Source organism: Gnatocerus cornutus, chromosome 1 (genome assembly GCF_029298725.1).
Source record: "Gnatocerus cornutus isolate USDA-ARS CGAHR chromosome 1, icGnaCorn1.1, whole genome shotgun sequence".
In the NCBI taxonomy this organism is placed as follows: Eukaryota; Metazoa; Arthropoda; class Insecta; order Coleoptera; family Tenebrionidae; genus Gnatocerus; species Gnatocerus cornutus.
The window spans coordinates 30719017-31808564 of NC_142233.1; the positions used below are offsets into that span (position 1 = coordinate 30719017).

Consider the following 1089548-nt stretch of genomic DNA (forward strand, 5'->3'; position numbering starts at 1 on the left):
AAAATACCAAGCGGATTACACTTTTCTGTTGGAAATTTTCATTCTAATTTCAGAAATTTTCGGGAAAAGTACTTCCATTTTTTGCAATTTAAATGATAGCAATCAGGATCTCAAATGACGATGGTGATGTTACGCAGGACACATTTTTATTCTGCTATACCGGAAATTTCTTTATACAAGGTTATTTTTAAAAAACGGCAGGCGTTGTAGAATTTTTATTTATCAACCGATTTAAAATTGTTTAAAACAATAGTATATTATAATACAAGTTTATAAGCAAGCTTTTAAAACACGCACGACGAGTTTAAGAGCACGACGCGTCAGCGGAGTGCTTTTAACGTCGTAAGTGTTTTAAAGGCGCTTATAAACGAGTGTTATACGCTATTTTTTATTATACCTATCCATTTACAATCCTTAAGGAGCATTGAAAAATTGTGAATTTACCCAATAAAATTTTTCGTAGAGACGGTTAGCAAGCAATTGTTTGTTTACGTTGTTAAGCATATTTTTCACGTTTCTAAAAATCCGTTCAGAAAATGAGTGAAGGTATTAAAAGGCTAGCAGAACATGCAGAACTGCGATCCTTTCCGACGAACTTCATACGATTATGGCAAACAGTGGTGGCATCGATGAGTTGAAACGTCAGGTGAGATGGAAATCTTCGAGTGTGGCTAGTAACTATATTGAAGAATCCACTTTAAACAAAATAGTTGTTTCCAAACGCATTGCTGGTGTTCTGAACACATCGATTGCTAAATCAACTTCATCAAGAGCTATGGACGTCCAACAGAAGAATGAAAATGAAAAATCTTCTACTAGTTATGAATTAGAAGCAACAAACAACAGTAACTAGCTTCAAGCGGCCGGCTTTGAAATTTCAAACAATAGTAATTGTAATTTTCATGTTTATAGGTATTATAAATAAAAAATGGTCCTGACATTTCACTATTTCTTGTTACCTAGACGACTTTAAAGCTTTAGTGTTTTAAAGAGCCCTTTTTGCACGCTTTTGCGTGTTTTAATTTAGAATTATGATGCAGGTTTAATAAAAAATAAATTGTTTTTAATTTACTATAAACTGATGATTTTAGAATTTTTCTAAATGTCTTAGTATCTTTTGAGCGATACTTAACTTTCTTATTTTAAATTGGCACCCATATTTTTTTTTCAAAATTTGGAAGATATTAATTTTCTTGATTCAGAAATGTGTAATATGTTCTACTTTTACGCTATTGGGCGCATTTTATTCAGAATTTTAGGCATTACTGAAAGTCCACATACGACCACAAAGTGAGTTCTGGTCTATTAAAGTTTCGAATAGTTGCCCTCAATTATCCAAAATTATCCAAACTTCGATGGTCGACTCTTTGGCGAAAAATATACGACTCAATCGATGAATTTTTTTATTTTTTTTGTTTTTTGATCACTACTCGTAAACTTTTTGATCTACCGAACTCAGATTTGACTAATTAGCTGCTCTTTCGATTAAGGTATAACCCAAAGGTATTAAACGTCGTTTTTGCTTCAAAAAAGTTTATTGAAAATCACTCCAAGACCCTTTTAAAACAGTCTTAGATCAATGTCTGGTTTATTTGCGAAGCAAACTCCAGTTATTTGTGCTCGATTAACGCAGAACTTTACGCGGAATCCAAAAATGAGCGAATTTTTAGCCTACGTCAACAAATAACCAAATTAGAAGCGATTGAAATTTGGGGTTGTCACCACAGAGCCACAATTTTGAAAGTTCGGAAATATCTTATAAAAATGGAGTTTTTGCTAAGGTTTTTCTTTTTTTTTTGGGTCTGTTTGCATTAACGTATTTTGCACCTGTGAAAGTATCTGATTGATCTAAAGAAATTTGTTCCATCTTTTGCAATCCAAGTATGACCGTGACGCATAAATATGGCCATAGACTCATAAATTCTGCTGCCTATCATTCTGTTTTCCCCCTAATACTGAAAACTTGTCTAAAAACCGCTTTCCCATGCACCTGTCTTTGCGTGAACTCCACGCATTTAAACGAGATGGAGATATTATAGACAGGAGAGCCGTTGAGCGGATTTATGGCGGCAAAGCTGGTGGAAATGGATACAAATGTAGGCAATAACGTGGACCATGTATCTTACAGGGACCTTAATGAAGTCCCCATGTACAGTCGAAAGAATCACTTTTATACTAGAATAAATCTAAATGGTCCGATTAGAGGGCATGCAAATGCGAGACACACTTCATATTTTTCAACACGTGGACCCACATTTTATTTATATCCTTCTGAAAAGTAGCAAATCGCTGAACTTCACCAAGTAACTGACCGCTTTTTACGCAATTACGTGGCGTTACAAATAAGTGAGATTTCTGGGTTTTCAGTGACTGTAAATTAGTATTGGCAATGAGCAGACCTTGGCCTCTGTTCAATTCTAACAATTGGCACAGGTAGACGTGCAAGAAGTTATATTTAATTTATTGACGCAGGTTCTAACGCAAAAAAATTGTTTAAAAAAAGATTTGTGTTAATGGTCAAAATTTGAAACCGGCAATTTAAAATCGATTAGTTTGCTGCCACTGAACTCCTACATCTTGGATTTACTGTCCCGTTGGTTCTTCAACGACACAAATTATATAGTGGGCCGCAATTGTAGGGCCCAAAACTGAACAAAATGAGGTCACCAGTTATTTTTTTTCTATGTATTATACTATCAAGCTTTCCTGGCTTTTCCATTGCATTGTTTTCATTCTGGGAATGAATTCCGATGAGCGGAAACGGCCCAAAGAACTAATGCCTCGGTGTAAAAATACCATATAATTTGCTCGTATCTAACCCATTAAAAAGATACCATCGACAATAGTCATGTTTACCAACTCGACAAAGACATTGACATTGGTACTTAATGCATACTTGTTAAACTTGATCCAAGAATTTGCATGATTTATCGCTCGTTTCCTCAAAATATTGATAATAGCACCAGCAAGGCCAAACACGTGATAATTTCCACTTTTCTGCATTTAGTTCATTGGCACTTTTCCAGTGCTGGTAATTACAAACACAAAAACGGAGTTTCTGGAATTTGTTAAATTTCTCATTGACGTGCTTTATCTATTCGTGGCGGCGCATTTTTCTTTGGCCAAAATCTGAATTTTCCAGTCTCCGTGGCGTCAATAATTACCATTCAGTATTCAATACAACATAAACTGTTTGTTTACGTATTATGTATGGATATTACAAGTAATTTGCAATTTTGAACCGAGGGATAGGCTGCATATGAAAGAAAACAGCTGATTTATATAACCTTGGCTAAGTGAACCTTGTAAGCTGTCGATAATATTATTGCAACATCGAGATAAATTATGGAAAAAAACTATGTAGCTACTATATTTTCTCTTAATGTGCGTATTTACGGAAACTGTGCAGCGCAGTTTTGATAGGAAAATGTCGAGGTTCTACTCTTGTCAATTACAGAATGAACTATATACAGTTTGGGGAATTGACACCCGATGCATGGAATTAAATTTAATAGAAAGTGGGGGACACCGAGCGAGAAAGAGATTCTTGCATTCTTTCATTCTCACACACATCAAGAAACATGAATTTTCGGTGAGTCCAAGACCGATTAATGGACAAATAGATGAGCGCAACAAAGAAAACCATAATTGCCATTGGAGCGAGGAAGATAAAAATAATTTACCCCCATCAGCGCGAATGCATGCGTCGTGGCATTGTTTTATCATTTTTGGCAAGACGAGGTGTTAACATGATTGCTCCTTTAGTAATTCTTCGCTATTAGAGGGATTTGGTCCTTCGAATGCAAAATGCAACAATTTTATTTTTTTATGAGTAATGATAGGCATTGTATTTCTCAATGAATTTGAGTTACAATTTTCGAGAACTTTGTCGCTAGGATGCATTGAGGGGAGTAATGCCACCCACTGACACTACTCCTCTCCCACTTCTTATTAAAATTGTTCCCATTCATCGGGTATCAATTCCCCAAACTGTATGGATTATACATTAGAATTTCAATTGACTTTTATTTCTGTACATTACTTTTACGTTGGACCAATGTCAAGTTGTAAATATATTCTTGGCCGTGGCAGTGCGTGTGGACACATCTGGCAACGTATTTGACCTGCAAAATTTTGTGATTACAGAATCATAACTATCTGGCATATTTTGGTTACTTTGATTTGGAAGTGACAAGCGTCGTTGTAAACTTGAAAATTTCAGGTTGAACATTTGATATACGGTCAATAAATGTCAAGCTTGATAGATAACAGTGTTACCAACTAATAAAAAAGTGCAAGGTCTGCTAAATATAAACATTTATTCATCTAGGAAGTTTCTTCCATTTTCAACGGATTTTAATTATCTTTTAACAAAGCATGCAAATTAATTTTTTATAGTGTTTCCTGATAACACCGGGCTCATAAAATAAAATCTGTAAGTGCGGTTGCTAGAGCAATAATAAATGAAACGAAATGTTTGTTATGCAAATAATGGAAGCATAACGTATATGGTGTTGCATAAATTTCCATCATCATCGAAAAATAATAAAGTCCTGGAACATCTAGATGAGACTGTAATGTGAATGCATGAATATCATCAAGTTTTGTAAAAAATCCGAAAATTGTGATTAACCGTTTTTTGTACAAAGCTCCGCTACAGGAGCAGAAAATGAAAGGGAAAATTGTACCTCTTTTGTATTTGTGTTACAAGCTCTGAATATGTATAAACTATTATTTATGTTGCTGAGAGCATTGTACATTTACATATTAAAATTACTAAAACTAAAACATTCAACGATAACAGGTGTTTCGACACAAGATCAACAACCAACAACGAAAAGAAAAAACGTTGTTATGAAGCTTTTGAACTAGAAAATTTAGCGGAGTTATGTAATCAGTAGAGGAAATTTGTTGTGATAAAGTTGCTTGTCGGTTTTACGCAGAATTTACAGGTCGGCGGAGAAAAAAAGTACTGCTGCACAATAAATTGCTGTAATTTATTTTGTTGCAGCGACAGGTGGCGATCATCTATCAATTTTTTATTATTTCAAACTTTAATTTTGGTTTATGAGAAACTAGATTTTCTAGGAAATTACTTTTTAGCAAAAAGGTCAACGATGCGAATTTTTTTCACGATCTCCAAAGGTTAAAAATACGCAATGGAAAGCGGTCGGTCGTATTATGGCACTGCAAATAGCCAACGCATTTTAAGAATTTGTCGAATAAATTAATTGAACATTTAGTTTGAAAAAAAAATGTCTTTTTTTAAGTTTTTAATTTTTTTACATTTTTTTTTCGATTTTAGTGTTAAAAATCTGTCGTTTAAATTTCGTCAGATTTCGTCAGTCTTTTTCAGGATTTTACATCTTTTCTTTAGTTTCAGGCTTAAATCACTTTCAGCTTTCAGGTTTTAAAGATTTTTTTATTTTATTTTCTATTTTAATTTGGCCGTTTGGTCTATTTTTTAGGTTTTTTTTAGGTGTCTTAAATCTTTATGAATTTTCAAATCCTTCAATTTTTTTTAATTTTCAGATTTATTTTTTAGAACTGGCAGGTTTATTAAAATTTCTACAAATTTTCGATAGAAACTCAGATTTGCTAAAACGATTTATTATTAATTTTCATACATTAGATTTTGTCGATTCTGAGTGTTTTTGCTCCAACACTTCCAAACTTTTTGATGACTTTGATTTTTATTTTACCGAATTATCGATCTCGTTGCTTGTACTGCCAAGACTTTCAAACAAATTTCGTTTGTTTTTCAGTTTGTCGTATTTGGAAACGTCATAGCCCTTCGTTGTTGGTTCAGTTATGGCGGCATAATTTCGTGTTAGTGTTGAAAAGAAATGCCATAGTCGTTGGTTTCGGATTTGAAACAGTACCGTATTAACATGAGTTTCGCATTAGCCACTCGGTATGTGTAAACAAGTGTAAATGTCATGACTTTACAAGGTGTCAAGCGAAAAGTTGTCACCGTAAGCGACTTCCGGTTTACGGGACGCCTGCTGGGAAAGGGAAACTTTGCAAGAGTAGAAGAAGCAGTTCACGGCGTACTCAACGTCAAGGTAAGTGCTTCCAGTTCTCATATCTTCAAAACAATGTGTACCGTGCGTTACATAACTGGGGCAGCTTTTAGCTTTATTATTTTTTTATTTATTATGTGGAGGAAATAAGCTCGGCTTAATTTTATGTACAACATAATTTCAAGCGTGGAACTTTACCAATAAAAGAATTTTTGTGATGAATTGGTTGTTTTGGCGTTTGGGAAATATTGGGGATTAGAATAAATAATAGCTCTATTGTACGAAGCTCGATAAAAGCTATAATAACCCCACGTAAATTATAACGGCAATATTAAATAGGCTGTTGACATTGTATGAATAGGACCGTTAAAATATTGGTTCATTTTTATATTAAACAGCTTTATAACATGCCATTGTTAGATTACTGTACCTAACTCAGTTTGGTATAAATTAAGCCGATATAGAAATGCCAAGTCGAGTTCATCGCGAGTTTATAGAGCCGCTTTACACGAAACGAAGTAAATTTATTCCGGGCAAAAATGGCGGATGTACAGTGTGTTTATTACCGAATCGAATTTTAATTGAATTGAATTGTGTCCCGAACATCTAAAAGACAAACGCTCGGACTCTTAACTTGATTTCTCTCGAACAAACCTCTGTTTCAATTTTGTATTTTTCCTAAACTTGACGTGGGCGAGTAATTCAGAAAAAACCGCCGACAAGAACTACATCAATTCAATTTGCCCCTAATGAATTTATTTTTCGTTTGCAATTAACCTCCCGCAGTTTAAATTGTGAAGCCAGAGTTTTCCATTAGAAGCGAACGTTGCTCATGTTTTTAAGGATCGCTTGTTATGGGGCTTCTTGGGGTGGAAGACTCCTCTCGAAAATATGATATTAAAATCGAAATTCCACTCGAAAAATTGGATGTACGGGACAAATTCACGCGTCTGCATACGTTGGTAATAGTCCAAGAATTTTATTTATTGGAAGTGTATTGCGCTCGATGTACGAGTAATTAAATTGTTTTACGTTACAATGAAAGTAATGAGCGTACAACATAAAATAAATTACTTGATGTGTTCGAAAGGAAGCCGCCAAATTACTTTCATTGCATGTATGTAACTAGAAATAATTCTACGATTCCTTCTCCATTTACGGCGAACGCGATCGTCATTCGACAAATGGCAACCAGTTGTAATACGTTATTGTCTCTTTCTCAGGATTGATTTGTAGAATCCAGGAATTTTATATTTTATTGTAGTGGCAGAGAATGGAGTAGTTACCACTAAAACAGGTGTCCGCGATTTATTATTCATGTCCTGCATGTTAGAAATTGAAGTTTTTAGTGTTACTAAAGTCCATTTATCCAAAGAATAAAATTTATGTGTATGATTTTTGTACATTCTAGAGGCGTACTAGATAATTTAAATCGAAACTAGCAGAGCATACACAAAGATAAATGGCAATAAAAATGCCATTATGTAGTTCGACTGTAATTCTGTCAAGCCATAAACATCATATAATCCAAATTTTATTCTTCGAAACTAAACACGAAATATCAAAACTCCATTTTCACTTAGGAGATTATTTCAACATAAAAACGACGAAATGCAGTTTAGAGGTTATTCCCATCTGGCACTGCCACCATTTCCTCTTTTGGGGGCAGATTTCGTCGCGGGACTGCAACTGCAATATCATCAGGGTGCATTTTAGCGCCGTTATAGCGACTATGCCAGTCGCGTCTTGATGAGACTTGAAGAATAATTTCCTCGCTACATCAACATTTTATGGACACATTGAAGGCATTGTTCGGCAACAAACGATGCCACATATTTTCAGACAGATAAATGCTGTCTGTGGTCAGATCAGGCAGAGTTTTATTATATTTGATGGGGCGACGAAAGAAGATCATCACTCTTGGGGGTGATCTCGTTTTTCTTACGTAATAGAAAGACCAGTTCAATATTTGACGCATCTAGCACTCTATAAATCTCTGATTCTTCTGTACCAAAAGGTGCGTGACGTATCCATATATTCGCGGTTCCGAGGTTAAAATATGCTGATGCAAATGTAGCTGTGCAAACCGTATCGGGAAGATTTACTACTTTAACTATAACGCGACTTTTACTACCAATAAAGCCGAGGTGCACTTCTGGGGAGTATTGATTAATATATTGAGCTTACTGTTGCTGCCTTTGAAGGCTATTAGGCTCATTTCGTACCAAGATGTGAGTTATTGCCGATGCAGATTTGCAACAATAACTGTGGAATTAAATGAGCATTGCTCACAACTCCTTACTAAGAAAATCGATAAGAACCTCAAAAAGAGAAAACTGAATTACTGTCAGAGTACTAGGCAGGTTGATTCAGAGCACAAATATGCTTGAAACTTGAGAGCATCGCCAGGTTGGCTGCCAAAATTTCCGCAGTTTTTATTTGTGCACTAAAAAGCGGGCTCTACTTATTCGCACCTTTTACAAATAATAAATTGAAGATTATTAAACAGGCACAAATGGATTTTAAGGATTTAGTCAGCCAAAGGATAGCATAAAAAGCTCAGCAGTATCTAAAGAATCATTTGAAAGATTTAAATTTTATTAGATTTGATGAAACTTTTCAATTTAAATCCGAAAAATCTAAAAGAATGGTTAATTGGAAAGAAATCAACGACCAAGAAGATAACGGGTGAGCAGAATAAAACGTGATCAAAGCAGGCGGTGCTCGCTAAGTGCGTATGCTGCGTTATAAAACTGCATACGGTCAATAACCTACCCTAACTTTTAACTGTCAAAAATTGCAATGTATACATCAAACTAGCAATTTGGACTTTTTGCAAGATAATTGAGGCTTTAACACTTTAAAAGACCACTGTAAATATGTAGACCCTCATTGTTACAACAAGCCAGCATCGCCTGCTTTGATCACGATTTATTCTTCGCACCCGATAGAAAGTTCTGGAGAACGTCGTACCCGATAGAAAGTTCTGTATAAAACAGTAGATGTGAAAAAGTCCAAAATTCCGAAAGAATCTAAACGATTTGAAAAACTAAAACAGGTAAAAAACAAAAATGAATAAAAGCAACCAAAATGTTGAAGGAAAACAGCAGAAATTAAAGTATTTACACAAGAAATTTAGAAACCTGTTGCATATTTAATATGCGGTAAAATATTCTAGAATTGCAGTGTCTCAGTTTCAATAAAAATGACAACGAACCGGCAAACGTTTTAACAGAGCATTTTGTTCATTTTGTTGAAATTGAACAATAGCCTCGTAAGTCGGTACAACGATGATGGCATTAAGAAAGAAGTGTATAGTGGATTCTTTGAATGGGCATTGATGAAAACAGAGAGACAAGCGAAGCCTTGAAGGGTCTTCTCTCGTTCGTCGATAAGTTTGTTTTAACTGCGGTGTCCCACTAACGAGCCGCTTTGTTTGATATAAACCATTTAGCCGTTACCGTTTCGCCTTATTTATAGCTAAGTACATCAGCAGAAAGCGTCCATTAGGTGCAGAACAAGTTAGCGGAGAAATAACGCCCAAGGACGTCGCTTCGACCGCCCTGCGATTACGATTACGACCGGTGATTCAGACCACTTTACTGTAGATGCTAGAAAACCCTCTAATCCTCGCCACCAAAAACCCACGACTTGAAAACACAAAGATAATGAAAAATGAAGGAAGTCGTTTTGGAAATTTTCGCATTCGTAACAAACTTCTATCTTGGGTAGTTACACGTTATTCGCTTCTTTTCCTTTTATCAAATGACTGAAAACTGTGACAATACTAACAGGTCGCATTTCTTTTGACGTCTTTTTCAACTTCAGTGATCACTGTAACTCGTATATTCCACTCTTATTTCCTTTCTAAAGCACCGAAGCAATATAGGAACCCTTCGGACCATAATAGACATGGAAATGTCTAGATTGCGTGTTTTATACAACGAAATATGTTGCTGAAAGCTTCGACAGGACGATCGCGTTCCAAATTCACGCTTTACGTTTCCATAAATGAAAATACAACCACATGTGCGTCACTACCAATAAAACAGCCCTGCACGATGTCGTCCCTTTATTTTTATTACCAGAAAAAATCACGAGCACCGACGGATATTTATCTCTTTTATTACCACTCCAAAAGTGCACAGAATTTACTCTCCTTCATATTTTTCGATGGAATACCTACTATTCCAAAAAGGAAGATCTAGATCTAAACCAATTTTCTTCATGTTTCTTTTCAACATATTTCTTTGTTGTAACATGAAAATAATAAAGCAGATAAAATGCAAGTAATTTTTCAAATGCTAAGTAACATTTGCTTGGTGCAATTGAGCGCGCACTAATTATGGCAATCTTGTAATTTATCAAAAACTAAACGCAAGGAATCCATTTTTTTCTTCATGCAATTACTTTATTAACTTGAAATATCGTATGGCGTGTCCATGCGCAATCGACCCCCAACCACTAAACGGAAGAACACGAGGACTACGCCGTTGCTTTACATAACTCTTCTGTCTTTGTAGAATTTGCATCCGCAAGCAATTAGAATAGTCGTTCTGAATCCGCTCCGGATTACCAGCACAGCTCACCGACACCGAAGCTTGGCGGGTTTTATTGAGAAATCTGGCGAAGGGTGCGCGGAGGACCATCCCTTAATTGTGTATCCGTGCAGCATAACTCAGATAGAAAAGCCACCTAAAGCACTGTTTAAAAGTGAGAGAAGAGAAAGGATTTTTTATACGCGGATTTTCAGGGAAATTTAAAGTCGCCTCGGCTCTCCGAACCCAAAATTGCGTACCCGCCACAATGATTGATAATGTTTTTATTAGCATTGTTGGTTTATTAACATGGAGGCTCATCAATGTCTGGTCAATCATATCTGCGCAATTATGCAAAGCAATATAATATGTAATCATGATGTAGAGCCCATAGGTAAATCCTAATCAATTACGTGGATATCAACTCCCAATTAATTCACGTGGACATGCTTATCGGAAATTCTATCTGTTTAACACAATAACGTTGAAATTTAGATCGACACAACGCAACGACAGATTTTTTAAAAATTTTCTCTGCGAATCTCCCATCGTCCTTGATAGTCAGGTTTCTTCACGGTATTTATCAGTGCACAACAAGCTTTGAACAACTTCTTCAGAAATGTGTACGGCACTTAAAGACTATTAACTGGGAAATAAATCTCTTCTTGGCCGTTGTATGTACAATCAAAAGAAAACGACCAATGCGGACTCTCGGAAACCGTGTATTGGCAAAGCGGTCGAATGGGGGGCGAACGGGTTAACGCCATGATTGCTCTCTTATCACACAACTAATTTACATATCAGAGCATCTTGCTGTACATGAGTGCGTCTGGAATAAAAAGTATGAGCGCCTTTATCCTGTCCTTAATCACACACGACACTTTTGACAATGTCAAGACCCCCATTTCCAACAATAGAGTAAAAGACTACTTCATAGTCGTGCAGAGACAAAATTGAAAGCTGTAAATTTAGATTCAGATTCCCGATTTTTCGAAGGGGTAGATATGCGAGATGTTCCCCAAGGAGCAAAACTAATTTAGGAAACTTGGTCAGATTGGGGATCGGAGATTTACTATTTCTTCGTTAAAAACGTCAGTTTATTAGCGTTGATGCCACCACGGGAGTTCGTATTTTAGTGTCGTGATTAAAAATCGGTGCGTAAACAAACTTGTCGCATTTTGGCATAGTTTAAATTCCCTGCCACGTGCTTTAGTTGTAAATTCTAATAAGAGGGCGCAAAATCAGTGTTACAGCACGCACCCTTTGCTACTCTCCTCTACTCAATATATAACAGGACGTAATGAAGACAAATTTCAAAATACCACGAATTTATGACTTTCCGATCGGTAAATTAAGACCTTAATTAACAATCAAGGTGTATTTTTAAGAGTGGAGTTTTTTCCGGGATGGTATTAATTATTTTGTGTAGTTAGAGCTATTGCCGGAATCGACGTAGAAGTTTTGTCCCCATTTTAAGTGCAGTCACGTACTAAATTTAATTCAGAAAGGAGCGCTGTTGACTCCACCGAGGTGGGGCAGCTCTGGCGTGTGGTGGCAATAATTAAACGCTACCCAAATTACTCTTTGGCCGAGTTTAGGGTCCTGATACACGCGGAAATTAAAATTATATTTCCCCGTCTTAAATGGAATGTTTGTAAAAAATTCCGCATCTTTCTGAATCGGATGATCCCAAGTCGCAATAGTCAGAGGCATTTCATTTTCGCTGAATCTGAATCGCTGCCGTTTAGTTTGAACGGATGCATTTCAGCACTTGCAGTTTTCCGTTTTGAACGGTCCTCTCTTTTGCCATCATTCCAAAGCAAATTTGCGTCGCTCGGCTGAAAATTCAATCGAAAATCAATCTGGAACTAACGGCTCGAGCTCATCCTGGCCAATCTCGGAAGTGCACGCAAGTTATGGAACACTTCAATGATGAAATTATTCGGAAAGTCAGATAGTTTCCAGATAAGTTTGTAAGAGAGTGTGATGTTGGGGCTATTCACGTGCTGTTTGCCGTAAAGCTCCCCTTCGCCGCTGCGTCTGAACACGTCATCATATTTGACAGGCGTCGTCATAAAGGAGAGGGTGCATTCGGTCCCTAATATCCTCACTTTACCAATGGTGATATCACCGGAATACCAGATCCTACATTCATCACTGTGACAAGCGGTTGCAAAATATCCAACTGCGAATACTCCATAGGATGTAATTTATTGCATACAATTTATTTATTTCCTTTCTATGCATGATTGTAGCTCATTTCCTACCATGCATACATAAATAACGGTACATATTTTATTTTTTGTAGATGCAACAATTAAGTAGTAACTGTACGTTCGTCTTGGGAGATAAAATTTAATAACTCACTCATGAGGAGGTGCTTGTAAATTCTTGAAGAAGCCCCCTCCAGCAAATGAAGTAATTCTGTGAGGGCCGATAAAAAATTCAGTTTAGTCTTCCGATTGTCCCGAGAGATAAGGCACGTAAACATGTAACGGGAGAAGAATCTATATACAAATGAGGGGGTTGAAAACGAAGAGGACACGCACACAGTGTCATCAAGCAACTCCCTGTCATACCACTGACACGACAAACAGAATGCTAATGCCTGGACGAACTTGCTCTGGTGATTTCGAGCGATTCGTTCGACCGGAGAATGTCTGCAAAACGACGACATTAACAAGGGACTCTGGGTGCCCATTTCAGGTCGGATATCGCATTCAATTGACACAAGGGTTTTATCCAATAAACAAAACTTGTATTTAATGGGGGTCGTAAAGTTGTTATCGGATTTCATCTTGGAAATTATTTTCTTGTTTCCAAGTCTCTGCTTTTCTATTTTCTTCCCTATTTTCACCTGGGTCTTTACTAATTTATACTTCAAACTATCTCCATCACATGTTGCTCATGAATTTTTGAACCTCTAGATAACACGGCTCCGTCGAAATCCTCGGCCATCTGTATATAACATTTCATTAATTTATCGCCATGCAGACTCTCTTATTAGGTTACTAGTCTCTTTTAATTAGAGTAATTACTATCGACAAGCGACGTATTAAAGATTAATAACGCTAGTTGTGTCCTGAACATATTTACCAATCAATAAATGGTGTTGACACAGTGTATACCAAAGCGGTAAATCTGATTTTAAATAAACAAATTGAAGTGGTGAAATCGGTCGAAATTGCCTATTAATTTTTTTCCGACAACATTATGGATATTAACAAAATAAACAAAACAAATTGGAGTAAATTTCTGGGTACAATCGCGAAAATAGCTCACTCCTCTGAAACGCAGTACATATTTTATCATAATTGCGTAATTCAAAGTGACAAATCTAATAACATCTCATCAAGTTAATCAACCTCGTCTTTATAAAAACGCATAACGCGTAAAAACCTTGAGCAGCTATAATTTCTCTCTGCAACTGGCATCATTAATTAGACTATTTAAAAAACGAATTATCGTATTAGACCATAACAAGCATCATCGGTGGTCGTATGGAACACAACAAAACAACTAATTAGCGTCGAAATGGCGTCTTGTTGACCCGTGGGCGACATCCGGCATGGTGCCGACCTCGGGGTCAACCACGCTGATGGTGCTGGCGCAGACCCGTTGTCCATTTGACGTGGAGGACGACCCAATTAATAGCGGAATTATGGAGCTTCCGGTGATGTCATCCACTGTGACGGATGCGTATCGATTTGTCAAAGTGCATCTGAACGTACAGAATTGGGGAACATGGTGTATCGTCGGGCGTCTAGCGTGGAACATGAAATTTGCAATTACGTCTCTGGTTGCGAAAGTGTCTTTGGTCAAACCGCCGCATCCCTTTCCCCAACTCTCGCCGGAATAATTTTTCATCAAAATTATAAATTGTTGTGCAGAATTAACTCTGCGCCATGATAAAATTAAATATTAACTTACGAGCGCGGAATAATTAGAAACCTTGCCTTGTCTTTAGCTCAAAGTTATTCTACTGGAATTGTTTCATTAATTAAGTATTCAGAGCCTGGAAATTACTATTTCTGTTTCGTCTCGAATAGGTTTCTAAAATATCGGCTTGTCTTGTCCGGAATTGCGCAATGGAGCTGCAAATTTCCAGAATGAAAAACGGCCGATACCTTGCAGAGAGTGTGAAACCCCGAAAGGGCGACTTTAGGCTTGTGAGGGCGCCCTCTAGTCATTAGACTAGATTAGCTGACCGGTAGCACTTTTACTATTCTGTCGGATCGATACTTGACACTCGAAGCACGCAGCAATCCTTCAGAAGAGGATATTTAGTTGCCGGCTTTTCAGGCATTTCAATCGAGCTCGCTTAACTTTCGAGTTTCAGCTAAAAGCGCAGTTAAATGCCGGGCGAATTTTTCGGTTCTTTGCTACCGTTTCATGTATTGTTTATGATCCCCCCAAAACTACAATAAAATCGACTTTTATAAGTAGTACTAAATGTAAATAAACTTTTTTTTTATTATCGCATGTTACACGCGAAGTTCGTGTTTGAATTCCAGGGACTGTAAAACTTTAAAATCACAAACATGACGAGTTTTTTGATACTCCATTTTAGTTCTAGCGAGTGCAGTCAGTGCCATTTGTTTTACTTATTATTACGTCACGTTTTCAATTATTTAAAACGCTTGCTGTTGAAGTAAAAAGTAAAAAAGCTTGAGTCACTCCATGAATATAAATTGTAGGACCGCTTCTTGTGTAGTTGCCAGGATTAGCCTAAGTGCATCAACAGAGTTGGTTGTCTCTAGTTTATTGATGAATTCAATAAGGAAGGAGCTGGATATAAACTGTAAAAGAGAGTTTCGATTTCTCACGTCTTCTTAGTTTGTAACACCCGGTATAAACAACAGGATGTTACCGCTAAATTTTACTCACATATTTATGAGTGTTTTGTCATAATCGTGTTTACAGTAATTGAAAAGTGGCAGAGTGTTGTGTAAAATTAGTCGACATGTATAGCAACACGGTTTTGCTTTTAATGGAAAATAATAGGTGGAAACATTTTGAAAACGTGTAGACTAAGCGAGGGAAATTTGAAGTAAATTTAATTAGAACGACATCGCAAATGTGAGTCATTTTTTGCTGACCGCCCTGTATGATAATCCCCTCGCTTTGTGAGCTACAATCGCCAAATAAACGAACAACAAACATTAGCTTGGCAGTTTATCCCCTGAAATCAATAAGCGAGTTATAAATTTGCAGAGTTTAGCAATTATGACAAAGAACGGTTCATTAGACCGAACGAATAGATACAATGCAATGTTGTTAAAATACTATAATTAGAGAGCATGCACTTCGGATCAACGTCGATTAATTAAGTAATTTCGATTTGTGAATGCAGGGAATTGTAGCGAATCAAGCGAGCAAATAATAGAAATGAAAATTGATCCGCTCTTTATTATAGCGCAATTTGCTTAAATTGATCACAAACTCACTATGTGTGCTCGGGAGATTCTAGTTTATTTACTTAATGTGGAATCGATTCGAGATTCCACGATGTTGAAGGCGATATTTTTCGTTAATTCGTCTGTCGTAATTATACAATGTAGTTTTCCGCCGTGTATCTAATTTCAGCTTTCAGAATAATTATTTTACAATGTAATTAGAGTTGAGCAAGCAAAATACCTTTGTTGTGGCAATCTGACAACTATAAAGTCTTAAATGCAGTGAAATTGAACGCATCATGGAAATTTATGTTTCTCAGGTGGTTTACAGAACGAGATGTCTCGTGGAAAATGCTCAGATATAACCGAGAAGTTGTTTAGAAAGTACTATCGTTGATTTATTCCTTCCACATTTTACCCTTAAATGGGTCATTTTTTAAGCAGTCATGGCAATTAATTGCTCGTTGGTTAGATTTAAATAACACAGCTATCAATGCTTCCTCAAACAAACAGTGGTCATTATTCTTTGGCTCTTCATTAATGCGTTACAAGGGTAGTAAATCTGAGATCACGACCGCACAAAGAATAGACCATGTTCGTGTATTAGTACGGTTATGTTAAACTCCAAAGACATCTTTCAAACACAGTCACATTTTGAAACCTCATCCAATTTAATTTCGTTGTAAAGTTACACAAACACATAATAGCAACCCAGTTCCTTTTATGGCAGTCAGAGCAGCCAACCTAAATATTGTATATCAAATAGATCCTGATTTCGTCGCTGGGAAAGTAAAACCATACGGACAATGTAAAGATCGTTATCGCGACATCCAGAACATCCTACCAGCAGCTTAGTGGATCTTTAAGTGCACAGAAAAGACGTGACGTGAAGATGGACTATGGTAGACGTGCGCTATCGAAGTAAATCAGGCCTATTTCGTGACCGGCTGTGTTGACCGTGACCCGCGTGAACTCCATCAGCAAGCAGTGAGGTCCTCCCACACTTCTTCATGGCGATTTTGCTATTGCGAAGAAATGGTAGCTCGAGATGAAGATTTCGTTCGCGGCTTTTCGGCTATGTTAATTTTCTTGTCCGTCGTTAAGTTTGATTATATTCCAGCGTCAAAACAGCAAATCATCACTTGAATGAATGTGCATTACGGGAAATGCGGGGATTCCAATCTGAAGTAATTGGCTTCGGTCGAGGCGAATGTGGAGCGTCTGTCTCCTGGGTGACCGAAGCGGTCACGTTCACCGACGAGGCTATCAAATCCACAAATTCAGCCTCATAAACTCGCTGTGGTACGCTAGGACGAGTACTAGCCATAAAGTGCGCTTAATATCGCATTTAGGAATCGAAACCGTGTGCAAATGCGGATTTATGTTCGCTCTAATCATCCATCATTGCCGGATTAAGCCGATATCTGACCGGATTAGGGGTTTACGTGGAACTTCGTGAACGTCACCTATTATTAATTATGCACCTTTTGGATGGCTGGACATCACACTTGATGCGAGGAGGTTGAACACGATAAGCCGCGATCGATTCCAAAATCTTTTCCTCCAATCCTGCTTGCAATTCTCCCCGGCTTTTGCCTCTATTTAATTACTCTGCCATCACTGTATATACATGTACACGATGCCAATATATTCAAAGCTATTTTTCTAAAACGTCCAGAACATCCTCTCAAATGTCTTTATTCGATTTAGACTGGAAGACATCCGCAAGAAAGCTGCATAGTGAGAACAGCTTTGAATATAAACGAGTGCGCCACTCTGCGAAGAGGCGAGAACACGCGGTAATGCAACTCTTTAGAATGATTTGCAGCGTTCAGCAGCCACGGAGCCGGTTTTGTGTGCTCAGTTAAGTCGAGAGCCTTGCATTTCTCGAGTTCCCTTCTCGAGTTTAGCACGCTTGCTGAGTTTCTGATGACTGCCACTTCACTCCAAGCTAAAACACTGCTCCCAGGATGAATGAAGCCCAGATTCTAGGTAGAAACAAAGAGTCGGACCACCACCATGGAAATTTCGCTCATTTTTGGAGATGCAAAAACTATTCCGATATAGCCAAAGTTTATGCAGTGCACTCAACACGACGAGTTACAGTCGCTCCCTTCTGCATTTAATGTCGTATTATACGGAAACAAATGAAATGAAATTGGGTCTTCACGGAAACATTACCACAGCACCATTACATCTAAATGAATTCTCCTTAGAATGAAACAAACATCTCGAGTGAGACGGAGGAGCTTGTTGGGGAAATGGACGCTTTTCGGAACACCCGGTATGTGTATTGATTGTTTTTACTTTGGAGTAATTTAATAAAAGTTCTATATATGTGTACCTCCATGACACCCTCGTCCAAATATAACAGAAACAGGTCTTCCGGAGTGATATCCGGCGTACGAAGGCACTAATTTAATTAAGACCATCATAATTCATACATGGATGGCAGACTGCGTGACTGCTGGGATGCGTAACACTGTTCATTCGACTATAATCGTTGGGTGCCGGCGTGGTGCCGCCCATTAAGAGGGCAACATTTTTCTGAATTTCGTCTTATGAGTTATAAAAAGGAGACGATGAGGATCCATCTGGGGAAAATTGTTTTTGTTGCGACATAAAACGTATATGAATTCAAAAGAAGTTTGGTGTGTTGATTATGGCAATATTTTGGAAAACCGTGTGTTTATCGATCGCGTTCATCCATCACGATCAATTAAGGGCAAGTTGCGAGGGTTCTGCGTCGGCATCATCCCTGCCTGATCCCGAGAGATTAGCAGGAAATGGTCGGGCAAGACTGTGGGCCAATTCTCTAATCGTGCAACCTTCTCGATAAACACCAGGGGGTTGTATCGTAGCATTTGGAAACGGGTCAAATGGCTTCAGTTGTGTGCTGTGCTGACTGGTGACATTTGCGTTGCTGACGGCGACCGTTCAAGAGACGCCTAGTATCTGTCCTGGTGCGATAAGACGTCGCTCCGTCGTCTGGAGACCTTTACGGCGAGCGTTGAACATTTCACCTACAAACACAATGTCAGTTGCATTGCTCGTGCCCCCATCCACCACGACACTTGCCAACTTTATAGTTTGTTTGATCGAATGAAACGGAGCGAAGAGCTTCTTTTTAAAGCGAATTTGATGGACCAACGGACCGGAGATGTTTGCCTTCGCGACTCTTACTCGGAATCACCTAAATAAACACCGTGCCGACGCCATCGACGCCGACGACTTGCAAAATTTATGCAAAAGTTGGAGGAAAGCAACGAGTTTATCAAACTATGAAAGATTGATAATATCGATACTTGAAGCCAACACCACCGGGGAAGATTACTTTTAACTTGAACAAGTTAAGTGTGACCAGCCTTTGATTACATTGGAGCAAACGTTGGCATAAATTTTATGTAAATTTATGAAAACGGCGACTAGTTTACGATCCTTCAAAATTTTATAGGATTTGTGATGGTGCGGTGTCAAGGCGTCTTTTCCATCAATGTCAAAAACTGTTTTGGCGTAAAGCTCGTTGATTTGGCAGGTACGAATTCCAGCACCCACATTTCCCGGTTGTATACACGTGTACGAACATGTCCGCATTTTGGCAATAAACTACACATGTGTCGTATATCCTGCGGTCGAAAATACGAGGGTCCATTTCGCGTCCCCGAATCATCCCTCTTCACATTCCTCCCTTTCCACGCTGATAATGAACGCGGCCATTGTTGACGCCCGCTAAGACACAGCTATCTCGTCACAATCTGCGCCACACTAAATGAAAAAGTCATTAACACCGGCTTTAATTCCCTTGCGGCCCTGTGTTCCGGCTCGTCTTTGCCATTTTCGCCGGTCTCTGCGGAACGAATCCAAAAGACTTTAGAGAAGCGCTTGATGAACTGCTATTATTTTAGAGATTTTTACCCACTTTCAGGCTTTCTATCTGGCGTTTTGTTTGTTTGATGGCTGCTTTTTTCTTTCTATCGGAGTCCGATCTGACTGGCGTACGACAAAGAACGCATTACGGAAGTTGTTGATTTTTGGCTCTTCCGACGGTTGGAACGACACTCGTTGTTATCGGCAGAAATTATCATTTGCGTCGAATGTCTTAAACATCGTCGTTGTGCCGCAAAAAGAGCTATTAGAAGGGAGTTCATAAAGACATTCCAACATTATCTGATTAATCGAATCGGGGGATTTGAGAAACGCGAAATCTGAATTGGTGACAAATTCAGAATTGAACGCAATCTTCAATAATTTTTTCCATTTTTTGTATTTTAGGTTCTCTTGAGATTATCGGGTTTTGAAGCTTTTCTTTGGTTTTTAAAATGTTGTATCTTTTCGAATGTTTAACGAGCTTAAAATTTCGGATATTTTTTTGCGCAAAATCTTTTCTAGAACAAGCGAAGTAGGTCATCCTAATTTTTTTTTCTTCAATTTCAACGAAACTTTTGTATCTTCGACAACATAATGCTTTATAATTTTTTTATAAACAATTCTATCAACAATTTATAATATACTGAGTGTTAAAATTTCGCATTTTTCGCATGCCATGACTAAAACAAAACATTCTGGAATTTTTACAAGACAATTGTAGACATTGTTTGTTATGATGGGATGTAACAGCCAATTAAAGCCATTTTAAAAAGAAAAGTACATTTTTGACACTACGAACTTCAAAATGGAGGCAAGTTTTTAATTTCAAGTTTTCTAAATGTATGACAATTTTTATTTTTGTAATTTAGCATCTTTACTTTGTTCTCTATAAAGGAAATTGTGGGCAAACGTTTCGTTTTGCCGTTACATTTTTTTTATACTGCGGATGGTTGTAATAATGTATCTTTTTCTTATTTGTATATATTTTTTTTTCTTATTCTATAAATTCGGAGGCAACCTTGGATTGTAAAAATATTTTCTTAAATGATTCCATTTTTCTGTTGATGTTGATTTTTTAATAATCTGAATTGCCAAATAAAACATAACAAGAACAAAAAAATTGATTAAGGTTGCTTCAAAATTTTGAATTATTAGTAAATTAATAATTCCTCTTATTTATCCTATGTAGTTCTTGGCAACTAGAAATCGTTTAGAAGTACATAGTATACAGACTGTTTTTTAAATGTATGTACAAAAAAGTGTGGTCATTCCTTGCCACAAGTTGAGCCTATTTAGAGAACAAAGTCTTTTCGTTTTAGAGATAAATTTAAACAAAAAAATCAATAAATTTGCTTGTGTGCCACTGAATTTAAAAGTTAACAAACTCAAGTTGCTAGTTGCTTAGGAAACAAGTCATTCCAGGCGAGTTTTTTATAAGTGGTGTAAAAAGTTCGTGGATTAGGGTTAATTTTACTTTCTCATTTTTTGATATAAAAACTGTTTTTTCGTATTTTATACTTCTTCTGGAATTGCGCAGATCTGTTTTGAACATGCATTTCAAAAACACTCTGTATAAATTGTATAACCAGAAGATTGCCTACAATGTTTTTTCTAGTGTAAAAGTACACATTGCGCTTTAGTTTGACACTAGTTTGAAAATTTGGTCGCCATTTTGAAATCCGTAGCAATATTACGTAAAATACGTAGTATTTTGTTCCTAAAATAATATAAACAAAGAAAAAACAATAAAACAATAAAGCAACTACTCAAAATTATTTTCAGAAAAGTTTAAAATTAAACAAAAAAACAGCTGGATTTACCCAAAAACAAAATGAAATTCCAACGAAATTAGTGCGACTCGAATAATGCAATTGGCGTTTGATTAATTCCCCTACGTTGCGCCTGTTAATTAATATTAATGTTAATTAGTGGTTTAATATTAGTCTCATTTATTATCCACCTGTAATGAATCTATCAATATCTAAGCCTTGAAATGACAGTGTCTGTTGTTAAAAGCCCATTAATTTTTCCATTCTTATCTCTAGTGTTGTTTTCTTGTAACAACCCATTACCGTTACGGCACAAATCATGAAACATTTCAGTCATTTGTAACACAGTGGCCAACAGTCGTTCATACAAATCGCTCGGTTGCAACCGTAATAATGCCTACATTCTAGGAAACGTATTATATCGTATTCATAGTTTAACGGGTCAAACGAGTAATTCGTCAAAGCATTGTGGTTGCAACTACATAATCTAACCGCTCTTCTGCCGAGACTGAATCGTTTAGATTACACCTCGACATGCTGTCATTTAATCATATTGAATCAAAAAAGGGTAGAGATAAACTAATGTTGCTGTCACAGCACACACAACGTTTTACCAGAAAATCGGGAGAGATTAGGGTCCGGGATGGAAATGACGTTTGACTAACTATTCAATGTATTGAAGAGCGCGGTGAAGAGCACAAACGTAATTAATAGAAAAGTGTCAGTGATAGATAACATCGAGGTGGGCTTTTTTGTGGTTAGAAGAGACGAGGTGGGTGGCAAAGCGTTGTGGTTTTACATGACGTGTTAATAAATGGAACGCAGCGTGTCGAAATCTCCTTCGTTCTCCCTAAAACTCATCCTATTTAAGTTGCAGCAACTTATTTAAACACTGCTCATTTGTTGAAAGTTTATACCCTCGTCGTGCACTGCCCGAAAGCATACGCTGGTGACATTTTTATGCCCGACGTGGGCAGTAGAGAAGAAGAAGAAAACAGGAAAACCGCAAAGAAGGCAAGAACATATTCAATTTTACGGGTTGCTTACAAGCGCGTACGGCAGATTTATTATTTCCGAGCTCGTTCAATCTTCGAACGCCTGCCGAGCTAATCTTCTGCAGTGAAACGAGAATGACAATATAGGACGTTTTCTAACTTTTTTCATCTTGATTAGCGTATTATTGTGGAATGATGATTTATTTGGCCGTATAACGATTTTACATGATTTATTTTTCATCAAACCAGTTAATAGCGAGATTGGATGTAAGCCGGTTGGAACGGATACAGTGGGACTTTGATTAGAATTTTTCAATCATGGCCACTACGAGGATGGTAAACATCATCAGAAATTACCACCTACTTTAAGAAAGTTTTCATGGCAAACGATAGTGCTTATCACTTTTATGGATGAAACTTTGCATGAATGCTCGAAACTTGTCTACACAACGAACACATATGATACATTATTTCGCACCTCCGGCCAGACGAAACCAAGATACCTGTGTATGGTTCGTACATTTAAACAGTCTGCGAGAATCATATTATAATGCTGAGAAGCTGATAACAACTTTAGTGAATTTTCTAGATTGCAGCTTACTCAGGTATACTTCAATGCTTGTCTGCTTCCTTTCAGGTATGACAAATAGCTCTTGTAAAGCTACGTAACGAGGGTCCTTTCTGTGACATGCCGTCGGGGTAAGTTTCTGCAAATAAACACGTACGAAATCAACGTCTGAAACAACGTTTTTACTCGTCTTATATCAATTTCTGACATGAGATTTTTACCGCACTAAACTCCGTATTAGTTGATCCTTTATGTAATCGCAGTAAACTTTAATAAAACGTGATACTTGTACTTGGATGTTTACCTCTTATACGATTTTATGGTTCAGTCTAGGAAAATTACAAAAATTTTTAATTGGCACTTATAAGTTTAGAGAGGAAGTCGTAAAAGTTTCTTCTCTCAGCCGGAATTATTTTATTTTGGGTTTAAGAAATCGATGTTAATCTCAAGTAACACTGGGGAAACTTATTCCTCTGACTCTCGGTTTTTAATTTTTAGATTCGTAAATTTACAGATTTACATCAAATTACATCATTAGGTTCATTTGCAAACTCTTATTAACCTTCAATGCTCTCTAATTCAGGAAAACTCTAATTTGGGTATTCAAACTTCAAAATTTCCACCTTCTTTAAATTCTGGCTTGTGTTAACGGGTCAACCACAGGTTCTGCCTTGCATTCTGAGGGTAAATCTGTGAAAATTTTTAAACTCTAAGAAAATTCTAAGGTTTTGAAGCACACTTTAGTTATTTTTGCTCATTCAACGCAGAATCTTACGCTGAATCCAAAACTGACCCATTTTTTTTTCGTACGTCAACTGAGTTATGTTTAAAGTAAATTTTTGCGCTCGATATCTCTCTTATTTTTACGGAGATTCCAAATACGTTCCAAAATTCACATCCGACAACAAATAACTAAGTTATGCCCGATTAACCTTTTAACTGTTGTAAACGTGTACAGGGTGATGAAAAAAAAGCGCCTATGTGTGAAAATACCATGTCCTTTTCAGTTAAACCATCTCAGAAATTAAAGCAAAATGAATTTAAACACATTCCTTGTCATAAAATGTTTTTTTTAAAGAAAAAACTTGGCAATGCTGCGCTACCATTTCTAACAAAATTTTACAGTTTCGGATAGTTTATTTCAGCTAAACATTTCCGAACCTACTACAGATTTTGCGCCATGGTTTTCTAGGGCCTTTTTCCTTTAGAGTTCTCCTTTAAATACCCAAAATTTTATGATCAATTTTTTTGCGAAAAAACTTTCCGACTCAATCGATAATTTTTTTTTTGCCGCCACTGGTAAACGATTTCACCTACCGATCTGATATTTGGCTAGTTAATAAATCTTTAGCTGTTCTTTCAATTGATCTGAAACTCAACGATATTAAATGTCGTTTTCGGTTCAAAAAACATTTTTGAAAATCACCTTTAGAAGACCTCTTCAAAACAGTTTTTGATCAATGACTCGCTTATCTGTAAAGCAAACTTAAATTATTTGTGCTCAGTTACCGCAAAATTTCACGCACAATCCAAAACCGGTCGAATTTTTAACGTACACGGCAACAAATAATTGAGTTATGGCCGTTTGAAGTTTTGGGTGGTCGCCAGAGGGGCAAATTTTAGAAGGTTCTATTTATCTCGAAAAGTACGACAAATGAAAAGGAACGGTTTTTGCCATCGTTTTTATTGCGATTTTTCAGTTCTTACATTTTCCGGAAGTCGAACATTTGATCTTTTTCGAAAAAAAAAGACTAAAGTTATGTAAACTTTCTTTAGTCGATTTCTTGCTTATTTTTAGAGCAAATTCTTTTTATCATAACTGTGATAACATTATTAAAATAACTGAGTTTATAGTTTATTAAAGTTTTGAATCAAACTTCTGCGCTCGATATCTCGCTTATTTTTTAAACAAACTTGCGTTATTGGGGTTCATTTTACACAAATTTTTCCGCAGATTTTAAGTCCGGACTTAAAAGCCAAATATGACAATAAATAACTATGTTATGACCTATTAATTTCGAATTGTGATTATTTTAAAATAGTTATTTATCATTAGACCAAAATTTGAGAGAGCAATATAAATTCTGTTATTGTGACTAATTGGTTCTATGTAGATTTCGAAAAGATTCACTTTCAAAATTTTATCTTCCAATATTTAAAGTAAAAGCGCTAGCATAGCTTTTTATACTCATCGCTTGCTTTTCGATGTTTTGCGCACGCTTTCCAGTGCGCGAAGCAGTGTTTCGCGGTTGACTAGGGCTAGTCGACCGCAAAACAACACAAAAGACAATCGTGCCTTGACAACGTGTTTCACCAGTGTCAGTATGGAACTTAATATTGAAAGGGTGAACCAAATAAATAACACGAAGTTTTATTATTCGACATTGGGGCTGACAACAAAATTCACAACAACAAAATTACAAATATAAAAAATGGTTGCTAAGTTACTAAATAACTATTTGATTTAATTTCTCGTTTTATTTCTGGACACAAAAACTTGAGCTGTTTGTCTACCTCTTTGTTTGCCTCCTTAGTGACTTGGAAGTACCATGTAAAAAAAGCTTACAAATTATGGCAACCGCATGACAATTCTGTTTAAAAATTTAGTAAAAACTAAAAAAAATAATTAAAAATATGTTCGTATAAAAAATGTTATACAATCCTCGTGCGCGAAGTTTGTTCGTGCATTCGCGTAAATAAAACACTCGCTCCTTTCAGTCGCTCGTACTTTAAATAAACGCTCATGCACCAACATTAGCTTTGCGCACTAGTATTGTAAAATAACTATTTTCTGTTGCTCGAAAAATTAGGGTTGATTGCAGATGTCGTGTTTCGCATTTAAGCCACTCAGTTGTTTATAAGAACGCCATAAAAGAGCTTGATTGAATTAAAAAAAAAAATGTACTGTTTTTTTGCAAATTGCGGCGGGGCAAGTAGTCTGGTTTTTTCTCAATAAATCCCGATATGCAGACAAAATACCAGCCTTGTATAAAGTACGTAAAAATAAAATCAGCTTGATGTGTTTTTCACGTCGTTTGAAAAACGTAAAAATCCAAACTGTGGAATATAGAATGTCCGGGATAAGCAGGATATTATAGGTATTCGGACGCAATTTCTTTCAGTAATGACGTTGTTTTTCAGATTCAGTTAGTGAATTCATAGGAATTCGTGTTGTGTTCCGTAAACGAAGCTGAAACCTCGAATCCTGCACAAAACGTTGGATTAGTTCGGAATTACACGAACCCGAGATATTTTTTCCTCTCTGCATTATCCTTTGTCCCGTAAAAATCAAACTCTTTTAACTCTTTTTTTTGAAATCATCGAGCTGTTAAATTTAATTGAAGTATATCGAACGCATTAGCGTAATTAAACAGCGTCGACCCCAGTTTCACTGTCATTGCTAACGTGATCACCAAATTCCCTGGTGCGATGTGATTTGCCCCGTCTTTCATGATATTGTGTGTAGCATGCATTTTTATGAATTTTAAATTTGACAAGAATTATGGTGATGTAAAACCGCAAGGGAAATTAAATGCGACCGTAGCAGACCCAATGGACTAGCGGTGGACAGGCTTAAGCCGGAAAATTTGCATACGATTGCCGACGATGCCAACATAGAAATTAGTAAAGAGATCGAAAAGACGACTCTATTTCGGAATAAACTTATCGGCGGTGATTTGTCGCGGCGACGCCGACGCCGACGCCGCCGGTCGCACACGATTTGAATATCATTTATTACATGGAAAGATATGCACAAGCAGCTGACATGTAATTAATATGGTGTGTAACTATAATCTTGATATTTTGAATCACAATGCCAAACACGCAGAATATTTACTAGCGCTAATGAATTATTTGTTTCCAACTCGAATTCTTCGTGGGGAGAATCGTAGAATTTTTGATTGGGGGATTAAGTGATAACGCTTTTCCACGGCTCTTGCTAATTTTTGTAGAGACACAGCTCCAGTGCTTATGGTATTAGTCCGCTCTCACGCGCCTTTTCAAGCCCCCGGAAAAGCACTGGGTCAGAAATAAGGTCCTTTCAGAGTGGACAAGCCGTAGATCCGTATCTCGTAACACATGACGACTGCGTCCCTCGAACGTTAACCTCTAGAGTTATCAAAACATGGATCGATAAAGTAATAAGAGGAATGACGTTCCAAGTACCTGCGTGCCGAAGGGAACATTGTTTCATCACCAAGAGGAAAGTGACACAGATCGACGATATAATTATGCCAAGGGAATCCGAATTCGTTCTTGTTATGATCGGGAATGCGCCGGAGGCAACCCGACGAACAATAAACATAATAATTAATGCCGCATGTTTGAAGACGCTTTCGCTAGGATTACGCTAATAATGCCCTCAGTTTTGCATTATTTGCCACTGCACAGGCAGGATGCACTTTTGTTGTTGGAAGTAGAAAAAGGAGCCACGAGATGGAGATGCTCTCTGCTAATTAGTCTTTGCCACGCTAATTACGTCCTCAAAGGACAACGACAAGGCATCATCGCCAAACAGAAGTGTAATTAAAAAACTCGCGCTGGTTCTGACGCAGCGGGAAATCTATTCTTTATTTTTCGAGCAAATTCCACTAAATATTACGATTTTCTTTAAGTTCACACGAGCGAAAATATTTATTTAGCGAAACGTGGCGGTTTGTTAATTTTAACTCTTTTACATGCTGGAAAACACGCGAACAACAAGTTAAATAGTAAAATACTCCAATTTATTTTCCGTTTATCAGATTTTATCACTTTGTAAAAACGCATATGTGTTAAAACTTTATCTACTTTTGATGTCTTTTGCTTGTTTTTACAACCGCGGTTTAGTGAGGAAATTAAAATCACACGGTACAAAATTGAATTGAGATTAAAACGGGGTTGGTAACGGTAATCCAGACTGTTGCAGGTTAATTGACAGTTGTTTCCAAAATCGGTAAAAAATGACTGAAAATTGTTTCAGGTGCGCCCTAGCGAAGAGTTTAACTACTATTTAATGAAGTGTTACAATCTTAAGCCCTTCGATAAACTGTTATAGAATGCAATAAAAGTGCGCTCTCGTTTAGGTCTATTTTCCTCCCCTTAATTAAAGTAGTCACGAAAAACTGCGTAAAAATGTGAATTAATCCGGGTCGACAGTGATAACGAGTTTTCCGCAAAGTTATTCCGAAACGTATTCACTGAAAAGTTATCGCTACGCCCTGGTTATTGCGAAACACAATTAACGTTGTCAGAAAGTGGACGATGTGCAAATTTGAAACCACCCGAAATAACTCGGGGGGTTATTAATGCCGCGTTACCGACCAAGAGTCCGATGCTATCAAGTTGCTGAAGCGCAACATCACCTTCAAGAGGATCTTTTACGACAAACTGAAATATGGACTCGTTTGTATGCGTCCAGGAAACGGGACGCTAAAAAATACCGTGTCATCTTGGCAAGGTCAACTGGAGGCGGAGGCAAAACAGCCTTTGACCTGGCCTGAACAAGTCATGACCGAATAAGGATATGCTCATCATCATGAACTGAAGAACATAAAAGAGGACGAAACGGAGTATTTGTCACTAGAGAATCAAAGCGGGGATTTTTTTTCGGAGACGATGTTATTCGAGACGGCTATTTTTTGTTATCAATTTAGTTGCGTGCCCCGAAACTTAATTTAAATTTGTGCGAAATGGCGCCCAATCTGTTAACAAGTCGACGGAAAAAAAGACGCAAAAAAGTGTTGCTGCCGGCAATCAGTTTCGTAGTTACGAAGTTCCAAACATGTCAGTTTGCTTTCAGATAATTAGCAAAAAAGGGGAAGCTGGTTTTTAGATTTTTAAAATGAGAGACTTTTTCGTTTTATTGCTTAATTGCCAATTAATTGACTCAAATTATGAAGTATTACCATTCTGTCGCATTGTTCTAACTAGCTTTTAATAATTACATTGAAACACACATTAATCACGTCACATTTTCCAAATAGCTTCATTTTTATTATGGGAAACAAATTAGTGGAGCAATTCTCGAACTCAATTGATATAATTCAGGAGCTATTCAGGAGATATCTATCGAAACCGTCTTGGGAGTTCTTCTTCCATCGAAAACGCGCCTCCGCCACAGCCGCATGTAAAAATAAATGACACGAAAAAATGTTAATGGAGTGTCGGTATTATGGGTCCCGCCGTCCGAATTAATGGCGGCGTTCTCGAAAATTACGCGTGTCATTTAGCGAGCCGGCACGAAAATTAAAAATTTAAAGAGACCGTTTCAATGCCGACAATGCTCCGACAGAAGACGGCTGCATATTCTTCTTCCTTCCCGTCACGTTGTCGATTTACAGACCACCCTTTTTACAGCTCAGCTTTTCTAATACTTGGGAGATTATGCAAAGTCATAAAATTACCAAAATGAAAATATGACCACGTCATGCGTGAAATTGAAATATTCGTGTTTCCCTTATCAGCGCCACCAACAAGGACTTGCAAATTTAGGGCAGGAGATAAAGAAATTCGAGGAAGTAGGATATTGACTGGAAAATTATGTAGACAGACGTTGTGTGCACTGGTATGTTTGTAAAAAACGAAAAAAAAGTTCGACGAGGATGGGATTCGAACCCACGCGGGCAGAGCCCATTGGATTAGCAGTCCAACGCCTTAACCACTCGGCCACCTCGTCCTTGAAGTTTCCGGCTACTTTGACGGAACTAAGCTGTATTTTTTTTATTACCACACTTTTTTACTTCATTAATCATTTGTTTGAAGTAATACTTTCTAAATTATAATAAAAACCCATTAAAGTTCGGGTAATTAAAAATAAATTCTATTTCAGAACGTAAATGGCAATAAAAGTGATTTTATTGAGGCTTTTATAATTCCAATGAAATAAATATAATCGTAAAAGGTTCAAATTAATTGCTGTTCCGCTAATTAACTGTGGACATAAACACGCCTTTTTTAATCTGTATTCAAATCATACAGTAAATATCAAGTGAATAAAAAATTGAGCTGTGAGCAACCGATGCACTTTTTCTAATTGCAAATATCTAAAGTCCGTTTTTTTTTTTAAAACCACCAACACCGCAATTTTTCCCTGCATTACAACCGGCAACGTTGCCTAGGAAGATTTTTGGTCAGAAAATAGTTGTCAAATTTTTGACATTTCTGAAAATTAGACAGTGTTTCCGTTAAAAACGTTTCTTTTACAGCCTGTTGGATTACAATAAATCAAATGATTTAATAGGAAAAGACTCGGCACAGCCTGAAAGGCCGTTTTGTGTAATCAAATTGTCAATTAGGCAGCTAACCTATTTGATTTTATCACCAAAAAGTCACCATCGACGACGTTGGCGGTTGTAAAGTGGTAGGAGAGTGCGGTGTTGGTGGTTTTTTAATAAAAAAACGGACTTTATTTATCTTCGGTATTAAAAGTGAAATTGTATTGCGAATATTGTTATACGTAAATATGTAGTGGAAAAAATAATCAAATTTTTGGTTTGTTTATTTTAGTGTTTTTTTATTAATTTGTTTTTTGCTGCAGGCAATTTTTGAACTCTTTTTTTTGATATTATCTTTTCAAGATTCATTTTTGTGTTCAAGATTTGTATTAACATTAGATTTAGACGTGTCAAATTCTCTTTTTTACTTTGAATGTGTTGGATCTTTACATTCTTGGAATTAATTTCTCTCAATTTTTTAAATCTTATAAATTGTTTATATTTTTTTATGTATATTAGATACAGGTGTCTGGAAAGTGGCGCACCACCTTTAAAGGGGATAATTGGGTGGTCTCCCAGAGTACCAAAAATGTTAAAAAAAATCCGTTTGTTTTTGTAGTAGGACCAAAATAAAATTGAAAGATTCATTTTTGTGTTCAAGATTTGTATTAACATTAGATTTAGACGTGTCAAATTCTCTTTTTTACTTTGAATGTGTTGGATCTTTACATTCTTGGAATTAATTTCTCTCAATTTTTTAAATCTTATAAATTGTTTATATTTTTTTATGTATATTAGATACAGGTGTCTGGAAAGTGGCGCACCACCTTTAAAGGGGATAATTGGGTGGTCTCCCAGAGTACCAAAAATGTTAAAAAAAATCCGTTTGTTTTTGTAGTAGGACCAAAATAAAATTGAAACTGAACTGCTCCACCAAAAACTTAAATTTTCAGTATTGAAAGCCATAGTAACGTTGCTGTTGTTTGTTGGCAGTAGTCAGGTCGGCTCATGAACGAGTAATGTAACTATGGTTTCATCTGAACGATGCCATACTGATCGACATTGTTAAATCAAAAATCTTGTTTTAAGCCATTTTTCACAAGATTTTTCTGATTTTTCTTGCATCATGTAAATGTTCTTTAGGAAACAAATTCATTTGAACGTGAAATTATTGCACAAAAATCGTTAATTTTAGCATCAAACTTTTACTCTTCAATCCATCATATTACGAAAAATTGAAGACATGGATTTTTTTTAACATTTTTCCGGTGGTCGATGGTATTGTCTAATGATACAGTATCACGGTGGTGCGCGACTTTCCGAACACCGTGTATTTCATATTCTTTAATTTTATTTGTAATTGTTTACTTTCACTTTTTGTTGTTTATGTTTTTTATTTATAGCTTGTTAACGTTATGATTTCTGATTTTTAGCAAATTACAAATTCAGATCATGTATACTTTTTTAAATATTTTAAAATAAAATGAATGGATTGACAAAAAACTTCAAAGTACACTGCCTGGACAATTCGATTTATGCAGATTGCCAAATACACTCTGATTTACCAAAAAAAAAGCAATTTGATTTTTATGTTTTGTGAATTGATATTAGATCCCGTTCTAAACTCTCTCGCAAATAGCGTAATTTTGAAAATTGAAAAGCGTTTGATCGAATTACATCACAGGTGATTGAAATAATCATGTTTATGCTGGACTTGGATTTAATCCTTTGCTAGCTTAATCAGACTAATTTTTACCGTTGAATTTTGTCAATTAAGAGGATTTCACTCAATTTATTTACGTTCATGTCGGCTCGGTTTAAGCGTATTCAATGTTATTATCCGCTTATTTTCTTTGATGCAGACATGAAATAAATCCGTTTCCATGAAATAATTCAACAAAAAAAGTTGTTGTGGTGGATTTGCCCCAGTCTAAGGTGGAACCTGAACTGAAAATAAATACGGCGTAAAACTCTATCTATCTTGTACCATCATCAGGGCGGATAACTGCTGGCGTGTGCAAACTCATCCGACATTAAAAATGCCCATGATCAGGGTGCGGAAATTGGAGATTTGCGACACTGATTGATGCGAGTATCTGAGATAAATTGTGGAATGAAGCCCCGGCGATGCCGAATTACGTATTATGTAGGGTATGCGAACACTATCGGAAAGCAAGATCGAAATATGAAGAAGTGAAATTTCACTCGGTCCAAGTTTGTTAAGCTTTTTGTCGAAAACGAATGACCCTCGACGTTAACCTTTAACTTCTCTTAATCTCAATAGAAAACAAATTACGCGCATGGTTATCTTCATTGCCCCATCTTGATAGCATCAGCCCACCAAAACGAACCGATAAATCCGTAACGTGTTCATAATTCGCGTTAGCCAGTGGCGTTACTGGCAAACTCCCATTTAAGTTATTCAAGGACCGGCATCAAACAGAATTTATATGACACGTATCTATTAAGTTTGTACCTCATCGGCAACCCTGGCTCACGGGACTTGACCATTATAGCTGGACGACCTTAAACGAGGAGCTTTCCTTATCGCACAGCCAAACTGGTCCGAACTTCTCTCCATTACCGGCGTTTGTCCTCTTACCTGCGTGTTCGGAAATCCGGAGCTGCAGTCGAACTTCCTATCTAGATCGCCAGATTTAATTCGACCTTTATTAATTAAATTGTGAAGGGAAGTTTTAGCTAGGAAGCGCTCCCATGGAGGGACAAAACGTGCAGCTTTCTACCTTTTTTTGTTGTTTAGTTGAATTAATTACCAATAGAACAATTTCCGGTCATATTTACGATCTCACAACAAACTGATTGTTTAGTTTGGATCGAGCTGATCTGGGTTATATTACTAGCGGAAAGAGCGTCTCTTGTGTATCGTAAATTATCGGCTGATCTTCCTCTTGCAGGAGGTTCGGTCAACACTATCTGCTTAATGGCAGGACAAAATATCCTTGACGCCTGAGATAGTGACGATTTTGGGAGAGACACAATTTTAGATTCTTCAAAAGAAAAAATGAACGTTGTTTCTTCAGCGTTCATAAAAGTGCGGCGCAATAAAAGTTTAAGAAAACACTGCAGAAGATCCTATCGCAATTTTATGCGCGTGCAAGTAAATTAAAGTTTGAGAATCGTAAAACGAACGGTTTAAAACACAATTTTGAATATTTTTATAGTGGCTAGATGCATCTCCTTATTAAAATAAAGTGTCTGGACCATTAAATATTTTGATAGGAAATTTGAGTATCCGAAATAAAGTGGCATAAAGTATGCGCGAACAAGATTGCAAGCGGGCATATCATATTTGGAATATTACGACCCGAAAGCAAACACGGACTAACTTATACGGCTTATTTTATCCACTTTAGAGGCGCTGTGTAATAAAATTTAGAATTCGTACGAGGGTGTTTGGAATAAAAGCCTGGTTTCCTGGCATGTTTGCGTTGAAGGAACTGCCTGATTTTCCAACAAACGATGGGCTGACGTAAAACGCTAAGATAAAATCTAGATGTATTTAATTAAATGGGATTTCAAAGACTTCGCATCGCTACGCTGTCTAAATTACTTTAATAGAACAGTTTTCTTAATAAATGGCGTGCCGCGCGTTCCCTTGCATCACTTTGTTTTGCTTTTTCCTCATTTGTTTAACGAAATTGTCCTCGTGGACAGGGCGATACTTTCCACGATTGTGTCGAGAATTTAATGCTGATAACGACATGAAACAAAATTTGCGAAGTGAAACTTTCGACTGCGAAAATGCATTCTAAAGACAAAACTACAAACTGTAAAGAGTTGTGTTTTGCATTTCATGAAATTGAGGCAATTTCCTAAATTATCGGAAATTGGCAAAGTGCTTGAAGCTTCAAGTCTGAGCACCTATGAGAACTTGTAAAGTAAATGTCTGAAAGTTTTTTCAATCTTTTCTAAATGGTCATTTTTCCATTATCTTGATTCTTCTTTATATTTTACGAATTCTCCAGCCCTTGCAATTTTTGAGGTTCAGGTTTTTGATGTCCTTTAAATCTCTGAGATTCTTCAAATACTTTGGGTTTTGCAGGTCTTCTTTCAGAAATTTGAAATTATTTAGATCAAAAATTTTTGTTTTTTTAGATTTTTGTTCATTTTTTAATTCGGATTTTTCCGATATATTTTTTTTTAATTTAATTAGCTCAAATGTGTTGAAGTCATTGAAAGAGAATAAATTTTTTAAACCATTTTTTGATTAACGTTTTATAGACTTATTATACAAAGCGTTTCAATAGAAAATCTATACAGGGTAAAAAATCAAAAATATCTACGTAACGATATCAAAATCAAGACATAAATTCTCTGCATTAGTCTGGATAATATTTTAATAGGACATTCTATAATTCGTCTCTAATTAATTAATTAATCTAAATTAATCTAATCTAATTAAAAGACACTGCACATGTATTTGTAATTTTTGTTTTTAATTGTAACTTTGTTGTTTCCTCATCCTTTTAATTAATTTTAAAGGGTAGTTTTCATAATAGTAAAAAAAAGTGAAATTTAATATTTGGGACAATTAAAAAAATAAACCTAATTGTAAAATAATATACAGTATGTCCCCGGATTGAGTTCACAAGAGGAAAAAAAACGTTATTTTTCATTTTACAAAAAAATGACAAAGGAATAATATTTTTTGCTTAATTTAAAATAAATAAATTTTTAATTAAAACTTTAATATTATGAAGCTGTGTTCTTAAAATCGAAAAAAACAAAAAATAACGAAGAACTTTTTTATTTTTAATTTTGCAAAAAATGTCGAAAGAATGAAATTTGTTTCTTAACTCAAACCAATTTCCACTATTTGATTAACTCATTACCTGTTTTAGCACATGGTTTAACTCTAACTAGTAATTCTTTAAGACTGTTTCGAATTTTCTCAATTATTGTTAAGGATGCAATTGCATTTTTTTCCAATTTTTTAATACTTACGCATTATTGGGTAAATTTCTCTTTAATCTTTAACGCACTATTTGATATTGTGAATCCACACCCTGCTATTATTTGAATACGATTACAAAATTTAATAAAAAATTAATAAAAATTAATTTTAAGAGTACAAACTAATAATTTTGAAATTTTAATCGCAGATTTATCTGTTTTGAAATAAGCAAAAAATGTTATTCCTTTGTCATTTTTTTGTAAAATGAAAAATAAACTTTTTTGCCTCTTGTGAACTTAATCCGGGGACATACTGTACAGAGTGTAATTCGTAGATAGTAAATTAATTAATTAATTAATTAATTATTAATTAATAGTTTTCAGTAACCTGCATAATCCATAAAGGCACAAAAAAATAACACAACTTGATACAGAATGAAACTGACAACTTATTAGTGTTGGCGCATCCACCTTTTTTAAAAAGTTGAAAAGCAGCACAGAGATAAAATTAGCAAACATTTTTGGTTTTAATCTAGTCTTATTTCCGGCGTCAGGAAGATAACCCGGTAAATCAGACCGCATTTGAGATGCTAAAATTCTATTATTTTAATTGGCAGTGACAAGAAGCTTAACATCGGAACCGTAATGACCACTTTAAAATGCACATATTTGTCTATCCCGACATTTGAATTACTTAATTCAGTATTTGAAATATTGGATTTCCATAATTGCTAATTAACTTATTTCAGCTTTGAAAAGGGTCCGTGAATGTTTGCTAGCTTTGAAGTTTGATGACAGTGATTTGAACGTAGAACGCGGTTGGTAATGTTATCGATTTGAAAGCTATTAAAAAATTGAAGAATCAAACGGAATCTAGGGGTAGTTTGCTGCATCGGCGAGTTGGAGGCAATCGATAATCGATCCCTCGGCAACATTATCAAGTCGTCATATTGTAGACCACCTGTTCAACGCAGACGAGTCAATATAAAAAATGATGGTTTCCCCAGCTACCAGCGTATTCCCCTCTTAACTTCCTCCACCGTTTGCACGGCTCTTTCAATTACCGAGATTGTTTCCTCGTGATGTAGCGTCGAAAGAATGAACATAATAAAAACGCGCGCCCCTGCAATGTCGATATTAATATTTGAGACGGCTCGAGCGTCCGCTCTTTCTTTCTGTGTTAACATTGTTTCATACGTGCTTTGCTTTCTTTGACACGGACGTGGGAATAGTCTGAAAACTATTTCTAATTGTGAAACGGAAATAATGGAAAATGTTGGCGTCAATTTGGGAAATTGCGCAATGGAAAACGCATTCGGGTAATAAATTCGGAGAGGATTTCTTTAATGTATTTTTAATTTGGTAGCGGGTTCGAATGCTTCGCGATTTGCTTATTTGAATTAAAAATTTATACAGCTTTCATCCCACTCTCGAGAGGGAGTTTTATATATTTAACGGTTTTATTGTGAGTAATTGTGTTTGAACTGGAATTAAACTGAGTTGTATGTAATTCGACAAAGTTTCTATTTATCTTGGCAAAAGAAATTTCTAAGACCCGACTTTTCTAAGATGTAAATTAAATCCTGCTTAAAGTAAAAGTAGTTGCATAAATTAGTAACAAATTTCGGAGTGAGTTTGCTTTTATCCGTTTCACTAATCCCCAAAATTGTGTTTACGGAATTGAAAAAAGTTTCTGCGAAAATCCAAACCCGAAGGATACTTTTTAAAGTTTCGGAAATTAATTATGGATTTCCATAAAACGGGAGCAGCGGTGGGCAGTGGTCAAAACTGAAAGGATTAGCGTCGCTTTTTTTTTTGTTTAATCCTGTAGAGTTAACAGAGAGGTGATGATTTTAATTATGGATCGTGAAGGGCACATTTGTATTCAAATGGCACTCTGAGCTCAGTCAGCACCTATAGAGCTTTTAGCGAGGATTAGAGTAGCCTCGGCACCGCCATCGGCCTTTCGCCTAAATTTACACAGAGCTTTATCCGCAAGATTTGATTCCAGTCTTCGATATCGATGTGGATGCTGACTGTTTATAGCTTTCCCGGTATTTACTTCCGTGTCGAACGTAATCCGTAATAGATCATGAAACTAAGGACCCAACACTTTACTTACCAATCAGAACAAGAGCTCTGAATTTTATTTGTGAAGAGATCGCAGTGTCATCTCTTTGGTTGAAAAGCCACTAATGAAGGGGCTCCATTTCGTCTGAGTTTCATTCGTCGGTTGACCACATCCTCATTAGCAAACTGAGTCGTTGTCGTCTTTTAATCAAGCTCTTTTACTCTTTTTCTATGCGGAATTCACGTGATCTTATCGTCTATTTTTCGAGGGATATTACTGTCGCTTCAATCGCCTCGAGAAATTGTCTCGTTGCTTTCAATCAACCAAACCGCGATTACAACAATCCGAATAACAAAACAAATAAAACTACCACCACGTCGAGGGTTGATAGCAACGTCTTCATCCCTCTCGTGCGTGTCATATCATCCCCTCATCGAGCTGACCGCATCGAAGAGCTCCCACTATGAAAGCGCATAAACGCTGACGATAAAATTAAGCGAACAATTAATTCGGCCTGTACTATCTAAAGTAAACATTCACCGGTCTTCGTTCGTTATCTCCCTGTTTCCTTTATCACTTTCATCCCGAAGCCTTGATTACGAACTACCGAATGAGGGCCCAGTACGTAATGGCCAACTGTTAAGTACAGGAACTATAAATATGTAGATCTATTACGCAGCTGAGGCAATAAGGGGATTAAGACGACAAACTTGTGAAGAACTTTGCGCAACGATAGGCAAACTAGTTTCCTCGGACGATAAAGTTGGGCGCCCTAAACTTGCGGACGCAGTTTGCGACCATCTCAGATTGAGAAACAAACGTCAAAAATGGGCCGGAAAGAGTCGTTAGAAATGGTGGATGCGCCGGGTAAAGAATTTTTTTTTTTGGGTAGTCGGACATAATTACGAAATCTTTTGGCATTAAATTTGTAAAATGACTAAACTTAACAGTTTTTAATTAAAATTAACATTTTGCTTTTCTCGAAACTAAAATTTACGAGTGCTTAAGCCGTGGAATAATAACAACGCTCATTGCAATTGGTGTCCAGCTGTTTAAGCTCTAACAAAAGCCGTCCGTATTTCCGGAAAACACATGAAGGTGATTTAGAAATGGATTTCAATGTCCGATACCATGGTTGTGTCCGACATAAAATCGGGAATGCAGTCGGTAGCGGTGCACATAATCTCAAACTTAATTACGTGAACAATGGCAAGTGAGTACGCTCCATAAAACGCAGAGATGCACCTCGTAAAATATGAACCTCGCGCCGAATTGCTTCGAGCAAAAACTGTAATTGCAAATTGGCCCCAGCTTAAAAAGCTCGCCTCTGTGGCGGTGGCAGGTCGTAAACCGCTATAGTAAGGCAGCAGATTATACAGGCTCGATGGGTTTATTATTGCTGTGACGCCACGCACACACGATAGCACTGCTTCTTTGGAATTTTACCAGAGATACCGGCGATGTAAAACTCATATATCAAAGTTTTATTCGAGATTTGCTGATAATAATAGTGGTCTCTCCAACTAACTGTGACTCAGTCTGGCCTCGATCGTACTTTTATTAACGTTATCACAACTATACGAAGGTTTTGTCCCACTTCTTTAAGGATTTCACTTCGCTCCACCAAACTACAAGTGAATAAACCAAAGAAGATTAGAGGTGAAATTTCACCTCTACTCCAAGTCATTTCTATTCAGAAAGCGACAAAACCGGGACGATTCGAATACCTCTGAAGGGATTTACAAACGCATGGTCAATGGCGATTATTGGTAGATGCCTATAAAAATTCTCTCCGACGCTGCGACCTCTTTGAACAACCATCAGGCCAAAAAATTCCTAAGATTTGGGAAATTGCGTGATCCGTATAGGTATGCATTATTAAATCGGGATATAAAGCTCCAGGTTCCGGTGAGGACTGTAGATGGCGATCCTTTTTGCATTCAATCGGCTTAACCGCGATTCCAAGCCACCGGGAGTGAAAACATCCACTAGGGCCAAATGCGTGCAGATCGTCACGGCTCAACGGACGCGTCATAAAATAATCATTGAACCGGAGGCTCTTTTTCGAGGTTCCCTGTAGTGTGGGATTCGACGAGTTTATAAAGTCTGTTATTAATTTTGGCTTTTTCTCCAGAGGAATATTGACAGTTTACAGAGAAAATCTTGAGAGAGGGCAATCAAAAATTTAAAATGAGATGATACGCAATTTTTATTTTATGTAAGCAGCACATACTGCATATTTCTAAAAGACCGACTTTTTATACTGTTTACTTTGTCTGTGGCCCGATTAGCTGTTTTATTTGTTGAGGTAAATTATAAGGAAGTTTGCATACCGAGCAATACGGATTTGTAAACAGTTTGCATTTTCTGGATATTAAGTGTATAATAATAATAATAATAAATTTTGCTATTTTGCCAAAGAGTCTACAACAGCTCATAGAATTAACAAACTAGGAGCAAGATTATGCTGCAGATTTTGTAATTAAGAATGTAATTAATTAAAGAAATACGAAAGATTTAGCAAAAACTAAACTTGTTTTTTTTTACTACTAGTTTGAGAACATGAAATTAAATTTCTCTTCTAAGTAGATAAAAAGAAGTGTGATTTGGATTGCCTATTTTAAATTAAATACATATTTACTGGGGATAGATCGTCATGTATACGACAAAAATAAAGGTATTTTATTGGTTTTAGATTAAAAACTATTTTGTACAACAATTATTAAATGACTATATTTATGCAGGGTGTTAGGTAACGTTACGGCCATAGCAAAAGGGGTGATGGAAGCAGCCGTGGAAAGTAATGTTTCGGAGTTTTCTCGGATTTTGTTGAACCGTTTAAGAGCTGAATTTGTAACCAATCAGGGATCATTTTGCAAAAGACCACCGAACTTTGAATCAAAGTCATTCTAGAATTTTTTTTAACGTCGAACTGACAGTTATAATTTTACACCAGTGGCGTACTTGATTTATACAGGGTGTTAGGTAACGTTACGGCCATAGACTAATCAGTAATTAAGGAAGGCAAACTGTCTTGGAATCCGCAATTAATTTTATTTTTTTTCGTTTTAGTTAAAAAGCTACAAGGCTTTAAAGTTGACCAATAGAATGGCTTCAAATAATTTTTCAATTTTACAGAAATCCAAGTAGCTTTCGGACCAAACGAATAATTTGTCACTTTCCCGTCACATTTGAAGTTTTAAATCAGTGGCGTCAATAAAAGGGAAAACAATAACGCAATTTTATTCAAAAAACAGACAATAAAGCAACACTACCCTAGATGTTCAAAATAGCCACCATCTTGTTGAACACATAATTGTAAACGTTGCAACAATGTTTCCTTTATTGTGCCCAACACATTTTCCCTTGGACGAAATTGAACAAGTACGTCACTGATAAAAAATAAGAACTGTCAGTTTGACGTCAAACAAAAAATTTCCTTCAGTAACTCTGATTCAAATTTTTGTAACCTTATGCAAATTGTTCCCTGATTGGTCACATTCAAAGCCTTCCAGCTCTTAAACGGTTCAAGAAAACCCGAAAAAAACTTTGAAACATTGCTTTTTACGGCTGTCTCCATCACCCCTTTTTCTATGGCCGTAACGTTACCTAACACCCTGTAGTTGTAAAAATAAACTTATTTGCTGCTCAATACAGCTACTGTAATTACGACCGTAACAGGTTTGTCTTATTGAAAATTATCATCATTTTGAACATTTAATAAAAATTTGTTTCATTTTTATTATTTAAACAAAATTGCAGTACTTTTTCTTCCTATTATTTATATATTATTATTATTATATTATGATTTCAGCGACAAATTATTCATTTGGTCGAAAGATTTCTTGGATGTTCGAAAAATTAAAAATTGGATTGAATGAATCTAACTGGACGATTTTAAAGCCTTGTATCTTTTTAAATAAAACGAAAAAATTGCCGATTCCAAGACAGTTTACTTTACTTGATTAGCCATTGCTCTCTGAGCGTAATGTTACCTAACACCCTATATTTATCAATTCTTCGGATCTCGTGAATTATTAACACTTGCCCCAGAAAAGTTTTTTCTTTCCCTTGGTATACAAGGTGACGATTAAATTGCGCCCATAAGTGGAAGTTCTTTTCTGTTAGACCATTTTAAAAATCAAAGCAATATTATTCTAAATCTATTCTTTTTTACGATACGGTTTTTTTTCAAAGGAAAAAATTGGCAATGCTGCTTGCTCTACATTTTCTAATAAAATTTTACATTCGGTAGTGTCCGTATCTAAGCAACTAGTACTAAAAGCTTTGCAATCTTACAACATTAAAAAATTTTCTACCAAGCTAAGACATTGTACATTTAAAAGAAACTTGAGTTAAAACATTTTTTTTATTCTTTTTTTTTTGACTGAATATCATTAACTGTAAAAAATCCAATTACTAACAATAAAATCGTTATAAAATTTTTAACTAACCAGAGTTTGATTGTTCAAAGAAAAAAGCTTCTATCTTAGTTAAAAACGCGCATATTTTGTTTTGGTTTTTAATTTTAGGCTTGGGATAGAATCAGCTGCAACATGGTAAATAGCATGGGTCCTTATTTTTCATACCTATAATTACTATTCTAATGTTTTTTGAACTTCCACATTGTATTTAGAGTTCTTTGTTTGATGAATTTTGTTTTTTATTATGCACAACTCTTAAGAAATTGTTGTTTTGGAAATTTAAACAGCTAAATTTAAGCTTTTAAAATTTTTAATTATTTATAATTTGGAGAAAAGCAGACTGAATGAGGTGTTTTAAAACCATTGCAAAATAAAATAGAATTTCAAGAATACTTGATGTAATACTTGTTGCATATTTCGTAATAATACAAAATGAATAAATCTTCGTAGATTTTACACGTTATAACAATGAAACCGTAGTGTTATTTTGAGGCGTAATTTGAATACTTTGGTGGTAAATAGAGTTTAAGTGCAATTTATAAGACAGATCTCCATACTTTCCCGCATTAGGCTCTTTGTTACTTGCAGTCTCGCAATAACCTAAATCAAGCGCATTTGTTTACGAGCCAAAAAAGATATCTCCTTAACAATAGTAGTTCTGTGAGAGTTATTACGAGGTCTCCTCATTATTACAGCAACTCACGTCGGTAGTTGAACAAGATTTAACTTGAACGTTACCGTTAAACGTATGTGCCTCGTTGCATAGTTGGTACGGAAATAGCTTCAGTTCGATGTAGGTAACATTGGTGTACAGTACATGCCATTATTATAATCGGTAATCGAGAGGAGAGTTTCTCGTTCATCGACCACTAGAGCACCTACTTAGGCATAGTTAGCAAGTAACTTGCCGGAAACAATTTACGAGGTTGTGATCGGGCAGGGCCGGAGCCAACTCGTGCTGGACCCTTTAACTGACAGGTGGCGCTCCGACAAATTGAATTTCATTTCAGAACAGCCCCTACCGCATCCCTGATTAAAACAGGTACAGTTCAACTCGGAAATCGAAAATTGCCGCGTCGATAATGGGACTTCATTAAATTAACATAGCGAAGTACCTACGTAGCATACGAAATATCAACTTGGAGGTAAAAGAAAAAGTTACGATCAACTTTAATCAATTGCAGATGATGGGAACAGTGAAAGTTGGAGGGAATTCCGAGGTGAGCTTTCACCCTTGTTGTACCGGGTTTATTTGGAAAGCTCTTGTAGAAAAATCCAATTTTTTCTTTGCGACATTTACTTTATTTTGGGAAATATCCAATTTTTCTGGCTATTAAAACACGCTTTTCTCTGATGCTTTTAGCGTATTATCGAGAGGGAGGAGAACCATATAAGATCGACGATTTTTTATGTTTAGGAAGAAGCGTCACACATTAAGGGAAACTCTGAAAAGTTAACACATTTTCTTATAAATACATCCTTCTCTCTGGAATCTGTTATCGTTTATTGCGAACAACGATTAATTTAATTCTGAAACGCAGCGCTGAGTCGATAGGAAGTAATAAAACGTTGTAAACGAGAGAACATTAAATCTTACAAAGCTAACGATAGGTGGATAATAAAACTGATGGGTCAAAGAGGTAAAAATATAAAATTGTGTAAAGTCAACATGTTTTTTATGACCACATTTTATTGGGGCGGTTTCTACCCGGCGCATCCACCAAAAATTACCAAAAATCAAAATAGTTTATTTTAATTGCTCGAGAAAAACTCCATTCGCTGCCGACTTAAAACTACAGAGCCACAGTACAATAAGTAAAAGAAACTTTTTTCAGTACCTAACTTTCTTTTGTGTTTGGATATAATAACCGTCATAAATATCGTAAAAGAGTTTTAGTGAATGAAGTAACGGTGGCTCTGTAGTGATAAAGTTTTAGTAATAAAAATGCGAAAGGCGCATTAAAATGCGACAGTGTGAATTATGACATCGCGGTGAATCCTCTCTTTGAATTCTCTTTCATTTTCATCGAAAAATATGTGAGGTCAATAGGACGTTAGGACCGGTAGGATATGTGGAGCCGAAGGCATCATTGAGTTCGCGCCCCCTTATTTATAGTGAACATAAATCAAGTGGACACAACAATACGCACAATAGCAACCAGTATTCGGACACACTCGATAACGCACGCTCCGGAATTCTGAGTCTCCCAATTCCGACGCCCTCCTTTTGTATTCGCAAATTACCACATTAATTAGGACGATAAGGACGCGCCGGAGTGTTAACCGAACAGATTTTTTCTGTAGGTAAATCGTGGTCCGGCCAAAGTAAATTTCCTGAAGCCGGTCCTCGACTATGACCGGTGAAAAATTCTCGTATTTGTGTTGTTTCCCCGTTCTTTAATTGGTTTTTTATCTGGCATCGTTGTTTGCATCTCGTTGATTTATTCGTCGAGCACATAAGCAGAGTCATAATTTGTCTGGTTGCGATGAAGATGTGAATTATTCGCGATAAAGATCGTTCTTTATCTCGCGTACATAAATAATTATCTCGCTCCAAGACTAGAAATACGACAAAAAGACGAGCGTTTTCTGACCGAGACATTTGCAGTTTGCGTCGTTATTCCCAACAGTGAGTTACTTCCAGCACTTATTTCTAACATCTGCATAAATTTATAATTTTTATCACGAGATATGCACTCGTCTTCTTATGCTAATCAAACTCGGTCGTTGGAAAAAGTTGGGGCTTGTAACTCAACACCACCGCGATCCATCAAGTTGATTAATAATTTTGCTGTTTATTTTATTAATCGATGTATGTCTTGATTATAAACAGTCGTCTCTTATCTTAATAAGAACACGTATTGCTTCTTGTTTTACTCGTGCTTCGATTCCATCGGCGGTCGTATAAAGACATATTTGTCTAATTTAATGTTTACGGCAATCAAAAAGCACATTATTTCGACCGTTTTCTAACCGAATTGCATGCTTAACATGCTTGTTCGCCATTTGCATAAATATCGAGCACAAATTGACTTTTCGGATAACGCTAGAAAGACCATTCTGTATTTGCATAATGTAAAAAGGTGCTGTTACCGCTACTTCATATGAATATTTTTGTAGTGATTTATTTGTGTACTTTACATTCATCAGCTGCTCGAATCGAGAACATGTTTGCTGCATTAGCCATACAAATACAGAACCACGAAGAATGCATCTAATCGATTCACAAAGATTGTGAATTATTTATGTCATAATTTTGTTAATTGTAAACCGGCCCTCAACATTTCAGGTTTATTCACCGATTAACGACGTAAATGGCTGCTATAAATATAATCATAAATGGTGGTCTTAATGGTTCGAATTTAATTGAAATGGAAATAATTTCTCAAATATTCTTATTCAGGACAGCACGGCGTCGTATGCGCGCTGTATTGTGTCGTTCTGTGTAAGTACACGGAAGCCAGATAATATTTTAGCAAATGCAAATGTCGCAAGGTGCAGCACACCAGTCTCTAACTACTCGTAATCGCACAAGAATCACGATTGCAATGCCCCACGAGGTCGGGAAACGTGACCTATGAGCACGATCAACCCATCAGCATGATTCCTTTTATATTTTCTGGAACTGGGAAACTTTTTCGTACCCAATGCCTCGTTAGACGAGATTGCGGAATTAGCCAGTTTGCTGCAACAAATCCTCAAAGCAACAGATATTTTTGGATATCTAAAATTTTTAAAATAAATTGCTGTTTTTTAATTAAAACTTTAATTTTGCACGACTTTGAAAATATAACTTTTTTTTGAAGGTATTTCAAACAGTTTTGGGTATACAGGGTGATTAAAAATAGTGTCGGAATTAGCGCCTTATTGTCTGCATTTCAAATCAATTTTATTATCTAGAAAAAATTAAATAAAATTATGTAGAATTAATATTTTGGATAGAAGATCATTGGCGCATCCACCAAAATTGTTCATTGCCAGGTCTCGTAATTTCTTCAATTTTTGAATTAAAACAATTCCACAGCAAAATGAAAGTGATGACAATAAAATCTTGTGTTTCCTAAATAAAAATTTAATTTTTTCACAATAACATACTTGGGCGCATTCACCATTTGTAGACATTTTTTGTAGGCACTCAGGCATTTTATTGAAGACGCAACCTCAAAGCCGCCAGTTTTGGTGTTTTACAGACCCATTTATTGAATTAACACATCCCTGTGCCTTAAACCCACTTCCCCATAAATATCCTCGAAATTTTTTCTCCAAAATCCAATTTTCGTGTGAAACCGGTCCCGTCCGAGACCCCAAAACCCTCTTCCATGCATGAATTTCTTCACGACTCCATTACGCCAAGCTTTTGATTTAATAACGTGCCACGAGCTGCCGTTTAACCATTATTCAATTTTTTGAATCCGATTTATATCGGTCATAATGTGTCGAACTAGATAAGGTTGTTTATCGTAAAAGTCTAGATACTCATATTTTACGAGTGGTAGAAAGATAAGTTGTACGAAGCAGCGCTACCGGGTTATGCTAATACAGGATGTTTATATCGTATGAGGGATCAGGCTGACGGATGATGATTAATTTGACAGCTAATTCTATGCAACGGCGACGAAAGTCTGGGGGCCACTTTTTAGTGATTGCTCATGAATTTTGCTGTCTATTCTCATGAATATCATACGCGAGTAACGAGCAATGAGCTTAACAATCGTAGAATAGGTTAAGTATAGACGTAGTTAAAGTTAGAGCATTTATTCGATCAATGTTTTAAATGATTGAAGTGGAAGTTTCGTAACGATTAAAGAGCGAAGGTTATAAAAAATGAAATTGGTTACTAAATTATGAGAGTGCATATTCGTATGATAAAATAGCCCTTCAAACTTTATAAATACGCTTCAATGCTTGTAGAGTTTTTGGGATTTCAAATATTCAGTTCATCAATTCCTTAATTCATAGATTTCTAAGTTTTATTTTTTTTTATCTAGATACAATCTCAAAGCTAAGACTAAAAAATGTATAAACCCCATTTGTTTAAAATCTTCAGTTTCGACAATAACATAATAAATAAATCAAAACATATTTAAGTGATCTAAACGAAGTTCCGAAAATTTTCTTTTTAAAGAATGCACTAGATAATACTAAAAATCTACAGAAATTTTTGAAGAGTTTTAAATAATATTCGAACATCTCCGGAAATCTGAGTGAGGGCAGCTAAATATTCCAAAAAAATCTGAAAAATCTTTAAGAAATTTCATAATATTTAAAATTACGTTAATCAATTACTATGTAATAAAATTAAAAAAGATTTTAGAAATATTTAGAAAATTCTATTTCTAAAAAATTCTAATAAAACCCTGGAAAATTTTAGAATGCTTCTCATTAGGAAAAAAAATCGTCTGTAATTTTTTTTTTTAGAAATCATAAATTTTGGGACTAAGAGCACAAAAATATCCATAGCAGTCTTATACAGAATGGTCCACCTAGGACTTTCGAGCCCAATATCTTAGATATTTAATAAAATTTACAACCAAGATAACTGAAGAAGTAAATATTGATTTGGTGGTGCAGATGACATTTTTTTCTTTAAAAGATAAATTTTATTCGTCTTAATTTATACTTAAACCATTAAAAATTATTTTTTTACTGAACGTGACAGTAAACATTTTGAGTAAAATTAATAGATTTTGTTATACGGCAGAAAAGTGGTACTTTTTGTCGAGCAATTAAATTGCAGTAGCAAGGCAAAGCGTAGCGTAGACGAGCGTATGCAAAATTGCGAGACAGAAAAGCCACTTTTCGGCCAAATAACAAATACTACTATTTCTCCAAACATTAGATTCAATTCCACGACCGACAATGAGTGAACGCAAATTGAGTTATAAACATGGATGACTATGCATGTAGTTGTCATTGATGACATTTACTGTGAAAAATATTGGTTTTAAAGAGTTTTAAAGTTAAGATTCTGCAAGTGCAAAATGTAAGTCTCAAATAATACCCGTCACACAAAGTACTTTTTCTGCCTACGCAGCAAAAGTGTTTCCATGTCAACGAGCGCTTTTCATTGCTTATAACAAAATTGCCTACTTTACTGTCTAAAACCGACTAAAAAATAGTGACTTTTTGTGACGTTTGAAGAAAAAATTAATTTTTTTTATTTTTTAACGATGAAATATTTTATGCTGTGGCATAATTTTCTTTATGGCTTCTAGAGAATAATAGAGTACTTTATCTGTTTCAAATGAGTGAATAAAAACTACTTTATTAGTGCATTTTGGATAAATATCTATTATCAGATTATCTATCTATTATCAGTTGCACAGGATTTTCAAAAAAAATCTCTTTTTATTTATTTTTGTAAATTAATTTTTATTTTTCTGGCATTCAATTAGTTATTTATCATTTCAAACACACATCTTGACTATAAATTGGCAAAATAAAAAATTTACATGACATATTTTATTTATAAAGAAGCCATCCATAGCATCATACAATGAAAATTTCAATGGTTGTGCGAATTTTAATTTTCTATTTTTTCTCAATCGGGTTGTCAATAGCATTGTGCATAAAGTGTTGCTGTAAACTTGTTATTCATCCGTTTGATGAAACTATTGTTTTAATAATGAGAGTTACTAACTACATCTGGATTTTATTATCAAGAAGTGTAAAAAATAAAATTACTTATTTAAGAGTTCAGGTGCAGAAAGCTCACGGAATCGAAGAGAAATTTTTGTTTTTCACTTTTGGGTACCCACAAAAACCGCTCTTGTGTGAAAAACCACATTTCCGGAGATGTAAACTCCCCGACTTATTAAATATGACAGTAAAACATTTCAGAGGTTCCGCCATAAACCAAATAAGACAAAACCATCTTAGAAGTATGTAGTTGTAATGCGATTATTCAAGATGGTTAATTTCAGGAGTAAATAGTTCGGTGGAAGCATCCTTCTCGCAGCGAAATTCGCAGCAGATAATTTAAGTTGGGAAACGGTCTCGAAAGTTGTTAATTTCTAGTGGCGCGCTTTTGTGAAGACTATTTGCCCGGTAATCTGCATATAAGTCTGTGATATTGTATGTAGGCACACTTAGCTTGCTCCTGAGCAAAGAGCAGTTGAGTGCATCCCATTGTGTTGCCGCCGCTACCGCCGCCAACACTAAATTAGGGAGCGTGTGTGTCGTTAATCGTCGCTTCGTATAAGCACATGTGCATTATGCAACCAACATTTGTCCCCCTATTACACGACCTGCTGTTTCACTGCATTACGTTCGCAATTAGATCCGATTAATTTATTTCGTGTGTGTACTGCACTGCACCGACTTTAAGGAACTTTACGATCGTAATTAAACACCGAATTGTTAAATTTTTATTTAACAGTCATGCCGCTGTAGAAATTTATTACCGTGGAGGCAATTTTTCTGGTTGCGGGTGTAATTTTCCGATTGACGACTTCAGTGCGATTTTCACCAAATCGGCACTAAAGTTTGATATATGATATATTACCAAGTTTCTGTGCGCGTCGATGTTATAACAATATCGCAAATCTTGGTTGACGAATATCTATAAAAGAGGCATAAAAAACGGTAATCGTGAAAGTTTGTCGTCTCCATAAAAATGCTTCATATTAAGCTTATTTAACTATAACGGACTTTGTGAACGAACTAGATGAAAAAAGTTTTTAATTCGGTCGGAGTCACGGTGATGACCGGGCAATCTATGGTCAGAATGGACGAGTCACGTCGGTCGGTCACGATATCCCGGGACGTCCATAAAGCTGCAGGTAACGGCAGGACCGAGATTTCAAATCACCCACCACGACTCAACTCGTTATTGCTTGGGTCAGTTATTAGCAACTTTTTTTTTCGGAGGGATTTAGACAACGGTTTAAATACTTTATAATTTTATATGTATTTTGTTCTAAAAGTTTGTATTACTGACGTAAATTTCATGGTTAACAATGAAACTAATATAGAGAGAAATTGCATGAAAGGATGCCAAGTACATTTTCTGTATACGTTTGCTGGAATGACTTTGTTTACTGAAACAAACCCTAATGACTACAAAAACTTCTTTGTTGTGTTTTGTGCACTATTAGAGAATTTAGTTAAGTAATAAACTCAAAGTGCTCGTTGAATTTAAATTCTAGAAGACACCAATTAACTTGGAAGTTTTGCGGATAAAATTATATCTATTATGTTTTATTGAAATATTGAGGTGCAGCTACGACTCGGAATTGTGGAACTGGGGCAAAAGGTGACACGTGTTGGCATGAACGAAGGCCAAGATTCGAGTTTTATTGCAAATTGTTAAAGTCGTCGCTACAAGCCACAATTTTTAAACAAAGAAAATAATTGGACCCACATAATGCATATGCAAAGTCTTTCAACGTAATTCGATTCTATAGCTACGGTACCTGATGAACCCCCTTCTTTATTATTATACGAGCACACATTTTCAACGAGGGGAAGATTTATTGTAGGCTCACATTTAGCCGAACCACGCCTTTTTCACATTAATAAATTCATGAAGAACAGCGCCATTCATTACTGTAAAAATGTGAAAAAATTACTTTCACAAGTTGTTCAGTTGTTGAGTTGTGAGAGCTTGATAAATAGAGTATAGTCAGGCCCGGACTTGAAAGTTTCGCCAAAAATTTCACGTGATTTATTTCTATTCTTTATACGAGTCCAAACAAAACTTGTGCTGTCGCTACTTTCCGTCACTTCAGGTGCACAAGTCTTTTCCTGAATCCGCCCCTGTGGCTCCTATTCAAATCTCTATTGATTATAAATTCAAAACCACCACTCTTTGCAAAACATCTCAGCTCCGACACGAAACACGTGAATGGAACATTAATAATTTTAATGATAAACCGCTTTATTATGAAAGTCAACGCGTTGACTTCATTATCGTACGTGTGTTTTTTTCTCGTTAATTAGAGTTTGTTGCCGTGGCCTGCTGCTTTTAAAATAATAATTCAAGTGTGAGCTACATCAGCAAAGATCTGAGGGAAAGGATCTGTGGACCAAGTCGTGGCATTGTAGCCCCGGGAGGCCGAAAACGAGCGAGCGGCGCAGATCGTTCCTTGGGGAAGCGGCGATATTGGCATCGCGGAAGCGATGTCGTCGCCAAATATACGGCCTCCCGGGGCACAAACTGTCATCGTAAATTCAATTAGCGGCAACCCTTACGGATCCGTCTTCGTCGGCCTTGTATAGTGTCATTACGCAAAACTAGATTCACGATGCCGAGGCTGCTGTCAATAAAAACGGGACGGAAAAGGGTAAAATCATTTGGGTGATGACGCTTCTTTGCCTGAAGGTTGGAACTTTTCTTAGGCATGCGTTGAAAATGCCTTTTAAATTATGAGTTAGATTCTTCAGATTCTTCGAATTCTTCACATTTTTCAGATGCTTGTCTTATGGTCTTTAGTTACTTCGAGTACTTTAGATTTTTATAATCTTTTGCGTTTTTTCTATTCTTCAAATCTTTTAGAGTCCGAAGATTCTTTAGATTTTTTTGAATCTTCCAATTTTTTTTGTATGTATTTGTAAATCGTATCTGCAAATATTTTAAACTCAAAAACCTAATCTGTCTATTTTGTTCGTTGAAAAGTTCTCTAGAATTTTTAAATTGCGCAATTTAGCGCATGATTGGAGTTTTTTAATCCATATAAATTAGCATTTGAAAAAAAGAAGAAATTTCTATTTATTTGCTTATCTAGAATAAGAATTAGAAAGTATTTCTCTCAGTAGAGGGCGCTTCATCCCTTTTCTGAAAAAAAAAAAACGCAAGACGACTGTTGATCGCATATTACAGTTGCTGACAAAAATTTTTGGGCATCAATGTGAACCATTTGTCATCAATTTTAAATCCACCCTTAATAGTGTCATATCTCACACAATCAGTCAATTTATTAAAAAAAACGTCACTCAAAATGACAATCAAATGGCAATAAAGCTTGAAGTACTATGACTTTTTAAAACTGACAGGAACTTGACGTTTAAAAAAATTTGTCAGCAACTGTACTATCCATCTATCAGGCAAAAAACATCAAATTTGAAGCTGAAAATACTACCGTTCGTAGTTAAACTTAAAAAATCTTAGAATGCATTTAACTTTTGCGGATTCTTCGATTTTTTATTTGCTCGATGTCGCACGTCGTTTTCTTTGATTCCCCGTCTAAATCTCCGTTAATTTCCGAATCCGTACGATTTCGCGAGTTATTGACCACTCCGTGGAAGCCAAACACGCACGTGTTCACGAAATGCTTAGTTCGTCACTACCTCAGTGCGCGCTTTAATGAATTAGTCACTTGCTAATTATTCGCTAGTGCCTTTTAAATGATGACGAACGAGGCGCAAGCGGCTTTGCTTCAGGCGATCAATGCACAACATTTTAGGCTCACCTCACTACATGCTACCGAAACACCTGTCGCCCAATAAATTCCGTTTATTTATGCTTTTTAATTTTAATAACGAGAAGCCAAGAGGTCCAGGTCAAAAAGGTTGTTTTTAATTATAAAATTTCTGTTTAATCAATTTAGAGAAATAACTCAGTTTAATGACCGGTTGTGAATTAGTTAAATCATGTATTTGGTTTTTACGCGTTGGATATAATCCACCTCCGCTTTGTGCCGTTATGGTTTAGGCGTTAGATTAACCTCATCGTTGTATTTGCTGAAGGGTACATGTTGTGGTATATTGGAGTGCCGCTTGCAAACACTCTGCACATAATTACAGACTGAGAGATGGCCGTGTGTTGGCATCATATGTATACATCCTGACTGTCATAATTACATATCGACAGGGTAACACAGCGATCAAATACGAAGGGATAAAGGGCCTAAGGCGACAACTGTGCGACCGACTTGAATTTACATGAAATTAGGACTTGGAAAGACCCTTCGAGGCACGTGTCGATTTCAGTACATAATTCTTCGGGGTTGAAGGGGTGGAAAGTTATCAATTGCGTCGGAAAAAGTCAAAATGACCTCAGCAAAGTTGCTACCGTTTCCTCCTTGAATCTAATTCCATTCTGATGGATAAAATCTCCGGTGACGTTTTAGTTTCCGGGAAGGTAATGAACGTGGCAGCGTCGTATATTCAGTGCAGTTTGGACAAAAGTGTTTGGGAAGTTGGTGCCGTACTTAAGTCTAATGGCTGAGAAAGCATACGAAATCTCCCGCTTGCGGTTACGGACGTTTGCATAGTTGACGGTTGCAGCATCGTTCCTGCTACGTAAGAGCCTCATCTTAAGTTCCCTTCCTAATCTAACGAGCGGTCTAACTGCAAGAGTGCTCGGTAGCTACCTTTTCAAGAGAACTTCCTAGCCTCCAGGATTGCGATGTTCATTAGTCTGAAGGAGCGCACCCCGGGCTTCCTTCATTAACAATATTTTAGAAGGCTTCAAGAGGTTCGCGTTCTTGGAAAATAATTAACGAAAAGATAATCACGAACAGAGCGGATCATGAAAAGTTGCGAAGAAGACTTGATAAGTTTACGTCGAAACAAAGGGGAAACACAATTTCGTCGCGAACACGATTATTTGGAATAGAGAATATTTTACGTCGGAACTAATTAGATATTTTGATGGTTTACATCGACCTGTGTAAAATGTTGGTCGTAAAATACTGTCGAATCACCGTACTTCCATTTATCATGATTAAGGGTTATCTGAGAAACGAGCCATTAATTCAAATGAAGATTGTGCGGCTGCATCTTGTGTAATGAATCGACGAATCTCGTTATCTTACGTCTTGCTTAGCAGGAAGATCGCACGGCAATGGATGTAAGTACTTGCACTTATTGCACTAATTAGCTGCAGAACATACCCATTGCAGACGGCGTAATTTGCTATGGATCGTAATTTCCAGGAACTATTGTCGTTGTCTTGAACAAAAATTATTCAACTCATTATCGAAAGCTCAGCTGATTAAGTTTTAAGTAGGAAAGTGTCGGCGCCCCCGCACCATCAATCACAACAGATTAGAAGACCTTTGGCGATCCGTAATGTACTTTTGAGGATATACGACGAGTCTATAACGAGCCAATTGAATTAGGCACCTAAATTATGTGGGCTAATGGCGGTAATTCAATTGGTCGTTGCGTGGTTATCGATATCTCAACATCCTAACAGCGTCTCTTGTCTTCGTTATATCGATCGTCCTTTGTTGTTAGTAACCTCACACGAGACTCATTACCAAAGTATCTATAAACAAAAATGTCACAAATACAGCGTCATGAATTTGTAAATAAAAAAGCGCTTTTAAAGATGCAAGTAAAGCACGTTTTGTTGCTTATAAAATATGCACCCTTCGTTGCTGGCAGCGAAAGAATGAAATGTGCTCAGCTGAGATTAATTGGACGTAAGAACGAAGATGTTACGGTCACCAAGCGGCGTGCGTTCAACGAAGCGATTTCAGGGACAAACTGAATTTATCGGATAATTTAATTTGCTCGCTGAGACTCATTTCCATTCCGTCGTAATTTTTCTTGACGCTCGCCCTTTCCGGATTCGATTCGATTATGCATGCGTTTACGATTGCTCTCTCAACTAAACAAAAGAAGAACTAAATCAACAGTTCAACTTTCCATTCCGCAACATCGAGCAGTTATGCTAACGATATTCGAAATTTGAATTTCGCGCGGAAATCTCCTCAGGTACACGAAATCTCCTCATCCCGCTGATAAATGCGCCAATTTGTACCGAGCAACAGCACCCCGTGCAATTATTTACAGAAACAATACATCTTTGTGTGGTTTTGTCGTTTAATAATCGCGTATTACTCCATTCCTTTGAGTGCACGTTTCGGTATCTGAAAGGTCCCATTTCGTCGTGCTAAGTCCCTACCAGTATCGTCTTATACGTACCGTTTTCGTACAAAAGCCAAGATTAATCAAGCACTTTTTGTCGCGTATCTGTCCGGGGCAAGTGTACGAGATGAGAGAGATGTTCCTGCAACAATGGGATGAATAAGCGCGCCCTGCAACTTTAAACAGTTCGCATTCGTCTTGACGAGGGCGCAAAAACTTTTGGCGCACGTCACGCCTCCATTCATCATGCGAGAACAGTCGGCGCCGCGCCGGGATTTTATTTAAATTGATCATTGAAAAACATAAAAGGTGTCGTTGAGAAATGGATTTGGCGGCGATGTTGGCAGGCGACACTGAGCCGCCTCTTTCCAGAATATCGTTGAATTCACGATAATCTTATAGCCTATAGAAATACATTTTAAAAATTACCATTGATTTATTCTGCTTTTACGTTTTGGGAAATCAAATGATGAAAAAATTTGATTAATAGCGGCACGAAACTCGAGGAGCTAATACAGAGAGATCTACGAGGGTCACTTTAAATGCTAGCTAAGTTTGGGGAAAAACAACACAAAAAACTGTCCAAGTTTCCTCTTTGATCTATTCTAATCATTGAAACGACTCAACTGAAGAGCTCTTATAATGCTCGAGCAAAGGTACGAACACATGTTGAGCAAATATGAAGCCTTTTGACGAGATGCTGCCATCTGCAACGACAAACCATGTGGTAATACGTTCCAAATATAAAGCAGTTTACCAATGCGTCAACGCCGTGAAGAGTAATTATAGTCGTTGGTAAGTTGCTCCGTTGTGGCGCCTCGCTAATCGGAGATCTACTTCCTGCAAAAGCCCACGGTCTATCGCACACAAACCAGCAATACCATCGATCCCGAGAGTCGAATCCGCAATTGCACTCAGTGTCATTATCGTTATTTAGTCAGGGAACGATATTTGATCGATGGCTATTTCCGGATCCAGAGATATCCAGACAGTTTAGATTTTTGAAGATGATCGATTCCTATTCTACCTGCAACCGTTTGTTCGTTTTTTACGTGGCGATTGATCCCAGAAGTGTCAGGTTTATGAAAAATGCCTGTGATATCTGAGAGGTGAAAGAGGCTGTTTCATCAAGACTGACGGCGCTGAAATTTAGACTGAAAGTGGGTAAACTGCCAAGACAGGTACGGAAAAAAACGCGATTTTTAGGGTGAATTATATAACCAAACTAAGGGAAGTGGAATATGGAAATACATTTGTTAAAATTTACTTGGGCGCATCCACCATTAAATGTCGAGATTTTTTTACGTCGACTCCCTGCTGCCTTTCCTATTGATTAATGTATAGTGAAATTCCAAACATTTCTTTTCCTTTCATTATCCCTCTGCATTTAGGAATCCGGTTGCGTAAACAATAAAATCATTTGGAATGATTAATGCCATTTCTAAATCATGACAAATGGCGGATGTGTGCGTGCACAAAGACACCGCCGCCATCCCAACGCCCAAATCAAAAGAAGTGCGAACAGATTTACAACAAATAGCATATAATGGAACATCGACCCGACTTCAAAGAAAAACGGTTCTAGCGGAAATGAAGAAGTTTATCGTCAGTTCCGATAAAGTGAGAAAAAGGTGTGAAGGAAAATTATATTGGAGCAACTACGTGTTAACGGAAGGTCGAAAGGAACTTTTTGCAGAAAAATCATATTCTTTTGATACAAAGAAATTCAAAGTTAATCTCGTCTTGTATTCCATTCACGAATTAAATTGAAATTAAGTCTGGACTCATTGAGAGCCATTGGCACACATTGTGCGTTTACGCATTAAAAGAGCTTGCTTTTTGATTACGAAAACCCAGCGGATGAAACAAAGCGTTATTAAAGAGGAAAACATTATATAAGTTGACTTATCTCGAGTCCGCTTTCCGCAAATCGCATCTGTAATGGCGGTTCGTAAAAAATAAGCATCTATTACTGAAATGTGTACTTTTGCTGCGTTTAGCGCCAGCAATTTGAATGTAAAGTATCCCTGAAAAAATCTGCTGTCATATTTTAGACGTTGTTCAACTTTCCAGGATTATGAACATGACGTCTCCCGTTAAAGCCCCAACGTTTTACATTTTTTCGAGCTTTTACCTGAAGTGAATAATTTTTCTTTATAGCGGTAGTCATTTTTTGCACAAGGCGCCGAAGCTGCGAAAATGGTTAGTTTCGGTTAGTACAAAAAATACTATCGACGTCGGATGATAAAGTGCCGCTTTCTAGGGCGATTCTTTATTAGGGGCACAAGAAAGTCCAACAAAAGTAGATAATTTTCCAATGAAAAAGTTGAGAAAAGTATCTAAAGAGCAAGGCGAAGTAAAAGGGAGAAGGATTCGAGATAATGTATACAAGAAAGTTGTGTGGAAATTGTTAAAGTTGGAAACTGCTGCATGCGATGTTTTCTTAGAAAATTGAGTAGCACCGGAAGATGAATATTTCAGACCTGCCAACCGTTCCTCAACGTCTTCGGTAAACGTTGCATAAATACGCTCTTCTCACAACAAACATAACTACGTAAATATTCATCGTGTCGACACTACCTAAACCTCATTATCTTCACATTTTCGCGTTAAAAATGAAACGCGATTAGCTAACAAGACAACATTTTCGGGTGCAACGCAAAAATCTAATTGCCTTAAACACAGCGAAACTTTATAACTAACTTCCAAACTTTTCAATTTCATTCTAAGTTCTTAAAGTTAAGTACGTTAAACTTTGTTATAAAATTATGCCATGCATATTAAATTTCTATAATGGTGATGCTCGAAAGTAAGTTTCCTGCGAACAGTTTGACACGCGGCGTGTAAACAAAAATAAGTGTTGAAACACCGACAAATTATGATCCCGCAAAATTTCAATCCAAAAATCCATTTAGTGTACCATTTGTGATAGATGTGCGGTTCACGTGTGGTGCGGTTGCTGTGTCAGTGCTTTCAAAATTTATGTTGAGCATTGATCGAATCGACACAATCCGGCAAAGTCGATTGATTATCGCGGAATGGACATTGTGCATTTGTCGCCTCCATTTGTTTTTTGATGATGACAGAAGTGCGTCGTGTCAGAATGGCCGTCTGGGCACCTATTGTATTTCGAAAACACGAAATTCGCCTTTGCCTTTCATGTTTATGTAAATTGCTGGCGACTATTACACATCAAAAGCACGACGACGCAAAATGCGACAGCGACGTTATTATAAATATGGTGGATGCGCCGGGTAAGAAACCAATAATGTTGATATATGAAAGCGGGGAATTTTTTAATATCCCAAAAATGTAATTGCTCTCGTATCTCTTAATTCAATAATTTAAGGGCAAACTACGAAAAAAATATCCCCGGCGCATCCGCCACAACTAATTTAATCTAAACCACTTTCGCGGCGAAAAAATGAAGCGAAATTTCAATTTCCTCAGCGCGGCGTGCAAAGTACAGTATATTTTACACGTAGTTTTGCAAGCAGCGCCATCAATTGTACATAATTTAAAAACGACCCATTAGTTCCACCGCATTCCAGCAAGTGGTATACAAACTCAGGTCTTCAGATCAATATACTGCGCTAATATTGTTCCAAGGAACACGGGAAAACGTCAGCTCACCGAAACTTTGGTCTCCTCATTAATAATGCCGCTTGGAAAGGGATTAGCGGTCCTGCATCTCATCCCGACTCCCTTCACGCAACATATATCAGGGAACTAGAACCAGTTCGGGCTGCGAGCTTCTACGCGCAATTCTACCATTCACAAGTCTTGTGCAAATCGCTGAACTGATGCTAAGTCTACTTTGCTTGTTTTGATTGAACCATATTACAGTGCAAACTGTTTACTTAATCTAATCATCTGACAAAGTTGTGTAAGCCGCATTTACGGTTGCCATTGTAACTTAACTATTGTAGCTGCGAACAAACAAAATTATTAGGATTCGTTAACAGATTTACATAACTCAACTTGTAACGTTTACGGCTAGTTAGTCATCGGCTTCTAATAGGTATTAGATGCTACTAAAAGAAATTTACTGCAGACAATAAACAACTAAACAAAAGTTGGTTTATAGTTTATCGCTCCATTCGTTTTAAGAGATATTTTCGTAGCACGACAAAAAAAACAAGAAAAACTATCATCTTTAATTATACGTCTCAACATGTTTCTTTTTTATTAAGTTTCAACTTTGCTTGTTATAAAATACTGACAGGATGTTACGGAAAATGTAGCAACCGCAAACTCATACGATCGCAACGAACATAGTTTAATAACAGTGAATTCTCTCGTTTTCTCTGCGCTCCTCTTTCCTTTTCCTTTTGATATTTTCCTCGTTACCCTTCAACATTCTCTAGCAACACGAGTAACAGGGCCGATCAATTAGACGCAGCGGTCCGGATATTGACATAGCTGTTCAATGTATTCCTCTGCCCGCAATTTCAATTAAGCCCTTTGAATGTCACAATGACGTTTTAATTTAGTTTTATTTAAGACGTCCGTCGTTCCGGGTTTTCCAAGCAAAAGAGAACTTGTCGCTTACTTGATAAATGATCAAATACAAGAGTTGTGCTTAAGGTTTTCGGAGCTATACAACCAAATTTTTGTATTGAAGAGCTGGATGAAAGAGGGTTTTGAGTAGAGATTTAATTACTTAATGAATCAATAAATTAATGGAAAGTACGTGAATTTTTAATTCCGATTTTTTCGCGAACTTGTCATGACCATTAATTGCTTAGCAGCATTATGGCCCTCTTCCATTCAAAGCTCGCAACAAAGCTCCCCTATAATCTCAAGTAAAGCTCCAAGGCAACATGCATGCATAATCATACACTTCACTCAAAGTATTGAAATCGGTAATGTAATTTATGCTAGAGACGTGTTTTTCTGTGTCCATCCATTTCTGCAGACGCGTTCCGAATGTTTCCGACCAATTTCCTCTAAAACCCGTCTTTAGTTTATTACTCCAACTTTTATTAAAATTCCTTGTGATGAAAAACTTCTATACACCATAACGTAGTGGCGAAAAGACACGAAAAGTCGTAACAATCCTCAAATGAAGTAATTTAGTCGCTTTGTCATCGGCGTACCGATTGATTTTATGGCTGGAACATATGAAGCACACTTTTGATAAAAGCGTTTCGGTTGCATTTTTACGAATTGCCGAGGTTCCTGATGAAGTTCTTTATAGGATGGTTGCGGGCTCAAAAGCACTTCCACTGCTGACGACCCCGTTTTATATGTCCACCATAAAAATTATCAATCTCCACTGAAACAGTGAAGCAGTCGCTATCACAAACATAAAACCCTGATGTGGTTTTATTGCCGACCGCCCCCGATTGGTGGCGCATCTAATCGAAATTAGTCACCCGCCACCTGGGGCATCGATGTTCATCGCCTTTCCTGTGATAAAGAACCGAATGACTCACCGTCAAATCAACCAGGAATCAATTTATTGATAGCGAGAAATTGCGAGAGTCGCTGAGAATGGGAGGATAATTCCGGGACGGAGAAATATGATCTTCCGGGGAAACGAATGGTCAATTCGGATACGCTTTCAACACCACCAAAATTACACATTTTTTGATTTCAACCTTGACTAATACCGTGTGATTTTAAAACTTCAATTAAATTTGAGGTTGCTAATTTAATTAATTTCCACTGAAATGGAAGCAATTAATTTTGTTTCTCTCTTCAAATTTGTGTAGGTATTCGAATTGAAATTAAATTTATATACCTAAGTATGCAATTTTAATTAAATTACTGTGTACAGTTCAGTTCTTAATTTCTTAAATTTGACCTAATTTTAAAAGTTAATTATTTTATTAAAAATGAATATTTGTTATCTTTGTAGTTTATTTCTTTTAGGGTCAATTAAGTCAAAATTATTGCAATGCATAGTTGAAAAAATTACAATTTTTAATAGGAAAGACTGCAGAAGAAATTTTTAATAAAGTTTGAAAACTTAGTCTTTATTGCATGAGTAGCTGGTTTAAAACGAAAGTTTACGAGTGTTTTAAAGGTCACAAATGCCATGAATATACTTTTTAAACGTGTATTTTACAACATTTTATCTACTATTGTTTTCCATTTTAATTTTATTAAAACAGATAATTAGAAATCCTCTATCATCAAATGGCAAAATAAGTACAATCTGCTGATTGAGCTAAAAGTAAGTCTTTTCTGATCTATGGTGGCGCCATCTATCCATAATTTTGCATATTACATCAAGATACCGACATTACCCCCAATTTTATAGTTATTTAAGTACAATTAAATTGACAAACTGCTGTAAAGTGCTACAAAAATGTGTTGAATTATTAAAAATTAACATATCTAGCAGTGCTGCTGCAACAACGTAAAAAAAGCACATCAAAACTAATTAAACAAATTGTGAAGCTACACATGCTGCAACTGCAAATGTAAATAAAGAAAATATAAACTTTTCTGAAGAATCCATAAATATGTACAATTATTCAGTTGTTATAAATGATTAGATCAATAAATCATAAACAAAAATTAATAAACTTGTAAATTTAATGAAGTCATCTAAACAATTTTGTGTGTATCACGGCTAAAAAGTGTTCTCGCTTTCTTTTGGTTTGGCCAAAAAAGAAGTTTTTTTTGGCCTTAGGACACAAATAACTATTATTGTATAGTGCACTAAACTCGTACTTTTTGAAAGAAAATACGTGCAAAAAGTGCCGACTTTCTGAACTATCGTAGATAAAATATCTAAAATAGTTATTTACAATCGCGTGTGGTAACTTACATTTTACAGCGCGAAATCAGTTTGAAGCACGACGGCGTAGCCGGAGTGCTTTAATGATTGAGCGCTGTAAAATGGTTAACGCACAAGAGTCGTATTAAACTTTTTGGCCGAAAAACTTTTAATTTAAATAATTGGGTTTTTCAAAATTCATAAAAACTGTCACATCTGACGTTTATAAATTTCATCATCTGTCAATTCTGTCAATTTTGTAGTTGGTGCACAAGAAGTACACAAGATGGCGCTGTATAAAAAATGTTTTAATTTGACTTTAAAAAGAGAAATATTGTCTTTATTAAGATAATAATTTAGGTAGACACCACTTTGGTGATCAATCTTCATTATGGTAATGTAATTTTAATTTATAAACGCATCTGAAAAGCAGACGATTTGGGCAACTTTAACCGCACGGCGTGTGTAAACGTCCAGGGCGCTTGTAAATATAATGTTTCCGAGGATGTCATTAAAATGTTAATCTGACGTTTACAATTCATAAGTCCAAAAAAAAATTAACACTGTTAAGAGTTTGAAGAGATCAAAAATTTAGAAGAATATAAAAAAAACTTAAGAAATCCAAAGAGTTAAAAAATGCGGTAAACCTGAAGCGCGGAAAAATAAATAAACAATTTACCTAACTTGAATTTTAGGCATTGAAATAGAAAATTTGCAAAATCAAAAAGGATCTAAAAAATCTAAGTCAAATTTTGTAGAATCTAGGAAATCTAAGGAATGATCTGTCATCAAGAAACATAAATAGTCTAATGGATCAAAAAATTACCTAAATACTTCATGATGAATTCTAAGAATTTAGGAAATATAGAAAATAGAAGTAGAAAATCCAAATTAGTAATTTCCAACATTACAAATTTGACTAAATTAAGAAGATTTGAAATCGTTTAATTAAAATTAAATTAGCTTCAGGTGCTTAGACCGTGTAAAAAAAATTATAAAATGTTTTAGAATTAAGTGGAAGTAGGACCTATGACACACCTGTGAAGATGATATTGTTTGACATTTTTAAAAATGGTGGATGCGCCCGATAAAAGTTTTAATGTGAAACTACAATTTTATTACCTTTTAGCTTCGCCGTCATAAACCTTAAAACTGCTATAAAAGCGTGCAGGTACCTCAATGGCAGCGTCGATCGACAAAAGAGCCCCAGTAACATCTGAGACATGTCTTGTAGCTGTCGTCGATTGAATACTTGCAAAAGATCGTTTCATTCACTTTGCTTAGGCGTACGCGAATAAAAGCCGTCGAAGCTTGCAGCCCTTTCCACTCGGCTTGACGCTAAATTCAACGAATTCCGTTGCTATCACGTGATTGAGCTTGCTATTTTACAAATTAATCAAATTTATTCAAATTATTTTCTCAAATGGAATAACGAGAAAATCCTGATGTAAGACGAAGATCTCGCCTCTATCAACGGGGGTTCGGAGTCCCGTTTTCTCGTATCTGAAATGGCTGGAATAAACGATGTCGAATGAATGGAGATCGTGTAGAATGAGCGAATTTGTTCGGCAATGCGGAATGATATTTTAATTTATAATCCTGTCGAAGCCGAGAGTAATCTTCGCGTTGGGATAAAGATTAAAAAGTTTCACCGATGCACGAGACAATGGAACAACATTAAAATCGACTTACTTTCTTCCAAGTGTTGTTATATTACCCGTGAAAAAATTTATTAGCTGTGCAAGCTCCACATTACCGTCAAGCTGTGTAAACTAGAAGCGCGGTGTTGGTTTTCATAATTTCTTGTGTTGCCTTAGTTTGGTATTTAACCCCACATTACTCTCTGTAATGAGAACCGAAAGAGAAAGAGCAGCCGCAAAGGTCGTGTCATTCGCAAGCTCGGCCCTTGCAGCGCGTGTGTGCGTGTTCATTTATAGCAGGCGCGGCCAAATTATGGCCTAAATCAGTGTTTGCCTCTGCCCGTGTTGCCTTCAAGGTACTAATTAAAACCATAATTATGCCTCTTGTGTCACGATGTGGCTGTCATGACTTTTAGAAAAATCGATTCTTTTGATTGCTCCTATCTAAACAGACAGGAACTTGTTGACTCTAGTTGTAAATTCGCTGCAATTTCCTGGAGAGATGACGTTTAATTCCGTCGTGGACGTGGAAGATTCGAGAAGTGTACATGTTATCTTCCGCCGGGAATTCATTTACTTTTAATTAAAACCATCGCGTATTGATCTAGAAGATAAATGAAAAAACAAAATGCTGATACTCAAACAAAAGTTAAAGACTAATAAATATTTACTTTGTTTTAACTGAAAGAAACGTGCTTTTTCTCTGATGTATCGTTAAATAGTCTTTTTATGTTGTACTTTGTCATTTACAAGGCAAATAGACTCGACGACGTTTTAACACAGCTTTGCATAAAATTCATTTATTTTAGATTCAAGTTTGGACGACCATGCCGTATGCGAACACGAGTTGCTAATAATTGTGGACAGTGATTTGTTTCGTGTCGAGCTAAGCTCGTTCATCATTTTGTCGGTTGCTGCATTATCGGCTCTTGCTTTGTTGATATGAAGATAACAAAAATAGTCCAACAACTATGAAAAATGAGAAATCCACACACTCATCATGAAAAAAATTAAAATCCATGAAAACTCTATAACACTGCAATTTACGTTTTATATTTACAAATGTTCAGAAATTTTCATTTAGAAATAACTGAAGTGGCACATCCACCATTTTTGCAAAAATGTATTTGTATGCATTATTTTTATAAAAAATCATGCGAAATTCAAAGAGGACACTGTTTTTGACCTGTTTGTCGTCTATTGGAAATTTGCAAATTTTAAAAGAAAAAAACAATTTGAAAAAAATGCAAAATTATTATTGAAAATTCTGCTTTGAAACTTACACGAAAATACTTATTATTCACTCTTCATAAAACAAAAAGTCGTCTCTAAACTTCATTTTTCCTGCAGAGAATTTTTGTATTTTTCAGCAGAGCGAGTTATGCAACTCCTGCAAGTCCAGCGAATGTCAAACAAGAACTGTCACATTTGTCAATTTGTCACCAAATTGTCGAAGCATCAGGAACAAATTTGTTTCTTGTCATTTTTATTGCAGATTAGCAGGTATTTCATTATCACTTATATTATAACTTTTTTGTTATTATACAGGGTGATTTTTCAAAAACGGTAGATGTTGTGGAAGTTTTATTTATGCACCGATTTCAAAAATTTTAAAAACAAATTAAATGGTTTAAAAATCTAAAAAATCATCAGTTTACTATCGCGGAATCAAAATTTCGAACATCACTTTTTGACATGGCAATGTAAAGCAATCTTTATTGTCATTGTGACTGACATACAAAGTCAATTTCTGACACTTGCTGTACCGTTTATAAATTTTAAGGTTATAAAGACAAAGGACAGTTTACAATTTTTAAACATCAATCAGTTTGATGTTCAAAATTTTGATTCCGCGATAGTATAGTAAATTAAAAACCATTTAATTTGTTTTTTAAATTTTCCAAATCGGTTCATAAATAAAAATACTACAACACCTGCCGTTTTTTAAAAATCACCGTGTATCTTGCGATTACTAAAAAAATTTAGTAGTTGTTTGTGAAGCCGTCTTATTAATTAAAATTGATATGTGTCCATTACAGGTATCCCTTTTAAATCGGAAAAATGACGTTAAGCGCATCCACCATTTTTGTAATTATATTTCTTTTTCATATTTGAAATAACAGACTTAACTTTAAATAGGTATATGGTCCAAATTCCGTGAACATTAAAAAACGTAAAAATATGTTATAATCCAAATGTACGCCAAAAATCAGCTTGAAATTTCGAGCACGAAAGCCATTAAAAAGAGTCAAAGTTTAAGCCCTGTAAATCTCGATGATGCATTGATAAAAAATTCACTCAACCTCCCGCGGCTTTAAAACTCTTTTTTAACAATGATATTTTGAAAGAAATATTAATAAATGAGAAATTTAATTATACTTGCATAGAGCTAAAATTGGCCGTCTTTTAGCATTTCCTGCTCTTATGGTGTTAGATCGGCAATTCAATTTCAGTGTTACTGGTTTCCGATTTATTGGCTCTTGAATTAAATTTTAAATTCAACGACGGTCTACAAATAGTAGGGCTGTATATTCAAATTGCGAGATATATGCTGGGCGAAGTCGAGAAGGGAATGAATTACAACGAAATCACTCTCTCCCTCGCTACATGGATTACAAATTCGCAATTGGTGGCAGTGTCGACTTTGGTGCAGAACTTAGTACCAAAGGATTTTTCGGGTCAGAGAGTCTGAGATCATTGTAATACGCGCAATTATTTTCTAATTAAACTTAATCAGGTTAAAAATAATTAAATCCGTGCGTTTGTTGGCTGCGCTGTTAAATGTTATTTAATGGTGAAGAGGCTTTTATCAATTAACCTGAAATTGGTAGACCAAGAAATTGGTAATTTTGAAAAAGATTAGTTGCATTCTCAGTCCAACAATTTTTAATTAAATTTATCATGGTTGATCGTGTTGTTGAAGGTAAAACTTGCACATGACCTACAAATTAAAAATTCCCCTCAAGGGCTTCCGAGACGCACCACCCCTAATTATGTAAAACTTGGCTGATTGGATTATAATTAAGGAAACGCACGGCAATAATGGCTATACGATGCGGCAGGGATACCAACGGTAACGGGCAAAAAGTCCTGCTGCACACTAACGAGTTTCCAACAAGAACAGCTTTGAAGTCAATTCGACAACACACCAGTGGCTGGAAAAGCCCCGGGGACTTACACCGACGCTTCGCGCCGCGGCGCTCGCTGTGGACGAGCTATTTCAGGAAATGATGACGGACTGGCTTTCCCGCTCACTCTTGCTTCTGCCATCGTTGACGCATCGGATTTTCCTTTAACATTTTTGTCACACTAGTCATAATAGAAAGCAATTTTATTTGTTGACAAAGGTGCCACGCTTGGATACCAATCCACGTGCGAAGGCAAAGCGCGTCACAGATTCCCCGGAAAACTGGAAAACACGATTATTTGGAAAATCAACTTTGTTTGCGTATTTTTCATAATTTTCACTGAAACCTGATATTTTAAACCCACAACGCAGTTATTCGAATGGGGCAAAGTTTTCGGTGAACCATTCAAAAACTTGTAAAAAATAAGACCACAATAACCACCCTCGTAAAACTAAATGTCTGTGTTTTTAATTAAAAAGAAAATTTCTAAAGTTACCACAAATTTAAAACAATTCTCGAAACTTTTATCTCCTTGTTGTTTCAGGTGGCCATCAAAATAATCGATATCAAGGAAATCAAAGAAAAGTATGTCGTAAAAAACTTGCACAGAGAGGCCCGGATTCTGTCGTCGTTGAACCATCCTTGCATAGTTTCCCTCTTCCAAACTATGCAGGTAAGTAACGATCGTAAATAATGAGAGGAAAATGAGTTCAAGAGATCAGCAGAGGAGGAATAACGCGACCACAGTTGCGCCAGATAAACACCACCCCAGGCGCTAACATATTAAAGTTTATAGTTGCAACAGCAGCATTTATCCCTTGTAATTAGTCATGCATCATAACAGTGCGTGCGGTTTCTGCCCGTTTCATTATTGATATCGGGTACATTAATTTATGTGCACCTCAGCACTTCAAGATTGAGGATTTTAGGGCCGCAGATGCTACGCCCACTGTTTAACTGCGGCAGAATAATGGGGTACAAATTGAAAGTTCATGGTTTATCTACCTAGGGGTTGCTAGCAATTAACTCGCAATCATCATTAAGATACAATTAGAAAAATCAAAGCACAAAGTAAATCAGTTTGAAACGTTGAAAGTTTCTTTCATAAAAAATGCCAAATCTAACAGCAGTGACCATTAGCAATGCAATAAAGGAAGCAATCGTAAAAGAGATCAAAGTGCTGAGTAATATACGGATCAAACAGCAGCTGCGTGTGAAGTCGTACGTTCACTAAGAAGTTCTCTTACCCTTCTGATAAATTCATGCCCGCATCGTTCAGGATAATTTATGACGTGTTAATCTTTTCTGGAATAGCTATTTTAGTATTGAAAAATTTTAGATGTTGGCGGTTTAGTGGTTTCTTTGGTTTACAGTTCTGAGCACAGATAAATTAGGAAAAGTAAATAAAGTACCTACTAATAACACTAGTCAAGAAGGTTTTGTTCTGGAGAGAAGTGGAAAGTCATTTCTAAACTCCGTTTTGCTTCACCAAGGATTCAGAAATATTCTTAAAAAAAATGTACGCGCCTCTGTCATTTTTTATGGCATTTATGATACTTGCGGCAAGAAAATCATCTTTTAAAAGTCTAGGCATGTAAACGTGACATTGAATTGGTTAGTTTAATTTTGCTACTTGGCATCACCTGCAATGGCAATTGCAGGTGCATAAACTGATTAAGCAAATTATAGCAAAAATTTACACAAGCACGAAATACTGACATTTGAAATTAAATTAATCTTCAATTGTTCAATTTTAATGCAGTGCTACCAACCCATTTGTCAATTGATACAATTTTCCTAAATGAGTGAATGACGTTTTAAATTTAAACCAGAAGTCAAAATAAATAATTATGTGCTTATTGTCGGGACACAAAATTTTGTGTTTAACATGCCTGGAAATTGATTTAGAAATATGTATTTAAAAAATAAAATTCGATACTTTTCTCGCCCAATGGAAAATATTCAAATGAAAGAAATAACTATGTTTAGGTTCTACTGTATTCCAAGTATTCGTTCTTTTTAAACTTGCAGGAATATGCATCAACTTCAAAAGTATTTTAGAAAGGCATATAAATGAACTCTTTAGGCTAATACACGATGTATTTAAAATGCATGTATAAAAAGAATGTGGTACTTTTTTGTCACAAATTAAGAAAAAAGTTTTAGTAAAAGTGTTGTTGTTTTCGAGATAATATTACACCAAAATTTCATCAATAAATCTGCTTGGGCGCCACTGATTTCACAGTGAACAAAAATCAAGTCGAAAACTGTTTAGTGCGTGCATTTCAAAAACACATTGTATACAGGGTCCAGCAACACATGTGCCTACCCCCAAAATTGTTTTAAAGATAAAATTTTGAAAATTTGCATAGGTTCATAGTTGACAAAGCTCTAAAAGCTACGAAAAAATGTGTTTTTTATCACCGATAGTTTTAGCGTCGCGACACCTAAGAAGTATATTTTTTAGTGATTTTTCAATTTTTGTGAAAAAACTTGCGAATTCAATTTGTCATACAAAAATTTATTTATCAAGTAGATTTATAAAGTTTTAGTTTTCAAAGTTAGGACTGCGCAGTGACAAACTACGTTTACACCAAAATTTCACAAGTCACTTCATTCTCTCGTATAAAGAATTTTGATGAATGGGTATGTTGCACTTTTCGGAAACCAGAAATTGTTAATTAACATCGACAAAGCGACAATTTCGCCAAATAAGACGTTTGTTACAATCTAAAGCAAACCAAAGGATATAGATGACATTTGTGACACAGGATGTTAACAGTTGAGTGTAAACGTAGTTTCCAATTTTGACAATGAAATTGGAAAGTAACTTGATAAAACAGCATTTTTTCCTCAAATTTTGAATACAGTTTGTATTAAATCTAAAATGACAACTGAAATATTTTTAACACATTTATATTGAAAAAAAAAATAAATTACCGGTTGATTTTACAAACCCTCGCACTTAGCTAAAAATTACATTTTTAAAGCGTCGTGACGCCAAAAGTATCGGTGATAAAAAACAAATTTTTGCATCAGCTTCTATAGTGTTGTCAACTATGAAAGTATGCAAATTTTCAAAATTTAATCTTTAAAATTAAAGACGATTTTGGAGTTAAACACTAGAGTTGCCAAACCTTGTTCAAAACTCATCTCTAGGGTCCGTAATTCTCACATTTTTGATCTTATGATCCAAAAAATAGCGGTTTTTGATGATTTTTATGCCTTTTTGACTAGCTAAAAATATACTGCTATCTTATCAATTAGAAGTTACATGGCATTTTCAAATTAACATTAAAATTCAGAATGAAAGTTTAGAACACGTCATTTTTATTTAACGGGAAATTCAAAAAGATTCGTCATTGTTATAGTTTTACTGCTGAATGAATAAAATTTGGAATAATTATCACGTTCGGCACGTTTATTAACTCCACCAAATTATACATTTTTAAAACAAAGTTTCCAGAAATTGGTAATTTTTTTATTTGAACTAATTTATCACGTTGACACATTTCGTTGCAAATACAGTCAAAATAAAACGGGGAAACTTCGTTGAATAAAACAAAAATTTCTTTTTATCGATGTAATGAATAAAATTCGTTTTATTTTATAAATAGACAGGTAACTGGAAACTAGTTTTTGTATACTTTTGATGGAAAAACTTTGAATTTTTTATTAAAGTTTTCTCAGCATTTCTAAATATCTGGAAGTTAAGTGACAGTTTCGACAGTCTCGATGCTATAAATTTTAATAACCTTAAACGAATGAAAGAACTCAAACATTTAAATTTTGAGATAAAAACTTAGGGTTTCTGGTAGCTCAGTTTTTAGAGCTGATATGATGTTCTTAAATATTAATTCAGCTTTCAACAACATTACAATATCAGTTTAAATTCAGTTACGTGTATGTGGAAGTATACAGTTTATAACTATATTCAATGTTTAGAAAACCTCCAGTGGAAGCAACTTCGAAGCGTGTTCTCTACTTTAACTATTCAGTTTAAACTTCATTCAAAGTTCCAACTGGCGATAGTTTTATGAATGTGCATCCGAGGTTGCTAGAAATTGTTTACAAAACTGCCATAAAATGAATTTGCTTCTAACAAACCATTTTGAATGTAAATTCATCCGAAGAGTTTATGAAATAACTTTCTTCCACAATTATTTCTCGCAGTTTTGTTTTGATGATAAAATATTAGTGTCTTTTATCGCCCGTCGCTTCTCTCATTCAGTTCTAAAGTTTCATAGAAATAATTTATAACAACACACCTCGCGAATAAAACCAAACTTCGCCCCCGGCTGTAATAATCTTTTCGCCGTTCCGTGCATGATTCCGGAATTAAAACACACGATACGTATCTCTTTAGCGAGAAGAAGAAACGAGAAACTAGGAAAAGAGGAAGAGAGAAGGCTTACGAGTCCCCGCACACTCTGCTGATGAGTTCCATCACGGGTATGCGATTACATCGGGTCCCGGGGGTGCCTAGGATCGCCTTACATGCCGTGTGACAGCCGAGCCTGCGACTCGATTTGATTAATCCCCCCATAAAAGCGATCGCTGCTTTCAGCTCGCATCCCTTGCGGCTCTAACCTTGTCCCATACATTTAAATAAAAGTTGAAGAGACGCAGATGCAAGTGTCACTATCGGCGCTCATGTCGTAAATACTTGATTGCCTTTTCTTTCAAACACTATAAACAACTTTCCTAATTCGGACTAACTGATCCCGAAGTTGAATTCAATTGAAAAGCAGCGAATAGAGAAAATGGAAGTCATTAATAAGTTTCGAAAAATATTACTTTCAGACGGACGACAACGTCTACTACCTCGTCACCGAGCTGGTCTCTGGCGGCGATCTCTGCTCCTTCATCATAGGCCAACGTTACGGAAAATTGGAAGAGCGCCCCGCTAAAGTGTACGCAAGACAGTTTGCTTCCGCCCTGGCCCACATGCACAGTTATGGAATAGTTCACAGGTATTTTTGACGTAATTTGTAAAGTCAGTGCACTCGTTTATTCGCCTCTTGACAGCAGTCGCTACAATCTGACGAAATGTACTTACTTGAGTGCAAAAGCTCCTCATAAAGAACGTCGATTGCATCAATTTTGTATTGAATTTTAGTACGGCACATAAATGCACAATGTAGCCGTTCGCATTCGAATCGTCTTATTTATGCGGACTTAAATCCGAGCATTTTAAGAACATGAAGATGCACCAGAGCTCCACATTCACGCCGAAAGTTAAATGCAACGATTGGAAACAATAAACATATCCCATACGGTGTCTAGTTGCCTCCTGCGCTTCACCAACTGCATATTTATGCACAACTTGAATTCTTCACGCTTTTTGTTCTGCATTTTATGGAGCGTACTCACTTCTACTCGAGATCAAGCGTGGCGAGGATTAAATTAGAAATTTTATTAAGTTTTCGCGATAACCTCCTTCTTTATTGTCAGGGCTTTTTACGATTATCGTTTATTAACTAAAACAAATTACGACCGTAAAGTAAGTGCGCTAACTTACACCGTGATTACATTTAAAGCGTTGTTTTGTTGTGAGAGAGGCAGGAATAATTAAAGGAAATTTGCGCTGGCATGGTATTTAACACGGGCACCTCGTCGACGCGTCTTCAAAAGCTGATAATTGGACCAATCAAACAGCAACCGTTTCTGATCTCTATTAGGTTAAAATACCTCATAAACAAAGAAAAACTCATTTTCTACTGCAGCTGGTGCAGAGCTTCGAAAGTTGGTAAAATATACTGTTGTACAAGTGGAGTAGATATACCTTCCGAGCACCACACTGAAACGTGTACTTAAACTTTGTCAAGTGTTGTAAAGTAACAAAGTTGCGGAGTTGTATTCTTCTTGATTTTCCACTTATTCGTTTGAATATTTCAGAGCTGCTGCAATTTCTGCAAAAATAATAAACACTACTTCACAAGACTGGAAATTGTAATAAGAGTTGTTAGGAAGTAGTTTATTATTGGAGGGGTTTTTCCAGGCGAATCTAGAAACTTTGCTTGTTTTTGATGGTAATGGAAGACTTGTGGCAAACTCACTTTCTGCATGAAAAATAACGTTCCAAATGAGCCCATTAAGAATGTCGAGTTTTCATTTCAAAAGAACGAGTTGATAATATTTTAGACCTGTTAATTGTTAACTGTACTAAATTTCAAAAGTTTAGAGCAAAGACGAGAATTCTTAGAAATTTTTGTTTTTATTCAGGCCAAAAAACTATATTTCCACCGTATCTTATTAAAATTTGTGCTTGAGCAGTTTTCATACCAAAATAATGGAATTTGGGACAGAGACTACTTTAAGCCTGTTAATAACAAGTGCCAAATTTTAAAATTTTAGAGCAAGAAAACAAAATTTTGGAAATTTAGATTTTCATTCGCACCAAAAATTTGTATTATGTCCTATAAAATTCAATAACTTAGGCAGTTTAAATGCAGAAAGGACTATTTTAAACTTGTTTATGAACTGTACTATACAGGCTGCCGATACCAGCGGTACCAACTGTATTAACGGACAATGCCATAGATCACCAAAAAAAAATCATGTCTTCAATTTTTCGAGATGTGATGGATTGAAGAGGAAAAGTTAATTCCCAAAATTAACGATTTCTGTGCAATCATTCTAGGTTCAAATGAATTTGTTACCTAAAGGACATTTTGTGCAAAGACATGATGCAAAATATTTGGAGAAATCTTGTAAAAAATGGCTGAAAACTGTGAATAATATTTTTGAATCAACAATCTCGATCAGTGTGGCATCGTTCACATGAAACCATAGTTACATTACTGGTTCTTGAACCGACCTGACGAACGGCAACAATCCAACAGCAACGTTACTATGGCTTTGAATACTAGAAATTTAAATTATTGAGGGAACAGTTCAGCAATGTTGCTATTTTCCTAATTTTCTTTCCTGCGAATACAGAAAGTCTAGATTTTTTTTAACATTTTTTTGGTACTCTAGGGGACACCACCCAATTAACCCCTTTCAAGGTGGTGCGCCACTTTCCGGACAACTGTTTTTCAAAATTTTAAAGTAGAAAAAAAAAATTGAAATTTAGTTTTGATTTAAACCAAAAATTACCACCGAATCTTATAAAATTTTGCAATGTGGGCAGTTTTTATTTCACAACAATTAGATTTACAGAAGTTGCAGCTTTAGACCTGTTTTTAACTGTTCTAAAGTTTAAAATTTTTGAGCAAGAAACTTTTTAGATACATTTTGTTTAAGTACATACCAAAAATTTTCACCGTGTCTCATAAAATTTTGTAACTTGGGCAGTTTTAATTCCAAAAAAATAAGATTTTGTGCAAGACTATTTTAGACCAGTTAATGAACTGTGCTTAAATTTCATAATTTTTAAGCAAAAAAAAAAATTAAGACATTTTGGGGACCAAAAATTTTCACCATGTTTAATAAAATTCCGTAACTTGAACAGTTTTTATTCCAGAACAATAAAAATTAATGTAGATGCAACTTTAGAGTTGTTAATTAACTATAGTAAATTTCAAAATTTTAGAGCAGGGAAAACAATTCTCAGAACTTTTGGTTTATTGATTTCATCGTATTTTAATGAATTTTGTAACTTGGGCAGTTTTTATAGGAAAACTATTATACAGTGTCCGGAAAGTCGCGCTCCACCGTAAAACTGTATCATCGGACAATATCATAAATCACCGGAAAAATGTTAACAAAATACATGTCTTCAAATTTTCGAGATATGATGGATTGAAGAGGCAAAGTTTGATGCGAAATTTAACGATTTTTGTGCAATAATTTTACGTTCAAATGAATTTGTAACCTAAAAGACATTTTGCTCAAAGGCATGATGCAAAGAAAATCGGAAAAATCTTGTAAAAAATGGATGAAAACTGTTAACAAGATTTATGAATCAACAATCTCGATCAGTTGTGGCATCGTTTACATGAAACCATAGTTACATTACTCGTTCATGAACCGACCTGACTAACGCCAACAATACAACAGTAACGTTAATATGGCTTTGAATACTGGAAATTTAAATTATGGGGGGTACAGTTCTGCAATGTTGCCATTTTCCAAATTTTCTTTTGGTCCTTCTGCGAAAACAGAGAGTCTGAAATTTTTTTTAACATTTTTTGGTCCTTTAAGGAAGTACCCAATTACCCCCTTTCAAAGTGGTGCGCCACTTTCCGGACATCCTGTATTTACGAGTTTCTGCTTTAGATCTGTTCCTAAACTTTTTTAAATTTCAAAATTTTAAAGTAAGAAACAGAATTTTTAGAAATTTTGGTTTTTATTTAAAAAAATAAATTTTTATAAAATTTTGTAACTTGGGCAGTTTTTAATCTGAAACAATGAGAATTTGGGCAGATACTAAATATTTTAAACCTGTTAATTAACTATGTATATCCTAAATTAATATTTCAAAGCAAGAAAGACAATTTTTAAAAAAATTTATTTACTTTCCTACCAAAAATTGTTACCGTTTTATACAAAATTCTATAACTTGAGCACTTGTCATGCCAATACAATAAAACTTGGAATAGTTACTACTTGGAACCTATTTTCTAACTGTGCTGAATTAAAAAAAATATATAAAGAAAGAGACTTTTTGAGAAATTTTCATTTACATTTTAATTTAAAGAAAAAATCATACAGGAAATCGAGAAATTTCTTTGAATTTTTTGGTAAGAATTTAAAGAATTTAAGTCTTATTTTTTATAATTCTTATTATTTCAAAAGTCTAAATAAAAAATAAAGAATCTACAAATTATAATTAGTAAAATATAAAGTTTCTAAAAATTATGGGAGATTTAAAGAGGCATAAAGGAAACAAATCTAAAAAATCGGAAGAATACGAATAAATTAACGACTCTATTTAGTTACTTAAATGGAAATATTGAACGAACTTAAAAAAATACAAAGAGTGAAGACTGTAGATTCTGAGAAATTTGACAAATCGACAATAGGTAATAAATATCCGAAGAATTGGCAATTAAAATATTTCAAAAAAAAATTAAAACACCTTAAAAATTTACCAAATCTTCAACAATTGAATACCTTTAAGAATCCCATTTAGCTAAAAAACCTAAAACTTAAATTTTGAAAAAGATTCGTCTAGAAATAAATCTGAAAGATTTCAAGCACGCGAATATAAAACATTATTTGCTAAAATTATAGAAAACCCACAGAAAAAGAGTACACAAATATCGAATACTTTAGATTTTTGACCCAGCGCATCCACCATTTTTTCAAATAATTTAAAAAAAATTGCAGTCAATGACGTTTCAATATACCTAAGTGTTATCATATTTTCAGCACAAAATTAAAGTTTAATTGTATTTTAGAAAAATATAGATGCTGCCACATCATTTCTAGTTTCCGCATTGTTACATTCATTTACTTTAAATGTTTTCGTTTTCCATTTAATTATCGTGGAATCGCCGCTGAATGTCATCTTATCTTAATTGAAAAAAGCAGTTTTGCAAAATGTGTCCAGAGCGTACGTCTGGCTCCCATTGAAAACATTCATTCAATATTGGCTCTGCATTTGAGTCTCTGATTGAATCCACACATTCTGCTCGGAATACAAATAAGCATGTCACTTGTATTGTTTAGAAACCGTCGTCCAATTTCTGCTCTTAAGTCTTCTTGACTTTCATTGTCTAAAGTTGATTCTTATCGTGAAATTCACAATTTATGACTGAAAGGGTCTAGTCTAAATGGAACGGTGCCGTTCAGTGGTCGTTGCACATCTACTTACTCTAAATTGGTATGCGCTGGATTGAGACGTTTTATTTACAAAACCTTTCAGGACAATGTTGAATTAACTTTTAAAGAACAATTCACGTTTGTTGCTGGACGAAACAGATATGGACAAGACCTCATTTACAAATTCATGCTTTGAATACTAATATTGGAAATCACGTCATTTGTCGGAATTAGACCCATTCTATTACAAGTAATGGAAGAACGAGCTGCTGATAAATATCACATAAAAAATAAATGTCGGATTGCTTCGAATAAAACGATTCGTCTTGTCAAACTTCTAGCATTGTGCATTTGTCGTGACAGTGAAAGCTCGTATTACGTTCATAAGCAGAGATGAGATGATCGGAACCGATTATCCGGTAGCTCATTATGCTAGAGCTCTGTCTTTTGCCGGGTCCCAGATGATAAATTGAATCTGGAGACGGTCGGCATGAAAAGCTCGCTAACAACGCATTTGCATTCTATTTTTCCTTCTTTCCGCTTTAATCCTGTTGCTGATGTTTGCTGTATAAAGAGCTTATAAGCCGAGCTTCTAAGAAGCTAAAAGCTACCTTCTTTCAAATTAAATCGACCAGTTTAATATTTCAAATCTATCAGAACTGTCATCCTTTGATCAACACAACGCAAAAATTAGAATGGAACTTGATGTTGCGTTAACATCTCTAATTACACCGGAAGTTAATCAGCAGCTATGACAGTTTGCGTATTCGCATACATCTTAAGCCGCGACAATAGAAGAAGAAGAAGAAAAAGAGAAATATTCCAGACATAAAAATAATTTTCAATAACATTCTGCCGGCGTGTTTTCTCAAACAACACAATCTTGTCGCGTCTTAATGGAGGGCAATTACTCCGCGGCTGCGACCTCGAGTCCGGTGACCGGAACCGGTCCTAATTGAGTTTGACGAGAGGACCGGCAAAGATCGACCCACTACGAGATCAAATTGGATCGCAGCGGGCTCCGGTTATACTATTTCCTGTCCAAGCTACTTGATTAAGAACGCGCCCTCTCACCCCATGATTGATTAAGCGTGTTAATTGGTGACGGTGAGCGATCACAAGAGATCATTATCTAAATCAGACGTTATTGTTAAATATTTATAACGCCGAGTTGACAATTTAGAGCGAATTTTCAGTTGAATTACCAGAGGTAAAACTTATTTCCCTCAGCAAATCCTTTGAAAGAGGACAAAGTTTGGGAAATATTTCAATAGGACGTCATATCTATCTGCAGGACACGTTTTCCATTCCCTATCAACTCGAGCAACAAACAACGCTTCCAACTCACAACAAAATACTCATCTACGTCAGTGAGCACACTCGGAGGAATACCGGAGCTGTTCCACAAACACGGGTGTTTGAAGACCGACGGCTCCGGAGATTGAGTAGCTTTTTCGGAGAAGTAGATACGTTACGTCAGAAACAGGTTTCTTGGAAAAAGTCACAGAATGGAATAAGACGAAACGCTCACGAATACCAGAAATTTCTACGTTTTCTTTCATAAACAAGTCTGTTTTATTTGTTAACAATTTTTCTTTGATCCTAAAATAAACGAACGAATCATTTTTGATTTTCCAAAAGTTGAGATCTCATGTAAACCACTTCGCATAAAATCCAAAAAGACGGAAAAAAATGTTATTCCGTGTAAACCCAGGAGTATTTTTATTTCGAGATGAGATACAATTTCAAATTATGATTTTTCGTTATTAACGCTGCATTGATTTCACCCTTCGCCGGGGGTGTTTATATTTCGCTCCCAACTTGTTGTCGTCAATCCCCGGTTTGAACTAAATATCCCCCAAATATCCCCAGATTCCCTTGGAGATACATACGCCAAAACATCAAACCCTGTTAGCCAACTTTTCGTATCTCCACTCCCACTTTCTTTATTAACTGTATAAGAAGTGTCTAACGGAAGCACAGTTTTGACAGTTATGTGTGAAACCCGACTACTTATTGTTGCTTTCAGTTATAAAAACCATCAAAAATGACTGATTGTAAAAAGAGGCAAATTATGACAAATGATGTTTGAAGGGGTTTATAATTCACGGATGGCGGATGCGCCGGGTTAATCGATCCATGTTCTTTTCTTATTTTTGCGGCTTTTTTCCAAAGCAGGAAACGGAAAAAGGAAAGCACGTAGAAAACGGTGACACGGTAACCACACCTAATGGGGATCGTTAGAGCGCGTTTTTCAAGCTGTCCGGTGGCACGGGACCACGAATTTCGGTAATTGCGTCGCGTTTTCCAATTAGCTCAATCTCCGTAACGCACGTTCGCCCTTATTAACGGACCGCAATTGTGCTCTTAAGAGCTTTTTGAGCAAGCTTTAATCTTGTCGCACGCATTGGCACCGACATGATTAACGAAATTATCGCCCTAAAAATGGGTTCGAGTTTTTTCAAATAATTTTCGAGAAGAAGAAACACTTTATTCCGGCAAGAAATTTCTTGGAAAGTGAGATAAGTGTTCTCTCGCCGGAACGTTGTTCGGTACGGAAAATCAGCAAGTGTCGAAGTTGAATCGCTCATCTTTTAGAGAAGTTTTAAGAGACTTGTATTTGTTTCCGGAACGCTTATGTCCGGAGCAGTCCCGGAGGATTCAGGATACACACAAGTCCCGAAGCGATCCGGAAATGCTTGCTACACATTGAAACTAGAATAAATGAAACTCTGAAAATCGCTTGTTTATGTTTGGCGCACTCATCTCCACGACCCTCGAAATTAATTATTCAAAGCTCGGAATTTAAGAACGCAATAAATCCGTTTTCATGTTTATATTTATTAGAACGAGTTTGTTACAAATCTGAATTGTGTGACACTTAATTTCCCTAATAGAATAAATGTCGGTGGAGTTGGAGGCTCGCGTGCCTAATCAATCCAATATAAGTAAAAAAATGTTACGGTCTATCAGTAGGATCGGTTTATAGCTGTTTTAGTGCAATATATCATAAGATAATTGGATTTTAAGGTTATGTTATTTTAACGTGTGTACGACCTCTAGCGTGCTTTTACCGTTGCGTGAACAAACCACATAAACTAGAGAAAGTATGTGAAATATTTCAATTTACGTAAAAGGAACCTAAATTGGCGAATAATTCGGATGTTTACAGAGCAGTCCGTTCACACTGCTTCTAAAATGTTTAAATACTTGGAATTAAGAGACAATGGACTCCCACACTTGATTTATGAAAAATCCAGTCTTTCACCCACTCGCTCCATAAATAACCATCTTTAAAAATTGGTCCAGTAAATAAACGTCCAGGAAAATGAAGTGGGACAATACACCAATTTGCGTGCTGAGTTTGCTGAACTTTCGCAGCGCATTTCAGTTGCTTTAGTGAAGTAGCAATTCTGCATTGAAATATTGCACGTTATAAAAAATCAAATAACAAAACTTTATGTGTGTATACGACGGTGTAAACACATCTTCAGAATTGGGTTCTTAAAAATATGAAATGATTTATGTCTTGGCGGTTTTTGTCGTTGTGTCGCTGCAATTCCAAGAATTCTTTTGTTGTGGCTTATTAATTTTTCGTGGTATTAAGAAGCGAATATGTTTTTTGGGGGTTTGAGAAGTGCTGAGGTTGCTCCACGTCCAATCTGGATCAATATGAGTTGAGGACCGTAGATAGTAGCCAGCAAAGTCAGCAGCAGTACAGATAGTGTCGAATGCTGCCAGGCGTAACCAGCGTCATTCTTTACTTATCCTGTCATGCACTTATAGAGTTTTGAGGGAGCTGCAAATCTGTCAAGTTTTCAGATTGTTAGAGAATGAGGTGGTGGTTTGGTGAAAGAATCGATAATTTCATTTTGTACGAATGGATTTATTCAATCAACACAATCTAATTAGTTCGTCGTGTTCACAGTTTTCACCTATAAGTCGAAAGACTATAGAAATAAATCCAGAAGTTGGATACGTGTCTAAGACAATCTATTTGAAACAGAAAAAAAAAAGTTCGTTTAAAATTGCTATGTACTTTCTTTGATTTCTGTAGGTCCATCAAATTCTTTAGGTTTTTCTTCTCTAAACTTTTAAGATTTGACTTTTGAATTTGTCTGAGGGAAATGTGGAAATATGATTATATTTATGCATCGTACGATAAAAAATTCAAATTCTTTAAATCCTAATCCTCAATATTTGACTCCATCGTTTTTCTCGCACTTTTGTTGCTAATTTAATTTTTTTAGTATTTAATGCAAATTCATTTAAGTGGATATTTCTTCCAGAATTTTCGGTGATATCTCAAAGGGCACAACCAGTGTGATCGCCTAAAAAAAAGGTGTTTTTTAAGATTTTTTTAAAGAAAACTACTGCATAAAATGTTTTCAAAGTTGGAGGATATATTTTTTTTACATAAATAATGAAGAAAAATTTAAATTATCAGATGAAAATGCATAATTCTGACCGAGTGATTAAATATCTCCCAAGCCATTGGGAAAAAAGGCTTTTCACTGCTGCAGCTAGATGATATTTCCCGTACTTGACATGACTTTTTAATGTTATTTTTAAAGGTATAAACTATCAAAATATGCAAAAAAAAAAATCGGTTTTATTAAAAATTTCATACTGGTTGTGCTCCTTAATAATAAATAACTTAAAATTATTAGTTTTTATGACAGGTTCTAAATTCTAGATAAATAAACATTTTCGATTATGAGAAAATGTACATTTAAAAAAATGCTGAACAAAGGAACTTTTAAAACTCAATGTTTAAAAGCTCAAAAAGTAGCCCTAAAAACCTTCAATTTTCTAGCATCTAAAATCCTTGAAATTATTAAATGTTATAGATGAATATTATGAATTAAGCATTACAATTTTTTAAACATCTGTTCCTAACATGAATTTTTGAAAATACTCATCTACGTAAATTCTCATCTAAGCAAATTAAATTATAAACCTTAGGAACATTCAAATTTCTGTTATCTATATAATTCTAAAAATATTTAAATTTTATAGATGAATACATAATTCGATATAACATGGGTTAAAGTATTCAAAACATCTAGAATTGGAATTGAAAAATTAGGAATCTAGAAAGCTTGAAATTATAGAATTTGACTGATAGGTACTTGGAGAATTCAGGCCTTCAAAAAATCACACAATTTTTGAAAACATCACGAATATGAATTTTTCATCTAAAAAATAAAATTAGAAACCTTAAAAACGTTCACATTTTTACCATCTAAAATTTTTGAAATTCTGTATACTTATCACCACATTAGAAAATTTTCAAAAAAAAATCTAAAATTAGAATTTTTCAAAATGCTCATCTAGGAAAATTAAAAATATTTTTCGAATTTGCCGCTTTAATAGGTCCATTAGAGTACTCAATTTGGAGTCGTTTATAGGTATCTATAAAAGAACTCAAAGTAGGAAATTTTGTTTTTTAAGAATTGGCAGAACTAATTAGTCTGGCTGTCACCTGTTTCCTGTCAAGTTCTTGGTCAATTTGGTTTTTACGATTTGTGTTTAATAAATTGCTGCGTGAATAAAAATGTATGAATATAATTAAACTGTCCTTTGCGGCCAACAATAATTGTACCTAAATATAATAGATATGAATACTGGCTGTGAGGTTAGGTTAAGTTATGTCAAAATTCAGTGACAGTGAAACTCAATAAATGTCAAATTTTAAATTAAATTTGAAAATCAAGTGGCAAGTCGTGGTTACAAAACCATTACCAATCGTGTAACACGAAAACTCTTAGAATTCTAAAATTTAATTTTATTATTAAAAAAGGGGTGCAAATTCGAAAAAATAGTATAAAGGACTTCTTTTATAATGGCATTGGTGCACTCGTCCCATACAAAACTCGCCTACGGCTCGTTTTGTACACCGGGACCTCGTGCACCAAATTGGCCATTATAAAACACGTTCTTTAATATACTATAAAAACCTAGCAAATATTATTTTTCCGTGCATATAATTTGTCTTTATTTACTGTAAACCATAAATAGAAATAAATAAACCGAAAATTAGTGACATTTAAATCCTTTATCTTTTAATTATAACATTTTAACCACAACTAAAATGAGTGATGAAATCGATGAAGTCATTCCATAATGCAAAACTTCATCAACAGCGCGTCAGAATTGGTGGATGCGCCGGATGTATTTTCAAAATTTCCATATTTTTTGTTGAATGAATTTTTTATAATTACATATGATTTTGTCATAAAACAATAAATAACGTGGAAAATCAACAAAGTTATTCGTGTTAAAACTGTTGATTCAGCCACGCCGTAATATTTGAATAAATAATGAAGTAGAACTGTAGTTGAAACTATTAAATAGTTAAATGACAACATTTGACAATAAATTTTAATTTGGATTACATTTGGAAGCAGAACAATAATTATATGTTTTCAGCATAAATTATCCAAGTTTAATTTTGTCGAAGCATGATAACAAAAATCGAACAATCTAAAAAACACGAAGCTCCATCCATAAATCATTTTGTTTGTCAATAGCAACAGAGAGGCGGAACTCAAAAATCTAAAGCACATCCTCACATAATTGTAAAATTTTTAGTTAAATTATAGTTGTGGAACATGCAGCGTATTATTTAGCGTCATGTCCATCAAACCCACGTATTATCCTTTTATTGTCAGAGTATGAGCTTTAAACCTCTTTAATACCTCATATTACGATCTAATCATTACATTAAGTTAATTGTGGTTTATTACGGGTGCCCCGCCATCCCAATAAAAAAGTTAAGTCGTCAACCCGATGAATAACTCCTGAAAAATGCGGCGGTGATTAAAACGAGATTTTTTCGGGGATGAAGTGCGTAGGTGTTTGAGAATTCAGGTGACTGACTCAGGGATGGGCGTGCAGACTACACGGACAGAAACGATGGTATTATAAGGTATAATTTGGCGATGAAGTGGACTCCGACTCTCATGAATGTTTTAGTGAGTTTTGTCGGGCATCGACCTACCCTATACAGATCTACACCTAATTTTCATCGGCGAGACCACAACATTATCATTGTTTCCATGCTCAGAATTAAAAACTCTCTTAAATATTTACGAGTCGTGGTCACAAGAATCATAATAAATTCATTCGGAGGTGTAAAACACCTACTCAGGAATGTCGAGAGGAAAAAAGGTTCCTGAAAGTGAACGTCGGGTGAGTAATGGCAAAACACGCAGGAACATATCAGAAATCTATTACAACTGACCGATAAAAATGGACGTAAGATCAAATGGCCGATTTATATAGCACAGGCCGAGGATACTTTGTTACCTATATGTATCGGGGGCGGTCACGACAATGACGGATGACACTGGGCCATCCCAAAGCACGCTCCAGCGAGTTTTTGGACGGTTTATTGATACATTTCTGACGTTATTGCTTTTCTTTGCGGGTCCGGTATGACGGCGTCGATATTTCATCTATTCAAAAAATGCCAAGCCTTGGTGTATTAGATTTTGCGCGAAGAAAAATACATTCAGATTTTATTAATCAGTGGTAAAAACGTCCAAATTCAAAGTAAATCAATGTTGATTCACTCCCGCCAAGTTGTACGATCTGTGGCATTCATAAATAAAGCCAGTGCGAAAGTTTGGTCATTCTTTATGACAGAGCCATGAAGAAAAGCCGGGATTAATTTTATTGGGAAATACAAAACGAAACAAAACTCCAACAATATGCACTCAGACCGAACTCGATATTATGAAATCGTAATATACGAATGACAAATGTACAAACTTTGACGATTTTAACGTCGTGGTTGAAATTAATATTGCTTTGTTAAATCCGAGTGTATTTTGTAGCATCTACTTAGCTCCCAGCTCCCGATCATATTATTCATTTTAAATATCTTCTAACGAGGAACAGACAAAGGTTGCAATTAATCAATTTAATTTGTGTAGAGAGCATGTTGCTTTTTCCAGAATACAGCTTCCATTAAAATTGTATTTGGAGGTTTTATTCTGCTGGAATGTCTGGCTACTCTTCCATTAAAAAGGTAAACATAATAATGAAATACGAGCCAAATATTGCGAGCTGGTAAGTGTATGTATTGTGTTTGCTACAAGATTAATTGAAGAAAAAGTGGCGGAATTTAATTATTTCGCTCGAAAACTGTCTCGCTGTGAAAATTTGATTGAATGTGGCGCATCACATTTTGAAGGATCTAAGCAGAATTTCATTTTCAGGAGTCAGTCGATTTTCGTCGACCCAATCTACGCCATAAGTGGTCTCGGTTGGTGGCAGGTTGGAGAACTAGCTGCATTTGCAAGGGGCCACATATTGCACCCTACATCAGGCTATTGATTTTCAGCAGTTTCACTCTTTGAAATGCAATTAATAATTTAGCAAAAAATCAAGCGAAATCGTTTCTGAAACAAACTTCCTCGACTCTGTCAAAATATATCACTCTAAACCCGAGCACGATACATTTAAGTAATTACGTGGTGTTTATTTGAAAACGACTCCCTCTGCGCCCGGAATTTTAAAATCCGGGAAGGTCACACGTAGCGATGATCCCGGAGGTTGGCGGGTAGCCGCGACCGCAGCACCACGCTGATAGATGACCACCAACGGACTTTACAGCATTTTATTTATTGCTCATTTCATTTGGCCCCCTCCGCCATCCGTGATGAATGTTCGGCCATGTATTACTGTGTCACTGCAACAGTGGACAGCTTTATTGGCAGGTCCCAACCAATGTTACCAACTTTAAAGCTGAATTTATTCCGACCGGATTGAACTACTCACAGAAAACAGATGTGATTGCAGCTACGGTGACTTGTAACAAACGATTCGTCTTTCGCTTTAAAGCCACTTCTTTACAAATGCAGCAGATTATTTTTCAAAAAAATACTTGGAACTTTAAAATTAAAAGACTGGAAATAATGTTCTAATTTATGTGGCTCCAATAACCTTTTGCTTTTACAGCGCGAACTTCAAACCTCAACAATGTGGACACTTTGTTGCAAATCAATATCTCGCGACATTTTAACATCTTATTTTGAATAATTTCGAGTTGCGACAAACAAATGTGGCCTTGAAGCCAGAGATTCGTAATAAGCGCAAAGTAAATATTATTCCGCATAGTACATTTAATAAGAAATTGTAATATTCTTTGTTTATGACTGTTGTTAAGCCATGAATATATTCATACCGACGCCAGGATCAAGCCGTGGCAATTTATGCATAATATACGGGCTTTTTTATGTAAGGGTGTCCTACATTTTAGATGTCCCTCCTTTATTGTAGTTCTCGCATAATATTTTTGCACTATAAAAATACAAAGAGAGAGGGAGGTTTTAATTAAAAAATTCACGGTAATATGGGTCAATTTCCAGAGACTTAAAAATGGAAAACGTAATACTCAATGCCAGCCAAACCCAAATAAAAATCGTCGATTTTGGCCTGAGCAACATTTGGACACACACCAGCCCTCTTCGTACACATTGCGGCTCTCCGGAGTACGCAGCGCCGGAGCTTTTCGTAGCCGGAAGAGAATACGGACCGGAAGTTGATCTTTGGAGTTTGTTAGTCAAACAATTAATAACATATTTTGTTCGCCACATTGACGTTTATTTATTTTAGAGGCATCATTTTTTACGGGATGGTAGTAGGGCAACTCCCTTTCGTCGGCGGCAAGAAAAACCAACTCTCTTCTCAAGAACGCAGAAAAAAACTCGTCGCCCAAATCAACAAAGGCTTGGGAACGACCCAACGTCAAGCCATAGCGCCCCTTTCTCCAGAATTCAAAACGATGCTAACTAAGCTCCTAGCGGCAGAACCTGAGAAGCGCCTCTCAATCAAAGAACTGCTCATACACCCGTGGATAACCGAAAAAGGGAAACGAACCGTTCAGAGGCATCCTTTTAGACAACTGGACAACGCCGTTGCCACAAAAGTTGCCACTTATTCATGGCTATCAAAAATATGACCCTCATGATTTTAGACAGTGAAACAGCTCAGCGAAGTCTTCCAAGTGGATAGAGACGTGGTGTCTGCGGATATCTCCAAGAACCCGTACGGGAGACTTGGTGGAATGTTTAACATCCTCGCGTATAAAAGTGTGAATGAACAATTTAATCCCGAGCAAATTGCGCCCCACAAGACCGAAACACACAGACTCGTTCCTAAACCGAAATCCGCTTCTTTGGTTAAATCCCAACACACTTTTTACAATCAATGCATCGTTCTTTTGAACAAAGTATCGAAACAACAAGTTGAGACAAGAGCTAGGACCGCGACTGCGGCATCAAAGAACGCCGCCAAATCATCCAGAACTAAAATAGATCAGCTACCAGCGAAGCCCCAGTCATCGAAAGTACCAAATACTAGAAGTACCCCAGTGACTAAAAGAAGAATCCCAGAATACAGAACACCAACTCTTGATTCCATCAAAAAGTAACAACTTCTATTAATTTGTCTCTTTATTTAGATCTTCTTCTAGAATTTCTTCATCTAAAGTCCAAATCACCGAAAAACCTGCTTCAGCATCAAACTCAAAACGTTCACACACCCCAATTAAGAGGAACTGGTGAGTTGCTACTGTACTTACAATATTTCGAAATAATTAGTGGTAGTGCATCAGCTGCAGTAACGACAAAGCAAAACAACCGAGAATTGCGGAGACAGATTTTTGTGGATCCGGCGGGAATGGGGGATGTTTTACCTTTGAAAAAGGAGCATTCAAACGGTAAGGAATTTCATGTGGAAAAAGTAAGTAAAAAGGTTTCTAGTAAGGCTCCGAAGAAGCAGAAATAAAAACCCTCTGGCCAACGAACCCATTGCAAGATCTATCGCTGGATATTTGATTAACAACGTTCCCAACAACATGTTTAACGTAAGCATGAAGAAAGTTTGAAATACTTTGCAAAAAACGAGAGTAAGAAAAAAATTATCCATTCGGTTTTGCTAGTAGTTTCGTAACTTAAAATTTAGAGTAATTTACTTTCGCCTTAAGGTTAAACTAAACTTTGCTTTAAATAAACTATAAATCATTAACTCTTTTTGCAGCGAATGCGAAAATAACAACTCCTTGGGCACATATTTACTAACTATAAGTAGGATGGATTTGCAACATGTAGAAAAAAATTTAATAAATTGATAAATTTTAGATCGTGAGTTTTTATTGACGCTTTTATAGCATTATTGTCCGTTCTCTGTATTAATATTAATTGCGTAAATAAAAAACAAAGCACGTAGTAAAAACTTTATTTAAAAAACGAAATCCTTAAAATACAGGCTAACTTCAGTTGAACATAGAGATCAATGCCATGGTACATCTCTCGGTTGAGAAATGGCACCCAATTTAATATATCTTGCGGTTTGTGACGCAGTCTGGGCTGACGACCCCAAATTAGACGTCACAGATGATCTGTGACCTTCATTTGGGACTTGAGAGCCATCACCGCGCAAAACCGCGATGGGTTTCCATGAGTTAATGTAATTCACTGAAAAAAAGAGAGTAAAAACTATTCTATATTTGTCAATCATTTTACTTTTAAACATCCTAACGCAACCGTCATCTCCACTTGATGCTAAAATCGTTCCGGTTACATTCCAGCAAACTCTCCAAACTGTAGAATCGTGGTCATCGAATTGGGCTACAGTTTGTGCGTCTAGTTTTGTGATAACGTTTTGTAGGGTGGGATTCTCACTAGAAAAATATTACAATAAAAGAAGTTGTACAAACTAGGCACTCACTAGACGTGAGTTAAATTCACAATTTTCACATCTTTTGTGGCTACAGCTAGAACGTGGAAACTGCGCCCCAAATTGGGGGAGAATGAGATGTCATAGACAGGATCTGTGATGTTGGTGATTGCATCAATTTTAGTCCACCTTCTGCTGCTCTCACTGTAGACATAAATGAAGACTTTGACACCGTTAGCAGGGTTTGGGTCGTCACTCCCCACAGCCAGCATCAAAGGGTGCATCCTGTAAGCCCCCTTTAATCTCTATTGATTTAATTTTGTAAAAATTACTTTGATAAACTAGGATTCCAGCTCAAGCAACTGCATGGTAGTTTACACTGAACTTCATACTGCAGTGTCCACTGACTGAGGTTCATTACATCAGGTGCTTCATAAATCCTAATAATTCCTTCAGCTGAACATGTCGCCAACTGCAGCCCTTGAGTTCTAGGCCCAAACTTCACATCAGTGACTGAAGTTCTGGAGTCTACCAAGTTTGTCCTTCTCACCCAGTGTCTTGTCCCTCTTTCTCCAGGACCTGGGGTCTCCCCTACTAAAAAACCAGTAAAGACAACCTTACAATAATAAAAACAGTGTACCTATTTCCTCCCACACCGCTGCTGTTCTATCAAAAGAACAAGTCGCTAAAACTTGCCCAAATTCTGGATGAGCCCATGTGACTTTCCACACAGAACCACTATGCGCCTTCCAACTTGATGTCAAAGACCATTTTCCGTCACTATTTTGATCCCAGACCTAAAGGCAATTCATGATAAAAAGAAAACAATCCGGAATTTTACCTTGACGTATTGATCACTGGAACAAGTGGCCATGCGTTGACCGTAGAAGTCGTAAGCGACGTCATGGATCAGGTCTTTGTGTTCTGCGGTTATTTCTTGTGCTTCAAACATGATGGAACATTCCAAAAATAATAAGCGTGTTTACATAACCTCAACTTTTGACAGAACAACAACTGAAGTTCGGTCTGAAGTTGACGCTTATCAGTGACGGTTGCGCAAAAAGGGAATGTGGCTGTGGAGCCTACGACGGTTGTTGCAGAGGGAATTCTAACTGCCGGCACAGCATAGGAATACAATTATCTTTCTATGCTGAGCTGCCGGTAAAACAAAATTGGTCTAAAAAAAACTGCGCCCACTTTGGTACTTTTTTGGCGTAAAATTTAACCGTTTTTTTTTCAATATTATTATGGAAATTTTTTTTTCCAACGGCAACCTGATCAATTACAATTACAATTGCGTTTAATGGATGAAGGGACTATGAACTTCACGGTTTTCCCAAATGTAGAAAATTTCGTTAAAAAAGTAGGAAGAACATTCAAATAAAAGGTGTTCTCGCAATCTTTTTTTTTAAATGTCACATATCCCCATTATCCATTAGGCGCTTCAATTATAGTTCTCATTATGATATAGCCAACAATGTGTATCAAAAAAAATAATAGACGACAAAAGTAACTGTAATTTATGCGATAACCAGTACTGGCGATAACTGCATTTCATAACAGAGATGAAAGTAGGCGATACCAAAAAATATCGGTAATGATGCAATATACTATAATATAATATTAGTTGACCTCTCCTCGTGCGCAGAGCAAAATACGATCTAAAAAGATAATCTGATAAAATGTTATCTTTAAAGGTAAAAGTAGTTTATTTTGTGGTGTCACTCAGTGATCGTAGTTGCATTGTCCTGTCGGTCACCTGCTTACGTGTCACTGTCAAACCACCGCATCGCATCCACTCAATATTTACGTTTTCTCTTTGTTTTCTTTTTCATCAGACCTTCATTGCTGCCCTTCACTTAATAGGAGCTCTAGCTTTTAATATTTCCGGCGATAAAAACATGGCACATCAAGGTTTGAGTCCAAGAGATCCAAGCTCATATTCAAGACCAGGTAATCTAATATAATTACTCTTCAAAAATGAGTAGTCAAGTGTACACATGACCGCAATAACTTACGTTAAATTAAAGCACCTAGTTTTTCCATGACCTTGACACTTGGACCTACTCGAATCGATGTGTACAGCGCGAAATTTAAATCTGTAAATTTCAGAGGACGTCGCTGTAACGAATGTGGCAATTGATTTGACTGTTGATTTTAAGAAGAAGGTTCTAAATGGACATGTGAAACTCGATGTAAACAGAATCAACAAAAATTCAACAGAGCTGGTGCCTATAATAACAATTGTACCTGAATGTTAATCTTTTGGTGCAGATTTTAGATACTAAACATTTGACGATATTTAAAGTCGTCGATGATGCCAATCAAACGCTTAATTACACTTTGTGTGACAACTTTGAAGAGTTCGGGTCAAAATTGAGCATTGAATTGCCCAAACGCGACATTGATTGGTAACTACAAAAACCAGAATTTAATAAGCTTTAAATAAAATAATAATTTCAGCTTTACGATTTTGATTTTCTATGAAAACAGCCCCAGTGCTAGTGGGTTGCAATGGCTGACGCCAGAACAAACTGCAGGAAAGCAGCATCCTTATCTCTTCAGCCAATTCCAGGTTTGTTTATTTAAACCTAAAAAAATAAATAATTTTCCAAAATTTAGGCCATTCACGCCAGATCGGTAATTCCGTGCCAAGACACTCCTGCAGTAAAAACAAAGTACACAGCAACGGTAATTATCTCTTCATTGGAAAACATCAATTAAGTTTTCATCCGTAGATTACAGCCCCCGCCGAACTCACAGTTCTAATGTCCGCAATTCCCGATGGAGTTGAAACTATAGGCGAGTACAAACGTTCTAAATTCGTCCAAGCCGTGCCCATTCCAGCATACCTCATCGCGATAGCTGTAGGAGCCATAGAATCCCGAAAAATAGGCCCAAGATCTCACGTTTGGGCTGAAAAAGAAATAATCGAAGCTTGTGCGTACGAGTTTGCAGACACAGAGCACCAACTGAAGACAGCTGAGGAGATCTGTGGCCCTTACGTTTGGGGGATCTATGACCTGCTTGTTCTACCTCCAAGTTTTGCATTTGGAGGCATGGAGAACCCATGTCTCACTTTCGTTACGCCCACTTTACTAGCAGGTGATAGATCTTTAGCTAATGTTGTGGCCCATGAAATTGCGCACAGCTGGACCGGGAATTTAATCACAAATCGTAATTTTGAGCACTTTTGGCTCAATGAAGGCTTCACTGTTTTTGTTGAAAGGAAAATTAAAGGGAGGTTGTCATCGGCGCTTCATCAGGACTTTGACGCCTTTGGAAGGCTCTCGGAACTGAAAGAGACCGTAAGAAATGCAAAAAAATGTACAAAGATCATATTTTCTCTCACTAGGTGAAACTGTTTGGAGACGACAGCCCCTTGACGAAATTGGTAGTGGATTTGAAAGGAGTCCATCCTGACGACGCTTTTTCCGTAATTCCATACGAAAAAGGGCAAACGTTTTTACGGTATTTGGAAACAGTCGGAGGAGGACCTGGTAAACAATCCAATTGGATCTAATTCGGTGACACCACATGACTATTTCCAGCCCAATTTGAGCCCTTCCTGCGCCAATATTTCGATACCTTCAAATACAAGTCCATCGACACCGACGACTTCAAATCATTTTTCGAAAAACATTTCGCCAATAATTCCGCTATAAAATCCATTGACTGGGACACTTGGCTGTACAAACCGGGGATGCCCCCAGTTATTCCCGACTACAACGTGTCTCTTGCAGACAACTGTAACCAACTTCTGAAACAAGTTTTGACTTGGAATGAAAAAGTGAAGAGTCCTCTTGAAGCTCATCACATCCAAAACTTAACAGCTGATGAAATTATATATTTCTTACAGAAAATTCTGGACGGAGAGCCCCTAAGTGTGAAGAAACTAGAACAACTTGATCAACTCTTCAATTTCAGTAACGCGAAGAATTCTGAAATTAAATTCCGATGGTTGCGAATTGGGCTTAGGTCACATTGGACCAACAGTATTGAACCTGCCATCAAGTGGCTTAATGAAGTTGGAAGAATGAAGTTCGTTAGGCCCTTGTATCGGGACTTATACGCGTGGGAAGATTCCAAGAAGAAAGCCATCGAGAATTTTGAAAATAACAAGCAGTACATGATGCATGTGGTTGCTTATACTGTTTCAAAAGACTTGCATTTAACTTCTTAAGTATAAAGACATGTATTAATTACATTTTTTTACTATAAATAAAGTCTAACTTCACCGCAATATGTAATCCTTTGGATAATCAATTATTTTAGGGAACTTTCTCCTCTCCTCCTCACTATAATGGTCTAGGCGTTTTGGAACAGGTCTAAGTTGTCTTATTTGATTAGAAACGTTCTTCATCAACTCTGGGGGCACATTTCCGTCTGGGTAAAGGTGCAGCCTCTCCATAGTATACCGCCTTTGCAAATTTCCATCCATACTGTTATAAACAGCTTTCTTCAAAACCTACAGCAGATATTAGTTTTTATATCTACAGGACCATCAGAAATTTACCATAGTTGGGTCCTTATTATGCAATTCCCACGCCAAAGTCCACGTTGCGCCCCCAGGATAACCTGTGTGATGAAAATATACACGTTTTTTCCACTCATCTCCAGGTAAAGCAATATCAGCAGTGTTGATAACTATTACATGGTCACCACAATCATCTACAACAGACATTTGTAACAAACACAATTAGAATAGTACAAAAGATTACTCATGGGATGATAAATAGGTTTGTGGAGCCCCATTAGATACTTTTTTAGGACTTCAGCGGACTGAAAAGGGTTCTGCCAGGAGGCATCGTAGACGTGCCAAATTCGAGCAAATGTGGTCCATTGCTGCAACAAAAAAGTGAGATTTCTTAAGTTTTAATAGTGAGGTATCATACCTGAACCCTTTTTAAGACCGACATTACGATTTAAGGCTTAGAATTAATTTTAATTGTGACAAGAATAAGTTAGGTTAGATTTTGAAAAAGAAACTAAATTTTAGTGATTTTGGTGCTGGAAACCTTTGTCTTTGTCGATTCTAGTGGAATTAAAAGTGTACGTTTGGTTGCCTATACGTATAAAATGGAGTCGACGATGCCCATACGCAACAAGTTAAAATAGGTTTACAGTAGAACTTCGCAAATCTACCTTCCGCTAGACCGACTCTTCGGGTAATCCAACCCTTCCGCGGAATTAGAAGGAATCAATATTTTTGTGAAATTCTTAAATTGAGTAGCAAGTGCAGCCCAAAATTTTTCGGAAATTAAAATAAAGGTAACTTCTCCCATTTTATTTTAATTTAATATTCAGTCTTTATTTTAACTTGGTCCAGACCGGGCGTATTTTTCACTCAATTTAATTAATTTTGTTCAAAATATGTATCGCAACACGAGAAGACATTTTTTTAATGTTAATTTATAACTTTTAGTGTATAATTTACTTTTAACTATGAAAAAGGACATGAAAGTTCAGTGGGCGATGGAAATAAGCATCTTACAAAATTGATTTTTGAGACAAAACCTTTGAGAAAGATTTTGATTCCGTCGAAATGAAAAAATTTCCAATGGAACTAATGAAAATTCCGAAAACTTTGCCCCAGGTTAGGCTACAAAAAAATCAATAGCCTCGCAAAGCATAAAAATTTGATGTCGCTTTTAAAATATATTCCAAAAGAGTATCAAGATTATATTAACTAAAAACCTTGAAACTAAAGATTTTTAAAGTTTTTTTGTTAATAAAAAATTGAGTACTGACTTCACAATTTCAAGCATTTTATCAAAGCATTTCTATCAGCAAATTATATTGTAAAATATTTGACATTCACATTATATTTATTACGTTACATAAAAAAATATTGTTAAAAAAATGGAGTTAGCTATTAGAACTTCCAAACTAAATCACAATCGTTTATAGAAGGAAAACCGACTAACTTAATTTATACGCCATTATTGATTATTATGTTTCTGTTGTCCACTTTTTAATTTTTTGTTTGTAATTAAAGCTCTCATTTTGTAATTTATATTATAAATTTTTTAATAAATGTGTCTATGATTTTCTGCATTTAACAGTAGCTGCCAAATATGTAGAAAAATGTATAACTTTGCAGTTTTCTAGAAATGTGAATTTTGGAATTAGTTGATTTTCACTCTCAAGTACAGAAATATTTCAAATAAAAGCACAATTTGCGATTAAACATATAATTGAACACTAAAATTTGGACCTTTATGGCTAATAAATGACATTTATGATTAGGCAATTAGCAATAAAACAAATGGGAAAGAGTGAGGGCGATTTTAGCGATTATCGCATATATTTTGCCCAAATTCTAATAATACTATTAGTTGTCCTCTCCTCGTGCGCTGAGCAAAATAAGAAGATCAAAAAAGATAAAATGTTATCTTTACAGGTACATATATAAAAATAGTTTATTTTGTTGGGTCACTCAGTTTTCATAGTTGCATTGTCTTGTCGGTCATCTAATTACGTGTCAGTTAAACCACCGCATCGCATTATAGTCTCAATATATTTTTATTTTTATAAGGTCTTCATTGCTGTCCTTCACGTAATAGGAAGTCTAGTTGTTAACATTTCCGGCGATGAACAGAAGACACATCAAAGTTTGAGTCCAAGAGATCCAAGTTCATATGCAAGACCAGGTAATATGAGAATAATACAATTACACTTTGAAAAATTATTAATTAAGTGTGCACACGACCACAATAGAGTAAAAACTGGGCTACCCAAAATTGATTTTCGAATTTAGAGAGCGGTTTTTTCTTTGAGATAAAAATTGAATAGTCTGAAAAACTGTGTTCAAATAATATTTTTAAATTATCACTTTTGATAAAGTTATGCAGCGACTCAGAAAAATGCATTTTGATTGCAAATTACAAAAGATATAAGAATAAGCCTTTTACTGACCTATTCACAATAGACCCACGTATAAAATGTGTTATTAAATAAAAAAAAAAAAACAATAAAACTTTTTTTATTTAAGGAAGAGATTTTAAAAACTAAAATTTGTAGTATGTGTATCTAAAAAATTAAAAGCGTAACTAAATGTTATTTTTTTTCTCCCTGCAATAACTATAACCTTGTAAAAAATGACAATTTCAAAATAATATTTAGGCACAGTTTTTTGACTTACTGAATCTTTATTTCGAAAAAATAAAAAAAGTAAACATAATAATAAAAAACCGCTTCAAAATGCTAAAAACCAATTTTAGTTGGCCCAGTTGAGGAATTTTTACTCAAAACTTATGTTAAAAATAAAAGCACTTATTTTTTCGTAACTTGCAAACTCTGACCTACTCGAATCGATGAGTAAGTAGAGCGCGAATTTATATCTTGAATTGCAGAGGACGTCGCCGTGACGAATTTGGCGATTGATTTGACTATTGATTTTAAGAAGAAGATTTTAAATGGACATGTGGACCTCGATGTAAACAGAATCAACAAAAATTCAAAAGAACTGGTATTTATAATAAATATTCTTATCTTAGATATATCTAAATGTTACACTTTTGGTGCAGATTTTAGATACTAAAAAGTTGACGATATTTAAAATCGTCGATGATACCAATCAAACGCTTAATTACACTTTGTGTGACAACTTTGAAGAGTTCGGGTCAAAATTGAGCATCGAATTGCCTAAACGCGACGTTAATGGGTAACTATAAAAACCCGAATTTAATAGGCTTTTTCTAACACTAACATTTTATACTATTTCTAAAGTGCATTCCATCCATTGTTTCTGATAAAGTACCTCGTCAATATTTGATTTTTTACACTTTTTATATAAGTACAGTAATTGAAATTGACTTGGCTTTACGTTTTATGGTTTCTTTGGCATTTAGATTTTAGCATGGAAGACTTTGGGCACAAAGAAGGTGTTTTACTATTTCACCCCTTACAACCATTTTGCTTCAAATAGGAATCTTCTGATAAAAATTAGTAAAACAATTTTTGATTAGTGTTAGCAAAATGTTTGAAGATATAACACGATGTTCTACATATAGTTTAAAAGACTCGGTTTATTTAAACTAAAACCTTATCTTTTAAACTCTATTAAATTGGATTTTATTTAATACCTACTAATAAATTGGGTTTTTTAGTTTTAAGATTTCGATTTTCTATGAAAACGATCCCAGTGCTAGTGGTTTGCAATGGTTAACGCCAGAACAAACTGCAGGAAAGCAGCACCCTTACCTCTTCAGCGTGTTCCAGGTTTGTTTAATAAAACTTAAAAAATTTAAAATAATTTCCCCAAATTTAGGCCATTCACGCCAGATCGGTAATTCCTTGCCAGGACACTCCTGCAGTGAAAACAAAGTACACAGCAACGGTAATAATCATCTCTTCATTTAAAAACATTAATTATTCTTTCATCCGTAGATTACAGCCCCCGCCGAACTCACAGTTCTAATGTCCGCAATTCCCGATGGAGTTGAAACTGTAGGCGAACAGAAACGTTCTACATTCGTCCAAGCTGTGCCCATTCCCGCATACCTCATCGCGATAGTTGTAGGAGCCCTAGAATCCCGAAAAATAGGCCCAAGATCTCACGTTTGGGGTGAAAAAGAAATAATCGAAGCTGCTGCGTACGAATTTGCAAACACAGAGAACCAATTGAAGACTGCTGAGGAGATTTGCGGCCCTTACGTTTGGGGGATTTATGACTTGCTTGTTCTACCTCCAAGTTTTGCATATGGAGGCATGGAGAACCCATGTCTCACTTTTGTAACGCCCTCTTTACTAGCAGGTGATAGATCTTTAGCTAATGTTGTGGCCCATGAAATTGCGCACAGCTGGACCGGAAATTTAATCACAAATCGCAACTTTGAGCACTTTTGGCTCAATGAAGGATTCACCATTTTTGTTGAAAGAAAAATTAAAGGGAGGTTGTCTTCGCCGCTTCATCAGGACTTTGAATCCTTTACAAGTATCTCGGAACTGAAAGAGGCCGTAAGAAATGCAAAAAAAAACTGCAGAGATCATATTTTCTGTAACTAGGTAGACCTATTTGGGGATGACAGTTCTCTGACCCAATTGGTGATGGATTTGAAAAGAGTCCATCCCGACGACGCTTTTTCTGTAATTCCATACGAAAAAGGGCAAACGTTTTTGCGGTATTTGGAAGCACTCGTCGGAGGACCTGGTAAACAATACATTTCAATCAAATTCGGTACACCTTGTGATTATTTCCAGCCCAGTTTGAGCCCTTCCTGCGCCACTATTTTGATACTTTTAAGTACAAGTCCATCGACAGCGATGACTTCAAATTATTTTTCGAAAAACATTTTGCCAGTAACTCCGCTATAAAATCCATTGACTGGAACACATGGCTGTACAAACCGGGAATGCCCCCAGTTATTCCCGACTACAATGTGTCTCTTGCAGACAACTGTAACCAACTTCTGAAACAACTTTTGGCTTGGAATGAGAAAGGGAAGAGTCCTCTTGAAGCCCATCATATCCAAAACTTGACAGCTGATGAAATTATATATTTCTTGCAAAAAATTCTGGATGGAGGGCCTCTAAGTGTGAAGAAACTAGAACTACTTGATCAACTCTTCAATTTCAGTAACAGTAAGAATGCTGAAATTATGTTCAGATGGTTAAGAATGGGGCTTGAGTCGCATTGGACCAACAGTATTGATCCTGCCATCAAATGGCTTAATGAAAATGGGAGAATGAAGTACGTTAGGCCTTTGTATAGGAACTTATACGCGTGGGAAGATTCTAGGAAGAAAGCCATCGAGAACTTTGAAAAGAACAAGCAATACATGATGCATGTGGTTGCTTATACTGTTTCAAAAGACTTGCATTTATCTTCTTAAGTATAAAGACATGTATTAATTACATTTCTTAATATCAATAAAGAAATAAAGTCTAACTTCACCGCTACATGTAATTCTTTAAATAATCTATTATTTTAGAAAAGTTATTTAGACAAGTTGTGGATAAAATGAGTTTTGTATTTCGTGTTTTGAGACAATCTTGCTTATTTTTTTTTAGATTACTTGATTTAGTTGAGAATTCAACTCACCATAGATTCGACCAATAAGAGACATTTATTTTTTAATAAACCAATCACAGCAACCGTCAGTTGCTTGTCAGTTGGTTAAATTCTCATGACGAATATAACTCGGGAGCTCAAAATTGTGAGAAATTTTTCCTCCAGTACCCGTAGTTTGTTTCTCCAGACAATTGGCACTCGTTCGCTTCGCTCACTCGTACAATTGATCGTCGAAAAAACTACTCGTCTGTCGGAAAAATTTCCGACAATTTCGAGCCCATTCGTTATATTACTTATGAAAAGTTTTGAATTATTTTTGAAACTTGTATGAATTTTTAGTTAAAACATGTTTTCTTAGTAATTCTTTTTTCAACTAAAAAAAACATACTTGTTTTCTGTTTCGGGGTTTAAATGTAATTTTAACGTGACATAAATAAAACAAAATCTGTTAATTTGGGTTCTTAGACACAGTATATTCATAATATAATTTAAAAATAACTGAAATAGGTTACTAAAGAGAGCAACACTTGTGAGTTTGAAGGAAAGAAATGTAAACTCACCAAAGAGATTTACAAATTCATAAATAAAATTTAGTTTTGCCTCTCTGGAAATATTTCTTAATAGTTGACCCGGTTTTGTGTCTTAAATTTATGAGGACCCACCAAACCATCTCGTGTTAGTTAAAAATCAAATCAAAACAAAATCAAAAATCTCAAATAAGCCGCGCACTGAATAAAATTTAAACACATTTAACTTTAAACAAAAGCAAAATTGTTTAAACTAATAAACGAAAAGTCCGAAGAAACTAATGCAAAATGTGTCTAAATTGAAATGCCTCTAACTGACTATCTTAATACGTTTGCAAAAGAACACTGCCCATCATTATATATTCCTAAATCCCAAAGCCAAGAAACTTAAAAGCAACTAAAACCGATATTTCACGTAAATTATTGTATTTATCCACTAGAAAAGCTAATGCGTGAAGCTACATCAACTAAGCTGCGCATTGAATTACACTTAAGCACGTTTTACTTTAAGCAAAAGTAAGATTTTAAAATTCATGAATGGAAAGTCTTGCGAAATGATTCTGCACTGCATTGTTTCTAAATAAACTCATTTAGCACCTACCTTTCAAGTCCAATCCAAAACAGCACTATTTCACATCACATGCACCAACATATCTGTCTTCCTCCTGTCGCGGCGCTCAACTGATTAAATAAAAGAATTAAGTCATTACGATACCTCGGTAAAAACTGTCCTTCGCGTTTATTCGTCGGTTGATTAAGACCGCCATATTGTTTTTAGAAGTATTATTTTTGTGCAAAATTTAAACAAATGTGCGAAACCATAGCTGTCAAAGAAATTCCAACTTGTAAATGGACTAATGTGAGGCGACGAATCAAAATTCGACTGTAACTGGTATAATAAACAATGAATTGTTAGTTGCCTGTTTTACATGTTACTTTTGTGGAGGTAAATTTTTAAACGATCCTGGTGAGTTTAATAAATTTGATGCTTTTATAAATTTTTATAAAATAAACGATTTTCAAAAATTTACTGGACAGTGGGTTATCTAGTCTCATGTAAGAACCAAGTTTTAGTAATTTTAATGCCAGTTGGTATTTCATATTCCACTCTTCTTGTGCAATTTAAAATAAAGAGTTTAAAATTTAAATTGTTTTTATTTTATTTCGGCAACGGTACCAGCAAGGAATGTGTGCATTTTGTATATTAAAAAATATCTGTTTTAGATTAAACTTCATTAAAAAGTCAAATATTTCCGCGCATGCGTTGTTTACTTGTCCGTCGTCCGTCACTTTTCAGTCGCCATCTTGCGCCGCTCCTTGTTCTTTGCTTCCATTTTGTGACTCGAAGAAGGAAATTCGTGTGATTTTATGGTAATAGCGAGTAAATGGTGATATTTTGCGGTGCTGTGTGGTTTTTAAAAGTATGTTTGTTTGCTTTCCTCTCTGAATATGTATAGTTTGTCGTGTGATGGTTTGTTATTAAGTGTCTATCTTGTGTTTTTAGGCGAAGGAGTGCCGTGTCATCCATTGTGTTGTCCGTTAATTGGTGCGTGTGGTGCGTATGCTTGGCTCCGGAAGAGACAAAATTACAGTAAGAATACAAAATATGAAAAGAAGTAGTGACAGAGACACTCCCCCACGAAGCAAGAGGTCTCGCTCTAGCATGGGGCGTTATGACGATAGTTCCGACGAGCGCATAACCCCGGAAAGAGTGAGACGTCGTGGAAGTCGGGCCCGCAGTCCGAGCCCCAGGCCGCGCTACGTGTCCCCGCATCGAGACGAGTATCTGAGGCCCCCAGAAAGGACCTACCCATACAAAGTTCTATGTGTTAGTGCTCTGCATCCCAAAGCCAGCGACGAAGTCATCAAAGACACTCTGTATAGAGAGTACAAGAAGTATGGAGATCTGAGCATAAGGCTGTCGCACGACTTGGACGAACGTGTGGCGTACGTTTGTTTTCGGAATCCAGAAGATGCCCGCGATGCGAAGCATGGGAAACCTCGTATTATCATTTATGACAAGGTGGCGCTCGTTGAGGCGGTGTATGAAGTGCCCCGATCGAGTGAATTGTATAGGAGTCGCCCCAGGTCTATTACCCCGGAATATGATAGACACTACTATGCTAGATCGCCTGAGAGGCTAAGGGCGGTGGATAGGTATGATCGGGCGTATGGACCTCCTCCTGGGGTTCCGGTCCACCGTGAATATCGACGCGAAGCTTTGCCTACGCCGCATCATGAGTATCTAGCGCGCCCACCGATCCACCATGGTCCTCCACATATTCCCCCAACACACGGTTATGGCCCTCCAAGACACTCTGTACCGAGACCTCCTTTTGAAAAAACAGAAAACAAGAAAGACAAGTTTCCCAATTATTTGCACCACATACAACCAGAGGACGATCCTTTAGCCACGCGAACACTATTTGCCGGTAACTTAGAAATTAACATAACAGAGGAGGAACTCCGCCGCATTTTCGGCCGCTACGGCGTTGTCGAAGACATTGACATAAAAAGACCTCCGCCAGGGACTGGAAACGCTTTCGCTTTTGTCCGTTTCCACACTCTTGACATGGCTCATCGCGCCAAAGTCGAGCTCTCAGGTCAATATATCGGGAAATTCCAATGCAAGATCGGCTATGGGAAAGCCACTCCCACGACACGTATCTGGGTCGGCGGTCTAGGCCCTTGGACCTCCGTCCCTCAATTGGAACGAGAATTTGATAGATTTGGTGCAATCAAAAAGATTGATTACGTCAAAGGAGACAACCAAGCGTACATCCTTTACGACAGCATTGATGCGGCTCAAGCTGCTGTCAAAGAAATGAGAGGAGCTCCTCTTGGAGGTCCCGAGCGCCGCCTCCGAACAGATTTCGCGGATGTCACTCCTGGAGTCACCTACCGCCCCAAACCCCCATATCCGGGCCACGAAGACGCTGTTGACTATCGAAGAATCGATTATGAATACGACTACGACGATTATGCTCGTAGTTATAGAGGACGAGTGGCTTACCCTGAACGCAGGGCCGGAAGTAGGGGGCCCTATCGCTACCCCGAAGGCATGGAAGACGATTGGGGGAGATCCCGAGGTCCAGAATACGAACGAAGACGTTCTGGGTCACGCGGGGCTGATAGATCTAGATCGCGATCACCTAGAAGATCCCCTGATTCTGATTCAGATAACGGATCGCGAAGAGCTGGATTGCTCGCATCAAGTCGTACTTTACCTGAAGTTGCACGAAAATGCACCACAGTGTGGCAAGGGGCTTTAATCCTTAAAAACTCGCTTTTCCCAGCGAAGTTTCATCTTATTGACGGAGACACGGATATTGTGGATGGTTTAATGAAGGACGAAGATGGAAAACATCAGTTGAGGATTACCCAAAGATTGAGGTTGGACCAACCAAAGTTGGAAGACGTGCAAAGGAGAATTTCGGGAGCCAGTTCTCATGCTATCTTTTTGGGGCTCGCTGGGTCCACAGCGTCCGTTACCAACGATGATACAACAGTTCAAACGAGACCTTTAAGGAACTTGGTTTCGTATTTGAAGCAGAAAGAAGCAGCTGGGGTCATTTCCTTATTAAATAAGGAAACGGAGGCTACAGGCGTCCTGTATTCATTCCCTCCTTGTCCCTTTTCCACAGAACTCCTGAAACGCACATGTCCCAACTTGTCCGAGGAAGCAATCAAAGAAGATCATTTGATCATTGTCGTGGTACGTGGTGGTACTGCTTAACTCATTGGTATAGTCATACAAGTCCATTCAACCTATACCTCCTCTATCTCACACTATTTTATTTTTTCATATTTATACACTTCATACTCTCCAGATCCATGAGGTAGCGTACGTTATCTTAACATAATATTAATATGTTATTCATTTCAGGAAATTGGTGATCAACGATGTTAACTTGTTGAGTTGTGTTGATGCTAAGACTGTATTCATTTTAAGTGCTTATTGATTTTTGTGAAGGATACGCTAAAACTAGTTGTAACTATTCGGTGACAAAGTGAAATTTTAGTTTAAGTGTTTGCAGTTCTTTCTCATAAATCTATGTCTATCCTAGTGCTAAAATTCTGTTAGGATTTATCTGTTATGTGAAAGGACTGTAGTTGACATTAACCAAGGAAAAATTAACTACAGTGTTGTAGTGTTCTGTGCAAGTAGTTACACTTTATAAAGATTGTTTAATAATAAAAAGTTGATAATTGTGATGTAGTGTAAGAAACATTTTCAGTGACTTGTCAACTAAAAAAACTATGGTCTTCTATACTCTGTTTCTCTGGTAAAACAGTTGTCAGTTCATAATGTTTAGTAGTGGTGTGAAAAATAGATAAGTTCTTTCAGACGATTGTGTTGTTCTTCAAAAAACTCCTTGTGTTAGTGTATCGGGGGGTACAGTGACATTTTTGCAATTCAGTGAGCAAACTGTTCCTATTGGCATTTCACTTTTAAATTGTTTCTGGATTTTCCAAATTACGTATTTGAGTTGGGTAAGTTTTGTATATTGATAGAGTATCACCCTGTCGAAAATAAACCATACAAACGATTTCCAGCACTTAATTGTAGCCACTTTTTTCTAGATATTAATTAAAGCTTGCAGTTGTTTACAAAAAAAGCTCAAAAAATGTTTTTCTGTTTTTCAGGAGATTCGTTCCGTTTCAGCAAAATTGTCTTCGCTCCTGTAACTTGATACTGAAAGGCTCTGGTATTTGAAATGTGTTGGTAAACTGTATTCAATCTCGTTGACCCTTCATTGACTAAAAAATCGATTTGCTCCAACACGCAACAGATACAAGGCCTAATTTCGATCATTTGATACTTTTCTGCAGGTCCTCCAAGGCCATAAAACAGACAGGGAAAAAATTGAAGCGTTTACTTTTTGTTATTCCGTAAATAATCCGTTTCCAATTCATCTAAGTAGATTAGAAAAAAGCAGAAGAGCATTTCCAGCTTCTACAGGCTCTACAGGTGTACAGCACAAAAAAATGACTTGAACAGCAGAAAATTCGAATTATTAAAAAAATCGCGTCATTTCGATGCAGTTTACTGCCCGCAAATGTAAAATTTTTGGTGAGACTTAAGCAAAAACTTGTTATTTCATGTTCCAAGGAAAAGAAAGAAGCAATTTGTGATGAGCAAAGTAAAAAATCTGCAGCACGTTTTTACCTAATTTTCACAGATTAGATTATTTTAGACTTCATTATAAATGACTTCTGTTTTATTTTACACAATTGTTACATAACTGCTAGTTTAGAGAGAAATTCATTGATTTCAGAACGGGACAAGTATAACTTTTTCGTCCCCCAATGACTTTATCTCTAAATCTCCACATTCACTTTAAAACTTTTATTCATGATTGATTGTATTGTTGATTTTTCTTATTAATTAATATACGTATTTTTGAATATTGGGAATTTTTGTACCCTCTAAAGCGTACATTTCCACTATCATAAAGAACACAAACGATGGTAAATAATTTAATGTAAAATATACATATTTGAGAACATAATTATAAATATTCCATAAATATCAACAGCATAAATTTAACTATGCATAATAAAGAAGCAGTGACAAACATAAGGGACGTGAGATAAGATATGACTACAGTTGTTCTATCAACAACATAACTTCTGGTTTAAGGTAACTCGTATTTCCAGCTCTAGAAACCTCTTCTGCTATCGACGGATCCCATTGAAAATTCAAGATTGACGCGGGAACCAACTTCAACTGCGCTAAAGAACTCTCATGATCAGACTCTTCAATTTTATGACCAGTTGGTGTTAACAGCACGAAAGGCAATCCCGCATGTTCCAGATTGTCTTGGACGAACTCTACGACTTCTGCGAACTTTTCATAGACTGAGAACGTCCCTTGGAGATAAAGCCCATCAGGAAAACGGACACGAATCAGAGAGAATTTGTATTTTCGTATTTCCCTCATTTCCTCCTTTTCTCGCATGGCTTTGGTACGGAGCTGCATCTGTTTTTCCATAGCTTCAGCCCTGGAAGTGAAATTGAGCACAACACTTTTTCTCCGATTGATTTTTACCTTAGTTGTTGCTCTTTCTTCAGTTCTTCGGCGCTAAGCGCGTAGAACTCCTGAGGTAGATCCATTCTTTGGGAAGCTTGAGCGGGGGAAAGTACTTGGATGTTCCTATCCAATTCTAGTTCGACTCGGTCTTCCGATTTTAGGGCTTCTCGGAGGAGCTGTCAATGAAAAATTGTGTTTTTTGTTGTGACGTAGAAAAGGTCGTACCTCTAGATCCTGAGAACTATCGATGTTCTGTTCACTGAAAACCCAAAACTCTTCCTCGGTTCCATTGTTATCCAGCATTTGTTGACGAAAACCAGCTGCCAGTAATAAGTCTGTCGCCCCTAAGACTGGGAGCACTTTATCGCGGAATGTGGCATTAGAACAACGGATTTTGTGGAATTTGGTTTCTTCGGGATTGGCGATGATGTTGTCCAAATAACGGATGAGGACGTCCACGCAGTCTTTTACCTAGAAACGAGGAGACAGTGAAGAGAAGTCCCAGATTGTGCAATATTTTACAATTACTTTAGTTCTGTTGTAATTGCAAGACTGGATAATAAGGCAAGCGGTCAGCCCCCGCTCCTCTTCCAACTGGTCGAACAGAAACTCCTTGATCTTCACTTTCCACTCTTCTTTACTTAGGATTTCATCGTTGATCAAAGGGCAGCGAAAATATACACCTGAAAGAACAAAAATTTAGACCTTATATCGGAGCCCCCTTTTGTCGCTTTTGATGCCACCTTTAACAGCCAAATGAGGTGACGTCTCCACGTTTGTAGGCAAAGGCGTGGAATGTAGCTCTTGCGTATCATTCGCCGCGTTTTTCTTTTCAGCCTCCAGTTCCTTCCTCACTTGTGCCTGAATAGCCGCCAGCGACGTGTTAAAAGCTGTGCTTTTACTTTGGTTATTAAATCTTGCCAATGCAGCCTCCGCTGCTTGTCTTGTAGCATCAGTAGGTGCAGCCCTTTGTGGTGTGTACGTCTGCCTCCCCTTACTAGGTCCCACAATGGACGTGGATGATTCGTTCAACTTCCTTCCAGGTCCCGCAAGTTTGAACTTGGCATCTGCCTTTTTCTTCGCAAAAAACTTCTTAATTTTATCGGCCATTATATCCGTGGAGTGTGTTCTTTCGGTAATTTCAATTTCGAAACACTCGCTTTCAGCTCTTCAATGGCTTTGTTAGTTGCTACGATTGTTATCGTTAAACGTAATTGCGCGTAAGGGTATAAATGTGACTCACCTGGTTTCATAAAACGATCACAAATGCGTTTCCCGTAAACTCGCCAAGCTATAAAAATCAACACGAGATTCACGCTCAGGATCGCACTGAATGCTTTAAATAAAGAAAACTGGAATTCGTTGAAATAAAATGACTCCGGCAAATTGTCAAAAAGCGATAACAGATTTTTGTTTTTGCTGTCGCGAAATGTAATTATCGTATCGATTAAGTAAACGTTGATTGTATTCCAATAAAGGCAGATTACATCAACGAGAGATGAATTTGACCAAAAGCCCAGCACTTCGTTCATTACTCAAAACGGCAGGTAAATGTCATATCATGGCACAAAAAAACGCGACTGAAATTTCGGAATTGACAGATGACAGGTGCTGTCATTGCTGACATTGCAGAGTTCAGCCCCGTTCACACCGCAAAATTTTGAAGCTTGGGGTCGTTCAGCCATTCGGTAAGAGGTGGCGCGATTAAAAATAGTTTCTTTATTTTTTAAAATTTGGATCAAATAAAAGCAATTGGTTAAATTAGACCAGCATTTGATTCAGATTCTATTAAGCTATAATTATTATAATATTAATTGCAATTACGACTCACGTTTATCAATAAAATGCGTAATTATATCGTTGTACCAGTTTTATGCTCACAATGGTGTGATTTTTAAAGAGTTAATTGGGCCAATAATTTATACTCTACGTCCATTCTATTCTCAGAAACTTACCGCAAATCATGACTTGAACAATGAATTCTTGCATCAATTTTCCACATTTTGTTCTCCTATCACAGAATGACTTAATTGGTCATTAAACATAATTAACTTCTTGTAATCTGCTGTTTTTTAACAGAGTTCTGATTAGATTATGCGTGTTTTAAAACAGTTATGAGGAAAGAATCAATATTTTTCTTACCTCTAAAAACTCAATGGAAATTAAGCTTTCCCATTATTTAAATGAATATTATGTTTTAAACGAAATTTAATTTTTAAACAGAACATTGCATTCCACCACAATTTTGCAATTTATTGTGGCAAAAAACCCGTTATACACAGGATCAGATTAAATTTAAACTTACCGCGGTCAGCGCTGGCTCCCGATTGGTTAACCTGATCATTGGTACCGACGCGATTTCATTCCTGGCGAATGCCGACTTTTTGAAAACGACAAAAATGGGTGAAAAGTGTAAAATTGTGTCCTTTTAGTGTCCTCAAGGTGTTCCTCAAACTCTAATCTTCATTTCTATAGGGAATTCTTTCAGTGGGAACAATTTTGAAACGAATCCAGACGCATTGATGGTTGCTAAAGGTGAGTATTTTAAGGGTCTACGCTACGCATATACCCGTATATGGCTTACGATTTTTCGTTTTTGAAGCGCATTTTGGACTTTGAAAAATCGCTCGACCTCTGTATGTATGCGTCTCAGGTAGAGCTATGGAGGTGACATCTTCGAATTTTGAAAAAGTGAAAAATTTGACTTTAATTAATTAAAAACTGAAATTCCCATTTTTCGTTTTTAAGGAATATGAAGCAACCTACGAAGTTAAAAAAAATACCAACATGTGGAGAATTAAAACCTCTATGGAGGTGACATTTTTGTTTTTGTCATTATGCTATAATTTTGAAGTTATTAATAAAAAAACAAATCAAAAATAGGCAACCAACAGTACAACTAACGCAAATTATCTTATGCAAATCTCATGATTTACGACCGCTCACTAGGGGGTCACTGACGTTCCGCCCAATTGTAATAAACTGCTATCGGGTAAAAGCAGGTAAAGACCCAACTGGTCGCTCTCGGCAACAAATATCGAAGGTACTTGTAGCTAGTGTATTGAGAAATAATATTTTATTATCTCTGATACAGGGTCCGGCAACATTTGTGGTCACCCCCAAAATTGTCTTAGAGATAAAATTTTAAAAATTTACATACTCTAATGGATAATCGAAGAAGCTCTAGAAGATGACGCAAAAACTTGTTCTTTATCACCGATAGTTTTGGCGTCGCGACGCCTTAAAAGTGTAATTTTTATCTATTTGTGAGGGTTTTTGGAACCATTCAATATATATATATATATATATTTTAATATAAATGTGTTAAAAATATTTAAGTAATTAAGGCAGTAAACCTTCATATTAATCCTGACATTGTAAATAATTCTTTAGCGATGGTAGGGAGCAAAGGTATCTTCAACTGCGACAACGCAATTTTACGCCACTGATTTAAAATCGGGCCCTAAGTTCTTATTTTTCAATGTAAATAATTAACTATTTCTATTTAGTATCCAAAAAGTGCAACAATCAACGTTAATCAAAATTGAAGTGACTTGTAAAAAATTGATGTAGTTTGCCACTGTCCGTCATAGTTTTAAAAACTAACTTGTTAAAACAGCAAATTATGCTCAGTTACATTAAATTTAAGATGAAGCTGGTCACAGTTATGTTAAAAAAACAATTCGCGAGTATTTACGCAAAAACTCAAACATCGCTAAAAATTACTCTTCTAACGCATCGCAAATTTTTGCTTTAGATTGTTAAGCTTGATAAAGCGAATGCAAAATTGCAAATATTTATTTTTGAAACTAAAAACGATTTTGAGGGTGATTATTACTGTTGCCGGACTCGGTATAATTCACTGTTTTTCACACAAAATTTTGTTATTTACGCATTAATTTTACATTTCGTATTTTCCAGTTTGAAATTAGAAGACCTTTTTTCCGCAATTATAAAATGTGTATTATTGGGAACATTTTCTATTTAAAAAACTTTATCCGATAATTCTGACTTAAAACCGCTACTTACATTTTTACTTTCGGAACTATTCCTAATATTTTTCATCACCGTTTTTTAATAAAATTGTTGGCTCAAATCTTGGTGTTGATAAAAATTATCAAAAACATAATTTATTCCCAAACACCAAATTTTGTCAAAAACTGCTGACGTGCAAGTTTGATAAAAGCAACTGACCAACTTTAATCGACAAAACTCTAGAAATTTAAAAAAGTAGGTACATTGATTTACAAGTCGAGCACAGTCAAAAACACAAGTATCCAAAGATTGAAAGAATTTAAATATTTTTTCAAGATATTTATTTATAGGTTTTCCGAAATACATTTTTAATTGCTTTTAAAATTCGTATAATTAAACTACTAAGATGGCCCCTTGAGAACACAGCTACTTTTTAAGAAAAACACCCCGATTTTCAAGGGTTAACAGAAAAGCAGAAAAATCGTGAAAAGACTCCCGTTTTTAAGGTATATTTTAAAATTAACATTTTTTAAAGAATTTGTCCGGTTTTTCCAACTCTTTTTTAAAAAAGTCAAAATTTTAAGAAGTATATCCTGTTTTATCAAACGTGAATACGGTTTCGTACAAACAAATTTCCCTTTTAAAAACATTTAAAATTAGGAATTTTACCTTGTTTTCAAAGATTTTACTCTGTTTTGAATTTTGTACTAGTAGGCCCCCTCAGAACACAACACATTTTTAATGCTTTTAGCCTGGTTTTCAAACTAACTTGAAAAGTTAAAGTTTTTAAAGAATTTGACCGGTTTTTCGAAGTCACCCTTTTTTTAAAAAGTCAACATTCCAAGGAAAATACACCGTTTTTTCAAACAAGAATACGGTTTGGTCCAAACAAATTTCTCTTTCAAAAACACTTAAAATTCGTCTTTTTACCCTGTTTTTCTGTTGGACTACTTCAGAACAAAAATGAATACGGTTTTGGCCTGGTTTTCAAAGTAGCTTTTAAAAAGTTAAATTTTTTAAAGAAATTGCCCGGTTTTTCGAAATACTTTGTTTTTTAAGCAGTTTAGTCCTATTTTAACAGTCTTCTTAATTAGAAGATAAAATTTGCCTTTTTTGCTCAGTTTTTCTATGGAGCCACTTCAGCACACATATGAATATGGTTTCGGCCAAGAAAAGTTACAATTTAAATATACTTAAAATTCGTCTTTTGTCCTGTTTTCAAAGATTTTACCCTGTTTTGAATTTTGTACTAGTAGGCCCTCTCAGAACACTTTGTTTTTAATGCTTTTACTCTGGTTTTCAAAAGTTTTTAAAAAGTTAAAATTTTTAAAGAATTCGCTCGGTTTTTCGAAGTCACCCTTTTTAAAAAAGTCAAAATTTTAAGAAATATATCTTGTTTTATCAAACGTGAATACGGTTTCGGCCAAGAAAAGTTACCATTTAAAAATACTTAAAATTCGTCTTTTTACCCTGTTTTTTTTGTTGGGCTACTTCAGAACAAAAATGAATACGGTTTCGTTCAAACAAATTTCGGACAAAATCTCCATGAGCGAAGCGAATTTCCCTTTCAAAAACACTCAAAATTAGAGATTTTACCTTTTCAAGTATATTTTTCAGACTTTCCCTTGTTTTTAAAAAAGTTAAAAGTTGAAGGTACTTATTTTTTATTCAAACATACATTTTTTTAAGTTAATACACTATATGTTGAAACAATAAGTAGTTAAATATATGATATATTCTAACTCAGATTATTATGCCTAGTTTTCTTAGTCATTTTCCTATTTTCTATGCATTTTTTTCAACAAAAACCCGTATTTCTAGCAAAACATCAAAAAACAACATTGAACTTTAATCGATAAAACTCTAGAAATTTAAAAAAGTACATTGATTTACAAGTCGAGCCCAGTCAAAAACACAAGTATCCAAAAATTGAAAGAATTTAAATATTTTTTCAAGGTATTTATTTATAGGTTTTGGGTTTTACAGTCTTTTCTTGAAATGAAAATTGTGGTGTTAGCTTCGACATATTTGAAAGCTAATTGTCTTATTGGTAACCTATAAAATCCACCGGTAGCAGGTAAGATTAGAGACGAGGATCATTGTGTAAAATTCGTACAATTAAAGACACAAGTGGATTCAGATTTTTTAAAAAATAGTTTTTTTGCATAATAACATTAAACGCCAATTTTGCTTTTGCTGAGTGGTTCTGGCTTAAAAAATATTAATTAGGGAAGTATTTTTATTGATTAGTGAGATGTATTATTATGAAGAGTTAACTTTTAAATCACAGAAAACAACAGAGTCTAAAAGGTCCAAAAACTCATGTGTCAGGTAAAAGGTTTGGTTAAAAAAAAAAAAATGCGTTTTTCTCAAATAAAAATATTAAAATAATAAGTAATTTTAAAATTTCCCCGGCGACCAGTGAGGAAAAATTTTGGATCACATTTACGAAAATTACATTTTTCAATTAAAAAAACATTCTTCCATTACGTACTATGGGAACTGGAAATTTGGGGATTTTATACATACATTTTCCATTAATTGAAAAAAAATTACGCCCGTAAAATTTTTGTCTACTAGAACCAGAAATTTCACAAGCTCAAAACGCAGAGAAACTCAAATCCTGATATTTTAACTCATCTTTGGTCCAACACGAATTTATTGTTCCAACCGCTGGGTTTCTTAAGAAATGTGCAGGTCAAGCGACCGTTTCCATAAAGTTTATGATTCCCTCATTACCAAATCCTCGGTAATCCCTTTTGGCAGCTGTCAATCAAAGGTGTTGTTAAAGTTGCATACTTTTCAAACACGAAATTTTCGGGCAGGCTCGTAGACCCTTAACCTATTCAAAAATTGTCAAAATTTGGACAACGGGGCACGGAAATAGAGTGAAAATGCTCTAAACGTGTTTTTTGTCTCCTTAGGTATTATAGATGATGGAGTGATTTGTTTTACGAAACGTAAAGTTTATAACCTAAATGCACACCAGTGTTGTCACTTGCTCAAGCGCTCAGGTGCACCAACCCACTTTCCTTCCGAAGCAATTATTGTAAAAACTTCTTCATGGTGAAGAGTGGCAAGAAAATTCACTGTTAAGCTGTTATACTCTTTATTTTGTTATAAAAATCTAATTACACAGTCTTCTAAATTAAAAGCTTCGTTTCTACATGGAACATATTACAAACACCTACAATATAAAAATATAGTATTAAATACATCTGTTACTTAATATAAGTGTATTTACAAAATCAATAAATAGAATAGGGAATACTGAAAAAGTCCGCCAAGTATAGCACATCTGCTGCAATTAAAATAATCAAAATGTCTTAATGAAGTTCAAGAGTAAAACTAAGAGCGTTTATTTAATCTCAACCGCTTTAATCATCGAGTTATAAAATCATAAGTACTTTTGATATTAATTTTTTAATACATTAGCAACATCGTGCCACTTGACGTTCGGACTAAACAACACAAAAACTCAACAAACAAATTAATAAATTAATACAATCTCCATCATCTCTAATAAATTATTTTACAAAAAACTCCTTTTTTCCATCACTGCTTCCAGTGCTACTACTTCAAGTACTAACAAACACCACCAACGACACTCACGACAGAATTTTATTTACACAAATCACTTGCACGTGTGCACGTCTACTGAATGAACACACGTCTTACATTCAACCTCACAACACCACTTGAACTTGCAGTCACATCGTTCTTTTATTACGGACTTGAGAGTATTGTAACCTCGGCCACAACATAAAAGATTACATCCATCCAGGTCTTGAGAAGTTCGGTTGCAAGTCCGGCCCTGGGTACCGAGAGAACCCATGCGCTCATCGCGAATGCAGTAATTGGGGGACTCCTCCATGTAGACGAGGTCGTAGGCGGTGGGAACACGGAAACGCGTGTCTCGGAGCTGGAGGCGGCCGCGGCGGTTGATGCGGACTTCGGTCGCGCCATCGTACTTGTCCCGCAGGAAATCGCCTAAAGGGAAAAATGGAGTTTAGAAAAAGCGGATTTAGCACGTGACAGGTGGACGCGAAATATAAAACAAAAGTTGGAGTTTTTTATTGATACATCAATTCGCTAATGCACGGCAGCTCATCATCGAGCAAGATTAAGTCTTCTCGTGCGTTTTTCTTTTTGGTATAAGATTACCATAATTGCAGAGGCTAATAACAAAACCATGTAATAATTCAGCGCGTTGTAATTTATACGATAAATGTGGGCATCATAAAGGCAGATATGTCAGTGAAATTACAGGGCGTCTCAACCACAAATCGTGATTAATAATTATGAAAATTATAGTAATTTTTCAGGGTGGACATCTTATCATTCAAGAGGGCCACCCTCGGCGCACAACAAAAGCTCACATTAAACACTTAAGTGTCAACGTTTGTTCAAAGCCTCGTAATGAAATTACATGTTGTAAATGGTTGTTTACACACAATGCATGTGTCTAATATGATTTACTGCGAGCATGTTGGCTCATCCGGAGTAAGCTTACAGCAGCTTTAACCCAAAATAATAATTAACTCACCTCAAAAATTCATTAGCGACGTTAGCATTTTGCAGACCGCACGTTTAAAACTTGATTGTGTATTGTATGGTAATCTGTAGAACAATTTTATCAAACGCTCTGCGAAGGAAAAACTTTATTTATCGAGGCATTCAAGTTTCAACTTATGTTAATCTATAAATGTTAATTGCTATTGTGTGAAATTAAATTATTCACACCCCTTAATTTACAAAATTACCAATATTTACTTTTACTGCAATTACGACAAGTGCTTTTGATAAAAATTACCAACAACTACATTATCTCCGTGTAACCTGATCGCTCGCCTTATTCAAATTAAAATAAAGACGTTGTATATTTTACATGGACGATTGCTTTGATAAACTGCCTTTGTTATAATTCGTGAAGACCTCACACGTTGGCACTTTGGATACATTTCGCACGATCTTAACAATGCTTCTATTTGTCCCATCTTATAATTTCCCATCAGTTGTCATCAAGAAAATTATCACTTTCACACTGTACCTTGCCTAGCTCATGAATTTAATCAACTCTGACAATGAGGCATTATCTCGTGGATCTTATCATCAAGAAAATTTTTCGACTTAGCGTCTCGATTAATGAGAACCACTAGAAATAATCACATTAAAGCAATACTTTTTAATGAATAACTTAATATGGAAGCTCCTCTAATGAACTGATAAGTCCGTCAGTTTCTATCGTACGAAACACGAAAATGATAGCATTTCTGTGTGGGCAGCTACAAATTTTAAAGTAGTAGCAATTAAGCAACCATTAAAACTTACGAAAGGCATTTGTTAGAGTCTCATTGAAAAGAAATTAAATAAATAATCAACCTACACGTGTTTGCTCATCACGAAACGTCTGGAGATCAATTAATAAATTTATTAATATCTAAAGAATAAGGTGGAGTCGTTAAGGAGCTTTCACTCATAAAAATGTCTGTTTCGTTGTGTTATCTTGATTGAGAATTTTTCGAAGTGTCATAATAGAGTTTTAGTCAAGAATACGAGTTTATGGTGATTTTATCAGGGAAAAATTCTTTTCTAATTACCAGGTACGTCTATCTTTACGTTGGAGGATGGCAGTGATGGCCTGAGTACCAAAACAATTAAAATTCAATTCGCGCCTTGCATGTGAACAAAATGTGCATTTCCCAACGCTAATCCTCGAACACGCAAGTTCAGAAAGAAATTTAAATATTTCGATAATTCTCCTTTCAAAATCATGGATGTTCGACAGATTAAACACCCGAAAAATTTAAATTATTATTCAATACCTACACTTCCAGGACAACGCCTTTTCAAATGCACGTCTTTTGTCATAGCCCCAATTGGAATATTTACATTTAATTTAGTAGTATTCTACACAATGACTAGCACGACTGGCTTTATAAAGGAATAATTATTTACGGCCACAGGCTACAACTGGTACTTGTAGGAGAGGTTGTAACCTATGACCTGTCTCCGAACGCCCAAAACTTCGAAACAAACGCAAATCCACCTGTCACGTTAATTTTACTACCGACCATAAAACGGGATGAAAATCATGTTAAGATTTCTTTGAAACTCACCGATCTCCCTGAACGTGGCCAATTGTTGCCAGCACGTTATCAGCGAGCAAGATCCCGACACCCCGTGGCACTTACAAGTGATTTTCGATTTTTTGATGACGGCCTGTAACAAAAAATTGGTAATTAAGAGGAGTGCTGCATTAATATAATTTACAAAGCAACTGGGCAAATAAAATCCGAGATAACATCTGCAGATGCAATAAATAATTGCCACTCGATGGCTCTAGCTGGAGAACAACCTCCGTTGGACTTGGTTGTATAAGAGATGCTTCAACTCGGAACACGCTATCGCTTAGATAAACAATTATTCTATTGCACTATGACGACTTTCTGCATTTATTGGCCATGTTCTTGTAGTGTTCTCATTGAAATTCTTGGTAGCTGCATAATGAGTTTTGGTGGAATAAATTCGAGGCGATCCCGACAAAAAATGCGTGCTTAGAGCCACAGAAAGAACTATTTTATTTTTACTATTTTTTTTAAGTAATATTAATAATGTGTAATGTGATTTAGAAAGGACATAAGTATGTTTGCCCGAGCGGAAATTATTTACCTCCCAAGAACAAAATATGGCATTATTCCTCCATTACAGCTTTGATTTAGCCGTAGCTGCTTTGGCATTTTACGATTTTTTTTCCGCGAATGGCTATAAAATCAGCGTTTTACAGTCATATTCTGCACTTAGTCATAGAAAATGATCCATGTCAAAGAAGCCATTAATTCAGAAACGCTGAAGTACCCAGTGGAATTACAATGTAGTTTTATTGTGAAGAAGCAGAGTTTTTATCATATTTCAAGCAAGAATTATTAAGATGTAAGTAATATAGCCACGTATTAATGGCTTGGCATTTATTAACATCAATGTAAATAAAAGAACAAATGATCACGCTACCAAAACGAAAATGCAATCAAAATGCAAAACAGGTTCCCGACAACGTAACCGGAAAATTACCAGTTTTTTCCGCAGCTAAAGTGTTGAATAAAGGCATCATCAATAGCAAAAACTGCAATATTCATAACCGTCAAACTAATAACTTCACAGTCTCCAAGAATCAACTTCTTGATTTATGACAACTTACTCTTCTCCCTGCCTCATTGTTGTGGAGATTCATCAAATTGCGGCCTTGTTCTTTCGATCCTCTCTTAAACTTCCGTTCTTTTTCCCGAACATCCACAAAGTTCTGTGTAAACCTGAAACACATAAAAGTCATTAGTCTGAGAAACACGCAAGTTGTAGGGCACGAAAGCGCGATTTATGACCATAATCGACGCCATAAAAGCATCTGTGTCTGTATGATACAATGATGCTATAATCATCTGTATTCTGGACGTATTATCTCGTGTTCGGGTTAGCATGCAACTGAGGGATTACAAATTCGATGCGGCTTTCGGATGACAGATCGTCTAGGGTGGTCATGACATTTATTATACAGGGAGGTTCGACTGTAACGAATCGCGAGCCAGCTGAAAAGATTTTCTCGAACGTCTGTACTTTAATTCGATTATGAATTATTACCGCTGGTTCAGCGACCAGTGGCGCAGGTTGTTATTCGGGCGAGAAATTAAAACCACATTAGCAGGGTGAGTCACAAACGAGGGCTAATTTCAAATCTTGCCAATCCGTCTCTGTGCTGCAATCTGCATAAACCGAACAATGCCAATTGAAGATAAGTAATAAGCGCAATCAAGTTCCGTTACCTTTATACAGAACGACTCTAAAAAATTGAAATAAGACCTACTTACTTTGGCGATAAAACTTTATGCTCTACTGCCCCACACAATTAATTTAAACATAAATTACCGGGAACTAAGTCTATTTCAAGTTTTATTGCACTTACTTGTAACCGTACTCCAAATTATCGCCGCAGCCACCCCACACCCAGTCCTTGCGAAGATCCTTTGGACGCCCCATTCTTGAACAACCACAGGACGACAACTGGCCGTCTCTGCAAGCTCTTGACACCGCGTATGAGACGCCAGCAGCTGCTAATGCGTGTGCAAATGCTGATTCCCGACTAGCTGAAACAAAGAGACAATTTTTACGTGTCAAAATGTGTTCGTGGAACGAATTTATCTAAAACAACTTAATTTAAAGAGCGTGTGATAATTTCAGCGTGCTCATGAAAAACGTGCCCATTGTTTCTTTACAAAGCCAAAGCTACCATTTCATTGTGTTATGTTACACAAATCATATTTTTACAAATTTCTTCGAGTGTTCATAAATAATAATTAATTATTAGCATGGAGGGTCGCGCAGAACAATCATGTGAACATGCTTCGTAAAATAATTTCTTAAAGGTTAAAGGCATGATTATGCATTACATGGTAATCAACATACGTATAATTCAAACTGATTTTCTGTCTTTAGACTTGCTTTATTAATTCTGTCAAATTACAAAATTATAAAGCAACAGAGACAAATCGTGTAATTTTTATTTTGAGGATAGACCAAAAGTTTTCGAAATTATTAAATAAAGTCTGTAACTCTTGTAATTTTACCGCCACCTTAATGAAATTTGGGGAAGTTACTAATTTAGACTGGGTTATTAACTCTGCCAAATTGCAAATAATAGAGCAACAGAGACACATTTCAGAATTTTTTATTTTGAGGATAGATAAAAAATTTTTAAATTATTTAATGAGGCTTGTAACTTTGGTAATTTTTACGCCACACCAACGAAATTTGGGGAGCTTATTAACTTTGACTTGTTTATTAACGAAATTGCGAAATTGCAGAACTATAGAACAACACAGACAAATTTAAGAATTTTTGATTTTTAGGATGGACCAAACATGTTGTAAATTATTAATTAAGGCCTGTAACTCTGGTAGTTTTTACGCCACATTAATGAAATTTGGACAAGTTACTAACTTAAACTTGCTTATTAACTCTACCAAAGTATAAAAATATAGAGCAAATGAGACAAATTTTTGAGTTTTTTATTTTGAGGATAAACCAAAAACTCCTGGAAAAAAGTGTTAAGAGCTGCAACTTTGGTAATTTTCACACGACAGCAATGATATTTGGGGATGTTACCAATTTTTGCTTGCTTATTAACTCTGCCAAATTGCAAAATTATAGAGCAAAAGAAACAAATTTTAATTTTTTTTTGAGGATGAACCAAAAACTCATGAAAAATGTGTTAAGGGCTGTAACTTGGGGGGAAGATTTCCAACTTGGACTTTCTTATTAACTTTGCGAAATTGCAAAACTATACAGCAACAGAGACAAATTTTGGAATTTTTTATTTTGAGGATGGATCAAAAATTTTTTTGACTCTTGTACGTAGCTTTGCTAAGTTTAACGCCACAAAAATTATATTGTGACTAATTTTTTCAAGTGTTCATAAATAATAACGGGCAGTCGCGCACAACAATCATCTGAACATGCTTCGTAAAATAAATTCTTAAAGGTTGCAGGCATGATTATGCATTACATGGTAATCAAGATACGTACAATTCAAGCCGATTTTCTGCCTTTACCTAAATACTTGCGGTGACATTTGGAGATCGTAAATTATTCCGACACGAAAGTACTATTTGATTGAAAAAACGTGGAGTTTGACATTTTGGAAAAATGATATCACACAATTTAATTCGAAAGCGTGCTGCGATACCGTTTGTCTTCTTAATATGATTCAATTTTTTAATGTCATTGTTGTCAGTTTTATTCTTTTCAACGACACCATCCTTCGTTTATATTCTTTTAATAACTTAAAGAAGCAAAATAATGATCTATAAACTTGTCATTGTTGTCACATAATCCGACCCTTAAACCCAAAACTCGTATTTTATCCTGAAACAAAGCACCACAAAACAATGGAGAAATTCTACGTCACGTGGTGTAACGATAAAGTAACTTTTATATTTGATATCTTTACTTAGCGTATAGCCAGTTGACAGTTTATTTTATCACAAGGAAGTACTTGAAATTTTTTTTCTCATAAAGGGGGACATAAAAGGCTGTATAACTGACCCTCAGACGATCAAATAGACAGAAAAATGACAGAAGCGGAGCGACTAATCGCATCATGCGTTGAACAAATCACAGCCCACTGGATGATTAGTTACGAGTCATTATGCAAATCACCCACTAGCCCCCTATATGGACTCCTGCTGACAGCAGTGGTAAGGAATTGAGGCAGTGGCGGCGATTCTAAAATTGTCACATTGACACGAGTTGAGAAAAATCAAGGTAGAGACTAGTGCGTTATTATGGACCACCCCGTGAATGTACAAAAAACGCTTCGATAATTGCTTGAGCATTGCATTGTGTACATGCGTGAAGAATCTGAAACGGTGAAGCTTTCAGTGCATTATTTTGTGCATTAGAAGCGCACGTTTGCTTCATTAAAGCAGTATAACGGTTTACATCCTGAGGATAAATTAAAGACCTTTTTCATTTTCAAAGGGTACTGTTAGAACACGGCAAGGGCTGACCCTGCTCTTAATTTATGAAAAGAGAAATTTCAACTTCGTTAAAAAAAGTCAGAATTACCACTTGAAATGCAAAGACTTTTTGTTATGGAATTATCAGTTACCACTTTGATCGTTTAACTGGTACTTTCAACCTAAGTGTTCCATTGTCTCGTGTGACAACTTTTCTTGTTCATTTTCTCTTTTTTATTACACAATTAAATTTACAATATTATCGTAAAAGGTTTCAGGACATTCATAAAGCTCGGCTCTCATTAGGATGCAGCAACAATGTTACAAACGACTGAGAGACATTTGGACCTTCTTTATATTCGAAACTTTCTAAGGAGAGGCTGTCTGATTTAAAATTCGCTTTTTTTCAAATCTCTAATGAAAAATAGAAGACAACTTCAGATTTATTAAAAATAACTTAAGTGGAAGTAATTAAAAAAACTTGACATTTCCTTCTTCAGCTCTCAACATTTTCAGCTGCCTCGCCCCAACCACAATTAATTAAATACGACAGTGACTTTGAAATACAACTTGTTTAAACATTGTGCTGTTAACAACAATTTCGTGTTAAGTATTATTAATGAAAGCTTCACGCGTTTCAGCAACATCTCTAACAACCCACACTTTACGTCGGTACTTAAATATTTACAGCTAGCCGCAGAAATACATGAGACAAAAAAATCTTGTGATGGGCACTAAATCAGTGGCTCTAGGTATTTATCGTTTGTTTGTTAGGAGAAAATATTGCAAAATTTTCATAAATCAGAACCGAGAAAAATTGTAATTTTCAGCGCTTTGATCTCCATTTCACGTCCGACTAAATCTGCGTTTAATGAAACAATCTATACATAAATTGCATAGGGTGTTGATGGATTGGCGTATAATATGAATTTTATTACCATTGCCGGATTGAGATTTATGTGCATGCATAAAGTCTGAGCCAATTTCGTCGTTCTTTCATAATCTCTTCACTTTTGTTTATCTTAATGAAGTGCTTACGAAAATTAATTATCACCTACTCGTGTTACTTAAGTGAGTTTGTATTCATGTTGTGGCTTCTTTTTTTAAACAAACAAACAACTTACCGATGGTTATAACAGGACCAAATACGTTTACATCATTCAACAAAGAGCAATTCCATCTGCGATTCTCAAATTGGTGTTTGCATTCGGAAAGTGCCTGGCGGGCTCCCAACGCAACTGCATTCATATGGTCCATGTATAATTGACAGAGCCGGATCTGCCCCGGACTCAGTCCGGGAAGAGTGGCGCAGGTCGGGGGACCCTGGTCCCGCTGCATTTTGTCATCCAACATCACACCCATACGACTGAAAAAGAGAAAAACTTGAACACCGCCCCAAACTCGCAATAAACGCTTCTCAACTAAATCAGCGATCATAAAACCATGAAAGGATTGCTTCAACTTTAATAACATCTCAAAGTCGCCGCTGTCAGGTTTAGTCGTTACATTTCTTTATTTGCAGAAAAAGTTATTTCCTACCCTCAAGTTTAAGAGCCGCGTTCAAATAGGCGATACCGTGAAAGAGTATTAACAAATTTCAAGAGCTGCTCTCAATTGACCTCGTTTCTGAATTTATTGCTTTAGATTCGACGGCTATTATAACGCTGATATATTAACATTAAACTCGCCGGTCACTGGTTCAAAAAAGCGAAATGCAGGTGCATTTACTTTATAAATAATTGTTACTAAATGCTTTTTTTGGAATGCGACCAGGTGTGTCTGGGAATTCGCGTTGACATTGTAAAATTTAATTTCCCATTGAGCATAAACTTCGAGAAATTGATTGTCGTTTCTACAAGAAATTTTGATTGTTCCTCGTCGTTTTCAATCCGAAGTGTTAAAGGAATCGATCATCAATCAATAATCAAATCACAGATTTGATTTATGAATCGTTTGCCGCTGATTTATTATTATCATCTTAGATCATTATAAAAATTTGATTCACTTGGGATCACGCTTTATTATGGTTTAATAATTTAAATCACTTAATTCAGTTTTTTACAAAGAAATTGCATGTTCTGCATAATATTTGCATAACATCTACTATATTAAAATAATTAAGAAAGTACTTGCGATCTAACGAAGTGGACAAAGAATAAACTGAAAGATCTGACAAATGAAACTAAAGAAGATAACGAAGAAACAATCCTAAGAACTTGAAGAATTTCTAGTATTTGAAAGATCATGAGAATCTGTAAAAAAATTCTCGCATCTGAGGAAGGATTTACAAAATTAACAGTTGAAAGCTTCAGATATGAAAAATAAAGTACCTAAATCTAGAGAATTAAGCCAATGTAAAAAATTTAAGAGTTCGTTAATTAAATTTGTCATAATTTTTTAAATCGCGCTTTTGTTGCTTTGAATCCGCTCTCAGATATTCGAAAAAAAAATTATAAATTTTTTTTTTTGTTTTTTGGTTGCTCTCGTAAACTACTTCTTCTATCAGTTTGAAATTTAATCAGATGATAGACTTTGAGTTGCTCTTTCAACTGATATAGAAATCAAACGCAACAAATGTCGTTTTTACCCCGAAAAAGTTTCTTGAAAATGACACGAAAAAGACCTTCTAAAAACCTAATTCGGTCAATATCTAGTTTATTTGTGAAACAATCTTATGTTATATGGGCTAATTTGACGCAGAATTTTACGCTGGATTCAAATCTGTGCTCAAAATTTCTCTACGTCAACAAATAACTGAGTTATGGTCGATTGAAAACTCGAGTTGTCGCCAGAGGGCCAAAATTTTGGAGGAAATATTGATGTTTCATATATCTCGAAAACTATGTTCGGTTATTTTGGCTCTTATTTTTCTGAATTTGAAAATTCTATTTTTTCTTTTGCCATTGAATAACAGTCGTGTTAATTTGCCATAAATCATTAATTGTTTAATTAAACTATAAATCATCATAAAAAACGAGCAATTAATTACAATTAATTATCACACATTTACTTAATAGAAACTTGTTTATCGTCTAAAATAAAATTGAATAGAAATATTAGCTGGACATTGTGGTTTTGAGGATTGACTACCAGCAAGATTTAAATTCGACAAAATGAGAATTCGTATAAAAAAAATCCGGGATATAGCCAATTTCATTCAAGTTCTTTATTTCTTGTCACTTTTCCTGGACTTTTTGCTATGTTATCTTCGCTTCTCCATTTTGTCCGCTTGTTCTGTTAATGTCTTAACTCATTAAGTGTCAGGTTCTCACATCATGTTGAGTGTAATAAATCAGATTTTTTGAGCATATCATATAATTAGTTTTGGCCCCCATTTCCAAGATATCAGGTGTCTTAATAATTACTGCCAGAAAATATCATTTTTTGCCGATTTAATCTCTGAAGACGGATAATAAATTTCCAGAATCATTCACGGATAATTGATTAGAAGCTACATGAAGCCAACTTAACATGCACCGTAAATCTAAACGTTTTCATTAATTTCAATAAGCAGACTCTTACATCCATGTGCCGTTTATCGGCGACCTCCGTGCTGCTCCTGTTGAATTTATAAAGAAGATGCTCAGCACGACATAGCAGAAAAACCGCATCGTCGCATTAGATTTCCTTCCAAATGTCTCTTCCATGTTTCTGAAACAAAAAGATTAAGTTGAAACGTTGCATCCATGAAATCTAAATTAATTTCCTACGTGTCAAGCGACAACGTCGTGGGTGTTGACAAAAATGGTCGAGAAAATCTAGGAAGAAATTTATGGCGTGGTTGAGTTAAACACACAACCAATAAAACATTACCGCTATTAGAGGAATAAGAAGCAATTTGTATGATGCATTAAGCTCGAGCCATCAGCCGTCAATCTGTGAAAAACATCGACGAAGAACGCAACATTAATTAACGTGCTCTCGGCGCAACAAAGACTTTGCTTAATTTAAGCAGTTTGTGTATTCCGTCTATAATTATTCGATTACAGCTCTTAATCGGAACTATTTGTAACAATCAATGTCACCATTGTCAACCATCCCGTTCCGCACCAATGGAATAGTTGGGCTACTTTTTATACCCGTTCTGCACAGATAAACAGGAAAAATCAAATGAGAACAATCGCTGTCACCTTGCTTTCGATCACTGGGAAAAAGCGAGAAAGGAAACGAAATGAATCCTGTGCAGACAAGACATTCAAAATGTATATCATAATATACCTGTCAAGTCGTGTTAATCATAATTAACACGATTTATGTTTCCTGGTAGGTACAATTTGCCCTTTTCTCATGTCTACAATCATTATTTGGGTCGTTCATTATCTCGTAATTAAGATATTTTGTTCTGTATACTAATAGATTTATATCATTCTACAGCTGGCAAAAGCAATTATTTGCGAAAAAGTCAACTACTGGTTTTTTCACCGTAATAACGAGAATTATAATAATTAAGAACAAGTCGCTTGGAAAAATTAGGTAATTATTGTGTTTATTTAAATGCGACAAAACTGTTTTCGTATCGTTTTTGTGGTAATTAGTAGAAATTATAGCGTGGGACTGTGGTTTATAAAAATTGTAATAACCGCAAGATACTCATAAAAATACGGATCTAACGTTTATGGGCATTTGTCTTATCTTTAGATCAAAATGTAGGTAGAAACTGAAATTTATTTTACGTTTTTTACTTAATGTTTAGTGCATTTTAATTAGTGTTCGTCTAAGCTTGAAAATAAACCGCTAAAGGACGATTTATTAAGGCGGTTTTTTCTGGAATGCCTGGTTTCGTCAATGTCAGATTTATATTTCCTACATTTCTGAGTTTTTTCACACTTTGATTAAAATTATCGTAACTTGATAGAGCTGTCAGAAGGATCCTAATTAGTTCAAGAAACTTTTACCAAAACTTTAAACGTTTTAGTCTCTAAGCAAATCAGTTAAATTTTTAGATTTTTCAGGCGTTTAGATATTCATTTTTCTGAGATTGCTTATTGTCTATTCTAATTCTAGAGTCTTTTAAATCTGTTCTTGGATTTTTTTAAATTTTGTGTTTAATAACTTTATTTTTACAAATTTATATACAGGATAGGCTATTCAAGACTGTCGAGCCTAATATCTTTGTTATTTGGGAACGGATTTTAATAAAATGTAAAATCAATATCACTGAAGTGGTAAAGATTGATTTAGCATTGCAGACGACACCCTTTTCTTTAAAAGGTTTATTTAAAATTAATCTTATCTTCTAAAGAGGCAATAATCACCTGCGTTCGAGGAAAATTTATCGTCCAGCAGGTCCAGTTTTCAAAAAAAAAGAGAAACTAAGCCAACATTTCCAAAAGTTGCAAACTCATTTTCGGCTTGAATTTAATGACAATTGTGGACATCCCTGACATCTGTTTCAATATGTCGTTTTTGACATTACTTATTTATTGTCTGATTATGATTAATTTCAATCTACAAAGGCCAAAAAACGGAGAAACTGAGAAGCCAAAAGAGCCCAAGATCGTTTTATATGTAAATCTATCTAAAAATTTGATTATTTTATAATTGAGAAAATTTGAGAATTAAAAAAACCGCTTCTTTAAACTTTACAAAATTTTACATTTCAAGAATTTAATAGACATTTGGGGAATTGGAAACTTGATAACCTGAAAACAACACTTTCTCTCAATGTCATAATCAAATCTAATTCCAAAATTGCAGACGTGCAAATATTTTTTAAGTGAATTAATGTAACCGAAAGTGTTTTAAAACTATTTCTTAGCAATTTTACTGAAAGTCAGCACCACATGACTTAATAATTTCACGTAACTCGAAATGCAATCTTGAAAATATCGCACGACTCTCCGTTCAGATGCGAAGAAATTACAAAGTAAAATTTTAAGTACGTAGCTCGTTTTCAATATTCTGAATAGATTTTCATTTGAAATGAAATTGTTTTCTGTAAATTTTATCGTGACGAAGTGATTATTTATTTAAACAACTTTAATACTTTCTTAGTTTCTAATGGAAACATTTCCGTCTTTTTGTAATTAAAGATCAACACATACATGCCTCCGCCATATTTAATGGCAATTGGCAGTGCTCCTTTCAACTCCCTGCACTTTATAACGTATTGTATTTCCTTGTAAATACTCGTAAAAATGCCCGCTTTTACTGTCAATTTAAATGGTAATAAATCATCCGAAAACGAATTATAAGACAGTCTAATTCTGGGTCTGGAAATCGGCAACATTCTCGTTTAATCATAATTAGGCGATAAAATACCGTGGGATTTATATTTCATAGACAGAGATTGCGATAATGTTTATTGTTTGACATTTGCTGTTATGAAGTTTCCATAAAAGTTACGTTAATTGTCGCGAGTCCTAAGAAGTCGCTTATTAGAGCGATGTTAAGTCAATATACTGTTACGAGAAGATTCTGGAAGCTTCGAGCGCCAGCGCTGGAACGTTCCGCTCTGCTCTAGAGCGAGCGATTCGTGGAATAATTCTTATTCATACGCGGAACTCCCGAATATTCTCGCAGCGCTCCAGCATTAGGCTAGTGGTAGGGGAATATCTGTATATAGGGGAGTAGTGATAGGATTGGGGATAGTCAAGAGATAGTCTAGTATTTGGAAATCCTGAAAAGTGTTGTAATTGTGAAGTACGAGAGTGTTCATAGTGCACAATAAAATTGTTATTGTTACAAGCGAGACTTTTGATTTTTCGGCCAACGTGACAACTGGTGTCAGAAGTGGGATCCCGTCCAGCATTGTGATCGAGAAAATTCTGGAATTTTCGATCGGAAAATTCGTGACATTACCGGACTGTGACATTGTTACTTGATTGTGGACAATTTTTATGCCTGTTCAAACCAGACAGCAAGCCGCAGAAATGGAGGCGCTGCAAGAATTGATGGCTTCGATGATGGCGAAAATGGACACACAACAAAAATTGATTACGAATTTAGAAGAAAAAAGACAAAGAGAAAAGCTGGAAGAAGAAGAACGAAGACAAAATGAAAAACATGAAACAGAAGAAAGAAGACAAAGAGAGAAACTAGAAGAGGAAGAAAGAAGACAAAGAGAGAAACTAGAAGAGGAAGAAAGAAGACAAAGAGAAAAACTAGAAGAGGAAGAAAGAAGACAAAGAGAGAATGCAGAAATCTTGAACCAACTTAAAGATATGGAACAAAACATGAACGTAACTATTATGGTTAAAGTCGACGAAATTCAAAAAGAGGTAACAGAGCGGTTAGGAGGCGTTGAGGGAGAACTACAAGGCGTCAAAGAGGAAGTGAAAGATTTGGAGCGATTTAAACAGCAAGTGGAAGACGAGTTACTGCGCTTAAGACGTCAAGTTCCAAATAGGACCGGCCTGACCACAACGAAAGAAATGAAACCTCCGACTTACGATGGGTCGACTTCATTCGACAGCTATAAACTGCAATTTGAAGTTGCAGCTAGACACAACGGATGGTCGGAAGAAGAAAAATCGTCATTCTTGATAGTCTCATTGAGAGGTGCAGCTCTCGACTTGTTAAAGACCATTCCAGATCGAGACAGGGAGCGCTACGACCAATTGGTGGCAACGTTGGAAGATAGATTTGGGGACCAACACCTTCAGCGAGTATATGCCTGGGAGCTCAAGACTCGTCGGCAGAGGGTTGGAGAATCGCTGCAGGAATTTGCGGCAAGTGTTAAACGACTTATTTTGCTGGCCTATCCTTCGGCGCCGGAAAATTTTGTCGAACGAATGACCATGGATACGTTCCTGCAAGGTATTCGGGATCCGGAGTTACAGAGGATCGTGCGTGTTGGCAGATACAACACCGCAAAAGAAGCTTTGGTGTGCGCGTTGGAGATGGAGGCCGTTTTGAAGTATTCTGTAAATGTTCCCGACTGCCAACAAATCCGAGCCGTTGATAAAGAAGAGACAACGTCTATGGCCACAACCACAAATACGGACCTGAATGACATCCTCAAGGAGCTCAGGAAGTTACTGAAGTCTCAGGAACAACGAACTAGCCAGACCTGCTTTCGTTGGGGCAAATCAGGTCATTTTGAACGTGGCTGCAGAGTTGTTCTCGGGAACGGCCAGAACGCCTCTCAGACATCAAAGAAAACCGTGAAGTCCGTCAACAAGTCGAAACCGACGAGAAGGCAACGCAATAATGATGACGCACTCTCTCGTAGACTTTCCAATGACTGCAAGCAATACTCGAAGTTCGAAGGACCAATACGAGTAAACAGGATAGTCATGGGCTGTGATGATGATTGGACTGCTGGGAACCTTCGAAGGGATCAACAAGCAGACCAACGGATTGGGCCACTGCTGGAGTGGAAGGAAGCGGGTAACGGAAGGCCGTGTTGGAAAGATATCTCGAAAAGAAGTCCAGAGTTGAAAGCGTTGTGGGCGCAATGGGACTCCCTCCTAGTAGAAAATGGAGTGCTGAAAAGGGCATGGGAAAGCGCAGATGGGAAGAAGATAACCTCGCAGTTACTAGTACCCAGGAGTAGAGTTTCCCGAGTCCTCAGAGAGGCCCATGACGGGACATCAGGCGCTCATTTCGGAGTGAACAAAACGTTGAGCAAGATTCGAGAACGGTATTACTGGATTGGCTGTCGTGAAGATGTTGAACGATGGTGCAGGAGATGTACGGGTTGTGGGGCAAGTAAAAGACCTCGAACGCGAACGGAAGGTGGTATGCCGTTCTACAACATGAGAGTTCCGATTGAGAGAATTGCCACGAATGTGCCCGGGCCTTTTCCAAAGACGAATGGTGAGACCCTCTTGGGAACACATCATCATATGCGACAGAGGATGAAGTTAGCTGACAACAGAATACGGCCCAGGTATAATGTGACGGCTAATCGTGAAGGATTCAACGAGGGAGAGTTGGTGTGGTTATTTAACTTCCAACGGAAGAAGGGCCTATCTCCGAAGTTGACACCTACATGGGAGGGACCGTATAAGGTGATCAAGCGGATCAACGACGTGGTGTATCGGATCCAACGCAGCGCCCGTTCAAAGATGGAAGTGGTTCATCTAAATAGACTTTGTAAATATCACGGAGAATCATCTGTTTGGTCTGATCGGGACGATCAGAACTAAGAGGGGGGCAGTGTTACGAGAAGATTCTGGAAGCTTCGAGCGCCAGCGCTGGAACGTTCCGCTCTGCTCTAGAGCGAGCGATTCGTGGAATAATTCTTATTCATACGCGGAACTCCCGAATATTCTCGCAGCGCTCCAGCATTAGGCTAGTGGTAGGGGAATATCTGTATATAGGGGAGTAGTGATAGGATTGGGGATAGTCAAGAGATAGTCTAGTATTTGGAAATCCTGAAAAGTGTTGTAATTGTGAAGTACGAGAGTGTTCATAGTGCACAATAAAATTGTTATTGTTACAAGCGAGACTTTTGATTTTTCGGCCAACGTGACAATACTACCGCTATTGCATTGAGATTCTATGGTGGTCTCCTAATAGGTGCGTTGGAAATGGTGTAAAAATACAATAAAAATACTTTGAGGAGAAAAGAGAAATCTAAGTTTTCATAAAGCGGAAAACGTGGATTCGTTTTAGCTTTAAAAATCACGCGCGGACCCCAAATATTCGTCAGGCTCAATTTCACTTTCTAATGATTACTGTTCCCCCATCGTTACGTGCTCTATAAATCTTCTTCGGTCTTTTTTTCCACTTTTGTCTGTAAAACTACTATCCCGTTTCTCTAACCCGTTATTTTTCCAAACAAGCTGTTAATATTCATTTTTACAAGTCAAAAGTTCCGACTTTTAATTAGTTGCGTCCTAACGGAGTCTAGCACAAAAAATATTTCCTTTTGTTTATCATTGACCCAGTGAACTCATTCCATTACATATTTTTATGAAAAATTACATGTGCATTCTTCCCAAAATGTACAGTTTTTCGATCAATTAACACTTCCTGAATTTTCGAGGTTTTCATGTCGGATATTTATTGTTTTTAAAGTGCATTAACGGAGGTTTATCATCCGTAAAGCGACGCTAAATGTATGAATATTCATTCTTTTTGTTTACAAAGAAAAAGCAGTTAATTTTAGCTATACTGTATTTATGGTCCATGTAAATTGCTTGAGATTTTTGTAAAACCAAGTTCAAACTTTTAAACAATTTTTGTTTTTGCACATCTGTTGCAAGAAAAGGGAAAAGTATGAGTAACTGATTACTTTCGTAATTAACATTGCAAGACCTCTTAAAAATGCCGCACTTTCTATTTAATTGTAAAAGAAATATGTATTGACGTAATTAGCGAGAATCATAAGCTTTTTGCATCTAAAAAAGTAATTAATTCTTGTATTAACAGCCAATAACCAACAAGAGGAATTTTTATTAGGAAAATAAATATCTAACAGATTGTAATTATTAATAACTTGAAAAATAAACAGTTTTATTAGCAAGCAATGATTTAGAATCGCCGAGTTCATCGTCGGAAAGAAAATTTTTAAAATTTGTCTCGATTGCTCTACAATTTTGTAATTTAGTGCACGTAATAAGCAAGTCAAAAGTCGCACTTTCCCAAATTTTGTAGGTTTTAACATAAAATCTTACATATTTTTAATTCGAATTAAAAAAACTTCTTAAATGTCTTTCATGTGTTTTATAAACTTTTAATTTGACACTATCATATTGGCATATCGTTAAAATTGTTGTATTTACAGGTCTTAATAAAAGAAAATTATCTAAATTTTATAATTTTTGTTTGTTTTTTATTTTTATTTTTTAATTTTTTTTTAATTATCACAATCCGCAAATTTCTTTGTTTTAACGTTAAAATCATGATTCATGCAATAATAAAATCTCCAAATTTTATTATTACCTATGGCATTCGAATTTTAAGAGTAATTTTAATACAAAATTTTTGGTTCACCCTAAAAAAGAAAATTCCCTTCTCGTGAATAATTTTCTAATTTGATACAGTTAATAACCCTAAAGATGAAATTATATCCGCTCCCTTCTAACGGAAATCTCATGACTTATTATGGCTCATGGCAAGAAATTTAAATTCGTAGAAAAAGTATTGACGAACTTGATTAAATTGGACCACGCAGGCTTTGGAATTTGGCTTTTGTTGGTAGTTTTGCTTGTCATCTCAAAACGTCTCTTTTGGCAGTTTGAGGTTAAGCATTAATTTATATGCATTGAGTTTATGCATCTCATGACAGTGCAAAAATGTCAAAATTTATATTTGACAGAAGTTGCGTGCCAAAATAGCACAATTTTATATACGGACGCTGTAAATTTTTTACCGTTTTTCTTGACAACTAAGAAAATTTTAAGAAATGAAAATTATTGTCATTAATTTTTATATAATTAATTATGACAGTTTGAACAGACAAGCTTTGATAATTTGAAAAATGATTTAGTAGTGTAGATTTGTATTGTTTTTTATTGTTGTCATAAACAGTCCGGAAAGATCAATCACTGATCTAATCGGTCTGTTTAATTTTCATCCACCCGGAAAATTACATTTAAACTTAAACTTGCAATTTTTGGGATAATTTAACTGATTTGTTAATGAAAAAGGTACAAGTTTTCAACTTTCTGCTTTAGGTACCTGTAGTGTCTTTGTCGTTCCCCGAAAATGCCTTTGTTTGTCAAACGCCCCCCGCTTTACTTTGAAACAAAAAACCCTTAACGGTAACACAATACCCGTTAAACCCAAAGACCGCTCAAAAAACTCACAAAAGTCGAAACTTACAGTCACATAACATCACTGTCACCAACCATTCCCACAATTTTCTTTCTTCGTTACTTCTTTTTCACATATTTCTTAACATCGTCCCGAAAAAGTAAAGTTGCCGAAAGCGCGAGCCCCTTTAATGTCAAGCGCGAGTCTAATCACTGATCATCAAAGAGACCGTCTATACACTGCTTTCGACTAACAACCGCCGTGAACTGAATGAGAATGCAACGACGAATAAAGAGCCGTACCTACGTCCAGTTTCAAAAGAGTGGTTGGAGCTTTGCTGTTGTCCTGCTTGCTCTCGTGAGGATGTCGATATTTGTTGTCGCCCTTTAGCAGCCCTGTCCATCACCCTTTTCTATAATTATATGCGGGATAAAGACTCATATCAAATTAGCTGTTATGTTCGGGGAGGTAAGGGTTTCTGGGGTTACCCAACAGGAAAGAGAGACTCAAATTTTGATTTTTTTGTAAAAATATGTGGGCTTTCTGTGACTGAAAATGGCCAAATTTGTAGAGATGAGAAATGTGTGAAGTAGACTAAGAGGTCAGAGGTCCTTGGAAATTTGATTCAAATTTTAAAAAAGATGTTAGACAATAACATGCAATATTTTACACTGGCATACATTTATACTAAAATAAAAAACTGGGGTAATGAAAGTCTTAGGCCTTCTTTTTTTCTAATGTTGTCAGCTCTGGGATGTTGGGATTGTTATGTTCATATCTCCAGAACTACAACAGATGGAAAGATACCATGTTTGCTACCGTTTTTCTCGCTTTTTTTTTCGAGAATTTGTTCTAACATTTTCCGGATTTCAAAAATTTTATGTCAAAAACTGTGTAAACTTATTTCGGTAGATATCTGGCTTATTTTCATTGCAAGCTTCAGTTATAGGGTACTCATTTTACGCAGAAGTTCGCACAGATTCCAAATCCGGGCTCAAAATCCACGTACAACTAAGAACCGAGTTATGGCCGATTAAAGTTTAGGATAGTTGATTTTTATTTTTCAAATTTTGCTACATTTCTTCGAAACTACAAAAGATAAAAAGAAACGGTTTGCGCAATCGTTTTTTTCATGTTTTTTCTTTTAGAATTTGTCTTTAAAAATACAAAATTTTATGGTCGATTTTTTTTCTGAAAAAAAATTTCGACTTAATGAAAAATTTTCAATTTTTTGTTTTTTTGTGCGCTACTCGGAAGCTATTTGACCTAAAGATCTTTTGAAAACAGATTTTGATCAATGTCTCGCTTATTTGAGAAACAACCTCAAGTTACTTATTTAACGCAGAACGTGAAATCCAAAATTGGTCGAATTTTTACCGTATGTTAACAAATAATTGAGTTATGGTCGTTTGAATTTTTAGGTAGTTGTTAGAGAACCAAATTTTTCAAGGTTTGAAAGTATTGGTGCTTTATATCTCGTAAACTACAACAAATGGAAAGTTATCGTAATCGTTTTTATCGCAATTTTATAGCTAAGAATTCATTCTCAGATTTTTTGGAAGTCGAAAATTTGATTTGTACAAAAACATTTATGACTAAAACTAGGAAGGATGTCAAACTTTTGCGGTTGATATCTTGTTTGTGTTGGGGCTAAACTTGCGTTATTATAGCTCACTTTAGGCAGAATTTTGCGCAGATTTCAAATCTGAGCTTGAAGTTCACATTCGACAACAGATAACTGAATTATGACCGATTAAAAATTCGGATAGTTGATTTTCATTTTTCAAATTTTTAAAGATCGAAAACTACTACAGATAAGAAGAAACGGTTTGCGCCATTGTTTTTCTCGAGCTTTTTTTCCTTTAGAATTTGACCTGAAATACCTAAAGTTTCATGGTCGATTTTTCACGAAATCGATTGGTGTAGAACTCAAAGTCGTTTTTACCTTGAAAGAAATTATTGAAAATTACCACAAAAAGACCTCTTTAAAACGGTTTTTAGTCGTTCGTTTATTTCTCAAGCAAACTCAAGTTATTTGTACTGATTTAACGCAGAATTTTGCGCGGAATTCAAAACTGGGCGAATTTTTACCGTACGTCAACAAATAATTGAGTTATGACCGTTTGAATTTTTAGGTAGTCGCTAGAGATTTGAAAATATCGGTGCTGTATATCTCGGAAACTACGACAGATAGAAAAATGGCGTTTTTGCCACTGTTTTTCTCGCGCTTTTGTTTATTAGAACTCACTCTCTGATATCTAAATTTGGAAGGTCATTTTTTTTTTTCAAATAAAATTTGTAGAAAATTGTAAGAAATTAAAGTTTTCACAAATTAAAAAGAAGCGACAACAAAAGAACTGAAAGGACCAAAGAATCTAAATTTCTATATAGTTGTCTCTTAATGTTGGCGGCAGTGTTATCTTATTCTAACATTCAGAACTGTGGTGAGAATCATGTCGACATGACATTTCGCTACCTACCTCTATAAATTAATATTTAATCTCAATGCTTCAAGAGTTAGCATAACAGGCAAAGCCACCATCAGATCTGAACTTGCAGATGGTACAGTAAAACTCTCTAATAAACAAGTTTTACATTAGAAAATAAAATTCAAAAATGTCCTGTTAAATTTCTCGTTAATTGAAATAAGATTTATGTTTAGCCTGAATAGAGAAGACGTATGCAAACATTAACTATCACGCTTTATGATTTTGCATCTTCACTCCTGTGGTATTTTCCAGTGTTACTGCCATGGTCGTACAGGTTATTACTTTATTTATAAACTTGTTGCATTATCCTATCTGATTCTAAATTTATGTTTTATATACCTTAAGATGACCATATTTTGTCTTGTAATGCTAAAAATGTGTGTAACTACTTTAGCATTAAATTCGTTTAAAAGAACACATTCATTTCGCAGTAAGTCCAGATTTCTGTAAAGATAATCCAAATATTACGAACGCGATCAAAGAGCCGCCATTTATCCTGTTGGACTAAAAGGTTCACACATGCTTGCTTCTAACTAGATCTATAAATCCGAAGACAGCATTTTTAAAGCATTCTCCAGGTGTTCATTCCTATATACAAAATAGTTGCAATAGTTGGGATTTCAGGACGAAAATGAAGTTAAAATAATTTTGTGCTTACAAGTGTCATAAATCTTCATTTTTTGCTCTCTGTTTGCCAAGGTATTAAACACTAATCAGGAAAATTAATAGGGAAGCTTTAATCAGTTGAATAAATAAGCAAATGCAGGATGCGACGGAGTTATTACACACATTTCATTCCATTATGTATATTCGCGAGATTTCTCTTCGGACATTTAACACATCGCAGCTAATTGAAGCGAACAGGACGAAGAAGTGGAAGAAATATAACTGTTGTAGCAAAACAAATAAGCGCCTTTAGCTTAGAAATTATTTTTTTATTTTAATCAATGATCATTCACTATGAATCCAGGCGCTAATAGTATTTTACCGTCAATTAATTATTCCAAGAGATTCTTGTAAACGCCAAAAGCAATGAAGTTTATTGTACTGTCTACATAACATTTTTATGTGAAAACCTTTTCTTCTTACACGCCCACGCACAAGGAAATGTTAGATTTATGGAGTTATTACCGTTCACCTGAAAAACGTTTATTGTTTTATTGCATCGAGAAACTAATGCGTTTTTTATTGTCAAAGAATATTTTATTTCATACTACCGGATTACAGTGCCCACAAAAAATACGATCAGGATTTGGCCGACAAAGGAGCACCTGGGTCTCTAAATAGCCCCTGTAATAACAGAGTATCGCCGGAAGACAGTGGCGGAGGTAGAGGTGAAAAAATCACTTTCGGGAATTTTTATAATTGATTCGTTTCGAGGAGAGCGGGTTTGACAGCAAACTGCTGGGAAAATCGCTTCTTCACGCCAAGAAGACAATTATTATGCTTTTTTATTTTTATGAACGTTGCCTCTTTGTTTCACAGCGGGAATAGGACACGGATATCTTTGGAATTCGGAATCGTATAAAAGAAATATAACCAGAAATAAAGTTCTTTCTGTCAGGTGGAATATTTCTTCATTTTAATCAAAATAACACGCCTATGGTCTGAAAGTGCGCAATTTCACGAAGGCTGCAGGACATAAAAGTAGCCCTCTAAAATGTAGGACACTGAATTAAAAACCCTCTCTTTTATTAGCATTCAAGGGGGGAATTCTAAAGAAAAAAATCTTCAACGCAGCAAACTGTGAATTGTGGTTCCCTGTGCATTTTTTTTGGTTTTATAACAGAAACATAATCATAATTTAAAAAATGGTTTTGTAGGAGCTGCCTCCCTCTACCGCATCTCTCTGCAGTTGATACAGAACTCTGCAAAATCAACAGTACAGCGATTGGAGCGACATCTCCAATCAACTCTTTTAAAACTGCTCAAATAGATTTCTTTATCAAAATCTTTATCTTTTTCCTAGTAGAGGGCGCTAAGATCGTTTTAAGGAATTTATTTTTATCGAGATAGAAAATTTGGGGAACCGCTAAATTATTGAAATAAAAATTTCTTAAGGGAAGATCTTTTTTTAGTCAAAGTTTAGTTAAAATACATTAAACACGAAAATCCGTTATTTAGGATTTTTTTTTCAGTTTTGAAATATTTTTTCCAAATTTGGAGCGCGTCTCATATGACACATTTTAAACAATTCCATCACTTTTTATTTATAACGTTATTTGTTAATCAAGAATCATTAGATCACGGTATTTATACACAATTATTCAGTTTATTGCTTCACAATTTATAAGTTTTATTGTACTTCAATTTTTGTTGAAATTCAATTCATTAAAAAAATGTTTGCGGATGGAAACTACTTCAAATTTAATTGCCGTATTTTCACAATTTTTAATCGGAGGTAAATTGATTGGTCATTTATAGATTCCTGCTGCAGGTATTCTACTTTTAAGGCGTACATAGCAGCGTCATTTTTGCTTTGCATTTTTGCACATATGGGACTTTGTGGCTTTTTTAAGTCCGTGCAGTACTTTCAATTTTAATTTACCTGACACGTATTTAGCGCTGAAAACAAATTAGCTGTTTTTATAGCTGGCCACATGTAAATGTGCACTTCTGAGATATTTATATTTATATTTTTAAAACAAAAAGTATTTCGAGTTTGCAGAAAACGCCGAAGGAAAAACAGAGTTTCATTCAACTCTATCCTCTTGAATTTTCAAGAGAATAGCTCCGTTCCTGCGAATGTACTTCCATCTCTTTTTCTCCAATACAAATCAATATTTACATTTCAACATTGCTGTTTTATTTGTTTTGTAAAAAGTTTGTATTTGAAAAACAAACTAAAAACAATACCTTTGGAGCAATGTTTACAAAAGGCAGTTCCTTCGAGTTGAAAACATGAACTAAAGAAAAATCGCGCATTGTTTGGTTGGAATTGGATTTGATTTTTCGTGTCTCGCCATGGGGTTGGTGATTTGGGTTTTTTGGGTAGAAAAAAAGTGTATTTTTTCGTTTTGTTGGATGGTTGTCGAGTGCGTGTGCCTACATGTAAGCCGAATTTCGATGTGTCTGAAAAATAGAAGGCAGCTCCCACCGTCCCCTGAAAACCGCCCCCATGGAAGAGGGGGCAAGTAGCCTCGTGAAACTTAAAAATGCCGCCGTGAGCAACCGAATCGATACGACGTTGGCACATCACGTGGTGCGCACTTCGACCAATAGCAAGAAAAGGCAGACAACCTCACCATACGAACGCTACACTCGCCAGTTTGAAATGAGCCGTCGCAGAAGTAAGTGTGTGCAAGTGTCGTCGCCGAAACGCACGTAATGTGCAAATAGTGGTTTCAACTATGATGGAGGACCCGACCCAAGTTATGTTCACCGAGTTACCAGTTCCTCTATTGTCGACGGCGGCGCTCCTTCGTCATCACCATCACAGGTACCAGCCGTACCAGCGGCTGCACCAACCCCAACATTTCCACAGCCCCGTCCAAGACCTCCACGCGCTGCAAAGGCCCCACGAAGAAGAGGACCGCGACCATGGCAAGACGCACATCTCGTGTCTTTATCCGGAGATCTTGGCCATCATCTTCGGGTACTTGGACGTGCGGGATAAGGGCCGCGTGGCGCAGGTGTGCACCGCGTGGCGCGACGCCGCCTACCACAAGTCGGTGTGGCGCGGTGTGGAAGCCAAGCTGCACCTCCGACGCGCCAACCCGTCGCTCTTCGCGTCGCTGGTCAAGCGCGGCATCAAGAGAGTGCAGGTGTTATCTCTGCGGAAGTCGCTGCGCGACGTCGTGCAAGGTATTCCCAACCTGGAGGCGCTCAACCTCAGCGGTTGTTACAACGTGGGGGACGTGGGGATCGCGCACGCCTTCGTGGCGGACGCGCCTTTCCTCTCCGAACTCAACCTATCCTTATGCAAACAAGTCACCGACACCTCTCTGGCGAGGATTGCGCAGTGTCTCAAGAATCTGGAAGTCCTAGAGCTGGGAGGGTGCTGTCACGTGACGAACTCGGGCCTCGTCTCCATAGCGTGGGGACTGAAAAAGCTGAAAAGACTGAATCTGCGGTCGTGCTGGCAAGTCGGCGACGAGGGTATCAAGCAGCTGGCGTCCGGCAACCGCTCCCTCGAGTACCTGGGGCTGCAAGACTGCCAAAAACTGTCGGACGAAGCGCTTAAACACGCCACCGGACTCACATCCCTCAAATCCATCAACCTCAGCTTCTGTGTGAGCATCACGGACAGCGGCCTCAAGTACCTAGCCAAAATGAGCAATTTGCGCGAGTTGAATTTGCGTTCGTGTGATAACATCTCCGATACGGGAATGGCGTATCTGGCCGAGGGCGGCTCCAGGATATCCTCGTTAGACGTGTCGTTTTGTGACAAAATTGCCGATCAAGCTCTAGTGCACATTTCCCAAGGACTTTTCAATTTAAGAAGTTTATCGTTAAGTGCGTGTCAAATTTCGGACGAGGGACTGAGTAAAATCGCGAATACTCTTCACGACATGGAAACCCTCAACATCGGACAGTGCAGCAGGATAACAGACAAAGGACTAACGACCATCGCGGAATCTTTGTTGCGACTAAAATGCATAGACTTGTATGGTTGCACCGGAATTACCACAGAAGGACTCCAAAAAATTATGAATTTACCACAACTCATTGTCCTCAACTTGGGTCTGTTTCATGTTAGGTGAAACGTGTTAGTCTGATAACTTTGTCCTCCAAAGGAATTTTTGCTTGAATCGAGACGAAATTTCTTCTAGTATTAAACGTTAATATTTTCTCTTCGAACATGACCAAACATTCCGAAATCTTGAAGGCAAGCTGACTTCCGGCGGATGGCTCTTATAAGCTGTGATAGAATAAAAACGAATGACGTAAAGTTCGACTAAAGTGAAATTACCTGTAAGCATGATTATTGTTATTAATCATTGAGAACTGATTTTAAGTAAGCGTATTCGTAGCACACAAGCCTTTTTCATTAATTTCGATTAATACATAACCGATTTTATTTATTCGCTCAGCACAAGGCACCACAAAACCCAACATCGCTAAATAAACATACCAAAGGAAACTAATTATTTTTCGTAACGTTTTACACTTCTTGATAACATCGAATACTTTTCTTACGAGGCGATTCCTCTTTGTTTTGAAAAATGTGATAGCGTTTACACAATCATTTTGCTAACGTGTTTTTAATGTTATTTTCAAAGACTTTGTTAATTATTTGTTTCCATTCAATATGTTTGTTGATTATTACGTTTAATGCAATGTTTTAGGGGTACATTATCGGTCAGTTTCGACATCTTTTTTCTTTATTCGTATTCGTGTTATTTTTTAGTACGAAATTGTGGTGCAAAATGTTTATAGAAAATTGAGCTGTAAAAATGTACAGTGATCATTATAGTATTTGTAAATAAACGTAAAGTTATCAATATTTGTTACTATTACGTTATGTTTTTATAAATTAAACAAATTTAAACTTAATAAAGTTTTTATCAGAAGGCTACGCCATCGTTATTTACATTCCCTGTTAAAAAAAATGCTAATTTACTCAAACAAGAGCCAAAGAAAATCTGATTAAGAGCAATATTTTATCCATAATATTACGTAAACTGCACTTCCAAATCTAGGGATTTTTATTTGACAGCTGAGTATTACTACATTTTATTACCACCAAATTAGATTGCACAATCCCCGACTTATGCAGTTATTTTAGCAATAATCTAAAAAGATTTAAAATAAATATTTATCAGTTTTTAATTCTTAGGCTGTTATGATCCATAACTTCCGAAGAGAGTTGTTTTCAAGCAATTATTTAAAAAATAAAAAAATGTGTCATATTCTCTGATTAATGATGACATTTGAGGTGTAATTACAGGCTCTTAACTGGACAGTAAAACATTACAGTACAAAATTGTGGAAATTACAGAACAATTTGGATATTATCACACCCTCACCACTCAATTGAAGAGGTTTTGATGGTCCGATTTGAAACCGATCAAATAATTTTATATTTTAGAAATATTTAATTTTACTTTCCCCGAATTTTTGAACCAGGATTGATAAAAAATATTGTAAATTCCAAACGAGAAACGCTGGGAAAAGATCACAGAAAACTGGCATTTTTGTCGATTTAATAAAATGTCTTCACTTTCGTTTATAGGTGTAGAGTTGTGACAAAGTTTAATATACAGAGTGAGAGAGAAACCCTGCCAATTGGACCAAAGGCGAATTAATTTTATTACCGCATCATAACGCCTATTAAACAAATTTCACGAGTATTTATTTTAAAGTGAGTCGGTTATTTACTATTTCAGGTAATTGGAGACTACATTCACGCACTTTTCTAACGCAGGAAGTGACTGAATTATTTATAAATTCACCTTCATTGTGCAGGTCACTGGCTATACAATGTATGGACTACCTACCACGTATGTAAACGTACTTATTTAAGAATCCATTATTCTGGGCTGCAACCCATAATATGTAGGAAATATAAAATTTTAAATTATACACCACAAATGTTAAACCGCCTCTTTCCACGTGTGTAACAAAAACGTTGCATTGGATTTTTTCGCAACGACGAAATTTCCTCGTCGCTCCCAACTGCAATGAGTCACTTTCAAATGCAAAACAATGAAAATATGTGACGTAAATTCATTGTAATATGAACCAATTGCGTGCGCATGTGCTCGAAATGAGAGCTATCTCATCATTTACATAATTAAAAAATTTGCAATGTTAGAAATTCGGTTGGCTAAGACGACCCTGTGCTAAATCAGAAATGGGACTATGGGAACGATTATGAAAAATTTTACTGCGATGACTGGTCGGAAGAGTACAATGCTGATTTGAATACAAATAATTATATTAATAATTTAAGGTGTTCCTTCATGGGGACAAAGTCAGCACTTTATACTTTATTTTTAATAAGAAAGATATGATAAAACGTATCCGGGTTTAAGCGGTGCTTTCTTCTAGTCTTGGCATTTTTAGCCCAGTTATTTATGCAGGTGCTCTGTTTAAAAATAACAACTTAGCCATAACATAGGGCAAAATGTAATACACCGCCGACGATTCAAAATATTTTAAATAACGAGTGTAAGAAAACAAAATATCATATTTCAAACGGAAGCTATTAGATTCAAAGTTGGGAAAAGAAAATTTTGATAATCACACTCGAAGAAGTTGGTAGCAGTGTGGAAAATGTTCGTGAATCAGCTCAAAGCGGTGATAAACTTGTTAAAAATGCAGCATACAAAGTTCAATAATCGATAAGAATGGAATTAATTCAATAACACATGCATTAGCAGAAATTATGTGTTGGAACTGGAATATTTTTCCAGTTGCCAATCTTTTTTCGTTCTTATTGCAGCCTGAATATGATCTACAACGAAAAAACCGTTTTTATTTCCTGTAAGTAATGTCTTTTGCGCTTGTTACCGATTTCCGTGTCTACAAAATTTCGTCAGGAATTTTAATCCCCCGTTGAAAATACCGCAATTCTTGAAATCCAACCTGCTAGGTTTTATTGCTGGACAAGATTTTAAACCTACGAATAACTCAAAATTTAGAGGATTATACAAGTTTCAGGTAGTTTGGCTCTTTGTACCTTGCCGGCAGATTAGGTAAAAATCCATAAGAACTGCCTTCAGTTTCGGTGTGGGTTTTCCACCGTTGCACCGTTCCTTTGTTACAGTAAATCTAAAATTAAAACTGGTGGTGCTTCGGTGTTTTTCGCGCAATTTTTCTGTGTTTATAGTTATGGTAAGTTTTTTCTACGAAATATGGTTTCCACTACGAAATCTTCGTTCTTTGGTTATTTGTTTCTTATAATAAAATACCTGAGTTTTTACCTGCTCAGCGGCGAAATTTGCCCTCAGGATTAGTCTTTCAACCACTATTTTTCACTTTGTGGTTAAAATTACATTACTGCGTTCAGATACATTATCAAGCGTTTGTCTGAAACGATGAAAAATAGGTCTACCTATTATATTTTTCTAATGGTCTTCAAAATTGCTTTCATATTTGTGGTTTTCGAATTTTTAGCAAATGGAAAAAGTTTCAAGCTTTGCAGGTGTATAAACGAATCAAAAATGGAAATTCGAACAGTTTTTTACTTCTACACAAACTTGAAAATATTGCTGTGAAACGTTTTGGTAAATATTTAACCATCCAGTTGAAAAATATGACCTCAGCCAGGAGCCGAATGTTTTTTTAAGTTTGGCTGCACTGTTGTTGGTTGACACTTTAAAATTTCCCTCAAATTGTCAGACAACGTCAACAAAGAAAATTACAAAATATTTACAATTATTTGTCTTAGCAAATTCTTAAGATGCATTTTGAAATTATAATCTTCGAAGTGAGCGAAAGACATGATTTCTTACTATCATTTTTATTTCAGAATGAACGTCAGAAAGATCAAAATTCTAAGTGAAAATAATAAAGCTGTCCATCTGGAATTTATATTTGGAACACGATAATTTTCTAGACACTAGAAAACTCATTTTAAAAATATTTGCACACATTTATCTTTAATTATGTAAATAAATATCAAGAGAGACGATAACGCTTACAATTACACAAAATAATCAATTAATCAAGTAGAATAAAAATGGCATTTAGTAGGTTTTATGTTGTTTTGAGATGTTTAACAAACAGTTTTACGAACGCAATTCAAATTGCAAAACCTGTTTGGACATCAGACGGTGTTTGATTAATCAAATTTTACCCACATGCAAGAAAAAACTGCATCACTCAAAGGTAATATCCGGAAAAACGAGATTTTAAATATTTTCAAAGTTTTATCATTTAATTTAAATTTTTGAAGCTGGGTTAAGAGTTTTGCATTTTTCAGAGGAAGTTCAAAATTGTGGTACATAAGGCATTTGTATAGTGGTAGGGTCTTCCCACACATGGGGGATGAAAATACAGTTCCTTATGAAGATTTGATTATTTATTGTTCAGTTCTTTGATTTTCTAGCTTACGTGGAATAAAATAAAAAGGAACGTAAATGTAAACGAAAAAATTAATTTGTTCTTAATACACTAGATCCATGATAAACAGGTGCTAGGACATTATAATGAGGGCAGGAAATAGTTTATTATCATCGGAAAGCATAGAATTCAAACCTCCATTAGAATCTGTGCATTTTACTAGTAAAAGTCGAAAAGCTTATCTACATATTTTGCTTCTAGTGCAATAAAAAACTAAAATCTTCTTGTATTTTGACTGTTTTGCACTAGTCGAAATGACTTCAAACTTTCTAGAAACTGAAGATTTGACCCATCGATCGGTGGTATTATTGATAAATGAATACAGAATTGGCGTTTTTAATAGAAAGTGCCAATATCCGCGATACATAAATCCAAAATTAATTCACAAAAAGTGGACACAAATAACTTTCTCAAGTTTATGCCTCGTCGAGACAATCGTCTGTAATGTGTAATTTTGAGATTTATAAACTCACAAATATTTGAATCGAACGAAACGAAAACATAAATAGCAGGGATAAAGAACAGAACTGTCTGCTATGAAAAATTAAGCATAAAAAGTTTCGGGCTCTTTAATCTAACACCCGGAATTTGTCAAAAATTTCTTCGCCCATCTTTTCCCTGAACAATTGTGCCACAAAACCCCGGAAAACAGATCTCAACATGTCCACTTTACAAAATATGCCTGAAACTTCCTCTCATCCATCTTTGAAACCCGAGCTCGTCAACAAAATGGTTCTCTTGGAAACCTTCCCAAAAATAAAATACCACTCCAAGAAAAATTCAGCCTCGGCGTCGAAAAACCTGCTTTGAATCAGACGGCTAGTAAAAAGTGCACAAATTTGCGTCGTTTGTTTTTCTGTACTTTTTCGTACGTAAGATGTTAATTAAAAGAATCTCAAAGTATAAAATATACACGCTATCATTTCTTTGTAGCTCGTACGGTTTTCTACCTGGCTTCGGCAAGTTACCTGAATTTTGCCTCTGATCAGTTCGCTCTCTCTCAGATATTATTTGTCTCTTTCCACTCCCTGACACTTGACAAGTTGCTTTTGAAATTTCAGTCTAGGCCTAGCCGATACCGTTCGTTGAATATTGACGCTTCTCCGCTTCGCTCTAAAGGAGATATGCTGGAATCGTGCGGAGCTAGAAACGAAAAATGCGGATGCTTCGGTCTATATTTGCTTAGTTAAGATCATTGGCATGGTTTATCCATTTATTCCAGGGACAAATAAATATAAACGAAGGCATTAAAACTGTTTTCATGAAAAATTTACATAAGGAGTGGCCATGCAACCGAAACTTTCCTCTTTTTTGTTTTTGGAAAATTTTGAATGCCGCGCCTTACTGCTAATCCGAATTTGACTTAAAGTCACTCACTGAGAAGTGAGGTTAATATAACCTAAAGTGGCACCTGTCAGATTGCAAAATTTAAGCCGCGAAATTTGAAATTCTAATTTTGACACCGAAAGAGGAAAAAGGTGATGTTTACTTTATTGAAGCTTCTCATTACTATATTAGGAAAATTGATCGCCGCACATTAAACGAATTTAATTGGTACTACATATACAAACGCCCAAAAAGATCTAAAATGTAGTCTAGTTTATAGTGGGATTTAATAAAATGGTCAGTTATTTTAGCCTTATATTGGCAAGCAGTGTTCCAACGTAAAAAACTCATTTTCCCCAATAAAACAACCTAACAACATATATCAACATAACAGCTCGTTGCTAGTACTGATAAAGCGTCCCATCCGATGTAATTTTGTAATCTGGCGAGTGGCGTCCTATCTTGTGTACTTAAGAATGTATAAACAGCGTCACGCTGGCTCCAGACCTGATAACAGGTTCATTTCAACTGTACTCCACCAAGTTGAAAATATCAGAAATACGAGTATTTAACAGCTAGTTGCATATTTCACCGTAAAATGGCCTCCGATGAACATCACTTCGCCAAAGGCGAAATCTTTGCAAAAAAAGACGACACGGTTCCGCATGCCGGCAACCGTGTCAAGGATCAATTTCCCACTACGAAGCTGACGTTTTCTCTTATCATTTGCAGCAAAACGAACGCCTATAATGCAGCATTTAAATTAACTGAAAGCTTGGCAGAGTCAAAAAACAGCAAGACGTGAAGTTCGTCTATTTCTACCAGAGAAAACCAGAAAAAGCAGAAAGTTATGATAAATTAATAATGTAATTATGGCAATAGAACCGAGTAAATTATCAATTAGGTATATCACAGAACTTTCACACTTATTTGGTGACAATTACGGAGCATTACCGCTAATTTATTCATTAATTTAAAATTGCGCTGAAAACTGAAAATTAGTATCAACCTCCTTTCATATTTAACGAAAAAGTAAGAGCACTTTAATGTGTACCTGGAAAATCTTTACGTAACAAGACTATTGAAAACAAGTTCTGCGCAAGGCAAGGTCATATTATGAATATGATTAATAAATAAAAATACTCTTGGTCTTGGTAACATTTATGGTATTCCGATACCATGGTAAAAATCTCAAGAATAGAGCTCAATTTCGTGTAAATGTCACGTCGGTCATTGTTTTTCTTATCGCTTTGAAATATCTGTATTGCTAAACTTGTTTTTTCTTCATTTATGAATGAAATTTGTAACAATCCGCTCTAAATACCTTTTTACTTATGCTTTGTGATGTAAGGAGACGTCAGTTTTTATTTATACGGTGTATGATGTAAAACTGAACTTTTTTCCTTGGAATTTTAAGATGGCAGCTCTGTTTTTGACAATGACAATTCGTAATAATCATAAACTATCGTTTCAGTTGATTTTAAGTTGAGGCTCTTATAAGTTCAAATTTTGGCACTTTTTGACGTCAATCAAATCTTACGCTTGTATGACATAGCCATAATTGACCAATTAAGTTTTACATTTCTGGTTTGTAAACTCATATACAATATGACCTGAATTCACAGTAATGAGTTAGCTAAAATATGGTAGTTATGACTGAAGATAATTTATTTTCGAATTTCATGCTTGAATGGTGAACACTATCTTAAAAGAAAACTCAATCTTCTTATTAATTTTGTTGACACTTCGTTAATTGCACAGGGTGGCCCAGAACGTTGGTATTCCGTTGCAAAAATTTCCTATTAAGAAGTGCGACGGTTGTAAGGCACCTGTAGATTTGTGGACATATTTAGAAAGTTGAAATTACTAAATGAGGAGTCTCCAAAAATTTGAAAAATGTGAGATTTAAAATATATCTATTCTCATTTAATGTCACTTAAAAAAAACTAATACGACTTATACGCCAATCACGTTTTGAAATTTGAAAATTATTCTCTAAAATGGGGTTGCCGCTGACAAAAATTAGGGTAAAGCTGAACACCAGGACAAAATTTGTGAATTTGAGAAGCTGAGAATTAAACAAAATGTCAACCGTAAAACGTGACAATAATTAACTTCTCTAATACAGGGTCCGGCAACACTTGTGTCCACCCCCAAAATCGTCTTTAATTTTAAAGTTACAATTTTGAAAATTTGGGTACGCTCATAGTTGACAAAGCTCTAGAAGCTGACGCAAAAATTTATTTTTTATCACAGTTTGGTTGGCGTCGCGACGCCTAAGAAGTATAATTTTTAGCAATTTTTGAGTTTTTGCGGAAATATTCGAAAATTCAATTTTTTTTCAACATAACTGTAATAGAAACATCTGAGTTTTTATTTTAAATCTAATGCAAATTGTGTTTAAAATTTGCGAAAAAAACGCTGTTTTATCAAGTTAGTTTTCAAAATTATGACAGCGCAGCGGCAAACTACGTTTACACCAAAATTTCACAAGTCACTTCATTCACTCTTATAAAAGTTAATTTTGATTAACACGGGCATGTTGCACTTTATGGACACCAGAAATCATTAATTAACATTGAAAAAAGCCACAATTTCACCAAGTAAGACTTTTGTTACAATCTAAAGCGAGCCAAAGGATAGATGTCATTTGTGACACAAGATGTTGACAGACCGGTGTAAACGTAGTTCCCAATTTTGACGTAATGAAATTGGAAACTAACTTGATAAAACAGCATTTTTTTCTCAAATTTTGAAGACAATTTGCATAAAATTTAAAATAACAACTGAGATATTTTTAAAACATTTATATTGAAAAAAAATTAAATTAGGGGTTGATATCACAAGACCTCACAATTACCTAAAAATTAGATTTTTAAGGCGTCGCGACGCCAAAACTATGAGTGATAAAAAACAAATTTTTGCGTTAGCTTCTAGAGCTTTGTCAACTGTGAGCGTATGCAAATTTTCAAAATTTTCTCGTTAAAATTAAAGACGATTTTGGGGGTGGACACAAGTGTTGCCGGACCCTGTATAATTTACAAATCTAGAAATATTTTAAATTTAATCTTTAATAACTTGAGAATCCGAATGGATTTGCAAAGTTAAAATCGGTTCGTAGATTTAAAAGGCTGAGAATCTTGTTGTGAACATAATAAAAAAAACTTTCTGTAACAGATTTGCAATAAGCGGCAAATTTAAAATTTAGATTGGTAATGATTTGTACAGTGCGAGCAGTGAATTTCCTCCATAATCCATCCGTCAATTCATAAAAATTCGCGGTAGTCGTCACTTTATTGACATCAATTTTTCTCAAATGGTTTATATAGTTAGAATTTCGTAAAGCCCAGTTTACAGTTTTTTACTGTCAAAAAAACAGAATGGGCGAAATCCACCTGCCGCAACTGTACTATCCACATTTTTTAAATCCTGCAAATCCTGCGAAATATCTGATATAACGCGAGCGTTTACTTTTGATAATAATAATAATTTGTGAAATTAGCAACAAATTGATAAACAGTAGGTAATAAACTTGTTATTGTTGTTTCTAGTTTAGATTGGCAGCTTTTGTTCACCGTCACAACGGTCACTGGTATAAATTTTTACAGTTGCTATTAATAATTTAGCATATTTTTTTTTAAATTATCTTTCTACAAATCAGTAAAACGTTATAAATTATAATAATTTCCAAAACCAAAAAAATATTTCTTCGAGCATTTCAAACCTTCGTTTCACTCTCCAAGTGTTAATATCCCATGAACCAATTATACTACTATATATTGGCCAGGGTTCTTCTGCCTGTAGCATGCCATAGCTGACAGCTGCAACCCAAGTGAAGCACTCAACTTTCGCCTATAACAATCCTCTGCGTAAATCCTCTGTGCAACTGTAGAAGGCACCAGCATGCTATATCTGACCTGAGAAATACTGCATATAAATGAAGAGTGTCCTTTTGTAGCGACTACAAAGGACCACTTCCAAGTCCAAGCAGCAGTCGGCGTGTTAGCCACATCGACGATGAGCCGAGACATTTGAAATTTACCTTTTTAATAAATAACGTTTACATACTTTAAAGATTTGGTACGAATGTTTAAAGCCTGACCCAATTCTGAATGTTTATCATTTATATCCATGTAAATTTTTTGCAACCAGAGAATGACCTATGACAATATTCAATTTACTTTGTAATTGCAACTATGAATGTGTGTAATAAGCTGGTTTAGACTGTTGACATTTATTTAGATCGCTGTGTCACATGTTTTTTAATTACACTCATTTCGAAAAGTTCTATTATCTAATTAGAGTTTGCGGATGTTATTGCAGTTAGTTAAGTAAAAAACGGTTTTTCTGCAGCTGGGCAATGAATAAAGTTGTCTCTCGTTTATCGATTGGTTCGTAAATATTTAAAATGGACCCAATTTTACTGTGATTGATTATTTCAGGATTTTATTGATAAAAGGTGTCTAAGGAGGCTTTGGAATTTGAGGTCGGTTGGCAGCTCTGTGACAGTTCCAGGTTAAATTGACATATAGTTCTAAAATGTACAAAAAAATCCAGAGCCTGCTACTTCAATAAAACCCTATTAGTTCTTGTAAATAATTTGTTGATAACTTCAAATACAGTCATAATTCTGCCATTTCATTGTGTTATAAATGTCAAGCAAGACTATTAACGATATGATGGTAACTTATTAACGCATAACTGGCCATTAGACAATATTATTATTTCAATGCTGCTTTAAAACGCTATTGGTCGATTCTTCTCCGCATACACTGTGTACCGCTCAATTATTCCTGTCCAAATATCCGTTGCCCATAAACCTGCATATTTATAACGAAATTTTCTTGATCCCCGACGAGTATTCAAATTTAAAAATATTTTCGCTACAGGAAAAAAAACCGAACCCACACACACGCAAGCCTTGAAGGGACGAGCAACTCGAACTCTCAGAACAACCGCCCAGCTCGATGGTAAAGTTGAGAAGTGGGTTCGCTGGGTGCAACGCTTCGCTGGCGAACTGGGACATGTCACTGCTGCATTGTGAAGTCGGCCAGACGCGGCCACCAGATACCAGGATATCTTATGAAAATAAAAATGATCACGTGACCTGTGCCGCCAGGCTCCGTTCCGACATTTCATACGTGATAAGGCGGCCGCGAAAAGGCCAGAGAGCGGGCGATAATGGCGACTTGATAAGAGATAAGACTGGACTTATCGCGTTTTTTCGTTGTAGCGGGGAAAGACCTTTTCGGGCGAGTTTATTTCAGAGGTCGGAGGCATTCAAACCAGTATATTATGATATTTTTAATTAAAAATTAAATCGGTTCGGAGGTGGCGGTGGAAGTCTGACAGTAAAAAGAAATCGCGTGTACACACTTTTATCAAGATTGCCTGCGAAATGTGAGCACCCTAATTGAAATCTAGTGTGCTATACAAGCGGGTGTTCCCTTACAAAGGTTTCACTGTAGTTTTTTTATCGTCGGACGGGGGTTTCACTGTACTTCGGGGAAAGTTACGAATTCTTTCTATCGATTAGGGTTAACTATTGTTAACACAGCGGGAATGCCGAGCGGAAATTCCAGGTTACATGTGGTGGTCGTCTGGGAGATGACGAATTTGTTTATTCATACTTTACGTTTTGTTTTTCGCTTTATCTATTACGTCATCAGAATCAATTCCGTTTTTTAGTGCTAAGGACAAGTATGACAAGTTTTATCTACCTTTTGTGATTACCTGAAGATTGATTACTTCAAGCAGCGTTCTTAGAAAGAGAAAGTAAAACGTTACTTCTCTTTATATCACACATACGTGAGATAAAGAGTTACGTCTTAATTTTTCGAGATCATTAATAACCGTCTTTTGCTGAAGACAACAGTGCCAGTGATTGCACTAACTCATTCATGAAGATAAATCGGAAAACCAGTTATTATAAATTTTCTGATTTTGTGACAGGAGCTCCTTGGATTGTGAGGAGTTTTTAGTACAAAATAAAAAAAAAGAAACCAAAGCGGACCTTGAAATTTGAGAGTTCCAACAGTCACAATCGCTCAATGACAGTGCTACCAACATGAAAAAAATGGGCTCACTAGAGGGAATCCCAGATAGAATTCTTAAAACAGAAAAGGAGCTATATCGCTTCGAGGCAACTTTTTGTCCGCCCCTCGTATATGCACACATCCATCCAATTTCGCCCCCAGTATCGCAGCTCTTCGTAAGGCTGCGCCCACTTCGAGCGACGTCGTCAACGAAACCGAAAGCCAGCACAAAATGGAGAAGTAAATCGGCGCGCGCAGTAGCACTAGGTTGCCAACCTTTAGCTCAGTGCATTTGACGAGAAATTTATTAGCCAAATTACGCGATATTAACGTAAAAAGATCATCATTATTGATGGCAATGCTACGGAGTAATATCGCCTCTGAAAAGTTAATCGAAGAAGTAAAGAAACGCCCGGCGTTGTACGACGGCAAATCCCATGGAAACGTTGACGCGAATATAAGGAGGGCGCATTGGGAGGATATCGCCAAGGGGATTTTTAATGAGGTTTGGGAGAGTTCCACGGGTACTGAGAAGGAGGCTTTAGGTGAGGTTTAGTTGGTGTGATTGTGATGAGTGAAGGTTAGGATTGAAGCGCCATATTTGAATGCGGAATGTCGCTTTGGTGTGTCCACCCCTTAATATTGATCGTGATGTAGTGAAAGAAGTCCAAGTGAAATGGAAATCTCTCCGCGATGGTTACAACCGCGTTAGAAAACAAGAAAAAGACGATCAAATGCGAGGTATCAATAAAAATCGAAAGAAATACGTTTTTTACGACCAACTCTCCTTCCTCGAAGCTGTGACAAAAAGGTACGACGCAGAGCACAAAATTTTTCTTCACTAATCATTTCAGTACCTACAGTCCCAACACGATATATCTGCAGGAAGATAGGAATGATGACAGTATAGACGAGTTTTCTTCTTTAGACAACAATACAGTCCAAACAGACCAAGACATGTTTGAAGCAAACACTTCGAAGTCTGGAGAAGACGCATCGCGACGTTCCGAGGAGCGTTTATCCGCAATTCTGACAGAACTTGTCAAAATCCAAAAAGAAGACAAAGCTGACGATCGAATGGGAAATAAGAAGTTTCTTCTGTCGCTTTTACCGTTCATGGAAAAGCTACCAGATGATGTTAATTTGGAGGTGCGGCTTCAGTTGATGAGCATTTTACAGACGTATTCCAATGGGGAGAGTTTTATGAAAGCTTGAGAAGGGAGGAAATTATTTTGTTTGATTGTTATATTTTTGTATGATATTAAAGAATCTCATTATTTATTCCTTGTTTTTATTCGTGGCGCAAAACGAAAAAATAGAAGTGATGAAGTTAACTAATGCAATTTAAATGAATTTGTTCCATATTTAGCGTCTTCTTTTTGTTGTTGAATATTTCAACGAGCATAAAATGCATTAAAACCGCTATTATACCCAAGCATAGATGTCTAGAGGAGTTCAAAGCCAAGGTTCTATTAAAGCTACTACTATTAATATTCTCTTTTTATCTCTATAATTGTTCTAACTGAGCTTACGCAGTTAAGTTAGTAACAGTGGCTGATTCCATAAATTAACATTAATCTTGAATTTTTATTGCACAAGCTAACTTGTATCTGAGCAATAAGTTCGTCTTAATAACCATCAACGACAACAATAAAATCTTTACTACTTGCCAATTTGCCATCATTATTGAATTTTGATAACTAGTAAATGAAAATGTAAGTAAATACTAATCCACAGTTCTATTACGACTTTTCAATATCGTTTAAACAGCACTTTTGAAATAATTACAAGTTTTATGTTGTATTTCTGGTCAATGAGCGTAAGATAAAATCACAAAGTATAATTTATGAGTTATTTTACGCGTTACATGTCTTGCAGTTGGGATATGGGTACCGTAATTGCATAATTGTAGATATCTTGGTTTAAGGTGGGTGTACATAATAATACGATCACTACATTATAGCAATACACAGTTATGTATGGATATGTGAGCTATATCAACTTCCGTGATTTAAATACTGGAGATATGCTAAGATAGAGAGATAAAATCCGCCGTGTTGCGGCAGAAAAGTGCATTTTACTAGCGTTTTTATGTGAGTTCTGGGAAATGCACAAGGCACTCCCCCACAGTCTATCATCGGTGACATTTACATGGGTTTTGGCGAAGATGGGTGGGATCCCAGAACAAAGTTCTGATCAAAAGGACCAGATTCTGAGCCACACCAGCTCAAAATTAATTTTGTAAAGTAGAGACACACAGGAAATGTACAGGTTCCGTTTGTGGAGCATAAAATTCTACATTTTTACCGACCAACTATTCAGCCAAAACGTGAAACAGTCGCGTTGGTAGTCCTGTGACAACCTGACAAAGAGACAGTCCTACCAACGCAGGATACAGGCCAAGTCGTGCAACAATTTAAATTCATGTGTCGGTCGAACAGGATATTGGCGGCGTGTATCGTGCAAGTTGGAGGCAGGCAACCGCCGCTGCCGCCACCGATGCATGTGCCAGCGCACCGCCATCAACCTGTGACACGCAATGCAGCGTATACTTCGTGTTGTTCAAGGCCCAAAACCCCAACTGTTCATGGTTGCGTCATTCTGCAGCTTTCTACCGTAACCTTCGTCGTGTTTTGCGTTCAGACTTTTTGCCTGGTTTACTCAATAACAGTTGTTGCAACTACAAATCTACTTTGATCTCGGATTTTTCGGCAATTGTGCAATTTCCAGGGCTGTCGATGGAGCATGATGAAAGGGAATTGTAGAGGACTCGGAGGTGGAGAATTTAATATGATGTACATGGTGTTAATTAATTACTTGGAGATCAGTGGGGTCTTTTGTTGGATTTACCATCATCGGTGTTTAACTAGGTAAACAGCAATGGGGTTATTCAAATTTTAATTGAACTAGAAAGCAAGTTCTACATAATAGTCAACTGATTTCTTTTAAATTTCAAACTAAATTTCTTAAATACTGTGCAAGGTAAAATATGATCAGACGAGTTCTAATGTTTCCAAAAAAATTGCTGAAAAATCGAAGTAAATTTAAAGAATTTTTCGAAGATTTTGAAATATCCAGCTGGACAGGTAAAGTCACAAATTTGGAAGTAAAAAAATCACTTTATACTTACATCTTTAAAAGTTTTTTGACTGAAAAGTTTCCAGAGCTTTGAAATTTTCCAGATACTTTTAGTAGTTCAAGCACCCTTTTTTTTCTTGATTAAACACGGCGAGGTCTTTTAGCTTGTGTTTTTAAACTAATTTTTGACGACTTTTTGCTTAGTTTGTGATTTCAGGATTTGTACTTTCAGGAGTTCAAAGATTCTTCATGTTTTGTTTTCTGAATTCTGTAGATTTTGTTGATTTTCAATCTTTGACAGATCCTTTACCTAGATACTAGACGCTTTTCAAGTAATTTTTATTTTTAAGAATTTTACAAATGTTAGTAAATTTTGTTATCCGGCAGAAAAGTGGTACTTTTTGTCGAAGCGATTAAATTGCAGTAGCAAGACGAAGCGCCAAACCTAGCGCAGTGGAGCGTATTCAAAATTGCGAGACAGCATAATCCACTTTTCGGCTAAATAACAAATAAGAACTACTTTTTCTTCAAACGAAAGATTCAGTTCCACGACCGATAATGAGTAAACGCAAATTAAACTATAAACATGCCATTTACTGTTAAAAATATTGGTTTCAAAGAGTTTCAAAGTTGAGATTGTATAAGTGCCATTCAAAATGGAAGTCTCAAATAGTACTTTTTCTGCCTAGGCAGAAAATTTTATATTGTTTAAAAACAATTAAAAAATAGTAACATTTTGTGACGTTTGGAGAAAAAAAGTTTTTTAGTTTTGGGAACTTCTGCTACTTTGTAAAAGCATTTCTATATTTTATAATTTTGCATTTGACATCTAGATTTTAGAAGAGACTTTGAAATGTTAAAACTATTGGTAACCTTGTTTGTCACTTTGACAGTTCCATCGATATGTATAGTATTAATGATTCACGTTCGCTAGAAGTAACTAAATTTAGTAACTTTTATTTTTGGGCTGTGTAACTAAGGTTATAACTTTTATAGTGCAATGGCTTGTAAAACAGATGTCATCAAAATGACAGTTTTTAGTTTGTCATTAAAGGTAAATAGTTATTTTCCAAAGGAAAAAGAAGAAAATCATCAGAGCTCCTAATCAGATTCAATTAGTTTTTTTCGATTTCATCTTCTGAATCTGACTCTAGTGTTACAATGATTGAAGGAATATTGTCTACAGCTGCGTCTCCCATGAGTGCTGACCAGTCTTGCCTAATTAATTTTTAGCAGTGTGAAACAAAGTTTTTCCGGTTGTTTGGTGTGTATTGCGAAATTGATTTTAATCATAAATTTCTGACTTTCTTCCTTCCGATTTCTGCAGGAAAATATTCTGTTGACAGGATTGTCAGTAACTAGGGTTATTTTGTTATTTTAAATTTCGCGCGTATGGTACACTTTTTATTGCGTAGATTTAGTGACTTTTCTGTCATTCAAACTCTCACTGTATGAACTATAGTAATGAAACATTATAATCGATACCAGTGCGACCAACACAACAAAATGCAAGATTCAGGATGCCGTTTTTATCTTTTAGCTATTTTTTCGTTCAATCATTTTTATACCCTTTGCAGGACGTGACAAAAAATTCTTGTTTCAGAAGTGACAGTGCGTCCATCCTTACTTATTTATCTTTGGATAATTCTGGGAAATCGTGGAAAAAATTGGAACCCTACAGCTCCAGATCACGATCAGAGTTTGACAGGTGTTAATTATTCAAAGAGCCATTCTATTTCTTGATTAATTGACATTTCATCTTGAAATATTAAATTACGTTTTCAGTGTGAACTTATCACCAACGTGCTGATTAGTTTCCGTAACTAATTCATTGTTATCAGGACGAACAATAAAAATGTAACAAGTAATAATAGATATTTGGTTTCACCCTCATTTGATTTGAATTGTTTACAATATTTGATAAGGTGCTAACTGTGGCAATTAGTAATGGTTAATAAACTACGATAAACTACAAACAGAAACCGCTATAATATCCCGAGGCAGTAGAGTGCAACGCTTTAGGGTGGCCGAACCGCAGACCAGTTTCTTCGAAAACTAGTTGTAAGAATTGTAGAATCTTTATATTTTATTCCTTACCTGCTTTTCCATTTAGAAAAATGTTCCAATGGTCTGTTACAGATTTTAGGCAACAAAGGAACTTTTGCGCTAGTGTGTTAAGGAATAAAGTTGTGTGGTTGGGTGGCTCGACCCAACAAAGACGTGAATCCGCTATTCTATAGTGTAAGCTCTCTTGCGTAGCTGTCAGTCAAAACTTTGCCATGAATGCGCCAGCCAAGAGTCCTTGTTTTGTACTGGTGTATTAGGAAATGCCTTTTATAATGCTTCATAAAGCAGGGGATGCGTAAGATGGAGAGTATTTTTAGAATTACACGTAATCATATGAGAAACGCTATCAATTTCTAGTTAAAATAGAAGGAAACTGGGGCACTTTACCTTTCCTTCCCCTATGGTATAGTTTTAATTTATTTTTAAGTAGATTGTTTATTTTGCTACTATCGCAGCGAAATCTATCATAATTTCGACCAACATTTTTCTTGGGTAATTTATGTTTGTGGATAATGAATATAAATAGGAATTTCCTGAGATTTATTGTCTAATGTCAGTCAACAGCGTCATGCAAAAACAGTAAATAAAATAATATTGCGAGCGCAAGAAATTTGAGGCCGTTTTATGATTCTCCACGAATTTTGCTAGAATTAGGACGTGTAAAGGTCATTTTTCAGTTTTTCCGAGGAAAATTAGTCACGCTAAACCGCAAAATAACTTTTAGTTTATCCAATTTCAAAACTTGCGCTTGTAATTTGAAATCTCGAAAATTTCAGAGATGCCAACAAAAAGTGAAGCAACTCCCCATAACTGGGGTTGAACAACTCCCATTTTTAGTGTGAATAATTAAAATTACGTCAATTACTTATCAGCTGATTCTTCGATGTTCTTACAAGAACAAAGCCGCATCTAAAGAATGAGCTTCGGTGCGGAAAGCGCACCAGTGCTGCCACCTTCTTCTGACTCATGCGCGGAATGTCAAAGTGTCTGTCAAAACCCAACATGGCGTCGCATGTGTGTATTAGATGTCAGATAGTGTCGAAAAAGTAAAGTTTTAGTGTTATTGCCCGCGATGGATCACAAGAAAAGTCCAATTCGCCGAGCAAAACGTCAGGCGAAGGTGTTAGAAGACAATTTCTGGGATTGTAGTGTGTGTACATTTCGAAACACCGCGGAAGCTTTCAAATGCCTTATGTGTGACGTTCGCAAGGGCACTTCGACGCGCAAACCCCGCATAAACCCGCAGCTGGTGGCTCAGCAGGTGGCCACGCAATTTCTGCCCGCCACCAGCAACCAAAAACGCGAAAAAAAGGATAAGAAGTCGTTGAAAAAACGCCGCCATCCACCAAGACTCAAGAACGTCGACCGGAGTACGGCGCAGACCCGCGAAGTTACCGTCAACAGTGTCACTGTCATCATCACAGAATACAAGCCGAAGATGAAGTCCACGGAGACGATTTCTAGTTCGAGTTCTTCTGATCACGGCTCGCAATCAGAGTCTAGCATGGACGCGCGGTGAGCCCCAAAGGGTTGCGGTGGTGTACACGCACTCCACGCCATGTCAGTGACTCGGCGGACAATGACTCTTGAGGTCACGCATGTATTTGTTTATGGATTTCGTTCGGAAGATGGAAACTCGTCGAAGATGGTGTAGAGTACTTGATTCCTAGCTGTCACTGCCCTTACCAACAGTTGTTCATTCTAGGCGGTTCGGTTCTAAAGACTTTTCCAGGGAAAGGCTGCAAAGGACTTAGCCTTTATATACCCGCATTAAATGCATTTATATTATCTAATATTATTTTAAATAGGTAATTTGTATTATAAATTGTTGCTCATTGTTGATGTATTTATGGGTGAAGTTGTGTATGTTGATGGAAATGGTGTGTGATTAACTGATGAATAAATTCGCAGTTTTCTATTTTAATCCAACCCTAATTTCAATATCCGTCTTGCTACAAAAGCGCCAATTGTGAAATAATGAGAATTTTATTTTACAGTAAGTATTTCTTTCACACTGTTAATCCATTGATGAACAATGAAATCAATACCCGGAATGACTGCTCCACAACTACATTATTACCTCTTTTAATGCTTTATTGTGCCTCTTTAATAACAACTAATTTATTAAAGTGTAGTTTAATTACCACTGTTTACTTTTTTTTATGAGTTTACATTAATGAAGTCTATCGAACCGATTTTAATTTAGACTGCTTTCATTTTTGCCTCATTAAAGATTTCGCAGCAGGTTCAAACAGACAAAATGATACAAATCTACCTTTAATGAGCACTTTCAATTGTAAAACCTTGAGCAAATAGGAGGCTCTGAATTTTTTAACGTTGGCAGCTCCGTCAAACTGTCAAATTCCCAACCAACGTTCCGAAATTTTCAAAGCCTGCTTACACATAACGTGAGCTAAACGAGTAATTAAAAAAATTGATTAATTTCGAAGAATATCGATCTACGGTAGGTTTCTAAAATGGTCTTGAAAATATATTGAAATCGTTGACACTTCTGCAGAGCTGCAACCCATTTTCTTAAAACAATTTCCCAGCCTTCTGGGTATCTATTGTTTGTCAATTTCCAAACCCATCTTTATGCGCAAAATGCTGCCATTACCGATCAATAATTTTGCAATATTTGCAAGTAGCCTCGCAAGCCATGGTGCTGGGTGAGGGAATATCTGTAGCAAGAATATATAGCATCATATATAAGGGGGTGGGAATACGGCGGCCCAGCACCTCGAGCGGTCTGATAAGGCTCCAGGGGAGGCCCAGTGGACCAGTGCGTCGAAGGACGATGTAGCAATGCTAAATACGCCCACGATTCATTCGGTTCGTTGCGGCCTTAAAGCGATAGACTATAGCGGGATTAAATTTTCTTAGCTTATATGCACTAAATTCTGTTTTAATTTTGCCTTGGCTCAGTTTTACCATACGTTGGAAAATGAATAATTTTTGTTTAACGGTAATTGTTTTTGGCGCTGGGGGTTGTTGAATTGTTAGTTGTCCAATGTTTGTTTAATAAAGATCTCGATTCGAAGATCATTTCTGCAACTAAATTTGTATATCTAGAACTAATATGAACGATATGGAATAATAGCATTTCTGTTAATAAAACAAACGACAAATCATGCTATGTAAATATTATCTAGATTTACACAACACTGGATTTCTGCATTACCAAAGCAGCAAATACATCCATTTAAATGATGTTTACATTGCATTACTTGTTGTAGAATATGTAATACTTTGCTTGCATTGTTGGAGTTGTCTACGGCTCTAACTTGGCGATAGTTTTCCTTGTAAGGTGTACAACTTTTGATTATAAAGACACTTTGAGGGAAACTTGGTTGGTTTATGTCTTGGAGGTGGAACACAGTAAGTAAGCTATATACAAAAGTCCAACTCTCGGACAATGCCAATACGAAAAGAATTACAAAGTTTAAATTTTTTAAACATTGCACCTAAAATATGACAATTTGCGTTTGATTAAACGTCAACTTGAAGAAATGTTGAGGTTAACAACACATATCGGAAGGCGCGAATAAGAATCGCTAAATTATCCTTCCAGTACCTATTCGTTACTTAAAAAGATCTGGTGACAACCTAAAGAAAGATAAATCACCACGCCTAAAACTATTTTGGTTAGTTTTGGTTTTGTTATGTAACCACCAGGATTCCATATTTCCCGAATTACATTTTTGGGATGTTTTATGTTAAAACAAAATAGTGTTATCAAGCCGTGAAATATCCCGAAAATTAATTGCGGTTTCGGTTATTTATTACTTGGTTTTTACAGTGTACATTAATTTTAACAGGTATTTTTCACTTTGTTCATTATTTGTTGAGGCTCTGTTCCACACCCATTATTCCATGTTAAACGTCATTTTCCACTTACCTCTTTTTATTAATTAATATGCGTGAAAATAGGAACATATCGAGCAGGACTACCAACACAACTTTTTTCTCTGAGCCTACAATCGAGTAATTTTCCCCCTTTCTTGAACTTTTCCGAACTATTCCCCTTTTAATTGTTTAAATAATTTCGCTTCTCGTTGCAGCGCTTTTGCGAATATTTTGCGTTATTTCCCTCCTGCCCCAACCCGTATATTGGACGCGTAGGTTTTTCCTCCTCGTACCCTCTCGTTCCATCCTATAAATCTAACTTTGTCCTGCTCGTGCTGTTAAAGCGCACTGCCCGTCCTTGTTTCGTAATATCCGTTATCTCTCTCGGTTTTTCAACCCTTTAAACGGAAGTCTTCGTCCCCCTCATGGAGACCCGGTGTAAGACCGTCTTGCTTGCACTCGCTGTTAAAGGGGATGGCGCCAGTTGAACGAGATGTATTTCTGCACGACCAGAATTATAGGGTGACTATGCACTGGTAATATTGGCATCTCGCAGTTTTTATACGAATTTTTGCCGAGGTAAAAGTGATGTTTGATTTTGTCTTTTATTGTTTCATAAAAGCGTTCATTTACCTATTTTTACGAACACTGCAAACTTTCGGTCGTGTTTATTGAAAAGTTGTTTGGAGGGAAAGGAAGGGCTGTAATTTTAAACAAATATTAATACAGTATTTTTTTGAAAGGGGGGCACATGATAATAAACAGGGTAAAATCAACTCCAAATTTCACACTTTTGATTTTTAGGGCGCCAAAGAGCTAAAGGGCGGAAAATATGGAACAATATTAACGAAAATACGACCGTTTTAATGCATAGAATTAATGAAAGATAAGCAAAATATTTTTTTCCATTTTTTTCTTTAAATCTTTTACATCCTTTCTTAAATATTTTAGAATATTTAGATGTTTAAACAATCTGTTTGATTCTTTTGATCCTTCGGAACGTTCAAATTCTTTAAGACTCTTTAAATCCTCGATCCCACTTGACAGTTCTTCACTTGCTATTAAAATTTTGGGAACTTTGGAGTATCGGAAATTGTTATATTATTATCCACGATTCTCTGGATTTTTTGGCGTATTTGGATCCTTTAAATTCTTTCTTACAAATAGCTCTCAATAGCGATTTTTTTATACATATACAACCAATAGTTTCTTTAGATTCTATAAATGCTCCGGATATCCTTTAGATGCGTAACTATTTCATTTCATTCAGATTTTTTGCTTCGTTAATCTTCCAAGATTTTTAAAATTTTTTTGCTTTTCAAAATTCTTTCAGTTTGGTGTGGATTTTTCGTATTACATATTTGGAATTACTCAAATCTTCGAAGTTGATGATGCGAATTCTTTTTTATTATTTCCAGATTATTTTATTTTCCCGTTTCTGGGAGTAAGAACCTACATATTCTGATTTTTTTCTCTCTATAAAAAGCGGTTTGACACGGTCAAATGTTTTCTCTAATTCCTAAAAATTTGAGAATTTATTTTCAAACAAATATTCTCGTGGCAAACAGCGAAACTGAAGAAAATATTTTTGCAAAAATTCACAAATAATTTCACAATTCTGCCCAGTAACAATGCGCCAAGTGACGAGAATAAATTCCCAAACCGCTGATTTTGGAGGTTAGCAAACAGGAAAAAATTTTCTACATTTATTTTGTGACAGACCTTGAACTTGAAAGAAAAAAATTTTTATTCGTAAAAATTTGAGAAAAAATATGATCGTGTCAAACCGCCTTTAAATTCAATAATGTGGACTTTTTTATTTTCTTGAACTTTTTAGATTCTATTTTTGATTGTTTTTTTTGCGTAACTATATGCCAAATATGCAGTTTCTTAAGAAAACAGATTAAATTCGTAAATATGCATAAGATTTTGTTTTTACGCCAAAATTAATCAAAAAAGGGATAACTGGAAAATTTTCGACCACCATACGAGTATAAACCGGAAAAAAGTAGCTTCTAGAAGATCTTTACATCCACCCGCATCGATTCTCAAAAAACATTTTTAATGAACAATAATTTGCAGCAATGCGGGTTAAAGTACCTTATTAATGTCTCTGCTAATGCAAATTTTACACCTTGCATTAATCAATTGCTTCTATCGGCAAAATAAGACTTTCCACCATACATGGTGCCTAAGAAATTCCAGTTAAAATAATAACTAACGCAATTCTTTCCGCTCTTAATTGCTTAATTGTTCAAAGAACTGTGACTTTAGATGTACAATGATGCAATTACATCTCACAAGTGGTCCATCGCATTTTTCTCAGATTCAGCATTGAGTAAATGGGTCTCCTGGAAAATGCAAGAGATGTGATCATGTGTTTTGAAATGAAAGCAAAACAACAGATTGACAAAGAAATTCCTATAATTACGCCAGAAATTAATATCGTGGTATTCGCGGAAAATTTTGGGTTAGAATAGATCCGATTTGGGGCACGTCCCTCGAGCAGGTAGACCAAAGTACACCTTAAAGAGAAAATTATATGGAATTAGGATTTGCGGCAAGCAGTTTGGTTCGAAAACTATAATTTTTATAAATTCTAGCGAAAACAACGCGAGACAGTTTAATAGGCAGAACGAAAAAAGCCTCTCGGAACATTCGAACCACTTGCTACAAGGTAAGTAATTAAAGAGTGTCCACTGCTGCACTTGCATACTAGGGGCGTTCCGCACCCTCTCTGAGACACCCACTGCAGCGCCACAATGATTGATGGTGGCGAGCAGGGGTAACCTAGCCCTCGGCATATAAATTACACCCTTTCTGTTATGGGTCCACCGGCCCTCACATTCTCTACCATAGCTGCATACAGGGAACAATGCACTAAGGGTTGCTGGAACTTTATAGGTATTCAAGAAGTATTGTTTCATTTCGGAGCAGGTTTTATTTTCATTTAAATTTGTTATAAAATTGAATTGATGGGGCGGATAATTGCAGGAAGGGATGATAGTGCAAAAATGAGTGGTAATTTTTTGTTCCGAATTCTATTTGCGTCCTTTACTTCACATTATATTGCTTTTTATGAAATCCGGTCGACCATTATAAAACCATCTCAATTGCTAATTCTCCGTTTCGTTATGTGGACAATTATCACTTAGTTAAGCTCTGTTAATTTGTATCGCGTGGTACACAGATCCGGTTTTATTTTTTAGATTAGAAATTAATAACGCCGGTGATTATTCACAGCTATTTTAGTAAAATTATTGTATTTAACTCCGATTTCTAATGTTGTTTGGGAATTTTAAAATTTCGCGGTTAATAAAACTAAAATGTCATGTGTTAACCGAAGATTCCAAGGCGGGAAATTTGAAATTGTGCGCCTCAAGTGAAATTCCCAGCTTGATTTGATCATTTAACCCTTGTAATGTGACGTCATAGTGTCACTTATTTATAAACGGATGCACACATTGTAACACCAAAATAGATTGTTTAATAACAATGAACTCTTTTGAACTGAACCTCGTTGATCTGTGACTTCTGTGGTAATTACGGATACTTGAGCATCAACAAATAGTTAATATGTACATACAACAATACATCTCAAGTGTGGCAATTGAACCATGAAATTTAAACGAGCTAAAAACATGTGACTCTTGCCCAGTCGAACTTCCATTTATTGACCATTTCATATAAAGATAAAACGTCCCAATTCGGCACCTCTCCGTCAAAAAATGAAGTTTGCAACAACAGTCTATCGCTTTAAGCGAATTCAGCACGACCCTTCTGCTTTAGTATACACAACATAAAAAGTTGTCCGTCGGGGGTTGACAGGGTGGGGGTTGCTGTTGGTGGAATGAGAACAGGGATTCAGTAATGCCGGGGTGGGGGTGCACTTGTCACTGGGCCGTTCGCTGTACGGTACGGGCTATGTTGTACTGCTCGCTTTTGCCTTTTATAAGATGTTGGAAACCTTTTTCCTTGTATAGTTTGGGGCTGAAACATTGTTTTGTTCGCATGTTACTATATATATAAAACGTGTACAGGCGGAACGCTTCTAATACCGGCGAACGAGTTACGTAGTTTTGCGCGAGTACCTTCATTCACCGATTTTTTCTCGACACTTTCGCCGAGCTTTCCCAAACGTACACTTTCCCGAGATTCCGGTGGTTGTGGTTTGGTCCTTTTCCGATTTTTGCTTTTCGCGTGAGAGACTTTTGAAAGTCGTTTTCGTTCGTCCGCCTTTGCTGACGTGGTAGATGTTTCAAAATGCTATAATGTTCGTGGGGACAAAACCATAACCATTAAGTCGAGAGACTCAGTTATAAACATCTCAAAAGGGTCTGATTTTTTGTACACACAACATGTACGGTAGGAAACATTAGCGGAGATTGATTTATTAATCGAATTCGACTTATTTTTAATACAGGATCTCTTTGACCATCAAGGTGTGTTTTGGGTATGTATGCGTAACTTACACATGAAAATCTTTAAGCATATTTCAAAACTTCAATTTACAAGCGCGAATTCATTATTTAATCACAGATTATTATCATTTGATGGACAAACATTTCTTGATACTCTGTATAAAAAATTTGCATAAATACCAAGTATCTAAGAGGCTATTTTTAAGGATACTTATGCGAAAGTTCAACAGATAAATGAAATGAACGTGACGATTATCGAATTTTATTACGACTCCGTCGATTTTTAATCGTTGATATTAGAGAGACTAAAAATGCGGGAAATCTTTACACAAAAGGAGTAAAAAATAAGAAAATTTCAGAATCTGCTAATTTACTGGTTTAATGCTTTTGTATAGTGAGTTCTGCAATTAAGCCATGAAATCACTATTTGGTACCTGCTGTAACTTGACAGCGAAGCTTCAAATACTACTGTATTTTTTACCTCCTCTGTTGGGATCTGAAGTGGTAAACAAACTGGACCGCCGCTTTCGGGTGACGAAGACTTTATTACTTAAAGCATAATCAAAGAAACGAACGTGTAATCAATTTCGTTTTTTTAAATTTTAATCCATTCCCGACCTACAAAGTCGTACTTTATTATCTCTCGAAACCGTAGCGTATCATTTTTCATTAATTTTTCGCATATTGGGATATTTCTCGAAACAGTTACCGATGGAAATTTTATTCCAAGCGTGTGAATTTGGTACGGGGAGAAGTTACAAAAAAAACATATCTACAAATAAATCCTAACTTATTCTGTTCTGACGATATAAATAAAATATTCTTTATAATTTAATTCTTAATTCTAAATCGACATCACTGCATTCCTGTTCACACAACTAAAACAACGACCATCACACAGCGATAGTCGCGATAAACAAATATGAACTGGACGAAAACAATAAATTAACAAGGGATTAAGAAGTCCTGATGGTCGTTTTATTGTAGTTTAACAAAAAAAGAAAAGGGAACCGTTCATCATAAATAGGTACCCCAAAACGCAAGTACCATTTACGACTCGGCCAACTTATAATCGTTCTAAAGCAGTAAATAGATATTAGACGAGACTAAAAGTGCAAGTGTGTAAAGTTTTGCAGATAGAAATTGGTTTTTATGGTAGGGTCCCATTGTGCCGCAGTTAAGTATGCCAACAATGGAGCAATACCGCAAATATTACCCTGTCATAAATAATATGCTGAAGCGTAATATTAACGCAAAATTTTAAAATTCACCTACTTTGAAAAAATAAGTAACTTTTTGTAATCTTGGATCATTCATACAGTCTGATCTTTGGATATGTGATATGTAGCTACTTTAGACTACCTACTTATATTTATTATTGGTTCTTAATGATCTGATAATGCATTTAGAAATCATTAATCTGTAGCAGAATTTATTGTCATTAATCTGTAGCAGAATTTATTGTGACAAATTTTTGCCGTTTCACTTTTATCTGTTGAATGATGGTACCAACCCTTACTATTACAACGTAGCTCGCAGGTAGTACTCTCAGCGTGTAAACAATCCCGGCCCTGTGGAATATCGGAACAATATGATTTATTGTGGGTACGGTCAGCTCTCGGAGGGCTGTGGTAATGACTAGATAATTTTTATTTCGCTGCCATAAAACCAATTTCTATCTGCAAAACTGTATGACTTAATAAGGTACTTATTACACAAAAAGAGTACATCATCTGAGTTAGTTTTGTTATTTATGAGTATTTATAAGTACCGACATCCACTCCACACCCTTTGTCACCAGAAAAAAAACGACCATCAGACAGGGATAGTCGGGTGGCACATTTTACCGATGTTTTTCATCAATAACAAAATCTGCTATTCGGTAAATTGGTACTATTGTGTAGTGAGTTTTAAAGTAATGCCGACAACTGTTCAAGCGGAGATAAGAAGGAGGTATATGAGAATTGGATAAATAAAAGTGACTTTGCTGTTCGCAATTTTGCATACGCTACGCTTCGCCTTGCTACTACAATTTAATTGCTCGACAAAAAGTAGCACTTTTCTGCCGTCTAAAAAAATCTATTTTTTCAAACGTCAAAAATTTGACAGTTTTCACGACCGAACTATTCTATTCTATACTATTCTCGCTCCTTTTGCCCTTTTGCCGACGAGTTTCCAAACTAACAAAGTGGCGGGTTTTCGTCCTCTTCGGCCGTTTGATTTTAGCAAAATCAATTTTTAAATATCGCGGTACGTCGGTCGTCGCGGGGACAAAACCATAACCATAATGTGGAGAGAGTCATAAAGATCTATCACCGTTCCAAAAAAGGGTCTGATTTTTTGTATACATAACAAGTACGGTAGCTGCTTTTTTTCTCGGCACTTATTTCAATCGGTCCGAGCAACGAAGAAAACATCGGCGGAGATTGATTTATTAATCGAGTTCGGCTTATTTTTAATACAGAATCTTTTTGACCGTCAAGGTATGTATGTGTATCTTACACTTGAACATCTGAAAGCATGTTTCGAAACTCCTCTTTACAAGCGCGAATTAATTGTTCATTTGATGAACAAACATTTGTCGACACTCTGTATAAAAAATTTGCATAGATAGCAAGTATCTAACGAGTATCCTCACCTGAAAAAAACGACCATCAGACAAGCGACTGGTGAATTTTACCGAATTTGCTAATTTACCGGTTTAATGCTTTTGTGAAGTGAGTACTCTAATTAAGCCATAAAATCACTATTTGGTACCTGCTGTAACTGTAACTTGACAGCGGAGCTTCAAGTGTTGCCCGAGTATTATGACCAGTATTTTTTACCTCTTTTCTTGGGATTTGAAGTGGTATAAACAAACTTGACCGCCCTTTCTCGGTGACGAAGACTTTATTACTTAAAGCATAATCAAAGAACCGAACCTGTAGTGAATTTCGTTTTTCTAAATTTTAATCCATTCCCGACCCACTACAACAAAGTCGTACTTTATTATCTCTGGAAACCGTAGCGTATCGAGACAAATACGATTTTTCATTCATTTTTCGCATATTGGGATATTTCTCGAAACAGTTACCGATGGAAATTTTATTGCAAGCGTGTGATTTTGGTACGAGGAGAAGTTACAAAAAAAAATCTTCAAATGAATCCTAACTTATTCTGTTCTGATGATATAAAAAAATATTCTTCATTGTATAATAATGAATGAACGGATAAACAACTCGAAGAAAACAAAAAATTCTCAAGGAGCCTGTTCGGCGCTTATTTTTAATATGTAGTACACAATATTGATACATTTTCAATGCCAAGTAGCAAGCTATTTTTTTCAAAGTGTCAATTCCGACTAAATATCAACAAACAGATTTGCACAATCTTATCGAAAGTCAAAGCAGACGTAAAAAGGATACTATATACTTGCAGTTAACAATATTTCAACAGATAAATTAAATTGACGCGACGAGTTCAAATTTTGGTGAACATTTACGATTCGGTCAAATTTTTAATCGTTGTGAGACAGCAGATATTAGAGGGATTAAACAAATTAAGCGAATTTTACCGATGTCTTTAACAATGAGAAAATTTTAGAATCTGCTATTTGGTGGTTTTGTTCTATTGGGTAGTGACTACCCCAATTAAGCCATAAAATCATTATTTGGTACCGACAACTAGAAGTTCATAGCCGAGCTTCGAATGTTGTTCGATTCTTTCGCGGGGTCTGTAGTAATTTGAGAGAAACTGATGGAATTAATGATGTACGATCGAATAAAATAATGTTCATTACGATTGAACTGATAAACAAATATGAACTCCAAGAAAACAATAAAATAACAAGAGATAAAGAATGCTAAACCTATATAAAAAATGCGATCGGACGTCCTGATAGTCGTTTTATTTTAGTTTAAAAAAAACAGAATCGTTGAACATAAATACCCCAAAACTAAGTACTATTTACGACTCGGCCGATTTTTAATCGTTCTAAAGCAGTAGATATTAGGGAGACTAAAAATGCAAGTATGTATGGCTTAATTGGGGTACTCATTACACAAAAAGAGTAAACCATCACACTACATGATTCTTAATTAGTTTTGTTATTTACGACAAGTATCGAGATCACTCCACACCCTTTCTCACCAGAAAAAACTGACCATCTTGATGGTCGTTTTATTGTAGTTCAACAAAAAAAAAACAGAACCTTTGGACAAACCCCAAACCGTACATCTACAATTACACGATGTTTATACAAAATGTTTAAATACATAAAATATAGTTTACGGTAGCGGCTTCTTTTCTTTGAAAGAATCTCCACTTATTAAAATCAGTCCGAGCTCTGAAAAAAACATAATTTGACATTAATTAATTACGAAACCGTACTCTCAATTTACAAGAAAATACGATTTTTCATGCATGTTTCGGATACAATTATTTGCTTTGGGTGTGCTAAATGAGTTCTTTAGGTCCTTATTTCGGTAAAAAAAAAGAATATTTTGGAAGGTACAGGCGATTTCTGAGTTGGTGTCCTCTAAACCATAAAATGGAGCTGCTGTAAATCAGTAATAATCACATCCTATTTACCCTTTTCTTTTGTGAATGTGGTACGGGTACGACTCTCGATTAAGTGTTTTTCATCTTCGTTCATAACTTATGATAACAGGGGTTGGAAAAGGAAAACAATAAACCACCTAAACGGTATTGATAATAGAACAGCAGTAACAAAACTTATCCAAAAAAGGTTGTCAAGAATAACAGAATTCGCCTTCTGCCTACATTTTCATATAAACATAGAAATAAAATAATACAAAATAAATAGAATATTGAAGTAGCAATGATGTTATCGGGGATAATTGAAGTTACAAAATTTGTTCAATTTTTTGCTGTCGGTTTTGCGTTTGAGAAGGTGTGAGACCTGTCATGGGTTCCAACCATTTTATGACTTAGCGGACACTAACTTAGAAATCGCCTTAATTACTGTGGAATTCTATGAATTGAACTGTCGTCATAAACAAAAATTATCAACAGCGTAGTACTGTTAAATTTTTAATAGCGAAGTCCGTTGGTTATTTTTTTTAAACCTTTCAGTCTGTTTTTTCTCTAATATTTTCAGAAAATTCTTCATTTTGCCATGCGTAGTTATTTGTATCAGAGTTTCAAAAATCAAAAAACAAAAAATATTTTTAAAACTTTCTTTGCTAAATGTTAAATGACAAAATACAATTAAAATTTTACAAAATGGCCCTCGGAATTCTGTAAAACTCGCCTTTTTTGTTTCTTAATCTAACAAATAAACAATTTCAAATTAATATGCAACGCCACGGAAAAGCGAGGTCCACGAAAAAAGCGAGTCTACAGAATTTCGAGGGCCACCTAGTTAGATTCTTTAAAATATGAATAGTTTATGCATGGACGGAGAGCCCTGGAGGGTCCCAACTATAATAAGTGGTTTCAATGTGATCACTATTAGAGGATTAAAAACGAGAGATTTTTTGTAAATTAGATTTAGCATAACCTTAACCTTTAAAAATACGAAGTTTAAAAAAAATTAAGCGGTCCTCTCGGAAGTGGTGTCATTACCGCCGTCTTCGCGGGCTGCAGATCCTCGGCTTTCCTGCTAAGACCTCATCCAGAAGTAAATCATTGTCGGAATCAATTAAGCCCCGTATATTTATTGATGGAGTAAAATACACAAACACAAGATTACCGTGAAGGCATAAACAACTCCCGACTTCCACGCCCCCGCTCTCGTCGAAGTCTGTCCTCTTGCTCTCAACTTTCGAGCCACGGCCCCGGTCTTCTTGTTCTTATCTCAGAACTGGATTCTTTACGGTTTCCATGGTAACAGGCCGTGTTTGCTCGGTTTGCGAGGCGCGTTCCAGCCTTCTGGCTAGTTTTTATTTTGGGACGATAGGGCATTGGCAGTCCCCCGAAAAACCTCAGAAAATTATTAATCGACGGAAAGGGCAAGTGAAACTGGAAATGTTACAAAGTCTGAAACTTTAATGAAACAACAATTAAAAACCCTTTAAACCTCGCCATATTGCAAACTGTACTTAGTGAGGAATTTCATTTTGGCAACCATTAATATTAATCTAGTGCCATCAATATAACGAAATTACTTCACTGTTACCCCGTGTCTGGTGGCACGGATGAGTTTTGTTGGTGTGGAGAGAGTGCAGATGAAGTCCACTTGAGCTGGCTTGCTGGCAAACTTACAATATTCCAGCGAGCACCGAAAGTTATTTCGGGCACTATGTATGCAAGTAAGATTTTGCAGAAATTTGTAATTTGGAATGTAAGAAATTTGTTTATGTATATTACGGCTATTTTTATTCTAACACGTCTTTCGTTGATCAGCTCTTCTTACCACCTGGATTCACGATATTTTTTCTATTTCCGAAACTTTATTTTCCGATTTTACAGCGGACACTGACCCTGAAATAAAACCCAGTCCTTGGCCCCCCAATAAAGCAACAATTGCCGCCCATTTCACCCAAAATTGTGCCGATTTGTTATTTTATTAGGGGTTGAGTAAATTCTCGAGCGGAACAACTGGAATATTGGAAGATACTTAGATGGTCGTATAATTTTTTTCAAATACTTTTATGGACCCAGTCATAACTGAACCAGAAGAAATTGTGCGTCAACGAACGGTTTTCCATAATAAAGACGAATATTCTTTGAAGTACGCCGCTATAATAATAACAAAGTTCCGTTTACTTTATTTATCGGCGTTGGGTGTTTGTCGAGCATGGGGGAAAGGGTAAAGACATGATTTGGGCTCTTCTAACAATGAAAAAACAGGTTGTTTAGGCAATGATAATAAATTTTATTATAATCGGTTTATTGAGAAAAATGCACACATTTTAATTACAACTTTATGGGGGAGACGAATGTCCTATTTTTAGCACGAACTTTATTTCTTATCAACCCTTCAGCATTGTATATCAGGCCCCAGGTGCGTCGTACCAACTTTAAGAACTGTTCTATTGTATTTCTTCTATTTATGATCATGTTACTTTTTCGCTGCAGAGTTTTTATTACTTAAAATATTTGTGAAGACAGATTTTTGCAACCGGACATCTGTCACGTTACTTGTCAATTGTCGAGATAATGTTCACGTTTAGCCTTCAAAAGACGGTGATTATTTAGCAACAACAGAAGGCCCGTTCAGATAAATTACATACCGGCAGTGCTGGCGAAGAAATAAATATAACTTTGTCAACAATGCCGGTTCGAAAAGAATGAAAATCTCTAACTCATCGCGTATTTTAATTTCTTCAATAATGCATTATTAATGTAATTCTAGCTTTCCTAACAGGGGTGTCTCTAGCACGCACAGATAATAAATGGAAAGATAGATCCGTAATGGAACTATTTATATGAAAAACACTACCATCATTGTTCTCTGTACATGTCTGTCTTTATTTTAGTGAACACCTGTGTAAAGAAAACGTTCGCAACAGCACCGGAATAGACGAGCATCTGGTTCCGGTGTGTTCACGTCATATCGGAATCATGTTGGAGCAACCACATGCATCTACAATATTTTACGCTCAACTTTTAAACATTTGCTGTTTTTGTTTAAAAGAACAGTTTTGCGGATGTGACAAGATTACGCAAAAGTGACCTTTTTCCTCAAATGGGCAGATGAACGAGTTACAACTTTTTACACAAGGAGCAGCGATTGTTTTTATCCAAATTTCAGTTTAACGGCCCGATTATTGTTTACCAATGTTTTCGAGTGCGATTTTGTACGACGAGGCCATCTGTCGGTGAGCGATGGTTGTGGCGAGGAAAGTCCGGGCGCATTTTCTAGACAATTCCGGACCGGATTACGTTACAGAAAAAATCAGCGGCTCGAATTTCTATGCCAGCCAAAACGATCAGGTTTCTAGTTTTAAATGCACCCGTGTTTCATTGTATCGTATTTTCCTGTTTTCGCGATTCTTGTTCACCTTGAGCAATTTTTGGTTTGACGCACAATACTTAAATAAAAAAGCGAAATTATCTGAATTTCAAATGTAAAGAACATTTTTTAAAACGAAAAATTGAAAAATGGGAATCAAAGTCTGCAAGTGCAATGTTAATATTTTTATTTCTTTTAATAAATAACAGGTATGTAACAAATATAAAATTAGTTTGTCACAAGAAAATCACCCATTATTATCACAACTTAATATAGAATAACTGCAATATATTATTATCACGATCAACATGATTATCCAAATTTCATCCAAAATAAAAAACGTAAATAAACTTCCAAGTAGTAACATAACAGAAAAATAACACACTTCCGTGAAAAAGTTAAATTATGCATTAATAATATTAAAATAAAAAAACTCCTTAACTGATTAATAAAGCAACGAAAAAGTGACAAAAATAACGAAAAATGTCCAAGGCACAATTTCTTATTGCACTTCCACAGTCTTTTCAATTTCAGATTCGTTCTTCTCTGGCTCTGTCTTGATTATTGGTTCTGTTGGGTTATCAGAAGACACGTTGGGGCTGCTTGTCGATTCTGAATTTGAATTCTTATCTTTGTTAAAAGATCTCCTTGTGCCGCGTGGCTTCCTGTTGTTGTTTGGGAAATATCGGGGAGGTTTCGGTTCGACGGGTTTCTTATCTGGATCAAAGAAGCAGTCCAGAATGTCCAAGAGTTCACTCAGTTCATTTTCTTTGGCGTTTGCGATCTGGAATGATTATTTTAGATTGAAATTGAAAGAGGGAAGACCAATACCTCGCTTTTGAGAACTTTGTCCAGGCCATCCTTGGCGCCGGAGTCGTAGGCTTCCTTCAGTTTGTCGTAGTTGATGTTGTTCTCTGCTAGGAGTCTGCGGAGGTGGCTCGCGTGCTGTCTTTCAGATCGGCTAGCGCGGAGAAGCGCGCCGAAGACGGGGCGGAAGGTGTTTTGACGCTCCAGGAGCACCTGAAAACAAAGGGGATTAAAAACGTAAAAATCCACAAAAATTCGTTGCAATAAAGTTAAAAATTGAGTTTATTGGTAAAAGATAGCAAATAAATTACTCTTATCTGGAAAGAAACGCAAAAACGGAAAGGTAGCCATTAACTGCAGATAATAACATCAGAAAAAAAAAGACAAAAAAGTCGGGTCTGAAGGTGAAACAAATCGAATAAGACGGAAAAATCACCTTAAATTCTGCGATTTCGTCCTCTTCAGCACTGATGGGGTTGGTAAAAGGGCAGACAAAGTCAATAATTTCAGGTTCAGTCCCCGTGCTCTCCGTCTTCTCGTCCAAGTCCTGCCTTTCTCCCTGAGCTAGATGCGCAGCGATTTGGTAAGAAACTCTCGCTCTGTCGACGGCGCTACTGAAATCCTCTTCGTCGTGGTTTAAAAGAACTTTTGACATGACTCTTAAACTGAAAGATTTGGTCGTCTTGGCACACTTAGCTTGAGCGATGTTGAACCCATTGGCGAATCCTTTTACCACCTTACTAAATCTATCCAGGAGACTGTACCTCCGAAGAACCTCCAGCAGCATTCCAGGGGAAGCTTTTCTGATCTCGTGGTAGATTAAAATGACTCCGTCTACCCCATCGCCTTTGATCTCTTCCAACCACGTCAAAAAGTCAGTCAAAGCTGAAATGTCGCTCTTGGTTTTGACGAATTTGTTCGACCGCATGTCTTTCAGCATGCGGTATCTGCCGGTATTGACCACTCTGATGCTGTGTTTGCGTCGGTATGACGGGTTCAAATCGGCGAAAGGCATAATGTATTGGGAAAATTGACTTTTCGGCGTGTATCCGGCGATTTGACAAATTTCGTCGATCAGGCGACGTCCTGTCGTGTCCACTCCCCATCCCACTAAACGGTATTTTCCAGTAGGAATCCCTTTAGCCGGATTTTCTATCAAAGTGGAAATTTCGTCGCCAGAATTTGAACTATCGTTTTGTACCATTTTGATATCTGGAAAAAATAAGAAGGTCATCGACGAGGAGAAAAATATCAATATGTCTAAACATCAAACACGTGGCGTGAAATTTCCATGAATTTTACACGTGCCCCGCCCTTCGGTAAAAATTCTTTGCTCAAATTACACTCACCACAAATTGAAGTGTTGAAAAACTCGTTCTAACGCAAAAAAGACTAGAAATAGAATTTTGTGAGCACCCACTAGTTCGTTAACTTCATGAACATTGAATAATTTGTGGAAAATGCATTTTGCACGTGTGCACGTTGATGAAGTGGGGGCGCGGCGCAGACATGCGGAAATACGAAAATGCGCCAAGTTTGAAAAACCACACTTACCTTAAAATTTAAAAACACGCAGAATTGGTTGTGGAAACTTGTTGCTTTTTTTGGTCTCTTGAAAATGACAGCACTACACGGAACAAATGAAATTTTTGGTAAACAAAACCATATGTTACTTTGATGAAATCAGCTGTTTGAATTGGCGCAAGTGATCGGGGGACACCAGTAGTCCCTAAAAGTTCCTAGCTGTGATGGTCAAAAGTTTTCGGGGTGTCAAACTTTTTATTTCAAGCAAACTCATTTAGGAGACGGGAATGGAGTTGCAAATGCATTGCGAGATAAACAAATTGAAACTGAGACCAACATGTCCTTAGCAACAGGATCTACGTTTTGACAGTTGAGGTTATGTAGGCGTCAGTTTTCTTTTATTTTTTAAGAAACAGTGCACAAGTGTTAAAACAGCACAACAATAAAGTAGAGAAAGAATAAAACACTTTTTATTTACACTAAGCTAAAATAAATGGGGTTAAATGTACATATTTTCTAAAAATTACCGAATCATACACAATTGCGACTATATCAGCAGCAGACCTCAAATAGCAGACTATACATTTGAACTTCGTCGACAGTCAAACGTCAAAATCATCTGACATCTGTCAAAACTTTTTTTTAGGTTAAGTTCCTTTAGTTCATGTAAATTCCAGTGAAAACAACTACATTCAACTCGTTTATCCCCACTTGCGCCTTGTTTATCGAATGACAATTCATTTTTCCACAATCTAAAGTTCAAAGAGTGGGTCAGTATCAACAAGTATTTCGGTGCCGAACTCTGTTTGTGATTTTTGCTCAAAAATGGGGGACTTGAGATTCGACGGAAGGGTAGCTGTGGTCACCGGTGCTGGGGCAGGCCTAGGAAAAGCGTACGCTCTTCTTTTTGCCTCTAGAGGGGCTAAAGTTGTGGTAAATGATCTAGGAGGTGGTAGACATGGTGATGGAAGCTCCTCAAAGGCCGCAGATGCGGTGGTTGATGAAATTAAAAGAAATGGTAATCAATAAGTGCATGAAATCCAAGGTTTTCACAAATGTTTTTTAGGGGGAACTGCTGTTGCTGATTACAACTCTGTTGTTGAAGGAGAAAAATTAATTAAAACGGCCTTAGATAACTTTGGGCGCATTGATATTTTAGTTAACAATGCGGGGATCTTGAGGGATAAGAGTTTTGCGAGAATTTCAGACCAGGACTGGGGTAAATAATTGAAGCTGGTCATAGTTTAGGGAAACTTTTTGGTTTTAGATTTAGTCCATAATGTTCATCTTAAGGGTAGTTTCAAAACAACACAAGCTGCTTTCCCTGTTTTTAAGAAGCAAGGCTATGGAAGAATTGTGATGACTTCTTCAAATTCCGGACTTTATGGTACGATTCTTCTTTTTTTCTTATTGGAACTAATGAGGGATCATTATAGGCAATTTTGGACAAGCCAACTACTCAGCCGCCAAACTGGGCCTCGTTGGCTTAGCCAACACCATAGCAATTGAGGGGGCTAAAAGCAACATTCACTGCAATACAATCGTCCCGACAGCTGCAAGCAGACTCACTGAAGACATTCTTCCTCCAGATATCTACGCAGAGTTGAAGCCGGAATTGATTGCCCCAGTTGTGGTAAGTAAAACTGCCCGTTTTTAACACCTTTGAGAAACTTTCGCTTAGGCCTACTTGTGTCATGAAAGCTGCTCCGAAAACGGCACAGTAATCGAATCCGCCGCCGGTTGGGCCGGAAAATGCCACATAATCCGCTCCAACGGCAGTTTACTCCGCGGAAAAATCACCGATGGGGTTTCCTTAGAAAACGTCCGCGACCACTGGGAGAAAGTGACTTCAATGGTCGGCGCCGAGCACTTGGACTCAATTCAAGAAGCCACCGGAGCTCTAATGACATCTTTAGATAGTTTACGGTCGGGCTCAGCGGCTTCTCAAGGCTCAAGCGGCGCCGAGGATGACACAAACGTCTTCGAGTTTTCTCAGAAAGACGTCATTTTGTATGCTCTTGGAGGTGGGTGAGAATTACTATCATCGTTCTGATGAAGTAACGAGTTTTTGCAGTGGGAGCATCGCTGAAAAAGGAAAACGAGTTCCATTTCCTTTACGAAAACGACGAGACCTTCGCCCCCTTGCCTACTTTTTACATCCTTCCGGCGATGCAAGCGATGTTTTCGTCGTCTCAGCTGGAGTCGGCGATCCCCGGAAAAACGTTCTCGTTGGCTCAAGTTTTGCACGGCGAACAATACATTGAGTTTCTGGGAGAGATCCCAACTGAAGGAAAATTGTTTTCTAAGCAGTACACCGCGGAGGTTTTGGACAAAGGTTCAGGAGCCGCGATTGTTCAAAATGGTACTTACAAACAACACAGCGGTATAAAATCTGACGTTGTTTCTTTCAGTTGATTCTTACAACGACAAGGGCGAGCTAATTATTCGCAACCAGACCGTGACTTTCGTAGTCGGAGCCGGCAATTTCGGGGGCTCCAGAACTGGCACTAAAATAATACCATGCCAAAATAAACCCAATAGACAACCTGATTTGAGTTTGAGTGAACAAACTAATTATGACCAGGCAGCCCTGTACAGGTTGAGCGGAGATATGAATCCGTTGCATATTGATCCTAACATGGCAGCATTGGGAGGGTTTAAAGAGCCCATTTTGCATGGGTTGTGCACGCTGGGATTCTCCGTAAGGCTGTTAGTGAGGGCCTTCGCTGGGGGCGATCCCAGCTTGGTAAAGGCGATTAAGGTAAAACAATATAAAATGCACGACGGCGGTTCGTAACTTTCTTTTAAGGCTCGATTCATGAAACCTGTCGTTCCCGGACAAACTTTGAAAGTTGATTTCTGGAGAGACGGGAATAGGATTTACTTTGAAACCACAGCCGTGGAATCGAATTTGGTCGTTTTGGGCGGTAAGTGACTCATTTTCATTGCATGTGAATCATCTTATATCACTATTTTGTTATATAAAAACAGACAAGATAAAGAAGAGCACTCAGTTCAAACTGAAGGGCACGTTTTTTTGCTGCGTTGTCTCTTTTGCGAAACAATTTGCGTCAAAATCAGTTCACGTTCTAAAATTGAAACGTGCTCCAAGTCAACCAAATAAAATTAATTCCATTTTTGCTTTTACTGCATTGTAATTGTGATGTGGCACTTACACAAATAGCAACAAGTTTTTACGTGATTTTTTGAGGTCACGAAATAAATTTAGTTATCTTTATTGTTTCTTTACAGTACAAAGTCTTGTATAATCGAAAAATCCGATAGAAATGTTAGCACCCTGTAAATATAAATTAAAAAACAAGTTTCTGACGTCCGCGATATGTTTTCAAAGCTGTTTTTGTTGTTATCACAATTTCGCTTTGATAATATTTAACAATAAATAAAAATCACGGTCCCAAGTGCAGAGTTCATTGCCGTTTATACAAAATGTAACCTTTCTAGAACTGCATTCTGAATCAACTCGAAAACGATTTTTTGATGATTTGATAAGTCGCGAATGAACCTCTTTGACAACAAACGTTTTACAAATGCACTTTAATGTAGCATTTTTACGTAAACATTACACTATTAAGTAATTAGTTATGTAATGACTTCAGTAACGATGTTTGCAACATTTAAACTTAGTAATAAAAAAGTGGTTAAAGATCAAGGGTTTTTGCTTATACCAATTGAACTTCGATTTGTCATGTCAGTAGTTGTTGAAGCGACACAATACAAAGGTCTCATAGTCAGATTAGATCTTTCAATTCGAGTGTTTGTGAATTCTCATATCAGGTATTTTTAACATTTCTAAATTGATTATACTCGCGCTGTCGGTTCTTACACTTATATTATATGATATTATGATGGATTAAATAATTGATTAATCGAAAACTATGTCACAATGATGGAATCAATAAGTTCCGGGCAAAATAGTCATTTTTCAATTAATTTTGAATAACCCCGCGACAGGATGACCAATCAGCGGATCCGAGTTGGTCATCACACCAATCACATCGATCTTCCTCTTAATCACCTCTTAATGACATAACCTAGAAATAGTTATCAAATCGTGACTTTCACAATTCTGTTATCACTCAATTTCAGAAGTAGATTCTCTATTTAGTAATCTTTTAGGAGCATACGTCGATTTAACGTCCGTGAAAGCACCAGAAGTACGAGCACCCATGGCTTCTCTAGAAAGTGACGCAGTTTTTCAATTCATCATTGACCAAGTTAAGGCTGATCCCAACAAAGCCAAGTCAATTGGTGGAGTCTTTTTGTACAAAATCACGAAAAATGGCAAAGAAGTCAAGCAGTGGAGTGAGTAAAGTTTTTTTTTCATGACCTTTAGTGATTGGGGGTTTTTAGCTATGGATTTGAAGAACGCCAATGTGTATGCGGGGGCACCTGAAGGCAAACCAAGCACGACTCTTACGATTTCGGACGAAGACTTTATGTTGTTGGCGCAGGGAAAATTGCAACCCCAAGCCGCATTTATGAAGGGCAAACTGAAAATCACTGGAAATATCATGTTGGCACAGAAGTTGGCCCCCATTCTTAAAGCCAACTCGAAATTGTAATTATTGCGGTGTTTTGTACGTTTTCATGTACACATTCCTTTTTCTTTTTTATGCATGGTTCTAGGTTGGTGTTCTGTTATGTATTTTTAAGTTTATTATTTTTGTTACACTGTGTTCTGTGAATGGTCAATATTTTTAAAATACATTTCTTTACTTATTTTTTTAGGGCTTTTGATACTTGTCCTTTAAATTGTGACGAGATTGTTACAAAAAACTTTAATGAATAGAAAACATTACAACTAGAATGAAAAAGAATTTCTGCTGCTTAAATAACTGCAGTTTGGGTACAAAATAACACAATATTTGAAACTTCTTTGACTTACAAATTAGTAATCACTCTGTGGCGTCTCCAACGCCATCAGCATGTATGGCAAACATCGCTTCAGACTCTGGCAAACATGGAGAGTCATAAATTTTACACATTCTTGTTTCACCGCGTCCCTTTCTCAAATACAATCTTGTGGTGGAAGCGTGAGCCATAATATTTCCACCGATTGGCTTTTTGGGGTCAGCATTGAACATAGCAGCACCATCAACTTGAGCAACGACTTGGTTTGTAATGACGACGGCAATACCAAACTGAAAAATTAAATGTAAAGTGTTTCAAAACTATTTTTTTCTAAACCTCATCAGCTAGGCGCAGCAACATCCGTAAAAATCGTGCGAGGTGCATTTGTCGGGCTGATAATTCTCCTCTGCCTGAGTAATCGGTGCGATATAGAGACATTGCGCTGTCTACTATAAGAAGGGCGTAGCGAGATTCTGTCATTATTGCGGCTGCATGGATGAGGAGTTGCGTTTGGTGGTCGCTGTTGTAAGCTCTAGCAAAGGCGACGTTGTCCAAGACTTCTTGTCCTGGGAGTTTATATCGCTCAGCCACGGCAAGGAGTCGTTCAGATCTGAAAGTGCCCTCAGTGTCTATATAGAGGCATTTTCCTTCGCCACCGCCGCTCTCAATAGGCAACTATGGATAATAGAGTCAGAAAGGCTCTCAAAGTCTTAAAATGAGTACCTGACAAGTTACAGCCAAAGTGTGGCAGATCTGAGTCTTCCCTGTTCTAAATTCACCAAAGATTTCTGTAATTGAGCCTGTTTCTATCCCACCCCCTAACAATTTGTCCAATTCCTTAGAACCAGTAGTTAATTGAATAATTTCTGATCTTTTCTGATGGAAATCCGTGGCTGTAGTAAATCCCATTGGAACAAGCTTGGCAGCTTCAGCAAGAATCTTGTCAACTTTAGCTTCAGATAGCCCTTTCAGTGTCACCAAAGCTTTCTTAGGAGTAAAAGCCACAGATTCAACGGTGTGGTAGCCTGCTTCAGTTAGTTTTTTAATATCACCGGCGTTAATTCCATTACCCTAAGAACAAAGAGTTAAGAATTCTGGCACTTTGGGGAAATGTTACCTCAAGTTTTGTAATGGGCTGGGGGCCACACTCATCGACTTCGGTTTCAACCGCCGTGGCCGTGGAGGCCAAACTCAAACTCATTTTCAAAAAAAACAATAAAAACTGTAAATTAAAAAGAGGGAAGTACGGAGGTTAGGAAATTGAAAAAACAAAAGTGCTGCCAACGTACACACTAAAAAGTCACTGATGCAATTGTTAAAATTTTAATTAAAGGTTTTTTTAACGATGTAGGGTGTTTGGTAATGTTTCAGTTTATATTATTAAAAGGTAAGGAGCCAATTTAAGATCTAATTGAGTGAATTAATTGTTCCACCGACTGCTTTATATAGATTATCCGGTGAGAGATTGGGATATTTCGACAGTTGACATATAGGTTGGTAGCAAATTATGCTACAAAATACACTAAAAACACTAAATTCCTACGCGAAATGGGTTGACAGGGTTGTCAGTAACTGGGGTTATTTTGTTATTTTAAATTTCGCGCGTATGGTACACTTTTTATCGCGTAGATTTAGTGACTTTTCTGTCATGCAATCTCTCACCGTACAAACTATAGATGATCTAATACCAATACCAACATGACAGAAGGAACAGAACTATTTTTAATTTTGCTGTCAAAAAACCAACCCAAAAGGTTCGAGTGAAGCAAAATAAAGATGTTGATTAAACATTGCAACCGAAATGGCCTTCTTCAAAGTCTCTGGACTATTTCAAAACGCCTTCAAAGCACAAATCACGGGTCTAAACACTATGACATTATCGTGGCTGGCGGGGGCATGGTGGGGACTACCTTAGCTTGCACCTTCGGTATAATTCCGTTCTTTCTTACCTTTTTTACCCTTTAATATTTAAGGTAAAAATCCCAAACTCTCCAACAAGAAAATTCTTCTTCTGGAAGGCAGTAAAAAGTCCCAATGGACCCTCACAGAATCCTACAGTAACAGAGTCTCTTCATTAAACGCCGCAACGGTTGAGTTACTTAAAAGTATAGATGCATGGAAGCACATATCTGGGGCTCGTTTTTGTGCAGTCAAGCGAATGCAGGTGGGTTTTTGCCCCCTTTATGCAAAAATATAAAAGGGCTTGTAGGTTTGGGACGCCCTGTCTGACGCCGCAATTTGTTTTGATCACGATAATTTCGAGCAGCCCGTCGCTTATATAGTTGAGAATGACGTTTTGTTAGATTCTGTGCAGAAAGAAATCGAGAATTTAGGAGTTGAAGTGGTGTATGAAGCTAAGATTCAAAATTGCTGCCCTCAGGAGGAAGGAGAGGACGTGGTGAGAGTCTCTCTGGAGAACGGGGACAAGTACACGTGTGAATTGCTGGTAAGAAGTTGTTTGAGTTTTTTAAAGGGACAAAAACTACTGGTTGCAGCGGCAATTATCGTTTTTAGTGATACGAAAAAAAAATTTATGCAATCTATTACAAAGAAACAGTCAATTTTTGTTATTTTTAGCTATTTGTCCCGCGATGTATTCGACTTTTTCCATGAAAATTCTGCTGTATTCAGCAAACTGCTTGTTCAGCTCCTCTAACTCGGCCTTCAACGCCATTTGTTTATCCATTCCTCCATAGGTGCTCGAATACGAGTTCATTCGTGACAACGGAGGCGATATAAAATCATAATATCCTTTGTTACTTCTTCTTTTTCGTCCTCGATTCTTCTCCTTTCGTTCCGATACTAAATGATAACTACTCTTGATCAAATTTTTGGGAATTCTCTTTTCCCTCGGATCATTGGGTTTGATATACAAAGCCCAAGAGCATCCCACCTTCAACAGCAAAGCCTGTTTAAAGAAAAACTTCATAAGCTTGTGCGGAATACATTTCAAGAGTCGTGAGAACAACATCGACTCTATGTGCGCTACAAGCTCTGCCTGTCTCACTAAACTGTCTAATCCAGCGCTTTGTTGGAGGCCTTGGATATCACTGACGGCCAAACCGACCATTAAGTTTGCCAGTATTACAGTCACGAGGATGACAAAAGCTAGAAACATAACTTCGGCTGTGCCTCGGTATTGAATTTTCGCCGTGTCGTCGTAGAAGATGTCTTCGTATTCTAGTTCGCCGGACATCATCACCAGAACTTTCAGGACCACAGTTTTCAAGTCGTGGAATGACTTGTAGTTTGCGAAGAGGACGCCGAAGCTCAAGGCGAACGCCAGAAGAAGACAGAAATACGCAGCGACGAATTTGAAAAAGTTGACTGAAACAGTGGTGAACATTTGGATGTAGAGACTGAAGATTGGGAATCTTCCGACGATTAACATGAGTTCTGCCCAGGTGAGGAAGATGCCGATGGCAGCGACGTGGTGTTGCCAATTATGCACACTTTCCCGGACGTCCATCTTGTTTTCAGGGTGCACGCAGCAGAACACGCTGATGATGATAAGCCATTGAAGCCAGTTCTCGTACTCTTTGATGTAGGTGCGCCACGAATGACAGATTTGGAAAATTTCTTTTGAAAAGAGCAAGAAGTTGAAGCCGAGGAGGAGGTACCCGACGATGGTAACATCGGGTTTGAGGAGACACGGGGAAACGGTTATCAAAGTGCGTGGAGAAGGGCAGTTTTTGACGAAGACGCCGTTGACGTAGTACGTGTAAAGAATCACGAAAAGGGACCGATAAAATAGACTAAAAAGAAAAAATTTGCGGATGCGGCGCCACTTCAAGAACAGGAACGTTTCGCACAATGGGTGCTTCAACACTTCCCGGTGCCCCACCTCGATGAAGTTGAGTAAAAGATCGGTTTCTTTTTTGCCCACAGTCGGCACTAAAATCTTGAAATCCATCTTCAACTCGCAATCCACGTCTCCCAGCTCGTGGTCACTGACCTGAATCGACGAATCTAACTTCGCTATGTACTTTGGAATAACATCGGGAGTCTTCCTGGTAATAAAATTCAACACGGAGACTCCTCCGTTCGTTCGAATAGTAACGTCCCCTCCATGGTTCAGTAGCATCATAACGCATCCAGAGAACTCGTTGAGAGCTGCAAGATGCATGGGAGTGTACCCGAAGTTATCTTGGCGGTTGACGTTGGCCCCAGCGGTTAGCAACAATCTCACGCATTCCGAAGATCGGGAGACTTTGACGATGGCACCGTGAAGAGGAGTGCGTCCATCGATGTCCCTCGCGTTTGGATTAGCTCCTCTAGTTAACAACAACTCGAGAGTTTCTGAACACTGAGAAAGAGCCGCTAGATGAAGAGGAGTTTGTTTTCTGTGGTTTTCACTGGAAAGTTGAGCACCGGCGGCGATGAGAAGACGAGCACATTCTGCGTCACCATCTTCAGCGGCTAAGTGGAGAGGTGTGAGTTTGTCCGTGCCGGATTGGACGTCTACAGCGGCGCCGTGGGATAACAAGAGTTTGATGATTTCGGAGGAGCCTAATCCGGCAGCTAGGTGAAGAGGAGTTTCGCTGTAAACCTGGCAGAGGGTACAGACGTTCGTGTTTTACATTTGAGCGTACCTGGGGCGTATTAGGGGTGGCGTTGTTCTCCAAAAGCTCTTTTACGCAATCTATTGCTAGACTCTGCACGGCGTAAAAAAGCGGACTTTTGTTGTTAACACCGGAGTTGACATCAGCACCGTGGCGGATCAGCGTTCTTAGACACAGGAGATGACCTTTACTGGCGGCGCAATGAAGAGGTGTTGCTCTGTTTACAGTGTCTTTGGCTTCTATGTCGGCTCCATGTTGGAGTAAGATTTTGAGACAGTCAACGTTACCAACACAAGCAGCTAAGTGAAGAGCGGTTCTGAAAGATGGTATCACCAAAGGAAGAATTTCAATGCGATCACGTACCGACCAGCTTCATCTGTAGTTTGTAGATTTGCACCACCCTCCAGCAGCTCTTTCAAGAAGGTGTCCTTCTCCATCCAGGTCAAAAGAAACAGAAGAGATGTCTTGTTTTTACTGAACAGCTGTTCAGTTTGGTTTTCTTCGAGCATGTGGATGATGGTTTCGGCGTCTGGTAGCGTCTACAACTCCAGAATAAGTTTTGAAGTTGTAATTACTATTATTCACCTGTAAATTCTCCCAAATGGTACAATTTTCCCAAATGTCTATAATTGATTTGGACCTGCTTCTTTGCTCTCCATCACACACCGACCCTGTTTCTTCCTCGCTGGAAATACTGATCTCATCTATTTTCATTACGACATCATCGGCCCATCGAATCACCGAGTCTTCGGAGCGATCAACTTTTAGCGACATGATAGTTTTCCAAGAAGCAACGTGTCTTACATCGTGGTATTTAGTTTATCCGACTAAACCAGATTTAGAACGAAAAATAAACCGATCAAATAAACAGAGTGCGTGTTAAAGTGGATCTCGTATCACATCGACACGTTACACACCCTGATCGTTTTCACTAATTAAGGGAAAACAAAGGAAAAACGTGAAAAATAGAAAATTGAATTCGATTTACATTAATCCGCGGAAAAATAAGTGACCCGAAGCGCATTCACCACGAGACTGATGATTTTCTCAAGAAGATCGTGGCGGTCTATTTTTAATTTTCACTGAATTGAGTCAAGCCGAAATTTTATCGGAATTTAATTGGACGATTGGAATTGGGGTTTAGGTCATTTTCCGAGCTAGAAAATTTAAATCTTGATTACTGTTTGTAATCATTGCGATTGCGACCTCGCAAGTCATTGCGTAATTAAACCGGGAATAAAAAATGGAAAATATTTATCACATCTGAAAAAATATTTGTTTCTAGTTGGGCTGTGACGGTGCGAACTCCTCGGTGAGGAAATCCATCGGTTTGCATCACATCTCCTGTAATTACAACCACATGGGAATTGTGGCCACTTTAAAACTCCCTGAGGTTTGTATAATCCCGTTTTTATCCCAGATTATCGAGCTTTTCGCAGGACTGTGAGAACACAGTGGCGTGGCAAAGACATCTTCCGGATAGCGGCTTCTTGGCTCTTCTTCCGGTTAGTACGACTCTTTAACTATCACCTTTTTATCACTATTTTCAGTTAAGACAAGGTTTGTCGTCGATGGTGTGGTCAACGAAGGCCCACGAAGCGAAAGAACTGATAAAACTGCCAGAGGACCAATTCGTGGACGCTATCAACGACGCTCTGGTATACTAAACATGTTCTGTGATGATATATTTTCGTGTTTTTTCAGTGGAAAAGACACAGTAGAAGTAGTTTGATAGACCAAGCGATGCAGACTTTTGATAATTTCATTCGGTTCTGCGATCTGCCTTCGAGTTCGACAACGCAGTGTCCACCGAAAATCCTGGCGTGTGATGTAAATAGCAGAGCGATGTTTCCTTTGGGACTGGGACATGCGACTAATTATGTGACGAAAGGGGTGGCTTTAGTGGGGTGAGTGTTATAATACAACCGGGGTAGTAATTATCATCTTGTTTTCTTGTCTAAATTGAGGGTTTACATAAAAGCGCTAATTTTGGACTATCAAAATAAATCGAAACTATTTACATTAAATTGAAGTTGGGGGCGCTCAGGTGGGTGCGCCTGAGAAAATATTTCATATTTTATGTTTTGCTTATAACGCGATGCAGTTATGCAAATATTTTTGCTCAACAAACTTGTTGCACTGGGGAACGGATGGAACTAATTTATTTGTTGACTGAATAAATGAGTTTTGAGTAAAATGACCGCAGATGTTGAATTTTAGATGCATTCTAATAATATCTTGATCTGAATGGAAAAAGTGTGTTTGAAATCAGTGCATGCAAATATGTACATAGAGCTCGAATTTACGAGCGTATTTTCAGATATAAAATGTTTGGTTTTAGAAAAACAGACAAGGTCCAGAAAAAGGGACATGATTTCAATTTTGATTTAGAGCAAATAAACCGTAAAATTTCGATTTTATGAGAATTTAAACGAGTTTTAAAAATAATCAAACCCGTCGAAATTAAAGAACTTAAATAGAAAACTCTGGGTACTTCCTCCGCTTTAATATCCATCTAATCTATGCTTGTATCACTGACAAATTTTACTCCCAATAAAATTACATAATTGCCATAATATTCCCATAACGATTCTCAAATTGTAAACACACTTAATATGTTTTAAATTGTTATTTTCAGCGACGCCGCCCACAGACTGCACCCTCTCGCAGGTCAAGGCGTCAATTTAGGTTTCGGTGATGTTATTTGTTTGAATAGAGTCCTTGGAGAGGCGGCTTTTTCCGGGAGCTCATTAGGTACAATAAAAAGTCAGTTTTTCATTCATTATTCGCCTTTTTAGGAAGTCTACAGTATTTAAAAGATTACGAAACGGAACGACAACGACATAATGTCTCCATGCTCCTTGTCGTACACGGCCTGTTCCAACTGTATAGCACGCAATTAACCCCTCTAGTTCTACTCAGAAGTCTGGGGCTACAAGCGACGAATGCCTTGACGCCCCTCAAGGTAAAGCCAAGTTTAACACTGAGACAAAGCGGACGTCGAGTTATTTTAATCCTGTTTTTGTTTATTCCATGAGGTGTAAACAATGATTATTAATGGGTTTGGTGTTTTTCAGAAACTAGCGATGGCTCAGGCTGCGGGGCTGCGATACGGACAAGTTTAAACGGTGGTGAAAACTTGAATTGTTATTATTTATTTGTAATTTTAAATAAACGCGGTGATTTGAGGAATAAAGCAGGTGGTGACATTACCGATCCAAATGTGAGGTTAAAGTATCTCTTGTTTAGTTTTTTTACTGCCTCAAAATAAAGGTATGGCAGGGCTCCGTAAGTGTTTATTCACCACTTTGACAAAAACGCAACATTTTCGCACATTACCATGTCTAGTAAGCTTTTTTTTTGATTAGGTTGAACATGTCTAACCTCAAAATTTTAGACCGTGCAGATTCGAAATTCTAGCTTCGATTCAAGTAAATTCTTGGTGGACGTCGATGTAACGACTAAATATGAAACAACGAAAGACCCAGAAGAGTGGAAATTCGTTCAGCGCGTCCTGCCACCAACTCTGGTGCCGGAGCCTAAAAAACTTGAAGAATATCAGTCAGGTTGGAAGCCCCAAGGTAACAATTTCAAAGACAGTCCTTATTACGTTGCAAGGACTCGGAATCACATGATGCCGGTATATCTACAAGTTTTACAAAGAGGGGTTAAGAGACATACAATTATCAAACTAATCCAAGGGGATATTTGGCAACTGGAAAAGGATCTAAGGCCCTTTTTAGAAGACCTGATCAAGCCTCGTTATCTACGCCTTCAAGTGAACGAATTCGCTGGTAAAATCTGCATCAACGGCGACCACGTGAACGCAGTAAAGTACTGGTTGGCTCAAAAAAACTTTTAATTATTATGTTAACGTAATTACATTTATATAGATTCTAGATTTACATAGAGTGGTGCTAATAAAAAATCATCACAACATAGTCTTAAGTAAGTCAGTTGAGAAACTAGCTGATGATGAGACATCTTGACATAGCTTTGGTTCACTCATATCATTGGCTAGCGCCATCAAAATATCAAGAATGAGCTCTTTGCTCAGCATTCTGAGTCGCGGCAGCTTCGCCACTTTGGTAAAATGGTGGACAATCAGATCTAGAGCGTACTTCTTCATATCAGTGGCTTGCATGCCATCTGCAGCTTCAAGGATTTGAATCACGTTCTCAAACGATACATTCATTTCTAGGTTTTGCTTGCAAAAGGCTTGGAGGCGGTTATTTGTGAAGCTGTAGAATAAAGGGGCTGAGAAGAGGTAAAGGGAGTCTTCTGGGGGCATGTTGACGTCGCCGCAGTAGATAAAGCGGAGGAGGGAGTGGAATGATTGCAGCGATGGGATCATTTCGCCGATCTGGATCTGAAAACCAAACTTTTGGGGACTTCTGGTATCAACTGGTGGAGTCTTTACCTTTACTTTACAGTCCGTGGGCATGAAAGACCGAAATAAAGCCTCAAAGTATCCACTGCGCGCCGCCAGAATTGGTTTATGAGCCGGTATTACTTGACCATCGAGTACCAAATCGACGTCGTAGAAGGGGGCTCCGTAACACTTGAGAAACGACGCCATGTCTTGCTCTAAAGTGGTTCCAGCGAGCTCCCCTTGACTCTCACTGACGCATTTGGTATTGCTGGCAGTCTGTTTTAATCTAATAATCTCAATAATCAAACGACTACTCAAAGTCTCGAACTTTGTCGACATGACAATGTCGTTGTAGTTGGATTCTTTCACGATAAACCTGAGGCAGTGGTCTTTTATAACGTTGAGTTTCAAATTATGAGCAGTTTCCAGAGCCTCCAACACGTTTGCCATGTTAATGGAAGAATTCAAGTATTGGACACACAAGTTATCCAAACGGACCATTCCGAACTCCACTGCTAATCTATACACGTCCATCATCCTCAACACGTTCTCCGTCGGTAAGCCCCCCTTTTTCGTGGGATCTATACAATCCATGTAGATATAGTCCAAAACCAACTCAAACGCGTCAGGATTAGCCTCCGGGAATTCAATCTCCACCAAAGGAACCTCCTTAAACGGAACATTCACAGTCCCAAACAACTTCTCCAAATGAGCATCACGTTTAGCCTTCGACTTCTTCAGTATCGACCGTAAATGCGCAGACCTCGCCGCTACAATCGCCATGTGGCCAAAAATCTTCTTCTGTTCAGGTCCCACCAAAAAATGCACATCATAGAACTCGTTGGCGCTCAACAGCTTCCCAAAATCCTCGTGAAGAGTACATTTAGGATAACAAGAAAACTGGAACCGGTACATCTCCCCGCTGCGCACATTGTTGTCAATGGTGCCCCCAAAGACAAACATTGCGTCATCCACCACAGCAGCGGCATGGAAGAGGCGACCGGAAGGAACGAAAGACTCCGACGCTGGTAAAATTGTCGACCAAGTTTGGGAGTCCAAATCAAAACAGTGGAGATCATTGGAAAGAGTGCTGTCTGCGGCGCCTCCAAAGACGTACAAATGCCTATCGAAGGCCACCATAGTGTGGCCGTAACGACGAGCTGGTGGAGGCGGCGCCCCTCGGATTATATGATCCGTGGTGATACGTGTCCACCTAAACATGACTGATTCAAACAAGAAAAGTCCTCACGGGGGCTTACGTATGTGTGTTGAAATTGAACTGGAAAAGGGAGTTGGTGATTTGAGCCCCACTTTGTCCGCTGAAGACGTACATCTTTTCTCGTGCCACCGCCACTGGGAAGTTGCAGCAAGTTGGGGGGCACTCACCTTGTTGTGAAATCTTTACCCAACACCGATTGTCTCCCTGAAATCGTCGGGTTAACATTCTGAAGTTATAACGTGGGGGCTTACATTCAAAGAGATGGTCCACATGTCATTCAACCTCGCGTTTCCGTCATATCCCGCGAAAATCCATAATTTGTTGTCGTACACGGCGGCTCCATGGGCCGATCGGGGCTCCGGTGTGATCCCTAAAAACCTCCACTCCACCCATTGCCCAGAATGGAATTTGTATTCAAACAGATCATTTTTATTAGTGAGATTCGAATTGGAATGAATGTCGCCAGTGTACCCCCCGAACACAAACATCGAGTTTTTGTATACTACAGCCGAGTGGTGGTATCTGGGCGCCGGAGGAGACCCATTCGCAAATGCGCGCCCCCAGGACTTCTCCTTAACATCAAATCGTAACAGATCATTCAACATGCTCTTTCCATTGTCTCCCCCAAAGACATAAATCGCCCCTTTGTAAGCTACGACAGTATGCTTGCTCCGCCGAGCCCCCACGAATTCGTCGCATTCGGGCATACGCTTCCATCGGTGGACCGTCTCCAAAGGACCGATTTCTAGCGTGAGAGCGTTGTCATAGAGAGCTGCGTCATCGAGAATTGTTAAACTGCTCATTTTTCCTGAGATTGGGTTTTGTTTACTCTGAAAAGTAAGGTTAGGTAATTGGGGTTTGGTCGTTTTGAGAGTTCAGAGGATGCTGGGTTGAAAATGGGTGACTTTTACCGAGCTCTGGTGAGATCATCACATTGTGTTTCTGCCTGACGGCTGTTGAAGTCAAAATTGCTTCTTTATCTGGAATTGCTTTGTTTTGCATGAGCTGTCAAAACACCCACATAATCTGCTTGTGCTCGGACGCATCGATTTTTCCAAGGATGTAACCTGTTTGGCAATTTTCCTTTCTTCTCTTTGTTATTATGTATTTATGTCTCTAGGAATTTCAAATTTGCGCGTTTTCACTGACTGAAAATTATTGTTGGGTTAAAAAACTCCAAGTTTTTGGAGATAAATACATCGTTTTTGATTCCCACTAAAGTTTTTGGCAATTTAGAGTTGAATTATTTTTTTTTCCTTGTAATTTGGTGGATTAATCAATAATCGCTTCAGTTTGAAAGTGGCAGCAATATCTTACCAATATCTAGTGACAAACATAAAATTACCTAGTTTGGGAGTCCCATGAAAAACTATCTTTTTCAAACATTAAAAAAATAAACATTTATTTCTCTTAAACATTAAAAACATAAAAAAACTTAACTAGGTTTTTTACCCCTAACTTTAACTTTGGAAGGAGGCGCGCTAGGATTAACCCCCTTGTAAAATTCCTTGAGCAAATTCATGGCTTCTTCAGACCGAAATCCCCCTTTGATCATAGTAGTCGTCTGTCGAACAGTACTGACATTAAAGACAGTTTGCCCCCCAAACCTATCATTTTTACAACCAAAAACAACACTTTGTACCTCCAAATCATACAGGGCGTTTATACACATAATACACGGCTCCACAGTCACATAGATGCACACTTGACGGAAAACCTCTTTAAAATCGAGTTCCTTTTCTTTACAGTAGTCCGTCACTTGCTCAATGCAATTAATTTCTGCATGTCTTGTTGCGTTACGTGTTTCATTGACCGTGTTGCGCCCCAACGCGATGATTTCCGAGTTGTAGACGAAAATGCAGCCCACTGGGACTTCTTTGGCGGCGAGGGCTTCATAGGCGAACTTGAAGGCTTTCTCCATAAACTGTTGCTCAACGTCAGTCAACTGGGGGTCCATGATGGCGTTTAATTAGAAGAGGATTCGTCTTGCTCGATCATATACTTGAGAAGATTCTCCTTTTTAAAGAAATCTTCTGCTTTTGTAGCCCAATTCTGGTTGTTCTTGACGCGGGGACTGGGATGGGTCAAACCGACAACTTTAATATTTTTATTGTCTTTAAGGGTCAAGATCGCCCGTTTTTCTGCATATCTGCCGATCCCCACGATGACTTCAGGTTGCAGCAATTGAATAATTTGGTAAAAAAAGCGGTCACAGATCTCCTCCAGCACTTTGGCGTCCTATAAAAAAAATTGAATTAGTGTATCAAAATCTTGGAAAAATTACCTTAATGTCACTCGGAGTCAAGTTGCCTCCGTCACTCTTCAAAAGCGCCAAAGGGCAATAGTTATAAACAAAACAGTTTTTGAAAAACACCTCAGGAGTGACGCACAACTTTTTAATAAGATTCCACAACCTATCGCCGCTCACTTCTGACCTTGTACACGTGAACCCCAAAACGCGGCGCTGGGGACATTCTTTTGCCGGTTTTTCGACATTTTCGTTAATCCCTAACCAATCACGTACTGATTTTATTTCTCCAAAAGGGACGCCCGTTTGGCACATGCCGAAAGGCCCAGGATTCATACCAACAAAAAGCAGTTTCTTGGGGCCTTGGCAGTATTTCGTTACGTAAGTTTCATTGGGTTTGAATGCGTACTCGACGGGATTGTAGATGTACGCCACTGGTGACTTAAATTGTAAGGGTTTTAAAGCAGCGTTGAGTTCTAGTTGGATATTTATGAATTTTTGAGGAAAACTTGAAGCTGCGGTTGGGAAGAATTTTGACTGATCTGGAGGAGGCTCAGCACGTGCGGCTTTAGGGGCTGAAGTAGTTTCTTCGGGGGTGGATTTTTTTGACAGTTTGCGCTTCAACATTGTGCGGACGCTGAATTTACCAACCTTTTCGAGAAATCCCATCAATTTTGATGAAAGCGGAATGTTAGAACCACAGGTTAGAACAGGATTTTAAATGAAAATTTGTTTTCTGTCAACTGTCATTTTACAAACTTTGACAGTGGCTGTCAAAAATGCGACTTTTTAAAAATACGGTGTCTAGAGTTACGATAGCGGTAATGTACATTTCGAGACAAATATACCGTGGAGGATAGAAGTCCGGACAACGAAATAATAAAATTGTCAATCCGACCCACCCAATGTAATTCTTTTCATAATTAATTGATCAACATCATCTACAAAATTTGAGGAAATAACTTGTAAACGTGTTATACTTTCAAAACTAATCAATTTTTATTACAGCTCAGCAGCATTGATGAGAAGAATCTGGTTACAGTTCGTACAGCAAGAGTTTGAATGACAGAAAAGTCACTAAATCTACGCAATAAAAAGTGTACCATACGCGCGAAATTTAAAATAATAAAATAACCCCAGTTACTGACAACCCTGTCAACCCATTTTGCGTAGGAATTTAGTGTTTTTAGTGTATTTTGTAGCATAATTTGCTGCCAACCTCTATGTCAACTGTCGAAATCTCCCAATCTCTCACCGGATATACTATATCATTTTTTCATTATTATTTTTTAAAGCTATTTAATCTTTTCCTGAGTTATTTTTATGAAAGTATTAGCTTTTATTGCTTATAATAACATTAATTTTTATACGATTAGTGCATTTGTTTCAAAGAAAATGATCTTTTACAAATTTTAGATGTACGCCTCTGGAAAAAATCGTTACAGGGTCGTTACGACTGTGACGTGCAATTGTTTTATCATTGACAAACAAAACAATTTCGACTCGTTGTTTGTCCATTAACGTCACAGATTCCTCAATTTTATTAAGGAAAGTCGTTAAAGCGAAATTCCATTATTGAAGATACGATGCGTAAACAACGGGCTCAACCGTCGTTTCTTTACCACAATGGCGCGTAATAACAATAACAATACATTCTAATCTTTTTTAACAAAACTGCGAGTTTATCAGTATTCAAGCGAATTAAGTTTTGAAATTACCTAGTTGTATTCATTTCGTTTGTTTATATCTAATTTTGCTAGAAAAATAACAACGCATTAAATGGAAAGACCCTCCCTTGAATCGCAGCTGCCCGTGACGTCACGGAAGCTCCCGGCGCGTTCCAGATTATTCCTCGATTCCTGGGTAATTAGTATAGAGTTCATTAAAGAGACTTTATGGGCAGATACCGATTGATTTCAACTGGTCGATTAATTCTGATTCATATTTTTGCACTTTCTGTGTCGTTTGAGCGTTTTTTCATGCTAATTTAGCCACATTTCGTGGTTCTACTTTTCCATCCGCAGCGTAGGCTTACATTCTGTGGCGTGACCTCAGTATAAAAAAGGGTGCGTCATTTTTCGACGCCATTTCTGTGTGGGTCGCCGACGAGTGAGGAGTGAAGTTGTGTGCAAGATTTGTTCCTGTCCTCGGGCCACATTCTTCAAAAACCATCAAATTTGAGACTGTATTCAGGTGTGTTATCACTAGCTTTCCTTTAAAAGCGCTGATAAGAGGAGATTTTGAGAAATTTTCACAAATTTGAACCTATGGGTTGCTCGGTCGGCAACAAAGAAACAACCGTTATTTCGTTGTGTGATTGGATCAGTAAAGTAAAATTCAAGAAAACTAGTTGTAAACTGCAAAGGCGTAGAAATCTCCTCGTTCAGGCTGTTTTATCGAACGCGCTTTCGAAAGCTGAGGACGAATTGAAAATGAAGCAACAAGAAAGAAGACTGAAGTGGGAGGTGTTCAAGGCCAAGGTCACGGAGAAAGTTGACGGGTCGAAGGACGTCAGATGGGACGATGCCGTTTGCGAGGAAATCAACACCGGTTTAGACCAGTTCATGAGCCAAATGAAACTGGTGCACTTTTCCAGAGCTTGATATTCTTGTGTAGCATAGAAGATCGATGTGATATTATTCTGTGATTTTATGGGAGTTTTTTCATTACAGTCACCTGGGGGGCCCAACTGTCCGAACCTGGTTGCCAGGATTGTGCCCGTTTTCGGTTTGTAATGTATCACTCAATGTACAAATTAATTTAAGTTTGACTCGTGAATAGTGTGAATAGTATTTTTTTTAAATTTGAATTAATAAAAAAAGACCAAAGAAATCGAGTAGTTTCACATCTGCTCTCCTGTTGTTCCTGTGTACTAATTGTTTTGAATTTCCATGTTGAGCGGAGTCCTGCTGGTAAAGGTACCTTCAGACGACTTTGACCCAGAAAGCACGTTGCGCACGGCTAGGGCGACACCCAAGTGGTAAAACCTGAAGTATCGTTCTTCCTACTCGACCACCACTTGTTAATTTTTTGTGAACATCAAAAAGGCGCCCCATTGAAGTTCACAAATTATGAACAGCGGTGCTGCACTTTTGTTTGGATGAATGTTTGAGGATGAATCTCTCATTAGGTTGGCAGTCAAATCCCAAAGCTGCCGAGAGGAATTGGACACACTTTCCGTTACGGAACGATCGAGTAACGGTAAAGTACCTTTTGGTCCTAATTATGCCACGATATGTGGCTTGTTTGGAGTTTTTTTGTCAGGTCAGAATTTACCAGAAGGAAATCCTGGTCATGAGCGACCAGATGACGAATTTTAAGAGCGGAGGATTGCGGTTAAAGGCGAAAAGAGAAAGGTTATTTATGCGTCAAATGCCAAGGTGTGAAAGCGAATTTTAATGAGGGAAGAGAAAGTTGCAGCAGGAGATAGGAGCCAGCCAGGTATTTGAAATGAGTTGGCTTACGTGAGTTTTTAGGAGTTTCTTTAAAACAAATATTTGACGTTAATTAAAAACTTGAATTCATAATATGTCAATTAAATAATGAAGTATCTCAAGAGGATAAGGGAATTTCAACAGTCCACGATTCCGGAAGATAAGAAGGCATTCTAAACAAGTAGATTTTAATTCTAAATTTCATTCTTTAAACATAAATGAAGAGTTGAAGGTAACTGTTTGAATGTCCAAATGTTACGAATATTTGCAGATGCTTGAAGACTTCTGGATTAGTTACAACTCTTGCATGATTCCAAGAATTTAGTTATTTAGTCAAACGTGATTTTTTTAACAGTTGTCTTATCAAAGGAACAAAGAAGCCAATCTTCCACTGCAATTTCAGGTCTTCACTAAAATGAAAAGCAGAAAGTGGAAGACCAACTGGGAAATAACAACTAGTAGAGTAGCTTAAAGTAAATTTTTATCCCATTAAGAGAACGAAGACAAATTGAATTGCGTGGAAAGTAGGTACTCAGTTACATATAATGTGAGGTTTTCAGTCAGCAGTTCGCGGCACTTCCGCACTAGCACAAGTTTTTATACCATTAAACTCCACATAAATAAAAGGCACCAGTTTCATCAATGCAGCAGTCTGAAGACAACGTGAAGTAGGTACGATGTCTGTAGAAGCTCACTACTTTGTAGGCTTACGTTCAAATATTGCCATAAAACGCGCAGTTTGAAGACTTACGTCAGTGCTGGAGCAGTTTTCATTTCATTCCATTTATTACTCTTCCGTGAAATACCAACTTTGGGAACATAATCAGGTACTTTTGGCATTTTCCACAATGTAAATCGTTTCCAGAGTCGTCAAAGGAAAATTAGGAACGTAAAGAAGCCCAAAGTTAATTTTCATATTGATTCATAATCCAGAGCGAGAAACAACAAGTAATTAGCATATAGCAAAAAGTAACTGATCTAATTAGTCAATTATGAACAAACAAGTTTAGAGGATCGACTATCCAAACTAGTTTCCCCAAGGTATTCGTCATATTCCGTCAATCTTGATTGTAGGCTAAAATGATGCACTAAACCCCTTGCACTCATCAGCACCAAACAACTGGAATGAAATAGGCAAAACTGCCAAGTATCATAATTATTTATTTTGCGATGTTACATATTGAAGTTGCAGTCCTGAACCTGAACTACTCATAGTTAGGTGCGATTATTTATATCATATTAGAAAAAACTCTTATGCTGGTGTCCTGGAATGAAGATAGGAGTCATTAGCGTATGATTTTTTACGTTTGGACCTATGTCAAAGTTAACCCGTTCTAGATCGAAGTTCAATTAATAAAATTGGATTCTTTTCCCAAAAGTACCAATCTGCGCAAGATTTTGGAGACATCCATAAAATCGTAACATTTTCAAATCGGAGCAAGAATGTATCTGCGGAAGAGGAACCAAATTCGTAAACGTTTTTATTCCTTACGTTTCGTACCAAACTTCGTTTTAGATAGGCCAGCGTCGTTCTCGCGATATTCAGCAAGAAAGTACAACTCGTATCTCGTTAACAGGCCGTAGCTGATAATTCAACAGAACCAAGAGGAGAACCTTTTGAAAATCGTACCCATTTTTAGAGTTTTGATGCGTTCCATCGTAGATGGTAGATCGACGCGTAGATCAACACAGCAGCAGAATTTCTACCGGAAGGAGATCCGTATTCACAACCTCTTCCCGTTTCGTGCTATGATCCAGAGTTTTTCTCGCTCTCACGTCGCCACATCCCGAAAATCGCAGCAGGGAACCGCTTGAACCGAACCAAAGAGGAACTTCCGAAATCGTATCAATTTTTGCCTTTTCAATTTGGACCAAAGTTGCATCTTTGTAGATCAACAATTCAGCAGCAGAATTTCTACCCGAAGGAGATTCGAATTCACAAAATCTTTCCGTTTCGTGTGCTATGATCCAGAGAAGTTCTTCTCGCTGTCGCGTCGCCAATATTCCGAAAATCGCAGCAGGGAACCTCTCGAACCAAACCAAAGAGGAACTTTTGAAATCGTATACATTTTTGCCTTTTCAATTCGGACCAAAGTTGCATCTTTGTAGATCAACAATTCAGCAGCAGAATTTCTACCGGAAGGAGTTTCGAATTCAACCTCTTCCCGTTTCGTGCCATGATCCATAGTTCTTCTCGCTGTCGCGTGGCCAACATCCTGAAAATCGCAGCAGGGAACCGCTCGAACCGAACTGGAGAGGAACTTACGAAATCGTATCCATTTTTTGCTTTTTTGATCAACAATTTAGAAGTAAAAACGTAATCCGGAGGGACGTCCCAACCTCGCAAATCCTCGTTTCGTGCTAAAGTTCGTTGTAGATCCAGAGAAGTATCGCTTTCTTGGTCAGGGATGAACTCGCAAAAATCGGAAATCTCGGTAGCGAATACTGCAAGAGGAACTCCACGTTGTAGATCGACATCACGTCAGAAAATGTCACCACTTCACGTGGAAGCTCTTCAAGGTTTTACTGAAGTGGATAAAACCTAGAATCGTAAAGACATCTTGCGCGTCGTGTCAAAGTTAGTTTTAGATGCCTCAAAGAATTTGCCGTTGTGTTCCTTCGTCAGAACATTCTTAAACTTCAGTCGGGATCCATTCAATGCGGGGCCCCCGAAGAGTGGAAGTTTCATAGGATTTGGCTGCTGCGTGAAAAGTGGACCTAAGCTCGTAAAAGCGTTTTATCTGAGTGTCGTGGTTATGTTAGTTTTAGATAGCCCAGAGAACTTTCCGTTGTGTTATTTCGCCAGCACATTCTTAAACTTCAGTCGGCATCAAATCAAAGCGGAGCACCCGAAGAGCGGATTTAGCTGCTGCGTGGAAAGAGGACCTAAGCTCGTAAAAACGTTTTATCTAAGTGTCGTGGCAATGTTAGTTTTAGATGGCCCAGAGAACTTTCCGTTGTGTTATTTCGCCAGCACCTCCGGAAACCTCAGTCGGTGTAGCACCAGTTTCGACCAAATCCACGCGGAGGGTTTGAAAGTTGTGAAATCGTATCTACTTTTCTTGCTTCCGGTGTCTCAAATTTACAACGTTGTAGATTTCGTCACCATATTCTTCGAATTTGAAGAAACCGCGAACCGTGTGCCTGCGTGGACCACCTCTTCAAAACGCGTCTATTCCAAGAAATTTCGTGCGAACTTGGCGTCGCCGCAATTCAAACGAAAAAGCGTGGAAAATGTTACGATTCTTCGTCGCCAGCAGCAAAGAAAAGCGATCGCAAGTATTTTCAATTTTGCGCAACCGAGGTAACTGTTGTAGGACGCCTTATCTAATTTCTACAATACGACTTGAAGCCTCCACGAAAAAACTCGGAAATAAATAACTCTTGCCTCATGTTCAAAACGAAGACTCCATTTTCTGTTCTTCCCCGAAAACACCAGGATTTCTTCTCTCAACACAGCAAGTATTCCTGAATCCGGCCAAATGTTGTGTTATAGGATTTCCTTGCAATAACTTCTCGACACTCCACATCTTCATTTTCCTACTTTTCTACAAAATGAAGAATTGTGCCGTACTTGTTTTCGGATCGTTCCATTTTACTGCTGGCCAAACTCCAAATTCTTATCCGAGAGATCCCAGTTCCTACAGAACGAAACTGATTGGGGATTAAGGTACTGACAAAATACCAGACATCCAGTTCCGTCTTTTGTAGAGGTTCCACCACAAATTTTGCGCTACTCTTTGAAACAATTGGACTACACTAGGATCGCCCCATAAAATTTACGCCTTGAATTTTAATCATCCTGAAGATAAGACTAAAACTAAAGGGTCCGATTCTACTGTCACTATTACAACGTTACTTCACCTGAAGACGCTAAAGGTACGAATGCATTACAAATCGACAACTAGTGGTTTGCAGTTCCCTTGGAGTCATGGTAGTTTCGGATTCTTCCTCTTCTCTTCAGGATAATTGTTCTTAATAAAATTCCCGGGACTCCTTTGCATCTAGCCATCGGTCTAGAAAGCGAGAAGGTAATCGTGCCATATCAAACAACACTGCGATTTTGTAGAAAGATGTACCGCAATCCGCTCAAAAATTGATCAAAGAAAAATGTCGTCCTAAGTCGTTAAGCGCAGCTCAGTGCATATAGAAAACCAAAAACATGGTTCACTTCATATCTAAGTTTCAACTTCCATGTCAGCCCTCCAAAATATTTTAAGTTTTTACCAGGCACAACTAGAAGAACCAAAGTAGCCTTCACCATCATCATAAGGTAATATTAATGTTTGAATTAAGACTCGATGTGCTATCATTTATGTCAAATTCAGAAGAAAAGAAGATTCCAACATCAGCCCGAGGACAGGAAATCTTCAACCATCCGTAACAATTTACTGTCATACCGTTGTTCAAAAACATTGTCATTTACTGGCAACATCTTGTAATCGCTTATGGTTACGAAACTGTACCTTCAATCATCACGTTGTGAAATAAATGCTGTTGTAAGGAAAGTAGCGTCTTTTTTATGACGATTTGGATCACTTTCAGAAGAAGGATTTTCGTCGTGGAATCTAAGGTGAGATTTGCACATTTTTTTAATGCAACTGTTTAACTGAAACATTTACAGGTTTTTGTCGTCATTCAGTTTAAAACAAAAACATCAATTAGGCATAACCCAGTTATATAAGTTTATTACAAAACCTTTACTAGAAGTTTATTAAAAACGGTCAGCTTTCGCCAGTTTTTGCTAGTTTTTTTTTTACAAAAAAACGCCGTTCATTTGACGAACTGCTGTTACGAATATTTTACGTTTACTGGCGTATAGAGTTGTGAGGAAGCGTCAACGCGTCTAGGCTAAGGTAACCCTGTTATAATTTTACTTCAAAGTTTGTTATTTAAAGTTGTTTTCAGAATTGGTGACGTAACCGATTAATGGATATGATTTTTCGTCTCCTTCAGCAGTGATTTCTGTTCGTTAACTTTCAACGGTAGCATAAGAAAGTCTTTTCTAGGAACAGGGAATGAAGAAAGAACAACGAAGAAAAATTCAACTGTTAAAAAGAAGTGGATTTCTTAACGATGAACAAAGAATATTTTGTTTTGAAGAAAAATGAAAAAGGAAGAGGATTCGACTTCGAGGAAAAAAAATGGACTCGTCAAGGAAGAACGAAGATGGATTCGTCAACAAGGAAGAAAGAAGAGGATGCGACTTCGAAGATGAAAGAAGAGGATGCGACTTCGAAGAAGAAAGAAGAGGGTTTCGTCGACGCTGAAGAATGAAAAGGTTCCGACTTCAAGGAAGAAAGAAGAGGATTCTACTGCGAGGAAACAAAGAAGAGGGTTTCGTCATCGCCGAAGAAAGAAAAGAATCCGACATCGAAGAAAAAACAAGAGGATCCAACCGTTGAAGAATGAAGATGAGGACCCGACTTCGAGGAAAAAAGAAGAGGATTTCGCCATCGCCGAAGAATGAAGAGGCTTTCGTCATCACTGAAGATTGAAGAGGATTCGACTTCGAGGAAGAAAGAAGAGGGTTTCGTCATCGCCGAAGAAAGAAAAAGGATTCTACGTCAAGGAAGGAAGAAGAGGCTTTCGTCGTTGCCGAAGAATGAAGAGGATTCTACGTCGAGGAAGAAAGAAAAGGGTTTCGTCATCGCCGAAGAAAGAATGGGATTTTACATCGAAGAAGAAAGAAGAGGATTCTACTTCGAGGAAAAAGAAGAGGGTTTCGTCATCACTGAAGATTGAAGAGGATTCGACTTCGAAGAAGAGGATCCATTTTCGAGGAAGAAAGAAGAGGGTTTCGTTATCGCCGAAGAAAAAAAAAAGGATCCGATTTCGAGGAAGAAAGAACAGGGTTACGTCATCGCCGAAGAAAAAACAAAGGATTCGACGTCGATGAAGAAAGAACAGGATTCGACTTCGAGGAAGAAAGAAGATGGGTTCCCCATCGCTGAAGAATGAAGAGGCTTCGACTTCCAGGAAGAAAGAAGAGAACCCATCTTCGAGGAAGATAGAAGAGGGTTTCGTCATCACTGAAGAATGAAGAGCATTTGACTTCGATGACAAAGAAGTGGGATTCGCCGCTGAAGCAAAAGTTACTCTTTCTATTACTTTCTCATGCCTTCGGCTTTTGATCCACACCAAAGAAAACTGTTTCCCTAGGAGAACAAGTTTTTGCAAAATTTCGTGGAAAATTAAAGAATTAAGAAAAGAAAGGGATATATATATACAGGGTCTATCAGAACTAGCGGACCAAAATGAAACGATGTATTCACAATCTTCTGGGAATAATTGGAAAAATGTTTAAAAAAATCCATCTTTAATAGTGATCAGAAAATGAACAATTTAAACTAACCAATCGTGTTGCTGATGTTAAGTTACCTGAAAATTAGCTTTTCCTGCTTTATTTGTAACTATGGATGCATCTTAAATATTTTTGCATTGTTGTTACACTGACGTAATTTTTTAGGTGACGTCTTCTCATAAAAATTGACAAGTTTATTTTAAGACCAACAAAATGAAATAATAAACTCAAACTTTAAAATTAACAGAATCCGAAAAACAGATTAGTAAATGAATACAGAAATAACAAAAATGAATGAATTAGCGGTATAAATTTGAAAAAATAGGTAAATAGTTTTTAAAGTAAATGTTCAAAATTTCTTCCTTCCACTTGAATGCACAGAGCAGCTCTTCTCAGTAGACTTGCCCTAGCATTACTGACCATTTCAGCTGTTATTGAAGCAAATGCTTCTTGAATGCGGTTTCTTAACACGTTAATATTTTCAGGCATATTTCGGTACACCAAATTCTTGACGTGTCCCCAAAGGAAAAAATCTAAGGGCGTAAGGTCTGGCGACCTGGGGGGCCAACGTCTTGGGCCTCCGCGGCCTATCCATGCATTAGGAAATCTAACATCTAAATGGTTCCTAGTTACATTTGCAAAATGTGCTGGGCATCCATCATGTTGGAACCAAATATTGTTAATGTCAACATTTCTTAATCTTTGTAGAGGAATATTGTCTAGCAGCATGTCCAAATCATCAACTAAAAAATTTGTATAAATTTGGCCGTTGAGTCTGGCGGGAAATTCGTACGGGCCAACCTGAAAGAATGTGATGTTTTATAATTGCGTATAACTTGTTCTCAAAACAATTTACTATGGCGTTCCCAAAAATTCCAGCCCAAAGATTGACAGAAAATCTTTGCTGGGGATTACTTTGCCTGAAGACGTGCGGATTATCTCGCCCCCAAACATGAAAATTTCTTTGATTGAAAAATCCATCTTTTTGAAAGCAAGATTCGTCTGTAAACAATATGCTTTTGACGAAGTTCTCATTTGCTTCATGTTCCCGCAGAAGCCAAGTACAAAACTCCACTCTTAGAGGATAATCTTCCGGCGTAAGACATTGCACTTTAGTATAATGAAATGGGTGCATTCGTTCGTCTTTAAGAATACGTTGAACAGAAGAGGTGGACATTTCAAGATTTCTGGCCACAATACTAATGCTCGTTTCAGGTTCCCCTTCAAAAATCTCAATAACCGCTTCCTCGTTGTCCACGGTTCTCGCAGTTCTTGGGGCACCCCCAACCTCCCTTCTGCATACTTTTAAATTACCAGATTCTCTTCCTCTCTGTACTAATCTTAAAATAACATTTCGGCTAGGCTGTTCCCTATTTGGAAAACGAAGTGCGTATTGCTGGATAGTAGCTGTTGCACTGCGATTACACTCTCCATACAACAAGACCATATCAAAATATTCTTCCGGGGTAAACATAATTAATTATTAAATACAATGAAACCACAAATCAACGTTTGGAATGACTGTCTAATTGTCAGAAATACTTTGTTATGACATAACAGTCAATTATTTTTTGCAACAATTAAATAGGTTTCTATGGTAAAAAATATATGTTTTAAGGTAATTTTACATCTACAACACGATTGGTCAATTAAAACCGTTCTTATTTTAAAAGCCAACAAGAATGGATTTTTTTAAACAATTTTCTCTTTATCTGCAGAAGATCATTTATCCATGGGATGATTTTGGTCCGCCAGTTCTGATAGACCCTGTATATATAATCACTCTGAAAGGAAGAATGAAGATTTAATTTTGTTGATTCCAAATCATGACAATCTAACGCAACAAGCACAAAGCAAGGATTTTTAGAATTTCTGAAACCCTTTCCAACATAAATACTTCTCGATAACTTCTCACCAATCCACTCCAAAAGCGAAGAAGTCTACTCTTTTCATTATGCACTAAACTTTTAGAATTTCTTCGGAACTTCGCACATGAAGAACATTAATATGCAAGCCCTTTTGACAGAAATTAAAAAATGCGACGGTTACGAAGAGGCAGCTTCCACTACGTATCAAGTTTACAGCGTTGTAGATGTCATTCATTATATTCTACGAATTTTCACTTGAAATTGAAGAAATCACGAGTCTTACGTCTGCGTCTATTTAAAAAAGAAAATTACCCAAACTTATGAGTCTTCAAACGAACATACCATCAATTCCAAAATTGACGAAGAAGTTTACGATTTTTGCCTTCTCAAGCAAAGAAGAATTATCAATTTTTTTCACTTCTTGAAGTTCTTCATACTGCGGAGGAATCATGAAGTCTATCCAAGAGGATGTTCCAATACATAATCGTATTTTCAATTTCAACAATTGTTTTGTTTGGAAGATGGAACTACCTAATTGCGAAACGTATAAAAACAGAAAAAATCCACATTCGGCGGAAGAAAAAAGCAACCATCTGAGTACCAAACCGAATTCCATTTCAATAAAGAAAAAAATGAAATTGAAGTAGATGAAGTAATAAGATTCATGGTCCATCGAAGGTTTCGGACAGAAAGAAAAAAAAATCTTCGATGAACAAGCAAGACTCCTCTTCATTAAAAAAATGAGGGACGATTGAAAAAGAAAAACAAGTGGCTTTGATTACAGCTATGATTGATCGAAGAAAAGAGAAAAATGCACCTTCATGGAAAATCGCATTAAAAATTTACAGTGGGAGCAGCAATGTCATCGTATTAAGGTAATTTGTTATTTTAGTCTTCGACGCTTTAATAAATGTTTTTTTTTTCTTTCAGGATTCTCGCTGCTGGTAATGGGTTTTATGATTTTTGTTTCGACTTCCACAGCGTTTTCTCACCCTTTTAGCTTTTGCAAGCAACACAGAACAAAGCTTTTTTCTAGGAGAACAGGTAATCACCTAAATTGGTGGAAGATTAGTTAAGAAGATTCGTCATCGAGAACGAAAGAATTTGTGGAGAAAGAATTTCGACTTTGAGGAAGAAAGAAGACTTTCCTTCGGAGAAGAAAGAAGAGGATTCGCCTTCGGAGAAGAAAGAAGAGGATTTGCCTTCGGGGAAGAAAGAAGGAGATTCTGCTTCAGGGAAGAAAGAAGATAATTTGGCTTCGGGGGAAGAAAGAAGAGGACTCGCCTTCGGGGAAGAAAGAAGAGGACTCGCCTTCGGGGAAGAAAGAAGAGGATTCGGCTTCGGGGGAAGAAAGAAGAGGATTCGGCTTCTGGAAAGAGAATTCAAGGCAGATGAAAAATGAAAAGGATTTGTCGATGATGAACTAACAACATTCCACACATGGGGTGAACTTCACGTTGTATTAGAATACTGTTTCAGATCGTTAGCAGGAAAATAGTCAACAGGGAACAACACTAGAAAATACGGTGTTCATTCAAAAAGTAAAAAAAAAGAAACATCGTTTTTGTAGAAAGGTAAGCGGTACGATTTTTGTGTTTGACGAGAATTAATTTAAATTTTTTTTGCAGGATTTAGAATAGACGGGATAATTCAACTTCCGCAAGGACATCGCAAAAACGTCAACGTGGAAAAGAAACAATGTGATCTTTAAAAAGAAGAAACGTAACATTCAACAGACGCGACTGAACTGAAAAAAGAAGACTTGCAAATTGGTTCATCTGAGCATAACTTTTTATTACAATAAAAACTGTTGGTCTCACTTGTACAACTATAATTACAAATAAATACTCTAGAAGACTCTGTCGTTTGAATTTTGCACTTCCTATTAGTTCCATCAAGCGATTTTCTGCTCCAAGTTTTTGCATAAGAGCTCTAACAGAATCCTAACTGCTCCAGGTTTTAAACTTTGTCACACTTCGCAGTTCTCTTAACGCCACGAACAAGATCAACATGTGGCAGTTGGTCCTAAATCTGTACTTTTCAATTCATTTAATCAGTGTGAAAAGTGCCTGGGTAGAAATCCCTCCAGTTCCTAGCAAACAACCACCAGAAATGCCGCCCCAAGTCAGAAAACCGGCGCAGTTTGTTTTTGGTAAGTTTCAAATTCGAGAATATAATGTTTAGTAACGTCGGTTCTAGGAGCTCCAAAAGTAAGTTTTATGGATCATCCAACAACTCCATCACAGAGGATGTTAACAACTGTACCAACGACAACCATTGCGAATTATAAAGACTTATTGATAGGGACGATCGCACCTTTGACCACAACGCTGACACCTCGCAGGATGCCGCCACCGACGTCCCATACCACTCCTCCACCGACACCACATAGGACTCCGCCACCGACATCTCATAGGACTCCGCCACCGACACCTTATTGGACTCCTCCACCAACAACCCCCATGACCCAGCAACCAAATGAATTCACCACCTCAAAAATGCGGAGTCAGGAACCACAGAATTACTCTTCTAAATCCCGGGAAAATAAAACGGAAAAATTAGAGGATTCATACTCTGGATTTTTACCGCTTCTACAGAGCATCCAAGAGACCCTTACAACCAACGCCAAGAAGTCGCTGAAGAGCAAAATTTCGCTGCTAACGAACTTGAGGGATAATTTGCTAACAAACATCGGTGAGTATTACTTTTTCAGGGAAAGTCTTTTTAACATTGTTAATAGATGAGAGGATGTCGAGTCTTTGGAGTCGTGAAGACACGTCTGAAGCTCGCGGCCACGACGACAAGGAAATGGATTTTCCTTCAAACGAAGGTGCTCTGATGACCATCGGATTTCTGACTTTTGCTGTATTTCTTATTAAACTAGTTCTTGTGAGTGAAAGTTTTACGTAGGAACAAAACAGACATGATTTTATAATTTCAGAAATTAATTCACGCTCTAAAGGAAAAGAGCATGATGAATCCAATGGTTGTGACGACGATGTCACCGGCGTCGGTGGCTTTCATCGGCCGGAAAAAAAGGCAATTGGAGGAGGATGACGGGTTGAACATCCTCCGGTTAATCGAAGAGTATAATATAAGTTAGATTTAATTTCACGTATTTATTATTTATGTAACTTATTTATTATTTTCACTTAATAAAATCTTTTAGCTGGGGGCGTAAATTTTAAAATAAACCGCCACTTCATCTCCGCTCGTTGCTAGCCACGTGACTGGGCGAGCTTCTCTTATTGGTCCCCCACTTTTGTGTTGTCAACGAATATAACCTCAACTTGACGTAAATAAGTTTGACATTTCGATTTGCGTGGCATTGACATCATCGCATTCGACCTATCACGGATTTTTCGTGGCTGCTTTCTATTCGTCCCAAGTCTCCCAAGAAGAGAGAGGAAATCTCCGAGGTTATTAACATTCATTTAGCGCCGGTTCTTTGTCCGAAGAAGATGGTCAGCAAAATATTGTTGTGTTGTGTTTTCGTGACATTGTGTGCCTTCGTCGCTTGCGACGAGAAAAAAGGCCCCAAAGTCACCGATAAGGTAATCTTTACGACCTTTTTATTATATAAATAAAACGTAAAAACAGGTTTGGTTCGACATCACCATCGGCGATGAAGCTGTGGGCCGTATCGAAATCGGCCTCTTTGGCAAAACCGTCCCGAAAACTGTCCAAAACTTCAAGGAGTTGGCGCAAAAACCCGTGGGCGAGGGATACAAAGGCAGCAAATTCCATAGAGTTATCAAAGATTTCATGATTCAAGGAGGCGATTTCACAAAAGGCGACGGAACAGGAGGTTCGTGGGCTTTTGTTAAGTAATTTAAATTAATTTGATAATAGGTCGCAGCATTTACGGCGAACGTTTCGAGGACGAGAACTTCAAGCTCAAGCATTATGGAGCTGGATGGTTGTCCATGGCCAACGCTGGAAAAGACACCAATGGCTCACAGTTCTTCATCACCACAAAGAAGACTTCTTGGTTGGATGGAAGACACGTCGTTTTTGGAAAAATACTGAAAGGAATGGACATTGTCCGCAAGATTGAAAGTACCAAGACTGATAGCAGAGATAAACCTGCAAAAGAGGTTGTTATCGCTGACTCGGGCGCTGAGACCATCGAGGAACCTTTCAGTGTAGATAAGGCTGATGCTACTGAGTAAATTGATCAATTTTTTACATAGAGATAATAAAAATTTTCTACAATGGTCCGCTTTTATTTTGCAGCCAGATATAAAATCCCTTTTTCCTAAACATGTTCACAACTCCAACCAGTTTAAAAACATTATAATTGCCTTTCCAATTCATAATAGGAGAAAAAAAGTCATGATATAAGAATATCTCTGAAGCCTGACCTGATTGAGCAAACTGCTGAGACAGATTCAAAAATTGTCAGTGTGACCACACTTTCCCTGCAAAAAAAAACAATTGAATCATCCTAATGTCTAGAAACTCACCTTAGCTACTTAACTTAAGCCAGCTTATCCTTCAACATCCTTATTAAAGCAATCCCCTCGTCTTTCTCCGTTGACTTGATCGCCGATTTTAACATCCTAAACGGCGTCTTTGCTGTAAAAGCAAACAGGTCCGATTAAAACAAATCTATGCAAAGAAAGATTCATTCATTAACCAACAAAATACAACTGAAAAATCACAAAATTTTATTTAAGGAATAATTAAATTCGCCGCTCGGACTCGCTTCGTTGTGTCTTGGTTGCTCCCGTATCACTTTTTTAACGTTTTCCCTTAAATTCTGTAGGGTTTCTGATGTTGGATAATGAATACTCGAATTTGGTCTCCACATTTGGTTGTTATTCGCGACGGCCGCAGGGTTACCAACCAAACGTATGGTAGTGTTCGGTGGACGCGGGAAGGGCCGCGGATTATTTTTAAACACGGTAAATAAGTTCTGTGGAGTAGTGATAGGCGTACCATTGGTCCATAGATTTTTCCTGCAAAAATCGGTTGAAAACGAACAACTCAGTTGTACCAACACTTACGGGATAAAGCCTCGAACATTGTTGTTCATTGGGTTTGGTACCATCGAAGTATTAGCCCCTGGAATAAAAAATAAGTCGCTGTAAAATAAGTTAAGTCATATTTACTTCCGAGTGGAATTGCAAGGTTGACAGGGTAAACGGGTGGTCTGGTAACTTGGTTGTTTAATAGATTTCGTGCTTCTAATTCTAAGGTAAACAAGTGCAACATTAAGAAAGCGACACCAAGCAATTACATACTCGCAGCTTCTTCCATGTTGTTGAATTCCTCCCACGCTAAAGTCTTGTCTTCGTCGGTAAGCTCGTCCTCTGGGCGATTTTCCAACAGGGAATTGTGAGGATGGTACTTGTAGATATCAAGAGTGTTTCGCAGCAGTTGTGCCAATAGTTTGTCCGTTGGTACTGTCGGAATGGGTCGTTCCGCCGTGTACAGTCTAAAATCAACATTATACATCTCTTGTAGATCCGTCGAGGTGATCTTCCTCGTGAAGTGGAGTTTATCCACAACTGTCCCTGATAAATGTAACTTAACCACGCATCGATGATAAATCTTCTCCTCCATGGTCGCCTAAAACAACCCAACTAAAACAAAATTTGTCACAAAGGCGACTTACCAGAGACAACAGCCTGTAAATAAAACACTTCTTGCTCTGACCAAACCTGTACACCCTGTACATACTCTGAGCATCCAACGAGGGGTTGTGATTAGACCCGATCATGATCACGCGATTCGCCCCTATAAGATTCAACCCCAAACCCCCAACGCGGTGAGTTAGTAAAAATACTTTCGCTAGAGCATTAGCATTGAAATTTGTGCAAAGTGTATCACGATTGTCTATACACGTTTCACCATCCATTCTGTAGTAATCAAAATTGGGCCGCCAGGAAGGACAAATTGACGTTCCGCACGTCTTTAGGAAGTGTTCGATAAGATCTAGCTCTGCTCTCCGCTGACAAAAAATCAATCTAAAGAAAAAGTGAGAAAATGTTTTGGTTTTTGGACGACATACACTTTGTCTCCTTGAAGAGTTGCTTCGTCGACGATATTTAAAATCAGTCTTAGTTTGGGGCTGTGGTCCACATTGCGGGCCACGTCTTCAGGAATGGACGATTTGAACCAGTCGCGAGCGACTCTTTCGTTGGCGGATTCGTGTTCGTCGTCCTCTGAAAAGCCGTCTTCTGTTCGTTGTTTCTTCTTTTTTTTCGACTTGGTTCTGTTGTACTAAAATGGTACTTAATTTGTATAGAACTTTTGAAAACTTAAATAAAAATTACATGTAACTGAAGGGCGTAAGGATGAAGATTGTTGATGTTGAGCATCATGACATCAGCCAAGTAACCAGTGCGCAATTCTTTAGCGCTCGTTTTTACTAAATAAATATACTTTTGGTACAGTTCCATCTGTACTGGCCCCAGCTTGACGAAAATTGTATAGTCAATAATTTCCGGGAGGTACGACGCCAGAACTCCGGACTCTACTCTCTACAACAAGAACTGTACACTTTAATCTTATAAACAGTCCAACTCACATGAATAGTCTTTTTCAAAAGCTTGTTAAGCACATGCGTCCGCTTTTTCATCAACTTGATATCTTCAGGTCTAGAATCATAGTACTGCCCGTTCGTAATAGGAGTAGCAAACCGATTCAAGTACTCTTTGTCGGTTCCCAGAAGATGTGGTTTAACGAAGTTCACCATCCAATAGTCTGAAACACACGATCAGTACAAGTTACCACGTCTCATTCTCTTACATTCTTTCAGATTGTTCTGCAGCGGTGTCCCTGTCAACACAATTCTTCGTTTCGTCTTCACTTGCACCAGCGCTTTGGATCTCAAAGTTTTGTCGTTTTTGAGCTGGTGGCCTTCATCACAGACTATTAAGTCCGGACCTGGATTGACGAGGCCTTCATAGGCCGTTTTTATACCCTGAGCAGACACTCGAGTTGATAGTTTTTTGTTGGTGAGGATTTGGAAAGTCTCGTAGCCCATGACTAGGACGCCACCAGATTCTCGCCAGGATTTAATAGTTCTGATTTTTCCGGTCACGTCACCTTTCCTATGGCGAAAAAACAAAAATGCGAAAAGGCTTTGGCATTATTTTACATGCTAAATTTAAATAGATATTGATATCAACTTTAAGACTTACATAATGAAATAGCGCCGCGTTATCAGCGACGTCTGCACCTGCGTCCCCACGTTCTTGAGCGACTTCTTGAACTCATTCTTCCAGTTAGTAACAGTAGACAACGGACATATAACAAGCACGTGTTTGGTGTTTGTGACACTATGCTTAAAAAGTGTGTGGATCAAGGTGATAACCTGTAACGTCTTCCCCAAACCCATACAGTGAGCAAGAATACATCCAGTTCCCGGTTTCTTCTTCAACATCGCAACGCTCTCATAGCAAGCCTCCCACATAAAAGTCACACCTTCCTTCTGATGCGGTTTCAACATCTTCGCCAAGTTGTAATCGACGGTAATCAGAGGCGTCCCAGTCGTAACATCCATGTCCAAGACAAACTCCTCCCGTTGTGACACTTCGAATTGCGACAGCTCTCGTTGCGACTGAATCGACTCAATCTGCAGAAAAACGTTAAAAAGTGAAGAAAAAACAAAAGAAACGCACGGTTTTGGTGTGTTCCTCCAAACGCTGGATTCTTTCATCTTCTTCGTTTTTGGCCCGCTGTGTTAACGCGTTGAGCTCATTATCGGTGATGATAGCGCGGATGTTTCTTCGGCCGCGTTGACCAGGACTTTCGTTAGGCCCCTCCGAGACGCTGTAATAAGAAGTTAGTTTGTTGGGGACCCTCAAGTTTAACTTACAAAGTTACATCATCATCGCTGTCTGAATTCGACTCGGCTGAATCGGTAATCACCATTGTTTCGTCATCGCCATCGTTGGCAATCTTCAACTGTGTTTTCTCTTTACTGTCTTCATCCTCGTCGACCTTTTCGACCAACGGATCATTTAGAACTACATCTGGATCGTCTTCGCTTTCTGAACTCGTACCGAAAAAGATCTCGTTCCTCCAGCTTCCGATCTTTTTTTCCGGTTTTGGATCTTTTTCTACATCGGGCTCTTTGTTTGATTCCTTCTTCGTTTTCTTCTTTTTTTCGGGTTCTGGCTCGTCTTCGCTATCTGAGCTAATTTCGACTTCATCTTCTTTGGCTAGATTATCAGCTATTTGATCTGCTAAGTCTTCAATATTAGGAGCGGCGTCTTGAGGAAGAGGGTCGTCCGCCTCGAGATCTGGAGTTGGACTATTAGATATTGGAGTTGGAATATCGGACGATAATGAGGAAGAAGACGATGAACTCAAAAGTCGGATTCGTTTCCGCCGTTTTTTCCTCAAGTTATCCAGAGCTCTGAGACATTTGCGTTTGTTGATATTTTCAAGATTGCACAACCTGGAAAAAATGTTATTGAAGTCAGCGCAGTTCGAAACTTTACCGATCGATTTCAGAGTCGCTCATGTGGTCAAGTTTCGTTTTCATATTTATGACAAGTTCTTTCAGTTGGACTTCTGGTTCTTCTTCAGACGTTTCTGTATCTGAAACACTATCAAATTCGTATCGAGATTGATGACTTGGTTTCCAATCGTCACTTGAATCATTGTCGGAACTTTCACTTAATGATAAAGAGTCGTCTGACTCTGTTTCAGTGGAGTACGAAATTTCGTCTTCTAGAATCTTCACGGCTTCGTCCCCATCAGCCTCCGTCATTTCCTCGGGGCTCTCTGGAAGCGCTTTATTCAATAAATCTAAAAGGGAGTGATTTGTAGTTTGGTTTTCAGTCTCCTTTTCAGTCTTTTCCACATTCTCAGCTGCAGTGAGGAGTTCAACTAGAATATTTTTGTCAAAACTTGAAAATTGGTAAAGAAACATTTACCATCGTCGTCGTCAAAATCAAAACTCATTGATTTGGCACGTGCTGTTGTTTTCGGGTCTTGATTTTCATCATTTTTGTTCAACTCATCTAACATAGTGTTCAAATCATCAGACTCTCCATCTAAAAGACCTGAGACAAAATTAAAAACCAAGTCATTTTACTGCACCTTGTATGGCATCATTTGTTACAGGCACATCAAAATTCATTATCGTTTTCTGACTATCTGTATCACTAACATCATCTTCATCTTTTGGGACAAGAGTCTCGTTTTTAATAGCGGAAGACTGTGAGCTTTGTTTCTTAGGTGTCGTCTCTAAATCATCCCAATGATAAGTTATTAAGTTATTTGTAATAAAATTTCAACTTACCCTCATCTGAAGTCGTAAATTCTATATCACTATCAGCATTCCTTTTTAAACTAAGACTAAGTTTTTTCTTTGGAGTATCACAATTCTTGGAGTCTCCATTTTTAAGGGCCTCTTTGTACGTAGTAACGGCAGTATCATACGTCGTCATAAACGCTTGTAAATTCGTGTTCATTTTTTCCATAAGAGAATGTACATTTGAGGAGACACTCTCAACTGAACTGGGGTCCAGGGAGTTTACATTCGTAAGATAACGAGTGGATCGTTTGATGACAGAGGCAGACATGGATAAGAGGTCCTGGAGGATTCCTGAAAGGGAAGATTGCAAATTCTGGCACGGGTCAGTCATTATTGGGCAGGAATGAAAAGTTTGAGGTTATGTTTAGAAAATCGGAACCAAGGAAGTTCGCACAGGCACAAGTTAGAAAATTACGCGTAGAGTTGGTCACATTATAATTATCTAGTTTTTCTATGCAAAATACGGGAAATATAAAATTAACACAAATTTCAAATTCAGCACAACACTACTTAGTGGAAATTAGTACCAACTGTTCAGTAAGAAAATCTCTAAATTGAGGCGGGGTTTTTAATTAAATTCAAAACTTCAGTTATTTATAGAAAAAGAAAAGAAATTGTTTTTGATGTAGATCACAGTGAAGATAACAATTTGTTTGTCCTCGAACCGTCTTTTTATCACCTTTGACATTTCGCCTAACTTCACTTTGCATGTGGGGCTATTTTTGGAGATTTTACGCCTTGAAATTTAAATAGGTACCTTTATTTACGACAGTAATACCGTATGTACAATTAAAAAACTGTTGTTAGGCATACAATAAAACTCCAAACAACTTTCCAACTTATAAATTATCTTCAGACCTCAAAATCAACTATTGTTTAATTAAACCCAACTTTGTAATTTTTTGATGATCCTTGAACTGGTCTAAGTCATGCAGGTTGTCCCACCACAACTTGAGTCTATGTTTCAATATCAAATGGAACCACGGGGTCAACGTCCCCAATGTTGGAACATGTTCATCCACATCATCTCTTGGAATAAAACTAATTTCAGAGATTTCATTTGGATTGGGTTTAACAGGGACGTCTCCTTGGAAGAAGAGTACATAGTCAATTTCATGTTCCCCCCATTGCCCATTTCCTTCATCCTTATAATGAATTCTTGTAATATAATTAAATTTCTCCAAAGGTAGCTTGTCTATTGGTATCCCCAGCTCGTGATTCATCCGCCTCTGCGCCGCCTTTTTGACCCCTAAAGCGTCTTTTTCTTCATCTTCCCCGGGAACGTCTGCAATCGGGTGGCTGCAGCAGGAATTGGTGTACAAATTCGGGAACGTGATCTAAAAAATGACGGGTCACAAGAGCTACAAAATGAGGTTATGTACCTTCTCAGGGGACCTCTTCTGCAACAGAAGGTCCCCATGACTGTTGAATAGAAAAACACTAAATGCGCGGTGCAAGGGAATATCCCCCTCCTTGGACACTTTATGACAAACCCTCTTCGATGAAGTCCCTATAACTTTATCGTTTTCATCCACCAAAAACAAATTCTCATCCAAAGCAGCCTCTTGAAGTTTATCATTATCATTGAGCTCACTCTTGGACGACTTCGTTCTCAAGAAACTGGTCTGAAGGGCCCGATTTGCGGTATTCTTGATTAGATTTCTAAAAGAGAGTGTCAACATCGTCTTGAGGTCGGACTTGAATGTTCTAGAAGCGAAGCCAAAGTGCACCACATAAATAGCAATCACCGTTTTTACAGTTTTTTAATAAATTACCGGCGTTTTTAATGTTAATGAAGTTTAATTAAAAAAAAACTCGAGGTAAACGTCACTGTTCAACCTGTCAAAAGAAACAGGTTATGCAACCAAATATACACCAGCGTGACAAGATGCTGTCAATCCCAAGCAGTGTCGTAGAAAAAGGGGCTGTGTCGGAACTCCAGCAGTGGCGCGCATGTCCCGACTCGTGACCCGCGCGCGTCACAAAGCTAACCACCCTCTGCAAGTCCGCCACGGAACGCACCATTCAAATTTTAAACGAAAATGCGCTTTCTTTGTGGAATCTTCTTGTTCTTCGTGACTTGGGGTAAGAAAGACGCTTTCCCTCCGGTGGTGACATCCCTTTGTTGTATGTAATTCCTTGAGTATGTTTGTTTTTATTATTCCCATTCCGCTCGACTAGAGTTTTTCCACGTGGATGCCTCCAATAAATTCAGCTTTGACGCACCCTTTGATGATCAAATTAGCACAACGCATTTTTATTCAAACGCGTGGAATTACCCCCGATGACCTTAACATCCCCTATTAATACTAAAGTGGGTAAAAATTGATTTCTAGAGTTGTGTGTGGCTGTTCAAATTAACTACGTTAAAGTGCCAAGCGCTGTTAAAAATGACTCCGGAAATTCCGTCGTTCTGGATTGTAATTATTCAGTTAGACCTGACGACACGGAGCTTGTGGTAAAGTGGCTGTTGAATGATGAGGTGGTCTACCAGTGGATTCCACCCCAGAAGCCGCAAAGTTTGGGTTTGCTAAAGAGCAGAGTTGATTTGACTTACAAGGCGTCGGACGACCCGAAGAGCGTCTACAGGGCGATGAAGATATGGAACCCGACCACGGACATCGCAGGGGAGTATAAATGTTTTGTGTCCACCTTCGCGGACGAGGATTTCAGCACGAAGAACATGATAATATTTGGTGAGTACTGGGACAATACTCCTCAAAATACTGACAGTGTTTCAGAACCTGAGCGGTCTTTCGTGATATTAAAAGAAGAAGGGAACCATCACAGTGTTAATTTCACTTGTTACGCCAACGACGTGTTTCCAGCTCCTAAACTTATATTGTACAAGGACAAGTCGGACGACTTCTTCAATAAGTGGGTAGAAAGAAACGAAAGAACCAAAAGTACATTCTCGGTTGCAGAAATCCGCTTCAGACTCTTGAGTGGAACACCAGCAGACATCCCAGTGGAAGGTTCTCCGTCTTCGTGATAGCAAACGCTTTGGTTGACTCGTTAGCTCCCGGATCTTTGATTCATTGCGAGCTGCGCATTCCAGGGACCGGTTACGTGAAGAAAAGAAGTTTGCTGTTTTACCCAACAGGTATTTCCTAAAGATTTTGTTTATTACCATGAACCCAGTGGCGTAACTCCCTTTTATTTTTCCTAGTCCCGCAGAAAGGGGGCGGTAAGTGTGAAAAATCACAGATATTATTTTTTCAGGATCTCTTTCAGGGAAGTCCCGTGGTTCTATTCCCAGAACCATCCTCTTTATACTCTTGGTCTTGATAAGTCGACTGTAAGAACAACACTGCAAAGTTCGCAAACGAAAAATGCTGCCATTTCGTACAAATCTATTTATAAATTTGCATGGTAGCTCTTCCCGCCGGTTTTTAAAGTAGCTCCCCGTCTTCGATCCACACTTTTTTCTTTTCTTTTTCATTTATTGTCGCAATTAGCGACAAATCGCGCCTTACAGCGTCGATATTTATGACCCATCGTGTTGTGTTACCCTCAAGAGACATTTAAAGTTTGCACGATGGTACCAGTCACGGACCCATTAACACCATTGTATAGAAACCTCATGATTATTTATTAATAATAAATGTATAAATATGGTAATAAAAACATTACATTCATGTATCACTGTTATTGGAAAGTTCTTCACGTGACGCCTCCACCACTTGTTTTCTCATAGTGGCCAACTGCCGCAAATACGCACTAGGAGTACACGAAGAGTGTCTCTTTCGTCTCCTAGGGAGACTTCCGTAGTCCGAGAACGTGCGCGGGTTGCTCTCAAGGCTTGTGTCTTCGTGATGATCCCAGAAGTTGTCATCACTCGCTGCAGCTATCTTCTCTTCTAATCGGCGACAGGAATCCTCCAGGAGAAGCTCGTACTTGTTCGTGAGATCCAGGTCTGTTTGAATATAATCAGATTTGGTTGGAGTTTCCTCAGTTTGACACTTTGCATTCTTGAGGACGCGTCTTCTCTTCTTGCGCTTTTGTTGCAAGCCGCTCACGGTAACCTCCACGTCGTACTCGCGTTCTTGGTTGAGTTGAGTTGCCGCCATCGAGAGGTTGTTCATGAGAAGAGTCGCCTCCTCTAAGAAGCCCGACATGGCCTCCATCATTCTGTCGTTGTCGTCGGATTTCTTATTAAAACGGACCTTCTTGGAGTTCGCCAGGTGGTAGTCTAAAGAGTCGGGGATGTCACACTCTTGGTGCTTCATTATGGATTTCAACACCACCGGTTCGATGAGTGTTATGGTGTCGTCACTGTACAATTGTGGTTCAATGATTGTGGGACGCGCGAGTTCCGGGATTGTCGGGGTGAAGTGTTGGCACCGTTGGGGAGCTTCTCCTTGGTGACAAACCTGGGGCGCGTGGATACTGGGAATGTTAATGGAATCAACTCTTTCTGAACAAAGGGGAACTGTGGAAGACTTCGCCGTCGTGGTTAGAGGGACGCTGCAGACAAAACTAAGCGAGTCCTCGACCTCTTCAGGGAGAGTTTCACACGTCGCGTGTCTGATTTGATTCTCAAGCGTTTCTTTGGATGTTGATGGATGACTGTGCGGCTCCAAGGAGTTGTGGTTGCTGATTAAATCCGGCGTTGGAAAGCAAACATTTTGGTCGTCTAAACTATCATCAGAGACACTCTCGCAGATTCTTTGCTTGTTTATATAGTTGTGGGAGATGTTAATGTTGACCGAAGAAGTGTAGATCGGATTGGCAGTGTGTGGATTGAACACCTCAATCTTTGGAGGCTCCTGAAGGTACTTCGTGAACGAAACACTCGACTGTGATTGAGTCCCACAACTCCTCGTCACAACGAAAGCATTCTGAAGACTATCCAGGAACGTGCAATTGACTTCTTTGTCTTCCATCGGCAAAGGCACAGTTTCCGTTTCCGCATCCTTCACCTCGTACAACAACGACTTCAAATCATCCACATCCGTCGCAGTTTCTTTCACTCTCAACACCGGAAACAGTTCGGTCTGTGTTTCTTCATTTTTCCACTTATGCGCTCTCAGGGCTTTCCTCGTCAATTCCTTCAGCTGCAACCTCGCATTCGAGCAGATACTCAATTCCTTAGGAGCCACAAAAGTCGGTAGATCTGAAGTATCCGTCGCCACTTCTTTCTTCTTCGTTTTAGCGTACAGACGATGCGTGACAGCCGCCACTATCTGCGAACGGGGTTTAACGGGAGCTCTGCGGATGGAATCGACTTTCGATTTAATTTCAGTTTGGTTCTTCTCCGTTTTCGTGGACTTGGCTTTACGGAGGGCTTCCTCAGAGCCGAATTTTCGGGCTGGTAGCTCGAGCTTTTTGGTGGAGTGGTCGACGCTGTACGTGCGGCGAAGACGAGCTGTTGGGGGCTTGTTGGCGTCGGTGAAACTCACCACGGGGATGAGCTTCTCGGTGGTGTTGAGGTTGTCGTTGGACATTGGGGTCTGGAAACAAGAACGCGGATAAACGCGAATTTTTTTTTGTTGATACTTTTGAGGAATGTCGGAATTGGGGCTAAAAATAAAACCAGAAATTAACGAAAACGATGAAGATAAAAAAGATTTTGATGGAGTTGAGGGCTAAAATTAAAATCTTTGGGGAATTTGGATCAACTGAAATGCTTCTGGGGTAAAAGGTCAATGTAATTTTGGGTTTTTTGTGGTTCGTACTCACTTGTCCCAAATTGATGAGCTCCTTCAGTCTCACAATTTCCGCTCTCAATTCCCTGATCGTCTTCTCCTTCGGATCTTCATTAACGACTGGAATCGAAACTATAAGCTTGGCTCTTTGCCCAAACCTCAAAGTATTCACCGTCTCACTATAGCACTCACTCGACGGAGAAATAGCTGCAAAACACACTCCAGAAATTGAAACGAAGGTAAAGCCAACTCACTCGCAATCAAAACAGTGTCGGAGTTTCCTCCCAACGTGTCTTTTAATAGCCATGTCAACACCGAATCCCGAAACGGAACAAACCTCCTCCTTATCCCCTTGGAACACTTGGTGTCTTCAGCTGGAAATACGAAATCCAGAGCGGCGCCATGTGTATTTTTAGCCGCACCAAGTTCAACACTCACCTAAAGCTGAGATGACGTTGCCCAACGCCACCAAACTCTTGTTGATGTTTGCACCCTCGCGGAATCTTGAAGTGGTGTAACACCTGTTGGCTCTTTCACTACCCGCGAGGTCGACAAGGGTGAGTTTGATGCCGTCGAAGTGGAGGATGAAGACTGCGTGACTGCGGCTTGATTGGGGGTTGGTGGGGGTGGCACCGACGCGGCGGTTGAGATTACCGGACGTCAGAAGGTGGAGAAGAGTCGACACGTCCGACGCTGGGTGCAAAGTGAGACCTGGGAAATGGAGCACAATGAATGGGTGTTCCCATGATGGGATTATGCAAAAAGTTACATAAGTGACATGGGAAGGACGTGGTATTGTTGGATAGAAAATATACAGTTTGGTGTAACAGAATCTTTACACGGAAAAACAACAATAAAAAGAGAAAAATAAACAGGAAAGTTAGGAGAGTTTGATTGATATTTATTTATATTCGCAACACTAAGAGATCGATACGAAAGAGCACTTTAAAGCCTCATCAAATAGTTTTACAGGGGCGGATTAAACCAAATTGCTCTTTCAAATGTACCCGAGACTAAAAATATGTACTCGAATACTGCAGACACGACTTTTATTAAAAATTTTCATGCACTGCTTTAAACACGAAACTCTTTCATGTTTGCGACTAATTTCGGTTACCTTGCACGTAGGGCCCCTTCTTCGGATGCTGCCTCACTTTGAGTCCCTCTCTGCTGCCCCCATTGAGCAAATCCCGGACTTTTTCATTGTAAATCTCCAAGTAACTGCAATCCAAACTTTCAAGATTAAGATCCGCATAAATCGTCTTCGCGTGTTGCGACTACACCATCAAACTCCGCGAACCAACGAATACTGTCTGGAATTTAGTCGAAACACACTTTAACTTGTCGGAGAGTTGTAAAAGTGATAAGTAACTCGCACGAAAGCTTCCGCTGTCATAACAATAATTAATTTTTCATGTCGTTACGAAATTCACTGTTATTTTTCATGGTTGATGCGCTGGGGAAATAGCGCGAAACGATTCAACTTTGGTAATTTTGAGTTGGGTGGATTTTGGACCAGTCCTGATCGATAAACAATCATCGTTGCATGTGTGAAGGGTGAGAAATAACATTGTTTTGGAGGTGATAAGGGAGTTTGGAATGAATGCGTAATGGAGAAGAGGATGCGTGGGAGGAGGAAGTTGATGCATGGGTGGTTTACCAGTTGCGTTATCGTAAATTAATAGTCAGAGAATTTAGTTGAAAGTAGATTTTGATCTGCACAAAATGAAATTTTTTGACGAAAATGGTGGATGCGCCGGGTTTTGCTCACCTGACTTCTACTTTAGTGGAGTGTTCCTCCCCAACAGCCGTCTCCTCCAAGTACCCAAAAATTTTTTGACACAGCCTCGGGACGACCCCTGGGTCATGTGGAAATCCCATCATCGTATGCGTCTTCCCTGAGGAACTCTGTCCATATGCCAAAACGCACGAATGACATCTCTTTTTAATGGCTTGACCGATGACGTTTTCAACGGGCCGGAACACCTGAAGCAATCTCTTTAATCTATAGAAAATTTATGTGCAAGCAACCGAAATAGTGACCAATTAGATTTTAGAAAAAGAAAAATACAAAAGATGACATACATCATCCTGTGTGGAACTGTCAGGAAAACAGAAGTCGAAGGTGAATCTTCTGGTCCGTTCGCGACTGTCGCCTGTGTGCTGTTCTGGCACCTGAAGATAAAATTAGATCAAAGGAAAACACGAAACTTGTCAAATTAAAGTTGGAAGTGAATGAATGCGAGATTGTATCGGCGGATTGGAGAAGACATGTGTTGTGGAGACATTTACAACAGAAAACATGTCGTTTTGTTGTTGGGTTGTATTGCGATCTTTATGGACGATAAAATTATGAAGAGGAAAAAAGAAGAATTCACCTTCATGTACATAAAAACGAGTCAACTGTCATCTACCACACTGCAATAAAACCCAACAAAAATAAACATTTTCTTTATGACACCCATCATCTGTTCTTCTTTCCCAATCTCCCAAAAATAGCTTCCACAATTCTTATCTCCTCTTTAAACCCTCTTTAACAAGCCCCGACCTATTTTATAATTAGAACTATGAGTCTACCTTCGTAATTTTAGCATCGCAATGCTTCATTCATTTTATCTCAATTAAAATAAATCACACGTTAATTCGGTGTAAAGTGGCACTTACTCTTCTTCAATTTATTACCTTGATATTTGTGACGGACACCGTTCGATTATCGTCAACTTGTAGAACCACAGCAGATTTTGCCGACACTTCTCTGAAAAAACAAATTCCTGCTGAGAATAAAGCGTGCAAAGAAGAGGTAAACACGGTGAAGCTGAGAAAGAGTGCAGTGACTTTTTGCACGGCTGAGACTAAAATTAGACGTTTCCGTGGGATATGGTGCACACGTGAGACGTGTTCTTTGTTTACGCCACAGCACTGATCAACAACAAATCTCAGAAAAAAATTTTTGATTGTTAGTGTAATAAACATGTTAATGGCACAGCGTGTATTTTGCATCGTACGAATGTTTTTTACAGTATTTTTCTTTCGTTGTTTGGATTACAAATAGCTCGATTAAATATAGGAAATTGGTTCGGGTCCGATCAAAACATACCTTTGGGAGAGTGGTCTAACACGTACTCCGACTTTGAGATGAGTCATCTTCTTCGGGAACACTTTTACACTGACATAGCCAACATCTGGATCTGCTCCAGCCTCCCGCCAGTGTCGCGTTGGGGCTATATTTGAATTGTCTCTTTCTAAAAGCGGCGAAATCGATTTTCGAGCAGAAAAATGACAATAAATCATCACAGATTAAAGCCAAAAATTATTACTTTTCTCGGGAATTTCTCCCCGTTCTTCCATTATCTTTTCTTTTACAAACTTCCTTTGTTTAATTTAACAGAATATTTGCTCAAATTAATAAAATTTTCTTCTTTGTGGCTTTTTTTACTTCTTTTTGTTTTTTTTTAATACGTCTATTAAGAATTTCTTTTTTTCTTTATTAGTTTTGTCATATCTTGGGCCGTATTATAATTTGTCTTCTAAGCAGCTTTAGCAATTTTAAATCTGTTGGTAGCTCTGCCTAATCTCATTTTTGACAGTTCGAACACATGTGCCATTGCTTTCATAAAATTTTGCACAGATTTTTGTCATTTTAAGAAAAAAAAAACAATGCAATTCATTTTTATTGTCATTAGCGTTTGCGACAAGTTGCAAAATGGTAGTAGTTTACGTGTGCACGTGTAGCAAACAAGATTTTTTTCTATAATCACAACAAACTGCAAAGTTTACCCGCACTAAATACTTTAAGTGACATTTTTGACATTTCTTTTTAAAATGAACACTTTATTTGACATCGTTTTAACACTGTTTTGAGGTGCGAATTCAATCACGAAAATTTCATACGGATCTTTCAACGGTTGGAATTTTAGATAGTGTGTGAGAATATGCGTAAAATCCAACAAAAATCGATAAGCGATTGCTTTCTTACAATTTTAGTTCCTGCCAAAATGACATACTTTTACGCACTCTTTTAATCACTTTTATGCAGTCTTATGTCACTTTTACGCACTCTTCTGCCTCTTTTACCTATACTTGAGTCTAAAAAAATGTCATTTAGAAATTAAAACGACAATCAAAACGTATTTAGCAATTGTAGAAAAACTGTTTTTTTTTTCGGTGATACAAGTCACATGACCGTAAGTGTACATATAAAAAAGTCCTATAAGATGTCGTAGAATGTAATATTTGTAATACAGATGCGGTCATATAATTTTCGTTTTTAATTTTGAAATACGGGAATGAGGTTCGAAATATTTTGACTGCGACTGTATATTTTTTTGGGCCTTCTCAACTCTTTAGTTAAGACAGTTGTGCCCCCTGTGATAAAAAGCATGAAGCGAAGCGGTTTTAGTCCAGAGTGAGATGTAGAGAGTTACTAAAATAGTTTCCATTATTGATCTACTTTAATTTGTTTGGAACTTTCAAATTAGTTCCAACATCATTGTATTTTTTTCATGTTGGCAGCTTATTAAAAAATAATATTTTAAATGGTGGATGCGCCGGGAGAGGCTTAAAAATGGAGTTGGTAAAACCAATATTTTATTCAAACATCACTATTTAATACATAGTTTATACGTATGGATAACACAAAAAATACAGCTCGAAAAGAACCCTTGAACGAGACTTCGGCTATACCAACGTGTCATAATTAATTTTCTTTTAAATAATAACTTATAGTAGAATATACTTTAGGTTTGAGACCACGATAAAAAAACTTGTTAACATTCAGAACGTACGTTAAAAACATCTTATTGCAAGTTTTAACAATAATCAAGTGTGCAAAAAATTTATCATATTGTCTCGTCAATGCGCGTGGGCGCCGCCTGGACTTGAAAAAATATAAACATATAACTATCTGCTCTGAAAGACTTATCACAATAATGATATTTACAGACAGCTCGATCAGTGGCGCTGACCCTCGCTATATCAAGAGAGCACATAACCTTAACTTTATACATTATCTCTATCTTAATTAAATCACACGTAATTTTGTTGATTCTGATTGGTTGTTGTGCAGATGAGCAAAGTTGCGCTGAGCGTTACGCGAAAATTTATGATAAAGTGATGGTTTTCCGATTGTTAGGCACCAGGTTGCGTGAGGGGGGCGAGGGATGCGACGCGGTTCACGATCAGTCATCTTCTTTCTTCTCTGGTTTGAGATCTACCATTGCGTGGAGCTCCTCCGGACTGTACCTGCAAACACCACCACTTTAGACAAAAAATTGTGATTAGAGTAAGCAGTGGAAACGCTTCCAAAATTCTCGTTTTACTCACCCTAACAAGGTCTGTAAGTCACAGACGAAGCGATAGACGTAGCGCTTCCCGGCAGTCTTGTGAATTATGTTTTTGTCGTAGTAGTAGCGAAGCCCACGTGACAATTTCTCGTAGTTCATCTTAGGCTTGTTCTTGCGGATGCCCCAGCGTCGGGCTACCTCATCGGGGTCGGTTAATTTGAACTCCCAGCCGTCGCCGGTCCAGGAAATGAAGGCTTGGCAGGATTTGTCCGTCAAGAGCTCCAGCAGGAACTGCCACAGCTGGATAGGGCCGGACCCTGCAAATTTCAATTTTTTATTTTATCACCGTATGACAGTTACACTACAAGTTGAAAAAAGCCATTAATATGGAAATTCCTACACCGACAAAAGAATACGAGTTATACACTGCTTGATAAGCTGATTAATTCAATTGTTTCCTGAAAAAACAAGTGTTTTCGGGTTCACTTACACCGACACGAAAAGACGATTCTGCTATTGTTTATAACCGACTCGGACTGAATAACAACAATTAAAGATCTTTCTTTGTTTGTTTTTTGTTGGAGTGAATGTTTATGGATGATCCTACGAAAATAATTACAGTGACGTCCAAAATAAACGTGAAATTTTCAATATTTAATTCGCTATAACTGTTTGTTATTATTTTCTATCCAAACAATCGCAATTTTTGAACATAAATCAAAGTTGGCCATGATTACCACAATGTGCCAACGTGATTTTTATTAACAGTTCTCAACTTTTTTTTTCATTTTAGCATCAAGCAGGCAGGAAATGAAAGTGTCAGTGTGGATTTATTTTTTTCTGACTCTTGTCTTTCTGTTTTTAGATGATTTGTTGCGCTTTTTTATGCAAACACTCCAAACAATACCGTAAAATCGTAAAATAAATCAAAGTTAACTGTGATTTGTACAACATGACCACCTTGACTTGTAACTGTTAGTGTCAAAATTTATAAAAAGTGTGCTTTGGAAGAGTCATCAAGGTGACTAAATTTATAGATTTGTTTTGCTTTGAAACAATTTTTTTCCTTACTAAAAAATTTGGCCTTCGCCAACTCCCATTCTATTTTTTTTTTAATTAAACTACCTGTAAAGCAGGGTCCTCCCGGCGCTCCACTGTTAGGATACCCAGCAATCATCCCATTTTGCAGCATGGGTTTGGTGTCTGGGGCCAATGGGTTGATGGGATCTCTCCCTTGCATTCCCGTGGACAAGAACGCTGGATGTGTATGTGAGTGGGCATGTGCTATGGAACCGAGATCGTGGTTGTGCGCCCATTGTTCTGGGGCACCGTTGGTACCGCTGGGCACCGTTTGGAAAGGAGACCCATCGTAGGGGGAGCCGTACGTTTCGCCGTAACCATCGTTATACCTTCCAGTACCTGCAAAAAATTTAAAACGTCAAAAAAAAAAACACTTCAGGATTGGCTCTGAAAACCAATTTCGACATATTTTCAAATACGTATTTAATTGTTATTTGCGTCCGCCTTGTTTTGGTGCATTTTCCGCATTCACCTCCCCAGTTGGTAACAATGCATTTCCGCCCAAAGAAACAATATCACAATATTGTCGCCATTTTGTGCCTAATTTGTTTAATTTTCCCTCCGTCATTCGTATTATTTACATAGTTTCATGCACAGCCAACTGCGCTTATCGCCATTACGTTAGGTAAAGATAGTCTATTGTTCCAAAATGGGTTCTCCATTTACGGAGGGCCATTACTTGGACCTTGAATGTAAATGACAGACGCGAAGGTCATTAACTTCCATGTCTCGATAAGTTGGACGATAGGGGGCGATTTTCGCGCAACAAGTGAACGGCGACGTTACCCGTGGGAACTAGATAGGTAGATCGCGATATGGAGGCATAGCCGTCTTTTCAACGTGGGCTCGTGGTATATAGGCGCCATTTTAAAGATGTCGCCCACGGATGAGTAATTTCGGTGGATTTTATGGCTATATTTATAACAGAACGGAGAACGTTTATTTCTGAGAGAAATTCTCATCATATCGACGTAAAGTCCCACGGTAAAATAGAGCTTTAATGACGTCCTGTAATAGGTTATTATAGTGTTCACACTGTATATATTTTCTTACCTCTGGCGTAGTTTTTGACGTAGGAGTGCGCTGGATGGTACTTGGACTCTATCAGATTGTTGGCAGCGTAGAATTCCGGCGAACTTTCCAAGTATTGTGGTTGGTGCCCAGCATCCAGTGCCTGGTACTCGTGTTCCTCTGGCGAATAATGGGACGTCTGGAAGAGGTGAGATTGATCGTCGGAATTCATGGACGGTAAATTGTCCATCCCGAAGGAATTCGTGCCGGATTCGCTCGGCGAACACGAACTTTTGAACCCTATAAATCACCCGTTTAAAACTGTCCATCCTGTATATTCTGGAATTTACCATCTTTTAAGTGGTGGTAGGCGGGACTCCTCTGTAGATGCATGAACCCTGAAGGTGGTCCCGGGGGCGGCGATCCTTCCTCCCGGATCTCTTCTGCGGGGGGACACGCCGGACTCCTCAATTGACCGTAACCACCTGGAACGAAACAATGGAATTAGCAACCAACTGCGGGCGCGGAAGCTGAGGTTGGCGAGATGACCGTGCGGTTTCATTGGCTCGTGCCGATCCGCCTCTCGATGAGAGAGGCTAATTGGGAGGCTGACCACGCCCTCCATCTCTCGTTGGTCCATATCATGCGTCGCGGATCGAAAGGTGATTTATGCACCAATTGTGCGGATAATCGACGGAGGGCGTCATATTTTATACAGAGGGTTCGAAAAATACTTATAATGTTACACGACTGGTTAAAATCATTCACTGATGGAGGATGTCCGGTGTTAAAAATGGACTCGTGCTGAATATTAATTGAGTAAACTGACGATGCAACGTTACTTGATAAATAAATGGGTTGGATTTGTTTTTAGTGCATATCCTTCCTGGGGATGTTAGGAACGTGTTCAAGATTACTTCAGGAGCCAAAGTATACATGAGTGGTTTTTGTAGTCTTGTTTGCTTGTTTAACTATAGCGGAGGTCATCAAGCTAAATAGATTTTGTAGGTTGGATTCGCTATACGGCTATTGTATGTTAATGGTTCTACGGCTGTGGCGATGGGGTTATAAATGGGTTCTGAATTGATGATTATTGTTATTACCAGTTGGTAGCGGACAAAAGCCACTGTTTTTACACAGATTCAATCGATATTGAGAATTTAGATGTTAGGAATAGATTTCGTTGAGATATTTTCAAAACATATAACACAAAGAGAAAAAAGTAAAAAAGATAAAAACACAATAACAATCTTTAAAAAAGTGTGCTGGTAGCACTAAGATTAAGCGTCACTTTTTAGAGAATATACAAATAATTGTACCTACAATTTTTAAACAGTGGCCAAAATGTTGACTTTATTTCTTTGGTGGTAATTTCCAGCGAGCTCTAAACGAGCTTATAAAAAATAAAGCAGTCCACCGCATCAACCAATAAAAATAAAGCAGCACTTAAGTAAACCGTCGTTTTTGTCTTATTTCTCTCGGTTCAGTACAAGGCTAATTACCAATTACATCGATTACAAGAAGCCCAATAAAACATGCCTTAACGAGTCCATTACGCACGTAATTAATAAAACCTCAACGACCAACTTCGAACTGGAATAATAAACCGAAATGCGACCAATTTAATCCAATAAAACACTCAAAACAACCTCAAATTGATTGTAACAAACAAACCGGTTAAAATTGGGTTTAACGTTTAGAAAATCCCACTTTCATCCCTCTTCCCACGCCACTGTTCGCCCGATCCTATCTATATCTCCTTCTCTGTGTAAAACACAAGTTGTTGACCAAGCAGGTGGTTCAGTTAAACTAGCACCTGTCTCACACACCAGTTTGTATTTTTAACTGAAAAGTTGCAAGATCGCAGCGGCCTCGGTACAACCAACATCGCCTCATTCTATCACTTAAATAAAATTAATCGAAGTGCTAGCACAAGCCAAACCATGATCTATAAGTCTATCTATATTCATTGCATGCCATGGTATCGATTTGCATAAGCAAATTAATTTAACAGTAAAACGTACCGGGTTGAGAAAAAAAACACACTGTATATAAACTATGGAGTGGCATCGCGGGTTTATCGACCAATTAGCCAATAGAAAATGCCAAGAATTCTCCAAGCGAAACACTTGCACACTGATTAAACGAACTGGTCCGGAATGCAATGAGATGATGTATAGGCGAGATTTTTATTATTGGAGAGTTACAGGGAGACATAAAAGAAATGGAATGCACGTACGACTTGCCTCTCTAATTAGAGAAACAAAGAGCGACAACATTTTTTACTCAATGTAGGTACATATTCTAACCGCACAATTAAACTGATAGAATTTCAACCAATCAACTGTTATACATATGACGTCACGTTTCAACGCCTACTCTTGACATAAAAGTTCTTCAATAATTTACCCTGTCTATGTAATTTTATATAAAAAGAGGTTACAAAAATTGTAGACATAATGACAGCCCGCCACACAATTTTTAAATTTTATTAATAATTTAATTATGTAAATTAAGGTAATTTTGATGTGCATCATTATTTATGGAAATTGTAATCACCTCAATGTAATTTTAATTTCAGAGGCTCTATTTTTATGCGAGATAATTAGGTGCTGATTTTAATATCCAATATCATATTAGTGAACTGGCAGAAAGTAGCCTTTGAATTTTATAGGATCAGAGCTACCAACATACATTAAAATTTACAGTCCACCAGATCATCAATGACAGTAATTTTTTGTTAGGTTGGCAATAGATTTAAACTAATGATAAAGGTAAAACAAAATACAAAATTAATAAAAAAAAAACGGATCTAAATGTGTGAATTCCTTAATTTCTGGTCTGAAATATAATTTTATTTTATAAAAACGCGTCTCCGCAGGCTTTTGAACTTGAAATTGGTTAGTAGCCCTGCCTGTCTGCTCAAAGCATCTCTTGAGGATCCCGTCGATAAATATAAAGCATCAAACTCAATAAAAAAGGCTACCAACAGTAAAAAAAATATTTTTTTAATGACGTTGATTTCTAAATTATGTTGATGAACCATAAAAATTTATAAAAACTAAAAATACAGGGCAACCTTGATTATTACTTTGCACGGATAATCCGCATCCGAATAATGGAGGTTCTACTGTACTAGCAAATTTAATGCATAAAGTTATGTATTAGCACCATTTAAAATTACTCTATTGTAATCAATTTGCACTACTTTTAAAGTGGCATGATTCGAGTTTTGCGCTAATTAGAGAGGAATTTTGATTGGATACAAAATCCCTCAGTTGCATGTTTTTCCAATTATTTTTTAACGTATTCCTTGATGAATCTCTAGGGCCCTTTTATGAATATTTTAAAATCTTATTTACTTCTACTTCTGGTTTACTATTTGGAAGTTAAGAATAACCCACTGGTGTAAACAAATCGTAAAATTACAATGAACCCACCTCCTATCTATGTACTTCATTTGTAATTTTAATTTTATAAACCCAAAATGTCAATTACTTTTAGAAATGTTTTTAGACGTCACTAGTTGTAGATGTAAGATTACAAAATGTGGAAATTTCCTTCAATTGGAATTGTAATTTTATGATCAGACAAATGTTTAAAACGGTCACATTCATGTTTCTTTGTTTAGAAAAGATAGAACAGAAATGTACATAAAAATAAAAGAAATAACTATAATTTTAAAACAACAGCGAGTTTTAGTCATGATAATAAGAAAGTTGGCAACACTAATAACCTAAACTGTTGACACTCTACCACCATAAAAGAAATCATCTCAAACTTAATTTTGCGCAGCTGCAGCCAACATTATGTTATTATGTATTAATAATCTACGATAAAATTGACACCTTTCGTGTCGCCACCAATAAATAAATTCTATGATGGTATGTTTAATTGTTAGTATTTATTTTAATTACGCACAGGTGATTTAATTTAGCGCCCCTATAAGACAGGAAGGAAATGAGTGGAAAAATTAGATGAATGACTCTTTAGTTGCGCCCATGATGGACATAAACAAAACAAAGTCTTCCTCACTTCCGGCTACCTGTACCGGAAGCTCGGATTCGCCGATTTCCGTCAAAAACAAATAGAGTTTTAGTAAACCGCCCCTGATATTAGTCCCCGAGCAAGAACCGCGACTTAATTTCAAGTGGAATTATTTCGGTTGAAGGCACGCGTCGTCTGCAACAGGTGTTAGAGCAGAAGGCATACGTGAAGTCAGCTGCGATCCGACCACTCCACAGATGCCATCAAAAAAAGGGCCAAAAGTAAAGGAACCAAAAAGCAGTCAGAATGACTCGCGCTGATCACAGATTTGTCTACGCACTCCGCACCAAAAGTACCTTGCGGTATGACCGTGCAGGTGGTGTGTCCGGTGGCGTTGACGTCCAGGTCTGTGTATGTCTGTGGACAATCTCCGTAGAAAGGTTCACTGCTAGGACTGACTAGATCCAACACTTGCAGCACCATGGTGCCCTTGGGCGTCTCCGTGGTTCCGCTCCGGCGATTACGTCACTACCGGCAAAACGCGACTTCGTAGCTTGAAACACGACTTCGTACTGAACCATCCGATGGTAGTTCGGAGCGCTTACTCCCTCCCTGCTGGAAACAAACGCCGGTGTTCCCCCCCACCGACTAGTGAGCTTTCAGACTTTGAAAATTCAGGAAATACGATAACCGTAGCGTACATGAAAAAGTCGCGCTTGAAAATTCAATCACTGCTTATTATTGAGCTTTTAAAGTTGCCGAGGGATGGAATGAAATTAGGCCGTGTTTCGGTTTTGTTTTCGGATAACTGAGTTACGGGCAATTTCATTAGGAGGGCGAGGGGACGAGGAAACTGTTTCAAGAACAAAAACTTTACGCTACTAGACCCAAAAGTGCGTCATTCATGCGAAAATTCCTTCACTTTATGAATTGCCTAAGTGGAATATTATCATGACAGGTATCTACCTGATGGGGCCGAAGAGCTTAGATAGTAAATTTTACGACGGTCCTTAAAATTCATTATAGACGACGCGGGCGATTTTTCCCGATGTACATAATTTGTAACAAATCCTTGAAATGATGTTGTCAGAATTGGGAATCATTATTTCCTCGAATTCAATTACGATTCAAACGCAACTCTTCATATTAACAAATTCGAAATTGCGCATTACGAGAGAAATCATTATTACATTGCGAGTTTTTCACCATTCTTAGGGAAGTTATCATAAACTAAGCTGGAAGCACTGTTGGCTATCAAGTTTGACGTTTCAGAACTGTCTTGAGGATCTGTCAACAATAACATCCCTGCACATCCATAATTGTTTAACCTCAAACTGTCAAACATATGCTTTGGGACAGATAAATATCGTGTGCTCCATTGATATTTGCAGGGAGCTTTGGGAAAAATCATGTCGTAGCTAACACCACCTCAGAGTGTTTTGCGTATGAAAACTGAATATTTGAGAGATTTGACAGTTTTCGAGCAAAAAGTCGACATACGTCCAAAATGGCCATTTTAGATTGGGACACACGATAGACCAATAGATTCAATATTGTAGCAAATCGGAATTTCGCTCCTTTTATTGTAAATTTCTCCGCAAATTACCAGCAATACCAACTTTCCTCGGAGTAAAGCCCCAATTAATTGATTCCTGCCGACAAAAAAGCAAAAGATGTCGCTCGTTTTGTTATAATCAAGATCATTAATAATTATCTCTTAATTGATTCCGAAGCGGAAAAGGATGCTATTTAATTACCCGGATTATCGTTTTATCCGGCATCATCGATTGATGAATCGGAGCGTCAAACTTGAAAATAAAAAACCCTACTTTGAAAGAGAGCGCGCCAAATTCAATTGAAATCTTTGTCTTTAGATTCCCACGCGACCCACCTCCATCCCACGGTCCCATAGACGAAAAGCGCCAAGGCCATCAAGCTTCCGCGGTACAAATCTGCAAGATGCACTTCTTGAGGTTGAAATGCTGCAGTTATATGGGCCATAAATGGCGGTCGCGCGATTTCCTTACGTTTCAATAGCGCGCCTACAGCCTCATTGTGCGACTTCCGGTGGCGGAAGAGAAGGAAACCTGACACCACCACACGTGATTTGCCTACCTTAAAAATCCGACATTACCACGCGTTGAATTATCGACTGGACATGTAAATTTAATGCGACATGACACTTTGGATATTTAAATTACCAGAGCATTAATAGTTAATTTTGTCGGGAAAAACACAATAAAATCGCGCTCAGAGACCGGTTAATGGACGACGACCGATTTCCTGCAGGACAGGAAACGCAACCAGATAACATCTTGAATTGTTGATCAAAATATCTGTAAATAATTAATTAATGAATGAGAATAACGGAATGCGATTTTCGCGCAAGATGGATACCGCGGCGCCATTTTCTGACTCATACCTTGCGTAATGTAATAATTAAATAATACGATGCCTAGGATTGTTATTACCTGAATTTAACGAAGGACGAAATCGCGATGATTCATGACAGTGGCAGAGCTAGAATAGAGGATTTTTACGATGACAACCGTGAGAGGCAAATGTTGTAATTAAATCGGGGATTTATTATAGAGCCAGTTTCCGGAGGCGATCGCTCGATACACGGAAAATTCACATGATCGAACTGGCTTCGGAACTTCAAATTGGTTGGTAGGCGTGAGGTTAGACTTGATGTCTTTACAGTGCTACCAACATGAGTACAACAAGATAATAATTGCCACGGTTGATTTGGTTGAATTTCTATCAACTTCCCCAAAAAGTCCAAAACAGCTAGAAAACTCATTCGAATTTCCTCCAATTAACTTATCCATGGAAGTGAAGAAACCTAAACAATCCATTTTAATGAAACGATTTTAATAGAAGCGTGCAACAGGTAAAAACAACAGTATGTAACAATTTACTTAATTACGATTTTATCTTGAATCTCAATAAAAATCTGATGACATGTAAACAGGATATGACGAAAAGTCTCTGTTTTGAACACCTGCATTTTGAAGAAGACAAGAAAAAGACGATTTTTACGAAGCCCCTCGAAATTATCACCACAAAAAGCCTTATCTAAAATTAACAGCCCCATCTAAGACGCTCCTCAACCCTTCCCTCAAAGACAGTTGTCCAACGAAGCGCACGTGTTCGAAGATACCCCTCGTCATCCAACACCACTTGGGCCACTTCCTCTCTTTTGGCATTGGGGGCCGCACTCGCGATGCTTTCCATTGTAAAGACATGGGGTAGCACACACTCTTATATTACCAGCACGTGGAATCAAGGAATGCGCTGTTTGTGGACTTACGTGATGGAGCGGAAATGGGTGGTTTCAACAGAGGGGATGATAAAGGTGCTGTTTTAATGTTCAAACGTCTGAAGTGGACGTTATTGAGTCGTCAAAAGGCTTCTTCGTTTACCCTACTTTCGCGACGAAATTTCGGGCAGCAAGCCAACACTTTTATAGAATTCATTCACTTCGTTGCGGACAGCTAATAAAATCAAATTATAAACAGTTTGGCGAACACTGCGGGCCACGCCTTTTGATTTATGACATCGCCGTTTTCTTTGTGCGAGTTATTATTTAAACGCGATTTTCTATCAATGAGTGAGTCAACGGAATATGATTCAGATTCGCAAGCAACTGCGAAGATTCTTTCCATTTTGCTCCATTTTTGTTTATGACTCTCTACAATAATGTTTGTGCATCGCCCGATAAGAGCACACAAATGCGTCAAAAAAATCTGGGAAAACAGAGCGGAAACAAAGCCTTTCTCGATAAAACGATGTGGTCGAACAATTAACGTCAACTGATATCAAGAACTGACCGCGATTGATAGCGGTTTTGGCTCTACCATCAGTTTCATTTTCGTCGCACTTTTCCCATTCTCCTTCGCAATCTGAACATAAACGTCGATAATTCGTTATCATTCTTTGACACTCGTGTTGAAGAGTGTTTACATAAAACAACGACGATAGCTCTTTGCCTTGTAAAATAAAACGTTAATTCAATAGAGGCTACCACAACGAGGGCTAATTGAAATAAATAACGCCAATTAACAAAGACTGGGACGCTACCCTCAGCTCTAATCTTGGTAAAAAACAAAACAGAGGGTGCCGAAAATAAGAAACTCATCATTGTTATAATATTCTTATGGAACGGGCAAACGGCCAAATACTTGTAGGAACCAATAAAGTTGGAAATGTAAGCATGTTGGCAAAGGTTGTTACAGTCGAAAATATTAATGTTGTACTTTTTCACGCACTTATTATAGATTGCGTACTTGTGCGGTTTTTTGCAAAATAGCCAACACAACTAGTTTGTGGAAAAATGGACTGATTTTATCTGATCAGTGTGTAACTAAAATGGCTCGCTGAGTAAATATGAAATGAATGTGAAGTAATAGTTTGATAGTTAATTAGATACTTAACAAAAAGTTGATGATTTAGATTGAAATATGTAGGTATTTACAAAAATGGCAAAATAACTAAATGTAACCAGTTTTAAGCGTACCTACTACATAGTTATTTTAGCATTACCATTTCAGATAAGTAGTTAAAAAAGGATTGAGCCAACATCATGAAATAAATTACTTATTCAAGCAAAACCAGCGATAATAGTAATGATAAAATTGGTGCTTGTTTCAAAACTTGACAGATTAGTATCATCTCTACAATTGATGTTACATTAGCTACGCAATTACTTATCTTTTCAGTGCTTTACGTATGAAATTTCTAAATTACTTAATTAAATGGTTATAACTGGTGTGGTGTGGATATTAAGTAAGAACTAAAATTAGATAACTGTTAAAGATAAAACAGTTAAAGTTGTGTTTAGAGACTTTATACGAAGTAACAGCTACCGACCGATAGTTAGATAGAAATCTGATAAAAAAAAAATAGGAGTTATTGAGATTAGGTGGTCATTTTCAAGAATTTTTGTATCCAATTTCAACGAAACTTTGGTACCTTTGAAAACGTAATGCTTTATACATTTTCTGTAAACAATTTTGACCAGAATGATTTAGTTTGTAAAATACTGAGCATTTTTCGAATGCATAAACTTCAAAAATAAATTCTAGAAAATTTTACCAGACTAGCGATCAAAGTATAAATTTCAAATTTTCTTAAAGTGTGACAATTTTATTTCATTTAGATTCAAAATAAAGCTAAACGGCTTACTATCTTCTCTATAAAGATGAGTGCAAAACGTTTCGTTTAGTTACATTTTAAAATCACTAATTTAAAAAAAACCTTAAAAATTAGTTTTATTGAATAGCAACGAAGCTTGGATTGTAAAAATATTTTTTCTTTTATAATTTTAATGTGCGTTCAGATATTTCTGTTATTATATTGGGTTTCAAATAACCTGAATTGTCAAATAAAATATCAAAGGAACAAAACAAATTGTACTAACAAAATGAGCTTTTAAATTATTAGATCAAAAATCAAAACGCATTTTAAAAACAATGTAGTTTTCATGAATATCATTCATACACACAGAATACACAAAAAAAAAGATCGCTAATTTATACTTTTAAAGCAAACTATCGTTTATACAATTTAATGCATTTAGTCCTTCATGCATTGGGGCAAAAAACTAACATTGACCAGAAGTGTAATCAATTTAATTGGGTGATCAATTTTAATTATGTTAAAATAGTAGCAAAATAAGTCTTCTTTTCTCAAGTGGAATATAAATAAAATTGTACCGACTAAACCAGAAGATTAACCATAATGTCCTTTCTAAAGACAAAAGTACACTTATTGGGCTTCAGTTTAAAATAAAAATCATACTTTTCGAAAAATTAAAATTTATCATTTGGTCGCCTTTTTGAAACATGTAGTGTCAAGTAATATCAGTGAGATGTTTTTCTTCAGACAATATTTTTTTGTCTATTATAATCCCGCCTATAAATTGTCTATAATTGTCTTGTAAAAATTTCTAGAATTAGTTTTTCTAGTCCATGCATGCAAGAATATTTGAAACTAAAGCATTCTGACCATTTTCAGGGACTTAAACGTGTCCGAAAAAAAAAAAATTCCAGGTGGCTCACTTTACCTGGTTTTACTGTATTTTTTTTAATCAACTCCTAGAAGAATTCGCATTTAAACATGGTCGCACGGTACTACATAAATTAAGTTCTAATTAAAATTCTTTTAGAACACTTTTCCTGGTAAATTCTCTATCATTAATGCACAACGCACTTCTTGTGCTATTTGTGCTCCAAACAGGTAGAAAAATGTCTAAACACATTAGACTGATAGCTAAGTAGTTAAATTAAATAATTTTACAAAAAGTTACCACTGCTAGAACTGGCAGCAACTGAGGAGGTAACTGCAGCAAATTGATGTTTATTTCAAAATTTTGTAACAAAACCGATTAGCAACATCTCCATAACTGTCGGTAAAAAACCAACAGGCAATCAATTGCTCAATTTGTGATTTTTTTATGGTTTCCATATATGAAAATTTGTGGATTACTTAACTAATAGCGAAACGTCCGTTTCACTTAAACCAATGCCACATGGTTTCACAATTTACGCGTTTCGCATTTCACCAAATTTAAGTAAAAGGGTTGTATCCTCGGGGTGTACCTACTTTAGGTGTAAGCTTACCGGAGCGATCCTGTGAAAGTAAACACGATATTGTCGTGGTTCCGTCTCACAATAAATAAAATTCATATTAATGCGGCGGTGGTAAAAGCAAACATCCTGTTGCCTTTGGCGTCGAAGAAAAAAAATTAATTAATTCACGGTCATCCCAGGACAAATAAGCGACTGGTTAATAACAAACCAATAACCGTTTAATTGGTTGTAAGTCGAGTTTTGAAGAGGAAGCGACAATCCAATTTCCTTTTTATCTCATGGGAGCTTTTTTGCTTGCACACAGGATATCCATTGAGAGGTATAAATTCTGAATAAACCTGTCCCGCACTACAGGTACCGTTGTTTATCGGAAAAACACTTTACCTCTAAAGACCACAGCCATATCACAGTACTAGGTCCATCACACCCACGAAACGACTTGTGTTGAATGCAGAGCAGTCGGAACATTGTTGGAAACGAAGCATGTCCGAAGAACACTGTGCAATACCTAAGCGGCCTTATCTTACTTTCACTATCAAAGCCATCCTCCAACGAAATAGATCGTGGTCCGGTGGTTTTCGCTGTTTCTTCATGTGTTTGCAGATAACGCCGCGACCTCGGGGCTACCCTCCGCGAAATAGAAGAATCTCGTAATTCTTCGCGTTTTAATAACTGATGAGTATCGTCCATGTGTTATTAGCTTGCGTAATTAAGAAAAAGAACAACGGTCACGCTGGTGCATCCGAAAGTTTTATTGCCTAATTCAGGTTAATACGGCTAAAAGTGTGTGATTGTCGACTTTTGCGATTTTATATCATTTCGTTGGATGGCTTTGTTGGGACGAGACACACTCGTTACGAACTGCTGGGCACTAAAATTAGAACCGTGTACTTTTGCTCATTTGAAATTGTAATCGACGATTTACATAAAAAACTTATTCGTTACTAAATGATGGGGTTCCCACAACATAACAAATGAGGGAACGGGATGAAAGGGCCCAAGGGCTTCGCATAATATTACATTATTAAACAGTCATCACGAACTACGCAAGTTAAGGGCTCTAAGCTGTCCACACGTAAAATAAAAGCACCCCTAAAACGTTTACGGCCAATTAACTAACTTCATTAGCAAAAAACAGTCATCGGTAAACAACGCGTTACTTCAATTTTCTGGCCACGTAATTATGACAGTTATTATAAAGAAATACTTATTCATAAATTATTTATTTAAAATCTTTTGACGTTATACACCTTTCCATATTTATAGTTTGCAAGTATTGTCAGACGTAATAAATAATATATTGTCAATAACATTTCAATGAGTACAGAATTTCAAATATTTTTGCTCGGTGAAGCTAAATAGGGGTTGAGAGGAGCCAAATTCATGCTATTGTTAAATGTTATCATAAATAATAGTTAATGTTTCTATTTGAACGACGATTAACCTATCAAATGAGGAAAGCACTGTCAGACAGATAACTAATAAAGTGGCACTTATAGTTACGCAAAATTAACTAGTTCCAGTGATAGTTAAAATAAAAACAAAACAAGGCTGGGTGCTTCCCCCCGTCGATCTGTGTCAAGTAAAATAAAATCACACCCACTAATAAAATTAAAGATAAAAACAAAGATAAGTTTATTATTACACGTAGCCGAACGAATACAAGGAAATTAAAGTCCACGAAAGCGATTTCGAAGAATCTTAAATGAGTGATAAATTAGATAAAAATAATAAGATGGGACCGGATGTTTGATTAGCACTAGAATTATCATTGTCGTAATAATATTACCTTACGTAAGATATCAATAATGTAAAAGTAATAAATGGTTGAAATCGTCCAGTCCAACAAAGCAATTTGCAACAAGAGTGAAAGTAGAAAAAAACGCAACCTAATTCAAATCAGTTTGTCTTACTCACCATCGTGCAAGAAGTTGTTGTTCGTCGGTGCCGCCGGAGTGCTGCTCCCGGAATTGATAGGAACGGGTTTCCGGTCCTCTCCCGGAATCATGGATCCTTGATAATCCAGAAAGTTCAACTCCGGGACGCACATCGTATACAAATTCCCCGGAGTCACGCTGCTCGTCAGAGATCGCTCCTTCTCGACATCTACACGACATGCTTTAATTAGTCTCACGTTAAAAAGTAGCAATTTGCGTTATCTTTGCCTTGATCGGCCGATTGAATTAATGGAAATTATGATATTCGTTCTAGCCGCGAAATTACACGTTAAATCCCATGAAAAGATTTTTTTCCTGGCGTGCCGTGCGTCGATCGCACGCTAGATGCTTTCGATAATTGACTATTATTTTCGCAGTGACACGATGACGTACCTTTCTGGAGGAGTTCCAGGTGCTCCCAGAGGATGTCGCCGACGAAGGCTGGTGCGCGGGCGGCGAACGCGTCTTTGCCCATGGCGCAGATGTCTTTGCCTTTCATGCGGAATTGGTGCAAGGGGATGCATTCGAGGGAGAATTCTTTCGCTGCCCATTGGAGCCAGTGGGCCACGTGGTTCTCCGTCCATTGACGCGGATCTGCAAAAACGGAAATTTCAGCACTCTTCCGGGAGATGAAAGTCTATATTCTGAGCTGTTGCGAGCCTGCAAGGTCCCTACTTTCGCCTAAATATCGATCATTTTCATTTGAATTTTAGATAAATAAAACAGTTTTGACTTGTATCAAAGCAAATAAAAGATAAATCGTTTGATTCTTGGAATCAAGATAAAAGAATCGTAGATAAAAACATTGACATTTAAAACAAATGACTAATTTTGTCTCGCCGATGCGATCAAATGATCAATATGATCGAAAAAACTTGTCTTTGATTTTTAGCATATCGGTAGTTTTTAGCTTGACATTTTATAAATCTAATAAGCAACATGTCAACAATGACACAAGCAATTAACGATTGACCTTAGACTGTCAAACTAAATTAAGATAACAGGCAAAGATACAGGCAGATTTCAATTTAAAGGTTTGCTTAGAAAGTCATGACAAAAACTCGCCAATAAATTTCCGTTCGCAGTTGGCTTTGTGAAAAATATCATGTCGCAACTAACGCCACCGCGGCAGTTTCAACGTATGAAAACCAAATATCTGAGAAAATTGACAATTTTCGAGCAAGAAGCGGACATAGGTTCATGCATGGCCTGTCTAGAATAGAACTTTGATAGATCTAGCCTACGAACTGAAGAAATTAAATTTCACAAAAGTCAGAATCAAGTATATGTTTAGATCTGTATCTGTCAAAAAAATCTAGATAAAGATAATGACTCATAAAAGAAAAGACACATAATTTAGCTTTTACAGCTGAAGATAAGTACTGCTTTCAAGAAGATTTAAAACTGAACATCTGGCTGCTTTTATGGTAAAACCTGAGAAAATCCTGGAAAAATCTTTTAATGGATTCTAATTTAAAATCTATCATTACCAAAAAACATTTGACCGGTAGATCAAAACTTTAGAAAAATCATGAAGATCAAGAGTTTCCTGTTGCAATATTGCTGTCAGCTGTCACTACACTCACAGTTTCGTAGAACTTTATCAAATGAAATTCCTCGAATCCGAACAGTTATCATATTATGGACACAAATTGCACAACGATTATTATCGTGATAATCAGTGTTGATTGACACCGAATTAAAAATAATACCGACGGTACCAGAATGTATCAAGAATTCCCATTAAAAGGTACCAACTGCGCAAAAAAACCTCTCGAGAAAATTAATCATCACGAATAGCTATTTGGAATTAACGGCAATTGCTACCGTCTCCAATTGTTTTTCCAGAAGCTAGCGAAAAAATTTCATTTACTGGCCTAATTACGCCTAAATAATACTAATCCGATATCGCTATTACGTTTTTTCGTGCAATTACCTTGTCAAATAATGATGAATACACGGTAGTTCGAAAACCACACCGTACAAAAAATGATGATTATCACGAAGAGGTGCCAAAGGAAATCGTGACGGCAGGAGCAAGATTCCCGCTGCTCGGAGTCGTCCCAAGGGTGCTAATATGCGTTCGTTCATAAACAATATTCATTTACCATCATCAGTAGCAGTTAATTACTCGATGCATGCTTGTACATCATCTCGTGGTAAAAATACGGAGATGGAAACGTGTTTCGTGTTCACCGATCGTTAGAGACTTATGTCGTCATTAAATAACGTGGTCGACATCCAATTATCTCCACTAGAAGATGAAAGACGTAAACACGAATTATAAAACAATCACTGCTTCTTGGACCGAAGGCAGAAAAAACGTGGCGTATCGGAGAATGCCGCCGCCCCTTTGGAAAAATCTTGACGTGGAGAAGCGGCCGTTGGAATTTCAGATCGGTTGGCAGCTCTGTTTGACAGAATTGAAACCTCAAGACGCTAATCCCTTTTCAACCAAATTCGGTCTTGTTTGATCAATGAAAGGCGACGGGAAAAAGTGAACGGGCTCGCTTATAGAAAAACAAAGAGTGAAGATTGGATGCTGTTAAATTCTTGACTTTTTGTAACTGAGAAAATGAAAGGTTTCTGTAATCGACTGAGATTACTAGGAATGTTGAAACGGCTACTTTTAAAGTGTACAGAAAACGATTTATTAAAAAAATCTTCGTGATGGCCAATCGTCAAATTTTTGCGTTCAAACGAAATTATAAACACATTATTTGGTAGCTGGTTTTTCACTGTCCATGAACGAGAAAAAATTTAATTGGCAATTTAGAACGCTATAATTGATGCGGAGACACGTGATAGCAAAATCAAAATTTTATTTCCATCTCAAAATTTTATCAATCCATCTTTGACCTCATTTTTTATTGATTTTTATCTGTAGACGGACAAAAAACGAAAAAATAATCCTTTGATTATTGTAACATTGATAACAGTCAATCATCGAAAAGTGCAAGCAAGGGATTAGTCGTAATCAAAGATAAGCGCTTTTTCAATTTTGGCGGGAAACAGAATTATTTTTTTTTACTATTTTTGAGATTCCAATTAGTTTTCAGAAACTTTTTCCACTTTTTACATTGCTGCCAATATAAATATTTCAAGCTAGTAAATTTGGTTAAACAACGTCGATCCTCAGAAATAGTTAACAGTGTTGCCAAAATACGAACCAAAAATTGATTTCAAGAGTTAAAATTTTGATTTTTTTTGCACTCATGCCAACAACAAAACACTAAATATTCAAACCTGATGCCCCGACAATCAAAACAAGTGAACCTTGGAAAATAGCCTCTACAAAGTTGGTAGTTAATTTAAACCTACCGCTTAATAGAATTAAAAGAACAAGAATATTTTAGCGTAAATTTTTCCATTGTTTTCGACCGCGCCATGATCGTGGAATTTTTCTCCATTCCCAGTGTTGCCACAACTTGGCAAATGAAGCATTTTAGTTCTCTATTTTCTGGCATTGTTGCCAATCCAACCCACTAATACTGAGTAAATATTGCACTCTAATCGGTTAATTCCATTGCCCTGGATCCTAATCAGCACTACCACCTCAAAAACGCAAATAACCGATAATTTGGCTGCCTCCCATTTGCAAAACGGTACAGCGATTCCATGACAATTAAGCTAGGGGTTAAATCAGATGGACAGGAAGCGGCGAAAGTTTCCGCTCCTATTGAAAACCAACAATGTGTAACGATACAGCATCCGCTCTTTCGAATCTTTGATACCAATTATGATCACGCGATTTTTCGAAGGGTTCGTCCACACAGATTAAAAATGTCAACATTGAGCGGCTCTTTTGATGCAGATGACCGAGCTAACAGACCAAATGTGTTTGACTTTTCAATATTTGGCAGCAAACAACGAGGCGTCAGGTGGTAAGAGGATGGAAAAAACGCCACGCGAGGCACTACCAAAGAAAAGTTGAATTTTTCCTGGTTTATGGCTTCCGTCGATCTGGAGCAACAAACACGATTTTTATTGCGTTGCAAATTTGTTATTATAAAAATAGACAATTTATGGAAGGAAACACTGCTCAACTAGCCCGTTAATTCCACGACGGAAAATAGGTTTCGCAGCTTATCTCTTCAGTTTCGGCATCTTTCTCGGAATCTGATAAACCGCCTTGAAGTGCAATATCGTGTTTGGACAGGTGTTAAAATAAGCGAGAGATTGCATACTTCTGATTCCTAATTAATTTTAATTCGGACGGCCTTCGCTTGTTTTTCGAGAAATTGTGCCACCTGCAAGTGTCCGACAGCTGAAATCAGCAATGGCAAGGGTCATTTTGGTAATATTTCTTCTGCTAAGTTGGCAACAGACAATGCAAGCGGTGATCGTATCGTATTTTTGTCTGAAAAACAAAGCCGAACGTAATTAATTACGTCTCGAATTTGAATTTCAATTACATTTCAATAAAAATCGCGACGGAGCTCTTATGAATAAACATGAACATATTCATGTTATCGTGTTAATGCAAAGAGGTTAGTTAGATTCTAAATGTCAGTGGCGACAAAGAAATAGATCAATATGGCGGCATCAATACAAAGGATAATGCAAAACTGCACAATGTTAAAATCGTGTTAAAGATTAAAGATTCATTAATCAGACTTTATCAGGCTTTTAAATTTTCAGATAATTACTTGGGCAATCAGAGGTAGGTACCTCCGATGGGAATAAAAATAATAATACGTAAATATGGGGAAATACAAATGCGAAAATAATAAAAGATCGATGAATCCACAATAAAGAAATTAATATTTAATTTTTGGTAAGAATTTAAGCAAAATGCAACGAATTCAAGCAATCTCAAAGAGGTAAAAAAAACTCAGAGAATCTAAAATTTGCCAGAAAAAGTTTAGAAATCTAAAGAACGTGGATAATATACATAGAAAATCTGAATAGTTCGATGTAAAGAATACAAAGAATACCAAAAATCCGAAAGATCCAGAGTGAAAATATTCAAAGGATTTAGAGAATCGTGAAATTAAACTAAATTACCTCCACAAAAGTAAATTAAAATAAATTAAAGTTGCTTTGGACTTCAAATGAATTAAATTATGTTACAATTAAAGCAGGGCTCTTGGTTTAATTTAAAATCGCCCAACTAAATTGGAAATTACGCCTAATTTGAACCATTTAATATCTTTGAATAAATTAAACACCTGTTTGAAACTTTGTGGTGCAATACGTCTAAGAGACTTTTGTTGGTTGTTTCGCCTGTAACTCCGCAGCAAAAGAATATTGTAATGGCTTTGTCTTTCGCCGTGTTTCTTCGGCCACAATACCCCCATTGAACACATGCAACCTGACAATTCCTCAGCTGGAACCAGCGACTTTATTGACCGCTCCCTGCATTTAGGACCCATTAGCTGTCGCCCATCTACACCTATTGTTGCATGAAAATAGGCTGCCGCCACAAAGCCACCCGTTGTTCATTTTTTATCGAAATTATGACAAGCGCAATGTTTGCCTAATCCGCAAGGCTGCTTGCAAAGACCCTCTGAAGACAAACACGAATTACCCAACAAACCTTCTTCATGGATTGCACATTTTTCAGTTACGGTCAATAAACACCATCAACTTTTGAATTGCGAAACGTGCATAATATACGATATGGCACTCACTCTTCGCCGAACATGTGTAATTTTTTGCTTTTTTAACGAAACTCCATCGCCATTGTTGCTACGTTGCAATTAGAGATTTTTACTTTGATACAGCTCTGTTCGGTCGACTGGTTACCAATTGTATCTCTTTATTACACCCACGCGTCCATTTTTTCGTCGTATGCATGGTTGGATCGCTCTTTGATACTTTCTGAGAGGAATTTTAATATTCGACGCAGGGGTGGACTCACCTTTGGTTATGTTCAATCGGACTTGTTCTTTTTCCCATGAGGCGAAAGAGGCCTTTAGGGCCTCGGCCATGGTCTTGTTGGTGCCAGGCGTCAGGGGCGGCACCTGCGTCGGGATATCTGAAAAAAAAAACAGAAAAAATCACTCAAAAGGTTGCGCAATATTCAAGTTCCGTCGTAAAACATAATAAGCGCACGCTGATGACTTCTTTAGGACCGAAGGCATAATTGTACCTTCCAGGCATAACACGACATCGGCTATAAGATTTTATTGAATCTTGCGGCTCGAGCGCGGATTTTTTAGTTTCCCCCAAAACTCTCCACCTTCCCACGCCTCGACCCTCCATCAATTCTCCCGAGAATGCCTGGGAAAGCACTTGCCGTCGCTTTTCACCATAATATTAGGTAGGTATATAAAGACGTAATGGATGCGCCTAAGTATTTGCAAACAGTGACCGAGTACATGTATCGCATATTTAATGATGCCACCTGCTACATATTAAATTCCAGCGGTCTTCAAAGACACGTTAGTGTCAAAAGCAACGCTGTTTGAATTAAATTGTGGCCAAATACATAGAATACCGTCCAAGGAATGTTGCGAGCCGTAGAAAAAAAATACTTATGAGATTCTAAAATAGAGGAGTTATCGACAGTTGCCAAGTGGAAATGCGAAAACAGCGCCAGTTTAGATGTGCAAAAATGTGGAAGCCAGCTATTTGAGGAGTTTTCATTAGAGCCGATGCTTTTCTTGGGTTTGATACCGATTTTTATGAAGGCGCATTCGAAATTTTCAATCAGCGAGCAGCAGAAGTATTCATAGTTAAAATTATCAACTTATATTCATAATTTTAAAATTCAATTTTTCCCACTGGCAGCTGCTGCGTTCTCATAACTTGTCCTTTTATTCAATTAAATTTAACTGAATTAAATTAAATCCAGCGCGGTCGGACTAAACTCGCCTAGTCGGAACGAAACTGAACTAATTTAGCCAAATTACCCTCAAACCGACTAGCTAGTATTGCCGTAAAGACTCTAAAACCTCTGAATTAAAAATTGGACTAAACTAAAAGAAATTCCGTCATTTTAAAGTACTAAATTCGAAAGGAATTGAACATGACTGATTAAATTAAATTAGTAGTACTAAATTAGCTTAAACTCAATTAAGTAGGCCTAAAGCTAAACCTAAGAAACTAGAGTGAACTTGGATCTACCGAATCATGACTAAATCCTGACCAAGAGGCAGAGCAGGTAAATCAGGCACACTTTTACTAGGTCGCGCAGTTTTAGGGCACTTTTGAAATGAAAGGCTTTAATCGGAGTACTCGGAACCAGTTTTTTACTACGACATAAATAAAATTGGACCACGTCAGAATGGATCCAACTGTAAGTTGAGTGAAAAGTAGTTCTAAAGATTGAGTAAGCTCTTCGCAGGTTTTCTCTGGGCTCCTGGCGCATAAACGACATTTTCCTCGTGGTTTTTCTTTCGCAACGCCTCCCGTTCGGAAAAGCTTATTATCCACGGTGCATGCAACCAATTACGTTTATAGTGCCATAAACAGGACCGATTAAAGCCCGAGCAATTCCTGGAAGCTTATTTCGGTAGAGTGGATGATTTGCACGATCAATCCTCACGGTGACTTCTCGAAATAGCGGTCTCCAACTCCAGGTGTTTGTGATCGTAAAGTTCCTACCTCGATATTATTAGTAACATCGTCCAGATGCCGCATTATTAACCGATCCAAAATTAACATCCCGATTGTTCAAGTTACAAATTTCTAGAAGGACAACGATTTGTCGGGACGTGCCGAAGGAGGCCGCACGTACACTGCCCGTGTTGCCGGCATCGTGTCCGTGACCACCTCCACAGTACACTAGACCGACGATGGCTTGAATACTAAATTGTGACGCCGACGAGACGAGATAAACAAATAAGAGAGATAAGGAGAAAGTTAAGGGTACTGAGAATGCGTGTTATCTTTTTATCTGCACTAAGTGGATATTTTGGTAGCTACAAACAAGAAGGAAGAGATTAACGGGTTTTGTGTTCGACGAGATAGCAACGGACCACGAGCAGACCCTTGGGGAACTCCCGGAAAAAATAGGCACGAGCTGATAATGTACCAAACCTCAAAACCGCCGCTATTGATCTGAATATCATTGTTCTTGCAAGAACGCGCCAACAAGCCAAGTTCCCACGTAATTTATTAAAATATTCCAGCAATTACTCGTTGTAGACGTCCCGCCGTTGGAATTACTCAAGTGTCAAACCGCGATGCACCCACCAGACAAACCATCACCCATGAAAAGCTTAATTCCAATCATTCCAACCCAGATGTCGACGTGCCATTTCGCTGGAAATTAGCAGCCCCCTAGAGCCCCCTCGGAGTAGGTTATGTCAAGTTTCGGTCACCACATGCAGGGGCAGGTGCCGCGGTACCAGTCTGCACCTGCCAATGCACGTTATTAATAAATGTTATTTTTTCAAGTTTTTAATAACGACACCGTTCGTTGCCTTAATAACTCTCCCAAGAATTTATTATCATCGACTTTGGTGTCAAATTCCCATGATCACAACAAAAAACAAATCGAATTAACATAAATTATAGCTCCTCATTAAAATTAAGATCAAGGCGCAGTGATTGGAACTGAAGATGGTAGTAGAAACAGCGATGAAAAGTTGTCAGGTGTTTTTGGGGAGAAACTGCAATGATGCAGATGGCGCGGGGTTAAGCAGGTGGCTGTGGTGATGGTGCAATAAAAAATGCATGTCGAAACCCAATTCTAACAGGAATGTCGGATAATTAATTACGGACTTGTTTCATATTGACAAGCTGTGTTGGTAAGGGAAAGTGTTATTTTTACTTGGCAGTTGACTGGAAAAATTACAGAGAATTTTAAGAATGACAGGCAATTTTAAATAGTATTACCGCCCATGCATCAACTACTAGGGTCAAAATTCGTCATATGTTGGCACCATTGAATAATGTCTAACTGGTACCTTTGACAATAAAACTACAAAACTGACCACTCGTAATTCATCAAAGAACTGTTGATTAATCTTGTTAATTTGACAATAAACACGGCTTCTAATTTCGCTAAAAGGTTGGTACACATGTCAAATGTAAAACATAATAAAGCAAGAGTCAGCTGTCAGCTTCGATATTTTTAACACCACAACCGCGTATTGATCTTTACATGAGCTTGTTAATTATGTTGGTACTACTTAATTACCACTTCTTACTTGTAAACATCTTTATTGGTCACAAAATTGACATCGATACTTAAGAATCGTACCAACTGTGCATTTCAGCCGTTAAATTTCTTAAAATTCTGTAATTACATGATGTTCTTTTACGCTTTCGCCAAAATCGTGCCAGGTTGGTACACCTGCTGAATTTGGAAGGGTCAGCTGGCGGGTTTCACACGTTTAATGCAATTACATAATCTGATTAGAGAAAAATGATTAATCATGTTGGTAGCACCTAATTGTCTTTCAACAATACCTGCATGTAATTGGACCACAGTTGTAAATGAATAGAACAAATACCGTCTTATATAGCCAATCTCAGACAAACTTTTCGAGTTCGTTGCCTATTCGAGCGTCATTTTTGCGTTTGTTTGTGCAACTTTTCGCAAGCCAGTAGTGCCACCATCACGTGTTTAATTTGCTGTTAGTTAAAATGAATAAAAAGCTCGTGCGACGGGCTGATCTCAGACAAACTTTCCATTGTCCACAGCTTCATTTGAAGTTATTTTCGTGCCACCATCGTTTTTTACGTTGGTAATAGTGCTTAATTTGCGTCTTAACGCGTTTAATTCTCTTTGTTTGGTGCAGTTAATTAAGAGGTAGCACGTGTTGGGATTTTCGTAGCGAACAAACCTCCCGTATCTAGGCCCAATTTTCGAATTAAGAAATTCAGAATGGGCCCATAAAGAGCGGTGAAATAATTAGTGAGTCCGCTACTGTAGGCGCTCTATTAGCTGATTACCGGATGTGGACACTTCACTCCTCGTCCTTGGAAGACACAACGGAGCACATTCTCAAAGCCCGATTTTTAAAATTAGTTACAACAAATAAACGGTATGGCCACCCGTTGAATTGTAAAATCCCTAAACAAATATACAGCGACCGTTGGTATAATTTCATTAAATTATTAAACAAACACGTTTGTTTGTGTGAAATATTCGAAATAACACACATTTCGAAATTAATTGCGTTGGTAAAAAAATTGAGACTTTTTCCAGTGGCGTGTTATTATCGAAAATCTCATCTCGAGGAGTGTAATTATTCGATTAATTGAACTGTCTTGCGGTTAAATACTGTAATTAGCGGGTCTAAGGGTCAGGCTTTTTTCCAGAGCGGAGACAACTGTATGAAATATGTTGCATGTTCTTAAAATACTCGCTATTTTTACTTATCATTTTAATGTACTTCTTTTCTGGGTCTTTGAACTGCCAAAAAACCCTCAACGATGTATACTTTTCAATTCACTAAATTTGAGCGACCTCGCTTCGAGGTGATAGAAAATTGACGTTTTTGTAAGTAGCTAATTTAGCAGCAGTAGAAATTTCCTACGTATTTGTCGAGATGTAACTATGCCAAGAGCAAACTTTATTTTTTAAGGGTTTATTTGCAGCAGGTCGCCGCTATTTACTACGTTCAACCTGCAGCCATTCGGGAGCTGAACAAAGACGATGGGTCTTTTATTCGCAACAAATATGGTGGAAATATTTCCAAAAGATCCCCTCAGATAGTTTAATCCCTCTACAGGTAAAAGCTCATCCGAAGCTGTTAAACCTTTTAAATTTCGCCGTCAGTAAAATACATTTCTCTTAAGTTGGCAATAATCAATAACGCCGGTAGATGGCAATTATGATAATAGTCCGCTACAGTTTGACCAGCAAGTTGGCAGCACTTGTAATTACAGAGAGCGACGGGGTTATCCGTCGGATAGAAAGCTCGAGATGTAATCAAAGAGTAAATTCGTTGTTAAACGACACAAACCAATTAAGTCGCCGTTTATTACAATTAAATTGCTGTTAACACTTCGTTTCGTTTATCTATTTTTTGGAAGGTTGGTACAACGAAGCCTTTTGTTGCCAGGTTGGTATTGGTTACTTATTTATCACAAAACAACTTCACCGAGTCATCTTTTATTTTATTTCTTTGGGTTGGCTTGACGACCGCATCTGACAAAAACAAACTTTGGTATCTTCATGTACGGCTGTTAAATTTGACAGGGAATCGTGTTCAACACGAGTACGATTAACCCATTACAAAAATAGCTATCAGGTTTGCAACCGAGCAAAACAAAAATAACTAGAAATTACCAAGATATGAAGAAACGCCATCACGTCTACAAGTCGAGTTATTTCAAACTTTTATTACAAGCTGGTCTTAAAAATGTGGAACTGCTCGTTACAAATTTGAAAAATGTTATCTAACAGAAAAAGCCATAAACCATTTATTGCATTTTTGCGCGGTGAAATAACCCCAAACAATTCCACCTCGGAAGAACAAGAAACGTACGACAAACTTGCGAACCAAATGTACAGAAACAATAATAAACACCGAAAATAAACAGTGCCAGAAGTCTAACCATCAAGTGTTTACGTTGTCACAGACTGTGAATACGATTATTAAAGCGAAGAGAGAAAAACAGAAATTATGTACGTCGAGATTATAAAGTTTTTATTAATTTTGTTGCCCTCAGGGCACGCGTAATCACAGGTGGTTGTTGCAATAAAAAAATCGAAAACATTGTAAAATGATGAAAGAGAGAACCTGACAGGTGAGTTCGGTTTATAATTTATTTAAATATTCTCGACAGAACGGTTCTGATGAAATTACTCAAGTGTCAAAACATGAGAGAATAAAATAACAATGTAAGAGGATACTCTTGATGGAGAAAAAGAAACAAAACGAGGGAGCTTAAATGAGCTATTGGTTCATTTGTAAAGTAAGCACGAAAGAAAAAAAAGGAAGAAAATTCTTTCCACCAAAATCGTGTCCTTGGAGATGTTGCGCAATCTAACGGTGATCACCAGTGAATTATGGATTAACGACATACAGTGAAACCTCGATCTGCGATTAGGGCGATTCGATATTAATTTTGTAATAATAGTCAGGCTGTTATTAAGTAGTAAAAGTTATCAGTTCTTCATCTCAAACGAAATTTTCCTGACCATCGACCATAAATTTCAACAAGTGGGTCATACTTATCTTGATCTTTCACTGTATCACTGTAATTATTGAAACGGACAATTACATTTAATCGTATTCAAAAAAACAGAGGCAACGGCTATAAAGCATCATTTTACTGACTGCCAGTGCTACCAACGAAGAATTTGCACCGGTCGAGCTCTTGATTTGTAAACAGAACTGGTTATACGGATTCACGTGTTTCTAACCTTGACGTTGACAAATGATTCGACAATGGTGGTGCAACGAAATGAAATCTAACAATAATATTTGATTTGTTGTTGACTGGAAATATAGAAATATTGTTGCTAAAGTTAGATAAATAATTGTATCATCAAAGATAAACAATGTCTGTGGGATTTTCTTGAGGTTGAGTCCTGGGGAATCCCCGAATTTAAAACACCTCCGGAAACTGAGACCGAGAGAGCGTCAAAGGTGGAATAACACTTGGCAGTAAAACCAAACAAATTTCTGATGAAGAACAAGTAAATACGGTGGTAAAAACATTCCACAATTTCCTGAGCTTTAGATCTTATGTGTCTAATCCCAGCGTTATTATTAAACACGTGTTAACACGAAATGTTTTGAATATAATGACTCCATTATGAAAGACGGAGGCTGTTATACAATGGCATAAATGTAACAATAATAGCTTCATTATTAGTGCTGTTACTGGAATTATAATAAATAGATGGTGAAGTCACTTTTACGATATGTTAAGAGTGAAAAATCTAAACACTTTTAGTAGAAGTTTTCTCGTTTTTCTCGAGGAAAAATGAGAAATTGAAGATTAAATTTTGGCCAAACTCTGCTCTGAGATCACGGAGTGGTAAACAAAACAGAACTGTAAATGGTAAACTGTAATAGATAGCCGCCCACGACGCACGAACTTCAGGATGATTTATATAAGTTACCAATAACGGCCCCGGATGGATCCTGTTTAGAACTATTCGTGTAATTAGCAGCGTTCGCATTATAATTTTCACAACAATGGTCCCAAAAAGGCTCCTTGTGGTACGAGTTTCGAGCACTGGAGATCAACAGGTTCTGTCATTGGCGTCCCGGTTTCGCGTTTATTTCTGTCTCCCGTCTACTGATAGATTTTGGGTGAAGATGTCGTCTTTTGTCCGTCAATGAGTGCACAAAAAGCAATTGAGAGAAGTGCCCGTATGTCGCTTTGTGCGCCCATTGAGTAAATTAGTTTCGCGGAACGTCAGCATCTGTTGCACATGTGATGCGTCTCCAAATCCTACCTTTTTGCCTACTGAACGCTTTCATTGTTTTTATGCCCATCCCGGAGTACGAGGCAGCGTCTATGTACATTGACTAGAACAAAACACTTACACACTGGAACAAAAAAGCACAGCACACACCGGCCCACACTACATTTGGCAGTTTTCTCACTTTTTTCTCGTGTTTATTTCGGCGCATCTCCAAGAATAGAAACTCTTTTTCGCGTCGGGTACGCACGTGGTCAAAAACATTGGCGCACTCTCGCTTTCGCGTTAGGTTAAGTGTACACCTGTGCGTTCAGAGCGGTATGAATAGACTTTGTGTTGTAGGTTTCAGCGCGCTGCGTTCTCCCACTCTTCCAACTCCGAGTTATGAATGAATAGCCTCGTTCGGGGTAGTCAACAGACGGGAGATGATCGATTCCGCTTCCGCAGGTAGTATACGTTTCAGGTGGGGAGCTTTTACGATACAGGATGTTTAGGGCGACTGGGGTAGGTTCAGGCCGGAAACGGGGGGAGAGAGAGCCCTTATGCTGTTGCACCGGAAGTTACATGACACCCGGAGGGAGGCTAAGGGACCGAGGTAGAGGAGATAGGGCAAGGTAAACAATGGTGAGGTACGGGAATTCGTCAATGGGGGACTGTACTATACGGAGATAACGTGAGATCCATGCGAATTCAATTTAACAATTTTCACTAAAAAAAACGTGCTGCACTACCCAAAGGAATCGAAAACATGTGTCTGAACTTCATTCAGCTGCTCCTAAAACAATTCTCAAGCGCGCGAAATGAAATAATCGGGGATATTTTATGTAAGTTCAAAATATTTTGATAAACAATGCTTCGATAACAAGAAATCATTACATTTACATTTGACACAAAGTGACATCTTTGATTCGTGCCATGGCCAATCTCGACTCCATTTTTTTATGTCTAGACTTGTTTTGACTTCTACTTGGAAAACCCCAATACAGCCCCGGGCGAGGGGTTGTAAAGTGTCCCTTCTTTCAGAATTCCACCTTGCCTGCGTAATTCTCTCATGACTCACTCATTTTTGCATTCTTTCCATTAATTTATGTTCGTTGTAAAGACAAGGTCTACAGCATTTACCTGTCGTTGTCCACAAAACTGTAACTTTTCTTGATAATCCACCTGAGAGTATGAATGAACTTCTCCGCCAAAAATAGCTCACAATGTAATCGTAATCGATGATCAAAAATATTTCCATTACTACAGAGATAAGTCTCAATAAGTGTATTAACTAAATTAGCGCCTTCCGGTGTCGAGGCTCAAAGATAAAAAATTGAGATCAGGTGAAGTGCGACGATGATAGAAGGAATTGACCATGCAAATAATAGAAAGTCGAAAAATGCGAAATTGGTCCACCGATCAAGCGACGTATATTGTGCCATTTAAGGAAAAAGTGGTGTCATTTCCGGGCGGTTGTGTGGCACGAAATGAACCACAACGACATCTCCGCCGCTAATTGCACTTTTTTTTCCGATTATCCACAAGGATCCACCTTGAGCTCTTGTCTATTTAATAATTCCAGCATCTATTGGGCGTAAAATCTGAGACTTTTTCCCCTCATCTCTGCTGCTGTTTCTCCTCACTTTTTCCCCACCGGAAGCGTAAAAAACCGCCCCCATCCACATCCAACGCGTGCATGATTTCGCAAGAACGCGCAGAAAATCTCTTCGCAGGAAGCAGTTGAGATTTTTTACCAACGACCTAATGAATCGCTTCGTTGATAATTAACAACCGCCGTAAACAAACCGAAACCATTCATCGATCAGTCGATGGATCGCATCGAATCGGCCTTATTACCATACACGATAGCCATCTACATCTATCTCGGAAATGGCGCAATTTCGCATGCTAATGCTAATCCCATCAACACGAAGACGCATGATATAACATTGCTTCGTCGTAGGCGTGCACACAATGGCCTGCGAACAGTAGCAGCCACGACTCATACTAATGTTCCAACGCGCTTCGACACCACGTCACACCGGAAGTCGTCCATCATGTCGATGCTGCTTCTGGAGCCGAGCCATCCAGAGACATCAGCTGGTTCAAGATATTATGCTATTTGGGTCAATATCTGGGACACTGGAAATGGCTCCTCTTCAGATGCGGAGGAAGTCCCACAGGTGACAATCTCTTAATCGCGCTATGGAAGAAAATTTAGACATTTTTCGATTCCAGTCAAACTTGGATAGCTCATTAGTGAAAACGATTTGTGCATCTTCAAACTTTGAACAATTTAAAGCCTGTTTGAGACGACGTTCGGGGTTCTTTGTAAGAAGCTTTCAAAAGTTTTAGAGAATAGAAAGTTGGGAACTTTCGACTTTTACCAATTAGAAAGTTTGATAAATATCAATATAAATCTCCAATAAAAGTTTTAAATTTTTTAAATTCCCGAGCTGATGAAGCTCAACGAAACTTGGAAAGCTCTAAGAAGTTTAGGAGCTTTTCGGTATTGAAATTGTATTTTGTTCACCAAGAAAATATACATTTCTAAAAATTCAAATTCTTGTTTTATTTTTATAAACTTAACACAGTTACTAATTTACGCGAAAGTAGTATTTTATAATTATTAAACTAGTGAAAAATAGTGAAGACTCAAAATTATACCGTTTTAGGACAAAAATTGCCAAAATTATGAAACTTAATAGAATTTTTACATTGTTCCGTGAAAAAATTTCTATAAATTCTATGGAATGTCCTAAAATGCTGAAACTTAGTATAGTAAACCCAGTTGACATATACCTAGTAAATTTTATGCCCACATTATGAGAGGGCCGGGCAGTACTAATCCTTGCGATTGGAGACCATAAATGAGCCCGAAAAGAGTGCGGGCCTATTCGGTCAACTCTCTACCTAGAACTTTGTCGGCTGCAGTTTACAACACCCAGTTTTATTTCTATGGGTGGTTTGACTTAAGCCATAAAATATTTACTAGGTATATGTCAACTGAGGTTACTATACAGAAGATAAACCAGTGTAAAACAGCAATGCCACCAAATCTTACTGTTTTAGAATCAAAATTGCCAAAGTTGCAGAAATTATTAAAAAACAGTTCAAATTTTTTGTTAACCTAAAAAAAAATTTTTTTTTTTTAAATCCAAATTAATTCTCGTTCTAAAATTGTGTTAAGTTTACGCAATTATTATACTACTGAAAAGTAGTAACGACTCACAGTTGTACTGTTTTTGGATCAAAATTGTCAAAATTACGAAATTTAATAAAAAAATTGGAAACGTTTAAATCGATCTAAAAATTCAGCTCAAATTTTGTAATTTAGAATAATAGATAAACAAGTCTAAAGTACGTAGTAATAGTAAAGTCTTACTGCTTTTGAATTAAAATTGTCAAAGTTCCAGAATTAAAAGAAAAAAACGATTGAATTTTTTGTTCCCTTAAAAAATAAACATTTCTAAAAATATAAATTCTTGTTCTATAATTTTATAATTTAGCACAGTTATTACACTAGTTGAAAGTAGCAACTTGAAAAATATTGGAAATTTTTAAATCGGTTCACTAAAAAAAATTTAAAAGTTTAATTTCTTGTCCTATTTTTTTTTAATTTAGAACACTACGCGATCAAGTCTACAGTAGTTACACCGCTAAATCAAATTACATATTTTAGAATCAAAATTGCCAAAATTACGAAATTTAATAAAATATCAAAAAAATTTTGATCAATCCGTCAACAAAATCTAGAAACTCAGTTTCTTGTCCCAAAATTCAGTAATTTGGAATAATAGGTAAACAAGTCAAAAGTAGTAATTCCGCCAAGTCTCACTGTTTTAGAATTAAAATCGTCAAAGCTACAAAATTTAATAAAAAACATTTAAATTTTTTTGATCCCTAGAAATGAAAATTTCTTAAAATTCCAATTTTTGTTTTAAAATTAAGCCAAGTTACGAAATAGGTAATTATTTTTTTTAGATCAATCTATTAAAAAAATTCAAAAAGTTAGAATAGTTATTCCAACAAATCTCATTGTTTTAGAATCAAAATTGACAAAGTTACAGAAATTAATAGACAACGGTTTCAATTTTTTGTTCACCTAGAAAATAAAAAATTCCTAAAATTCAAATTCTCTGTTCTAAAATTTTCTAGCTTTGCGCAATTATTAAACTACTGAAAAGTAATAACGACTAGAAATTGTACTGTTTTTAAACCAAAATTTCTAAAATTAGGAAATTTAATAGAAAAAAATTGGAAATTTTTAGATCAATTTAAAATTTAAAAAAAAACTAAACATTCAGTTTCTTGACCTAAAAATCTGTAATTTAGAAAAATAAATAAACAAGTCTAAAGTAGTAAGTCCACCAAGTGTTACTGTTTGAGAAATAAAATTGTCAAAGTATCAGAATTTAATAAAAACGGTAGAATATTTTTCCTTCCCCAGAAAATTAAAATTTCTAAAAATTCAAAATCTTGTTCAATTTTTTTTTAACTTAATTGAAAAAATGAACATTTTTAGATTCATCCATAAAAAAAAATGTAAAAGTTTATTTTGTTGTCCCAAAATTCTGTAATTTAAAACACTAAATAATCAACTCTAAAGTAGTTACTCCGCCAAATCTAACTGTTTCAAAATAAAAATTGCCAAAGTTACGGAATATAACCGAGTTTTTTGCTGAAGCTCTTCTGCGTTTCATAACGGGCCAGCATCCAAGAAATTTTCCCCGATCACTTCCTGTCCGCACCTGTGTTCCCTCTGGATTCGTCACACTTTGGCATGAGCCATTCTGGACCATTAAAGTCGCGGAGTGAATGAACGTGTCCAGTTGAGGCGAACGTGTGGCGGAAATAGAAAATATTAAATAAGTACATTGCGTCATTTTAATGAGCGACATCCTGGAGTGAAGAGTTTACAGGTTTGTCTAGTTTTAATGTCCAAGCGACGATGAATAAAACCAAATCGACGATTAACTGTATTTTCCAACAAAAAAAGAGCTTCCTGCGGCACGCGGCGGTGGCTTTGCAGGATCCTCTTCAGATCACTTCTTTTTTCAGCGATTTGCATTTTGTTTCCGCCCGTATTCGTTTCAGTTAAGCGGAAATCGGCAGTGATTGGGCATCGTTAAAAATTAATGCCACACAATGTATAATTATGTTTTCTGTTGGTGCTTTCGGCGATGGTTATCCTAGTTTTGATGCGCTAAACGAGCGGTTTATGCAGATTTTAAAAAAGGTGGAGTGGTAAACATGGACAAGTTCAGATCTATATGGGCGATAAAAAACTTGTATTGTTTCAACTTTGACTTCAGAGCTGCATGATTTATTTCCACGAGACCTGCGAGGGCAAAGAAAGAAGAAGAAAAACGTCCGTAAAACATAAAACCTGGCTAATAGTATTGTCAACAAGTGGCTGTCGTTATGTTAATGCACCAAATCTACATATAATATAAAGCTATATGAATATTCAGCAGCTTATATTGTTCGGATTGACTTGCCCTGACCCCTGGTGTTATCGACGCATTTGAATATCGCTCGCATGGTTTTACACCGAAGAGTTTTTTTCCGTTTACGGCAATTGTGGGGTGGCACTGAAGTGACCCATTTGATATACCTATCGGGACGTGAGCAGAATAATTTTTTCGCTCCGAATTTTTGACATGGTACGAAGCGTGCTAACTCCTTTTTTCACGGTACTCTAGTGCGCCTGTTGACCCGTAGCACACTGGAACGGTGTAATTTCGAGTGTATTAATCCGAGTCAGCTTCCTGTTCAATGCAGATATCCCGCATCCGGCCAGCGAGTATCATAATTAAGCCCATGTAGTAGGCGCCCATTGAAGAGATGAATCTTTGATGATTTCGGAGTGTTTCGCACGTGAAACTGTTGGTTTTATGGTCTGTAAAATCCCACATGCGTAATATCGAGAGGGTCATATTCGCGGCGTTTTCTTTGAATCGTCCAGAACGAGGTTAACGGTCTAATTTTACCGAATAAACATTTATTTTCGATGATATAAACTGAAAAATCGCGACAATAAAAGGCGGGCCGAGAACTGTGTCTATATGCACTGGACATTCGTGAAATTCTACGTTTTTTCGACGACGGATTGTTTGAGAGGTAAATACACGGGTATTATGTTGGTACACATGCAAACACGTCGATGAGTTTGAACAATGGCGCAATTATTGGTATTATTTGAGTGCTAACACGTCTTGTTTGACGACACAACATTGTCAATTAAGGAAAACGCGAGTTTCGAGAAACGCTGATTCAGGACGGACAAGAATGAAGACATGGGGAAATATGCCAACGTGCGAGCGCGCTTGGGTTAACCGAATTTTTGTGGCACACATCACAAACACTTAATAATAAAATAAACTGATGAAGCCTTGAGATTTTTAAATGGGGTCTTTCAAGAACTATCGTGACTAAACGTAGAAAACTTTCAGTTTCAGGCAATTTTTATTCATAATTCTCTTTTGGAAAGCAAAAATTTTGAAAAGTCGAGGCTTTTGATTTCTTTTACAATTTTCTCAGTTTTTATAAGTCGTTCAAATTCTTCAGATCTTTCACACCTTTTAAATCCTAAAAATTCTTTCTCAAATAAATAAGATTTCTTAAATATTTAGGTTCTTAAATGCTTCATGTCATATTACTAAAACCATTATGTCTTCTTTTTATCACCTTGCCCTTCATTTTATTCTTCGGTTATTTAAAAAATTTCGGATCCTTTAGATTCCTTCTATTTTGTTAAATTCTTCCAATTCTTCTGATACACGATACTCATATTATTTAGATTCCTTCAATAATAAATATTTTTCTATTCTTCCCCAAGATTTCTTAAATTCGCAGTCTTGCGTCATTTAGCAACTTTGGTCTCTTAGAATTTGTTGGATATTTAAAAAATAATTATTTTCTTTTTTTTTGAAAATAAAGAAAGGTGAATTAGAAGGATTTTAATAAACCGAAAAAACAAAACAAGTTCTTGTGTTGTTTTTTAAATTAAAAACTTAAAATTTCTATTAGATTCTTCAGTTTTAAACTTCACATCTTCAGATTTTTAATTCTCAAAATTTTGGTTGAAGTTTTCAAGCCTTATATTTAAGATTTTTTGAATTCCTAAAATTTTCTAGATTATTCTCACGAATTCTTTGAATTCATTGAATTTTTTTTTCATGTATTTCAGATTAACTGAATCCCACTTCACTGAAATTCAAAAATGTTTGGTAATTTCAGTGTTGCATCTATAAAATTTGGAGAAGTTACTATTTTTGAATCGTGTATTAACTTTACCAAATTACAAAATTGTAGAGCCAAAGACATAAATTTTAGAAATGTTTATTTTTAAGTCGAAGAAAACATTTTAGACATGCTTCACAAAAATTCGTAATTTTGGTAATTTTAGTGCTACAGATATGAAATTTGGGAAAGTTACTATTTTTAAGTCCTGTATTAACTTTACCAAATTACAAAATTGTAGAGCTAAATTTCAGAAATGTTTATTTTTAGAAGGAAGAAAAATTTTTAGAGATGCTTCATAAAAATTCGTAATTTTGGTAGATTTAGTGCTACAACTATAAAATTTGGGAAAGTTACTATGTTTGAGTCGTGTATTAACTCTACCAAATTGCAAAATTGTAGAGCCAAAGACACAAATTTTAGAAATTTTTATTTTAAAGGCAGAGCAAAAATTTCAGAAAATTCATAATTTTGGTAATTTGTGTGCTGCAGCTATGAAATTTTGGAAAGTTTGATGGATAAATATAAAAATATAACATGTATTTCACTAGTGAGAATTGTTATTAAAGAATCTAAAACTCCCGTTATCAGAGTGTAAATTAAGCGTTGAAACTCCAAAAATGCGTTCAGTTCTCAAACGTTCGGTTGAAAGGCAATAAGCCGCTGATAACGCCCGAAGACTACGAAACATTCATCTTTGATGTGTTCCGACAGAAGAAATGTATCTCCACGAAGAACAATACAGATGAAGAATGATGAATAGCTATCTAGGACAACGCTCGAATAATAAAACGATATGCAAATCAACGAAAGATAAAGAGACGCCTAACACATTCTAAAAGATAAAATATAATTGGACGATATCGCCAAAATTTCATGGAAAGTGATACCGTTAAAGAAAACAAAAGCGAAAAATAATAACAAAGGAAGTGCAATGAACAAAAACAAAGTAAAAGTGTAATGAAGTTAGTTCCGTTAGGGGCTATAAAGTGAACATACAGCCGTACTAAAAGTCACCAAGTTATTGAATTTTTTGTCCTTGATGAGGTAAGAGCGCGAAGCCGCAGGAGAACTCATCTTTTTATTTTCTTCGGTTATCTCGGGCTTTAATGAGATTGTGAGGGTTTAAAAACCGGCCAATAAGTCTGATTAGACGGCTCTCGTCACAATTACGTGTAATAGAGCTACTCAATAACAATCATCCATCCGCAGATGTAAAATTACAGAGTTTAATTCGGTAAAAATTAATCGACGAGCTCTAATTAAGTCGAGTCCATCACGTACCGGATGTTCCACCAAGGGCATTTCACCGTAGTCATTGTTGACTACATATCAACAAAAGTCGACTTTAATGAACGCCCATGTAGATATTTCCCATATCACTTGCGTTTAATCAATTCTCTCATAAATAATAAAACGCGCCACGATTAAAACATAACGGCCAAGGTTGGAAAAATTCGAATAAATTGCTAAAATGTTGGACACGTCGCGAGTTGTTATTTCAATTGGTTTTAATAAAGTTGGATCATGGAATAGCAGCTGACCGTTTAAATTATGTACCTACGTATGTTACCATATTGTAAAAAAAGCGATTGTTTTCAAACAATGCCTCGTTATCTGTGAGAAATCTTCAGGTATTAATTTTAAAATGGACTCCGTCTGGGCGGCAGACGTAAACACGACGATTTTTCCCTGGTTTTGTTTTTTCACGCTTGTTAAGAAAAGATAAGAATGTTTATCCAGGGTTGGTCTCCCAAAGCGGTCGGTTTGAACTCATCGATAATATTTCCTCAAATCACCGAAGAATCATAGGGTAAACACGCCTAAGTCGTACTAATTTTATTGACGAAAACTCGGCTTTCCCTCTGTCTGCAGGCGCGGCGCCTAGCCAAGCGTAGTTCCTTCGAAGTGGCCCCTTCGTGCCCCTAATGACCGTTCCAGGTCTCCCTCGACTTTTATTTAAGACATAATTGTTTTATATCTCTCTTTTCTCGCTATCCGACAGCTCTTTGTTCTTTCGTACGCAAATAACGGTCGCTTTTATTGCGGAAATCGCTCATGTCCAAGTTTTATCGCTCGATTTTTCGCCGATTCGCTCGTACGCCGTCACAAAGGACTAATTGTGCTCTTAGAGGGAAACGTTAAAGGGTTGGAACCAATAAAACGCTTCGCTGTGTTGACATCTCCCACTAACAGACTTCTAAGATTAATTTTAACGCCACGTTACCGAACTTAATTAATAGATGTGTGCAAAGAATCGGATAATCGCGCAAAGGAGCCAGCCAAGCGGGGGCGCAAACACGCTGCAGTTTCAACCTTCTGCGTGGCCGCCGTAGCATGAAGGTCGTCACGACTCCCAAGAGCGCCCAATTAGGATGTCATCCAGCCATCAGCGTCGCGTCCAATGAGATGATTTAACCTTTAAAGAGTTGGTTCGCTTTTTTCGCCGCGGTCGCAGTAGAGCGCTGAAGGTGGCGAAAGGTCATGGGGGCCCCAGCAGGGCACTTCACGCACCGGTGCCCCGCCACACATGCCACTGTCTGTTCATAATGGCCATTGCATGTAAATACAACAACAATGAGTCCAGTACAGCTCCGTCAAAAAGCCATCTTCGAATTTCGCGGCTTGAGTGCGACGCTAAAAATGAAAAACTAGTGGACATTTGCAATTCAAATAGCGCACCTGCGTTTGAATTTTTCCCATGGTGGACGGGCGTATGGTGTAGGGAATTATTTACGCTTATGTTTATTAGCGTCTGTGATGGTACAGGAATGTTATTATTTATCAGTCTACTTATTAGCGGATTGTCGGATGCTAATGAATTTTAGAATTGATGGTGGAGCTGGAAGCTCGTTTCCTGAGAGTTGAGGCTTCCGAGGAGAGGGGCACCTACCATTATCGATTAGCTAATGTGAAACTTTATCATTATTGTAATATTTATTCGCTTCCTTACCAGCGCGGGATTATCGCCTTACCGCAACAAATCATCGGTTTCTTCAACTCGAAAACTAATAACCCGTAACTAGACGCGGTTGTTAATGTCCGGAGATCTACACTTATGCTTGTTTTATTGCCTCTTGCGAAAAAACAACGTTTCTATCAGGAAATGTCCAGATTCTACCGGGAAAAATTAGGGTCGAGATTAGAATCGAAAAAAAATCAACCAAAAGACCCAAAACCGGTTTGCTGCTCAACTTGGAAGTCGGAAGAACGATTAACACTTCCACCGGAGGCTAGTGATCGAGCTGGTGATCCAGAAAGAGCAACAAGGCAATAAGCGGCGTTTCCTTCCGACGAAACATGACCACGATAACGGGAGAAAATCTTCGAAGTTTCTTAGTTTTGATTTTTTTGGACGCCACTAGGTTTTTCTTCTATTTTCTCTAGGTCTTTCTTCTGATCATCTATCTGTTTGATCTTCTAGGTTTTCTAGACATTCTATTTCAATTCATCTTCTAGGTTTGTTTTCGGAGCTGCTATATAATAGTTAGATTGTTTATATTTCCTCTGAGCCCTTTGTATCCGCGGAATTTTCCAGATTCTCTAAATTGCTGCACCGCCTGCACCGTTAAGATTTTTCCACGATCCCCGTAATCCGGTTCGATATTTCAAAATCCTTCATTCAGAAGAGCTATTTTTAAGCCGTTGCAAAACCGGACGATTACAAGTGCAACAAATAGTCTATAAGGTACTCGGCGAAGCATATAATGCTAAATAACTACGCAATATACAGAAGCAATTTCAGCGTAATACGTATGCATTACGTTAAAACAAAAGGATGATGCATATGAAATTTCAGGCAGTTTTAGAATTCATCGCTCTTTTACTTTCCTGGTTAATGTACTGGAAACTCTCATCTCCAGATTGTTTTGAAGACAACGTACTTAACACATACCATGAATTTTCCTGCACTGCGTTAAAACAAGAAATTTCTGTATGGTACCACCCAGATTCTTGGTAAAAAAGTCGTTCCGTCCATAACGACCGTAATGATGTAGCGACCAATTAACAGTCCGATCGATGCTAAAAACGCAAATCTACAGTACGACGAAGCATAACGAAGTACATAATTGGGTTGTTTCACGTTCACGCATCATTACCACTGGGCTATAACGCATATTCCCGGTACCGAAGCTGCCCCTTGGACACGTGTGTCCGTCCGTGCATATTACGCGTGGGAAATGGGAAAACGTGCAGGTGTCGCCGTCCGGCGATGTCGCCCATATTTTACCTTAGAGAATTCCAATTTGTGCGTGCGGATAAATCTGGATTAGCTACCTCCAGCTAATTAATGCATCGAAATGTGTCGATTCGCGCACTCTTTGTCCTTACAAGAGATATCATCAAGACTTGTAATTTCTGTAATTCCATGTGTTGTTGGGCTTTCGACCGTGTCGTCGTTCACAGGTGGCTGTAAAACTGTGGGAAACCCCCACAGGTGTGCCACCCACAATTTCCAACGAATGGTGGATTGATTGCGTTATCTTCATTAGGGTGGGGCTAATTGGGGGAAGATAATTGATAATGGGGGAATAGAGAATTCTTGCACTAAGACGCGAGCACCTGCGACGGGTATGTTGACATGATGCATTAGCGTGGGGATAAAAGAGGGAATTTTACATCTAAGTAGTTATCGAGAACTAATTGTAAGAATAAATCATCAGAGTACATGGGGCAGGTGCTCATTGAATATGCATTTGGGGGAAGAAAAATGCCAAAGAATTTGAAGTGTTTAAAGCATCGAAATAGGTACTGCTATGGAGCTAAAGATTCTGGCGAATTCAAAGAGGCTAAGAAGTTCGAAAAATTTAAAAAAATAACGCGTTGGAATGCTTTGGAGAATGATTCAAAGAATGTGAAACATCCAGAATTCCAGAATTCAAAGAAACAGAAGAATTTGAAGCAAACTAGTATGAGTGCAAAGATAAGAACCTAAGGCTCCAAAGATGATTCTATCGCTCAATTTTAGCACGTTTTGTTCTCGTTCAAAAATGTTTGGAGCCTAAACAAACAAGCTGAGAATACCACAGCAGAGTTAAGTATATGATAGAACAAAGCGAGCCCAATTTACGTTTTTCGCGTCTTTGTCACTCGCGAGTAAATTTTCGCTTTAATCTGGAAATACTGGGAATTGGGTGAACGGAAGTTCAAGGCAAAAGTTTGTAGTAATAAGCATAAACAAAAAAAGTTCCCTCTGACGAAACCTCGCATTCATAAAAAAATAGGTCAAGAAGCTTTTGAAACCACAAAACCCTTGGAAACAAGCCCAATGTCTTTTTTGTCCGCGTCTCCCCTAAATAAAGCACAACTCGTTGATTGGATAATGTCGCTCCGCCTCGTCTCGACCTTTAACCCACAATCTTGGCAACAGTTGGATGAGTCCGTAGTCCATGAATCACAAGCGACAACCAGTGCTATGGCATTCACTCGAAAGAAAGACAAAAGCAGTGAACCGCCATCGGTGGAACGAATCAACAATGAACTATGACCGGAAATACCTGTACACGTCGGAGAGAGGGACGAACAATGTGCAATTTCAGGCAAGGCTAGGTAAGTAGTGCCAACCGAAAAGAATCAATTCAAAACAGACATACCCGATAACGATTGTGTTATCCTTATCAGCGGTTCGCGTTATCGTTCTCGGCCAGAGCTACAGGACATCCCGTTTAGTCTATCGGCGATAACAGCGTCGATGGTCAAGGATTGTCGAAGAAACGAGTACTGACAGCGGAGTTGATGGATTTACGAATTATGCGTAGAGAAACAGGAAATTAAAATGTGAAAGAAAACCGGAGCTTATCGACGATTAGGATTTTATCAGGGTTGTCCCGTTGCGGAAGGAAGTGGTTGAGATAGTTTATGAGAATGCGGTGGATTACTACACTAATTTAATTTAAAACTTATTTTCCTCGGACAATATCAAACAAACTTACAACTTGAGCAGTGGTACTAAAACTGACAACTTTTTTCCACGATATACCCTCCTTTCTACGCCACTGCCTTATCACGCCGGTACTTAATAATGTACAGATTAATTCCAATGTAAGGGTGAGAATTGTACACGAATGTAAATATTGGTCAAAGATCGACGAGATATTAAAAGGGGTAACTCTTTCCGCCCTAAAGCAGTGATTCCCAACGCAAACTGTCAAAGAGGAGGGCTGTTTCTCACCGTTGACACTCACAATCAGTGCTGCCAACGTTTAAAAAATTTAAAGCTCACTCGACGCGTCATCAATTTGATACTGAATTAATATAAATTTTTGAATTTCTTAAAAGTTTGACGACCACTGTCTTTACATTTTTTCATTATGCAGCATTTAATTTGTACATTGCTAATGCAGGCTTTATCGATCGTTGCGCTGTTAAATGTATTAAAAATATTCTCGTTATTTAAAATTCTCAAACACGCAATTTTTACACTTCAACCCGTGTGATTTATTTTATTGTCTTGACAGTAGTTGACACAATTCCGTCATATTTTTTTAACTTGCTAATTTTCTACATCAAGAGAGACTATGAGGAAGTGTGTTAAGCCGCGCTATTAATTCCTAAAGCGACCGTTAAGTAACAAAACAAATTGAATGTTAAATTTGCAATAGAGAGGTGGCGACGGATGAAAAAATCCCGATACGCCCCTTTTCTAGCTCACCCGGTAAAGGAAATCCACTCTTTATTCCGGCGCCAATTCAAGACAAAAATTCACTGACCACATTAATCAAACTTAATTATTCGGTTGCGTCACGCAAATAAACGTGAGAATTTCGAAAAGAGGCGATAATAAATATCTAAACGAAATAGAAAAGAATTCGCTTTCAGAATCACACGCCACGCTCTGCGAATCCAGCTCATCCATCCAATGCATAAATTATTTTGCGGTTACAGAAGGGCGAAGTTTAATTATGCGATGGCGAAGGAAGATAAGACGGTTCTAAATTGGACTTTTTATTTATACGTTACAAGTTAATTCGCGTCTGAATGGACCTTAAAAATATACAGAATCGTTTCGACTTAATTAGTAGAGATGCGGTGATGTTATTTCCAGAACGACTAACGAAAGTGTAATAAAACAACCACCGGACCAGGCTTAATTACACAAATATTTACGTTTCGGAGCGAAATGTGCACTCATCAGGAGAGATCGGTCAATTTATAGAGCAAAAAATTGACGCAAGATTTTTGTTCATTTTCTCAATCTAACTTTAGACTTTTTCAGATCCGTTTGCTTCTTACAGTTTTTCCAAATCTCGTAGATCAAATTTCCTTTTTTATCTTTTTGGTCAAGAGTAGAAAAATGATTAGATCAAGCCGCGTTAGCCATGCTCAATTGAACTTTCATTTTCGTTCAATCATCGCTCTAATTTTAGATAAAATCTAATCTAGTTTTTGATCAACTATCACCCAGCTAATTTAGCAATATCTGTAGACACAATTAAGCGTACAAAGCCGCGATTTCGTCTGATTAAAAAGCAAAATAAGCAAAGAATGGGCATCATTGTAGCCAACTAACTTTGTCTAAAATATTACACAGTTGATTTCCCCTTTTTAATTGGATGTTTTGTTCGGTTCAGCACTTATTTAGTCACAAAAATTCCAGCAACAAGTCGAAAATCCTCATCTGTCGCAACCGACAAAGCTTTCTTAATTACCATCGCGCAAAGATCTTGTCGATGGTCATTTTAAAAACAGCCACTGAGGGTAATTACCGTATAGAATCCAGCTTTTATGCGTAAGTTTTTATGTTTTAACGAATGGAATCATCGGTCGGCGTTCCATTCATTGAGTCCGTCGGCATTTGAAAAATCCGAAATTTCGCAGAGATTCCCAACAAAACCGATAATTAGTAAAAAATCTCGGGGTATTTTAATAATTTACCATTTGCGCGCACCATAACCATTTATTTTAATTTGATATGCAACATTCCCGCTGTTTCCTAAGCTAATAAAGTCAATTACGCATTGATAGAACTATAAATTCCTTGGCACTAATTACAGAGAAATATGATATAAACCGAAGCATTATTGCCTGGCTAAAATGTGGGGAAATTAAATAATACACATAGAGGATCGAGCGTTCACCCTTTTCCCACTGATAATTAAAACAGTGCGATTTTTACGTTCCCATCGATTTTTGCTGAATATAATTAGGACCGGATCAATCTGTAGTTACGACGAAACCGGTCGAGAAATTAACCAACAGGAAATCGGCGCCAAAAACAACAAAAACTCTTCTCACGTAACCTAATTTTAAAAGGAGTTGCGTAACATGCGAGGCTTACTTTCGAAAAGGTCAGAAGGAAAAAGCCACTTCCATGGGAATTTTCGAAAATTTTTCAACAAGGCTATCAACGATGAGGTAATGAATTTTACGGCTCAGCGATGTGCAGATGTAATTCTTGAATCGACATTAAAATGCCACATTCACAATTTCCTGCGAGTTTCGCGATTCTTTGTCGTAAATTACACAAAATAAATAAATAAATAAAATATATAATGGCATTGATGCTCAAGTGGGCGGAAATGTGCAACATATAATTTCTACGGAATGATCTAATCAAGGTTTATATGTTTAGAATCGATTCCTATCAATATTCGCTTTTGCGGGGCCTCCATCGAGAAGAGGTCAACGAAAGTTGAGCTCCATAGCTGCAGGGTTTTCAAGATTTATTGGTAGCACTGGAGGTATAATGACTTAATAAAAAAGAATATCAATTTTGGGGGCGCCGTTTTCCCAAGCTCCGGCCGCTTCTGGCGGTGTTCCGCGCATTTTCCTGTCCAAACCATGAATGAATGATTCAAGCTTCCAGCGTGGAAAAGCCCCCGGGCTCCGCTTTTTATCTTCCACCTTCGTTTCTAATCAATGAATTACGTAAGCGGTTACGCAGTTTTTGACAAAATTATTAACTATCGTAACAGTAAACCGAATCAATACCAGCAATTAACAACGAACAAAGATTATCTTTTAGAGCGCGGAGAACGGTCAGGCCCTCGGGCTCTGAAGTGCGCGGGCGAGGGGAAAAACGATATATGCAGTTCTTGTCCTGGGGCCGTTTTCAAGTAAGACAAAGACGAAAGCCGCCTCCACCAACGTGCTGAAGAAGCACCAACTTAGCCGAGACAGGTTCTCTCGACTGGTGAACGGTTTCTCTTCTGTTTCCCACGATCTATGAATGAATAGGTAAGATGGCGGGGTCAGTATACCTACTATACGCCTTGGGGGCAGACAAAAATAAGACAGCAGGATATATAAGTGTTTATATAATAGTTTCAGCGTCTATGTACGACTTCCACTTGATTTATGATGTGGGTGCGTTGGATAAAGTCGAAATTAAGGCGGTTTTTTCAGAGCCACCGTTAGCTGAGCTTAGGAAATCGCCTTGCAAATTGGATTTGTTCAGGAAGTTTCTGTTTATTATGTTGCGCTGAACGGCGGATGTCGGAGGGAGGCTGAAGACTGAGAGCCGATTTCGAAAATTCTGATCTGGCGGCGGAAATGACGTCGCGCTAACCCATATTTGCAAATCGATTGATCGAGGTTACCAAAAAAACTAAGCACTTTCAGTAAAAGTTCCCCAGGGCCGTCAAATGATGCCACGACAATTAATCCGAGTTCGGGAGAGTATTAATGCGATAATTGACACTCTCCTCCTGTACCCCCTGAAGAGCTCTCCATCCTCGGTTCAATTAAACAGAAGTTAAGTTCTTGAGCAAACAATCTCCTCTAATAGCATGTCATCATAATTGAAACCTCACGTCTCAGAGGATGATACAGCAGAAGAAAGAACCGTCTTTCATCTCTCAGAGATAGCTCCGTGACCGGAGAGTAAATCCGTCTTGGAGTAGGTGGGGCGGAGGCATGAATGAAGCGGTCGCGTGGCTCCCGATGACGTCAAACACGGAACCTGTTGCACCTGGGGCGGTGAACGCGGGGGGTGCCCCCGTGAGGAGGCTACCGAACCCCGGCCACCTACGAATCTCGTAACTCATATCGGCCGGATTTTCGGCGATTAATATGGTAATGCTGGAGGAAAACACTGCAGCCGAATTGAGTGAATAAAATCGATGATTTGTGGCGGAGGCGGGCGGTAATAAAGCTGTCGTAGCGATTTACATAACCTAATGATACGTAATTATAAATCGTGGATTCGTATCGTTGGCTAGCTCGTTTATGGAGGATTATGCAATTTGATTGTAGTTGTTATAAATGAAAGTTTTTAAAATCATACAGTTGCCGCTGCGTGGACTAACCTTGGTATTTGCAAAAATTGACCCTAATTTGCGTGTGCAATCGGCGAAAACGGAGGAGCAATTACGGGCTAACGAGGATTTGCAATTTTCAAGGATCTTTCAACTCCCCCATCGCGAAATTTAGAGTGACAAACAACGGATGTGTGCCCCAAAATAAAAAAGACCAAAAGTCACACGAGACCGTTCCCCGCGGCCTTGAAATTTTGATGAAATTGTAGCTTCCCATCCTAAATAAAATGACTTATAGCGCATAAAAGCGAACGAGACCAAAAAAACAAGTGGATAATTATACCGTGTCCTAAATTAAAAATTCAAGAAACCACCCGCCGTCCCTGTCCAGCTAAACGACTAATGTCAGAATTAATCGTGAAGACAGCCACCGGAAATACAATTTGAGCGTAAATACCAAACTCGAATACTAATCAACTCGTCCTAATGAAATGATTTCACCTAGGATCTGTCCTTGGCCGGATGTGACGGCATCAGTGTCGCACTTTTCAGGTTCCACACACATCTGGTGCCACCCTCCGACGAGATTTTATAGCCCGTTTCCGGTGCGAAGACAAACATCGAACGAGGCGACATCGCGGCCAATATCTCAATCTCGATCGGACGTAATTAGCCAAAAAACCGGCCGACATCCACGACAAAGCGCTTCCTGGATCTCTAGCAAAACAAAAAGGACACGAAATACGGAAAAGATATGTTTAGCATATGTGGCCTGAGGGACGGCGTTGGGTTGTTGACCGAGTATAAAAACTGAGCCTTAGGCCGAATCATCTATCTACGAAGTCCACTATCTTCTATTATAGCCATCTTCAGGTAAGTTTATTCAAACCGACGTCTCGTATGCTGCGTCTTTGTCTCCTCTGGGTCTTCACCGCAACCATAACGAAGATGGGAGTCGCGACTCGTTCTCAATCGCGAATAGGTACAAGGAGCAGGTGGCGCTCAACATGCTCGTCTTTTTTCCGTTTGGTTATTAACAAGTGAAGGACGAGTCGAGTTCATCCACTTTGAAAAATTCGTGCAAAAAACGCACAGAGGGCAGCACTAAATAAGACACCCCTCGTAAAACTAATACAATCAAAGTTTAATTGCTTACTCTCGGGGCACGATAAATTCATTTTTTTCTCTATGATTCCTCCGTACCTGTATAATGAGAGCTCGTAATTTCATGTACTCGGGCATATCTCACATCTTCGTTTTGTTTTTTTCGATGGGAAACGAGGGAAAAATGATTGCAAATCTACAGGCAAAAACCTGTATTTGTGCGGCTACTGCGAAAACAGTGCATCCTTATTTCACACATTATATGAAAGAAGATGCGAGCTTAAGAACTATATAATATAAAATGATCCGTCATTGAATTGCACCTGCTCGACTTCTGGAGGTCACTGAAAACGGGTTTCAACATGAGAAGCTTTGTTGCAACTCTGGAGCTTCTGAATTATCACAAGAGTTAAAAAGGTCATTTCAAACAAACTCCTGAGTGAAACCACGTTTGGTGCTGCATTAGAACACCTACGACTGCCTAGACATTCGGAACAACTGTATAGCACTCAGCTAGTGTCTAACATAGGCAACCAGTTATACATCCGTGTCTATAAAGTGTCCGTGCTCAAAAGTTTGTTGCAAAATTTTGTTTTATCTTATCGTGGATGCACAACAAATCGACTTTAGTTTGTTTTCTATCTGATTTTTTTTCGACCTCAGTTATCGCACAATATTGTTAGTCATTGATATACAGTCTGCTCGAGAAAACCACAAGTGTGACCGCCACTTCTCTCCGGAAACTCCAGTAATAAAAAAACTCTTTTTCAACAATTAAGCGAAAGGCAGGATGCGAAACAGGTTCCATATCCTGCTGGACCCCCGCACGTCATTTATCATTATCAGTTTCATGACTTTATTAATGTTTGGAATCTCGCGCGACTGGAATTTTTCTCGTTGATTTGTTGTGTTGAATCATCTACGTCTGGCACTTATGTAACCGCAAATGCTAAATGGTATAAACGGCAACATCCTCATTAATGCGAAATGCCTCTACCCCACCAGAGTGTTAATTAGAGTTGGATAGTGGGACAGAGATGGTTCGATATAGGGCGAAAACGGAGAAAGAGAAAAGTTAATATGATGTAATTAATAGTCTGAATAAAAGTGGATAATTTTTTAAAATGTTGGAAACATTGCAAAAAGCTACAAATAATGTTTGTTACTTTTAACCCCGAAACCTACATTACAAAACAAAATGGTTGCGACACTTTCAATTTGGATTTGATGTTGCAACTGTTCAATACCCTTCTAAAAGAAATGTAAATTCTTCAAAACTTTTTCACTTTGCAAAAACTGACAGATTTTGTATAAAATCCTCAACGCGTTTCTGTTAGCAGCACTGTTATTAATAACAAAACAACATAAACAAAGATTTTTGAATGCAATCGCAAATATTTGACAATTTAAGGTTGCAGCCTTGCCTTGGTCTAAATCCCTGTGGCACATATCAAGTCAATAATATTTTGATTCTCGTTTTATTGATAATATTGTTCAAATTTGATTTTAGTCACGATAATAACACTGTTATTATTAACAATTCAAAGCTGTCATAAAACTCGTCAAGAATTTTTTATCCAAAACTGTGAGTAAAATTGGATCAAATCTTGGTGTTGACAAAAATGATCAAAAATACAATTTTATTCCCAAACACCAAATTTCGTCAAAGAATGCTGACGCGCGTTTCGATAGCGATTAAACGATTAAACGACAATTAAAGTTTAATCATTCCTCTAATGATGGTAGCATTGCTATCGAAACGCGCGTCAGCATTCTTTGACGAAATTTGGTGTTTGGGAATAAAATTGTATTTTTGATAAAACTGTGAGAACAGATCTTTTAAAATGACAAAAAGGGTTTCCAGCACAACTTAATAAAATCAAAGCTGCTTCGATCATATTTGACTACCATTTAAAAAAAACAACTAAAACCAAAATAATATGAAATTTAGATAACAAGTATTTTCGCCAATTTTTACAACTTTATAGAAATATTTTGTGTCCACTTTTGAGATCTTTTTTTTTTTTCTAATTTTATTAAAATGCAAATCCAAGTGCAAATCCGCGTTTCTTTTGGTCGCAGTACTCCCAAATTACGGTTATAAATTGGACCCGACTGACGGTACTTTCGAAAAACGAGCTCCTGGATTCAAAATAGAATGCAGCAACTTACCGAGAGAGGCCTCTGGGTCCGACAAGTCGCTGATTGAAGGCACCTTCTGAATGGAGCATACTGACTGGGGCGTCTGGGCATCTTCAGTGTCGTCCAAAACCTCCGTCTTCATGGCCCCCAAAGTGGCCAAATCCACATCATCGCTCTGAAACAACCCCAAATTTATGAGACAATTGTTTAATTGGTTGCCTAGCCTACCAGCACAAGAATCCCAAGAAAGTAAACCGCGAGTTTATGAATGAAACTGGTAGGAGTGAACCGCGGCCTTGCTCTGCTAGACATGAATGAATGGTCGTGTAACAAGCTGTTGCATAACGCTGATCATTTCAGCTTCTGTTTGCTGATAAGATTTCCACATTGATGTTAAGCGCGAGATTTATGAGGAGTTACAGAGTATCCGCCCTCTCTAACCCAGATCTGATTGTTGCCCAACTGCATAGCTAATAGTGCGTTTTTCGCCAGATGTTCCAGGAGTTTTTTGCTGGAGTTAACGGCTGCAGAAGCCAAACATGGCCATTGCGGCGCGGCTGGCTCAAGTTCAGGTTATTTCTAGACAGTGCACCGTTATTATGATAGCGTTGTGTACGGGCGAGCCAATGCTCAGGTGACAAAGGATTTATTACGGGAAAAAGGCATAAAGTGCTCTAATGATATACCGACCCGCAATCAATTCTTCACGAGGCAGTTCCGAGAAACTATCGGCTATTTCTGGACAAAGAACGTGACCTCCCTAATCAGACGCGAGCGAGAAGAATGAACGGGAATTGTTTCACACTTTGTTACGATTTTCCTACACGCCTCACCCTCCATTTCCATTCGCTTCACGCTTTGATGGTAGAAATTACTACAGTGCTTCCCCAAAGCTTGCGTGCACCGTTTCTCGAATCCGATACTGGTAATTAAAAAAATGACCTTGATCTTTTCTGACTAAAAATCTTATTCTACTACTAATTTAAACTTCACGAGTTGTGATTATCTGAATCACAAGCTATCATTAGTCATCACGGGATAAAAACATTCAATTATTCAATTAAAATATCGGGCAAGCACACTATCGTACGCAAAAATGTAATTAATAAAACGTTTCCGCTCACCACTTGAGGACAAAGTGCAATTGATATTATACAGGTTCGTGCAGTTTCAAGTAAAGGATTCGCATTGGAAAACGTGTGAAGAGGCGTGTTATTTCCTTTTTATGTTGGCAACTCTGATTATGATACAATTGCTTAACCTCAATCTGTCAGATAAACACTTTGACATAAATGTACACCGGTACCAACATACTTCTAAACCTCCTTGGACGCCACTCAATGTTTAGAAAGATGGTGGTTAAATAACGATGACGAAACAGTTTGGATAAAATATTTAATTTTCTGTTTTTTCCACACATATACTTACTCAGAATGACAAGAAATCAATAAATCGACTAATCAAAAGTTTATCAGAACAAACTAACAAAAGTTTCCAAAATTGAAAGAAATTGTTGGAAGTGACAAAATCAATAAAAATGATCTAAAAAAGTAAATAAACTACAGTAACAAAAAAAAAACACTGCTTTTGTTCTCTAATTAGTCTTTTTTTAAATGTTTTCATTAAATAGAATAATTGGCTCCTCTAAACCCTCATCCCTTATTAATGTCAAATTTTTATTTTATTGCAGTACTTTTGAGCCGTCATTAAAAGTCATTGTCTATTTTTGTATTTTTTTATATTTTACAATATGGTGGAGTTAACAAAGGATTCAAAAATAATAACCTCCCCAAATTTGATTACGATAACACCAAAATTAGAACTACGAATTTCAGTAGATAATAAAAATAAAAATTTCTAAAATGTATGTTTTTTGCTCAATAATTTTGCAAATTGGTAGAGTTAACAAATACAATACATAATTCAAAACAAGCAACCTCTTCAAATTTTGTTAATGAAAAGCACGAATAATCTCAAAACTACGAATTTTAGTAAAAAAAAGTTGGAAAATATTGGTTCCTTTGAAAACAAAAAATTTCTAACACTTGTATTTTTCGCTCTATGATTTTTTAATTTTGTAGAGTTAATAAACGACTCAATATTAGTAACCTCCCCAAATTTGATTACAATAGCGCTAAAATTATTACAAATACAAATTTTAGTAAGCAACGTTAAAATTTTTCAGTTTGTAAAACAAAGATTTCTAAATTTTTATTTTTCACAACATAAATATATAATTTTGTGGAGTTACTAAACAAATTAAAAGTTGTAACCTCTTTAAATTTGATTATGATATCACCACAAATTTCAAAATTACAAATTTTAGTAAAAAACGATGACTTTTGATTTAATTAATTTTTTTTTAATTTGTGTTATCTGCCCAATTGTTTTACAATTTGGTGGTGGTAGTAAACGATTGTAAAGTAGTAACCTCCCCAAATTTTATTGTGATAGCACGAAAATTGTTAGATTGACCAATTTTTAGTAAAAAAGTTTTTTTGGTTTGTTTTAAAATTAAAATTTCTAAAATGAGTGTCTTTTGGTCATAATGCAATTTGATGGAATTAATAAATTACTCAAAACGAGTAACTTTCATAAATTTAATTGCAACCGTACTAAAATAACTAAAAAAATTGTGTAGATTTGCCAGAACTAATAAAGTACTTGTGTGCAGTTAACAATACGATAAATTGTGACATAAAAAGATGTATTACTGGTTGCTAATATTTAATCTGATAAGATGTTTATGACATTGTTGACACTCTTGTGATTTCGCAATGTTGGCAATTCAGGTCTATTTCAATTGCAACCAACTCAAATAATCTGAGAACACTAAATAAAGCCACGTAACGAAAAAACTAGCAAGTTTCCCACTAAGTAAAACCTCCTCTTTAATTAAAACAATAAAATAACCATAAACTGGTTCTAAATTAAAAAAAAAACAATAAACTAGTTCCATCATCTCGTTTTCCATGCGCTAATTTCCAGCGATTTAACACTTCCTGCGCCAGTCAACATTTAATCAAACTATTTAAAACCTAAAAAATCCCCCCATGAATGAAGCCCCATCGCCACAATAGTACAACCGTCCTTGATTTGAGCCCCATTAAAACAAATTAACGTCTTGTAGCTCGAGAGGTCAATCCATGTCTCTTGATCCAACATAAGGCAGCCACGTGACTAATCCCTTCACCCATTCCCGACGAGGGCTTCTGGGCAACGCAATGAGCGCACCTTTAATGGCACCGCCCTTGCCCCCCAAAGGCCGATGACTGTGCGTTGTATTACATGAAGAATGCATCTGTCTTGTGTTTATCTCTGTCAACAGTGGCTCTTTCTTCAGTAGCGCAGTCTGGAGATGGAGCAAAATGTGGCCATGAAGTGGTTAATTAAACAGGAGCGAGAGAAGAAGATGACCCAAGAACTGCTTAAATTAAGAAAAACTAGATCGGGGCTTGCAAATTTCAAGTGTATCGACCCCACCTCGTATTTGTTCTTGGTGCCTACTCGCAATGCACGACTGTAACTCATTTTATGAATAAATTGTTGCTTTTTGTATTCATGTGATGGCGCAACTAACAGACAACTTATTGCTTTACCAGGAGTCAACATTCACTGCTTGGCACATGGAACGTAAATTGTTTTATAATCACTTGATAAATTCTGTTTCTGAATGAATGGACATGGAAAAGACTACGGTTTTGCGCAGGAGAGACACGATTCAGGTTTCAAGAAGACGGTTTTCCGCGGAATCGGATGACAGACGAGCATTAGACAATGTTATGGCTGTTTTATGTGGCATCAACTCTATTAAAGACATTCCACGGAATTATAACCATCTTTCCATTAAATCATATGCATCTTGTCGACACAAGATAACTGATGTCATTGGCAATTGGTGCTACCAACCATGCCTTCAAAATTTCTTTGAATCTGTCGATTTTCGGGTTCTTTTCTGATGTGTGGCTCAACTATTCCGCTGTTTATTATAGGAGCTTAAAGTTTCTCTCTTTTTAAACAAGCTCGGATTATTTTAATTCGATCTGTAACACTCTGTGAATTCATGACATTGGCCTAGCTTTATTTTCGTAATTTCCCTCCACTTCTCGGATCCTTTTCCCTATCTATTAATAAGCATTCGTTATCCGTATCAGATCACCGTTAAATCCAATCACTTTTACGATTTTAATTAGCTACATATCACCGCGACACAAAAAAAAAATAAAACTCGTCGTCCATTAGCAATAGTCCGAAGGTGAATTTGTTTTGCGACCAATTTCATGGTTTGCAAGGTTTTGAAAGTCTTACGTAAATTGTGGATTTAGATTCTAAAATAGAAGTTAAAATAATTGTTGTCCGTCGCGGGCCGTTTGCGTCACCAGAAGTAATCCCCCGTGAAAATCGACGTGTCCTTAACGGAAGCGATGCTATCACGCACCGGATGTCGAAGAATCCCTATGTAATTATAACGAAATACAGATTCAGGTGTCACTTGGAAAAAGAGTTGAGAAAAAAACGTTGTCTTTTCAAGTTTTGTTCTTTTTGAGTCATTAGAATTCCTAGCGCGGCGTCTTTCTTATTCCACGTGTTCAACGCTTCCGGATTGGGTGAAGAGGATAATGCCTCCGATATTTCTATGTTGACACCTTAAGAACGAGCTGGATTTCCGGTGCTTCCGAAATTGAAGTCTTTAATTGTTATTTTTATCGAGTGGAAAGGGTTGTAATCATCGATGTGACACTCTTGAGAGGCTTGGAGTTTATTTATGTTGGTGACACTGGAGAATTATCACAGCATCAGCTCTTTGCAATTTGATCCAAAAATAATACCGTGAAAGTGATAAGAAAAGATAATTTATAACCCTATTGTTATCTGTATTTACTTATTTTTTAATTGAGATCTCACAGAGATAACAGAGACAAAGATTTATTTTCCATTTTTCAGCAACTAATCTGAAATACAATTAAATAAAACAGCCTTTAGAGCCCCAGTTGCGTTGGCAGCTCTGCCTGTCATCATTTGACAGTTAAATCACATCAGTGCTACCACCCGCTACTTAAAGTTGTCAGAATTAAAGTCGTAATATCTTGAGCTTGTAGATTTCGTGCGCAAAAGGGATTACAGGCCAAATTCTTTTAATCTCACGAATATAATCCACTCTTTGCGATCGCACCCACTTCAGATAAGATTAAAATTCTGATGTCATTAAATCACCGACAGAACTATTTTTTACTTTTTCCCAAGCTACAACTTCAACAAAAAAAGACTATCGCATTCTTCATTTATCTTTAGGAATTCTACTACGTGTTGTAATTAGCATTTTTCTTTGCTGATGGTTGGAGGAAAACTCAAAGTTCAAAGAATAACTCTAAAAACGCTATTTCTCGATTACCACGACGTGGCCCCAAAAAAAATTTAGATGGATTTGTCGGAAATCCCCTCATTGTCTCATTAAAAATCAAGTAAACAGAGTATATTCAACTGTCTACACCCAGCCAACTGCACACGTTTGTTTCGTCTCAGTTAGCACCCCAACCCTTAGACGATAATTAAGCCTAATCACGGCGTGCACTCGACCGTTTTAATTCGGCACCGGAAGATGGAGCCGGAGCGTCTCACCGACTGAAGACAGGAAGTGCGCCCATTTCAAACAGTGATATCAACCTGTCTTTTGGGGCTTCCATGTGAGAAAGAAACACGAAAAAAACAACAATCGTTATTCACCTTTGTGGAGACTTGCTGTTTGAAAGTGACCCTCCGCTTCTGCCCTTTGGCCGGCACGCTGACTTCGTAAAAATCCTCGTTCTCAACATCATAGTCGTAGTTCCCATCCATGTAGTCCATGTCCATCTGCAACAACATGTACCGTAACTCAATCTGCAGCAACAGGTGGTCCGCAGAGCTCGCCCCCGAATTCCCACACCCTATTTTCAAGGTGAAACAACCCCAAAACGAAATTTGTAGGCCAGACACGCATCGAGACCTCTGGCGTCAAAGCAAACTCATTGCAATTCAAATCAATGCAAGGGGGCTCGAGGGGCGCCGGTTATGGATACCGAGAAATCAAGATCTAAATATAATCGAAATGCATCAAAGTCGTTGGGGATTATGCGATGTGGAGTATGTCGGAGATTGTGCCAAAACCAGGTGTAAATAAACACCGGGAGAGGTAAGGGGGCGTTAGGGTTATGTAAGTGTTTGTCTCGGAGAATTTGGGAAGTGGCACAAAAATTGAGTCTTTGTACGTGGATTGTGGAGCAATGAGCAAAATCTAGTTTTCTGGGTGTAAATATTTAGCCAGAGCGTGTAAAGGCCAAGATTGGCCAAAAATAGAAACAATCACTTTTAGATTATTACTAAAATGGCGTCTAGTAGGCTTTATATCATACGAGAGGTTGGTAGAACTGATTTTGACATTTCGAACTATAAGAAGGCAACAATGCCAGATTTGCATATCGAACAAACAAAAGTATTAACACAATTCAAATTCCAAACAATCAACGACTGAATTTTTCCTTTGTTATTTTGCGTGTTATCGTACTAATATGAAGTGGTTTTGTAATTAGAGGGATGTAAAATAGCTTCTTCGTTGTTACTGCCAAATTCGAATCTTGACCTACTCCCATAATATAAATTCGAGAAAAATTAGCTGCATGAATAAATCCGCTACATTGCCTACGTAAATACGAATTTTTTTAATAGGATATTGAACTTGTCCCTTGAGATTCAGATCACCCTGGGAACTTTCCTTGGGATAAAAGGATAATGCGTCTCAATTGTTGGACTAAAATAAATGGTCCCTCGAGCCGGATAATTCCAAGAGTCTTATACAACGTGTTTATTATCAATTCCAAAGAAATTTATCTCTCATTTTCCCTTCCCCAGATACCCACAGTTTACGTTGGAGTCCCGGACCACATGTAATGTGAAATAAGATCACAGAGCCGGGCTCTCTGTTCCACCCTCCGAAATTAGAAACATGAACCTGAGTAATTCTGTACAATTCTACTACGTATCATTAGAACAATAGTCTGATTTCTGATAATGATAACGCATTGTCACGACCCAAAATCTCTCTTAAATTTGTTACAGTAAACGGAAATGTGCATTTGACAAAAGTACGCTTCCGGACAACGAATTAATTACTAATTCAGCACATTGTTTGTTAAATCATAGTTAAAAGCACATTTTAATTTAGATTGCACTAATGAGAGTTTAAGACATATTAGTGATGGGAACGCAGGCTACTTCGAATTCGGGTTTTTGGGGCGCTGTTTGTCAATGACTAATTAAAAAAATAAATTTTGATGTAATGCGTCGACTATCAGATTCGGTGACGTCATTAGACAAAGTTATCGTGCAGTTGATCGATTAACCCGAAAATGATATCAAAATTAACTATTTTTTTCAATTTCAGTGCGTTTCGTGACACAAAAACATCTTTTAAAGTGTAAAAAGCGTTGGCAACCCTGCTCGCTTGACATTTTGAGGTCAGCACGAATTGATATGTACGGGAGTACCAACATGTAAAAAGTTCAAAGCCAACTAACTCGTTTTTACTGCATTCAGCGTGTAATTTGAAAGACTTCCGCTTTCATTTTCGTTTTATTAGTACCCGACATTTGTAAGGTTTTATATCCTCATTTGTGTCGTGTTGATATAACTCTCTTTAAGTACGATAGTTACACACTTTTATCAAATAATCGCCCATTTTTATGAACTCAAACGTGTTGCAACATTGTGCTCTAACCATTTTTCTCATTGCTGCGAACACACATCCATAAAATAGCTAGTCAATCATGGTCAAACCAGTACAATGTTCGATTTGTTATAGTCGTCGGCACAAAAGCTCTCCGGAATCTTCAATCAAATGATTTTTCGTTTGACCTTATTGTGGTTACATAAGCTAAAACAGTAAACAAAAACATTGGGACACTCGGTATAGTGCAATGACATAATTATTCTCTTTGAGTGGTTCGGGAGAGAGGCGTTCCTCCCTCTAATTAGATGTAATGATCGGAAATTGTACACAGGGGGACCTGAAATCTGCGCCCCTGTTGCTACCCTCGCAACCTGTTGTTCTCGCAGGTGTAGCGTTTATGGTTCAAGGCAGCTTTGTCGTTTCATTGGGGCCTCTTCTGCATATTTAGCACGGATTTAAATGGCAAATCGATTGCATCGCATTTGGATGTCTCCATTAATATGCACTTTGTCGTGCAAGTCGTTAGGTTTTTGGAATTCGAGTTATTACGACGGAGATAATTACAGCCGTAAAAGTATTGTTTTCGAAGTAACGCCAGTATGGTTCACTGAGCATCGTTTATCAAAGCTCGTAAACCCTTTTCGTATCAACAATGTTTTTTTGGCGCTAAATCAAACAAAACTTACGCGGAATCGACATGTTTTTACAAAAATAAATCATCTCGCTGGCCACAGATGCCAAAAATATTATCTCCACTTAAATCCACGCTATCTGTTATCAATTTATCACGCAAAAGCCAAGATCTCCGTGTTCTATAACACCCTCTCGCATTTCTCTACTTCGCAAATATAAATGCTGACTTGCTTTAAAACACACTACGCCTCTCCTCCCCCGAAGCCCCGCCGCCAACGACTTACTTTCGTCTCGATGGACCTAGTGTCCTCCGTTGCGACGCTTTCCACTGACTTTTCGCACGTTTTTTCACGAGAAAAACACAGAAAAACAGAAAACACAACGACACCACACTTTCTGTACCATCTACTGTACACAAGTAAAAAGAGATAGCCGATGATGCTCAGCCAAAAGATAACTGAATGAATTGAGTAAGAGTGGGGAAGCCGCTGTTGTCATTGGCTCGCCGCCGCCTCGAGTGCTAATATTAGCTTGTTGGGACCCTTTTTGTGGACGAAATGTCGAGGTATTGTTCACAAAGTCCGAACGGCAACTGACCCACAAGCGGTAAAAATCACAACCCTCATGGTTGTACCACCTAGACAGAGAAGGAAAATTGCTTATGCATGGGAAGGACTGGGATGAGCGGTCGTTGCTAGGCAATTTATCGCGTTATTATTGTCCAATAAATGTCAGATTTGACAGATCGGTAGCTTAAGTTAAGTCACTTGGAATTGGAGGGGGAAGTCAGACCAAGGAGAAAAAATCAACAGAAGCATAGAAAACTTTTTATATAAAAATCAACACGTTACAGTATCGCGTACTGTTCATACAAGAGTTCTTTCACTTTGTAGTAGTCCTCGGAAATGCATCCCTCCAAAATGACCCTGCCTGATTCCACCCTCCGGATCGCCAGAGTTCCGTTGGAGCACCACAAGACGCCCCCAGAGAACTCCGACGTTATGTTGCTTTTCGCCAACACTTGTTTGAACTCTGAGAGCTTCAACTCGTTCACGAAGACAGTGTCGTGGGGGACGCTGGTCGGGTAAGGTTCCAAGGTGAGGATCTTCGTGTCGTCTTCGTCCACTACATAGAAAACAATTAAAAAAATATAGAAAACCTACTCTAGTGTAGACCACTTCTTACCATCCATGGGTTCGTTATCCACATTCATGCGTCTAGCGTCCAGTTGTCCCTCGCGGAACACAATCTGCGCGTTGACCCACGCGACTTCTGCTTCTTTGGCTTTCTGGAAGTTCAACTGCGACACTAAAGCGTCAGTTAGACGGACTTGGTAAATATGAGTTTCTGTGGTGGCGTCCACGATTTCGCCCTTGTAGGGGGCAAACACCCTCGCTTCTAGATTCTCCTGACAGTGGTTTTGCATCGTTGCGGTACTCTCAGGGGAGCCCCTCACTATCATAACTCGTCGTGGTCGCAACTGGGACAAGATCTTCATCAGGGATTCCCCGTCGGAGCGCCCTTCAAAGTCTATATACTGCACTTGACAATTCACTTGGACTGTGCGATTCAGTATTATGCATTTAGAGGGGGCTTCTATTACTTCAGCTGAAAGAAATTGAACAATTATAAGTCAAAATAAGTGAGATATTTACGAAAATCCTCTTCTTCTTTTTTGATGACGACGTTCTCCTTGTTGTCTTCTCCTTCAGGAGCGAGTTCGGCAAGTTTGTAGTCTTCAGGTCTGATAATCTCGCCGTATTCATCACATTTGATTTTCTCCTCGTGGAAAGGATAAATAGGGTACTGTTTCTTAGTGACTTTAAAGAACCCTCCAGATTGTTTGCCCTCCTGCTTGATCACAATGTCGTGGCGCCCTTTGGAGATGACGCTCATTTCGATATCATCATCGGAGTCCGACTCCTCACTATGGTACAATTAAACAGTGACAGTGTTACCAACTCCTCTACCACTTACTCTTTGTTTGCGTTTTCATCCCGTTTATCCCTTTGACTCTTCTGGTACTCTTCTAGTTCTCTTCCTTCTAACTTTACACGTCTTTTTATCACTAAATCAATGGGTCTGTTGCCCCCATTGTCGATCAAATCTCGGGCCAAGGTCCCTGGGGACGTCCTACAACCAAATTTTAGAGCCTTTAAGACCATCTGTGAATTCTACCTTGTGGTAATGATAATACTGTTGTTAGGATTTGAGCACCATTGTAGAAACAGCTCCCGGGAGAACCCGCTTTCCATATCAGGCGAGCTCGCCAGAACCACTTTAGGACTGGGGACTTTTTGTAGCTCTACTAAACTATGACATAATTGTAAATGTTTGAATTGGAAAGGGTTATTGCGGGCCCCCTCAAAACTCCGCATTAGCTTATCGCTCATCCATTCTATCTGAGACTTCGCAAACTCGACGACGTTGTAACTAACATTATTCAAGAGCGCCAAGGAGTAGGCTAAAAGTCCCGATTCCTTGTTTCTCCAGAGTTGGTCCAACATGTGCGCTAGTTCTAAAACACGACCGGCTGTATCTACAGCCACCAAAACGTTTCCGTTATTGCGGAGCGTCTGTAAAATGTTGGCTGAAATGGAAAATTTAGCGGGTTTTTGGTACAATTGTGGTCTTACTCATTAGTTTTTCGTCTCGGGCTCTCCGCCGCGCCTGCTGGTACGTGGCGTTAAAAGCATCGATTATAAACAATGAAGGTCTTTGGAGTTTCTCTAATTCGCACCCATTTAAATGTCTTTCTTTTTTGTGGTTAAAATCATTAGCATAGATAATGTCTTCCTCTCCAACTTTCATGATTTTCCAAATTGTTCCGCCAATCATGTGCCCTGCAGGTAAAGGGGTGATGGTCAAGCCATATCCTTTCCCCTTTAAAGGAACACTTTGATTGTACTTTAATTGAATAATTTTCTCAAAAGTCGCGTCTACATCGTCCAAAGAAAACAAATCAAAATCTTCCATGTTATGATGAGACTGGTACAGGTCATACATAAACATTTGCCCCATTTTGTACACGGGGATGGTGGCGTAAATAGGGCAGTTCAGTCCAAGTTTTCCAATAACGTAAGGAAGAGCCCCCAAGTGGGCCACGTCGGGGTACGACAACAACACCGCGTCTATTGTATGAACATGTCTGAAAGAAAAAGTGGAATTGAAGGGTCAGAACTGAAACTATCTATACCTTCGTAGTTCTTTGATTATTTCCATATCGAAGCGTTCATCCCAGCCACAATCCAAAAGGATTCGAACCTCGTCCACTTGGAGGACGTAGCAAGGGGGCGACTCGTCCATAGCCCCCGAAAGGGCTTGTAATTTGATGATAGAAGTCATAGTTTAACTAATCTAACATATTCGGGGGGCAAATCTAGGTTTAACTTGTTTTTTTGAGCAAATTTAGCTAGAAGTGCATCGTATCCCAGATGCCAGAGGTTAATTCTGGGGATTTTTACGTTTTAAAAGATTTGAAAGTTATCTCCCTAAATAGTTACGTGGATTGTTACCACCAGTTATTTAGGTCTGTGCTGTTGGCTGCATAAAAAAAGTTATTTGCTACCACTAAGTATTCACCTCTGTATTATTGGTTGCATAAAAATACATATTTCTGTTAAGAAATAAATAAAAACACATATAATAGAAGATATATATGTTAAAAACGATCAAAAACTTTTCTTCCTAGCCAGTAGCCACCCATAACACAAATATTGCGATAAACAACACAAAATCATTTTTTCGTTGTGAGGTTATGCGGCACCTGACCACTGTCAGGTTTTTGTAGGTTAGGTCTGATTCCATTTCCTAAAAAATCAAAGAAAAATGCGATTATCCTGCCAATTATGCAAGCAACACATCGGTTGGCACTTCAAAAAACTATGGGCGGTTCAAAGTGCCCGCAAAGTGGAAAACACAGGTCTTGATAAGAAGTTACAAGAAAAGGGTATTCCTCTCGCGACAGCCAAAGATTTTCTCACACCAAAACGAGAGCCTATGAAGTAATAATTGATTTTGTATAACTTTGTTTTACGTTTTTTTTATTTAGGTTGGATATTGTGGGACTTATGCCTACACCTGTAGCCTTTGACAACACACACCCTAACTGGCATGATAGGCCTCTTTTGACGTACAGAGACAACAACGTGCTTTTAGAGGGTTTAGCACAAGCCAAAATCTTGACAAACGCAGTGGAGGTCAAGCAGGGTCTACCTGACAGTTTATCCTTAGAAAGCACCAAGAAAATTAATAAAAGAGTGAAGGACATAATTCTGGGGGCTCATGTGTTTGACGCGGAACAAGTCAAGTTGCCGAAAATTAAAGATCCGGAGAGACCCATGTTCAATTTTCCAAGGACGTATGGCATATCTCAAGCTAGAGTTATGTAAGTTTTCTTGTAGTCATAATTTTTTTTATCATTTTTTTTTGTAGAAAACTGCTTCTTCAGAATTTGTTACAATTTATTGAGAATACAAGCGATTTTGAAATAGTTAAGCAACGCTTCATTACCCACGACACTCATTTTTCATACAATTTCGAAAAATCGGGGCACTTGGTGCAGTTTGAACTGACAGGGGACACTCTTATGTCTTCCTTAAAGCCGTTGGGCCCCATCACAGATGCGCCGACAAGCAGTCTCGAATTACCAAATATTTCCCCCATCAAGCCCACAATTACACTGAATAAAGAGAATATTTACGAAATTCGGGGAGTTTACCGTAAGTTTTCCCCATTTTTTTAAAATTTATTACAAGTTTGAATTTGTAGCTATTAACTTAAAATTTGCAAAGTCGCACCCCCACACAATTTTCGTCCCGTGTGTAGACACCGAAATCAGAAATTTGTACGGGGAGCCGGTGACTGAGCCCCAAATTTTCGGTCGTTCTCTTTTGAAGACTTTCACGGTGGCGGCATCGTACGCTAAGGAGAAATTCGGGGTAAAACGGATCCAAAACCGTCTTTAGTTTAATTATTTTTTTTAGAATGATGTTCAAGTTTTATCCAAGCCAGTCACAGTTCAGTGTGTCCAAACTAACGGAAAATTATTCCATTTTGGTGTTCTTCAGTTGAATACCCTGAACTTGGAAGATGGAGCAGTCAAAAATGTTTGGTACCAGAGCCCCAGGATCGCGTTGTTTGAAAATTGTTCCTACAAAGTTGGCAGGCCTGTTTTAGAAGGGTATAATAGTGAGGTGGTTCAACATTTGAATGCTTTTTATAATAACGTTTAATTATTATAAATTTATAAAAGTTTGGCACATCTTGTAAAAAACATTGATAGAATTACAACACTGAGTTTTGTTGATTGAACTAATTTGGGTTACCTAACACAAGGTTGCCAACAAAACAGTTGATATTTCAACCAATTTTACGACATCGAGTCTAAACTTTCCAAAAACAAAGTTACAACAATGAGGTACTGGAAAACACTTAGAGGAATCACACTGTATAGAAAGGGGAGCCCTACTTCTTCAACCGGCGTTTTCAGTATTGCCAACTTACTCCAAGCTGTATTTTTGCCTACAATGTCACACAGAAGCTCTTTTGATTTTCAAACTGGAAGCCAAGACAGTATGGGAGGGGTGATAGCTCGTATCCAACAACCATTCTTGATTATCCACGTGGTTCAAACCTAAGCAATTGCAAGAACAAACTGACATTTGATCAATTTCCGAGGTATCTCCGACGCCCATGTAGTTGTGTCCGGCGAGAAGTTTGCCGTTGACTGCCATTACTTCGCCATCAAGGGTCAAGACGTGGTGAGACGACGATTGGAGGTCTTGGTCGTCGCGACGGATGTCTTCAGCGTTCCTGAAAGAAAAAAATGTACTTTTTTACCACAATAGTGTAACTTACATTGTCATGAATCGTAATACGAGTAGATTGATGCTGGCAGCCACGACTGCCAACCCAAATAGAATAAAAACTAAACTTAGAGCCACGTAGCCTGGTTTGTCTTTGAGGGCATTGTCGTTTTGTAATGCGACGTAATCGCCGAAACCGATGGTGGTCAAAGTGACGAAGCAATAGTAAAAACTGTCGAAATACGTCCAACCTTCGTATCTAGAAAAAACGGCAGCCCCCGTAGTGATTATAATGGAAGATAACATTCCGGTTGCGAACATCAGGTTCATTTCAGTTGCCTCTATTTTTTTACAATGAAGGTATTTTTTAATTTGTCTTATTACAACGGAAGCAAACTTGTTAAGCCGCTCACCGATGCTCTGGAACATGACAAGTCCCAGGGGAATCCCGACCTGAAAAAACAACACTGACACAAGTTCCGGGGGTGCGATACAGTACCATGGCGTAACCCATGCAAAAAGCTTTCCCCCCGGCTGTTACCGGCGTGGAGTGCCCATATCCAATCATCGCCAATACCACAGTAGCAAAATAAAAGGCCCCAGCGAATTTCCATTGGGGCCCGGCTTTATGCGGTTTGTACTCAGTAATCACAAGTTCAATCATTTTGTAGTCATCTTCTGATATGTTATATTTACTCTTGAGAGCGCCTGTGGATACTGCACAAAAAAATTAGAATGCAAAGGTTAATAACCGAAATTCCCACTTTTGAGTAACTCGTCTCTTCTGCTTTCTTCTTTCGATTCCAGTGCGTCGAAAACGGCGGCACCGATTAGCAGATACGTAAATGTGCAAACAACGAGTGATAAAGTGCGAACATTTTGTCTTTTCATTGCGCCACGAACTAATTGCTATTTTAATAAGGGATAAATAAAATCGATTCGAATTTGGGTCGACGCTCGGGACGCTGGCCGTCGGCAGGCTGGGCTCAGATGGTTTCAACAACAAAATCCCTAGAAACGTCAAAAATCCACCACGCTTTCTAACCTATAAAGTTGTTTTGAAAACATGAAGTGTTTTTCTCTTGTTTGAAAATATGACGATTATGGCTAAAGTTGTAGAAACTCACGGTAATTAACCAAACTTTTTTATTTTAAATAAAAAAACGTCTTTTAGAGTCCGACAGCGCTACCAGCGATGAAGATGAACATAACCTCTCTTCTGACGAGGCTGAAGGGGACTCCAACGTTGGTTGGGCCGATTCCATCGCCAAAATCCTAAAAACTAACAAACCCAAAGGGAAAAAGACACTTGTTTTGTCAAAGGCGAAAAAGCTCACTGATGTTAAAAAGACTAAAACGAAATCGGCGGGTTTTGAAGTCGCTACCGCCGACGGTGAGGTCAAAGAGGAGAAGATTGAAGTTGTAGAGGAAGTTGAAGAACCCCAACGGACAAAAAAGGTACTAAATGAACTACATAAAGACAACTTTACTTTTTTTTTTAGAGGAAACAAGAAATTCCCAGTTTACGCGTGAAACCCAAAGTTTTGGAACGAGACAGAGAGAGGACCTTGGCAAAAATTGCAACCAGAGGCGTGGTACAGTTGTTTAACGCAGTTAAAATGCAACAGAAAGACATCAGTAAAAAATTGAATGAAGCTGGACCACTGGAGGTACAAAAAGAGAAAGTTTTGAAGAGCATCGACAAGAGAGCGTTTTTGGATGTGTTAATGGGAGAAAAGTCGCAGAATGTTGAAGAGACGAGTAAAGAACCGGCAAAAAAAGAATCGACGTGGAGTGTGTTAAGAGACGATTTTATGATGGGGGCTAGAATGAAAGACTGGGATAAAGAAGTGGAGGAGGACGAAGAAGAGGAGCAGGAAGTTGAAATGGAGTCTGATTGAGAGAGTTATACACATGTAAAATAAACTTTAATATTTCATAATCTCTTGTCTTATTTTAATAATTTAAATCTTGGGAGTTTTAGTTGTCAATGTTGGTACAAACACAATTTGGTTAGTTATGTATTCGTGATGTTGGTAATGTTTGTGTATGTTTTGCAATGTGTGAGTGCGACCACCAGATTTAATTTAGATTGTATAATTTGCAGTTTTTTAAGATTAAAACTGTGTCAAGTGTCTGTAAAAACTTTTTGTACTTTGTTACAATACAGAGCCGTACTGTATGCAATTTGAAATTAAAGTTGGTTGAACAAGCATGGGGGACCTTCTGGCAGACTTACTAAGTGGTAGGCTTCAGCCTGTTCCTATGAAGGGCACAGTTAATGGAGCCATTGAAATCAACGACTCCGGCAGTGAGAGAGACAGTTTTTCCGACGAAGATTCTGATAACGAACGTGAAGAATATGTTAAGAAGGAGTTTGAAACATACTTTGCAGCCAATCAGGTTAACTTGATTCTAAATGATTTTATGTAAAACGCTTTACATGTGTTTTCAGGATAATACTGATGGCCTCACCGACATCGACGACGGCCATGAAGAGTCCATTCTTGGCTCAGAGATTTTACAACTTGTTTCAGTTCCTGCCGCTTTTACCAAGTATAACTTTGACAACTACTATAAATCAGAGTTACCAATTGACTCTTTTAAATCTAAAGTAAGAGAAGAGATTCAACTTTGAATGTCTTAACTTTTATTTTTCAAGATTCTGGACATGCTCAGCACTAACTCTGTTATAATAATTGATGGACCAACAGGTTGTGGCAAAACCACGCAAGTACCTCAGTACGTCATAGATAACTGCAAAGCGAATAATTCGCCTTGTAACATTGTGGTGACTCAACCTAGAAGAATCGCGGCCATCAACATCGCACAAAGAGTTTGCGAGGAAAGAGGTTGGGCTATTGGAACCGTGTGTGGTTACCAAGTAAGACATTCCTAACAAAGTTTCTTTTTTTAAGTTTTTTTTTCTTAGGTTGGTCTGGATAAAAAAGTGGAAGAGGATGTAATCTTGACGTACATGACCACGGAAGTGCTTCTCCAAAAGCTCATTTCACAGAAAAACTTAAATAAATACACGCACATTTTGATTGACGAGGTCCATGAGAGAAACAAGTCTCTTGATTTTCTCTTACTGGTCGTGAGGAAGTATTTGTTTACCAACTCTCCGTCTGTGAAAGTAAGAAAAACTAATCTTTTAGCAATCACTCTGTATGTTTTATTAGGTGGTACTTATGTCTGCTACTATGGAAGCTGATGACTTCGCTTATTACTTCCGGAGTATCTCAAGGAACAATCCTGACAACTACTTGCCGGCTCCAATTCTCCGCGTCAACAAAAAGAGCGAATATGATACCAACATCTACTACATAGAACAGTTCGCCCCTAGCTCGACTTTGGTACTTTTTTTTTATCGTTTTCTATTTCAACATTCTTCTTTTTTAAGAAAATGGAGTTCAAGGTCGACGAACCTTACATTTGCCCCGAGCAGTACGAAATGTGTCTTAAACTTGTAAAGATTTTCGACGATTTGGACGAAAAAGAAGGAAGAGGAGGAAACCTCCCCACTGGTAGCGTCCTGGTATTCTTACCAGGTTTTCACGAAATTGAAGAAATGCACAAAATCTTATCGCAACAACAAAATGACCGGTAAATAAGTGAAATCGAGGAAATTAGAGTAATCTTTTGCGTAGAATTGCAGGCCCGGTTTGGGAAGTCATTCCGCTGCATTCCTCCTTGTCGAACGAACATATGGGGAAAGTCTTCCAGAGGCCTAAACTGGGAATCAGGAAGATAATTCTGTCGACGAACATTGCAGAGAGCTCCGTCACAGTCCCTGATGTGAAATACGGTACGATTTTTAATATCCACGGTCGAGTTGTACTTTTTTTTTTCTCCAGTTATCGACTTTTGTCTTACCAAAATCATGGTAATGAACGAACTTACCAAATTCTCCACATTGAGTCTCCAATGGGCCTCCAAAAACAATTGCATGCAGAGAGCAGGACGAGTGGGACGTGTTTCCAGTGGCAGGGTCTACCGTCTTGTCCCATGCGCCTTCTACGAGGTCAGTTTTCTTCTTTTCCAATCCCGATACTAATTTTTATTTTCCAGTTCGAAATGCAAGAAAACACTCTTCCGGAATTGCAGCGCGCCCCCTTGGAAAACGTTATTTTGTACATGAAACTTCTTGACTTGAACGACACCCCCAAGAACGTCCTTTCGTTAGCTCTCAGCCCACCCAATTTAAAAGACGTCCAGACATGTATTTGGAAGTTAAAAGAAGTGGGGGCGCTTTTTATGACTTGCAGGGGGCATGAGACACCCGCCGATGGCGATATTACTTTTATAGGGCGGGTCATGGGTTCGCTTCCTATCGATATTCGACTATCGAAGCTGATTCTCCTGGGACACATGTTCAGTTGTCTTGAAGAGACTGTCATCATGGGTGGGTGGTCTTCTTACGTTTAACTTTGTTTAATCGGTGTTTTTTAGCCGCGGGGGCCATGACAAGAAACGTTTTCGTGCAGAATTTCCACGACAGATTCAAGTGCTACAGGAAGAAGTTGCTGTGGGCTGACGGGTCCTGCAGCGACTTCATGATCTTCTTGAATTTGTACAACGTAAGTTGTTTATCTTGCGTAAAACTGTATTTTTCATATTCCCCCTGTGTAGGTCTGGTTGAATGCCAAACGAGAGCACGTTTTTCGTACCCACAACGAAGAATACGCCTGGTGTAAAACCAACTTTGTCAACCTCAAAGGTCTTCGCGAATGGGATATCTTAATTCGCGAAATCAACAACCGTTTGAAGAGATTCGGTATTGAGAAAGCCGTCGGGGTGGATCGAGTTCAGCTATCACCTACGGAGAAGCCGACGGTGTTAAAAGTCATCATCTGCGGTGCTTTCTACCCCAATTTCTTCGTTCGCTCTGCTGATTACGGCAAAGTCGACGCGAGAGAGGCTGTAAAAATTCTGAACGGTCGGGATCCTTTCAACACTGTTTATTTCACAAACATGAAATGTAACCAACCAGGTCAGATCTACGTTAGACAGATGAAGCAGTTGATGCAATCGGAAAACAATCCCAATGTTCAGTTTGGGTTTGATCCGCAGTGTACTAAGATTTTTGTGGAGTATAAGAATATCGCACAACCGGAAAAAGTGACTGTTGATGGGAGACAGTATATTACAACGATTCAGGGGAATATATCCATGGATGTCTATGAAGCAATCAGAAAAAGACAATTGAATATTCCGTTCCGACTTAACATTTTACCGTAAGGCACTCTAGTTGGTTGAGGGGTGAAGTTAAAGGCGTGTTTTAGGGACTCGAAGGCGTGGGCGTTTGCTAATTCGACGGAGGAAAAACATGCAGTGGTGAAGGAAGAGGTGAATTGTTTCTCGGAGATTGCGTATTCGCCGCTGCCTTCACTCGACTTGGAATATGTCACCGTTGTGGTTACTCATGTAAGACATTAGCTCACTTTCCGTTCTTGTTTGACAAATTTCTGGTAGGTGGTGGACGCTGGTCATTTTTACTGCCAGAACTGGAACGAGGAAACTCGTAATCTTCTCAACAACATTTTCACGGCTTTAAACAGATCCGAAGTCTTCCTGGAACCAGTGGGACCAGACGACAAAATCGAATTAAACAATAAAATTTACGCCGCAAGGTTCCACGAAGACGGGAAGTTTTATCGGTGCAAAGTTCTGCACATAACACCAGGACGACCGCCAATCGCTCAAGTACCTTAACAACTTGTTTCGATTTTTTCTTATACCGTTTTTTTAGATTCAATTCACGGACTATGGGAACATCCAGAAAGTTCCCACTACATTTCTTTATAATCTCCCCAGCACTGACGAATGCAAGGTTGCCCCCATCGGCATGTGTTGCGTCCTTGCGGGGGTCCAGCCCCACCTCGTAGTCAATCCTCGTGGAATCTGGAGCGACAAAGTTAATAATATCTTCCGGAAAAAAACTCAAGACATTTTACTCAACGCGAAAGTCTACTCAGTCGTCGACAATATCGTTCATCTTGAGCTGTACCCAAAAAACCCAAGCGCACGCTGTGTTTCATTCAACCAGTTTCTGATCAATGAAGGATACGGTCAAAAATGCGAGGAGAGTCAGCGATCCAAAATGGATAACGAGCTCCGGCAAAAAATCCTCAGCTCTGAAAACCCAAATAACTCTAGTAATTTGTACAAACCAATCACCACAGCGCGGAATTACACAGATTTCGAGGAACCTTCCACTAGTGAAGCTACAGAGGTAGTTTTTCTCAAAGGACCTTTCAGTCCTTTGGAGATGAGGGTATGTGGGTTGGTTCAAGCGAGCGCTTCGGCGAAGGTTCGAGTGGATGGTGATTCAGTCAATGCTGTTTTGCTTGATGACAGTCCTGAAGATCCGCACAGCAGACTTTTGGTGGGTGGAACAGTGTCGCAGTCTTCAAGCGGGACGTTTGTTAATGTGTCTCAAACTACTCTGATGCCGAGCATTCCGGGACTTCCCATGCTCATGACACTGCTGTTCTGTCACACGATGGAGCCGAAGCTCACTCAAGACGGAAGTCGAGTTGCATCGATTCTTTGTGGATTAGGCGCTAGAGAAAACACCGACAAAGCGCACTTCCCGATGAATGATATAACACTCATCCTTGACACAGACCTCCAAAGCGAGACTATAATCAAAATCAATCAATTGAGGTACTACATGAACCAGGCGATTAACACTATGGACTCTGATGGTTACATGGGGCCGTCAGAACTGTTCACCACGCAAAAGGAGCTTAAAGAACATCTCTTCAGGTACAAATTGTGTGGTGATTACATTTTTTTTAGTTACATGTTTTTAGCTTGTTGCACATGAGACAGAAAACTGTGGATCGTGTCTTTTTAAAATACGCCGATGTTTGGAGCAAAGCATCGGACGACAATGAAATTATAAGAATCGACCAGGCGCCTCAAGAAAACGAAATTTGGCCTATGCTCTGGTTTGTTAATTTAAGTCCTGTGAAACGTGCCAGGATGGCCACCAACAGCAACTTGGAGGAGATGGAGAAGATTGCAAAAAGGTTGGCAGAAGAACGGGAGATTGTTTGCGAGCTGTGCCGAAGCGTGCCTCTCCGCAATGTCAGCGACGTAAGAGTCCACCTCCATAGAGAAGAGCACCGGAAGAACCTCGCTGCATTCAAAGGAGATCGAGTTTAAGTTCTAATTTTGTTTTATGAATCTCGTTTTGTTTCCTTTATATGTTTATTGTTAATTTCTTACTGAAAGAAATTCGATTATGTTTCTTAAATAAATGACTGATTACTACCGCATCATTACTTATTAAGCTGAGCGACTGTAGTGAAAACCTACTTAAGTCAAGGTCACGGTTAGAAAGCCAACGAGATGTTCCGTCGTTAAGATCGCATTGACACAGACAAGTCCCGTTATTCTACTTTGCGTGTCATATCTCCGCTAAAATGTCCGAAAACGAACAAGAAAAAAAGGTAAGCTTCCCCTCTTTTATTCGAATGTCTTACGAAGATTTCAGGAAGAAGAGCAACGACCTTCATTCGTCCAGTCATTGGTGTCTCAGTACGAGAAATATTACGGACTTTCGGTTCTTATCGGCGTAGTTTCTGTAGTTACAATTCTAATTATCGCCGCTGATGAATGTAGGACTTGTTTTAACAATCTGGAAGAAGTCAAAGAAGTACGGACTGAAGGGTTGAAGACGTACTGGGTTTATGGCCGAAACGTTGAGAGTGGGTATTTGAGGCACGTGTTCAAAGTTTTGGACAGATTGGGGTATAGAAACGACCCCAATGCGACAGACTGGGATTTGTTGTGGGCTCACGATTACCCCTTCAGGAAGTTATACTCTGAATTGAACAATCTGAAGCGGCATCAAAGAGTTAATCACTTCCCAGGGTGCGGCTACGTCACCAATAAAGTTGATTTGGCTGTGAGTAAGCTCAAGTATATTCCGCCAGCGTTTCGCCTCCCTCAAGACAAAGAGGAGTTTTTAACTTACGCGGCGAAGCACCCTGCCGCCAGTTTTGTACAGAAAAACAACGACCACAGAAACATTAAAGTGAAAAATATAACTGAAATTGATTTAGAGTCGGAAGGGATGTTCGTGCAAGAGTTTGTTGATAAGCCGCTACTGGTCAGTGGCCACAAGTTCGACATTGGTATTTACACAATAATTACTTCCGTGGACCCGTTAAGAGTTTACATTTACAACGGCGACGTTCTCTTGAGGTTTTGCCCTGTGAAGTACTACCCGTTTGACCCCCAAAATTTAGACAAATATGTGGTCGGGGATGATTACCTCCCCATTTGGGAGGTCCCAGCTCTCGACTATTATTACAACGAGTTGGGCTTTGGAATGCGCGAAAGTTTAGACGCTTTTCTCGCGGCTAAAAGACAAGACCCTCGGAAAGTCTGGAACCAAATCGAAGACGCCATCCGAATTCTCCTTCTAGCGAAAGAACCAAAGATCACCGAAGTCGTCAATAAGTAACGGCGCTCACTGGTCTTTATTTATAATCCCTCAAAGTTTGCAGGTTTCGTTCTAAACGCAACTTTTTTGAGATGATGCGCTTTGATTTTGTGCTTGATGAAGACTTGAACGTCTACCTCTTGGAGGCTAATATGAGTCCGAATTTGTCGTCCGCGCATTTTCCCCCAAACCAACTGTTGTATGAACAGGTTTTGTACAACATGATGGGGCTCCTGGGGCTTGGAGAACGTGTCCGAAAAGACTCTTTAGCTATCAGGTAAGATTCGCATCTCAACAGAGGAGAGTTGAACTTCTGTTAGATCGCAGGCAGAAGAAGACATGATGGTCTCAGATAAGCATCTGGCGACATATCCGAAGGAGTGCAGCAGCGTGCTTTGCAAAAGTAGCTGCGTTTCTCCAATTTGTCAACTTTGTTGGCCTTGCTTGTCTGGAGAGACACGCGAAGACTTGAAGGAGGCGTACAAAGAGCATGTAAATCGAGGGGATTGCAAGAGGGTGTTCCCACCATCTGAAGTAAGACGTGTATTAAAAAGAAGTAATCTAAAAGTGGTTTTGTAGTTGGATCCTTCAAAAGAAGTTAACTTTGAGGAGTTTTCTGCAGAGAACCAGTTGGTCTACAGGTGGTTCCTCGGGAAGTGTCAGTTGGATTCCACGTGGTGTTAACGACTTGGTTAGTCAGTAGAAATGAGAAAACAGGTGGTGTTTTTGTAATTATTTATTTATAAAATAGAAATAAAAGTAGTCTAATATGTGTAATGTTCTAACTCAGATGATTATACCTAGTTTTCTCAGCCATTTTTCTATTTTCTATGCATTTTTCTTTCAACAAAAGCCCGTATTTTATCTAAAACATCAAAAACCATGTTGAATTTGACTTTTTACCCTAATTTTTAACCCCTAGCTTCTAACTCAGATTTTTCTTAAAACAAGTCACTTACCCATTTTTTTTGGGAAAATGAGTCGATTTTTAAGTTTTAGCCTTTGAAGTTTATTGAGTTTGAAAAACAACTCATTGAGGTCATTATTCATTTAAAGTACAAAGCACTGTATTATTTTTTCGTCTAATCTGCGGATATTTCAATATTATTTTAACTTTCTTCGTCAAGCGACAAATGCCTGTAATTTTTTTGCGATTTTTAAAATATCAAATTTGGAAAGTCGTCAGTTGTTGGCGTTTTTGAACCACTAATTACGCCAAAAGTGTTCTAAAATAAACAATTACTACTCATTGCAAAAAAGTTTCAACCCAGCCATAGTAAAAACACAGTCAAAAATAATTAAATACTGCATCTAAACAACGCTTTCAATGGTATTTAAATCGACCGTACGGTTTGTTGATCCACCTTAGTGGAAGGTTGCATACTTTACAGGCGGCAGTGCCCGCACTCCATGTAATAAGTTAATGAGTTAACGAAAACAATTGGATTAGATAATTAATAATAATGGATAATATTTGATCTGTGATAACGTGGACCGACAATGATATGTGGTATCACAATCATAATAAACCCCCGTGGTTATGCAACCAGTTATACACCCTAGGGATTTTAGTTTTTTCTGGTGACTTTCGCGACAGGTTGCTGATGTCTCTTCTCAAGTAAAGTGTCCCGGTTGCGAAGAACAAAAGTGTCTTGTGTGGCAAAAGATGGCAAAAACATACGATTATCTCTTTAAATTGTTACTAATAGGTGACTCGGGCGTTGGAAAAACTTGTGTTTTGTTTCGTTTTTCAGAGGACGCTTTCAACACAACGTTCATTTCGACGATCGGTGAGTGCGAATATTTTGATCTGGACCCAACCTGTAAACCTTCAGGCGTAATTTTAACAATCACGTTTTTTGAATTTGTAACCTCGTCCAAATCTGTCTATTGTGAGAATTTTTTTTTGACGAAAACGACAACGAACCACACCTAACAGCCAAAATAGCTTTGATCGAGTCGCGCCGTTTTTGTTAGACAATAATTCAATTGTGGTGAGAAATAGCAATTTGCGCCTCACATCGTGACTAATCTCTAATTTAAATCGAGATGACAGCCGCTGTGACAATAGCAATGACAGGTGTCACAAGCAGCCAAAGACCACTGGATCGTTGCCCTTTGACATCTGTCAAATTTTTTCTTAATTTATTGCTGTCATTTCCGGTTGAAGAGCCGTGTAATTGACATAAATTAGAGCAATTAAAACGTTGTAAACACCATTTCTGCTCACAGGCATCGATTTTAAAATCCGGACGATAGACCTCGATGGAAAAAAAATCAAATTACAAATATGGTAAGTTGGCCCTATTCTCTGAGAAAAACCTTCAAGTTTTTTTTTAATAGGGACACGGCGGGACAGGAAAGGTTCAGGACAATCACGACGGCGTACTACAGGGGGGCCATGGGGATTATGCTCGTCTACGACATTACCAACGAGAAGAGTTTTGAAAACATCAAGAATTGGATACGGAACATCGAAGAAAACGCCTCAGCAGACGTAGAAAAAATGTTGTTGGGCAACAAATGTGAATTAGAAGAAAAAAGACAGGTCTCGAAAGAAAGAGGCGAACAACTCGCGATCGAATACGGGATTAAATTCATCGAAACGAGCGCCAAAGCGAGCATACGCGTCGAGGAGGCCTTCTTCACGTTAGCTAGAGACATAAAAGCGAAAATGGAAAAGAAACTGGTAAGCTAAATCATTTATAAACTCTCAACGAGACGTTAATCTTAATCCTTTTTTTTCTTGCACCCTTTTATTGGCAGAAGGTAAATAGACTTTTACGACTAAGCATGTGCTTGAAATCAAAAACCTGCTAATGCGGCTATTTTTTTAAAACAGTCATCACATTTTAATACACAGTGATTGCTTAATAAGCGTATCGCATGCAATTGAACTGTACTTTTAATCAAAACTAGCCGGAAAACTGATAACACAGTTCACAGGCGTGGGCTCATAATTTCAGCCATAAAAAATATTTACATTTTCATCATTCAGCATGAGGCTCTTGTTTTTGATGACCACACTTACAACTAAACTGATTTATTTTTTGTGTGAACGTTAAACCGTTAATTAGTTTAAACAATGGCGTAACCCACTGGCATGCATGAAAAAAAATTGCTTTTTATGGGAGTCCGAGCTCGAGTTTCGCGAAAGAAAGTTGTGGGTTTTGAATAGAATCAGAAAAAATGAGATATGTAATGTGTAGGTCGACAGGATGTAGAACGTGTTTTTTTAATATTGGCGGTGTTTGAATTGGAAAATATCCTCGGGGAAAGTCGAGATTTAGTGATTTTTGTGGTAAACTACTGTTTAAGTAGAGACGTAATTACAGAGGAGATCTAATTGGAAATTAACATTTATCTTTAGAAACGCAGGCCTAGAAAGAAGTGTATAATTAAACTTGTTGCATTGTTGCATTGTAATTGCACTAAAGGTTCAGTGTGAAAAAAGCGAACTTGAGTAAGCTACAGCGACATCATTTTTTCGTTCGACTAGTTTCCGGAATTCATATATTAACTAAAAAGGATGCAAGAGGGTTTTTGTCAAGGTCAACCGGTTCCAGTAATCATTTTTGAGAGTTGTTGAAAATTGCACTTCAAACTCAAATATTTTATTGGAAGAAATCGCGTAATTTCCCCAGATAAGCGACAATTCGCGATATCAAAAATAAATATGCAATGTTTACTTGATATTTATACAGTGGCTTTGCAGAAGGCCCCCAAAATAATGTTTATCCTGCCACAATTCAATAAATGTAAAGCTAACAGATCTTGGCCCTCACTTTGCTAACAGCGCTTCGCTAATATTTGCATTCTTAACTAGGAGGCGAGCAATCCCCCCAAAGGTGGCCACCAGTTGAAAGCCTCAGAACCACAACGAAAACCGACGAATTGGTTGTCCCGATGCAGCCTGCTCTGACCAATCGGCGGAGTTTAAACGCCCTTGTACTAATCGTTCACATCACAGCCTTATTGGGGGAGTCGGTTCTTTTCGTTTCCTGAAGAAAAGGCGACGTTTTTACGCAAAGGGGGGAGGCTTCGTCGACACCGGAGGTCGTCAGGTTGTGGTGTGGTGTGTAAGATGGTCGGTGGACATGTCGTTCTGTGGTTTGTGACGTATTTTTTCATTTTAAAATAAGCAGAATCAGGCGAAAGGGACCAACTTTTCGTTGACGAGAGCACAGATTTTTTGGTTCATAAGGTTCCGGTTTCCCTCACAGAGGACAGGACGGTATGTCGGCGACTTTGATAATTCTTATGTGATTAAGGGTAATTATTTTTTTACCGTTGTATTTTTTTTAGATAATTTATAGGTATATTTATACGTGTGCACATTAAATTAAAGACGATTGTATTCTTGATGGCAGTTGCAACTTCCCATTACTAAAGTCAATTACTGTTTTCAATTGTCATTAAGAATATTGTTAATAATTCGTTGTGATGCGATTTTTTTTGTACCGGGCAGACAAGAGGTGTTAGCGAACAATGAAAGAAAAAGCTTTCTCTCAAATTTTCTTTGTGTACATAGGTTGTTTTTGATATTTTCAAGTATTATTTTAGAGAAAAACTCGTCATAGGGCGCTATAAATGTACATCCAAAAAAAAACACCTTCATTAGTTGCGAGATGAAAATTACAAGACTAGATTTTGTACGTTTGTATATTTACATTTCACAAAATTGTTTAAAATTATGGCCCTCTAGTTTTAGCGATTACACTAAGTAAATATAAATGATGGAAAACCTTTCGGATGTTTCATTTCACGTTAATCGGTTTATGAATAATAAAGCGCCCCGGCGACGGTTGTATAATTTATTGCTAATTCTATAAAAATTAGGTGTAAAAATAAGACTATTTTACATAACGCCTAGTTCCCGTAGTTTTCCTTGCATTTTCTTTATTGTCCCTTCCCAAAGGGTCTGCAAGGGCTCACGGGTCGTCGTGCCACACGTGCCCGTAATTATATCAGTCGCTGCCTTGAAAGCTGCTATAGAGTCACCTAGAAAACCTTGAAATTACTTTAACAAGCGCGTTATCTAATCTCCAAAGTGGCCAACTTCCAAATCTCGCGCGAGTGATTGGGCAAGCTATAAGTTTGAATTTGGCGGAACTTATTTACCTTCACTCACTACGACGTCTATCGCTTTATTCAGCAAATCCTGTGACGTTTGGGCCATTTTAATATTCCCGTTTCTGATCCCTTCGCAAATCGATTCCGCCAGTTTCGGAAGGAAATTCAGACTAGTTCCCATGATACAACTGAAACCACTAGCGGCAGCCCCTACAATTCCCTAAACAAATCATGGTCATCCGGTCCTGATTATCGTAGTTTTACCTGATCAGTCCCCATAAAAACAGTAAATTTTTCTTTATTCACAGCCATAGCCGCCATACTTTGCTGAATATCATTTGTACTATAAATAACGCCCACGAACGAATCAATCTCTCCAGTTATATCCAACAGAAATGACGTAATATCAACTGAAAAAGACAAAATTATTCATGGAATGTTAAAATCGAGGGCATACTTTCAACGTTTGTAACTTTAGGGTGGTGGTGGTAGAGAATCGGAACGTTTTTCGTAAAATCCGAGATTAATTTAATGTATTTGATGAGGTCTAGGTGGGTTTTGGGCTTACAGTAGAGGTCTGGGAGGACCACTACAGCCCCCACGTCCCTCTTGCTCGCGTGTTTCGCCTGAAAAAAAACAGTTTTCTTAAGGATGTTAACTGATCTTGATTTACCATTTCCACGACGTCTTTCAAGGGGGCTCCGCCAATTTGCACCATTAAGAATTGGTTCGTTTTCTCGCAGGCGTCGGCCCAAGCGTCAGCGACATCCATTCTTTCCCGTGTAGTCAAAGACATGCCCTCTCCAACAACATCATTGACTACAAAAGTGGCATTACTAAACGTTTTTAATGAAAATTGTTTTTACTTAAAATCCCTTTAACCCCACAAGCTGATAGGAAATTCGCATATTTTGGAATCGCCTTCAGGTTTATATCCGGTGTAATTTTCTTTACATTTAAAAAAGGCGTGAAAACAGGGCACAACAACCCCCTAAATTTGAACTTTTGGGCCTCAAATGCCGGCATTGCTGCCCTCAGACTGTGTTTTTTAGACGACATGTGTTTGTGAATGTCTGAGATCCCACATCTGTAGTCTTTTTTGCAGAATTTGCAGTAGAAGTACGTGTTTCCGTGGATGCTCTCTGAAAGCCACGATTTCAGCTCAGGTTTGTTTTCCCATTCTTTTTTGTATTTTGGTATGTACTTCTACAAAATCACCGCTAAAAAATATATAAAAACCAACTCAACTCACTTTCGAATTGTTATCTCGAGGTTTTTTCGACGCGGGTTCATAACTGTCTTTTTTATCTCCTGTTTTGTCTGTTTCTTCATCGCTATTTGACTCGTCGGGGGCGAAATCTGCGAATAAATCTTTGGCAGTGGTTGGTGATGTGCTTGTTTTGGCACCCTTCTCGGGACTCTCGGGGTTTGTGGTCACGACTTCCGTCTCTTTTTTTGAACTTTCAGGTTTCGTCATTTTGTTTATTTATATTTTAATTCGGGCATAACCTCAATAATTTGACACTTCGAGCTTGACAAGCTGTCACCAACACAACCACACGAAAGTTACCAATTCTGCCGTACTAAATCTAGTAATTTTCGCAACATTGGGTTGGTTGTAGTACCGCATGCGGGATTTTAGGGGTTAGATTTATGATCTCTTCTTTCAAAACGCGAAAATGGATAAAATAGTAAATGACGAGAAGCCCCGAGTTGTTTTAGGAGAATACAAAGTCACACAGGTTTTTATAAGATTATTATTTCTTTTTTTTTGTGGACTGTTAGTTTTTAGAACCTTCCCACGAAGCCCACAGTTCTGGATGAGCCCTGGAGCCTCAAAAACTTTAAAAAGAAGTTCCGCGTTGTGGTTGTGCGGTCTGAAGATAATGAACTCGAATTTGATATGATTGGGATTCACCCGTTTTTAGCCAACACGTTTCGCAGATTAATGCTCAGTGATGTGCCTTCCATGGCTATAGAAAAAGTACACATTGCTTACAACACCTCTATAATTCAAGACGAAGTTTTGGCCCACAGATTGGGGCTCATTCCGCTGAAAGCCGACCCGCGGCTCTTTGAAATGAAGGCCGATCGTAAGTCTTTTAGTTTTCAATTTTCAGTTGATAAAAGAGGTTTTACAGCTGGGGCTGAAGGGACAGAACAAGACACCTTAGAATTCACCCTCAAAATCAAATGTACCAACAATAAAGACAGCAGTAAAGACTCGCTCAGGGCTGAGGACATGTATAAAAACAATAATGGTACTATTTGCTACCCTTTTCCTTTTTTTTACGTTCAATTTTAGTTTACTCAAAGCACATAAAGTGGGTGCCGATGGGAAAGCAAAAAGAGCGACTCAGCGACGTGGGCCCCATCCACCCCGACATCCTCATTGCGAAAATGCGCCCCGGCCACGAATTAGACTTGAAATTAATAGCCGTGAAGGGCGTAGGGCGCGACCACGCGAAATTTTCCCCGGTCGCGACAGCCTTCTACCGGATACTCCCCGACATCAAACTCTTGCGAGAAGTCGAAGGTGAAGCCGCGGAGCGCTTGCAGAAGTGTTTCTCTCCGGGAGTCATCTCAGTCCGTGAAGAAAACGGGCGCAGATACGCCGTGGTGAATGACGCTAGGTACGATACAGGCAGTCGAAACGTCTTTAGATACGAAGACCTGAAGGACGCCGTGGCAATGACGAAGATTCAGGACCATTTTATTTGTAAGTATTCAATTTTTGTTACTGTCGCTGATTTTCTTCATTTAGTTACTGTGGAGTCGGTGGGGGCGCTCAAACCGGACGTGATTTTCACAGAAGCCGTGAAAATCTTGAAGGATAAATGTTTGTCGCTGTTGGATGAACTCAGCCGAGTGTAAACTCTTTATTGAAACCAAAAAACGATGGTTCTTACATAACTGTGTCAACAACATTAAACTTAAAATGGAAATATATTATTTTTACACTAAAAGAACGGTGTACCTTGAACCTTCCGTCACCTAAACTAATTAAAAAAATTACAAATCTGCTGTAAATTGACTGGAATTGGAAAATTATTGCTTTAGGCGTAGTAACTAGGAGGCACTGTGAGATCGCTTAACACTAACAGTTCTTCCTCTGTGAATTTGAGTTTGTGGATTTCCCAGTTTTCGTGGTGGGTTCTCTTAAAATCGCCCAAAGTTTTACGAATGGTCGCCTGGAATAAACAATTATTTTCTTGTTTAAAATGAGTTCGCTTACCGGAATGGGTTGAGGATCGTTCAAATGAGGTCCCAACTGTCCAAAAATGTCGGGCATGTAATCAGGTACATCGTATGGATGGCTGTTGATAAAAGCGCACAAGCCCAAAACCCCAGCGTGTCTAAACCTCAAGGTACTGACTGAATTCACACTCTTTGTTTCGTTCTTCCTCTTCACCTTAGTCTTGGCTTTCTGTTTAAATTGCGCCTACAACCCAATTAATCAATGCTCAAACCATAAAACCAACTTACTAAAAGCTCTTGAGGGTTTGCAATAAACTGGCAGTGTAAAAGACCGCTTAAAACTTGACTAGCACTTATCCTAACTTCTGGTTGTAAATCTTCCAGAAGCTCTAGCACCATTTGTTGTATATCTAAAACCCACTCCTTCTTGGAGATGATGGTCGCCATGTTGTGGAAAACAAATGCGGACATGAATTCGGTGATAACCGACCGGGCCGACCAAAAAGGACACGTGGCCACTTTTCTTATTGCCGCAAGAGCAGAAGACATGTACTCATCAACGGTCACAGTGTACGCCAACACTGCCAACAAGTTCGTGCAGATGGGAGCGACCTCGTCGTCAGTGTCATTACTTTGAAGCACGCAGCAAAGAGGTAAAATCTCGAAGTATTCGGGGAGAGTCGAACAATTCATCCTTACCACACTAGAAGTGATGTACTTTGAAACTAAAACATGAGACTCACTTCAAGAAGTACAAGTTTTGGGGGTACTTACCCAACTTAAACAACCTCATGGCGTTCTCTCGGGCTTCATCATCAAGCGATAGAGTCTGTAACTCAACGGAGACGTTTCCAGCATCCGATGATTCCTTAACACTGACTTTGCTCAAACTGTAATTGTAGAGATTCTGCAATGTAGGCATGATTTCCTTGAAAAACCCGTGAATACTGGGATGATTCTGACGTTCGTCGCTTGGAAGGATCAAATCCTTTGAAAAGATCATCGTCAAGCAACTACTGATCTTATCCCTGATGTTCTGGAACGGGTGTGATAGATGCTGCTTGAAGTACTCATACAAGCGAACGGCAAGTTCTGTGTTTCGCCACGTCTGCTGGTTGAGCGCCGCATGTAACATGTGAAGATGTCCGCAAGCTACAAAGGAAGTTTGGTCGGAGAGGGGATCATTAACAAGGAATTCCAAAATCCAGTGGTGGCGATTCGGGTCTCTGGAGTCCAAAGCCATTGCCATACTCAAACCCCAGTCAGTCAAAGTCTCGCTGCACATATTGACGATGGCAGTTTGCAAAATTGGGAGTAGGACGGACCACAAGTTGGTTATTTTATCAAAACTCCAATGTTTGGAACCTCTAATTAAACCACTGATGATCTCAGCGGCGCAACGTTGGCTAGACTCGTTTTTATCAGCGACGAGTTTTTCGAGGTGAGGGAGGATGGGGGGGAGGAGTTTGTCTTCGAAGATCTTGAAGAGATTCTGGAAACGAAATGAGTGAAGATAACTATCAGGTGTTCTCTCACCTTAAATAGGAGAAATTTGTACGCGTTGAACTGATCCTTTCCTTTCTTCTCCTCCATGGAAAAGTATTTGATGAACTGCTCCAGGTTCTCCGCATTGCTGAAGAAGTTATAGATCTCTTTCTCTTCCTCCGTCAAGTTCCCAAAGCGTTTATCGATACTGGGTTGGTCTTTAGCAGGGGCGTACGTCTCCAACTTTTTCGGCCACGCGTAAAACCCGACACTGTGGTCATGCAAATATCGGGACTCCTCCCAAGCCCCCTCGCTTTTAGGAATCGTTTTGCTGTTGTACAGTAACCACTGATTGTCCTCCCGGATACCCGGTTTTAGTTCCTTTTTCCTGTCGCCATTGGTGAAACTGAACGGATCCACCTCAATCTTCTTGAATTTCGGCTTATTTTGGATGAGGATGAAAAGACTCACTCTTAAGGCTGTCTTTCTTATTGTGATAGACTCGTTGATGAGTGCATGAAGGAAATAGTTGACTATCCGCACGTTGTATTTCACGTCGTAATGTACCAAGACCTTCAAAAACGTGATGGCCATGGAGTGGTACCGCCAGTGCCTTAAAAACACAATCAGTACTGCCAACATGACATCAAACAACTTACAGGTTCCCATTAATGCAAGCATCTAACAGTCCGTCGACGGTTTCTCGGTACGCTTCTTCTCGCTTCTCGCACTTCAGCTGCAGCGCTTTCTCACTGTCTTCGATACACTTCTGGAAGCTTGACAAATCACACTGTGGGGTATTTTTCGCGAGAATATTGGCAGTGGTGAGGCAATTTTCGGGGAAAACCAAATTGATTGCGATTGTGGGGAAAAACCGGTTAACAGCGTCAAGAACGTGGTTGATTAAATTGACAATTGATGGTTTCTCTGACGGTTTGGACTTAATTATCAAAGGCCACAATTGGCGGATGAAGTTCCAGTCATGACGAGCCACGATAGGTGTGTTTTTCGGGCTTATAAGGATGTATAAGCAGCCTTTAAATTTCTCGTGTTGCTCCTCCGAGTTGACTTGTAGCACTTCAAAGATGTTCGAGGTTAGTGCGGTGTAAGAGTAGGGGAAGTAAGAAACCACTTGGAAAAGTTTAGATTGAGCGGAAGTCCGGACCTGGAAAAATATATGTTGGTAGCTCTGATATTCTAAACGTTGACTTACTTCGCTGTATCGAGAGACGCTCAGCTCGAAAAGATCTAGAAGAATCTGTCTGTGGGTCTCCGTAAATGAGCAACTGCGACTTTCTATTCTAAATTCCTGTTGCAACATCACCCTGTTGATGAGAATGTGGCGTAAATGAAGCTTGTTTTGGTGTAAACGGTCCTCTAGGAGTTTCTTCACGATATGGAAGTTCTTCCATTGGTACTCAAAGTCGTGGACGCGAGATTTGTTGAACAGAAGTATATTATAGATCTAGAGGAAACTCTTTTAGTATTTGATAAACGAAGGGCGCGGTTTTTTTTACATGGACGATATTGTGGATGCTTTTCGTGTCTCCTTCGTCAAGTTCCAGAACCTTCTTCTGGACTTTGTGCATTAAGTCCGCTACTACTTTTCTAATGTTGGCACCACCTGCGAGGCTCACAGCATGGGAATCACTGACAATTAAGTTGAAAGCCCACGGATCCAACGCTGATTCAACTCTAAAAACACGAGTTTACTAAGGTTTACCAATTAAAAAAAAAAAAAGTACAATTGAATGGCGGGTTCTTCCCAGATTGGTAATACTGGATGCGATGATAAAATCGAAATAACAATCTTCAACGACCTTCTCAACTCCTCGCGAGTCAACGTCAAATCTCCAGAGGCATACTTGTTCAATTTTTCCATTTCGGGCACTAAATATTTGTTGATGAGCGATTGAACGAGCTCGATTTCTTTGTCTCCAGGGACGTACCACGATATTTTTAAGTCTTTGAGCTCTTGGGCCTTCCCCCACTCTCTAGAAATAGTGTTAGAACCGTGGCGAATTTGAACAGGGCGCTACCTTATCGACAAGAAGTCCTTGACGGGGGTGCTGTAAGGAGTTGAGCAACTTCGAAACTCAGTCGGAAGAATGTAAGTTAGTGACGTCATTATGACTTCGAGCATGCGCGCCGCCATCTGACTACCACTAAGCGAGGTCATGTGTAAAGTTTTATCTAGAATTTTTGTCAAACGCTCGGAGTAATTGAGAAGTTCGGTCCTGGCGTCTACAATTTCCGACAATATCTGAAGGTTGTAAAGGAGCTCTGCGTCTAGATGCTCTTCTGTGTTTATATTGGGGTTTTCATTCATCAAGCGTTCTATTATATCACACAGGTGCGGAATGAAGAGTTTGAGGGTTTCTTTGGGGTTCACTTTAGCAAAGCCTTGACATATGATGGCCACCATCTTACCCGACACTTGTATTTCCATGACTTTATCACTGATGAAATTAAATACTTTTTTCAGAGCAGCCTGAAAAAAATAATAAGTTTAACCAACTTTAAAAAACTGATATTACCGTGAAGATCTGGGGGGAGCACTGGTGTAAAACTGTGGAGATAATCGAAAAGAGGGCACTCTCGGCGATCACTTCAGCTCTATTCTTGTTATTACTACTACTAGCGACCTGCTCCAGCCTCACAAAATCCAAAGAGTTGGACTCCACCCACAGACACAGCCTGTCAAAGAACTGTAAAACGAAATCTTCGAAACCATCAGAAGCCTCGCAAACTATATGTTCCTCTTCGGTCAAATCATGATACTTATTAGCCTCTGAGGAGTTGACTATTGGTATCATATTTATAAAATGGACCATGAAATTAAAAGTCACTAGACATTTGCGGATGTCGTTTGGATCTATTCCGGGAAGAAGAGCCATAAGAAGCGGAACAACATGAGTGAAGCCTTCCGGGTACGAACTATTGGCCCCCTGTACCATATACCTGCAACCAATCAATTCGATCATAACCTTTAGATAGGTGTGGCCTACCTCGCCACCGCGGTCACGCCCATCATAGATGAAGTTAGCTTGTGAGGTTCAGTGAGGCTATCCATGGACGCATAAAGCTTATCCAGAGTCATGGGAATTATCAGATTAGGCCGCAAAGACCCCAAATACTGTAAAGCCAAAGTTATATCTTGACCTGATTGTCGCGAAAACATAGCTTGCTCAAGACACGGCTTCAAGATGTTGACAAATCTGTCTATATCGTCATCAGAAAGCTTGTAGTGTTCTGGAATGTTGGTTTCCCACGTTTTCTTCTTAAAGCGTTCGCAGTGCACCCGTTGGACAAAGCAATAAGCAAGCTTACGCAAAAGCTCCCTGAGTTTCATGGACCACCTCCCCAAATTCGCTGGATAGTAGTAAGATTCTAAAGCTTGCATGAACTTCTCCAGATGGAAGAAAGTAGAGTTTTTATCCCCATTCAAAGCGCAGGTAATCCATATAGCCATCGCCGAGATCTCAATTTTATATTGTTTTCCAGTTTGCTTTTGCCGGTAGGCCACCGGCAACTGGAAACTCCGCGAAAATCTCACAAACATCATGGGAATGTAAGGCTCCCAGTTAATATAGCCCATGGCAAAGGTGCCAAGGCGCGCCATCATCCACATCATGTGCTACAAGAAGTTTTTTTAGACAGTTTGCTGGAGTTTGGTAGCAACGTACTTCTTCCCAGGCACTCGCATTGTGACACGCGTTCCAAAGAGACATCAACTCTTCAAACCAGAGATCGTAGCTGATGGGGGCTTCCTCGGGTCTAACACAGACTGGTAAGAAAATTTCTAGATATTGAATAGCCGATAGGATGGTGGGGCCGCTCATCGGACATAGTTTAGGGCGGAACTCGTCGAGAATCTCTTGTGTGGCGGCCGCAGGGAAATAGCTACGGGTCGATAAAGTAGATAATAAAGCGCCATCTGTTGTTCCAGAATCAAGGCAACTGTAGAATGCCATCGCCGACTCCATCTTATACCAAGCCTGTTCAATAGCTTCCGAGATCTGTTCCCGCGAAGTAGGCCATGAGTAAGTAAGGAGTGCGTAAGCTAGCGCCACTCTCGACGATTTCTTGAAACACCGTTCTGGCATTTTTTGATTTTTAATTTTATATTTCTGATTAGTAGCCGTTTCCGCGAAGAGAATGATCTGTTTTCTTTATGGAAGTTCGGAGAAATCGCTTTCCTTGCATTCCAGATGCCGTAATTTTTGATGAATTTACCCGACATACCTAACCTATCATCACTGCAACTTTCAAAGTGACGGAAATGTCACCAAAATGAAAGAATTATCACCAGAATTTGATACGTTTTTTCGTCGTTGGGGTCGCTGGCGTATGTACGGCGATGACCTTGAGGGAACTTTTTGCAAAGGGGAGAAATCAAAATTGAACAGGCTTGGTATAAGATGAAGTCGGCGATGAGAATGCGAGTCACTCCAATAGTGCCTCTTATCTCTAAAGTAACCTTGTTCTAAAAGAACCCGTTGACTCACATCCTAGCCAATCGGATGACGTGCATTATTGTTCCTTCCAGCGTAGAAAAACATCTATACATTCCAATATCGGTTTTACTTTTCTCCGTCACGCGCACGCAGAGCGAATATAATGGGCGCCAGTCAAGTTGCAACTCATCCCTGGATATCAGATATCTCTTTCTGGAATAAAAAATTGTAACATCATTGATTTAAGGGGGGGGTCAATCATCATACTTGAGCAGCTGTGTCAGAGTCGATGCGCACTTATTAATTCTAGTCGGCTCAAGATCTGGAATTGTTAAAAGCTCGTAAAACAGTTTAATGAATCCTATGTGGTCTTCCTTGGAGAATTTCATCCCGTAGATTTTTATGTATCTGAAAATAAAATTTTTGAGCACGCCGCCACTGGTGAATCACGTGACTTTGACAATTCGAGCAGTCTGTCAAAAACACATTTGACAGTAGGTCTAGTGGTATAAAATCGCGAAATCAAAAGAAATTAAGCGTGGAAATAAGAAATGACTATGAAAATGTGTGATTAGAGGAAAATTGGAGATTTGGCTTGTTACTTGTTTAGTCGAGACGTCCATAAAGCGCATCCTGGTCGCATTTCACGTGCCAAAACCGATTTGATAAGGTTAGTTTTGATATTAGCATATAACTCAGTAGATTCTTCGTCCAGTTTGTCGGCGTATGGGAGCAATTTATTGTAAACATTTTCTTTCTGTGGTTTAAAGCCCAGTTTCGCAAATCGTTTGTTAATAACATCTTCATCCATGGCATGAAAGGAAAGAAAACTTTGTTCACACGCACTGTCAACGCACTAACAAGAACAACGACAGATTAACAATGCACGATTGTTTAACAACTTGCTATTTTTATTGTTTTGTACTAGTCATTTGCGGACATATTTGTTTTATACCAAGTGGCACTTTTTCAACCAATAAAAAACGGTTTCGTAAACTGCCATCTCATGCCAACCAATGGAAACACACAGAGGCCAGCCGCTAAATTCAAACCTTCAACGAAGGACGTTTATTTAAAAGTGTCCCCAAAAGGGCGATTGGCCAACTCTTGGTTATTTTTAGAGGGACAATGGCACAAGCGATTAAAGGGGCGATCACCAATCAAATACGAAGGTTATATGGAGGGGCCCCGCGGTTTTTCTGCAACTATAACAAGAGTCTCCAGAACCAGGATGTAATGAAATATGTCCCTAGCACGGATTTCTTGTACAATAATCTCAAGAATGCGGGAACCACGAAGTCGGTGTTGGACATGGTGGCCCAGCACAATCCTATCATGAATAGCAAGCATATTATGCAGGCGCTCCGCACGCTCTTCACCCTCCAGAAGAATGGAAAGTAGGTTGAAGCCAACACGACTGAGCAGTTTCTTAGATCTTTTATTTTCTAGCTCAGACTTGTCGACCAATGAGATCTTAGCCCACAGAGACTTCAGAAAACTCTGCCGGAAGTTGCGCAACCAAGCCCCAAGCATCGAACTCAACGAAACCGTGGAGGCTCTTAAAGTCGTGACGTACGTCGGGGTCTCCTCTGACAGTACTATCTTCCAAGTCCTCCTCCAGCTAATCCGACACAATATCAACCACCTCAATCTTCAGCAAATCATTTTTTTGGAGTTCCTTCTGGCACAAGCCAAACCATCCCCTTTAGTCGACGCTCTGAAAATCGCCCTTCCTATGGTTTTCGAAATCCATTTACCAGGCAAGTTGGCCTATGAAAATCCAGTTCAGCTATCCGAGTGTTTGTACTTCGCCTCCAGAAACCCATTGAACATCGATTCCGTTGAGAGGATAGTCAACGCGTTGATGAGTCATCGCGATTTTGATGTAAAAACCGCAAAAAGCATCGTTTGGTCGATTTGCGACACGGAAGCGAATGATCTTTTTGCACCGCTAATGAAAAAAGCGATTGATTCTTTGATTGTTCATTTGGATGAGTTCGCTTTTGGTGAAATGGAGTCCACTTTGACGAAGCTCATATCGCGGTTGGGGCGCAAACACATGTATTTCTATGACCAGACATTTTATGACTCCTGTGCTAATCACGTTATAGATAAAGATTTAGGTTTCAAGCAGTCGATTTACATACTGAGGAAGTTTGGGCGCGTGGTAAGAATCCGAAGTGTTATAAACTTACTTCAAGCGCACAATTCCAGAATTTCCATCACAAATTTCTCCTGGATTACATGTCGAGGAAACTCCACGAAAATCCAGAACTGTTATCTACAGTGGACGTTGTGGATATCTACAGTATCGCAGTGGCGACGGCAATGACTGATTACAGACCCGTCCATTGGGAGAGTCTCAAGAATTTCATCGCCAAGTCAGACAACGTGGCCAATTTCGACCGAAAAGAGATAATTTGGATTAAATTTGCCGCCTCTTTATGTCTTTTAGATATTTTCAAAGTGGATGTCCTCACCAAGTGTTTGAGCGAATCATTCTTGAACTCGTTGTTCAACAGGAGAAGTATGTTACGCCACTGACTTTTCAACAAGTTCACGGTCTGTTTTAAGGATTTATGTCTGATTTCGAAAACTACATCACCATCTGGCAGTCTATCAAATTATTCAGACCTGAATTTAACTGTTTGCTGACCCCAGCGTACGACCCTCAAATCTTGTGTAAGAATTATAAAAGCGTGTTGGAGTTTCCCCTGGAGGCGGCTCTGCATAAAGTGCTCGGAGGCGAGAATTACGTGGTTACGGATCTGTACTCCAAGTCTGGAGTGCAAATTGGTACGTACGAATTTCTTATTGATTGCCTCATTCAAGTATTTTTATAGACCACGCTGTTGTGTTCCGAAAGGGCGGATATCCAGTTGCCATCAACAATCCCGAGGAAATCGAATTTCTCGAAGACATTGAAGTGTCTCCAGACAACCAATTGTATTGTTTCATTAGTGTTGGTACACATGACTACTTTTTTTTTCTAGAATCGCGATTTTGGGACTGCGGCATTTTAGTTACACGTTGAACAACAAGAGATTTAGGGACAATACCAATTTGTCCATCAAGGTTCTGGAGTTACAGGGTGTTCAAGTAGTTCCTGTGGATCTAGAAGTGTGGGAAACGTTACCGGATTTCGAGAAAATCCCCTACGTGATGCGGGCCATCAAAGAACGGACTTTTAGTGAAGTAAACGTGTCTGAGAGTGTAGTTTCATAAATAAAAGGATTTTCTTTAGTATCCATTTATTTCGACTAAAAATAAACCAAAGACTGAGTAAACATGTTTTCACACATTTTGACGAAAAGAAAAAAATCGGTGATTTTGAATCTCTTGCCAACGTTCTAATGTTGGCACAACCGCTCTACATTTTTTTTTTAGAATAGACACAAAAGAAACAGTTGTTTCGTAATCATTACAACTAAATTGTAGGTTTTTTTTTGTTTCTTTGCTTATTTAAACACGTTTTTGGAACCTTCGATCAAAAGGCCAGTGATGGTTTTTTCACAAACTCTCGCCTGAATACTGTTTGCTTTTTAATTGTGACAAAACAAGGGCTGCAGTTCCAGCCTGATTTCAAAACGGAATGTTTGCATGAATTTAATTTCAGACCGGAAATTGCGTCTTGTCAATACCCTTTTTTGTTAGTTAACTGTACAAAATTGGCGATTTTAGCCCTTGAGAACAACAATGCGGTTCTTGATGGGGGTCTGGAGTTCAAAAAAATACTTTGCCCGCCCCGTTAGACATTGTGCGACCGAAGATTCATCACCGCGTTTCTTGATAATCCCGAAATCTGATGGAAGACGCCAACACGTAACACGTCCGGTAACAAACTAATTTAACCTGTCAAGAGCTGTGTTTATATAGTGGCGTCCCCCTCCTACCCAAGCCACGCCTACAATTTTTTCGTCTGGTTCTATCATGGTAGCAATTTAACGAAAGTCACGTTGCTGTAAAGCGACGTGTTTCGTCCGACCAGTTCTTTGTGCAGTTCGAAATCGAGAAGACAAAGATTATTTACAGGCGTCTGGCTAAACTGACTAGAGAACGATTGACTGAGCAGCACGTTTCTGATATTTTGAACGTCCTAGATAACGTACCGTGCCATTTATTATGTTTCTTTCCCTATTGTCACGTTGCAGATTCCTATATACACGTACGAGCCATTTTTACCGGTTTTCGTCACTGTTCTGTTGTCAGTTTGCCCTTCACTGCTCAAATCGACTTACAAGAAACTGTTTTATTTGGAAAAGCGGCGAAAAGTCGATTTTCCGGACAACGCGATCAGGTTCACTGAAAATATCGTTGGATTGATGAGGCTCGGCGACATAGCTGACAATTCGTTTCAAAGGCGCCGAGTATAGTCGAATTATCTTCGCTTTTCGCGACGGGTAGGACTTTGTAAAAACGGAAGATGAATATTGGATAAGTATTCCGGTGACGGATTATTTATTAGCGACATGATAGGAAAGAGCCCCGGAATATAATGCGATGACGGTGCTGGACAATAATACCCCCGGGGAGATCTAAACTGCTGCAAAGAGTTTGCTGTTTTCATCGAAACGGCCATAAATAATGAGATGAGTGGGCATTTTTTTAAAAGTCGTTGAGCTGGTTTAGAAGTTTTATGAGCAATATGCCATAGCAAGGGCTGAAAGCAAGGGGTGGACCATTAGTGTAAGTGGCTAAAACTACGTAAAAAATTCAGATGATTATTTATAAGGGCGGAACTCGAAGGCCGTTGGGAGTTATGAAAAAATAAAAATCTTCAGAGGTTTGGAAGTTTTTATTACCGGGAGAAATTTTAGGTCGGTGGTGAATTCTTGCAAGTTTCATAAAAATATTAACGCAAATCGAAAAAATATTCGATCGCAACAAAACGTTTTTAAAAATGGTGGATGCGCCGGGCAAATCTCGCATTTCTTTGCGTCACTCTGTATTTTCCATTAGCCTAGGTAGCGAAATATTTCGTTTCATGACATTAAAAATGCAGAGCAAAGTCAAACGAAAAGCAATCACTCGTTTAAACAAATTCCCCTCTCCTTGTCGAAACTTTTTACGAACTCCCAACCTCATAAAATAAATCACCCCAGCTTATAACGCATATTGCTGAGACGACTTGTCTAAACTGTTCGTAATTTTGGAAAGTTTGACGAGCGTCATTCTGCAACTCCTAACTGGAATTAGCCTCTAATCAGGCAAACAATGATTACGACGTGTCCAATCGATTTTTTGCGCAAAATCTTGTTAAAGTGAATGACCTCCCGTTGCCTCGTGTGGCGTTGGCTTAATTTAGATAACGCATTCAAAAGATGCATGGATGGAAATAAACCCGAGTTTGCGGCAGTGTAGCTGCAATACCTCGACGCTAATAGAAGAGTGGAATATGTTAAGCAAATTCGCAACTCGAATAAAGATTTAGTCGCAAGTTTGAATAATCTCGACCCAAATGGTCTCAGGGGCATCGCTTATGTAAGTTACAACGAGGCGAAATGCAAACAGTAAAGTTTTATCTCTGTAGGTGAAGACCATCTTGTACTTTTTGTTTCAGGTGTATAAAAAATAACGGTTTGTGATGATGCCGCAGTAATATAATTGCCGAAAAGTAGGTCACCACTTGGGATTCTCTGTAAAACGTCGATGATTTAATACTTGTGAATTATCGCGGCAATTAATCATCGAAAATATTTCGGTTTGAAATTTACGTAATGCCAGGTTCCCTATCTGCTAATTGAGGCGTTTTATCAGAGGACATGGAGTCATTAATTATCGGGATTTCTTGGAAGTGTTGCAAAAAAGTGCGTGAAATTTCATTCCTGGGATTATTTGGTCTCATCATTCTTACCAATTTATTTGCCTTCCGTGAGCTCGTCATACATGAACGCCGTCGCAACCGAACGACAGAAATATCTATAAATAAGGATTTCAAAGGCGATATCCTGCGGTGTTTATTCTGTGAACGGCGTTACCATTCTGGGTCACGTGCAGTGGATATGAGTCCACTGATGAGCGCCCCGCGGTCAGATACTAACACTTCTAAGCGATACCACGTCCGGAACAGCCGCTACACAAGACCTCCTGCACGATTTGCTCGTAAGGAACGTTCATGAATATGAGCTCGAAGTAGTTAAGCGGCTGCGGCAGCGTTCAAGCTAAATAAACAGGAAGATCGGAGTTTCGGAAGATGGTTTGTATCAGATAGACATTATAATGGGTAAGATAACAATTAATGCAGTCTGAGTTGCAAGTGGACCAACAATTGGTGGATGCGCCGGGATAAAATCTGCCCAGTTCGAAGTCCGATTATTTATTCCTCTTTAATTCTGAACTAATTTCCAGGCTATTCGTCTCTTTTTATATCCCGCAACAAGGGCCGCCACAACATGGTCATGTCGGGCATTACCGCATAATCGGCTTACACGAGTTTAATTCATCCAACTTTTTTCGCAAATAACGGTTAAACCCGAAATCATCAACATTTGATGGTTTCAAATGCGAAACGCACATCCACAACAAATATTTTTCATTCCAACGTCAATATTTCAGCGAGTGTTCATTAAATTATTCAAAAATAACAGAGCCCCAGCATCAATGTAATGCATTTTATTACCGAACTTTAAGCCCCCGTTCCCTGTTGGCAAATATCGCACGCATTCCACTAAATATAACAAAAACAAAGAAGCAAAGAGGGAAAAACAGACAGCGTCATCATCGTGTCGCGCTGCTAAAATGGAACGTAACCGACTCCAATGATGTGTAACTTCATCGCAGATAACCGCGTGCATTATATTTGGTTTATGTATTGATATTGATTTTCGCTTCTTTACGTTCATCTCGTTTAGCTAATTTGACGGAGTTGTGCAACTTTTCTCCGTGGCACGTATTTAATTATTACCTTTAATGGCAGCAATTGGATTAAATTTCAGATGTTGGGAGTGATTTATTAGCCTCCAACTTTCCGGGGGCGACGACCGACTCGAATCATCACTCCATTAGTTGACGCTTTTGGTCCATCTAAGTCGGATCTGCAATGTCCAACACTCTTTGACATTTGGGCATTTTAATACGTATAATACCGAGGTTATTGTTTTAGGAACCTGCTTAATATTGAACGAATTACCTGAATATTAATTTTGTCCCAACTTGTATTTAAAAACGACGAATTTTTGTTTCACTGTCAACCCGTCGCAGTGTTTTGATCTAAAAGGTTATTTCAAATTGATTTTTGGTGATTTATTTATCGTAGAACTTGCTAATTGCAGTAGTTCGAATTTATCGAGTATGATATTAATGAAGTTTGTCTACCGTGATTATTTCCATAGTTGCCTATGACTATAAAAACTGTCAAAACTGTAAATATTCGCGTAGTCGCCTATGACTTTAAAGCTGTCAATAAAACATCGAGTGCCTAAAGTGAAGTGCAATTCCGTGCTCTAAAGGTAAATTGGAATCGATTTAGAATTACTTTTAACCATGAAGCTAAAAATTCTATTGATTTTCATTCGTTAAAGAAAGAAGCAACGCGGTGGCATTTTTTGTTTTGTGATTTCGAAAAGTGTGTTATGAGTTGAAACAATTTTCTCGGATGTCAAAATGGTGTCAAATGTGTGTCGTGAGTGCAATTAATCGCAGTTTTGTGCGGTAATAAATCAAACTTTATTTTAATTGACTGTTGATTGTTAATAATGAGGAAGAGAATTCTACCGAAACTGGGGTGATCTTGTAGCGGTGCAAATTTTTCGCAGCTGTTAAAAAACTGTCAATTTTGGTCATTATTTCGGTACCTCAGAAGCATAAGGGTCTATCTCCAATTTTTGTGAAAACTGAGTTAAATAATGTTTTGTATTACTCTTTACATCTTCTTTAAGACAGAGAAAAATAATCCCCCATCAGATGAAAAACAAATGATTTTTGGTTTCTATAAGGAACTAAGTACCACATCATGTTAGAAGCATAAAGAACCAACTCCTTATGGGTCTACATTTCGAGGTAATTTTTTTACTCAACCGATCCAAACTTATTCAAATTGATGATAAACGCAAATATATTATATGAGGATACTACAAAACGAAATTCGTGTATTGTAACACCTCATAAAATGGTATAGAATAAAACAGTTTTTTAAGGTTAAATAGTCCATAGAAGATGCTGAATTTTAATTAATTTTAATATATCTTTGTTAGCCATGATTCCTAATAACGTATTAACTTTTTTTGTAAAAACATTGTAAATTTTTATTGAAAGTTTTTATTACTAGGCGGGATTTAGGTCCAGATAATCTAATTTTTCTTAGAAGCATAAGGAACCAAGTGTAAAAATATGCCCAAAAAATTATTTTTAGATCAAAAGTTACAACTATTACGCACAATTTGAAATATACAGGGTCCGGCAACACTTGTGTCCACCCCCAAAATCGTCTTTAATTTTAAAGATAAAATTTTGAAAATTTGCATACGCTCACAGTTGACAAAGCTCTAGAATCTGACGTAAAAATTTGTTTTTTTTATCACGGTTTGGTTGGCGTCGCGACGCCTAAGAAGTATAATTTTTAGCGATTTTTGAGTTTTTGCGGAAATATACGCGAATTCAATTTTATTTCAACATAACTGTGGTACAAATATCTGAGTTTTTATTTTAAATCTAATGCAAATTGTGTTTAAAATTTGCGAAAAAACGTTGCTTTATCAAGTTAGTTTTCAAAATTATGACAGTGCAGCGGCAATCTACGTTTACACCAAAATTTCACAAGTCACTTCACTCACTTTTATAAAGGTTAATTTTAATTACCACGGGCATGTTGCACTTTATGGACACCAGAAATCGTTAATTAACATCGACAAAGTGACAATTTCACCAAGTAAGACTTTTGTTACAATCTAAAGCGAGACAAAGAATAGATGTCATTTGTGACACAAGATGTTGACAGATGGGTGTAAACGTAGTTCCCAATTTTGACATAATAAAAAAAAAAAAATTAAATTAGGGGTTGATATCACAAACCCTCACAATTACCTAACAATTACATTTTTAAGGCGTCGCGACGTCAAAACTATCAGTGATAAAAAACAAATTTTTACGTCAGCTTCTAGAGCTTTGTCAACTGTGAGCGTATGCAAATTTTCAAAATTTTATCTTTAAAATTAAAGACGATTTTGGGGGTGGACACAAGTGTTGCCGGACCCTGTATAAACATCAATGACTCGCATTTCGCTCTTAAATTGCATATTTGAAAAGAGATTAGTAATAGCAAGGTGATTTTTTAAAATACCTGTTTTATTGATTTTCTCGAAACTATGATTTATGGAGATAAGCCCTTATGCTTCTGAGGTACCGATTTATCCCGGCAATTGCAAATTGCAATGGTTCGAATTTTCCGAGTATGATGATAATGAAGTTTAACTACCGTAATTATTTGCATAGTCGCCTATGACTCTAGAAGCTGTCAAAACCATGATTATTTGTATATGATCTTGCAGCTGTCAAAAAACTGTCAATTTAATTTTTTTTAATTATGTTTAAAGGGCATTTAGTATAATATTAAACCTAAGAGAGAAATTTTTTGTAGGCGCTCAATTTAAAATTCGGCCCTGTGATTGGTCGTTCAGCAAAACGAGTCACGCACTATTGTTTTTTTTTTTGCGGCAACAATAACGTGTGATTCACAAAGTTTTTATTTAAGAAGAAATTTTTATTTGAGAGAGTTTGCGTAATAAAACTTTAAGAAGAAATTTTTATTTGAGAAAGTTTACGTAATAAAACTAGACAAAAAATGACAGTACTTTGACTTTTGTTATTGGATTTATTTTCAATTGGTTTTCAATAAATTATATCATTCATTCTGGGGTTACACACTGATCACATGATACACTTATTGTAAAACTCAAATTCTTTTTACAATAACGCCAATTATTTTTATTATAGCCTTTAATGGCAGCAATTGGATTAAATTTCAGATATTGGGAATGATTATTAGCTTCCAACTTTTCGGGGGCGACGACCGCCTTGAATCATCACTCCATTAGTTGACACTTTTGGTCCATTTGAGTCGGATCGACAATGTCCAATACTCTTTGACATTTGATAGCACTTTAACAGGTTAATTCCGAAGTTATCGTTTTAGTGGCCTGCTTAATATTGAACGGAATATCTGAATATTAATTCCATCCCAACTTGCAGAACTCTGTCTATCACACAATCGTTGTAATGGGAGTTTCGTGCTTGCTTTACAAACCAACTCGGCTTTTAACTCCAACTCACACACGTACCGTAAAACTATAAAATTTGCATTCAGCTTTAATTGGGGAAAAATCGGACATGCATCGATTATTTGCTTCAAAGCGAAGCCCCGAGGGGGTCATAGCCAGTAAACTTCTAAAGCTACGTTTTATCTTTATTGACGACGAAAGTTGATGGCTTTTCGCGGTGTGATAGCCAAAAATGGAAACAATATCTACCGCTGCAATCGTATTTTACTATTGTACTACATTTAATCGGAAACGGCCTGTGAGGTTTTTTACATGTTTAGCATTTGAAAAAACCCGCACTGATATTACAAAGAGTGAAAAGTGAATCCTCTGTAAGCTCTTTACGTTCATAAAGCACGATAGTTCATCAATTTAATGAAAAAACCAGATCACAAAGTCTCTTTGCCCCAAGCTTGTTTCCATAAAAACCACCCCCTACAAATTTGCCTTCGTTAATAATTTGTGTAATAGTGGGGGTGGTTAGGGCGGTCCCGTCCTATGCATCATTAAATATAAACGGTAATAACTAAGCAGTAGCGAGTTCCCAACCCTCTATGCAATTGATTAACTCGTCAATCACAGACCACGTCAAACAATCATTTCATCATAGTTGCTCAAAGCGTACGGGATTTGTCGGCAACATTAGCACCCTCTATGCTAGTTTGCAACGGACGTAATGTGCCACCCACTTTGCGCGTTGTGGATTTGATGGGTGCAGAGGTCGTCCCATTTAAGTCGTGTAGTTTTCTTTGTAAATCCGCGCGTATTTACGTCCAGATTTCAGTATCGAGTTTTACTTTTCCGAAAGTTTCAAGCCTGAACTAGTTAGCAAAGGAGCCGTAAAAGAGGCTCTCCGTGGCTGTAGTTGTTAAATATTGATCAAGCATCTTCTATAATGAAACCGGAGGAGTTCCAGAGGAAGCAATCGGACACATCGACCAGTATTGGCACCGGCGACTAATTATAGAATATCCGTTAATTAAAACCGCTAACCCAACAGTAATGCAATTAATCAATTCTCTATTGCGGTACTCGAGGGATATTCGGACTAAACGCACTACAAAGTTTGGGAATTGCCATTTCCAGCCGGAATATTTATTAAATAGTATTCAACCGCATGATCAATAGCCGCCCCCGCAGTGCACCGAAAGGATTTTTCCAACGAAAATACACCGTCAATGTTAAAATTAGATGTCAGTGCTTTGACGAAAGTTCAGCAGGTTAAGGATAAAGTTGACGCGCTGACGTGGCCGATTGAAGATGTTCGTCGTTCCGGCAGTTGATTCACGATTCAGGTCTCTTCTTCCAGGACATCGACAGGGCGGGATAAATCGTTTCGGAATTCCCCAGCCGTGAATACGAAAACATTCAAGTAAGCAAAACTCAAATCCGATCGATCGGGGCATTAAAAATAATCCGCATTGACCCAATCAAATATCTACAGTAAACAGAAACGCCTTTGATGTGGGACAATAAATTGCCATTAGCGTTATTGGCACCGAAAAGAACAGACCAATGCACAGAACAATACAATAAAAATTTAAACCCGGCGCATCCACCATTTTCATTAAAATTTGCGCCTCTTTTAGCAACAAAGTCGTTTAGCACGCTCGACGCTCTTAAGTCAAATTAGTTGTTTTGTAGCTCTTAGCAATCGTATTAGAAGTTGTAGTCTAACAATATAAGTAAAGTTGTCGTAAACTTGCGCTCGCGTCTGGATTATTAAAACTCGGAATATTTTCTCAAAGACATTCATCAGCATCGAATTTCGATAATCAGCCGTCAGAAGATAGTCCCACATTTAATATTTGTCATTTCGTGTTGACTTACGTATTTCCATTTCCTCAGTACGCCGTGCTAACGTACTATTTACCGTTGAAATTGCATATCGAGCCTGAGGAGTATTCGGTTTGTAATGGGATTCAATCGTTAAGCACCTCCTCCATTCGCATCAATAGGATGTATTTAGTATGTTCGACAATAATTGTGCTAGTTACGGCCCTGTATGCACTTCGTTTCCAACTCTAGTATTATAAAATCGTGATGACGCAATAAAATTCAGTTATGGAATCCCGTTAAATTTCACCATTCGGATCCGTGTTATTAAATTGCGAAAGCTGAGTTTCCGTAACGTGTGAATTGAAGTAATTTGCTTTTTAGCGGGGTAGTTAATTTACTAATATTGTCAGGTATTGCTGGCAAGAGTGTGTGCGGAACGAATGCGGAATGCGGCCGATTTTTAAGAGCCCCCGACACGTTTAAAACTGGAAACGACCGAGCTGCACATGTTGCGAAATTAATTTTCGACACGCGAAGGGAGAGAAATGACTTGCAACAATGTTCTTCCAAAGAGGATGTAATGATCTTTGCGGCGCGAGGGTGTGCTTCAATCAGGGCAGAACTTAGGAGTAAATGTCAAATGACTCTCTACAAATTAAATTCAAGTGAACTATCTCAAGGCACTTCTATCTTATTTGTTTTCAATCGATTTTTCACAGAAATTCTCGAATAATTTGTGGAAGTGTGTTTTTGTCTAGTCGGCTGGGGCTGTCAAAAAACGACGGATTTGTGTCTCACTGTCACCACATTGCAGTGTTTTATTCTAAAAGGTTATTTCAAATTGATTTTTGGTCATTATTTATCGCGGAAATTGCTAGTTGCAGTAGTGCGAATTTTTGTAAAAGGTGTAATATTAATGAAGTTTGACGACCGTGATAATTCGCCTAATATTCATTTACAGAACATAAAAGATTCTATAGTTGGCGATAAAAAATAACCCTAAACCGAACAGTTGGTGAGATTGGTAACCAAATGGACATTTGACAATTACTATCGCGGAATCAAAATTTTGAACATCACTTTTTGACATGACAATGTGAAGCAAGCTTTAGTGTCATTGTGACTGACATACAAAGTAATACTTGCTGAGTCTTTTATAAATTTTAAGGTTATAAAGTCAAAGAACAGTTTACAATTTTTAAACATCAATCAATTTGATGTTCGAAATTTTGTTTCCGCGATAGTATAATGTCAAAATTTTAAAATAAAATCTTTAATTTCGACTCACTCTGCAAGAAAGCGTAACAAATAGATAATTTCTGCCTTGGGAAGTTTCAACAAGACACTAAAAAGTTCTCTACGGTAAACTAAAATTAAACAAACTAAACTGACATTGACAACAAACTTCAAAGTACAGTCCCATGAAATCATGATCATGAAGTACACTCTGATTTTACAGAAATCAAAGGTAATTTGATTTTTATGTTTTGTGAATGGATATTAGTCGCCTTTGACTCTAAAAACTGTCAAAACCGTAATTATTTGTGTAGTCGCTTATTATTACTTATTATTATTACTTATTATCCTAAAACTGTCAAAAAAATATCAAGTGCGTGTCGAGAGTGAAGTGAAGTGCAATTTCGTGCTCAAAAGGTAAATTGGAATCGATTTAGCACGATTTTTAACCATAAAGCCGAAAATTAAAAGAAAAAGAATTACAATGATTTTAACAAGCAACGCGCTGTCATTTCTTGTCTTATTATTTCGCGAAATGCGCTATGACTTGTCAGATGTCAAAATAGTGTGAAATGTCGTGAGTGCAACTAATAGCCGTTTTGTGCTGGAATAGGTAAAGTAAAATTTTATTTTACTTGACTATTGAATGTTAATAATGAGAAAGATAATTCTACCGAAATCGATCATTTTAATGTATTTTATCCAGGCAACGCAGGTCGATTTTTGGCCGATAAATACATCGTATTTCAACTGAAACTCTAGTCCCAATTTTGGTGGCGACAACTGTATGTAAGTGCAGAGGGTATCTGGACAGCTAGTGATTTTATTTAAAATTGGTAATAGTTTAAAGAGTGGGGGAGTTGTCAAAATTAGTTTGGTTACAATTATTGACATTATTTGTCAAATCAGGAATTTGTTGAAAATGCAAAAGATTTGCGTCCTATTCGATGCAAAGTGAATAATAAAGAAGTTCTACTAAAGTCCGTTTTTTTTTTAAACCACTAACACCGCAATCTTCTCCTGCATTACAACCGGCCTAGGGAGATTTTTGGTGAGAAAATAGTTGTCAAATTTTTGACATTTCTGAAAATTAGGCAGTGTTTCCGTTAAAAACGTTTCTTTTACAGCCTGTTGGATTGCAAATCAAATGATTTAATAGTGAAAAGACTCGGCACAGCCTGAAAGGCCGTTTTGTGTAATCAAATTGTTAATTAGGCAGCTAACCTATTTGATTTTATCACCAAAAAGTCACCATCGACGACGTTGTGGGTTGTAAAGTGGTGGGAGATTGCGGTGTTGGTGGTTTTTTAATAAAAAAACGGACTTTATGTGCTATGCGTGATCTTTAAGTTAAAAAACAAAAATTGTAAAGCAAATACTTATGTTTTCCGAATTTTACTGTGAGTTGACCGTTTTGGATTCGTTTAATTGCTCGTAAGTTTAGAAACAAAGCAAGGGGATCTAATGAATATGTTTGAATAAAAACAAAAAGACGACATAATCAACATCTCAAATTTCGAAGATTCTTTTTGTTTTATGTACAACGGTCTGCAATTATTGACATCTCAACGTAAGGGTTTTAATTTGGAAATTTAAATGAGCCAAGTCATAATTTACAAATTACTTGCACCCATTGCATCTTCTTATCAAAAGGCGGAAATAGACTTGCGAAAAATCTCGCCTGAGTTTCTGTCGTACAGTGATCTTCCTAAATGTAACTACCGTTGCAAGTTGACTCTCTGGAATCCGCGGAAATTCTCGCGCTAGCGATTTTCTGTCCAGTGAATACAAGCATTTTTGATCTTGCTCAAGTTCTTTTAAATTAGTGGTCTGTGAGAAATTGCAAAAGCCAGATTCTCGCGAAAGAAACTTGCAGTATTTGCAGTACAGTGTAAACACATAAGCAAGAATTCGCGATAGAAGTGCCGTAAGCTTCTCTCCAATCTATTTCAGGCTTTAAAGTGTTAAAAACTGAGACGATTAGATTAGGTTCAAGTACAACCCGTTTGCTGCTACATTGGGGGTTTTATTACACCCACCCTAAGGTCACAATATTAAGACAGGAAGAGCTTCATGTAACGAACAACATTGACGATTACTCTATAAATTTGTGGAAAATCAAAAATAATTTCAGGTTTCTGTCAGGTTGACGTATTTGTCAATATTTCAGATAACAACAAAAAACCCAACAAAAATAAAAATCTAACTAAGGTGGTACAGTCCTATACACAATTTCGTGTACAGTCCCAAAATTTGGGCATGTGTTGAAGTTTGGACCACAGATTCAGTTGAAATATGGTGTAATTCTGCGAAGTCGCCAATTGATTGAAATGTTTTTGCAGCTGTCAAAAAACTGTCAATTCGCGGTATTTTTGGATATGTCGACATGTTAAGTACAACATTAAACTAAATTTTTCCTACAGAGAATTTTTGTAAGCACCAAATTTAAAATTCGGTTCTGTGATTGGTTGTTCAGCAGAGCCGCAATTTTAACAGAATGCCAAACAAGAAGTGTCATATTGCCACCATACAACAGGAGCGTCAGCTGTTTTTCATTATTATATTTTACGATTATACGTTATTTTTCCTGCCGAGAATTTTTTATAGGCGCCAAATTTAAAATGCAAATCTGTTATTGGTTGTTTAGCAAATCGTATTACTATTTTTTTAACTCCTGTAATTTCTGCGGAATATTCGCCAAATTGCAGAAGCTTGAATTAATTTTGTTATTTTGAGTGCAGTTTCGAAGGTATTTTATTTCAACTTGGTTTTCCATCAATATATTTTGCAATTAGGTACTAAAAAACTTGTCAGTTGTTTGTGGGACCATCTATTACTCAAAATTGACAAGTTTATTAATTTATAACTTTCAAATTTTGCTGATTTTTTAACTTTCTCCTTTGTAAAACGGTAAATTTTCTGTAGGAAAAAAAGCGATCTACAAATCTAAATATCTAGTTTTATATCGATTTTTAAAGTTAAATTTTTTTATAAACTTACTTAAAGGCGGTTTGACACAATCTCATTTTTTCTCAAATTTTTACGACTAAAAAATACGAATAAAAATTTGGGAATTTATTTTCAAACAAATTTTTTCGTGACGAACAGAGAAATTGGAAGCCATGTTCTAAAAATTCACAAATAATTTTACAATTCTGCGCAGTAACGATGCGCCAAGTGAAGAGAATAAACCGGCAAACCGCTGATTTTGGTGGTCAGCGAATGGGAAAAATTTTTCTGCATTAATTTTGTGACAAATCTTGAACTTCAATGTGCAAGAAAAATGATTCGTAAAAATTTGAGAAAAAATGAGATCGTGTCAAATCGTCTTTAAAGGCAAAAAAATGATAGTTTTTCGTTTTTTGTCTCCAAATTTAAAAATACTTGACATGTTAATGTCAGATTTGGTCTACTTGTACATTTTGAGCTGCTTTATCCATTGTTAGAAAATATAAACAAATTTCATGAGTTTTCGGACCGAAAAAAACTCTTGAAATTGATCTTAAAAACAATTTTTTTAGATTGTTGATGTCAATTTTTGGTTAATTTTTAGGGTAAATCTAATGTATTTTTGTCTTATTTAACACAGAATTGTTAGTAAAAAAAGCTGTCAAAAAGGTCTTTGCGTGAGAGTATGTTTCTTTATGGGGCACATAATTTTTGCGCCGTTGTCTCTGCCCGTTTCCACATGTCAAGAAGTGTTGTGACTGCAATTAAATTTACGATTGTTTGGATCAATCTTAAGCCAACTTTTAAACATTCCGATGAAACAAAGTGAATTGTTTATTGATTTTAATGTAATTTTTGTCGCCACCAACCATTTCTCATATTTTTCCTCCCTGAATTGAAAAACTCCTCTTTATACAGTATAAAAATGAACTTACCGCGACCTCCCGCCCCGCTTTGAAAATCACTTTTCCAAAAACTTGTTTTGATCGTCGAATTAATAACCCTCGCGAGCATTGCAAAACATTCAATTACTCATTTTTCTCGACAAGCCTAAATAGTTGAACTTTACCGGATGATTTATGATTGGGTGTATTTGCGACGAAGAGAAATGGATTGTTTGTGTCCTTACCGGGATGTCAACCATCGATTTGTGGTTTTCCCGATCTATTTTAAATGTTGATAAACCTTCTCTTCATAAATAATAAATCCAGTGCACTACCGCCAATCAGGCACAACACCCATCAATAAAGCATCGATCCTAGCATGTTTATTCCATTGGGTGGTAATTATTTAGTAGTATTTACCGTCGAGAGCCAGTGATGTATGTGGAAAGAAAAAGGCGGATTTTAAACATTAACTTAAACACTTTTTTGTCCGATTGTGTAATAATCTATCGTTTAGCCTTTATAATGATAAAGTAAAACGGCCGCTTGTCACTGTCAAATAATGTGTCACAATTTTCTATTCCAAATCTCATTCTTTTGAAAGAAAATTGTTTTTACCACAATCGAACATAAAGCTTTGTATGTAATTCATACATAAACTCGCTCGTAAGCTCGCTCTGTTATAAACTGTAGGGCTGTTCGCAAATACCTAAATTATGAACTGATGACATAAACAGCTATGTTATGTGGTGTAAAAATCAAATTCACGATTTTTTTTGTTATCTTATCATCTTTCGACAATTCGCGGTGGCTAAAGTGTCAGTCCTATTACAGGATCGTTAGTTACTCACGGCCAATTGCAGGGAACGTTGTCTCTTTTGTGCCGTTTCAATTATGACGTAATTGCGACGGCCACAACATTTGAATATGCAAATTCAAGCGAACGTTGCGGACGGGCTCTTTTTTATTCAAATTGCTTACAAACGTTTGTTTTGCTCATCTATTCTCAACGTAACAAGGCTCATTTTACATACCACCTCCAACTCCAGTCCTTTTATTTTTTTAATTGCTGGGACCACACTCTATGTTTATTTATGTCGAGGGCAGAAATGAATAACGAAAGAGAGGATTTTTTGTCCGCAAATTACACCGGACCACAAATTTTCGAAAAAAATGATCCTGCATTGAAATAACGATTAATGTGGTCAGGACCGGCACTGGGCCATAACTCACCGCGACGACATGTCCATACTTTCCCACATCCTGGCTCCGGCTCTGGCACGCCGCCATCGCCATCTCCACCTTCCCATTCTGCATTCTCATCTTTCGAAATGGTAATCGGATAAAAAGAGCACCCCTTTTAATGCTCAATATTTATGAACAGAATCCGATAGATGCGTTATCAGATCAATGTTTGCGGATCGGTTTTGTAAAGTCGGCGACAAATTAACCTCTGTTGCCGAATCAGCATTTTTGATTGCAGCAAATACGAGCAGATATTTATGTCTGTTTTTTTGCTACACAACGGTTTGTGGAAACTGGAACAAGTTCCAGAATCTGGCACTGTTTAGCGAAACATTTCACGGCTCTCCTTTGTCACTGCGTTCTTTCTCGAATCCCTCATCACGTCCTGGTGTCACCTGCGGGTGGAAAACGCGTATTTCCCCGGTGTCGGGGACAAATTAAAAGAAAAACGGCTAATAACAAAGACAGGAGTTGAACAGAGGAAAGCCGTTTCCACTTGGGCACGAATAATGCACTGCACGCAATTTCGGTCAGAACGAATGAAAGATGGGGATATCATTTTAACACAACGCGATTCTTTGTCTTACTGTACACAAAAGTTTTCAGTTTAAATAAAACTGGGAGAATCTTGGCTTGGCACGGTTTTAAGCCAAGAAACTAGCGTTTGAATGTTTACAATTTTTGAGGCAACTCATGCGTGGTTAAAATGGTTTTGTTGTAAACGCTTTGTTTTTTATTCAATGCATTAAAATTCAATTTAGTTGAGATGACATGAATGCGGAATATAAATGAAACATATAAATTTAGTTGTATAATTAAAGTTTGATTTTGTGTTTTGCATAGTTTAAATTAATAATGCATGAAAAGCAGAGTATGTTTAATTCACTTCTTCGCAAATATAAAAATTTAATTAAATGTGTAGCATGGAATTGAAAACGCAAAAACGAGGATTTTAATGTTATTAATAAAGTCGAAATGAGTAGGATGTTTGGAGCTTATGTAAGATAATGTCATTACATCGCAATAACGGAACGAAAACTTTCTATCCCCATCACTTTGTGTTGTAATAGATGTTAATCCATGCAACTTTCGAAGGTAATCAAAATTTGAAGTAGATTCAATTTGGTATTTCTCCGGAGTTTATTTATGAAAACTGCACCAGAGGCATCTGCAGTATCCAATTGAAAACATGGCATATTAATTAGCACACAGTGCCGCTTTGTTAATATTTTCAATTACGTTTCGCATTCCATTTCGAATCAAATAATATTACGCCGGTGCTTTGTGTGGGCGCCTTTGTGCCAATTGATAAATCTATGCACTTCAAACAATGGTTGTCGAAAATAATTTCTGATCGATAGTGACATAGGCCAAGCCGTGGCAATTATCGCTTGAATATTCATGCGTTTAGTCTTCCTGGATTTGAGTGGTCTGTACCTTGATCTGTAACACAGTTATCTAGACCCAGGACGTCTGCAGAATTCAGAGCGGGTCCACTGCAATGATTACATTTACATAATCTCCTTAGTTGTCCGTCCGCCATCATGAAAATGTGTGTTTATTTATTACCGACAGTGCCACCGCCGTATCTGCATGTTTCCGACGACTCGAAACGTTATTTGTGGTCTTATGACTTATGCAATGCACTTTCTTCAAGGGTTTATGCGGAAATTCAAATTATTAACTAGGGTACAGTGCCGGAAAAAACTGAAATATTCATCGAGAAAAAGAAAACGTTTAATAACTCCCATTACTCAACGTCGGGAGAAGCAGCGGTAAACATGCTAAATGTAATTTTTCTGACAGGAAAATAACAATATATATCAACGACGTTTAGGTGCTTGTGTCGATCGAGTTTGCTGCGTTATCTGATTGATTTCGTGCCACGATGGCACAAAAATATAATCAAATTACCACAAATACATAAAAACACCGTACAATCGGCCCGGATTAAATTACGAAGACGCCGCCTCCAGCCAGCCCATTTTCGAATTCATCCCCACTTCAAATTTCGAGGAAATAACAAATTTTGCTTCCCCGAAGCCTCGTTAGCTCACATGTGCCACCGTCACCCCACCTGGGGCCATCAAAATATGTCAAAAAAGAAAAATTGGGCTACACGCAAATGGTGGAGGCGCCGGGTTAGTGTGACAGTTTTCCAAAAATTTGAGGATCTGAAGAATTGAAAATAGTTTTTTTGAACCACGCGGTAGTGTTTGCAGAAGTATTATTTAAGTTTCGTGTTTCAATATTGATTGACTGTGGGCTTTATTAAATTTCTGTAAAATTCTAGCAACAGGCAGTTCGCGCATCTTGCCTGAAATTTTGATCTACGATCCCGGTGTTATTTTTATCCGCTATTATTTGTCATTATCAATTCTGTTTTATCCTCATTCTCATCTCAATAATAACGCCCTTGCACATACAAGTTCAGAAGCCAGAATCCGACACAATGCGGGAGATTATCCGCTCCAGCATAAGCGACCATAGAGACGCACACACATCCCGAACTGTCGCTAAGTTAATTATAGAAAACAGAATAAGCCAGTGTAAGCAGTTTGTAATAGCATTAAGTTGTGCGTACGATGTAGTTTGAATTCAGACCGCAATCCGCTCCGGGGCTGCCGAATGATAAATTCAGCAACGTAGCCGACAAGTTTCGCGACCGGACGTGAGCTTAGAGGTGAGCGTGAATGACGCGAAAGCTACAAAAGCTCCTGTTAGAGCTACGCCGTGCTAAGAATTACTTTGCTGTTTCCTTCGAGGATTATGTGCCCGCCTTCTACTTTAAATCGCGATCAAACCCTATACGGGATATTGCAAATCTCCTTACTGGAGGTTTTTCTCTTCCGGGAGCTCCCCGATACGTCCGACGAAGAATTTCCGGATTGAGACGATCGATCTGCGTCAGAAAAGAACGTAATCGACACGTAATGATAGCGGGAGATGAAAATGCGGTCGAGGTGGAAGATAAACCGTGTTGAGGGGGTGGATGCATGCGGTGTCATTAAAGACGCGAAATATCTTCGGTTTGCGATTTCCGGGAAGTGCGAAATATGTTGTTGTATATTTACTTTTGATAAATTTCGTGGAGAATGACCGATTTAAATCCTCTTAATTTATTCGCGGATGCAAAACCCATTTCCGCATCTTGAAACTAGGAAAGAATTTGCAATTGCGTCGCATTTAATAAACCCTTTTCCGCTTCGAGTTTTCCATTTTTTGCTGTAGTTGTTTGCTGATGAGCAAAACATCTTAATCCATCTGTTTTTTTCGCCGACTTATTTTTTACTTTCGCACTCAGTTCTCGCAGCAGCTGCTCCATCAGTCGCCCATGAAAAACTATCTAGAATTTACAAAGTGCAATAAATAATGGCACCAAATGAGTGGTCTTTTTGTCGTCTCGACTCGGTTTTAATCCCGAATGTCGTGACAACGGAAAAAACTGAGTCTTTACAGTTCCTTTAAAGTGCTTTTTAATAACGTTTTCTATGTTTAACAAAAGACAATGTATTTTGCTTCTCTCTCCGATCTAATTACTCAAAACGTTGTATCTCTCCGACAATTTATTTTTTAATCAAAAACCCCAGAATCCTCTCTTAAAACAGAATTATATAAATTCGGACTTTCTTTGTAGCGAGCGATTTATTAAAGATAATCTCTGTTTACAAAGGAATAACTTTGCATTCGAGTTCATTTTCTTTTATTATTTGGAATTCCATTATGAGGAAAACATTTATCGCTTCATTTATTTTATTACAGTTCATTATCTTCTCACAACACTGTCCGAGATATAATAAAAGAAAACATGTTAATGATCCGTCGCATAAAAGGCGCCACCGTAAAAAATATTATAAAAGAATAATTCTCCTGAACCTACTACTCCATTATTGGGGGAAAAACAGAGCCTAATGTGCTTCTGGCACGATTTAAAACTGTTTATTTTTCACTTTTACACAAAGAAGCCTATTTTTAAACAAAACAGTTGGTAACTGGAGTTATTTCAAGACTAATTACTTCTAGAAATGGTGAATGCGCCAGGATATTATTCTCTTCTAGTTGGTGTTTCAGCAATTAATTTACTTGTCTTCAAATTCATGAAAACAAAAAATGGTATTTGAATATGGTTGGTACGTTGGACACTCCCTAAAAGTATAAATTGAAAAACAAATTCAATTTAAAGTACGACTTTTGACTGACTTTACAGAGTATAAAGACGTTGCTTAATTAAATTTAAACTAAAGTTGAAGCATCTGAAGAGTGGAATAAAAACAAGACAGCATTTCATTTTATTAATAACATAGAAATGAGTAAAAGTTTTGCGCTTATGTAGAACGATGTCATTAACTCGTAATAAAAGCATGAAAACTTTATAGTCTTACCACTTTGTTACTTTGTTCTATTATAGATGGTAATCTGGCCAAGTTTCTAACCTTATCTAAATTTCAAGCCGTGTAAAAGGATGGTTTTGAAAACATGAGCAGTGGAATAAAAAGAATAAGAATTAGCATATTCGAAATTTTTAAAGACTGGGAATGTTTCAGTGTCCCGTTGAGAAAAAATTTCATTACCTCGCTGTGGGATTTTCAATTTCATCCCACGTTTTTTACATTTATCGGCACGTGCTAGAAAAAAATTAAGTGAATCCCCTTACTTCCATCTCGGCATCCCCTCAAGACATAATCCCCATTTTTCCACCTCTTCCCTTTTGATGACGTCCGTTCCAATCTTTTCAAGTGGATTTAATTCATCCGAATCCTCGAAATCCGGCTTTAAATCCGAATTTCTGAGTAAACTTTGAATATCGAGGTATTTGCACTTAATCTTGTGGGTGGACAGTTCAATGTTAATATATCACAGTTGGCAAAACGTATCGACGTTCTGTAGCGGCAACGTGAAATAGGCGGGTTTGGAACGTCGACTCATTCATTATGCCTTTGTGTCGATTACTCTCTGAATCCGTGGAAAATGGTCCAGTTTGTATATTTCACGCTGTTTTAATTTCCATTGTATTTTGAAAAACGCATTTGCAACGTTTCTCGTTAAGCGAGAATTTAGTGCAAAGAGCGGACCGATTTCTACGCTGTAATTGTACATATTGGTAACCTCGCCGTTTGGACATTCGCAACCGCCGAGGGAAATTGAAGACCTTTAAATTTCATAGAAGAGGTTACAAAGAGACAAGCTCAATTTTATCCGGGCGATGCGGTCTTTATCGCGCGCGCTGTTTCAAACGTTGAAGCGACGAGGACGACCGCAGGACATTGATATAAAATAAATTTCTTTAGGCTTGGCATCGCGCCGAAAGGAATAGAGGACTATATGTCTATATTTTACCGATTCTATTTGTACTTTCAAGTGTGTAACGAAATGGCCACATATTCGGATCCGATGGAAAGAGTCTCGGTAATGGCCGATGGCGTTTTTACTGCTCGGCTATAACTCCTTTGCGAAAATTTTCAGAATTGGTCGGAACGACAGGTTTGTACAAAGTAAACACAAATTGTGCCACTTGCATTGTAAAACGGGTTTATGACATCATCCCTCGTTTAACAGAGACGTAATTAAAGCCGCTGTAAACAAAGATGTAAGTCCGTGGCGTTTCCAGAGCAATTTTTGGGAATTTTAGCCAACCCACCTCGTAAAAATTACCCGGAAATCACCAAACTTTTTACGTCCCAAGTTCGTGTATCGTTTGCAGGGGCACCCACGATATAATCTCCAAAGGGATTAGTGTCGAGGTTTAATTAATAATTTGCGCAGAATGTTTTATGACAGGTAACCTGAAGGAAGTTCCAGGTGCTCCCCATTAAACCTTCGTCGGAATTTTACAATAAATATGTTCCGACGAATGGTAAAACCGCGCCATACAATTCAGTTTCATCAACGTTATGATGTCTTAATAAATCAATTTTGTCGTCGTAAACTCAATTAAATACCCGAAGCTAATTATAATTACCTCTTGAGAACTTTAATAACACGTCTTCTATTTAGACTTAACTCAAGCTGAACTAATTAAGTAACTAAACTATCTCTAATCTGATGTAGTTTTGAATGCGTGTAACTGTGCTGGTATTCTGACAGAAATAATTGTGAAGGAATATTATTTCAGATTTAATTAGTTCGCCCTCAATCGACTGATTCGCACTGAAAAGTTTTGAGTAATTTCTACACTAGGTTTACTTCTTGTGAATTGATTCGTTAGGTACAAGTTGGATTTTGTTTTAATTAGTTTTTGTTATACCTGCTCAAAGTTCGTTCAAAGAGTTGGGGGCGGGTTACGCTCGCTCGACCTTAGATAATTGTGGGGAAATACAAAAAATTATTCAGTAGTTTTTCACCATCTTTCATGTAAATTCTATTCTATACGTAATTTTTTCTCAACCGCCAGTAAATTGTGTTTTTAGATCACTAGTTAAAAAGAGTAAATATCCGGAGCGTAGCTCGGGGCTAAATTAATTATTAAAGAAAATTGTGCATTAAAGGAATAGTTAATAAATTATGGTAAGAAGTATCAAGACAGAATTTATCGTCAAAGTTTAATAGCTGTCTAGGTAGCTGCTGTCTACAAGTTATTAAGTTTTTAACTAGATCTCCTCCACGAAAATGGAACCCATTCACTGCCTTGAATTTATTTCCCGGCCATTGAAAATATATGTGTTTACGTCATCATCGAAATTAGTTCGAGCTTCCGATGTTTCCTCCAAAACGACAAAAATTCATCTAGACAAAAAATGTGCGCGATAAGCTCGTAAATATGCTCATTTTATTCCGGAGAGCACTTTATTATCCTAGATATAACGGCACTCTTTTGAAATACGTCTAACTAAAGTGTATTTTAAATTGATATTAAATTGTGCGAGAGACGTTCGAAGGCTTTTTTTCTTGTTGGAAGCTTTCGACGTCAAACAAAAAACGTAAGAATAGCATTCCGGCGTTATCAAGTAAATTGTCGGAGCTACATTGTGACATGAGTGACAATGGATTAATCTCGGTAGGTGTTTTAAAAGAGGGGGCGCTCCCATCGGGGATTACACTGCCGTTCCAATTAAGAAGCGAGGTCGTCTCCGTCGACGTCCCATGTAAAATCGGCACAAAAATGAGCAAGATAATTTGTAACTCCAGTCGACTGCGGAATAGGAAGTCATGTCTGGGATTGATGTCGCTAACGTGGTTTTGTCTTGTTGCCCTGAAAATTTCAATTAACCCTTTTTTTGTCTCCTTAAATGAAACCCTTCTCACTTCGGCCGCAACTTGTTGTTCACAAAAGAGCCTCTTTCGCTGGAGAGCTCCTCTCAAGCCCTGTTATCAAATTCTATTTTATCTAGTTAGCAAGTGGCAAACTGCGAAAGTTAACCTAAAGGAAGAGAATCACTAAGCAAGGCCGGATATTCGGCCTCATAATTCACAGTCCGGGCCACCACAGCTATAACTTGCCGCCACCGCCTACGCTAGCCACCAACACAATGCCGCCTCTCACACGCACGGCCCTGACGCCAAATCATATGCACAAAACTTGATACCGTCTTAATTGGACAATGATAAGGGATCTTTATTGTGATTTACTGTCGTTAACTGGCATCACTGGAAATTGAAGTTTAGGGGTCAACATTGACCCGCGCATCCACCATTTTTATGATGGCAATAATATTATATTGGATAGTAAATAAATTAAAAATTAAAACATTAAAAATAGGAATTATATACCTACCAAGAGAGAGAAAACATCTTTTTAGCTTGAGCGTAATTATTTTCCGAGATCTAAAAAAAATTGTCGCAGATTTTTAGATCTCAAAATTAAATATTTCTAAAGTTTGTGTTTTTGCTCTATCTCTATAATTTTACAATTTAGTGTAGTTAATAAGTAGGTCAAAAGTAGTACCCTCCGCAAATTTTATTGCTCTAGAACAAAAATTGGTAGAATTACCAATTTTATTGAAAAATGTTGGAGATTTTTGGGTCCTAAAAATAAAAATTTATAAAATTTGTGTCGTGTGCACTAGAATTTTGAAATTTTGTGTAGATAATAAATAATTCAAAAGTTGTAATCTCCGCAAATTTTATTGCTCAAGAACGAAAATTGACAAAATTACGAATTTTATTAAAAAATGTTGGAGATTTTTGACTCATCTTGAAAGTAAAAATTTTAAAAATTTGTGTCTTTTGTTTTATAATTTTGAAATTTAGTGCAATTAACAAATGGTCCATAAGTAGTAATCTCTAAATTCCATTTCTCTAGAGCGAAAATTGACAGAATTAAAAATTTTATTGAAAAATGATTTTTAAGTTCTCTTAAAAATAAAAATTTTCAAAATTTGTGTTTTTTGTTGTGGATTTTTGCAATTTAAAGTAGTTAATAAGTAGATTAAAAATAGTAACCTTCGCAAAATTTAATTGCTCTAGAACAAAAATTGGTACAACTAGGAATTTTATTGAAAAATGTTGGAAATTATTGGCTCATCTTGAAAATAAAAATTTCTAAAATTTCTGTCATTTGCTCTATAATTTTGGAATTTAGTGTAGTTAATAAGTGGTTTAAAAGTAATAACCTCCGTAAATTCCATTGCTCTTGATAATTGGCAGAATTAGATATTTTACTAAAAGTGTTGTAGATTTTTGATTTTGATAAAAATATATTTTTTTTTAATTTGTGTAGTCTGCTCTGGAATTTTGAAATTTAGTGCAATTAATAATGGTTTATAGTAGTAATCTTTGTAAATTCTATTTTTCTAGAAGGAAAATTGAAAGAATTAGGAATTTTATTAAAAATGTTGGAGATTTTCAGTTTCTGATGAAAATAAAAATTTTTAAAATTTGTGTCGTGTACTCTAAAATTTTGAAATTAGGTGCAATTATAATAAATGGTTTACAAGTAGTAATCTCTGTAAATTCCATTTCTCTAGAATAAAAATTGACGGAATTAGGAATTTTATTGAAAAATGTTAAAGATTTTAGGGTTCTCCCGGAAATACAAATTTCTAAAATTAGTCTCATTTGGTCTATAATTTTGAAATTTAGTGCAGTTAATAAATGGTTCAAAAGTAGTAAGCTTTGCAAATTCCATTCCTCTGGAACGAAAATTGACAGAGTTAGGAATTTTACTAAAAATGTTGGTGATTTTTGGTTTCTCATGAAAATAAAAGTTTGTAAGATTGGTGTCGTTTGCTCTATTATTTTGAAATTTGGTGCAATTAATAAATGGTTTATAAGTAGTAACCTCAGCAAATTTCGTTGCTCTAGAACATAAAATTGACAGAATTAGGCATTTTATAAACAAATATTGGAGAGTTTGGGCTCCCCTTGAAAATAATATAATACTAAAATTGGTGTCTTTTGCTCTACAATTTTCCAATTTGGTACAATTATTAAATAATTCAAAAGTAGTAACCTTTGCAAAATTTATTTCTCTAGAACAAAAATTTAGAGAATCAGAAATTTTGTTGAAAAAAGTTGGATGCTCTTAAAAATAAAAATTTCAAAAAGCCAGTTTCATAATTATTTAAAAGTTCAGTTTAATTTCCTAATTTAAAAACACACGACATAATGACCTGTTCCCAAGCTAGTAGTAGAAGAAATCATTTAATAGAATAACACGCCTCTGAACTTTTTGACGGTGCAAACAATTAAACCACAATAAAATTGTCTGCTTATTAGACTTTAATAACCTCAAACTTTTATCGCCGTTGGTCTAATTTAGCACAGCAGTCGGATTTGGGTTGGCTAATTTAACGGCATTGCCGTTAATTAAATGCCTACATGGACGCTCACAACTGTTCTCAAGGGAAGACTGGATCATTTATTTTTGTTTATTTCAATTGCGAGTTTTAAAATGAGTTTAAAACTCAGATTTATTAATATCCTCTTGTGTGACGTCACTGTGTAAAGTGTGTTGTCTGTATTGTGTTTGGAGTTTACGTTTGGATGAAAGTGAACAATATTCTACGGGTAATTTAATTAAGTGCAGTTTGAAACATAAATTCGGGAGTTGGGGAGAAAATCGATCCCGCTTTAACAGGGATTTTTTTATTGTTTATTCTTAATCTCGTCAGAAATTTTTTCGTGAATTATTTGCGTTTTATAGACGTCTGGAGAATTTTTTATGGACTTAATATACTTTCCCTACATATCTGAAAATTTATGAAAAATCGAATGCTCTTATTTGCTGATCCCACGTTCGTTACTCAAATAAACGGAGATTGAAATTACTGCAAGATAGAAGGGTCCCAAGCTCATGTTTTTGTAATTTGATTGAATTTTATAGCGCATTCACCATTTTTCCAATTATGAGTTTTTCTCAAAATCACAAAGCCACGAAAATTCCAAGACCTGTCTAGATCCTGGAGCAACCTTTACTCCTCCGGGATATTCCAGGGCTTGATCACGAGGGAATCAGCAGTGAACTGTCAAACTCCTACAAGCATGTCCTTTAACTTATGTAAACCTGTAATGAAATGTCTGTCTTCAATAACATAACGAGCTCGTTAGTTTGTTGGTGCGTCGGATCCGGCGTTTCAACGTTAACTCCAAACAAACCAAACGGATACGAGCTATTTGATTTCGCCGTAAATTCGGACGTGAAACAACGAAAACAAACAGCGGAAGATGGCTAACATCAATAAGTTCGTTACATAAACCGAATAAAACGTCACGCGGTGATAATTTTGCGAATTAGCCGCAACTTGTGACATTATCAATGATTAACGCGACCAAAATTCCAACTGGAACGGTTAGGCCTCATAAAGTAGTCGGGGTAAAAATAGTGCGGAGATTAATGGCCGCGGGAGGGAGGGTTGTGATTTTAAACAATATAAGTCATTGAAAACAATAAAAGGTGGAGGGGGATTAATGGCCTCCAGAGGGGAGACTAATCATTCCAACAATGTATGTGTAGTGCTCGTATCACACTTGCCAACCCAATAAAAGCAAATCCTCTAAAGCGGACGTCTCGAGAAAGTCCGTCACGACGCTCTCCTATCTGTTGGCTACAGGCCATCGTTCCCTTCAATTGCCGCCCCAATAACAAGGGAGTAAAATACCTATTTAATCTCGCGTCAAGGCCAATTACGTCACATGGGCGACAAGCCGTTTCGTGGTGTGGGAAATCTTTATTTCCGTAGTAAATGAGCGATTTATCAGATTTTACGATTGACGTTTGAGGAACGGTGTGTTTAAATGAAATTGATGTGTCTCAACGGAGTTTCGAGGGTCTTGTTTTTCTGTTTGTTTTAGAGGATACTTGTTATCGCCGGGAAAATCTCACTGACACTGTTATAAACAATCGCGCGGACAAATCCACTCGTTAGAGATAATAAAACGGAATCAGGAGTGTGTTTGTTTAAACTTGGGCTTGGGGAAGACAGAAATGGCTTTTCTGATGTACGTTCGCAGCATTTTGTGCAAATCGACATTCTGCAGAGGAAAGTTTATTTTTATCAAGAACTTGTGTATTATATTTGTGCCTTTGCTGGAAATGTAAAAGACTCAAGCTGTGATTTTTTCGTTTCAATGAGAAATAGTTTCTTTCAACAGCATCCGCTTTAAACAGCGCAGGTTTTTAATTCTTTTTGTCGTCTGCAACACAGATCCTTTGCGAAGTGCACCAGGTCAGGCGTTCACCCCTTCCCTGTTTCTACCCGATCAAAGGCCATCAGTTAGGAAAACTGACGTTTCAGCACTTGTTCCGTTTTGCTGTCTTTGCCGGAAACGAGGTGCAGCTCAAAGAAAAATATATTTCCCCACGTATGGCGTCATCACTTTTCTCCCTTTAATGCCCTCTATAATTGAAACGGACATTCCCTGTCGATTATCGACGCTTTTCGCGCAGATCTCGAGCAATTTCCCTCACGATAAACAAGACGGCATCGATGCCAATTTTGCCTGACTTGTTTGAAACGAATTAGTGTCGGATCTGTGCTCTAGGCCGCTACGAATTGCGCTTTGAAGATGCCGGATTTACATCGACCTATCAATATTTACGAAAGGAAAAGAAAAAACGACGCAGATATTTGGTCTTGTTTACCGAAAGCAAACTATCGACGGTGTTATGTGAAGGAATCTGCAAACGGGGGAATTTAGTTAGCGGACGTCTTTGGATTAGGAACTAACCACATTCTCGGATTGCTACATGGCTACTTATTATTGAGGCAATCAGTTGGAAACTTGGGGTTGGGGGTTGGTTTTAACCGAAATCCGCAGAATTTTCCACATTGTTCATTTTGGAAGAATAGGGACAAAATGGTGGATGCGCCGGGACAAACATCATCTTCAATTACCGCCACAGAGCTGGTAATTAGCAGTAACTAGACACATCACCACCTGTTTAGTATGATCTGGGCATTACTTTCGCGTTTCGATTTCGATAATGGATAGTATTATGTGTTCATTAATGGATTTAAATGTTTGGTAATTATCGTAGTGTTGCCTGCACTGTTATTACGATAGCGTCCCGTAATCAAGTTGCGCTTTCCGTGAACAAGATAAAATGCTGTTTGTATTGCAATGATAATTAGAACTGCACGTATTTATCTACGTTTAAATGAATCGTATCATACATCATACAACAATGTAAATTGTACGAAATATGCACGAGATATGCACATTAGCGAGCGGTTGGATAATATGTGGGATACGAGTTTCGTTTGAAGTTAAATTGAAGAGCTTCAACAATTCCTAGAATTCATGAAAGCATAATATGTAACATCACGATGGTTGCTTCAACGCAATTATTCTATTTCGAGACGTCAACAAAGCCGCTTTTTGAGAAACGTAGCGTATGAGGGAAAAAGAATTGCAATTGTCCGCTCTAATATAATTAGTTCTGAAACAATCCCGGCAAAAATATCCCAAATAAAAGACATTTTACTTCGTCGTTCTGTTTCCGAGAAAAGCATTCGATTGTTTTGACACAACAGCCCACAAAGAAAACCACACGCTTCACATTCTTTGCTTAATATTTATGAAAGCTTAGAAAACATTCCATTTTTATTTGTCATCTGAACTGACCACAGCGCAAAAACACGGACTGGGGATGTCTGCTAGATTTTCTCGGATGGCGGTTTTTTGTCATCACTAAATCCTGAGGCGGCAGAAAATCCTTTGTTTAATTAATGTCTAAAAATTTTGTAACGCAATAAAACTGGTTCGAGGCAATCGTTAAGCGGATTTCCAAAGAGTTTGATTAAAGTTTGATAAAGTTTTAACCTAGTAATGCCCGTTTAAATCCTTTTAAACTAAAAGGGACACGGAAAGCGTTTTTCGATGGGGAATTATTATTAAAAATCCTGGCACAAAATCGATTGATGCTAATAACAGACACAAGAGGATTTTTTGCGGATTTGGAAAGAGTGGATGAGATTTTATTACTTTCTTGCGCATTTTCTTCCGTTTTTCCTTTCTGTGTTACAGAACTTTACTGTATCTATTTAACGTTTCTCTTCTCGCGACATTAGCTCCATTTCTCCTTCTCGTTCCATTTTAAAGTTTTTTGTTAGCGCCCACGCTTCTATTTCTGATCGACTGATGGCATTTCCGGCAACAGCTGTAAGTTTTATTGTGGACGTTCCATATGACAAATGTCGAGCCCGCTTTTTTCGTAAATCCAAACTGCTGCAATTACGTCCATAAATTCCGCTTTTTGCCGCTCCCGGCCAGATAAGTGCTGTGAAATTATTTTCTAGAGCCTTTATCACGACTTAATGGTAATTCGGATTTTACGGGTGCATTTAATTAGAGCGAAATCTGCGACTACGGTTTCACTAATGCCCTCGATAGGTATTCGGAATTAGTCGGGATCTATTCATCAGACTTTTCCCTAAGCCGTCTTCTCGACAAGAATTTTTAAACCGGAAGGATTAGGATACTGTTTCGATTGACGTGCGACGAGAACGTGTTCTTTCGTTTGTACACAGAAGAGTCAAAGAAATTGTTAGTTGAGCTTTTATTTTGTGGGAGTCGGAGATCAACGGTATTTTCTCCAACTTTGTGAAAAAATAAACCGAGACAATTTTGGTGAAGCAACTGCAAACTACCCCAGCAGTACTTACAAAGAAACTTTGTCACGTAAGTAAACTTCGGTTGGAGCGGCTTTAACCAATCTAACTTTAATTCGTGTAACTCTAGCTTTATGAAAACGCTGCGAGCTCATTCACAAATAGACATTAAGCAGATAAGTCTCCGAATTATGAAGAGGTTTTATAATGATCGGAAACTTGCGTCGAGATCAATTACTAGCAAATCAGTGAAGTTTGAAATTTGTACTGTTTCCAGGGCCCCTTTTGTTTCACTTTCTTAACATTTTCTCGCTTTATTATCGTAATATGTCGCGAATGTCCGCATCGAATTTCGCGTTCGGCTTAATGCGGCCGAGATAAATCCATTAGCGATTCGCATTGTGATGTCTCCTCGGCTACAACACAATTTACTGTGCGCCGGAGGCAGCGTGGATTGAAGCACCCACCATAAATTCGTTCCGCTCCTTGTACACGACAACTTTCAAAAACGAGCGACTACAATGCCGCTTTTGTAAGGGTAGGGGCATCCCCGGACGACGACAAAAGCGAAAGCAAACGTTTGGCCAGCTGAGCCATTGTGTGGCGACCTTTACAAGATCGTTTATTCCAAGGAATGACGCAAATACTACTTGATGCACCAGGAATGTGTTTTTACCAAGAGAAAAGTTTGTGGGGTGGAAAATAGATTGGAGATAATTTCAATTTTCACGGAGTGAAGTTTTGTTTACGTCGGAAGTTTTTCGCGGATATTTTCCCACAGGAATGATGGAGTGTGGGAAGTTTAAATCGGACCGCGGTGGGGATCGATCAAGCAACGGATCAAAGTTTACAAAGACAGTCACGTCTAGTCTTTGCCTCTCCTCGCTTCGCCATCGATGCTCTTGGGCGCGAGCGCTGCGATCAGCTGATGGGACATTAGAGCACGCTTTTTAAATAGTGTTTTTAAAAACATTTGTAGTGAATACATGTTTACAACATAACAGTTTGTATTTTTTTTATTTGCGACCTTTGATGAACAATATGTTAATTTCTAAAAAAACTTCCTGAATAAATTTTTCAAAACGTCCACCAACAATCTCCATAAATACCATTGACGCTTATTTTACGCAGAATTCAAAATATATGCTCTTTTTAAAAAAGGTCTACAAATTACTGAAGTAGAAGGGATTAATGTTCAAAGTCCCCTCCAAGATTTAAACAGTTAAAAAAAATGCTGTCTTTGCCATCGTTTTTATCGCATTTTTATTGTTTAGAATTCGCTCTCAAATATTGAAAATTCGATGGTGGTTGGTTTTGGAAAAAAATGCGACTCAATGGACAAAAAAATTTGTTTTTGTTTTTTTACTTCCTCTTGTAAACCACTTGCCCTATAAATTTGAGATTTGGCCAGTTGATAGACCTTGAGCTGTTCTTTCGATGGATAATTAACTCAAAGAAAGGAAACATCGTTTTTCCCTTAAAAAAACTTGTTAAAAACTGACCCTCTAAAGACCTATTCCGGTCAAGTGCTTCTTTATTGTGAAGCACTATTTAAGTTATTGGTGCTCATTTGACGCAGAATTTTTTGCCACAACTAAACATGTGCTAATTTTTAACGTACGTCTACAAATAACTGAGCTACAATAGAATATAGTTTTTGGTTGTCGTCAAAAGGCCAAAATATTGAAGGTCCGGAATATTTGGTGCTATGTCAGTTAGAATAATGCGGTTTGCGTCATTGTTTCTCTCGAATTTTTTTTGCTGAAAATCCGGTTTTACATAGCTTAAATTCAAAAGTTTAATTTAAAAAAAAATCTTCAACTCAAACGATGCAGATTTACGTCTTAAGCCTTTAGTGAGTTATTGGTGCCTATTTGACGCAAAATTTCACGCAGAATATATACTATTTTTTAACGAAAGTTCACAAATAACTGAATTAAAAGCGATTCAAGTTTTGCATAGTAAATTTTTCAGTAAATATCTCGGTAAATTTTGAGTTTGATTGTTGCATTTTAAAATGATCAAAGCTCCATATCTCCAAAACTAAGACAGACAGAAAAATGCGGTCTTTGCCATTGTTTTTATGAAGATTTTTTTGTATATCTGCTCTCAGATATTGAAAATTTGATAGTTGTTTTATAGGACAAAAAATCCGATTTTGTGGATAAAAAAATTGAATTTTTTGTTTATTAACCACATGCCCTACAAATATGTGATTTGGCTAGTTAACACATCTTAAGCTGTTCTTTCAATAGATGTTAACTCAAGGAAAAAACACGTCGTTTTTCCCACAAAAAAACTTGTTAAAACTGACGCCGAAAAGACTCTAAAATCCTATTTCGGTCAAGTGTTTGCACATTTGTGAAGTAATATTTAAGTTATTGGTGCTCATTTAACGCAGAATTTCACGTAGAATCCAAAAATGTGCTAATTTTTTTCGTACATCAACAAATAACTGAGTTACAAGAGAATAAAGTTTTTAGTTGTCTTCAGAAAGGTTCGGAATATTTGTAGCTCTATTTCTCCGGAACTACGTTAGATAAAAAAATGCGGTTTGCGTCATTGTTTTTTTTGCATTTCTTTTGCGAAAAATCTAGTTTTACGTACATATACCAAATTCAAAAATTTAATTTAAAAAAAAAAACTACAACTCAAACGATGTAGATTTAGGTCTTAGGTCTTTATTGAGTTATTAGTTCCTATTTGACGCAAAATTTCAGTTTTCCGTATGGGAAAGTAAGATTTGCTTTACCTCTAATGCTCAATCAGCTGATCCCTGCGCTCGCGCCGAATTGTTTCGGTAATGGAAGGGAGTGACAATTTAAGTGGTTTAGTTTCTCCTCCCGTCGCCATTACTGTATATGATTTAATGAAAGTGGTCTGAAAAAAGTGCTTTTACTGAGAAGAATGCCCAGCACTCTCCATCGTCAATTAAGGAAAATCTGTTAATTCACGGTGCCGTGCCCACGCAAATGCGTGTCTTTGTGGTTCCTGACCTGTGAGGAATTACAGGAAAGTCATCGACAAATCCAATAAGCGAGGTTTCAGTTCTGTATCGTAATTCTTTTACAAGTCCCCTTCGGGGGCGGTGGCGGCGGTGTCTTTCCGGGTCACGGCCGTGTTATTCCAACAAAGAAAATCATCTCCCGGCAAGAGTAATACATATTCATCATTCATGCAATTGTACAAAACAAACGGTGTCTTGCGTCGGCGTTGCGACGCGCAACACACACAGAACGAAGAGGGAGCGAAGCATTCGGCGTTACCAGGCAACCGGAAGTCGTCGTCATGACGACGCCCACCAAAAAACATTCGCAACAAAGGAGCGGGATTAATAGTCTCGCAGATAATGTTCGCCGGTGTTTCAAATGGCGAAATAAGTGTGTGTGCACTGTGGGACTGCCACATCCGAACAGCTGTGGCCCCGAAGCTCACTTGTTCCAGCGTCGGATTTATGGCGGACGACGGCTGCGAACGCACTATTTTATACTACCTAAGGCTCATATTTCCTACTAATCTTAAAAACCACATCATCATTCATACGCAAATTCACCTCTCTGCGCAATCTGATTTCGCTTTGTCGCCTCTTCCTTCTTATTCCGACGATGTCAGATTATTTTTGAGGTTAATGCGTTTTTCTAAATTCGTTTCGTGATGAATCGGGCCGGATTTACAATATGGTGCGAGAGGGGAAGCAATTATACACAAGTGAAAGTGAGAGGAGGAGGTAATGATGCAATGCATATTATCATGGCGGCAGGAGGGGAGGCAGACCAAGTATACAGTTTTTTCACAGATTTAATTCATTATACTCCCCTTTCGTCTGTCTTTCAAAGGATCGAACCTGTAACGATTTCAATCGGCAAGAGAGCCTCGTCTCCGTAATTAAACAATCTCTGATGGAACTATCGTCATCGTTTAGGTGAAATCTAGAGCGACAACGGGCACGTTGTGCTTTTATCTGGAAACATCGCTGTTCGGCCGGTAATGGCCGGCATTGTGCGGACTAATTTATGGCTCAATAACGCAGCGAGAGGCCGGATCGAACCCGTACGTAATGTTGATAATCTGTACTGAACCAGAACGGAACGCAACCCCTTTATCCCTGGTGATGCTTTATTATTATCTTCGGAAAATGGTAAACATTGAAGATTCGGGACAATAGAACGGCGGATAATTCCGATATGAGATTCTGAATGACTCCGTTTGCTAATTTCGGAGTGTTATTGGAGGGTGGAACAGCGGGATGCTCTCCTGGGGTTATTGTTTTTTTCCTTAATTCGTTCGAATTTTTGTTTGCTTTGATTCCGTTTACGCTTTTTTAATTTTCTTCCAAATTTAATATCCTTAAATACAGCGCCAATAACAAATACCTTGCAAAATTCCGCCCCCGGAAAAACTTCCATTATCTGCGTAGTTTCAACATCCAATTAATTGTTAATACAGCTCAACTATGAGATTCTCAAAGGATTAGGAGTATCTGCATCCTCAAAGGACCGCCCCTTTTCTCAAAACAAGGCGAAACAAAGTAGATAAGGGCAATGAAGGCAACATTCGCTTAATTAAAGGTAGCAAGTAGAAATCGACCCAGTAACGTGTGATGCGTTTGTTATTACGGATTTTTATAACCCAAATATTTACGCAGCAAGTTAAAACTGAATGGAAGTAATTGGCAAGCTCATGGGACATAGTAAACAAGCCCACGGTTAATGTAGGAGGTCGTGAAATTTTGTTTATGCAAAAGGTAAACAAACGCTGCTTTAAATTTAACATGGAAGCCTAAAACACGACTCTGGAGTTTATGGAAGAGGTGGTTCCTATTGTGCGGAAATTTTTCACAGAGCAGCAATTAAAAGGAGAAAATAAACTGTTAGTTATTGATGAACTGAGATTTTACAACGGCAAAAACGTGCAACAAGGGAATAAAACCGTCCAACAATTACTCGGATAATTTCTGGATTGTTTTTAAATTTAATTAATAAACGTGAACATACTGTGCATTTGGACAGTTTTTGTAGTTTATAAAACAAAACAACCACAGCCTCTGTTCTGAAGTCCACATAAAACGCTATAGACATGGCGGTTTTATTTATTTATTAATATTAGGTGACCCGGCGCATCCACCATTTCGATTTCATTCCTGTCGCGTGATTTAAACACATTACTAAAATTATGCACGAGCAAAATTATAGGTTTGGTGTTTACTACTTTTTCATTCATACGTGCATGATTTATGGTTCTTTCAGCGTCAAAATTGTGCCAAGAAAAAACTTTCCGTCAGATAAGCGTATTTTCTAGTTTATAGTTAGATAAAAGATCTACGATTGGCATAAAAAATTATCAAGACGGACATCGGTAGTAACAAATCATGAACTCAAATCTTTGTTGGGCGAGAACTATTTGGCAGTGATAAAAATGTTATGGGATATACGGTTTATTTTTGAACAGCCTGTACATAAACGTGTTGGTAACAGCAAAAAAACTACTAACGTAATAAATGTCAATGGAATGGTAATGATTTCCACAGGTGCCGCACGATCCCCCGTTCTATTCTAATTGAACACAGTCACGAAGCCGTCCCGCGGTGAAAACGATTAAACATCGCAAATTTCGCCCCAAAAGCAAACACTAAAACGAATGAAAAATAAACAAACGTGGATCGTATTATTTTGCAATTATTCGGTTTTGTTGTTCGATAAAAATGATACGGCTTAAAATAATCCTTGCGTCGTTTCGTTTAACATTTATTTATCCCCTCATGCTGCTGCCACCTCCCGTTTCCCACACTAACCCTCCTTTTCCGTCTTCATTGATTGTAAATTGAAACGTCCCCGCGGCAATAAAATCGGCCGAAACAATTCGAACGCAAGAAAAACCGCAACGTGCTTTTGACAGTTCAATTCGTAAAAATTCACGTTTCTCAGGTGTTTTGTTAAAAATAAACCAAAAGCGAGAGAGTTTTTCCGCGTTCCGGAACAAGTAATAATTTAATATTTCGACGAACAAAAAGAAGGAAACAGATTTAATTTGGGTTTAATGAGGGCACACAATGGTCCTACGAAATAGGTCAGCTGGTAATATTCAAATTTATTTGATTTCCATTTCTAAACTGGTTGGCACGCCTGCCGGGATATAAATTGATTTTATATTTTATTCCACCAAGGTTGGCAATCCTGAATACGTGATTTCAGACGGTTCGGCTTGTTTGAATTCGCGAATATTTACACGATTTCGCTTTGGGATAAATAGTTGATGGACGCTGGACTACCCGGAACTGCACCGGAGCTTCCGGGGATAGAGTTATTTTAAAAATCACTCCGGGACGGCACGTTTACTTTGCTCGACAGCTTCAATCGGTCACGAAATTACTTCAAAAATAGCAAGACGGACCTGCTTAAAAACCTTATTATTACCAATTCAGCGCCTTTCAGAAGGCTTTTTTGATGAGTCTCTGATTTATTTGATATCGTTGAATGCTTATTTGTGAATAATTTTTCTACTCAGATTTCACTTGAAGTTGCTTTTTTCGTATATTATTTTGTAATTTTCATTTGCTCTGAGATTTTTTGTTCGTCTGAGTTTTTTTCCTGAGCGATATTTCTCTTTGGTGCAATCCTAGCGGAATCGTCTTAAAACAAAAACGCTGTTAATATAAATTTTATGCGGCAAAGTCTATATTTTATTGTAAAAACGCGTACCCGCATGAGAGGGAGAATATATGGATAGATCTGCGCGGGGCAAAATATTCAGGTCACAGAGAAATTCATACCTTAGGGCTTTTACGTCAAAATAAGACCTTCTTTCAAATGTTATCGTGAACGGCGTTCTGAGACAAAGTCGGGTCAGTTTCCATCCGAGTTTTCCGCTGGGGAATTTAATGTCAAGATATTATTACGAATCTTAGGTATCCCCGACGGGAGAGCCCACTAAAACCGCTTGTCTTGAAAAATTGTCTGTTGCTGGATTTTTTCGCAAGACGACGTTGAAAATTCCCACGTAGGGGAGACCCGAGCCACCCAGCCAATTACCATACATAATTTCTGTTCCATAACTGGCACAACAAAATCTGCATTTCTAATTGAAATTGCGTAGAATAATTTACAAATTCTAAAACAGGGTTATATTAACTGGCAAAACATTCCTGAAAGTCCTGCATTTGCATAACGTCAGCTTCGCAGAATTAAAATGGCATTAATTCCGCTGCTGACGTCACAAAACAGTGTCTTGTCGCGGTAATGCCTCTTCGCCGATGAAACAATTAAGGGTTTTACTCGAGGGGGAAAAATCGAGGATATTGAAATAAAAACTAATGGCTCGTAATGAAGAACATACGCGATTTGAAGCACGTTCTTCATTAGTCTCCCGACGACCGGAATAACACAGGATAAATCTTTTAGCGGAAAACATTTCTACTGGCGGCCATTAGACTCCTACTCCTATCATATGGGTCAACCGCAACGGATACATGCTAAGATTTCCTCTGGCAGATATCGCCGCAATTTATTACGATGCCATCGAGGAAAAACCGATCGTGCACTTATACGGACCATGGAGCGTAAGCCGACGATGAGACGAAACCGATGCCAGATGCAATTTATAGGGGAAATGTCAGATGTCAAAATACGGATGAACTTTGGGGGTGTTGACGAGATCCTAGGAAGATCAACCGTATCGCGAAAAGAAAAAAACGCGAAAAATGAAAGAAATACCCGCTGAAAGCAGGGAGGTGAAAAATTGAGTTCGGAAATATACAGAGACACTCTTTTTGCGCTTTTTTTCATACTTTAATTGTATTTTAAATTTTACAAGAAATGGTGGAGGCGCTGGGCCAAGTAAAATTCGAGAGATTTTGAACGAGAGTTGAAAGTATTGGATGGAAATCTAAATATTTGTACCATCGATCGTTGTCTATTCCGCTCAAAGTTTCTGTTTAAAGAGAAATTTGACCCTTGTTAAACATTTGTATCCATTCTAAATGTGAGATTGTTAATTAATACAAACGGCTAATTAATGAAAGACCCGAAGCCCCAACGTGAGCTGAGTGGTAGATTCTCTTACCAAACACAAAATTTCGTTTGTCTTTTTGCTCGTGTGCACCTGCCTTAACCCTGTAAGCGTTGTGATCTCTCACCACGTCCGAGGCTCTTTTTTTATTTTCGGAAAATATGTTGTCGTCCATGATTAAGCATGTCTTTCGTTATAAACCGCACACGCGTTGGTGGTAATTAAATTTTCGATATTGTGTCCGCTAACAGCTGTTGATTTTAGTTTGGTTTATGGTACGAAGGGTCAGTGAAACCGGTGATAGTCACGATCTTGTGGTCTACGATATGACATGGAAGACTCGGACTAATTGTTGATGGATGGACGTAACAGGGGTTGGGAGGGGACGGTGTTGTCACTATTGCGCAATAAATCAGAAGCGAGAGAGTTTTTCTGCGAGATTATGAAAAATTTAGACGAAAAAGCGGCGAAAACGAAAGTGATTCACATACGATAGCGGGAATGAAAAAATGCGTGTGGTGGGAAATTGACGGGTCAAAAATCAAAAATAATTAATTAATTTTATTGTTTTCAGGCTGGGGAGGAAGAGGAGGCTCAGGGGATGAGTTGACGAGGTAAGAATACTTATAGATTTTATTTCCTTTTCATCCCATTAACAAAGACTCTTCGTTCCCCAATTCTTGCTACCCTTTTAATGAATTATAAAAATCTGATTAAGTAGTGTCATTAAACTTTCATAACATGTCTTTGTTAATGCATTTTCAACTTGGGCCTATGCAAATGGGATTCCTTCGACATCTTCGCTGAAACAAGCTTTTAATGATAAAAAATACTCTTTTTACATCGACTCGCTCCGTCATGATTAAGAAGTCGCTCGTTCTATTATGGAACTGACTATTAGACCATCAAATATAATGGAACGACGTTTCTGGGGTAGATTTAGGTAATGCCCGAGATTGTGTCTATAACCCCTTTAGTGACCCAAGCATAAACCTCTCCAAAATTAACCACTTTCGTACGTAATATTTACAATTTGGCCATTAAGGCACATGAGCTTACGCATAAACGCGATAAATGGAAATGGGGTCAAATCGAAAAAGCACCAGCTGCGAATTTACAACAAATTCACGCTATTTGTCCGCTAAACAATGGGAAATGTGTAATAAAATTCACGAAAATATCCATTTTATACATTACGTATATTGTAAATGTTTAATAGAAAAATTAAATCTTTCAGCTAGCGAGTTTCGGATTTTTTTAATATTTTTTTAAATTAATAATAATTCTATTATTATTTATTTAATTATTATTTATTATTTATTATTTAATTTATCTTTTCGATATTCCAGGTTTTAAATTTTTTGCTTCAAAATTCTTCATTTTTAGAAGTTATTTGCAAATTATTAATTCTAAGTTTCCATTTAGGGACATTTTGCTATAACAGTTAATTAAGTTGGTGAAACGTCTGAAAAACGTCATTCAAGTGTCAACTGTTAACAGAGGACGTTTATTATTGGATCATCTCATAGTTTTGACAAGCGGTTGACAGGGGTACCAACTTACAAAATTGAAAAACTGCTTTGACGATGCTCGTAAAGTACCGAAATAGAAAACCCCATTTTTCATGTCGTGACCAAAATGCAGCACGACAATTATCTGCACCCGATTTGACTTGTGTGTAAACGTCCATTTTTTAGATGTCCTTTGGGAAATTTCTCGCGATGGGTCTATTGGGCTTTTGGGACAACTTTTATAAATGTTTGGGGTAACACCCCTGAAATGGAGTTTTAATATCAGAGACCTCTTGTAATTAAATGTATCATAAAATTTATTTAGACAATTAATTAGAGCCGTGGCGCAAGATTACAAAAATGTTATGGGGTTGTTTTACAAATATGATTTTTTAATACGGATACATATTTAACCGGGGCTTGTGCATAATGGAGGTGTTAAATTCCGTAAAATTGTGGATTTTTAGAAATAATGTCGCCAGCGAATTGTTTATTTGTCGTTTTATTTCAAAAATTTCTTTTTGGCGTGCTTTTTGCTGGCACTTTCCGTTTTTATCGGCGTGTCCAGGGAAATCTTCACAGACGGATGGCTCTCGTCAGAAGTAAATCCATCCAGGACAATCCGGGCGTTTTCTAGATCAATGATCATAAAGATGCGCGCTGTGTATTTATTTTTTACGTTTATTACCGGCCACAAAAACGGCAGAAGCCGTATCTCTTCAATTCATAGATCGTAATTCGTTTTACGCCCCCATTATCGTCATCCCGTCGGCGATATTTTTCCAGTTAAACAGACCGCAATGTAGCAGCAATTTACGTATGTCAGTTAATAAATGCGGTGCAATTGAAGTAAAATTAACTGTTTAACCACCTGAACCGGAATGACATATCATGGCAGAACCGGAAAAGTTATTTCCGTTTGCGCCTGGAACGGCACTTGTAGCGGAAAACAGGCAGTCGACAGCGACTCTTAAATCCTCAGAAATTAGCATATTTAGTTAAGTGATTACGTAGTCGTCTCAGTTTCTCGGCCTACACTTGTTAGAAGGTCCTTTGAAGTTTTTGTATAATATTTGCTTAATTGCGAAGATGGAAACGACGCGGATTCCATTTGATTTCCGTAATTATTTCTAATTGAAAAGCTCCGATACGGATATTTCGGTCTATTTCGTCTTGTTCTCTTCCACAGTCGAAACGGATTTAGACTAAGTCCCTCTAATTGGCGGCCTTCATTTTTTGCGCCCCCCATTCCGAAACTGAAATCTCATTACGGAACGTGAACATAATGAGACACTCGGCCCAAGATTAATTGCCTTCTCGACTTCAAACTTTAAGAATAAAACAACTTGAAGCGAATATACAGTTATCAAAAAAGCGATGTCATAAATACACGTAGAGAGTCATAAATTTTCGATCGAAAACTAAGCTCACGGTTTTTGCAACCTTAAAAAATTTAAAATCAACAAACTTTTCATAACTCGAGATGGTTTCTCGATTTTCCGCTTGGTCTGTTTTATTTTCTCCTTCTATTTTTCGACTTTTAAATGGGGTCCATTTATTTTTATTTTATGCTTTCAGGGATCGTGGGTTTATAGATTTCGACTGTTATAAATTAGTTGTAAAAGAAGCAAAAAGCTCCGATTTCGACCATTTGTTTCGGCTAAATATTTCCGAGACATTTCCGATTTATTTTCCACGTTGAAATTTTCATAAAAGTGACTTTTTAGTCGTTTTGTAACACAATTCTCGGAAATTCGCGCTACTAAACTGTGATAAACAAGATTCTTTCGATGCACGTGAAAATTCTCGACATTGCAGATATCAAATATCTTCTTTAGATGAAAAGGAGCTATCAACCAGGTAAAATATGCAAATATTGCTTTATTAAAACGAGTTTAAATGGTTACAAAAAGCACGTTCTTCGCATATTGCAATAACGTTGTTGAAATTAAATGATTTTCTGCTACGTATTTGCTCCATTAGCTAATTAATTTTTATTCGACATAGAAATGCTTCAGCTGAGGATGTTTATCTTTAAAAGCTCGCCACATAAATTATTAATAATGCAGGAAAAGTCAACTACCTAAAAAGCAACATTATTTTCTCTGGGTCAATAAAATTGTTAACAAATATTTACCCTTGCAGGAAAAGTTTCACGGGCGCTTTCCATTATACAGGAGGCGGTTTCTGTACTTATCAGAACCACATCAAAAATGTCCTAAATATGATAATAATTATTATTAAATTAGATTTTGTTGCCGCGAAAGTGCTCCAATTCCCACGGTAGAAAAATTATTGTGGTAAACTCAAGGATTATGTTTGGATCCATTTCTATGTAAAATAAAAATAATGATTAATATTGTACTTTTGGAAGCAAAGGGTGAATCTGTGGCCCCATTTGTTTATTTTTTGACTTGTGCTGGTGTTGGTTGCGTGTCGTCCCCTTTCTCCCCTACGTGCTAAAACACGTAAAAACACACATTTATTAACGAGTCCTTGTACACAAGCAGCAGGTAGCCGCGACGTCGGCGACGGCGCATCGACCTGCGCCCTAGCGGCGGCGTCGTTCAATAGCGTCGTCGTCTCGCAGTGCCGCACAACCTTTCCCGGCGTCGGGTACTCAGCTGTTTGCCCGTTTTGGAGCACGCGACCCACACCACCAGAGAAAAACTAGGAGAACCTGCGATCCGATGTGCCGCGAACTTTGACCCGCGGGTGAAGGAGTGTCGGTGGCGCGCTAAAGAGGCGGTGAGAGTTCAGGTGATGCACTGAGTGAGGTGGTCTTCGACGAGGCCACGTGTGAGTGGGGAATTGCGCCAGACTGCCTCACGGTGCGGGTGCCGGCGGGCCTCGTCGCCAAGGCCGGTCATGTGCCACCCAATGGGGGAACCACCTCCGAGGAGAAAGCCTCCATACCGGTAAGGAACATGTGCGGATGTACGATGACGGCACGCCGAGGTGCGTGACGGGGCCATGGCGCAAACGCGAGCTTAAGCCAAATTTTCGGCGTGACTACCAAGTTACTAAACACAGAGGACCTTCACCTTCTTCCGGATTTTGACAAGATCCTGAGGAACGTGAGCAGAAAATTGCCCAATTTCATATCAAGATCTTTATTTTCGTCATTTTTCTTTTTATTGCTTTTCTATAGTATTCTCATTTTCCATAATTGGAAACAGAAAAACCAACCATGAAATTTATATGTTTAATTTAGATTGTAGATAAAATCCATATTGTAGAAATTTATTTAATCAAGAAACATACTCATGTACTCATGGAGAATTGACATATTTATGAAAGTAATCTCAAACAAATGATTCTAAATTGATTATATAAAGTGCATTTATCAAGTAAATGCTCTATTTTCCTTATTTTTAGACTATTTAAATAACGTTCCACGCGTTTTTAGAACGGGGACATTTAAAAATGGCGTCACTTCGCCATTTTGACTTTTTTATGAAGCAGTATCGTCAAAATTCGTTTTTGAAAAGTGACGCCTAACAATTTTGTTTTTATTGGTAGCACTGTGGCGTGCATTTAACTTGAGCAGTAACACCAGGCAGTGCTACCAACCAAACCGCCAAAATTTTAGAACTCGTGTTTTTGGTCTCGTTATTGCAAAAGGTCACTACAAATAGATAATGACCAGTTTGATACCAGTGTTGCAACGTGTCTCTAAATTCAGGGCCCAATGATGTTGACGTTTGGTTAGCCAATTTTTTCTCCTGTTTTTTGTTTAGTGTTCTTCACGCTTTTTCTGGCCTAACTTGCTTAATTAAATTTAAAACTGTCTTGATTTTGGGCCCGTATTCTACATAGTAATTACAGATTCTAACCACGACTCGGGGCGTAATTAATCAATCTACTTCTGATTGAGTTATTTAATGCCAGAAATTTTACAACAGACCGTTAGATAATTAATTACAGTTGACAAGAATCGATGATACTTGTAATTAATTAAAAACATTAGAAGGTAAAGATGTAAACTTGACTACTTTGGGTAGGTAATAGAACAAGAGAACAGAGAAAAAAATAATTTGGAATTATTACGTGACTGTGATTATTTTTCAATTTATATAACAATCGTGTTTAAAGTGCAATCAGTGCTGACTAGCTCAGACGTGCACTTTTGCTATTCTTCAGCTTTTTCGGAAGCCCACTTCATGGTTTTTCCTTCTGTTGTAGTCTTCACACAACATAGCCCATCCTTATCGGCCATTACAGCTTCACCTGTACATTTACATGTCGGCGGTTCCACAACGTTGCATGGTTTTGTTGATGCTGAACGTATAAAAGTTTGAACACATTGAACGACACCTTGGACATATTTTGCTTTCTCAAATTTTCCACAATGACAGTTTTTTAAGTCAACGTCGTCGTCGGGGAGCGCGAATGATCCACTTAACAGCAAAAAAATCAGACAAAACCTTCAGAGAAAGAGTTGTGAATTTTTTGAAATTAATTTGAAAGAGCTACTTACATGGTGGTAGGTACTGGTACACTGTCATAATGTAAACCCCACAGCAAATTTATATTTAATAGGCAGCCTTGGTGTAAATGATGCTGTGGTTTTTTAGTAGTGGCGAAAAAAGTGGTTAAAATTTTCTGCTTCCTTGTACAAATTGTTATAACTCAATAAAAGCTGCGGTTTCAGTTGTCACGAAAGATTTACCTGCCAAGAATCCTCCGAGTGAATTTAACTTTGATCAATAACTCAACCCGACGAAAAATAGATCAAAGAATGATCTCACGCTACAAAAATATAATCGTCTCCTTTTGAAAAAAAGCGTGTTCTAACTGGTCCATTAAACACTAAAAATGCCTAGAAAAAATATTGCAATTCCTGCAACAAATTAACGTCTCTTTCGACCCAAATAACAGCGAAATTTTTTATTCTATTTCCATCAAATCCACGCATTAATCTGACGTAGGCGATTTCGTCGCAATTTTTTAATTCACAGATTTATTTTGTTTATAAATAGAAGATGTGGCGATAAAATCGCGCTTACTTAAATCGTCCGAATCGAAGGATATTTTCGTCGGGGAAAAAATGCAGCGGTCGGATTACAAAGTACGTGCATTTATCTCGTGTTTGTGCAATAAAATTACCTAATATACTACATTATATGTTTTTTGGCAGCGTCCCAATGTTCGCTGACGTTTCTATAATTCGGAGATTATTAAAATGCCGTGATCAAGAACAATAACAAAGCGCTTAATCAAGTTGCACCAACAAACCCGAGAGAATTTGGCAAATTATCCGATAGATTTTTAATTTGGCCGCGAATCTCCTCCGATTAAAAGTTTTTATTGTGGCGTTCGTTCTAATGAAAAACGTTTTAGTATAATTATTTTAATATGAAAGCAGAGCTACCAACTTTTAATTCGTAAAGTTTCTCTCTAATATATTCTTGTCTACTTTGCATTTGGATCGGAGAGAGAGCGAGTGATCGAAAAAGTGGAACTTTGGAAATATGAAAGCTGAGAAACGTCAACTTGAACGGAAACAGTTATTTAAAAGCTCCTAAAACTAATGGAAAAACTTCAATACCGCGAGTTCCATACACAAATTTGTCTGTGCATATGGTTTTAATCTCTTTTCAATTTAAAGTTCTCCGGGTCTTTATTTTTCGCCGGATTTCACCAAGATTTCCCTCAACTAATGAACAGTTTCAGCGGAATTTGATGAATTAACTCGACGGAATTAAATATAGCGTTTTAGTTCGGATCCTTTGATAATTAATTCACGACGAGTTGGATAGAAGACGCAATCCCGGATTTTTTGGCGGAGGTGTGCTTATGAAAACTCGGATACGCAAGCTGGCTATAAATCACACCCAGTTCATATTAAATTTTTAATATTTATGTCAAAATCACTTAGCCGAGTTTGCTTTTAATAATGCTGAGGAGCTACGTTTATATTAAATTCTGTTTATTACACAACGTTTTTGCCGGTGCAATTATCATTGAAGCAACGTGGAAAAGTGGTCTGAAGCTTGCAGGCCCTTTCCTTTGAACTCTAATTTCATCCTTTTCTCTTTAATTCGATACCGATCAAAGATTCATCAACCTTTCCGCATTGAATGTTTACAAAAACACCTTGCCAAGTTGACGAGGTGAAACTCGAGCTGTAACTATAAACACAAACATGTAGAGGGTGGTTCTTTTCATGCTCCTATACGCCAGGTGTAGCGGAGTGCAACAACCTCATCCAGATTTAGGTTCCATTCAAAACGGATCAAGCTTTGACGAGATTTCCGCAAGAACGTTTAATAAAAGGAATTTCATATAAATGCAGACTGTGATTTATTGTGTAGGCGAAAATATCGAGAACTACAAAGGGGAAGGAATCCCCTGTAATTAAAATCTAGTGGTCCTTGACGTTTCTCGGGCCTACTTGATTTTAGAATTTTTTTTGAGTTGGTAAATGACCGAGTTGCAGATGCAATCTAAGCAAAGTCTAATTTAGAAAGAGATTAATGATGCTAGAGAGGAATTTTAAACATCAAAATTCTGATAAATGATGTTGTTTCAGACTGTCCTTCGCTCAGTCATATTTTAATTTTCCGATCCATTTTACTTGAACTTGTTTAACCTCATTGCGAACTTACACCAGTGTGATTTGACGATTAAAGTTTATTATTTTGTAGAGATTTAAGAGGTAAAGAAGTTATTGTAGACGTTATAGTCGAGTGTTTCTAGTCTACAAAATTCTGGGAATGACTGTTCTGGAAGTTTTAAAGTGTTGTTTGCAATAATAATAAACCGAGTTTTCTTCGAGTGGTGGAAATACAAATCTCGGGCCACATTTTCGCTCAAAACCAAATTAATAGACTACAGTAAAACCATGAAAAGTTGCAAACTCGTGACATAAAAACGTCTTTTTTCCCTCAAACAATCCAACGTTCCACTGAGCAGAATTTAATATAGCTGCGGCCTCTGATTTATTATTAAAGAGAAAGCTACATTTCACAGCTACGTCGAGTACAGAAGATTTCCTTTCGGTCGAAAAACGTCCCTGAAACTTTCCAGCGTTTCATACACAAAGTTATTTGTGAGATTTAATGGCTTGCTTCTAAATTCTGCATTAGTAAGCGGTTTGTTGGATTTCCACGGGAGTACAAAAGCAATCTGAGCAAATAATTTAAGTACATTGAGGATTAATAATGGGCGGAATTTTCGTAATAAAATTTTATTGTGTTTGTCATTCTCTCAAAGTGGTCGTAAGACGCTTTCATTGCAGTTTTCCGTGGCTCTCGCGCTGCGGTTTCATTACGGAAAATGTGCACCTGCTCTACAGGAGGTGGATTTTTTCCTGCACGTTCCGAATGATTAATCTTGCGAATGTTTATGACTTTTGACTATTTCTGGCACATGACTGAACAGTGACTCATTTGTGGGGAGGCTGCGTCATTGCGTTGTTTTCGAAAATCCAGATAAATGCAGATGGGAAGAAAATGCTCAGGAACAGATGGGAATATTACTGGGGAGATTGATTTGATATGAAAACTTGGAGATTCTTACAGGATTTAAAAATTTTCTGCTTCTCACGAACAGCTCAAAGTCGGTTAAATGAGTTAGTTGCCACAAAGAATCTCCAAAAAATTTTTATTCTTTGAATTATATATTGTATAGTTTATATTATGTATGTATTTGTACTTTTTATTCCTACTTTTCAATCTTTTTTATTTTTGAAGTTATTCAGATTAAGATTTCTGTTAAATTACTTCTTTTTAAGTTTTTAAAATTTTTGAATTTTCTTTTCTCTCTTATCATTCAATATTGCAATCACAGTTCAGCCTTTTAATTGTTATATCAAATTCTCTGATTTGCTCATTCATATTCGAAATGTAACTAAATCTACGCAATGGTTTGAAAAATATGCAAAAATGTTTAGCAGAATATAATCAAATTATTCATTAAATAACAAACAAGTTTTTTCTATTTTTTTATTTGTTGCATTTTGATTTAAACATTTTGGTTGACATTTATAGAGCTTAGAGCGAAAAATTTTTGCTGTCGCATTCTGATAAAATTTGTAATTCGGGTATTTTTTGGAAAATAAATTTGAGAAAATGGGGCTAAGTTTCTCAGACTTTTTAAAAATCTGCACAATGTTACAAAGTTATACATCAAGAGAGTCCAAAAGTAGAAGTTTTTGAATTCTGGGAGGCAACAAAAATTGAGGAATTTTTTAAGTGTTTTAAAAGTTTTACCTCAGCTTTTTTGGAGTCCATAAATTTAGGATTTTGCGAGTTTCCTATTTTGATCTTCTTCAATAGTTATTATATTAAAGTTCTAACTTTTTACTCCGTTTTTGTTCAACACAACTGTGTGAAATCATAAAATTGAACAAAAACGGAGTAAAAAGTTAGAACTTTAATATAATACTCCTCATTTATTTTGAATACCGCATTTCAAGGTCATAATTTGTGAAACTTGTGGAGCTCTACGTCAAATTTGAGAAGATTTATTCAATACATAAATCCTCTTAAATTTGTCGCACAGCTCCACGACTGTCACAAATTATGACCTTGAACTCCGGTATTCAAAATAAATGAGGAGTAACTATTGAAGAAGATCTTTTTTCACACAGTTGTGTGAAATCATAAAATTTAACAAAAACGGAGTAAAAAGTTAGAACTTTTTGAACTTTGAAAAGAAACGTAAAATTTAAAATTTGCTAACACGTTATAGTAATAATAATTAATAACTCCGCTATTTTTCGCAGAATAAAGTTGAGATTATTAAGCCTCATTTCCACGGCCCGTTCTAGAGAGAACAGAATTTGATTTACGATGGAATTTGAGTTATTGCACCATATTTTGCGGTCAGAAAATTTGCAAATCCTATTGCACCCTTGGTTTACAATCCTCTGTTCCGATTCGGGCGGACAAGCTGGTTGAAACGCCGAACCAACACACGGACTGCTACGTTTGGTGACAACTAAACAGTTTTAATTACTCCAATTCTTTTAATTTGAACACTAATTTTTTATTATAATGTTAATAAGGTAAATAACACGTATAAATGTGGATTAATTTTAATAAAGATGGCGACAAATGTAGATGAACCAATTTATTTCCTGCATTGAAATTTACAGAACCATTGTATGAAAACAAGCGGGAATGAATGCAGCTATGTACGTTTCTTATCTCTGTGAGTGGATTAACCTTTTTGAAATAACCGACAAGTCTGTATTTTTGTGGATTTGGTTATTACCTGAGGATTTGAATTTTTAATTTCGTTCTATGAATTGAATTTTTTGGATATTAGTGAAACTTAACCATACATATTCACGTAATAAGTAACTTGAAGTATAAATAAAATGAAATAAATTCATGAACATTCTGTTCTGGTTCAAACGAACGAACCATCTTGTCTGTTCGACATCGGTTCGGCGGACATTTCAACACAGAACCAAGACAGAACGCACCGGACAGTTCAACACAGAACGCACAGAATCATTGAAATTAGACGCTCCTCTAGAGAAAACTTTGCAAAAAATCAATGCATTTCAGAATTTTTTTATAATTAATCTCGTTAAATAGGATAGAAATTACTGGATTAGATTACTGGATTTCAGTTGATGATTCCTGGCATTATTTTACTGGTGGAAAAGTTATTTTAACATTAAGCTAATATTGCAATAAAATATACAAAATTATTGTATGAAAACAGGCTAGAATGAATGCAGGTAGGTAGGTTTCTTATCTCCGTAAGTGTATTTACCCTTTTGAGGTAACCGACAGGTAGTATTTTAGTAGATTTGGTCCGACTCATTACCTGAAGATTTGAATTTTTAATTTCGTTCTATGAATTGAATCTAACCTACAATACAAAGTTTACTGCTTCAATTGAACGAACTATTTTGTCTGTTCGACATCGGTTCGGCGGACATTTCAACGTAGAACAAAAAATAGAACGCCCAGAATTGATGTTAAAATAACTTTTCCACCAGTAAAATAATGTCAGAAATCATCAATTTAAATTAAGATTTTATTTATTCCTACTTAACGTGAAACAAAAATTCTAAAATGCATTGTTAATTTGCAAAGTTTTCTCCAAAGGAGCGGCTAATTTCAATGATTCTGTGCGTTCTGTGTTGAACTGTCCGGTGCGTTCTGTCCTGGTTCTGCGTTGAAATGTCCGCCGAACCGATGTCGAACAGACAAGATGGTTCGTTCATTTGAACCAGAACAGAATGTTCCTGAATTTATTTCATTTTATTTATACTTCAAGTTACCTATTACTTGGATATGTCTGGTATGTTAACTTTCACTAATAACCAGAAAATTCAATTTATTGAACGAAATTAAAAATTCAAATCTTCAGGTAATAACTGATCAAATCCACAAAAATACAGACCTGTCGGTTATTTCAAAAGAGTAAATCCACTCACAGAGATAAGAAACGTACTTACCTGCATTCATTGACGCCTGTTTTCATACAATGATTCTGTAAATTTCAATGCTGGAAATAAGTACGTTCATCTAGATTTATCGCCATCTTTAAAATTAATCCACATTTATATGTAGGTATGTGTTGTTTACCTTATTAATATTATAATAAACAAATAGTGTTCAAATTAAAAGAATTGGAGTAATTAAACTTGTTGGTTATTATCAAATGTCCGTGCGGTGGTTCGGCGTTTCAACCAGCTTGTCCGCCCGAATCGGAACAGAGGATTGTAAGCCAAGGGTGCAATAGGATTTGCAAATTTTCTGACCGCAAAATATGGTGCAATAACTCAAATTCCATCGTAAATCAAATTCTGTTCTCTCTAGAACGGACCGTGGAAATGAGGCTTTAGAGCTTATTGTCTCAAAGATCTACTAAGTTGTACACAAAGTGTGTCCAAAAATTAGAAATTTTTGAGCTTTTAGATGCAAAAAATTTAGCAATTTGTCAACAATTTTTGAAATTTTGTATTACGGCAATTTTTAGGAGAATAAAGTTAAAATTCCTGGAGCTTATTGTCTTCGACTTCTTTAAGATGTTGATTAGGTTGCAAAGTTATACATCAAATGGCTCCAAAATTAAAAATTTTTGAATTCGGGTGCGACAAAAATTTAGCAGTTTGTATCTCATTTAGATATTATTATCTTACAGTTCTTAAGTTCTTAAGTTTAAGAAAATTAAAAAAATACAAAGCTGTTCGTAAAGTACTTCAAAGTTCCGAATTCTCTCGAATTTCTGTTTAAATTCTCTACTTTTTAGACCAAGTTCTTAAAATTTTTAAGATTTTTATAATCCTTCAAATCGCCTTTCAACTTCTTTATATTTTTCAATTTTTGCTTTAGTCTGTAGATTCTGAATTTTTGAGTTTCTTTAATTTTTAAGATGTCATAGATTTGTGTAAAATCATATTTTGGCCTGTGCATAACTAAATCATCGGCCCACAGATGCATTTTTCGCTCTTTAGTAATAAGCCTTGCATAACTCGAGATGAAAAAGCTAAAAATAAAGCCACCGTTTAAAATTCGAATCGTGTAAAATAAACAAAACCTTGCGCTTTTATTATGTTCCATTCCATGGAAACCTCACAGACGGAATTAACAATGAAAAGAAATTGCGAAAAGTTAGATTAGCTCCTTTGAATTTGATATTCCAGACGCAAGGTGGACTGGCGAGGCTATCGAATGGTCTGAGATCTCCAAGTATAATGTAAAAGTGGCTTATTTACCTAGAAAATGCATCGGCGTTGTTGAATTTCAAATGAGAGAGACGATTACGCTTTTTTGAGACACTCCCCTTTACTATGTGTATAATGGGTTGCCTACGCCATCATTAACCGGCCTTGACATAGTGTAAGGTAAAAGCTCCAAGTGAGAGAGAGCTTTATGCCTGCGAGACTAATAATTTACAAAACTAATTTCACATACGTCCAAGAAGGTCACGGACTGTTCCATTTCAGTGTTAATTCAGTGTCAACCGTGCAAGATTTTAAATAAAAGAGCAAAATCTATAAAGGTATCGCTCCATGTTATGCTCAGATGTTTACGTAATGCTCGTAAAATTTAATGGACCGCTGCATACGCATACCCTCCGGTGATCATATGCATGGAACATAAAATATACATTGTTACAATTTCAGGTTGTTATCTTTTCGCAGAGTTGTAATATCGCGATAGATGGATCAAATTGGAACGATTTAAAATCGCGTCGGCGAGACATGAGAAAAATTGTTTCCATTCCTATGGAGATGTCGGGGCTTATAAGTTTGTAAATTGAGGAAAAGTCGATTTGGTGTGAAGGGTTGGCTCCAATCTCACACGTCGACATTGTATGGACAGCGCGAGGGGAACGAAAAAAAAGCGATTTGGGCTACAAAGTGTCAATATAGAAAGTGATGAAAAAATGAAACAAAAGCTCAGAGGAAAATCTTGAATTAGAAAAACGCTTGCATGTAATTTGTTGTAAAACCGCATCATGGTGCTTTTAAAGCTCGTAATTTGTGCCGAGGAAAAGCTTTATTCTAGTTCTTTGGGTCACGCTAAAAAACTGATGAGATATCTCCTCTAAAGCATCTAAAAACTGCATAATTCATGCATTCCAACGAAAATGGCTGCGGTGGGAGGATCCAAGTGATGTATGTGTACATATGCCCTAAAAACGATTTCCTGTAACAATATCTCCTCCACATGACCCATTTATTTCCTCGCAAGTCCGAACCATTGTAAAATGTTTATGTGAGATCACGGCCGATTACCAGAAGCGAAATCTATTTCAGTCCTGTTTGTTTTGTTTCACTCTATTCCATTTTATCTGTTTTTGGTTTGTACATTTAAATGTTATAAACATAACGTAAGGAATGCGCCAGATTTTCATTTTGACAGTTTACACATTCTCCCGAAAAAAGCAACAATAGCACGTTCTTTCCATATCCAAATCCTGTTTTTCTTATATTTCACGTCCTCATACTTTTTGCAACCGTTTTAACCACCTTATCCCGGTCCTGTACCTACGTCGGATCCATTCATGTGAATTATTCATGTCTCCGCTGCCTGTAACCTGACCGTAACTTTAACGGGGTACTTTCGTTCTAAAAATATTCCCGACCATTCCGAATAGACAACTAACTTTATTTGGTCGACATTTCACTCACGTCACATTGTATACACGGAAACGTCCGATTGATTTAGCCACCGACGCCGTCACCGACACACTATTCGTGATTGCGCCGCCATTTGCATTTTTAGGCTAATGAATAATGATTTTAGAAAAACCGACAACGATTATGAATATTCATTCGCCTTTTTCCGCCTGTAGTTGGCAGGATTATGGAGTCGCCGGAGGATCAAACTTGTAGCCGAAGGATTTACGGCGATACCTTGCTGCGCCATTTTGCACACATTTTTTACACACGCGGACCAGATGTGGTGTTCCCCTAAACAGCACCGTATATCTAGTAAGCGCGCTTTTTTCCATATTTGACAGATATTTTTAATAGTTATTTAACAAACAAGTTGCTTAATGACAGCGATTAATAATTGAGCGATTTTATCCGGCACAAACGTAGTGAGTGCCGTTAATAAGCAAAATTAATAATCGCCCATTACCATAGAGTTAGTTACAAAACTTTTCCGGTGATCAAATCTTGAAAAATTTACCAATTTTTTTTTAAATTGGTGCAAGACGGGACGAGAGATTATGTAAATGATGGATGTGTCGGTAGTTGTCAAATTTGAGTGTAATTTAAAAATTAAATAACTGTGGTTATTAGTATTGTAGATTAATCTAAACGATATACATATCGAACTGAGTCTATATGTGAACTCTAAAAATCGTCGATTTGATTTTTGTAAACAAACATGGGACTAGATCATAATTGTGTTGCCTGTATAATTGGTTGCCTATAATTAAATCATTCATTAATAGCCCTCTTTAATCCATGATTTCAGCCAAAAAATCATGCATTAATAGAATCCAGAAACAATCGATCACCGGAAAAAAGTTTAATTTTATTGGTATTAACTATAAATACAAGAACATGAATTGTCATTCGGAGTGAATGTACCTCAAGTAAAACTTCAAAATGTCTGAAATATTTTGACAATCGTCATCATAACATGTCATTTCGCCCGGTTCCATTTCTTCGATATTCCCATCGATCAAGCACTTGCAAGCTGGCGGAAGTGGTGAGTTGCAAGGGATTATCTCACCACTCGGGTTCTCACAGTGAGTACCATCTTCCTCGTCCGTTACGACGTGGTAACGGTTCCAGCACTTACAGGTTTGTCTGCTGATATCAACAAAGGTTACGAAAAGGCATAAAATCTTCAAGTTCCTAAAAAACAAAGATAATGCGTAAAATGTCAACTCTGACTGCTCACATTTCTGTCGGAAGTTGAAATGACGTGTATCTAAGAAACGGAAGATAAAGTCACTGTAATTCGTTGGATGTGGATAAAAAGCACAATTCCCTTATGTTTCCCGGCAAAGCAATTAGGTAAAAATTCTCCTCGAAGCCCCTGAGCAAAAACGCAAACGAAAGGGGTTTAAACTAAGCCCCAGCAACTCAAAGGGGCTAAAGCACCCCCACCTCCCAATTAATAATCCTGTAAATCTGGATGATGGATGCGGGTGAATCCCCGGTGCGAAAAACCTACTCGGCTTTGCAAGAACAATAAATTACGATCGTCAGTTGTCACGGCGGCGGCGGCAGCCTACCCTTTCCAATACATCTTTAATTGGAACCAGATTGGTGCAGTAGTGCGGTTCCACTTCAAACAAAATGTCCATATTAATTATTCCAAGCGGGTGGTCTCTCCTCGCCAAGTAATAACAAATAAAAGCACGAAACAATTTTTTTCCAGTTATTTTAATTACAACATTTGAAAAGTTGGAGCGAAGAAAACTTCGGATTCTTATTAACGTAAAAACTCTTCTTTTGACGATTTAATTTGAAAGGGGTGAATTTATCGAACGAGTTGTTGGTTTTGGTTGATTGACGTTTCCATAGTTTCTGCTGCCGTCTTCAGAATGTAAAGTCGATTTGGAGTTGTGAAGGAGTGGCGTAATGACTAACGAAATGTCAATTAAATTAAAGCAACGGACGCGACGATATCGTTAGGCGCCAATTAACCCCACACATCAAAGGGAAAGTTGCTGTCGTGGAAGCATTCTTAAAGACTTGGCGATGGCATTTTTGACACTAACATCATGCAGATGAGACGAATTTCAAACTCACTGGTGCGTTGGAAATGTTGTATTATTACGTTAATTAACAGCCACGAAATGAGGACTCCCTGCAATGTAACATCTTACAATTAGCATTTTATTTCGAATTAGTTTCGTTAATGGGAACCCAGAAAACCGCCTCAATTAGGCCTTATTTTTTCATCACATGTTGGTAGCTCTGTAATCTAATTATAATTTTTTTTTCAGGTAAGCTGCTTTAAACATAGACCCGCCGACTATGAGTAAGATTTTTTAACACCAATTTTCCAAAAGCTCCGAATTTTCGTTAGCATTTCCACGTTGGTAAAGTTCATTTAAAAAATCTAAATTCCCAACTTTTTCCCAAGTTGTGCGCGAACTGGCCCCCAGTGCGCCTCTGTCTTTTGTCCAATTTGAAAGGTCGCTCCAATTTCCCCCAGAAAATGACGGTTTCGCCGCGGAAGTACTGCAACGGGTGAGTCACTCTCGAATTAAATTTGGATGCACTTGCGGTGTCATCTGTATAAATTTCTTTTTTTGCTTAACCGTGCCAACATTCATAAATTCCTCGTGCATGTAGCGATAAACTCATTTTCTAGTTAGTCCGTGATGTTTATTTGTGTTCTCTTTCTCCGATTGGATCGGATTAGCACAGAAAAAGGAAAAATAAGGCGAGGTAAAAGCAGTAGACGTTGTTTCTCTTCAATAAGTCGGATGACAAGAATAGAAAAAGTATTGTTTCAGCATCGGAGATCGCTGAAAGGATTACTGACTGAACTTTGTGTGAAACCGTATCGCGTCTTATCAACAATTTTGATTAGTCCTGTTAAATAGAAGCCGAAGAGTAACCTAGAAATTTAATTAAATCCCGTCTGGAAATTGCAAAGGATCGATAGTCCTTTCAAAAATTTGGTTCGACTTGTGGGAATTTCATTGCTGATAAAGCTACATCTAATACGTGCCCCGTAAACTTGCTCGGATCAAATGTAGTCTGTTTCAAAGTATCGACGTCTGTCTCTTAAGGACTCCAATTTTTATTATCCTTTGTGAAGTTGACCGGTTTTTCCTTCTCCTCCCCGTTTAATAATGGAAGATCTCCGAAGGGTTTTTACGTATTTATTCGAACGGAGAAAAGCGCTGCCGTGTTCCAATCCGGATAAATCAATGGGAGGATTATTTGTCCATTTAATTACGACCATTTCATAATATAATCCTCCTAAAGATGGCAGAAAATGGCGTCAGGTGCTTAAGCTATTTTGGTCGCCGATTGTGCACAACAGATTGCGCTAACGGTAATGCACATTATTATTAATGAGTCAACGAGACTTGAAAGCTCGGTTAGAGTAAGTAACCGATCCGGTTCATGTGACGCAAATTGACAACGATTTTTAATTAAAATTTAATTCGGCAGGCGTTGATGCTAATTACGACAGTTTCGTCCGTTAGTTACCTTGCCAATATCATCATTTAATAAGGAATAGATCGATAACTAACACGGACAAAAGATACGGATTCCGACCGTTGAAACCATTGAGCTTTTCGCTAATATGTTACCATCCATTTCTCTGGAATTCCAGCCATTCGAAAGATTTCAATTAGATTAGTGTCCACATTAAACGCGACTAAATGCACTAAGCCAGGCGCAAATACACACGGAATGTTGGAGAGCTGCGGCTGTTACAATTTGGGAATGTTTGGATGGGGTAACTTATATTTCCTTAACGAGCTAAATGTGCCCTTTTTATTTGCGGGCTGGAGACGTGCGAACTTTGTGGGGCAAAAATGGCTCTATATTCAGTATTTTATTAGAGCTCACTTGAAAACGTGGCCTTTAAAAGCTCCAAAGAATATATCAAGAAACTCCCAATTTTATGTTCTCGAAATTCATTACCGGGAGTTTATTTAATGTGTATTTTAGCACAGGTAGTTCTAATAGTGCGGGGTTTGCCCCTAAAGCTCCCCCGAAATCAGCTTCGTCTATAAACTCTTTATGCGTTTTCTTTAAGACTCCAGTGGCGTCGGTCACAAATCATCTTTTATATAGTGACCCTTTCTAGCAGCTGATTAGGACTGTTAAACATCAAATAAATAAAAGGCGTCGTCTCCAAAATCTCGTCAATATTTCAAAAGTGCGCCTTCGTCCCGGCACATAACCCAAAAACCCCCTAATAAAAGCCTTCCATAATTCTTCCAGAATCGTTCGTTCAATAGAGGGGTAAACACATTATGCCTCCACTTTTTATTTCTTGGACGAATGTGGCACTTGATTTTTTTTATCACGAACACATTCGGCTCTGGAACAAAGCCAACGTGATTTTTATCTGTTTGCGGACAAACACAGTGGGTCATGGAGGTGACAATTGAATGTTGGTTTTATTTTCGTGAGCGTATTTTTGCAGATCTTTTGTACGCGACGCTGGTTTACGTCAGCTGTAAAACTGTGTAAGATTACATTACGGCAGTAAAATGTGTATGTGCTGCACTGATGTTGGCAATGTCATGCTTGCCAACGTAACGAACGTTGAAAATACGACCTGTAATTAGGTTTGACGTTTGTCGAAGAGTTTGCCCCTTTCCCCCAAAGACGATGATAAATGACGGCGTTTCTGGACTGGAAGAGCAAAGGGTAGATCGTTTGTTGGAGGGAATTGACAAGTCTTTTGGATCGTCCGCGAAATTAATGACATCATAAACGTGTCACTGTTATATATTTACTTTTGTTTTACGAATCACTTCGTAATTGAGTTTGCTGGAAATAATACCTTTTGTTTCTTTAACGAATTTTGATTGCTTGATCGAATTACGGCACACCAGCGATCTGCCAAAAGACAAAGAGTGTCACAAGATTAAAACAGGCAATTGGTCGCGCCACATTAAGATCGTTCCATAAATTTGACGGAGCGGAAACAAGTCCAAAACAATGCCTCAAAATTGAACAGGTGCATTATTAGTTGCAGACTGTTAACCCACATAGGCAAATTGCATTCGTTTGCCAAATATTTCGGGCTTGCGCGTTCGTAACCTTGCGCACTGATTCACTCGGCTAAATGGACACGTGCACCGGCCGACCATAGATTATTTACATTATTTCATAGCTTGCGCAATGTTATCGGCTGCACTGTTTATGCGAGCCTACATACGCCACTCAAGCACATTGTACACGGTCGTAAAAGCAAAGAGACGACACTGACTTAAGCACGGTTCTAACAGACTGGGCTGTGATTGGTCGGAAGTTCTTTATACCGTGGCGCATCCACCATTGTGGTGGTGAATTTCCATTGTAAAAAGTTTAATATCTTCGGGTCTTATCTTTTTTTCTTTTGAGGCCTCGATAAAGTTGAACACTTCTTCCAAAGGCCAAAATAACTTTAAACTAACCTAATAAAACTCTTGTGTAATCCGAAAAATGTACTTTATCTCCATTCAACGTTTAATTTCTTAAATACCATCGAGAGATAAAACCTGCTCGATTTCCTATTTTTAGCTCGACATTCCGACGCCCGTGTCCATGTTAGATTGTTAGAAACCCATTTGTATTGCTCTTGAGTTTTAACACTCGCGGGGAACTGGCTTCCTCCTCTTCCGTCTTTATTTTATTTTAGCCCAAATTGCGTCATAAATCATGGGACAGTCACCTTTTCTTGCAAATAAAATGAAGAAGGAACGTCACGTGTCGCATTTCGGCGAGTTATTACAGCTCTAGTGGATGCGAAGACGTCCCATAAGTGGTAAATCAAATGGTCTACAACAAAGTTTAATTTCTGTTTGTCAGTCCAATTCTGCCACCGTTATGAATTTTTATTCTTTCAAAGTCCCTGTGTAGCTGAAGTTTTAATGAAGGACCTGAAATAAAGAAAACGATTTAAAAATCAATCGTTTGGAGAGCGGCTATTAGCAAACGATTTACGAGCCAGTAAATGAAGTAGATGGCCGTTTTATCAGCATCTCGGATCTACAATGTACACTACACAGATAACCCGATGAGCTACACGGACCATTAGTTCATTACGCAGCCGCCAGGGGCCTAAATGATGACCCAATACTTCACGGATCCTATCTCGCGTTACAGTTTAGTTAATAGCTAAAGCCACCGCCGGCTTCCGTCCACTTTATTTTACAAAAGCATAATTACAGTATTGCCCCTCTTTTGTATAAAGGATTATCGTGCGGACGCACGACCAAAAGTCACTTTAAACTTGGCCAGAGAACGGACACTCACACTGTAATTACGGGACTACATAAATTACTCTTGTTATCTCCGGATGCCATCCCCGAAGAGCCAGCCGCGCTACTAATAGAAACGACAAATTCGACGGCGATGTCGGACGACGTCGGGACGCTGGAATTTGCTGACTGCCGCACGTGACTTATTGTCACTTATGTAATGTTCTGTTTCGAGATTATGAAAAAAGTCCTGAATTGACGACCCCAAACCTGCTACTATTTATGTATAAGATCGAAACAAGTTTGATGTTAAAAACGAAAACTTTTCTATCTACTCCATCATGAGTTTCCGCGTCCTAACTTTTAAGATATTCGTTACGACTTTTTCCTTTTTCCTTTCTTGACTTTTCCTCGACTCTCGTCAACTGAAATCCTGCTTGTCCACGACGGACGGCGCGGCGCTCTCCGCTAAAAGAATTTTTAAAGTTTTCATTACATTAAAGATGGAAAATGATTCTAAAGAGCTTTTTAAATACTCATTTCCTTTGAAAAGTAATTTGAGCTTTTTAACTTTGAAAGTTTAAGTAAGGATCTACTAAGCTGGAGCGACGTCGACTTGGATAAACGTTCAATGTTGAATTGATACGTTTGAAGGCTATGTTATAGAGGCAATCTTTGTTTCTTCTTTTCATTCCGTTTCCCCTTTCTTATCAGATGGTGATGATTAACGCCGGAAAGTTGTGCCCCGTTGCTCATCCAACTTTGATCTCACTGCTTTTCGTTTTGTTTCGCTAATGATTTAGCGCCTTGCGCCACCGCGTGAAAATCCTGTGATGTCTGTCCTTATCGTAAATTCCTCATCGGTTTAATAGCCCGTTCAACATTCAAAAGTATTTATTTACTAGATGTTGGTGTTGATGCCAATATCGCGCCCACGTTTCCATTGAATGATTCTAAAATAGACACTTTGGCCGACTTTTATAGACTGTTATATTTCCTGACCACTTGCCCGATGAAAACATCATAATATTGATAAAATATTCAAATGTAATATGCACCCAGTTTGATTTACGATCGCATCTTGATGCAACTCGAGCTTCTTTCCCATAAATTCCATTTTTATGGTCGATGGGGCGTCGGCGTTGTCATCTTTCGTCGCGAAAGAGACATTAATCGGAGTTCGACCAATAACGCGATCAATCCCAGAAGGAGTAATAAGAGTGACGGGAATGTCTTTTGTGTCTACCTTTGACAGTTGGAGCTTCAAAGAGAAAAAGGCCTCAGTCAAGAGTGAAACTACGTGGGCGGAATACGTCCAAATATAAAAAACGCGTCATAGAAGAGCGTGCTTGTGCATGTTAACTGAAGCGAATATGCCGTACGTTTCGGATAAAAATAAGTCCACGTTTCCATATAGACTTTCCTCATTCTAGCGGCGGACAGGGACGGATTCGGGCATTTATCTACCCGAAAGAGTTAAGAGAAACATCCGCAGGTTTTAAAGTGCCCCAAAATACAGGTGTCCCAGAACTCGTGACCCTAAGAAAAAAGCTTATGAAGGCAACAATTCTGAACCAAAATTTCGAAACAAAAATTTTCTAGCTTAAAAAATAATCGAGTTAAGACAAAAAAACGGTAGCCAATCCGGAAGTAGAATAGAATTTGATAATGGGTTACTCTGGACACATACTACCGTTCATTGGTCAGGTAAGTATTACACTCTCGTTGCCTAGAAAATTTCACTTCATCTCTAGAATAAGCTTCCGGGATTGGTTGTTAATTTTTTATCCTTTCTCGAATACTATTAAACTTAAGCAATTTTTGTTTTAAAATTTACCATCTGTATTGCTGCCGGTACCCTCCTTTGCTCTCTGGGTCATGAGTTCTAGAACACCTGTATATCCTATCAAAAATGTTGGTAATATGAATATGTAAGAGTTTGGCGGCGCCTCCACCATTTTTGCAACAAATTTTTATATTTAAATTCACACTGCAGACGTTTTTTGAGATAATAATGTTGTATTTTTATATTCAAAATCACCCTGTAGACGTTTTTTGAGATAATAATGTTGTATTTTCCAAACACGCGACAGAAATATGACTGCTTTTAAATCCAAGCTTAGAATTTTCCGGAGTCTATAAATTTTTGTACCGCGAGCGTCCTGAAAGATGCACCAAATAATTTGTTTCTTCCAAACCCATTTACATCTAAAAGCATTTAGCATTCAGCACTAGAACCGCATTTCCTTTTTCCTTCTCCCATAAATCCCGAACCCACTCCCTCGAATTCGTCCCTGTCCCTGTGAATCAGAGACGGAGAAAGAGCACACTCGGTCATCCCAAGGAGACGTAAAATTAGGCAACCGCCACTTTGACACTAACGGACAGGTGATCGCGACAACGGAATCAAAAATAAAACGAATGAAACGTTCTTCCCTATTTTCGGACGGACGACTCCGAAGAGTCTCCAGTTCCGCCCGGAAGATCATTTGACGAACTCCACTTTCTTTGACACTTTAATCTCGCGAGTTTATTGCGACTTCCGGCGTACAGGTGTCACATTCTAAAAATGACACACTTAAAAATACGTGATTGCTATGACAGTGATATCACCGCCGCAGATGACTTTGGCAACGAACGCCATGTTGCAAAATGGCGGATGAGAGGGTGTTTTTCAAGGACACTTTCATTCGGAAGAGTGAACGCCAAGGAAAATATGTTTTCAACTTGTCGCCGAGGTTTAAAAATATTTTTAATTTATGCGATGGTAAAAAGGCGGGAGCGCGGTTTATGGAGTGGAAGAAATTATATTTGATTAAGTGCTTGTCGTCAGAGGCAATTTCAATCGGAATCATGAGTTTGGAATTCGAAAATGGAGCGCTGGGATTTTTTCGAAATTTCTCAAGCGGTGCCAGGGCTTCTAACGTCAAGTAACTAATTCTTGACCCTCTTTACATCGTCCGATACTTTCTTGCTTGGCACATATTGTGTTCCTTTTTTTAGCGGATCGAAGATGTGCCGGCAGTTAAATATTTATGTCCAGATGCGACCAACGATGACTCAAACTTATTAATATGGATTTTATAACCAACGGTTCCACTTTTGTTGGAAATTAGCATCTTGGCATCAATCAGTTCACGCAACGCGTCATCGGCATCCGTTTAAATTACCGCGATTTTCTCGAAATATTTACTCAGTGGGTGAAACTGACTCACACTGAAAAAATCGGCGTTTGTTTTTTTGGTGATATTCCTTCTAATTATGTGTTTTATAAACACACAAACAAAACAATTTGTTTCCACGGCAGCACATGTTTCCTTGTGACCCATTTCGTCGCTCGTGGAAAAATACGGATTCTAGAGAGGTTATTTCCATTTTTACCGACGGTTACTTCCACTTTGAAGAAGTTCAATATCAATCAATTTCATGTTTACGTGCCGTTCATTGTCAGAGTCACATTTCCTATCGGGTGTTATTATTTCGTTTTTCAATTCTCGTGTCGATAAAATGAGAATCGAATTGGTACTTGCGACGTATTGATTTTTAGACGATGGGAATTTTTCTTTGAAAAAACTCCCGAAGATTTTGCAACAATTGAAAGCTCGCTTGGTCAGATAAAGCAGTAGCTCTAATACTTCCAAAGCTCCTTTAAATTATTTATCTTCTCCACGTTCCAAAACCACTGACCTTTGACGAAAGCTTTCTTTTCCGTTATGATTCATTGTTCTCCTATTTCGGTATGCAACGAAGAAGATTCAAACGAAAACAAACAACATAAAGCCACCGCAAGTAAGTAATGTCTCGGTTTTTTGATGGTTGTATTCCAAAACATCAAACGCGTCTTCTTCTTTTGATATTCTAATAACAAAACGCCTCTTTATGTAATAATCATGTTGTTTTCGTCTTCGTTCGCCCATGATGCATCTGCGGCTAAGAACGTAATGGCCGAACTCGTAAAAAGATCGGTAGGCACAAATCGTAAAATCTGAATAAGAACCCGTAAAATCGTCCGAAATAGCGCATCGCAAAAAGTGCCACCGCAAATATGTCAAATTAGCTGCGGAGGTGGCTTCTCCTGACAATGAACATTTCCCCGATAAAAATAGGGCAGTTTGTGTGATTTATCCGAAGCCGAATGTAAACGCACCTAATTTAATTCTTCGCAACTCTAAAACAATCCGCGCTTGAATTACGTTTGCTGCAGAAAATAATCTTGAAAAAACACCCACAACCGACTCAATAAAGTCTGGTTTTTATTACGTTCATCCCGTTTAAATCTCACGGTATCACCAAACATAGCGCGTTATCTCGTGGTGGATCGTCTCTCACCTTTCTGAAATTTTAATATCGTTTTTTTGGAATGGAGTCAAGGTTTCGAGAACAAAAACACGATTTCGGAATAGAGATGTGACATGGGGAAATATGAAAAGTTGCTTTAAAGAGAGCGGAGCAATGACCCAATAAAAATACGTTTGATTGAATTTGTAATTATGAAGTGCGAACGGAGAAGTCTTCCGTTGTAATTCACTGGGAAGATTTAATTTGGAATTCCGGAGTTGTAATCGGGTTTTGTAAACTATAAACGTATGAATACACGAATTAATCCTCTTAATTTGAATTTAGTAAGACTTTGTAACTGGGTTAATATACAGTGTGAACCGATTTATTTCTAGAATGGGACTATAAAATTGGACATTTGGCCCCCGTTCGTCTCCTCAACACTTAAAAGCCACAATTTCCACCTGCGGTTGTCTTCCTTCTTAAAGAAAAAAGATGGCGCTTCTAAATTCAGCTCAGACTTAGAGAAATCATAAATCATGACAACAAACAGCTGTTGCTGCCTCCGCCATCTTGAAGCGCCCGATTCCAAAACAATTCTAAAAAAGCAAACTTTCAATACTTCGATTCAGTAAAAATTTCTTCCTCGCGACTCATTTATAAAATTAAAACGTCTTGAAATAACCGCGATTAGTTTAATAGTGTCTGAGTAAATAATCGCTTGACGTGTCATTGTGTTGCGTTTATAATTAAATGTCGCAAAGAATCTCTTGGCAGGATTCTCCATTTAAAAATAAATTCCTGTACTGGCGATCTACGAATTCTCGAAATAAAAGAACAACGTTAATTCGTTTTGCATGGAATCACAGCGGGGAGCTTTATTGATTGATCATGTATTATTTATCAGGGTGGAAAGTGTGCATTAGGAGGGTGCAATTATGTTTTATGGGAATAACGTGAATTGATGGTCACGCAATGTATCAATCTATCAACTCTCCCATGCACACACCCACGCGGACACGGTTTTGATTGGATTTTGCTGCGGGACTCGTAGCCCAATTTATGGGACAAGGGGGCTAATTTACGGCCGAAAAGAAACTTACGAAATTTGTTTACTTTTACACTTTCCTATTCTAAGGCTTGCCTAGGAGGCATTTTATTATTCTAACGGGTTGGTAGCACTGTCGCAATGCATCATTAATGCTTAACCTCAAAACGTCAAAGAAGCATTTTGGGACAACACACTCTAAATTCCACAGCCTGTGTAAATTGTTTTGTACTAAGGTTATTGATATCAGAGTAAAACTCAACTTTTTGTCTCGTTCTAAAGTCAAAGTTTTTAAATTTTCTTTTAATTTGATCAAATTTTGAATAGCCAAAAACTTTGGAATATTTTGAAGTTGTTAGAAATAGGAGTAACCAGTCTAGCCATTACCGGGCGCATTTTTTCCCCAGCAGGAATTTTTAATTCCCCGGAAGCTGTAGCACTTCCTCTAGTTTACAAGATTTCCCGACACACTTCACCCCGCCATGAATAATGAACGTCCGCGTCGCAAAATCAGCGACATCTGTGACGTGTGGTCTTCGGGCCGTTGTCAGTGGAAAAAAGATATATGGAGGTCGGTTTTAAACAGTTTCAATTAATTTTCAAGTGGAGGGTGAGTTTTATCCCTCGCTTTTCCATTACCGAACAATTTTTGTTTAGAGTTTTCCGACTTTTATGAGGCAAATAACAATGACGTTTATTGGGAGTAAAAGCGGTGTTAAAGTCGACATTTAATGCGACACTCCTCCGAAGAAAACCAACAAATCGTGGAAATTTCATTGAATAATGAGAATGAGAGATGATTTTATTGTGTCTGCTAGTTTTCAAGCAGGGAGTAAACACATCCAAGTACGTAAATGTTTACATGCGGATGTGTAAACGCAAGAATACAAAAATTTGAGTAAATATTAAGAGAAGAAGGAAATTGTAGTGGTTACGAAAACAACGAGAGGAAGTGATCTATTTGATAAACATTGATTTCGCGATTACGTTTTTATGGGTTTGGAAATTGAACGGGGCTCCTAAAACAACAGTAGATGAGAGCAGCCATTTTAAAAATGGCGTCCCTTGCGTCATTAACCTAGAATATCATTGCACAATCGAAAATGTGTGTATAAACTTTCGTACTCACTCAAAACCACGAGGAAAGAGCTCATTCACAATTCCTGCGTGGCCCACACCTTGACGACAAAATTAAATATGGCTGTAGCTAAAATTCAGCCATTTCCTTGTTGTTAGGAACCGCTGTTTAATACAGAAATAACGACCTTGGCGGAAACTTGGCCGTCTCGTCTGTTTTCGAGAAATGTTGGCAATTACTACAGGAAAATGCGATCAAGTTGCGGTAAACGCAGAAAACTAATTGTCATTAAACTCCGTTGGGGAGATTTATACCGTCATTTTTCCCAAGTTTATGGCCAAGGAACTTTCCAACGGCCGAAAAATGCATTTACTTCCTTATCTTCAAGTGGCTCCGAAATGTGATTAATGCAAACTCAACAGACCAAGTTATTCTTAGACTCTTGAACATTTTTTGGCTTGGTACCAGAGAGTTTGAGTGACGTAAATCGTCATATTTTATGACGTCACAAGTGCATTACGCGACCTCGAAGAAAATCTATGAAATTCTAAATAAATAATACAGCCCTTAACACGTTATCGGCACATCTCCGAACGTACCACCACCACTAATTGACGTCTGTCGCGGTTTTATTTTAATCAACTTCGGGTATTAGAGTGAGACTGAGTGCTCATTAAGCCGTACAAATTTTCTAGAAATTAAAATTACGATTTAATTAGTGCAAATTATGTGGTTGTGGCAGATTTAAACTTCTTAATTGATGGATATAGGGTTGAGGTTATGTTATGAAGTTGAAGTGCGGGATTATGGGAATAACGAAGCCAACTTTGCGACGAAAAATGTTCTGTCATTACTCCTTGTCACCCTGCAATTTGACAGATCTTGTGCGGCCATCTATTGAAAACATTTAAATGAATCAAAGGCAGATATCTAACTTATCTTCTACCTGTAAATCGGTAAACCCGAGGCAGGAAAATTGAACTATAGGTAGGTAGAAACCTGAGACATAGGCGGCGCCGCTGGACACAAATAGGGGACGATTAATCTCGTCAGGCCGTGCGTAGAAAAATAGTTTATTTTTGCCAAATCTTTAATTAAGTGCTTTTGTTTCTGGAGATTTTGAACTTTTAACGTAGGGTTTAAAATATCCTGTGTTTCATCCATTAGGTACGAGCTGGTTTCGTTTCAACTTTCGTGAGGAAGTTGGATGTAAAAATTCCGCTCACAGGGCTACCACCACAACCCAAACGAAAGAGCCATCCATGCAGAAACTTTTAATGATTCTTTAACCGCTTCATGTAATAACTAGAGCGAAGAGAAAGTTGCTTCAAAGTGTCTAGAAACTGTAGCAGACCTCTTAAGATCTCAACTAGCCGTGATCGTCTAGTGGTTAGGACCCTACGTTGTGGCCGTAGTAACCCAGGTTCGAATCCTGGTCACGGCAGAGGTCATTTTTTAGCAAAATTGCTCAGTTTTGTGTTAATTTAAGGAGGTGCCGCTGTCCTTTGAAACCTGGATCTGCGTGCATGCTTTGTTGATGGTTCTTATTCTGTGGTAAGGTGATCCTCCGTGTGGAATGTGCGGTTCGCGTGCGCAAAGGTCAACGAGTGGTGGAACGATTAATTTTAGAAGCCTCCCCGCAGTTCCAGCATCCACGCTGCAATAAATTAGCGAACAGTTGCTGCGATTTAAAAAAGAAAACAAATGTATAAAGGCTGCCAGAATTTCCACGTAACCTTGAATTATAGTTCTGTTTACTTCTGGAAAATCAGACGGAAATGTGCACGCACCATCACCTTTCGCGACGTATTTTTAGCCCTCGCATTACGTTCTTCCTGCAGCGCAATATTTATTTGTTACCGAATCAGTTATCCTTGATAATTAAGCTTTATTATCTGTTTAACGCAATCCAAGAATAAGATTGTTTGGGATCCACAATACACTGCAGATATTTGTTGTTTCTCCACGCAAATGTAGTCTTGGTTTATTTTCGAGATGCGATTAATCGCAGCTGACTCACTGATACTAATGACAAAAATACCCAACTTTTGAGTAACTCTGATTCGGGTTGGTCAGGTGGGCGTCGTGACCATCGTCGCGACGTCGCTTCTCTTAAACAGATACTAGTTTAAATGTGTACGTGGACGCGTCCAAAACAAGCATTTCGGTCGTCTAACAGTGTATGTTTTGATTGCCTCGAAACTGGCACAAATATTTCGTGTTTTAGTGTCGGGGGCGATTTTCGGACCACCTAGCGATGCAACACATGTAAACAAAACCAAAGTGGAATAAAGTGGCTGTAAAAATGTGACCTAAAAGACAAAACCTACTTGTGATTAGATGTTATCCCTCTTTATGGGGCGTAAACAGGAAGTTAGGTGATACATAAATGTGGTGGAATTAGTCAAAACATGCTTAGCTGGATCGTAAGTAGTTTTTTACGTTTTGACCGAATTTGATGTTAGAAGTCTCATGAGCGCTCTGTTAATTAGTGTTTAACCTCAAACTGTCAAAAAGGAATGTGAAACTGGCGCATCCACCATAAAGCCACTGCTACTTAAGACAGAAGGAGAAACAAAGCTGAGATAAAATGTTAAAAATAAAAAAACTCGGCAAGTTTGATGAATAATTACGCGTTTAAATTTGTGATAAATTAGCGTAATTGCGCCCCCTGACATTGTAGACACATATATTTTTCTTAAGTCACTTTTAATAACAGTAATAACCGTGATAATTATTCTAGCCTAAAATTTATGGCGCTTTCACATTTTATGGTAATCCGTATATCATTAACGTAATTATTTTCTCTGGTGTAGACTTTACGGCCATTTAGAATCGCAACTACCGAAAAAACTTAATGTGCTTTAGAGCATCCTGTGGGATGTTGATGAAATAAGCGCTGAATGATCTCGTGTAGGTTGAAGCGTTTTAATAAAATTAGAAAAAAATGTCTGCCATCCGTGACATAATGAAGCGATCGGAGCAACCCCAACCACCCCATTTCGGCACTTTAAACAAAATTAGTTTACGTGTTCTTTGAATCACTTTTGCAATACTAAAAATATCCCAAATCCAATTGAAAACTTTGTGTAAAAATTTGCTTCTCCCCTCATCGCAAAAAATCCGCGAAGATTCCGTCCGTTCGTGACCAGAATAAGACGGTATAAGACAACCCTCGTCGACTTATTCATCATTCAAACAGGTTAATTGCGACAGAGATTTAATTTAAATGCATGGGGCTTGATTAACACTCCTATTAAAATCATCCAGGTTAAATAAGGGAAGATATGACTGGGGGAGAAAAACATTCGTCAAGGCCTTGCATCCGGAATATTCATAAAGTAGTATTTATTACCATATTTAAGATGTATTCTAAATATTAATTAACTTGTAAATGTTGTCTGATTTAATTGGAACGCAGGTACGCGATGGCGGCATGGAAGTTCATTTTATCATCGATCCGAAAGAAAAACACAACACGACAAACAAAATTGTTTTTTCGACGCAGTGTATTTCTGAAACTAATAGACGAGAGTCAATAGCTGAAAGCTGGAACAATATAAAAGTTCAGCAGTTCAAAACTTGTGTGTCTGAAATGCTCCAGTTAGGATTCCGGCCTTCTAGCTATAAAAATAACGACGATTGTTTTCAAGACAACTTTCCGCACGTACGCCAACATTAAGCGGAGGTGGAGGATCCTCCGCAGAAATAAAAAGGGAAAAGTGGAAACTTTTACGAAATCCAAGAGGAATTTCAAAGTTTTCTTGTCGTACTTGCTAGTTTTTGCTCTTTTATTTACACTGCGGTTTAATAAAATCTGCTCCCAGTTTTAAACGTGAGTTGGAATTAGAATGTGTCATATTTGGAGCGACTCCGTCAAAACTTTATGACGAATTGCCATCGAAGTCCGTTACGAAACCGTCTAAATTTAACCGCACTTCATTCATAAACACGAAGCTTGCATATGCTGCTAAGTGTCAGCACGCGAGCTCATCAATTAAAGCAGTAATTTAATAAACATTTTTTTATTATAAGCTATAAGGAATTGTTTAATCCTGTTTACAAAGGCTCCAACCTTGACGGGGAAAATCTCGTGGAAACCTGAGCTCCAAATAACAAGCATCACTTTGCATTAAATTCGTGAAAATTAGACATTATTTTCTTTAAACCTAAGTATAAATTCTGTGCTAAATTAGCGAGTTGAAAGCTACTTACGGCTTGACAGACGGAGATGTAATTCGGATGTGATCTCTCAAAAGAAATTGGAGAAGTAAGAAGATGGCGACGTTGCGTTTTCGGTAAACAAGAGTAATGGCTCGATAATACTCACAGATGGCAAAAATGCTATTTTACTGATTTATTTAGAAAGTAGAGTTTTCAATTTAAGACGAAAAGAAACCAGCACAAGTGCGTTGGCTGTATTAAAGAGCCTCTGATTGAATTTCTGCGAATGTATGGATGAAAATGGAGGAGACGTACTGACGTCACCAACCCACATTCGGTTAATTCTTAATACCATATGAGCGAATAATGCGGTGATGAAGCGGGCTTCGAAATCCGTATTGTGTTGGTAGCACTGTCTGTCATTTCAAAGCAATTCCTCTGACAGATTGAGGTTAAACGTCAAGTTTTGAGGAGATAAAACAATTCAAAAAAGCTGAACGTGTACCTAAGTAGAAAGACAAAAGCACCCTAAATATGTTTTTCATACAATTTCAACAAAATGGAAGTAATTTTGATCCGAATACTTTAAATTTTGAAATTTTTATTAGTGAAATATATCGTGTGATCATTATTGTTTGTAATCGAGTCATCCTCGGAAATTAACTTGTAGGCATATCTTTCATAGACTTGTGCAGACAGCTGTCAAATGCTTGTCAACTGCAATGCCAACACTGGACAAATCGCGAATTGACGTTGAAGGTTTTTCTTCTATTCTGTGTCTAACACCTTTCGGAAATTTTTTTGATCTTCTCTTGTCGCTTGGTTTATTATTTTTTACAGTTTCGGTTGCTAAGTTTGATGTCAAATTGTTAATATGAATTATCGATAAACATACGTATTAATTTTCATGAATTTTGATTACAAACAATAATGATTACATGATAGTAGATAATTAAGTACGTTTTTAAGAGAAAAATTCTTTATTACATTACGAACTTCAAAATGATAAAATAATAAATTTTAAGTTTTCTAAATGAATGTCACTTTTTATTTTTATTTTTTAATTTAGGGCCAAAATAAAGCTAAACTTTACTCTCTCTTTTATAAAGGTGATTGTGCGTAAATAACAAATACCTGAATTAGAAGCGTTTGAAGTTTTGGGTTGTCGCCAGAGGGCAAAAATTTTGAAGCTCTGGAATATTTATGTATCGAGCGTTCAAAAAAAAACGAATCATAGTCACCTTTGACTTGCTTTTATCAGCGTGGAAGTATGTCGTTGATCAAACAATATGATTTTGGGAATGTCATTAATGAGAAGTAATTAATGTAAATGTCCATGGAGAAAGCGCATGACGACGAATTGCCACAAGGTTACTTTTAGCAGAATGAAGCAACTCCTCATTGCACACAACAATCAATGAGCCTGTTGAGAATTTTTTGAGGGTAGAATTGTTACTCCGTGACATGTGGCCTCACATCAAAAACAACTTTGTCATAAATTGCGTTTAAATATTTTTAGTCTGTGAATAATGTGGAGTTAGGAATAGGTACATACACTTCAAAAAATTTCATAGGTGACCTGATCAGCGCTCGATTCCTATGAATCTAATGCGTTTGATATCTCGCTTATTTGAAGAACAAATTTAAATTGTTTGGCCTCATTTTATGCAGAATTTTACCCAGAATCTAAAACTGTGCGAATCTTTAACATACGCTCACAAATAAAGGAATTAAAAGCGATTAAAGTCTAGATGGTAAATTTTAGTTTCGAAACGTATAAACCTCCACATTTCCGAAACTATGACGCATAGTCATAGTTTTTCTCGCGCTTTTCTTGCTTAGAATTCGCTTGCAGATATCCAAAATTCGATGGTCGATTGTTTTGGGTAATAAAATTTTTAGTCTATGCTTGCAACTACATACAATTTGAAACTGTTTAAAATCATTTTTAGGAAATTTATAAAGTAACGGGTGTTCAATTGAACAATTCATCAAGTTGGCGTTGCTTTTTGGTAAGTATTGCCCATCCAAACTAAATGTGAATAAACAAACGCGCACCAACAAATTTCACAATACGCAGTCTCGCAAATCAGCTGTTCGCCGCGTTAAGTAGTGGCAGTGGCGTCGTGTTATGAGGAGCATAACAGTATAATTTTTCTTTTACACGTTTTCAAACCTTTACTAATGGCACCTTTAAATTATAAATTATAAAACGCGCAATCAAAACTAATCATCTTAAGAGTTTTTTTCTTGTTGTCTGCGAAAGCCTGCAACTGCAAGTTTATTATGACTTCAAATTTCTTATTTTCGACACCTATGGTAGCGACTATCCTTTTCTATGCGCGTGTTTGTTCACATTTAGTTTGGACGGTCTGTATGTCTACAATAAATCCGATCAACTTAACCTTACTTTTTGTTTTTTACGATGTATGTAGGTCATGGAATAAATACTAATAAATAGCGATTCTATTGCTAGTCGGCTGTTAATGAAAGATTTTTCAAGAATTTTGGCAAAACAAGTACAAAACACGAAAATCGACGACCCGACGCCACACCAAATCAAAAAATTTTTACTGACAGATGTCATAGCATTGGTTAATGCTACACATGCGTTTTTAGCAGCGTCTACTTCTATCAAAAATGCAACTTCAACTTGATAAATTTTTCATTTGAACACGCGTTATCATAAAGTTTAGACTTATGTTGAAAAATTGTTGAAAATACGGAATTTTACAAATTTCCAAAAACTGGAGAATTTAGAGCAAATAACACGAGCAGTTAAACATTAAAAAATTCTGACAAATTTTTTTTTTCGCCAGATGACAGTGTTATCAACACAAACTTCAGCATCTTTGCATCGTTTTTTGATCAATTAGTGTTTTCCTTCTCGGTCGATTTATTCTTGAAGGCTAATGCGCCACGGAAGCACGGTCAAACGAGCTGTCATTTATTTTTGGTCAACATATCAGTAACGGTTCATTTGTACTCCAGAAATTATTCCAGTGCCCCCTTAATTACACACAATAATATCGTGCCGTGGGGCCATTAGCCAATCGATAGAACAATTTTCTAAATTGCTTCCACAGGGGAAATCTGGATAGACACAAACATCCGTGACAAAAAAATGTCGACAGTCTTATGCAGCTGATTTGAGCTTTTGAAAATTATAAGAAAAATTGATTGGAAGTCACGAAAACGTGCTTGCAAGTTGATTATTTGTTGCGATTTTATCGACTGGTGTGACACGAGTCGCAACTCCAACTTTCGTCAGCTATTAGGGAATTTTAGTTACCCTATTTTGCCAAAGTTCACAACTAATGTATGAACATCATTACTGCACGAAACTCCTGCAAAATAAATTCTACAGCATTATACAATGTAAATGGGATTTGATGAGATATGACGGTTTGAAGCAACAGTTTAGGCAGACCTTTTCAGATAGCGTCAATTTAGAAAAAATCGTGGAAATTTTACGTCGCTTGCGTGACCCTTTGTGTTTGCATATGTATTACCATAACACGAAATGCTTTTTCTCTTTATCGCTTAGGCACCTTGTTCTTTGTGCACACCTTTGCAGACATGTTGCTTCTTGTTGCGTAGCGACCACAGCTCAATCGGCTTATCGGTGCCGCACACGCTTCAGAAGTACCAACTTTTCACCCCAAAACAACCTTTCTGATACCCTTCGAGATAAATCCATTGTTGCCGTTTCCGTCGGACGCGTCTTTGTCTTATCGATCATTAGCATGGAGGAAAGATATTAGATTTCCCTTGAGAAACTACTAGTGTAGATCAAAACTGCGATAACCGAAACAGATCTAACTTTAAAATTACGTACAAAATCCAGCGTTGTTACAATAGACATAAATAACCGACTGTTCCTTATAGAAATTAAAAATAAACTTGGCAGCCTCGAAAAACCAAAAAATTCGCCAAAGATTTGAATTCTCCACAGTTACATCTCGATTCTCATTTTTCCACTACACGTGCCGTAAAAAATAGCCGTTCGCAGCTGCAATTCGTCATGTTTTCAATCAAGAAAGCTCTCGCTTTTTCCTGTAGCGATAATCATTCCCCGATATCGATATCATCAGCGACACCGCATCATTATCCGGAAGAAAAGTAATTAATTTCCGGAATCGTTATCGTTTCCAGCTTTAAATCAAAGCTGCGTTCTTGGTTTTCACCTACTTCGTCTGTCGCCTTCGAAATAAATCGACCTCTGGGAACGGCGTGAGTATTCTTTATTCGATAAGCGTACTTGAAAATGTACTTCTACAGAATGCCAAATATTGTTTCAAGAAGGAAACTCGGTTCAGCCATAAAAAAGAAAAAGACGCCATCGTGGAGTTTTAATTAAACTTGATTAAACAAGTTGATTTATCGAGGGGAGAATATTGTTTATTGACAAGCTTTAAAAGAGAGCCTGAATATTAATGCCGAAAAACAATATGGTCTGGTTGTAATTTTACGGTTTTAATGACGTCACGGATCAATATGGAGCTCCCATTTGCATACGAAATGCAAAACCAAATGTAACAGAGATTTCTAATTGGGTCGTAGTAATTATACGAATGACCATTAAGCTCCGAATAATTCACGTGATTTGGAAATTTTCTAGCGCAATAGTTTCGATGGAATGCTATAAAAGGGTTTTTATCGAGCAAACATTTACCATAGAAAAGCTGAAATATTTTTAATTATATTAAAAGGGCTTCAATTAAGTGAACCCGCTTTCATTCCAATCAAAGAGGAACATCATCAAAGCTTCTCGGGTCTATTTTTTTAAAAAATCGTGTAACTCGAAATACATATTTCTATTTATGGTGCACACGTTCTCATTTAATTAATTCCGCTTTCATCTCGATTTCGAGGAAATTTGCGGGCTACCAGGGCCGGATCGGCGGCAAAGGCAGTCGTGGACATGACGTAGCTTCATTGTGCATTTCCCCCAGCGGAATTTAATATCATCAATCAATTAGAACTGATTTGGAAAATTAGGACCGGCGCATCCACCATTTTTAGACTTTATTTTTATCTTAATTATCGTTTAATTGGTGTTGGAAAGTAGAGAAACGTGAATTTGTGCCCGCCGTCCTCTACGTAATAAATAGCTAATTCGATCATTTTGTTCCAGAGCGACAGCCTAGCAGAGTCTGAACCGGCACCTAAGGACATGACAGCTGTCAATGCGGTAAGTTTCCTGATTAATATCCTCAAGAGAACGCTCCCTCTAGCGACAAGAAGTTTGATTCAGTGACACTTGCACATGTGCATCCCCGATAATTTCCGTTCGCAAGTTGACATTCGCGTTTCTTTTTCCCTCGTAATTTATCGTCGTGTTTTGGAATCAGCACACGAGCAAAGCAGGACCGTATAAAAATTTATGGCCGAGACTAGTTTCTGAGCGACTGCATTTCGAGTAGTCCACGGTGGATTCTCGAATCAATCTTTTAAACTTTCCCTTAATAGGACTTCTCGGTTTCTGCTTCTAAAATATATAAAAGAACCCTGTTTGTTGGCTCGAATAAAAATCGGGAAATCTGACTCCGATCATAAATCACAATCCTTCGCACGATATTTTCTTTCCACGTTCGACAAGAGGTTGACCGCCGATCCAACTTGCATTGTTTCTTTCCAAATAAAGTGGGGTGATTTGTCGATGCCGACAAGATCGAAGAGTGGAGGCTGAGGGTCGTTCTTATATTTCTTTCTCTGACCAACATTCGCTTTCAAAACGGGCTATTATTAAAGAAAGTTGAATTGCGGTGCAGACTATTATTATTTTTATCAATTTGTTTGTGCTGGGAAATTTACTCGGATCTCGAGGGCCTCGTTTCTCATCTATGATATATTCGACTGTTCTGGAAACTGCAACGTTAAAGAGAAAATGCAATTTTTGCCTAAAGTCACGTCTTTGTTATTTCTCCAACTCCGTCACAAAATTACCCAGCGATTATTAATATAACCGAAAACTTCCCCAAAGTTATGAAATTCAAATATTTGGGGTATTTTTTGCTAAAACCACTTCGAGTTATATTCAGCCCGGCGACTTTCATGTTTGTGAAAATAGTCTGCTAGTTTTGAGGATTTATTTAAAACCAACAGAGAAACCTCGTTGTTTCAGCGTGCATCAAATACAAAAGAAGACACTTGCGCACAGAAATGAAAGAATAATCCTGTCTGGGGTTTGACTTTTTTCTGGGATTTGGCACGTGAATGCTGGGAAGTGACTTTTTAGGATTGTAATATTTCGAAAAGTGGACGTAAGGCCCTTTTCTTTGGTGAAACATTTCCCGCTTGCATAATAAACCCTCGTGAGTTTTTCCTCCAAAAGAAAAATACTCGTCCTGCAATAAACTCTCTCATTTCCGGTAGCTCGCTCTTCAGCTTGTAGCTCCGGCACTTCCGGTCGTGCGAACAATAGGGCAACTTTTTGACACAGCAGTTTAAATGGTTGCCTGAACACTGTGCGCGTATCCCCGTCACCGTGGACATTTAGCTGTTGGCGCCCCTTAAGAATATATTACGCTAAAGGATACCTTGAAGCACTCCATTATTTTCGTCGTAATCGCCGGCCTTAATTTAAAGTTCTAAAATAGAATAACGACCGAAACAATTTCCCAACTTTTTCGGCTTTTATGGAGTTAATTTAGACACTTTATGTGTGTATAAAATTTTACGTCTAAATTCAGCAGCAACGGGAGGGATATACACACGCCTTTAATGTCCCTCATTTACATGTCAGAATTAAGATGCTTCACGTTTGTATATTTTGCGGTGGTATAAACATAAAAATATGACGACTATAGCCGGAACTTGGCGGATTATTAAATATTTAACGTTATCGTTGTTGTTTCAGCAAGGGGCGAGTTATCGCTTCTACGTTTCGGCTTTTTAGGGCCGCGTAGACAATAACGGGAAATGCTAACTTAGTACCGGAAGTGGCGTTAACGTTAAAATTTCACGAAGACGCGGTGAGACAGTATTTTTAAAAAAAGTGAAATATACGGCTTATATATTTTTTACGCTGCTTTACGACCTGAGAGAATCCTAAGTGCTGTGGGGTCTACTAGGCCTAAATTGGAACGGTCAAGGAGAAGGAAGTGTATTTTTTGTCCACCACCCATGAAATTGAATACGAGTGGGTTTAAATGAGACGCTTGAAAAATTTTGAAACTTTTAGAAAAAGCGTCTCTAGTCAGTTATTTCTTGGAACCTTCCCAATTTTTGATTTTGAATTTTGCATGGTTTCTTATTTTTTTATCAAGTATGTACTACCTAGATTCTTAAAATTTAATTTTTTTCAAATTTTTTTTTTTAAGTACATAATTCGTTATTAAATTTTAGCAAATATGTTTGTTTTTACATTTTTTTTCATAAAATTGTTTTTTAAAAAATTATAAATCTAGTCAGTAGCATAGTCTTTCATTGTAAAAAAAAGAGTTTCAATATTTCAAACGCATTTTTTACTTGTAAATGAGAATCTTCAAAATCTAACTCGCTTCGAGTTGCAATTTTTATAATTTTTTAAAATTTTTGTTCAAAATCTGATTTTGATCTGATTTAGATCTATTTTTTAAGATATTCTTCTTCTTACACTTAGAAATTAGTTTTCTGGCACAATTCTTCTAGTGGGATATCGTCAGAATCACTTACCAAAACCAGATTTTCGAAATAAAATCCTTAACATTAAAGCTCCATATGACGGATACGATTTTTATACAACCCAGAAGATCAATTTTGGACATCTTGTTTCAAGTTTCATGGTTATCTAACGCTTTTGATAAAATTCTAGATTTATGGTGGCATTTAAAGCTATTAATCAGCTTCAGAAGTTTCAAGAGAGTACTACAATAACAGATTCTACAACAAATTTTGAGAAAATTTTCGAGTTATGGAAGTTTACTCATTGTAAGTTGGCAAAATTTAATTCGATTTAAAGATATTTTTGAGTAATAGAATTTTGAGTTATAGAGATGAAATCTCATGTAAATTTTAAGGAAAACGCAAGGGAATAAATTAATTTTTAAGTTGTAGAAAAAATCGAGTAATAGAAGTTTGAGTTGTAAAATTTTGACTGTATTTACACTCTTTAAATATTAAAAAATGTTTTGTATCCTTTGGATGCTTCAGACTAGTAAACTTTTTTAAATTTTACTCGCTTACAGCAGTTATAATTAATTTCTAGGTAATTAAATGATACTGTTAAAAGTATCATTTCATTGAATGTGCGTAACAAAACACGGACAAAACAAAAGAAACGGAGCACTGCTTTTCTTGTCTAACTTTGTCATTAACTTTTGTTTATTGGATGGAAAAGACAAAAAATGCGACCAATTACAAAATTTCAACTTTTTATCTTTTTACACGGTTTCGAAATTTTGAATATGGGAAAAGTAAAATATGAAGGTAGTTTTCAAATATGTAATTGTAATCAATTAGATCTTTCGATGAATGCCTCAGAGAATTACAATTATATTAATTTTTATATTTCAGAATTTTCGCATCTTTACAATTGTTTTGATTGTAGTTTAGATGCTATACTTTCCTATTTTTTTTTAAATTTCATATGTTTACAATCTTCAAAATCTGTCCGATTTGTGGATTTTTTGAATTATTTGGATTTCAAGTAGCACAGATTCTGTAGATGCTCCAGTTTTTCGAGATATTTTTACATTCAGTGGCTCAAAATTGCGTTGACGCAGTGGCTAAAGTAGCATCAGTTTGATTGGGATTGCTAAGGCGCAACTCTGATTTGCAATGCCACAAGTCAACATGAAATCGGGCCCTCAGATTGCTTAAATTTCATTGTTTAGATTTCATATTTACTTTTACCTTTTTAGGTTTAACGTATAAAAAAATAGGAATTTTAAAAAATCAAATTTAAATGGGAAATAAAATTGTGAACCAAATTCTGAATTTAAAGCGCACGTATGTTTTAAAAGGGTCTGCAATCTTCATATTTTTTTTCATTGTTTAGATTCGCTAGCTATTGTAATGTTAACTTTACAAGCACAATATGCAATTTTTTCTAAATATTTGTGATAAATAATGCGATAATTGAAGTAATTTTGTCACTAATTGTAATTTTTATGAATGTAATTAGTGTAATAATGATAGAATTAAAACATAAAGTACATCTCACATAAGTTTAGGGTACATTACAATAATTTAATGTTTTGTTAGAAAATAATTCAAAAGTCAAGAAAACAGTAAAGTTTTCTAAATAAAGTTGATTAAAGAAGTTTAATTTGTAGGTGCTCCACTACTGAAATCGGTCTTCGGGCAAAGTCTTCAGAGTTCCTTTTGATTTATCCTTCTTTTGACAAAAAATTCATTGACCACTGAACAATCGTTTGAAAAGTCATTTTATTCCCCAACAGAATTCCCAAAACCCGCCCTAATTGTCGAGTTAGAATTTCCTCTTTGAAACTGATCGTATACGTTACCTCTTTTTGGTTGCGAATTGTCAGTGTATTTTCCTCGTCCAAATCGCCTCTTCCTTTTAATCCCCGGGATTGATTTTATAATGGGACAATCCGAGTTTGTTGTTTTCATTGAAACCTTCACTAAACACAACGAATAGCTAGATTATCCGTGTTTACAGCCTTGAAACGGCGTGTTAATTGTGATAGGTGAGTCTCTTCCAGAACGTAATTGTATCGCATCGGTGGCATCAAATATCAAAGAGCGGATTATACAAGTAAAGAACACACCTTTGTTGTGGCAATATCGAACGTCACGATTATGCAATATTCAACAGTTCGAAAGATGGAGCAAAGTGGCAACTGTGGAATTATCAGCTGTCTCGAGGACTTTTGAGTAACACTCTAAGGATGATTGAGTGTTCCAACGAGCACTTGATTGTTTGCAAAGGACTAAGCAAATGTTACGTCAACAGCCGTTCTATAATCGATTGCGGCTGCAGAACGTGAAAATATTGTCTTTTGTGAAAAACGGACGCTTTCGTGTGGGATGCTTGATGGAAAAGGAAGCACTCCTTGAGCGTACACCGGCTCAAGTAATTTGTCTTCGTCGTCTGCGATTCAGACGAGGATTAACTTTGATTTACACCGGTTTACGTCGGAGGGTGTTTTTCGACGATCGGGAAAAGTGTTTGCATGTACGATGCAGGTTAATTAATTCTAATCAGATGCCGGTGCAACAGAACACTGATTGAATTTGAGATTATCGAACGAGGAATGGAGAGTCCCCGTGTTTACATGGTGCACAGAACGTACATGTGAATATGCAAATTTAATTGCTCGGGATGGGGCAGGCGACATGGACCCACCTGAAGGACGGCGATTTTGAATTAGGCGCGGGTTAAACAATTTTCCGCCATCAATTCAAGTCCGACGCTTTTTCGGAAGCTCAGTTTGACAGATTCCTCGCTTCTTTTTTCCCCTCAACCGCAATTACTCACTTCCCCCGACAAAAACTGCGTTTTTCATCGCGTCTATTGTACTAATTGCGAATTTGTTTTTTAACTGAGGCCCACGTAAAACGCTCACAGCGAATTATTAGCAATCTCCCCCCGGAATATATAATGTAATACGTAGACGAGTGCTGTTAAAAATAACGAGCTTTTTGCTGGAGAGCCCGAGCGATGAAAGAGCTAGTTTAATATAAAATATATGAGAGAACAATGCCGGTGGAACGAAGGGTGGATTGAGCTTTATCAGTCCGTAATATCGGAGGTTCTTTTTAAAATTTATGTGTTCATACATGTAGTGCATTATTCAATTTCCAAACAAAAGCGCGCCGCCTGATGGGGTCGCTCATTTTTAATAAATGTGTAAATCAACATCGATTTAATTACGTCGAAGATACACATTATTTAGAATTATGGGATAAAGTCGACCGAGCTTTCGATGCGAGTGGATGACAAGGGCACGAAACACCAATAAAAAAGGGGATCATTTGACACCTTCGGCTCTTATCGCGGCCACGAGGGCACGAAACGACGTCATCTCGGGGGAAATACACAATCCTGGAACCACAGACGAGGGCTCGGGAGCAATGTTAACATGATCCAGATTTTAGAATTTGAGAAAGGGAGCTTTTAGTTAGGTGTGAATGCGAGTTTGCTGCGACAAATATTCCGCAGGTTGTATGTGGTGAGTTGGATTTCACATTTGTGATTTCATCAAATCTACGAACTTGTGAAGTGCATTATTAAATGCATATTCGAATCTAGATCTACAGAAATCAAAGAATCTAAAGTTCACGATAATAGCTTTCAAAAAGTAACCGGAAATTTCGAAAAAACTCGAAAATCAAATCGGTCCTGTTTTTTACTTTGAGAACAGTTATAAATGACTAAAAATAGTATATTATGAAACGCGTTTCATATTGAACATTTTGCCGCACGCACGTTTTTAAGACACGACGAGCGCAGCGAGGAGTGTCATAAAGTAGTAAGTGCGGCAAAAGGCATTATGAACAAGTATCATACGCTATTTTTTCTATTTCGCCTTATTTTAAACGAAAAAACTTGATTTCGAAATCTAGGGAATTTTTGTGTAGTTGGCATTTGCACAATTTTCGGAAGAAAAATCGAAGTAGCCAAATCCAATTTCAGTCAGTTTGACACGTGTGACGTTTTGAGGTTAAGGGAGCGCAAGGGAGCCAAGAGAGTGAAGATGTTGATCATGATCATGATGGTTCTCTTGCTTCCAAAGAGTTTTTCTCTTTTGAATTATTAACCCAAGTACAACAAGAAATAATAGTGAATTGATCGATTTATTATGGTTTATCAAAACCAAAATCTAAATTGTCAACGTTGACGGCAGGTTGACGGTTTGTCTGCTGCAAACCTAAGAAAAATATAAGTTCCTGGAAATATTGGCACGGGATTGGTCCATTACGATACCGAAATACGCTCAAATGCGTATCGAGATATCTTCATTATGAACGCGAAATAGAAAAAAAAATATTATAGAGCAAAAATATTTTGGTAATTTTATAATAACGAATAACGAACTTTTGACGTGTTTTGGTAAATTCCATACATTTTTATTTAGAGATCCTCCCTTTCTTCACAGTAAAATGGAGAATTTGATTGAAATCGGATTAAAAACCTAAAAAAGTTCACTCATTGGCTCGCATTGCCTTTATCAGAATTGTTTTTATAACAAAAAATTGCACCAAACAACTCACTCGCTCGAAACTTTTCATTCATTGGCTGGACGTCCAAAACTGTTGTTTATTGGATAAATTTTTAGCTAATTAAGTGATGCGGCAAAAACTATTATTTCATTGGATTCATTGGATGGGCGTACCAAAAAACGGGTGAAACAAAAGAAATCGTGCACTGCATTTGTCGCGTAACTTTGTCATTGGCTTTTGTTTATTGTATGGAAAAGACAAAAAATTTGACCAATTACAAAATTACAGGATTTTTTGACATGACCAACAAATTGCGGGGTACTTTTTATTGTTATCACAATTTTCTGCAGGCAAATGTTTACGTAAATGATTATAAACTAGACAGATAAAATAAAATATGAAAATTTAAACCAAAAAGGAAGCAAGTTAACTGAATGTTTTTTTTAATATATTGTGGTTTTAATGTAACGAGTGTTATAAACCTCTCTTTAGCCACGAGTACATTTAGGCACTAGCGGAGCGAGTGTTTAAAGTACGAGTGTTCAGAGTAGTTTAAAAACGTGTTACATACTATATTTTTTCTACGACTTCAAATTGCTACGATAATAAATATTGAAACTAAAATATAAAGTACTAACTTTATTGAAATTACAGTTAAAGGTTTATTTTATTATCTTGCATTTTGAATGCCAAAAACAATTCAATTTCAACCTAACTGTCAATTTCATCCGTGGTTCACTTCAACTCGTGACTAAAATGACGGCGCTAACTTCAGCCCGCGACTAAAGCGCCACTTTAGTCACGGGTGAAGCGATGTGTTAAAATGTCACTTAGCATCACTAAGATGACATCTTAAAACGGCATTTTAAATACGTCGTAGAAAAAAAATTGAATCAAGAGGACCGTACAAATCTTATAAATTTGAGGAAACGAAAGAATAAAAAGAAAGATCTTCAGAGGAAAGAGTCTCATTCATCAAAAAAAAAAAAATTGAAAAACTGAACATAAGGAAATCTAGAGGTGCGAAAAATGTTGAAAAAAGTTTAAAAAAATGTGCAAAAATCTAAAAAATTTCAATCTACTAAATCAAACAATCGAAAGAATTTCCAAAATCTATGTATAGAAGAAATTGAGCCTAGTATTAGAGGCTCTAAGAGTTCGAAAACTAAGAAACATTCAAAAATTTTAAAGCAAACACAATCGGCACTATTTTAAATATGTAGCTGAATATTCTGAAAAATCTGAAACTGAAAAACTGAAATATTTTAAAAAATTAAAAGAATAAAGATGTAAAAGCAGAAACGGAATTAATCGTTGTATCTGTAGGATTAAAGCGTCGGATATGACGAATAAGTAAGTAGGTACATACCATAATATAAAAAAAACAAAATAAAACAAATATTTGAATAATCTTCAAATATGAGAAAAGTTCGATGTTTTCGTATTATTTAACATAATCTCATCACTTTTGTTAGAAACTGAAATCTAATTTACATTTGTAAAAATGGTGGTTGCGCCAGTTTGAAATTCGCCAAATTTTGGATTTCTCTGAAATAAACTGTAAGTTGTGAGAACAATAAAAAGATAGCGGCAACCTCGAATACAAAAGTGTAAACAGTATAAACGACTGATTAACATGTAATTACGTCACCAGCCGGCCGAAGTCCATTTTATTTTCGTCGCAGGAAAAAGGCGATCACAGTCGTCTCCCGAGAGATTTTTATGACATTTCTGACTTATTATTTTTCGGTGAAGTGGTAACAATCACTGTTGCTGACCACAGCATCAAAGTCTGTATTTTCCCGGAAACTTTGGATCACCACTTGGAACGTTGTCGCTGTTGTTTATAAACTTATCCTCGGACTGAACGTGCTCGTGAGATGCTAGTCGAGGCGGGCGATTTAAAATTCCTGCTGTGACCTCTAAGGTCGGTTGAAAAAATCCGCGTGTTGTCATCCTCGTCCAAATATTTATTCACCCTTGTTCCGGGATCGCGTTTACCTAGTTTTTGTGGCGGCGACGACCCACTTTCGCAATTATTCCCCATAAATCAGAAGGCGGCGTGGAGGAAGACCGAGCGAGCCATAGAAAGAGAACTCGACTATAGTTTTGGAGCGGAAGCAATACAATTAAGGCGTACGACCCCAGTTATCTACCCTTTATATAAGAGAGCCTAAGGGTGTCTTATCTCTGTAGCGCCTATTTACAATACAAGATAATGTAACGTGGAGGAGATAGCGAAGATGGACGCTGACGCAACTGAAATTCGGCGTCGTTTTTCAGGACAATCTCTGATTATCCTCTTTGTGTTTGCTGTTTTCTACTCGGATGACAGATCAAACGCACCTGGGGCTCTGCAGCCCAAATTAACATTGCCGAACGGGTAGGCTCTTGGGGATTTACGTCACTGGACTCACCTCCACTTATGATTTAGAGCTTTGTGAATTTTATGTGCGAATTGACTCGGAGGGGAGATTTAAATTTTAGGGTGGAGGATAATTTGTCTCACGGATTGCCAGCAGTAAACATTTGTTCTTATCTGCCTAAATAAGCCAGACAGACGATATGTTGTGCCATAATTCTTCTTAAGTTCCGCCTTACTGTATTTCCTCTCACAAAGGAGAGGATGTACATACATAGATTACAGGTGTGCAATAAATTACCCCGTTTGTAATAGAAATTTGAGACGACGAGGAAGAATAAGCGGAGATTTGTCTTATCAAATGATACGTGATGCTTGACAGCTTGTCGCTCCGATTAGATTTAAAAATAAAACGAGACACATAAATGAAAGAGTCCATTTACCAGCTCGCCTTTATCTTCATTCTGCTTGATGTTATTAGTGCATTCTGTTGGAAAGTTCGCGCTTAATAGCCTATTTTATACAAAAAAGACGACTTTCAAAGAAGAAGATAACAGTTAATGCTGGCTTGGGAGTTGAAAGTGATACACTTACCTTTGCTCGAAAAATTAGAACCCCATTTAACCTGTAGCAATGTTATTTAACCCAACAAAACCCTTGCTTGCAATAGTTTCAACTATTTCAATGTAATTTTCTCCTGTTTTTAAGATTGTTTTCGAATAATGAATCCTTTTATCGCCCTCCTGCGTCCATCGAATTCGGCAGCGTTAATTCCCGTCCGCAGGATTTATTTTCGACGAAGAAAATTTGATTACCGTTGCGATTTATGCGGCACAGGTCCGGTCGGTCATTATTTCCAGTTCATTAGGGGCACGGGGGTGGGCGCCTGCGCCCCCGAATCAGCGCACACGTCATGTCAGCGTTTCTCTCATTATCCCTTTTCTGTTGTATAACCTGCTGCAGGAAGCCTAATCTCGCTCCAAGCATTTGTCTTCATTTAGAAGCAGAGATGAGCTTGCCGTTTTTATTATATCTTCAATTAAACCTGTATTCCAGTCGTAACTTTAAAATAATTTGTAATGTTTGCGGTGTTTCGACCAGCTAATTGCCCGGAGTTTTATTTCCGTGTTGGATAAAAAACCTCCGTTTTATTACAGAGGTTGTAAAAGAAAAAAGTCGCTTCTCCGTTCTTGCATTCACCTTTCATGTTACACGTTATTTCCAGTTAGTTTCGCCGTAATTTTTAAAAACGGAGCTTTTGCGGTAAACGCGTCCGATTCAGCGAGGAAAAGGGGGAAAAGACGAGATTAAAACGAGACTTACATAAAGTAATTTATCTCGAAGCCGGCTTAGGCACAAATGGACCCGCGCAACCAAGGAAATGTGAAACATGAAAGAAAGACCGGATAAATGGAGTTAAGAGTGGAAATCTATTTCATTTTTGCTAAAGGGATAACCGGAATCTTCCGGAGTATGCGCTTGATGTCGGGAAATCTGCAAGGAGACAACGGAAACAAACAGCGATGCAGATACAGCTTTCACGCCGCAGGAATTGTCATCGATGTAAATTATTTCTATTAAATTTTATCCCTCTTGTTTCGAAAATAAATATTGATGCCCACTCCTGTTTTGTTTCTCTGAAATGCAAATCAACCTCCCCAGAAGTATACGTGAATCATTTAAATAATTGATTCGAATAGCTCTGGCGCTGATTCAAATTAAAATCCACAAAATTTCGTTATTTGAGACGAGCGTCTCAAAGTAAACGGAAATTCATATTTCAGTTTCGACGCAATCAAAACTACGCAACATTGACGTGATATTAATTATCTCGTCTAGAAGTTATTTGAATAGATGAGTTCCCTTTCATGCTTTTTCGCTCTATGCCTTCGTTAAATTCCATTTGGACTGTATCGATCAACATCTCTGGTATAAATTTCTCACTAGACTTAACCGATTCTAATCTGCCTCGGTCGCACCGTCTGAATAGCAATTGCTCTTAGTTCTCCGTCCGTGAATACTTAACTGATTTTCTCTAGCAGGGAATTTCATATTTCACCAACCCCTTTTTCTGTCTAACGCATCGCCGCCCATTGAGCCGAACCAGTAACAACCTCTCCCAAAGGATCTGAAACTTTTACTTATTTACTTTTATGTCGGAAATGTCCCCGCTTCTCTTCCGGATGAATACATACGAGGCCGTCATCTATCAAGAGAGGAAATTGTTTTTGGGACAGTCGTTGGCGGATTTTCCCAATTATCGCAGTGATATCGACGCATTTTAGAGCTTTGTTAAGTCAGCATTGCAATATCAGTTATAATCGGCAATCAGTGCAAATATTATGAATGCGATGAAATGGGAAATAATTTACGGGTCGTCTGATTTAAATTTGAACTTTGTTAATTGGTTGCCGTGGTGACGCGGCGGAATGGGGCTTAATTAAAAAGTTTAATTTGCATTTTTATATTTTTAACCTCGCGGATATTGAAGGGATTTTCGAGGAAAGGAAACGTGGCGGGGATGGGATCATTGTTGAGAAAATCGAACGATCTCATTTTAATTGAAAGTTATCAATCATCGCTCCACTTTAAATTTCGCGGTGAATTTGAATATTCATAGTTTTTACATGCCATTCGGGAAATTTCGCCTGCGTCGGCATTCCTCCTCATGTCTAAGCAGCAATAATTAATAAGTTGTCGAGCAAACTTGCAGCAAATATCTCTTCAATTACCGTTCTTACATAGTGTGTAATCACAAACTGCTCTTAAGAGTTGCCGCCTACGCATTTAAGAGCTTCCGAATAATACATGAGCTTGGTTAATACAAGCTTTAAGCAGCTTTAAGGGAGGACTGCATTAGGATGGTGGGAGAGAACAGCTGTGCCTCCTATAAACATTGCCCTCTGTAGTTACCTAACTCGTGTACTTAGTTATTTGCATAATGCTTTGGGCCTTTTTAATTGTTTTTCCCTTTTTCGTCTCAGCGCACTGAATTATGTTCACATTTCGTCTAATTAACAGCGGAGGGAAAATGACTTCGTCAGCGCGATCTCGGATTTTTTCTCGCTGATAAGTGGACGCTTACCTTTAGCTTCTCTCTTATAAATCCGGCTCGAGATGTCGAAGAAGCCGCGGAATAACCTTAGTGAGATTTCAATTCCCAAACGGAGTGGGATTCTCGAATCCTGTGGGGTGTGAAAAGAGTCAAATGTGAACGTCAACCCTTATATACCACATTCCACGCTAAACGAGCTCATGTGCAAATAACCGCTTCCATGGTAAGATAAATGGGGAATTTTGGACTGTCTGTCAAGTTGTAAGATATAATTTTGACGGTTAAATTTGGCGGATGCGCCGGGCGAAATTTTTCAGTGTGATCCTGTGTTACAAAGCAATCAAAATCCGGATTTTTTACCTATTAACAGCGAAACCTTGACACAAAACTGACACAATGCGAAAACCAATCCATTTATACTTCCATTTCCACTAGTCTTCTATTTTCCTTTTTCCACCCAGAAGCTCTCCTCGAATGTGACAATTTATGAGCTTTTAACTTGTTTGGTTCTCTTCCGGCTCCTTCCAACTTTTCCCGTTTCACTTGCTATTAATCGCCGAATTAATTTAATTTAATTGAGCTTGTATCACAACGTCCTTTCCGCCGGTAAAATACGCTTTTCGTTCAATGGAGAGGAAAAAAGCGGATGGATTTCTTTAATTTGATTAGTAATACATTTAGAGAGGTCTCTCGGATCGATCCCGAAAAAATATAACGTTCCATTTATTTTTCCCATTAAAAGAAAACAAAGTTTCCTGCAGGGCGAGTAGCAACCAATCAACTGCTTAAGAAGCAGTTTACGATGTTGACCGACTACACCATTATTCCCATTTTCTTGGCCATCTGAGACCGGTCTTGCATCTGAGACCCAGGAAATCAGTTAGTTTTCCTGCTTCTAGATGCAGGAATCGATAGCTGTGCTTATCCGTTGTGATAGGGACACACATCAATGTCGCCTCGTTTTTTTCTTTCTAAAAACATTCGACGTTATGTAAACGAGATCTTCCCTTCACTGTATAAAACTTCTAATTCGTAGCAAGATTGGCAATCATCAACTTCATAGAGCCACCCCCGAATGAAAAAAAATATGCACTTTACATGCGATCCCCCCTTAGGTAAACCAACCCCAACGAAAGCTTTTATCGATACACATCTGAAAAAAGGTTTATTTGCATGAATATTTGCGGAGAAAGCCCGGAGCTGTTTTCGGAATGTTTTGCCGGATTTTTGCCCGGATCAGATCGGGTGGGCGATAGCCTGTTTGCCCAATTGTTATTAATTAAGAGGGTGCATTTTCGTGCTTGATCAGAAAACAAATTTCATTTCAAACAACTAAACATTCTCACTTTATCGTTGGTTACCAATGGGGCATATTTCTTCCCCCTTCCAATTGGCCGATATTTCCCCGTGAAATTTATGTGAAACGTGCAAACTGACAGGTCATGATGCATGCTGTACCGTTTTTAGTTTATACGTTGTACGAGAGCCCCATAAAGATTAGTTCTTCGGTCGGATCGTGCTGGTAGGTTTTATCTGTCGGACACGTGCATATTTCACAACTTTTCCGAATCACTCGAAAGGACCCGCACAAAAGACGCTCGTCCTCGTTTAGGACGCGACTCATCAAATATTTAAATTCTATGAATGGGGGCCCCACTAAAATGGCAGATCGTCGTACAATGCGGTTCTTGAAAACCTGTCTGCGATGATAAATTCATGGATAGACAGTGTAGATAGGCGCTCATCGTGATGTATTATGGAAAGCTGAGACCCAGATCCTCCGGGAGAATTACGCACGGATGTGAGCACTGGAACGAATGCTGATTATGGGACAGTGGGCTCTTTGGATTCGAATGGACCGATAGGATTTTATGCTAATCACGGCGAAGGATAAACGCGGATTTCGGACCGGAGGCCAAAGTGTCTAAAGTAAAATTTTCGGTTCTTTGCAACTTTTTCAGTTTGTTTGCATGTGTCAGCATCGTTGTCATCTTTCGGTAGCGAAAACAAACTAATTCCAGGATCGATCCCGCCGTGAAAAACATTCGCCACCGTTTTAACAAACTCCATCGTCTGCACCTTCAATTCCGTCGCCGCGTTATTATAAAACTTGGACGATAATTCACGCAAAGTCAGATTTTTATTCGCACATTCCTAGTAAATACGTTCGTTTTGGCGGCATTTCAAAAACACACCTCCAACGCCAAGCTTATGATAAAGAGGTGTTGTGACGGCGGTGCCGGAACGAAAAGTCGGAATGCAAATGTCTATTTTGGAAGCGGCATAATATCCATTGAAATGTTTGAAAGTCAAATTTATGGCGGCGACGCAAAAAATTTTAGCGGGAACAAATTATGGCGATCAATTATGATGTGAGGTGCCGCCATCTATGAACGATTCGCTAGAAAATCAATGCGAATTTACATATCGGATCCGAAATGATTTAATATGTCGTCATGTAATCAATTTAATTTTAATCAAATTCAAATTGGACTGGCGTACAATATCGACGGGGAAATGATTGAGTTTATCTTTTCGATGGTTTCACACGAGTTGTGTTTTCCCCTGCTTCTTTTTCATTATTCATCAAGCAAAGATCGGTTTACTCAACAAGTGTACTCCACCCTCTAATTAAAACAGAATTAATGCCAGGCGTGAATGGAATCTATGGCAACAGCTGTACTTTATACACACGCCAAATACACCAATCGATAAGATTTTCAGAGTGCTCAAACATCGATTATGCACACAAACCGAAATGCGCCGAGTTAATGCGTTTCCTATGAGTGCAAATCTCCATTCGACGTATTATCGTAATACGCTTCTAACGGGATTTTACAGCGAACATTAAGAGCAGAATTTAAATAATGCAAGACACTGCTCCGGCTTTGAAAAAAGAATCAAAGAGGAGAGTGCATTCGATTTTCTTATTTCGCAAACTGCGTCTCCGGAATTAAACCTGCGCTTTGAGCTTTGCATTACATTTAATTTACTTTGACACAATGAAAAAATTACCCTTCACTTCTGTTATTGTGTCAGTAAACATTTCTTTCAAACTGGCACCGCTTCCCGTTGTTCCTTTGCATTTTTTCCTAGCCCTGTCGCTTCCGCCCTCACGTAAAGTGGCTTCCGGTTAGTAAACAACGTAATTTTTACATTAGACCACGCAACGTTTATTAGATCGTTCCCAACATTGACGTGGACATTATTATGTCAAACGGTCCTGGCCCGGTTCCAAAACAACCTCTGGAAAAAGGAGAGCACGCCTAAATTGATTTTGCACGCCTGCCACTGTTTTTGTAATGCAATTTTACACTATTAGGATATTTGTTTAAAAATAATACAACACGTTAATGTAGTTGGCACGCCAACAAAAGCCAAACGAAATAAACTCAGATAATATTTATGAGAAACAGATTTCTACTTTATCCCAACTATTTTCGGTATTGTCCCATTCATTTCCGACGCCTCTGTATATCTCCTTTATGTCGGTTTTTCGAGCAGAAAAAATCATTTCGTTCGTTCATGGTCTGTGAAATTAAGGGAGGGATGTATCGCGAATTATTAAGTTTTATTGTAAATTGTCAATTATGGGAAAATTTCCTTTCTTTTGGGGGAAACTGTAATAAGCCATCAAAAGGGGATGTATGGAGGAGGGCGCCGCGAGGCTTCTTTAATTTATGTTTTAGAAAAGTTATCGAAGGATCGGGGCGGCACCGGATTAATTAACGAGACTTTTCAAACAAATATTTTATTTTTAAATCTCAAAAAGAGAATTTTTGGTCTTTTGAAACATCCTCTGTCAACTCGTAGTTTGCGAATTAGAAGTTCGCCGACGCGCAAATCTAACTTGTAGCAAACTGTCATGATTGCTGTGGTTTTTCAAATGTGTAAATAAGTGTCTCGTGTAAACAGTTCCAACTGGGGAAATAAACTAAGCTTTCCACGTCGTTTCTCTAGTCTTGTATGACGCTGCGCGAAAAAAATATGAGGTTAAACTTGCGCCAGTTATAGGGTTGTAAACATGCTAGTTCCGCAATAAAAAGCATACAACTCTCGAAATAGTTTGGAAACGTTTCCAATTTACGGCAAAATCGGTAAAAATTCGCTACTCCAAGCATCGCCTCGCAACGCAGCAAACCATAAATCATTGGTAACACAGTAAATTCCGCTTTTGCTCGGTTAAAGCTGTAGACACTTCTTGTTATCCGTAGTAAATTCGTTTAGAATGTAATGTTTGATTGCGCGTAGTGACGTTTTAATGCGGCTTCACATTCAACTTAGAGGCGGAGTTCAGCAACTTTGTTCAACGCTAATCACTACCTACCGCAAGTCAACCGAGTGGACTTATGCTAAACCGCCCTTTTCGAGTTTAACAGGCGTCGAGGAGAGACTGACGAATTTCTCACTGACGATGATGCTGACGGAGGAAGTTTGAGCTTGTACGAGCACGTGCCGACGATAAAGCACATCATGAATACGAAGCTCGTACAACGTGCAACCGCCAAATGCAAATTAAACACGAGGTGCTAAAGATTGGCGAAAAGACGATCACTTTTCAACTGTTATTATCGCGTTTTAATTCTCATTTCTTGTTTCAGGTGAGTGCCCGAATGTAGAGGCGCCTTCGGTAAGCACGACCCCAGTTATCTCACTCCTGATATGAAATTTATTTACGAACAAGCCCAAAACAAAGTCGTAACAACGAATGTAGGTTAGAAGGCTCGAGGCGTGAATAAACGACATCCTTCTTACACTTGCTTTGATTAAACGGGACGAAACAACTTCTGCCGTTTAAAAAAACCTATACTGACTAATCCCATGATTTTTCTACTGTTTGTGCGCTTAGGCCAAATTCAATTCTTCCCTAGTTGGAGGGATTATGGGGGCCGATTCTGTTTTTCTTATATTTAGACAGGAAATCGTGATGAGGGTTTAGAAATTGGACGAAACGTCAGCGCTTGTAGAGCTGTTCTTATTAAGGCGCAATGCAGTTTAGTTAAAACGACGCCATTACTGTAATTAAATGTTAATCTTTCACTACAGGGACTGTTTTTGTTATTTTTAAAATTACGTGCGGATGTTACGTTCCGGGTTGTAAAATCCGGTCGTTATTGCGTCCGCCTCGACGTTACACGTGCTGAGCTTTCGGTGCAAACAAATTACATAATGGGGCAAATTTTCTGTAACTGATGATGACGAGGTTATAATAGAGGGAGCAAAATGGAGAAAAAACAGGCGGTAAAGAAGCAACAAAGTGGTTTGCGCTGAATTTATCGCAGACTCATTTCATGAGTATTTTAATATAGCAAGAAGCATCATTCAAAAACTAGTTCCCTGAAAGGTGCCCTCGGCTCTTCAGACTCGCGCATTGGAAATTCGCAATATCCTTTAGATCTTGTATCTTACGTGTGTATCTGAATCGGGTCGTGTAATATAAATTCCATCGTGACAGTTAATTCCGACGAAATTAATTTTGTATCGCACAAACATCCAATTTATGAAATTTTTCCGGTTAAATAGACGCGTGATGGAAATTCAGCGTCGCTGAAAAAAGGAAGCACTCTGACGTTTAACTTCAGATTGACTGGTAATTTGTATAGTCTGATGGCGCGATTTTTCACCGAAGAAGATTAGTGTCCGTGATTAAAGAAGCACCCTCGTCTCCGGAATGAAAACTTGAAGAGTTATGGCCTATTATATTTTATTGACATAAAAGTACTTAAATTTCGAGGAGTCTCGACGAGATTTTACAAATATTGACGACGAAGACGCAATTAAAAAAACGATCGCCTCCTCAATATTCTATTGTCGTTCGACGTGTGTCATAAAAAGATTTTATTTTTACGGGAATCATAAAATGGAAAGAAACACATTTTAACTTATTTCGACCCTTATAAGATCAAGTTATGGAAGTTTTTTATTTTGGGAGCCTCACATGCATGGAATGGTAATATCTGCACGACGTGAATTTATTTAGTAAATTTTTCTTGGACAACATTCAAATGTTTTCCAATGGCGAAACGACAATTAACATGAGATTTGCAGTTGACGTGTAATGGTATGACTTTATTATGGCGTGCTAACTAAGACTTACTCATTGGAAGCTAAATTTTGTTTGTGACGCTGTCTGACGGCTGCAGGGAATATTTTTAGAATAAGAAAAGCGGTGCAACATGGAAAGTTCCAAGATTCTGTTAACGACACATTCAAAGCGCGACTTCACTCTTTTATTGTTGCCTCCATTTTTAGATGTATTCCCAACGTATTAATTATACATTATCCCCTTCTTTTTGAGTTGCGGATCCTTTACCTCTCAGTCTTAAGTAACGCACTTCTTTTCCCCTTGGAACTCGTTCGATCTTTTCCTTCCTGCGATCTGATCCTGTAACTACGTCACGTGGTGTTTGCATTAAAATTCCGATGTTATTCGGGTCGGTTACCGCAGGCGTGTAATTCAATGTTCGGTAATTTCCAGGCGAACAGAGACCACTTCTTCATAATGTCCATCCAATCCCTCCATATAAATATAAAATTATAGCGGTTGCCTACCTTTCGGACCCGAATTCATGTTTCAGGATGAGGGTTCTGTCTCGCTAAGGGTTCGAAATACACAGAATATTCTGATTTGAATTTAGTATTATTGTTAAACGGATAGGAAGAATCTCAGAGGGGACGTCGGCGGAGATAATTCCAGAAATGGCCGTTCTATGTGATTTAGCGTTCATATTTTACCGTTTCGATGAACACAAGGGAGCTAATAAAAAACGGAATTAATTAAGGCCCTTCGAAGACAACGGGAGCCTGTTATAAGCCCGAATTAATGTCTGATATATTAGCAGCATTAATATTTAAGGTAGTAACAGGTGCGTCTCGCTCGAGTAAATTGTCTTAAAGAGCAAAGTTTATAATTAGGTTGTTAGGTCGGAGATCGACCTTCGCCACCCTTCACTGTTCAAAGACACAATAATAATAAATTAGACTTGGGAGACGGCCAAAATACCAACCCGACATTACACCGATCGCGTTCGTCACACTTTTGCTTTCCTAAATGGGCAGATTTGATCTCGACAAAACAACGCGGGGGGAGACACCCCTGTTCTATTTTCGGGCTTTTTGGGTCAGGAGGACAACGGCCTACACGTGGAAGGGCTTCAGCAAAAAATGTTTTTTACTTGGGAATTTCCGGGAATTGGGGTGGAAAGCTTTGTAAAAAACGGACAATTTAATAAACCAGGGGCAAATTATGTAGTTATGAGAGTTTCTTTCAAAGCTTTCAATTCATTCTGTTGGGGCTGATGCATCAAAATTTTAATTCAAATTTTTAAATGTATAATAAGAACACTAGTGCACTTGAGAAGTTAAATGGCATTTCTACAATGGAATGGTCACCTGATTCCAAGTATAAAGCAGGTTTTGCTCCATCAAGTCCTTACTTAAAAATATTCTTGAAAAATGATGATGAAAATTCTACAGTAACATTTTTCTTTAATTTAAACAAAAAATTTCAGTAAATTTATACACTACCACGTTCTCAAAGATCCCAAAGTTTTGTTGTTGAAATTGAAGAAAAAAAATTAAGATTTTTTCCGTGGATTTTTTATGTTGTTTTAGATTCTTTCCAACGTTTTTAAGATTATTATTATCCATTTTGGATAAGAAATCAGATAATTTCAGATTTATGTGTTTCTCCAATTTTAAAAACAATTCCCCAAGCATATTGACTAAACTCGTAACCAGCAAACAAAAAGATAATCCTAAAATCAACAACCTCGGCATAATAACTGGAAAGCAAGTCCTTATCTCTCCGGATCCTATTACCTATAAAAATTCAAATAGCAATTATTATTCAAGCCGTCTCCTCGAGCTTCCGTTTCCCTCTTTATGCATCTGCAAGAAGCTAATATTAATCCAGTAAATAATCCCTCCTGAAGCTGATGTATTCGGATCACCTTGTTTATTTCCCCGAAATTAAACCCATAAATTGCATTAAACGACTCAATTCGCTTTTATGCACGTTCTTATTTACCCAAAAAGCTCGCGGAGCAATTCGTTAGTCCCTAATATTGAATAATTCGTGGCTCGTTACGCCCCCGATCAATTTTTTACGGGATAATTAAGCCCCACGCACTTGAATTATTACTCACTTTCGATGATGAATTGCACAAGATACGTGTAAGTTTAAAGAGCTAAAGGGCGAAAGCTCGCCAGTCTCGATTTGTTAAATTGAAAGTGCTATTCCCATCAGGACGTCGTGAATAATAAATAAATTTAATAGGCCATTACTGAAGTTTCAGGAATTGGAAGTGAGAATAATTAAAAGCTCCGTCCAATCAGCTGTTAAGAGGCGGATGGATATTAGCAATTAAAAACTTTTAATTTCGACTCTAACTGGGCCATCGTCAACTTTGTGCATTTCGAATGTGATAATCAACGTCCCTATATTTTTATTTAGTTCACTTTGATGAGAAATGTAATTTCCACGATCGTTATGAACTATTATTGTTGCCAGGGCGACGGGTTATGTTTGGGCGAAATGCAAAATTGTAATGAAAGTTTTTGAATTGTGTAATTATTGATTCATTTTTTGCTAGTCCGGTGCACAGTTGAAACGGAACCAAATTAAAAAGCTCAGTTGGGATAATTCGGTCTATAACAGTAAATATTTTCACCTATGAACGCGCAGTTATTGTACAGGCCGGTCAAAAATCGCCATAAATGTCAATCTGAAAGAAAAATCCCAGAACAAAGATCCATCTCCGTGAAATTATACAATTAGTTCGTCTATGCACGAGGACGGTAGTAATTCTCGATTGTCATCAGAACTCGGGAGTCATACAATCGAGCAATTGAATAGGCGGCTGCGAGACAATTGAAAAGCTGCAGTAACAGAGACGAAGTTGCCGTCGGTGGGCGGAAAGTGTAGCAATTTATACGTAAATGTGCACATAGCGTTTGTTTTAAACTTGAACAAAAGCACGGAGTTCGAGGAGCTTCCTTCTGCTGGATGGGGAGTTTTATGGTACTGGTCCGATGCATCCCGCTTGCCTGTGAACGCCCGGATTGTTCCGGAACTGCTGAAAACTTTAAAGCCGTTTTTAATGGAGTGTACAGGTGATTTACGTCCAAGAGATACAATGATACATGGGATTTGGACGCTCGTAAATCTTGAATCATAAGCGGACGTTTAAACTGTCGTGGATGGCACGGACGTGTGGAATTGGCATAATGAAGACATTTCGAGGCGGACGCGCTGTCCTGATGCTGGGGGACATAACTTGAATAGGTTATGACATGAAACTTTGTGCGACTATGTAATAGGGGCCAAATACGAGAATGGCGGCGTCACGTCACTCAAAAACTTCGAGTCAACATCCTCACCAGACACAAAATTTGCGACACATGACAGGATTTTGTATGAATCATATTACTGCGAAATATGCAAAAGGTTCACTGAATATCTTTAATTTTTCAAAAATGATATCTCGCCTTTAAAATTATGCAATTCAAGTTCTTCTGATCCTTCCAAAAGCTTCAAACTGCTAATTCTTTTTTTGATTTAATCCCTTTAGATCCTTCGGATACTTCAATTCTTGGGATTTTGTTCATTCGTTTCACTTTCTTAAAACCTTTTGGAATCGTTCAAATTTAAATTGTAATCGTTTGTATTGCTTAAATTAATCGAAATCCAATTTATTGTTTCGACAAAATTTGTACTGAAGCAGTACACAGTTCCGCGGAAGAGAATTTTATTCGAAAAAAATTGCTCATAAAAACGAAAACCAACAATGTGTTCTAGGGCACCCACTATTTCAAAAAAAGTCAAATTTTAAACTATCTTAAATTCGATTACTTTTATTTTAAAAAATTATGAAAATGTATGTATCAATATTTGAATTTTCCTTATTTTTGAAACTTTTGATGGCTTAGCCATTTAAAAATTCGATAATCAACAGTATGTTTGCTGTGAAAAGCATTTATGTAAAATACAACTTTTGAACCGTCAATTATATAACTCTACCAAATGGCAAAACTGTAGATCAAAAAACCTAATTTTAGAAATTGTTATGACGGAGCAAAAAATTTCGACACCCTTTGTTTAAATTCGGAATGTTTCTATAATTTCAGTACATCGGCTACGAAACTTGGAAAAGTTACTACCTATAAGTTATGTATTAATTTTAATAGATTACAAAAATCTAGGACGGAATACACAGACTTTGAAAATTTTATTTAAAAACGAAGCAAAAATTTCCGACATCTACCAATAAAAATTTGCTAATTTTATTGCTAAAGCATGAGTTTTAGGAAAACTACTACTTTTGAGCCGTGAATTAATTCTACCAAATTGCAAAATTGTTGACACAATATTTGCAAATTTCAATTTTTTAAGAGGAAGCAAAATGTTCTCACATCCACCACAAAAATTCGTAATTTTAGAAATTTTTGGTATTGCAGCTATGAAGAACTGGGGAATTTTCTACCCAAATGTGACAAAAAATCGTAAGTAAGAAGTCGGAAATGGCTGTGTTAATTTTGTGGAAAAAATTTGATATTAAATTGTTAAAAATCGTTTAAAATGCATGTACCTACATATAAGGGCCAAGTTCAATTTGAAAAAAAAAATGTATATTTAAAAAAATATATAAATTTTTAAAGTTAATTTTGCGGCGCAGTATATTTATAATATTTGTCCAGTCGTCTTGGTTTTAGAGTTGTATGACATAAATGCTTTTCTCAGAAATTATTCTATTGTCGATTATAAAATTTTAACTAGATAAAAAATCAAAAATTTAAGAAACAAAAAAATTGCAATTATTAAAGCATAAATTTTCCAAATGTAAGTAATCCAATCTACCATGATTTAAATTTTGATTTTTTTTTAAAGAGGGGGTGTTCTAGAACACATTGTTGGTTTGCTCTTCTGGTGAACTGTGAGTATAAGTGAGGGGGGGGCATACCGGGGTACCGGGGCATACCGGGCATAGCGGGGCAACACTCTTGCTGCTCAAATCAAACGCCGTGAAAAAAGTCGAATAGCGTGTTTTGATTGGTTGTCAGTTGACACTTGACCATGTGTGTTTTATAAAACAAAGTGTGGAAACCTATATGTTTTACAAAACAAAATGTGAAATCCAGTGTTTTCGTTAAAAACTTCGCGAAATTAGGGAGCAAGTTTTTTTCAAATCTAGTCATACAAATGTATTGGCTAAATATGATGAACCTACTCATTTATTTGCATTGATAACCAAGTAATTTTAAAATGTTACTTTTTCTAAGAAGGTAGGTACAAAGTTATTCAAAAATTGGATTACCTCATAGGATACCCCACTTTACCCCTATATACGGGGCAAAGCGGGGCAAACCCCATTTTTTAAAATAATGCTCACATGTCGTAAGTTTTTGATTGTAATCAAAAATAGTACATCAAAAATCATCAGCAATACATTAGTCTATGATATTTTGTAAAAAAAATGTGTTAATTCCTATTATTTTAGGATGCGTGACTAATTGATTGTTAAATTCCCCACTATGCCCCCCTCTCCCCTAGTAAGGTATTTCTAAAGTAGAATTGCCTCCTGATCTTGATCTTGAATTCGAAGCCCGTTGGGCTCCTTCAGGTCAGGACTCAGAGATATTTGTATAATATAGCTATTGGAATGGCCGACGTCACTTGGAATTACTCGTATAAAAAGCTGTTTCTGGTTAATCTGCCGGTGAAAGTATCTTTAATTGTTTTAAAATCGTGGGCACACATCATTAGCCCGCCCACGCTGTGGTCATGTTATCGCCCCCGTTAAATGCTCCTCCGCCGCCGCCACTAAAACATCACGTAATACTTGATTCAAAATTCAATCATAAAGCTATTAGCCGGATGAAAAATGGAAGAAGGCATTTGAATGAAATTATTATTTATTCCATTATCATTTTTCCGAGGGAATATGTTTTATTATGGAAAAGTCCAATTCGTCTTATTCCCGTTTCTCCCTCGTTTTCCTTCTCCCAACTCAAATTAAAACGCACAACAATAACAACAAAGTTTTATTTCCGAAGCTTCTTGCCATTTCCCATTCGTCTCATTCCTCACAGATCATTACTGAATACATTTTAACGAGTCACGTACGGTCGTGGGTTAGCCAAAGTGAAGGAATATTTTTATTTTGACAGTTTGTTTAGATTGTAATTAGGTGGAACAAGGGACGTTTGACCCGGGAATTTAAATCAGACGTTTATTTGCAAAACGGATTTCGCGGTAACGAATGCACTTTTTTGGGCAATAAACCCGTAAATCCCGCTAATGACGCACAATCATAAAAACTGCAAAAATTGGAGGAACTATTGCTGTTTCCACTCCGAGCTGCGAACAAAGGATTATCTCCGTTGACAGAGTAATTATTGCAGGATTCAAGTTTCATTACGGTATCATATTGTGAATTAGTGCGAGATAATATAATGAAACATACAATGTACAAAACAATTTGAATTTGGCCGAATATTCAAGTAGTTAATGTCTGAAACATGTGTGATGGTCGTAACGCGGATTGAAAACTAATCAAGCACAATATTCGAGCTGATTAATATGAAAATGTGATGCGCGGTCGAAACTATGTTGATATCGAAGAACGAGACATGAAATTGACTGTAAACAAAGTCGTTATTTTGTTTATGATAAATACAAACAGAGTTACAATCAATAAAAGAATAAGCGATTTATGTTTCATTTTAGTACGTGTCTCGGAACGTTAAGTTGTTTGGCACGAATTTGCTTAGATGCAGTTTTGATGGCCATATCTCGCTCGAAATGGTCGGGAAAGGAAAATAGATAGTTCTAGTTCATTCCGATTCAATTTATGGATTTCAATTTTTTCCCATTTTGCGTTTATCAAAGGAAAGGTAAAAAATCGTCACAAACAAAGATCTCCAGTGCGAAGCTTTGGAAACCGCACGCTGAAAGCTGACGCCCGAACTTTGCAACAAATTCGAATTAACAGCGTTTTAATAGCCGTGCTAAAGTGCAAAGTGGCTAGAAATTTACCAGGAACTTGTTCTTCAGACTGCTTTGTGCTCTAAATTAATTCTATTTTGTTTTACTAACTCCCAGTTTCGTTCTTATTTTTCCCTCCTACTTAGACAACCAGTTATACACACACACACACCCCGAAACACAATCCTTCAAGCTGGCAACAAATTTCCCATCAAAAGCGTGCCGCCAAGCGCTTTGATTTTCACTTTGTGTATCGAGTTCCCGTTTCTGCACAATCGCCGAAAAGTATGAATGTAAGTGAAGAGGGAGTTCCCCCAATTTTCGTCCAAGTGGATAAATTGGAGTCGTTATTAACGGCATGTATCAGATCCCAAAGGTCGTGAATGTGTATCCCGAAGGCAATTATGCTTTGTTATTTCTGGAAAGTATGTTGAAAAGTGCGTGAGGACCCGTTGTTGAGGGAACAAAGGCCTATTAAAGCAACGGCCTGGAGCGGAAGATGCGCACGCACGCCACTGTTTAGTTCCGGTTTTAACACGTGCTTCCGTTCAATAACGTTTAGCGGCACCACTCCGGGACACAAACAAGAAACTCCTTGATGAATAGCGAGGAACTGGGCCGAGCCAGAGTAATTATTCAAATGGTCTATTCTCGTTTTATAATTAATTAACGGTTTCAAAGGAACAGATTTGTCATGGGTTGTGTTAATATGCTGGCTTTTGTCTTGAGATGGAGCGTGGACCGACTTTTTCGACGCAGCAAAACATCAAAAATTTTCTATTTTCAGACGCAAGAAAATTGGCGTTGGTGGCTTACGTTTAAACAAGTGAATCACCCACCTCCTTCCTCACATAAAAAGTGTCATAAAGTACCCCAACCCTCTTCGATCATATACTACCAACTTAACTCCAACTTCATTGAAGTAGCTACTATAAAACTCTCCCTCCATGCAAATAATAGAACTCTTATTCTTAGTTCTATATCACAAACTTTCCGTACACTGTGACAGATTAAAAGTGTCGTATTTCAAGTGGAATATTAAAATTTAGAGCAACTACTTCCTGAATCCATGGATTTATTGAAGTTTGAGTCTCGATAAGTTTACTTTATCAGCACTTACCAAATGTTCATAACCGACTTATTGACTTATATTCCGGGTACTTCCGGGACGTGTTTAAGGTCACTAGATCAAATTGTCTGTTTTATAAGGTACCGCTGTTAGTTTTCAGTGCGCAATTCAAGAGAGACAGACATAGTCCATAAATCAATGGGTTAGAACGAGACGCAAGATTCTGGGGAATTGTCATAAAATTGTTGACGTAAAATTTGTCATTGACAAAATGTAAGGTTATCTTAAATTTATTTGTTTAAAATACACTTAAATAAACCGTGGGTACAAAAAGAAAATTGGTTCCAACATTATAACAGACTATGTGAATACGTAAGAGGTGAGCGAACCGACATTAGAACCGATTCCATTTTAGCACGTTAAGGAGGTGCAACACTCAGAAACGGTCTCGGACTTCAAGCACTGTCTTTTCTAATCTCCAACGATTCGACTTGTATGCAGTAACGCCCTAATTAGAATATGCTATTAGCACTGATTATATTGTAGCTTCTCCCGACGATGTAGTAACAATGATGAGATGTTAAAGTAACTGAGAGAAAGCATTGCACAAATGGAAGTAGCAAGTACATGAGCAGAAAATGAAGTACATGAGATATTTTAAAGGGGCTATTAAGAAGAAAGAATTTACAAGTTTGAAGAAGTAGACATGTTTAAGATCTTGAATGAGTTTATGCAAAACAACTGCAACAAAATGAATATCAAGAACAAATATTAAGGTTATGTTAAAATTATTTACTTAAATCACCCTGAAATACAAAATTACATCTATTTTTAACTCTACAGGAGACCATTTGAATGCGTTTAAGGACCTTCGTACGCCACATTAAACTATAGAACCAGTTTTGCATATCTTATGTATATTTCATGTCCGATTGCATTTTCAGTTTTCACATTCATTATGAGGAAGTAGCAGCGGCTTCAAACCAACCATCTTCTGCCGCTGATGTTGAAAGCGATGGTGTGTCTTCCTCATGAGACTGTGTATCTGCACTGTTCAAGTGATGTGTCTTGTCCACCTGCTAGTTTATGAGGCCCCGCTGTTACATTAAGGATACCAGTCAGTTGGTCCTACAACACAGTTTGAGAACGTTTACCGTTGAGGCCGTTATACTTACACTTTACAATATCATTGCTTGTGTTTTAGGCATTTGAAATAATATTTCTGTCCATAACGCAGGTTTTGTGATGTACCACATGTGAGTGGCCTTCCTTCTTCCATTTTCTTGCCCATAGATTTGATTTTCAACTCATATTAACAATAAGATGAACGAGTTATTCGCCTGAATGCAAGAAGTTCATGTTGGTATTGGGGCTATTGAAACACAAAAGCGATTGAAGACAAATTGGGGGAACATTATTTAAATTTAGTTCACGGAATTCGTAAACTAACAGGTACAAAATTCCATAACCTTATAAAAAGTACTCAAGGGTTCATATACAAAAACCAACTTTAGTATTCCTCCAATACGTACTGCTTAACCAATGTCACAATGATTGTCGGCTTCGATAGGGCTTCCATCTACCTTCTATTTGGAGTTTTCAGAAATTTGTGGAAAGTCGTCGTACATAAAACGTCAAATAGTATTAACTTACGGCGGAGGAAACAAATACACCATAACGATTCGTGTTGAGAAATCGCACATTCAAACCATTTTATTACAAACGATATTTGACAAGAATTGACAGTTCATAAAGCAATGTGTCCACACAAACAACATTTAAATTTAGTGCGCATGTAGAGATAGACAGAAGATATCGTTGTCTTTCTTTTTGTCACTAACAGCGGTACCTTATAAAACAGACAATTTGATCTAGTGACCTTAGACGTGTTCTCCAATTTGCGCCCTCTGGTGGATTTGTTGTGAAATCGATCCGGAAGTAAACACAGCTTAATTAAAATCTGTGAATCTCCGAGTACAATGGGGCATTTTTCGGAATGCGACTAATTAGAGTAGGGGGCTTCACATTTCTACATCGAAGACGCGTTGTTAAAAGCCAAGCCTGAAGGCGAAGTTAATTGTCTATTCATCTATTTCGCTAATAATTTCGCTACAAAACCCAAAGCAAACAAAACGAGAACGTTGATTTTTCCTGAAAACAACTTTACCGAAAGTATGTTAATTAGCGAATTTGTGTAAATTTTTGTGTTCATCCATGTATGAATTTTCAACCGCTAGAGGGCACCAGTTAACCCTGCGTCGTAATTAAAATAATTGCCTCTCTTTATCAGATTTCCCCGCAAAAAAAAGATGTGACCTGTTGGAAAATATTCGAAAATTGGGAGCGCATCCAACAAGTGGCGTGTTTGTCGCGTGTTGAAGGCCTCCGGTAAAGTGACGGCTTGTCAGGGGGTTTAATGAGCTGATTGCATATTTAGGGGTGGCTCGCGTGAGCAGTAATGAATGAGAACGCCTAAGTCGTTTATAACGCCGCCGCCGAATAACGCAATACGTCGTTGAGGAAGAAAAGAAAATAATCAAGTAATGGAACGAAGAAAGGTACGAGATTTTATCTTTTGATTGGGGAAGGGGGCGGCGAACAAATTGGGGGAACCGAGGATCTAAAACAATAATCAGGGCGAATTTCCCACCCTCTTATGACATGCTTCCCTCGCACGCTTTCTCCAAAGAATTTCTAATTAACTAGAGAAAAATGCAACAACTGAGCGAAATTCTTCATCCGATCACTTACATCTTTGAAATGTATTCTGGAATCCGGGGAAAAAATTCTTGTTCGGAGTTTATTACTGCACCCTCTTAGGTGTTTACTGTTTAGAGGCATAAAGCTGTGAATAGAGATTAATGTCTTTGGAGGGAGAGCGTGAAACTTTGCCGTTTAATTAGGGGGCGGTTATGTCGAAATACCCTTTATCGTTATCTATATTACCGGCCCGGCTGAGATAACGCGCACGGATCTTTAGAGCAACAATCAGAATTCGTCTCTGGGATGTAAAAATATTACGTGATAAGAGGAACAAGAGAACGTCATTTGAAATTTACATATAATGATCCATTTTCTCTCAAGTTTTGATGGAGCGTAATAAATTTCCTGCGAAAAAATATCTCCACATCGTTCCGGAGACGCCTGATTTTATATTTTTACGGACGGAGAGGAGCTTAACGAAAATATTACAATATCATGTTGAGAACGGAATCTCGTTAAGGCGATGCGAAAATGTTTGCTCGACGGGATGTGTTTGACGACGTCGACAATAAAACTGAGCACCCCATCATATTTATTTTACAGACATAATTAAAGTTAATGGCGGGGACTTGAGCCGCCAACGCTCTACAAACGAACAGCGCCAAAAAAAAAATCATAAATCAGTTAAACCGGAAAATTTCGTGTGTTCGACACCGTATTGGTTAAAATGGAAAAGTGAACCCGACAAACGCTGAATTGCACCAATCAAATGGGAATTAACGAATGTAATGTTTGGAAATCGAAAAAATGACAGCTTTTGGGAATATAGTTGCAATTACGATTAAAGTTGACAACTTTGATCAAGCGGATCCGAGAATTTCATTGCAACAAAATGAGAGTGAGGTTCAACAAAATGAGCTGCGGGAAAGTTTGATAGTAGTTTCAATAAAACAGTTTTAAGTGCATATTATATTGCCCGCAACTAGGGCAAAGGACGCACTTTACGACCACTTTTTTCTCGTCCATAAAAGAAGCCGCTTGCTTAGATTTTATGTGCTTGGAAAGTTATGCAGCCACCAATTCATCGATTAGGAAAATCGTGTATGCGCAGCTTAATTCCGCTGAAAGCCTGAAAAATGATTTCAGAAATTGAAAATGTTACAAAAACTTACAATAACAACATCTGTGTAATGCAACAGTGTAAAGGAATGAATGAGCGCACACAGCAATTGGCATCAATCTAGAAAAAGTTGGATTCCTCCGAACAGGTGTATAAATTTCAAACAAAATTAGCCACAGACTAATGTAACAACACAGCGATATTATGCGTCTTAATACGCAACCCTGGCGTCGTTCCAGAGTACTTTCACACACATTTAGTTTTAAAAACAATGGCGAAACAATTTTTCATGTCGACTGAGAGTATTTTCGTATTTTTCAGCGACGCTCCGGAACGAATCCTTTTCAGGACTTGGAGAACTTGTACGATTCTTTGCAAAGTTTCTCTTGTATCTTCAATGTTTTTATGAATTATTCATCGCCGGAGTTGGGTTGATTTTTCGGGAGATTTAGTCGCAAAGCTTGTTAAAGGAGAGAAAAACTTTCGAAATTTTGTAAAAAAATCCCAGTCCCACAGCTACAACGGGATAGTTTGGACGCGGCAAATGAGCAAGGAAAGTTTAAAGTGCGGCTCGTAAATATCCAGCGCCCATTAAGTCAATTTAGACGGTTACTTCAAACGCGAAATAGAAGGAAGATAATCGGGATAACGGTATTTCGTTTTCTTCTCGGTGCCGTTATCGGGGCATTTTTGCCCTTCCATCAAAATCTCATTACTTAATTGAATTAGTCTTCTTCATATTCGCCATCCTCTGTATTTACACAAGGAATAAACATTTCATTTCCATTTCCTGGTATTAATTAAAGCGAAGCTTTCACGTCTCATAACTACGCAAAAACAACAAACAACAGCCGTGCATCTTACAAGCCGACACCTAACGGCACTTTTGCTAGAATGTTTGAACAAGACATAATGGAATTAGCACAAGGCACAGTTTTAGTACAACTTTTGACGTCTCGTTTAAATATGAAACACGCCGTAATCGGAGAACGTGTCCTGTTTTTATTACGTCGCAACGCGAATAACAAGCGTCGAGATAGCAGAGAATATAATAACGCGTCGGATTCGAAGAGACATCCAAATTACGCCGTAATTAACATGTTTGGGACGAAACACGTTTTTAATAACATTTCGATCGCGAGGTTTGCTTGAAAAAAAGGTGGACAAAGAGATGAAATCCTTCGAAATGAAAATGAATTGGTTGTATTGTTGCTGATTTTACGGATACGATTACTCGGCGGATCGGAAAGTGACAGATGGGACAAACGGAACGAGATAACAGATCACGGTTTTGGGGGTGAAAAGAAAAGAGAATCGGATATTCGGTTATTTTAATTGAAAATATGCTTAAAATAGTCTTTTTAATGAAGGGCTCTTTATTAACTTATTGCTACTCATTTCAAGCAGAATTTCACGCAATTTCTTACACATCCCGGATCTTTTGGTTTGATAGATTTTATTTTTAAATTTTCATTCTATTTACCTGAACTTCAACAGATTTTTTTGACATTTTTTCTAATGAGAATCCGCGGTTACTTACCCCGGATTCAAAAATTCGTTTTTTTCGACAAAATTCTGAATGTGAATCTATTTCGGTCGTTATCTGGCTTATTTTTTGGACAAACTTGAATTATTAGCGCTCATTTTACGCAGAATTTCGTACAGATTCCAAATCTAGGCTTAAAATCCACGTACGACAACAAATGTTGTGGCCATTTAAAGTTTTGGATAGTTAATTTTTATTTTTCAAATTTTTCATGCTTGATATCTTCGAAACTACAACAGATAAAAAGAAAGTTTTCACGTGCTTTTTTCCTTTAGAATTCATCCTCAAATACCCAAAATTTACTGGTCGATTTTTTTGCAAAAAAAAATTTGATTCAATCAATGAAATTTTTTGAATTTTTTGTTTTTTTGGCCGCCACTTGTAAACTATTTGAGCTACTGATCTGAGATTTTGAGTTGATAGATTTTGAGCTGCTCTTTCGATTGATGCACAACTCAGAGGTACTCAGAGGTATTAAACGTCGTTTTAACTCGATGAAAAAAAATAAAAATCACTCTAAAAAAACTTTTTTAAAACAGTTTTTGATCAATGTCTTGTTTATTTTTGAAGCAAACTCAACTTATTTGGGCTCATTTTACGCAGAATGTCACGCTGATTTAAAAACCGGGTGAATTTTTAACGTGTGTCAATAAATAACTTAGTAATCGCCTTTTAAATTTTTGGATAGTCGTCAGAGGGCCAAATTTTTGAAGGTTCGGAACAATCTGTGCTCAATATCTCAAAAACTACAAAAGATCGAAAAAAACGGTTTTCGCCATCGTTTTTCTCGTGATTTTTTTAGCTAAGAAATCGTTCTTAGATTTTCAAAAAGTCGAAAGTTGGAGTTTTTTGGATCAAATGCTCGAATAAAACTATGTCAAAGTAAACTTGCGTTTTTATAGCTCATTTTTCGCAGAATTTTACGCAGATTCCAAATCTAGGCTTGAAATTTATATCCGACAACAAGTAACTAAGTTATAGGCGATCAAGATTTCTGATAGTTGATTTTCATTTTTCAAATTTTTAAAGCTAAAGAAACGGTTTGCTCCGTCGTTTTTCTCGGCTCATTTTCCTTTAGAATTCCCCCTCAAATAACCAACTTTCGATGGTCGACTTTTTCGCGAAAAAAAATCCGACTTAATCGATGAAAATTTTTAAATTTTTTGTTTGTTTTTTGGCCAAAACTCGTGAACTATTTGTCCGATCGATTTCAAATTTGACCAGTTGATAGATTTCGAGCTGTTCTCTCGATTGATGTAAACTCAAAGGCATTAAACGGCGTTTTCGCTTCGAAAAAAAAAAATAAAATTTACCCCATGAAAACAGATTTTGATCAATGTTTCGTTTATTTGTAAAGAAACTCAAAATTTTTGGACTCATTTAACACAAATGTTCACGCTGAATCCAAAACTGCAATTTTTTAAGCAACGTCAACAAATAATCAAATTAGAGACATTTGAAGTTTTGGGTTGCCGTCAGAGAGCAAACATTTTGAAGCTCCGGACAAATTAGTGTACAATATATCCGGGACTACGTCAGATAGAAAGATGCGGTTTGCGCAATTGTTTTTCTTGCACTCGATTTACTAAGAATTCGGTCTTACATATTCCGTATTCAAAAATTCAATTTTTTTGAAAAAAATATGTATGTAAATCTATTCCGGTCGATATGTAGCTTATTTGTGAAGCAAACTTAAATTGCTTCTCCACCGCCGTTTATGATTCTTACTAAATGGTAATTATCTATCTACACGTTTATATTTATTTATGCCATCCAATTATGCAACATATTTACATTTTACGTCCAATGGAATGTTAAATAATCAACAATTAAAAGTTTAATTATCATTCAACAAACAGTGGAAGTAATGAAGTTGGAAACACGAAGCGAGCTGAAATTATTTATCTGTTTTAACTAATACAACACAAAAATATGTAATTCATGGGATATGTTTTTAGAGGAACAATGCGCAGATGAAATAATTGAATTTGCTGCTTCCACGAACGTAAAAAGAGACCTCTCGTTACGAGTCTATAAAGATGAAGCTATATAGAACACTTCTACAACTAATTTGTTAGTAAATATTCCCATCCAAAACCAATAAATCCTCTTTGACTGTGCATTCTAGCGTAAGTGCGCCAATAATTTCTGCATTTATGACCAATTCGCCATCAAAAGTGCCCATAAAATTTTCATTCGGTTCTTCTCACATGAAAAAACTTATAAACAGAACAGTCAATATTGCTAAAATAAATCCAGAAATTAAAAAAATGAGTCGTCGTTGATACACTATGTATAATCCTGAATGAAACATTACTACCATTCCTGTATCTATTAATAGGCCCGTAAGCCATAAATCTCCTTTGACTGTGTATTCTAGCGTAAGTGCATCAATAATTCCTCCATTTATTACCAATTCGCCATCATCAAAAGCATCTAATAAAATTTTCATGCGCCTCTTCTGTCATGAAAAGGAAAAAAACATCAATTTCCAAACTGAATAAACATTGTTCAACTAAAAATAAAAGACTGGAAATGTTTGAAACCGATTTATTTATTTTATTTCGTAATTACCAATCGATTATGGATAATGAGTCCCGAGGTTACAATCGCTCAGCCAATTTCTATTCGATTTTCAGTCCAACTAAACCCAGAAAACCACTCGTCAATTGCAATAATGTCTCACTGTCAAGGCTTTTCAGTAAGATGATAAATAAAACCACGACACGCCTTGTTTAGATGTGTTATTAATATCGGGTTGTGAAAAACAACACTCTGTTGCAACAAGATCAGTTAAAGAAGGAACATGTAAGTGGTGAGTTTTTGGTTTTCTTTTTACTCTGGAAGTATTTTGTAGGAAGTTCATCGTTTTGTGTCTTTTTGTGGCGGTTGTTGCTGCTGTCGATAAGGCAGAGGATTGTAAATGTTGGGAGGATTTTAAACCGGAGAAAGGCGAAGGCGGTTATTATTGTAGAGGTGACAAGAACCACCGGATTTTCGGATGCGGCGAAGATAAACCTCCTATTTGCAAATGTCTGAAGAATGGACAATCGATCGATTTGGATTTAGGAGAGACAAATTGTCTGAGTGTTGATCTTCAGAATGGACGTTGGTGTCAAAATAAACAGGAGTTTGTTGAGTATTTCAAGAAATATCCGCAACATGCCATCTATGATTAGTACTGTAACCACTTGTATTGTTTAATAAAGTCCCGTATTTACCTTTCAATTTAATTTTAAATTTTAAATTTAATTTTGTAAGTTAAGTAAAACGGAAGAAAGAGAGAACGTTCTAAAAACGCAATTTTTGCAACAAGTTTTAAAATGGTATAACATATTAATAAGAAACAAGATTTTCTTTTATATTTGCTCAAAATGCAAAATTTAACGATAAACACTTTAAGTAACCGTTCTAACAATTATGTTAAAGAGTTTTTAAACAGATTCTACGGTTTGAATTTAAGTTAAATCGGCGCAAATATGCGTAAAATCTAACAAAATTTCACTCCTATCAAAGTGACTCTTATGTCATCTTTACTCGCTATAAAAATCAAAATTAAAATGTCAACTTTATATTGTTTACCTTTAAAATCATCACTTCTGTTCACTTCAGATAACGGGTGTTCAAATAAATTTCCCATCTAATTACCCATGGAAAATGAATCAATTAAAAAACGAATGGATTATTATCATTTTTCCAAATTGTTATTCAATGTCAGATTACTGACATTTCTTAAAAAAATTAACTGATTTTTACAAAGGAAAAATTTACAAATTAGCGGGATTTAAAAAGGATAAGTTAGATACCTGTAATGGATACAAGTAAATTTTGATCAATAGATGGCGGCACAAGCAAATGACAATTTTTTCGTAATCGTATGAAAACCATTAAACTATAAAATACCTGCAAATCTACACTGAAAATAACAAAAATAAGTTTATTGCTGATGCTCCTACAATCTGGTGACAATTTGACAAATGTGACAGTTCTTGTTGGACATTCCGCAGGAATTGCATTTTGTAGCTCGCTCCGCGGAACGATTAATCACAGAGTCGCATTTTAAATTTGGCGCCTATACAAAATTCTCTAAAGGAAAGTTGGGATATAGATATTTATTGTAGACAACGTTTTATGCACACCAGAATGTTTAAACGCGAAAACGTAGCTCAAGCGTTTAATATTCGTAAGTGGCTAAAACGTAACTTAAACACGAATGCAATATAACGTTATATCAACAGTTAAAGCTCAAATTATTCGAAATTAAAAAAAAAATTACATTTCCATGTCACACAAGATCTGCCTTCCGTGACGGGGTGACGGTTTTTTGGAAGATTGAAATAAATTAACTTTAATCCAATAATGGAAAAGTTAAGTTAAAAAAACGGTTCATAAAAAGTGTGAGAAAAAGTCGATTTAAAAGTTAGTTGTGAATTAAAAATAAATTAATTCAAACATAAATGGTCTCGAAGTATTATTCTTCAATAAATCTTTGAAAACCATCAATTTAATTTTATTTCGTAATTTAAATCCCAATCGGTTATGGATATTGAATCCACGAGGTTACAGTCACCCAGCCAATTTCTTTATAATTTTCCACCCAACAAAACCAAGAAAACAACTCGTCAATTGTGAGCATGTCTCACTGTCAAGGCCTTTCCGTCTTATGATAAATAAAAGCACGACGCGCCGTCTTGAGATCGTTATTAATATCAGGTTGTGAAAAACAACACATTATTGCAACAAGATAAGTTAATTAGAAATATGTAAGTGACGAATTTTTGATTTTATTTTACTGGTATCATTTTCTAGGAAGTTCATAGTTTTGTGCTTTTTTGTGGCGGTTGTTGCTGCTGTCGATAAGGCAGAGGATTGTAAATGTTGGGAGAATTTTACACCAGAGAAAGGCGAAAGCGGTTATTATTGTAAAGGAGGCGAAAACATTCGAAATTTCGGATGCAATGAAGATAAACCTCCGATTTGCAAATGCCTGAAGGATGGAAAAACGATCAACATGGCTTTAGGAACAACAGATTGTCTGAAAGTCGATCTGCAGACTGAACGTTGGTGTCAAAATAAACAGGAGTTTGTTGAGTATTTCCGAAAATATCCACAGTATGCTATCTATGATTAGATGGCCAAGAACCTTAGTCAACTGACAAGTTACTAGAAGCATATTTTATACAAGTTTTTATCGAAATATCAATATTTACAAATATTTTTTGTTAATTTCTTAAATATACTTACTACAAAACAAAACTTTTGTTATTTAAATATAATTTTTCATCTTCAGTTTACCACAGATATGTCTCATAAATATTTACTCAACACATAAAAGTGCAAAAAGATAATTTGAAATCAAAACAATCAACATGTTATTTTTAAACTAATAAAATTATCCGAGATGTGACTAAGACCGCCCCACGAGTACTTACTCATTTTAACTTTGCAAGCGTCCTGTTAATTCCGTTCATTTTCAAACAATAGCGCAAATACTTCTTCAGACTCCATGAAACAAACACCCCATTAACAGACTTCAATTAATAGCAACTGTGTCGAAACTAGTTTCAATTTCAAACTCAAATTACCAGTTTCAACCAGTTCGAAATATCTCATTAATAATCTCCTATTTGTTATTGCATTCGCTTAAATGTAAATACTCGAAGTGTTCGTTTCGCATCGGTCTTAGATTTCCCTAAACTGAATAATCAATATCAAAACGTATCAAATTTTGAAAAATCGTACCATGGCTACTTAACAATGCCGCGGGCAGCATGTGGTGGTTACAAGCATACACTGGCGCCATCTATACGACATTTATTTCGTTCAGTTAATTAAGTAGTTTCTGGTGGTGTCGAGCTACTGATTTGTTGAGAGAATGACGTTGGCATTTGTGGATGTGTTGTTGACCTGCCTGTCGTCCCAAAACGCCCCCAGCGCCGCCCCATTTGCATGACAAACAAAAACAATTAAGACGCAAACTTTTCTCTCAGCGTCGTGTTGATTGTCGCACTTTTTATTATTCTTATTCGCAGTGGAAGAAAGTTTTCCCGGATCCAAAAAAAAAACGAAGATGTTCCATTAACTGCGCATTTACATAATGGAATTTTTTTCTCGTCGGCGCATCGAATCTTCCGGACACGAAAATTAACAAAATCGCCACTTTTAAAAGAAAACTTTTTTATTAAGGCGTCTTCTCGAATGGCGTTCGGTCTCTGCGGTCGTAAAGTCGAAACGGCCCACGTAAGTCTACTATAAAATAGGCTGCGATATATATGATATATCCCATTTCTGAGATTGACATTTCATACGTCAATTTATTTGCTGGTGCACGGAAACTTTAGTGTCACTTTTTACGACTTGTTCTCCGTTTACGTCCGGGCGTATTTTCCAAGGAAAATGAGGGGCAACATTAGGAACGTGCAGATGGGACTAGACAAAGGAAAGTCTGATCGGAACGATCCCAACTGTCAAATTTGTTAGGTTTGATTGGACGTGAGACATTCCAAAGCCCTGCACACTTGAGTACGCGGAGGAAATTTATAGAAAAAACGAACTAGATAAAAGAAAACTGCATCTTTGAGTGCTGACCCTAAATAACTACAGGAAGTGTACGAGACATATAGTAGCCATCCTCCGTTTCTTATTGCTCCACTTTCGCACGCCCTCCGTCATTTCAGCCAAAGACAAGTCGAATTGCGAATAATTTCCTAAATCTTTCATGACAAATGTTCCTGCTCTTTTCGCACTCGGTATATTTATGTAGAGCGTCGGGTGTCAGACCAGAACTATTAATATTCGAGTTGAATGATGGTTAGCGATTCGTAACAAACGGATGCAGCGTTTGACATATTTTCAGTTTCCCTTACAAACAACTCCTTCTTTTTCTATTTCCTTTTGAACCAACAGGAAACGTCGGGGAAGAGCGACAACTAATTCTTTTTGAACGTCGACACGATATATTTTTCAAGAACTAACCGTGCTGCCTTGATTTGCGGTATAAATAGTCGCGAACTCCGCTGGCATTAGTGAGAGGCCGACAGTGGCGCCACCTCTGGTTAAGCGTCACGCATCGCTTTGAATCGGCACATCTTTAATCATTTTTAGATCCTTTACGTCTTCTTTTCGTTGTTCGTCTCGTTCTAATGCGGAAAAGATCTGAACCGGAATACCCGGTCAAGATTTACCGCTTGGACGGTCTCTGTAATGATAGAAGGGATTAGACCCTCTCAGGGAGCGCTAACGTTACCCTTAAGGCGTTTAGTGTGCCTGCATCTTATATTGAGATTTATGTGCGACGTCGGTCACTTCTAATGGAAACGTTGGCAGTAGCGGCCGCTAATTTCCGCACGGGTTATTATAATTGAATTATGCGAATGCGCTATTTGCCGACGGAGTGTCTCCAGAGTTTGTGTTTATCACAGCAACGACGTTCCTCAAGATCTTGATGGATTAGGCAGACTACAAGTTCCTGAATATTCATGCGAGTTAGGGAAGTTTGTTATTTCGTTGATTATTTGTTACGGCGCTGACGACGTCGAAAGCGAATATGCTGAGTAGTAAACGCTCCTATTAAAACTTGGAGTATTTAATTTCAAGTTTGGCACTAATTTCGCGGTTTAGCTAGCAAAAAATGGAATTGCTTATGAACGAGCGGGAAGCGGAACATCTGCAGCAACATACATTATCCATTTCGACACTATTCAGTTAAATGAACGCCAAACTGCAGTTAAATGACTATTATTATAATGGAACGTTTGGTTTAACGTAAAACCAAAAATAAATAGTCATGTTTAGTTTAGGGTTTAAAATAACACTGTTAATTCCACGCAAAATTGATTGGTTTTTATCAATTGCCCCGAGCTACGCAGCGACTTTACGGTTCCTCAGCCTAACAGTACCATCACCTCGACCTCTTCAATCTTCAGTTCGTCACTCACTCTCGTATCGACGTCCGCATTTTCAACACAATGTGAGTCTCTCAGTTCGCCTTTCGTCCTCTAATAGATTTTTTAAAGGTTTCGTCTAACGATCCTAGTGTTGTGCTTGGATTTGGTCCGTCCCAACTCCATCCAGAATTGTGAATGCTTGGACGGATATAAAGTCGAATATAATGAAAACGGTTCCCAGTGTGTGGCACCCAATCTAAACCACATAATGCCCTGCAATCTGAAGAGGGCGTCGAAATGTGAATGTTCCGGCACCGTACTGAAGGATCAAACCGGCACTTGGTGCACGAAATACGCGGACGGGGAGGAGGTGTCGCGGTGGGCTTGCGAAAACATGAAAGAATGGGACGAACAATCACCCGATTTATCTTTTCTGTGTTTAGGACAGGGGAAAAACGCTGATAAAAATGTACTTTCAGAGAAATTTAAATGTGTCGCGTTAAGTAACAACCGGGCGAATTACATCTCGAAGTTTGCTTTCAATTTATACAATAAAAGCTCGGTGGAGTGCTCGTTTTTAGACCAAAATCCTCCCCCACAGCCGAGACCGAAATCAAAACGAACTTTAACCTTTTGCACCCCTAAAGATATGGACGCGCAACTTAAGTCTACGCTTGTGTTGACGTGCAACGACTTTGACAGCAGCTGTTATCACTGCAATATCCTTCAGGCGGTTATGCAAGAGGCGGCGTATCAGACCATTAAATGTTTAGAAAATAGAAAAAAACACTCTTAAGTTGGTTACAATAAACATTAAAACTGTAAAGCTGGAGTTTATTGTTGGACCCGAATTTCTACCGCGCGTTTTCTGCTTTCTGCGCGACCTCCTCTTTCATTAATTCGTGTAAAATCCCCGATTTTCCGTGTCCCGTTGTTTATTTTTCCAGGGCTGGAATAATTTTAATGACATTTGTCCGTCCAGCACGAACCGGATAATTAATATGCAAACAGTGCACAGCTGGCAACATGCTCTAGTTTTTTCGTTATAGCCTTAACGGATATCAGCTGTTACGGTCATTGCTGTGTAGTACAAGAGCTTTTAATTACAAAACGTTGACATGTCAGCATAATTTTTCAGGATCTGTACGCTTTCCATTTTGTGCCGGCAAATAACGGATTGTGTTTGAATTCCATGCACATAAAATTGCGAAAATAAGAACAGGCTAAGTAAGTTAAGCGTAATAGATACGTTGATGGCGCCCGGTTTATTACCTGGGCGCATAGACAAAGCAAACATTACAAAGATTAATTCAGACCCACATGGGGTCGAATATTGCCTCAGCCGCCATCTACTAAAGTCTTATGCAAATTTCCGGGCTCGTGTCTTTCGTAATTAAAGCGTCGGCGGAGAAGAAGCGCGTTTTTGAGAGGCACTCAGTGTGGCCATAATTTCTTCGGATTTGAACCATCCCCGGAAAGTTTTGATTTCGGCTTGCGCCTCTCTAAATTTCAATTAAAACAAAGGTAATAAGGCAATGCATAAAATACAGCAATGAAAGCCACGGTTAATAAAGCTGCAGCACTGACCCGAGGCAAGAACATTTCAATATTCCAGTTCAATTAAACACAAACATACGAGCTGTAATCTAATTTTAACCCGGCGAAATGCCACGGCCATAAAACACAGTTCACTACAACGCACAAGCAATACGACCACCAACTCGGCCATTACGTGACTAAAACTCCCCTGATTATTGTTTTTGTTAATTGTGAAAAGCAATTTCGCCAGGAGCACCACCCCACGGGATAAGAAAAACAGCTGCGAACGCACTAGAACGACCGACTCGGATTCGGGACGCTCTCTTGTGGAACACCCGAATTGTACCGTTAGACTGTTATTTATGTCTTTGATCTTTATCATGGTGGAAGTACTAAACAAACGAAAGAGGCGAAGCTCATTCATAAAAAGGCGGAGCGAGTCGTTACGGTGATAATTACTTGAGGTTTTTTCGTTTGGTTGCAAGGAGAATGGTTTTTATTAATTATGTGCCGACCACAATTCACTGTTATCGTAACGTTCATTATAATGGAAATTACGACACAAGTGGAATAAAGTCCGAGGGAATTCGCAATAAGGATCCCAGACACGGAGGATTTTATGCAAAGTGCACATCTTTTATTAAAGAATAGCAGTACGGTTTAAATATAAAATTCAGAGACAGCCAGGTAGTTGGGTCGTTTTGAGCATATTTTCGAATAATTACGGACTATTTCGCTTTGTGGATATGGCGGAAATGAAGTCAGAGCGGAGTGTTGGAAACATTTCATATCAGAATAACAAACAGCGGACGACTTCCCTATTCTTTTTGAGTTTGCTGAAAATTGAAATGAATTTATTGTGGGTCCAGTCGGTAAAAAATGGTTCGTTTGTGACCTTGTTTATCGCATTCGGAATTTTTTTCCCTCTCGGGTGTGATCCCTGCACGTCCAGATTTAGATCTATGGTAATCGTCGAGAGCGTATCCACCGCCGACATCAATATCCATTATGATGCAAAATCAAATACAGAACGGATTTATGTGGCACGAGCCTCGCCGTCCCCGAATCCCTCCAAAGCAGGATAAATATGTCGCATGAGGGCTGCCCTCTATTTCTCGCATCGGCTCTCGACCGATTTGATTAGACTGCCCCCGGCGATATCGTCATTACTCTCCATGGACGTGGAAGAAACGCCCAGATAAAAGTGCTACGGCCGCCGTGTTTATTATCTCATATTTTCCCTTTTATGCCTCCTAGGGGATGATTCACACCATGGTGCAGCACTTACACGACTTTCACGACCGTCTTCTCGCAACAAACGCCATTTTATTTTCATAAAGTACATGGAGATGACTGCGGGTGTGCATATGCGCCAAATTGAAAAATAGAGCGATGAGTATTTGACTGTTTGTTTTGCTTACAGGGTGTCCACGAACTGGCTGGCGTGCGCCTGCCGTTGCAGCCGTACTCTGGGGGTCACGCGGTTTTCATGTACAGCACCGCCGCCGACGGGAACGTCACTCTACAGCTCAAAGAATCCGACGACTTGGATCGGTCCAGTCTTGCAGCGATGCTGGCCAGGCTGCAGGACGATGCTACGTTCTCCATCTCGTACCAGGACACGGACATCCTCTCCGATGGCAGCATCGACGTGCTGCTCGGCACCGGCACCGCCAACTCAGGTAAGCACATTAAATGGTGGATGCGCCGGGACAGGAACATCTTGTTTACATCGTCCCTAAAATCTCCTCCAAGTAGATAACGTGGAGTTATGCGATGGAATTTCGCCCCGCGAGAGTGTCTGAAATCCTTATCTGTTTGATAAAGTTTTCTGCAACTCGCAAAAATAAAGAACAACACATAAAGCGAAGTCCTTCGAGATGGCAGAGGCAAACAATATAATGATCTATTGTACACTTTCAAGCACTGTGCAAAGTTTTATGCTGAAAATTGCGCTCCAACTCGAATTTTATCCACAACAACTCCCGAAGTGAAAAGGCGCGAACGATGGGGAAATTTATGTCTTCATCACGTCGCCATCGACAAAAAAATTTAATTAAAATAGAGGAGAAAGGGTCGGATTAATTTGGAGGCGGAACGATATCGATGCGGCACGTTAGAGCTTAAAAAGTTTCAGAGGAAGGGAGCAGTTGGGCCTTCGATGTACTCTAATCTTTGTTTATCGTGTGGGAAATGACGGCGATTTGGGCCGAAATAACAAAAGAACTCCCTGAAACTTTCCCCAATCTAGGAACATTTCCCCTAGTTACCAACTTCAGCGGGGAAACGTCTTAACTACGCCGAAACGTACATAATTCCTCGCGAGGATCTCTTCTACGTCTAATGCATCAGTCTTTCTATTTATTGTAAATTTAATGCCCACATTTCCAGCTCGGTAAATCCTCATTGAGAAGTTGAACAGCTCTTGAACGGTAGCATCGTAACGTCCTTAGTCAGACAAACATTTACCTGGAATCTCCTCATTAGAGCGAACTTTTGAACCATCTTAAGCCCCCGTAATGAAGCCCCCACGTTAATTTCCATCGGGCGAATGGCGGTGAGCCCCCAAGACTAATGTTGTAGTAAATTGTTCCTCTGGTGAAGTGGTGCGTCGAGTGCGACATCTGGTTTCTATAGTCGTAAAGCACAGTGGCGTGCGTGAACGGGATGCATTACGGCGGAATGCCGCCGCCTTGATAAAGCCACACGCTCGTAAAACGGAAATACGTTCAGGGCCGGCTTAAGGGATGGCGAGATTCGCGCAGATAAAAAGATAACGCGAATATGGTATATTTTATAACGTGGAAGCAGGGTAGATGTGCCCACATCGCCGCGCATTTCTGGGGAAATGCCTCCTCCCGCCGCAGCGATAAACTACGGCCCAATTTGTTTTCCGCATGGCGATCTCAACTTATTGAGTTTTTGTCGATTTGTCTTCTCATATTGGACTAATTTAATATTTCCACGTCGGGAAGGGGTCGCTCTCGTCGCCTTTGTCTCCCAAAATTAGATTTCCGGATTTCATTTTTCAGGAAGCTGCTTCCTCTTCCCAATTTGCATTCTTAACTTTCCGTTCTTGTTTTAGGTGATTCCATTGAATTCTGATCAAAAACTTTAATAAAATGTTTCTCATTACAAGTTTAAATTGGAAACAAACTCGCACCGAGCGACCTCCAGGGCACAATTAAATTCGTTCCAGATTCAAAAATGTGTGTCTGAGCCGGCAGCGCCGCCAAGATCTGCATAAGGTCGATCGATGGACGGCGCTCGTTAACGCCGACCACAACGAAATGGCCAGTTTAGTACGACTTAACTCACTACTTAACCTCGATTATTGTCGTGTTATTAAGTTTGGAATGGGCTGATTCGCAGTTATCAGGGGCGAAAACGGAAGCCCGATGGGGTGCTTAAAAGTGGGCTTCGGAGAGCACAACGAGCTTATAACTATTTTCGGGGACAAACTTTAATTAAAATTTGGCAGGGCACAGTTGGTAATGAAATAATTGTAGTTCGATTCAAATTCTTTAAAAGCAAAGTTGGCAACGGGGAGGGCATCATATGAGTTTTGGAGAAAATAGAAAATCCATTAAAGATTAAAGATAAAGTTTAAAAGCTTTTAAGTTGGGGCGCTTATTCACTTTATTTAACAAAGCGCAAATTTCATTATTTTTTATGGCGTCTGAACTCCAAGTCCCAAAGTCTGTGGTCTGTTTTTACAGTGTGTTTCTCATCCCAGCTGTTTGGATCGAAAAAGGACCGATTAAAAACTGTGCATTACAAACGAAATCCGGAGCTTAAACCGGCTACCAGAAATGAACAGTATTTAAAGTTGAGCGAAAAGTCGATCAATACAACGCTGTTTTTATCTCTTTAAACAAGTTTGAGTGTCCGTTTTAAACATTCCGATTATCCCATTCGGCTAAGCTTGTTTATCCCGGAAATCTCCTAGAATCGAAGCGGCGTTGTTTTCCAGCACTAAAACACAATTTGGCGCTAATAAGTGTCATAATTTGGGGACGCAAATGTGCCGAATAGAGCAATGGGATTTTAGCCGATGGACATAAATAAAGCGCGGATTACATAGGCTAGGAATAAACAATTCAAATAAATAAATCAAGCAAACAAACAAGCCATTCCGTTAATAAATAATTGCGGAAAAACGCAATAAATTACAGGAAATGTCCGAAACGAATATCGAATAGATGAGACAGGCCGAATCATAATTCAAATTGTTTAAATTGAAAATTGAAAGGCCAGCGATTGGCAATAAAATATCAACAATAACATGGAATTAATTAGCGCTCGGAAGCTTCCGGCTAATTATATCAAATTTCAAAATTTGTACGAGACAACTTTCATTATCCAGCTGCAATTAAAAAATACTAAAATCACACAAAGTAAACGAACTGAACAACTCAAAGCACTCATAAAACCGTGAAATTCCAGCACATAAAGCAAATCTTTTGTTCACTTCGTTATTGTAAAAAGATAAACTTTCGCAGGTTTATTTTTCAGACGAGCTCCGATTAAATAAATTTAATTAAAATCGTTTTTCGCCGAATGCAATTTTTTCCAATTACTAGAGAACAAATACGAGAGGAGATTCATCAAATATGTGCTTTGTAATCTTGGCAAATAGCTTGCACAGTTCCATTATTACGAATGACGAGACAAAAAATGTACACTGTTAATCGAATTTCGCATAAAATACGTCGGAGAATCTTGTAATAAACCGCGCTCCGGGAAGAAAAAAATCGACACTTGTTCCTGGATATGTGCACGACAAATCTGCGTAAAAAATACCGCCATCTCCGCCCGTTCTTTTGAAAAAAAACCCCCAAGATGATACAGTTATCCGTTAAATAGCATTAAACCCGCCCCATTTCGACTGTCAGTTCCGCGAAAAGCGTCCGACCGCTCCAACGCGTGCCATAAATTCGACTTTACTGCCCTCAAAAATGTACAAGGCACCATCTAATAGTTATAAAATCACATTTTAACACAACTCACGGTCTCTCTTTGGCTGTTTGAGTTCACGCTCGACCACGCGGAATATTTAGTTTTCGTTGGTGAATTGTCTTTCTTTTGAGTTCGAGCTGTACTAATCGATTACAATGCTGCGTGTCGCTTGATGCGTGAACCAAATCGCGAATCGTGATCGTTGAATTACGTGAAGCGTTACAATCGGACCTAAAATGCCAAAAAGCTTCAAAGACCTTTGCCGGGGACAATGTGGAGATTCCGGAGAGGTCGAGGAAAGACCGAGGGCGGTTTACGACCACAGCGGGGACGTTAAATTAACAACGCCGCAAATAACGAGCCATGTAAGATCAGTGGCGGTGTTCTTAAAATTTCCACCTTGAATTGTTAATTTGGAAAGCAATGATGCGCCGGCAGAATTAAAACTTTTCCAGTAGCGCTGAGTGGCCGGAAGTTTTCCTGTCACTTTCCATTTCGGCCGTTCGTGTGTATTATTTATCGTCCGTCCGCTTGTATCGCTTTTATTTTCTCTTGTGCGGACACCATCAATCGGTCATCCATCTCGTCTTTTATCGACGTTGCGTCAGGTGTTGTAACCTTCTCTCAGCTTCGTGAAATTAATTAAGTAAAGTCGTGTAGTTTCTTTGAATCTGTTGGCAAGTACTCTAATTCATCATGGCGTGAAGAGATGAAATTCGCAGATTTAATATAGTTAATGCATTCGGAATCTCGTCTGTGGGTACCTCTGACAGATAGTTTCCACGTTACATTAATTCCAGGTTAATGAGACACTCGTGTCGATCGGCGTTGATAAACACGAAATTTTGTAATCTCTTGTACAACACAATCAGCCCACCCATTATCACTATTTGCACAGTCACTCCATTTGCGTTAATAGAAACAACTATGTATTTTAACGTAGATCAGACAGCATGTTCATTATACTGAATAAATAAAGTTAAATCTCATTCGCCCGGTGCCGTGATGTTGCGGATTTGCATACTAGTTGGCGGCAGAACTAGTTTTTTGGAAGTTATGATTACCTAAACTCTCCCACGATTTGAATAATTCCACTCCGAACGTAAGCATTCAAACTTAAACATCACAAGTCGCATATGAATGCAACCTCCTCGAACCGAGCAAAATAAACACGAAAACAACATCTTGCTCAACTCCAGAACTTCATTTAACTTCTCCGAACGAACTCAGGTAAAAAGTAACGCCGAAAGAGTAGTTACCACTTATTTATGACTACATACGTTGCACTGGGGTATATTTTGCACATTTTAATGCATCCGCCTAAATTAAATAACTCCGAGTTGGGTTGCACTAAATCACGGCTTCCATTCCTCTGTTTGTGTTATCCGGCAAATAACAGAACACTGTTTACACTACGGTTACAGTGTGCGCACGTAAATCAGAATTTGTGCACCGCATACATCTGCATGTGAATCTTAGGACCTGACGAGCCGGATCTCCGAGAGAAGAGAATTATTGATAGGGAAGTGCCGAGGAGGCGGATGTTGGGAGGTTTTAATTAATGATTTATGGAACGGAAGAGCCGGATTCTTGACCCATTACTGTCACGAAAGACGTCACCACTGGCGAGTCGCATGAATTATTTCCACTCCAAACTTTACACTTCACACTGGTAACCGGCGCATCCACCAAAAATACCATTAAAACACTAGTTAACAAATTCGGAATCAGGACGCCGCTTCTCCAAAATTTGTTGACTAGTGAAATTAACCTCTCTAACCCCGGAAAATTAAAAATGAACCCAATTAACTTTTACCACCCTTTGAATAAATGTTGACATGAATATTTCGCCGTAACTCGATCAACGTCTTCGGCTCGGTCCCCGAAATTCGTCTCCGGTTTACTTTGCTTAATCCGATAACTTTTGTAGTGTTTATTAAGTTGTCGAATTCGGGCTCCGGCAACCAAAAATACGACCAGCGATCAATTATTTGGAGCGTCCCTTGTAATTCCCTCCGAGTGTTTGGTCTCACGGAGTGAATTATATATACAGGGTGAAAAACAAACTCCTTAAAACCAGTATGCAACCATTATTGATACTGGTGGAAAAATTCCGCCGACAGCACAATTCGCGTTTCATTCAAGAAACATATCTGTAGCACCTCGCATCTGTACAAACAAGCAATTGCCGCGAACAAATGAAAACTCGTTTGTTGCCATCATGAAGAAAATGACAAATAAACAAAGCCACTCGTGTTGAACTTTGACTCGTCTTTGCACAAGAATCCATTTAAAGGCGACTTCGTTAGAAAAATACGAGAATCCGAAATTTTATTACAGGGCCCCCGGGCGAAACACTCGGGGTAATAGACCCACATACATGCATAAGCAGCAATCATAAAGCTTGAATAAAAAATTGAGGGGCTCGGGACTCGCCGCTTTATGTCCTATGTTAATTTGATAAGCACTTAAGCCAGCGGAACAAAAAAACGAGCAGCCTTGAAAGCTTGTGAGGTATAGTAATTACTTATTAGAAAAAACAATTTTCCCAGCGCATCCACCATTTTTAGACGTTGTATTAAAATGACATTTTTGTGTTTTATACTTTGAAGACTGATTACATTCCGAGTTTAAAATAGCGCCCAAAGACTTTCATTCATTTAGACAGAGGCGGGTTCCGCTCTGCTTATTCCAGAAATTTTCACGTCAACATTTATTTAAAGTGTAATAAGAAGTTCATCAAGTTTTCCTTCTATTCCGACGCACAAAACCTAAACAAGCCCTGTTCCGGTATCACGTCAACTTTGCAATTTAAAACAGTTCGCGTTCGCTCAAGAAATTAGAAGAGTAGAACACGTAGTAAATCAGCGATTAAACCTGACAAATCAAGCACAAAAAACAAAATTTATGAAAGACACCCTGAAAGGAATAATTTATGGTGAAAAGGGTTCGTAGCAATAATAGAAAACGCTCCGACCGGGATGAATATTATCGGGCCCGGCGAAAACTTCAACAAAAGAAGTGTCTTTACACGTTCACTTTCAAAAATCCACTCACGGTTTGAAACGTTGCCAGAATTAACGTTGAAATAAACAATACATAAATCGTGTGCATGATTTCTTGGTCCCTGGAGCAGGATGCAACCTGCACGAAATTGAAAAGACTGAAATATTTCACTCTTGTCTGCCGTCTATAAATCAGAAACGGTTGCGAAATTCATTCAGGGACTGTTTACACCGGATCTCAAGGCTACCACATCATCACGTCTTTTAATAAAAAATCCACCGGTGACAGGTCAAACAAGCGCGAAGTGATTCAAACGGTCGTTTTTGTTCTCTTCTCCGATATGTTTCGCTGTAATTCAGCGTTGGTATTCGAGTTGCGTACGTGCCAAGTGTGTTTATGTCTCTGGCATTGTCACAACCGTTCCAGAAAAAATATCGAATATACAAGCTCTTAAATTGCGTGTGAAGTTGCCGCGAACACGCATCAACCTGAAAGCAATTTCGCTTGAGGAACTTGTCAATTGAGAAGGGATTGCTCCATGTTGGAGGTGCATGCAGCGAAAATCTCGCAACTTTAATTGAAAAGGAAAAGTTGCCCCGTTATAATCGCTAAACAAAGAACTGAAACTTTAATAATTTAACCTCAGGATGACGTGTAATGGCACAAGTTGTATCGAACAACATTACCAACCTTTAAGCAATTAACCCAAAGCGGACATCAAGTGTCACCTAATGAAACCACTGTTAGACCGAAGGCGCTACGCAATGCGGATAACGACGCCCCCAAGCGACGTCTTCGTGTATTCCTCCGATTTCCTCAAATTGGACAAGATTTACCCGGCCTCTATTGTTAGCTCGTCACCTTAACGTGTCCGATGCACGAACGCCATTGACGCCTTTAGACCGAGTCGGGAAGCTGAAGGATTGCATTATTGTGTCTGCGCGACGACAATGGCTTAAAGAGGACATGTTACGAAATAATACACGTCGTACAGGATACCCGCTGTCACCGCTTTTGTTCTTTGCGCGCCGTCTCTCGCTCTGACAAATATATTGTCGCCAGGGCCGGACCAGCACCAAGATATGACCCGGCGCATCCACCAATTTGCCTACCGCCCTATTTTTTTGTCGGCTTGTTTTATTTCCATCCCATAAACCGCCTTTGCCCAAGCAACAGTTTGTCGGTAAACACAAACTAGTCCCTTGCAACTTCAAATATGTAATTAGACTCACGTCCCTTTTTGTGCGAGCCACAATGAAAAAGACATCCGTTGTTGACTGTCGCACTTTGCTCTAAGGCTCGAAAAAGCGTCCACTGCACCATAAAACATTTCATTGTTTCAATGTAAAACCGGCTTATCTCACGTCAAAACCAACATCAGCGTCCACTTTTGAACGGCGCTAGTTCCCGCTAATAAATTTTACGGGCGTCAGTAAATTCATCAGTTGCTGAAGACCTGGTACCGCTAACGAGCACGCTATTAATTGGGTTTTCCACCACCGAACCCGTCTCTCGTTAGTTGATTACGTGAGGCAACCTTTCAGGAGAGCACTTGTGAAAAGTTGCCTCGACTTCGGAAATTGGCAAGCTTATCATTCAGCGTGTATTATAATCAGCGCGGGGGCGAAATGTATTAATTTCATGTTGGTAATCTCGGCTTCTTAAAAACGTGGCATCGATTTCCCATAACCCCTCGTGGTGGAGGTGTCGTAACCAGCCAGGAATGCTTGTAGAACCGTGCATTCCACATTAGCACTTGGAAATTGCCGTATTCGAAATCACCAACTTTCCCAGTTGGAAAACTTTCATGGGACCCAGATTAGTATGCGAGAGATGGAACGAGAACACCACCTGCTGCTAATTAGTACTCGAGTGTTGGAGGCGGCTGTAGTTTGTTTTTGCCCATCCCTAAATAGGTCAGAACGGCTAAAACATTTACCAAGACAAACAACCGTCCAATGATGAGATCCGAAAGCCGAAAACATCATGATCCGAATTACAACATGCAGATGGTGAGACAACGATTTCATTACACACTAAGCTTCGACGACGCGATCTTGCCAAGCGATAATCCCGGAGCGCCGGCTCCGGGGACGCCCCGGAACGACAAATCCGAGCCGGAAATTAGGGAAGAAACCTGCTTGGAGGAAAAGACAGGCGGCCGTTGATTGGAGGTAAACATAACAGACGTAGATGGAAAAATGATTTATGTGCTTCAAACCGAGAAGTTCGGGTTGATTAAGAAAATCAAAAATGCAGCGCATCTCCTCTCGCGCGTTGTTTGGAATTGCTTACGTGCCTCCACATGCACTTCTGCGGGAATGTAAAGCATGCAAAAAGCTTTATCCTGGAAACTTTGTTAATTGCGCTATTAAATCGAGCGGAACAGTCGTGAAAGAAAAACCGCGCCGGTTCAGCCATGAATAATAATAAATATAGAAGAGCAATAGGCACGTAGTGCTCGTAACTGGTTAGTTGTGTTTTCGGGAAGTTATGCGGTTGCAGTTGGTATGAATGTGAAAGGGAGCTGCAGCAAGACGTGCAAGAAACGGCCCTGGAGACCACTCCATCATAGTTGTTCGTGTCCGGTCGAAATTGCTTCCATACATCAAGACATGTCTCTAGCATTCCTGTCGGAATGTTTAAGCACCTCACGAAAAATCGCCGAATGGATTTTTATCCTCGAGAGTAAATTTTGATTTCCATGCCTGACCGAGGACGCCAATTTCTACTCACTACCTCTAATCCTTTTACGATAAAAAAAACTGAAAGTACACACTTTTGAACGGCTCGAAAATCACACCATTTGGCTTGATCGTTTCTCTATGGAGATTGCGACCGCCTCCAAGCCCCGTTTATTGAAAATTCCTATTTGGCAAGTCCGCGATGATGTTATAATTTGATCGTACGAGGATGAAACTAGCGCAGTGTCGAGTTAAAGTTGAATATTATGCAGTGCTCGAGTTGAAAGAGCGAAGGCGGAGAACTAGTTGCATGTGTGCAGAGAATTCCGGTTAAAAATGGCGGAGTAATGAAAGAGGACGGAGTAAAGAACGTTACAGTTTTAGATTGTAAATTGACCCATTCCATCCCTCGAGTTGAGCTACTTCTTGCCGAACGCTTCTATAAACTTTGCTAAAGCCCTCCAGGAATCTGTAATGAGGACTTCGCAGCATTCGATAATTTTACTTACTGCCGAAACTTTTGCTTTGGCATGCAAAACTTTACCGATTATCGATTGAGTACGTCTGCCGCAGAAAAATTTCCAAGGGCTAAGTTTATTTTAGAGTATAATGGGTTGTGTTTGGCTCACTTTTTATTGGGGCGCAGAAAAAGGGAAGATATTTTTCTTCGTTATTTATTTTAGATCTGAATTCGCCAATAATTTTATGCAAACGTGGCCATTTTAACCATCACAATGACAAACCTAAATCCATAAATCCACCCGTTTATGTGTTGGACAATAATCAGGAGTTTTTCGAAATTCGAATAAAATATCGCGAGTCCAATACACCCAAACTCCATTATCGATTCCACAAATCACAATCAGTCGCGGAAACGTCCTAAATAATTGCCTGAATATTTTAATTCCTTTCTCTCTCCGCACCGAAAAATGCATTAGGGGTAATTTACGGCTCACTGCAGGATTTGACTTTCCGATCCTTCCTTTTATTCGGTTAGCTTTTTCCAAAGCCGGGAAATAATTGAGGTGGAAACCATATTTGCATTTTCATATCTCCCCCTTGGCGATGAATTGTGTTGATTTTCGGTATATTTTTCTTTTTCTTCGGGTTAAAACTTGTGCGAATTTCATTACCGGAGGTGAAACTCCATCAAAGATTTATTTGCTTATTCAAGTTATAGGATTGTAATCCATCATAAAATAACTTCTCCATTTATGGGAAATGACAACTTTGATATAGCCGCCTTTGAGTTAATCTACCAAGTTTCCCTAATGTCTCCATATTTCAGTGAATATGAAACAGGATATTGAAATAGACTTTAAAAAACTTTTTGTCTGAAAAACGAAATGTAATAATCCTCTTGACACCCCCGACAAAAATCGTGACAAACGTGCCGCCCTCGCATCCCTCCGACTGCGCCAGAATCACCTCTTAGAGGGTGTCATTAAGCTACAATACGTGGCGTAATTGAATTAAACTTGCGCCACTTTCGCCGAGCATAAAAGCGAATCTCACAAAAACCCGATCCGAGGGGAGATAAGGGGGAATTAAAAAGTCCGTTCTTGACGCACGTTACGTCCAAAACAAATATAACCCGTTATTCGGTATACTTTGAAGCGGTTTTTCATTTATCCGGCTCGCACGGTCCGAAAATGATTGCGTGACAACTCGATTCTTAAAACTGGGTCGGGAAGGGAGGCGCGAATACGAGAGATCTCAGAATGCTTTAAATGGATATTAAATTGGCTCGGAATAGTTGGTTCCGCTCGGTATATCCGTCGATTTCCTCTAATCTTATTTACGCAGTAATTGAATGGCGAAATCATTCCGTTTATTAAAATTTTATATTACGTCGGCAACGAGATTCGATCGTGGAGGAACATTCGACGGCTTTATCTCTTTGCTAATGGCGACAAATTTTATTAGTTTCTAAGACAAAACGACGAGAGCGGAAATAGGCATTCGCCTGTTTAAAGACGATCATACACTCTGAAAATTATCTCGCAGCGCTGGAAGAAAATAAATTGGGTTTAAAAAAAACTGAAATACTAACCCGGCGCATCCACCATTTTACCATTTTCTAGAAACAAATGTAAGTTGTTGTAAAATTTATGACAAATGGAGAGACTAAGTAAAAAGTTTTACTACGCTTTGGCTCCGCTTTTACGAGTTTTCTTTCCGCACGCCACTGGGCTCGGCTTGTCCCTTAACTCCTTGCGCTCTCTCTAATTTCGCGAACGGTGAATTCCGCTCTTTTTCTCTTCTCATAAAAGCTTTGGGAGCAGTCCGTTTTAAGCCCAATAAACAAATCGGAAATTAGTTCGAAATTAGCACAATGGTAATGCCCTTTTTACAAGAGTTCTTTTATGAAACATCCCGGGAGTTGTGTAGCATTTTATAGTAATGACAGTAGTTCGAGAACTCGCATAAAACAAGCAAACAAGTAAGAAACAATGTAAATTATTGCAGTTGGGAGTTGGAAGGTTTTACAGGATACGTCAGTAGAAACATCGTCAGCTGGACAAATTGCCACTACTTAGACCATCATTTATCATTGTGACGCTTATCTAGTCTAGACAGCTAAATCTTGGCCTCCTTTAACTACTTTTATTAAAGAAACGGCATAAGACCCATGACAGTTCTCGGTAGCACTCTACAACCGATCAATATTAATTTTATTCGTTATTCAAGCAGGCAATTCACTTCTTCGTAGCGCAGGCAACCACTAATGCGAACGTCTTTGGACTCCTCCGCTTTTCAGAACACTTTCAGGCCCAACTGAAAAAGCTCCGTTTGTGTTTACGAGCTTTGAAGATTACGAGTCAAGTCTTTGAACGTTTAATTGGACAGAGCTTTTATCTCCATAACGACGAAACCCATGTTACATGAGCTTAATCATAGTATCCTTCGTTTTCACCTCCAATTTTCGGGTCCTTTGAGCCGGATCGAAAAATCCGGACAGTTTCAGTGATTTATCGGAGCGAGCCATATGTAAAGTACGCCTAATAATAGAATCCGGCGTTATCAAACGAGGGCTGCGCTTTCAATTTAAATTTTATTAGGGTCAGCTTTGATTGTTTAGCTCTTCAATTATAATTTTATTACTCTCAAACCGTAAAATATCCGGTAAAATTCGAGCATCAAAAATTGAAATCGACGAACGGAAGTGGATACTCCATATATGGATCTTATGTTAATGAAAATTACAGAAATTGTCGTGGAAAGCTCCCGAGGGAGTTACGTGGAGTATTAAGTTCGGATATTTACATTTCGCCGCGTATGTAAGTCGATCTGTTGATTTTAACACTCGAGTTCGATAACCACACGTGGATCGGGTGAAGGTAGAATATGATAATTACGCAAGGGTAGTAAGTTTCAATAAAAAACTCCACAAATAACTCGAGCGACATTTATTAAACTACCCCAAGTTGCAGTTTCTTTAGACTTGCAAATCGACCTATCTGATTAGACGCAGCTGGAGGGAACGTGCGGTCAAATGAGAAAACTTACTCAGAAGGAGGCGTATAAAGAAAATTATGAATGCTATAAGTCTTATTATCTTCATAAGTTCGAGAGCTCGCACTTTCCGCGGAAAACCCACGTTTGTTTGGATAATCAAATATTCGACTGTGATGTTTGCTGAAATAACACTGGTGGCGCATCGACCATTTTGAGTATTTCTAATTCCGTTTTTTACCTCAGCATATTTGTCGAGTCTGCTATTTAAAATTAATAAAGCTTAAGCTTCTGGAAGCAGAGAAATCCTCTTTGTCGCAAAATGCAATATAGAAAATTGGATAAATGAAGTTGGCGCATCCAGCATTTCTCACAAATATTAGGACATGGTTAATTCTGCTTGTTTACAACATTTCGTTGGAATGATCTCATTTCCAAATTGTTTGTTTAAAATCAACAAAGAGGAAGCTCTTGGAACGATGAGGTTATTTTTACAGAATGTAGCAGAGAGTTAAACAAATAACCCAGCGCATCCGCCATTTTTCAACAGTATTTTATTGTTTCCAATTTGGTATTTACGAATAATATAACAAAGTTTGGTACAACCCTGTATATAAATCCGATTCGCTCGAACGTGTTTGAGCACTCAATCTCGTCAGTTTTTGATGGAATAACGTCTCGTATCATCGCCTGAATACGAAATGGTTTGGTTTTTGTGGGTCACCGTGTATCTGCAGCACGTTATGCGAATTTTAAAACAATACACCTTGGGATTTAAAAAATATTTACTCAAGAGGAAACCAAGTTAAAAAAGCTCCAAGTTGAAGCAAAAGTGTTAAATCAACAATCGCGAATGTACTTTTAAAGAATACGTGCCTGGCCTGAAAATACAAAGGAAAATATTGAATAGAGGCATCTGAGGATACGTGGGAATGGAGTGGAAGTAAGAGAACGGAAGCAGGATAGATAATAAGGTGAACTTTTGCTTTCTCAGTTGAGCACGTCTTTTCAGCGCACTTTTAAAATTTATGTTAAAAAAAGTTATCTCGGTAGAATAAGACGTTCACACGCGCCGACGAACTTGTCCAAATCAGCTGGGACGCGACTTAGGTGCCTACACGATTGCGGCTGGGTGGTATTTGATAATGAAAATGCCTCGAGCAACAATTTCCATCTTGGATTTTAGAATACTTCAGAAAAACATGGAAATTGAAATTCTTCACATAATTTAAGTTTGTTTATTAGAGGGAATGAAAAAATCGTCCTTTTACGCACAGAGTGCAGGTGCGGAGTTGCCGATTCTAGTTCTAAAATTTAATTTATGATCTCATATTTTATTGCTTTCTATAAAACTCGGGTGTTTATGTGAAGTGTGTAATGAAATTTTACGCCCCAATAAATACAGAGGGTTGGACGTAACTCACACGTCGAAAAACCGCAAGAATTTTTATGAAGGTCGAAATGACCTTATTATTACACATTGGTTTTCCGCATGCAGCTTTGGGAATTGGTTCAAAGATATCACTATAATTCAGCAGTTGAACGGTGTTTTTCTAATATCACGAAATTGCGTTTCTTACCGGTCATAATGGAACTGGAAATCGATTTGCTTGTGGATTTCTTTCTTTCAGAAACGCCTTTCTTACCCATTCTTCCATACTTACATAGCCGCCATATCACGGATGGTTTTTGTGAAAGCATCATTGTTTGCCGCTTTCCAACTAAAAAATATCCGCAGGGAACAAAGGGAGAAGGGAATTTTATTTTTAGAGGACAAGTGCCGTCGTCCCATCCAAAGAAATGAAAGTAGCAATAATACTAATTCGAGTTCTGGAATAACAAAAATTCGCCAATTTTGCTTTGCGTTTACGTTTTACCAAAACAACCACTTTTTACCAAAATAAGAGCCCAAAAAACCTAAACACGCCCAAAGCAAATACTTTGTATTTATTTCCGAAAAATGCGTTGAAATTTGTATTTTTCGGTTTTAAAAAATTCACAGTACGGTTTTGTTGTTTAATTAATCCCCGCTATCGTAAACAATATTTTTGTTTATAAACACTGCGTACAAACATTATGTTGTGTAATTATAAACGTGCATCATTCATGTTATCATAAAATGTTAAATCGCACTTTTTTGCTTTCGGTTTCAAAGTCGAGATTTGTTTATTTTAGCGAGGACTCTCAACTGCCCATCTCTATCCGAAATAGCGCAGTTCCATTGACAACACGTCATAAGCGCGTGCATTAAATAGAAATTAAACAGCACGCAGCTCAAATTGAAAAGACACAAATAACGATCTAAAGTACAGAACTTTTGGTATACTTCATCAAAACGAGAGCCCAAAATTTAGTATAATAGTAACTGAGTTGGCCCTCGGATTTTGGTGGACCGCAACTTTTTGTGGACTTTCCGTCACCTTGGATTTTTCTTTTAAATGCCTTGAATAGACTTGAGAAAAACTCACGAGAGTTCTCACGCAAGTTCTTGCTTACGTGTTACTGTTTGCAATAAATACTGCAAATGTCTCGCGAGAAAATCCGGTGCGTTTTGGCTTTTGCAATTTCTCACAGACATCTAATTTAAAAAAGTTACCAGAACTCGCGCAAGATTAAAAATGCTTGTATACACAAGAAAGAAAATAGATCGCGCGAAAACTTCCGCAAGTTCTTTAGAGTCAACTTGCAGCGGTAGTTATAGTAAACTCAGTTGACATATACCTAGTAAATTTTATGGCCACATTATGAGAGGGCCGGGCAGTACTAATCCTTGCGATTGGAGACCATAAATGAGCACGAAATGAATGCGGGCCTATTCAACCATCGGTCAACTCTCTACCTAGAACTTTGTCGGCTGCAGTTTACAACACCCAGTTTTATTTCTATGGGTGGTTTGACTTAAGCCATAAAATGTTTACTAGGTATATGTCAACTGAGGTTACTATACACTAGTAAGAACACTGTTCGACAGAAACTCATGCAAATCTATTTCCGCCTTAAGTAAAACGGTGTTATTCAAAAAAAATTTGTTTAAACAAGTTATTTTGTATTCATTTAAAAGTGCCATACAATGTATATTACAAAATTTTGTGAGCATAACGCTTGTGATATTTGGTCCAAAATGACCTCCTCACTAGAGTTTGTAGTTTTTGCCAGAGTTCAATTCCGAAGTGGAACTTTTTGTGCGTAACTAAATAAAATAAATATGCTCCCATGGGAAACGAAAGAGGATGCAGATGTCTCCTCGCAAATAGCCCTGAAGCCCCATTCAAAGCGTCTCTTTTTGAGCAAAATCTCCACGGAAATGGTTCATTTCAGGTGGGAACGAAGCCGTTACAGCCACCTTCGACCTGTTCGACTCGTCGAGTGGCCCGGACCTGACTCTGTCCCCGCAGACCTTCACGAATTCAGCTGAGGCCTTTATCAACGACAACTCCAACAGTCTGGGGGTCCCAGCGGACGCCGATGCAGGTTAGTCACTTTCTGCATCGCTCCATTAATATAAAAGCAAACAATGGACTCGTGACCGACATTTCTCATTAACGAACAAGAGCTGTGGTGTAATTAAATCGGGCCGGAAGAATCAACGCAATTGGAAAAAACACTTTTTGATTCGCTGACGCGGTAGCAATTCTAAGGGAGATAATGACGAGTGATATAATGTTTTGTAGACATACACCGATAGAGCTAATGAGAATTTAAATCGGGGATCACGACGCAAACAATGTGAGATGAGAGATAATTGGGGCGGTATGTTGTTTGCTCACACTCGCGAGATAGAGTGCTCTGATCACGCTTGGTACACAAAATTCAAAAACCTGATTTTTGCCTCTAATCAACCCTTAAGTTCCCAGATCAATATTTATTTCTCCGAAAGCTAATAAGAATTCATAGTAGCTCCCAGTCACCATCGTTAAAGAGAACCACCCTTTCGCCTTCGATTTACCATCCCTTCACAATTCCGCCCTCTTCCGCCATGAATATAAGATTTTATTTGAGACGCGTTAAAGAAGCAACCACTGGTAATTTTTTTGTCGGCTCGAAACAATTTCCCGAATCAGACGTTCGCTCCTTTCAGGAAACCAATTGAATCAGTCCGAGATTTCACATTCGACTCAGCTCAAACACTAATGACGCTGGCCGACGGAAATAAAACACCAGCCATGTCACTTCCTGACTGGAATAATGACGCGCTTCCAAGTTTTTAGTCGAAATCGTGGATGTTTTCAATGAAAACATGAACGCTGCGTGTTATTTTTGCTGTATTTGTTTAGTACAAGCGATATTAATCTTTTTATTTCGGATACGTTAAATCAACCGAGAGTTAATGGACAACAGTTGTTGGTAGAGGATGACCTAATTCTTGAACAAGAGAGATGTGGGCGGTGGAATTTTAGACCGCTTTTTTCGGAAAATTGCAACAAAGAGGAAAGAGAAGATTAAACTTGACGCTTAGGGCTAATCATGACTGGAATTTAGATAAAATGTTGATATTCACTTTGGGTGCGTTGGTGGTAAAAGCAAACACGAGCAAAATGAGTGAAAATGGTACGAAGGCCAGCTGTCAGAAAATAAAAACTGGGGTGTGGAAGTGTCAATTCCAATTCAAAATTTCTTTTTATTTGTATGTTTCGTTTTCGGTTCTCCCACCTCTTTCCTCCATTTACCGATTACCGAATCCGGCATAGTTCTTCACGAAGCCCGTTGCCACGACAACCACTTCACGTGCCTCTCATCCAAGTGTCTAAATTACTGAAGAATCGTTATTCATCACCGCCCCTTCCGTGATTCTTCGACATAACACCGTCAATACAAATTGAAATATGGTGAATGCGCCGGGATGAAATAAAAGCCGCAACCGGTTGCGGTGTGTTTTGATTCGTTTGGGTTTTTAACAAGATGAATTTCTAGTCTAATTTAGTTAGACGTCGACGTATGCGGGATCCGCCATTTATTGATATTGACACACGTCGTTTCTATCGCGACGAGTAATGGAGTGCTGGAGTTAGCGCAAACAAGTTATTTCCACTGGGAATTGTCAACAGAAGACTTCATCTCATAACTCAATTTTTATACTACCTCTTATCACAACAACCTGCTGAGTGAGAGACGTACGTCGGATTTTTACCAACGAAAATCGATAATTAACGAGGGCGCTTTTACCTTAACAGGAACGGGGATAAACGACGTGATTAATGACGAGTTGCTTGCTTCATTAAGGACCACTGTGCTTAAAAACTGGAAAATTTTCGGACAATATACGAGGCCACCGAAACTAATAATCACTGAATATTCCAGTTTAAAATCGATTCCATTTGCAATAAAAACGATAACTTTGAAATATTAACCGGCCATTCCAATCCCGATTGGGCACACACAGAAACTCCAATTACATTCTTTCCCCAAACCCCCCAAAAATTGTATAACGGATCATGGCATAACAATAACAGAAGCGATAAAACATAACCACCAATCGAAATGGAAGAGAACGCCAATAAATCCGAATAGTGGCTGGTCTAATTGCACCAACAGCAGAGTTGAAGTCATTCAACTAAACATTTCACCCTTAAATGTGCAATTTAAAATAGGTTTCACGGCCGCCGGATCCAGGCGGTCATTTCCGGTCAGATATGTTGAATGATCGTTGTTCCAACTCGCACAAAAATTTGTATGGCGTCGAGTGTTTGTAATGTTGCAATTGCAGAGTGTCAGCGGAACGAAAACGGGATTCCATTGTCTGGCAGTTTTTTCGTGTTTCCGGGTTGCTTTCCGGGAATGAGAATGATGCTGACCTTTTAATTTTAAAATTTTATGCGCTTTTATGGTCGCGTGATGCACTAAAAGAGCTTTCGAGAGGTTTAACCCATGGAAATCCGATTTTAATTCATAATTTATGCTAGCGGTTTAGTGAATGGATTAGTTTTTACGACTTTTCGATACCGGGAATTAATACCGCTCAATGAGGAACATTCAATTTTCAGTCAGATTATGTCCACAATTGAAGCCAAAATTTTTCCTTTTCCGTTATTCCGGTTATAACACTGAGTACCTATTCTTTACCCTAATCCCGTAAAGCTAGAGCCGCATTTAAAGAAATTGTTCGTTTGTGAAATATGGACACTTAACCGGAACCGTTGCTATTCCATTTTACGAGGCGGAAAATATTTTCCATTGATCAAACTACAACATGAGCAATAACATCCAAATGCTGGAATTGTTTTTGATAAATATCGCTCCAAGTCTGAGCGTCTAATTTAAAAGCGAATCGAATTTTTCAATCGTGCGTTCATCTCGAAGCGAATTTTAATTATATAATGAATTCGTGCCAAGGCAAGCGTAACTGTTGTCGGTTTTTCTCCTCCTCCCTTTTTTTCTTTTTGTTATTTACGTTTCTGTTCCGATAACTCGCCTAAAAACAATGCTTCCGATGTATAAATTTATTATTCGGTGCATTACTCGCGGGAACTAAAACTCATGACAACAAGGCGAGATATTGATTTATACTGTCGGTCTGCTCCTAACAATATTTATAGCCGTTTTTTCGTCGAACATTATTCACAAAATAAAGCACATATTGCGAGCAACTCATCCATATGCAATGTGCCCTATCGATACACCCTCGAATTTTCTTTCCCTCGGATGATTTATCCGCACAACTTAATTATCCGATTCCGGCGTACGTTCAGAGGTCGGATTTTGATTTTTTTTTCTCTTTGTGCGATTCGCCAAAGTGGGAATCAAAGAGATTTGAATTGCAAACTGTATTTTTACGCTGCTCCTATGAAAAATATAACAACTTTTTGAATTTGAACGAACGCCGCAGGATGGAGTCGCCGCGAATTGTGTTCTCGCAAAAGTTCTAATGCAATACACAAGTTGGAAAATTACGCTGAATCAGACAAATTGTTGTGTTCGTCTAATGAATATTTCATTGTTTTCGGGGAAGTTATGTTGCGTTTGCTTTGTCATGAGCGAGGAGGGCAAATTGGGTCAAAAATTTCTAGTGGAAATAAAAATGAAATGTAAAAAGTTCAAAGCTTGTATTGTAAAAAGCCCCGGAAAAAATAAATTGGATGTAAATGCGACGTGCCCGGCGCATCCACCATTATCACCGATGCAATATTTCTGCGAATCTTAAATTGAAAACATTCTTGCTAACATTCACGGATGTTTTCTTTCAGTTACAACGACGACGGAGGATAAAAAGCCCGCAAACAACAACAACAATTCTTCAGAAGTGGTGAAGCTCACCGTGAAGAGAGCTCGTCCGAAGGCGGCGTCCCCCAACCGCCAAGGCCCCCAGCAGTGCCAGGTGAGCGACAAAGTGTTAAATTGAGCATTCCTATATTTTTAATAAGCGGCTTCGTCTTCACAGACAGAATTTTCGTTTGGAAGTAATGAAAGCGAAACAAAAACAACGCTTTGTTTACTCATTCTTTGAACTGCTAAAATTACATTTGCTTTTTTCCTCTCATCTTGTTTTTATTGTCTTTATTATGAACGTAATAAAAGATCGAGCGGGGTTGGTGCGTCGCTGTCATATTTGAAGTGCCCTTTAATATATTAAACGCGAATCACATGCTCTACGAAACTCGGAGAATGTGTAATATAACATTTCATCACGGCAGCTGGTCGGACAACGCTGTAAATGGAATTGGCTGCATAGATGCAGCCTTATTAAGGCTTCGGGGGAGTTGGACTGAGTTAATGTTTTTGCCAACTTGGGGGGATTGTTTGACCTGACGGCTGGGAGCGCGTAATTACACTGCGATAGTTTGAGTGAGAGAAGATGAGAGGCTTATTATTACCACTTTAATTGCGTTCAACAAATACATAACAAGCATTCCAGGTATGTGCCAAAGTGTTTGGAAACGCCTCCGCCTTGGCCAAACACAAACTCACCCACAGCGACGAACGGAAGTACGTCTGTACCATGTGCGGGAAAGCGTTCAAGCGACAGGACCACCTGTAAGTGACTCTTCATGGTAGAAAATTCTCATCCTTCCCATCACCCATGACCCTTTCATCCACAGGAACGGTCACATGTTGACCCATCGCAACAAGAAACCTTACGAGTGCAAAGCTGAAGGATGTGGCAAAAGTTACTGTGATGCTAGATCTCTGCGGCGACACACAGAAAACCATCACAGCTCGGCGACGGTCAACACCACCACGACGACGATGTCGCCGGCTCAAGGAGCGGCGTCGGGAGATGCGGCGTCGCCACACGGGTCAAGTTGTATACAATACGCGCCGCCTCCGACGTCAACCAGCAATGGGAAAAGTCAGCTGCAACAGCTACTGGCTACGGAGCCGGCAAAGGTAACGATAACGAAAGTGACCAGAATAAGTCAGACTAAGCGGTTAATTCATCACGAAGATGTAAATCCGCCGTCCAGACAAGTTAACGTTTCCGAAGAAAAATACACCTGCGTCTAAATCTCACTTGAAAGTTGCAATTTGTAATGCTTTAGAAAATAATGTCAGTAGCCGGAATTGTGGTCTAATCCCAGTAATAATGTTCGGGCGTACGAAACGTATTACTCTCCTTGACATTTTAAATATTAAAAATATCGACAACGTAATAAGGAGGTTTATTTTTGAATTTATGGTATACAGGGTCTGAGCACTTTGTCATTGTTTTAACGTGTGGCACCCTGTATACACAGACCGCTTGCACTTCTATAATTAGCTATCACTCTTTGTTCTAGAGCGGAAGTGGCGGCAACAACGATGGGTTAACCAAACAGCAACTGGATCTAATACATCAAATAATGGAACAAACCCAGAGACAATCCCAATCCGCCAGTAAACCGACAACAAAGCCAACCACAAAACCCATTAACAAAACACCAGTCAAAGTACAGAGAGTGTGGACGTCGACGGTAAGTACACTGCACTCGCCGTGTCGCAGAATTAGAATGAAATGCAAGTAATTAAAGATATAATGATCAGTTCCACGCATTGAAAGCTTCAATACGAACGAGCTTTTGTACGGAAGCTCTCTGCCATTCCACAAACGAATTCAATAATTACTCTTCGCATGAGGCAAATTATACTGCCAATTAGTTCCGACAGTGGTTTGCTTTATGAATATAAATGAAATAGGGACCCCATTCCGGGTCGAAACCACACAGTTCGTACCTAGATTCCATTGTTGCTGATTCTTAGTCAGGGATCTCGGAGGTGTGGGCGTAGAATTACGATTGGAACACAAAACTTCCTGTTGGCAGCTACACTCAGATTTTTCTTACTCTGGTTTCACTCCACCCACATTTTAGCCAATAGAATTTCAGATTGAAGAATCATTTAATTAGCAACGTTTTTTATTGACGATTAGTAAGTAACTAAACAAAAACTTTTTTTTTCTATCATCGCTACATAAATTTGACATTTTGCAAGCAATGTCAGTTTTTAAATAATTGTCAAAAATTTATACAGTAGAACCTCGATTAACCAGGTTCGCGATTGACCGTGCCCACGAACGATGAAAGCGACAATGAACTTTTTGACGCTAGAAAAAAAATGAGTCTAGTCAAGCAATGGAAGCAGTTGATGATCTCCTGAACTTCAGTGAACAGAAAAATTTGAATTTTTAAAACATCCTAAATTTAGGAAATATTTGAACTGACATACGAAACAGTGTCAAACTATAAAAAACAAAAACCTGGTACTTTAGCTCCTAAAAACTTGGTAACATGACATCTACATAGATAAATATTTTAGGTGTTCCGCGAATTGCTGACCATAGGGAAACAACACGAGGATTTGAATTTTATTTTTTCCTGCTTTTCAGAGCCTTTAAATAAAGTTCGATTAAATGTGAATTGTACTTTAAAAAGTTCTTAATTCAAGATTTTGGAATCTAACGTTATTGCGGCATTAACAAAAAAATCGAATCAAAAACGCAAAATTTCAAATTTCCCCTTCAAAATTTAGAAGTTCAACATCTCGCTTATTTTTAGAGAAAACTTGAGTTATTAGGGCTCATTTAACGTAGAATTTTACGCTGAGTTCAAACCGGGCAAATTTTTAACAAACGTCAACAAATAATAATTGAGGTATAACCCTTTAAATTTTTGAATAGTCGCCAGAGAGCTAAATTATTAAAAGTTTGAGATATCGGTGTTTATTGTCTTAAAAACTACAACACATGAACAGAAAAGGTTTTTGCTATCATTTTTCTAGCAATTTTTTAGATAAGAATGCGTTATTATATTTTCCGAAAGTCAAAAACTTGATATCTTTGAAAAACATTAAAACTATGTCAAACTTCTGTGGTCGATAACTCGCTTATTTTTAGGGAAAACTTGCGTTATTTGAGCTTATTTTACGCAGATTCCAAGTCCGGGCTCAAAATCTACGTACGAAAACTGTACATAACTAAGTTATGGCCCTTTAAGGTTTCGGAAAATGAATTCTCAGTAAACACACCATAAAATCGCTTTGGAAAGACATATTTGAAGTAAAAATGCTAGTTAGTTGCTAAAACTTGTACTAGTATTCGTAGTTTAGGCTTAACACAATGTTACACAGTGACAGATCTTCATCCGCCGTCACACAACTTTTCGAGCGGGAAATTTGAAATTGTACATTTTTAAATTCAATTGTTTTACTAATGCGTAAAAACATTGAATTCTAAACGGTTCTCACAATAAGAATTCTTTTCAGTACAATCCGCGATTAACTAAATTTAATTTAAAGGTTCTGAAAAGCAAGAAAAAAATAAAATTCAAATTCGCATGTTATTTCCCTATGTTCAGCAATCCGCGGAACACCCGGAACACTAATGTAGTATGTAATTCGTTAAAAAAAAATCAATTAACCGTGGTTTTCATTTATCCATGCGACCCTTGCCCTCCATTACTCCGGATAATCGAGGTTCCACTGTACTTGAAGTATTTATTTTCAAGATTTGCATTTTGCTGCGATTGTAGAAAAAATGTTGTTTCCTACTCGTGCGAAATTAATGTTATGACGTTCGTCTAGGACGTAAAATTTCACCATTTTGCACCTTGTTGCAAAAATAGATAAATCGTCTTTTGTCAATGTGAGTGGAATTAAACCAAAGTCAGCATGTAAATAGAGGGTAAACCCGAATAACGTGCAAAGTTTTTAACCATAATATCAGACACCCCAAATAATTCTGCAAAAACATAATCGAAATTCGAATAGGGCAAAACCCCTTCAAATTATCCGTTATTCGACGCTTATGGCACAGAATTCAACAACTGTTTTCTAAAGATTTCTAAAAACCGTTTACACTCGCTCTTATCATGCTTGTTTAACTTTTACTTAGAATCTGGTTTTCAAAAATTATCTATTACGAAAAATTAATTTGAAATAAATTGGACCTTCAAAAGGGCCTTATACCGATTGGTTTGTAAGGTGGTAAGGCGACTTTTTCCCAACCGCTTTGTAGATAAAACCGAAATATTAATTACTAGAAACGAAATAATTAAAAAGTTACCTGTAGTTGTTACGAAAATTGATCAAATGCCTTCCATTTAACAATCCAACTCAGTTTCACCCATAAATAAAACACTTTTTAAAACTTTAAGTTCATCACAACACTTTTAAAAAAAACAGACATAGAATAAAAAAATCTAACCCAAAATAATCCAAATTTGAACAATGCAGTACTGTAAAATGCGTGTTTCTCTGACGGAAACTCCCATAAAGACATTTTTTGCCACTTTATTAGCGTTTTTATTCCCAACGTTTCGTGACCCAAAATTTGACCATTATGTCTTGTATGTATTGGGGTAGAAATATTTGCACTTTATTCGGGTCCACCCTGTATGGTTTCGAGCACTAATATTCTGGTCCAACTGAGCCGGATAAAAAAATGCACACAACCTCGTAAACCCGTGAGACTCACGCCGTAAAATCAAAATTATGCAGTTGTAAATAATATCCAGCAATGGGTGAAAAAGATCGTAAGCTCGGTTAGAGCGAAAATTTTATTTTACGATGAAATTTCACACTTCGACATAAAGCGCGTTTTTATTTATTTGTGTTTAGATAGATGTTGCATATCTATAAAATTTTAAACAGAAATTTTAGTAACTCGAGAGCTCCGCAATATTGATGTGAGTGTTTTTTCATTTTCGATGTGGAAAATCGGAGAGAATTTGTCTCAGCAGGATTCAGTTGTGGAAAAAAGAGACTCGATTAGAGCAGTGCGTTAGTTGTAACTAATTACACGGCATTGGTGTTCTCGCACCCCGACGTGTACGAATTACGTCGATTTGATCGACTCAGTCGGCAATAATCGAAATTTGTTTCCTGCCCCAACGATGTTAACAATGCGGACAATTACCGTGGCATTCGCTTTCGCCCTACGACTAGTCCCAATAATTAGAGAAGTTTGCGCTGCCTTCGCCAAGTCAAAAGCGAAACACGACCCAACATCTGAAAAGGACGTAAAACTTCGGACATAAAATAAATATAACAAGCTGTCGTAGCGAAAGAACGTTTTTACTCCAACTTTTTTACAAGTTAGTAATTACTTTGACCTGTAATTAATCACTTGAAATTTTAACCATAGTAAACTAATTGGAAAGCGAGCCTCTCGCCGCAAAGTTGCCTCGCGAAAAATGAATTAATTTCCACGCTGGAATTCCGGCAGGTTTTAAGCCCTCCAATTAGCAGAATGCTGCCGTACGAATTAATACGATTAAAATTGACAAAGTTCGTTTCACTGGGAAACACGACGCGTCGAAAACGCCCACGAAATTAACTTCGCTTCTTATTCGACACCTCGTAAATAATTCAAGTTGATGGTACCCGAAACCATTGTCTCACGATGAGGTTTTTACCTGTTGGATTAACCAACGGAGAGATGAGGGGATGCTGTGAGAACCCAGTGCCCTCTGACCTCAACCCCGGTCATTCCGGCTCTGTTCACCCCTTTGGGACCCGAGGGCTGGCGCCGCTCGAAAAAATCCGCGGAATCGGGGACTTTAAAAGGAGGCGCACTTTTTCAAGCGAAAAACGCAAAGATCAATAGCAGAACTTGAAAGAAAACTCGTTCGCCGTCCGCAAATTGATTCTATCTAATTGATGCGGGAAAATCACTATGAATGGAATTTTTTCTTTTGATCCTCATCGTCCTTGATCCACATTTGCCATAAAACTGGTTTGGGAGGTCCTTTCGAAGTTCGCATGTTCGCATAAACACATGTTGTGTCAACGTCAATCGCACGGTTTCCTCCCCTCGGGACCAGCGATTACTGATAATAATCAAACACCCGATTATTATCGGAAAATGGAGCCCCTTTCGACCTAAACGACTACAATTCCGTAAATTGTCTATAATTAAGAGTCCCTTTCGTGAAGCAACAAGAAGCGCGTGACGTAAACACAGTTATTACAAGTCTGTTTTTATCTCTGGGTGGCGGGAAATGCGCCCCATATTATTAAACCTGAATCCGACAAGATTCATTATATCTAATCCGGTTATCTGGACCAGCTGACGTCACAGGGTGACCACCTTCCGATTTATCCCTCTTTGATCCGCGTAGTTAGTCGAAAGTTTGCTAGTCTCGCACATGATACCAAAGTGCAATTTAGTTAGTGTAAATGTGACCGATTTTCACTTTCCTAACGAGATGAACCACTGGTGGAACTATTACCATTACCATTTCCAGCAGGTATCCCTTTCATTTTAAATAAAAATTTCAATAACGACGCACAAGCTCGGCAACGCCTAATGTCTTGTTTATTTTAATGTAAAATGAAGCGGAGTTAATTAAGCGAAAAAATTTCATTGAAGTCTCGTTATGTGTACAGACGCAGCAGACTTCATCAAACAAAACAAGTGGGAGCGCTACGAGTCCGCAGGCGAAAGTTACCACCACCACCCCATCAACGTCCCCGGCCGCCACAACCGCCCCCAACAAACCAGAACCCAAGCCCGTCGAATGCAACCTCTGTCACAGAAAATTCAAGAACATACCCGCCCTCAATGGGCACATGCGACTGCATGGGGGCTACTTCAAAAAGGTACAAATAAAACCAAATAAAATGTCCCCACAAAGTCCCAGTTTCATCCGTTTGTGCAGTAATCCTTCCGCAATAACACGTTGTTGATTCACCTTTATCTTTGTAGGACGCGGAAAACAAAAAATGCGAAAAAAAGGACGCCGGGGGCCCTCCGTTGCAAACCGCGAGCGTGAGCGTGCGCGCCCTCATCGAAGAGAAAATAATAAACAAACGCATCACCAACCCCCAAACGTCGTCGGCGGCGTCTTCTTCGACAGAAGAGCCGCAGCAGAAATCGACGGCTCCGCCTTTGTTCCCCTTAACTGTGCATTCCTCTGCGAACAGCTCCAGCGACCTGGACACGAAAATCACCTCTTTCGTCGTACCGGCGCCTCCTCAACAGACGGCGGAGAAAGCACGAAGACATTCCGATGCCGAGGCATTCAACGTATCCAGGACTTCGACAACACAGCAAAAAGCAGAAGCTCTGGCAGATCTCATCCTGAAGAGAGACAAAGTCTCTGTTAAACGTACTACCTCTGATCCTGGACAATCCTCGCAGATCATACAGTTTCAATCGGCGGATTCCTTCACGTTAACGGGAGTTACGTATCAAGAAGATGGCGAGTACTTATCGCCGAGTTTGCAAGATGAAGTCTTCACGCAAGTGCAAGACACGATGCTGTTGCAAGGCGTGGATCCGCACCAGCTCGCGTCGATACAGTTCCAAACGGACACGTTGTTGCAGGATCAGAATGATCAGCAGCTGCAGGATATCGCGTTAGAGGACTACACTAATCTGCAGGAAGCGGTAGTGCAGAGTCCGTCGTACCAATCGGGACACTCTGTTAACCAAGAGCTGCAAGCGGTGTTGGATTCGCCGCTTCCAGAGAGTTTAGCGGAATTTAGCACGTTTCACTCGACGACAAATTTGGATATACCTTCTCCAGGTTACCAGACGCAGTCACCGGCGCAGTTCACCGGGTCTCCGCACACCTCCCTCACGGCGCAGTCACCTTTACAGAGTCCTCTCATCCGACATGACTCTCCAGGTTTCGCCTATCCAACACCTCCAGCAAGTCATGAAGGCCAAAGTCCGTGCTTCGCCCAAAGCACCCTCCTTCCCATGGTCTCTCCAAAGCAAAACGAGTTCGGACAAGTCGTGGAGCGCGGTGTTGACGAACCACCACAAGCTTCGAGTCCTTTATCTGCGGCTTTCTTTACATCCACGATGTCGAGCTCCGCCGCTGTTGAAGAGGCTCTAGAAGAGGTCCTTCCTGGAGAAAGCATTCCGACTGATGACATCTATCCTTTGACGAATTCTCCTCCTCCTCAGTCACCTCTTTCGGTGGGGTTGACGCCTGTCCCGTCGCCACTTTCGAATATTGTGACAACTTCCCCGTCGCCGCACCCGTCAACTACGTTCACACCCTCCCCCAGTACCGTTACCTTCCCCATGTCTCCTCATTACACCCTTCAGTCGCAAATGATGCCCAACTCTGAAGACCCTTTACTATCGAGCAGTCCTAAAGACTTCGCTACGCGAAAGAAGTTCGAGTTCAACGGTGTTCCTCTTCGTGTCATCAGCAACAACGGACTTCTTGACCTTAACAGTTCCAACTTTGCCGGGATTCTAGTCGATGCTAATGGTGAGATAAAATTCATTCAGACTGGAGGAAACACCTTCCACGCTAAGAACTTCCTGTTGGCGAACACCCTGATTTCACAACAAGGGGATGAAAAGAACGCCGCCCAGAAACAACCAAAGGTGCTCAAAATTCCAACGAAACAAATCATTGCAAGGCCTAAGCAGATAAACGATTTGAAGAGAGAAGAAAACAACGACGTGTTTCTTAGTCCGACAACGTAAGTTTGTGTTTGGAGATAAAGACGTTCTAATTGTTATTTCAGGATACCGGCAAGTCCTGTGAGGACGTCACGGAAACGGCCTAGAAGCGAACCGTTGCAGCTTCCAGTTTTGCACCAATCTAAGTTGAGGGCGACACGGAGTAAACCTCAGGGGTTTGCTCCTTACACACCCCAGCCGATTTTGAACCCCCAGAGACCCGGAACGGGGCTGTACGCCAACATCAAGATAAAAACAGGTAAAGATTAAAATCTCCGTGTTAAACGCCAGCAAAAGGGGTGGTTTCAGAGGAAGAAACAAGTTGGAACACTGACCCCACGCCAGAGACGGACTCTACGCCCCACATCAACGTGGGTCCCCAGTTTCAATGCACGATACCTCCTTTTACGTCGGCTCCTAACAGGACGAATCCTGAGCCAACTTACGAGGACCTCCTCTGGGACCCCGGCATAAGCGGCTGCACAGACAGTGAAGGTAATCACGAAAATGGCATCTCCAAATTTCTCTAAGCCGACCTGCTCCAAACTCTTGGTTTGGATCTGAGCGGCTTCTTAATCGGCTCATTGACACTTTAGTTTTTGCTTGTTGTTTGAGCCACACTGTGGCGATTTCAACAGGTAGATATGTGTTAGCATTGAATATGTGCAGTTGACATGTACTTGGATTTCGCGTGCTGCGCTGCAGTTCCCGGTGGAGGGAGGAACAAGGAGTACGCCATGCATCTCTTGCACATGTGTGGCGGAAACATACACGTAAGTCACGAAAAGATTGTCTCGAGAAAGTTACTAATAATGAATTTCAGGATGCGATGTTGAAGTTGATGCAACCCGCCCCCATCCTCCCTTCAGACCACCCTCTCTTGTGCTACCAGTACAACGAGAGCGACAAGTGGACGTCGACGGAAACTGACGTCTTCCATAAAGCGTTACTGAAGCACGACAAGGATTTCCGCAGCATTGCTCAAGAGGTACGGAGGGTAGAGGTGAGGCATGGTAACTTCTTGGTTTTTGCAGATCGGGACGAAGAACGTCAAGCAGTGTATACAGTTCTATTACGTTTGGAAGAAGGTGTGTCTCGACGAGTACCGGAAGCTCAAGTACCTGCGAGAGCGGAGACACAACCATAAAGGTGCAGAGTCGGACGTGGAGGAGAAACCGTATCCTGATGCCAAACTTTTAGGGGTAAGATGGTGGTTAGGGGATCTTCTTATTAAATTCCGTGTTAGATTGTAGATAGTGGTTCCCCAATGCCTGTCCCGGAGACAAGGAGTTTTATATGCGAATTCGCAGACTGCTCAGCTGTAAGTACGACCAGTTGTGTGGTTTTTTCGTCAATTTGTTTTTGTAGAGTTTTAACTCTCGCGCCGCCCTCAACGGGCACATACGAATCCACGGCGGTACCGCCAGAAATTCCCCGACGCCGTCTGCAAACGCAGACAAGCGCACTTCCTCAGTAAGTTCTACCGTATGTCATCCCGACTCAACAGAAGATTACCCCTGTAAGATATGCGGGAAGTAAGTGTACTCCATTCAACATAGCATAGATAAGGTAAATGATCGGTGTGTTGCGTCCTCTGCTTACGTGCTAACACTATCGTTCTTACTACAACATCCAGTGAGCGGACTAAGGTATCTTTTTTTTTACCTTCGAGTCGTTCGACTCGGGGCCAACTTTTTATACTTTCAGTTAATGTGTATTTTTTGTTCAGTTGGACGTTTTTGGTTTTGGCATGGGTCATTTCAGTTGTTTCTATGCAAACTTCTTTGCTACTGGAGTTACTATAGATTCTTAATAGTGAGACAAATTTATATTAGAAAACATGTGAAACTTTGCACGTGAGCATGTCACAACAAACATTCGACAAGGACCGATCATCATACACTCTTTGTCACTGCTGTTTTTTTCCACACTGCAGGAACACGCGCACTGGTCCACACAAAACTCCACAAGTACACTCAACATTTTTATTGTCCATTTTCCGGCGTGGAATTCGTTATGCAACTTTGGTAGATAAGCGCGCCTCCGGCCGGTCAATTGTGAAGTCGTTTTTCTTCATTTCCGCCAAATCTCGTGTGCTCCACTTGGCAAAAGTTGTAACAGAGATAAGTTTGAAGAGGCAGTTTTCGTAGACCAGTGCGCTTGACAAGTTAGATTATTCGTGTTCTAAGCGTGCATTTTCCTGTTTAACAGAGTCTTTACAAAGATCAAGAGCCGGAGTGCCCACATGAAATCGCATCGACCACCGGATGCAGAACCCGTAAAACGCAGAGAAAAAGAAGCACATCCTTCGTGTACAAGTTTTGAACTTTCCGTGCCAAGCCCGTTTAATACTTAGTACTAGAGAAAAAAACCAAATCAAACTGTAAAATCGAAATCAAAAACAGGTAAAGGGCAATCAAAAGTTTTCATTTCGAAGAGTCAGATCGAAGAGCAGATTTATTATTACGTACTACAAAAGACATGTAAATTATTCAAGAGATTAGAGAATTGTAGGTAAAAGAAATATAGATAGAGTAGTTGTACAAATTGCAATCCACATATTAACAGAGATTTATATTTAATATTGATAGGGGTTGTGTGCGTTACATTGTCGTAACGTTAGTGCCTTTTCGAATGTCGAGTGAGACACTAAAGTCCGCGACGTCGCGGACTCTTTCAGTACCATCTGGTATATTGAACTAGTGCTCAGAAGTTCAACTTGCACGTCTCGGTTTCCTTCAGTAAGTTCTCACGAGCAATAGATCTGAACTCAACTAAATAATCAAATATCATAATGGCCATAATATAGCGTGAACTATACGTATTAGCGGCGACGCCAGCGCCCTCTCCGCCCCCGACTCAAGTCGTATGTCGTGTATTTGCTCAAACGTTCACTTTATTACTTAGTTCGACTTAGTGTTGATTTTCGTTAGCACAACCTGTGTGAATGTCTCCATAAAATGTGCCACTCAGCCGGCCGAGAGAGGGCGCCCGAGTCGCGCACTTTTTTAAAAGTTGGTACTATTTGGTACTATTTAACTCTGTGTTGTGATCTTTTTAAAAGTCTATTACTATGAATCTATTTATAATACTTAATGAATATTTGTACATGTTATTGTATGTATGATATTAGAGTTAAATTAGGGTCGGCGCGTCGCCAGGGGAAGTCCCGGCCTTTTCCAGTAAAAAAATGACAATCCACTTCATTTTATTCGTATTTATGTATCGGTGTTTTTTGAGTGTCTGCAAGACGTTAAACATAGGTTAAGTCGCTTTTCATCCATTATATATCGAACTCACTGTTGGATGTTTTGAGAGAAAAAAAAATCAAATGTTGTATGTTTTACTTGCTCATGAGATGTAGGTTTAGGTGTGTTCGGGCTCCTCTGGCAGGGGCACGACCATCAGACTGAGCCACTTGGTGGTAGTCTAGGTATCAGGTGCTCAGACCTATCAATTAATTGTTGTTAAATTAATGTACCTACCTTGAATTGACAGGCATTTGCTGTTGACACAAATTTTTCAATAGAGTAGCGATTGTTTTTTTCTGACAGCGCCCATATCACCCCCTTCTTTCAACAACTCTCTGATCTGATGACGGCCTAAGTCGATTTTTACTTGTGATATACTGTTAAATGTTGAAATGTCTGTCAGTTCGTCTAGATGATGATCACCCTGTATATGTGACTTGACACTAGATCTTTTCAGTGTGATTCGAGAACAATCATTCATGTAAAATAAACCTAAAATTGCTGTGGTCTTTCAAGAGAAAAACTATAATATAATATACAAAACCTGACTGTCCAGCAACGTTTTGTGACTGCTTTGCAGTTGTTTTAGTTCGAAATCAAACTAGTATGAATGTGTGCCTGTATAATACTTTCATTTGTGCCAACATTGGATATCATAGTTGAGCTTAGCAAAGTGTCATGTAACATATTTTAGTATAAAATGCTTGTATATTTGTAAATAGGCTAATATTTACCCCTTTCCGCAGCGACATCTGCCAACAATCCCACTTCATCCGTTCTTTTCCACGATTTGCGTTTTGATTCTTGGCACATGTCGTGTTTTGTAAATGTTTGAGGTTTTATTGATAGATTTTTGCCAAATTGTTTGACCCCATTGCATCGCCATTTGTAGAGGGGACGTGTAGTATGCAATAAGCTATACATAAGAAAATTTACTCTGTGTATTACAAATTTTATCGCTACTTTCCGTTTCGGCCGACGCGCCGCCATTGGATTCCAGTGGCGTGCCGTATATTTGACACCGCTTCGTTTTGGAGATTAAACAGGAAGCCGTTCCCTATCCGTACCTGACATTTTACATTTTTCATTCATTGTTATATATCCATTTCGGTACTAACTGTATTAACCTGTTGTGTTGTTTCCTTAGAGTTGAGTGCGTTTAATACAAAATAAAAACAGAGTATTCCCCAATTTTAAAATAAGATGATAAATTCGTGTAATATTTTACATTTATGATGTCTCAAGATGTTGTGCTCATTTTATATCAACAAATGTAAATCTTTAATCAAATGTCAATACTTGTAGCTCAAACTTTTTATATTTTTTTCAATCCGAATAATACAATCTGTAGATTTTTATGACCACGTGTGTCATGACAGTGTGTTCAAATTTGAGATTTTTTGCAGTTGTATTTTTGTACCTCCAAATTTTTATTTTCCCTCATCAATTTCTAGACAATCCCTTCGGTCAAATGAAACTATAACTGCAACGAAACCTCAATGTTGTAAAAAAAAAGTAGAAAATACTCTACATGCGTTTGTAACTGTAATCCAGTTTTCTATCTTGTGTTATATAATATTAATAATTGTTTTGTTTGACTGTTTTTAAAAAAAAGATATTTGTTGTTAAATTCTGTCCAAATATTTCCAAACGTATGTTTAAAAAAAGTGTATATGTATATACTTGTATTATTGTATGCACAATAAAATATGGCGTTGTAATTATACCAGGCTGTCCCAAAACAAAAACAACTCAACACTTTAACACTTTATTTAACTACAGATCTATTCTCTATCCGCGGGCGCCGCTTGCAGACTTTTCAAAGCCATCTGTAGCGCTCCGTCCCTCGTCTTGTTACCCCCTATAAACCCAGTGGCGTGACAAAACATACACCCTGGAATACCCGCAATATCCGTCAACTGGTCATCACGAACGCCCCTCCACTCCTTGTGCAAAAACACCCTGTAAAAACGTAACACCAAGTCGGTAACGCAGAAATCTACACGAACCTGCAAACGAAACTGTCGGGCTGAATAGGAATTCCCTGGACTCGCCAAGAATCCCCCTTATCGTGGAAAATAACGAATTTAAGTTGATCCTGGATTCCCAGTTCCTCCTCCAAAGCCATGAGATGGTCCTTCCAAGGACACCGCTCCTCTAAAAATATTACTTCCCCGGAGCTGTGGATTTTTTGGCGGTTTTCGATGGAAGATCGTACGATTTGGCGCGCTGGCCACCAAATGGTTGCGGCCTGTAAACGTACCTAATTTCAAGCCCCAGCGCTTCCAAAGCGATTTTATGCTTAAACAAAAATAATCTAATCCTACCTCGATAACGCGCTCCCTGAATTCAGTCCCTGCAAGGTTCATAGCCTTCTTGAACAGCCCATCAGTGGATTCTGGTTCTGGAGAGTTCCACTCCGGATTAAGTCTATGGATTCTGGCACTTAAGTTAGTGTTAATACGGTAGCGAGGTTTTCCTTCAGGATACATGGGGACCCCATTATCAATAGCATCCAATTCTTCTACAAAGCCTTCATAAATATGCACAAAAATATTTTCTAAACATTTAGCTGGCACAGGATGCCCATCTTGTTGCAAAATCTCTCTAATAACGTCTTCACCAAAGTGTGCGTACACTAAACCGGCGGAACTTAACCTAAAACCGGCGATCATCAATTGTTTCTAGAAACGTCAAATTTAAATACACCTACTTGATTGAAAACTTTTTGAAAACATCAGGACGAACAGTAGACAAAGTCTCCTCAAAACTCCTTTGGTGGTGGTCATAGCGGTGCGTTTTGCGGCTATAAACACCCCCGACATCCACAACAACATCACATGTATCTAAAATCTACCCCAAACAATGTTTATAACAATATTTTTTCTACCTACATTGTAGTCTCTGGTTCGCACAATTTCGGCCTCTTTGTATTCAGGAAGTTGCTTGAGTAAATAACAAGCTAAAGCTTCATCGCAGTGAAAAACTCCGTTATGAGTTCCAATTCGTTTCAATAGTTTTGGCAGTTTAGTGTCTGTCGCCATTGCCGCAAAACTGAAAGAAGATTGTGGTGATTTGGGGAAGAATTAGGGCACAAGGTGAGCCATACGAACCCATTCCACACTTTCGAGGCGAGGGAAGTGGTAAAGCGACACGCTTTCGCGGTTAAAGGCAGTAAATCCATGCATAACCTTAAATTTCTGACGTGCTTGTTTGACAGGTACAGAGCGCATGCGTGGGGACAAACAAAAACGCGGTTTTTTTTACATCTAACAGTTACATTAACTTTTCTATATATAAAGGACGCCTTCTTAAAAATCTGCACAATTTTTTGTTTTTATTAATTTACGAAAGAATAGTAACCATAGAGCTATAAATAAAAGAAAGTCGGAGATTACTGGTTGCCTACATTGTACAGAAACTACTGAAGATCTCAAAATAGAAATAAAATTCATTTATTACATTTATTGCTACAAACGGTACCTTAGCGTAGAGAAATAAATAATTATAAAAAGAGACCCTCTACCTCGTATAACTAACATGGTTAAAAGAGCTACAAGATGTTAGGACTATACAGGAAAAATAAATAATAAATATACAAAGTAGAATACAAATTTACAAAACAACATTAAAACACTTCCTTCCGGAAACTAAACCCATACTGATCACATTTGACTCTAATAATCCTGGCGAGCTGGGGGGGTCCACAATAGAACACCGTTACTTTACCTTTCTTTTGGTCTAGAATTTGTTTGAACACTTTATCCCAGTTTGGACGGCCGGCATTAGTCCTGGTTTTCAACCCAGTAATCAAGTCTCTCTTTTCCTGTTAACAATAATGAGAATTTCATATTAATCGCATTTTTTTACCTTCTCGTGAAGAAGATCCAGCGCTAACTGGAGCCCCACGGCCTTCATATCGGTCTTCTGCAACGCGCTGGTGATGTACATGTGCATTTCGAGGAACCGTTCCATGGCGCCCCCCAACTCCGCTTGTTCAATCTCCAGCTGCGATAATAAGTTAACAAACCACTCAAAAGACCGTTGGTTTCTGTTAATCCAGAAGAAATCCACTTTTCGGAGGTTCATAACAGTCGCGGGGATCTCGCTAGCCCATGAGAATTTACATTTCGGACAACAGTGGCGAGCTTTCCAGTATCTGTGCATGATGGACTGAAGAATGGAGGCAAAAGGAGTCACTCCGATTCCCGTGGCTATCAGCACGGCGTGTTGAGCCCGGAAAATGTGGCTAGAAGGTGCTCCGTACGGTCCATCGAGGTAGATCTACACGACAAGTTATTAGTCGTGGTCACAACACGAAGAACGGGTTAGTCACAGCAGAAAAAGTTAGTCAAGCCACCACACCACATTAAAATCACCTCAGTCCCTGCCCCCACCGGCATTTCAAGTAAAATTCGATGTCTAAGCTCCTCGTCACTATCATTAGGAGTTGCTTTCTCAAAAATGGGCTACTAACCAAAAAAGCGATAAATCACCGAAACCGAGCTTTGTGGTAATTACCTCTAGAGGTTTTCCCACGGGATAGTTCACGGGTTTTACTGAAGTAGTCCCGGGAGAGAAGTCGGTCCGGAAACCTGCTCTTCCTTCCTCCGCTTGTCTCTCGGGAGACGAAGAGAAGCTAAGAGCGCTAACTTGACGGCCTTTAAGAGATTATCAGTTTGTACCACGCAACAATGCGACACTTACCGACGGAGCCTAAAGAGCTATTGGAATCTCGCTGCTCGCAGTTTTCCAAGCTGGGAGTTTTAAACGCGATGATCGTAGGTTTGTTGCGCATATACCTGAAGCTCTGAGCCAACGACTTGTTCTGAGGGCTCAAATACGCGAGACCCAGTGACTGAAGGCGGGCCCGTCGAATTTGACACTCATCGAAACTCTTCTCTGATTCAGATCTCATGTACTCTCGTAAACTGCAATACTTTCTATATCTCTCGATTTTTACAACTCTAAAGACTTACACTAGAAGCCTCTCTCGCTTTTTGGCTTTTGTTTGGATGTCCGGCATCGACAACGACTTTTCCAACGGAGCTTTATCTGAGAAAAGTAGCCGATGGAGTTTCTTCTCAGTTGTTAACCTCTTCGGTTTATTTGCGTAGGGGCTAAGATCCGTGTTGCTGCAAGAGGCGCGGTTGAAATCACTCTCCGCTAACTTTTTGTGGTTTTCGTCTTGGAAGGAGTCGTTGGAGAAGCCCACGAGCTGTACTCCAGGCTTGCGGTTGGTGTCTCGGTTCGACAACGTCCTGGTGATGGTTGCTTGCAGCTTTCTCAAAGGGTTCTGATTGTTGTTGTCTATGCTACCATTAGAGTGACGCTTCTTCGTAGTTTGAGCTCCAAGAGGAGGAATTTCCCCGTTGTGGAGTTTCTCCTGTTCGCGCTCGAAGTACTCATAGAGACGGTTTGTCCACTGGCCGACCGCTCTGATGTGCAACCACATGTAATCTGCAAAGAAGAGTTAGAACGTGGAGTTCAACCATGAAGTTCGCACCTTCTTGCTCCGGAGCACTGCTTATGGTAAATGGATGCCACTCGTACTTTGCGATTGCTGGAATATTTACAAACACGTAGTCTCCAGGATGGAAGTCGAACTGAATGGGTCTTTTGATGACCAAATGGGTTACTTTAGACGGAAGTAGAAGACCGGAACTGATGTAAGTTTTTCCGCGCTCTGTCTTCATCCACACGAGCCTCATGATGCGTTCAATGGCGTAGATGCACCCAGGAAAAATAAACCATTTCCAGAAGTTCGGACCGTGGAAGATTAAGATGATCCAAAACGGAACGTACAGCAAGTGCGTCCAGTAGAAGATCTACAGGCTTGACTTAGTACCGCTCGATCAATGAAGAAATCTTACCTCGAAGCAACCACCTCTGCGCACGAAGGCTTGGGAGCAAACAAACATCACTAAGATGATGAAAAGAAGGGCAAAACCGCTCGGGTTTGCAATTCCGGGCACCAGTCCAAACTTATGAGGGACCATTGTGAACAACCACTCATTCGTGGTGAACTTTCCGTGGTTAAGAATGAAGTTACAAAGATGCATGATTGTGTGTCCGAGTCCGAAGACGAAGATGCAGATTCCCGTGAGCTTATGAAAGTAGATGTGTTGATCTAGAGGAAGAATGGAACTAAATCCTCGAGTTCTGAGGAAGGTGATGCATTGCCGCAGCATCAAAACCAAGACGAACATACAGTTGAAGTTGAGGCATTGACCACAAGCTTTTGCTATGATCATGAACCAGTTATTGGTGAGGAGACAAAACTCTATGGCTCTCGAAACAAAGAGAATGGTGTTCACAGTGAGGAAAGCCGCCAGGAAAATCAAATACACGTAGTTATTCTTAACGTACGGTTTACTAAGTTGGTACGGTTTCATCGATAACAGTTTCCTAACGAAAGAATCAGGAGGATTCTTCGGCTTTGGCGGCACCAGCCATCGATCGATACTACAACTCGTATTATAAACCTGCTTTGCATATTTCACCATTTACCTGATTGATAGGTTCTCCAGAAGCCCCCCGTGCTTCTCCAGCTGGTTTTTGAGCGCTTCGTAAGTGATAGCCCCCCTGTTGTTCATGTCAGCGTCTTCGAACATTGCCACTGTCAAGTCATCGATTTGTTCCTCGCTAAACTGCATTCCATTTTCCTCCATACATGCTCGCATGACATGCTGGAGTTCCTTGTGCTGAATTAACCCGTCCCCTGAAATCTTCATTGAATTTTGGAGAGAAATAGAAAGGAAACTGACCATCGAGATCGTAAACTTTGAAGAGGAAGCGGATTTTGTCGTCGGGGGTCTGACCGGCGAATTGGTGCATCGAGTCTAAGAACTCCTGAAGAGAGATTGAGCCCGAGTTGTCTTTGTCGAAGATTTGAAAGACGCGCTCCGTGAAGAAGGGCTACAAAAGAACTAGAGTTAGGGGAAGATGGTAAAATTGGAGGTTACGTTTTTAGAAATGACGATTTTTTTGAAGTCTTCGCGGCGGATTTCCTTCTCGTTCCCGACTGTCTGTCTGAAAAGTTGCTCCAGGCGGTCTAAGCTGCCTTTGTCGAAGCCTGTTCGGGGCCTGAAAGACATCGGCATTATGTGGTAAATTTATGAGACTTTGCGAATGATAAGCGCTATTATATTCTGATATTTATTGCTGTTTGTTGATAGTTTTCATTCGCGGGAAATTTGATTTTTGGTGGATTTTGGCTCACCTCGTGTTGGTGATGGTCGCGAGAAACTCCATGATGTCCCCCGAAGTGACAAATCCGGTATTATCGCGATCTATTAACCTAAATAATTTATCTACAATCTGGAAAAAAGTTAAGTTGCATTTTCCTCGTCCTCCCAACTCACTCCTTTCGCGTTGAAAATCTGATGGAACTGCTCCACATGTATGGGCTCGTCGCCACAAAGACAAAATGCCACACTCTCGAGCTGTTCCGCGAAATCTATCTGTTTCTCATCTCTACAAAAGAATGTTAATGGACATCTCCACAAGAAGCAATCTTACGTGAGCCTTTGTTTAAGGAACTCGATCCAGTTCTCTTGCAGCAAACTCTGGTCACGATCCTGATCAAAGAGCTTAAAAAGCTGCTCCAGGAGATCCTGAAACAAACCGAAATTCCCATCATTGCCATAAAGTCACATTTTTGTCATTAACATAGCCTTGGGCGTCGCCAATAAATTGAAATCTCGGCTCGTTTTCCTCCGAGATTAGAAAGCGGAGCGATTGACCTCCGACCCGAGCCAACAGGTGTTTTATTAATAATCTCGATCTGTGAGCATGACGAAAAAATTATCGTCCCGCAAGAAAAAGAGCAAAAAGAGACGTGGAGTTGGTCTTAGGCGATTTATGATTGATTATTTGGTATCATCTCAATCACGAAACAAAGCCACGAGAGCGTGCTATTAATCACTCACCGAAATTTATGGGTGAACTCGATAATAACAGTGCGGTAAATTATTTTGACGCACGGATTTTTGCTGGGACGAAGGAGTGGAGTTCTGATATCAGTTTACCCGTGCGAATTGACCTCTGTCTCTTCGCGTCTAAGCGGATAATTTCCTCCATTACGAAAATAAGAGAACGAAGACTTCTTACACAACATAATTACGCCTAGACGGAAGGTTTATACCTCTTGTTCTTCTATTATCAAATAGTTTAACGGATTAACGCGATTATGCTAATTTGATGGCACCTTTAGGGCGCTGTCTCTACCATTTCCGGAGGACAGAAAATCTCTACAAAACGATAAATTCCATAAATTCCAGAGGAATGTTATTCGACTCTGATGGTTCCTTTGCGTGCCCATCAGTGTCCCCCTTAATGTTAATTTAATAACAATCCTCCGAAGAAGATTAATGGAGCCGCGGGGAGTCCCCGCATCTTTGCGAATCGACACTTATATTTAACGACAATGTACCGCCATTTGTTAGGGACATTTCATGTTGTTGCAACGTTAAATGGTCACTACACGCCGTAAATTAAGCCGGCACGATCGCAGTGGGCGGAATATGTACTTTACACACAGTTATTGTCTTTGACGGGTACTTTCATCTTCCGATGGGCCTAGGGGAAGCGTGCCTAAACAATCCTCATTTTCGTTTTTCTTCGAAAAACGGGTACCACTTAACTGTGGTACCGTCCCATCACCAGTGGGGTAATTAACCACTTTCACCAGTACCATTGGCCGCCCCCCTTCGTGACCGCCACACACCAAACCAGTCACAGTCTACCATGAAGGCTACTGCTGATTTATTTCTTGAGTTTTCGTAATCGTCGCACCCATTTCTGCAGTCGTATGAAATTTTGATAGACACCACCACCCTCTTTGCGTGCTCGCAATGGTCTTCTGGAAGCTGTTGCACGTTTGATGATAATGATATCACGTGGTGTGAAATTTATAATGAGATCAGTCGTCGTAAATCATTCGTTTATTGCATTTATTCCGTGAGATAGATGGAACTTCGTGCCGGAATGAATGCAAGAAATAGAAATGTAATAAAAGATGATGGAATGCGATATAAAGATGTCGGAAGATGGAAATTTTTCCGGAAAATGAAACAGGTGGAATGGTGAGAGTAAATCACAGGTTATGGGCTATATTTTATGGGTATTCTACAGGTGTCCCAAAAATGCGGTCTTCCCAATTGACATGTGAACTTGCTCCAATGAGAATTCCTGTCCATCACTTGTCTCGTCCAATCAGAAGACGGTCCAGCTCGTCCGAGGTGTCACTCAATAAACCGTCAAAAAACGAATTAGCATACGATTTGTTCCATCAAAGTCGGACCGTGTAATCTCACCTCGTTAATTACAGAAACCGTCAAATTTGCATACATCCATGCCTGGAATTTCTGTCATCGGTGACAGTTCCCGTTATTCTGTCTGTGGACAATGTAAACCCCGATAAGTAATAATTAAAACCGCTATTACAGCCGATTACAAGTGATAGTAATTAATGCGATTCTATCAGATAATAATTAGTTTACGGATAGTTGTTTCCTGTCAAAGGTATTAAAGGATAATTTACGAGCCCAGTCCTGTATGGGCTCCGTATCAATATTTTATTGTATTAGTCTGGTCCAGTAACAAGTAACGATAATTTATAATCCGAATCTATATGTAAATTCGAAAATAAGAAAAGTGAGCGGATTATTTATGCACTGATAAAATTAACATACCCACTTTAATGTTCTGACTTTGGACCAGACTGTATTTCTTATTGTCATGTTGAGCAAATATAGAAAGACTGTTAGCCCTAAGCACGTCTTTTATGTTGCAGGCAGTACCATATTAATAAATTTCAACCGAACCAGCCTCTACTCTTTGATTTATTAAGGAATCCGTGCCAAACAGACTGTTCATAAATTTATGTTTTCTGTTATGAATGAGGAAAGTGGGTGGTAATCGCTCGGAGAATCAACGAGCCATTTCGCGTTACATTATTACAATTACAAGCTCGAGAAGACGGTTTTATGGGCGCTGTTTAATAAATTGTTGTTTTCTTGTCTAGCTTAGGTAAACAGGGGAGAGTCCACAAATTATGCGCTCGCATTTGCGTTATTTCAAACGAATTTTCTTTCTGAACGACACGATATTTTTATACATTATGTAGTTGTGTAAATCGGATTTCAAACATGAACGAAGTGGTTATAATGATTACGATTGTAGGCATAATGATTACAGCTGTAGGCATAATGATTATGACTGTAGGCTAAACAATGACATTAACAAAGCAAAAAATAAAAAATTGACAATTCTTCTTCTGAAAACTGAAGTAGCGTCTGAGGAGCGATGGCATAGTTTGGTTATTAATTTTCTATAACTTTTTTAAGTTACCTACTTATAGTATAGTAGTTCTGATGATGTGCTATTAGTAGTTTAATATATTATTGTTTAACCCGTTTTACAATGACCAAAAAGCGTACCACTTCATTTAGCTCTATCCGTATTACCAAAAACTGATATCTACAGACCTTGTCGAATTGGTGCACCTAACTTCACTTCTAAACTCATCTTCGGATCACCGCTGACTGAAAAATCGCGATTGAAAATCCACGAATTGTCTATGGCAATAAAAATTTAATACCCACTTACTTCAAAAAAGCAAATACAGTTAACTGCAATCAAAACCACATTTCATGGTGAAGAAAAATAAATCTGGACTAGAATAACTAACAAACTGAAAAGTATAATAAATAAAAACATGATAATTTCCAGGCGAAATCAACTGCACGTCTTTGCTAATCTCATTGCTCAAAGTTATAACTGCATTATCACGAATTCTTCGGCTCCAGAAGTCAGGTCACGAAAGACAACACCACAAAGCTTTTACCTTTAGTTCTTCCGATAACGCCTTAATTAACCCACCCGATGAACAGCCAATTCGGAGTGGGCTGAAGAAGCGTGTCAATGCAAAAGAATTAGAAATTTTTAGGCGCTGTAATTAGCTTTTTAAGATTACTACGTATTTCCGGTCCACCTCTACCCAGAAAATAAGTCCGAGCTTCATAAGACCCGCTTCAAATTCCCTTAGATTTTGACATTAGTTACTTAAATGCAAAAAAAGTTGTTTGACTATAAGATTTTAAAACATTAAAACTGTTAAAAATGGGAGAAAGCTCTTAAGTTGGTACGATTCTGATATTACCTCTCTAGATGCCACATGTCATAACAACGCGTTCGAAAGTTTTTCGAGTATAAGATTCTAAAGCATTGATGCCCTTTGAGGAACTTTCTGGGTTAAATTTTTCCTCCAGACACAAAAAAATCTTAAAAATGGAAGAAACGTCTTAAGTTGGTATGGTTCTAAAATGTCAGTGATAAATGAACATAGCTGCCAACATGAAAAAACGGAGTGGCTACTTGATCCAGAATCTCATCATCCTTAAAATCGATTAATCGAATCGCAGGAAGTCATAAAAACTCTTTCTCACATCTTCATTGTAGACTCCGAGCCTCCAATGAAATGTGTCAATTATCGCCTCGTTAACTTGTCAATTTTGATCGATTTGATCGCCTAAAAATCGACTTCGCGGTCACGAGCGTGGAAGAAATATCCGATGGCGAGGTAAACACGAGTAAACAGTTGTTGGTAATATCTTAATCAAGGTCATATTTGACATGTTTTCGTTTTTCTATTTCATAACTCGCGTACCAAAAAAGGAAGCAAAGCATGTCCTTGCTGATGAAATTCAGCCAAATGAGGCGTGTTGCACCTAGCGTGTGAAAATGGAACTAATCAGGATCAGATAAGCATAACCCCACTTTAAAACGTGACTTATGAACATGAGTGCGATGCCTGATAAATTTACAGTAATCAAGACAACAATTAAATCATCACGACAAGTCGATTAGTAACGCTCAGACAAGGTTGGCAAGATTTCTTTAGTTCGCACCCTCGTGTCCAGATTTTCCCCGCGCTCCCCTACTACACCTAGACCTAGTCCAGTCACCTTTGAGTTATGAAAAGAAATGTAAATACCATTGCAAAACCGGGCCACTGAAAGAATTAATTACCGAAAGATGCGTTGATTGAGATTCAATCAGACAGTAACAGCGGCGAAAAAAGCGATTCAACAGGTGCACGATCAATCAAATTGTTGGTTTTCCGACGACCATTAATCACGGCAAGACTCGTCTTCGGGAGAACTTATGCTTCATTTTCAATTAAATGCAAAGGCCGCAATTTGGGCAGCAAAAATCGCATAAATCTCGCCTGGCTTATGAGGTCGCTTATTTATGTTATCCAACGCTTGTTCTTGGTATGGAGATAAACACGGACATCGGCATTTATGTACATGTCGGCTCTAATAATAAATCCGTTTATGTAAAGTCCGACGGCTTCATTCCCGGAAAGGAGGCGATTTTTTCTCCGGATACGTGAGCCACGTAGAGTCGCATTTTCTGGATTTTCGGACGCAAAAAGCCGGAGCTGTTTAGCCATATTTTCTCAATCCGAAAGTAATTTTAGCTGCCGTTACTTTTTTTTCAGCGACATCCTGTATAATTCAGCACCGCTTGATTAGACGACTAATGACAATACGATTTAGATAATCTTTCGTCGGAGCTTGTTCGAATAATTGTTACAAGTAGCAACCGCAAGAACGATCACAACATTATCTCTGCATTTTTTTGTCAGCATTGGAATGATAATTTTCCAACATATGTCCAATGACTCGACATGTTCGATACCGATCAGCAGTGTCCGATTTTTTGTCTTATTACACTTCGCCTTATATGCGTATTGTTTTAGGTTCGCAAAAGCTTAATTTCGGTCCCAACCCACTTCAATTTGATTGTTTGCATTTCGTTATGTCAATTGCTATAATTACGCTTCCAATTAGAAAAAACTGATTAATCCAAGTTGCCCCACCTTCACCATTAGCTCCCGGCACGTTGACTCACGAAATTGTTTCGGATGGACAAGACCGCATTTCCATAACCTTCTTATAAATATTTAAATTGTCGTTATAAATCATCGGGAAATAGGTCAGGCGACGTGACGACCGACGACAGTTCGCTACCAACTCCTGAAGATAATCCTGTTTTAATTACGAAGAATTTGATAGGTTTTTTGTGAAAGTTAACGAGAATCATCCATCAAACTCTGTCACGATGGTACCATACCTAGGTCTGTTTGGATTATTGAATGCGACTACCATGAGCTTGTTGATGATGGTTCTCTTCAACTGAGGGGTTAATTATGATTTATTGCTCGTGCGATTGTTGGCTGGAAACGACACTCTTATTTACATCAGAATGGGTTTACGGCCCATGATGATTTGAAGTTGGTAAGCCTGTTATTTATGACAGAAAAATGGCAGTCATTGAAAGTCGTAATCCGAGCCCAAACCAATAAATTCCCTTTTAATAGATTCGCAAATATGGAAACTGCTTTGTTAGTGGCTGCAATAATTCCAGAAGGACTTAATGGCGATGTTTTGTAAAAGCCATAATTGCCGCATTCCCAAAACTGCCGTCCATTTTCGCCATAAAACGATGATAATTGGCGGCCACTTCTCAGTAGGAAAATATTGTTCGGTTTGATTTGCTCCATGGGAATACAGGTTCCATGCTTACCAGCAGTCATAGCATTACAGCGTGCCGTAATAGCTTTATTACTTAATCTCCTACATTTAATTAAATTAATTGTCGCATATTTACCGTGAATTTTATTGCGGAACCTTCATCGTCCGCCATCTGCGAGCGATTAAGACCTTTTGTATCTAACATAAATTCTCGCAATTACTTAATTAATTGATAACGGCTTTTGAGATGCGATTGAGTAATTAATCGGAATTTGATACGGTGAACGACCTCGCCTCACCAAAACTCAAATTCGAAATCTGAGACGCGAAGGTCTTTTTTCCAACCTATGATTATCAGCTCTGCTGAAAAAACCAAGCAATTCTCACCTTTACTTGGAGGAGTGTACTCATATTTACTCATTGCTCATGCATGAAACTATAATTTTATGATGTGTTCGAAAGTGTGTCAATGTCTAGCGAATTTCGCCACCAAATGATCTCAAATTGTGACGTTTCCTCGCAAATACACACCATGGGCGATATGGGCTCGTTTGATAATGATAACCCAACCCACGTCTTTATACCATTACCATACAATAACACTTGCAATGCATTAGCAGCTTTGCACTTGTTACTCCTAATCCCGGCCAGTGATAGCGCATGATTTGGGTCCATCGGAAAAGGCGTGGGACCACGAAATTGTCCATTGTCCTGTCACAAGATCAACAAGATTTTCTACTATCGATGAGATTATAAAAACAAAGAGATGTGGGCTGATAAAAATGAGATTTACATAGGAATCCGCGTGATGCTAATCGGTAATTGCACTGGGAGGACGATAAGCAGTTTTTTATTCAAGTTACGAAGATCTGTAGCTCAGTAGGTAGAAAATTAAGTTGTAAATTCCATATCTGAGGACTGAGTATGGTGTCAATGTCGTTTCGATGTTGTTAATAAACGGTGTTTTCATTCATATAATTTTTATCGTTTGATGGCACTGTTTGAAATTAGATACCTCGCGTGAGTTGGTAGAACTGTAAAAGCAAGTCCGATTTCTCTCTTCGGGCGCTTAGGCGGTGACAATCTTAATTGGTTTTGCTTAAATTTCGTGGAGAGTTTACACGGAATTTTGCTTAGCCTTAGTCCAATTACGTGACTAATTTAGTTTTTAGAACAGATTTAGTCATATTTAACTAGTTATTTTTTATACGGTTTAGTCCAGATCCGGATCTATCAAATTTCCAGTCGGCTTTGAGGAGAAATTGTCGTAACTTACACCACCACATTAGTATTGACGTATGAAAACTAAATATTTAAGGAATTTGACAGTTTTTGAGCAAGAAGCCGACATACGTTCAAAACACCTGCCCAAAGTAGAGCTCGTTGTTATCAGTCCACTCTTCTGTGAAAATTTTTGGGTGTAAATCAGGCATTTGATTTTTTAGAGACAAAATTTGAGGAAAATTAAGTGTAGCTATTTTTGAGGTTAAGTTAATTAATTAAAGATTTGTTTTAAAAGAGAATTAAATATATAATAAGAATTTAATAAATTTTTGGGAAACTTGCTGAGGACGATTAGATTACAAAGCAGCAATTTTAGAAATGAGCAGAATTTGAAAGATACAGTCGCGATCAAAATATTTTGTACGTAATTTTTTTGACATGTTGATAATTTGAGTGTAATCTATGCATTACTGTTAATTTGACATGTGAAACTCACGCAATTTTGTTAAAAGTGGCAGTAAAAATAAAATAAATAAAGGGTGCTTTAGACTTTATTATAATCAAATGACTTTGACGTCCAAACAATTTGGACGCGACTGTAGCTGTAATAGATACCTACATGTCAATTTTGATTAATAGATGGCTTCACAGTCAACTGACAGTTTACCTGCTAATTTGCACTTAAAATAACAAAATTAACTGATGCTCTAACATTTTGGTGAGAATTTGACAAATATGGCAGTTCTTGTTTGACATTTCGCAGGAATTGCAGGAGTTTAAAAAATCAGCATTGTGTAAATCGCTCTGCTGAAAATGAGGTCATTAAATATTCACTTTACAAAAATTGTATATAGCATTTAACATAATGCACGTTGTACAGATTCATATGCAAAAAACAGAAAGCAATTTACTCAAATAGTTTTCGAGTAATCGTGTTTGGAAAAATACATTGAATTTGCCTTATATTCAAATTTGTTCGAGATTCCCTTAAAAAATAAAGATAAAGACAAATATTTATCACCTAAAACTATTCTAAAACAATTTAAAATCCTAATTCATCAGATATAAAGTTCAAAATTTTGAAATGATTATCCTCAAAGCTACGTTCAGTTTGAATAAAAGAGAAAAATCTTGTTTCAGGCAAATTTAAGATTTTGTGTGTTTATGGAAAAGCTTCAGTTGTAAACTATCCCTTCGGCTACAAAATTGATTTATGGTACCCGCATTTCTACATACCAGACAGACCTCTCTGGTACAGAGAAAAGAGATGTCACTGCTAGACAAGGATAACATGCATCGAATATGAAATTTTCCAAACACGATTTCTCAAAAACTATTAACTTTAAAAAAAATCGGTTTAGTCGACATTATGTAAAATTAGTCTACGCATGTGGAATGCTAAAAATTATTTTGCTTTCAGCCAAGTTTACGTATTTAATTAATCAAAAAGTCATTAAAGAATCATTTTACAAAAATTATATATAGCATTCAACATAGTGCACGTTGAACAGATTCATATGCAAAAAACAGAAAGCAATTTACTCAAATAGTTTTCGAGTAATCGTGTTTGGAAAAATACATTGAATTTGCCCTATACTGAAATTTGTTTGATATCCCCTTAAAATGGAAATTTATACTAATTTTTATGTTTTCTGCATGTGAATTTCTTCCAAGTTGGTCACACTGTTATCAGAGCTGTCGCATTAACATTTTTGCCTCGTGGTAAATGCATAACCCGAAACTGTCAAAGTGACGTTTTGAGATAGCAGTAGGAGTGTACCAACATGAAATCAAAAAAATCCCCGCCAAGGCACCTTTTTCCTGACGCAACGACCGCCATCCTCGTAAATCAAATTAAACATTATTGTTCAACTTTTATTCAAAGTGCTACCAATCGCGTGCCACGACCAAACTCGGCCGAGGCCTACTGAAACGTAAGCTGCTGGAAAAAAGGACGAATTCTCCCAACGCCCGCGGCTGTAATATATCACCGTCTAACTTTGAAATAATTAATCCAAAAACTTAGACTATGACTAAGTTCTTCTCCGAACAATAAAACCGTCTTTCACTTCCCACTTTTAATTGAAGAATTCAATAATAGCCCATTCTAAAACCTCGCATGTCTGGCTTTTTTTCTCTTTCCAGTCACGCATTGCTGCCAATCTGATAACGAAACTGAACCAGAGCTGCATCGACTGTCAGAACCGCCTCGTTTACGAGCGTCGTGATCGGAGGGCGGCACTCTGCCCCCGATTAAAAGATCGTGGTTTTGTGTGGTCGATCAATCAGTGACGAAAAACGGTGATCATTAGAAGTTTCTTCGGAGAAATAGGAATTACTGCGGTGATAAGATTGTGGCAGTAACCAGAAGTCTTCTCGGTAATAACAATCTCGTTTAGTCGCCTCTTAATGAAGAAACCTGAAAGAGTTTCAAGTAACGAGACGTGTTAAGAAAGCCTTAACTATTCGTTTTCCTGCTATAAACCATCGTTGAAATCACCATCTCCTCGACGCTGTACCACCAACAAGCTCTTACTCGCGTCGTCTCGTTCCGACAACCATCTACAGCATTCAATTAACTCAAATTTATTCTCTTCTCCACGAAAAACTCTCACGCAGATAAATCACCCAATTAATAAATCGCAGGAATTTTTATGAGTTGATGAAAAATCGGCGTGGTAACAATTTAATTACTCGAAACACTTCCACAGCCGTCGTCAATCACTCAAATCGACGTCTTTTTTAAGGTTTTGATTGCGGGCGCCGTCTGCTCAAGACCATTACTCCAAAATAAGAGTGCATTGGCCTTAATGAGCGGTTTGGGCTCGCTCTGTATTGGTTTCCGATGGATGATGGATCATTATAATGATGTGGTTTCTCTTTTTTTCAACAGTTGTGTGTATTTACGACGCTGAGCACGTACGCCGACACGCCCACGTGATTATTTATGGATGGACGGAACAAGAAAGGGTCAAAAATAGTGCCGCGGGGGACGCCGACTCTTTACGGGACAAAGCAAAAATTATCGCCCATTAGGCACACAAGTGTTGTTGACATTTCTGTTAGCTTCTAGAGAGCTTTGAATGTTAACTCTGACGGTCAATATTGACAGTAAACTCAAACAAGGCCTCGACGCTGCATCCCGTCGTAATCAATAAGAAGAGTTGAAAATTACCTCTTGCATGCCGGTAATCTCATACAATTTCCATCAGAAAAACAATTAACTCTCCTCCTCGCTATTATTCTTCGTCATCCCGCTCGTTTTATAACAATCACGCTAACGCGCCTCAATAAATTAGCCTTCCACACACATTAAAACGAAATTTCTCACCGCGATTGGCCGACGAAGACCTCGATTTGCAAGGAAAACGTGTGGATTTGCGATGGGATGGCAGAAGCTCCAGGTGCTCGGAAATCTCGCGACCTTCGAGCGAATTCGAGATTTACCGCTTGGGGAACCTTGCTCCAGTTCGGAGCGAAAAAGCGAATTCGGTTTTTTCTAGCCATTAACCCATTTACGAGCGAATAAATAAAATGGACAGTGGACCATAAAATCCGCCCATTAACATGTCCCAGCGATTTATAGGACCGATTTCGTGGAGAACAATTAGTCATTTATGAGAGGTTTATTAGTCATCTAGCACCACTGCGATTATGACCATCGTCCCGACTCCCATTGGTTTAATTATCGCATGCCGAAGAGCCGTTTTATTAAAGCCGCCATCACGCCCAAGACGAGAAAATGCCGTTTTTGGTATAAGAATTGCCGATTCAGCATACGTATCTGTCTTGAAACGGTCGGTAATGATTGTAACGGTCGGACATGATGGCAAAAATCGGCCATTGGTAGAAGGCTCGAAGACATACGACATTATCGACGGCGATACTAGATAAAAGTCAACAGATAATTGACATTCATGACAGCACCCGGAGAAAATAAACTAACAAATGACCGAGACTTGTAGAGGAAGCCATAAAGGCGATAGCAAACGAGAGTTTTTCTTCAAAAAGCCATTTTCTAGACCACTGAAAGAATGAAGAGTTATGGGAGCGGACGTCGACAATGGCGATGGATGGGACGGGGAAATATGGAACAGACCATTCCAATTCAACCATCGTCACGACAAAAACGTCGCCAAATTTCAATGTCACTAATTAAAAACGTTCCTTCGTCATAACCGAAACTATAATTAAATATGAATATTAATAAAATGTGAATATTATACGTTCATTTTCACAATTCATAACCAGCAAGGTTGTGTCAACGTGTCCATAAACAAAAATTTCGAAAATGACCGCAATTAGCCTATTTCGTGTCTTGTAAATTATGAATAAAATTCTTCGAGTCTAGACAGAAGATAATTTCCTCGTAACATGATGTCTTGGGAGCTCATATCTTCCCACGTGGAATGTCTTCCCTCCGGGTCTCTGTCCATCGCATGTTTTATCAAAGAAACGACAGTAATCTCATATTAAAATTTAATTACGTTAATGCGGCGACTTTGAAAATCTGCATAACGCCACAGTTTACAGTTGGGAGCTCTCAACAATACCCATCGCGTGTTGTCATTTAACGCCAATTTTCCCATACGATCACCGCCGCAAAACCGAATCCATTAACGGTTGAGAAAAAGGCAATTTAATGTGGATTTACAGCACAATTACTTTCAGCAGGGCGATGTAAATTATTCAGAGAGCGCATATAAGTGTTCGTATTAGCCAGGAATCTAAGTCGTAATTTATACTCTTTACGAGTCTCTTTTAAAACTTAATAACATGTGGATTTGACAGCTTTAAATATATCAACTTTGTAAATTACAACTTGATGGCGGCTTCTGTGCAGATAAGTAGGAATAATAACATAATGACTTGACGGTGTCAACCACGGTGATAATTGCTTCGGTGAGAAGATCGTAAAACCTTGAACTCGGATGAGTGGTAAGTCGAGGATTGAATTGCGATTCAGAGCGTCGATGGCTCAAAGCTGATACTAAAATTCCGGATTTTCTGGGCTGCGGGTTTAAGTTCCAAGCCTTAGACTTCAATTTAGACTTATCTGATTGATTCTCAAGCGAGTTCACGTGAAAGGTTTAATTGGAAATTTAGATTTTGTAGTTTTAGGTTTTTTGTTTATTTTTAGGTTGACGGTTCCATCCAAAGAGCAATTTTGTTATTCTTATTAAACAGTGGATAAATCAAAGAAATCTTTAGGAATTTAACTTTAAAATACGAAAATTTGAGATTTCTAGTAATTGGTTAGAACTTTGACATCTCAATATTCCAACCTGAGAAAAAGCATTGCATTTTAAGAACCTCAAAAATTGGGAAACGAATTATTATGATTTGAAGAGGTTGAATCAGAAATGCAGAACTAAAAACTGAGAATCTGAGCGATAGTAGAAGCCTCAACGCAGTGTAATGCAAAAAACCATTTCTAATTTGCACTTGAAGCAAACAGAGTGAAAGGCACTTTTTTCCCGTCATTTTTTTCCTTGTCAAGCCTTCACCAGACCACCCACGCCAAACCACAGGTGCTAATGACTGCCATCGATGACAAAACACAAATCCATCAATAACCACCAATATCTCTATAATCAATCAACATCTCCAGATCTAGTTGTAAGATCGCTAGGTATAGAAATATCAATCAAACTTGTGACACCTCTTGGTCTCTGCAAACCATCAGTGTACGGTTGACATTTCCGAACCATTTCCCATCGATCACAATCTTCGATTAATTAAAACACGTTAACAGTACCGTCCACCTGCAACCTAAAGCGTGCCGTACACGCTCATCACGTGAATTGCATTTGCATAAACCGCCACAATTAAAACCGAAATTTACGACGTCATCAACCTAGATTAAGCGTTGCCCAATGAATTTGTATGTAAAGCGTCTCGATAATGGCCCGAAACGAGTTCCACTACGCTCTTATTCAAATCATCCAAAACGGCCCGAAAATTCACTTGTCATGCTAATGGGGTAATCAAAGTCCGGCTCTGTACGAGTAATTAATTTGATGCGGTATTTTAAGATGGATGTCGCTAATGAAGGTTCTATCTATAGGTGGTCGGAAATGTGACCTAGTCGGACAATAGTTTGGTAATAGAAACGGGTTTTTTCCTAAGGTTACGGGTCACTCGAGGTTAACACCTGTTCGCGAACATCTGGGTTTGTTTTCTAAAGATGACAAATTGAGGATTTGGGCGGATTTTGCATAAATAGTGATATTTTCATATATTAGCGAGTTGCTGGGAGCTATGAAAGACAGACGGAGATTTATGGGACGTTTTGTCGTTATTACTAAGAGTTTGGATATAAATGCCGATGTAGTAGACTATTTCAACGGGATATTATTATACGTGGTGATGTTGATGGAATTAACCTCTGATCTCTGCTATAAAAATTGACAGCGACGAGATTGATTTTATTGTCTGCTTATTCTGTATATCAAAGTAATTGAATACAAAAAAGATGTCTCGTCTGATGGTTTGGAGATTCCTATTGGAAATTTTTGATGCTTGATTTGCATTTATTCGAAAGCTCAGAATTTTGTACCTTATCAATTACAATAAAGAAAATCTTCATCTTTCTTTTAGTCACTAAGAAAGCTAAAAGAGAAAACGGTCGTTTTCAAATTTCGAGAATGTTAAAGTTGCTATAAAATGTCAAATAAAAAATAAATAAATAAAATTATTAATATATAAAAAACGAGTTTTTGCCTAGATACTTAAACGTGCTTTCAGTTACTCCCGAATTAAACTTTATTAATTAATTAAAGTTGTATTGCTAAAATGTTGAAATTTGCTGCAGGTATTTAAGGTAACAAATCCTACAAATTTCATTACATATTATACTATAACGCAAAAACCACTACATTTCAAAAATTAAATAAAAAGTAATCACTTTTTGGCGTAGTTAAAAATAAGTCAATAGAAACAAATTGTAGAAATTTTATTGATTTATTGTAAAAAATTAAGATGTTACAGGATCCAACATAAACTAGCGTAATTTTTTTATTTATTCAAACATTTAAAAATAATTTAAAATTTATCTGTTTTTTAAAAATGTTAAAATTTGGTGCAGTTGATAATCAATTTAAAGGTTCTACAAATTTGATGAAAATTTCATTATTGTAACGCGAAATCTACAAAAATTTCGAAATTAAATATAAAATAATGAAAATTCTTTTCAGTTAAGAAATCAAAAATTTCTAAAGTTTGTTTTTATTCTTCAGAATTTGAAGGATATATTTTTACAATATGTTGAAGAAGGAAAATTGAAATTTTCAGACAAAAATATTTAATTCTGGCGCCAAGTTATAAAGTATTTCCCAAGCCACTAAAAAAAGTCCTCCACTGCTGCAGTGATTGCTGCCTTCACCGTAGTTAAAATAAAAAAAAAAGGTTATTAAACTAGAAGATATTTCCCATACGATGACCCTCGATAGTGGAGAAAATTGTAAATTTGACAAAATTGCGGAGTTTTAAAAAAAATAGCGAATTTGATTATACGATCGAAAAACAAAAAAAATTCAAGGCGATCGGATAATTTGTCTTTGAATTTAAACTGCAGCAAATTTGAAAAATGTAAGTCACAAAAAACGCATTTAGAGAGAACTTTATTACAGTTAATAGCTGCAACTTAAAAACTTCAAAGAAATTCAAATCTTGGTGTTATCAAAAAATTATCAAAAATACAATTTATTTTTATTTATTTATTATTATTTTTTTAATTTATTTTTTCTACACTCTGAAATGAAACTTAAGTTTCAATTACCATTGCGGAAATTGTATTGTAACTAGAAAGATGCATATCATCTTACGCGAAATTCTTACATTTTTACCTCGATTTTCAACCATGACCTCGTATTTGGATAAACGAAATTCCGGAGAAACTTTACATTTGATCGGGACTATAGTCTTTATTATTTATTCAGTGATCGAAGCTCAAAGTCAAAAGCCCCAGCAAACACATTTAACCTCCGTTTTGTCCTCAATCGCTCTTCAAACACCCATAAAAGCAAGAAGACCGCCTCTTGAAAGCCGAAAACCATGACTAGAAGCAGCGATCGTCCGATAAGACTTTCAATACCAAAGTCACAATACACTCACTGAGTAAGATTCTCCTCTCAATCACGATAAGCATCTCTCCAATCACTCGACAATTCTAAGCTTTAATAGTCGCGTGAAAACACATCTTCGGCTAATTAGAACAAATCATCAACCTTCTAGTAAACCGAAGATGCGCACTTGAATTTTAGCGATTTTATCGAGCAGGTTACATAATGAGCTTTCGGGTACGCGCCCATCGCTCTTACCTAAAAAGGCACTCGATTAAAAGTCTTTGTTTTTTGCCGGACGATGTTTCGTAATTGGCGGAAAAAAAACTTAACGATGCATTGTTGGTATTAGAGGCCCTTCATTTCGTACCCGACAGACGCGCCACCACTGGAATTACCGACCGTATATCACATTAATGATGTCAAATAAGGGCTATCGAAGCGATTTAATGCAGGTGCCCCAGGTAATGACTTATCGGCAGGCGGTAATTGAAAACGATGCAAAATGCGGTTGCGTGTCGATGAATTTCACCGATTCCGATTTATGGATTTTGAGAAAAGAAGTGCAGAGGCACGAAGTAATTAATTCCGTGCCAAAGAAATTAATTAGACCAGGAAATGTCGGTTTTGTTCTTGCTAATTAAGTGAATATACAACAGGTCTTAAGAGATTAGGACTTTAATTATCGATAAGCCGGATGGACGACACAGCGCTTTCTGCTCTTGTTTAGATATTCAACATGTCAATTTTTGATCCGCTAAAAAACTACTTCTTGTGTATTTTTACCACTCATCCGCGCTTCATTACGAAATGAAATATTCCAATTCGACACGCTTTACCCACTCCTGGGTCGAACCGAAGTCGAACTGACCTCTAACACCACATTTCACATATTTCCACTTTTTCTCCAATCGAATCTTCATAAATCATCTTCACTCTTTTTTTGGTCAAACCAATTAAACCCTCAATTTTTCCCTTGGAATTTACGATCTTCTCCTTGACCAATCTATAATTAAATCTCGACGTACGCCAATGGTGGATCCCCTTGTCGGTCGTCGACCGTAACCACCCACGCCACTTGGCGTTTAATTACGATATCAGAATCAGATTGTTGCAAATGAACGCTCTTTTCTTCTTATCGCGAAATCAGAACCAGCTACTGAAATTCGATAATTCATTGACGGAATTTCGTCGTCGTTAAAATAATTGACTTGGGCGATTTATTTCGCCGAAAACGTGAATCCATGTTAATTGGGCGGCGGAGATGGCGACCACTTGGTTTAATTGTGGGAGCCGAAAATGCGCATTTTGTCTAATTGCAAGTGTCCAATTAAATTTTAAAAGAGCCGGGGGCGCACGTCGTTTTCTAAAGAAGTCGTCAGGTAGACAACTTGACGGTTTTATTAACGAAAAATAGTAAATTAGACAGCGTTTGACGGGTCCATTGTTGCGCTGATAACCGCCGCGATCTAAATTAGGCGAGAACGTTTTTGATTTCTTTCAACTTTTTCTGCTACTTCTCCAGTGAAAAAACAAATTTTCAAAAATAGCATCGAATTCCTCATTTTATTCTCCATCGGAACCGTATTTTTAATTTATTCAGACTTTAGGACGAGTATTTATTAAAAATTAATTTAGACGGAGCGAACTGACGCGTCAAAACTTACATTCTCCGTCACACCTGCAAAATAAATTTCTAAGAAGTTTCTACAAATTGATGATAAGTTCCTAAAGCCTCATTTCCACGGTCCGTTCTAGAGAGAACAGAATTTGATTTACGATGGAATTTGAGTTATTGCACCATATTTTGCGGTCAGAAAATTTGCAAATCCTATTGCACCCTTGGTTTACAATCCTCTGTTCCGATTCGGGCGGACAAGCTGGTTGAAACGCCGAACCAACACACGGACTGCTACGTTTGGTGACAACTAAACAGTTTTAATTACTCCAATTCTTTTAATTTGAACACTAATTTTTTATCATATGATAATATAAGGTAAATAACACATATAAATGTGGATTAATTTTAATAAAGATGGCGATAAATGCAGATATTTATTTCCTGCATTGTAATTTACAGAATCATTGCATGAAAAAAGGTGGATAAATACAGGTAGGTTTCTTATCTATGTAAGTGGATTAACCCTTTTGAAGTAATTGACAGGCCTCTGTATTCTTATGGATTTAGTTTGGTTTATTACCTGGAGAGTTAAATTTTTTAAATGATCCTGTAAATTAAATCTGCTAAATAGATTTTAGGAGAATTTACTTACACAACGTATCTGCGAAATAAGAAACTTGAAGGATCAATGAAGTTAAATAAATTCTGTACTGGTTCAACTCAACGAATCATCTTGTCTGTTCGACAACGGTTCGACGGACATTTCAACACAAAACCAAGACAGAACGGACAGAACCAACTTGTTCGTCCGACGTGTTATAATTTTTAGGAGAAATAAATAGCTACTTATCAAATAAGCTACGTTCGATATTTGAGAATGACCTTAAATCTTATGATTTTAACTTTTTTTTGGCCATTTCATAAGTAATAATCTGAAAACTGCAGCTACTATTTGATGTTAAATAACATTCATTTTTACCAATCAATTGTCAGCAATCATGAAGTGCAATTAAAAAAAAATAATTAGGTTCTCTGCGTTTCGTCTCGGTTCTCTGTCGAACTGTCCGGTGCGTTCTGTCTTGGTTCTGTGTTGAAATGTCCGCCGAACCGATGTCGAACAGACAAGATGGTTCGTTCGTTCAGTTGAACTAGTACAGAATGTTCTTAAATTTGTTTCATTTTATTTATACTCCAAGTTACTTATTACGTGGATACGTCAGCTATGGTAATTTTGACAAATATTCAGAAAATTTAATTCATAGAACAAAATTAAAAACTTAAATCTTCAGGTAATATCTCTGACCAAAATCCAAAAGATTCAATTCATAGAACGCAGACCAAGCATTCAAAAATCCCTGTTTTTCGAACGTACAAAATAATTTCATAAGTTAGGTTCATTCTATGCGGCCAATTTTATTACTGTGCGTTCTGTGTTTTGTTCTGTGTTGAAATGTCCGCCGAACCGATGTCGAACAGACAAGATAGTTCGTTCAATTAAAGCAGTAAACTTTGTATTGTAGGTAAATTCTCATATAAACCGTCGTAAGTCAGAAAGATTCAATGTATAGAACGAAATTAAAAATTCAAATCTTCAGGTAATAAGTCGGACCAAATCCACAAAAATACTACCTGTCGGTTTCTTCAAAAGGGTAAATCCACTCACAGACATAAGAAACCTACATACCTGTATCCATTCACGCCTGTTTTCATACAATAATTTTGTATATTTCATTGCAATATTTAGCTTGATGTTAAAATAACTTCTCCACCAGTAAAATAATGTCAGGAATAATCAATTGAAATACAGTAACATTTTTTTATTCCTATTTAACGAGATTAATTATACAAAAATTCTGAAATGCATTGTTTATTGAAAGTTTTCTCCAAAGGAGCGGCTAATTTCAATTATTCTGTGCGTTCTGTGTTGAGCTGTCCGGTGCGTTCTGTCTTGGTTCTGCATTGAAATGTCCGTCGAACAGATAAGATGGTTCGTGCATTTGAACCAGTACAGAATGTTTATAAATTTATTTTATTTTATTTATATTTCAAGATACTTAGTTCGTGGATATGTCTGGTATGTTAACTTTCACTAATATTCAGAAAATTTAATTCATAGAACAAAATTAAAAATTCAAATCCTCAGGTAATAACTGACCAAATCCACAAAAATACAGACCTGTCGGTTATTTCAAAAAGGTAAATCCACTCACAGAGATAAGAAACGTACCTACCTGGATTCATTCGCGCCTGTTTTCATACAATGATCAATGCAGGAAATAAGTAGGTTCATCTACATTTATCATCATATTTATTAAAATTAATCCACATTTATATGTGTTATTTACCTTATTAACATTATGATAAAAAATTAGTGTTCAAATTAAAAGAATCGGAGTAATTGAAACTGTTTGGTTACGATCAAATGTAGCAGTCCGTGTGGTGGTTCGGCGTTTCAACCAGCTTGACCGCCAGAATCGGAACCGAGGATTGTAAACCAAGGGTGCAATAGGATTTGCAAATTTTCTGACCGCATAATATGGTGCAATAACTCAAATTCCATCGTAAATCAAATTCTGTTCTCTCTAGAACGGACCGTGGAAATGAGGCTTAATAGCTAATGAAACAAGAAATACGATAGTACCTATTATTGAATTTTCGAAGATATTAAATTCCAAAATCGACAAAAAAATTGATCATACCACTTTCGAACCAAGTCGACAATTTTGGTTGTAATTTTTTTGTTGATTTTTGGTTCAAAAAACCAAATTTGCAAAAATGGTATCGTATTCCACGTTTCAACTTTTTTATTGCTTTTCGAGTAAAAAATCTAAATGCTCAAAATGGTAGCGAAATGGTATTTAGACTTTACTGATGGTGTTTGTTAAAAATTAATTTAGATGGAGCGTGCAGACACATCAAATTTTACATTCTCCGTCTCGCCGCACCGGCAAAATTAATTTCCAACAAATAAAATTTACGAAGTATCTACAAATTGTCAAGTTTCTAATAGCCAATAAAACGAGGAATGCGATGGTATTTTTTGTAACTTAATACCATTATTAAATTTTCGAAAATCTTGAATCTTAAATCTGTATAAGAGAAATTGATCGCACCACTTTCCAACAAAGTCGAATTTAATTTGTTTGCTCCGCCTATTAATAGTTTCAGAAACCATTCCACGAGTCATAAATCCCACAGAAACTTAGTTTTAGAGTCAACTTCTCTGAAAGTGATTTGGGCCTCCACAAGTTATGACAAAACCGTCAGTAAATTATTAATAATGTCTGCCGTGTTTTGGTGTCGCGGCCATTTATCAAATTCATTTATCTGAGTATTGCCATCAATGTTACGTAAATGCGTTAGAGGAATAAACACTTTCGGTCATTAAAAAGTTATAAATTTAAAAGCGTTCCCCCACACACCTACGAGCACTTGAAATAAAAAAATGAGTCATAAAATTTTAGGAAAAGTAAAATTCCTCGGTAAATGCTTAGAAGCTTTCAGATCAGTAGTGTAACAAAGCCGGTTCTAGACCGGAAGTCGTAATCTCGAGCGCCCGTCCGGTGATGTATTGCTGGTCATCTACCAATCAGGCGCACAGATGGTGTCGGCGGCTCTTCCGGCGTATTGCTGGTCATCTGCCAATCAGGTGGCGGGTGATTTAAAAATTTGACACATGGCGGTGCGAATTTGACAGCTGGTGGCGGGAAATTGAAATGTGTAGCCGGTTGGAGGCGCCGCGAGCCGATAAACAGTTCAATTTGCGCGTGCGCGGCTAAACGGCGGGAAATTTAAAAATTTGACAGATGGCGGTGGAAATTTGACAGCTGGCGGCGGGAAATTTGAATTGACAGATGGCTGTAAATTTGACATTTGATCGTTCAAGATGGCGTCTTTAATTGTGACAGCTGGTAGAGGATCAAGATGGCGGTGACGGTTTGGGTGACAATCATAGAGGGCGCTAGAGTGAGCAAAAATTTCAAAAAGTTTTAAGCGCGGTTCTCGGAAAAAATTTTTGCAATATCTCGAAAAAAAAATGCAAAATAATTCGTTTTTTTGGTGTAATCATCCGGTCTGATTTCCGCGTTTCTCGGAAAAACCGCAAACATTGATAAGACCGGACGTTTTTCGCTTAACCTATCTTTATCAGTTTGTCTTGGTGTCTCTTGAAAAACTCCCTGAAGATGCTGAAATTCTCAACATATCAGGGTGTGAACTAGGCAGTGTAGGTTGTATAAACAATACATGGGGCCTACATATTTACCATAAGGTGAGTTCCTTTTTTCATATATTTTCAATTCAAGGAATTTATTTTTGAATATCTTCACAGTATCCTGAGACAATTCGAAGGCGTGGAAGACCACGGAAAAGGAAGCCTTCTTTTCAATTTATTGCTTTGTAAATATATTATATACAAATAAAATTAAATAAAAGTATAAAGTTTTATTTATTATTCAAAATAAAGGGCGTGCAATATAAGCAATAAAGAATTACTTAACTAATTACATATATGAAAAGCGTGTTTGGCGCTTTTTGGTAAGGAGCTTATATTTTTTCTTATTATAGTCATCGTCGTCGTCGTCCTCATCGTTGCAGTGATCTGTGAGAAAAATATTATCAATATTTCATAAGAATGATCATCAATGTGATGATTAGAATAAATTGAATAATGATCCCCACGAAAGTGAATTAATTTTATTCAAACTAATAAATCGTTTATTGTCAAAAGATGATAAAGCTTTTATTAATTTTAAAAGTGCAAAGTGATGTATTTGAATTAAATGTATTCTGTCGTGCCCATTTTTAAAGCTGAAATAAACAATAAAGCAATAAATAGCCTGTTCAGAATACGATTTTTCACAATACCTACATTTCATAATTTGAATTTAAATTCGAATCTAACGAATAAATTGTGTTAAATTAATCTTTATGCGGTAAATGATGTTAATATAGATGTTAGTGTTAAAATCAAGACATTGATATTATTACCTCTATTTTTGTGCTTCAACTTCCTCGACTGTGGCATGTATGAATTTGATCCTGCTGATATTTTAACGAATTTGTCGATTGAGAGAGTTAGAAATAAAATTGAATCAAGTTGCCATCCACTTCCAGATGATTCAAAATTACATGTCTGCGAATGAAAAATTAAATTAATACTAATAATAATAAGACATGTAAGTACTTACTTGGGCAATGAGATTTCGAAATAAAAGCGTCAAAATATCGTGTAGTTTCTCATTCGTTGTTGTTTTCAAAAATATTTTATTTTCAGTAGTAAAGTATTTATTTTCTCCGTTGACTTTATCATCATCCGCCAGCCGTAACACATATTTGCTACATAATTCCAAATTAAATTTGAGAGCACCCAATTGTTTAATTTTTTTATGTAACAAATCTTTAATCATATTCATCGAATCAACCAACAACTCGAAAAGTTCCACATGGTTATGGTTGTAGAGAATGTAGGTCTCAACGCGCGATTTGAACGCCAATAATGGCTGTAAAGGAGAAATTAATACCAAAATTTAGTTAAAATAAAGACTACTTACTTTGATTAGAGATAACCTTCGTAGTGGAGCTGATGTTGATGATGATGTTGATTGCTGGTGCTGGTGCTGCTGCAGTCCACTTCCTTGAGGTTGATGATGATGATGGGAAAATGCTTGTAGTTTTTCGTCTAGTAAATGTTTTAAACATTGGAGTTGAATAAATTTTGTTTGATTTTTGCGTTTTTCCCAGACAGATTTTGATGAACTCAACAATAGGTTTTTACATTCTTTTGTTGACTTTGCAATTTCTTCATTGATTTCGGTCACATTTTCTTTCGAATCCAAAGAAATATTGTTCAACATGTTTTCTATGTTCTTGATTTGTTCATCCATGCTAGTAGATGATGTTGATGAAGATGCTGATGATGACGATGACGACGACGATGATGATAGTTTCGTTGATTTATTCATGTTTCTCAAATTCAAAAACGTTGGCCTTTTCTGCCTTACCAACGTCTTTCTGCCCTCTGAAGATGATACTTGATCCTTTACCGCTCAACAAATAATTTCGAAGCTCGGAATTATCCAAAAAGTTTTGCGCCAAACGTTTGGGTAAAAAGAGATCACCTTTTCCATCAACAGAACAAACAACCGAATTTCCAAATTTTGTTTTAATACACTTTATATTAATAATTTTATACGAATGATCAACTACTAAGTCTTCATTTGCCCGAACACGATTGGGCAATGTGCATGAAGCGGTGTCATTTAATGACTGAAGAGTATTATGATGATTGGAATTCATTTTAATGATTTAAGTAATGCACGCGGACAGTAAAACTAGAATGAAGTGTCTGAAACTGAAATGAATAATAGATCTCCTTGTATGAAATAATTTATTACGTCACACAAAAATGATAAGCAAAAGCGTAAATTTGATTGGTTCTAAAATTAAAATATTTCATCATCGGTAGAAACCACCGAAGAAGAGGAAGAAGACGATGAAATATGTACAGTACTTGCTAATGTATATTTTTTCAAATGTAATTTAATACAACACCTTTTAAATGACTGTATTGAAAATAATGGTTTGTTGATGCACCATCCACACCAAGACCCAGAATCACCTACGTATTGGTACAATTTAGTAGATTTTATGACATAATGTAAAACAACTTTTTTTAGTTTAATACTAAAATCTGAATAAGATGTAACGTTTAATGAAATTATGTGGTCCACACATTTAAAACATACTCCAAACATACAGAGGTATTCATCATCACCAAACGTAACATCATAAAAATCGAAATTTATGCAAATGTACTTGTATCTTTGAATATTTCGAATATGTAGTCCGTATTCATTATAATAAGGGTTTTGGTATATCAGTAGTTTCATAAAGTTTTCACACTTCACTCTTTCACCCCACGTATAATTTTGATTAAGACAATTTTCACATTGACAATTAGCAAATTCGGTACCACTTTCAGCATTTTCAACGGAGATTATAATATCATTCTCAAGTCTTTCAGTCCAATAAAATTTGAGAAAATCGTACCATAAAATTGTCGGTAAAATATTGTATAAATTAACAATGCTATTTCCAAATGGAAAAGATTTTATTATTTGTATAAACGTTAAGTTTTGCAACGATTTTGGAGCTGAACCACTCATTTTTACTGTAATTGATTGATTGATTAGCAAACGACAGCACGACTTATTGCAATTGATTCGACTGGAAATATAAGAATATAAAACACGGAACTTTACCACTGAGGGAACGTTTTTTAATAAATCTGGGAAACCACGATTACCATAAATTACGTAATTGAACGGAAAACCTAACCAATGAACTAATTTGATAAAAAGCTGTAGTTTTCCTTAATATTTCATTAATCAGTAATAAAGTTAAAATCTGATTTACTCATCATTCTGACAAATTGGGATAATTTAAATCAAATTGTTTTTCATTAGAACAATTTATTTCGAATATCGACAAATCTTTAATATTCGATCGGGTGAACACAATTAAATTCATATTATTAAAAACCGTTAACACTGATCGAGTTGGTGATGTAATATTTTCTACAGATAAGACGGAAACATTACCACTAACAGAATGTTTTTTATAAAACACGGAAACCACTTTTACCACAACTTCGTATTTTTACAAAATCCTTTAAACTAATTTGATAAAAAACGGTGGTTTTATTAGCATTTTATTTATAAAACTTATAAAAAATATAATATAAGTATAATTAAAATTTTTAATTTACTCATTATCATCTTCTATTTCTTCTCCTTCTTCTTCTTTATTTTCGAATGTTACAAGCCGAGATAGTAAATTCTTAATTTGAATCAAAATGTTTTCATTGGGGCAATTTATTCCGAATATCGACAAATCTTTGATAGCGGATCGTGTGACCGCATTTAAAAATTCATCGAACTCAAAGAAATTCATTTTATTAAAAAAGTACATTTTTCCGTTAACATATCGTATTGCACCTAATAATTTATGTGCAGGAACGCCTGGAAATCGTTCCGATATCAAGCCGACACTATTTATTTTATTAGAACACGGATTAATGTTTACAAATTTATTATGATCGAGAAATAATATCACATCACCAGAATAAGTCATTAATGCTGAACGAATTGGTGATGAAATGTTAAACATTTTTTCTACAGTTATCGGGTTATTATTTTTACTTGATAATGTTAATTGAGGTAATTTTACGATATAAATTTGATTTTTTACAATAATCATTACTTTTTCTTCATTATTTGAAGGCAATTGAAATATTACAGAAATTTCCTTAAAATCCAATGGAAGAAATTTCAACCAATCAGTAATTAACATTGGTTTCGTATATGAATTTTTTCCAATTTCGATTAACCATACCCATTTTTTGTAAAAAATATAAAAATGGTTTTTTACAATTAAAAACGTACTGATTTTTTTATTTAATTTACACAAATCCGGATATGTTTCATTTTGTCCTGAACTCGATGAAGATGAGCTGATACTAGTGGTAGCTGTAGTAGTTGTGGTTGTTGTTGTAGCAGTAGTTGGAAAAGTATTTTCATTCTTCTGGTTAATGCTTTTGGTAGTAGGCAAATATGTTCCATATAAATTTTCAATTGCTCGTATATCATCAGTATCTAAAGATTTTTTACCATGTTGATAATAAGCATACATAATAGATGAATTTATATATGAATGTTGTAATCCTAAGGTATGTCCGATTTCGTGAAGAATAACAGACAAAAAATCTAAATCATTTTCGTTTGGGTTATCGTAAAAATTCCATCTTTCCGCTGAATCAATATGCACTTCCGATACATTTGAATGATTAGGATAATCAGCATGTGCTAAAACTCCTCCTTCTCCATCTAATTTACTAGAGCAGGGTCTTCGATGTATGAAATAAGAATGCACACCGTTGGCGAATGTAATAAAAATATTTGGAAATCTGCTGAAATTCTCTTCGATAAACTTAAAATTGGTATTTTGCTCCCAAATTTGAAATGCTTCACGAATAATTTTTTTAATTTTTTCATCTCTCATATATGCACGCCACGTGAGGTTCATGTGATGCCATATTTTATCTTTCTTTACATTAAAATCCGATAAGGTATCCGGTATACCACAACGAGGACGTTCGATAAATTTTAATGTTTCGTTATCAATCTCTCCAGTCGAATTTAAGCTGTAGAATTCTTGAAATTCAAATAAAGCAGATCTTATTTTTTCGTAATTATTTTCTAATAATGATAAGGAGTCTGATGATGATAATGATGATGATGATTCGTCAGTACTATCACCGAAAAGATACCCATATTTATACAAATAATGAACTACAATTTTCTTTTCATCTTCACTATAACTGTTGAGATAATTCCCATAAATTATCATGCGATTTAAACATAACCACAAAACTAATAACAAAGTCGTTTTCATCATTATTTATTCGTAAAGATGAAGTGTTTAACTAAGAAAAAAATCGTAGTTACGTCTTTATATATCTATATTGAAATCAAATACATATGTATTTATAATTACATAGTACAAACATATTTATCATTACAATAGAAGCTGTAGGCACCTATGTATTACTACAATTCATATTGTACAATTTGATTTCTATTTAATTTATTGTATGTAAATGTAAGTAAGCCTGAAAGTAGTACGATTAGAGACATTTCAATAATCGATATAACTAACAAGAAATCATTGTAATGTTTGCATTTTGCTAATTTTACTTTTTCATCAAATTCATTAAAAATATTATTTACAACATTATTCCATACAGATGAAAAATTCATTGACGGTTCTGATGGTTTTATTATTGAAATTGAAGACGTAGTTATTGGTACTTCCGCTGACTGTGATAATTGTGTTGGTGGAATAAATAACGAATTTGATAATTTAATCCAATCAGAATCGAAATAAGATCGATTTTGAAAAACAAATCTTAATTTATAAAATATTGTTCGATTTGATGATGTCATCATACTCGTTATTGTTGGTGGCATCGTCGTCGTCGTCTCGGTTGCCGATATCGATGAATCGTAATCGAAATTATTTTCTTCATCTTGAAAAATTGAAAGTTGAAAATCTCGCCCCATATTTTTCATCATCATCCAATTATCAGGCCATGTATCGTTAAAATTATCACTAATGGAGATATAACATTCAATTATATCCGAAGTACGTTGTACATGTAGAATGTTGTTAATTAATACAACAAATAATACATATATATTCATCATCTTCTTATTGTGTTTTATGATGTTGTTGTTGATGATGATGTTGTTGTTGATGATGATGATGATGATGATGATGATGGTTTCGTTTGATGTCAATACACCTGGGGCAATTTTCTAAAGAGGGTGGTGGTCCGTCAATTACATCGACGTTCTCGTTGTAGTCGTTGTCACAATAGTAATGTTCCAAACAGGGTAAATGATTTTTGATATCGGAATCTTCTTTAAAAATTGCTGGTAACTGGTTGTAAATTTGAAATAAATCAATCGAAGATAAATTAATCAATTGAAATTTAATTTTATCCAGTAGATAAATTTTGGTTTCTTCAAAATACAAAATTTCTTGTAATAACTTTTTCTGTCTAATCACTTCACTACAACGATTACTGCTGCTGCTGCTGCTGCTGCTGCTGCTACCGTTATTGCTACTACTGCTAGTATCACTACTGTTATTGTTCATAGCAACACACACACAAATAATTTGATTTAATTTGATTTATGGAAGATCATTTATATAACATTTCTCCCACTTTTTTACTATCAGTTTTCATATAAAGATTATTATTTTTACCATTTTTGATGACAATAAATATTATACAATATGTATTTGAATAAAAATTTTGGTACAAAAAAATCTTGATCTTATTTCAAAGGTTGCAACTCTCAAATATATGAGCTGTCACACTATTTTTCATCATAAATTTTGGATCAGTCTCATTACGTATGCGAAAAAGAGATAGAGCATTGTCGAAAGAGGAAACTATATGAAAGATCATATTAAGACAAAAATCAGTCAGTGTTTCTACGTATAGAATGAATAAAGTGTCGAAGAGTGTTTCTGAAAATGGATCAATTTTGTTGTGAAGATGCAATCAAAATTTCAATAAGTAACATTGAGAATGATGCGTATTGTTCGTTTTCCGATTTTCTTCAAAAAAATAATGATAACATCATCATCATCAACAACAACAACAACAACAACAACATCACCATCAACACCAACATCGAGAAAAGTGTCATCTATAAATTTTATATCGATCTTATTCTTACGTGCAACAGATACATCGATAAAAAAATTTCATTTTATAGTGTAATGAGTGAAATAAAAAAAATACATCTTTTGTATAATAAACTAAAAGTGATTATTCCCCCCATCAAATGGAGATTTAAAACCAAATGCAAAAAATGTAAAAAGAAAAAGAAGACCATCAATTTACTGCGACGACTCCCGTAAGAATGATGGTGATTAAATTAGATCTTATTAGGTATGTAGTAGGAATAAATTTAGACCAATCATAATCATTATCAATAGGTACTTTATTTGTCATCTAGAAGAAAAAGAAGTTAGTTGTTAGCTAGCTAGCTAGCTGATAATATTGATGTGTTGGTGATTTCCTCAGCTCTCTACGAAATAATTAATAATGAAGATTATCGTGTGTGACATCCAAGGATTTTGTATTCCTGAATTTATTCCGAAAGAGCTTACACTGTTCGACGGAAAACAGATCAGCCATTACTTTTTCAAGTCTCCAATACCGTACCAATCACTTGATCCAGAATCGCGTCGACAAGTCAACTATTTAGAAAAATCGCATCACATGATACGATACACTTCAGGAATAATTCCATACCAAGAAATCGACAACATTTTAGGATATCATTTCGATTCCGAACATGGTGAGCGGGTCGATGTGATCTACGTTAAAGGAAGAATGAATGTAATTTTCTTAAAAGACTACTTCAAATATCACACCGACACCATTACATGGTCTCCTGAAATTATTAATATAGAAAAAGACGTCAACACCACAATTCAATGCATCGAGAAATTTCCAAAGGCCATTCCGTTCTGCATGTATCATGAATATGCTTCAGGAAATAAAAAACTATGTATTTGTAGCGCCAATAATGCACATTATTTATATAATTGGATATGTAATAATAAAATTTATAAGAAATAAAATTTGTGTTTCGAACACTTTTGTCACCTTCTACAAGCTTAATTAATACAAATTCATAATTAAAATGATAAAATTAGAAATATCAACGTTTGCGGTGAATGCAATATGCTTTCGTATCTGCAGGAAAACCACTTGCGGCTTCAATATCAACCTTAAGAATCGATTCGAAAGTCACTAACTTGGTTGATTGCACTTTAAAAATAATATTTAAATTACTACAACTACTCTGTACCTTGGAATTCAAATCATAGAGCTCCTTTAACCCTCTGGTCCCCTTTTTGTTGTTTCTTAAACAAATTTTAAATTACGTCGTAATTAATCTGACATCTGTTATAGCCAACTGGCATTGTGATTTTGTGAAGATTTTTGTTGGAAAAGCATTCTCGAAGTATCTTTTACCTTTCTGAGGGTAAATTGAGGTCTCTCGAACCCGATTTTTTCATTCGCAGACATGCAATTTTGAATCGTCTGGAAGTGGATGGCAACTTGATTCAATTTTATTTCTAACTCTCTCAATCGACAAATTCGTTACAATATCAGCAGGATCAAATTCATACATGCCACAGTCGAGGAAGTTGAAGCACAAAAATAGAGGTAATAATATCAATGTCTTGATTTTAACACTAACATCTATATTAACATCATTTACCGCATAAAGATTGATTTAACACAATTTATTCGTTAGATTCGAATTTAAATTCAAATTATGAAATGTAGAAAAATCGTATTCTGAACAGGCTATTTACGACGACTCCTTACCTAAAAACGCCAAACACGCTTTTCATATATGTAATTAGTTAAGTAATTCTTTATTGCTTATATTGCACGCCCTTTATTTTGAATAATAAATAAAACTTTATACTTTTATTTAATTTTATTTGTATATAATATATTTACAAAGCAATAAATTGAAAAGAAGGCTTCCTTTTCCGTGGTCTTCCACGCCTTCGAATTGTCTCAGGATACTGTGAAGATATTCAAAAATAAATTCCTTGAATTGAAAATATATGAAAAAAGGAACTCACCTTATGGTAAATATGTAGGCCCCATGTATTGTTTATACAACCTACACTGCCTAGTTCACACCCTGATATATTGAGAATTTCAGCATCTTCAGGGAGTTTTTCAAGAGACACCAAGACAAACTGATAAAGATAGGTTAAAATAAAACATAAATATATTATATAAAGATCATAAACTTACAAATTTAAGATTAGGCCATCGGTTTCTAATAATTGATTTGACTTCTTCTCTTGTTTGCGTATTCATTTTGAATACTTGTAAATTACGGAAGTTCAATTGGATTTATATTTGCACGCACCACCCACTCACACACCTCTTATCGAATTCAAAATTTGCGCTAAAAATATGACATCTACTAATGTTGATCGATTTGCAGATTCCTGCATACATTAGACGATCTGCAGAATTTTTTTTTTTCATTAATTTATTATTATATAGGTACTCGATCGCTATAATAGTGTCATTGCCCCATACACTTTTTACATATTTCCAGAAAATTTTTTAATCGATAATACAGATTTCTACCACACCACGATGGATAGATGGCGTGCACTCCACCATTTTTAAATATCCCGCTACAGAAAATCGTACATACGACCCACCAAAAGTCTCATAAAAAATACAAGCAGCGACTGAAAATCTCAAACACCTTGTTTATACCCTGCGAACTATTTTAAATTTTTGTCTTGTTTGAAAACATCTAGTTTGGTCTGTTATCAATGTTTGCGGTTATTCCGAGAAACGCGGAAATCAGACCAAATGACCACACCCAAATAACGAACTATTTTACATGTTTTTTCCGAGAAATTATAATATTTTTTTCCGAGAAATTGCAATTTTTTCCGAGAACCGCACTCAAATTTTTTTGAATTTTTTGCTCTCTCTCTAGCGCCCTCTATGATTGTCACCCAAACCGTCACCGCCATCTTGATCCTCTACCAGCTGTCACAATTAAAGACGCCATCTTGAACGATCAAATGTCAAATTTACAGCCATCTGTCAATTCAAATTTCCCGCCGCCAGCTGTCAAATTTCCACCGCCATCTGTCAAATTTTTAAATTTTCCGCCGTTTAGCCGCGCACGCGCAAATTGAACTGTTTATCGGCTCGCGGCGCCTCCAACCGGCTACACATTTCAATTTCCCGCCACCAGCTGTCAAATTCGCACCGCCATGTGTCAAATTTTTAAATCACCCGCCACCTGATTGGCAGATGACCAGCAATACGCCGGAAGAGCCGCCGACACCATCTGTGCGCCTGATTGGTAGATGACCAGCAATACATCACCGGACGGGCGCTCGAAATTACGACTTCCGGTCTAGAACCGGCTTTGTTACACTACTCAGATCAGTGAGTGGTATTACAAATCCATTGAGATAAGGACGTCGTTGATGTACCGTTTTGATTAGCATAATCAGCTCCATCAAAATTTGGTTGGAAAAAAGATAAAATCAACACCCGGACGGAGGTTAAATAGAGTCATAAATAAAAAAGGCAGTAAGTGCCATCCGGGGAATTTACGATTTTTATTCTTTCGGGAATAAACAAACGCCGTCATAAATGTATAAAATTTATATTAAAGTTCTTTTATATTTGCGTTTACGGCTGACATATCAGTGAAATTACGCTTTTATGGCGCACGTTCTGGTAATTTCGGGACTATCTCAATAATTTTTCTTTACAATAAAACGCGATGTAATGTCGTAATTTGGGCGCGAGATTCTCACGTAAATATTACATTGTTGCGCAATGCGCGATTTTGCATTAATTTCTCCGAAAATTCCAGTTATCGAGAGCAACCTTTTCGATGACATGTTTATAATAATAGTCTCTTTTCCTCGAAGGTCGGTAATTAAAAAAATGGCATCCTTGGCACAATCTGCAAAATTTCATGCTAGAGCGAAGTTTGAAGCAAAAATTTATGTCCCTTTCCATCGCTCCGATTTGAATAAAGTCGAAATAAATCATTCGCAAAGCGACCAGCAAGCTCATATTTTAGATCGTGTATCTAGTACACATGTATTGTTGTCTACTTTCCTAGTCTTTATCGAGATCCGTTTTTCTCGGCTATTAATCAATGAAATCAGCCTAGAAAGTGGACAAAATTGGAGTGTCCGGAATGAAAAATGATTTTTCGACGCCGGTCATCGGACACTTTCACGCCGAAGCTTGTCGGAGTGGTGTTATTAATGGTAATTGGAGGCAAGAATTGATTGGGTACAATGTTTCAACTTTGTACTTTGTATCGCTGTTAGGATACACGAGACTTTTGACGTCCCAAAACGAAGAAAACCAAAGTCAAAATTATGCGTGTAACTGTACATTTCCCGCTTCCTCGAATCCCAATTACCGTCGGCGCAGTCTGAGGAGCTAATTTGGAAGTTTCTGCATTTTGGCAGCACAGCGGTAGTGCCATCAATAACTTCTGTCAGAGCAAACTAATGATGTCTTTGCTGGTTTCTCGGTGCATCGCGAATTCGCCGATCAAAGCTCGTTAATAAATCACCTTCTGTTACTTTACCCGCCACCTACACACAGTTTTATCTCTTCGCTCCTCCATCTGTTTTCACAGTAAAAACCCACCGGATCGAATCGCAAATCCGACTTTAATTAAGTCTTGTACCGTTAATTACAACTAAATCTATTCCAAAATTACTTTTAATAAAGCGTGGCAAATCCTGTCAAATCATGTGTTCGCCATGTTGTAATCATAATAAGGATAACAGGTAATTAGAGGTCGACTTTGTAGCGGCGGTGTCTTGGGGCATGTATTTTTGTATTGGGACGCCCCCTTCTTTGATGTTATCTAAGCGGACAATAGAATCGGAAATCACATGCTCGAGGGACATTGAATGTGATTGATGGTTGTGCAGGACCGGTTGGGCATTTTTACGTGTTTGGTGGAAACTGGGGCGACGTGAAGGGCGACAGGTCGGAAAATGACCAATAGGAGCCCACCACTGCCGATTTATTAACCATAAAAGTGATCTTGTTTATTTTTTTCAATTGTCAATAAATTAGACAAAAATTCATATTTTATGTTTTGGTGCTCATTAAAGCACTGTTTCAGTCTCTTAAAGCGTTGTTTTGTAATAATATAAAAGTAGGACTAAAATGTTACTTCTGGACCAGGACATTTGGCGTCTTAAAAAACAGGACAGAATCCTACAAAGTGAGCCGTTTTCCCAAAAGCAAACAGACAAAACAGGCCTGAAACCTCTCACAAAGCATGTATTTTTATCCACCCCAAAAGTACCCAAATATGTATGTGTAGACCACCAAAAATTCGGCACACGAAAAAACCGTTAAAATCTCTCAAAATAATAAAAAATTATATCAAGAACGCCCTAAAAGGCTAAACCGAAAAAGGCCAAAAATTCTCTAAAAAGCATTAATTTTTATTCAACCTAAAAGTATCTTCAAAGAAAGTTTATTGGATCAATTAATTCTTGGTGTTGTTGACAAATTATCAAAATTACAATTTATTCCCCAAACATCAAATTTGACAAAAAATGCTGACGCACGTTTCGATAGCAATGCTATGAAGTTCAATCATCTGATGATGATAGCATTGCTATCGAAACGTGCATCAACATTTTTTGTCAAATTTGGTGTTTGGGGAATAAATTGTAATTTTGATAATTTCTAAAAGTATCTAAATATCTATAGACCACCAAAAATTGGGCACATGGAAAAACAGGGTCGAGTCTTACAAGTTTATTGTTTTTCCAAAAGTAAACATCCGAAAAAGACGTAGAAAACTTACAAAATGCCTTGTTTTTAAGCAGCCCAAAATGACTTTTTATTTCTGGACATTTAGCGTCTTTAAAAAACAAGTCAAAATTCAAAAAATTTTGCTGTTTCCCCAAAAGTCAACAGCCAAAAAAAACCTAAAAGCATTAACTGCACCTCAAAATACAAAATATCTGTAGACCACCAAAAATTAGGCACACGAATAAACTGTTGAAATCTCTCAAAATAATGCAAAATTACTTCAAGAACGCCTTAAAAAACTAACAACATGCTTTTAATCACGTCAAAATGGCTTTTTATTTCTGGCCCAGACTAACTGGTTCATGCAAAAAAAAAGAAAAACAACACCAAATCAAAGAGGTATATTTGGCGCCTTACAAAACAAGACAGAATGCTAAAAATTTATGTTTTCCAAAAGCAAACAATTGACAAAAGACATGAATTCTTCAAAAATCATAATTTTTTATGCGACCAAAAAATACTCGAAAATCAATAGACCACAAAAAAAAATCAGTGGCACCTGGGAAAACTGTTGAAAATCATCCAAAATCAAACATAATTACACTAAAAGCATCCCAAAAACCTTACAGCATTCCTTGTTTTCAAACACCCTAAAATAGATTTTTATTTTTGGACGAAGCCAATTGGCAATGTAAAAAATTCACCTGTCGAAAACAAATATTATCTATTCACAAAACATAAAAATCAAGTTACCTTTGATTTCTGTAAAATCAGAGTGTACTTTTCAATCATCATTTCATGGGACTGTTTAGTTCAGCCAAGTTGGTCCGAGCCACCATAAAATCATAAAAATTAGGCGGCAACCGCAAACGGACAGTTTGCGGTATTTTGTCATTTATGACGAGACATCTGTCCTGTTTAGGGATGCTGTGCTTATCGCAGGGTGCAAACTTGAGCAAATAAACCCTCATTATGTGCACTTGAGAATCTTTTGAAGCTGTCCCGTTGCGGTAGCCCACAAATTTTTAAGTTTCTATGGTGGCTCAGACCAACTTGGCTGAACTATACTTTGAAGTTTGTTGTCAATGTCAGTTCAGTTTGTTTAATTTTAGTTTACCTTAGAGAACTTTTTGTTGAAACTTCCCAATGCAGAAATTATCTATTTCTTACGCTTTCTTGCAAAGTGAGTCGAAATTAAAGATTTCATTTTGAAATTTTGGCATTATAATTGTCAAATGTCCATTTGGTTACCAATCTCACCAACTGTTCCGCTTAGGGTTATTTTTTATCGCCAAACATAGTAACTTTTATGTTTTGTGAATGGATATTAAAAGCTTTTGTTATTAAATTTAGAAAAACTTACAGAAATTCGACACATACATAAACACTCCTCAAAAATACGTCACACTGTTATAGAAATTGTTCTTATTTTAACAGCATCTAATAATAAAATAATAGTAAAATGTCCCTAAATGGAATTTTTATTTCTGTTCTAAAAAAACGTTAAAATTAATTTGCATTCTTGATCTAAAGCTCAGAAAAAAGTGCGAAGAAATTAGAGAAATTAGAGAAGTCAGTCGCGGCCGTAATATTAGAGACGTCATTTTTTTACTGTTTTTTTATTAATTTGTAGGCGCTAAATTCAAAATGCAGCTTCTTGAGCGGTTAGTTAGCAGACCACTTTACAGAATGCTGCTTTTTAAAACTCTTGTAATTCCTGCAGCATGTCAAGCAAATACTGTCACATTTGTCAAATTGTCACCAAATTGTAGGAGCGGAAACAATAAATTTGATTTTGTCATATTTGGTGCAGATTAGAAAGTATTTTATTTTAGCTTTACATTCTTTAGCAGGAGATTTTGTGAACCAAACCTGTAAAATCAAATTGACTTGTTTCCACGACCGCTATCTAAACCTTAATATTCCTGCAGAGAATTTTTTTGTAGTTCCAAATTTAAAATGCGTTTTTGTGAGCAGAACAGAGCAACTGAGATATTTTTAACACATTTATATTGAAAAAAAAATTAAATTAGGCGTTGATATTACAAACCCTCACAATTAACTAAAAATTACATTTTTAAGGCGTCGCGACGCCAAAACTATCAGTGATAAAAAACAAATTTTTACGTCAGCTTCTAGAGCTTTGTCAACTACAGGGTGATTTTTAAAAATCGGCAGGCGTTGTAGAATTTTTATTTATGAACCGAATTTAAAAATTAAAAAAACAAATTAAATGGTTTTTAATTTAATATAAACTGATGAATTTAAAATTTTTCTAAATGTCTTAGTATTTTTTGGGCGATATTCAACTTTCTTATTTTAAATTAGCACCCATATTTTTTTTTGCATAATTTGGAAGATATGAATTTTCTTGATTCCGAAATGTGTAATATGTTCTACTTTTAAATTAAATTAATTTAAATTAAAAACCATTTAATTTGTTTTTAAAATTATTGAAATCGGTTCATAAATAATAATTCTACAACATCTGCCGTTTTTTATAAATCACCCTGTATAAGCGTATGCAAATTTTCAAAATTGTAACTTTAAAATTAAAGACGATTTTAGGGGTGGACACAAGTGTTGCCGGATTCTGTATTTATTCTAAGAATTAATTGGAGCATTTTCTTGGAATTTAAACTGTTTTTTTTTAAGTTTAATGACTATTTGAAAGATAATATGCAAATGAATTCTAGAAATAATGCAAATCTACAACTCTATTTCTCTGCTCTAATCAAGATAAAAACAGCAAAATTAAAAGAATGCTAACACTAAGATGAGGTTGTTAACATTTCGACGTCCCAAATTTCGGCAAATTTTCTCGAGTTTGTTTCAAAATCTCGATCCTAACACCTCCATAACTGTCACTCTTAAGCGGCTCCCTGATAAGCACCACGTATTCAATGATAAACTGCGTCATTACTAACATCATTTATATCTCTCGTACTAAAAGCCGGCATAATTAATTAGCGTCTGCAAGTAAAATTTATGAATACCGAAGAAAAACGGAAAAAATTAATCACTCAACTCGACTCTCATTGCTCTTTTTTGCCCCAACAATACCTAATAGAATCTCAACATCTCGCGCTTTGTGCTAAGATTATCGAAGCGTAAAGTGTAACTAATGATAACTAACAATGCTCTGTGTAAACACCCATCAGACGTGACTAGCCCACCCATTGGCAGAAAAAAAGAAGAAGGGTTTCTGGTCTGATCGAACGTTGATATCTCTCCGACTCGGCTTTAATAAATCGCGAGCTTTACTCGTTTTATTTGCGGCCTTGCACCCATTTCGAAAATATGAGGCAGTGCAAAAAAACATTAATATTCAACGATGGTGGGACGGTGTTTGTTTTATAGTGTTGTGGCCTCGAGGCGGAGATGATAAAACTTAACGAAAAGGAAGAAGTGGTCGTAAGTTAGACCTGGATTTTAATAAATACTGGGATGGGAGATTTAATTTAATTGGCGGCTTCAAGTAAACATTCGAATAAATTATCTTCCGCGGTTTGTACCACGGCGTGGGCTTCCAGAAATGAAGAAATCGCCGCCGACAGAAATTAATTAATCCCAGTTTTATTGATATCGAGGTTACTTTCTCTCATTTTTTTAGTAATCGTAACAGTTACGTCACCGTTGTCATCTTCATGAGCGAAAAAACGCCACCGATAAAAAAGATTTATGGTTTCCATATCAATTAAGCTATGCAAATTCGATTTTATTCGTGGATGGTAATTACCGTAATTTGCTGGAATTAAAACGTCGTCCTCCAGGTTATCTTCCTTTTGGTAAGGATGAAGAATGCGTTATTGAAGAAGACATAATTGCGGTCGTTTAGCTTACCTGAAACAAAAAGATTGCGGAATTAACGAGACGCTTACTCAAAAATGTTGTACGGAACCAATTGAATGATCTAGTTGCCTGTTACCGCGAACGTATGTCGTGATATCTGTCATTGCCCAACATCTGGCAACCATTTGACGTTTGAACATCAAGCTCAGACACACGCTTGTAAGTTTCCAGGCAACTAGATTAATTCAGTTTGGCAAAGGATGCGCCCTACATGGTCCCCGCGACTTCATTAGCATAATTTAATTAATAAATCTGCGTCACCATTTTCCGCACTAATTACACAACACCTGTCCCAGACAAAAAGCACCGTTGATGGATAAAAACGCCGCAGATTCAAATAACTTACCATAAACGGCATCGGACAAGTTTCCAAATCAAAATCATCGACACTTGGGTCGATTCCGGGCGACTCCGGGTGGTCGCCCTAAATTTAAAATTACATATTTGTTCAAACGTCAGTTGGTCTAATATTCCGGAGGAATTTTTCATCTGAAACCTGCAATTACTGGTAAATGCGAGCTGAGACGCGACCTTGACCTTGTTGGACTGGATTTGTACATATTTGACACTTAAAACTTAATCGTTGATTAATAAAACAGTGTTTCGTTCGGATTAATCAATCGGTCCATGGCCGCCCACGACGACCGTCGTTGCTAATCGTCTAACAATGGGTCCATTAAAAGCTTCTAGATAGTTTTGTAAGCGAGGCGATTTATCACCGGTTCATTCATGGAATCGGAACACGAAACCCATTTGGTCTGATCTAGTTCGCTAGATGGTAAACATGGAATTGCGTAAATGGTGGCCGTTTACGGGTTTAATTGTCTTTAAATTGCGCGGAGGGGACTTATCTAGGTGGCGAGAGAGAAAATCGGATTTCCACTGGTCTCACTACGAAATTTAAAAATAATTTATCCCCCAATTTTGGCTTTGCTAATTTGCGTCAAATTGCCAGAGTCCAATCGAACCGGTCGCAGAGCATAACCTGGCGAATTTACGAGGAGATTATCGCCTGAAACTGCGAAATAATCCTCAGGTTATAGAACCCGACTAATATCGATGTTGTCTTCTTCTTCTCGAAAGCGACATAATTAGAAGCATTAGTGCCCACGCTGAGCTAAAAAGGTGCCGAAAATTTTCAGGAAAAGACAGAGCTTATTATCCAGTCAGTGGAAATTTATAGAGCAGTTAGAGTTCAATATTCAAATGAGGCAAACTTGGATCTTTTCTAGTTTTAACGGCCCAATATAATTAAGTTATCGTAAACGTCCGACGCGAATTTATATCAAACGCGCTTTTTTATTGCTTGGATCGGTTTTAATTGACACAAACTAGCAGTTGCGTAAGAGGCCGTTGGCGGACGAAAACAAGTCCGAGAATGAAAACAGCTATCTTAAACTCAAAAGAACATTATAGGCTTCGAAAGTGCTATCTTCGGTCTCAACCCGCGTCTAACATTTCTGATTTAATTAAATGGAAATTTGCGCGGAACTCGTGGAAATTGCCTGCCAGGTTCGCTGAGATAACACCAAAGTTGTGAAGGCTCTCGGGTTTCACGGTGTCGACTTTTACGGGCAGAAAAATTTGTCTTCAGGCCTAGACGCTGGTGTTAACATTTGGTAATAATTTAATGAGTACTTAAACTTGGATCTCGAGCCATTACAAATCGACGCAACAGCCAATTCGCTCGGAATTTAGGCTGACGAATTTTTTGCTACGATTTTAATTTGGGCTAAAATGCTTCTCCGAATCTACGCCCTGTAAAACTTGCGCCGCCGTGATTAAATGCCCAATTAACGGAAAAAATTCCAATTCACCACAATTACAACTTCCTTGGGAATTACCGTAATTGGAGGCGCGATTAAACGGAATGAGCCAGTAGATTCGCTGTTAACTAGCCCAAGTTCATCCCTCAATGTCGAAACCGCCCAAAAACAAACACTCTGTAATTATATCATTAGAAAAAAACTTGGTAATTTATCGACGCGACCTTTCTCAGGTTAGAAGGCGATTTGTTTAAGTAACACCGCGATGATTAGTAATTAGCCAGGACCGGAGCGACGTCCAGCTCCATTAGTCATTGTGAAAGTCGCCGAAATATCCCTAATAGCTTGTCTGGTATCGTGATAAGAATTTAATTGATTTTCTAACGCGTGAAAATAAATTAAATGTCAAATATTTACAAATTATTGCTCAATTAAAAGTCAGATTTGCGTCACGGCGAAAATCTTAATTGTTGGGCGAAAATCGGACCGCTTCTAATGTGGGCAGGTGTTGACTGGTATAATACGCTGTTTTTCTCACGTAATCGATTTGTTATCATTACCTGAGATCGTAAGTTACGAGATTAATAACTAATCAGAAGAACCATGTTATAGGCTAATCAAGTTCGATGATGAATCGATGGCATTAGACTGTAGTATAATTTTCGTCCATTTATCTGACACACGACAGGAATCAATGAGTTTATTAAATTGGTAGTACCGGAACAGATGTTCGCGTAATTTGGACGTCTAATGAACTTAGGAGGCGGAAAATCAAACAACGGTACTACTACTCCATTGTCATTGAAAGCTATTTGCACCAACAAAAAGATTCTTCAAACATTCTTAATTACAGTACCACATTGAAGTAGTACCGCAATTAATCAAAATATCGACATCTGGACATGGTAACGCACAGAAAAGTAATTACGATGGTTATTGGAAGCTCTGCAACATATTACAACACACATTATGTTGCACTCTTTGGTACTACATAAATCAAGACGAGCTCAGCGTGCATCGTCACCGCCGGCATCGACAAATATGAATGGAAGTCGTCTGCATTAACAAAAAAGAAAGAATACCATTAAATGGTACGTGATTGCGGTTTTGGTAATGACTTCATTTGGCGGTACCGTGGGGCGGCAAAAGCAGGACACTTCGAGGAAAGTTTATCAAACTCTGTAAAACTTGTTTTCTCGGTTTGGTACTAATGGTATGTTAGTACCGGCTATTGACAAGTCCAGGCTTCAATCACTGCTGTGATTTGAAATGGAAAAGATCAAGAGGCTTTGTTTCAGTCGTGACAAGAAGATTAGTGCTTAGATGGTAGTACTACTGGAAAGGAATGAAGTAGTCGGGGTTAACATGATTGTGTCAAATGGGTCATTTTGAAGAGTGAAGGTTTCAATTAATGGATTTTGGTTGGTGTTGTTTTATCACGTTTGGATTATAATTGGAACTCTTGACAATGACTTAAATTTTGTTTTTTCTTCTACGTATTGGCAGCACTGGTTTGACATTTCATAAAATAATACACATAAATTAATTCAAGCAACAAACATGTTCAAGGTAGGTAATACCGTCTCCAAGTTTCATTGTTTTTACGGTAAAATTACCTACATTAAATATTTGGTTTGCCCCAAGAAATGAAATTCTAAAAATTTTGTTTCTTGTTCAAAAATTTTCTAATTTCGCACAGACAACAAACATTTCCAAAGTAATACCGTCTCTAAATTTTATTAGTTTTACGTTAAAATTATACAAAATTTTCTTTAAAATTTTAAAAATACACATTTTTTGGTTTGTCTTGAAATATATTTTCGAAAAATTCTATTTTTTGTTCAAGATTTTTCGATTCATTACAAACAACAAACATGTCCAAAGTAATATTGTCTTCAAATTTCATTATTTTTGCGATAAAATTACCTGAATTACGAAATTTGATGGAAAATTTTTGAAATACATATTTGGTTCACCCCAAAAATAAAATTTCTAAAAATTCTATTTCTTGTTCAAAAATTTTCTAATTTGGCACAGACAACACACCTATTCAATGTAATAACGTCTTCAGATTTTATTGATTTTGCGTTAAAATTTCGCTCCAAATATCAATATTAAATTTCTAAAAATTATGATTTTTGTTAAAAAAAAATTTTAATTGTGCACAAACAACAAGCATATCCAAGGTAATAACGTCTCCAAATTTCATTGGTTTTACGCTTAAAGTACATACCTGAATTGTGAAGTTTGATAGAAGATTTTGGAAATATTTGGTTCGCCTTGAAATACAATTTCGAAAAATTCTATATCTTGTTCGAAACTTTTCTAATTTATTGCAAACAACAAACATGTTGAAGACAATAAAGTCTTAAAATTTGAAAGAAAATTTTGAAAATATTTGGTATTCGTCTCAAAAATAAGATTTCTAAAAATTCTGTTTCTTTAAAAAATTACAAACTTGTCTACGAAAATACTGTCCCTAAATTTCATTACTTTAGCATTTAAATTGAATTTGAAAATAATTATATCTAAAAAAAAAAGTCAATCCTATTAATTGCGTCAAAACTATGAAAGTGATTCTATAATAAACGTCATATATTGACAGTCAAATAACATTCCACCAACCGTTATAGCAAAACGTCCCCCTAAGGAAACTTCTTTTTTTAACTTAAATACCTATTAATTTAAGAAAATTTTGGAAAACTATTATAGTACTAATACTAATAGATTTCTACAAAAATTCAGTCTTATCTGTTAGAATATTCATATTCAAATATGTAGTTGCTTTTACCATTTACCTTATCTCGCGCAACATTTTTCGAAACATCCCAAATATCTCTTCATCATAAAAGTCAATTAAACCCATGACCAGTTTTCCATAAAATTTAAATTAAATTTAATAGCCTCCCATCCACGAAACCTTCGATTCTATCCACAAATGCCTCGAATTAACAATTTCTTAATGATCTCAGACCGCATAGAACCCATTTGTTCCGTCATTCTTGTGAATTTTTCATTTTATGGCTCGAGCTTGGATTCCGATCATTTTTACATTGTTTAATTAAGCACAATTTACTGACTTTGCAGTCACCGAAATAGAACCAGCGTGTTTGGACACCGCGGAGATATTTTCGATTCAGGTGGAGACGACTTGTTTACGATCGCAGGCGAAAAAACGCTTGTTGTTCCCCAAGGCTCTGTCTTAATCCCTCTTCTATTCGCGGTAATTGCGGCGTTTAATATAATGAATTAAAACATCGTTACTTTGACGACTCACTCATTATTCAGCTTCTGTCAACTCTGCAATTAACGTAATGAGCTATAACGACATCTCGTGTAATTTTGTCCCATTCATAACCGCACGGGAATCATTATCCTCGTTATGTGCCTCTGTGGAGGCGATTTTTATGTTAGAAAAACGAGGCAATTCGCTTTGGCAGCTGCTACGGTACCACCTCGCAGGAGTCGTAATTTTGGGAGTTTACTGGAGCGCGAGTTATGGGTTTGAAGTGGGAGCTAATGAGGTGGTACTGTGCTGATAAGGCGAGCAAATTTCGCACGGATTTAGCGTCCAATTAGCGTCTCCTCCGTCTCGACAACAAGCGTCTTAAACTTCCCATTCCTGTCCACCCTCATTCCCTCTAATTTATTCTGTCGTGCCGTATTTACTGCTGTCCGCAACCGTCTGGTAATTGGTTCGCGTGATCTCCCAGCGAAAACAAACGTTCTAAATGTTGACTCGTTTTCATTACCCGTGGATTTACGAGCATCACAATTGTCCAGCATAATATTAATTTTCAGACCCAGCAGCCGATTTCATCGAATTATTCGGTTGGCATGCAAAATGCGCACAGGGAGCCAAGGATGACTTATTGCCAAATTAAGAGTCAGGTGCGAATGGTGCTTTCTGTGACCACGCCCTGGACCATAACTAGTATTGGATAATTAGCCGAAGGTGCCCCAAGTAGGTTAATTATTCATGTAGGTAGCCTTATCGTTCCGGTAGCTGTACAAGGATAAACTCTAATGCTAGGTGATGATATTCATTACATTATAAATGTTAAATCATCGTTAATGATCGGACGAAACGGGCTCCTACTGGGATCCACAATTACTTTTCTAATGAAACGGACTATTTTCGTGACGAGAATGCAGACACGGCGGGCTTTCAGCTCTTAAATGGCGTCATTAGACATAGACACCGGTCACAACAAAGGATGGCCGCAGGATGCGCCCGGGGACTCGAAAGCGAGTTCTCAGTTTTATGAGAAAATGTGGCTCGGAAACTTAAAAAAATGTCGGGAACCCCGTCGACACCAGCAGGTTGAGCAGAACTCACAAACTGATTCAGAGGTACCAACAGTGAAATTCATCTTAGGGTCTCTCGTTTTGTTCTGTTCAAATTTCGGCAAAATATTTCGTTTGTCAATGTGATATTTTGGTATTTAAGTTTTTTGCTCCATGTTTTTGTTTCATCTTGATCTTTCAAATGTATTAAATCATTTATTCTATTGTTTTTCATTCATATGGACATATGGAATTCGTCTGATCCTTTTTGGATTTATAAGTTTTTGCATCTTTTTGTTTTTTCTTACTCTGTATGATCTTGTAGTCTTCTAGTTCTTAGAAATACATATTTGGCACGCCCTTAAAATAAAATGTCTAAAAATATTATTTCTTGTTCAAAAATTTTCAAATTCAGTATAGATAACCAACATGTCAAATATATCACTTTATTTCAATTTCATTGTTTTTGTGTTAATATTTAATATAAAAAATACGAAATCGTTGGTTTCTCTCAAAATAAAATTTCTAAAAATTCTATTTTTTATTCAAAAATTTCAATATAAACAACAAACATATCAAAGATTCATTGTTTTTGCGTTAAAATTGCCAGAATTGCGAAATTTGATAGAAAATTTTCGAAATATTTTGGTTCGCCCTAAAAATTAAATTCCTAAAAATTCTATTTTTTGTTCAAAAATTTTCTAATTCACTATAAACAGCAAACATGTTCAATTTTTCAAATTTCATTGTTTTTGCGTTAAAATTATTTAAACCACGAAATTTGATAAAAAAATCAAAATATTTGGCTCGCCCTAAAAATTACTATCTTAAAAATTTTATTTTTTGTTTAAAAATTTTCTAATTTAGTATAGACAACAGACATGTTCAATACAATATCACCTTCAAGTTTGATTGTTTTTGCGTTAAAATTACCTAAACTACAAAATTTGATAAAAAAAATCGAAATATGTATATGGTTCGCCCTAAAAATTAAATTCCTAAAAATTCTATTTTTTGTTCAAAATTTTTTTAAATTAGTATAAACAACAGACATGTCCAATGAAATATCACCTCCAAATTTTATTGTTTTGCATTAAAATTAACTGAATTAGGAAATTTGATAAAAAAAGTTCGAAATATTTGGTTTGCCATAAAAATAACATTTCTCAAAATTCTATTTCATGCTCAAAAATTTTCTAATTCATTACATACCACAAACACGTTTAAGGTAATATTGTATCCAAATCTCATTGTTTTTGCGTTAAAATTACTTGAATTACGAAATTTGATGATAGAAAATATTTGATTCGCCCTAAAATTTTTAAATTCCTAAAAATTTTATTTCTTGTTCAAATTTTTGAAATCTTTTATGTCCTTTAAGCTCTTCTAATCCTGCAAACAATTTTCAAAAAGTTTGTATACATTTTTTGTATCTTTTATTTTCTTTCAGTTCTTCAAGTTTTTCCAGATCCAGGTAGAAGTAGATTTGTAGTTTTTAGGTGTTAAGTTTTGAATTCGTCGATTGGATTTTAAGTTTTAATTTTATTTTAATAGTTGGCTATTTTCTCAAGTTTCTGGACAATTAATTCTGATTTTTAGATCTTTAACGTCCTAAAAATCTTCTTTCAACACTTTTTTGTGCGTTAAACATTTCAAATTCATCGAAATTACCTTTGAAATCTTCATGTTCATATAAGATCGCCAAATTTATTGTCTGAAACTTAGCGTCTGTTTTCAATCTTCCAATATTGGCAGCACTGACATAAATTAGCGTTTAACCCAAAACCGTCAAGTGATGTTTTGCGAAAACAAACAGTGCTACCAACGTATTTGAAATTCCAAAGGTCTCTCCAGTGGTAACCTCCGGCACTGAGGGCAATTATTTACTTAAAGCCATCACTCGCCTGGTTTTCTCCCATTAATTCCCGCTACTTTAGCAGTCAAATTTCGCAGTTTGGACAAACAAGCTGCCAGCGCAAAACCAGCAACAAGAACCATCCTACCACTTTATCATGAAGCGTCATTCCGGCAAGAAACAAGAACATCTTCATCGCACCTCAATTACATTACATGCACGCCCTTCACATCCATGTCATTACACTTGCGACTTTTCGACTTAATAATAGGTCCCGAAATTACCGCAACCTTTTAGATAAAATCGTCACCGCTCGGGGCACGAAAACCAAAAAGGGGACCACCTAGAAGGAGGCTTATAAATTTTCGTGCTGCGGCGGCACTCTCAAAGCTCGAAATTTTATTCGTCATAAGCACAAAAAGTTCCCATTTCGGGCGTGTTGCGAGCAACGATAATAAATTCCGCCGATTTATATCTCCGTAAACTTAACCTCCAGTTTAAATAAACCGAAAGTATTTTCGATGTTGTTGATACACAAAATTTAGTTTCTATCGGATTGTTTTCTCTTAAACTGCTATTTTTATCGGGAACAGTGCGAGGTGAGGACCGGACCGAGTGGTTTTCTCCGCCACTGCACCTGCATCTCTGCAATACTATCAAAGCCACAAGTCTTCTTTTTCGCCGCTATTAATCGTGAAGATGCAGCCGATACCGACGTTTTGCAATTATAACCGTATTTGTTAAACCGTCAGATATCAATTATGTAATAATTAACTCTCCTGACCTTCTCTTCGCTCTCTTTACTCTCGCGTCATAAAGCTGATGGACGATAATTAAATTAATTGCTTGCATCTATGGGAAAATCGCGCAAAATGCCGACTTTCTCGACGGCTTTTTCACGCACACTTCCAACGTGTCGCGCGGTTTTACTAGATCCGGCTCGAAAGGTCCGCCACTCCGCGTTATTATCTATCGCCCTTTTTGCGCCGCTGAATAAAACATTAGAACAATTTAAGATCGTGTACCTTTAATTAATTAAAGTTTTAATGAGCGTCTACATTGTGCTGTAATGTCAAGATTTTCAGGTTTTGGAAATCGACCGCTTGCGCAATTTCAGTTTGTTTTGTGATATCGTAAAATGACGATGTGTCATTACAATTAGTCGCTGCTTTTAAGATTGCGAGGATTTTTAATGCGTTTACACCAGTTATGGTATTAATGAGAGTGATTTTCATTCGGAGATAACGACGACAAATTTCAGCTCGGATAATGAGACCGAAAAGGGTCTTAAAAGAAGCCGAATTATCGCAAAAGTTTGTCATATCGTAGAAGCAGTTTTTGATCCGCTCGGAAACTCTATCACTTGTCAATTATCTGCTTGGGAAATTTAATTTTATAACTGCGCTGTAATGTAATTAATTACACATTTAATTATAATGGTATTTTGTCAAGTAACTATGGAAATTTATGTGAATATGTGAACCTAATTATGCACATAATTTGCAAGTACTTAATTGTTTTTACAAATTGTGATAGTGACTTCATAAAACTTCTTCTACTTAATTAAATTCACTTAAAGACACCGAGTTTTAAATTAAAATGATCCGAAATTAATTAGTCGGTGTAATTATAGAGAAAACCTGAAACTGAAACCTATAAGTATAGATTTTAATGCTCCAAACTCGTCTGAATTAATTAAAAATTAAATTATACTTTTACTACATTAAAGATTGACTAAATTGGTAAATTTGATGTTAATTGTACAAATCTGCCACAGTTAATTTGATTAAAGAAAACAAAAACGAATCAAGATGGCTAAATTAGACCTAATTTAACTAATTTTACTAATTTTCGAAAAAGTAATTAAAACAGATTTAAATTTGGAGTAACTGAAATAAAATAGACAGTAAGTACAGTTGGTTTAGGTTATGTTCACCGAAGATCACAAATATCACATTTTAATCGTGTAATTCGTTCCTGTTGCAATGGTGGTGTTAAGTAATTGAGTTTTAAAGTACAAAAGACAATCGTAAAAGTTCCGTCAATGTAATTTGTCAAAATTCAATTTGTTACCTTTTTTAAACAGCAGTTGGACCTAATGAAAATTTCACTTCACTTGAAACACCTTAAGGGCTGGCACTCACTAATTAATTACGTAATCTTGATACACACCAAATTTTATGTCAAAATTGAGAAATGTCAAATTCTGGAGGGACAATTATGCCAACCTTGTCATCATAAAATTTCCAAGGTCCCATCAAAATTCCAACCTTAAATATAGAAATAAGTGAATATTTGCAATCTAAACCGATTGTAAAGTTCTCGTCGATGGTGACTGTTTAGTGATAAAATCCAAAAGGTTAGTTATCTAATTGACAATTTGATTACACAAAACGGCTTGTCAGGCTGTGCCGACACTTTTCACTATTTAATCCTTTGATCTGCAATCCAAGAGGTTGTCAAAAACACATTTTTAACCCAAAAACTGCGTTTTCAGAAAGCTCACGAATTTGACATTTGTTTTCTCACCAAAAATCTCCCTAGACAACGTTTCCGGTTGTAAAGTAGGGGAAGTAAGGGGCGTTGGTGTTTTTTTTTTAAACGAACTATACGTCATTTTTTCTGCAGAGAATTTACCGATTTACAAAGATTTTTACTAATAGCAAAATATCATAATAAAAGTAACAAAAACAAGTTTATTTCTTAAGCTCCCACAATTTCATGACAATTTGACAAATGTAACAGTTTTTGTTTGACATCCCGTAGGAATTGCAAGAGTTTTAAAAAATCACAAAGTCACATTTCAAATTTGGCGCCTACAACTTTTACTAATTTAACTTATTCAAGATCAATTGAACTGTAAGAGAATTAATTACGATCTCAAATAACTTGGGTGCATTAAAATGAGCTTCATTTAACTGAACGAAATCGGTATGAACAGAATTAAAGGTATTAAATTAGTTAATAGTGAATTTAGCTCAATATAGTAAAATTAAATGACACTAAATAAACTAACTTGGTTCAACTGGTTTTGAATCTCCACAAATACGACAAAGTATTAATAAATTGATATATTTTGAAGTTTGACAGTTCAAGCTGTCGAATCGGAGCTATAGTATATCCGGTGAGAGATTGGGATATTTCGACAGTTGACATATGTATAGGTTGGCAGCAAATTATGCTACAAAATACACTAAAAACACTAAATTCCTACGCGAAATGGGTTGACAGGGTTGTCTGTAACTGGGGTTACTTTGTTATTTTAAAATTCGCGCGTATGGAACACTTTTTATTGCGTAGATTTAGTGACTTTCTGTCATTCAAACTCTCACTGTACGAACTATACTAACATATTTTACAAAATTATTTTTTTTACCGCCATTGTGCTTAATTGTTGTTGAAATTAGGACCCGTGCATACAACGGAAACGAGCGTCAACGCGGAGTATTTTCATTTATATAAATACTTATGAATATCCTGTCGAAAGTAATTTCATCCGGAGCGCGCCGCAGCTTTCGATAATTGAAAGCCACATTTTTTTTGGTGACGGAGATTACAGTCGTAAGCAGTTTTTTGTCGACTTTACTGTTAATGCTCAGCAAAGTAACAGTTTTATCGCCACATCCAAATTAGTAATCGAATACCTCTCGATCTTCAAATTCAGTCCGGTAATTATCCCATCCTCCGAATTTGCATAAAATTGAAAGTGACAGTTGGATTTATGTGCTTCATGAATATTCGATTGTTTGAAGAATCGGATTTTGTTATTGGTAGTGACGTGCGCTTGCTTCATTGCGTGGCGAGTTTAAATCTAACCTTTCCTTGGAAGAGCCTGCGGAAAGTATCCCTGGTGTACTTCTGTTCTTCCCCGACGATCTCCCCGCATTGTTTCAACTGTGCTAAATGCAATCTCTCCCTTAAATTCTCTTCTTCCATCGTGGACATGGGCACGCACACGGGCTTCGTATCGCGAACTGAGCCGTCGGCGGGCGTCCCGACGCCGACGGCGACACGCGTCTCTTCCGCACCCACCATTTTCACTCACCATCAACAAACACAAAACTCGCGATGCTACGAGATGGTTCTTGGATGCTCAATCAACGCAGAACTGATCGCTGTAGTAGGACGTTCCACTCACTTCTTAGGGTGGGAAGCGAGAGGCGGTTTGCACCACTGCACTAGGTCTCAAGGTCTAGAGTGGCAGTGCTTCGCCCTTGTCAAAACGAAAGTTGACAGGTCTTCACCTCGTTTCGATGGCGGGAATGTGACGTCAGGTGAAGAGATGAAAGCGAAAGTGGGATGCTGGATGAAGAAATTCTATTTGAAGAAAGATGAGATGAATCTTCATCCTCGCGCATTCTTCATGAACCGAACGGGTTTTTAGAGGAAAATTTTTGGGGCAAATACTGATAAGACGAAGACCACTGTGATATTTGATCAATGTCATTCAGTGCGCGTTTTGACATCATTTACAGACTTAATATCAACGTGATCGTGAATTTTTATTGAATCATGATCATTATCATTAAAATGTCATGTTAACACGTCAATTTTCAGTCAGAGTTAGGCGATGAGCGTTTTCAAGACAGTAATAAATGAGGATATGTCAATTTTGGGTGATAAAGACGCGCAACAACAACACTCTCAACGAGTGATAATGACATCATAAAAGTTCGAAAAGCCAAGTCTAGTAGGCCCTGTCAAAATGACATCTTTGCCCGTTTAAGTGACACTTTGAGTTGACAGGCAGAGTTACCTATACCAACACAAATCAAATTCCAAAGAGCCCTGCAACCCGTTTTTACACAATCAAGTCAAATTGAAAATTCCACTTTTGCTTAAACGTTCAGAGTGAAACGAATTTCTAGAATTGTGTCAATTATCATAATTAACAAAATGGATGTCAAACAAAGTTGTAATGACTGAAATAAAACGTGCCAAAAGCGCTAAAGCGGTGTTAATTCTGTTACTTAAAATAATGACTCTAAATTTTGGCCGAAATGTGTGTCAAAATCTGGAAAATCGCGTTAGAATTTCGCCGAAACCCGAGCCCAAAGTTGCAGTTCCCAGAATACACACTTCATTTATAGCTGCCGACTCTCATTTGTACAAATGACGTAAAATCGCAAACAAATGACCGAAACAATAAACAATCCGTTCCGTAAATCACTGTAGTAAACCCAACGGAATTAGAGAACCTTTAAATTTCTCCTATCGCTGAAACGGGTCGTTGGAATTTATTGTAATTTTATTCAAAGTTTAAGAAACAGCTCGGAGAGTACAAACAATTGGTATTTGAATTGTACAAGAAGAGACGTTGTGATCTGACCTTTGCGATGTTCGCGGATTGATGGTGTGTCAATGAACGTGTTTAAAAATAATAACAAATGTGACTGTTGGTTTCAACAATTGTGTTTATTTTAGCGGTCGTTACAATGGTTTTATACGTTCTAACAATAATACTGGGAAGAATAGGTTTTATTAGTGGCGGCACCAAAAAAATTACGTCGAGATCATTGTGATCGGCATAGATATTTCTAGCTCCACAGAGAGCAACATTGTTGGAAGCAACGCATTTTAGTGGGCTATTTTTGAATACAATGGCAAAAGCTCTGACACTAACGAGCAAAATTTATAGCTTTTAGCAACAGTCTCTCCTCAAAACTCCGAACTAATGAACCGCAGCTCTTCAAGCTTCTCCACTTTTTACTCTCCCAAGGTGATTACCCAATTTTTCATAATCACACTGAAATTATCATCCACGGCATAACTTGGCCTAAGGGAGCAAATAAAAACCGACCACACAATGCATTTCAGCCATTATTAAACCCGATAATGTCACTTTAAGTGAGCCAATGAGCCAATAGCCACGTGTTACGCTTTTTTAAGTGGTTCAAGGTGATCAAAGCAGAGGGATGTGGTAAGAATTTGTGACCAATCCATTCTCTTAAGACCAGTAGCCCATTTGACATGTCGTTTATCGCGAGTGTGGGCGCTTCACGACTTTTTTCCATTCTTCGGAGTTAAACTGGAAGCGATGACCATCTCCGTTACATAAGACGTTTTTGCAGCAGCACGCGCCGTTCGGTTTTTAATTGCTTTCGTAATTAACATTCGATTTTTATAATTAGAAGCGATCGGGTTGATTGCTTGCCTTATCTCGGACCGGTCTGAGTTTTTACATTTGTCCGGTTTTAGAACGCGAGTTTTTGCAGGAAGATTCTAAATTGTTAGACACCTCACACGCCACGCTGGGGCGCAGTGTTGGTTGCCTATCATTCCTTAAATTCGAAGAGTTATTTTAGGGTAAAATAATAAAGACACCAAAATTTTATATTTCCTACTAAACAGCCCCGCCTCTTTTCGACACTATTTTTACCACAAAGTTGCGTTTATGGTTCTGATTTTATTACCTCCCAATTAGTTCTTCGCCAGCATTTTACGGTTGAGTTCTCGGGATCGTGGCATGCGTTTTTACATTTCTCTAATTGCTGTCCTGCCATAACCGATAACAATTACAGTTAATTTTTTCGTTAGAAAAAGCGACGTCATAAAACTGGAACAAGTCGTAAAAACGGGCATTCATGTGTCGTCCCAAGAAGCCGAAGTCATTAATACTTGTAACCTGTAATGTAGAAACGTTAGAATGTCAATAGGTATAATTACGGCTCGATCGGAGAGATCCAGTTTTTCACAATCTCAAATCCAATAAATGCATTGAAAGTTACAAATGAGATGAGCTTGTTGATTTATGAGGCTGGAAGACATTCATGAAGGAGGAATATTTAATTAAAGACTGGGGGAAAATGAAAAATTTGTGATTGAGTAAGACTCGGAAATCGAACGTCATGTCGTTTATTAACTCACATGCTCTAAATCTAAGTGTATACGAATGATAAATACAATAAAATTTATGTTTCACGCCTTCAAATTGGCGAAAATCCACTCGATATAACTCCCAATTCTCGTGTAAACCTTCGGATAATTGTCCTTGTTACAACAGGACGCCTCCAAAGACAAAATCCCCACAGCAGTGTACGAGTTATCTCTACCAACGTGCATCAAAACTCCCCCAAGATCAATACGATGCGAGTGTCGGTAATGCAGTCTTCTACCTCCGGCACAAATCTGGGAATCCCTCAATCTGACTTCTGTAATGTGATACGCTAAATGACACTCACTATTCTCCCAGACTGTGGCCTACAATTTCAAATTATTTCTACATTTTTTCACCACGAAAACTTACAACTCCATCACGCTTTTTGGCCCCTTCTCCATGTTTTTCGTAACCTGTCACCGACAGTGTTTTTCTTACAAAGTCCTTCTTATTATCTCCAGGAATGCAGATGGGACGAACCTCCCCTAAATTAAAGTTTAACTCGGATTTAAGTTGGTACGACTTACCGTCTTTGAAATTGACTTTGTTTTTCAGGCGTACCAACGCAATATCATTATATTGGTTGGCGTTGTACGGATTATACTCTTCGTGGACTGTCGTACCGTCCACTGGTACCACCAACGACTCGTTAAATTTCCCCAAATGCACATTAACACTGGAAAACCCCAATTTTTTTTCTACCCTTTTTTTGGCTATACTTACAGTCTGTAATTTAGCACGTTCTGTCCTCTAATGCAATGGGCGGCTGTCAACACATATCGCTTGTTTATAAGAACTCCAGCACAGAGGAATTCCCTTTCCCGATTATCTGTGACATTTCTTTTCTAGTTTTTTTAACACTCGATACGATACTTACTTTTTTCGTATTCTAACGACACCAGCCACGGATCTGCAGGACTATCCGGTTCGTGCAAACCACACTTCGTCGCGTGCTGGTTTTGGGAGATGGCACCCCCTTCTTCGAAATACTTCACGGCTTCGAGGGGGCAACAGACTTTTGGGAAAAACAACGACTCGAATCCACAATGCGATTTCTTGATGTGACCTTTAGAGTCTGTTTGATTGCGAAGGACTGATGATAGTAAATGAGGGCAATGATTGATTAAGACGCATTTTCCGGGTTGTTGAGTCGGGGTGAGACAGCCCTCGTCTAAAATACTATCTTTGGACAGTTTTCAACAGTTTAGAGACTTACCAGCAGCCGAGAAAGTGAAAATTAGGAGGAAGAGAAGGAATAACATGATTTTAGAGCGCACAGACAGCAACTGTTGTGTTATTGGTGATAACCCCTGATAAGAAATGGCGTTCTAACATCTTTATTTCTTTGTTTACATGCATTAGTTCTTGATGTTATCGACTATCTAATTGATGTGTTTAATGACTCTGGTGTACATAGTTAATTTGTTTTCACCACCGCATGGGTTGCTGAATCCGAAGGAAACTATACCAACAACGTACCATTTCTCGGATTTTAACATTAAAGGACCTCCAGCGTTTTTATAAACCATTATATATACCACCATAAATTTTTAATCAGTACTAGTTTCACATTTTTCTTCAGGAAGGAAATGATTTGTTAAGTTAACTGAAGGTAGTAAAGAACACAATGGGCAACACATCTTGTGGGCTCGACATTCAGATTGTTTTTTTGTGGTACTAGAGCAGCACAGTCTACCAGAGACACATTTTCCAGTACTACTTTTAGAAATCTTGCAAGAAAAAGCGAGATGACAATCAAAAGAAATAGAAGAATTTGTGAACGACAGAAGTAAAGTGAAGAAAGTTGATGCAAACATTGTTGAATGAAGTTTGAAGTGATGGTACTTATCTTTGGTAGGCTAACCTTGACCTTATCACCTAGAAGCAAGAAAAAATTAAGATTTGAGCTTGCTTTTAGATAAAATTTAACAGTTTTTGTCATTTTATATTAACATTTCAGATACTCCGTGGAAGACAATCTCGTCTTTAATAACTTCTTAGGATTGCAGTTGGATCCAGAGACCCAGTATAAAGTACGAAGAATACAGCTGGAAGTCAAACAGGTGTCATATACAATATAAAGAAAAAACTTTGCTTGAACTTTTTATTTTATGTGTTATCTTAAGACTTCAACAATAAAATATCTAATTAAACAGAGACTCTTTATTTTATGGTTCCAAATTTTCCACAATCCAAGACACGTACTTAGAGACTCGGGTATACCGAGTCGGAACGTTTTTCTGGAAGCACGGATCTGGGCCTCCAGAAACCACTCCTAAAAGGTACCATTGTTCTCTCCCTTCATAAGCGACCTTTGTAGCCAAAGGCCCTCCACTGTCCCCGGAACAAGCACCTTCTGCTGAAACTCCACCAGCGCACAGATGGCCCTCGTCAACACCCCGTGGACAAAACCTCGAACTTCGCACAGGCACCTAGAAAAAACTCAAGCAACTGTTTTTACTGCCTTTCCACTTACATCAACTTTTAGTTTGATGTGACTAGAGCTCCCTTCTAAAGTGAGCCCCCATCCAGCTACAGTTAGTGTGGTGTTAACATAGGATCTATATAAGTCTTCCACAGTTGAGGGTAAGCAGATGGGTCTCACGTAATCTGAAAATTTACACGTGAAACTTGAAGAGGAAGAGGACAACTTACCAGAAAATGTGACTTCTTTGGCGAGGCGCAACAAGGCGATGTCGTGGTATTTGATAACAATCTCAGGATCATAGCTTTCAAAGACTTTGCTTTTCTCGATGGCGATTCGTGAAAATGGGGGCGCACATTTATTCATATCGCAGTCTGGGTCTGTTTCAGTGTTCCACTCTCCCAATCGGACGTTAGCCCTGAAAAAAAAACGACGTAAAATTGTTACGCAAAGCTGAAGAAGTTACAAATCTGAGTTGATGCAGTGGGCTGCTGTTACCACGTATCGATTGTTGATCAAAGATCCAGCACACCCCAACTTGTAGTACTTTTTTCCGACACTGTTATCTGAAATTCAGAGATGGTAAAACCTCTTCGTCGCCCTCAAAGCTTACATTTTTGGTACTCCAAGACAGCCATCCATGGAAACTCATCTACTTTTGTGTTAATACCGCCTCCAATGTAATAGTTGGAAGCAGCACCGGAGAAGCCACAAATGTCTCTTCCCGGAAGGACAGTGATGTTAGTAATTGTGACATTGTTCCTCGGGAGTGTTTCTTCTGAAGACAACGGGCAACAGGCTTTTGGATGCTTGTTTTCGAACCCGCAGTGGGCGTGCCATATGTAGGTTTCTATCCGTGGTAACGAGTTGATGTTGCGGTAAAGAGACGAACAAGATTTGATGAGTTTGCAGTTGCCGGGTTTCCCATCTGGGCGTTGACAAGGATTTTCAACCAGCAGAGCGCTCGTCGAATAAAACTGTACCAGCACCAACGCAATCAACATTGAAGACATTTTCAACAGTGAACTGCACAGACCTCGAGTTCTTATTTATGCAGAATTTCTGCTGAAACGTGTAGAGATAAGAAAATCAGACTCTGCATTTGCTGATGTTGAATTAAAACACGTGTTATCTTTTAACTTTATTTATAAAACTAACAATTTAAAGACACACTCCGGGGCCGTTTGGTGGCTGGGCACCAATCCCTCTCGCGTTCAGTCTGCAGGCATGTTCTTCCATTCTTGGCCTCGCAGCACCGAAGTCATTAACATCAATCGAAGACCACAGTTTCTCAGCGGTGGCAGCAGCCCTCGGCCATATTCTCGGTACAACGTTGTATTCGTTAGCTGCTTCTGACCACATGCAGGCCTCACCACCCAAAACTAACTTCTTCTGGTCTTCGGTACCATCAAAGTCCAACGCTTCGCAGTTGTAGAATTTATCCCAATCGCCACCGCTGCTCAAATGGTCAAGATACCAACACGTGGAAAAAAGAGCGTCTTTGCCAGCTTTGGTGACCTAGAAATGGAACTGAAATGACGAAAGAAACGAAGAAGATTCGTACATTTGCTAAAGTTTCGAAGCCTCCGTCTCTCCACACGTGGACTAAAGTTGAGTTGGTAAGAGTGACCCCGTTGACAAAGACTTCTTCCCAGACTAAGTACTTCGAACCCAACTCGTCTAAGATGTCAACCACGTTTTGGATGAAGTAATTTTCCAATCCTTCGTACGTTTCAATGTTGTTACTCTTCATGAAGGCTGTGACGTCGGGATTGCTCTTCCTGCAACGAAAAATGTAATATTTGGTACTCTTTGGTACCGACGTACCAACAACCGAAGTCCACCTCGTCACCACCGATGTGGAAGTACGCATCTGGGAACACCTCCACGACTTCGGTTAAAAAGTTCTTCATAAACTCGTACGTGCTGTCTTTGGTTGGATCCATCGGTCCAAACTCCCCATTTTTCTCACCATCAGTGTAACACTCGGTGAGGAGCTCTGGATGAGACACCCCCCAAGAACTAGTGTGTCCTGGAGTATCAAATTCTGGAACAACTCGAATTCCACGAACTCGAGCATACTCAATGACACGGCTAATATCGTTTTGTTCGTAAACTTTAGAAATGGGATGGTAAGCGCCCTTGTCGCTCAATTCCGGATATTTGATACTCTTGTAAGGGAAGCTGTGGTCATCTGTTATATGCCAGTGGAAGACGTTGAATTTATTATAAGACATTGCGTCCAGAGTATTGTAAATGATGTAAAGAGGCATGAAGTGGCGCGACGTGTCTAGAAGAAGACCTCTGTGGGGAAACCGAGGGAAGTCGGTAATGGTAGTCGCGTTGACAATAAGCTACAAATTCTCATAAGTGTTCTGAAGAGTTTAATCAAGACTTACAGTGTCGTCTTCCGGATAGATCAACTGTGTGAAGGTCTCAAGACCACGGAGGACCCCCCAGATCGTACCCGCGGACAAAGAAGCACCATCTTCACTGACCGTTAGCGTGTCTACGAAAAAGGGTTATTGTCAACCAGTACGACGTCATTTATTTACAATTTTCGTTGCTTCCAAACTCCAGACGGTCATCGTCTGTGCAAGTTCCAACTTCAACATCCAAACTTTCCAGGTTTCCCAATAAGTTATCATCGGCTAATTTCACCTTCTTGGTTCTTCTCCCAAGTTCAGGCAACCTTCCTCTTCGTTCCAAAGACGAAGAAACTGCGATGATAGTCCAGTATCTTGTAAAAGCATCGTTGAGAAGGTTGGGACAACCGACGTCTTTAGGTCCCTGAAATTTTAACACAGTACTGAAGAACTGTGGGTGTTATCATTTACTTTGAAGGTGAAGGCGTGCGGTTTGACTACATAGTACTTTTCCGTCTTTTCGTACTGTTGGGGCATCGGCCATACTTCACCTTTTGTCGCTGTGACGAGGGGCCCCGATCGCGCGGAAGAGATAATAAACAGCGAAGATAGAGCTATTAATAGAGTGAACATGATTGGGCGATAGCACGGACTAAATTGACCGTCGCGGACTGTATTATTTATATAAGAAATCTGAAGTGCGCTCTTGAGATAATGATAAAAGTTTCGGCTTGACACTCGAGAAGTTGTCAAACAACGGAACTTTTAACAACTTTACAATGACATCAATCAAAGGTTAAGAAAACAATAACAACTTTAGATTTTTTATTTATCAACGCTCAAAAACAAACACTTGGTCCGGTGGGAGGTTGCGCCCCCACCCCCCTTCTGTTCATCCGACAGGTCTGCTCTTGTAACCTAGCAGCAATGGGCCACACCTCCCCCATTTCAGTCTTCACGGTATCAGGAGGAGACCAAAACTTCTCGGCGGCCACGCTGCCTCTCGGCCACACTCTCGACATTAAGTTGTTTCCATCAACAACTTCAGACCACATGCAAGCTTCTCCTCCAATTACCAACTTCTTCTGGTCTTCAGTTCCTTCAAAGTCGTGAGGATCAGTGTTGTAAAACTTCAGCCAGTCACCTCCAGTGTTCAGTTGGTCTAAGTACCAGTAAGATGAAATGATAACTGGATGTCCGGCGGCTGTTATCTCGCTTAAAGTAACTTTTGGATTGGTACTTATCCAGATTTGCACCACTGTGGAGTTGGGGAGGGTGACACCATTCGTGAAGACTTCTTCCCAGACCACAGATTTCAAATTCAAAGACGTGGCGTGGTTTATGATTTTCTGGGTGTAGTAAGTCTGAAGAGCGACGTGGTCGGAGATATTGTTAGCAAGCATGAACTGGGTAATATTCGGATTGCTTCTCCAACAAGCAAAATCAACTTCGTCTCCACCAAGATGGGTATACTCATCCCGAAAGATGCTCTTGATTTCGTCCAAGAACTTGAACATGAAAGTGTAAGTCTCGTCTTTAATGGGGTCGATGGGCCCCCAATGCAACTGCGGCACGTCGTAACACTCTGTGAGCAACCCAGGACTCCCCGGGCCCCAAGACAAAGTGTGGCCAGGTGTGTCGAACTCCACCATCACACGAATGCCTCGCAGTCTCGCGTACTCTTGAACCTCTTTAACAAAGTCTTGGTCGTACACCCAGAGGGTCGGATGAAACGCTCCTCTTTCGCTACAATGAATAAAATGAGTTGGTACTAAGGTGGTACCAAGAAGTTACCTCAACAGTGGAAAATTCGTGCTAACATACGGAAAACTGTAATCATCGGTGATGTGCCAATGAAAGACATTGTACTTATTCCAGGACATGGCATCCAGAAGCTGAAGAATATCGTCTTTGCTGTGGTAGTGCCTCGAAGTGTCTAGAAGAAGTCCGCGGTGGGCTAGTCGCGGATAATCGCGGATGTACATGGTGTTGATTTGGTGCTACAATACTGTTAGTGGTACCTTTAACAATAAAGATACTTACACAAGAGTGGTCGTCTGTTAGGTAGATAAGTTGGGAAAAAGTCTCAAGTCCGCGAAGGATCCCCCAGATTGTGTTAGAACTTAGTTTCCTAGTACTTAAGGTAAGGTTTAACTCATCTGCAACAAAACGTTTAGTACCCGGTAGATGTGTAGTACCACCCACATTCTTCTTTCATGTCCAGTGACGGGTACTCATCATCGTTACACGCCCCTGTCAATTCAACATCAAAACTGCTCAAGTATCCCAAGAAATCTGGATCTGAAGGGAAGTAGCACGTTCGAGGAGTAAAGTAAAGTTCTTTAATGCGGCGACTATGGAAAACGATAATGTCTTGGTACCTTCTGAGGGCGTCTTCGAGAGTGGCGCAAGTCGTACCAATCGACTAGACATGTTTTTTAGTACCACAAAGCTACATTCTTAGACTTACATTAAATTTGAAGAAGGAAGTCAATACAGTGTAGTACCCACCATCCAACACCTCTTGGTGCTGAACTTGGGGCCACACTTCTCCTTTAGTTGCCGGTACCAAAGGACCATGTTTGAAAATAAACTCAAAGCTTCTACCAGAAGCAAGCAGCGAAAGAAAAAGAAGTACTTGAAGTACCATTACTATTATCACTAAAGAGACTACTCAAAAGTCAAGATAAATCGCAAAGATCGCGGAGATAAGAAGTAATAAAATGTTTATTGTGGTGTGACTTCGACCTTCGATGATGACGCGATTAGATTACGCGCGTACTATAAGAACATAAGAATGGAACTGAGATTTTTTAAAAAACAAAATGATGAAGAGGGTTCTGTTTTTATGGTTCCTCTGCTGCTGCGAAGGTATATCTCCAGGACCTTCTGTTAGAGCAACAAGAGGAGGAGTTTGGCCACAGCCTCAACAACAAGAAACGAAGGAAGATTACTTTATAATAAAACCTCACTCCTTCAGTTTCAAAGTAAGATTCTTTGAAGTAACGTTACTATAAAAAAATGTAGCCCACAGGTGATGTTGGTTGTCCAAGTTTCCTGGACGAGGTTTTCACTAGGTACTGGACAATTATCGCTACTTTAACTTCTTTACAAGAAACGGATCTTGACGATGACCACTTTTTGGGTTACTTGGAGGAACTCAACATTGAGATAAAAGAAGGATGTGGTGAAGACGCTTTTCCGGCGTTGGGAGACATTGAAAATTGTATGTTTTTCGATAAATCACAAAAAGCTGTAAAGTTTCCTTGTAGATAGCTTAACAGTGGGCTCCGAGGGAGCTGTTCTATCAGCAGACACCATCTGGGGAGTCCTCAGAGGTTTGGAAACGTTCTCGCAGCTAATATACTCAACTCAAGACGTGGTAATTACAATATTTAGTTGTTTTTTCTTGAGTTTTTTTGTAGTTGGTTATCCACTCCACCACCATCACGGACTTCCCAAGATTCCCGCATCGCGGCTTGCTCATCGACACCTCCCGCCACTTCGAGCCAGTTTCCATTATCTTTCAGATGCTAGACGCGATGGCTTACAATAAGATGAATGTTTTCCACTGGCATCTTACTGATGACCATAGTTTTCCCTACAAGAGCCGCGTTTTTCCAGAACTCAGGTCAGTACCAAAACGTATTTCGACCATGACGATATCTTTTCAGTGATGAAGGGGCTTACCATCCCACACTAACAGTTTACCAACAAAGCGATGTTGCAAAAGTGATCGAGTACGCTAGACGTCGAGGAATTCGAGTTATTCCAGAGTTTGATACTCCAGGTCACACCAGCTCCTGGGGGGTGTCCCACCCTGAGTTATTGACCACTTGTTACACAGAGGGTGAAGTTAATGGTGAGTTGGGACCCATGGATCCGACTAAAAACACCACGTACGAGTTTGTGGGGAAGTTATTTGAAGAAGTCGTTAATGTCTTTCCTGACGAATACTTCCACGTTGGCGGCGACGAGGTGGATTTCGACTGCTGGCAGAGCAACCCAGAGATCACTGCTTTCATGAATGAAAACAAAGTGTCCTCGTACGAAGAACTAGAAAGTCGCTTTATTCAAAACGTTTTGGAGACTTTGGATGACTTAGAGAGTAAATATCTCGTCTGGGAGGAAGTCTTCAACAACGGGGTTGTTCTCCCCAACTCTACAGTGGTCCATGTGTGGAAAGACAACGGTCTCTCCACTCTTAAGAAGGTATCTCTTTGCTTATTATCAACATATTTAAGAAACAATAACAATTAGAGATTTAGGTCATAGACGCTGGTAAATACGGTCTTTACTCCACGTGCTGGTACCTTTCGGACCTCCACAGCGGCAGCGACTGGGACGCTTTCTACCGTTGCGAGCCTCTTCTCATTATTCACGAAGAAGAACAAATTAAAAGAGTGTTAGGAGGAGAAGCGTGCATGTGGGGCGAATACGTTAATGAGTTTAGCATCATTTCAAGAGTGTGGCCTAGAGCTAGTGCTGTTGCTGAACGATTGTGGTCTGCACAAAGTGTTAAAGACGAGGAAGAAGCAAAACCAAGGTTGGAGGAACATGTGTGCAGAATGAACAAAAGGGGGATTGGGGCGCAGCCTGCCAATGGCCCCGGAGTATGTCTTTAGAAGGCTGTCAGTGTGTTTTTGTTGTTAAATTATAGGCCACACTCAGAACGGTGTTGTACTATTGGTTGCCTAATCATAATTAAATTTTGTTAAAAACGTCTTTTTTCTGGTTTATTCTAAATGCACATAAAAACAGGATAACAATTGACTCAAAAATTTAATTTTTTTTATTCTCAAATATTTCTACAAGAACTTGAGGACCCAATCACGGTTCCATGTTACCAACAATCCAATACAAGTACTTCGCAACTTTTGTATAAACTCCTGGTCTGTTCTTCTGCCCGCACTTCTTAGGACCATTGGATAAAATTCCAATAACGTACCAATTAACATCATAGTTTTCATCCAACTGTGGCATCATAAGAGGTCCTCCGCTGTCTCCTCTGCACGAATCTTTTCCGTCTTTACCCCCAGCGCAAATTTGGCCTGCATCAAGCAATTCATTGCGACACCGCGTTACTGGAAGCTGCAAAAAACTGTTCAATTCTTTTCCTAAAGAAAAATAACGGTTTTTACCGTCACTTTAAGCTTGATGGCACTATCTCTTTCACTCTCTGTTGCGCCCCAACCCGCAATTGTCATGTTCTTGTTCATGTAAAAATTAAAGATTTCGTCAGTAGTGGTAGGTAAACAAATCGGCTTAACAAATTCTGAAAAGAGGTGTTTATGCGAAGAAGTAGAAGAGTTGAATTACCTGAAAACTTGACTTTTTCTTTCAATTTGAGCAAAGCAATGTCGTGGTAAACTGTAGGGTCGTCATTCTGGTAACTCGGGAAAACTGTCTTTTTCTCAACTGGCACTTGAATAGCTGGAGGAGCACAGTTCTTGTCGACACAGTCACCTTTGCAGATACTACTGTAGCAAACGTTCGACACATTCCACGCACCCAAAGTTACCCTAAAACTATAAAAAGACAGTTTATTCCGTACATTTTATTCCTCCAGTTCTTACAGCTCTTCTTTGACGCAGTGAGCAGCTGTCAACACGTATCTTTCGCTGATCAGAACACCCCCACATTCAGCCCACTCATAATCAGTTTCAGCTAAAAGAAGTTCTAGAAATGAGACTTTAACACTTGATGAGCTTACAGTCTTTGTACTCCAAACGAGCCATCCATGGATGTTCCCCAAGATCGGTCACTTCTCCGCCGGTTATCATGTCCTCCCCTTGTACTCCACACGTGTCTTTGTCCGGTAACAAGTCGGTCTCGATAACCGGAGTTTTTGATTTTGTTTCGATCGGGAGTTTTGTGGGACAACAAACTTTGCGTTCTGAGCCGTGATAATCACAAAGGGACCTTCTAAGGTACGCAGAAGGTGCTTGTCTGTAGTCTGTACAGTCCTGGAGGGAGACACAAATCCCTTTGCTCCCACGTGGAGTCTGGCATGGTTGGACTAAGAAGAGGTATAAAATCAAACTATTTTGGTCGAAACTTACCAGCAAATACTACTTCATACAGCGCCAACAAAAATGAGAAGTTTAACAGTAAAGACATGATTGGAACATTTTGTAAGTTAGAATTTTCCACGCATTTATAGCCGTAATCAGTCTTTTTGCAAATTTTTTTTGTTGCTGTGATAAGAATTGTGCTTAGGAAGTAAAATCTTTGATCACGAGAGAGTATTTTTATTTGTTAAATCTGAACTAAGGCTTCAAGTTATCTACAATCCAGTACATAAACTTGGTAACTTTAGCATGCACCGCCGGTTTGTTCTTCTGTCCACACGGATCGGCCCCAAAAGACAAAATCCCCACTGCATAACTCCTCAAATCTCCGTTTTCTTCCCGTTTCGTCACCACCAGAGACCCTCCACTGTCGCCATCGCACGAATCTCTGTTTTCTTCTCCGCCAGCACAAATCTGCCCAGAATCTCGTTGTAGCCGACATCTTGTGACATTCACAGCAAGTTTCAACTTAATTTTACTGCGAAGTCCATCATTGGTATTCCCCCAGCCTGCAATGACCAGCGTCTGGCCCATGTAGTCTTTGAAGATCTCATCAGTGGTTGTTGGTAGACAGACGGGTTTAATAAAACGGGAAAATTGGACTTTTTGGTGGAGGCGTAGCAAGGCGATGTCGTTGTAGCTGCGAGCTACGTCTTGGCTCGAGACGTAGCCTGGAAAAACGATTTTTTCTTGGATTCGGATATCAGTGTGCGAGGGGGCGCAAACAGAGTCTTGGCAGTCAGGGTTGGTTTCAGTGTTCCACTCCCCCAGACGAACGAAAGAACTGTAAAAAAATGTTAAAGTCTGTCTTAATAGGTGATTGAACCGTACAGATCAGGGCTGGCACAATGAGCTGAAGTTAAAACGTATCTTTCGTTGATAAGGGCGCCCCCGCAACCATAGTGTGAACCAAACTCTAAAATAAAGGTTTTTTCCTCAACTTAAAACAAGAGTTCTTCACGGTATTACCATCCTTGTAGAATAAAAGCGCCAACCATGGATACTCGTCCAGTTTAGTCTCCCCATGGCCCTTCCCATTCGACGAAGAAATCCCGCAAATGTCTGTCCCTGGTAACAAGTCACTCCTGACAAAAGGAGTTTTCGACGTTTTGTTTTTCGCAGGGACGTGCCGTCGTGTGTGGCAACAAACTTTCGGTTCTTCGTTGACGCTGCCACAAAAAGACCTCTTCGCGTATTCGAGGACCTCGGGGGCCACAAAAACATGCTCATAGTGAACAAATAGCGATGGACACTGGTGGAGAAGTTTGCAGTGGCCGAAATCGCCATTAGGGGTTTGACACGGTTGGTCTGAAAAATCTTAGAAAAAGTAAAGAAAATAAGAAAAACTTACCAGCTAAAGTTGGGATAAAAAGAAGAAAAATATTAAGAAATTTAGGATCCATTTTGCGTTTAATTTAAGTTGCTTTTACTGGGTCTAAATTTTGTTTATCATTTCTTACTCGGCATTATTCTTATTTATTAATAAACAATTTTGCAATGTTTGATTTTATGCGCCGACCTTTGATCTGCGAATTAAGATTGCGGATATTTGCAACACTTGACTAAAATGCAGCAGAAAAAGAAGTGACAGCGCAGGAAAATTGGAAAACGCGTCACAACACCGACGTGCGTTCCATGGCGCAGTTTGGGTTCAAAGATTCTTATTTTAATTGCATTATCGGTAAAGTTTAGTCCAACATTTTATCTGCACTTCTTCACCACTCTATCAATCAAAAACTGACTCACCTGCAAACTAATTTTAATTTTAATTAAAAACTACACTGCTTGAAATTACGCGTCGCTCTGTTCGCGTGATCCAGACAGTTTAATAAGATTGCAAGTAACTCTATAAAGCACATAATTTTCCAAAATTGCAATTACTAAAGTTAAGTTCGGAACTGTTAAATTGCTGCGATTTTCTAAGTGGGTCGTTCAAATTGGCTCTAACTTCATCGATTTGGGGGGAATTTAGCGAAGAAACGATGATAGGCAAATTTCTTTGTGTGAACAATGTGAGAGCGTAAATAGGTTTAGACGCGGTTCTTTGGAAAATCCGATATTGCAGATAGAGGAAGAGTTAAATGGTCTATTTTGGGGTGTGCATCGATCAAGAAAAATTTCCGAGAAATTGTCAATTCCGGTGGTTTTCAAAGAAGAGTAGTTGTTCAAATTGTGTGGTAAAAATATCTTCGAGATCAATATCTTGGTAAGTACAGTATGAGTGTTATGTAGGGAATAGTCATGTAACAAAAAATATTTTTTCTATTTCGCGTTCATAATGAAGATATTTCGATACGCGTTTGAGCGTATTTCGGTATCGTAATGGACCAATCCCGTGCCAATATTTCCAGGAGCATTTATTTTTCTTAGGTTAGCAGCAGACAAACCGTCAACCTGCCGTCAACGTTGACAATTTAGATTTTGGTTTTGATAAACCATGATAAATCGATCAATACACTATTATTTCTTTTTGTACTTGGCTTAATAATTCATCGGAAAAAAACTCTTTGGATGCAAGAGAACCATCATGATCATGATCTTCGCTCTCTTGGCTCCTCCCTTGCACTCCAGTAACCTCAAAACGTCACACCTGTCAAACTGACTGAAATTGGATTTGGCTATTTTGATTTTTTTTCCCAAACATTTTGCAAATGCCAACTACCCTAAAATTCCCTAGATTTCGAAATCAAGTTTTTTCGTTTAAAATAACGCGAAATAGATAAAATAGCGTATGATACTTGCTCATAATGCATTTTGTCGCACTTACTACTTTATGAAAACGTGAGTGCGGCAAAATGTTCATTATGAAACACGTTTCATAATATACTATATTTTACTTTTAATTTATTTGATATTTTCAGATGCACTTACAATCAGATTTTATTTCATTAATAAGTTCATTAATTTTATCAATAAATTGTTTAGTTTATTTAATTTTAAAAACACATTTTGCCCGGCGCCTCCACCATTTCTTACGATTTTTTCAGCTTTCTCGCACACTTTGTGTAAGATGTTTTTATTTTTTCTAATTCTGAAATAATATTTAAACAATATTTTTTCTGTTTTATATTTTTTTTAAAGAAATGCCTTTAGAGCTGTACTACATGCCCACCAGCGCCCCATGCAGAGCCGTCCTCCTCACCGCCCGGGCCCTAAACCTTGACCTCACCCTCAAACTAACAGATCTTCTAAAAGACGAGAATCTCGAGCCCGATTTTATTAAAGTAAGAAATCCAATACAACCTCGTTTTTCTTTAAATTTATTACCAGACCGATAGTACATATGGGCACGGAAAACATCCTTTTTATAGACTTTGATTTTATTGATTTGAATTTCATTTCCGTGAGCAATTTATTTTTTTTGACAGATCAATCCGCAACATACAGTTCCCACTCTCGTGGACGATGGGTTTGTACTATGGGAAAGCCGCGCCATCATGACGTACCTTGTCAATCGGTATGGAAAAAACGACGCGCTTTATCCAAAGAGCCCGAAGAAACGAGCTGTGGTGGACCAGCGACTATATTTTGATATGGGTACTCTGTACGCAAGATTCGTGGAATATTACGTAATTTTTCCACCTCTAATTACACAAGTTTTACTGTTTTTTTTAGCATCCGGTGGTGTTCGCAGGGTGTCAATTTGACGCCTTCAAGTTCAAGAAAATCGAAGAAGCGTTTACCATTTTAAACACGTTCTTACAGAAGAACGAGTTTGTTGCAGGAAACCATCTGAGTCTCGCCGATTTCTCCATTGTTGCAACCATCGCCAATTATGAAGTTATGGGGTTCGACTTCCACCATTACAACCACGTGGCGAAGTGGTTTCGCAAAGTTAAATCCTCCATTGAAGGCCACGAAGAGATCAATACGAAAGGCGCTTTAACTTTCAAGAAAATGGTGGATAAAATAGACAGGAAAAAACTGTACCTCTTATAAGATCGACGACGTTTATAAAGTTTCCTACTAATTAAAATACAAAGGATCTGGAAATCGCATCTTCATCTTTGATGTAACGCGAATAAACAAGAACTTGACCTTCAACTCTGCTAAAAATATGCGAGATTATCGCAGATATGACTCACTGGCTGATTGTTCCAAGAAACTCGGCGACAAAAAGTAAATTACCAAGTTTTATCTTTATAAATAAGTAGCAACAAACTGATTTTATTATTTGTGCGTCGAAGTCCGAAATGTTTCCATCCAGCTTGTGGTTTTTATGTCTTTGCGCGTCTCTAGTTGCAGCTGTTGAAACTGGTAAGTTTCGAAACACCGTCCCGAGAAGTTTTCACAGTTTTTTAGATTATTACTGGCGCGATTTTAACGGCAGCATCCCCGAAGATGCCATCATAGGCGGGAAAAACATCGACGGGGTCAATGTTTACATCGGACAAGCTTACGTCAACGCGGGAGGATTAATAGTTGTGCAAATAAATCCAGGAGAGAAAGAAGTTAAAGCTCCTATCAGAGGAGTTAAAAATGTCACCCGCTACATTAAGGTACGTCATATCCAAATTTTTTCTTTTCTATTATAACTCCCGTAGATTCTTTGCGGTTGTCAAGACAACTTCATATGGCTTCCTTCCAACTCCACTAATCTTCATATGGATCTCCTCAACAAGACCGTGGTGATTGGCGGCCATGAAAATGGACGTGGAAGTATCAACGTTGGACGCATCAGTTACGAAGGTGGTACCCAAATTGGAAAAATCAACGCGTTTGCTGTTGGAGACGCAGTATTTAAATGGGCTGACTGGTATGGAAATGAACCAGGTGTAACCTCGTACGAAGTTTTAATTTTCGAGAAAAACAAGTATTGTAAAACTTAGTTAATAATACATTTTACTCTAACAACGTGTAACAACAAGCGCCCACGTCACAAAATCCCAACTTTTCGAGCACTTCCTGGGACGTTTTGTTATTGACCACGGTGGTACCATGCGGGCAAAGTCCCTCTTCTGCGAACTCCTTAGAAAGAACCTTCACCATCAAACTACCGAATCCTTTCCTCCGGTAGTCCTCCTCGGTGTGTAAATTTGCGAAGTGACCAAAAGGATGCTTTACAATCCATGCAATCATCTCGTTGGTACTTTTTAAGAAAAGTCCGTAACCTCCGCAGATTTCTATATGGGTGGCGATATACTTTTCGGAATGGGGAAATCGGTGAACCCACACATCGTTGATCTGTTTGGCAGAAGAAGGCTCTAGTTTTTTTACCACGAAGTCCGGTGGACACCTGGGAATAGTAGTGATGGTACACTAAAAAATCATTCAAGTTTCTGTCTTACTCAGTTGAGAATTTCCGCGCTTCCAGGGCCGGGATGGTATAAATTCTACACCAAATATTAGCAAAGACGCGACTGCTAAGGTTGTATTCTTTAAGAAACTTCTGGACAACAGCAACGTGTCTTTCGTGGACGTTGTAAAAAACAGATGTTAATCCTTCGTAACAAATCCTCTTAGTTTCAGTCAGACCTTTATACAGATTAGTACAGTTATCATCGAGAGTAAAAACAATTATATCTTGAGAAAAGAACCACTACAAGAAGATGTTAAATAAAGAAGAACAAGCTGAGTACGTACTTTGATGATAATAATGATGGTACCATCATCTTTCCAGCTGTTGAGCGGCGAAAAAAGCCGTACCCTGTTGTGGTTCTCAAGTTTGTTCCATTTCATGGTAGTGTGTACCACACTAGCCATGAGAGGTGCCCATGGTGCTTTTTCTTGGTAGAAATTCACGAGTTTTGGTAAATCGTGGTCGGAAATTTCCACAAGGATGTCAAGGATATCGGTCATGTTTTTAAAAGGACTTGTTTATGCGAAGGATGTGAGATTACTACTGAATATTACAATTCACGCTGATAATGTTGTTACAACACTTGTGCTCTTTGATAATTGTTGCTAGTTTGAACTGATTCCAATGCCAGGATGTGGCTATTTTGCTCTGTACGCAGGTCTTCCCTAAATAGTCCTCGTCCACAAACTTTGTCTTGATTTTTAAATAATTTTGTTGTTTGGAACGAATTGGTTTCAATTTCAAGGTTACACAGATAAGAAACTTGCATTTATATTGAAGAACAAAGTAGAGTTTTTCTTTTGGGGGTGTTTGTTTCCTTGTCTAGAATCAGCACTAAAAAGTTTTTCCTGCCAACGGCGGGAGCTTCACCCCTTTTCTGACAAAAAACCTTACTGTCGAGCGTTTGTCGAATTTTGCTTGCGAACCGTCAGTCTAATCAAAAAATTTCAAGAGATAAAAAATATTTTTCATAAATTTTCACGTAACTTGGTTTTACACTCATATTTCTGATCATAAGACAATTAGCACAATCGCTGTCAGAAGTTGGATTACATGAGTAATGCTACCCTAAAAAATATTTTCAACCAACTTCAACGGAACTTTGGTATCTTTAAGAACGTCATGCTTTATAAATTCCCCGTAAATAATTTTAATCGAAATGATAGTTTGATATTGCACTGAGCGTTAAAATTTCGAATCCACATAAATTTCCACAGAAGCGGAAAAAATTATACCGACCAAGCCCGAAGTTTGTCCACAATGTCTTTTCTAGAGGCGAAAGTATGTTTATTGAACTTTAGTTTGACACTAAATTTTCAAAAATAAAAAATGGCGTACTTTTAGAAAAATTAAAATTTGTCATTTGAACGCCATTTTAAAATATGTAGTGTCAAGTAATATGGATGGAGGATTTTTTTCTTAAAACAATATCATCAATTGATTTTCTATAATTGTCTTGTAAAAATTTCCAGAATTTATTTTTCTAATTTATGGCATGTAGAAAATTAAAACTTTCAACACTCGGTATATTATAAACTAAAGTATACTTCCCAAAATAATTTTTAGGAAATTTATAAAGTTCCATGATCACAAAAAACCAAATTTTTGAAAAGAAAACATCAAGTCGGCTGGCACCTTGCGAACGTAAAGTCCGTTTTTTTATTAAAAAACCACCAACACCGCACTCTCCCACAACTTTACAACCGGCAACGTCGTCGATGGTGACTTTTTGGTGATAAAATCAAATAGATTAGCTGCCTAATTGACAGCAAAACGGCCTTTCAGGCTGTGCCGAGTCTTTTCACTATTAAATCCTTTGATTTGCAATCCAACAGGCTGTAAAAGAAACGTTTTTAACGGAAACACTGGCTAATTTTCAGAAATGTCAAAAATTTGACAACTGCTTTCTCACCAAAAATCTCCCTAGGCAACGTTGTCGGTTGTAATACAGGGGAAGATTGCGGTGTTGGTGGTTTAAAAAAAAAACGGAGTTTATGTCTAAACTTGACATAAAAACGTCAAATAATTGAAAAATGTTGGGAAATGACAGATATAAAGATATACGTTAAATAAGTAACAGCCAACTAAATACAGAAATTGAGATTCGTCTTCAGTCAGAATATAAAAACGGTACAGTTTGAAGATTCTCTATAATTATAACTGAATTCTGGGAATGCAGCAAGTTGAGCGCTCTAAATTGTCAGCAAACTCCGGACAATCGTACCGAAATCCTTCATTGACACGAGCGCATCTTGTTCCATATCTCCTCATTATAATGAAGGCTGCAGAACATTGAAATATTGAGCGAGACAGTATTTATAGGATCTCTTAGACAAATACTTGGATTTTCAATCATTTGAAAAACGGACTATAACTTTCCTAAATTATCATCAATAACCGAAGATTCATAACATTTTTCTTTTAAATTTATTTTAAGCAAGTAATAAAACTCTAAAATTAAATCCACCAATTGTTTACACAACTATTATCATCATAAACTGATCACCACTTTTTCGATTAATTCCGGATTTTTGAACTTAAAATTTTCCCGATAAAAATATTTATAGATTAGAATAAACACTCATACATAACATAAACAGAAAATTATTCAAAAATATTCCTCTCTACTTCAGTAGGTTTTGATCATCCACCGGTGCAAAATCAGTTATCAGTGCTTCACTTTCATTATCTAAAAACCAAAAAGAACAAATGCGCATGTGTAATTTACAAAAACATGACGCGCTCCTCCAATATTTGTTTGTGTAACATTCACGGTCGTCGCGGCGCTTTAGATAACATAATAACTGTGCATCCGTGACAATACCACTAATCCGTCAGGAGATGAAAGTCATTTTAAAATAAATCCCAATTTTTGAAAAAAAATCGGTAAGTCGACGACTCCTCCTGACTTTACAATGCGATTTTTTTCTTGAAGACATGTTAATATGTCATCAGAAGAAGACATCAACACTGATAGCTCTCCGGATTCTCCTAGGAAACACAATGTCTACATGGAGCCGAAAGCACAACCCAAAATTATCCGAGTACTCACTGTGCTGGCGTACATACTCAGCGTGTCTATGGCGGCTATTCTTCTATCTATTTATTACATCTTCATGTGGAATGAGCATAAATATTACCAAGTTTCGCAGGGGATTATTCCTACAAACACGGCGAGTGTGTACGAAATGGTCAATGAAACGCTTCTTCAGATGGTCAACGCCACAGAAGATGAACTCCAAAGAGGTAATGATGTCTTCATAGTCTTAATTTCGCTCCGCATAATCAATAAAAGTTAATTAATAGTGATAGCTGATCATCAACTGATTAACTTGACGACATTTTAATTCATTAAGTGGAATTAAACGAATTGGCTGTATTGATCTCCTATTGGTTTCGCTTAAGAAACCATACACCAACCACTTTAACTACATAATATAATCGAATTTTATCCGAGCCAATTATGTTGTAAGAAGATTAAAGTTACATAAATTTTAGAAGGAGCGGTCGGACACGTTGAGTCATATTTTAATATTTTTTATGGGGCTGAATGTTCCATTTCTGGTCAGTTTTTCAGGATCTGGAAAAAAATTAATCCAGGAAATGATAATAATAAGGCGAACGTGAGTTAAATCAGGGTCAAATTTTATTTTGTCAATATTAGTACCGGAATCACGAATACATAAACACGTGAAGATGATTAACTTTTATATGTACACTAAAGTATCTACAATTTTATTACTTTTAATTCAGTTTAGAGAAAACTAACTATTAAAATATTCCAATTTTAATTAAATACTTAATTTAATTAATAAAATAAAATTTAAATAAAATTACGAAAGTTACTTAAGTATGGAACCTGTAAATTTATTCTTTATTCTCTGAATTTTTGCAACAATTTTCGTTTCAGAAAATCTACACACCATTTCTACAAAAATTTAAATGTGTAGCTACTCTTGAGTAGTCAGTCGCCAAATTTTTGAAAGTTTGAAACAATCTGTGCTCAATATCTCGAAAACTACTACAGATAGAAAGAAACGCTTTGCGGCATAGATTTTCTCGCGATTTTTAGATACACATTCGTTTTTAGATTATCCAAAAGTTGAAAATTGTAGTTTTTCGCAAAAATTCATGACTAAAACTATGGCAAAGTTCTGAAATCGATATCTCGCTTATTTTTTGGAGTAAACTTGCGTTATTAAACATCATTATACGTACAATTTTCCGCAGATTCCAAATCTGAAATTGAAATTCAGTCCGACAACAAATAATGGAATTATGGTCACTCAAAGTTTCGAATAGTTGATTTTCATTTTTCCTAATTTTTAAAGTTAAATATCTCGGAAACTATTTGAGATATTGAGATGAGGTTTGCGCCATTCTTTTTCTCGGCTCATTCTACCTTAGAAATCCTACATTAGTGATCAAAAGCTCAAAATTCGATAGTCAATTTTTCGCAAAAAAACATTCCGACTCAAACGATAAAAAAATTTCAATTTTTTTATTTTTGACCATAAACTATTGATCCGATCGATCTTAAGTTTGGCCAGTAGATGGATCTCGAACTCCTCTTTCGACTGAGGTAAACATAAAGGTATCAAACGTCGGTGATTGGAAATCACCCCAAAAAACTGTCTTCAAAACAGTTTTTGGCCAATGCCTCGTTTATTTATTAAGCAAATTAAACAAATTTTAGCTCACTTTACGCAGAATGCCGCGCTGAATCTAAAGCTTCAAGAATTTTTAATTTTCGTTAACATATAACTGAGTTATGGCCATCGTTTTTCTCCGCTCATTTTACGGTAGAAAAAGTTCTCAAAAGACCAAAGTTCGATGGTCGATTTTTTCGAGAAAAAAATTCCGACTCAATCGATGAAAATTTTTAAATATTTTGTTTTTTGGCCAAAACTCGTAAAATATTTGTCCGTTCTCAAATGTGACCAGTTGATAGATTTCTAGGTATTAAACGTCGTTTTTGGTCAATGTCTCGTTTGTTTGTGAAACAAGCTTAAGTTATTTGTGTTCATTTAATGCAAAATTTCACCCAGAATTCAAAATTGTGCGAATTTTTAATGTACGTCCACAAATAACCGAATTAGAAACGTTTGAAGTTTTGGGTTGTCGCCAGAGGGCAAAAATTTTAAAACTCCGAAATATTTAGTGTTCGATATCTCCGGAACTTCGACAAATAGAAAGACGCGGTTTTCGCAATCGTTTTTCTCGCATCATTTAAATTAAAATTAAAAATTTAATTATTTTTTTTAATTTAGAAAAATGCAATTGACGCATCCACCACATCTTCAATAATGCACCTCTCCAGCTTTGAAATCGGTAAAAATTGAAGACGTCGACTCGTAAAAATCATATTTCATATTTTCTCCCACAATTATTACATACAAACTAGTCGAACCTCATTTTGAGCGTCAGAATTTCTCGCATTCCCCAACTTGATGGTTCTATAACTGTCTCAAAACACAAGTGATGGTTGTTTACGACCGGATAATCAGCAAACAAATACTGACGACATGTCAATAACTTGCTATTGATGATTATTATTTTTAGCCAATGTTTGCCTTCCTAAAGAATACGCATCTTCTCGTTACCACAATGTACTTTTAATAACTCGGACATAAAACTACTGTAATACAGCAATAAAATGGGAAAATCACACTTAGTTTTACACAAAACGGAACAAAAATAAAGACGAAAATCAACAAACTGCCTTGGAAAAGCACACACATAATTCCAAAGCGATTACATTTACAAACAAACTCGGGAAAGTACCTGTTAAAAGACGCATGCTAAATCTGGGGTTTGTCATTTTATTATTATCAATCTGACGTTTAATCAAAAGCGAGTTGTCAGCGCAGAGCGCTCGTTTAGTAATTTTAAATTTTTACCACCAAAACCGCGGAGCGGGAAATCTAAAAGCGAGCTCTACGTTCTTAAGCATTTAATTGTAATGATAATAAAAATACAAAAAGCTCACCTCATGTTCAAAACATTGCAAATTTTCTGTTTTGTGCACATTTGTCTGTTCAACATCGCGCCTATTTTAAGCTTGCCACACGCGTAAAAATACCAACAGCAAAGTTCCTCCTCTCCTTCAACATTCCCTCCACCTTCTACAAAAATAAATCTACCTAAAAGTTAATTCAACTACCTATAAACAAATAAAGTTTATAATTTTCTGAGGCTGCGCATCCGCATCGGCCCCTATCCTTCTTCAAACAGCTGGAACTATTGATTGACCCGGTACAAAATCACAACAACAGTGTCCTGATTTCAAAAACCGGCAGTCATTACACCCGTAAAATGATCGATTGTTTTAAAAAACCTTTCAAGCTCGATAAACGTAAACGAATAGAAATAACTCACAATAGTGAGAGCATAGATTAAAAAGCGGTCGTTAATCATCTTCAGCGTGGCGTGTAAATTGTTAACCAAAGTTCTTCAAGTTGTTTCATCAAAAATGTCTTACAAGGGTTCCATGAAGAACGGTCTTAATTGCACGGAGGCTCAGTGGATCAAAAGTAATAATTTAGTGGATACCAGTGTTAAACTCGCCGGAGATGAGGCGAAAGATCGTTTGTATGAACCGAAACATAAAAAGAAAGTTGTCAGAGTTTTAACAGTCATTGCGTACGTGTTTTTTGTGTCTTTGGCGGCGATTATGCTGTCGTTATATTACGTTTTTTTGTGGAACGGAGAGCAGAGGACGGTACCTAAATACTCGATGCCGCAGGTGAAATGCGACAATATTGTAGCAGGTGACCATAGCCGATAAATTATAAATTTATACCGCAAAATTATAAATTTATACCGTTTTTCAATGAAATTTCTTTTTTGCAGAGATGCAACAACAACTCACTGAAGTCAGAGAAGACGAACTTCTTACCACTTCTTCTTCAACTCTTGAGGAAAATACAACGTCTCCTGACTACGATTCCAGTTTGGACAAAACTTTTATAAAAAAATTAATGTATAAGTATCCATACGACTAAGTAGGTGTTAAAAGAAACTTCCTGTTCACTCTGTTTGTAAATGTTTACTTTGTTTTAAATGTAATAGACTTGGGCTAACATTGATATTATAATTTGTTACTTTTGTAAATGCTTGTATTTTACACTATTATTAAAATAAACAATTTAAATAGAAGAGGCGTGTAAGCAAAAAATGGAAATGGGGTGGAACCATAATTATCGATAATTTGGCAATTACCTCAATACAATTTCTAAATATTTAGATTGGAGCGAACCGGGAAAACAGTCGGAAATAGATTTGGCTATAAAACTTCAATAGGTCTGGTCACAAAGTATACAGGTCCAAAATTAATCAATTACAAATTATCAAGTGGGTTCTGAAGTTTTTTTATGTTGGTAACCCTTGTACCTTCGATATTTGACATTTTGACACTTTAAGGTATCAAATAATATTTGACTTTAAACTGTCAAAAATCCAGAGCTACCAACGCAGAGCAAATTTCAAAGCCTCCTTCGATAGTATTGTTATTCAACCACCTGCAGTGGACTGCAGAACTGAATTATTTATCTAGTTGTCTGGATATGTATCATTTCTTAACACCGCTCAATTATTTGAGGTTTTTCTGTCAAGTTCAGACGCACGTTCGCAAGGTACGAGGTGACTAGATGCTATTTAAGACATCACTCTAATTAAATTTAAATAAAATAGTGGCACATCCACCATTTTTTCAGTGTTCTTAAAGTCGTACTCTTTTTCTTTTTTGGAAAAAAAATAATAAAAACGTTCTTAATAGTATAAAAAATAATTTATTCTCGTCAACTTTGATACAAAAATCGCGCTTTAATCGGCCCCCGTGACCATCATATGGACGTTCCTCTCAGAGCTCAACATTTTCGTCGCTCTCTCCGTACCGACAATTGCGGCCACCCTGTGAATGTCATATTTCGAGTACAAAACATTCACGGTCATGTTGGTCATGGCCCCGACTTTCTTATTCATGTTAGTTTCCTGAAAAATATTGGATAAAAACTAACTTTTTACCACAAAAACGCACCTGCATCAAATTGCACATTTCGTAATAAAAATGAGGAAATGCCGGCGGCTCGTAAAAGACCAAATGCCGAATTCCTTTAATCCTAATCCTGTTGTAAAAATGGTGTCGCTCTGTATACAACAAGAAGTGGGCATCGCCGTGGAAAAACATATCACGCGCTCTTGCTATCTTACCTTCCTACAACACCAAGAAAGAAGTCACAGCAATATTACTTTGACATCAGCTTACTTTTGAATATTCGCATATTTGTACAAAACTAATATCCTCTTTCTTGAAATAATTCCTCAAGCGGACATAATCGAAATAACTCGAAACGAAAATCAGCGTTTGCTTCATCAATGTGTCCTTCTGCTGTGTTAATATTTTATTCACAAAAAAGTCAAATCGTGCTTCTATAGACTCTTGAGCGTTCGCAGCTTGAAACTTATGAAAAACGTGTGGTATTTGCACAAAAACTTGTCGGATAGACCCGAACACCACGGGATTTGAGATTTTAACTTTCCCCGCGTGGTTGTTACATCGCTTGTTAAAAATCGCGTTAATCTCTGGTAAGACAATGGAAGAGAAAATCAACGTCTGTCTGTAGTACTTTGCCCACCCGTTAAGACTCCACGTGCGAACGCGGGAAAAATCAGTCCCATGAGCGTGCTTGGGTTGTAAATGAAGATGGTTCAAAGTGTGGCAAAGATGGTCCCAGTTTTGCATGAAGAAGAGTTCAGTTTGGTCCAAAATTAGGAGCTCAATGGAGGCGAGGAAATCGAAATCGCGCTCCGCTTCTCCTTCCGCTCCGATGATTGTTCTAAGACCCAAAGGAGAAGCGATGATAATATCCGAAGAGTAGAAATCTGCAAACAACTTGAGACTCTTTTTGGTGACTGTTAGACCGATTTTGAAGTCGTCGCTCGTATTGCCTGTGAAAGTGAGTTCGTAGTCTTCCGGTTTTGGGTTTTTTTTAGGCATGGCTATCTCGTTCCCCGTGTATTCTTCCATGAAGCGTTTTCTTTTCATAACGTGGCCTTTGTCGTCTGGAAGCAATATTCTGATGATTGTTTGGATGATTTTGAAGGCAGAGTCTTTGAAAGGGACGACCATCAAGACCTATAAAACAACCCTTAGAAGACGTGACGCTCAAAAGACTGTTACAACCTTTGGTCTGACTAGACCCTGGTCTCTGAATTCTTCAGGTACGTCTTCTTTCTTCGCCAAGCGTGCGTTGTGGTGAATAACTTTCAGTCGTGTTTTTAGAATGTGATTAACGGCGTGGAGGCAATAAACGAATCTGATTTCTTCAGCGTTGTCAAAAGTTCTCTGGCTATAATACAGATCTTGGTAATTATTTACAATGGAAAACAGCTCAGTTTGGAAATCAGTGAGAAAAGAATCGCCTTCTGATAAATTTTTGACAATTTGAGTTTTAATAAAAAGATTCTCTGGCTTGAGGTCCGACTTTTTCAGCCTTTGCGGAACTGTCCCCGGGGGCGCAAAAGTCTTTTCTTCCTCTATACTAAATCCGGGATTTGTTTCCACTTCTTTGTACACTGGTATCTGCACCACCAACTTCCCTAAAATGGAGAAATCTTCCACATGAGTTTTGACCATCACAGGCACATTCTGGAGGGAACTTAACACACTCTCGTGGAGGTCATAACAAACATGTCTCACAAACGGGTCGTTCATATCAACTTTATTTTCAGCTTCATCAAGTTCTTCATCACCTTCATCAACTTCTTCAGCTTCTTCAGTAACTTCATGAGTGGCGCTGTGAACTGACTCCTCATCATCACTGTGAGACTCCAGCGGCGGCTCAACAACACTCTTTTCCTCCAGTTCCTCCAATTCTTCCTCGCTTGAAGAATCATCGCTGCTATCAATCGCAGTTTTCTTTGTCATTTTCGCGGAAAACGACGCTCGTAACTGCTGCAAATGGTTCTCTTCCTCTTCTTCTTCACTGCTCGAGGGCTCCTCTGGAACGTTCTCCTCAATCTTCGGTTTTTTATCGTATTCTTCATGGTTGTGGGCATGAAACTTCCGTTTGGTGCTCTTTTTATGGTTGTCTTGAAACAAACTGTACGTTTTTCGGGGAGGTTTTTTTTTGGTGAATTTCTTATTTGACTTCTTTCCCCGACTTCCTCCACCCACAACATCTTTGTATTTTATTTTTCCACGTGCCATCGTTCAAAAAAAAGTGAGGTTATCAACTGTCAAAGTGACAGTGACAGTTGCGGTTAGATTGGAAATGCATGTTGACACGCATGCGTATTGTTATGCGCGGTTTATTTAAAGTAACAAGTACAGAGAAATCTTTATTGATCGAATTTCGTAAGAATCGGCTTAAATTATTTATCGAGAGAGGCCTCTGCCTGTTATATTTTGTGGATTTTATCGATGACGCAAACCTTGTAGGGAAAACTGGGAAATTTCTAGGATGGGATTCCCCGAAAGTCTCTGATTAAGCTTTTGTGTAGTTTAAACGTGAAAAATTTAAATCAATTGGTAAGAATAATCAAAGACTTTCTCCTTTGGTTATTTCATTATATTAAAACATAAAAATATAAAACAAGAAATGAGGTAATATGTATATATACCGATTTATTTTTTAACACTAACATATTACATGATATCACATGTTACTTGCACACAATCAAGTGTTGTACGTAATTATTATTGACGTCACGTCGATGTGGGACGAAGTACAAGTACTTTACTTAAACTATAAGCCTGAATTTCCTGGAGAATTATGCCAAATGAATAAATAAATTGTCGTTGTGTTATGTAATAAATAAAATTTGGCTTATAATCGGGCACAATTAGTCTCGAAAATCCAGGCGTCGAAACAACATGTTTCAAAAAATCTTTTATTGCAATCTTATCAAAATATTTAAATTTCTGTGCACATATAATTTCTTTTAGAATAAAAAACACAGCTATTTTTCATAAAACTGTATAATATTGATTGCCTCATGGTTCAATTTTACTATTTTACACAGGTGGAATAAAATTGCAATTTCAACAACTTAAGTTATCGTACCACAACAATTTCTTATTTCAATACTTTAAATATATAACAGTATTTAATTGTGCCCTTGTATTGTTATTTGTTACAAACTAATTTCTCTTTTAGTTGATGTTAATACAACACCTTTATAAATAAATATCACCTTAAAATTTGTATCATTCACCACCGTGCTCCGATAAAATTATTGATCGTCTACGTGAAATCGTTTCCCTAGTCAAACAGCGTCTTTATTTATAAAAATATACGCCTGGCGCTTTTGAAGGATCAAATTTTTACAGGAGCACGGTCGGAATGCAGCGTTAAAAAAAATACAAAAATTGAAACGAAGTGTCATGGCAAGAAACTGAAAAGCTTCCTTCGCTCCAACAGCGGTTGGGGCGAAGGAAGCTGCAGAGAATTAACTAGCTAGAAATAACATGGTGTACACCTACAAACATCTCATTGGAGCCATCATCTGAGAAGTTTTGGGACGGTTTGAACAAGTATTTAAGTTATCGATTTTTTATTTTAAGTTTTTTATAGTATAGTAATACTGGCTCACATTTATGTTCTTCTAGATAATGGCCAATGACGGACTAGATTCATCCTCCCAGCTGTTGAAATTTGTATCATTACATTGAAACATCGACAGAGTAACTTAGGTTTTGTTGGTTTTTTGATATTATCTATGAGTTAAAAAAATATTTCTAAGTGCTACGGTAACTTTGAAATTGAAGGAGGAACATTAGGTTTTGAACCTTCATCGATTTTGTCGTTTATACGATTCAGTCGAGAAATTAATAGAAGTAACGTTAGGAAGGTATTTTGTTCGCTGCGGCTTCAGCCTGGGAGTTATTTGTTACGTGTAGAACCATATTGCCAATTTAATTAAATTCACACATCATTTAAAATATATGTATAACATAGAGTTATTTACAAATATAGACCTAGTTAGAAATCTTCTCTTATGTACATTATGCACAATATTTTACAAAATTATTTACACAGGAATGCCCGAACGGGTCAGTAACACGAAATAATATCAATAAACAAATAAAACTCATGTTTTGAGCTTAGTTAAGTTAATTGAGCGATGGAGATCATTCCGTTACGATAAGTCTGGTGGAAGTGCCAAACCTCCAACTTTCTAAGTAAGTACCTCAGTCCAATCGCTAGGTAAAGAATGCTAAATAGAATATAAAAATAAAAACAGTCAACAATAGCTGCACAATTCCTGCACTGCACTGATGTCTTTAACTAAGTGATCACAACCTGAGGAAAGCGGAAGCACCAACATTCTGCTACGTACCCCCAACGAGGACGTGCATGAACCCGTCCCACTCATTGTCCGTTCGCGACGTCGACGGCTCCTTCCATTCTGGCGGATCACTTGCCAGCCCCAGCTCCGCATACAGCTCGTTGTTGTTAAGAGACTCTAGATCCGTTTGGGAAGTTAGGCTGAGCACGGAGCCCCAATTGATGGGCCGCGTCATCTCGTCGTCGCCGAGCCCCGAATCCGTGTCGGGGGCGGCAGACGGGAAGGGGGTGGCGCGCCCCGACGAGCACGCCATCTCTCGCAGGCTTTGCTCGTATCCGGGCTCAGGCACGGGGGAAGGTCTGCTCGGAGGCGTCATCTCCGGCAAGGAATAACTCGGCTCGGGGGGTTCCGCCTCCATCTCTCGCTCCAACCTTCGCAGCGTGTTGCAGATGAGCACCGACCGTCGCAGCGAGGGGTCCGAACATTGTCGATACCTCGCCAACTTGCACATGGACAGGTTGAGGACCGCCAGTCGCCGCTGTCGGTAACAGGGCACGTGGCACCACCGAGTCCGCCCGTCACAGCACCGGGTTCGAATGGGCGGGGAAGCACCGAGTTCCAGGTACGATTTTCCGTTCTCCTCGCAGCGTATCGTTTGCTGCTGGGGTGGTTGGTAGTACTGCCAATAGTCAGAAGACTGGTACCGGTTAAAGGGTTGGCTGAATCTCGCCGGTTCAGGGACGGCCACGCAACGATCATCGTCCGACAACTCGTCATCGAACTCGTCTTCGTCTTCGTAGTCGTCGCTGCTTGATAATAATGTCGCCGCTAACGATGGCGTCGGAGATCTCCAAGTGTCGCTCGGCACCGCCACCGCTTGCAACCGCGCTATGCAATCGTCCGCCTCCCATCGACCCGTTTTTGGAGGCGAGGAGTCTCCTGGAGCTGTCGCCGCTTCTAACTTACGTTTCCCTGTAGTCGCCTGCAAACCCATCATGGCACAATTCTGAAACAAAAACAAACTTCTAAACTTTTTTACACCATAATTAAGTCATCAAATAAATGAGCACATTTTTATTCTAATCTTTTCTGATTCTAAATTCTAAAAAAAGCCCACAAATGACAGTTTTTATGTCTCATTTTACGTCTTGCAGTACTTAAATTAATTTGAAATAAAGCGAGCGCGCACCTATTTTCATTAAAAGTCTATCAATTGCAGTAAATCATGAGTTAATTTGATTACAAGTTCATGTAGGTGAACAGTAATTCTTTCAAGATACAACAAACTTTAAACAATGGCTCGAGAAGTAAACGCATTTTTCAAAACCCGTCGTGGTATTTTTCCAAACGTCCGCAAAAATTCTAGAAAATTGCCGCGGATCAAAACAATATCAATTATATTTAATTACGAGTAATGCGTCTAAACTTTGTCCAACAAACAACTTTGAAGAGACGATGAGAATAGCGCCAAGAATATCGACATATATATTGGGTTGCCTATACACTAAGCGCGCCTCGAGTTGAACCCGAAGAAATTCTCAGCAGCGACAATCTAATTGTTTAAATTTTCAGGCAAACGTTAACCTCAGTAATTTTATTGCCGTGGCGTGAAAATACATTTTCTGTGGCTTATTAGCTGGAATTATTCGAGTTCTTTGATTTTGTTTTGGTCATTTGAGAGATACCTTTAATAATCACTAATGAGCCAGAAATGAAACCGGCAGAGTTATAAAAAATTTCACAATTCTGAAAGAAACCAGCTGTTGAACATTATAAAACGCCAATGAAACTATCACAAAGAAAGCATTAAAACTGAAGCTGAAGTGAACGTCAAAGGAGTTTCGTCCAACTCTTTGATTTTATGTGAACGCTTTCTATTTAATTTAGTTATTCCTGCGCGGCTGAAGTCCTGCAGTCGGTAGCGAGTGGCCATAGGCCGGTCTCTCGAAGGCCGCTTGGTCGTAACTCGTCGCATGAGAAACTACTCTTCAAGGTTACCACTGTTAATCCTTATCCCAACACACCTTGCGCAATTACTTCAGGAATATTGTCTCCTCCCTCAATTATACATCATTAAGAAGTGAATTTTTCTCGGTAAGGATCAAAAGAGCCTTGAACTCTACTCGGACCATGGGAAAGAAGCATTTTCAAATTGTTTCAATCATGTTTATTAGCATTGCAGCATTGCCGTGATAACGTTTATATCAAAATTTGCTTTAAATTTAGACAGTCTGAAATTGTGATAACCCCGCCGCGATATTCTCGTGCAAAACATTTCCACGAACGTCGGACTAAAATAAGGGAAGTTTCTACCTCCCTTTGATAAAAAAACGCACCGCTCGAACACCAAATGTTCATGTCTACCTGGAGTTTCAAGAAACCATCGGGGTTCAGGTAGAAACCGACACTTGGGGTGCCCGAGCATCTGCTCCGAACATCCTGCTGCTCTTGCAACATGTAAATTTATTCAGGACATTCCTAATTGCTTTCTTTTACCCAACTCATGATCCTTCGCATTATGACGACGTATTTGATGAGTCAAATCTGAAATACAGTTTTCCATTAGGTCGCTACGATCCCCGAAGTGTAGATGAAATTCAGGGCTGGCAGGCAGGCAACCGGGATTAGTAAGAGGGGCCCCCGCCTGGGGTAGCGGCCCTAACGCGGTCGAGGGGCTCACACAACGCAGGGAACTTCCCTCGACAAAAGCGGGGGTACGTCGCCCGGACGGCGCTGAATACACGCCACCAGGCCTTATGCCAGACCGGCGGCTCTCAAACAAGGGGATGTAACGTACGTTTTGATAAAGGAAATAACGGCGAAAAAGCGGAGGATTGAATTAGCACTCTTCTTGGGGGAATACCGCCGAAGATTAAAATAAAGTCCGGGGGGTGGAGGCTCATTTTCAATTTCGCAACGCTTGATTGGGGTGTTTTACGATTATTTTAGCCTCGGATAATTAACATCGGTGAGTGGTGAACGTTTCACATGTTTGTAATTTTGAAAATGGGATTTTTCATTGGCTCGAATTTTGTGAAAAGCGATTATGAAAATTGCGGTGCGTCTCTGCACGCGGGCAAAAAGCAGAAAGAAATCTGAAACAATGACCAAGTCTCTCAAGACAAACAATAAAAATTTCCTCCAATTACTTCAGTTCTTTGTTCAGAAAGTGGCAGCGAGTTACTGTACCGTTCAGTGGTATCAGCAAAACAGCCCAGTTCGAGTTGGTTAAATTCGCGTGTAGTTCTAATTGTCCATTTTCGCGACTTTATTTTTGGAAAGTCCTGTTTTGGTGCCACTGGCACGTGGAGAACGAGGGTAACTTGGATGACTGGCGTTCGCAAGTGGATTGGTGCTATCGACGCATGCGTCGTTCTTTATCATTGTAACAACGTCGTGCAGAAACATCGCTAAATGGGGAAATTTCCATGTTGCTGCTCCTGGTAGCGGAGGTTATGTTTGAATGTTACTTAGGAGACCAAAGCACGTTTCGCCGCCGTGTGATAACGCAAAAGGAGCACCACGTCTTAAAATTTTTTTTATTTTCAAATGTTGGTATAATTAACCAGAGTTGAGGTACTTTTCCTCGTCCTACTTTACGCAACTGACACTACCTGGCTCCATCTACCGTTGGTTCAATTGGTACCAACCCGACTACAAATTGTAGCTCCAATCATTGTTATTAACAAAACCGCAGCTGACGACAGTAATGAATTCGTCGAATTATTTAGTATTTACGACGGCACTGATTAGTAGATTAGTAGAAAAAAATGCATTTGTATAAAGCCAACTCAGCTGATAAGAGCAAGTCACAAGGGCTGCATAAATCTACCCCGCTATCATTTGTCATTTTCAAATATCACGAGGATATTACGACTACGTCTTCAGACGAGGAAGGCTCGTTCCACGGCCGTTCAACGGAAGAGGATGGAGCAACGGGAAATTTACAAAGCGAAAACGGTATAAAAACTCTACAGCGATCTACGAAATGAGAAAAGACTGCAAAAAGGGTGTTTTGTCTACCAGATACAAAGCTAACTTCACGGGGCATGTCGGGGATAAACGCAATAATTGCTGGCAAGAACTACATAAAGGGAAAAGTGGATTTACATTTGTAGTTTAATTAAAATTTGGACATGAGGGTAATAAAAGTGCGAAAAACTTATCACGTGGCGAAATCTGAGAGCTTAGTTATCGCGAACTTGTTGATATTTCAGCACGCTTATCTGATAACGAGATACGGCAAATTCGATGGAATCAACGACTTTTTCAAAAACGTAGGCATGTTTTGTGTTGGCGGCGCTGAAAAACTCTTATCATTCTAAGAATCAAGTAGGTCCAAAATGTCAAAATCAATGCCTACTGGACCTTGTCTTATTCGAACAAATGGCATTATAGGGGTTGTACATCAAACGTATGAGCGTAGACGCAAATGGGGTCATGGGACACACACTAATTTATTTATATTGGCGCTAAATTTAATGATTACAGTAGAACCTCGATTATCCGGGCGCGGATTATCCGTGCTGCGCATTATTCGTGCAAGGATGTTCATTCGATTATCCGTACACACAAACAAATCGAAGACAAACTACTTCGTATTTTTGCTTCCAATGTTAGAAAACTTAAAAAATTTGGAATTTCACAAGTAACAGTTGGTGTGGTTTAATGACATCTAAGTCAGTCCAGAGAGCAAAAACAAAATTATGAGTTAAAATTTTTGTCTTTGAATAGTAGTGATTGCAAAACATTAACAAAAATGCTTGAAATAAATTCTTTTGCAATGAAAACTTTCATAATTAAAGAAAGTCAAAACTCAACTTTGGCGCTAAAAAAGAAATATGTACCTAAATAAAAGTACCAGGTTTTTTTACGACAAAATAGTTACTTTTATGTAATATGTCTGATAAGAGTTGATTGTTTCAATTTCTTTCAATATTAAAAATTGTTATAATTAAGATGTTGGTAAATTTTGTTAGTTTTTAAATATTTTAAATTAAAAAAAGTTCCAAATAATTCTGTTGCCTAAACGTATGTTTATTTAACAACTCAATTATCCGTGCAGACTCCGGTCCCGAGAAGCACGAATAATCGAGGTTGTACTGTAATTGGTACGCCACTGACTCTGTTATTTGTCAAACTGAGCTCTTAATTTTTTGGTTTGGAGGATGAAACCGACGATTTACAGAAAAATATCAAAATTGCTTTTGAAGTAATAATAGGTAAAAGGGAGAAAAACCGTTATCTCCTTGCAAACATTGGTCGCCGTCCTACACTTAGCGGTATTACAATTTTTGAAAAGCACCCGATATGTGGAGCGATATAAAAATCAGATGAGGGCAAACAAACAATAAAATATTCAGAATGTTTTGTTGTAAGTAGAAGTAAAGTGTTATTGGTAGATGCGTTTTGATTAATCTCCGCTTGTAATTAATATGGATAAAATATAGATATGTGTAAGAAAAAAAAAATGTTGAGGTAGAACAAAGTTTGTCCAGGGTAGAGCGTTACCAACCCTCCTCATCAAATTACCCTAACTCAAACTAAACTAAAAGCCGGGATAGAACAAAATATGACTCAACAAACTTTAAAATTGTCCCTTCCATACGGCTCAAAGCTGTTTTCCCCATTAATTTCCTTTAGAGGGGAACAAAGTTCAAAACGGCCCAAAAATATATTCCCGGAGTTCACCCTCGCTCTCTCCCAAACCTGACAAAAACGGAGTTCACGTCACAAAAAGCCCAGCGTGGCAGTAAAAAGCTCTCCCGCTTCCATCGAAAGAACAGGAGGGGATCCGTGCTCCGTGTAGGATATTTCAAATTAAAATCGAGCAACCCGAGAGCACCGTTCGCATTTTGTTTTTGCCGGTTGTTGAGTACTAACGGGGTAACGTAGGCGCGTTGCTATGACGACGAGCCAATAGCAGCGCGGCTTTCCCCTCCACCGCTCTCCGTCATGTTCACGCGATTTGCTTTTATACATCAGTATTTTTTACGCTCGTTCTTAATTTTGCTCAGAAGCTCGAAGGCACCGTTTGCTCGTTGCAAATATTAACCGAAGCCGCTATTGGGACCCCAAGTTTTTGCTTTATTTTCGAAAAACTGAGGCCGGAACTGTGGCGTTAACGGCGCCAGCGCAAGCACCGCCCACGTCAAATATCCGATATCAATACCGAACCGCCCCCACCACCGGCTCATAAAACAAAAAAAGCACGTGGTGCTGGCTAATGCAATTATCCCATTTTTGTTTGGATACTCTTGTCAAAATTCACGTGGTTACGCCGTTTCTAACCAAATCACGGCTCTCTAGATCAAAGCCTCCTAGATTCTTGATTAAAGCGATGGAAAAGTGCATAGCCGCCGCGATCCCACGTGCGGCGACATTCAAACAAGTGAAGCTTTCGGAGGTCACATGACCGTAAAGTAGCGCCTCGCTGCATCATTCAAGCGAACGACAAATCAACGAGTTTTTTCTATAATACGATTGCAAGCTACGTCAGTATCTTTGCGCTACCGCTAGAGAAAAGTTCAGAGCCTGGCCTTCTTTTATCCGAGCCAAGTTCAGAGCCGACCCGATCGTGCGGATTGTTCCAACGTTCGGGAAGCCGAAACGACGCGATCTCTCCAAGCCTCATTTTCTCTTATCGCTAGACCGGAGGCCCAGGCAAGGGGAGAGCTATAGAGACCAAAATCGCACGGAGCTCCGATGATTTGCACAGAGGCTACGTCCTTATTGCGTGACATTGCGCAGATATTGTGCCTCTAAAACAAACACCGTTCCAACTTTCTTTAGCTTGGCGTTATTACAGCGTAAAACGAATGATTTTTAACCACTTGTTTACTTCATCGCGCACATAGCGGTCCCATCGTCATCGATGATGATCGAAACACGTGGCGGAAAAAATTAAGGACGAAAAAATCCAGTCATTTGCCGTCAACCAATTACTCTCGCTCTTTCTCGTGTCATCAATTGACAGCGGCGACGGCTGTAAATGGCGTAATGAAAGCGACAAACAGCGCTGTCATAACTTAAAATAGACATAGAATTCAGCGCAAAACTTGATAAGACCCTCCTTCTGTGGTCAAAAGCACGAAAGGCATGTCATGCTGTCAAACCACGTGGTCCACGACACATCACGTGATATGCAAATCATCGTGCCGTGCATGTCTTGACAAATAGGCACTTTGTTTATTGCAGATTGGTCGGCGCTCTTTCTCTCTCCTCCAATTAGAACGCGATCTTCAAAATCTTTAGGCTTCATTGGAAATTTTGACGATAAGCTCAAAAAAGCTACTTGAAAACTTGTGAAACTCTTATCTAGATCACGTCAACAATGAGTAAGCCATAAAAACAAAGATATTTTGTTGTAAATTTTATCCAGAACGAAGCAATTATGGTCTATTGTGGGGGAAAAAGTTGTACAACCGTGTTCTATTAAAATACGACAAGAAATCTCGACACAATGTGCACTACCGCTATTACAAAATGATTTTAATTACGTTTTCGTAAAAATCAAAAGCGACCGGTCTCAGTTGTGGCGCGATTGGTGGTCCTAAGACAAAAAGAAGCTTTAGAATTTCAAAGTTGGCACATCTGACTCGAATAGTGACAGTTTGAGGTTAATTGATGTAATAGTTGACACGTGTCTTGTGAGTGAAGTTTCAACAGCGACCGCAGTCCTACCAACACGCAAAAAACGGCGCGGAATTTGAATGAACAAAATTTAAAATTCAGAATACATAGAATCGGAAGCGCTTTTCAGTCATTTATAAAACGGGATTTTATAGTCGTCCCTTTGTGGATGATTTTTAATTGTAAACAAATATTGGCGGTTTGTAAAATCAGAAATCGCGTGGGAATAGAGCTACAATAATATTGACCATGTTTCAATAAAATTATCAGATTGAGTAAATGTTCGAAGGTGTTGTTCTAGCATCAAAAATTCTTTTCGGGTTGCGAAAATGAAAAGAATATGCTTTCCGCGGAAAAACATCAATGAACCGATAAAAACAACAAATTAGTAAGAGCTCGTAAAATAATAATTACCAGTAGCGGAAGTGGGTTTACGCTTACGACATCGCATCGATTTATGAATGAAATATAAAAATACGATCTAAGTATTTAATAAGATGTCATATCAACAAAACAAACAATTAATATTAGGTTGACCTAGGTTAGTCACACTTTAATTTATTTCCTCGCATTTACAGCTTTATTATGTAAATAAGCTATAGAGATAAAAAAGATTAGTTTTTACAATTGTGTCGGGTTTATTATGTAGATATTTGTTTATGTAATCGCGATCTTTGAACCCGCGTCTTAATAATAAATCAGTGACAAATCAGGTGCATCTTTAATTCATGATGATTAATGACGACAACAGTTCGGGAAGGCGCGAAAACCCACAACTTTCACTACTCCTAATCGATCAATTTTTCGACTTATTGAAATTTACTAGCGTGAAGTTGTAACTTCTTCAAACACATAATAAATTACACGCTTTTCAGCATCGAAATTTCGTACGTTGTTATAATGGTAATGGGCGAAACTCGTTTTAAAAATTTATGGACGATTTATGGAAGCTCTTTATGTATGGCTGATTAACTTTTCTCAATGAGGCATAAACCGTAATAATGGCTGCATTATAAACTACAACAGATCCCTTTTTCGGGTGTTTGTCCGATTTTCAACAAGTGACTTCCCCATGGTGTCAAAACAATGCGTCCGTCATTAAATTGAGCAATATTGTGGTTAAGGTCACGACCTAAATCCTTGCAGAGTCGACATGAGGAATTATTGAACACTTTCAGTTGACTTGGAAAAAATGCAGACTATGCAACCGGCACGCGTGATTTATTTGCATTTTTCGGCAAATAGTGAAATGAATGGACGAGTGTTTACACAACACGTATGACAGTGATGCGCTTCAAAACATAGAGGAAAACGGAAAAAGTTTTAAACGAGAAGTGCGGGGAAAATTCACGCAAAACTAGAAACATATTTTTACCGGCATTAAATTTAGACGATAATAACATTTTTGGCACCAACTTCGCCAACGACATTGTGACATTTTTTAAAAACGTTTTTAGAGCTTTTTGAAAATTGACAATTTCTCAATTTCTCAAGCTTTCTCAATTTATCTTTAGATTTTATAGGTAAATCCTTTTGAGATCCTCCTTTTGGAATTTTAATTGCCTAATAAGTAGACTATGTAAAACCCAAAAAAAGACATTCTAAACAGACTGCAAAAAACAGAAATTTCAAGAAAAACTCTAAATTCAACTCTCAAAATCACAAATTTATTTACCGAATTTAGAGAATATACATACAGGATGTTTAATTTTAATCGACAGTTGTAGAGTAAGAGAAAGCAAAACTACGTTATTCAAAACTAGGTACAGAAAACACTGTATCATTTTATTAAATCTTTTGGTTTCTGATTTGATCTTCGCGCGATAACGATAAAAAACGATAAAAGTTTTATACTCATCAAGCAAATTTTTTATTACCCTATATACAGGCTGTCCCCGAACTCATGACTCATAGAGCAATACAATAATAACTAAATTTTAAAACAAAAATTGATTAATTTTAATGGTATTCGAGAAAGGATAAAAAATTAACAGCCAATCCCGGAATATTCTAAAGATGGAGTAAAACGCGATTCCTGTTTCCAAGGCAACGAGAGTGTAATGTTCATCTGAACAATAAATGATAGTTTGTCTCCACAGTTACCGATTTTTAAATTCTGTTCTGCTTCGGGATTGGCTACCATGTTTTGTCTTATCTCGATTATTTTTTCACCATTTGTTTCAAATTTTGGTTCAGAATCGTTGCCTTTTTTCTCGGGGTCACGAGTTCTGAGACACCTGTAAAGTATATTATTCATGGCGACCAGTCACCGCGTCAAAAAGTTAACACGTGATAATTCAACTTCACGTAGCTGCAAATTGCGTAAAATCAAAAAAAAAAACAAAAAGAAAACATATCTCTTTTATAAATAAGAGCTACCAACATGTAGAGGCAGTTCAATAAATCTTTTTTTTTTTCAGAATTAGGCAAATTCCCCCTATTAAACTCTTTAAATACATAATAATTAGAAGTAATTCCCCGTCTTTAGCGATTGCGTGTTCAAGAACTAATCTTGAATCAGCCCCCTTAAAAAGTGCATATTTTGTGGTAGTTGGAGTGCCTAAGAGGCAGAAAGTGAAAAAATGAAGAGCCAGAATGTCCCGTTCGGTCGATTGCTGCATGAAGCGGGGTAAATAAAAGTTGAAACTGGCGCGAGTTCCCAGCATGAATGAAGAATGTTGCTCACTTTCGATTACGACATCAAAGAGGGATGAGATTCGATTTCGCATAAGTAGGACAAGAGATAAAGTCAGGAGTGCAGAATGAAGCTTAAGAATGCGTCGGTCTCAGAGCAGAGGCCGGCGGCAGCAGCAGGCCATTCCATTCATAAAACACCGTCGAAGTCGCGCAACTTGTATAACCTGTAACCCATGCGACCCAAGACATGACAATTGCGCGCTTTGGCGCGTGCCGACTGTCACTTGTCGGCACGAACTGCTAGATTAGTGGTACATACACGTGAGCGGCCAATAATGCAATAAAAACGGGCAGAGGGGCGGGCCCACGTGCAGTGTGGACCCAATCGCGGCTTTATTATCGGAAGTGTGCTCTCTGTGTGACATTACCTGTTCCTTCATTCACTTCAGATATCTGGCAGGTTGCGCGAGGTCAGTGGTGGACCGCGATGATTGATGAGACATGATTTGCTGTTTTATGACGTTTTTATGGCTGATCTAGTTAGTCGGCGTCGCAGGCGGCTTGTCTCCGCGTCCTCCATTGTTCTCGTTTACGATGCTAATTACTGTTTACTCTGTCGGTCTAACAGGTGTTACAGATAAGCCGCGACACGCTCCATCATTGACGGATGCTTCGGTCGACCCGAATGCTAACTACATTTTAAGCGCCACCTCATGACACTTGCCGACAACTTTTGCACAATCGCATAATTTACGATTTGTTCCGCTTTAACGTAAACATCGTCCCATTCATGAAAAGCCTTTCCTATCTTCGCGGCGGACACTGTTTACACACTTCGCGACTCGAGCTTTAAAAAGCTCAACGCAAAAAATAACATTTCACCAAATCTGCTCAACAACACTAAAACGCTCATTTTATATCCTCAATTTCCTTTTACTATCCTTACAACTCTTCAACTTGTCGACATAATAACACTTTCTGCTTAATTCAATGAAGATGGTATACAACATTCGGATAATAAACTCAAGCAGATGCAAAGTTGCAAACTTACAACGTTTGTCCTTATTACCGCTAATAATTCACTGCCCCCAAAGTTACCACCACAAAGTTTCACAAGTTATGCGCTTTTCCTGGTCAGTTATCAACTTTAGATCGTTCGCATTATTTTAAAACTTGACAGCACTGTAATTTGCACATCACAATTGCTCAAATTTAAACCGTTAAAAATTCCAAAGTCTGCACAAAATTACTACGACGCGATGTTAAGGAATCACGAGTCAATCAGGTCGGCAACTCCAAGAGCAAAACTTCGATTCTGTTTCTTTCGTAGGTGAAAACAACTAATTGCAAATGTAGGAAGAACATAAAAAGATGTTTAATGAAAGCTGAGGTGAAGTAAGAAGTTGCTTCTTGCAAAAACGAAGTACCGAGCACAGGCAATAATCAATGGTAATTTTTGTTTTATTTTTTCGTGTTCTCCCGCATATCACGGTCGAAGTCTTTGCATCCCCTCTTGTTCAGATCTTTATTTTCATCATAGAAAATGTTGTCCAAAAATTGAAAATTTCAGATTTCCCGCTCATTTTTAATCTATACCATGCTCTTATTACATTTTTAACAATCATCTCGGAGATAATTTTAGTAATTTTATTTTTATTACGCTGAACGGAAAAACCGCGAAATTTAAATATTAAACTTAAAAAAAGAAACATTAATAGTAAAAAATATGGCTAAACTTCTTAAAAATATAAAAAATGGCTTAATGCTTCAAAATAATTGGTGGCAAGGCAACCAGATGGTTGGAGGAATTTCTACCGGGATGGACCGTAACGAATATTTTTAGCTCCTATAAATTCCGCGTTGAAAGCAAATTATGAAAGTCCAAATTATGTCGGGATTCTTTATGTCAAAACACTCGTAATTCAATTTAGTGTTTTTTTATATCATAATAATTTGTTATTCTCACTAATTAAACAATTTTACAGCGGTCTGTGGTTGAAAGTAGTAAATTTTTAGACCCTTCCGGTCAAATTATTGTCTTTATAAAGTAGAGTAAATAAAAAACACACGTCTAAGCAAGCTGTGGTGTTTGATATTTGTTTATCATGACAATTCGTTCAAAGTGCTACCAATTAAATAAAATTAAAATGTCAAAAATCTTGACCGCCCCGGTCGCCCTGTTTAAATTAGGCTTTTTCTAAGGCAATGTGGTGTGAAAACCATAAATAAAAATCAAACCCCAAAAGTACCACCTAATTATGTTATTTTACAGCAATATCTAGTCCGACCTCTACAATAAGCTCCAACCACATTTTACAATAGTTTAAGTAAGAGGGGCCATAAAATCATCTTATTTAACAATGGGCCGGCTTCTGTCCGGCCCTGGTGTCGAAACAAACCCTTGGAGAGCCTTTATTAGGGGGATAATGGTACGAAATTTACGACGGCGTCAAAGTAGGCTTTGAAACTTGACTTCTGCCTGTCATTCGTGAAATGTCAAAATACGCCAAAGCCCGCTAGATCGGTTATGACGGACTTTCCTTTGATCACTCTATAGCCCAATATTTTTCCTCGATCTTTGTTTATCCCCAAATTTCCCAACATTTCGAAGAGGGCACGCCAAGCTCAAACGTGGAACTATTTTTGTCGAATTGCAAAGACGCAAGGGGCCCCGCAGGCCCCAAAATAACTCTCTGAAACCACACGAAAGATACAGTGTGATTCATTTAAACCGATGACGTATAATTTTGTTTCTGCTTCCGAAAGCGTCTTGATTTTGGCGCTTTCTTAAAAATGCAGTTGCACGTTGTAAATGAACTTACTCATTGAATGAACGCATGTCATTGTGATGTGTACAGCACGGTAGTTACGCCCACCGTTGCCATGGTTACGACACCAACGCGGTGTTATTAGACCCGCTACCCGAACTAAACAATCGATATAATACGCCAACTTTTCCACCAGAAATTGTGTTTTTTGGAAACTTTTTTGGGCGTCCAGGTGGTGAAATGTCCACGAAGGTGTTACCAGTGAGAAGGAAGTAGCTTGCGAGTAAACGGGACTGATACTCGACGCTTTAGAAAGCGGGACACCGTTGATATCTTTATAATACCTAGAGTTCCGCGAGTGATTTTTTTTGGTTTTTGTTGCGAGAAACTGAGTAATTGGCGCTCTTTTTCGAAACGGCGCTTTTTGCGAATTGGAATAATCAGCGCCGAAGTGGTTCATTTAAAATTAGTGGTTCGTTCAAAGTTTACTTAACCTCAAAGTGGCTGTCACGGTGACAGCTACTTGATTTCATTTTTTTTTAAATTTTGGGTGAAGTGGGTTGTGAAGGGATATGCACTCAAATTTAGGGATTTCGGTGTTAAATAATGACCAAATTTCCGAAAAAAAAATAAGAGAGCGTCGTAAACAGCCAACCGTCTGACTCTGGCGCCTGCCCCCTCCACTTTCCTGTCTTGAAGTACAAGACTAATGTCCAACCGCCCAATGAAATAGTGGGGATGGTGGTTCGCGTCGCTTCAATGCGATGCATGCCCACGCGCCAACTGGTCCACTGTACATAAAACCATTTCAATGCACTGCGATCCCGCTCGTTTCAAAACAAAACACATGCGGAGATAGCATAGGTAACTAGATCGAGTTTGACAGTTGTCACGTGGAATCGAAATTTTCAAAATCTTGACTGAAAATATCACAATCTCCGGCGGAATTTCACTCAAAGCCACTGCTAGAACCCACTTCTACCCAACCAGAGGCAAAAAACGCGGTTCGAGGGGCTCTATGCAGGTATTTTCGGGTCGTGCCCCAAAACGGTTCGACGCAAATTTTGCCGCAACTTGGCGGGTTTTGGGTAAATTTTTTTTCGGAAAAAGACTCACCTGAGATTCAAACCACATGATTAATTCGGGCCAAGGGATGTCATTGTTGCGTGGTGCAACATGTCTCTTGAAGAACACACTATCACATGCATGAACTATCATGCACGGAGCGATACACAGTCTAACAGAGTGCGCAGGCAAAATACGGCAGCGCCAAGACCGGTCTGAAAACATCGGGCGTCCTCGCGCCACATCGACCAACTTCGTCCCACCTGCATATCATAGCCCACTCCGACTGAAAGGTTAGGTTAGATGAAAATATTCCAGCTCTGTTCAGGCGGGTTTTGGGACTTTCAAAATGCTTCTTTTACCTACGACATTTCAGCGACGACGGCCTGAAAAAGCTTGCGCAAACCGGCGCGCCATCCAAAATTTACGCTCGACATTTTTTTCGGGAAAACGTCTAATCATTGCGTCAATTATGCAGGTGGAGGAGAGTTCAATTAATCGCGTCGGTTGGTTTTCAGCCAGACATACTGACGATGTTTACGTTTCAGGAAGCATTTTTCACATTGTTCTTCACTGGAGAGGACAGTCAGCAAAAGTTACAAAGTCAAATGTCGGAACAATCGCGAAGTTAATTTTTAATAGAGCCGCTTATGAAAATAAAAACAAAAGATTTTTTACTCAAAGGCCCATTTACATGTTCTTGTGCACAAACACGTGGAAAAGAGTACTGACTCATTGATCATGACTTTATTATTAGTTTGGAACTAAAACTAAATGTCCCTAATCTGGTTGAAATCTTTTTTTAATCTAACAATTATGACAGTTCTAAAATGTCATACCAACATGTCAAAAATGCAAGCCGCCTAGTCGTACGGATAACCCATAGACTCCCAAATGCAAATTCAAAATACGAAAAATAAATAAGTTTTACAACTTCCTGTTGCAAATTATAACAAAAGCACTTCACTACTACGTATTTTAGTCCCTACGGTCAGAGTTCTACATAACTGTGTAGATATATGTCGGTTTAGAACAAGAAGTGCACGTAGAAACTAGCAACAAGTTAAAAAAAGGCGACTAATCATTTTAGAAAACGAAAAACGAAAAGTTCCCATCCTCATCCTTAGTGGCAAAGCATCGATTTCTGTCCATTTCTGAAAAAATGGCTCCACAATCTAACCCGATAAATCATCAAGTACATGCAACGGAAGCATTTCGATGAATTAAATAGCCAAGTTCATCATTTGCGATTTAAAATTTAAAATAAGTAAATGATTTCCGGCTCTTGGAGTTGTGACAAGACGCGAACGTGATATTTTCAATTTCAATAACGTTTAATAAATCGCTGCTTATTTGGAGTTTAAGATGAGTCATTGAGTTTTATAGTTTTATTAGAGACTGCGTCTAAGCAAGCTTTGGAATTTGAACCAAGTTGGCAATGCCCCATGACAGCGCTACCAACATGTATAAAATTGCAACGCCTACTAGTGTGGCTCCAAGCTTATTTTTTCACTGTTTGTTGTTAATTTCTGGTGTGTAGCTTCACAACAACAACAATTGAGGCGCTTTTGTAAGACCTGGAATAAGTAATTGGTTTGTTCCTTGTCAACACTAAAATAACGAGGATACCAGAATATGCAATTTGGGGAGATAAATGGCAAACGCAAAAATTTGTAGATGGGAAAGTGTATTTACTAAATAATTCGAATAGATCAAAGCTTTTAGGAAAGATTCTTTGAAATATTTAGCAATGAGGACGTCTTGAATTATTGACATGTTGGTAGCCCTGTTTTGACATTTAAATAAGAACATTAACTAAAATGTCAATATCTACTGTGTTTTACGTCAGAAATTGTCAGAGAAATTTTGAATTGTAAAGTTTCTTAGGACCTTTTTTCAAGCATCAAAAAGACCCAAAATCTAACTCTAGCACCTAAACTGACAGAAAAGTTAATATGACTTTCATTTTCTTAGATGTTAGTAACTATATTGTTTATTTGACATTCAGAAGGTCCAAAGAATGCTCAATTTTTAACCTCAAATCACCAATAGGGACGCCTTCAAAGCCTACTTGGATCTCGTTTTTAGTAAATTATTCCCTTGGACGATTGAAATGTTACAAAAAAAGCTAACCTTCAATGTAATTAGCCATAAGAAAAACGGTGAAATTTCACTCATTAAACTCTTTTTGAAGATTTGATACCTCTGCCTGATCCCTTCGCATTTCAAGTGTGAGGTTAGTGCTCACAGTTCTGACACGTCATGAATAACAGAACTACCAATATTAGGAAAAATTCAAAGCCGTTTTTACGACATAGAAGTGAGAAGGTCGATGCAGACTGGGCATATTTGAGCACTTTACCCTTCTGAAATATGTAGCTGTTAATTTTAATACCAAGCGATCAAATAAAAACTCATTCTTTGAAATCACAAGTCATGTCTGTGATTGAAGAATTATCTCTCATTTATGCCGTGTAATTCAACGTTGTCAAACTGAAGATTTTGAAAAAAAGTTGAAAGGACTTTGACGATATTTTTGAAACCTGTTCTAAAAGCTCTTTTGTGATTCTATGCCTTATTTCATTTCAACAATAAAAAAAATGTTGGGCAAAACTGGCGGTGAGTCTTTCAGGAACTTTTAATTTGGATTGATCAACATTTGGGGCAGCTGTAGAATTTAAAATATGAAACAGTCTCTAATTGGAGTTTGTTCTAATTTGTCCCGATATCAATAGGAGTCACAATTTATGGGATAAAAATGATTATCCAGAGATTTGTAATTAGAAAAGGCCACACTTTTGCGCGACCAATCAAAGTAGCGCATATAAAACTGTCTCTTTCGTCCCCAAATTGAATTTCCCACAAAAGAAAAATCCGAATTCCCGTGAACATTGTCGTAAACAAAGCAGTATGAGTTGTTGACTATGTTACGCCGCGATGACGCTCATTGACGACTAGCAACACGAATTCGCTAATGACTAATGGAATGTTATATCCTGCAGTCCTGCCCGCATTATTATCCTGTGTGAGCTGGCCTTAAACTCTAATGAAACATATTTTCGTTGGCGGAACCATTTCAGAGGTGGCGTAAGAAGACGACTTTTTTTAAACAAGAGCATAGTTCTGGGGAATCCCACGCGAATGTGCATTATCTATAAACTCGCCTACGTTGATCGAAAAAAATAGAAGGGTGAAAAAAGAGGGCATAGCACTGGAAATGTGGGGTTAAGTATTCGTAATACTGAGCGCGATGTAATTCCTTCGACAGTTCGTCAATCAATGCTGAAAATCTATAAAAATGTGTTTAAAGTTGCGCTACGTTAGATCTCGTACAGAGCGAGCAATGCCTAAGTTATTATCAATTACTGTGACTCAGCCGTTGTGAGCCGGTACACAATTCACAGCCATGCATAAAACATAGTCTTTCTCTCTCTATTCCGGCATTCGTGTAGCTTATTGAACCGGCTGGAGTATGGTTAGGTTGGGTCGCTTGGCTCTCCCTTCCCTAATAAGTTTCTTCTATCGCTGTCTCGTTCAAACATTAGAGCAAGCGATAAGTGTGTCTCTTTCTACTGACGTCACCATTTCAGTGCGAGTAGCTAGGCTACAGTGTACTGCTTTCACGGAAAGCTACGGCACCGACCCTCCAGTCTATTTCTCTCCTACAGTCCCCCAGCTGTATATTCCACGGTAGTATTCGATAAACAAAGCGGAATCAAGCGAACAACGAGCAGGGCAACACTTCTAGTTACATATAACCATGGAATGGATAATTTCGAAACTTCTACTCTGTATTTCAAGCATAATAATGGAAATAAGATAATCAAAATTTGCGCGTATATAAAGCACGGCTGACATATTTTAAGGGCCGTCTGTAACGCAGGCATTTTTCTAATTACTCGTATTTTTCTCACAGGAAGCGTTCGTTACGCGTTACCATCTAGATGGCCGAGAATGAAACAAAAGAAACGCGATGCCTCACCGCCACCTTCGATTATTGCAGCGCGGGCATCACACGTCGATCAACCTTTCCATGGAGTGTCTGATGATGCCCGTTTGCGGTTTGGTCAATTTTCACTCGCTCCTCCAGGATTCGTCTGTTATGCGCATACGTCACATATTCAAATCAAATAATAGGAATAATTTAGCGAGCTCTTTCCTCATTTCGGACTTTTTCTCATTCCTACAACTCCGATAAATCGCCATCGTAATTACGAGCTGAAAAATTATTTCATTTAATGAAGGATTTTTTCAGAAAAGAACCGGACGAAAACAAGTTTATGTGTTTCAGCCTAAGCGGCAACAGCCTCACCAGAGGTTGTTTCTTTCTCTCTTCATCCTGTTTCGAACGAGCGGCGGTTTTACTCCTAAAAATAAAATGTCTGATCGATTCGAACACCGTGCTTTTAAATTTGGCGGTCGAAACCTAACCTCAAAAAACAGGGGCATGACACGTTACGCAATCGGAGTCGTCTTTGAACGATGACAGACACTTTTACCAGGATCTCAACAAATTATTGAGATGTAGCGCGTTGACATGCCGACGAGGGATGCATGTTTCATGTTACGGACGCCACTGGCGTTACCAAAGAGCATGGGCGGCGGCACGGGAAATTCCTGAGTGCTATTAGACCGCCAAAATGGAACGTCAATATCGGCGGGCTCTAATGCACGGAAACCACACTGCGTCATCGGCGATTTTCGAAAAAGTGTGGAAATTATTACAGTCCCGGTCAAAAAAAACTGGGCAAAAATTTCGTAGCGTGAATGGGGATTTTAAGTATGAACGAAGTAGACATAACGTTTTATTATAGCAGACATTCCTAAAATAATGAAAAAATTGACAATGTTTCTTCTGGCAGCTAAAAATACGTGCCCTAGGAACCCAAGTGTGACTACCTATTTCTAGGTCTTGGCCCGTTTTACAATGACAAAAAAATACTTGTTTCAGTTCATTTAAGCCTGAAAATTTAAACAAATTTATTGTTTTTTGCTTAGATGACGTGTTTGACAGCTCAGAAGTGTCAACAAATGTCATATTTCTTGTCAAAGATAACAGACACGCAACATCTTTTAAATACGAAAGGCTGCTTACGTTTGAAAAGGTCGTACAGAACATAAAACCCAATAAAAAAGACATTTTATTAATAAAACATACAAATGTGGCTTTCAATATTCGATATATCACCTAAAAACTCTACAATTTGCTGTACACCCGAGCTAAAATGTAAAATAAACTCTTCTAATTGGTCTTCATTTAACTACTGCCATGTCAAATAAGCACAGACATGACGTCCCTTTCCACCGCCCGTTCCAATTCCAGTGTGGTCACTTTTATTTACTTTTCCGACGACCACTATAAAATATGCCACATTTCATACAGTTTTCTCGTAGTGAAAATCAAAAATTGCAAACAATTTCAGTGCGAAGAGGAACGAAGCGCATACCCGTGTGCAATGAAAAATTTGAGATCTCTGATTGGCCGACAACTGTGTGTTTTTATATTGCACACAGGTTGACGCAGATCGGGCATTATCGGTATCTAACTTTCGGCGCAACGGCGCGGCTAGGTGCTCTGCCGAATGTCATTTTAAGTTTTAACTTGCCCAGAGATAACTTGACGTGTTTTTGCACCGTTATTAGCAAGTGGAAGAGCGTAAAATATAAACTTTAATTAAAAAAATAAATATTAACTCTGCGTTTTTTGTGATCGTCGGAAAAATATCATGTACAACACGTGTTGAAAATTCGATTTCACACTCGTTTGCTTAAGCCACTCGCCTACGGCTCGTGGCTCAATTCTGCAAAACTCGTGTGAAATCTTACATTTTCAACACTTGTTATACAATATACTATTCATATACGACCTCAAAAGAAAGAAACCGCAAATATTCGCGTTTCAGTAGAAAACTTTCGTTGACATTGCATCAAAACTCAGAAGCCGCGTGGTTTTACATTGTGTTGGTAGACCCGTAACAGTGACACTTTGAGGTTAAACATTAACCTGTCATTGTTGACACATCAAGAGCGCTACCAACTTGAGCAAAGAGCAAGGCCTCCTAGACGTGGTCGTCCATTATAGAAACTAATAGAGACGAGAAATATGAACCACCGCCGCTTCGTCCTCAAAGGGAAGAAAACGAGAGAAAAAAGCCTGTGAAAGACACTGAAGTGGACTTAATTTTGAGCAAATCATCAGAACTGCACAACATTCGCCACCGTCCTTTATTGAAGACGGAATTGGAAGAAAATTACCATGGAACGTCTAGTTACGTCTTTACAATTTATTTTTCGCATATTTTTTATCTTTCGTTGTCATTAACCGTATTTTGAAGTATAAAACGTGTTTAAATTTCATTGTCTAATTTAGGGGATTTATGTTAAAATCGGAATCGTTTTTTAGCAAATCGATCGGGTTTACTCTACATCTAATATGTCATAATTATTAATTTATGTGCCACAAAAGTTCGGAGCTTTAAAGTTATGATCATTCCAACGGGTACGATTTATTGGAAATTCTATTAGCAATTGTAGTTTACTCGAGCTGCACATGCTGACGCTTCAGAGGAAATCCTGATTTGGGATTAAAACTGCACTTAGGAGGCTTGCGTTTTTACTGGCGTTGACGGTCCTGTCAAAATTTACGCAATTGTTTTACGAGCTCCAAAGCCTCCTAAACGTTTTTTTCTTAATTAGAATATTTATTGGAACAGAAACAGTATTCAAATAGGTAAAGCCTGTTGCATTGTATCTAAGTCTCGTGTCTCTTTAACAGTTCTGTCAACTCTTGATTTATTTCCTTCGATTGTAGAATTCCTAGAAAGTCGCAATTGAGATTGGATTTGATAAAACAATTTTGAATTATAAATTCTCTATGTGATTCAAGGGCTTTTTTTTTGTTATTTCTTTCTATAATTTCTAGGCCAAATTTTCCGCTCCTGTACTTTACATTAGTGGCGTTCACCCCATTGGTCACTACCCTAAGACGACCTCAAACAAAACCCAGACGATCAATAAAATTCAGAAATTTCAAATATTGGACAAAATATTGATCGCTTACAGAACAGATAAATGTAATTTGGACCAGCACACTAGATTTTACAAATTCAGGTAAAACGCAGCCATTTTGATGAAAAAATAGTTGTTTGTGTAACAAGTGTGGCAAGGCGAAAGTTTTCTCAACTAGTAGAACTAGTCTTTTACGAGTCAATATACAAAATTTGTCTGAGAAATCCTAGAAAATTTCAAGCCGGGACGTTATAGGCACTGGTTAAGATTTGAAATGCTGCCAACTTAAGATAAAATGCACGGCCTCCTCGACCTTAATTTTTGAAAACCGCCCACCGGCGCCGTCAAAGCCTTCCCAGGAAGGCCAACTCCGTCTCTCCCATTAAAAACCGCCTCTACCAGTGGAAAACTTATCCGGCAGTCAAAATCAACCAAGGAGAACACTTTATAGTCACTGAAGCACAGCGTATTTGTTCGTATTTTTCCTACTATTTTCCTGCCATTCGAAGGAGCGTTCTGCAGAAAAATGATTTTGATGTTCCCTCGTATAATCACTTTTTATGGAATAAATGAGAATAAGAATCGATAAAGGTGAAACCTTTACAGTTTCGTTACGACCAATTACAAGACAATAAAAAAAGAGACAATGACATCTAGAATTTGGTTGTATATTTATAAAAGCTTCCTCAGGCGCGAATTTTCTCGCAAGTTAAAAAAATGGAAGAAGTTATGATTTCGCAGATTCGTAACGGTAGTGTGGGCACTTCGATACAGAGGGCAGCACATTTGTTACTGATATGTAGTGCTTCTGACTCTTGTTTTGAAATGATCGTGTGGAAAATCTCGACTCTCGTTATGATTTTCGCGGGGTGTTTTAAAGAGAAAAACTCCCCGTCTGTTAGTTAGCACCGACTTTCAAATAAATGACGTCAAATCGCATGTCTTGCGGATTATTCAACTAAAAATATAGTTCTCCCATACCACTACAACGTCTTTAATTCTTCCATACTGAACCATTTTTTCGCCCATTAATCATTCAAACGTTGCAAAATGAATCTACTCTTTCATTAAAATTTTGGTGGTGTCTTGGGACCTCTGATCATTTTCCGTAATTGGCGCCAGGGATAATGGTCGAGTGTTATCGGAGCTTTTCGTATATTGTTTTGTGCGAGTACGGGAACTTTTTGTTCCTGGTTTCTTCTTTTATATGAAATTGTAGAGCACGGATAGCAGTAAACAGAAAGAGAGATGGAGGACGCTTGGCTGAATAACAACAGTTGCTGGAAACCGTGGGAGAGGAAGAGACAGCCATACAGCTGGCTGGTTGTTGCACACCAAGGCAGACTTCTGTCGTTATGGGGACTAGCAGCCGAGCGAAGTAAACAGCCATCCATCGTTAGAGACGTTGGTGTGCTAAATTAGTCGGGGGAAGCACACAAACGGATTATTGTAATATAGGGTGGCTCGACTGTTGGGAGGCGGTGGATCACTGTTGATTTTGCGAATATATACAGAGTGATGCTCTCAAATTATAGCTGCTACAGACCATAAAAATGCGAAATGATTCTCGAGGAAGTTATAATTTCTATATTTGAAGTAATTATAATAATTCCGCCAACAGGCTGGTAACTTTGTTTCTTAAGTTTCTTCAGTTGCACTCCAATTTTTACACTAAGCAAATTGTGAAATTATCTACAATTCAAAAATGAGAAACGGGATTTTTGAATATTGTGAATACGGTACAAGTTGCGGCCACCGAATTTCATCCATCCTATTTTTTAACAGACAAAAACGTGACTAGCCTTTAAAAATGGCAACCATTTGTTTTTCTTGTCTCTTTCGGCAAAAAATTGGAATTTAAATCCAAACGTCCATCATTGTGGCGATGACGTGTCGGCTAAAATATGTTCATGATTTGACGGATCAATCGTCCAAATTCGCTGGGTGCGACTGTACATTTTGAGTATTTTTTTCCTTTGTAACAAGAGCATGTCGTCGGCTAGCCCGTTAGGTCCATTTTGAATTTTTTAACCTGGGTCAAGAAATCTTAATTTTTTACACATTTGTCGTCAAATCTGAGATTTAAAAATTTGGGGAATGAAAATAGAATGTTTCTTAATTCTGAAATAACAACTCATAAAAGGATCCAACGCTGTACCTTTCTGTTATCCTTTTTATAAAATTGAAAACGCATTTTGTTCAAAAGTAAACTTAGCAACTTAACTCAAACCGACGATGTAAAAGGTTACGCTACTGTTACAGCTATGAAATTTTGGGCAAACATTTGCAAATATTATGACAAGTCCATAAAACATTATTTTTCGAAATGAAAATCTTGCAAAAAACTCTATCACAGTTAGCGTAACTTCTAAATTTCCCATTTCATCTAAATTAATACCATTAGCTAAACGAAATTGTGCGAATGAGCAGACGGTTTTAAGATTATAATAACAAAGAAGATGAGTGACAGGTCATAAAGGTTTACCGGGATAGCTACCTGTGCCCTTCTAGGAAGACTGTTAACTTTTATGACCCTTCAATCGTTGGAGCACCTACCTTGTGTTTATATTTTGCAATTTTTGAACATTCTTGTATTTTCCGATTATTATATTTTGGCACAACAGTGTTACCAACATACCATAAAAATATAAGGGCTTCTATAAACCGTTATTTTTGATCAAAGTGATATAAGGAAAACTTAGAACGCGACAATTGGATTTCCGGTAAATAATGTTTTTATCGCAAGTAATTACGTAAAACATAATCGTTCAATTTTCCACAAAAAAACAGCGGATTTAGATAGTGGATTGTTCCAAGTACTGCAAGAAAAGATAACAATCGCTTATTGATCTACAAGAAGTAGATATTTGGCCCCCTTAAAGTTAAAAAAGCGCCAACCGCACAACAGCGACGGCTTAATTAGGTTATAAAAACAAGTATATCTCATTGCCATCAAAAATGAGTCCTCTTTGCACCTCTAGATAATGCACTTTTAATAACAGCCTTCTTTGACCGTTGCGGTCGCTTTCAGTTTGCTGCTAGTCTCTACGTGCATTTGAGCGATAGGAGCTATTTTTGTACTCGGTCCCTTCACATCTACGGTTGACGTCAGGCAACAAAGAGGTAAATACAATTATCCTCAGAGCAGAAAAGGACCACCATACCGCTCCGGTCACATTGTGAAGCAGGGAATCCAGTCGACCAGCAAATCAGTGGACCAAGCAAGTGTTTTTTCTAAAAATTCAACAGCGCAAACGCGGGTTCTTTGATTTGTTCATGAGTATTAGGGGGTAGAAGAAGTATTTTTATATCTAGAATGTAATTTTCGACTATGACATTTTATTTGATTTACGTAATTCATTTTAACTTAGGGCGTTTTTGTCCGGATGGTTTTTTCTTCTCAGATCTTTTACTAAATGGGATAAATCTCGATCTTGTGGCAGTTATTAAGTATTGTCGGAAACGTTTGAGGTCTCATGGAAATGAAATTCACATCATTGTTCGTATTGTTTCAAAAATAATGTGGAAAAAACGCCACAACCATGACTGTTTTTGAAAATCGATGCTGCTAATTTCTGTTGGCATAATTATCTGTGGTAGTGCCTCATCTACTTTGATGTAGGTTTCATGTTAACGCGAAATGGGTTTGTGTTTCTACGCTGTTAGCATTAGATGGTTAGATGGCCGGATGAATAGAGGAATGTGAAGTTCGAGCGTGCTGTTAGCTTTCTACTTTGGTGACGAAGCACTGGTTAACGGTACGCAGAAGACTTCGGGTTTTTACCAGCCTAAATATCCGTCCTAGACTTACCAGCACGCCATGACATCATTAGGTAATACGCAGAATTTGTCGGCGCATTTATCACCATCAACCATTTTTCAAAATCAAACCAAAAACTCGAAAAAATACACGCCAAGGTTACTTACCACTTGCGTGCTCCACTCTCCATTCTTGATAACAAATTCTATGGTCATCAACTATTTATTCTAAATAAATAAATCATATAAAAGTATTGCCACATTGACAGCCGGATATATTTTACAAGAATTTAACTTTTCTGGATAATACAACTTAATTAAATTAATTACACAATTAATTAAATTAGAGTACAAAGTTAATAGCTTACTGTTAGTTATGCGGCGCTCTAACTATACATGATTTAACAAGATATGTACAAATTAGTTATAGATCAACTGTTTAAAATTATTTATATATATCAGAACGTGGCTTTAAAGTTGAATGCACGACGAGATCTCTTAATAAAAATATATCATAAATTTAAGTCCTCAACTAACAAAATAGTAACAAATATCTCTTAAATAAACTCACAACAACCATATACAAAAAAATCTACACGAAGAACCCATGAGGCGATAAAATTTATTACAGACTAAGCAAAATTTACAAAGATCCTTAAAGTCTAACATTGGAAGAGCACTGGTTGTACATTTTGGATCATCCGCAAACCAACTCTTGCTTGGAAGCCTTCAGAGCTAAAATTAATCAAAAATCGAAGTTTTAATCAAACATTTTAAATCAGATTGATATGAAAAAAATTGACTTAATTTTAACCAGCTGCTGACACCTAACGAGGAAATCGAAAGTACGCCACGAGGAAAATTATTATCTGTATCCTCTTGTGCTAAATAGTGAATGTAGGGCGGTAATGGTGTAATTATGAGTTAAAATTGTAATGATCTATCATAATCTCGAGAAAAATAAATGCAGTATACTATACACGACGTCTAAGGAAGCTTGGAAGTTCGAAATCTGTTGGTAGCTCTGAAAGTTTGATTTTAAATATTGATACAACATAAAATATAACTCAATTTTTTTAGTTCCCGCTGTTGCATTTTTATGTAACATTTTTTTTGTTTTGCATAACTGCTTTCTTTGGCCAAGCCAAATAATCGAACTTCCATCAGTCGTTGAGTTAATCCGTCCTAGAAACGATGCAAAGTTATACGGAGTTCCGAGAACCCCATAAATAAAAAGATCTACGTAAATTTGAATAGATTCAAACCTTTGTTTTAATGTGATGCGTATGTTGAAGTGTAAGAAACGTTTTGAAAATAAAGGTGAGAATTTTGCAATATCTTACTAAAATTTTGTCGCAATGTTTCGAATCTCAATGTGTTTATTCTAATTAAATTGTGTTGATAGTTCTACTGTCTCCTTGCTACTTTGAGGTTAAATATTAATCGATCGGTACAGGTGGTGTTGTTGACATCCTCCCAATGACAAGTTTAAATGTTAAAATCATCACCTGCAGCCCTCACAACGGGAGGCTTGAAAATTAGGATAAAGGTGGCTAATATGTCCTCATTTTTTCATTTTTGACGTTTGAATCGCTCTATTATCCGCCCTGACTTCAACAAATCGTATAACCGAGAGTTTGACCAATAGAATTGAAGAATATCGTAGCTCCAAACCAATAGCGCCGCAGATAAATCTTGAACTATTCGAACTACTCGCAGATAATTTTAGGCCACTTGGCCGGAGCAGGTGGTAAAAGTTAATACAGGACTACCAACACGTAAAAGCTAAACTGATTAGACGTCGCGGTGGTTTCTGACAACAATAAATGTTTATATTTCCATTCAGTCGAAGTTAAAATTAAATAAACAATCGGATCCACGCATACTTAAAAATGCAGTGTTTCGGTGGCCGCATCAGGATAATACGTTCTAAAATTAAGCCTCATTAAAATTTCATTGTTTGCTGACAATAGGTGTTGATTATTTTTAGTCGTAAAATCCGTGATTAAAGACATTTTTTTCGGACATGATTGATATAATCGTAAAACGAAATCACATCGAAAAAAGCAATAAAAGAGATATGAGAGACAAGTACCATTTGATCGGAAAAAATAGCATCAATCCGACATGTTGGTAGCAATGAGGCCAAAGCCTCCTTAAACTTCATTTTTTTTCATCATTTTTAGATCCTCATATTACAATTTAAACTCCAAAACTCACCTTCCCGCTCCCGTCGCCTAATCTTCTTCCGTCGTCTCTCAACAGCTGCCAATTCCGCTTTAACTTCTGCGTAAGTCTTCCGGAGTTCCGACAGCTTCTGTTGCAACATTGCAATCCTCTGACCACTGTTCAAACTGGGATCTACAAAAGAACCGTCAGACTCCTTAAGTTTTACCTCACCCCTAGCTGGAACCTACCAAACTCTACGAAGAAGTTGTACTTCGAAGGCCGCGGAGACTTCGACGTCCTGTCGAACGAAGACAACAAATTCGTAGCAGATCCCGTTAAAGAATGCTCTGATGTGTCATCACTGTCGCTGTTATGCCTCGATCGGTTCAGAGGTTTTCGTCCACGTTTCGTTGGCACTTCGTCTGGTCCTCGGATAGATTTTCTTCGTTTTCTGCAAGTCGCTGGTCCCGAATCTTCCCGCGATTTCTTACCGGCGCTGTGTTCATTCGTCATTTGAGTATCTAATGAATAGGAAATAAAGAAACAAACATGAGAATATTTAAGTTACTCACCATCTTCGCTATAAAGTGGCGTCTTGTTTAGTGAAGAATTTCTTCGTTTTCTTGGGTAGTCAAGCTCGGCGTCGTTGGACTTGCAACTCTCGTTTTCTATGGTGTTAGGAGAAAGCTCTCCGTGGTCCCTGAAAACACATCCTTAAACTTGATACAATTTCACCCTTTTTTGACGTACCCGCTGGTTGAGCTGCCAGGAGTTGAAGGTGGCGTAATAACCGTCGAAACCTCGCGATTTTCCCTACTGGCTAAAGGTAAAACTAAAGGCGCTGGTTGCGGCTTCGGCGCCGGTTTATGCTCATTATTCAGAAGCATGTTCTTGTTGTTACAATTCCCAGGAGCACTAGCAAAAGGCATCTCCAGAACAGACTTGGTCTTGTGCCTCTGTTCTACGACATTCGAGCCCTCAGAGACCGGCGCCGGACTTCTGGGTATCGTTTCTTCACATAACAGTAACGAGTGAAGTTGCGAGTCTGGTTCTTCTTCTTTGACATTCTCAGGTTCAGGTAGTGCTTCCTTAATGGGTTCAGAACTCGGTGACTTTTCAATAGCATCAAACTTAAAGTTTCGTTGTTCTTCTTGAGATTGAGAATCATCAGTAGTACCAAGAGGCACTGCGGATAAATTACTATCACTTTCTTTGAGATCGGGTTTATCTAAAGAGTTCGTTTGAGAGTCTTCATCTGATCTTGCAATGACGAGTTGCTCCGAGTCGCTACTGTTGGAATCTGACTCTTCGATGTAGGCTCTGCTGACGACTTTCTTCCGCTTCTTCACTTCGGGTTCCAGTTTCGTGGGTGTCGATTTCTTCATTTCTACTTCCGATGGTTTTACTTTAAGTTCGACTTGTTTAATCATCCTAGAGACATCGATTACTTTAACGGCAGCGTCATCAGAGTCTTTTTCTATTTTTTTAACGTCTTGTTCACTGTCAGAGTCAGGTTTCGGCGACACTTCACTCTTCTTGATGGAACTAAATTTCTGAAGCAACGAATCCGCGATCCTGGTGCCAGTCTTCAAATTGAGATCTTTCGTGTCTTCTAGTTTTGCAGAGATCGCTAAAGGCTGAGAACAAATTGATTCCAGTAATGAGCTGTCAGTTTCTTGAAGAGCTGGCGAAATCTGCATAATCGGACTCTTGTGAATTTCTTCTTTTACTTCAACTTTGGCTTCGATCGTTTCTTGAACTATCGGCTCCGTTGGTGCTTCCGGAAGCACTGGAGCAGAATCCGGGTCGCGCTTTTTACTTTGATACGTCGCCGTCGATGGATTTATAACCAAGTCTTCTTCATCGTCAGTCAAATTGTCGCACTCGTCACTCGACGGCGTTCTTTCAATAGCCCTCGTAATGGACTCTCTAATAGATTCCAAATCGTCGTTCTCCTTCTTATCTTCAACTTCAAGGTCTAGAGTTCGTTGCGGCGAATACTTTGTGAAAGTCTCCGAGAAGAGTTCGTGATCTCTAGTAAAAAGATTCTCACCTTGGGACTCGTTGTCAGATAAATCAATATCTCTAGAAAACTCTTCCACGGTTTCCCTGAAGACACTAAGTGCTTCTTCTGGAGTACTTCTGATTTTCGGTTTGGTATCTGGTGGCTTCAGATTAAACGAAGGCGACACCACGAGTTTGTCAAAGGGGTCTTCGTCGTCTCTCTTCTCATCGTCTTCAGAATCCTCCTGTTTTCGAACAGGGGTCCTCCTGAACCGTTTTTTCTCCATTTCAGGACTGTCTTTGTCAGTTTTTCCCGGCGATTTCATCACTTTCTTCTTCGGGCTTTTCTCGAGATCTTCGTATAGCCTTGGTATCCGCTTCTTCACAGTCTTATCATCCACCAGTTTAGCCCGCGATTCAAACTCAAACGGCTCCGGTTCTTTAAATTCGTAAATATCATCAGAAGTCGGTGACGACTCCTTCGGCTTTACTTCTTTCTTCTCTTCTGCCGGTTCTAATTTCGGCGTTGTCTGCGTGTTGGAATCATCCGACGACGACAGAACTTCCTTCTCAGACGCGTCCAAGGATGGCACTTTCACGGCTTTGTTAAATCCTTTCAGTTCCGATCTGATTTGATTCAAATCAAAATCTCTTCCTTTTGGTGGGTTTGAACCGCCGTCTTCATCGCTATCATCGCCGGATTTTTCCGGAGACTTCTTCAGCTTCCTGGTGCGTCTCGGCCTATCGGATTCTTCGTCTTTGTCGTCGTCATCTTTATCTTTTGATCTAGTCGCGGTGGGTGTTCTCGAGATCTTCTTTCTGTAAGTTCGTATTTCGACTTCTTCGGATCTTGTGCCGCTTCTTGTTCGTGTGAGTTCCGCTTCGCTTTCTGATATTTCCGAGTCGGATTCTGAATGGTTCGAGACGTCTGTTTGCGCGGATGCTCTTCGAGTCTTGCGACCATAGTCAAGACGTGTCATTCGACTGGTTGATCTCGTCGCGGGAGTAGCCGGACTCTTCGTTCGACTTGACGAAGAGGTAACACTTGATGGTGTTGTCGAACGCGGCGGATCCGAACTTGTACTTTTACTTGCTCCGGAAGTTCCGCGGCCTCGCTTGGAGCTAGGGGTCCTATTACTTCCAGGTTTTGTGGAACTTGAAGAGGCTTGCTTCAATCGTTTGGCTTTAGTGTTTGCACTGAGATTCTCCGCAATCCGACTTGGGGAAATCCATTCGTCGTATCTGGTGTTCCAGCCTGTGTAATGGACCAGATAGACTAACCCAGTGGAGTCTTTATCAATCTCTAAGACTTTAGCTTCATATGTGACTTTGTATTCGTGTGTGGGACCATAGAAAACCTTCAATTTGTCACCGATGTTGACAGGGTGACCAGCAACGCCTTCTGTCACAATTTCAACTGACGCTTTTTCTTCAGGGTTGGTTTTCTTCCGGCCCCTTTTCTTCTCATCGTCGCTCTTTTTGGGCGTTGGTTTCGGGACGAGTTTCGCGTTTTCGATGACTTTTGTTTCCTTTTTCGGAGGGACAACAATTGGAGCTTCTTTTGGCTTGACAGTCTGGGACTTGGACCTCGTTTGCTGGATCTGAAAAAAATCATCAAACCGAGTCGTGTTAGTTAAACTAAATTACTTTTTCCTCGTCTTCTTTCTTCTCTTGTTTAACCTTATCGGTAGCGACTTTCGGTTTCTTTTCTTTTGAGCGGTCTAGTCGTCGAGGCCTCCCGATGTCTTTGGACGTGCTTGGAATAGATTCCGATTGATCGGTAGCGTCGCTACTGTTGGTGTCACTGTTATCTATTTCTTTGCGGCGCTTCTCTTCCTCTTTCTTGACCTCAACTTTTTTCTTGCTGTCGTTGCTTTTCTCGTCGTCTTTCTTCTCTTCTTCGTCTTTCTCCGGCTTGGGACTGTTAACCGGCGTCGCTCTGTCTTTATCACGGATTAGAGATCTTCCACGGTTTTTCTTAGCGGACAAATGATGATTCAACATGGTTACACCTAAAGTCTTGTAAAACGATTCGTAGCTCAACAAGCACTTTTTATAAACATTTTTGACTTGGTTGAAAGTGACTTGATTGTTTGGTAGCTTTAATCTTGCCGTCACCAATCGCCACTTATTCTTATTTGTTACCCTGTTGCAGCCCCCTAATTTATGAACAACTCTAAATAATTTATGCAGATCTACATCTTTGTTTCCTATCATCGGACTTTTGTTTAAGGGGGTTCCCGAGTCGTCCATGAACTTGTACAATTGTGCTACAAATCTGTCTTTTTCTTCATTGGGTTCGTCATCAGATGACTGCAAGCAGATATGTTATTACAAGGAGTTATCAAAAGAAATGTGAAACTTACATCAGTGTAGTTTTCATCTGAGTCACTATCAATTGATTGCATGTTGAACAATGAGTTCCTTTCCCAGTGTATTGGCAGTTCATTGTTGTCAAGGTACTTAAGAGCTTTAGTGACAGCTTCTGCTAAAACAGAACTCTCTACTTTCTCACCTACGTCTCTGTTGAACTCTGAGACTTCTTTTTTAGGTACTGTGTAGCTAGAATTGAGAGGGTAAAACGATGGATTTGTGGGTACTAAACTTACTATCTCCCATCTTTGAAAGATCTGACTAAATATTCATCTTTGACGTTGATCCTTACTGTTGGTTGCGCCGATGGGATAACAACCAGTCCAGGGAACCAGTTGTCTTTGCCTCTTTTTTTATCAGTAGCCTCTACGCTTATAACTCTCCCTATATCAATAGAGTATCCTTCTAGATCTGGCTCATTTTCTTCTTCTCCTTCCCCTTCACTGCTATCCTCCCTACTAATGTAAGAGTTAGTATTTTCGTGATTTGGTGAGATAAACTTTAACTGTCTATTTCTTCTCCCTCTTCTGCCCCCCACAACAGGATTCCCAAAGTGCTCAGGATGAGTAAGAGGTAACTGATCCAGAGTCTCACTCTCATTGAAGTGTCTTCCACTTTTTAGACACAAAGCTGACCTCCTCAAGGTGGTGATGTCCCCATCATCAAAAACTGGTAAAGATGTAAAATGGTAACTTTCTCTTTTAATAACTTACCAACAGTGTATTGGCTACAATCTTGAATTTTCGTGATTGTAGCCTCAACAAACTCCTTCTTTTCAGGATGTTTAGCTTGCACAGTATGCCCAACCCTCAAAGTTCCTTTGATTTGCTCATCACTAACGGTGGCATTGCCCAAGCCCATTTTGTAGGTCACTTTACATTTTACTATCCTCACAACTTTGCTCACTTTGGCTTCACAGAAAGCCCCCTTGTATTTAGCACTGACTGCTGTCCCAACGGACAGATACGGTGGGTCGTCCGCCTGCTGCTCAAGAAAAATCAGTCGCCATCAACAAAGAAATTTGATACTTACCATCTTCAAATTCGGAATTTACATTTAGCAGATATTACGGTTGGGTCCCCATCACCAGCTGTGAGTGAAAAAAAACAACAATATTGCAACGAAATCAAAATGCATTCAACAAATGCATTGCAACCACTTTTGAGACGTCGATGAGAGTAAGACGATTTTTACTAAACGCGCTACTTTGACACTGTTGTTACACGGGAAAGGTGGGAAATTTCACCGATTATTCTACCTTTATCCAAGTTAAAAAGTAAAAATCTTTTTTCAAGCGGTTGAAATGACATTCTGTCAACAATCAACACTCTTTCTGCGAAACAGGTTTGCCAAACAAGGCCACAAGGAGAGGGAACAAAAACCCTAGAACCACCGTGGGTTGACCAATGAGAAGCGGCGTCGGGTTAGCGACGCAGCCAATGGCGTGGAAGAATTTTGGAGGGAATTTGTTTTGGTCCGAAACTAATAAAATAAAATCGTATTGTCCTCAGAAATTTTATATTTAAAATCGTTTAAACAATGCTAAAATACTGACCCTAAAACCTAAAGATGCCCACTGGTCAGATTGTATTTAAAATGTATCACAGTGCTCTCACACCCATGAACCCCCCAGATTATAAAGTGGCCACTTTTCTTTTTAGCAGCAGCGTAAAAACAAATTGAGCAATTTTCTCATAAGTCATGAACATCAAAGCCGAAGACAGAATTGTTTGAAGGAGTTTCGCCTCGAGTCCTTGATACAAGGCCGTCGGCCCCCCTTTTTTCACAATATCTAACAACAGCGCTGCGGTGTTCATTCTAGCGTGTTTGTTGTATCTCTGCCTCGTTTGCGCAACTTGTAGCGGATATGTCGCTATGGTGGAAATGGCTTTAGAAATCGCCCCCATGACGAAGAACGCAAAAGCACTCCTTGACACAGTCCGTCGTTTTAGAGCTTCATAAACCGTAAAATTGATTGCTGGATTTGACACTAGGAGAAGAGAGGGTCCTAAACTGGACCACAACGTCCTAAGGCCTTCTGTGTTGGCGACGTGGAAGAGGCCATCTACTAGTCCGGAAAAATAAAGATTCTTGTCGAATTTCAGTCTGCTGTTGACCACCCAAAGAGGATTTGTTGTTATCACATTGATGACGCCAGCGACTATGCTTAGAAGAAGGTCGGTCTGAGTGGGGTTCTTGCAGTTTAGTTTCAAGGATTTTAGCCCGTGGAAGGCGTAGAAGTAGATAAAATTGGAGACCCCTAAGCTGGTTAACGCTGGTTTGATCCCACGGTATAAACCGTCCCTAAAAAAACATGAAATAATTTTACAACAATGGTTGGGGTGCACCTACAGTCCCTCCTTTTTTAAAATGTAAATTAAAGCCTGTAAAGCCGTCTTTCCAGTTACCGTATTATCTTCTACTGTAATTAACAAATTGTAGTCTTTTCTTTAAAATTATATCCACGCACTTACATTGCATTCTAAATTTAACATTGTCCAGGGGGTACATAACAGACATGGCCACAATGCTACCCTACAAAACCCCAATCAGAGACAATAAGGGAGATAAATTCTACTTACAGCAGCCCCCGCAGTTGCGTGAACTAAAGTTTCATAAGTAAAAACACTTTTCAGCGGCATGGTTGAAGTTGTAAAATAAAACACTTTTAAAGACAGCGGGAAATGGGGAAATGAGGCGGACAATTCAGAGTTCAAGTGGGCGATAAAAAATAAACTGAAATAAACCAAAATTGAGGTTAGGAGTGTTTAGTTTATCGTGTTTAAGTTCGTCACTTTCCCTTGACCGACATCACGATGAGTTTGCAGAAAACAATTTAATGGACTTTATAAATAATTGTTATCACATGATTAATTTGGAACTGTACGTTTTTAGGTTATCTCAGCGACCGTTGTAAGGCTCGCTTTGCATAATAAATTAGTTAATCACAATCGAAGGCGTTTTTTGGTGTTTTTTATATATGAATTACCGACACGATCTCTCACATTTTGATGCTTACATTGAAGTCTGTTTTTTTTTTAAATTTGCACAATCAATTTCGCAGCATTTTATGAGGTTTTATTAAACGAAAATAAACGCTTAAAATTTATAGTACTTTTCTATTATGGGAACATATTTTTTTATAGATAATTTAGAGATAAAAACTCAATATTTCCGTGACCAATTAAATTTATTGCAAATTCATCAAACATAACAGAAACTAATCAAACGCTGAAAATACATTCGGAACACTAAAATAAAATACGATTTGGCAACTTTACTTCTGCTTGACTTTGGAGGAAGTCAAAGCACAGGCAGTAGTATACAAGAATGGAAACTTCTGTACAAACAAATAGACAGTTCCTAGGTACACAATTATTGCGAGAGTCAGCACGAGATCAAATATCGCTGGTTTAACACTGAAACGACAAAAATAATCGATCGTTCTTATTATTTTTTCGGGTCTTACCTATATACATTCACAGTCCCTTTAGTTACATCATAGAAAAGGAAGTCCGGGTCTCTCTTATCAGGAACAGCAAAGGACACTTTTACTTCTCTCAGGTATTTGTTCAGGTTTTCTTTCAAGAAAGTGACTAGAGCGTTGTCTTTGTTACTTAGAAGTTGCGGGGAGCGCGGCTGTGAAGTTAAGAAGTTTATCCAGGCTTCAATGTAGCTGTTATCAACATCCTATCAACACAATATAACAAAAATATTAAAACACGTAACCACTCACCAAAGACCCTCCAAAGATTTCACCTTGTGAAGTGTTGTATATGAAATTAGCTAAAGCTTCAGCAACAACTTTGGTATTTTGGTTTAGTCTATCAATATTTAAATTTTTTCTAGTATCTAAAATAGTTCCTCTGGTGAGCTCTCGGTGGTTCTTCAACGCCGACAGAGTGAAGGCTGGAAGTCTTCTAATACTGTATCTTTCATGTTCCCACGCTAGGATATCATCAGCCAAATTTATTTTCTTGTGGACACCATCTACACTAATTGGGGGAAATTTCTCAGCTGCGGATTTCAGTTCTTTGAAGAATAAAGACGCGGGCGATCCTTCTTTCGGCGGTTTGGAAACGTGCATGAAGAGAGAATCTCCTGACGATAGGGTGTCTAAGCACATGACAAAAGAAGCGTCCTGCAATCTTAATTAAGCTACTTTTTCTAAAAAAATGTGATTTTACTTGAATAATGGAGCCATCTAAAGCGTCCAACTGGTCTTCCAACCACTTTTTGCTCCCTTGGTAATTTATTTTCCCGCCACCAGTGAGGAGGAACACCAAATTGTACTTCCCTCTAGTCTTAGGGTCTGAATACAAATTAGAGAACAGACGCGCTAGTTCCAGCAAAATCACGACGCCAGATCCGTTAGAATCAGCACCAAACGACAAATTCTAAAAAGTGAAGTTAGACTCCGTGAGTCTAAAGTATCTTTAAACTTACAGGGGCAACCCCAAAACTGTCATAGTAAGCCACAATAGCCACTGTGGGTACTTTCCCTTCCTGGCTAAACCCAGACAAATGTCCTTGTATGGTGGCGATTTTCACATCTTGCTTAACATTTGTAGTGCCAGGGGAAACAACAAATTGATACCCATTTGCGGCAACGGAACTAAACATTGCCTCAGCAGCTGATTTGGTCAAATCATTGCTGATCACATTCTGAGACACTTCATCTAAGATTATGTCCAGCTCAGGGGTCCAAACAGCAAAATACACGGGTATTGAAATCTCCTGCGCCAACATGGCGTGTTCCAGCACCAGGAGATGCTGCTTTTCCTCGCTGTTTAATTTAGACAAGTCATTGGGCAGTACCACCAGTAGAGCCCCTGCTTTTTGTCTGATATTCCGGAAATGATCAACCGTCAAGTCTTGTAGTTTTGTTATTATACAGTGCCGAGAGGTGCTCCACCCCGTTAGAGACCTTGCCTCGAGATTTACAGCGGCACTTCTCGACCCTGGAAACATAACCTCACTTTAGTATGGCATGGTTTTTGGGAGTTAGGGGCTGTATTTTTTAGTTATTACCGTGCGATATTCCGTGAAGATCAAAGTGCTGCATTCGATAAACGGGAAATTCATGTGAGGCCAACACTGGACTTGCTGGGGAAATTATGATAAAAATTGGCAAAACAATGAGAACGTAGTAGGGCAAATATCCCTTAAACAATTCTTCGGCCTCCTCGAGCCACATTTCGGTCGGTTTTATTTACAAATCGGAGAAAATTCAAGTAATGGGCTCGAAATGTAACACTTTCGTTATAAATTATACAAATCTGTCGTAGATGACCAATCATACACGTATCAGTTGTCAAAAGTGACAGCTTTGGTGGCGGCATCTATTATCTGTTATGGGAACATGGCCGTCAAGGCCGGCTTGAGGCTCCGAAACTTAAAAAATCCATCTTATTTACCGTTTCTGTGGCCAAAACAACCAAAATATCAAAATTTTGAGTATTTTACAGCGGTATCGTTTTTTTTTTCGTTCATTAGGGATTGACGGGTGGTACAGTTGGCGACATTGCCAACAGCTGATTCCCGAGCCCAAACGTCAAATTTATTGATACTTTTGCTTGTTAATCGATTATTTACACTAAAGCGCCCCGCAAGCGTCATGGCCTCGTTGCTCCTTCGCCCCGGAACCCTCCAAAGGACTGCTAATTTTAAATGGTAACTTTCTGGTGATTTTTTTGACTTTATAACCTCACTTTTAGGTGTCTCGCGAGTCTCTCCACCACTGCTAGCCGTCTGAGCGATGACATTTCTAAAGCTGTGACTCAGAAGGAAGCCCCCCAACTTTCCCACGATGTGGCTCTGTTAGATCCAGAGGAAATCGAGCAGAGAAAGCGTTTGCAAGGTTACATAACTGTGGACGCAACTGTGGGTTAATCCGCTTTTATTCACGTAAACTGAAAATTTGGGTTTTAGACCAACATAGCCCCCATTACTGGAGTGCCCGAAGAGCACGTAAAGGAGCGCCTAGTTCGTATTTATGAGCCCCCAAAGAACTGCATGCAAAGTGGAACTGACAACATTGGTCATTGGGAGTTGGATTTTGAAAATAGGGAAAGATGGGAGAACCCTTTGATGGGGTGGAGCTCTAGGTAAGTTCGTCGCGATGTTAGCGACCTGTTGATAGACGAGATTTTACAGTGGCGATCCTTTATCCAACATGAAAGTTCAGTTTGCTTCAAAAGAAGAAGCTGTTCAGTTTGCTGAGAAAAATGGGTGGCAGTGGTACATCCAAGAAAGTTCCCTTGAAAAACCCTTTAAACCCAAGTCGTACGGTGTCAACTTCTCGTGGAATAAGCGTACTCGTGTATCAACAAAGTAAATTGAATAAAAACTCAGTTTGATTAATTTGATTTTATTAATTTAAAAGCTATAACTTTTGACAATTTAAAGATTTGTACACAAGTCTACTCTACTGTTTGTCCGCTACTATATTAAAATTAACAATGATATTTAAAATATCTGATGAAGGCAATCTAGGTAAACGTTATCACTAGCAATATAAATAGCTAACAAAACAGCAAAAGCTGCGTTTGGAAACCCGGTTCCGTTGCGCAGCCCCCATAACTTTGGCGATTATATACGTTTATTAAATTTGGCAATAAACTTTATTTAAACTGCCTCATAAAATGCAACAATACAATTTGTAACAATTTATGAAAGTCGCAACGAAAGGATCGTGATCCGCTCGTTGGGACTCTTCAGTAGATGCACAATATCACAATGAATGAAACGTCTGTTTGCAATAAGGAAGAAGAATTCATATAAACAATTTATAATTTATTTCAAGCAATGTCAGACTAGTCTACATCAGTTTATTTATGTACACTACAATTCAATGCACACGTCTGGCCCCCTGATTTGTCTCATCAAGCGAACGAAAGCGGAATTTTGGATATTTATCAAAGAAGAATTTTAGGAAGAACAAGTTTCGTATCAACTAAAAGTGCGAGGAGTTAAAATCGGTGGGTCTGGGTGCACTAATTAACCGAGAGTAGCAATATACTATTTAAATTTTCGTAACAACGTGTCGGTGCGTTTTCGCGCCCCCACTTAAACGACTATTTACAGAAGGGAATGTTTCTAACAGGTTGATATGTCGTGATAGAGAGAAAGGGGGTTAAATGGGAGGCGAAAAACGTACAAAATTGTAGTCTTTTTGTGTAGGCCTTTGAGTAATGTACAATTATATTGTCAACATATATTTACATCAACTCTTCTAAATATCAATTCTGGATTAATAAAATAACGCCGAGGAAAATATTATGCTAATTGTTTTGCTTTTAAACGGTATTACCCCTTAGACTCTAGATGCTATTTTTTCCTACTGATTGTACGATGTCCCTTTTTTAGAAGAGATATAGTCATAGGTTTAAGTTAATTGACTTAATTATAACCTGTAAAGGTATTTTTTACATAGAAACTGTATGCCCGAAAAAATCACTCGTTTTTTATATGCGCTATCTATACAAATGCATTTTCTGTTGGATTTTCACATGTTATGTACAATATGCCCAAAGCATCTGAATTAGAATTAATTCGCTTTATCATTTTAGTTTTTACAATAATCTTAAAAAATCAACTTCTAAATTGACGAAATAAAAGTTTGCAAACACTAGATCGGGCGTCGTAATAAAGCCTCGCTATATTTAAAAAAGTTGATTGTTTTCAAAGAATTTTATATTATTAACAAGTGATTAGATAAACTCGCGTCTTGAAGTCCGACAGGTCCGACGCCCGCCCAGTTGCAATCCCTAATTCTACTTATATTTAAAATTATTGCAATAGTTCAGTGCGTGCAAGTTCAGATCAGCTGTCTGTGGTGTTAACGTTAATCGTACAGTCTGCTTGCGTGCTATCTGTACAGACATCATCCTCTTCAGTCGTCACTTGAATCGTGGGCGTTCCATCATCATCGTCCTGGTTGTACTCCTCACTTTCTCTGTGAACTAACACTTGTACAACCGTCGCCTCGCTCTGTTGCCTTTGCAGGGCCGGCTTAAGGATGGGTGCTTCTGGCGAGGCTTCCGTCACTAAAATACTAACGTCCGCACTGTTTAACGGTTCGGTCTCGGCCCGGTGGGCGACAGTGCCGACGCCGCCCCCCGTTGTTTTAGCCTTGACCGAACCTACCCTCTTCCTCCTAATGATGCTACCCCGCTTGGGCTTAGCCTCTTCGGCCATCGCCGGATGTAAAGATTGCGCCGTCTTTTTACTCGTCGGCGGTGACGCCGAGTCGTCTGGCGTCTCGACAGCGTCTTGGTGGCGAAGGAAGAACGGGAAATTGTAGATACTGCGACGACGCGTCGGTTTTTCCGTGACGGGCGTCGTCGCCTCCGGTGTGGCGTCGCTTACCTTGATGTGGACATCGGCGGCGTCGCGCGTCAAATCCAGCTCCTCTGGGTCCATATTGGTGGCGCTTGAGAGCAACAGCAGCGGCAAGTTCAACCACGGGCCACCCAGCTCGCTGAGGTCGCTCGCGTCAGAGGCCCTAGAGGACTTGCGAGAAGAGGCGCGACTCCCTCGATGGACATGAAGGAAAGCGGACAGACGGCCCTGCCAGCCACCGCCCGGCGACGACGTCTGCGTCATTTCGTCTACTTCTTCTTGGACGCGTTCGCGCTCACGTTTGCGCCTAACACATGGAAATAAACAACTACTTTTCATCTAACACATTACTCACTTGAGGTATTCTCTATACGACTTTTGGATAAGTCTGGCTGCTTTGTCTTGTCGCTTCCATATCCGCGTTGAAGACACGATTTCGAGCTCTTTCCGGGTCGGAAACTGCTTCTTGAATTTTATATCCATTTGTTCTTGCAACTACAAATTCGAATTAAAAGATTTTCGTTTTGTTTCTGTGCACTCACCTGTATAAAATTATCAGTCTCTTCTACGTGGCCGAGCACATGTTTCACCAACGCGTGGAGAATATCTAAGCAGTGGATTTTGTTCCCCTTGGCAATCGGCAGATTGAAGCTCACCAACGCTACCGTGTTTGGTTTCGATATGCCTAAAGGAGGATCCAAAGAAGCGATGAAGTCGGAGAGTTGAGAAAATCTGATAAATTGAGTAGCATGGGGGTCGTATCTGTTGAAAATGTAAATTCAATAGAGTCCTTCCTCTTTGTGTTATACATACTTGCTCCACCGTATATAAAACATCTCGAGATCGTCTTCCACGATCCCGATTTCTTCTTCTTGGTGCGCCTGGTTGAAATTCTCCAGAATTATGGCAATGTACATATTGATCACAATCATGTAATTGATGATGATAAAACTGGTAAAGTAGATTATGGCAAGGAGAGGATAACCACAATCGCCGTTCGACTGACTTCTAAACGACGGATCACAATCCGGAGGTTCGATCATTAGAGACTCCAAAACGTCGTTCCATCCAGCAGAGGTTATCAGTCTGAAGAGCAAATGCATCGATCGTCCGAACGTTTCGAAGTTGACCATGTCGTCGAGAGCACCTTGTTGCTTCACGTGTCCGAACAGGAACATGCCGATGATGGCATAAATGAAGGTGATAAGGGCTAGAAGCGCTCCGATGTTAAATAGTGCCGGTAGAGACACCACCAGAGCGAAGAGAAGCTTCCTGATGCCTTTCGCCGCCTTAAATTAAATTTTCAATTACCACGTCTTGAGAGGCAAGAGTTACCTTAATCAGGCGGAGGATGCGTCCTATCCTGAACACTCTAACCACCCGAAGGAGAGTCGGGGACACAGGAAAGTCAATCATGATGTCTTCCATCAAGATACCCAAAATGGAAGCCAATACTAGTAAAAAATCGAACACATTCCACGGAACCGTAAAGTAGTGATATCTTAAACCTATTATCTTGACGATAGCCTCTGGAATTGACAAGTTAAAACGGAAAAGAACCACCGAGAGCCTTACCTAAACCGAATACTGTAGTGAAAAACGCGTTACCAACTTCTAAAATGAAGAACACAGCGTGGGGTTGGTTATAATGCTCGATCCCCATCGACAACATGTTAAGAAAAATCAACACGAATATTGCAATCTCGAATCTGCGCGAGTTTGACAGGTCGTAGAACATTGCCAGAAATTGGTTCATCGGTCGCTTGATGACCTTTTGGGGTTTTTTCCGGCCAAGTTTTTTCATGGCGGTGTAGTAGTGCTTTTGGCTCTCAGTAAGGAACATTTCCAGAACACCACCTTCGTACTAAAGACGCAATTATTTTGGAAGCAGCGAGTTGACGCACTTACCTTCTTCTTCAGCATGTTGAAATTATCGATGATGACTCCTATGAATAAGTTTAGCGTAAAAAACGAACCGCATACGATGAAAATAACGAAATAAATATAAGCGTAGAGATTAGCCTCGCGTTGGGGTTGTAAGTCCACCCCGCGGGCGTCCACGGCGTCGGCCATCACCTCCATCCATCCCTCAAACGTAGCCTGCAAAACAGGTCTTAAACCGATGATTGATGCCTATGGTGATGCTTACCACTTGGAATAACGCGAGGTATGCGATTCCGACGTGGTCGAAGGAAATCTTCGAGTTGATCCAAGTGTAGTTGTGGTAAAGGCAGTCTTGACGGGTGTTGACAATCTACAAGAGAAGTAATTGAAATCAAAATAAGGCTAAAGACGCTACTTACTTCTACAGGGACAAGCTCGTCGTTTTCGTCCAAGCACTTGTAGAACTTCCCCCGGAAAAACTGCACCCCCATGATGGAAAAGATCAACCAAAACACCAAACAAACCAACAACACGTTGAAGATGCTCGGAATTGCATACATGAGCGCGTTGACTACGATTCTCATGCCTTGCCATCGACTTATCGCCCGAAGAGGCCGAAGTGCTCGAAGCGTTCGCAACGAACGCAAAACACGAAGATTCTCGTTTTCTTCAATGAGAAGACTAAATAGGGATACCTGTAAGCAAACGTGCAGTACGATGGTTTAGTTGGTTTTTAACTACTTACGAACACAATTAAAAAATCCAGCAGCGTCCAAAAACTGGTAAAGTACTTATGAAACCCCAAAGCGACCCACTTTAACAACATTTCTATAATGAAAATCACCGAAAACGCCAAGTTCGTCCAGTACAACACTTTTTTCAAGTCCGGATTCTCGTCCAGATGAATGTCTTCGAAGCACAAAGTCACACTTGACGCGAAAATTAACACTAAAATGAACCACTCAAAGCCCGGCGTATCCACCACGTGCAAAACCATAGTTCGCGCCTGCCGCCACTTTCTCCCAGGGGCTGTGTTCATGCAGTAGTTGAAACAAGCACATCTGGAATAAATTTGTTTATACAGAGTTTTTTGTTGTTTTTGTTCTTACTGTTGGTAGCAGTGTTGGGGCAGGCAGTTTGGCGGTGCTTTCGGCGGTTTCTTCGCCCCGAACATCGGAAAAGTCCCCATGCCATCGATGTATTGTCCTTTTGAGTTCCTCCTCCCACCGACTGTCAACTCATCAACGTACGAAACTAGTGTTTGCCACGGCGCCTGACTGTCTTCTTCATTATGCGCTCTTTTGATGTTGCAGTTCTTTGCGGTGGAATCCGGGCAGAGCGCCGATTCCTCGTCGTGCTCCGTGTCGGCGGAGGTGCCTCTGTCGATGTTCTTCAGCTCCACGCTCTCTGTGTTCTCTTCTGTAACATGTAATTAGTACCAATAATGAGGTACGATTGACATACCTTTACTGTCCGTCGTCGTTCCTCTTCCCGAAGACATGTTTTGAAGTAACTTAATGTCAGTCTTTTTGTTCTCGATTAGTTGCGTTTTCTCCGCGTTATCACTCTCCTCGGAATTGCCATTAATCAACGTTGAATACCTCTTTGAGAATTTGGTGGGGTTCTCTCCTTCCGGTATTGTCTACAAGAAGGTCTTATACAAGAATTAAGTGTAACTTAGATGCTCACCTGATATTCGGGGGGATCATAACTAATGATTGAAATCGGGCGATTCATCGCTTCCTGATAGCTGCGTTTGTCACGTGGAAATCCGACCACTGTCTGTTGGATGGCTTTCGTTGTTATGCCTATGACAGAAGAGGGTCCTTGTTGATTTCAAGCCAAGACAATAAATCTCATCAACAGGTTAGAGAGCAAACTAATCGACCGAGTACTGGCAAATTTATTCGTGTTGGTGGACGGAAAAAGCGCTTCTTTATCTTATCAGATGTCTTGTAAAAGACTCTCCGCGACTTAATTAAATGAGAAATTTTTTCATGTTTTTATTACCTGTTTTGAAAGCCTCCTCCTCGGCGTGCCTCTGCATCACCTCTCTAACAATCTGTTCCAAGCGCGAGTTGTTCTCGTTTTGCTTTTGCTCCTGCATTTGTTGTTGTCTCTTCTTCCTTACCAAGGCGCGTATTCTTTCAAAACTCTGCGCTAGTTTCGACTCATCTCCCACTTCCTGTTTAACAGTTTCGCATGTTTTTGTTTGGGAATGTAAAAATACAAGCCTCTACGAACATGCATCTGTAGAATTGCTCAAAAGTTCTATTTTTGTGTGATTCGACCCAAAGTGTAAACTTTTGATACCGTGAAAATGTTTTGGTGTTAAGACTACGTTTGAGCATCACTATAAAGTCGACATTGTCACGCAATGTCGACTTGTCTCGCACATCCAGCGGTGTAGTGCTCAGCACTGTCAGTGATTTTCTGTTAAGGCAGCAAAGCGCGTGATAATTTAAAACAAATATTTACTTACCTAAAACAACAACACATATATTTACATTTCGCTTGCAAACGACAATATCACAAAGATTTTAGAAATATGTGCGAATATCCATGTTAAAGAGTAATACATGCAGAGAATCAAATTAAAATAACAAAGAGGGGTTAATCCAACATAAATCGGCCACGAACCCGCTCCCGGTCCTCTAGTGGGTAACATAAAAAGTTCGGTTCAGGTCTACATAAACTGTGTGTCTCGAAAAAAAAAAAATCCTGTGAAGAAGAAAAAACACAAAATAACATAATTCATGCAAGTGATGCAGTGCTATTCTGGTACCTCTTTTCTAGTCTTCAGTTCTTCAGAGTTGAAACTGTTGAGCAACAGCGCCAAGAACAAGTTCAGGACCATGAAGTTGCCCATTACTAAAGTCGGAAGGAAAATGGCGAGACAAGTGCCGGGGCCCTGGGAAAAACAAATTAGATCAAGACTGTGAGTGCGCGGCGCTTACCTCTGTACTTTCGGCTCTCATGCAGTCCCATAAGGGTTCGATCCACTCTCCGCACAAAATGCGGAAGATCATCATGAAGGAGTGAAAAAAATCAGTGAAATTCCATCTGAAAACGAACGACTGAATGACTACACTAAGATATTCACAGAGCATTTCGTCCCTTCGGAACGAAGCTCGTTTCGTTTTTAATTATCCCAACTGAACAATTTCAACGCTCATAAAAACATCACCCTCGTAAAACCCTTGTCCCTGCCATTTTGTCGTTGGATTAAATATGAAAGACACCCTTCGAAATTACCTAGGAACGGGATCGGGATAGAACTTATCCGGCGTGTAATCTTTGGAGAAGAGTTGCATCCCTATCACGGCGAAAATATAAATGACGATAACAAGAACGAAAGTGAGATTCCCCAAAGCTCCTATCGTGCTAATTATAATGCTGAGCAACACTTTCATCGTGATCCACGACTGAGCTAATTTCAGCACCCTCAGCTGGAAGAACAGAGTTAGAGAGGGTTTCGGTCGGTTTATTTCTCACCAGTCGCAATCCGCGGAGTACGGAAAGCCCGTCGACTAGCTCGAAGATAAGGTCCATCACGCTCGCTGATACGATGATCAAATCGAAGATGTTCCATCCACAATAGAAAAACTCCTTGCTTAGTGCCATGAGCTTCAGACAACACTCTAATGTAAAAATGGAAGTAAAAACCTGAAAAAAGCGGGTAGAACGGAGCGGGGATGATTGCCTCGTCTTACTTTATTGCCTATGTCGAGAGCCTTGAGCACGTCGTCGCTCATGCCGTGGTGCTCCATGGCTAGGAACATGGTGTTGAGCACGATGCACACCGTGATGGTGAGCTCGAACAATGGGTCACGGACTACCCGATAGAGAATCTGCTGAAATTGCAACCACCCGTCGTAGTCCATACAACACTGCTCACAGCCGGAACAATTGCGGTCCGGAATCTGGTCGTCTAAAACGAAACGATATTTTGACGCTTAATTAAATTAAATTACGCCAGTAAAAAACAGGCGCTTAAACGTCGCAAAAACTCGGTCAATAAGCAAATGTCGGCAACAGAAACAACGCCGATCTGCTCGGAATTTCTTTTTCCCTCCAAGGAAAGTGTTTTTTCCTCCCCTAAATTAATCTGCTCGAAGCAAACTCTGAGGCCAAACGAAATGAAAAATGCATTGCGGGTTATTAGTCCCGGCAATTTTTACAGGACGATAACTCACCGATTACGACAATGTGAGATAGATAGTCCGGAGGCAGAGTATACATGTGTTTTTTCTTCTTACAGTTGCCCACACCGTTGCATTTGATCACTTTTATCTCCTTTGGGCTCAAGGCTACTGTAACAGGTGTCACCTCTATCCTTTGCTGCAACAGATTATCAAATCGATAACGCGCTACTCTCTTATTCTCACCATTCATGCAGCGCGACGGGCGTATTACCAACAAAAGAGCGAATTTTACGGACGAAGTTCGTCCAAAACTAACAAAAATCTATGGAACGCATTCCGGGCGCATCCACCATTTTAACACATTGTGAAACGTTTGCCCTCATTCAATCTTAGTGACTTTATTTTCTTGTTTGCTCATTTCAAACTACCAAAAAAGTCTTAGGGAACAAATATTTATTGACTAAATGACCGCATTTTGTCGGTAGGGAAATTGCGATTTTTATTAAAAAGTTTATTGCAAACATTTACAGTTTAGTTTATTTTAACTTAACATTATTACTGTTTTACCAACACGTTTATTCTTTATGATGCTGATCCGTGTAGTCAACGATTGTTGTTACCACGGGAATTTTATTCACAGAATAAATTATGGTTTTTTGGCCATCTGTATATATCCGGTAAGCGTCGGGAGGACATTGCAACGTCAAATAGCACAAATTCAGTAGAAGCAAAAGCAGCAATGTCTTCAGAATCATCTTTAATTCTTCACTGAAAGAAAAAGTTTGGTATCTGAGAATATCTGTATTATAACCGACGAGTTCTACATTTGTTTGTTGCACTTTTAGTTTATATAGTGTGACAGTGATAAGAGTTTATCGTATTTGCAAACGTTCGAAGAATAATATTGCGGTATGAAGGTCGTGGCCTTTTAGTGATTTCGATTCTTGAAAGTAGTTAAATAAATACAAAATTAATTATGGATACTAAAACATTGACAAAATTCAGAGAAGCACCGCTTTGTGATGTTTCAACGAAACTTTGGTATCTCTACGAAGCCTTTAATTTGTGATATACTGAGTGTTAAAGTTTCGCATGCATTTTTTGTTCAAGATGCATTTTAACAGAAATGTAGTTTTTCTGTACATTATTCAAATACACGGTATATACAAAAAAAAACAAAAAACGATAATTTCTACTTTTAAAGCAAAGTATCGTTTATACAATTCAATGCATTTAATTCTTAATGCGTTGAGTCCAATAACTCCTTTAACTAAAAGTGTTATGAATTTGCTTCAAAAATATGTTAAAATAGTAGAAAAATATTTTTTTTCTGAAATCAGAGCAAAAGTACTACTTTGACGCCTAAAATCAGAAGCGAAATTTGATTTTTCTTGCCTAGGAGCGAAAGTGATTCATTTCTCTGCCTAGGAGCGAAAGTTATAGCAATTGTTTCTTTACGTTTCTCGACTTTTTGGAAATCTGAAACAGCATTATTTGCGTCTTCTTGAATCGCAACAGGACCTTCTCACTGCTATTATTATTTGCCAGACATTGCAAATTAGAGACGCAGGTACTAAAAAAGCTAAATTTGCAGTAAATAGCGTTCGTTTGTGAATTAATTTTTTATCTGTCAGTTTGACAGCGCGTCGACTAAATTAGTCTTTAACTTTATTAACTTGAAAAGCATTAATGTTTTTATATTAATAATTGAGGCTTTCAGAAAAAATATAATACAAGTCTCGTCACTAAAATGTCAATACTTGTCTCGTAACCTTAAAAGACTCGGCACGAAGTGCTTCGTCCCTCAATAGGCTCCTCGACAGTAATGAAACATTTTCCTGACTTTTATGTAAATAGCTATTTTTTTCAATACCATGCAGTTCTTAATAACTTGAAATCATTAAAAATTATAAACTTAAAAAATAAAAGTAGTGCATAAATAGTCATAGAGAAACGAAAGTAGAAAAAAATTTGTATGAACTAAACCAAAAAATAGATCATATATTTTTAACAACAAAAGTAAACTTATTGAACTTTAGTTAGGCAGTAATTTAAAAAAAATAAAAAGTGTCATACCTTTACAAAAATGGAAATTTGTCATTTGTCGCCATTTTGAAATATGTAATGTCAAGTGATATCAATAGTTTTTTTCTTAATAAAAGATTTTGTTTTTCTTCAAGCGTAACAAAATTTTTGTACATATTATGATCCATAACATCCTATATAGAAGTGAGATTTTGTTTCACAGTTAAACAATATTCACATTACTTTACCAATACAAGAATGTTAGTTTTTCTGCTCGCCAGTGAGATGAATACTGCAATGTCGACTTAATTCAAGCCCAAATGTCTATAAAAGTTATGAAAGACTCACTGTGGTGTTAATTTAAGCGTAAATGATATAAATAGGAACAGTTTTACAAAAGGTATTTTAAATAGAGACGACAAAACTTGCGGTGACAATTCAAATTGAAAATACTTGAAAAAAAATCGTATATATTATTTGTAGCAGAATTGCTTTTTGTATTTCATTCTATTGCATTGCCTCGGCTATCACCTCGGCGCAATTGTCTGGATTCAATCAAAAACGCTTAATTTCTACTCCTAATAATATAATATACTATTTTGTCACTAGGTCCTATTAATAAATTTTCTATAATTGTCTTGTAAAATTTCTAAAATTTATTTTTTTAGTTTATGCATCCAAGAATTTAGAGATTTTAACACTCTGTATATTTGAAACTATTTAACTAAGTATTTTTCCCACAACTACATATTTTCAAGAAATTTAAAAAGTGCCATTTTCTCAAAAATAGCAAAGTTTTGTTAAAATTGGACAATTTTTTTGAGTGGCTCATTTCACTTGCATTGTCGACTGGGGTTCCCGACACTCTAATTCTTTGAAACCCTCGAGGTTACCGTCATTTTTGATTTAAACGAACTAAAGCGTATCCGTCAGTTCCCATATTTCAAATTTTCAGGTTGTTTAACTTGTCCGACTAAGGTGACGTGGGCGTGATGGTCATGATCCCCCGCTTTAAATTCTCGTTTTTCGAGTCTTCGAACGACAGCTTGCAAATTTATTTTAAATTATCCTCCCAACGTAGGATAACGTTCTGTTTTTCGTTAGTTTAGGAATAAACTCGTTAATGGACATGTTTGTTTTACCCGAGACAGAGACAGCGGTTGCTGCGAAGTGACGTCCTCCGACGTGGCATCTCCTTCTGTCTCGTGGTCGTCCACGACTCCAGAATCGTCCAAAGAGGATTCCCTGTTGTTTCCTTCGCCGCTGTTGCTGCTAGCCTGCCGACTGTTCAATCCAGGCCGCGCGGGTGCTATAAGACCGTCATAATTAATAATAGTTCTTGATGAAAATTTTCGACGTACCTAGCATATTGGAAGGGTGTATTGTAGCACCGGCTAATTGCACGTGTTTGGGAGGCGGCAACGGTAACGGAAGCATCTGTGGTCTCGGGGAACAGCGACTATGCCGCGGACTGGGGCTAGGACTAGGGGTGACCGATCTGCTCATGGCTTTCGGCGAGGTCTTCGCCGAATCTTTAGCGTCCTCTTTCGCGTTAGCGGCCTCGATGGCGGCATTTGGCGATTTGTTCGGATTATTGGTACTGCGGTTTCGTTTTCTTCGTCTGGTTTTTTTCCGCGTATACGACGATAACAGCACTCCTTTTCTCGCGTCAATTTTTTTGATTTTGTGCTTCGAGAGTTTTTTCACGTTTAACACCGAAGGATCGAAACTGAACGTTGAATCTTCGCGGTGATCCACGAGTTCTTTCTTGCGCTCCTATAAAGAAATGAAATGTTTAAGCGACCATGCTCGTAAGTTCCGCTCGTCGCCATTAGGCGCGGTATTTATGACCATTCGTACTCACCTCTTGCGTTATTTCCGCTTCCTCCTCGTAACTTAACGCTACCACAGCCAACATTAGGTTAATGAGATAAAACGAACCGAAAAAAACTACCACTGTAAAAAATGATACACTTATTGGACCACACGATGACAGCACCATATTGTACACGTTTTCCCAGTAGTCGAGCGTGATGAGCTGAAAGGTGGTCAGCATCGACCACAGGAAGTTGTCGAAACTCGTGTATCCGTGATTGGGGTTTTCACCAGTGCAGATGCACGTGTGCGTCGAGGGGCAGTGTCTTGAGCCCGTTACGTTACCGCAAAGCAACGGCTCACCGGTTTCGTTGCGGATCATCCAGTTGCTAGGATCGCTCGTCCAGCTGACAAGAAAAGACAATTAGAGAACGAAAAGGGCATGGATGCGAAAACAGAGACACATTTCAACAAAAAATGAAGTACTAATGTCACAGCATTTCCATTTTATTCATTTAGTTCAGCACTTTTCCTGTTATCTCTTTTGTGGCTTCTGGGGTAAAAATAAAATATCAGATATTACGGTCACACGGACGAATAATGCAAACCGCAGCCGCAGCTCAGGGGCGTAATTCGATTTTAAAGAGGCAGTGAGGTTTTTGATCACCGAACCGACCATTATAAGTGGAAATTGATTAGCGACAACTGATACACATTGGTGATAAACAGGGGAAGCTTATTTAATGATGAAAAAACCAATTTTATCTTTCGCTGTGCTTTTTTTCGCCACAAAACGCCGCTTGTGTCACCATCAGTCATTGCTTTTATCCACAAAATCCGGATTTTCCGTAAATAAATGAACCAATTCCGTTAAATATGAATCAAAGTCTTGGAATGAAAGGAGCGAACCAATACGACAGGTGTTCCCGTCTTTTCATTCCACCGGAGCGTAAGAAAAATCCATCACCGATGGCGACAATTTTTCAACGTACTTGAACCAAGTTTCGTAGCTTGCGTTGTGGTCGTCCATTTTGAGGACGCACTTGTTGCGTAGTTCCCCTTTGTAAACTTGCAAGGCGAATAAAGCGAACACCATCAGACAAAAGATGGTTAGGGTCATGACTTCGGCGAGTTGTTTGAACGAATGAAGGAGCGCGTTGATGATGGTCTTGAGACCTGAAACAAAATACTTAAGTCAAGAATGATACAAATCTAGAGCGAGACTTAAGGGGGGATTTCAACGTCAGCGGGAAAAGACAGACGGAATTTTTCTCCAAACAAACAGAACAGGACGGCAGCTTCTCGGTCTCAATAGACACTAAAACGAGATATTGATCCCATCAGACACTTCCTCTTTTACGTCACGAGAGGTAGAAACCAGAAATTTTACAACTGAGCAATAAAAAATGAAATTTCTTTTGATTACTTGAGCCTGCCTAATCTTGAGCTGCAAATCAGAATCCTAGGATTCTAGATTTCAGGACGCGATGTACACTTCTTCGGTATCCTGCCTCTTTGACGAGAACCGATCGATCATGGGCTTACAGGAAATTATCTCGGGAAATTGAAGTTGAGTCCACACCATTGAACTAATGCCAACTTTCAACTTTTTATTTAAAAATACACACTAATCAGTCTAATCTAGCGCAGTTTTTGTCGACCGGCGGTTCAATCTTCCTCAACTGTTCTAAAAACGTTCTGGTGACGTCCTCCTCCACAGTTTCCCTGCAAGCTCGCGAAAAACTGCTCGGAAAAGAACAAACAGGCACGTCGTCTCTTTTACACAACGTTTTCTCAACAGTGGCGGACGTTTCGTGCAGCCAGAGAAGGATTTCATCCAGACAAGGGCACTTCCAGGGATTACCGTCTAAACTTGTTTTTCTCACATTGACAGAAACCATAATCTTCTTCGATATGAAGTTGAGGTAGTTTGCGTTTATAGCCATGAATTTTACAACCAAAGAGTTTGGGAAAACTCGCGGATGTATCGATTTCAGTCGGTTGTGCTTCAACCCCAAATAATCCAGATGTGTTAGTGATTTGAAAGCGTCGGATTCCAGCACGTCTAGCTCGTTATAATTAAAGTTAATCACTTTTAAATTTAACAATGATTCGAAAGCGCCTCGCGGAATAACTCGGATTTGGTTGTACCCAAAGTTAAGAGTTACCAGATTAGTCGAGTTCACAAACCACTTCTTTTTCCACTCCCTCAACTCGTTGTGGTCGCAATAAAGCGTTTCCAAGGTTTCGAGACCCGCAAAGGCGCTGTCTTCTACTCGATTGATTTTATTGTAAGTGAGATATAACTCCTTCAAATGGGGCATCTTCTCCGTGTTGAAAACGCCATTTTGAACAACCTCCAAATCGCTGTTGAGAATTTTTACGATCCTCAAATTCGGCACGTTTCTGAAGGCAGTGGACTCGATGACTCGAACTCCACTTCTTTGAATGGTGATTGTGTGAAGATGCTTCATGTGGCGCACTGAGTCTTCGCCCAATCGTGGAATATTCTGGTTTTGGATGCTCACTATGGTGATAGTGTCGTTGAACGCGGTTCTTTCGATGCAACCGAAGATTTCTACAACGTGTTGTTTACCACTTTTTGACACCGCGAGAACTTCAACGTTTTCGAAGGAATTACATTTATCCGCCGATGTTGTTGCAAGAAACAGGGTCAAGATTAGAGCGAGTGACTTCATGTTAACTCGGTCACGAGTCTGCACCGACTGTTGATGTCGCCGCGATTGCAAGAGGTCAAGAAGTGCGAAATCCGACTGTCTGGGAACCACATTTGCTTACCTGGAAGGATGGAGATGGTCTTGAGGGCGCGCAACACTCGGAACGTCCTCAACCCGGCGAGGTTTCCCACCTCCATCCCAATGGTGGCGTATCCACTCGTGATGACAACAAAGTCCAGCCAGTTCCACGGATTCCTCAGATATGTGTACTTGTTCAGTATAAAACCCTTAGCGATGCCCTTTATGATCATTTCAGCCGTATATATGGCTAAAAAAATATACCTGAAATAGAAAAAAAAATTAGAGTTCCGTGACGAATGACTAAATCCAAAATCGATGTAATAGGGAAATGTAAAGATTTATTATGGAAATCTGTACCTGTTATTAAGCAAATAACTATAATTAGTGTAATAGCCTTGAGCAACGTGAACTGTTTCACGAACTAACTTAAGTGCCCTCCTAATGGATGATGCCTGCATATTGTGTCGTAATTTAATGCCATGAGGGCTAATGTGCTCGAGTTTTAAAAATCGTAAAAACTGATGAATGGTGGCCACTGTGAAATGGACTTCAGCGAAGACACGTTTCATCCAAAAAAAGTATCACGTTTTATGGCCCCATAATCTCACCCCCAAAATTTTATGGAATAAAGAGAGGTAATCGCTATGTCGTCGGCTACTACAGCTGCAAAATTTGCACCTAAATTGTTAACGAACTTAGTCGAAGCAGAGCTACAAGGGCCAGCCCTTAATCCTCACATGCCAACGTAATTACTCCTCGAATAACAACGAGCATCCATTTATTACAACCTTCCTTAATCTCCAGAAGTCGATAACAACATTTTTAATGCTTCAACGAGTGTATTATTCTAACCTTTTCATGATTACCCGAGTCGTTAAATTTAATAACTCAGTTAAACTTTGTTTTGTTCCTTCCTCTTTATAACAAAAGCCTGCCGGTCATTTACATACGACCGACAGTTGGCATTTCACTGGGGCTGTAACTTACAGGATGTCCAATAAATTTTATCCACTACTAAATCTATTGAAGGTATAATTACGCTAATTTCAGATTACTAGTTGCTGGACTCAGGAGGTCGTAAAGACGCAAGTTTATAGCCTGGTAAAAGTAGTGTTTTTAATTCATCAAGCAATGAGGAAATTGGAGTGGTAATAATACGAACTAAAGTAATGGTCGTGGATAAAACGTTGTACGACACTTCTCCGTCAGAAATTGAACAAAATTTTTTCTGATTTAGTTGTTTTGTGCAGATCACGTCCCGCAACGTGGCTGAAACTGCCAGGAATGTCCGTTAAACATTTAGCCCAACTTTCCGCAATCATCAACTTCTTCTCCTTGTCCGAAATTCCCCCCACGTTCTCCTCCCCGTCCAGAATTCAAATGAGCCCGAATTTCTCCGCACCTTTCATTTTCTATTGAGAAAACCAACACGCACGTGTGCCCCCTGGAAATTCCGCATCCCGCTTCACTCACCCACTTACGTCAGCGTAAACATTATGAAAAATCATCCCTTTTACGAAAGCCGCTTAAATATTTCAATAATAATAACATCATGCGCCTCGGCAATTTACCCCATTCAATCCTCTTTCCGGAACGCTACCGTTTCGGAATCATAACAAGACAGCATGCATAGTTTTTGGGGATACGGAAAATCGTTGTTTTTTCGTCCTAGAATGGACGTGTTTGTTCAGGTTAGTTTGATCGGTAAACAATGGGAAATGATCGTTTGTTCTGGCGTCGGAACGATGGTTTGTGAGGACGCCACCGGATGATAAAACGAAAGAGAATCTTCGACTAACGCGTTATGTTGTAATGTAATAAAAACAAACGAGATTGGGGTGAGAGGTCGTGATTTGTATCTATTTTATTGTACACGACTTATCTATTATGAATGCGAATTGTGATAGCAAGTAAATGAGGTTTCTGCCTTGAATTATTCATAGATTCTTTGAAACTCTCGGCAGATACGCAAATGAGACAGATTCAAACAAACTAATTAGCAAATTTAAACCTAAGAATACTCACTCGGCTTCTTCGATAGTTTCCGCCATGGCAAGGAAGACGCAGTTGAGCAAAATAGTAGCCATAACCAAATAATCGAAGTACTGATTTGTGCACAAATATATACACGCTTTCCTAATTGAACTAAAAGGACTGAAGTAGAAGAATGAACTGGTGGCTGTGAAACGATGGATGTAGTTCTTGCGAAACCTCTTGGAGACCACGCAGAAGGTCTGCAACCAAAAATCATTAATTACCATCGAGAGCCCACCTCCATGCAGATTTTCATTAACAAAGTTTAGCACCTACGTCACTTTCCTTCACTGCGTAATCCAATCAACCCCTTCGCTATTGTTCGACGTCAGCTCATTCAAGTGTCACATCAGACAAAACTACGGAAAAGGCGATTCAAAGCAATAATCAATTTGTCTTGATTAAAATTACACCCCAGCTCGATCACTTCCAATTCCGTTAATAGTTTCCTCAAGATCGCGTACCAGTCAACGAAAAAAAGACTAATTTTAGACTGCATCCTTTCACAACATGCATGTCATGGACATTTAAAAATTTATAATCTCTCCCTCACTATATGACAGCGACGTTCGTAAAAATTGACCGACATCTTTGATTTAGTGTGGAGGGAATTTATGGCGTTGGGGAATGACAGATTGGGGGTGCCACATTTTTTTAATGGCGGTTCTGTGTATAAAATATTCACCGCGACCTAGTTTTTATTGTTAGATTTTTCATTACATGCGCTTATTTTTTATATTTTTCTATTGTAATGTTTACCGCTCGACGTTCTCGCTACAAAACACACAAATAGAGAAGCAGGAATTGGAACAGCAGTCAATAGTAGCTGTTCAATAACGTGCCGAGGTATAAGGTGTCGCTTTGCACCAGTCTTTCAGTTGGTAGCTCTGTCGTTTCATCAAACAGAGCTACCAACACACTTGACATTCTAAAGCCGCTTCGATAGTTTTTTATTGTTTTCCAACCCCACTTTGTCCAGAGATCATTGCTGGACAAATTATCCTGGCGTAGGATACGTTTATTGCTAATGTCGGCCATAAAACGCATTTTTCATAACCGACATAAAACCGACTTTATGATGACGCATTTGGCCTCTTTCGATCGAAGGGGAGAAATTACACGGTGGCTTTTACTTTTATTTTTATCTGCGTGATGAAATTAGAAACGTCTTTATCAGACCTCCTTTTTCGGTAAAAATTTTCTCGTTCAATATTGCGAAACTTTCTAGCACGTGAACTTTTTAATGAAATGCGTAAAATCTCGCCCAACAATTACCGTAAAAGAGTATAAACTCGATCGCAGCAGTAAAATTAACCCGAGCATCGAATGATCTATTTGGGATTACATCGGAACTGTTCTATTTCGACACTAAATCACAAAGGAAATTGCTTCCAAAGATACAAATTATCACCAAATTGGCGCTCCCAAAACATTCCAAATTTCCTCTGTTTGAGCTAAAACTAATTAAAGTTATGACAGAATGTACAGAGTTTCGCTTAAACAAATTTAAAATAATGTTCGTTTAAAAAATAGAAGATTGTTTTGCGCACGCTTTTCCGGACCAACTTAGTACATTAATTTTCATATGAAACTCCCAGAAATTGTAAAATTTGTCGTCGAAGATTTTTTGGACTTGTTTGCAGGTCACATTTGCAATTGTAGAGAAAATTGAAATGGATGCGGTTGTGATGGAATTTGGAAAGAATAGGAGTAGCCGTAACGGCGTTGCAGATACGTTTATCGCGAGCGAAGCGAGCACTATGACAAAAACTCCTAGTAAAATAAATTATTTAAAACAATTAACAGAGAAAGGATAAAACTGTACGAGTTTTCCTTATTGCATGATTATCATATAAATGCATTGCGGAACGACTTTTATAATCTAGTTTTTTGTATTAAAAGATATCAGGATGAGTAATTTGTATTCATTTTTTAAATAAATCTTTTATTTTTATCTGTTTTATATTTCTGATAGTCTTTTCTTGTACTTTTTGTTCAATTTTTGGCTGCATCGACGATACATCATGAGAAACATAGCTTCTCCAGGTTTAGTTCTCAACGGCACGAACTCTTATCACAGTGCAATATTTTAGTGGTTTAGTCTTCAGCTATGGAGATTTGAGGGAGGTGCTCACCCCAAATTGTTTCATATAATTAATAGCTACACAGAGTAAGACGAAAATGTGATCGATCGATATAATCAAACTTCTGCAGTCACGCTTAGAATTTTCACGAAAGTGATCTTCTCTGTTTTGTAGCAAATAAAAGAAATAATGGACTTTGACAGCAATAGAGTGTAACTTTGAATGGATGCGAAAATCAACAAAATGTCGATGTTTGAAGATCAAACTTTACAGCAGGAAATCATCTCATTGTTCGGTTTGACAACAGCAAAGAGTTTGTGTTGAAAAAAAGACACAAGAGTTGAAGGTACTTTTGTAGAATGAATAAAAAATATTATTGACATTTTACATGTCAAATTTTATTTATTAACAGACTTGATTGATAGCTGTTTGAGTTTAATATCGTCGCATTGTTTCAAAAAATTGACATTCATGAAGCATCGATCATATCCGCTGAGTTTACACTAAAGTTCAAATTTTGTTTCTTGACATTTTTAACAAATAAAATTGTTGCCTGATTCATTAACAGGGCTTCAGTTAATTAAAAGCTAAAATTTCGCAAAGTTTGTTGGGAGTATAAAAGAAACACTTCTAAACAGATTTATTCCGCATTAAATAAAACACAAAAGTTGCTCATAACTCGCGTGTATTTATGAGTTACTAAAAAAGCATTTTGTGGGGTTGGCTTTAGGATATTAATTTTTAATTCAATCTGAGTCTGAAATGGCTTAATAATAAGTAACCAAGTCACTGATTTATAAAGTATTTTTGTATGTGATTTAATTTAATTAGTTAGCGTAGAAATTTATCCAATTAACAGTTTCAGACATTCAACCAATGAGTGAAAAGTTACGACCGAGTTGGATGTTTGGGTGCATTTTTTGTTATAAAAACCACTGTAATAAAGATAATGCCAGCCAATAAAAGAACTCTATCCCGTTTCAATCACATTCTCCATTTTGTTACGAAGAATAGGTGGATCTTAAAATAAAAATTTCTAAAATTCGTCTCTTTCGCACAAGAATTTTCTAATTAAGCACAGATAAACTGAAATACTTAAGATTTTATTAGACACGAATAAGAATTGCTGATAATGCAGGTTTTAAAATGATTACTCCAATTTCATTTTACCACACATGAAATTGACTGTTTGGCAAAATATGTACTTTTCTATGATAAGTACGGTTTTTATAAACGAAATCACAATGTAGAAAGTACCCTCATCAAAAATGGCGTTGTAAGCAACTTATATTTTTGAGCCACTCTCTTTTAAAACAGTTTTTAGAAAGACAATTTTCTTCGTCTTCCTCTGCTAACTTCATCGTCATTCACGCGGACTACTGTAAAAACAACGAAGAGTTCGTAATCCGAAACACGGGTTCCAATCAGTTAAGTTTTAGATGCCAGCGACCAAAGCTATGTTACAGTTGAGTACTACACCGGCTCAGCTCTTCAGCTATGGCGTTTGGAATGTGGCAGTAAGCCAGGGATGTTCTACATGATTAGCAGTAAAACGGGGTAAATACATATAAATTATCCATTTTGATACTTGTTGAACACAATTGTCGTTGAAAACCCATGCGTACTGTTTATCGTTCTCTCAACTACGAGGTTATTGTGGATAACGAAAAATCGAACTCTTTGGAGTGGTACTTGCATTACAACGAACGTATTGTCAACGCTGCCAAAAGCTACAGTATTAATGTATTCAGACAGTTATTTGTTCCTGGGACTCGTTTGAAGTTGTGGAAGGATAATGGAACCATTGTGCAAGGATTCGTTTTTCAGAAAAAAGATTAAGTAGGCAAGAGCATAAAATTGTGAAATTTAAAATTCGTTCCAAATATAAACTCTCTAAAAAATCTGTCAGAACAAACAAAATGAATCAAAATTTAACCTTTTTTCTTTTCCTTTTTTTGATTTATCTGACGAAAAGTATTATCCTGTGTCTGTTCAGTTAGACAGCGCTACCTCTTTATACGAGAACGTTGGTCATAAAAACGTCGTAAAAATGAAATCATAAAGCAGCTCAACTTTATTATGGTTATAGCTACAAAATTCTGGCCTTTACTTGTTAAAAAGAACTTAAAACATAGACAAAGTGTACAAGTAAGCTTTTTGGATTGCAATTTAGTATTTAGAGCTGATTTCATGGTGTAAATATATTATTTAGATTCCAATTGAGCCAATTTTATGCCATAAATGTTGTTCTCATCAACTGCTTGTCTTAATTAAATATTACACAGGTGTCCCAGAACTCGCGCCCCAGAGAGCAAGAGAGGGTGCCTACAGCAATACAGATTGTAAATTTCAAAACAAAAATTAATTAATTGTAATAGTATTTGAAATAAAAAATCAACAACCAATCCTGGAAGTTTATTCCAGAGGTGAAGTAAAAGGTCACCCCAATTTCCTAGGCAACGAGAGCGTAATGTTCATCTGACCAATGGGTGACGGGTTCATAGCGATTTTCAAATTCTGTTTAGCTTCGGGATTGGCTACCGTTTTTTTGTCTTAACTCGACTGTTTTTTGAGCTAAAATTTTTTGTTTTAAAATTTTAGTTTAGAGTTGTTGCCTTCATAAGCCCTTTCTCTCTGGAGCCCAAGTTCTGGAACACCTGTATTCTAAATACAATAAAAATGTGATAATTTTAGAGTCATCACGTCAGGATATTGATAATATTTAAATTTTCAGTAATGCGAACAAGCTTTGATTTAATTGGAATCTTTCTAATCAGAACAAAGTTTAATTAGCTGTATTCATCTTAAGACATACAGGGTGTTCAAAAAATAGCGGACCAACTGATAAGTACGTCAAACTCTAAGACGCTGTGAATTGGAAATGCTGTTTAAAATTTTTATTTGAACCTTTGTACGGGAGCAAAATAACTTTAAATATTGCGAAAAACGGCAACAGTGTTCAATTCTTTCGGTAGTTATTAAGAGTATAATTTTGAGACCAGAGCAACACTTTGGTAGTTACAATTATTAATAAATCATTGGTGTGCGAATAGTCTTGGGTCCTCCATGATCCTGATAAATTTGGTTCCAATCGGCCCATCTCACGTACCTGTTGATAAACTCGTTGAAAAGTATTCTTGGAGGGAATTTGCCAGTTAGGAAATTCACAGGCCTTACTGCCCCTTACTGCTTCTCGACTGTTTCCTTCACGTGTCGGTATATTCAGCAAAATTATACATCATTAGAGAAACAAACTCCTCTAGTTTGTGACACCTAAAAAATGTTTGACTTTTCTAAAAAAATGGTCATTGTCAGGCACTAGGCAACAATTACTATACAGTTTGGGGAATTGATACCCGATGAATGGGAACAATTTTAATAAGAAGTGGGAGAGGAGTAGTGTCAGTGGGTGGCATTACTCCCCTCAATGCATCCTAGCGACAAAGTTCTCGAAAATTGTAACTCAAATTCATTGAGAAATACAATGCCTATCATTACTCATAAAAAAATAAAATTGTTGCATTTTGCATTCGAAGGACCAAATCCCTCTAATAGCGAAGAATTACTAAAGGAGCAATCATGTTAACACCTCGTCTTGCCAAAAATGATAAAACAATGCCACGACGCATGCATTCGCGCTGATGGGGGTAAATTATTTTTATCTTCCTCGCTCCAATGGCAATTATGGTTTTCTTTGTTGCGCTCATCTATTTGTCCATTAATCGGTCTTGGACTCACCGAAAATTCATGTTTCTTGATGTGTGTGAGAATGAAAGAATGCAAGAATCTCTTTCTCGCTCGGTGTCCCCCACTTTCTATTAAATTTAATTCCATGCATCGGGTGTCAATTCCCCAAACTGTATATATAAAACGTGTACAGGCGGAACGCTTCTAATACCGGCGAACGAGTTACGTAGTTTTGCGCGAGTACCTTCATTCACCGATTTTTTCTCGACACTTTCGCCGAGCTTTCCCAAACGTACACTTTCCCGAGATTCCGGTGGTTGTGGTTTGGTCCTTTTCCGATTTTTGCTTTTCGCGTGAGAGACTTTTGAAAGTCGTTTTCGTTCGTCCGCCTTTGCTGACGTGGTAGATGTTTCAAAATGCTATAATGTTCGTGGGGACAAAACCATAACCATTAAGTCGAGAGACTCAGTTATAAACATCTCAAAAGGGTCAGATTTTTTGTACACACAACATGTACGGTAGGAAACATTAGCGGAGATTGATTTATTAATCGAATTCGACTTATTTTTAATACAGGATCTCTTTGACCATCAAGGTGTGTTTTGGGTATGTATGCGTAACTTACACATGAAAATCTTTAAGCATATTTCAAAACTTCAATTTACAAGCGCGAATTCATTATTTAATCACAGATTATTATCATTTGATGGACAAACATTTCTTGATACTCTGTATAAAAAATTTGCATAAATACCAAGTTTCTAAGAGGCTATTTTTAAGGATACTTATGCGAAAGTTCAACAGATAAATGAAATGAACGTGACGATTATCGAATTTTATTACGACTCCGTCGATTTTTAATCGTTGATATTAGAGAGACTAAAAATGCGGGAAATCTTTACACAAAAGGAGTAAAAAATAAGAAAATTTCAGAATCTGCTAATTTACTGGTTTAATGCTTTTGTATAGTGAGTTCTGCAATTAAGCCATGAAATCACTATTTGGTACCTGCTGTAACTTGACAGCGAAGCTTCAAATACTACTGTATTTTTTACCTCCTCTGTTGGGATCTGAAGTGGTAAACAAACTGGACCGCCGCTTTCGGGTGACGAAGACTTTATTACTTAAAGCATAATCAAAGAAACGAACGTGTAATCAATTTCGTTTTTTTAAATTTTAATCCATTCCCGACCTACAAAGTCGTACTTTGTTATCTCTCGAAACCGTAGCGTATCATTTTTCATTAATTTTTCGCATATTGGGATATTTCTCGAAACAGTTACCGATGGAAATTTTATTCCAAGCGTGTGAATTTGGTACGGGGAGAAGTTACAAAAAAAACATATCTACAAATAAATCCTAACTTATTCTGTTCTGACGATATAAATAAAATATTCTTTATAATTTAATTCTTAATTCTAAATCGACATCACTGCATTCCTGTTCACACAACTAAAACAACGACCATCACACAGCGATAGTCGCGATAAACAAATATGAACTGGACGAAAACAATAAATTAACAAGGGATTAAGAAGTCCTGATGGTCGTTTTATTGTAGTTTAACAAAAAAAGAAAAGGGAACCGTTCATCATAAATAGGTACCCCAAAACGCAAGTACCATTTACGACTCGGCCAACTTATAATCGTTCTAAAGCAGTAAATAGATATTAGACGAGACTAAAAGTGCAAGTGTGTAAAGTTTTGCAGATAGAAATTGGTTTTTATGGTAGGGTCCCATTGTGCCGCAGTTAAGTATGCCAACAATGGAGCAATACCGCAAATATTACCCTGTCATAAATAATATGCTGAAGCGTAATATTAACGCAAAATTTTAAAATTCACCTACTTTGAAAAAATAAGTAACTTTTTGTAATCTTGGATCATTCATACAGTCTGATCTTTGGATATGTGATATGTAGCTACTTTAGACTACCTACTTATATTTATTATTGGTTCTTAATGATCTGATAATGCATTTAGAAATATTAAATATTGTCGTCATTAATCTGTAGCAGAATTTATTGTGACAAATTTTTGCCGTTTCACTTTTATCTGTTGAATGATGGTACCAACCCTTACTATTACAACGTAGCTCGCAGGTAGTACTCTCAGCGTGTAAACAATCCCGGCCCTGTGGAATATCGGAACAATATGATTTATTGTGGGTACGGTCAGCTCTCGGAGGGCTGTGGTAATGACTAGATAATTTTTATTTCGCTGCCATAAAACCAATTTCTATCTGCAAAACTGTATGACTTAATAAGGTACTTATTACACAAAAAGAGTACATCATCTGAGTTAGTTTTGTTATTTATGAGTATTATGAGTATTTATGAGTATTTATAAGTACCGACATCCACTCCACACCCTTTGTCACCAGAAAAAAAACGACCATCAGACAGGGATAGTCGGGTGGCACATTTTACCGATGTTTTTCATCAATAACAAAATCTGCTATTCGGTAAATTGGTACTATTGTGTAGTGAGTTTTAAAGTAATGCCGACAACTGTTCAAGCGGAGATAAGAAGGAGGTATATGAGAATTGGATAAATAAAAGTGACTTTGCTGTTCGCAATTTTGCATACGCTACGCTTCGCCTTGCTACTACAATTTAATTGCTCGACAAAAAGTAGCACTTTTCTGCCGTCTAAAAAAATCTATTTTTTCAAACGTCAAAAATTTGACAGTTTTCACGACCGAACTATTCTATTCTATACTATTCTCGCTCCTTTTGCCCTTTTGCCGACGAGTTTCCAAACTAACAAAGTGGCGGGTTTTCGTCCTCTTCGGCCGTTTGATTTTAGCAAAATCAATTTTTAAATATCGCGGTACGTCGGTCGTCGCGGGGACAAAACCATAACCATAATGTGGAGAGAGTCATAAAGATCTATCACCGTTCCAAAAAAGGGTCTGATTTTTTGTATACATAACAAGTACGGTAGCTGCTTTTTTTCTCGGCACTTATTTCAATCGGTCCGAGCAACGAAGAAAACATCGGCGGAGATTGATTTATTAATCGAGTTCGGCTTATTTTTAATACAGAATCTTTTTGACCGTCAAGGTATGTATGTGTATCTTACACTTGAACATCTGAAAGCATGTTTCGAAACTCCTCTTTACAAGCGCGAATTAATTGTTCATTTGATGAACAAACATTTGTCGACACTCTGTATAAAAAATTTGCATAGATAGCAAGTATCTAACCAGGTCTTTTTTGAAATTTCGACTATCAAAAAATAGATTGCCGTGATTTTATCGAAAGTCAAGGCAGATCTCCACGGTCCACACCCATCCTCACCTGAAAAAACGACCATCAGACAAGCGACTGGTGAATTTTACCGAATTTGCTAATTTACCGGTTTAATGCTTTTGTGAAGTGAGTACTCTAATTAAGCCATAAAATCACTATTTGGTACCTGCTGTAACTGTAACTTGACAGCGGAGCTTCAAGTGTTGCCCGAGTATTATGACCAGTATTTTTTACCTCTTTTCTTGGGATTTGAAGTGGTATAAACAAACTTGACCGCCCTTTCTCGGTGACGAAGACTTTATTACTTAAAGCATAATCAAAGAACCGAACCTGTAGTGAATTTCGTTTTTCTAAATTTTAATCCATTCCCGACCCACTACAACAAAGTCGTACTTTATTATCTCTGGAAACCGTAGCGTATCGAGACAAATACGATTTTTCATTCATTTTTCGCATATTGGGATATTTCTCGAAACAGTTACCGATGGAAATTTTATTGCAAGCGTGTGATTTTGGTACGAGGAGAAGTTACAAAAAAAAATCTTCAAATGAATCCTAACTTATTCTGTTCTGATGATATAAAAAAATATTCTTCATTGTATAATAATGAATGAACGGATAAACAACTCGAAGAAAACAAAAAATTCTCAAGGAGCCTGTTCGGCGCTTATTTTTAATATGTAGTACACAATATTGATACATTTTCAATGCCAAGTAGCAAGCTATTTTTTTCAAAGTGTCAATTCCGACTAAATATCAACAAACAGATTTGCACAATCTTATCGAAAGTCAAAGCAGACGTAAAAAGGATACTATATACTTGCAGTTAACAATATTTCAACAGATAAATTAAATTGACGCGACGAGTTCAAATTTTGGTGAACATTTACGATTCGGTCAAATTTTTAATCGTTGTGAGACAGCAGATATTAGAGGGATTAAACAAATTAAACGAATTTTACCGATGTCTTTAACAATGAGAAAATTTTAGAATCTGCTATTTGGTGGTTTTGTTCTATTGGGTAGTGACTACCCCAATTAAGCCATAAAATCATTATTTGGTACCGACAACTAGAAGTTCATAGCCGAGCTTCGAATGTTGTTCGATTCTTTCGCGGGGTCTGTAGTAATTTGAGAGGAACTGATGGAATTAATGATGTACGATCGAATAAAATAATGTTCATTACGATTGAACTGATAAACAAATATGAACTCCAAGAAAACAATAAAATAACAAGAGATAAAGAATGCTAAACCTATATAAAAAATGCGATCGGACGTCCTGATAGTCGTTTTATTTTAGTTTAAAAAAAACAGAATCGTTGAACATAAATACCCCAAAACTAAGTACTATTTACGACTCGGCCGATTTTTAATCGTTCTAAAGCAGTAGATATTAGGGAGACTAAAAATGCAAGTATGTATGGCTTAATTGGGGTACTCATTACACAAAAAGAGTAAACCATCACACTACATGATTCTTAATTAGTTTTGTTATTTACGACAAGTATCGAGATCACTCCACACCCTTTCTCACCAGAAAAAACTGACCATCTTGATGGTCGTTTTATTGTAGTTCAACAAAAAAAAAACAGAACCTTTGGACAAACCCCAAACCGTACATCTACAATTACACGATGTTTATACAAAATGTTTAAATACATAAAATATAGTTTACGGTAGCGGCTTCTTTTCTTTGAAAGAATCTCCACTTATTAAAATCAGTCCGAGCTCTGAAAAAAACATAATTTGACATTAATTAATTACGAAACCGTACTCTCAATTTACAAGAAAATACGATTTTTCATGCATGTTTCGGATACAATTATTTGCTTTGGGTGTGCTAAATGAGTTCTTTAGGTCCTTATTTCGGTAAAAAAAAAGAATATTTTGGAAGGTACAGGCGATTTCTGAGTTGGTGTCCTCTAAACCATAAAATGGAGCTGCTGTAAATCAGTAATAATCACATCCTATTTACCCTTTTCTTTTGTGAATGTGGTACGGGTACGACTCTCGATTAAGTGTTTTTCATCTTCGTTCATAACTTATGATAACAGGGGTTGGAAAAGGAAAACAATAAACCACCTAAACGGTATTGATAATAGAACAGCAGTAACAAAACTTATCCAAAAAAGGTTGTCAAGAATAACAGAATTCGCCTTCTGCCTACATTTTCATATAAACATAGAAATAAAATAATACAAAATAAATAGAATATTGAAGTAGCAATGATGTTATCGGGGATAATTGAAGTTACAAAATTTGTTCAATTTTTTGCTGTCGGTTTTGCGTTTGAGAAGGTGTGAGACCTGTCATGGGTTCCAACCATTTTATGACTTAGCGGACACTAACTTAGAAATCGCCTTAATTACTGTGGAATTCTATGAATTGAACTGTCGTCATAAACAAAAATTATCAACAGCGTAGTACTGTTAAATTTTTAATAGCGAAGTCCGTTGGTTATTTTTTTTAAACCTTTCAGTCTGTTTTTTCTCTAATATTTTCAGAAAATTCTTCATTTTGCCATGCGTAGTTATTTGTATCAGAGTTTCAAAAATCAAAAAACAAAAAATATTTTTAAAACTTTCTTTGCTAAATGTTAAATGACAAAATACAATTAAAATTTTACAAAATGGCCCTCGGAATTCTGTAAAACTCGCCTTTTTTGTTTCTTAATCTAACAAATAAACAATTTCAAATTAATATGCAACGCCACGGAAAAGCGAGGTCCACGAAAAAAGCGAGTCTACAGAATTTCGAGGGCCACCTAGTTAATTACTGAATTCTTGAAGTGAAATGTTGCCAGATTAATTTTGCGCTCTTGAGCTTAATTTTAAAAGTGCAAAATAACGTTTTGCATCAACATTTAAGGCATGTAAAGACTGTAAGTAGGTAAATGTCACCCTAAACATGAACTCTAGTAGAATTTTGTAAACCTTAAGTTCATTATAAGGAAAAATTTGTGCCATAATTAGCGCCCCTTTAAGTGGCTGTAGAATTCCAACGAAGCACTCAATAATTGAAAAAACTTAATTTAGCTACTAGTTATTATCTGAAGATTCACGTAGTGAATAGTTGGTCCGCCATTTTTTGAACACCTTGTATTTTCGGTAATTCGAACAGAACACTAAACCTCATTTTTTTTTTTTGCAAATTTTTCAGCAGAGCGAGCTACACAATGCTTTGTTTCAACTCTTGCAATTTCTGCGAAATGTTAAACAAGAACTGTCACTTTTGTCAAATTATCACCAAAGGGTAAAATCATTAGCAATAATAGTCGATTTTGTTATACGGCAGAAAACAGGTACTTTTTGTCGAGCAATTAAATTGCAGAAGCGTAGCGTAGCCGAGCGTATGCAAAATTGGGAGACAGCAAAGCCAGTTTTCGGCCAAATAACAAATCGCGACGTGAGAATTATAAGGTTCTAAGTGTTTTTTTGTGAAAATTTAAATTGTCTGTTTTGCGATTTTTTAAACATTTTCTATTGTATAAAAAAGAAGTGAGTTAATATTTTAACAAGCCAAAATGACTTAAGTAGATCCTGCCATTTTTTTAAATAAATGCTTAATAAATTAAAAAGATATCACTGATAACGTGAACACTGATCAATTTAATGCAAATGTTAGTTAGAACCTTATAGTTCTCAGGTCACGAAATACTACCTTTTCTCCAAACGTTAGATTCAGATCCACGACCGACAATGAGTGAACGCAAATTGAATTATAAACATGGATGGCTATGCATGTACATATATCATTGATGACATTTACTGTGAAAAATATTGATTTCAAAGTTGCAAGTGCAAAATGTAAGTCTCAAATAGTACCCGTCACACAAAGTACTTTGTGCGCCTCCGTCACTTTTCATGAGATTTGTGATACTCATTTGCGGCAAGAAAATCACCTTTTGAAGGTCTAAGCAGTCAAACGTGACATTTCGAATAGTTGGTTTTATTTTGCAAGTTGGCATCGCCGCATAAATGTCAATTGTGTCAATTTATGTGCCGATTTGGAGACCAATGACCTTCGAAAATAATAAAGGTAATTAATTAACCAAAGATACCACAAAAATTTGCTGAAACACATTTGAATTTAAATTAATCTGCAATCGTTTGATTTGAATAGATTGCTACCAACCTATTTTCCAGTTGATGAAATTCCCCTAAATGAGGGAATGCCGTTTCAAATTCAAACCAAAAGTCAAAATAAATAACTATTAATAATTATCGGTGCACAAAATTTCGTGTTTGACACGGCTAGAAAATGTTTTGGAAATGCTCGGAAATTGAAATCCTTGTCCTCCGGGCTCGGATTTCAAAACTTTCCTCGCATTTCCAAAAAAACATTTTCTAGCCTAGTGAAACAAATAACTGTTTTCTGCCTAGGCAGCAAAAGTGTTTCCATGTCAACGAGCGCTTTTCATTACTTATAACAAAATTGCCCACATTACTGTCTAAAAAAACGACTAAAAAATAGTGACTTTTTGTGACGTTTAAGGAAAAACTTGTTTTTGGTATATTCAGTGCATTTTAGCAGGTATCTTATAAATTTATATTTTCCATCATTATTTTACTATTACTAAAAAACTTGTCAATTGCTTGTAAATCTATCTATTAATCAAAATTGACATGTATATCCATTACAGATATCTAACTTATCTCTTTGAAACATTGCCGACTTTGAAAATTGTTTCTTTGTAAATCGGTAAATTTTCGGCAGGAAAAATGACCTATAATTTAAACAAAACTTGGTCTCAATCAATTCGAATTGTTCTATTTTATGAGAAAAAAGGCTTATGGTGGCGACAATTCTGAACTAAAATTTTGAAACCATAATTTTTTGACTCAAAAAATAACCGAGATAAGACAAAAAAACTGTAGCCAATCCCGAAGCTAAACAGAATTTGAAAATTGGTAACTATGGACACACACTATCATCCATTGGTCAGTGAAACATTAGACTCTCGTTGTCTAGGAAATTGGGATGGCCTTTTACTCCACTTCTCGAATAAGCTTTCGGGATTGGTTGTTAACTTTTTATCAGTTCTTGAATACTATTAAACTTAGTCAATTTTTGTTTTGAAATTTACCATCTGTATGGCTGTCGGCACCCTTCCTTGCTCTCTGGGGCGCGAGTTCTGGGACACCTGTATAAAATTAACTTCAAATTTTGAAGATTTTTTGACTATAATTTTCAAATTAAAAAAATACAGTTTTAAATTGTATTACATTTTAAAAAATGTTTGAAAATGTTTATTTTTTGTATTTCTAATTATAAATAATAAAAAAATACAGTTTCAATTTGGATCACATTTTACTTTTTTTTTGAAAATGTTCATTTTTCGTATTTCTAATTATTAATAAAATTAACAGTTTTGTAATAAATTATAAATTTCTGGTTCTCTGTTAAAAAAAGACAAATATTTATTGAGTAGGTGTACTAGATAGTGCGGATTAAAGTGAATGTAGAGAATGCATGTAATCCAAAGAGGTTCTCTTGCATTCTTCCGTAAACCTGTTGCATATTTGGCTAGAATTTAATGCATATCTGGCATCATATAACGTATTAAACTTCCAGTTCTGTATAATTAGTTAAAAATAAACCGTACAATTGGAAATAAAATTGTTTTGATTGATCCCATGGTTACGAATTAATTTAACAGGTTTTACAAATAGAAATGTTAGAAATTTCATTTCACTATTTAAATAGCCTGTTAAACCCACAGTTCAACCAAATCCTCATTACTACAGTTCGATATAAATCGTACAAAATTAAACGTTATTGATAAAATGCATTTTTGATGGAAATTATGTAGGTTGAGTAATTCAATTGGACTTCAATCAATGCTTAGGATTCATGCCTGTTGTTGCAATTAATTTAGATACTCTATCAATTATTATTGTAAACAAGACTATTACATTAGTGCAGCTATGTTTATACTAGAAATTTATTCCACTTCAATAGCTACTGATTACTTTACTCAATAACTAATAGCCAATTATTATAAATTCAGACTGACTCCTACTGTTTCGGTGTTTTTATAAGTCCTTTGCATATAAAATTTGTTTGTTCAAATATATCAAAAAATGTACTATTATTTCAGAGCTATTAAGAAGGTAGTTATAATTCATAACGTTTAAGAAATGTTTAAAAGTGTATCGATTTCAGGCTAAAATTGCGGTACAATTATGAGCTTTTGGGCATGTTTCATCATCCGAAACGAGTAAAATATAAAACTTGCAGTTTTCCCCTGTAAAATTTATAGTAAATCTGCCACAAGCACCCTTCAAGTTTACATATGAGTTGAACCCACTAACCATCCTAATGAAAATTAAACAAACTACCCCCCAAATCAATCTCGTCCAATTACCCTTCAGCCTCTCGTCAGTCTCGTATAAATAAATCATCGCCCCATCGATCCAGAGTAAATCTGTATGATTTTTGCAAGTTCTTTTGCTTTTTTATCATTCCAAAGTCGTCTTTGTGGCGTTGTTTGCAAACCTCGCATGGATCTAATGCATAATTCCGCATGAAAAATGAGGCCACCGTGGTCGCCACCCCCGGGAATGGAGTCGTATACTTCTCGGACGTCGGTTTACAAATTCTGGAAGAGTGTAACCGTGCGGTGAGAAAATTTAGGATGAGTGACAGATTCTCGAACTGGGTTGTTAAAAGACAATTTGTTACAAAGTTTGCCGTTCTTATCTGAGAAATTAATGAAAGTGGAACGAATAAACTTGCATGGAAATTGAACTTTTAGAGTGATTACACCTCTAAAATAAAATTTGTAGCGAATGCATCCCTCGTTGATACTATTATAATAAATTTCATATCTCTCTTCCATCATTCGAGGAAATTTATATCCAATTGCACACGAAACGGTTCCAGTTTCGCTAGTTTGGATAAAATTTATGTCACGTACGAAATTCGTTTTAATCAGCTGTCATCCAAGCATGCTCTGGCTGCCAAAACCACCCCCTAACTACTTATTACAATAAGAAGTATCTAGTGAGCATGCAGTGTCTTCTGTACCACCAACCAAATGGTTGAAACTCGTACCAACGAACTAGTAAGAAAAAATCCAAAGTACCATTACCTTCAGTTGCATCACTACGCATTCAGAAGTGAAAGAAGATTGTAGTGTAGAAGTGCCAAATCTACGAGATGAAAAAGGAGCAAAAACCCAACTACCATTACATTATCAAAGTCGAATAAATCTACAAAATGCTTCGAAAAAATGAGAAAAGCTCGCTCCTTCTCTTACCTACACAATTTTAAAAGAACGAACTTTTCTTCTCTTCTTTCTTTGTTTACTCACCAAACAACGTAAACTTTACTTACTGGAACCTGGCAAAACACATTCCATTAAAATTTTATTCAATAATCAGAATGGAAATGGTGGTGTTGTGTGAAACGGGATTATGTTGACGCGTACGAACTAATTTAACTTCTCTGTATAATAATAAAACTGAGTTCTAATTGGATGCCGACATTATTTTTTCCTCGGTTTCAAGCGACATGTCAGAACCATAACCAAGACGAAATTGGCAATAAATTTAAATAATTAATAGGGCGAAAAAGGTCAAATGCTCCCCAGTTCGGTATAAGCTTAGATAAAGGAGTTCGCGAGAGTATTGTCCAATTTGGTTATTTTTAGCCTGAAACTTTAGGGTGTTTTTTCCCCGACAACAAATCAATTAGTGCTATAAACAGTGTTGTTATCTTAGTTTGTAGCTTATTATTCTAGAGAATTGGTAAACCACAACAATGTGGGAATATCCACATGTGCGTGCGCGTGCACTGACGTGCTTAATTGCAAATGTATTAATTCTAGTTGAACTGACAGTTTCCTGTTGTTATCTGATCTATAAATCATAGCAACATGGCGGTTTTTACCGTTCAGAATTATCACTGTATTGTGTTTGCCGGCCGAAAATCGACACCGCTAATGGTTTATTCATGCTCCGAGTCATGAATACAATTTCACTAAATACTTTCGAAGCAAGAAGCTAGAAATCGTGCGCAATGCAGACCCAACTGACGAATCATTTTTCCGCATCCTTATCTATTATTAACGCCATCCCTGCGACTCTTTCCAAATTATAATTTATTGCACCCTTTCGAATTATTTATACCCCGTGATTCGATCATTTTTGGTAAACTTTCGACACCCCCAAGATAAACAGAATAATAAAACTCCCGAGGAAGCTGTTTTCGGGGTCGCTGCCTTTACAACACACAAGTAACGAGGTGCAGCGAATAAAGACGCGAAAATGGTCGCAGCTTTTGTCGGCGCAGTCTATTATTGAATTTTCTAAAAAGCGATGTTATTTTATTGCGAGAAAACAACACTTTACTTGCGAATACTGAGCGGCTCAAAGGCTTAATTTAAAAATCCATTAAACGTATTAAGTTCGCGTTGTTCGATCCTCTCGGGAAAACCGAGCGAATTGCACTCAAACCTTTAAAATTTATATTCAATTCTTCACCGGCCTCGGATTTATGGTGCTGCTGTTCCGGAAGCGTCCTGTTTAAAATAGAACTACGCAACCTGTTAGATGCTCGCGCGATATGTGCTTAAAGCTACGCTTGCTAATGAAAGAAACTTAACATGCCATAAATAACAATATTAATGAAGTGGAAAAGAAAACAGTATGATGTGGAGTAACATAAATTACGCCTATTCTTAGCACCGTCGTGAAAATCTCTTTAACTTTACATTGACATCATACAGTTGCTGTTTCGACTCCGATAAAAGTTCGAAGTACATTTAGTAAAAACTTCAGACACGCTTTAAGCGACTGGCTTTGACGACGGAAACTTTGACTATCTTTTTAAGTGCTTTTATTGGAACGAGCCCAATACACGGTTAGGGTCAGGTAAATTGAATTTCGATTGATTATTTATCGGTAAACTAGTAAATATTTTCTACTATTCCGATTGCCCAATATGGTTACGAAACTAGATATACAAAAGGTCGACGCGAGATTGGCAATAAATTTAGAAGCTGTCACGTCTAAATGTGGAAGTTTCCCGGTAGGAGTTTTAAAATATGATCATAATTATTTAAGCCCTTGTTTAGTAAATTTAGTCATGTTCACTTCAAGTTTGATTAACAGTTTTAGTTTTATAAAGTGGTGGAGGCGCCGGGATACCACACCGATTTTTCAAGCTTCTTTTTGTTCGTATTTCTAATTTCGATGTAAAAATCTGAAAACTAAATGAATAAAAAACAAGAAACTCAAACTGAGATTTCTTTGTGAACATCTCTCTAGTTTTAATAACAGAACTTTTGAAATTCCGTGGAATCTGCTCGCGATAATTTCAACAGCGAACTTTAATTTACAGCTTCCACTTAATCTTTTCCAACTCTGTATAAACAAGAAAGTCAAAGTAAAACGAAACTGGAATATTAGTAACAGTGAATAATCTAAAATACAAATATGAATATGGTGGATGCGCCGGGTCACAAAAATGACAAAAATTAGCCGGAATTTCCGGAATCCTAAACGGTCCCGTTTAAATATTAAACTTCAATTTAGATTCTCTACTCGATCTTCCACATTTTGAAATTCCGTGGACAAACAAAGTTCACACAACTCTAAGGGAATTGTGACAAGAAGCAGCTTACAATTTCGGTCTCGAAATGTGTACACATACCTGGCCCGGATCAATAAGAGCTTTCGTGAACTTTACCTAGCAAAACACGTCCCGACTTTGCTCTTCGGATCTTTTGATCAAAATGCAAATGATTGGAGCAGACATCGAATTACGGGTCAAGTCAATTAGAGCGCGTTGAATCAAAACGATGTAAACACTTTCATTAAATTTCGTGTTTGAATCGATTGGCAGTAATGATAAAACGACTTCCTGCTGGTCGGAAACGCTCGATTAATTAATAAAAACAGAGAGCACGACACTGATTAAGCAAAACACACACAATTAAACACAACGTTCATTTAAAAACTTACGAAGGTTTGCCAATTATTGCCCAATTATTTTTACCTGAAACAGCCAATGAAAGCCAATTAATGAAAGCAGTGGTACGTTGTTAAATACTACGGTAATTCCTGACACGTTTAACGAGAACGTAAAATTTATATATAATGCAGCTATGGAAATTTCTTACGGCTACGTTCCGGCAATGTTCAATTAGCTTGATCAAACATTTGTTCTTGCCTATAGCCGAGCATATTTCCCTTCAGATCGCGTTCTTTTCTGGTCGATTTCCCTCGAATGTCCCGACTCGAAAAAAGGAAGAAAATCCGTCAGTAAAGACGACAATAATCGTAGTCTCAATCCCTTTCTACTTACGACTTCATCAATCACAATTCAAGCGCCGCCAACACGTTGACCGTCTCTTTTATCGAAATTTTACGATTAAACAGAATTGTGGTGTTTTGGTTTGAGCGTAAATACCCAGAGTGGTGAAAACAACCCGAGCTTGAAAGTGATTGGACAGGAAAGAACACAGTTTGAGTGTTCACGTATGGAAATTTGCATTTAATGGAGTCACGTTTCATAGGCTCTGTTCCGAAATTGTTTTTACAGGAAATGGAAACATTGCGGCGGCTAAAGCGAATAACGATGACACGATAAATCGAGTTTAATCGGCGAGCTCAAAAATTAGCTCATCACTTTTAACTCCGACTCTTACAATCAATTTTTTGCAATAACGAGTTTAAAACGCTCTCAGAGTCGCGTCGAAACCGCTTGAAACGAAAATTACACACTGAACTTTCGCAAATTGCTGCCAACTTTCATAAAACTTAACATGATAATTCCCAACAACTTGTCGCTCGGATCGATAAAGCCTTCGCACTCCTAAATAAATAAAATCAATTGATAACTGACAGTGCAGTGGTCGTATCGTATCGTAACGTCCATTATTTATTAGAGAGAGGTAACTGGTGCAATCGATACGGTGTTAGATACAGTTAAAAGTTGCCTGCATTGCGTTCAGAACTACATTAAGTACATTACTGTTGTTTTGGTTGGGGTTAAAATGAAAAAAAAAGAAAAGGCGTGGGCAAGTATCGAACCCTTGAACTTGAATGAATGTTTTATCTGGTGTATTATACCATAAAGGAATCGATAAAAGAGAATCGATAAAGAGGTAATGACGCGGGAGTAAAATTATATTCGATTGTCCAACTCAGAACATTGAGAATTTATACATTTTTTATTGGGAATTGATCAGACTAGCCCGACCATATTCTAGGACTCTTTTCACCACAAAGTCAAAAGCATGGTTTATAACTCCATTAAAATTTTTAGTTCGGGAAATATAAAAGTTTACAGCAGAAATTGATTCTAAAAAACAACAGAGCAATAAAAATAAAATAAGAACTTATAATTCAACAGGAAACAATTATTAGGATTTAATATTTAAGAAATCACCAGAAATACTTTAATCGGGAATATTTAATTATTATAATCACAAGCCGTCATTACTGGAAAATAAATATCTAACAATATGATGAATAAAGTTTTTAGCTCAATTTCTTAGATCTTTGTACTTTACATCTTTGCATTTTCCAATTCTCTTAGATCTTTGTGTTCTTATTTAGATTCTGATTCTTGCACACGTAAATTCTTAATTCTCTTCAAGTTATTGTAGGTCATCCACGATTGCTTATTTTTTTTAAGTCTTCTCGATGCTCATTGAATTCTTTAGATTTTTTCGATTCTCTTTAGAAATTTCAATTTAATAAAAATCTGAACTTTTAATACATCCACTTTTTTGTTTCATGAAACATTTTAGAAATTTTTATTTCACGTTTTTCACAATCTCTTAAAAATGTGTTTAAAAAAAATTAAACTGTTTGAAAATTACCGTACGACACAAAATATTTAAATAAAATTTCGAATACTTAGTTGTTTTTTATTTTTAAAAATTTTAATTCTCAATGGACCGGTTTACAGAAGCTATGTTTAATCTTTAATTTTGATTAAATACTTATGTTAAAGTGACATGTGTTAAAGTGACAAGTGTTTAATATTTAATTTCGATTAAATATTTAATGTTAAAGTGACGTGTGATCGTTTTTCCGCCAATCAAATGTCTGCAATCATTAAATTAGTTGCAAAATTAACTTAATTATTAATTATTGATTGAATTATTGAGTAAACCGGTTTAATAGCTTCAAAACTACAATAGATAGAAAGATGCGATCTTTGCCATTATTTTTCTCGCGTTTTTCTCTTTCTCCTTTCAGATATTCAAAACTCAATGGCCAATTTTTTTTGAGAAAAAAAAACGATTTAACTACTTGCTCTACCGATCTGAAATTTGGACACATGATTGACTTTAAGCTGCACTTTTGATTAATCAAAAGTGTAACGCGAGGAGTGTACGCATCGAGATGGCACCAAACAACGTTGCCAGGAGCCCAATTTTTGTTGAGGAAGAAGACTTTTGTTTTGGAATTAGTTTTTTGACAATACAGAGTTTAAAAGTTACGTGCGTAGTTTCTTTCCGGTAAAAAGGCGCGTAACAACTGGCGACCAACGTGTGGGGCTGAATCGTGAAGCCAGAAAGAAATCTTAGAAGAAAGGAAACGGCGGACGGCGAGAAATATAACTTAAGATCGCGGAAAAATTCAGAAGACGCAAACATGACGAACATTGTTATGACGAAAGAACAGTTTGCGCAACTGTTGAGCCAACTTAAGGCTCCCGCAGCTAGCAATGTAATCGCGACTCCAGTGAGGAAAGGAAACTTTGCAGAGTGCAAAAGTCGGTTTCGGGGTACGAAGGAAGAATCGGTAGAGGCGTTCGTCGACGCTGTCAAGATTTACAAAGAGTGTGTCGACGTATAAGATGCTAACGCACTTAAAGGTTTGCCGATGCTCCTGGACGGTGCGGCAGCAACCTGGTGGCAGGGAACGAAGGCCACTGCACTCACGTGGGATCAGGCTATCGAAGCACTAACTAGAAGTTTTGGCGAGTGCAAAGCTAACTATAAAGTCTTCAAAGAACTGTTTGCTAGACAGCAGGGGGAGAAGGAACCCATTGTCAGTTGGGCGAGGGCGTTGTTATCCAAGTTATCCCCAGATCCTCCTCTCCACAAAACGCACCAGTTAGACATGGTGTATGCACTGCTTCATGTGAAGATCCGAAAGGCCATCGTAAGACACGAGATCAACTCCTTTGAGCAGCTCGTACAGAAAGCGCGCCAGATCAAAGATATGTACGGTGAAGAGAGGGAACTCCCAAATGACAGCAAACCACGACAACGCATCAAGTGCTTTGGGTGTCAAGGATATGGGCATACACTGAAAGAATGCCGGAAGACAACGCGGAGTGATGACGCGAGACAATCAAATCCTATTAGTGTTGGGCTTATTTGCTACGGATGTAGAAAGACTGGACACATTCGGTCTCAGTGTCCTGAGAATAATAGAAGAACTAGAGCTACACCAGGAGCTGAGGCGACAGAAATACTCTCAGCTGACCTGGAGGAAGCAAGCTCGAGAGTGTTGATGTCCATAGAAGTGATTGGAAAGAAAGGTTTGGCCTATGTGGACACAGGGGCAAAGCGGAGCATTGCAGGTCACAAGTTATACGAACATTTGCATAATCTAGGCCTCCCATGTTTAGATAAGGAACAGGTAATCACGCTTGCGGATGGTTGCCCTAAGGTGGTGCAGACCAAAGTATTCGAAGTAAGGGTTACCCTGAGCGGACGCAGTATGAGTTTCAGTTTTACTGCTGTTCCCGAATATACCGACAATAAGACTCTTTTGGGTGTGGATTTTATAAAACAGGCCAACATCATCTTGGACTTGCCGGGAATGAAATGGCGTTTTAGGGATGAAGATGAGTGGTTTGCACTCTACAATGAGCCCCAAAAACCGTCGTCGGTACTAGTAAGCAGCGTGGATGTCGAACCACTAAGAGCCGAAGAGGCATGTGATCTAAATGACGAGAAGAAGAGTGAGGAGAAGAAGACGAGTTCGAGTTCGGAGTCGTCGGAAACGAGCTCTGATGACGATAAGAAGAAGAAGAAACACAAAAAGAAGGAAGAAGTTTGCGACCTCAAGAGGCAAATGCCCATAATTGTGGAAAGGGAGCGCACTAAATGGAGTGAGGCGCTACCCGCGTTCTTGTGTTTCGGTCGCAAGCTTCGGTCCCCTTTGGAAGTCCACGATGACTTACGCGTGGTGATTGAGAATGAGAACTTTGTCACGGAGATTACGCCGTACTTAAAGACGATTTCGAGGACCCTCAAGTGCGCGCGTGAACAAAATGAGAATACCCAGGATCGTACTAAACGTTATGCGGATCAAAGGAAGTGTCCTGGACATGAACACGCCGTGGGTGACAGGGTTCTCATCGACACTCATGTTCTAAGCAAAAGTAGTGACCATGTTACTAATAAATTTGTTCCCAGGCGGGATGGCCCCTATGTTATTCTTAGGAAGGAATCTCCGGTGTCATATGTGGTGGCGTCTCAGTCGGATCCCACCAAACCTCTGGGGAAGTACCACGTATCTGCCCTACGTCCTTTCCAAATGAAAGACGAGGCTGTGTAACGCGAGGAGTGTACGCATCGAGATGGCGCCAAACAACGTTGCCAGGAGCCCAATTTTTGTTGAGGAAGAAGACTTTTGTTTTGGAATTAGTTTTTTGACAATACAGAGTTTAAAAGTTACGTGCGTAGTTTCTTTCCGGTAAAAAGGCGCGTAACAAAAGTACTTAAAAACGTCTTTGAAAATCACCAAAAAACGATATTTTGAAAACTTATTTTAGTCAATATCTAGTTTATGTGTGAAGCAAATATTATGTTAATGAAGCTCATTTAAAGCAGAATTTTACACTGATTCCAAAACCGTGCGAGTTTTTTTGTACGTCAACAAATAACTGAGTTATGGTCGATTAAAATTTTGAGTAGCCGCCAAACGACCAAATTTTTGAAAGTAAGAAAATATCGGTGCTTCTCCTTATTTCAAAATCTACGACAGATGCAGAGAAATACAGTTTTTGTCATCGTTTTTCTCGCGTTTTATTTGTTAAAAAATTGCTTTTTTATTTTCCAAAATTCGCAAATTTTTTTGAACAAACGTTTTTCGATTAAAACTATAAAATTTACCAATATTTTACTTCGATCGTTATCTCGATTATTTGTCAAAAAAATTAAGTTATGGAGTACTCATTTGCTGCAGAATTTCACGTAGATTTTAAATCTTTGCTCAAAATTCACGCACGACTAGAAATAACTGAGTTATGGCCGATTAAAATATTGAATTTGCAATGCTCAATATCTCCAAAACATCGACAGATAAATAGATGCGGTCTTTGCCATCGTTCAACTCGCGCTTCTCTTGCTTAAACTTCGCTCTCAAATGTCCAAAATACAATAGTCAAAATTTTGAAATAACGTCCTTTGCATCTGTTAAATGCTTGAAATCTTTAAAATTATTGAAATCTTTACTATGTGTGAAAACTTTTTTATTACATAAAATGTCAAAAAATTTCAAAATTCTAAAGAAGAAATTGTGAATTGTTGGACTTTAACCTTAAACATCTTAAGATCTTTGAAATTATTAGAGTTTTTAGAATACTTAACAATCGTTAAATAAAAATTTGAAATTTTCTTGAATTCTTTTTTCCAATTTTTTTTTCGAAATTTCTAGGTAAATGTGTGTATCTCCTTCTGTGAATTTTGGATTTTTATACACCTAAATTCTAAGATTATCGAAATAATGAATGAAAAATCTGTAAATTCGACTCTTAATCAATTATTTTTTTTTAAAGTTTACATCCCCCGAAAATTTTAAATTTGCTAGATTGTGTCGATAAAACCCGCATGAACCTGAGCTTCAATTAGATTATCAACCAAACTTTATCGTATCAGCTCAGACTTGCTTACATTCCACCCTCCATATGTGATCCGCGACCTTGTAGAAAAAGGACAAAGAAACGTATCGACAAAACGAAAAGTCTAAATTCTCCTTCACATATTTGTCATCATGACAACTAGTTTGGTCAAATAATCGTCTCACTGTATCCTCTATCATTCCGAAATTAACATGTAATTCTCTCTATGAGCCAAATTAATGTTCGTTTAGCCAACATTGATAAATGAGTTCATTTAGTTAGTCCCCGTACACTAACAAGAAGTTTTCTCATAATCCTATAGGTGGTGAATAGCATTGTTGCTTCAATTCGGAAGGGATCAAAGCCATGATCCTAGTAAACGACCAAGTTATTACACAGTGCGATAACTCCAAATTACGAATGGCGCTCCTAGCAACACCATAAAGACTGTGAAATTCCACCGCAAACAAATTAGGCGATCAAAGCGTCTACGTTATTGTTTACATTAACATACGTCCATCATGAACACCCTCGTCAGCCTGTAAAATCAAACCGCGGTCCATTTACCTTTTTTGAGCAATAACTAGCAGGCGGCATTGTGATAACGGTTTCAGGGCAAGTATTTATAATCTGGGTCAGGTCTGTCACGCTATGTATGCATTCATAAAAATAGGCAGAGCTACTTAGACATTATTATAATGCGTAATACTTAGACCAGGATATTCATTAGGTACGACTAGATAGGATAATTCGTCCAGGACATGCTAACAGGAACCGGGTTCGCAACGACGCGCTATTAAATGAGAAATAGCTTTTTAATAGCGACGATCGATCGCTGTTAATTTACACAGAGAACTTTGATGTCTTTTTCCGAAGCAACAGATCTTGTTTCTTCAAGGGGTCGTAGGTAATAATAGTACAATGCGAGGTATTGCCCGGGTTTATCTGTGCCACCGGAACCGATAGCTTAACCGGAACACAACTTTGCAATTTACAACCTAGATAATGTTTTAGATAGCGCGCTGAAATATCTGGTTACGCTTGTAACGATCACTGGAAAAATTATAACAAAGGGGAGTCCGTTTTTCGTCCCAAAACACATGTTTGTTGAAAATGTCTTCATTTATATTCGCCACAGCTCGCGAAGAGGAAATCTCCAAGAACTGGATGAATACGAAGTTTTGGGACTAATTCGTTAAAATGCGTCGCTTGAGTACTATCAAAGATCAAATATAGGGCAGGATGGTCTATGATGAGGACGCATTTGGAATGCGACAAGGAAAATGAAAAACGCAACGGACGTAATAATAAAAGGAAAAGGAGAGGAGTGCTCGAGCGATATTATGTTCTTATGTGTCCCACAGTAAGTGTTCTAAGCAGTCTTAAATACAAACACGAGGATCATTGTCTGTTCTGTACAAACATACCTAACAAGAAAGGGGATGCAATGTGGTATTGGATAAGTTTTAACCCTTGAAAGAGGGGTGAAAGTCGAAAGTGGTGATAAAAGCGAAGTACCAGTTAATTCAAATGTGGCAGAGACAGGACCGGAATCAGAAGTAGTTCCAAACTTCACTTCAGTCTTATTTTGATAGCTCCTGGAAAATAACAAATTTGTTTTGACAACGTATCTTGTTCTACTGCTATTTCCAAGTCAGGTAATCCATTTATGATAAAATCTAATTATTTCATAATTTAGCAATTAATTTACTTCTGTAATTCTCTCCATCTTTTGTAAATGTTGACTTTATCTTTCCTTTTAATTAATTTTCGTTGTTAGTCGCGTGGACTTGTGTTACTGTCATTACCATCCATCTTCAATTAAAATTAAATGAAGAGTAAATTCTGTCTTCATCGTTCCAAATAGTTCGCTCAAATAATATTCGTTGGTGTAAAATTGAGCCTTGGTTGCTTACAGCGTTTTCCATTTCCATTTTCAAATATAAATTGGACGGTTAACTCTGAAAGCGCAATTAAATAAATAACACGATAGAACGAGATTAAAATTGGTGGATGCGCTGGAAAACCTCATTAAAAATTAATGAACAAAAACACTAAAAACTGTTGAGAAGCAAAATACGAAATCAAAACAACTAAAAACTTGTGAAAGTCCGGAAAAATCTGGCAACTTAAATCATTTATGATAAAACTGTCGGCTTAGCTACATCTGTATCTCGTCTCCTGACTTTATCTTTCCGTTTCATTAGTCACATTTCTTTGTTATTCACATGCAATCCATCTCCGTCACTGTCCACCAATGCGCCCTTTCCATTAAAGAAGATTTCTGAGATGAATTGAAACGTTAAAAGGGCATCAAGACCAATTTCGCGTCACAGATCCACAGAATATTATACGAAAATAACACTAATCAACACAAATTTTTGACAAAATTTGTATCGAAGTCAAATTGTTTTGTGATTCTGAATCCAAAGTCCGTTTTAATCAATCAGGCCAGAACTTAAAGATGTAGGAAAATTTTTCTTTAAGCACATTGCATTCACTTTTTTTTTCAATTTGGTTAAATAACAACTCTGTAATACTTTATTGAAAGGTAAGTAAATAATCTTCTTATATAGAAGAATTAGTTTTTGCTAAAATATTTGAAAAACGAACGGTTTTTAAACGAATATGTTTTTGCATAGAATTCCTAAATCGATACTCTAATTTTTTAATGTACTGTAATAGATTTATAGTGTTATTCTCTAAAATTCTACTATAGGCTGTAAATTGTTACAGTATGTAGCTTACAGAGCATTATAAAAAAATATTTACAGAGATACATAAAATTCATATTCTGTAAATACTTCTGTAATTGTTTCAATTACAGTGCTCCAACTTTGTAGAGTAGGCTTTGATCGCAATGACTTTTAAAAGTTTTTGCTTGACAAACGGAATACCGACGCAAAGTGTTGTCGTTCTTAAATCAAAAATGGACTCGAAAAAACGAAAGAGATCGTCAAATACTACTTCTCAACAGTCTGGGTACTATTTGAGGTTAATGGAATGCGATGAGATATTCCGAAAAAATAAAATAGGTCTGCTAGAACCATCAGTCTAGTCCTACCTTCTGTCATCTTCATCCAAAAGAAGGTACAGAATGATTGGGACAATTCGATTTCTGTTATCCATACTTGCTGCTGTGATAAATGAGTGGACAAAATTGCAAAAAATGAACTAATACTGTTTTTGATATACTAATATCCTTTCTTTATTATAAAAGATCCGTTCAACCAGTATCCTAACTCTTAAGGCCACAATTTGAACCGTGCGGTACTAACCTCTAAAACCATTATTAATTTTAGCAGAAAACATCCAACCCACATGCTCCCCCTTATGTTGTTTACGGTTTAAACGATCAAATGAGCAATCCGTGAGTATTTATACTTTTGAAAAAATTTTTTAAAAACCTACCATTTGATTATTTTTCAATCTAAACTGTCTTAACGGTACTTCTGTTGTACTTTCTGTCGGTAAGTACTTCTGTTGGAGAAGATGTTGACGGTTAACTTCAGATTTTAAAATTGGGGTAATATGATTTCTCTGTTGTGAATATTATTGTTACTTATTATAACAATTAATAAATTCCAAACGCGTTAAAAACGTTTTTATTAATTTTGACAAAGGTCTAACCCCCAAAATGTCAAGAAATTCATGTTACGTGTTAAAAATATCCTTGAAAATAACATAAAGATTTGTTTAGAAAAGTGTCTCAAAGGCAGAGAGAACATTACAGTAAACTTCACTTGTTCATTACTCTTTTATTAAACTTAAAAAATATTTTCAATTCTTTAAGGTCGATTATCTCAAAACTATGTCAATGTGGGTTGCATGTTTTCTGCATAATTCGCTCAAATAAGACATTCAAAATGAATATTTGACGTTTGGTCCTGTCTGGTTTTAAATAACTAGACTTTATTATCTTATAGCGGCGATTTCTCTCACCATAACTTTACAGAGCTGTAAGCTACAGAATGTACGTAAAAGAGGAAATTTTTGTTAAGGAATATCATTTTCACTTGCATACTGTAGCGTACAGAGTAACAGAGCTACAGTGCACTGTTTTTGCTTAGAGAATAACACAATTAGTTAACTTTGGAATATTACTATAGTTACTTTACTTTGTCAATAGAATTTCTGAGAAATAAAACTAACGTTTGTCCTTTGAAATAGTTGATTCCTGCATTATTGGTGACCCCGTTGTTAATCCAGAACAGTGAAAAACCACCGTGTTGAACAGTTCGTTGATTGGAAGATCTGAGATCATCAAATCTGCAAGTTACAACCCGGAAGTTTTCCAAAGCTAAGTTTTCCTGTGATTTTATTTTATTAATTTATAATTTTATAATGGAAATCCTCTTACGACCACATTACCATTTTCCTACATTTACCATAGATGTTCCGTTATATTTTTATAATTTAGATAATTATTTTTCTTATTGTAATATAGTCAATCAAAACGATAAATATAATATTACATTAGCAAATTTACTAGAAGTAAATGACAAAATTTCACTTTTTATTTTGAATCACAATCAAAGTAGGAATCTTTTCGATTCATTAAAAACTCATTTATATTTTTTATACAATCAGAATAGTTTTAGCAGAATTAACGTTAACCTGTTAACCTTCGATATTAATATTCCGCATTCTACATATAATACAAGGTTTATTTTTTGCAAAATTACCTTCTTATTTAAAACTATATAATTTGACTATGATAGATCAGGTAATATCTGGTCAACTGACCTTAATGGATTTAGCTGTTCGTTTAGATAAAATTAAAAATTATACAGCTGCAAATTTTTTCCACCACCATTTTCTACCACCTTAGAAGTAATTACCAAAAACCATTTAGAAATTATACACAAAGGTTTTAGACAAACTTATTTAATCACAACCAACATCAACCTCAACCATCATTTCCCCAATTATGTTATTTTCAAAACAGATCTGGAAATTCTTCAAGGAAATCCGTTGCATTTTCATAAAGAATTACCATATCTATTATAAAAATAACATAATAATAATAATAATAATAATAATAATAACATTATCAATGTGTTTTGTCTATTATAGACAAATTTTCAAAGTAGACAGAAGCAATTCCACTTAAAATTGCGAATGCTGAATCTGTTATATCAGCAATTTCAAATTCTTGAATTTCACGATATGGAGTTCCAAAAATAATTACTACAGATCATAGTAAGTATAATATTTTTATCGCGTATTTGAGAAAACTTTCTTAATTCATTAGGTGTTATACATATTAAAAGTCAGGGGATTATTGAAAGATGGCATAGAACACTTAAATAAGCATTAAATCTTGTGGAATTTCCTTTTGGATTAAAAAAATTTCATGGATTTTGTTAACTTTAAGATCTTCAATTAATCACCAACTACCAAGTTTCTCGTTCAGAAATTTTATGTGGATCTGGCTTGAGGCTACTATAAGATTTTTTTGAAACTCAGAATTTTAATAGTTATGATATTCCTAATTCTGTTTCACAATTAAAAATGTTTATGAGGGGAACAAAATATTTTTACATAAACACACATTACAATCCTTGAGCTTAAGATTTATATTCTTGCAGTCACGTCTTTGTGAGAAATGATTCAAAGTTTATAGGTTTAGAACAAAATTATTTTAGTCCTTTTAAAATGTTATAAGAAATATTTTATTTTAGAAGATTATGGGATTGATGGTATAGTTTCTTTAGATAGAATGAAATCAGCTTATACTATAAAAAATTACAACACAAAATACATTATAAAAGTAATTGAATTATGCACTTTCTAATACTTCTCGAATATTGCAATTGTTATCTCTTGCTAATATTGTTGTTCAGTTAAATTTTTTTATAAAAATCACTTTAGATTGAAAAAGAAGGGTGGTTTTTGTAGTTGAAATATACGCTTTTCTTTCATTAACCGCAGATATGATTCTTTTTAAGATGGATTTGATTTTTTTTAAAGGGGGGCAATGTAATAGATTTACTTAACTTTAAAATATTACTATACAGGGTGTTAGGTAACGTTACGGCCATAGACTAATGGGTAATTAAGGAAGGCAAACTGTCTTGGAATCCGCAATTAATTTTATTTTTTTCGTTTTAGTTAAAAAGCTACAAGGCTTTAAAGTTGATCAATAGAATGGCGTCAAATAATTTTTCAATTTTACAGAAATCCAAGTAGCTTTCGGACCAAACGAATAATTTGTCACTTTCCCGTCACATTTGAAGTTTTAAATCAGTGGCGTCAATAAAAGGGAAAAACAATAACGCAATTTTATTCAAAAAACAGACAATAAAGCAACACTACACTACATGTTCAAAATGGCCACCATCTTGTTGACACATAATTGTAAGCGACGCAACAATGTTTCCTTTATTGCACCCAACACATTTTCGTTTTGACGAACTTGATATTTGTGATGTACACAAAAATGGAACAAGTACGCCACTGATAAAAAATAAAAACTGTCAGTTTGACATGAAACAAAAAATTTCCTTCAGTAACCTGATTTAAATTTTTTTAACTTTATGCAAATTGTTCCCTGATTGGTCACATTCAAAGCCTTCCAGCTCTTAAACGGTTCAAGAAAACCCGAAAAAAACTTCGAAACATTACTTTTCACAGCTGCCTCTATCACCCCTTTTTCTGTGGCCGTAACGTTACCTAACACCCTGTAGTACCCATTTGTAATACGTCGTAATACCGGTTAGAATGTCTGCTTTCTAACGTGGTATTAAAGACGTTATATCTCTTGTCATTTAGAAGTTTCATGCTTAAGAATATGATATGATTTTTAGGAAAAAACGTTTTAGTTTAGTTTTTATTTTGTAAAAATTTTAATTTAAATACCAACAAAGCGAAGGGTCGATGAAAAGTTTATTAAAGTGGCTTTCTGAAACGCTGTCGAGCAATTCCATAGCTCTGCATGTTTTCAAGAAACACTAAAAAAGTAAATTTTTGACAACAAAACAAAAAAAAAATATATTTTTCAAGAACATCTCTGAATCCGGACCTGATGAAGCAAATTGAATTTCAGACTCAGACTCTGAAGGCCATTCGACTTTTCCAGTATAAATTCTTCCCAAAATTTCTTGACTAGTGTAATCATTTCGTCATCGATTGGAATTTTTCCCTCGAGAGCATTCCGTAACCGTCGAGAATAAAAGAGCATGAAGCTTATTTAAATTATTTATTGACCGTCGTCGTACGTCACAATATATGCGTGTGAAAGGGTAGTCAACGGGACACGCAACTTTTGTAGGGCGAGTGTCCCGCTCGACATTATCGACGTGTTTTTTAGAGAAAAATACAGCATAGAAAAATCTGTTCGAATTCTGATGGACGACTTGGGGCGAGGGTTCGATTGTTGCATTTTAAAGCACAGTTAATAGTGAAGAGGGTGGAGGGTAATGATTTTGGGTTGGATGTGGTTCGGATCACACCCTCGTGAATAATTTCGGTCCTTAGGAACCAATGACGGATAAATTCGTTAGTTGAATTCGGGCAAGAGGTCACCATTGCGGAATAGAGAAGTAAACGGACATACAGGGTGCTCGAGCTGGCTTTCGAACTTGGTAATCTATTAGTAGTTCTATTCAGGTCTACCAACTATATTAAAAACCGGCTTTAATCTTGTTTTAGCGTTCAGTTCTATTTTAGGCGAGCTCCTTTGCGAGAATCTTTTTAGTTCGCGCTGTAAAAGTACTAATGTTCCCCGACAAGTGAAAAACTGAAAGCTTTCAGGTGTAAAAGCATCGTGGAACGCATTATTGGAAAACAGAAAGAATGTGCAATAAATAGAGTAGATCGGACACAGCTTACGAGTCGAGAAAATTCTATTACGTTTGCCGTTAAACTACAACGTTTAAGGTATTTCGAGACGTAAAACCATCAATTAGATTAATACAAACGTTTTCAATTACACAAAGCGATCGTCGGATACTTTGATGCTATTGATAAACGGGACTCGGCAATTAAAAATTCACGAAAAAAAGCCCCTTTTTTGACATTTAATCGTTCTAAAAGCTTTCATGTTCTTACGACGGTTGAAAATTCAGACACACGCGAGACACGTGGTCGGAATTTTCGTTTCTCTTGTGCTCCTTTGCGTCGTCGATCCACCTTCGCCGTGAGAGAGGCTGAATAATGGATATTTTATGTTTACAAAAGCCGACTGCTTGGCAATCTTTTCAATTCCGGACGTATTGTCGCGTAATGGCTTTCGTTACAGGACACTAAAGCTTCCGTTATGGAAAAATCGGAGCTATTGCTTTCGACCAGTTATGATTACTGATAAACGACAACTATTTTTTGTTAAAAGGTGAATTTCTCTTTCGAGTGGAGCTTCAAAGAACCCAAGCATAACATAAAATACATCGCAACTCCACATAACGAGCGTCTATAATAAAAGAAATCGGATTTTGTCAGCGGAAACCCGTGTCCTTACAAGGAACTGGCACGCAACGGAGGATCGTTCGGAATCCCTGTGACTTTGGTCTTGGAGCCTCCGGGCCAATTTTCCGCATCGAGTAATGTGTGTTGAACTGATATTGTAGATTAGAAGGATGTGTGCCACTCACCTGAAACAGAAAAAAAAAACATTAGAACAACACAACACTCTCCATTATGTGGAGGTGAAATTATTCGCAGGTGAAATTTGCGGCAAGGTCGTTTTTACGACGTCGAATTGCCAACAAACATTTCATCTCGTGTTGACTGAACGTGGCTAATGGTGTAGACACTTTGTGTAATCGGTACTACGTGCATTTATAAGCGCTACGTTTACCTCGCATATTATTCATATTTATTAAAGCGAGAAGTTCAATTTTATCATACTTTATTCAAACCGTGTGCTGACGGGTCTGTTTTGAATGGAACCGTCACTGCCGCCTTCCAGCCGCAGCCATTGTCTCAAACACTTGCGTTCGTTGCGTTTAATTATTTTATGCGGCAGTTAATGCGATGGCTTTTGTTCTCTGTAATTTGATTCAAGACGTACAGATGCAATCACGGCGGATTTAGATGGCACCACGGAGATAATGCATAATAATCCGAACACAAAACTGGCTCATTCACAGAAGAAACGATCAAAATAGGGGAAAAAACGGTTCCGGAAACAACAAGCTGATAACGCTCAGCGGAAGGAAGCGACGTGACCGCCAGCAATTTGGAGCTACTTGGATTTGATAACGCCTACATACTTGCCGAGTTAATAATGGGGACTGCTGAAAGGCACGAATTAACGTTTTTTGAGGTCTTGAGAGAAGTGAGCTAAGCCAGACAACGAGCTAATTTCATTAACCGCAGCCATAATGGCGCTCCAGGTCTGCCAATCGCAAGCGCAGCGAGCTTTGACGTTGATATTGTTTAGAAATATTCCGGAGGGAACACTGCTCTTTTTTCTAATATAATTATTCCTACACTTCGAATAATTACATAAATGTAAAACCGATCCTTTCAAAGGATATTGGCGCCCTCACAAAGACGTGGAGCTCAACTCTCAAATGTCAGAAGACGGTGTCAGTTCAACAAAAGTCAGCGTATCCTTAATATCCGTCACCTGAGTGAGATACGTCATAAACTCGTGTAGTTATGGAAATCAAGTAAAGTTGTCCAATGCCTGGAGGCGCGTTTAGAAGTGGTAATACAAAGTTGAGCCTCTTCTTCATACGGTACATCTTCCAAATCTAAACTATCTTCCACACATTATCACTAATCTTGGCTGTTGGTCTTGGAATTACAATAATGAATTTCTAACTTCATTACCCCCAAACGTGCTAAATTAATGTAGCGACATGTTGTACAAAGTTGTCCAATTAAGTTAAAAGTTGAGTTACAAATGTGATAGACGACGGTCCTTAAACTTTTATCGATAAAAGGTTGAGTGCAACCTTTCACCACAATCTAAAAACTTTGAAAGAGTATTTACGTGTACGTTGCCTCTTAAGTCCTCTAGTTTTAACCACTTGTTTCTCCGATAACGATGACGTGGTAATTGCGCTATCTTCATGGGTGTGAAAATGTGCTCGTCTTTTTTTAAAGTAGCCGTTCATCCTGGCGATCCTTGGAAAAGATGAAAATGAACAACGGCGTGTGACGCAGGCCGCAATCAGCGCTAACATCGGCACGCAATGTTTCTTTCAACCCGCAATGCAGCGCGATTACTCCCCTTCCACGGATTTTTTCCATGTCGTAATCTTTTCGTTTTCTTTCCTTTTCTCAAATGTGGCCATGGGGCTTGTCTTCGGGGACCAAAGACTGCACACCCGCAACAAAGCAGCGAGAGAAAAAAGCAACTTCAATAATCCCGGAGCAAAATTCCATGCACACTTGAAACCATCCCCGAATTTGTAGCTGTCGCTAACATAGCCTCCATATTTTCCAGCGGCTGCTAAAATCGGCGTCATCTGCATATTTGATTTAAAATAAATCCCGATTTGACTCCCGGAATGTGACAAAAACGTCACATCCAGACTAAACATGAATGGATGGTTTGTATCGGCGGAGTTTTTCCGGGCAAAACTCCAAGAGATCTCTATCGATTAATTAGGTAGCGGTCCTACGAATTAAAAGTTTTTCGCTGTTTCGTTCTTGTAATGCGATTACGGCCGTATTTAAGGGTACGTCACAGCAAATTTCCTCGGATCCGGGAAAGAGCAGGTGATCCGATCGTGCAATTAACAAAGGGATTTTTGGACTGCTTTGCTGGATAAAGTGAGCATTTGTCTGAGAGTGTCAGAAAGGGTTGAAATTGCGACTAATTCGCCCTCACTAACGAGCCCTATACATTGAAATAGAATGGTGTCACTGGTGTTTCGAATTGATGACGTCGCACATGGCAGAAATGGAGCACAGAGAGTTTTCATGTTAATTCGTGGCGCCTCGTTATTGACTTTGCGGAATCTGAACGCGGCCACTTTAGAAGAGAATCTGCGACACGTTTAAAATGCGGAAAACTTAAATTAGATTTGCAAAAGTTGCTTTAAAATGAAGTTAAACTAACATTACATGGAGTGTATTTTTATCCCGGCGCATCCACCATAAATATCCCAAAAACAGTTATGTGTTATGTGGTAAGAAATAACGGATAGCTTGTAGCAATTACGTTGAAAAATAGCAAATCTCGCAAACTAACCCCATCAGTGACCGCACGTATTTCACCTCCTCTCCAAATCCCACAAAGCTCGCATCCTAATTAACGCGCCACTAAAAAACCTCCCTCTCGCAAACATGTCATTATTCTAAATCCTACAAAAATTATCACAAAGCTCGTACCAACCCTAATTAATCCGTCGTTTAATTGCGTTAAGTTAATCAATTTGATTTTTTTCCGGTACGGTCCTGTCTGTGGACGTAAAGAGACCTGAATCGATCCACCGGGAAAAACTGTGTCATACTTTACATGACGTGGACGTTGACCAAGGAGGGGGTGCATGTCTACGTTCACATGTTTATTTGTTTACACATAAAGGGTTGCGAGTGAGCATTAGTCGTCGCAGCAAAAGCAGAATGAATGTTTAGCTACTTGTTTCAGCAGAATCTCGATGGCAAACATTGACTTTGGAGGCTTTTTAGTCGACTCTTAGTGATTCTTGATTTATTGTTATTGGTCGGGATGAGGTTTTATGATGTGGATATAACCAGAAACTTGACTTTTAGTGGCAGTTTTAAAGAGAAATTTGTTTCCTGATCACAACAGGGTAGATACCGCAACGAATTAAAATCCCTAATTACCGCTGGAACCTTTCCAGATCCCGAAGGGTCAACTAATTAAATTTCACTATTTATTGTAGCCTGCAGCGACCACTCTTGTTGCAGTCTGTTGAACTCAAACCTTTCAAACTCTCTAATGAGTGAACCATCGATCTGTATTTTTTCCGTCTCCGGAGTCTTATCTGTCCTTCGATAGCATCGACAGAAATGCGAGTTTTGAAATACCTTCCGATAAACCAACTGCTTTACGGTCCGACTTATCGGCGTCTTTTCCCCGAGAAAATGAAACCGAACTAATTCCGTCCCCGCAGGAGTGATTTTTGTCGATGTTGTTTTAAGTGCATGCAGCGCAGGATTAGTTGAAAATTCCGAGCACGTACAGAAAAGAACGATGTTCCCGCTTTTTTCTCAAGCTTGTGGGTGGAATAGTTCTGTTGTGGAATCAAGGGAAATTGTTTAGATGTTGGCGAAATTTTACCATGGACCATTCGTCAAAGTCACGGACTCAACAAGTTCGAGCCGCTTTATATCAACCGTCAGTCTTTTAATTTCCTTTGAAAGAACAAACTAAACAATTTGACGAAGCGGAGAGATGAAACGATGTCAGATAATAAGCTGAGATTTGTTCCGAACTCCACTGAGGCGCTGCTGCAATCAATCATCTTAACAACAAAGGTATAACATAAACTAATCTCGACATTATACACTCGGTCCATAAAGTCACAAATCAAACACATCAGTATCCGTGATCGTCGATCACAGCAACATTTTGACAGATGGTAAGGGGGCAAATAGACATAAACAGATGACTCCATCCATCAAAATCGCGCCTCGTGAAGCTTGCGCATCTTCGCTACTTTCCAAAAATGCACCGGTGAAGCTTGGATACAAAGTGCATGCTTAATTACGCTATTACACAAAATGGCCACTTTCCTCGCTAGCGTCATAAAAAGGTCGTTAAAATCTTAAAACAAAAGTCATAAATTTTAATAGCACAAAATGATGATATGTACATAAAGCGCTACCGCAATTTCCAGCTCTTGTCATTCCAACCGAAAATTTCCAACATTTCCATTTCTCCCCAATTTAATCGGCGATTGGAATAAGTAAAAAGCACCAGATTAAACCCATTCCCGCAGGATTTTTAATGCGGTTTTCACCGGCGGTTCGATCAACCTGTTTGAATGTTTGAAAAGCTTGCCAGCATACTAGACCAGTTCGCTCAAGACCATTTACTTCCTTAGTATGTGTACTTTTCGTTTATTCGACTTTCGAGAATTGGCAACGCCAAAGAACTGCTCATTCAACGCACAAATACTTTCAAAAAGACTGTCGTTCAATCTCCACACAATTTGACAGATTACGTCGTCTTGAATTGTAAGCGTTCTTTTCCAACAAAAGCGCAATATTTTCTCCGGATAAAACTCGCATTACATTTTCCCAATTACAATAAAACTTCTCCCATTCCATCGCTCCTCATGAAAATTTCACTTGGCACAAAATTCATGTAGGAGGAATGGTATTGGGAAATAGAAAGAACGGATAACAATCAACTAATTTGCTCCAAATTGACGTTTCGTGTTATTAATTTTACAACAGATTTCATAGGGAACAATTCAGTTGCAAATTCCTATCGATTCGGGTGCTATCTTTTGAATGTTTAACGCAAGGAGAGCCGTTGCGGATTAGAAACTGCAGTAATTTGTCGGCTATGGGATTGGGGAAGCTCACAAATCAACGAGGTTAGCCTGTATTCGTTTCAATGCAGGGGTGGAATTACGGGCGGATTTCGAGAGTTTCAGGAAGTTGAAGAGCCAAAACTCGAACTTGAGTTCAGTGACTGTCAGAACCTTGCAATTTTCTGTGGGCGACAAAATACAATACATACAATAGTACTAGAGTTTTTTTTACAAGTTGGTAGTTGTGGATTTTGAGAGAATCATATGCAGAACTGCCAACACCATTCAATCTCCAAAGCCGCTTTTCAATCATCGCTAGTGCGAACAACCATAATTTATTCATGCCAGATTTGCGCACTAACAGGGCCACAAATTTAGGTATTTTGTTTATTGAACTGTATCCTCGTTATTCCAATTCCTCCCATTGTTATTGGCTGATTTTTATTACAAATCGTATTATTCCGGCAAACAGCTAACCGCAATTTATTTTGGTAAACCAATTAATCGCATGAATAAACAGTCGTCCCACGCTGCACAAATTTACAACAAAAATTACGGATGATCTCTGTTCTAACAATGTCCGTGTTGTTGTCATGTCTGTTACCTTCAGAACAATATAGTCTGAAATTAACAGCAATCCCCTGTCAGATAATAACGCTACATGGCAAGTTATGGGTTTATGAAATACAATCTTCGCTTGATGGTTATTCAGACATAACGTCTAAAAACGAGCGAAACACCTGCAAAATATCACCTCCAGGTTTTTTTTCTAGAAAACCACGTACCTACTTTTAATTAAAAGAAAACAAAGCGACGGTTGCGACGAACAAACATAAACTTGAAGTGGACGTTGCAATTAGAGAAACGTCGCAAAACTTGATTAGAACAAGGGCCGGTGCGGACTTCATTTGGACACAAAACCTTGAGTTTGAGGTGGAGGGAATTCTACCATGTCTTTCAATCTTCGAGAAATGCTTTCTATCCATTTTAATAGTAGCGTGTGTTTTTAGAAATCTTCACAAAACCATTGAATTCAAAGAAGTAATAAAATATTTAAGGCGAGTACCTGTCAAAGAAATTTGGCGCAAATATTTTAAACAAATCCTAATTTAGACTGCGGGGATTTCAGCGAATTATTAAAATCGGCAGCGACACGGAGTACGTTCGACAATTTCGAAACTCGCAAACTGATCCTGTGGTTGAACACTTAAATGAAATTCCTTGTTCTCTATTCATATAAACTTAAAATATCCGGACAGTTTAAAAATTATCCCACTGCCAGCAATATTTCCCGCAACAAAAGGTCGTTGGGTAATTTTAATTTACCCGGCAACATGTTGGAGAAAATATAAAACGTGCCTGTCGTAAATTTGGTTTATTAAAAATATACACGATTTAAAAATATGAAAATATGTGCACAATTTGTCACTATTACAGTTCTACCACCTAAAAATAGTTCGTGTTAAAGTGGTTTATTCGTAACTGTCCATTAGAATGAAGCATAAGCAATAAAAGCGAATGTTTGTTGAATAACAGAGGCTATTAAAATTTTGTTTACATTGACCTGGCACTTCATTCAAACTGAAATATGAATGAAAATTCCAAATCACGAATCTGAGAAAATTGCTGCAGCAGTGTCGCCACTCTCAAATTAATCCCGCGCCTCTCCGGATCCCGGAATCGGATGAACCGGAATCCAGATAGATGTCTATCGACGTAATTGACTCGTAACTGATAATTATCAATCATGTCACAGTAACACATAAATTCAACTAGCAATTCAATAAAAAAAATATCACCAGGATAATAAACGTCGTGCGTGTAAATCATCTCCCGGAGTTTTATTAAATACTCCAAGCGTATATTCCAGTCTCGCTCCGTATCGCCCGTTATTTCTTTTGATTTTTTAGGAACTGACATTTTAGGGTTTCTGGGAGACTGGCATTAATTTTTAATGGGTGATAAGGGCAAAGTTTACGCTTGAAAGTTGCAAGTTGCCTCATAATTGATGTTTCCGTTATTGTTGCGATGGAAAAGTTTGATCACAGAGGAATACTCGTGGTGCAGCGTTGCCAACGTAATAAGATTGATTATCTCAAATAAAGTATTTGCATTATTAATGCAACTGCATGCTGAATATCCAAATTGAGTTTTGCGTTCTGCTGATCTATATTCATGGAATCCGAACTTTTCAGGAGTTTTAGTTCAGTTGAAATCAAATTCATTAATACTTGTCAACAACGAGAGAATGGTAACCCCAAACTGTCACAGAGACGTTTTGACGTGGATAAACAGGGGTACCAACATATCTCTAATTCCACGGGCCGTTTTGGTCTTATTGCTTTATAGCATGAAAATCAATGCTGACACTATTATGTTATTAGCAATCAGCTGATGTTGACTGACTAAACAATTTTAGTTGCAAAAATTGAAGAGAAGTCTGCAAAATTAACATTGCAATAATGCAATGTTGGGAAAACCTTCTCAAAACGCTGTTAAATTTAAATCAAGTTACAAGTATTTAATCAAATTATGGAAGCGTCCCAGTTCATGAAAACGAGGAAGTTTTGAAAACACGAGAATATGTTGAAGTGTAATTAATTTATGGACAAGAGGTGAAAATGTACTGTTTTTCTGACAGAATATACAGGACAAAAAGCGTTTAAAAGACTGCATATGAAGTTTTGGCTTACTAGATGAGTTGTTTAAATAATTGCTTGTTGCCATAATGAGCTTTTGTCCACAGTGGATTTTTTTGTCAGTTTCATCATGGGATCCTTTATTTATCCTGCACCAGTTGAAACTTTATTTGGTTGGTTTGAGTACGCACTGTCAAATGTGTTTCGTTTTCCAACTTGTAAACGTAGAATTTATTGCTAGCAATTTTATTTTTACTTCGTAGCAATCTTCTTGTTATTTGTTTTTTATCCAGACAAGCGTGAAGAGTAATCCATTGTTGATTGGTAAAAACTTTTCAGGCATCACTATGTATATACCGAGTGGCTTTCTCCGCCATGATCAATATTTTTCCCGTATGAATAAGCCAGTAAGCGTCCCCGTTAAAAATCGTGCTATTTGATGTTTTGTTTACATTAACATCGCCACCGCATTACGTATCGACCACTTTTCACCTTTCCGATGGCCACAGCAGCACTCCTACCTCATCATAAATGAAATTGTCAATCTCCTCCAAAGGCCTTCCGTAAAGCTTCGGCGGGAAGGGCTCGAACTTTGCCGGTAGCCTAGAACCGTCCTCGACGCTCAACTTCCTTCTAGGCTGGAAGCCATACTCGCGCACCAGCTGCACCGTCTTCCTCTCGAGTCGTTCGAGAGATTCTTTGGTGAAGGGCTTGACTTGGGTCCGAGGAGCCCTGATAGCGGCCGCGGGCGCGGGATCCGAATTACGCTTACCGAGCCCAGCAGGCTGGGGGCGGCTTTGAGGGTACGAAACGGGCCGTTGAGCGCGATCGGCAGGCGGCGTGCGACGCACCACCGACGCCGCGGCTGGTGGACTCGACATGGAGTTGCTAGGGCCCCGGGCCCAGAACGCGAAGCAGCATAGCGAAAGACTCGCGGTAGACTAACGAACGGCCGCCGACGACGCCTCACGGCGCCGCCGCCATGGACGAGGTGGCACCGGCGGCGCGATACGGACACCGATTCACGTGGACAATTCCAAAGGAACCCAAGAATAAAAACATTATGCTAAATTCTTAGGGGTCGAAAAGAACTGCAAAGAATCCAGACGCTGACCTGAAGGTTGCCAGGCGGGAACTTGCAGACTGATTCCATCATCATTAATCTTGTTCCTTTAGTTTTGACGTTCGGTTAAACTGTATATTTTCTGTAGATTATAGGTCTTTAGATATTGTAATTTATATGAATAAATAAACAGAAAGTGAAAAATGATATTTCTCAGTACAACAAACTTTACATAAGAAACTTTTCTTTATTTTACATACGAATACCCGAAATAGATCATCAAGAGTGTGTTGAAATTTTCGAATCTTATTATCTACAACATTTTATTTCGAATACATTCGGCATCAGTGAATTTTAAAGCTGTCGATTCGTTTATCTACTGCACTACAGTGTACTAAAATATGGGGTCGAAACAAACGTCCCACTGAAGCAAAAATGAAGATATTTTAGATTGTAGGTTACAAATTTTTATTTGAAAATGAGAAATCACAAAAATTATAAATGAATTACTTATTAAAATAGTAATTAATGGTGCAGTTCTCACACCTCATGTTAATTGCAGATGGGCCATCATTTGAGGTAATGTTTTGCACCGGTATGTTTATTTCAGTGAAAGACTTCCACCCCCATAACTTTTAAGTGTTAAGACATCGCCACCATTGTTATATAGCTAAAATTGTTGCTGACGTTCGCCTCAAAGTATGGCTAGTAAACTCATTTGGATTTTTCAATTTTAAGTAAGCGGCAATTTTAGCAGATACTCGGCTGATAGTGTTGAGTCCCATGTTCTGCCTTGTTGGCTTCCCACGCCTAAATCCTATAAAAAGTTTTTCCATATCTGGACTTGGTCTCTGAGAAAGATATTTTTTGACGACATCAATCTACAAAAGTTGTATCTAATATGACAAATTTTCTTTCAGATTTATTTTTCGTATGTGGTATGTTTATGATGATGATGTCTTTTCGAACAGTAACATCTGTCACTTTCATTTTACAGAGTTCATCTGTTCTACAGGCCTCAGCGAGACCTATTACAAAAACGGCCTAAAACAAGCAGTTAATTGTACTGTTTGATGATTATGATGGAATTAATGATTTACCTTTGTGAGAAGAAAGTTTTCATCTGGTGCTTTACTAATAAATTTTGCCACATCTTCTTGTTCAAAAACTGCTGCTTTTTTTGCCGAATAGCCATCACCTTTACGTCTTAAAAATGCAATAACTTTGTAATAATTTGAGATGTTTATGTTTTCCCGCAACTTTAATGTTTGTTTTAACATAGAGAAAGTAGCCCACAAACTTGAAGCTTTTCTACTCTCGGCTTTCTCTTCAAAATATACTAACAGTATATTTTCACTTATGTGATACGCCTTTAGACTGACACCATCCCTTGAACGCGGAATAGACTTTCAGGTAAAATTTTTTAGACTTTTCGGGCAGGAGATTAGAGGCAACATTTTCTGCCTGTTCTCGGATTTCGGGTGGAGTACATTGTTCAGTTTCTTTCATTTTCTTGCTTTAATGCCAACAAAAACAGACACACACAAATGACAACAAATGTCAAAAAATAATTGTACATTCATTTGTTTTAAAATGACAAGCTTGTCTTGACTTGATTAATAAATTTTGGGGTAACCTCACATATAGAATCATTTTTGGGGATATAAATATGCTAGTAGTAAAAAAGTAAATATATAAACCACGGGAGAGAAGACTTTTCTGGCCCTCGCTTTCTAATTTTCTAATAATCTAATAATAGCGCTCGGGCCAGAAAAGTGTCTTCTCTCCCTTGGTATATAATTAATTACTATTACATTCGGAGTTACTGTAACTAAGCAAGTAATACTAAGAGCTTAACAATGTTTCAACATTGAAAAATTTTCAACAAAGCTAAGAATCTTAATTTTTAAAAGTTTAGGAATTTGGTTTGTAGCACTTTTTGTTCTTTTTTTTTTTGTAAGGAAATATCATTAAGTGTAAAAAATGTGATGTCTAACAATAAAATTATTACAAACAAAATATCTAAATAGAGTTTCATCGTTTATAAAACAAAGCTTCTATCTTGGTTAAAAAAACACAAATTTCGATTTGGTTTTCAATTTTGGACCAGGAAAAAATTAGCTGCAACATGATAGGTAGCATGGGCGTCGTTTTTTTATCACCCTATATACAATTTGTTCGCCAATTCAGAGAACACTGCTGAACTAAATTAATTTTTGTCAACAATCATTTAGGTTGAACAAGCCCGCATACAGCAATTTCGCTTGTTCTAACTTGGAACCAAGAGATAGAAAATGTTCTTAGAGGATAAGTTTATGACCAAACCCTCATTATCCGCTTGTTTAATCTTACTGAGACTGGACCATCCCTAGTGTCGAGATAAGCTCTTTAAAGTGCCGATATATTACCTGGCGGTTGCGAATAAAACCAATCAGAGCCTTTAGCATTTGAAAATTTACAGCCGGAGAGAACACATTTCTCTTGTTAGAGTGCTTTTCTTTCACTATTTGGTGCTTCAACTTCTTTACATCATCCAGTAAGGTATGAAAAACAATTAATAACTTTAAAATTGGACAAGTGAATTACTAAATTTTTGTTTTATTTGTGGTAGTCCAAGTGTCATCTAAACATGGGCAGACGTAATAAAGAGGGACGGACTTTATCTTCAAAAAAGAAGATGCGAGGAAATGCAGCTTCTCTCAGAAAATATAATCAGGTAAGTCAATAATGTGACTTTGTCGTGTTTTTTTTTTGGTTGACCCATTTATTAAAAAAACTTAAATTAACAGATGGTAAAAGATGGAATAATTATCAGGAAGAACAAGGCATCAACGTCTTCTGCTCAATCGGCTGATGAACCGATTCATAGTGTTGCCGAATTTTATTTCGTCGACATTAATAAAGTATCTAACTCTGATGCAACTGAAGAATCAATTCTAGATAGTAGAGGTAGGAATTGCTTTTTTTTTAGCTAAATTTTATTTAAATATACATAATTATGTATAAAAATTGTATTATCCTGCGCGTCATTTATCTTGTTACGTTCAGAAATGCGTATTGATTTTTGCATGGGGGGATCCCCCAGGTGGCTGTATATTAATAAAAGGGTCTGTCATAAATTTAAGGAGGTTGGTTGAGTTGGGGTGAGCGGGCCGATACATCATTTGACACCGGAAATTGATACATTATCGGATGCGCGGGACCGGAATTGATATAATTTTTTTGGCCCCAAATTGCTTTTTAATGGCGATAAAACAGTGGATACAAAAGGGAGGGTTCGTAGAAGACCGCGGTTTCCCAAAACCGCCACAAAGTGTAATTTGTTGTTTTTGTCAGACGATTTGTTTAGTTTCACACATTTTTTGTCGTTCTATGAAAGTTAAATAAGTCTGTCAAGATTGCGGTCAAGTTGTAGTCACGTGTGACATACTATATTTCGCCCTGGTTCTCGTGCAAACTACGACTTTATTAAATAATAAACCTAAATATAATAACAGTTGGCAAAACCGAGCACAACTCTGGAAATTTTTAATAAATGTCAGTGGTTTCCGCTATTGCGGTAATTGCTGCTGCACTACGACAACACGAACTAAAGCAATTGTTCTTGACAAAATTACATCGTATTTCATTTCAACAACGTCGCGAAAAAATCCCTAAAATTTCCTGTACTGCCATATCAAATTTCACGGTGATTACTAAAACTTCCGGCCACACTGTTGGTCGAGCGGATGTTAATCAACATGTCTATTGGCCTAGCGACTAAACCGCCAAAAATCGAAACTAGTGACGTCACGGGCAAGAGTACAGGTGTTGAGAGCGGGGATACACCGACCCCTTCCATCCATATCGATCCTGGGGCTCTACCACCAACGTCTGCGGAGCTTGTTGCGTCACGATACGTCATCGTCACCGTGGGCTGCGGATTTCTCTAGAGGTCCCGAAAAAGATAATTAAAGATTTCGAGTAACTCAACCGCTAGTCGAGACGTTTGACTTATGGTTGAAAATAACAGACGCTCTCACTGTTTTATTTTTTATTCTGTGTGATAAATGAAAAACAGCAAATATATCTTTCATGCTTCGAAACAGATGGCAGTTATTATGAAGACTAGGCGAGAGAGTCCCATCTGCTCTTCTATCTGGAATCAACGACAAATTCGCGTTTCTTTATGTTCTTTTTCCACTTGGAAATATAAGCTTTTGTCAGTTTTATCGTCATATTTACGCCTCGTCTCTCTCTTCTTCCGCTTGTTTTGCATCATTATTTCATCATTTTAGTAATGAAACTATCCGAAATGGAACGAGGTCTTAATTTTAATAATAGAGTGCATAAGGGGATCCAAAAACGGGGCCACTTTAACCTTTGGGATTAAAATTAAACGATTCTACTTGCAATTAGTTGGTGGGTAAAAAAGCACTTTATCTAAACGAGCGAAAGCAAAAAAGGGATTTTTACCGGCAAAAGTCCTGGGGCGGAGCGGGATCGAAAAAAAGTGTAGTAAATAATGTAAATTATTTTCCATTTCGAAATTATTATGCCAACTATGGCATTATTTACCCACAGACCTGCCGCAGAGCTACCAACTTATCTCAAATTCCCAAGCTCCTTCTAAACCACTTGGTGAATTTGCGCCAATTTATTTTCTCAGCTTTGCTACGTGGAATTCCATCAGTAGTGTTATTTTCTACGAACATTAAACCTTCTGATTTTCTGTTGATGAAGCCGGTTATTTCTAGTCGTCAAGCGATCAAATCGTTGAAATTAAACGTCGGTTCCACGAGTCCGTCAGTTTAAAAGCACTGATGATCCCGCAGATAAACATCCGAATTTGAGTCATGCAGTTGCAATGTTGTTTAGTTAATGGAAAAACTTGTTTTTAAACTTCACGCTGATGCATGATGGTTTGTTTAACTGATCTTCCTCTGCGAGTATACAAGATCTGGTAACACTTGTGTTCACCCCTAAAATCGTCTTTAATTTTAAAGATAAAATTTGCATACACTCATATAGTTGACAAAGCTCTAGAAATTGACGCAAAAATTTGTTTTTTTATCACCAATAGTTTTGGCGTCAAGACGCCTTAAAATGAAATTTTTAGATAATTGTCAGGATTTGTGAAATCAACCGCTGATTAATTTTTTTTAAATATAAACGTGTTAAAATATTTCAGTTGTCATTTTAGATTTAATGCAAATTGTATTTATAATTTGAGGAAAAAATGCTGTTTTATAAAGTTAGTTTCCAATTTCATTACGTCAAAATTGGGAACTATTAAAGATTCACGTTCGGTAGAAGTAACTAAATTTAGTAACTTTTATTTTTGAGCTGTGTAACTAAGGTTATAATTTTTCTAGTGTAATGTGTTCAGTGTTGCCAACTGTAGCGGAATTCCGCTACGCGTAGCGCGTTTTTACTGTTTGTGCGATAAAGCGGCGATTTTCTAAAAATGAGTAAAACGTAGCGACATTTTCTTTGTTTCTTTATTAAAGACTTTTTTTGAAACCGCGTAAAAAATGTATGTTTCGGACATTTACGATTTTAAGTTGGTAGTAACCCAAACCCAATAGTTCCACCACTTCCACCTGCAAAATATGTCAAATCTCAAAAATTTGCGAATCAGCTGTGGACAGTTATGCTTTTTTTATTTATTTTTAAAGAATTATTTTTGTTTTTATACCTTTTTTTTTATTATTTTATTATTTTATTATTTTTTTAATAAATACTTGAAAAGTAAATAACACCTATTAGTGCTGCTGTGGTAGCGGAACGTAGCGACGTTTTGCTTAGAACGTAGCGATTTTTACTTTTCTATAGTTGGCAACACTGAATGTGTTGTAAAGCAGATGTCATCCAATTGACAGTTTTTGGTTTGTCATTAAGGGTAAATATTAATTTCCAAACGAAAAAGAAGAGCTCCGAATCAGATTCAACTAGTTCATCGATTTCATCTTCTGAATCTGACTTTGTTAGTGTTACAATGACTGGTGGAATATTGTCTACAGCTGCGTCTCCCATGAGTCCAGTCCAGTCTTGCCTAATTAATTTTTCGCAGTGTGAAACAAAGTTTTTTCAGTTGTTTGGTGTGCTTTGCAAAATTCATTTTAACCATAAATTTCTGACTTTGTTCCTTCCGATCCTGTTTTCTTCCTTTTGAAACTGCTTGTCTTGTAATAGTTGATTCCATCTCGTTGTATTGTCAAATTTGAATGACAAATTTATTTGATAGACAATGATGCCAATGTTTAATTCCTAGTTATTTCAGAAATTCAACGTAGCGACACAAAAGTATCTATTAGTTTCTTCTACCGAACGTGAATCGCTAATACGTTTACACTCAACTGTCAACATCTTGTGTCACAAATGTCATCTATCCTTTGGTTTGCTTTAGATTGTTACAAAAGTCTTTCTTGGTAAAATTGTTGCTTTGTCGATGTTAATTAACAATTTCTGGTGTCTAAAATGTGCAACATGTTCGAGAGAATGAAGTGACCTGTGAAAATTTGGTGTATAAACGTAGTTTGTCACTGCGCTGTCATAATTTTGAAAGCTAACTTGATAAAACAGCGTTTATCGCAAATTTTAAACATAATTTGCATTAGATTTAAAATAAAAACTCAAATATGTGTATCACAGTTCCGCTAAAAAAAATTGAATTTGCGAGTATTTCCGCAAAAACTGAAAAATCGCCATAATTATACTTCTTAGGTGTCGCCGTCGCGTCGCCAAAACTATCGGTGATATACAACAAATTTTTGCATCAGCTTCTACAGCTTTGTCAACTATGAGCGTATGCAAATTTTCAAAATTTTATCTTTAAAATTAAAGACGATTTTGATGGTGGACACAAGTGTTGCTGGACCCTGTATACCGAGCGATCAAATAAAATCTCAGTTATCTTTGTAATTCCATAGTGTGTTCTTAATTGTCACTTTGACAGCTGCCAATTTTGACGTTTAGATGAGAACTGTCTTGAAATGGAAGGCAAGAAATCGTGTTATAATTATTTTTTTCGCAAAATGATTTGAACGTAAAGAGCATCTGAAATTTTTGAAAAAATTTTTTTGAAAATGTCTCAGTTTGACGTCAAATAACTTGACAAACCAAATACTGCTTCTTCAATCAAAGACATCACTTGAAATTTTAAAGCCAACTGAGGAGGAGTTCTTTTAAACGCATTATACAATACTTTTGAATAATTTTGTTCCTTTCGAACGTTAAACAAATGCAAAATCTTGTTTTTGCGCGATCCAAACTCCCAAACACGCGTAAAATTCGCCAGAGGCAGAATGCTCGACTTAAATTTAACTACCGACAAAATCTCGCCACATTTTCCTACACAAATAAACATGATGTTGGGGAAAAATGAATAAATTAATCGGCAAAGTCGCTTTTAAAAGGGAGAAAACGTGGAAACAATTAACTTAAATAATAAATTAATCAACTTAAAATCAGGGAAACGTGTCAGTGAGAATTTATCTGAAATTAAAGGTCAGCGTATACAGAACTGTTTTACACTGTAATGTAATAAAATATTTACACGCATAAGTCCCAAGTTATTATTAAACTGAGCCACATTTGCAATCAATTGTGGAGGGTTTCCTGGGAAGGATACACACATCAGCGCTATCTGTGTCGGTGGGGTGAAGACGAAAGTCCTCTTGAACTTTTATAGAGGGTTGTGGCGCCGTCTGTAGGCACGAATATCGCAAGTTCTGGAACGACTATTATTGGCTTTTGGCTTTTAAATTTCGCAGTCGCTTGAAAGAGGTTTATCCATAAAATGAACTCGTAATGGGGGTTATTTGCACAATTATCGTTCATTCATTTTTTACGAAAATCCCACCGCTTTCATCGTGCTCTCCCTTTTTTGTCTCGTTCCGAAAGCCCAATCACGTTCTCGGAAGTCCAGCTCCACGCACCCAACAATGTCTCTCTTGTCCCATCGTTTCTCGATACTCTTCCGAAATCGTGTCTTTAAAACAATACAATTTTGAGAACGTAAATCAATAAAATGGAGTGCGCGGCTAGAGCGATGTCAGGTCGATAGGATAAATGCCTTTCCAGGATTGGCTGGATGAAATCAATAGAGGTAGACCGATTTTATCGATTTTTATGCCGGCATCTGCAACTGGCCAAATTCACTTTTGTACAAGTGCTGCTGCAGTGATGCGTTGTTGTTGACGTCTCCGAGTATAAAAGGTAAACAATTTTTCTCACTTTTCGCGTTATTTTTTTTTGATTGGTGTTGCTGAAGATGACAGTGCATGCCGGCACATGACCCCACATATTCAAATAAAAAGCGGGTTTACTGTACTTCTCCCAGAACGCTCCACTAATTTCCCCACACGCAGAATTTACTGTTGGTTTCGTGGTTTATTTATTTTGGCGCTAAGCTACCGCTGAATCGATAAGCGATTAAATGAAAAGTGGGTGCTTTTGGCGAGGACTGATAACGAAAAGAGTTAGAAAGTAATAATAAGGTAGACTGACGGATTTTTGGTTGGCAACAGGTGCAGATTTGGACCGCCGAGGACAGGTAAAGGCGCCCGCTGCAACACTGGTTGCCTGAATTCCCGGCGCTTATCTCTTTTTTTTTGCAGCCAGCATGGAACCTCTGGCCGAGAACTACCAACTCAAATGGCACTCTTTCGGCACCTACCTCCATTCATGCATCGCGACGTCCCTCCAGAACGAAACTTTCGCGGACGTCGCTCTCGTCACCATCGACGGTCGGCAAATCATGGCTCATCGTTTTGTTTTATCGGCCTGCAGCCAGTACCTCCACCAGGTCCTCAAGCTCCAACCTCGCGTCACTACTTCTTTACCTCTTATGATCATCCTTCCTCCTGAAATCAATTACAGAACAATGAAAACGCTCATCCAGTACATGTATAGTGGTGAAGCGACCGTTTCCAAAGAAATTCTCGAACCTGTGCTGCGAGGTGGGGACATTCTTAAAGTCAAAGGACTATGGAGGCCCAAAGAAGACGAAAATAACGAGAACAAACTAGTGAGAGTACAGCACAAAAACGAGAAAAAACAAAAAGAGGCGAAGGAAAATCAAGAAGCGGCGGCGCAACCGAACGCGCCGAAGGTTCTCAATTATACGATAAACATGATGAAGACGTACGATAACAAAGAAAAAGACAAACAAGGCAAACAGACGGATGGTGAGACGAAACAAAAGAATAATCAAAATTCGGTGATTAAAAGCACGGAGGAGGAGAAGCGAGCGAGGAGCGGAGACTCCGAAGATGGGGGCGACAAAACAGAACAGAGCAACGATTCTTTGCAGTTTTTAGTGATCAAGGAAGAACCAATCGAATGGACGGAAGTGCATGAAGCCGAAATGGAACTCGTGGATGAAAAAGAAGTCTTCAGTACAGAAATGACCATCAAACCGGAAATTTACATGGAAGACACGGAGGAACAAGCGTTGTATTCACCTCTAACTTGTGAGTTGTGTACTGAGACTTTCACGCTTCCGGCAGAGTGGGTTCGCCACGTGCAGACGCACACGGATATGCTGCCGGCGAAGAGGCAAAGACGAGGGAAGAACCAACCTGTAAGTCCTCACCTTATTAACACTTCTTTTATGTTGAAACACAGACGCGACGCGACACTCAACACGCGCATTTTCGGAAACAATTGAATTTTTACGAGCATGGTTCCTAGCCAATCACAAAGTCCACAGTCGACTTTTCAAACAAAGTGACAGCTGTCAATTTTATTTCTGACCAATCACAGACTTCATATCCAACGTTTAAATAAATTTGAGTTGGAGATTTGATTTGAATTTTTTTTCAGGACGACGATCCCGACGCCCCATTTCCGCAGCTCCACTGCGACCTCTGTCAGAAATACTTCCCCACGCCCGCTGAATGGGTGCATCACATTCAGAACACCCACACCGAGTTCGAGTTACACTTGTCGAACAAAACCCAACCAGGAAAAGTGATAAAACCACCGAAGACGTTCGGTCCCGCGCAAAATTCGTGCAGTATTTGCTCCAAAAAGTTTCCTTCTCATGCTTCCTTGCTAATTCATAAGCGCACTCATACGGGGGAAAAACCATACATGTGCGAATTGTGCTATAAGGGCTTCAACGTAAAAAGTAACCTCCTGAGGCATCTGCGGACGGTTCATGACAAAATCATCAACCCTACTGAAGTGGACGACGGAGGGAAGGACGAAACGGGGGATTGAGTTCCGATGCATTTTATGTGTACATAAAGCTTTTATTGCTATCTATATTCTTAATAAAATTTAATCGATCTTAAGATGAGTTTTATTGTGGGGCTTCGGTGGGCCAGTCCGGGTAGTAGTCCCAGTCGATGTGTCTGGTAGTAATAATATTGTTGTACACGTACGACGACAATTTTGGGGTCCTCTCTCTTTCGGGGTCCCAGAAATTAACGTAGTGAAGACCAAACTTTTGTCTGAAAGTTAAAACTAAGTCGTGGGAGCAAAAATTTTTACAACTTACGTGTAACCAGCCATCCACTCAAAATTATCCATCAAGCTCCAGGCGGTGTATCCAATTACATTACAATCGTCTTCATGTATCGCCTTTAACACTTCGTAGAGGTAATTCTTGAAATAGTTGGCTCTATCGTAATCATCCCATTGACCATAATCCGAAAACCCGTTCTCAGTGATCAGAACCGGAGGATTCTCGTAGTGATCTTTAATCCAAACTAGCACTTTTCGGAGCCCCCAAGGTACCACTTTTAACCAATAAGACCCAGAACCTGACCACGCCGGGTCTTGGTAACCAACAACTCCAGTATCAGCCCAGTGAGACGGATGATCTCCAGCTCCTTCGTCAGCAAAGTAACACTTATCCGAAGTGTAATGGTTCAAACCAATAAAGTCAAACGTGCCTTTCATCATATCTTGTTCTTCTGGAGTGAACTCGGGGAGACGCGAATTGGGGTATCCTTCGTTAAGACTGTTTTGCTTCACTCTTTCGATCATGACGTCAGGGTAGTTACCATGGACGACGGGGTTAACGAACCAACCATACTATTAGAACAAGTTTTAGAAGTGTTAGATTAAAAGAAGTAGGTACTTACATTCATCTGCATGTCTCTTTCTGAAGCTTCTTGGTCTGTGTCTCTGTCAGGGTAGTTCGGTTCGTGCCAAGAAGTGTCGATTGCAATTCCAATCTGCCCGTTTTGCTCACTCTTAAACTGTTCTTCGTACAACCGGTAGGTTTTTCCGTGCGATAACAGAATAGTATGCGCGCATTGATAGCCTCCAACCCCCGGATTAATCTCAAACGGGGCAAAACCACCATCAGAGTACCCAGCTTCACAAATCTGCACAATCTCGTTGAAAGTCATCCAGTGCTTTACTCTATCCCCGTAGGTTTCAAAGAGCAGTTGAGCGTAGTCCACGAAGTAATCAACCAGAGCTCGGTTTGGCCAACCACCTTCTTCCTGCAGAGCTTGTGGAAGATCCCAATGGTACATCGTAACGTACGGTTGGATACCATTAGCTAACAGCTCATCAATCAAACGATTGTAATAATCAATGCCGAGTTGGTTCACCTGATCGATTTTTCCATTGGGTAGAACTCTAGACCAAGCTATGGAAAAGCGATAAAAATCAACTCCTAGGTTCTTCAGAAGTTGAACATCTTCCTTGTATTTGTGGTACGAATCACATGCTATGTCCCCAGTGGAATTATCGGCGACCCATTCTAAATGTTCATGGGTTGCTCGGTCCCAGATACTTTCACCTTTACCGTCTTCGTTCCACGCTCCTTCAACTTGGTACGCGGCGGTGGCGGCGCCGAAAATGAAGGAGTCGGGGAATTGGTAGTCGGGAGGTGGTTGTGCGAAGACACAACTTGCAAACAACAAGAAGAGGATCATGATGTACTGACTATGTGACAATGAATGCGATTTTAAAGATGCGTTATCTGGGGTACTTTAAAAGTGTAAAATCATCTAAGCTCACTTCTAAGAAGGTGTTTAATCTTTATTTAGCTACTTTTGGAGGGTAAGAGATAACTGTTTTGTTTATTTTTGTAGTTTTACATCTTTCTAGAAGTGTTGTTAGAGCCGACCCTAACTACGGCTTCCCCGATGATTTCATCTTTGGAGCCGCCATAGCCGCGATCCAAATTGAAAGAATTTGGAATGAAGATGGTAAAAGTGAAAGTATCTAGAACCGGGCTATACATGACCACCCTAAATGGGTCAAAAACGATTTTAGTACCACAAGTACAAAAAAAACGTCCAGCTCTTGAAGGACTTAGAAGTAGATTTTTACAGGTTTTGGTTGTCGCCAGAGGGTCAAATTTTTGAAGGTTTGAAACAATTCGTGCTCAATATCTCGGAAACTATTATAGATATTAAGCTGCGGTTTGCGGCATCGTCTTCTCGCGATTTTTTACATAAAAAATTGTTCTTTAATATTTCTACAGTCGAAGTTTGCAAATTTTTGCAAAAATTTATGACTAAAGCTATACCAAATTTTTGATATCCATATCTTGCTTATTTTTTAGAGTAAACTTGAGTTATTATACATCAGTGTACGCAGAAGTTTCCGCAGATTCCAAATCTGGGATTTAAATTCAGATCTGACCACAAATAACTGAGGTATAGACGATCAAAGTTTCGGAAAGTTGATTTTCATTTTTCGTAATTTTTAAAGTTAAATTTTTGATATCGATATATTGCTTATTTTTTAGAGTAAATTTGAGTTATTATACATCAGTGTACGCAGAAGTTTCCGCAGATTCCAAATCTGGAATTTAAATTCAGATCTGACAACAAATAACTGAGGTATGGCCGATCAAAGTTTCGGAAAGTTGATTTTTATTTTTCCTCGTTTTTCGTAATTTTTAAAGTTAAATATCTCGAAAACTATTTGAAATATTGAGATGCGGTTTGAATTTCACTAGTGAAAATTTCCAAGAAAAGTTTGCTGTGATTGGTTTATTTGAAAAAATAAATGTCTCTTATTGGTCGAATTTATGGTGAGTTTTTCAAATTTTTGAAGGTTCAAAACAATTCGTGCTCGATATCTCGGAAACTATTTCAGATATTGAGATGCGGTTTGCGCCATTGTTTTTCTCGGTTCATTTTACGTTAGGAAATGTTTTCAAAAGCCCAAAATTTGATGGTCGTTTTTTCGCGAAAGAAAATTCCGACTCAAACGATGAAAATTTTTCATTTTTTTTTTATTTTTGGCCATAGCTTGTAAACTATTTGTACGATCGATCTCAAATTTAGCCAGTAGATATATTTCGAGCTCCTCTTTCGACTGATATATAATTCAAAGCTATTAAACGTCGTTTTCATTTTGAAAACATTGATTGAAAATCACCCTAAAATGACGTTTTCAAAACTGTTTTTGGCCTATGCCTCGTTTATTTATTAAGCAAACTCAACAAATTTGGGTCTCATTTTACGCAGAATGTAACGCTGAATCCAAAAACATGAGAATTTTTAAATTTTTGTCAACAAATAACTGAATTTTGGCTGTTTGAATTTTTGGAATGTCGCCAGGGGGGCAAATTTTTGAAGATTCAAAACAATTCGTGCTCGATATTTCGGGAACTATTTCAGATATTGAGATGCTGTTTGCGCCATTGCTTTTCTCGCGATTTTTTACATAATTTTTGCAAAAAGTAATGACTAAAACTATGCCAAATTTCTGATTTCGATATCTCGCTTATTTTTTAGAGTAAACTTAAGTTATTATACATCAGTGTACGCAGAATTTTTCGCAGATTCCAAATCTAGGATTTAAATTCAGATCCGACAACAAATAACTGAGGTATAGCCGATCAAAGTTTCGGAAAGTTGATTTTCATTTTTTCTCATATTTCCTAATTTTAAAGTTAGTAATAAACGTCGTTTTCACTTTGAAAACAGTAATTGAAAATCACTCCAAAATGGCCTCTTCAAAACAGTTTTTGGCCAATGCCACGTTTATTTATTAAGCAAATTAAACAAATTTTAGCTCACTTTACGCAGAATGTCACGCTGAATCTAAAGCTTTAAGAATTTTTAATTTTCGTCAACAAATAGCTGAGTTATAGTCGTTTGAATTTTTGGACTGTCGCCAGAGGGCCAAATTTTTGAAGGTTCTAAACAATTCGTGTTTGATATCTCGGAAACTATTACAGATATTAAGATGCGGTTTGCGGCATCGTTCTTCTTGCGATTTTTTACATAAGAAATAGTTCTTAGATTTTTCAAAAGTCAAAAATTGCAAATTTTTGCGAAAATCCATGCACATCAAGCACATCAGGAGAAAACAAATTGCATTTTTGGCGTCTAGATTGCTGTCGGCATTCGCCCTTTTTCGGCTAGGCGTGAGTTCTGGAACACTGTATAATTGTCTGAACTGCAGGCAAAGATTTGGATTTTGACGCCCCTGAACGACCGAGAACTCCGAAATTGTCTTCGCATGTTTATAAAAACATCATTGCGACTTAACATGTAGACTTTGATTACTACCCTAATTGGCCCCAAGCTAAAAATGTCTTTTCTGTAACTTTTTATGTACACAAGTACGCAATAAAAATTGGATAGCAACATAAGTGTGGAATTTTCATAACAAACACGTAAAGTTATCTCAAGTGCTCTGGCTTTGCAAAAATTCAAGGGCTTCGTGCAACTATATTAATAACATCAGCTGTCATTTTTTGCCATTAATCTAATTATGAAAGTTTGTTTCTTGTTACTTTTTGGCGGGTACTTGTAATTTATTACCATTGTCAACTTTGTTCTTATACCTCCGTTTACAGGAGTTTGGTTCTTGCTGAAGACCCCGATTACGCCTTTCCTGACGATTTCGTTTTCGGCGCCGCCACGGCTGCTTTCCAAGTGGAAGGCGCATGGGATGAAGACGGAAAAGGCAAGAGTATCTAGGACCGGAGTATGCACGATAACCCGGATTGGATCCCTGATAAATCCAATGGAGATGTCGCATGTGATTCGTACCACAAGTACAAAAAAGACGTTCAACTCCTAAAAAACTTAGGAGTCGACTATTATCGTTTCTCCATCTCTTGGCCGAGAGTCCTTCCGACGGGTAAAATCGACAATATCAACCAACTGGGAATTGATTACTACAATAATCTTATCAATGAGCTTCTGGAGAATGGTGTTGAGCCCTACGTCACCATGTACCATTGGGATTTCCCTCAAGCGCTCCTGGACGATACAGGAGGATGGCTCAACAGGACCCTCGCTGACTACTTTGTTGATTACGCTCAAGTCCTGTTTGAGAATTTCGGAGATCGAGTTAAATACTGGATGACTTTTAACGAGATTACGCAGTTTTGTGAAAATGGGTACTCTGGAGGAACTGTTCCACCATTCGTTAGCAAACCCGGAATTGGAGGATATGAATGCGGTCATATTGTGCTTCTGGCACACGCAAGAACTTACCGATTGTACGATCGTGAGTATAGAAAATCGCAGAATGGTCACATTGGTATTGCTCTTGATACCGGTTGGTACGAGCCCAACAATCCTGACAAAGAAGCCGACCAAGAGGCCTCAGAATTCGACATGCAATTGAGCGTAAGTTTCCACTACAGTTCTTTCTCTTCTGACTGTTGTTCTTTAGAACGGTTGGTACTTGAACCCGATCATCAACGGTAACTATCCGGAAGTCATGATCGAACGGATCGCCAACCTTAGCGCAAGTGAAGGCTTCGAGAAGTCTCGTCTCCCCGAATTTAGTGACGAAGAACAAGAATTGATGCGTGGAACTTTTGATTTTATAGGACTCAACCATTACACCTCCAGTAAAGTTTACTTTGCTGACGACGATGAAGGTAGCCACCCTTCTCACTGGACAGACATCGGTGTTGTAAGTTATCAAGACCCATCGTGGCCTGGGTCTGCTTCCGACTGGCTCAAAGTCGTTCCTTGGGGTATCCGAAAGTTGTTGGTGTGGATCAAAGAACATTATAATAATCCACCGGTGGTTATCACAGAAAATGGATTTTCAGACCACGGCGAGTTGGAGGATTACGATCGCGCTGATTACTACAAGCAGTATTTGTACGAAATCTTGAAGGCGATTCACGAAGAAGATTGTAATGTGATCGGATATACAGCGTGGAGTTTGATGGATAATTTAGAGTGGATGCAAGGTTTCACGTAAGTTTGCCATGGTTTGGGGGTTAAAAATATTGTTTTTTGTAATTACAGACAAAGATTTGGACTCCATTATGTAGATTTTGAAGATCCTGAAAGACCGAGGACCGAAAAACTGTCTTCTTACGTATACAACAATATTATTACCACAAGACACGTAGACTTTGATTATTACCCTGAATGGCCGCCAAGCAAGAAATAAAACTGTTTTAAAAGCACCAAAATATGTTTTGTAAATAAAGTTTATACAATGTCCTTCAAAAAGATAAAACCACAGAAAAATTTATAAGAGCGCTCTTATCTCCATCAATTGACAATCGCAAAAGTTTTAAGAGTTCAATACTACTTTAATCAGTATAAACTTCCACTTCTTCTTCTTCTACTTCTTCTTTATTTAGGGGTACAATTTAACCCTACTAGGTACGTTCTTACAACTTTATTTGCAGAAGTTTGTTCTTCGCTGAAGATCCTGACTACGCATTTCCCGATGGTTTTGTTTTTGGCGCCGCTTCAGCTTCTTACCAAGTGGAAGGAGCTTGGAATGAAGACGGAATAGGCGAAAGTATATGGGACCGCGCTCTTCACGACAACCCCGATTTGGTAGCCGACAAAAACAAGGGAGATGTCGCTTGTGATTTGTACCACAAGTACAAAGAAGACGTCAAAATCCTGAAGAACATGGGAGTTGATTTTTATCGATTCATCATCGCGTGGACAAGAGTTCTTCCTACAGGAAAAATCGCCAATGTAAACCAATCCGGAGTTGATTATTACAACAATCTTATTAATGAGCTGCTGGAGAATGGTATTCAGCCTTACGTCGCCATGTACCATGTGGATCTACCACAAGCTCTACAAGAAGAAGGTGGATGGCTCAACAGAACTCTTATTGACTACTTTGTTAATTACGCCCACTTTTTGTTTGAGAATTTCGGAGACAGAGTCAAGCACTGAATGACTTTTAACGAAATTGCGCAGATTTGTGAAAGTAGGTACGCTTCTGGAGAAGCCGCGCCGTTTCTTCATTATCCGGGGATTGCAGGGTACGAATGTGGTCATATCGGGCTTCTAGCTCACGGTAAGACGTACCGATCGTACGAGTCTTAAAATGGTAAAATTGGAGTTGCTCTCGACACTGGTTGGTTTGAACCGAACAATCCTGACAAAGAAGCTGACCAAGAAGCTTCAGATTTTGACATGCAGATGAGCGTAAGTTTCACCTCACCAACTGTTTATTTCTCTTACTGTCTTTCTATAGAGCGGTTGGTTCTTAAACCCCATTATCAATGGTAATTACCCGGAAGTTATGATCGAACGAATCGCTAACACGAGCGCGGGTGAAGACTTCGAAAAGTCTCGTTTCCCCGAAGTCACTTAAGAAGAACAAGAGATAATGCGTGGGACTTTTGATTTTGTGGGGCTCAATCATTACACCTCCAATAAAGTTTACTTCGCTGACGAAGATGGAGAGCACCCCTCTCATTGGACAGACATTGGAGTTGTAAGTTATCAAGACCCATCGTGGCCGTCTTCTTCTACGGATTGGTTCAAAGTCGTTTCTTGGGGGATTAGAAAGTTATTTATTAGTTTGGGTAAAAAAACATTACAATAATCCTCCGGTGGTCATCACAGAAAACAGGTTTTCAGACCATGGAGAACTGGATGACTACGACCGGGCTGACTATTATAAACAATATTTGTACGAGATCTTGAAGGCTATTTACGAAGAAGAGTGCAGTGTGGTTGGTTACACACCGTGGAGCTTGATGGATAACTTAGAGTGGTTACAAAGCTACACGTAAGTTCGTAAGTTTCCATATCTTCAGGTTTAATCGTGCGAGTTATAGACAAAAATTTGGTCTCCTTTACGTTGATTTTGAAGACCCTGAAAGACCGAGAACTCCGAAACTGTGCTCTTATGTTTACAAGAACATCATTACGACCAGACATGTGGATTTTGGTTACTACCCCGAATGGCCCCCAAGCAAAAAATAATATTATAAATTATAGTATTAAATTGTCAAAAAACGATTAGAGCTTTTTGTTAATAAACAGTGTACGCATTGAATATTATCATTACCATATAAACTTGACCTTGAAGCTTTTCGTAACTACTTCAATTCATTTCTTTCCTCAATCCGTGTTATTTATGCGACTCTTCGTTTTGTTCATACTTGGGGAGTAAGATCAAATAGTTCGAGTTACATTTTTACGATTTTACTTTTAGAACCTTGGTTTTTGCCAAGAACTCTAATTACACTTTTCCTGATGACTTCGTCTTTGGTGTAGCCTCATCATCTTACCAAGTCGAAGAAGCGTGGGATGAAGATGGTAAAAGCGAAAGTATCTGGGATCGAGCGATACACGCCAATGCAAGTCTGGTAGTACATAAACGCAATGAAGACGTTGCTTGTGATTCGTACTACAAGTACAAAAAAGACGTCCAACTCCTGAAGAATTTAGGAGTTGACTTTTATCGCATGTCCATCTCCTGGTCGAGACTTCTTCCAACAGGTAAAACAGACAAAGTAAACCAACTGGGAGTTGATTATTACAACAATCTTATTGACGAGCTGCTTGAGAATGGTGTTGAACCGTTTGTGACAATGTACCATTGGGAACAACCTCAAATGCTACAAGACGAAACAGGAGGTTGGCCTAATAAAACTCTCGCTGATTACTTCGTGGATTACGCGCAGTTTCTGTTCGAAACTTTCGGAAACAGAGTTTAATATTGGTTGACTTTTAATAAAATCGAGCTGATTTGCGATGGGTACGGTTTTGAAAATTCTGTCCCTTTTATCAAAAAGTCCAGCGTTGGAGAATACGAGTGTAGTCACACCGCACTTTTGGCCCACAGTAGAACTTACAGACTATACGAACGCAACTATAAAGACTCTCAGAAGGGTCAAATTAGCTTGATTGCTAACGTTTACTGGTTTGACCCCAACAATCCCGACAATCCATCTGACCAAGAAGCAGCAGAACTAGCCATTCAGATGACTGTAAGTTTAACACCTGCGAGTGAGCATTTTCTGATTATCTTCTTTAGTTCGGCTGGGTTTTACATCCGCTCGTTTATAGGAACTACCCTGAAGTAATGATAGAACGAATTGCCAACTTCAACGCTCGCGAAGGCTTCAAAATGAAGAAGAACAAAAGATGCTGCGTGGATCTTTTGATTTCTTTAGACTCAACCATTAAACGACCACAAACGTGTACTTTGCTGAAGGTGGTACGCACCCATCTCACCAGACAGATGTAGGAGTTAGGAAATATCAAGACCCATCGTGGCCTGGATCTGGTTCAGACTGACTCAAAGTCGTACCTTAGGGTGTTAGAAAAACGCTAGTTTGGGTGAAGAAACGTTATGGTAACCCTTCGGTAATCATCACAGAGTGTGGTTACTCAGATCATGGTCAATTGGATGACTTCGACAGAAATAATTATTTCAAACTGTATTTATACGAAATTTTGAAGACCATTCACGAAGAAAATTGTAATGTCTTGGGGTTCACAGCGTGGAGCTTGATGGATACTTTTGAGTGGTTGGCAGGACTGACGTAAATTACAAATTTTTGTTTTTTTTATTGGTTTTATTCCAGGCTAAGATTTGGGTTGTATTATGTGGATTTTGACGATCCTAAGAGACCGAAGACTCCGAAATTGTCTTCCTATTTTTATAGTAAAATCATCACGAAAAGACACGTGAATTTGGATTAGCCTTCAAATATAAATTAAGAGAAAATTGTAGCAAAACTCTGTAATATGACAAAAATAAACTTATGCCACTTTAAAGAGTATAAAACAACTGGTTTAGTATCTCGAGAACCACTTCATAGGTAAAATAGGAAGTTTTTGAGTTGATATACATCTAAGTAGAAGAGTTTTTGCAAACGAGAAGATGATAAAGATTTGACAGGATTAAGTACTTAACGTGGGATTTATCAATATGTTAGACATCTTGTTGCCATCTGAAGCACCTCAAAAATAGCGAAATAATCGCAGATAAACAAGTATAAATATCCTGTTTCACCATTCCTTCACAGGCACTCAACGACCATGAAGGGCATCATTTTACTTTGTCTGTGGTAATATTATAGTTTCTTCTAATAAGATCTAGTAATATCTAATTATTTTTTTCAGTGCTTTCGCTCTCGCGGACGATCCCGACTATGCCTTCCCCGACAGTTTTCTCTTTGGTACCGCCACAGCGTCCTACCAAGTCGAAGGAGCCTGGAACGAAGACGGAAAAGGCGAAAGTATCTGGGACAAAGGTACCCATGAACATTCAGATAGTGTAGCTGACCATTCAAATGGTGATATTGCCTGCGATTCCTACCACAAGTACAAGGAAGACGTCCAACTTTTAAAGAACTTAGGAGTCGACTATTATCGGTTTTCCATCTCTTGGTCGAGAGTTCTTCCAACAGGAAAAAACGATCAGATCAACCAAGCAGGAATTGATTATTACAATAATCTCATTAATGAATTGTTGGATAATGGGATTGAGCCGTATGTTACCATGTTCCATTGGGATCTCCCACAACCGCTCCAAGACGAAGGTGGATGGCCGAGCAGACAACTCGCGGATTATTTCGTGGATTATGCTCAAGTCTTGTTCGACAATTTTGGAGATCGGGTCAAACATTGGATGACTTTTAATGAAATCATGCAGATTTGTGAAGCGGGCTACTCTTCTGGATCCTTTGCCCCGTTCATCAACGATCCAGGAGTTGGTGGCTATGAATGCACTCATACTGTTCTCCTCGCTCACGGAAAGACCTACAGATTGTACGAAAAAGACTACAAATCAAAACAAAACGGTGAAATTGGCGTGGCTATTGATACGTCGTGGCACGAACCCAACGACGCCAACAAACCAGAAGATGTGCAAGCGTCTGAAGTTGATATGCAATGCAATGTAAGTATTCTTAATGTATTTAAGCTCCTATCTCTAATAAGTCTGTTTAGTATGGCTGGTTTGTTAATCCAATCATTAACGGCAACTACCCCGATGAATTAATCGAAGGAGTGGCTAAAAACAGCAAATACGAAGGCCTGGATAAATCTCGCCTCCCGGAGTTTACTCAGGAAGAACAAGACATGCTCCGCGGAACTTACGACTTCATCGGTCTTAATCATTACACCAGCGATATGGTGTATTTTGCCGACGAATACGCAGGTGACCATCCATCCCATTGGGCAGATACGGGTGTCATCGGGTACCAAGACGGTTCTTGGAATAAGTCCGCTTCTGACTGGCTCAGAGTCGTTCCATGGGGACTTAGAAAAACGTTGGTTTGGATCAAAGAACATTACAACAATCCTCCAGTTCTTGTTACCGAGAGCGGCTTTTCCGACACAGGCGAACTCGATGACTACGGCAGGGCTGACTATTATAAACAGTATCTGCATGAAGTGTTGAAGGCTATTCACGAGGAAGGGTGTAACGTTGTCGGTTACACGGCTTGGAGTTTGATGGATAATTTCGAGTGGATGCGAGGTTACACGTAAGTTTTTGACATTCGTTTGGTTCGTGGTTTAATTATTTTACTTTTAGAGAAAGATTTGGTTTGCATTATGTGGATTTTAATGACCCTGAAAGACCAAGGACGCAGAAACTGTCTTCTTATGTTTACCAGCATATTATTCAAACGCGACATGTGGATCTGGATTATTATCCGGATTGGCCTCCAACTAAAAACTGATTAAAAGAGTAATAAATCAGAAAATGCAGTATTAGTAAAAGTGGGAAAATAAATAAAAGTCCAGTTAACAATTTGTCCATCAATTATTTATTAATAAAATAATAAAAACACCACAATTTTAAAAATTGTAATGCAAGAGAGAAGAACAAAAAACAGCGAAGAAATTTGGCATACTACTTTTGACGTGCTTATTAATCCTGTGCAATTACAAACTTCCAGAGCCAAAGAAACATGTTTTAGAAATTATTTTATTTGAAGATCCATCCTCTCTTTGAAACAAAATGGAGAATGTGTCTGAAATCGCATTAAAACCTAAAAAGAATTCGTTCATTGGTTTGCAATGTTTTTATCAAACTGGTTTTTATGACAAAAAAACCCACTTAAACAACCCACTTGGTCGTACCTTTTCATTCATTGGTTAGACGTTCAAAAGTGTTGTTGATTGGTTACATTTCTGAGCTAATTAAATCATGCACAAAAAAGAATCAATTCATTGGACCATGATAACAAAAAACGCACAAAGTAAAAGCATTTAAGGCGTAATTCTTTAATTAAATTATTTTGTTTATTGGATGAAAAAAGCAAAAGAAACAAATCTCGTCATTTGAATTTATAAAATAACAAATTTAGTTTTCATAGTTATTTAATCATAAAATGATTATTTTATTATTGCAATCATAATACAGTTCCATTTGAATTCATCACACCACAAGATTTCCATGGCTTCAAACACTTTTTTCTGCGGATATGACATTTTCGGTACAAGCTAAGTGCTTTGTAAATTCGCATAAAAAATAGGCAATCGGTATCATTAATAATTCTTGTTAACATTTAACAGGCACACAGATATTATTTGAAACTCATATTTCATATTTAGGTGGTTTTTTATTACAATTCGTATTTCCTGTAATTAGATTATGCTGTTGACAATGTAATTATTATTATTATTTATTATCTCAACCAACTCAAAAAGCAAAATTACAGTACATAAACGAATACAAATATACTCTCTCGTCGTTTCTAATCATTTCTTCCAGTGTTTTGGCCCTCGCCGACGATCCTAATTACGTTTTTCCTGACAACTTCCTCTTCGGTACCGCTACAGCTTCCTACCAAGTCGAAGGAGCGTGGAATGAAGACGGTAAAGGTGAAAGTATCTGGGACCGAGCCACCCATGAAAACGCATCAAAAGTAGCCGATCATTCCAATGGTGACATTGCTTGTGATTCCTACCACAAGTACAAAGAAGATGTCCAACTCTTGAAGAACCTAGGAGTGGACTTTTACCGCTTTTCTATTTCTTGGTCGAGAGTTCTTCCAACGGGAAAAACCGACAATATCAACCAAGCAGGAATCGATTATTACAACAATCTCATCAACGAATTGTTAGCTAATGGTGTCCAGCCGTACGTTACAATGTACCACTGGGATCTACCACAGCCGCTCCAAGAAGAAGGAGGATGGCCAAACAGAAAACTCGCTGATTATTTCGTGGATTACGCTCAAGTCTTGTTTGAGAATTTCGGAGATCGAGTCAAACGTTGGATGACTTTTAACGAAATTACGCAGATTTGCGAATTGGCGTACTCTGTTGGGATTTTCGCCGATAATTCCTCCATGATGAGGGAGTTGGCGGTTACGAATGTGCTCACACTGTTCTTCTAGCTCATGGAAAAACGTACAGGCTGTACGAAAAAGAGTACAAATCGAAACAGAATGGTGAAATTGGCGCGGCTATTGATACGGCGTGGCACGAACCCAGAGATCCCAACAACCCAGAAGATGTAAAAGCGTCAGAAGTGGACATGCAGTGCAATGTAAGTGTATCAAATTTACACCGACAAAGTCAAATCTGTTTTAGTATGGCTGGTACATCAACCCCATAGCCTTTGGTAACTACCCTGACGAACTCATTGAAAGAGTGGCCAAAAACAGCAAATACGAAGGTCTCGACAAGTCTCGTCTCCCGGAGTTCACCCAAGAGGAACAAGAAATGTTACGTGGAACCTACGACTTCATCGGTCTCAATCATTACACTACCGATAAAGTGTACTTTACTGAAGAATACGCAGGTGGCCATCCATCTCACTGGACAGACACTGGTGTACAAAGTTTCCAAGAAGATTCCTGGCCAAAATCCGCCTCAGACTGGCTCAGAGTCGTTCCTTGGGGTCTTAGAAAGCTCTTGGTTTGGATCAAAGAACATTACAAGAATCCTCCTGTTCTTATTGCCGAGAGTGGCGTTTCGGACAAAGGTCAACTTGATGATTACGGCCGCGCTGATTATTATAAACAATATCTGAACGAATTGTTGAAGGCCATCCACGAAGAAGAGTGTAATGTTGTCGGTTACACGGCTTGGAGTTTGATGGATAATTTCGAATGGATGCAAGGTTACACGTAAGTTTTAGATTCTATTTGATTTGTGGTTTAGTTTTTGGATTTTTAGGCAAAGATTTGGTTTGTTTTCTGTTGATTTTGAAGACCCTGAAAGGCCAAGGACACCGAAATTGTCTTTTTATGTTTACCAGCACATTATTCAAACGCGACATGTCGATCTTGATTATTGTCCAGAGTGGCCCCCAACCAAAGAAACACATTAATCAGATAATAAATTTTATTTTAAAAGCATGTGGAAAAATCACAAAAATATTCTATTTAATAACAATTTAATGTAAAATGACTCCTTGGGGATTACACAACTTTGACATTCCCCACTTCCTATCGGCTTCAATAAACGGCCCATTATGTACAATATGCACCATGGTCGCCCTCGAATACGTCAAATGCGGCACCAACTTCGGCGTTATTAAAAAATACTGCGCGGACGACCCCCGGCTCGTTGTCTCCACCAACAAATCGAAAATCCTCCGCTCGTTATTCGCGTCCATCCCTTGATTGATCTCGTCCACGCATCTAAAAGGCACTGGGGTCAACTCCTGAAGAGCCAACATGAAGATTGCAGTCGCTACTGCTCTTTCACCTCCGCTCTGAGTCACATTGTTAAGTTCCTGAAGAGGTTCTCCATTCCGGTAGGTCACTTTAATACTGAGTCCGTACATGGAGAACTCCTTCTCGTCGTTTCCAGGGTTTATAGAGACCTCTCCAGCGCACCCCATGCGCTCAAACGCTGAAGCGAAGTTCACACAGATTTCCGCGACTAGTTGACGGAGAGGTCCAAGCCACTCTTCTTGGAGTTGCTCCATGCGGGTGACGTTGGTGGAGAGGTCAACTTGAGCCTGCTCCACATTCGTTTGCAGCTCGGCAATACTCTGCACTCTTTCTTCGTATTCTCTCATTTCTTCATCATTCGCCGTGTTCAAACAGGCGATCTTCGCTTCCAAGCGCTGCTTCTCTTCTTGTAGGTCACGGAGATCCGAAGAGAGCTTCTCGTGATTTTCTCGAAACTCATTAAAACCGTCATCGTCTGGAGTGAAACCGTTGGACAAATTCTTCGCTTTTCCCAACGCGGCTTTAGCTTGTCCCTTAATATTAGCGTAGGCCTCCTTCACTTGGTTCATCGTAGCTTCAGCTTCTCGCAACAGGCGCGTTGCTTCCGCGTTCTTGTTTTCTAAATACGCAACGTGGCGTCTCGCTTTATCAATTTTAGTGGTGTTCAAAAACAGTTTCAGCGTCATCTGCGTGAAGCTCTGATAGCTGCTCTTGAGCTCCATCAAGAACTTGTGCATCGTACCGACAACTCTCTGTAAGAAGTAACTTAGTGATCACAACGAAGATCTAACGACTCACTTTAATTTTAGCTCGAGCTCGCGCGCGGATTCCTTCAACATCGTCTCTGGAGACTCCCATTTCCTGGACCCGGCGCTCCATGGCGGTAACGCGACTTTCCATTTGTTGGATCTGCTGCTTGATCCCGTGGATGTACTTGAGTTCCCCGCTGATTTTTTGTATTTTCTCGTTGATCATCGAGATCTAAATTCGAGATAGTAAGATTAGAAACACGTTGAGGTACGGACCTGGTTGTCGAATTCCTTGATTTGGGTATCACAGTTAGCAAAACTGTTCTGCAGTTCTTGGATTTGGCCCTGGAGGCGCTCCAGATGTAAAGTGTCCACAGAAATGGAAAGACTATGATCGGAATGGATCTCGTTCTGTTTGATCATCTTAGACCCCGTGTATTTGGAGTAGTTGACCGAGTACCTCATCGTGTCTAAAATTTTCAGTGAGTAGAATGAAGAAGTGTGGTCAACTTACCGCTGAAGAAAACGCCGATTTCTCGAGGTAATTCCTGGTAGAAATTGTTGGTCGCGTTGGTACCAATAGGAATGTTGTGAATTCTGTAGGTTTTACACAAATATCTCATAATGGGCTCCGGGGCTGTGAACAAAGAATGGAGATACGTATAAAGACCGTATCTCTTCAACTGCTCGATGGGTACTGAAGGGTGAAACTGCGTGGTGTTTGGGTCGCCGGCGTGCACCACGTTCACTTTCAAGTTCTTCTCGCTCCGAAGATACCGAATTAAATTGTTCATGTCCTCTTTGTTGGTACAAGTGAAGGCTACTTTGTCTCTAAAAGGAATGACGTTCTCCACGTAAATCGCCTTCTTGGGATCTAAAACGTTAATCTAAACAGCACAATAAAGACCAAAGTGTTCAATAAACCAACCTCGAGCATTATCGGCTCGAAAACTTCTCCGTGAAACAAATGTTTGTTTTTCCGGAGCCACAAAACGGCTTCGTGTGCATGTGGATCCACTCTCTGCAAATGGTTTAGCCTCTGCTGCTTCACATTCTCCAAACGATTTTTTTCGTTATCCATCGCTCTTAACTGCGCACTTTTTGTTTGTCTAGCAGTAACAATCTCATCTCTTTGGTTCTGTAAACCGGAAACATGCCGCCGGAACTTCTGGATTTCAGTGGTAATTTTTTGGACCTTCCCCTGGATTTCTTCATCATTTCCGCATTTGTTGAGAAGCTCCCTCTGTGCAGCCTTCATCTCTTCAATCTTCGTCGCCGCAGTTTCAATCTCTCGATTCTTCGCATCAATCTGCGCAAGTTCTTCGTTCATTTTCCTCTCGATCTCCTGGATTTTCTCTTCAGCTTGCTCCACCTTGTCCCGGGAGTTCGTGACAGACGTCTCCGTTTCTTTCAACGATCGCCTCTAAAAAAACACTTTAAACAAAACGAAAAAACGAGAAGAATCGTACAATGTTAGCACCAGCTTTTTGTAGATCCGTGATTAAAGTTCTGGATTGTTGGATATGTTTGTCCATCGGCTTTGCGGCAGTTTTGTGTTTCTCGTAGATTTGCGTCGCTTTCGATAAGTCCTCTTTGGTCTCCGCCATCCTTTCATAAACATCTTCGTATTGTAACCACGCGATTTTGCGGTCGATATCTTGAACTCGGCTTAAGAACTTCTTCTTTTTGCTAAAGCTCTCGATCTTGCTCTCCAGACGTAAATTCGCGTCATGGTTTTCTTGCAGTTTTGTGGTGATTTGGTCGATGGATTCAGACAGAGTTTTTTGGTTTTGCCGACATTCAATCAGTGCATTTTGTTTTTCTATTAAATCGTCGCGGCAGAGCGCGGCCTGAGTCTGTTGGAGGAGTTGCTGTTGATTTAGCTTCGCGAAGTCTTGGACGCGATCTTGAGGCAGAAATTGGCAAAGATTGTCCACTTGGATGTTATATTGTTTAATACACTCCAAAACATCATTCATAGCAACCACCTGGTTGTTTAAAAGCCAAGTGGATTTCTCTCTGATGTTAAAAATGCGCGTGATTTTCAGATATTCTGATTCGCCCTCGCCTTGCAAGTGAATATGAATCCTTGCTTCTTCGCAGTTGTGTTTTACATATTCGGATACCTAGAAGAGTAGGTGATGCACAAGGGGGCTTACAGAGACAATGACAGTACCTTATGACCTCTTCCTACGACTTTGGGGTTTCCCCCTAATCCTAAAATAATAGCAGCGACTATCGTGGATTTTCCTGTTCCGTTGGGGCCTATCAACATGTTTAAATTGGGGCCTGGGTAAATTTCCACGTGGCTGTAAGTACTAAAGACAACATGGGGGCATTGGTACAAAAAATTGTTACTCACACAAAGTTTTTCACTTCAATTTTCCGAATACTGCCCATTTTGAACATTTTTGTTTAAGAAGTTTGAACATGTAACCTCACTTTCTTGTCGGTTGCCGCCACTCAAAACTGAGGTGAAGTTAGCCGCGAACAACAGCTGATGTTCTTTCGATTGGATTTAAACCAGATAAATTTGAAAATTTTTGTACTACAAGTAAGGCCCCTTTAGAACACAATACGTTTTTAATGCTTTTAGCCTGCTTTTCAAGGTAACTTTTGAAAAGTTAAAATTTTAAAGAATTTGCCCGAGTTTTCGAAGTCACCTTTTTTTTAAAAAAGTCAAAATTTTAAGAACGTTGTACTTACTCCTCATTTATTTTGAATACCGGAGTTCAAGGTCATAATTTGTGACAGTTGTGGAGCTGTGCGACAAATTTAAGAGGATTTATGTATTGAAAAGAATCACGAACAGGTTTTTGGGTGTTCCAGTACTCGTTTATATTCAATTCAATGGATAAATCTTCTCAAATTTGACGTAGAGCTCCACAAGTTTCACAAATTATGACCTTGAAATGCGGTATTCAAAATAAATGAGGAGTAGTAGAACCGTTTCAATTTAGACATTTCCATTTCGTATTAGTTTCTCCGAACTTTTCGTTTAATAGTTTAAACAATATTGCTTTTGTATAAAAGTTGATAGTTACAGAGATTTCCACGAAACATTCGGTTTATTCTCTTTTAAATTTCGTGATTTCGGGAGTGCAGTCGTGCCTTTGTTAGCGAACAATTTTTTGCGCAAAAAGAAAAACGGTTAGGTAATCACGTAATCCCATTTAATTAGTTGATCGAGTGTCCAGGCCTTTGTCTGCATCAATTAATTTTTTGGGAATGACGAAAAAGAGTTTTTAGTAATCACGTAATCGCACCTATTTAATTAGTTGGGAGGGCAGTTGTGCAGTGGTTCTTGTCGAAGACAGACGTGTTTGTGAGGAATAAAGCGACTTTGAAATTGAACTGTTGCAGGGTGGGTATAGTTTATCCGGTGAGAGATTGGGAGATTTCGACAGTTGACATATAGGTTGGTAGCAAATTATGCTACAAAATACACTAAAAACACTAAATTTCTACGCGAAATGGGTTGACAGCAGTGACATGTTATAAAATACCTAGACGGTGAAAAGCTAGTGGTGGGGGTAGAAATCCGTGTTCCTAGCATGGGCCATCTTGGAAATAGCATTTGTGTATGCAATGATATAAATCTGATACATCGGCGTATCAAATGTTGCCTATATTGCAAAATTTGTTTTACATTTTAAAAGGTAAAAAAAATGTTATTATAACTTTTCTAATATGTTTATTCAACGATGGCATTAAAATAAGTTGACAAGCGTCGTTATTGATTAAATAATGAGTTAAATAATAATTTATTTGTAAGAAGTCAATGGTATAGTTCATACGGTGAGAGTTTGAATGACAGAAAAGTCACTAAATCTACGCAATAAAAAGTATTCCAGACGCGCGAAATTTAAAATAACAAAATAACCCCAGTTACTGACAACCCTGTCACACATTTCGCGTAGGAATTTAGTGTTTTTAGTGTATTTTGTAGCATAATTTGCTGCCAACCTATATGTCAACTGTCGAAATCTCCCAATCTCTCACCGGATATACTATAGTCTGTTTTCTTTTCTTTGTTGTAAAATTCTCAGTGATTTTTGATAAACTAGTTTTATTTTATCGTAATCCAATGATAATGAGTGTAAATACTAAATGGTCTGCAGTTTTTATTATGTATAATGTATAATTTTAATGTATAAAAATAGTTTAAAATTGTAGAAGTGATCAATTTTGAAAATTTTTAAAATGGTTAAATAAAACCTAGTTATTAATTAAAGCTCTTGTTTATAATTTTGGTCGTTTGGTATACAACTTTAGTCATAATTTATCAAATTTTGCATGTTTCTTTAGACTTTTTTCGGTGGTTTATTTAAACTTAGAGTAAAACATTACACTTGAAAATTGCGGGTTGCCTAAAAATTTGAATCCACTATTTCCAATATGGCTGGTGAGTAGGAACATCATGGCGGGTACTTTGCACCATCTAGGTTATTTAGTTAAAGTCAATGGTTGACAGGGTTGTCAGTAACTGGGGTTATTTTGTTATTTTAAATTTCGCGCGTATGGTACACTTTTTATTGCCTAGATTTAGTGACTTTTCTGTCATTCAAAGATTCAAACTCTCACTGTACGAACTATAATGGTTTATTTAGGGACGTTGCGGTTTAGACACATTTCGCGTTAGTTTCTCGTTTATTAGTTTTAACAATTTCGCTTTTGTTTAAAGTTAATTGTGTTTAAATGTTATTCAGTGCGCGGCTTATTTGAGAAGTTTGATTTCTGTGTGTTTATTGAAATTTGTTTATTTCAGATTACTTTCGCGAACTTGATGGATGGAGCAATCATGCAACAATGGATGGCAAGGAAGCGTTGGATTCTAATTTCTTTTTTTAATGTTTTTATTGTTTTAGATTATAGCAGACTTCGAAGTGGATGGAACAGGCCTAGACTTCTTCAGTGGTGCTAGCACTCGCAACGCTCTAATTCATTTCTCTTTCTTTCAGGAATTGTTAAGAAGTTTTTAATGTTTTTTATGTTTTAGATTGCAGCAGAGTTTAAAGTGAAGAACTTCAAGAAACATCTTCGTGGGTGCTAGACTCAGCTCCATCGTCCTCAACAAACTTCTTGTTTATTTTAACTCATTTCTTTGTGTTTTCTGAATGCGCACTGTGATTCTTCCAGTTGTTTTTCTATACTTGTTTTTAGTCTATTATCTAATATTCTTTCATAAATTTTGCTAACCACACCCAAAATTGTTATGCCTCTGTAATTATTACAGTTTCTAATAGTACTGATAGAGTGTTTATGCCTCTTGCTCCCAGATTTTTAAACATTTCTGCATTTATTTGATTGTGGCCGGCTGTTTTACCTCTCTTTAGTAATTTTATTGCTGCTGTTATTTCTTCTGGAAATATATCTTCTATTAGTTTTTCCTCTTGCATATTTTTTTGTGGATTTTCGGTCAATTCTACTTGCTCAGGTATATCGTTTACCTTCAGAATTTCTTTGTAATGTTCCTTCCATCTGTTCATTATCTGAGCTTCTTCAGTAAGTAGTCTACCTTATTTGTCCTTTATTTGTTTCAGTCTCTTTTGCTCGTCTTTTCGTAAAGGCTTCAGTACTCTGTATAACAGTTTCTGGTTTCCATGACTATCTTCTTCCATTTTCTGTCCAAATTCTATCCAAGATCTCTCTTTTTTCTTCTCGTACCGTCGCTTTTGCCTTGTCTCCTTGTTGTTTGTATCTGTTGTAATTGTGTGTCGTTCTGTTTTTCAGGTAAGTTTTCCAAGCTTGTTTCTTTAATTTAATTTCTCTCTTTATTTCTTTATACCACCAACTAGTTTGTTTCTTGCCGTTGATTGTTTTTATAGTTCCACACGTTGTTTTTGCTGCGTTAATAATGATGTTTTTTACTAATCCGCAGGTCGTCTATCGTTCTCACCTCTTCTTTGCGACCTGTTACTAGTTCTAGTTCTTTTTCTACTTTGTCTTGTAGTCTATATGTCTTTATTCCTTCCGTTCCTTGTGTTGGTAGTTTATTGTCATTTTGGTTTGTTTTCGTTTTAATTCTGACTTTCATCTTTGTCACTAGTAAGTAATGGTCTGAGTATATTTCCGAACTTGTCATGACTCTTGTATCTTGAACTTCATTTTTATATTCTCTGCTTAGAATTGTATAATCTATTATTGATTTTTCTTGTCTGCTCTCCACTTCTCTCGTACCTTTATGTATAACTTTATGTTTGCATAAAGAGTTTGTTATGACTAAGTTGTTCATCATACAGAAATCGATTAATCGTCTTCCATTTGAATTTCGATGATTTTCTCCAAACCTTCTGAGTACTCTTCCCGTTGAAATATCATTTACTCCTACTCTTGCATTCAGGTCTCCGATAATGATTAACCTTCCCTTTACTACTTCGATAACTTCGTTGATTTTATCCCAAAATTTATCTTTCTTCTGTACAGATTCTACTATTTCTTTATTGTTTGTACTTGTTGCATTTTTTGCGTTGTTACTTTCATCCTTTTCGTTTTTATTTCTACTATTTAGGTTTTTCATGCTTTCTATCTCGTTGCCTTGTCCATAGCGTTTGTCGTCGTCGTCGTTTAGTTTGATATCTTTCTTATCTTTCACTTTGACTTTTTTGTCTTCCAGTCGGTCTTGAAGATTTTCTTTAATTGGTCTTCTACGGAAACGATGAAAAATTTTCAGTTTATCATTATCAGATCAACCTCAAATTTGGCCAGCAAATAGATTTTGAGGTCCTCTTTCGACCGAAAGGTATTAAACACTCCAAAATGACCTCTTCAACACAGTTTTTGGTCAATGCTTTGTTTATTTATTAAGCAAACTTAACTTAGTTTGGCTTATTTTACGCAGAATGTCACGCTGAATGCAATGCCGCAAGAATTTTGAATTTTTGTCAACAAATAACTGAGTTATGGCCGTTTAAATTTTTGGGTTGTCACCAGAGGGTCAAAGTTTTGATGGTTCGAAACAATATGTGCTCGATATCTCAGAAATTATTTAAAATATTGGGAAACCGTTTGCGCCATCGTTTTTTTTGCGATTTTTTAGTTAAGAAATCGTTCTTAGATTTTCCAAAAGTCGAAAGTTGTCATTTTTTGCGAAAATTCATAACTAAAACTATGGCAAACTTTTGAGGTTGATATCTCGCTTATTTTTGGAGAAAACTTGCGTTATTATACATCTTTTTACGCAGAATTTTGCGCAGATTCCAAATCTGGGATTAAAACTCAGATCCGACTACAAATAACTGAGTTATGGCCGTTTAAAGTTGCGGATGCCGATTTTTGTAATTTTTTGATTCCAGCTCGATATCTCTTATAAGACTATAAAAATTATACAAATTTGGGTTCCACCATCGTTTTTCTCGCTGTTTTTTTTACATAAGAATTAGGTCCTAACTCAAATTCGAAAAAATTTTTAAAGAATAGTATGACCAAAGGGCAAGCTACCTATATAGCTTTATACAGTTTTCGAAACTTTTTTTTCTCGATATTTAGACCTAAATATTTCCGGAACCATGACAGATATTAATATGTGGTTTTCACCATCGTTTTCTACGCCCTTCAGTCGATAAGAATCATTGATTACTTTTCTAAAATTTGAAGTTTGAAAAAGTCGCAAAAATTTGGTTTCTATAGTTTCAAATCTTTTTTTTTCGATTTTTGGACCTAAATATCTCCGAAACCATGACAGATATTGAGATGCGGTTTTCACCATCGTTTCCTACGCCCTTCAGTCGATAAGAATCATTGATTACATTTCCAAAATTTGAAGTTTAAAAAAGTCGCAAAAATTAGGTTTCTATAGTTTTAAATCTTTTTTTCCGACGACCACTATAAAATATGCTACATTTCATACAGTTTTCTCGTAGTGAAAATTTAAAATTGCAAACAATTTCAGTGCGAAGACGAACGAAGCGCATACCCGTGTGCAATGAAAAATGTTTTTATATTGCACACAGGTCGACGCAGATCGGGCATTATCGGTATCTAACTTTCGGCGCAACGGCATAATTATTTTGTCCGCGGCTAGGTGCTCTGCCGAATTACATTTTAAGTTTTAGCTTGCTCAGAGATAATTTGACGTGTTGTTGCACCGTTATTAGCAAGTGGGAGAGCATAAAATATAAATTTTAATAAAAAATAAATATTAACTCTGCGATTTTTGTGATCGTCGGAAAAATATCGTGTACAACACGTGTTGAAAATTCGATTTCACACTCGTTTGCTTAAGCCACTCGCCTACGGCTCGTGGCTCAATTCTGCAAAACTTGTGTGAAATCTTACATTTTCAACACTTGTTATACAATACACTATTTTCTTGATTTTTGGACCTAAATATTTCAGAATATAAGATTAAAATATGTATGCTTTAAATATTTATATGTGTCAGAGTGGCTCTAGAAAATATGACTTTTTTCACGAAACTTTGCATTAAGAGAATGGTTTAAAATTGGCGCTTTCTGAGACGGCACACTCCTTTAGCTAGCACGTGCACATTATTTGACATCTGTCACATAACCTCAAACTGTTTTTTTCATTATCTCTCACATTTCGGCTAATATAAAATGGGCACAACTAAGCCAATATTCCGCGATCTAAACGCCGATGACCCCGAACCAGAAGCCACACAAATTGAATCATTATGCATGAACTGCCACGCAAACGTGAGTAACTCTTTTCGGTACAAAAACCTTTAAATAAGCCTTTCCAGGGAATGACAAGGCTCCTTTTAACAAAAATTCCTTTCTACAAGGAAGTAGTTCTAATGTCGTTTTCCTGTGAAGAGTGCGGATATGAAAACAACGAAATTCAATCTGGGGCTGCGGTCAATCCTGAAGGTGTTCGCATCACGTTGCGGGTCGAAACACAAGCGGATTTGAACAGGCAATTGGTGAAGAGTGATTATACTAGTATCAAGATTGTGGAAGTGGACTTTGAAATACCGGCGAAAAGTCAAAAAGGGGGTAAGTTTAGGGGTGGTACTTGAGTTGCTTATATTTTTTTTTTTATAAAAGAGGTGACGACAGTTGAAGGGGTTATCAACCGCAGTATTGCGGGTTTGGAGCAAGATCAGGTTCTAAGGAGGATACAGCACTTAGAAGCTGCAACTCAGATTGATGCATTTGTTGAAAAACTACAAGATCTTAAAAAAGTACAAACTCCTTTCACCATAGTAAGTCAAAAAAGAAAGCAACATCCTACCTCTAAAAATTCAAAGATTTTAGAGGACATATCAGGGAACAGCTTCATTGAAAACCCTCACGCCCCCAAGAAAGACCCCAACTGCTTCTCTCACCACTTCAAAAGAACAACAACTCAAGACCACGATTTAGGCGTGTTCACTCCAGACGAAGTCAGTGGAGAAAAATCGAGCGCTCTTTTATATCCCATCGCTGAAGACGAATTCACTCTTGAGGATCTCGAGGGCGAAGTCCTACAGTTCCCCACCAACTGCGCCAATTGTAATTCTCCTTGTGAGACAAACATGAAGATGACAAATATCCCTCATTTTAAAGAAGTTGTCATCATGGCGACGACATGCGACGCTTGCGGCCATCGTACTAACGAGGTGAAGTCCGGCGGTGGTATCGAGCCCACGGGGGTTCACATAGAAGTCAAGGTGAATGGACGACTCGATTTCTCCCGTGATGTCCTCAAATCAGAGACATGTGATTTGAAAATTCCAGAACTGGAGTTGGAGGTGGGGCCCCACGCTTTGGGAGGGAGATTTACAACAGTTGAGGGGCTGTTGGTGGCGGTCAAGGAACAGTTAAACGATCCTAGACATTCGCATATGTTTGGGGACTCGCAGACTGATGAGTCTAAAGCGCGCATAGAGGAGTTTTTCAAGAGGTTTGATCAGGTTTTAGAAGGGAAGATCGGGGTGACGGTGGTTTTGGATGATCCTGCGGGAAATAGCTACATACAGGTAGAGTACCCCAAAGGAAGCATCTCCTTTTAATCAGTTTTTCCAGAGTACTAGTGACGACGACCCTGGATTGAAAATCACACGGTATGAACGCTCTTTCGAACAGAACGAAGATTTAGGTCTCAATGACATGAATACAGAAAACTATAGTTGACTGTAAACTTATAATAATCAATAAAGTCGTTAAAATCAATCTCCTTCGTCTCTGACCACGGGGTCGCCATCCAGTTTCTTCAAGTTTGGAAGTCTTTTTATGGCCTCTTGCTTCCAAACAGACTCTTCCATATTCTCATGTAAAGGATTTCCTGAAATTCTAATTAAAAAACCGTCAGTTTATCTAGTTGGTATTACCAACAAACAGCAAGTCTTCAAGCATGGGCAGTTCTTGCAGCTTCATGTATTCGCTCCATTCTTTCACCATGTTGTTGCTCATATACAACACCTTCAATTTTTTCAAAACGTGGATGCCTTTCATTTTCTCGATAAAATTATACGAAATCCAGAGCTCCTCCAGAGTGTCCCCTACACCTTCCTAACATCCTTTTTAGTGTTGTGGTAATCAAACGCGACCTACTTTACCAGACCTCCAAAGGATTTGATGTAGTTGCGCCCCAAAGACAAGATGCGCAAGTTTTTTAAAGAACTAATGCCGGCGATTTTTTCGATCATGTTTGTAGACAAACTCAATTTCCTTAGAACAGTCAGATAAAGCCATGACAGTGTTGGGAAACTTACCTGCACTTGGAAAGGACCGACAACGAGTTGTCCATTTTTTCTATTGGAGGCCACTGAAACTGAAAACCCACATCTTCAGCCTCGGAAATATTCTCTCCTGGATGGCGTTCTTCCCATTTTTTCACGGCATCTTTAATTGTTGTCGGTTTAGACATTTTAATTTATCTGACACTGGACATTTCCTTATTTGTTTGTTGCTGGGGAAACGGTCGCTATGGTGGAGATAAAAATATAGAAATGTCTGTCATTGTTTTATTGTTTTTTTTTTTTACATTTTTGTGACTAAAATACATAATTTATGTGTTTTTTTTTTAATATAATTTGTCTACTGATTCCATTTATGGCTTTTTTTGTGGGCCTTGAATTTCCCGATGCCGGTCCTGCCGCTGCGTTGACATAAATCTCGGCCACGTGACTTGGTTGGTCCAATCAGACACTCTGGTGGAGCTTGGTTCGGTTCCAGTAGATGTCGCCCGTGTCGTTGTTGCAGTTCTCGGTGTGTCTTTTAACCCTAGTGTATCTTCTTTAATTTTAATGACTTTTTAGCAAATTCTACTGATTTTCGTGGTTTATAGAAGCCGGTCGTTGAGTAATTGTCGTCGCTTTGTGTAGAAGTCGTCGCTGTGTCCGGAACGTGATGAAAAATTTGACGCCGTGGCTGTGCATGTTTTCTTAATTTGCCGTCTTGATCGAGCACCAACCAACGTCGTACCATCGTCATCTTTTTGAACCGTCCCATCGACATGGTGTGTATAAACGACAAATTGTCGTTGAGGGAAATTAGGTTATATTGAGGGCTTCAACCGACTTTTCCATGTTTCAGGACTCCGCGAGGATCATGAACATCGACTCCTCGAACAAGGCCCAAAACAATTTCAACGATAATCTCCCGGAGGTAAGGAATAAACGCAGTGTGCGTGTCTCGTTTTTCTTCTGTTTAATTTGTTTTGGCATGGGTTTACACAGCCGACTATTTTTAGAGGTGGAATCTCGGATTTTAAATAACTCGAATGTTTATGTATTGTGACAGGCGCCTACTCGGACGGAGCTTGCGGTTAGGGGGCCGAGATGACGTCCGACAATCGGAACTTCGTCATGTGTTTTGTTTCTGTCAATTACTCGTTAACACGCTTTTTACAGTCATTACGAGCGTTTACCTACTCCATGCCAGTGGCGGCGAAAGCTATGAACACACGGGGATTTTGTTCCATGGTCATTCCTTTTATCATCGTGACTCTCTTGTTTTAATCTTTAATAACGAAACGGTTATCAAACAAAATATTTATCTGATATTATAATAAAAAATTATCTCAAGTGCAATTTGCATATCGCGAGGCTGCTAATTACAGGCGGTGAAAGCCTGTGGAATGTGGAGATATCTGACTTGCTTTCAATGACAATGAAGTATTCAATTGACTACAATGAGTTCGACGAATTTCTAGGTTATCACAACCAACTTTATTAAGGACCACAAACTTTAGGGAAGGCGGTCGTAAAAAATGAAGTTGGCCATGACAACAAAACCCCAAACAAAAAATTGACATTCCACATTTCAAAAACCATTTTGAAGACCTTTTTGAAAAGAACATCTAAAAACTTCCACGCTTTATGTATTCTGTCTATACTGTTGTATCGTTTTTTTGCATTTGTATCATTTACTTTGCATGAATGTTTATTTTTGCAAAAATTATGTCACATTCGCCCGTCGAGGTGTCACCGCATCACTAACCTTGGCAATCAAAATTCCGCATTACGTGCAATACTGTTTGTTACGCAATTTACATAACTGTACATTTATCGAGTTTGCTCTCATTATCCGTCCATGAATTATTACTCATTTATTTTGAATACCGCATTTCAAGGTCATAATTTGTGACAATTGTGGAGCTCTATGAAAAATTTAAGAGGATTTATGTATTTAAAAGAATCACAAACAGGTCTTTGGATGTTCCAGTACTCGTTTATGTTCAATCCAATGGATAAATCTTCTCAAATTTACCGTTGAGCTCCACAATTTTCACAAATTATGACCTTGAAATGCGGTATTCAAAATAAATGAGGAGTATGCGAAAATGCGATTTTCATGTTGATAATGTCTTCATTACTCCGCTTCTAAAAGTGTTTATAAAACTGTCAGTTCGATCCCGTTTATCCCATCTCCTTTGGCCCGTAGCGTCTCGCCACCACTGCCATCAGAACCATTTTATTCGGTTTATATTTACACTCGCACATTTGCGTTGGTTAGTCGTGCCATGTTTGCGGTTTATTTGAAAAGTCGCTTCGTGCTCCCCAAAAACACGCCCGAAAAACTCCGAAAAAACCCATCGTGTGCATGCTCAGCGTTTCGATGGCTCTCGGCGGCATCTTCAGGCGTCGGAAAGCCGCCGATTCTGTTAGATTAGTGCTTTTCGAGGGAAATTGTTTGACTGTGGCTTTTTGCAGACCAAGAACAACTCCGTTGCGAATGCACCACCACCTACGCCACTGAATAAGACCAAATTGACTACAGGCACTGTTCAAGGGCCAATGATCAAGAAGGACAAACGGCACTCGAGCTCCAGGTTCAACATCACGAAGAACAGGGAGTTGGAGATGTTGCCGTCGCTGAAAGGTATGCAAAGAGTTATTTTTACGGCATGTTTTGGCGCGAGTTATTTCGAGATTTTTTCGGGAGGGCACTGGGTTAATGGGTTGGTTTTGTGTCAAGGCGGAGAGTTTACGAGCAAGAATCAAGTTTTATTCGGTTGGGCGAGGTTCGCGGGAAATGAGCGATGAAACCGAAATAGATCGGGAAATTCATCGGGAAGAAAATTTGTTTTTGTTGTTGTTTGTGGTGTTTGTTGACTGGAGCGGCCTTGAGTCGTTTGCCTATCTTGTAATAGGATACAGAGTGATAAACTCCCGTTTTCAATTGAACGCAAAATGCGAAGGATAGTTACGTGGATGTTGTATGGAGAATATTTGGGTAGAGGTCGAAAAAGTGGGACGTTTTTGTTTTATTCATTAATTCGGTGGACCTATCAATATCTATTCTGGAAGTTCTTAATCGACATTTCAACGTTAAAGATAGATTCATTGACGACTGTGTTTCATTTATTATTTAAATTTTCCGCTTTCGCTTTTTGAGGTGGTCACCAACATTGTCACGTGACATTATTGACGTGTGATAACCTCACATTTGAAGCCGCATGACGTTGGGTGCAAAGTAAATTGTCATGTTAGCGATACTTTAATTGCATTTAAATTGGCAAGCATTGTCTGCTTGTTACATAATGAAGTTCTTCGATTCGCCTGCATTTAAAAATAGCCAGTCCGATTGGTTTCTGCTCTTTTAATTCGATTCCTTCATTTCTTATCGCTCAATTAACGCGAATCCCATTAGCGCAGGATAACATTAATTACCATCCCACCCTAATCTTCTCTTCTTTGTCTCCCCAGTGTAAACTCGTCTTTCTTAAGGGTAACAGGTGCCGCGTACGCGCACGCGTCTGTCACATCTATTAATCCATATCCTTCAGCCCTTATCAGCACAGTTCGTCTCTGAAACCGCGTCCACAGCACCACGTCCATCTATTTTCCCAATTTCGACGATGACTTGACGCATTGCGTCGTTTGACAGTGGTATTTTTGACAGTGCGTGCGTGCAACGAACCTTGTGTGACACGATGGTTCACTCAACTTTCGCGCAAGGTCATGTTATGGGAGGTCGGGATTCGTCCCCATTAGGCATTCCTAAATCGCCGTCGTTTCACAGCGGTTTAGATCTAGTGGCGTCGGCGAGCGTCGATTCGCTCGTCGCGGCGCAGACGACTGCCGTTAAACATGTTGAGAATTGCGATAGTCATGGGAGGGTCGAGGAAATCAAGATGATGAGGAGGAATGTTACGGCGGTGAGGGCTATGCAAGAAACGGGACAGTTGCCGGCGCTCAAAGGTGATTGATGAGGAAGAAAGATGTTAGAGGGTGAAAGTTGGTGACATTTGAAGAGAGGGCGATTTCATGCTAGGCCAAGTTGAAGGCTCGCATGATAAGTTTTTGACGATTCGGCGACGCGTGTGTTGTTATTATGATAACAAAAACATCCGATTATCCGCAATTATCGGAAATCGAACGACTTTGATATACAGAGTGGCCTATGAAACGAATTTGAAATGTCAACATCTGAAAATGACGCCAAGATATCAAAAATTTCATTTGTTTTCATGGCCCACTAATTTCTTTTTTTATCTCTTCGCAAATAACTCGTCTCGTGGCCGGGAATCCCTCACGTGCGTCATAAACGGCTTGTGGCCCCCTTATTGCGAAATTCCCCGGGGTCGGTAATGCCAACTTAAAAATTAATCGAGTTTGTCTCTCCTGGTGGAAATTATGTCGAGGTTTATTAATTCCGCTCGAGAGTATAGTAGGCGGCGACGCCGGCATATTTAACGCTTGAACATTAAATCCTAAATGCACCAAAGAAGTTTCTCCCAACAATCATCACTATTATTACCATCTGAAGGTCATAAATGACTTGTACGACTTCTTCACGTTGTCTAACGTGATCGTACGTGACGATCACGTGACGACGAAAAAATGATAGGCGTCATTATCAAGTTCAATGTCGATTACTCGTGCATTACATAAATTGCATGAAAAAGATGTTGACGATGGCACGGCCAAAAAAAGCGAGAAAAATAGAATGTTTTTGAAGGAATAATAAATTGGATTAACTGGCCGTTTCGGATGCAGTCATAGGAAAACTTGCGGTGTTATGTCATTGCGGCTGGAATAAACAAGCGTTCTATTTTTATGAATTTTGCAGTATCGGATTCCTCACGTGACGGATAAGCGCATTCTGTGTTATTTCGAGGTTTGTTGGCGTTTCCGAGTCTTCAAATGATGATTTAGTGGCAAAGACTGACGTCCAAAATTAATAATAGCCATAGGATTGTCAATTACGTGGGATTATTTCGAAATTCGCGCTTGACTTTAAGGATAAAATTGTCAAATTCGCACTGACAGTTGCTTTCGCATTCAACGTCAAATTGACGCAAAAGTAGGGTTAATGTGGTTAGCCAATAAAAAAGTGGAATTCACTTTCCAATTTTTTATTTGTTGTTGGAAATTGACCTAGAAATGTCAACGTTTTAGAACACGAACGGCCATTAATAACGAAAATTAATTGATTGATTGATTGATATGTCGTGTCAAAATTATAAAGTGTAAATGGGGCTTCATCATTATTATTTTTTATTTCGACCCATACAAAACATACGTTTTAAACAAGAGAATGATTTGGAACTTAATAAATAATATAATATTTAATAATGGAATTATTAAAAACTTTAACACAATTTATCAACATCTTTACAATAACAATTTTTAATATCGAAAGAAATTGAAACAATCAACTTTTATTAGACATATTACATAAAAGAACTGTTTTGTAGGAAAAAAAAATCTGGTACTTTTATTTATTTCTTTTTTTGGTCCGAAAATTTTCTCTGCCACTTAAGTTTACAGTTTCCTTAATAATGATGGTTTTCATTGCAAAAGAATTTTAGCCCTCAAAAGCGGCCTAACTGACCTGACCTAACCTTCAATTTTATAATTATTTGGGTAAAATCAAATCGACAAACTGCTGTAAAATGCAACAAAGACGTGTTTAATTATTGAAAATGAACATGTCTAGCAGTGCTGCTGCAACAACATCAAAAAGCACATCAAACCTAATTCACACAAATTGTGAAGCTACACATGCCGAAACTGCAAATGTAAATAAAGAAAATATGAACTTTTCGGAAGGATTCATAAATATTTACAAATATTCAGTTGTTATAAATGATTAAATCAATAAATCATAAATAAAAATTAATTAACTTGTAAATTTAATGATTAAAAATCTTGTGCTTCTTAAAAGTGCCATTTTGCTCTCGCCTTCTTTCTATCGCCTCGGCCATTAAAAAAAGGCTCGGCCAAAAAAGAAACACTTTTTGGCCTTGCTACACAAATAACTATTATTTCAAGCATTTTTGTTAATGTTTGCGAACACTACTATTCAAAGACAAAAATTTTAACTCATAATTTTTGTTTGCTTTCTGCACTGATTTAAATCTTATTAAATTACACCAACTGTTACTCGTGAAATTCTAAATTTTAAGTTTCTAACATTGGAAGCAAAAATACGAAGTAGTTGGTCTTTGATTTGTGTGTTTTTTGTAATGCACGGATAATTGAGGTTCTACAGTATTGAGATGCTGTGTTTTCTGCAACAGATGCCGCCCCAGCCGACCGCGAAGACCTCTTCATCCAGAAGCTCCGGCAGTGTTGTGTCCTCTTCGACTTCGCCTCGGACCCTCTTTCCGACTTGAAATGGAAGGAAGTAAAACGTGCTGCTCTCCACGAAATGGTCGAATATGTAACCCAACAGAAAGGCGTCATCACTGAAGCCATCTATCCAGAAGCCGTTAATATGGTAAATTCTTTTTCCGCCAAATTTACGTCTTCTATTTTATGCTGATTTCTTTTTCATTGTATGTAAAAATATTCAAAACGAGCTTGAGCGCTCGCCTTCGGAATTTGCAAGGACGTAGTTTTATTTTTTTGAGGGAGAAAAACGTTATCTCAAGTTGTACTGGTAATGGACGTTTTTCATGTAATGACGGTGTAATTATTGGTTTGCGATTATTTGAGTTATGGCTATCGGGTATAATTGTAGTTCCATTAATAAAACAGACTCAGTTTGCTTTCCATCGATTTGCTCAATACGGCGGAAAGTTCAGGGACGTTTTCTGTGTTGAATTAGGACTGCAAAACGTTAAAAAACGAATTTTCAAGGACTTTCTACTTAATTATCGGAGTTAATGATGCTTAACCTTAATTGTTCCGATGACACTACTTTCATTTTTAATTAAAATTGGCGTAAAATAATTCAACTGTAACTCGATAAGTGATTGCATTAAGAAACTCAAACCACGTAGAATCAAATTGAATTTGTAGCTCTATAAACGTTAAAACTTACGACGCCGTCAACTTTTCTTGATTAAAACTTTATAAAAGAGCAGCCGTCATCGATTTCCCGTCTCCGGAAGCCCTAGACGATATGAGCGTCGCAATCCCTAGCCAATTCCACATCTTCCGGTCAATGATGCTGACACGAATTGACTGTATTTTTCATTATAGTTTGCTGTCAACCTCTTCCGTACCCTTCCGCCATCGTCGAACCCCAACGGTGCCGAGTTCGATCCCGAAGAAGACGAACCGACATTGGAGGCCGCTTGGCCTCACCTCCAACTAGTCTACGAGCTCTTTCTGCGAGTTCTTGAAGCACCCGACTTTCAACCAAACATCGCCAAACGTTACATTGATCAGAAGTTTGTTCTTCAGTTATTAGATTTGTTCGATTCGGAGGACCCTCGAGAACGCGATCTTCTGAAAACGACTCTTCATCGGATTTACGGGAAATTCTTAGGATTACGAGCGTTTATTCGTAAACAGATTAACAATGTCTTCTATCGGTTTATCTACGAAACGGAGCACCACAACGGGATTGCGGAGCTTTTAGAAATTCTCGGATCCATCATCAACGGTTTCGCGTTACCATTGAAAGAAGAACACAAAGTGTTTCTTTTGAGGGTTTTAATGCCGTTACATAAAGTCAAATCGTTGTCGGTGTATCACCCCCAATTGGCCTATTGCGTCGTGCAGTTTTTGGAGAAGGACCCGTCCTTGACACAGCCGGTGATTAGGAGTTTGTTGAAGTATTGGCCCAAGACGCACAGTCCCAAAGAAGTGATGTTTTTGAACGAATTGGAGGAAATTCTTGATGTTATCGAACCGGGCGAGTTCCAGAAGGTGATGTGTCCGTTGTTCAAACAGTTGGCGAAGTGTGTTAGTTCGCCGCACTTCCAAGTGGCTGAAAGAGCGTTGTATTATTGGAATAACGAGTATGTGATGTCGCTGGTGTCGGAAAACGCCACGGAAATATTACCGTTGATGTTTCCGAGTTTGTACAAGAACTCTAAGAGTCATTGGAACAAGACGATACATGGCCTCATTTATAACGCACTCAAGTTGTTTATGGAGATGAATCAGAAGCTGTTCGATGAGTGCACGCAGCTATATCGAGAGGAGAGAAGAAAGTCAGTAATGCGCTCGTTTTGTTAACTTTTTTTGTACAACGTCCGATTTCAGGGAGCGCGAACGCGAGAACCAACGTCTGGAACTGTGGATCCGCGTGGAATCTCTGGCAGCCAAAAAACCCGAATATGAAATAATCAAAGCAAAAAATCCAGAAATAACGAGCGTCATCACAAGTCCCGATCCGGACGACGAAGTCAACTTGGACAATTTGGAGCAGCAAGCCCAGGAGGTAAATTCATCATCTATTCAACCGAACCAAATGTTTTTATGACAGTCGTACCAACTCTTGCTTCTTCTGTTTCAGAAAAAACGCAGCTAGTAATTACGTAACGTTTTGTTGTAAATATTTTTTGAATGTTTAAGTAACTTTGTTGTAACCTTCCGTTTTTTGTCTCCTTCTGTTTGTTTTTGTCATTGAAACATTTGATCATGCCTGTGTTATGAGTGTCCCTGTGCACTAGCGAATCAGAGCACACCTTTTCGCGGGTTCTGATTGGTGGTTGTGGGGAGTGTTTTCTTTTCCGACTAACTCTACCGTCGAATTGACACTTGTTGCAGGCAAAGAAGACTCGCAATACGAACAAGCCATTAGTACGTCGCAAATCGGAATTACCACAAGATCAATACACAGTCAAAGCCCTCAGCGACCACAAGAGAGCAGACGAGTATCTCACGACGCCACCAGATGTCAACAAGTGCTAGTCCACTTTCTGCAACACTTTTTATCTAGTGAGCTTAGTGCCAACGCAGACCTAAAAAATCACGGGGGTTCTAAAACGCGCTCGATTTTTTATTAACTAGCATGAGTGTGATTTTTTAGGTCGTTTTTTACGAGGACAGTCTCATCTTTTGTGTTGGTTTTGAGAGAAAAGTCAAAATATTTTTAGATACTGTAGCGTTTAGGCGACTTCGAGTACAATTCTTTCGCGCGCTAGAACTAATTTGTATGCAAATATTAGATATCTATAGTAGAGCCAACAGTTTAAATGACTGCATGAAGAGATTTATGTGTTGTTAGCCGTTACTAAATTAGCATGTGGCCTTTTATAAAATAATACATACATTTAAGATGTTTATATCGTAACGAGTTGGTCCCTGATTTTTACGCGCTTTCTTTTCACTTTTCTCTCACTTGTTTTTATTTATACTTTACTTCAACAAACGGGGGTTTATATCAGTTAAGAATGTAAAGACATTATTTATGTATTTAGACATTTAATGTGTGGCACTTGCTTTGAATGTGTTATTAAAACAAAAATCGAATGAGCATATTGTTAGTTACATTTACAAAAGAAGTGTAAGTCTAGTGTTGTAACTCAAAATACATTCAATAATTAGTTGTAAGGATATATTTTTTATGTTTCAAGATGGATGGAAAGTGTACATACGGAGATGGAGTTGATATTTAAGTCTTAGACAGTATTTTTTTAATGTACAGCTTTGCTTTGTCAATGATAATTGATATAAATAATTACGTTTCTTTAATTACATTCTTTGTTTACCTCACATCCGTATCTATTTTTTGAGGGTGTGTCAATCAAACTCTTCTTATATCAACTAGCTCGCTCCGTTCGCCTTTATGCAAAAATTTGATGCCCTAGGTTGGATACCCATGCGGTTGACAATTCAGTTCAATTTTTACAAGGATTTAGAAAAAACGATAATTTTTTCAATTTTCTTCAAATTTACTTCAACTATTTCGGCCTATGAGTAACACAATGTTTTAGCAAGAGGTTTTTCACTAAATAAAAAATACGCATTGTTAGATTTACCCAAAATAATCTCAAATTCACATCAAACACAATGTCAGTCAAAATTGGATTTATAGAGTTTTAAAACATAACTCCTGTTGTAAAATAAGATTGTTGCTTCGAGTAGTCATGAAAAATTAGGGTGCCGTGATTGGGTTAGTTGTAAATAAGACAATCCCTGGAGTAAAAAGTATTGGAGGTTGGTCAATCAAACTCTTGTTTACTTCTTGTTTTTATTATATCAATGAAAGTTACAAACGTCATATGAAAAAAGCAGCGATATTTTTAACCATTTTGTGTGGGCCCGAGTGTACCATTAAAATAAATATCGAAAGTGCTATAAAAACACAAATTCTAGAATCAGCGCCAAGCAAATCTTTCATTGCTAGTGGCAGTCACACTCTAATCTAACACCTACATTAATATCATTGAGAATACGAAAATAAAAGTCACAACTTAGTTTGTACCAACAATTTCAAAACCAACAAGCGGCAAATTCAAACTTTTAAAAAACGTAATCATATCACAGACTAAAACGAAAAAACTGTTAAACTGTGTTAACGTCTTGAACAAAAGCGGAATGATTGGGATTATATAGACATGTCGCCGTACTGCAGCGACCACTTCTCGTACGCCACCAAACTCTGCGGCGAGACACTCCTGCGAATCCTCTTCAGCGAATCCAAGAAATCGCTGATTGTGATGCTACGTAACGCATTGGGATCCATTTCCTTGACTTGTTCCGGTTGTAACTCTCGGATTGGTCCCAACGCGGCATCTTTGGCCAAAGCTGTTAGATCACTGGCCGAGTATCCCTCAGTCAGGGTTGCCAACCGTTTTAACTCTTTCTGCGTGAAAGTGCAGCCCTGTTTCGCCAACAACATCTTGAAGAGTTGAGCGCGCGTCTCCAAATCAGGGAGGGTGACGTAAACGCGTTTCGGGAAACGGCGGAGGGCCGCTTCGTCGAGCTCCTGGGGGCGGTTGGTCGCCGCCATCACTAAAACCTTGACAAAAAATAAGTTGGTTTTGTTGGTATTAAAAGATTTACTCGTTCGCTGTCCGGATTGCTGGGTAAACCGTCGAATTCGACCAAGAACTCCGTTTTTAAGCGTCTGCTGGCTTCATGCTCGTTGTTGGAGCGCTCCGACAGGAGAGAGTCGACCTCGTCTATGAAGATGATGGAGGGTTGGAGCTCGCGGGCGATGGCGAACAACGCTCGGACCATTTTCTCCCCATCACCGACGTATTTTGAAGTCAGGCTGGCAGCACTGATTGAGAAGAAAGTTGCCTGAAACGAAAAATTCACTTCCGAGGTTTTTCAGTGGGATTACTAACCCGACATTCTGTAGCCACGGCTCTTGCCAACAAAGTCTTCCCGTTTCCGGGAGGTCCAAACAAAAGTAACCCCCTCGCGGGGCTGCGGAGTCCTGTGAACAACTCCGGCCGCAACGATGGTAAGATTACCATCTCTTGTAGCGCTTGTTTGGCGGTGTCTTGCCCCACGATGTCGTCCCATTGCACTTGGAGGCCTCCTTCTACGATCTCATCGAGGATACATTGAGCTAGTTTGGTGTCGACGCCTCGCAGCGCGGGGCTTTTACCTCTCGACGTCGACTTACTTGGCGTAGAGGCTACAAAACATTACTAACCCCACGAATTACTTAAAGTGGAGTGTTACTTGAAGTCGTGGCTTTTCGGGCGGGGGAACCTGCGTTCCCTGGAACAGAGAGCTGTTTTTTGACGGCTGGCGGCGTCGAAGAGAGTTTGTTGAAGGGGCGGACGGGCTGGATGGGGGCAGTCCGGGATCCCATCGAGCGAGGCAAGGTCTGGCTTTTGGCGAGAGTGGCATTGGGGGGGCGCTTGCTGGCCACTGTTAGTTTCTTGCCAGAAGCTACGAAAACCGAGTTAGTTGCTGACAAGAAAAACAAATGTAAACGACAGATCAGGCTTCAGGCACTACAAATGATGCAAAATAACAGGTGAAACCAACAAGATCGTGACTTGTAATGGATAATGATAATTGAGGCTTTGTAAAGGGGCGCCGATCGGTTAGTAAAAAATGAGAATAATGCCTACGTGGATGCGGCGTTCCAACTATCCAAGCTCAGAGCACCATAAAAATAAAAATACCTTTATTAAAGAAAATTTTGGGGGTGGGGATATTGCTAGTGTAGCTAAGTTTAGGAGCCTCTTTCGGTTCTTTTTGAACATCCTGCCGTAACAAATCCATGCTTTCTATGAACAGAAACGACGTAAATACCAAAATAAAAACCAAACTTGTGTGCCACTATAGTTACCCAGAAACTGGAGGCGGTCTTTAGCCATGGCCAAATTCGTCTTCATTTTTTCATGGAGGCGTTGCGCCCGCTCCCAGACTTCCCCACGGCCGCCCCAACACTGCACGGCAATCCCCAGCTCCAATTCTGTGATTCCTTTTCGATAAAGTTCAATCGCAAGGTCCTTCTGACCTAAAACCATCAATCAATTTGTGACAAGAAATTGGGTCAACTGACCTTCATTCTCTTCGTCGATTTTCAGAGCTTTTGAGATGTATTCGAACGCACGACGGTGGTGGTGCTTCTGTTTTGCTAAAAGCGGGTCTCCGGGCCCCGGGCCTGACGAACGGTGCGCTTGATGGGTCATTTCTGTTATCTCTTCAATGACGCAAGTTCCACTCGCGCTGCTCTCACATTCAAACTGATGTTTTCTGATTAAATATCTCGACGAACTACAATAAATAAAGCGAAGAATAACGAAGATTTGGTACAATAAAGAGCGCAGTATGTTGAATAGAAAAATTATCGGGAAAGAAACGATACATAGATTTCGTTTGTGAACAGATGTGTCTGAATATGATGTGAACATCACATCGTCTCTTGAAATGTCGGGGTCACTTTTTCTTGACTTTTTTCCTGGAGATTTACTTTGAGTTTTACGCACCATCCGGAGGCCATAACAAAAGTCAAAAACGTCACGGCAAATGTCAATGAGCTAACATCTGGAAGCAGGGCTGCCAACGCTCTTCTTAAACTCGACAATTAAAGAAATTTTACAGCCCAAATCGCAGCTCAGATTTCTTATTTTCGTTTCAACTCTTTGCAATTGAAGCTAAATCGCAAAAACCAATTGGATTTATGCTCTTCGGCAAGTAACATTTAGGGAAATCGCGGTTTGTTAAGTTGGTGCTCATGTCCACCTAAACTCACCAGTGTTTACCGTTTAAATCATATTTTAACAATATTTCAGCATGGATAGAAGCTTTACTTCGCCTCTCGTCAACAAAGGCCCCTTTTCTCCACGCGCCCGCCAGAACATATCCTCCAAAAGAATCGTCCCAACCAGCTTCCGCAAATCATCGTAAGTACCCCCAAAATTAACCTCACTTTTACCGGCTTTTCAGTCGTTTCAGCGTTTCGGGAAAATCAACACAGTCCGCTCAAATCATATTGTCCACGCCGTACAATTATGTGGAGCGTTTCGGCCAGCCCCTTCCAGTCCTCATCACAGAAGCCCTAACTTTTGCCGACCGTAAGCCCCATTCTCGCATTTAAAACTGCTTCAGTTGTTATTTGTAGGGAGCACAGTTGTCTCGGCGCGTATTTCCAAGCATGGCTACGCATGGGTGGTGTGTGGACGTCGCCTCCTTATCTGGCAGTACCGCCAGAGCCCCGTTTTGACGGACACTCCTTCAAAAAAGAATCTCTTAAATCAGTGCTTTGAGTTACAACTGCCCCAAAGCGATTTGGCCCATCGAGCGGAATTGGTTTCAGTGTTTTTAAATCCTGGCTCCAACTCGCCTGCATGTATTGCGGTGTCTCCTGAAGGGGTGTTGAGGTATTGGCCTGCGATAGTTCACGAGGGGGTGTCTGTGGAGCAACATGTGAGTCTCCAGGGGCAAGAATGCGACAGTTTGACCGATGTAGAGGGCATAGGGTGCGTTTTAGCAACAACCACATGCACGGTTTTGTTGATACAGCCCCAGTTGGCAGGAGGGCGTCACACCCTTAAATGCAAAACTTTGCGAATACCAACAGGGTGGCTCGGCGGTATCAGTAAAAGAATGTCCAGTTTGATTTTCGGACCCATCGCAAGCGAGAGCTCCGCCGAAAGCGTAAGAAATCTAATTTTCTGAAATTATTTTAGTAAAGATTTTTTTTTAGGGGATCGTGAGAGTGATGAGTGTCCCAACCTCCGCAGAAGACACATGGGCGGTCTACGTCCTTGCAGACCACTCCCTCCAAAAGTGGCACGCCTTCAAAAACGACACAGAAGAGCTCATATTCGTCGTAGAACTTAACCGGTTGGTCCGTGACGGTTTTTGCTCAGCCCATACTGGAATGGGTAACCAATCAGAAATGGACACCTGGCTCTTGGACATCCAATCCGACAAAGAGAGTGTCATCATTTTAGCCGCTGCGGTCAACATCTCGCTGTCTCCCATAATCCAGTATGCGTTGATCAGTTTTCAGACCAATACGAACCAAACTCCGACACACGTTAAGGATTTTCTCTTGTTAAAAATGACGGATTTGTACCGAGAGAACAACACTGGGGACTCTTTATCGTACAGATTACTTCTTTGCGGCACTCACGCGTATTTGTACAACCAGAAGTCCATCACTGTTATTAAACCCCATGAAGAGCCCGACGTCTTGGAGTTCAACACTCCACAAGAATTCTTGTTGGCTGGATCGATTTGCGTCAACACTCCGATTTTCTTTTCGCGAAATCACGGCTTGGTTGCCATTTCCAGCAACGATATGTCAAACGACTTGAGTTTGAGTATGACATCTCCCAACACGCCAGCGGATTTGTCTTTTAACGACAACATCGTCGTCAATAATCTCTCCATTTATAACATGGACCCCACGGAAATGTTCGACGCCTGCAAAGACACCTCCAGCCAACTCAAAACTGCCTTCATCTACCAAGTCTCCAATCAGGAATACAAAGAGATAATCCTCGAGTTGTTTCCTCCAGACACTTCCAGAGTTCCGGGAATTGACTCACTCCTCGATAGAACCGTCATTATGATGTGTAAAGACTTGGTCGACGACATTCCCGCTAGCGATCCTAGATGGTCCAAAGACGCTCCTCAAGGTCTGGGAAGTTCGCATTCTATGCAAGTCCAACGCCAGTTGGAAGACAAGAAAAAAGTCCACACTCTGTTTGTTAAGTTTTTGAGGGAATCAGGACTGTGGGGACAATTAGCAGCCTCCACGATCCGAAACACCACCATGGCGACGACGTACATCCTCTTGGAGCTCGGAGAGAAGATCGTGGCTGCGTTCGCTTTAAAAACCGCCCCAGTTAACACGAGTTTGGAGTCGGCGTTTGAGAAAGCCATCGAGGATTTCTCGACGAAGCCGGAGAACGGGTTGACTTGTCAGGATATCTTCTTCAGAGAGGTCACCCAGGTGTATAAAGGGATACAGGAATTGGGGAACCATTGCGAAGATGTGGCACATTCAAATATGAATCCTGGGAGAACTGTCGATGTGATTCATGAAGCGAACGAAGTTATTCTGGTAAGAAGAGTCGCAGAGAAAGAATACGATTAACTTTTTTTTGCTTCAGAGTGTTTTAGCAGACGTGGCGAAATTCCGGGAACAAAACCTCGCCAATTTCAAACCATCAGAAACCGTTGTGAAGATAGCTCCGGATTTTGTCCCATGGACAGCAGCGAGTGGCTCTGAAGGTCTCTTTGGTACTTTGTCCCAAATGGTAAGTTTCCAATTTGCACTCTTTCGAATTTCAATGGTCGTTTCAGCACCGCCTCACCTACGACCACGGAATTAACCAAACCAACGATGACCGGTTGCGGAACATTCTTTTCGACCAGTTGGTCGCCCTGACCGACGTTATTTTAGACGGCCGGAAACACCATTTGGACAGTATTACCAACACTCCCTTGGAAGAAATTGTCTACAAGCAGTACTGCTCCGACCGTCAAAAACTCATGAAACCTTTCTGTAAGTTCTTCCGTACAGTTTGAATTATATTAACGAACTCTTTTAGTGGAGGAAAAAGAATGGGACAAGTGTGCCAAACTCGCGGAGAAGTACCAAGATTACGACACATTGGTGGTAATCTGCGAAGCGGCGAGCAACCAGAGGCGCCTCGACGATTATTTAGACCGATTTGAGGGCTTCTCTGAACATGTCTACAACTGGTTCTTGAAGGAGAACAAACAGGGGAAGTTAATAAACATGTACAGACATGCGATGAAAACGAGAAACGGCCAAAAACTAACGAATTTTCTATCGGAACATCCGTCTCTGGCGTGGATCCAAGAAATTTTCGATAAGAAGTACGACCAAGCATCGCAAACTCTCCAAAAACTCGCCGAGAATGAAACAGAATCAGTGACCAGACAGAAGACTATGTTGAGTCTGTGTATGTTGGCTAAAATCGCGTCTGGAGGTCGCGATTCGGCGGATTATGCACGCCGCGTTCATAAGAGATTAGAACTGATCACGTATCAAGAGGATGTTCCTGATTATGTTCTCCAACAGTTTGGGTACAACACGGTTCATATTAGAGTCATCCCGCCCAAAGACCTCATCAATTTGTACATTTGCAAGGAGTATAAAGAGGCAGGAGAGTTGGAATTCAAAAAGGCACTAGATTTGTTACCGTTTATCGACGACGAGGAACTAAAACAAGAAATGTCTCTAAAGATCTGGAGATTTGCTATATTGAGAGACTCCTGGGAGCACCAAAACCTGGACTCTCCTCTCGAGATTCTCCAAAACAAACTCTTTTTCAAGTTGGTTGATTTGGCCATGGTGTTGAATGGGGACGGATGGAATTTGTTACCACCCCTCGATGTGTTATTAGACGATGATTGTTTGATGAAGCTTCAAGACAACGCGAGCTTCCAGTTTTTGATTAAAGCCGGTTATGAACATATTTATAGGAGTCAAAGTGAGTAAATACATTTTGTAAGAAATTTTTTATTCTATTCTCAACCAGTTGGGCAAATTTCAATATAGTATATAGAAAACAACTACAGTTTGACTAAAAAATGTCATCGTTTTCTTTGTTTAAACCGAAAATAACTGTTGTACACACTTACGACATTAATGGATTCTCGTCAAATCTTCCACCATTTTCACCAGGTCGTCGACTGTACACTCTTGCTTCATGGCGCCTTCGCCCGTCATCTGCAAAATACCGGCACGACATCAAAATTTCAAGTGTTTTCATATTTGGATGTGATACACACCTGCATGCCTTCAGCGACTTCTTTCATTTTATCATGAGACAGATCCAGAAAACTCTCTATTAAATCCCCGTCGATAAACGCTTCACTAGCCTCTGTTTTAATGTCGGTATTGAACGCCCTCCAATGCGAGTGATCGATTTTACCAACTGACTTAATCACTGTTGTCAATTTATTCTGCAAGTCCAGAAGAAACTCGTAGAACTCGGAACTAATCTGCGTCACCAAACCTGAAAAGACGCTGTAATTGTTGAAACTAACAAGTTTGTTTGTACCTATGGCGCCCCCCACTGTGCCAAACAGCACACATCCGGTTGTCGGCGTCGACGTCTCTCCCAAATTCTGCATAACTAAAGAGCCGTGTCTGAAAACGTTGATCATATCGCCGACATGGAACTGCCCCACCTCGTGCATTTGAGATCTTTCTTCATCTGTGGTAGCAGCGCTGTCTTTCTGACACACGAAGATGTTGAATGAATTTTCGGCGCCTAGAAACGTGTCGTCGTCGAGGATCTCCACCGCGGTCATCCAGTTGGGGTTAAAATCACGCGCGATTTCTTCAAAGCTGCCTTCCATGGTCTTGTACTGCAGAAGTGCCATGCTACGCATCAAATCCCCCAATAGGATGAAATCTCCTTTTGTTTTTAAGTACAACGTGAGAATATTGTTGAAATGCGAACATTCCAATCTCAGTTCTTTCTCCACGGTCCATTCAAACAGCCGCACTGTGCTGTTGATGCTCGCGAGTAGCTTCCCGTTGAATTCCGCCAAGGAAAAGCAGGCACCTTTTATTTCTTTCTCGGAGACTTGAGTAAGTTTATTGTCGTTCCAATGAAAAATGAGGATGCGACCTTGTTTCGGTTCGGATTCTTCAGGGTTGACGATGGCGGTGCCGACGACGTAGTATTCATTGGAGTCGGATCCCAAGCGATTCGTGGAGATGAGAGACATTGCGTATTCTTGTTGCATGAGTTGGTGGGCGTGCAACACTTCGAAGGTGTGTTGGTCGATGATCAACAAATTATGGATCTCAACTTCTTGACCGTAGTCGGGGATGATGTTCCCACCGATGAGGGTGCTACTGCTGGACTTGCTCATGGAGAGAGAACTCACACTGCTGGAGGCAGTGACCGACTGGGCCATCGTTGAAGCACTGGCGCGAGCCGGATTCAAGCCCGTGGAGTCCTGGATGTCGATTCTAGCAGTCAACACGCCGAAAGTCTGAAAGAAGACGTTAACATCCAAAAGGTGCCGTCAAAGACAAACCTGGGAGTCCTCTTGATATGCTATCCTCTTCGGCGACTCCTGCAGCGGTACTGTTCGGATGTGGAGCTTCTGGATCTCGTCGATGGTTCCGATTGTTACCGAAGAATCAGTCGCTAGAGCTAAGCTGTCAGGATACGCCTCAGCGTTGAGCGAACACATGTGATTGACTTCTTTCATGTTAACATTAGAAAAAACGAGCTTGTGATTGGAGGAGTAGATCACCGTCGGGCGGTCCGAGCAAGCGAAGACATTCGTTGTGCTCAACGATCTAAAAGTCCTCAAAACCGTCGGTTGAGTGCCCAGAGTTACCCGTTTCTTATCACTCAAAGTTCCGGTGTCCTTGTGGAACACGAAATAGAACATGGATCCGTCTCCCAAGGCACATAGTAGGTAATTATGACCTTCGAAACAGGTCATTAAAACGGATCTGGGAATGATCTCTACAACAAGAAAAATTATTCATCTAGTTAAAGAGACCGATGTTTCGTACCTCCTCCTAGATACTCTTTGGTTGCTTCAGATAGGTCTGGAATCCGCAGAATCCGCGCTGTAATATCAGTCCACAGCCCTACAGCGATATACTCCGAATTAGTGGCCCCATCACCCAACGGGCTGATGTCTAGACATGCCACTTCCACGTCAAGTGTGGTAGTCCTGCAAGAAACACCTCCAGCAACATGTTTAACTATTGACGAATTACCCTTTCATGATGAGCTCGTTCTGGTGAATTTCAATATAATACAATATTGACCCCGTGGAGACCACGATCTGAGTGCTGTTGCACGCTACTACTCCTATATTCTTATCACTGGGAGGTTTCCACTCCGCTAGCAACGTTTTGTTCTGTGCTGAGACCAGTCGTGCAGAAATCGGCGTGACTTGGATAATCTGTTCGTGGACAACGTTGCCACAATAAAAGGTTTGTTGATCTGAAGCGAAACCAGAAATGTCTGTTTCTTCCACTTCTTCGCCATTGAGACTGAGAATGCGCGTTTGACCCACGAAGGCGAGGACGAGAGTGTTGTCCAAACGACCATCTGAGGCCACCTGTAGAGCCCACATGCCCTTGATCCCTGGTAAATCGATACTGGCATGTTCCTGGATCCCGATTCCATTCCTGATAATCCTCAAGGAACCTTCTTTGAAAGCTCCCGAGCACGTAACCAACTGCCCCTGTCCCTGTCTCTCTAAATCCACGACGCACATGTCCAAAATCGGCGCCAAATTTGTGAACGACTCCATCACAGTAACGTACGACCCACTTTCGTTGGGCTTCGTGGTCAATTTGACCAACTGGGAATCTCCCAGTCGCGATCCAATAAACAAAACTCCGTTATCAAGATATGTTATACATTCAGGCGTCGCGATTTCACCCAACAGCTCCACTTTTAAATCTTTAACGACGTCGTTACCTTCGCCTCGGTTCTCCACGTCTAAAAACAACATGAACAAGTGACCAGCCATGTCACCGAGGAGGTAACGTAAACCGCCTGGATCCACCTTGGCGTAGCAGACGATGGTACTCTGTTTTATAACAGCAGGGGCGACTACAACGGAAATTATACCATCGTGGTACAAAATACTCTCTTGACCGATTATAATAGCGCCACATAATGGGGAAGGGACTGGGATTATCATAGAGGCCTCAGTTTCAACATTGTCTTGGCGCCAGGGAACTTTCACGAATTCTTTTTCGCGAAGAGAAATTTCGTGAGTTTTTACATGGCGACCGTTCACGTCTTGGTGGATTAGGATGAGAGTGGGATTATCGCAACCGTGGAGGAACTCCACGTCGTGGACTTGCATCTCGTCGATTCTGAAAGAAAGAGAATTAAAGTCGTGGGTGAACTAACATTAATTGTCGCGAGATGCGATTTATATACTGCTTAGACCCGCCCACGGATATTTATCATTGGGGAATTGGATTAAGTGCCAACTTTTCAGACAAAAAATTTGTTTATACCTGATATTAGAAGCCTTTAGCTCTGAGTTATCCTTCTCCAACGGGATTATCTTAAAAAGACCGTCATATAAGCGCAAACCGATAACCCGCGCCTTGGGATCAATAACAGCCAAGATCCCCGTTTCTGAAGGTTTTCCAATTTTGTCAGAGACATTTCCATGAGCCTTAGTAATGATATCTAAGTTATCAGCGTCATTTACACACTCCAAAATCATCGCATTATAGCGCATTGTAACAATAAACAACAAGTCCTTCTTCTCATGCTACAAAAGAAACCATGAAGAGCTCCAATAACGTTCAAATGTGGCTACCAACTTGAGGTCTAAACAATTTCATAACAGCGACTTTCCCATAAAGTCCCACTTCCTTGACAGGTCGCAGCCCTTCGGGAGTCACCAAATATATCTCCAATCGTGTATTCTTTGCCACAATCAGATTCAAATCCGCCGGCGAAGTAAAATTACCTAAAAAGAGGTTATGTTTTTGTTGGAGTTTTTACGAAGGTTTATGCTGAGTACCTGTTACGCAGGCTGTTACGGCCGTCGGCTTATGAGCCGTAACGACGTACTGAAAAGCCATTTTATCAATTATTAGAAATTCGATGCTTAAAATTATTTAAATGACACAAAATAACATTTTAATAGCAGTCCGGGTTCAAACCACACGAGGTTATAAACGGAAGGCTGCCAACTTTGAAAACTGAAATTTGCGCCTAACTTCAGACAGTTGAAGATTATTCAATTTCGTGAAAAATTAAGAAGTTTATGAGGCTTTCAATTGATGTATTGTACTTTTGTGTTTGCATGGATATTGTGGACGATTGTGTAACTCGTGACAGCGTTTTGTAAAGTTTTTCTGTAAGGTAAGTGGCGACAATTACATAACCCCACTTTTTAACAATAACTTTTTACGATTTTTTTTATAAACAGGTCTTACGCGAATTTTTCTTTCTCTTACTACAACAGAAAGTAGCAGTCATTATCAACATCAAAGCCTGAATTGAGGACGTTCAATTAAAATATTTAAAATTCAACTTGTTGACATTACCTTAACCTTACTGTTAGATTCGTTTTTTTACAATTTTTTTCTACAAAATCACGAAACAACGCAAAATTGATTAAACACAAAGAAGGAAGACCAGTTTTTTCTTATGGAGATATACTTTGCCTGTCAATTCATTTTTACCAAAAACAACGGTCGTAAAGTTTTGGCGGGAATTTTTTATACTTTTTAAATAAAAATTGCATAATATTACATCTTTGTTCAAATGTTCAACTTGTTATTTTGTCAAAGATGCGTCGCCGGCGAGCAGCCAAAACTCTCTCCTCTGACAGTAGCGATGAGGAACCCCCCGAAAAAATCTCTCCTAAAAAACTGAAAGAATCTCCACCAAACGACGATGACTCCTCCAGTGATAGCGACATTGGAAATTACCTTCAAAGAGCTGATAAAATTGATCTAAGCTCCGCATTCTTCAACGTCGAGAAACCGCCTCCATCGTTTGATCAAATCGAGAGTGAAATTTTTTCTGGAGTTAACAGACTTGAGGATTCAGAGTCTGAAGATGAAGCTAAGGGCGAAGTGGAGGCGATTCAAGCCATTCCATCGACATCCAAAGTGAATTTTGGGCAACTCCACGAATACACAAAGAAACTGGAAGAGGCGAAGCGACATGTGGAGGAGTACAACGCCCGAAGGAATGAAAAGGAGAAAGAAATGAACGTTGAGAATTTACTAGCAGCGGGAGAATCGAAGGACAAAGTTCAAGACGTCTTTGGAGATTTGCATTCCAGTGATTTCGAGTCGTGCTCAGATTCTGATAAAGAAGGTTGGGAAGAAGTTAAAGAGCAGAAGGAGAATAAGAGTTTGATACCAAAAGAAGGTATCGAGATTACTGTCGGGGTTCCTTCAACGACGAAGCAGAAGAAAGAAGTTGATGTCTTGGCTGTTATCAAAAGAAGAATCAATAAAGTAAGGAAAGAGAACCAAGTGTTGGTTCACAAGGTTCATTTGCTTTGTTGGATTGCTCATGGAAATTTTGTTAACTCTATGATCAACTCGCAGAATGTTTTAGGGGTGGCTTTGTCATTACTTCCTTCAGAAAAGTGTTATCCGCCTAGTCGCACAGATTTGAGCTATTTGGAGCAGATAACCAAGTGGTACAACAGTACTATTCAAAACATAGATAAAGAAGTACCAAAAGATAAGTCTCTAAAAGAGTTAATACAAGAACAGGTGACCAAGAAAGCAGCCTACAATAAGACAATGTTGGTTTATATCTTCGTGGCAATTCTGAGGTCTTTGGGGATTGCTTGTCGCTTGGTTTTGTCATTCCAAGTTGAGCCAATACGACCTCCTAATAGCGAGTTGTTGTCGTTGAGCACAAAGAACAACGGAACTACAAGAGAAAAGAGCGGAAAAGTTGCCCAAGTTACAAAAGGTAAAGATCAAAGCAAAATGGTGCCACAAGTTGTTCTCCAAAGAGTAGAAACGCCTCCTCCTAAAGAAACTAAACCGAAAGTTCTTCGCTCGAGAAGTACCACCGACACCAAAAAAGAAGCTAAAGAAGGGGAGAAAGCGAAAACTCGGTCAAAAAGCGCAACTTCCACTCTCGAACCTCCCAGTGTACCAGCAGAAAAGAAGAAATTGCGAACGGGAGAAAAGACAGGGAAAACTCGTTCAAAAAGCACTAGCTCCACTCTCAAACCACCTAGCGAAGGAGGAGAAAAGAAGAAATCGCCAACTGGAGTGAAGAAAACAAACACTCGTTCAAAAAGCGCAAGCTCCACCCTCAAACCGGCCAGCGAAGGAGGAGAAAAGAAGAAATCGCCAACGGGAGTGAAGAAAACAAACACTCGTTCAAAAAGCGCAAGCTCCACCCTCAAACCGGCCAGCGAAGGAGGAGAAAAGAAGAAATCGCCAACGGGAGTGAAGAAAACAAACACTCGTTCAAAAAGCACAAGCTCCTCTCTCAAATCAGTGGACAAGAAGAAATCGGCAACAGGTGAGAAGAAAACAAAGAGTGCTTCAAAAGGCCCAAAATCTCCCACCGAAAAGAAGTCACCAGCAAAGACGGAGAAGAAGAAAAAGTCTTCGAAAAAAATAATAAAAATCAAACTGCCATCACCAACCAAGTCCAGATCTAAAAGTCCAAGTACTCCTTCCAAAAAACGAACAAGATCCAAAGAGCCGATCCCACAATTGGACGGTGCCAATGACAGCCCACCAAAACCAGATCTTAAGAAACTCAAGAAGACGCCGCCTTCGTGTCCTTTGAAAACGCACCCAAAGCGCCTGAAAACCATAACCAAGTACCGCGACTCAGATTCCGAAGAAGAGTTTTCAAGCAAGAACGACTCTCCTAAGATCCTTGGAGCTAACCTGAAGAAGTTGAAGAATCACAAAAGTGGCGTGGCTAAAGATGTGCAAAAGCTCGTGAACAAGGGTATTAAAGAACAAGTTAAAAGGAGAAGCGTGCGTAATACCGAAGACACCGAGTACGTTCCGATAAAGAAGAAACACCACGAAAGCGATGATGATTTTAGTCCGAAAGTTAAAGTAAAGAGGAGAGTACAAATGCGAAAAGACGACGAAGAGAAAGTTAAGAAGAAGCAAGGAGTCGATGTTTGGGCGGAGGTCTTTTGCGAGAGTGAAGAGAAGTGGATTTGTGTGGATGTGGTCAAAGGACAAATCTTCTGTATGAAGGAATTACATGTAAGTTGATAACTGAAGGAAATAGAAACAATAACGAAAGATTACAGAGCAGAGCGACCCAACCTGTCTCCTACATTGTCGCTTGGAACAACGACAGTACTCTGAAGGATGTCAGCAGAAGGTACTGCCCGACCTTTAACACCACCACCAGAAAACTTCGCGTTGACGATAATTGGTGGTCTGAAGCCCTCAAGCCTTTCATGGGTGATTGCACGGCTAGAGACCTAGAAGAAGACGACCAACTGGAGCGCCAACACTTGGAAAAACCGCTACCGACCACAATTTCAGAGTAAAATAAATCCTCTCAGATTATCTCCACGTTAATCTTGTTTTTATAGGTACAAGAACCATCCTCTGTACGCTTTAAAGCGGCATCTCCTCAAATTCGAGGCGCTTTACCCACCTGATGCCCCCACGGTTGGGTTTATCCGCAAAGAGGCTGTTTATCTTCGCCGTTGCGTTTACACTCTTCATTCTAGAGATATTTGGTTGAAACACGCGAAGGTTGTGAAGCCCGGGGAACAACCTTACAACATTGTCAAAGCTAGACCAAAATGGGACAAGGTAAGAGAGGTGACATTCATGCAATTGCTTCGTTACTTTGCTTCCAGTTGTCCAACTCTTTGGTTACTGGGGAACTATTGGAGATTTTTGGACCGTGGCAAACCCAGGATTACGACCCCCCGACGGCCGAAAACGGCGTTGTCCCCAGGAACGCCTTCGGGAACGTAGAACTGTTCAAACCGTGCATGCTCCCCAAGAAGACAGTTCATCTACAACGTAAAATACCACCAAACAGTCGTACCACTTCTAACCGATTTTTTAGTACCGGGGTTGAACAAAGTCGCGCGTCGTCTAAACATCGATTGCGCTCCTGCTTTGACAGGGTTCGATTTCCATGGAGGGTGGAACCACCCCACTTACGATGGCTACATTGTTTGTGAAGAGTTCGCGGATGAACTTGTAGCAGCATGGGATATAGTAAGTACCCCACTGGTTTTATTTGGTTTCTATTTATGCCTCAAAAGGAACAACAAGAAATAGAGAAGAGAGAACAAGAAAAGATTGATAAAAGAGTGTACGGGAATTGGAGGCGCCTCATTAGAGGGCTGCTAATTCGGGAGAGATTGAAGGTAAAGTATGAGTTTGGGGAACCCTCAACTTCCGGCGGCGGGAAGAAGAAAGGAAAGGGTCTCCCGAAATTGGCCACGAAGAAGAAATAGATTTGAAGTTGATAATGATAAGTATTGAATTTACGGGTCTCTTTATTAAATATATTTTTTCCACTTTAGTATCTTTTTTTTGTCACAAAAGAAACAGAACAAACGTACTATAAAATGTATTGTGGTACTTGATCCGCTAACAAATGTCTTAATATTGATTCCGATACAAAATAGGTGGAACACAGTCTAGGGTGCCCCCATGATCCTAACAGCCCTTGGGTTGCTAACGCACTTATCACATATTTTATCAGTCTAGTCCTACGATTTCGGTCCTCCCTTCCTCAGAAACTTGTATGTATTCTTGGAGACCATGTAGCTGACACCGGCTGCCACAGTGGTCGCCCCCGTGATGTACCTACGACTGTATAAACCCTCAATTTCACAAAAATAAACTTACCATAGCCATTCCAGTGCAGGATGACCAACATAATGGAACACCGGCGCTGCCAAAGTTGACCCCACTAGTAACAACTGGACGCCTGTGTTAACTTTGCTTATAAAAGTGGGGGCTAATTGTGCAGTGGCGTGAGTCACATCAAAATACCGACTCAGAGTCCTCTGAAAAATCGTTTTAGATATGAGGTGATGTGCGTGATGGGGCTCTTACAGGGGGCGGCAACGACTTGTATCTTATCACGAACCCTGCAGTGACCAAAATTACGTCCCTGGCGATGATCATACAAGTCAAAGCAACGGGGATCAAATCCGCGTAGGTTAAAGTAAGGAAGAGAGTGGCGATGAGGACTTTATCCGCCATGGGGTCCAGGAAACTTCCCATTTTCGACGACTGACTTTCCCACGTGCGGGCGATCCAACCGTCCAGCTGGGAACACATTTTTACTCTATCTAGTGGGTTACATGAAAACTTACCAAATCAGTAACTGCAGCCACCCCAAGAACAGCGAGGGCGAAATTAAACTCCGCTTGTACGATGAGCATGCCCAAATAGGGCGATATAAGAATCCGAGAAACACAAAGGAAATTAGGGATGGTGTAGATATTCTCGCGCTCAATGACTTCCTCGACCTTTTCCTTGACTTTCCCTGTGGTTTCTTTAAGGTCTTGCAAGATTATTGTGCTCTTTTGTTTGAGCCTTTGTTCAGTGTCGCGAAGTTTCGCCTTAAACTCACTTTTGCCGAGAAGCTTGCGGCGGGTGAGCTGCTCATTGTCGTTGTTTGAGGCGGTGCAGAAGAGTCTTAGATTTCTGCTGTAATTAAAATTTCCCTTGACGCAGTGGACAAGTTGGGGGCGGTAACACCACAGTTCTAATTTATGGAAGAGGACCGTGGTAAACCTCACGTTATGCATTTCTGTAGATTTGGGGCACACTTAACATAACCTCAAAATGTCACAAGTTTTTTTACCAGCTGGTTGCTTGCACAAATGGAGGGATTCTTTGGTGACTTTCACTAGAAATGATTGTTTATTTCTTAGATTGTCACTTGGATGATTATTTTATGTGTTTTCTATGAGCAAAGCAGAAAAACGTACAATGCAAAACCATCGTGAAAGTGAGGTTACGAAACAACTTTTTTCGGCCTTGCGCGAATAAATCACATCTCGTAAGGATTTTTTTCATTAAAATGGTTTAAATTGTTACCAAATGTCTGGATTGTATTTTTCTCTACCTGAGGTAAAAAAACAAGCAAAAATAAATGCAGCTCGAATTTGAGGTTATGCCGTCTTACATAAGAAAAAAAATCGTTTTACGTTGATATTATGTATTTTGGGGCTTTGTACATTTCATACGCGCTCTCTTCTGTGTGTGTGGGGTCATATTCGAGGCCTATATAATCGATTTCTAGTGAAAAGGGGCCGTTAACTTTATCTCCTACAGATATACCAAAATTTGTGACTTTATTCAAGGGGATTGGGTACTGTCTATCTTGGACTCTGCCTTTGGACGCCATAAAAAATTTCGAAAAGGGAATCTGTGGAAACAACTTGTAGTGAAGTCTCATGATGAAATTTCTTACTTTGGTAGTTTGCCAGTAAGGCCCCCCTCTAGTATATAGCACGTAATGGAACATATCGTTCCATAAAACGTCATAGTACCCCCTTGTGTTGATATTCAGCATGTACGACCGTCCGTCGCCCCTCACTCTCAATACCAGCATATTATAGGGTATCCAATTTAAATAGGATTCTCTTTTAAACGATTTCTGAAAGAACACCAATCATAGAAACTCATAACAATAATAAAAACCGCTTACTCTAGCTCTAAGAGATTTAATATTACAATAACCGGCCCTTTTAATCCGTCCATCTTTAGGGACTCTCGTGCACAACTCCCCTGCAAACAGTCCTTTCCCATTCTTTGTCAACGATAAACTACACGTACTGAAACCCTCCCCGTGGTCACTATCACTCGACAGAACCCACTTTTTAAGGGAGTCTTCATCCCCAAATTTAAACGCAATGTCTGTTTCCCCAGGTCTGTACACTAAAAGTGGGTCCGACTCAAAGTCTTCCTTGACCTCCTGAGTCCATAGAGATATCTCCTGCTTGAGTTCCTGAAGCCCTGAACGCAGTCTGTCCTTCAGAGGAACTTCCGTTTTAATTTCGTAGCCCCCTCGGTCGTCTTTCTCCCAAAACGTGCACAAAAAGGGGGACGTGTGAAGCGAGGTTTTGCTTATATGGTTACATCTAATGTTGTTTAGTATCACCCGCGATAAAGGCAACATTTTTAGTGTGGTTACGAAACTTTGAGGTTAGAATTCTAAAAACATGATAATGTGGCTGCAATTCACAGTTTGTTGACAACGCGGCCCCCTTGTGAGATTTATTGCCGGAAACTACTAGTTCTAGTGTTTAAATTATTTAAAATCGGCTGGAAGTGTTGAGGTTATAAAAGATTGAGGTTAGGATTCTAAACGTCAAATTTGACAAGGGTGTATTTAGAGGTTATTTCTAAACAAGCAGAAATGACCGAAACCGAGACCAAAGAATGTCCCACAGAAACCATCGAATCTCTCACGAAAGAGGCGGAAACTTTGAAAAAGAAACTTGAGGACGAACGACAAAAACTCAACGATGTGACCTGTAAAACTAAAAATCGATATTAGCCCCTTTCTAACCGTTCATTGCAGTGGCAACAGTGGCTGAGCGCTTGGATATAATTAATTATATGAACATAAAGCCTAGACGAACTCTCAAGGGGCACCAGGCCAAAGTTCTGTGCTCTGACTGGTCGCCAGACAAGCGCCATATAGTGTCTTCATCCCAAGTATGTAGAATTGGTTTTTGGAGGTTTTTACAGTTTTTTGTGCTAGGATGGTAAAATGATAATTTGGGACGCTTTTACTACTAATAAAGAGCACGCGGTGACCATGCCGACCACATGGGTGATGGCTTGCGCTTATGCCCCTTCTGGGAACTTGGTCGCTTGCGGGTATTTAACCACTTTTTAAAAGATTTCCGTTCAGTGTGAGTTTTAGGGGGTTGGATAACAAAGTTACTGTTTACCCTTTGAGTCTGGATGAGGATGTTACCCTTAAAAAGAAAACTGTGGGGACGCACACTAGCTACATGAGCTGCTGCATCTTCCCCAATTCAGACCAACAGATTCTGACAGGAAGCGGCGATTCCACATGCGCTCTGTGGGACGTGGAATCTGGACAGTTACTGCAAAGCTTCCACGGACACTCCGCCGACGTCATGTCCATAGATTTAGCCCCATCAGAGACAGGAAATACCTTCGTGTCCGGGGTAACTTCACCAATTGCCCCCAAAACAATACTTGAATTATTTCACAGAGCTGCGACAAAATGGTACTGATTTGGGACATGCGGTCCGGCCAATGCGTCCAATCGTTTGAAGGTCACGAGTCTGATGTAAACAGCGTGAAATTCCACCCCAGTGGGGACGCCGTGGCCACCGGAAGCGACGACGCCACGGTAAAACCACCCCCTGGAGAAACCCCGCTAACAGTTTTTTTCCAGTGTCGGTTGTTCGACCTTCGCGCCGATAAAGAAGTCGCTATTTACAGCAAAGAAAGTATTATTTTCGGAGTCAACTCTGTGGACTTTTCAGTCTCGGGAAGGCTTCTTTTCGCTGGTTATAACGACTATACTGTTAACGTTTGGGATACCCTAAAATGCGTCCGAGTATGTTTGCTCTACGGTCATGAGAACCGAGTTTCATGTCTTCAGGTGTCTCCAGACGGTACTGCTCTCTCAACGGGGTCCTGGGATTACACCCTTAGGGTAAAACCAACCGTGGTGGCTTCAAAGTCTGTAATTTTTGTTGCAGGTTTGGGCGTAAACGCAAGAGTTGTATTCAAATATTTATGAATGTTAGAATAGTGGCCTTGGTAGCGAAAGGGGCTATTTTGTTAGTTTATTGAGTTAAGTGTGGGGCACAGATGCCGATTGCCACGACTTGGATCTCTTGGCCACGCGCCCCCATCTAGTCTTCGCCACTGAATGTGGCTAGAAACATGTTTCCCTTACTTGCGTTCGGGCGTTCGTTCCGTGGCGAGATTTAACTCCGCCTGCTCGAATGAACGAACGCGCCCGATTTTCAAAGCGTTTGGGGGTTTAAGTGCCAAATTTACAACTTGGTGAAAAAACATTTTCGCATTAATGAACTACAGCAGTTTTACCATTTTTTTTAGCGCATTGCTTTGAGAATTTAGATAAAATTATTTAAGTAATTGTCGTTTTTAGACTTGGAATCATTGTCTGAAGTTGAGTGAAAATTATCGCGATTTTCTGATACCCGAAACGGCAGAAAATGCGCATTTTATTCATTTTGAGGTGCCAGGAGTGTGAGTCGACTTGCTATTCGCGTTCGCGCATATTATTTTTTTTTATTTGGCACCGAAATCCCCAAACAGTCTGAATAATCGTCGCTTTATGTACGCTCCTCCTTCTCGTTCAGTCATCCGACGCGTTTGGAGCTTTTGCATTTACGTTGGTTTCATTCCATTGTCTCAATTCGCGCTTTTTCGCACTTGTTGAATGTAAGTACCCCAAAAAGATTCAAGTAAACTTCCGATCTCTGTTATGGACTGTTTATTTTCACAAATTTCCCTGTACATGTCTTAAAAATCGATAAATCACATGTAAGACACATAAATAACAAATATTAAACTATCTATACTGATAACAATAAGTGAACGGAAAAAATAAATAAGTCAAGCGTACTACTAGTGTGCTAAATCTTTGGCACATAGTCTTTTAATAAATTAAACGTCGACACAAATAGTTTGGTTGAAAATGCAGGTGCTATGAGCAACGGAATAAAATGGTTAAAAATGAATACGAATGGCACGTGATAAGCGAAATCCACATTGAATTGGCGTAGTTTGAATGTAACGGCACATATAAAAATATTTCATAAAATCGATTAAACATACATTTGTCATCTCAGTGTACAGACAAATGGAAAAAAATCCGTTTAAGGCATTTCAGCTGAAAAATTGTTCCTAATTTGAGGACTGTTCTCTAATTCCTTCACTGTGCATGGTACGTCCTGCGATTTTCATCATTGCTTTGGTTTCGGCGTTTCCATCCAAAACGCTGCTACCGGGGGTCCCCACCACGCGCTCCCCCTTTTCCTGGGGTGTGAGCGGAGGAGCCCCCAACCCCCACACCTCTAAATGACGAAATGTAAATTGTTTGGAGTTTGACATCTGGTGGTAACTGGAATAAGTTGTGCAAGATTCAGATGAGTGGCCATGGCCGTACTCGCAGTCGATCCAAAGACCACAATAGTTGTGTTGGCCGCCCATCGCCTGCAACAAACACTTTATCTTCTCCCATATTAGCCGCACTGCTTACCAATCCGTTGGGTAGCGTCTGTTGGTGTAAATTGAGATATTGGAAGTGCTGATTGTACCCTGTCGACGGGAAAGTCCGCATCTTTGGAGCCAATGTAAAGAGGAAACTGCTGTCATCGCCGAAGAAGCTCGGGCCGAGACTCCAGTTCGCTGGGGCGAAGCCCCCGAACATGTACCCGTTACTGTCTTCCAAAATCAGCACCGACGGCCCCTGATTTACAATCCTCCCTACAACACCTTTATTAAAATCCCATTCTTTTTCCAACACCCTTACCAATGAGCGTCGAAAATGACTCCCCGTGGATCTCCGAACTGAATAAAAACCTCCACTCCAATTGATACTGTTGCGGCAAATTTGCGTTAATAAAAACAATCTGATTCAAATCTAACAAACTAGGATATGACGGTATTAAGTCGAGCCCGCGACAAAGTGGCACCAAACTCCTGTCTCTTTCCCTTTCACTAGAAGCGTGAGGCTCATCCACCGCTTTATCAGCAACTTGCGTTTTATCTTTGTGCGAAATATTATATAAATGCATAAAAACGAAAAGGAGGAGCTGTCCAAGGATTGTAGACCCTTGGAGCCAAACCTCCAATGCTCTACGTGTTATACTATCAGTAGCCGCTAAATCATGCGTCAAACTCTCCGCCAAGCGTTGAATGTTCTGCGCTGAAGTGAAGCAGCCCCTAGAGAACCACGATTTGAACTGTTTCGTGTTGCTCAACTTCTGGATTTTCATGTACGAGGCGACTATGCTCTCTACGTACTACAAAAGAACTGTTAAACGAATCACAATTAAAAGGGGGCTCACTTCTTTAACAAGCATGTATGGGATGTCATTACTCTCAGTGTCGCTACGTCCTAGAGATATAATTAACACTTTGAGCTTTTCATCCACTGTGCCTCTGGTGCAAAATACGAATAATTCGGCGAAACGTTCGAGCTCCACGGTGTTGGTGCGCAGGTCCCCAATCCCAAACAAATAGTTGTTTATGTACTGTAGCAACCGGGAATCCATCTGGGTGCCCCATAGTTTCTACAAACAGCGTGTTAAGGCGATCAAGGCGCTGTTGTGACTTACCGTGAGCTCCTCTTCTTTGATTTTCTCGGAGTTGCGACTCGCCAGGCGGAATGAGTTACTGACGATGTGTTGTTCATCTTTGGATAAGAAAGAACACTTTGCCGCGAGTTTTTTACTACTATTTACGCCCATCACCTATAAAATCACGTCTATAAATATTTAAACGCTGGCCAAACGCAATCGATACTTACATTGGCTAACCAAGCACGTCTTTATTGCATGTGATGAAAATTTTTACGAAAACATAATTATACAATAACGAATTATCGACCTGTTTGCTCTACGATAAGCCAACACCGGTAATATTGGAAATTTAGCGATTTATCACGTGTTAAGTGGTAATTAAAGTACGGCCAACCTCGGGACTATTTGCGAAGGTGAGACACCACATTCACTAAACAGAGTGACATTTCGTTCACGGACACTGAACTGCTTGAGGAAAAACACGGGATTTCAACAATATTTTCATTTGAGGTGAAATTTTCGGTGGATAAAGAATGTCAGTTTGACGTTTCCAGCTGTCACGAACTGTCACTCTCACTGTTTAAACTGTCATTGGTCATTATAAGAAATGCAACTTTTTGTTTCGAGCTGATTTTTAATTAAATCTGTGCTTTGTTTATTGAAATGTGTTATCTTGTCGATATGATAACTGTTATGGGTGATATTCTTTTTATCAATGAAAGTGGTCACTGGGCCACCGTTATTTTGTATGGCGAGGCCATAAAAAACGACCTTGTCTGCTCAAATGAACCGTGTGCAGAATATCAAAAACACATAACTGTGATATTTATAAAATTTATTTCACATAAAAAATGATCTATTATTGGGGGCATAAAAACCTGCTTGTTATGTCTTATTGATTAACATATTGCGGTCTAATTTCAAGTATTTAGAGATGAGTAATAATTTGGAACAATCACCGATAAAAATACAATCTCATCTTATCTAAAGAAGCCTGAATTGTTTCCTCATACAATCAGGACGGGAGGCTTTCACAGATTCATTATTTGCACGATGATGAGGGAAAAAATGAAACAATATAGTTTTTACACTTTTATGAACATAGTAACAGTACATGCGATGATAGTAATAAAAATTATAATCATATCCAAAATTGTATATCGCTAATACTTGGAAAAAAGTTAAAAATCAGTCTGCTCGCTCACTTTTTGAATACGCTGTCCACTAGCTGCCTCTTATTGACTTTTCCCATCGCATTCTTTGGAATTTCCTTAACTATTTCTAAAATCGTGGGCAAAGAGTACTTGGGCAACTTCTCCAGAGCCCAAGTCTTTAAATCTTCAAGAGTCAAAGTTTTATCGCCTCTCAATACAACAATAGCTGCGACTCTTTGTCCCCATTCAGGGTCTTCCACTCCTACCACCGAACATTCTTTAATATCAGGATGTCCTAGTAAAACAGTCTCGATAGTAATGGCACTAAGTTTGTATCCCCCCGATTTGATAATATCGGCGCTTTTCCTCCCAAGTATCTTAAACTTGTTTTTGTCTATGGAATAAGACGCGATGTCTCCAGTTCTAAACCATCCATCATCTGTAAACTCCTTTTTGGTCGCCTCGGGTCTGTTGAAGTACTCTTTAAAAACTCCGTCACTCTTCACCAACAACTCTCCGTTCAATTCATTGTTAACCGCGAGTTTCTCGTTCTTCTCGCATTTGATCCCTTTGTTATTGGTTGATTCTACAGTGACCACTTCCTGGGTGGAGCCTTCTGGAGCATCAACCAATCGTACGGAGACACCTGGCAGTGGCAAGCCCACATATCCAGGCGCGCGATCTGATTCGTACAAATTAGAGAGACACATCCCAGTTTCAGTCATTCCGTATCTTTCCAATAGTCTGTGGCCGGAAATGTTAAACCACTTTTCGTATGTTGGAGCTGGAAGCGGCGCTGATCCGCTCACCATCAATCTGATTTTGTTTCTAAGAGTGTTTCGGATATGTTCCACCATTTTAGGGTCTCCACTGAAGACTTTCGTGTACTCCTCGATCAGTTTTGAGTATATTGTGGGTACGGCCATGTATACGGTCGTCCTTCCAAGACTTTCGGGTTTGATATTCACGCCCAGAAGGTGGGACCAAACCGCGTTGGCGTCGAATTTCGGGAGCATTATAGTCTTGGCGCCGATGTACAAAGGACAGAGGAGGGCGTTGACGATGCCGTGCACATGATGGAGAGGCAGAGTGTGGAGGATTACATCATTGGTTACCCATTTCCACGCCTCCAAGAGGGTGTTGACTTGGAAAACTAGATTTTTGTGGGAAAGGACGACCCCTTTTGGGTTTCCCGTAGTACCGCTGGTGTAGAGAATAAGAGCGTTGTTGCTACTGTAGAACGAGAGAGGCAGGGGGCCTTCCAGATCGGCATCTTTTGTCGGTTTTTTCTCCGTTGCTTGAAGCCTCTGGTTCTTATCAAGGACGTGAAGGTTTATGTTGGAGTTTTTAGCGACTCTTTGCATCAAATCCACGTATTTTGGGGTGGTGATTAGAAGTTTCGCATTTGTGTCATTGGCGTAGTAAAGGAGGATGTTTTTCGGGTGAAGGGGGCTCAAGGGCACCGCTGCAAAAACAACAATAAATAGACAACCTTTTTGTGGTATTTACCAGTACCTATCTGACCAGACATCCAAATAGCCCATAACGTAATCAAATAATCTGCGTTGTTGGAACAGAGAAACATCACGCGTTGGTTTGTTTTAGAATCAACTTCCTTGGTAATGGTGGCGGCCAGTTCTTTCGCACTAATAAACAAATTAGCATACGTGTAAGTTCCAACATTGTCGCGTAGGGCTAATTTGTCTGGAAACTGCTGAACATTACTAAAAATGGGAATAACGTCCCCGGCTACAGCCAGCTTTGGCTGGGTCTGCTGGAAACACCTCTGATATGTCCATTTTGGTATTTTCAGGCACGCTCTCAAGTGGCGATTCAGGAGCGACATTTTGCCTGAAATAATCGCACACGAATCTTCCCAATTCTTTATTATCACTACACTAGCACTGCTTACCAACTACTACACAATTTGTAAACCAAATCTCATATTTCAGCTCTAAAAATGTCACAACAAAACAAGGTGAAGTATAAGGTTAAGTAGCAGGGGTTGCCAACTGCGTAGTATCAGTCACGTGGTACCAGCGTAATCAGTTATCACAATTGATCACAATATTTATCTTTGCATGGCACACACTTGTTCTTTGACTTCCTCTATTTGTTGGGCCGATTTCAACATTGAGTCATGTTGGTACCCCAAATGAACACACAAAAGTTGCATTTTTTTAAGGTTACTCTCACTGTTATCCATGAGGTGCTCTTGGACCGCGAAATTACGAGCCGAATGCATTAAAATCTACAAATAAACAATCACAAAAGAAAATCAATATCAACAAACTAACTTCGCTGCTTTTGGAGCCTCGGGTTATCTGTCGCGCCAACGACGAAATGTTATTCACGTTCACTTGAACACGGTCGGCAAGACGCATTTTCGAATCGGAAAACAAAGATCTGGCACTTGTACTGCTTGCAGATGCCATAACTTGCTGTTGTAACAAATTTCAGCTGATTAATTGATTTACCACGTTTGACAACCACAACAGTATTGGGGATTTTTTTATTCTAATGTTGGTGCACGTGATGTTGCCATGACAACCAAATAAATTCAAACTGACCACATTTTATTCTTTTCTCAACAGCATAAATATAAAAACAATTCGTGTTAAATAAATAAAAAAACGTCATCTTGGCCTTCTGAAGATGTTTAATCGTTTTCCCCGACTTGGAGTGCCGTTGGTTTGACTCTGAAAGGTACGATGGTAAGTTTGCGACCCGACACAACATAATCCAACTTACCTCACTTATGTCCTTCATTGTGCTGCTGTTTCGACCCGTAAACAAGGCTTTTATTCTACTGGGCGTTGATCTTTTCGGTGTTTTGGTCTCGCAGTGTTCCCTCATTGGATGCACTTCGTTTCCCTGCAAAGACAGACGCCCTCCGTTTTTGCTCGGGGTAGGAGGTCCCGGTTTTTTGTACGACGTAGTCCCGAAATCTTTCTTGCGGGGCTTTTCGCCTGGTAACAATTTACATAAGCTGTCTTCAAGCTCGATATTTCCAGTCTGAAAATGATCAATTAAACAGAGAATGAACAACAATTTGTCTTTACTTTGATATCATCATCCTTGAAGCGGCCAGGACTGGCGAATTGCGTCTCAGCCGGGTAGGAAGACTTCAGATGTGGAGGGACCATCGAATTCCGCCACGCCAATTCCGAAAAACGCGCGTTGCGATCTGGGAAGTTGCATTTGCCTTCTTTGAGATCTGTTAGGTATTTGTCGTTGAAGAGGTCCTCTTCATCCTCCATTGGTAGATTTGGAATCGCTGCGACGGAGGTTCGTGAAATGGTGAATTCCTTGTTGATGGACTGTCGTGGGAACGTCGCACTTCTATCAGGAAGAGACGTTATAGTGGACTGTAGTTGCACAGTTCTCACGTCTTGGTTGGCCTTCAACATCTCTTTTTCCATCTCCAGAAGCTGTATCCTTTGCTCGGCTTCAAATAGCTCCGATCTCAAATTTCCAACCGTTTTTAACAAAGTTGCAGTTTCATTGTGTCCGTCCTTCAGCGACTTCACCTTTTTGTTCACTTCTTCACGGTACAGCTTCAACATCTTTTCTTTCATCTTCTCCAGTTTACCTTCGTATTCGTTGCGAATTTCTTGGATCCTCTTCATTTCGCGACTGTCGCTTGTTTCACGATCTTTCTTCAACAAGCGCACGAACTCTTCTTTGTCTCGATTTCTCTTGTACTTCAAAGTATCAACTTCAGTGATAATTTTGTTGTTTTCTTCCAACAGTTTTTCGTACGCTTCTTTGATGTGGGCCAAATCGGCCATTTCAGAGTTGCGTTCTTCAATTATTTTTCTCAAAGTGACCATCTCTAGCTCCAATTTGGAGTTAACGCTCATTAATTTCCCGTACGCTTCCCGAATATTGTGCAACTTTTTGTCATCTTCTGGTCTCATCGGGATGTTCTTCAGTTCTTCGTTTTCATTAGTGAGCTCCGCGATTCTCGCGTCACGTTCTTTAAGCACTTGTTCGTTTTCCTCCTTAACTTGAATGTACTCTTGAAGCAACTTCTTGTAGAGAACATCAGGGGAAGGTGGTGTGGATCTTTTCTTTTCTTCGCGCAACTGTTTGAGGACTTTCTCGAGGTTGTTCTTGGCGTTCTCGGCCAACACAATTTTTCTCTTCAACATCATGTTCTCTTTCTTCAGTTCATCCTCGCGGGACTTGTTCGATTTCGTGGAGACTCCTAAGATATTCTCTTTTTCAACTTTTATCGACTTTGGTCGAGTCTCGAGTTCTTTGCGCAAAGTCTCCACCTTGCTTCTTTCTACCTTCAAGTTTTCTTCGATTTCACTCTTCGTTTTAGATAACGCGTCGTTTTCTTGCTTGATTGCATCCAACTGTTTTTTCAAGTCCTCCTTGTCGATCTTCACATTTCGTAACTCCTCCGACAACTGTTGCTTGACCTGTAAGAGATTGTTAACTTTCGAGTGGACATCATCAAAGCGCGCCTTCATTGACGCCATCGAAGAAACATCCTCTTGTTCAGTAACCAAAGCGTAAAGTTTCTCCACCATTTCAGTGACGGTTGAGCTCAAATCAACAGCTGACAAGTTTCTATTCTTCAACTCTTTGATTTCATTCTCTAGGTCCACGATTCGTTTCTCTTCTTCATTCTTTATTCTCAACACTTTGTCGAACTGAGAGGAGATGAATAACTTGAAGTCTTCGTCAATTTCAACAAAACTCATATTGTTTTGTTCCAACATTTTGTTAATAGTATTGCGTATTTCAACTTCTTTGTTCTTTCGTTCCGAAAGCTCGTCTTTTAAAGATTCTAGTTGTTCCAAATTCGTGTCGACTACATTCTTCAGTCCGGAGATTGTTATTTCGTAGTCTTGGACCGTCTCTTCCAAGGTCTTCGCGCGGTCTCGGTTTTCCGAAGAAATGAGTTCTTCGACTTCGATTTTTTTATCCAAGAGGGACTTTTCAGAGGACAATCGATCCAACTGATCGTTCAATGAAAGTACTTCTTTCGTGGTATTTTCCAGTTGATCCTCTGCAGATTCCGCTCGATTCGTGGTCTCTTCCACTTCAGCCTTCAGTTTTTCGAGTTCACCTTCTCGCTGTTCGCTCTTGGCTACTAGAGCCTCCTTTTCTTCTGTTAGTTTGGTTATAATCTCTTTGGAGTTCGCCTCCATTGCTGCCAAACTCAACTCCAAATTTCCCAGGAGCTCGTCTTTTCCTTCCTTCGTTTCTTTGAGATTCTTTATAATTTCCTCCTTCTCATTCGTTATTCGCACCAACAGATCTCTCGTGTCGTTTAACTCCTTCATAGACTTTTGGTACTGAAGACGAACTTCTTCGGCTTCCGCTTTCAAAGTCTCCGAGAGAATGCTAACCTCCTCCAACTGGCGGTCAGTGATGTCTTTGGTAGTTTTCAGTTGTTTGTAGTTCGTTTCGAGAGCGCAAAGTTGAGTTCGGAGGTGTTCCTTCTGGCGCTGTAACTTTTCAATCTGTTGGTGATGGGCAGAAACTGTTAATTCCAGTTCTGCCTTTTCTTTGCCCACTTCCTCTTTCAGGCGAACGATACTTTCGTTTTCATGCTGTAGCTTCTTTGATGCGTCTTCAAGAACCAAGAAGTTCTCTTCTAATTGTTCTTTTTCTTTTAATAAATCAGCGAGGGCTTCTTGGTATTGCTGTTTCTCTATCACTAGCTGTTCTTCTGTTGTTGCTAATTCAACTACACGCTCCTCTAGATTTTGGTTCTGAAGAGAAAGCTTATCTTTTTCCTCTTCTGATTCTTTTAGCTTCGCTTCTAGATCTTCGAGGTTTGCTGTTAATTTTCCTTTTTCATTTTCCAATTCCTTGCGAATTTGCTCCTTCTCCATTATTAGTGTTTGAGTATATTCCTTAGTCTCAGAAATGGTATTTTCATACAACTCTTTCTGCTTCTCTACCTCCGACTTATCCGTTAGAAGCTTTGCTTCCAGAGTCGCAAGATTCTCTTCCAGAACGAAAACTTTCATGTTCAACGCGATTTTATTATCTTCCAATGTCTTCCTAACTTCTTCACTTTCTTGGTTGCAAACAATCAAATTATTGATAACTTCAGTGACCTTCTGCTCCAACTGCAAACATTTCACTTCATAATCTTCCAATTTAGCAATTAAAATTTGATTCTGGTTCCTCACATTCATCAGATCTTCATTAGTTTTCTGTTTATCGATTTTAGCGCTTTCGAGGACAGCACAAAAATCGATCAGCTTCTGTTGAAGAATCACTTCAGCATGCTTAGCGTCAGTGATTGTCTTTCTATCTTCTGAAAGTTGGCGTTGAAGATTTTCAACAGTGACAGTAAATTCTTCATTCTTCTGAAGCGAACTTTGCAACTCCGCTGCTAAACTGTCTTTTTCCTTTTCAAGATCCACGCAACGTGTTTTTGTATTTTCGAGATCTTCGTTTTCCTGCAGCAATTTTTGAATTTCTCGTTTTCGTTCTTCAGACGATTCTTCAGATGAACGAAGTTTAGATTCGAGGTCCTCGTGAGCGGTTTTCAACTCACGCAAGAGCCTCTCAAGTTCGACTTTCTGTGCCTCTAGTTTGATGGACTCAGCACGAGTTTCCTCGTTATGTCTTCGCTTGTTGGAAAGTTCAGTTTTGAGCCGTTCTATCGAGGCGTTGGCTTCGTTCAAAAGAACTTGAAGATCAATTTTGTTTTCTTCAAGATCTCTCAACTCAGATTCCACTGCTTCTAATTTCTTTGTGGCCTCATTTAGAACTTCTTCGGTCTTCTGCTTTTGAAGCAGCAAGTCTGCGTTTTGTTTCTCCAACGTTCCGAGTTTTTTTGTTAGATCTTCGCGTTCCTTCTGTAGAGTTATCGTGTCGTGATCTAGTTGAAGGTTTTCGATTCGCACCTTCCCGAGTTCGCTTGCCAAACTTTCCGCGAGGTTTCTTTCCTCCAGCAACTCTGTTTCAAGAGCCGTCTTCACTTTCTTGAGTTCTAATAATTCAGTTTCAGTGAATTTAAGAGTATCATTATAGCTCTTCAACTGTTTGTGAAGATTCTCTACTTTCATCGACAATTCTTCTTCAATTTTGTGGCACTTGGCAATTGATTCGTCCAATTGCGACGCCAATGCCGTGCGTTCTTCTTCGATCTTCCGAATGCTGTCTTTAGAAACTTGGAGCTCTTCGCTAACGTTCTCCTTCTCGTTCTTCAATTGGTGAAGATCAGCGGACGTCTCTTCGAACTTCCCGCGTGTTTCAGTTAGTTGCGCTTCTAAACTGTTACGAGTGTCGATCAAACTTTGCATTTCTTTCTGAAGTTCCGCGAGTTCTTCCTTCAACTTGTTATGATCAAGATTAAGATCTTCTTTTTCCTTTGTGAGAGTTGCGTAGTTTTGCTCCACATCTTCTAATTTTGATTGCAACTTAAAGTTTTCGGCGTTGTTCCTGTTTGCTTCTTCTTGGTGTTGTGTTGCAGAAGTCCGCTCTTTATCTACTTCAATTTCAAGCGCCTCGCACGACTCTTGTAAATTCAGGATTTCTTTCGACTTAATTTCTAAAGCACTGTCAGCCTCTTGAAGCTGCGTTTGAAGTGTCTCGACTTGTGTTGACAATTCCTCGTTAGCGACCGATAACTTCAACTGCAACTCTTCTAATTCGCCTCTTCTGATTTGAAGATTAAGTTTTTCTTGTTCTACGATCCCCAATTTTGAATTCGCGTCGTCTAGTAACCCCACAATTTCTTCTTTCTCGCGGCGAAGATCAGAGATTTCACACTGTAATTTTTTCATTGAATACTGCGCGTCCTCCAGATCTTTCTCCAACACCACATGTGCTTCTTCCATTTGCTTTGTCTGAGCTTTCTCTGATTCTATTCTCTCTAAAGCCTCTCTCAACTGGTTATGAAGATTACTAATCTCAGATTTTAACTCCTCGTTTGTCTTTTGTAAAACTCCGAATTTCTCGTTGGTGTTGTTAATCGTCGAGATTAATTCCTCTTTCTCTCTATCGAATTCTGCACGACATTCGTCAAGAGTAGACCGCAGAACTCGGTGGTCCCATTGCGTGCGCTCCAATAACGCGCTCACTACTTGTAAAGATTGTCGAGAATCGTGCAAATGTGTCTCGAGAAGTTTGTTACTACTCTCAGTGTCCTCAAGTTTGGCAATTAGAAGTTCGTTTTGTTGCTTCAAGTCATCTAATTCTAAAACGAGCTTCTGGTTATGGAGAACAACATCCGCAAGCTCAAACTGGAGTTTGTCGGAGATGGACTTGGCGGTATTTCTGTCATTTTCGAGGTTTTGGGAGCGTCGTTTTTCGGTTTCAAGAAGAACCAGAGTCTCCGAAAGGCGGTTCTCGATGTCTTCGCGACATGATTCCAAGGATGTAACCTTGAAGAGAGACAAATAAAGCAGAGAACAAAGAGGATTGGGGAAATACTTTTGATGCGAGTTCCTCGTTGGTTGTGGACAGTTTTGATAGTGTTACTGAAGCGTCGTTTAACTCAGCAGACAACTTTGTAATCTCAAGTTGTGATTTCTGCTCGGATTCTTTGAGATCGGTTTGAACTTGAAGGAGACTTTGTTGGAGCGTCTCTTTGAAAGCTTCCAAGCTTCGGACCTAAAAATCACAATACTTTGAAATTTGGAACTAAAATTAGAAAATTTCTTACCGTGCTCGCTAGTTCTTCGCACTTTTCTTCGCTTCGCTCCTTATCTGCTTCAATGTAACCGAGTGTCTCCTTTAACTGCTCCTCCCTTTCCTCGTATTCTCTGATTTGAAACTTCAGTTCTTCATTTAACTTCTGTGCGTCTCGCAGTTGTACCTCAACAACGGAACACGCCAAGTCTTCGCAGGGTGGGGTTTCATCCAGCGACTTTACATTAGAAATAGACGTAAAAGTATCGTACAAAGAACTATCATTTTCTGGTTTCTTTCTGTACTCGTCCAACAGCGCTGTGATTTCAGCACAATGCGCTTGGAGCTCCACCAACTCGTCTTCTTGCTGCTTCGAATTTTCCTTCAAAATTTCAAAATTCCGCTCCGTTTCGAAAAACTTCTCTTCCCAAATCTGTGCCTGCGACTCTAACTTCCTTGCTTGTTCCCTAACCGCGTCCCTCTCTTTGACAATCTCCTCTTGTTCGTTTTCTATCTGTTTAATGTATTGTTCCAAAGACTGTATTTCGGAACGTAGCCTCCGTTGGAGCTCCCGCGAGTCCATGTCTTGGTAATGAGGCGGAGTGCGATTCTCCAACGCTACAACCTCCGCGCGGAGCCGCACAATCTCGTTGGTTTTTTGCGAAATTTGCAGCTCGATTTTTTTGTTCTTCTCCACTTGTCGCTTCAAGTCTTCCTGTAATTCGGCTTTATCAAACCTTTCCGCTTCCAACTCCGTCTTCAGTTTTGCGATTATCCGGTCCTTTTCTTGGAGACGCCCGAATTTAGAAATGGGCGTTTTGAGGAGGTCTTGAAGGGGGCTGTTTTTAGCTGAGGACGAGTCCACGGACAACCAGTGGTGGTTTGTCAAGTGGTCGGAAGCATCGTCGATGCAGCTTTTGATGATGTCGTCCATGGCCACACGGGATACATCTTTAGCGATTTTTTGGAGGAAGTTGCGGATTATGAGTTGGGTTGACTGGGATAAAGAGTGGCATAGTGGGGACGTCAGGACGTCGGTTCGGTCGTAAATACACGTGTAGTGCATCAGGAGAGACGTTAAGGCTTTTAAATCGGTTTCTGGGAGGTCAGAGAGGTGAATTTCTGTTTTGTTTTCAAAGGAATAATTCGGGTAGTGCTTGGTGAAGAGATCAAAGATGAAGGTGAGGATGTCGAGCTGGGCATTCCGGGATTTTGTTCTGAAGAAAAAAAGAATTTTTTATAGATTTGGTTGGATAATCCGCGTAAATATGTTAAAAAAAGGCCCCTTGAATTGATTGATACTTGTCAAATCAGGTTTCACAGCCCACTCGGTTTTTCAGTAACTTTTCCGTTACTTTTTTTACGCGAAAATAAGTCTCACCGAGGTGAACTTAAACCCATTTTACTTACACTACTTTCTGTAGATTCGAGAAGAACTCTCCGCTTCGAAGTTCCTCGACTTCATTTATACTTTTGCAAAGTTTTAAACAATTAACCTAAAAACAACATCCACAGTCTCTAATGCGTTTTCCACCGAAATCACTTACCCATTCGATGAGCACTTTATTCCACTTTTCGTTGTTCATCTTTCCGACAGAAATTTTGTACTAAACCGTTTTATTTCCTCTTATTTGAAAGAGCTTAGTTGTGTCAAACTCAAACCGTTTAAAAACAAAATGTCGCTTTACGATTGGTTGGCGAAATCGGCCGCCTTCGTTTTATAACAGTCATCTCAGATTCAACGAATCAGGTCGAAGGTACCGGAGCGCGAAATTTGAATGGGGAAAACCGGTATGTGAAAAAAGAGGCGAGAGTCAGTCATTCTCAACGTTTCTATTCTAGTCAATTATAAATATAAAGACAAGTTCTAACAATATATAAAATAACTATGATTCAATTTATAACTCGATGTAAAATGTGTTTTCAATGAAAATCAACAGCCTTGGATTGTGTAAAATCGCGTTTACGTAACGTCTCGTCCATCCGCAGTTGTTCTTGTTGGAGTTGCATCCTGATGGCTCCCAATTGGGTGAGGATGCTTCTGCCCTGAGCTGGGTCCCCGTGGTTGATGATATTTTTTTGAACCGCGGGGATCTGTAATACCGGTTTGGGGTGAAAAGGTCTTAAGGGTTGATTTTTACCTGCCACTTGTCCTCCAATTTCCGAACAGCGTCCGACCTGCTAGAGTTGAAAGGAACCGAATTTTTCAGTTCTTTGGCAACTGGCGAGTGCGCTTTCAATACTGGTATGGGAAGAGTGTCGTCGAACCTGCTGGAACTGCTTCTTCTTTGCAATTTTGGGCTTTTCCTGATCATACTGAGGTCCTGTTGTGTGGCGCTGTGCCTACGTTGTACATTACTTAAACTATCTTGAATACTCAACGACTCTAATCTATTCAACGCATCTTGGCGATTTAACGAATCTATTCTACTCAACGAGTCGTAGCGACTGAAAGCATTAAATCTACGATGAGTATCATATGTATTTAACGAATCCATCCTGTTCAACGCGTCTTTGCGATAATACGAATCGAAACGGTTCGGATTGTACCTGCTGCTGCTGCTAGACGAATCGGCGAACACAGAAGTGGATGGTATATTGAAGGAGTAAGGATTACGGCGGGACACGGGAGGAGAGTAATGCGATAGAGCTTTTGAGGCAACGTTGGTGTTTCGAAGACTTGACACGCTACTTTCGGAGTCCGTGTGCTTGCGGAAACGGGACTGCAACTCGTGCTTCCGGCGCAGGAAATCCTCGCTGTGACGGCGCATCTACAACACAAAACACAACGCATTTCGTTTAGTCCCACTTCAAACAATAGTCAGACTTTGCCCAGCACCTGGTCGTCCCTGCGGCACCTCCTCTGTTCTTCCACGGCTTGTTCCTCCTGCATTCTAAGCAACTGTTGTTCCAATCTCCTGTTCTCCAGCTCCTGCTCCCTCCTATCCTGGTCATCCCTCATCACTTGCATCCTCCGTTTCTCGTCAATCTGCAGTCTCAGCTCCCTTTGATAATTCTCCCTTTTGATTCTTTCCTTTAACATCTCCGCTTAGTCCGATGTCTCTCTCAAGACAGTCTCTTACCCTCTCGAGTTCCTCAGCCCGGTCCTGATAACTGAACCCGTCGAGAAAACTGGGTGTATATGAATGCTTCAAATCAGACAACAATCTCTCTGTAATTAGGATAATTAGAAATCGTGGGTGTAATCGGGCGCAGCCACCCACCTCTAGGACTCCCGGTGCGTCTGTTCGACAAAATACTCTTCGGTTTGTCCATTTCCGGCTTCAATAAGGCATTTTGAGCACTGGTGAGTCTTTGGTCTGAACGATACGGTGACAGAGTGCGACTGTTTTGCATAACAGGCGACGAGATGTATGGATTTAGCTCCTTTTCCGGTGTATGACTGTCATACTGCACCTAAAACAAACGAACGGGAAATGATGGAGGAGGCTCAAGTTTTCAGATGATCGGACATGCTGTCATATTTTGCCTACTGTAAACAGGAGATAATGCAAGCACAGGTCAATGTATGTACAAGAGTGCCGAAAGTGCACGACACAGCTTCTTGGCTTAAGTTCCGCCCCCAAGCTAGACAATTGAAGACAAGACAGTAAACAGTTTATTTTTAGACGGTTAGCCTTCGGTTGATTGGTGCGAATTGGAGCACATGGCGCGATAAAGGCCAATAGAAAAGTACAAAAATGACGTCACGTTAGATATTTACAAAAAAAGAATCATGCAGTGTCAGTATGTCTTTATTTTATTCTGTTAAGTATTAGGGAGTGCGTCGCCCTTAATGAAGCCCACCAAACATGCCGCCCCCATCTATATACACCCCAAAACCCTACTTACTAAAGGGCACTGAATATTCTGCAAATCGGTTTGCACCGCCCGTGTCGCCACATTTTTGTTTACGAAACAATTTTTAACAATCTCTTTCTGTAAATAAATGTGTATACAGGAGATGGGCATGGCGGGGGTTTCAGAGATGTTACCTTGGACAAATAATTACGATATTCAGCCCTCCTCTTCTGTTGGAACAAGTTGCGCCTCTGTTCATACTCTCCAAGTCCGAGGTAAGGAGCCGCCGACACCCTTAATTGTGGATTGTTGGGGCTGTACTCTCCATAGCGCAACATGGTGCGGCCGCCTCCGCTCTCATCCTGCAAGAACGACAAGAAATGTCCCCACGCGCCACTTAAATAACGAACAAACGATGCGAACGTCGCCCATGCAAATCGCAAATTAATTGACAATCCATGCTTACCGACGACCTCTCAAAAGCTGTCCTCTTTAAAGCAGCATCATTACAACTTAAATCAAGTTGTTCGATAATCGGCAGGTTCTAGAACGGTAAAAAAAGAAAATGAAGCCTCAATCAAGCCACAAAATCTACTCAGACTCGAACTGGGACTCACTTGCTTGTTGCGAGATTCCTGGTCGCAGTTCAGTGGATGGTTCTCCTTGTTCTCTGTTGATTGTTGTACATTATTGTTCTGTTGGTGTTCATTATCACAATTTGGGGGCTGCGAAGCGTCAAAAACGAACGTGAATTGACGTGTGATCCCAACAAATTTTAATTTACTTTAAAAATAAACGTGCACATCGTCAAGTGGTAACAACAATCAGAGAGCACGTATTGGGAGTTACAGAGTCTTGGAGATGTGTGAGGGTCAAATAACAGACATCACCACCACATTTCACCCCGTCATGTTGGCTTTTCACGAAAATCAATAACAGACAAGGTCGGAAAATAGGCGCTCCTCTTTTTCAGGAAATTGCTATCTATCGCGCGCCAGTGCTGAAACTGTTGTACCACTGAACGACGCTGCGTTGTCTCGCGTGAGTTTATTCAAATTTAACTAACATAAAAAACGATGTGCACAGTGGCTTCCCCAGAACTCTACTAATCCCTAGAGGATGAGTCAATCAATACAATACACTCTTAAAATTTGCCAATTAAGCACTGTGCTACTTTTTCTAATTGAGGGTTCTTGAGACATGAAACGAGCTGAAGGGCCTGGCGAGAAACACGCCAACTTGCCAAAAATAATTCTGCCATAAAAAATTTATTCAAATTTCTTTACTAAGCAAACGAATTCTTTTGAGTACTTCTCTACAATTACAAGGTCGTTTTTTCTTACCTCATTGACCTTTTCGTCAATTTTAGAGAGCCCCAATCGTTTTTTGTCTGCTTCAATTTGCTGCTTGTATAATTGCAGGAGTTCTTCGATGTCCCCAGCCATTTGTGTGGTCCATAAATTATTTTTCGAAAACCGTTGACAATTTTGAGGTTATGTTTAGAAACGGTTCTCAAAGTTGGGCCCCTCTGCCAAAATTCGATTTTAAAACGCACAATTTCAATCTTTGCGTTGTGGGAAATTATTAAACACACTAATTACACTTTGGACAATACAAAAATTGTCTAAAAATTAAAAGTTTAGTTTGAAATTGACAGTTTGGGATTCAAACCATAAATCAACACACCTGTGACATTTTGACATGTGTTTGAACAAGACCCAGCGGTCCCAAACTTTTAAATTTGCTAAAATTTTGATCACCCCTGTAACACAGTTGCGAACGATAAATTTTGGATTACAAATACAGGAGAATTAAACTTAATTGGGTTTATTTGTTACAACTGCCGTATTCAATCGTGCAGAAAAAATCCAGCGGTACTAAAACTGTTTTATTTTGTTGAGAATGAAAGAAAACCATGTTCATTTACAAATATTTTTATTATCATAAAAATAATCATAAATTATTAATACACAGACAGACTCAATGCAATAATTGCTTTGTTTTAACAAATAATGAACCAAGTAATTTTTGGCAATATGTACATTTTCCTAATCAGTATTTTACACAAAACACAATACAACAACGAATTATATAAAATTATTTTCATCGGAATGGAACGTGTACCAATTTGGCCAAGTTGATATATACAGTTCTTAATTACAAAATAAAAATAACACACAAATTCGATAACTCATTAATTAGTGGCACTGGACGAACAAAATTAAATAAAAAGATTCAATCACAGACACGAAAAAACAATCAAAACAAGTTGTTGTGGCAACGACGTTTACAATTTGAATCGTTTAAAAAATGAACTCGGGTAGATCTAAGCACGCGCATTTGATTTCTGTCATTGAATTCAGTCTAGTTGAACATCCAACCCGATAAACGAACGAAACGTGAAAAAGCGCAGTTGAATGTTGTTAGCTTGGAGAGGTAGCTCATGGAATGACAGCTGACATTGCGCTACAGCTTGGTCGACTGCTTTTTTAGTTATTTTGTACTTATTGATACTGTATTATATAAATATAACAGGAAGCATTTACCTTGTAATTGTGGAAAGCATCGCTTGAAGGCGGAAATAAATACAAAACGTAAAAAAAGGACCACAAGGATGCTTTCGCTCAACTAATGAGACTATATCTCTTACGGTATATGTACATAAATACTATACAAACAACAATCTTTGGTAAACAAGTATAACACTAAATGAGAAATAAATGATGAAAGAGAGGGAACGGGTACTACAAATACGAAAATGCTGACGAAATATACAAAAATAATACTAGAAAGACAAGTGAGATCCAGTGCAACCTGTCAAACATCAAACTGACCTCTATTCTTACCTACTACTTAGAAAATATACACATAGTTATGATTATCACGTGACCAGCGTGAAATTTGACGTGGTTGCCCGTTATATAAATCAGTCTGTTCAAGGGGAATAACAGTCAATCAATTAACACAGAAAAAAAATCTCATTTCATGAATATTGTCCAGTTATAATTAGGCTACTGAATGATGAGAGAGATAGAGAGAAAAAAACGAAGCCTCGCTACATACAGTCGCACCACTACATATATCACTTTTTCAAGTATCAGCCGAATCTCTCTTTAACCAAAAACATCAGTTTCTTCTTTCCCTTATACGCCACTTTCATATTTTCGATCAGCTGCGTAAACTGCGCGTGACCGTCATGGGCCAACACGAACGTGTCTCTAGCTTTCGTTAAAAAGTCTATGAAATCGCCGTAATGTCGAGGCGAAATGTGCGTCAGCCTAGAATGCGTAGTATTGATATAAGCAGCGACGGCCGCCTCCAACAGCTGCCGAAGTGGCGGTCTATCGTAGGACAAAGGTTTGATACCGCCGGCGGCGCAACTGCGGCTCCTATGTTGGTGCGAATGGTGTTTTCCTGTTTCTAATGGCGGCGGATGGGAGCAGGAGATACCGGGGGCGGTCATGCTACACCGCCTGAGGATGTCCGAGAGGACGGTGGCGCACTGTACGTTCTTTACCAAGAGGGGGATCATGTTGGACAGCTCGGTTTTACCCAGAGAGTGACTCAGGGCGCACGCCCAATGGATGTCGTTTATTGCTGGATGGGTGTCCTGTGGAAAAACAAGATGAAACGTTGTGATGACACCCGAAGAGAAAAAACTGACCTGATTGTATGCGAGATGCACGTTTTTCATTGCTAACATGGCAAGTTTGTAGGCTCTAGTGGGGTAACCGCGGTGTTCCATATATCGGGCGATGGTGAACAGCTGTGAAGAGGTCATAATGTGGGAGGCGGCGTCCACGACTATTTGATAAGCGGTCTCGAAGGCCATCGCCTCGTTTTCGCACAACGTCAGAGCGTTCAAGGCACAATTTGGAGGGTCCTACAAATAAATTTAGTACCACGAAAGCCACAAAACTAAAAGTACCCACCTTAGTTGCACATTGCAAAGCAAGCGTTCGCGCACAACTAGACAATTCTTCTTGTTGACTAAAGCTAAGATTAAGACGCATTATGGTACTATGAGACATGATTGTGGTCGCAACTGGACCGGTAGCTTCCGTTGCCGTAAAAAACTGATACCAATTCTGCATGATTGAGATCAGAGCATCCACTCCGACTTCCGTGGCACATGTCACTAACCACCGCACCATCTCTCTCCGTCGCCAATTCAAAGACGACAACGTCATTCTCATCACCTATTAAAAAAAAAGTAGAAAAACGAGTCGGTACTACAGGGGTGCTTACCTGTAATCCTAACTCGAACGCCACACTCAACAACGTGGGATGCCTGGGCCCGTTTTCCGGAGTCGCAAACCGAAACGCATCTTGAGCAAGTTTAAACAAATGGGAAGAACTGTGGATATGCCTCTGGGACGATTCCAGCACCGTTCGCAGTCTCATCACTTCACCTGTTAAAATCCAAAATGTATAAAAGTTGTAGAAGAAAGCGTCTTACCTTTCGCAGCACTGAGCATCGTCGAACTCAGAGCACACTGCTGGGTCTCGATGTGTCCCAACGTGAACCACCTCGGCGACCTGCTCATCATCAACGAACTACTCGCGTTACCGCCGAGCGGATCATCCGAATCTTCGTGTTCTTCCAACAACGGCAGCCGCATCGCCCTTAATCCAACTTCGTACGCCAGATCTGGATAACAACTTAACAACGAAAGGAACAAAAACCTCGCAAAAGTGTGCATGGGAATGCTCTCCGGGTGTATCCCAATCCCTAATCCGCTTGTCGGACCTCCTTCTAACAAAATAATCGCTTGTCTCCTCAACACCGCAATCAAACTGTTATCCAACTCGATCTCTTGCAACTTCGCAATTAACCGATCCTCCTGTTTACACGCCTTCTCCTGAGCGTACAACCCCACCGGCATTATCCTTTGCTGCCCCAAACCAACGAGCGCGACTTCGAATGCCAAAGTCAAATAAGTTTCCGAACGGTCTCTCGAACCAACGACGGGCACGTGGTGATACCGCGGTCGGATGTTGTTGTGTTGTTCTTCCATGCCTACGATGTCCAGGTAACTAGGAGTGCGTGGTCTCTGATCGTCGGGGATGATTGAGGCGTCCGCGAGGGTGTCAAAGAGACATCCGATGGGGTCCAGAGGGTGACCAACCCAACAGTCCGTGTTCGCGGGGGCCGTAATGGATGTCGTTGAACACGAATGGCTGTTACACTGACCCGTGCATCGCGACGTACAAGGCGTCGTTTTGCAACTAGGCTGACATTTACTACTGCTACTAGTACTAGCTTGCTGACTCTCGTGCCAACGGCGCTGCGCCACGAGTTGTTGTTGTTTCATTGTACGCACGACGGACACTGCCAAGCGGAGAGCGGCTTCCATGTGCCCGTGGGAGCGAAGAGAGTCGACGCGAGCGGCACACAGAGGAATCGGTTCTACAAAAATCAAACAATAATTAAAGAAAAAAAGTAGTTGAAGGACCTCACCGTGCCACAGGGGTTGCCCTTGAGAATTAAAGCTGCCAGAACTGGTAGTGTCAGGAACATGTGAACAGTAGGTATCACTAGATAAAATATTTTTTAAATGCATGTTGTCCCAAGACATGCCTACCGCATCTAATGCCCTGAAAACGTTTCGGTTAATTTCCCCCAGGTCAGCTTCCACGCTCGTCTTACCTGTGAAAAATTGTCCTTGGTAACGCTGGTAAGCTTGACTTAGAATGATTCCCTGATAATCGTAAACGTTTGCTATTTCTAGGACTATAAGAACTATCAGCATCGTCGTCGTCCTCCGAACTGTCCGAAGAGTCATACGCTGCTCGATTCCTGTCTCTTTCCCTCTCCCGGTCCCGATCCCGTCTGTCTCTTCGGTCTCGTTCCCGATCCGCGTACCTGTCTCTATCTCGTTCGCCATAATAACGATCCCTATCTCTATCTCGGTCTCTACCTGAATACTGTACGAAAAAATAAGTACCAAAATCATTTTATTAAACCATCAACAAACCGTATCCCGATGAGAGTGGTTCTCCTGTAACCTAAAATCGGGATCCTCCGGCGGACACACGTCAATCAACGTCCACTTCTCCAACAACACTTTCCACTGCTGTTTCTCGTGTAGCGTGCAATTCGGATTTAGAACGATGCAAACCCACAGAGATCCCAACTGATCCCATAATTGCCTACATTTATCAGTCATAGGAGTACCTTGGTTACGCCACATTTGCAACCTGGGATCGGAAAGAAACTGTTCCGTGATCAACGTTAACATTCTAGCACCGTTAGAATCTTGGGCACGCAACATCTCACGAACCTACGCAAAACTGTCTAGGAAACTACCCACAAACTCACGTCTACATACCTTCGAAAACAACGAATTGAGTTGTTTGTTGGCATTGTAGTACCCGCCCTGTGACAAATACGACTTGACTTGTTCGCAGACTTGCTCTTCGTCCAGATGCCACGAGTGCTCGTCATCCGCAGACGCTCCCGCCGTTGGATCAGGAGCTCCCGGGATTTGGTTGATCTCGGAACGTTGCTGCAGAATCTCATCGGCGAGCTTCTGAGCCGTTGGCAGTACTTCCGTGTGGTGTTCCGAGATCAGGTACTGTACGAATTTCTGCAGCTGCTGGCGATCCATTTGCAAAAGAGTTTCTGTAACAGAAAGTACCGTCAAAACTGATCAAAATCTGAGGAAAACACATACAAAACATTCCCCTTGTCCCTTTTCAAAAATTTTACATCTACGACTAGAAATATTCCGCCCGATATCTCGGCGCCTATTTTAGTATAGGCATAAGTCCCACGGACTTCCCAGAATATTTGGCACCACCTTTTTTCTTGGGGGTTTTGGCACCTTTCTTCCCTTTCCCCTTTCTATAGTACGTTTTCTTAAAACGTTTTGTGTTCTTTTTGTATCCACCTGAGGATTTTCGTTTAGTACCACCGCGGGTACTACCTTGGGAGGTTTCACCCCAATCACTTTCATCGAAAACGCTCGAATCGTCATAGGAGGGTGTTGGTACCGGCGCTTGCAGCTTATCTGCTTGCTCTCTGAACTTTTTAGTTATTGCTAAAAAGTATTCGCCGAACTTTTCAAAGTTCGCCTTAGTCACGTGCTGGATCTTCATGAACTCTTCCTCGCTGTTGGGCAAGACGTCCGCCATACTTTTAATCGCTGACAAATTCATGATGGAGGAGAGTGTGGTGTTGCGCTCAACAGCCAGTTCCCTGCACTTCTCAAGAAGTTGCTCGTGGCAGTCTACTTTGAGGCACTTGATTTTGATGTTGCTTGTGGAAACCTTCGCAGTAGAAGTCGAAGGACCCGGACTATCAGATCTTTGTTCAGTTTGATCGCTGGACACCACTTTGGCAACTTTCCCGAATTTCGTTCCAATGGGAATGGAAATCTTGAGATCGCTTTGATTGAAACTGTTGAATTTGGCTCCGGGTTTGATATAAACCACAGGAAAGTCGTTTGTGAAGGTGCAGAAATCAGTGAGAACCTTCTTCAAGACCAAGTCAACAAGGATCCTCTGGATGTCCGTTCGGTCCAAGCCGCTTCCTCCTCCGTAAAATCTGTGCTTATCATGTCCTTTATCCACGATCTTCTTTAATTTCGAGCCTTTATAGATCTCCACCACTTGAAGCATGGTAATGTTTTCTTTTTTTGTAAGATCGTGGACCAGGTGAGTCAACTCACGCGCTTCTTTCGTCACGTCCGTCAACGTAAATTTAGTCACGTTCTCGCAATTGTCGCACATCATTGCTTTATTCTCCATGCAAATCTTTCGGTCGAACTTCTCTCCTAAATGCATGAGCTGCAAGTACCTTCGGCAATCAACGGTGTTTTCGCAGAACGACACCATTTGATGGAGGTTCTCATAGTGACCCTCTAAAGTCGACTTTTGTCTGCAAACTTTCTTGTCCATCTGCATGAGCCGCTTGAGACGTCCGACGTCGCCGTACGAGTAGAACAAGTATGAGTACGACGCGTCTCCATCTCTCCCTGCTCTGCCTGATTCTTGATAGAACGCTTCTACTGACTTGGGGATTGAATTATGGATTACGAATCTAACGTCAGGTTTGTCTATCCCCATTCCAAAGGCAATAGTAGCGACGATTACGTGGAACTGATCCTGCATCCACTCGCGTTGTTGTTTTTCACGGACGGAATCGCTCATTCCGGCATGGTAAGCTTTGGCTTTGATTCCCAGACGTCCCAAGTCAACAGCTAGTTTCTCGCAATCTGTGCGAGCAAGACAGTAGATGATCCCCGACTTTCGGAAAAACTTTTGTTTGATTAAAGTGGCAATCTCGTCCACGATCTTCTTCCCAGTTTTGGGGACGACCTTATACTTAATATTGGGGCGATTAAAGCTGCGGATGAAGGTCTTGACATTTTTTAATCCCAGGATATTGGTCACATCGGCTTGCACTTGCTTGGTGGCAGTGGCGGTGAGACAGATTATAGGTACTTTGGAATACTGCTTGCGAAGAGACGATAGCTGTTTGTAGTCGGGACGGAAATCGTGCCCCCATTGCGAGAGACAATGGACTTCGTCTATGACAAAACGTGCTAATTTGTCTCTCTGATACAGCGACTTTATCATATCGATAACTTTCATTGAAGCGGAAATCTTCTCTGGTGTTAAATACAACAGTTTTATCACCGGCTCTCTCAAATGTAATTTCTGGTAAATAAGTCCTTCGTCTGCTTTTTTTACATCAGCACAAAGATGCGCCGAGGGGATATCCAAAGCATTGAGCTTATCCACTTGATCACTGATAAGGGCACGGAGGGGCGAAATTACTATAGTGACCCCAGGCATTAACATTGCCGGCAGCTGATAACAAAGACTTTTACCACCGCCAGTGGGCATCAACACGAAACAGTCGAGCTGAGTCAGACTCGCATTGATTATCTCCTCTTGATGGGGGCGGAAATGCCTGAGACCAAACTTTTGGTGCAGAACTTCGTACATCACTTCTGTGTGAGGGTACTTTTTCCGGAACTCTTCCGAGTCGTCCTTGCGACCGGAAAAACTCGTTGAAACATCCAAAGCTGGGGGCGGTTCAGGAGTAGAATTACTCTGAGAAAGCGTGTCCATCTCACAAGCTAGAAAACTGGCGAAAGTTTCGTCGTCCATGTAGTCATCGTCCGTGAAATTCCAAGGGGGTGGGTTCTGGGAGGAACTTGAAGGAGCGGAGGTGGAATAATCCGAAAGAGATTTTTTCTGGGAGGAGCTGGAAGGACTGTCGTCCACAGGAAGTGAGTTTTGACAGGAGCTTGAAGAAGAGGAGTTTGGTGTTTTGAAGTAAAACCGCTTGGAACTGTCATCTGAAGTCGGTTTCTCTCCTTCAGGTTTACCAGCTAAAAATGTGGATTTCGAGCCGCTTGGTGTTTTTGAACTGTCATTTGCTTCGGCTGTACACTGCTCGTTGAACCAAACATTTTCGAAAAGTTCGTCGTCTGAATCTTCAACGACAGTAAAATTTGAAGGAACTGGTTTAGGTTCAGTGAAAACAGTCGCTGTTGGCTTTTTAAAATTAAATTTTTTCGCAATTTCGTTCGGCGCGGCCTTCTTGATTTTTTCACTCTCCCGACTTGGAGACTCGTGTGTTTCAAAAAACTTCTTAATTGACTGGATTTTCGTGGGATTTTTCTTCAAACCTAAATTTTTATTTGCTTTGTTATCAAATTCAAAATCGTCAACAGACTCAACTTGTGTCATCTTTTTCACGGCATTCAACTTTTCTTTTCTCAAGTTGGTTGTGCCTAAGCCTGCTTTAGACTTTCCAACGGTTACACTGAAGTTGTTTCTTATTGTGTGTTCTGCAAACATTTCTTCCAAATTCTCCTCCACGCTCCCATTTAGGTTAGAATTGCGAGCGCCAAACTTTGAGGACATAACCTCAACGGTCTTTTCAGTCGGCCTTTTTTCATATTTCTTTCCTACGACTTCTTTGAAATTGAACCTTTTGGCTTTCGTTGGTGCTTTGTTTGCGAAAGAATCGAAAAAATCCTCGGCTGTGCTCCCCATTTCCAAATAAGGCTCCCGCCACTGTCACCGCACTACACGCATTCCAAAGGCACTTAACCTGTATAACTTCTTCTTATTCGCTTATGAAACACTCCGGTGATTAAGTAAAAAAGTGATAAAGTCATTTAGGAGCAATAAATTCGAAAGAAACTCATTTGATGAGTCAACGGCCGAACATAACCTGAAAATAACGGACACGAACAATGGATGTGACTGCAGTGACGCGCCGAGTGCGGCAGTGGTTAAAGCTACACGCAGCCAGGACCGGACTCGCTTCAAAATCACGAGTAAATTTCATAGATGGAGGTCGGAAATTCGCCTGTTTTCTTTCATGTCGGATGTTTTTCTATTGTAATTCAGAGAGCCCATGAATTTGCAAGTATTTGTGGCATATTACGGATTTGATCCCTTCCAGGTTCGGGTGGCAATTCCAGTCCGTTTACTCCAAAAAATCTGTTTGTTATCGGAACCGGCGTCCGCCTTTAATTTATTTTAAAGGGGATGTTCGCCCTCATCTCTCCGACGTGTGATATCGCGGAATCAGTCGCGTCTAGAGAAGCGTCCGGATCAATAAACGCGGGCTCCCCCTCGTTGCAACCTGTATATAGTGTAATATTACAATTTTATAGCAAAACTTTATAGTTTTTGTTCCCCGGGCGCCAAGGCGGCCTCTGCGCCCAGAAAAACTCTGTAATATGAAATCGTTACAGCGGTTGGGCGGAGACTTTAGCTCTCGGTTCGGCTTTAAAAAAGGTGTGGTTGCGCCGTATTTATCGCTGGGCTGGCTTTAATAATTGGGAGCGAGGGGCGCCCCTTTCGCAGTTGTAGGCCTCCCGAATTGCTTCCACCTGTACTGAAGAACGAGGTGGTGGAAACATCAAAGTATAGTGGCATTGTGGATGTAATTCAATCAGTCTATTCATTGGATTGAATGGTTTCGTAGCCCCAGGACAGAAATTAATTTATCATTTAAACCTTGCATTATTCGCATAGCTTTTGTTGCTTTTTTAATCACACAAGTGTGGAGGAGAGAGCGGCAAGAAAATGGAAGGTTTTGAACCAGATGGGACAATATGAATTTAGCCTGCCATTGCTTGTCAGTTACAATGACGAAATCTGTAGGGAAAACTGTTCCATATCAAGCCAAATTGACAATACCACAGTAGTACCAACCGTACATGCAGGAGAAACCAACCGCAAAGAAACCGCAGTGGTTATTTATCTGTAATTTTTTATCCAAACCGCATGCGACAGCTGTAGGTTCCACCATAGAACATTGGAACTACCATAAAATTTGACCATTGGGTAAGTAGTCCCCGCCTAACGCTTTTGGGCATACAGATTTCACAGTTACGAAACTACAAACATGCTTGCGGCTGCCATATAACCCGTAGTAATTTTCACCACATTTCAATTCAAATATCCCATTTATTAGTAATGTTGGTAACGCTCCAGCAGTACCAAACACTTCTAAATATAGCAATTCTTCTTCGCTGAGCTCCTTATCGCTTCTCGCTGGTGATCTTGCTCGTAAATTAGCTGGAGGTATCATGTCGCTTCTTGAAATTCATGAAACGACTTCCCGACATGCCATATTATGGAAAACCTCTGGAAAGCGCGGACCGGACCGAAGAACATTATAGATATCAGATATACGGTCGGATCGCAACTTGAAATTCAGTTATTACGACTTTTCCCCAAGTTCCGTGACAAGGAACGTCGCAGATGGAACCCGAACTTTTATCATAGTATATACATCAGAGGCTCACCTGAAATTGGAACTCGCAGCCGAACGCTCTCCGCATTCCGAATTCGGTAGAGAGACAATGCCACGACATGTTGACACCAGAAGATGTCCTTCGTGTCGCAGCTGCAGGTCACGGAAGTGATTTTGCATCTAAAAAAACCAGAAGCGCTCATTTCGCTTTCTTTGGGGCCTTGACATAAAAATTATGTTGGCAGCACTGCTTTTACTCACCGGTCAAAACTAACAGACACTTTAAATTTCTGGGGTGGTTCTTGAGCTCCACAAGGCAACGTCGTCTGAAGAGGCAGAGTTCGGGACGCCGTCACGACGCCGCTGAGGTGAAAACCTGAAAAATTAGAAAATTGTAAAACGTCAGATTCTCGAAATGTGTTTACTTTCATGTGTGCGTTTAATTCACTCGTACCCGGTCAGTATGTCAAAGATAACATCATGTGAAATGTTGACGTAATTAAATTACTACACGGAAAAAAGTTCAATGTCGGAATGAATTCGTGAAAAGAGGGAAAGAGAGAGAGTAAACACGCGAAGTGCGGGGTCAATTTAAAACAAATTACGAAATAATTTGCATGGTTTTCTTCCCTCGGAAAGTGGAAATGCGGAAAACGTGGGGCAAAGTCCGAGATATGTGGCGACATGAAAATGTGAGATGTTGAGAAATATAACAGGAAATTTGGAATAAAGTGGAGGTATTAGCGACAAATGAGGGCCATTTATAGGCAAATGGCCCAAAAGTTTGGTGTAGCGTTACAGCTTAAATGTCATGATTTTTACGACATAAATATCTGAAACAGTTGGAAATCTGCCCCAAAATGGGCATGCATATAAAAATTTGATAAGGAATGCGAGATCCGAAATTCCCCACAAAGGTCGCGTTCGATTTTCTTATTTCGTGTGATCCTTTATTTCCAGGCAGGCCATGCATTTTGAACGTATGTCGGTTTCTTGCTCCAAAACTGTCAAATCTCTCACTTAATTAAATTTTATACGTCAAAACTGCTGCTGGTGTTAGTTGCGACACGATTTTTTTCTCAAAGCCAACTGCAAATGAAAATTACACGATTAGTACAGATCCTTGGAAGGTTGTAAAGTTTAATGGTGTCTGCCCAATCTTTGAAAGATCTCGTAATTTTTTAAGGTAAACAAGTGATTGCCTGAGAAAATTCAAGTCGACAAGGCGTCCAGATCCAGCGGCCCCATAACCTTAATTGTACAAGAGTAGTGTCACAACCTCGAATTTCTGGAAACCCATGGTAATAACACGTTAGCTCTGGGTCAAGAGATCATGAGAAGAATCCGAAGGGGTTGTCATCCACGTCAAGGCCGTCTGCTCTCGTCGGAGATGACCAAATCTGGATACCGACCGAGACTGTACGAAAGGAATGCGGTTGGAAGGGTATAGCATACCCATCGTTGCGAAATCAGCCAATTTCCATTATTAAAAAAATCATCGCTCCCATAGTCGAAACAATAGACTCTTAACGCGTGATCTCCAAAACGAGGAGGTCCACGAAATCGCACACCGCGCCCTGATTGGTCAACTCCCTTCACGTGACTATGTAACTCATCAAACAATGGAATGATTAATGAGTTCTTTTCCGGGCGCATTTTTCCGCGGCGCCATATTGCACGATGAAATGGCCGCCGAAACAAAAGACGATGTGTGCAGCATGATGCGAGTGCATCTAGCAGGTATAAACAAATTTAGCCTTGAGATTCCGTGTCTGGTGGGCGACGGGGAAGTGGGGTGAGGTGACCTAGACCCAGACAGGCCAGGCCGAGCGAGGCCGCCACAGTCGCGACGCGAATTAAAGGGGAAGTGTTCTGTCCTGCCTCCGCTGTTTCTCTTCTGTTCGCTTTGGATCCTTTCCCACTCTATATTTATATAGTGCGGACGAAAGACGAACGGACGCAATGCCCCCAGCATTGTTTACCCAACAAGATCAACAGCACCATCAAATTTCGATTAGGCTTAGATCGGGTCGGGTTGGGGCATCAACTATGCTAAGTTTGGAAGGTACACAACGGGCTTAAATCAGAAACAAGAAGGGCCTGATTGATTTTATCCTAAATAATTTACACGCCGAACGAACCCTGCAAACTAATAAGAACTAACTGCTTCGCTCTTTCTTCAAGGACTCACATCCGCCCCTTGTTTTCCTTTCGGTTATCTATCTTATCGACCGTGGGCACACATGTCGGTATATTTTAATATCGGGCGAAAAGTGCAGGATTAACGAGATTAAATTCCCGGAATGTTCGCAATTTAAGTGGATTTTCGAGAACAATTTGATTTTGCGCGTTTCCTTTCTCAATTAGTCGTGGAAAAAGCTGCGGCTAATGAAAAATTTTCATCCAGAACGGACGATATACGTGGAGTTATCGATTTCAAGGGTCCGTCGACAATAAAAGACGTATGTGCCGATGCTCGCCCTCGTCTCCGTCCAGACAAATTGAACAATAATGGCTCGTGCCGGAGACATATTTCAAAACGTTTCTCTTCCGGAGGCGCCGATTTCGTGGCCGAAAGACGGTCATCTTTTCACTTCCCGGAGTCGAAGGCGCCCTTTCCGGAATCACTTCCCGGGACGCAAATTGGGCAAACTTCTGCAAAGAAGTCGTAAGCGGCTGAAGGCTTCAGCACTGTACAATTTCATTTTTGATCCGTTACGAAAATAAGCAGGCCTTGACTTTCAATGAGACTTTGGTGACATTGAATAAACAATCGGTGCCGTTTTTCATTTGTTTTTTAGTTTTTTTTTCCAATAAATTATCCAAATTAAAATTTACAAACGTATCGGGTCCATGACCCCATGAACCAAGGTTCGGACAATTTCTTTATCAATCAAAATATTTTTATCCCCCTGTATAACGACGTCAGTACCCGTCAACTTTGACGTCAATTGATAACCTCAACTCAATTTTAAAATCGCAAAATTCTGCTACCTAGCATAAAAACTTTTCACTTTTTAGCCCCGAAGTGTAGATTAAAACAAAGTTAATTTATCACGACTCGCTGCCAGTATTTGACATTGTCAATCATTATTACATGTCGTGACGACTAGCAATGCAACGCGTTGCATGATCTCAGTTTTTAAGGTGGCAAAACTGATGAAATCTTCTACACGCTTGCCAACCTTCAATGTATATTTCAGAGGCCAAAGTAGTCAGGTTTTAAAACAAGAGAAAATCGCAATTATGCCCTTGACAATTTTAAAAGGTTCTGGAGCTAAAAGCTGCCAATCACTGTAACTTTTCTCGTGACTTCACGTTCCTTGGTTTTTAAACATCGCATGACGAAGTCAAATTTAGACCGAAGGACTATAATTTCAAACTTGGCGCCTTGGTGTAATTAAAATCAGTTCAGTTGAAGCAGTTCTGCCGCAAAACTGATGACCTCAGTGTCCTATTTAGGGTTTTTGCTTTTCGACAACACAAGTTTTTAGTGTGGAACCCGTTACGAATTCAATTTAGCGCCAAGTTTTTCACTGGTTGTTAATGTCCCAGCATCTGCAATGTTAGCATTCCTAGCGGGCTTCCATCTGTCAAAAAGCCCTGACAGGTGCAAACTTCACACCTGACTTTGACACAACCCCTCCTCGCGACGTTTCGCTTATCAAAAAGTCAGCATCAGGTCGTAGTAGCTCCGTCGGTAACGAAAAGCAATGCAAACACTAAACGTTACAAAGTGACAAAAACCACACGAGCTATTAAGCGTTTAAAGCGGATGTAGCGTAATTAAAGCATGGCAGCTTTGGATAGCACGCGATATACGAACGTGGAATGGAAGTGCAGCTTTAAACGATCGCGACGCGGGCCACACGCCCTGCTGCGTCCAGGACCGGATTCGGGTCGAGTTGTGCGACGTTACCATGGAATGGCGCCGACGGAAATTCGCGGTACGGTGCTGGGGGCAATAAGCCGTCTAGATCCCTCCCTACCCACCTGATGACCTGACGTATTATCACAGCTGCCCGCTTTCATTCAAGCGTTTTCCGTCGTCATCACAATGCGCACAGTCGCAGACGTATTATAGGTTAGCTTTTGTATGAACGTAAATAAGCCGTAAACACTGCTGACCTTCAACGGTAATGTCAATGAGGTGTGGAGGTAATGAGGGGGCAAATTGGGGAGGAGACGGCGTTTTTGCGAAAAAATGCACGAGGGTGACAGGTGCCGACGAAATGAGGGTTGGTAACACTGCGAACAGGTTGGAGTGTTGGCAGCACTGCAAGGTGACACCCTATGGGCCTGAATAATTGCCTATCTATAGTTCGTTTTTATTAAATGACATGCAATCTGTCATTGTTAACAAAGCTACGAACTTGTCGGAAACGCAAGGTTTGAAAGCAGTTAAATAGTTTGAATAGTCGGAAGAATTTGAAAGCATAAAAACGACGAAGGCTTGCAGCACTGAAATTTCGATCCGTTTTGAGGTTGGCAGCACTGAAGGGTGCTAATGACAGACCAAAGCCAACTAGGATACGGATTTTTGACTTTTCCTGGTTCGATAATCAGGAAGAATATGAAATATCGTATGGCTTTTTTCGAATGCAAAATGGCCCGTTTTATTCAAGAGTTATGGTCATGTTTACATTCGAAATACGGCGAGCTTTACAAAACTGTAATTTTTCACTTGTTTAAAACCGTTATTTCCAAGAAAAATCGCCGCCGAGCTTTTGTAAATAAAATAAATCGTGCGATCCGTTACTTAAATCGGACGTAAATCAATACGAAAACCGACGTTTCTCATATTCTTCGGTCCTTTTCACCATTAGTGTAAAAATTAGAGGTCACAAGCTGAATTAATACACGAGGGGGAAAAGTTGGAGGAAAAGGGGTTTAAATCAGCGAATTCGAGCGGTCTTTTCGAACTTAATAAACCGGATAATCGCTTCCAGTCGCAATTATGACGGTATCTTCGGCGACACTTTGAGGTTTCCTCTTTTCGAAGTGAAACTGAAATTCGCGTTGAAGGGATTCTTTTAGGGTACGGCTTCCAGCAAAAGGAAATCATAGAATGATGATTGAAGCATTAATCCGGTTTAGACAAAGAGTTGGAAACTAAAAATATTTCTATGGTGGCGACTCTGATTTGACAGTTCCCAAATGACAACTAACGCCGGAAGGGCCAATCTCAAACAAAAAATATAACAATAATTGAGTTCCCGTTTTAAAATGCGGGAAAATTGCCCAATTTCATTAATATTTAATCAACATTACTCAAAACCACCCACACTTCCACACAAAAACAATAAACCACTTCGAATGTAAACACACACCCACGCCGCCCCCAGCCCCCAATAATATCAATACCCATTCCACCTGTTTCGAACAAGCACACCGTACATCTTCAGTTCCTGATCTTTTGAAATTAGCAACAATTTCTTGCATTCGATCATTCACAAGTAGTCGTGACGTCAGTGTTCGGATCAATACACAACGAGCCGACCTCTTCTACTATAGTATTGCGCATGCTCAAATTATTTAAATTATCACATGTGGAATGTACCACATTGTCGTGTCCTTCGCAGAAAAAAAAGGAAAATGGGGAGAAGGCGGAGGTGCACGGTACTGCTATGCCCCCCTATTTAGAAAATGATTCGTTCGGACCAAGTTCGAAGCACAAACCTGGTATGTTAATGAAAATAAGATCGGCAGGGCTGTGCTGCAACATAGCTTAAATACCTCCCCAGGAATTTGGGGGAGGCACGCGCGGGCAGCCCCCTTTCCGGACCTTATAGCATAGTTGCAGAGGTGGACGTAAAAGCACTCGACATTAATCGGGATCGTAAAACAATTGCAGAATTGGGGAGAAAGATGAGAGTGACGAAGGAAATAAGGAATTTCGTGGATTCATTTGGCAGCGCTGCTCCACTTAGCATTGTCGCATTTGAAAACAAAAAATTAGTAGGTTAGAAATTTTGACTTGTATGATTTATAGTTATAGTCAACCTAACAAAAAACCTCAATAGTCAAACAGAAGTTTAGGTAGAGCAGTGTTGCCAACACATCTGGGTTTCGAAGTAAGATGTCATAAATTTTGGAATTAGACCACTAGAAAGCTGAAATCTGAAATGTCATCCAATGCGTAAAGTGATATTTTAACCCCAGGGGGTGATTTTTTGTGGCGTTCCTGCAGCATTATCAATTCAACGTTTCCAAAGCGCAACAAAAAAACCGAATTTGTAATTTTTCGTGGCCGTGCGGATATAAATCAGATGGGACCGATAAATCACATTTGCCATATAATAATCATCCAGACTGAGGCCGCATGAAATTGTCCGCAATTTACATAATTACAAAATCTACAACGCTTGAAAATACATGTACTTTTCACATCGATATACATTATTCAGAAACTGATTTAGGACTGATAAAACGTGTCAGATGCATAATTTTCGAGTGCTTTTCTAATAATTTGCATAATTACAAGTGAGATCTGTCCGAATGGAATTATTTATGGGCGCAATGTGGAATTTTTACCATTAATAATGAAATTTGAAACAAAGAGTCCCGACTTTCATGCCACGACAAAAAGTATATATCAAATTAGCAGTGGCGTCGTAAAAAGCAAACAAATGGAGCGAATTTGAAAACACAAAAGCTTGGGTGCGTGTGTGCGCGAGAGATAAAGTCCGATTTTGTATTCACATCTGTGTTTCATCTCCCTGGGTTTTCTGGTAGAAGCAGGGGACCCATAAATAAAGATGGTCGCGTTGACCCCGTCATGTGCGAGTTGTAAATCTTCATTTTTATCAACCCATCAACCAGTTAACAACAGTTGGCGAGGGGAAGCAGCACGGCACTTTTTAAGCGAGAAATAATTGAAGCAGTAAAAATGCAGCTTCATTGCTTCATCGATCTAAATTAATAAGCGGATTGTTGTTCAGAAGGAAGAAATAACTGAATCTGGTCGCGGGAATCCGATACGATTCGACAAGAAAAACAGATAAAACCTGACAGCTGTGTACACTTTGCTCTCAGGTAAAATCACTGTATTATTCTCTCGCGACGACAAAACAGGAAGAATCCCTTCTGAAATCGCACACCGACGAAATGGGGGCGACGGAAACGTTACTGTTAGGTTTGTAGCCCTTCGAAGACGCTCTCGAAATGCAACAATCAAGGGGGCGGTGGAAGAACGCAGGTGCTAAACTGACATAAAAAACTGTATTTTAAATTTCGCGCCTCGATGGTGCCAAATTGAAGATAAAATAATTCCTGCCAACACTAGAAAATGAAAGAGCCCAATTTGATTAAATGTACTTCCTTGGTGTTTTTTTTGGCGCATTTTTTCCTGCGGGTTTGGCACCCCGCATTCCATCACACCCCCTTTCCATGGGGAGCGCCCCTGCAATTGCACGAAGCATCCCGTGTAGGAAAACGTCACAATGCCTGCTAAATGCGGAATTGACCTGCTATTAACACCCAAGGTTTATAATTAGAGTGGGGTTAAAGAGGATCAGCGGGTCGAACATGGCGGCGAAGTTCAGTATGTCAGCACATCCCCTTTAAACCACCCCTGTTCTGTCTGCTCTAATCGGTTACAGGCGTTCCCTTCATATTCTCTTTAGTGAATCCCAGCCAGCATTTGACCGTTTTCTGTCTTTCTCATTGCGAGTGCTGTTCCTTCGGGAACGTCCCGAAACAGGACCTATTTCTTTCGCTAGAAAAAGCGACGATTAATTCAGTTCCTTCCGTTAATTTGCTTTTCCGCTAAAATAAGATGCTCCTATTCGATTACGGATGTGTTTTAATACGTAAATTATGCACGACGCCGTTAAAATGCAAATTATAAAAACCTGTATGTTAGCTGTTGTTGGCCACACAACGCCGAAGATTATGGCCTGTATTTCTTGCAACTCCTCTGCCATTGATATGATAAAACGTGCCGTTTACAAAAGGATGACCGTTTAGATAACGTCGGATTTTTTTACTCGGAAATAAAGTCCCAGGTGTTACGCCACTGGTGACAATTTTTCCGAAATTATGGTCATGGCGATTTGATGAGGGTTTGTGTGGGAACTACAATTATCGCAATAAATGGATGACTTGAAAATGAGCACCTGCTTTAAACACCTGCGTTATTAGCGTTGCGTACTTGTTTTCACAGATGAGGGTGAAGGGTGGTTCACACTTGTGTAAAAACGGTCGTCATGCAAAACAAACAGGTCAAGGAATGGGTTACAAAAGGTACAAACAGTGAAAGCGCCATCATCATAGAGATAACTCCGCTGATTTCTGTTTACAAATCGTGTCCACTTCTTTTTAAAAGCTATCAATTTTTTACGGTTGACATTTCAGTTGACATCTTAATTAACGTTTAACCTCAAACTGTCAAACAGGCCTACCAACGCAATTCTAATTTTCGAGCTGAGGAGACTCTGAAATAACTTTTTGTTGGTAGTCACACTAAAATATTAACTCTTTGGCTTTTTAACGATGCCCTAAAAATCTCCCGAATTCTCAAATCCAAAATTTACTACCCTCCCCAACATAATAAAAACATGAAAACTCCCCAACCCGTCCCTGCAGCGAACATCTCAACCCGAAACTCCCACCCCCGACGAAGCAAAAGAAAGCAAATGAGAATAATCACGTGTCAACTTTTCGGCAACAGTTGAGGCGGCGGTGAGTTGTTGGCGAGGGTATCTCTCTTGAGCGTCCGTCGCCGCCGCCACCACCGTCGTGTGTAATTTAGTAGATAGTCCGCGAGTTGCCCCCATTGGCTGCCGCCAGCTTACGTGCGGCATAAGCGCGTTTAGTGCGATCGATGCGTGCTGCCTATCGTCCGCCGTCTCCGCCGCCACCACCGCTTGCTTTTACTATTCGCCGCCGTGCAATTACCCTTCTTGGGACTATCGAAAGATGCTGTTGCTCCGGGACTTTGTTGAAAGAGAAGAAAAATTGGGACAGAATAAAAATAGAGGTGGGAGGTGGGGTTTTGTGTCGTCGTGTTGGTAATGCGGCACGGGATGTGGTGTAGTGACGAGCGGCTTGAATTTAATAACAGGCTATCTGGTAGCATGACAAACAATTTCTATCTTTTTTCTTTCATTGTTGCCAACTTAAAGGTTTTCAGTTCTCTTTAGATGAATTCTTTATGAACTATAGATTAAAGGTTTTATAGAAAAGGAATTATGTATTTTTTATTATTTTTACCGCCCCAGAGGGCGCCACGACTCCACGTCAGCCGCTTGGAGCTCCCCAGTAATTTATTTAATTTAATACTAACGATTCTAAGTGTAATGTTAAAAAAAATGACCTCTAGTTCTAGAAAAAATGATCGTTTATAGTAGTTACATAAATAATAAGTACATATTTCATTATGTAACTTATAAAAAGCCTCGTGTCTAATCATAGCATTCTCGATTACCAATTCCCATTTCAAAAATAGCCCCCTTGTTACGCCACTGATTTTAATTTCATCCCACCCATCACGACCTAGTAGTTTACTAAAAACCGTTCGTTGCCTGAAAAATAGTCCAACTTCAGAGGCGGCAGCGCACCCTTATTAAAATAAATTATAACTCCTTCCCTTCCCTCCTACTTTGAATTCTGTTTAATGCAAGAACAGATCGTGTGTACCCATAATTTAGTAGTTTGGACTGCGAGGTCTGAAAGGGTGCTTTCACAATAGATTGTCACACTCAGGTTCAAGCATAAATATCTGACTATTGTCCCTCGGGCGCTTTGCACCGAATTTAATTAGAGATATTGGAGAATTTATCGCGAAAAACAAAACGAAAAAATTGGAAATGATACAAGAGTAAACGACAGATCATTGCGCTAATTAACCCGGTGAAGAGGTAACGGAACTTTCGAATCAAGATAAAAATGATCGATAATAATTTCCTGGCGCCAATTTTCAAAGTGGATCGATGATTTTGTCGTTTATTAACCGTAATGGCGATTTTTTAAGGTTACGCTCCACTTGCAGTCGCCAGAAGGGCGAGCTTAAGCCAGGCATACACTTGATGTGAAAGAAGCTTTTGAAATTGGCGCCGGCTCATGATGGTGGTGACAGGGCGGGCAATTTAAAATTCCCAAAGCGTTTTTTGTTCTTCCCCCCTATCAATTTCGACTGTTCAAACAGCACTGTTAATTCAACGGGACACATGCACATCCACGGCCTACAGGGACCTGTGCACTTGCATATCAGCAGCACTTCCCGGCTGCGTCAGATGAAAGAATTGAATTATCAGTTCAATGACCCTGATAGGGGAGCCCTTCTCTCCTGTGTTGTTTTATGTTAAGTGTCCACCCGTTGTTGTATAATCTATCTGATTCAACCGCCGTCGCCCCAAGAGTGGGCGACAGAGCATACATATTTTTTTAATGACAGATGAGAGATTTTGTGACTAGCCATTCTTGTTTAAAAACATCAATTTTTCCTACGCTGCGGTTTTTCATCGGCTAAATTTGATTACTGTAATTTCAATAGAGTGTCACGCTTCACGAAAACTCATTTAATTTCGTTATCATCTCCACCTTTTTGCAAATTTGTTAAAACCTACGTCCCTGGAAAATTTCGTCAAATGAAAACATTTCTATCGGAGTGTTTTTCAATCGATAATATTAATCTAGCGAGTCAATAAGGACGCGTTTATTTTGAAAAAAATTAATTAATGTATATTTGCGCTCCTCCCATCGCGTCCGGAAAGTTTATTTATCCATCCCGCTGTATAAATAATCGCAGAACCGGCTATTAAAGCCGACTTAATAATTAAGAGCAACCAAGAACGGTGAATTTCACTCAAAAATTGTCGTCGAGCGGAGACGACGTTAAAAATTGTGTAATTACGACACTATCGACGTTTCTCGTTTGAAATTTACATGAAGTTCCGAGGTATGACCTGTTTGAATTGTAAATAAAATATTGTGAGTTCGAGGAAAAGGGGAACGGATGATGATTTTCCCCTTTTTTCTACTCTTTGTAATAAATATCCACGTAATCAGCTGTGTCTTCAAAGCACTTAGTAATTATCTCCTATCAAAAAGTAAATTTGACATTCTTTGAACACGAATTGAAGTTCGTACAAATATTGTAGGAAACAATATTTGTTCGGCGTTTGTTGTTTGAACGACTCAGAGAAACCAAAAAATGTCACAGACAATGCTCGAATAATATAAACAAATTCGTTGAGCAAACAGAGATGAATGGTTTAATAATGTTTGTGTTGTTTCATTGGCGATAAGGATTTACTTGCTGCTATGATTTATTTTCCACCTAAGTGCAACGATTTTTTCAAATAAGTGGGCTTGGTGTTGGTAACTGTCAAAAATATAGGGTTGCCACCCAAACTCCCGCTGTCAAGTCGGATTTAAAATTTAACATTGACACAGTACGAACATTTTATTGGAACAAGATAACGTTTACAGGAAAAAATAGTCCATTAGTCCCGTTATTGTACATGATAACACTTCGGTCAAAAAGTCCCGGGACTAACCCACAATTGGTTTCACAATTAAAATTTATAAGTATGCGATGGATAGTTTCAACCTTCAAAAGATACGTGTCAAAATTTCATGACATTTTAACCATTAATTTTCAAGGTATTGAAGTTTTTGTGAAGCTACTTTTGATATTTTCAAAATAATGGAAAAAAGCGAATTTAGAGTGCTTATTAAACATTGTTTTTTGATAGGAAAAAATACCGTTGAAGCTCAGCAATGGCTTGAATAGTGTTAGGGGGAATCTTCTCCATCGAAAACAACAATTTGTCGGTGGTTTGCTGAGTTCAAACAGGGCCCTACAGACACTGATGACGCTCAACGCGCTAGACGTCCAAAAGAGGTCACAATACCAGAAAACAGTTAAAAAATCTCTTAAATTGCTTTGGACAACCGGAAGGTAAAGTTGCAGGAGATAGCTGACACCGTAAAGATTTCGAAAGGCAATGTCTACAATATTTTGCATAGCTATTTAGGCATGAAAAAAACATTTTCCAAATGGGTGCCGCGCTTCCTTACCGACGAACAAAAACAACAACGTGTTACTGAATCCGAGCGTTGTTTGGATTTGTTTACCCGAAATAAACGGGAATTTTTGCGTCGGTATGTGACAATGGACGATACATGGATACACCACTACACTCCAGAATCAAAACGGCAATCAGCTGAGTGGAGAGCAGAAGGTGAAAGTCGTCCAAAACAACCAAAAACGCAACAGTCGGCCGGAAAGGCTTCCGTATTTTGGGATGCACATGGTGTAATTTTCATTGATTATCTTGAGAAAGGAAAAACCATTAATGGTGAATATTACTCAATGTTATTAAACCGATTAAAAACCGAAATCAAGAAGAAACGGCCCCAAAGGGCGAAAAAGAAGGTGCTGTTCCACCCAGGTAATGCGCCGTGTTCCAAGTCAATGGTGACGATGGCAAAACTACAAGAACTGGGCTTCGAACTGCTGCCGCACCGCCCATATTCTCTTGACTTGTCCCCTAGCGACTATTACCTACTCGCAAAATTGAAAAGGATGCTAATAAAAGGAAAAAAATTTGGGACAAATTGTGAAGTCATATCTCAAACAGAAATTTTTTTTGAAGACCTTCACCAATCGTTCTACAAAAAAGGGATCGAAATGTTAGAAACGCGTTGGACGGAATGTATAACTCTCAAAGGAGGCTATGTTGATGAATAAAGTTAAATTTTTCAAAAATTGTAATTTTTTAATAGTTAGTCCCGGGACTAATTGACCGTAGTGTTATAGTAGGATCAACAGACTCCACTATCCATCAAGTAGACTTATGTGTGATAAAGTACGCTTTATCACTCACATTTCTATAACAATTGTCATAAAATGTAATTTTACCAACACTTTTGTCAAATCCTAAGCCTTCATCAATACAATAAAGAGCTGTAAAGACGACTTCAAGGTTTATTTAGAGTCGATTTAGTTAAATAGGACTGATAGTCGAGTTACCTAGAAAGATCAGATAAATCGTAATTTACAACTGTGATTCAAGGATCGTTTCATAGAAAATGCATAATACATAACTCCTGTTATGGATATTTATTAGTTTGTCTCAATATGCTTGTTCATATGATCAAAGAGCGGTGTGTGGGAGCCTCTGCATTTTTCGTACGCTGGCAGCTCTGCCAAGTTGACATTTTAGCGCTGTCACGGTCATGGAGATGTCAATAAGATAAATCTTGCCACACTTTGAATTCAAAAGTCCCTAAAAGGCTCAAAGTGAACTTCTGTCTCAATTATTCTTTTACGTGTAGCCTTGACTAGATACGCAAATAACGTTTTTATATTGGTGTTATCGAAAATGACAATTCGCGTTTGACTAAGGAAAAGCATAATATTTTTTTAAGGATCTAAGGTGGCAAAGTGTAAACTGCAATTGTAACATACATACATACATAAAAGTAACTTAGGTTTGCGAAAACAAACTATTCTAAACGTGACAGTTGGCGACAGTGGTAACTAAACGGGCAGTTGACGTTTCTAAAGTCTAAGATTCAAACTCAAAGTTTGAAATTTGACTAAAATTTTACTTTGTGAGAAAGAAATTGATAATTTCTACCTAATTTAACCCAAAATGTAATATGTAAACGGATCTGACAAGAAACTTCAAAGTACAGTCTCAAAGAGAATTTGATTTACTCTGATTTACAAAAAATCAAAGATAATTTGATTTTTATGTTTTGAGAATGAATATTAGATCGATATTTTCGGTTCGCCATTTTGAAAATGCGTTTTTGTGTGAATTTGGAGTTACAAATTAGGGAATTAATTTAGGTTGGCACCTCGGAAAGTCAGTAGTTTGAAATACGTCACACATGACTACAAAATTAGTAAATGAAATAAAATAAAAATCTTAAAAGAAGCCAGTGAAACTCGTAAAGAAAATGCCCTGAATATTGATGCTGCTAGTTAGAGGTTATGTTTCTTCGTGCAGTTTTGACTTTTATAACATAAGTTACTGAAAATCGATGGAAATGTAGTAAATTTTACTTCCAACAATAAAATATTTCATCTGGGGTGGTTCAACTGATCTTTTTCGGCGTTGCCATAGTTCTAACATTTAGCTCTTCGTAACAAAGTTAATACCAACATGCATGATAACATTACATACTAAAATATTTTATTTATAAAAACATAGAAAAAGCAGTATAAAAAATGTACAGTACTCTCGCAAAAAGCTCACAGCGAAAGCTCGCTAGCTGAGGTCTGTTCGGCGCTTGTTCTGTAAATAACTATAATTGTGTAGACAGCTGCACTCTGTACCTAAAATCCTCGATGCTATCTTGGGCCACCCTGTATAATTAGATGTCTATGTGCGCGGCCAATATCATAAGAGAGACGATAAACGGTACATCATTTATGAAGATAATGGGTCGAGTTGTTTGCGTTCCAAGTTGAAAAATGTCCGTTCGATTTCGTAACTTTCCCCATGCCCGCGGTAAGCGTCCTCCAGAACGCCAAATTGCAGGTTTTCCTTCTATATTGATTACGTCGGCGTTCACGGCCGAGTCAGATTGTGACGAAAGAGTAAAAACTGCACTATAATTTCAGTTTTACGTGGGTGGTTTAATTGAGAAAAGGGACCCATCGTAAAGTTGTGCTGAAATCTCGTCGTCAACTCGCTTTTGTCGCGAAAGCACATCTGTCCCACAAGAATTGTTCGCTTTTCGAAAGTTGAATTGTTTGCTAACCAGCAGGGAAGGTTAACCACTGTGTTTAGCGAGTTGCCTTTGTGTTTTCTTCCTCGACGGAGTCTTCCACCATCATCAGAAAAATTACAAGGAACGCCCCTCAAATGTCCAATCATTTGCTGTAATTTAATGATACATTGCTAATGGCAACAAATATCGGTATTAGATTCAAATACAGCTGCCGCAGTGGGAACATTTGGTCGGGGTCCGGCTTAATTAAGAAACCGTCGGGGAGGAGATAAATCACATGTAGTTTACTGATGAAAAATTACGTGCACGTGGTTTTAACAAAAAGCGAAATCCGAATTCCGCGCGGATTTTTTATTTTTAGGTGCGAAACTAGCAATGCAAACAGAATTGGTGGTACTTTTTTAACACTCTCGTTTCCTCTGGGCGTGTTGTTCGATTTCTAGCGCCTGAAAAGCAGTGAAATTATTTGATTACTTGGCAAATTCCAATTATCAGAGCAAGGTAAATATTGACATTTAAACGTACGATTAGTGCTAATTGCAGAAACAAAACCGGCCATGTTTGTAGAACAGTATGAGTGGATTACGTTGGAAATATCCTATAAATTATTGTCACGATAATTATTAATGTGGTAATAGTGGATCTAGACCAGCAGGTGTAAAAATTGGGTACACGCAATCATGATAAGGTTATAAGTTCGCCCTCCAGCCACCAAGATGGGACAAAATAAGCTTTTGTCGAGGCGGAAATGGCGTCATTTTTCCAAACTGGGAATCTTATCTGTCGTAATTTCGTACAATGAGCGATAACCGCTCGTTAGAATTAGAGCACGTGTAGACTTTCATGGACGAGATACCTTTTTAAATATAGGGTTGCGAGAGGTTCCAGCCCAGTCTGGGCTAGAAATTGATGGGCGAGGAGCAGGTTGTGGTCGCTTTGTTCTTTTGCGACGGCGGTGGTTCGTGGGAGCCTAGACCACTTCCCTGACTCCCATTAAAAATAAGAAGCGCTTCTCCGTAATCTCCTCGGCGACCGCCTCTTACGCATGTCCGGGGGTTGAGATTAGCGAATTGAATTGGACGGGCCAAAATAAACTAGATCACCGCACGCACGCATCAGCTTAGTCCAAATCCAGATCTAGGAGGTTGTACCGAAGGGAGATGCAAAATTGTAGATGGAACGAGCGCCCGAAGGCTTTATTGCTGGGGTGACTACGTAATCCGTTCTAACGCTGCCTCTGAGAGGGCGCTCACCCCTCTGACTCATGCCTATCACATATCATTTCGAGGCGTCAACGAAAATAAATCTCAAATAATGTTCACTTTCTTGGATTAATGGTGGGTAGATCGATATCGTCCGCGATTTGTGCCGGAGAACCATGGAACCATGGATAGATATTTCCCTTCTGACGGAGATACCACAGGTTAACCTTCAGTGCTGGCGTTGACCTCTCGCAGGTACCAACGAGGCATTTTTACAAGAAGTGTGGAGCGGCGAGGGCCACGCTGTAATTTTAGGGGCGTCTAGATCTAGCCACAAAAACTTATCGGGGAGTCCAAGTCACGACGAGCTTATCTGGTAAATTGGAAAACCACAATTTTCGATAAACATTTCGAAAAATCCGTATCTTATCAGATCGCGATATGACAACACGTCAAATTTTTATTTTTCCTCGGTAATTGGTCAACTGGCCCCTCACAAAAATGGCTCACAAATTACCATGTCCTGTAATTTTTCGGCATTCCCTCCGCGTTAGAACAATGAATCATTATCTACCATTGTTCAGTTCCAACAACAGCGTCGGTTCGTGTTACACACGTTTTACCCAAAGAAAAAAGAACTTGACTTGCAAATTACAACACACAGGAATCGAGTTATAAGGTCGAAAAACTTACATCAAACAGAAACAAGTCGGAAGGTCACGGTACTCTTAATTGTTACAAGTAACTTAGGAGGGGACCGAGGTTGTTTTTGTTCAGTGACGGCGCCTGGATAAATTTCGATAATAATTAAGAAAATATCGCTTAATGGGCTCAGTGGCCGGAAGCGGGCTATTATGGCTACGCTCGGGCGCCCCATGACGCCACGAGCTACCAGAATTACCAAAAAACTAAAGGTTAGGTTCGCTGACATGACTGCCAAGTCCATGACACCTAAACTAAGGTCAGATATTTGGCATTTTCGCGTTTCACCCCTTTCATCGTCTTGTTTTCAGACTAATTACCGGGTATTCTAATCGCGATTTTTGTCGCTGTTTCGATTCGGTGTAGTCGGATCGTCTTTATCTACTTTTCCATGGCACGTGGCGCGTGACTTCAAGCGTGCCGCGGCCAAAGACGTGTGCTTACAGCTCGGAACTTCCTGTTGGAAATGTGTGCTTTCTTTACATGAACGATCAAGGTGATGGATAAGAATGAGGGTTATTACATTGCGGCGATTGGGGATTGTTTTCCGCCAAGGTGGCAGCAGTGGATTACTGCATACTCATTCGGGGCAGCTGTACGTCCTTAAGCCGGCTTAAACAATTAAGGCGTTCTTATCGGGATTACTGTAATTTTTCGAGCAGTGAACTTGGTGGAGATTACAATTGGAAAAGTGTTTTTAAGTTTTCTCGTGGCGTCGATTGATTCCAGTCTTACCCCTGGAGTGTGCGCATATTGTCTTTTTTCCATTATTATTAAATTTCTTAAGCAAAAGCATAATACGTATCTTTTCCTTCATAAAGAAATTCCTTTTCCTTTCTGGCAGATGCTTTAAAAATTTCTATTGAATGTAAGAACACAATAACTCCTGAAAACACAATTTGTCGACGTAAAAACTGCACATACACATATTCTCAAGACCGCTTGCTCTAACAAACCCATTTTTCATTACGTTTGATAGAAATCACGGCCGTGCCAACATTATGGAAAAATAATAAAAAGAAATAACTAGACAATTTTTCCCGTCTTTCTATTTTTTATTCTTTCCGCCCAAGGCAAACAAATTCCACATAAAGACCAGGTTTCGGTTGAATAACGAATGCGGTCTAAAGTGCAATAGCGGCGAGAACAAACACTTCATTTAAATTGCAAGCAACCACGACTTGCTAATATTATTCGACAGAGCACTGCGTCAGAGAGGAGTATTTGCATTTAACAGGGGCCCCAGCGCTTAGGACCGCATGCGTGATGGGGCCTGGAACTGCGCGCCCTGAGCGAGAACGAATTTTCGAGTCGATCTGGCAATTTTTCAAAAATTCCAAAGTCCCTGTCAAATTGCTCGTGGGGGCTCGCCTTTAGGGCCTCAGCACAAGAAGTATGTGACCGAGAAAGGATTCCAAGTATGTGCGGCGTTCGTGACGTAGTTTTAACAGCTGATTTACTCATCTGAACGTGACATTTCTTTCTCTTTCGATTTTTTGTTTTGGTTGCATGCGGCGTGTCATTGTTTAAAATTTTAAAGGTGACCGTAGACGCCAGTAAAATTATTTAAGTAATAAAAGGAATGTAAAACGACCCGGAGACGTTTGAAGAATTTATATACCGAGTAGAAAAAACAGGTTATAATTTGTTCAAGTGTGGTTGTAAAAATAATTGAAATTCCGCTATAATGAAATGTAGAAATCCCAAGTTTTGGTCGATGGAACGGTTTCCGAGGTAAAAATAGACGGATAAAAGAGACTAACGATGTGATTATGGAGTTATTTTTTTCAGTGTGGTGGCACACGTGGTAGCTACCGAAGATATGAATGTTTGACTGATTTAGAATGTTTTATGGCAGTGTTGCCAACAAAATTAACAAGTATTGATCCTGGAACAAAGCCCATATGTACCTACGTGATCCGACCATAAAACGCGGTAAAGGACCGTCTTAAAACTGCCTCATAATAATTCAGAAATTTCTGACTTCAATTCCCTAATAAAATCCGATATTAAATTCTATACGTCGTAAAACCGCAGCTCTTCGCAGAACTCTCCGATTCCATGCAATATCCACCAAGGAAAAAACAACCCCCATAACCCGACTCAAGAAACAATAAAATTCCAATAATTCCCTCGCTTCTGATAAGGCAGAGCAGACTTAATTTCGACTTAATTATTACTCCAATAAAACCGTTTTCCTCGGCCTTAAAGATTTAGTTTTATAAGCAGATAACCGTAAACGTCGATTAATAAAGCCGAGTTTATACTGGCGAGGCGTTTATGTCTGCAATTATGGTTTTATAGTACCGAGGAAGGCTTACAAAGTACTGGCAGGAATAGTAAGTTTCACAAGGTATTCTGTTGGTACTGCGAAGTTTTACTGTTGGACACACTGCAATTACGTTGTCCCCCACGTAGTCAAACATAACCTATTTTTTCGTTTCTAACCAACAACAAAGTTACCAGTTTTTGTCTAAAAAAATTAAATCCCAACCTCACTTTTATAGTGTTTTTTGTACATACCATTACGACAGCATCAACTCCCGACGTAACTTTCAGGAAAAAACATAAATTGAGACACTTGGAAGTGATATAAATTAGTTACTACCAACTTAAGAAAATAATGGAGCCATCTTACAACTGTAAAGTTTTAAAGATAAATAAACGGAATACTTCAAAGAATTTTTTTTAAAAACAAATTGAAATAGAAGAAACACAAATTAGTACGACACTTGTTCTTCGATTTTGTATGAGAAGAGAAGAAATTGTATTGTAAAGAAATTAGCCACAAAGAAGCAGCCACTTTTGTTTTTGGCACGTCGAAATCGCTGACGAAGTGCTTCTAAAAGCGCTACAATTTGAAACCATCCGAAAACGAGGCCCTCGACAACCATTTTCATCCTATTCCATCAGCACTGCCCTAAAGCCTAACATGAAAGAAATTCCTCAACCTTAAACGCAGGGGCTCCAATTTGGCGAGGTCTGGAAGTGCAGCCGCTGCATTCTCAAGTCTGCCTGAATGACCCGGGAACAAAGAGAATATGCTTTGGATCCGACCGGGCCTACACTACAAATGACTACTTTATGATCCCCCTACAGACCGCCCTGAAAACATCAGCTTCGACGTCTTCGAGGGCCGTTGCGTTGCCGAAAAAATACCTCCGGTTCGCTTTTAACACGGATAAAGTGATATATCGCCATGTTTCTATTAATAATAACCGTTTCTCTTCGATCTAGAACAGGTTAATTTGAATTTTCTTTCGAGAGGACACTCCTTCAAATTTTCTGATAAGACGTGACCGAATTGGTGGAGATGTGTTGTGGCGTCATCGATGATAAGAGTGTCATCGCAATGACGATTTATTTTGATTAGGAATTAAATGGAATTTCGCCAGAGAAAGATAAGGAGGAAAAGTGTTGCAATAAATATCGATGCTCGAAGTCGTCATAATGAAATAAAAATGGGGTTTCTATTCTATCTGAGTTGACACCTGCTAATCAATGTTTGCTCGACGCTGAGTGGCTATTGAGAAAAACTGCGATTTCAACGAAAAGAAAATAAAAGCCTCTTCGCTAATACAGGTAATTGACCTAGAAATAATCTGTATCCGCGGCTGTTCCGTAAATAAAACGCGGGACTCAATTCCATTTTTTGGGGATTTTTTTTAAAAGACGTGGAGTTGGCAACAGTGGACCAAAACAGATTTTAGGTTGGGGCCCCAAAAAATTTCTTTGCAAACGGATTTAGCAATGGTACCACAGTACCACAACAAAGAACCGAGGAAATTGTACAAAAACACGAGTTTGAGGTCCACGATCTGGAAAATAACTCCAACATGATCTAACAATAGTTTATTTACAGTGATCAATTCCCACTTTCACTGGCATTCTTGGCCGATCTTCACACCGAATCAGCAAATAAAGTAACCCAAAAGCTATAAGGCTATATTGCACTAATAAAAATTTTGACCGTCAATTATCATTTCTTTTGTACCCTTATCGGCAAGCGCGTGTCCCAACAATAAATCATGGTTTGCCTGAACTTACCAGAACCGGCTTAAAATATTTTAGTAATCATAAAATTAGGATTTATCTGCGGTGCTAAATTTACCATTTATTACATTCTTTAAGAAAAACAATAGAAATGTGGGTAATCTGCGATTAATAATAATCTCTTTGTCCAAGTTTGATGTAATTCATGCACATGTTTCTGTAATTTTTAAATATTATTAAGCCGGGACTGGTCGAAGTGACCAAAGTAAGCGCTGCGGTACAACCAGATGGTTTACAACTCTGGGATGTTTTCTATTGTAGACAAGTTAACTTTTACACAATGGGATAATTTTACTGCTGCTATATAGCCTTATACCTTTTGGGTTACTTTAATTGACACTCTCACAAGTTATTCAAAGTCACAACAAATTAGTAACAGAAATCTAACAATTGTGGCAATTTGTTCGAAGTAGAAAAAAAACTAGGTTACGATGATTTATGGTGCATCTGCACTGTGGTGGCTTTTCACGAAGAACAGGCTGTTCTGAAAAGGCACTTGTTAAGGAAAAACCGACGTTTTGGCTACCGCTAGTACACAGAGGTATTGAGTATTTATCGATGAGGGGTAGTGATTAGGCTACTTTTCTCTAAGTTGTTGGAAACCAAAGAGATGACTGAGCGTCTTCTGCGAATCTCGTGAGTAATAAAGTGAGTTGGTGCGCCTGGGGTCAATGACGAATCTGATTTTCCCACGGTACATCCAGAGATCGATTCAGTGCAATAACAAGTCTTAAAATGTAAACAAATCGTGTGGCACAGCCGCAGCCCCGCCGCCGCCGTCCGCGCAATTTACGATCTCTAAGGGATGTTCGGCTTTAGGGCGTTTCGTCCGACTTACCAACTTGTAGGACGCTGTCTACACATCCGGTCTCCAAGAGTTTTAATCCCTTGCAAAAAGACAAGTTTTGTGGTTCACCACCAGCACCGGCATTAACAGGAGGCACTCGCGACAACGAACTGTACATGCATATGTCACGTTCGTTCCGGGGGAAGGACCAGAAGATAATCCTGCGCTGCACTGGTTCGGGGATGCGGTCGTAGCGCTCCTCGATCCTCTGGAAGGGTATGTTTTCGGCCACGATTTTGGCGGTGATGTCGAGCAGCGAGTCCGGGGAGCGCGGTCCCGGCTCCCTCAACAAGGGCCCCCCGCCGGCGGCCTGGGAGCAGCACAACCGCCTGGCCACCGCCATCGACGACACACTCTCACTGACTGACGAACTGGAGGATGGAAGATCATAGCGACGCATGCGCTCCCCACCAAACTCACAGCTGATTTGACCCCCGCGTGCGTAATGTCGTTTGTTTATGTTGGCCACATGGCGCAAGGTGCAGGGGGCGCCAGGACGGGGGCCCACACATGGGACGACGAAGCACACTGACCTGCAAAAAAAATGCGGGATGGGGAGGGTGCAGCATGGGGCGGCGCATTGCTGCAGATGATCACGACCTTACGCAAGATTTTTCTTGGAATTTATGGGAAGGAACCGACCTTAACATTCTAAGAATTCCTTTTTTTAGCATTTTCGGATAATCAGGTTGTCTTTGTTTCGGTAAAACAGAATAAAAGACCTCCTAGAACCAGTTAGGATAATTTTATTGTGCCACGGGTCAAAGCTACGCAGTGGCGGAGCCTGGACAAGGGCTTATTTATGACGCCTCTCTATTCTCTAACAATGTATTTAATTCACTTTGAATGTTGGTAACATTGATTCTGAAGTCAAATTCAAAGTCGACTTCGACACGTGTTCACGCGATCATATGGCTTGAGCGCAGAACAATAAACAATTTGCTTTCTTTTGTTATTTTGTGCAGCGTCGCTGGAGAGTCGTATAACGCGACAAAATTAATTTTCCCAACCCACGTCGCGCCACTGGCTAACCCAAACCGGCTCTATTTCTTCGCCTTCTTTTTGCATTTTTACCGCAAAAAAAAGAAAGCTTCTCGCTATGTACACAAGCCATTTCCGTTTGCCTGAACCAGGTCAGCCGCCACTCAAAAGGTCATTTTTTCAATTTTCCGCCAAAGGTTAATTGCTCAAAGGTCAAAAAGAAGTGAATTATTACAGTGTCCCTTCTTCATGCCATCACTTAGTTTAACTAATAGGCAATGGCCGCCGTCTGATGTGTATTCCAGGTCTGCAGCGGCGGCGGCGGCAGTCGTGACCAATAGTGGAAGTCGCGTAATTGCGTCCGCCCGCATTGATTGGCGATACTTGCATGAGAATGACATCGGCAGAGGCAGAGCCGGGAAGCAAGATCAATATTCGACGATGGCTGCCAAGATACACGCCGAATTATGCAAACCGTGTTTAATAGTTAATCAATGAACACAATCGCTGAGCCGCCACCGACGGGGGAGCGACGATAGTATCATCTCGGAGGAGAAGGGAGATGTTAAGAGATTAAGAGCCATCTGGGGGGGACTGATAAAAAGTGGATTACTGGTTGGGGCGCACGGAGGCGAAAAATACGAAAAACAGTACAATTTAGGCACAATTACCCTACAATTGTCATTTTTTGCTATAGAAATTGCACGTTACGATTGGGCGATTCAGGGACCCTTCCCCTACATTACAGGAGTGGATTAGGGAGTTTTTCGCTTTTTAGCCGTGGTAATAATAATAATTTTATTGATTAATGGCTCTTACAAAACCGAGCGGATACAAGTATTTACAACAGTTGAAATAACCCGGCGCATCTCCCTGATAATACACCGTTGACAATGTGTCCGTTTAAATTTAAATGAGCTCAACAGACAAGCCTGTAGGAAATGTAACGTCCGGCGGTTTCCGATGGCCGAATGATTTTAACCACCTGCAACACAAGAACAAACAGTATAATTTATCTGTATTATAACCCGCATGCTACATCGCCATTTCACATGAAAACACACCTCGAGCACGACGATAAAAACGTTAATGGGGCGCCGGTGCTGCTTTGAACCGGTACTCTAGCCACCATCTATTCCCAAATGTAATCGAAAAATTTTACGCAAATGGCGCATTACTGGATTTAGACGTATAACGGAGCGAAATTCTGGTGGCAAACAGGAAATGCGGAGAAATGGCGGATTCGGCTTTATGAAACCATACGGGTGTTCTCAAAGTAATTATGCGAGTCGTTAAGGGAAACATGATTATTTCTTTTAACACCGGGTCTTCGCAGCTGTTACGCTATTATGTATTATTTTTAAAAGTCATCGAGTATGGATATTAGGTATAATTGCGTGTTTTTCATTCAAAGTGCTGGAAGGGGGCTAACGGTCGCGTAGTTATTTCGGTTTCATGATCTTAAATTAGATAAAATAAAACGCTGATAATGCAAACACACGGAACAACCGCAAGAACGCAGAAAAGTCATTAAATAGACAAAAAACTAATTAAAGCAGAAAAAAAATCCAACGAACGAGAAGAAATTTTACATAACGCATTTTCCTTACAGAGTAGAGCTTTTTGTCAAGCCACATGTGCAATTTTTAGAAAATATTAAATTAATTACCTGACCACGTTTCAGTCCAAAGTACCTCGCAACTGGATCCCCCGCCTGTATCCTCATCAGCATATTTTCTTTCAACTTACTAAAAAAAAAGGCATTTTTATACAGAAAAACCCTCAAATCACCCTTACTATCTAGTCAACAGCTCCTGCTTCTCCTCCGGCGTCATCACCACATGCTCCGGCACCAACTCATGCTCAGTGATATTAATCAACAATTCAGATTCCAAAAAGTGTTCTAGAATATACTTTGGGGCCATATCAACCAATGATTGTTTAGCAGAAGGGGTCATCCCTTGCTGCACCACAATAATAGCCCTATGAATATTCTCATCCTGCATTCTCTGGCAGTACGTCTTTATCGTTTTGATACCGATTTTGGGCTCGTCTGGGAAAAACACAAACATTTGGTCAGTGGGGTCATCATTGTGAGCTACCAAAATGGTGAGATCACTTCTAGACGGGCGCTTTTCGCTGGGTTTGTCCCCACATTGTTCCTTGAATTGTTCCAGAGTTTGATCCAACTCGTCTTGAGTCACCAAGTAGCCCCGGTCGTGGCATAACTAGAAACGTCGGTGTTTAGAGGGAAAGTGAGGTTATGTCGTTTATTTTACCTGCATCACGGTTTTACGGATTCGCCATAGTTTGTAGGTTTCTGCCTCGTCATCCATCACGTAAAATTATGAATAAAAATAAAGTTTTTGAACGAAGAAAGTTTAACTTGTCACAACACGCTTGTTTAAGGGAAACAATGCTACCAACGTTGAGGCTTGAGGCATGAAAATTTCTAAAGAAAAATTACAAAATTCGTGATTTCAGGCCAAAACTGGGAAAATATATTAGTTTCTCCGCCCGTGACACTTCCGTAAATATGCTCGGTCGATAGTTCGAGCAGTTTCACCCTTAAATCACCCCAACTGTTTCTTTTACCAAACAAGTTTTTGTATTGGCAACGCTTATAGGGCGGTAACTTTAAATTTTCTAAAATTTGATGTTTTGACACTGTCGAGATGGAACTTCTCGCCGGTAAAACTTTGATAAACAAGATAAACAAGGCGATTCCAACAGATGAAGCTATCAAAAATAAGTCAATCATCATCTTTTACTTCGGGGCGAAGTGGTGCGACACCCCCGAGTGCAAGACAGTCCTCCAAAAACTCAAAGACTTATATAAGGTAAGAAACGATGCACCGGGTTTTTGTTCTTCAGTTTTTTCTTAGGAGAACCTTCGACGTAACACAGGCTTGGAAATAATTTACGTGTCTTCTGATAACAGTCAAGATGACTTCGACTCGTTTTACAAAACCCAAGGCGCTTGGTTCGCGGTTCCTTTTCAAGACGACTTGGCAGAGTGGGTCAGTTATTGGGGTTAAATTAGTTGATATAGGAATATTTCAGGCAACTGCGTCGTCTTTTCGGGATCACAAACGTCCCAAATCTCGTCGTAGTCAAGAAAACCGGAGACATTATAACCAAAGCTGGGAGACAAGAACTGGTAGAGAAAGGTCTCAACGTTTTAGTAACTTGGACAGATTGAATAAACTTTTGAGTAATGTTTATTGTATAAAAGTTACTCTTCAGGTATTTCTAGACTACCATCATTCACTTCATCGATAACGTCGTGGGGGGCCTTGCCGTCGATCGTGCAACCAACAGACTGAGCAGTGCCTAACACTTCTTTCACTGTTCCAGACAAATTTTTCGCCATCGAGCGGGGCCTCATTTGTCGCGCAATTGCAATAACATCGTCCAAAGTGATGTTGCCACTATGTTTAACTAAAAACACACTTTTAGAACAAGTCGGGATTGAAAGGTATTGTGGGCTCCACTGAGTAACACACTTAGTATTTCGTAAGCGTGGGTTGCAAATAAGAGCCGATAATTTAGCATCCATGTTTACAACAAAAATTGAGCATTTTGTCGCTGACACGGATGCAATTCTTTAAATACTCACTGTTCTTTTGCTTTTTCCTGTCGCGTGGGGGCTCTTTCAGCGCTTTGATTATGAGAGACGCCGCTGAAGGCACTACAGAAATCGTCGCCTGTCTGTTCTGGATCTTCAGCTGAACTGTGATTTTAAGACCTTTCCAGTCAGCGGTGCCTTTAGCGATATCATCACCAACTTTCTTGGGAGACTAAAAACACGTTGAAATTTGAGGTTATAACATCAAAATTAAACATTTCTCAACTTACAAGACCAAGGGGACCGATTTTAGGGGCGAGGGACGACGTAGCACCGACTTCACCACCGACACATCTCAAATAAACTGAAATTTCAGAGGAAATGGGGCTGTCAGAAAAAACATAATAAACAGACTTATTGATACATACCGAGTTTAACCTCGTTGGGATCGAACTTTGGAGGCATTGTTTATTCTAATTTAACTATTTCTAAAGGAAAAAGTGGCTCCCGGGGGCCGATGTTCGCGGATTTTGTTAACTTAACAAAACAAACCACCTTTGCGTGAACGCTGATGGTTCCAAAAAGGAAGTGGCGACGGGCACGCCACAGCGGACGTGGAAAAAAGTAAACAAAAACGGGACGGTTTTTCTCAATGACACAACTCTACGAAAATGATTAAGACAAAAAACAGTACCACCCTCCTCAGGTGTTTTGTTGGAGTTCTTCTGGCGGTTAAAATTATAAAACAAAGTTTTTTGACGTCTAACTTTATACACTTCCATCATGGTGGGCGAAACGTCAAAACTGACACCTGTCACCTGTCATCACGTAATGTCAAGTTTATTTTTTTGTCTTTCCCAAAAGTTTTCTCAAATTTTTCCATCCGTTTTTGTTGACAATGCCACTCAGATAGTGCCCGTGCTATGAATAACTCGGACCACCTCTTGACCCAAGGGGGCCTGCACTGCAGCAAAGACGCCTTGACCGATGTCTACGGCTGGTTCCTCCAAGTTCTCTTAGCCGCCCTCGCATTCACCTGTCTCATAGGTGAGTCCCCATTTTGTTATTCTTTAATTTACGAAATTCAACAGCGAAGCGCTTTTGTGAACCTCTGGCGGAACGGCGGTCATGGTTGATTTGGTTTTACGACACTTCCAAGCAAGGAATGGGGGCCATGGCCATCCATTTAGCTAACGTGTGGCTTGCGGGGCAGTACACGGGGGACCCCTGCACGTGGTACTTGATCAACTTCCTTCTAGACTCTTCTTTGGGGCTGTTAATCATCTTCATAGGAATCCGTCTGTGCCAATATCTTTCTCGCCGCAACGGTTGGGACGCTATTAATTTCGGGGAGTACGGAAAGCCTCCGTCCACCAACGCGTGGTTGGCGCAATGTTGTCTCTACGTGGGGCTTATGGCGATCGTGAAAATCTCCATCACGTTGTTTATGCAGCTTGATTTCTGGGACGGCGTCAAGAATTTTATTTTATCACCTATCAACAATCCAAAGTTAGAGCTTGCGTTTGTGATGCTCATCATTCCGTTCTTTGTCAATGTAAGTTATCAATATCAGTGTTTATCCCGGAGTTATTTACTGTTTGTTCCAGATGTTGATGTTTTGGGTGACTGATAACTTCTTGATGCATAAAAACCGAAACAAACACTCTCGGAGGTCCAGCGCTGAACACAGTCTCCTAACGCGGACGAAAGTTAAATACAGGACTATAAAAAAGAAACTCAAAAGACGTGACTCAGAAAGTGATGTCTTGCTTTCTGGAGATGATGAGCTCTTGGATTCTGAGTCGACACCGATCAATAGACACGTCGTGGCGTAAAGATCTGTGACTGATTAAAATGACTGAGATTTGTCCAAAAAAGTGCCTTAAGGCGCCCGTGCCAAGTTGTTTTAATCAGTCGTTTCATGTGGCTGTAAACTTATCTCTCCAGGCGTAATCGTCTGCTACAAGAACTGTTACGTTTTTAAGGCTTGAGTTAGTTACCATTGAAATAGTGATATTTTCTTATAAGGAATTGTTTTTAAGACAAAGTGGTACCTCATTTAGCAATCATTGAGATTTATTTATCATCACATTATATGTATCTTCTATTGCTTGCTCAAACATTCCACGTTTTATTTTAATCGCTTGGTTGTTACCAAAACTGCGCCAAATATTGTAGGTTTAAGAAAAAATAAAACTATATTTTGTTTATTTTTTGTTGTTACTACTCATATTGATCAGGCTCAAATTTCTCAACTATGAACTCTTGCGCTGAAGATCCATTATCACCATGAATAACCACACTGTTTCCTTCTTCAAAATTTCCCCAGTAAACGTCAATATTAAAACGGTTTTCCGCGTTGCTAATTCTTCCTCTGAGGGCCCAGGCCCACTGTTGATGTAAGGCATTCATTTTCTCTTTGGCGACCAAATTCATAATACCCGGATTACTGCTCGGGCGAAAATCTATCGCTTCCCTGTAAGACCTCAGTTTCACTTTATCTCTTCATGTCTGTCTTACCCTGTTTGATTGTTGACGATGTAAAAAAGTCCGATTCGATCTCCTGGTACGAAACGCCATAATTGTCCAGAAGAACCATTGACTTTTTGCAGTCTGATCTGCGAGGGGTCTTTTGCGTCCAGCACTAGATCTTCGTTGACTGTCGGTTTTATGAGGAAGAGCGTGTCTTCAGGACAACCTAGGACTATTGAGAAAAGTACCAGAAGCACCCACAGACACCTAGAAAAAGGAATAAGACAACGGGAAGGCGCCGAAGTTTTACTAACCGAAGCTGTTTGGTTGCCATTTCGCAAACGGAACTGACACCAACACAGGAATTTTCAAGAAGAGTGACGACAGTAAAAGATGGAGGGACTTGTTTTCCCCGACGGAAATACAGTGGTACCTTTATAACTCGAACGTCAATAACTGGATCTAGTTTCGAGCGATTTGTGTTGCGGAAATTTTACTGTAGGAATTTAAGTTTAGAGGTCAGATAATGATTTCAAAGACTCGGATAAGCAATCTTTAATGTAACATGAAAATTAACTTTTATAAATATATTCTGTTATTCACTGCTTTTGGAACTTTTGCCGTTTTCGTCGATTTTAGCGAATTAACGTCGTAAAGCTTCATTCACACGAATTCTTGCGCTTGATTTCCGTTAGTTTTTCACAGAATTACCAGAGACCCTGAGACAAAATGTGCTGCTGATAGTGGTGTTTTGGGTTACTAATAACTTATTGATGCATAAACACTGATCTAGTCTCCTAACGTGGACGAAAAAAGAAACTCAAAAAACGCGACTCAGAAAAGTAATATCTTGCTTTCTGGAGATGAAGAGCTCTTGCATTCTGAGTCGACACCGACCGGCACGTCTTAGCGTAAAGATCTGTGGCTGATTAAAATAAATGACATTTATCCAAAGAAGTACCTTAAAGCAGCCGTGTCAAGTTGTCTCTCAAGACGTAATCGTCTGCTTAAGAACTGTTAAGTTTTAGGGGTGTATTAGTTAGTTACCAATGAAATAGTGACATGTTTTTAAGACAAAGTTGTAAGTTTATTTATCATCACATTATAAAATATTTATTTTCTATTGTTTGCTCAAACATTTCAGGTTTTTATTTAATCGCTTGGTTGTTACCAAAACTGCGTTAAATAGTGTAGATTTAAAAAAAAACTTTATTTTGTTAAGTTTTTTGTTATTACTACTCAAACTGATCAGGCTCAAATTTCTCAACGATGAACTTTTGCTCTGAACCTCCATTGTCAAAATGCGTACCCACACGGTTCCCTGCTTCGAAATTTCCCCCGTGTACGTCAACATTAAACGGCTTTCTGCGTTGGTAATTCTTCCTTTCATAGATAAGGCCCACTGTTGATGCAAAGCATTTGCTTTTTCTTTAACGACCAAATTCAGGAAATTAACTTCAGTCGTTGGACGGAAGTCTAGTGCTTTCCTATAAGACTTCAGTTTTACCTTATCTCTTCATTTCTGTCTTACCCTGTTTGGTTGTTGATAATATAAAAAAGTCCAATTTGATCTCCTTGTTCGAAACGCCATAATTGTGTAGAAGAACCATTGAATTTTTGCAGTCTGATTAGCAAAGGGTCTATTGCATCCAGAACCAAGTCTTCGTTGACTATCGGTTTTATGAGAAAAAGCGTATTTTTAGGACAAGCCAGGGCTATTGAGAAAAGTACCGAAAGTACCCACAAAAACCTGAAAAAAACAAATAAGGCAATGAGAAGACGCCGAAATTTTACTAACCGAAGCTGTTTGGTTGCCATTTCGAAGACTGAACCGACTCCACAACGGGATTTTTCAAGAAGAGTGATTAAGTGACGACAGTAAAGATGGAGGGGCTTGTTTTTCCCACTGAAAATACAGTTGAACCTTCATAACTCGAACGTTGATAACTGGAGCTAGTTTCATGCGATTCGTGTTGTGAAAGTTCCACTATATTTAAGTTTAGAGGTCAGATAATAATTTCAAAGATCAAATTACCTTGGTAGAAATCTTTAATGCTACATAAAAATTAACATTTACAAATCTATTTTATGTTATTCACTGAGGGGCTTTCGTCGTTTCCGTCGACTCTGTCGAATTAGCGTCGTTAACCTTCGTCCACACGAATTCCTGCGCTTGATTTCCGTTGTTTTTCCACAGAATTACCAGAGTTCCTGGATTATACTTTCCTTTTTGAACATCGACATTCCGCTTACCGATACTGTTGATAATTCTTCCATTCAGCGTCAAACTCCACTGTTGCCGCAAAATTTCTTCCCTTGGGTTCAAAACTAGTTCTTTATTTTCCTTACCCAGATCCAACGCTTTCCTGAAGAAGCTCTCGTTTATTTGATATAACTCATTTATTTCTCACCCTGTGTAGTCGTTAATGATGTAAAACAAACCGGCTTTGTCTCCTTGTTGAAGTTTCCAGTGCTGGGAACTTGAATTTGTGTAATATTGCAGCGTGATGGCGGAAGAATTCGATCCGTCTAAAACCAGGTTTTGCTCAGCGCCGCTTCTTATGACGTAGAGGTCATCGTCGGGACAAGCAAAAATCACGCAGAGGATGGTGGCGATAATTGTGAAACTAAAACAGAAGTTAAAGAGAAAATTTTGCGCAAGAAGTTTCACAGACCGGAGCTGTTGCGTGGACGACATCGCTGAGATTAATGGTAAAACCCGACGGATTACAGGCAAAAACTTGTAGAACTTGTATTTACAACCTCATATGATCTTTGCATATAATTATTAATACAGAGATACGTAATTTTAGGATTATTTTCGTAAAAATGGAGATCTAAAGACAAAATGACGTCCAAACAGGGCTCGTATCGTAATTTGAAATTTAATATTGTTTCTTTGGACATTGGTCTGAAGTTACGTATTAATTATTGTGATCTCTGTTAAATAAAAAATAAATATTCATATTTTATATTTTTCTTCTATTACATCAAAAATTATACAAAATGGTGACTGCTACAGAATTTCCACCGAAATTTCAGCTTCTAGCTGAACATAATGATTAGAAGCCTAAAATTGACGCAAATATGGTGGATGGGCCAAATTTCAATCGTTGCTTGCAGTTTATTTTATAAATTTTCTTATTTTTTTCTCTAAAAATACAATTTTTAAATTCTTTATTGTAAAAATCGGAAATAAAACATTTCAATATTAAAAACAGGAATCAGTTTCACTTTTCTTTCCAATCCTCAAAATCAAAATCTTGCACCTTTGTCAATATAAACTCTTGCTGTTGGTTCCCGTTGTCATCGTAGAGATTCAAGTCAGTTCCTGGTGCAAATTTAGCTTCACGAACATCAATGCATCGCCTATTTTGGCTATTTTCAATTCTTCCGTCCAACCTCAAGCTCCACTGCTGTCGTTTCGCATTCCTCTTGTCTTTGGCTACCAAGTGTTGGAGATAAACACCATTTGGTTGAAAATCCAACGCTTTCCTACAGAAATTGATTCTTAAATTTCCTTAATTTTTTTTCTACTTACCCTGAGAAGTTATTAATAATATAATACAAAGTGGCTTTAGTTCCTTTTTGGAATTTCCATAATTGGGCGGTAGAATTTGAAAAGTATTGTAATCTGATGAGTGAAGAGTCGCTACCGTCCAACACTAGTCCTGGGTAACCTCTACTGCCGATCACATAAAGATCGTCTTTCGAACAAGACAAAACCGTGCAGAAAAGTGTGGCGACGACAGCTAAAAAACTACAAGAGGAATGAAATGATGAGGCGCTTTTACGATTGTACCAGAGCTGTTGATTACGCGCCATCACATGAGGAACTGATGCTCGTGCTCAGTGTAGTGGAGAGAAGTAGTCTGACCGGTAAACAAAGCCATCACCATGTTGACAATTAAGGATCGGGGAAATACGTAAAAGCGAAGTCAATTTGTCCACCACCACAAACCGAAAATTACAGTAATTGCGTGGTAAAACCCGGATAACCAGGTCACGCCCCAAGAATTTGATAAACGATATCACTTCTTGCACGGAGGAGGGAAATCCGCAAAAACGAGGTCGATATTAAAGACAAAGATTCAAAACTATGATTTTATTTCTCGTGAATTAAAAGATCAGTAAATTGAAACTTGTCGACCACAAACTCCTGGGCTATTGTTTTGAAGTTCTGATGCACCACCAAATGAGTCCCTGGTACAAATCTTGCATAATCGACGTCAAAATTACGTCGATTTTCCGCATTTCTGACTTTACCATCTAGATTGAATGCCCATTGCTGGCTTTTTGTCTTTCTTTTTTCTTTCGCGACCAAACCGAGCCAACCCTCTCTGCTTGGGTAGAAATCTAGCGCTTTCCTACAAGTCGGAAACTTAGTTTCGAGTTTTTTCAATTAGTTTTCTTACCCTGTGTCGTTGTTGATGATGTAAAACAGCCCGACTCGGTCTCCTTCTTCAAAACTCCATAACTGTGAAGGGACAGCGGTGTATTGTTGTAATCGGATCAAAGAGGAGTCGCTGCCATCAAGAGCTAGTTCTTGGTTTTTTAGAGGTTTGATGACGTAGAGTTCCTCGCTGGGACAAGCTATAAGTGAACAAAACAATGTGGCGAAGGTGACGAGAAAAATTGGTTCGGAGATGAACGGAAACCGGGTGTTTGCCATCTCTGAAGGTTTGTTTTGAACTGTTGTGAGCAACGGTGTTGCGTTGTGTTCGGCGGAAAATAGTGGGGCCCCTTGATGGCAACGATATTTTATGTAATTAAAAAATATACTTTGCAATTATTAAAGAAAGTCGTTGTAATTAGTGATTTTGCATACTTACAGAATAAAATGTCTTCAAAAAAAAGGGGAATTGCAAAAATGAGAAATCATGGTGGTGGCATTTTACTCACCAAAGCCGTGGATTGTACGTTTACCACCTTTGAGATAATTGATAATTTCTTGCACAACCTTGTGTAAAACCCGAAAGAAAAAACTACCAGAAGCGTTATCTAGCGACTATATTTAAATGTGACCTTTATATCAATTGGTTACTTCATAAATAAATACGATTAAAAATGGTGGATGCGCTAGATCTGTTATTAATAACAGAGGCGAAAAAACAAATCCACTTAAGCTCATTAACGTGTTTGACACAAAATTTTGTGCGCCGACAATAACACTGTGCTAGCTGCAAAATGCAACAAGCTGGGCACTTGGTGGGTCAAACACAGCCGCATAGGCTGAATCCAATAATATGAATTTTATTTAAAAGTTAGCTCGCATTTGCGAATAATTTAAGTTTGACAATTTTTAACACGACCCAATCAAAACGCAATTTTTAAAAGTTTATTGATTATTTATTGAACTTAAATAATAGAAAATCAATGCCACACACATAAACTAACAAAATTGTTAGCACACAACTACACAACTAGATTCAAGGAGGTAAATCGGCTTTACTAAAAGTTTTTGCAGAAAACAGATTTCTCTTAGTTTTTGTTTTTTTTTTGTCATTTGCAATTCATTAAATGCATTTCCTTCTGGGTTTAATGCTTTTTAAGCATTTTTAATATTTTTTTTACAATTCCTAGTTTGATGTTAAAGCTGTGGTAATCAAATTTTTTCGATAGGCACTTTTATTATATTGTTTTGACGCAATCTAAATTCCTTCCTTAAAGGCCAGCACATATAGCACATATTTTTGGTATAACCCGTTTGTATACCTTTTAAAAACGCCACTACTTTTAAGTCGACACACATTTTCCACTTATGGTCATTAATTCTATAATTTTGACCACCTGACCTGACCACGGAGTAGGAGGTTGGCTGAAAACTTCTAGAACGTTCACGCATCGTCTATGCAAGGTTCTCGAAGGTTTAGGAAAGCTCTAAAAGATTCCAAAAAGTCAACATTAAAAAGCAAAAATTTTAAAACGGAAAATTTCAAAATTGCAAAATTTCGAAAACGCGAGCTAACATTCAAACACGGTAAGCACTGTTGTATTTAACATACTTAATTAAGATTTACCCCAGGGATGCCCAACCTGTTGAGGAAAAAAATATTGCAATTCGAGCACAGTGTAATTAATAGTTATCTATCTGACTTTTGGTATGAATTTAAAATATCAATTACTCATTTAGGAAAATTTTTAGCAGTAGGAAATTAGGTGGCAGTACTGCATTCAAATCGAACGATTGAATATTAATTTGAATTCAAATGTGTTTCAGTAAATTTTTGTTGTAACTTTACTTAATTAGTGTGTCTTTTTTATTTTCGAACATCATTGGAGTCCAAAATAGCACACAAATTGACACAACTGACATTTATGCAGCGATGCCAACTTGCAAAATATAAACCAATTATTCGAAATCTCACGCAAATGAATATCACAAATGCCACGAAAATGACGAAGGCTTACAAAATATGTAGTAGATTTTATTATACGGCAGAAAATTGGTACTTTTGTCGAGCAATTAAATTGCAGTAGCGAGGCGAAATGTAGGAAGGCAGAAATAGTGTTTCTTTGACAACGGGCGCATTTCATTACTTATAACAAAATTGACTATTTTATTGTCTAAAAGCAATTGAAAAAATAGTGACTTTTGTGACGTTTGGAGAAAAACAAAATTTATTGCGGGGGGTGTGTTTATAAAGTGAGACGTCTGTTGGAGCGTGTGACGTCAGAGTGATGTGATTAACAGTCTGAGATTCGCCAGAGTGTTGTTGCGTTTATGAACGGTTTTCGTGGTTATTTAAATGTTCGACAAATAGGTACATCACCTACATACAAAACGCAATTTACGCGAAAATTTATGACAAAAACTATACCAAACTTCTGATATCGACATCTCGCTTATTTTTTAGAGTAAACTAGTTATTATACATCAGTGTACGCAAAATTTTCCGCAGATTCCAAATCTGAAATTTAAATTCAGATCTGACAACAAATAACTGAGTTATGGCCGATCAAAGTTTCGGAAAGTTGTTTTTCATTTTTCCCCATTTTTTCTAATTTTTAAAGTTAAATATCTCGGAAACTATTTGAGATATTGAGATGCGGTTTCCGCCATTCTTTTTCTCGGTTTATTTTGCGTTAGAAAATGTTATTAAAAGCTCAAAATTCGATAGTGGATTTTTCGCGAAAAAAAAATCCGACTCAAACGATGAAAATTTTTCTTTTTTTTTTTATTTTTGGCTATAACTCGTAAACTATTTATCCGATCTATCTCAAGTTTGGCCAGTAGATAGATTTCGAGCTCCTTTTTCGACTGGTATATAATTCAATGCTATAAAACGATGTTTTCATTTTGAAAACATTGATTGAAAATCACCCTAAAATGACGTCTTTAAAACAGTTTTTGGCCAATGCTTCGTTTATTTATTACGCAAACTCAACAAATCTGGACTCATTTTACGTAGAATGTCACGCTGAATCTAAAAACATGAGAATATTTAATTTTTGTCAACAAATAACTAAGTTATGGTCGTTTGAATTTTTGGGTTGTCGCCAGAGGGCCAAATTTTTGAAGGTTTGAAACAATTCGTGCTCGATATCTCGGAAACTATTTCAGATATTGAGATGCGGTTTACGCCATCGTTTTTCTCGCGATTTTTTACACAAGAAATAGTTCCTTGATTTTTCTACAACCGAAATTTGCAAATTTTCGCAAAAATTCATAACTAAAACTATGCAAAATTTCTGATATTAATATCTCGCTTATTTTTTAGAGTAAACTTGAGTTATTATACATCAGTGTATGCAGAATTTTCCGCATATTCTAAATCTGGGATTTAAATTCAGATACAACCACAAATAACTGAGGCATGGCCGATCAAAGTTTTGGAAAGTTGATTTTCATTTTTTCTCATTTTTCCTAATTTTTAAAGTTAAATATCTCGGAAACTATTTGAGATATGAAGATGCGGTTTGCGCCATTCTTTTTCTCGGCCTATTTTACGTTAGAAAATGTTATCAAAAGCCCAAAATTCGATAGTCGATTTTTCGCGAAAAAAATTTGCGACTCAATCGACGAAAATTTTTCATTTTTTAATTTTTGGCATAACTCGTAAACTATTTGTCCGATAGTTCTCAAATTTAGCCAGTTGATAGATTTTAAGCTTCTTTTTCGACTGGTGTCTTATTCAATGCTATAAACGTCGTTTTCATTTTAAAAGCCTTGATTGAAAATCACCCTAAAATGTCTACAATGTCTTGTTTATTTATTAGGCAAACTTAACAAATCTGGGCTCATTTTACGCAGATTTTCACGCTGAATCTAAAAACATGAGAATTTTCAATTTTCGTCAACAAATAACTGAGTTATGGTCGTTTGAATTTTTGGGCTGTCGCCAGACAAGGTTCGAAACAATTCGTGCTTGATACCTCGGAAACTATTTCAGATATTGAGATGCGGTTTACGCCATCGTTTTTATCGCGATTTTTTACATAAGAAAAAGTTTTTTGTTTTTTTTTTCAGTTGAAATTTGCAAATTTCTATCTATTATTCAAACTTGACTTGTACCCATTACATGTATCTAGCTTATTTCATTCATATTCTGTTAATTTCTAAAATTGCTTTTTTGTATTTTGTAAATTGGTAAATTCTTTACAGGAAAAATGACGTATTCGTAAACTATTTGGGTTGGCATTCCCGCGCAGTTGGCAAACTTGATAGTTTTTACCGTATACTTTTTTTATTGGTTAAGTAGAGGTCAATCCCGAGACTGGCAAAGAAAAAATTGGAAGCAAAGCTGTGGATTGTACACAGAGATAAACGATAACTTTTTACATGAACCTTTTGGTAAAACCCAAAGAGGGGAAACTTGACACAACTGTAACCTAATAATCTATTTAATTATGACCTTTCATGTCAATTAACATTTTTATGGTAAAGATGGGAAAATACGTGAAACTTTCATCAACTGCAATGGAATTTAAATTTATTAGAATGATTTACATATGGTGGATGCACCAAATTCACAAACGAAAGATTTCTGTCGATTTTTAAGAAGTGAAGTGTTGGAGGATGCTGAAAATTGGTTGTATAATTTATATTTCGAAATAAATATTTTATAAATATATTATAAATATAAACGTTTTGTTTAATTTTTTATTTATTGAACATAATACTAAATGAAAAAACAATAAAAATCTCGTTAAATAAAAATTAAAACATCACACATTAAGAATCATGGATCAAAAGATCGCTAAACTGAAACTTCTCAAGCACAAATTCTTGTGCTGCGTTTCCACTATTTCCAAGAAGTGCCAGAAAATTTCCCGGAGTATAAATCGCTAGATCAACGTCAATAACTCGTCTGTTTTCGGCATTTGTGATTCTTCCGTTCAACCTGAATGCCCACTGCTGATGTAAACTTGTTCTTTTATCTTTAGTGTTCAAAGGCAGCCTACCCTCTCTGGCGGAGTGGTAATCGAGCGCTTTCCTAAAAGATCGAAACTTCATCTTCAGATTATTAAATCATTCAACTTACCCCGTTCCATTGTTAATTATGTAAAAGAGTCCAACTCTATTTCCTTCCTCAAGACTCCACAACTGTGAAGGAATTGCTTTGTATTCTTGCAGTTTTACCGCAGTGGGATCGATGCCATCAATGGCCATATCTTGGTTTTGTGTTGGTTTAATAACATAGAGTTGATGATCAGCACAGGCTACAACTAGCGAAAGAAGTGTGGGAAAGATGTAGACAAATCTGCAAAAACGAGAAGTAGAGAGAAAACTTGATGAAGATTAGACCGACTTGAATCGTTGCATGACTGCTTTTGAAGGCGGGAACTGCTGTGAGCAACAGCGAAATTTGTTAACGACAAGAAGTTGGAGGGGGGGCGGTTTTATCATTGAGTTTTATAGAAAATAGATCGTCATATAAATAAGAAGATTTACAAGTATTTATTTTATAACAAAATGCACATTGTAACCTTGCGGAGTATAATTTATAATTATAACGTATTACTTCTAGAAAACAACAAACTAATTTGTCGACGTTTCTTGCATTCCTTCAAACCGAAACCTTCACATTTTCCAAGAGTTTCTGCGTTTGAGCTGCATTATCTAAGTTGCACTAATTTAAAAATGGTGGATGCGCTACATATGGTCGATCTTCTTTAATTTTTATGAAGCTTTCATTGCCCAGAACCCCCGTGTATCTCTACAAATTTGTTTTAGTTTTAGGCGACAAAATGGGTACAAAACTAGGCAAAAGATTCGTAAAGGATTGTTGGAAAATACGTCAAAATACATTTTCGTCTAATTTAAGTTCTTTTAGTCATTCGTTTCTTTTGCCAACAGAAACTGGTTGCTTACAATGTGAAGGTTTGTTTTGAGGTGAGATAACGGTACTTTGTTATGATTCAAAAGTGAAGATTTAAAAGTAGAGGGGCTGTCGTTTTAGCAACTACATAATCAAATAATTGGAAACCTGAAATTCAACTCAAGAAAGGTCAGACATTAAATCAGATTTACTGAAAAAGACTTTTTATTTTCTAATTAATTATAAAATTTAAGTAATTCAAAATAAATATTAGATATTATTGGAGTGAGTCTACTTAGAAACGATTGACGCAAATTGGTTGGGTTGCCATTCTTGCACAGCTCTTTTATGTTATATTTTTTTGTTAAGTTAGTGGAGATCACTCTTGAGTAAAGCGGTCAAAATAGTTTTAGAGATTAATTTGTAACTAATTAGGAAAGAAAATACGCAGACCAAAGAACATTTTCAATTTTGAATTTAAAAATATGGCGGATGCGCCAACATAAATTTTAATTGCACGAGTGTTGGTACAACTGTGAACAAATCTTTATGGTGGTAATAAATAGAAGTAAAATCATATTTGGTTTTAATAAAAAAAGTGGTAATATTTTAGCTCTTCCTCAAAATAAAAATTTCTAAAAGTTGCCTTTTTTGCTCTTTGATACTTTTCTTTGGCTAAAATCAAAAATACTTCGAAAGGCGCAACGTCCCCAAATTTCATGTCTATAACTTTGAAATTACAAAAATAACAAGGTTTAGACTCAAAATTTTAAAAATTCTTTTGTCTCCTAAGAACAAAAATTTACAAAATTTGTTTTTTTTTGTTCTATTTTTTTGTACTTTGGCACAATTGAATAATAAGTTAAGAACAGCAACTTCTTTAAATTTTATTGTTCTAGCCTTGAAAGTACAAAAATGACAAGTTTTAATAATAAAAGTGGTAAAATTTTAGCTTTTTCCCAAAACAAAAACTTTTAAAAATTGTCTCTGTACTTTGGCATAGTTTAAAAATACGTCGAAAGTCGCAACGTCCCCAAATTTCATGTCTATACTTTTGAAATTACGAAAATGACAGGCTTTAGAACCAAAATTTAAAAAAACATTAGTTTCCAAAGAACAAAAATTTACAAAATCTGTTTTTTTTTGTTTTTTTTTGTAGTTTCGCACAGTAGAAAAACAAATTAAGAATAGCAACTCTTTTAAATTTCATGGTTCTAGCATTAAAATTACTAAAATTAAGGGTTTTAATAAAATATGTGGTACCTACAATTTTACGTCTTCCTTAAAATTAAAATTTCTAAAAGTTGTCTATTTTGCTCTATAATACTGTGCTTTGGCACAGTTAAAAAATAGGTCAAAGGTCGTAACGTCCCCAAATTTTATGTCTATAGCTTTGAAATTACGAAAATGACAGATTTTAGAAGCAAAATTTTGAAAAATTTTTAGTTTTCCAATAACAAAAATTTACAAAATCGTTTTTTTTTTATTTATTTTTTTGTACTGTGGCACAATTAAAAAAACAAGTTAAGAGCAGTAACTCCTCTAAATTTCATTGTTTATAAATTATCAAAATTACAAGTGTTAATAAGAATTATGGTGAAATTTTCATATTCTTCAATTTTTTTTGAGAATTCTCTAAAATTTTTGGTTTCTTGTATTTTTTTAAGATACTAGAAAAAACACGGCCGTATTGTTAAGGTCAAAAAAATTAATTTTACTTTAAATTTTATTTTATTACAAAATACAGGATATAATCTTGAACTGTAGATATCACTTTTCAAACTAGAAGCTAATTGTCTTTGTTTTGACTTTGGTATTCTTTCCACGCCTCCAAATCAAAATCTTTATACTTTTCCAAGATGAACGACTGTGCTTGATTTCCATTATCCGACACTGCAAGAACTCGAGTTCCCGGAATAAAAAGTGCTGTATAAATATCAAAACACCGCTTATTTTCTCGATTTTGAATTCTTCCGTCTATCCTCAGATTCCACTCTTGCCGCGGAGAATTTCTCTTGGTTTTTCCAACCAAAACCAGTTTATATTTACTCTCTTCAGCTTGGAAGTCTATCGCTTTCCTAAATATCTTTACAATCATCGCTAAACTTCTTAAATTTACACCACTTACCCTGTCTGATTGTTAATAATATAGTAGTACCCAACTTTAGATCCTCTTTCAAATTTCCATAGTTGGGACGGCAAATTTGAAAAGTACTGCACTGACAATGATAAGGAGTCTTTGCCTTCTAAAACCATGTCAGAGTTACCTCCACTTTTGATAATGTATAGGTCATCTTCCACACAAGCTGTTAAAATTATGCAGAAGAAGCTTGCAAAAATGGCGACTGAAAAACTAAAACAGGTTTGTTAAGTTAACGAGAGAGATTTTACACACCAGAGATGTTGTCTGCACGCCATCGTTGTGGCGAATGATAATATGAATAAAACCTTGAAACTTGAAATAAAACCAGAAGTGGAAGACAGCTGACAAGTTTGTTCACTAAACGAGAGGGGTTCTACACACCAAAAATAATGGTTGTGCCCATGCAATTATTGCGGAAAATGATGTAATGGATAAGATAAGGTTCTGAAAAATTTTGCCACAATTTTCTGTTTCGAATTTATTTAGTCCTAGGAAGTATTATTTTATTATAAAATTGGAGAAAAAGAAGTAGTCGCTCTTGTAAAATAGCAATTTAACTTCTTTCGTCTTCACTGTCTTTCCACTCTTCGAAATTAAAATCTTTATAGTTTTCCACGTAAAATTTCTGTGCTAGATTTCCGTAATCCTGCACTACAATAACTCGATTTCCCGGCACAAATATTGCGCTATAAATATCAATACATCGTCGATTTTCTCGATTCTGAATTATTCCGTCTATCCTCACACTCCACTCTTGTCGCGGAGTTTTCCTTTTGGTTTTTCCGACTAAAACCAGTTGATATTTACTGTTTTCCGCTTGGTAATCCAACGCTTTCCTAAAAAACTCCTCTATCATCGTTATATTTCTTCTTTGCCCACTCACCCTGTCTGATTGTTAATAATATTGTAGTACCCAACTCTGCTCCCTCTTTGAAACTTCCACAATTGGGACGAGGAATTCGAAAAGTACTGCACTGTCATTGATAAGGAGTCTTTGCCTTCCAAAACCATGTCCGAGTTACCTACACTTTTGATTATATAGAGATCATCTTCGGGACAATCTGTCAAAACTACACAAAAAAAACTTGCAAAAATGACGACTAAAAAATTAAAACGAGTAATCCAGAGGGATTTTACACACCACAGATGTTGCTTGCATGCCATCGTTGTGGTGAGTGATAAAACGTATAAACCTTGAGGTAAAACCAGAAGTTGACGGGAGCTAACCAAAACAAGTTTGTTAAGCAAGCGAGAGGGAGTCTACAAACCAGAAGCGTTGGTTGGACGGAAAATAAATAATGAAATGTAAAACTAAGAATTTGCGCACTGATAATTCAAAGTTATTTTACATTTCGGAGTGCAGATAAAATGAAACGGGAAATTTTTAGAGATGAAGTTGGAAGAATACGTGGAAAATTATTAGAAATGTCAACTAGAAGATATTTTTGGTTTTTAAACCTGTCTCGCTCTTTTGAATTTATTTATAATTACATAGTACTTATTTTTATAAAACAATAAGCTAATTTCCACCATCAGCACTTTGGGATTCTTTCCACTCCTCCAAATCAAAGTCTTTATACTTTTGCAATTGGAAGATCTGCGCTGGACTTCCGTTACATTGCACCATAATAACTCTAGTTCCCGGAACAAAGATTGCTTTATAAATGTCAATACATCGGCGATTTTCTCGATTCTGAATTCTTCCATCAATCCCCAGATTCCACTGTTGTCGCGGAGTAATTCTTTTGGGTTTTCCGGCCAAAACCAATTGATATCTACTGTTTTCACCCTCCAAATCCAACGCTCTCCTATACATTTGACCATCATCAATTCCTTCAATTTTATTGACTTACCCTGTCTGATTGTTAATAATATAGAAGTACCCAACATTGCTCCCTTTATCAAACCTCCATAGTTGAGATGGGGAGTTTGAGAAGTACTGCACTGTCATTAATGAAGAGTCTTTTCCTTCCAAAACCAAGTCTGAATTACCAGCACTTTTGATTATGTAGAGGTCATCTTCATCGCAATCTGCCAAAACTGCACAAAAAAAGCTTGCGAAACTGATGGCTAAAAGACTAAAATACAAGTTTGTTAAAGAAGGAAGAGAGATTCTACGCACCAGAGATGTTGCTTGCATGCCATCGTTGTGGTGAGTGATAAAACATATAAACTTTGCGGTAAAACCAGAAGTGGAAGGCCGCTAACCAAAACAAGTTTGTTAAGAAAACAGGAGGGATTTTACAACGTTGCCGTAGAGAATATTTTCGGCTAATATGATTTATTTTGATAAATAAACAATCTTTCGGTCGAGCGTTTACCACATTTTATTCTAACCACCAGGTAAAGATTATTCTTAAAAAAACACACAAACGAACTTCCAATCGCTTTGATTTATTTATGATTAACACAAAATAATTCTAATTTAATCTTCACCCTCCTGCCAGTCTTCAAAATCAAAGTCTTTTAACTTCGTCACAATAAACTCTTGCGCTTGAGTCCCATTATCGTCCACAAGAGTCAATTGAGCCCCTGGTGCAAAATTTCCACCCGACACATCCACATTGCGTCGATTTTGACTATTTGAAATCCTTCCATCCAATCTAAGATTCCACTGTTGTCGTTGAGCGTTCTTCTTATCTAGACCAACTAAGTACATAACACCCTGGCGTGATTGAAAATCCAACGCTTTGCTAAGAAACTTCACTGTTAATTATTCACGATCTTTTTCTACTCACTCTGTAGAATTATTGATGATACGAAACAAAATTGATGACTTGTGTCTTTGAAATTTCCAAAGTTGCGAACTGGTGTTTGTAAAGTACTGTAATCTGATGCCAGTAGAGTCACTGCCGTCCAACACCAAACCTGGATAACCTCCACTTCCTATCACGTAGAGATCATCTTCAGAACACGCTGAAGTAAAGTAAAAAAGTGCTGCGAAGATAGCTACAAAACTAGATGAGGAATTGAGAAGAAGTTAGAGATGGTACGCACCGGAGTTGATTGCACGCCATCGCGCTAAGAACTAACTTGTGGTAATGCGCGCTACACCAAAATGCGAGGAGATAAACAAAGAGGTGACATTGAAGATGGAAAAAATTATTATTATGATATTTCAGTGGTTAGAGTAGAGATTAAAGGAAGGAAAGAGTTTTAAGATTTGCCAACTTGAAAAAATTGAAGGGAGTTTACACAACACGGTAAAACCCAAAGAGGTCACCACCTCAAGAAACTGATAACTCGCTGGGGAATTCCGAAAAACAACTTTTATTGATTAAAACACGTTTTCATAAATAACATTTCATTTAATTATAATACCACATTTATGCCCTTCACTAACTTCTCTTAAGATGGGTGAATAAGAAGATCGACGAAATGAAATCTGACAATAGTAAAGTCTTGTGCTGGAACCGCATAATTTTCGTTTGTCACTACCCGATTTCCCGGGGCAAAATTCGACTTATAAACGTGGATGTTCCGTTTGTTTTCAACACTGGTGATTTTTCCATCCACCCTCAGTGCCCATTGTTGCCACAAAACATTCTTCCGGGTCTTCGTCACCAGATTGAGATAATTATCGTCAGCTGGATGGTAATCTAGGACTTTTCTACACAAACTTATTTTATTCTCAACTAATTTTCCTCTTACCCTGTTTGGTTGTTGATGACATAAAATAGTCCTACCCGATCTCCTTCTTCGAATTTCCACAATTGTGAAGGAGCGCCGGTGTACTCTTGCAGTCTGATTTGAGTAGCGTCGCTGCCGTCCAACACTAGATACTGGTTGGGCGTACTTTTGATGAAATAGAGCTCGTCGTTAAAACACGCGAGGGTTATGCAAAAAATTGTTGGCAAGATGTATAGAAACCTGCAACAAAAGATGTGGAAAAGTCTTGGAGGGGATTTTACCAACCGGAGCCGTGAATTGGCTGTTGCCATCGTGGAAATGACTTGGGAACTTGTGTGACTACTTGTTTGAGATTGTGGTAGTTTTGCAGGTAATGACGACACAAGAGAGGGGATTGATTTCTTATAATTGATAATGAATGACTGTTAACAGGTTTGCAAGACAAACAAATAAAAATCACGTGTCGCGGTTTCCGAGAATTAATTCGGACCGATCCCCTATAAAAACACAAAATTCTTTCATTTTATTAGCATTTATTTTAGGAAACAGTCTGATAACCTCAGGCACTATAAACAAGCTTATTTAGTTTAGCGGTCCTTCTTCTCTTCTTCTTCAACCACATTCTTGAACTTCTCCAACATAAACTCTTGCGCTTGATTCCCGTTGTCTGCCCACACAATTATATGAGTGCCTGGGGAATAATTTCCGGCGGGGATATCAATATTTCGCCGATTTTCGTTGTTAACAATTCTTCCATCCAACCTCAAATTCCACTGTTGTCTATTCGAGTTTCTTTGGGGTTTAGCCAAGAGAGTTAACCCCTTGGTAGTCGGTTCAAAGTCCAACACATTCCTACGGGAACTCCCTTTTAAATATGCTTACATTTCATTTTTACTCACCCCGTCTGGTTATTGGTGATGTAAAACAACCCCGCTTTGCTCCCCCTTTCAAATTTCCACAGTTGAGCCGGCGATTTTGTGAAAAACTGGAGGGTGATGCTTGAGGAATTGCTACCGTCCAGCACTAACTCCGAATAAGCGCCGCATCTTATCACGTAGAGGTCTTCGTCGGAGCATGCGGAGGTCAGGTAGAAGAAGCCTGCGAAAAGGACTAAAACGCTAAACTGAGGTTAGAAGAGTATGATGATCAGAGGGATTTACCCACCTAAGTTTGTTCATCGCGGTCTCAGCTGTGATTGCGTCGTCTTAGGAAAGGCCTTGCGGTGTAGAAACAAAATGGTTTATAGTGGGGAGTTCGTAATGATAGCCTGGGAGACCACTGTCTGGAAAGTACGCAGAAGTGACGTCAATCTTGGAAATACACACAGAAGATTATGTTGAGAAAAATGTTAAATGCGCAGTTAGCGAATTTAGAGTGATAATTATTATATTTGAGCTAAATTACTGTTTTAAATATCGAGAAAATAGCTTTGTAATGGAGCTCTGAGCTGTAATATCGGCAGTGGTTTTAATGTGATCAATGCGACTTTCGTTAGTTGTTTCGGGCTAAAAGCATGAATTTACTAAATCTTACTCAAACCTTTCATTTGATTCTGAGAGACTAGCCTCGGAACTAGCTTTATGTAAATTTGACTTTTAAAATTTAAAAACAACGAATTTTTGGAATAAAACAAACATATTTTGAAGTACAAAAATGGTGGATGCGCCAGGTCTACTATGTTCAAATAAAAATTATGATTACTAAAAACGTCAGTGAAACTTCAGATAAAGCTATTGTTTAAAAATTTAGTCTGCCTAAACGTTAATGCAAGATATTTTCGAAATATTTATATTTATTTTATTTATATCTTTTAAAATTGTGGATGTCAAATTTTTTTTTACATTTTTTCAGTCAAATAAAGTAACAAAGAATGAGATAAAACGAAATTTTTGAAAATAAAAATTGAGTTGTGTGTTTTTTACCAGCTAGTGGTTTCAGTGTGATCAGTGATCACCACTGGCTTTTCTGCATTGAAAGCTTTTTTTTTATTTCACTTTCTATCAAAAATTTTGCATTGGATAAACGAATATTTCATTTATTGTCTCTTTAGCAGTAACCACACTTTTCTTAAAAATTGTAACATAAGCAATTTGAACATGAAAAAAAAAGAACATTGCGTGACTAATTCGGAAATAATTATTTTGTTTCGTAACAAATTTCCCAGAATTTAGGTTCACCACAACACTAACATGTCCTCTAAATTTAAATGATTGCGAGGTGGAAACTTGATAAGCGTTGAACTCTGATTACGCTTGTCAAATAAATAAAACGAGGTAATAAATCTTGAAAATTGTGGATTGCTTTTGGTTTTATTCGTTGTAAATTGAATGGACTTTTTTAGTGCTGCACAGATCGAATTGAGTTACTTTTTTGCGTACAAATTGACTGTGGAATTCATTTTACCCATTAAATGTGGGAGTGACACTGCAATCTAGCCAATGACGGGAAAGTTACCATCGGTGCGTTTTTTGTTATAAAAACTGCATTGATAAAGATAATGCCAGCCAATGCATGAAATCTTTTTTGTGTTCTAATCCGATTTCAATCACATTCGCCATTTTGCTGTTAAGAAAGGGGGCGGATCTTTATTTGGAAACCTTTAAAAAGTTCGTTTTTTGCTCTAGAAATTTGCAATTGGACACAAATGATAAGTGGATCTAAATATAAATAAAACAAAATTGATACATTATATATAATTTAATTCAACTTACAATGTTAACAATGTTAGCTAATCCTCTTCTTCAGTTCTTCAAAATCAACATCATTTAAATTCTCCACCAAAAACTCTTGTGCCGGTTCCCCATTTTCATACCAGAGATGAACTAAAGTCCCAGGGTTATACTTGCTTTCTAAAATATCAAAAGCACGCCTGTTTTCCCTGTTAACAATTCTTCCATCTAATTTCACACTAAACTCTTGTCTCTTCTTATTGCTCTTCTTTCTTTGTACCAAAAATATTAGATTTTCTGCTGGATGAAAATCCAGCGCTTTCCTAAGAGAGTTCCGTACTAAATATCATCTTTCCGTTTTTTTAACTCACCCTGTGTAACTATTGACGATGTAGTAAAGTCCAACTGTTTTTGCCGGTTGAAATTTCCAGAGTTGTGCACTAGAATTTGAGAAGAATTGAAGAGCGGTACGTGAAGGGTCACTTCCATCCACCACCAAACCCTGAAAAGCTGCACTTTTTATCACATGAAGATCATTTTCATTATAGCCCTGTGCCGAAATGACACTAAAAAAGGAGAATATAGAAGATAAGAGCAACTTGTCTGAGCCCATCATTGAAGCAACTAATCTTGTTTTGCAACTTGTAAGAAAACGCGCCGAGTTTTAAGTGGGGAAACATGTCAGAATAGTAATTATTAAGTATTGTTTTCAATAATGGCGGTCGAATTAAAGAATGCGGAAATTATTATAATAATTGTTTATTTATATAACATATGAACACTATTATTTTAATACACGCCGTTGACGCGCTGTTGTAACTCCTCTAAATTGATATCTTGCAGTCGGTCCCACACAAATTCTTGTGCTTGAATGTTGTTGGGATCCGACAAAACGACGGGATTCCCTGGTCCGAACCTTCCCGCTCTAAGTTCAACATGGCGCCTATTCTGGCTGTTGATAATTCTTCCACTTATTGTCAAACCCCATTGTTGTCGCCGTATTTTCTTCTTCTTTTTAGTGACCAAGTTTAACTCAACTCCATTTGGTTGAAAGTCCAACACTTTCCTAGATAAATTCACTGTTAAATGTGTTCAATCTCCTTTTTTCCTCACCCTGTCTTATTATTAACAATGTAAAACAGTCCCGCTTGGTCTCCTTCTTGAAAACTCCACAATTGTCCAGTAGAATTCGAGAAAAATCGTAGTGTAAGCATTGAAGGTTCATAGAATGCATCAAATACCGAGCCTGGATAAGCATGACTTCGTATGAGGTAGAGGTCATCTTCTTTACAAGATAGATTAACACAAAAACAGCTGGCGAAGATTAAAAAACTAAAAATAAGCAGTGGTCGAGACGCCATCGCTGTGTCTTGCGAATGACCACAGATACTGCGATCACACTTGGAGACCTCGCGGTAAAACCCAATCAACTGGTGTAACCGGTATGAGGGAAATACGTAAATATGACGTCGTGTTTATTGCACCAAGAAGATTTCTTGTAACGGTAATCATAATCAATTCCAAGAGTTGTTTGGTTTGCTCACTCAATTTTGATTTCGCGCTCTTAGTTGAAGTTGGTAACGTAAAAAGTACTGATATTACCAGAAAATGACAGATGACAAATGACATTCGTGACATTTAATTTAATGCGACATGTCAGTTGAAAAACTATTTAATATACTATAAATATTATTATAGTTTGTACGGTGAGAGATTGAATGACAGAAAAGTCACTAAATCTACGCGATAAAAAGTGTACCATACGCGCGAAATTTAAAATAACAAAATAACCCTAGTTACTGACAACCCTGTCAACCCATTTCGCGTAGGAATTTAGTGTTTTTAGTGTATTTTGTAGCATAATTTGCTACCAACCTATATGTCAAATGTCGAAATCTTCCAATCTCTCACCGGATAAACTATACAAGCTTTTGGTCAAATTTACCAAAAGACTTTGTCTCTTTTTTATTTATTTCTAAATCACTGAGTTTTATAAGAATCCAACAAATATCTCTTCATTGAGTATTTCGTTCAAATTAAGTTCAATCAATCCAAGCTTTCAAATCCTCGAAATCAACATCTTCCAAAGCATCCACCACAAACTCTTGCGCTTGATCTCCATTATTGTGCCATAAGCTAATACTAGTTCCTGGTGCATTTCTATTTTGAGTAATATCAACATTTCGGTTAATTTGTCTATTTTGGATTCTTCCATCCATCGTCACACTCCAATGCTGACGCTTCGTATTCCTCTTTTTCATTTGTACCAAAACGATTGAATTTTGTCCAGGATGAATATCCAAAGCTTTCCTAAGAAAATTCGCTGTTAACTGTTTTCTTCTTCTTTCAAACTTACCCTGTATGAAAATTGACAATGTAGAAATACCCGACTGGCTTGGCACTTTGGAATTTCCATAGCTGTGCACTGGAGTTCGTAAAGTATTGAAGTCTAACCTGCGCAACGTCGCTGCCATCCAACACTAAAGCTTGAAGTTGTGCACTTTTTATAACGTAGGGAACATCATCGTAACACGCCGAAATGATGCAGAGAAAACTTGCGAAGACGGAAAAGAAGAGATGTTTGTCGGAAGCCATCGTTGGCGCCAATGATGTTGTCTCTCACATACGTAGTTATAAAACCAGCAAATTTAAAGAGGGGATAATGATAATATATTTTATAATTCGACGTTTCGGTTTAAAGTTGGGACCCCTGAAACTACCATTTGTGTCAGTGGGCTTCATTTGTATTGTTTTTAAAACTTTATTAAACAAATCAGTTACATAGTTCGCGCTTTCATCTTCTCGAAGTCAACATCCACCAAAGCTTCCACCACAAATTCTTGCTCTCTTCCCGCATTATTTTCCAACACAACTACCTCATTTCCTGGTAGATATACTATTCGAGAGATAGCAACACTGCGGTTAATTTCCCTGTTAAGGATTCTTCCGTCGACCATCCTCAAATTCCACTGCTGACGCTTCGTACTCTTTTTATTCTTTTGTACCAAAGCGATGGAAGTTTGTGAAGGGTGGATGTCTAACGCTTTTCTACGAAAATCAACTTTTCAATGTTTTTCGCTTTTTTTACTCACCCTGTTTTGGCATTGATAATGTAAAAATACCCAATTGATTTAGCTCTTTGGAATTTCCATAACTGGGCACTGGAATTGGTAAAATATTGAAGTTTACTCATTGTAGTATCACTTCCATCCAACACTAAGGCGTGATAAACTCCACTTTTTATCACATAGAGATCATCGTCGTGACATGCCGAAATTATGTAAAAACAGCTTGTTAAAATAGCAGAAAAGAGGAGATGTTTGTCGGAGACCATCGTTAGCGCCAATGATGTTGTCTCTCACATACGAAGTTATAAACCAGCAAATTTAAAGAGGGGATATTAATAATAATATGTAATAATACAATTTCAATTCAAATGTCGCGCTTGCGCTTCATTTTTATTCTTCTCTAAATTTAAAATTAAACAAATCACTTAAATTAGAGTTAGATAGTTCGCGCTTTCATCTTCTCGAAGTCAACATCCACCAAAGCTTCCACTACAAAATTTTGTGCGTTTGCCGCATTATTTTCCCACAAGACAACATTAGTTCCTGGTGCAAATATTTCTCCATAGATATTAACACTGCGGTTAATTTCCCTGTTAATAATCCTTCCGTCCGCTCTCCTCAAACTCCACTGTTGACGCTTGGTAGTCTTTTTATTCTTTTGTACCAAAGCCATCAAATTCTGAGAAGGATGGATGTCCAACGCTTTTCTGCAAAAATCGATTTTTAAATGTTTTTTGTTTCTTTTACTCACCCTGATTTGGCATTGATGATGTGAAAATACCCAACTGATTTGGCTCTTTGGAATTTCCATAGCTGGGCACTGGAGTTGGTAAAATATTGAAGTCTACTTATGGTGGTATCACTTCCATCCAATACCAAAGCATGGTATGCTCCACATTTTATCACGTAGAGATCATTGTCGTGACATGCCGAAATTATGCAGAGAAAGCTTGTAAAAATGGCGGAAAAGAGGAGATGTTTGTCGGAGGCCATCGTTCGACGCAGTGAGTTTTCATAGACTTTGGTGTATAAAAGCAGCGAAGTTAAAGTGGGGATTCTTAATCCTAAACGAACGTAATTTTAATTCGGATTTCGCGCTTTAACCTTGATGTCGGTAACTGAAAGGACTATTTTATCACTTGCGCTTGACCAAAAATTAATATCGCAAGGGCAAAATTTAAAATCTTTGCTTCATTTTTATTAACTTGGGTTCATAATAATTACAGTGTATTAAACAAGTATAACTTGAATTAACATTTCCAGTTGAGTACATCAAAAACGCGAATTTAGCCCCTCGAAGTCAACATCTTCCAATCGTTCCACCACGAATTCTTGCGCTTGGTCTCTATTATTGAGCCGCAAGAAAACGATACTTCCTGACATAAATCGATTATTATTAACATGAAAATTGCGGTTAATTTCCCTGTTGGTAATTCTTCCATCCGCCTTCAAATTCCACTGCTGACGCTTGGTACTTCTTTTCTTTCTTTGTACCAAAGCGATGTCATTTTGTGCCGGATGAACATCCAACGCTTTCCTAATAAAATCGACGGATCAAATAATGTTTTTCGCTTTTTCTACTCACCCTGTTTTGGAATTAACGATGTAAAAGTACCCAACCGACTTGGCTCGTTGGAATTTCCATAGCTGCGCACTGGAATTCGTAAAATATTGAAGTTTACTCTGCGATGTATCAGTTCCATCCAGCACCAAGGGTTGAAAAGCTCCACTTTTTATAACGTGGAGATCGTCGTCGTAGCATGCCGAAATAGTACAGAGGAAACTTGCGAGGATGGCGAAAAATAAGAGAAGTTGGTCGGACAACATCGTTGTTTTGAGCGGACTTTGAAATAAATTCAAGCGAACTTGAAGTGGGGAGATTGATTAATATTAATTGAGTGATTTGATAGAATTCGAAAAAATTGTTTTTAAATCTAATTCGGTCGATATCTCACTTATTTGCGGAGCAAATTTAAATTATTGGGGCTCATTTTTCGCAGAATTTCACGTAGAATATAATCATATGCCACAAATAACTGAGTTTGAAACGATTAAGTTTTCGTATAGTGAATTTTTGTTCCAAAATGTATAAAACTTAATATCAGCAAGTAAAACAGATAAAAAAATGCGGTTTTTGCCATCGTTATTTTCGTGCTTTGTTGTCTAAGAATCGGGAATTCAAAAATTTAAAATATTTTCCCACGTATTGAAAAATCCAAGGTTTCTTTTTTATTTATTTCTAAAATATACATCACTTAATTTCTACACAATGGAATCTCTTCGTTGAGTATTTCGTTCAAATTAACTTCAATCTATCCGAGATTTCAAATCCTCAAAATCAACATCTTCCAAAGCTTCCACCACAAACTCTTGCGCTTGACTTTCACTATTGTGCCACAATTCAATATTAGCTCTTGGTTCCTGTGTATTTTTGATAATACCAATATTTCGGTCAATTTGCCTATTATGAATTCTTCCATCCATCGTCACACTCCAATGCTGTCGCTTCGTATTCCTCTTTTTTCTTTGTACCAAAGCGATTGAGTTTTGTCCAGGATGAATATCCAAAGCTTTCCTAAGAAAATTCGCTGTTAACTGTTTTCTTCTTCTTTCTATTTACCCTGTATAAAAATTGACAATGTAGAAAAACCCGACTGGCTTGACACTTTGGAATTTCCATAGCTGTGCACTGGAGTTCGTGAAGTATTGAAGTTTAATCTGCGAAGAGTCACTGCCATCCAACACTAAAGCTTGAAGTTGTCCACTTTTTATAACGTAAGGGTCATCATCATAACACGCCGAAATGAAGCAAAGTAAACTTGCAAAGATGGTTAAAAAGAAGAGATGTTTGTCAGAAGCCTTCGTTGGTGGCAATGATGTTGCTGTTTCACACGTAAATATAAAATCAGAAAATTTAAAGAGGGGATACAGATATAATTGTTATTTTAACATATATGTTGCGCTTTCGGTTTAAAGTTGGAAACACTGAAAGTGCAATTTGTGTCAGTGCGCTTTAATTTATTCTCTTCTTAACTTAAAATTAAACAAGTCGCTTAAATTACGGATAGATAATTCGCGTTTTCATCTTCTCGAAGTCAACATCCACCAACGCTTCCACCACAAATTCTTACGCTTTTTTTTCAATTTTTGAAGTCTGATATCTCCAGAACTATGACAGACAGAAAGATGTGGTTTTCACCATAATTTTTCTCGTTCTTTCTTACCTAAGAATTCGGTTTTAAAATCCCGAATGCAAAAACCTAAGAAAAACCCAGGGAGTTGACGTCAGAATCAAGAATTTTTTATCGATTTTAAAATTGGCCCTTTTAGTTCTGTGATGATAAACTGAAAGTTATCAACTTTGCATTGACATTTAGTGCAATATAACTTGTCATGAAGAAATGTAGGGCGGAAAATTTGAATAAATCACTATTCTCGTTTATTAATTTATTTTATTTGAAAACAAAACGGATTTTCTTACAAAAAGTTATTACTTTACTTAGTCTACACTCTTAAAATATCGTAAAAATTGTGCTTATTTCATAAATAATATGTTTATTTACATAAGAATACATTTCCTCTCTATTAAAATTATTTGGCTTTCAATTTGTCAGACTGTAACGTGTCCTCTAACTATTAAAAATTCGGAAACTGACTAATAAATGTGTGTGCTGGAAGAGAGCTTTGGTTGGACACATCTCGAGCGGAAAAATGACCCCACACATCCTTTCCATACAAATGGCCGCTCCTAATAATTTACAATAATAGCCATATGTACAAAAATAAATTACGCAAGTCGACTAAAAGCTTTAAATAAAATTACTCTAAAAGGTACTTAACGCCCCTCACTTGGGCTGGTTATTATAGTCCACATAGACTCGCACCACTTCTCCAGAGTACTTCCTTTGTGAAGGCATAAAGTAAAAGTCTGGTTGCATGTCAGGAGCTGCTCTTTGCCTATCATACGTAGTCCTCGGAAGTGAGAAAGTGCTGCGTTCCAAATTCCCGGGATACGCTCCTCTGGGTCTCTGCAAAGAACGGGTGTCCCCCATGTATCCAAGATTCTGCGGGGGAACACTAGGAGGACGTCCCGTCGGGCGTTGTATCCTGTGGTTCTTTGGAGGGAGCGTTTCACTGCGTCCTTTTCCGTTGGCTTGTTTCTTTTCTTCCTCTAAGGCGTCGAATGCGTAATTTGTATTGGCGGCGGAGTAGTCTTTCCACGCCGAGTTGGGGATGAGATGGTCCTGAAAGAAGTGCGAGTTTGGTGGTGGGTATGGTAAAGTAAATCGAGCCACAACCAAGAGGTGCAAATACAAGCGTGCTGTTACACCACCAAAACAAATGTCACTCACCCCACCAGCGGGGCTACCAGTGCCGAGAGCGCTCGATGGTGGCCACAGCCCAGTGGGGGATTGTGTCGCGACCTTGGTATGAACCCTGGTAATATATGGGGTCGAGCTGCACACTGTACACCCTCTACCAAAAAGCACACAGAACATTATTGCAGTTGCACCTTCCTGGGGGCATTAGTACTTAAGCACATTTCTGTTGCGACTATGACTATGACAAATAACATGAGACTGTGCTAATGGTCACCCTCTTAAGCATTACAAGCATTAGACAACAAAAATGTTATGAACCTACTTGACCTCTTGACGAGCTCACAGTGATGTTACCTTATGACTCGACGAACTCTTGCTGGCAGCTTTGTAAATTGTGCAACTTGCTTGAACTATTGCGACTAGAATGAGGGCTGCCAAGCAACCCAAAACTATATACAGTTTTGCCTCTGATAAACTGAAAAAACTGTCGCTTTGACCTGAAGAGGCGTCTTGAACAATATTAGATGTTACTGCAAAAACAAATAAGTCTCTAGTACTTCTCCTTTTAATCCAACTTACAACTTAGAGGCTCGAAGACCAAGTAACCCGGATCAACCTTGAGATTACCAACTTTGCCGCTGCCGACGCTCTCTTGCAGAACTTTGTGGAGATGCTCATCACCAGAATTCCCGTCATCCGACAAAGAGCGGCCTTTTTCAGCCATCGCTTTGTCGAGCTGCAGGTTCATGGTAGCAACCAGGTTGTTACCATCTCTGCAAAGAACTGTCATCAAAAGAACAAAAACGGAAACGAACGTACTCTTTCAAATCCTCGATCACGACTCGTCGAAATCCCGGAATCTTGGTGAACACCGGCTTGAAGTTGTCACTGATTGAGTTAGACAAGTCTTCGTATTGAAGACTTCCAGCTTGGGGCACCTGGAAGGTGTCCCCGAGACTTGTAATTTTCACCGCCACGTTGTAAGCCAACCCCGGAGTCTCCGTCGTTGTCACCAGATCTCCATCATCTGCAAATATTAAGTCATCCGAGGATCTTCTTTAATGTCAACTTACCGCTTCCACAAGATTTGATGCAGATTCGTTCCGGCGTTATGACAGGTGTCGTTTCGTGCTTGCGAATCTTCTTGTTGACGCTGTTGAAGATGCCGCCTTTGACTGGGAACATGAGGAAGAGGCAATGATCATCAGTAAACGATAAATCCTTAGGATCATTTGAAATGCGCTTCCTGGTGAATGATAAAGTGGTGACGCCATCAACTATTCGGCCATTAGTGTTGTAGATTTCTTGAGAGGAGTCCAGGAAAGGTTGCGTGTAGCCGCTTATCCAGGTATCCATGAGGAAGGGGCGTCCGGTTTTGTCAACCCAGCCTAAGATGGCGTCGGTTTGGCTCTACATAAAAAAGTTAAAATCACAAAAAAAGCTTTTGATGACCAAACTTACCATTTTCTCATCATCAGAGAAAGCAATTCCTGTCCACAGATCCGTGTGACTTGTCGTTATAGTAAAACGAATTTCGTCTTTCCTAGGCACGTCCCATTTCGCTGAGTACTCGCAGGTTCCATTTAAGGGGTCGCAGTGGCGTGGGTACTTCCATTCTCCGCCGCATTCTGAAGGGTCAACTCCGTCAGTGGCCGTGGTGGTATTTGCTCCTTTTCCATTTTGCGTTGGGGTTACAGCCCCCACTGCGTTCTTCTTCTTTTCCTCTGCAACCATCCGTTTTACTTCCATGGTCAGATTTTCTAGTTTTCTTACCAAAAAAGTTGATGCTGGTGACTCCACGCTGGGATTTGTGCCCATGGTACTTGAGTTCATCAGGTTTATAGAAATCTTTGATGGAAGCTTTGGCCGCCTCGACTCCAGACTTTGGTACGTGGACGTACTTCCCTTGTTCTTGTCCTTGGGCAAAGATGACATGCATCAAGTCTTCTTCGATGCTATGATCTGATGGCTCTGTCGCCTTGAGCTTCTTGCGGAAGAGGATTGTGGTAACGCCGTCCTTTTCAAAGCCCATGGCTGCCGTTAAGTCGTTTTTACCACCCCAGAAAGTGTCCATTCTTGGTGTTGATCTGTCGCGGGTGTAGTAGTCTGCAATTCTACTGGCCGTTCCTCTTGCAGAGCCGATGATCATGTCGGTGCAATCCATGGGGTTGAAGTCGTGGCGAGGAGTGTAAGGGTTGAGAGTCTCTGTGTTAAACGGATAATTAGAAGAAGTTGAGGGTAGATGGTAGGATGATAGCTGCGTTTCTTTGTTGAATGAGGTGGAAATATTTACCAGTTAAATGAATGTTAGTGGGTACATGCGTCATTACATCAACTATGTTATTACCTTTCTTTCCGCTTGGTGCTACTTCTAGTTTGGAGTGCGTTTTAACGGATTCTGGATGTGGTTCAGGTTCTGATTTAGGTTCAGGCTCGGAATTGGGCTCGGGTTCTGACTTAGGTTCAGATTTGGGTTCAGGCTCGGAATTGGGTTCAGGTTCGGAACTGGGTTCAGGCTCCGAATCTGGCTCGGAAGTAGGCTCTGAAACCGGTTCAGAGGTAGGCTCGGGTTCGGGTTCCGACTTGGGCTCAGCCGTGGGTTCCGGCTGAGAATTAGTAGGTTCTGGTTCCGCCTTCACTTCCGGTTCTACAAGGGAACAGACCAACCACCGTTAAGTGCCGAAAATAACTAACCTGAAAGTGCGTCTAGTTTGCCCAAACTCACCCTTAATAGCGCGCCGATGTCGTCCTGTAATCATGGCTCAAACTAATCTCATTTAACTACACTAATTTGCGACTTACCTTGTTTCTTGCTAACCTGGAAGGAAACGCTGGTTTCGACGACGTCCGCGTTTGGATGAGGAGGAACTGCCGATCTTCTGGAGTACAAAGACTTCTTGTATTTAGGTTTGAGGGTTGTGGGTTCTGGTTCGCTAGTAGGTTCTGGTTCGCTGGTAGGCTCGCTCGTGGGTTCAGGTTCCGGTTCACTACTAGGTTCCGGTTCAGGCTCAGATTTAGGCTCGGGTTCGCTTTTAGGGGATGGTTCTGGCTCAGCCTTGGCGGTGGAGGTGGATGAGGGTGTCGCTGGACCAATCAAAGGGAAATTTTTGCAAATTTTGGTCAACGAGCGGGGTCTCCAACCAAGACCAACATAACTCGTTCCATTGACCACCATAACGACTTCCAGTTCTTTGTGTTCTTTGATGATCCTCCAGTACAACCTGTAGGTGTCACTGAGCTTCTTCTGCGAGTACAACTCAAAATCAATCTCCGTACTCTTCACCGGTGATCCTGAAAACCCCGAATTCAGTAAAAGCGCTCTTCTTTCTCACACTTACTTTTATTGCACCCTGGCCCAAACCACCCCAACTGGCAATAACACTGCATTCTTGGAGCCGTCGTGGCCTCCACATCCACGCATTTTCCATGACTCCCGCAGTCATTATCTTCAAGACATTCGTCCCGATTCTCGCAGAAAGTTCCATAGTACAGTCTGTCACATTTACACCTTCCCAGAAGGTATCTTCCATGACCGCTGCACGTCTCTCTGAACTCTTTCCCTACAAACGATTGTTAAACAAAGACAATACAATCTAATTAACTGACTTGTTTTTATGTCAACGTCAGCACACGACCAGAATCTGTAATCCGCCCCCCATTCTAATGCCTGTCGGATGAGGCGTAACGTACAATTTGCACACGTAAAGTCACTTGGTAATTGAATTTGAAAAGTCTGCGCACTGAAGAAAGAGTGTTAAGAACGGTATGAAGCACCATGTAGTACTCACGTGGCGTCATTGGAGACGAACTCTGATCCTTGGATCGTCGGTGTTAAGTCAAGGATGGGACGCTCGAGGTTGTCGAGCACTTGGAGTTTGAACCCCCCTCGATGGGGGTAGCCCAAATGCCAGGAAACATTGAATTTGCTCCCGCTGAGGAAGGAGGTTTTTATGTTACCTGATGAAAGTAAAAAAAGAAATAGAATTTAGTCTGTTAAAAAAGTTCGATTTAATCAAATTAGCATAATTCTTGAAGGGACTCCCATTTCCATTTTAATTACTACAATTAATCATAAAATAGATCTCTTTGTTATTAGTGCTCGTTTATTTTAAATAAATTGATCATTAAATCTAGTTTTCGAAGCAGTTCCTGAATAAATTTAATGTTTTCCTTGTTACGTTGTTGTGCCTCCAGCCTTTATGTTTATTATTTAAGTATGAAAATAATGAAATCACATCAAACCGCCCCTGTAAACATTTAAAATATCTAATTTGTTTGAATTATAAATTTTATGATTATGCAAAACAGTTTTTTCCCACTTGTCATGAATTAATCAAAGCTGTGTTTGTTACAGTCTATTAATTTATTCTTGTTTCACCTAATTGACATTCTGGCCCAGATTTTAATTTGAATTGCAATAAAATGCCATAAAAATAAATTATGTACTTGTATAAAAAATTGAATTTCGCGCTTTAATGTCCACCAATTGTCAGTGGCTAAAATTTGACAATTGACATTACTGACAATTAGTTTTGATAGTTTACAACAGTTTTTGAAGAAATTAGTGTCCTAAAAACATATAAAAGTGAGTTTTTCAGTAATTTGGTCGTAATTTTTGAATTTTAGAATGTGCCGTTTTATTTGGTAAGTACGAAATTTGCTTTTCAAGGCGTAAAAATGGAACTTTTAAATATTCAATAATTTTGAATTTTTTATGTATGGTGAAATGCAGCGAGAAAGTTAAAATGACAAACGGAAACTGAAAATTTCTCTGCTGCTGCCTGCCGACTAAATAAATAATTGAATTGATCACTATCCTGATGAAATAGTATATTGTATAACTAGTGCTGAAAGTTGGATATTTCACACGAATGTGACAGTTGAGCCACGAATCGCAGGCGAGTGGCTTAGTCACAGGAGTGTGAAATATCCAATCGGCACGTGTTATACACAATACTTTCCCGACGACCACGTCTGCTTGTTTGCCTCATACCACCAAATACAATGATTTTTACCACTTTTTTGTCGAAAGATGAAAAGAACACGCTCCGAATAATTTCTCAAGAAAATGTGACAGTAGACTACTAGATTTTTTGAATCGCGGTTCGTTGGTCAAGTACTTTTACACGTTCACGTGACTACTACTTTTCAGTTGAGGTGCGCAAAGTATATTTTCAGTCATAGAAAGCTGTGCGAATTTAGATATTTTACTTTGTGGTCGTCGGAAAAATTAATTTCCAAAATTATCCGACGTTTTTTGAAAAATTTCGGGCCGTCAAATTTAGGAGTGGAATTTGAAAAGGTTTGTTGTTCTTTCGTGTTCCTTTTTTTCAAGACGCATAATTAAAAAAAAAACTGGTCAAGATGATTTAAATTTATTCATATCAAATTTCTCTTTACTGAATAGTCAAATTAACAGGTCAAATCATCATCATTTAACACAGCCATGTCATCTTTGAACAATGGAAAGCTCATGTGAAAAATATGAGAACTGCAAATATTAATGACACTAAAACTCGAGTTAATTTACATTGACATAATTGGACAATACATAACAATCAAGGTCCCGTCAGATTTATCTTTGGACGAAATAGACAAACTTGGAATAACATTGACACATTTTCAGACATTTTTGCTGTTGTGGATAATCCTAATAGTGTCAATTATCGATAATTTCTCGAAACATGCGTAGAAGTTACATCAGTCCCTTTAAACATCTCCATAATTCAAGGTGTCGCAATTTTTGTGGGCAGCAGCCTATAACACAATCATACGCACCAGGTGCGGCCTAAGCTCACGAGTTATTCTCACAGATTTCTCCTTCAGAGTGATTATTACATCACGAGATGACAATTTTATTTTGAGACCGCAACAGACACGCTTTACCCACTTCCGTCTCTGTATTTCTTCACATTCCGTTCCTGAAACGGCTCTTCCTTAACGGAACCATTTCCCGCTGTGCAAACGGATGTGATCAAAATGAAAGTAAAATTGCCCCAACTTCTGACAGGGCATTTTCATTGTTTCGTGGTGAAAACCGAAATGGGTGCAGTGTTGGAAATGTCAATGGTGGCTTTCGCCAAACACGATTCTCTCCGAGTTTTTCATTTATTAGATTAAATTATTAATAAGGATTACGTAAGGAAATGTGGTAGCTTTCTAATAAGTACGTAGTTATGCGATTAAGCTGTGTTTATCGCATGATTCATTTCGACCAAAAGTGGATACGCTCGACGAAAATTTCAGTGTTGAACAGCCTTGGGTTTTGCAATCTGCAGCGTTCGAATTTATGCATTATTTATCGCGGGATTATAAAGGCAAATCTCGTGAGTTGGATCGTTTCTTTAATTCAGCTTCATTGAACAATACAACAATGTGCAAATTACCATGGGAATAATGTGCAGGAGATGTTTTTTAACGTTGGCAGCCTTGGGTATGACCTCAGCATCGACTGAATTTTCAAAGAGGAAAACTGGAGATGTCACGACGCGGATTTATTAAAAGGATAAAGGTCGAAAAGAATGCGAAGATGACACGACGGCTGCGACATTAAAAAAATGTTGGCAAGCCTGCGCATTGACTGAGTTCCGGATCAAAATCTGATGTTTACGTTTATTTTTTTTTGAAAAAATAAGGTAAACAAGCAATAAATTGAAAATTAATTATAATTATAAATAAACATGAGTGTTAATGACGTTCCACTTAAAGAGAAATTGCGATTTAACTACCAAATTTTTGGGTTGAAGGTGAATTTGTCTGTTCATATTTTGATTACTCCGTTCTGGGTCACTATATCACTTTCTTCAAACTTAATAATCTCATCGCCTTCCAGACACTTTCTTCCACTTTATCAACAATTTCGCAAAGCACTTACACAACAATTTCTTAAGCGCCCATTTATCATTAATTATAAAGTCCAATAAAATTGACACAGTTGGCACAACCTGTAATACCTCACCGATGAATTAAATTGCTTAAATTACCAGTTTGGTAATATCTATTAGCAGTCATCTCAATATCGAAGCACACGCATGAAAATCATGTCAATGCCGCATCATGTAACGGTCATTTTCATTAGAAACTTCTTTCGCGAACTGAATAGCTAACGAACCTTTGGGCATTCCACATGGTGCTTTAGTCCGGGAACTATCCAAGAAGTCGAGGTCATATTTCCGCGCCGGAGGAAACGTCAACGCCACGTGGCCTTCTGCAGGAGACGCCACGAAGACGACGCCGACGAGAAGCACAAACGGCAGCGACCAGAGAGGTCTCATCTTCACTTTGGACTAGGACATGGAGTCGCAACGTACTGACACCTAGAAAACAAGTTGAAGGTTGGAAATTCTTGTGTTAACACCTGCACGCTAAAGAATCTGCGATACACCTTTTGCGGTTGGAATTCGACAAGAATACAGCAGTAATGGGTGTGTTCGCGATTGAGCAACGAAGAATGGGCGACTTAGATCAATTTACCAGCGTTGCTATCGAAAATTCTTACAGTTCTTGTGAAAAATTGTTTACTGCTACGACAGTTAGGAATGTTGATGGAATCTGGGAGATAATTGCGTTATTTTAATTTAAATTAAGTCGAAGCGTTCCTCTCATGATTGTCGTCAATTACGCCACGTTTACAGGAAAAGATGACAACTGGAGGGAAAGTCAGTTTCATAAGGCTTTATCTTGTGCATGCGTGAGATGTTTCGTCAGTGGATTCCATCAGGGTCGGATTAGGTAATGGCGGCGATGAGTAAAGATATTTGTGCAGTGGCGTAACGAGAATTTTGCCGCCGGCGCCCACGGTTTGACCCCAACAGAACTACAACTACAACGCCACTGAGAGGCTTTAAAATTTCGCCGTGGTAAAAAAAATAAATAAAATTAAGTTGGTAGCAGTGGGTAGTAATGGTACTTCGTGTAACCGACCCAAGAATTCCTGCTCTCAACTTGGTAAAATGCATTCACCCAAAGGCGCATTCTAACGATAAAATCAGTGCATATATTACAGGACTCCATACTCTCCCCACCGCTTAATTAGTAGCCAATACAAGACGCCACGTTAATTAAAGTATTGGCATTGTGGAGAATTTTCACAATTAGAGTGCACTTTTTTAAATTTCATTGAACCACTCTGTATCAAATGCAGTGGGAAAGTGTGCACTGTTTTCTAATTACTCTCAGAATTCGCGATTAGATCTCAATTTTTACACGCATGAGTCGCACATAGCTGGAGAAAGACAGAATAACGGGTCTTTGTAATTAGTTCTGCGCTGACTTTGGAAAATTGCAATTCAGAGATTTTAAGTAATTACACGTAATTGCAGTAATTATCGGAACTGCAGAGCATCGTCTCAGAGATTTTCGTTGCGCTCAGCTTTCACAGGAACAATAAAGTTCTTGGCATTGTGTCTGTTACTTTAAAAATGAAAGTTTTCGCATATGTATCACATGTCATTTTGTCTATCTATCACACGCTTTGTTTGTTCTTGTTTTTTTTAGAAATAACACTTCCATCACGAAATTAACAGGTTTTTGATCTGGTGTTTTACACTTTCACATGCTTGTGCTACATTAATTTGTAATGGTTATTGTGAAGCGAGTCGCAAGGTTTTTGCAAGATTTTAGTTTTGAAATTGAGTTTTTTGGGATGTAGTGAGATGGGAAAATTTTTCGCGGTTTCACCGAGTGAATAGGGATTTTTACACTGATTTCATCGCAAAAAACAACCGCTGAAGTTTAAGCGTGTTGGTCGCTCTATTGACAGTTATTTGTTTATTTAGTTCCAAAATTTGATAATATCGTATTAACCATTATGTTTTCATTCTATACAGGCCATGTATTTTGAACGTATGTCGACTTCTTGCTGGAAAACTGTCAAATCTATCAAATTTTTTGTTCTGATACGTCGGAACTGCTGCGATGGTGTTAGTTACGACATGAAATTTGTCTCAAAGCCAACTGCTGAACTGAAATTTGTTTTATTAAGTTATTAAGAAAGTTGGTATTGCCACCCCAGAAATTGTCAATTGTGACATTAAATTACCGCAACAGGAACAAATTATGCGATAAAATTTGAGGTGGACAACCTGAACGAAAAGTCAAAGATCGATAATAAACGGTGTTACGAACAATGATCTCAAAAGTGCGTATATCTTTTCGCAGAAGTGGAATTACTCCCAATATCATGCTCGAAGAACAAAACCTGCTCTGTCAACTATGTTATTAACATAATAACAACATGTTTACCTATTACGCAAATTATCGGTTTCGTAGTAAAAGTGCTTACATATAAGCTAAAAAAGAAAAGTCATGTTTAAACGCTACTTCGATTATGTCGTGAAAGTATGACTTTTAAATTTTATAGTAAGCATTTCACCATTTACAATGCCAATTTTCAAAATCAAAACCCGGCGGCCATTTTTCCGCGCCATGATAGTGGGCGTGTCCCCACCTTCATGAACTACGCGATTATCCTCCGTTAAAAAACAACCCGACTGTGAAAATCACAGTTACGTGGGACAAATACGATCTTCAGTTGTACCGTTGCGAACAGATGAACGATGCATGTTTAAACAAACATTAAAATGCGATAATACGAGATGCTTAACTTCCGCATTAAAGACTAGACTTTCACCGTGGAAATGTTGGATTTTCACGGCCAAAATTTTCGCGTGTTTAAACTTCAAGTTGTGTAATTTGAAAGAGAGAAATGCTCAATATTGCTGTAATTGATTCCTGTGTAATAACGCAATGGAATTGCTTCCGCTACCGGTGCGTCCATGGTACTTTTTCCGCCTGAAGGTTTGTGGTTTCTGATTATGGTCGCATATGTGATGTATTGAATTAATGAACGAGCGTACCATCATGCTGTCAGTGGATGTCAGGTTTTTGTAAGTAAATTAGGCGCGATTAGTGTCTCGGCTAATGACAGAAGACAGCTAGAATGCAATTAATGTCAAAGGTTGAACCAACGCGATAGGCTTTCAACAATCCTACCAACAGATTTTTATTTCAACGCCGCTCGAGATTTGAGACAGTTTTTCTATAATTTGAATTATGGATCGAGGCTGACTTCGCATATTTTGGAAGAAATCGTCTTGTAACGAAAGATAATTACAGGTTTCAGTTTCATCAACGATTCAGGCAAAAAATGTCCCAAATCTTCGAGCGCGGCTGTAACCGGAAAGAATGTTATTTGATGACTTCTGATAACTTAAGAACACAAAATGTTGCGATAAGGAGAGACCTTCTCGTCGGAAACTTTGCTTGTAAAATGAGGTGTTAATTTCATGGTAAAACTATTAGGCAAAACGACATTTTTGCAATTAAGCGGCCTTGTCATTCCGTTTCTGGTACAATCCGTTATCTTCAAACACTCGAATTTCTGTCCGCGCCTCATGCGTGTAAAAATCGCGATCTAATCGCGAATTCATAGAATAATTAGAAAACACAGAAATCGCACACTTTCCCATAGCGTTACATCTGATACACGGTGTTCCCATGAATGAAAGATGAATCGGGTACCGTAAAACCACGACACGAACTTCCGTTTAAAGGTCCGTGGTAATATACAGGGTGGACACACCCTGTTCTACTATCAATCCATTAGCACGATATTCCGATTCCGTGCTACATTTTACGAATTCAAACTTTCATAGGAGTCCCCGTAGTATGGTTGAATTGAAACACTTTTGATGGTCAGTTGAGGAAATAGCCGGAGATAACATTAAAGTATTACGACGGCAACGCTCCGCCGATTACACATTTCTCTTTATTCTGAAAAAAGTGGAACAGTCGATTGGTTTTTAGGACTTTAGGAACAATCGCGTTGCGACACCGTCTGAGAGCATCTCCATGTGAATCTTCAAACACTTTCTCTTAATTGTAATAACCGAAAAACAAATAAATCTTCATCGAGGTCTTTTGAAGGTAGGTGACTCGGTCCAGTAATAACCATCGAAGGTCAACCGGTCACCGGTGGTGGGTAACTCTGAAATTTTCTACAACATTCCAACGTGCGGCCATTATTGCATTATTTGCCATGTGCGTCATCGCAGATTCTGGACCGAAAATTGCAAAAAACGTTTTTGCGACTTTTTGATTGACTATGTTAACAACATCAGGAACGTACCTTTTGTAATTGGTAAACACTCGATTCACTGCGGTGTAGTACGACACGGGTACGACTCAAACACTTTCTAAGACGGTACTAAACTGAGAACTGTTGAAGAAGGTGATATCGAGGAGAGGGGCTACACCTGTTGGAGCCGTGAGGCCACGGCGATTTTACAATAATCACCGAATCAAAGTGAGGGGACACCGAGCGACGACGAAAATGCGAAGGAATCGGACGACTTTTCGGTGAATTCGCCATTAGTATTCCGGACACGATTGTGAAACTTCCGGAAGGGCTTCGGGGACGTGCTATGGAAGGATGGAAAGTTACGTTTTCTTACGGATATTCTTCAAGATTCACTTTTTATATATGACAATTAAACGAGTTTTTTACGTCTCACGAGACATGGCTTACGTTGTTTCATTTTCCTTCAGTTTGAACGTTGGAAATGTAAGAATCTTCTTCAGGTTTTCTTCAGCTTGATTTTGGGACGAAAACCTGCTTAATTGGTGCGTCTATCGGGTATATGACCAGTAATACACCGTCAGGTCTTGCCTTCGTGAAATTCTGCGTAAATTGAGACGAAATCTATAAAACTTGGAGAAATTGACAGTCAACGCACTCGGTGGTTTATTTAAGATTTTTCTCCGCGATCGTTTATTTTTAGGTACTATTAATGCATGATTTGTCGGCTGAAATCATGCATTAAAGTGGGCTATTAATGAATGATTTAATGTGTTTATTATAGGCAACCAATTACACACGCAATTTAATAAATTCAATAATGATCTAAAGACGCGGTTTTGAACGCCCTGGATCTGTTTGTTTACTAATACCCAATCAAAACGACGATTTTTAAACCTCACTTTAGTTTTTGTATATTTGGTTGCATAACTACGTTTGTATAAATTTTCTTTTTTGGTAAATTTTTTCAATATTCGATCACCGAAAAAGTTTTCTAACTAACTCTATAGTTAATGGACGATTAATAATCTCGCTTATTAATGGCCCTCCCTACGTTTATACTGGTTAAAATCTCTTAATTATTAATCGCATTCATTGACTTAGGGGTCGATTTCAAGTGTGACTTGCGTTACTGCAAATCCCATTTGCAACATAGCAACGCCAATCACATTGCTCATACCTTGGCAACGGTTGCAAATTTGCGTTAACGCAGTGACTTGAAATCGACCCGTAACTTGTTTGTTAAATAGCTATAAATAAGTAATAAAATAAATAATAAATACTTTATTTAAAGTGCATCTTTTAATATCCAGAAAATTATTATTTTTTGAAAAATGGTGGATGCGCCAAAATTTTTATTGTTATTCGCATTTTACTCTCACCATTTTCGAATAATTGAATATCTTCTGATTATTTTCGGAATTAATTATTAGTATCAAAATTAAACCCAGCAGTGTTACCAACATAAAAAAATTAATATAAAAAATTCAAGGGTGTGTTCATAAAGTGAGACGTCTGTTGGAGCGTGTGACGTCAGAGTGATGTGATTAACACTCTGAGATTCGCCAGAGTGTTATTGTGTTTATAAACGGTTTCCGTGGTTATTTAAATGTTCAACAAATAGGTACATAACCTACATACAAAACGCAATTTTCGCGAAAATTCATGACAAAAACTATACCAAACTTCTGATATTGACATCTCGCTTATTTTTTCGAGTAAACTTGAGTTATTATACATCAGTGTACGCAGAATTTTCCGCAGATTCCAAATCTGAAATTTAAATTTAGATCTGACAACAAACAACTGAGTTATGGCCGATCAAAGTCTCGGAATAGTTATTTACAGTCGCGTGTGGTAACTTACATTTTACAGCGCGAAATCAGTTTGAAGCACGACGGCGTAGCCGGAGTGCTTTAATGATTGAGCGCTGTAAAATGGTTAACGCACAAGAGTTGTATTAAACTTTTTGGCCGAAAAATTTTAATTTAAATAATTGGATTTTTCAAAATTTATGAGAACTGTCACATCTGACATTTGTAAATTTCATCATCTGTCAATTCTGTCAATTTTGTAGTTGGTGCACAAAAAGTACACAAGATGGCGCTGTATAAAAAACGTTTTAATATTACTTTAAAAATAGAAATATTGTCTTAATTGAGATAATAATTTAGGTAGATTCCACTTTGGTGATCAATCTTCATTATGGTAAAGTGATTTTAATTTATAAACGCATGTGAAGAGCAGACGATTTGGGCAATTTTTACAGCACGGCGTGTGTAAACGTCCAGGGCGCTTGTAAATCTAGTGTTTCCGAAGATGTCAATTGAATGTTAATTTGACGTTTACAATTCATGAGGCCAAAAAGTTGATTTTCATGTTTCCTCATTTTTACTAAGTTTTAAAGTTAAATATCTCGAAAACTATTTGAGATATTGAGATGCGATTTGCGCCATTCTTTTTCTCGGCTCATTTTACGTTAGAAAATGTTATCAAAAGCCCAAAATTCGATAGTCGATTTTTCGCGAAAAAATCCGACTCAAACGATGAAAATTTTTCATTTTTTTTATTTTTGGTCATATCTCGTAAACTGTTTGCCCGATCGATCTCAAATTTGGCCAGTAGATAGATTTCGAGCTCTTCTTTCGACTGATGTATAATTCAAAGCTATTAAACGTCGTTTTCATTTTGAAAACATTGATTGAAAATTACCCTAAAATCACTTCTTCAAAACAGTTTTTGGCCAATGTCTCGTTTATTTATTACGCAAACTCAATAAATCTGGGCTCATTTTACGCAGAATGTCACGCTGAAACCCAAAACATAAGAATTTTCAATTTTTGTCAACAAATAACTGAGTTATGGTCGTTTGATTTTTAGGATTGTCGCCAGAGGACCAAATTTTTGAAGGTTCGAAACAATTCGTACTCTATATCTCGAAAACTATTTCGGATATTGAGATGCGGTATACGCCATAGTTTTTTTTCGCAATTTTTTACATAAGAAATAGTTCATAAATTTTTCAAAAGTCGAAATTTGCAAATTTTTGCAAAAATTTATGACTAAAACTATGCCAAACTTCTGATATCGACATCTCGCTTATTTTTTCAAGTAAACTTGAGTTATTATATGTACATCAGTGTATGCAGAATTTTCCGCAGTTTCCAAATCTGGGATTTAAATTCAGATTCAAGAACAAATAACTGAGTTATGGCCGATCAAAGTCTCGAAAAGTTCAAGTTTTATTTTTTCTCATTTTTCCTAATTTGTCCGATTTAGGAATTTGACCAAAATCATTGGTGATGGAGAAGCTGGTTGATATTATAAAATGTACATTTTTTTAATAAACAAAAAGTTTTTCAAAAATGTATTTTTCTAAACTAAAAATTTAAAGCACAATTTTCAACGGGGTGCGGAGACCTATTTTCAGGTTTAAAGGGGTGCGGCTTACTTGTAAGGTTAAGAAACACTGATTTATGGCAACAAACATTTGACGTGCATTTGAAATCCAAGACATTGCGCATGCGGAGCGTTTTTCATCGGATTTTTATGAACGCAGCCCAACGTATGTTAAAATCGACACTTAGCATTAATACCACAAATTTAAAAATATTAATCGAAATGTACGCGAATGCAACCAGTAATACACGCGCAGGTTCTCGGTAACCTCGATGTCTGCGGTTCACTTCGTGTCAGTATTTTCCCATTAAAAGAGGTTGAAACACGTTTGTATAAACCCAAATAATTCTATCCGAACAGTGGAAGATTGTGAGCGAATCGTGAGTGAAAATGGCACGTAAGTTTTTATCTGTAGTTTTTTTATTATATCTATTTAGTTTTTTACATTTAACAGTTCTAAGTTTTTCAGTGTAACTTTAACTTAAAAAATTTCGATCAGTGTAATTTCATTAAAAAATATCAAACATTTTTTATTTTCACAATGTTGCGCCATGTCAAATACTGGTTGCCTACATAACCATGAAATTTCAGAAAGTTCTTGTACAAACCACTGGTCCCCAAAGCTTCCAGAATGGTCATCAGAGCTCCTGGCGCTTCTTCCATTAGAAGTGACACTACCAGAAGACCTCTCTTTATTAACTCTTATCCAGAAAAGCGACTCTTTTCAGAGAGCCTTTCCCATCGACACGGGGCGCTGTAAAACTCTGAAAAACACCCTCGCTGAAGATGTCCTCATCCGAAACATTAACTCCGCGTATCCTGTTATTCATGAAAACGCTCTTTTTCTCTGCGCCCAATTTATTGTTCACAAGAGACGGAATGGGAGCCTCCCTGAAAAAGCAGTCTACGCTAAAATGGGTATCTTAGAATTTATTGATCGGTTATTGACGAAAAGGGCCGCTATGTTTATGGGAAAGAGGGATCTTTACATTTTGTTGGACGGGAAGAAAGGTAGTGGTAACTGGGAGAGTACAGGAACGGACAGGGAGACACCGCCTTTGGTTCTGAAGAACTGTCTCAGTTACGAAGAAGTAAAACTGTCGGCGTTCCTCTCTGTTAGTTCGTACACGTATTTTATTAACGTCGGTGATAGGAAGAACTTCGGAGTGTTCAAGGAAGAAAGAGAAGAGATACAGGACGAAGGGATAATTATAGGAATAATCGGACCCCGTTTGGTGAAGGAGGCCGTCATGGACTACCAAGAGCTTGTCGTTACGAAAAAACAGAACACGAAAGCCAACGGATACGGGAAGGTGACTCCTCCAACGATTCACCACCTCTTCGCCAGCTTCTACGAAGACGAGTGTTTGGAGTATCAAGAAATCATTTCGAAGAAGACAACCGATCGCTACACCACCCTCAAAAACTCCGAACTTTTAGACAACTTCCTCTACCACAAACGCGTCACCTTCACCATGGACACTCTTTTCCTCGAAGCCAACTCTAGAGCTCATTCAGCCAACACCACAGCTTACATCCATGTCGTAGGAATCGGTCTGGGAGTCTGGAAAAAGTCCGCTTGTCAAAACAAACTCTTCATGGACTCCTGCGGTCAACGACTAAAACTCCTTGGACCTCATCTCCACAATGTTAGTGATGTTTGTTTCGCCTACATCACCCACGATAAGTGTCTTGGATTCAAACATGGAGATGTTATCCCCATCGAGGGACATCCTCTCAAAGGAATTAAAGTTCATATTTACAACAGGGAGCCCCATTCTAGATTAGAGAGAGCTGACAAAGACAAGTTGTTAGTGGTTTCGTACGCGTGGGACGGCAACGCTTTACCCGGTAATGAGTGGTGGAATAAGAAGTTGGGGAGCAGCGGTGACTCGGCGGCGGCGTCTTCCACTCAGATTTCTGAATTACATAATTGTTTTATTAATTCGAAGGTTTGTGCGGCGAATTTAAGGGTGGTGACCGCGAGCGGGGTGGTTGGGTTCGGGGAGTATGTCGAGAAAGTCAAGAAGGGGCGGAAGAGACCAGGGGAGGATTAAAGAAAGACGTTATTTTTGCCTTTATAAGATCTTTTTGTATTATTATTACTATAAAAAATTGATGTGAAATAAAATAAATGTGCGTCTGAGAGGTTTGTTTTTTTGTTGGTAGCTATGTTTGTTTGTTTTTTTTCGATGACACTTTATTAAACATGCAAAAAAAGCATGGACTGCTAGGCATTGATCGTTCGATATCTAGAAGCAACAAACACTACATGCAGTAGGTAAACAAAAAATAACAAAATGAGAGTACATACTTATCAAAAAAAATAACAATAACAATCATATTTGGTGGAATGTTTGTGAATCCACATTATCGCTCTAATTATGCTTATAAACACGCGCGTGTAGTTTATTTGAACTAAAATTTTTCAAAATAAACACGAAAATATTTAAGTAGAAACCGCGAAATGTAAGCAAAGTCGCTCACTGCGAAACTCTTATTTACATGTTAATTACTTCCCTGTTAACAACCTTAATTTATTTGCGCCCTTGAACCTTATCTGGGTTCCGTAATTTTGATTTGTAACCCAAGATCAAACACGAACGAATTCCAATTCCAATATTCGATCGCTGATTAAAATCTCCCGTTATTTACGAGCAAGTAATCATTTTTCGGAACTGCGAATCAATGGCTTATCTAGGAAACAGTAAAAGCGGATTATTTGGATTCCAAATAAGGCAAAAGTATTGTCTAAATAACAACAGTGTTTTTGCCACGGAATCCATCCACTTTGCTGTTATTGTGCACTGCAACGCAAATATTTTCCATAGTAATCATATCGCTTTCAAAATCCCACAAAACATTGACCGTTGCTTTACGCTCGTGTCGGTTATTAGTAAATAACTTTCAAGTTGGGAATCTTCAAATGACGACAATGAATTCGTTATAACACGTTAAAACCCGCCGTGGATTCTCAAGGTCGCTCTATAATCGCATTTTACGACCTTCACACTAATTGAACTTTTCCTAAGTAATAACAAAATCGATTTAACCCCAAGTCAAACACGGGAAAATTTTGTCCATGCACCCATCATGGATGCGGTTTTATCAGTTTTATCACAATACGTGATGGTTGAATGATTACATAATTACATGTGCCAACATGAAAGTTTTACGTCAATGATCATTTGATGGCGTTTGCTGGAGACAACGTGCGTGAATGGAAGAATTATCTGGGTCAGCCATCACGGATTGGAGTGAATGGGTTTCCCCAGCAGTTGCATAAAAGGAATTTGGGCGAAAGATGCAGGATTTCGTTACGCAACTTGAATTAAAATGACAACGGATTTGGATTGATAAGAGTGTAAACAATTGATTTAAAATTATCGAAGATGAGTCAGTTGCTGTGTCAGCTTTACGCGACAATAAAAGTAGGCTCGAAAAATTGCAAGGTGGATTGTTTTATGAGTGACTAATTGTAAAGAATTTGGGATGTTTCGGTAGCAATTTGATTGTTATACTTTTGAATGAGTTGTATCATTGCTAACACAGTTTGACGTAATTGGTAATTCGTAGAACTATTACAAAATTTTTAGGTTCCGAAATGTTGAAATTTTCGTATTTTTGTCGCCTTGGAGGTGTTCCACTTTTCGAACATTTTCTGGAATTAATTTGTCTGCTAATTGCCCCAATTCCAAAAGATGGAATTTTTGTGATGATGCGAATCGTCATGTCGGTGATAATTTTCGTACTTAATTGTGGTTTTAGCACGTTTCAAGAGACAATGGAAAAAATAAATCAAAATAAATCTCATTAATTAGGTCAAATGATAACGTTTGGTGTTTTTGACGTCTTCACTTAATTGCCGTTTTATTAATAATTAATTACTTTCAGGTCATTGGCACTCGCTCGATTAAGAAGAAAAAATTGGGCTTTCCATGGAAAACAGCAATCAAAGTTTGATGCCCAAATTTGGAAGGACACTGCATAACGTGAAAATTCCGCTCATTTCCACTTAATCACATTTTTTGGGTAAGCACGAAATTCCAATAAGTATTATCAAATATTCAGATCTGATTTCAAGAACCAGACAAGATCGGAAATGAGATTATTAGGACGCGGCCTTCTGATTACTAATATGTGCTTTATCCTTTTATCTTCAACGACAAGTTTTTGACTCATTGCAAATAATGATTTTTCCATTTCGGAATGATTTGTTTTGATTTGCCCGACAAAACTAACCACGGATTATCAGCTACCGGAAACTGTCACATAAACCGATAACAAAACCCGCGTGATTTTTCAACAAAACGGAATTTGCATGAAGAGATTTATTGATTCGGTTTCATCTGAACGCTGAATGAAATTTCCCGGTATTTCCCATTCTCGAAAATTTCCCAGACAATAACAGCGCGTTTGTTGAGGTAGTCGCAAATTCCCAAGTTCACCAAACATCCTTGAGGTATAAAAATTCACTGTAAACAAATCCGAGTACCTGAGTAAAGTACAGCACGGGAAAAGCGATCATTTCCCCGATTTCCCGTCCAAATTGAATTAAAAAGACGTCAGAAGTAACGCGACACCTCGCAAACAATTCGTCGGAACTTTGTTTATCTGTTTTTTTCAACTATTAAAACCAGCTCGGTTTCGAGGGAAACATTTCTTGATAACAGGCGAGATTAATATGTTGGGATCGATAAGTGTAAACAACTTCTGTGGAATGCGATTCCAACAAACGGAATTACATAAAAAGTTCTCGCTCGTTATTCGAGCCTCTTCACGTGAATTTGTCGTTAATAATGCAGTGGAGACAAAAAATCGATCAGGTTTGAGCTTGCACGATTCCTGCTACAACGGATTTCCTGCAAGCGCGTGCTCTGACATGTCGGATAATTTGAAGCCCCACGTAAACAAGACTTTTTGGCGTCTTATATTTTCCCAACTTAGTTCCACTCTTTGTTTTCGTAGAAGTTTTCTTGGAATTTCAATATTGATTTCTCACAATGGATCATTTTGGCTATTCAAAATTCCGATTCTCAGATCCGGTCCTGCTGTCCAAACTCGAGCGCTAATTCCTGAAACCTTGCAGCTCGTCCTTCCAGTTCAATTTCACACTCTTCAGTTGAATTTCCTGCGAGCGAAACTTGCCGGAACAAGAGCAGGACATCTAAAAACCCGTGGAATACCCATTCAACTTTCATTATCAAAAACGCGTAGTTTTCAAGTGAGTAATGATCGGGGCATTCCTCGAACCACTCTTCTCGGTTTATTTCGTCCCCACTCACATTCCTGTTGTATATAAGCAGGCGCAACATAACTTACGTCATTCAGCAGCAGAAAACCGACGTGACAGCGTAACGCAGCAGGAGCGAGAGTTCAGTGACTGTGAAGTGATATTACACAATATTGTGTTGTGCCCTTTTTGGATTACCATTGAGACTGGCTTTCAACTTTAACCAAGGCAAAAACATGTGTATCCTCAAACTGAAGAGCAACGAGAAATGCAAGTCGATCAACAGGTAAGAGTGGTCAAAACGAGATCAAGGAGGCAGAGTGTTCACGGTTCTTCTTATTATAGGAGCAAGCTTGGAAATGCTCTCCAAGGCGTGGTATCCGAGGCGAAGACACAACGCCGCCTCATTTGTGGGCTTCTTCCAGCTATTGCCAGTTTGGAAAAAGCACCGGAAGATGTTCTCTTGTGCGTCCTTCCTTTGACCAGACCCGGCGATGCCGCCACTCACATGCAAACAGTTCTTTTGCAAGCATTTTGTTACGAAAACTACATTCCAGTGATCCAGGTAATTACCATTTCTATTTTTTTTTATCGATTTTTCCTGGAATTACAGAAATGAAATCGATGACCTCGTTACCACGACTGACCTTTGTTTTCTTGTTACAGGTCGACAGCAGCGAAAAGCTGGCCCAGTATTGTGGCTTGGAGAAAACTGAGTGCCCTTGTGCGGTTATAGTGAAGAATGTAGAAGGGCAGCAGGATCCTCTCCTATCTCCCTCGGAGCAGGAACTCGCAGACTTCTACGAGTGCACTTTACAAGAATTTCCTAGACCCATTGTCGAGTTACCAAGATGAAGGACTTATTGAAAACGAAATGATCTGATTAATTGGTCATTGGTACTAAATACGAAAATTTACGTACAACCAACGCGGTTGGTACAAGTTGGAGCGGTAACTCGCATGGGATTTAGCGTTAATTGACAATTTATTGTATTGTTAAACGATATTGTTGGGCGGACGAGCCCCTTTGTTGTAAGAGTGTTTTTGTAAAAAAATATGAAAATAAATGATACTGATATGAATGTAGTTTTTCAAGGGGAACTGGGGCGATTGGGGAGATATCGGAAGCGTAGTTTGCATAGTAAATGGAAGATAAAAGTCAATGATACGGCAATTTTTATTTGGATAAAACATTAACCTTAGCGGAATGAAAATGTCACACGAGAATTGAATTACTTTATTTACTCATAACTAACACAAATTGCGTAATCTTCGAAGGATTACATTGCAGAAACTTTAATTATCACAATTTCATATTATTGAATCATGCTTATGAGTTATGCAACACGTTATATTATTGTAAAAACTGTCCAAAACAAGCCTAAACTTGCAGCAAGTTGTATAATTGGTGTGGTACTTCAAAAGGTACACAGCGATTAATTTGATTAGTTATCTAGTGGGCTCGTACCTTGCACGTGTGTCTGTACTCGACGTAAAACGATCAAATAATTGGTAGATTGTAGGAAATGACGGATATCAAGACACACGTTCAGAGTAACAGCCAACTGAAAAAAATATTCAATTGATCAATTTTTGCTCTACGAACAACTTGATTCCATCAATTTGGTTGAATTCTGCAAACCATCAAGCGCCTCAACATGGGACGATTGGTCAAACTGTATAAAAATGACCAAATATGTTGTAACAGCCCCAACAATCTAAAAATTGAACATTCAAACTTTACCTATGCAACCAACAATACTTCACCGAATAAATCAGCGTGTAGTCTATTTCAAAAAATCCAAGCACGGAAAATTGCATCTTCTGGTGCAACATCTGAAGAGAGTAAGTTTGTACCTGTAACCCACCGTTAGTTTACCATTAAACTCAACCAAGTCTACCTGGTTCTCAAGACCCATGTCAAAGCAGTTGTTCCTCAACTCATGTAAGTTGGTCGGGGTCTCATTCGCTTGATCGCAAGTGCTTGCACAAGAGTACACCAACCAGTAGATCTCGATGGTTTCGTCCACGAGCCACACAATGGGGCTGAGGATCACAACCACGCTGACGGAGTCTGCTTTTCCGGTAGCAACATAGTATAAGTAGTACGATTGGAAAAGAATGTCGAAGAGGGACACGGCTATTGACACCAACAGCTGGACAGCAAACGCGGTGTTGATTTTCTCGGTGACGCTTCCAAGCTTGTAGTGTAGGCGGCACAAAGCGTACAACTTCTCAGGAAGAGTCTTCAGCGATGGATTTAACACTAACTTCAGCGTGGTCGCTTCTTGGTAGTACGACTTGATGACGGTGTTGATCTTCGTGAACCTCGTCTGGAGTTGTAAGACCAACGACACGAATTGGTACTTAGAAAACGCCTTAACAGTCGCGGACAAGAAGAGAGTGATGTATTGAATCGAATCTGCCCGAAGAGTCAACAGGATGAACCCCGATCTGACTAAGAGAGACACCAAGGCAATGACCAGCATCACGTAGTTTGTCTTCAGGAAGGCGTTGTATTGGAACACGAAGCCGTGCTTCATGAAGGCAACGTCCACGTGAGCCAACAACTCTAAAGCTTTCGTTTGGAGTCTCCGAAAAATGAACGTGAAGGTGGTGACTACGAGCATTAGAGTGGTCATGACAGCACACTCCACCAAGAAGATGTACTTGTTGACCACGATGGAGTCCATAGAGTTGAAGACGACGCTCACCAAAGTGTAGGTAGTTAAAGCTGCGTAAAGACCCAGATAGAAGAAGAAGTAGTAGTAATCGTAGCATTTCTCGGAGATGAAGTGACCAGTTGGCGAAATGCGGATGGAGTTGAGACCGATGGATTTGCAGACGAAGAAGATGGGACGCAAAGACCAGTAGATGAGGCGGAGGGTTTCTGGGGATGACGAGACGTGGATTTTTGTGGGGTTGAACATTTTGACTGAGCGCCGATGATTGGAAGGGTTGTGATTTAATCATCTGATAAGACGTAATTTGGTGATTGGATGGGGTAATTTGTGATCGCAAAGAAGTGATCATTTGCATCGATTATTGACAGTGTTGCGAGTCTTATCAAGATCATTTCCTGGAAAGCACAGACTTATAAAAAAATTGATTTATTAAAATAAACTTATTATTAACTTAACATAACAATATTCTCTTCATGCAACGACGTCGCTTCTGGTTCCTTCGTCGCCCACGAGCTCTTCATAAACGCCGTTTCTCCTGGAGTTCCGTACGAACAGAACCCATCTAGAAACAAACTTGTAATAATCGTCCATCATCATCAACTTCTTACATTGCTATCAGAATCTCCACCAGGTAGAACCCAGCGGCCACAAAATTAAACAGAGCTGCGTCCGTTGAAATAGTTTCGTTGTAAATTGTGGTAAACAAAGGGGACCCAGCCATGCCAAACAACGACTCGCTGATTACGATAAGAGAGAAGATCTTCCCCACTTCTTCGTTTGGTACGATCTTCGACACCAAAGACCTCCCCATTGGACTTAACACTCCACCAAGAGCTTTCGAGAAGGCACCTACAAATGTGTTAATACCAAGCCTCAGTTAGGGAAAACTTACCAGCGTAGACCTCCCAGTCGTACTTTGCCAGTCCCATTATCACCATACCCACGCACATTGAGGTGAAGCCGATGACCAACATGATGGTTTCTTGTATTTTTAACAGTTTGTGTAAGAAGTAGATCCCGATGATTGTCCCTAAAATGTAGACGACGTTGTGGGCGGCACTGAAAAGTGTGTATTGTTTTAGCGACCAGTTGAACTTCTCCCGGACGAAGAGGAAGGTAAGGGCGCTTTCCCCGTTGATCACCAAGATGTAAATGGTCATCATGAGGACGCAGGACAAGACAACGCAGCGGTCGGAATCGGGGCGTTTTTTGAATGTTGTTTTAATCATCTCTTTGATGTTGGAGAGTTTGAAAACCCCTCTTAAGCGTCCCTGAAAAATAAACTTAGTGTGTGGTGGAGTACAAAGACGCTTTTACTTCTGTTTCCGGGTTTGGAAGCGACTCCGGGATGAACACCACAGTAAAGAAGAGGTTGAGAAGGCAACAACCAGCGGCGATGAGCATGATAGTCCAATAGTTGGTAGCAGCGAAAGCGTAGGAGCTCGTGATGTTACCAAGGAAGATCCCCACAGCGAGGATGCCTTCAAAGATTCCCATTTTCATCCCTCTGTTGTTCTCATCAGTGACGTCAGTGATGTAGCAGAGAAGAACTGTGAGGTACGAAGAGGCACCACCGGTGAGACAGATAGGGATGGAGGATAGAAGGGAGTACCAAGGAGAGAGGTCCTCAAGGGCGGCGAAGACACCCACAAGCAAGTAGGAGATGAAAAAGCCGATCACTGGGATAACCAAAATGGGTTTTCGCCCGAACTTATCAGTCCATGGCCCCACAAACAGGCAAATCAAAGTCGTAAACAACGTCTCTATCACAGATCGGACCATGTTGATCACTGCTGCGTATGGTTCCACCTCCTTCTCTAACTTTGCAGTGGAGTTGTCCACATCGTTGCCCCCCAATAAGGCACATTCGGATTTATTGTGACCAAGAGTAACGTAGCAAGTCCTGAAGATGATCAGGTTGGTGCCCACAGAGGCTGAAATAAAAAAGTAAAGATTTGGAGGTGGTTTTCGGGGACTTACCAGAAAAAATAAAAGCGAAGAAGATGAGAAGAAGGGGGACTTCAACGTGGATTTTCACGTTACCAATGACGCATTGTGGCATGTCTGTATTTTAATCGTAACGAGTGCTCGAGATTTTTTGTTATTTAAAACTAAGGGGGAACTACAATTAAAGCTTGTTATCTATCACAGATGAGAGGATTAAGTGCATTACTGCCTTTTACATCTCGCGGGATTTGGTGATCACATGCGCGAAGAACGAGCCGTGACCTAGAAATAACGCATTAACTGTGGTTTCCTTATACCAAGTTGGAAATTCAAGGACATTACAGTGCATTTTTGAAGAGATGCGCGCAGATCTTTTTTTTTAAATACAATCGATTAAAGCAGTGTTACTTACATCGGTGAGGTGATTATAATCGGTGGAATATTTTACTTCTTATCATTGTTTAATCTGGATTGTGGAGAGGCGGTGCTATAAAGTGAGATACAGTGAAAGGATTTATTTATACTGCATGATTTACCGCGTCGCAGATGTAAATAAAAACATAGCCTTTGTTTCTGTCTTACATAATGTGCGCAAACGCTGTTATCATGAGCAAAGGTATGTGTATTGGTGGTCAACTGTATACAGGCGTCTTGCGGAGAAGGGGGCTGTTGAATTTGAAAATAGTTGGTAGCTCTGCTTGTCTCTTTGACAGTTTAAGGTTAAATTGAAAGATGTCATTGTGACGCGTACAGTGTTGACAGTTTCGTAGATTGATAGCTACCAACCACGACCTGCTGTATATCTACGGCCTGTGCAAAATCTCATTTCCCCGTATCAAGAATGTTTCCGAGAAAACGCATTTTTTTGCCGAGGAGGGCGCTGCTGCTCGGGCGCTTTTAAGGTCACTAGATCAAAGTTTCTGTTTTATAAGGTACCGCTGTTAGTGACAAAAAAGAAAGACAACGATATCTTCTGTCTATCTCTACATGCGCACCTAATTTTGTGTTGTTTGTGTGGACACATTGCTTTATGAACTGTCAATTCTTGTCAAATATCGTTTGTAATAAAATGGTTTGAATGTGCGATTTCTCAACACGAATCGTTATGGTGTATTCGTTTCCTCCGCCGTAAGTAAATACTATTTGACGTTTTATGTACGACGACTTTCCACTAATTTCAGAAAACTCCAAATAGAAGGTAGATGGAAGCCCAATCGAAGCCGACAATCATTGTGACATTGGTTAAGCAGTACGTATTGGGGGAATACTAAAGTTGGTTTTTGTATATGAACCCTTGAGTACTTCTTATAAGGTTATGGAATTGTGTACCTGTTAGTTTACGAATTCCGTGAACTAATAATGTTCCCCCAATTTGTCTTGAATCGCTTTTGTGTTTCAATAGCCCCAATACCAACATGAACTTCTTGCATTCAGGCGAATAACTCGTTCATCGTATTGTTAATATGAGTTGAAAATCAAATCTATGGGCAAGAAAATGAAGGAAGACCACTCACATGTGGTACATCACAAAACCTGCGTTATGGACAGAAATATTATTTCAAATGCCTAAAACACAAGCAATGATATTGTAAAGTGTAAGTATATCGGCATCAACGGTAAACGTTCTCAAAATGTGTTGTAGGACCAACTGACTGCTATCCTTAATGTAACAGCGGGGCCTCATAAACTAGCAGGTGGACAAGACACATCACTTGAACAGTGCAGATACACAGTCTCATGAGGAAGACACACCATCGCTTTCAACATCAGCGGCAGAAGATGGTTGGTTTGAAGCCGCTGCTACTTCCTCATAATGAATGGGAAAATGCAATGGGACATGAAATATACATAAGATATGCAAAACTGGTTCTATAGTTTAATGGTCTCCTGTAGTGTTAAAAATAGATGTAATTTTGTATTTCAGGGTGATTTAAGTAAATAATTTTAACATAACCTTAATATTTGTTCTTGATATTCATTTTGTTGCAGTTGTTTTGCATAAACTCATTCAAGATCTTAAACATGTCTACTTCTTCAAACTTGTAAATTCTTTCTTCTTAATAGCCCCTTTAAAATATCTCATGTACTTCATTTTCTGCTCATGTATTTGCTACTTCCATTTGTGCAATGCTTTCTCTCAGTTACTTTAACATCTCATCATTGCTACTACATCGTCGGGAGAAGCTACAATATAGTAAGTACTAATAGCATATTCTAATTAGGGCGTTACTGCATACAAGTCGAATTGTTGGAGATTAGAAAAGACAGTGCTTGAAGTCCGAGACCGTTTCTGAGTGTTGCACCTCCTTAACGTGCTAAAATGGAATCGGTTCTAATGTCGGTTCGCTCACCTCTTACGTATTCACATAGTCTGTTATAATGTTGGAACCAATTTTCTTTTTGTACCCACGGTTTATTTAAGTGTATTTTAAAGAAATAAATTTAAGATAACCTTACATTTTGTCAATGACAAATTTTGCGTCAACAATTTTATGACAATTCCCTAGAATCTTGCGTCTCGTTCTAACCCATTGATTTATGGACTATGTCTGTCTCTCTTGCATTGCGCACTGAAAACTAACAGCGGTACCTTATAAAACAGACAATTTGATCTAGTGACCTTAGGCGCTTTTAAGGTCACTAGATCAAAGTGTCTGTTTTATAAGGTACCGCTGTTAGTTTTCAGTGCGCAATTCAAGAGAGACAGACATAGTCCATAAATCAATGGGTTAGAACGAGACGCAAGATTCTAGGGAATTGTCATAAAATTGTTGACGTAAAATTTGTCATTGACAAAATTTAAGGTTATCTTAAATTTATTTGTTTAAAATACACTTAAATAAACCGTGGGTACAAAAAGAAAATTGGTTCCAACATTATAACAGACTATGTGAATACGTAAGAGGTGAGCGAACCGACATTAGAACCGATTCCATTTTAGCACGTTAAGGAGGTGCAACACTCAGAAACGGTCTCGGACTTCAAGCACTGTCTTTTCTAATCTCCAACGATTCGACCTGTATGCAGTAACGCCCTAATTAGAATATGCTATTAGCACTTATTATATTGTAGCTTCTCCCGACGATGTAGTAACAATGATGAGATGTTAAAGTAACTGAGAGAAAGCATTGCACAAATGGAAGTAGCAAGTACATGAGCAGAAAATGAAGTACATGAGATATTTTAAAGGGGCTACTAAGAAGAAAGAATTTACAAGTTTGAAGAAGTAGACATGTTTAAGATCTTGAATGAGTTTATGCAAAACAACTGCAACAAAATGAATGAATATCAAGAACAAATATTAAGGTTATGTTAAAATTATTTACTTAAATCACCCTGAAATACAAAATTACATCTATTTTTAACACTACAGGAGACCATTTGAATGCGTTTAAGGACCTTCGTAGGCCACATTAAACTATAGAACCAGTTTTGCATATCTTATGTATATTTCATGTCCCATTACATTTTCAGTTTTCACATTCATTATGAGGAAGTAGCAGCGCCTTCAAACCAACCATCTTCTGCCGCTGATGTTGAAAGCGATGGTGTGTCTTCCTCATGTGACTGTGTATCTGCACTGTTCAAGTGATGAGTGCAATGACTGTGTCTTGTCCACCTGCTAGTTTATGAGGCCCCGCTGTTACATTAAGGATAGCAGTCAGTTGGTCCTACAACACATTTTGAGAACGTTTACCGTTGAGGCCGATATACTTACACTTTACAATATCATTGCTGTTTTAGGCATTTGAAATAATATTTCTGTCCATAACGCAGGTTTTGTGATGTACCACATGTGAGTGGTCTTGCTTCTTCCATTTTCTTGCCCATAGATTTGATTTTCAACTCATAATAACAATAAGATGAACGAGTTATTCGCCTGAATGCAACAAGTTCATGTTGGTATTGGGGCTATTGAAACACAAAAGCGATTGAAGACAAATTGGGGGAACATTATTTAAATTTAGTTCACGGAATTCGTAAACTAACAGGTACAAAATTCCATAATCTTATAAGAAGTACTCAAGGGTTCATATACAAAAACCAATTTTAGTATTCTCCCATTACGTACTGCTTAACCAATGTCACAATGATTGTCGGCTTCGATAGGGCTTCCATCTACCTTCTATTTGGAGTTTTCTGAAATTTGTGGAAAGTCGTCGTACATAAAACATCAAATAGTATTTACTTACGGCGGAGGAAACGAATACACCATAACGATTCGTGTTGAGAAATCGCACATTCAAACCATTTTATTACAAACGATATTTGACAAGAATTGACAGTTCATAAAGCAATGTGTCCACACAAACAACATTTAAATTTAGTGCGCATGTAGAGATAGACAGAAGATATCGTTGTCTTTCATTTTGTCACTAACAGCGGTACTTTATAAAACAGACAATTTGATCTAGTGACCTTAGGCGCTTTTGACATTGTTGACAAATTGAATTTTGGGGTTAGTAAGATTTTTGACTTTTGAAAGCTACAAAAAACACAAACGTAGAACAAAGTAACAATCGCAAACAGAGCAAACAACTAAAACTTGAAAAAGCAACAAACAACGTGTAATAATTTAAAAATTTAAACTTAAAATGTCCAAAACAATGTTGGTAATAAACCCAATATGGTAAAATATTCCCAAAAGTGCCCGAGCAGCGGCGCTTTCCAAAGCATATGCGGAGAAGCAGTCGAACTGCACGAATGCACAGGTCGTAAATATACAGCAGGCCGTGCTACCAACATATAAAAATTAGCAAGGCTTACTAGACTAATAACATGAGTTTACAAGGTTTTATATCCTACGATAAAAAGGGTTGAATCTAGAAGAGTTTTTCAAGAAGAATTCAAAACTGAAAACAGAAAAAAATTATCACGTCTGGTTTTTTTACTTATACTTATATTACGCTTACTGTAAGTTGTAAACTCAGGGGTCGATTTCAAGTGTGACTTGCGTTACTGCAAATCCCATTTGCAACATAGCAACGCCAATCACATTGCTCATACCTTGGCAACGGTTGCAAATTTGCGTTAACGCAGTGACTTGAAATCGACCCGATAGTCTACTGCATTTTTTTATAGAGGAATTTTTCTATATTTTGCTTCGCGGCAGAGATATGGATTAAAGTTATTAAGAAAAGGTGCTTATAATGAAATTTGAAGTTTTTACAGATTTTAGCCAAAAATTCAAATTTTAAATTTAAAAAATATCTGATCTTGCGAATCATTTTAGACACAAATGAATGCTTACCTACGCATAAACTAAAAAATCCTGTGAAAAATCCAGACGTGATAAAATTTTGCCCAATGGATTTTTGTAATCACAGTGGACCCCCGCACCAGAAAATTATAAATTAATCTCGAGATGTGAGAAAAAAATTTAATAAGTAAATTAGTATAATTTTTAATCGTTTTGACCGCCAAGAAAGAGGTGGCGGAAGGAAACCGGAATTGTAGAGCGTGAACTTTCTGTATTTTTTAAAATTTTGTCGGAGTCTTTTATAATTATTCAACCTTCAGTCTTGAACCAGTAATCACCAATTTATTTGCGGAAATGAGTAATATTTTATCATAGATGAGTTGTGTAATTAATTTTTGCTGGCCTCTATTATAAACTATATGTCATACCAATTGATAGTGTGGCCCCCATTTTAGTGTTAACTAGTATACATGAATGACCAGTGTATTGTATTGTGTTAGTAAAATTCATTAAAGTTGGTACTAATTGGGGTGTTTTGAAGAAGAGGGGGATATCGTGTCAAACGTCAATATGTCAAAATGGATTTGTTTACACTAACCTACAAACTTAAATTTATGAACTTCGCTGGCTCGTAAAAACTGCACTGTAAATTAAAAGTAGCTGGCAAAACACTAAAAAAGAGATACCGGTCCTTTCTTACAGTGGACCGGTGCGTAAGTTGCCATTGAAGACTTCGCAATAATAGGTTACATCCGTTACATCTAATACGAAGAGGTACGCCCTAAACTCATCCATAGGCTTTTTGGGGCAAGATTATATCAGATTAATGATTTCAAGATTTCATTATACCATTTTGCACACCAATGCAGTAAGAGTAGCGTGTGTGAAGAAACTTTTGAAGCAAAAACTGATTTGTAGCTCGGTTTAGAGATAAAATTGACATCTATGCTTTATGCTTATTATTTATAAACTACAAGAAAAGTGGTGTTTGCCTTTGACAACAATTCATTGCAAAAAATTTAACAATGCTAGAGTTTGAAGATTCCTTTAGAGTTTGACATAAGTAGGGCATTTGGTCATAAAGTTAATAATGTGTGCTGAATTTACGCAAATGCAGTACAGTTGCAAACATTCATGAAGTAAAATCAGACAGTTTCCAACTAGAGTGGTTAAGGTTAGAGCTAATTTATCAAATTTTGAATTTACTACGTCTTTGTGGACGCGTAGGCCAAAATTTCGGTTAAGATTTCATTCTAGTTTCACTTGCATCACTTCTCTTGTCCTCTTTAATCCTTTAATTAGGTGATTAAACATTCGTGTTTCAAAAACACAATAGTAAACTGCTAGTCGGCGAGATTCTATTACTTCACTGTTAATAACAAACAAAGAAACCACTTATTTAAAAACCATCCCAATTTTTAATGCAATAACTTCATATTTTCGAAAGAATTCAACAGTTTTTAATGTTATTCCAACGCGAAATGCAAATGTCTCATCAATGTTTACAAATTTTGACGTTCCTGTCAAAATGCTGCCATGCATGTCGGCAACTTTTGGTGTTTAAAAATATCCCTATCAAGTACATTCCTTGACACAGTTTTTGGGTACAGTCCCAAATTTCGGGCCAGGATCAACCTTTGGACCTCACTAAGGTTTGATATAAAATATACATAAATATGCAGTGATTGGACCACAGCTGTTTATAACAAAGAACTAATCAGTTGCAAATAACTTACCACATATGCTTTAATCGTTGCGGTTCAAGGTGGAAATAATTACAAGCTCTTGTATCACCAGCTCCAAAAATAACAATAATTAAAAATATTATTATCGTTTTAATTAATTGTCGATGAGCTTTAAAAAAGCGCATGTTTTAGAATTCTTATCAACAGCGAGCAAAATTTATGTTGTTTGTTACTGTCAATGCCGTATCAATACCTCTTTTTATGCTGTTTTTTTCATTTGCGCGAATATCTAATGTTCTCATGAAGGAAGAAGTTTAGGAAAAGTGAAAAATACATAAAAAATATTTTTTTGTCGTTCTGTTTGGCCTGTGTTGTACAAAAATGGAAATAATCTACGATAATTCTGAAAAACCGGGAAGGCGTAGCAGTTTAAGGCCACCGCCTGCGAACTGGATTTTTTTTTGGTGCCCCCTTGTCGTACTAAATCCACCTCTGCTTTGTTTTTAATTTGATTTTTTCCGCGACGGTATCTTCATCTCACTTTACCTTTACGTGTCCATCGTGCTAGACAAAGACAGTGGTACACAACGTTACATTGCTGTCATTTTTGACAGCTACTAGTGAAACTGCTGGTACTGCGTTGTAGGCCGTTTGTTGCTAGTGCTATCTTGTATGTGGTGCTTTAGTACTAATAGAATCTGTAGACCATATTCCTTGAACTGGATGTTGATTTACTGATAGTAAAGGTAATGTTGCGTTTTCGCCCCCGGAGAAATGCGCATGCGTAGAGCAACAGCGATTTAGTCCGAACCATTCCCATGGTTGCCAAATTGTTTGGACGAGGATCGCGGTTATAATGGGTTGCCTAATTGGAAGGCTGTTATTGCTTATTTTAGCCGAAATAAACAAAGTTGTAGAAACGGTTGATGGAGATGGAAATAGATTTTGGAAGTGAAAATTTCACATTTTTTGCAATCATAAGAACTCAAGCGTAAAACATTTCGGTACCACAAAAAGCAAAAGTACCTGATGGTTTCAGTGAAATGAATATTATGCGTCAGGTGCGTTTCTCCTAAATCCTAAATGCACATATTCACATAATCTTTTCAGCATCTGCAACTTTTAATTATTATAAGACCAGGGGGAATAACAAAGGTTTCGTAGAAAATATCATTTAATTATTAGGCATGAAGTCACACTCCGTTCTTGCTAAAGAAATAATTTTTAGGCAAACCATTATACAGTTATATCCTTAAAATCTAAAATTCAAACGATTTGGCAACAGTGTGTGCCGTCTCTAGCCGAACCGCTGTCGAAAATGTCAACTGTCACTTTCAGGGGGCGAAAACGCAACATTACCATAGTAAAACAAATTTTTTGACGTCGTTATCAATACAAAGTAAGTGATACCAGCTACTGATAAGAAAAGTAAAAAACAGAGTTCAGACGAGTTAAAGTAATTTACCTTAAACGTCTTAATGCGTTTCTGCGATTAACGTGAAATTAGTGTTGTTTTTACTGTAAAATAAAGAACGAGAACGTGAGGTAACTTCCACATTTGAGATTGATATTTTATCACAACTTGCAACCAAAATTTCATCATTTCCTTTTTGTGGTCATGTTTATCATTCCATATGTCTCACTCCCGAGGACACTACGTAATCTTGTTATTAATGCATCGCCAGGACCGTACTGAGGTGAAAGTAGTACTAGACGACTGAATTGTTTCTTTTTACAGGCCATGGAAGAGCACCTCTACGACGAGCTCCTCATCGAGCTCGAGTGCCCCATTTGCACCAACTACATGTCGCCCCCGATCCGTCAATGCGCCACTGGTCACAGCATCTGCGAAACCTGTCGTCGGAAACTCCCAAAATGCGCTCTGTGTCAAGGAAAATTCACCGAGTCTCGCAATATCTCCCTTGAAGGTCTCGCGGTGAAAATGCGTTATCCTTGCGTGAACAAGTTCGCTGGTTGTAACGCGAAATTGTCGTATTCGGAGCGAGAGCAGCACGAGCTCCGGTGTCCTCTGAGGGGCTTCAGGTGCGCTATGGATAAGTGTAATTGGGTTGGCAGAGTTGAGGATCTAGCAGCTCATTGGGCTTCCAAGAAAATGTCCAGTAAGGCGTACCATAAAAGCAATGTCTGTCATACTAAAATGAAGGCAGAGTCTTACTACGTTAATATGGTGGACGCCCACAACAAACTCTTCTGGTTTAAATGTAAAATCACCAATAATAAGCTGTTTTGGGCCGTGCAATATATTGGAAATGTCAAAGAGGCGGAGAACTACAGTTATGAAATTGAAATCTTCAAACCAGGAAGAGCCAAGAAGAAGATTCTGATGAGTGACTACTGCCAGGCTGTTGATGTGGACAATTCAGATTTGTTTAAGGAAGAGAATTGTATTTCGATTGGGGTGGATACAGTTGCGGGGTTCGTCAGTGGAGGAGAACAGATTTTGATTTATTATCTTAGAGTTAATGAGGAAGACAGATCAACTCAGTCACAACATGCTCAAGAAGTAGCCGCGAAGAATGACGGCTTGAAGAAGCAGAGAGACAGATCAAAAGGCCCCCCTGCTTATAAAAAGAAACTAAACAATTTCCAAAAGCAAAAATCACCTAGAGATGGTTTCGTTTTACTATAAGTGTAACAAAAAATTTTTTTTGGCTTTTTTCTTGTAGAAATACTGTTATCATTTGTATCAAAATAAACGCGTTCAATTTCATTTTTGAAATTTTCTAGGAACTTCGGTTGGTGAAGTTGGTGACATTTCTAGTTCTTTACAATTTCTACTAGACTAGTTGAAATTAAGTCTAGTGGAAACTGGGAAAGATTTCTTGTCAGAAGTTTTTAAGGTTAGGTTTTCGAATTTTACAAAACATTAATAAAACCGTATTATTAAAAGTGTTCGTTAAATTTTTCACCAAAATGTCTTTAATTCGAGCCGTGACTTCGCTAACACGCTGTCAGACCTCAAACTTGGCCAACACCCGCTCGTTATTCGTCTCTTCCCAATTGAGGTTAAAACAAAGTAAGCCCAATTCTTGTAGATTCTTAGTTTAACGAATTTTCCAACAGTTGAAGAAGTGCAGTCTGGGAACACTTTGACCATCAGTGGTAACATTGTCGCGTCTGACAGGGTCCCCTACCTTGTACCCCACGACAATTGCACCGTTTGCCCCATTTGCTCCTCTGGTGTGGATATAAAACACACTGATGTGTTAATTTTGAGTCAGTTTGTGCGCTCCAATGGCTGCATGTTACCCAGGAGAGTCACAGGGTTGTGTAAAAAGCAGCAAAAACGCATGTCTTCTTTGGTAACAATGGCCCAAAAATCTGGTAAGTAAAAGTGCTCTAGTTAATAGTTTTTAAAAATGTTACTATTTTAGGACTGATGCCAAATTTGAACCCTGAAAACAGTAAAAAGGACCCGAAAAGCCGGTATCAATGGAAAAAATTTAATAAGTATTTTGACGAATCTACAATCAAGTTAAGGTAAAATTATTAGTACATTTTTTCTTAGATATCAATAAAATAATACAAAAACGTTATATAATAAAATAGTACAAACTTATTTTCCCTTGCGCATATTCATCAACAGCTCAAATCTCCTGTTTGATCTGACCCCTTTGATGGCGCAGCGCCGTACTTCCTTGGCATCAACATCAGTCGTCTTACTCTTAGTAGTAAGAGACTTGATCTCCTTCATGTGGGGCGCATTGGGATTCTTTCCTTTGAAAGTAAAAGCATTGTTCTTGGCAAAAGGCTTCAGATTCCGCGGGGATTCTCTTTGTCTCTTCAATACAGGTATGCGTCGGTTCTGATTTTCCTTATTATCGAACTGGAACAAGAACGGACGCAGTGGCGGGATAAATGACGGTGCCACGTTCAATTTCAGCCTTGGGGGCTGCACCACGTATGCCTTCGGCGTTGGGGGCTGCACCACATTTGCTTTCGGCGTCGGGGGCAGCACCGTCCGCGGCTTCGGCGTCGAGGGAAGTGGAATGAACGTCGGTGACTTCACCCTTTCGGAAATTCCCGGAGCGAATCTCAGTTGTTTTCTTGATTCTTTTCCAGTGCTCGGTTTTGGAGTTTTTTGAGTTGACTTCTGCCCGGTTTGTGGTTTCAACCCTGCGAGCAACATTTTAGCCCGCAGTTCCTTCCGGTCTCTGTACTCCGACAGATTTTCGATCTTGTCCAAAGCCTTTTGGTGGATCGCGGCGAAATTCGGCATTTTTACTTTAGAAACGAACTTCTTGGACTTCTTGGCTTCCGCGCTATCAGTTATGAGGATACATTCTGGAGTCTTGTCGTGTTTCAACCAAGCGGGGCTGCTACTGTTCACGACAGGCGAGAAATTGTTACTTTTGTTCCACCGTCGCCGAGTTGTTATTTTGGAGAATGTTGGTGCTTCAGGAGTTTGGTATTCATTGCTCGAAACAGAGCTCATTCTTTTATAGTCCCTCTCAGAAAGCGATTTTAAAGAGGAAACATCGATGACGCTGTCTTCGAGTTCATAAGTTCTTCGTTTTGTTGTACCACTCGTTGATGGAAAAAGGTTTTCTTGCGAAGATTTGAAATTCAGATGACTTCTTGAGGTGGAGACGTCTTCAATGCTTCTTTCTGAAGGTGATATAGGGCTAGGGAGCGTTGTAATTGTCAAGAAATCGCTCGATTTGTTCTTGATGGCAACGTTTGGGGTGTTTTCTTGATTTATAGAAGAAAGCGAATCTTCAGTTGCCAATTCTGATGACTGAATTTCTATGGTTTCGACGGTTAAGAGGTCAACCACGGATCGATCTGCACTGAAAGATGTATCCTCTTCAACAAGACTTACTTCTGTTTTTGAGGGTCTTGGAGTTGTATTGACAGAAAAATCATCAAAACTTTGTGAATTCTGAACAGTGGAAGACTCTCTTTTCTCTTCAACTGTGAGCTTATTTCTCGTACTTCTTTTCTTAGAACTACGAATCTTGGAGTTGTTAAATGAAGACATCACACCCTCTAGGATACCTTCTGGTGATGTATTTTGTGCGTTGATGGTTAAAACTTCACCCACAGATCGATCTTGTAAGTAAAAAAATGATAGCTCCTGTTCATTTCCAATATTGGAAGTTTTCATGTCAAAAATGTGACCAGACTTGCGATATTCTCTTATTTCTTTCTCTCCTTTTGAAGGGGTTGCAACTGTCTTATTAGCATTTATATCTTCATTTCTTTCTTGTCTGCTTCTTTTTAATTTTTTATTAGAATTCTTAGTCTGGGAATTATCATTAAATGAAAACATCATACCATCAGTGGTATCATGCAATGGGATAATTTGTGCACTGATGGTTAAAACGTCCCCCACAGATCTGTCTTCAACAGCAAAGGATGCATTTTCCTCATTACCAGTATTAAAAGATTCCACATCAAATTTAATCGCAGACTTAGAATATTTTGAACGTTTCTCTTCTTTTGAAGGAGTTGGAACTGTCTTGCTAACAAAGGACTGCCTGTCTTGTCTGCTTTTATTAGAATTCTTAATCTTAGAGCTGTTGTTAAATGAAAATATGAGACCATCATCGGTTTCTTCTTCTACTGGTGCATTTTGTCCATTGATTAGATCATCATCCATAGATCTGTCTTGAGAGTCTTCAGCAGAAGAGAATGTTTTTCGCTCATTACCGATATTAGAAGATTCCATATCAAATTTTGTTCTAGACTTTGAATGTTTTGCAAGACTTGGCTGTCTGACAACTTCTTCCTCTTCTTTAGGCGTTGGAACTGTCTTGTCAACAGAAGACTCATTTTTATCCTCCCTTTCTTCTTGTCGTCTTTTTTTCAATCTTTTACCAGAATTCTTAGTCTTAGAGATGTTGTTAAATGAAAATATGAGACCATCATCGGTTTCTTCCGCTGGTGTATTTTGTCCATCATTCATAGATCTGTCTTGAGAATCTTCAGCAGAAGAGGATGTTTTTCGCTCATTACCGATATTAGAAGATTCCATATCAAATTTTGTTCTAGACTCTGAATGTTTTGCAAGACTTGGCTGTCTGATAACTTCTTCCTCTTCTTTAGGAGTTGGAACTGTCTTGTCAACAGAAGACTCATTTTTATCCTCCCTTTCTTCTTGTCTTCTTTTTTCCAGTCTTTTACCAGAATTCTTAATCTTAGAACTGTTGTTAAATGAGAAAGGTGGTGTATTTTGAGCATCTTCCACAGACTGTACGGCTTCAACAGCAAAGGAAGTCTTCTGCTCAAGTTTTGTTCCAGACTTAAGACAGTCCTCTGACAGAACTAGATCATTTATATTTTTATTCTTTCCTTTTGCCTTCTTAACAGAAGACTCAATATTCTCTCTGTCTTCATCAGTGCACGGCTGTTCCACTTGATCTTTCTTTTTTAGAAATCTTTTGGCTTTGACAATTTTTCTTCTTCCAGTAGTTTCATTTATTGCACTTTCTTCCACTGTGGGCAGTTCTGGCTCATTTGACTTCACAGATTTTCTCGGATTCCCTTTTTTCGTTCGTAATGGAGTAGAAGTAACATTCTCTTCGCATGTAAGATCTAAGAAAACCATCTCTTGAGTTCTTCTGATTTTTCTGGCACTCCCCACTTTCTTATTGCTCTGAGTTGGGACATCACTTTGACATGATACAGAAGAGAAGAAACTGGGGCTGTCGTGCACGCTGCTCCTTCTCGTCCTTCGGGTTGGTCTGAGGGACATTTTCGGGCTGAAATTCTAACAACGGTGTAAAAATAAGTAACAAGAAGTGCGTTGTGGTTACCTTCTAAACTGATGCGGTTAATATAAGACAACACACACTGAGCGTACACTGGTGTTCATAATAAAGAAAAAGAGAGTTCTTTTTACGAAAAACGCATTATATCGTCTCCAAATAAAATTAGAAGAAATTCCGTTACAACTCTCTCAATCAAATTTGTTTTTTGTGACGCTCGCTCTGATTGGTTCTTAGATTGGTTGATGATTCCGTTCACTGACTTAGAAAACAAAAAACCCTAGATCAATAGACATTTGTAATTTTGACAGCCGAAAGCGTCTTATGCCCGTAAAAATAAAAACTAGCACACTCCTTTACTCATATATTATACTAGGTAAGGTGCTAAAACCCTCAAATTTACTTTTTTTTGCTTAGATTAGGTAAGACTTATTAACCCAAAACCGCCGTAAAACACAATAACGTTTCACTACGTGTTTTTAGGTTAGAATTGTTTCACCGAAAATGAACCCAGAGCAAATCCCTATACACGAGGGGGCCCCCGAAGGTATGTTTGGTCCCGCAGGTAAGTCGTTCCTGTCTTTAATGTATTTATGAGTGGGCACTTGCAGGGCATGAAAAACAACTCCCTTCTCTTTTATCACTGAAAGTGGACCCTCCTGATCAAATTGCAGAGACGCCAACTGAAGTCATTTTGCCCCAAGTTTTGGAAGAAGTTTTGGCTCTCAAAAACCAACGTGCGTTGGAGTTGGAAGATATTGAGGACCAAGAGGCGCAGGACTCTTCCAAGGACGTTTTATGGGAGAAAGATGAGAACATTGTAAGATTTTTTTTTGTTTTTAATAAAACTAACTTTAAATTGTAGGAACCGGGCGCTGAGAATGAGGACGAGAACCAAAATAAAGACAACAGCAAAATTAGTAAAAACAAGAAGAAGAAGAAGAGAAAGAAGAACAAAAAGAATCGGGCCAATGAAGCGAAGAATGGTAAAATTGAACCGCTCGACGACACTGATGTGGAAGTAGAGTATGTGTTTTTAGGTGAAAAAATTATTTTTTTACTCACTTTTCTTATAGGTATGTCCAGGAAAACATAAGCTTACTCGAGCTGGCGCCACAGTACCGACAATATTATAGCATATTTGAATATTTCAAAATTACCGATCAGAAACAGGATATTCCGCCCCCAGTTTTGGCCACCCCCACATCATTGGCCAGCAAATCAGTCATGAATAACTTGGGTGACCATTTCCAGGAGGAGATGGAGGATGCAGAGGATGTAAGGTTGGCAGTACTGTATTATTTGACCTTCCTATTCTTTTGCAGAAAAAAATTGACGACAAATCGAAACTGTCCAAAAGAAAGCTTAAAAAACTTACTCGGTTGAGTGTCGCAGAACTAAAACAACTCGTGAGTCGTCCAGATGTTGTCGAAATGCACGACGTCACAGCTAGAGATCCTAAATTGCTAGTCCAACTGAAAGCCCACAGGAACACTGTCCAGGTGCCCCGCCACTGGTGTTTCAAACGAAAATATCTACAAGGAAAACGCGGTATTGAGAAGCCTCCTTTCAACCTCCCGGACTTTATCAAAAGAACCGGAATAATGGAAATGCGAGCGTCGTTACAAGACAAAGACGAATCTAAAACTCTAAAGGCGAAGATGAGGGAAAAGGCCCGACCGAAATTGGGGAAAATCGATATCGATTACCAGAAATTACACGACGCCTTCTTCAAGTAAGACTCATCTCATTTTCACAATTTAGTTTCTTTATTTTTGTACTTTAGATGGCAAACGAAGCCAAAAATGACGATCCACGGCGACCTCTACTACGAAGGCAAAGAATTTGAAACCCGCCTGAAAGAGAAGAAGCCCGGTGACTTATCAGAAGAGCTCCGCACAGCTTTGGGAATGCCGGTTGGTCCAAACGCTAATAAAGTCCCGCCTCCATGGCTAATCGCAATGCAGCGTTATGGACCACCTCCAAGCTACCCCAATCTGAAGATTCCCGGTTTGAACGCACCAATCCCAGATGGTTGTGCGTTCGGATACCACGCCGGTGGGTGGGGCAAACCTCCCGTTGACGAAAACGGAAAACCACTTTATGGTGACGTTTTCGGGACCAATGTCACCAACATTGATGTAAGTAAGTGTTGCCAACGTTCACAATAACCATGAAATTGTGCAGGACATCGGGGAAGATCCTTCTGTTGATCGCACACTATGGGGCGAACTTGAATCAGAATCCGAAGAAGAAAGCGAAGAGGAGGAGGAAGAAGATGAGGGCAATCAAAACGCAGTGGATGAATCTGGCTTGGTTACGCCTCATGAAGGTTTGGTCACGCCCAGTGGGTTGACTAGCGTTCCCACAGGAATGGAGACGCCGGAAGCGATAGAGTTGAGGAAGAAGAAAATCGAAAGCGAGATGGAACAGTAAGAAAAATATACAAAGTGGTGAAAATAACCGTTTTTTGTAGGACGGAAGCCCCGACTTTATATCATATCATCCCAGAAAAGAGAAACGACAGGATTGGTAGCACAATGATGGGAAGTAGTCATGTTTATGACATGTCGGCAGTGGGGGCGGCGCCGGTGGCAACTCGTAAAAGTGATAGAGAAGGAATGGTGGAGCTGGCGTTGGATCCTTCAGAACTTGATATGGACAGCGATGCTATGGCCGTCAGATATGAGCAACAAATGAGGGAAAATCAGTCACAGTTGCAGAAAGAGGATCTTAGCGATATGTTGGCCGAGCACGTGGCGAAACAAAAGGTGAGCTCGTAAAAAGTGAGTTTTGATTGCAAGTTGTTTTTTTGCAGAATAAGCGGAAGCGGCAACAGCAAGACACCAAACAAACTAAGAAATACAAGGAATTCAAGTTTTAACGTAAGTTTGTTCTGTCATTTTATATCATTCTTCTTTGTGAATAGGTGTAACGTAAGTTGGAAAAGTTAAGGTGTAATAAAAATTTATTTCTGAATTGAGTAGATACTCGACCTACAAAAGAACTTTATTTCTCTTACATTACAGGAATACCTTTATCATAAATACATAAAATTTAAATCAAATCAGCCACATTCATAGGCATTTCGTCGATTTGCGTGGAATAGTACTGTTCAATATCCCTCAAAATCCTTATATCATCAGATTTCACAAAATTGATAGCCACACCCTTACGCCCAAACCGACCAGATCGACCAATACGATGAATATACAATTCACGATTATTGGGCAAGTCGTAGTTTATAACAAGACTAACTTGTTGCACATCTATACCTCTAGCCCAAACATCTGTGGTAATCAAAACTCGAGTTTGTCCGGATCTGAACTCCTTCATGATGTTGTCACGTTCCTTCTGCGGCATGTCTCCGTGCATGGAGCTCACGGTGAAGTTGTTTTCGCGCATTTTTTCAGTCAACCAGTCCACCTTGCGTTTGGTATTGCAGAAAATAACGGCTTGGGTGATGGTCAAAGTATCGTACAAGTCGCAGAGGGTGTCAAATTTCCATTCTTCGCGTTCCACGGCGACGAAGAACTGTTTAATGCCTTCTAGGGTCAGTTCATCACTGTAAGAAAGAGTTATAATGAAATGTGTGGGAAGTTATATGAATTTCGTACCGTTTAACCAAAATACGGATGGGGTCCGTCATAAATTTGGACGTGATTTCCAGAATCTCGTGAGGCAAAGTCGCAGAAATCAGCACCACTTGAGTGGATGGTGGTAAAAATCGATAAACGTCATAGATTTGCTCTTTAAATCCTTTATTCAACATCTCATCAGCTTCATCCAGTACCAACATTTTTACAGAGCGGGTACGCAAAGCGCGCCGGCGAATCATGTCTGCAAACTTGATGTAAATAAAAGTCCTAATAATGTTATTCAGATGTTACCATAGACACGTCCAGGGGTACCACTCACTACATGCTGACCATAATCCAACTTTCTGATATCTTCCCCTAGGTTAGTCCCACCAATACAAGCGTGACACTGCACGTTTATGAAATCCCCCAAAGCCAGAATAACCTTCTGGATCTGTACAGCCAACTCTCTAGTTGGAGAAAGACACAGAACTTGGGTTTCCCGCATTTGCAAGTCAAGAGACTGTAAAATCGCAATGGAAAAAGTGGCGGTTTTTCCTGTACCAGATTGGGCCTGGGCGATGACATCTCGTCCTTTGATAATGGGCTTAATTGCTCTCTGTTGAATAGCTGAAGGTTTTTCAAAGCCTGGAGGGAAAAGTGACCTCGTAAACATAACCTCAAAAAGTGACCTACTTTTCACTGAATTTACCATATGCGAAGATCCCACGGAGAAGCTCTTCTTTAAGGTGCATATGCTTGAATTGTTCGATGACTTCGACATCTCCACTGGTTTCAAACTCCACGTTGGAGAGGTCCTCGAAGGCCGCGTTCCGACCGGAGGGTTTTGGGGGTGATTCCATCGCGTGAGGATCAATGATTGTGGTTAAAAGTTGACTGGTTTAATTGCGAGTCGGTTTGAATCCAATTAGACACTTAACGAAGCGAAATTTAGTGGAGCACAACGATGCCGACGCGTATTTTACGGCCACTCACTTTTAAACACATTTCTCGCAAAAAACACAACACCAAACTCCCTTAAGAGTCTTTTCAACCTTCTATCCGAATTCGAGTCAATTATTACTGCAAATAACGTAAAAATGCAATAAATCGTATTATTTTGAAGACGTTTTCGCCACACTTTTCACTAAAATGGCGTTTGCTACAGTGGCGGCCCCAAAGTCACCAAAAATAATTGTTAAAATCACTAACCAAAAAAAAAGTAATGTATTGTTGGTTACATAAACTGCAGGATCATTTCGGTTTTAAAATACCCTTACTCTATTTATTCAACAACCAATAAACTATAAATTGTCAACGAATTTGTCAATGTCTTCACTAGACTTAAATTTTACTCTTCAGCTCCAGCCACTCCAAAATCACCGGCGTAAAATACGTGATAATCACATCAGCACCCGCTCTTCTCAAAGATACCAAAATTTCACTCAGAGCCGTTTTAAAGTCCAGAGCCCCCGCCTTCGCGGCATGATAGATCATAGAGTACTCTCCTGAGACTTGATACACGAAGATGGGATGCTCTGGATACTTCTGTTTGATCTCCCTCAAAATGTCCATATAGGTCAAAACAGGCTTGACCATGAGCATATCGGCGCCTTCGGCCACATCGCGTGCGGCCGCTCTCAGCGCCAACCCCCGACTTCCTGGAGGTAGTTGGTAACATTTCCTGTCCCCAAACGCCGGTTTGGACTTCGCTGCATCTCTAAACGGTCCATAGAACCCAGACGCGAACTTTGCAGTGTAAGACAATACTGCAGTTTTATGGATCAAGTTATGTTCGCTTAGACATTGTTTGATTTTCGCGATGCGGCCATCCATCATGTCTGAGGGGGCTACGATGTGTGCTCCAGCTCTTGCGTACGCGACTGCGATTTCAGCGATGCGTTGAATGCTGGCGGGGTTGTTAATGGTACCGTCGGAAAAAAGAATTCCGCAGTGTCCATGGGAGGTGTAGGGGCAGAGACAGACGTCGCAAGCGATTGTGAGAGATGGGAACCAAGATAAGAGCTTTGGAAGAGCGCGGATCACGGGATTTTTATCACTGTCAGCGTGGGATCCGTGGTCGTCCTTCGGGAGCTTGTCCACGACGCCGAAAAGTAAAACGGACGTCAGGCCTTTAGATACCAGGGGCTGTAAATGGTCTTTGAGTTTGTCGACGCCGTAGCGGGCGACGCCTGGCATACTCGCAATGGGTTCATAAGCATCGTCGTTTTCTACAATAAAAAGAGGATACATCAAGTTTTTAGAAGAGAGGCCAGTGTCTGAACAATGCCAGTCTCTTAGAGTTGAGTTGAAGATAGAACTGTGGAGAATGTGCCGATTTTCTGGGATTTTCTCCATGTTGTGAATAACTTCAACAATCTTGAAAAAATACCACGATGAACATAAATTCAGTCTTTCTATGCTCACCTTAACAGTCGAAAATGACAAAAATAAGTGCAATGTCAGAAGCGATAACTTCGATTTTGACTAATTGACACGTGCGTCGGGGTTCGGTACGCAGAATAGAAAAACATGCATCACATGACCGATATTCTTAATTCTGATTGGTCAATTCAAGAACATTTTTAGAAAGTGTCGTGATCCCTGAAGCCTGTCAAGTTGCTCCAGTGGCGGCGCCTGAAGGTTAATTTTATTAAAGTGTTACGTAAAAAACAATGGGTGATTATGATTCGTTGCATTAAAATCGTAGAATTAAATTCACTGTCGCGTCATTTAAACCACAAAAAGTATGAAGCAATCGAAGGTTAAGAGGTTTTTGAACGTGACATTACTCGAATTTTTTTTTCGCCGACACTGCTTTGCTCAAATTATTGACACTTTGTGACATGCTGGATAACCTCACTTTGTTATACTAGTTTTTTTTCGGTTTGTGGGTTTGTTTTTAATTTTTGTGACAGTAGTGAAATGAGTGAGATTGAAGACGATTCCTGTTCTGAAAATGAAGAAGTGGAAGAAATGAATGATGATGACAGGGTACTTTTAACATTCCGAACAATGAATGCCTAAACTGCTTTTTTAGGAAAAGATTAAAGGGAGACTGACTCAAATGAGCTTTGAAGACTTACTGAAATTGAAAGAAGAAATGGGGACGAAACTTTACACGAAAACAGTTTTTGGGGACAAATCTAGCAAACCCAAATCTTTCAAAAGAGCTAATAAAAACAGACCTAGAGAAATGAGCTCTAAAAGAATAGTTAGAGAACCACGTTCTTCAAGCGCTAAAAAACAAGTCGCTAGAGACCCAAGGTTTGAACCAATATGTGGAACTTTTGATAAACAGGAATTTGAGAAGAATTATAAATTTGTTAATGACATTAGAAAAAATGAGAAGAAGAAGTTGGAGAAGGAATTGAATAAAGCATCAGACCCTGAAGAAAAGAAAAAGATGAAATTTGTTTTGCAGAGACTGGTAAAGGCTTCCGTGTATTAATAATTGTTTTTACAATATTTTGTTCATAGAACAACCAAATTCACGAGGAAGAAGCAAAAGATCGCCTGAAACAACAAGTACAGGAAGAGAAAGCAGTTGTAAGAACACAAAGAAAAGAAGGGAATAAAATACATTATAAAAAGAAATGTAAGTATTAAAGTGTTTAAGATCGGCAATAATGGTGCTGTTTTTAGCCGTGAAAAAATTGGAATCTCTAATTGACAAATATGAGCAACTGAAGAAAACCAACAAACTTCAGAAACACATTGAGAGGAAATCCAAAAAGGTTTCAGTTAAAGAACGAAAACACTTGGAAAAAGAAAAGCTTCTGTAATCAGTTTAATTTGAATAAAGTCGTTTTATTAAAATTTTGAATTTGGTGTTTTTTTGTAACTGGCGGAGAGATTGTGTCCTATCAATAGTTGAAATAAAGTAAATCCGCCGTGGAAAAATTTCAAAATAAAAAAAATTTGCTTGATTTGAACTTTTTTGCATTACCTGCATCCCCAGTTTATGTTTGTGTTTTTTTAAATATGGGGTCGTTGTGTTGGCGGTGATGTAGTCCTGTGGTTAGTCCCCCCGCTAGCGTGCATCTGTCAAAAACCGTTTCTGCGTTATCGATCGACGTCGGGTGTCGCGCGCGCGGAATTCAAATTTTAATTACCATAAATTGTTATTAATTAAACATTCCCGAATATGTTGCTTTCGGGGGTGGATTTATGCATAAAGGAGTCGAATTTACGTCCGTTGCGAGGTTTAGAAGCGGTGTTTGCACTGTAAAATCTCTCGAAATTCCAGCTGTAAATCGTCGCGGTGCATGTGAATGAACTTTTTACGAAACCGACCGAGCCATCGACTACATCATCAGAAATTTTGACCACGGGACTGAAAGAGCGAGTGGTGAACGTTCGTCGATGTTGTTTATCGTTGGATGAGAGTAAACATTCGTGTTTAACGGAAATAATGTGCGAAATATGAAGAAAACATATTTAGTACGATGTGATCTGGAGCGTTTACCAAGAGCGGGCGTAGTGGAGGTGAAATTACCGCAACGATTCTCGGTAGTGTCAGCAGGTGGAATGGAATGAAACATCACATTCGAAGAATTCGGCGATTTAAAGATGAAAACTTGCGACTTGCGGCCCCGAAACTTCATACAAACGCTATGAGATGCATATATCAGAATCACGCCAGTCTTCGCACACCATCTTGACAAAATGTTCAAAAATGACAGAGGAAAAGCACAAAAGACATGGCATGAATGGCACTGCTGATGGGGCTATCAAGGAGGAACCTCTCAAGAACAACTACGTGCAAGGAGGGCGACTTAAGTTTTTCAAAGGTGGGTGATTGCTATTTTGACGTTTTTCTAGCTGGGATTTGACATGGGGGCTGTTTTAGATGGGAAATTCATCTTGGAGTTGGAGAGGGCGCGTGAAGGAGAAAGAATGTCGTGGGTTTCGGTGCCCAGAAAGACTTTCTGGCCACCGCAGGGCACGGCCGCGTCTACACCCACATACAGACAGGAAAGCAGTGCTTCTTTAAGTGGTGAGTTTCACAACATTCACAAACGTTTTAGACGAAAAAAAGACTCGAAATCGCGACCCTTTCAAGTGACAGATGGCCCAAGACAACACAGAGTTTCGTAAAAATCACAATAAAAACAAGAAAATATCAGTCAAGCACCAAATCTCAAGCAAAATTTCCCAAAATCGCAAAGACCATAACTTGTTTCAGTATCTGCACCAAGTAGGCCATGATTTTTTTCCTAGTGCAACATAACCTAAAAGTTGGTTTCATTATTGTGTTTTCAGTGCCAATTTATGGTAAAAAGTGAAATTAATCTGTTGTATTTGAACCATAGCTCATGTATCAATTGTTTAATAAGTGTAGAAAATCTCCCAAAACCTATGTGTTAAATGCAAAGCCACCTTGATTATTCCTGATTTTTTTTACCTGAACTGTCATTTTCGTTTTTTCCACATTATACTCAAAATTAACTTGCTAAACGTTAAACGTAATTAAAATTTACGTTTTTGTAATTATCCAGATTACAATTAACAATAGGCAAAGTGATTCATTTGTGATTGCAACACTTCATTTTTTACAATAAAATTAGAAAATTACTTTTTTAATTAGACAACGCACGTTTCATTCATCGTTCCACACAATGTAACAACTATACAAAGAAAATGTTACATCAACTAATGTGTTTTTTCTTGGTGCTTTATCTTAGGTACTTTGTTATAGAACTTGTTTGTTTTTATAGAAAAAAAGTAATTTATTCTGTCCGTTTTTCGGTCATTCTGAAACGGAAATATCTGAATAATTTTTAAAGTTGCTTTTGCATAAGAATAAAAATATTTATTGTTCAAATTTTGCGCCTTCTTTTGAAGTTGAATCGACTGCGAATTGGCATCAGTGGCGATTTTAGTGACTTTTATTAATTACCAGAAAGATGCAAAGCGCGAAAATTCAATATTGGGTGCATTTTTTGCTAAAAAAATTTTAACTAGTGTTTTTATTTTGATATCGAGACAATGTTGGTACCTCGTTTTACGAGAAATTACAGAAAAGGAAGATTCGAAACCTTCCAGACATGTGAACGCACATAAAAAAGAAATCAAGATTTCCACATAATGGAATCCTAAAAATTAACAGGAATACCAACTGTCATAAATATCACCAGATACCAAAGAAATTCGACTTTTATCTGTGCTCGGACCTCTTAATCCACTCTTAGGGGTCGATTTCAAGTGTGACTTGCGTTACTGCAAATCCCATTTGCAACATAGCAACGCCAATCACATTGCTCATACCTTGGCAACGGTTGCAAATTTGCGTTAACGCAGTGACTTGAAATCGACCCGTTACTCTGATCGAGGTTCATGAAAATGCGGAACACTAAAAAACAGCCCATTGGTACCAACTTTGTTATAAAACTTGTTTGTTTTTATAGTAAAAAAGTAATTTATTCTGTCTGTTCTTTCGGTCATTCTGTAACGGAAATATTGAATAATTTTTATAGTTGCTTTTGCATAAGGATAAAAGTATGTTGTATTGGCTTTGATGAAATAAATTATGTCGTAACTAACGCCACCGCATCAGTTTTAACGTATGAAAACTAAACATTTGAGAGGTTTTACAGTTTTTGTGATAAAAATCGACATACGTTTTAGGATTAGGATTTCAAATCCTCCTTTGACGTCATTTTTAATTAGGGGTAAAAGTGGCCATGATTGCCATCAAGCGAAAAAACGTTTAGCTTGCTTAAAGAGAAAGAAGCTTGTTTTTTTTTCGTATACAGTAGAACCTCACTAATGCGCCTCCCACTAGACCGACTGAACAGGTAATTCGACTCTTCCGCGGGGTCGAAAGGGAAACAAGAGTCCCTAGATCGAGCCCAAAATTTCTCGGAAATTTGAATAAAGGAAACCTCTTTCATTTAAAAGGTGTTTATTTTATTTTTTTACCCTTTTTGATAAATTTTGTTCAGAATATATATGGCAATACGAGGAGATAATATTTATTAAATGTTAATGTATAACTTTTAGTATATAATTTACTTTTAACTATCGAGAGATCAAATAAAAACTCATCCTCAGTTGGCTTTGAAATTTCAAGTCATGTCTTTGAAGAAACAGTCTTTTGTTTTTGTCAAGTAATTTGACGTTGTCAAACTGGAAGTTTTGTGAAGATTTTAATGAACGATTTTGACAACACTGTCATGTTTGATTCATGTTGCAAAACGGTCTCATATGAAAAACTCATAACAACACGAACTTTTGCTTTCCATTTTTTGTATTTCAAGACAGTTTTCATCTTATAACCTGAAAATTGGCAGCCGCCAAAGTGGCAATTAAGGACACGCTGTCGAATTCCAAAGGTAACTGAGGGCGAATTTTTATTTGATCTCTCGATATAAAAACACGTTTACTGTATTCTCCCGTTAATCCGACCTTTTGGCGGTTTCGTTCTACCCCTTGGTCCCGTAGGGGTCTGATTAGTGAGGTTCTACTGTAATAACAACAATGTATGTTTGGATGGCATTCTGTAGTTTTTTTTATTGTACGAAAACGTATAAATTTCGTTCCTTTCAGTGTCGGACGACAACAGTTCCATCCAGTCTTCTCCATGGCAGCGCGACCACTCCTGGAAGCAGCCGTCTCCCCGTCGTAACCAGTCCAAGGAACTGACGTTTTTCTTCTGGCGCCCGAAAATGAAGCGCGTTTGCGGTAAAATCCGCAAATCCCGCCGTCCGTACTCCGCCATCCCGGAAAAAGAATTGCGAATTGTGTACAGTGATAGGACATCGAAAGACGTTAACAGTAACAAGAATCGCAGTGTTCGTGCTTCCTTGCTCGTCATCGTTCAGAATCTGTTGGACAAAACGCGCTGCGCCGACATGGTCGTCTCGCCAAGAAAAAGGTTCTTGCGCGAGATGGAAAAAGACAAAGTGCAAGTAGAGGACGGATGTCAGAAACGGAGCAGGAATAAGACGACGGCAACGGCAAAAGTTAGCAGTGGCGGCTCGAATGGGACGTCGGAGGACGTGAAACCACCACGCAATTGCAGCTATAGTATCACATCACTGCTGGCAGAAGATCGCAATGTGAAGCGGTCGCCGAGTAACTCCCCTAGTCACTTTAACGCCTCGATGACGCCGACACAGTACTGTTCGCCTTCTTCGGAGGATAGGTGGTATTCGGAGAGTGTGGACAGACTGAGATCCATTGAACTCACGGTAAGTTGAAAGAAAGTTGGATTGTTTTCGAGGGTTACGGTTCAAACGCGCTCGATGTGGTCTGATTCGCGATCATTCCGCTGTGATGAGATTGATGTTAACTCTACTGTGATGGATTAAACACTTCCCTGTTTCTTTTTTTTTTTTCGTAATTACGACGCGGCTCGTTCCGTGTTGGGCGATTTTATCAAGCTTCTGAAATAATAGAGCCATTATAAGCGAACAATGACGGCAAGACGCCATCTTGCCGGGTTTCCTGTTCGCTGGACAAGACGCAGGAGGCGATGAAAAAAACACCTTGAAAGTGTGAGCTAGAGAAACCGACCGGCACGTCGTAGATTACCTAACTGTCATAAAATTACCGGAGAAAGCGTCTGCGGTTTTAAAATTTCAAACCGTGTTGGCAGTTCTGTCTTTTTGACAGTTTCTTTACCAACGCGGAAAAATACAATGCCATTGATTCCGTCGCCTACTGAAACCATTTTCCGATAGCTTAAACCTAGTAGTGGGATGTTTAGGAACCAATTGTTCGTCTAATTATGTAGGCGTCCGAAAATTTGCATATAATAGCCGTTTCCCACGGATTTCCACATTCTTAACTTGAATTTTTTGCAGCAGGCCGACAAACGAGGTTATCCTTCGTATCCGCATCCGTCTTATTTACCACATTATATGTACCCATATACTCTTCCACCGTATTACAGTCCAAATGTGTACGGAAGGGGCTATATAATGCCTCCAGTCTACCACACTCCAGCCATGCCGTTGGAAATGCGGCACGATACTCCTTCATGTTCCTGGGCTGCGGATCCACCCAGGGATTTAGAACACAGAGACGATAATATAACAGGTAAGAAGCTTCCAGCTGCGGTAAATCGGCTTTTCAACACGATTTCTTTTACAGATATGCCGTTGAATCTGTCTAAACACGCCGGTTGAACCGGGCATGTGCCTTCCATTTGTTACAACAATATCAATATTTTTATATTTGAATCATTTTAGCCCGAGATCTGTACAAAACGGCAAATTTTCAATTGATGTTGTTATTTTGTTGTGTGATACGATTGTGGGTATTTTGTTGTTTTGGAAAAATACGAAAAATTGTATAAAAAGTGTGGTTTTCATGTGTATAGAAATATAGCTTTAAAGCATTAAACTATTGTGCAATGACAGCTGAACCAGCGAAAAGTGGAATGATGGGAGGTGTCTACATTGTCTAAATTTGCTTTCGTTTTATTTGAAATTATATTTTAATGTGTTAGTTTTACATTTTCTTTATTCCTCATGTGTACATAAGCAGTCATATTGTTATTTTGTAAATATCGTGGTTTTTTCATGGGTGTCTACATACAGTGTCCAGGAAGTCCACTGCCGAGGCGGTGTAGTTCCGGACCACCTGTATTAATTTTGTCACATATTTATTATATTCCGGAAATTCTTCCATGATCGAAGACACTCACGAAGTTGCAGAAATGCTGCGCCGGTCTAATTCTTTCTTCTAGTAACTTGAAAAAGTTCCTTATTCCTACTTACCTTACCCAAGAATGAAAATGTAGTAGTTTCTAAGACATAAGCTGTGTAAATACTATGTGTGACATTTTACCATTAAGATAACAAATTTGTATAAATCTCTATATTTTCGTACGATTGATTCTTTTGAAAAAGATTATGCGTGTAATCTTGAAAAGACAATAGATAAGTCTTTTGTAAAATATTTTTTCTAATTAGGAAGTCGACTAAGAAGCAAGATATTTATAGATTTATTTCATATTTAATATAACTATTGTGTAGAGTATTCAATATGGTGCCATTTTTCTATTAACACAATAAAAACAAACGTTTAAGAGTCTCTCGCTGCAATATTATTATTAATTGTTTCTCAACGAAAAAAGGAGTTCCATCTTTTAATGCCAAAGTGTCTACTCTTAAAATTTTGTTATTCTTCGGCTTTCAAAGCTAACGACTAACGTTATTGGCACTTGACTTATTGTGATATTGGTAAATATTAACAATTGTGTTATTACAAGAGTCCAACCCTTGAACTGAATATTTATATCTGTATTTCTATGATTGATTAAACTCTACAATGTATATTGTACATTGAAATACACACATCAAACAGTTGGCAGCATTTTTTTTTCACATTTATTGACAATAACGTTCAAATTTCGCACTTAATTTGAAGTTCAATCGACTGAATTTTTTTTTAGTGATTTTAGTGACCTTTATTTAATTACCAAAAAAAATGAAAGCGCGAAATTTGAATATTGGGAAAAATCTTCAATAACCACTGGGTCTAGATTTTGAGCTTTTGTTTTATGTTGCTGCCCCTTTTTGCAAGAAATTATAGAAAAGGAAACTTGGAATTTACATTAAAAATGAAATGAGACTTCCACGTGATGGTAACCCAAAAATTAACAGGCATACCAACCGTCATAAATATCACTAGATAACACAGAAATTCGACATTTCTCCGTGTTCCAAACTATTAATTTTCTCTTACTATGGATCTAGTTTCATAAAAGTACGTATAACACTGAAAAACAGCTCAAAAAAACAATTTTCACGTGACCGCATTGGTACCAACTGTGCGCATGCGTCCCCTAAAAACTTCAGCAGTTGTTTTTTGAAATGTTCCGTAGTTTTTCTAAGTTGTATCAAAACCCATTAAATTTAAGTGTCTGTGTTTGTTAAGTGGCCAAAAACCTTTTTTTAGTATTAAAATAACGTTTTGTGATAATGGAAAACATCGTGGAAAGCATCTACAGATCGTGCGATCAGAATAACACCAACCAGGTCTCGGTTTCTTCTTTGATCAACTTTGTCAAACCCTACATGCCCAATAACCTGTAAAAACTTGTTTGCTGCCCTTTCGTACCTTTATTGTGCTATTTCCAGGGATGAACTTGTTGATTTACAAGCAAAACTTGACCCCAATGATTCTAACCCTCACGTGGATTATGAGTTTTTTCAGATCGTTATGAGCGACTGGATCGCTAGTATACAAGGGGGCGACATTAACAACAGTCTCGCGGAGGTCCCTATTAAGTATAACCCCTAAGTTTTACACTTTTATATGTAACTTTATTTTAGTTTAAGTGCCACCAGTAATGTCTCAGGAGTTATAGACAACATACAATCCAATAATAACAACACAAGTAACTAACTAATATCAGTTTTTTATTGTCTTACTAACTAATTTCCAGTTGCTTTAACTTTGCAAGAACAAGTTGACACTTTAAAGCAGCAGCTAAACAAAGCTTTGAGTGAGTTGGAGCTAGCTAGGACACAACTTGCAGCGTGTGAAGACCAAAACGAGTCTTTATTGGCGGATTTGAATTCTCGGTGCAAAGTGAAGAATAAGCAAGTTCGGAATTCGGTGTTTATCTTCTTTAATGCTGAGTTTGCAGAGAGAGGCATGATAAAGCGCTATGTGAAGAAATCGCGCGTGAAAGCGAAAAACTGGAAGAGCGGAGTCTCGAGGCGACGAAGAAGTGCGAACAGTTGGAGAGGATGTTGGCAACTTGTGAAAAACAGCAGGAGAAATGGATGAATGAACTGGCTGAGATTGAAAGTGAGGTACGCAAAGAGTCTAAAATCTAATAAAAACGTTAAAACAACACCGTTTTTCGCAATTATATCATCACCTCAATTTTTAGAACATCCGACTGGTAAAAAAAATCGAATTCCTCGAAAAATCCAAGCTTGAAGACCGGAAAAGCCTCATCGAACTCAACGAAACTTTGGACACCAAAGAATCAGAAGTTTCCACTCTTATGGAAATCATTAACGACCTCAAAACCGAAATGGACGAGAAGATCTACCTCGTAAACTTTTACATGAACGAACACAAACTCCTGAAACAAAAAACTCGCGAATTGGAAAGCTCGCTAAAGAAGTCTCAGACTGTAAAACCGTTTGAAGACAACGCTTTTAACACCCCAAAACTGTTACGACAGTTAGAACAGCCTTTGAGTCCGATGAAGGATACTCCGTCGTCGAAACGTTTTGATACGAGCACACCACAGAAGAAGTTCGCGTTATCCACAAATAACAGCTTTGATTCGCTGCTGAGTGGCTTGGAGGTAGAAACAACGTTGAGGATGCCCCACAAATCGTTAAAAGAAGAATTGGCGGAGATTTCTTCCGACACCGACGAAATCGAGCGATTGAGGAGAATGATGAAGGAACAAGAAGAAATGAACGATAAAATGTGGGAGAACATGAAGAAGTTGAGTAAAGAGAACAGAACGTTGGAAGAATACCGAAAGTGTTTTCAACGCGGATGTAGCGAAGGAAAAAAACACGCGGTAAATGACACCATAAAGCAATTGACGTCGGATCTCACGACTCTCGAAAGTAATTTAACGATGCAGAAGACAGCCAATTTAAACGTGCAGAAGAAGTTAAGTTCTTTGAGTCGCACTGTATTTGTTTTAAGTACCAAGCACCCAGAAAAGGTCCTGGTGAGTGAAAGCACTGAAACTGAAGATTTGGAGAACGCGTGGACTGTCAAAGTGGAGCAACCACCGTCGAGAAGGAGCAACTACGCCAAGCAAGAGATGAAAATCGATCGCTTGGTGGAAAAACTAGAGAAACTTGAGAAAGAGCTGTCCAAAGAGCGTAACATCAACACGAAGATGTGCACAGAAACGGACACCATCAAACGAGATATGGAAGCGCTTCGCAAAGACTACCATCAGCAGACTCTAGCTCTGCAACGGGTGGAATCACAAAAAAGTGACTTGGTGAAGCAACTCGAAGAATGGAAGGTAGCGACCACAAGCATGGCATCCAAAATCGTTCGTTTGAATGAAGAAATTTTGAAGCTCACATCTGAGAAGGAGGATCTTGAGAATCGGCTTCGTGCTAGTGGCGAACAGTTGGCGGCGGAAACGTCAATAACTAGTGAACTAGCGATGGAAAAACAACTCTTGGTAAAGACGCAGTGTCAGCTGGAAGCGAAGATAAAAGAAGATGTTGTTCTTCAATTCCGGTTAAAAAAACAGTTGGTGGATGCCAATTCTTTTCATCAGTCAGTTATTAGTCAGCTGCAAGAAGAGTTGGGGCAGAGAAGAAGCGAAATTATCGGGATGATACAACAAAACAATTCCTATAGCGAGCGAATTTCCGGATACAACACGGAGGTAAAGAGGTAAGAGAGGGCTCTATTTTTTTGGTCAAACAGTGCTACCAACACATCTCCAATTTTAGATTCGCCCGCTTATTTACTGTTATTTTGTAGGGCCATAATTCACTTTTTTGACTGCTGTAAACTACATATAAATCTCGATTTGGAAGAATACGAACAAAAAGAAACGAGCGAAAGTGTGACAAGTCTAGAAAATCAGATAATAGCTTTAAAAACTAATATTGCGATAGTTGTTTCGTTGTTAGAAGAAGTTTGTGAAAAACAGTTGATAAATAAGGTCGCTGCAACACAAACAAGGTAAGTGCCGTAACTTCTATTGTTTTTTTTTTTTATTGAATGCAATTGTAGCAATGAATCGTTTAGTGAAGACGAATTGTCCTTTGATGAAGATAGTTTTGCAACGTGCTCGAATGATATTTCTTGTTTTGCTGAAGTAAGTGAGCAGATTCGATTTCCGGTTAAAAACTTTTTGTTTTAGGAGTTACCGGAAATAGCACTTCCGGAATGCGATTCCTTATTAGATCATTTACAGATAGAGAACGTTGATTGGAGGTACGTATGATAAAGCGAATCAGGCAGGCGCGAAATGTAACAATTGATTGATGAAAAAATAACACTTCCGGTTTCTAAACCACAATTTTTAGACACTTATCCCGGGAAGAAATGGACGAAAAGTTTACAAACATCGCCTTGCCCCTCATTGTCGATATTGGAACCCAAAAAACGAGGAACGCTCTAGAAAAAGAAAAATTCCACCAACTCACAATAAAATTTTTCTCGCATTTAAATTACTCCATGCACTTGTTGGATTCCAAGACCGCCGACTTGAGAAAAGTCAGTAAAATTGTAGCGACTCATTTGAGCATGTTGAGGGACACCAGTGAAGACATCTTTCAATTAGCAATGAGGTACGGCGTCCACGAGTACGAAAAACGCACGGCGAATTGCTGGAAATCAGTAATCAACTACATAGCATGTTTGAAAGAAGAAAGACTCAAGTAAGTGAACAGGAACTTGATAACTCAAGTAGGTTTTTATTGAGACACCGTGTATATGTTAATTGTGATTTGTTGGTAGGAGTCCTGGGAGATGTTTGGAGGTGAAAATTTTGCCAACGGTGTCTCTAATAGAGGAGGTGCTTTCACCGCCAAGTTGTGCTTGGTAAAAATGTTTTTTTTTCTGAGGAGGGTAGATAAATTAATACACGTTTTTTTAGGTTATGTTTCCGTAATTTTAAGTTTTGTTTTTGTTTCTTGTTTTTAACATTTGTCGTTCTCTTAGTTTATGTCGAGGAGTTGTGTTCCAAAAACAGAAAGTGGATATGCCCCTTGCAATGGATAATCAGTTTATTTGTTGAAGAAACGTATGTTTATGGAGGAAATACTAAAAACATATGATTTGTTTGTATAGTTATAATTATAAACTTTCCTATTAACATAGTTTTCAGTGAACCCCCCATGATTCCTCGAACGCGGAACACAATTTCGTGCAAGTAAGTGCCGCTGACAACGGATAATTGCTGATGGAAATTGTGTCTTCTGTGTAGTCCACATTCACGCTCCCTCTAGCCATAGCCCCCACGACCACCACAAAGGGCTCTTCTCCTTTTGGCACCAGTTCCTCACACTTCATCACTTTTTTCCCACCAAACGACATCGCCACTTTTCTGACCCCAACAGGCAAATGATCAGTGACGGGGTTCTTAATCACCTTGAGTAATTTAGGACCACCTTCGGCCCGTATCGCGTATTTATGCAACAACTGCACCATCAACCCCGCGAAACGTTTAAAAGTCCTGGGAATCCGAGTTTGGGGGTTCAATTCCACAAGCACATTATTGTCTGTGTGTATATACACTTGTAACAACCCCGCACGATTCAGGGGGCTATCAAATAACATCAAAAGACACTGATGAGTAATATCGGGTCTGTACAAAGACTGCGAACGTCCCGAATTCTTCAAGATGTTGGCGTGATCGTCACAGTTTAGTAACTCGAATTTGTTGCCTACTTTGACGGTTTCGAGTTGGGCCCCCTCGAGGACGATAATAAGACGCTTTTCTTGGTTTTTGAGATGGGCGGTCACGAAGTGCTTGGGGGCTGGATCGAACTCGGTGTCATCATTCGCGTTTTGTTTGGAAAGTTTGCGTTTTTTTCCCATGCTTGTGTTTTGTGAGGTTATGTCAAAAATGACAGCACGTGGAGGTGACTGGGGTGAAGGTAGCCGCAGGTTCAGTTCGTGTTACACTAGCGCAGGTTCAAAAAGTTGAATTTTGAAGTGTTGGTACAAAATTATTGCAATTAACGACTTTTTATCGCTTAGGAAAACAATTATTGACCAAATGTTTGAATTTTGTGGGTTGCCAACGAAGTAGTTTCATGATTAAAAGATAATGACGACTTGAGAACGTATTGAAAATGATGACATTTTTTGATTTTGATCGATATTGGTGAAATTGGTTGTAAAAAATAATGAAGGGTTTTTGTTGTGGTGTGCAACTGGCTTTGTGGATTTCCGTGGGCTAACTTCTCTCGTCTTTTTTTGTCATTTTTTGCATGTTTCTGTTTTATCGTCTCAATGTTTCCGCTACTGTCCGCCGCGAGTTCTTTCGGCGCCACTGTCAACAGTTGTCTATGATTCTTCGTTCAGACGCCAACAGGGAGTTTATTTGAGAAAATGGCGTCTGTTTGCTTGATAGTGATACGTGCAGTGGCAAAACATTAAGAAAATTGTGGGAAATAGTGTAAAATGTGCGTTTCCTGAACCTAGTATTTGTGTAAAGGATTAGTTGTTTTCCCTTTTGAAGATGACAGCGAACATGTATCGCGTCGGAGGTGAGTGTTTCAACGACTAATTAACCGGCTTCGCTTAAGAGGAAGTCTTCGAGTTGGAGTAATAGCGATGGTAATTTATCGGAGGTGGCTTTGGAAGTCGGGGGGCTATCAGCGGTGTAGAATCTCGTGGCCTTGTCTACGTTGATTATCTCGTGGTTATTCAAACATTGCGTTACATTTTCGGGGGAAAAGCGCCAGTTTGTGGTGTTACCAACTTGACGGTGTGGCCGTCGCGACGTCGATTGTTTGTTTACTTTGTCTTTTTGCAGATTACGTGTACTTTGAGACGTCATCGACGTCCCCGTACCAAATTCGGCGCATCGAAGAATTGAATAAGACGCCTTCGGGGAACGTGGAAGCAAAGGTGATGTGCTTCTATCGCCGAAGAGATCTCCCTAGCCAGCTGATCCAACTCGCCGACAAACATCAATGTAAGTGACGGGGGGCTCCTGTGGAGGCGTCGTTTCTATCTTTTTAATTAGTATTTCGGGGGGGACCGACATTCCTCGTCGCTTTTCACGCATTCTAAATGAGTGGTGGGGCAAAAGTCTTGATTAGGCGATCGATATTCGCTGACTGTACCTGTCTTGTCACCGACCGTGCTGTGTTTCGCGAAATCCTGACGGTACTGTACGCGATCAGAGCGTCGCTATGACGACTGCAATGAGATGCTCATTTCTTTACAAAGACTGTACCGAAAATTACAGCCAACGCTTTGGCTTTTTACACAAAAAATCACACGAAATTCGGCAGATGACAGACACGCCAACGTGATAGACATGTACCAAGTAGACGGGCTGTCTACGGACCGGCACAGACCGCGATAATAAATTGACAGAAAACACAGACAAATTCATTATTTATCGATGAAAAAGCCGGAAATCCGAAAGCACTTAACGAATACATAGTGTGCTTTGCTTTATGACACCGAATTTACCGTTTTTCATTTTTTTTACTCCATAAGTTTCACAATTTTCACCAAATTACTCGTAATTGCTTTTTATCTCTTCAGCCCACATGAATCACGCTTCAGGTATCTTGTATGAAATTGTTTAACCAACGCTTAACATTTCAGTTATCAAATGACAGTTTTTACTCTTTTTATTTCATGACCATCTGCAATGTTACATCATTATAATCAAACACCTTGTATAATGTGCCGGTAGCACGTGTTTTGTGGTTGAACAAAGACGTAATTGGGACGCCGCTAGTCCGAACTTTCGTACCATTCGCGTTAAGCTTCTTTGTCTTTGCTACATTGGCAGCTATCACATACAATCAATTTAACCAACATAAAGCCTCAAAGAACGACAAATGACAGCGACCTGTACCAACAAACATACTTTTCACAGCCGCCAGGAGTACAGTTTGAACCCCTAGAAGCGTTAGAAAGTGAAAGTCATAATTGTCAAAATGAACATCTGCAACCTGGACGGGCTATTCAAAACAAGACACAAGCGTTGACAAATATCGCATTCACGGGTCACGTGACCCTATAATCCATTAATATCCGCCCATTACGCGAAAATCAACCAATCCCACCGTAGTTTTGCGATAAGTGTCCTCTTTTGTTTATCGAAATGATAGGATTTTTAATTTTGTTTACATGCGATTTTCACCGACGACTTGACCGATTTTTTGTTACTTGGGTCGGAAACTACCTGACCTACGCCACTGTAATTTGGGGTTGTCGCAATGACTTTGCAAATGATGCAGATACTATTTCTGGGTTGGTATCCGTGTGACTAATTGGCTCCTTTCAAGTTTTTTCTTGGGTTGGTAACATTTTATTACACACTAGATATGAGCAAAATGAAAGACAAAACAAAACTTGATAATCCATGACAAATCTCCGGAAATCCGGAATTTTAAATATTATAACAAAAAATAAATCACAACATCCATAAAAATCAATGTAAATTCGGAATTAACCACGACCGAATATAAATAGCAGTTACTTTTTTATTTGCCTTCTAATTGTTAATTTAGCGTCACGTAACTTCGACCGTTGGCAACACTGTGGAATATTTTTGATTGCTGAATGTATCACATCAATCACGAAAACGATGCTGTGGTTCTGTGAAATTGACTTTTTGGCATAAAATCGATAAAAGAGAAATATTTTTACGTATTTTCCATAGTCTAAACATGACCCCATCTATAAATATTTAATTAGCGAGAATTCAAATTGGATATTTGCAATGTTTCGACAAAACACGCTTTCTGTGATGGAATGTCATTTTCAATTTGGTAATTTATTATGGAATCCGAAAAAAATCTGACGGCAAATTAACTTTAATTTTTACTTCAAACGCACGTCGCAATTCGATTAATTCTTTTGATTTTTGGCGACTATTTTTGATTCTGGCAACGACTGGATTGACAGTATTCAGTTTTTTATTGACTGACGATACTATTATGCGATTTTGTTGAAAGTTGAAAGTAAGTCATGATAAATTCGTAAATGATTTTTAAACTTAACGATACAGATAAGGGTAATTTATGAAAAAACATGCGAATATTTTTATTATAATACAAGGTGTTTATAAATGTTTCTAGCATCAAAGGTGGCTCTGGAATTCTTGTTGTGCACTATTTTACCGCTTTGTTTTCATAGTGAATATAACTATCTTAAAAATTATTTATAATGTTACTTACCTCAATGACGTTTCAGTTACGGTTTTGTGTCCAAGTTTTTGATTTTCAGGTTTTAAACCACAACTATACCAGAGCTCATTACTATCGGTCCACTCATTAAAAAGTTAAGTTGGCAGCAGCCCTTAGCGATTATTATCGGTAACAATTTGCAGCGAAACTGTGGCATGCGTAGAAGCTAATCGTTTTTCACAACATTGCCAAAACTTGTTAAATCTCTATTAAAATCATTCTTTTGCAACAAATTTTTAATTAGTTATTGATTAATACATTTAACTTGGACAACGTGTTAAATCGCTACATTTAATTTTCCCCTAATTTTGTCCCTAAGGAATTGAAAGCCTGATTTACACCCCTAATTTTTCGAAAATTTACACAGGAAAGTGGACTGATAGCAATGAGCTGTACTTTAGAACAGCTTATTTTTCAAAACTTACTTTGCTCCATGTTTGAGATTAACTGCAAATGTCAGTTGAAAAGTCGAAACCTACATTTGTAATGAGCGGCAATTTTTTTTGGCATTTCATAGCCACCTTTGATGCTAGAAACATTTATAAACACCTTATATAAAGGCAAATACCTACTATTTTGAAAAGAAATACACAAACCTAACAGCAAATGAAAAAAAAAAGTTGTAAAACTAATCTTATAAAGGTGAAACAACAACTCCAAGTCTTATCGTCACGAAAGCGCAGAACGAACTGAATTAATTGTAGCAGAATTTGCTAATACTCGTCGCGTAATCTGTTAATTACGTAAACCCCACAGAAAAAAGAGTTGATATTGTTCGTTTTTTTTACCGCACGCAAGAACTGCGAAGTCTGCATGTCCACCTGAAAGCCTTGTAGAGTATGTGGAGTGTGTTAACCCTAATTTCTGTTTAGGTGCCTTAGACGAGTCCAACGGCAGCCCCGTGTCGGACTCGAGCAGCCGCGGCTGCGAAACCCTAAACCCAAAGCAGCGGCACCAAATGAAGCACCGCGAGTTGTTTCTGTCCCGCCAAGTGGAAACCCTCCCAGCGACCCACATCCGCGGCAAGTGCTCCGTCACACTCTTCAACGAAACCGAATCGCTCAATTCATACTTGAATAAAGACGACATGTTTTTCTACTGCCTGGTGTTCGATCCCACTCAGAAGACGCTTCTGGCGGACAAAGGTGAAATCCGCGTCGGCAGTCGGTACCAGTGCGACGTGACACCTCTTCTTCGTGAAGGCGAACAGAACTCGCGCGAGTTGTCTGAACTGGAAACTCTCGTTTGGACTCCCGAACACAATTTAACAGATAGACAAATCGATCAATTCTTAGTGGTTTCGCGATCGGTCGGCACGTTCGCTCGAGCTTTAGACTGCAGTTCCAGTGTGAAGCAGCCTTCGTTGCACATGTCGGCGGCGGCCGCAAGTCGGGATATCACGCTGTTTCATGCGATGGATACGCTGCATCGTCATAGTTATGATCTAGCGAGTGCTTTGTGCTCTTTAGTACCTTCCAGTGGTCCGGTGCTGTGTCGAGATGAAATGGAAGAGTGGAGCGCTTCGGAAGCGAACCTCTTCGAAGAAGCTCTGGATAAATACGGGAAAGATTTCAACGATATACGTCAAGACTTCTTGCCGTGGAAGACGTTGAAGAATATCATTGAGTATTATTACATGTGGAAGACCACGGATCGGTACGTCCAGCAGAAGAGGGTCAAGGCGGTCGAAGCTGAATCCAAACTGAAGCAGGTCTACATTCCCAACTAGTGAGTTTGTATTCGGAAAGGTTGCAGCACTTATTTTTACTAACTGCGATCTCATTGCAGTAACAAACCAAATCCGGCGGCGCTCAACAACAACAAAGGAGTGGTCAATGGGAACAGTAATGGGAATTCAGACCCTGTGGTGTCGCTTGGAGGGAAGTCCTGCGAGTCATGTAATGGTGAGTAGAATCCATCCACAACAATAGAGTTGTCTTCTTATTGCTCCATTGTCTTTTCAGTGACGGTGTCCACTCAGTGGTACGCCTGGGGCCCCTCGCACTTGCAATGCCGCCTCTGCCACGCTTGTTGGGCCTACTGGAAAAAATACGGCGGCTTGAAAATCCCCACTCGCTTCGGCGACGGTGATTTCGACAACGGCAACAAGAAGAAATCCGGCAGCGATGTGGACGACGATCGCATGTCATCCGCCATGTCCCACCGCCCTCATCGTTGTAACATCGGCGGTTGTGGAAAAGAATTCAAACTTAAAGCTCATCTCGGTCGACACTATGCCACCGCTCACGGCATTGTGGTGCGTTCAGGATCACCACGTCCCATCATGAAAACGCGCACGGCGTTCTATTTATACACGACACCTTTAACGCGGATCTCCAGGAGGTTGTGCAGACACATAATGAAACCGCGGCATGCGGCAAGAGCGCCGTTCTTCGCGATTAACATTCAGGCGGTGAAGCAAGAATGTGCGACACAAATGGTTGGGAAGTCACTAGCCGAATTGAAGCAGTTGTTGGTGTATCGGAAGAAGAATAGAGGGAGTGTGACGGCGATCGCGACGAGGTTGGGGAATCCCGGCCCAGTGACACCGCAGTGGTTGATTTTAACGGATAAGGAGAACTTGCCGAAGCCCGAGAAAGTGGCGTTTCCAAAACCGCCAATTGGGCCCGACGGGAGTCTCTTGTATGAAAGGGTGCCTAATAAACCGGAAGTGGATAAGATTCCTTTGAATAACATGTCACCGTCGTTGAAGCGGCGCGCTTACGACGAGATGAATGGGATAGATAGTAAGTATATAGGGAGTTTATAGGTTTAGGTTGATGCTAAAGTTTGCTTTTCTTTTTACTGGCTTCTATTCTGACTTGGACTGGGACGATGGTGAGTTGTCACTCGAGCTACCAAAACTCAGGCAAAGCGTTTTAAAGCGCGGTTTTAACGTCCACTTTCTGTCTTAGGTTCCGCTTTGAGCGCGCCGCCCCCGAAGCGCTTGAACAAAGACTCCACGTCTCGTTCGGAACAGTACCCTTCGATGATGTCTTCATCGATAGTTCAAGCCCAAGGACTGCCCCGGCATATATCGCAGATCAACGGTAAACCAAAAATCGCCCACATGACCCGGACCGGCTCCGGACGTAAACAAGTCATTAGTTGGATGGACGCCCCCGACGACGTGTACTTCCGAGCGACGGAAGGCAGCAAGTAAGCATTCTTTCGTTCATCTAACCTTTATTATACAGTGTGTTTGTGTTGCAGGAGGATGAGGCGGCAAATCACCCTACCAGAACTACGTCGTGCAGCTCGAAAACCGTGGAGACAGTTAAAAACAAAGTTTGAAGAACCTCCGGTCGTAGTATTAGATTGACGATAGATTCGCGTCGTGTGAGTTCTGACAAGTGCTCGGTGTGCTCAAACTGGTCATTGAACACCTTTTTAGCAAATGTTATTTGTATTGTTTTCTTTTCTTGGGACTGTGAATTGAAGAGAGTGCGTTTTGATAACTACACTGCGTTATGTATATAATAATATTTATACAGTTTTTGTTGTGTCAGTAATTTTGCTGCTACTGGCGAGTGGTGAAAATGAACTGTTGTACAATTTGTTTACTGGCAATAATCCAAATATAAATTATTGGGAAAATTCAGGACTAGTCGTACGACGTTGAAAAGTGTTGAATTCTGCATCATTGGTCAACCGTGTATAGATACCATTTAATTTAAATTATGTGCTACTTGGATAGGATCAATCAATTATTCAAGTTGTAAAACGTAGAATAATTTACATTTTTTTCATAAATAAACAAGCACCTAGATTACTTTGTATTATTCATTTCAGGAAAGTCTTCTTCCTTTTACCGGGTTATGTAATAATAGGCCAATGGCATCATTGGACCGTGCTTGTAATTTCTAAGCTCCATTGTCACTTTGAAGGACGATTTTCGGGCGCAACGAGGTCAATTTTACGCACGCAACTAAACCACAACCATAAAATTCGGATAAAATCCCCAGAGTTCAAAGCCTATTTTTTACCAATCATTTTTCTCGAACATTTCGAAAAATGATACATCCAATGATTTCATTACCACAAATTCGTGTTTACAGGTAATAAAACTAAAAACCCCTGGAGACAAAGTAAAATTCAAAATTGAAGTGATTCATAGAAAATTCCGTCGTGCCTGAGGAAACATGACTTGAATTCAAAATTCTATTCAAAAATTCAATTGTTTCATAAAAAGTGCCCTTACATGACTTTCATTTTTGTTGATTTTCAATGAAAACTTCAGCTTCCAAGTCAACTTTTTTCTAATTGATCATGTCCAGCAATGTTTTTTTTTGGAAACGCCATAAAACGCACGTGACGGTCATTTTTACCTTAACGACGCCTTCTTACAAAGCATCCATAAAACGCGTTTAAGTATCAACAAGTCTTTAATCCGCTCCTGAAACAATCCCGAAAAGGAAGCTCTCATTAACACGGCAAATTCCCGTTCGGAAACCGCCGCATCCGGCAAATACCTCATTTTCCGCAGTTTCCCACCGCAATTACTTTCGGCAAAGCTTGTTAGAAGTCGAAGGTCGTCTCTTCATAGTCCAATTCTCAGTAGTGCCATTTTTTAATCTCGCCCTGATAAAAAGAATGAAAGAGAATGGAACGGAAGGAAAAAACCACGACCAAATCGTCAGAGCCAATGAGGGGAGAGTGGAAATGAGCCAGGCCGCAGCCGCAAACGCATTCCAAGTTGAGATTCATAGCGAGAGTGTTCGTTGCAAACGTGCAGTGTGAAAAAACTAGTTACCGGTGCCGGTGAAACTTCTTTGAAAGTAAGTTGGTTGTTACAGAATAAAGACGAAAATAAAACGGTTTTATCATCAGGACACAAAAAAAACTATTAAGATAGTAAATTATAACAATATAACAAATATTGGAAAGTTCTCACTATCTGACTCAGCGACAATTATTTTACATTCTTATTGACTTATATAGATCATGGTAATGCAAACGGCACCGCCTCTGCGAATTGTTATCGACGCAAATACCACTGGTCTGTTATCAGTATTTTATTTTTTTTTTTGCATATTTTGCCTTTGAACATACTTTCTTATTACTCGTTTTTACAGTCATGTCATGATGCAGTTAATTTAACATCCTCTTAATCACTTAATGCATCACCTTACATGTTTGGCCTTGTAATGAATTTTCTTTTGTCGCAATAGTAAAAGTACTGCAAACATCATTCTAATAAAATTTGTAGAAAAAAAATGAAAACTAAATTAAACAGAAAAGTTTTTTTAAGTTCATCGCTTTTCGTAAATTTGAAAATGACAGCCTTAATTTATTTACCACATTTCTAACAGATTATATCTTCGGCAATGTCAATAAATTATAACTTGACGAGAAATTTTCTATTTATGCCTCCAAATTGAATTTTTATGTATATTTATGCGATATTTTACGAGTGTATGATAGGGTCTAGAAACTGAAACTATTTCTGAAATTTACCGGCCTTGACCTCCAAATTTAGATGATTCAAGGACTATTATTACTCAACAGCGAAGCTACAACAAAAGCGGGCGCCGGCTTGATATATGCAGGTCTTCTTAAAAAAGAGTTACAATAGACAAACAAAAATTAACGCCTTAGGCTTTTGTGCGAATATCATAGGCGACATTGAAATTGTTTAACGATTAAAAAATGTCAAACTATTTTATAACAGTTGAAGTTGGCAGATAATGGAGAAACAATGGCGTACCTTGTGGTGACATAACTTGAAAATAAAGTTCGTTTTTTAAGTGTAAAATGTGGCTTTGATGCGTCTTTTTGGCCTGTTTTGCGTGCCAGTTAACCAAAATCAGTTGTTTAAATGATTAAGTTGCCGCAACTGAAATAACACTAGTTTACAAGGTTTTATATCCCAATAAACAGTATTAAAAAGGGTTGAATCTAGAAGAATTTTTTAAGCAGAATTCAAAACTGAAAATAGAAAAAAATTATCACGCCTGGTTTTTTATTTATACAGAGTGTCTCTCTTAATTGACTACAAGCTCATTTATTTCTCCGTTTATTTTTGGAGAAAAAATTTGAATTTTAGCACAATCATAGAAGGCCATATGGTGCATTTTTAAAGACTACTACGTCAACTGTAAGTTGCAAACTCAGCCTACTGCGATTTTTTGAATAGAGGGATTTTTCAATAATTTGCTTCGCGACAGAGATATGAATTAAAGTTATTAAGAAAAGTTGCTTATAATCAAACTTGAAGTTTTTACAAATTTTAAATTTAAAAATCGCATCTTGCAAATAAGTTTACCCAAAAATGAATGCTTTCCTACGCATAAACAAAAAAGTCCTGTCCTGAAAAATCCAGACGTGATAAAATTATGCCTAATGAATTTAATCTCGGGATATAAGAAAAAATTGAGGTTTGTAAACTAGTGTAATTAATTAATACATGCCCCCTTTAACCCATTTGTTTCCACGCCCATGCATGAAGTGCTGACACCTGCGTGTCCAGCTGCAAAGCCACCTGCGATAATGAATAAAAGCGCCGAATTTAAAAATTATTTTTTTCAGAATGCCAATTGATTTGTACTACCTTCCGGGCAGCGCCCCATGTCGCGCTGTCCTTCTGGCCGCTAAAGCTGTAGGTGTCGAGCTGAATCTCAAATTGACAGATCTGATGAAGGGTGAACACCTCACCCCCGATTTTATCAAGGTAAAAACACCCCCCGGTCATAACAAAGCCTATTCAACACTATTTAACAGATCAACCCCCAACACACCATTCCAACCCTGGTGGACAACGGCTTCGCCCTCTGGGAAAGTCGCGCCATCATGACTTACTTGGCCGACCAATACGGGAAAAACGATTCGCTTTACCCCAAAGACCCCAAGAAGCGGGCGCAGGTCGATCAAAGACTGTATTTCGATATCGGGACTTTGTACGCCAGATTTGCTGATTATTACGTAAGTTTGATTACACAATTCCGAGTGGTTTTTAATTAGTTTTTATTTAGTACCCTGTCATGTTCGCTGGCGCTGAATACGACCCGGCAAAACTGGAAAAAATCAAAGACGCTTTCGTCTTCCTGGACACTTTCCTCCAGAACCAAGACTTTGCCGCCGGAAACCAGCTGACTCTCGCGGATTTGTCACTTTTGGCCACTGTGACCACCTATGAAGTCGTCAACTTCGATCTTTCGCCTTACAAGAACGTCACCGCGTGGTTGGCTCGGGCCAAAGCCGCAGCCCCCGACTACGAAGAAGCTAATGGGAAAGGAGTGATCATGTTCAAGCAACTGGTGGACAATCTCACCAAGAAGTAAAATTTGTACACAGAGATTTTAATATTCAATAAACGTTTCTACAAATATTACATTGTGGTGTTGGTTTTTGTCGGTTTCATGCGAATATCAAAGTCAAACCCAAAGTCCTCGAAGCAAAGAACCGAATACTCTTTGACGGTCTTCTCCAGGTTCTTTTCGGGGTACATCATCGTTGCGTCTCCGACAGTGAAAGGATCGACTCTTGCAATGATAGTACCACCATCGACATTAACTTGTCCGATGTAAAGATAGGTGCGATAGTCGTCATGTCCCCCAAGAACGGGGCGCTTGTCTAGAAGCTCGACGTGGAGGTTGGCGGCGGTTGCTGGAAGCCACTGAAACTCGTCTTGGTGTCCACAAAGAATCTAAATAAACGGGAGTTAGTGCCGTTCAATTACCTCACTCTGACTCACCTTGATGTAGTTATCCACTCTCCTGACACCTCTTAAAGCCACAGAGACTTCTTTAACCCCTGGATTGATTGTTACCGGAATAACCCCCTCATTTCTAATGTAAGCCTGCCCGATGTAAATATTATGGCCGAAGGATTGCCCTCCGATGACGGCATCTTCAGGGATGGTTCCGTTGTAATTCCGCCAGTAATAATTTTCTAAAACCGCGGACACGGTGCCGAAGAACAAGATGAATGCGTAAACAAGTCTTGACATGATGGTGGACGTGACTGTAATATCTCTTTTGGAAAACATTTCGTCTCAACTCATTGGAAAGTCGTTAAGAGGCAATTAGTGGTAATCGACCACCATCAAAAGGCCATCACGCCAAAAACCCATCTTGAGTCACTTCTAGTCTTCGCCTGGTCTCAAGATGTTGCTGCCGACTACGCTCCTCACAATTTTCTGTCTAAGTGGTGTTTTTGCGTTGAAAGGGTACTACTGGCGTGAGTATACTGGCCATATTCCCTCCGACGCAGTCACCGTTGGTACCGATCTCACCGGGTACGACATTTACGTGGGTCAAGCTTACTTCAGAAACTGGGGGCTGGAGGTGGTACCCCTTTACAATGGTACCACTGAGGTTAACATCGTGTACGCGGGGATTTATAAAGTCAACAAATATACTTATGTAAGTGTAAGGGCAGAACAGATGTGGTTTGATACTAATTGTGATCTTCCAGGTACTTTGCGGCGAACAACAAAACTTCCAATGGGTCCGCACTAGCCATAAAAACTTTACAACGGACGTAAAAGACCAAAATGTAGTGATTGGGGGTCATGAAGACGGATATGGAGATATTTACATCGGCCGCATAAGTTACGATGGACAAACAAAGATCGGGAAGGTTCTTGGGTACAGGCCTATGGATGCTCGATTCTATTTCCACGACAAGGGGGTTCAGAAAATCTTGGACGCTTCCTTTGAAGTCATGACGTACCAACAAAACGGGTTACAGCCACGAATTAAGAATTAAAGTGTATTTTATTTCAATAAACACGAATTATTATTGTTTTTCGTTTCAAAAGATAAAAAGTAGGTATCATTATTACCACCTCCCTCCCCCCGGAGTGACCAGCTCCGGGGATGTCCCGAGCAGATGCGCAGCGATCCAACTTGAACATTTCGTCAAGTTGAATATCATTTGCAGATAACAGAATCACAAAAACAGTTTCATTGTTTTATTGAGGCAATGGCGTGCGCACTACCTTTCGGATGTTCCCACTACGAAAGAAAGTGCAAATTTGTGGTAAGAGTTCCGAATTTGTCCCCAAACCCCGAATTATTTAACCCTTCGCAGAGTCCCTGTTGCCGAAAAGTCTACACATGCAGATTCTGCCATGACGATAAGGAAAATCATCCCCTAAACCGCAAAAAAGTGCAAGAGGTCCAATGTATGGTGTGTTTGACCAGACAACAACCGCGTGCAAATTGCCGCGAGTGCCAAGTTAGATTCGGAAAAGTAAGTCTCGTTTTTCACTTACCACATCATATCGGTTTCCTGTAGTACTGCTGTTTGGAATGTAACCTATTCGACGACGAAGACAAAGGCCAATATCATTGCGCCGGATGCGGAATCTGCCGAGTTGGAGGAGCTGACAATTTTTTTCATTGTGAAGTTTGTAATATGTGCTTGTCTCTTGGTATGTTAGGCAACCATAAAGTAAGTTGGAGGTTGAGTATCACCCCAAATTAAAGTCATTTTGCAGTGTATTGAAAACCGAGCCCACACAGACTGTCCCGTTTGCATGGAAGACATGCATTCTTCAGTTATTCATCTGGAGATTCCAAAGTGTGGACATTTGTTGCATAAGCTGTGTTTTGAGAAATTGAAGACGGCGGGGCACACCACGTGCCCCACTTGCACGGTGCCATTCAACTAATGACCTAAAGAAAGACTTTTAATTAATAACACTGATTTAATACGTCAATAAAATTTTTAAACTTGTCACATGGTGTGTAGTTATTTATATTTAGGGAGTTGGCAGGATTGGGTGTTGTCCCACGGCTGATTTTCGCTCGGAAAATTTCCGTTTCTTTTGGAAATTTGTTCAACTGGGACTACTGATTACCAATCTGTGATTTTTGAGTAGTCACACTGCATAATTCCTTTGATTTTTGAAACTATTTTGATCGATCTAGTGACTTTCGTTTTATCACTGCCCTCCCTTCTTCTGCTTTGACATTTCGCCGCATTTCGTGTTGCCTACACCTTATTTATCTAGTTCAAGTTCAATTCTCTCTCGCTCTTGTTCTCGTATTTCTAAAATTAGTGGCAGTCACAGATTTCCTCAAATTGCATAGTCATACAACGAATTAATTCGCAGTGCATCAAAGTATGGAGCCCATGGATACCCCGGGGGCTGAGGGTCCTCCAGAAGAAGCAATAAAACCAATTGGCTGCTCCCATTACAAGAGAAAATGTATTTTTGTGGTAAGCATCAATCAATTAGCACAGTGATAATTGTTGATCAAATTATTTTTTAGACACCATGCTGTAAAAAAGTGTACACCTGTCGGTTTTGCCACGACGATAATGAAGATCATACGGTCAACAGAAAAGAAGTCACAGAGTTGATTTGCACAATGTGTCAGATGAGACAGCCTGTACAAGCAGAATGCCAGAATTGTGGGATACGATTTGGGAAAGTATGTTTTTGGATTTTTTAGATGTTGGTGCAACTGTTTTGTTTTTTTTTTCAGTATACTTGTTTGGAGTGCAATCTGTTTGATGATGAAGACAAGAACCAATTTCATTGCTCAGGGTGCGGGATTTGCAGGATTGGGGGCTCCGAGAAGTTTTTCCATTGCGAAAAATGCAACATGTGCCTTCCTATTCAGCTCAAAGATGGACACAAGGTGGGAAAGCAAGAAAATGGAAGAAAATCAATTGAATCTTGGGCGGCTGGTTTTGACATTTGAAGTAGAAAATATGAATCGCAGCAATAACTAGATTCCCCATGGATTTTCTAGAGATTTTATTGGATTTGTGCATGACAATTGCGTTTCCCCCACGTCATTATTCTTATCTAATTGAATTACTGATTAGCTTTGGAGACGTGGAAGTTTAGCACGAAAAAATATTCATGTTTTCAATCGATAATATCAAAACCGCCGTACTATTGACGACAACCAAATGTGTAGGGCAAAATTGTCTAGCGTGAATTTCACTTTAAATCATAGGCGTACTTCTAATTGTCATTAATGACAATCAATGACAATGGATAATTAAAAATGCCTAAGACATTTAACTGTAATCAAAAAAGCAAGAGCCATTGCAAAATTAGAAGAAAACAGTTCGCTAAGAGGAGTTGCAGCTGATTAGCAAATGGTGTATAGCTAAGATAAAATGTTTAAAGAAAAATCAAAAAGAACGCCACTGCTCAAAGCCTGATTTACATTATGGAAAATAAGAGAAAAATCCCTGTCAACGAAAAAATCGTTCACATTTCGGTGTCGCCAATAGTACCAAAGTTACCGTCGAATTTCGTGGCTATTTCTTTCTTTTTCAGTGCGTGGAAAACGTGTCTCGCTCGAACTGCCCCGTTTGTCTCGAGGACATCCACACTTCCCGGATCCCATGTCACATTCCAATGTGCGGCCACCTCCTGCACCGCACCTGCTTCAACCAGTTGCTCAAAGCGGGGCACTACGCGTGCCCCATTTGTCAGACCTCGCTCATGGATATGACTCAACTGTGGAAGTATTTGGACAACGAAATCGCCCACACGCCGATGCCCCCTCAGTACAACTCGTACATGGTCCAGATTCTATGTAAAGATTGTCATAAGGTATATTTCCTACTGGTGCACGTCAGTGTTTTTATTTTTATTCCTAGGAGAGTACGGTGAAATTCCACTTCATTGGGTGTAAGTGCATCCAGTGTGGCTCATACAACACCTGTCGAATCAAAGGGCCTTTCAAGCCGTCAGGTTGGTGAAAAGTACTGTAGCCGGCACCAAATACCGTGTTTGTGACTTAATTTGGGTCCTAACTGCACAAAGGGACAAGATCATTAGAGTAGCTGATTCTTAAATCTTGTAATTTATGACAGGCATCGGTTTTAGTTGTATGGAAGGGTGTGGGGTACCTGTCATAATAATAAAATTTAAAAATCAAGTACTGTGGTGGTTTATTTCATTTGTGCAGTTAGGACCTCCATTAAGTCAAACACGGTATTTGGTGCCTGTGAAAGGAAGAACGAGCGGGAGTTTCATTGGTTTGTTGTAGGGAGGAGCCGACAAAGCAGCTTGAACCAAGCGCCCTCTGCCGACGACGAACAATCAAGCTCAAATTCGACTCAAGAGTCGTGAAGTTAGTTAATTAAACGAGATTTCTGTATTATTGGCATTTTATATATCATACTATACTTAGGTTAGCGGATCAAATCCAGTATCATAAAATTGTAGAGTGTAGAGTTTGTACAAAGTACAAGTTTGTGTGATTTTATTTTTATATTATCATTTACAAATGCAATTTGTTGATATTATTGCAATACTCAATAATAAATAGATCTCCTGAATCAATTTGTTAATGTTGCACTGGTTTAGGTTATTTGTTGATTTTCAAATGTTTTAATATCTTTGATAGGTGACGGGAGAATAAGTCTCATTATAAGAAGGAATAAATAGTCATATTTCGTTGCGATGTTTGATTTGACCTATCATAATTTTAATTTGCAGTAAAATTCTAATTGATGGAAATTGACAGCGATAATTGATTTTGATTGGTTTGTTTACGATGATTAGTGACATCATGTGTACTGTTTTGGTTGCACTGTCAACTTGTGTTGGCAAACATGGCAATTAGAGCGCCAACTAGATAAAACTGACGCGGATCAAAATCATTGGTTTGAAGGTTCTACTGTATCTTCAGTCTCTCAAAAATGAAACTACATCGAAAAAAAAAATGGTTTCACAAAAAAAATTAAAAATACAGGAAAATATAAAAACAAGTGTCATTGTCATCATTGTTCTCCGCTTCCAAGTTGCGTACCACATTATTATTTGGGCAAACACAGATAATGGTGACCTTAAACAAACGGGAATTATTAAGCGTTTATTTTTACGTCGGGCAAAGTCAATAGCCACAACTTGTAACAACATTCCAAGCAATTTCCCAAAATCCAGAATGGCATCTTCAATCTCGCCATCAGCAAAAGCGTGCGAAATCTGTTTTCACCACTTTTCCTCGAATTAAAAATTCTAACAAATCATAAAATCACAGAAGCATCAAGTGCGTTCCACGAACGATGCGCAGCACAAGGAAAATTTCCAGTACAAGCCAACGAAATTTGAAATTCAAATCTAAAAATTTACGATCCGGTTTTCGATATTTTGAAGGGGAAAAAATAGTCGGGTGCCACAACGGCTAGGAGGTAAAAATCGGCCGTGACCTTATCCACATTGACCCGCGTCGGTGAGATAAAATAGGAGTCTAATTTATCGTCTAGATTTGGAAAATTCGAGTCCGCACCTGTGTCCGGACATTTATGGTTTGATCTTTAAGACTATGAATATGTGATTGTGTCGTTTTCCCATAGTTTTCATAAATTTGCAATTACGGGCGTTATTTCATTTTAATTGCTGTGATTAATTCCGTTGTCAATAACCGGACAAAATTTCATTGACGGCGGCCATGAGCTTTCAACTCGATGAATGCTCAATGGCGTGACGGTTTTTTTCATTTTCAATGCGTTATTTGCGTGGTAATGACTAAAGAAAAATTACTCAGACAGACACTTTAGGCGCATTTACCCTAAATCTCCTCACACGTGTGCTACAATTTGTGGGCAAGAACAATTCGTAGGTGTCAAATATCATTTCTGAATGGATTTATTCAAATCATTGCGGAATTGTGAAGGCAACGATTATAATTAGCGCCCAATTTTGCGTCTGATTGTTATTATACAAACATTTCGCACCTCGTTAAGTTAAACGGACAATAAAATTACAATAAATTAAATAAAATGTATGTGCGCTATGATTCGAATGTTGAATGGAATTTATCGCATTCGTTAAATTGCGCAAGTTGTAAGGCAGGAAAAAAACACAGGAAATGTTCTGTGCACTTTTAGAATAGTTTACTCTAAGGCAAAAAGGAAATCGACAAGTTTAAATTCCAAATTACCACTATTTATGATTTTGGTATTCCAACTATGGAAATGGGAAGCAAGAGGCTGTGAAATTTCCAATCTGTTGGCAGCTCTGCAAATTTCACAAAGAATCTATTTGCTAGTTTGAAGTGATCTTTTTTATCCACAAATATCATCTGTTTGTTATCTGTCATTTGAATTCGCGTTGTTTCAGTTTTTCGTTTTCTTAACACGATCAGTGCTACCAACTGGGAAAAAGATGCGAAGGTTACTAGACGTTTTTAGAACATACTAAGTACGCGAAAAAAGATTAAATTGAAACGTGGACAAAATGGGTTCTGTTTGAACAATAAAACAATAAAATCGAAGGTTATTTATAGTGGTAATTTTTTAACACAAAATTTGCCTTCATCCTTTGTCCTTTTCAGGAAGTACATTTAATCCTTTCTTAATGTAAATCAGAAAAAACAAACCCAGCAGTTGTAAATTATTTCACCGCAAACCACAAAGAAACAAAAACCGGCAAGAATTATAAATTTTAATATTATTTATTATATACCCATTAGAATAATTATTTTTAATTATGACAAATAATCGCGCTATCATGTTTTCAACCCACATGGTTGGACAAAATGTAAATGAGGACCATTATACCAAATCATGGCTAATTAAGACATATAGCTACAAGTTAACGACTATTTTTGTAATAAAACCAGCAATTTTCGAAGTTGCAGTTACGCAACAGCGAGATACATCAAAATTGGTGGTAAACCACACTCCCTCATGTCAACCTTTCTCACTGTAAGCCCTGAAAAAAGCACACACTGAAACTGGCAACGTAACAGCTGATATAATCGTTACATTAGCCCATTGTAGTAAGAAAGTGTGAAAGAGGTTTCAGATGAATGGTTCTGTACCATTATTTGCCTGATCTTTAATCCATTATCCCAACACTGCGATGGTTTGATGGTTAATTAATGAGTGACAGCTGAACACTTTTGACACAGTTTCTTTTAATTAACAAAATCTCGACGATGTGTCAAAAGGCTTGCGGTTTTACAACACTGTCGCTATCAAGGCCTGCACAAAAACCATAATTTATAGTATTAAAAAAAATTGTGGCAATCTCGGTTGTGTCACATGCTTATTTATGGTTTTCAGGTGAAAAATGACAGTATTTACGACGAGGGAAAAATTACGTCCGATACCGAGAAACGATAAACAAATAAATAATATTTTTTAGTGTCTTGCGTTCGTTTAAGATATTTTGACCCCGCGTAGGGGAGACGAATAAAAACTGCCCATTTGGACGGTCATGTGATCACGGATTACTAGATCGCTTTCATCCTATTGCGGCAATTCCTACAATCTCTTCGCTCCGATATATTAAACATTTCGCAATGTCGTTATGATTCAGTGATTCCTTTCAGAACTCAACAATTTAATAATAACAAAAATATTTATGTAATGTGGTTTACTTTGGCGTTTATGATCATAATTTCCACTTTTTTTGAAACCGATAGATTGAAGGTTATGATTTTTATGTAAGGTCTTACATAACCCGGAGCTTAATAAGTTTGCGGATTTGACAATAGGAAAATAGATTAAAAAATAGTCCGCCTTCAATTGGGTTGTTTCGCATGGTCTATATCATGACTTGTCAGAAAATAATTGGTTCCAATTTTTCCATTTTGCCATGGTTGCCCCTACAAAAAATTGCGGGAGAAAAAGTCATGTCGTCTGGCTGCTCAGACGAGTTTGCTGAAAAGTAATGTGTCTGAGATTCGGCAAAATATGTAAATTGTGGTAAGCTGACATGTTCAGCAAAACACATTTTTCGGTGTCTGAGAGCTTTTTGTCATTTTGTTTACCCAGTTGATAACGTATAATGATTCTAGGAAACCAAAAAGAACCAAAAAAGATACGTTGGTAGTACTGTTCATTCCTAGCGCCTTTTGATGGATTGATATGGAAGGATGTCATGGCAAGCAGTGTCACCACCATAAAGAAAATGTATTTGATCAATTGGGTGTGAATCTGGCGAACTTGTCGTCATCTTGACACTTGTGTAATGGCTTGTTGAACAAGCTGCCGCGTCCTTTTGCCCGAAGTACTACAAAGGTCGGTGTCCATCCAAAAATGATCGCTCTTGACATTTGTGTATTACCTTGTTCGAATTTTCGCGTCTTTTCCAGCGTCGAGGGTGTCTAATGTCATAGTGCATCCTAAAATTGGGACTCGGCCGCGTGTAGTACTTGATCAACGTACCAGTAGTACGTTATGGTGTAGTGTCCTTTGGTTCCTTTCACCTTACTTTCCCTCTCTATGATCGTTGCGTGCGCATTCTTTCTACGATACTAAAACAAAGTCGTCTTAAGGTACCACAGTTCGACTCGCGACATTCTCAAAAGATGTAGAATAGGGCAAAAGCGCGAATTTTTTCTACACAAATTGGAGACGTTTCACTCGATCCGCTGCTTATCAAGCGTTAATTGCCGAAGAACTTTCTAATTTGAATTTCGCGATCAGTACTGATTTGTGTAGGAAAGTTCGGGATCCGCGACAATGACACTAATGTGTAAAGTGTAAGTTAGTGATCTGTGATAGTGACTGGGATACGGCGTTTCCACCAAAGGTAACCGGGAAATCTCCGTTTACATAACTGTCAAAGCTGCATCTCGGGTTCACGGTTTGATTCGAAAGTAAGTGAAAGGGAAATTAGACGTCTTGCTGGCATATATACATAATTTTACTCTGGCAAGACCAAAAATGCGCGAAAATCCCAAATCCGCATTGTCGACGAGATATCTACAAGGCAGTGCCCGCACTACTTTTACTTTCGAATCGATAGCAACAATCTCAAGTTTTGCAAGAACCCGATGAGGGTACCACTTACATCATTCACCCTCTGAACCCGAAAGAGAAAATGACCTTTAACACCTCTTCCGGACCAGAGATGCGCCTTACGAAACCAAACAAGAGAAATCAGCGATGAGCTTTGATTGCAATTTAATCACCCAAAAAAACTTCAATTGCTGTGAAATCTGGAGACCTTGTTGGCCACTCCTTCGTGCACCAATAGATAATTACCGTTTTTTCGATGGTGGTACCGGGTTCTGTATTTCACAAAGAAAAGCGTTGTTTTTGAAAAAAACGACAACGTAATCGAAAGAAAATTGGGCTTTTTGTGAAAATGGTTTTGTAATCTAATTGAAATTTTTAGAAAAGGAGTTTTTGTCGATGGCGAAACATGTCGTGGTGCTTTTTAACGAGTCGCGAGTTTGTAAGTCACGATGGGAGCATGATATGCGGAAACAGCGCAAAAATTAAAAAATTAGTCTGTCACCAAAATGTACCCATTGTATTTCTCATTACGTCACAATTACATTTTTCTGTATTGTTTTATGATGGTTACACCGACAGCTCCACTACACTAATCCAAACATACCATAAAATATCAATCGTAATAATAAATTAGTGATCCAAGATTTGATTTCATGGATAATTTTCGCATCAACGCTTGTTTCCTCATCGAAATCCAACCTGCCACAAATTTGGCCTTCCCATTGGAGTCCAATGGAACCAATTACACATTGTTTACAATGAGCTCACCTTCAGTGTTTACATCTTGGTTGGCACCAGCTCAAAATTACAGTGAAATTTCGTAACTGCTGACATTCGAACAGGATTGGTATTATTACACGTGCAACGGTTCTTGCCAATCACGTTCTCCGTGAACCGTAAAATTGAAAAACAATGTTAAAAGGAATGAAAAAATATTCAAAATATTCTTTTCACTTGTTTTATGGGCTATATAAAGGCCATTCTAAATCTATGAAATCGTTAGTATTCATTACCCACACTATACATTTGTGGTTTAACTGCAATTGTGGTTAATATTACTTGTAAAATTCTTAAATTCACTTCTTGGTCTTTGCAACTGTGTAAGAGCCGGAATTCCACGACCCTGAAAATTGACACAGGAAAAGCGTTTAGTAGGCCTTGCAGTGCATCTTTAGGTTGGCAGCCCTGCAACCTCAAACTGTCAAAAACTCAAGCAGATTTTCCAAAATTCCAAAACTGGAAGAATAATAAAATTTCATTCTTCCGACGTTTCGCAACCGTAAAGAGCATCTCCACTTCCCAGCCGCCTCGATTTAAAACCCACCAAACTCACTTCCATTTTCTAATCGCATTTAATTACCACTTTCTTCAATTCTCAGCGTTTAATTACCGAAAACGTAACTTTTCGACCAATCACCGCTTCGGCTGCTCATCCTTCGAATAAATGAAAGGCGCTCCGCGATTATTAATTCCGATAATACCAATCTTATATTTTCTAAATACCGTAATATCCTTACGTAAGAAAACAATAGCGCGTGGCAAAATTGCATGAGCTAAAAATGGGCGGAGTCGAATCGTTGACATACGAAATCAATATGACAAAGTGTGGAGACCTTGCTGGCTACTCATTCATCTATTTTTGTAGCAAACACCTGACATTGCGTTTTTTCTTTATTACCGTATCGAAGCATGTTTTAATGTTTTATTGACCCAAAAATCGATCGAAGGCTGATGGAAAAACCGATTTTGATCGACGAAAATCAGAAAAGGTCATAATTTGCAATAAGACATCTTTTCGTGTTACGTAAGAATTTATTAGCGGAAAATGGAGATTTTGGAGTAATATTATTTGCATAATGTTCGGATATAAGAGAAAGCAAGTTTTTGATGCAAGGTGCCCACTAACAGGAAATAATAATTATGCTGCGTTACAGAGGTTGATAACTTATTATTTTCGACTTAATTAGGCTAGAATTTTCATTTGAAAATTAGTGGTTTGGTTAGTAACAAGAACGGTAGAAAATCTGATCTAGTTATTTTCCTGTGTGCTAATTAACCATTCAGAGACTTTAATTGTTTGTGGAAACCTTCCCCGAGGCTTGGTATTTAAGTATCCACTCTGTATATTCATTTAAAACAAAGAGAAAGGTTCCAATAAAATTTTCAAATTAAATTTAATCAAAAGAAAGGTCAATTTTAATCGAGCGCTTTGCTATAGTATGGTGCCCACAAACGACTTCTGTGACTACGGTACTAAAAATATACTACGTCTGAGCGAGTTTTATGGTGGTGCCCTAAAACGAGGAGAAATTGACCCATATATGGGACCCAGTTGTGGGCAAATGAATATATCAATCCATTGTTTAATGAGCCGCAGACATTAAACCAATTATATCCATTATGGAGCAATTTAAACTTAATTGCTTTATAAAAACTAAAACAAATTCCTATGGAAATAAGAAGACGAGAATCAAAGCTCCCATATGATCGGAAAAAACGCCACAAAGCTGCTAGTCACTGAAAAATCTAATTTTAAAAAAGATGAGTGATGTATCTACATAGACATATAAAAATCAGTAGTTACAACAATCTGATAAATTCCTCGATTATGTAAGAACACATCCAAAGGTTAATTCTCTCCAAGTACTCACATTAAAATTCAAATGAATATTTTTACGTCTCCTAAACTGCGATTTCTTTAAGTTAGCCGGAGGTGCAGTACGCGGATTCGAAATTTCTTGTCACGATCTGTATCAAAATCTAGATCCGTGTGCTCCTCCCAATTTTGTAGCTACAGGCTGTTCAATATGTGACTGGGTTAGGTTGAGGTGTCGCAAGCAAACAAATAGACCAATCCGGTTGAAAATTTTTACGAAAAGCTCAGTAATTGTATACTGAGAGAAACCTTCATTAAAACACCATATAACTGTCTCGTGACCTGCAAATGAGTATGCAAAAATAGGGCGTGGTCTTGATAAATGTGGTCTTTGAATACTTTAGCCGTTTCATAATCGGATTTTATAACAGTTAAAAGAAACGGAAATGTAACAACACCATGGCAAGGTCATCGGTTGTTTTCTAGCCAGAAGTTGGAAATTGGACAAACCACGATATGGTACGATTTTCATTACCATTAAATTTGAACAGCCAATGCCAATGGCGATGTTAATCGATCACTTTTGCTTTTCAACTTTCATATGAGAGCCATTCACTTTCGTTCGATCCAATTTTCTAACTTCGATCTCAAAGTTCCTATAATGTAGCAATAGCGATTGACACATCAAAAACCAAACAATAACAGGCCTACAATCGCAGGAAAGTTAAGTTCAACCATTGTCATAAACCTTGTATTAATTACGGTATAAGCAAGTTTCACTCAACGGGTTTGTATGTAAAAAAAGCGTAAAGCGTTACAATTACGTTTAATGCGCGGTATTAGTTAACGTTAATTGTGAGGTAACACAAATTTGGTAACGCTTTGTGGAAGAAATTCGGCATTTTCTTCCAACTTTCGGTTTCCATCAGTTTTTCGCTAATGAGGAAACGAGAGCGAAATTTATGCTGGAGGCCATCCACATGTTTTGGTGATCCTCAAGAAAGTGTCTATTTCTGGCCCATGGAATCATAATTCGGTACCGCTTTTATCAGATACCTTGAACTGAATGTTAAGAGAAATTTGAATAACACGGAGATTTTTTACTTGGCGACCTGCATCTCCATAAACACATTTCACACGATAAAAACGTCAGAAGGCTCGGGAATTTGAAATCGGTTGGTACCTCTGATTGTTATCTCGAATTAATTGTTTGACAGTTTGAGGTTAACGTATCAACGATGACTGGTTGATAACAGAAACGTGGAAAAGTGCAACGGCGACTAGGCGCCGTTTAATTTCGATTACAAGACACTTTTACTTTGCTTTCGGGTTACAATAAGATAAACGACGAAATCAAAGAAATGAATCATTCAAGTTAAAATGAGTCGTTGAACTCTTTGTGAAAACAACAATAATGAAGCCAATCAATTGATCAAACAAACAAATCGTTGAAGGGGACAGATGTAACCAAATTCTATCGAAGAGTATTCTAATGCTAATTGATTGAAAAGGAAGTGATAATTTCTTCTGATCAATGAAATGATCAAAATGTAACTGTTGCAGTGATTAAAAATCATGGGTCTAGTGAGCATTGTATTTTTTTTACATTGGTAGGACTGTTATTTATTATTATTACTTGACAACTATTTTGAGGCAACGAAATTTTGGTTGTCAATTTAAGATTAACCAGCCGACATTTAGAACGATCTTTCTATCTTCACAGCCTACTTAGAAAAAGTCATTTATTTCACACTGCCTACTATTATGTGATCCATTAAATTTCCATTTTAGGCAGGCAATGCATTCTGAATGTAAGTCGTCTTTTTGCTCGCAAACTGTCAAAACTAACTAATATTTAGTGGTCATACGTCAAAACTGTGGTGGTGTTAGTTACGATCAGAAATTTTTTTCTCAAAGCCTACTGCGAATAGAAATTTAATGGACCACCACATGATAATTAAACACTTCAGTCATAAAAAAGATTAAATTGTGCCAGTTAAACTGTCATCACGTCAAATAAAATGAAATCAGTTTTAAAGCTCAGTGAAAACGCTAAAATTGACAGGTGATGGAAAAAACTCGCCGTTTTTGGAAGATGAATGTTGGCAGTTTTTACGTCAAAATGTTTTTTTGACAGTGTGAGTGACATGCCAAGTTGTCAAATTCAATGAATACCAACATGCAAAATGCAAATCAGCCTAGAGTTGCCACAGTTGGGACTAATTAAACTCAAGTATAGCTTAAGTAACTGATGTTAATTCACCGGATTCAGTTTCACCAGATGTTCTAGAGAAAATTGAATTAAACCATTGAGAATATGTTAAATAAAAGTATTTAACAGTGTACTCGGGGAGAAATATGATCATTTAGAAGATCGTGATCGTTTTTTACTAATTTGGATTTAAATTACAAAGTTTTAAAGGTTGTATCCTAATTACCGTAATGGCTCTTGTAGCTAAAAACATTAATCAAAATTTGTATACAACTTTTTCTTACGGACTTTACAAACCCAAACATTCTTTCACCTCAAATTGAAGGTAGATTGACACCGTTAACATTTACTGCCAAATGTCAAAACTGAAAGTACCCATCATGCAGAGATAAATTTAGTAACGCATTGTTTCAACTCGTAAAGCCCCGAAAAAACGCAATTTCTAATTGAAGCTTTGACAGTTATCACTCCGCCAAGTGACACTGACGCAATTTCCCAATAACTGACGTAAATTCACACATCGTCTTTACACAACGCGAAAAAAATGTGTAATCATTCTAATTGTTGGTTTTGTCTACAGGAAGAATGAACGGCCAACTCGTACTCTTGGTCACCTCATTGATGAGCGCATGTGCCACTTATGACGTAAGTAAGACATCAGGAGGAAAGTGAACACGCCTTTAATATCGCGACCTTGCTGATTTCTTGATAAGTGCAAGAAATTGAAAAGTGAGTTCGTAACAAAAGAAACCTTGGTCAAACGAAACTTGATGTTTTAACGCAGCACTTTGGAGATTTCGACGATGGGTCGAGACAGGAAACCGGAAGTGGCTCAAATCGATATTTGATATTTTTAGACACCAAAGCGGAAGGAAATTAACAAATGAATAATTATACACCAACTTTACAAGTATTATCATTACGCGCGTGGTAATTGTTGCATGAGAATCATCTACTTTCCAATTACAAAAAAAGAAATTTAATAAAACTGAGCCGTAACATGTGCATTGTTGGAAATACTTCCTCGTGGATTTAGGTTTGATGTTTTTTTTACGTTCCAGATTCATAAGTTGATGACAGTGGACGAAATCAAGAGCACGTTTCACGTAGACCGACACGATTTAGGTGAGTTGAGGCATTGTTATTCCTCAGACGCTGAAGAACTATTAAACGTTGCGACAACGTCAGGGTCGCTAAGTATTAATACAGACCCACCGTGCGTGGAAAATTAAATATCTCAAAATTATTCTTCTTGCAGTTCCCGACTATGAAGTCGTACCCATCCACCACCTGCTGCGCCGTGAAATCTCCCTAAAACCGTCACCAGAAAGCGACAACCTCATTGACACCGACTCCCCCAAGACTCAACTGAAACTCAAAGTCTTCGGGAAGGACCTAAACCTCACTCTTGTACCAACACGGGGGCTCTTCAGGAAAAACAAATTGAAGATTTGGACTGTGGAGCCCAACGCCACTGCCCAACATGGTGTTGAATATATTGAATTACCAGAGGTGAGTTGCTACCGTACCATCGAATTTCAATGGTTACTCTCAACTTTAAATCGGGCAAAACGGTTGCACCTTTCACTTCTTCCATTAAATTGAAGAATAATGGCGCCGTTTCCTTATCGCTGAGAAATCAAGCTTTTACGATAAAGACAGTGACGTTCGTTGGTTCCAGTCTGGTGTCCTTGTTAGGAATATTTATAAGATTAAGATGATTTAAAGTTGTCACTTGAAATAACAATGATGGTACTGTTGGGTTAAATGAAATATGTGCTTTTTATTCACTGTAACCTTTGGTTTTATGGGTAAATGGGTGTGTTTTCGGTTCCCTTGACGCTGTTTTGAAAAACATACTTCTCTGTTATTTTAATTGTTAGTGGTTTTTAATAAAGTGGAACGAAACGGAAGTAACAATTTAAATAATTCAATTCCTCATTAAATTTCATTGTAAATACTCGCTTCCTGGTGCATATAATTAAAAATTAAAAGTTAATCGGCAATTTACACACATGTTAGTATCAAGTGTCATTTTAAATCTCGATTATAGCTTGTAATTTTATCTTAATTTGACTATTCAAATGGTAATTTGTAATCTGGGTTCAAGTGAAATATCATGTCAGCGCGAATTTATTGAGAATGGTTCTGACAAGGCCGAAACAGGTTTGCAGTTGAAAAACAATGGAAATTATGGTCGTCCTTTGAATGAATTTTTACAAGTGTTGTCCTTCTTAACAAATTAGACATAATTGCTGTTAAAAATAATTTTAAATTTCGCGCCACTGATCTTAAACTGACATTTAATGCAAGACGAATTGATTTGTAGTTACAACAATCTGACTAGGATTACCAACTTCTTTGTGAAACTCCTGTCAGGTTAACCACCTTGTTACCAATTAATCCCCTAACCATCAAAAATCACCAAAAACCACCATAACCGTCAAATTAAGTTTCTAACGAAAAAAAAATGCTAATGCAACTAAATTTCGCAAATCAGTTGAATAACAACTAGTGCAATTAAAGTAAGCCTTTACAAGTATTTCCTCAAATAAGACTCCAACTTGTCGAACAAGTTACAAGTAATTTAAAGGACACCCATCTCCGGTAGCCCGCGGAGGTAAAAAATTTTTGTTTACTTAAACTACGTTTTCGTACCATCGAAGGACAATGGATGTCGTCACGCCTGTGAGGTCGTTTTTTTCCTGTCGATTTTACAGTAGCTTTGGAGTGTGACAGCAGGATAAGAGGTAACCGGGAGTAGTTGACTGTTTCCACAAAAAAAAAGAAAAAGCGCGGAATTAGGGAATCCCCACTTTCTTCAGTTTTGTGACAATGACATTGAGGAATCAGACTCGTAACTGTTGACGGATTATCTTAACAAGATTAACAGAAATCATCTTCAAAATCCCGTCAATGCCGATAAATCCCAACTAGGTCAGCGAATTAGCTAACCGCTTTCACTCTTGTGACTACTTAGTATTTAAGGATTATCCCAAAAAGAAATGAAAATGGTTCATGGTTCGGTCAAGGCTCCGTTGTTCGTTTATTTTGGGTGGAGGCGTGATAGACCTTCGATTTCTTTTGTTTTGTCGACACCCTCTATTTCTGTAACAAGTACAATAAAACAAACTGTCACGGATTTTATAACAGTCACACGATGAAATCCATTGTTCTGCAATTTGGACGCTAATTAATGGCGAAAATAAACCTAATTTCGTAATGTGGTGGCGCTCGGACAAAACTAGCCTGTAGTAACACGATACTTCAATAGCACTGAAATCTGGGACGATAAGTGGCTTCGCAGTGTATTATATTCATTTTAATTAACTGGTAATTACCGGTCGCTGAAAAATTACGACATTACACACGCATTGCAGAAAATTGCCGAATTACTGTTGCCATGATCTTGACACTTTTAAGCAGGTGCAAAAAAATAGGTATGATGAATCGCTAATCGGTAATAAATTATGTACTTTGCGGATAATTAATAGCCTTGTTGGAATCAGGTGGCTATGGACCCGGGTTATGTCACACTAATTTTCTGTATATTAATTGTGGGCAGGCCCGGGACTAGTGAATTATGGCCCATCAGGCGCCAAATGTGGATTTTGATAATAAAAATGTCTCAAGTTACCAGGCGATGCTATTTTTTTAAAACGTAGGTCGTAGAGATATAGCAAATGACAAATGTGTTGTCAACTGCCACATTTGTTCATTTTGTTATGAGTTTTATTATAAATTTATTGATAATATGGCGCCTTGTCGACTGAATCGAATTACCGCGTTTCGGTTAAACTGTCAATCAGGCAGTCAGGGTTGCCAACACATTTCTATTTTTAAGCGCATTTTAAGTTTCCATTGTTGAAAATAGAGCAACAATAAAGAAAAAAACTAGACACCTGTTTAATCAAGGTCTGAAATGAATGAATAGTACGGGATCTAGATAAAAAAATAAAACTCGATGACATTTGGCAAGAAATGTGGTTCTTTTTGTATGATTTTATAGTATCACTTCTACATTCAAGCATATTGTTAAGACCCACTAACCTTGTATAGAAAATTGCATTAATAAATATTTAAAAAATCCGGATCTATTATTATGTAAAAACGTCAAGACAAGAAAGATGATAATAAAAATAATAATAGATGTATTGTTAATTTGATGAGTCAATCCGGTCCTGGATTTTAATATTTTGTTTTGTTTGCAGACTGATGATGAGGACATTGGGGACATTTACCAAGACGAGGAGCACCAAGCGGCAATTCTCCTCCGAAACCTAAACGATACCGTGATTGTGGTAAGTCTTGGCAAACCTTGGCCTTTATGTCGTTTTGCGTAAAAGTAACCAACGGCAGGCAAATTGCGATAATTAAAATTACTAATCGAGCATGATATTGCACAACAAAGCGATCGGTTCTACAAACGTCAAAGTGGGCCGAAATTTCCATACCGGCATGAAAGCAAGCAAGTAATTGTAACAAAAGTACCTAGCTGTAATAAAAAAGCGGGAAAATTCGAGCCGGAGAATGGCATTTACCAGCCAAGGCAATAAACAATCGGACAGGAAACGCGTTGCACAAATAAATGTCACAGAAAGTGAAAATGCATAACACGCTTTTTGTCTGAGATAATTCGGTGAATTGGAACTATTATTGACATTTCGTGATGATGAGACTGTTGCGTAAGAGATCGGTGTTCTCACGATGCTTTTTGGACGACTTTTGAACTTATGGGAATTTAATGGGGACTCGGGTAATTATTTCATCAGAGGTTTAATTGTGAGGTTCGAGAAAGAGAGGTGATGGCTGGTTTTGTTAATCATGTAATTTGTAAACTGAAGACCAAAAAGGTTAATCGATGCGATCTCCGGGTCATTTTTTAGGTTTTGTGTCTGATGGTATTATAATTTGATTATTAATGGGGCGACTAAACACGAAATTGTCAACAGTTTTACAATTTCGGTTTTCGCGCCTTCTTCTACACCTACTGAAAGGTATTAACCTCACATTTTAGTGAGTGTGGCGTTAAATGCACAACGAATTGACATCGGCGAACATAACAACCAGTGATGTGCATCACTGCAAATCACAACAAATGCTCAAAATAAAAATACACCTCAGATTGTGTTTTGAAATGGCTTTGTCCTTCCATAAAAAATAGTCACTAGAAAGTCATAATTACTCAACATTCCAGAAGTAACCGTGCCACATTTCTGACTACAGTAACGGCTCTAATCACGTAATCATTGTTCCTATCACACCCATTAAAGTTGTAATTTTCCCGAACACAATCCCCAAAAATCGGTGCGAATTGTCATCACAACAATTAATCCGTCATCGCCTAATCACAGAAATAAACAATTACAAGAGTGTGAGGTCGCAATCCATCAAAAACGCACTCTTTATCTCGGTCAAGGCGAAGACGCTAAAATCGCATTGTCAGAAGAATCGGGCGAAAAAATCCGCGTTCTTCGCGAAGACGAAGCCTTCACTTATTCGCCGTGACTTTTGACGATCTGTAGTGTTTAATTTATCTCATTTTGTCGCGATTCAAGATCTGTTGATGTAAGCGCGACCCTTGGTCAAGAAAGTCCTTGAACTTCCTCGTAAGCCCATGGGTTGGGCGATGGACCCGGGTCAATGATGATGAGCCATAAAATAAATCGGTCAAGAGACATTTCGGCGTGTGAAAAAAAGAACAGCGATGATGTAACGTGCGAATTAGAAAAACAATCGTTTTCAGTGGATTTAACAGGTGGTCACGGATGGCATAAATTTGCGGCTTAGGAGAAGACAAATTGGTTGATTTATGGCGCTGAATTATTCAAACGTTGGTTGAACTAACGCGAAATTTCTCTTACAGGAGGGCAGTATTGGGCCCAACATCGTCATTCGGCCCATTCCTCCCAGACTTAGCAAGAAAGAAACGAAAGAAAAGCCGAGTGATGATGACGAAATGTTCTTGGACGCTGATGGAGAGCTCAGCTCGGAAGTTGCAATCGACACGGGGTTGCCTATTAAAAGGAAAAAGCAGCAAATCCAAGGCCATCGACATATCGTGTACAAAAGAAACGGAAATCAAGAAGATACAATGAGCGATTACGGTAAGCAACGTTCATTTGCATGCCAGCATTATTTTTACGCTTGTTTAGCCTTCATGGAGCCCGACCACTTGGCCAAAAGACACAAAAGGAACGTGAGAACAAAAAGAACGAAACGAGAGGCTCCTTATACAATCTACCCTGAGATTCTAGTCATCGTAGACTATGATGGATATAGACTCCACGGAGGAGATAACCTCCAGATCAAGAGGTATTTCGTCTCGTTTTGGAATGGAGTGGATATGAGGTACAAGTTGCTTAAAGGACCGAAAATAAGGATCTCGATCGCTGGGATCATTATCAGTAGAGTAAGTTTATTTTATTTGTACCTTAATTTTAAAGTTCGCGTCCTCGTCGGTTTCCAAGCCGATTTCCTGAAGAAGATGCTTCTTGGTCTTTGGGTAGTTCTCGAAGATAGCCTCGACCATATCCATGCATAGTCTCTTCCGCTTATTGTATTCTTTAAGAACGTGACGGTAATCCTTCTCGATTTTCTCTCTGTCAGTTTTCTGATACTTTTCACCTTGGAAGCCTTCAATTTGCATCTGAAGATCTTTAATCTCCTCCTCAAGGCTTTCTTTCTTCTCAAAAATCTGTTCTTTTGTTAACTTCCCTTCAAACTCCTTCAATTCCAAGGTTTTTTTCCCAAGCTGCTCTTCAACCTCTTTGAGCTTGAGCGCCAAACCCGTACTTTGACGCTCCATTTCGAAGATGTTAGAATTGACCTCCTTCATCGGAAGTGATGTTTTTTGGGCCACACAGTAGATTTTCTGCTTCCCACAGTTTTTTTCAATGACTTGGTTTTGTGCAACGAGCTTGTTAAGCGTTGCAACCACTTGACTCTTACCGAGTTGTTGATTGAGACCCTGGACGATGTCGTTCACGGTGAAAGGTCTGTTGCGCTCCGACAAGAACTCGAGAACTTGGTCCATGGCACTGTAACAAGAAAACATTTGATTTTTTAGGGTCGGGACGCTACGCCGTACTTGGAACGTAATCGCGTAGGGCGCGACGCCATCGACTCCGCCGCCGCCTTGACGGACATGGGGAAGTACCTCTTTAGAGAACGCCGCCTACCAGTTTACGACATCGCCGTAGCGATCACAAAGTCAGTATTCCCTCAAAACTTCCCTTTTTCCTTCGGTTTGTCCGTTTTTAACCACTTTGACTTAGGTACGACATGTGTCGACGTCGCAAAGGCGGGCGCTGTACCAAAGGAACGGCCGGTAAAGCACATTTCACACTGTTTAAAGCTGCGTGTACATTGCTGGTACTAACTCGGATCAATTACGACATCTAGGTCCGGACTAATCGTTCTAACTTAATGTCTGACAGGCAAAAGTGCCAGTGGTGTTTTTTGTTTATTAATTGTCTCTTAGGTGGAAGCAGGAGCGCAGGAGTAAATAACAATAATACAAATTATACACACAGATTTACACTTGTCGATGACCGGGTATGTTTTTTGCAGACTAGACATGTGCAGAAGGTCGTACCCCAACGATGTTTGCAATCGCGGCACGGCAGGTACGAACAATCAACGCACGATCACTGTAGTTTCCGATTCAAAAATGTAGTTCTTGTGGCACGTACCGTTCTATCGACATTGGTTTCACTGATCTGTATTTCTTAGATCCATCACACTCCGACGACACCTTTGGGCAAGGCGTTTGGGGGTGGCGGAAAATTTTAGTTAGGTAGTACTTAGATCATTCGACTTTCTGCGTCATTTCCATACAGTCCGCAGTGATTTTGATCCACACATCATCATATCTCGAGACAGTAGTTCTAGTTACACCACATCCAGATCCAGACGTCTTGTCTCCACTCTACTAACCAACTAATTCATTTAACAAAACTAACCCTACTGATGGTTCGAGTTTGGAACTGCTTGTAGCCTCGTCTGGTGATGGCCGCTGCTCGCGTAGTTCTCCACTAACTAGGAAAAAATTCACAGGTTTCGCGTACGTAGGTGGAGCTTGTGTCGTCAACAAACGCCTGGAGAAAGTTAACTCCGTCGCCATAATCGAAGACACTGGTGGTTTCAGCGGGATAATCGTCGCAGCTCACGAAGTTGGCCATCTGTAAGAACCTCAACCCTTAAAAGGAATCATAATAACTGTTTTCGTAGATTGGGGGCGGTGCATGATGGCAGCCCTCCACCCTCGTACCTCGGGGGCCCTGGTGCCGAGAAGTGCCAATGGACCGATGGGTACATCATGTCGGATTTGAGACACACCGAACGCGGGTTCCGGTGGTCTCCGTGCAGTGTTTCGAGTTTTCATCATTTCTTAAAGTGAGGCGGGAACAAAACCGAGTTGCATACATTACTTTTTCTTGTTGTAGTGGTGACACTGCAACGTGCCTCTACAACGTTCCTCATGAAGACGACAGCCTTCCAAGGGTCCTCCCTGGAAAGCTTCTGACCCTTGACGCTCAATGCCGGCGAGACCGTGGCACGAGCGCTTGTTTCGTACGTTGTTTTTGCACCCTCAGGCACCTCTCTAATACCTGCTATTACAGAAAGATGATAGAGTGTGCGCCCAACTCTTCTGTTTTGATGCCGGAAGTGGCTACTGCGTAGCGTACCGTCCGGCCGCCGAAGGCTCCCCGTGCGGCGATGGACAGGTGAGTACTCCCCCCACGTGGTAGATGTTTTCACAGTTCTTTGCAGTATTGTCTGAATGGAAGGTGCGTGGCCGAGCACGAGAACATAATCCCTGATTACACTCAGAATACGCCTTCTTACATCAGGAACGGAAACAACCAGGGTCGGCCATTGTAAGTACATATCATTGCCGATTACCCGTCTTTGTTACCAACACGATTAACATGATTTACACTTAAAACAGGTTTCACGAGGACGAAGAGGAAACGCCACATTTTTACAATGATTACACAACACACCCCTATAATCCGACTCAGCCCCCTTACAACCCTTACACGACCCCCCAGCGATACTTTCAATTTTCGACCACGAGGTCTCCTTATGATTTCAATCATTTTACTCGGCATTACACGAGTCAAACTCCTTTTCAATCCACAAGAAACTACTTCGGTCAAACCACCCCTAATCCTTATGTTGGTAATTATTATCAGTTGAGACAACAGACTACTAAGAATCCGTACGATTTCGCTAATTTTGGAAGAAATACGTACGATATTAACAATAACGACCTCAAACGCTCCTATAATCCTGCCAGTTATTTCAGCGATAGTAGCAATGTAAGAAATAAAAGCGCAGTCATAAATAGGGGAAGATAAGGGTAAGACAATTACGTCACACGTCATCTTGTTAGTCGTCGTGATTAATCAGCATGATCTTCATTTAGTATTCTTCCTGTAACGTGTATTCATGACTCTTTAAATCTGTTCTTTGTTCAGACGTGAAAGTTCCACTTTCCCCTTCGATTCCTTTAGAAGTAAATTTTATTGTCTTGAATTATTGCGCTATTAACACAGACCATAGACTTCTTACACTCTGTTCCTTTTCTTCCGTTTTTAACGAAGAAATGCCAAGACACTTTTGGTTCTTATTCTTGGTACTCAATTTCGAAAAACACTGCGCCACCTGTGGGTATTCTAATCAACTGCTTTAAGAATCGATAAAAAAAGACTTAAGCAGTGTTTAACTTATCTGCAAGATGGCGCAAATCTTCCCCATACCTTTACATTTACTTTTTTCTGTTTCTTATTCATTTTTACCATGTTCTTACTATGAACTTTTCCAGTTAAAACGTGGCTACAGCTAGCGCCCCAGCGCGGATCGATACGTAACTAAAGGTGTGTCCACGAACGAACCCGATTGGACGGTTTAGTGCCTTAATCACGTGATGAGCGACTTTGTTTATAAACGGACTCGACTTATTCTTAAATTAATAGTAGCTTTAGTATTCTAATAGTGTATTTCTTTTAATGTAATGTAAATAGTGTGTATCTTTATATACTGCCAATTTTTCATAGCATCATTAGACCACGCTTTGGACTGACATCACCGCGATCAGTCGCGTTTGCCTTTCGTCACGTGGCCTGGAGCGTGGCGTGTGATTGGTCGTTTTTAAGAATGTCCATCCCATTAGCGTTACGCCCATTAGAACATTGTGATTTATTTATGTACTGTACCATATATCAAGGCAGAGTGCAATTTGTATTTTTAGGACAAAATTTTTACATTGTTTGTTATTTAAAAATAATAAAACTTGAAAACCCGGTGAAATCGTAGTTCCTAAAAAATGTAAATTATGTATTCTACCCGTGTAAAAATATATGTTTACAATTAAAACTCCCTGGCCACAAAAACCATTTATTAAACAAAATATTCAGAAGACAACTTTTAGCCCTTAAAAATAATGGATTTGCCACATTTTAATACCTACAATCAAGGGAAGACCTACAAGGAAGCTTAAAACTTATGTAACTTTTCTGTCTGTCAGCCCTGCGGCCTTCAGGGCTATACGAACTATCATGACTCCAGATAACGCGCAGACAACTCCTGCCGGCATTATTTTACCTGAATTGTAGAATCTGTACCCCATAACTCCGGCTAATATGGAGCTTGTTACCAATTGTACAGAGTAGTTCGCGGGGTCTTGACTGACTTGGTAGGCCCCGTAAGCCAAGGCACCCCCAAACAACAACCCGGCAGCCAGAGAAGGGATAGACCCTGTATATAAACAAAAGCAAGTCGTTTTTGTGACATAACCTCAAAACAAACCTGCTCTGTAATAGCCGAGGATGCCTCCAGCGGCCACAGCCCCGGCATAAATAAAACCGGGAAGATCAACGGGCATTTTTGGTGGAGTTTATCACACTAATGCGCGAGATACAAAGTAACGATTGACAGGCCAATTGACAGATGACGTTCCAAAATGGGACACTTATTTAATTTTGCTTACCTCATTGCGTGGTTGTAATCAGTTTCCGATTTGTTTTGATAATGAGATAAGACGATTGTTTGTTTCTTCAAGGCGGAAAAAAACACGATATATTGGGGTTATGTTCACAATTGACATTTAAGGAGAGGTGGTTAAGGTACCACAACCGGTAAAGAAAAGTGTTGCCGGTGAGGCAAACCGTGAAAAATAAAACATTTATTGAAAAAGCTCACAAAGCAAGAACTGGGTGAAATCACAATAACATTAATACTGCACTAAAAAGTGTGCATTTTGATCCCTATTACAAAAACTTAAATGCATTTTAATTGTCACCTAAGCCTATCAAGTAGCCTTTGGAACAAAGAACTCCCCTACATTTGATGTGGACCAAAAAGCGTGAAACCCAATTTAATGATAAAGAAACACCCAAAGCACTTTGAATTGCGCTTTTAGTTAAAATATCTGGAAAAAAAAACAGTTTTTTGGGGCTTTCTGTGGAGAATACATACCACTGGGATCACTGTGAGTCAACAATTGAACATCATGCTCCTTACAGAAGCTTTGTAGAGTCGGGGGCACCACGCAACACGTGGACAAATTAATTTGTATAATAGAAGGCTTAATAGACGCCCAATCAAAAATACTTTTAAAAGTCTCCTCCTCAACGTCTGCCAATCCGATTTGCGCTATCTTTTCGTTCTTAACGTAGTCTTCAAGGACATTCCACATTTTTTTGAGGCTGTTAATGTCATCTCCAGACTCCACAATTTTGTCTTTTTTAAATTGCAAAATCACGTTTTGTAATGAGGGCACATTCAGTGTTGCAAACCCTACAAAAAAAATAAAATCTCCAAAGGACCTTAAAAGTACCAACCTTCTTCAATCGCCTCCTGTATAAAAATCTTACTGTCATTATTAAGAAACAGCTTCAGACCGATTTTCAGGTCAGCTAAAGACTGTTCTGCAATTTTAGCCTTGAGGTCATCAGTTGATCTGTGGATAAAAAGCTTGCTATTTGGCGTGGGGGCCACTTCACTACTTTTAAACTCTTTTACTGTGATATTTATGGCTTTAATGAGCTACAAACTTTGAGGTTACTCCCTAGAAAAGATTTATAACAAGATTTACCTCCTCAGTGGGGTTTAGGCCCGATTTCCTTGTAATGTCGTTGAGTGAAAGGATATTCCCTGTATTTATGACACATTTTTTATGACCCCCAAACTCCATACTTGCAACGACTTGTCCACTCAACTGCACACTTACAAATGACTAATGAGTTTATCTTGTTGTTCTTTATATCATGATTACGCAATTTTGCTCAATTATTGAAAAAGAGGAGCTGCGTAGTAAAAAGTGAGGTTAGTTGTGATGCAATCTTCGGCCCGAATCAATGACACAGCAAATAATTAGTGTTCCGTTTCCGGGGCAAAAACTGTAAAAATCTAGGGAGGACTTGGAAATTCCCTTGAAAATCGGAGAACTATCACGTTCGCCGCCAATCTTGACATTGACATTGACAGGTTGCGTTAATTAAAATTGCAATAACACTGAATGTAGTTAAGAAAATGTAATAAATTGTAATTATAGAACTATTAAAATGAGATGTTTCGCGGTTTTAAACCAATAAAGTGGTTTTGAACTAAAAAAACACGTAGGGGGAGTGAGAGTAAGGTGACCCTTTGGCCACGATTGAAACCTTTTTTTTCCAAACCAATTAGTTTTTTAATTGGATGTTAATTTCGAATGCAAATTCGCACGTGATTTCACTGACATTTGTTTTTGCCATTATGTAATGTAAATTTGTTCATACCATTTTTAATTTCAGCATCGTTAAATGTAACTTTTAATTACATATTCCTGTCTGTTGGTTCAGGATTTATACGAATGTATTTGCTATAATAAGAAAATGTTGCATTTTCATTAGTTTTGTTAATTGCGTTGGTTTTCTCTTATATAATTTACGATTAAATGTCATTTTGATTAATGTAGTGTGTTTTTTCCTCACCTTGTACTTTTCTAATTTGCTGCGTTTTGCCTCTTCACACAGTTAACAACTGAACTGCAAAAAACAAAGACAAATATTACAAAACCTCTCAAAAAAAATAATACCAAGTGTAATATTTTTACGTAACATCAATGTTATTACAAGTTATTTGCACTTTTGATGCTTGGTGGATCCCAACATACCATTTTAAAAAATTTCACCCATCTAATTTTTATATAGGCAAATTTTAGCCAATTAGTATATAGAGAGTTGCCTATATTCCTATATTCCTATAAGCATTATTTATACCTATCTTTAGTCCTATGATTAGAAAATTTTCAGTACTTCAATAAAAAAAAAGATAATTAATATATCTTACATTTTCAGACACTTGAATTAAAAAATAACCTAACGTAATAAAAATTGGCCTTCCCTTCAACTACAATTTTTTGTTTTGGTCCCGTTATTAGTCTCAAGCCACTAGATTTGCAATTTTTGGTTTAAATAATGACGTTATTGTTGGCATGATACTTGTAAATTCAGAAACGACGTGATCAACATTTAAATAAATCCACAGCCTACTCCACTCTCTTTTTTTTACGTTGAAATTAGATATTAAATGAAGGTGGCTTGGTGTCCGTCTTATCTTCTCACTATTGACGTCACAAAAGCATCAAAAATCGGAAAAAGCTCGTGCCCAACCGCACCTTCCAGCTGGTGACCGGTACGACAGTGGTGATCGCACGTGACAGGCATAAGTTAGACGGGCGGCCGAGGCATTCCGAGGTACTGGCTGTCAGTGGCCGCTTTGTGAAGCCGCTTTCTGCGACCAGAGTACGACACCGTTGCTTACGACCACCGTTTACTATCACTGACTCCTGTCCCAACCCCGCCGATGCCGTTTGTCTTTCTTTAAACAAACACACAAGCAGATACACGACCAATCTACACCGTGTATAAGCTTTATTCTCATTGACCAGAGGCTGTACCATCTACCTACCACATTTTATCGCTCCATTTCCAACGTAATTTCGAACGCAAGACGGAAATGACGAAACGGGATGACGTACCTGATCACGCGTAAGGAATACAAAAGGCAAGACGCGAAAGAGGTGTTTTGGCGGAAATATTTGGGATCGAGGCGGCCGTGGCGGCGATCTGCATGTCGGAGATTGACGCCTGTAGCCAAAATATTGAGTGTCTTAAAAATTCCTAGTCCCAATTTTGGCGCGAAAATAGAAACTGCCTTACTAAATACGGATAATTTATCGATGATTTAAGTTATGAAAGTTTGTTTTGTTCGTTTTGCAACAATCCTTTGTCGGTGTGTGATACCCCGCTCTCTGTGGACAGTGCACCGGTTTAGGGAATTGCAAAAATCGGTTGACATAACTTAGTATATGCCGAAAAGCGGTCTGTGCATCGGCTACCGCAAGTACGGTGTCCACTCTTGGTTGTGTACAGTCAATTCAAGAACGTTGCAGCATTTCCATATCAGAGCCTGCTATGCAAATCTAGAATCAAAGATGCCGGTGCCTGCACGTTACCATGGTTACCCGGACGCAATTGTTTATATCCCTCGTTTGTAGAGAGCTGCCTGTGAGCTTTTTTGTCTCCGATGCGTTTTTGTCCGTGCTGAGATTTTTGCTTGTAGCCTTCTTCTGTTTGCCGCACAATCTTAAGTTATGGACGTCTGACGCTGACCGAAGAACGAAGAACGGCACTGGCTCTCCGAGAGTTGGCTCATGTAACACGACTGATTTAGGTATGGAGAAGATGACTGCGTCAGTTTTTTCTGAAGATTATTTAATGAGACCGAAAGGGACGCAAGGCAAGATTTACCGGTCACGACCAGGAGGAAGATCTTATCGGGGTAATAAGACTGCGACAACAATTAGAAGAACTAAGAGGATGCAATGACCACGATCCTCTTACAAAGTACCAACAAAAACTCAAATTATTTATATTTTTGTCTGCGGACTTTGGGAATAAAGAGACGTTTTGACAGCTACGGAGACGTTCGTGTCGCATTAACAACAAATACAAATAAATCACTCGTGATCATGAATGACTCGAACTTCAAGTACCAACTTTTGCAATACTGATAAACATGCCATCAATTAATGAAGATATTTCTAAAGTACTCAGAGTACTAATAAGATAACAAATCATTAAGAAAATCATACTATCTTCAAGGCCGCGACATTATAATCAGTGTTTATCAAATTCTGATTAATCAAGCCATGAGTAAGCTGTTTGACTGAAGAATCTTGAAATATAAAAAGCTGTTGGTAACTTTGCCTCCCTACATAATGACAACCATAAAAAGTAATCAGTGTAAAAAATCAGAGCCTATTAGACGGGTGTTCCGTGTAGTCTATTGTCGTCTGCTCTCTGCAAATTAGTTCAAATACGAAAAAACCTTTTAACACAAAAAGTAAAAGTATTTCAAAAATCGTTTAAAACCATCAGTTTTTAACAATAGAATTTCGAAATAATAAATGCACTGTTGCAGAGTAATATCCTTGTGTTATAATTCATGCTCTGCGTTATTTTTATTGTTAAATTTCAGAGCTTCAGTGGGTAGTAATTAAGTGTCAACGTTTCGAAACGATTTTATTTCTCATCAGGTTCCTTATTCAGTTTTTTCTCACGGTTTTTGGACGTCAATTTAATATTATCAGTCGACGAAGTTTTACGTTATTATCGCAAGAACCGAACAAAATAAAGTGCAAAGAAGTGAAAATGGAAAACGTGAGGATTTTATTCATGGTATTGTTGGTTGCCTAAATACCAGTCACGTTCCGATCAAATTAACTCGTCTCTTTCTTATTTTATTAAACTATCATGTCGGCAGCCCACCCAAAATGTCTTTACATGAAAACCGACACACAGGTGCCACATCGCCCCCTAATTGTAATTCCATAAATGCCCATTTATTAATACGCCATACGCCACACGTGTCTCTTACAAGCTCGACCGTCTCCAATACAAAAACATTGAAAAAAGACACGAATCTTGTAAAAAGGTGATTCACTTCGTTTCATAATGGTCCCTAATTGAATATTCTAAGCCGAAATGTTCAGTACACCAACCAAACCGTCGCTTTACCTGATATAAATTCTGATACGACCCTACCTAAAAAATCAGTGGCGGTTTTAATTGACAAATACGTCCCATTTCGTCGGTGACACATCCCAAATTTTGATGAATAAACCCATCTCCAGGACGAGATGGACGGATAAGAGACGAAGCGCCTACTGTTTGATAAATGTCCGAAAATGTTAAGAGGATGGCTTCGTGTGCATTGCGACAATTTATTAATTCAAGAGAGCGATGCGTGGAAAATATTCAAGGAGTGTGCCAGACCGGCACGTGCTCGACTAGAATGGAGCGATTGGGAAATTTTACAAAAAGGGGAAAGATAAGATAAAACGGGAGACCAAAACAGGGACGAATTAAAATAAATGAAAAACAAGTTAAGGAAAGGGCAAATATTTACTCCGGCGGGTCAAGGAGAAAAATTATCGGTGGAAAGTGGATGCATATTTTTAGTTTGCATATTCGGATTTTGTACACGCTATACTGTATGCATATTTTATAAATCCAATGCATATTAAAATTAAAATCTATTTCAGGAATATTTGGTATTTTTACTCTTACACTTTCCAAGTGCAGTACAATCTAAAAACTTTAATTTTGTAACTTAGCACACTTAATAATCAAGCTGAAAGTACACCAAATTTCATTGTAATATCTTTAAAATTACCGGAATTAGAATTCTTAACACAAAAAATTAAAAAAATTTAAATTCGACCAAGACAAAAAAATTCTAAATTGCGTGTTTTTGGTTGGATCGTTTTGTAACTTAGCACACTTAATAATCAAGTCGAAAATACTAAGTTCCCCAAATTTCATTGTCATATCTTTAAAATTTCCGGAGTTACAATTTTCAACAGAAAATATTGAAAAAATTTTAATGCGACCGAAGACAAAAAAATTCTAAATTGCGGTGGGATCGATTTGTAATTTAGCACACTTATTAATCAAGTTGAAAATACTAAGTTCGGCAAATTTCATTGCTATATCTTTAAAATTACCGGAATTACAATTTTTAACACAAAATATTGAAAAATTTTAAGTTCGATCAAAGACCAAAAAATTCTAAATTGCGTGTCTTTGCTTGAATCGTTTTGTAACTTAGCACAATTAATAACCAAGTTGACAATACTAAGTACGCCAACTTTCATTGTCATATCTTTAAAATTTCCGGAATTACAATTTTTAACACAAAATATTAACAAATTTGTAGTGCGACCGAAGACAAAAAATTCTAAATTGCGTGTCTTTGGTTCGATCGTCTTGTACACAGGTAATAATCAAGTTGAAAGAACAAAGTTCACCAAAAATTTATTGTTATACATATCTCTTTAAAATTACCAGAATTACAATTTTAAACACAAAATATTGAGAGGATCCAGAAGATTTAAAGAAACCAAAATCTAGTTCAAAATATTTATAAACCTAAAAAAACCTGGAAAATAAAAACAACTGCGGAATCTTCATCCATAAAATACCATTATTTTGAAATTTTGGAAGAATCAGAAAAATTTAAAGAAATTTAAAGAATTCAAAGAAGAAAAAAGCAAAGACAAGAAGAATTTCAAATGTAAGAATTTTTTTTAACAATGTGAAGAATGAATTATGAAAAAAGTCCATCCAAAAAACGAAAAAATCTAAGTATTACAAAAATAATTAAAAAATGAAAACGAATATACATAGTTATGAAAAATCTATTAATGATTCACGTTCGGTAGAAGTAACAAAATTTAGTAAGTTTTATTTTTGAGCTGTGTAACTAAGGTTATAACTTTTCTAGTGTAATGCCTTGTAAAACAGATGTCATCCAAATGACAGTTTTTGGTTTGTCATTAAAGGTAAATATTTATTTTTCAAACGAAAAAGAAGAAAATCATCAGAGCTCCGAATCAGATTCAACTAGTTCATAGATTTGATCTTCTGAATCTGACTCAGTTAATTTTTCGATGTGTCAAACAAAGTTTTTCCAGTTTGGTGTGCATTGCGAAATTGATTTCAACCATAAAAAACCTATCGATTTCTGCAGGAAAATATCCTGTTTTATTTTTTTGAAACTAGTTGTCTTGTAATAGTTGATTCCATCTCGTTTTATTGTCAAATTTGAATGACAAATTTATTGGTCTGTCCAATAAATTTGTGATGCCAATGTTTAATGCCTAGTTACTTCAGAAATCTAAAGTGACACAAAAGTATACGTTAGTTACTTCTACCGAACGTGAATCGCTAATAGAAAGTATATCAAAGAAAGATAATAAAGATCTAAAAAATGTCATTTATCTTAGGGGATTTACAGGATATAAAGATTTTGAACAATAATCCAGAGATTCTAAAAGACGATCCAAATCGCATTTTGGACTCTGAAATTTGCTAGTGTGTTGGTAGCCCTGCTCAGCTTGACACTTGACAGTTTATGCCGTCGTTTGACAGTATCAGCGTCTTCTAAATTAAAAGTATAATTTAATTCCACAATGGGACAATATACCGTTCCCACCGAATTTTTATACAAAGTCGTCATAGCCGGTACAAAAAATCATTTTGACCATTACAAACCTTGTTATTATGACACGTCATAGAGGGAAAGACACAGGAAACGAGAGTTAATGAGGCGCTCACTCTCCGATCCAAAAGTGTTTCTTTCTCTCCACCACCAACAAAAACTGTGCTTTTGCCCGTATATTTTGATACAAAAACCTAATAATTAGTAGTCTATAAAAACAATTACCCATTTAATTAAGCAAAGATGGAGATGGTTATCACGAGAACAATGCAGATATTTCACTGTTGCTTAGTTATGGTAATGTGGACGAATGTAAAGCTTCTTTATAATGTCGGCCATAAGGTCCAGATTCACACCTTTCGCAATGTGAATTTAAAAAGCGGAAAATTAATGTTGTTTTAGTTTATTCGATGAAAAGCGTTGAATTTTCCGTGTGAGGGCGGCGGCGACGGAGCCGATTTACCTTCAGAATGTCGTGCATCAAGATCTCGTATTTACTTATGAAATTTAATGGTTTCAAAGCATGTTATTACCAGCGAGATAATCTAAAATACTTAATATTACACTGCAAATATTAAGGCCGTAATTACAGTAATTTCACGAAATTTTGAACGGCGACGACTAAATTGTGCATTAGGGCCTTCGTCACGTCCGAATCGAAAAAATTCAATCAATTTCAAATCGAATCATGGAAATAATTAGATCGCTCGTTCTGGGAAGTTAATTGATTGATGATTGGACGCAACAACGGCTTTTTAACAGTGTAGCGACGAATATCTCGGTGAATGTGTGGGAGTTAAAGCAGACCCTAACAATAAATTGATTATATATTTACCCGCCTGATTATAGTTATTAGAGAAAACATTATATGCTAGAAGGAGTGGTTCGAGGAGGATTTTTTTCTTTTGTTTTTAACGTACCAGTGCTTTAATGTCCTCTCTTTAATTGTTTATTTTAGTTCGGTACGACGCTTTTTACGACAAATGTGGGGAGGGCCCGATAAGCCCTTCGGCGACCCACCTGACCTAAGGGGTCATCTATTAGACAATGACATGAGAAAAAATAGGGACGATTATTCTAAGGAATATTCAACGAATTAACTCATTTGCATGCTCGGATTTGGCGGAAATGACGACGTTGCAATGTGGCAGACATTTTTTTATTTATTAAACCATTTACATTTTCGTTGTATTTTTAAAAGCGCACCACATTCACACATGTTTTTTCGAACAACCACCGAGACGGTCAATATTATCATAACTTACATCTAAAAACAGATAAAGAAATAGATTAAATACTTCAAAATAAGGTGTACTTTGGCCGGATTTCGACGTAGCTATAATGATTTCCAAGCATGACATCGATGCTCTAGTTCCGCCGGAAAAGATATTAGACTTCGATCGCTGAAAAACTCTTTAAAAACTCATTTTCTGTTAACTGTCTCGTTAACGTCAAGAAGGCGTGGAATTTTTTGAGGTTGCTTGCTCTGTTCGTCTCCCAGCTGTCATCTTCTGTTTTTAGAAGCTCTTTTGGACAATAGTTTTATTGATTTTATAAGAAATTTGTGTTGCTGTAGATTTAATTAGTGATCATAAATTTGTAATCGCAAATCACCTGTGGAATTCAACAGTATGTCTATGATTAAATAGTAATTCGGATCACAAGGCCGGAAAATGTTCTTTGGAAGTCTGAGTGAATTTGCGAAGACGAGGCTAAGCCGCATCGTAGCAACACGGAGACTTCAACAACAAAATTAAAAAAATCAAAAAAAAAAATTCTGATCTAGTCACTTTTACTGCTTAAGGTTGATCTCCTAGTAGATAACTATTTTGGAAATAAAACATACTAACTAATACTTCAGCAGATTCCTGTATCAATTGATGACATTGCGATACCAACCGGTAAACAAAAAAAATATCTAGTTTCTTTTTTGAAGGCTAGGCCGCCAAATGCCGTTTTCCGGCCCATTTATGTCTCCAAAAACGTTAAAAAAAACGACGGCCTAAAAAAAGTCCTTAAATTTGATAGCCAAAATGCAAAACGCAGGAGTACTTATTCTCAAAAAATTATTCATTAACACAAATAATTTAATCACAGACATAATCCAAAATTTTCCAGGCAACTCTGAGAACAAATTTTATTCGAGCACATGACGGAAATCCCAGAAAATCGTAAAAATCTTTTATCCCAAGATCAGTAGACACATATCGAAAATGACAGGCGCTACTCGGTCAACTAGATAACAACACTGTGATTGAAAGTGTTTATTTTTAATGTTGCAATCCAAAAACGGTCGTAGAAAACTGTCTAAAAAATGATTTGATGATGCCAACAGTTAAGGCAATAAAATATTCCTTAAATTACAGTATTTTTTCTCAAATTTGGACTCCAAACATGTTATTTTCTGACTAATTTTGTACGAGGACAATAAACAAGTTTTCTGGCCTTCACGTTGATTTTTGCATGTCAATTTGACGAAGACTACAAAAAAGCAACAAAATTTAATATTCAAGCGAAGTCTTCGATTACGTAAGAAGTAGACGGAAAAATTAGAAAGAGGTAAGTTATCAAGAGGATTTGAGAGGCGCTTAAGTAGCTAGCTAATCAACAGATAAACTGTAGAAGCTTTTGATAAATTTAGTAAACATTTTACTCGACTTTACGTCATGGAATCTGATTTTGCTGGGAAAATTAGAGTCATTCTTCAAACTTTCTTCTGGCAAGCTTTCTCCGCTTTTAACAAAAATCCAGTAATTTAAAGTCTTCCTGAATTTTTTGCGCCCATCCATCTTATCTCTCATCGCGCTCCAAGCGGAAAAATCGCACACATTTTTAGAGGCCATCAAGATACTCAAAGTCCAAAAAAATGTCTTGCCTCTTCGTCGCGCAACCGTTACGTCTTTGTTCGATTTTTGGTGAAAAGATCGTTTTACACCGCCTAAATTCGGGGTACCGAATGTTAATTAGTGTGGTGTGCGGTGACCCGCGACGTCTAGATGGTAAAAAGACGGTACTATCGGGAATTATCGGCTCATCTACAAACGGCACCCATCTACCGGAACCGGAAACAGCCCAACAACACAAGCGTTAACTCTTTTCCGACCCATCCTTGGTGGCCAACTTATCCATAGCCATGGAGACGTTCACCACTTCCAGGATGGATGGCAACGAAGAGTTCATCTCCTTGAACAACTTTATGCTAATTGGAAAATTTCCGCACTTGCCATGGGAGAATTTTGAGTGTGGGAGCCTTTGTTTCCGACGAACGCAAGGTTACAGTGGCTGCTAACAGTTACATACTCTAGGAAGGAACTTCGTTTTAATTCGTAATTAACAAAAGTTCACACATATTTAATATATAACTGCGTTTATGTTTTTTTGCTATTATAGTACACGAATTAAGAACAGATGGGAGATAAGAGGAAGTGGAGCACGCAATTACCCGCCGCGAAAACGGCCAAAGTGAAAGAGCGGAAGGAGAAGAAAATCGCGCTGAATTTGCGAAGCTTTCAAGGCTTGGTAGTACCAACTTCAAGAAAAAAGAAGAAAAAGAGCGTCATTTCTTGCGGTTTCCATGTCTTCTTTGTGTAGGTACTTCTGAGAAGCTCTCGTTACTTGTGCAATAAAATTGACACTAAAATATAATAAATCCATGAGATTAAGAGGCAGCTTCTCCGAAGCTGGAAAAGTGAAATTGCGTTAGCGAAGATATCATTTTTGCCCCTAGAAAACTGCAACTTGGTCCAACAGAGTTGCCATGGCGTGGCAGAAATACGCAAATATTTTTTTACCGATTAAGTAGAAACTTTTGGTACTTGAGTAGTTTTGAAAACAGCATGATTGGGGGAAAGTCTTGTGTTTTCGCACCGTGTAAAGTACGCTCTAGATGTCACACTAAGCGCGTTCATGGATTTTTGATTCTTATCCTCTGTGACAGGCACGAAGAAGAGTCGCGCATAGAAAATGGGTAAATTCGCATACCAAACGAAATTTACGACTAACTAAACAAATTTCCTCCATTACCATAATCCCGTCCATTGAATATTCATGACCGAACTAGTGGAAGAGTTGATTTTGAGACCATTTGACCGGAAATGACGGCAAAAGGTCGCCGGAAGTCAGGTTAAAAGTCAATTGTATGCCGGTGTCATCACACTCGAACAAACCAACAAATACGACACGCAAAACGAAAGTAAAAAGCGACAACCCCAAGTGCACTAATTACATTACACTCTGATTATTAGGTAAATAAAAAGTGACAAAATGCACACACATGTTTTCACTTTTGCTAAAGGTAGCCATGCGCGGCAAATTCGTCTTCAAGTTAAATTTACCGAAACGCCGAGTGTCGGAGTCTTGCGCCCCAATAACTAGAAAGATGTCTCTCCTAATCAACGACACTGTGAAAGTTTACCGGTCTTTACACGCGAAAATCGCGCAAGAGACACCAAATCTGGACGGGGCGCTGGCTAACCCTTGTGAAGGTTTGATGAAATACAATTTGCCTTCATTTCACGCCTGACAGAGCCGGCTAAAGCAAAATAAAAAATACACTTCCTCTTGCATCTGAAATGAATTTATGGTTTGATTCCTGTGTGTTCTGACTACGAATATTGTGGCCCATCAACCACCAGCTACAATTATATGCAACAAGTGTCAGGTTAAAACCCTTACACCTGTTCCGTGACGTCAGCTCTAACTTCCTGTTCTCACGAGATCTCATCGCGCCGAAATAATTACATCCGAGCGGACATCGCACTCTTTCCTTCACTAGGTTGAAGGGAGTTTAGCATTCTCCTTCAAATGATTAAACACAAGGGTGATCTTCAACTTGGAAGCAAAAGTTGAATTCTGAATTCCAGGTATTAGATATGCAAATTGACAAACACAACCTTGACTAGTGACTTGTAGGAATTTAATTAATTTACCTTCTGACGATAACGTCAATGTTGAGGAAACACGAACCTGGCCGAAAATTTTGACGACAGAAATTGGTTGTTGTAGTTCAGAGACATACTTTTAATGCGGGCCTATGTCATACCCAAATGCTTATTATTTTTCATTTTTCTATTACGCATGTACGGACACTGCACGTGTACAAAAATTAGCATTCTCGTGATTTTAAATTGTCATTTGCCTCATAGACAATTCAATATAGAACAAAAGATCTATTTGAATCGGCTTCTTATTAAAATCTTCCAGCCGGGTTCATCATGAGACTATTCTTTCAATCTACTTGTATTCAAATAAGAAATATCATTAAATGATAAAAGTCATATCGTGATGGTATGACCAAGCAAAATTCAGAAGATCTTCTAGGACGTCGTTGAAAATCAACACTTGCTTATTCAAAGAAAACCAAATTAGCGGAACTGCTAGACAATAGAAGGAACACCATGATGATGACGACAGAAGACCAAAGAAAGAACAAAAGAACCAAGTAAGATAAAGGATGAGGGATGAGCATGAAGAAGACCAGAAGAAAGAAAGCTGACCGAAGATGACACTGCTCCTTGAAGATTAAGTCAGAGCCTCGGTGGTACCAATCCTCTGTGTTCTCGCTTCGTAATAGTAACCGTTAGACCATCTCATAAAAAATAGCCCCCTCGTAGATTAGTTCCAGTGGCTCATAAAACGGCCGTCGGACTATAAGTGCGTATGTATATTTTTGTGGAGGTTGCTTGCTGAAACCTGAAACTGAAACCGACACCAAAGTGTAGTACAAGCGACGGCCACGCGAGTCAGTATACACGCGCGCAGGTAAACCTTACCTTTACCCTACCTACCTAGGTATGGCGGGTACACAGCCCACTGTTCAGTAACACCGAACGCGAGTCTGAGTTAGCACGTACGTAGTTCCCATCGAGTCGACTCGTCCGACGGAACCAAGTGTGCTTAGATGTAAACGACGTCGTCGACGAACGTGTCGAGTATGGCAGGAGCGGCGGACGTCGGTACGCGCCAGTGAGATGGTACTACCAGTGAGAATAGTGACGAGAGTGACACTAGTTTAGTGGATTTAATGTAAACAGGAGGATCGTGTTTGCTTGTTAAATAAGCGAACAAACACAAGTTTCTTAATCCGACTTTAACAGATCATAGAATGTAGCAATCGAAACTGATAGATGAAGTGGTGATAAAGTTTACAGAGACAGGTGATTTCGTTACGTGATCGATTATCTATTTAAAAAACATGGCCTCCGATGAAGATTGTAGTAGTACCTTTACGTACCCGTAAGTACTTATATTTATTTTGGTCAGGTACTGTAAGGAATTCTCGCACCGGCCTAACCTAAACCGCGACTTGAGCCGCAATAGTAATTAAAATCGAACAAAATCCGATCGTTTTAGTACCATTGTTTCGTGGTACTGCCTTGACCTAGCTTATGAATTTCGGTACTGCTGGCGCACAAAAATGATACACTTTTCTGGCTGGAATCAAGAGTATTGTATGTAAATCGCGAGAATCAAAGACGGCGACGGAGAGTACCGTCTATTTTTCTTGCGGTTCTGTCCACCCCTTTTACGTTTAATAAATTCAAAAGAACGTCTTTTGGAAACTATCCTACTTGCGGTCCATTTCCGGCCTTTCTTTGTGTAATAAATGTATCTTTAACTGAGTACCTGAAGAATGCAGACGCTCGGAGGAATACAATCGGAATCAGCTCATTACATTGTAACACTACTTTTTCTACAAAATTAAGAACCTATACATGTTGCACTGATTGATTTCCTGCAAGTACCATTCATGACAAATCTACTAGTTCTGACACCTGCTGAATGGACCCCAAAAATAACAAATGACAAGAACAATAGGACCAGATTTCAAATATTTGCTCAACCAACATAAGTCTCTTTAATGCTAACATTAATTTCGTTCCGCCTTTAATTAATTCTATATTTTTATTCTTTTATTTCGTTCACTATTTTTGAGTCTTTGTTTATTTAGTTTTTTCGGGATTTTAGTTAATAAGTTGTGAGCTTAAAATTAAAAGCGACGGTCACACATTTAATTAATTTTACCCCGCATTATAAACTAATCTTTTAATTACTCCAATTTTACTCAGAAATGAAAGATTTAGTCAAATTGTTATTTTAACACGCGCTCTACGTCATTGACAAAACAACAAATGAGACAGCAGTTTTAGTTTACGTGCTCTGTTTACTGACGTTTGCTTTAAATGCGAAATTGTCAAAATATCATGTCGGAGCTAATTAAATTATAGCAGAAATAATGAAAAACAGTAACTAAAATTTTGAAATTTTGCTGGAAATAAAAAATGTATTTAAGTCAAATTTTGATATAATTAGTCAAACAGAGGTTTCTCTAACGCAGTGCTCAGTTGTGAGCGAGCGAGCGAAGCGAGTTCCTCAAATAGTTCAAACGAAACGTTTTTTTTGGCGAATATTTGTTTCATAGAAAATTATTTTAGGAACTTTTTAAACAAAAAAAAATCCAAGCGTCAGATCTACCAAGGGTGAGCGAAGCGAGCGTTGTCTATCACCAAGATAATATGTCATACATACATGCTGTTTTTGAAATACATGTATAAAACAGTTCTGCGCTGTTCCAGAAGGAGTATAAAATATGAAAACGCAATTTTTAAATCAAAAAGTGACAAGGTAAAATTAACCCCAATCCACGAACTTTCTACAACACTGGCAAAAAACCCACCTCAAATGTTTCCTAAGCAACCCGCAACTCGATCTTGTTAACTTTCAGTGGCGCACCAGCAAATTTATTGAAATTTTTGTGTAATTTTATCTTTAAAACAAAAAGACCATTATTAAAACTTTTTTTCTCTTGATAAGTTCAATTTGTGACAAGGAACTACAACACTCTTTTTGTACATGCATTTCGAAAACATGCACCTTGTATATTTTTCAAGAAAAAATACATTAAAATTTTAGGACGTTTTTGACTTTTTTTTTAGTTAATTAAGTTGTAATTTTTTTTAATTAAAGCCAATTTGGTAACACAATTTAAAAATGTTGGTATTAAGAATCCTAAATTCAATAATTATCACTTTAGCACGACACGTAAGTCTCAGGCAAAAATTCGTATTGAAAAAATCGGTTTTGGTGATGCCATTGATGGCGATAAAGTAGAAAACTGTAAATTTATCCCTGCGCTCTTAATCAATGGCACAATTTCAAGTAATTTAATCTAAAATGTCACGTTTATTGTTTGGCTGACACCTTGGAAACAAGAAAGAACCAAATCTCGACAGACATTCATTCACAGAATATTTACTATAAGTGATAGGAATTAAAAATAGAACAGTCAGTGATAATCCAATTGTTTGTAAAGGTTTATGAAATATTTTTATTTGATGTCTTTTAATCTCAGTGAACACAGTGTTAAATCCACGAAATTCTAAGCCAAGTCACATGCAATGTCTTACGCCAAACTAAACACGGCAATTAAAGAATTAGCAAAATTCTGCAACTAATTCAGTAATTTTAAAGTGATATCGCAGCCACGAGCGTTGAGAATGTAAAATTTGGAGTTACATTTCCAGTAGTGTAGGTAATTGAGCAGTCAGAAATTGAGATTTTCCAAAAATTTCCAAGCGATAACGTCAAAGTAAACAGTAATCACCCGTTTCGCGTTAACCCACGGACTTATTTTTAATCTCGACCCGACTTATTTCAATTTATTCAGGCTTTAAACAATGCCAACAATCCAGGTTTCGCGTCATTCCATGTCCTCAAAAAAAAGTAGCAAAAGTCAAAACCCGAAAACCTCTGAAAATTCCACACACTAAAACGCGTCCGCTGCAAAAACTGGCAGCAGATAAGGAGACAGTTTTTCAGTGGAAATAATTCACATTAAAATGTATTCTCGGCAGTCGTCTCACGTGCACCATCCCAAGACTGCTCCGGTTTTTGTTTCGGACCCGGCTAACTGGGATCTCCTGAAAAGGCTTTAGCAGACCGTTTAGATTCGCGCCGTCGCATTGGTCAATAATTAAGACATTTGCTGCACGATATCACGTTTAAATCAACCGGCAACTATGTTAATGGACGGCTCTTAACTCGAGGGGAGAGATGGTTTTTCGCAATTATTTGCGGCATTTCATCTATGTCGAGAGATGTGTTTTCAAATTGACGCGGGAAAAAACGGATAAGTGTGTGCTTATGTCTACCGGTGGTGAGCGAAAAACGTTGATGTATGACAAACGAGTTTCGATTTGTACGCCACCAGTGATCAATATCAGTACGATCAATTTTTATGACAGGTTATACGCATCGTTGAGAGGCTTTCTGAAAATCAGGTTCAATCTCGGGTGATCATAGATACCCGCAACAGGATATGATCATAGACTTCATATTAAAGTGTTCTTCGAAAAGAAACACAAAATCCTTTGATCAACATCATATTCCAATTTCGATCAGCTACTAGTTCTGATCTAACATTCAATAAAGTCTGTATCAAAATCAGGTCATAGTCATGATTTCTGAAGTCGTAGAAAGTTCTGTTGTGATCAAAATTGCACACTTGGTATTCCTTCTGCTTCACAAATCAAACCGACTAGTTTCAGACGTTGATTAATTTATATAACAAGATATGATTAGGCATCATTAAAAAGCTTTTAGTAAAAGTTGATAACGGCCATCAAGATCTGATCATAGAACTAGTTTTTGGTAAGTTACAATGACGAAATGAGACACATCTTTAAATATCCAACTGATCAGTTTTTCTGGACTAACGAAGCTTAAAATAAAGAAATAGAGTCATATCATAGAATGTTGATCAATAAGAAGGTACATGTGTCTTGATTAAATTCTATCAATTTATCAATCACAATTTTTAAAGTTATTATAAAAATTTCAAATGAACACTCAAAAGGCAATCAGACTTGCTTCAACGGCTAAAATGATCAATGATTAGGACAAAGTGTGATCATAGAGTCATAAAATTTAGTCTTGTAGCTCTAGAAAATATCTGGCTTGGTCAAAATTTCATCTCAATTTGGCACATTTTAAGAGACTGATTTGAATGATTTGGAGGACAATTACGATTTAATTAATCAAATCAAAATCAAATTTTTGATTTAATCAACAGTTTTTCAAACTCATTGTCTATACCTACAGGGTGATGAAAAAAAGGCGCACATGTGTGGAAGTACCATGTAGTTTTCAGTCAACTATCTCGGAAATTAAAGCAAAATTAATCTAAACCTATTCCTTCTTTAAAAAATGATTTTTTTCAAAAGAAAAAAATGGCCAATGCTGGTCGACCCTTTTTAATAAAATTTTACATTCGACAGTCTCCGTAACTAAGCAACTACATAATACTAAGAGCAACTACTTACAACTAATACTAAGAGCTTTACAATGTTACAACATTAAATTTTTTTTTGCAAACCCAAGAAATGGTACTTTTAAAAGTTTAAAAAAGTACTTTTTGTTGTTTTTTTGATATAGAATATCATTAACTGCAAAAAATGTTATGACAAACAATGAAATTGTTATAAAAACTTTATCCAAATAGAGTTTGATCGTGTATAAACGAAAGTTTAGATAAAAAAGCTCAAATTTTATTTTTGTTTTCAATTTTGGGCTTAGGAAAGAATTAGCTTCAAGATGATAGGTAGCTCAGGCGCCTTTTTTTCATCACTCTGTATTATAAACAATCGCTTTGCGGTAATTGGCCGCTATTTTGCATTCAGAGTTCTTAGAAGTAAACAAAATAAAATATTTTGATCTTGATTGATCATTTATAAAACTCATTTTAATGACATTTATGACTTCCATCAAAGAGAAACATAAAACTGTGTTGAATCAAAGATTTATGACAGTTCACGCGTCATAATCTTGATTAAATCGTAGATCAGTGGGCAATACTAGAATAAATGAATTGTAATTTAAGACAGTTTGTAATCATTAAATTATCTACTCAAAAATCAAATCAAATAGTCAAAGTTAAAATCTACAGAAACAATATTATCGTTGACAGTTTTAAAACTCGATTGAACGTCGAAATAATAATTTGTCAATTGTTCAAAATTAATGAACTATAATTTTAGACCAAACAAATTAATTTCATTAGTAAAGATTAAATTGTTCAGCTTTAACAAATTTACGAAGGGCGCGGTGTCCCTAATTAATTATAATTTGAATAACATTTCTTTGGATTTGTCACAATTAATTAATTACGGGCATTTGAATGGATATTTTATGGAACCTTTCACAAACAAAGTCATAGCCATAGTTAATTCGCATTCAGCGCACAAATTACAATGCTTTCGTTGATCAATTGAATTAATTAATTCACTGATTAATTAAACTCTCTTGTGAACCTTTTTTCGGACAAAGTGTGGCTCTAGATTAGTAATTATGATAACATTAAATCGATAATTCCCATATAATTTATGGGACTTACTGTAATCCAAGAAAACAGAGTTTAGTGAGAAATTAAAATCATAATGAGTTTCATTACAACAAACCAATCAGAGATTAGAGTGGTTTGTCACAGTTTTATTGGTCACTACAAAAGGCATTCTTTAATTAAGTTTTTTGAAATAAATGTATAAAGAACACTGAACGTTAGACTTGAGTATAATATCCAGGCAACTGCGATAAGATAAGCTGAGAAAACAGAGTTTCTAGTCTATATTTTATCAGTACTATCGTTCATATTAATTAGTAATAAAAGAAATATAAACTATTGATATCAGTGAAATCAGCCGTGATTTTTAAATAAGCGGAAAGTTGCGACAACGCTTATCGCATGTTTATAATTACAAAACGCACGACTCCTTAAAACGCAAAATTTGTTACTTTGGTGTTGAAATTTTAATTTTTTTCTATTGAAATGTCGTCATTTTGTAATTAACAATTGAGAATTTATTTATCAACTTATCACATTTCGCAAACCACCGAATCGTCGGCGAATTTTACGATAAAATAAATTTATTATTAATAATATAATTACTATATCCACTGCGACGGCAATAACATGGCTATTTTATGTAACGGTTATCTTGATTTAAGCTAACAATTTACGATCCAATTTAATTTAATTACGATTGTATAATTGCGCTATTATTTACATTAAACCAATTTTACATTGTTTTGATTTTATGTAGGTGATTAGACCAGGTTTTGCTTGAAAAATGTGCTTCTGGATAAGCAGTTTGAGTGGTAAATAGAAATCTGTAATATTGACAAACCCAGGAATTGCGATTGGAAGTAAAATTTACCGAGAAACACTTGTCTAAAAAATCATTATCAAGGTGATAATAAATAAGTTGCGGATTTCACAACAGCTGACAGATTGTAAAATTTGACTTAGATTAATTGCAAAAGGTGCATAAAAATTACGAGTGAAGCAGACAGTGGAAAAGAATAAATTAAAACTACTTATTAAAGTACTAATTTTAAATTTGTATTTTTGATCTCAAAACATGTAATCAAATTAGTGAACGCTTGAAATCAAATAAGTATAAAATTAAGCACATTCTCCTTGTGTTAGTACCGGAACATCTCGGAATAATAAAATCCTCATAAGCCCAAATTAAATTGTTATCTAATCAGCAGTTACAAAAGATTTTCACTTGGGAACTAATGAGGTAATGAATACCAGAACCACATCCTCGATTTATCATTTCATGGTCAAAATTCCCAAAGTGGTACTTTTCGTGATTGGGTACTTTTGCAGGAATGTTCGATGACTTACCAATTAAGTGCAATCGACAATCAATTAAGTAAAGTACTCAACGACACGTGTTTATCAGTGTTTTTTTATTGATTAGTTTCGTGATAAACAATTTCAAAATATTTGTTAGTACCGTCTTAGTTCAGATCCGTCACAGTTCAAATTAGTTCTAATCAAAACAAAGGTACTTGCAGTGTTATAAGTTGTGTTTTGTTTTCTAGGATAATGGACGACACGACGTCGTCCCCGACGACTGCCAACCACTACAACTGTCTTTCGCCGTCCAGCTCGCCCTCCCCGCTCCTTCCCCCCCAGTACCAATTAACCCCCCGTTATGAGTACCAAGACCAAGATATGATTCCTGCTTCTCAGGTTCTCCCCCAAGTCCTCCCCAAAACTCAGGAGATCTGGGGTGATATGAGTCAAAATGTTTACGGGGACTACCGGTACGACACGAACCGATTCAACAACGAGTACATTCGGCCGAGTTACGCGGAAACAATGCCGGTGTTTACGCAAACAAGGACTAATTTCGTGCCGAAAATTGGTGCTCAAGGACAAAAAGTGCCCAAGGAAGCCCGAATACGGAGACCTATGAACGCCTTCATGGTTTGGGCAAAAGTAGAACGAAAGAAGTTAGCCGATGAAAATCCGGACCTGCACAACGCGGATCTCAGCAAGATGTTAGGTGAGTGTAAAGAAAATTGTCGCATAATTTCGGACGTAATCTAGTGAGCGTGGCGAGTACCGCGACTGGACAAGATTTGTGCATCTCATTAGCCATGGATTAATGGGGTTTTGGCTCAAGTACCGGTCGGACTGCCCTCACCGCTCATTGGATACGCTCTGGCATCGAACGAACGAACAGCCAATCCACGCTACTCTCCAATTATTCCCCTTTATTTTGTTTTAAGGTCATCCAGCATAGAAAATGGCTGAATGACTTGTTTATATCTAATGATAGGATACAACGTGTAATGTTATCGTGTCCACTGGTCGACGCGTCGCTATTTTATTATTGAGGTTTCGATCGTAAGTACGCTTCGTCGTTTTATTGCCGACACTGCGACTCATAAGAATTATGCGAAGGCGGGGACGTGGTATGAAAAATAATGAAAAAAATTTACAACCGTCACGGGCTTATAAATAAACAAATAAACTCGGATAAAACAAAAATTTGACGCTTTTGACAGAAACACGTCGGCATTTCCACTGTTTAGTTGCTAACACAAAACAAATTCAGTTACCAGGGGCCAATGGAAAAAAAACCCTTCTAATAAATAAAAGTACCACACCAAAAAAAATTGACCTAAGCCGTACATTTTTAAATGTTGGCTGCTCTGTCATCTGGCGATTTTAACATTCAGATCTGTCATGACGTCATGAAACATGATATAATCAGTTGATATTTAATTTCTAAATGTCAAAGAGGCGTTTTCGGTTAGAAAACATTTCAAATTAGAATATGCTTGTTTCGATACTGTTTTTTCTTCGATAGTACCAATTTATTTTTGGAAATTTATATTTACACTATTTAATATCAATATACCTACTATTGGTAATTTGTACTCTGTTTTTGATATTCCTAAACCTTCATAAAACTAAATTCTCTACAATTTTTTACCGAATTTTTGTGATTCTTCTACAAAATTCCAAATCGTTATATATAAAACTGGTGGACAAGTATACAGGGTGATTTTGAAATAGAAGCAGAAAAAAATCCATTACAGCTTATTGTAAATGAAGGAAGTTGACAGGATTCGTTTTTTCAATTGCTGTCGCAGTTTTAAGAAAAAAATAAAAGAAATTGATGTCAATTTTCATGCTACGAAAATGATTTACCTTAAAATTAATAAAAACCACCAAAAACGTCTTCTACGCATTTCCGTAAGGCCGTAATTTTTTTCCGCTACTATTTCAAAATTACCCTGTATTTACAAAAATTAAATGTTTCAAAGAATTCCATGTAATCTTAAACAGCATTAATTAACAATTTTGTTATAATATCCCCCTGTCGTTAAGCCCACAGCCTACTCAATCACAAATTTCGCTGATCATTGTCCGACAAATAATGACAAACTGACCACTACATATCCGGTCAGTGCCGGTCATCTGACCCGTAAACAACCAAAATGGGAAAGTCTAATTGTCTGCGACACCGTTTCGGAACTTTTTATTCGCTTGTAACAGAAATTCGATTTGTAGCTGAAATTTTGTTACCTCGAAAACTTTATAGACCACTTAAAATTTGAAAAGTGACCTTGTAGTTTATCAGCCATCGATTTTATGTAATATCTGAAAACTTATCGTTATAATAGGAAAAACCTGAATAAAAATGACTGTTGCCAATTAAAATATGAATTTTTACAGGGTCGTCAAAACTAGACCCTGGGAACCGTGCTAAGTAAAGTGAGAAACTAAGTAGCTTATCATGTGATTTTGACAGGTGTCAGTTGGTGGAAATTACCAACTTTTACAAGAAAAAGAAACTTTTCTAGCAGCGATCAATAAAACATTAATGGACAATGCGTCGAACAGGCAATAAAACCGTCAAAGCTTCGTTAAATCAACATTCATCTTATTCAGAACAAATTGGTCATGTAATGGGCAATAACACTGACATAAAAAATATCTACCTCCTTAAATTTTTATTCGTTATTGACGTTTCCATTAATTCACTCTTCAAAATAATACGTGGCGCGTGGGTAGCCACAATTACATGTAATTGGAACGAGCAATTGGAGATTAAGTAGCAGCAATTATTTTTTGGAATTCATCCCTCGTCGGCGCAACCCCAGACAGCGTCGCATTTTATTCAACATATTTGTTGAGTTAGGTTATGTCTGGTGAATTTTTAACAGTGTCGGAACATGAAGCCGTTGATTTTCCGTTATTATAAGTCAGTATGTCGCGTTGAACGGATGTAGAAAACACGTGACTAAAAGAGGGTTCGTGTCTTGATTTAGCGATGCGTTCTTCTCCGAAAAAAAAGAACGAGCCGATAATTTTCAATAACACCAGACAAAACGGACGAAATTTTTATTTATAGATCGCCGGTCTAAGTGCACACCGCAAGCTATAATCTCGGTACCATTATTGAATCCAACCCATAATAATGGCCATCATCGTCCTTTAACTGTATAATCTCGTAACCTCTAATTATCGGAATCATGACTTTCAACAGATGACTTATTTAGATTTGGCAATTTTTTCACGTTCTATTTGAATACAAATGGTTTTAATTTATCGGACGTTTGCATAATGAGCGATTCTCGTTTGATGAGCCGTGGCGCAGATAAACGCCTAACTGTAAAAGAGGCAGTTATAAGTAAAACAATTCAGATCCGAGGGTCTATTGTTCGGACGTGTGACTACACGTTCATTCACTCTTGTTCATTCATTTATTCTAAAGGCGGCTTTAGGCCAGCGCCAAAACGGCGATTTAGCAGCGTGACTGACAGATTTAGGTTAAAATTAGAGCTACCAACACGCAAAAAAATACAAGGCCCACCAGACTCCTAAATCGCGAAAAATCGATTTCACCACCGGAAAATCGTCTCCTTCGTCGCCCACTTTTACCAGATAAATTATTGACAGCGATATCGCGCGCTAATTTCTTGTCGTTTTAATTTTTCGCCTGATTTGACTCGCAAACGGATCGCAAATGAGATTCTGGTTTATCATTCCGACACGCAATTTAGACCTTGGAGGTGTTGGAACGTGGCGAATGCGGGTAAATACTGATAAAAAAATTAATCGTTAAGATTAAAACTCATTCTTGATGCTTAGGTACATATCTATTCCATACGTTGGTATTATTTTATTGTCACAGTATGGAAGTGATTTTTATGTTAGGAAATTTACTACTCTTATCGGACAGATTTATTTAGATAATTTTGGAATTTGAAGAGGTTGAGGGTCGAGCGTTGGCCCACAAAAAACACACGTGGAGAAAAATACGAAAAAATCTTGATGCGCAAGTGTGTTAATTCAAAAAGAATTTTATGGTCGTCTTTGGAATATTTATATGAAAAGGTAATAAAACGACTTATAATTTGATACTACTTATGCGTAAAGGTCGTTCATAGAAAATATGCAAGTATGTTAAAAAGGCGCAAGTGTTGGCGTGGAAGGTTTAAAATACTTGTGTTTCCAATGTTAATTTAATATTACGCATCGATAATAAGTAGCATATTTCGAATGTTCTTGTTCATACTTCGATCCAATGTGGGTTTAGTTGATAGTCTTAATGATTATAAAATTTATTTGCAGTATTTTTATCTTCCTACTACCATACTGCGTGATTTATGTATAACAGTAGGAAGTGTGCAAATACCATAATAAATCATGGGTGGGTACCTATGCCTGGGTTAAGTCATTAACGCGTTCATTTCAACACCTATAGACCATTGCAAAAATAGAGAAAAGAAGGCTCTGGATTTTTTACAGTTAGTAGCACTGGTGATTAAAAACTGTCACCATCAAAGGAAACGAAATGTCAAAGTGATGTTACAAAACTTGAGTTTAAGTAATAATAAGGCAATGGATATTATCATTAAAATTCTTAATTAAATCTCTCGTTTATTTGTTCGCCTTTGACATTTCTTTTTCAATTAGTGTTACCAACTGAAGTCGTGACATTTCTGCTAATTCCGATTCTTTGTCTATTTGATCTATTCGTATAAAAAATAGTATAGGTAACTGTCATCGGTACCACGCTATTTTTGATTGCCAGAAACTTCTCCCTAATTAAATTTCCATTACTGAGGTATTATCACTTTTGAGTTTACAGGCATTGAAATTTTATCACTGAATGATAATGACGCGTTAAATTGGTTGTACCAATTTTCATTAAAGACTTGCGTAAGATAATTCAAAGGCATCTATCAATTCAGACATGTATGACTCACCGGTTATAATTAGTTTTGAACTAGTGCCACGGCAATTTGTTTTAGAAATTGATCATCGGAATCTTTAATCAGACGGAATACTCAATTCTAGATACCGGGGAGAGGACCAACCCAATCAAAAACTGAACGCCTCCTTCGGAAAATGTTGACGTGAAATTTATTTTCCGTCGTCTGTGATTTTATGAGTCGAGTTTACGAGCAGATATTGATAATGGAATTGCGAATATAATGAAGATTTTAATTTCGCTCGTTTACTACATCTTTATCTTATCCCGTGTAGGTGGGATTATTATCAGTGTTATCTGAAGATACGGCATTAAACTTCCTCTGCGTTAAGTTCTCATTGGAAACGTTCGCTTTCCTCTGCGATAATTAATTGTTACGCTCATATACCAACGATCGTGCTGTGCACAACTCCTTATCAGTGGCTTATCGCTCACCTGTGTCAAAACGAAACGGACCGTTGTTGTTGATAATCGTGATTTCTTCGGCAATTGACGCCGCCGAGTAAAGTCCCTCCTTCCTGATAATGCTTGCAAAATTAATGAAACAACACGCAAGGACAAGATAAATTAATTAAATTTATCTTTTATCGTGTAATTTACTCGACCGAAACGTTTTATGATAATTTAAAGGCGAAAACATTCCATGGGGTTTCCGCAAAGTTACTTTTTTACTTACAGAGATAGTTATATTTTCTTAAGGATTTCAGGCGCCATTTAATAACCAATAAGAACAAGTGGTGATAAAAAGATAACAATTTTTTCGGTTCATTGAACCACAAGACCTTGCTCATACACCACTATCGTAAGCGTGCGGTGTACTCGAAAATATACACGGTGATCCGACAACTCATTCATAGTTAAAAGAAATCTAGTCGAGAAAATTTCAAATTTTGAATTCCAATTCAGGAATTTGAGTAGTTTCACTCTTTTTTTCAGCTGTTTTCACTGTGACCAACTTAAAGTCACGATTTAAAATTGGCTGGAAAATTGCTAATTATTCATCTCCAAAATAATTATCACCGAAATTAAAAATGATCAATCCAAAGTGATGACACCTTTAAATTAGATTTTGGTCCTTTGGGATGTGCACTCCAATTTCACGTATCGCTGATACAATGATGAAATGCATTTCATTTGATTATAATCCACCTCGACATGATTTTTTATTACCGCCAAATCTATAATTAATTCGAAAATTTTCGGCCCTCTTTGCCTCCGCTCATTAAAATTCCAAAAAGTCGCCGCCTCTGACCGTGAATATAAAATAAGGTGTGTGAGAAAGTCAGTGGGTGTTTTTTTTTTTTCCGAGTCAGGATTGCGAAAATACCATAGATCGCGATACTCCCATTTTTTGCCAACCGTCCAAATGCCAAGAATCCATCTGGAATGAAATGTGTAAACGCGCCCACGTGATATCATGATGTATTGAAACGACGAGATGACTTTCCATTGTGAGTAAACGAGTTTTTGGTGCATTTTGTGAATTTCGTATGTGATTGAAAAGTGTCGTGAAAGCGTCCTTTCTGAATTAGAAAGCATGAGATTCAGTGAGATTAATTAGAATTTTACAACGGCGAACGCACGCCTATGTCATTAAGCGGAATTAATTATTGTGCACTTAACTCTACCGAATTTTGATGAGGCGTGGGTTCGGAGGTGGAGCATGTAAATTGAGGAAGATTTCAGGTCTAGGTTTGTCATCGCGATATATTCGAAAACAGAGACTCGTGGACCCTTGTGGAAGAAACGTAGTTACACCACCCATATAATTTTCTAATTTCTCTTTTAGTCCGTCCCTGTCGTCTCACGCAACTGTGCCAAATTTCTTGCAATTACCTCAACTCATAATGTCCCATATTTCGTCTTTCGTCTCAGAACAAGAGAGACTGACAACAGCCGCACAAGCAATGATTTCTCAACTTCCTGCCTCAATTACCGGGTAATTAGCGGACCCCTCCGGACTCCGACACAGGTAGCACAATGCTGGGAACGCCCCGGTGAGAGGTCGAGGGGTCACATTCCCATAAGAATACTCCCACACTCTATATTAGAAGATTATATGGAGTAATCCGTACGGTAGCTAGCGCAACTCTTCGGAGACGTTCACCAGGTGTCGTCGGCCCAACGAAAAAAAGCGGTGTGTGTAGAGTGTAATCATGAATTACGAAATGGTTTAAATAACCACACCCTCGTGCTCTTTTGGAGACCTCGGGGGCATAGGGGGCAGGGGTCAAGCGGAACTCCCATCCTGTCTGGGGTGCGCCGTACTTGGAGCGCGTTGCCCGCCCGTTTCATCTTCACAGCTCAATACTCCGGGCCAACACTCACCGGAAAAAGTCTGCAATTGTTAGAAATGCTGAAAATACTTCTTTCTCTTTTATTGCCGCGTCCGTTCTCATTACAGCGATGATGCAAAATTTTTAGTAGTTGTAGCTTCTTCAAAGACGGCTTTTCTAGGTAGTCGTTTTGCGGCAATTCCGTTTAAAAATTGCAACTGTCCACCTGCGCGCCACCGCCATCCATAAACCCGATTTCCGTCAAGTTTTGAAAAATGACCCGTTCCAGTACAAACGCATAGTTCATGATGGACGGGTATTAATAATGATATCGATGCTCGGACATGGACACGATTCCTTTGGACAGCTGATGAATGCAGTGTCAAACCTCTTCGACAGATACATATAGCTCTTCCCGACCCTCACCCCCTGAAAAAATTCTTCACTTCTTCGACGACGTTTGTTTATCGTTTCTGCGTGTGGCGATCCCACAATGTTTATCGATATATAAAATAATTATTGCTTCTGGAATAGAAAACACAACTCGTAAACAAAACGTTTGTTACTGCCTCACCACCATTTTATGTAATTTTTATGTCACGTATGCCAATAACCCATTTTATTGCGTATGGATATTTTCAAATGCTCCATAGAAGAGGAAAATGTCGTTTTTTTTCTTCATTTCTTGACTCTTTAATAGAGAGCGTGTGGTACGCCCGTTGTCGAAAATTCGAAGGTTGCCAAGCCTGTCCGGGATGATGAAGCGATTTCTGTCAATTTATTACAGACGAAGGAATAATTTATAATGTTCGCCGGTTGTAATATTTTTCAAGATTTATTCTTGATGTGTCCGTCGCATGCCATTAATGTTGTTGGCTTGTGAACGATCGTACGGTATAATGACGATAAATTACAATTAACCAAAAGGGAACCACTGACGTCTAGACGGCGACGGTAAACAAGCAAATATTCAGTGGGCTGCCGTCATAATGGCGGTGACGTTTCCGGCTGCTCGATCAAAATACGTGCGAGGAAGCGGCGTCACGCAAAAGGTCCATTTTTGGACCTCTTCTATCTTTACATACACATTGCGTGCCTCCCAAGGCTTCATTTCAGGGCCTCTGCTGTTTACGATTTTTTTTAGTTTACGGTAGATTGTGCTGGATTTAGTTCTAGGATGTCTTCTTAATTAGGAGAATGATGTTTTAATTCGATTTGCTTTAACCTGTCGCGAAAAAACTGTAACAAAGCGTCGCTTCCGCGTCACGGAACCGATCCGATTACACGAAAATAAAAAGGAAGCAGGAACAACGTAGTTGTTTCCAACAAGTTGCCGCATTTATAGTTAAACCACTCTTGGTTTATGCGCGAAAAATGTTTTACTGGCGTCGACGGAATAGCACAGTTTATACTACAAGCACGGACACAGAAAGCATAAAATGACGTCACATCGTAAACCCTCGCAATAAATTATTTTGATTAGTTTCGCCTGATTGCCAACGAGAAGCGTTTCAAAAGAAAATCTCCAATGTTCACTTCCGGAGCGCTTTTTCGCGAACTGTGTGGTCAATTGACACATATCGGTTTGGTCGCCTTCGGCCACGGCTCACTTCGACCGGAGCGCGGGCGCAATACCAACACTGGCCGCGAGACGTATTATTACGCCGCTCTGTTATTAAGGCCCGACAGCCTGCCCATTGCCCATACATCACCGCACACACTCTCTCTGATTGTAGGGTGTAAAGTTTGTCATTTGATTTCTCTCAATTTTATTCTCGCCTAAGCGATGCATAACGGTTCGGTCGTTAAAATTTATTATTGTTTTTTTATTCGTGGTCGTCTTCTTTTTTCGGTGTTTTAAACACCACAAACCACGAAGTGTCCGTCAACGGACGCCCAGGCTGGGAGAAGCGCACCAAGACACCATATGCCCATATATTATAATCTCTAGACTTCCCAGTTTAACGCTGCGCAGTTTAGGTCTGCGCATCGTCTCTCGCACACGGGCGCGGCGGCTCAACTTCACAAGCTCTATACACAAATAACTGAAAAATTAAAACTCCGCCAACTCAGTAATAATCAATAATAATAAATCATACGAAACACCTGTTCCCGGTAATTCCTTTCTGAAAATTCTGTTCCAAGTCGCATTAAATTGCCGACTATTATTAAACCATCAAATTTCTAGACAGATGTAATCTGCATCCAAATAGGTTTTTTTTCAGCCAAATGATTAACATACCCGTCGTGACATTGTTTGATTATGCAGGAAATTCCATAAACAAATACCTGCAGGAAAACGACAGGAAAAATGTCTACTGCGATAAAGTAGTACCGATCGAGAAAAATTCCGCTTTTATTAGATTTCCAGTGTAATCAGTGATATGATGTAAATACCTGTAATTCTCAGTTTGAGACGAAAACAATTTTTCTATGAACGAATTTGGGTGCGTTCCATTGAGGTCAGCACAACAACTTTTCCCGTTAAGAAAAAATCCCTCGAACAATGACACCACGAAAAATAAACCTTGCTCCACTGCTCCAATAAACCAACAAATAAATAAAATACTTCTAATTATCTCGTGTTGACTCGGTTTATTTACAAGAGTTGTCGCCGATGCAGAAAAAGGTCGTCACCCCGTTTCGATATCAGTCCATAATTTGAAAGTACCGAAATTGTGGTTACCTGTAAAAAACATTAAACATACCGCGAAAAGGTGTGTCCATGACAGCTCTTCCGATGACGTCATGTATCCGGTACCGAAGGAACTATTCCGGTAGAACACACCCTTGGTACCTTAAAAAGTGATTAGTTTTAACGAGGTTCCTACCCACTGAGAGAAGTGCTACTGTATCTATATTAAAATCTCGACTGGTTTTTTGAGAGAGAAAAATTTGTTTTTTCCATTAGGTCCATTGGTTGTGGCGCACGAGGCATAAACGAGATTTCAGCTTTTGTCGAGGTTAAAGACATCAATAAACTTGACAGACAAACATGTAATAAATAATAACATTCATCACTGTGTGAATATTATTACCATTGAATATTTTGTAGCATTTCGCGGCCTGTATAACGGACATAATTTACGCGACGTACATGTAAAAAGCCATTTTCTCCCTGTGGTTTATACGCTGCTTCGTTGCAAAATTAATAATTAGAGAATGTGGACGTTATTTGCTAAATTACACAACGTAACTATGGGTTGTAAAGTTTAGACTCTAATTTATTGTTAATAATGGGATATTAATTAGATTGTTTTTATTCAATGCCAACAAATTGCCCGCTATAACGAGCTTCTCAACTCTGTGCCTTCATTAACACACTCTAATTTGGTAACTCTGTTCCACTCACAGACATCTCAATGAAACCATTACGACCTTGCTATGCACTCATGTCTCATGGGGCTCCCTAATTCTATGCAATTAGAAATTGGCATTATTCATGCAATGCGTCTTAGAAAAACAACTTGGTGGTGCCAACTTCCGGAAATGAAATCATCTTCCTCTCATTGAATGAAACTGCATTTTTTCCAACAAACTTCAACGTTATTAGAATCAATTTACATTCAGAGAAAGTCCCTCATTTCTGCTCTTTCAGGAATAATTTATTTACGAGTGTTCGGGAAGTATCACTTTCCGCACATAAACTAGTACACAGCTATTGAACAAAATACCTAACAATGTTACGGTTTTAAGCTATATTCACAATGAGAAAATTAACACATAAATTCTAAAATGACATATTGTTAATTACCATAGAAAGCTGATGTAAACAAACAAGTACAATGGAAAATTAACGTATCACTTTACGTATCAATGGATGGGATACCAACTTAGATCGTTCCACAAATCTTTTTTATATGAAAAACCATCCAAAACTAAACATGGTCCAATTTAATCCAACTTTCGTCTCATTAAATTTGCTCCCACGCAGTTCAATACTGTTTCGACCAGAGCAGTTTAATTTATTCTAATCGCGTTTAGTCTAATTTGAGATACCAAAACGGTCAAAGCTGGCTTGGCAATTCAAAATGGGTTGGTAACACTGACAAGTTGCAGTCGAGTTTCAATGACAAAGTTATAAACAACGAAAAATTAAATATTTTAGACGTGTGGTGGTACCTCTGTCTAGACGCTTTTTCCATACTAATGAAATTTTATTTAAAAATTACTGTAATATCGAGACAAAACTAGCGAAACGCTCAATTTCCATAGTTTGCCACTCCTCATAGCGACTTAGTGTAAATTTTCATAATATTTATACCTGCATCTTCAGGTGTAATTTCTTAAAGTCCGTCAGTAGTACCATCTGAGAGTACCACTCAAGCACTATAAAATGCACCATTAATGACTTCTTCGTTGAACGTACTTAACTCCTGTACAATTATTTTATTACCATATTTTATTGTTGTTCTTTAAGTGTGAAAGAAGCAGCACACAAAGTTGCAGAAAGCGTAATAAACGTCAAAATAAGAAACGTGCACTAAGTTATTGAAATTAAATTAAAATTAATTAAAGAAAGAAATCTGCCATAAAAGTCCACTAGAAATTATGTACAGAAAGTCCATAATAAAAATTGTCCACGTCATCGTAATCCAGATAATGAGACAAAACTGGAGTCAACTGCAATTACTCTTTTTTGTTGGTTTATAAATCGGATCAAAATCAGTCCAATCCGATTTGATTGGGCGCCGAACCTGACAGGTTTTTACGTAAAAATCTGATTAAAGAAACACGTGTTTGGTACTGAAGACGACAATTAAGTAAACACTCAGATAAGCCGAATTTTACAACTACGTCCCTGTTTACTCATACTTAAACAAGTTAAATATTGAATCAAAGAAGTCCTCTTTATCCACGTTTCCATCTTCGAAAAAACGTTGTTTGCCTCGCTGCTTATTAAATCAGTAATAATTTTAATTGCACCGTTTTAAACCCAACGATAATATTTATGACGCATTACTCTTAATCACCGTCCGTCGATTCGAAATTTGAGGATTTTCTGATGTTTATTGAAATTTATTATTATAATTATGGTAATTACAAGAAAATCATGTCGTGTCGTTAAGGGAAAAAACGGTCACGATAATAACATCACGACGTTTTGTTGATGGTTGTTGGTCTACAAAAATATTACAAAAATATCACGCCCACGATGGGTCTCTTTAATTTATAACGTAGCGGGGCTTTTATACAAGGCGGTTGATTAATATCTCAAAATCATTTAAAAACTTAATTCGGTTAACCTCATATTAATTAGTCAAACATTTTTATGTGGGCCTTTATTAATTGAACATCTCACTTTATTTATGGAGATATTCCGATGGCAACACTGCCGTCAAAACAACCGAAGGGAATTTTTCACAGGTTCGTTTTAATTTAGGTTAGAGGCGAGGAAATATTGCACGTTACAACCTGACGGTGACGACCAACAGGATTGCGTTTACAACAATAAAACGTCAACGGGTAATTTTATCGCCGCGAAATGTCATCGTGGCGTTTTTCACCACCATAACCTAGTTTATTTACTGTTCTGAGCGGGATAACACAAATATTATTTATCTTCAGCGGCTCCTTCACCAAAAATGAGGGTCGAAGTACTTCGGTGACAAAACTTTTCAAGACGCTTTTTGGACTAGGCCGTAAAAGTCGGGTTTTAGGCGGTTGAAAAATACGGCATTTGGACACCCAGAAGAGTACTTTCCGGTCAAGTCCCCCATCGAGCACCCGACCACATTTAAAACTCTCATCTTCGTAACATTATTCAGGCGGAATTCCAATCGTCCGATGCCATAAACAGAACCGTCCGGCGTCTTGTCATCAAAATGACAAGTCATTTTCTTAGTAAATTGACATTTCGACATATTTCTCGGCGCAATAAATATGACGGAACCGTCTTGGCGTAAAAAATCGTGTTGACCTGTTTATGTGAAAACGCATAATTGTGGTTGGAAACCGCTTCATTATTTAAAACACGCCGATGACAACCGTTAAACATTAATAAAACAATTAACACCAATCAAACAATTAACAATGTGGACGTGTGCAAAACTAATAAGACTTATGGGGGTGTTTTCGGCGTAGTCGGTAGGATTGTTGTAGGGCCGAACATTTTTTATGTGTCGTTCTTTCGTGGTATCGGAGGTTATAAATTTATAATGTTGGCTAAACGAACGGACAATGTGAGGTATTAGCAGTACTTAAGAGAGCCGCACCCAGGCCAGGCGGGCCGACACGCGTTAACAGACCCACTCTGCATCACAATCACAGAGTCGCGGGCGGCCCTGGCTCATGTCATGAATCTTAATTATATACCTATTCCTCAAAAATAGACATTGCCAGTCGGCCCTCCTCTATACAGCGAGATTCATTACTGTTATAACAGGATTCAACGACCAAAAATTATTAGCGTCGGACGACGCGAGTTGTTTGCGTCATCGACGGACACACAAATTCGAAAATCATACAGTGCGGCCTTGAAAATAACAACATGCAATGTTGCATTATTGTTATATATGCAGCACGTTCTCCCGCACCTCCGGCAGGATTTCTCGAAGGTGTTGAGTCATGTCCGAGAAGTGGAAGGTTGAAGGGATTTTCGACTCGCGGTAATCAAATCGATGAAATTGGCAGACGTGGTCGGAATTTTTAACGACAGTTTTTGTAACGAGCTGATCGAAATTAAGTCCAATTCTGGATGAGTAACGCATAAATTTCGCTGGATGTCAAACAGCTGCTTGTTAACACACCTTTTTTGAGACCGAAAAATAAAAACCGCACCATCTTTGTATATTATTGCGCTAGCATTGAGACACGCCACGATTTTGCCCCATTTCCTACTCAACCAGTAAAAATCCAATTTTGTCCTTGTTATACAAATTCCTCCACCACGCAAGTTATCCACTCCAACTCACGACTCTGCAGCGCCCATCTCACTTAGCATTTCTCTTTAAAAAAAGCGATTGCGGGTGTAGGTATGTCAGCAGGTTGTGTCTTTAAAAAATAAATTTAATATAGTAAGTAATAAATAGATTCCTGCAATGGTGAGCTTCTAATAAGGTATATATTGCTCTCTGCATGAATAGATACTCGCAATGCGGTTAATCCTCAAATATTTCCAAGACAAGCTTGTCATAAACCCAATGATTAAACCTCTAAAAAATCACAATCATCTTTATAGTCCCATTCTTAAAAAATGAGGTACGGTACGACCTCTGAAAATCTGAGCCAAATGTAGGAAAAGTTAGTACATGGGTGCACCTGAGCCCACACATGATAAGATCGTTAAATATAACGGTAGGTGCAAATTGTTAACTTCTTTGCAAAAGTACTTTTTCGTAAAAATAAACAGTTAGCTTTAATATTCAAGAAGTGTGACCATTTACTTGACCCATTCCGGAAGTCAATAACTAGAAATGTTCTGAAAATTTTAACGCTGTACAGGTCAGAGGTACCAAGCATGTTGCAGAAATATGTTGACAGTTCCGAAACATCGTCACAGGGTTACCAACACGAACAAAACTCGAGGCCTACCAGACGTTTTTTCTAACAACGAAATTCAAATTTATTCTAATTAGGACCGTGTTTCGATGTAAAAACTCATGGTGAATCAGCGAAATTGGAAATGTTTTTGGTTGGGAATATACACGTGTTCGTTTATCGGAAGTACTTGGAAAACAGCGTCAATGTCAAAAATTTTCTCAGTTATGAACGCGACGTGAATATGGATGTGGAAGTTTTATTTGGTATAAATCTGGTTCTTGGTAGTCCATGCATATTGCATTGATTTTCTAAGAAGAACGTGGAAGAGTCGTTGATAGGTGGTTTAGAAACGCCAAGAAGCATAATTGTGCTCAAATTTGGGCATGTTCCTTCGAGTCTGTCTCTAATTAAGGTGGCATTAAATTATCGCGAATTATAAATGACACTATTTTAGATATGCACAAATGATCACTTGTCCCGTTGTCAGCGTGTGGCGATAGTCTAAAGCCCCCTTTATTCTCCGTCTCCTTCTAAACATCATTAACAATTCGATCTATCCAACCCACTTGGACTGTCTTGACCAAAAGCCAGACTTACATGGTATAAAAAAATTGTATTAACTGTACATCAGTTGAGCTTAAAAAGTATGTTCCACCAACACGATTTTGAAAGCATGAATTATTAATACCAATCATGCACTGCTCGTCATTCCCTGTCTGGATGACAGTGTTTTGTTTAGGGTGCGGCACTTGTTCTTGTCATAATCGTTTCTTATAGTCGCCTCTTTTTTCCATATCATGTATTTGAGGCTCTATAATCCCGGAATTTTTAATTATAGTATTGGTGGCTTCCGAGTGTCTCGTTTCAAAATTACGAGCAATAAACGACAGTCTTAACCCAATAAAAGTCACCTTTTTCGAAGACTATGTGTGTTGTGTGTCAGTGTGATCACCCGCAGGTATGCTACCTAACTAAGGTGGCGCCGTGCCGCGCTTGGAGTATTAACTAGACCCCCCAGGGACACCCAGCATCAATCAATTGAAAGAGAGTCCACTCTTGCAGTCAAAACTCGCGTTTTTCGTTTCGTGGAGTAACGCAGGGCTCCGCTTATGGTCCACTTCTTTCACGGATAATAACCAATAAGGTTGTGGGATCACATAGTAGATGGTAGTCGAGATAAAGCCCAAAACATTCCGTATAAAGAGAATAAGCGAGTCCGGCATACGCCTTTAGATAGATAACTGGTATAACTATGTTCAAGCATGATTAATTATTGAGGGGCGTGATTGGTGATTGACAGTGCGATTGCAACGCTGCGGGTGGCGGTCAACCAACTAATACACCACGGCAACGTTGCCTAAAAATTGGCGCGTTCTAGGACTTTCGGTGACAAATTGGTAATTTTTCGAGAGCTGGAAGATGACACTGCAAAATTTTTGGCGAGGCAAAGTGATTGTCATTCGGGTGTTGGTGATGTGTAGGGAAGGGAGGAAGAGTTAGAAAGCGTCCAAATTCGGGTTATACGCTTTATCCGTTATATCCGTCAAAAAATAACTCGATTATAAGAAAGGGGGGACCGCAACGAGAAAAATTTTTCCCTGCATGTTTTTCAGCGCGTTATTTTCTCCTTTCTTGGTTTAAAACTGTTGACCTGGGAAAGTTTAGTGTGCGAGGAGAATTTTTAGATTCCCGATAAGCTCGGAATATGATAAGAACTTCCTGCTTCTAGTTCCGCTAAATGAAGTGATCAAACGAACTAAACCGTCCGTTTAGGACGTAAATCACCGTTTGGTTCTCGGCCCATAAATAAAATTCCAGCTGCGATCTGCGAAGCAGATAGATGCAGATAGTGTAAAATTAGTAAACAACACAAAACACTATTAATAATTAATAAATGATAAATCACGAGATAAGTATGCCATTTATCTGGCACTTAAACGTTCCAAAGTACCACCGCGCAAAACCTTTCCGTTGTTAACATACCACCTTTGCTAATAAATTGTTCTCTTAATTATTCCCATGCATAAACATGACCGACAATTAATTTATATTCCTCCTCTTCTCCTTCGTGCGTAAAAATCAAAACAAATTTCGGACAATGACGCATTTGTCATCCCAGAGCCCATATTTTCTCATTAACAAGACGATTTTTGGACCACCGCCCACCCGACCATTCACTAAAAGTCTCTTTTGTCCGCAGGAAAGAAGTGGCGCTCTTTGACGCCGCAAGACAGACGACCTTTCGTCGAAGAAGCCGAAAGGTTGAGAGTGATCCACATGACCGAGCACCCCAACTACAAGTACCGACCGAGACGGCGGAAGCACAATAAACAACGCGCCACTTCCGGTGCTGGCCCGAGGGTTGGGACTTCTTTACCCAGTCCTAGTTTGCCTAACATGTCACCGAGGTACACTGGGTACATACCGAATGCGAGTTTATCGCCAGGATTGCAACAGAACAACTACGGGATGGATTTCCCGAGCCCCGGAGCTGGGAATGAGTACCAGGAGAAACGATACAGTCCGGATAATTTCAAGTACCAGTATAATTACGTGGGGTATCAGAATTATCAGAAGAGTCCGTATTCCATGCAGACTCCGGATGCGTCGCCGGCGCACAGTCCGGAACCGAAGAAATCGAACAGTCCGGAGTGTCCAAAAGACAGTCCGAGGGAGGACGCATCGTTGCCTACACCAGAGTTGAGTCCCATGGAAGAGCATTTTGAAGAAAAAAGAGTGTCGAGTATACAGCACACGAATAATTTAACGAACCCGGCGCAACAAAGCTACAACACGCGGGTACAAAACTACAGACCCAATAGTACTTACACGAATACACAACCCATCACTTCGGTGCCCATGGCTAACGGGATGTACGTTATGTGTGCTAATAAGAGCTCGGTGGAGCAGGGACACGTGGTTACTGGGACTTTTTATCCACCAGTGGCTACTTCCCAAGACCAACAGCTCTTGGGAACCAACCAGAATAATCTCAACACTATGGCTAACACCCCTAATATTCATTATTACAACGCTGGGATGCAACAGTACTATCCTAGTACTAACTCTGGGTACGAACCTCCAGAGTCCCAAACTAAACCAGACACATTCCTACCATACAGTGGGTTAAAGAATGACGTTGCAGAAAACATGAGTTATAAGTCGGGGTTAGAAGAACAGTACCAACCACAGTACCAAAGTAGTACCATGGTACAGCCGTTTATGGGTCAAGAAGAGAGAAGCGACGTCGATAGCGATGTCGATACTCGTGAGTTTGACAAGTACCTCAAGTTTGGTGGTACCGAATCGAATATTATCGATTCGAATCACAATTACCACAGAAATGATTTGAGTTCGAACGTGACTTACAATTTCCAAGCCCAACATACGTCTGTGATCTTACCTAATACCAGTGTGAAGCCGGAACCTTTGATGGGTCACTACCCAGAAGTGTACGAGATCGCCCAGAACGGAGTAGCTAAGAACGACGATGATTTTAGTGAGATTTTAGCAGACGTTCGAAAGACATGTTATAGTAACTGAGTGCAATTGTTGTTATTTTATTCGAATTGTTGTTATGGCCAGTTGTTAATGCTCCGGAATGACGTCAAAGAGATAATTTAACCTGAAAATTATTTCGGATTTAGCGTAAATTCTTTGGTACACAGTGTGTGTTTAATTTTCCAGTTCGGATTAGGTTGTTAAATTTACGGTTTTGTAATAATTTTTGTGGTGTGCAAACAGTTGCTTTAAATACTCCGACGAGATCTTTTAGCAGGAGACAACACTCTTTGTTCTCAAATTCGAGTGCCTTATCATGATATTATTATGCCCAGAATTAAAGAGATGTAAATTTTCACCTAACTTTAGTGTAAATTATTGTATGCCTAAGTGAATATTTTTTGTACAATATTATTTAAGACTGGCTATTTTTGTATGAAATGTCGAGACAATAAATAAACAATGACAATAATATCGCGAGACACGTCACTTATTATTATGAAAATTTTATCTCAGTGTGTTTTACCAATATTTGTTCACTTAAATAGGATCTAGTTGTAAGCTGTTTATACACCTATTTAACTACGAGGAGATTTTCTTACAAAAAAGAACCAAAGTTTGTAAATTATGTATGATAGTAATTTAGTTATCGTCTATAAAATTGTAAATATTTAGTTAACGTCATCATTGGGAAATATATCATTATTTAATTATAAACCTCTTTCGTTCATTCAATGCCGATCCTCAACAAACAAATCTGCAGAAATCACACTGAAGGTGATCCTTTCCACGACTTTTTCTCTTTCGTCATTTCATTTCCATATCCTGAAAATGACGCAACAACACTTTAGCGTGTGTATTCATTTTTTGCAAGAAAATCTGATAAAGGCAGTTTATTTTCCACCAGTAGCAGTTCGTGGGAACTTTTTTTTCACTTAATTTCTGATCTTAAACAGTGACTCATTTGTTTGTTTCATACATCGACCTTATTTCTTCTATAGTATCAAAATCAAAGATCCCTATAAATTCGCCTTTGTGGCATTTCAAACAAAAACGAGTTTCTCCACCGCAGAACTGCAGTAAAAGTCAGTAATTGTAATTGCAAAAAAGAATGATTGCGTAAAACGAAAATGATTTACGTATTTACCGAGATCCCGCTTTGACAGGTAAGTTGTAGGTATTTTATGCCGTTGGATTCATTATGCGTCACTGTGTATAAATAAGTAGCATCTATTTGAATTGTATTAAAAAGAAAATGTGGCAGAAAATAAAGTGAAAAGTGGACCAACGTGTTTTATTGCCAAGCTGCGAATACCTAAAAGAAACTTAAAATACAAAAAGAAACTGAATAATTCAACAGTAAAAGTATACAAAAAATATTCAATGCAATCCAATAAACAGTATAATAAACTAAAGAAGCTAAAATCTACTTAAATGTAACAAGACCTACAAACATCTGAAATCCACGAACAGAAAGATAAACACAACGGAAACAAACAATAGAAAAACGCGTTAAAAATATGTAGATAAATGAGAAAAAAGAAAGTATACCTAACAATAAAATCAAAAGAACAAGAATTGAGAACAAATAGAACAAATAGAAACATATTATCAACATTATACAAATGAAATATAAATAAACATTCAGTTAAAATGAAAAAAAAAGAAGAACAAACGATAAAAAACAAAACCCAAAAGTAGAATATCAATTAAAAAAGTCAAAAAAATTAAAACGAATACAACTCTACAATTAAACAGGAGAATGTTGTGTTTTAAGAATTTGAACTTTAAAGGCTAAAAATATCTAATAAATCAATCGATCATTGTGTTGGTAGTAGTGTCTGTCCATCTCAAAACATCTCCATGGAAAAGCTGCCTAGTTAAATATCAATAGATTCGCAATTGTCACTGTTGACATGTGTCAAAACCGATTCCAAACAGTGCTACCAACATGCAATAAAATGCATGGCTTACTACTCGATTACAATTCTCCAGTTGAAAACCGGAAATCAAAAGCAATAAGAGAAGTACACAACTCCAGTCTAGCTAAAAAACACAAACTGCATTCTTTAATAGTGTTATAGCACGGAGTTCTGACTTCAGATAATATTTTTTCTCAGTTTCCAATTTTCGAATGTATCAACGAAACGAACAATAAGCGGAAATAGTTTTCTCAATCACATGTTATTGCTTGATAAATCTTTCATTTCTTACTCAATAAATCTACTTTTGCCCGATTTCCGTCGAAAATTTTCCAAAAACGACGTTATTACGCCACTGTGGTAATTTATAGATACCAAATCGCGAGATCTGATAGTTTTACAGTTATTTGGGTATATCTCGAAATGGTGTTCACAACTAGAGAGATGATATCTCAATATTTCCGGTTAGGCCCAAGATGGCGAGTTCACTTTATGCATGGATTGTTTTTAGAGCGTATGCAAATTGAGCGTATGAGAAACGGTAGAATTAAGAAATGCGACCGAAGAGAAAAAAATCATGTGGATGGATGCCTGCTGATCGAATATTCATTATTGAAAAAAATATTATTTGATTTTTTTGTATCGAGGGTGCATTAGCATATCGCTACGAGTAATTTTGAATTAATTTATTATCCAACGTTCATCCCACAAAAATACAAATGTAAAAGTTGTCGGTAACGTCTTGTATATCAATTGTAAAAGCGGTGACATTTTGACATATGTTGATTAATATTAATATCAGGAAAGCCCATCCTGTCGATGCCGTTCCAACACCTTTCAACGAAGATAAAGAGCCACATCTTCAGTTTAATTCAGTTTCGTAGCCGGAGTAGAGGAGGTGGAGAAAAATGGACGGGCCAAAAAAAAGAGAACGGACCAAAAAACGAACAACAGGAAATTCAAAACATGGAGGACTTTAATAGAGTAAATTGAATATAAACAACGGGGCCCTTTGTTGTCGTTTGGGGTTTTCCTGAAGGTCGCAGAATTTTTTACTCCAGTTTGGATCTTTATCATTGTTAAGACAACAACCGTATTATTGCAGACAAAGTTTTAAATAATTTATAAATTCGCTTAATTAAGTAGTAGAGTAATCCGAGTACCGTCATTTCCCCTAAGAATGTAAATCGGTTCTTTCGATCCCACGACTCAACAATTGCCTTCTTCCTCACCAACTCTTAATTAACCGTAAAAAATACACTCGTGTCAGTTTTTGTAAATATTCCACCGGAAATGGAGCTTTTGCAATTTTAATTATACAGTTACACCGATTTAGGTTAAACCACCTCCTCCACGATTAGAAACCTCTCCTCAGCGACTTGAACGTTCGATCAAACGACGAACCTCCTAAAAATATCTCATAAAAGCGCCCAGTGAATTCACAACACATGTCGATATCATGCATCAACACTTGAACATTGGATGTTTTAAACATTACTTCGCATGGTCGCTCTACCGAAAACTAATGGATACTTTGTGGCCGAAAATTGTTGGCGAAGAAATGACAAATAAAAAGACAGTATTTGCGGTTCGTCTTCTGCGTATGTGGATTTGGATTTTTATGCGGCGGTCGTTGCAAGCAACGGACTTGAGACTGCAGTAGGAATAGACTTTAGTAAATTTCGAAGTCGGCGATCGGCTTTAGAGATATTTAAGGAGACCGCCGGCCAAACGGATAATTTATTATTGTGAACTTCCACTCAGTTTCTACATAATCATGGTGCATCTGTAATTTGCTGGGGACGCGGTGACATTCGAAATTATATTGTACGATTCATTAATAGATGAGACGATCCACATTTTTACTCAGTAATTCGCCCGGAGCTTTGAGCTATTGTCAAATTCAATTACTGCCAACACTAATTAAAAATGACTTTAGTGGGTTCGAAACTGTCAACATTGGTATTTGAAAGACAGTGTTACCAAAGACACTATCGCGATTTTCGTTCCTTAATTTTTGCTTATCAGATTCGAGGTAAAATTTTTCTTCTTCCTCTGCATCCGCCTGCATTCATCCAAGCCGACATCAATAGAAACCGTCGGCCACAAAATCGAATGCGATCCGATTTCCAAGATTAAGAACTGTTATTTACTACTGATAAGCAACCGCAAAGCAATTTCAACCACCGATACCTTTTATATATGCACCGTTATAACATGATTCATACGTCGTTAAACGCGCAAAAAGCAAACAAGCAATTAAAATAAATTCTTATTAGTCGTAGCCGATAGTCGGAAGATTTAGGAATCTGAGACTGTTTTGTATAAAAAGAATAAGAGCTGTGACAGGTAAGATGCAGTTAGTTAGCAACTATTGGCCGCCAGATGTCAGCACGGTAGCGGGTGACAGCGAGAGCTAATATATGTCCGAGATAGTCGCGACAGCGGTCCAGGACCGGAGCCAACGCTTGCACTAACCGGAATCCTATAAGAAACCATTTGGTACCATCTCGTGCCAAAACCGAAAATTCTGGTTAGAAGCGTCTTGGTTTTTGGTCCTGGAATTAGATCAAGAGATAAATGAAGAGAACAAGCGATGGAAAGTCTCTTTAACGTGTGGGAACTGTGACAAGTGACGAGTGCCCCGGTTGGTTGATGAACAATAGAGGTCCTCGGGTCGTTCCTTGTGTGACACCATCGCCTGCAACAAATCAGTGGAGTCCGCCTCTGGTGTCGGCATCGTATTTTCAGTCTAGAGCGGTATGCGATCGCTCGCGACCATAACTCGCGAACTGCCATCTGACCACGCACTATCTACATATACATATACAGGTACCGACCGCAGATCCATAGTACGAACCTCAATCCTTCGAAAGAAGAATCGGAATTTTTTTCCATACATCGACGAAAATACTTGGTCGACCACCATATTACCCGGCATTTATGAGTCATTGGACACGTCAAGGAGACCATAATTAAATGCGAATGCGAATTTACATAAGAATTTTCGTCCGCGCGACGAAAACAGATGAAGATTTTTCGAAGCAACGACGCGACGCCCTCTTTTTATGAGAAATTATGAATAATTATGTCACTTTCTAATGGAGTATTTAACATTTAAATGTGGATTCATAAATCTATGGTCGATGGATTACGAGCGTGCACTTGAGGTAATAAAATCGACGGTGTGTGCTCATCCTCTTATTTATTGTATCTACGTAGGTACGAGTGCATTTACATTCGGAATTAATGAATTTATCTATTGTGCATTAAGAGCGTTAGTGCTCTATGCAAATGCGACAGTGAGGTTCATTATTCATGGGTAAATACGAATACTATAAGTTGTCTGATCGAAATAAGTTGGTAATGAAATTATAACATTTAGTTCTATCTTAGATCAACGAAGTAAAATTTTGGCGCGACTTCTACTGATACGTCTCGTCTAGAATTGCTTTTCTTGTTTGTTTTTTTCTCTTCTTTTTCTCCTTTTGTAACTTTATTCGTACACTTTTCGCTTTCCTCGCTCCGGTAATATAAGGTTTATGGCTTTCTTCAGCTCTTACATAATGTTCATCAGAGAAGATTGTCTTCTCTCTCGATCTCTACTCCCGCACCTGCATCTTCGGTTTAACAAATTCTAATTTGATAGTTTGATAGTTTTGTTAAAAAAATGTCAAGAATATTTTCTCTCTATTTTCTGTAAGCTCAGCAGTTGCCCTTCACTTTCCAAATAGTTTTGTCTTCCGGCATTCTCTTTTATTTCTTTATTATTTTCAATACATCAAGATTTCTCACTTTTTGTCGATCCTTCTTTTTCTCAATTAATAAAAGTATCTATTAGCTATTCCGGCTTTAGCCAGATTAAGATCTAAAGTGTTCCATCTGAGACTTTAATTTTCTTTTCAAAATGGAATACCTAATAAATGGTATTTTAAAGAACAAGGAACTGAAATAGTTTTTTTTATCCCTTATGAGATGTTTAAACACCAAGTTAGAGCTGAGAGAATAAAAATTATTTAATCCAGTTCTGGTCAGACGCTTTATCTGTGTCGATTTATGTTAAAAAAACGTCAGAAAAATTGTGTGGAAAAGTATCATCTATGTAGAAAATTGTACGGTTTCGTAGAGGATAGATTAATGAAAAAGGTGAAAAATAGGCAGCAAAATATATGGGTAAAAAAAAGATTTTGATGTTGAATATTGATCGTTGATTTTGCACAAAATTTTGTCAACATAAGCTCTAAATTTAAGAATTATGTAGATATTTCCACTTTTATCTCAATGTGACAGGAAAAGTAGACACGTTTGTTATTAACATGTTTCTCAGGATTACATGTCAAAATTATAAAGCATTAAACCATGCAAATAAGAGCAGACGATTTGGCTAAATATAGATACCTGCATTTTGAAATGTCAAACCGAATCAACTGCTGAACTGCCAACATTTTAAAAATGCCTTTTGGAAATTTATTGTTGTCGTTTGTTAGCCAACTAATAAGTGTCTATTATTCCAAATATTTCGAACTAATTTTTGATCATCAAAAACAGTTTTGAGCAAATTATATTTGATTATTTTTTAAAATTTTTTATAAATTATTATATGTAAATTGTCGTCTAAGCGGCAACTACCGCAATCTCAATTTTTACAAAGTCATGCGGGAGCCCAAAAAAATAGTTTTTTCGTTAGTGTAAATAATTTTTTTCAATGACTATTTCATATCAAATTTTAGCTTAAGGTTAGATCTATTCAGTAATACAAAAGATGATCTCTAGCAGTAAGTTTCCCGCGAAAAATTCATCTGAGAAAAAGTAGTAATAAAATATTTTCACAACTGAGGTTGCGGATGTTGCCGCTTGACGACGAAATGCAGCATTACTGTCAAAGGTTACTTTAGATATTTTGTCATGTGGTGCCCAATATTTTTTGTCAAAACTGTAGAAGATATTGAAACATATAAAATGAGTCTCATAATACAATATGTCCCCGGATTGAGTACACACGAGAAAAAAAAACTTTATTTTTCATTTTACAAAAAAATGACAAAGGATTAACATTTTTTCCCTTTTGTGAACTCAATACTGTATAATAAACTGCAACACAAAATACACATTTCGTAGGCATCCTTTTCTAAATTTTATTTCTACAAAAGTTACAAATACATATAGTAAATCTGCATTCACAAAACATAAAAATTACTAAGAGTGCCGATACCAAATTACCCTAATCAGAAAAGTTGGAGAGAATGATAACCAAATAGACTATTGACAATTATAATGCCAAAATTTCAAAATAAAATCTTAAATTTCCATTCAGTCTGCAAGAAACCGTAAAAAATATATAATTTCGGCATTGGAAAGTTTCAACAAGACACTAAGGAGTTCTCTAAGGTAAACTGAAGTGACATTGACAACAAACTTCAAAGTACAGTCCCATGAAATGTTGATTTAAAAGTACACTCCGATTTTACAGAAATTAAAGGTAACTTGATTTTTATGTTTTGGGAATGGATATTAGTTATTGGATAAATTTAACATTACGTCGACTTAGGTCGCTAAGGGGTCAAATTCAAGTTATTTAGCGACGTCGCTAAAGTGTTTGCGATGTAGCAACGCCAATCACATCACGGCTACCTTAGCAACTTCGCTAAATAGCGACGTCGTAAACGACTTGAACTAGACCCTAAGCTGCTTAAGTTAAGTCGATTTTGAATTTTTTTAACCGAAGTCGAGAAATCTTATATTTTTATGTCGTCAAATCTTTGATTTGAACATTTAAGGAATGAAAATAGAACGTTTCTTAATTCTTAAATAATAACACATAAAGAAAATTTATTGGATCAATTCTTGGTGTTGACAAAAATTATCAAAATTACAATTTATTCCCAAACACCAAATTTTGTCAAAAAATGCTGACGCTCTGATGATCATGATCATCATCATCATCATGATCATCGCTGTGATGATGATAGCATTGCTATCGAAACGCGCGTTAGCATTTTTTGACAAAATTTGGTGTTTGGGAATAAATTGTAATTTTTTGATAATAACACATAAAAGGATTCAACGCTGTAGCATTGTTTCCGTTTTTATAAAATTGAAAACGCATTTTGTTCAAAAATGAACTTAGCAACTGAACAACTTAAGCCAACAATTAGCAATAATTCTGTCAAATAAACCAAGCAAAGTGTTGCAATTATTTATGATATTGTGGATAAGATCCTTATGTTCAGTGAATGCTCAATAAATGCTGTTGCAGCCGCCAGCCCTTCTGCACGACGATAACCTTTAGAACAAAATTTTAGGTGTTTAGAAACAACGTTAATATGTATAACAAACTAACCGAATGAAAGAATGACTAGGGACCGAACAGTCACAGGCATGCAAAATAAAGTCCAAGTAATTAAAATTCATAAATTGTGTAAAATGGATGCCCACCTACGTTGAACCGTCATCTTTTTAGAAATATTTTGGTATCTAATAACAACTGGAAAATGTATTTTGTGTTGCGTTTCCAAATCGTTAGAGTCCCGTTATTACACGACTCACACTCTGTACATATCATTAATTAACACTTACCTTTGTTTAAATAATTATCAGCAGAGTAGCAATTCTGTTGAGAGGGTTGTTTCAACTGTTCTTGTTGCTCCGAAGCAGAAGGCTGTGAACTAATCAAATAGTATAATCACTTCTCCTTGTCCGAATTTCATTCGAAAACCGCAAAGTCAAGTCATTTTGTTCAAAAAACAGTAAATAAATCAATTATTACTAAAAATTGAAAGAAATTAACCTGACCTCAAAACACTCCAAAAGTGCTTTGATATTGTGAAGGAAATTCAAGCAGGCTATGCCTAGAATTTCGCAAACGATTTTCATCCAAATTTTCTTCCACAAGCATGAAAACTAATGTTCTATACACCAAAACTGAAGAAAAACTTCCTATTTTTAAGGAAAATTCACAAGAAACTCAAAACAATTCAAACTTTTTCCAGAATCACTCACAAAAAGCCAAGCGTCGGCCTCTTCCGCCGGTAACACAAACTCTGCGTTGGACCAACAGTGCCCAATTTTACCGACCCAGCTATTATTTACAATATGGCGGTGAAGTATCAGTTGTGTTAACAAAAAGAAAACAAAACGTCAAAATTAACAGTTTGTCTCCATAAAAAATCAAAATTTCACGTGAAATTTCAACAGTGTCATCTGCAAAACTGAGTTATGGCAGAACAGTAAGTATCAATCTTCTCCACTGTCATTAATTTGGAATTGAAGGATGTCCCATCCATATGTAATAACAATAACCCAAAATTTTTTGTGTGTTTTGGACTAGACCATAAATTAATCGTCGTTGCGTAATTTCAGGGATGATAACTGGTTTGGAAGTTGGCTGAATGCAGCGCGAGATAAGGTAAAAACTAACAAAACGTTGGAAAAAAATGCACATTTTTTGTAGAGCTCCAAAGTTTACGAGTTCGTCAAAAAAGACTTGGAGGAGTTTGGTAATGCCGTTCGCAGCGAAGCGAGTCAAGTAGTTTCATCCACAGGAAACGCAATTGAAAAAACTCTGAAGGTGAATTTCATTGTTTTCTTATCTACATGTTAATTGAACCACCACGCTGTTAATTTTCGACATTAAATCGGTTTTTCCTTAGCTGGACTCGCCAGACTCAACTGCCAGTTCCATGAAAAGAAGTTTCAGTTCTTTTCTTGGTAACAACTCAATGTTTGATCTCCCAAAGCTAATTTCTGTACCTTCAGGTCAAATGAACACTGTCCTAAACCCAAGTCCAGATGATTCAGATACCGAAGCCATTTTAATTCTTGAAGACTCAGAAACCGTTACTTTAACAAAGTTGCAAAAAGCTGTGTATGACTTGCAAAAAGAAGACTCCACTTTTACTGAGGATCCTCAGGAACTTCTTGCGAAGAAATTTGAGTGCTGGCTGGAGATCATCGACGATCAGCTGTCGGAAGACAGAATAAATAAGCACTTACAGAGTTCTGTTGTCCTTCAAAACCAATACGAGAAACTTGTGCCTGAGACTGTGCCACATACACTATTCTGGAAAAGGTAAACGGGGAAAACTGAGCAATTGGGGGTAGCAACTCACGTTTTTCAGGTACTTATTTAAAAAAGCGTTACTAGAAGATGAAATCGCTCACCAAGAGGCCATGGAAAAGAAGGAGAAAAAGGAAAAGTCGATGACGGTGGAGACAGTGAAATGGGAAAAAGGTTTGCGCCCACGTCCTCCTACTCCCGTTAATGTGAAGTCTTTTCCAGAGGACTTTGCTCCATACATTGAACTCACAGAAGAAGAACAAATAAAACTGTTGCAGGAATACGAAAAAGAGATTAAAACTAAGCACGACAGTCCCAGTAAACCCGAAAAACCGTCTTCAGCGATTCCAGAATCTTGTGATAATAGTTCTAAAGTTTCCTTAGAACAAGAGTTGAAAAACTCCGAACCGAAAGTTATTAATAAAGTTGATTCCGCTATTAGTCTAGATACCGCCAGTAGTAATAGTAGCACCGATGGGGATTGGGAAAAAGTGGGTGAAATCGAAAAATAGATCGCTGTAATCTTAAATTTTTATCTTACAGTAGTCGACACAATGCAAATTTTGGGGAACTTTTATTTATTTGAATTTTGCAATAAAATTGTTTTTACTAGTCTAATTTGTTTCAACTATTGTATTTTATATTATATTGTTTATCTCAATAAATTGATGTATGCATTATTACCTCACACGGTGCCTATGCTTTCGCAACCTTGGCCAAATGTCGCTTTAAATACAACAGTTGAGCATCGCTCTCTAATTTCGTCAAACTTTTGACAATGGGGGCCATTTGAGCGGTGTGATTTTGGTAATTTGACGTCTGCAGCTTTCTTTTTTGCCCATAAACAACTTTCCCGTCGAACTCATCGGATGGGACTTTCAGATCTGCCTCAACTTGTTGAATTGTAACGTTTAAGTGCTCTTCAATATCGGCTAAGTACTACAAACTAACATTACTTTCGATAATACGACTAGAGAATACCAACCTGGGGCTCATTATACCAAATACAGCAACCTTTTTGTTCCACTAAGTTGGTATTCCAGCAGTTGCGCCCGCGGGATTTACACCACTCGCCGTGGTACCACACCTGGAACAAGTTTAGTTATTTTTGTAATGACAGTTGGTACGAGTACCTTTTCAGGCACCGAGCTCACGAGACTGATCGCGAGTCCCATACGCTCGGCTCTTCCAACTCGACCGATTCTATGGACGTAGTTTGATTTTTCATCAGGAAGTGTTACATTAATCACTGCAAAAACGAGTTAAATTAAACGAGTTGGGGGAATTTGACTCACTGAATGGCAGCCCTGTGATATCGAGTCCTCGCGCGGCTACATCCGTGCAAATCAAAAATTTTACTTTTTGCTGCTTGAACATTTCCAAGTTACTTTTTCTCTCGTTGGGTTTCCTGTCTCCGTGTAAACACACGCAGGAGTACCGAGTCTTGTCTATTTGCTTCAGATACTTCTCTAGGTTATCACAGTCTAGTTTAGTCCGACAAAAAATGATCGCTCGGTCCATTTTATGCTCGTCTATCGCCCGAACGCAGTACTCCCCTTTCAACATTTTAATCGCTTCGCTCAGAGTCTCAGGGCTGTTATTCCCCGGCCTCGCATTATCCTGCGCGTGAACGCCATCGGTCAAAATGTGGCGCTTCAGGTTGTTCCACGATCTGTCTTTCTGGGGGTCCACCATGACCACCACGTGATGTACAGTCTCCGGGACGGCGTCCTCGCCTTTCAGATCGATCCACGTCGGGAAATGCATGAGTTTTTCCGCCATTTTCTTCACTTCAAAGGCGTGCAAAGTGGCGCTACAGACAATCATTTGGAGACGCCGCCCGTCTGCTGTGATTTTCGGCATTTGCCGGTGGAGTCTTTCGATGAGGTCTGTGTAGCCTTGTTTTAAGAGACCGTCGGCTTCGTCGAGGACGAAAAAGCGGCAATTTGAAAGGAGTAAATAGCCTCCTTGGATAAGGTCCTCCAGGCGCCCGGGGGTACCAACTATAATGTCGGCCCCCACGTTTTGTAAAGTGGAGATCTGTTCCTTGACGTTGACGCCCCCGATGACGAGGAGGTCACGGATCGGTGGGTTTTCTAAGTGTTTTTTGAAGTTTTTTATTTGGTTGGAGGTCTGTTCGGCTAATTCTCTAGACGGCTATGGAAAAAAATAATTATTCATTACATAAAGATCAGAAAAAAGTTCAAAAACCTCAATTATGATCGCTTGAGGCGCGTTGTTCATAAGTTTGATCGCGCCTTCCGCTGGTGTGTCACCAGAATTCGTGTTAACTACCACTTTTTCGCTAGGGGCTGATTTCATAGGAACGTAACCTTTAGGAAGGGCATATTTGAACGGCTCTTCCCCGAAATTGAACGCCATTTCCGCGTTCTACAAAACAATTAGTCTGGCGGTGTTTTTCCCACGATTACCAACCTTTAAAACCACAGCTGGAAAAAAACTCAAATGCAGCATCTGCTTGTTGATTGAAAACGCATTTCCGAGATCGTTTCCGTTTTTCAGGAACTTGATTTGACCGTTGTCGAGGTCGAGGAGACACGTGATCACGTCGCTCTTTCCGAAAGGCTCTCCATAGTCGTCAAACTGTTTGTTGTTTGATTTTTTTCCAGTACCCCCAAACCCAAACCCGTTTCTACAAGTCCCTAGATCTAATTTCGCCTGGAGGGTGGACCACCCCACTCTACAGAGTCCCTCGTCGGTGACTGTGGCTTCAAAGGCGTATTTACCGCCGCCTTGAACCCCCCGAGTGCATCTACCCCCATGCCACTCCTTGAATTCTCGAGATTGAACTCTTAGACCGCAGGGGGCGACGGCTAGGGCGCTCCCACGGTCAATCATTGACATTGTCCAAGGTTTAGCTACAATAAACTGTAGTTATGATAAAAAAGGAAATTGTAGGGTTTTACATGTGGAAGTTGAAACGTTTGAGGTTTTTCCGCTTTGTATGTCCTTGAGAGTCTCCCAGACGATTTGAATGATGGGGAGGCAGAAGGCGGCGGTTTTTCCGCTCCCGGTTTCCGCCGCCATGAGGACGTCGCCGCCCCCGAGGACGAGGGGGATGCCCTCCGCTTGGATGTCCGTCGGCAAACTAGAAAAACTGAATTATTTTGGGGATTTTTAAGAGGTGACCACGTACGTCCATTCCATTTCATCGATGGCTTTACCGATTTCGGGAAGAACACCAAATTCTGCAAGAAACGCTCAACTTCACATTATCAAGAGTGCTCGGTCTTACCCTCAAAAGCCGTCATTTTCTTCTATTTTATTTAAGTTTTTTCTGAATTAGCCCTATTTATTTTTAAAGAATTCGCCGGTTCTGTGACAACCAGTTGACATTTGACAGCTATTTGACACTTTGATCAAGTTTAAACCAAAAAACCCCAAACTGTGACGTTTGTCAAACACTTATAACCTCAAATCTCAAACATCAACCCTGCAAAATTTCGCCCCAGTGATGGTACAACCCCTTACACCGCACCATGTCCGAAACTGAGATTGAATGGCCTTGGCAATGCAGTTTCCCCCCGTTTTTCACGTTGCAACCCCACCCAGAGACTCGTGCTAAACAATTTTCGGCATGGAAGTCCCTCATCTTAGACTACTGCCAGAAGAACAAACTCTACATCATCGATGTAAGGGAAGCCCACCAGTTACCTCTTTTCCACAACTCTGTCATCAACCGTAAGTTAGACGGGGCGGTCATTGTTTCGATTCTCTCAGAATTATCGAAAAGTGGCAACGCGGGGGCCCTCGATAAAGTGAAGAATCGGTGGGAGATATACTGGCATACGTTGGAGGAATGGGCTTCGATGATCTATGAACATGTGTGTGAGAATGGGATGCAGAATAGCGTACTGACGTTGTTTGAGTTGTCGCAAGGGGATGATGTCCAGGGTAAGGAGTTTGCGGGGATCCAAACAGATGTTTTGATTAAAGCGCTGCGAGTTTTGGAAGGGGAGAGAAAGTGCGAGCTTATTTTGTCAGACGATGATCAAGGAGTGAAGTTTTTTTAAAGTATGTATGCATTTGTTATAATAAATTATTTTATCACTACAAGTAAGGCCCCTTCAGAACACAACACATTTTTAATAATTTCAACCTGGTTTTCAAGATAACTTTTGAAAAGTTAAAATTTTTAAAGTAAAAATTTTTCGATGAGGTCTGTGTAGCCTTGTTTTAAGAGACCGTCGGCTTCGTCGAGGACGAAAAAGCGGCAATTTGAAAGGAGTAAATAGCCTCCTTGGATAAGGTCCTCCAGGCGCCCGGGGGTACCAACTATAATGTCGGCCCCCACGTTTTGTAAAGTGGAGATCTGTTCCTTGACGTTGACGCCCCCGATGACGAGGAGGTCACGGATCGGTGGGTTTTCTAAGTGTTTTTTGAAGTTTTTTATTTGGTTGGAGGTCTGTTCGGCTAATTCTCTAGACGGCTATGGAAAAAAATAATTATTCATTACATAAAGATCAGAAAAAAGTTCAAAAACCTCAATTATGATCGCTTGAGGCGCGTTGTTCATAAGTTTGATCGCGCCTTCCGCTGGTGTGTCACCAGAATTCGTGTTAACTACCACTTTTTCGCTAGGGGCTGATTTCATAGGAACGTAACCTTTAGGAAGGGCATATTTGAACGGCTCTTCCCCGAAATTGAACGCCATTTCCGCGTTCTACAAAACAATTAGTCTGGCGGTGTTTTTCCCACGATTACCAACCTTTAAAACCACAGCTGGAAAAAAACTCAAATGCAGCATCTGCTTGTTGATTGAAAACGCATTTCCGAGATCGTTTCCGTTTTTCAGGAACTTGATTTGACCGTTGTCGAGGTCGAGGAGACACGTGATCACGTCGCTCTTTCCGAAAGGCTCTCCATAGTCGTCAAACTGTTTGTTGTTTGATTTTTTTCCAGTACCCCCAAACCCAAACCCGTTTCTACAAGTCCCTAGATCTAATTTCGCCTGGAGGGTGGACCACCCCACTCTACAGAGTCCCTCGTCGGTGACTGTGGCTTCAAAGGCGTATTTACCGCCGCCTTGAACCCCCCGAGTGCATCTACCCCCATGCCACTCCTTGAATTCTCGAGATTGAACTCTTAGACCGCAGGGGGCGACGGCTAGGGCGCTCCCACGGTCAATCATTGACATTGTCCAAGGTTTAGCTACAATAAACTGTAGTTATGATAAAAAAGGAAATTGTAGGGTTTTACATGTGGAAGTTGAAACGTTTGAGGTTTTTCCGCTTTGTATGTCCTTGAGAGTCTCCCAGACGATTTGAATGATGGGGAGGCAGAAGGCGGCGGTTTTTCCGCTCCCGGTTTCCGCCGCCATGAGGACGTCGCCGCCCCCGAGGACGAGGGGGATGCCCTCCGCTTGGATGTCCGTCGGCAAACTAGAAAAACTGAATTATTTTGGGGATTTTTAAGAGGTGACCACGTACGTCCATTCCATTTCATCGATGGCTTTACCGATTTCGGGAAGAACACCAAATTCTGCAAGAAACGCTCAACTTCACATTATCAAGAGTGCTCGGTCTTACCCTCAAAAGCCGTCATTTTCTTCTATTTTATTTAAGTTTTTTCTGAATTAGCCCTATTTATTTTTAAAGAATTCGCCGGTTCTGTGACAACCAGTTGACATTTGACAGCTATTTGACACTTTGATCAAGTTTAAACCAAAAAACCCCAAACTGTGACGTTTGTCAAACACTTATAACCTCAAATCTCAAACATCAACCCTGCAAAATTTCGCCCCAGTGATGGTACAACCCCTTACACCGCACCATGTCCGAAACTGAGATTGAATGGCCTTGGCAATACAGTTTCCCCCCGTTTTTCACGTTGCAACCCCACCCAGAGACTCGTGCTAAACAATTTTCGGCATGGAAGTCCCTCATCTTAGACTACTGCCAGAAGAACAAACTCTACATCATCGATGTAAGGGAAGCCCACCAGTTACCTCTTTTCCACAACTCTGCCATCAACCGTAAGTTAGACGGGGCGGTCATTGTTTCGATTCTCTCAGAATTATCGAAAAGTGGCAACGCGGGGGCCCTCGATAAAGTGAAGAATCGGTGGGAGATATACTGGCATACGTTGGAGGAATGGGCTTCGATGATCTATGAACATGTGTGTGAGAATGGGATGCAGAATAGCGTACTGACGTTGTTTGAGTTGTCGCAAGGGGATGATGTCCAGGGTAAGGAGTTTGCGGGGATCCAAACAGATGTTTTGATTAAAGCGCTGCGAGTTTTGGAAGGGGAGAGAAAGTGCGAGCTTATTTTGTCAGACGATGATCAAGGAGTGAAGTTTTTTTAAAGTATGTATGCATTTGTTATAATAAATTATTTTATCACTACAAGTAAGGCCCCTTCAGAACACAACACATTTTTAATAATTTCAACCTGGTTTTCAAGATAACTTTTGAAAAGTTAAAATTTTTAAAGTAAAAATTTTTCGATGAGGTCTGTGTAGCCTTGTTTTAAGAGACCGTCGGCTTCGTCGGGGACGAAAAAGCGGCAATTTGAAAGGAGTAAATAGCCTCCTTGGATAAGGTCCTCCAGGCGCCCGGGGGTACCAACTATAATGTCGGCCCCCACGTTTTGTAAAGTGGAGATCTGTTCCTTGACGTTGACGCCCCCGATGACGAGGAGGTCACGGATCGGTGGGTTTTCTAAGTGTTTTTTGAAGTTTTTTATTTGGTTGGAGGTCTGTTCGGCTAATTCTCTAGACGGCTATGGAAAAAAATAATTATTCATTACATAAAGATCAGAAAAAAGTTCAAAAACCTCAATTATGATCGCTTGAGGCGCGTTGTTCATAAGTTTGATCGCGCCTTCCGCTGGTGTGTCACCAGAATTCGTGTTAACTACCACTTTTTCGCTAGGGGCTGATTTCATAGGAACGTAACCTTTAGGAAGGGCATATTTGAACGGCTCTTCCCCGAAATTGAACGCCATTTCCGCGTTCTACAAAACAATTAGTCTGGCGGTGTTTTTCCCACGATTACCAACCTTTAAAACCACAGCTGGAAAAAAACTCAAATGCAGCATCTGCTTGTTGATTGAAAACGCATTTCCGAGATCGTTTCCGTTTTTCAGGAACTTGATTTGACCGTTGTCGAGGTCGAGGAGACACGTGATCACGTCGCTCTTTCCGAAAGGCTCTCCATAGTCGTCAAACTGTTTGTTGTTTGATTTTTTTCCAGTACCCCCAAACCCAAACCCGTTTCTACAAGTCCCTAGATCTAATTTCGCCTGGAGGGTGGACCACCCCACTCTACAGAGTCCCTCGTCGGTGACTGTGGCTTCAAAGGCGTATTTACCGCCGCCTTGAACCCCCCGAGTGCATCTACCCCCATGCCACTCCTTGAATTCTCGAGATTGAACTCTTAGACCGCAGGGGGCGACGGCTAGGGCGCTCCCACGGTCAATCATTGACATTGTCCAAGGTTTAGCTACAATAAACTGTAGTTATGATAAAAAAGGAAATTGTAGGGTTTTACATGTGGAAGTTGAAACGTTTGAGGTTTTTCCGCTTTGTATGTCCTTGAGAGTCTCCCAGACGATTTGAATGATGGGGAGGCAGAAGGCGGCGGTTTTTCCGCTCCCGGTTTCCGCCGCCATGAGGACGTCGCCGCCCCCGAGGACGAGGGGGATGCCCTCCGCTTGGATGTCCGTCGGCAAACTAGAAAAACTGAATTATTTTGGGGATTTTTAAGAGGTGACCACGTACGTCCATTCCATTTCATCGATGGCTTTACCGATTTCGGGAAGAACACCAAATTCTGCAAGAAACGCTCAACTTCACATTATCAAGAGTGCTCGGTCTTACCCTCAAAAGCCGTCATTTTCTTCTATTTTATTTAAGTTTTTTCTGAATTAGCCCTATTTATTTTTAAAGAATTCGCCGGTTCTGTGACAACCAGTTGACATTTGACAGCTATTTGACACTTTGATCAAGTTTAAACCAAAAAACCCCAAACTGTGACGTTTGTCAAACACTTATAACCTCAAATCTCAAACATCAACCCTGCAAAATTTCGCCCCAGTGATGGTACAACCCCTTACACCGCACCATGTCCGAAACTGAGATTGAATGGCCTTGGCAATACAGTTTCCCCCCGTTTTTCACGTTGCAACCCCACCCAGAGACTCGTGCTAAACAATTTTCGGCATGGAAGTCCCTCATCTTAGACTACTGCCAGAAGAACAAACTCTACATCATCGATGTAAGGGAAGCCCACCAGTTACCTCTTTTCCACAACTCTGCCATCAACCGTAAGTTAGACGGGGCGGTCATTGTTTCGATTCTCTCAGAATTATCGAAAAGTGGCAACGCGGGGGCCCTCGATAAAGTGAAGAATCGGTGGGAGATATACTGGCATACGTTGGAGGAATGGGCTTCGATGATCTATGAACATGTGTGTGAGAATGGGATGCAGAATAGCGTACTGACGTTGTTTGAGTTGTCGCAAGGGGATGATGTCCAGGGTAAGGAGTTTGCGGGGATCCAAACAGATGTTTTGATTAAAGCGCTGCGAGTTTTGGAAGGGGAGAGAAAGTGCGAGCTTATTTTGTCAGACGATGATCAAGGAGTGAAGTTTTTTTAAAGTATGTATGCATTTGTTATAATAAATTATTTTATCACTACAAGTAAGGCCCCTTCAGAACACAACACATTTTTAATAATTTCAACCTGGTTTTCAAGATAACTTTTGAAAAGTTAAAATTTTTAAAGAATTTGAAAGGTTTTTCCAAACGTACCCTTTTCAAAAAAGTCACCATTTCAAGGAAAATACACCGTTTTTTCAAACAAGAATACGGTTTGGACCAAACAAATTTCCCTTTTAAAAACATTTAAAATTAGGAATTTTACCTTGATTTCAAAGATTTTACACTGTTTAGAATTTTGTACTAATAAGGCCCCTTGAGAACACAGCTACTTTTTAAGGAAAACACCCCGATTTTCAAGGGTTAACAGAAAAGCAGAAAAATCGTGAAGACTCCCGTTTTTAAAGAATTTGCTCGGTTTTTCCAAACGTACCCTTTTTTAAATAAGTCAAAATTCGGACAAAGTCCTCATGAGCGAAGCGAATTTTAAGAAATATATCCTGCTATATCAAACGTGAATACGGTTTCGTACAAACAAATTTCTCTTTCAAAAACACTTGATGAAATTCGTCTTTTTACCCTGTTGGGCCATTTCAGCACATATGAATACGATTTCGGCCAAACAAATTCGGACAAGGTCCTCATGAGCGAAGCGAATTCGCCTTTGAAAACACTGAAAATTAGCAAAATATTCTTTATTAAATTTAAAAAAAAAAGAAAGAGGTTTCAGCCATGCTACTTTACTTGAAACTTTCAACTGTCTAACTCTCGATACTAGACGTACTATTTCCCTTTTACTTTTTCTATATAAATTGCTCCACGGTAAAATTAATAGTACCTATCTATTCGAAGGTTCTCTTTTTAGTTCCTAGAATTAACTCTAGACAACGTATATTGTTTCATGTTCCATCTTACCACACTAACTACTTTTTACGTTCTCCTGTTAATCATATGATGAATTCTTTTAATAATCTTCCACCTTCTGAATTGGATATTCATCATATGAGTTTTCAGCAATTTAAATGTTCACTGGTCGCTTTATTTTCTTAAGTTGTTTGTTTAAATAATTTGCTTTGTTTACGGTTTTTGTAAAGTTATCATTATTAAGTTTTTTTTTTATTATTATTATTAATTTAAATTGTAATGTTTTTGGCCTTATATTTGCTCTATAACTGGATGTTAATCTGTTGAGCAAATAAAATTTATTTATTTATTTATTTAATTATTTATTCACATATTTATTTAATTTATAATAATATTTTATTGGTTTATATATGACCTTCCCCCACGAAACCCGAATCAATTGTACGATTTGAGCTGGAGCTGGAGCTGGAGCTTTCATTTGAACTGGGATTATTTTCTGGTCTGCAAGAACAAAATAACCAATAAGTAGAATTAATACTTTTTTAACTTACAAATTTAATTTTGTTAGAAACTCCCTCTTGGTATTTGCCGAGTCGAATATTATGGTCACTTTCAGACTTGGATGCAGTGAAATTGTTACACAATTGAGATCCATAAAACCCAAAGGCAGCTGTTGCGGTGGAACCCGAAATCCATGTAGGCCCATGGGAAACAGCGGAAATGGTATTAATGACAGGTTTCCATCTAAGGCCTGAACCTCCGATCTCATGTACTCAGCGTTTATATGTAAAATGCAGTTACCCACAAACGCTGCCATTGCACTTTTCTGACGAGTAATCTGAATCTGTTTAAATTCCTCAACTAAGTGGGTTTTTATTCCATACATCTTATCTTCCATTTTTTGTCTAACCAAAAAGTGTAAAAAATTTGAATCGATTTGAATGATGGTTGGGAACACTGATTTGATTCTCACAACACAAAAAAACAAAACGCAAGAAACGAGACAAACAATGTTCGAAACTCGAAACTATAATGGCGGCGTTACTGTTGTCGACGACTCTTGCAATGAGGATGAGGACCTTGAGGACCATGAAGCTCATAACGACTCCCCGAACAAAATACAGGCAGATGCGCAATTTCGCCCGCGCTTTTTAAAAATTGAGCTAAACCTTTACAAGTCTTCAGTTACTGTTTGTATATTAAATTTTCAATTTGTATACAATACTTATTCTTCATACTTCTTCAACATTAATTTTTTTTGTGTTTAATGTGGTTCAAACCTATAAAAAGTTAATTTACTATAAAAGCATTAATATCCAAACGGTATTGTATCAAAGTTTTCTAGGATAACTCTCTTGTCATAAACAAAACCAAATTCCTTTGTTTCTATTTTATTTAAAAGTTCTTTAGTTTTAGTATCTCTGGTAATTCGATTATATTGTGTACTAATTTTACTGTCTTTGTGTTCTAAAATATTATTCATGCTATCGGAATTAATCTTTTCGGACGTTTCATAGTTTAATGTAAACCCTTTAATTTTGCAAACAACTTTACCTGTATTAGTTTTATAACAATAACTTTTTGGACCTGTTGATACCCAATCAGCAATCCATACGTCCTTACCTAATTCATCGGTCCAATCTCCCAATAGACAACCTGTTTTAGCAGTGTTTTTACCATTATCTATATATACAATGCTATCTGTATCATAATATGCCACGCTTTCTCCTAATATGTCTAACATTTCGTACAATCTTAGTCTAGCATTTCCAGTTGTAAAAGCAGCTATAAATATATTAGTATTGAAATCATTTTCTAGATAGCAACCTTTATACTTGTAATCAATTTGTAACATATTTTCGTTTAATTCATTGATATGTATATTATCAAGTCTGTCGTCTAATAAAATCTCATAAAATCTCTTAATATCTGTAACATACTCTGTTGCACCCATATTTTGTCTTTGACCAAATTTACCCCATAAGGAATTTAAGCAGATTTTTGCAACAGCTCTCTTTCCAGGATTATTTTCTATTTTACCCAATTCAATACCTAGATTTTCTTTTACGGCTTTTCTATATTCTTCTTCTGATTCAAAATCATTTCTCCATTCACTTGTCTCTAACTTTATTTTCATAAATGCTTTTACATATCCTTTAAACAAATAACTCGATTTTTGTTCAAAATGCCAAACTTCATCAATAGTTATTATTTTGTATCCTTTTTCAATTGCTTTTTTTACTTCGTTTGTACACCAGGTTCCTCTGACAATTCTTTGAGATTCCGTATGAGTACACTTATCTTTTTGATTATTTAATTTTGCACACAATTGACATAATGGAAATGTTAGTTTTTCATCGCCAGATTTCCTTTTATTTTTAACAGGTAAAACAGGGTGATACAAACCTCTTGGTGGTAAAATTGCACATTTTATTAAACCATACCATTTTGAATTATACGTAGGAGGTTTGAATATTTTAGTAGGATGTCCAACTGGATAATCATCATAACATTGTACTGTTGGATATAAACTACAAATATCTATATATTTCATTTTCTTTCCATTAACTTTTAGTTTTGTAGCATTAGTTCTTCCTCCGAAGAACGCATTTCTAGGCTTAAGTTCTTCAATTTCTTTATATTTGCTTTTAATTTGTTTCATTTCTTCTTTATATTCTTTAGATTTAATCCAATTGCATTCCCACATTTCTATTAAATTATAGCCAGCTTTTTTTATTTGCTCGCTTCTTTCTATTGTTTGTTCATAAAGATCTTCCATAGTTGTTTTATTCTTATTATTAATAAAATCTGAACTATAACATTTTATACAACCATGCCAAAAACAACCGTGATATTGATAGACTGTATTAGTTTTTTCATCAAAGCCATCAACTTTTGATCCACATATTCTCACTTCACCATCGTTTAATGCATGTTTTATATTTGGATTATGAAAACTATTCAACCAAGAAATTGATTGTTGAGAATATTGATCTTTTTTTAGATTATCAACAACTGCAATTGTATTTTTCTTAATATATTTTGATCTATATATAGCCATACAAACACCAGCAATTGTAATGTATCTAAAAGGATCTATGTTAGCTATTTCTAGAAATTGTTTTCTTAATTCAAGACATCCTCTTCTTAATATATCCACATCAGAATTACAATAATCATAAAGTTCATTTTTAAAATCAAATAAATAATTTTCTTTTCTTTTTTGTTTATGCCATTCTAAAAACTCTTGCCTATCTTTTATTTTCATAGAATTAACACCATAGTATTTTGTATTTGGTATTTTTCCAATATAGTTCTGATTTTCTGTTGTATTGAAAAAATGTGGAAAATAACCTTTTTTAAGTTCGTTTAGGCCGAATGTTTTGGGGAAGTTTTTTAAAGGTCCTTGAACAAAATTACTACTATCAATAATTCTTAAATTAATTGATTTTATTTCCATTAACATTATTTTAGATCCATTATATATGCAGAAAGGTTTAATACCGTTTTCAACGCAATATTTTAGAATAAAGTAAGAATCATAACCTTTGCCATAATGTGCAATAGCTGTGTATCCTTTATGATCTCTAGAAACTAACCATTTACAGAAATCTGTGTTAGTCTTAAAAGAATCAACATTACCGTAAAAATCGTGAGATATAACTAAATTAGGTACGTGTTTACCCGTTTCTTGCATCGCCTCATAATCAAAGAATAAATATTTTTGTGTGTAAGAGCATTTAGTTGTATTAAATAAACATCCGCAATTAAGACATTGGTAACCGTTTTCGTTCTTTGTCTTCGACTCCGGGATCTTTAAATCCCCTCGTGAATCGTCTTTGACTTGTGCTCCGCACCCTTTGGTGAACTCTGGGCTGGCCCTGCCAGTCTTTCTTGGTATTTTAACGCAATTTTTACATTCTTTACATTGATAAATGTGATATTTTACTCTTTTGTTTGTTTTATCAGGAAAAGTTACTGTACAACCTTTTCTATCACAATTGTTACAACCTTTTACTTTGTATTCTTTACTACCGTCTTTTATTTTAGTTTGACAGATTCCACCTTTTTGCCGCTTCCATTGCATATAACATTTATGTTTACGTATTTCAACCTCTTTATAACAATTTCTACATTTTTCCCAGCCACATTTGTGTTCTTTACTACCCTCTTCTATCATTTTGTTACCTTTTTTTATCATTTTATTACATTTTTGGATCATTTTCGGTTTTGTACAAATCGGCTTCGCCTTCATGAGTGGACAGAGTCGTCCCTTCGGACTGCTGCTCCACAGTCCACGAATTAATCTATTTCCTTCTTTAATCATTTTTTTACCTTCGTCAACCATTTTATCACCTCTTTTGAGTATTTTATTACACTTTAAGCATTTATGAAATCTTTCACAAACTTCAGAATGATTTTCTAAACATTCTTGATTAAAACAGTATCTATTGCATTTTTTGCAATATATTCTTTTAGCAGAGTCTTTTTTGTGATTAGATTTGAAACACATTATGCATATTTTATCCTTTGTTTTGCATTTATGTTTATCTTTGTTTTGATATGGTTTATCACATTTTTTACAATAATAAGACTGACCATAGAAAGCTGTCATACTACCAATTGTATCAAAATGATTTCCATTTTTATATAAATATATTTTTATATCTTTTTCAGGCCCCGAATATATTATGGAATTAAAGCATTCCGCTGCTACGACTTTTATTTGAATATTTAATACTTTTTCTATACTTGCAATATCATGTAAGGTAAAATACTCTTCATTATATTCTCCAAGCTGATTACATAGCTCTTGAGCTAAAGTTGTTTGTAAATTTCTTCCCATTCTTATATATTTTAATTCATTATCATTATATTCCTTACCGAGTATAATGTTTGTATGATAAGTTAATCCAACAATAACGGCTCTTGGACAACATAATCTATCTTTATTTTTTATTTGTGTTATACTTTTCTTTGTTCTTGAGTCTTCTGCTATATTTAACAATCTTTTCGCATTAGTGGCACCTCTAGGCATATTAACTACTTCTACATTAAATGTACAAGTGTATATATCTAAATCTTGATTTGAAGTTAAGATACTTTGAATTTTGTTTAATAAATTATCAATTTCAGAAGTTCTTGATAATCCGGTGGCAATAGGTGTCCAAAGATGGGTGTGGTTAACTACTATATTTAATAAGTCTCCTTCTTTGAATTTTGTTTTCTCTTTTACTATTTCAATCATTTCATTTAAACCCTCTCTAATGACAGTAATTTTTTTCATAATTATGTCAGAAACATCGGACTCTAACGATTCTTCTTCATCTTTCAATAATATAATTTTATAGTAAACTTTATGTGTATTCCATTTTTTGCTGTATTCAGCTTTTGTTTCTATTATTTTAATTTTAGGTTTTTTTGAAAACTCTGTAAAATAATCATCTTCGATTGCAAAAGGTTCCTCACCAATTTTTTGTAATAATTCTGCTTTCTTCATTTTTGAGTAACCTTTGATATTCTTTTCTTTGGCAAGTTTTCTTAGTTCTTTCAACGTTTTATTTTGAGTCGATTTCTCTAATATTTCCTTCAATATTTCTTCTAAACTTGGCACTTCAATTTCATTAAGAAGTGCGTTTAAATTATCATTGTTTACATTATCTGAAATTTGATTCAATAGATCTATTTTTTTACTATTTCTCTTTATGTTTAAGTTTAGTTTGCTAGCAATTGATTTTAATTTTTTAATACTAATCCTGCTTAGTTTGTTATGCCAATCTCCAGCATTGAGTTCTTCTTTTAAAATTAATTTTACAAGATCTGATTTAGTTTTTGAGTTATATTTTGAGTAGTTCTTTAAACCTTGCCTTCTTGCAATGGTTTTTAATTTTTTCAAATTTAGTTTATTTAGTACTATTTCATTATCTGATGTTGGTGTTAAAAAATATTTATCCATCCAAGACGATTTATGAGTTGAAGATGAACTAGAAGACGATTCTGGTTCGACATCTTTATTAATTTGTTCAATTATTTCACCCACTTTAAGAAGTTGATCTTTCTGCATTTCCATTTATAAGAAAAAAGTTTTTGCAAAATATTTTTTTCAAAACTCTTAAACTTTATCAATGATTATAATATGCTAGTAAGATATGTTTTGGATAGTATTGCTTTCCTACTAATTTACCGCACTTGCATAATATTTTTTTACCTCTATATTGTTTATTCCAACATATGTTACACAAAGTTGAATAACCACCTTTGCTTTTTTTATTTGGATAAAAATTGTCCAAATCTTTTTCAGTATTGCAGTTTTTACAAACTTTTTTATCCATTTATTAGGAAGATATTATTTCATAATAAATGACTCATAATACCAAAAAGGAACAGTCAGCTAAACAAAAGATAAACATAATAATTAAAAAAGATTACACATTAACAGAGTCTAGTATTCCTTCAGTGAAGAATTTAAATAATATGCGATCAAGACAATTAGCATTAAATTTTTTAGCACAAAAAGGAGACCCTACTTCTAAAAATATTACCCTAAAAGAGTTTGCTAAACAGAATAAAATTGGTGAAAATACAATTAGGAATCAAATAAAATTTCTCACTGGTGAAACATTAATTAAACATAATAAAAAATCAAACAATATAGAACAATATAACAAAAAACAGAAACAAATTAAATCTAAACACAAATCAAACACATCCCAATCAGATTACAAAGCGTCCCTGAAAGCTGGCAGTACAAAAGAGGCTGAAGAAGAATTTGATAAAAATTTTAATAAGACTATAAATTCCCTATCTAATAAATAATGGCACTAATTGATGTTGCAGACAAAAATCAGGTAAAAATTATTCAAAATAGAATAAAAAAAGACTGCATTGAGTTTAATAATTTATCTGTTGGCAATAAAGTTAAAGCATCTAATCAACTGTATATGGAAAACAGAATTTTAAAAGAATTAGGAAATGCTGCAGTTGAAACAATAGAAAAGATGGACGAAGAAATCGAGCATAAAGAGAACAAAATTAATGTATTGGAACAAGAATTAAAAGATGTAAATAGTTATGATGAAGAAAAAATAAACTCATTACTGAATAAAAATCCTGTTATTAGGTATAACAATAAAGAACGAGCAAAAAGACGTTTAGCAAACACTCTTTCTCTAGTTAATAAATGAATACAGCGAATTTATTAATCAAGGCAAACTTAAAGATTGTTGAATTAACAAAAGAAAAGAAAAAAATTATATTTATTTTTATTTGTATTATTTCAATAATTCTTATAATAATGTTAGTTGCATTTCTGCTTCGTATATACCCTCTTTAATTTTTTCATCATTAAGATCAGAAACAAAATAAATCCAAACATTATACAGGTGGCCCATCTAAGACTTTCGGGCTCAATATCTTTGTCATTTATGAACGGATTTTTCTAAAATTTAAAATATAATTTCTTGAATAGGTAAGGATGATGTGACATTACCAGCGTCATCCTTGTCTTAAAAATGTTAATTTTACTTGTCTTATTTTAAATTTTAATTAGTTAAGATTTATGTCATTTTATAAAACATCAATAAATATCCGAGTGTGCCAAAACTCAACCGTCTAGCTAGTCAAGTTGCCGAGAAAAAGAGAAAAAAGACCCTCAACATTTCCAAAAGATGCAAAATCATAGTCGGCTATGAAAAAAATAATTTCCCACGCCCAATTTTGGACATCCCTGCGTTCGGTCTGTCAATAATCGCTGACGTCAGTGACGTTCTTGACATTTGTAATATTTCTCATTTGAGGTTATGTTTACTTTTGAGCATGATGATGAAAATCATTGATTTAAACTTGCGCAGAACGATTTATCTCGATCTTTTGAAATTGGAAACTAATCACAATGCATCAGGCAACGTTTTGGTGCAAAAAATGCGTAGGCACAAGGAAATGTGAGTAAAAAAACTTGTTGAAAGTTGGTTATCACCAGAAAAATGATTGCAGATTGGTTTGCTATGAGGTGCAACTAGAATTCACGACTTCTTTAGAAATGTCACTGGTTTATGGAAATGGAAATTCAGTGACACGTATGCAGTGAAGCGATTTGACTCATTTATGATTGCATTTACGTTAAAACAGTTATTTCAATTATGATGGAGACAGAATTAGCTGATTTCATCCTTTTTCGGCAAACTTCTTTACTGCGCCTATAAAATGTATGGTACTAGATACTTTTAACATTTTTCTTTTGTTTAATAATGTCATTAATCCAAAGTAGATTAAGCTCGAAGCTCCAATATGTGAACTGCCGTAGTCAAGAAGTCAAAATTGGTTCACAATACGTATGAAATCTAGGACGTAGTGCTGCTATCGAAAAATGCTGGTGCAGTCGGTATAGTTGGTATGCAAAAGTAACGAAGAATGCTGTATCGTTGAGTGGCTTAGAACCTACAAGACCAACGGCAAAGACAAGCTTACCCATGTCAAAACGGAGTTTTGTGGTATTTAGTGGCTATGCGACTAATAAATTCGTATGTTTCAATTATGATTTGTAGAAACAAAGTCGAATCGACAAATGTAGGCACAATTCTGCACACTTTCAAGACCGCCATGCTAAAAGGTGTTATCAAGAAAGTTTTTTCAAGTCCAAATTGGTCGTACAGTACCGTTAATATTCCGTTTCGAAAGATTAGCAAATGAAACTTTGAACAGGAAACCAACTAATGATACCAAGACGTATAAGTAATGTGGAAATCAGATACATGTACTTACCGACAACTAAGCGGTTTTGGATCACCAAAAACGCATAATAGTGAGTTACATTTTCTAAGGTCATTGCAAATTGTAGGAACACTGTTTACATCTGATATTTCAGATTCGTGTTTTCGAACTGAATATGGTGCATGATGTTGCGAGTTGTATTTGTTGCTTCAACAATCCTTGCGAACTACTTAACGATCTAGGACCACTATACCCCCTCTATTATCATATGAAAAATGTGCTTGCACAGTATTAAGACAATTTCTCACTAAGAAAAAATAACGAGTCAAAGAAGTAGTGCAAGAAAAAAATGAAACAAAATGACAATGAACATCATTTATAACTGCGTTCTAATGAAAATTGCACACATGATATTTCTAACAAAGTATCGTCGGTCGACTCTTTCAATGGGATAATTCTTTAAACAACCAATTAATAACTTGGACGAGTGAAAAAAGACGAACAAGACTGAAAGCAACACACTGAAAATGATGCAGTACTTCAACACGGACTGTTACTTTCAATATTGAACCTGTTTTTTCTCAATGAACCGCCATAAGATGCAAACATGTAAAGGAGTCTTATTGACACCCTATCGTACCCTGCTGCAAGCATTAAGAACGATTGCAGAACGTTCTGGACGGTGTTGTTGACCACCATGAACGACTATGCCACTTGGATTCTTCTAACATGGGTGGATATGTTAGACGGACAGTAACCAAGCTGCTAAAAGTGCAAAACCCTGCTTGTTGATGAATTCGATGAAGAGTCGCCGCAACATTACATGGTAAGTGTTCAGCGAAGGAAAATGACTAGTATCATCAAAGCAATTGTTCTAGTTGAAAGCGACAAGCGATTTGCTCGGACCAAGGGGCCTCAAATTCATTCTTCGCCATCACAGAACATATCCAAAAACTTATGCTGCCCCTAATTGTTTGTGTCCATTTCGTTACAAAAAAGTTCAAGAAATGAGTTGCTAGTAAAAAAAAGCCAAATCTCATCGCATCGCCAACAAGCAAAATGACAGTGACCAAACGCTTACAATATTCCAGCATTATGTGCACTTGTTATAAATGTTCAAAGTACAGACACATGTTGTAACAGTGTAAATATCTGATACATTTGTAAATTTTTGTACATTCGTTCATTATTATTGTAGAAAATATGGTGTTACATTGCTATAATTGTCACTGGTATAGTTTATTCACTGTTAAAACTTTGTACCTTACAATAAAATACCTTGTAACAAATTATTTGTTAATCAAAGAAAAGTAGTTTCCTGAAAAAGGACGAAATCTTGTGATCATCTAATTCTGTCTTCATCATAAATGAGATTACTGTTTTAATGCAAATGCAATCATAAATGAGTCAAATCGCTTCACTGCATACATGTCACTGAATTTCCATTTCCAATAAACCTGTGACAGTGCTAAAGAAGTCGTGAATACTAGTTGCACCTCATAACGAAACATTCTGCAATCATTTTTCTGGTGACGACCAACTTTCAACAAGTTTTTCGCTCACATTTCCTTGTGCCTATGAAATTTTTGCACCAAAACGCTGTCTGATGCATTGTGATTAGTTTTCAATTTCAAAAGATCGGGATAAATCGTTCTGCGCAAGTTTAAATGAATGATATTCATCATCATGCTTAAAAGTAAACATAACCTCAAACGAGAAATATCACAAATGTCGAGAAACGATGCTCGGTTCAATGCATTGTGATTAGTTACTAAAAGATCGAGATAAAAAATCGTGAATGTGCATGTTTAAATCAATATTCCTCATCATAATGCTCAAAAATAGACATAACCTCAAATGAATGTCACGGATTCATCAACAAGTCAGGGATGTCCAAAATCTAAACTCGCTGTAGAAGTCAATTGTTTCATAGCCGACTATCAGTTAGTATCTTTTGGAAATGTTGAGGTCCTTTTTTGTCTTTTTCTCGGCAACTTGACTTGCTAGACGGTTGATTTTTGGCACACGCGTATAATTATTGCTGTTTTATAAAATGACATAACTTTTAACTAATAAAAATTTAAAATAAGACAAGTAAAATTAACATTTTTAAGACAAGGATGACGCTGGTAATGTCACATCATCCTTACCTATTCAAGAAATTATATTTTAAATTTTGGAAAAATCCGTTCATAAATAACAAAGATATTGAGCCCGAAAGTCTTAGATGGGCCACCCTGTATATTTTATGATAAAGTCTTGTACATTGAGTTTGATGAGTGTTTGTTTAGATCAAAGAAAAATGGCCTTATTTCAGAATTATTTGCTGGAATACCTCCAAATATAAGCAGAGCATTCAGATATAGAAATTTATATTTCTTTAAAGATAAAATGTATTATGAATTTGATGATATTTCAAATACACTAGTTAAATCTGATAAATTTGACTTGACAGTTTTTGGATTTAAATGTGGTCTTATCGATCAAATAATAAAACTAATTAATCGTCTGTGATCTATCACATATTTTTAACATCTTCATTTCTTTTTATTGCTCTCTTATTATCGTCAAATTCTACGACTCCGCAGGTCTAAAAGTCATGAACTTCTCTTATAAAATCTTCTGATAATTTTTGGTACTTTAATACCCTTTCCCAATCAACTTTATAAAAGAATTCAAGAATAAAGCCTTCCGATAATTTTGGGTGCTTTGATACCTTTTTCCAATCTATTTTATCTTCAAATTGTTCGTTTTTCAATAATTCGAGCTGCCCCAATTATTATAAAAAAATATTTAATCTTAGAATCAAAATATAAATTGAAAAAAAAAACTTGTCTAAAAGCCTTGTAAATCAACATTTTTTTAACCGTCTTGAAAACTGGTGTAAATTCTATTGAATTTTATGGGGGTGATCTATCACTCCCCATTGTTTGCTGAAGTGACTCCATCATAGAAAAACTGAGCAAAAAAGGCAAATTTTAACTTTTTAAGTAGAGAGTTACAATAGGGGTAAAGTGCTTAAAAAACAAAGTATTTCGAAGGGCTTGTGGCCCAATACATTTTTGTTGTGAAGCAGCCCAACAGAAAAAACAGGGTTAAAAGACGAATTTTAAGTATTTTTAAATGATAACTTTTCTTGACCAAAACCATATTCACGTTTGATAAAACAGGATATATTTTTTAAAATTCGCTTCGCTCATGAGGACTTTGTCCGAATTTTGACTTATTTAAAAAAGGGTACGTTTGGAAAAACCGAGCAAATTCTTTAAAAAATGTTAATTTTAAAAAATACCTAAAAAACGGGAGTCTTTTCACGATTTTTCTGCTTTTCTGTTAACCCTTGAAAATCGGGGTGTTTTCCTTAAAAAGTAGCTGTGTTCTCAAGGGGCCTTATTAGTACAAAATTCTAAACAGTGTAAAATCTTTGAAATCAAGGTAAAATTCCTAATTTTAAATGTTTTTAAAAGGGAAATTTGTTTGGTCCAAACCGTATTCTTGTTTGAAAAAACGGTGTATTTTCCTTGAAATGGTGACTTTTTTGAAAAGGGTACGTTTGGAAAAACCTTTCAAATTCTTTAAAAATTTTAACTTTTCAAAAGTTATCTTGAAAACCAGGTTGAAATTATTAAAAATGTGTTGTGTTCTGAAGGGGCCTTACTTGTAGTTTTATCTAAATAAATTCTTGTATTGAATAATAAGTTACGAATTCTAAACGTTAACTTAAGCGTACGTAATCTCCTCTAAAAAACGGTTGGCTTTAATCTTGAATTCGATATTTGTCCCGTCCGAAAAACTCGGATTTTTTTTATCCAATTCGGACTATTTTCGTCGTCGAAGGCCACTTTTTTCTGACGTAATTACTGCTAACTTATATAATGCCAAACCTGTAAGCGTGCCAGTTGCAAAAATGGAACTAGACTTTGTGGACCGAATTCTGCATTTCCACAAAGACCAAAACTGGCGACAAATTTTGTCGCTAAACTCCGAAAATTCAGCAGCTCGGAAACTCCTCTGGGTCTGGCCTAGTGAAGAAAACCTCCAGTTAATCAAAGACACTGTTCTAGAATTCAGTTTAAGTGGTGTAACCTCAATTGGATGTGGTAGTGGATTGTTTGAGTGGCTTTTAGAGCAATTCAGCGGTAAGAAATTTAATTATTTTTAACACTAAAATTCCGTTAGGTCTTCCAGTTATCGGCTACGAAGTTAATGAAGGTTGGTGGGCGAGTAGATACAGCAACCCTCAGTTCATTAAACTGAATTTCCCTGAACTACCCCCGACTTCTGAGATTCTGGCACCGAGTTACGCGCTGTTATTCTGTTATTTTAATAATGGCCCCGCATTTCGGGAGTATATTTCGTGTTATAGAGGTGACGTCGTGTTTATAGTAGGGCCAGGACCTGGAACGGGGCGATACACGGATCCCGAGCCCTTTAATCCAGACTTTGGAGAGAAAGACTGGGAGTTGTGTAAAATCCAGGAAGTGAGAGACTCGAAAGACTTCGTTGCTGTTTACATTCGAATTAAATAAAACCGAGAGTTTTTTTAATAAAAATTTATTCAAGTCTGAGGGTTTTGATCGTGGACTCTGATCATGTGAGCAACATACATCTCCTTGTTAACAGACCGGAACTGACACTCCTGACACGTAAACATGAGATCCTTTTCCTGTCCAGGATGTTTGGTTTTGATGTGAACTTTATAAGTACTACTTTGGATACAAGCATATGAACAAAATGAGCATTTGTAGGGCTTCTGCCCCGTGTGCCTCCACTTGTGTCTCCTCAGCGAGTTATGATCTGAAGTAGCGTATGAACAAGAGTCACAAGTGAAGGGTTTTTCCCCGGTGTGTTGCCTTATATGCATTTTAAGACTGCTTCGAGATGAGCCTTTATACCCACAATAATTGCACAAAAACGGTTTGATTTTCTCATGGACGACACTCATGTGAATTTTCAACTGGCGCTTATCAGAAAAAGTCTTTGAGCAGGTCTCACAAGTCAACCTCAACTTCTCAAAGTCTGTTTTGTGTTTGATTTTGTGATTCGCGAGTTGTTTACTGTTTTTAAAGGCCTTCTTGCAAACTGTACAAACGAAGGCTTTTACGTCGCTATGAATAAGTTTGTGGATGTTGTTAAGCTTGGCGAGACTCACGGATTTATACGTGCACTTGTCGCAGGAGTACAATTCCATGTCGACTTTGTGAAACCTCCATAAGTGGCTCGCGAGTTGTTTCCAAGACATGAAAAGCTCATTACATTCCAAACAGTTAAAACCAGAATCTTTATGACAAGACACGTGGTAATTCATGTTATCGGCGTTCTGTAAAGTGACTTTACACATGGGAACAACGCACGAGTGGAACTTCTTTGAGCCGATTAACTTCCCGAAAATTTTCTCGGTTTTCATGGCTGACATCTCCACTTTAGGTAACTGTACGCTTTTGGAATTCTCCCCTTCGCCGTTGGTACTCTGACTCTGAGGGGCCTCCACCTTGGACGCTCTTTTGTCGCCGCCCTTCGCTTTATTCGCCACTGCTTTGAGTATCACATTTAGGTCACTGTTCCCAACGCCGTGATCATGGATTAAGTGCGATCTTAGCGACATTTTATGGAAGAAGACGTTGGTACAACCGGGACATTTAAGATGGGGGAGTTTCATGACAGTTTTCGTTTTGTGGGCGCTCTGCAGGTGCTCCCTCATCTTCGCGTTTTTTGTGCACAAAAACGGGCAGTCTGTACAGACGAAAAAAACTTCGTTCTTTAAGGTTTTGGGATTTTTTTTCGTGTCTGTCTCATGGTTTTCACTGACGATTGTAAAATTCTCTGTGGAGGCTTTGGGTTCGTTTTCTCTGTTGTTTTCATCGTGTTTTTCTTCAGTTGAGTCAAGGTTTGATAAAAGGGAGAAGATTTGGCAGTTACCAATGATAGGGAGGCAATTCTGGAATGTTATGAATGAAAATGGGTCAATTTGGGGTGGTTTTTACCTCGTCTGTTAATAAATCTTCGTTGTTGGTCCAGATTGTGTCGCCTGGGGCAATGTTGTCAGTCTTCATGATGACCTATTTACACGATGTGCGTATATACAGCTAATGATTGCAAAACGTATAGTAAATTGCGTGATATTTATAAAATCAGATTCATTTTTTATATCTACATGGTTCGTTTGGAAGAAATTGAAAAATTTCGTCGGGGAAGCGAGTGTTAACCTCTAAATGTCACTTGTCAGATTGACAGTTGTTACGTTTCACAATTCAGATTCCACTTGACTTGGTAGTACGCTTGTGAGCGTGAGCTTGCCATTGGTCCGAAGGTGAAATTGATTTATCGATTTATCATAATTTTAAATCCATTTGATAAGAATATTAAATATTAAATTTTCAGTAGAATTTAATTTTAATTTTTATTTGATCTTCCTTCGATTTGGTTTCCCAATTTTCAACTTTTACCAACTTTTTATCTTAGCCGCGTGCTGCCACAAACTTCGCTTTCAACCATTTTTTAATTAATTTAATTTAATTTAATTTTGGTTTTTCCTTTTTTGGCCGCTACTTGTAAACTCTTTGACCGATCGATCTAAAATTTAGCCAGTTTATAGATTTTAAGCTCCTCTTCTACTTTCCATTTCAAAAGTCAAAATTTGCAAATTTTCACAAAAATTCATGACTAAAACTATGCCAAATTTCTGATATCGACATCTCGCTTATTTTTTCGAGTAAACTTAAGTTATTATACATCAGTGTACGCAGAATTTTCCGCAGATTCCAAATCTGGAATTTAAATTCAGATCCGACAACAAATAACTGAGTTATGACCGATCAAAGTTTCGGAAAGTTGATTTTCATTTTTTCTCATTTTTCGTAATTTTTAAAGTTAAATATCTCGGAAACTATTTGAGATATTGAGATGCGGTTTGCGCCATTCTTTTTGTCGGCTCATTTTACGTTAGAAAATGTTCTCAAAAGCCCAAAATTCAATTGTCGATTTTTCGCGAAAAAAAATTCCGACTCAAACGATGAAAATTTTTCATTTTTTTTGTTTTTGGCCATAGCTTGCAAATTATTTGTCCGATTGATCTCAAATTTGGCCAGTAGATAGATTTCGAGCTCCTCTTTCGACTGATGTATAATTCAAAACTATTAAACGTCGTTTTCATTTTGAAAACATTGATTGAAAATCACCCTAAAATGACGTTTTCAAAACAGTTTTTGGCCAATGCCTCGTTAATTTTTAAGCAAACTCAACAAATTTGGGTTTCATTTGACGCAGAATGCCACGCTGAATCCAAAAACTTGAGAATTTTTGAATTTTTGTCAACAAATAACCGAGTTATGACCGTTTGAATTTTTGGGTTGTCGCCAGAGGGCCAAATTTTTGAAGATTCAAAACAATTCGTGCTCGATATCTCGGAAACTATTTCAGATATTGAGATGCGGTTTGCGCCATCGTTTTTCTCGCAATTTTTTACATAAGAAATAGTTTTTTGATTTTTCCACAGTTGAAATTTGCAAATTTTCGCAAAAATTCATGACTAAAACTATGCCAAATTTCTTATATCGATATCGCTCTTATTTTTTAGAGTAAACTTAAGTTATTATACATCAGTGTACGCAGAATCTTCCGCAGATTCCAAATCTGGGATTTAAATTCAAATCCGACAACAAATAACTGAGGTATGGCTGATCAAAGCTTTCGGAAAGTTGATTTTCATTTTTCTCAATTTTCAAAGCTAAAAAGCTCGGAAACTATTGAAAATACTGAGCAACCGTTTGTAGCATCGTTTTCCTTAGCTCATTTAACGTTAGAAAAAGTGCTCAAAAGCCCAAAATTCGTTGGTCGATTTTTCGCGAAAAAAATTTCCAACTCAAAACGATGGAATTTTTTGTTTTTTGGCCATAACTCTTAGCGTGGAATATGAAATCTTGGCACCGATTTCCACCAGGGGCATCCCGTTAGTAGGGGGCTTGAAGATGAAAGGCCATAAAAAATCGTTTTCGTGTATTATATACAATTTATTAGATTTATACATTTATATGAAAACAATCTAAAATTACAATTGAAGCATGATTTAATTATGAATATCATTTTGGTATCCGCCATGTTTCTGCATTGATGGAGTACATGTGTGCACTTATCCATGAAAGTATAAAATAATTGCTTTATTAGCACATTGACGTCACTAAAAAAACATTACGAAAATCATCACAAACCTCGCCACTTTCGTAATATTTCTTACGCAACGAATAGACTATCTGACATTTATTACAGTTTTTTATTTATGTACATTTATAATACATCCACAAAAACATATAATCTTGTTTCTTAAAAAAAATATAAAAATCGCTGTTAAAATGGAATCATAAAAATTCCATATCGAGAGCGTTGTATAACGCCGCTATTTCACTATGACTTGATATTCTCCAAAACGGAAAATTCATTGCTTTAGCTGCCGCTTCTTCGTCTTGTCCGTCGCCGATCACCACATATGTACACTTTCGGCCGAACCTCGCAACAATCCGCTCAAAGCAGCTTTCTTTACCTGCTAAAAGAGATTAAAAAAGCGCCAATTTACCCTTAAAAAACGAACCTATTTTTGTGGCCGAGTAAATATTGTCGATAGGAAAGACACCACCTAAACCAAATAACAAAACTTTGGCCAAAGCTGGAATTAGCTGTGTTGTCGTCACTAAAACGTTGACACAATTCGTCCTTGAGTTTATCAAGGTTAGACATTTGTTGGCTAACGTCAACCAGTTGTCAGTTAGGGCTTCGATTTCGGCCCGGAGTTGGAGCCATCGTTCTCTTTTTGTGGATCCCAGAAGTCCTCCAACACTGGAAAAACAAAAAATGTTAAAAATTGTCTAAAAAGGGGGCTATTTAGACGAACCTATTTCTGTAGTTATTGTAGGTTTCTTTAATTTTCCGATATCTGAACGCGAGCTTCCTCATCCAGTCGACGCCCCCTCGGACTCCCGTCGCGAGACATAAATTGCTCCCTGTGAGGGATGTAGAGGCGTGGAAGCCGTCTGAACTAAAATTATAATTTGATAAATCCTGTCCGTTGTCGTCTGACGAAACGTCGTCAATATGCACTTGATCACAATCCTGCAACTTTCAAGATCAAAAACCAAAATCATCATAAAACCTACATACTTCAATATCACCAAAAAAGAAATGCGCGTCCGCGAGATTGAACACCAACTCCTCCATATTCAACCCCAATTGAGACGCTATCTCCCCATCTTTTTGGAACTTGGTGGCGAAGCCCCCAGTTAGTAAACTGTGGAAGATAATGATAGTCTCGTCCAAATCCCAGATGAAAACTCTGTCTGTGGCGGATTCGGGGGTTGTTGGGGACACTGTATTTGTACGTCTGCCTCGTCCCCGAGTTCCTCTCTGCTCAGTACCCAAAGCTGGGGGCTCCCGAGATCTTCGGGCACTGTCTACTTTCAAAGGGGATGAAGATCCATCAGCAAGGGTGATGCCGTTCGAAGGACTGTCTAAAAGCGAGAAAAGTGATTGGGTCAGTTGGGGGCTACAAGGGGGTACCGTGGTCTGAATCAGAGTCGCTTGTATCACTGTAGGGGCACAGCATCGTTAATTTGGCACGGAAGTGAGGTTAGTTTGTTTACGATCAAAGTGACAACTGACAGCCGTCAACACAGTCAACGATCGCGTTGGATATAATTCTCACTGGATATAATGAATGGTTTATTTGAATAGTCGCGGTAAATTCAAACTTGGCGCACTTTTTTACCTGGGAGCGATGTGGCCGCTAGTTGGTAGGACGACGCCCCCAAGCTGCCGCTCGAACTCGGCGAACTGACGTAGGGCGAATAAGTTTGCGAAGCATAATAACTGGAGGCGTATTGAGAAGTTTGCGAGTCGCCGTAAACAGAGCCATAACTCCCGTATTCGGAGCCCTGAAAGAAAGATTGAGATTTTGTTTCTTTGAAGGTGGTATTAACCTGTGCGGAAAATCCTTGTGCAAACGTCGACGACCCCGGCGCCGCGTACGACGCATACGGCGAATATTGACTTTGGCTACTTCCTTGAAACGGTGACGCCGGCGACGAATACGGCGACGCTATATAACCGGAACTAGCTTTACAGGAAGGATTCAAGCCTCTGGAAGATCCCAGCGAGGAGTAAGGATACGATGAATTGTAGAAAGACGACGCCGGGTTCATGTAGGACGACGTCGCGGTGTTCGTTGTGCCGTAAGCCGCTTGTTGCATGCTACAAAAGAATGTATTTCGTGTTGCATATCGTACGGCACGAACCTGTTGTAATACTGTTGAGCTGAGTAAGATTGGGGGTATTCTTTGTCGTACAAATTGCCTAGCTCCGCCGGCGTTCCGTAGAACGAGAGCGGGTCTTGCAGCGCCGCCACTTCACTGTCCGCCAAGCCCGGACTCCGGATCTCGCTTTTGATTCCGGTGGTTTCGCCCAGGATTGACCAAGACGAGGTGAAGTTGGTGGGGACGCAGGTGGAGGTCGTCGTCGAGGAAATTTCGGCGTTGTGGTTGGCGGCCGTGGAGGCGGTGGCTGGGGGGGAGCTGCACGTCGAGGAGGAGTGGCCGCTTTGGGGGCTGCAGGCCGACTCGCCCACCGCCAATCTGAAAAATCAAGAGAAATTGTCATTCCTCTCGTCGGAATCGGGCGCATTTCGAACTAATGTATTTATAACCGCAGTGAAAAGTTCTTTCGTCCGTTCCCCGACCGTAACTCACGAGTTGTGCCAACCTGACAAGACGTATGTCAGTGTTCGTGTCACACCCAGCAAGTTGTCATTTAAAAATTCCCCGTTGTCGCCGTCCTGCTTGCACCAACGGAACCCCCGGCCGCTTTTACCAACACCCGCACTTCGACCCGGTCTTTCCGAGAAATTTATGTGTTTTGTCCCCTGTCCAATATATTATATGGGCATTTTTTTTCGTTGGTGTCGTGGCCGTGCCAGATTTTCTTCAAGCTTGTCATTTTACCAGACTAGAACAAATAGATTTCGCATGCGACAATCGTCGAAAAATAAACATGCCGATGATGAGTTTTCTAACGCATTAAACTGCCAAAGGTTTTAACATTTCGAAAACAACAAGTGTCAAGTGGGGAGTTAATGGTGATGTGAAGCGAAATAGACGAAGACAAAAAGTGCACGGTTTGACAAAGAGAGGACGCCATTTGGTTCACACATGTTTTCGATGTGAAGAATACTCATTATGTTCCATTTTCTTTCCGAGTTTTTAGTTTAGGGAAGCTGGCCGAACACAAACATCGGTAATTATGATGAGGAGGAGAAGATGACAAGTATACGACCTCTAAAGCTCTTAATTAGGGGAAACGCGCCTAAAGCCGCGCAAATAAACAATTTAAATGGTCAAACGGAAATGCCTCACTTTACGGCAAACAATTCAAAAACGGACGCCACTTTAATAAAGACTTTAACGGTATCGTTAATGTAAATATGGACACGGAGATGAGGAGCATATGTGCATGTGGATTTTGACGAGGAAGTGGAAAAGGGTTGAAGTTTTAAAAATTACTCAAGCTGGTCGCAGGCTGGTTGTAAAACCGTACTAAAAACCACTCAAAGTGTACCATTTTACGTGAATGTGAATAAATAGAACGCGTACAGTATACACAGGAATAATTGGAATGGATGTGGAAAAAATAAAACCGAATAAACATCTCTCAATTGTTTATTTCTGTGTGTCACCAATCAGGTGCTCCAATCGTGACGTCACTTCATTTTGCCCCATTTGGGCCGTTTCACAATCCCGATCGCAAATAGCTGGACAATAGTAGATTTTGTTATAAGGCAGAAAAGTGGCACTTTTTGTCGAGGAATTAAATTGCAGTAGCAAGGAGGAGCGTAGCATATGCAAAATTGCTAGATAGCAAAGCCACTTTTCAGCCAAATAACAAACACTACTTTTTCTCCAAACGTTAGGTTCAGTTCCACGACCGACAATGAGTGAACGCAAATTGAACTATAAACATGTATGGCTAAGCATGTAGTTGTCATTGATAATGATAACATTGACTGTGAAAAATATTGGTTTCAAAGGGTTTCAAAGTTAAGATCGTGCAAGTGCCATACAAAATGTAAGTCTCAAATAATAATCGGCAGTAAAAGTGTTTCCATGTCAACGAGCGCTTTTCATTACTTATAATGAAATTGCCTACTTTACTGTCTAAAAACGACAAAAAAATAGTGACTTGATGTGACGTTTAGAGAAAAAAAAACATTACATTACAAATTTTCGGAGATGAATTTTGAAATTTACTACATTCATCAAACTTTTTAAGGCGAATCTATTAATAACACTTGCAACATTGTAAATCATAAGTACAGCCTAATACGATTGTTTTAATGGAGCCGTTTTCCAATGTTTTGCTTCACGTTGAAAATATCAATAGATATTACAGTAAAACCTCGATTATCCGGGTGCGGACTATCCGTGCATTACAAAAAACGCCTAAATCGAAGACCAACAACTTCAAACTTTTGCTTCCAATGTTAGAAAACTTAAAATTTGGAATTTCACGAGTTACAGTTGGTGTATTTTAATGAGATTTAAGTCAGTGTAAAGAACGAAAAACAAAATTATGAGTTAAAATTTTTGTCTTTGAATAGTTGTACTCGCAAACAAAACAAAAATCCTTGAATCAAATTCTTTTGCAATCAAAACCTTCATAATGAAAGAAACTGAAAATTCAAGTGGGAGAGAAAATTTTGGGACCAGAGAAGAAATAAATGGAAGTACCAGATTTTTTTTTACTACAAAATAGTTACTTTTTTGTTATATGTCTGATTGTTTTAATTTCTTTCAGAATTTAAAATTGTTGTTTTAAAATTTTTATATATTTTGAATAAGAAAAGTTCCAAATAATTCTGTTGCCTTAAAACGTATGTTTACTTAACTCGACTGTCCGTGCAGGCTCCGGTCCCGAGAAGCACGGATAATCGAGGTTGTACTGTATTAAGAAAATTTGCTTAGAATAATATTAGATTTTTAGACCAAATTTTAGTCCAAAATTCAAATTTACATAGCTTTTTTTCCCTTTTTAAAATTTTAAATTCGATCAGCAGTTTCAGTATTAATTTGTCTACTTTTGTTGTTGATAATTTTTTTATTTTGTATTTTCATCATTTACGTTAATTTTCATTGGAAATTTAGAAAAAAACAAAAATTGACAATGATGTGATATGGTATTCATTTTAATTGCAACCGCCTGTATATGGTTGAGATTTTTCGAATGCGTAATTTTTAATAATTCTTTAATAAACCAGAACTAGTTTTAGACTGAACTATCTTGAAACAAATTTTAAAACTGCAGTTAAACTTCAAACTTGGAAAAGAAATTTTAGAAAGCAATTTTATTTTTTTCTAAAGCATATTCCAGGAAAAAATGGGTTTCCGAGAAGTATGTACTCTCAGTTGAATGATCAATGTCACAAAATTCAAAAACAGTCTGAAAAACTAGGCTTGCATGTTAGTAGAGTCCCGATAATTTGGCTGAAATTGCAATGCAAGAGATTGAAGTGTTTTTTCTGGCTGTAGATGCAATTCCGATGAAGACAAAACTGATATACGCACAGTTATCGACAGTTTGAAGATTTTAGAACAATATACGTTATTCAGAAATTCAAATAAACAAACTTGGTTTTTGATTTTTGTCCAGCTAGATTTGCCATCGGGCCCACTGTGCGTCTGTGGAAATCCGATCGCGACTTCCCTCGGCATTCGCGTGCCTGATCTCAACCCGAGCGTACACCGAAAAAATTGTCATCGAAAAATCTGCTCCAATGAACAATTTTTAAATACGGAACCTAATCTTGATCAATTCGTTATGGTTGTTTTGTCACATAACGCGCCAGACCTCCTGGTCGCAGTGAGCCCTGCCAGCCCACCTACCATCGCTTGTTTTATTATCTCCATCGTTTGTCTTTTTTTTCGTTTTGGGTTATTCACACAATCTCGGCAGGCTCGGGATTAATACCATTACAACTAAATAAAACTGGTCTTATCGTGGGACAATTTGTAACGATTGGTGTTTCTGGCTTTCGGATGAGATAATTGAGCGAGTATCGATGGGTGGATTTGTTTTTTTTATCGTTTGATGGCACGCGTGATTGATTGCGATGGTTGGGTACGAGACCGCTTGTGGACAAAACTGGAAATTTATTCATCTTGTCCATTGATGAGTACTATCTTGTATCAACAACAATTTTTATGGTTTTATCAAATTTTAATCTTACAAGACGGCAATTTATAACCGGCCTTAAACATCCATTAACTTAACTAATGGATATGTGTCAAATAAAAACAGAACTGGCTTGTAAGCATTTAAAATATGCAATATTTTCACACTTGGGTCGTTCGAAGAAGGATTTGGAGAAGCGGAGAAAGAGAGGAATTACTCAACGAGTTTAAAGTCCGCATATCAAAAATTTTTCGTCGTCTTTCGGTACGTGTGCCCATTGATGACGACCTTAAGAGGAAACGGGTGCAAGAGTACCGCTGAGCTTTTGTCAGAAACACGTACTACCCGCAGACTTTAACAATACTCTTGGACCTTTTGGATGCGTAAATGGGCATACAACTGACAAAAAAAGTTTTATGTGAGTTTTACTGTGATCGTAACATGATGTTAGTACCGAGGTAATAAAAGGATGATTGATATAGACGGCTCCCCGATTATTACTTCCAGAAGTTTATTATTGAGGGGGACGGGGGTATGTTGGTACCACTTTCACTAACATTGGTACCACTAAAATCAATATTTTCGCTATGTTTATAAAGAAGTAAAGTGCTTACTCGAATACCAGATCGGGTTTCGTTAAGCACACAAATTTTCCTCATTTAAATTCGATAAGTGCGGCCAACCTAAATATTGAAAATTCATGACTATAAAATGTTGAATAAATTCGTTAATGGTGATGAAAGTGCGCATATTAACTAATTGTATAAGTGAGAATCAATTTGCTGTCATTTGATCCGCTACTATAACTATCATTTTCTTCAATTTATCTCAATTTGATCAGGAAAAGTCTGTACAGTTACTTTTACGAGGTGTGAAAAGTAGGCGGATTTATAATCGGTTTACCGCATTTAAATAATTGAAGTTGAAGGCGTCTCCGGCGATCTCCAAATGATTTTTCTTTCAGTTCTTTCTTTATTCTGTATCTTTACTTTTGATGTCTGTAATTATTTCATTTTTTTTTCGATTTAATTAAAGATTCACTAAATCTAATTTTGAATTTTGCAAAAAGCCAAGTAGTCTTTCGATTAAATAAATGGCGTCAATAAGAGGAAGGAGAGAGTGGTGCAAATTTGTTTTTAAAGAGAACAAATTTTAAATAAAGTATTTGTTATTATTTAAGGTCTGCCATTCCGAAATGTTGTAAGTGCCATTTTAATAATTTTACAAGAAACAAAGAAAACTGTTTTATTCTTAACGTAACCAATACCATAAACTGAATTAAATTTATGTGTTAGTGTAATGTTTTTTGAAACCATTCCGGCAAATGAAAATCGAAAAAAAGTTTATCATTAATGTTTAGAAAAATGTTAGAAGTGGGTAAATTTCCAAAACGGAAGTCCATATTCTAATGCGAGTCAAAACAATATAAGCAGATGTTTAGCAAAACCACTTGCAGAAAGGCATAGATTTAGCATTATACAACTCAAATCCAAAGAAATCCTGTTTTTGCGTAAATTGGCACTTACAACGTTTTGGAATGGCAAGCCTCATTTATTCTTTGGCAAATAAGTTAATTTTCACTATTTCGAATACGCTACTGGTATAAAATACTGTCAGTTTGACGTTAAACACAAAATTCTCAGAAAACTCTGATCCAAAATTCGGTGGTCTCCTGTAAACTGTTCTCTGATTCGTTACAAATAAAGCCTTTTAGCTGTTAAACAGTTAAATAAAACGCAAAAAATCGAATAAATAAACGCTTTTAGTCGAGAAAAGTTAATTTAAAAAAAGCTGTTCTAATTGTAGTTTAAAGGCTAAAAAACCAAAAACTTGGATACAAAACCGTAACTGAAATGTCGTTGACGTAAGCCACCCTTGATGCTAGAAACAGTTATAAACATATTTAACATATTTATATTACTAATCAAATTAATAGAAAAAGAATGTAAAAGACAAAGATCTGAAGCGGTATAAATTGTAGGCATCTAAATAGCACTATTACATAGAAACGACGCGAAAAAACAAAAATAGTTTGATAATAATCTTAGAATACTTTTTAAGTTCATAATCTATTTCTAGAAACTGAAAATATCAGTAATTTCTAGAAATAAAATTCTTTTTAAAAAGAATTACAGAACAATTAAACTCTTAATGTGAAAATGAAACTATAGTAAATCTTTGAAAACCAATGAGAATTTAGATAGAAATTGAGGTTAATCCAAAAACAATTTGAAGAATGAATGATTTTGCAGTCTAAAAATTCAGAGAGAAGCTAGAAAACTTAAACTGACCCAAAGTATCCCAAGAAAATTTTAAGAATATATAAAAAGAATTTAAAAAATGTAAGGCAAATTTAGAGATTCAAAGAATTCAAAGATCTTAAAAATATACAGCGTGACCCAAAACTCGCAAAGAGCCGTCAACAATCTGCGAAAAAAAAATCTAAATTTGTTAGATTTTAGAGCCATTTAAAGTTGACCAATCACAAAAGTTTTATTAATAATTTCCATTCTAGGATACCTCGTTACTTACTTAGCAACATTTGTTTTGTATTCAGAATAAACGTTTGTGATTCGTAGATTTTAAATTGTGACGTTTCTGATTGGTGACCTTTAAATTGCTCTAATTTCAAATCTAACGAGATTAGAATTTTTTGTTCGCAGATTCACTCTCAGAGTGGAAGTCAGATCTTAAACAAATTATTAACTTATTAAAAGAACGTATTTAAAACAGTTAAACAGAATATGGAAAAGTTAAGAACAAAAAAAAGCGGAAAATCTCATAGAATTCAAAGGAAATCTGAAAAATTCAAAAGGAATTTAGAGAAACTCAAGAAACCGGACAAAATGTAAAGTAAAATCAAAGAATAATCCAAAAAAACAACATAAAACGGATTTAAAAAAATCTAGAGAATTCAACAAAAAAGATCGATTAGCTCAGACTTGATCAAAATCTAGATCTAAACAAGTGACAAATCTAATTCAAAAGACACTTCCTTGCATAATTATTTGGAGTTAAATTATTTTAATGAATAACCCTGAAATATTCAAAAAGTGTAAAATTAATCCGATTATAATTTAATCTAAGATCTAGGTCTAGACAGCTGATGAAAACGATTCGAGATGTTCTAACAATTTAACCCAGATATGTAAATTTTAGAACATCATTTTTAATCTACTTCTAGGAACTAAAACTTCGTAGCAGCCTGAAATTATTTTGATAGTAAAACTTCAAGAAAGCCTGAGATATATCAAGAATTAACAAAAACAGAAATATCAAATTGTCCAAAATCTAGATCTAGACAACTGATGAAAGAGCCTGGAACCATTCTGAACACAGAATTGTCAGTTCGATTATAACTAAACGTGTAGATCTTTTTAATATACTTAATTTACAGAATAATTAATTGGGTATTTGCTGGCATTCCTAAAACTAAAATAGAATAAGAATTAGAAAACTTGATTTAGAAATTCTAAAATCTAGATCTAAACGATCAACAACAAGCCTGAAAATAATTTGCTTCTAGAGCTTTTGATTCTAGAAACCAAATCCAAATTCACTACAGAATTATTGATAACATCAGGATCTAGGCAACTGATAAATCTCAAATGACAACTCTGAATTCTAGAATTTTTATAAAATTAATTCCACCAGGAACGATATTCCAGGATTATTTCTTGCATTTCTCCCGAAATTTTCTCTTAACAGGAAGCAGATTCGCACTCTCCCTAATCATCTCTTGCATAACCGCCATAATTGTGATAATTATAGTTCCCCGTGTTCAAGAATCTAAATCGGCCCATAAACACACCTTGTGTCCCGTCATAAATCTAAATAATTACAACCAACTTGTACCATCAAACAATTTAAAGTAATAAAGCTGATACCTCATATGTTTGTGTTATCACGAGAATATTTCCAAGAATTATGACTTTTTTTCAAGTAAAGATCGCATCGACAATGTTTGCGGTCGTAAATTAAAACAAGAGCTTTATTTTGTAAACATTACAAAAGTAAGCACTTGAAATAGCCCTCGTTGCTTAATTTTTTCAGCCTCTATAAAACTTGTGTCCAAAAATTGTATTTTATTGTTATTTTTATGTCTCTCCTGGCGGTAATTTATGACCCGTTTGGAAAAATCTCGGAATCAAAAATCGTTCGCTCCCCCGCAATTTGTCTCCGTTCAATCCTTGATAATAATTAATGTTGCCACCGCCTCCAAGCTTCCAAGATAAATTATCTAAAGAAGGTGGCATCTAGAAAGTGTATAATTCAAAGACTAAAACCAGAGATGTTTTATAAAGACCAAGCACAGCTACAGGTGCGATCTTATCTCTTTGGTGGAATGTAAAGTCCTGTCTCTCTTAAGATTAGTATATCTAACAGCACATAAACATAATTGTCAACAGAAAGAGACGAATCGTGCGCCCCTTCTTGCTCCACCGGCGAAAAAATCATTGTTTTCGGTGTGTTGTAGTCTTTTTGTCGAGTGGTGTTGTTGCTGACAATACAAAGGCAGTAGCGCGGAGAAATAAGCTTCAGGGGCTAGGATAAGCCGATTATGGGACCTGGTGATGACATAATTGCGACACTGGCGGCCGCGAAAAGGGAACAATACGAGTAGTTTGTCAAGAACCAAAAAATTGAGTTCGGAACTTCTAAAAAAAGGGAGAAATGGAAACCTGCCCCATCACTCATCTCCAAGTGTTTTTCTTCACACCATTGGAGGTGTCAAAACCCAGCGAAAATACCATAGACTCTCTTCCTAACAACCTTATTATGTCCGATGGTCAGATAACGAAATCCCGTTACCATTCTAATTAGTCAATGTAAAAAACTGTTGGAATTCTTGTAAAAATCGGCAGTGATGATCGATAATCAGCTGCCAATTAGTCTTTTCCTGATTCTTCTAAAATTTATCTTCGGCGATAATGCACCCCCATGTCGCGGCGGAACACCCACGGCGACGATAATGAAGATTTGAAGATATGCAGGTTCATTATGCTTCGCCAGTTTGTCACATAAAGAATAAGTCTATGGACTAAATGACACAGGACGAGCCCAGACTTTATCTCTTCGTTCGTCGTAAAAATCCCGCGCAACTCTCGCTCCATCTTCATCGAAAGAAGAAGAAACGTGAAATTAATAGGCATTTCGATGAATTGGGAATGTCTCCCGAGCTGCGCCAGCGATAAATATTAATTTCGATGAGTCGTTTGCGATAGTCTGACATCGAGTTATGATTTTTATGGATGATGTTTTTTTTCGGACCAATTAACGACGTTATTTTCGATGTTTTTTCGAGACGTGTTTATCCGTTAAGTTGCGGATCTTACGGCTGTGGGTAGACCATTTTATTTCGATGGTCGTTAAAATGCGTCTGTTGTGTGAAACGGAAACGAACGTCGAATAGGTTTTATGCAATAACCATTAAAATAACAAAGTCGGAGGAATTAATGTTCAACAACAATGTTTCGATGGTTTTATCGTTTATGAGCGTAACCTCGTTTTCGCCACTTCAACAAAAGTTGGAAGAGTTTCATTCAAAGATTTGGTCATTTTATTGGATCTACTTCCAAGCGACGGAAACAACTACTTTCGGGTGGCATTAGTGACGAAATTTTAGAACTCAGGTTGCAAAAATTAAATTGGGAAGGATATCAAACATCCAACACGGAATTTATTTTTATTGGGTTTTTAAAAATCCTTGTTTTAGAACAATACTAGAACTTTTTTTAAAAGGATATTTCATCCTTCTGTGATTTTTATTTCCGAAAATATGATAGTCCTAGACTTTGCAGCTTCTGATCTAGATCCTAACTTTCAATTAAATTCAAAATGTCTGCTCAAGACATCTTTTTGAAGATTGACAAATAATGGTGAGTCCAAATAAACACAAAATCTAGAAATTGTAGCAAATTTAACATTATCTTTTTTAGTCTCAGATCTAGAAATGGTACTCTTTGACTGGTAGATTAAGTTCCCTCTTGATCTGATTCTGTCCCGACTAAATTAATTCAAATTCTCACCTTTAGATCAGATTTTCTTTTATAAATTGAAATGGATCGAATTATAAGTTCGTTTTTAACGTGTCAATATCCGCCAATTTGCATAATATAAAAATAAAATTGTCTAATAAAAACTATATTTAGCCTTACCTTGTCTTTCTAATTTTTTCTAATTTAGGTGTCACATTTAAATCAATATTGAAATCAATATGTTTATTGTTTTATCTAAATCTGTTTTCTATTTACCATTTCTAAATTACATTGTTCAAATTTTTAAATCTGGAAGAATGTCTTCCAATTTTACAAAACTTCGTTGTGTTTATCTTATAGATGCCTTTTAGGCAGTAAAAGAAAGTTCTGCATTTAAATTGTATTGCTCCTTTGAAACCAAAAATCTGATTCTAGATCCAACGGTTAATTCTGGAGAAATCGGCTGAAATATGCTTAAAATCAACAAAACTCGTCGAAAAATCAACCAAATTTGAAGCTAAATGACGATTTTCTCTATAAACAAACGGTTTTAGAGACTATCCGCAAAGTAGAGATCGAAATGCGCAAAATAATGAAGCTTTTTGAAGATCCAACGGTTACTTCTGGAGAAATTGGCTGCAGTATGCTTAAAATCCGCAAAATTCGTCAACAAAAATCAAATAAATTTGAAGCTAAATGACGATTTTCTTTATAAAGAAAGGGTTTGTGGCTGTATCTGCAAATTCGTTTTTTTTTCTTTCAAGTATTGGGTTTGGAATTCGAATAAAATATCTCTCTTGCAAGTAGATAAAAAAAGCCGTGTTTTGGGTTGCCTATATTGAACTAAATGTTTAATTGGTATATGTCATGTATACGTCGAAAAAAAAGGTGTTTTATTGATTAAGAAATGTTTATTAAACAATTGCGAATGACAATGACGATATTTGTATCTTGAGGCTTCTTTACATTACTTCAATTTCTTTTGTAAAATACAGCAGAAGCATATTTTCGCTTACATAAAATCTGCATTAAATCGTAAAAAGTGATAGTTAAATCATCTATGCGTCAAAAATTAACTTCGGTACATATAAACCTATCGTTGGTCTAGTAATGAAGTAATTTATAAACCACGAAAAAGAAGACTTTTCTGATCCATACTTTCTAATTTTCCTCAATCTTCGAATCACAAAACTGTCTTCTTTCCCTTGCAATTACTATTATCTAGATCTGCTTTCTAAGCACCATTTCAAACTTGTTTCAAAATTTTATCTCCAGAGCAGATTTTTTATTTCGATGTTTTTTCAAATTGACATTTTCTATAAATTTAAAGATGCATAGATTGGCAACTACTTTTCAGTTTAAATATATTTGGATCTAACAAACACATCTAATTACAAAAATTTTTTAACACCTGATTAGGCTACAAAATAAAATTAAGAGCACAATAGAAACTGAACTTTTCATCTAAATTTGCTCATTTTCAAATTAATTCAAGTGCTATCGACGAAATCTTTTTTTTTATTCTAATTCAAATTGATTACTTGATGCAATACCATTTCTTTGAAAACATCTACATCTAATTTGATCCACCATATCCAACATATTTTATTGCTCTAATCTTTTTTATTTATGTATCTAAATCTTGATCTACAAGGGAAAATTGTTATCAAATTTAAGGTCCTAGATCCAGATACACACAAAGTTTTTGCTTATGTGATTTACTTTGCTAAATTGCAGAGTTTAAGACAGAAGACATAGTAGAAGTTATTTTATCTATAATTGCCTGCAAATTTAGTCTAAATTTTAAAATATTCAAAATAATTTAAAGGATTGAATTTAAAGACCTGAAAAATAGAGGTAAGAACCTAGAGAAAATCTAAACAGCATTTAAAAAAGAATATAATGATAAAAAAATAATGTAAACATAATCCAAAGAAATTTCTACAGAAAATCTAGAGAAAAAAATTGAACGATGAATCTAAAAGCTAAACAAAATTGAATTAAAACAAACTGATTAAGTGGGGAGAATCTAGAGAATGTGGAAAGAATTTGAATAGAATGTAGCAAGACGTTTCCAGAGAACCGTTGAAATAAATCTAATGAAATCGAAGAATTTGCAGAATATGGAAAAAGTATGAAAATGGGATTTAAAAAATCAAAAGTAGTATTTAGAGCAAATGCACAAAGATTCTACATTCTTCAAAATAATTAAGAGAGGATCTAAAGAGGATGGGTAGACAAAAGGTAAAGAGAATCTGAAGAGAACACAAAAAGAATCAAGAAAATTCAAACGATGCGACATCTAGACAATCAAGACAGAATGTGAAAATTGAATTTAAAATTTGCTTGGAAATCAGATAACAATGTATTCTCATACGTAACAGATCTTTCTTCGTTTCTTTATCAAGATATGGTTTCAATTTTATTCATGTAAATGCAAACCTATTTGGAAATAAAACTGACATTTACAACTTCTGTTTACAAATTACCCTTAATTCCCCTAATTACAAATTAACACCTGCCTCATAAATTAGAACCACAACCGAAACCTACATTTGCCAAGAATCCTAACTATCTAGAACCGAATAATAAATTGAATAATTCAACTACTTTTTTTGTTAAAGTGTGCTATTTCTCATTGCACAAGAAATAAAACGTGAAGACAAGTGGCAACCATCCAGAATCGTTAAATCGCCGAAAATTAAATCCCCGCAGGGTTCTTTTTTCGTACCAATGTTGTAACTCATAGAAAAACGAAGAAAGAAAAGATCGTTTTCTCTGGCCATATCAATTTTCCCGGTTAATACACTTCCCATCCAGCTAAATCTGCATCAGCAGTTCCCACACTCCAAGTGTGACTTTTCTTTCCTGAACACTAGTAAAAATGTAAATAATCGACATTGTTGGTTATATCATAATGCTGCGTTGGTCTGTTATATCAATTCGCTGAATGAGATGGACGTGTGTATTATGGGCATGGGTCGCGACAGACCGTGTTGAGTCTACGACTGCCGGCGGCCGTCGGCTAAAATGACCCATATGGGATCGGGGCGAGCCAGACCATGAGGCATTTGTTCTTGGATTTAATGGGCACTGTGACAAGTGGGATGGCAAAAAAAATGTAAATCGGAAGTTGGACACGAAAGACGTTTCAATAGAAAATGGTAATCCTACAAAGATTTTACGATGCGATCTATTGTGTGTTTATATTTATTTCTAAGCGAGCATATTTAATGTGATTTGGACTTTGGTGGTCTTACACATAATTCTAAACAAAGCGGATAATAACGGGAAAAAGAAAAACGAGCCAGTCGTTTTGTAGTAATCAGTGGTGTTTTATTGGAACTATTTGAAGGATTCCTGAAATTCTACATGTCCGAACACGTGTTTAATTAAAACAAGAATTTAAGAATAGTTGCGTTTTGAATTTCAGTGTAATGAGAAACACGGAGCTAACGAGATAAAAATGAAGATGTAATAAGAAAAAACAAACACGGCGCTGTAATTTGTTAATTAGACAACTGTAATAAATGTGAACACTCGACTTCCTCCGCGCTTTTTATTGTTGAAGACCATAAGGAGCGTTTGCAAAAGAAACTTTCTCGCGACACTTTAACCTCTTCTTGCACAAACAATAGCAAATTTGAGTGTAAATTAATGAGACGTTTATGGAAAATGCCACTGATAGTATCCATATTGACTTCGACAGTCTCAGTTTAATAAAATCGAACGTCCGCAATCAAAGTTGTAAAATATTGATCGAAATATATTTGATTTTTGCGAGTGTGGTCATAAAACCACTGGAGCGCCAGAAGCCGTAAAAGTAGAGAATCTTTATGGAATCCATGAAAGACTATAGTGCTCAAAGTTGACGTTTATGCGGATATTAGCCGTGGAGGAAATGTTGTAAATTTGCAGGACCTTCACTTGAGCTTCAATTTGAATTTGATTTAAAATTTTCAAAATTTGAGGTTCTTATAATTCTAAATTTAGTTTTTAGACTGTGGACCACAGATTTGTAGATTCAAAATCTCAGTTCCCAGATGACCGTCAATAACTTGAGTCCTTTGTTCGGAAAGCGTTCAAAACTGACCTTTAGTTGGCCCTTAAATTTTAGCGGTAATTTCTCTTGTTTGTCTTTTTTGTCGTTTCTCCGTCCGTTTTTAATTATTTATGCGTGTCGCAATTTTTACGGTCGCAATATAACAACTGCCACAAAGGCCAACCTTCACGCTCCACAGGGTGGACGAATTAAAGCCAAGACAATAAACATCGCCCCCTTTCTACGGTAATATTGCGGATGAAAATGGAAGTGCGTCCATTTGACAACACCATTACTCTGTCAAAGTGGCGACTAACGAGACGTTATCAGATGACAACAACCTAGAGCCTTGTAATAATAAAATAGAAAGCGCGATGTAAAACAACGAAAGGTCATGTCGAATCAGAATTTTCAAACTTACCGATCACGATCGGACTCTGAAGTTGCATCGGGCCTTGACCGCTTCACCTGAAACCAAAACTGTAGTTTCAACGATTTTTTGACACTTTTTGACTACCTTTGGCTCGCACATTTTATCGATTATCGCGCATCGTGTCGATTGGGAATTTAGATAATTACAAGGCATTATAGTCACCATGATCGCGTTCACTCACTTTTACACGACCAGAGCCGTCAGAGTCACAACACACCACTATAGCCGGAGGTTCGTCATTTGAAAAAGCGGTTTTTACGCATTGGTGTTCGCACTACAACGTTTCGAAACAAACTGAAAGCCCGAGGTTCGAAAAGAGAGGAGGGGAAAGCGCACACCTCTAGTGGAAGGAGTTGGAACTAAATCGAGCTTTTGGAACCAATGGCGAAGATAGTGCAGGTATCCAATAGTGGGCTGCTATAATTATTGTTTTATCTTGTTTTATTGGGGAATTTATGCCGGGCATGGGGAACAGGAAGTCGAAGAAATGGACGAAGACTGACCAGTTGGAAAATCTTGTTTTTCCTGTAACACCGCCGATAAGATCTCGGGCCGGAAATGGACACAATGTCGCTATTATTGGGCCAGTTTTGGGTTCAAGTGGGAAACTTCGATGGGAGAAAGGAAACCGAACGTTCCAATTTTTTGTTTTTTTTTTCGCCGCTCCAGTTTTTACCCCAACTTCCAAAAACCGATCCAATTAACGAAACATTTCGCTCCCGTTTTTTGCCCGCGTCTCGACAACATTAAAATATTTGACCCAGATGTCACATGTCACATTCGCTCCTCAGCCACGTAGCCACCGTCCCGTTTCGTCCTTCCTTCGCCTCCATCCTCAACAACCGAAAACGTCCGAAAAGCTTCCGTCTTCGCGAGGCGTGTATTAAAATCTCCCCATAACGAATTGTGTTAAAAGCGTATCCGCGACGAATTTTCGACTCGCACCTTCGCATAAAAAATAAATAATTGACCTGAAAGATTTTATTTGAGTTTAGGGTTGAGATGCATGAAATTGCGTAACAAGGATGTGGGCGTGATTAGCACGTTTGAAAAGGAAGAGAAAAAATCTAATTGGTTAGAAAAACGGGACGGGGGTTGGGTGACGGGGATGAGATATTGCAAATTGTTTGGATGCTGGATGGCATGAGTGAGGTAATATGACACTATCGGAGAACTTGGCGGTTTATGTCGTCAATACATATGGATATGTCTGGCAAACATGCTTTGTATGTTATCACTTATACGAAACAATGATAGGCGTCAGACGATGTTGTTGATGGCGTTTATATCCCAGCATTCGCAGTAAATAACAACGACAAATTAGTCACGATCAAAAAAATTATGTTACGATACAGAGTGTCCGGAAAACACCACCAAATCGTCAAATTGATATGACACTGACAGTTGAGTATATAATTCGTACTGCGATATCGGTGCTTATTAAATTAATAATCTCGGAGCCATCTAACTAAAAACGAATTTTGACAGCGAAAGACGATATGAAAACCCATAAAAAAAAGTTTATGGCCTTACTGGCCCCATTTACCCCATCTACGAAACTGCATGTTCAAACCCCGCTCAAGTCCTCTTTTTTTTTTAATTAAAGTGTCTAATCTCCGCGAAGCTTAGCCCCTTTGCAAGGATTCTCAAGACAAAGAAACCTTTTCCCCCAAAGTGGTGTATCGCCATGTGAGAACCGGCACGCGGTAATACAGTACACAGTGGTAATGTAATGTCAGTGAGGTAGTGAAATGTGGTTGTGGTTTCGTGTTTCAGCAAAGTTTCAGATGACACGATACTGCATCATGTCCGCAAATTCATTCTTGCATTTTCTGAAAGCTCGCGCTCGTCTTATCTTCGCCAAGATATTATGTTAAGTGCAACGACGTCGACGTACAATGCCACCGATGATCGCGGCTGGGCTAGTTAACAGAATTGATGTAATCCATAAACGTCAGTCGGTGATAACGACACTAATGACAACATTAAGCTGGGCAATAAAGCGCGATAAAAGTTAAATGTTGGAAAAATTTATTCGTCCCTGCAGATCGCACATGCATAAATATCGTGGCGGTCCGGGTAATTAATTGGCTAATTTATTAGCCTCGGACTAAGATATCGCGCCTGGTCAGGAAATTTTCGATGGGGCTTGGAAATTAGAACGAACTCCTTATCGAATTAGACAAATAAAGCCACGGAGTGAGATAAACTCATTTATATGAGTTGCAAAAACAAACTTAGAAATTGATATTATAACGGACGATCAAGATAATTTGTCATCAAGACGCCCATGCATTTTGCTCGGCGTGTCGTGTTATTGATTCATATAAAATACCACATATGGGCAATAAAGTTATAGTTCTAAAGAAAATAGAATGTTAAATGGCGTGAAATGCAGATTTTAGTTAAAAATGCATTTTTTCTTGCGGTTTTTTGGTTTTGAGCTATCATTTTGATAGTTATCTATCAGTATAGTTTATAACACGACGTGCCGAGCAAAATTCATAGGCGTCTTGATGACAAATTATCTAAATCACCGTTATCCTACAGTTCATTTTTCCTGCAGCGGATTTCCCTGTTACCAGAAAACAAATAATTGCATAATCTGAAGATGTTAAGTTAACATGACGTAAAAAATGACCAATCAGAAACCTGCAGTTAAGAAAAATCAACATTTGGGTTAATTTTGACAGTTAGAGAACAGGTCGAATTGACTCCAGAATTTGTCTTTTCTGTTCCATAATTTTGTCATTTGGCACATTTAATAAGTTCCTGAAGGAAAACAACCCCCAAAAATTGATTGCTGTAGAATCAAAATTTGAAGACGAACATATAAAATTTTTAGAATTTCTGATCCCCTCTGAAAATGAAAATTTTCAAAAATTGTTTTTTATGCTCTACAATTTTTAATAAGTGCCCTTTGGGAAATAGTCTCCACAAATTTAAGTGCCCTAAAAGCACAATTAGAAGAATTTTGGAGGGGAAAACAGGAAATTATTAGAATTTCTGATGCGCTTGGATAATGAACTTTTCCAAAAACTTGTCATTTTTGCGCTATAATTTTCTAATTCAGTATTAATAAGATTAATCTCTGCAAATTTAAGTAGGACGACTTTTGGAGCAAAATTAGTGTAATTAGAGAAAAAAAATCTAAATTTTAAGAATTTCTAATTTTCTCCAAAAATAAAAATTTTCATATTTTTGCGTCTTTGTTCTACTCTATAATATTGTAATTTGGCACAGATAATACGTCATATTGGAAAAACAATCTCCGCAAATTTGATTGCTTTTGTTATAACCTAATAAACTAGCAGAACCAGAGGAGAAAACACAAAATTTTATAATGTCTGATTCTCCCTGAAAAGAAAAATTTCCAAAATCTATCTTTGCTGCGCTGGTTTTCAAATTTAGTCTTAAGAAGAACAATCTGTGCAAATCTGAGAACTTTAGGAGCGAAATTAGTGCAATTAGAGGAAGAAATTCAAAATTTTCAGAATTTCTAATTTTTTCAAAAAAGAGAATTTGCAAAATTTGTTTGTTTTACTCCATAATTTTGTAATTTAGCACAGATAATAAGTCATATTGGAAGAATACTAATCGCAAATTTGATTGCTTTAGGAGCAAAACTAGCAGAACCAGAGGAGAAAACACAAAATTTTGAAATGTTTGATTTAGCTCTGAAAAGGAAAATTTCCAAAATTTGTCTTTTCTGCGCTGTTTTTGTATTTTAGTCTTAAGAAAAACAGTCTAATCTAAGTACTTTAGGAGCGAAATTATTGAAATTAGAAAAAAAAATCAAAATTTTCAAAATCTCTAATTTTCTCCAAAAACGAAAATTGACAAAATTTAGACTTTTTCTCTATAATTTTGTAATTTGGGAGAGATATTAAGTTATTTTAATTGAATAATCTCTGCAAATTTGATTGTTTTAGGAGCTAATCAAATAGAACCACTGGAGAAAATGGATAATTTAAAAATGTCTGATTCGCCGTAAAAATAAAAATTTACAAAATTTGTTATTTCTACGCTAAAATTTTGTAGTTAAATATTAACAAGAACAGTTTCTGCAAATCTGCGTACTTTAGAGCAAAATTGGAGAAAATATTAGAGAAACACTTCAAAATTTGATTTTTCTGCTCCATAATTTCGTAAATTTAAATTTCTTCAGAGGCCGCAAAAATTTCCGTGGAAATCGGATCTCGTAACATAAAAAGTGTTATTAAAATTAGAATTCCCTCAAGAACGTGAAGTCGAAGGTTGGATAAGCCCGCGCTTGTTATATAAATATCGCAAACGCTTTCTAAGAGAAGCTTTATCAACGTTGCGCTTAATTACATCCATTCTACTCATTAGAAGTAAAGAACTGCTAAAGCATAACTTCTGACCCGAACTGGCAATTCGTCTCGAACTACCCTTCCGCTCCTATACATAATTAAAGCCCTCGTGTGTCCCAATTAGGCCCAAAAAATATGACTAACGTTTTCGCAAACGTCACTTAAATATGCGAACCCGATCCTAAACAGACAAACTGTCAAACGTGGTGGCTTTACGAGGTTTTTTTATTGGTTTAAATTTGGAGCCGTAAACCCACGCGAGCTTAGATTTTATTGTTTAATGTTTTTAGATCGAGAAGTGTAATAAATTTTGGGCGTAACTCGAGCTAGGTTTTTTCGGATTTGCGTGTGAATGATTGAAAAGTGTTTTGGTACATAGTACTATTAAAATGGGGCAGCTCAGTTTACAACCAAAATATCATATACAAGGTATCACGTGTCGTCGTTCATTCATATCAGCGATTTGAAACTCGACCGAATGAATTAGAATTTGTCAACTTCATTCATAAATTGTCGTTGACACATGCTGCGACTTTTTACGAAGGAGTCAATTACGTAATTGATGTAAATTGGCGCGGGCTCTAATTACGTTAATTTTTGTGGGAGATGCGATGGGGGCACATCATTGCTTTATTTAGACAAGAGACGCAGTTTGATTACACAAATTACGCAAAAACACGCGAAAGCTCGTTATCAGCGCATCTCCTCTCCGCCTGTGTGTGGTACTTGGCACAAGTCATTCAAATACCATAAAATCACGTTAAGAATCTGACCGTTTATTACATTTATTGAGGTCCCCTCGGGATCACGTCGAGTGCTAATCAGGCTTCGAAAAGAGCAGTTTTAACATATGTCTCCTACCAAGCCTGCTGTTCCAGCAAGCGTTTTTCCCCAGGGGTTTGGGCCTCAAACTGAGTAAATGAAGGGCTCAATGACCACTGGAAATTCCCCCTTCAACACGTTCCAAAACAACCATTTCAAGACTAAAAAACGAAAAACGCTAGACTGTAGCCACATTTGTTACAACCCGTCAATGCACTTGTAATCATTAGTTAGCAGCGATGTATCCGTCGCTTCGGATGCAGATAATGAAGCATTAACCCCACGGGAGAGGGTGGTTCTCGAACCATTACCATTCATCACGTCATCATCAACCTAATTATCACAATAACAATAAAGCGACACGATTTATCTATGAAGCACAAAAAATTCGATAATTGTGCTCTGGTACGTCAAGCGATACATTCTCACAGGAAGTTTCAGTTACAAAAATATTCTAAACAGAAGTAATTCAATATGAAACTATCGCACGTAATTATTCCATTCTAAAACCTTGAAGCTATCGATTATAAAATTAGAGCATTTTTTGCCAACAAATGTCATAATATTTTTATTTTATGGTAATGTGGCCGTGCGGTTTTGTGGTAAATAGATTTTTGCGCGATAGACGCGTGGGAAACTTTGATTGGTTTCTATCACAGAGAGGATTGTGTAATTTGCGGAACAACCGTGGAAATGCAGTTTAATCAACCAATAAACGAAAAGTTGTTAACATTTTCGCATCAAGTTCTCTTTTTAATTGCCCAATTAATTTAATCAATAACTTTATAAATAATGTTCAGACCCAGTTTACACAAAGTAATTAAATCTTTAATTGAGATTAAATATTTAATGCCCTGCTAAAGTGCCACTTCTTCGATTAATTCAATTGAATTTCATTAACCAACTAACTAAATTAATCAATTAACACTTATAAAACGTCTTCGTCACCAAGTTTCCCAGATTGAAGTCCCACTGATTTTTTTTGGAGTCATTTACTATGCTGAAAAAATCTAGTCACTGTGATTCCCCAAATGAAAATTTAGGCTGTAAAAATAAAAGTTTCCGTGCATTTGAATTTTTCTTTGAGCCACCCATCTGTCATTCCGCATCCACAACTCGCGTTTATATTCCCTCCACAAATCCCACAGCGGCACCGTATCACATTACCCCTGAAGAAGCTCTCCACCACGAGTGGCCATTTACATAAAGAGGTTATTGTATTATATCCACAGTTATAGCCGGCGTTCCGCTTGTCAATGATCATCGCGTTAAAATAAACAGTTGCAGGGTGTCCAAAACCCCAAGAAAATACAACCAGCAATTCGTCTCGACCCCCACCCTCCGAATTCTCGTTACCATAACAACGAGAGATCAACCAATCCGTTAAACAAAACGACGACCAAATGTCATTTCATCCCCTCTTAATGTGAGAGGGCGTGGTCACGGCAGATGGACCTACTGTCAGTTGACAGATAATAGGACGAAACGGGAGGAGCTTCTGTGTCTCTGTCTGGCTTGATGTGGAGGTAGGGATAAGAGAGAGATGGCGGATGGAGGGGAGGTAGTAAGGATGTGTATGAATGAAATGCTTTTATTGTTCGCCCTCTCTGCAAATATTAGCTTTGTTTGTCAGCTTTTGAAAACTGCTGGAGTAGATCGATAAGGCGATGGAAGTAATGAGGTTTTTGTGTTGGGGCTATGGACGGGATTTCATTGGGGGGTGAATTAATTAATTGTGGGGATGAAAATTCCTCCTGTGTTTCCAAGAAACTGTTTTAACTCCCGAAACCGGCGCTTATTTCCAAAACAACAACCAGCAACAAATTGCTCAAAACGCACCAAATTCCTCATAAATCCCATCGAAGCAGCTGTTTATTGTTCGATTTTGTTGGAATTGTGTATAGTAAACCGATACGCGCCGATTCAATCAGAACTTCTTGATTGTTTGGTCTAAAACGATCATACATACATTCATTAATCGCGTTTTTCCCCTAAAAATTGTTATAGTTAAGGGTTGGTGATTTTAGACATATCGGATTTCCGCGGTTCTGGACCAGATGAGTGATTATTTAGGTTCGCACCCATTTTATTTCATATGGGCAGTAATTGCAATGGTCTGATACCCTCGTTGCGCAGTTGCTGCCATATCAAGTTACAAACGCGTTGATTTTATTTCGTTTGTGGTTCGTGGTTTACAAGGTGACGTTTTTTTTTATTTCTTTTTAGTTACCTGGAAAATATGTTTACATGTGTTCATGGGACGTAAAATGCAATAAAACCACAGGAAACGGACGAGGAGAGGAAGCGAATCCGCGAGAAAAAAAAGTTTCTTCCCAAGTTTTCAGTTCTCCATTTTTCGAATTTTACTTTCACTTTGTTTGAGCTGTTTATTCAGTTTTAGGATCAGGTTTCTAGATTTCTAATTTCTCAGTCTTTAATTTAATTATTTGCAAACAACTCATTCCTATTTCTATTTTCAGCCGGTTGATGGTTTTCAGTTGTCTCGAATTGAGAGCTGCACCTTTTTTCAGCTGTTTATTCCCGTTAAAATGCTCATTCAAAGATTACCAGATGAGACAAAATTTTGCCCAAATTTTCAGAAAAGCGGACATCTCAACCTAAGATTAAAATTAAATGGGAAATATATTTCTTCTTCAGATCTCTTGCGCATCAATTTTGTTTTCAGTTTTGATATATCAAACATTAAATTAATTTTTCGCTGAAACCATAAATGCTTAGGATTCCAGATTTATCCAGTTTATTCATTATCTACAGTTTGTTGCTTCAGCTGCTAACATTAATTGAGCAAAAATCTGAAAGACCGAGTGGTTATTGTACCAAGAATTTCGTCTTCAGATTTTTATTTTTGATCGCATCTCTATTCCAAAATTATCTCCAATTTTCAGAAATTGCTCGGAATAAACTTTAACATTTTTTCGCAGTCTTAGGTCTACCAATTTTCTGACACAAACAAGGAAAATAACAGTTTTAATTAAACTTTTGGGCTGCATAAGATCCAATTTTGCCTTTACGCAATCTCGAAGCTCGCAGATAACAAATGAGAAAACCATCGGACAGATTGTTAGTCTCTCCTATTATCGAACGTCTTCCGTATTAGAGGAATAATTGAGTTGGATAAGAGGGGTTGTGAAACTAATAAAATAATTGCAAGGTGCACGTGCCCTTCTGGCAAATAACAAGCATTAGGATCCGTTCCAATCACCACCAAACACCTTAGCAACCAATTTAGAAGGGTGCAATGACTAATGACTATAGTTTTATCATCAAAACTACCCCAAATCTGTGTTTTTTGGGAAAAACGAAGTAAACCCTCATCGATCCGTCTGAAATGAGCATCAGGCGATGTATGCGTGCAAAGGTGAGGCAAAGAGAGGCAGGTAAGGGTGGCTGGAGCAGAATAATGGCGTAATTTGATATCAGCAAGCGGCTCCCTATTTATACAGAACGTCCGACAGCAGCAGCAGCGACGATGGTCGAACGTACGCATCGCAGGGGGTTGGTGTGCCCCCATGTGAACGGGATAATGACGAAAAATCGCAGGTAGAAGCAACGAAATTAAAAGTCTCACGAGATGAGAGTACTTTTTGCGGTTCCGAGTCAACAGTAGATGATGGTCAATGTAAATAAGAAGTATTGTGTGCCCTCTTGAAGAGGGTACCTGGGGAAGCAGCCACCCGAGTGCGGTCAACGAGCGGTGCACAATACTTATTTTGACTCGGGTACTAAATGGCCACAAGAAAGGGATTTTACGCGTTCTTGAGCAAATTGTGTTTTGACGAAACGAGATTTTAAATGCTGAGCAAACAGCTGGAAGAACGTATTAAGTCAAGTAGACAAGAAAAAGGCCCATAAAAGCGCGGCCATCAAATTTAACACTAGAATTATTGAAGGAATTATAGATTTTATCTTTTTGGAAGAAGACGTTTCTTAACGAAGTTTATTTAATTTCTCGTGTCCACTCACTGAAACCTGCTTGAATAAAGCAGATGAGCAGCGGCAGCTTCATCCTTTACGTTTTTTTACCACCATATCTGGTGTCTTCCACTCGATGAGACCACCTAGTACTTTGACCCTTAACACCGATTGATAACAGGCCTAAGAAGCCGTACGTGTTTAATTTTTGACTGTTTGTCGGAGCGGAAATTTCGGAAGCCCGTTAACCGGATGTGGCTCACGCATCACGAAATGAAGAAGCCCCAAATTGAACTTCCTCATCTGGGAGCGGATTAAGGCACACATCGCGACACACCCAATCGATCATTTTGTTATATACCTGAAGGATTAGCAGTCAGCGAACATTGCTCGTAAACAGAAGTAATGTTCTTTGTGCAAACTCGCAGACGCTTCTTCCGCCTCATCAGATACCGGGGGCTCGTGCTGGCGCCGAAAGGAATTACCAGCACGCAGACCAAAATCTCTTATTATTCCTCTTGACCTTTTCAATAAGGCCAGCAATTATACCTGAATACGGAAATAACCCTCAACCCTTCAATAAAAGGGTGACATTCTTAAACCCACGTCACTACATAAATATGTGAGAAAACCGCGTAAAGTGGTGAGAACCGTTCGCCCCATTATAATAAAATTAACCCGTTCCTACCCTTTCCACAAACCGCACAATACTCAATCGAAGAAATTCGCTTTTTCCAGTTTCGCCTTTAAATCGCCTCACCCTTTCTCAACCCTTTAAGTTGTAATTCCGTCATGGGAATGCACTTTTTTCCTGTTTTGAGAAAGTCCACACTTTCTGTTTTATTTTTTAAGCGTTTCAGCTTGAACAAAACACTCGGTAAGTCGAAACATTCTGGTTTCTACAAAAGAGTGTTTGGATAACAGAAGTGTTTATTTAACTGCAAAAACATCCCTTCTTTTCGCCCGCGCTGTCTTTTTGCCCGAGTCCGCGGTGGAGAAATGTTATATTTAGAGCGAGTTTTGGAGGTAACGTGAGATGGCGGGGATTATTTTTAAATTTGAATTTTCAAACATTACTCTAATTATATGATACATTCGTTTTATTTACGCGCAGATACAGGTAATATCTAAGAACGGAAATAGCGCGCTTGAGGGAGAAAGCGCAGATGGGAGAGTATCAGGTTTTACTGCGTTTGGGGAAAATAAATTATAAAAACAACAAAAAGTTACGAAGACAAAAAGCTCCATGAAAATAACAGAATTATAAAAAGCTCGTTTTTGGTTAAAATGCGCAACCGGTTTGGCTTCGCTTGTCCACTTTGCACTTCAAATGCCGATTTTTCTTGTAAACAGTTTTTAACTGACTCTCCCTCTTTGAGGGGTCGTTATTGCAGGGGGAAGTGTCTATCCAATAATGGCCCATAATAGACTCTACAGGGGCTAAATTAAATCACAGGAATGATTACACCGATCCCTATCAACTCCCAAAAGTGTCGTAATTAAAAGTCCAAACTCGTCTTAATTAAACGCTAAAAACTTTTTACCTAGATCGAAGAAAACATCAATAGAGGCGAAGGAAGAGCGACTCGTGTTACATCCTCCAGTGCGACACAAAAGACATAGAAATGAACAACAATCAAAAGACTATTATGTCAGACAAGTCCTGTTGAGTTTTAGGTAAAAAAACGGAGGTAACGACCTGGAAATCGCGATTATTATAAGGAGCCTATTTAAACTATTAGCTATCGTCAGCTATTGTTAAAAAAGACACAATAGAAGAACGAAAATAGATCGAATTACCCATTCTGATCCTATCAAATTTGGAATCTCTAACTTGGTACAATTAATCTGTAATGGCTAATACATCTGTTATCCTGTGTATCTAAAACACCTACCTAATATTAGCAAATTCAATTGTGGCGTATAACAAGGAACGAGCTGAAACGCCCTTGTCGAGGGGTGAAGGGAATGTGGACGCCGAGCGTCGCTACGGAGGTTTCCGATTACAAGGAAATCCAATTGCAATGGAATTTATAATTGTGTATCAGATCCAGTGGCAAATTTCATTATCCGGGGCGATAAGTGCTAAACTTATTAGCACAAAGCTTTGATGGCTTAAGAGGAATTCAAGACGAATTTTGCGAATTTTTGACCGGCAGATGGGCAGAAATGGGTCGCTTTGCTTTGTGTTTTATCTGATCGACCCATCGATGGGTGTATGGGGTGTATTAGCGGCATAATGATGGAGACGGCTATTCATGATCGAGAGATAACAAATCGGGCCAAAAAGAGAAACAACTAAATTTGAGTAATGGCAGCTCTGGATGCTACCGGAATTTTGTTTATAGAAAAAAAAAATATTTTTGAGCTACCTAAAAACAAAAAATTCCAAAATTTGATTTATAGGTAGGACCAATTTGTGTTTTGGTACAATTTATAAGCAGGTCCAAAATAGTAACCTCCCTAAATTTCACTATTATAACACTACAGATATCAAAAATACACTATTTAAAAAAAAGTCTGAATCACCTTGGAGGGACCTCAAAACAAAAATTTCTAAAATATGATCACTTATTCTATCAATTTGTAATTTGGTATAATTTTTAAGATGGTCCAAAATGGTAACCTCCCTAAATTTCACTATTATAAAGCTACAGATAACGAAATTACACTATTTAAAGAAAACAAATCTAAATCATGTTGCAAGAACCTCGAAACAAAAATTTCTAAAATTTGATTATTTGTTCTATCAATTTGTAATTTGGTACAATTTATAAACGCACTCAAAGTAGTAACTTCCCCAAATTTCACTGATATAAAGCTACAGATAACGAAATTACACTATTTAAAGAAAAAAAATCTGAATTTTCTTGAAAAAACCTCCAAACACAAATTTCCGAAATTTGATTTACTTGCTCTATAAATTTGTAATTTGGTACAACTTATAGACTGATCCAAAATAGTAATCTCCCCAAATTTGACTGTTATAAAGCTATGGAAAACAAAATTACAGAATTTAAAGAAAAGATCTGAATCATGTTGGAAGGATCTCAAAACAAAAATTTCTATAATTTGCCCTACTTGTTCTATCAATTTGTAATTTAGTAAATTTATAAGTTAGTCCTAAATAGTAATCTACCTAAATTTCGCTATTATAAAACTGCAGATAACGAAATCTAAAGAAAACAAATCTAAATCATGTTGGAAAGACTTCGAGACAAAAATATCAAAAATTTGATCTACTTGTTCTATCAATTTGTTATTTGGTACGATTTATAAAAGCACCCAAAATATGTAGTAACCTCCCCAAATTTCGCTATTATAAAACTGCAGCACAATTTAAAAAAAAATGTAAATAATTTTGGAGGGACCTCGAAACGTAAATTTCCAACATTTGATTTATCTATTCCAGCAATTTGTAATTTGGTACAATTCACAAACAGGTTCAAAATAGTAATCTCACCAATTTCAATTGTTATAGCGCTGTGAACAACGAAATTACAGCATTTAAAACAAAAACAAAAAATGCCAATGTAAAAATTTATTTCGCACGTTTGGTTGGTTGCAATTCTGACATTTCATAACGTCAAATTGTCCGGCAAGCAGAGCTACCAACATAATTTAGTAGTTGGTAAAAATTACTTTCCGGGCAATTCCGGGTGCATCGATAGAAGAATAAAGTTCATGATCGTTTTAACTATCAAAGTGCGGATTGCACTCTTCAGCTGTGAGTGCAAAGTTAAAATTACACAACTCTTGTCGTCGCTGTCAAAGAGCGAGAAACAAGTTTGAGCAACACCTGAAAACACGACTCTTTAAATTGTCCACACAAATTTGTCATGCGATACAACCAACGAATATTTCACTGTTGATGTTGGCGATCGTGTGTGGTGTGGTCATTCAATCTCACCAAAACGCATAAATCCCCTAAATTATCATTTTATCTACGATTTGGATTTACGAACTCTCCGCGAGGATCCTTGACTTTTCCCGTGTTTTTCCGGAGCGTGGTGCATTCCGCCGGCTTGACCGCCACATTCACGCCTACGCGACCGTTTTTGATCAACATTTATGAAACGCTGAATAGCAAAACAGAGCCTATTGACACTGTCCTGGTAACCTTGAAGTATTTCAACAATGTATAAAAATTCCATTTTCTAGCACACTTCACTCTCTTGTTGTTCTCGCGGCCTTTTCTGTCTTTTTCGTCGAGAATAGGTGACGAAAGGTATTTGCACTTTGCTGAATAAACGTCTCAAAGAAATGCGCAGAAAAGTAGAACGCCGTCATCAGAAAATTTAGTGTCAAGAACCATCATGGGAACCGCGCAGCTTCATCATTTCCGTTCAAAAACCAAAAATTCTTCCATGCAAATATTTCGCGATCATTACCAATCATTGTTGATTCCCCTCGGAAATCTTGACCCCAATTTCCCATAGTCCGCCACATTTTCAAAGCTCGTTTTGTGAGATTTTACATGCGGGACAAAAACGCGATTGTGAGTGAAAGAACGGAAACAGTTGTCAGTGCTGGAAACTGGCGGTCGCTTGGACGTGTCAATCATGTCTCTGTCATTTTCGATGTTTGAGATTTACACAGCAGCGTCTGCTTAACCGCCTTGGGTGCACGCTTGTCGGCGTTTTGTTCAGTTTGCCAATGCACTGCTTTTTCTCTATTTATTTTTTCTACGAAAGTGAAAATGTTGCTGCGGCGACCACAACTTGGTGGGCACTCGACTGGAAGACGACTTAATAATGTGGCGGATAATAACAAGGCGAAACGGATGGCTTTTGTGGAAAAATCGACCACTTTTGATTTTGAGGGAATGATGTAAACTGACGTTGCGAAACTATGCAAGTGGAATGGGATAATGAAAGGTGACGGCGGACTTTTGGGGAATCGAAAAAAAAAGTGTCTGGACTTTCAGTTCGTTATCAAAGTATTATTGCGACATTCTGTCTATCAATTTTAATATGAGAAAGTGTTGTCTATAATGTCTGAGACTGTAAACAAACGGAGTTTCTCAACTCCATTCCGACAATTCTTTCCCATTTCACAACTCCGCTGGTATCTGAATGAAAATATTTTCGTCACCCGATTCCCTGACTCACTTTTAATTCACAAGAGTGTAGAATGTCCGATTTAATAAATAAATAGATACGTTTGTGTATAATATGCGACGTACGCTGAGAATTTATCAACAAACCGCGCCACTGATCTAATTCTTCAATTAATCTCCCCGAGACAAAATGATAAACGACATCATTAAGCGATAAATACAACCTCCCGCCTTTTATAACTTCCGTATGTGTGTCATTTTAAAATATATGACGTTGACGATTTCTAAATCAGATAAAAAAATATTCCCCATGGATGGGGTTGGTACGTCTGTAACGAGCCCCCCAGCGGCCGATCTCCATAAATTTTCCTTCCAAACTGCTCGACAGCTGCGAGGAATGAATCAGGAAAAGACGTCGAAAATTTTCAAGTTTCATATTGAAAATTAATGAAAAGTTCGTGCTTGGGATGATCAATTGATTATGATCGGTGTGATGCTATTTATGATCACCGATTCCTGTATATAGCCATAAATGTCAGCATGTCACTTGATACTCAGTCACATTTAGACATCACACGGTACAGGAAGATGCCTAAAAAAGCCAAATATATGCCTGGAATTCCTACAAATCAGGGGTTAATGCCACATAAACTACCGACGTGCTATTAGGAAGACACCACAATTTTTTAACGCCGCCACGGTTTTTTTGGGGGGTCCGAGAAGGAGGGTTTATTGGACGGTAAATTATTTTGTCTCAAATATCTAGACGATTCACTGTAAAACAACATTCATAATAGTAAAAATTAATTGATTATGTCGTTTCTGACAAGTCAACTTTGACAAGTATGTTCGGATATATTCATATCACCCTAGTGACTTTTACTTTCGTAAATGGATGTACGAAAACATCAACCATCTAACTATGTGAAATACGTCACTTTTATATGAGGTCGTAGAAAAATGACACTCAGAAAACATAAAAAATGAACTATTGTCGAGACTTATGGTCACATCTGACATTTATAAATTATTGTGTACCTAGTTGGTACACAAAAAGTATACAAGACTACACTGAATAAAAAAATTTTAATATGATTTTAAAAATAGAAATATTATCTTAATTGATATAATAATTTGGGTAAAAACCACTTTGGTGATAATCTTCATTATGGTAAAAAGATTTTTAATTATAAACGCATCTGAAGAGCAGACGATTTGGGCAATTTTTACCGCACGGTGTGTGTAAACGTCCATAGCGCTTGTAAATACAAGGTGTTTATAAATGTTTCTAGCATCAAGGGTGGCGCTGAAATTCTTGCCATGCACTATTTTGCCGCTTTGTTTTCATATTGAATATAACTATCTTAAAAATTATTTACATTGTTACTTACGTCAACGAAGTTTCAGTTACAGTTTTGTGTCCAAGTTTTTGATTTTCAGGTTTTAAACCACAACTAGAACAGTTTATTTCTCAAAACTTACTGTGCTCCATGTTTGAGGTTAACTGCAAATGTCAGTTGAAAAATTGCAACCCACATTTATAATGAGCGGCAAATTTCTTTGACATTTCATAGCCACCCTTGATGCTAGAAACATTTATAAACACCTTGTATAATGTTTTCATAGATGTCATTTGAATGTTAATTTGACGTTTACAATTCATCAGGCCAAAAATACCTATTTTACGATTCAATGATTTAAAAAATAAAATTTTAACTTTGCGAAAAGAACGAAACGAAGTTTGCGATTTTAATTATCATATTCGGTAGCACTGTATCTATGTGGCAGTTTGTAATGTCAAACCAATTCTGCCAACGGAACAAAATAATAAAAAGTTTTGATCCGCTGCTAAAATTTACAGTGAGAGAAATCTTTGAATCTAGACCTTGCAGAAATGAAAATTCATGATCATGACCACGCAAATCTGTAAACTGAGCTATTCATTGATTGTAATTAAAGTAATTAAATTGCAAGTGAATTAAAGGTAAGTAATTAAGAGGGTCATTAAGTTCTCATCTAAGGATTTATAAGCTACATACTCTGAAACGTCTTTTCCTGAGTTTGACCGAATAGATACTGAATTAAACTGTACTAACATGCAAAAAATGCAATTCGCACTAAATTGAAAAAACTGAAATAATTTTGAATAAAAAAATTAATTTTTGGTCTCTTTGAAAGAGTTTCTTTTCTGACAATTTGAATCCGATTTTTTGCAATTTAGAAGTTAGAAGGCTGAAAATTTATAAAAAATCTATATATAATATGATCTATATTTTTAAGGACCGCTTTACACAATAATTTGATTTAAATTAAGTTAATCGCACAACTGATTTGAGATTGCTGGCATTTGATTGGCAGAAAAACGATCACATCTCACTTTAACATGATGTTAAGTACTTAATCTAAATTAAAGAGTTAACATAGCTTCTGTAAACCAGCCTTATATCCTAGAAATCTGAATTTTTATTGCAAATTTTTATAAAGCTCGTAACATTTTGTAAGAGTGGTGTATTTTTACTTACCAACTGAAAGTATGAAAAATTTGGCTACAAAAGCGAAAACATATTCTCAAAAAATTCAACTACTTGTAAAATTAATTGTAAACTTTGTAGTCCAAGAAAAATAAATTTAAAAATTTGATGAAATTTGACAAAACTGGAAAGTTCATTTGAGTCCGGAAAAGTGTCCAACAAGCTTATCTCTGTGAAAATGAAACTGAATAAAATTGCTTTTAAAGTGATAATTCTGGAACTTGGAACAAGAATTGCGGAGCCACCGGACTATAAATAAAAAAAATCTTACCTCATCATATGAGGGCAGCGGCGTGTAGTCAGAATACGTAGAAATATTGAACAACATCGGCGCTTTTCTCAAAAATCCCCGAAAAACTCTATCAAACCATCACGAAAAATCCCAAAAAACTCATCTCAGACCACACTCCGAAAAAAGCACAGGTAACACGATACCTCCCTATGGAGCCCCCGTCCAATTTAAAAGTCAAATAAATATATCTACACTCTTATTAGCGGCTTTAAGTGAACAATTAAATTACAAGCTTTGACGATATAGCTTACAATTTACGGGCACTTGCCGGCGACGACAGCGCCACTGCATCGAACGAAAGGACGGCCAACTAAGAAGGGGCGATGGAGGGGAATGTAGCCCTAGATAGGGAAGGTGGAGCGAAGAGACTTTTTACACACCCTGTAGCGTTGGCACGCCTCCAAAGGCGTGGCTAGATTTCGGGGGTCCTGAGATGATGAGAAAAAGAAAATTGGGTGCGAGATATTAAGGATTATTGCGTTTTTCATGGAAAAGATTTGAGATTATTGTTGAGGATTTAATAAAAATGAGATGGAGGTGGTTCGGTTGAGGGTGCAATCGATAAGGGAAAGATGCGAAATGGCGGAGAAGAAAGTAAGACGTTTTGACGAAAAGTCGGTTTATTTACAAAAAAAAACAAAAGACCTTCTTATCAACTGAGAAAAAAAAAGAATCGAAGTCACATTATTTGCATTATTACCTCACAAGTATAAAAAAGTACACATTATTGTTTCCGATTACTTTATGCATATTTAACTTTGATAGGTCAAGTTGTCAAATCAGCTATAACCGGCTGGAACAACACAATATAAGAATTAATAGTATCAGCAACAAAGTAAATGAAGCCATAAGCCGTGTCATAACATAATCAATTAATCATTAATCCAGGAACAATAACAGTAATTCATTATTTGATCGATTACGCAAAACGAGTTAAGTTATGCAACCGAAAATACACATAAAAAGAACAAAGAACGACAACGAACTTTTTCACTACATTATCTCATCCGTTCTCTAGAAAAATGTTCGACCAATCGCACCCCTCGTCAACTTTCTTCTTAAAATAGCCCCCCTGACTGCTATAATCGTACAAAAAATCACAGCTCTGCTCCGAGGCGCCCCCCGGTTTCATGTCTTCATAAATCTCACCCCTGCTACTAAAATCTAGATCAAGAATCCGATAATTGTGGAACTCCTCCGCATCAAACAACTGTGGCGCAATATCAAATTTATCCTCAATAAAATTCAAGACATCACTAAAACTCTGTAAATTATTGAAAACACGTTTCTCCCCCCGTGAGAGAACTTTCTCCAACATGAAAACTAGATGGTGGTGAAAACATTGGAATGTCAAATTTGTTGGCTTTTCTGGAATTGTGGCAAAACTGCCCCTTATTGGAAGGGTTGAATTGTAACAGATGTTGAGCCAATTTTGGATGCACTCCGTGGGGGTGGTTAACGTGGCGGTGAAGAGAGAAGGGTTGGTGAGGAGACCGTTGGCAACCATCACCCCTAATGGTTATAATAGTTGTGCCTTAAATTAGTAAGAATTTGGGGTGTTACCTTTACAGTTTGTGGCTTCTTGGAGCTCCAAGCACTCTTCCCAATTTTTTACCCCTCCGTTCGCCACGACTGGTACCCCAACATTACCAACAATTGTTTTTAAAGCCTCCAAGTTCACGTCCCCTGTGAGTTGATCCGACGTGCGCCCATGGATCGTTAAAAAACTAACGCCGCTTTTTTCCAACTGTTTACAAATCTCAACGCTTTTTCTGTAAAAACAACCCAAAATAAGTAATAAAAAATGGTAAATTAGTTACTGGAGCTCCTTTTTTAGCCTCATCTTCACGCTAACTGTGAACGGTTTTGGGATTTTATTTCTGCACTGTCTGACTAAATCGCTTATTAATTCAGGCTTCTCTAACATTATACAACCTAAACCCTGTTGTTTCGCCCATCTCTGGGGGCACCCACAGTTCAAATCCACCCCATTGCAAAACCTACAAAAAGCCATGAGAACATAACCTTACTTTTTTGCTCTACTAACGGGGATACCAAGTATGCAGCCCCCACGAAATCGTGAACTGTGTTAGCCGCAAACTGCGTAATCAAAGGGACGTCATCTAGAAGTAACAACTTTAGAACTTGTTCTTAAGGAAGTGTTTGAAAGTTACTCAAATTCGTCGTAAATTCGTTTTTTCTAGCCTTGTCACTCTTGCAAAATGAGTCTGCAAGAATCATGGGGGTGTAACACAAGTCGCAACTGTACGTTTTGACCAGATTTCTAAATTGGAGTCTGAAAATTTAGATTAAAAAGAAATCTTAAGAAGTGAGGTTAGGTTTACTTGCTGTAGCGCACCATGGGGGCGCAAATCTTCACCAGGTCTTTTGTTTGGAAGAGGTCCATTACATTTATGGGGGTTTTGGAGGTTTGGCTCGGATTTTTTGAGTCATTTTGCATTATTTTCGATTTGTTTTTTGGGAAAGATTGTGGGGTTATGTTTACTACATCGAGAGGGCGCGTTCGATGTTCGACAAGCTTGTTGATGTTCATACATCGAAAAAATCTAATCTTTTATTTAAATTGTTTTTTAATAACTATTGACTAAACATTTTTAATGTTTGTATTTATTTCTTTTCTTTTGCTCATAGGTTTGTTTTTTATAATATATTTAAGTTTTGAAGAATAAAAATAATAAAGTGAATAACTGGTTGCATAGTCACCATTTAAAAGCACACAAAAATTCAAATTATTACTAATTGGTAAGAATTGTGTCAATTTAAGCAACTCCAAATCCACAAATAAAGTCTTATTATGTACATTAGAAAATTGATTACTTCTAACTTTACTCGCATTAGCTTAATTTATTACTGTTTACGTATGTAATAAATTGAATTTTATTCTTAATTCCTTACCAGCCATTTCCTTTCATCATTTCCGTGTCAATATTTGCTCTCTAAGTACGTGCGGCCACACCAAAAAGATGAAATTCAAACCTTCTCCCAAAGACCTAAATTTGCTGAAATATTTCTGTTTCTACCTCGATTTGCTCCTCATCACGCCATGGTATAATTTTAATCAAAAAACGTTCAAACAACCCAATCTAAAGAAGACATACGCTTGTTTTTTTCTGGGGATCAAACTATTTCTACTTCTGCTCGTAGTAAAAGGTCCAGTTTTCCATTTTTTATTGGGGTCAAGTTTGATGTCGCAAAAAATTGGTTACATCATCATCGGCGTCAATTTGTTCCTTCTTTTACTTTTAACCATCAATCAGTCACTTTTTTGTGACACGAAATGGAGACGTCTTTTTTCAAATTTGGAGAAATTCGAAGCAAGAGCTTCAAAGAAAATGTGTTTTTGCTTAGGTTTTCAACAATTGTTGTCTATTGCATTAGCCTTGTTTCTTTCATACATGTTTGTGGCGCTTTTCAATGTGCCATTTCTTCAAAGTTTTAGCCTAAGCCTTGCTCTTGATTTGTGTTACGAATTTACTGTAATAGCACTGATGACTTATTTGTCTCATTGTATCCAGCGGCGCTACCGCGCATTGAATATGAGTTTTTTGTTTATTTGGAAAAGCCCGCATCTCGTTCGTGAATTAGAAAAGAGCGTTCATTGTTACCAACTTCTTGGGGAAACCGTGGAAATTTTCAACGAGCTCTTCGGCTACCAGATTCTTCTAGTTACTTTCAATTGCGGCGCGCAAGTAATTCACTGTCTAAACTTTGAATTTGTTATTGCGGTGGGTGTTATCAAAGTAAACTACAACTACGCTTACCTGTCGATTAGAACCTGTTTTGTGGCAATGCTGGTAAGTACTCGAAATTAATTCATTAGTCTGATTTGCGTTTTTAGTATAATTTCTTGATGATGGTCTTCTCTTTTGATTCAACGATTCAAGAAGCGAAAAAGTTTATAGATCTGTGCTACCAAACCCAGAGAAAGGTGCCAATAGAATCTAAGGAAATTGACAGTGTGATAAGGCTTACAAATTATGCGAAATATTATCAACGAGAATTCAGCGTGGGTGGGTTTTTTAAAATTGATAAAGTTATTATTTTTAGCATATTGACCAATGTCACTACTTATTTGATAGTGGCGATTCAGTTTAATCAAACAAATCTGCAATGCTATCATTAATTTGCGAATTTTGATTGTGGAAATGGTGAATGCGACGGGTTAATTTTTTTTATAATTAATAAATTAATTAATTTATTATTACTATTTTTAACAAGCTTATTGACTCTGCCAAATTGCAAAAATTTTAGAGCTGGGAACAGGTTTTTGGACAATCTAAAAATTTCCAATATTTTAGACAAAATTTTTTTTTAATTTTAAGAATTCAAGACCAAAATTTGAGGACATTACTACTTTTGACATGTTTAGTGACTCTGTCAAGTTTAAAAATTTTAGGACCAAAAACAGAATTTTTAGAAATTTTTTCTTTTCGGAGAAACTAAAAATTTCTAATATTTTGTATTAAATTTCGTGTTTTTGCTAATTTTAAAAATGCAAGAAATTAATTTGGAGGTGCATACCTTTGGCATGCTTATTAACTTTGCTAAGTTCTGAAATTTTAGAAGCGGAATTAGATTTTGCAAAAAAATTTTCTTTAGAAGAAACTAACAATTTCCAGTTTTTTATATTAAATTTCTCGTATTTTTGCTAATCTTAAGAATTTGAGACTAAAATTTGCAGGCAATACTACTTTTGACACTCTTATAGTGACTTTGTCAAGTTTCAAATTTTTATAACCAAAAACAATTTTTTTTAGAAATTTCTAATTTTCTATACATATGTAATAAATTTCGTGTTTTCGCTAATTTTAATAATACAAGAATGAAAGTTGGAGGTGTTATTACTATGGAAATGCTTATGCAGTCTGTTAAATAGCAATATTTGAAAACTAGAAACTGATTTTTTAGAATCATTTTATTTTTGGACGAATTAAAAATTTCCACAATTTTAGATAAAATCTCGTATTTTCGCTAATTTTAGGAATACAAGAACGAAATTTAGAGGTGTGACTACTTTTAACATGTTTATCAAGTCTGCCAATTCTAAATTTTAAGAACCTGAATTAGATTTTATAGACATTTTTTTCTTTAGAACGAACTGAAAATTTCCTATTTTCTACAATATTAATTTCGTAATTTTGCTCATTGTATTAACATAAAAATAAAAGTTGGAGATGTTATTACTTTTAAAATGCTTTCGAAGTCTGTCAAATTGCAGAAATTTAAAACCAGAAACAGATTTGGTGGAATTATTTTATTTTTGGGCGAACAAAAAATTTCCAATATTTTTGATAAAATCTCGTATTTTTGCTAATTTTAAAAATTCAAGACTCAAATTTGGAGACAATACTGTCATTTCGCTAACATCTGTCATTAATTTGACGTATTTATGTCAATTTTAAATATGCGTTTGTTAGTTGCTAGCCTACTAGATAAATATCTAATTCAATTGATCACTAGCTATTTGTGCTCGTGTGACACGACCTCACTGTTCGAACAAACAGCGGCAAACAGCCAAATTTGCGTCTGTGCATTATAAAATGTTTTAGTGCGCATTCTCTTTTTGTTTATAAGTATTTAGATTGTACAGATAAAAAAAATGTGTTTATTTTTTATCGTTCACTGACACTTTCGTTTAGCTTTCCAATTCAAATAAGTGCGGTCACTCTAGTAAAATGAATTCTAATTTTTCTCTCAAAGATTTTAGTTTATTGAAATGTGTCAGTTTCTATTTCGATTTGCTTCTAATCACGCCATGGTACAATTTTGAACAAAAAACGATCAAAAGACCATATCTGAAGAAGATATATGCCTGTTTGTTTTTGGGGGTTAAATTGTCTCTCATTCTGATTTCAACTGACTCCACTTTCAAATCTATTCTTTATAGAGGACTGAACACTCAGAGAATGGGATACTCTTGCTCCATTATTGTTTTCAACCTTTTCCTACTTTTTACGATAAAGCAGTCTCTTTTTTGTGACACGAAATGGAAACGTTTTTTCACAAACTTGGAGAGCATCTCAAGAGAAGAAGAGGTGTCCAAGAAATTGTGCTTTTATTTAGTTTTTCAACAACTGGTGTCACTTATTTTAGCCGTGTTTATGACAAATATGTTTGTAGAGCTTTTCAAATCGTCATTAATTCAGAGTATTACCATGAGCCTTGCTTTAGACATAAATTACGAGTTCACTGTAATGGCTCTATTGACTTTCTTGGCTCAGTGTATCAAACAGCGCTACCACGTTTTAAACACGAGATTCTCAACCATTTGGAAAAGTCCGATACTTCTGTATGAACTTGAAAAGGCAATCAACTGTTACCAAATCCTGGGAGAAACTGTCGAAATTTTCAACGACATCTTTGGTCAGCAGGTTCTTATAATTGTTATAAATTGTGGCCTTCAACTTATTCACACTTTAAATATGGAATTTGTATTTGTGACGTATGTCATGGATCAAGATTACCAATCAACTCACATGGCGATGAGAATTTGTTTTCTGGGAATGCTGGTAAGTATTATTGGGTTCTACTGTAATACAATTCGAGTTTTTAGCTCAATTTTGTGATAATGGTCTTTTCTTTTGATTCAACGGTTCAAGAAGCAAAAAAATTCATAGATCTGTGCCACCAAACCCAGAAAAACCTGCCGATAGAATCGACAGAACTAAACATTGTGACAAAGTTTACAAAGTATGCGAAATATTACCAACCACAGTTCAACGTGTGTGGGTTTTTCAAAATCGATAAAATTATTATTTTTAACATATTGGCTAATGTTACAACTTATTTAATTGTATCGATTCAGTTTAATCAAACAGTCATTCGTTCGATTATTGATAATAATACAAGACAAAAACCAAAATATTCTTAGTAGCTTAATTTGAAATGAATACATATGTACTATAACACCAATAATGCAAATTGCACAAGATATTGCTATATTACATCACAAAACAAAAAGCCGTTGGATGCTACTGACATATGTCAATTATTCGACATTTTTATGTCAAGTTCAGACGCACCTTTGTGAGATGCCAGTTGACCAAATTAGATAAATAATTTAATTGATGACACTGTAGTAAAATAAATGTATTGATCGCTCTGTATAATTTATTATATAACAAATACAAATATTAATGTAAAAAATAATCAATTTATTTTCTGTCTGCAATATTAATTAAATATGTGTTAGAAGTAAAGGTTGAAACAATTATATTGTCGTTCAATAAAACAAAGAATAAATAATGAATTGTGTTATTTAAGTGTCACGCAACTTTTTATAGAATTATCACCAACTTGTTGGTAAAAACTGTTAATTTAGCCAGTCTTGAATCCACAAATAAAGACTAATTAAATACATAAGAAAATTGATTACTTCATACTCAACTCGCATTTGCTTAATTCATTACTGTTTACGTATGTATTAAATTGAATATTATTCTCAACTCCTTCCCAGCCATTTCCTTTCATCATTTCCGTTGGCAATATTAGTTTTCTAATTCGGATAAGTGCAACCACACCAGTAAGATGAAATTCAAACACTCTCTCAAAGATTTTAATTTGCGGTTTTGACCTCAATTTGCTCCTATTCATTCCATGCTACAATTTGTATTTTTAGGGACCAAATTATAGAAGGCCCCCTTATTAAGAAGAAAAAATGCCATTTTGCTAGAATTTCCGTAATTTTTCAAAATTTAGGAATACATGAAAGAAATTTGGGGCCATTATTATCTCTGACATGCTTAATAACTAACTTTTTTATTTTTCGACAAATTACAATTTTCTAATATTCAATATTAAATTTTGTATTTTTGCTAATTTTAGGAATATAAAAATGAAATTTGAAAACATTACTACTTTTGACACGCTTATTGACTGTACTAAACTTAAAAAAAAATTAGAACTAGTGTAAGACGTCAAAAATTGAGACGAAGGTAACAACATCAATGTGAATAAACCTCCCCGCTAACATATGTTTTACTTGACCTTGACTGATTTGTTCCCTTTAACCTATTAGGGGGAAATATCTTTAGTATGCTGGTGGTCGTGATTACGTGCGCTTGGGCGTCTGTGTCGTACCCGTCAGGGTCGTACTGGCCCAATGCGGAGTTGTTATAGTAGGACGCTTTTACCATGGCGTACCTGACTTTTAGAGTCGAATATTATCTTATTGCACTCATAATGTGAAGGGTGTAAACAGGCTATTGTGTCCGAAAATTAAAATTTACGACATCTTCAAGTAGGTAGAAAAAGGTTTACCCGTGCCTCTTCCAGGTATTAGCTCGAAATGATTATTATTGATCCCTTCAATGTTTTCTTTTAAAAACGTTATTAAATTTTTAATTTTTGTTTATTAATTTGAAAAAACCGAGAGACATCAATTTTTCAAACATCTTCATTAAATTGATCTAACCAAGGTTGACACATCATAAAATAGGTTGTAAAGAAAACAAAGTGAACAAAATTCGCCAAACAGTTAACATCAAAATGATTTTAATACTTACCGGTCGTCTTTATACATATTACCACTCCAAATAGATTGTTTAAAAAAACCTTTTAGTTTAACGACATTTTAATGTTCGACTTAAAGTCCCCATTTTTTCTAAAAATTAAAGAATTAAGCACAAATAGTTTAACAGACTTCTTACAAAAGATTCTGGAAAGTACCTATTTATGGATTAATTAAACAGCAAAATTGGATTGCGATAGAAATCTAATTTTGCGTATGTCAAATACGGGTGCAAATGGTACCGTTCTGGGAAAAAACAATGAAAAGGAAACGAATGTTTATAATTTATTTCGCAAATTCAGAAACATATTGTTGATATTAAATTTTGAATTACTATCGCGAAATTAAAATTTCGCACATCAAATTGATTGATGTTTAAAAATTGTAAACTATCCTTTGTCTTTATAACCTTAAAATTTATAAACAGCACAGCAAGTGTCAGAAATTTACTTTGTATGTCAGTCGCAATGACAATAAAGGTTGCTTTACATTGCCATGTCAAAAAGTGATTCGAAAATTCTTTATAATTATGTAAAATACACGTTCCAACATGATGCTAATTTTTTCGTTCTCATTGTAAAATTTTAAAAACTTAATAGCCCTCGATTTTTTTAACTTATTTAAAATTTAAATTAATAAACAAAAATTTAAAGCTTATCAACGTAATTAAAAAAAAACACGGAGAAGGGATCAACAATCATCTTGAGCCCCCGCGCTAATACCTAGAAGAGGCAGGGGTCCACATTTTTCTACCTACTTGAAGATGTCGTAAATTTTAATTTTCGGACACAATAGCCTGTTTACACCCTCCACATTATGAGTGCAATAAGATAATATTCGACTCTAAAAGTCAGGTACGCCATGGTAAAAGCTGTCTACTATAGCTCTACGTCGTTCTGAGCAAGTGTATTCCTCAGTGTTAACTCTTTCCTTCAGGGGCTTTGGCCCCTGGCAGACTCGTGTAAGTTGGAATGACAGAGCGAGTATAATTCACTATGCTATAAAACCCTTGGCAGACATCTAGATGTAATTCTTGAGCACTGGGTCTCCCCTGGGGGGGGGGGGGGAGGTCCAGGTGAGGCAGACGTTAGCTCATGTAATGGAGAATCCGGAAGGGTTCTCGTGGGCACACAATGCAAATGATGAGAATGTACGGCGGACGTGTTGGAGGGGTCTCCGTGTCCTGTCGCCGGGACGCCGCTTAGTACATGGGTGTGATGGGGATGTGCCCCATTACCTTGGTGGCTGGAACTCTCACACACTTCATGAGTTGATGATCCCCGAACTATACACCTTTACGTGGTTACGTAAATTACGTCGTTAACTAGGAGGTCATCTCCAGAGGGTTGACAGATGGCAACAGTTCGAGCCTATCATCGTCTGGAGCAAGGGGGTGGAACATCCCTGGTGAGTGTACCTTTCTTTCCTACCCATAATTACAGATAAACAGGTGTTGTTATCTTTTCTTTCGAGTCAATCAATGTGGGCCCAATTCTGGCGGGTCCGGTCCTGACTAAATGTACCGATAGGGTAGTTCAGATGTCAGGTGAGTCGATTAGTAGTTTTGATTGGCCGTAGCTAGTACCTGTTAATTAATTTGCGATAATCACGACATCGGGACCAGTAATGGTCTCACACTAGAAACAAATTTTTCAGAATATTTTGAGTTTAAGATGAGCTAAAAATTTCTAATATTTTAGATTAAATATCGTATATTCGGCAATTTTAAGAATACAAGAATGAAATTTGGACCTAGTACCTATTACTTTTGGTGCGTTTATTAACTCTCCCAAGTTTAAAAATTTTAGCACCAAAAACAAATTTTTTATTTTAAAACGAATTAAAATTTTACAATATTCAATATTAAATTTTCTATCTTTGCTAATTTTAGGAATATAAAAATCAAATTAAAAAAACTACTGTTGACACGCTTCTCAATTGTGCCTAATTTCAAAATTTTAGCACCAGAGACAAATTTTTTAGACATTTTTTGATTTAGGACAAATTAAAATTTTCCAATATTCAATATTAAATTTTGTATTTTTGCTCATTTTAGGAACATAAGAATGAAATTTCGAGAAACTACTACGTTTGACACGCTTATTAACTGCAAATTTTAAAACCAGAAACAAATGTTTCAGAATTTTTTTTGAGTTTAGAATGAACTAAAATTTCCAATATTTTAAATTAAATTTCGTATTTTCGGCAATTTTAGGATTACAAGAATGAAACTTAGACACAATCCTACTTTTGATGCGCTAATTAACTTTGTTAAATTTAAAAATTTTAGCACCAAAAGCAAATTATTTAATAATTTTCTGTTTTAGGACGAATTAAAAATTTCCAATATTCAGTGTTAAATTTTGTATTTTCGCTAATTTTAAGATTATCAAAACAAAATTTTAACAAAACACTATTTTTGACACGCTTATGCCAAACTTCAAAATTTTAGAACCAGAAACAAATTTAGACTTTTTTTAGTTTAGGAAGAATTATTTCAACAATTTTGGGCGTCCAAAAATGAAAATTAAACACAGTAGTACTTTTGATGCGTTTATTAACTCTGCCAAATCTAAAAAAAATAACACCAAAAACAAATTTTTTTAGAAATTGTTTATTTAAGGACAAATTAAAATTTTCAAAATTTTCAATATTATTTTTTTTATTTTTGGTAATTTTATGAATAATTGAATGGAATTTGAGAAACTACTACATTTTACAAGCCTATTAACTTCAAAATTTTAGAACAAGAAACAAATTTTTAGAAATGTTTTTTTATTTTAATAATATATAATAATAAAATTTCAATATTCGATATTGAACTTTGTATTTTCGATAATTTTAGAAATACTGAAATCTGGACATAATACTATTTTTGACACGCTTATTAACTCTCTTAAATTTCAAAATTTCAGTAGCAGAATCAGATTTTTTATATTTTCTTTTATATGTAATTAGGTTTTTCAAAATCGATAGGCAGATAGGCATATTTTCAGTTTATTGACTAACGTCACAACTTATATATTTATAGCTATTTAGTTAAATCAGACAAAATTCAGTTCAACAATTTTACAAGTTTACAATTTTTGTGTTAGCAACATTTAAACCTGCACACTGCGATCAATTAATTGTTTTATCTAGTTGCCTGTTTGTGAACATTGATATGTGTGGCATTCCCTAACATCTGTTAATTATTTGACGTATTTATATCAGTTTCAGACTAATGATCGCTAGGGGCCAACCCACTAGATAATAAAAATGAGAAAGACAATTAAAATACTAGAGATAATCCAGACAATAAAGATAAATTAAGATAACTCAATTGATCACTATTTATGCTGACACGACCGCACTGTTAAAATAAAATACGGCAAACAACCAATTTTTGCGTCTGTGCATTGTAAATTTGTTAGTGCGCATTCCCTTGTTTGCTTATTCAATGTAGATCGTAGTGATACTGATAAAATAAATTGAATTTTTTATATTTCGTTCACTGACAATTTTATTTAGGTTTCTAATTCAAATAAGTGTCGTCACGCTAGTAAAATGAATTTCAATTTTTCTCTCAAAGACTTTAGTTTGTTGAAATGTCTCTGTTTTTATCTCGATTTACTCCTCATCACTCCATGGTATAATTTCAACCAAAAAACCTTTAAAAGACCATATCTGAAGAAGATATACGCTTGCTTGCTTCTGGGCGTAAAAGTGTCTTTTATTGTGCTTTCAACAATAGGCCCCAGTTTTAAACGTACTGTTAACGCAGGTTTGATGTCTCACAAAATTGGATACATTTTCTCCTTTATTACATCTTACCTCTTCCTACTTTTTACCCTAAAGCAGTCTCTTTTTTGTGATACAAAATGGAAATGTCTTTTCACAAACTTAGAGAACATCATAAGACCAGGAAAGGTGTCCAAGAAGATGTGCTTTTATTTAGTTTTTCAACAATTGGTATCATATATTTTAGCCGTGCTTCTAACAAAAGTAAATATAAAACTTTTTAAATCGTCAATAATTTCCGGTGTCACTATAAGCCTTGCTATAGAGATAAGTTACCAGTTCACTGTAATCGCTCTATTGACTTTCTTGAGTCAGTGCATCAAACAGCGCTATCACGTTTTAAACACGAAATTCCCAACCATTTGGAAAAGTCCGGACATTCTTCATGAATTGAAAAAGGCAATCCACAGTTACCAACTCATTGGAGAAACTGTCGAAATTTTCAACGACATCTTCGGTCAGCAGCTTTTGCTAATTGTTATGAATTGTGGAATTCAAATGACACACGCTTCGAATCTGGAATGGACCTTTAGTGTGTATTCTTTGGGAAATGAATACCAACTCATTCTCATATCGATAAGATTTTATTTTGTGGAGCTGCTGGTAAGTTTTATCCGGTTCTACTTTAATCCAATTCATGTTTTTAGCTCAATTTTGTGATAATGGTTTTTTCTTATGATTCAACGGTTCGAGAAGCGAAAAAATTCATAGATCTGTGCTACCAGACACAGAGAAAGCTGCCGGTAAAATCGCTAGAAATAGACACTGTGATAAACCTTACAAAGTACGCGAAATTTTACCAACCACAGTTCACCGTGTGTGGGTTTTTCAAAATCAATAAAATTTTAATTTTCAAGATTTTAGCTAATGTTACTACTTTTTTTATTGTGGCAATTCAATTTAGTTAAAAAAAACACGCAAACATTTAACAATAATAAAAAATTAACACGAATGCATATTGGACAGCACATTTGTAATCAAATCACAAACAGTGATCAATTGAATTATTCGTAAGCTTGTTACTCGGTGAACGTTTGTCTTGATAACTGTCATTCAGCGACAAGTGTCATTTATTTGACGTTTAATTGTCAAATTCAGACACACGTTTGTAAGATGCCAGCTGATTACATAAATAATTTAATTAATCACACTGTAGCAAAAAAAAATTCATTGATCGCTCTGTACCTATACATACATAATAATATGTATAATGCATGAAATAACAGATATTACTGTAAAATTTAATCAATTTATTTTGTGTTTGCAATATTAATCTGAATATGTGTTATATTAGAAAGAAAAGGTAAAACAAATAAAATGACGTTCAATAAAACAACGAATAAATAATGAGTTGTGCTATTTAAGTGACACGCACCTTTTTATGAATAGAATTATCACTAACTTATTGGTAAAACTGCTAATTTAACCAGCCTCAAATTCACAATTAAAAAGTAATTAAATACATAATAATGACTTCTTTGAACTCTGCTCGTTTATAGTATGCAGTGTATGTGGCCGCACCAGTAAAATGAAATTTAAACTCTCTCAAAGACTTAAATATTTGCTGAAATATTTTTGTTGATACTTTGATTTGCTTGGACCATGGTATAAAAAGTTTAAACGATCTAATCTAAAGATAATAAACGCTTGTTATTTTCTGAGGTCTAAATTGTAGGAGGCTCACTCTTCAAGAACTTAATAAGACCAAGTTGAAATTTGGGGCTATTACTACTATTTTTGACATGCTTATTTATTCCGGAAAAAAAAATTTTTAAAATTAAAAAAAAATTTAAAATAAATTAAAAATTTCCAATATTCAATAATTTTTTATTTTAGTTTGAACTAGAAATTTTTAACATTTTGTATTAAACTTCGTATTTTCTCTAATTTTAGGAATATAAAAATAAAAGTTGGTGGCATTACTACTTTTGACACTATTATTGACTATGGTAAGTTCTAAAATTGTAGCACCAATATCAAAATTTTTTTAGAATTTTTAATCTAAAAATTTATAAAATTTAATATTTAATTCTATATTTTCGCTAATTTTAGCAATAAATAAATAAAGTTTGGTGAAATTACTACTTTTAACACATGCTTCGTAACATTGCCAAATTAAAAAATTTTAGAACAGAAACCTAATTTTTTAGAAATTTTTAGTTTTGGATGGACTAAAGATTTCCTACATTTTAGACTAAATTTCGTATTTTCGCTAATTTTAAAAATACAAGAATTAAATTTGAAGACGTACTAATATCCATTTACAAAACATAAAAATCAAGTTACCTTTGATTTCTGTAAAATCAGAGTGTACTTTTTCAATCATCATTTCATGGGACTGTATTTTGAAGTTTGTTGTCAATGTCAGTTAAGTTTGTTTAATTTTAGTTTACCGTAGAGAACTTTTAGTGTCTTGTTGAAACTGCCCAATGCAAAAATTATCTATTTCTTACGCTTTCTTGCAGAGTGAGTCGAAATTAAAGACTTCATTTTGAAATTTTGGCATTATGTACATTTGATTACCAATCTCACCAACTGTTCGGTTTAGGGTTATTTTTTATCGCCAACCTTAGTAACTTTTATGTTTTGTGAATGGATATTACTTTTGCCATGCTTGTTAAATCTGCCGAATTCCAAAATTTTAAAACTTTTTTTATTTTATAACTAAATTTGCTGATTTTCTAGATTAATTACCGTAATTAATAAGCGACAACCAGCCAATTTTTCTTAGTGCGCATTCGCTTGTTTGCTTATATAATTTAGATCATACTGATAAAATAAATTGAATTTTTTATATTTCGCTCAATGACACTTTCGTTTACGTTTCTAATTCAAATAAGTGCTGTCACGAGAAAAAAATGAAATTAAGTTTTTCTCTCAAAGAATTGAGTTGTCTGAAATATCTCTGTTTCTATCTCGATTTGTTTCTCATCACGCCATGGTACAATTTCGACCAAAAAACGGTCAAAAAACCATATTTGAAGAAGATATACGCCTGTTTTTTTTTCGGAGTTGAATTGTCTCTCATTCTGCTTTCAACAAAAGGCCCCAGTTTCAAACGTATTATTAACGCAGGTTTGATTTCTCAAAAAATTGGATATTTTTTATCTATTAGTATATGCCACCTTTTCTTACTTTTCACAATAAAACAGTCTCTTTTTTGTGATACAAAATGGAAACGTTTTTTCACAAACTTGGAAAACATCATAAGAAAAGAAAGAGTGTCCAAGATGTGCTTTTATTTGGTTTTTCAGCAATTGGTGTCACTTGGTTTAGCCGTGCTTCTAATAAAAATGTTTGTAGAGTATTTCAGAGCGACATTAATTCAGAGTATTACTATGAGCTTTGCTGTACATCTAAGTTACCAGTTCGCCGTAATGACTCTATTGACTTTTTTGACTAATTGTATCAAACAGCGTTACCACGTTTTAAACGCGAAATTCCCAACCATTTGGAAAAGTCCGCAACTTCTTCATGAATTTACAAAGGCTGTCTACAGTTACCAACTCCTGGGAGAAACTGTCGAAACTTTCAATCACATCTTCGGTTACCAACTTTTTCTAATTGTTATCAATTGTGGCATTCAAATGACTCACACTTTGAATTTGGAATGGTACTTTTCGATGCATCCCATGACACAAGAATACCAAGACATTCTCATAACGATAAGAATTTTGTTTGTGGAGCTGTTGGTAAGTACTATCGGGTTCTACAAGGTGTTTATAAATGTTTCAAGCATCAAGGGGGGCACTATTCTGTCGAGCATTATTTTGCCGCTTTGTTTTCATAGTGGTCACGACTATTTTAAATGTCATTTACGTCAACGACTTTTCAGTTAGAGTTTTCTGTCAAAGTTTTAAATTTCCAAGCTTCACCACAACTTGAACAGTTTTTGCTTTATTTGAAGGGTTAACTACAAATGTCAGTTGAAAAATCTAAACTCACATTTGTCATGAGCGATAAATTTATTTGACATTTCATAGGCACCCTTGAAGCTAGAAACATTTATAAACACCCTGTACTTTAATCGTGTTTTAGGTCAATTTTGTGATAATGGTATTTTCTTTTGATTCGACGGTTCAAGAAGCGAAAAAGTTTATAGATCTGTGCTACCTGACTCAAAGAAAGCTGCCGCTAGAATCGACGACAATGGACTTTGTCATGAAGCTTACAACGCACGCGGAATATTACCAACCGCACTTCAACGTGTGTGGGTTTTTCGATATCAATAAAAATATCATTTTTAGTATATTAGCTAATGTTTCAACTTTTTTAATTGTGGCAATTCAGTTTAATTAAACAATCGCGCGTACATTTAATAATGATAAAAAAATTCTTGCTAACTTAATTTAAAGTATGTATAACACGAATGCACATTGCACAACATCATAATCATATCACAAAACATAACACCGTGATAAATTGAATTACTTATCTCGTAGGCTGTTACTCGGTGAACGTAAATCTTGATATCTGTCATTCACAGACAAGTGTCAGGTTTTTGACGTTTTAATGTCAAGTTCAGACACACGTTTGCAAAACGCCAGCTAACTAGATAAACAATTCAATTGATCATTTAACAGAGATTTGAAATATAATGTTAAAATACTGTCATGTGATGTTTATAAGTTAAAAATGTGTTCATGCAAAAATTTAGTCAATTCATTTTGTGTCTGCAATATTAATTAGATTTAATTCTATGCAAACAAAAATTTAAAACAATTACAATGTCGTTCAATAAAGCAAAGAATAAATAATGAGTTGTGTTATATGAGTGGCACGCACTCTGTTAAAGAATTACTATCGCGGAATCAAAATTTCGAACATCAAATTGATTGATGTTTAAAAATTGTAAACTGTCCTTTGATTTTATAACCTTAAAATTTATAAACGGCACAGCAAGTGTCAGAAATTTACTTTAAATGTCAGTCACAATGACAATAAAGCTTGCTTTACATTGCCATGTCAAAAAGTGATGTTCGAAATTTTGATTCCGCGATAGTAATTAGGACAAATAAAAACATGCTTAGAATGAGAATGAATTTGCAGCAATTTTTTAATTTTTTGGGTAAAATCAAATCGACAAACTGATGTAAAGTTCAACAAAGACGTGTTAAATTATTGAAAATGAACATGTCTAGCAGTGCTGCTGCAACAACATCAAAAAGCACATCAAACCTAAAGTCCGTTTTTTTTTTTTAAAAAACCACCAACACCGCATTCTTCCCCTGCATTACAACCGGCAACGTTGCCTAGGGAGATTTTTGGTGAGAAAAAAGTTGTCAAATTTTTGACATTTCTGAAAATTAGGCAGTGTTTCCGTTAAAAACGCTTTTTTTACAGCCTATTGGATTGCAAATCAAATGATTTAATAGTGAAAATACTCGGCACAGCTTGAAAGACCGTTTTGTGTAATCAAATTGTCAATTAGGCAGTTAACCTATTTGATTTTATCACCAAAAAGTCACCATCGACGGTGTTGCCAGTTGTAAAGTGGTGGGAGAGTGCGGTGTTTGTGGTTTTTTAATAAAAAAACGGACTTTAGTTCATGCAAATTGTGAAGCTACACATGCCGAAACTGCAAATGTAAATAAAGAAAATATGAACTTTTTTGAAGGATTCATAAATATTTACAATTATTCAGTTGTTATAATTGATGAAATCAATAAATCATAAATAAAAATTAATTAACTTGTAAATTTAATGATGTCGCCTAAAAAATCTTGTGTGTATCACGGCCAAAAAATGCCATTTTGAACTCGCCTTCTTTCTGGCCTCGGCTAGCGCCTCGGCCATTAAAAAATGGCTCGGCCAAAAAAGAATCACTTTTTGGCCTTGGTACACAAATAGCTGTTAGGAAGACACGCTGCCCTTTGTTAAGGTTTTTGGAGGCATGTAAATATACCGGAAAACGGCATTGGGCGGCCTAGATCTTCAAGAGGGATCTAGTTATTTTTTTGTTTAACGGATGGTATTGCATTGTCATGTCATCTGCTATAAACCTATAAATTTTGAGGTAAAATCATAATTAAAAAAAGTTAAAAAAATAAAAATTCACAAAAACATATTTGAATTCAAAGTAATCTTTAATTGTTCGATTTAAATGCGGTGTTACAACCTATTTCCATTCTGATAAAATTTCCCTGAGTGAATGACGTTTCAAATTCATATCAAATATGTAAATAATTACTATTAATTATTAACGGCGCACAAAATTTTGTCTGGAAAATGCTTAGAAACTGCGACAAAAGTGTTGAATTCTGAGTCTGAAAGGCGAAAAAACATTTTCCAGCCCAGTGAAACAAGAAACAAATAACTATCGGGCGCCTCCGTCACTTTTCATGGCATTTGTGATACTCATTAGCGGCAATAAAATCATTCTTTAAAAGACTAGGCAGTCAAACGTGACATTTTAATAGTTCGTTTTAATTTGTTAGTTGGCCTCACTGCATAAATGTCAATTGTGTCAATTCGTGAACACCAGTGACTTCCGAAAATGATAGAGTAGCTGAGTGAGTAAAAATACAGAAAAAATTGCAAATGTATAAAATTCGAACATTTCAATTAAATTAATCTTTAATTCATTTGACCAATCTATTTCCCAACTGATAAAATTTTCCTAAATAAAGTGAATGACGCTTAAAATTTAAACCAGAAGTCAAAATAAATAATTTATTTGTCAGCCGACAAAATTTTGTGTTAAACACATTAGGAAAATGCTTTAGAAATGCTTCGAAATTGAAGTTAAATAACTATAGTTATTTAAATAGTTATTTACATTGATCACTTATTCATCTTAATCACTTGGTAAAAACATTCAACAGCAACTGATTGTTTGATGGATAAACTTAACATATTCAACTACAAGCTGCGGTCATTAAGGCAAATATTCATCAAGGTGGTCAATCTGAATAATTTTTTCAATGTCTGTTTTTTACGCTTAATTAGCTATTATTCTAGAATAAATAATTCAGTAATAGCAGTATTTTGAGCATTGGCTCAATTTAAGAACAGTATTAAAATGTTCCTCAACTTAAGAAAGCCGACCTCAACTTGGAACCTCTCAATTAAGGACATAAAATTCTTGAAACACATTATCATCTTACCAAACATCCTCTGCATTACGCCATGGTACGATTTCAACACACAAACCATTCGCTTAGCTCTACTAGCAAAATGTTACGCTTGTCTTTTAATCACTCTGAAACTCCTCTGGCTTGTGTACATTGGTTTCAATAAAACATTGAGGTACATTTTCAAACCTCGATTACCAGCAGAAAGATCCGTGTACTTTGTTGGAACTTCTTCCGCTCTTACTTTCAGTATTTTAACATTTATTTCGACAGCTTTCGTGGATGGTCATCGCTGGACTTTACTTTTTTACAATTTCTGGTATATTGACAAGAAACTGAACAACCTCGGCCACAAAGAAAAGAATCTCTTGAAAAATTCCAACGTGCGTTTTGTGTTCATAAATGTAATATACGTTCTCGGTTGGGGTTATTACGTGTACGGATGGTGCACTATCGCTAGCATAAATTGTTTCACTATTCTCAGTTTATGGCCTTCAACTGATGTCAATTACGAGTTTATAACTCTTTTAGTTTACCAAGCGCTGGTTGAGGCTTTAACAAGCAGATATAAAGATCTAAACGAGGAATTGAAGCGTGCGTCCAAAAGACCGAGATTTTTAAAAAAGATCAATAATTTTGCTCGTTATTATCGCATTCTTAGCGAGACCACGGAGATCATGAATAAAATTTTCGGCTACAAGATAATCTGCATGTTGTTTCACAACGCCAGTCAAACTGTTAACACTTTGAATGCCACTTACAGCCGATCTTTGTTTGCGAAAGATAATCCAAGACTACACTTCTTGATTTCTAATGTCTACTTAATGAGCTACGTCACGGTAAGGACGAGATTTTACGCACAATTTACGCATTTCTGTTGCAGTTTTTTCTCCTGGCTCTGATTCTGCCTGTGTCTACAGCTATTAAAGAATCTAGAAAATTTATCAAGACGTGTTACAAACTTCAGAAGTTTAGATCAGGTGGTAAGGAAATCAAGGCTTTGGAGAGATTAGCAGAAAGTGCTGAACACTTCGCGCCTAAATTCAGTGCAGCTGGGCATTTTACAATTGAAAAAATTTTGATTTTTCATTATGTGGAGGCCGTCATGAACTATTTTATTATATGTCTGCAATATTATTTAGATGTGTATCTTAGGAGTAACTCTGTGAAAGGTAAAAATTAAAACGTTTGTAACGTAGTTTAAGGGATTAGATACAGTTGCATTTTTCAAAAAATTGTTTTTTTTAATTATGTTTTTGTAATGTACATTTATTTAAGTATACACACAAAAAATTTTTAGTTAATTCGGTGAATTAGCACCTTTTTTAGAGATGCTTTCGGAAATCTGCTATAGCAGTTTTCGAAAAAAATATTTTTAAAAATAAAAAAAGCTAAAACACTGCTAAAGGTTATCGAAATATGTGTACAAATTTTTACTTTAATAAAGTAAAAGGTCTTCTCAAAAAAAATGTCTCTCTGACTGTATAATAACCGCTTAATAAAACTACAAAGTTCGAGTTTGTTATTTCTAATTAGGGATCTTTAATAAATTAAAACTGGTTTAAAACATTCGTACAATTCTGAACCAACCGAGACCAAATTTGCGGTGGTTTGAGTTAAATTTAGCGGTTTTTACTTTTGAAAAAATGGTGGAGGCGCCGGGCCAGAATAAACGTATCGATTATTTACTTGGAAAAAACATTCTAAAGCAATTAATTGATAGATAAACTCGACATTTTTAACTACAAGCTCAGATCATTATCACCGTCATTCCATCAAAATAAATTTTCCGGTGTCCGCAGGTTTTTTTACGCTTAATTGTCTGCACGACGATAAATAATTTAGTAATAGCAGTATCTAATTCGACCCAGTATCAGTATTAACATGTATTTCAATCTAAAAAGTCTCTTCCAACTTGGAGACTCTCACTTAAAGACATTAAATTTTTGAAGTTTTTTAATATTTTGCTAAATATTCTTTTTATCACGCTAAACTATTCGCAAACAAACACCCAAACTATTCGCCTCCCATTGTTAGCAAAATGCGATGGTTCTCTCTTAATAGTTCTTAAAATCCCCTGGCTTGTGTATATTGGTTCACATGACACGTTGCGGTACTTCTTTAAAACCCGAATGATGGTAGAAAGAGTCGTCTACGTTTGTGGAACCTCTTCCGCTGTTATGGTTAGTCTTTTAACATACAGGCTGTCCCAGAACTCATGCCTAGCCGAAAACCGGGCATATCGGGAAAAGGTGTGAATGTGTAAATTGCTGAAAAAAAAGTTCCAGCTCCAACAGAAACTAAGAAAAGACATGACAAAGTTGACCAATCGCAAGGCCGCGTGGAGATGGTCTGGAGGATACACTGGCGTGTTGCTAAGAAACCAGTTTAAATTTTCTCCTTTGAATTTTGTATGAACAATCTGGTCCACTATAAATTTCACTGACGTTAGAATGACAGGCTTCAATAAATCTAACTCATATTGAACTTAGTGTGCAGAAACGGCTCAGCGTACTTTAGAAATTGACTAGAGGGTTGAAGACTACTGGTTGACGAGCGTTGAATGACAAGAGACACACCTGGAGGACAACTGACACAGTGAAAATCGAAGTGGAGTGTGAAACGGCGTTTCTTTTGGTTTCCCTTGCTTGCTGGTTTCCTAGTTGGTGTTTGGTGTCAACAAATATCCTAAAACGGTTCAGGAGTATATATATAATAAAAGGGTTCTTTTTAGAACCGTCATTGTGTGGTTTTTATCTGTCAAATTGACATTAGATGTCAGTTATGAAAATGTAGTGGACCAAATCAATTTTCCTTTTTAGGATTTAATTATGAAACCTAGCAACGTTAATATTATTTGTGCTTGAGCGTCTGGGATTGGTCAGTTTCGTTAAGCAATTTCTCAATTTTAATGCACATCAGGACAAAACAAATTGCATTTTTGGCGTCCTGATTGATGTCGGCATCCGCCCTTTTTCGGCTAGGCGTGAGTTCTGGGACAGCCTGTATATTGAAACCGCCTTCATAAATAATGCTTACTGGATGCTGCTTTTCCGCAATTTTTCCTACATTGACAAGAAGTTGAACAACATAGGGCTCAGAGAAGAGAGTTTATTTAAAAACTCTTATGTGCGCTTCTTATTGAAGATGGTAGTGTACGTTCTTTGATGGAGTTATTACATGTACGGCTGGAGTGCTTTTTCTCAGATAAATGTCTTCACTATACTTAGTTTGTGGCCATCATTTGAAATTTATTACGAATTTGCAAGTCTGTGTATTTACAAAGCACTGGTTGATGCTATAACAACTAGATATAAAGATCTAAACGAGAAATTAAAGCATGCCTTTAAGAAGCCAGGATTTCTAAAGAAGATAAATGAATTCGCTTGTTATTACCGCATTCTTAGTGAAACCACACAGATTTTGAATAAAATTTTCGGGTACAGACTAATTTTTATGTTGCTCCACAATGCTATCCAAACTGTTTGAATTACACTTATCACACTTCTTTGTTTGCTCGAAAAAGCCCAAGATTTCACTTTTTCATTGCTAACTTTTACTTGATAAGTTATGTTATGGTAAGTAAATGATACTACTTTACAACCAATGCATTAATTTTTCTAGTACTATCTTCTGGGTCTGATATTTTCTATCTCCGCATCAATCGAAGAATCCAACAAGTTTATCACGACTTGTTATCAACTTCAGAAATTTGATGGAGATGGTAAAAAGATGAAGGCTTCGGAGAGATTAGCAGAGCATGCCGGATATTTCGCACCAAGATTTAGTATTATGGGGTATTTTACCATTAAAAAAAGTTTAATTCTTCATTATATTGTGGCCGCACTGAATTATTTTATTTTATGTTTGCAGTATTATACAGGGTGTTCAAAAAATGGCGGACCAATTATTCACTACGTGAATCTTCAAATAATAACTAGTAGCTAAATTAAGTTTTTTCAATTATTGAGTACTTCGTTGAAAATCTACAGCCACTTAAAGGGGCGCTAATTATGGCACAAATTTTTCCTTATAATGAACTCAAGGTTTACAAAATTCTACTAGAGTTCATGTTTTGGGTGACATTTACATACTTACAGTCTTAAATGCCTTAAATGTTGATGCAAAACGTTATTTTGCACTTTTAAAATTAAGCTCAAAAGCGCAAAATTAATCTGGCAATATTTCACTTCAAGAATTCAGTAATTAATTGTTGCCTAGTGCCTGACCATTTTTTTAGAAAAGTCAAACATTTTTTTAGGTGACACAAACTAGAGGAGTTTATTTCTCTAAAGATGTATAATTTTGCTGAATATACAGACACGTGATGGAAACAGTCGAGAAGCAGTAACGGGCAGTAAGGCTTGTGAATTTCCTAACTGGCAAATTCCCTCCAAGAATACTTTTCAACGAGTTTATCAACAGGTACGTGAGATGGGCCTATTGGAACCAAATTTATCAGGATCATGGAGGACCCAGGACTATTCGCACACCAAGAAGAGAACAAATGGTTCTTGATCTACTTTGTGACTTTTACTAGTCAGGTGTTGTCAAATTTAATTGCAAACCATAGTAACCAATTACATGATTTATTAATAATTGTAACTACCAAAGCGTTGCTCTGGTCTCAAAATTATACTCCTAATAATTACCGAAAGAATTAAACACTGTTGCCGTTTTTCGCAATATTTAAAGTTATTTTCCTCCCGTACAAAGCTTCAAATAAAAATTTTAAACAGCATTTCCAATTCACAGCGTCTTGGAGTTTGACGTTCTTATCAGTTGGTCCGCTATTTTTTGAACACCTCGTATAGAAGTCTATGTCGGAAACCGATTATTGAAAGCTAAAAATTATGGCGATTAACGCAACACCTAAGTTGACGTTTGGGGATGGCAATTTTTTTGTTTTAAGGCTTTAGTGACGTGTTTTGTATTAGATTTTTTCAAAAATTGTAAAAATTTAAATCAATGTTTTAATTTGGACACAAATGTTAAAAATAGTTTGTCAATTTGCTGACAGCTTACTTTAAATCAAGTTGCTATGCAAATGGAACAAATCCGTCTTGTAAAGTCTTTTCTGAACTATTCAAGAAAATTAAATTTTCTAGCGCGTAAATCAGTGTCAGTTAATAAATCATTGAAATTGTGAGTGTGAAATTACTCATTAAACGGTGGCAAAAACTGCATTTTTAGCGTTAAAATACTTCAATTAGTGTCAAATTACGCTACAAGTTTTCGATTGTCTTCGATTTAAATTTTATCAAACTTTGGGGTCGATTTCAAATGTGACTTGCATTACTGCAAATCCCATTTGCAACATAGCAACGCCAATCACATTGCTCATACCTTGGCAACTGTTGCAAATTTGCGTTAACGCAGTGACTTGAAATCGACCCGTATGTCCACAAATAAATGTTGGGCTCAAGATTCTTTGGGCGTTTTCTTAAATCTTAAAGAATCCTAAAGGAAAAGGAAATACCGCATAAATCTAGAAAATCTCAGAGAATTTAAAAAAATCTCAGTGAATAAAATTCCACAAAATGTCAGCAGAAAGGCAACCTAAGATGCTAAAAAATCTTTCAAATCATCATCTAAAATATGTCACCGAATCTTGAGTAATCCAAAGTTTACAAATCCCAGATAATCGCGGAGGATTGCAAAGTTTTCTGGAAAACCTTGGAGCAATCTGTAGAATGTTAAAATCGTTGGGAATCGTAAAATTTTCCAGGAACATTTTCTTATAAACTTGGAACCATCTTGGTAATTCTCATAGGAGTCCTAAATATTTTTACAAAAACCTAAAAAATTCTAGGGAACCTAAGAATTTCTGAAAGAATTTCTAATAAATTTCAAGGAACAAAAATTCTACAGCCAGACAATCTTTACTTTAGTGGATCTAGAAAAATCGCGAACAATTTTGGTGAATTCTAAAAAAACTCAGAAAAAATGATTTCGTGACTATACTGAATTATTTTATTTTGAGTTTACAGTATTAAAGTTTTGCAGATAGAAATTGGTTTTTATGGCAGCGAAATAAAAATTATCTAGTCATTACCACAGCCCTCCGAGAGCTGACCGTACCCACAATAAATCATATTGTTCCGATATTCCACAGGGCCGGGATTGTTTACACGCTGAGAGTACTACCTGCGAGCTACGTTGTAATAGTAAGGGTTGGTAAAGTGGTCCAAAAGGTATAAGGCTATATGGTGGCAGTAAAATTCTCCCATTGTGTAAAAGTTAACTGGCTTACAATAGAAAACATCCCAGAGTTGTAAACCATCTGGTTGCACCACAGCGTTTATTTTTGTCACTTTGACCAGTTCCGGACTTAATACTATTTAGAAATCATCGAAACTTGTGCGTACATTATATCAAACTTGTAACGAGATTATTAATATTTTTTTTTAAGTAATAAATGATTAAATACCTGCTATTTCATTTGATTTCATAAAAACAGCCATTGTCAAAACTCAGGTAGAAAGTAAGTACAAGAAACGATGTTCGTAAATTTAGCTTACTAAATAAATCCTGATCCCTCTGTAATAAGAACAGGTAAATTGAGCTCAGGCTATGTTTTGCAGAGGGTGACAGGTAGGTAAAGGATTAGAAACAAACCTAACACATATTTGATATAATTTTGATATTTTGATTTTTTCAAATTGCAAACACGAAATTTAAAAAATGTGTAAAAACTCCTTGAAACCACTGGTATACATTAGGCATTTTCAAACAAAGGTCTTTAATTACACCCGATAACTACTAGTCCCATCATCTGCGTGTATCTGCTTCTCATTACTGGGGATTAGAAATTTTGTTGACTTAATTGGTTTTTACTTTACCAGCGACCTTCTCAGAAAGCCCTACCACTATTTCAAAATCTGTTGTTGTTTAACCATTCCACCCTTAAACTATCATTACCTTATCATTACGTTTGGTAACGTCGCTGTGTGCAGTACATGCTAAATATTTCGCTGAGTTTTTCTTCGTTTGCCACTGATTTTTAAAATTAAACAGTGTTTTCGTATTCGTTTTTAGACAAGGTAAGGTTTGTTTTTTTTAAGACAATTGACGCTACAAATCCTTTTCTCTTTAGTTTGTAAATCGAATTTTTGGAATGTTTCGTCCATGGGAAATCGCTGGAAGTTCATTTGCTCCAGAAATTCAGATCCATAATGCGATCGTTGTGGAAGACGAGGTTGAAACAGTCTCCAATAACCGTCATCATCTTTCAGAAGGCGAGAAACGAATTATTTTTAATGTTTATCAAGGACTCATTGCTAAAGAATGTGCCGCTCCGGTTAAAGTTACCAGTGAACTTACGCAGGTGCCATATTCGACGGTGCAAAACATAATAAAAAACAATGGCAGACCAAGGAAAGAACGCTTATTCACGAAATTTCGTAAATTTGATGAAAATATAGGAGTAGAAATAAAGGAAATTATTTACGATTCCTATAAAAAGAATATTATTCCAACTACAGAAAGAGTTATGCAAGTGATGAAGGAAAAAGACTTTCCAATCGAATGCTCTGCGGAAACACTTAGGCTTTATTTAAGAAGTATTGGCTTTTTTTATAAAGTCATTAATCAAAGAGCCTCCATAATGGAGAGTCCTCGGCTAAAAAAACTACGTTTTGAATACATTCTGGACATTAGAAGATTTAGATCCGAAGGAAGACCTACATATAATTTACTTGGATGAAACGTGGTTCGATACACACGATGTCGTCAAAAAAGGCATAACCGATAGTAGCAATAATTGTGTATTAAACATCCCCCCTAGTCGTGGAAAACGGATTATAATACTCAACGCGGGAAATGAAAATGGCTGGGTACCTGGAGCTCTACTTCTATCAGCAAAAAACATCAAAAATTGCTCTGCCGATTACCACCAGGACATGGATGGACTCCTGTTTGAAACGTGGTTTGAAAACCAATTGTTACCCAACATCCCGTCCAATTCGATCATCGTCATGGACAATGCAAAATATCATTCGAGGCAACTATGTAAGAAGCCCTGTCAAAACACAAGAAAAGATGATATTCTATATTATTTGCGTAAAAATAATATTGATGTTCCTACTGGAAAGGTGTTACGAAAGGATTTGCTAGATATAGTTAAGCGAAATGATCTTCCAGTCAAATACGTGGTGGATGAATGTGCCAAAAGAAGTGGCCACACTGTCCTGAGGCTGCCGCACTATTATTGTGTGCTTAATCCCATCGAAATGATGTGGAGCACTTTGAAACGCAACATTCGAAAATATAATACTCAGCCAAATCTTAGTGCAGGAGTGGTTGATCTCATAAGGCAACAAGTGGCAAAAACCAAGGTTGATTCTTGGAAAAACTGCGTGCGGCATGTGGTAGATGTGGAGAACCAATATTTGTCACCTAATGTACAGGAGATTATTATAAATTTGGATCAAGAAAGTGATGATGATAACCAGTTCGATTTGGACAGCGAGGGAGATGACGACGAATCCTGAATATAATGTACCGGAACCAATGTACCTAATAGTATATAAATAAACATGTTTGGAATGCTTTATAATTTTATTATTACCAAAATATTTTAAAGCCGGTCCTGGTAAGTTCACGCAAACCATGATTTATTGTAGGGGCACGCGCTTGCCGATAAGGGTACAAAAGGGACGGTAATTCGCGGTCAACAACTTTTATTGAGGCTATATAGCCTTATACCTCTTGGACCACTTTACCATCATTCAACAGATAAAAGTGAAACGGCAAAAATTTGTCACAATAAATTCTGCTACAGATTAATGACGACAATATTTAATATTTCTAAATGCATTATCAGATCATTAAGAACCAATAATAAATATAAGTAGGTAGTCTAAAGTAGCTACATATCACATATCCAAAGATCAGACTGTATGAATGATCCAAGATTACAAAAAGTTACTTATTTTTTCAAAGTAGGTGAATTTTAAAATTTTGCGTTAATATTACGCTTCACTACACAATACGGACCTGGGCAAGACCAGCAGCATATTATTTATGACAGGGTAATATTTGCGGTATTGCTCCATTGTTGGCATACTTAACTGCGGCACAATGGGACCCTACCATAAAAACCAATTTCTATCTGCAAAACTTTATATGGAGGTATATGTAGGTATAGTGTGTATTATAATACCGTTTATAATATTAATAAAATAAAAAAAAAAACGCTCGTAAAGAGAAAAAAAAAACTTAAAAAAAAATTTAAAAAACGGTGAATGCGCCGTGTTAGTATTAATAATAAACAAATTAGTCTTTATAAATAAGATAAAGCTAAATCGCGAGAAAACGGGAGAAATCTCCAAAATTCGTAGAGAAATCCGTTTATGTCGATGTTAAATAATTATTTTTCGTCCATTTTGGCCGTTTTCTCGGTTTGATTTTTAAAATCTAAAATAACCACTAGTTTTTATCAAGATTCAACGGCGCAAATGCAAGAAAACAGCAGGTATCTTCACGAAATCTGCAAAATTCGTAGAGAAATACGCTTATTTCGATGCTAAATGACGATTTTTCGTACATTTTGGCCGTTTTTTGGATTGGATTTGCAAGAGTAGAAATCAAAATAAAAACCACCAGTTTTTATCAAGATTTAACGACTAAATCGCAAAAAAACTGCAGAAATCTTCACGAAACCTGCACGATTTTTCGTAAAAGTTAGTAAAAAAAGTGAATATTTCTAAAATCTCTACATTTTGTTCTAAAATTTTGCAATTTAGCACAGTTATTGTGTTTTTAAACACAGATAAAAATTTTAATAAAAATAGTTGACGTTGTTTGAATCGTCTCTAAACGAAATTTTCTAAAATCTCTAATTTTTGTTCTAAAAGTTTGAAATTTGGTTAACTAAATTCGCGTGTTAGAAGAAGTAATGCATTTAAGTTTTGTTTTTGTACTCCTAAAATTAGCAAAAATACGAAATTTAATATAAAATGTTGGAAATTATCACTTCGTTCCAAAACAAAAAATTCTAAAAAATCGGTTTTCGGTTCTAAAATTTTGAAATTTGACAGACTAAATACGCGTGCTAAAAGGAGTAACGTCTCCAAGTTTCGTTTTTGTACTTCTAAAATTAGCAAAAATACAAAATTTTACTTTGTCTTAAGGGGATATCAAACAAATTTCAGTATAGGGCAAATTCAATGTATTTTTCCAAACACGATTACTCGAAAACTATTTGAGTAAATTGCTTTCTGTTTTTTGCATATGAATCTGTTCAACGTGCACTATGTTGAATGCTATATATAATTTTTGTAAAATGATTCTTTAATGACTTTTTGATTAATTAAATACATAAACTTGGCTGAAAGCAAAATAATTTTTAGCATTCCACATGCGTAGACTAATTTTACATAATGTCGACTAAACAGATTTTTTTTAAAGTTAATAGTTTTTGTGTAATCGTGTTTCGAAAATGTCTTTTAGAATTTCTTTTATCCTTGTTTAGCACAGATGTCTCACTTCTCGCAACCAGACAAAGTCCCGTCGATTCTCTGCATTCATAAATTAGTTTTGTGGTCGAAGGGATAATTTACAACCCACAATCTTCCATAAACTCATAAAATTAAAAGTTGACGGGAATCATGGTCCTATTTGTCTGTTTTAGAATCACTTGAGGGGATCCCGAACAAATTCTAGTATAAAGGAAATTCAATGTATTTTTCCAAACAGGATTACAGAAAAACTACTTGATGAAATTGCGTTATGCTTTTTGCATACGAAGCTGTTGAACGCGCACTATGTTCAATGATGTACAATATGTTGATAACATGATTCTTTATAGACTTTTCGATTAATTAATCACGAAAATTTGACATACGTGATTATAAGTTCTCGAATGCACTTTTTTTGTCAATTAGATAAACTTGTTTTTGTTTTGTTTTTCAGTTTTTCGAAGTTCTTCCTGAATCGAAGTTCTTTGTGTGTTTCGTATTTGTTATTATTATTAGTGAAATGGGTTGTTTAAGCAGGCGTTTGCGTAAGAAAAAACCTAGTGCAGCGATGAAAAAATTCTTGCAACAAAGGTAAGTTTTGAATACAATTATAATAGTCTTTGGATAACATTTCTGATGTGATTATCACTAAGTACTACATATAAAATAAACAATAATGTAAAAACTACAAATTTATTAATACAATGTACATAATAATTATGTTCCATTCAGAAAGACATGCCTTTTTATTTTATTTCACGGTTTTGATAAATATGTATAATAAGAATTTCAAAACAACTATAACAGCAAGCATATTATTGGCAAGATTTTTTAAAAGTTGAGGTGTCTTGATTGGAAATTTCAAAAGTCATAAGAATGTAAAATTTTGCTATTAGTTTGTGGCCGTAACATTTTTACCTATAACGCCTTGCGAATAAATTTTTAGTTTTAGTAACAGATCAAGTTTAGTTAAATGTTTAAAAATTTGGTGATAGCTTATTCAAAAACATTACAATTGGTCAACTAAAATTAATTGTCTTGTAATTAGTAATAAAATTGAATATTGTCTAAAATTCCGGTCTTTATTATTTTAAACAATTTTAGGAATCAAACAAATAATGGATCATCTCCACTACACGAAACAGTTGCTTCAGATGACATTTTATTGAATTCTAACGACTTTGCTGGTCAAAGAGTGTAAGTTATTTTAATTTTTTTATATTAAAAAATCAATAAATACGATTATTACAGTTGTAACGCCGATGCGCAAACTGAAGGCAGGAGACTAGTCTCAATTGGACAATTTATACGAACAATACTGGACTTTCCACATTGCGAATTGTTTTCCTGTACAGGGAAAAATGTAAACATTTCTAAAGAAGTCATTCGAGGTTTGCAATCCGTCATAACATTAAAATGTTCGGTTTGTAAAGTGAGCTATGAAGTTCAAACAGATGCACCATCTACAAGAGAAACTCCAGTTAACGCGGCCGCTGTAGTTGGGATTACTTCAATCGGTGCTGGATACACTCAGTTAAAGGAGTTATTGGCATCATTAAACATTCCATTTTTTTCATGGCAATTTTATAACAAAATTGAGAAAGAAATTAGCAAGGATTTTTCACAAATCGTCCACAATTCCATGCTGCAAGCTGGAAAAGAAGAATTTGACTTGGCCTTAAAAAACGGAGACACATGTAATGATGGAGTACCGTTTATTACAGTTATTAGTGATTGTGCTTGGTCTAGAAGATCCAACAAATCAATTTTTAATGCAAATTCAGGAGTGGCAACGATTATTGGACAACGTACAGAAAAGGTGTTACACATGGGCGTTCGAAATAAATATTGTTTTTTGTGTCAAATGAATGGAAATAAAAATGAAAGTAATGATCATGATCACACTTGTTATAAAAACCATACTGGTTCATCTAGTTCGATGGAAAGTGACGTTATTGTTCAGGGTTTTCAAGAAAGTGTAAAAACTCACGGTTTACGCTATAAATATTTAATTCATTCAAGAAAATTTGTGAAACAAAACCTTACGGGAGAGAATTTTTTGTTGAAAAAATTGAATGTAAAAACCACCTTCTTCGAAACTTTTCAAGCAAAATTTTAGAAATTGGAAGAAAACGATGCAGTTCAACGGGCCAAATAGTGCCACTACAAATAAGAGCAAAAATTAAGTGTAATGCTCTACGTTTGCGAATAGCAATTGATTCCGCGATTTGTTACTATCGAAAGAACAATATGACAGAATCGGAAAGTATTGTGCATCTAAAAAATGATATCGATAACAGCGTCCAACACGTTTTTGGTAACCATAAAAGTTGTGCATCATACTTTTGTAAGAGAAAAGACCCATCAGAAGAAAACTTGATAGAACAGATGCAAAATTGTGGTGTTTTAAATGATATCCAAACGGCATTACATCGCTTAAAATACAATGCAAGGAGTTTACTGAAAAAAATGACCAACAACCTTGCGGAATCTTACAATTCAATTGTGGCAAAATTCGTTGGGGGCAAACGCATAAATTATACTTCCCGATGAGGATATCGCATGCGTTGTTTTGCTTCTGCGATTTCTTTTAATAGTAAAGGAAATTACTTGAATGCTATTAATAATGGCAAATCAGAATTTTACACACAAAAATTTGTGAAACAAAAATTACAACTTCGTATGAAGAAAAAACAAACAAAAAAATATCGCTCTAATCAAAACCACGGAAAGCCAGATGCCGATTACGGGCCAAACGCCGATCAGCCAGATCTTTGTGAATCCAATCCTGAAGATTATAACAGGCGGAAAAAACTGTTTTTAGATCACCTCAGAAAGAGATCCCTAGAACGAGACTTTATAATGAAACATACAGAAGGCCAACGTAACAATTCATTATGGTTCGAAGAAAGAACAAAAAGGTTGACATCGTCAAATTTTGGACTTATTTGTAAATTGCGGCCAACAACAAGTAGAAGTAACACCGTAAATAGAATTCTAAAACCAAAATTTGCAGGTAACGTGGCTACAAGATATGGGAGTGAAAACGAATATAAAGCCATTGAACGATTGGAATTGGTGCTTCAGGAGGATCATCCTGGTCTGCGAATTAGACCGTGTGGACTAATAATTGACAAAATACACCCATTTCTGGGTGCATCACCGGATGGATTGATAGGCAGTAGCGCCATTGTGGAAGTGAAATGCCCATACGGTGCAAGACATTTAACTCCAGAGGAAGCAATTTTGAAGAAAAAAATAAATTTCTGCTCTATAATAGATGGCAAAATGACTTTAAATCGTAAACATAATTATTATTACCAAGTCCAGGGTCAGCTGTACATTACTGAACGTGAAGTTTGTTTTTTTACAATATTTACTCCCCGCGGCATTTTATTCGAAAGAATTTCCAAAGATACAAAATTTTGCTTTGAAATGCTTCCAAAGTTGGCATTGTTTTACGCTGAACATTTGCTACCAGCAATTATAAATCAAGAATTTTTGTTGGAAACAAATTCTCTTTTATAAACGAATTTAAAAATTATTTTTATTATTTTTTGTTATGATTGTAACAAGGCACTTTTTGGGATTTTTTTTATTTATTTATTAACTATTTATTATTTATTTTATTATTTATTAACTATGTAACATATAATTTTGTATTAAACATTTAATTTCTAAAAAAATACTTATTTATTTATTATTCTGCAATTTTACATGAAACAGGAGTGGATATGAGAACATTCGAAATATCAACACTGGTGTCAAAGCTTGTATCTCCGACCAGAATTGCGGTTTAAAAGAAATATTTATTTATGCTTTTATTACGGTCGGGTATGAATTCACTACCGGTCCTCACTAAAGGAGTTCCGCCAATAAATGTTGGGTGTTGAAGCAAGATGGTTATACAATACTTTTGACTGTCAAAATTTGGATTAAAATTTTCTACACGTCATTATTTGCAGCAGAATTTACCGTTACGATTTGTTAGACATCCCCTTAAATGAAAAAATCTTTTTAAATTAGTCTACATCTAAATTTTTAATAATGTCTAAAAAGATCTAAAAAATAACAAGCCTAAATGTGTAGAGATTAGAGAAACAGGGTAAAATCAAAATTTAGAGCAATGAGCAAAAAAACAAGCAAAAACAGAAAACTTTATTTAAGTTAAACAGAGTAATTTAGAGCAATGAGCAAAGAAACAAGCAAGAAACAGAAAAATGTATTTAAATTAAATAGTCAACAAACAAAAAAATCCTTCAAGTTGAAACCAGACTCTGGCTCCCATTAAACTGCAAAGCAATGATAAAATACGTCATCACGTGCCCAACAACACTGAAGATGATCGTCTTATCAATATCAAAATGTCCAGCGGCGCTGAATTTCGCCACGAAGTTCTTCGCGTGGTTTATCAACTTGTTAAAAGTCTCCACTTCTTTCGACTCGTTTGAGAACTGTTCCTGGATCATATAACACAGATCTATAAATTTTCGAGATTCTTGAGTTGTGGATTCAACCGGAACGACAATAATCAAGAAGTTGTACTGAAAACCAATACTACAAAAGAAGGTAAAGTGGAGTTTTTACTTACCACCATGTAAATTAGCAGAGAAACGGTTGGAAGAAAATGAAACATTGAAACACTGTGCGTGGAGAGTGATAAGACGTGGGAGTAGTTGAGGACATTGACTAGTTCTAGTCCAACGTGGAATATAATGAGGATGATCTGATAGCCAAAGAGGGTGTTAAAAGTGTCGGTGGTCTCTCCAAGAAGTCTGTAGTCTTGTACCAACTCCATCATTCGCTCCAAAAAGTTTGGCTTCTTAGAAATTGCCACCAATTTTCGATTGAGAAGGTCATAGCGAGTTTTAAACACACCAACTATCGTATTAAAGACGTAGATAACCAGAAACTCGTAGTAGAATTCCACGACTGGTACCAACAGTACCATCGTACCATTCGAGACGTTAAAAATGCTAGCTAAACCAAAAACGTACATAGATATGACGAAAACAAACGCAAAGTGTCTCCAAATACACGTCCAGTACAAACTTATGGTACCATTTGCCATGTCTTCGTTCAATAATTTCGCGTCAAGATGGCGAAAATTCTGGAAAAGTACCCTCCATTGTTTGCGATGGGCGAAAGCGGATTTCGCGATGGTTAAAATGGTAAAACCAATGAGAATTGTGTCGATCATGACAAAAACCACGATTTGGGATAAGTACCATGAGTGACTGATGCGGCTTAGGGTACCATCGATGACCACGTAGACCAACAGAAGGAGTTTGAGGAGAATTAAGAAGCAAGCGTAGAGTTTTGATATTGTGGTTTTATCGCGAAAATCGTACCATGAAGCTATTAGAAACACATTTAGGTAAATGGTGAAGGAGCGCAGGAAGGAGATGTCTTTGATCGACCCCATGGTACTGGGTCAGACTTATCGGTGGGATACATTTATAGAGTTTTGTCGAATTTAATGTTTCTTGCGCTGATATGGCATGTTTCGGGAACAATATTTATTTATTATCAGATTTTCTCGACAGACTACAAGATATTTAATGATTAGTGGGTTAATAAAAAATATTGAAATGATTTGGTTTAAGTTTTGCTTACAAGTATTTTACTGTTTGTCGAAGCGGAAAATTGGTGCGCGATAAAAAAGATAATTTAGAAAAAAATTGTCTAAACCTCATTTTTCCTGTAGAGTTTTTTTTGTAGGCGTTAAATTTAAAATGCGGTTTTGTGATTGGTTGTTTAGCAAAGCGAGTTACACAATACTAATTTATTTAAGCTCCTTAATTTAAGATTAAAAAAACTGAAATTTAAAAGTTTTCGAAACAAATATGTTTCTAAATCTAATTCGATCGATATTTTGCTTATTTGCAGAGCTAATTAAAATTATTGGTGCTCATTTTACGCAGAATTTCACGCAAAATCCAGAACTGTGCGAATTCTTAATGTATGTCAATAAATAACCAAATTAATTGCAGATAGTAAAAGATCAAAAAGAGTCTAAAAGTCTAAATCTACTGCTAAGTCTAAGGCACAAAAAGAAAAAAGAAAAATGTTTAAAAAGACTACTACTGTCTAAATTTAAAAAGTCTAATAGTTAAAAGAGCGGCAAAATAAATCCCGAAAAAACAAAAAGTGTCTAAACATAGTCCCAAAAATTCGCAGTTTCAATTATTCTAAAAATTACAAAATTGAAACTTATTTTCCCTTAGTTAGCTCATGATAATGTTTTTCATTCAGCTGCATTGTGATAATAAAATACGTCGCCACGTGCCCCAAAAGCCCAAAAATTATCGACTTGTCAATCTTAAAGAAACCAGCAGCACTAAATTCCCGATAAAATCTCGACGAATAATTAATCAGTGACGTTATCACTTCCATTTCGTACGAGCCCATCTTGAACTGGTCTTGGAATTTGTGCCCCAAATCGAGGAATCTCTGTGCTTCTTCAGTCGATCCCATCGGAATTACAAGACTCAAAACCGTGTACTAAAAACGAATCAATTAATTTTAAAAATGAGTAAAAAATATTAACTTGCTATGACAAAAGAGATGGAAAAAATGTTGCCAATTAAAGCTGCGTCAAACACAGAACTAGAGGGATTTAGCACTGAAGTGACGAGAGTGTAGTTCATGCAGTTCACAACGTGAAAACCGGAGTAAAAAAATATTAGTAACAGCTGGTAACCAAATAATTTGTTGTAGATTTCGATGGTTTCCCCAAGAAGTCTGTATTTTTGAGTGAGGGTTCTAAGCTCGTATAAAAAATTCGTATGTGGTTTGAGGTTTGAGAGACTTTCATTCAAGCTGGCGTAACCATTTTCAATTCGATTCAAGAAATATTTCAGCGTCAGTACCAAAACAAACTCATGGTATAAATCGAGGAACGGACTGACATAAAACAATTGTAACAGCGATAATTCAGAGGCGACACTCCAAACGTAGAGTTCAAATACAGCAAAGACTAAATAAAACAGTTGCTTTCGTGCAAAATTCCGGTAAAAATGCTCGTCTCTCTGTTTTCTCTCGAAATAACGACAATTGTGGATTAAGATTTTCCAGTTGTCCATATTCATAAACGAAGAGTTTAGTATTGTTAGAAAGTTTAGGAGCGACAACAAACCGAAGCCGAGATTATAAATGATTTTCTGTGATGATATGAAACTGGCGAAAAGCTCATTTAAGGCAGGATCTGTGAGTAATATTATCACCAAACTTATTTTGATGAAAAACAGAAGACAAGCGTAAAGTTTACTGAAAAATGATGTATAGAAAGTTTTGTTTTTTAAGTCGTACCATGGGGTGATTAAGAGAATTGACGTAAAGAAGAAGAAAAATGACTTGTCGGTCATTTCGATGGACTATTTATGACTTCACGGTCAAAGTGATGGATCAATATTAATACACCATATTGGGTGATTCGAATGAAATTGGTGGTTGTTTACAATTGCGTTTTAGTAACACATAATAAAATAATGAAGTTCATTTGTCACTTTTTAACAACAAAATATGTGTAGATAACATTATTATTCTGAAGTATTCATAAACAAAACCTGAAAAAAATTGTCAAAAAAGAACCCAAAAAAATACCGTCCGAAATCTATAAAAAATTTGTTTTTCTCCAAACGTCACAAAAAGTCCCTGTTTTTAATCGTTTTTAGGCAATAAAGTAAGCAACAATATAAGTAATAAAAAACCCCGTGGTCAAGGCAGTACTTTTTGTGACTGTTACTATTTGAGTCTCCCATTTTGTATGACACTTGCACGATCTTAACTTTGAAACTCTTTGAAACCAATATTTTTCGCAGTAAATGTCATCAATGACAACTACATGCATAGACATTCATATTTATTGGTCAAGTTGGACTTACAAGTTGGACTTGTCGGTCGTGGAACTGAATCTTTCGTTTCGAGAAATAGCAGTTTTTTAAAAGCAGGTGCACTAATTAATTAAGTTGCCTTAATACACGTTCAATTTTTTATCAAAATAGACAAATGTCAAATTCTGGGAGACAATGATACCAATTTTGTAAAATTTCCGAAACTAATCAACTAAACTAATCAAGATTCCAACTTTAAATAAAAAAACAAATGTCAAAGTGAACTTTTGACGCACTACACAGTCGATTTGAGTTGCAAATGTCCACATTGGCAGTTATTTCTTTATTTAAGGTTGGAATCTTGATAAGATAACTTTGGAAATTTTAAGATTGGCATCATTAATCTCCCAGAATTTGACATTTTCTAATTTTGACATGAAATTTGATGTTTGTCAACTTTACGTAATTAACTCTTAAATATGTTCCAAGTTATGTAAAATTGCCCTCAAATACGACTGCAGTTTAAAAACCATAACAAACAAATTGAATTTTGACACATTACACAGACAAAACTTTCACGATCGTGTTTTGTACCCCAAAAGCCAATTCACACAACAATATCATCGCAACATTTGCAACAAGAATAAATTACACAATAAAAATTTCAAAATTTGTAACCTTGCGTGAGCATTTGCAACTCAGTGTAACCAACTGTAACACCGCCATTGCAACAGGTGCGAATTACACTAGACATAAAAATTTTAAAACTTGTGAGATTTGTAACCTAAACCAACTGTACAACCAGCGAATGAGAAGAAAAATTCTCACAAAGCTGAAAAAAACGAGTGAACTTCGCTATGTTAAACCGAACACGAAATTTGTTCAAATACGTGTACCAAGCCAAGCTATCAATTGATTTCATCTTCAAAGTTTGCTCAAAAGTCGCGTCCGGTGTTAAACTACACAATAATTCATTATTTGCGTGATTCTTTGGATTAATACACAAATTGACCTTATTTGAACAAAGCGTTTTAGGTCCAGTTTTAGAATTAGCCACAACATGGTCAAATTCGCTCGCCACTTTTTCATATTTTTAGGCGTTTTTCTAGTAGTTCCATGGTTCAATCTTCCCAGTACCAAAGTTTGTAAACCACTAATACGAAGAATACACGGCTGCTTTTTGATCTTCCTCAAAATTGTAACATTTGTGTTCCTGATCGTGTATAACATTTTTCCGGAATTAGTTTCATACTTACCTTTGGCCGATGCAATAATTTCAATTTTAAGTACTATTTCGTTGTGGTTGTTAACCTTGTTGACGATGGTGAAAACGTCGTTTTTTTCCACCGACCCCTGGAAAGTGTTAATTAAGAATTATAAAATTGGAAAAAAGTCAGAAAGTGGATGGAAATTTGTCGGTCAGTATTTAATATTGTTTAGTTTTATGGGTCATAATATCTACGTAATGTCATACATTCGTGGTTGGACTCCTTTGGCGACTTTTTGTTCCGGTCCATTTATTGATATCTTCTACGAGTACTCTGTGATTGTAGTGTCTAAATATTTAGTTCAACGAATACGAGACGGTTACATCAGTTTAAACAACGACCTCAGTGAACTATCAAAAAATGGCAGCCTTCAATTTATCTCAGACTTTAGAGTGCTCACTCAGAACTACAGAATTCTCGGAGATACGATAGAAATCTACAACAAACTCTTCGGACATCAATTAATTCTCGTCATTTTTCACTGTGGCCTCCATATTGTTGCAAACTTAAATTTCACAATAACTCACTTTACGACCAATCAAAACCAACCTTTCTTCTACTCTATTGTTACTGCAAACATTACTTTTTTGATGTGCATCTTAGTAAGTCCTTATCGCGTTGTTTTCTCATTTATCGTTCTTTTTCAGTACAGTTTTCTTAGTCTGGTACTACCAATGGCAGCAACAACTGAAGAAGCGCAAAAATTCCTAGACCAGTGCTACAAACTTCAGGACCAACTCAAAGTGGAGTCTCATGAAGCTGAAATGGTGGCAAGACTGACGAATTATTCTTGTCGTTTTTTTAGAGAGTTTAGTGCCGCGGGGTTTTTTAAGATTGACAAGTCTATTATTTTTGGACTTGTAGGTCACGTGGCTACTTATCTTATCATAGTATTTCAGTTTAGTGGCGTTTTTATTCTTTAGCTCTCTTGGTCATTTACTAGTTATTAGTCCCTATTACCAACTTTATATGTACCTATTAGATCTGACAGTTTCTAAATCAGTTACAAATTTGTTGATCTCCACTGATTGCACGTTCACATCAAATAGGGAAGCTAGACAAGCAGAGCTACCAACTCACGTCAATTTTTAGAGCCTATTAAAAGAACTCAATCCCAATCAATTTTTATTATTATTGTCTCTTTATTTATCCTTGAACAATTAACTTAACGAAACAAATGGAACCAGGTAACGATCATTGTTAATAAAACTATACTGCGGGTCAAAGATCAAACATTCCAGGTATCAAGCCAAGTTATCAAGTAGATAATCTTCAAAGTTTGCTCACTAATTAATTGTTTGCATGATCCTTTGGATCAATATCAGTTGATAATAATCGAAATTGTGTTATATGAACAAACGTACGCTTTTTGTTCTCTCATAAAATTACATAGTTGCAACATGGCGATGTTTCCTCGTTACATTTTTAGTTTCTTGGGTATTTTTCTCGTTGTTCCATGGTACAATCTCACTAATTGTCAAGTTAGTAAACCAATGATAAGAAGATTGCACGGCTGCTTTTTAATCTTCCTCAGAGTTGCCATGATTGGAATTCCATTTGTCTACAACTTCTTCTCAGACTTTGTTCCATATTTTACTTTAGCAGATAAGATTATTTCTATTTTAACTAACATTTTATTAGTGTTGCTAACCATGTTGACAATTGTAAAATCGTCATTCTTCTCCACTGAACCTTGGAAACTGTTGGTCAAGAACTGTAAAGTGTTAGAGAGTTCAGTAAATGGATGGAAATTTCTTGGAGAGTATTTCATATTGCTTATTTTTTTCGGACATGATATCTACGTGTGGTCAAATGTCAATAATTGGTCTCCTTTGGTGACTTTTTGTTCTGGTCCGTTTATTGATATTTGCTACGAATACTCCATGATTGTGGTGTCTAAATATTTAGTGCAACGGATACGAGACGGTTACAGTTGTTTAAACAACGATCTCATTGAACTAACGAAAAGTAACAGTGTTAAATTCATATCAGACTTTAAAGTGCTCACGCAAAAACAAACTCTTCGGACATCAACTGATCCTGATAATTTTTCATAGTGGCCTCCACATCGTCGCCAGTTTGAATTTTACTATAGTTCACATTACGACCGCTCAAAACCAATCTTTCTATTACTCTATAGCTGTGGCCAACATTGCTTTCTTCGTATTTATGCTCGTAAGTTCTTTTCGAGTTGTTTTCACATTTATCATTTCCTTTTAGTATTGTTTTCTCGGCCTTGTATTACCAATAGGAGCGACAACTGAAGAAGCCCAAAAATTCTTGGACCAGTGCTATAAAATTCAAGATCAGCTGAAAGTTGAGTCTCATGAAGCAGAAATGGTGGCAAGACTGACAAATTATTCTTGTCGGTTTTTCAGGGAGTTTAGCGCCAATGGGTTTTTTAAAATTGACAAGTCTATTGTTTTTGGACTTGTGGGGCATGTGGCTAGTTATCATTATAGCGATGCAGTTTAGTAGTCCTGAGAGGACTCAATAGTTGTAATGGAGGAGTAATTAATTATTCACTACCTTCGAACGTACGAGTGGAAGTAAAATTAAATAAATAGAAACATAACGTGATTATTAACTTTACTTAATGGTCCTTTCTCTATTATTAAACAATTAATTAATCATCAATAGATATTGATTTCCGCGCCGACCGTCAAACACTTTTTCAAGACAAAATGACACTGACTCTCTCCATAAAAGACATCAATTTCATCCGCCCCTTTACCACCTACTTAACAATCTTCGTTGTGGTACCATGGTACGATTTTAGTACCAACAGAGTCAAAAAAACAACTTTTCTAAAATTCTACGCTTGTTTTTTACTCTTCGTTAGAATTTTCTTAGTTTGGGATACCATAACCCACGAAAAGTTCACCGCCAACGTATCCATGGATGTGCACCAGGCTCAACAATTCCTCCACGCTTGTGCTAATCTTGTATTATATGTCCTAGTTATGTTCACAATTCTAAAAGCGGCCTTTTGGGATGGTAACCACTGGAAGCGTCTTTTCACAAAATTACAGTATATCGACGTAAAATTACAGAATAAAGCAAAGAAAGAGGGAAAACTAACACGAAATGTTTACTTCCGAATTGTTATGGAGCACCTCTTTTTCGTCTTTTTAATGGTTTATCAAGTTATGCTTTGGTACAATTTTTTTGGAAGAGTTTTGATTAGAATGTACGCGTCCGTGGTTCATGACCTTTATTACAAATATCTGGTTGTGCTTCTGATGAAGTGCATTCTGGAAAGTGTGAAGAGCCGCTACAAAGACTTAAATAACAAACTCATCTGTGTCTATCGCAGCTCAAATTTGTGTAACGATGTTGGAAACTTGGCCCAAGACTACCGAATCTTAGGCGAAATAGTCCAAACTTTTAATAAAATCTTCGGTCTTCAAATAATCTTGATAATATTCAGTTCCGGAATAGAACTCATCATGGATCTAGCTACAACAGATCTTTACAAAAATTACGATCCGCAAATCTATCATCACATCGTTTTTTCAAATCTCTTAATGCTGGCGTTCACTTTGGTACGAACATTTCTCGAAAACCATTTTTACAATTTGAATTTTAGTACAATCTTCAGAGTATTTTCTTACCCATACATTTGAGTCTCCAAGAAAGCAAAAAGTTCGTAGATTTGTGTTTTCAGTTCAAGGAGCATCTCAACGAACAGAGCAAAGAATTGAAAGCTTTGAAAAAGTTGGTGAAGCATGCGAAAAATTTTCGGCCGGAATTCAGCGCGTCTGGCTATTTTCGGTTGGATAAGTCGATAATATTTGCGTTAATTGGACACGTGATCACGTACTTTATCATAACGATTCAGTTCTCCGAAAATAAAAGTCTCTAAAATATTAAAAAATTCCCGGCGCATCCACCATTTTTTATTGCCGTCTTATGGGATGAAGTTAAAATTAGTGAAGTAAATTTTCAGAGGCGACAGTAATACCAACACATTTAAAACTACAAAGATTGCTTAAGTTAAATAAACACGTTTATTCAATCAAAAAATACTATTTAAGACAAACTTGATTAATATATTGCTTATTGGTCCTTTCTCTATTATTAAACAATTTATTAATCATTATTAGATATTGATTTCCGGGCCGACCGCCAAACACTTTTCCAAAACAAAATGGCATTCACGCTCTCCATAAAAGACATTAATTTTATCCGCCCCTTCACCACTTATTTAACAATCTTCGTTGTGGTACCATGGTACGATTTTAGTACTAACACCGTTAAAAAAGCTACTTTTCTAAAATTCCACGCCTGTTTTTTACTTTTCGCTAGAATTTTCTTAGTTTGGGATACCATAACCCATAAAAAATTCACCGCCAACGTATCCATGGATGTACACCACGCTCAACAATTCCTCCACGCTTGTGCTAACCTTGACTTATATGTCCTAGTTATATTCACAATTCTAAAAGCGTCCTTTTGGGATGGTAACCACTGGAAGCGCTTATTCACAAATTTACAGTACATTGACGTAAAATTACAGAATAAAGCAAAGAGAGAGGAGAAACTAACACGAAATGTTTATTTCCGAATTGTAATAGAGCACATCTGCTTCATTTCTGTAATGGTTTATCAAGTTATGCTTTGGTACAATTTTTTTGGAAAAGATCTGATTAAAATGTACGTGTCTGTAGTTCATGACCTTTATTACAAATATTTGGTTGTACTTCTGATGAATTGCGTACTGGAAAGTGTAAAAAGTCGCTACAAAGACATGAACAACGAACTCGTCTGTGTTTATCGCAACTCCAAACTGTGTGACGAAGTCGGAAACTTGGCTCAAGACTACCGGATCTTGAGCGAAATAGTCCAAACTTTCAATAAAATCTTCTGTCTCCAAATAATCTTGACTATTTCCTTTGAAAAATTTAAGCCAATTAGAAAGCTGCAATGTTTTATTTTCAACCAATCACGATCAAGTTTTAGCGATAATACTGCACTAGTGCAATTATCGATAATTTGCATTAGTGCATATTATCAGATCCGACATTTATGAATAAAAAGACTAAATTTAAATTTTTATTTCTTTTAAGAGAATGAACAATTGTTAAAAACACAGGTTGAATATAAAACTTTCTTTGATGTTGGAACCGATGTGTTTTCATTGCTGGTTGCATCAATTCCTGTTATTTCGCTGTTATCATTTCGCATTTTTTTAACGATTTCCTCGTGATGTTCACTATTTACTTGAAGGTAACTCTTTATCGAAGCTTGATTTGAGTGTCCTGTAACCTTCATAATTAAATTTTCTGAAACACCAACCTTCGCAAGTTGGGTAATTGCTGCGGCACGGTTGGAGTGATTTGATACTTTTACTCTTTTCGTGTCAATTCCTATAGCTTCTGCTGCTTGCCTTGTCCACTTTGAAATCTCATTTCGTCCTACAGGGCAGTTTTTAAAAAAACCTTTTGAAGTTTCTTTTTTCCACGACGGATTTATGGTTAAGAAGAGACGTTCGACTGTAATGTGCGGTCCTCTCTTTTCTTTTAATAATTTGAAAAGCCTGAAAAATTAGAATGATAAGTCTTTTGTTATCGTGCACTATTTTAAATACCTGATTGGACATTTGCTCGGGTCGGGGGTGTTTTGCACTAACCATCTCGTTTCTGTCAATCTGTGACTCCCTCCTTGCGCTGTTTTAGAAAATACGGGGTTATACGCTATTCGACCTGTTGGATTTCCGCGGTCGTCAAATTCTTCTTCAAAGTAACTCAAAAGACAGTTGCATGCTTCTCCTCCTCTCCATGCTAGTTCGTACGAGGCAATGTGGAAAAATTTGCGTTGCAGCCCATTCGGAGTTGTCTCGTCCCAAATAGTACACATTTGATCAATTTCTTGTTCTGATAAGCTAGATGCACTCATTTTTCTTTTTTCGGGATTCTTTTGCAACTCTTTCCTCTTTGCATCTCTTGCAGTTCAAGCACACTCAAACGTGACGTCTTTAAATGGATCAAAAACAATGTTAAACTCATTATAATATTTTTGTTGCAACAGTTTCGCTATTGTATTCCAAATTGTCTTCACAACACCCTCTTTATATTCTTCTCCATTAGTGCGCCTCATATTGAAAGCGAAGTCTTTAAGAATTAGCGCCAGTTGCGACATAGAAGTTTCCTGTTCGATGGTATATTTTCTTTCATCACAAAATTGTTCAAACTGTCTCCATGCAGAATCTCTTGACTTTTTTGTGTTCTGTGGAGTTAACTTATCCACTGCAGCGTTTATTATTTGTTCTGTATTCTGCCCAAAACGCAAACTCATCTTGAAATTATTTTTTCACAAAATTGTTGTCACAACAAAGCCCTTGGATACCGGTCAATGAAAATGTGATTACAGTCAAGAATCGTTTGAAAATTTAAAAGAAACCAATTTTTAAACCAAAAAATTGTTTAGAGTATTGATGAAATTTTTCTCAGGAAATAGTCTGCCAAAATACCCCCTCGTGCATGCCAAATTGCCTCCTAATTTTCTCTCGTGCACTTCGTGCACTCGAGAAAATTAATTTGTCGACAATTTGACATGCACTCGGGATATTACTAATGAAAATTGCACTCGTGAAATTTCCAGAAAAAGTTTGTTGTGATTGCTTGATTTGAAAAAATTAAAGTCTCTGATAGGTCGAACCTATGGTGAGTTGAATTCTCAAAATAAAATTTTTAATTTGACATTTTATGGAATGAAATAAAAACTTGTAGTAAAGTAAATTTTAAGAGGCGACAGTGGTACCAACATTTTAAATTACAAGGACTGCTTAAGTTAACGCGTTTATTCAATCAAAAAATGTTAATTAAGACAAGCTTTTTTAACACAATATTACTTAATAGTCCTTTCTCTATTATTAAACAATTAATTATTCATCATCAATAGATATTGATTTCCACGCCGACCGCCAAACACTTTCCCAAAACAAAATGGCATTCACGCTCTCCATAAAAGACATCAATTTTATCCGCCCCTTCACCACTTATTTAACAATCTTCGTTGTGGTACCATGGTACGATTTTAGTACCAACACGGTCAAAAAAGCAACTTTACTAAAATTCCACGCCTGTTTTTTACTCTTCGCTAGAAGTTTTTTAGTTTGGGGTACCATAACCCATGAAAAGTTCACCGCCCACGTATCCATAGATGTCCACAACGCTCAACATTTTCTTCACGCTTGTTCTAACCTTGACTTATATGTCCTAGTTATGTTCACAATTCTAAAAGCGGCCTTTTGGGATGGTAACCACTGGAAGCGTCTATTTACAAAATTACAGTACATCGACGAAAAATTACAGAATAAAGCAAAGAAAGAGAAGAAACTAACAAGAAATGTTTACTTCCGGATTGTTTTAGAGCACATCTGCTTCGTTTCTGTAATGGTTTATCAAGTCATGCTTTGGTACAATTTTTTTGGAACAGACCTAATTATAATGTACGCGTCCGTATTCTATGACGTTTATTACAAATATTTGGTTGTGCTTCTAATGAATTGCGTTCTGGAAAGTGTGAAGAGTCGCTACAAAGACTTGAACAACAAACTCGTCTGTGTCTATCGCAACTCCAAACTGTGTGACGAAGTCGGAAACTTCGCTCAAGACTACCGAATCTTGAGCGAAATAGTCCAAACTTTCAATAAAATCTTCGGACTCCAAATAATCTTGATAATATTTAGTTTCGGTATTGATCTCATCATGGATCTAGCCACAATCGATAGTTTCAAAAATTACGATCCACAAATCTACCATCACTTCATTTTCTCAAATATGTTGATGCTGGCGTTTACTTTGGTACGAACATTTCTCGTAAAACTATTTTTTATTTTTAATTTCAGTACAATCTCCATAATATTTTCTTACCCATACATTCGACTCTCCAAGAAAGCAATAAGTTTGTGGACTTGTGTTTTCAGTTCAAGGAGCATCTAAACGAAGAGAGCAAAGAAGTGGAAGCTTTGAAGAAGTTGGTGAAGCATGCGAAAAATTTTCGGCCGGAATTCAGCGCGTCTGGATATTTTCGATTGGATAAATCGATAATATTTGCGTTAATTGGACATGTGATCACGTATTTTATCATAGCGATTCAATTCTCCGAAAATAAAAATCGCTAAAATGTAAAAAAAAAACTGGCGCATCTACCATTTTTTTTTTAAATTGGCGTCTTGTGGAATAAAGTAAAAATTAGTGAAGTAAATTTTTAAAGGCGATAGTAAAATCAACATACTTAAAACTACAAGGACTGCTTAAGTATTAATGATTAACGTTCGGTAGAAGTAACTAAATTTAGTAACTTTTATTTTTGAGCTGTGTAACTAAGGTTATAACTTTTCTAGTGTAATGCCTTATAGAACAGATGTCATCAAAATGACAGTTTTTGGTTTGTTATTTTCCAAACGAAAAAGAAGAAAATCATCAGAGCTTCGAATCAGTTTCAACTAGTTCATCGATTTCATCTTCTGAATCTGACTCTGTTATTTAGGCCCGCTTTTACAAATCAGGTATAAACCCTATATAAGCTCGGGGTAGTTATTCTAGGCATAATTTTATACCGCCGGTTATTCCTGGTATAAATGGTGACCAATTTTACAAGTACTTTTTCGGGCTTGGTTACACAAACCACGCACCCTTAGACCCGAAACTCCAATAGTAAAGAGTGGGGAGAAAACACTAGCGCCAAAGTGGTTGTAGGGGAAACTCATCTGGTGAGCGCCAAATTTAATTTTTTTTTAAAGTTTTGTTACGTTTATTCATGTTTCTTTTAATTTCTTACAAATTTCATTTTACTACGTTTATTCAATTTTAAAATCATTTGTCACAAATTTTATGCAATTTGCTGCTAGGCTCCGGTGACATCCACAGATTGATTCCTCTTCTCTTTAGTAGACCTACAAAATCAACAATGTTCATTGTTACATTACAGTGTAAAAAAGGTACAACAGTTTTCCTAGAATTTTGAAACAAATTAGTTGAAATCCGTTTGGAAGTACCTACCTATCCATCGAACAGTTTCCGAAAAAATCGAATGCACAAGTACAATTTGAGAACTGGGAAGATTTAAAAATAACCGCAAAGAGATTTTAAAAAAAAGGAGTCGAATTACATTTGTAACATGCATGCATGCATGCGAATTACATGCACACTCAATCTAGACATGATTTTGACGTAAGAAAAAATTTAAGAACGCTTTTTAGTCAATTTTACATTTCGTCTTTTAAATTGCAACGTCCGCAATCTCAGTAGTGAAAATCCTACTCCTGTATTGTTACTACTTTTTATCAGATTATTTTCTCGCGGACAACTTACTGATGGAGTAGTTTATCTCTTGTATTTCTGAAAAGACCAACCCTTAAGCTAAGATTTGACTAAAAGTAATCATTGAAAAAAATTACATTTTTTTTGCGCCCCGTGTGACTTTGTAAAAATTGAGAAAGCGGTAGTTGCCACTTAGACGACGATTTGAACTTCAGTGGAGTAGATCGAGTTGTATCATCTACACTCTCTAGAAAATGGAGAAAATAATATGCTATTTACCATTTTTACGCTGGATCCGTTTTAAAAATAAAACGTGGACTTGAGATTTTGAAAACTGAAGTTTTGACGCAGTATGATCTTAATCTTTTCTGAAACATCGTACTCTTCAATTTTAATATTCAATGTGACTTCGTAACGAAACATGCATTTAGTTTAATACTTGATGGTAGACTCAGTTGAAGTGTAACAGGAACAACTACAAATAAAATATTACAAATTAAATCCTTCGTCAAACGATAACTAATCTTTACCGAAATGCAGATTCTTCAGATGTAAAGCCTTCTAAAATGCAAATTTCTAACAGGACCCACTGATTGCTCCAAAGATTTAGAATTTTTTGATAGATAACCGATGCAAGAACACAACGGAACACCACACAATATTTATTGTTTTTACGATCTTCGGTGCACCCATATCAGCCACAATATGCGAAATCACCTAGATATCATATATTTTACGTTCTAAAACGAAGATTGCATTTATGTTAATCAAACTTACCGGGAATAAAAATAGATAGTTCTAAACAAAGCGGACGCAAAATTCCATGCAACAAATCAAAGAACCAACCGCTGAAATAAGTTTAAAAAATACTATCATAAAATGCGCAAGACATTTTATTTTTGAATCGATAAAACAGAATGCTAATGTTATCAACATTTTTAAATTTTTGAATTAACGGTCCTCTAACGGCTGTAGGGGAAACTTTTAGTCAGGTTTCAAACCAACAAAACACGATGCCAAGGTCATTATACCTTGACTTAAGGGCCCCACAAACCTCGTTCTTGCACGACGTTTCGACGGTTGGAACGAAACGGTCGGAAAAACCGAGGTCTGTGGGTAAAACTGTCGGTTCAACGGTTTTTGCCCACAGACCTCGGTTTTTCCGACCGTTTCGTTCCAACCGTCGAAACCGTCCATAAATCAAACACTTTAGATGAGTAAGTACGGTGTAGTAGGCGGAATGAAAACACTAGCGCCAAAGTGTTTGTGGGGAGAATTAAAATTGAATTACGATTAGTATTACTATTATTTTTATTGTAGTTTCACTTAAGATCAAATAACCCAAAAATCGCTGTTGTAATTTTTATTTTTTAGTAGTACGTACACTGCACTTTAACTGATGTTCTTGAATAGTTTTATGTATGTTGGGAACAGCCAATCTTGCAAACGATTAGTTTTCCCCCGGTGTGATCCATTCACAGATAACATTTTCCAGTTTCTTCCTGTTGATTGATTATCGGTTTCGTTATTCATTCTTCTTGGCGATTTTTCGCTAGAACTCTGGTCTATCCATCTATGTATAAGTCCATATCTCAAAACTTTACATTGTCCTTTATTTTGAGCGTTCATCCTTCCATTTTGTGCCTGTTCATCTGGACAAGAGAATCTCTTGTTTATTCCTAGATAATTGAATGTGTTAACTCGGTTTAGGGAATCATTATTTTAGTATACCTTTCTTTCCTGGCATATTATCTTCGATATTTTGTCAATGGAGAACTTGTTCATTCCTGATGAAAACAGTTCAGTTTGTTTATTCTTTATAGCTGATGATGGTACCTGGACCTGATGTACGTAATGTAGAAAATTGATGTCCTCTGGCTTCAATTAGTGTTAAATCAATTCTTGGGCTCGGATTTACAACTGATTTGAACGTTTTGGAGAATGATAATGTGACAACACCACACATTTGTCTGCGCAGTTTGTAAGTTTGTAACAACCACAAACCACGTACGTTTAGACCCGTAAGTCAAGGTATAATGACCTTGGCATCGTGTTTTGTTGGTTTGAAACCCGACTAAAAGTTTCCCCTACAGCCGTTAGAGGGTCGTTAATTCAAAAATTTAAACATGTTGATAACAGAAGCACCCTGTTTTATCGATTCAAAAATAAAATGCCATGCGCATTTTATGAAAGTATTTTTTCAGCGGTTGGTTTTTTGATTTGTTGAAATGTTCCATTTTCAGATTGATTTGTTTCATCGAGTTTTGCGTCCGCTTTGTTTAAAACTATCTATTTTTATTCACGGTAAGTTTGATTATCATAAATGCAATCTTCGCTTTAGAACGTAAAATATATGTTTTCTAGGTGATTTCGCATATTGTGGCTGATGTGGGTGCACCGAAGATCGTAATAACAATAAATATTATGTTGTGTTCCGGGAGTTCTAATTCTTGCATCGGTTATCTATCAAAAAATTCTAAATCTTTGGAGCAATCAGTGGGTCTGGTTAGAAATTTACATTTTAGAAGGCCTTACATCTGAAAAATCTGCATTCCGGTAAAGATTAGTTATCGTTTGACGAAGGATTTAATTTGTAATATTTGATTTGTAGTTGTTCCTGTCACACTTCAACTGAGTCTACCATCAAGTAAAAATTAAGATCATATCTAGATGTTACTGCGTCAAAACTCCAGTTTTCAAAATCTCATGTCCACATTTCATTTTTTAAATGGATCCAGCGTAAAAATGGTAAATAGCATATTATTTTCTCCATTTTCTAGAGAGTGTAGATGATACAACTCGATTTACTCTGATTTACCACTGAAGGTCAAATCGTCGTCCAAGTGGCAACTACCGCTTTCTTAATTTTTACAAAGGCACACGGGGGCGCACAAATCTGTAATTACTTTTAGTCAAATCTTAGCTTAAGGTTTGATCTTTTCAGAAATACAAGAGATAAACTCCATCAGTAAGTTGTCCGCGAGAAATTAATCTGAGAAAAAGTAGTAACAAAATAGGAGTAGGATTTTCACTACTGGGATTGCGGACGTTGGCATTTAGAACACGAAATGAAAAATTGACTAAAAAGCGTTCTTAAATTTTTTGTAAGGTACAATTTGAATCATTTCAGAAAAATCATGCCTAGATATTAGTGTGCATGTATTTCTTATAAATGTAATTCGACATTCGACTGCTTTTTTTAAAAATGTAAAAATATGCGAATGGCGCGCGGTCTTTACGGTTATTCTATAAATCTTCCCAATTCTCGAATTGTACTTGTGCATTCGATTTTCTCGAAAACTGTACGATGGATAGGTTGGTGCTTCCAAACGGATTTCTACTAAGTTGTTTCAAAATCCTAGGAAAACTGTTGTTGCACCTATTTTACACTGGAATGTAACATTGTTGATTTTGTAGGTCTACTAAAGAGAAAAGGAATCAATCTGTGGATGTCACCGGAGCCTAGCAGCAAATTGCATAAAATTTGTGACAAATGATTTTAAAAATGAATAAACGTAGTAAAAATGAAATTTGTTAGAAATTGAAAGAAAGATGAATAAACGTAACAAAACTTTAAAAAATTAAATTTGGCGCTCACCAGATTAGTTTCCCCTACAACCACTTTGGCGCTAGTGTTTTCTCCGCACTCTTTACTATTGGAGTTTCGGGTCTAAGGGTGCGTGGTTTGTGGTAACAACCATAACGACTCAATGCTCCTAGCAACCAGTTCGGCCAATCAGAATCATTAGAATCATTCACGTGGCATTTGCAGCGACCGCAGCGGTATCTCACAATTGTGGGGGAAAGTTTTAGCAAAGTTTCAAACCTTCCAAATTTAATCCCGGCCCTCTTAGGGGAACTTTCTCATCTAAAGTGTTTGATTAATGAAACCGTCGTTCAAACACGTCGTGCAAGAACGAGGTTTGTGGGGCCCTTTACAGGTCTAAACGTACGTACGTGGTTTGTGCTAGGTTAGCTATACCGGAGATAAGCGAAATTGGTAACACTGGAAACAAAATTCCCCAAGTTTTATTAAATTTTGTTTGTCAAATGAACGGACAAAGACGGTTTACGTTGTGGTTTTAAAATCACAAAATGTTGATAAATGACGTGCCAATATTTGATTCGGATGATAATGAGGGAATTGTCGAACAACTTTTATAAGTACGAGGCTATAAACGGTTTGTAGATTGATTTTTCCGTATGTATTTATAAGAAAAACTAGTTATCGAAAATGATAAGAAATTTGAAGGTTCCGTTTAAGTAATGAGACATTTGGAAATTTGTTGAGATTAATTCAAAATAGAATTCGTTCTACTAATCGTATTCACGTGATGCTACTGGAACCATGATCCTAATATGTACTAGCAGACTTTTGTAGCTTGAGTAAATCAATTGGATGTAATTAATTACACTGTTCGATAAATTGAAATTAATTTTGAGTACCTTTTTTGAAAGTTGCTGTTTTGAAATCTAAGCAAAGTACTAAACAACACCTTTGTCTCAAAAACTTCGTATCACGTATAATTTGTTTGTTATGTGTATTTAAAAAAGCGTAAAAAAATGTAGAAAAAATATTGTTAACATACCTTTATTCAGGTTTATTTATAATATTTAACCTATTTATGGCTATAAATATATTCTTAGTTTCCTCCTTTTTTAGAACTTTTCAGATATTATTTATCAATCCAAGATTATTTAGAATTCAACAAGTTGTTTTTTTCTAACTTCCACTTCACTAAATTTATTTATTTTATTATTCTTTATATTTAAATATGATTAAATTTTTTCCTAATTTGCAATTTCAAATCGTACATATTTTACACATTTGTACAAAACTTACTAGATCATCTATCTTTTTTAAATTCGTTTACATTCTCTATTTGGAGTTTATCTTCATTTGCTTTAGATAAAGTTCCTCGAAATCTTTAAGTATTTGTATCTTAATTTTTCTAATAATTTTTGTATATTTAATTTTTTTAACTTGCTGTTATTTTTGGTTTCTTTATACATTCTCTATTACATTTTTTGGATAAGTTTATATCAGAAAACACAAAAGTTGCAAAAAAATTAAAAATTTCTCATGCAAATCATTATTTTTTAGCCGCCAATTTTGATGCAAAATTATAGAGCTTTTTTGAACTTGCCACTTGTCTGAAGCACTTTGCAAAAATTTTTGAAGTAAAATATGTTAATTATGACAGGTAAACACGCATACAATTCCCACTTTTACCAGGAATAACTCACTATCCCATCGCCGGTCGACCGAATAAGAAATACCCATGGTTATACTCAAGTTTATCTATTCTACGAACTAACCACTGATTGTAAAACCCATTTCCAGGGTTTATCTAAGGAATAATGCTATTCTCAATTTATACCTGCTTTGTAAAAGCGGCCCTTTTATTGTTACAATGATTAAAGGAATATTGTCTACAGCTGCGTCTCCCATAAGTCCTGACCAGTCTTGCCTAATAAATTTTTCGCAGTGTAAAACAAAGTTTTTCCGGTTGTTTGGTGTGCATTGCAAAATTGATTTTAACCATAAATTTCTGACTTACTCCCCTCCGACTTTTGCAGGAAAATATTCTGTTTTCTACCTTTTGAAACTAGTTTTCTTGTAATAATTGATTCCATCTCGTTTTATTGTCAAATTTGAATGACAAATTTATTTGATAGACAGTGACGTCAATGTTTAATTCCTATAGTAAGAATTTTATAACTTTGGTTTAACCCCGCCCACATGAACAAATGACGATTTGAATTTGTCGAATCAAGGAATAGCTAGCCTCCTTTACGCAACATAATTAAAAATTTGACGTCTTTCGTGTCACACTTGTCAAGAAGATTTGCAGTCTTGCAGAAATTCAATTAAAGGTGAAACCTTCGTCGATTTTTATGGTGTTTTATCTTCTAATGTGTAGACAGATCCACCCTGAGTTCAGACAAATATCAACGAACTATCAAAATGTTGCAGATTGAATCAGACTTTCATCCAAAATTCTATTTGCCTAAAAGGTAGGCGGAGTTAAACCAAAGTTATAAAATTCTGACTATAGTTATTTTGAAAATCCAACTTAGCGACACAAAAGTATTCGTTAGTTACTTCTACCGAACGTGAATCGCTAATAAACTCGTTTATTCGATTAAAACATATTAGTTAAGACAAACATTATTAATATTATTTATTGGTCCTCTCTCTATTATTAAACAATTAATTAATCATCAATAAATATTGATTTTAGCGCCGACCTCCATACACTTTTCAGGACAAAATGGCATTCACGTTCTCCATAAAAGACATCAATTTCATTCGCCCCTTTACTACCTATTTAGCATTCTTCGTTGTGGTACCATTGTACGATTTTAGTACTAACACTGTTAAAAAAGCTACCTTTCTAAAATTCCACGCCTGTTTTTTACTTTTCGCTAGAATTTTCTTAGTTTGGGGTACCATAAACCAAGAAAAGTATACAGCCAACGTATCCGTGGATGTGCACCACGCTCAACAATTCCTCCACGCTTTTGCTGACCTTGACTTATATCTCCTGGTTATCTTTACAATTCTAAAAGCGGCGTTTTGGGATGGTAACCACTGGAAGCGCCTATTTACAAAATTACAGTACATTGACGTAAAATTACAGAATAAAGCAAAGAAAGAGGGCAAACTAACACGAAATGTTTACTTCCGGATTGTTATGGAGCACTTCTACTTCGTTTTTTTAATGGTTTATCAAGTTATGATTTGGTACTATTTTTTTGGAAGTGCTCTAATCAAAATGTACAACATTTAGTTGTTGAGCCATTTATTAATCAATCAGTTCTCTGTACAAAAAGAACGCATAGAGCTCATTATTATCGGTCTGCTCATTAAAAAGTAAAGTTGGCAGCACTCCGTAGCAATTTTTGTCGGTAACAGCAGCAAAAGCCTTTGACCTTGAACTGGGAGATGCGTAGAAGCTAATCGTCCTGCGTAAGTTTGCCAAAACTTATTAAATTTCTTTTTTTGAACAAATTTTTAATTAATTCTTAACTAATTTGAGATGTGATACACTTAACTTGGACAATGATCGCTACATTCAACTTTCCCCTACATTTCTCCCCAAAGAATTAAAAGACTGATTTACACCCAAGAATTTACATAGAAATTTTTAATAGAAGAGTAGACTGATAGAGATCAGCTCTAGTTTATTTACATCATCCAATTAAATTATTTCCATGACCTTCACATCAATATCAGTTAATAAACGAAATGTTACTTGCCCAAACTCGAATATGAAATTAGTCTTACCATGGCTACGTTCCCCTGTCGCTTTTTAACCCTCATGGGTGTTTTTCTCGTTGTACCATGGTACCCTCTCTCTTATAATAAAGATTCTAAATTATTACTAAGAAAAATTCACGGCTGCTTTTTAATTTTCGTCAAAACGGCAATACTTGCAGTTCCAGTTGCAAATAATGTCTTCACTGAACTTATTTTAAGCTTTTCACTATCAGATCAAATTATAATCACTTTAACTTTTGTTTTATTGGCGTTGCTCTCCACAATGACAATAGTAAAATCGGCTTTCCACTCCACCGACTCTTGGAAGATGTTAGTCAAGAATTGTAAATTGGTAGAGAGATCGGAAACTGGATGGAAATTTCTTGCTCAGTATCTGATTGTGTTTAGCATAATTGGTTATAAAATCTACGTGTGGACACTTATCAATGATTGGTCTCCTTTGATGACTTTTTGTGTTAGTCCATTTCTTGGTATATTTTACGAATTCTCAGTGGTTATGGTGTCTAAATATCTAATTGAAAGTATGCGAACTTGTTACATTTGTTTAAATAAGAATCTTCGTAAACTGTCTCAACATTGCAAACTTGAATGTTTTTCTGAGTTCAGAGCAATTATAGAATTCTTGGAGAAACGATTGAAATCTACAACAAACTCTTCGGACACCAATTAATCCTCATTATTTTCCACTGTGGTTTTCACATTGTCGCCAGTTTGAATTACATTGTTCTTCACATAATGACCGATCGAAACCAGCCTCTATTTTACTCTATAGCCACTGCAAATATTACATTTTTCCTGTTAATCCTTGTAAGTATTTTTCCTGTACTTTCCACAATTATCATTGTTATTTTAGTACATTTTTCTAAGTCTTGTATTACCAATGGGAGCAACAACTGAAGAGGCCCACAAATTCCTAGACCAGTGCTACAGAATTCAAGATCTGTTCAAACTAGACTCTCTTGAAATAGAAATGGTGGCAAAACTGACAAATTATTCTCGACAGTTTTATAGGGAATTTAGTGCCGCTGGGTTTTTTAAGATTGACAAGTCTATTATTTTTGTACTGGTGGGTCACGTGGCTACTTATCTTATTCTTGCATTTCAGTTTAATGGATAGAATGTGAATAGTACGCGTGCGATTAAAGTTTTTTATGAAACGTGTGTTTTACACTATTTTTTCTGAGCAGGCAAAAATACGTACAATTTTTAAAAATCCAGCATTATTGAACATATAAAAAGGCAATATTGGCGCCATTGTTTATCTCTAATATTATTAATAAAGTTGAAAATAATGAACAGAAAAAAGTACCTAAGTAATTATTATATTATTATATCAATATGGTTAGGGATCAATATTAATTAATAAACAAAATGTCGTTACCGGACAAATTCACCTACATCGTGTCTATGTAATAATAATTGAATTAGTTCCAACATGGCCACGTTCCCTCCTCACTTTCTCACCATTTTGGGCGTTTTTCTCGTAGTTCCGTGGTACAATTACGCGGGTGCCCTTATTTGTACACCACTAATAAGAAAGATGCATGGCTGCTTTTTAATCTTTTTAAAAATTGCCACACTTTTAGTTCCAGTTCTAACCAAATTCTTTTCGAAAGACATGCCGAATTTAAGTTTAGCAGATAAAATTTGTTGTGTTTTCACTTATATTTTTTTGATTTCGTTAACAACAATGACGATCGTAAAGTCGTCTTTCCTTTCCACCGAGTCTTGGAACGTGTTAATTAAAAATTGTGGATTATTAAAGAGATCAGAATCTGGATGGAAATTTGTTGGTCACTATTTAATACTTTTCGGTATGATTGGTCATTATATTTACGTGTGGACATCGATTAGTAGTTGGTCGCCGTGGGTAATATTTTGTTCTAGTCCGTTCTTTGATATAATCTACGAATATTCGCTAATTTTGATCTCCAAATATTGCATTGAAAGGATTCAAGAGGGTTACATCTGCTTAAACAATGACCTCAGAAAATTATCTACATACGGTACCCTTAAATTCATCGCTGAGTTTAGAATCCTCACTAAAAACTACAGAATTCTTGGAGAAACAATAGAAATCTACAATAAACTGTTCGGACATCAATTGATACTCATAATTTTTCATTGTGGTCTCCATATTGTGTCCAGTTTGAATTTCACAGTTCATATGATGACCGATCTAAGCTACTCAATGGCCATCGCCAACATTACTTTCGTAATGTTCATGCTTGTAAGTTCTTTTCGTGTTGTTTTTTCGTTGATCCTTTTTCCTTCTTTTTAGTATAGTTTCATAACTTTGGTATTGCCAATGGGAGCAGCAACTGAAGAGGCACAAACATTCCTAGACCAGTGCTACAAAATTCAAGATTTGTTCAAAGTCGAGTCTCATGAAGTAGAAATGGTGGCAAGACTGACGAATTATTCTTCTCGGTTTTTTAGGGAATTTAGTGCCGCCGGGTATTTTAAGATCGACAAGTCAATTATTTTTAGTCTTGTGGGTTACGTGGCCACTTATCTTGTTATAGCATTCCAGTTTAGTAAAGAGTAATTAAGTAGGTATATTATCAATTATTAATTACCCTTATTTCATTAATGTCATTGTTACCAACTACAAATGTACTAAATGTGAAAATCACTAAATCGGTATGCAGAATAAAAAAGTTTCTGTAAATCAAGTCCACTTTTACTTTCAAGGCCATGAAACAAGGTATCTGATGGCCTAGCGTAAATTTCATGTGTACTACCTACGTCTGTAATGCAAACTCGAAGGTGTAAAAAACTGGAAATGTTGAGTGTTTCAACATTTCTAATTAATTGATAATTAATCAAAGATTTGTTCCAAAGAAAAGATTTAACAAGTTTTGGCAAATTTACGCAGGAGGATTAGCTTCTACGCATGTCACAGTTCTTGACACTTTTTGATGCCAACTGTTACCAATAATAATTGCTTTGGTTTATTTTGGTTGTTTATGTAAGAAAGAACAGCTAAATTGTTAAGAGTGTGGTCCAGAAGTAACATTTTATAGAAGAGAATTCAACTATACTTCATTTTTCCTGTAGAGAATTTACCGATTTACAAAAGAGTAATTTTAAAAACTATCAGAATTTGGAAGAGAAAAGTTAGATAACTGTAATGGATACATTTCAATTTTGTTTGATAGATGGCACCGCCAAGCAACTGCAAGCTTCGTACTAATCGCAAAATAACACCATGAACAACATTAAACTAGTTATAAAAAGTCAGCATTGTATAACTCCTTCCGCTGAACGACCAATCACAAAGCCGCATTTAAACAAAAATTCTCTGCAGATAAAATTTGGTTTAGAACTAATAAAAATACACAGTTTATAACATTGTTTATGTATGATTTTATTATTTAAGCCTAAAATAACAAAAGTATGAAAGAATCTAATTAATTATTATACAGAGTGTCCCAGAACTCGCGCCACAGAGAGCAAGGGAGGGTGCCGACAGCAATTCAGATGGTAAATTTCAAAACAAAAATTGACTAAGTTTAATAGTATTCGAGAACTGATAAAAAGTTAACAACCAATCCCAAAAGCTTATTCGAGAAGTGGAGTAAATGGCCATCCCATTTTTCTAGGCAACGAGACTCTAATGTTTAACTGACTAATGGATGATAATATGTGTCCATAGTTACCAATTTTCAAATTCTGTTCAGCTTCGAGATTGGCTACAGTTTTTTTGTCTTATCTCGGTTATTTTTTGAGTTAAAAAATTAAGGTTTCAAAATTTTGGTTTAGAATTGTTGCCTCCATAAGCCCTTTCTCTCTGGGGCGTGAGTTCTGGGACACCCTGTATGTATTTTAATAGTGTTGAGAATCAATATTAGTTAATAAACTATTTGCCGTTACAGGACAAACTCACTTTTATCGTGTCTAACTAATAATAATCAAATTAGTCCCAACATGGGCACGTTCCCTCCACACTTTCTCACCTTTTTGGGCGTTTTTCTTGTAGTTCCATGGTACAATCACGCCGGTGCTCTCATTTGTACACCACTAATAAGAAAAATGCATGGCTGCTTTTTAATCATTTTGAAAATTGCGACACTTTCAGTTCCATTTCTAACCAATTTCTTTTCGAAAGACATACCGAATTTCTCTTTACCAGATAAAATTACTTGTATTTTCACTTATATTTTTTTAATTTTGTTAACAACAATGACGATAGTAAAGTCGTCGTTCTTTTCTACAAAGTCTTGGAGCGTGTTAATTAAAAATTGTGACTTGTTAAAGAAATCAGAATCTAAATGGAAATTTGTTGGTCACTATTTAATATTTTTCGGTATGACTGGTCATCATATTTACATGTGGACATTGATCAGTAGCTGGTCGCCGTGGATAATATTTTGTTCTAGTCCGTTCATTGATATGTTCTACGAATATTCGCTAATTCTGGTCTCCAAATATTGCATTGAAAGGATTCAAGAGGGTTATATCTGCTTAAACAATGACCTTAGAAAATTATCTACACATGGTACCTTTAAATTCATCGCTGAGTTTAGAACCCTCACTAAAAACTACAGAATTCTTGGAGAAACAATAAAAATCTGCAATAAACTCTTCGGACATCAATTGATACTCATAATTTTTCATTGTGGTGTTCATATTGTGTCCAGTTTGAATTTCATAGTTCATATGATGGACAATCTAAGCTACTCAGTGGCCATCGCCAACATTATTTTTGTAATATTCATGCTTGTAAGTTCTTTTCGTGTTGTTTTCTCGTTGACCCGTCTTCTTTCTTTTTAGTATAGTTTCGTAACTCTGGTACTACCGATGGGAGCAGCAACTGAAGAAGCACAAACGTTCCTAGACCAGTGCTACAAAATTCAAGATTTGTTCAAAGTCGAGTCTCATGAAGTAGAAATGGTGACAAGACTGACGAATTATTCTTCTCGGTTTTTTAGGGAATTTAGTGCCGCCGGGTATTTTAAGATCGACAAGTCAATTATTTTTAGTCTTGTGGGTTACGTGGCTACTTATCTTATTATAGCATTTCAGTTTAGTAAAGAGTAATTAGGTATATTAATTACCCTTATTTCATTAATGTCATTGTTACCAACTACAAATGTACTAAATGTGAAAATCACTAAATCGGTATGCAGAATAAAAAAGTTTCTGTGAATCAAGTCCACTTTTACTTTCAAGGCCATGAAACAAGGTATCTGATTGGCTAGCGTAAATTTCATGTGTACTACCTACGTCCGTAATGTAAACTCGAGGGTGTAAAAAACTGGAAATGTTGGGTATTTCAACATTTCTAATTAATAGATATTTATTATATAAGAGTGTAAGGACGCAAATTATTCACGACAAAAATCAGTCATTCTCGAGATCGTAGATCGAGAGAATAAGATTTTTGGAGTGAATAATTTGTCCTTACACTCAAATATAATACTATATCAAATTATAATACTAGATTTTATCCAAAGCCTCTGTTGGTTGCAATTAAGGCATTAAAAGAATTGACAGAAGTGACAGCAGTGACAAATTTTAGCGTTTAGAAAGTCATGCTTGCATTGTCGTCATGGAAATGTGGCATAATTTTCTTTAAAGTGTTTAGAGAGTAAAAGAGTACTTTATTTGTCTAAAATGAGTGAAGAAAGTACTACTTTATTAGTGCATTTTGGATAAATGATAATTAATTAAAGATTTGTTCAAAAAAAAAAATAAATAAGGATTTTTCGTAATAGGTGTATGTTAAATCGATTTATCAGTACTTTTTTCTATCTTGTTTAACAGCTTTAACAGCCACGGCCGTTAAATTTAGTTTAAACAGCCAAGGCCGTTAAATTCATTTATCAGGCCAAGGACATGTTAAATAGTGTCAAAAACACCAAATTATCAGATTTTATTGGAAATTAAATTACATAGAAACTTAGATAACTAAACTATTTCTTGCACAATTTCTAATTTCAATTTTTTCTAATAGAAACACTTTGTCTGGAGCTTCCAGTAGAAATTTAGTTACTTGCTCTGCATCCAAAACGGCAGATTTTTTTGGTTTGTAGCCTTCAGAGTTTCTTTTGAGCAAGGTAAATAATCTTCCATACCTAGACAAAAACACTAAAAATAGTGATGCGTATTTTTTTCACTTTCATCCTTACCCGGAAATATCAAGATTTTCGTTTACTTTCAAACAAGTTTTGAGCATAGAGAATTTTGACCACAAACTGTTTGGAGAAAATTTAGTAGACACATTTGAGTAATACGCCAATAAAACTTCTTCGTTTGCGCCCTCTACTTTCTTGCTTTTCCGCCATGAGACAAAATCTTCATATTCCTTTTGATATGTTAAACTAGTCTTCACTGGTAATAAAGCTTGACTCGCTGTTGAAGCTTGTGCAAGAATTTCGTCAGGAATGCTTACCGTAGATTTTTGCATTTTTATGCCACAGAAAACTTTTTTTGTTGAAAATTGGCACGTTGTTTGAAAATAACAAATTCTGTTACCATGAAGACCGGACGTAATGACTTGATTTAATGAATTTTTATTTACGCTGATTTACGTTGTCAAAAATTTCAAAACTTTTAAAATGTTTTTCTTATACACTTATTACGAAAAACGTTGAACAACATTCGGCCGATATTGCATTTAACATGTTAAATGTTTAATATCGGCCTTATGTCGTTAATAACTATAACAAGTTTTGGCAAATTTGCGCAGGAGGATTAGGAAAAACAGCTAAATTGTTAAGAATGTGTTAAAGAAGTAACATTTTATACACTAGAATTCAACTATACTTCATTTTTCCTGTAGAGAATTTACCGATTTACAAAAGAGCAATTTTAAAAATTATCAGAATTTGGAAGAGAAAAGTTAGATAACTGTAATAGATTCATTTCAATTTTGTTTGATATATGACCCCGCAAGCAACTGTCAAGTTTCGTACTAATCGCAAAATAACACGATAAACAACATTAAACTAGTTATAAAAAAACAGCATTCTAGAGCTCCCTCCGCTGAACGATCATTCACAAAGCCGCATATAAACAAAAATTCTCTGCAGGTAAAATGAGGTTTAGAACTAATAAAAATGCACAGTTTGTGTCATTGTTTATCTGTGATCTTATTATTTAAGCCTACAATAACAAAAACATGAAAGTATCTAATTAATTATTATATTTTAATAGTTTTGAGGATCAATATTAGTTAATAAACGAAACGTTGTTGCCGAACAAACTCACTTTTATTGTGTCTACCTAATAATAATCAAATTAGTCCCAACATGGGCACGTTCCCTCCACACTTTCTCACCTTTTTGGGCGTTTTTCTCGTAGTTCCATGGTACAATCACGCCGGTGCCCTCATTTGTACACCACTAATAAGAAAAATGCATGGCTGCTTTTTAATCATTTTGAAAATTGCGACACTTTCAGTTCCATTTCTAACCAATTTCTTTTGGAAAAACATGCCGAATTTATATTTACCAGATATAATTATTTCTGTTTTAAGTTATATTTTATTGATTTTGTTAACCACAATGACGATTGTAAAGTCGTCGTTCCTTTCCACAGAGTCTTGGAACGTGTTAATTAAAAATTGTGATTTGTTAAAGAGAACAGAATCTGGATCAAAATTTGTTAGTCATTATTTACTATTGTTTGGTGTGATTGGTCTTCATATTTACATGTGGACATTTGTTAGTAGTTGGTCGCCGTGGGTACTATTTTGTTCCAGTCCGTTTATTGATATATGCTACGAATATTCCCTGATTCTGGTCTCCAAATATTGCGTTGAAAGAATCCATGAAGGTTACATTTGCTTAAACAATGACCTCAAAAAACTATCTACAAACGGCAGTCTTAAATTCATCGCAGAGTTTAGAATCCTCACCCAGAACTACAGAATTCTTGGAGAATCGATAGAAATCTACAACAAACTCTTTGGACATCAACTGATACTCATAATTTTTTATTGTGGTTTCCATATTGTTGCCAGTTTAAATTTCATGGTTCATATGGTAGCCGATCGAAACTACTCAGTAGTCATAGCCATCTTTACTTTCTTAATGTTCATGCTTGTAAGTTCTTTTCGTGCTGTTTTCTCATTGATCCCTTTTTTTAGTATAGTTTTCTAATTCTCGCATTACCAATGGGAGCAACAACTGAAGAAGCCCAAAAATTTCTAGACCAGTGCTACAAAATTCAAGATTTGTTCAAAGTCGAGTCTCATGAAGCAGAAATGGTGGCAAGATTGACGAATTATTCTTCTCGGTTTTTTAGGGAGTTTAGTGCCGCCGGTTTTTTTAAGATCGACAAGTCTATTATTTTTAGTCTTGGGGGTTATGTGGCCACTTATCTTATTATTGCATTTCAGTTTAGCTCACAGTAATTAGTAATTACCCTAATTTCATAAATATCATTGTTACCAACTACAAATGTAGTAAATGTGAAAATAACTAACTCAGTATCTATAGAATAAACGAGTTTCTGTGAATCAAGTTTCGGAAAGTTGATTTTCATTTTTCCTAATTTTTCGTAATTTTTAAAGTTAAATATCTCGGAAACTATTTGAGATATTGAGATGAGGTTTGCACCATTCTTTTTCTCGGCTCATTTTACGTTAGAAAATGTTCTCAAAAGCCCAAAATTCAAAAGTCGACTTTTCGCGAAAAAAAACACCGACTCTTTTTTTTTTATTTTTGGCCATAGCTTGTAAACTATTTGTCCGATCGATCTCAAATTTAGCCACTAGATAGATTTCGAGCTCCTCTTTTGACTGATGTATAATTCAAAGCTATTAAACGTCGTTTTCTTTTTGGAAACATTGATTGAAAATCACCCTTAATAGTATATTGTATAACAAGTGTTGAAAATGGAAGATTTCACATGAGTTTTGCAGAATTGAGATTGCTTAAGCAAACGAGTGTGAAATCGAATTTTCAACACGTGTTGTACACGATATTTTTCCGACGACCACAAAAATCGCAGAGTTAATATTTATTTTTTTAATTAAAGTTTATGGTTTACGCGCTTCCACTTGCTAATAACGGTGCAAAAACACGTCAAGTTATCTCTGGGCAAGTTAAAACTTAAAATATAATTCGGCAGAGCACCTAGCCGCGGACAAAATAATTATGCCGTTGCGCCGAAAGTTAGATACCGATAATGCCCGATCTGCGTCAACCTGTGTGCAATATAAAAACACACAGCCGACGGCCAATCAGAGATCTCAAATTTTTCATTGCACACGGGTATGCGCTTCGTTCGTCTTCGCGCTGAAATTGTTTGCAATTTTAAATTTTCACTACGAGAAAACTGTATGAAATGTGGCATATTTTATAGTGGTCGTCGTGGACGTTTTCAAAACAGTTTGTGGCCAATGCCTCGTTTATTTATTAAGCAAACTCAACAAATCTGGGCTCATTTTACGCAGAATGTCACGCTGGATCCAAAAACATAAGAATTTTCAATTTTCGTCAACAAATAACTGAGTTATGGTCGTTTGAATTTTTGGGTTGTTGCCAGAGGGCCAAATTTTTGAAGGTTCGAAACAATTCGTGCTCGATATCTCGGAAACTATTTCAGATATTGAGGATGCGGTTTACGCTATCGTTTTTCTCGAATAAGAAATAAATTTTTGATTTTTTTACAGTCAAAATTTGCAAATTTTCATGACGAATATAACTCGGGGGCTCGAAATTGTGGGAAATTTTTCCTCCAGTACTCGTAGTTTGTTTCTCCGGACAATTGGCACTCGTTCGATTCGCTCACTCGTGCAATTGATCGTCGAAAAAACTACTCGTCTGTCGGAAAAATTTCCGACAATTTCGAGCCCACTCGTTATATTACTTATGAGAATTCAACGAACTGACAAGCAACTGACAGCTCGCGTTGTATTTTCGCGTGGAATTGTCACTGAAAATTTCACTAGTGAAAATTTCCAAGAAAAGTTTGCTGTGATTGGTTTATTAAATAAATGTCTCTTATTGGTCGAATCTATAGTGAGTTGAATTCTCATAAGTAATATAACGAGTGGGCTCGAAATTGTCGGAAATTTTTTCGACGATCAATTGCACGAGTGAGCGAAGCGAACGAGTGCCAATTGTCCGGAGAAACAAACTACGAGTACTGGAGGAAAAATTTCCCACAATTTCGAGCTCCCGAGTTATATTCGTCATGAGAATTCAACGAACTGACAAGCAACTGACAGCTCGCGTGGTATTTTCGCGTGGAATTGTCACTGAAAATTGCACTCGTGAAATTTCCAGAAAAAGTTTGTTGTGATTGGTTAATTTGAAAAAATTAAAGTCTCTGATAGGTCGAACCTATGGTGAGTTGAATTCTCGCAAAAATTCATGACTGAATAAACTATATCAAACTTCTGATATCGATATTATACATCAGTGTACGCAGAATGTTCTGCAGATTCCAAATCTGGAATTTAAATTCAGATTCGACAACAAACAACTGAGTTATGGACGATCAAAGTTTCGGAAAGTTGATTTTCATTTTTTCTCATTTTTTCTAATTTATAAAATTAAATATCTTAGAAACTGTTTGAGATATTGAGATACGGTTTGCGCCATTCTTTTTCTCGGCTCATTTTACGTTAGAAAATGTTATCGAAAGCCCAAAATTCGATAGTCGATTTGTTGCCAACTCAAAAAATTCCCCTAAACCTCCTTACGCACGGTTGAGCAAATGCCTACTTACGCTAGTATGAGTAGAAAAAGTAACATTTTATATACCTACTACTATTCAACATTACGTTAATTTTTATGTAAAGAATTTACCGATTTACAAAGAAACAATTTTAAAATTCAATAGATTAAGAAAGGGAAAAGTTAGATAACTGTTGTAGATACAGCCAATTTTGTTTGATAGATGGCGCCACCCGCAATTGTCAATTTTTTTACTAATTGCAAAATATCACGATGAAAAAGTTAAAGCTTAGTAAGTTTTAAAAAATTAACATTGTGTAGCTTCCTCTGTTTTTGTTTAGCTTGTCTTATTGTTTAGCTCTGATAATATTAAAACCTGAAATAATCAAAAGTGCCTAATTAATTATACATATTTCAGAGCCGTATTAAATTTGACGAATAAAAAAGCACAGTTTGTCTTATTGTTTTGCTCTGATAATATTAAAACCTGAAATAATCAAAAGTGCCTAATTAATTATACATATTTCAATGGTATTAGGGATAAATATTAGTTAATAAACAAAATGTCATTACCGGACAAACTCAACTTTATCGTTACTATTGTAATAAATAATAGTCGAATAGTACCAACATGGCCACTCCTCGCTTTTTCACTTTTTTGGGCGTTTTTCTCGTCGTTCCATTGTACAATCACGCCGGTGTTCTCATTTGTACACCACTAATAAGAAAGATGCATGGCTGTTTTTTAATCTTTTTGAGAATTGTCGCTCTTTTAATTCCAGTTGTAACCAATTTCTATTCCAGAGACACTCCGATTTTTAATATGTCAGATATCATTATTTTTGCTTTTAGTTATTCTTTATTGATTTTGTTAACTACAATGACGATTGTAAAGTCGTCGTTCCTTTCCACGGAGTCTTGGAACTTGTTAATTAAAAGTTGTGGATTGTTAAAGAGATCGGAATCTGAATGGAAATTTGTTGGCCATTATTTAATGTTATTTGGTATGATTGGTTTCGTTGTTTACATGTGGACATTGATTTGTAGTTGGTCGCCGTGGATAATATTTTGTTCTAGTCCGTTACTTGATATATTCTACGAATATTCTTTGATTCTGGTGTCCAAATATTTCATTGACAGGATCCAAGAAGAGTACATTTGCTTAAATAATGACCTCAGAAAATTATCTACAAATGGGAACCTTAAATTCATCTCTGAGTTTAGAATTCTCACTCAGAACTACAGAATTCTTGGAGAAACCATAGAGATCTACAACAAACTCTTCGGGCACCAATTGCTGCTCATAATTTTTCATTGCGGTTTCCAAGTTGTTGCCAGTTTGAATTTTGTGATTCATATGGTAGCCGATTTAACCTACTCAGTAGCCCTCGCCAACTTTTTTTTCTCCATATTCGTTTTTGTAAGTTCTTTCCCTGTTGCTTTCTCATTAATCCTTCTTTTTAGTATAGTTTTGTATTTCTCGTGTTACCAATGGGAGCAACAACTAAAGAAGCACAAAAATTCCTAGACCAGTGCTACAAAATTCAAGATTTGTTTAAAGTCGAGTCTCATGAAGTAGAAATGGTGGCAAGACTGACAAATTATTCTTCTCGGTTTTTTAGAGATTTTAGTGCCGACGAGTTTTTTAAGATCGACAAGTCTATTATTTTTAGTCTTGTGGGTCATGTGGCCACTTATCTTATTATTGCATTTCAATTTAGTAAACAGTAATTAGTTATTCTAATTACCCTAACTTCATTAATATCATTGTTACCAACCACAAATGTACTAAATGTGAAAATAACTAAATCGCTATAGAGAATAAATAATTTTCTGTAAATCAAGTCGACTTTCACTTTCAAGGCCGTGAAACTAGGTGAACATCTTCGCGTACGACCTTGGCGCAGCGTTCTGATTGGCCAGCGTAAATTCCATGTGTACTACTACGTCCGTAACTAGAAGTACAGTTGTAGGTCAACTCCTTGCCGGACAGGTTTTTTGCTGATTTTTTTGTGCCGATTTCACATATTCAAAATGTGTTCACTTTTGGTCATACAGGTGTGGACATTTATTTTTTTGATATTTTGAAAATTTGAGTGTAGTCGATGCTTTACTGTCAATTTAACGTGCAAAATTCAATCATTTTTGTCAAAAGTGACAGTAATAGCACTAATAACATAACGAAATACATAAAGGGTGCTTTACACTTTCTGACAATCAAATGACTTTGACATCCGCCACTGCATAATTTGGACAGGATTTTTACGTTACGTCAAGAAAAACTAATGTAAAATATACAAGGTGTTTATAAATGTTTCTAGCATCAAGCGTGGCTTTGGAATTCCTGTCGTACACTATTTTGCCGCTTTGTTTTCATAATGAATATAACTATCTTGAAAATTATTTATAATGTTACTCACTTCAATGACGTTTTAGTTACGGTTTTGTGCCGTAGCTTTCGATTTTCAGGTTTTAAATTACAACAGGAACAGTTTATTTCTCAAAACTTACTTTGCTTCATGTTTGAGGTTAACTGCAAATGTCAGTTGATACATCGAAACTCACATTTGTAATGAGCGGCAAATTTCTTTGACATTTCATAGCCACCCTTGATGCTAGAAAGATTTATAAACACCTTGTACTTTAATGTAATTATGATTGATGTTTCAAAACTTTAAAGTTGACTTTTCATGGGGAATCTAAAAGCCATTTCACATTGGACGGTTGACATTGTCCAAAATTAAGTGACCATAAGTGTACCACAGACATCATAATTGCCAGTAGAGTTTTCAATAAAGATAGGAATGCAGGCCTGCCAACTTAATTCAAATTCTGAAACCTACATAGCCCAAAATTTTTAAAACTATATTATTACGTACGATTAGATTGACCAGAAATAATAGAAAATGGATTATTTTGTTGATTGACAGACATTATTTTTCATCCAATAATTGTAATACCTATATAGTTTGCTATTGATTCGCCAGTCATAGCCTTCTTAGCATACTGCGTACTTGTAAAACCTAATTATACTCAAAAATGAATTTCTCACTCTCAATCAAAGACATCAACTTTATTCGTCCGTGGATCTCTTACTTAAAATTCTTCGCAATAGTTCCATGGTACGATTTCACCACAAATAGCATTCGAAAACCAAAACTATTCAAACTTTATGGTACTTGCTTGGTTCTAGTACGATTAATAATGTTATCAATGGCTATGACACAAGAAGTGTTCAAGTCTCAAATTTCATTCAATGTGGCCCACGCTAAACAATTCATCCACAGTTTTGCCAACGCAAATCTCATTTTAGTAAACCTACTAACTATCTTGAAAACGTCATTTTGGGATTCTAAACATTGGAAAACCCTCTTTCTCAACCTCCAATATGTTGATTTAAAATTACAAAATAGAGGAAAAAAAGAAATAAAAGTGATGAAAAACTTCTATTGCCATGTTTTTCTCAAACACTTGTTCTTCATTTTTGTGATAACTTATCAAATGTTTGTGTGGTCTCGAGTTTTAGAACATTTTTCAACAAAAATTTATTTGACCATTGAGTCCGAACTTTATTCTGAATTTTTGATTATAATACTAATAAACTGTTTGGTTCTAACTATAAAAAGTCGGTATCAAGATCTTAACAGAAAACTTCTAGTAAATTACTTGAGCTCTAAACCAACTCATCAAGTGGGCAACTTAGCTCAAGAGTACCGAATTTTGAGCGAAACTGTCCAAACTTTTAATAAGATTTTTGGCAATCAGATCATCTTAATAATTCTACGGGTGGGCATCCAGTTTATAATGTGGCTAAGTGTGAACGATACTGCTTCAAAGTTAAAAGAAGAGCATTATAACTATCATTTCATGTCTGCAAACTTTTTTCTGGTAAGTTTTCTGATGGTAAGTAGTATTAACAAGTTACAATAATTTGAAATATGTTTTTCAGTACAATATGTTGAGTATTATTTTACCGATACACAATACTTTGAAAGAAGCTGAAAAGTTCGTAGACTTGTGTTTCCAGTTGAAAGAGTACCTCAACGAAGACACTCAACGGGCAAAAGATCTGAATAAACTGTTGACACATGCGAAGAACTTCGAGCCGAAGTTTCACGCGTCTGGATACTTTCGTTTAGATAAATCGGTCATTTTTGCGGTGCTTGGAAATGTGGCCACGTATTTAGTTATCGCGATTCAGTTTAATGAAAATGACCGTAAAATAAAGTAAAGACTGCACTTCAAACTAACTTGGCTTATTCAATGCATCTTGTTGAAAGTCATGGCTTATTTATTTCAGTGATTACGCAATATTTTATGTAAAGAATGGGACCGATTTTTTTCCACTTGTTTGTTATATTTTACCACTACAATCTAATAAATAAAAATAATAATTACATTACTCAGGAAAAACAGTTTGTTTTCCTGGCGCATCCACCATTTTTCAACCATTCTCAATAATTAAATTTCAAATTTATAATCTTACTCTGTTAATTTTATTAGATTAGATAGCAAGAGTGGATGCGCTCCACTTCTCCCCATGTTTGTTTAACAAACGTTCATTTTCTACTTCTACTTATTAATATTTTTAATAATTATTGAACTACATTTGCGCGAATAAGATGAGCTTTTCACTGTCGATCAAAGATATCAATTTTATTCGCCCTTGGCTCGCGTACTTAAAATTCTTCGTGATTGTCCCATGGTACGACTTTACCACAAACAGTATCAAGAAACCAACACTATTAAAACTTTATGGTACTTGCATGGTACTTCTCCGACTAACTTTGATACTGAAGGTACTTTCCCACCACGTCTATGTATCTCAAGTTTCATTCAATATGGCCAACGCTGAGAAATTTGTCCACACTTTTGCCAACGCACATTTAATTTTATTAAACATACTAACTATCGTAAAGACTTCGTTTTGGGATGGAGAACTTTGGAAGACACTTTTTATCAACCTTCAATATATCGACTCAAGACTACAGAATAAAGGAAAAAAAGAAACGAAAGTGACGAAGAATTTTTATTATGTTGTTCTTTTCAAACATTTATTTTTTATTTCGATGACTAGTTATCAGATCTTCGTGTGGTCCCGAGTCATGGGCGTTTCTTCAGCAGTAATCGTTGCAAATGTGGAACTGGAACTTTATTTCGAATTTTTGATCATAGTGCTAATAAACGCTTTGACTCTCACTCTGAAAAGTCGCTACCAAGATATTAATACAAAACTGATGGTGACTTACCAGAGCTCGAAAGTAACCCACCATGTGGGAGATTTGACTCAAGAGTACAGAATTTTAAGTGAAACTGTTCAAATTTTCAGCAAGATTTTTGGGTATCAAATTATAATAATAATCCTGCGTGTAGGCATCCAATTTATAATGTGTCTAACTATACTTAATGCCGCAAAGTTTGAAGACGAACGTTTTCATTACCATTTCATCTCTGCAAATTTGTTGCTCTTGGTTTTTCTCATGGTGAGTACCACTTTAAGTCTCAACAGGCCTTAGAATTCGAAAACTGTTAGTAGCAATGTCCGTTACGTTGGTACCACCAGTTTTTGAAAAATGCAAGGCTCACTTGACGTCGTTCGATCACTGAACTTTGTTTCCCTTTTTTCAGTCTAATATTCTGAGTATTATTTTACCGATACACCTGACTTTGCAAGAGGCTAAAAAGTTCGTGGATTTGTGTTTCCAGTTCAAAGAGTACCTCAACGAAGACACTCAAGTTGCGAAAGATTTGAATAAGCTGTTGACACATGCGAAGAATTTTGAACCGAATTTCAACGCGTCTGGATATTTTTGTTTAGATAAATCAGTAATTTTTGCAGTGCTTGGAAATGTCGCCACGTATTTAGTTATCGCAATTCAATTTAATGAAAATGACCGTAAGAGAAAGTAAAGACTGTACTTTAAACTGACTTAGCTTAGGACTTTTTTATTTCAATAATATTTCAACATTTTATGTAAAGAATGGGACCGACTTTTTTCCACTTGTTTGTTATATTTTACCACTACAATCTAATAAATAAGAATAATAATTACATTACTCTAATTCAGTAGAATTGTTTATTTTCACAAATGGATTAGTTCAACTAAAGCTTACTTTTCCGGAGAATTAACCATATTAAAACCATGACCTCTTCAATGAAACACGTCAATGTTAAGCGTTTCTTATTGAAATATTTGCAGTTTTTTCTTATAGCCCCGTGGTACGATGTAAGAACAAAATCCATTAAAAAAACAATCTATGCGAAATTTCATGGTCTCATTTTAATACTTTTAAGAGCTTTTTGGGCGTCATTTTGCATACCAAAAGAAGCAATAAGTGTGGCCTCTTTAAATATTGTCCACGCTCAACGGTTTGTTCTCACTTCAGACAACTTAGCTCTACTTTTATTAAGCACCCTAACAATTGTTAAAACGTCCTGTTACTACGACGATTGGAAACTATTTTTCAGCAAACTCAACAGAAATGAAGAAATAACTCCGAAATGCAGTCTCTTTGTTTTTAAACATGTCTTTTATTTTGTTTTAGTAACATTTAAAATTGCTTATTGGTATACAGTTCTTGGCGCTATGGTCATGACAAGTTCTCTAATGACTTTGTACGACATGTATTACGAGTTTTTAGTCACTTTATGGATACATGCGGTCGTTGAGGACTTGAAAAAGAGGTACAAAGAACTAAACAGAAAATTTATCAAAGTTTATCGAGCTCAAATGTTGGGAACCATCGCGGAAGAATATCGAATGTTGAGTGAAGCAGTCCAAACTTTTAACAAACTCTTTGGTTATCAGATTATGATGATTATTTTTCGATGTACTCTTGAACTGATTTTGACCTTCAGCTTTGACGATTTCAGGACTTCCGGTATTGGAAATTTTTATTACGCAGTAATAGTCGAAAATGTTTTCCACTCTATTTTCACATTTGTACGATCAATTCAAGAGTTAATTAAATCTGAATGGTTGTTTTCAGAGCAATTTTTTGAGCATTGTTTTATCAATGCATGCGACTGTCCAAGAAGCCAAGAAGCTGATAAGTTTGTGTTACCAATTCCAAGAGCATCTCAGCGAAGATTCCAAGGAAGCACGATCTTTGAATAAATTACTCAATCACGCGAAGAATTTCCTACCAGAGTTCACCGCTCGTGGGTTTTTCACCCTCACTAAGACCACAGTATTTTCAGTGATCGGACATGTGACCACGTATCTAATTATCACTATTCAAATGAGCACGAATGATCACAAATCAGCACACTAAATTAAAGTTTAATCCCCATTTTTTTATTTAAATAACCCGCTCCAATATCCAATACAAGTTTCGTTCAGTCACGTGTTCGCCACCTGATTGGTCCGTTTATCAAACTCACAGATCAAACTTAAAGCTGTCAAACTCAGTTTGCAGGTTATGAAATTTTTTGTGCTTTTTTAACTCCAAAAAAATGTTGTGGGGGCGCCCAATTATCAAAATCAACACTCGTTCGTTCAGTAAGTATGTCGACAAAGACAAAAGCTCCAAAGTCATCCGTCAGAAGTTCCTCGATTATTTTATCAATAAAAATAACCACAATTTTGTCAAATCGAGCCCGGTGGTTCCTTTCTGTGACCCCACCGTGGCGTTTGTTAATGCCGGAATGAACCAGGTAAAGTTGGTTTTGTGGGCGCACGGTTCTAACCATGGTACAGTTTAAGGGAGTCTTCCTGGGGACCCAGCAGCCTCAACACAAAAAGGTGGTCAATTCCCAGAAGTGTATTCGCGTCGGAGGAAAACACAACGATTTGAACGTCGTTGGAAGTGATGGTTATCATCACACATTTTTCGAAATGTTGGGGAATTGGTCATTTGGGGACTACTTCAAAGTAAGACAAGAAGATCATCTAAAAACTCTTTTATTGTGAGATTGTAGAAAGAGGCGTGCGAATTGGCGTGGAAGTTGCTGACGGAAGAGTATAAGATTCATCCCTCGAGGTTGTACGTCACCTACTTCAAGGGGGACAAAGAATTAGGGATTGGTGAAGATCTAGAAACGAAAGAAATATGGAAATCACTTGGGTAATCACTAATTTCATGCTTTAATCTTGTAAATTAGAAAAAACGCCCCAAAAGGGGGCTCTAGACATGCCAAAATATTCATTTTAGTTTCATTAGTCTTGACCACAACCACCGCGTTTTTGCAGAGTACCAGAAGACCGCATTTTGCCCTTCACTTCAAAGGACAATTTCTGGGAAATGGGGCCAACGGGACCCTGCGGCCCTTGCACGGAAATTCACATTGATCACGTGACCACGAACAACCGCTCCATGCTAGTCAATAAAGGTCTCCATGACCTCACAGAGCTTTGGAATTTAGTCTTCATCCAATACAACCGGTGAGTGCCTCCTTGTCCCTGTCCCTTAATTTGAGCCACGACTGTTTCCAGAAAGAACAGTAAGTCCGTCGCCCCCCTCCCAGAGAAGCACGTGGACACCGGAATGGGTTTCGAGCGCTTGACCGCCGTCCTGCAAGGGAAAATCAGCAACTACGACACTGATAATTTCTCGTATTTATTACGGGCGATCCATAAGGTTGGTATCTGCATCGTTCAAACAGCGAATAGAATAATTGGGTAGAATTGCAGCGAAGTCCCTGAATACAGCGGGAAGTTCGGGGAAAATGACTGGAATAGTCTGGATGCGTCCTACAGGATTTTAGCCGACCACGCGAGGATGGTAACAGTGTGTCTGGCGGACGCTATGATTCCCGAGCAAAAGTAAGACTCCCCCAACGCCACACGAGTTAATTTTGTTTTGTAGCCAAAAATTGCGACGGGTCATTAGGCGCGCCTTCTTGGTTTCCGAAAACGCGTTCAAGAAAGAGAAGGGGCTCCTCAAAGAACTGTCAAACTACGTTATTGAGCACCTGGGGCCCATTTACGGGGAAATGGAACGCAACGTCAAACAAGTCAGTCTCTCCCCTTACAAATCTTGATAAAAACGCAACATTTCAGATCCACCAAATTATCGATTATGAAGAAGAAGTCTATAAATCTGTCCGGAAAGCCGCCACTGAAGAATGGGCGAAGTTGACCCAAAACCAACCAGACCTCTTCTCTTTGGATATAAACGAAACCCCTAGTCTAGTCGCCGGGTATAAAGAACTCAGAAGTACCAACCCCGAACAAATCGACGGGAAACTCGCTTTTAAACTGTACGACACGTTCGGTTTGGACGAGGACTCCATTTCTTGTCTCGCTAAAGCTTTAAATTTGTCGTTCGACGTCGCCGAACTGCACGTCGAACTCGAAGGAGCGAAAAATCGGAGTAAAGAACAGACCAAAGTACAAACGCCCAGTATTTATGACCAGTTAAAACGAGCGAAAATCCCCAAAACCGATCGCTCGACACTGTACAACTACCTCAAAGTTGACAAAAAGTACGATTTCAAGGAACAAGAAGTGAGGGTTTTGAAAATCGTGCGTAGCTCGGAGTTAGTGTCTAGAATCGAACCGGAAGTCTTCTGTTCTTTGGTTTTGGACCGGTCTAATTTGTACACGGAAGCCGGGGGGCAAATCAGCGATCGGGGCTCTCTCATCTGCAATGGGGGCGTCTTTGAAATTACGGAAGGGGAAGACTGCAACGGGTACGTCCTCCATAAAGGGTTCCTTCAAGCAGGAACGTGTCTGGAGGAAGGAATGTCGGGAGTCCTAAAGCTCGACCAGGAGTTCCGACTTAAGAACATGCGCAACCACACCGCCGTTCATTTATTGAACTCGGCGCTAAAGTCTTTTAAAGGGGCGACGTGTCAAAAATCCAGCAAGGTTACCCAAAACTTCCTCAACTTGGACGTGGGGATTTTCAGCGACAAGTTATCTCTCGACGAGGTCGGCAACATCGAGAAAACTGTTAAGAAACTGATCCAGAGCAAACTTCCTGTCAACATCACCGAGGTAGACAGTCAGAAGTTGGCGGCTTTTGACGACTTAACTCTAATTCCTGGAGAAGTCTACCCAGAGACTGGGATTAGAATCGTGGAAGTCAAAACTGACGGGTTCTTATCAAGGGAACCTTGCTGCGGTACCCACGTCCTCAACACCGGAGACATTGGGGATTTTTGCGTAGTCAGCGTAAAATCCCTAGGACGCGGCACTGCGTCCATTCATGGAGTCACAGGGGAGAGAGCCAACGTCGCTAAAGCAAACGGAATAGAGATTTTGAGCAACATTGAGTCCTTGGAAAGGAGCGTTAAAGACAATTTTGACAAGGTGAGTACCACGTGACTGATACCACCAATTGAAAGAAATGTTTTAGCCTGAGGTCCTCAATCACGCAGTGGCGGAGTTCAAGCGACAGCTGAATTATAACGTCGAGGATGCGAACATCGTACCAGTGACCGTCAAACAACAATGTTTGGATATGTTGGCGAAAATCAACAAACAGATAAAAGAGTCGGGAAAGAAGAACTTGAAGGAGCTCGTGGAGATCGAGATGCGCGACGCCGTGGACACCAAAATCTCTAAAACTAAGCAAAATCGGAAGTTCCTGGTGCACTACTTAAGGAGTTCCTCAGTTTTGGAGAGTATTTCGCTACACAAGGCGACGAGGTTGTGTCCTGACATCCCCGTATTGGTCATTTCGTACACTGACAACATGGTCAAGGCTCGCTGCTGCATTCCCGAGGTACTCACTCATTATTAGACGAAAGGCAGCTGTGGAAATTTGACATTTTGCCTGTGTAAAACTGACTCCATTTTGTTTTAATAGAAAATGAAGACGAAGGCCTTCGATGCCGAAAAGTGGATGAAGGACACCGTCGCGGCGACTTTCAAAAGCGACCTTGTCCCCCCTAAAGGTTACGATTCTACTCTAATTTGCAACATGAAGTCGAAAAAAGTGAAATTGGAGGATTTGGACCCTCTTCTGGAACAAAGCATCAAAGCCGCCAAAAAATACGTCGAGGACAAGCTGTAGATGAAATCACGGTTAATAAACATTTACTTTTATTAAATACATAGTCAACAAGCTTAACATTTAAGCAACATGAAGTTCGACAAGCACAGAATTTCTTTTTTTTGTATGTTTTTAATGCTGTGGATAATCACAATGTTAAAATCTGGCTAAAAATCGAACAAATAACAATGATACCAAGGCATTTCTTCGTACTAAATGTCACAAAAATATTTCGCAGTCTTATTGTTAGTTTCGACTATTGATAAGCGCTATGTAAAACTTCAAAAATAATACTGAGCCAGCGGTACTAAGGAACAAAATGGCGACCGGCATATGGGCCGACGTGAAGCGGACGGCGGACTAAACACTAGAGGGACGTTGCGTGTCGGTCGCCATTTTGAACGCCATGACAGGGGTCGTACTGGCCGCAAAGAAGGCAATGCATTACGTTACTCCGGACGAACTCTAGTGATAAAAGTATGGGAACACAAAGAGTGAGGAGGGTCTACTAACCCAACAAAACTACAGAGCTCCTACGCAACCAAGCAAAAATCAGCTGACCTATAATCTATTATTATTATTGTTACAGTCTTACCACTACGTGAGGATAACATACATCTACTGATTATAAAAAATAATTTAAAAACAATCTTAGTAACTATTAACATTGATGTTAATCTAAAAATCAGCTTACCATTGTTAACTGGCATGTCAATCAGTGTTTGATTTTTATTGTTAAACTACGTTATTGCTCGATTCACAAATTCTCTTTCATCCGAGTAAAATTGAGAAACATGCAAGTTCGTGTAGATAAAACAGAACTTTACTAAGGAATGCTTACACGACGTCTGAGTAGGAGGAAGGAGAGCAAAGTTGCTACAAAGTTCCGCTTTGATTAGGCCTCGCTTGGCGTCTCACATCCTCCAATTGGATGAGCTGCAACATTACCATAAAGCTCCGCCCAAACTCCGCGTTGACCTACCTTTTCTATGGGTATGCACGACAACTCCCCGCCCCCACACTGTGGCGGCGGTAACGGTGCAGGTGCAGTGGGCGTGACCGGCTTGTTTGCAGCCTTCTCCAGCGCTTCTCTAGCCCTCCTCTCCTTTAATTTCAACGAGAAAATCGCCACAGAGCGAGCCCGCTTCATCAAACTTTGTTTTACTCTAGTTTTCTTCGCCGCTAGTTCTTCAGCAGCACGAGCCGCTTCATCCGCCGCCTCCTGACTCGACACACTTTTAGCACTATCGCTCAAGGAGGACTCAGCAGGAGCGGGGCCAGCAGGGGCGGGGCGCGCTCGAATTAATGGACTGCTTTGATGAGGGGGCGAACGTGGGCGGGGCGGCCACACGGGACTACTTTTTAACAAATCAGAGTCGGAACTAGAAGCGTCCTGTAAAAACACAACCAATGATTGAATTAATTACAGTTCGGCCTCACTTTAGGAGTTATGCAATCGGTGCTTCGATGTATGTCGCTTTCTTCTTTTAACCGCTTAGCCCATTCGGCACCTCCGCTGGGACCTATAGTCAGATGGTGGCCGTGTTCGTTCTACAAAGAGTCGGTGATTGGTGATTCGGGGGCTGGGTTACTTACCTCGGGCGGGGCCCACTCTTTCGATTTGCGCGGTTTGAAGGGAGGGATTTGTTGGATGCTATCGGGAGTTATGGAGACTGGTTTGAAAGGGGCTGGTGTGGTGGGCGTGGGCACGGGCGTGGCGTTCGTTGATAGCGATCCGTCTTTTTCTTTCGTTTCGGAGATTTCGCGGAGTTTCATGTCGAGTTTGCTTTCGTTGCCAGTGACCAGGCTGTGGCTCGGAGAAACTGAAAATCTGCAGAGAACAGAGTCAATTTCAAAAATAATAAAATAAAAGTAACTACTTTTAAGCGAGAGTGCTATTTAGATTGAAACTCGCAAAGTGACTTTAGAAAGAGAAGCGCAAACGCGGCTTTACCATTGAACGTGTTTGGGGGCGTCTATGATACGAGACCTACAGGAAATACAGCGTTGAACATCGACACTAAGTTAAAATTATAGCTTTTTGAATACAGTACCTTCCAATCAGCTTCGCCGACAGCTCTTCAGGGGAGGGCGTGGACGTGTTGGCCAACCTACTGGCTTCACGCCGCGCCCACTCGATTTTGGCCATTTCTGTAGCTAACCAACCAGGGATGTCGGGAATGGCACACGTGATTATAAATCTGATAACGAGCATGATGTGCTCCAAGGCCACGATCAGAAGAATCGTTTGGGTGGCGGTCATATCAGGAAACATTCGATGCACTTGTCCTGATAGACCGATGAGGGCGCAGTTTACTAACACCGCCATGATACTCATATACTCCATGCAGTTCTACCAACAGATTTATGTAGTTCGTTTCCAATAGTTTGATTTTCTACCTGCCACGTCCCGATGTTGGGCACTCTCTGACCAAAAGGTCTCTGACAGACGTACGCTAGCTTGAAGGCGTCACTCCTGATCTCCACCAAGTTATTGAACATGGCGCAGACTGCTGCTGGTGGAAACGCGGAGGAGAAAAGAATGACGTAGCCTAGTTGCATGGTCATCTCCAAGTGGTCAGCGAAAGTTCCATCGTACTAAAACAGAAAAAGTGAGCAGGACGATAAGATTTACGATAGAATTTACTTTGTATAAAGAACTTTCTAGCTCAGCTTGACTCATGCTTCGTTTGTTGGCTTGTTCGCCGGCACCTTCTTCACGGACTTCAGAAACCTCTTTTTCTTTGTCTTTCTCCTCGCCAGGAGGCGGACGAGCCGTGCTCTGTGGACTTAAAGCGCCCCAAAGATCGAAACTCATCTTGGCTAGACGCATGTGCTCTAACATGTACGGTAGCGCGGATTCTTTCAAGTTACCAATCACTTGTCTTGATATTAACAGTGCCGCTAATTGCTGAAGACATACTTTGAGAAAAATTGAAGGAGCGTGGTATTTTTACCTCTTTCAAACGCGCTTGGTCTTGTAGATAAAATGCGATGTAAAACAATGAAAGGAACGAATTGACGAATTGAAACTGAAACACAGAACGTGGAATATAGAACTTGATCCAAAGGTGCGAAAAGTCTATGGATATGAATTTTCTGATGAAGTTCTAGCCTGAGCATGCATGGAGATGTCGTGATGTTTATTGTAATTTGACGAAAATTAGGGTAAGAGTAGATATCAATACCAATTCTGACTAAATTACTTGGAAAAAAAAAGAGAACTAGTATTAATATATCTACTGGTTGGAGAAGCGGTTTTCGAAAGAGTGCAAAAAGCTCTGTGGCAAGTAGTAGAGGAATACAAACCAAGGCCACTTTGCCGATGAGGTGGTTTTCGTACTTGGTCTCAAGACGGTAGTTCTCTGAGCAGCGTGGTAAAAACATAGCTCACAGTTAAATAGTTAGCACCTACTCTATTCTAGCTACGATAGATCAAATCAACACTAAAACACGCTCGAATCTTAAAAAACACATGCTGAAAACGTCTTTTTTTACTGGTAACATAAAACCATGTCGATGTTTCTACGTATGTTATGTCGGAGACGGTTACAGGGGCGGAACTCACCTTTGTCGTTAAGCCAGATGGCTATTTTGAAATAGGCCTCGTCCATTAATGAAATTACTACCGCCAACATGATTTTGGGGAGGTACCCGAGCCACATGGGCAGTCCCTTCGCACTGAGAAAACCGTCCCACCAATCCTAGAAAGAGTTGAGTGAAAGGGGCGTTTTTATTGTCTCGACGCATCCACCAATTTTGGTGTTGTAATTTAACCTGAATTTGCAGCGAGACGATCATGACGAAGAAAACTGTCGATAAACAGACGACAATAATGGGCACGGAGATGCAGTATCTGAAAACGTGCCTCTTCCACGTCGGATGCCACGGTTCCAGCCTCCCCGTTACCGGACTAGGTTGCAGAGGCCCCTGAGAACATATCATAACATGTCGCGCAACCTAACACGTCGACATGTTACAGCACTATAAGCTCTCTAAAGAAAAAAGCGGCATACACATAATGAAATTGCAATTTGATCAAAAAAAAGGTGTGCTCAAAGCGGTGACATTCCCCAACCGCAAACGGTTGACGTTATGTCGTTCGTGTTAATTGGTTAGTGTAAGTGTCACCGAGGCGTACCCTAAACAGAGGGCGGGGTTCGGCAAGGAGATCGTCGCGTTGGTCGAGAGTGCCCCATCTGAAAGCCAACTCGGCGGAGTAGCGCTTCCAGGCTTGGAGGTAAGTGGTGACCCACACGACGTTGAAAACTGAGAAGAGAACATAACCGACGTCTTCGAGGGTTTGGTGTTTGCCGTTACAACAGAGCTGGAAGAAGAACGTGAGGGGGCGGAGCTAAGGCGGGGCTTGGTTACCCAAAAGAAAAATCCGACGATCGCGGGGATGCTTAAAGCTGTGGTGTAGTGGCCTAACCAAGCGAAGTACATTCCAATCTTAACGCCGAAGTATTCAGTTATTTCATCTGGAAGCAGAAATTCAGAGAAAAGAATGAAGAGAGTGGAGGGCACCTAAGGGCTGTCGGGCGCAGACGTCCCGGACCCACGTGTTCTGAAGACGCTCCAAGGCGGCGGGTTCGTGTAGAGGAAACACTTGTGATATGATTCCCGACGTAAGACATTTAGGAACTAAAGAAAATTAGTACAGGGACTTTCTGGGGGCGGTTAGAGTACCGATAGGTTGTCCCTCTAAAAGAGCGAATCCAGGGATGGCCTCCGTGTCGCTCGGTTTAGCTCTGATGCTCTCCAACAATCGCAGAACCAACCATTGTCTCTCTTCCGTCGTGAAAAAGTGCCCCTCGTCATCGGCCCCCTCGTAGGCCTGGAAATCCTGAACTAAGAACTCTTTCAGACCGCCCCCTTTGTTCTCTTTAAGGATCTTAGGAAGATGGTACTCTTCAGCAGCTTTGAGCAAGCTACAAGAAGACAATACAGATTTAGGAGCGCTAAAGGGTGCAATTACATTGAAAAGGGCGCAGTAAGATAAAAAGCGCTGCTTTGAGTGGAAGCATGATGTCTGACGTGTACGGTGAGCCCCGGCGACTGCCGCAACTTCGACAACAGCCACAACAAAACGGAGTCTTCGGCGCCGGGTGGAAAAACAACAACAACATCGCAATTCGGCGTCGAAATCCTCTTCAACCAGAGACGTTTGGGGGCCAAGAAATGGCCAGCGCAGGGAATCTTCTTCTTTAGAAGCTCCGAAGCTGAAACCAACCGTCTCATCTCTCAGAAAACAGTCACGTAAACAATCACCTTGTTCGATTTTTTCTTGGGCGCACTCGACCAACTTGCGACGACGAAGGTTGCTAACAGCGTCCAATTCTTGCGTCGCCATTTCACCCTCATTTGACATTCGAAACCACCGGAATAACTGTCGCGATCACGCAAGAGGAAGTAATCAATGAGAATGCTAATGTTAGGTAATAGGTTCACGTTACGCCTACTTTTGACATAACGCCATTTTTGAAAGATGTCACTTGTCAAGGGGTGACATAAAAGACAGGAGTACCAACTTCGGGTTAGAAAAATCGATTTTAATATTTTTAGCTTTACAAAAATAGTTAATAGTTATTTACAGAGAAATGCGTAGGTTTATCGATGCGTGGAGTTCACGTCGAAGAGGGTTTCGTCTTCTTCGTCCTCGTCGAGGGGAAGCGGAGTCATTTCGATATCACTGCGGCGGGTTCTCACGCCGTATTTGCGCACCATCGCGGGCTGTTTGCCTCTCCCGCTACAAAAACAATCTCATTTTTTTACACCATAATAAACAGTAGTGACTCACCCGCAATAAGTCCTCAAGGCCATGTAAATAAGCACCAACGTGGTTAAGGCTACGACGACGGCAACACCTCGCAAAAGTGTTCCGGACTCCATCTGGGCCGTTCCCGTTTGATACACGTTTTTCTCATCTTTGATAGTTTTTTGAGTTGTGCTTGTTGATTTGTTTTCAGGCTTCTCATGTTGGGGTTTCTCAGGTTCTGGTTTAGGTTGAAGTTTTTCCTCTTTTGGTTTAGGGTTGACATCAATAACAACTGGTGAATCCTTGCTTTTGACGTCACTTTCGTGTTTTTCTTCTACTTTTTGGGGCGGAATTCCAGCTAATAAATGCCGGTTATGCGGAGATGACACGTCGTTAGCTTGCACGAAATAGGTTAGGTGACAACACAAAATTAACACAACTAATGGAGACATTGGGTAAAGTAATAATAATCACGGGAAATAGTCAAAACTTTGTTATCATATTGCACCCTTTTTGTGCGGTTTTCACATAATTGCAACATGTACCCCACTGACAACCAAATGTCACTTGTCAAGCAATTGTCAAAACAAAAAATTATTTTATGGATTATTATAAATCAAAGTCAGGAGCCGCAGGTGACTCGTCAACTCTGTAAACACAGCGCTGTTTAAAATTTGGGGATTTCCCTCAGTGTTTACCTCGAATCAACAGATAAAACTCTGCGGTTTTGTGATACGTCGCTAACCACAGTACTTTTTCGTCATGTTGGCAAGTCTGAATACCCAAAAAACAAACCAGACGAACTGTCAGTGTCATTCAAAGGTTAGTTCAGAAAAGTCAAGCTAAAATTTCATATTCTGAGTATCTCAAGTCATGGCATTGAACGCATCCGCAAAATTATTGCGTGTGGCGTCGCCATTAAGGGCTGCCACCGCTGCGTACCATCCTAAAGTCATCGATCACTACGAAAACCCCCGAAATGTTGGATCTCTGGACAAGAATGATGTTACTGTGGGAACCGGGCTCGTGGGGGCCCCGGCTTGTGGCGACGTGATGAAGCTCCAGATTAAAGTAGACGAAAATGGAAAGATTATCGACGCTAAATTCAAAACGTTTGGTTGTGGGTCGGCTATTGCCAGCAGTTCTTTGGCTACAGAATGGGTGAAGGGTAAGACTGTGGATCAGGCGCTGAAACTGAAGAACACCGACATAGCAAAGGAGCTGTCTTTGCCTCCAGTGAAGTTGCATTGCTCCATGCTGGCTGAAGATGCCATCAAGGCGGCTCTTTCTGATTACAGAATCAAACAGCAGAAGAAAGAATAAGTTAGGATTACGATTGTGATATTTACGATGTAGTCGGATTATTTGTAAATTTATTGTATTTGTAGAAATAAAGTACGAATCTGTTTGGTCATCTTCGTTTTTTTCCATGATGTTGGCCTTGCGCCGTCCGAATTGTTATGCACTTTTTATCAAGGAACGCTAATAAATCCTGGAAAGTTACATAAGAAACATGCTAAAAATGTCACTTTATCGTTACCTGAATGTTGAATTTGAAACCTTGGTCCTTGAGCATGGAATGTAAAACTTCCAACTGAAGAGGCTCGTACAATAAAATATTTTCTCGAATTTTGGGGTTGCACATCACGAGATTGTGCCACGCGATATGAAGAGGCACCGCACACGACGGGATCCGTTTCGACTGCTTTTTCTCTAAAATAACATCGTTTTCTGAGATGTCCCCCACGATAATGTCCCCAATCTGGGGCTCTTGAGTCCGTCTTTTCTTCCCAGCGTGCGTGTTTTCATCCACCACAGGATGCGTCGCTTCGTAGATATATTTTAACAGTTTCGCCCCCTTTTGGCGTCTCAGCGGTTTGAGTCCGAATTTATCCAGCTCCTTGGCGATTTTCGGGGTATCCATCGCATCGTAATTTGCCATGGGGGTGACATTCTTAGTTTTTATGACAAAAGAGCTAGTGGAGGTCGAAGGAGTGTCTACTGGGAGGTGACCTAAGACGTGGTTGAAAGAATCCTCTAAGTTGGCAGGTGGGGGGATTTTCGAAGGAGAAATGTTACTCAAAGGAAGGCGTTTCGGAGTGTTGCGTTTCGGAGAAACCATTGATTCTTGGAGTTTTTCCACGATTGGAGATGGTGTGTCATCGTTCTGATTTGGGGCGCTGAAAACGCTGGAATAGTTGAGCTCATCGTCGCTTATACAAACAGTGCTTTGACTTGGTTGGGAGTCATCATCGCTGGTGCTGATGTTTTCCATTTGTCTTGCAGGTGCTCCACTTAGGAGATTCTTAACATAGTCGGTAACATTGAGATCGGATCTACGGTCGATAGAGTCTTCAGGACCGGAGATTAAATGGAACGATTCTTCTTGGTCTGACTGAGTTAAATCGTAACATTCTACTTCTTCCAGACATTGTCCTCCTCTTAGGCGAGTTACAGGAGAGGACATTTCTTCATCCGAGCCGAATAAATCGGGAGAGAGGCACGAAAAAGATCTTTTACGGGGGCTCCGATGAGGAGCGTTTGATTTTGTGTCACGTGGAGGAGTTACCCGAAGGGGAGAACTTATTTCCAGGCTTAATCGGTAGTCCAAGGAGGTTTTATTTGAAGAAGAAAAATCGTTCTCTAAGAAAGCAGACTGATCTTGAGCTATAAAATCCCTAGGACTTTCAATTTTTGTCACCAAGAAATTTTCAATTGTGGGAGAATTTACGATAAACGACGTCTTGCCATTGGTCGAAAATTCTCCTTCCATTATTGGGGAAGTTACCAACTTTGGTTTTGGGGATTTTTGACTTTCTAGCAAATTTTTATTCTGGAATAAGTTGAATCCACTCGGAGGAGTCATTTGATGACTGAAAGTATATTCCAAAGTCTTATCTTGCGTCTCTGTATCTTTCACAGGATCTTCATCTGAAGAACAAAGATTTATGAGTTCATATTTGAAAGACGACTTTTTTTCATCTTTGGAGCAGATTTTCTCGTCGTATGATTTTAAAGAAGTTATGCTGTCACTTGAGAGTTCCTCCTCGATTTGTAAAGAGTTGATGGTTGGACTTAATCTGTATTTGGAAGGCTTTTGTCGCTCCTCTCTTTCTTCTTTTATTTCTTCCTTCAGTTCTTCTTCTTTGGAGAAGATTAAATTGTCTTTAATATTATTCCCGGTTACAGAACATGACATTGGAGGTTCGTCAATAGGAATGTTTTCTGCAAGAGCTCCGCCCCCAACTGCTAGGCCCCGTCCACCGTCGTCATCAACGACCACGGAATCATCAATTTTTTCACATATAGCATCGCGCTCTGGCGTAGGGTCCCGCCCTTGAATTTTTCGCCAATCCTTAAGCAACGCCCCACAAGAGGCGGAACATTTCTCAACACCTAATCCACGCACGTAGAACAAATCTCCAGTGTTTAATTCGTCGAGCTCCAAGTTATGCATTTTAAACAATTTTCGAGAGCTATACTTCTGCAGCGAATCAGTGAAGAATTCCGAGATTGGGGGTGGAGCATGTGCCGATTTTCTACTATTTTCAGTTAAAATTAACGATACTTTGGACGAAATTAAGGCGTCGCGTTCTTCACTAGTTCGAATTTTTAAAATCGGAGTTACGTATCTGAAGCGCGATTTCTTCCTTTTGGGCTCTAGAGGCGTTTTTTTGGATTGAACCGTAATGCGACTTTTAGAGTATCCAAAACCGAATTGTTCAAAGGCTTTTTTGAAAGATTCTTTCTTTTCCTGCGAGCTTAACAAAGGATTTTCCGCTTCATACGACGATTCTGATAATGCCAAGGCCATTTGGAGATGCTCCGGATTGACGTCGCAATGTTTCAAGTTGTCTTCAATAAATTTTTTCAAAGGAGCTTGCCGCGTCCGCTTTTTTCTGGCATTCTTTTCCGGAGGCTTCGCCGAGATTTTCGACACTTTGTTTATGGCTTTGGGGGTACTAAAATCGTCAAAATCACTCATAGAGCTGTCCAGTTTAACACCTTTCACTTCATTTAGACAGTTTTTGTAAGGAGAATCCGAGAGCTGCTCGTCTTTTGCAGACTTTGTAAAGTACTTTGAGATCTTCTGGCTAAATAAAACACAAACTTGACTAAATTTCCTTTATTGCTATGTACAAACTAACCTATTTTTGGTAGTTTTTTTATATGTCTGGTCTGCCCTGGAAGATCTTGCTGTACCACGGCTGTTCCCCCGTTTCGTTCCTGTAGAGCTCATCTTCGCGTTGTTCTTCACGGGCACGCAAATGGGTGATAATTTCCAGAAACCCAGGCTGCTTGGCAGCCAACTCCGCTTCTAAAAACTTTTGTTTGAGCGCCAGAGAAGTGTCTAACTTGCCTTCAAGGATGTTCTTTTTGATTTTTTGTGAGGGGGACCAAAGTCTAAAAACGAAACGTCAAACCGGGAATTGAGGTTACGTTACTTACTCGAAAAGCAACCAAAAAACGCCCCCGACGGCTATTGTACCCGCCGCCCAGTAGTTCCTTTGTACGAAAAATGGAGTGCCTTTAGTTCGTCGAGGTTTTCTGAGCGATAGGTCAATGTTTCGATTTGCCATAGCGTGGACATAACCTCAAATTTTATCCGTTGCTAGGTTAAGTTTGACATTTTGCTGTCAGAGGCGCTGCTGGTGGTAGAGATTCAAATTCAAATTCAAATTCAAAGTACAGTTTTATTTAATTAAATTTTATACATAATGGAAGCAGTACAATTTTCATGCACACTTGACACGATATTGCCGGAAGAACCGACCCTAATTTGTAATTTGAACTACCTTGAACAAGAATCAAGCTTCAAATGAGCATCTCTTATCACAATGTAAGGTATGTATGTTCACACAAGCACATAACAAATATAATTCTCTTATTAGGCGATTTATATATAAATGACCTACATTAACGTGGCGTTGTAAATGAGACCAAAGCCACAAAAAAAAATAGGGATAAAACCTACAATATTTGATTATGTATAAGAATAAATGACGAATAAACATAAAAAGGGACGAGTTTGGAGATTCCAGGTGCGAAAATAACTGCAAAAAACTGTATTGTACACGTTAAATTTCTGGGAATCTCCAATAGGAATGTCTGTTCTGCTATTCTTTGCAGAGATCCTCTAGTCAAGCAATCGCTTTGGCTTGCGGCAAGAAGGCCTCCCAGTACTTGACAAGCTGAAACAACCCCCATGAATCTAGTAACTTTCACTTTTCAAATTACAAACCTGGGCCTGGTGATTTAAATGATTTTCTAAATACTTAATAAACATCATTTTAAAGTCATGGATGCGACACTTTTCAAACCTTTCCACTTCCGTCTTTATCATTTTCGAGATCTTATCGAAATTTTCTTGGCCTCGTTCGACTTTCGCTTCCCACTGAAGACAAGTTAGTGGTTTTGATTACAACAGTTGGTCAGTTGGTAACTTACCTCTATCACTTCAGCGCCGGCTTGATCTACCTTGTCTGATCTATTTGTGAGCTCCATTTTGGCTTTGGCTTCGCGTTTCTTGGCGAGCATTTGCTGGGAGTGCTGCCAGTGTTGGAACAACTTGGTACGTTCATGAAAAGCGTCTCTGACAGCTCCCAGAAGCCCGAGATAGTCTTTCAAAATCTCGCACAAAATGAAAAAGTCTGTATTAGCTTGTTCTAGATGCAGAGCCTCAACTTTTTCTTCCGTGTCTGCTAGATGAGAGAGCGCCATCGAGAGGGAGTTGTGGTCTTCACAGGCGCTCAGCAGCGCCGCTGAGCGAGACACGCCGTTGGTTAGGTGGCTCAGTTCTTTCCTGTAGGAAACCATTGCTTCAACGTTGGTGTGGAGTTTTCTGAGTTGAGTCTCAAGAGCCTCAATGCTGGACAGTCTTTCCTCAAACCACTAAAAATTTATGGTTGATTGGGGGATAGGAGGCGGAGTTTCGCTCTTACCGGATCCGTTTCATCCATTTTATAAGTTATTTTATTGACAGTCTCGCCAACTTTATTGAAGAGTCGCATGACGCCCGCGCTGCTTAAAGCTGACGTGTTGGTGGCTTTGGGGAGTTCCACGTCTAGAAAAAAAGTGTGATCGGGGGAAATCCCACCAGTATAACCAACCTGACTCTAGGAATTCCCTGAAATCTGGGTCCACCACCAAGACTGGGTGTTGAGCGGTGCGTTTCAAATAACGCTCCAAGGAAGCTCTTCTTCTCTCCACGAAATCGTTACCGTTGGTGGGGCTTCCTTCAGCCTGACTAGAGATCTTAATCTTAGTCATACCAATGACGCTCTTTTCAGGGGCTGGAGGGATAATTCGTCCAACTTTGAGGTACTTCTCAGACAACTTATCATGTAGCCCCAGAAAGTCGCTAAAGCGCCTCGTCACGACAAATTCCCGTTTTTTGAAAATGGGCATGTTAGTCTTCGTCGTGACTCTATAAGCCATGTATGCGCCCATTCCATCGCCCACTTTTTGGGGCTCTGTGATAGAGATTTCCAAAAATTGGTCGCCACTAGCTGCTTCCACTTGTTCTAGAGGGTCTGGAAGAGTCCCCGCGGTGTTAATAGGGACATTTTCAAGTTCTGGTTTCTGGTCGTCCAGGGAAAGATTCCCGAGATCCGCCTCCCCGTTGAGATTTTCCTGGGGCTCGCTGCGATATGATTCCGGCTGTTCCTACAGGATAGAGATCAAAGGAGAATTAAGATAACAAAGGGAATTACCTGCCGGGCGGAAACAAACAAGTCTTCATCGTCTTTGGGGTCACCTAGAATATCCACGTTTTCAAACAAAGGGGGCGGTTCCACGGGATCTGCCATTTTATTTTTTAAACTGATAATTAGAAATTATTTGACGCGACCGGTGACTCGATGGAAAGTGACACACGTCAATCAGCTGTCGAAAAGCGGGGGTACCAACGGGTACCAATCTTACTTTTTGTACCAAAAAAAATCAAACCATCGATACGCTTCTTGAAAGACAACTTCAACAGGCGTGAAATGGATGGAAATTGGAGATGGTCACGTTTTTGCGTCGTTTTTGTGTTAAATTTTTTATTACTGGGCGTCACTTTGTGGGAATAGTGCTAAACGGAAAATCCCCACTGTGCCACGATTACGTTTCCGTTTACAAATCAAAATCATATGTTTACAATTGGAAATAAATAAAGATGTTGCAGGAGGACTCCAACGGTGAAGCATCTTTTGAAATCATCGACAAGAAACAAGACGACTCCTCCAACAACGACAAAACAGGTTGCAATTGTCTAATTTGTTGACATTTCATTTAGAACAACATTTCAGAATCAATCAGCAGTGTGTCTTCGCCGTACTCTATACCGTCGCCGGGGGTGGTGAACCTCCCTGGAGGAAACTTGTTGTCTAATTTACCACCCCCGTCAAATTTACCAGATTTCACACTATGGCAAAACCAGCCTGTCCCTGCCCCAATTCCACTGCCCCAGAATTTGTTACCAGCGACCACAGAGGCACCGACTGTGCCAGTCACGTTCCCCCCGACCCAATTCAGGTGAGAAAAAGTAAAACTGAGACTTGGATTTACTTGTAAATTGCAGTGCCGCAATTCCTCCCAGCAAAGGAGTACAACATGGCCTTTTGCCCCAAACTAACGTGGACACGCAGAGTCAAGGCGGAGGGCTCATAGGCTGGATGAAGGACGCCGTCTCAAGCGGGGGCATCCTATCGAAAGTCGCAGAAAAAGCAAAGAACTCTGTAGATACTCTCATTACTACTCTTGATCCTCAAATGTCTGAGTTCATTTGTAAGTAGGACACGCGTCTGATTTGGGTTAAAGCCAAATTTAATAGATTCTGGGGGCGACATGGAGATCGCGGTAGCGTCCCAAGATCCAGACGAGGTGACCCCAATCAGAGAGGCGATTTTTTCAGTGTTTGGAAAAGCCTGGGTGAAGTAGGTTTCTTACCCCTCTTTCAACACCCTGTTAAACCCCTCGTTTCAGTGGGGTTACCGTCAAAATTGAAGAGAAGAAGCACCAAGCCGTTGGCTTTGAAGACGGTGAGAAGCGAGCTGAAGAAATGTTAAAAGCTGCTCTTCAAGTCACCAAAACTCCCGTCATCGCCGTAGAAAACATTCTTCTGCAACAGGAGGACCAGTGGTTTGATCTCAGCGTCCTCGTGTTGAAAGACGCCGATAAAGACATCACTTTGAAGACTTACACGCAGACAACCCCCATTCCCTTGGATTCCTTCATAAAACAAGCAGAAAAAGAAATGCCGGGATATGCAAAAGGTTGCGACTCCGTTGAGAAGCTTTTGGCGGCGTATTTACAGGTCAGGGTGAGCTATTTCTTGTTCTATTTTCTAATTGTAGCGTTTGTAGATCTCCAGAAATAGTTGGCAGCAAGGAGTCTGCGGCGTCTCGAGGAAAGAAACTTTATTTTTAGCAGCAAAATCGCTTGTCACGTTGTATAAAAACAAGTTAGTTGTTCCATGAAGTACTTAATCGAATTTTCAAGTTAACAACTCTATAATGGTTGCATTTTATTCTGTATTTTACTTGATGTACAAAGATGAATTTAAGAATATAGGCTTTAATATAGTGGCTTGAAATTACTGGGTTTGGGGCCATTAAAAGTAACTTATATTTTGATAATTTTATTAACGTTTTTTACTACAAGAATGATTTTAGTTCCTCTACTCACCTGAAACAAAAGAAAAAGAAATAAATTAAGGGAAAAAGAAATTCTGCATAAAAATATATTAATTAATCAGGTCAGCTAAACCGTTCAGTCACCGAAATCAGACTGGGGCGGTAATAAAATCATCATTGAAACTTAAAAGAAGTCTTTAAAAGTGAAATTACGTTGGTAGTTCGGTTTGTCAAAATAATGGAAGAATCAGTCTAGAATAAAAGAAAAATATTTACCATTTTTCGATCCTTCCGCTCTGGTTTCCTCACTATAAACCTACGTAAAGTAAAATTAAGTTCTGTCTCAAATCGTCCTTTGGTTAGGCAGATAAGTCTGAATAACCATACACAGATAAGAATTTTATGTTCCCACAACGAGCACACCTCTTCACTTTAAGACATGAAACGGCCGGCTTAAATGTGTGGGGTAATAAATACAAGTTTCACCTTTTTACTGACGACCTTGCCCCAAGTTCAGCGTCTGCAAAGAACAAAACTGTTTTAGAAACAATTAATTTTAAATCATTATTATGATTTAATGAGTAAATATCAGAATCCTTTTGGCTAACAACAGCGTAATATTTTTATATTACTTCAAAATAGAATTAGTCTCATCAAGGTGTTGAAAAAAATAATATAAAATGTAAAGACACTCACCATTAAAAATCATTCGCATGAACTCTGCTTTTGTGGACAATCTGTAACAAAAAGAAGCACTTATAAGTCACAAGAAAATCGTACGAAGATAAAATAAAGTTCGGTCGTTTCAGACCTGTTGAGCTTATAATTTACATCCTTCACGGTATTAAGGAGTGTAAAAGAATCATCACGCAATTTTGTAATGAAAAAATATTGAAAAAGTGAACTCACCTTGTTTGTTTCCAGTGTAGGGCTCCACTTGCTTCCTGAAGATCAGTCAAAAAAGTTCCCTATCTGATTCCAAACTAAAAAATGAAAATCCAAAAATAAAAACTTTTGTTTATTCTTATCTAAACGTCAATAAAACAAATTGCCTATAATTAAATCAGTTCTATCATAACACAACGCTCAAATCCGCTGGTAACAATAAAAAAACTTCTTCTAATTCTTGGACAATATTTACTTAAAGTGTCATAAATGGTTCCAATACAACAAAAATACGGGAAGCAAAAAACAACAATAAACATAATGTTACAGCTGATTTGTATTTCCACCCTGCCAATATATAAAAAAGATAATTATCAATTGTTTTATTGTATAATTTAAGATGAATCTTAAATAAATCTGTACAAACTAAAATCCACTTTACAATTTGTCCAAGTATTGTGTAAGATCCGGGAGACCTTCTTTGAGACCTTTCCTTTTACGTGTTTCCTGTAAATAACAATCAGGAATCAGTAACATAACAAAAAAAATCGTGTTCGTCCCCCTATTCAGGCCAAGAAAACTTTTTCAAGACCGAAACTTTAAAGACTTTGATCTGCCATCAAATTACGAACATTGAATTTTAAACCATACAATGTTGTCTGAAGATGGTTGGTAAAGTGTGAAAACGTTGCTTACCTGTACAACGGTGTAGGGTCTGGTGCTGCTTTCCAACGGATCACCTGGGAGAATTTGCCAATGGTCAAACACGCACTGGGGGAAAGCTTGACCTCCGGTGTTGGAACGAAGATCGGCAGTGAAACCGAACGACTCGTTTACTGGCAAGTAGGCTTTCACCACGAACATGGGGGTACCTGCGACTTGCTGTTCTTCAAAGACGTGACCTCTTCTTCTGTTCAGGACACCGTAGATGCCGCCGACAGCCACTTCAGGACACTATAAAACAATAAAAAAATTAATAAAAGTGAATTTTAAATTGTTAATGAAAATTTACCTGAATCTCGCACTGGTACACTGGTTCCATAAGTCTGGGGGCCGCTGTCAAAAGACAAGCGTACAAACAACGCCTCGTCGTCGGAATAATCTGACCACCACCACGATGGATGGCGTCCGCATGTAGCGTCACATCATAGATGTTGAATCTGACTCCTCTCAAGTTCTCTTCTGACAACACACCTTCCTTGGTCGCCCATTGGAAACCGGCGACGACTGAATCTTTGATTTCGTTCAAGTATTGCACACCCTTCGTACAATCGACCAAGATGTTAGGTCCGGTACCATCGGGACCAAAGCACCAGATCTTCCTAGCTTCAGTCACATCGTAATCGTACTTCTCGCCGAGGTAACGAGCACGAGATTTGAAGTCATCACGTGGATTAACATTACCCTCATCAATGTCTTCGGCGAGACCGTCAGGCATGGGAACGGCTTTCATGAACAATCTGTTGTGTTTGTTTGGTGATTTGGATAAGCACATTTGGTTGGATTCTTCACTGACAGTTTCACGGTAGGAGACAACAGGGTCGGATTTTTTGATTGGAATGCAAGCGTGGTCTTCTTCCAGATCTTTCAAGCAAATCTCAAGATGAAGCTCACCAGCGCCGGCGATGATGTGTTCGCCGGATTCTTCAATGATACATTGGACCATAGGGTCGGATTTGGCCAGACGTTTAAGACCTAGAAAGAATAACAAATGTAATCTTCAAATTTCAATATAGTATGCAAAAAAAAACAACATTTGAGTGGAGTCTAGGTAGTTAAGTCAGTAAAACCGATCAGTCACAGAATTCAGACTGGGGCGGTAAAACAGTTCATCATTCTCTACCCTTGCATCCCCTAAATCTCACCCTCCCTTCTTACCTTCTACTAGTTTGGGCAAATCAGCAGGATTCTTGGGTTCCACAGCAACACGTACGACCGGCGACACGCTGAACTTCATAACTCTCAAATTGTGTGCATCCTTGAAGGTAGTGATGGTTCCAGTCTTCACCAAGAACTGATCAACACCGACCAACCCGCAGATGTTTCCAGACGGCACATCTTCAATAGCTTCAACGGAACGTCCCATCATCAAAATGGTACGTTGGATGGCCTTTTCGTACAAATCTTCTTTCTTTCCAGGCACATAATTGGGACCCATGATACGAGCCTTCATTCCGGTAGCAACTTTACCGGAGAAGACACGGCCGAAAGCGTAGAAACGTCCCTTATCAGAAGTCGGTACCATTTTGGAAACGTACATCATAAGAGGGGCGTTGGGGTCGCAGTTCTTGATACCAATGGCAGCTTCGTCGTCGTGAGGACCTTCGTATAACATTTCCATTCTGTATTTCTGGGCGATTACTGGAGATGGAAGATGAATGGCAATCATCTGAAGAAGAGCTTCACCAGCTGGTAACCAAGTACGCATTACGACTTTGAGAAGGGGCTTGCCGTCTTTATCCTTGTCTTCATGTTTGAGTTGGATGCCCAGTTTAGGGAGGAGAGCTTCATATTCATCTTTCCTGTAAAAAAAAACGAGTTACGGTTTGTTGGTACGTGGAGGAGGGAATTAAAAAAGTTTAGACAATGTCAGTTGGCCGTTCTTATGTCGTCAAAGTACTCAGAACAGGTCTGTGAAGAACAATCATCATTTAAACCACTGAGAAAGTTGGGCGGAATTTACTTGGTAAACTTACTTGTAGTTCATGATGGTGTCGAAAATCTTGTAGATAGGGTCCAGCACGTACATGCAGAACGAGCGTTTGTTGTCGGATTCCTTTTGCTTGGCCCACTTCTTGGTTTTGGGGTTGAAGAAGTTCTCACCCCACAATCTGTTCATCAGTTTCTTGACATCAATCTTGAACTTCTCAGAGTACATTTCAGCGAATTGTTTGAGTGTGAAGGCCCAACCGTGGAGACCCGAACCGAAACCGACTGAACCTTTGCTGGGATCAACCTGCAAACAAATGAAAGAGTTAGCGCTTTAACGAAGAGCGAATTTTAGAAAGTTAATGCTAAAAATCTGTCCCACTTAAAGGAAAGCTGCTTTAAGTATTAGACCTAAAGCAGGGCAAATTGTGGCCCTACTCTGCGAGTCGTCTTCTAGCTCTAATTGATGGACAAATAGACCTCGCGAGAACTCGTCGCTCAATTCCCTAGACAAAACGAATCTTTAAACTTACATGAATTTCACCCATGGGCCCGTTGTCGTCAGCGTAAGTAGCAATAATAACGTTAACGTTTTCAACAATACGTTGGAAAGTTTGGTACAACTCTTCAGAATCCAGCTGCAATTCCAACAGAGCCCTGTCCATCTTGTTCATGAACAAAATGGGCTTGATACGCTCAGCGATGGCTTGTCTGAGCACAGTTTCGGTCTGGACGCACACACCTATTAAAAAAAATTACATCAGATTTGCAACAATGGCGAAATAATTGATAATTGAAAAAAATGTCAGGCCTACGCCGTAGCGTGCCACCCCCGGACATAAAGATAGAGGCCCCGTGGCAGCGTTTAAACGCGGGCAAATTCGCTCTTCTTCCATTGCACTGCCAACATCATCCTTGGGCAACGGTGACGGCATTGCTGCCGCCCCCGCCGCTCTATGAAGTGGCTCTAGCTGTGCTGGAAGGACTACAATAAACAAAACTCACCTGAGACGCAATCAACGACGACAAGAGCGCCATCGGTGACACGCAAGGCGGCGGTTACTTCAGAAGAAAAGTCCACGTGTCCAGGAGAGTCGATCAAGTTGATCAAGAAACCTTTCTCGTCCTTTTCGCGTTGCTCGGGACTGGTGATGAAGGCGAGATCTTTGTCTTCCAGTTCAAAGAACATGGAGATGGCACTAGAGAAACACGTGTCAGGTAAAGGTCAAAGTCATGGCCACAAATCGCCACTCACGTAGATTTGATTGTGATGCAGCGTTCTTGCTCATCTTTTCTCGTATCAGTGAATCTCGTTTCGCCAGCTTTGGCCCCAGCAATGATACCAGCTTTGGACACTAAAGAGTCAGTGAGAGTTGATTTTCCGTGGTCCACGTGAGCGATGACGGACATGTTACGGATGTTCCGTTTCTTGTCCATCATGGCTCGGATTTCGTCGACGGTGAAGTTGACCTGGGGGCCACAAACTCATTAACAGATGTCCGGTGTAAAAGTGACATTTGCCGCACCATTTTTCGCGAAATTTCCTTAGAAATTAAAGAACCACAAGCGGAAACTCCAACATTAATGTTAATAACAGTCGAAAGTGACTAAACACTGCGATTTGTAAACATAAATATGCATCCAAAGAGCACTTTCATCTTATTGTGCAATCTAACCAAATCGTCCGAAATTTGGTAAAAATGCATGAAATTGAATAAAATAAATTCCCGATGGCGTGGAGGAATAATCAGGGAACACTTTAATGTAGTTAGAATAGTCAAAAAATACTTACCATCGTGGATGTTTGTTGATTTTCTTGACACACAAAAAATACGTTACGCCAGTGATGGCGCACTCCCGTGAAAGGACGATTGACGTGAAGTGGGCTTCGAGCTGCCACGCAAATGCGGTTAGCACGAGGTGCCAACCCAATAAAAAACCCCAGATCTAGTGATATTGAAACAATTTTCACATTTCAAATTTTATTCAGTGT

The 1089548-nt window shown here is 37.9% G+C and overlaps 156 protein-coding genes, 7 long non-coding RNA genes, 4 other non-coding genes and 8 pseudogenes across 230 annotated transcripts in view; 75 read left to right on the forward strand and 100 right to left on the reverse strand.

The window, feature by feature from the left end:
• The first annotated feature begins 5832 nt into the window (after positions 1–5832).
• On the forward strand, positions 5833–87024 carry LOC148181538 (MAP/microtubule affinity-regulating kinase 3-like). Its single transcript, XM_088049954.1, has 12 exons — positions 5833–6065; positions 66620–66748; positions 70879–71048; positions 85164–85352; positions 85411–85723; positions 85772–86223; positions 86270–86356; positions 86403–86515; positions 86559–86662; positions 86704–86744; positions 86836–86882; positions 86966–87024. Exons 1-12 carry the CDS (start codon positions 5940–5942, stop codon positions 87022–87024), a joined length of 1830 nt encoding a protein of 609 aa, XP_087906080.1. The 5' UTR covers positions 5833–5939.
• Positions 29733–29814, reverse strand: TRNAS-GCU (transfer RNA serine (anticodon GCU)). The gene has a single exon. It is a non-coding gene; the product is annotated as a tRNA-Ser (tRNA).
• On the reverse strand, positions 87018–88857 carry Nup44A (nuclear pore complex protein Nup44A). Of its 2 annotated transcripts, none has more exons than XM_088029456.1 (6): positions 88316–88857; positions 88115–88271; positions 87807–88065; positions 87526–87759; positions 87321–87478; positions 87018–87272 (listed from the first exon to the last, which is right to left on the reverse strand). In XM_088029456.1, exons 1-6 carry the CDS (start codon positions 88424–88426, stop codon positions 87088–87090), a joined length of 1104 nt encoding a protein of 367 aa, XP_087885582.1. In that variant the 5' UTR covers positions 88427–88857; the 3' UTR covers positions 87018–87087. The 2 variants fall into 2 exon arrangements, with proteins under 2 accessions (XP_087885582.1, XP_087885574.1); XM_088029448.1 differs by having other exon boundaries at positions 87807–88068; positions 88316–88855.
• A 209-nt stretch (positions 88858–89066) lies between these two features.
• Positions 89067–91717, forward strand: LOC148181541 (leukotriene A-4 hydrolase-like). Its single transcript, XM_088029438.1, has 9 exons — positions 89067–89171; positions 89313–89427; positions 89587–89702; positions 89749–89885; positions 89938–90049; positions 90097–90165; positions 90213–90782; positions 90830–90974; positions 91026–91717. The coding sequence occupies exons 1-9, from the start codon at positions 89157–89159 to the stop codon at positions 91655–91657; spliced, it is 1911 nt and encodes a 636-aa protein (XP_087885564.1). The 5' UTR covers positions 89067–89156; the 3' UTR covers positions 91658–91717.
• On the reverse strand, positions 91605–92742 carry mRpL13 (mitochondrial ribosomal protein L13). Its single transcript, XM_088029465.1, has 4 exons — positions 92370–92742; positions 92196–92319; positions 91991–92145; positions 91605–91942 (listed from the first exon to the last, which is right to left on the reverse strand). Exons 1-4 carry the CDS (start codon positions 92391–92393, stop codon positions 91709–91711), a joined length of 537 nt encoding a protein of 178 aa, XP_087885591.1. The 5' UTR covers positions 92394–92742; the 3' UTR covers positions 91605–91708.
• A 964-nt stretch (positions 92743–93706) lies between these two features.
• On the forward strand, positions 93707–97377 carry LOC148181543 (leukotriene A-4 hydrolase-like). The gene is made up of 10 exons (XM_088049965.1): positions 93707–93877; positions 93927–93942; positions 93987–94127; positions 94830–94945; positions 95004–95140; positions 95586–95697; positions 95747–95815; positions 95866–96435; positions 96484–96628; positions 96679–97377. The coding sequence occupies exons 1-10, from the start codon at positions 93707–93709 to the stop codon at positions 97308–97310; spliced, it is 2109 nt and encodes a 702-aa protein (XP_087906091.1). The 3' UTR covers positions 97311–97377.
• A 1915-nt stretch (positions 97378–99292) lies between these two features.
• Positions 99293–102365, forward strand: nito (RNA-binding protein spenito). 2 transcript variants are annotated; one of them, XM_088033176.1, is made up of 3 exons: positions 99293–99437; positions 99521–101731; positions 101903–102365. In XM_088033176.1, exons 2-3 carry the CDS (start codon positions 99578–99580, stop codon positions 101924–101926), a joined length of 2178 nt encoding a protein of 725 aa, XP_087889302.1. In that variant the 5' UTR covers positions 99293–99437; positions 99521–99577; the 3' UTR covers positions 101927–102365. The 2 variants fall into 2 exon arrangements, with proteins under 2 accessions (XP_087889302.1, XP_087889310.1); XM_088033184.1 differs by having other exon boundaries at positions 99293–99387.
• Positions 102366–103484: 1119 nt separating this feature from the next.
• Gint3 (GDI interacting protein 3) lies at positions 103485–105386 on the reverse strand. The gene is made up of 6 exons (XM_088033196.1): positions 105294–105386; positions 104794–105239; positions 104579–104733; positions 104276–104521; positions 104069–104226; positions 103485–104021 (listed from the first exon to the last, which is right to left on the reverse strand). The coding sequence occupies exons 2-6, from the start codon at positions 105158–105160 to the stop codon at positions 103622–103624; spliced, it is 1326 nt and encodes a 441-aa protein (XP_087889322.1). The 5' UTR covers positions 105161–105239; positions 105294–105386; the 3' UTR covers positions 103485–103621.
• A 5731-nt stretch (positions 105387–111117) lies between these two features.
• On the reverse strand, positions 111118–130390 carry LOC148181546 (protein Wnt-5b-like). Its single transcript, XM_088046925.1, has 7 exons — positions 130249–130390; positions 122056–122184; positions 119658–119899; positions 115983–116163; positions 115224–115335; positions 114145–114247; positions 111118–112015 (listed from the first exon to the last, which is right to left on the reverse strand). Exons 2-7 carry the CDS (start codon positions 122178–122180, stop codon positions 111660–111662), a joined length of 1119 nt encoding a protein of 372 aa, XP_087903051.1. The 5' UTR covers positions 122181–122184; positions 130249–130390; the 3' UTR covers positions 111118–111659.
• A 5628-nt stretch (positions 130391–136018) lies between these two features.
• Ppa (F-box and leucine rich repeat protein partner of paired) lies at positions 136019–138182 on the forward strand. Its single transcript, XM_088047743.1, has one exon. It carries the CDS (start codon positions 136019–136021, stop codon positions 137369–137371), a length of 1353 nt encoding a protein of 450 aa, XP_087903869.1. The 3' UTR covers positions 137372–138182.
• A 1852-nt stretch (positions 138183–140034) lies between these two features.
• Positions 140035–148449, forward strand: LOC148181548 (uncharacterized). Its single transcript, XM_088049640.1, has 2 exons — positions 140035–140096; positions 147893–148449. Exon 2 carries the CDS (start codon positions 147971–147973, stop codon positions 148313–148315), a length of 345 nt encoding a protein of 114 aa, XP_087905766.1. The 5' UTR covers positions 140035–140096; positions 147893–147970; the 3' UTR covers positions 148316–148449.
• A 941-nt stretch (positions 148450–149390) lies between these two features.
• On the forward strand, positions 149391–150314 carry LOC148181549 (uncharacterized). 3 transcript variants are annotated; one of them, XM_088049622.1, is made up of 3 exons: positions 149391–149583; positions 149696–149849; positions 149893–150314. In XM_088049622.1, exons 1-3 carry the CDS (start codon positions 149391–149393, stop codon positions 150251–150253), a joined length of 708 nt encoding a protein of 235 aa, XP_087905748.1. In that variant the 3' UTR covers positions 150254–150314. The 3 variants fall into 3 exon arrangements, with proteins under 3 accessions (XP_087905748.1, XP_087905755.1, XP_087905759.1); XM_088049629.1 differs by having other exon boundaries at positions 149902–150314; XM_088049633.1 differs by having other exon boundaries at positions 149493–149583; positions 149632–149849.
• A 4812-nt stretch (positions 150315–155126) lies between these two features.
• RYBP (ring and YY1 binding protein) lies at positions 155127–155872 on the forward strand. Its single transcript, XM_088039273.1, has one exon. It carries the CDS (start codon positions 155256–155258, stop codon positions 155700–155702), a length of 447 nt encoding a protein of 148 aa, XP_087895399.1. The 5' UTR covers positions 155127–155255; the 3' UTR covers positions 155703–155872.
• A 14645-nt stretch (positions 155873–170517) lies between these two features.
• exu (maternal protein exuperantia) lies at positions 170518–172983 on the reverse strand. 2 transcript variants are annotated; one of them, XM_088040304.1, is made up of 4 exons: positions 172709–172983; positions 171591–172366; positions 171179–171367; positions 170518–171131 (listed from the first exon to the last, which is right to left on the reverse strand). In XM_088040304.1, exons 2-4 carry the CDS (start codon positions 172356–172358, stop codon positions 170850–170852), a joined length of 1239 nt encoding a protein of 412 aa, XP_087896430.1. In that variant the 5' UTR covers positions 172359–172366; positions 172709–172983; the 3' UTR covers positions 170518–170849. The 2 variants fall into 2 exon arrangements, with proteins under 2 accessions (XP_087896430.1, XP_087896420.1); XM_088040294.1 differs by lacking the exon at positions 172709–172983 and adding an exon at positions 172504–172655.
• A 298-nt stretch (positions 172984–173281) lies between these two features.
• LOC148181552 (peroxisomal multifunctional enzyme type 2-like) lies at positions 173282–177422 on the forward strand. Of its 2 annotated transcripts, XM_088040260.1 has the most exons (10): positions 173282–173696; positions 173745–173897; positions 173946–174065; positions 174115–174311; positions 174360–174702; positions 174753–175040; positions 175090–175439; positions 175488–175605; positions 176816–177001; positions 177050–177422. In XM_088040260.1, the coding sequence occupies exons 1-10, from the start codon at positions 173504–173506 to the stop codon at positions 177259–177261; spliced, it is 2160 nt and encodes a 719-aa protein (XP_087896386.1). In that variant the 5' UTR covers positions 173282–173503; the 3' UTR covers positions 177262–177422. The 2 variants fall into 2 exon arrangements, with proteins under 2 accessions (XP_087896386.1, XP_087896395.1); XM_088040269.1 differs by lacking the exons at positions 173282–173696; positions 173745–173897; positions 173946–174065; ... (3 more) ...; positions 175090–175439; positions 175488–175605 and adding an exon at positions 176382–176473.
• Positions 177423–177462: 40 nt separating this feature from the next.
• Positions 177463–179041, reverse strand: spn-A (RAD51 recombinase homolog spn-A). The gene is made up of 4 exons (XM_088040318.1): positions 178668–179041; positions 178274–178621; positions 177887–178225; positions 177463–177840 (listed from the first exon to the last, which is right to left on the reverse strand). The coding sequence occupies exons 1-4, from the start codon at positions 178749–178751 to the stop codon at positions 177595–177597; spliced, it is 1017 nt and encodes a 338-aa protein (XP_087896444.1). The 5' UTR covers positions 178752–179041; the 3' UTR covers positions 177463–177594.
• Positions 179042–179233: 192 nt separating this feature from the next.
• Coq6 (ubiquinone biosynthesis protein COQ6, mitochondrial) lies at positions 179234–185308 on the forward strand. Its single transcript, XM_088040282.1, has 10 exons — positions 179234–179477; positions 179524–179714; positions 179760–179996; positions 183398–183505; positions 183552–183617; positions 183663–183770; positions 183817–184019; positions 184751–184866; positions 184911–185077; positions 185190–185308. Exons 1-10 carry the CDS (start codon positions 179327–179329, stop codon positions 185235–185237), a joined length of 1395 nt encoding a protein of 464 aa, XP_087896408.1. The 5' UTR covers positions 179234–179326; the 3' UTR covers positions 185238–185308.
• On the reverse strand, positions 180010–183129 carry pyx (transient receptor potential channel pyrexia). The gene is made up of 4 exons (XM_088040238.1): positions 182698–183129; positions 182476–182651; positions 182143–182428; positions 180010–182099 (listed from the first exon to the last, which is right to left on the reverse strand). Exons 1-4 carry the CDS (start codon positions 182884–182886, stop codon positions 180108–180110), a joined length of 2643 nt encoding a protein of 880 aa, XP_087896364.1. The 5' UTR covers positions 182887–183129; the 3' UTR covers positions 180010–180107.
• Positions 185309–185358: 50 nt separating the features above from the next.
• Positions 185359–186053, forward strand: mRpL49 (mitochondrial ribosomal protein L49). Its single transcript, XM_088040331.1, has 2 exons — positions 185359–185459; positions 185510–186053. Exons 1-2 carry the CDS (start codon positions 185388–185390, stop codon positions 185972–185974), a joined length of 537 nt encoding a protein of 178 aa, XP_087896457.1. The 5' UTR covers positions 185359–185387; the 3' UTR covers positions 185975–186053.
• On the reverse strand, positions 185954–188781 carry Lztr1 (Leucine zipper like transcription regulator 1). The gene is made up of 5 exons (XM_088040249.1): positions 188615–188781; positions 187955–188533; positions 187744–187907; positions 186533–187697; positions 185954–186481 (listed from the first exon to the last, which is right to left on the reverse strand). Exons 2-5 carry the CDS (start codon positions 188504–188506, stop codon positions 186044–186046), a joined length of 2319 nt encoding a protein of 772 aa, XP_087896375.1. The 5' UTR covers positions 188507–188533; positions 188615–188781; the 3' UTR covers positions 185954–186043.
• A 296-nt stretch (positions 188782–189077) lies between these two features.
• On the reverse strand, positions 189078–189660 carry LOC148181558 (tRNA-specific adenosine-34 deaminase catalytic subunit ADAT2). The gene has a single exon (XM_088036218.1). It carries the CDS (start codon positions 189658–189660, stop codon positions 189139–189141), a length of 522 nt encoding a protein of 173 aa, XP_087892344.1. The 3' UTR covers positions 189078–189138.
• An 8-nt stretch (positions 189661–189668) lies between these two features.
• Positions 189669–190751, reverse strand: Smug (Single-strand-selective monofunctional uracil-DNA glycosylase). The gene is made up of 2 exons (XM_088036205.1): positions 189988–190751; positions 189669–189941 (listed from the first exon to the last, which is right to left on the reverse strand). Exons 1-2 carry the CDS (start codon positions 190618–190620, stop codon positions 189669–189671), a joined length of 906 nt encoding a protein of 301 aa, XP_087892331.1. The 5' UTR covers positions 190621–190751.
• Positions 190752–192017: 1266 nt separating this feature from the next.
• Positions 192018–194766, forward strand: LOC148181560 (uncharacterized). The gene is made up of 2 exons (XR_015769733.1): positions 192018–192144; positions 192624–194766. It is a non-coding gene; the product is annotated as an uncharacterized LOC148181560 (long non-coding RNA).
• Positions 194767–196027: 1261 nt separating this feature from the next.
• On the forward strand, positions 196028–196964 carry LOC148181561 (uncharacterized). The gene is made up of 2 exons (XM_088031679.1): positions 196028–196689; positions 196738–196964. Exons 1-2 carry the CDS (start codon positions 196142–196144, stop codon positions 196760–196762), a joined length of 573 nt encoding a protein of 190 aa, XP_087887805.1. The 5' UTR covers positions 196028–196141; the 3' UTR covers positions 196763–196964.
• Positions 196965–197458: 494 nt separating this feature from the next.
• Positions 197459–197893, forward strand: LOC148181562 (uncharacterized). The gene is made up of 3 exons (XM_088049974.1): positions 197459–197465; positions 197517–197658; positions 197714–197893. The coding sequence occupies exons 1-3, from the start codon at positions 197459–197461 to the stop codon at positions 197874–197876; spliced, it is 312 nt and encodes a 103-aa protein (XP_087906100.1). The 3' UTR covers positions 197877–197893.
• Positions 197868–198751, forward strand: LOC148181563 (uncharacterized). The gene is made up of 3 exons (XR_015769735.1): positions 197868–197958; positions 198010–198241; positions 198294–198751. It is a non-coding gene; the product is annotated as an uncharacterized LOC148181563 (long non-coding RNA).
• A 4207-nt stretch (positions 198752–202958) lies between these two features.
• On the forward strand, positions 202959–204729 carry LOC148181564 (uncharacterized). Its single transcript, XM_088031659.1, is given in 5 exon segments — positions 202959–203131; positions 203186–203709; positions 203757–204288; positions 204290–204446; positions 204499–204729. Coding segments are annotated over 4 exon segments (993 nt in total). The 5' UTR covers positions 202959–203131; positions 203186–203567; the 3' UTR covers positions 204661–204729.
• A 127-nt stretch (positions 204730–204856) lies between these two features.
• Positions 204857–205772, forward strand: LOC148181565 (peptidyl-prolyl cis-trans isomerase B). The gene is made up of 3 exons (XM_088031668.1): positions 204857–205111; positions 205158–205365; positions 205410–205772. Exons 1-3 carry the CDS (start codon positions 205019–205021, stop codon positions 205727–205729), a joined length of 621 nt encoding a protein of 206 aa, XP_087887794.1. The 5' UTR covers positions 204857–205018; the 3' UTR covers positions 205730–205772.
• Positions 205773–206171: 399 nt separating this feature from the next.
• LOC148181566 (chromatin remodeler ATRX homolog) lies at positions 206172–211395 on the reverse strand. 3 transcript variants are annotated; one of them, XM_088031640.1, is made up of 17 exons: positions 210820–211395; positions 210618–210764; positions 210452–210580; positions 210168–210404; positions 210014–210113; positions 209386–209970; positions 209189–209339; positions 208709–209142; positions 208314–208618; positions 208093–208268; positions 207839–208045; positions 207574–207785; positions 207178–207529; positions 206804–207131; positions 206672–206752; positions 206567–206624; positions 206172–206518 (listed from the first exon to the last, which is right to left on the reverse strand). In XM_088031640.1, exons 1-17 carry the CDS (start codon positions 211163–211165, stop codon positions 206218–206220), a joined length of 4149 nt encoding a protein of 1382 aa, XP_087887766.1. In that variant the 5' UTR covers positions 211166–211395; the 3' UTR covers positions 206172–206217. The 3 variants fall into 3 exon arrangements, with proteins under 3 accessions (XP_087887766.1, XP_087887756.1, XP_087887772.1); XM_088031630.1 differs by having other exon boundaries at positions 210014–210404; XM_088031646.1 differs by lacking the exon at positions 206672–206752 and having other exon boundaries at positions 210014–210404.
• Positions 211396–211572: 177 nt separating this feature from the next.
• On the reverse strand, positions 211573–212686 carry Idi (Isopentenyl-diphosphate delta isomerase). Its single transcript, XM_088033272.1, has 2 exons — positions 212217–212686; positions 211573–212171 (listed from the first exon to the last, which is right to left on the reverse strand). Exons 1-2 carry the CDS (start codon positions 212514–212516, stop codon positions 211704–211706), a joined length of 768 nt encoding a protein of 255 aa, XP_087889398.1. The 5' UTR covers positions 212517–212686; the 3' UTR covers positions 211573–211703.
• A 140-nt stretch (positions 212687–212826) lies between these two features.
• LOC148181568 (uncharacterized) lies at positions 212827–214472 on the forward strand. Of its 2 annotated transcripts, XM_088033254.1 has the most exons (6): positions 212827–212919; positions 213171–213530; positions 213576–213711; positions 213759–213937; positions 214004–214021; positions 214069–214472. In XM_088033254.1, exons 1-6 carry the CDS (start codon positions 212877–212879, stop codon positions 214134–214136), a joined length of 804 nt encoding a protein of 267 aa, XP_087889380.1. In that variant the 5' UTR covers positions 212827–212876; the 3' UTR covers positions 214137–214472. The 2 variants fall into 2 exon arrangements, with proteins under 2 accessions (XP_087889380.1, XP_087889388.1); XM_088033262.1 differs by lacking the exon at positions 214004–214021 and having other exon boundaries at positions 214057–214472.
• On the reverse strand, positions 214409–219713 carry LOC148181569 (uncharacterized). The gene is made up of 9 exons (XM_088033246.1): positions 219580–219713; positions 219165–219237; positions 218568–218657; positions 218254–218468; positions 217600–217703; positions 216921–217193; positions 216737–216856; positions 216517–216689; positions 214409–216287 (listed from the first exon to the last, which is right to left on the reverse strand). The coding sequence occupies exons 1-9, from the start codon at positions 219624–219626 to the stop codon at positions 214470–214472; spliced, it is 2913 nt and encodes a 970-aa protein (XP_087889372.1). The 5' UTR covers positions 219627–219713; the 3' UTR covers positions 214409–214469.
• Positions 219714–221532: 1819 nt separating this feature from the next.
• LOC148181570 (protein C-ets-1-like) lies at positions 221533–279087 on the reverse strand. 3 transcript variants are annotated; one of them, XM_088049753.1, is made up of 11 exons: positions 278943–279087; positions 276048–276173; positions 270354–270498; positions 242236–242352; positions 236766–236966; positions 236353–236541; positions 224206–224340; positions 223898–224155; positions 222890–223183; positions 221805–222081; positions 221533–221723 (listed from the first exon to the last, which is right to left on the reverse strand). In XM_088049753.1, exons 2-11 carry the CDS (start codon positions 276171–276173, stop codon positions 221660–221662), a joined length of 1806 nt encoding a protein of 601 aa, XP_087905879.1. In that variant the 5' UTR covers positions 278943–279087; the 3' UTR covers positions 221533–221659. The 3 variants fall into 3 exon arrangements, with proteins under 3 accessions (XP_087905879.1, XP_087905881.1, XP_087905880.1); XM_088049755.1 differs by lacking the exons at positions 270354–270498; positions 276048–276173; positions 278943–279087 and adding an exon at positions 249779–249930; XM_088049754.1 differs by lacking the exons at positions 270354–270498; positions 276048–276173; positions 278943–279087 and adding an exon at positions 249688–249780.
• On the forward strand, positions 249965–252086 carry LOC148181571 (uncharacterized). The gene is made up of 4 exons (XM_088049760.1): positions 249965–250101; positions 250149–250268; positions 251600–251819; positions 251875–252086. Exons 1-4 carry the CDS (start codon positions 250043–250045, stop codon positions 251989–251991), a joined length of 516 nt encoding a protein of 171 aa, XP_087905886.1. The 5' UTR covers positions 249965–250042; the 3' UTR covers positions 251992–252086.
• Positions 279088–279473: 386 nt separating the features above from the next.
• On the reverse strand, positions 279474–282137 carry Cpsf100 (cleavage and polyadenylation specificity factor subunit 2). The gene is made up of 7 exons (XM_088049752.1): positions 281855–282137; positions 281295–281806; positions 280837–281248; positions 280636–280791; positions 280314–280585; positions 279844–280266; positions 279474–279783 (listed from the first exon to the last, which is right to left on the reverse strand). Exons 1-7 carry the CDS (start codon positions 282001–282003, stop codon positions 279506–279508), a joined length of 2202 nt encoding a protein of 733 aa, XP_087905878.1. The 5' UTR covers positions 282004–282137; the 3' UTR covers positions 279474–279505.
• A 209-nt stretch (positions 282138–282346) lies between these two features.
• mRpL37 (mitochondrial ribosomal protein L37) lies at positions 282347–283956 on the forward strand. Its single transcript, XM_088049756.1, has 5 exons — positions 282347–282662; positions 282710–283045; positions 283093–283379; positions 283429–283598; positions 283644–283956. The coding sequence occupies exons 1-5, from the start codon at positions 282487–282489 to the stop codon at positions 283890–283892; spliced, it is 1218 nt and encodes a 405-aa protein (XP_087905882.1). The 5' UTR covers positions 282347–282486; the 3' UTR covers positions 283893–283956.
• Positions 283957–284093: 137 nt separating this feature from the next.
• On the reverse strand, positions 284094–285356 carry Task7 (TWIK-related acid-sensitive K[+] channel 7). The gene is made up of 4 exons (XM_088049757.1): positions 285230–285356; positions 284965–285182; positions 284518–284918; positions 284094–284472 (listed from the first exon to the last, which is right to left on the reverse strand). The coding sequence occupies exons 1-4, from the start codon at positions 285354–285356 to the stop codon at positions 284190–284192; spliced, it is 1029 nt and encodes a 342-aa protein (XP_087905883.1). The 3' UTR covers positions 284094–284189.
• Positions 285350–286407, forward strand: LOC148181575 (RRP15-like protein). The gene is made up of 3 exons (XM_088049759.1): positions 285350–285593; positions 285640–285923; positions 285968–286407. The coding sequence occupies exons 1-3, from the start codon at positions 285560–285562 to the stop codon at positions 286364–286366; spliced, it is 717 nt and encodes a 238-aa protein (XP_087905885.1). The 5' UTR covers positions 285350–285559; the 3' UTR covers positions 286367–286407.
• A 68-nt stretch (positions 286408–286475) lies between these two features.
• On the forward strand, positions 286476–291751 carry spn-E (tudor domain containing 9 protein spindle E). Its single transcript, XM_088036434.1, has 15 exons — positions 286476–286868; positions 286921–287079; positions 287128–287349; positions 287398–287601; positions 287648–287821; positions 287869–288071; positions 288116–288273; positions 288323–288489; positions 288537–288870; positions 288918–289045; positions 289098–289702; positions 289751–289892; positions 289941–290171; positions 290218–291236; positions 291284–291751. The coding sequence occupies exons 1-15, from the start codon at positions 286680–286682 to the stop codon at positions 291636–291638; spliced, it is 4290 nt and encodes a 1429-aa protein (XP_087892560.1). The 5' UTR covers positions 286476–286679; the 3' UTR covers positions 291639–291751.
• Positions 291752–291773: 22 nt separating this feature from the next.
• TTLL15 (tubulin tyrosine ligase-like 15) lies at positions 291774–293695 on the forward strand. The gene is made up of 5 exons (XM_088036448.1): positions 291774–291925; positions 291970–292940; positions 292988–293200; positions 293244–293457; positions 293503–293695. Exons 1-5 carry the CDS (start codon positions 291899–291901, stop codon positions 293605–293607), a joined length of 1530 nt encoding a protein of 509 aa, XP_087892574.1. The 5' UTR covers positions 291774–291898; the 3' UTR covers positions 293608–293695.
• Positions 293696–294490: 795 nt separating this feature from the next.
• Rab8 (RAS oncogene family member Rab8) lies at positions 294491–297669 on the forward strand. The gene is made up of 4 exons (XM_088049610.1): positions 294491–294713; positions 295156–295216; positions 295267–295612; positions 296750–297669. The coding sequence occupies exons 1-4, from the start codon at positions 294590–294592 to the stop codon at positions 296843–296845; spliced, it is 627 nt and encodes a 208-aa protein (XP_087905736.1). The 5' UTR covers positions 294491–294589; the 3' UTR covers positions 296846–297669.
• Positions 297670–297723: 54 nt separating this feature from the next.
• Positions 297724–299540, reverse strand: l(2)05714 (lethal (2) 05714). Of its 2 annotated transcripts, none has more exons than XM_088049595.1 (7): positions 299249–299540; positions 298863–299202; positions 298670–298815; positions 298454–298622; positions 298261–298406; positions 298045–298216; positions 297724–297924 (listed from the first exon to the last, which is right to left on the reverse strand). In XM_088049595.1, exons 1-7 carry the CDS (start codon positions 299471–299473, stop codon positions 297782–297784), a joined length of 1341 nt encoding a protein of 446 aa, XP_087905721.1. In that variant the 5' UTR covers positions 299474–299540; the 3' UTR covers positions 297724–297781. The 2 variants fall into 2 exon arrangements, with proteins under 2 accessions (XP_087905721.1, XP_087905718.1); XM_088049592.1 differs by having other exon boundaries at positions 297724–297933.
• On the forward strand, positions 299505–300965 carry Polr1C (RNA polymerase I and III subunit C). The gene is made up of 5 exons (XM_088049601.1): positions 299505–299738; positions 299789–300089; positions 300138–300257; positions 300302–300715; positions 300761–300965. Exons 1-5 carry the CDS (start codon positions 299676–299678, stop codon positions 300868–300870), a joined length of 1008 nt encoding a protein of 335 aa, XP_087905727.1. The 5' UTR covers positions 299505–299675; the 3' UTR covers positions 300871–300965.
• Positions 300761–308116, reverse strand: LOC148181581 (proteasome activator complex subunit 4B-like). Its single transcript, XM_088049572.1, has 16 exons — positions 307739–308116; positions 307404–307544; positions 307188–307349; positions 306366–306582; positions 305688–306316; positions 305217–305640; positions 304719–305170; positions 304425–304673; positions 304197–304374; positions 303893–304144; positions 303339–303844; positions 302731–303292; positions 301969–302686; positions 301483–301919; positions 301232–301438; positions 300761–301187 (listed from the first exon to the last, which is right to left on the reverse strand). The coding sequence occupies exons 1-16, from the start codon at positions 307945–307947 to the stop codon at positions 301053–301055; spliced, it is 5478 nt and encodes a 1825-aa protein (XP_087905698.1). The 5' UTR covers positions 307948–308116; the 3' UTR covers positions 300761–301052.
• On the forward strand, positions 307720–310382 carry LOC148181582 (uncharacterized). Its single transcript, XM_088049584.1, has 7 exons — positions 307720–307806; positions 308258–308533; positions 308586–309303; positions 309351–309663; positions 309711–309932; positions 309980–310082; positions 310130–310382. The coding sequence occupies exons 2-7, from the start codon at positions 308265–308267 to the stop codon at positions 310359–310361; spliced, it is 1857 nt and encodes a 618-aa protein (XP_087905710.1). The 5' UTR covers positions 307720–307806; positions 308258–308264; the 3' UTR covers positions 310362–310382.
• Positions 310383–351751: 41369 nt separating this feature from the next.
• LOC148181583 (uncharacterized) lies at positions 351752–460170 on the forward strand. Of its 4 annotated transcripts, none has more exons than XM_088050072.1 (18): positions 351752–351903; positions 384017–384073; positions 426682–426940; positions 442682–442834; positions 446545–446675; positions 447213–447331; positions 447397–447685; positions 448075–448248; positions 453158–453370; positions 453477–455215; positions 455261–455454; positions 455505–455690; positions 455865–455968; positions 456019–456183; positions 456230–456397; positions 456442–456516; positions 456564–456730; positions 457407–460170. In XM_088050072.1, the coding sequence occupies exons 2-18, from the start codon at positions 384056–384058 to the stop codon at positions 457549–457551; spliced, it is 4299 nt and encodes a 1432-aa protein (XP_087906198.1). In that variant the 5' UTR covers positions 351752–351903; positions 384017–384055; the 3' UTR covers positions 457552–460170. The 4 variants fall into 4 exon arrangements, with proteins under 4 accessions (XP_087906198.1, XP_087906195.1, XP_087906196.1 ...); XM_088050069.1 differs by lacking the exon at positions 351752–351903 and adding an exon at positions 376857–377141; XM_088050070.1 differs by lacking the exon at positions 351752–351903 and adding an exon at positions 376857–377141 and having other exon boundaries at positions 455901–455968.
• Positions 353022–353903, reverse strand: LOC148181584 (uncharacterized). Its single transcript, XM_088049985.1, has 5 exons — positions 353844–353903; positions 353742–353807; positions 353658–353685; positions 353466–353616; positions 353022–353412 (listed from the first exon to the last, which is right to left on the reverse strand). The coding sequence occupies exons 1-5, from the start codon at positions 353901–353903 to the stop codon at positions 353118–353120; spliced, it is 600 nt and encodes a 199-aa protein (XP_087906111.1). The 3' UTR covers positions 353022–353117.
• On the forward strand, positions 376088–376159 carry TRNAH-GUG (transfer RNA histidin (anticodon GUG)). The gene has a single exon. It is a non-coding gene; the product is annotated as a tRNA-His (tRNA).
• LOC148181586 (uncharacterized) lies at positions 411242–411978 on the reverse strand. Its single transcript, XR_015770248.1, has 2 exons — positions 411640–411978; positions 411242–411592 (listed from the first exon to the last, which is right to left on the reverse strand). It is a non-coding gene; the product is annotated as an uncharacterized LOC148181586 (long non-coding RNA).
• LOC148181587 (uncharacterized) lies at positions 418532–419061 on the forward strand. Its single transcript, XM_088044298.1, has 2 exons — positions 418532–418641; positions 418691–419061. Coding segments are annotated over exons 1-2 (324 nt in total). The 5' UTR covers positions 418532–418639; the 3' UTR covers positions 419013–419061.
• Positions 420506–421089, forward strand: LOC148181588 (uncharacterized). Its single transcript, XM_088047577.1, has 2 exons — positions 420506–420596; positions 420643–421089. Coding segments are annotated over exons 1-2 (324 nt in total). The 5' UTR covers positions 420506–420594; the 3' UTR covers positions 420965–421089.
• LOC148181589 (uncharacterized) lies at positions 423709–424515 on the forward strand. The gene is made up of 2 exons (XM_088049566.1): positions 423709–423802; positions 423849–424515. Coding segments are annotated over exons 1-2 (669 nt in total). The 5' UTR covers positions 423709–423800.
• A 30-nt stretch (positions 460171–460200) lies between the features above and the next one.
• LOC148181590 (MYG1 protein) lies at positions 460201–461714 on the reverse strand. Of its 2 annotated transcripts, none has more exons than XM_088050075.1 (6): positions 461560–461714; positions 461341–461500; positions 461160–461299; positions 460774–461104; positions 460456–460697; positions 460201–460408 (listed from the first exon to the last, which is right to left on the reverse strand). In XM_088050075.1, exons 1-6 carry the CDS (start codon positions 461628–461630, stop codon positions 460231–460233), a joined length of 1122 nt encoding a protein of 373 aa, XP_087906201.1. In that variant the 5' UTR covers positions 461631–461714; the 3' UTR covers positions 460201–460230. The 2 variants fall into 2 exon arrangements, with proteins under 2 accessions (XP_087906201.1, XP_087906203.1); XM_088050077.1 differs by having other exon boundaries at positions 461556–461640.
• Positions 461715–461800: 86 nt separating this feature from the next.
• Nox (NADPH oxidase) lies at positions 461801–515809 on the reverse strand. Of its 2 annotated transcripts, XM_088050073.1 has the most exons (15): positions 515432–515809; positions 465968–466062; positions 465811–465922; positions 465669–465766; positions 465412–465532; positions 465214–465364; positions 464957–465167; positions 464320–464911; positions 463953–464274; positions 463426–463906; positions 463154–463377; positions 462968–463107; positions 462826–462915; positions 462317–462730; positions 461801–462272 (listed from the first exon to the last, which is right to left on the reverse strand). In XM_088050073.1, the coding sequence occupies exons 1-15, from the start codon at positions 515648–515650 to the stop codon at positions 462075–462077; spliced, it is 3468 nt and encodes a 1155-aa protein (XP_087906199.1). In that variant the 5' UTR covers positions 515651–515809; the 3' UTR covers positions 461801–462074. The 2 variants fall into 2 exon arrangements, with proteins under 2 accessions (XP_087906199.1, XP_087906200.1); XM_088050074.1 differs by lacking the exon at positions 462826–462915.
• LOC148181592 (uncharacterized) lies at positions 487327–488954 on the reverse strand. Its single transcript, XM_088038706.1, has 4 exons — positions 488451–488954; positions 488088–488399; positions 487888–488032; positions 487327–487498 (listed from the first exon to the last, which is right to left on the reverse strand). Exons 1-4 carry the CDS (start codon positions 488859–488861, stop codon positions 487401–487403), a joined length of 966 nt encoding a protein of 321 aa, XP_087894832.1. The 5' UTR covers positions 488862–488954; the 3' UTR covers positions 487327–487400.
• A 2645-nt stretch (positions 515810–518454) lies between the features above and the next one.
• On the reverse strand, positions 518455–519820 carry LOC148181593 (CLIP domain-containing serine protease HP8-like). The gene is made up of 6 exons (XM_088049862.1): positions 519709–519820; positions 519370–519663; positions 519216–519321; positions 519020–519168; positions 518862–518977; positions 518455–518815 (listed from the first exon to the last, which is right to left on the reverse strand). Exons 1-6 carry the CDS (start codon positions 519752–519754, stop codon positions 518534–518536), a joined length of 993 nt encoding a protein of 330 aa, XP_087905988.1. The 5' UTR covers positions 519755–519820; the 3' UTR covers positions 518455–518533.
• A 762-nt stretch (positions 519821–520582) lies between these two features.
• Positions 520583–521950, reverse strand: LOC148181594 (serine protease ea-like). The gene is made up of 5 exons (XM_088049861.1): positions 521531–521950; positions 521384–521483; positions 521148–521335; positions 520969–521102; positions 520583–520924 (listed from the first exon to the last, which is right to left on the reverse strand). Exons 1-5 carry the CDS (start codon positions 521928–521930, stop codon positions 520661–520663), a joined length of 1086 nt encoding a protein of 361 aa, XP_087905987.1. The 5' UTR covers positions 521931–521950; the 3' UTR covers positions 520583–520660.
• A 95-nt stretch (positions 521951–522045) lies between these two features.
• On the reverse strand, positions 522046–523957 carry LOC148181595 (beta-hexosaminidase subunit alpha-like). Its single transcript, XM_088049858.1, has 6 exons — positions 523755–523957; positions 523473–523707; positions 523317–523426; positions 522745–523271; positions 522482–522698; positions 522046–522435 (listed from the first exon to the last, which is right to left on the reverse strand). The coding sequence occupies exons 1-6, from the start codon at positions 523914–523916 to the stop codon at positions 522079–522081; spliced, it is 1608 nt and encodes a 535-aa protein (XP_087905984.1). The 5' UTR covers positions 523917–523957; the 3' UTR covers positions 522046–522078.
• A 165-nt stretch (positions 523958–524122) lies between these two features.
• LOC148181596 (beta-hexosaminidase subunit alpha-like) lies at positions 524123–525933 on the reverse strand. Its single transcript, XM_088049867.1, has 5 exons — positions 525754–525933; positions 525489–525708; positions 525327–525442; positions 525078–525283; positions 524123–525029 (listed from the first exon to the last, which is right to left on the reverse strand). The coding sequence occupies exons 1-5, from the start codon at positions 525931–525933 to the stop codon at positions 524123–524125; spliced, it is 1629 nt and encodes a 542-aa protein (XP_087905993.1).
• Positions 525934–525964: 31 nt separating this feature from the next.
• LOC148181597 (beta-hexosaminidase subunit alpha-like) lies at positions 525965–528008 on the forward strand. The gene is made up of 6 exons (XM_088049859.1): positions 525965–526270; positions 526311–526509; positions 526556–526665; positions 526709–526914; positions 526958–527495; positions 527552–528008. The coding sequence occupies exons 1-6, from the start codon at positions 526109–526111 to the stop codon at positions 527906–527908; spliced, it is 1572 nt and encodes a 523-aa protein (XP_087905985.1). The 5' UTR covers positions 525965–526108; the 3' UTR covers positions 527909–528008.
• A 38-nt stretch (positions 528009–528046) lies between these two features.
• Positions 528047–530842, reverse strand: LOC148181598 (uncharacterized; annotated as a pseudogene). Its single transcript, XR_015771699.1, has 9 exons — positions 530706–530842; positions 530324–530662; positions 530186–530270; positions 529346–530138; positions 528997–529302; positions 528860–528950; positions 528603–528811; positions 528425–528558; positions 528047–528374 (listed from the first exon to the last, which is right to left on the reverse strand). The product of XR_015771699.1 is annotated as an uncharacterized LOC148181598 (transcript).
• Positions 530843–530986: 144 nt separating this feature from the next.
• On the forward strand, positions 530987–533305 carry LOC148181599 (glutathione S-transferase 1-1-like). Of its 2 annotated transcripts, none has more exons than XM_088049864.1 (4): positions 530987–531560; positions 532436–532578; positions 532723–532923; positions 532970–533305. In XM_088049864.1, the coding sequence occupies exons 2-4, from the start codon at positions 532438–532440 to the stop codon at positions 533291–533293; spliced, it is 666 nt and encodes a 221-aa protein (XP_087905990.1). In that variant the 5' UTR covers positions 530987–531560; positions 532436–532437; the 3' UTR covers positions 533294–533305. The 2 variants fall into 2 exon arrangements, with proteins under 2 accessions (XP_087905990.1, XP_087905991.1); XM_088049865.1 differs by having other exon boundaries at positions 531507–531560; positions 532448–532578.
• A 145-nt stretch (positions 533306–533450) lies between these two features.
• On the forward strand, positions 533451–534208 carry LOC148181600 (uncharacterized). The gene is made up of 3 exons (XM_088049866.1): positions 533451–533611; positions 533657–533853; positions 533899–534208. Exons 1-3 carry the CDS (start codon positions 533548–533550, stop codon positions 534181–534183), a joined length of 546 nt encoding a protein of 181 aa, XP_087905992.1. The 5' UTR covers positions 533451–533547; the 3' UTR covers positions 534184–534208.
• On the reverse strand, positions 534131–535249 carry LOC148181601 (uncharacterized). Its single transcript, XM_088049863.1, has 3 exons — positions 534938–535249; positions 534643–534893; positions 534131–534590 (listed from the first exon to the last, which is right to left on the reverse strand). The coding sequence occupies exons 1-3, from the start codon at positions 535151–535153 to the stop codon at positions 534197–534199; spliced, it is 861 nt and encodes a 286-aa protein (XP_087905989.1). The 5' UTR covers positions 535154–535249; the 3' UTR covers positions 534131–534196.
• Positions 535250–537446: 2197 nt separating this feature from the next.
• inaF-D (trp-interacting inaF-D) lies at positions 537447–541811 on the forward strand. Of its 3 annotated transcripts, none has more exons than XM_088037825.1 (3): positions 537447–537539; positions 537589–537899; positions 541506–541811. In XM_088037825.1, the coding sequence occupies exons 2-3, from the start codon at positions 537599–537601 to the stop codon at positions 541655–541657; spliced, it is 453 nt and encodes a 150-aa protein (XP_087893951.1). In that variant the 5' UTR covers positions 537447–537539; positions 537589–537598; the 3' UTR covers positions 541658–541811. The 3 variants fall into 3 exon arrangements, with proteins under 3 accessions (XP_087893951.1, XP_087893970.1, XP_087893960.1); XM_088037844.1 differs by having other exon boundaries at positions 537457–537539; positions 537609–537899; XM_088037834.1 differs by lacking the exons at positions 537447–537539; positions 537589–537899 and adding an exon at positions 540878–541423.
• Positions 541812–542426: 615 nt separating this feature from the next.
• Positions 542427–544923, reverse strand: LOC148181603 (U3 small nucleolar RNA-associated protein 25 homolog). Its single transcript, XM_088034571.1, has 4 exons — positions 543838–544923; positions 542920–543789; positions 542692–542868; positions 542427–542645 (listed from the first exon to the last, which is right to left on the reverse strand). Exons 1-4 carry the CDS (start codon positions 544861–544863, stop codon positions 542478–542480), a joined length of 2241 nt encoding a protein of 746 aa, XP_087890697.1. The 5' UTR covers positions 544864–544923; the 3' UTR covers positions 542427–542477.
• Positions 544924–545255: 332 nt separating this feature from the next.
• On the reverse strand, positions 545256–561277 carry tara (SERTA domain-containing protein 2 taranis). Its single transcript, XM_088042244.1, has 2 exons — positions 561098–561277; positions 545256–547950 (listed from the first exon to the last, which is right to left on the reverse strand). Exons 1-2 carry the CDS (start codon positions 561269–561271, stop codon positions 546988–546990), a joined length of 1137 nt encoding a protein of 378 aa, XP_087898370.1. The 5' UTR covers positions 561272–561277; the 3' UTR covers positions 545256–546987.
• Positions 561278–572418: 11141 nt separating this feature from the next.
• LOC148181605 (uncharacterized) lies at positions 572419–579714 on the reverse strand. Of its 2 annotated transcripts, none has more exons than XM_088033840.1 (11): positions 579392–579714; positions 579073–579343; positions 578866–579028; positions 578596–578814; positions 578353–578548; positions 577634–578299; positions 574733–577587; positions 574555–574682; positions 574231–574503; positions 574034–574174; positions 572419–572548 (listed from the first exon to the last, which is right to left on the reverse strand). In XM_088033840.1, the coding sequence occupies exons 1-11, from the start codon at positions 579392–579394 to the stop codon at positions 572511–572513; spliced, it is 4953 nt and encodes a 1650-aa protein (XP_087889966.1). In that variant the 5' UTR covers positions 579395–579714; the 3' UTR covers positions 572419–572510. The 2 variants fall into 2 exon arrangements, with proteins under 2 accessions (XP_087889966.1, XP_087889959.1); XM_088033833.1 differs by having other exon boundaries at positions 578596–578817.
• A 146-nt stretch (positions 579715–579860) lies between these two features.
• On the reverse strand, positions 579861–581406 carry PMP34 (Peroxisomal Membrane Protein 34). Its single transcript, XM_088035817.1, has 5 exons — positions 581155–581406; positions 580942–581095; positions 580834–580894; positions 580712–580781; positions 579861–580663 (listed from the first exon to the last, which is right to left on the reverse strand). Exons 1-5 carry the CDS (start codon positions 581169–581171, stop codon positions 579994–579996), a joined length of 972 nt encoding a protein of 323 aa, XP_087891943.1. The 5' UTR covers positions 581172–581406; the 3' UTR covers positions 579861–579993.
• A 124-nt stretch (positions 581407–581530) lies between these two features.
• LOC148181607 (BOS complex subunit ncln) lies at positions 581531–583704 on the reverse strand. The gene is made up of 6 exons (XM_088049947.1): positions 583391–583704; positions 582806–583320; positions 582547–582756; positions 582096–582500; positions 581829–582049; positions 581531–581778 (listed from the first exon to the last, which is right to left on the reverse strand). The coding sequence occupies exons 1-6, from the start codon at positions 583554–583556 to the stop codon at positions 581637–581639; spliced, it is 1659 nt and encodes a 552-aa protein (XP_087906073.1). The 5' UTR covers positions 583557–583704; the 3' UTR covers positions 581531–581636.
• A 61-nt stretch (positions 583705–583765) lies between these two features.
• On the forward strand, positions 583766–584722 carry ND-18 (NADH:ubiquinone oxidoreductase subunit 18). The gene is made up of 4 exons (XM_088049949.1): positions 583766–584032; positions 584077–584242; positions 584291–584466; positions 584516–584722. Exons 1-4 carry the CDS (start codon positions 583977–583979, stop codon positions 584694–584696), a joined length of 579 nt encoding a protein of 192 aa, XP_087906075.1. The 5' UTR covers positions 583766–583976; the 3' UTR covers positions 584697–584722.
• On the reverse strand, positions 584714–643190 carry LOC148181609 (sodium channel protein 60E-like). Of its 3 annotated transcripts, XM_088049945.1 has the most exons (29): positions 642775–643190; positions 601356–601564; positions 599371–599591; positions 597564–597747; positions 596621–596978; positions 596118–596532; positions 595899–596065; positions 592783–592927; positions 592300–592517; positions 592082–592252; positions 591842–592035; positions 591544–591649; positions 591372–591497; positions 591227–591307; positions 590597–590771; positions 590276–590394; positions 590051–590228; positions 589696–590005; positions 589332–589647; positions 589006–589281; positions 588852–588956; positions 588611–588802; positions 588278–588566; positions 588038–588231; positions 587516–587991; positions 587245–587464; positions 587058–587197; positions 586508–587009; positions 586280–586415 (listed from the first exon to the last, which is right to left on the reverse strand). In XM_088049945.1, exons 1-29 carry the CDS (start codon positions 643132–643134, stop codon positions 586374–586376), a joined length of 6489 nt encoding a protein of 2162 aa, XP_087906071.1. In that variant the 5' UTR covers positions 643135–643190; the 3' UTR covers positions 586280–586373. The 3 variants fall into 3 exon arrangements, with proteins under 3 accessions (XP_087906070.1, XP_087906072.1, XP_087906071.1); XM_088049944.1 differs by having other exon boundaries at positions 584714–587009; XM_088049946.1 differs by lacking the exons at positions 599371–599591; positions 601356–601564; positions 642775–643190 and adding an exon at positions 597796–598052 and having other exon boundaries at positions 584714–587009.
• Positions 590771–591180, reverse strand: LOC148181610 (uncharacterized). Its single transcript, XR_015771704.1, has 2 exons — positions 591069–591180; positions 590771–591019 (listed from the first exon to the last, which is right to left on the reverse strand). It is a non-coding gene; the product is annotated as an uncharacterized LOC148181610 (long non-coding RNA).
• LOC148181611 (uncharacterized) lies at positions 598156–599352 on the reverse strand. Its single transcript, XM_088049948.1, has one exon. It carries the CDS (start codon positions 599268–599270, stop codon positions 598203–598205), a length of 1068 nt encoding a protein of 355 aa, XP_087906074.1. The 5' UTR covers positions 599271–599352; the 3' UTR covers positions 598156–598202.
• A 632-nt stretch (positions 643191–643822) lies between the features above and the next one.
• Positions 643823–644306, reverse strand: LOC148181612 (uncharacterized; annotated as a pseudogene).
• Positions 644307–651404: 7098 nt separating this feature from the next.
• LOC148181613 (uncharacterized) lies at positions 651405–653577 on the forward strand. 2 transcript variants are annotated; one of them, XM_088036409.1, is made up of 3 exons: positions 651405–651515; positions 651917–652881; positions 653124–653577. In XM_088036409.1, exons 2-3 carry the CDS (start codon positions 651922–651924, stop codon positions 653520–653522), a joined length of 1359 nt encoding a protein of 452 aa, XP_087892535.1. In that variant the 5' UTR covers positions 651405–651515; positions 651917–651921; the 3' UTR covers positions 653523–653577. The 2 variants fall into 2 exon arrangements, with proteins under 2 accessions (XP_087892535.1, XP_087892546.1); XM_088036420.1 differs by lacking the exon at positions 651405–651515 and adding an exon at positions 651569–651852.
• A 27-nt stretch (positions 653578–653604) lies between these two features.
• Positions 653605–655195, reverse strand: LOC148181614 (myrosinase 1 pseudogene; annotated as a pseudogene).
• Positions 655196–657946: 2751 nt separating this feature from the next.
• Positions 657947–659675, forward strand: LOC148181615 (myrosinase 1-like). Its single transcript, XM_088036682.1, has 3 exons — positions 657947–658864; positions 658911–659449; positions 659501–659675. Exons 1-3 carry the CDS (start codon positions 658217–658219, stop codon positions 659646–659648), a joined length of 1335 nt encoding a protein of 444 aa, XP_087892808.1. The 5' UTR covers positions 657947–658216; the 3' UTR covers positions 659649–659675.
• LOC148181616 (myrosinase 1-like) lies at positions 659672–661441 on the forward strand (annotated as a pseudogene).
• A 154-nt stretch (positions 661442–661595) lies between these two features.
• On the forward strand, positions 661596–663169 carry LOC148181617 (myrosinase 1-like; annotated as a pseudogene).
• Positions 663170–663493: 324 nt separating this feature from the next.
• On the forward strand, positions 663494–665191 carry LOC148181618 (myrosinase 1-like). Its single transcript, XM_088042081.1, has 4 exons — positions 663494–663537; positions 663593–664370; positions 664421–664959; positions 665010–665191. Exons 1-4 carry the CDS (start codon positions 663509–663511, stop codon positions 665155–665157), a joined length of 1494 nt encoding a protein of 497 aa, XP_087898207.1. The 5' UTR covers positions 663494–663508; the 3' UTR covers positions 665158–665191.
• A 713-nt stretch (positions 665192–665904) lies between these two features.
• On the forward strand, positions 665905–667912 carry LOC148181619 (myrosinase 1-like; annotated as a pseudogene). Its single transcript, XR_015771713.1, has 5 exons — positions 665905–665934; positions 666004–666063; positions 666142–666974; positions 667019–667557; positions 667607–667912. The product of XR_015771713.1 is annotated as a myrosinase 1-like (transcript).
• On the reverse strand, positions 667761–671347 carry SMC5 (structural maintenance of chromosomes 5). The gene is made up of 8 exons (XM_088042771.1): positions 671221–671347; positions 671035–671176; positions 670328–670984; positions 669787–670281; positions 669373–669745; positions 669135–669328; positions 668908–669090; positions 667761–668861 (listed from the first exon to the last, which is right to left on the reverse strand). Exons 1-8 carry the CDS (start codon positions 671265–671267, stop codon positions 667827–667829), a joined length of 3126 nt encoding a protein of 1041 aa, XP_087898897.1. The 5' UTR covers positions 671268–671347; the 3' UTR covers positions 667761–667826.
• Positions 671348–677331: 5984 nt separating this feature from the next.
• On the forward strand, positions 677332–678973 carry Zpr1 (zinc finger protein Zpr1). The gene is made up of 5 exons (XM_088032710.1): positions 677332–677515; positions 677563–677815; positions 677867–678024; positions 678070–678780; positions 678827–678973. The coding sequence occupies exons 1-5, from the start codon at positions 677417–677419 to the stop codon at positions 678932–678934; spliced, it is 1329 nt and encodes a 442-aa protein (XP_087888836.1). The 5' UTR covers positions 677332–677416; the 3' UTR covers positions 678935–678973.
• LOC148181622 (dynein axonemal light chain 1-like) lies at positions 678931–679702 on the reverse strand. Its single transcript, XM_088032720.1, has 4 exons — positions 679516–679702; positions 679360–679471; positions 679132–679312; positions 678931–679085 (listed from the first exon to the last, which is right to left on the reverse strand). The coding sequence occupies exons 1-4, from the start codon at positions 679668–679670 to the stop codon at positions 678970–678972; spliced, it is 564 nt and encodes a 187-aa protein (XP_087888846.1). The 5' UTR covers positions 679671–679702; the 3' UTR covers positions 678931–678969.
• Positions 679703–680169: 467 nt separating this feature from the next.
• On the forward strand, positions 680170–688441 carry wrd (Protein phosphatase regulatory B subunit well-rounded). Of its 5 annotated transcripts, XM_088032014.1 has the most exons (7): positions 680170–680261; positions 680339–680410; positions 681958–682126; positions 685773–685972; positions 686680–687638; positions 687691–687868; positions 688198–688441. In XM_088032014.1, the coding sequence occupies exons 1-7, from the start codon at positions 680259–680261 to the stop codon at positions 688339–688341; spliced, it is 1725 nt and encodes a 574-aa protein (XP_087888140.1). In that variant the 5' UTR covers positions 680170–680258; the 3' UTR covers positions 688342–688441. The 5 variants fall into 5 exon arrangements, with proteins under 5 accessions (XP_087888140.1, XP_087888147.1, XP_087888155.1 ...); XM_088032021.1 differs by lacking the exons at positions 680170–680261; positions 680339–680410 and adding an exon at positions 681760–681907; XM_088032029.1 differs by lacking the exons at positions 680170–680261; positions 680339–680410; positions 681958–682126 and adding exons at positions 683084–683448; positions 687944–688001 and having other exon boundaries at positions 688198–688288.
• A 1165-nt stretch (positions 688442–689606) lies between these two features.
• Positions 689607–692395, reverse strand: spas (spastin). Of its 4 annotated transcripts, none has more exons than XM_088041858.1 (7): positions 691904–692395; positions 691688–691858; positions 691521–691625; positions 691069–691281; positions 690726–691021; positions 690439–690678; positions 689607–690394 (listed from the first exon to the last, which is right to left on the reverse strand). In XM_088041858.1, exons 1-7 carry the CDS (start codon positions 692331–692333, stop codon positions 689981–689983), a joined length of 1869 nt encoding a protein of 622 aa, XP_087897984.1. In that variant the 5' UTR covers positions 692334–692395; the 3' UTR covers positions 689607–689980. The 4 variants fall into 4 exon arrangements, with proteins under 4 accessions (XP_087897984.1, XP_087897976.1, XP_087897999.1 ...); XM_088041850.1 differs by having other exon boundaries at positions 691069–691302; XM_088041873.1 differs by lacking the exon at positions 691521–691625.
• Positions 692396–692430: 35 nt separating this feature from the next.
• Positions 692431–696390, forward strand: Nup133 (nuclear pore complex protein Nup133). Of its 2 annotated transcripts, none has more exons than XM_088041838.1 (8): positions 692431–692568; positions 692637–692747; positions 692791–692918; positions 692966–693501; positions 693551–694918; positions 694968–695114; positions 695161–695362; positions 695409–696390. In XM_088041838.1, the coding sequence occupies exons 2-8, from the start codon at positions 692638–692640 to the stop codon at positions 696323–696325; spliced, it is 3408 nt and encodes a 1135-aa protein (XP_087897964.1). In that variant the 5' UTR covers positions 692431–692568; position 692637; the 3' UTR covers positions 696326–696390. The 2 variants fall into 2 exon arrangements, with proteins under 2 accessions (XP_087897964.1, XP_087897958.1); XM_088041832.1 differs by having other exon boundaries at positions 692431–692534.
• Positions 696331–700590, reverse strand: pic (DNA damage-binding protein pic). The gene is made up of 9 exons (XM_088041820.1): positions 700363–700590; positions 700160–700308; positions 699845–700107; positions 698582–699697; positions 698372–698535; positions 697882–698321; positions 696891–697836; positions 696619–696845; positions 696331–696556 (listed from the first exon to the last, which is right to left on the reverse strand). Exons 1-9 carry the CDS (start codon positions 700421–700423, stop codon positions 696473–696475), a joined length of 3450 nt encoding a protein of 1149 aa, XP_087897946.1. The 5' UTR covers positions 700424–700590; the 3' UTR covers positions 696331–696472.
• Positions 700591–700613: 23 nt separating this feature from the next.
• Positions 700614–704849, forward strand: Xpc (DNA repair protein complementing XP-C cells homolog). Its single transcript, XM_088042028.1, has 7 exons — positions 700614–700706; positions 701138–703558; positions 703606–703847; positions 703897–704122; positions 704170–704338; positions 704385–704539; positions 704587–704849. Exons 2-7 carry the CDS (start codon positions 701138–701140, stop codon positions 704779–704781), a joined length of 3408 nt encoding a protein of 1135 aa, XP_087898154.1. The 5' UTR covers positions 700614–700706; the 3' UTR covers positions 704782–704849.
• Positions 704850–704882: 33 nt separating this feature from the next.
• Positions 704883–706484, reverse strand: CLS (cardiolipin synthase). The gene is made up of 6 exons (XM_088041950.1): positions 706410–706484; positions 706146–706190; positions 705652–706091; positions 705389–705604; positions 705179–705339; positions 704883–705136 (listed from the first exon to the last, which is right to left on the reverse strand). Exons 3-6 carry the CDS (start codon positions 706087–706089, stop codon positions 705040–705042), a joined length of 912 nt encoding a protein of 303 aa, XP_087898076.1. The 5' UTR covers positions 706090–706091; positions 706146–706190; positions 706410–706484; the 3' UTR covers positions 704883–705039.
• A 1-nt stretch (position 706485) lies between these two features.
• Positions 706486–707465, reverse strand: CIA30 (complex I intermediate-associated protein 30). Its single transcript, XM_088041954.1, has 3 exons — positions 706995–707465; positions 706758–706943; positions 706486–706712 (listed from the first exon to the last, which is right to left on the reverse strand). Exons 1-3 carry the CDS (start codon positions 707463–707465, stop codon positions 706488–706490), a joined length of 882 nt encoding a protein of 293 aa, XP_087898080.1. The 3' UTR covers positions 706486–706487.
• Positions 707466–707705: 240 nt separating this feature from the next.
• Gbeta5 (guanine nucleotide-binding protein subunit beta-5) lies at positions 707706–709788 on the forward strand. The gene is made up of 7 exons (XM_088041939.1): positions 707706–707823; positions 707871–708007; positions 708054–708172; positions 708219–708489; positions 708537–708677; positions 708723–708986; positions 709033–709788. Exons 1-7 carry the CDS (start codon positions 707706–707708, stop codon positions 709042–709044), a joined length of 1062 nt encoding a protein of 353 aa, XP_087898065.1. The 3' UTR covers positions 709045–709788.
• Positions 709780–712294, reverse strand: LOC148181631 (MTOR-associated protein MEAK7). Its single transcript, XM_088041930.1, has 6 exons — positions 711837–712294; positions 711646–711780; positions 711376–711600; positions 710838–711330; positions 710565–710791; positions 709780–710518 (listed from the first exon to the last, which is right to left on the reverse strand). The coding sequence occupies exons 2-6, from the start codon at positions 711775–711777 to the stop codon at positions 710210–710212; spliced, it is 1386 nt and encodes a 461-aa protein (XP_087898056.1). The 5' UTR covers positions 711778–711780; positions 711837–712294; the 3' UTR covers positions 709780–710209.
• A 394-nt stretch (positions 712295–712688) lies between these two features.
• Positions 712689–714793, reverse strand: Acsf3 (Acyl-CoA synthetase family member 3). Its single transcript, XM_088041920.1, has 2 exons — positions 714279–714793; positions 712689–714228 (listed from the first exon to the last, which is right to left on the reverse strand). Exons 1-2 carry the CDS (start codon positions 714607–714609, stop codon positions 712811–712813), a joined length of 1749 nt encoding a protein of 582 aa, XP_087898046.1. The 5' UTR covers positions 714610–714793; the 3' UTR covers positions 712689–712810.
• Positions 714794–714834: 41 nt separating this feature from the next.
• On the reverse strand, positions 714835–715263 carry BORCS7 (BLOC-1 related complex subunit 7). Its single transcript, XM_088042016.1, has 2 exons — positions 715061–715263; positions 714835–715014 (listed from the first exon to the last, which is right to left on the reverse strand). The coding sequence occupies exons 1-2, from the start codon at positions 715196–715198 to the stop codon at positions 714835–714837; spliced, it is 318 nt and encodes a 105-aa protein (XP_087898142.1). The 5' UTR covers positions 715199–715263.
• A 59-nt stretch (positions 715264–715322) lies between these two features.
• On the reverse strand, positions 715323–723059 carry LOC148181634 (uncharacterized). Its single transcript, XM_088041789.1, has 7 exons — positions 722921–723059; positions 722784–722869; positions 721408–722590; positions 721176–721355; positions 715826–721126; positions 715515–715778; positions 715323–715462 (listed from the first exon to the last, which is right to left on the reverse strand). The coding sequence occupies exons 1-7, from the start codon at positions 722957–722959 to the stop codon at positions 715400–715402; spliced, it is 7116 nt and encodes a 2371-aa protein (XP_087897915.1). The 5' UTR covers positions 722960–723059; the 3' UTR covers positions 715323–715399.
• A 128-nt stretch (positions 723060–723187) lies between these two features.
• On the reverse strand, positions 723188–726887 carry LOC148181635 (uncharacterized). Of its 5 annotated transcripts, XM_088041886.1 has the most exons (11): positions 726861–726887; positions 726518–726798; positions 725792–725899; positions 725641–725718; positions 725369–725536; positions 725226–725312; positions 724598–724790; positions 724457–724545; positions 724213–724407; positions 723515–724144; positions 723188–723467 (listed from the first exon to the last, which is right to left on the reverse strand). In XM_088041886.1, the coding sequence occupies exons 2-11, from the start codon at positions 726617–726619 to the stop codon at positions 723297–723299; spliced, it is 1821 nt and encodes a 606-aa protein (XP_087898012.1). In that variant the 5' UTR covers positions 726620–726798; positions 726861–726887; the 3' UTR covers positions 723188–723296. The 5 variants fall into 5 exon arrangements, with proteins under 5 accessions (XP_087898012.1, XP_087898027.1, XP_087898030.1 ...); XM_088041901.1 differs by lacking the exon at positions 725641–725718; XM_088041904.1 differs by lacking the exon at positions 725226–725312.
• Positions 726888–727092: 205 nt separating this feature from the next.
• On the reverse strand, positions 727093–758774 carry LOC148181636 (zinc finger SWIM domain-containing protein 5-like). 3 transcript variants are annotated; one of them, XM_088041800.1, is made up of 12 exons: positions 758392–758774; positions 737167–737281; positions 736958–737085; positions 731507–731799; positions 731153–731458; positions 730825–731102; positions 730636–730772; positions 729634–730584; positions 729423–729586; positions 729107–729373; positions 728839–729057; positions 727093–728784 (listed from the first exon to the last, which is right to left on the reverse strand). In XM_088041800.1, the coding sequence occupies exons 1-12, from the start codon at positions 758741–758743 to the stop codon at positions 728272–728274; spliced, it is 3723 nt and encodes a 1240-aa protein (XP_087897926.1). In that variant the 5' UTR covers positions 758744–758774; the 3' UTR covers positions 727093–728271. The 3 variants fall into 3 exon arrangements, 2 of the variants coding, with proteins under 2 accessions (XP_087897926.1, XP_087897937.1); XM_088041811.1 differs by lacking the exons at positions 736958–737085; positions 737167–737281; positions 758392–758774 and adding an exon at positions 731852–731940; XR_015770457.1 differs by lacking the exons at positions 727093–728784; positions 728839–729057; positions 729107–729373; ... (6 more) ...; positions 737167–737281; positions 758392–758774 and adding an exon at positions 731852–735431 and having other exon boundaries at positions 731708–731799.
• Positions 758775–760165: 1391 nt separating this feature from the next.
• Positions 760166–761814, reverse strand: Polr2E (DNA-directed RNA polymerases I, II, and III subunit Rpb5). The gene is made up of 4 exons (XM_088041969.1): positions 761661–761814; positions 761179–761609; positions 761051–761129; positions 760166–760366 (listed from the first exon to the last, which is right to left on the reverse strand). Exons 1-4 carry the CDS (start codon positions 761715–761717, stop codon positions 760301–760303), a joined length of 633 nt encoding a protein of 210 aa, XP_087898095.1. The 5' UTR covers positions 761718–761814; the 3' UTR covers positions 760166–760300.
• A 51-nt stretch (positions 761815–761865) lies between these two features.
• LOC148181638 (nucleoredoxin-like protein 2) lies at positions 761866–762583 on the forward strand. The gene is made up of 3 exons (XM_088042040.1): positions 761866–762221; positions 762267–762397; positions 762445–762583. The coding sequence occupies exons 1-3, from the start codon at positions 762057–762059 to the stop codon at positions 762581–762583; spliced, it is 435 nt and encodes a 144-aa protein (XP_087898166.1). The 5' UTR covers positions 761866–762056.
• A 1-nt stretch (position 762584) lies between these two features.
• On the reverse strand, positions 762585–763511 carry RpL12 (ribosomal protein L12). The gene is made up of 4 exons (XM_088041992.1): positions 763378–763511; positions 763240–763313; positions 763001–763181; positions 762585–762822 (listed from the first exon to the last, which is right to left on the reverse strand). The coding sequence occupies exons 1-4, from the start codon at positions 763412–763414 to the stop codon at positions 762617–762619; spliced, it is 498 nt and encodes a 165-aa protein (XP_087898118.1). The 5' UTR covers positions 763415–763511; the 3' UTR covers positions 762585–762616.
• A 342-nt stretch (positions 763512–763853) lies between these two features.
• LOC148181640 (store-operated calcium entry regulator STIMATE-like) lies at positions 763854–765159 on the forward strand. The gene is made up of 3 exons (XM_088041962.1): positions 763854–763996; positions 764041–764504; positions 764557–765159. The coding sequence occupies exons 1-3, from the start codon at positions 763873–763875 to the stop codon at positions 764782–764784; spliced, it is 816 nt and encodes a 271-aa protein (XP_087898088.1). The 5' UTR covers positions 763854–763872; the 3' UTR covers positions 764785–765159.
• Positions 765141–765907, reverse strand: LOC148181641 (uncharacterized). Its single transcript, XM_088042004.1, has 3 exons — positions 765736–765907; positions 765470–765688; positions 765141–765425 (listed from the first exon to the last, which is right to left on the reverse strand). The coding sequence occupies exons 1-3, from the start codon at positions 765753–765755 to the stop codon at positions 765173–765175; spliced, it is 492 nt and encodes a 163-aa protein (XP_087898130.1). The 5' UTR covers positions 765756–765907; the 3' UTR covers positions 765141–765172.
• Positions 765908–766541: 634 nt separating this feature from the next.
• Positions 766542–767494, reverse strand: LOC148181642 (uncharacterized). The gene is made up of 4 exons (XM_088050048.1): positions 767481–767494; positions 767220–767345; positions 766953–767171; positions 766542–766908 (listed from the first exon to the last, which is right to left on the reverse strand). Exons 1-4 carry the CDS (start codon positions 767492–767494, stop codon positions 766542–766544), a joined length of 726 nt encoding a protein of 241 aa, XP_087906174.1.
• Positions 767453–768199, reverse strand: LOC148181643 (uncharacterized). The gene is made up of 3 exons (XM_088041982.1): positions 768097–768199; positions 767833–768048; positions 767453–767787 (listed from the first exon to the last, which is right to left on the reverse strand). Exons 1-3 carry the CDS (start codon positions 768117–768119, stop codon positions 767517–767519), a joined length of 510 nt encoding a protein of 169 aa, XP_087898108.1. The 5' UTR covers positions 768120–768199; the 3' UTR covers positions 767453–767516.
• A 384-nt stretch (positions 768200–768583) lies between these two features.
• On the reverse strand, positions 768584–769324 carry LOC148181644 (uncharacterized). Its single transcript, XM_088045677.1, has 3 exons — positions 769224–769324; positions 768963–769181; positions 768584–768916 (listed from the first exon to the last, which is right to left on the reverse strand). The coding sequence occupies exons 1-3, from the start codon at positions 769244–769246 to the stop codon at positions 768652–768654; spliced, it is 507 nt and encodes a 168-aa protein (XP_087901803.1). The 5' UTR covers positions 769247–769324; the 3' UTR covers positions 768584–768651.
• A 187-nt stretch (positions 769325–769511) lies between these two features.
• On the reverse strand, positions 769512–770552 carry LOC148181645 (uncharacterized). The gene is made up of 5 exons (XM_088050061.1): positions 770481–770552; positions 770324–770429; positions 770250–770265; positions 769837–770202; positions 769512–769788 (listed from the first exon to the last, which is right to left on the reverse strand). Exons 1-5 carry the CDS (start codon positions 770550–770552, stop codon positions 769527–769529), a joined length of 822 nt encoding a protein of 273 aa, XP_087906187.1. The 3' UTR covers positions 769512–769526.
• Positions 770553–774510: 3958 nt separating this feature from the next.
• Positions 774511–775286, reverse strand: LOC148181646 (uncharacterized). Its single transcript, XM_088044786.1, has 3 exons — positions 775174–775286; positions 774907–775125; positions 774511–774858 (listed from the first exon to the last, which is right to left on the reverse strand). The coding sequence occupies exons 1-3, from the start codon at positions 775269–775271 to the stop codon at positions 774597–774599; spliced, it is 579 nt and encodes a 192-aa protein (XP_087900912.1). The 5' UTR covers positions 775272–775286; the 3' UTR covers positions 774511–774596.
• A 2098-nt stretch (positions 775287–777384) lies between these two features.
• Positions 777385–778224, reverse strand: LOC148181647 (uncharacterized). The gene is made up of 3 exons (XM_088031016.1): positions 778079–778224; positions 777812–778036; positions 777385–777761 (listed from the first exon to the last, which is right to left on the reverse strand). The coding sequence occupies exons 1-3, from the start codon at positions 778099–778101 to the stop codon at positions 777473–777475; spliced, it is 537 nt and encodes a 178-aa protein (XP_087887142.1). The 5' UTR covers positions 778102–778224; the 3' UTR covers positions 777385–777472.
• A 100-nt stretch (positions 778225–778324) lies between these two features.
• On the reverse strand, positions 778325–779131 carry LOC148181648 (uncharacterized). Its single transcript, XM_088031028.1, has 2 exons — positions 778710–779131; positions 778325–778662 (listed from the first exon to the last, which is right to left on the reverse strand). The coding sequence occupies exons 1-2, from the start codon at positions 778988–778990 to the stop codon at positions 778380–778382; spliced, it is 564 nt and encodes a 187-aa protein (XP_087887154.1). The 5' UTR covers positions 778991–779131; the 3' UTR covers positions 778325–778379.
• Positions 779132–779268: 137 nt separating this feature from the next.
• Positions 779269–780054, reverse strand: LOC148181649 (uncharacterized). The gene is made up of 3 exons (XM_088031038.1): positions 779949–780054; positions 779680–779904; positions 779269–779634 (listed from the first exon to the last, which is right to left on the reverse strand). Exons 1-3 carry the CDS (start codon positions 779969–779971, stop codon positions 779346–779348), a joined length of 537 nt encoding a protein of 178 aa, XP_087887164.1. The 5' UTR covers positions 779972–780054; the 3' UTR covers positions 779269–779345.
• A 145-nt stretch (positions 780055–780199) lies between these two features.
• On the reverse strand, positions 780200–780851 carry LOC148181650 (uncharacterized). Its single transcript, XM_088031082.1, has 3 exons — positions 780824–780851; positions 780565–780783; positions 780200–780519 (listed from the first exon to the last, which is right to left on the reverse strand). The coding sequence occupies exons 1-3, from the start codon at positions 780841–780843 to the stop codon at positions 780252–780254; spliced, it is 507 nt and encodes a 168-aa protein (XP_087887208.1). The 5' UTR covers positions 780844–780851; the 3' UTR covers positions 780200–780251.
• A 226-nt stretch (positions 780852–781077) lies between these two features.
• LOC148181651 (uncharacterized) lies at positions 781078–781845 on the reverse strand. The gene is made up of 3 exons (XM_088031072.1): positions 781742–781845; positions 781478–781696; positions 781078–781436 (listed from the first exon to the last, which is right to left on the reverse strand). The coding sequence occupies exons 1-3, from the start codon at positions 781765–781767 to the stop codon at positions 781175–781177; spliced, it is 507 nt and encodes a 168-aa protein (XP_087887198.1). The 5' UTR covers positions 781768–781845; the 3' UTR covers positions 781078–781174.
• A 124-nt stretch (positions 781846–781969) lies between these two features.
• Positions 781970–782713, reverse strand: LOC148181652 (uncharacterized). The gene is made up of 3 exons (XM_088031110.1): positions 782621–782713; positions 782356–782574; positions 781970–782308 (listed from the first exon to the last, which is right to left on the reverse strand). Exons 1-3 carry the CDS (start codon positions 782632–782634, stop codon positions 782044–782046), a joined length of 498 nt encoding a protein of 165 aa, XP_087887236.1. The 5' UTR covers positions 782635–782713; the 3' UTR covers positions 781970–782043.
• Positions 782648–784827, reverse strand: LOC148181653 (uncharacterized). Its single transcript, XM_088031060.1, has 3 exons — positions 784497–784827; positions 784168–784448; positions 782648–782738 (listed from the first exon to the last, which is right to left on the reverse strand). Exons 1-2 carry the CDS (start codon positions 784739–784741, stop codon positions 784181–784183), a joined length of 513 nt encoding a protein of 170 aa, XP_087887186.1. The 5' UTR covers positions 784742–784827; the 3' UTR covers positions 782648–782738; positions 784168–784180.
• A 41-nt stretch (positions 784828–784868) lies between these two features.
• On the reverse strand, positions 784869–785577 carry LOC148181654 (uncharacterized). The gene is made up of 2 exons (XM_088031049.1): positions 785239–785577; positions 784869–785191 (listed from the first exon to the last, which is right to left on the reverse strand). The coding sequence occupies exons 1-2, from the start codon at positions 785484–785486 to the stop codon at positions 784915–784917; spliced, it is 525 nt and encodes a 174-aa protein (XP_087887175.1). The 5' UTR covers positions 785487–785577; the 3' UTR covers positions 784869–784914.
• A 177-nt stretch (positions 785578–785754) lies between these two features.
• On the reverse strand, positions 785755–787538 carry LOC148181655 (uncharacterized). The gene is made up of 5 exons (XM_088050076.1): positions 787218–787538; positions 786907–787173; positions 786813–786835; positions 786482–786743; positions 785755–786435 (listed from the first exon to the last, which is right to left on the reverse strand). Exons 1-5 carry the CDS (start codon positions 787457–787459, stop codon positions 786168–786170), a joined length of 1062 nt encoding a protein of 353 aa, XP_087906202.1. The 5' UTR covers positions 787460–787538; the 3' UTR covers positions 785755–786167.
• Positions 787539–787556: 18 nt separating this feature from the next.
• On the reverse strand, positions 787557–788388 carry LOC148181656 (uncharacterized). Its single transcript, XM_088050089.1, has 4 exons — positions 788384–788388; positions 788298–788311; positions 787945–788257; positions 787557–787900 (listed from the first exon to the last, which is right to left on the reverse strand). Exons 1-4 carry the CDS (start codon positions 788386–788388, stop codon positions 787630–787632), a joined length of 603 nt encoding a protein of 200 aa, XP_087906215.1. The 3' UTR covers positions 787557–787629.
• Positions 788366–789043, reverse strand: LOC148181657 (uncharacterized). The gene is made up of 2 exons (XM_088031095.1): positions 788779–789043; positions 788366–788730 (listed from the first exon to the last, which is right to left on the reverse strand). Exons 1-2 carry the CDS (start codon positions 789018–789020, stop codon positions 788466–788468), a joined length of 507 nt encoding a protein of 168 aa, XP_087887221.1. The 5' UTR covers positions 789021–789043; the 3' UTR covers positions 788366–788465.
• Positions 789044–789399: 356 nt separating this feature from the next.
• Positions 789400–790278, reverse strand: LOC148181658 (uncharacterized). The gene is made up of 4 exons (XM_088050099.1): positions 790256–790278; positions 790144–790178; positions 789814–790075; positions 789400–789768 (listed from the first exon to the last, which is right to left on the reverse strand). Exons 1-4 carry the CDS (start codon positions 790276–790278, stop codon positions 789501–789503), a joined length of 588 nt encoding a protein of 195 aa, XP_087906225.1. The 3' UTR covers positions 789400–789500.
• Positions 790279–790625: 347 nt separating this feature from the next.
• nahoda (DOMON-like domain-containing protein nahoda) lies at positions 790626–802734 on the reverse strand. 3 transcript variants are annotated; one of them, XM_088050078.1, is made up of 15 exons: positions 802644–802734; positions 798627–798831; positions 795304–795472; positions 795122–795255; positions 794854–795075; positions 794318–794806; positions 794241–794264; positions 793863–794162; positions 793289–793720; positions 792977–793239; positions 792589–792925; positions 792335–792542; positions 792095–792288; positions 791870–792045; positions 790626–791437 (listed from the first exon to the last, which is right to left on the reverse strand). In XM_088050078.1, the coding sequence occupies exons 2-15, from the start codon at positions 798787–798789 to the stop codon at positions 791039–791041; spliced, it is 3510 nt and encodes a 1169-aa protein (XP_087906204.1). In that variant the 5' UTR covers positions 798790–798831; positions 802644–802734; the 3' UTR covers positions 790626–791038. The 3 variants fall into 3 exon arrangements, with proteins under 3 accessions (XP_087906204.1, XP_087906205.1, XP_087906206.1); XM_088050080.1 differs by having other exon boundaries at positions 791346–791437; positions 791838–792045; XM_088050079.1 differs by lacking the exon at positions 793863–794162.
• Positions 802735–806117: 3383 nt separating this feature from the next.
• LOC148181660 (ADP-ribosylarginine hydrolase CG2909-like) lies at positions 806118–808139 on the forward strand. The gene is made up of 2 exons (XM_088050085.1): positions 806118–806388; positions 806583–808139. Exons 1-2 carry the CDS (start codon positions 806382–806384, stop codon positions 808046–808048), a joined length of 1473 nt encoding a protein of 490 aa, XP_087906211.1. The 5' UTR covers positions 806118–806381; the 3' UTR covers positions 808049–808139.
• Positions 808140–809918: 1779 nt separating this feature from the next.
• Positions 809919–825471, forward strand: LOC148181661 (putative E3 ubiquitin-protein ligase sinah). Of its 5 annotated transcripts, XM_088050092.1 has the most exons (3): positions 823425–823477; positions 824101–824139; positions 824479–825471. In XM_088050092.1, exon 3 carries the CDS (start codon positions 824482–824484, stop codon positions 825388–825390), a length of 909 nt encoding a protein of 302 aa, XP_087906218.1. In that variant the 5' UTR covers positions 823425–823477; positions 824101–824139; positions 824479–824481; the 3' UTR covers positions 825391–825471. The 5 variants fall into 5 exon arrangements, with proteins under 5 accessions (XP_087906220.1, XP_087906221.1, XP_087906222.1 ...); XM_088050094.1 differs by lacking the exons at positions 823425–823477; positions 824101–824139 and adding an exon at positions 809919–810023; XM_088050095.1 differs by lacking the exons at positions 823425–823477; positions 824101–824139 and adding an exon at positions 816259–816349.
• Gadd45 (Growth arrest and DNA damage-inducible 45) lies at positions 811425–812306 on the forward strand. The gene is made up of 3 exons (XM_088042093.1): positions 811425–811510; positions 811570–811789; positions 811891–812306. Exons 1-3 carry the CDS (start codon positions 811461–811463, stop codon positions 812077–812079), a joined length of 459 nt encoding a protein of 152 aa, XP_087898219.1. The 5' UTR covers positions 811425–811460; the 3' UTR covers positions 812080–812306.
• On the reverse strand, positions 812448–814299 carry LOC148181663 (putative gustatory receptor 28b). The gene is made up of 3 exons (XM_088050088.1): positions 813126–814299; positions 812992–813081; positions 812448–812942 (listed from the first exon to the last, which is right to left on the reverse strand). The coding sequence occupies exons 1-3, from the start codon at positions 814152–814154 to the stop codon at positions 812823–812825; spliced, it is 1239 nt and encodes a 412-aa protein (XP_087906214.1). The 5' UTR covers positions 814155–814299; the 3' UTR covers positions 812448–812822.
• On the reverse strand, positions 814325–816359 carry LOC148181664 (putative peptidoglycan muropeptide transporter SLC46). Of its 2 annotated transcripts, XM_088050086.1 has the most exons (7): positions 816268–816358; positions 816082–816137; positions 815889–816030; positions 815226–815842; positions 814801–815179; positions 814517–814757; positions 814325–814470 (listed from the first exon to the last, which is right to left on the reverse strand). In XM_088050086.1, the coding sequence occupies exons 3-7, from the start codon at positions 815968–815970 to the stop codon at positions 814380–814382; spliced, it is 1410 nt and encodes a 469-aa protein (XP_087906212.1). In that variant the 5' UTR covers positions 815971–816030; positions 816082–816137; positions 816268–816358; the 3' UTR covers positions 814325–814379. The 2 variants fall into 2 exon arrangements, with proteins under 2 accessions (XP_087906212.1, XP_087906213.1); XM_088050087.1 differs by lacking the exons at positions 815889–816030; positions 816082–816137 and having other exon boundaries at positions 816268–816359.
• On the forward strand, positions 818511–819584 carry LOC148181665 (uncharacterized). 2 transcript variants are annotated; one of them, XR_015771717.1, is made up of 4 exons: positions 818511–818745; positions 818797–818874; positions 818928–819161; positions 819330–819584. It is a non-coding gene; the product is annotated as an uncharacterized LOC148181665 (long non-coding RNA). The 2 variants fall into 2 exon arrangements; XR_015771716.1 differs by having other exon boundaries at positions 818511–818874.
• An 81-nt stretch (positions 825472–825552) lies between the features above and the next one.
• Positions 825553–826320, forward strand: mRpS18A (mitochondrial ribosomal protein S18A). Its single transcript, XM_088050098.1, has 3 exons — positions 825553–825777; positions 825825–826085; positions 826136–826320. The coding sequence occupies exons 1-3, from the start codon at positions 825675–825677 to the stop codon at positions 826243–826245; spliced, it is 474 nt and encodes a 157-aa protein (XP_087906224.1). The 5' UTR covers positions 825553–825674; the 3' UTR covers positions 826246–826320.
• On the reverse strand, positions 826191–829715 carry LOC148181667 (uncharacterized). The gene is made up of 2 exons (XM_088050217.1): positions 829520–829715; positions 826191–829473 (listed from the first exon to the last, which is right to left on the reverse strand). Exon 2 carries the CDS (start codon positions 829456–829458, stop codon positions 826318–826320), a length of 3141 nt encoding a protein of 1046 aa, XP_087906343.1. The 5' UTR covers positions 829459–829473; positions 829520–829715; the 3' UTR covers positions 826191–826317.
• A 27-nt stretch (positions 829716–829742) lies between these two features.
• Sf3b2 (splicing factor 3b subunit 2) lies at positions 829743–832450 on the forward strand. 4 transcript variants are annotated; one of them, XM_088050082.1, is made up of 10 exons: positions 829743–829893; positions 829955–830036; positions 830083–830291; positions 830337–830497; positions 830548–830749; positions 830797–831206; positions 831258–831612; positions 831659–831903; positions 831948–832242; positions 832290–832450. In XM_088050082.1, exons 2-10 carry the CDS (start codon positions 829976–829978, stop codon positions 832353–832355), a joined length of 2004 nt encoding a protein of 667 aa, XP_087906208.1. In that variant the 5' UTR covers positions 829743–829893; positions 829955–829975; the 3' UTR covers positions 832356–832450. The 4 variants fall into 4 exon arrangements, with proteins under 4 accessions (XP_087906208.1, XP_087906210.1, XP_087906207.1 ...); XM_088050084.1 differs by having other exon boundaries at positions 829955–830018; XM_088050081.1 differs by having other exon boundaries at positions 829743–829847.
• On the reverse strand, positions 832439–834230 carry LOC148181669 (eukaryotic initiation factor 4A-III). The gene is made up of 4 exons (XM_088050090.1): positions 833762–834230; positions 833362–833697; positions 833089–833311; positions 832439–833036 (listed from the first exon to the last, which is right to left on the reverse strand). The coding sequence occupies exons 1-4, from the start codon at positions 833910–833912 to the stop codon at positions 832529–832531; spliced, it is 1218 nt and encodes a 405-aa protein (XP_087906216.1). The 5' UTR covers positions 833913–834230; the 3' UTR covers positions 832439–832528.
• A 90-nt stretch (positions 834231–834320) lies between these two features.
• On the reverse strand, positions 834321–835591 carry Pbgs (Porphobilinogen synthase). Its single transcript, XM_088050091.1, has 2 exons — positions 835477–835591; positions 834321–835428 (listed from the first exon to the last, which is right to left on the reverse strand). Exon 2 carries the CDS (start codon positions 835405–835407, stop codon positions 834394–834396), a length of 1014 nt encoding a protein of 337 aa, XP_087906217.1. The 5' UTR covers positions 835408–835428; positions 835477–835591; the 3' UTR covers positions 834321–834393.
• A 105-nt stretch (positions 835592–835696) lies between these two features.
• LOC148181671 (ribosomal RNA processing protein 36 homolog) lies at positions 835697–836875 on the forward strand. Its single transcript, XM_088050097.1, has 4 exons — positions 835697–836043; positions 836090–836479; positions 836530–836647; positions 836695–836875. Exons 1-4 carry the CDS (start codon positions 835975–835977, stop codon positions 836832–836834), a joined length of 717 nt encoding a protein of 238 aa, XP_087906223.1. The 5' UTR covers positions 835697–835974; the 3' UTR covers positions 836835–836875.
• Positions 836876–837164: 289 nt separating this feature from the next.
• On the forward strand, positions 837165–843367 carry H (transcriptional corepressor hairless). 2 transcript variants are annotated; one of them, XM_088044202.1, is made up of 5 exons: positions 837165–837842; positions 837902–838048; positions 840601–841244; positions 841863–842094; positions 842149–843367. In XM_088044202.1, the coding sequence occupies exons 1-5, from the start codon at positions 837671–837673 to the stop codon at positions 842181–842183; spliced, it is 1230 nt and encodes a 409-aa protein (XP_087900328.1). In that variant the 5' UTR covers positions 837165–837670; the 3' UTR covers positions 842184–843367. The 2 variants fall into 2 exon arrangements, with proteins under 2 accessions (XP_087900328.1, XP_087900320.1); XM_088044194.1 differs by having other exon boundaries at positions 837168–837842; positions 841860–842094.
• Positions 843368–843983: 616 nt separating this feature from the next.
• On the forward strand, positions 843984–847825 carry LOC148181673 (uncharacterized). The gene is made up of 12 exons (XM_088047613.1): positions 843984–844093; positions 844143–844292; positions 844338–844402; positions 844451–844611; positions 844659–844823; positions 844904–846399; positions 846490–846693; positions 846745–846829; positions 846875–846948; positions 847041–847394; positions 847474–847557; positions 847613–847825. The coding sequence occupies exons 1-12, from the start codon at positions 843984–843986 to the stop codon at positions 847791–847793; spliced, it is 3129 nt and encodes a 1042-aa protein (XP_087903739.1). The 3' UTR covers positions 847794–847825.
• LOC148181674 (ribosomal RNA small subunit methyltransferase NEP1) lies at positions 847719–848662 on the reverse strand. The gene has a single exon (XM_088047599.1). The coding sequence runs from the start codon at positions 848554–848556 to the stop codon at positions 847840–847842; it is 717 nt and encodes a 238-aa protein (XP_087903725.1). The 5' UTR covers positions 848557–848662; the 3' UTR covers positions 847719–847839.
• A 375-nt stretch (positions 848663–849037) lies between these two features.
• On the forward strand, positions 849038–855669 carry MTA1-like (metastasis associated 1-like). Of its 2 annotated transcripts, XM_088038924.1 has the most exons (8): positions 849038–849230; positions 849500–849661; positions 852770–853625; positions 853686–853801; positions 853862–854644; positions 854706–854735; positions 854813–855056; positions 855111–855669. In XM_088038924.1, exons 1-8 carry the CDS (start codon positions 849203–849205, stop codon positions 855217–855219), a joined length of 2328 nt encoding a protein of 775 aa, XP_087895050.1. In that variant the 5' UTR covers positions 849038–849202; the 3' UTR covers positions 855220–855669. The 2 variants fall into 2 exon arrangements, with proteins under 2 accessions (XP_087895050.1, XP_087895057.1); XM_088038931.1 differs by lacking the exon at positions 854706–854735.
• A 915-nt stretch (positions 855670–856584) lies between these two features.
• LOC148181676 (glutathione S-transferase 1-like) lies at positions 856585–859227 on the forward strand. Its single transcript, XM_088034742.1, has 4 exons — positions 856585–856675; positions 858426–858567; positions 858618–858818; positions 858869–859227. The coding sequence occupies exons 2-4, from the start codon at positions 858427–858429 to the stop codon at positions 859175–859177; spliced, it is 651 nt and encodes a 216-aa protein (XP_087890868.1). The 5' UTR covers positions 856585–856675; position 858426; the 3' UTR covers positions 859178–859227.
• Positions 859225–859915, reverse strand: LOC148181677 (uncharacterized). The gene is made up of 2 exons (XM_088050231.1): positions 859591–859915; positions 859225–859542 (listed from the first exon to the last, which is right to left on the reverse strand). The coding sequence occupies exons 1-2, from the start codon at positions 859882–859884 to the stop codon at positions 859225–859227; spliced, it is 612 nt and encodes a 203-aa protein (XP_087906357.1). The 5' UTR covers positions 859885–859915.
• Positions 859916–860002: 87 nt separating this feature from the next.
• Positions 860003–860606, forward strand: LOC148181678 (uncharacterized). Its single transcript, XM_088050243.1, has 2 exons — positions 860003–860260; positions 860313–860606. The coding sequence occupies exons 1-2, from the start codon at positions 860003–860005 to the stop codon at positions 860604–860606; spliced, it is 552 nt and encodes a 183-aa protein (XP_087906369.1).
• A 126-nt stretch (positions 860607–860732) lies between these two features.
• LOC148181679 (RING finger and CHY zinc finger domain-containing protein 1-like) lies at positions 860733–861560 on the forward strand. The gene is made up of 4 exons (XM_088034758.1): positions 860733–860879; positions 860931–861092; positions 861138–861293; positions 861340–861560. The coding sequence occupies exons 1-4, from the start codon at positions 860823–860825 to the stop codon at positions 861511–861513; spliced, it is 549 nt and encodes a 182-aa protein (XP_087890884.1). The 5' UTR covers positions 860733–860822; the 3' UTR covers positions 861514–861560.
• Positions 861561–861797: 237 nt separating this feature from the next.
• Positions 861798–864270, forward strand: LOC148181680 (RING finger and CHY zinc finger domain-containing protein 1-like). The gene is made up of 6 exons (XM_088048635.1): positions 861798–862064; positions 862118–862279; positions 862334–862489; positions 863143–863421; positions 863469–863562; positions 863861–864270. The coding sequence occupies exons 1-6, from the start codon at positions 861969–861971 to the stop codon at positions 863941–863943; spliced, it is 870 nt and encodes a 289-aa protein (XP_087904761.1). The 5' UTR covers positions 861798–861968; the 3' UTR covers positions 863944–864270.
• A 3805-nt stretch (positions 864271–868075) lies between these two features.
• On the forward strand, positions 868076–883759 carry sona (sol narae metalloprotease). 4 transcript variants are annotated; one of them, XM_088030263.1, is made up of 16 exons: positions 868076–868426; positions 873957–874021; positions 874438–874501; positions 874635–874888; positions 877588–877677; positions 879243–879483; positions 879532–879788; positions 880446–880588; positions 880949–881004; positions 881435–881561; positions 881609–881773; positions 881824–881950; positions 882001–882105; positions 882152–882258; positions 882330–882743; positions 883209–883759. In XM_088030263.1, exons 2-15 carry the CDS (start codon positions 873962–873964, stop codon positions 882739–882741), a joined length of 2208 nt encoding a protein of 735 aa, XP_087886389.1. In that variant the 5' UTR covers positions 868076–868426; positions 873957–873961; the 3' UTR covers positions 882742–882743; positions 883209–883759. The 4 variants fall into 4 exon arrangements, with proteins under 4 accessions (XP_087886389.1, XP_087886397.1, XP_087886382.1 ...); XM_088030271.1 differs by lacking the exon at positions 880949–881004 and adding an exon at positions 880654–880706 and having other exon boundaries at positions 868076–868359; XM_088030256.1 differs by having other exon boundaries at positions 868076–868359.
• Positions 879778–886406, reverse strand: LOC148181682 (homologous-pairing protein 2 homolog). Of its 3 annotated transcripts, none has more exons than XM_088030331.1 (2): positions 886357–886406; positions 879778–880416 (listed from the first exon to the last, which is right to left on the reverse strand). In XM_088030331.1, the coding sequence occupies exon 2, from the start codon at positions 880410–880412 to the stop codon at positions 879795–879797; it is 618 nt and encodes a 205-aa protein (XP_087886457.1). In that variant the 5' UTR covers positions 880413–880416; positions 886357–886406; the 3' UTR covers positions 879778–879794. The 3 variants fall into 3 exon arrangements, with proteins under 3 accessions (XP_087886457.1, XP_087886450.1, XP_087886441.1); XM_088030324.1 differs by lacking the exon at positions 886357–886406 and adding an exon at positions 884373–884524; XM_088030315.1 differs by lacking the exon at positions 886357–886406 and adding an exon at positions 881071–881381.
• On the reverse strand, positions 883767–884379 carry LOC148181683 (transmembrane protein 14C). The gene is made up of 2 exons (XM_088030342.1): positions 884192–884379; positions 883767–884140 (listed from the first exon to the last, which is right to left on the reverse strand). Exons 1-2 carry the CDS (start codon positions 884265–884267, stop codon positions 883887–883889), a joined length of 330 nt encoding a protein of 109 aa, XP_087886468.1. The 5' UTR covers positions 884268–884379; the 3' UTR covers positions 883767–883886.
• On the reverse strand, positions 884553–886499 carry Gclm (Glutamate-cysteine ligase modifier subunit). Of its 2 annotated transcripts, XM_088030304.1 has the most exons (6): positions 886461–886499; positions 886357–886410; positions 885480–885609; positions 885226–885430; positions 884861–885181; positions 884553–884813 (listed from the first exon to the last, which is right to left on the reverse strand). In XM_088030304.1, exons 3-6 carry the CDS (start codon positions 885576–885578, stop codon positions 884674–884676), a joined length of 765 nt encoding a protein of 254 aa, XP_087886430.1. In that variant the 5' UTR covers positions 885579–885609; positions 886357–886410; positions 886461–886499; the 3' UTR covers positions 884553–884673. The 2 variants fall into 2 exon arrangements, with proteins under 2 accessions (XP_087886430.1, XP_087886419.1); XM_088030293.1 differs by lacking the exons at positions 886357–886410; positions 886461–886499 and having other exon boundaries at positions 885480–885953.
• Positions 886500–887735: 1236 nt separating this feature from the next.
• On the forward strand, positions 887736–888324 carry LOC148181685 (uncharacterized). The gene is made up of 2 exons (XR_015771730.1): positions 887736–887934; positions 887990–888324. It is a non-coding gene; the product is annotated as an uncharacterized LOC148181685 (long non-coding RNA).
• A 9385-nt stretch (positions 888325–897709) lies between these two features.
• Positions 897710–923486, forward strand: Sox15 (Sox box 15 transcription factor). The gene is made up of 3 exons (XM_088043125.1): positions 897710–898165; positions 904817–905283; positions 921469–923486. The coding sequence occupies exons 1-3, from the start codon at positions 898125–898127 to the stop codon at positions 922809–922811; spliced, it is 1851 nt and encodes a 616-aa protein (XP_087899251.1). The 5' UTR covers positions 897710–898124; the 3' UTR covers positions 922812–923486.
• A 3645-nt stretch (positions 923487–927131) lies between these two features.
• LOC148181687 (uncharacterized) lies at positions 927132–931831 on the forward strand. 2 transcript variants are annotated; one of them, XR_015771706.1, is made up of 2 exons: positions 927132–927523; positions 931681–931831. It is a non-coding gene; the product is annotated as an uncharacterized LOC148181687 (long non-coding RNA). The 2 variants fall into 2 exon arrangements; XR_015771705.1 differs by having other exon boundaries at positions 927132–927861; positions 931681–931767.
• LOC148181688 (BSD domain-containing protein 1-B-like) lies at positions 931827–933435 on the forward strand. The gene is made up of 7 exons (XM_088049967.1): positions 931827–931917; positions 932051–932096; positions 932142–932258; positions 932341–932398; positions 932447–932759; positions 932809–932921; positions 932970–933435. The coding sequence occupies exons 1-7, from the start codon at positions 931907–931909 to the stop codon at positions 933257–933259; spliced, it is 948 nt and encodes a 315-aa protein (XP_087906093.1). The 5' UTR covers positions 931827–931906; the 3' UTR covers positions 933260–933435.
• Ddx1 (ATP-dependent RNA helicase Ddx1) lies at positions 933299–936136 on the reverse strand. Its single transcript, XM_088049963.1, has 9 exons — positions 936004–936136; positions 935905–935956; positions 935675–935856; positions 935184–935626; positions 934959–935138; positions 934043–934904; positions 933881–933996; positions 933733–933834; positions 933299–933686 (listed from the first exon to the last, which is right to left on the reverse strand). The coding sequence occupies exons 1-9, from the start codon at positions 936017–936019 to the stop codon at positions 933444–933446; spliced, it is 2196 nt and encodes a 731-aa protein (XP_087906089.1). The 5' UTR covers positions 936020–936136; the 3' UTR covers positions 933299–933443.
• Positions 936137–936146: 10 nt separating this feature from the next.
• Positions 936147–936824, forward strand: LOC148181690 (vacuolar protein-sorting-associated protein 25 pseudogene; annotated as a pseudogene).
• On the reverse strand, positions 936774–938387 carry LOC148181691 (ATP-dependent RNA helicase Ddx1-like). Its single transcript, XM_088049964.1, has 6 exons — positions 938297–938387; positions 938198–938249; positions 937968–938149; positions 937477–937919; positions 937252–937431; positions 936774–937197 (listed from the first exon to the last, which is right to left on the reverse strand). The coding sequence occupies exons 1-6, from the start codon at positions 938310–938312 to the stop codon at positions 936904–936906; spliced, it is 1167 nt and encodes a 388-aa protein (XP_087906090.1). The 5' UTR covers positions 938313–938387; the 3' UTR covers positions 936774–936903.
• Positions 938388–938436: 49 nt separating this feature from the next.
• On the forward strand, positions 938437–939117 carry LOC148181692 (vacuolar protein-sorting-associated protein 25-like). Its single transcript, XM_088049969.1, has one exon. The coding sequence runs from the start codon at positions 938541–938543 to the stop codon at positions 939072–939074; it is 534 nt and encodes a 177-aa protein (XP_087906095.1). The 5' UTR covers positions 938437–938540; the 3' UTR covers positions 939075–939117.
• Positions 939067–940680, reverse strand: LOC148181693 (ATP-dependent RNA helicase Ddx1-like). The gene is made up of 6 exons (XM_088049966.1): positions 940590–940680; positions 940491–940542; positions 940261–940442; positions 939770–940212; positions 939545–939724; positions 939067–939490 (listed from the first exon to the last, which is right to left on the reverse strand). Exons 1-6 carry the CDS (start codon positions 940603–940605, stop codon positions 939197–939199), a joined length of 1167 nt encoding a protein of 388 aa, XP_087906092.1. The 5' UTR covers positions 940606–940680; the 3' UTR covers positions 939067–939196.
• Positions 940681–940729: 49 nt separating this feature from the next.
• On the forward strand, positions 940730–941410 carry LOC148181694 (vacuolar protein-sorting-associated protein 25-like). The gene has a single exon (XM_088049968.1). It carries the CDS (start codon positions 940834–940836, stop codon positions 941365–941367), a length of 534 nt encoding a protein of 177 aa, XP_087906094.1. The 5' UTR covers positions 940730–940833; the 3' UTR covers positions 941368–941410.
• Positions 941411–942564: 1154 nt separating this feature from the next.
• Positions 942565–943468, reverse strand: LOC148181695 (uncharacterized). The gene is made up of 5 exons (XM_088050264.1): positions 943453–943468; positions 943312–943379; positions 943038–943259; positions 942784–942983; positions 942565–942733 (listed from the first exon to the last, which is right to left on the reverse strand). Exons 1-5 carry the CDS (start codon positions 943466–943468, stop codon positions 942637–942639), a joined length of 603 nt encoding a protein of 200 aa, XP_087906390.1. The 3' UTR covers positions 942565–942636.
• Positions 943469–954495: 11027 nt separating this feature from the next.
• Positions 954496–955470, forward strand: LOC148181696 (uncharacterized). Its single transcript, XM_088046512.1, has 2 exons — positions 954496–955080; positions 955121–955470. The coding sequence occupies exons 1-2, from the start codon at positions 954849–954851 to the stop codon at positions 955468–955470; spliced, it is 582 nt and encodes a 193-aa protein (XP_087902638.1). The 5' UTR covers positions 954496–954848.
• Positions 955462–957179, reverse strand: LOC148181697 (uncharacterized). Its single transcript, XM_088046500.1, has 2 exons — positions 956926–957179; positions 955462–956879 (listed from the first exon to the last, which is right to left on the reverse strand). The coding sequence occupies exons 1-2, from the start codon at positions 956992–956994 to the stop codon at positions 955500–955502; spliced, it is 1449 nt and encodes a 482-aa protein (XP_087902626.1). The 5' UTR covers positions 956995–957179; the 3' UTR covers positions 955462–955499.
• A 2012-nt stretch (positions 957180–959191) lies between these two features.
• On the reverse strand, positions 959192–975845 carry eya (eya transcriptional coactivator and phosphatase 2). The gene is made up of 9 exons (XM_088042209.1): positions 975684–975845; positions 975588–975634; positions 961222–961557; positions 960907–961177; positions 960696–960861; positions 960092–960438; positions 959826–960043; positions 959526–959770; positions 959192–959477 (listed from the first exon to the last, which is right to left on the reverse strand). The coding sequence occupies exons 1-9, from the start codon at positions 975762–975764 to the stop codon at positions 959296–959298; spliced, it is 1893 nt and encodes a 630-aa protein (XP_087898335.1). The 5' UTR covers positions 975765–975845; the 3' UTR covers positions 959192–959295.
• Positions 975846–993565: 17720 nt separating this feature from the next.
• Positions 993566–995097, reverse strand: Dus4 (Dihydrouridine synthase 4). Its single transcript, XM_088041661.1, has 6 exons — positions 994916–995097; positions 994745–994866; positions 994618–994693; positions 994391–994570; positions 994134–994342; positions 993566–994082 (listed from the first exon to the last, which is right to left on the reverse strand). Exons 1-6 carry the CDS (start codon positions 995029–995031, stop codon positions 993574–993576), a joined length of 1212 nt encoding a protein of 403 aa, XP_087897787.1. The 5' UTR covers positions 995032–995097; the 3' UTR covers positions 993566–993573.
• A 42035-nt stretch (positions 995098–1037132) lies between these two features.
• LOC148181700 (uncharacterized) lies at positions 1037133–1037658 on the reverse strand (annotated as a pseudogene).
• Positions 1037659–1042170: 4512 nt separating this feature from the next.
• On the reverse strand, positions 1042171–1042795 carry LOC148181701 (uncharacterized). Its single transcript, XM_088048071.1, has 2 exons — positions 1042517–1042795; positions 1042171–1042464 (listed from the first exon to the last, which is right to left on the reverse strand). Exons 1-2 carry the CDS (start codon positions 1042530–1042532, stop codon positions 1042178–1042180), a joined length of 303 nt encoding a protein of 100 aa, XP_087904197.1. The 5' UTR covers positions 1042533–1042795; the 3' UTR covers positions 1042171–1042177.
• A 23259-nt stretch (positions 1042796–1066054) lies between these two features.
• Positions 1066055–1069705, forward strand: AlaRS-m (alanine--tRNA ligase, mitochondrial). 2 transcript variants are annotated; one of them, XM_088049900.1, is made up of 10 exons: positions 1066055–1066361; positions 1066405–1066578; positions 1066626–1066771; positions 1066897–1067088; positions 1067140–1067284; positions 1067330–1067469; positions 1067513–1067660; positions 1067707–1068960; positions 1069007–1069375; positions 1069460–1069705. In XM_088049900.1, the coding sequence occupies exons 1-10, from the start codon at positions 1066161–1066163 to the stop codon at positions 1069664–1069666; spliced, it is 2976 nt and encodes a 991-aa protein (XP_087906026.1). In that variant the 5' UTR covers positions 1066055–1066160; the 3' UTR covers positions 1069667–1069705. The 2 variants fall into 2 exon arrangements, with proteins under 2 accessions (XP_087906026.1, XP_087906027.1); XM_088049901.1 differs by having other exon boundaries at positions 1066056–1066206.
• wwk (anoctamin 8 white walker) lies at positions 1069679–1075142 on the reverse strand. 2 transcript variants are annotated; one of them, XM_088049899.1, is made up of 17 exons: positions 1074917–1075142; positions 1074624–1074867; positions 1074335–1074576; positions 1074173–1074289; positions 1074020–1074126; positions 1073787–1073972; positions 1073423–1073575; positions 1073214–1073349; positions 1072955–1073010; positions 1072603–1072677; positions 1072293–1072556; positions 1072046–1072243; positions 1071700–1071998; positions 1071242–1071476; positions 1071086–1071196; positions 1070628–1071038; positions 1069679–1070581 (listed from the first exon to the last, which is right to left on the reverse strand). In XM_088049899.1, exons 1-17 carry the CDS (start codon positions 1075014–1075016, stop codon positions 1070522–1070524), a joined length of 2994 nt encoding a protein of 997 aa, XP_087906025.1. In that variant the 5' UTR covers positions 1075017–1075142; the 3' UTR covers positions 1069679–1070521. The 2 variants fall into 2 exon arrangements, with proteins under 2 accessions (XP_087906025.1, XP_087906024.1); XM_088049898.1 differs by having other exon boundaries at positions 1073423–1073605.
• A 34-nt stretch (positions 1075143–1075176) lies between these two features.
• Positions 1075177–1076048, reverse strand: LOC148181704 (uncharacterized). The gene is made up of 2 exons (XM_088049904.1): positions 1075446–1076048; positions 1075177–1075394 (listed from the first exon to the last, which is right to left on the reverse strand). Exons 1-2 carry the CDS (start codon positions 1075853–1075855, stop codon positions 1075256–1075258), a joined length of 549 nt encoding a protein of 182 aa, XP_087906030.1. The 5' UTR covers positions 1075856–1076048; the 3' UTR covers positions 1075177–1075255.
• Positions 1076049–1076160: 112 nt separating this feature from the next.
• On the forward strand, positions 1076161–1076815 carry IscU (Iron-sulfur cluster assembly enzyme). The gene has a single exon (XM_088049905.1). The coding sequence runs from the start codon at positions 1076277–1076279 to the stop codon at positions 1076724–1076726; it is 450 nt and encodes a 149-aa protein (XP_087906031.1). The 5' UTR covers positions 1076161–1076276; the 3' UTR covers positions 1076727–1076815.
• mus312 (mutagen-sensitive 312) lies at positions 1076759–1079742 on the reverse strand. Its single transcript, XM_088049903.1, has 3 exons — positions 1079552–1079742; positions 1076944–1079497; positions 1076759–1076895 (listed from the first exon to the last, which is right to left on the reverse strand). Exons 1-3 carry the CDS (start codon positions 1079641–1079643, stop codon positions 1076815–1076817), a joined length of 2727 nt encoding a protein of 908 aa, XP_087906029.1. The 5' UTR covers positions 1079644–1079742; the 3' UTR covers positions 1076759–1076814.
• A 523-nt stretch (positions 1079743–1080265) lies between these two features.
• Snx1 (sorting nexin 1) lies at positions 1080266–1082305 on the reverse strand. Of its 2 annotated transcripts, none has more exons than XM_088034433.1 (6): positions 1082117–1082305; positions 1081514–1082063; positions 1081346–1081467; positions 1080852–1081295; positions 1080646–1080798; positions 1080266–1080595 (listed from the first exon to the last, which is right to left on the reverse strand). In XM_088034433.1, exons 1-6 carry the CDS (start codon positions 1082210–1082212, stop codon positions 1080545–1080547), a joined length of 1416 nt encoding a protein of 471 aa, XP_087890559.1. In that variant the 5' UTR covers positions 1082213–1082305; the 3' UTR covers positions 1080266–1080544. The 2 variants fall into 2 exon arrangements, with proteins under 2 accessions (XP_087890559.1, XP_087890550.1); XM_088034424.1 differs by having other exon boundaries at positions 1081514–1082069.
• A 13-nt stretch (positions 1082306–1082318) lies between these two features.
• LOC148181708 (protein PRRC1-like) lies at positions 1082319–1083970 on the forward strand. The gene is made up of 6 exons (XM_088034503.1): positions 1082319–1082647; positions 1082696–1082921; positions 1082968–1083173; positions 1083220–1083322; positions 1083372–1083702; positions 1083752–1083970. The coding sequence occupies exons 1-6, from the start codon at positions 1082563–1082565 to the stop codon at positions 1083863–1083865; spliced, it is 1065 nt and encodes a 354-aa protein (XP_087890629.1). The 5' UTR covers positions 1082319–1082562; the 3' UTR covers positions 1083866–1083970.
• Positions 1083971–1084138: 168 nt separating this feature from the next.
• Positions 1084139–1084203, reverse strand: LOC148181709 (small nucleolar RNA SNORD31). Its single transcript, XR_015771754.1, has one exon. It is a non-coding gene; the product is annotated as a small nucleolar RNA SNORD31 (small nucleolar RNA).
• An 823-nt stretch (positions 1084204–1085026) lies between these two features.
• eEF2 (eukaryotic translation elongation factor 2) lies at positions 1085027–1089526 on the reverse strand. Its single transcript, XM_088034443.1, has 9 exons — positions 1089348–1089526; positions 1088811–1089025; positions 1088561–1088754; positions 1088089–1088297; positions 1087603–1087862; positions 1086785–1087428; positions 1085919–1086601; positions 1085603–1085860; positions 1085027–1085413 (listed from the first exon to the last, which is right to left on the reverse strand). Exons 1-9 carry the CDS (start codon positions 1089348–1089350, stop codon positions 1085345–1085347), a joined length of 2535 nt encoding a protein of 844 aa, XP_087890569.1. The 5' UTR covers positions 1089351–1089526; the 3' UTR covers positions 1085027–1085344.
• On the reverse strand, positions 1086683–1086749 carry LOC148181711 (small nucleolar RNA SNORD31). The gene has a single exon (XR_015771755.1). It is a non-coding gene; the product is annotated as a small nucleolar RNA SNORD31 (small nucleolar RNA).
• The window catches only part of LOC148181712 (zinc finger protein 474-like), a 10466-nt gene continuing 10443 nt past the window's right edge, over positions 1089526–1089548 (reverse strand). The window contains exon 7 of the mRNA XM_088034467.1: positions 1089526–1089548. This exon is cut by the window's right edge and continues 198 nt beyond it. The gene's annotated coding sequence lies outside the window, so the exon portion shown is untranslated.

Bases quoted from the DNA above. Each gene is read 5' to 3' on its own strand.
- Nox (XM_088050073.1), bottom strand. From the start codon at position 515,650: ATGGTGGGTGCGGAAGAGACGCGTGTCGCCGTCGGCGTCGGGACGCCC. The intron at 464,912-464,956 runs GTAAATGGTGAA...TACGAGTTGTAG, and splicing joins CTGGAGAACCTATCAATCAG to TATCGATCGATGGCTGGTGC. The intron at 462,273-462,316 runs GTAAAAAAATGC...TATTGTTAACAG, and splicing joins TGGATCTTCTTCACGAGAAG to GAAAAGAGAGACTTGATTAC.
- LOC148181548 (XM_088049640.1), top strand. From the start codon at position 147,971: ATGGTAAAGTTGAGAAGTGGGTTCGCTGGGTGCAACGCTTCGCTGGCG.
- LOC148181673 (XM_088047613.1), top strand. From the start codon at position 843,984: ATGGAAAACATCGTGGAAAGCATCTACAGATCGTGCGATCAGAATAAC. The intron at 844,293-844,337 runs GTATAACCCCTA...ACTTTATTTTAG, and splicing joins CTCGCGGAGGTCCCTATTAA to TTTAAGTGCCACCAGTAATG. The intron at 847,395-847,473 runs GTAAGTGAACAG...ATTTGTTGGTAG, and splicing joins TTGAAAGAAGAAAGACTCAA to GAGTCCTGGGAGATGTTTGG.
- Dus4 (XM_088041661.1), bottom strand. From the start codon at position 995,031: ATGCAAAATGACTCAAAAAATCCGAGCCAAACCTCCAAAACCCCCATA. The intron at 994,867-994,915 runs GTAAACCTAACC...CTAAATTTTCAG, and splicing joins CCCATGGTGCGCTACAGCAA to ACTCCAATTTAGAAATCTGG. The intron at 994,694-994,744 runs GTAACTTTCAAA...TGTTACTTCTAG, and splicing joins CGAATTTACGACGAATTTGA to ATGACGTCCCTTTGATTACG.
- LOC148181678 (XM_088050243.1), top strand. From the start codon at position 860,003: ATGTTGCTGCCGACTACGCTCCTCACAATTTTCTGTCTAAGTGGTGTT. The intron at 860,261-860,312 runs GTAAGTGTAAGG...GTGATCTTCCAG, and splicing joins AAGTCAACAAATATACTTAT to GTACTTTGCGGCGAACAACA.
- sona (XM_088030263.1), top strand. From the start codon at position 873,962: ATGAACGGCCAACTCGTACTCTTGGTCACCTCATTGATGAGCGCATGT. The intron at 874,889-877,587 runs GTGAGTTGCTAC...TTTTGTTTGCAG, and splicing joins AATATATTGAATTACCAGAG to ACTGATGATGAGGACATTGG. The intron at 879,789-880,445 runs GTAAGTTTATTT...TTGATTTTTTAG, and splicing joins CTGGGATCATTATCAGTAGA to GGTCGGGACGCTACGCCGTA.
- SMC5 (XM_088042771.1), bottom strand. From the start codon at position 671,267: ATGTTCAAAATGGGCAGTATTCGGAAAATTGAAGTGAAAAACTTTGT. The intron at 670,985-671,034 runs GTACTGTCATTG...CTACTCTTCTAG, and splicing joins TCGTAGGAAGAGGTCATAAG to GTATCCGAATATGTAAAACA. The intron at 669,746-669,786 runs GTTGGTTTATTG...TGTGCTGTTTAG, and splicing joins TCGAGCCGATAATGCTCGAG to ATTAACGTTTTAGATCCCAA.
- LOC148181571 (XM_088049760.1), top strand. From the start codon at position 250,043: ATGAATAGCCTCGTTCGGGGTAGTCAACAGACGGGAGATGATCGATTC. The intron at 250,102-250,148 runs GTAGTATACGTT...CAGGATGTTTAG, and splicing joins GATCGATTCCGCTTCCGCAG to GGCGACTGGGGTAGGTTCAG. The intron at 251,820-251,874 runs GTGACAATCTCT...TTTCGATTCCAG, and splicing joins ATGCGGAGGAAGTCCCACAG to TCAAACTTGGATAGCTCATT.
- LOC148181601 (XM_088049863.1), bottom strand. From the start codon at position 535,153: ATGACCGATATCCTTGACATCCTTGTGGAAATTTCCGACCACGATTTA. The intron at 534,894-534,937 runs GTACGTACTCAG...ATCTTCTTGTAG, and splicing joins CCATCATTATTATCATCAAA to TGGTTCTTTTCTCAAGATAT. The intron at 534,591-534,642 runs GTAAGACAGAAA...TACTATTCCCAG, and splicing joins GCGCGGAAATTCTCAACTGA to GTGTCCACCGGACTTCGTGG.
- LOC148181658 (XM_088050099.1), bottom strand. From the start codon at position 790,278: ATGAAAACGCGAATTATCTATCC. The intron at 790,076-790,143 runs GTTAAAATAACA...CGTGTGAAACAG, and splicing joins ACCGAAAGCGCAACATATAT to CAACATCATTGCCACCAACG. The intron at 789,769-789,813 runs GTAAATAGAAAG...GAATTTTCTTAG, and splicing joins ATTGTCAATTTTTATACAGG to GAAAGCTTTGGATATTCATC.
- LOC148181594 (XM_088049861.1), bottom strand. From the start codon at position 521,930: ATGTCTTCAATGTTGATTGCGTTGGTGCTGGTACAGTTTTATTCGACG. The intron at 521,336-521,383 runs GTAACTTCTTCA...TTTTTTTTTCAG, and splicing joins CACTGCATCAACTCAGATTT to GGCTAACGTCCGATTGGGAG. The intron at 520,925-520,968 runs GTAAGTGGAAAG...AGTTTTTTCTAG, and splicing joins ACATCAAACTAAAAGTTGAT to GTGCCTGTGCGAAGTTCGAG.
- RYBP (XM_088039273.1), top strand. From the start codon at position 155,256: ATGGATCACAAGAAAAGTCCAATTCGCCGAGCAAAACGTCAGGCGAAG.
- Idi (XM_088033272.1), bottom strand. From the start codon at position 212,516: ATGTTGACACTCTCTTTTAGAAATCTAATCAAGAATACCGCAAATCGG. The intron at 212,172-212,216 runs GTACATAACCTC...GTCATTTTTTAG, and splicing joins AGAAGAGGTCCCCTGAGAAG to ATCACGTTCCCGAATTTGTA.
- Gint3 (XM_088033196.1), bottom strand. From the start codon at position 105,160: ATGGCCGATAAAATTAAGAAGTTTTTTGCGAAGAAAAAGGCAGATGCC. The intron at 104,227-104,275 runs GTACGACCTTTT...TTTCATTGACAG, and splicing joins ATAGTTCTCAGGATCTAGAG to CTCCTCCGAGAAGCCCTAAA. The intron at 104,022-104,068 runs GTAAAAATCAAT...TTTCACTTCCAG, and splicing joins AAGAAAGAGCAACAACTAAG to GGCTGAAGCTATGGAAAAAC.
- LOC148181692 (XM_088049969.1), top strand. From the start codon at position 938,541: ATGTCCGAAACTGAGATTGAATGGCCTTGGCAATACAGTTTCCCCCCG.
- mRpL49 (XM_088040331.1), top strand. From the start codon at position 185,388: ATGGCAGGGCTCCGTAAGTGTTTATTCACCACTTTGACAAAAACGCAA. The intron at 185,460-185,509 runs GTAAGCTTTTTT...TCAAAATTTTAG, and splicing joins TTCGCACATTACCATGTCTA to ACCGTGCAGATTCGAAATTC.
- mRpL13 (XM_088029465.1), bottom strand. From the start codon at position 92,393: ATGTCGGTCTTAAAAAGGGTTCAG. The intron at 92,320-92,369 runs GTATGATACCTC...TTTTTGTTGCAG, and splicing joins CGGTCTTAAAAAGGGTTCAG to CAATGGACCACATTTGCTCG. The intron at 91,943-91,990 runs GTAAATTTCTGA...TATCTGCTGTAG, and splicing joins ATAATAAGGACCCAACTATG to GTTTTGAAGAAAGCTGTTTA.
- Sox15 (XM_088043125.1), top strand. From the start codon at position 898,125: ATGGCCTCCGATGAAGATTGTAGTAGTACCTTTACGTACCC. The intron at 898,166-904,816 runs GTAAGTACTTAT...TTTGTTTTCTAG, and splicing joins AGTAGTACCTTTACGTACCC to GATAATGGACGACACGACGT. The intron at 905,284-921,468 runs GTGAGTGTAAAG...TTTTGTCCGCAG, and splicing joins GGATCTCAGCAAGATGTTAG to GAAAGAAGTGGCGCTCTTTG.
- LOC148181562 (XM_088049974.1), top strand. The intron at 197,659-197,713 runs GTAATATTAATG...TGTCAAATTCAG, and splicing joins GCCTTCACCATCATCATAAG to AAGAAAAGAAGATTCCAACA.
- LOC148181650 (XM_088031082.1), bottom strand. From the start codon at position 780,843: ATGGCGTGCAATCAACTCCG. The intron at 780,784-780,823 runs GTGCGTACCATC...TTCCTCATCTAG, and splicing joins ATGGCGTGCAATCAACTCCG to TTTTGTAGCTATCTTCGCAG. The intron at 780,520-780,564 runs GTGAGTAGAAAA...GAAGTTTCTTAG, and splicing joins ATCATCAATAATTCTACAGA to CAAAGCGTTGGATTTTCAAT.
- LOC148181596 (XM_088049867.1), bottom strand. From the start codon at position 525,933: ATGGTACTTCAAGTACTTCTTTTTCTTTCGCTGCTTGCTTCTGGTAGA. The intron at 525,443-525,488 runs GTGGGTGGTACT...GTTTTGTTGCAG, and splicing joins ACTGGACATGAAAGAAGAAT to ATGAGTTAAACCTTACCTTA. The intron at 525,030-525,077 runs GTAACTTCTTGG...TATTCATTGTAG, and splicing joins ACGAATTTTCCACTGTTGAG to CGAAAGAGGAGCGTTTCATC.
- LOC148181657 (XM_088031095.1), bottom strand. From the start codon at position 789,020: ATGTTGTCCGACCAACTTCTCTTATTTTTCGCCATCCTCGCAAGTTTC. The intron at 788,731-788,778 runs GTGAGTAGAAAA...CGATTTTATTAG, and splicing joins ATCGTTAATTCCAAAACAGG to GAAAGCGTTGGATGTTCATC.
- LOC148181561 (XM_088031679.1), top strand. From the start codon at position 196,142: ATGTTAGTTTTAGATAGCCCAGAGAACTTTCCGTTGTGTTATTTCGCC. The intron at 196,690-196,737 runs GTAACTGTTGTA...TACGACTTGAAG, and splicing joins TTCAATTTTGCGCAACCGAG to CCTCCACGAAAAAACTCGGA.
- Nup44A (XM_088029448.1), bottom strand. From the start codon at position 88,426: ATGTTTGAAGCACAAGAAATAACCGCAGAACACAAAGACCTGATCCAT. The intron at 88,069-88,114 runs GTACACTGTTTT...CTGGTTTTTTAG, and splicing joins AGCGGTGTGGGAGGAAATAG to TAGGGGAGACCCCAGGTCCT. The intron at 87,273-87,320 runs GTAAAATGATTG...TCTTTTTTTCAG, and splicing joins TTGCGTTAGGATGTTTAAAA to TGAATTACATTAACTCATGG.
- LOC148181691 (XM_088049964.1), bottom strand. The intron at 938,150-938,197 runs GTACGTGGTCAC...CAGTTTTTCTAG, and splicing joins ATCGATGAAATGGAATGGAC to TTTGCCGACGGACATCCAAG. The intron at 937,432-937,476 runs GTTGGTAATCGT...ATTGTTTTGTAG, and splicing joins TTCCAGCTGTGGTTTTAAAG to AACGCGGAAATGGCGTTCAA.
- LOC148181592 (XM_088038706.1), bottom strand. From the start codon at position 488,861: ATGAATAAATCAACGAAACTATCATCATCGTCGTCGTCATCGTCATCA. The intron at 488,033-488,087 runs GTAAGTACTTAC...TTTCATTCGCAG, and splicing joins TTCGAAATCTCATTGCCCAA to ACATGTAATTTTGAATCATC. The intron at 487,499-487,887 runs GTAATAATATCA...TTTTTCTCACAG, and splicing joins GTTGAAGCACAAAAATAGAG to ATCACTGCAACGATGAGGAC.
- LOC148181541 (XM_088029438.1), top strand. The intron at 89,428-89,586 runs GTAATCTAATAT...TGTAAATTTCAG, and splicing joins AAGCTCATATTCAAGACCAG to AGGACGTCGCTGTAACGAAT. The intron at 89,703-89,748 runs GTGCCTATAATA...CTTTTGGTGCAG, and splicing joins ACAAAAATTCAACAGAGCTG to ATTTTAGATACTAAACATTT.
- inaF-D (XM_088037825.1), top strand. From the start codon at position 537,599: ATGTCATCAGAAGAAGACATCAACACTGATAGCTCTCCGGATTCTCCT. The intron at 537,900-541,505 runs GTAATGATGTCT...TCTTTTTTGCAG, and splicing joins AGAAGATGAACTCCAAAGAG to AGATGCAACAACAACTCACT.
- exu (XM_088040304.1), bottom strand. From the start codon at position 172,358: ATGGTACAAAACGATAGTTCAAATTCTGGCGACGAAATTTCCACTTTG. The intron at 171,368-171,590 runs GTGATTTTTCCG...CTTTGTTTTCAG, and splicing joins ACGAAATCGCAGAATTTAAG to GTGCTCCTGGAGCGTCAAAA. The intron at 171,132-171,178 runs GTATTGGTCTTC...TAATCATTCCAG, and splicing joins ACAAAGTTCTCAAAAGCGAG to ATCGCAAACGCCAAAGAAAA.
- LOC148181636 (XM_088041800.1), bottom strand. From the start codon at position 758,743: ATGGCGGTGGCCAGGCGGTTGTGCTGCTCCCAGGCCGCCGGCGGGGGG. The intron at 731,800-736,957 runs GTGAGCCTCTGA...TTTCTGTTACAG, and splicing joins GCTGCGAGTTCCAATTTCAG to AAACTCTTTTGCAAATGGAT. The intron at 730,773-730,824 runs GTAAGACGAGCG...AAACGTTTTCAG, and splicing joins CCAAGGACAATTTTTCACAG to GGCATTAGATGCGGTAGGCA.
- Polr2E (XM_088041969.1), bottom strand. From the start codon at position 761,717: ATGGATGACGAGGCAGAAACCTACAAACTATGGCGAATCCGTAAAACC. The intron at 761,610-761,660 runs GTAAAATAAACG...CGACGTTTCTAG, and splicing joins TCCGTAAAACCGTGATGCAG to TTATGCCACGACCGGGGCTA. The intron at 761,130-761,178 runs GTAAGGGTGATT...CTTTTTTTTTAG, and splicing joins CAGGAGCTGTTGACTAGATA to TAAGTTGAAAGAAAATATGC.
- TTLL15 (XM_088036448.1), top strand. From the start codon at position 291,899: ATGTCCGAAAACGAACAAGAAAAAAAG. The intron at 291,926-291,969 runs GTAAGCTTCCCC...CGAAGATTTCAG, and splicing joins AAAACGAACAAGAAAAAAAG to GAAGAAGAGCAACGACCTTC. The intron at 293,458-293,502 runs GTAAGACGTGTA...GTGGTTTTGTAG, and splicing joins GGGTGTTCCCACCATCTGAA to TTGGATCCTTCAAAAGAAGT.
- LOC148181647 (XM_088031016.1), bottom strand. From the start codon at position 778,101: ATGGCGTGCAGACAACATCTCTG. The intron at 778,037-778,078 runs GTGTGTAAAATC...AACCTGTTTTAG, and splicing joins GCGTGCAGACAACATCTCTG to TTTTTCAGTCGCCATTTTTG. The intron at 777,762-777,811 runs GTAAGTGGTGTA...AAAGATATTTAG, and splicing joins ATTATTAACAATCAGACAGG to GAAAGCGATAGACTTCCAAG.
- LOC148181704 (XM_088049904.1), bottom strand. From the start codon at position 1,075,855: ATGTCTCCATTAGTTGTGTTAATTTTGTGTTGTCACCTAACCTATTTC. The intron at 1,075,395-1,075,445 runs GTGAGTCACTAC...TTGTTTTTGTAG, and splicing joins GCCTTGAGGACTTATTGCGG to CGGGAGAGGCAAACAGCCCG.
- LOC148181618 (XM_088042081.1), top strand. From the start codon at position 663,509: ATGAAGGGCATCATTTTACTTTGTCTGTG. The intron at 663,538-663,592 runs GTAATATTATAG...TATTTTTTTCAG, and splicing joins ATCATTTTACTTTGTCTGTG to TGCTTTCGCTCTCGCGGACG. The intron at 664,960-665,009 runs GTAAGTTTTTGA...TTTTACTTTTAG, and splicing joins GAGTGGATGCGAGGTTACAC to AGAAAGATTTGGTTTGCATT.
- LOC148181654 (XM_088031049.1), bottom strand. From the start codon at position 785,486: ATGGCGTCTCGACCACTGCTTATTTTTAGTTTTTTAATCTTCGCCAGC. The intron at 785,192-785,238 runs GTGAGGAAAAAA...GAATTTATCTAG, and splicing joins ATTGTTAATAATAAGACAGG to GAAAGTGTTGGACTTTCAAC.
- Cpsf100 (XM_088049752.1), bottom strand. From the start codon at position 282,003: ATGACTTCTATCATCAAATTACAAGCCCTTTCGGGGGCTATGGACGAG. The intron at 281,807-281,854 runs GTATAGATAGTT...TTTTTCTTTCAG, and splicing joins ATAATCAAAGAACTACGAAG to ACATGTTCATACAATAGACG. The intron at 281,249-281,294 runs GTAAGACCACAA...TTTCCATTTCAG, and splicing joins CCGAGACGAAAAACTAATGA to CCAACATTTTACAGACGCTC.
- spn-A (XM_088040318.1), bottom strand. From the start codon at position 178,751: ATGAGTTTGAGTTTGGCCTCCACGGCCACGGCGGTTGAAACCGAAGTC. The intron at 178,622-178,667 runs GTAACATTTCCC...CTTTGTTCTTAG, and splicing joins AGCCCATTACAAAACTTGAG to GGTAATGGAATTAACGCCGG. The intron at 178,226-178,273 runs GTACTCATTTTA...TATTATCCATAG, and splicing joins CTTTGGCTGTAACTTGTCAG to TTGCCTATTGAGAGCGGCGG.
- mRpS18A (XM_088050098.1), top strand. From the start codon at position 825,675: ATGTCTTTAATTCGAGCCGTGACTTCGCTAACACGCTGTCAGACCTCA. The intron at 825,778-825,824 runs GTAAGCCCAATT...ATTTTCCAACAG, and splicing joins CCAATTGAGGTTAAAACAAA to TTGAAGAAGTGCAGTCTGGG. The intron at 826,086-826,135 runs GTAAGTAAAAGT...TTACTATTTTAG, and splicing joins AACAATGGCCCAAAAATCTG to GACTGATGCCAAATTTGAAC.
- LOC148181582 (XM_088049584.1), top strand. From the start codon at position 308,265: ATGGCACAAGCGATTAAAGGGGCGATCACCAATCAAATACGAAGGTTA. The intron at 309,304-309,350 runs GTAAGAATCCGA...GCACAATTCCAG, and splicing joins TGAGGAAGTTTGGGCGCGTG to AATTTCCATCACAAATTTCT. The intron at 309,933-309,979 runs GTACGTACGAAT...GTATTTTTATAG, and splicing joins CAAGTCTGGAGTGCAAATTG to ACCACGCTGTTGTGTTCCGA.
- LOC148181649 (XM_088031038.1), bottom strand. From the start codon at position 779,971: ATGGCATGCAAGCAACATCTCTG. The intron at 779,905-779,948 runs GTGCGTAGAATC...CTTGTATTTTAG, and splicing joins GCATGCAAGCAACATCTCTG to TCTTTTAGCCATCAGTTTCG. The intron at 779,635-779,679 runs GTAAGTCAATAA...TCAAATGTATAG, and splicing joins ATTATTAACAATCAGACAGG to GAGAGCGTTGGATTTGGAGG.
- LOC148181634 (XM_088041789.1), bottom strand. From the start codon at position 722,959: ATGAACAACGAAAAGTGGAATAAAGTGCTCATCGAATGG. The intron at 722,870-722,920 runs GTAAGTGATTTC...TGTTGTTTTTAG, and splicing joins ATAAAGTGCTCATCGAATGG to GTTAATTGTTTAAAACTTTG. The intron at 722,591-722,783 runs GTAAGTAAAATG...TTTTTTCTTCAG, and splicing joins TCGAATCTACAGAAAGTAGT to AACAAAATCCCGGAATGCCC.
- LOC148181677 (XM_088050231.1), bottom strand. From the start codon at position 859,884: ATGTTTTCCAAAAGAGATATTACAGTCACGTCCACCATCATGTCAAGA. The intron at 859,543-859,590 runs GTGAGTCAGAGT...CCGTTTATTTAG, and splicing joins GAGTGGATAACTACATCAAG to ATTCTTTGTGGACACCAAGA.
- Pbgs (XM_088050091.1), bottom strand. From the start codon at position 835,407: ATGGAGAAAATCCCAGAAAATCGGCACATTCTCCACAGTTCTATCTTC.
- Sf3b2 (XM_088050082.1), top strand. From the start codon at position 829,976: ATGAACCCAGAGCAAATCCCTATACACGAGGGGGCCCCCGAAGGTATG. The intron at 830,292-830,336 runs GTAAGATTTTTT...TTTAAATTGTAG, and splicing joins GGGAGAAAGATGAGAACATT to GAACCGGGCGCTGAGAATGA. The intron at 831,904-831,947 runs GTAAGAAAAATA...CGTTTTTTGTAG, and splicing joins ATCGAAAGCGAGATGGAACA to GACGGAAGCCCCGACTTTAT.
- spas (XM_088041850.1), bottom strand. From the start codon at position 692,333: ATGGTGCGTAAAACTCAAAGTAAATCTCCAGGAAAAAAGTCAAGAAAA. The intron at 691,859-691,903 runs GTCAGTTGACCC...TGATGGTTTTAG, and splicing joins AATCGACGAAGAGAATGAAG to GTCAGAAGGACCTTGCGATT. The intron at 691,022-691,068 runs GTAACACTCCAC...AATGTTTTGTAG, and splicing joins CCGAAAAGCCACGACTTCAA to CCTCTACGCCAAGTAAGTCG.
- LOC148181622 (XM_088032720.1), bottom strand. From the start codon at position 679,670: ATGTCTAAACCGACAACAATTAAAGATGCCGTGAAAAAATGGGAAGAA. The intron at 679,472-679,515 runs GTAAGTTTCCCA...GACTGTTCTAAG, and splicing joins TCGGTCCTTTCCAAGTGCAG to GAAATTGAGTTTGTCTACAA. The intron at 679,313-679,359 runs GTAAAGTAGGTC...AAAGGATGTTAG, and splicing joins TCAAATCCTTTGGAGGTCTG to GAAGGTGTAGGGGACACTCT.
- AlaRS-m (XM_088049900.1), top strand. From the start codon at position 1,066,161: ATGTTGTGGGGGCGCCCAATTATCAAAATCAACACTCGTTCGTTCAGT. The intron at 1,067,285-1,067,329 runs GTTGGTATCTGC...ATAATTGGGTAG, and splicing joins TATTACGGGCGATCCATAAG to AATTGCAGCGAAGTCCCTGA. The intron at 1,067,470-1,067,512 runs GTAAGACTCCCC...TTTGTTTTGTAG, and splicing joins GCTATGATTCCCGAGCAAAA to CCAAAAATTGCGACGGGTCA.
- Task7 (XM_088049757.1), bottom strand. From the start codon at position 285,356: ATGAAAAGACAAAATGTTCGCACTTTATCACTCGTTGTTTGCACATTT. The intron at 285,183-285,229 runs GTGGGAATTTCG...TTTTTTGTGCAG, and splicing joins AAGAGACGAGTTACTCAAAA to TATCCACAGGCGCTCTCAAG. The intron at 284,919-284,964 runs GTACTGTATCGC...TTGTTTTTTCAG, and splicing joins TTTGCATGGGTTACGCCATG to GTCGGGATTCCCCTGGGACT.
- LOC148181697 (XM_088046500.1), bottom strand. From the start codon at position 956,994: ATGAAGACTGACAACATTGCCCCAGGCGACACAATCTGGACCAACAAC. The intron at 956,880-956,925 runs GTAAAAACCACC...ATAACATTCCAG, and splicing joins AAGATTTATTAACAGACGAG to AATTGCCTCCCTATCATTGG.
- LOC148181674 (XM_088047599.1), bottom strand. From the start codon at position 848,556: ATGGGAAAAAAACGCAAACTTTCCAAACAAAACGCGAATGATGACACC.
- Gclm (XM_088030304.1), bottom strand. From the start codon at position 885,578: ATGGAGTTTGGGGGTCATAAAAAATGTGTCATAAATACAGGGAATATC. The intron at 885,182-885,225 runs GTTGGTACTTTT...TTTTTTTTGTAG, and splicing joins ACAGGAGGCGATTGAAGAAG to GGTTTGCAACACTGAATGTG. The intron at 884,814-884,860 runs GTATGTATTCTC...TTTTTTTTCCAG, and splicing joins GACTCACAGTGATCCCAGTG to ATATTTTAACTAAAAGCGCA.
- LOC148181669 (XM_088050090.1), bottom strand. From the start codon at position 833,912: ATGGAATCACCCCCAAAACCCTCCGGTCGGAACGCGGCCTTCGAGGAC. The intron at 833,312-833,361 runs GTAACATCTGAA...TCAAGTTTGCAG, and splicing joins TACCCCTGGACGTGTCTATG to ACATGATTCGCCGGCGCGCT. The intron at 833,037-833,088 runs GTACGAAATTCA...TCTTTCTTACAG, and splicing joins ATCCGTATTTTGGTTAAACG to TGATGAACTGACCCTAGAAG.
- CLS (XM_088041950.1), bottom strand. From the start codon at position 706,089: ATGCATAACGTGAGGTTTACCACGGTCCTCTTCCATAAATTAGAACTG. The intron at 705,605-705,651 runs GTAAGTTTTCAT...ATGTGTTCCCAG, and splicing joins TGGCTGCAGTTACTGATTTG to CTGGACGGTTGGATCGCCCG. The intron at 705,340-705,388 runs GTAAGAGCCCCA...ACGATTTTTCAG, and splicing joins ACAAGTCGTTGCCGCCCCCT to AGGACTCTGAGTCGGTATTT.
- Coq6 (XM_088040282.1), top strand. From the start codon at position 179,327: ATGTTGATTAAACATTGCAACCGAAATGGCCTTCTTCAAAGTCTCTGG. The intron at 179,715-179,759 runs GTGGGTTTTTGC...AAGGGCTTGTAG, and splicing joins GTGCAGTCAAGCGAATGCAG to GTTTGGGACGCCCTGTCTGA. The intron at 183,771-183,816 runs GTATACTAAACA...GTGTTTTTTCAG, and splicing joins ACGCTATCAACGACGCTCTG to TGGAAAAGACACAGTAGAAG.
- LOC148181583 (XM_088050069.1), top strand. The intron at 448,249-453,157 runs GTAAGTACACTG...TTATGTGTACAG, and splicing joins AGAGAGTGTGGACGTCGACG to ACGCAGCAGACTTCATCAAA. The intron at 453,371-453,476 runs GTACAAATAAAA...TTATCTTTGTAG, and splicing joins ATGGGGGCTACTTCAAAAAG to GACGCGGAAAACAAAAAATG.
- IscU (XM_088049905.1), top strand. From the start codon at position 1,076,277: ATGGCATTGAACGCATCCGCAAAATTATTGCGTGTGGCGTCGCCATTA.
- Nup133 (XM_088041838.1), top strand. From the start codon at position 692,638: ATGGATAGAAGCTTTACTTCGCCTCTCGTCAACAAAGGCCCCTTTTCT. The intron at 695,115-695,160 runs GTAAGTTTCCAA...TGGTCGTTTCAG, and splicing joins TTGGTACTTTGTCCCAAATG to CACCGCCTCACCTACGACCA. The intron at 695,363-695,408 runs GTAAGTTCTTCC...GAACTCTTTTAG, and splicing joins AAAACTCATGAAACCTTTCT to TGGAGGAAAAAGAATGGGAC.
- LOC148181609 (XM_088049944.1), bottom strand. From the start codon at position 643,134: ATGTCGAGTCCACCAGCCGCGGCGTCGGTGGTGCGTCGCACGCCGCCT. The intron at 592,518-592,782 runs GTGAGTTATCGT...GTTTCGTTTTAG, and splicing joins ATCTCACATTGTCGTAATCG to ACGACCAGATTCCGGACCGC. The intron at 587,465-587,515 runs GTATGTATAACA...CATTTTCAACAG, and splicing joins TTTTATATACGGTGGAGCAA to ATACGACCCCCATGCTACTC.
- LOC148181683 (XM_088030342.1), bottom strand. From the start codon at position 884,267: ATGCCCGTTGATCTTCCCGGTTTTATTTATGCCGGGGCTGTGGCCGCT. The intron at 884,141-884,191 runs GTTTGTTTTGAG...GTTTATATACAG, and splicing joins CCTCGGCTATTACAGAGCAG to GGTCTATCCCTTCTCTGGCT.
- Acsf3 (XM_088041920.1), bottom strand. From the start codon at position 714,609: ATGTCGCTCCTGAATCGCCACTTGAGAGCGTGCCTGAAAATACCAAAA. The intron at 714,229-714,278 runs GTACTGGTAAAT...TTGTTTTTGCAG, and splicing joins TTGGATGTCTGGTCAGATAG to CGGTGCCCTTGAGCCCCCTT.
- pic (XM_088041820.1), bottom strand. From the start codon at position 700,423: ATGGCTTTTCAGTACGTCGTTACGGCTCATAAGCCGACGGCCGTAACA. The intron at 698,536-698,581 runs GTAATTCGTCAA...TGTTTCTTGCAG, and splicing joins AACGAGCTCATCATGAAAGG to GACTACCACACTTGACGTGG. The intron at 696,846-696,890 runs GTACAAACAAAC...GCGTCTTTTCAG, and splicing joins CACAGTGGGGGGCGCCATAG to GTTTGGTGACGCAGATTAGT.
- mRpL37 (XM_088049756.1), top strand. From the start codon at position 282,487: ATGCGATTATCCTGCCAATTATGCAAGCAACACATCGGTTGGCACTTC. The intron at 283,046-283,092 runs GTAAGTTTTCTT...TTTTTTTTGTAG, and splicing joins ATATCTCAAGCTAGAGTTAT to AAAACTGCTTCTTCAGAATT. The intron at 283,599-283,643 runs GTAAAACGGATC...TATTTTTTTTAG, and splicing joins ACGCTAAGGAGAAATTCGGG to AATGATGTTCAAGTTTTATC.
- LOC148181590 (XM_088050075.1), bottom strand. From the start codon at position 461,630: ATGGATTTACTGCCTTTAACCGCGAAAGCGTGTCGCTTTACCACTTCC. The intron at 461,501-461,559 runs GTTCGTATGGCT...ATCTTCTTTCAG, and splicing joins GCCTCGAAAGTGTGGAATGG to TTTTGCGGCAATGGCGACAG. The intron at 460,698-460,773 runs GTAGGATTAGAT...GTACGTTTACAG, and splicing joins TCAGGGAGCGCGTTATCGAG to GCCGCAACCATTTGGTGGCC.
- PMP34 (XM_088035817.1), bottom strand. The intron at 580,895-580,941 runs GTAAGTAGAATT...GGGGTTTTGTAG, and splicing joins ACGCAACTGCGGGGGCTGCT to GGTAGCATTGTGGCCATGTC. The intron at 580,782-580,833 runs GTAAGTGCGTGG...TGTTAATTACAG, and splicing joins TGTTAAATTTAGAATGCAAT to TAGAAGATAATACGGTAACT.
- Ppa (XM_088047743.1), top strand. From the start codon at position 136,019: ATGATGGAGGACCCGACCCAAGTTATGTTCACCGAGTTACCAGTTCCT.
- LOC148181581 (XM_088049572.1), bottom strand. From the start codon at position 307,947: ATGGATGAAGATGTTATTAACAAACGATTTGCGAAACTGGGCTTTAAA. The intron at 303,293-303,338 runs GTAAGTTGTTTG...TGTGTTTTTAAG, and splicing joins GCTTGCATTAATGGGAACCT to GCACTGGCGGTACCACTCCA. The intron at 301,920-301,968 runs GTAAGTACCCCC...CTCATGTTTTAG, and splicing joins CATGAGGTTGTTTAAGTTGG to TTTCAAAGTACATCACTTCT.
- eEF2 (XM_088034443.1), bottom strand. The intron at 1,088,298-1,088,560 runs GTGAGTTTTGTT...TTTTTTTAATAG, and splicing joins CGTCGTTGATTGCGTCTCAG to GTGTGTGCGTCCAGACCGAA. The intron at 1,087,863-1,088,088 runs GTAAGTTTAAAG...ATTTGTTTGCAG, and splicing joins GGCCCATGGGTGAAATTCAT to GTTGATCCCAGCAAAGGTTC.
- RpL12 (XM_088041992.1), bottom strand. From the start codon at position 763,414: ATGCCTCCAAAGTTCGATCCCAACGAGGTTAAACTCG. The intron at 763,182-763,239 runs GTAAGTTGAGAA...ACGTGTTTTTAG, and splicing joins AAATCGGTCCCCTTGGTCTT to TCTCCCAAGAAAGTTGGTGA. The intron at 762,823-763,000 runs GTGAGTATTTAA...GTGTGTTTTTAG, and splicing joins CAGGAAAAAGCAAAAGAACA to TTAAACATAGTGGCAACATC.
- Ddx1 (XM_088049963.1), bottom strand. The intron at 935,139-935,183 runs GTTGGTAATCGT...ATTGTTTTGTAG, and splicing joins TTCCAGCTGTGGTTTTAAAG to AACGCGGAAATGGCGTTCAA. The intron at 933,835-933,880 runs GTACTCGTACCA...AACTTGTTCCAG, and splicing joins TGAGCTCGGTGCCTGAAAAG to GTGTGGTACCACGGCGAGTG.
- LOC148181631 (XM_088041930.1), bottom strand. From the start codon at position 711,777: ATGGGCGTAAATAGTAGTAAAAAACTCGCGGCAAAGTGTTCTTTCTTA. The intron at 711,331-711,375 runs GTGAGCCCCCTT...GTTCTTTTGTAG, and splicing joins CATACATGCTTGTTAAAGAA to TACGTAGAGAGCATAGTCGC. The intron at 710,792-710,837 runs GTAAGGGTGTTG...AAGGTGTTGTAG, and splicing joins GTCATTTTCGACGCTCATTG to GGAGGATTGTAAATCAGGGG.
- ND-18 (XM_088049949.1), top strand. From the start codon at position 583,977: ATGGCCTCGTTGCTCCTTCGCCCCGGAACCCTCCAAAGGACTGCTAAT. The intron at 584,243-584,290 runs GTGGGTTAATCC...TTTGGGTTTTAG, and splicing joins ACATAACTGTGGACGCAACT to ACCAACATAGCCCCCATTAC. The intron at 584,467-584,515 runs GTAAGTTCGTCG...GAGATTTTACAG, and splicing joins TTGATGGGGTGGAGCTCTAG to TGGCGATCCTTTATCCAACA.
- LOC148181638 (XM_088042040.1), top strand. From the start codon at position 762,057: ATGGAACTTCTCGCCGGTAAAACTTTGATAAACAAGATAAACAAGGCG. The intron at 762,222-762,266 runs GTAAGAAACGAT...GTTTTTTCTTAG, and splicing joins AACTCAAAGACTTATATAAG to GAGAACCTTCGACGTAACAC. The intron at 762,398-762,444 runs GTGGGTCAGTTA...GGAATATTTCAG, and splicing joins TTTCAAGACGACTTGGCAGA to GCAACTGCGTCGTCTTTTCG.
- LOC148181651 (XM_088031072.1), bottom strand. From the start codon at position 781,767: ATGGCAACAGCCAATTCACGGCTCCG. The intron at 781,697-781,741 runs GTTGGTAAAATC...CTTTTGTTGCAG, and splicing joins ACAGCCAATTCACGGCTCCG to GTTTCTATACATCTTGCCAA. The intron at 781,437-781,477 runs GTAAGAGGAAAA...AAGTTTGTGTAG, and splicing joins GTCATCAACAACCAAACAGG to AAAAGTCCTAGATTACCATC.
- LOC148181680 (XM_088048635.1), top strand. From the start codon at position 861,969: ATGGAGCCCATGGATACCCCGGGGGCTGAGGGTCCTCCAGAAGAAGCA. The intron at 862,065-862,117 runs GTAAGCATCAAT...ATTATTTTTTAG, and splicing joins AGAGAAAATGTATTTTTGTG to ACACCATGCTGTAAAAAAGT. The intron at 862,280-862,333 runs GTATGTTTTTGG...TTTTTTTTTCAG, and splicing joins GTGGGATACGATTTGGGAAA to TATACTTGTTTGGAGTGCAA.
- BORCS7 (XM_088042016.1), bottom strand. From the start codon at position 715,198: ATGGCATCTGCAAGCAGTACAAGTGCCAGATCTTTGTTTTCCGATTCG. The intron at 715,015-715,060 runs GTTAGTTTGTTG...GTTTATTTGTAG, and splicing joins GAGGCTCCAAAAGCAGCGAA to ATTTTAATGCATTCGGCTCG.
- LOC148181708 (XM_088034503.1), top strand. From the start codon at position 1,082,563: ATGTTGCAGGAGGACTCCAACGGTGAAGCATCTTTTGAAATCATCGAC. The intron at 1,082,648-1,082,695 runs GTTGCAATTGTC...ACAACATTTCAG, and splicing joins CTCCAACAACGACAAAACAG to AATCAATCAGCAGTGTGTCT. The intron at 1,083,174-1,083,219 runs GTAAGTAGGACA...CAAATTTAATAG, and splicing joins TCAAATGTCTGAGTTCATTT to ATTCTGGGGGCGACATGGAG.
- LOC148181653 (XM_088031060.1), bottom strand. From the start codon at position 784,741: ATGATGGGCTCAGACAAGTTGCTCTTATCTTCTATATTCTCCTTTTTT. The intron at 784,449-784,496 runs GTGAGTTAAAAA...GAACTCTCTTAG, and splicing joins ATCGTCAATAGTTACACAGG to GAAAGCGCTGGATTTTCATC.
- LOC148181613 (XM_088036409.1), top strand. From the start codon at position 651,922: ATGGAACCTCTGGCCGAGAACTACCAACTCAAATGGCACTCTTTCGGC. The intron at 652,882-653,123 runs GTAAGTCCTCAC...ATTTTTTTTCAG, and splicing joins GACGAGGGAAGAACCAACCT to GACGACGATCCCGACGCCCC.
- H (XM_088044194.1), top strand. From the start codon at position 837,671: ATGCATATATCAGAATCACGCCAGTCTTCGCACACCATCTTGACAAAA. The intron at 841,245-841,859 runs GTAAGTTGAAAG...AATTTTTTGCAG, and splicing joins TGAGATCCATTGAACTCACG to CAGGCCGACAAACGAGGTTA. The intron at 842,095-842,148 runs GTAAGAAGCTTC...TTTCTTTTACAG, and splicing joins CAGAGACGATAATATAACAG to ATATGCCGTTGAATCTGTCT.
- LOC148181642 (XM_088050048.1), bottom strand. The intron at 767,172-767,219 runs GTTAGTAAAATT...TGTTTTTTTCAG, and splicing joins ATGGCAACCAAACAGCTTCG to GTTTTTGTGGGTACTTTCGG. The intron at 766,909-766,952 runs GTAAGACAGAAA...GAAGTCTTATAG, and splicing joins ATTATCAACAACCAAACAGG to GAAAGCACTAGACTTCCGTC.
- LOC148181635 (XM_088041886.1), bottom strand. From the start codon at position 726,619: ATGGCTGGGGACATCGAAGAACTCCTGCAATTATACAAGCAGCAAATT. The intron at 725,900-726,517 runs GTAAGAAAAAAC...GACGCTTCGCAG, and splicing joins TTGACGAAAAGGTCAATGAG to CCCCCAAATTGTGATAATGA. The intron at 724,546-724,597 runs GTGGGTGGCTGC...TCCTAATTACAG, and splicing joins ACGCACCGGGAGTCCTAGAG to AGAGATTGTTGTCTGATTTG.
- Polr1C (XM_088049601.1), top strand. From the start codon at position 299,676: ATGGATAAAATAGTAAATGACGAGAAGCCCCGAGTTGTTTTAGGAGAA. The intron at 300,090-300,137 runs GTAAGTCTTTTA...GAGGTTTTACAG, and splicing joins CTTTGAAATGAAGGCCGATC to CTGGGGCTGAAGGGACAGAA. The intron at 300,258-300,301 runs GTACTATTTGCT...GTTCAATTTTAG, and splicing joins CATGTATAAAAACAATAATG to TTTACTCAAAGCACATAAAG.
- tara (XM_088042244.1), bottom strand. From the start codon at position 561,271: ATGTTTTCAGACCGGTCTTGGCGCTGCCGTATTTTGCCTGCGCACTCT. The intron at 547,951-561,097 runs GTGAGTCTTTTT...TTTTTGTTTCAG, and splicing joins TCATGTGGTTTGAATCTCAG to AATTGTGCCATGATGGGTTT.
- LOC148181652 (XM_088031110.1), bottom strand. The intron at 782,309-782,355 runs GTGAGTAAAAAT...GAGTTCCCGTAG, and splicing joins ATCACCAATAACCAGACGGG to GAATGTGTTGGACTTTGAAC.
- LOC148181605 (XM_088033833.1), bottom strand. The intron at 578,549-578,595 runs GTAAGTTTAGTA...TCTCAATTCTAG, and splicing joins TCTTTCAAAGATGGGAGATA to CTACACAGTACCTAAAAAAG. The intron at 578,300-578,352 runs GTAAGTTTCACA...ATCTGCTTGCAG, and splicing joins CAGATGAAAACTACACTGAT to TCATCTGATGACGAACCCAA.
- LOC148181558 (XM_088036218.1), bottom strand. From the start codon at position 189,660: ATGGACCCCCAGTTGACTGACGTTGAGCAACAGTTTATGGAGAAAGCC.
- LOC148181695 (XM_088050264.1), bottom strand. The intron at 942,984-943,037 runs GTGGGTAACTGC...TCGGAGGTTCAG, and splicing joins AAAGTGCAATGGCAGCGTTT to GCCTTAGATGGAAACCTGTC. The intron at 942,734-942,783 runs GTAAGTTAAAAA...TTGTTCTTGCAG, and splicing joins TTTCTAACAAAATTAAATTT to ACCAGAAAATAATCCCAGTT.
- LOC148181696 (XM_088046512.1), top strand. From the start codon at position 954,849: ATGGAACTAGACTTTGTGGACCGAATTCTGCATTTCCACAAAGACCAA. The intron at 955,081-955,120 runs GTAAGAAATTTA...AAATTCCGTTAG, and splicing joins GCTTTTAGAGCAATTCAGCG to GTCTTCCAGTTATCGGCTAC.
- LOC148181595 (XM_088049858.1), bottom strand. From the start codon at position 523,916: ATGTTCACTCTATTAATAGCTCTATCTTCGCTGTTTATTATCTCTTCC. The intron at 523,427-523,472 runs GTAAATAAATGA...CCTTTTTCGTAG, and splicing joins GTTTGGAAGCAACGAAAATT to ACACGCTAACGGTCAGTGAA. The intron at 522,699-522,744 runs GTACGTCGGTAC...TTTTCGTTGCAG, and splicing joins GAGGTGGACTTCGGTTGTTG to GAAGAGCAATCCCGACGTCA.
- LOC148181593 (XM_088049862.1), bottom strand. From the start codon at position 519,754: ATGTTATTCCTTCTCTTCCTCCTAATTTTCACTTTCTCGGCTGCTG. The intron at 519,322-519,369 runs GTAAGTATCGTA...GAAATGTCACAG, and splicing joins GTCGTTAGAATACGAAAAAA to ATAATCGGGAAAGGGAATTC. The intron at 518,816-518,861 runs GTAAGTTTTCGT...TTGAAATTGTAG, and splicing joins CCAAAAAGCGTGATGGAGTT to GCCACAGTCTGGGAGAATAG.
- LOC148181599 (XM_088049864.1), top strand. From the start codon at position 532,438: ATGCCTTTAGAGCTGTACTACATGCCCACCAGCGCCCCATGCAGAGCC. The intron at 532,579-532,722 runs GTAAGAAATCCA...TTTTTTTGACAG, and splicing joins TCGAGCCCGATTTTATTAAA to ATCAATCCGCAACATACAGT. The intron at 532,924-532,969 runs GTAATTTTTCCA...TGTTTTTTTTAG, and splicing joins CAAGATTCGTGGAATATTAC to CATCCGGTGGTGTTCGCAGG.
- LOC148181597 (XM_088049859.1), top strand. From the start codon at position 526,109: ATGATGAAGAGGGTTCTGTTTTTATGGTTCCTCTGCTGCTGCGAAGGT. The intron at 526,271-526,310 runs GTAAGATTCTTT...AAAAAAATGTAG, and splicing joins CTCACTCCTTCAGTTTCAAA to CCCACAGGTGATGTTGGTTG. The intron at 526,510-526,555 runs GTATGTTTTTCG...GTTTCCTTGTAG, and splicing joins GTTGGGAGACATTGAAAATT to ATAGCTTAACAGTGGGCTCC.
- LOC148181603 (XM_088034571.1), bottom strand. From the start codon at position 544,863: ATGGCACGTGGAAAAATAAAATACAAAGATGTTGTGGGTGGAGGAAGT. The intron at 543,790-543,837 runs GTTGTAACAGTC...GTTGTTTTATAG, and splicing joins AGGGTCTAGTCAGACCAAAG to GTCTTGATGGTCGTCCCTTT. The intron at 542,646-542,691 runs GTGCGTTTTTGT...AATATTTTTCAG, and splicing joins AAATGTGCAATTTGATGCAG to GAAACTAACATGAATAAGAA.
- LOC148181693 (XM_088049966.1), bottom strand. The intron at 940,443-940,490 runs GTACGTGGTCAC...CAGTTTTTCTAG, and splicing joins ATCGATGAAATGGAATGGAC to TTTGCCGACGGACATCCAAG. The intron at 939,725-939,769 runs GTTGGTAATCGT...ATTGTTTTGTAG, and splicing joins TTCCAGCTGTGGTTTTAAAG to AACGCGGAAATGGCGTTCAA.
- LOC148181655 (XM_088050076.1), bottom strand. From the start codon at position 787,459: ATGGTCTCCGACAAACATCTCCTCTTTTCTGCTATTTTAACAAGCTGT. The intron at 787,174-787,217 runs GTGAGTAAAAAA...TGATTTTCGTAG, and splicing joins ATTATCAATGCCAAAACAGG to AAAAGCGTTAGACATCCACC. The intron at 786,836-786,906 runs GTAACTGATTTG...TGGTAGTTTCAG, and splicing joins AAGATGAAAGCGCGAACTAT to GGGTCCCAACTTTAAACCGA.
- LOC148181640 (XM_088041962.1), top strand. From the start codon at position 763,873: ATGAATAACTCGGACCACCTCTTGACCCAAGGGGGCCTGCACTGCAGC. The intron at 763,997-764,040 runs GTGAGTCCCCAT...GAAATTCAACAG, and splicing joins CGCATTCACCTGTCTCATAG to CGAAGCGCTTTTGTGAACCT. The intron at 764,505-764,556 runs GTAAGTTATCAA...TGTTTGTTCCAG, and splicing joins TCATTCCGTTCTTTGTCAAT to ATGTTGATGTTTTGGGTGAC.
- LOC148181552 (XM_088040260.1), top strand. From the start codon at position 173,504: ATGGGGGACTTGAGATTCGACGGAAGGGTAGCTGTGGTCACCGGTGCT. The intron at 174,066-174,114 runs GTACGATTCTTC...GGATCATTATAG, and splicing joins TTCAAATTCCGGACTTTATG to GCAATTTTGGACAAGCCAAC. The intron at 174,703-174,752 runs GTGGGTGAGAAT...GAGTTTTTGCAG, and splicing joins CATTTTGTATGCTCTTGGAG to TGGGAGCATCGCTGAAAAAG.
- LOC148181661 (XM_088050094.1), top strand. From the start codon at position 824,482: ATGGAAGAGCACCTCTACGACGAGCTCCTCATCGAGCTCGAGTGCCCC.
- LOC148181569 (XM_088033246.1), bottom strand. From the start codon at position 219,626: ATGACTCATCTCAAAGTCGGAGTACGTGTTAGACCACTCTCCCAAAG. The intron at 218,658-219,164 runs GTAATAAATTGA...TTTTATCTTCAG, and splicing joins TGTCCGTCACAAATATCAAG to GTGCCAGAACAGCACACAGG. The intron at 216,690-216,736 runs GTGAGTTGGCTT...TGTGTTTTGCAG, and splicing joins CGACACTGTTTTGATTGCGA to CTATTTCTCCGTCGAGTGAG.
- LOC148181679 (XM_088034758.1), top strand. From the start codon at position 860,823: ATGGCGTGCGCACTACCTTTCGGATGTTCCCACTACGAAAGAAAGTGC. The intron at 860,880-860,930 runs GTAAGAGTTCCG...AACCCTTCGCAG, and splicing joins AAAGAAAGTGCAAATTTGTG to AGTCCCTGTTGCCGAAAAGT. The intron at 861,294-861,339 runs GTAAGTTGGAGG...GTCATTTTGCAG, and splicing joins GTATGTTAGGCAACCATAAA to TGTATTGAAAACCGAGCCCA.
- LOC148181663 (XM_088050088.1), bottom strand. From the start codon at position 814,154: ATGTTCAACCCCACAAAAATCCACGTCTCGTCATCCCCAGAAACCCTC. The intron at 813,082-813,125 runs GTAGACTTGGTT...GGTGGGTTACAG, and splicing joins ACATGGGTCTTGAGAACCAG to GTACAAACTTACTCTCTTCA. The intron at 812,943-812,991 runs GTGAAGTATTGT...TTCAATTTTTAG, and splicing joins ACTACACGCTGATTTATTCG to ATTGTTGGGGCTGTTACAAC.
- LOC148181646 (XM_088044786.1), bottom strand. From the start codon at position 775,271: ATGATAAAACCGCCCCCCCTCCAACTTCTTGTCGTTAACAAATTTCGC. The intron at 775,126-775,173 runs GTCGGTCTAATC...TCGTTTTTGCAG, and splicing joins GCAGTCATGCAACGATTCAA to ATTTGTCTACATCTTTCCCA. The intron at 774,859-774,906 runs GTAAGTTGAATG...TCGATCTTTTAG, and splicing joins ATAATTAACAATGGAACGGG to GAAAGCGCTCGATTACCACT.
- wwk (XM_088049898.1), bottom strand. From the start codon at position 1,075,016: ATGTCAAATGAGGGTGAAATGGCGACGCAAGAATTGGACGCTGTTAGC. The intron at 1,074,290-1,074,334 runs GTACTCTAACCG...AATTTTCTTTAG, and splicing joins TTTAGAGGGACAACCTATCG to TTCCTAAATGTCTTACGTCG. The intron at 1,072,557-1,072,602 runs GTAAAAATACCA...GTATGTCTTCAG, and splicing joins ACCAAGCGCGTTTGAAAGAG to CAATTAGCGGCACTGTTAAT.
- mus312 (XM_088049903.1), bottom strand. From the start codon at position 1,079,643: ATGAGCTCTACAGGAACGAAACGGGGGAACAGCCGTGGTACAGCAAGA. The intron at 1,079,498-1,079,551 runs GTTAGTTTGTAC...TGTTTTATTTAG, and splicing joins AAAAAAACTACCAAAAATAG to CCAGAAGATCTCAAAGTACT. The intron at 1,076,896-1,076,943 runs GTAACGATAAAG...GTAACTTTCCAG, and splicing joins GTTTCAAATTCAACATTCAG to GATTTATTAGCGTTCCTTGA.
- LOC148181607 (XM_088049947.1), bottom strand. From the start codon at position 583,556: ATGTGGCTCGAGGAGGCCGAAGAATTGTTTAAGGGATATTTGCCCTAC. The intron at 583,321-583,390 runs GTAATAACTAAA...TTATGTTTCCAG, and splicing joins TCTTCACGGAATATCGCACG to GGTCGAGAAGTGCCGCTGTA. The intron at 581,779-581,828 runs GTAAGACCCGAA...TTGTCGTTTCAG, and splicing joins GGGACTGTGAATGTATATAG to TGTTAAACCAGCGATATTTG.
- CIA30 (XM_088041954.1), bottom strand. From the start codon at position 707,465: ATGTTGCCTTTATCGCGGGTGATACTAAACAACATTAGATGTAACCAT. The intron at 706,944-706,994 runs GTAAGCGGTTTT...GTGTTCTTTCAG, and splicing joins TTAAATCTCTTAGAGCTAGA to AAATCGTTTAAAAGAGAATC. The intron at 706,713-706,757 runs GTAAGAAATTTC...TTGTTTCCACAG, and splicing joins CTTACTGGCAAACTACCAAA to ATTCCCTTTTCGAAATTTTT.
- LOC148181645 (XM_088050061.1), bottom strand. From the start codon at position 770,552: ATGAGCTTAAGTGGATTTGTTTTTTCGCCTCTGTTATTAATAACAGAT. The intron at 770,430-770,480 runs GTATTTATTTAT...ATTTAAATATAG, and splicing joins CGCATCCACCATTTTTAATC to TCGCTAGATAACGCTTCTGG. The intron at 769,789-769,836 runs GTAAGAAAACTA...TCCGACTTGTAG, and splicing joins ATCATCAACAACGACACAGG to GAAAGCGCTAGATTTCTACC.
- spn-E (XM_088036434.1), top strand. From the start codon at position 286,680: ATGGGGGACCTTCTGGCAGACTTACTAAGTGGTAGGCTTCAGCCTGTT. The intron at 287,350-287,397 runs GTAAGACATTCC...TTTTTTTCTTAG, and splicing joins GAACCGTGTGTGGTTACCAA to GTTGGTCTGGATAAAAAAGT. The intron at 288,274-288,322 runs GTACGATTTTTA...TTTTTTCTCCAG, and splicing joins AGTCCCTGATGTGAAATACG to TTATCGACTTTTGTCTTACC.
- nahoda (XM_088050078.1), bottom strand. From the start codon at position 798,789: ATGAGACCTCTCTGGTCGCTGCCGTTTGTGCTTCTCGTCGGCGTCGTC. The intron at 793,240-793,288 runs GTAAGAAAACTA...GGATGGTTGCAG, and splicing joins CACCAGCATCAACTTTTTTG to AGGAAAAGAAGAAGAACGCA. The intron at 791,438-791,869 runs GTAACATCACTG...CACTTCTTTCAG, and splicing joins AGAGTTCGTCGAGTCATAAG to GACCATCTCATCCCCAACTC.
- MTA1-like (XM_088038924.1), top strand. From the start codon at position 849,203: ATGACAGCGAACATGTATCGCGTCGGAG. The intron at 854,645-854,705 runs GTAAGTATATAG...TTCTTTTTACTG, and splicing joins CGAGATGAATGGGATAGATA to GCTTCTATTCTGACTTGGAC. The intron at 854,736-854,812 runs GTGAGTTGTCAC...TTTCTGTCTTAG, and splicing joins TGACTTGGACTGGGACGATG to GTTCCGCTTTGAGCGCGCCG.
- LOC148181656 (XM_088050089.1), bottom strand. The intron at 787,901-787,944 runs GTGAGTAAAAGA...CGATTTTTGCAG, and splicing joins ATCATCAATGCCAAATCAGG to AAAAGCGTTGGACATCCATC.
- LOC148181641 (XM_088042004.1), bottom strand. From the start codon at position 765,755: ATGGCAACCAAACAGCTTCG. The intron at 765,689-765,735 runs GTTAGTAAAACT...TCCTTTTTCTAG, and splicing joins ATGGCAACCAAACAGCTTCG to GTGTCTGTGGGTGCTTCTGG. The intron at 765,426-765,469 runs GTAAGACAGACA...GAGGTCTTACAG, and splicing joins ATCGTCAACAATCAAACAGG to GGAAGCGATAGATTTTCGCC.
- Lztr1 (XM_088040249.1), bottom strand. From the start codon at position 188,506: ATGAGCAGTTTAACAATTCTCGATGACGCAGCTCTCTATGACAACGCT. The intron at 187,908-187,954 runs GTAAGCCCCCAC...CGACGATTTCAG, and splicing joins TGTGGACCATCTCTTTGAAT to GGAGACAATCGGTGTTGGGT. The intron at 186,482-186,532 runs GTAAAGACTCCA...TTTGGTTTTCAG, and splicing joins CCACGGACTGTAAAGTAAAG to ATCCAGATCGGCGAAATGAT.
- LOC148181568 (XM_088033254.1), top strand. From the start codon at position 212,877: ATGCGCTTTCTTTGTGGAATCTTCTTGTTCTTCGTGACTTGGG. The intron at 212,920-213,170 runs GTAAGAAAGACG...ATTGATTTCTAG, and splicing joins CTTGTTCTTCGTGACTTGGG to AGTTGTGTGTGGCTGTTCAA. The intron at 213,712-213,758 runs GTGGGTAGAAAG...TCTCGGTTGCAG, and splicing joins TCGGACGACTTCTTCAATAA to AAATCCGCTTCAGACTCTTG.
- LOC148181664 (XM_088050086.1), bottom strand. From the start codon at position 815,970: ATGCCACAATGCGTCATTGGTAACGTGAAAATCCACGTTGAAGTCCCC. The intron at 815,843-815,888 runs GTAAGTCCCCGA...TTTTTATTTCAG, and splicing joins CTTCGCTTTTATTTTTTCTG to CCTCTGTGGGCACCAACCTG. The intron at 814,758-814,800 runs GTAAGTTTTCCC...ACACATTTGTAG, and splicing joins CGACTGGGAGGTCTACGCTG to GTGCCTTCTCGAAAGCTCTT.
- Gadd45 (XM_088042093.1), top strand. From the start codon at position 811,461: ATGTGTATCCTCAAACTGAAGAGCAACGAGAAATGCAAGTCGATCAAC. The intron at 811,511-811,569 runs GTAAGAGTGGTC...TTCTTATTATAG, and splicing joins AAATGCAAGTCGATCAACAG to GAGCAAGCTTGGAAATGCTC. The intron at 811,790-811,890 runs GTAATTACCATT...TTCTTGTTACAG, and splicing joins ACTACATTCCAGTGATCCAG to GTCGACAGCAGCGAAAAGCT.
- LOC148181648 (XM_088031028.1), bottom strand. From the start codon at position 778,990: ATGGCATGCAAGCAACATCTGTGGTGTGTAAAATCCCTCTGGATTACT. The intron at 778,663-778,709 runs GTGAGTGGGCAA...GGAGTTTTTTAG, and splicing joins ATTATTAACAATCAGACAGG to GAAAGCGTTGGATTACCAAG.
- LOC148181688 (XM_088049967.1), top strand. The intron at 932,399-932,446 runs GTAACAACTCAA...CTGTACCTTCAG, and splicing joins AAGTTTCAGTTCTTTTCTTG to GTCAAATGAACACTGTCCTA. The intron at 932,922-932,969 runs GTTTGCGCCCAC...AGTCTTTTCCAG, and splicing joins GACAGTGAAATGGGAAAAAG to AGGACTTTGCTCCATACATT.
- LOC148181644 (XM_088045677.1), bottom strand. From the start codon at position 769,246: ATGGCGCGTAATCAACAGCTCTG. The intron at 769,182-769,223 runs GTACAATCGTAA...TTCCTCTTGTAG, and splicing joins GCGCGTAATCAACAGCTCTG to TTTTTTAGCTGTCGTCGCCA. The intron at 768,917-768,962 runs GTAAGTAGAAAA...CAATTTCTGTAG, and splicing joins ATTATTAATAACTTCTCAGG to GAAAGCGTTGGATTTTCAAC.
- LOC148181611 (XM_088049948.1), bottom strand. From the start codon at position 599,270: ATGAAGTCACTCGCTCTAATCTTGACCCTGTTTCTTGCAACAACATCG.
- LOC148181615 (XM_088036682.1), top strand. From the start codon at position 658,217: ATGCACGATAACCCGGATTGGATCCCTGATAAATCCAATGGAGATGTC. The intron at 658,865-658,910 runs GTAAGTTTCCAC...GTTGTTCTTTAG, and splicing joins AATTCGACATGCAATTGAGC to AACGGTTGGTACTTGAACCC. The intron at 659,450-659,500 runs GTAAGTTTGCCA...TTGTAATTACAG, and splicing joins GAGTGGATGCAAGGTTTCAC to ACAAAGATTTGGACTCCATT.
- LOC148181676 (XM_088034742.1), top strand. From the start codon at position 858,427: ATGCCAATTGATTTGTACTACCTTCCGGGCAGCGCCCCATGTCGCGCT. The intron at 858,568-858,617 runs GTAAAAACACCC...ACTATTTAACAG, and splicing joins TCACCCCCGATTTTATCAAG to ATCAACCCCCAACACACCAT. The intron at 858,819-858,868 runs GTAAGTTTGATT...GTTTTTATTTAG, and splicing joins CCAGATTTGCTGATTATTAC to TACCCTGTCATGTTCGCTGG.
- LOC148181671 (XM_088050097.1), top strand. From the start codon at position 835,975: ATGAGTGAGATTGAAGACGATTCCTGTTCTGAAAATGAAGAAGTGGAA. The intron at 836,044-836,089 runs GTACTTTTAACA...CTGCTTTTTTAG, and splicing joins AAATGAATGATGATGACAGG to GAAAAGATTAAAGGGAGACT. The intron at 836,480-836,529 runs GTAAAGGCTTCC...TTTTGTTCATAG, and splicing joins AATTTGTTTTGCAGAGACTG to AACAACCAAATTCACGAGGA.
- LOC148181643 (XM_088041982.1), bottom strand. From the start codon at position 768,119: ATGTCGTCCACGCAACAGCTCCG. The intron at 768,049-768,096 runs GTCTGTGAAACT...CTTCTGTTTTAG, and splicing joins TCGTCCACGCAACAGCTCCG to TTTCACAATTATCGCCACCA. The intron at 767,788-767,832 runs GTGAGAAATAAA...GAGCTTCTTCAG, and splicing joins ATCATTAACGACTACACAGG to GAAAGCGTTGGATCTGGGTA.
- LOC148181543 (XM_088049965.1), top strand. From the start codon at position 93,707: ATGACATTTATGATTAGGCAATTAGCAATAAAACAAATGGGAAAGAGT. The intron at 94,946-95,003 runs GTATTTATAATA...CTTTTGGTGCAG, and splicing joins ACAAAAATTCAAAAGAACTG to ATTTTAGATACTAAAAAGTT. The intron at 95,141-95,585 runs GTAACTATAAAA...TGGGTTTTTTAG, and splicing joins CCTAAACGCGACGTTAATGG to TTTTAAGATTTCGATTTTCT.
- Rab8 (XM_088049610.1), top strand. From the start codon at position 294,590: ATGGCAAAAACATACGATTATCTCTTTAAATTGTTACTAATAGGTGAC. The intron at 294,714-295,155 runs GTGAGTGCGAAT...TTCTGCTCACAG, and splicing joins AACGTTCATTTCGACGATCG to GCATCGATTTTAAAATCCGG. The intron at 295,613-296,749 runs GTAAGCTAAATC...ATTCTTAACTAG, and splicing joins CGAAAATGGAAAAGAAACTG to GAGGCGAGCAATCCCCCCAA.
- nito (XM_088033176.1), top strand. From the start codon at position 99,578: ATGCTTGGCTCCGGAAGAGACAAAATTACAGTAAGAATACAAAATATG. The intron at 101,732-101,902 runs GTACGTGGTGGT...TATTCATTTCAG, and splicing joins ATCATTTGATCATTGTCGTG to GAAATTGGTGATCAACGATG.
- LOC148181575 (XM_088049759.1), top strand. From the start codon at position 285,560: ATGACGATTATGGCTAAAGTTGTAGAAACTCACG. The intron at 285,594-285,639 runs GTAATTAACCAA...AACGTCTTTTAG, and splicing joins TAAAGTTGTAGAAACTCACG to AGTCCGACAGCGCTACCAGC. The intron at 285,924-285,967 runs GTACTAAATGAA...TTTTTTTTTTAG, and splicing joins AACCCCAACGGACAAAAAAG to AGGAAACAAGAAATTCCCAG.
- LOC148181565 (XM_088031668.1), top strand. From the start codon at position 205,019: ATGGTCAGCAAAATATTGTTGTGTTGTGTTTTCGTGACATTGTGTGCC. The intron at 205,112-205,157 runs GTAATCTTTACG...ACGTAAAAACAG, and splicing joins GCCCCAAAGTCACCGATAAG to GTTTGGTTCGACATCACCAT. The intron at 205,366-205,409 runs GTTCGTGGGCTT...ATTTGATAATAG, and splicing joins AAAAGGCGACGGAACAGGAG to GTCGCAGCATTTACGGCGAA.
- LOC148181546 (XM_088046925.1), bottom strand. From the start codon at position 122,180: ATGGAAGAGACATTTGGAAGGAAATCTAATGCGACGATGCGGTTTTTC. The intron at 119,900-122,055 runs GTAAGAGTCTGC...TCTCTTTTTCAG, and splicing joins CCGATAAACGGCACATGGAT to TCGTATGGGTGTGATGTTGG. The intron at 114,248-115,223 runs GTAAGTTGTCAT...TTTTTGTTACAG, and splicing joins ACAATGAGGCAGGGAGAAGA to GCCGTCATCAAAAAATCGAA.
- LOC148181538 (XM_088049954.1), top strand. From the start codon at position 5,940: ATGACTTTACAAGGTGTCAAGCGAAAAGTTGTCACCGTAAGCGACTTC. The intron at 86,224-86,269 runs GTAACAACTTCT...ATCTTCTTCTAG, and splicing joins ACTCTTGATTCCATCAAAAA to AATTTCTTCATCTAAAGTCC. The intron at 86,516-86,558 runs GTAAGGAATTTC...AAAGGTTTCTAG, and splicing joins GAAAAAGGAGCATTCAAACG to TAAGGCTCCGAAGAAGCAGA.
- LOC148181549 (XM_088049622.1), top strand. From the start codon at position 149,391: ATGGCAATGCTACGGAGTAATATCGCCTCTGAAAAGTTAATCGAAGAA. The intron at 149,584-149,695 runs GTGAGGTTTAGT...ATCGTGATGTAG, and splicing joins TACTGAGAAGGAGGCTTTAG to TGAAAGAAGTCCAAGTGAAA. The intron at 149,850-149,892 runs GTACGACGCAGA...TAATCATTTCAG, and splicing joins CTCGAAGCTGTGACAAAAAG to TACCTACAGTCCCAACACGA.
- LOC148181667 (XM_088050217.1), bottom strand. From the start codon at position 829,458: ATGTCCCTCAGACCAACCCGAAGGACGAGAAGGAGCAGCGTGCACGAC.
- Zpr1 (XM_088032710.1), top strand. From the start codon at position 677,417: ATGGGCACAACTAAGCCAATATTCCGCGATCTAAACGCCGATGACCCC. The intron at 677,516-677,562 runs GTGAGTAACTCT...AAGCCTTTCCAG, and splicing joins GCATGAACTGCCACGCAAAC to GGAATGACAAGGCTCCTTTT. The intron at 678,781-678,826 runs GTAGAGTACCCC...CAGTTTTTCCAG, and splicing joins CGGGAAATAGCTACATACAG to AGTACTAGTGACGACGACCC.
- Smug (XM_088036205.1), bottom strand. From the start codon at position 190,620: ATGGGATTTCTCGAAAAGGTTGGTAAATTCAGCGTCCGCACAATGTTG. The intron at 189,942-189,987 runs GTAATTTTTCCA...TTTTTTTTATAG, and splicing joins TGACTCCGAGTGACATTAAG to GACGCCAAAGTGCTGGAGGA.
- eya (XM_088042209.1), bottom strand. From the start codon at position 975,764: ATGGTGACTATAATGCCTTGTAATTATCTAAATTCCCAATCGACACGA. The intron at 961,558-975,587 runs GTAAGTTTGAAA...TTGATTTTTCAG, and splicing joins TCAGAGTCCGATCGTGATCG to ATTGGCGGTGGGCGAGTCGG. The intron at 960,862-960,906 runs GTTAATACCACC...TCTTTCTTTCAG, and splicing joins CACAAGGATTTTCCGCACAG to GGCTCCGAATACGGGAGTTA.
- LOC148181694 (XM_088049968.1), top strand. From the start codon at position 940,834: ATGTCCGAAACTGAGATTGAATGGCCTTGGCAATACAGTTTCCCCCCG.
- pyx (XM_088040238.1), bottom strand. From the start codon at position 182,886: ATGTCGCTAAAAGTTGATCGCTCCGAAGACTCGGTGATTCGATGGGCC. The intron at 182,652-182,697 runs GTGAATAATAGT...CTGGAGTTGTAG, and splicing joins CCATTTGGGAGAATTTACAG to ACGCTACCAGACGCCGAAAC. The intron at 182,100-182,142 runs GTACGCTCAAAT...ACCCTCTGCCAG, and splicing joins CCACCCCTAATACGCCCCAG to GTTTACAGCGAAACTCCTCT.
- LOC148181566 (XM_088031630.1), bottom strand. From the start codon at position 211,165: ATGACTGACCCGTGCCAGAATTTGCAATCTTCCCTTTCAGGAATCCTC. The intron at 209,971-210,013 runs GTAAAGTTTCGA...CATTTTTTCCAG, and splicing joins AGCGACTCTGAAATCGATCG to GTTGTGCAATCTTGAAAATA. The intron at 207,530-207,573 runs GTATGTCGTCCA...CTTTTTCTTTAG, and splicing joins ACTCTTCAAGGAGACAAAGT to ATTGATTTTTTGTCAGCGGA.
- LOC148181584 (XM_088049985.1), bottom strand. From the start codon at position 353,903: ATGCGTGGATTTGATGGAAATAGAATAAAAAATTTCGCTGTTATTTGG. The intron at 353,617-353,657 runs GTAAATCTTTCG...GCTTTTATTGAG, and splicing joins ACTCGGAGGATTCTTGGCAG to TTATAACAATTTGTACAAGG. The intron at 353,413-353,465 runs GTAAGTAGCTCT...CTTTCTCTGAAG, and splicing joins GTACCAGTACCTACCACCAT to GTTTTGTCTGATTTTTTTGC.
- Gbeta5 (XM_088041939.1), top strand. From the start codon at position 707,706: ATGACCGAAACCGAGACCAAAGAATGTCCCACAGAAACCATCGAATCT. The intron at 708,008-708,053 runs GTATGTAGAATT...TTTTTGTGCTAG, and splicing joins ATATAGTGTCTTCATCCCAA to GATGGTAAAATGATAATTTG. The intron at 708,678-708,722 runs GTAAAACCACCC...GTTTTTTTCCAG, and splicing joins CCGGAAGCGACGACGCCACG to TGTCGGTTGTTCGACCTTCG.
- LOC148181600 (XM_088049866.1), top strand. From the start codon at position 533,548: ATGTTTCCATCCAGCTTGTGGTTTTTATGTCTTTGCGCGTCTCTAGTT. The intron at 533,612-533,656 runs GTAAGTTTCGAA...ACAGTTTTTTAG, and splicing joins AGTTGCAGCTGTTGAAACTG to ATTATTACTGGCGCGATTTT. The intron at 533,854-533,898 runs GTACGTCATATC...TAACTCCCGTAG, and splicing joins ATGTCACCCGCTACATTAAG to ATTCTTTGCGGTTGTCAAGA.
- LOC148181570 (XM_088049753.1), bottom strand. From the start codon at position 276,173: ATGGACATGGACTACATGGATGGGAACTACGACTATGATGTTGAGAAC. The intron at 242,353-270,353 runs GTAAGTTGCTGC...TTTTTTTTTCAG, and splicing joins GGACCCAGAGGCCTCTCTCG to ATATCCCGACGCAGGTGCCG. The intron at 223,184-223,897 runs GTAAGAAAATAT...AATTTTTTGCAG, and splicing joins CGTCAAAAACTACGCCAGAG to GTACTGGAAGGTATAACGAT.
- Xpc (XM_088042028.1), top strand. From the start codon at position 701,138: ATGCGTCGCCGGCGAGCAGCCAAAACTCTCTCCTCTGACAGTAGCGAT. The intron at 703,559-703,605 runs GTAAGTTGATAA...GAAAGATTACAG, and splicing joins TCTGTATGAAGGAATTACAT to AGCAGAGCGACCCAACCTGT. The intron at 704,339-704,384 runs GTAAAATACCAC...CCGATTTTTTAG, and splicing joins GAAGACAGTTCATCTACAAC to TACCGGGGTTGAACAAAGTC.
- Snx1 (XM_088034424.1), bottom strand. From the start codon at position 1,082,212: ATGGCAGATCCCGTGGAACCGCCCCCTTTGTTTGAAAACGTGGATATT. The intron at 1,081,296-1,081,345 runs GTAAGAGCGAAA...ATAAATTTTTAG, and splicing joins AAATGGATGAAACGGATCCG to TGGTTTGAGGAAAGACTGTC. The intron at 1,080,799-1,080,851 runs GTAAGTTACCAA...ACTTGTCTTCAG, and splicing joins CCGGCGCTGAAGTGATAGAG to TGGGAAGCGAAAGTCGAACG.
- wrd (XM_088032006.1), top strand. From the start codon at position 683,181: ATGGTTCACTCAACTTTCGCGCAAGGTCATGTTATGGGAGGTCGGGAT. The intron at 685,973-686,679 runs GTAAATTCTTTT...TTTTCATTATAG, and splicing joins ATCCAGAAGCCGTTAATATG to TTTGCTGTCAACCTCTTCCG. The intron at 687,639-687,690 runs GTCAGTAATGCG...GTCCGATTTCAG, and splicing joins TATCGAGAGGAGAGAAGAAA to GGAGCGCGAACGCGAGAACC.